The sequence below is a fragment of the Dipodomys spectabilis genome, unplaced genomic scaffold (genome assembly GCF_019054845.1).
Source record: "Dipodomys spectabilis isolate Male_0828 unplaced genomic scaffold, ASM1905484v1 ptg000034l, whole genome shotgun sequence".
In the NCBI taxonomy this organism is placed as follows: Eukaryota; Metazoa; Chordata; class Mammalia; order Rodentia; family Heteromyidae; genus Dipodomys; species Dipodomys spectabilis.
The window spans coordinates 3,376,513-4,397,500 of NW_024870711.1; the positions used below are offsets into that span (position 1 = coordinate 3,376,513).

General features: G+C 42.3%; 26 protein-coding genes, 1 long non-coding RNA gene, 3 other non-coding genes, 9 pseudogenes and 37 gene segments (V, D, J or C); 61 read left to right on the forward strand and 15 right to left on the reverse strand.

Annotated features, from left to right (window-relative positions):
• The first annotated feature begins 54,361 nt into the window (after positions 1 to 54,361).
• Agk (acylglycerol kinase) lies at positions 54,362 to 145,430 on the forward strand. 2 transcript variants are annotated; one of them, XM_042677287.1, is made up of 16 exons: positions 54,362 to 54,442; positions 62,111 to 62,228; positions 81,421 to 81,460; positions 84,298 to 84,377; positions 90,204 to 90,279; positions 98,679 to 98,771; positions 103,020 to 103,052; positions 104,941 to 105,035; positions 115,210 to 115,279; positions 124,051 to 124,130; positions 126,722 to 126,779; positions 134,868 to 135,015; positions 135,333 to 135,430; positions 141,537 to 141,607; positions 143,425 to 143,509; positions 144,492 to 145,430. In XM_042677287.1, the coding sequence occupies exons 2-16, from the start codon at positions 62,128 to 62,130 to the stop codon at positions 144,627 to 144,629; spliced, it is 1,266 nt and encodes a 421-aa protein (XP_042533221.1). In that variant the 5' UTR covers positions 54,362 to 54,442; positions 62,111 to 62,127; the 3' UTR covers positions 144,630 to 145,430. The 2 variants fall into 2 exon arrangements, with proteins under 2 accessions (XP_042533221.1, XP_042533222.1); XM_042677288.1 differs by lacking the exon at positions 54,362 to 54,442 and adding an exon at positions 54,526 to 54,531.
• A 1,753-nt stretch (positions 145,431 to 147,183) lies between these two features.
• Positions 147,184 to 174,962, reverse strand: Dennd11 (DENN domain containing 11). The gene is made up of 9 exons (XM_042677219.1): positions 174,693 to 174,962; positions 163,700 to 163,799; positions 162,480 to 162,638; positions 158,566 to 158,719; positions 154,991 to 155,129; positions 153,300 to 153,431; positions 153,015 to 153,165; positions 152,108 to 152,176; positions 147,184 to 151,795 (listed from the first exon to the last, which is right to left on the reverse strand). Exons 1-9 carry the CDS (start codon positions 174,958 to 174,960, stop codon positions 151,600 to 151,602), a joined length of 1,368 nt encoding a protein of 455 aa, XP_042533153.1. The 5' UTR covers positions 174,961 to 174,962; the 3' UTR covers positions 147,184 to 151,599.
• Positions 174,963 to 184,972: 10,010 nt separating this feature from the next.
• Positions 184,973 to 208,178, forward strand: Wee2 (WEE2 oocyte meiosis inhibiting kinase). Its single transcript, XM_042677076.1, has 14 exons — positions 184,973 to 186,475; positions 188,292 to 188,441; positions 191,025 to 191,221; positions 191,808 to 191,868; positions 193,249 to 193,292; positions 193,636 to 193,687; positions 196,745 to 196,917; positions 198,196 to 198,317; positions 200,082 to 200,228; positions 201,581 to 201,688; positions 202,622 to 202,707; positions 203,861 to 204,031; positions 205,667 to 205,809; positions 208,016 to 208,178. The coding sequence occupies exons 1-14, from the start codon at positions 184,973 to 184,975 to the stop codon at positions 208,176 to 208,178; spliced, it is 3,120 nt and encodes a 1,039-aa protein (XP_042533010.1).
• Positions 208,179 to 211,290: 3,112 nt separating this feature from the next.
• Positions 211,291 to 214,409, reverse strand: LOC122105785 (annotated as a pseudogene).
• Positions 212,604 to 223,192, forward strand: Ssbp1 (single stranded DNA binding protein 1). Of its 3 annotated transcripts, none has more exons than XM_042677181.1 (7): positions 212,604 to 212,614; positions 214,948 to 215,009; positions 216,093 to 216,153; positions 217,122 to 217,262; positions 217,455 to 217,542; positions 219,572 to 219,660; positions 223,042 to 223,192. In XM_042677181.1, exons 2-7 carry the CDS (start codon positions 214,986 to 214,988, stop codon positions 223,083 to 223,085), a joined length of 447 nt encoding a protein of 148 aa, XP_042533115.1. In that variant the 5' UTR covers positions 212,604 to 212,614; positions 214,948 to 214,985; the 3' UTR covers positions 223,086 to 223,192. The 3 variants fall into 3 exon arrangements, with proteins under 3 accessions (XP_042533115.1, XP_042533113.1, XP_042533114.1); XM_042677179.1 differs by lacking the exon at positions 212,604 to 212,614 and adding an exon at positions 214,308 to 214,397 and having other exon boundaries at positions 214,943 to 215,009; XM_042677180.1 differs by lacking the exon at positions 212,604 to 212,614 and adding an exon at positions 214,339 to 214,359 and having other exon boundaries at positions 214,943 to 215,009.
• Positions 223,193 to 228,340: 5,148 nt separating this feature from the next.
• Tas2r3 (taste 2 receptor member 3) lies at positions 228,341 to 229,291 on the forward strand. The gene has a single exon (XM_042677078.1). It carries the CDS (start codon positions 228,341 to 228,343, stop codon positions 229,289 to 229,291), a length of 951 nt encoding a protein of 316 aa, XP_042533012.1.
• A 1,429-nt stretch (positions 229,292 to 230,720) lies between these two features.
• Tas2r4 (taste 2 receptor member 4) lies at positions 230,721 to 231,644 on the forward strand. The gene has a single exon (XM_042677079.1). It carries the CDS (start codon positions 230,721 to 230,723, stop codon positions 231,609 to 231,611), a length of 891 nt encoding a protein of 296 aa, XP_042533013.1. The 3' UTR covers positions 231,612 to 231,644.
• Positions 231,645 to 237,043: 5,399 nt separating this feature from the next.
• Positions 237,044 to 237,937, forward strand: Tas2r5 (taste 2 receptor member 5). Its single transcript, XM_042677080.1, has one exon. It carries the CDS (start codon positions 237,044 to 237,046, stop codon positions 237,935 to 237,937), a length of 894 nt encoding a protein of 297 aa, XP_042533014.1.
• A 7,401-nt stretch (positions 237,938 to 245,338) lies between these two features.
• Positions 245,339 to 250,449, reverse strand: Prss37 (serine protease 37). Its single transcript, XM_042677301.1, has 5 exons — positions 250,416 to 250,449; positions 248,356 to 248,497; positions 247,006 to 247,259; positions 246,254 to 246,390; positions 245,339 to 245,485 (listed from the first exon to the last, which is right to left on the reverse strand). The coding sequence occupies exons 1-5, from the start codon at positions 250,447 to 250,449 to the stop codon at positions 245,339 to 245,341; spliced, it is 714 nt and encodes a 237-aa protein (XP_042533235.1).
• A 19,283-nt stretch (positions 250,450 to 269,732) lies between these two features.
• LOC122105995 (putative olfactory receptor 9A1) lies at positions 269,733 to 270,671 on the reverse strand. The gene is given in 5 exon segments (XM_042677311.1): positions 269,733 to 269,868; positions 269,870 to 269,915; positions 269,918 to 270,084; positions 270,086 to 270,149; positions 270,152 to 270,671. Coding segments are annotated over 5 exon segments (933 nt in total).
• Positions 270,672 to 276,751: 6,080 nt separating this feature from the next.
• On the reverse strand, positions 276,752 to 287,544 carry Clec5a (C-type lectin domain containing 5A). Of its 2 annotated transcripts, none has more exons than XM_042677245.1 (6): positions 287,279 to 287,544; positions 286,781 to 286,879; positions 281,983 to 282,042; positions 281,505 to 281,683; positions 278,155 to 278,267; positions 276,752 to 276,979 (listed from the first exon to the last, which is right to left on the reverse strand). In XM_042677245.1, exons 2-6 carry the CDS (start codon positions 286,857 to 286,859, stop codon positions 276,868 to 276,870), a joined length of 543 nt encoding a protein of 180 aa, XP_042533179.1. In that variant the 5' UTR covers positions 286,860 to 286,879; positions 287,279 to 287,544; the 3' UTR covers positions 276,752 to 276,867. The 2 variants fall into 2 exon arrangements, with proteins under 2 accessions (XP_042533179.1, XP_042533178.1); XM_042677244.1 differs by having other exon boundaries at positions 286,781 to 286,964; positions 287,279 to 287,543.
• An 11,153-nt stretch (positions 287,545 to 298,697) lies between these two features.
• Positions 298,698 to 299,651, reverse strand: Tas2r38 (taste 2 receptor member 38). The gene has a single exon (XM_042677220.1). The coding sequence runs from the start codon at positions 299,649 to 299,651 to the stop codon at positions 298,698 to 298,700; it is 954 nt and encodes a 317-aa protein (XP_042533154.1).
• Positions 299,652 to 313,007: 13,356 nt separating this feature from the next.
• LOC122105758 lies at positions 313,008 to 488,670 on the forward strand. Its single transcript, XM_042677043.1, has 140 exons — positions 313,008 to 313,038; positions 322,082 to 322,205; positions 323,922 to 324,049; positions 332,624 to 332,744; positions 333,805 to 333,914; positions 334,463 to 334,614; positions 335,117 to 335,288; positions 337,585 to 337,684; positions 338,493 to 338,605; positions 338,969 to 339,094; positions 340,245 to 340,376; positions 340,538 to 340,654; positions 341,542 to 341,655; positions 343,088 to 343,172; positions 344,717 to 344,834; positions 345,825 to 345,996; positions 347,599 to 347,715; positions 348,220 to 348,374; positions 349,796 to 349,880; positions 350,587 to 350,643; positions 351,182 to 351,306; positions 354,058 to 354,146; positions 358,019 to 358,068; positions 358,466 to 358,633; positions 359,854 to 360,006; positions 360,348 to 360,548; positions 361,411 to 361,565; positions 363,156 to 363,324; positions 363,594 to 363,690; positions 364,611 to 364,723; positions 365,907 to 366,032; positions 367,066 to 367,194; positions 367,438 to 367,548; positions 367,814 to 367,876; positions 370,539 to 370,673; positions 371,148 to 371,235; positions 372,291 to 372,429; positions 373,765 to 373,898; positions 374,025 to 374,059; positions 374,150 to 374,266; positions 374,654 to 374,802; positions 375,417 to 375,501; positions 376,268 to 376,324; positions 377,620 to 377,744; positions 380,611 to 380,699; positions 382,607 to 382,656; positions 383,069 to 383,236; positions 384,034 to 384,186; positions 384,506 to 384,706; positions 385,736 to 385,890; positions 387,183 to 387,351; positions 387,621 to 387,717; positions 388,402 to 388,514; positions 389,560 to 389,685; positions 390,799 to 390,927; positions 391,174 to 391,284; positions 391,582 to 391,644; positions 394,057 to 394,191; positions 394,641 to 394,728; positions 395,860 to 395,998; positions 397,450 to 397,583; positions 397,712 to 397,746; positions 397,838 to 397,954; positions 398,624 to 398,772; positions 399,365 to 399,449; positions 400,259 to 400,315; positions 401,655 to 401,779; positions 403,818 to 403,906; positions 406,999 to 407,048; positions 407,443 to 407,610; positions 408,710 to 408,862; positions 409,177 to 409,377; positions 411,320 to 411,474; positions 412,732 to 412,900; positions 413,170 to 413,266; positions 414,191 to 414,303; positions 415,328 to 415,453; positions 416,532 to 416,660; positions 416,904 to 417,014; positions 417,312 to 417,374; positions 419,799 to 419,933; positions 420,401 to 420,488; positions 421,659 to 421,797; positions 423,257 to 423,390; positions 423,519 to 423,553; positions 423,644 to 423,760; positions 424,427 to 424,575; positions 425,163 to 425,247; positions 426,061 to 426,117; positions 427,453 to 427,577; positions 429,619 to 429,707; positions 432,834 to 432,883; positions 433,278 to 433,445; positions 434,540 to 434,692; positions 435,012 to 435,212; positions 437,162 to 437,316; positions 438,613 to 438,781; positions 439,050 to 439,146; positions 440,055 to 440,167; positions 441,191 to 441,316; positions 442,428 to 442,556; positions 442,802 to 442,912; positions 443,210 to 443,272; positions 445,634 to 445,768; positions 446,228 to 446,315; positions 447,459 to 447,597; positions 449,056 to 449,189; positions 449,316 to 449,350; positions 449,441 to 449,557; positions 450,225 to 450,373; positions 451,549 to 451,633; positions 452,447 to 452,503; positions 453,834 to 453,958; positions 455,757 to 455,845; positions 458,931 to 458,980; positions 459,373 to 459,540; positions 460,620 to 460,772; positions 461,092 to 461,292; positions 464,089 to 464,243; positions 465,504 to 465,672; positions 465,942 to 466,038; positions 467,137 to 467,249; positions 468,420 to 468,545; positions 470,075 to 470,203; positions 470,449 to 470,559; positions 470,857 to 470,919; positions 473,453 to 473,587; positions 474,053 to 474,140; positions 475,269 to 475,407; positions 476,867 to 477,000; positions 477,129 to 477,163; positions 477,254 to 477,370; positions 477,742 to 477,890; positions 480,501 to 480,585; positions 481,310 to 481,366; positions 482,811 to 482,935; positions 483,875 to 483,963; positions 485,490 to 485,539; positions 486,116 to 486,286; positions 488,491 to 488,670. The coding sequence occupies exons 2-140, from the start codon at positions 322,082 to 322,084 to the stop codon at positions 488,566 to 488,568; spliced, it is 16,251 nt and encodes a 5,416-aa protein (XP_042532977.1). The 5' UTR covers positions 313,008 to 313,038; the 3' UTR covers positions 488,569 to 488,670.
• LOC122106008 lies at positions 328,902 to 329,004 on the reverse strand. Its single transcript, XR_006147111.1, has one exon. It is a non-coding gene; the product is annotated as a U6 spliceosomal RNA (small nuclear RNA).
• A 12,071-nt stretch (positions 488,671 to 500,741) lies between the features above and the next one.
• Positions 500,742 to 564,251, forward strand: Mgam2 (maltase-glucoamylase 2 (putative)). Its single transcript, XM_042677081.1, has 47 exons — positions 500,742 to 500,847; positions 502,628 to 502,707; positions 507,833 to 507,956; positions 508,062 to 508,171; positions 508,460 to 508,614; positions 510,000 to 510,171; positions 513,121 to 513,220; positions 513,947 to 514,059; positions 515,360 to 515,485; positions 517,587 to 517,718; positions 517,819 to 517,917; positions 519,555 to 519,668; positions 521,340 to 521,424; positions 522,032 to 522,149; positions 524,100 to 524,271; positions 525,060 to 525,176; positions 525,909 to 526,063; positions 526,190 to 526,274; positions 527,157 to 527,213; positions 528,485 to 528,609; positions 529,389 to 529,477; positions 530,181 to 530,230; positions 531,075 to 531,242; positions 532,566 to 532,721; positions 533,943 to 534,197; positions 536,096 to 536,250; positions 537,922 to 538,090; positions 539,170 to 539,266; positions 539,674 to 539,786; positions 540,694 to 540,819; positions 542,271 to 542,399; positions 543,983 to 544,090; positions 545,444 to 545,506; positions 546,307 to 546,441; positions 547,872 to 547,956; positions 548,743 to 548,881; positions 551,363 to 551,496; positions 551,754 to 551,788; positions 551,884 to 552,000; positions 552,640 to 552,788; positions 552,877 to 552,961; positions 553,369 to 553,425; positions 553,993 to 554,117; positions 555,509 to 555,597; positions 558,043 to 558,092; positions 561,185 to 561,358; positions 562,143 to 564,251. The coding sequence occupies exons 1-47, from the start codon at positions 500,742 to 500,744 to the stop codon at positions 564,249 to 564,251; spliced, it is 7,506 nt and encodes a 2,501-aa protein (XP_042533015.1).
• Positions 536,570 to 536,649, reverse strand: Trnaa-ugc. Its single transcript has one exon. It is a non-coding gene; the product is annotated as a tRNA-Ala (tRNA).
• Positions 564,252 to 567,591: 3,340 nt separating the features above from the next.
• Positions 567,592 to 576,420, reverse strand: LOC122105934 (putative DBH-like monooxygenase protein 2). Its single transcript, XM_042677225.1, has 13 exons — positions 576,133 to 576,420; positions 575,098 to 575,244; positions 573,927 to 574,088; positions 573,596 to 573,679; positions 572,657 to 572,824; positions 572,373 to 572,475; positions 572,078 to 572,244; positions 571,645 to 571,736; positions 571,271 to 571,367; positions 571,081 to 571,140; positions 569,480 to 569,613; positions 568,632 to 568,743; positions 567,592 to 568,319 (listed from the first exon to the last, which is right to left on the reverse strand). Exons 1-13 carry the CDS (start codon positions 576,418 to 576,420, stop codon positions 568,089 to 568,091), a joined length of 1,845 nt encoding a protein of 614 aa, XP_042533159.1. The 3' UTR covers positions 567,592 to 568,088.
• Positions 576,421 to 578,951: 2,531 nt separating this feature from the next.
• LOC122105790 lies at positions 578,952 to 581,134 on the forward strand. The segment is given in 2 exon segments: positions 578,952 to 579,039; positions 580,806 to 581,134. Coding segments are annotated over 2 exon segments (417 nt in total).
• A 3,033-nt stretch (positions 581,135 to 584,167) lies between these two features.
• Positions 584,168 to 588,991, reverse strand: Prss58 (serine protease 58). Its single transcript, XM_042677082.1, has 5 exons — positions 588,946 to 588,991; positions 588,248 to 588,386; positions 587,745 to 588,001; positions 584,403 to 584,542; positions 584,168 to 584,317 (listed from the first exon to the last, which is right to left on the reverse strand). The coding sequence occupies exons 1-5, from the start codon at positions 588,989 to 588,991 to the stop codon at positions 584,168 to 584,170; spliced, it is 732 nt and encodes a 243-aa protein (XP_042533016.1).
• Positions 588,992 to 593,000: 4,009 nt separating this feature from the next.
• On the reverse strand, positions 593,001 to 597,626 carry LOC122105793 (probable inactive serine protease 58). Its single transcript, XM_042677083.1, has 5 exons — positions 597,587 to 597,626; positions 596,413 to 596,566; positions 595,168 to 595,418; positions 593,622 to 593,767; positions 593,001 to 593,150 (listed from the first exon to the last, which is right to left on the reverse strand). The coding sequence occupies exons 1-5, from the start codon at positions 597,624 to 597,626 to the stop codon at positions 593,001 to 593,003; spliced, it is 741 nt and encodes a 246-aa protein (XP_042533017.1).
• A 3,920-nt stretch (positions 597,627 to 601,546) lies between these two features.
• On the reverse strand, positions 601,547 to 831,090 carry LOC122105767 (cationic trypsin-3). Of its 3 annotated transcripts, XM_042677064.1 has the most exons (6): positions 615,380 to 615,487; positions 613,112 to 613,274; positions 612,157 to 612,410; positions 611,467 to 611,603; positions 610,846 to 611,008; positions 601,547 to 601,579 (listed from the first exon to the last, which is right to left on the reverse strand). In XM_042677064.1, exons 1-5 carry the CDS (start codon positions 615,417 to 615,419, stop codon positions 610,859 to 610,861), a joined length of 744 nt encoding a protein of 247 aa, XP_042532998.1. In that variant the 5' UTR covers positions 615,420 to 615,487; the 3' UTR covers positions 601,547 to 601,579; positions 610,846 to 610,858. The 3 variants fall into 3 exon arrangements, with proteins under 3 accessions (XP_042532998.1, XP_042533000.1, XP_042532997.1); XM_042677066.1 differs by lacking the exons at positions 601,547 to 601,579; positions 613,112 to 613,274; positions 615,380 to 615,487 and adding exons at positions 661,326 to 661,335; positions 831,022 to 831,090 and having other exon boundaries at positions 610,761 to 611,008; positions 612,157 to 612,400; XM_042677063.1 differs by lacking the exon at positions 601,547 to 601,579 and having other exon boundaries at positions 610,761 to 611,008.
• Positions 601,588 to 605,756, reverse strand: LOC122105780 (cationic trypsin-3-like). Its single transcript, XM_042677075.1, is given in 6 exon segments — positions 601,588 to 601,754; positions 602,225 to 602,361; positions 602,947 to 603,200; positions 604,016 to 604,139; positions 604,142 to 604,174; positions 605,717 to 605,756. Coding segments are annotated over 6 exon segments (738 nt in total). The 3' UTR covers positions 601,588 to 601,604.
• Positions 635,669 to 636,258, forward strand: LOC122105794. The segment is given in 2 exon segments: positions 635,669 to 635,817; positions 635,921 to 636,258. Coding segments are annotated over 2 exon segments (384 nt in total).
• On the forward strand, positions 642,237 to 643,072 carry LOC122105795. The segment is given in 2 exon segments: positions 642,237 to 642,554; positions 642,657 to 643,072. Coding segments are annotated over 2 exon segments (465 nt in total).
• LOC122105774 lies at positions 647,284 to 649,638 on the forward strand. The segment is given in 2 exon segments: positions 647,284 to 647,695; positions 647,820 to 649,638. Coding segments are annotated over 2 exon segments (609 nt in total).
• LOC122105797 lies at positions 650,405 to 651,124 on the forward strand. The segment is given in 2 exon segments: positions 650,405 to 650,545; positions 650,673 to 651,124. Coding segments are annotated over 2 exon segments (498 nt in total).
• LOC122105798 lies at positions 663,547 to 664,217 on the forward strand. The segment is given in 2 exon segments: positions 663,547 to 663,633; positions 663,775 to 664,217. Coding segments are annotated over 2 exon segments (492 nt in total).
• LOC122105799 lies at positions 666,601 to 667,201 on the forward strand. The segment is given in 2 exon segments: positions 666,601 to 666,716; positions 666,810 to 667,201. Coding segments are annotated over 2 exon segments (474 nt in total).
• On the forward strand, positions 668,946 to 669,599 carry LOC122105800. The segment is given in 2 exon segments: positions 668,946 to 669,125; positions 669,229 to 669,599. Coding segments are annotated over 2 exon segments (441 nt in total).
• Positions 671,139 to 671,685, forward strand: LOC122105801 (annotated as a pseudogene).
• Positions 676,195 to 678,449, forward strand: LOC122105802. The segment is given in 3 exon segments: positions 676,195 to 676,435; positions 676,529 to 676,830; positions 678,291 to 678,449. Coding segments are annotated over 3 exon segments (543 nt in total).
• Positions 678,956 to 679,481, forward strand: LOC122105803 (annotated as a pseudogene).
• Positions 680,887 to 682,645, forward strand: LOC122105804 (annotated as a pseudogene).
• Positions 683,152 to 683,221, forward strand: Trnaa-ugc. Its single transcript has one exon. It is a non-coding gene; the product is annotated as a tRNA-Ala (tRNA).
• LOC122105805 lies at positions 685,224 to 687,381 on the forward strand. The segment is given in 3 exon segments: positions 685,224 to 685,354; positions 685,448 to 685,755; positions 687,178 to 687,381. Coding segments are annotated over 3 exon segments (594 nt in total).
• Positions 687,994 to 688,522, forward strand: LOC122105806. The segment is given in 2 exon segments: positions 687,994 to 688,081; positions 688,185 to 688,522. Coding segments are annotated over 2 exon segments (408 nt in total).
• Positions 690,105 to 690,723, forward strand: LOC122105777. The segment is given in 2 exon segments: positions 690,105 to 690,172; positions 690,267 to 690,723. Coding segments are annotated over 2 exon segments (456 nt in total).
• On the forward strand, positions 692,284 to 692,886 carry LOC122105807 (annotated as a pseudogene).
• LOC122105808 lies at positions 695,560 to 696,128 on the forward strand. The segment is given in 2 exon segments: positions 695,560 to 695,652; positions 695,746 to 696,128. Coding segments are annotated over 2 exon segments (465 nt in total).
• LOC122105809 lies at positions 698,160 to 698,695 on the forward strand. The segment is given in 2 exon segments: positions 698,160 to 698,254; positions 698,358 to 698,695. Coding segments are annotated over 2 exon segments (408 nt in total).
• On the forward strand, positions 700,305 to 700,852 carry LOC122105810. The segment is given in 2 exon segments: positions 700,305 to 700,353; positions 700,446 to 700,852. Coding segments are annotated over 2 exon segments (456 nt in total).
• Positions 702,411 to 703,021, forward strand: LOC122105811. The segment is given in 2 exon segments: positions 702,411 to 702,459; positions 702,579 to 703,021. Coding segments are annotated over 2 exon segments (492 nt in total).
• LOC122105812 lies at positions 705,351 to 707,559 on the forward strand. The segment is given in 3 exon segments: positions 705,351 to 705,548; positions 705,641 to 705,948; positions 707,401 to 707,559. Coding segments are annotated over 3 exon segments (645 nt in total).
• LOC122105813 lies at positions 708,063 to 708,591 on the forward strand. The segment is given in 2 exon segments: positions 708,063 to 708,150; positions 708,254 to 708,591. Coding segments are annotated over 2 exon segments (384 nt in total).
• On the forward strand, positions 710,033 to 711,747 carry LOC122105814 (annotated as a pseudogene).
• LOC122105816 lies at positions 716,680 to 727,553 on the forward strand. The segment is given in 3 exon segments: positions 716,680 to 716,747; positions 727,030 to 727,112; positions 727,216 to 727,553. Coding segments are annotated over 2 exon segments (408 nt in total).
• LOC122105776 lies at positions 719,145 to 725,085 on the forward strand. The segment is given in 3 exon segments: positions 719,145 to 719,221; positions 724,402 to 724,504; positions 724,597 to 725,085. Coding segments are annotated over 2 exon segments (462 nt in total).
• Positions 721,345 to 721,990, forward strand: LOC122105815. The segment is given in 2 exon segments: positions 721,345 to 721,422; positions 721,548 to 721,990. Coding segments are annotated over 2 exon segments (492 nt in total).
• On the forward strand, positions 729,168 to 729,840 carry LOC122105779. The segment is given in 2 exon segments: positions 729,168 to 729,235; positions 729,330 to 729,840. Coding segments are annotated over 2 exon segments (327 nt in total).
• On the forward strand, positions 731,344 to 731,954 carry LOC122105818. The segment is given in 2 exon segments: positions 731,344 to 731,392; positions 731,512 to 731,954. Coding segments are annotated over 2 exon segments (492 nt in total).
• On the forward strand, positions 735,034 to 735,646 carry LOC122105819. The segment is given in 2 exon segments: positions 735,034 to 735,183; positions 735,276 to 735,646. Coding segments are annotated over 2 exon segments (453 nt in total).
• On the forward strand, positions 737,682 to 738,226 carry LOC122105820. The segment is given in 2 exon segments: positions 737,682 to 737,785; positions 737,889 to 738,226. Coding segments are annotated over 2 exon segments (384 nt in total).
• LOC122105821 lies at positions 739,829 to 740,374 on the forward strand (annotated as a pseudogene).
• Positions 744,864 to 747,057, forward strand: LOC122105822. The segment is given in 3 exon segments: positions 744,864 to 745,061; positions 745,155 to 745,462; positions 746,899 to 747,057. Coding segments are annotated over 3 exon segments (645 nt in total).
• On the forward strand, positions 747,034 to 748,089 carry LOC122105823. The segment is given in 3 exon segments: positions 747,034 to 747,110; positions 747,566 to 747,648; positions 747,752 to 748,089. Coding segments are annotated over 2 exon segments (408 nt in total).
• LOC122105824 lies at positions 749,381 to 751,245 on the forward strand (annotated as a pseudogene).
• On the forward strand, positions 754,057 to 754,664 carry LOC122105826. The segment is given in 2 exon segments: positions 754,057 to 754,179; positions 754,273 to 754,664. Coding segments are annotated over 2 exon segments (474 nt in total).
• Positions 756,230 to 766,995, forward strand: LOC122105827. The segment is given in 3 exon segments: positions 756,230 to 756,251; positions 766,472 to 766,554; positions 766,658 to 766,995. Coding segments are annotated over 2 exon segments (408 nt in total).
• LOC122105775 lies at positions 758,596 to 764,541 on the forward strand. The segment is given in 3 exon segments: positions 758,596 to 758,718; positions 763,858 to 763,960; positions 764,053 to 764,541. Coding segments are annotated over 2 exon segments (462 nt in total).
• LOC122105828 lies at positions 768,793 to 769,400 on the forward strand. The segment is given in 2 exon segments: positions 768,793 to 768,901; positions 768,994 to 769,400. Coding segments are annotated over 2 exon segments (456 nt in total).
• On the forward strand, positions 774,881 to 777,077 carry LOC122105829. The segment is given in 3 exon segments: positions 774,881 to 775,070; positions 775,155 to 775,541; positions 776,902 to 777,077. Coding segments are annotated over 3 exon segments (612 nt in total).
• LOC122105830 lies at positions 778,951 to 783,473 on the forward strand. The segment is given in 3 exon segments: positions 778,951 to 779,052; positions 779,143 to 779,433; positions 783,154 to 783,473. Coding segments are annotated over 3 exon segments (660 nt in total).
• Positions 785,331 to 786,074, forward strand: LOC122105831. The segment is given in 2 exon segments: positions 785,331 to 785,557; positions 785,668 to 786,074. Coding segments are annotated over 2 exon segments (456 nt in total).
• Positions 788,842 to 941,698, forward strand: LOC122105764. The segment is given in 9 exon segments: positions 788,842 to 788,928; positions 789,033 to 789,330; positions 791,090 to 791,095; positions 878,922 to 878,927; positions 936,405 to 936,451; positions 940,083 to 940,469; positions 940,918 to 940,935; positions 941,087 to 941,193; positions 941,469 to 941,698. Coding segments are annotated over 9 exon segments (939 nt in total).
• On the forward strand, positions 796,377 to 797,885 carry LOC122105778. The segment is given in 2 exon segments: positions 796,377 to 796,805; positions 796,920 to 797,885. Coding segments are annotated over 2 exon segments (399 nt in total).
• Positions 821,328 to 824,699, forward strand: LOC122105766 (anionic trypsin-1-like). The gene is made up of 5 exons (XM_042677062.1): positions 821,328 to 821,405; positions 822,372 to 822,531; positions 823,457 to 823,710; positions 824,100 to 824,236; positions 824,497 to 824,699. Exons 1-5 carry the CDS (start codon positions 821,342 to 821,344, stop codon positions 824,644 to 824,646), a joined length of 765 nt encoding a protein of 254 aa, XP_042532996.1. The 5' UTR covers positions 821,328 to 821,341; the 3' UTR covers positions 824,647 to 824,699.
• On the forward strand, positions 842,189 to 845,462 carry LOC122105771 (anionic trypsin-2-like). Its single transcript, XM_042677071.1, has 5 exons — positions 842,189 to 842,238; positions 843,131 to 843,290; positions 844,244 to 844,497; positions 844,894 to 845,030; positions 845,298 to 845,462. Exons 1-5 carry the CDS (start codon positions 842,199 to 842,201, stop codon positions 845,445 to 845,447), a joined length of 741 nt encoding a protein of 246 aa, XP_042533005.1. The 5' UTR covers positions 842,189 to 842,198; the 3' UTR covers positions 845,448 to 845,462.
• On the forward strand, positions 858,444 to 861,774 carry LOC122105770 (anionic trypsin-2-like). Its single transcript, XM_042677070.1, has 5 exons — positions 858,444 to 858,483; positions 859,428 to 859,587; positions 860,530 to 860,783; positions 861,174 to 861,310; positions 861,572 to 861,774. The coding sequence occupies exons 1-5, from the start codon at positions 858,444 to 858,446 to the stop codon at positions 861,719 to 861,721; spliced, it is 741 nt and encodes a 246-aa protein (XP_042533004.1). The 3' UTR covers positions 861,722 to 861,774.
• On the forward strand, positions 868,165 to 883,595 carry LOC122105772 (anionic trypsin-2-like). 2 transcript variants are annotated; one of them, XM_042677073.1, is made up of 5 exons: positions 868,165 to 868,219; positions 869,133 to 869,292; positions 870,216 to 870,469; positions 870,850 to 870,986; positions 871,248 to 871,450. In XM_042677073.1, the coding sequence occupies exons 1-5, from the start codon at positions 868,180 to 868,182 to the stop codon at positions 871,287 to 871,289; spliced, it is 633 nt and encodes a 210-aa protein (XP_042533007.1). In that variant the 5' UTR covers positions 868,165 to 868,179; the 3' UTR covers positions 871,290 to 871,450. The 2 variants fall into 2 exon arrangements, with proteins under 2 accessions (XP_042533007.1, XP_042533006.1); XM_042677072.1 differs by lacking the exons at positions 868,165 to 868,219; positions 869,133 to 869,292; positions 870,216 to 870,469; positions 870,850 to 870,986; positions 871,248 to 871,450 and adding exons at positions 880,289 to 880,328; positions 881,240 to 881,399; positions 882,357 to 882,610; positions 882,998 to 883,134; positions 883,394 to 883,595.
• On the forward strand, positions 890,960 to 894,318 carry LOC122105769 (anionic trypsin-2-like). The gene is made up of 5 exons (XM_042677069.1): positions 890,960 to 891,009; positions 891,974 to 892,133; positions 893,068 to 893,321; positions 893,720 to 893,856; positions 894,117 to 894,318. The coding sequence occupies exons 1-5, from the start codon at positions 890,970 to 890,972 to the stop codon at positions 894,264 to 894,266; spliced, it is 741 nt and encodes a 246-aa protein (XP_042533003.1). The 5' UTR covers positions 890,960 to 890,969; the 3' UTR covers positions 894,267 to 894,318.
• LOC122105783 lies at positions 907,460 to 916,675 on the forward strand (annotated as a pseudogene).
• LOC122105768 (anionic trypsin-2-like) lies at positions 918,265 to 921,839 on the forward strand. 2 transcript variants are annotated; one of them, XM_042677067.1, is made up of 5 exons: positions 918,265 to 918,326; positions 919,586 to 919,748; positions 920,652 to 920,905; positions 921,223 to 921,359; positions 921,655 to 921,839. In XM_042677067.1, the coding sequence occupies exons 1-5, from the start codon at positions 918,287 to 918,289 to the stop codon at positions 921,802 to 921,804; spliced, it is 744 nt and encodes a 247-aa protein (XP_042533001.1). In that variant the 5' UTR covers positions 918,265 to 918,286; the 3' UTR covers positions 921,805 to 921,839. The 2 variants fall into 2 exon arrangements, with proteins under 2 accessions (XP_042533001.1, XP_042533002.1); XM_042677068.1 differs by lacking the exons at positions 918,265 to 918,326; positions 919,586 to 919,748 and adding an exon at positions 919,767 to 919,807.
• LOC122105782 lies at positions 925,408 to 931,023 on the forward strand. Its single transcript, XR_006147094.1, has 3 exons — positions 925,408 to 926,049; positions 926,576 to 926,762; positions 930,936 to 931,023. It is a non-coding gene; the product is annotated as an uncharacterized LOC122105782 (long non-coding RNA).
• Positions 941,699 to 952,304: 10,606 nt separating the features above from the next.
• LOC122105931 lies at positions 952,305 to 954,586 on the reverse strand. The segment is given in 2 exon segments: positions 952,305 to 954,064; positions 954,369 to 954,586. Coding segments are annotated over 2 exon segments (471 nt in total).
• Positions 954,587 to 993,478: 38,892 nt separating this feature from the next.
• Positions 993,479 to 1,008,299, forward strand: Ephb6 (EPH receptor B6). Its single transcript, XM_042677132.1, has 17 exons — positions 993,479 to 993,779; positions 1,001,393 to 1,001,594; positions 1,001,874 to 1,001,938; positions 1,002,205 to 1,002,988; positions 1,003,621 to 1,003,776; positions 1,003,917 to 1,004,267; positions 1,004,427 to 1,004,551; positions 1,004,674 to 1,004,836; positions 1,005,168 to 1,005,282; positions 1,005,526 to 1,005,578; positions 1,005,744 to 1,005,863; positions 1,005,970 to 1,006,217; positions 1,006,386 to 1,006,559; positions 1,006,983 to 1,007,132; positions 1,007,401 to 1,007,594; positions 1,007,719 to 1,007,874; positions 1,007,991 to 1,008,299. Exons 2-17 carry the CDS (start codon positions 1,001,495 to 1,001,497, stop codon positions 1,008,097 to 1,008,099), a joined length of 3,063 nt encoding a protein of 1,020 aa, XP_042533066.1. The 5' UTR covers positions 993,479 to 993,779; positions 1,001,393 to 1,001,494; the 3' UTR covers positions 1,008,100 to 1,008,299.
• An 85-nt stretch (positions 1,008,300 to 1,008,384) lies between these two features.
• Positions 1,008,385 to 1,020,988, reverse strand: part of LOC122105875 (transient receptor potential cation channel subfamily V member 6) — a 14,083-nt gene continuing 1,479 nt past the window's right edge. The window contains exons 2-15 of the mRNA XM_042677133.1: positions 1,014,786 to 1,014,883; positions 1,014,539 to 1,014,661; positions 1,014,055 to 1,014,192; positions 1,013,653 to 1,013,751; positions 1,013,354 to 1,013,526; positions 1,012,829 to 1,012,975; positions 1,012,539 to 1,012,751; positions 1,012,251 to 1,012,337; positions 1,012,075 to 1,012,151; positions 1,011,691 to 1,011,856; positions 1,011,160 to 1,011,226; positions 1,010,618 to 1,010,886; positions 1,009,459 to 1,009,565; positions 1,008,385 to 1,009,072 (exon numbers count right to left, since the gene is read on the reverse strand). Coding sequence (XP_042533067.1) covers positions 1,008,781 to 1,009,072; positions 1,009,459 to 1,009,565; positions 1,010,618 to 1,010,886; positions 1,011,160 to 1,011,226; positions 1,011,691 to 1,011,856; positions 1,012,075 to 1,012,151; positions 1,012,251 to 1,012,337; positions 1,012,539 to 1,012,751; positions 1,012,829 to 1,012,975; positions 1,013,354 to 1,013,526; positions 1,013,653 to 1,013,751; positions 1,014,055 to 1,014,192; positions 1,014,539 to 1,014,661; positions 1,014,786 to 1,014,883 — 2,056 coding nt within the window. The 3' untranslated portion in view covers positions 1,008,385 to 1,008,780. The remainder of the gene's footprint in view (positions 1,009,073 to 1,009,458; positions 1,009,566 to 1,010,617; positions 1,010,887 to 1,011,159; positions 1,011,227 to 1,011,690; positions 1,011,857 to 1,012,074; positions 1,012,152 to 1,012,250; positions 1,012,338 to 1,012,538; positions 1,012,752 to 1,012,828; positions 1,012,976 to 1,013,353; positions 1,013,527 to 1,013,652; positions 1,013,752 to 1,014,054; positions 1,014,193 to 1,014,538; positions 1,014,662 to 1,014,785; positions 1,014,884 to 1,020,988) is intronic.

The window sequence follows — 1,020,988 nt, forward strand, 5'->3', positions numbered from 1 at the left end:
TTGAAGACACAACGACCACCACCACCGCTTGAGCGGTAGTGTCTTGATTCCCCTCCCTCCTGAGGATGTGGGGGCGAGCTGGAAGGGACAGTGGCAGTGGTACAAAGCAACCCAGATGTAGAGAAGCGTGTGCTAGACACTGGGCCAGCAGGAGAAGACACCACCGCCGGCCATCCCACCCTGGGGAAACAAGGCTCCGAAGTTCATCGAATGTAACCACATCTTCGAGCCCCTTTTTAGAACCACTTCTCCCGCTCTTCCTCCTTTGATCTCCTTCCTGGCTTGCCAGCAACACATCACGAGTCCAAGAGAAAACAAACTGGAAAGGAAAGTTTTCTCTTTGTGGCCAAACTTTTTGGACAAAGTTTTGGAGGTGGGAAGGGGAGAAAACACATGGAGAGGGCAAGATCCACGTCAATCAAAGGATACTTCAGTGGCTGCTCAGAAAACCCAGTCTTACCTTCCAGCTGCCTTATACCCAAGTTAAACAAGAGGCTGCCCTGTCCTCCCCCAACCTGCACTCCCTGGGCAGACTGAAGCCTTGGAGCAATGATGCTGTGATGTGTATGTGTGTGTGCGAGTGCGCGTGCGCGTGTAGGCGTGTGTGCATGTTCATTGGGCGGCTTCATATTGCATTGTGATTGTTGTGTGTAACACTGTGGAGGTTTACTGGCCCAAGACAGAGGCTCCAAGGCCTAGCAAGTATCACCAAAGGCAGGCCTGTATGGGTGCCAATCCTGCAGCTATAGATCCTTGGAGGGGTGTGTGTGTGTGTGAGTGTGAGTGTGTATACACATGTGTGTGCATACGGTAAATGTTTCCTGAGAGTGAGGTTTTGTTTGTGTTGCGTTTTATTTTCTATTATTTTTGGTACAGCTAACATTCCCAGAGGGCAAAACCAAGAACAAAACCATTGGGCCAGAGGACCCCATGGTTCTTCGTGTTACAGTGCTGGAACTCTGCAAGATTTAGTCCTCTTAATTTTGGAAGTTCAAGACACAACTGGGCACAAAAGCCATGAGAGAAGAGGGGGAACACACGGTTCAGGAGGGAAACAGAAGGTTGCCTCTGGTTGCTGATGCACATGTACGTATACCAAACAAGACCTTGGCTCCCCATCGGGGGGGCTGTCCTTTGTCACTGAACATCTGCCCCTTTCCTAAGGGGTGACCTCTGTACAGATGAAGCAGGTCACATGCGGAGAGAGCACCTCCATTTCCCATGGGCTCTAGTTTGTATGATATTGTGTAAATTAATGGGTAACCCTTGACTCTTTCCATCACCTTCCCTTTCCTCTTGATACTCCAGGCTATGAATCCCAAAATACCTGTCTTCGTGGCTAGCACCCAAGCAGAGGTGGCACAAGTCCATCCCAATGTCTCACACTCCCTTGAATGAATTGGTACTATCGATACCAACAGGGGAAGAAGCCAGCCAGAGCTGTGAATGCTGTCGGGGCAGGAGCAGCTCACATCCCCTTGGGGGCCCTGCAGGAGTCTCATAGTCCTGAGGAGGCAAAATAAGAGTCCTCAAGCTGATATAACTAGAGTCAGCCCTGAAGCAGGAAATCCAGTTGTTGTATAACTAGAATTCTTTGGGAACTTTGCCAGCCACTCCGCAGCCTTCTTCCTCCACGTTCAGTTTCATCTCCTCTCCTCCTATCCATCTACCCACCTTCTCATCCACTAACCAATGACCCTCCATAGACCCTTCCTTCATCCACCAGGATGTAAGATCTGCCTGTCTCATTGGCTCTTTTCGACTGTGTGTGTAATTCATATCTGGGTGTGGACTCCAATGGACTTGAACATGGGTCTCTGTATGCATGTATCTCTCTGGTGCATTCTGTGTGTGCTCTTGTCGATGCGTACCTGCACACAAGTGTGGTTGCACTACCCAAGAATCCTTCACAGGGACCCTGGTCAGCTTCTGCAAAGGGTCTCATGGACAAGTACCCTGGGCTATGGGTATGCTGGGGGATGTGGGCGAGCTGGGTAGCAGGAAATGCTGTTGGCTTCCACTTGAGGTTCAAAGGATTCTTTTTTAAGATGAAGGATTTATTCTAGAAGGGAAATTATTTTCAAGAGACCTCAGGTTTTTAATTGAGAATTTTATTTTTCTTCATAAAGTTAGACTTTTTTTTCACCTAAGGGGAAAGGCAAACGTGGGCTTGAGGAAGAGTGAAGCTAAGTACGGCAGGTTAGGAGATCTTGTTTCTTCTTTCCAAGCATCTTGAAGCAGGCAGGAACAGGCAGGGGTCCAACAGGCAACATTTGAGACAGAGAGTTTCTCGGCGATTGGATGTGAAGTTCTAGATGTTTTCCAGTTGCAGAAAGGTGAAGGAAATACTTCTAAAGGAGACACTTGGAGGCAACAACTCTTTTCAGTTTTCTTTTAAAAAAAAAATCACATTTGAAGACCATAGACCTCTCATTATTTATACACTCTTTCTTATATTGTATCTACCATAGGTAGATTGTTGGCTATATGGAATTGCTTATCTTTGTGGCAGACTTGTAATAAATCTTACTGTCTTCTTTGGAACATAAGAGCTTTGAAATGTTAGGATTTTCAGGAAGGGTGCAAACCATCTGGGATTAACTATTAGTAAAGCAGGGCCATTGAGCAAACTTTCTTGGTAGTGGAGCCAGAGACTCACACCCTAGAGTGTGAGTCTTCTTGGGAGAAAAATCATATCCAGCCCCATGGTTAGATGGCAAATTCAGGCCACATGAGACCTTGCTCTCTTCAGCAGAGTCTTAACCACAAATTGCAATATGCCCCTGCAAGTAGTTACTGAAGTTTGATTAGGCGATGGCTCAGAACAAAGCAAAGGAGAGGGAAGAAAAGAACCTCAACTTGTTAGATTCCCTAGGTCAAACTCTTCTTATCCAGATCAAAGTATCACCCTGCCTCAATAGGACTGAGACTCTGTGGCCTCAGTCAGGCCTTGAGTTCCTACCCAAGTCACGTTGAAATTCCTTGTGTGTGTATCCAACTCATTGGGCCATGCTTGGCCTTTGGTCTCTGTGGAAATCAGCCTGGTGCACGAGGTCTATTTCAACGTTTATTTCCTTTCCTCCCTATTGGATTTCGGATTCGGGAAAGAGGTTTGTCTGCCAGCAGAGACAAGGAGGAAGGTCATAGTTTTTGCTCTTCTCACTTTAGGGGTTGTATTTTCTTTTTCTGTCCCTTCTTCCTCTCTCTTTCCTCTCTTCCACTTCTGGATCTACTTTGGTTGATAAAAGTCATTAAGTAGTTCATCTCTAGAGATGATAGACAGACTCTAAGCAGCCCCTTCGTTGTGGCTCTAGGTTTGAGCCTTTGCCTTTCAACAACGCCATACTTTTTACCTCCAGGGACCATGAAGGCTCAGAGATGGGATAAATCCCTCAAGTCAAGACCAGCCTTCCTTGACCTCATGTCCCTGAGCAGCTTCCTGAGTAGATTCCCTGGTAGATTCTCTCTCTAGAAGTGAAGCTGTCTTTCCTTCTGTAAGAGGAGAAGATAGATGAGCTAAGACTCTGTTTCCATATTTGTCTGAGAAGAGGCCTAACATGAAAGTGCCTCTGGTGGAGTCACTAGTCCTGATCTTATGGGAAGATATGCCTCTTCCATCTCTGGAGCTGCCCAGCTGAGTCAAATTCAGAATCGCACTGAATTTTCAAATGTATCCTTCAGAGATGTGTAGAAGAACGAAACTGCCTTCCCTGGCTTATGCTGGCAGTATGGATTAACTGATGCTCAAAAGTTCAGAGTAAGAGTGGGAAGAAATGGCACCTGATTGGCCTCGGGATTGGTTGGTGTAGGATATTTGGTCAGCCTGTTGTTCCAAGGAAACTGCTCTTCCAAAAACGTTTTCTCTGTTCCAGGGACTAAGCAACTCTGTGAACACATCCATCCCTTCCCAGGGAAATGCAATGAGTCAGAGCAAGAGCTGATTTCACCATTCTCACTAGAAATACAAGAAGTTTCTAGAAGTAATGGGTGCAGACCAGCCAGATTGTCCTTGGCACTGCCTTCCAGCTGGTACAGTCAGAGGAAAGGAACAGAGTTTTAAGCAAGCCCAGCAGAGTTGATGCATACAAATGATTCTGATTCCTCGCAAAGCAGTTGACTGCTGAGGCGATATCCTTATCCTCCGTTTCCAGTGATGCTAACATTTTTTAAAAAATGTTTCCAAACATTATTCCAATTCCCAGAACATGTTGCTGTTATTGGCTAGTGGGCTTCCCCCTTAGTGGTCAGGACTCATCACTAAGAGGCATCTGAAGTTTACCCAATCAGAATGATGGTAACCCCAAAGCCTCCCCAATGAGTTGCTCCCTTTGGGTTGGCAGATGGGATGTGGCGGACACTGAATAACCACCAAGCCTCACTGGTCAGTGTCAAGATGACTCGACATTCTGTGGCCTGAGACTTCAAATAGAATAAAAAGGCCTTTGAAAGCTCAGTGCCACAGCTTACTAAAGGAAGAGGAGAACAGGGCTCAAAGATTCCTATTTAGGGATCTCTCTCTCTCTCTCTCTCTCTCCCTTCTTTCTTCTCTCCCCTCCCCTCCCTCCCCTCTCCCCTCCCTTTTCCTCCCCTCCCTTTCCCTCCCCTCTCCTCTCTCATACTCCCTCTCTCCTCTCTTTCTTCTGGTCTTTTGTCAGGTGCCATCTCAAATCCAATCTGTGGAATAAAACACTGAAGCCAGAGAATCTCACTAATTAAGCAACATTTGTATGTGGTTACTGTAAATTTCATTTCCACTCAGCATTCACATGATTTGTGACTCTGGGCACTGTGTCTTCTCCATACTTGAACTTCCTCATCTCTAGGATGAGGATGGTGATAACACTTTACCTCATGGTATATTAAAGGTGACAAAGAAATTGCAAAGTGATTTGCAAACATGAGGTGTCACAAGAATACTGGTCAAATTGCCCCGCAGCAGCTGAGCCCTGACTGTAATGGAATGTTCCATTGGGGGTCTGCGCCTCACTGCCAAGGGTTGATCCTAGAGAGAGAGGTCATTGTGGTTGCTGGGTGGGAGTGTGCCTATCAGACCGAAGTACGTGGGATTCTCTTCTTCACTGAAGCTCTTCAGAGCTTCAGAGCAACTGGCTCTTTCATTTACCTATTCCCAAACTTGCTTCCTTTCGACCAAAGCCTGACTTTGCAAAGGGCATGCTTATCCTCTTAATCGAGAGGAAGGCATTAGATGAGTGAATTGAACCATGTGGGACCAGCAGTCAACTTTTCTCCCTGGCATGGATTAATTCATGCCTGGCTGTTAGTTTCCTTTCAACAGTTCTCTAAGGCTACTTCCAGTTGCACATGCCCAAGGGGTCAGGGACTAAACTGGGTTCTCAAAGATCTGAACCATCTTTCAGATTTAGGGTGAGGGTAAGTTTCTAGGAGCTAGAGTCTGTTCCTCGTCAGTCGGTGAAGCCAATGAGATCATGAAAAGCTTGTGGGCTTTTGCAGGAAGACCTCTGGGTGGGACATCGACTAGGACTTGTGATCTTGTTTGGGAAACTCTTGACACTTGGATTGTGAAATGAGAAAGGAACAACTTCCATACTGTCTGTAGTGGATCAAGTTGTCATGTCGAGTTGAGACTTCCTCCAAGGGGAGGTCAGGTTGTTGGTCTCTATGTAGCTAGAGCCCAGTAAAGGGGGAAATGCCCCCCGCCAAGGGAGATGGGTTCAGTGTGGACAAGCAAGAAACTGGGTCCCAACAAACTGGGATTTGGCCAGGAGCAGCTCAACCTGGTGTCTCTCAGACACATGCCAATTATCTCCTATTTGTGCCCAAGGACTGGCATTGCTCCCTAGGGAACCCCGTGTTCCTCTTTCTCTCTCCCTGCCCCTTGAGCTTTCCCTTTCCTCTCTGGGTGGCCCATCGTCCCCCCCTTCTCTCTCTCTCTCTCTCTCTCTCTCTCTCTCCCCTCTGTCTGTGCCAGTGTATCTGTGTCGTGAGTATGCCTTTCACACAGAGCTTTCTCGCAGCCACTCATGTTCCTCTCCCATTTCCTCCCATGGTGTGACTGTTTTGCTATTCAAGACTATCTGTAAAAAAAATGTACAAATACAAGTGGAAACTGAAAAATAAAAGGGAAGGGGATTGCAGCTTCTTGGATACAATGATGTAGCCCTCAGTTTTCTGGGGACTCGTGTGAACTTCTCAGAGTCCTGATTCTAGTGGCACAGGAAGAGGGGATGCCGTAGCACAGGAGATTTTTTTTTCTGGGTGTTTCTCTGGCAGTCACTAGTGTCTGCTTAGAACTCTGTTCTGAAAAGATTTGCTTTTGAAGCAAATGTATCTCCCCCAAAGGAAAAGTATATCATCAGAGTCAGAAGAGCATAGGGCACCAAGTTTCTTTGTCCCTTCTGCTGCTACTTGTAGATGCCCTGCTCATGCTGGCTAGCATGTGCTTTCTGTACTGAGGTAATGTAGGAGAAGTTTTCTACCTGCTACTTTTGCCCCACATTGCACACCTCAGAAAGAAGCCTCAAGCTGACAGCCAGTTTGTGCTCAGAGTCCAAAGCCTCTTATCTACCTTTTTCATTCTCAGATGCCTTTTCCCACCCACTTTGGCAATCTCCTTTTACTGTCTCTGCTGACAGTACTTGGCTGGGCTGGGCTGGAGTAGGAGAAGGAGCATCAAAGGAATTGATTTGTGTGAATTGCTTTGTCATCTTTGACTCGTTCTACAAACATGGCTTAGGATGTCAGAAGCAGGGAGTCTGGCCAAGAGCTGGGGACTAAAGAAGGCAGAGGTCGTGGTAGGGTGAAGGCTGTGGGCTGAAGAGGTTGAGTAGGGGTAAGGAGGTAAAGATGGAGAATGGCTTGATCAACAGAATGCACTTGGCATGGTGACAGAGGAGGAGCCCCAGCTTAGTAACTCTGAAGGAAGATGAAGAAAGAAAGCACCCACCCCTAAGACAGAAAAGCTATTACCCTGGAGGACAGTGTACACTGAACTCAGCCAGTACTAGCCATCCTCTCTACTGTATAATGAAAGCAACTGTCAGTCTAAACCTTTATCCCCTCTGACAACCCTTGGTGATCATCTGTGTAACCAGAGATGATTTCGACCATCACTGTCCAAATTTACTAAGATACAAGCTATATATGTCATTTTAAAGATCTTATTAACCACACTTTAAAGATCCAGGAAAACAGATACAATTACTTTTTATACACTATTGTAACCCTGCACATTAAAAAAAAGCAGTTCAACATGGAGTCAACATAAAAATATTACTGAGATATTTATTCTTTTATCTTCCCAATGAAACCGGAGTCCAGCATGAACCTGACTCTGAGGAAACATCTGAGTTTGAATCCGCCACATTTTGAATGCCTCAAAGTTCGCAGATGGCTTCTCGCTACCAGCTAGGACCACATAGAGTTAGGCTCTTCATTCAGTCTGAGCAGGACACCCTTGCCTGTGAGTCCCTCACTGGCAATGCAGATTCTGTCACGGCTGATGGCAGCAGGAGGCTGGATTGGCCAACCATAGAAAGCAGAACAGTGTCCAGGCTGCTGTCTTGCTCCTGGAGAGATTCCGCTTCACCTGCTGAGGAAGGGAAGACACCATTGTCACATCTGCCCACAAGGCTGAGGGCTGTCCCTGGCCGTGGTCCCGATCACCCGTTTGAAGTCCACAAGGCCAAAGCAGGTCATAGTCTTTAATAGCTGCCTTCCTTATCCACATGTCCTTTGTCATACTGTGGAGATGGGGCAGACAGGCAGGCCTTCTTTTGGTCAGGATTCAAGATCTCTACCACCTCCTGTCACCTGGTGCTGTCACCTGCTAACGCCATCTCACCAACATTCAGAGCTGCTTTCTCCATCCTTTCCTTTCCTTTTTCTCTTGAAATCAAATGCTAATAAGGAGATTCACTGGGAAGAGCAGTGACAGGCTAGGTCTACTAGGAGGTGGCTGTGACAAGTCCTAGCTACCTTTGGCCTGGGACTCAAGCCACCATTGCCTACCTCTCCTCTCTGCTTGGAAACCTTCCTTAGGTTTGAAGAAACCTCTTTTGTTCAAGGGGAAATAAGTACCGAGATCCTAGTATAGAGAAAAGAATAACATACAAGCAACCAACCCCTGGGCATTCACAAAGCATTTCAAAGAGCCAGTAGGACAAGGTTAAATTCATTTAAAATATAACATTCTCAGCCCAGTGTTACTGAGCAAGAGAAAAATGAGCTGATTTGGTGAGTATGTTTTATATATGGTCATTAGACAAGGACCATCGCCAACAAAACTCTCAAACACCTGGAGTGTTTATGGTCCACCAGATTATTGCTCAGTCAATATAAATTTATTTACCTTCACTTTAATTTGCATAGTGCTTTCTGATTGGCTAGACAAGGAGTGGTGTATACTGCAGGATTCTAACAACGGACTCTCCCCGTGGAGGTAGCAATTCCTGTGGTTATTGGTGCTAAACTAAGATTAAATATTATGTTCCTTTGTTCTGATATGATGTGAATAAATGTGTTGTTTAATCTTAACAAGAATGCTACATCTTATCAGATCTATTGTACTGTCTGTTCCTTCTCATAATTAATTAATTACAGGAAAGGTGATTCAGACCAGATCTTGAAACTCTTACGATATTCGGAGAGGATTTTTCATAAGGAAGTGGGAGGGGGGAATGAAAAGGGAAATTGCCGGGTTCCTGTGACTTTGAAAGGACTGAAGAAGCAGAGCATTTGGGGACCTCACTGAAACTGACTGCATCTTGCAATTTTCTTTTTCAAATTGGCAGAAATATTGTATTTCCATCGACTGAAGAAAACAAAGTGTCTGGTAATTAATTAAATGACTGTTCATGGAAAAAAATAAAAATAAATAACCTGTCAGTTGTGGAATGTAAACTGATTAAACAATTAAATAAAGAAGATCATGTTGTGTGTTTTAAATGATTGTGTCTGCTGTCTCCTTGGGGAAGAAGGGAGGACAGAGGCTAGCATTTGTTGGAGAACAGTGTTACTCCCTTGAGTTATGCATAAAAATTAATAATACAACTCATGCCAAGCGCCAACTGAAAGCTCTAATCTAGAAGGAAATTGATGGTTAACTTTTTGGTCATCATGTGCAGGTGGAAGGTACATGATTTGAGGGTTGGGTGAAGAGAAAAAAATGGGTGGGTATTCAGGAGAGAAAAAGAGGGAAATGTTCTTTTTATCCTATCACTGGCATTAATAAAAAAATAAATCAAGGCTTTATGAAATGTGGGAATTAGTAGTTACATTCTAGCCTCACACAGTTATATCATCTTGGTCTGTAACTTACAGTCACAGTTCTTTCCTAGCTCTACCTTTTTTTTTTAAAGTTTCTGGGTCACACCTGGGTAGGAAAGCTAAGAAGAAAGGGAGGCTTGTTGGAAGCAAATACCTTTAAAATGGTCTCATTTCGCCAGGTGCCGGTGGCTCATGCCTGTAATCCTAGCTACTCAGGAGGCTGAGATCTGAGGATCGAGGTTCAAAGCCAGCCCGGGCAGGAAAGTCCATGAAACTCTTATCTCCAATAAACCACCAGAAAACCAGAAGTGGCGCTGTGGCTCAAGTGGTAGAGTGCTAGCCTTGAGCTGAAGAGCTGAGGGACAGCGCTCAGGCCTAGAGTTCAAACGACCGACCAAAAAAAAAAAAAAAGGTCTCATTTCTCAGTCAACATCTCTAGGTTTAAGTGAAACTGGCTCTGTCTGATACACGCAGTAAATTTCCAACAAAGACCTGAATAACTTGGAGGCCTGCTACCTGGGCAAGAAGAATCACAACCTGCTGTGGTCTGTATTCTGCAGATGCTGGACTCTGTGTCACATCCATACACGTAGCATACCTGCTCAAGTCCACACATACAGCATACCTGATCAAGTCCACACATGTAGCATACCTGCTCAAGTCCACACATGTGGCATACCTGCTCAAGTCCACACATGTGGCATGCCTGATCAAGTCCACACATACATAAAACATACCTGATCAAGTCCACACATACAGCATACCTGAGAGGGAGAGAGAGAGAAATAGAGACATAAAAACAGACAGAGAGAAATGAATATTGTACATGCATGGGAAGTTACACTTGCTACTGACACTTCATCAGATGGTGTAGGGCTGAGGCTGGACTCACAGCAGAGCCACTGTGAAGAACAACGGCACAAGGATTTTCTCCACAGCGCTGCTGGGAAGCTGGCGACAGACCCAGTGGTCTAGGTGGGGGAGAACTGTACCCATGATCTCCTATTGGCATCACTGCCTGGGGCCCCCTTCCTTCACAGGTCAGAGTGTGACACGGCCAATGGGGCTGTATAGAAATACTAGCCACAGTTGTACTTCATGTCTGTTGGCTGGGACTTCTCAGTTATTTGTGGACAGACCTCATCTTGATGATTCAGCCATGACTGAGAACAAGGTTTGTCACGTGCCTTCAAGACCCTTCTTGTGATTGTGGTTTGTGGCAAGGGGTGTGTCAGGGTATGGGGGCTGGGTGATTTCCTTAACTTTATTCTCCCTTATTTCCCATGCAATACGCTCTATGAAGCTAAAGAAATAATTTCTGTTGAATGGCAACTCTTTTGTACAACTACTTAAGGATAATAAAATATATTTTACAAAAGAAGTAATTTATCTCCCCCCCACACACTCACACACACCACACATATAGGAAAATAAACAGTACAAACCAAACCAAAAGATCCAATATTACTGGAGTGAAACTAGTTCGTGCCAGGTATAGCCCTGAACCTTGGGGATGGAACCGTGGACAAAGCAGGTGCCCTTCAGGTGCTGTCAGTTGAGTGGGGGGTGGGAGGAGGGGGAGACACATGGTGAAATAAGTAAAGTAGTCATCAATATGATGATGCATTATTCAGGGGAAAATAAATCAAGAGAGGAAAACGGAAATACTAGGAGGTGTGGTCTTAAATGGGTAAGAAGATGCTGTCTCCATAGCAACTTGCAGGAGGGAAAGACAGGGATCAGCCTGCATTCCAGAAAGACAGGGCCCCTGAGTCAGGCTTTAGGAATGCAGGGTAGATGGAGGGAGCAGCAGAGTCTTACTAAAAGCTGGCTATCTATGTAACTCTACTCCATTGTGGCCTTTGCATGAACTACGCGATTCTAAATATTTCACCTCACTGCAGAACTAATAATAATTCAAATTTATATTTGAATTAACTCACAGCAGTAATACAAGGAAGGCCCATTGTGATAATTCCATATGTGAATACATACAATGTAATTTGAACAAGTACATCCCCTCTATTATATTCCTCTCTCTTTTTCAAAATGTGCATATATGTATATATAATGTATATGAAATCCACTAAAGATATATATACATCCTATATGTATATACATATATGCATATACATAGATGATATATAGCATATATATGATGTGTATAAATTATATATGTATAGATTACATTTCTATACATATATAATATATACAAGGTATGTCATCCTCTGCACTCTTCAATATCCTTTCCTTTTCCCCCTTCCCTTTCCTGCTATTCTCAGAATCCCCCTTTTGTATTCATGTCCCCTTATTACCATTAAAATCATTGTCATCATTTTATGTATAGTTTCCACAAATGAGTGAGAACATGCATTTTTGGTCTTTTAAGCCTAGTTTATCATACTTAGCACAATGGTTTCTACTTCCATCCATTTTCCTGCAAGTGACATAATTTTATTTTTTGGTATAGCTTAATAATATTCCATAATATATATGTCTTTCTTTCTTTCTCCAAATAGCCAAATATTTACTTTTTCTCCTTAAAGCTCAACTCTTAGCAAGGGGCAGACCTATCAAGTAAATGAGATTCCTTTGGCTCCCTTTAACCCTGATCACTGAGACTGGCATTCAAACATATTTTTAAGTGGAGTTACCATCTCTAGTATAGTAACTCCCAGCCCACAGATGTCTTTAGCCATCTGTATCAGAAGAGATGCTTTCTGTTGGTGGCAATATAATGTCATTGGGTGTACTGTGGAGATCACAAATCATTTCAGTGGTGTAACAGCCTTTGAGGACATCAAGCATCTGTAAAATCTTAAATATAATCATCAGTTGCCTTCTGAGATCTTTTCACAAGACAGAGTATGTCTGTTTGAGAAGAAAGAAACAATTTAAAAGATATGAAAAGTATGTGTTCATTGAAGACAAAGGTATTTTTCTATGCCCATCTCCTCTAGTGGCATTTTGATACTGGTTCTCTTAATCCTTTGAACAATCTTCAAATTCTTTGGATGTTTCCCATCATAAATGGTGGCTTTTTAAAAAAAAAAAATTTCATCCTGGGGATTGGAACCCAGGGTCTTGTGCATGTTAGACAAGTATTCTACTACTGAGCCATACCTACAATCTTTACTGGTGGTTTTAGTAACTTGATAAATGTTAGCCAAGAGCTGGTGGCTCATGCCTGTAATCCTAGCTGCTCAGGAGGCTGAGATCTGAGGATTGTGGTTTGAGGCTGGCTGGGACAGGAAAGCCCATGATCCCCTATCTCCAATCAATCACCAAAAAAAAAAGCAAAAAACAACAACAACAAAAACAAAAACAGAAAGTAGAGCTGTGGCTCAGAGTGGTAGAGTGCTAACTTTGAGCATAAAAGCTCAGAGACAGCACCTAGGCCCTGAGTTAAAGCCCTGCAACTGACAAAAATTAAATAAATAAATAAATGTTCCAAAATTGTGGGTTAGAACAGTAAAGGATTAGGAACAACAAAAAAAACTAAGTTTGACAATCTGTATCTACAAGGTGGGTGGGAAGAGTTCTCAAGAGGGTCCTACTTTAGAACATAAAATGATGTCTGTGCAAGGTTAGTTCTCATTAATTCTAACTGAATAGTCATAAAATCCAAGTGGCCTTCAGAAAGTACTCTAGCTATTCAAGCTTGAGAATTTGGATTGGAGCCCTTTGAGGTCTGTCTTTTTAATATACCTTTCAAATGCTGAAGGATTGGGCTTCGTCTAGACTAAAATGAAGACTAAGCGAAATAAAATCTATCCTTAGCTATTTGGAAGGCCAAGTATGGATTCATCTTACTGAATGAGGATTACACACCCTGGAATATGTATTTTCTTCTAGAATAACCCAGTTCATCCTAAACAGGAACCTTTTCTGAAATTAAGATAGAAAATGGCATAAGCCATTTTACAGGAAATATTTGATATGGCATTTTTATCTACACTAATAACTATAACTAAAAAACAAAGGATTCTTTTTAAAATTCTATTCCTTGGAGAAATTAAGGGGAATGCCATGAGCAAGGAAGGAGAAGGATTCACATTCACCACCCGTAGAGAACCACCCTTAGAATTCTGACAGCCCCCAGCAGAAGGGCGCCCGCCCGCCCGGCGCACGCAAGGCCCTGGGTTCGGTCCTCAGCCCTGGGAGAAAAAAAAGACAAAAAAGCTACAAAAGACCAAAAAAACAAAAAACAAGGCAACAGAATTCTGAAAGATTTTCTTCCTAGTCTCAACTTGTTAAAGGAGTGAAAATCATGATGGACACACTGCACGTGTTTTATAAAACAGTGTATAAAATGAGGGATGCTCTCTTCCTTACACTAAAGGCTTCATTCTTGAACATCTGGTCATGTTCCTGCTTCAAGAGCAAATTGCTTTGGCTTAGTAGGGGTTCCAGTGGCTCAAACCTATAACCTTAGCTACTCAAGTGGTTGAGATCTGAGAATCATAGCTTGGATCCAGCCAAGGCAGGAGTTGTATGTATGAGGTATTGAAACATGATGAGACCAAATTACTGCTGTCCCTGCATTGTAACTAATTAACTACTGATTGATTCTTTCTGTTTGGCATAGATTCATATTTTTATTGAGGAAAAGGAAAGCGGTCCCTCTTGTACCCCTTGAAGGTAGAAACTGGATGGTGGGATTTTAAGTTTTGGAGATCAATAATATTATCTTTCATTTCCTGAACACCTGGCATCCTACTAATTGTTTTACATTAATTATCTCATCTGATCTCTAAGCCAACTCTCATTTTTTTTCCCCAGACTTGAGGTAATTTGTCAAGGTCACACAGCAAGTGAGATATCAGGATTTGACTAAAAGCCTGTCTGCACTGCCTCATTTCACTGAGTATTTTGTTTCCTCCATTAAAGGGAATAAACCAACAACACACACACACACACACACACACACACACACACACACACACACACACACACACATTTGAGAGCCTGGGCCCTACTGCAAGGACAGTCATCATGTGTTTTCACCTGACCTCATCAACTCTCGTGTGGACCAAACTATTCACCAAGCAATCCACCTCTCTCCACCCAGCAGCCATACTGAAATTAAAATATTCATCTAAACTCCCCAGCCCCAGGTCACACCCATTCAATAGCTCTCTATTGGCTTAAGATCCAAATATCCTCTGTGACTGCCAAGGCCCTGTTTCTTTTCTTTTTAAACTATTTAAATTGTTATTTTAAAAAGGTGATGTAGAGAAGGGTGACAGTTATATAAGTGAGGTAAAGAGCTCATTTCTTTTTGGACAATGTCACCTCTTCCTGTACTCTCTCCCAGTTTTTCCTTCCTGTTCCCACCCACAAGTTGTCTAGTTCATTTTCAACAGAGTGTCTAGTGAATACCACTGCTGCATTTGCTCACCATTTGTCTCTCCATTTCTGTGCCACCCCCTACCCTCCCAAAGACAGATAAAGGAAACAAACAAGACAAAAACAAAACAAAGACAGCCACAAAGAAAAACAGCCATGTTTCCATTTCCTGGAGTTCATTTTGATAAATAACATTTTATATGATCAGAGGCACACAGGCCTTGCACCTTTGTGTTCCTTTCCTAAGCGTATCCTCCTCTGGGCTCAGCCAAGGCTCTATTTCCTCTGAAATTTTCTATAGATCCTCACCTGCCTCCTCTGAATACCTCTTGGTCATCTCTCCATCTACTCTAGTCTGAAGCCCCTTGGGGCTAATTCCAGTTCCTTCTGCAGTGTGGAGTAGTGACCCTGACTCCCCCGCTTCTGAGCACCATCTCCAGCTTTCCCTCCCTCCCAACACCTTTCCTATCATGGCTTGGATGACACTTCCTCAGGAGACCAGCCATGACTCCCCCAATCAAAAGCAAGAGCTCCTTTTCTCTTAGTCTTCATCTCAGGCTCTTGCTTTGAAGTGCTTGTTTGCTTGCTTGCTTTCTCTTCCTTTTCTTTCTTCCTTTCTTTCTTTCTTTCTTTCTTTCTTTCTTTCTTTCTTTCTTTCTTTCTTTCTTTCTTTCTTTCTTTCTTTCTTTCTTTCTTTCTTTCCTTCTTTCTCTCTCCCTCTCTCTCTCTCTCTCTCTCTCTCTTCCTTCCTTTCTTTTTATGCCAACCCACGCTACTTGGTTTGCTTGCTCATTTATATGTTGTCAGTTTCCTCCAGTGAACTCAAACATTCCATGAGGGCAGGGGCTCTATGTGTTTGACTTTGCAGGCCCAGGGCTAGCACATTGCCTGGCACATGGCGGGAAGGTAGTATATGTGTGCGCTATCAGTGAATAAAAGAAAGTAAGGCTTTCACCTGCCAGGACCACACAGGCAAGTTAATAGAGCCTCTGAAAAAGGAGGCACGGAGGACAACAATGAAAATGGGAATGCATTCTGCCTGCCTCTCTACGAACAAACGAACTGTGTGATGCCTAGCGCTGCTCTTCTTCTACCTGACCCTGTTCCTGTCACAAGTAGTAAGCAGTCATTTAAGCATGATTTCCCACTGACGCTTAAAATGTTTTCTCCTTCCCCGTGTTTGCAATCTCTTCTTTTTCCTCATTTTCCTTTATTTCCTCACTCAGGGTCCCGTAGGCTTGTTAAAGAAGAAAGAAGAGCCATTGTGGGTAGTGCAGTTGGGAAACAGCATGTACAGGAAGAAGAGACAGAATCTATGGAAATTGCCAAGTAACCATTCTTCCCGTTAGCTGGTTGCTAAGGGAATGGTGAATCTTCATCTGTTTGCTCTGGACCAGTCCAGATCACTTAGGGCCCTAATCACGCATCGCTCCACACATCCATTCATCTAGGCCTTCTGGGTGAAAACTCCTCCTGCCCCTGCACAAACATAAAGTCTCTCTCTCTCTCTCTCTCTCTCTCTCTCTCTCTCTCTTCCCCCTCTGTCTCTGCCTATCTCTCCCTGCCCCCTCCCCCGTCTGTCTGTCTGTCTTTCTTTCTTTCTTTCTTTCTTTCTTTCTTTCTTTCTTTCTTTCTTTCTTTCTCTTTCTTTTCTTTCCTTCCTTCCTTCTTTCTTTCTTTCTTTCTTTTCTTTTTCTTTCTGTCTCTCTGTCTCTCTCTCTCCTATCGGCTCACTATCCTAATAAACCCTCAGGAAGCAGCAGAGTCTTGGCCTGTGACCTTTGAACAGCACTGTGGACACTTGCATTTAGATGAAGGACAGAACTGGTTCCCCATAGATGTTAGAACAGCATAAACCCAGCCCCTTCAGATCCTGGGTATGGAGGACATCCCTTCATACTGCTGTTTCTCCTCACTTCAGCCCACCCCTATCCCCACACAGGTACACTTCAAGGAAAAGATATTAACAGTGGTATTTTTTAAGCTTTTCCCAATTTTTTAGTAACATTTTCATTTTCCTGTCAATATGTGTTTGTTTAGCTTGCTGTGTGTTGAGTGTGGCCCACACATATCATGTATTGGAAACTTAGTTCCTAAATTTATATGTTAATGAAATTTGGAGATAAGACCTTTGGAAAGGGGTTTAAATTTTAGGGGCAGAACTCACATGGATGGATGAATTCATCCCCAGATGGATGAAATAAAGGGTTTATGGGTTCTCAGGGAACCAGCTTTGTCATAAAATCAGTCTGTCAGCCTGGGGCCTCACCGGATGGCAACCAGACGCTAGCATTGTGCTCTTGAACTTCCACTCTCCAAAACTACAAGCACAATAACCTAATTTTCTTTGTGAAGTATCACTCTAAAAATCTGCCTAGCTATTTGCTATAGAAACAGAAAAGAGCTACTTTCTTTTCTTTTACCTTGTCTTCTAAAGTTTGATCAAAAATAGATTTTTTTCCAAAAGAGAAATTTGCTGCTAATGAAAGTTCACTAGGAAAAATATTAGGTATGATTTAGAGCTATCCATAGATTCTCATCTTTCTAACAGCAACTTTATGACACTTCATAATTTATGTCTGTGTCCACTGTTTTGTGGGACAGTAGAACAAGAGCATCATTTGTACAATGACTTCCTCTTTCCCCCTTTCTCCCTTTCCCATTTCTAGTCTTCTAAATAACATGAGGTTATTTTAAAGGAATATTAATAGGTTGTAAACAAGTACTATATTAAGTTTGTGTGTCTGGGTTCTGTGGGTGTAGCTCAATGATAATCAGCTTGCTTTACCTTCATCAGGCCTTGGGTTTAAATCCCAGCACAACCAAAAAAAAAAAAAAGTGCCTAAAATTGAAAGCAGCTCTTACATTGACTTTTTTTAAAGCACTTATCTAACAAGTAGAAAAGATAAGAATCCTCTGACCCTAACATATTTCTTTCATTGGGGTAAGAGTAGACCAATTTTGTAACATTTATTAAATTCAGTGCACAATTATTGATCTGGTCACTAAAATATAGACATCATACAAAGGTTGACCCTGCTTTCAATTATTGTGGTGGGCTTTTTTTTTCCTGTTCCTTTCTTTTCAACAGCAGCATCTACTGAAGGTAGTTAGATTCATTTGTCTTTCCAGCCCTAAAATTGTAAGCAGCAGAAGCAATAAGAATTGGCTGAATTAGTAAAAAGCCGAACAAGGAGAAAGGACAAGTGTGAGGTTTGAACTCAATTTTTCTGAACCTGAATATGCGCTTCTCTGACATTTAAAAAAAAAAAAATCATGGGCCAGGTGCTGGTGGCTCACGCCTGTAATCTCAGGAGGCTGAGATCTGAGGATCGCGGTTCAAAGCCAGCCCGGGCAGGAAAGACCGTGAGACTCCTATCTCCAATAAACCACCAGAAAACCGGAAGTGGCGCTGTAGCTCAAGTGGTAGAGCGCTCGCCTTGAGCTGAAGAGCTGAGGGACAGTGCCCAGGCCCAGAGTTCAAGCCCCAGGACCGACAAAAAAAAAAAAAAATCATGGTAAAGTTTTACGAGACAATTGGAAATCTGAACACTGACTGCATAGATTATATTAAAATTTACTGTGTGCTATTTTAGTGGTATGGGTAAATAATACTGTAAATACAGCCTTTTTTGATACAAAGTTATAATTTAAAGGAAGACATGAAAAATATAAAAGAAATGATAAGTTACTGGGTGCAATGATGTCTAGAATTTGCCTCAAAATAATATGGGAGGAGGGGAATTAGTAGGGTATGGGTAACAGGATGGCTTGTGATGGGTAATTACTGAAGCTGTGTTAGGGAAGTACTATTTTCTCCATTTTTTATCCAGGTCTGCAACCTCCCATAACAAATTCAACCTTAAATAGTAAATATTAAAGATGAAAACTATGTTTTATGCATGTATCTATCTAAATAACAGAGCCTGAGACCATACTTTGAGGGATTTGCATCCCACAGTTTTCTCTGGGAGCCAATAGGAATTTCAAAATGGGTTTCAGAACGGACCTGGGGATGAAGAGACAGCTGAATATTGAGCGCAAAAGGGGTCACTGGAGAGAGAAGCCATTTCCCCTGGAAATGCTGGGAACAAGTCAGTGAGTTACCAAAAATATGCTTAGATTCGGACAGATGTGCCCTGTGAGAAAAGCACTAGTGTGTGCTCCTCCCCCGTCGAGTCAGCACCAGAGGACCCCTAAAATAGCACCAACCGTGCTTTGTGCAAGAATGAAAGAAAGGACATTTCTAGTTCTTTCTCCAACTGGCCCGTCGTCCTTCTTTCAGAGTGCCTTGCCAGAGAGACGCCTTCCTGGGCACCTTCCGTGGGGGAGGAGCTGCAGGCTCTTTATACAACCATTGAGACAATGTTATAATTATAAAGGCATTCGAAGAAACTTTCTGCTTGGGAATTTTGCTGCATCTAGATTCATATATACAGAGAACTGTGCAAGGATATTCATGAACAACTTGACCCTCATTCTTAGAAGCAACAGAAATAAATATGGCCACATAATAAACACCATACAGTTCTTAAAATAATCAAGGTCCATCTCTGAGAGTTGGAGAAGAAGAATGCACAAGATAAAACATGGATTATATGTGTAGTTTGAACCTAAAAGGATCCTAGCTATGTTTGGAAGGTGTGTGGACTCTTAGGTCTATTCCAATATGTCTCTGTGTATTGCCTGTAGACACAGTTGAGGCTCCCTCTGAGCTGGGAAAGGGGATTTATAAGGACGGCATTTCAACTCAACTCTGTCTAGCCACAAAGCCTGTGCTCCTGACCACTCCTAGCCTCTTTGTATTGGCATATTTGACCTTCAGCAACTCTGATGGCACAGACTTGGGGCCATTTTCTGTAACATTTAGCGGTTCCTTGGTCATGAGCGCCCCAGAACTGTTTCCTAAAGAATGAAACTGTGGGGCCAGACACAGCAAACCAAACCCACACTCCTAAGGAAGAAGCAGCCATTGATATCAGTCCAGGACACTTCGCTTCTTGATATTCTCCCGTTGCTCTTGAGGTGCAGGCTCTTTGTGTCTCCCTCTGCTTCCTTCCACATGCATACAATTCTTGTGATGAGAAATAGGGGAAACCAGCTCTGCACCTTTTCTACTCACAGTCATTGGCCGGCAAGAACACAGCAAGGGATCCCAATGTTGACATATTGTATATCCTTTCCTTTTGGTAGAGAGATTAAAAGAAGCTTAAAAAATTTATAGAAGAGCAAAAAAAGGCATGCACAAAAAAGAATTATTTTGCAATAATCACTACCTTTCCTCAAAATATGAAATGCCTATGCAAACTACATCTCCTGTAAGAAGAATACCCTATTTTGCCTTCTGGAAGTTATTGTTGAGTGCCTTTGTGCTAGATCCCCTCATGTTTAACGTGTGCTGCCTAAGACCATTCAAAGACAGGGTAAGATGGTAGTGGTTTAGATGCCCACATGGTTTTGGTGAAGGCTGAGTTTGAAAGTCTTTCACATAGAGCTGAAAACAAATTGAGAAGCCAGGTGGAGGCCATCAGACGGTTACGGTGTATGTGTGGTTCTGGTCCCATGCCTGTGACAGTCACAGGAGGCTGTTACACCACTTGGCTTTCACAGTCCCTAAAACTAGCATAGGGAGTAAGCAACGTACCCAGGAAGGGAAGCCATCCATAAGCACGGACTCCGTAAGGTCCACATCTGCACAGAGAGTGACCTTAGGTAAGGTATCTTCACCTTGACTGGAAAGCAGGAGGCAGAACTGGTACTAAAATCCTGTGTAGTGGGGCCAGCAGGTTGGAGAAATTTCTGACTGAGTTAGTTCCCCTTCCATCTATCCTGCTTTCCCACTACTTGTTTAGCCAACCAGACAAGGGATGGAATCTGTGAAGACAGTGACCTTCAGCAACCACTTCAGCTGTCTTCAGCAGTCCAGATTCCTTAACTCTGACTCTAAGTTGTGATTTCCTACTGCTTTGTTCCTCACTCTGGGCTGTCTGTTTTTCCAAGTGCAACACACTGCATAGCATATTCAATAGCAATCTGACTAATATAGATTGCAGTCTAATGATTGCTTCCTGGGCTTCTCATGCCATCCTTCTATAAATACATCCAGGGATTATTCTGGCTCCTCAGCAATAACATGCAGGGCCGAACCTCTCCATTGGTGGTCAACCTCCATCTCATGTTTTTTTTTTACTGTATTACCCCTGTGCCTCAACACCTCTCTCTATGATCTACTTCTCTGTGTCTGAATTGACCAGCTAAATACCCCCACTGTTAGAAAATGTGGCATGATACTAACAGAAGCCAGAATTATTCAAATCGCATTATCTTTCACTACTGTTGAGGAAGAAAAAGATATTTAAATTAGGAAGGGCAGAAATAGAAACTAGGAGAGAAACTATTACTCCTGGGCAAAAGGAACAGCAGCTTGTTACAATGGAGAGAGTCCAGAACTTAAAAGTCCTGGGCTCAAGGACTAGCTCATTCTTGGCTCACTGTGTGACCTTGGGCATGTCATTAAACCTCTCGGCTGGCTTCAATTTCCTTATCTACAAAAAGAAGTAAGTAGACTATATCAAGTTACCTTTACCACAAACTTTGGTATTCTTGTCTGAAATATGTTAGCAGTTCCTTTTTGAAAGGACTTGAGGAGTTCCAGAGTTTCCAGTAGAAAAGACAAAGCCTCTCTAAACCTTAGGCTCTTTTTAAATTTCATTTTATTGAACTATGATACTTACTAGACACTATGTTGGAAATGAACTTTACAACTTGTGTGTAGGGGAGAGAAATGGAGAGTGGTAAGCTGGAGAAAATGAGGAAGGGAGTAACAATGTTTAAAAAGAAATGTACTCGTTGTCCTACTTTTGTAACTGTAACCCCCCTGTTCATCACCTTTAGGATAACTAAAAAAAGAAAAAAAAATTAATTGAGCTCACAACTAGACTCATCATGAAGACAAGAATATGGATAGCTTCCACCAATTCCAAGGTTTACATCCTGAACAGGGATTGAAGGAGTAACAGGAAAATTCTTACCACTAGGATATTTTCCACTTGCCCTATATTTGGCCACCTTCTACTAGGAAGAACAATCTGAAGAATTTTCAGGAAAGGCGTGAGTGTCAGCGGTGAACTCCATCTCCAAGGCTGATCTGTGCCTTCTTCCAAGCCTTTGGCATCTTGAGACAATCATCTTGGCCTCCTGGAACCATGGGTTATCACTCAGGGTCTTTGTGTGTTCAGTATCAAAAGATGAGAGTTCAAAGAATCTTCGAGTCAACTCCAGGAAAAGTATGAAGCATTCGGAGATGCAGATGGGCAGATTCTCACCCCGTGCTGTGTTTAATGGTCGAAAACATTCTGGCCAAGCAAAATCTATTCCACTGCCTCATCTTGTAGAATCAGGAAAAATACGAAGGAAGAATAATTAGTCTGAATACCAACTCTTAAGTGGAAAATCCAAGACGCTCTGCCATGCTTATTTCGGTTCTCTTTGTAGGCCGGCATCCCGGAGGACCACGCGGACACCATCATATCAAGGAAAGGAGGGTTATCAGAGGGGCTACCTCCCTCCCAGGAGTGGGAGCGATGTGGCACCTGCCGCTCTCCAGGTTCATCTCTGTAACGCCAGTGGGGGAGGTACTCTTGCTTCCACAGCTAGGTCTGGGCAGAGCTATACTGGAGACACCTGCGGGAGCCCCAGGGACGGTTTGCAAGGAAACGCCTGCCCGCCCAGCTCACAGGCCTAATCTCTGCCCTAGCGGGCAGCGCCTGCGCAGTAGGTGAGGCACGCCCACTTCCGGCCTCCACTATAAAGAGGCCTCCAAAGAGCCGGACGGCGCCATGTTCTCCCTTTCCTCTTGAGAACTTGGGCTTGTGAGCTCTGCTGGCAATAAATCTTTCCTTCTACTTAACTTCTGTCCGCGTGTCTTTGGGGTTACTTTCTTTGGGTTCCCTCCTACCCAGGTTCACATTTTCTCCTTCAGAGTTCTCTTTTGTGAAGCGCAGGGTGGAGTTCAGGTCTGGGTGGAGGGCATTCTGGCTGATAGAGCTAGGGGCTACAGATACACGCTAAGAACTTCAAAAAGCTAAATTAGTTTATCCATGTATCCTTAAAGAAATGTAACTTCAGCCTGGGCGTTGGTGACTTATGCCCGTCATCCTAGCTACTCAGGAGGCTGAGACCTGAAGATCCCAATTCAAAGCCACCTTAGGCATGAAAGTCCATGAGACTCTTATCTCTAATAAACTACTCAGAAGAAGCTGGAGGTGGTGCTGTGACTCCAGTGGTAGAGAGGAAAAGCTCAGGGACAGTACCCAGGTCCTGGGTTCAAGCCTTGTTTTACTTATATTTTAATAGAATACTTGGCTGTCAAATTTTATAATGCCTGTGCATTTTTGGAAAAATTTAAACATCATCTGTATTTCAAGACATTTAAAAAGGTAAGGATGTATCTGGATCAGATGGTGACATAAGAGATACTGGGTAGTACTTCGAAGTATATTTTCTGCTTAGGGTTGCTACCCATAAGTTTTAATTAATTTTTTGTGCCAGTATTAGAGTTTGAACTCATGACCTCAAGTTCTTACTTGGCTTTTTCACTCAACCTGTTGCTCTATCACTTGAACCACACCTTCACTTCCTGCTTTTTGCAGATTAACTGGAGATATGAATCTCATGTACTTTTCTACCTAGATTGGCTTCAAACCATGAGCCTCAGATCTCAGCCTCTTGAGTAACTAGGATAGCAGGCATGAGCCACCAGTGCCCAATTTACTACCCTTAAGTTTTATGAGTAAATCTGGCTCAGCATGGAACAAAGAGGTTAACACTGGAGCTTCAGCCTTGTCTAAGTCCTTTCAAAGAAATTGCCATGCCCAAGAGTAGGATAAAAACTGAAAATATATGCTTATCAATTTTGCCCATGACCTGAAGCCAGGAAGGACTGCTAATGCAATAATGGCAGCATCAAATTCAAAGTAATTTTGATTGGACTTCCAAAAGCAAACAAACCCTAAAACCTGAAGTCCTATATTTTAATTCAAGATCAATTACATATATGAAGAACAGAAGAGCTGTAGTTAGGCAGAAAAATTGCATTTGCAACTACTTTAGTATTTCAGTTGACCACAAGCTTACTGCAACGTGGCTTTAGAACAAAGCCAATGCAAATCTTGAGTTTCTTCAGTTATAAAGTACGTAGGTACAAAGCATTTTTTCTCCCTGGATAACTGTGTGTTCACTTTCTGCCCTTCACAATTTTTTTTTCTGTCGTGGGACTTGAACTCTGGGCCTCAGCTCTTCAGCTCAAGGCTAGCGCTCTACCACTTGAGCCACAGCAGCACTTCACCCTTCACAATTTTTACAGAGTTGCTGAATGAGATTGTGTATTGAGAAGAGCATGAATGGGGAAGAGAAAATTACCATTGGAAAGTTGGCCTTCTACATCCTCATCCATGGTTCCAATCAAGCACACGTCAAAAATGGCATCAGGCCTATGACAATTACATCTGTACTGAACACATCCCCTAAACAATACAGTATGACTATTTATATCATATTAAAATTACAACTAATCTAGAGGGGATTTAAAGGACACAAGAGAATGTATATTATGTAAATAAGGTACCATCATCTAGAAGTGATGAGTATCTGATGATTTTGGACACTCTTTAGAAGGTTCTAGAACCTGGACCCTCCCCTGCAGATACGAGAAAGGACTTCCCATGAAAACCTGTGGCATTCCTTCCTCTCATTACTCAATCAGAACCTGCTGCTCATCAATTATGGTCCAGTAGCTATCACTGCCCCCTGAAAATTCAGAGAATGCAAGAGAAGATCCTGTTGGCAAGATGCTGAAAATTCAGAAGCAGACTCAGACAGGTCAGCAGTGGGAGGTATAGTGAGGGGGTGAACAGAAATCAGGGGGTCTGGAGGGGCACTTTCAGGTAATTCTGATAGTGGTGCTAGAAAGTTCACTTGGCAGAGGTAGACTCCAAGAAGCACCATAACCTACTAAAATTGGAAGAAATCTTTTCTAATGCATATAAAACATGGAGGGAGGGGATTAGCTCTTTCTTGGAGACCCTTTTGACCTCTATTTTGTTTCTGAGTGCTTTCTACAAGGTCACATAGCTCGTTTGAGTTCTCAAGTTAGAATTCTACAGCCATGTAATTCCTACTGAGCTTCATCCAATTGCTTTTCCTATGGACCAATTTTCCCCCAGTTGCTAACCCTTATTTTGCATGATTTTCTGCTAGAACTCAGCTGGCCCGCCAAATTTAGTTTTGCCTGACAATTTGACAAGCACATACTCAATTCCTTTGTCCAGATCACAAAGCCTATGACTAGAATAGATCCACCCTCAACCCAGAGCAGGTGGCTTACCACTAGGTATGTCCCAGGCTACTCTCCAAGGATTCTGGCCAAGGACAGAATGGATGTGAATAGGCCTCCGGCTTATTAGTGAAGGAGAGAATATGACCAAATGAGAATTCTATTATGTTGAGTAAATGAAGCTTCAAAAATAAAGTAAATAATCAAACTGATCTCAATGCAATATATGCCTTTGACCCAGGTTCATAAATAGAGGGAGGTGAAAGCATGAAAAATAACAATATTTCTTATCACTAAAGAGTCTATTCTGCTATTTAAGAGGGAGGAAGGATTTCCCCACCTTTTCATTGACCAGAGCATCAAGATCAAGAATCTGCTGTATTGAGATGGTTACTTGCATAGGGTCTACCATTTGCTGAAATAATAGCTCTTTCAGAGGTGGAGGTGAGCTCTTCTGTGCTATTTTATCAGCACAGGCTCCAGCAGAAACCCCACAGTCAACAGAGCACTGACTAACCTCAGAATCTGATGGAATCCAGAGGGTTTCTCCACATTCCAGTCTTGTCTTGATCAGCAACATCTCTTATCTTATTCTTAAATCTGATATCATTCATATTCTTTGTGATGAGTCATTTCTATGTCAACTTGGCTAAGCTGTAGTATCAAGATAGTTAGAGAAACACCATACTTGGTGCAGCTGGAAAAAATGTGGGGGAAAGGGGAAAAAACAAATCATTTAAATAGGGATACAGGTGGACCCATTACAACAATGAGATGTACAAGACATTATGTCGAAAATGAACTTTACAACTTTGGTGGGGGGGGGGGAGGGGGGAATGGGAAAGGATGAGAAGGGGAAACAAAGGAGGAGGCAACAATGCTTGATAAGAAATGTACTCATAACCTTGCCCATGTAATTTGAACCCCTCTGTACAGTATTTTCACAATAAAAAAGAAAAAAAATGTCTTATAGGATGAGATTAACATTTAAATCAATCAACTTCAATTAAGCGGAGTTAACTCTGCAATGTGGGTGGGACTCAGCTAATCAGTGTAAAACCCTGAATGAGAATAGAGGTCTCCAGAGAGAAGAGAAAATTCTGCCTTAGGCTCATATTCTTAGTATCTGCCCCCCCCCCCCCCCCCCCCCGTCTCAATCTCTCTCTCTTCATCTCTTCTTCCCTCCCTCCTCCTTCCCTCTCTCTCTCCCTTCCCTCACCACACCTCTACGACACTGGTGTTTGAACTCACCTTTGCTCTAAGCTGATTAGATACCCACTTTAGCACGTGAGTCATACCCCCAGCCCCCTCTTACTTTTGCTCATTTAGGGAGCCTCAGACCATGATCCAAAGACTGACAGTCTGTGGAACTCTGAAGTGAAAAGTTAAGACAGTTAAGACCTGAGGTGGCAGCTGGCACCAGTACAACAGAGGCTGTGGTAATCACTGTTACATACTGAGCACTTCTCATCACTGAAGCATCCATGACCTGTCATGTACCTTGTTTGAACCACCATGCCTTCCTTGCTTATTTGTTGAGATGGGCCAGCCTTGGACTATGATCCTTTTATCTTCCCTTTCTGAGTAGTTGGACTTATAGGTTGTGCCCATCTAGACAAAATTACTATTTATTGAGCTTACTGTTGCCCAGTGCCATGTAAAACCACTCTTCAATATCAGTATGTGGTCATCTTCATTTCTATATGAAGATGGGTCCCAAAGTTTTGAGTCATTAAATAACTTAGCCAAAGTCACAAAGCTAATAAGATAAAAAGCTGGAATTCAAATGATCTCTTTGATCTTAGTACATTATGCTATGATTGACTTTCTCGCTTTATTCTATCCCCTTTATAAACTGTAAAACAAAAGTCATAGTTCAATTTGTTCTATAATGTAAGAAATTGCAATTTAAGATAGAGAATAAAACCCTGTACTACTATCATCAGAGACTCTACCTAACTCTTTTCCAAACATTTCAACCAAACTATGTTTTGGGAGATAAGAAGGGAGAAGACGAAGTTGCTTGTTCAAGTGTTAATAATGTTAATAATGTGATTACATAGAGATAAAATCTCAATCGTGAACTTTCACTTGGAAGTTGTGTGGTTTTTCCTTAGGCTCAATGAAGGGCATATTAGGATAGCTACAGCTCGGGACTCTGCTAGGCCCTCAGTCCTGACCCAACCTTCCTCTTCTTGTCGAGCTCTCTTCTCACTCTCTACTGGGTGTGGACCCCATAATCTCTAGGCTTAGAGAAGGCTCTGGAATTGGCAGCCACAGACCAGGGTCAACCCTGATGCCTGAAGGTTACTAATGGTGACAAAGAGCAAAGAGAATGGAACCCTTCATCCCCCAGTCCCAAGCATGGCTGAAGAACTCTGAAGTGAAGAGTTAAGACAGCACCTGAGGCACCAGTACAACAGAGGCTGTGGTACTCGCTGTCACATACCCAGCACTTCACATGTTTGAAGCAGCTCATGGATTGAAGTCCATACTTGCAACAACCGAGGAAGCACCCAAATCCATTTCCCTTTCTTTCTGGAGAGATTCCATTTCCCAGCAGGCCTGAAATTAGACACTGTCTGACGGGGTTCCAAGTGTCACAGAAAGTGGGTCACCTTTCCATCCATAGCTATTTCACCCAGCCACAACCCAAAACGCCTTTGCTAATGGGTTTCATTATGACATGCTCATATTTGCATACTATGTATTTTGATAACATTCACATCTCTGGCCTCTTGGCCTCCATTCTCCACAATGGTCCTTTTTCTTGTTTTCATGTTGGCTTTTCTTTATTGATCTAGATGCAGCATAGGAGAGAAAACATATGTTTGTGTTTTTGTACCTGGCTTATTCTACTTAACATGATGATCTCCAGTTCTATCCCATTTTTCTGCAGATGACATGTTTCATTCTTCTTTATAGCTCATTATACTGCATTATGTACATATACCACATTTCCTTTATTCATGCATCTGTTGATGGGATGGTTGTGTGACTTGGCTATTATAAATTGTGCTGCAAATAAACATGGAAACACAAGAGTCTCCATTGTAGGCTGGCTTACATTCCTTTGGCTATAAACCAGGAGTGGTAGAGCAGGATCCCTTAGCAGTACTGTTTTCAGTTTTCCTAAGACACCACACTGATTTCCACAGTGGCTGCACTAGTTTACATTTACCAACAACAGTGTATGAGTGTTTATCACTGTATTTTTGTCAGCATTTGTTTTTTGCTGTTTTGATGATTGCCATTTTGACTCCAGTGAGATGAGGTTTCAGAGCACATGTGATTTCTGCTTCCCTTATGGCTGAGGATATGACTTCATGTCCTTATTGGCCCCCAAAATGTCCCATCTGTACCTAGCAGCTAGCAGAATCCCCAAATAAAGGAAACATGGATCTCTAGATGTTCATGTGGAAGGTTGCCCTACAGAGGTCCATGGAGCCTATTGTATGTATGACGTAAACCTTTAATGCATATGCTGAGGTCTGAAGGTTTACTTGTCCCAGCAGTGACAGTTCCCTTCCCAATTGCATGAGCCCATGAGTGGTACATTACATCTTCATCTTTTCTTTTTCAGTACTTGGGAAGTACAGAACTTTTGAGGACATAACAGGGCTCCACACTTGCTAGGTAGGCACTCTACCACTTGAACCATGACTCTACCTTTGTTTTTGCTTTATTTTCTAAAGAAGGTCTTACATTTTTGCCTGCCTAGTGTAGAACTTCAGTCTTCCTACCTGCAGCCTCCCTTAACTAGGACCATAGGTATACACCAGCATGCTCAATTTATTTTGCTGAGATGTGGTTTTCTGTGACTCTTGGCCTAGACTGACTCCAGATGCTGTAATCATGATCATTCTCTTTCTATTACACAGCTGGGATTACAAGCATGAGCCACAACACCCAGCCTTCCATCATTTTCAAATGCAGAATATTCAAATATCTGTAGCTCGTCTTGGGCTACAATAACTAACATCAAGATTCAAATGCAAGCCACTTGTCTTCAGAAATTGTAGGCCACCAGTTCTTTCCTATATGGAGTTGTAGAGATTGATAATGCCTACATAGAATCTATGGAGTGATGGACATGAGGTCAGTGCTCAGAAAAAGTAGCTTAATGTCATTGTTCATGATCATTATAGTGTCTTCCATGGTCCTTCCTCAGACTCCATCTTGCTGCCTTCTCATTTTCCCCCTATCTCCCATGTTGATACTAACTTCCACTCATTTATGTGTGTCTTCATCTATAGGGAATAGTGCTGCTACCCTCCTTTTCTGTGTGATTATAGCTGTCTATCAAGATTCCCCACACAAGCTGGGACAATGTGTTGTTTGTAGAATGGGTCTAATTCACTGCAATGAATTTACAGATCTTTCTTCATCTGGGTTGCTATCATCAGCTTTGAAAGAACCTCTTTATAGCTCTGTAAATCAAACTGGAGGATGAATCAAAGTCAGGGAAATAGCTAATATGACAGAAGACAAAACCAAGACTCCAAATGTTCACAACAGGCTGGAAGGATGGACCAAAGCCAAGAAGAAATTTAACCATGAAAAACAAATGGCAGAATCTTGGAAGAACAGACCCTTAAAGGTCATTGACTGGGGCCTTTGATTAAATCCTTGAACTGGAAGGATTTCCTCCCTGTTGATTTTTGACTATTCTAGACACATCTGTTTCTGATTATCTCTGAATGTGTGAAGAAATTACCTTATCTGCTTAAAAATCTTGTTAAATTCCAATTAAGTGGACTGGGATGGCTTAGATTTTGTAAACCTCGAGCTCTTACAGCAGCTGCATCCGAAGCAGACTTGTATTTAATCCCGAGTGTGTGATCTCAGCTTTGGAAAGTGTTTAGTGAAGAAACTTCAGTGTGTTTGTTATTGATTGGTGCAAAGCATCTGGTGGGGAAGCCACCCCAATGTACAGGTTATACCGTCATATTTGTTCCTGTGACCTGAGGAAGAGGAACTACTAAAAGAGCAAATTGGTATTCTTTTTAATAAGAAGGCGGGTAATTAGAATCAATATACTAGATGAGAGAAGCGTTAGTAGGTTTGATATCTGGCAAAGTTGCTAAAGTCAAAGGTCTTTCAAAATGTGATGACATTAGTGAGTGTCCTTATGCCATCTACATAATGTATTGCATTGCTGCTCATTCTCCATCCTTCTCTTTTCCTCCTCCTTTCTCCCTCAGTCTCCTAAACAATTCCACAGTCACAACCATGATATGCGTGTATGTGTATGTGTGTGTGTGTTTGTGTTTGTGTGTGTGTGTGTGTGTGTGTTAGTCTGGATTCTGCAAATGAGCAAAAAGCATGGGATATTTGGCAGTTTGAACTTGGCTTATCTTATTCAACATGATGATCTCTAGTTCCATCCATTTCCCCACGAATGGCACAATTTCACTTTTCTTTATGGTTGAGTAATAGTCCATAGTTTATATGCAATGTGCCATATTTGCTCTATCCATTCACCAATTGTTGGGACTTTGGCTGATCCTACCATTCGGCTATTGTGCCCAGAAGTGCAGTAAACACAGGAATATAAGTATGTTTCTTATATATGGTTTTACACTCCTTCATAAGTATGCCCAAGAGTAGTATAGAGGGGTCATAAAGTAAATCTACATTTACTTTTTTGAAGAACTACCATACTTAAAACTGTTAAGCAATAGGGGGTAATGGGAAATGGTGAAAGAGAGCAGCAAAAGAGGTTAATCTGGGAAAATTATAATATATCAACCTGTGAAATGCTGTGGTGAAACCTATGTAAATTGTACAACTAAAATACCCTAAAAATATGACAGGAAAGTAAAACAGTTGGGGGTCAAGTGCCTGTGGGGGAAGGGAGGGTCGATGGAGGAGATTCATAACTCTATGTGCATGCATACCACAATGAAACCTGGTAGGACTGTTTAGAGAAGAGGGAGCAAAGGGTGGGGGAGTGAAATTCCCTTTGCATACCTAATAGAGCTTAATAACTTTAAGAAAAGTTTCAGTATGTTAGTTTCAAAATGTGAGTTTAAACTTAAAAATTTTGTTCCCTTCAAGTCCAGGGAAAAACAAAGGGTTAGAATGAACAGTGGATGGTATTGTGGTAGATAGTAATTAAAATTATTTTTCTTAAATTGTGAAAGTCACCAGAGTTACTTAGGGTGCCTATTAAAATGCACAGCACCGAAGCCTGCCTCAGGACTATTGGATGTGCTGAGGAGAAGGCCTAGGAACCTGCATTTTAACAACATGCTAAGATGGGTTTTCATGCACTTGGGAACCTCTGGAGTGGAAAAAAAGGTATCTAGATATTCCTCTTTTTAAATAGAAATGGAGCTTGTGATTTAAAATAATGTATCTTAGTACTAGACTATGCCCATTTGGTTCTTCTAGAGACTTCTCTTTTTGTATAGAACATATTCCTAAGCAGAAAAGCATGCTTTTCAGTGCTTTAGGGGATGCCTTATGGTATGGATTATAAACCCATGGCCAAGACACCTCCTGCTCCCTAGCAGAGTTCCTGATGGCAAACCACAATCTGGAAGGAGGACAGTATCCGGATTACTGGCTGTAGAAGACCAAACTGGTCATAAGAAACCACACACAAATGATAACATAAGGCTACATTATCTTGGGTCAATGGATGCTTGAGTATGTTCTTCTATCTTCAACTATCTATCCATCACTGCATATTTATATACATACTCATTATACAGAATGAGGGAGACTCCGCTGCCCTTTGTCCTTTAAGTCTGTGGTGGGTTATTTTTTTTTTTTTTACCCTAGAGCCAGGATATCTAGAGCAGGTTTTAAAGGCTTTTTCTGCTCCTCTTAATCACTAGAACAGATTTATTTTCATAGCTCATATGTCTGGTTCCATGTAAGAACTGATGTCATCTAGAGCTTTGCTGTCCTACCCCCAGCTCTGCAGTGCCTGTAGTCCAGGACAAGGCAGGATGCCTAGCTTTCTCCACTGCCCCCTGCATCATTGGCAGCTGCAATTTCTAGTTCAGGGGAAGGTGAGAGAAGGCACTGTGGAACAGGTATATTTTCTCATAGCTCAGATGTTATTGGCTTCTGATCTTGGCAGAATTTTCATTGCAGATTCTTTCTCCCAAGTTTATTTCTGGGGTTTCTCTGAGATTTTTTTCCCCCTTAAAACCTTCCATTGCTGTTCCAATGAATCAAGAGTTGGAGTCTCCCAATGGCTGCTCCTAACATTCTGGTCCTCAGCTTTCGGATCCACCCTCTACTGAGTGCATTCATCCCGCCAGACAATGCTCGCCATGTTAGGTCACTTCCTTCCAACATGTCACACATTTGATCCACTGGGAAACACCATCACTATAATTACACACCCTCTGGGGAGGCCTCTACCTCTGCTCTGTCTCCTCAGGCCTTTTACTTTTATGTCTCTTAGATGTGTATTAGATACTACTAGCTTCCAATATTCTTCAAGAGACATGTCAGGTCAGGCCCTCTACGTGATTTCTAGCAGCCACTTCTGACTTGAGTGGCGTGCAAAGTACGAAATCTCTGCAGAAGAATGGACTTGTCTTCAGTCTTCCATGGCCTCCTGTTTCACAGGTTGTGGGTGAGTGATAGGCTTCCTAAGCTTCTAAGGTCTTGAGTGTGGGCCATGAGTTGCTCATGGGGGCATGACACCTGTTAGATCATTTCCCACCATTGGAGATTTGGTGGCAATAAGTGGACACCCCATCCCAAGTCTACACAATTAGCCTGTGTGTGTGTGTGTGTGTGTCTCACCCACACTGGTTATCTGAATGATGCTTTCTTTAGGAGCAGGCACGGATGACAGTAAATCCAAAGGCACATGTAAATGTAAAGTAATGAAGATGTTGCTGGTATTCTGTGTGGAAATGCAAATTGTTTGGCTACAAAAGCAGAGACTCTTGGGAGGACAGAAAGAAAGTGAGAAGGAAGGAGAAAAACCACTGAAGGAGTGAGTAGCAGGGAGGAAAGAAGACTTCAAAAGAACAAGTGGACAAAGAGTTGGAGGACATTAACATCCTAGAAAAGCCCACAGCGGAGGGAAACAAACACCAGGGGAAGCGTGCCAGCTCCACCCCCTGTGAACCTGGTGAGGGGTTAGGCTGGGAACCACCTCAGCTCACCTGCCTAGGATCTTGCAGATGCTGGTTTCTTTCAGGTCTGTTCACCTTCCCTGTTTTCTCTGGGAACCACTGGATTTTGATGATCTACAAAGTCAAATCCATTTTGAAAAGTCTAAAAAGAACCTTATAAAAGACAGACCAAGCCAGGTGCCGGTGGCTCACGCCTATAATCCTAGCTACTCAGGAGCCTGAGATCTGAGGATCACAGTTCAAAGCCAGCCTGGGCAGAAAAGTCTGGGAGACTCTTAGCTCCAATAAACCACCAGAAAACTGGAAGTGGCACTGTGGCTCAAGTAGTAGAGTGCTGTCTTGAGCTGAAGAGCTTAGCAATAGTGCCCAGGCCTAGAGTTCAAGCTCCATGACCCACTAAAAAATAAAAAGACAGTCGACCCAGGCTTAGTTGCCCTATGGTCTCTTAGTGGAGCCAGTGTGTTCATTCCAAATGGAAGCAGAAGTGAAAGCTTTGCTGTCTGCCTGAGGGAAGCACTTAGCCCAGGAGGCTAAGGAGGGCTGGTGTGCTCTCGTCTGCAGCTTTTCCTACCCTTCTGTCCCTCTGCTTTCCCTCTCCTCTCCCGCCCCCTTTCCCAGTCATTCTCTCCCATCCTCCCAGCTCAACTCTTCCCAGGGTGGGAGCTGAGAGCTGCTTTGCTCAGCCAATGGAGCAAGGGCTCCGAGCAGGCGCCCAATGAGAGCTTAGTAACAGCTCTGCCTTCTCCACCTGCCAACAGCTGCTGCTAGTGTATCTCTTAAAGGACCTTCCCTCTTTCCCTGCTGCAGCTCTTCTCTCCACGTCCCTTCCCCATTCATCCTGCTGCTCCCATGTACTCATCCTCCCACCCTTCTTTCCTTACTGACTTTCTCTTTCCGCTTCTCTTCCTTTCTCGAATGTACTCTTATGTTTATTGTCACTCTTTAGCTCAACCTTTGCCTTTACCCTGTTTTCCTGCCCTAACTTGTTCCCTCCATTTTTCCCCCTCTTTCTCTTTTGTATCCCTAGATTTCAACTACCTCTGTAGATATGAGTACCAGTGACAGCAGCAGATTCCAGCTTACTAGGAAAAGAGTCTAGAAATAACTAAGTTTAGGACATGTTTCGCTGACACACTAATCAGATCATAAGTGATACACTTGCTCTTTCCTTAATGATCCAGGGGCCAGTGGTCAGAGTGAGTATGTACTTTCATGAGTTGACTGTACTTTGGGGTCTGCAAGGTTTGGTCTCAACTTTGCAAATTCATAAACTTTATCCTTTTGATTCCCTGGAAACTACCACACATTGCAAAGTGAAAGCACATTAAAATGCTCCTAAGAGAAGAAAGCCAGGTATATTCACTTACTAGGAGGGGGTCAACTGTTTGTAGCAGAGATGAGCCAACTGCCCACCAATCCTGTCTCTTCTGTTCGGACACATAGGAAGACCAAATTCCCCAGCCACATTTGCAGTTAGGTGGAGCAGATTCTTACAGAAAGTGGGCGGAAGTGATTCATGCCCCTTCTAGATGCAGCCATGAAATGTGACGTAGGAAATGCTAGAAGGAAAGGCCTCTGCAATGGAGGTAGGCAATGGGAGGAGCCTCGATCCTCGAGTCACCACATGGAGGGAGGCCTGACTAGCACTGACTGTGCTGTGGGCAAGAAATAAAGGTACTGTGTGCAGACACTAACATTAGAGGAATAATAGGGGAATAAAAACTTGTTTCTCTTGTTCCAGGTATTTTCTTCCCTGAACCGAGATACTTGAGAATCTTTGTCCTCGGTTTGTTTGATGAGGTTAAAAGGGAACAGAGACAGAAGAGCTGATGAACTTCATTGCACGGCGACTCAATGTTTAGCAAGTATTTCTGCTTTAGTCCAAATGGTTCTGGAAAGGAGTTGAAGAGGAGGGGAGGCATTTAAGTAGTCAGTTCCAAGCATGGGGTACTTTCTACCATCTTTTTCACCTGTTAATTTACTGGCAAAGAAAGGAGGAAGAGGAGGAGGAGGAGGAGGAGGAAGAAGGGGAGGAGGAGGAGGAAGGAGAGGAGGAGGAAAACAACAACACTTGTACATACTCAGAAGTATGAGATGAGGATGAATGGACTTCATGGAGATCACACTAAGACAGAAACGATTCCAGGCTGTGGAGGAAGGAATTGGCCCAAACCATGAGTCAGGCCACTGTCTGGTCAATGTCTCAAAGCAGGTATTGAATAGGTATTAACATTTCTTTGACAAATTAAATTTAACAGAGTTTATCCAAACAAGGGTCCATTCACAAATTGGGCAGTGCTCAGAAGCAGGAGAGTTTCATAGAACTCCATTCTGACAGGTGGACAGTGAGTATAAACAGAAACGGGACAGAAAGTTCAGAAACAGCTTATAAGGATACAGCCACCCATCTGCCTTATCTGGATATGGTCTGACCAGTCAGCTGCCTGTGATTGGCTGGAGCTTAGCTGCTTGTGATTGGCTGAAATCTGACTGCCTGTTACACAAACAGATATTCCTAAGTTAATTTTGTAGTTTGTTTCTGTACTAAATTAGATTGCAGTTTGCTCCTGCCTTGGGCCAATGAGTTTTCACTTATTTAATTTAACATGAGCAGTCCAACTGTCTGACAGATTCCTTAAGCTCACCTCATCTCAGTGGACATCTGTTTTCTCAACTTCTCAAGCCAGAAACCCCAGAGCTGTCTTAACTCTTCTCTTTCTCTCGTGCCCTATATCCAACTATTAGTGAATTCTGTCCAGCTTCCCTTCAGCACATATACAGAAGTCAGCAGTCACCCTGTGCCACGCTGCCATCTTCTCTTGCCTACCTTACTGAATGAGCTCCTAACTGCTTTCCTGTTCCCAGTCTCCCTTCTGCATTATCTTCCCTCACTGCAGTTATATCGTTTGTATTTTAAAATGGTCATCAGATCTCGTTGCTCCAACTCTTCAACCGCTTGCCATTTTACTGAAAACCAAAGCCAAAGTTCTTGCTATCCCCACGCTCTGGACCTTGTCTTCTCCGATTTCACCTCTTGTCACTCTCCTACACCAGACACTGCCAACACCGTGCCCACAGCCCCTGCTTGCTGCAAAGGTCATCCACAGCCTTCTGCTTTCTCCTCCCTGCATCCGCTGCAGGTCTTCCATAATGCTATGGGAAGGATCCAAAAGTTATCTGTACCAGTGAGGCAGGGGTGGGCTGGACACCCAGTCTTCTGACTCCCCAGTGCAGCAGACTTGAGGCAAGATTCATGTAGCTCTCAGAGGTCTCTGGCAGGATTGAATTCAGTTCCCAACTGAATTCAACTCATTCATATCCTATTTATTAGCTTTCTTTTCTTCTCTCTCACATTTCTCCAGTCTATCACAGTGTGTCTTTTTTTTTTTTTCTTTTTTTGTGGTTGTGGGGCTTGAACTCTGGGCCTAGATGCTGTCCCTGAGCTCTTCAACTCAAGGCTAGAGCTCTACCACTTGAGCCACAATGCCATGTCCAGTTTTCTGGTAGTTATTTGGAGATAATAACCTCATGGACTTTCCAGCCCAGGCTGGCTTTGAACCGTGATCCTCAGATCTCAGCCTCCTGAGTAGCTAGGATTACAGGCATGAGCCACCAGTGCGTGGCTTATCAGAATGTTTCTAAGATGATCTCCAGAGTAAACTATTTGCACCTCAAACCTGTCTCAGAGATGCTTCTTGCCTCTAGAATACAACAAATACAGTTTCACCTCAGAATCCTTGCATCTTCTGCTCCCTCTACCTAGAATTATCTTCCTTTGTAGCCTCTCCAGGTCTCTGCCCAAGCATTGCCTTTTCGGAAGAATATGTAAGATGTGATCTCTAGCCCTATGGATCATTCTCTGCCTTATTTTTCCTTTTAGCTATTGCATGTTGATCGGTTTATTTATTGAATATCTCCCCCAGTTGTTGTTGTTTTTTTTTTTAAAAAAAAAAAAACAGGCTGCATGAGAAGGGGATTCAGTCTGTTTTGTTGTGTTCACTACTGCATTCTTAGCAAGAATAGTACCTGGTACGCATTAGGCATTCAATAAATAGCTCATAATGAATGGACATGGAGACAGAAACTAGAGAGAAAAGAAGGGATTACCTAATTGCAATCACAGTCCCAGATAGACAACATGGCTGCAATGACGTGCAGTGCTGACAACCGAGCTTCTGGATGGGAACGTACCATTGCACCTGAGAAGCCTAGGAACATGCTCCATTTCTTGTTTAACAGAATGTGAAACTTTCTCCAATGAAAATGAGGAAGAGAGTTAATTCCTCAAGTATCACTGTGTCTCCTTATAGGCATTTTAATTCCTGATCATTGCATCACTGGCAAATTCTTTTACTTTGGAAAGTTTTACTTAAAAAAAAAGTAGCCTGTGGCACTTGAGCAGTTTAACGTGGGGCCAAGGGTAGGGTACATTCAGACATTGTGTTTCTTCTGATAGGAGTCAGACTTTGGGTTGATTAATGAATAAGCACAACAAAAAATGTAGGAAGAAAAGTCAATGTGAGCTTTTGTCTTCAAATGTCACCTTCTCTGATCACTAAGTGGTGTTACTCTTACCCTGGGCTCCTATTTTCCTCTATGGCACTTACCATATATGTCTTTTCTATACAACTGTATGCCTAGAGCCTGGTGTGTGACAGACAGCCTATGTACACTTCATAAATGCAACTGTGGAAGAAGGCATTTGCCAGGGAGCCAGCCAGAAGGTGAGTGGCCGCATACTCCGGGCAGATCATCAGCCAAGCTGAGGACCCAGCCTTGCAACTCCTGCACTGAGTGTTCCCCCCAGACCCGCTCCGGGTTTTGCCAAAGCTGTTGACTGCCTCACTGATAGACAGGCAGGGTCATCCAGGAAAGTAAAAAGAGGAAGAGAAAAATGAGACACGGGAAGGTAGAATGGAGCATCTAGGCTCTTTTAGCAGCCACTATTCTTTATTTCTTGCCAGAGTATTGGCACCTTTAAAAGCCTTGGCAGTCTTCCCCAACCTCCCCACTCAATCACAAACCACAGCGCCCAGGAAAAAAAAATATAGAAAAAAAATCAATGTGTTAAATCTCCACTGGGCTCGGTGGCAAATCTCCGTAGCTTCCCCTCTGCTAGCCACAGCATTGAGCTCTTCAGCACAGCATGGAAGCTGCATGTTAAAAATACCTCCTCCCCATCTCCCCATCCCATCGCTAGCCTGGAGAAGACCCAGTAGGAAGACCCTGGTACCCTCTCTCTTGACCCTGCTCTATATTCCTAGCTGGAGCCTCTAGCCACTGTCTCCCTAATCCTCTCTCCAGCTGTCTACTCTCAACTCCCTTCCCTCTCTGCCATCACCATCATTACCCCTACTGACCCAGCCTGTGCCTTGTAAAGCTTTCTGTTCACAATTCTGCTTTACTTACACTCTGAGTATATAGGGAGTGAAAGAGGAAGAATGAATTGTTCTGTGAATGTAGATAGTTGAATTAGGAAAAGAGTCATATATTTATTTTCATTTAGCCCCTCACCGTACTCCTGAACTATGAAAATTTCTGCCCCAGGGAAGAAGAAGGCGGGTAAGCATATAGGACTAAGACGGTAGCTGATCACCTTTGGTGGTCAAGCCTACCTTGCATGACTGCTTAATCAGCAGCTTTGTCTGCTGAGAGCTAAGTTTTGTGGAAAGAGAGATGAGCATGGTAAATTCTAGAATTCTTCCTCGAGCACATGGAGAGCCTTGTCTGGTTGATAAGATAGGTGGGCTTTAGAAAAAGAAGGTCTGTATCACACATGGGTGAGGGGGTGCTGGAAAGAAGAGGGTGGACATCAGAGTTGGTGAGCTCCCCTGGATGGCCATCCTCCATGTGTGTCCTCCCACATCACTGCTGGACTCAACAACACATTCCTTCTCCTGGCAGAGACAACTGGAATCTGTGTGCTTGGAACTTCCCTGGATGCCCCATGCTCTCTCTTCCCTGGGCTGTGAAACTGAACATGGCCATGATACTAGTTGCTCTACCTATGTGGGGACACAGTTTGGGTGAAATGTAATCTCTGCAACTAGTTGTGCAGGGCACATCCTGAGAGCATATGTGAGGAAGACGTGGCTACCTTGTAAGTGATTGTAGGAACTGAATCTTTTTATTTTATTTGCCAGTCCTGGGACTTGAACTAAGAGCCTGGGCACTGTCCCTGAGCTTCTTTTGCTTAAGGCTAGCACTCTATCACTTAACCCACAGCACCACTTCTGCCTGTTTTTGTGGTACTGAGGAATCAAAACCAGGGCTTCATGCATGGTACACAAGCACTCTACAACTAAGCCACATCCCCAGTCAGAACTGGATCTTTTTGATGTGAATTGAGAACCCACTCTTGGAAAACATAATATACAATCCTGGTCCCCCAAGGAGTTTATCTTATAAAAATGAGGCCAATATGTTAAAAAAAAAAAAAAAGAAACAGTACTACAAATTTCATTATTTACATTTTTCTTCTTGTTTGGAGTTGGTGACTCATTCCTGTAATCCTAGCTACTCACAAGGCAGAGATCTGAAGACCCTAGTTCCATGTCAGCCCAGGCAACAAAGTCGATAAAACTCTTATCTTTGATTAACCACAAGAAAAGCCAGAAGTGGAGTTGTGGCTCAAGTGATAGAGCACTATCTTTGAACACAAAAGCTCAGGGATTGTTCCCAAATTCAAGCCTTAAGATTGGCACACAATGTAGCACAGATATGAATGGTGAACAAATCACACTTATATATCTCACTGAATTTTCATGAAGTGAAAAGCATACATGCAACTACCCAGACCTAAAGCAACCCAGAGCCTAGTCCTTTCCTCTGTCATCATCTTGCTTCTTTCTCCCCTCAGGTAGCCACTGCCTTGACCTCTTGCACCACATTTGTAAGCTTTACTATCTTTGCATCAGTGCAGGGCTATAGCATTTATGTTCAGCCTCATGTTTAACATCCTGTTTGTGGGATTCACTCAAGCCAGAGCATGAAGCTACAACTCATTTGTGTCACTGTGGTAAAGGTTTGGTTTTGAATATATAACATATAAAAGCTTTTTCTACCAGTAATGAACACTAGAGCTGTTTCCATTTTGTTTTTAACCAATAAAAGGTATTGCTCTAAATATTCTTATTCAAGTCTTGAGGAATTTTGGCAGAATAATAGTCCCCTCCCAAGTATTTCTATCCTAATCTTTGTAATGTCTGAATTCATTGCATCTCAAAGCAAAGGGCAATTAAGGTAGCAGATAAAGGGCTGGGAAGGTGGCTCAGTGGTAGAGTGCTTGCCTCGCATGCATGAGGCCCTGGGTTCGATTCCTTGGCACTACATAAGCAGAAAAGGGAAGTGGCATTGTGGCTCAAATGGTAGAGCACTAGCCTTGAGCTGAAGAGCTGAGGGACAGCACCCAGGCCCAGAGTTCAGGCCCCATGACTGGCAAAAAAAAAAAAAAAAGCATTGTTTTAAGCCACTATGTATGTGGTAAATTGTTACAACAATGATGGGACATGTGTACAACTAAACTCATACCACAGAATCATTGGGTTGGAATGTAGTTATCTTTTGTAGATTGAATCAATCAGCTTTCTGTTACTATGACAAAATACTCAAGACAAGTAAGTTAAAAGGAAGTTTATTTAATTGCATGGTTTCCATTTCTTTCTTTTGATTGGCCATGGGGCTTGAACTCAGGGCCTGGGCACTGTCTCTTTCACTCAAGGCTAGTGCTCTACCACACAGCTCCACTTCCAGTTTTTGAGTCTCACTAGGACTTTTCTGCCAGGATTGGCTTTGAACCAGAATTCTTAGATCTCAGCCTCCTGATAGCTAGGATCACAGGTATGAGCCACCAGTGACTGGTCTAGAACTTTCACTTCTGGCTGTTCATCTATATCCTTTCTAAAACTCCCTAAAATAAAATGGTAAGTTTCAGTGTCTATATTTTGTGAATCGTTAGAGCAGATTCCCAAAACTGAGAGGAGGGTGCAGGAATCCTTGATTTGTAGTCAAGTCAGATAGGAGCCTGGGTCACCTGCCCCCTCTACGGTTAGGCTGGACATGTGGGTTGGAACAGTCTTGTAGGAGAGAGCCTCTCACCTGTAGAGACTGCACCTGCGGGGTGGAGAACGCCAGAATCCCCTGGTGTGGAAAACCCACGCAGTTAGTATCAGATGAGTTGAGTGTAGATGGGGGGAAAAAAACAAACAGCATTTTCTCAGTATCATGCTATTCCTTTTTGCTGTTGTGGTAAGAGGAATAGAATTTAGAATATAGCTCTCTCATTAACTATTCATAAAACTATTTTGCATTTTCAAGTCACAAAATTAGGATTTTCTTTAATATTCTGAGATTTTTTTCTTTTCTCGTTCTTTAAAATAGTATAGCAAACAAAAGTAGATTCTAGCCTAGGCATCATAGTCTGGCCATTTAAATGGGTTCCCAGCACACACACACACACACACACACACACACACACACACACACACACACACACACACACACACACACACAGAGTTACAAACATTTATGGGACAGTGGGAAAAAAATAAAACCAACTAGGAAGGGGCTGAGAAGGTGGCTCAGTGGTAGAGTGCTTGCCTCGCATGCATGAGGCCCTGGGTTCAATTCCTCAGCACCACATAAGTAGAAAAAGCTGGAAGTGGTGCTGTGGCTCAAGTAGTAGAGTGCTAGCCTTGAGTTGAAGAGCTGAGGGACAGCGCCCAGGCCCAGAGTTCAGGCCCACGACCAACAAAAAACAAACAAAAAACCCAAAACACTATGAGGTATATCTTAAAATAACAGTCATAAATACCAACTGACCATGAGGGTAGTATTTATTGATTAATAAGCTCTTCATGAGGCTATTCCATTCAAAGGCTCTATGGTGAATATACTCAGGCTGGCCTGAGTATTTGGTGTTAAGACTGAACTATGATTCTCTTTAGCTGATAGAACTTCTAAAATAAATCATTCATACAGTCAGTGACTCATTATATTCCAGCACACTCTGCTACATATTGGGAGGCTTTTTATTTAATTTAAGCATTTTCATTATTGGGAATTTTTATTGTATACCATTCAGTTCTGAGTCTTGGGCAATTGTTATAATAAAGTTACTAGTCAGAGGATTCAGATAAAGAACAGCAATTCAATAATTAAAAGACAAACAAGAAAGCAATCTGTTGAGTAGAGGAAGAAAAAGAAATCAGATCTGAAAGTGCATGAAGATGGGCTGAACGCCAAGCTATTTTTGTTTTCTGTTCAGGGCTGGTTGTCAAGCCCAGGGTCTGGCACATGCTGGGTGAGTGCTCTTCCATCATGCTACTTTCCCATCTCTGAAGGCCAAGTACACTAATGCACAATATGCTTATCCCCGGTGGGTGGTGAAGCAGTATGTGTCAGGGCCCCGTGTGACGTGTAAGATCGTAAAACCAACAGTATTAGGCAGGGAAGGCTTGATTTTCATTCCCAACAATTCCTAGCTATTTCCTCTCAGAATTCCCTTTGTCATCATTTCCGAGTTTTATTAGAATAGTTCTTTCCTACCTCTTTTACCCATCCTTGCCCTTCCACTACCATCTACATGATTTTTCCCTACTTAGGAAATGTGGGGTTGTTTGTTTGTTTGTGCCGGTACTGGGATTTGAACCCAAGGCCCGGGCACACTGTCCCTTAGCTTTTTGCTCAAAGCTGGTACTCTACGCTTTGAGCCACAGTTTTACTCCCGGAGTTTTGATAGTTAATTAGATATAAGAGTCTCTTGGATTTGTCTGTCTGGACTGGCTTTGAACCTTGATCCTCAGATCTCAGCCTCTTGAGTAGCTAGGAATACAGGCATGAGCCAACAGCACCTGACTAAAAGTAAGTGCTTTGAAGATAAGGATCCAGTGTTGTTCTGCTTTGCAAATCTTTTCAAAGTATCTGTGTGTCCATCTCTGCTGCCTCACACCAGTGCAAGCCAGTTCCTTATGTTGCTACCCCTGGAATTCTCACCATTCCCCATCCATCCACCCACACCTCACCCCATCCCACTCCAACTCCGTCTGACAAAGCCTCCATATTAGCTGGAGTGATCATATTGCACACACCCAGTTGTTTCATTCCTGAACTTGCTGTGGCTTCTCTTTAGTCCCAATCTTCAGCACAACCTGAAAACCCTGCCTGGGTAGGCGCTAGCTAGCCTCACCACTTCCTGCTGAGTCTCCTCCTCCTCCTCCCCTACTTGTCCTCTTCCTCCTCCCCCCTTCCTTCTTCTTTCCTTTTCTTCTTCCTCTTCTTTTTTTTCTTCTTCTTCTCCTCTCAGCTCTCCCATTAAGATATTCCACCTCAGGGCCTTGGCGCGCGCGCGCGCGCGCACACACACACACACACACACACACACACTTCTCCCTCTGAGGCTGGAAGGCTTCATACCTGGCTAACTCCTTCCACTGGGAAGATTGATACCAGCCCTTCAGGAGGTTTCCATCAACTTATCACTTAGCTCAGAGTAACCCACCAATAATCCCAGCCTGTGTGTGTGTATGTGTGTGTGTGTGTGTGTGTGTGTCTGCCAGGGGCTGGGATGGGCGAGGAGAACCCTCTGCAGGCTGTGTTGGATTCCTGTTCGATTGCATCCCTGGGAAGTGGTGGGACCTGTCCCTGCCCCTCCCGGTCTCTGCTTCCGGCCATCACGAGCTGAGCTCCTCCACTCGGCCATGCACCCTTGCCATAATGTTCTGCCTGTCCGTGCCCCTGCACCTTTTAAGTGCTTTCTCTCGTGTACATGTCACAGTGATGGGAGAGTCGCCAACAGTGATTTGCCAAGACTTTACTATAACTTCCTCAGTCCCAGCCTTCAATTCCCCTGGGAAAAGTTCAAATTTCTGGAGTGCTGTCACCAATGGTCTCTCCACTCCCTCAATTTCTCTGTCCTGTTGTGATCACGTTTGTGTTCCCTTGGGTTCCATGCACAGTCCTGATGCTACCAAAGAGACGGCTACCACCTAAGAGCCACGGACACCCCTTTCCACTGCACCTCTATAATTGTGTGGCTGTCCTCATCGTCTTCAGTCCTTTCCAAAATATGTCCTTCCAGACTACATCCCTTTCCACTGCACCTCTATAATTGTGTGGCTGTTCTCATCGTCTTCAGTCCTTTCCAAAATATGTCCTTCCAGACTACATCCCTTGGGGGGAGTTATGAACTCTTTCAGCAATCTCAAGGTGCAAACATGGCCAAGGCTCCTTCTTTTCCTATGCAATTTATCACACCCCGACACTCCACTCTCCCACCTTGTTTAGAAATTCTGGAAGTCTGTAGTCTCAAGAGGAGTAGTATGATCTCTACACCCATAAAAAGAGAAAATCAGCCAGGCACTGGTGGCTCATGCCTGTCATCCTAGCTACTCAGGAGGCTGAGATCTAAGGATCATGGTTCAAAGCCAGCCTGGGCAGGAAAGTCCATGAGACTCTTATTTCCAATAAACCACCAGAAAAATGGAAGTGGAGCTGTGGCACAAGTTGTAGAGTGCTTTCCTTGAGTTGAAGAGCTGAGGAACAGTAGCTAGGCCCAGAGTTCAAGCCCCACAACTGACAAAAGAAAGTGAGAGAGAGAGACAGAGAGAGAGACAGACATACCTTCTATTACTCTCAATTCTAATATCCACAAGGAGTCGCTGTCACGGCCATGCTCTGTGCAGTCCAGTTGAAGAGCTCTTGGATATTCATGGCCTCTGGAAGGCTCAGATCCCATCCGGAGCCTCCACAGTTGTTTAATCTGAGAGCAACCCCTCCCACGCCCTCAATGCTAAGTTGTATGAAGAGTCTCCAGCGTCCTGCAGGTGATCACTCTACTTTCATCCTTTGATCCAACAGATTTTCTGAAAAATGAAGAGAAAGCAAGGATTCCAAAAGACATGGGAGGAAAGAATTGGAAGAAAGAAACAGATGCTGTGTTGAGGTTGAATATGATTTAATGAAATCCTCGCATTAGAGTTCTATTTGCAATATATAACTCTACTGAGTTGAGCTCAATCAAAGCCCTGGGAGAGGCCAGGCACCAGTGGCTCACGCCTGTAATCCTAGCTACTCAGGAGGCTGAGATCTGAGGATCGCAGTTCAAAGCCAGCCCGGGCAGGAAAGTCCATGAGACTCTTATCTCCAATTAACCAACAGAAAACCAGAAGTGGTGCTGTGGCTCAAGTGGTAGAGCGCTTGCCTGGAGTTGAAGAGCTGAGGGACAGTGCCCAGGCCCAGAGTTCAAACCCCATGACTGACCAAAAAAACAAAAAAACCCCAGGAGACAAAAAAGCACAGTCATTGGAGAAAGTGGAGGATAAATTGGCACCAATTTTTCTGCTTTTAAATGTTTTAGACTGAAGAGAAAAGAGCATTGGACCCTGGAATAAGACTGCATATAAGTCCTTGTCCTGCTATTTATTAGCTGTGTGATCCTGAGAAATCACCAGATTGATGTAGGATAATACAAGTCCTTTGCATTTTATGGTGCTTTTTATGAATCAAAATAGATTGACTCCCCAAACTATGCAAAGCATTATTTAAATGTGACATCTTTCCTAACAGAGTTCTTTTCAAATGAATAACCTGTTTATTTAGCAGGTTAAAATACTGAGTGTTCTCCTACACTCACTTTCCAGTTTTTCTCCAGTATTAACCTCTGACATCAGTTTGTTATCATTGGCAAGCTATTGTCCATGTGTTTTCACGAACTAAATTCCATAGTTTACATCAGGGTTCATGCTTTGTGCTGTACATTCTATCAGTTTTGACAAATATAGCTTTGCCAATCACTTCTCATCTTGTTATTTCCTTTCCCCTCCTTAAATCAGAAAAATGTATATACAAGATGCAGGGCACCGGAATAAAAACAGTGACAACAGGGGTTATACCATGGGGGGGGGGAGGGGGGAAGAACACAGAAAGAAACAAAAAACTCCATAGTACATTAAAGAAATGCCCCGTGCTGCACTCATAAAGCTCATCTCCCTTCCCTCTAAGCCCAGACAACCATTTCATAGCCTTTCTCAGAATGTCATAGAATTGGAAATTGACAATGTGTAGTCTTTTCACCTTGACTTCGTTCATATAGCAATGTTCATCTAAGTTTCCTCATTGGTTTTTTCATTGGTAGCTTGACACTCCATTTCTTGTCATTGTTGAATAATATACCAGTCTAGGGATGTGGTCTCAATAGACTTCTTACTTAGAAAAACAAAACAAAACAAAACAAGACTCAAACCTGCATTGCATTCTGGAATAACAAAAATAAACATCCAAATCTATGTTAGGGATGGAAAAGGAGCTTAACATAGGAAGTGGCCAGAAGCTAAGGCCTTTATGCAGATGGTGTGTGGGGGTAATGGGACAGATTATGGGTCGGCTGTGAATACGAGAACTAATGATATTTTTTTCTTCACTTCCTTCTTGAAGCACAAGTCACCTGCCAACAATCTGGTGTCCTGATTGCAGGATCTGAGCCATGACTCTAATCCATGTTACCCAGGCTTGTTACTGATGTCAAGTAAAAAAAAAAAAAAAAATTCTAAAGCCCTTATCTCCAGCTACACTACTCCTAGCTATATGGCTGACACATAATTACAGGCAATAGGCCCCTTGGACTTGGGGACTGAGGAAAAAAGGAAGGAAGTAGAAAGTTGATTCAGTAATGATCTTTTGATGTGGCCTTGGAGCTACTTACTGCAAAGCCCTAGACTCTCCTTTGCTAACTGCTGAGCACTGCAGAGGGACTGTTTACATCAGACTCATGCCAAGACATCCCCCAAAACCTGGCAATAAAAGATAGCAGCCTGGTGTTGGCCAGTGGACTAATAACCAGGAAGAAGCTCTACTTGGGCTGTTTATCGCCAATGCACCTTCTACAGCTGGATCTTTAGCACCACCTAGTGGTGCACTCCTCAGGCTGTCAGTACTACAAAAACCACTAACTAGGACTCAAAATGACATGGTTTAAAGCTTAAGGATTAAAGTTCCCCTCTTAAGGTCCAAGATAAGAGACTCTGGTAATAATGAAACATTGAAAGCTTTCAGGATTAATGTCAGAAAATTTTCAGTCACAGAATTTAATCTCAGCAATTACATACACAATTAGCAGCAGGATTTTGTATTTGTGTGAACCATTTTGCAGTTTGGGACATTGAGCAATTTTGGACAGAGAGACCAGCATCAAAAGTTAAAAGCTGCAATGAAAGTGGAGAACTGAGAGGTGGAAAGGAGACTCAGATCCAGTATAAGGCTCCATTAAATGCCAGTATCAAATGCCCAATAAATGAGGATGAACTCAATGGAGTGGGAGATATTTTTTTCCCCTTCAAAGGAACAGTTTCCCCTTTTCTTATTTGTTTTACCACACTAATAATAATGGGACAGTCAATCTTATTCTTAATCCCAAAAACATTCTCCCTAGACTTCGCTAGAAGTTTCACAATGTGAATGGAAGCTTATAATATTCATTTCATGCACATTGGCTATCTCAGGAATCATAGACTCCTACTCTTTTATTTATGATAAAATTTTAGCTCCCTTTCTGTGTATATTTTTACTCTTAGTTGGATAGAAATTAATTGGCTGAAAATTAAGAATGATGATGTGAATAGTAAATTGTACCATGGATTTCTTAAATCTTCATTTTCTTTGAGAATACATGATTTGGATTCGAAAGGATAACTTACATTTATTTGGCATCAGATATTAAACAGGTGATTTTATATCTAGTAATTCATGTAATCTTTGTGACTAGCCCTCTGAGATAAATTAGGTCATTATGTTTATATCGAGAAAGAAACAGAGACTCAGAAAATTTAAATAATCACCCCCAGTGGTGCACTAAACAAAATGACTGAAATTAAATCTAAGTTTCTTGTCTCTAAGAGTAGAAGTGCTTCTACCACGCCACTTCAAGCCATCAGACAAAACATGTAGAAGTCTGTTTTATTCCCAACTTAAATGCTACATAACACTATATATTATGGCATCTTTTTGGAAGTTCATTGTATTAATAAGGTTTTATTGAGTTCTAATATAGAGACATATTTAACCTAGTCATTTTCGAGTTCATGGAATTATTGTTGTTGGTGTGATGGTAGAGGTTATTAATGTGTGTTAACACATGTGTTTGGGTGTACATATTATACATATACACACATACACATACACACACACACATATTACTTTCCTTTGAAAGAGTGCTCTATAAAACACACTGTGAAGAATTTTGGCCTGGAAGATATAAACTGAGGTCTGATTGGAGATATCTGGGGTAAAGCGATAATTCTGAATTGAACAAATACCCATACCTGCTATGAGCAACTCAATACAATTTTATTTTAACCTACTGGTTTTTAACCTTCCTTGGCCAAGGCTGAATTAATGTAGGAGAGCAGGATTTTGATGGTGTAATGACTGTCACCACGCTCTCAATGAAAATGTAAAGTGTGTCTGCTGTGCCCTGTCACTTCCTGTCTTTGACATCTCTCTTCCCTTCTTGGATTGCTTCCCACGCTCCCAGTCTATCTTCCCTGTCTGTCTCAGTGAGCTCTGGATTTCAAAGTCAATCTGATGGGAGTGAAACAATCTGATCAAGTGAATCGGCATTATAGTATCAGTCTTTTGTGCAGTGGGAATAGTTGGAGTTGGAATAAAGAAACTTCTAACTGGAAACTTCCAACTATTTCCAGGGAGATTTGGGGGGAAGTGTACGATTAGGTGACTCTCCAACCTCAAACTTATTTGTTGCATTTTCCTGTATGGTTCAGCTTCTACCAACAAATTCAGAGCTCCCCAGCCTGAGTTCTAGGATTCGGATATGGTCTATGTGTGTTTTCCTAAGGCTTCCTGTGCTGTAAATTTGACCCCAGGTCTGGTGGTGTTGCTGTGGTAGAACCTCTGAGAGGTGGGCCTTGGTTCAAGGTTAATTGGGTCATGGGGGCTCCACTGTCATGAAGGCACAAAACATACGAACAAATGCTTCCTTAAAGGAGCTATGCTATAGACACTTAGATATATGGAAATGCCTTTCGTCTAAAAGCTGATACAAGTGTTGACAAGGAAGTAGAGTCCTTGGTGTTGGTCACAACCTGGAGAAATGGAACATAGCTTGACAGTGTCTTAAAAGTCAAACATACACTTAGCATCTAACCTAGCCCCCTTTCCTATGTATTTCCCCAAAATGAAAGCACAAACATGCATTCACATGTGTGCATGCTCTGTGTGCATACTCTGTGTTGCTTTCACTTGGAGTGGAAGGGGGGGGACCAACCCTGAAACAACTTAAATGTTCATCAGAATAGATAAACAAATTGCAGTAAATCCACACAATGAATACTTATCAGAGTGAGAGAAAATGAATGCATATAACAACAGGGGTAATTGTAAAAAGAAAGAAGCCAGAAGCAAAAAGCTCTATGCTGAAAAATTCCATGTATAAGAAACTCTGCAAGAAAGATGCCCAAGGGCATAGAGACAGAAAGTAGATTCATGATTGCTTGGTTGGTGGGGGGGGGGGGGGTTGTCGGTGGGAGTCTGGGAGGGTTGACTGAGAGGGAGGGCGGCAAGGAAACTCTTTGGTGATGCTAGAAATGGTCTTCATCTTCATTATGGCCATTATAGGAATACATACTTCTATCGTGGCCTCTCTATCTACATCTTTAACATGGGTGTACGTTACTACATGTAAGTTACACATCAATAAGATTTATTTTAAAGGTGGTTGTGAGGAGCCCAGGATTGGAGAGGGTAATGAATGGCATATTTCTGTGTCAGAGTGAGCTGTTTTGAGTAGGTTCTGTGCTAAGCAGGAATGGCAATGGAAAGGGAGGAAAAATACTAGAGGGGGAGCTGATTAATGAGCCATATTTCTTGAAGAGAGGAGGAAGAAGGTGTGCACAGAGCTCAGGTGGATGGATGAGCCACAAATGAATGGAAGGCAGCTGCATTCTCACCTGTGTCTGCTGTGGAGGAAAGTAGTTTGTGATATTATATTTGCATAAAATTCCTATGTGAGAGGGCAGAAAGGCTCATTTTAAGCATTCAATCCCTTCAAAGCCAGACACTATCTGAATGAAGATACGGATATTTTTATTTATTTTTTGGGGGGGTCTGGTTGTGGGGCCTTTACTCTGGGGCTGGGCGCTGTCCCTCAGCTCTTCAGCTCAAGGCTAGCGCTCTACCACTGGAGCCACAGCACCACTTCTGGCTTTTTTTCTTTTTGCTTATGTGGTGCTGAGGAATCGAACCCAGGGCCTCATGCATGCAAGGCAAGCGCTCTACCACTGAGCCACCTTCCCAGCCCCAGATATGGATATTTTGTAGAAAAAAAATACTACCTCTCTCATATAACTTGTTTTCTTTTCTCTCATATAATTTAGAATACTAAGAAAGACATTGAACAAAGTAAAGCAAGGACTTTTTAAGTGTAGATTATTAGCAATGCTGTAAAAGTGTAGAAGGTTAGGGAAGAATTTACCAGGAAGAACTTCATTTATTTTATTTTTAGTTATTATTATTTTTTTACTGTGCAAGGGCTCAAACTCAAGGTCCTATACATGCTACGCAAGCACTCTACTACTTGGTGTTAGGGCAAGAATATAAAATGTCAAATTTACCAGGCACTAATGACCTGTAATCCTAGCTACTGAAGAGGCTAAGATCTGAGGATCCCAGTTCAAAGCTAGCCCAAGCAGAAAGGCTCATAAAACGAATCTGCATTTAACAATCTAAAACATCACAAGTGGAAGGGTCACTCAAGGGTTAGAGCACCATTCTTGAGCAAAAAAGCTTAGGTACAGAGGCAGCCCTGGCCAAGAGTTCAAGCACCAGTCCCAGCACAAAATAGAAACAAAAAGGAAGACATGAAAACAATATGGAAACCCTTGTTGGATAGGATCAACTTAGGACATGCCTTTGTGCCTACCCGCATTCATATTGAAGAGGAAGCTGAAAACTGACAGTCAGGGGGTCCCGCTGCTCAGGAGGAGCAGGTGGAGAAGAATTAAAGGGGCACACATTAATGGAAGACACACTCAGGAAGAGGATAGGACCCGTGTAGGCCATAGGTGACTAGGGGCATTATAGAGGGTTCTTTTAGAGTTCCATGCAAAAATATGGAAAATATTTTCTTTGATTGGAAGCCATTGGTTTCTTTGAAAGGCCTCATTTGCATGTTTCCAATCTGGTAGTAGTAGACTCAGTAGATATTAAAGGTCATAGTAAGGAAAGGATTTTAAGCATAAATACCACAAGAACACTCTTTCGTATTTTTTTTCTTAAGAGGAAACAAAGTAGTTTAAAGAAGTGTCTATATGCATAAAGAGAATAAATAGAACAGAATGGATGTGAATAGACTTTGTGCATATTTTCTCTGATGGAAGCACAGACCCTGGGGAGCATCTATTCCCACAAGCAGATTCCATCTGAGATGCTAAAGGCTACCACTGCCACTAGAAGCATTATTTTTCCCCTAAACTTTTAAATCTATTTTTTTTAACCAATAATGAATCTATAGAAAGTGAGCACAGCCCAGGTCCAAAAGCCCAGGGAAATAATTGCAGAATTGTTATCAAGAATAATAGTAACAGGATAAGCATATGACTGATGTGAGCGCCCCCTATTTTCTTCCCTCATTATCATTTGCCTACCTCAATGTCATCATTTTAAAAACACTGTTTTCATTGTGTCTGCTGCCTACCTCCACCCATAGCTGATGGCTTACAGGCTATTAAGTCTGTGCTCATGGATGCAAGGAACATCCATTTTCCTGTAATTGCCATAATTTCATCTTCCTTTATGGCTGAATAATACTCTATTGTATTTTCTTTATCTATTCATTGGTTGATGAACACCTAGGTTGATTGCATAGTTTAGCTATTGTGAATATCTCTATTGTATGCAGACTCACTTTAGATATTCTCGAGATCCTATGGTAGTTGCATTTTTAGTTTTTTGAAGAACTTCCATACTGATTTCCATAGTGGCGGCACTATTTTACATCCCCACCAGTAGTGTGAAAGACTTGCTCTTCCATTCCCATCCTGACATTTGTTGTTTCTTCCTTCCTTCCTTCCTTCCTCCCCCTCCCTTTTTTTTGCCAGTCCTGAGGCTTGAACTCAGAGCCTAGGCACTGTCCTGAGCTTCTTTTGATCAAGGCTAGCACTCTACCACTTGAGCCACAATGCCACTTTTGCCTTTTTCTGTTTATGCGGTACTGAGGAATCAAACCCAGGGCTTCATGCATACTAGGCAAGCACTCTACCACTGAGCTACGTTCCTAGTCCTGTTGGTTGTTTTCTTGATGATTGCATTCAGACTGGGAAGAGATGGAATCTCAGTGTAGGATATTTATTTATTTATTTGGTACTGAAGATTGAACTCAGGCCCTCAGATTTGTTAGGTAGGACCACCTGAGCTGTATCTATAGTCCCTTTAAAAAAAAAAAAAAAGGTAAGGTCTTGTTTTATGCCCAGATGCCCAGGTCAGTCTGAGCTACAATCTTCCCATTTGTGTCCCTGGGGATAATAGCCATGCACCACTGTCCAGTCCTTGTTTGAAATGGAAACTCAGAAACTTCTTGTTTTTCCCCAGTCTGGTCTCAAACTGAAATCTCCTCATCTCTGCCACCCCAGCTTATTGAAGCTAGAATTACAGGCTTTGAGACACTGCACTGAGTTCAAATGATGTATGTGTTTTGTTTTTTATTTAATGATGGTCTACTCAGTACCTAAATGAAAGGTGGAGACTCAGGACAGAAAGCAAGATAATTCACACTGTTATGTAGTGTTTCCCAGTAGGGATTTGAGCACAGGATGAGCTTTACCTGTTTGTAATCTCAATAGCAGTTTCACTCACTTCCTTCCAAGCATTTGTCTAGGGGAGGAAGAGGGACACATGTCTATACATAGGAAATGGGCAGGGATGACTTTGGGGGTGGGGGCCATGAAAGGTACTGAACAAAAGTACATCCTTGGGGCCTCCCATGGGACCTAGTATATACCATTCTGCAAGGGTTGGCTGACTGATGCTGGAAGAAGGGAAGAAAAAGCTTTGGTTGACTTAGTCCTTACAACAATGTGGGGTTAGGACAGAGAAGTTAAACCCTCCGAGGTCAGCATTTGTGTTAGCTTCTCTGTAGGTCTCTAGTTCTCTATACTCCATATACTCTAGACTCCAGAGAGATGTGTAAAATGTAAACCAGACTCACTCTCTTATTTCATTAGACATAAAGTCCAAATTCCTTACCATCACTGAGAAGAAGATACGGAGTCTTCTCCTCATAAATTCATAACTGGGACAGAATCTTGTAACAAAGGACAAAGTAATGAGAGAAAATAGGCATGTTTACTGATGTGCACAACCAGATTAAAACTCAAGGCAACGACTTCAACAAAAAATAATAAAATTGAGAGATGACAAGAAAAAGAGAAGACTTTGAGTCTCTATGGGCAGTAACTTGGGTCAAACAAGTAGTAGATAAACGTTAGTTTGTTATGGCCCAGGTAAGGTAGCTCATGTCCATAATCCCAACTACGTGGAAGGAAGAGGTAGCAGTCCAAGAATGTGGGCAAAAGCAGAAGATGCTATCTGAACATGAACTAAAGCAAAAAGGATTGGGAGCATGGCTCAAGTGGTAGAGCAAGTGTGAGGCCTTCCGTTCAAACCCCAGTTCAGCCAAAATGTACACCATCTGTAAGGCGTATCAGTCATTTCAGTGCGGAGGAGGAGCTGAAGCTCCCTTCAGTGCTTCACCTTTGTTCTTCCCCACAGACAGAGGTGTGCAGAATACTTGGCCTTGGTAAATCTTAGGCAAGTGGAGGCAGGGCAGGGACCTCCCCTGCTTCTGCTTCTCCTTACCTGGTTACAGGTCAGCCATCTTTCTTTGGGCCCAGATCTAGTCTGGTCTGACACACCCTGAGGCCCGCCGGGCCCCCCCTGCTTTTCTCACCGGCTCTCGCAGGCCTTGTGGCTTGTGGCCCGGGCTCTGGCCCTCTGGCCCCGGCTGTGTCCTCGCCAGGCCCACTCTTCCCTTGAACTTGGGCCGGGGCTGCGGCTTCCGGCCATCTAATCTCAGGCCTGGTTGCCCCCTCTTTCTGGGGGAGACCTACCCAGCACCCCTTGATTTAACAAGCCCCCCCCGGCTGCCTCCCACCTGGTTTATTTCCCTCTCGGATTTATCACCACCTAAAACTGCCCCTTTTTCAGGGAGTTAATTCACTTTCCCACTTAGTGCCCCACACAAGGTAGGCCCAAGGCGGCGCGCGGGGGCTCTTCTCCCCCGCCACCGCCCCCGGGCCCGGCCCCGCCCGGAACTCGAGGGCGGCGGCGCGGTTTCCCTCCGTCAGGAGGGGAGTCTCGGGAGCGCACACCGGAAGGCGGGGCGGCGAGCGGCCCGGCCGTGGTGAGTGCGTGGGGGGCCTTGGGCGGGCGGCCGGGTCTCCTGCCGGGTCGGGGCTTGGGGCGGAGCCGCCGGAGCCGGGCGGGGCCGGGGTCGCCGGGACGGACCTGGGGTCCCTGGCGCCGGCCTGAGGACCCCGGGCCTCGGCTCGGAGGGGGCGGGCGGCGGCGGCGCGGCCCCGGGTGGAAGCCGGGCCGGGCCTGTACCTCTGTGGTCGGGGTTGGGGGGCGGGGAGATGTGCTGGCTCAAGTTCTGGGTCTGTGGCTACCAGTGACCCTCACTCACTCTCTCCTTCGGTCTTTGGGCTACTGGTGTCCGGCCCAATGATGGGTGGATTCATTCATTCATTCCAGGCCCATTTCTAGGTCGGGTGCTACCCAGATGGATAGAACTGCCCACAGGTGTTCTATCTATCTATCTATCTATCTATCTATCTATCTATCTATCTATCTATCTATCTATCTATCTATCTATCTATCTATCTATCTACTGTCCATCTACCTATCTGTATACCATCTATCTATCATCTATGTATCTGTCTGTCTACCTGTCTGTCTGTCTCTATCACCTATTTATCATCTATTTGTCTTTATCATCTATCATCCATCACAGAAATCCCTCTACCTTCCACATTCAGAGGCTGAGCTATAGTTAGAACTCGGTACCCCCGTTGTCACTGTATTTGATTCGGGTGCTCTGCATTTTGTATACGCATTTTTCTAATTTGGGGAGAGGAAGGGAAATAACCACATGCTGAAACAAGGATACAGGATGACCCATTGTAACAATGAGACATACAAGATACTATGTTGAAAGTCAACTTTACAACTTGGGGGGGGGGGGTGAGGAGGGAGGAGTTTCGGAGGTGGGGAAGGAAGGGATGGTTGGGGGAAAACAAAGGAGGAGGTAACAATGCTGGATAGGAAAGGTACGCATTACCTTACTCCTGTATCTGTAATCCCTCTGTACAGTATCTTTACAATAAAAAAATTAAAAAAAAAAAAGAACTTTGGATGAGGGTGGGAGACCTGCAGTGAGGATAAAAACCTATTCATTTAGCATACAAAATTTAGGCTTTTAGTCAGAGATACCTGCCTATTTAGAAGGGAATCGACATCATTAGTGAGTGCACTGCCTATGGTGTTGACAAGTACAGAAAAAAATGGACAAATTATGTTCACAGCCTTCTCAGGTAACATTCACCATGAAATTAGGTCATCAGAGCAGATGGTGGGTCCTTTTGTTAGTGAATGACTTACCCAGGTTCTTTTTTTTTGGGTCCGGTCGTGGGGCCTGAACTCTGGGCCTGGGCACTGTCCCTCAGCTCTTCAGCTCAAGGCTAGCGCTCTACCACTTGAGCCACAGCACCACTTCCGGCTTTTTTCTTTTTGCTTATGTGGTGCTGAGGAATCAAACCCAGGGCCTCATGCATGCAAGGCAAGCGCTCTACCACTGAGCCACCTGCCCAGCCCAGTCCTTACCCAGGCTCTTACCTCCAGTAAATAACTAGACTATGATCTGGTTGGAGACTCCTGGACCAGCCCTTTCCACATACTATTATTTTGTGCTGGTAGTGAGGCTTTAATCCACTGTCTCTTGTTCTCCCTGGGCCCTGGATTGGCTTCAAACCTTCATCCTCAGAACTCAGTCCACTGAGGATCAAGGTCTTATAGGTATGAGTGCTGGCATCTGGCTCCAAATTATTAGTAGTAATTATTATTACTTTTTTATTATTATTATGGTACTGAGGCTTGAACTCAGGGCCTGAGCATTGTCCCTTAATTATTTCACTCTGCTCCGTCACTTGAGCAACAACTCCACTTCAAGCTTTTTTAGTGGTTAATTGGAGCTGAGAGTCTCATAGACTTTTCCTGCCCAGGCTGCCTTTGAACTGTGGTCCTCAGATCTTAGCCGCCTGTGTAATTAGGAATACAGGCATGAGCCAGCCACCCTTTCCTGGCTGCATATTTATTTATTTATTTATGCCTGGGTACTCTTCAGCTCAAGGCTAGCAGTCTACCACTTGAGCCATAGCACCACTTCTGGCTCTTTCTGTTTGTGTGATATGAGGAATCAAACCCAGGACTTCATGCATGTTTGGCAAACACTCTACTACTAAGCCACATTCCCAGCCCTGCAAAATTATTTTAAGTACAGTAATCATTTATGTCAAAAGGTGAGTTTGAGTCAGAGATGAACTCAGATTACTCTCTAACTTACTGGCATTCATTTCACCTTCCCCTTTGATACTTTTTTTTTTTTGTCGGTCGTGGGGACTGAAATCTGGGCCTGGGCTGTGTCCTTTAACTCTTCAGCTCAAGGCTAGTGCTCTACCTCTTGAGCTTTGGGCATTTTCTGCTTATGTGGTGCTAAGGAATTGAACCCAGGGCCTCATGCGTGCAAAGCAAGCACTCTACCACTGAGCAACCTTCCCAGCCCCTGATACTTTTTTAAAAAAAAGTAGTCAAACTTGACCTCCACATGAGTCAGTCCCAAATCTGTATCTTCTGCCCAATTTCTCCTCCATTCAAACCCTTATATCCAGATAGCCAATGGACATTTACACTTGGTTGCTCTGTACCGCCTAAGCTTTTCTCTGTAAACATACAATACAAATCTGAAATAATCCTCCAAGTGTTCAGGCACATAACCTGTCTTGGTTCTCTTTAACCTCTTATAACCAATTAATTGATCACCACATGCTACCTATTCCTGGAGATCTAAAGATCTCCAATCCAATCTGACTTTCTTTTAATTCCTTCCTAAATTTAATGCCTAGGAATTATGGTAGAAACTTAGTAATGGCTCTCTTTAGCTTTACTTTTAATGTCTACCCATTCATTTTACATTCTGCTAAAAAGTGATTTTTCTCAAAGTTCAAATATGATCATATTACTCTCCTGTTAAATCCCATATATTTTTTCCCATCGTCTTTAACATAATACCCAAAGTCATTAATGTAATCCAAAGTCTTTTCTGATGCTTTCCTCACCCTCATCCTGTATCTCTAAACCATTCTTTCTCGAAGTTGGGCATGGCACTGACCTTTGTCAGAACTATGGGAATCATCAGCTCAGTTTCAGAACAAATGACCCTTTTGGGGAAGAGAAGTAATAGCAATGAGTATGGATTTCAAACAAGTTCTGTGCATTTTAATATGTGGGGCATTAAAGATTGAGGACCTCTGTTCTAGATACACACTCCTGTTTAATCCTGCTTTTTATCCCCACCAGATGACTAATGAAGTTCAGGACATACTACTCCAAAATGTGGCACCTTAACACTTGAGAAACAGTAGAAGCAGGAAGCCCACTTTTTTCGTACCTACTCTTCTTCCCTGAAACAGACCCTGAAAGAGATCTTTGACCTTCTCTGTTTAAGACCCTCCTGTGAGGGATACCCATCCTACACATGAAGGGAAGAAATACTCTTAAATCTTTGAAGATGCAAAGACACAAAAAAATCGCATCAAACTTGCTAAATTCCCCTTTGTTGTACCATACTTCTGCATAACTGTCCCCTCCTCATCAAACTTAGCATAAAAACACACGTTTCCCTATTTGGATATTCATTTTCAAAGGCCTTTGTGCCATGAAAATCCGTATGCTCTTGTTAATATGGCTTTATTATAGGGATCATAGTTGTGAGTCTTTGAATGGGTGAGAAAAGAAATCTCATATTACTTGTGTTCTTTGGACATAACTTGCATGTTTTGTCTTTGTACAGATTTAGTTCAGGCTACTAACACAAAAATGTGTTAGACTGGGGTGGTTTAAATAATAAATTTATTAATAAATATTTCTTATGGGGAATCTGTGAAAATCTGTCTGGAGATCTGTAACCAAGCTACCAGCATAGTTGGGCACTTGGTGAGAGCCCTGTTTCTGTATTCTTGCTTTGTCCTCACATAGTAAGAGGCGGAGGGGCCCGGGGGTGGCGGGGGGAAGGTATCATGGTGTCTTCCTATAAGGTCCCTATCCCTTTCAAAAGGGTACCATCTTGGTTACCTCTAAAAGTGATCTCTCATGTGAGGGTGTGATACCACCTTATTAGAACTCCAATGTCCATTCTCTATGTCCAGACATAGAGAATGCATACATAGTTCACACATAGTTCTTTCCTTAAAGGACCCTTTACATTGATCTTCTGGTATTGTAACAATTTTTTTTTGCCAGTCCTGGAGCTTGAACTCAGGGCCTGGGCACTGTCTCTGAGCTACTCTTGCTCAAGGCTAGCACTCTACCACTTGAGCCACACCACCACTTCCGGCCTTTTCTGCTTATGTGGTACTGAGGAATCAAACCCAGGGTTTCATGTGTGCTAGGCAAGCACTCTACCACTAAGCCACATTCCCACCCCAACACAATTCTCTTAAGAAGTATTTTCATTGTCTTTAAGTAGTTGTACAAAGGAGTTGCCATCCAACAGAGCAGTTTATGATTACAATTTATCTTGATTAATGTCATCCCTTGCAACCTTCTTACCTATCCCTTCCAACCCATCCCTCACTTTTCTTAATTTTTAGGTTGGTATTGAAAATCTTTTCAATTGAACAAAGGTTTGTGTATACAGTGCATCTTGATTTGCGTCATGCCCTCAATACCTTACCTCCCCCTTTGATGTACCCTTTCCTTATTTTCCTCAATTTCGTGGTATGTACAGTGAATTCTTGCTTGCATTCACTCCCCTTTCCCTATTCATTCTACCTCTCCCCTGGCTCCCATCCTCCCCGCTTGTGTTTTAATTGTGGGTTTCAAAGTTGTGAGCACTCAAGAATGGCTTTTACTCTTTTTTGCCCCAGCTTCTGGCTCAGAGCCTGCCATATAGGCGTGTGTGTGTGTGTGTGTGTGTGTGTGTGTGTGTGTGTGTGTTTTAAGAGCCTGCCACATAGGGGTGTGTGTGTGTGTGTGTGTGTGTTTTAAATTTTTGCCAGTCCTGGCTCCCATCCTCCCCGCTTGTGTTTTAATTGTGGGTTTCAAAGTTGTGAGCACTCAAGAATGGCTTTTACTCTTTTTTGCCCCAGCTTCTGGCTCAGAGCCTGCCATATAGGGTGTGTGTGTGTGTGTGTGTGTGTGTGTGTGTGTGTGTGTGTGTGTGTGTGTGTGTGTGTGTTTGTGTGTGTGTGTGTTTTGTGTGTGTGTGTGTTTTAAATTTTTGCCAGTCCTGGTGCGTGTGGGGTGTGTGTGTGTGTGTGTGTGTGTGTGTGTGTGTGTGTGTGTGTGTGTGTGTGTGTGTGTGTTTTGTGTGTGTGTGTGTTTTAAATTTTTGCCAGTCCTGGTGCGTGTGTGTGTGTGTGTGTGTGTGTGTGTGTGTTTTGTGTGTGTGTGTGTGTGTGTGTGTGTATGTGTGTGTGTGTGTGTGTTTTAAATTTTTGCCAGTCCTGGTGCTTGAATTCAAGGCTTGGGTACTCTCTGTGCTCTTTTTGCCCAAGGGTAAGTGCTCTACCACTGGACATCATTTTATTGGCTAACTGGAGATGAGTCTCATCGACTTTCCTGCCCAGGCTGACATTGAACCGTGATCCTTAGATCTCAGCCTCCTGAGTAGCTAGGATTAAAGGCATGAGCCACCAGCTTCTGGCTTATAGATGTTTTTTCAATGAAGGAATGGTTTAGTGTTGGATGGGGAGGAAGTGCCTTTGGGACCCTTTCTGTGCTAGACTTGATGATGTCTTAGAGTCTCCAGAAGGTGGGCTCCCTGGCACCAGATTTATTGTTGCATGTAACAACAATGTTTCTTCCCAAGAGGGATTTTTGAATAGAAGAATTAGACTTTTTAGTAGAAGCAGCTTTTTTTCCTGGTCTATGTACCTCACTTACAAAGTCACCAACATTTAAATTTTTTTTTTTTGGGTGCGGTCGTGGGGCCTGAACTCTGGGCCTGGGCGCTGTCCCTCAGCTCTTCAGCTCAAGGCTAGCGCTCTACCACTTGAGCCACAGCGCCACTTCTGGCTTTTTTCTTTTTTGCTTATGTGGTGCTGAGGAATGGAACCCAGGGCCTTGGGCATACAAGGCAAGCGCTCTACCACTGAGCCACCTTCCCAGCCCCCAACATTTAAAGTTTTTATCTTGAAACTAATTTATAGCATATGCATTGCAAGTTTAAAAATAAATGTGATCCACCATCTCACAACCTAGAGGAAATTACTTAAATTTTTTGTTTTTGTTTATGTTGGTATCTTAAAATTCATATGTATATCTTGACGTTATACCAGTTATACATTTTTTTTTTTGGTCAGTCGTGGGGCTTGAACTCAGGGCCTGAACACTGTCCCTCAGCTCTTCAGCTCAAGGCTAGCGCTCTACCACTTGAGCTACAGCACTATTTCCAGTTTCCTGGTGGTTTGTTGGAGATAAGAGTTTTGGACCTTCCTGCCCAGGCTGGCTTTGAACTGTGATCCTCAGATCTCAGCCTCCTGAGTAGCTAGGATTACAGGCGTGAGCCACCAGCGCCCCGGCTATACATGGTTTTTTATCCTGCTGATTTTGCTTAAAACTTTCTTATTTTTTCCCACATCTATAAGCATTCTCAGTAAAAACAAAGTTACTTTAAGACTTATTTCATTGATGTTTTATAAGTAGTTGTCTATCCCAGATTTTACTTGTGTGGAATCTAGCAACCAACAGAACAAAGTCCTTACTCTCTTGAAGTTTGCATTCCAGTTCATTCCAATAGGATAGACTAAGCAACAAATTAACAAATAAGAGCTTCCAGCCAGTGGCTCATGCCTATAATTCTAGCTACTGAAGAGGCAGAGATCCAGAGGATTGTAGTTTGAGGCCAGCCTACACAGAAAAGTTGAGAGACTCCATCTCCAAAATAATCTGGAGATATGCCTCAAGTGGTAGAGTGCCAACTGAGCAAGCAGACTGAGTGAAGGCAGGCTCTGAGTTTGAACTCTGTTACCAGAAAAAAATAAACCAAAAAAATAGTAAATAAAAAGAAATACTATGATATGGTAAGTGCCATGGAGAAAAAAAAATAAGGTTATATTTCTTCATTTTGTTTTTTAGTTTTTTAGTGTTTTTTAGCTTACTTTCATTATAGGGATTTATGGATGTATCTATCTTGTTTTATTTTGTGACTATGATAATTGAAAAGTTACTAATTTTATAGGCAAATGATTATAGTTCTTTGTTATTTGTAAGTCTTTGAGCATTTAGGAGACTAGTCACACACATTTCCTAGCTGGAATTTTTTGTGCATTTTCTTCTACTTAATTTCCTATTAAAGGCCTCTTCTAATGTTTAGAAGAAGCCCTTACTGATGTGTTATTGGGTCCCTCATATATAATGGTCGGTTAGTCTTAAACAGTGGCATAGTGAAGGGTAAAAGTGAGAAAAGCAGTGGAAGCCTGGAAGTCTCCTTCCTCCCCTTCTGCTCCTCCTCCTCCCTTCTGATGTCTTGAAGAAAAAGTGAGCAGATAAGGAAGAAGTGTAGTTGAGGTAGAAAGATGTGAAGGAAGAAGGAAACAGAGGTAGGTGAGTGAGTGAGATGGTGAAAGTAGGAGGGAAAAAATGAGAAAGCAGAAATGATCAGAAGGAAAAAAGGAATGAACAGAGGAAAAAAGGATAGAACAAATGTCCAACTGGCCAAAGAGTACTAGACTGTTACACAGTTACAGAATACTTGGATAATGACGCTTTCCTTTTTTTGCCTCCCCTAACCCAGCTCATCTCCAGGAGAAGATGACTGTGTTCTTCAAAACACTTCGGAATCACTGGAAGAAAACCACAGCTGGGCTCTGCTTGCTGACATGGGGAGGTCACTGGCTCTATGGGAAACACTGGTAATAATGGTCACTCCACCTCACCTTCACCCCGGCCTCATAACAGCACAATCAGTGCAAGGCTTGAGGTTGAAATTTTGTCCCTAGCACATTGTGGGTGAAAAGGTATTCAAACCAGAGCCAACACAAAAGTATCTTATAATCAATTCTATGTAATTGAAATATAGGAACTATTATTAACACTCATGCTCCAAGGTACGTAGATTATAGTAGTAGTGAGACTGGAAAGGAGACTATTTTTATTTTATTTATTGTTGAAGATATTGGGGTCTATCCTGCAGAGTATAAACTCCTCTTCTAAGTTAGTAGTGGATAAAAATTGGAACTCATGTATCTCCTTGTTCCATTATTTACTGTGTCTTCATTGGTCCTTACTCCAGTTACTGGATGCTCATTGGCTATGACTCCTCCATCTCCTTGCCTGCCCCCATCTGTCCTATGAACCTAGGGCAACAGAAACTGCCTATTTTTTAGCCTTCAGACATGGAAGGAAAGGGAAGTACTGAAGCTCTTCCGGTTTAATATGGTAATAAGATTAAACAAGTTTTACTATTAAAAAAACCCATCCAAACATATTGCAGTCTTTTGAGAAATAAGTGCTACATTTTCAATATGTAACAACACAGGACTCCAGAAGTCTTAAGTGAAAAGTTTTGTGTGGAAATGTCCACATTGGAAAAAAAGAGATTCATACAGATGCTTTTTGGCATTTCTCAACTGACCATTGTGGGAAAAACTAGGATGCACCATGATGCCTTCTTCTATAACCTGGGACATAGCCTCCCTCCACCCCCTTCTTTTCTTTCTAAGTATGCTCAAGATTCAACTCATAGATTCCATTAGCTAGCATCTCTGAGGAGACCTAAGAAGCTTATCTTTTATAATGTAAGAAATGACAAGGGTGGCACATTTATCTTAACAAATGGACTCTGAGGCATGTAGTATTTTGCTTTTCCTCTCTTTTCTAAGTAACTCGAGCCTTCAAGGAGAGGCTCCTAGTTCTAAGCTACAACAGGGACAGCTCCATCTGGGGACACAACACCCATTGGGGATTATTATTGTTTTCCTAACTAGGTGAACTGTCTAGGAGTTGAAACTTCAAGATTCAAGATTCTGTAATAACTTCCTAGAGTCTTGTGACTTTAAAAAGGGCCAGTTAGGTTTCCAGAATGAACAGAGGCCCCATTCTAAGTTAGTTTAGAAACAGCTTGAACCCAAAGTGTGCTAGAAGTCTGGAGGCTTCATTTTGCTCTGTTTCTGCCCTTGAATTTCAAGATTATTGCCCCAACTGTTTACCATCCCCCACCCCCGCATTGTCTGCTCTTTTTCCCCTCAAACTTACCTTCTGCATGCTTTGAAGCTACTTAACCACTTTTATTTTATTATTATTATTATTAGTTAATTAACTTTTTCTTTTGCCCTTCATGGGGCTTGAACTCTGTTGCAAAGCACTGTCCCCTAAGCTTTTGTGCTTAAGACTAGCACTCTACTACTTGACCACAGCTCTTCAGGCTTTTCGTGATTAATTGGAGGTAAGAGTCTCCTGGACTTAACTGCCTGGGCAGATTTCACCCTCCTGAGTAGCTAGGATTTCAGATGTTGCAACCAGCTGCATGCCCCTTAACCTGCCATGATTGGGAACAAGGTAGTAATGGAGACTGGACTATGGAACTGAGGTTTGGGGTATCGGGACCTGTAGCCTTCCACCAGCTTTAGATCCCAAGGTTCTATTCACCAAGGTTTTCATTGGTCTTGTATAGGGAAGCATGTGCAGAAAGTAAGATATAAACTTCTACATGGGACAATATTTTGTATACAAGTGGTAGATGGCCTCCTTATTTGGGGAAAGACAGCTAAACAGTAAACAGTTTACAATTTGCATAAACCTGTTTACCCTCAGACTCCCACATAGTTTAGTGTGGAGTTAGCTCACACCCAGGATAGAAGTCTGAATTCGTAAGCCAGGACTGCTTGACCTTTCCAGGAAACTCTCAGTATTCTCAGAGTCTTTGGGGAGAAGGCATTCCAATCTCCCAATCCGTTGGGGTCTCGCAGCTCAGATTTTTGGGTTCTCACATCACAGTTGAGCCACCAGCACCCAGCAGCCACTTCTATTTTTATTTTTTATTTTGATGTGCTAAGAACCACATTAAATTTGCAACCTTAATCATTTGTGAGTGTATAGATCAATAGTGTTAAATAAATTCACCTTATGTACAGATTTCTAGAACTTTTTTTTTACACCCATTGAACAATCTTTTCCTGTTTTACATTTCTCCACTTCCTTACTGTTGCTGTGAGCTTGACTGTTGCACCTACCTGGCATATGTATAATCATATAAAGTTGTCATTGTAGGAATTTTTCATGACCATCTCCGAGGACCATGCAGAAGCAGGCAGGCCCAGGAGAACTATTACTGTAAGGTTTATTAGAGGGGTCATATCTCCCCAGGAGAGGGAACACATGGCGCCGGTCCATGTCCAAGTGGCAAGTAGGTCTGGGATGGGGGGAAATGAGGGCGGAAGTGAAGTAAATAAGTGCACAAGTGGGTCTGGGCGGAGAGAGGGAGTGGCCAGCTGTAGGATGGGAACTCTAGGGCAGGGAGGAGCTCAGGTCGGGGTGGAGCTGAGGACCAAAGGTAGGGATGACCAATACTGTTGTATTGTGACAGGTTTACCTCCCTTACAAAATGTTTTTTAGGCTCATCCATGCTATGACAAATGGCAGAATGTCTTTATTTTTAAAGACTGAGTTACTAGTATTCCATTGTGTGTATGTGTCACAGTTGGCTATTGTGAATTCTTGTGATGAACTCGGGAATGCAAATATCTTGATGAGATGCTGCTTTCAATTCTTTTAGATGAATATTCAAAAGTGCTGGATCCTGTAGTAGTTTTATTTTTAATTTTTTGAGAAGCCTCCATACCGTTTTCCATAACAGCTGCATCCTTTTATAATACCACCAACAGTGCCTGAGGGTTCCATTCTCTCCATATGCTCATTAATGTTTTTGTTTTTGTTTTCTGCAGTGGGAGTACTGGGGTTTGAACTCAGGGCATTGTGATGCCAGGCTGGTGCTCTACCACTTGAGCTCTCCCTTTATTCCTTCTTGTTTTGCTTATTATTTTGGAGATAGAGTCTAGTGAACTTTTATGCCCAAGCTGGCCTCAATTATAACCCTCCAGACCACAGTCTTCTGAGTAGCTAGGATTATAGGTATAAGCCACTATTACCTCTCCCCAAGTAATCTTACCCTCTCAGATTGCTTTTGTCACCAGCTCTAGGTAGCCACGGCTTAGATTTCTGCAAAGGCCTCTTCTGAGCTCGACCTGAACATAAAATTCAACTGTGTGTCTACTTGGAGGTTTCATAGGTGTCTCCAACTCAATAGAAGATTTCTCAATAAGAAGACTTCCCACCAAACCTGTTCCATTTTAGCTTTTAATCAATACCATTCAACATCCACCAAATTTCCCATTTGTACCTCATCTTCATTTCTCCTTATCCCCATCCCCCAGACCAAGCTTATGCATTTTAATAAGTTTTTTACTGTGAAAATACTGTACAGAGGGGTTACAGTTACATGAGAAAGGTAATGAATACATTTTATCATTTTGTCCCCTCCTTTGTTTTTCCCCTACCATCCTGTCCCTCCCACCTCCACAACCACCCCCATTCCCCCCGCCTAAATTGTACAGTTCGTTTTTCAACACGGTGTCTTTTACATCTTATTATTGCAATGGGTCAATCTGTATCCCTATTTAAACATTTTGTTTTTTTCCCTTCCCTTCTCCAAATTATGCCAACATCAAATAAAGTGAAAACGCATTATACCATGGGGGAGGGACATACAAAGCAACAAAAAAATCACATGGTACCTTATAAGTACGTTAGAAACAATAGTAAGAAAGAAAAAACCACTTGTGTCTATCTTGGGGTTCACTTCGCTTAACTTCATCTTATCTGGTCATATGTATATACAAGCTTATGCATTCTAAGTGACTTTTTTTTGGTCAGTCATGGGGCCTGAACTCTGGACCTGGGTGCTGTCCTTCAGCTCTTCAGCTCAAAGATAGCACTCTACCACTTGAGCCACAGTGCCACTTCCAGCTTTTTCTGCTGGGGTAATGAGGAATCGAACCCAGGGCCTCATGCATGCAAGGCAAGCACTCTACCACTGAGCCGTCTTCCCAGGTCCCTAAGTGACTTTTTATCCTCAGAATCTCTTCCTGTGTTTTCTTTGCTTGTCCTCACTCACCACCATCATCCACACTGCCATCTTCTTGCATGGAGTCTTTTTTTTGTGTGTGTCAATTGTGAGGCTTGAACTCTGAGTTCAGCTCAAGGCTAGTGCTCTACCACTGGAGCCACAGTGCCACATCCAGTTTTCTAGTGGTTAGAGACAAGAATTTCATGGACTTTTCTGCCTGGGCTGGCTTTGAACCCCAATCCTCAAATCTCAGTCTCCTGAGTAGCTAGGATTATAGGCATAAGCCACCGGTGCCCAACTTGCTTGGAGTCTTAATGGCCTCCTGTTTTCTCTGTATCTGATATGGTCTGTTTTGTATACTATCACCACAATATTCTTTTCAAGTGCAGGTTGCTATTTCTTTTAGAATCAAGTTGAAAATCCTTGCCAGCTCTAGGTGAGGTTGACCTGTCAGCATGTAGCTATATCCTTGCTGCATTCCACCTTTGGCATACGCAACACTGAGGTCTTCCAAAGTGACCTATTCTGTGGAGTGTCTTCACATAAGTTGTTTCCTAATTCTTCTCCAGGCAACTAGCTCTCTAGATATCAAATGTTATTTCTTCAAGGTGGTGTCCCTGTACCTTCTAAGTACAGATAAGGCAGTCTTTCCATTCTTCCTCCATTGTACTGTGAATTCCTTGTTTGGCTCCCATTGTGGTTATGTTTTGTTCTGTTTGTTTCTTCTCTAATCTTAAGTCTTGAAAGGCAGGGGCCATGCTCTGTCTAGCTCAGTATTGTCCTGAAGGCCCCACAACAGCATGTATGTGACACCCATATCAGTATAGAGGAGGGAACACAGAATGAAGAACTGAGGGCTTGATCCTTCTGATTGATCCCTTCTGAACTCACACATCTGTTCTGTGTAAATAGGAAAAAGAATCGGATTTTGGAAAATTTGCATATTTGTATTGCTGCCCTGGGTTTATCTTTTTGATACTAGATATTTATTTGCAGGCTTTATTTTATTGTTAATAGTATTTGTGAATAGGAATGCTGCCTTCTTTTTCCCCCTCTGCATAATTTCCCCACAGCAGGCTGCAGTAGTGGATAGCAGCAGCGGGTACAGCTCTTGGCTCACCTCAGTAAGAGCAATTGAAGAGAGGAAATGACCCTATTCCTTGAGAGTAAGGAGAGTTTAAGTAGTGCTCATTCCTCTTCAGTTGCTCTTACGAGCTTTCTGGATTCCCTGGGGAAGATCCTGTTCCAGCTTTCTCAGTTCATCATGTCAGCAGCTTACCTGCAAGTGTTTCTGACTCATTTGTAGTCCCTTTAGTAGCAAAGAACCTGCTGATAAACAGTAGCAGAAAAAGCTGGGTGCTAGTGGCTCATGCCAATGAAATTAGCAGAAGAATTAGCAGTGGCTCACACCTGTAATATTAGCTAATCAGGAGGCTGAAATCTGAGGATTTCAGTTTGAAGCCAGCCTATGCAGGAAAGTCCGTGAGACTTTTCTCCGGTTAAGTACCAGAAATGCTGGAAGTGGAGCTGTGGCTCAAGTGGTAGAGTGCTAGCCTTGAACAGAAAAACTCAGAGACAGTATTCAGGTCCTGTTCAAGCCCCAAGACAGGTACATTAAAAAAAAAAAAAAGTAGCAGAAGAAAGGAGACAGTATAGTATGAAAGTTTCCAGCAGTGACATTTCCTAGCCATGTAACTTAGGCTATCTAGGCCTCACGTTCTGTGCAGAAGGGGGATAGTAACTATAACACATAGGTCTTGGGGGCTTGAGTGCAATAACTAAAGCTTTTAGGTCCATGTCTGCTGGATGTCAGAGTTCAAAAGCTGTGGGTACGGAAGTGGGGCTGTGGCTCAAAGGGGTAGAGCATTAGCCTTGAGTAAAAGAGCTCAGGGATAGCACCCAGGCCCTGAGTTCAAGCCCTACAACTGACCCAAAAAAACAAGCAAAAAAAATGTGAGTGTGAATAAACACAATGTGATAACAAAATGCTTGAGTGACAGCCAGTGGGGAACATGAGGATTCTCAAGATGGACTAATAAGATCTGAGCCTTTTATCTGTTTCTGAGCCTTTTATCTGTAATGAGACATCTTGGAAAAGTCTAGTTTAATATATCCACAGAAGAATAGTGCTTAAACATTTAAGACTATCAGACTATATCTGTCAGACTTTGTCTGTCTGACTTGAAGTCAGATGGTTCTCTCATTGGGGACGTTGTTCTTGCTTTTCCTGGCTCTGGTCTGTCTCTCCATGGTTTTGACCTTGGCACTACTTCTCAACCAACCCCTTGGCTTAGCAGAGCTCCTGCTGCCTGGCTCCTGGTTCTCTGTTGACTCTTTCTGGCTCCATTTCTGCCTCTACCTTAGCCTGTGACTCAGGATTCCCTCCTGTTTATTTGGGGGAGCGTCTATCCTCTTAAATTAGCCAGAATTCCTCATATCTTGGAGATTTTATTTTTATTTTTATTTTTCTACAAATTTCATATATACTACATATCCCTTGCCATTAAGCTTGAAAAACAAATGCGATTCTGTTGAATGGTTCTGAGTCCTGAGTTTATAGTTTTTTACTAATATTGGAGTTATCCCCCACCCCCGCCGAACATAGAACAGGGATCATGCTTACTGTATATTGGTTTTTCTAAGCACTGCTAGGAACTGACTTGCAAGTCCTATGGTCAAAACCAATTTCTTAGAAAAAAGAAAAATAGTTATGAATTTTGCCTAAGGGTTGTGTTCATTGTTACTGTCTCCCCTTTATTAGAACTGAGTAATACTATTGGTAATAATAGCTAACACTCAGTTATTGCCATGTGCAAGGCATGAGTCTAAGCACTTTGGATTTATTAACTGATTTCATCTTGTAATAACTCTGTGAGATGGCTGTTCATCTCATATTAGCGCAAGATTAATAGTCTTGTACGTGAAGAAACAGGGGCCCAGGACTGAATGATTTGCCTAGGACACAGAGCCAGCATATGCCAGAACTATGAATCAGAACTGGGTCAGCCTGGTCTGAACCTTTTAGGGTGGTGACTGTGTTTTAGGTGCCTTGAACAATGGGAAAAACTGTGAGCTGAAGATGTCTTATGTGATAATATCTGTGTTGTAAGAGTAATTGTTACTGCAGAGCACCTTAAGTTGAGTTTCTAAGTCGGTCTTGCCACTTTTTGGTTGTGTGACTTTGGACAAGTTGTTTAAACCTTACTGAATATCACTTTTACTCAACTACTACACTTTCTGACACATATTGAAAATAGTGCCTATTTTATGATAGATTATAAATTGGTATGCACTACATCCTATTCAAGGGGTGCCTGAGAGGAGGAAAAACCTTTTGTATGTCATTATTGTGGCTTGCTTGCTCATGGCTGCTACTCCACCACTTGAGCCATGCCTCTAGTCCATCATTTTGCTGTTTAATTGGAGTCTTGTAGACTTTTCTGCCTGGGCTGGCTTTGAATCACAATCCTCTACATCTCTTCTGGAGTATCTAGGATTACAGGTGTGAGCCCCTGGTAGTAACTGAGCTTTGATTTTCTGCAGAAAGCTGTGTCACCAATAAATCAACTAAGTAAGCTCTAACTGTCGGGTGAATGGACGGACAAAATTTACAAAATCTCTGTAAATGCTATCAGATCACCAATTGGTTGAAGTTTTCAGAACTTGCCCTGTTCTGGGAACTGTGATGTTTGTGTTTGTGCCAGTCCTGGGGCTTTAACTCAAGCCCTGGGCACTGTTCTGAGGTTTTTTTGGGATCAAGGCTAGTGCTCTACTACTTGAGCCACAGCTCCACTTCCAGCTTGTTGTAGGGTTAATGGAGATAAGAGTCACAGACTTTCCTGCCTGGGCTGGCTTCAAACCTTGATCCTCAGGTCTCAGCTTCCTGAGTAGCCAGGGTTATAGGTGTGAGCCACCAGGAACTGGCTCATGAATCATTTTAATGTGCTTTGTTTAAATGTTACTAGATTTAATAAGGTGCAAAAAGTTTCCCTTCTAAAACACCAATTTTGTTTCATCTATGCTCATCTTTTGTTTTATTCTGTGTTCTCTACTTTTCTACTGGAATATTTTAAGGCATATCCTAAGTATTATGTTACTTTAAGTACCTTAGTATCTTAGCTTCAATAGGCCTTAGAAAAAAATTACAATGCCTTCATCATGAACCTCATAAAATTAAAAATAATTCTTTTATAACACCTAATAATCTGTTTATATTTTTATTGTCCCCAAATTGTTTTATAGTTTTGCTCTATAAAGTTTCACAGTGCACTTTTAGTGTCTGTGTCTTATGTCAAACTCTAACTTTCTTGCTTTTTGTAGCAGTTGTTTTATAAATTGGAAAACTACATTTTCCCTACAGAATTTCCATACCCCTAGATTTAGAAAATAGTTTTACACACACACACACACACACACACACACACACACACAAATGAATTAGTAATACTGATCCTGACTTTATTTTAAATTGATGTTGCATTTATCATAGGGTTTTTGCATTCCCTTTTATTTTGCAAATAAAAAGGAATCTTATTACATATCTCTAATGTTGACTTCTTGTGGAGCACCCTTAAGTTTTTAAGTAAAGCCCTTGCCTCATTCTCACCCCAACCTTTATCCGTTCTGTAGCTTGACAGCTGGGGATTAGAGCCAGATCCTAGACTTTTGCTACTTGCAGTGTGGGCAAGGGTCCAGCATCATGAGCATCTTCTGGGAGCTTTTAGCAATGTGGCTCTCCAAGTTCCATCAACCTGCTGACTCAGAATCTGCATAGTAAGCAGACCTCCAAGTGATGTGACAGTATATTAAAATTTGATACAAGCTGATTGGGAGGCATAATTAGATTTTGGTGTAAATTATTTGACAAGAATGCTCATCCACGTTTGGTGGATTTCTTATGACATCACTTTATGAAAGAAGTTGTGTCTGGGTGCCCTGCTATGATATTAAGGTTAATCACTGGGTTCATAGGTGATCAGCTGGCTCGCCCTTGAGAATGCCAAGGAAGATCACTTGTGAGAGTTCTTGAGAGCAGAATGGCTAAGAGGGGGCTCTTAAATTAAATGTATTCTTTATAGCTTCCAAGAATGTAACCTGGGGTAAGTTACTTAACCTCTCCATGCTTAGATTTTCCACCTGTAGACTGGAGATAGTATCTAATAGTACTGATCGCTGTGGGTTATCATGTGGATTTTTCTAGAACAGTGCCTGGCACAAAGAACATTCTCAATCTGCCGGGCGCCAGTGGCTCACGCCTGTAATCCTAGCTACTCAGGAGGCTGAGATCTGAGGATTGCGGTTCAAAGCCGGCCCGGCCCGGACAGGCAAGTTTGTGAGACTCGTATCTCCAATAAACCGCTAGAAAACCGTAAGTGGTGCTGTGGCTCAAGCGGTAGAGCATTCGCCTTGAGCTAAAGAGCCAGGGACAGTGCCCAAGCCCAGAATTCAAGCCCCACGACCGGAAAAAAAAAGAAAAAAGAACATTCTCAATCAGAAATAGCCACTCTTCTCCTTTTCTTGGCTTTTGCTCTCCTCATTAACCAAGACATCATAACAAAGATGTCACTGGAGTTGGGCCTTTCAGACTAAGCAGCAGTGTTGTGAGTGTTTTTAGATAAGGAAGCAGTAGCTAGGTGTTACTAATTACTTGATCAGAGGCAGAATGTTGAAACTCACAGTGGATTTATGGAGCCTGGTAAAGAATATAACTTGACTGTAAAGTTGCATGTTTTCAGTGGGATGAGAGAAAACCAGATCAGAAAGGGCTTTAAATATAGGAACTTTGTAACATTTAGGGAGCAGTGACCATTTTAAGGGGAAGAATATCATGAAGAAGGCAGCATTTCAATTAAATACAGAACCCCTGTGCAGGATATATTTGAGGGAGAAAAATCTGACAGCCGAGAGGCATAATAGCAGTTTACCTAAAAGGAAATGAGGCCTGAACTAGAGTCGTCGTCGTGGCATTGGGAATGAAAAGTAAGTGGATGAACATAAGCCTGTAGAGGGTGAAGCATATGCAGTGAACACAGGCATAATTATATCTGATTGGCAGTTCGTTGTAAGGATGGAAAGAGGAAAGCCAGCTGCACATGTCAGTGCCTTCTACTGTGCCTGGCTTAAGTTAGCCCTCAGTAAATTCTAGTCTTTATTGTTTCTAGATAATTGGGTGTTTGGCTGAAGGAGAGGTATGTAAAAGTCTTTATTTATTTATTTATTTATTGCTCTAAGACAAGAATAATTGGTGATAGAGGGAGAACTGGTTGAAGGAGGTGTTCTATTCTGTTTTAGATACGCTGAGTGTGAGATCTTGACAAGATATCCAGGGGGAATGTGAGGTGCCAGGGGTAAATTATGCATGAGCCACACTTGACTAGACTGATACTTTTTCTTTTGGTACAGATTATAGTTTCAGGAATGTGTTGTGCTTCATTTTTCAGTGTCTCGAGGGTTCCTGCCAAAGCAGATGTTTTGCCTTGACATTCATTCAGATTAGCCCCTGACTTTCCAGTGGGTGGGCTGGGGCCTGGCTTCTCTACGGGCAGCAAAGAGCGGCTTACGTCCCCTCCAGGCTTTCTTACTGCAGGTTTTGTTCAAATTTTGACAAAGCAGTTTGTTTTGCTTTTTAGCCATTTCAAACTTTTTTTCCCTCCCTTTTTATGCACAAGCTGAAGTTGAAATTGGGGTATTAATGGATGCTATTTAAAGAAGCTCATTTATGGGTAATTAAATAACATGCCTGTCAGCACAGATTTGATAGGGAAGAGGAGAACCTTTTTTTTTTTTTAATATAATGAAGTTTAATTATATTCCTGTTCCTTTCAACTCCTTTGTTAGATTATCTAGAAAACAGATTTTTCTTTTTCTTTTTTTAAATTTATACTTCCTTGAACTGCTCCCATATCTCTGTAGGGAGGAGAGAGTATGTTTTATTTTTCAGTGCATTTTAATTTTTAGTGAGTTCCAAGTGCTGCACAGAGAAAAGTCATGGCTGGTGCTATAGCTAACCCCTCTTTAAGTAGTGATCAACCAACATCTCAGACATTTCATGTTACAGGGTAGTGAAATACGGGCCATAGTAGCTACTTGCCTATGTGTTCACAGGTTACCAAAAAAATACCATTTCATAAGGCTGTTTGTAAATAACAGGAAAAGGGAAAGGACTCCCTCATCTTATGCTTTCTTCTTGAAGAGCTTCATAATCTGTATGTCATGCTTTCTGTCTTCCTTTTATCTGTGTAAATAGACTTGAGTACCTTGTACATAGTGGAAACTCAATATGTATTTGTAATTGCATTTGCAAATGTAAATGGCCAGTAGAACAGAAGGAACTAGTATTTTGGTTGTCTAGTAAAGTTGATGTTATGCAGTAAATAGAAGAAAAGTATCTGGCATTGACTGTTTAAATTGAATTGTTATCTGAAAATAACTGGATGGGGGAGGAAAAGAGCAGAAAATGGAACAAGTGAATGAATCACAAGAGGATGTCAGTAGAGTACTTGGGAAAATTAAACAGGAGTAGAAATCTTTCAAAAGAGAGCTGGTAGTAGAGGCTCAAAGGATGTCTTTCATGACAGCCAAGGCTTTCCCTGAGGGTACAGAGTCAATCGTAGCAGAAAGTTAGCTTCCAGAAAGAGAATTTTCTTTCCCAGAGTCTACAGAAGTCAGCCAGCTAACTTGTGCTTCTTTTTCTTTTTTTTTTTTTGGTTGGTCGTGGGGCTTGAACTCTGGGCCTGGGCACTGTCCCTCAGCTCTTCAGCTCAAGGCTAGTGCTCTACCACTTGAGCCACAGCATCACTTCCGGCTTTTTTTTTCTGCTTATGTGGTGCTGAGGAATCAGAACCCAGGGCCTCATGCATGCAAAGCAAGCACTCTACCACTGAGCCACCTTCCTAGCCCCTAACTCATGCTTCTATTAGGACAATGGAGTTGAAGAGAACAGAATAATTTTCTGTCCTACAAGGAGAAAAGAGAGCTTTAGATAAAGACTTGCTCCTCTTCCATTTCTCTTGGTCAGTCAGATGAGGGATAAACTACCTATCTGGTTAATGAAAAGTTCTACACAGAAGGCCAAGATGGTTAACTGAGTTATGGATGCCATCTTTCACTAACCTAGTTTCCTTTCCTGCACTGGATAGGGAACAAATGGTGAAGAGGAACTGAGGAATTAGTGTTGTTCACATATCTCGCCTGAGTATGGACCAAAGTGGCTGGATCTGATCATACGGATGGCTAAAGGTGGCTTGAGGATTTCTAATTTCAGAGAGAGAAAGGCAGGCACCAAACTGGATCATACACCTGTGGATTTTGTTAGATTTGATTCCAATCTTAGGCAGAGGTCATCTTTGACTAAAATATGTTCTTAGATTGAAGATAAACTTCCTATGTGCAGGAATAAAAGAGTATGGTAACCACAGTAGTAGATGACTCTCAGGGAGGGCATTTGCCTGTGTATATCACCAGTGTTAGACAGGGCTATATCGGTCATTTGGGAATGTCTCTAGTAGATGGAATAGAAGCAGAGTATTGTTAGCGACAGTGCTGTGTTGACAGTCAATCTAATACAAGTTCTCAGTCTTTTAGTAACTTCTGTAACTGGATCACTTAATTCTTTTCTAGAAGCTTAAAGTAGTTGAGAAAACACTGCTTAAGTGAGCATACCAGATTCATGGGTTCCAGAGACCTGAGGTAGGGACTCACTGTGCATGTCCTTGCCCAGGTAAGAGTCACCCCCCTCAACCCCCCTCCCCCAACCCCCCCCTACTGTGAACTTGGTTACTAATGAATGGTGTGTTACTGTATCATCTGTATTATTTGATTGATGGGGAGGTTGAAAAGCCTTGGACTAGATGCTGTCTAAGGTCTCTTCCAACCTTAAAATGTTAGATCTCTAGGAAATGGTGTTTGATTTTGGATGCCTTTGACAAAGGCATTTTATTTGCACGGGTGCTATATAGTTTTCATACTGTGACAACAAATAAGTAATCATGGTAAAAGAGAGATTGTAAATCTGAAAATTGTTGTGAAGATTCAGGAATCCATGCACGTTGTTCCCTGCCTTCTTCTGAGGTATCATTTGACCCCAGTGTTCCTGACCCTGCTTGCCATATTTTCACATGTCTCTATGCAGCACCAGACACTCGTCCTTTACAAGTGATAGTAGAATTTGCTAACTTTGTTTTTCTTTTGCCAAACTTTTAAGCAGCAGAAATGATGACTCTTAATGCCAGCCAAGGTTTGTGTAGCCCCTTATTTTTACTCCTTCTTTTATGTACTCTTAAGGGGTGCTGAAATGAAGATAGTCACTGCATAATGTATGGTTGTCCATAGGATTTCTTCCCCCACCCCACCCCACCCCTTTATCTTTTGTGACCTCAAGAAATTTCTTTATGGTCTTGTGCTTAGGGGAGGTTAGGAGATAGAACTATTCAGTAGCAGGGAGCCCGTCATCCAGCCCATCATCCAGAGGCTCTAAGAACAAGGGGAGATAACATCTCCGACATATTATCAGAGCAGACAGCCCTAAATGCTTATAAAAAACCAAAAAAACTGTTAGTATTAACCAGTTGCTAGTGGCTCATGCCTGTAATCCTCACTGCCCAGATAGTTGAGCTCTGAGGAATTGGGCAGAGAAATCCATGAGACTCTTATCTCCAGTTAACTACCCAAAAGCTGGAAGTGGACCTGTGGCTTAATCTGTAGAGTGCTAACTTTGAGTAAAAAAAAGCTAAAGGATAGTGCCCAGTACTGGCATAAAAACAAAACAAAAAGCCGGGCGCTGGTGGCTCACACCTGTAATCCTAGCTACTCAGGATGCTGAGATCTGAGGATCACAGTTCAAAGCCAACCCAAGCAGGAAAAGTCCCTGAGACTCTTATCTCCAGTAAACCACTCGGAAAACCAGAAGTGGTGCTGTGACTCAAGTGGTAGAATGCTTGCTTTGAGCTGAAGAGCTGAGGGACCGAGCCCAGGCCCAGAGTTCAAGCCCCACAGTGACAAAACAAAAAACCATTAGCACTTTCTTTGTCCCCTTAGTTTTCTGTCAAGCTGTCCATTTTCTCCTACCCAAAAGGATGTTCTTTAGGACCAAAGGTGGACTGTTCTTTCTCAGCAGGCTGCATTTCCTTCCTAGTTCCAGTCTCTTTTAGGCACAGCTGGTCACCAATTCCATGATAAAAAGCCCACTGCAGCAATCTTCACTGTTTGGGTGGAGTCAGGGCAGGGGAAAGGGTTGTGCTGAGTATTCTTAAGACAGATCTCCCCTTTTGCCTCTACCTTGCTATGATTCATTTATAAATTTGCTGTGTTTCCACTCCCTTTCTGCTGCTCTGTGGAAAACCACTGGGCACAGCCACTGGCCATGCGATGATTAATTATTCTAGGAAGCTTAGATAAGTTGAAGTGCTAGTTATAAACATCTCAACTTGAAATCTATTTTGTTGCAAAGCAAAGACTGTGTTTGCATGCACCAAGGGAAAAGCTCATGGTAGAAATCGCTGTACAATTTGCCTCTAGACTGTAGTGGGAAGTATCCTTTTTGGGAAATAGGTTGGATCGATGTGATTTTTCTCTCCATGTTAAGTTGTTATTGAAATGGCAACTTATCTTATTTTGCAGTCCTAAAGTAATAAATAAAACATTCATGGCTTGGAATAAATTGAGAGCATCCCATTACCTGTAGTGGCGGGCATGTTCATATGCCTCTAAAGCCTCAGGCAGTGACATCAGCAGGTTTTGTTCATTTTCTAATCCAGAGGCTTCTCATTTCTTTCTGTCAAAGAATTTGCGTTTCGGTACTGAGCAGATCTTCAGGGACCCTTTCTGATATGACTACATTTGTAGCACCTCTTGTAAATTGCATTTAACTTCAGCTCCCTGGAGACAGCTCGGTCTAGTGGAAAGAGCCTGGGCTTGCAATTTATAGAGGTACCTTGTTTGGTAGCAAGGTCTTTAGCTCAAGTTTGGATTCTTGACGCATTAGCAATCTGGAGTTTTCTGACAATCAGACACTGAAAGAATTCTTGTGCTTCCTAGTAGCACGCAAAGGAATCTACACCTATCCCTTTTCAAGGGAACTAATTCTGTTACACACATGTACACATATGAATGCACATGAATATATACCCATAGACCTGAGATCTTCCTGACCTGGCAGAGTTTCAGTGGCAGTTTGACTTTTCATGCTGTACTATCTCATAAAGACTCCCACACTAGTGCTAGTCTAGAGCAAAAAGAATCTCAGAGACAGTGCCCAGGTCCTGAGTTCAAGGACTGGCCAAAAAAAAAAGAAAAAAGATTAACCTTAGCTTTTCTTTCTAGAACAAAGCTGGTCTGTCTGAATACAGTCAGTTTTTCCTGTTCAGCCATTTGCCACTTATTAACAAGTAGTTATTGATTCCCTCCTATCTACAAGTGTCTGTCCTGTGGGCTGTTATGAATTATCCATGATTTTAAGAAGTTTATAATCTGGGCTGGGAAGGTGGCTCAGTGGTAGAGTGCTTGCCTTGCATGAATTAGGCCCTGGGTTCGATTCCTCAGCGCCACATAAGCAAAAAGAAAAAACCCGGAAGTGGCGCTGTGGCTCAAGTGGTAGAGTGCTAGCCTTGAGCTGAAGAGCTGAGGGACAGTGCCCAGGCCCAGAGTTCAGGCCCCACGACCGGACCCCCGCTCCCCAAAAAAAAAGTAAAAAAAGAAATTTATAATCTATACAGGAAGATAAAAGATGGATTTGTGTGGTTGGAAGATTGTGTTTAAAGACACATGCGGTATTGTACTTAGCTTTTTTTTCCCTCAAGGGGAAAGAAAAAAATGATCTACCCTTTGGAGGTATAAAACTCAAAGTGCTATTGGGAACAGCAGAGCATGTACCTTACCAGCTTTACATCAAGAAGAATGATGGTAGATGGAAACTGGATTTTCTTCCTCAAGTATCCATCAGTTTTTTTTCTTTGCTTTCCAAATGGAAGACAGTGCCAGTTTACTTGAGATTTACTTGGCATGCTCTGCCAGCTGTGCCAGTACTCAGAGTATCTCCTGTCTTGCAGCTGCTTCTGTTTCTCTCCCTCACCCATTCATGTATATTTTCTTTATCCATTTCACCCCATCCATTGCCATTTAGTGGAGATTGCTGCCTGGAATTCCAGACCTGTGCCTCTGACTGGTCCTTAGTCCCTTCTACTCTGCCCCCCTCCCCTCTAATTCTTTCCACATATGAAATACTTATCTTTGTGAAACTGGTTTTTGTTACTTAACATGATGATCTCTAGTTCCATCTGTTTTCCACTTGCAAGCTTTTAATAGGCCATTTCCTTTGCTTAGGGTCTACTTTCTGTTTCTCCCTTGGCTCTTAGTTTCAGGGTCACTTCCTGTGAAAGCCTTTTCTAATTGCAACAGTATATTGGCTGCCTCCCCAATGATGCAGCACATGCTACATGCTGCATCCTCTTTGATGCTTCACATGCAAACAGTGTGGCATCCTCATAACCCGTCTTCCCTCTGAACTTCAAACTTCACGAGGCCAGGGAATCTTGGGTTTTCCACCAGCATATTACATATTCCTAGTCTGACATATGCCATCATATTTACCAAGACTCTACTACTTACTTGGTCCTCAACTTCAAGACAGGATCAACTCTTGTTCATTGTGTCAAACCTAGCACTTTGTGTCTTTGTGTTGAGTTTGTTTCAACAACCAACAACTTTCTGGAACTTTGTTCGCCTGAACTCTTTTTTGGCTGGTACTGGAGCTTGAACTCAGGACCTGGCTCTCTTGTTTAGCCTTTTCCCTCAAAGCTGGCACTCTGCCAATTGAGCCACATCTCCATTTTGGGCTGTTACAGCCATTATCTTGTACTAAGTATTTGAAGTAACGATTCTAGTATCCTATACCAGTGATTTTGGTTATCTTATACAAAGTATTTGAAGTAATGAGTTGGCTATCTATGGGAAGGGGGTCTTCAGAGATCAGCCTCTAAGTCAGGGAGGAACCTAAATGGAAGCAGTAGAGGAAATAGACTGGAAGGGAGAGGCAGGTTTGTAACTTTCCACAGGCCTGGAAGGCTTATTGAAAAGGACCTACCTACAGGATGAGTTCTTTGGAAAGAGATTGGAGATATGGGAAATGACCTATTAGAAAAACCAAACCAAACCAAACACCATTGGGCACAGGTTGTTGGGGAGACAGGTATGAGAGGCCAGTGGAGATCTAGTGACCGTGGCCCTGGTCCTACGGGAGCTTCGTGTTACTCTGTGATCCAGAGGTTACTGTGCATTCAGGGTTTTACCTCTTCATGGTTTAGAAGGCCATAGATATGAAGTGTAAGTAAACTATCTAGGCTTGTGAACATGTCACTTATTTTTATAGTTGAGTAGCTTTATATGCTGATTTTAGTTTATCATATGGTATTTTCTTGTTGTTGCTGGTTTTTAAATGACTTGCCATGGGTATTTGATAGGGAGGGATGCAGAAAGAATTGTAGAGGGTAAGGATTTGTGAGTCTGGGGTGTGGGTCAGGAAGGTGGCACAACTCGCTGCCACCTGGATAGCCATAGCTCAGAGTCACATAAGCAGCTGAGTCCTGGGCCTGGTGACCAGCTTGTCCTGGGCGCCACCTCACAAGGGGAAAATCTCCCAGATCGCTATCAGAGAGCAGTGGCCTCAGAGGAACTCATGCCATTATAACTTCAGGTTCACATTGATGCCACCAGGGCCTCCCTTGAGACAGTGCTGTCTTCCTGAGGCTGGCTGCCCAGGGCCGTTGGGGTGCTCCATAGTCCGGCTGTGGACGGCATCTTCCAGCAGCCTTGGGCTACAACTAAGGTAAAAAGCTGCGGAATTTTTTATTTTCGTGACTTGTTCAGTCTTCAATATTCAGATTAGATTTTGAATGACTCAAATGCAAAATTTAAGGTTTCCAATGTTATAAAATGTGTTCAGGGAAAAGAATGTAAGGGGAATAACCCTTTTCCCCCTTTTAAATTCTTTCTTACAAATTGGTTAATGGGCATGCTTCTTGGGTACTGGTTTTCTTGCCTGCTGTTAACCAGGTGAAGTTCTCATCGTAGCAGCATGCACAAGTGCAGACTCCAGCATGTGCTCTGGCCCTGTGGACTGTCAGTGCTGCTCTCCTTGGTATATTTTAGAGACGGTTATGCTAAGTAGGTGATCTGGTGCTGGGAATGCTTTCATTTGTGGAAGCCAAAATTTTGCCTCTTGACAAAATTTCCTGTTTGTGATTGTCTGACGGTGATATAAAGAAGAGGGATTTCGAGAAAATAGCAGAAGCAACTCGACAACAAGTTTGTTTCTGCCAAAACAGTCCCAGTGATTTCCCCTTGAAAAGAAAAATTCAGGATGTGTATATTAGTTTTCTGTGTTTGACTAGTAAATTACCACAGGCCTGATGGTTTAACACATCATGAATTTATTATCTTATGAGGATTAGGTCTCCCTGGCTAAAATCAAAATGCCAGCAAAGACTTGAGGGGGCCCTTGGGGAGAAGCCACCTCTCTGTCTCCCTGCTGCCTGGGAGCTGTGCCACATTCCTACGCTCTCAGCCTCTTCCACAACCTTCCAGAGTCCCATCTGCTCTGACCCCAGGCAGGGAAGCTGTTCTGTGCTAAGGACCTCATGGGAAGAGTGAATCCATCTAGATAATACAGAATAGCCGTCTGATCTCCAAGTCCTAAATTTAATCTCATCTCTGAAGCCTCTTTGCTATGTAAAGTCATGTGTCTTCAAGAACTTGGGGTCAGAAGGTGGCCATTTTGGGGAAGAAACTTTGTTTTGCCTGTGATACTATAGAAGTATTTCATTTAAAGTTTCTTTCAGAGGATATATTTTTCAAATGTGCCCATGATTTGTTATCAGGTCTGACTTGATTATTTATAAGGAAGAGGTGCAAATCCCACAGAATTTGCTTGGGTCTTAATCTGCTGTATAGAAACTGATGTTGGTTTTCTTTTTTGTTTGCTTTGATAGCGATAACCTGCTAAGGAGAGCTGCCTGTCAAGAAGCTCAGGTAATGCCGTTTCCTGTAAGAAAATTAAACCCTCTTATCTCCACGGAGCAGGAAGCCCACAGTACTCCTGGGACATGCACAGGATCTTGCCTCCGTGCAGTTTGGCTATTTTTCCCCACTATCTGGGGATGAATCAGGCTTCGAGCCAACTCTGAGCTGCGTGAGGGGAAGTTAACCATCTGGCGAAGAGCAGTTCTAACGCCTATCCTGTTAGGCTTGTTTACTTCTGGATCACTCCCGAGAACACAAACTAACCCTCTGAAGCTCTGGGAATTTGCTGTGTTTGCAGTTGTCCTTGAAGATCTGGCTCAGCTCTGAATGGTCCCTAGGGATATCAGTTCAGAGCCAGCATTGACTCTGAAAGTCAAATCATCTTCAAATTGTTGATTCTGACTTTACGCCCATCTCTTTAACACCACCCATTCATTACCCCAGTTCCGTGGTAGTCTACTTAAGTGTCCATTCATCTGCTCCATGATTACAGTTGAATCCTTTCCAATTCAAGACCACTGTCTTGCCTTCCCCATTTGGCCTGACAAGTGATAGCTATGACTCATTTGCCTTTTTACCTATATGTCATCTAAGCTTATGATGTCAGAAGTACAAAAGAAAATGATAAATCCATGGTACAAATGACAGAGGAATGAAGCACTTACAAAGGGATGGCAAGCCTCCTGCTTGTTTCTGACAGATTTCCTGGGCATCAGGAATAAGATAATAGTAGTAAGTTCTTCTCCTCAGTTGACGTTATCAAAATGTTCTGAATGTGAATGTGTGTGTGTGTGTGTGTGTGTGTGTGTGTATGCGTGTATGCATGCATGCATGCATGCGTGCCTCCTGATCCTTTTATGCTCTTACTTGACTTTTTCACTCAAGTCTGGTACTCTGCCACTTAAGCCACAGCTCTACTTCTGGCTAGTTGGAGGTAAGAATCTCATGGACTTTTCTGCCTGCATTGGCTTTGAAACTTGATCCTCAGATCTCAGTCTCCTCAGTAGCTAGGCTTACAAGAGTAAGCCATTAGAGCCCATCTGAATGTGGGTTTTAAGAATTTGATTATAGTTTTGCTTAAATATATGGCTTCAAGTTGTTTTAGAAATCAGTTAAAATAAACTTTAAATTTTGAAATTATTTTTAAATTGACACTGTATGTATGGGTATAATATACTTTGATACAAGTATGCAGTATACCATGATCAAATCAAGGTAATTATCAAATAAACTTTAATATTAAATTTGAAGTGATTCCCACCTCAGACATCCTTGTGTGTGTGTCTGTATGTTGGGGGGTGGTGTTGTGGTAGTACTAGAGTTTGAACTCAGGGCCTGGTAAACAAGTAATCTACATTTGAGCCATATCCCAGCCTCTTCTTACTTTAGGTTATTTTTCAGATGGGCTCATTTTTTTGCCTCTCAGGGCTAGTCAGGACTGCCATCCTTCTACCTGTGCTTCCCAAGTAGCTTACATTATACTTGTGATCACCACACCCAGCTACTGTCTCACTAATGTTTTACCTTGGCTAGCCTTGAACCTAAATCTTTCTGATCAAGTAGGAATGAACCTGGCCTCCACTATTCTTACTAAAGGCAGATACCTCCACTTCTAGGCTTGTGAGTTAATAACTCTGTAATGTTGACTAACTTAGTCCTTTGGAGTCTTGGCTTTCTAATCTGTAAAAATGAGATTACTGAATATACTTCCATTGTTTCCGAGAGCTAGGATCATTGTATGTAAAAATGTCAAATACCAGGTGTTTACTATTAGTGACATCATCCTTCCCATGCTAGTTGCTGCTGTTTAGTTGCGATACAGCATTGCAGAGGAGAGGCAAATAGAGTATTAGGTTAATTTCTTCTTGCCCTACTGGAGTTTGAACTTGAGTCTTGTGCTCACTGGGCAGGTACTTCAGTAATTGAGCCATGCCCCTGGCCCTTTTTGCTTTTGTTATTTTTCAAATAGGGTCTTGCTTCCTCCACCCCTCCCTTCCGTAGCTAGAATAGCAAGGATGTCCCTCTGTATCCAGTTTTTTATTGGTTGAGATGAGGTTGCATGAACTTCTTACCTGGCTGGCCTCAAAGCATGATCTCCTGGACCTCAGCTCTTAATTAGCTAAGATTACAGGAATGACACACGATCTAGTTTGGCTAATATCTTATATGTATAAAGCTATGAAATTTAATTGGCAACCCAGATTCTTCAGGACTAAGTTATAGTATAAATTTAATCAGATTGCATGCTGAAACTAAGGGCGGGTGGATTAAATATCTCTTCTGACAGCCTTACTGCTTACGTTTGTAATAAACCTTACCATATTTTATATAGAAACAGAAAGTTATTCCAAGTAGGTAAAGCAACATTTTTGTTTTGTTTTGTTTTGTTTTTGGTCGGTCGTGGGGCTTGAACTCTGGGCTTGGGCACTGTCTCTGTGCTCTTCAGCTCAAGGTGAGCGCTCTACCGCTTGAGCCACAGAGCCACTTCCAGTTTTCTGGTGGTTTATTGGAGATAAGAGTCTCACGGACTTTCCTGCCTGGGCTGGCTTTGAACTGTGATCCTCAGATCTCAGCCTCCTGAGTAGCTAGGATTCTAGGCGTGAGCCATCAGTGCCTGGCTGGTAAAGCAACATTTTTATACAGGTTCAAGATTAGCTTATTGCATATTGAATAGTGGTACATTGTTTTTTGTGGTGTTTTGTTATTAGATCACAAATGAACATAGGTATTTTTCGCAGAGTAGATCACTCATCTGCTGGAAGCAAACTCTTGGAATGAAAGACTATATGTGATCACTAGCTGAATGAAAGGACATTTACTGAAAACTTTTTTTTTTCTCTTTTTAGGTGTTCGGTAACCAACTCATTCCTCCCAATGCACAAGTGAAGAAAGCAACTGTTTTTCTCAATCCTGCAGCTTGCAAAGGGTAGATTACTCTGTGATTGATTATACATTCTATTTTTTAAGGGGGGGAATACTGAAAGTCAGTTCACAATGTAGAAATAATAATGTGAAATAACTGTAAAGTGAGGTAATGCTTAGCAAACCTGTTGAGTTGAAATATAATAATCCTCCAGAATTAACTGGTATAAAACAGACTTATTTGCTTGGACTCAGTCTCTGTGAGAACTGCCCTGCCATGTGGCACAAGCCTTTAGGCCCTCTCTGTAGATAGCCAAGGGCACTGTGGACTCGGGAGGGCAGAACATTCTTCCCAAGGGATGGGGATGACCTGGTTCTATGCTTGTCACATCACAGAGCAGTCTGTAATTGTCATGTCAGGTTGATAGGGAAATCAAAGTGTAAAAATTAGTTAGGACTTTGATAGCTAATGATGTCTATTGGTTCATTGATCCAGCGGTGGCACACTGAAATGGAGAGGGCTGTGGATGTGGGGAATTCAGCGTCTGCTGATAAAAACAAATACTTAAAAAAAAAACCATCGACAAGAAAAATAAAAGTCATACAATGTCAGATGATGCTCTCATTCAGTTGGAAGGGTAAATGTAAAGACCTGGATGGCTCTGAAGGAAATAATTTGACATTTATGTTTAAAAAATAGAATGAAGGCTACTCCAGTGTGTTTGGCCTTTGTGAGGAAAGAATATGTATTAGATTGGATTCCATAAGATGGACGTCGGGTGTCATCAGGATAGGAACAATAACCTGACCAGTTCGTGGTGGTAGGTTACTGTTGTCTACAGTAAGAAAAAGCAGGGCTCTGCAGTCAGTTTTTCTCTGCATTTCTTCTGTGACTTCACAGATAAGAAGACAATCATGCCTATTATTATCATTATTGTTATTATTATTATTAATTATTTTGTGCCTGTCCTGGGACTTGACCTCAGGGCATGGGGCCCTGCCCCTGATTTTTGTGCTTAAGGCTGATGTTCTACCACTTGAGCCATAGTTCCATTTCTGGCTTTTTTGATAGTGCAGATAAGAGTCTCATAGACTTTCCTGCCTGCTGGGGCTTCCAACTGTGATCCTCAGATCTCAGCCTCCTAAGTAGCTAGGATTACTAGTGTCAGCTACCAGTGCCCAGCTTTATGCCTATTACTTTTTAATTGAGCAGTTTAAGAGTTTTAAGCACAGAGCTGGGTGATGGTGACTCATGCCTATAATCTTAGCTACTCAGGATGCTGAGATCTGAGGATCGTGGTTCAAAGCCAGCCTGGGCAGGAAAGTCCATGAGACTCTTATTTCCAATAAACCACTAGAAAACTGGAAGTGGCACTGTGGCTCAAGCGGTAGAGCGCTTGCCTTGAGCTGAAGAGCACAGGGACAGCGCTCAAGCCCAGAGTTCAAGCCCCATGACTGACAAAAAAAAAGAAAAAGAAAAGCGTTTTAAGCACAGGATCAGGTACAGTGGTTAATCCCTAAATTCCTTAGGGAGGTGGAAACAGGAGTTTCACAGTTTAGGGCCAGCTAGGACAAGAGTTAGTGAAACCTTGTTTCTTAAAAATGAACCAACTACAGTGGCTTATGCCTCTAATCCCAGCAATATGGGAGATGGAAATCAGAAGAATCTCAATTTGAGGCTAGTCTGGGCAAAAGTTAACAAGATCTCATCTCAACCAGTAAAGCTGAATGGGATGGTTTGCCTCTCATCCCAGCTCTGGGGGGAAAATAGGATCACAAGAAGCTCACCGCAGGCAAAACCATGAGATCCTATTCAAAAAAATAATGTGGAAAGGGCTGGGGCATGACTCAAGTGGTAGAGCATCTGCTTAGTGCAAGGCATGAGACTGTGAGTTCAAATCCTAGTACTTCTTGCCCCCTTCCCAAATTACCAATACATTGTCTAAATGGAGAACTTGTTACCCTGCCTAGTGAATCACACTCTCTGGACTTTGCTATTTACCCTGCAAACACTCCAATTGTGATGACTTACAATTCAGGCCTATTGATCCTTCTTGTTTCATTCCAGAACTAAACAATACCAACCAACACAATACAGCCAAAATGAGTAAGGCACCTAGTTACAAGAGAACAGCGTGGGTTTTTTGATTGCTCCTCACTAACTCTGGAGGAGGACTTACAAGTCCAGTTTACTCAGGTGCAGACTCAAAGTACTATTACATACCTTAACAAATAGCCATATAGAGTGTCTGTCAAATTTAAGTGAGCTAATGCCTGGGGAATCCTAAAGCACTGTTTCTGCGTCATAGAAAGCTGGCTGTTGCTGTTATTAGTGCTGGCAAGAGCCAGGCCAGGGCGGTGCAATTTGCTCTGCCCCACTTCCCAAGAGCCCCTGCACCTCTCCTGCACCTTACTGGACCCTACTTTCACCTAGAGGTTCTGTGCGTTATTCCTTCAGAGATCTAGTAAGTTCCTAATTTGGTCATTTTGGCCGTTTGCTTAAGATATATTCCGTTACCATGAGTTTCTCCTTCTGAGCGGTATGTCATTTTTATCTTTATCTTTTTGGTGTTGGGGTGTCATCCCAGGACCTCACACATACCAAACACGTTGGAGCATGGATTTTTTTAAAAAAAATCAATAAGTGGATTTTTTTTCAGAGCAGTTTTAGATTCTGCTTATTTTGACATGTAAATGGGTTTCCATTTTTAGCTGTGTGTTCTTGTGGACAAGTGTAGTAATAATGCCTGTCTTTGTCTGAAGGCAGGCGAGGGATCTGCCGCCAGGTGCAGTCTTCCTTCCCTGCACGCGTTGTCTCCTTCAGCAAGGTGAATTGTGTGTGCATCTAGCACATGGCCACTCTGAAACTCCCAGCAACTTCTTTATTTTAAAGATTTCACTATTTAATCGCACTATTTTTGTCTTCATGCTCTGCCTTGACATGTAATTTATAATTTAACATCTAGCTATTTCATTATGCAGTACTAGTTTAAAACTTCAAAAGAGCTCTACGAAATAAGATAACTGTGTGTTTAGCATGAATAAATAATACATTAAAGAGTAATTATTTTGTGTGTGCCTGAGCCTGGAAATTGCTATAAGTACATAAAGTTTTTATTTAGCCCTGGTGTTGTTGCACTCTTAATTATATAATAAATAATGTATTTCTTACTGGCAACACTTGCTCCTCAATCCTTTTATAGAATGTTAGAAGGGAAAGGTATCACCCTTATTTTTGGAGATTTTTTTTCTGAACCCATGGCATCACACAAAGACATGAATAAGCACAAAACTTTGAAATCTTTCTTTTTTAAAAGTAACTTGGAGAAGGTTGCAGATTGGTTGTAATTAATATGGCAGAGTATGACCTCTTCAAAGATTTGTTTTTAGGAAATAGAGCTGATCCATTTTCCAATGTCTGTTCCTATCATTCCGGCATCGAAAGCAACCCTGAAAGGAGGATTGTTCAAGTATGGCCTGCTCAACCCATTATTGTTAGGTTACGTGCCCAGAAATGGCGAGCAGGAAAGGCAGCCTAACTGTCGCCCTTCCCGTACTTTACTTATTATTCAGGCCGTGGAAAATGTAGGGTGTGTTTAATTTGCTTATAACATGCTCATGTAGGCCTTTGAAGGTTCTTGTGAAGATTTTTTTTTTGTCAGTCATGAGGCTTGAATTCTGGGCCTGAGCACTGACCCTCAGCTCTTCAGCTCAAGGCCAGCACTCTACCACTTGAGCTACAGCGCCACTTCCAGTTTTCTGGTGGTTTACTGGAGATAAGAGTTTCACAGACTTTCTTGCCCGGGCTGGCTTTGAACCGCGATCCTCAGATCTCAGCCTCTTGAGTAGCTAGGATTACAGGCGTGAGCCACCAGTGCCCGGTGTGAAGATTTTTCTCACTGTGGGTTTTTGTTCATAGTGAGAAATGTTTTGTGTTCTGTGTGCTATATATTTTTTGTGCTCTGTGTGGTTATATATTTTCAGTTTTGAGCATATTAAATTTGGTCTTTGTGTAATTATGAGAACTCCGCATTAGCTATGTTTCTGTTTCTTTTTAGTATAAAATATCCCTAAGAAAGTCAAAACATGCAAATTATTTATTTGGAGAAAAGGTTTCTTAGGAAGAAGATTGAGTGAATATGGATGTAAAAGTTAGGCATTTAACATTGATTGGAAGTACTCAGGTAATAGTTTCAGGTAAGTGTTTCAAGTAAAAGACAGATCAACTAATTAGTATGTTTTTAGCATTTATTTGATTTTGACACTATGCCATTTGTGGAGAGATTTTTTGTAACTTTAGTATCCCTTCAGTTCTAGATTGTTTTTTGAATTTTGACCTAAATTGGAGAAGAGTTTATTGTCAGAAGGATGTTTGTGATATTTTTGAAATGCCCAAACCCCCTGAAAGGCCATTCAATGATTGATTGCCGGATATTCCAATCTAGCCATCTCCTTAATGTTGAAAACAAGCTTATTTACTCATTTGTGTTTTAGTTTATCAGATACATATCAGATATTTATCAGTACCTCTGAAGTATTCCATAAATAATTCTAGAAGCTAGGAGATACAAGAACGAGTAAGGTCTGGTGTTTGGTTTTTCAAAGTTTCTGTTCTGAAGATAGTATTGGAAATCTAATCACCCCACACTGCACGTTGCTTTGGAGGGCCATGTCAAGACCTGGAACACAGAGAAAGGCACAATTAGCTTTGATTAATTAACCTATAGTTACACCGGATCATTTTGAACTTTCCTTTCCTGCATCATGGAGAAAAATTCTGCTTTGTCCCCTGGTGCACTCAAGATGTGGAGATCAACTGGGCGAGATGGCTTAAGCTTGTATTTCTAGCTACTTGAGAAGCAGAGACTGGGGAGTCAGAATCTGAGGACAGCCTGGGCAGCAAATGGTTGGGCAAGATGGCATATGCCTGTTATTCCATTTATGGGGGATGTGGGGGTAGCACAGTGGCTGGGTACAGGGGTGCCTGCAAAACAGGGAAGCAAAAGTACGAGATCACAGTCCAGCCCTGCCTGAGCCTAAAGAGACACCCCACCCTGAAATAAACCAATGCAAAAAAGGGCTAGAGGCATGATTCAGGTAGTAGCGTATCTGCTCAGCAGGTGTAAGGCCTGAACTCAAACCTCAATACTGCCAAAAAGGAAAAAAAAAAAAAAAAGATGTAGCTTTTGAAGTAGTTAAAAATGGTAGTCAGGCGCTGGTGGCTCATGGTGTAATCCTCACGGTTCAAAGCCAGCCCTGGCAGGAAAGTCCATGAGACTCTTATCTCCAATATACAACCAGAAAATCAAAAGTGGCACTGTTGCTCAAGTGGTAGAGTGCTCGCCTTGAGCTGAAGAGCTGAAGGACAGTGCTCAGGCCCATAGTTCAAGCCCCATGACTGATTTTAAAAAAGAAAAAAAAAAAGAAATGAAAAAAGGCATATTTCTTATCCAAAAGATCGAGTTCACTGGCTTAGAATTAAGTAATATTCTGTTTTATTTGTTCTATCCCTTGGGCCATATGCATAATGTTACAGTAGACTGTGAATAAACCACAGGGATACCTATTCCTGTCTGCACTGTCATGTTGTGAGCCCAGCTACACCTGTGTCTGTCACTCAGTAAATGGGTGGCTGTGAATCAAGCCATAATGCTGCCCCGAGTGTGAGCTGTAATCATCCCACCTGGGTGAGAACTGGCTGTAGGGTGAGAACTCTTGGTAGTATCTCATTCCTCAGGGCTAAGCTTCCTGTACTTGAACATATATAAAAGAAACTCCGATTCCATAGTTTGTCTTACTCAACTCCGAAAAAGGTGGTTGTTTTTCTTCATTCTTCTTGGAAACGTATACTAAAGTAATTATATATGTATTTTTTTCCCTTTCTCCACAGCAAAGCCAGAACTCTGTTTGAGAAGAATGCTGCCCCTATTTTACATTTGTCTGGCATGGATGTGACTGTCATTAAGGTGAGAGTGGCTCTGGAGGATTTATTGTATCTAAACTTCTCCCCCTTCTAAGTATCCTCTGCTCTTAGCAGAAATCGCTTGTCACAAAGAAGACAAGTGCAAAGAAATCAGTGTTGTTTTGTTCTGATAATGAAAGCTGTTTGGTTTTTTTCCTGTTAGTGTCAGCTTTTCATTTTCAAAACAAGATCTAGACGTGTGTGACAACCTGGAAATCTTTCGTCTGATCTGAGGTAGAACTATCTACTTCTGTTGCAGCTGCTGGAGTTGTCCCAATTCTCCCTAAAAACACAAGACCCTCAACTTGGAGCAGTTTAATTTCTTGGTAGTTCCACAAACAGATAAACATTTTTCTTCCTGGCAATGATTATCTGTGGTGAGGAATTGGAAACAGTAAATCTTTATAATTGGTGAGATTTAGCTTTGAAGTGAAAATAACAAAAAAAAAAAAAAAGGGATTGTTGTGTTACAGAAGATGACCCATGTTTGTATTCAGTGAAAACCATCTTGAAAGTGTTTGCAAGTCTATGGTTAACTTACTTTTGAATTGTACACTTATTTCTGAATTGTACAGAGCTTACAGGTCATTTAGTGTAATTTGCCATGCAGTGTTGAGCCCTGTATTCTAACTTGTCTGAGCTAGCATTTTCCAATGTTCTGCCTCTAGGGATAGTAGATAGGGAGATAATACATTTATTGCAGTACTTGCAGTATAACAAGTTCTAGGATGAGAGAAGGGTCTTGGAATGGCTATGTAATACTAATATTATTTACTTATTTCCTGAGTAATTGATAGAGGGAAGTATTTTTTTTGTGTATTAGGTTCTAGGGCTTGGACTCAGGGCCTGGGTGCTGTCCCTAAGGTTTTTTTTGCAGTTTTTTGGTGGTTAATTGGAGATGAATATATCAGACTTACTCGATTTGAAACAGGATCCTCAGGTCTCAGTCTCCTGAATAATAAGGATTATAGCAGATGTGAGCCACCATGCCTGGCACATGTGTTTATTTTATCTAGGTTTTCCAAGTAGTTGACATCAAGATGCTCATAGTTACCTTCTTTTCAACTTTCAAATTCCAGGCTTCATTCTTCTTATGGAGTATTTGTGCCCTTTCTCTGGTTTCCTCTCAATAGTCTTCTAAGAAGCTTGCTAACTCAAGAGGTCCATCCAGGATTACTTATCGATCTTCTCATTTGCATGTTCATTATATTTATTTCTACTCTGTTCTTAGTATTTCCTTCATTTGACATTTTTCTGCTCTGAATTTTAGTTTGATGCCTATTCCATTAAAATCTACCTTCTTTTCACACTATGTATTTCACAGTGTGTATGAATTCTACTTCACTGCTTCAGCTAAGCCCTGTAACTTTTAACTTCCAACTTACTATAACTTTTAACATGTAACATATGTTTACTCCTATAACTTTTGTTGTTGTTGTTGTTGTTAGTCATAGGGCTTGAACTCTGGACCTGGGCGCTGTCCCTCAGCTCTTCAGCTCAAGGCTAGCACTCTACTGCTTGAGCCACAGTGCCACTTCCAGTTTTCGAGTAGTTTATTGGAGATAAAGAGTCTCATGGACTTTTCCTGCTCTGCTGGCTTTGACCCGAGATCCTTAGATCTCAGCACAGGCATGAGCCACCAGTGCCCGGCTTACTCTTATAACTTTTAACATACAATATTTCCATTACATTAATTTCTCAGTATTTCCTAATTTCCATTATGATTTTTGCTTGATTTGGGAGTTATTTCGACAAGTCTAAATTTCCAAATCTAAAGTTTTTGTGGATTTTTTTTTGTATATTTTTTATAGTATTAGGGTTCGCTCTCAGACTTTATGCTTACCAACTGTGTGGTCTTAATGTTCCCAGCTTCTTTTATTAATGATTTTTTAATTTGATTGCATCTTGGTAAAATAAATATAGTCTATATAACTCCACTATCTTAACATTTATTGAGATTTGTCTTATAGTCTAGAATGGAGTTTTTATAAATGTTCCATGTTTGCCTAAAAACATGTCAATTGTTGGGCACTATGATCTATTTTTTTTTTTTTTGGGTCCGGTCGTGGGCCTGAACTCTGGGCCTGGGCGCTGTCCCTCAGCTCTTCAGCTCAAGGCTAGCGCTCTACCACTTGAGCCACAGCACCACTTCCGGCTTTTTTTTTTTCCTGCTTATGTGGTGCTGAGGAATCGAACTCAGGGCCTCAGGCATGCAAGGCAAGCACTCTACCACTGAGCCACCTTCCCAGCCCCACTCTGATCTATTTTTATCCATTAAGCCAAGTCTGTTAATGATGTCATTGCAATCATCATTGTCTAGGACTTATATTTGTCTTACTATAAATCAAGACAGGACTATTAGAAATCAACCCTTATGACTGCAGATTTCTCTCTTTTTTTGGGGAGAGGGGTCTGGTCGTGGGGCCTGAACTCTGGGCCTGGGCGCTGTCCCTCAGCTCTTCAGCTCAAGGCTAGTGTTCTACCACTTGAGCCACAGCGCCACTTCCGGTTTTTTTCTTTTTGCTTATGTGGTGCTGAGGAATCGAACCCAGGGCCTCAGGCATGCAAGGCAAGCGCTCTACCACTGAGCCACCTTCCCAGCCCCAGATTTCTCTCTTTCTTACATAGTTTGGTTTATTCTGTTTTGTGTTTTGAGACTGTTACTAGATAGACTCAAGTTTCAAATTATTTCATTTTCCTTGCGTTTTGGCCCTGTCACATAGGCTCTCTTCAGCATTACTTCTGCCTTTTGTGATAGTTTATTTTGTCTAGTACTATTAGTAATAATTTACTTGTGTTTGGTTTTGTTTGTTTGTTTGGTTTCAGTATTGGGGCTAGAACCCAGGCTTTCTGCATGCTAGGCATACACTCCATTACTGAATCACCTGCCCAGCCCTTTCAGTATTAACTTTTCAGTTCTTTTGCTCTCCACATTTTTATATTCTCTTTTAGCTGCATCATTAATAAAGGCACATAAAACATATGTGAAAACATAAAACATAAAAATATATTTTAAAGGCCCATTTCCCTCTCTCAGATTTGGCCTTTTTCTATAGCAGTTACCTGTCACCGTCTGGCGCAGCCATTGCCTTTCTGATTGGGATCCTCTGGTCAGCACTCTTTATTCAGAATATTCTTGCATTGGTCCATCTGGGCTCTTTGGTGGCATGCTGGAAAAGGGTGGTCTTGACCTTCACATGGGGGTCCCTGAAATAAAGAATAGATCTCATCTCATTTTATCCCTAGATACATCAATGTATATGTATTAACAAATAAGGATAATTTTCTGTGTAACTACATCAACATTTTCACACACAGCATAATCAACACTTCTATAATATCAGTTGTTAGCACCTAGCCCAATTCATGTGTGCTATGACTCATATATTTATATTTTTCAATTTAAGATTCTTATTAATTATGTTCAAGTACTGCTTAGTATATTACATACTCAGAAAGAGCAAATTAAAAGTTTGTCTTTTAAATATTAATGTCAATACAAATATTAATGTTTTCTCACATCTTACTAGAAACTGCTGCTCTTTAAAGGGTTTATGTTTGTCTTTTCCATTAAATTTTATTTTGAAATAATTTCAAACTTAGCAAAATTACCGAAAGAGTACGTTCATACATCCATCGTAACTCACTACCCATTAATATTTTACTATGTCGGGCATAAGTATGTATGTTGTGTGTATGAATATAGTACATATGTATTACTAATATTTTTCTGAATTATTTGAGAGTGTCTTGCAAAAATAGTGTATATTTGTATAAAGAAGGAAATTTTCTTCAGTGACTGTAGACTAACTATCAAAATAGAAATCAACAGAATTTATAGAAATTTATTTATAGGCAGTACTGGGTTTGAACTCCTACATCCAGCCAGTCTTTGCTTTAAGTACTTTCGAGGTAGGATTTCATATTTTTGCCTAGAGCTGGTTTCAGACTTCAGTCTTCCTACCTACACTGGTACATGAGATGACTGGTGTGAAACACTGTTCTCAACCCAGAATTTATCCCGTGCAAGATCATCCTTGCACTAATGTTTATAGCAAAAGAAAAAAGTACTCCCCCCCCCCCCAGTCTGTAGCCAGCCCAGGATCACATGCTACATTTAGTTGTCGAATCTATTAGGCAGCTTTCTATTTTGGATTATTTAGTAGTAGTAGTAGTAGTAGTACTTGCATTGCTGGGAACCAAGCCACTGCCTCCCCACGAGAGGCAAGTGCTTTACCACTTCGACACTTCTGCCTCTGTAAGCAGCAAACCTTTTTAATCTCTTTCACAGCTTTTGAATTTTTAAAGAACACAAAGGATGTTCTTCAGTGTGCTTTATGTTCTGTGCATCATGATTAGGTTGAAGTCATGTGCTTTAGCCTCTGCTAAATTCCTTGGAGAATATTGGGTCCTTTTCAGGGCACAGTGCAAGGAAGTTCTGGGAACTCTCTGAATTTCATTCTTAGCAAGTTTTTCATGTTACCCAAGTACCATGAATTTGGGTTGCTAACTTGTGTAAGGCACAAGCAAAAGTCTTGGATTCTGAGAGAACATTTTTACATTAACTTTACTGCCTTCTACTATTCACCCCTTTCTCCTCCAGTATTCTTTTATGCCATCACAATATGCTTTTGGAGATGCCATAGTTAGAACGATACAATATGTAGCCTTTCTGCATCTCATCATTGATTTAGCACTGTGCTGACTATTGACTTTTATCATTGCAATGTTTCAAGTTCCTTAGTGTCTTTTCATGGCTTAATAGCTCACTTCTTTTCAGTGATGTGATATATAGCATTCTTTTTTTTTTTTTTTGGGTCCGGTCATGGGGCCTGAACTCTGGGCCTGGGTGCTGTCCTCAGCTCTTCAGCTCAAAGCTAGCACTCTACCACTTGAGCCACAGCGCCACTTCTGGCTTTTTTTCTTTTTGCTTATGTGGTGTTGGGGAATCAAACCCAGGGTCTCTTGCATGAAGGCAAGTGCTCTACCACTGAGCTACCTTCCAGCCCTAGATAGCATTCCTATTTTTAGATGTCCTGAAGTTCATCCATTCACCCACTGAGGTACATTTTGGTTTCTTTATATTTGGGCAGTTAATAAATGAAGTTGCTAAAACATTTGTGTGGACCTAAGTTTTCAGCTCATTTGGGTAAATTCTTAGGATTGTTATTGCTTGATAATAGACAAGAGTCTTGTTTAGTTTTATTTTTTATTTTTTTATTGTGAAAATACTGTACAGAGGGGTTACAATTACATGGGCAAGATAATGAGTACATTTCTTATCAAGCATTGTAGCCTCCTCCTTTGTTTCCCCTCCCCATCCCTTCCCATCCTCACCCAACCCTACACCCAATCTGCCTCCCCCTCCCCCTACCAAAGTTGTAAAGTTCATTTTAGATGTAATGACTTGTACATCTCATTGTTGCAATGGGTCCACCTGTAACCCTATTTAAACAATTTGTCTTTTCCCTTCCCCTCCACAAATTATACCAACATCAAATACAGTGAAAGCAGGGGTTATACCGTGGGGGAGGGACATACAAAGCAACAAAGAAATAATCTTATAAATGTGTTAGAAACAATTGCATGAAAGAAAAAAACATTTGAATACATATCTTAGGGTTCAATTCTCTAACATCACCTTATCTGACCTTTTCTGCTTGACTCAGACATATACTAGTTATTGCAAATAAGGGAAACCATGGGACCTATGTTTCTTTGGGCCTGGCTTACTTCACTTAATATAATTTTTTTCAAGTCTTTCCATTTCCTAATAAATGGGGCAATGTCATTCTTTCTGATGGAGGCATAGAATTCCATTGTGTATATATACCACATTTTCTTGATCTAGTGAGGGGCATCTGGGTTGGTTCTATATCTTAGCTATGGTAAATAATGCTGCAATAAACATAACCGTGCTGGTAGCTTTAGTGTGATCTTGTTTGTGAACATTTGGGTAAATGCCCAAAAGTGGGATTGCTGGGTCATAGGGGAACTCTATGTGGAGTCTTTTGAGGAACCTCCATACTGCTTTCCAAAGTGGTTGAACAAGTTTACACTCCCACCAACAATGAAGTAAGGTTCCCTTCTGTCCACATCCCCTCCAACATCTGTTGTTATTAGAGTTCTTGATTTTTGCCATTCTAACTGGGGTGAGGTGGTATCTCAATGTTGTTTTGATTTGCATTTCTTTTATGGCTATGGAGGTTGAGCATTTCTTCATGTGTCTATTGGCTGTCCTTCTTTCCTCTTCAGAGAAGTTTCTCTTTAAGTCTTTAGCCCACTTATTTATTGGGCAGTTGTTTCTTTGAGGATTTGTTGTTGGGGGATTTAATTTTTTGAGTTCCAGGTATTTTAGATATGAGACCCTTGTCTGTTATATGGCTAATGAAGATCTTCTCCCAATCTGTGGGCTTTCTAGTGATCTTACTAGCTATGTCCTTTGCCATGCAGAAGCTCTGCAACTTCATGCAATCCCACTTGTCCAACCTTTCTTTGATTTGTTGTGTTTCCGGGTCTCTGTTCAGAAAATTTTGGCCGGAGCCAAGGAGACCTAGCGTTTCTCCTATTCCATCCTGTAATGTTTTCAGAGTGTCTGCTTTGACTCCGAGGTCTGATCCATTTGTAGTTGATTCTGGTGCAGGGTGATATATAAAGATCTAGCCTAACTCTCTGTATTGTGATGGCACACTTGGTGTGATTCTCTGGCTTAGGACTGTTCACTGGAGCACTAAAACTGCTTTCTATGCAAGAGCTTGTTTAGTCTTCAGCTTCTCCTCCGCCATCTTCCCGGCACCACTTGTTTAGTTTTATTGCGTGTTGCCACACTGACCCCCACTGACTTCCACAGTGGTGTGTGCACGCCATGCTGCGTTTCCACCAGTAGTGACTGAGCACTTGTTCGTGTTGTCCACATCCTCATCAGCATGTACTGTTTTCAGCCTTTTGTATTTTAGTCAACATAACAAATGTGTAATGATGAGCAAGTCTATGAAGGCAAATAATGTCGAGCCTCTTTCCATAGGCCTACTGTCTGTCTGTTGAGATCTTTGCCTTTCAGTTGGATTGTTTTCTTCTTTCCTTTCTGGTGGGACTGAGTGCCTTGCTGGACAGGCAGGTACTCTAATACTTGAGCCATGCATGTCCCTGGTCCTTTTCACTTTCATTATTTTTCAGATTGGTTATTTCCTGGATCCATAAAATAACAAGGAGACCAGTTCTCAGAGTGCCATCTCCCTGCCCCTGCCTTCTTCCTGTGCAGCTAGTATCACAGGCATATAACCAAGATTGGAATTTTGTTAACTTTTTGTCCAGATTGGACTTGAACTTCTTCTATCCCACTGTAATTGCCTCTTGCATAGCTGTCATTACAGACATGTACCACATGCCAACTGTTTTCTTATAGAGGTTTCAGAATTCCTTATATGTTTTAATTAAAAGACCTAACAAGGGTCCCCTCTATAGCACAGTCTAGTGTGGTTGAGGAGGCATCTGTGGGAATAGAAGATCCTGCTTAGAAAATTCCTCCCTACTAACTAGGACGGACAAAAACAAACTTTTTTTTTTTTAATAAGCCATGGGAGCTTGAAACACATGAAATTTAGATATCCAACTTTTGCCTATCAGTGTATCTAATATACTTTGAATTTCAGTTAGTTGCATTGTATCTTTTAAATTTAGTGTTTGGCTTTAGAAGTATACCTGTCGTTGGTGACTAAAATGGTTCATTTAAGTACATGCATGTATCTGAGATAAAATGTGTCCAATAAAAATGATAAAGCTTAAGTGTCTTTGTGACTACTTTGAAGCACTACTGTATTTCTTTATGCACAATCATAGAAAGACATAATCTATTACTTGGTATAGTACTAGTTATGAGCGTTTTCTGGTTCGTTTGTGACAGTAATACAAAGTTTATGTTTACCCCTCCCCTAACACACACAATTTCATTGATAGGAAATTAAGATCCAGAGAGTTTAAAGCCACTCAGTTAATATATGGCAGAGTTTGGAACTGATCTAGGTCTCTTGGGCCTTGAAATCTGGGCTCTTTCATAACATCTGCTTCTCTTCATTTGCATATGCACTTGACTTCCTGGCTTCCAATGAAAAGCAATGGGTGACTGATACATTGGGATCTGCACTGGACCAGAAATGGGTCCACTGACTTAACAAGCTATGTAACTGAGGCTGATGCAATAGATTCTACAGTATAAAAGGATAAAAAAAAAAAAAACCTATACGTAATTATTCTGATAGCTGGGTTTTTTCATGTCCACCAGTTATGTAAAAGTTGAGAGAGTCCAGGTAAAACCTTAACGAAAATAAATACCTCATGCTTTTTAACCTTTGACTTTGTGGTCCTAGGATAACAGATTTACCAAAGGCTTCCTCTGTATTTCAGACAGATTATGAGGGACAAGCTAAGAAACTGCTGGAACTGATGGAAAGCACAGATGTGATCATTGTTGCTGGAGGAGATGGGACGCTGCAGGAGGTATGACTTTTTCTCTTTGAGGCTACTTTGAAAGCAAGAAAAAAAGACGTTAAGTTTCAGAACAATGATGTAAGTACTTATCATTTAAGGAAATTTGTTTTTTCTTTTTTTCTTTTTTTTTTTGTGGATCATGAGGCTTGAACTCTGGGACTGTCCCTCAGCTCTTCAGCTCAAGGTTAGTGCTCTACCACTTGAGCTACAGCGCCACTTCTGGTTTTCTGGTGGTTTATTGGAGATAAGAGTTTCACAGACTTTCTTGCCTGGGCTGACTTTGAACTGCAATCCTCAGATCTCAGCCTCCTGAGTAGCTAGGATTACAGGCGTGAGCCACCAGCGCCCAGCTGGAAATTATTTTCCTTATAGTTCTTTTTTTTTTTTTTAGGACAAATGTTTTAAACTAGTGTAACTAACATTTTATAGGGGCTTCTATTTTATTTGTTTTTGTAAAACCCTCTATTCAACACAAGAGTTTATTATTAAACTTACTTGATAAAACAGAAGACAAATGGTGGTGGGTAGGATAAGCTGTTACACTTGGAAAACTTCTATAAAATAGTTCTGTTTGTAAAGGATCCTTAGTTTCAATTATGAGAAATATTTCCTTTTCTTTTTTACAATTTTTTAAAATTTTATTGTTAAGATGTACAGAGGGGTGACAGTTACATGAGTAAGGCGATGAGTACATGACTTGTTGATCATTGTTACCCCTCCCTTCCGTGTGTTGTTCCACCATCCCTTCCTCCCCCACCTCCCACACTCCTCTCTGGAGGCTGAGATCTGAGGAGCATGGTTCTAAGCCAGCCCAGGCAGGAAATCCCATGAGACTTTTATCTCCAATTAAGCACCAGAAAACCAGAAGTGGTGCTGTGGCTCAAAGTGGTAGAATGTTAGCTGTGAGCAAAAGAGCCCACAGGCAGTGCCCAGGCCTTGAAAAATTCCATTACCAACAAGAAATGAAAGAAGGAAAAAAGGAAAGAAGGAAAGAAAGAAAGGAAGGAAGGGAGAGAGAGAGAGGGTGAAGGAGGGAGAGAGGGAGGGAGGAAGGAAGGAAGGAAGGAAAGAAGGAAGGAAGGAAGGAAGGAAGGAAAGAAGGAGGGAAGAAAGAAGGGGAGAGGAATGGAGGGAGGGAGGAAGGAAAGGAGACAGGCAGGCAGACAGACAGGAAGGAAGAAAGGAAGAAAATTAATTTAAAAACTTAAAATTAAGGGGCTGGGAAGGTGGTTCAGTGGTAGAGCGCTTGCCTTGCATGCATGAGGCCCTGGGTTCGATTCCTCAGCACCACATAAGCAGAAAGAAAAAAGCCGGAAGTGGCGCTGTGGCTCAGATGGTAGAGCACTAGCCTTGAGCTGAAGAGCTCAGGCCCTACGACCAGACCAAAAAAAATTAAAAAAAAAAAAACTTAAAATTAATTTAAAAACCGCCTGAAGTTGTAAAGTTTGTTTCCAATATACTGTCCTGTGGGTATCCTTGTTGCAATGGGCCATCCTGTGTCCTTGTTTCAGCATTTTGTTATTCCCTTTCCCCTCCCCAGATTAGACATATGTATTTACAAGATGCAGGGTATCAAGATCAAGTACAGTGACAACAGGGGATATGCCATATAGGAGAAAGAACATACAAAGGAAACAACAACAACAAAAATAAAATCACATGGTACATTTAAAACAATAACAACGAAGACAGATCCTTACGAATAAAACATAAAGATTCTTTGCAAGAGAATGTATATATCCACCTTTTTTTTTTTTTCATTGCTAGCAACCAAACACTGGGCATTGCATATGCTAGACAAGCAGTCAGCTGTGGAGCTGCCTTTGTTTTATATATTCTTGTGAGATACCACTACACATCTGTTAGAATGGTCAAAACCAGCTGGGCGTGGTGAAATACCAATGCTATCCCAGCTACTTGAGAGGCAGAGACAAGAGGACCAAAGGATTGATTCTACGCCAGTAGGCAAAGTTAGTGAGATCCTGTCTGAAAAACAAATTACAAGCAAAATGCCTGGAGGAGTGGCTCAAAAGACGGAAATTCAACCCCCATTACTTCAAAAAAGAAAGAAAAAGAAAAAAGAAAAGAAAACCTCAAAATGAACAATGTCAGATATTAGTAAGACTATGGAGTAACAGGAATGTTTGCTCATGGCAGGTGGAAATCACAACACATGTAAATGATGGCATTTGGGTGCTAATGTATTATGTATTATGGTAGGCTCTTCAGTGATAACAAATGTACCACTTGGTTGGAGGTTGTTGGTAATGGTTAGGGCACTGTGTGGGAACTCTGTGCATCTTCTCAATGTTGCTGGGAACATAAAACTTGTTTTAAAATAAAAGTTTACTTTTTTACTTTTTACTTTTTAAATTAATTTGAATTTTTAAATTAATTTTCTTCCTTTCTTCCTTCCTGTCTATCTGTCTGCCTGCCTGCCTCCCTTCTTCCCTCCCTCCCTTCCTCCCTCCATCCCTCTCCCCTTCTTTCTTTCCTCCTTCCTTCCTTCCTTCCTTCTTTCCTCCCTTCCTTCCTTCCTCCCTCCCTCCCTCCCTCCCCAGCTCCCTGGCCCTCCCTCCCTCTCTCTCTCTCTCTCTCTCTCTCTTTCTTTCTTTCTCTTTCTCTCTCTCTCCCTCCCTCCATCCCTCCCTCTCTCTCTCTCTCTCTCTTTTCTTTCTTTCTTTCTTCCTTTCCTCTTTCTTCCTTCCTTCCTTCCTTCCTTCCTTCCTTCCTTCCTTCCTTCCTTCCTTCCTTTCTTTCTTGCTTCCTTCCTTTCTTTCTTTCTTTCTTTCTTTCTTTCTTTCTTTCTTTCTTTCTTTCTTTCTTTCTTTCTTTCTTTCTTTCTTTCTTTCTTCCTTCCTTCCTTCCTTCCTTCCTTTCCTCTTTCTTCCTTCCTTCCTTTCTTTCTTTCTCTCTCTCTCTCTCTCTTTCTTTCTTTCATTTCTTGTTGGTCATGGAATTTTTCAAGGCCTGGGCACTGCCCATGGTCTCTTTTGCTCACAGCTAACATTCTACCATTTTGAGCCACAGCACCACTTCTGGTTTAATGGTGCTTAATTGGAGATAAAAGTCTCATAGGATTTCCTGCCTGGGCTGGCTTAGAACCATGATCCTCAGATCTCAGCCTCCAGAGAGGAGGCTAGGATTAGAGGCATGAGCCACCAGCACCTGGCTAAAGGTTTGCTAATTTAAAAAAGTGATATACTCTTACTGTTTGCGTTCACCCAGCAAAGAGCGTGTTTTGTCCTGCAATTGTTCTTTCATCCCCATAATAGGCCAGTGCAGTCTTTACATACCAGAAGTCCCTGGAGAGTCCAATGGAGGGGATTTTGCCTGATGCTCATTAGCCCATCCTGTACTCTTCATACCCACACCTCATTTCTGATTGCCTTTCATCTCCATTTGGTAGCTTCCTGTGTATGTGGGGGTCAGAAGCTAATAGCAGACAATGCTGTCCTGTTTGACTTGGCACTTGTGTGAGCCTTCCTAAGCTTCTTTTAGAAAAAGGCTTTGATAATGAACTTGTAATTGTTTTTATGGCTTTTTAATGAAGTGTGAAGAGTTCTTATAGCATAACTACAAAGAAGGAAATAGACCTCTTTAAGATGAGGGAGGTTTCAGCCCTTACTTGACAAAATGTTTTGAAGGAAAGAAAATGAATTATGTATTTACTATATTTGGAGCCATTAAAATAGGCATTGATTAAAAGAAGATTATGGAGAATATATCAAATATACCATGTATATCAAATGTGAAAAAATGGCTAATGATTACCCAATGTGATAGAATTGTGAGAAATTATTTTTCTTCAGGTATCTTTCAGTTTCATAATAGTATTCCCCTTTTTGTATTCCTCAATAAAAAACATTTACTTTTGCAAATTTTAGTGAGTATAGCAAAGTAGTTTTTCCTATTTGACTGCTTCTTAGGGAATTGTATAATTAATATCTATGTCACATTTTATATATAGAACTTAAAACACAGACATTAGTCTTAAATTCTATAACACATGACCTTACTAATATAATATGGGGTTTTTGTAATTATTTTAGCCTTAATAGATCCTAGGTCAAAGATAAAATCCAATTTAGCTCTAATCCTATTTGAAAATACAGCATGTTTTAAGATTCAGTATATCATTTAACATAGTTTCTAGGAAGAAAATGTATAAGTTTATGGTCCATGAAAACTGAATCCAATTCCTTTATGATAAACAAAATATCACGTTGTTTATATATTTTTTTTTAACTTTTTTAGGTTGTTACAGGAGTTCTTCGAAGAACAGATGAGGTAAGCTTTCCCTAAAAGAATAATTACATTTTGAGTTTTTATTTTCTATTCTTTTCACTTTTATTCTTTATCTGACCCTCCATGTTTTAAGTACACACACACACACACACACACACACACACACACACACACACACACACACACACACACACACACACACACACACACACACACACACACACACCACACACTATATAAGTAAGGATAAGTAAGGTTTTTGGTGATATGAAATTTTTGTGATTTTTTTTTTAACCCAGGGCCTTGTTTATGCTAAGCAAGTGCTCTACTACTTGAGCTATACCTCCAGCCCATTTTTCACTTACTTTTTTGTTCTGAGGACAGGGTCATGCTGTATTCAAATGCAAATCTTCCTGTCCTAGAGTCTGGAATAGCTGGGGCTATATGTGTATACCACCATGCCTGGCCACCATGTTGTATTTTAAATTGTGATAGGATTAGATTATAGAAAAGACAGTACTGCTGCCTCTGTCATAAGATATGCTAATAAACCCCTCCAGCCTTTCTGTAGTGTGTGTGTGTGTTGTGTGTTGTGTGTGTGTGTGCGCGTGCGCGTGTGCGTGCACGCGCGCTGGTCCTGGGGTTTGAACTCAGGGCCTGGTTGCTGTCCTTGAGTTTTTTTGCTCAAGGCTAGCATGCTGTCACTTGAGCTACAGCTCCACTTTTGGCTTTGGCTTTTTTGATAGTTTATTAGAAATAATAGTATCATGGACTTTGCTACCAGGGCTGGCTTCAAAACCACAATCCTCAGATCTCAGCCTCCTGAGTAGTTAGGATTATAGGCATGAGCCACTGGTACCCAGCTTTTTTTTTCTTTTTTGCTGGTCCTGGGGCTTGAACTCAGGGCCTGGGTGCTGTTTCTCAGTCTATTTGTGCTCAAGGCTAGCACTCTACCATTTAAGCCACAGTGCTACTTCCAATCTTTTCTGAGTAGTTTATATGGAGATAAGTGTCTCACAGACTTTATTGCCTGGTCTGGCTTCAAACTGTGATCCTCAGATCTCAAGTCTCCTGAGTAGCTAGGATTATAGTGTGAGCCACTAGCACCCAGCAACTTTTTCTTCTTAATCCTGCCTGCCCTGTAATTTATAACAGTTTTGTGTAAAACAAAATTTTTGAGCTGGATGTGTAACTGAAAGTGGTAGAGCACTTATCTGGGGTTCGTTGTTAAAACATCTGAAGCAAAATGGCAAATGCTAACATTTGTTAAATCTGGGTAGTGGATTCATTTGTTAAATCTGATTATTTGTAATATTATCTCACATATTTTTTAGAAGAGTTAAAATATTTTATGAATGAAAACAACAAAACAGATCCTTCTTGGTCCCTTTAATAATAATTTGTGCTCCGGATAGCCTTGGAAGGTCCTTAAAGTATCTACTGTATTTGCTGCATTTAATTAAATCTGCTGCTATGCTATTACCTGTGCCACTTGATTTGCTTGTTCTCTTTGCCTTATTTGTACTTGAGATTATTTCGTGTCATTGATCAATGTACATGTTTCTAATTGAATTTAGTCTGCTACTTTTTCAAATAGTATAATGCAGGGTGCAGTCTCTGTCATACTAATGTATCGATCCAACAGCTGTTAAGTTCCGCATTAGCTTTACTAAGTTTCTTTTAAAACAGTTCTCATTAATGAGTTATCCAGGTGTTTCTTCCAAATTCCAAGTCACTGTATTTCCCTTGTTTGCTTTGCTTTAGGGACTGCTCATTGATAGGTAGTATTTTATTACTGGCCTAGAGATGGGGGAGGGGAGATAGGGAGGCTGACATAGGACTAGTTACTTGGTTATGGTGGATGCACATTGCTGGTCCACTGAGCCTTATCTCTGCCATACAACAAAATGTTCTCTTTTTGTTTCCTCAGGCTACCTTCAGTAAGATTCCCATTGGATTTATCCCACTGGGACAGACCAGTAGTTTGAGCCATACCCTCTTTGCTGACAGTGGAAACAAAGTCCAGTAGGTTGTCAATATGGAATGTTGGCATCTGTGGGTGAGCGAGCTTGGGAATGAATAAAATTTTTTTTTTTATTTTGAGTTTTGATAGCCTGAAACCTGAAATAATTGGGAGGAGAGTTCAATCTTCCAGGTCACTGAGAAGTTTCCCACTTGGGTTGTGAGACTGTCTCATCTAATAGGAAGTTCCCTGTGGGGTGTGAAGTGAGTTCTTTACGTCCTCAGTCATGAAGCTGTCTCTCATCCAAAGTGTTTTTATGCTTTCACATTGTAAGAGTCTTTTGTGAGGGTAGATTCACACAGATCATTTGTTGGCTTTAAATATACACAATAACAAATGCCAAGTCCCTTGTGAAGACTGAACTGAGAGCTTTGGCTTCATTATCTTGATGCTAGAAATAGCTAAAACCCCAACTACAGTCTCATCCTTTGGGACTGCCTAAAGTGGTAGACAGTATGGATAAAGTAGACAAGGAAAAGCAGTGTTGCCTGGACATCTACATTAAATTGATATGAGTCTTAACAAAGAGTCTTCTGACTGTTCAGAAGTCAGGCTGATTGTTGTTATTATTATCCTATTTTCTTGAAAGCATTATATGATCAAAGCATAGTCTTTCAAAACAGTAAGGCTCTTCAATTTCAGGGCCAACTTTCACAGTGATTAATAACAACCCCGAGCAAGTGGTTGTCAGAAAGATCTGAGTAAGTAGAGAGATATCTGAGAGTCTTTAAGCTTTGTGACACATTAGAAGTAAGTAAATCTTTGCTGAATGAATTGGTTGAAAATTCCTTGTAACTTTTCTATTTATAATCTTCTAGACCAGTGATGATGATGATGATGATGATAGCAATAAGATTGAGGTGATTTTTTTTTTCTTTTTTGGCTAGGGTATTTTTCTGCTTTGGAATGTTTCCATTAAGCTGATTCTCGCTGTTGTAATTCTAGGAATCAACTACTGTATCTTTTAACACATTTATTTATTTTTAAAGCTTGTGTGCAAGATAACCACTAGACATACGTACAGATATATGTCAGACCTTTGTTCTGTTCAGCATTGAATAGGCATCCCAAGGCCTAGAAAACAGGAGAGGCCTTTTCAGTAGATAATACTTTTTGGTTGCAATTTGGAATTTTTGAAGGCCAATAGATAGCGATAAATGAGTTATTAAAGAATTTTTGCATACCTGAGATAAATCTCATTGAGTTTGGGTCCTGATTATGTTAGCGAACTTGTGCCAACACAGACTATTTGAATTACTTTAGCCAATATTTCCAAGCACTCTCTCTCTGTGTATGTGTGTGTGTGTGTGTGTGTGTGTGTGTGTGTGTGTATGTGTATATGTATATGTATATATATGTGTGTATATATATATATATGTATATATATATATATATATATATATATATATATATATATATACGTATGTATGTATGTCAATGATCGGAGTTAGATCATTTTCTTTGGAGAATCCCTGTCCTTTCCAAAAGCTATTTTATGTGGCATGTGCAAACCCCGAGGATCTGAAATAACATTGAGCATTTTAGGAGTTGATTTCTCCCTATTGTAAAAATAGTGTTGTTGCTAATTCTAGTTATAATTTAAAGATTTATAAAACTTAATTTTTAAGCATGCCTCAGGGCTCTTAAGTAATGAAATAATTTGCTCTGGGTTCAGGATTTCACAGACCTCTGAACATGGCAATTGCCTGAGGCTGTTTAAAAAGAGCAAAGCTTGCTTCTTGCCCTGATGTCAAATTTTCTTGTACCATAATCACTGCAGAAGAAAAAAGAACCATTTTCTTAGACTCTGGAATGTTGCAAGTAAATAATTCTGAAAGTGCTGTTCCATGGTTCATAATTGCTTTATTTAGAACTTCCAGTTACTACCGGAGAATGATAAATTAAGGTTGCTTGTTAGTTATCTTCTGCCAAGTAAGGTGTTTTGAGTTGCAGTAGTTCTCTAAAAGTACATTCTGGGCCTGTCAGGGTACTCAGTGCTGTCCAGAGTGAGGGGTGCTCCTTCTGGACCAAGTCCTGTTCAGTGGCTTTTTTCAGAGCCCGTGTGCTCCTTTTCATACCAAGTCAGTCTAAGCTTGACAGTGGACTCTTCCTATGTGCAATCTCATTTTTTAAATGGCTACGTGCTACCGAGGTGGCATCCATAATGGAAGGAAAAACTAAGATAAATATGTCTTTATAGAGAAATAAGAGTAAGTACAGTGATTTCAACATGCTTACCAGGAAGCACCATATATATCTCTATCTATCTATCTATCTATCTATCTATCTATCTATCTATCTATCTATACACATATACATATACATACATACACCCACATATATTTTTAAATTTTATTTATTCTTGCATAGTTCATGGGGCTTGAACTCAGGGCCTGAACACTGCCTGTGAGTTTTTTTGCTCAAGGCTAGCACTCTACTATTTGAGCCACAGCTTCAACTTTTGGCTTTTTCTTGTTAATTATAGATAAGAGTTTCACAGACTTTCTTGCCTAGACTGGATTCAACCTGAGATCCTCAGATCTCAGCCTCCTGAGTAGCTAGGATTACAGGCATGAGCCCAGCAACGTGTATGTGTGTGTGTGTGTGTGCGTGTTTACATGCACGCACGCGCACGCATGTATTTGATGTTCATGGGAGCTGAACTCTGAGCCTGAGCACTGTCTTTCAGCTCTTCAGCTCAAGGCTAGTGCCCTACCACTTGAGCCACAGTGCCACTTCTGGCTTTTTTCTGCTTATGTGGTACTGAGGAATCAAATCCAGGGCCTCATGCATGCAAAGCAAGCGCTCTACCACTGAGCCAACTTCCCAGCCCAACATGTATATTTTTGAGATTTTAAAGTATCTTAAGTTGTACTTAGCTTTGTTGGGTTTTTTTTGTATATATTTTTGATTGTAAAGGTACTGTACAGAGGGGTTACAGTTACATGAGTAAGGTAATGAGTACATTTCCTATCGTGCATTGTTACCCACTCCTTTGTTCTTTTTCTACCATCCCTTCCCTCCCCATCTCCCCGACTCCTCCCCCACCCACCAAGTTGTAAAGTTCGTTTTCAACATAGTGTCTTGTACATCTCATTGTTACAATGGGTCAACCTGTATCCTTATTTCAGCATTTTGTTAATTTCCCTTCCACTCCCCAAATTAGAAAAATGTATATACATGATGCAGGGCACTGGAATCAAATACAGTGAAAACAGGGGTTATACCATGGGGGAAGAAACAGAAAAATCATATAGTACCTTATAAATGCTTAGCTTTGTTAAATCACCAGGTTAAGTAGGTATGAAGTATGCGTCAGCTTGGTCACAGTGATGGAGAGACTCCAAGAGCTCGCAGACTGTAGATGTGGGCAGCCTTCCCAGACAGAGGGCCCATGTTCATTGTGCCTGCTCTGGCATCTGAATAACTTGACTTAATCTCTCTGAACCTCCCATTTCCTCACCCTATTTTTAGCTAATTCATTCTGGATTAATTCATTCTGTATTGTGAAATGTACAATAATAGTATTTCAGTTAAACAGCTGAAGTCAAGACTAACTAGGTGAGCACAGTTGTGATGAGTAGAATTACCTGATACATGGCCAACTTCATATTTATTGGAAATTTATTTGAGAGGGACAAACAATAAATGACATACTATGCAATTATCGATTCAAGATGCTATAAGTAAATCAGACAAATATCAAGTTGATAACTTTCTGCTCCATTACTAAATGCTTTACCTAGAAAGTATTTTTTTTAATCATTTTATTGCTATGGTGGGCTTCCTTCTCCCAGTCTGTATGTGGCAGTGCAGATTAGGATCAGCCATGTAGGTGACAGTCTTAATTCCTTGAATAGAAATCAGTTTCCTCCTCTCCTCTCCTCTCCTCTCCTCTCCTCTCCTCTCCTCTCCTCTCCTCTCCTCTCCTCTCCTCTCCTCTCCTCTCCTCTCCTCTCCTCTCCTCCTCTCTTCTCCCCTCCCCTCCTCGCCTCCCCTCCCCTCTCCTCTTCTCTGCTCCTTCCCTCCCCTCCCCTCCCCTCTTTTGTTCTCTTTCTTCTGTTTTAAGGTTTGAAATCAGGATTTTGCTCGTTAGACAAGAGTTGTACCATGTTAGTCTCATCTCCAGCCCTTTTCAGATAGCATTTCTTTTTGTGCACATTAGCCTTAGGCCTAAACCTTCACACCCACACCTTTTGCATTCTTAGAATTATAGGCCTGTTCCACTATGCCTGGTTTGTTGATTGAGATGGAGCCTCACTAAGTTTTTGTCTAGACTTGTTGTCTGGACCATGTTCCTCCTGATCGCTGCCTCCCAAGAGTCTGTGACTACAGGTGTGAGCCAACAGACACAGCCTAATGTGGTTCTAAATGACCCTCTCTGTAAGCGTAAACTCCAGACAGAATAACTATGTTACTTACAATAGTCTAACAAAGGCAACAGAATATTAACATGGCTTATCCTTTACATAAACAGGAACTATTTAGGATAAATCTAACAAAATGTGCAAAATTTATATGCTGGAAACTACACATCAATAAAGAAAAGCCAGGAAGACCTAAATAAATGGAGAAAAATTAATGTTCGGGATGGCCAGACTCAACCCTGAGGGTCAGTTCTCTCCAAATGGATCTGTAAATTCAATACAACCTCAGAGCTCAGGAAGACTATTTATAAAAATTGACTGAGTAATTAAAAATTTATATAGAAAAATAAAGTAGAATAGCCAAAAAATCAGAAAATGATGATCAGATGTTAAGAACTTACTGTTTTACTCGGAACAGTGTAGTGTTGGCAAGAGAAGTGACATGTCAGTCAGTAGAAGAGAATCACACGTTAGGCTCACACTCATGAATTATTGACTTCAGGAAAAGCCAAGGCTGCTCAGTAGAGAAGGGACAGTATTTTCAACAAATGTGCTGAAAAACTAGACAATAAAATGCAAAGAATTAAACCTCAGTCCACTTTTCACATTGTATATATAAAAATGTCATATGTAATCCTAGCTACTTAGGAAGCTGAGATCTGAGGATCACTGTTTGAAGTCAGCCCAGTCAGAAGAGTCTGTGAGACTCTTATCACCAGTAAACTACAGAAAAGCCAGAAGTAGAGCTGTGGCTCAACTAGTAGAGTACTACTCTTGAGCGAAAAAGCTCAGGGACTGTGCCCTTGCTCTGACTCCATGACTGGCAAAAATAAATAAATAAACAAGTAATAATAAGTAATGGATCCTAGATCTAGGTAAAACCTTAAGTTACAAAGCTTCTAGAATAAAATTGGTAGTTATTAGAAAAAATGAAAATTAAATCCTTGATGAAATGCCACAATACATCTATTAGAATGGCTTGCAGGAACAATAGCAACCAAACATAAAACAAAAACAAAACAAAAAACTTGACAGCACCAAGCTACTGATGTGTGTCTAGCAATGAAACTTCCCATTGCCAGCACTGATATTACAGGAAATGATGTGGCTTTTTTTTTTATAAAATTAATTTCATACTTACTATGTGACCAGTCATACTTCTAGGTATTTACACCAAAAGAAATGAAGATACATGTTCACACAAAAACCTACATCTGGCTGTTTTTAGAAACTCAGAACTTAGGATACTGCCAAGGTCTATCTTTCAGTTGGTTAATGGAGAAGATAAACAAATACTGATACATCCAAACGGGGTCACGTCTGAGAGACTCATGGATAGAGCCAGTGAACTATTGGCCACCAAGGCTGGAGGCTCTGTGTAGTCAACAATATTGTGAGCTCCTTCTGGGAGCTTAACTAGGATCCCATCGTAAATATCAGAGAAAAATCCCATGTTTCTGCAATGGATAAGGGAAAAGGAAACAGCTGAGATACACTCCAAGGTCTGCCTTTCAGGAGAAACGAGTGAAGCAGAGCCTGGAATAACCAGGGCTTACAGACATAGAGGAAGGGAAATACTGAACTCCAGTCAGCTCTAGCCCTTGGTGTGGAGAAGAAAAATGCCCAACTCCAGCTGACCCTTACTGGCCTGTCTGATCATACAGAGAGAAAAAGTTGTGAATTATTGGAAAGATAATGAGAGAATCAACATCTGTGAAGATTATGTAACATCCTTCTTTTTTTGTCGGGGCTTGAATTCTGGGCCTGGGCATTATTCCTCAGCTCTTCAGCTCCAGGTGAGCACTCTACCACTTAAGCCACAACACCACTTCTGGTTTTCTGATGGTTAATTAGAGATAAGAAAATCTCTCAGACTTTCCTTTCTGGGCTGGCTTTGAACCACGATCCTCAGATCTCAGCCTCCTTAGTAGCTTGGATTACAGGCATGAGCCACTGGCACCCAGCTGGCATAATATACTTCTAATTAACACATGTGTAAGAGAAAAAAACTGATGTGAAATGCAGAAGTATTTTGAACTAAATGAAGATAAATCACAACTTAGCAAAATCTATGGGATGCAGCAGAAGCTATACTTAGAGGGAGATTAGCAGCACTGGATGTACAAATTAAAAAAGAAGAACCATAATCAAAGTTTCCACTATAGCAAACAAGGAATGTACAGCAAATTAAATCCAAAGTAAAAAGAATAAAAGAATAAGAATTAGAGCAGAAACCAATGAAATTGAACACTGGAAATAGCAAAAAAATTAAAAAAACTCAATTTTTTTTTTCTTGAAGAGTTCCATAAGATCAGGAAGTCTCTAGTTAGCTTAAGTAAGAAAAAAAAGTCTGGGTACAGTGACTTACACCTATAATCCCAATGATTGTGGAGGTATAGAATTAGGATGTGATCTGGCCTCAGGTAAAAACTCAAAACCCTATCTGAAAATTAAAGCAAAAAGGACTACAAGGGTGGATCAAATGGTAGAATGCTTGCCTAGTAACCAGATGGCCCTGAGTTCATACCCTGGTACTGCACACACATACAAAGAAAAAAAAAAGAACACGAACTACTAATATTAGTGATGAAAGAGAGCTGACTGCTACAGATTCTGTGATCATTAAAGGGGTAATACATAGTATGAACAACTCTATCAATAAATTTGATAGCCTCAGTCAAATAGACTGGTTCTTCCTTGATAGAACTTGACATTCATACAAGAAGAATAGACAATGGGTTAATGGAATAACAAATTGTGTTAATGCAGACAGTGGAATATTGTTCAGTTATAGAAAGATGTATGATCAAACCTCAAACAGGCATATAGGAACATACATGCATATTGCTGAGTAAAAGAAGCTCATGGAAAAAGGCTACACATTAGGATTCTAACTGTTGTTTTGATTAGACAAAACTGAATGTAGTAAAAGGGTGGTTTCCTGCTAGGGCTGAAGGGGAGGGTATACAAAAACAAGAGTAGAGGATTTGTAGGACAATGAAACAGGTTGGTTGTATACTACAGTGGAAACGTGCCAGTTTACATTTGACCAGACCCATAGACTGATGGAAACTGGTAGAATGTGATACACCAGTGTAAGTTCATCACTTGTGACAAATGTGTGTAACAGGGGTTGTTGATCATAGAGGAGGGTGTGTGAATATGGGGACAGGGAATAGGTAGAAAAATCTCAGTACAATCCCCTTCATTTTGCCATGAATCTAAGAAGGACCTAAAAAAAACAAAGTGGTTCTTTCAAACTTAGCTAATTCTACCTCCTTGGGTAAGCCTCAGGGAAGAGTTCTTACCTCCTCAACTTGGCTTAACGTTAAAATGACCTTTCATCACTTATATATTGACCCTTACACCCCACCGTTGCTAGTAATTCAATTTGAACTGCAATCTGGATCAGGTAAAATTCAGGTGAGAAGACCATGCTGAGTGCGGCCAGGGATGGAGGGGAAGGTATAAAAAGACAGCATAGAAGATTTTTTGCAACAGTAATAGTTTGAGTATAAGACTAATAAATTGAAACATACCAGGTACATATGGTTATGAAAGATTTCATAGTGATACTGAGAAAATAAATAAAAATGTTAAACTGAGCACTTTGAGATGATGTTGGGAATCATCCTGTTAACTCGAAAATTAAAGAATCATTTGTCCTGACTCTCCCATATTATCTGTATTACAGGGTGTCTAGCTTGTTAATGAGGGCAAATTTCTTAGTAGAGTAGATAATAAATTAGAATGGTTATCAGAGTGAAAGGATTGCCAGTTTGGAACTTCATTGCTTGATGAATCTAGGCAGTGATTTTCACTGGCTGCAATTATCACAGAACGAGAGATGACCAGATGTTATGGAGTTCCTGATGGAAGAACATGCCACCACATGGGGATTGGTGTTGCCAAAAACTCAAAAGCTGAATTAGCAGCAGATTTCCTATTCTCAGTACAGATCATCAGAAAATACAAGTAGTGACCATGTATTTTAATGCCTTAAGGGCTAAAATCAGTAAAATATAAGTCCTCAAACAGTCACTAAGACAAACAGTGAAATTAAGAGTACAGCTATAGAGTAGAAAACTTGTAACACACAAGCCAAGTCAAAAGTCTTTGTCTTGGGCTGGGAAGGTGGCTCAGTGGTAGAGTGCTTGCCTTGCATGCATGAGGCCCTGGGTTCAATTCCTCAGTACCACATAAGCAGAAGTGGCGCAATGGCTCAAGTGGTAGAACTCTAGCCTTGAGCTGAAGCGCTGAGGGACAGTGCCCAAGCCCAGAGTTCAGGCCGACAGAAAAAAAAAATCTTTGTCTTTTGTACATATATATAATGAACTATTTATGGTTGAAATAGTAAAGTATCTAAGATTTGCTTTAATTGGTACAAGTTAGTGGGCAGGTGTGGGACATAAGGTTGGCTATATGTTAACTGTTGAGGAATATAAAGATATAAAGGAATTCATGTTACTATTCGCTGTAGTGTTTATATATTGAAGTTCTATAAAGTTATTCATTCAACAAATGCTGTGTGTATTATACCATGCCCTGTGCTAATGCAGGTTTGATTTTGGTTGGTAAGTGAACATTAGATTGGCACTAGCCTTGTGGAATTTTCCAGTCTCTGGATGGCAGATGATAACGAGATACACATGATAGAGCTGTTGTTGTAGTGCATGCCTGCAATCCTAGCACTTGAGAGGCTGAGGCAGGATTGTGAGTGTGAGGCCAGCCTGCAATACAGAGTGAGACCCTGTTTCAAAAAAAAAAGAGAAATGGGTGAAGAGGAGGAGAAGGAGGAAGGGCAGAGTAAGGAAGGAGTATAGAAGGTGATTTATCATCTGTAGTGAATAGATGATAAGGAACTGTGGAAAAGGATCTAGGCTGGATGGAGCGGGCCTTTCTGAGATGGTGAAATGTAGTCAGGTTGGAAGGATGAGAACAGCAAGTCAACGGCTAGGTTATGGGAGGGGCAGGCAGGCACTCCCAGGAAGTACTTGATGAGAGTCTGCTTATTCTCTCTACTCTGAGAGCAAGTATCTTATTAACTAGCCACTTGTTGGTGTAACATTTCTTTTGTTGACTATGTTGTGCATTTCTGTGTGGCTACTCTTAAATCAAAGTAAAATACAACTCCACAATTGCTTCTAAGCCTGTCAGATTCACAAGCTCTGAATGGATATCAATGGCATATACCTTTTGATGAGTACTTTCTTACATACAGACTTTTCAAAAGATTGTCAAATCATACATAAGAATAGTCTCGTGTCTTTGAACAAAAGAATCAGAGATGAAAATGAAGCGTGTCTTCAGAGTCCTGGAAACTGGAGAAATATGTCTAGGGCCTGGCTCATATTTTGCTTAGATAGCGGCAACGAATTCTGTCCCTTTGTCACCGTTCTGGTGGCTGAGTAAAAAGGAATGGTTTTTCACGTGCCTGAATTTCTTACAATAACTAAAAGATGTTTCATTATTGTTATTTAAGTACCTTAGTTTGCCATGATAAATATGAGGCACAATGGGGAGGGTAATATTAAAGAAATAAATGATTGATACCCGGTGTAAACTTCCTGCCAGAGGCTCTCTTTGAGATCTCTACTGTACTTTTATCAGTAATTGTCTCATACAACAACTTTGTTCTGTTTTCTTAGACCATTTTAAAACACAGTTTTGTTTATTGCCTGGCCCATCTGCTAGTATTCTGGGCAGCCATGTTTGCGTGTGTGTGTGTGTGTGTGTGTGTGAGAAGTGGGCATTAGGAGGTGTTATTTTCCATAACATGATCACTTTCTTTCTGTTCCCCTCTCTTTAGACATATTACAGATGCCACACTTGCCATTGTGAAAGGAGAGACGGTACCACTTGATGTCTTAGAAATCAAGGTAAAATCTTTTGTATAGATTTTTTTTAAATCTTCAAAGTAATAAAGCCATATGCATGTTTTTTGTTTTTTGTTTTTGTCAGTCGTGGGGCTTGGACTCTGGGCCTGGGCACTCATATTCATGTTAAAAAAAAATAAACTGGGGGCTGGGAAGGTGGCTCAGTGGTAGAGCGCTTGCCTTGCATGCCTGAGGCCCTGGGTTCGATTCCTCAGCACCACATAAGCAAAAAGAAAAAAACCGGAAGTGGCGCTGTGGCTCAAGTGGTAGAGCGCTAGCCTTGAGCTGAAGAGCTGAGGGACAGTGCTCAGACCCAGAGTTCAGGCCCCACGACCGGACCCCCCCCCCCCAAAAAAAAAAAAAAAAAAAACTGGCTGGGTTCTGGTGGCTCATGTCTGTAATCCTAGCTATGCAGGAGGCTGAGATCTGAGGATTGTGGTTCAAAGGCAGCCCAGGCAGGAAAGTCTGTGAGACTCTTATCCCCAATTAACTGATAGAAAACCAGAAGTGATGTTGTGGCTCAAGTGGTAGAGCGCTGGTCTTGAGCCGAAGAGCTGAGGGATAGCGCCCAGGCCTAGAGTTCAAGTCCCATGACCACCACCACCACCAACAACAATAAATAAATAAATAAATAAACTGCAGTCATTCAAATGAGATTAATGTAATGAGCATCAAAGTCTTTCTTCCCTTCTTATCCTAAGTTTTAATTCCCACAGAAAAAAAATTGCCCGGTTACCATGAAAAGTTTTTGTTATCACTCATTAATATGATTATGAACTTATTTTTTAAAAATACTGTGGTAGGCAGTGAAGGCATAGCTTAGTGGTACAGCATGCTCTTAACATATTTGAGGCCCCTGGGTTTAATACCCAGGACAGTACAAAATAAATAAGTAACTACTATGGTAAAGGTCCATAACATAAAATTTACTGTTGTAATCATTTTAAATGTATACCTTAGTACTGTAAGCATGTGATGCTGCCCTTATATCAGTTTTGGAACTTACTTCTTGACCTCTATGGCATATTTAAGAATACCTCTATTTTTCTAATATAGTTCTCTCTCTTTAGTTATTTTACTGCTTACCTCCAACACAAGAAATTTTGCTACCTCCTGTAGTTGCTTTGAATATTCAGAGAACTCATACATATAAAATACTTGGGGTAGTGGCTGCTTGTGCATTGGTTTTCTGGATCTCCCATACTCTCCTAATGGCAAATGAAGCCTTTCTCTTGCCCCAGTGGAGCAGCTTCTCTTTCTTTGCAATTCAGGTTGCTCAGCTGTCTTTAGAATCTCAGCCCTCAGATGGGCCTGAGAAAAGTTCAGCCTTTGTAGATTATCTTTTTCTCTTTACAGTAGGAAGGATATCTCTGTGTAACTTTCTGCATCCCAGAAGGGAACAGAACTCCCCGTTTTTTGTTATATCAGATAATTTTAATTATTTAATGTTATAGCTAACATTTTCTTGTTGATCTATAATAAAACTTGCTAATTGGTTTGCAAATATGTTTGCTGGCTATGCCCACTGAAAGGACTTAGAAGCCATGATACCCTACAGTAATGAGCATACTTGTACCCAGATTTTGGTCTTTAAATACTATTCCCTAACAAAAATAGCCAGGACAAGAACAAAGCAAGACAACTCGAACACTGATGAGGACATCACAGAAAAATGAGAAGAGCCACCCTGGAAGGTCCTGAAAACTGACTTCGGAACCGTTTACATATCAAAAAGAATGATATCACTGATGGATTATAATGTTTTACATAAAAAATAAATGATCTCTAAATTCCCAGTAATTTCTAGCTTTTAAATGTAGAAGGAACGATAGATTATGAACATTATCAATCTTTTGGTCACAATTTTGATCATTTTCAAGTTGAGCTAATTAATGGATCCTAAAAGCAATAGAAAGCTGTTGGAAAATAAATATCCATTCAGTCTCAAAATTATTTATTAACAATTAAAAATGGAAGAATATGTCTTTTTTTTTTTTTTTTTTTTTTTTGGTTGGTTGGTCGTGGGGTTTGAACTCTGGGCTTGGGCACTGTCCCTCCGCTCTTCAGCTCAAGAGCAGTGCTCTACCACTTGAGCCACAGCGCCACTTCCGGTTTTCTAGTGGTTTATTAAAGATAAGAGTCTCACGGACTTTCCTCCCAGGCTGGCTTTGAACTGCGATCCTCAGATCTCAGCCTCCTGAGTAGCTAGGATTACAGGCGTGAGCCCACTGGCACCTGGCAGAATGTGTCTTTAGAGTATAGAAATCTGGCATATTGCTACCTGTCAAAATAATCAAATTTAACATCACCAACAATTGAGCAAACTGACATTATCTACCTCCTGATGTGATAACCTTTGGTATCCAATATTGCTTATGCAATTTTCAGCTCAAATGCTACTCTCGATCTAATCATGAAAAACCAATTCCTGAGATAGTCTATCCTCTTTTTAAAAACAGAGTTATGAAATACAAAAGAAAGTAGACAGTTCATTCAAGATTAAAGGAAATTAAATGTCACTAAATCCAGTAAAAGATCTTGGGTAGGAAAATGATAACCATTGGCAGTTATTATGGACTTGAAAGTTTTTGCCTTCTCGGGAATTATTAAAACAATTAAAATATTTTAAAATGAAAGATAGCATCTACAATGCTTAATTTCTTAAGAGTTATTGTCATACCTGTATATATCATTGCTCTCAGACGATGTATGCTAAAATGTTAGAATGTGAAGTCTGCAACTTTTTTCCATTTAACAACACTGCAAACATAAACACACATACACACACACAGATAAGGCTTATATAGGAAGATGCTGGCAATGGTGAATTTAAGTAAGAGATCTAAATGGTATTCATTTTATTATTTAAGTTTTTGTCATGTCTTTTTTTTCAAAATAAAAATTTGAGAGAGGGAAAGGATGAAAGCCATTTTCAATTCTTGATCAAGATCTTCTCTTAAGAAAGAATTTGGGGGGAAAAAAAGATTTTAAAGGACTGGGAAAGTGGCTCAGTGGTAGAGTGCTTGCCTTGCATGCATGAGACCCTGGGTTCGATACCTCAGCGCCACATAAGCAGAAAAAGCTGGAAGTGGCGCTGTGCTCAAGTGGTAGAGCACTAGCCTTGAGCTGAAGAGCTGAGGGACAGTGCCCAGGCCCAGAGTTCAGGCCCTATGACCGACAAAAAAATAAAAAGAAAAAAGGAATTTAAGAGTTCAAGTGATATAATTCCTTAGAAAAACAAACTAACAGTCAAAACGAATACCAGAAAACTGGCTCTTAAGAGGTGTGTGGGGACAGTCAAGGGGAGTGGGGAAGTAGATGAATGTAGATGAGAAGAATGCAATCATAATATTCAATGCATATCCTATGAAACCAAGAAAATTGAGGGGAATGGCTGGATTTGGACAGATGAGGGAGAATGATGGAAGGGGTGACATCCATCAAGATGCACTGTGCTTATAAACTAATTTGCCAAATGGCAACTCCTATGCACAGCTCCTTAAAGATACTAAAATACATTTTTTTTAGCAAAGAGGTAATTCCTACAAGGCAAATATTTTCAGTTAGATAGTGGTTAAGTAACTAGTTTTTCTTCATCTAATTATTTTTCATTTTTTCTTGCTCCCTCCCTACCCACTAAAGAGTACATTCCCGAAGAGACAAAACCATGAAGTTAGATCACCCATCCTATAAATAGTGAGCCCTATGTAATCTTTATTTAGGTTTGACTTCAATGTACCATGTATATTGAGGATGAGCATTTTTTACTCATTGGTTACTTGGTATTTGCAAAAGAAGGTTCCACATTGTACCATGATTCTAAATTTTATTTCCCCAGACTTGCTGTAAATTATACTGGATGAATATCCCTAAGTTCAAAATCCAAAATCCTACAAACTTCAAAATCTGAAATTTAGGATCATTTCAGATATCAGATTTTGAATTTTTGGACTAAGGATGTTCAACCAGTAAAGTCTATGTAAATGTTTAAAAATCTGAAAAATCCAAAATCGGAATGCTTCTGATACCAAGCACTTTGAATAAGGGATATGTGCATGTTTATAGTTGCTGAGATAAGTGTACTATTTTTTTGCCTTCTATTTTCTTTTCTTCTTTATGCAGCAATGTCAAGATTCTCCACCATGACCAATCTTTGTGGTCATGACAAAAGTAATTTAATTTGTAGTTGATATTCTAGTATATAATAAAGATGTACTGAAAGAAAAAATACTACCGATTCTCACTTAGGAAGATATTGTTTAAAACTACAGTTATTACCAAAGGAGGTGAGTCAGGATGTATCTTCTAATAACAGTGATTTACTGCTGTTTTATATATATATTATATATATTATATATTACATATATATGTTAGAAGTGATACATTTCAGAAGAATTAAATTTTAACTGGAAATTCTTGCTGTGCTTGCATCTGAACGATTCTTGTGTCCTGAGCCTTCTGTATTTTTCTTTCAAATAGACTGATTTTGTGAATTGATTAAACGAGTGTCAGATTTACCACAGGCTTTGTGTATTGACGACACAAAGCCAGGAAGCAGAAAACTTTCAGATTAATTCCCAGAAACATCATATAACAGCCTTGACTCTGCTTTCTGAAGAACCCAGCTAGGTTTAATTTATTTTCTCTTTTCTCCTTATTTCTGGAAATTGCTTTCAGAATATGGAGGAAATCACTGTAGATAAAACCTGATACCGTAAGCATTATAGACAAAGCCTGACACCAAATTCTTCATCTTTTAAAAAGCAACTTAATGTATTAGTAACTGGAGATTCTCTAAAGGTAAGATAGAGTCCTGAAATGTAACTGTTCAGTGTGCTTTTACATCTCCACTGAACCACCAACTTGGTGAGGAAGTCAAGATATGTATTAGTATCCTCACTTAACATATATACCTATTTGTATTTATCTCTCTCTATATATATCATTGGGTCATATCGCTTGTTGTGTGGGAGTCAGGGCTGTAATCTAGATTTTCTGCTACATAGTCATCTGTAGCTTTTACCTTTCACTGCTTGGTTCAGAAAATATCACACCTATCACTATCCCCCTCTTTTTTTATTTTGGTCAGTTGTAGAGCTTGAACACTGGGCCTGAGCATTGCCCCAAAACTTCTGAGCTCAAGGGTAGAACGATACCACTTTAAGCCACAGCACCACTTTTGGTTGTCTGATGGTTAATTGGAGATAAGAGTCTTACAAGGAGGGACTTGTCCGCCTGAGCCGGCTGTGAACCATGACTGTCAAATCTCAGCCTTCTGAGTATGATTACAGGCATGAGTCACCTATGCCCAGCTTATTCCCTGTCTTAAAGAGCAATTTATTCCAGTATAAACATCCGTAATACTCTACTAGTTATTTTTGCATAGCAGTAACCAACATACCTGGGAAGACAGCTTGAAAGAGAAAGATTTATCTGGGCTCATGGTTTCAGTCCACAGTTCCTGGCTCCATTGATTTTAGGCCTAGGGGGAGCAGAGCACCATGGTGGTGGGAGACACAGAACATCCTGTGGAGAAGGAAGCAGTTGACCTCGTAGCAGAGAGAGGGAGGAAGGCAACGGGTACATCTCCAACCTGGGAAGGCTATGAGTTTGGCAGCATGTTTCCCTCAGTTTGAAGGTGTGGCTCTGTGCCTCTGTTTTTCTTTATTGACCTGCCCATCTCATAACCTGTGCATCCCAATGGACTAATATGGCGACGCTTTGTTGGCTTAATCTCTGTCCAGCTAATCATGCTTCTTTTGCCCATGCTCGTGTATACCTCCGCAGGGACTCATCTCCAGTACTGACCATAGGCCCTTCAGAGCCATCACATCTCATGTCTCTGGCTGTTGGGCTTCTCTACAGCTCTTTGCACACATTCGGGCTGGTTGCCTATTATGTTATCCAGAGCCATTTCCACCTTTAGCTAGGACATAGCTCTCCACATCAAAGGAGTCTTGTGGTTACAAGGCTTTTCCATCAATCCTTAGAGAATATTTGTAAAAGTCCTAAAAATCCCTGAAAAGGGAGTTAAGTTAGGGCACGGATCCACGTGTTGAGGCCTGACGGCTCCTTCACTCTTGTTTAGGCTGCATTGTTTTAGAACAGCAGCTCCCAGGGAGTGCTCCTTGCATACAGAAGACCTCTCAGGGGTTGGGAAGGTGGCTCAGTGGTAGAGCGCTTGCCTTGCATGCACGAGACCCTGAGTTTGATTTCTCAGCACCACAAAAGCAGAGAAAGCCAGACGTGGCACTGTGGCTCAAGTGGTAGAGCACTAGTCTTGAGCTGAAGAGCCGAGGGACAGCGCCCAGGCCCAGAGTTCAAGCCCCACGACCGACAAAAAAAAAAAGTCCTCCCAGAGAACAATTGGCATTTAACAACTCAGGAAAACCTGCTTGCTCTGTTCTCCTTCTGGAAATGTATAATATACATGAACATACTGACAACCTTAAGATAATGTCGGAGGTTTGTTTTCCCCAGCTCATCCTAATGCTTGGTATTATTTGAACTGTTTCTGTTACCTTGTTACTGTCTGTAGCTGTGTGTCCTTGGCTGTACTTTAAGCTTTGCCTCTTGTAGAAGGCTTGGTCCAGAGTTGGGGGTTCAATAAATATTTATTGGGGAGACAAATGAAAACAATTACTTGAAGAGAATTGCTGTGGGATTAGAGTGAGAGGAACTAAATTGCAGGGCAACTCTGTCACCTAATTTTGTGATTAACAGTAGTAATTTTGGTGACTTAATTAGAGATAAAATGTATGTACTGGCTATTGCCACTCAGTGTGCTGCTAGGAGGTGAGGATATAGAACCATATGGAGAAGTATGATCACCAAGGAAAGATGACTCAGTCTTCACAAGTGGGACCAGCGTCCAGCGATTAAACTTCCTAACACCACTTAGGTGTTGTGTGAGGCTTCTCATGTCAAAACAGTTATTCCAAGTTACAGTGCCATTTTATGAGCCCTCAGTGAGCAGCATGTAATGTTTCTGAGAGATAATGTGGTCTTTACATGGTTGCTTAGCCTTTATAACACTGTGGCTTCTGTCAAAACCATTGGTGTCATCCTTGCCTCTCCACCCGCAGGCAGCTAGGAGCTCTTGATGGCTATCTTCAGAATATGCCTAGAGTCCAGCACTTCTTCCCAGTGCTCTTGTACCCATGCAAGTCCTGGAACCTTCTTCTGTCTGGATTGTTACAGGTCCTCTTCGGTCTCCCATCTTCCCAGGCCTCTTTGTGGTCCGTCTTCAGTGTAGTCACAGGCTGTGGTATATTACTTTTCTGTACAAAAGCAAAGTCATTCAAAGGTCCTCAAGGCCAGATACAGTGTGGTTCCTGTCATTTCTCTGGCCTTATTGGTGCTGCACATGTGCTTGCTGTTTGTGTTCAAATGTCTCCAAATCTATGATAGCTTTTCTCATCTCCTATCCATTAACAATCACCCCTCCCCTCAACATCTTTGGAATATCTGGTTTTTCATTCCATTCTTTCCTTTTTATGTTATTTCTAGCTCCCCTGCTATGGATGCGTAGAAGGATTAGAGGGAGATCTTTATCCCCAGCAGGTGCTACTGTACCTCCCTCTTGTTGCTGATGCCTCAGTGCCTCTCTTAACAGCTTCATTTGTGAGTTCTTGGAATGTCTCCCAATACAAGAGTTTTGAGGTTGAGTATTATTGTAGCTCCACTGCCTTCATCTCCCTCCCCAGCCCCCAAGCTCAGTGGCCTACCCAGCCTCTTGATGCTTGGGCACTGTGGCCCCTGTGCTAGTCTCTTAGATGAGTCACAAGATGACCCAAAGCCCTGCTGCATCCCACAGTGTCCACTTGTCATTTCAGAGACTAACATGTTCTCTTTACTGTCTGTCACCTCCTTGCTCTGCCATCCCATAGTCTAGGTGCCTTTTCCATTGCTTATGCAGGTACAAACAACAGAAAGGCCAGTGCCCTGTCAGAACAGATACTGAACAAAGGGCTAAAAGGCCAGTGCCTCTCCATATGGTTGGTTGGGTATAGTAGGCAGAGAGTGAGAGGCAGAAGTGAGCAGAAGGCGGAACGTGCTTTCTCAAGGCCAGCAACTTCCAGGGCCTCCCCCTTACCCCCAGGTTTTAAACTTAGCTTATGCTAGTCATGGTGGTTAATGGTGTGGAAGAAATAGAGATGGTTCTTCTGACATTTAGAAAACTAGAGTTGTGTCCAGCAACTATCTTCAAAATGTAGAGGTGTCCAAGGTCTATACTTTTCAGCTCTTGGGATACGGCTAGTTGTGTTGTTCAGCCTTATAGCGAATATGTTCCTAGCCAGCAGATCATGAATCTGCTTGTGAGACCTACTACATAAAAATTAATTTTATTAGCCAGGTGCTGGTGGCTCACACCTGTAATCCTAACTACTCAGGAGGCTGAGATCAGAGGATTGTGGCTCAAAGCCAGCCCAGACAGGAATGTCTGTGAGACTCTTATTGCCAGTAAACTACTAGAAAACTGGAAGTGGCACTGTGGCTCAAGTAGTGGAGTGCTTGCTTTGAGCTGAAGAGCTGAGGGACAGCACCCAGGCCCAAAGTTCAAGACCCACAACTGACAAAAATAATAATTTTATTTTTGCAGTGTGGATTGTCCAAGTACTCTTCCAGCATGCTTTTAAGATTAATTTTTCTTGAATATTGAATCATGTATATTTAGAAATAGGCTGTGAACAATTTGCTCTGGATACTTCACATTTAGAATATTCTGATGTTACTGTACTTACAAAGCTAAAGCAAATGTATTTAATTTCCAGGGTGAAAAAGAACAACCCGTGTTTGCAATGACTGGCCTTCGCTGGGGCTCCTTCAGAGATGCTGGCGTCAAAGTTAGCAAGTAAAGCATTCCTCTGCTGATGTGGGATGATTGTAAAAGCCTTCTGTCCCTGACTTTGAGATTTTAATACACAGTGCTCTGGGAATAAATCTGGAGGTCTAGCTGGGTATGAATTATGAGGTAGGAATAGTCAAGTCACAGTTTGCATCCTATATGCAGAAAGGCCAAAGAAAATTCCAGTTTCCTCAACACTAGCATGGTGGCAGCCAGGGAGAAGGATACATCCCTGTTTTTAGACATAACATTGGAGTGTAGTTTAGGCTCAAGCTGAACTGAAGAGAAAACTGTCATCTGGCTGTCATCTGGCTGCAGGCTTAGCAAGGTATCAAGTGGAAGGTGCTGCCTGGTCTCAGCCATGTATAGTTGGTTGGAAAACTGCTCAGAGGTGTTTTTTTGTTTTGTTTTGTTTTGTTTATGATGTCATAGATTGAGGCCACAGGCTCCCCGCTCTTAGAGACAGAAGAAAGGCGGAAGCTTAGCTGTGTTATGAGGTGGAAGGGCTGGCCTATAGAGATGACTAGAGGGTCACTGCTGACGTCCATGGCAGTAGCCTTCGTTTTGGAGAATCTATTATATGAAATGAGACCCATGGCTTGGCAAGACAGTGTGTCTTTGGAGTCATGTGGAGAGGGAGTACAGGCCGTGGCACACTTTATTCCTGATGGCTATACTTTTTCCTTATCCTGAAGCCTCGGGCTCCTAGCTTTAGTATGGTTGAGCTGAATTAGGATTGGTGAACACACACAACTCTCTCATCAGGAAACCCCTCCTGCACTTTGTAGGCCGCCCTGTCACACTTCCTTCATAGAAATTTCTCCTGTGTTTCATTTCATTGTTCCTGCTAATAAAATTCCTGACTGTGGAATATCAAAAGAGAGATACTGCTGTATTGCATTACACATGGCAGTCTTAAATATTTCATATCATTTTTTTTTGCAAACATGCCATGATTATGTTGATTTCACAAATTGCATTGGGTTTGCTCTGAAATCTCATATTCCCCCAGAGCTCACCAAGAGGAATTGCTCTGCTTTCTCTGAGAGTCTAGTGGGAACAAATTGCTTTCCAAAATGTGTTAATCAACAACTAAGCACAGCTGTCTAAAGGCACCTCCCGTTCTTTGACTGGATTTCAAGCATTTAATAGCAAAATTTGGTGGTGGTTATAGAATACCTTGGCCAGCTCTGGCCAGCCACTGAGTTATTTTTTGTGTAAAACAAGGACACAAGAAATCATTCCCTAGCTGGCCATGGGAAGACTGCGAGCATAGTGTCAAGATTTACTGCTGGTAGAGGTGAAGGGAACTGCTGACAATTTAGAAATAAATTGCCTGAGTCAGGATGTTTTTCTACTTGGCTAACTGGGAAAAGTAGCAAACTATAAAGTAGCTTAGAAAACAAAACAACCACCACCACCACAACAACAAAAATCAGATGACCAAGGTCCTCATCAGTAGCTCTATCAGCTGTATTATCCTTAATAATAACTTAGAATGTTCCACATTGCCCATTGTTATATGGATTATATCTGAAAATATCTATTCTCAATTCCAGGTCCAGTTACTGTGTCATTGACCCTAGCTATATAATTATGCATGGTTTTGTTTTAGGCTTTCCCTAAAGCCTGAAATGGTTGTTGTTTGATTGTTAATCTGTTTTCCATATCCTTGCTCCTGCCTTGGGTGATCTCCTTCCCTGTTCCATACATAAACCCACCCTGTGCCAGACGTTGTCCAGGCTCCATGCCTCACTTTATTCTTGTGCTATTCATTTTACATGTATGGCTGCTCCTATGATTTTAGACCTTTTGTCCCTTCTTAACTCCCCTTACCATGAAATTGTGTTCAGGTTATACCATGACACATATAGTAACTTATTACTTAACCTTCGCAAATCATAAAAGTTGGAAAAGTTATACTGTCTATGTCTTCTGTATACTTTATCTTCCCTCCATGGACATAGTATAAATAGCAGTTAAGAAGGGATGACTGATAACAGAATTTTAAGAGAAGAATCTACTTTGTTGTCACTTTTAAATTCCAAACTAGGCATCTCTCTCTCTCTCTCTCTCTTTCTCCCCAGTAGCTTTTAGGTATTTAGCAATACACAGATCCTCTTCACCTCCATACTTAAAACTTGCTATGGTAAAGCTGTATAACATGAGTGGTGCAATCTCATACTAGTTTACTCATTTTAATTGTGTGTGCTTTGTTGGTGAGAAGGATGTATGGCACAGGCTCCGTCCTACAGTCCATGACATATTGATTGTGCAGAAACTGCACTGTCTCCATGTAGCTTCATCGTCCTGTCCTTGTGGCTCTTTTGACTACACACTCAACTGTATTTTATGATTTAAAAATCATCGTTATAGTGACACTTGTGAATTTAGGAAACTCAAGTAGACTCTGGTTTTACTTCTAAGTGGCAAGAACCTACTATCTCACCACATACCGTGGGACATGGTATCAAACTGCAGGTTTAAAATTTAGTGTTGAGCCACATCCTCAAACCCTCTAGAGCAGCAAATCTTAATTTTAATGTCTTATCTGTCATGATATATTTTAATCTGGTTTTTATTGTGGTCCTTCTCAGGTACTGGTATCTTGGGCCTCTAAAAATCAAAGCAGCTCACTTTTTCAGCACTCTTCAGGTAAATACCACTTAAAACTTGCCCTGTGTTATTTTGTTGGTTCTTTGCAATGTGTATATTTGAGATTTTTCTAAAATTTCTTGCTACAGGTGCATGTCACATGATCTAACACTAAAATCGCAGTTACAGAAAGCTTCTTGTTTTCTTTTTTATGATTTTTTTATTGTGAAAATACTGTACAGAAAGCTACAATTACATGGGCAAGATAATGAGTACATTTCTTATCAAGCATTGTTGCCTCCTCCTTTGTTTCCCCCTCCCATCCCTTCCCATCTCCCCCTACTCCCCCCTCCCGCCCCCTGCCTGCCAAAGTTGTAAAGTTTGTTTTCCAACATAATGACTTGTTGTTGCAATGAGTCCACCTGTATCCCTATTTGAATGATTTGTTTTTTTCCCTTCCCCTCCACAAATTATACCAACATAAAATACAGTGAAAGCAGGGGTTATATAGTAGGGGAGGGACATACAAAGCAACAAAGAAATCATCTTATAAATATGTTAGAAACAATCACATGAAAGAAAAAACATTTGAATGCTTACCTTGGGGTTCATTTCCTTGACATCAACTTATCTGACCTTTTCTGCTTGTCTCAGACATATACTAGTTATTGCAGATAAGGGAAACCATGGGGCCTATGTTTCTTTGGGCCTGGCTTACTTCACTTAATATAATTTTTTCCAAGTCTTTGCATTTCCTAACAAATGGGGCAATGTCATTCTTTCTGACAGAGGCATAGAATTCCATTGTGTATATATACCACATTTTCTTGACCCATTCATCTAGTGAGGGGCATCTGGGTTGGTTCCACATCTTAGCTATGGTAAATAATAGCTTCTTGGTTTCATAAGTAATAATTGTTCAAATACATATTCATTCCCTCCATGACCAAATCCATATTGAATTTCTCCTTGATACTTCCCTTCCCTTTGCTATTTATTAACTCACCCTTGTCAGACAAATTTTGAGCAGAATAGCATTACTTGCATATATGTCTATATTAGTATGTAGCAGTGAGTTGAAGATTTATACTAGGAGATATGTAATTGTACAGGCTTGTATATAAGATCAGTAGGCTTCAAATTATACTACCTAAAGATGAGTAGTGACTACCATGCTGGGCTGCACAGGTCGAGAACATTTCTATCATCAGAGGAATTTCTTGGGAACAGTGCTACTATATGCTGAACATTTAAAAAAAAATTAAGGGTAGGGAGCATAACACAGTGGTAAAGCCTGAATTCAATTCTCAGTACCACAACCATAACAAAATATAGCAATTTTTAAAAGTTGGCATAGAAACTCTAGAATTAATTTCAATTATGATTAATTATTAATGGAAAGTATTAAGGAAAATGCAAGCGGGACACTGGTAGCTTACACCTATAATCCTAACCACTAAGGCTAAGATCTGAGGATCAAGGTTGAAGCCAGCCCACGCAGTTAAATTCTTGAGATTCTTTTTTTATTATTATTAATGTTTTTTTTAATTGTGAAAATACGGTACAGAGGGGTTACAATTACATGAGCAAGGTAATGAGTACATTTCTTATCAAGCATTGTTGCCTCCTCCTTTGTTTTTCCCTTACCATCCCTGCCCTCCCATCTCCATGACTATATTCCCCCCCGACCCTTCTACCCCCCTAAGTTCTTGAAATTCTTATCTCTAATTAACTAATCAAAAGCTGGAACTAAATGTATGGCTCCGGTGATAGAGTGCCAGCTATGAGCAGAAAAAGCCAGTTGTGATTGTGAGTTCAGGTCCCAGTACTAGTGCATGCACACACACACACACACACACACACACACACACATACACACACACTAAAATAGAAAACTATTAATAGAAAAGTCACCCCTAACTATATACTATGTATAACTTTTATGCAAATTGAAATAGAATTGTCTATTTGGCTGGCTAATCTGAAAACTAGTAGTGAGAAACTTGTTTCTAGTATTAATATGAAAAATTATTGGTAAGCTGGGTGTTGGTGGCTCATACTTGTAATCCTAGCTACTCAGGATGCTGAGATCTGAGGGTTACAGTTTGAAGCCAGCCTAGGTGGGAAAGCCCATGAGACTCTTATCTCCAATAAACTACTCAGAAGAAGCTGGAAGTGGCTCCATGGCTCCAGTGGTAGAGCGCTAGCCTTGAGCACAGATGCTCAGTGACAGTCCAGGCCCTGAGTTCAAGCCTCAGGACTGGCAAAAAATAAATAAATAAATTGATAATATATGTCCATTGGAAAACATAGGTTCCCTTAACTTTCCAGAAAATTTTCAATCAGAATAAATAACTAAGTGTGAAAGTTGGAAATCATTAAAGTAAGAGAAGTAAATCTACATAACTTTCAAAGTCTACTTGGGAAGGTAAAGGTAGTTTACCTAGGAAAACTGGATTTGTGTAATATCTCTTTATTCAAGGGAATAATCTCATTGGTGGAATGGTAAGTCCATTCAGGGAGAAACATTTTCTACATGGTGGTGTACCAGCAAGTATAAACTTCCTCACCATTTATTCAACAAGCAATTACTGACACATGCTTGAGATTCAAAGCCAAAGAGCAGGCTTTTTGTCCTCAAGAAGTGTTCAAGAGCTGGAGAGAAGTCAAATAAATCAGCAGTTTGGAAAGTGGTAAGAAATAGCTGTGGAAGGCTAAAACAGTATGAGGAGGAGACACGTCTAAATCTGAGGATGAGAAAGTCTGTCTAGGGAAGGTGACACATTAAGTTTAGAAGTATACATGGGACTATATAAAAATGTTGGTGGAGAGACAAGGTGTGTGAAGTCACTGTAGTAGACTCTGGTCATTAATTGCAGTTGACACGGTAGGAAGCTAGAAAATCAAGGTAGAGCAAGTTAGGGCAGGCTTCAATCTGAGGTCCAACTTTTATCCTTACAGCTTTAGGGAGTTTGTGAGTCTTAAGCTGAGGTGCAAAATTAACTGATCTGCCTTTTGAGGAAATCGTTTGGCAGCAGTGTGGAAAAGAAATTGGACATAAGTAGCCAAAGGCAAAGAGAGCAGATAGATTAGTGAAAGATCCAATGATGAAGGTAGAGCACATGAAGATGTGGAAGAATGCTAACACCAGTAATCCTAGCTGCTCAGGAGGCTGCACTGCAGTCTGAGGATCACAAGTCAAAGGCAGCTCAGGCAAACAAATTAACAAAAAAAGCTGAAACTGGAGGCATGGCTCAAGGAGTAAAGTTCTAGCCGTGAGTGAAAAAACAAATACAAGGCCCTGAATTCAAGAGAAAAAAAAAGTGTGAACTTCAAGTAACTATAGCAGAGAGTCTAAATAAAAGCAACAAAATGTCAATGACATTTGGTAGATATCAGTGTGTTTACTTACAAGAGATGGGGTATGGAGAGGGCCAAATTGAAGACAGTTAAGGAACAAATAGGAGGGGGGCAAAGAAGTGGAGATGGTTTAGCGGTATGACTCCGTGGTAAGAGCACCCACTTAGGGAGCACGAGACCCTACCAGTACCACCAGGAGAATAAAAAAGAGTAGAGGAGACAGCAAGAGTAGGCTTTAAGAAGACTTCAAGAAGAAGAAGGCTTCTTCAAGACTTTGAAGAGGAGATAGAAACAGCAAAAGCTGTAGAGAATTGTAGAAGTCAATGGAGTGTTAGATTTTTAATTGGAGAAATACCCTGTCTTCATACCCTGAATCAGGAAGAGATGATGAGAAAGACAGAAAACATGTCGGAGTTAGCAAAAATCCATGAGCAGGTAGAAGGTGGAGAGGTGGAGAGGCAGGATGCTGTCAAGTACTTAATGTGCTCATTGAAGCAGTCTTCTGAACATGAAGTGAGTGGCAATGATGTGGTGACGGCATGGAAGATCTGATGATGACATGAAAACAGTATGAGGATTTTCCAGATGATGAGAACAGAAACTGTGAACTAAAGAGTGTGATGTTGGGGGTGGGGAGGCTTCTTCCTTCTTACAGTGCTGGGTTCTGGTATGAGAGTATAGAAAGATTGATCTAGAATTGAGCTTTTCAAGGTACTCGTTATTAGAAGAATAAAGACACAAAATGGCTTCTAGCTCATGAAATAATGAAAGCAGACCTAATTTGCTAAGTTTTGAATCCTGAAGAATAAAATTAACTTATTAATTGTAATAAAAACAAAAATAATAAATTTTTTTAAAAAAAATTGGGCAGCTTCAGTGAAGAAACAGAAAACACATCACAGTTGCTGCCAGACAGGATGTTAGGGCAGGTCAGACCCATTGGTCCTTCTAGATAGGAAAAGAATAAGTATTATAGTTAGAAAAACCAACGTTGTCTTACTTATTATTCATTTATTCATTTTGGTATTGGTGCTGGGACTTGAACTCAGGGCTTAGGCACTGTCCCTGAGTTTTTGTGCTCGCACTCTGCCAATTGAACCACAGCTCTACTTTCAGCTTTTTTTTTGTTTTTGGTCATTCATGGGGCTTGAACTCTGGGTCTGGGCGCTCTCCCTCAGCTCTTCAACTCAACGTGAGCGCTTTACCACTTGAGACACAGTGCCACTCCATTTTTCTGGTGATTAATTGGAGATAAGAGTCTCACTGACTTTTCTGCCTAAGCTGGCTTTGAACTGTGATCCTCAGATCTCAGCCTCCTGAGTAACTAGGATTATAGGCATGAGCCACCAGCGCTCCTCCAGAATTGTTAGTATTTTTTTTTAATTTAATTTAATTTTTTTTGTGAACATACTGTACAGAGGGGGTTACAATTACATGGGCAGGATAATGCGTACATTTCTTATCAAGCATTGCAGCCTCCTCCTTTGTTTACCCTTCATATCCCTTCCCAGCCTCCCCCCCACCCCCCCACCCAATCCTCCCCCCCACCCCCCCCACCCCCCCGCACCAACGTTGTAAAGCTCGTTTTCGACATGACAACTTGTACTTCTCATTGTTGCAACAGGTCCACCTGTATACTTAAACAACTTGTTTTTCCCCATCTCCTCCACAAGTTATACTGACATCAAATATAGTGAAAGCAGGGGTTATACTGTGGGGGAGGGACATACAAAGCAACAAAGAGATAATCTTATAAATGCGTTAGAAACAAATGCATGAAATAAAAAAGCATTAAAATACATATCTAAGGGTTCATTTTCCTAACTTCACATTATCTGACCTTTTCCGCTTGACTCATACATATACTAGATATTGCAAATAAGGGAAACCATGGGACCTATGTTTCTTTGGGCCTGGCTTACTTCATTTAATATATTTTTTTTCCAAGTTTTTCCATTTCCTAACAAATGGGGCAATGTCATTCTTTCTCATGGAGGCATAGAATTCCATTGTGTATATATACCACATTTTCTTGATCCATTCATCTACTGAGGGGCATCTGGGTTGGTTCCATAACTTAGCTATGGTAAATAATGCTGCAATAAACATAGTTGTGCTGGTAGCTTTAGTGTGGTCTTGTTTGTAAACATTTGGGTAAATGCCCAAAAGTGGGATTGCTGGGTCATAGGGGAGCTCTATGTGAAGTCTTTTCAGGAACCTCCATACTGCTTTCCAAAGTGGTTGAACAAGTTTACACTCCCACCAACAATGAAGTAAGGTTCCCTTCTGTCCACATCCCCTCCAGCATCTATTGTTGTTAGAGTTCTTGATTATAGCCATTCTAACTGGGGTGAGGTGGTATCTCAATGTTGTTTTGATTTGCATTTCTTTTATGGCTATGGAGGTTGAGCATTTCTTCATGTGTCTATTGGCCATCCTTCTTTCTTCTTCAGAGAAGTTTCTCTTCAAGTCTTTCGCCCACTTATTTATTGGGCAGTTGTTTCTTTGAGGATTTGTTGTTGGGGGATTTAATTTTTTGAGTTCCAAGTATATTTTAGATATGAAACCCTTGTCCGTTGTATGGCTAGTGAAGATCTTCTCCCAATCTGTGGGCTTTCTATTGATCTTGCTAGCTATGTCCTTTGCCATGCAGAAGCTCTGCAACTTCATGCAATCCCATTTGTCCAACCTTTCTTTGATTTGTTGTGTTTCCGGGTCTCTGTTCAGAAAATTTTGGCCGGAGCCAAGGAGACCTAGGGTTTTTCCTATTCCATCCTGTAATGTTTTCAGAGTGTCTGCTTTGACTTCGAGGTCTTTGATCCATTTGTAGTTGATTCTGGTGCAGGGTGATATATAAGGATCTAGCTTTAGTTTTCTACAAGTAGTTAACCAATTTTGCCAGCACCATTTACTGAAGAGGCTGTCTTTCTTCCATTCTATTGTTTTAGCTCCCTTATCGAAGATTCGATGGCTATAGGTCTGTGGTTTCATTTCTGGATTTTCAATTCTATTCCATTGGTCCTGAGGTCTGTTCTTATGCCAATACCAAGCTGTTTTGATTACTATGGCTTTATAGTAGAGTTTGAAATTTGGTATTGATATTCCTCTAGCAGTGTTCTTTCCTTTGAGGAGCGTTTTTGCTATTCGGGGTCTTTTATTGTTCCATATGAATTTTTGGATTGCCTCTTCTATTTCCTTGAAGAATGAGGTTGGAATTTTGATAGGTATGGCGTTGAATTTGTAGATAGCCTTGGGAAGTATTGCCATTTTCACGATGTTAATCTTTCCAATCCAGGAGCATGGGAGGTTTTGCCATTTTCTAAGTTCTGTTTTGATTTCCTTTTTCAAGATTTTAAAGTTTTCATCATAGAGGTCCTTCACTTCTTTGGTTAAGTTAACAAAATTGTTAGTATTTTTATATTTACCTCATGGTAACTGAAGAACAGGAAGGTAACTCAGTATAACAGACAAAGGGGGCACAAAAGACTCAACCAGAGGATGGTGCAGTGTGATTAGAGCGTAGGATATCAGGTATATTAGATTTTTGCACCATGTGACCAAATACTGGAGAGAAGCAAGTAAGGGGAAAAAAATTCAGAGGTAGCAGCGGACTTGGCAGAGCAGTGCAGTTCACATCATGGCAGCCAGGAAGAAGAGAAAAAGAAGAAACAGAGACTAGGACTAATCTGTCCCAAAGGACATCCCCCTGGTGACTGACTTCCTCTGCTAGATTGTACCTGTTCTTTCCCCCTTCCCAGTAATGCCATCCTATTACGAATGTGCCAAGTAGTCAAATCATCTCTGGAAACAACTCACAGACCTACCCAAAAGTGGTTCACTAATCTCCTAGGTGTTTGTTGAGTTCCGCCAACTTGACAAGGAAGATTAGCCATCACTTTAGGGGTGTCCGTGTTCAAGATGGAATAGTTGGGCATAGTAATGAGAGTCAGGGTGTGACAAATTAGGCTAAAAATCTGGAGGGTGGTTTTAATTTTTCCTGTAGGTGGATCCAAGATGTTACTGGATTTGGGTGCTGGAAGGTAGATTTCAGAACCTCCAGTGAGAATGATGGGTTTTGATGCTGAAGCAAGGGCCTTGGGCTGGATTTGGATTGCGAGGTTGAGCTGAACCATTTTGGCTTCTATGTAGAGTGTGATTCCAGAGGTGAGGTAGATATTTGAGGCAACTAGATTTCAATAGTTTCAATTTCATGTCACAGGATAAGCACTCATGGATTCCTTCCTTCCTTCCTTCCTTCTTTTCTTCCTTCCTTCCTTCTTCCTTTCTTCTTCCCTCCCTCCCTCCCTCCCTCTCTTCTTTCCTTCCTTCCTCCCTTCCTTCCTTCCTTCCTTCCTTCTTTTCTTCCTTCCTTCCTTTCTTCTTCCTTCCTTTCTTCTTCCCTCCCTCCCTCCCTCCCTCCCTTCCTCCCTCCCTCCCTCTCTTCCTTCCTTCCTTCCTTCTTCCTTTCTTCCTCCTTTCTTCCCTCCCTCCCTCTCTCCCCTTCTTTTTTCTTAAGAAGTGTAAACAATAGTTTTCAGTCCACTGTTTTCTCTCTCGTGTGTATTAGGGAGTGCAACAGAGGCAGCAATCATGGAGTTCATGATTTTTAAGAGAAGATAAGGGGGAAAGGACTCTGGAGGATTCCCTACTCCAAATTAGAGAGAATTCTGTTGAAGAAGTTACTACCGTATTCTCGGGACAAGCTAGAATTTAAACCTTTTTAAACTGAAGCTCTCAAGGTTAGTAGGAACTATATGTGCATGACAGATTGTTTTCTCTCATTAACAGGAGTGGCCTCAGACTCACGAAGCCTCCATCTCCTACACAGGGCCTAAAGAGAGACCACCCAGTGAACCAGAAGAAATCCCTCCCCGGCCCTCTCTGTACAGGAGAATCCTTCGCAGGCTCGCCTCATACTGGGCACAACCACAGGATGGTGAGCAGTGTGGTGATTGCAGATTGGAAAGCCCTGCCTCCTCAGGCAGACCTCCAAAATCAGCCTTACATATGTAACTGAGCAGGAGAAGGTGTTAATTCAGCCTTCCTGTACCCTCTCTCTGTCGCTGACATTTATGTTATTGTGGCTGTTTTTGGTAGGAGTGTTCTTGGAATAAAGATTCCATTTTTAGCCTGACATTTCACCTTTGAAGGATGAAATAAAGCTAAGGTGGAGATCTTGCAGGAAGCGCTCAGGTGGTGGGAAGGGGTAGTATCAGTGGAAGAAGCTGACCTGTGTCTGACGGATTCCCAAAGCCCTTTCCCAAGAGGTGAGCCCAGAGGTCTGGAATGATGTAAAGCTGTCCACCATCGAGCTGTCCATCACAACCCGGAACAGCCAGCCAGACCTGATGGTAAGTGTGTTCATCTTGAGAAAAGCATTTGGGTTCTGAGAATAATGACAACAGGGCAGCATATTCTTAGACCATTTCGGTATTTTTATTTTTGCTCTGTGAGCATAGGAAAGAAAGGATTAGAAAAAAGGTATACGATCTTGCAAGGAAGAACAGCAAGATGTAGGTAGGTGTAACTTAGTGTGGAAGCTAACAGGACTTGAGCAGATATTCCTGTCATTATTTAGTTGGTCTTCAGAAGGCTTAGAACAGATTCCTTTAGAATGAAAATCTAGGTAGTCTCTCACTTTTCACTGAAGCAAAAATTGTTTTTATGACTATATTAAATATATAGATTCGGGTCCCTAGAAACACACGCCACAGACACACACGTGCACACATGTGCACACACACACACACACACACACACACACAGCTATATGATTTTATTTGGGTTTTTGGGTTCAGTCTCTAGACAAGCAATGTCTAATGCAGTGGTAGTCAGCCTCACAAGACTATTTACATTTAAATTAATTAGAATTAAGATAAAATTAACTCATTTCCTCAGTAACACTAGCCATATTTCAGATGTTCAATAATACATGGCTAATAGCCACCATAGTGGAAAGCACAGACATAAAACATTTCCACCAGTGCTGAACATTGTATTGAACAGTGCCACTCCAGACAATGTGCTAAAGTCAAAAGTGAAAGAAAGCCAGTTGTTTCTGTATAGCTTGTAAGAGAAGAATTGACCTTCTAGAGTTAAGACTCATTACTAGAAATAGATAATAAACTTGGAAGGTGCCTTAGTTACTGAGGAAGATTTAAATAAGATAAAATTAAAGACATAAACAATTCATGTGAAATAAATGAGGTTTTATTGGAACACGGGCAAATTTATTCATACAGGTGTTATCTGTGCTGTCCTTGAGCTGCAGCGAGAAAGCCGAGTAGTTGTCATGGTTCCAAAGTCTAAAACATTTACTATTTGGCCATTTTCAGAAAAATTTTATTGACCCTGCCATAAACAAAATCTTAGTAATTTATGCAAATGAGAATGTTAATAGAAGCCATTCTTAACTGTGAACTAATTACAACATTTAGCTTTTATGCAAATCAAAGTCATTGTTGCCCTGGCCACTTGGAAATTGGCACATACAGTCAGAATGTGGTTTGATTCCAGTACTAATATTTGGAGTATTGACTTGTTTTCTAATTACAAAAGTAATACATGTTTGTTGGAAAACATTTGCCAAACATTCTTAAATAATAATTGCAGTTGAATTAAAGAACTGTTTAGAATAGTAAAACTACAGAAGTATTAGAGTAAAATCTTGAGAGACTTCAGTATATACCTGGAGAAGACAAGGCCTCTAAACATGATGCCTACAGCAGAGTTCCTGTTGATGCATTTATCTATTTATTACAAAGATACTATAAAAGACAGGTGTTGGTGGCTCATGCCTGTAATCCTAGCTACTCAGCAGGCTAAGATCTGAGGATCGCAGTTTAAAGCCAATCCAGGCAGGAAGACCGTGAGATTCTTATCTCCAATTAACCATCAGAAAACTGGAAGTGGTGCTGTGGCTCAAGTGGTAGAGTGCTAACCTTGAGCTGAAGAGCTCAGGGATAGGCCCAGAGTTCAAGCCGTTCAAGCCTCACAACCAACTAAAACAAACAAACAAACTAACTAACTAACTAACTATATATATATATATATACACACACATATACATATATATATGTACTGTAAACAAACACATATATATTAGGATGTAATAGATTAGCAGTGAATAGCTTTTCTTATCACAAACTCCTAATTTAAGTCAATAAGAAATGAGCAAAGGGACACATGTAAAAGAATGAACAAAGGATTAAAATAGTGAATTTTCAAAAGAAATCAACACTTAAAAAGAAAGTAACTTCTACCAGATGCCTGGTACTGTCCTAAAATTTTACATATATTCACCTATATGACCCTCATAACTACTCTATCAGAACCTTTATCAGCATTTCTTATGTAAGAGAACAGAAAAACAGTTCTCAACATCAAAGAAACACGGAATAGTAAGTAGTGGGTTGTCACAGATGAAAAGCTCTAGCTCAGTCAGCCTTGGTGCAGGTGGAGATAAGCAATCTGGGCATTGTGATGACAGTGTAGCTAACACCCTGTTCAATAGCAGCCTGGTAAGTCTATACAGTGTCTAAAATACATGCCTACCTATTGTTCTGTTAAGCATAGGAATTTATCTTGCAGAGATGAGCACATAAATATGTAATATAGATAGTACTTCTTTGACCCAATGGAATTCTGAAAAAATTACAGAAAGTGAGAGTATGAAGGTCGAAAAAGTGAGATCTATTCCAGAGGAATTTTACAAAGAAAGATAAAATTTCTATCACACATTTCCTTTCTACTCAGCCCTTGGTAATTTGTACTTCCAGTATTTTGTACATGTTCTTTTACCATTGTTCTCATCTCTGATGATTGAATACCAATGAATGGATTGGGTTCAGTGAGCCTGTGATTCAGCTCTAGATTAGCCGCATTCAGAATACTGAGTGCTTTTATCTTTGTGCCAATTATAAAGGTAGCCAATGCTGTGTTCCTTTATCGCTAATGGAGCACATCCATTTTTTTTCTTTTTTCCACAGAAATAAAAGCAAACGCAATAAAACAGTTAAAGACAACGTGCCCGCCATGTAATAGCTTAAAATACTTACTTATCATTAAAAGCAGTATATTCAGTGTGAGAAAGAAGCTTTAGGAATATGACCATGGAATATGAGAATGTTAGGATCTTTTGAGTACATGAATTTACTCTATTTCTTTTTTTTGCTGTTTTGCTTGAAGTCAGGGCTTTGTGCTCTCACTTGACTTTTTCATTTAAGGCTAGAGCTCTACCATTGAGCCACACCTCCACTATGTACTGTATTTCTAATAATATATAAAACTAACAGTTAAATGTATTTTAGTACATCTATTTCTAATATATCTAGTTACTGATAAGGCAAGATATACAATTCAATGTTGTTAAAAAACTGAGTTATAGGGCTGGGAAGGTGGCTCAGTGGTAGACCGCTTGCCTTGCAAGCATGAGGCCCTGGGTTCTATTCCTCAGCACCACAAAAGCAAAAAGAAAAAAGCCGGAAGTGGTGCTGTGGCTCAAGTGGTAGAGTGCTAGCCTTGAGCTGTAGAGCTGAGGGACAGCGCCCAGGCCCAGAGTTCAGGCCCCATGACTGGACCCCCCCCCCCAAAAAAAAAAAAAACTGAGTTATAATAATTTGTAAGTTTAAACCTTGGTACTGGCACAAATAAATAAATACATAATAAATAAAATTATTTATATCAAATGGTTCCATTTTGATTAAAAGGAAACACCTTTAATGATGGTAGTAAGGCTCCATTTTTTTTCCTTCCAAATAGTCAGTTGTCCAAGCCTGTTGGTTGAAGCATACATGTTTATTTTCTCCAGATCTCCATCATATTAATTATATGGATTTCCTGTGGATTTTTTTATTTCAACTGCAAACAGTACAAGTTTTGTTTTCTCCTTTCAAATACATAGTCCTTTCTCTTCACCACACTGCCAGGACCTCTAATCCTTTATTTTTCTATACTTATAATCTGGTTTTCCTAATTATTATAATTTTATAATACATTCCTCTGTTTTTCTGCTTAGTATCTCTTGGCAATTTGTGGCTCTTTTGATTTCTATAAATATTTTAGAATGTTTATTAAATTCCACATAAAAATTGATGATATCGGTCTGGGCTACATTGGTCATGGATCAATTTGAGAAGAAATGACATTTCTACAATATTGACTCTTACAGCATATGAGTGTGATATGTTGCTCCATTTTTTCTTTTTACATCTTCAATAACAATGAAGTTTTATAGTTTTCTCTATACATCTTGTCTTCTGCTAGATTTATTCTTGGTTACTTTCATTTTTGATGCTACTATAAATAGTTTTTGTTCAGATTTCATTGTCTAACTGGCTTACTAGGAGGGCACGTAAATTATTATTTTAATCTTGATTCTGAAGCAGCAGTGTAAGTAATTTCTTTTTTTAATTGTCTGGATTCTTTTGTATTTCCTGTAGATTTTGTTCCTTCAACTACAGACAGTACAAGTTTTGTTTTCTCCTTTCATTGTGCTCTCTCTTACTCTTTGGTCTTTACCACACTGCCGAGGCCTGGTGGTATTGTACGAAGTAGTGGCATGACCATTTTCTCAAGCTGTGAGAAAAGCTTCATGCTCCATTCTGTATATATATGCATGTATATAAATTGTAAAAATGTTATGCAGAGGGGTTACAGTTACATGAGTAGGGTAATGAGTACATTTCGTAGTGAGCATTGTTACCTCCTCCTTTGTTTTCCCCTCACCATTACTTCCCTCCCCACCTACCCAACTCCTCCCGTCCCACCCCCCAACCCCGACATTGTAGTTCATTTTCAACATAGTGTCCTGTACATCTCGTCATCACATGAGTCAGCCTGCATCCCCATTTAAGCGTTCTGCAATATCCTTTCCCCTCCCCAAACTATAAAAATGTATATACAAGATGCAGAACACTGGCACCAAATCCAGTGAAAACAGGAAATGGGAAGACTTGGAAAAAATTATTAAGTGAAGTAAGCCAGGCCCAAAGAAGCATAGGTCCCATGGTTTCCCTTGTTTGCAATGACTAGTACATGTCTAGGACAAGCAGAGAAGGTCAAAGGCTATGTACATATGACCACATGAGATAATGGTAAGCAAAATGAACCCAAGACAGGGACACAAACGGTTTTTTTCTTTCTTGCTAGTATTTTTAATGTACTTACAAGGCACTTTGTGATTCTTTTGTTTCATGCTCTATTCTGTATGATTAAAAGAAAACTTGGTAACATTAAGGAAGTCTTCATCTAATCCAATTGGTCAAGAGTTTTGATTGATTGATTGATTGATTGCTTTTGTGCTAGTACTAAGGCTTGAACTCAGGGCTTGGGTGCCCTGAGTGTTTTTGCTCCAGGTGAGAGCTGTACCACTTGAGCCAGAGCTCTACTTCCAGCATTTTGGTGATTAATTGGAGATAAAAGTCTCACTGACTTTTCTGCCTGGGCTGGCCTGGAACTGTGATCCTCAGATCTCAACCTCCCAAGTAGTTAAAATTCCCAGGTGTGAGCCACTGGCAGGCACCTGACTCCAAATTTTGATTTTTAATCTCTAATATCTTAAGACATTTAATTTTATTAAGTATCCTTCCAGCATCTTTTAAGTTGACATTTTTTCCATTGAATCTGCCAATGTAATAACTTGATTTTTTTTTTTTTGTCAGTTGTGGGGCTTGAACTGTGGGCTTGGGTACTGTCCCTGAGCTCTTTAGCTCAAGGCAAGGGCTCTACCACTTGAGCCACAGTGCTACTTCTGGTTTTCTGGTGGTTAATTGGTGAAAAGAGTCTCACAGACTTTCCTACCTGGGCTGGCTTTGAACCATGATCCTCAGATCTCAGCCTCCTGAATAGGATTACAGGTGTGAGCCACTGGTACCTGGCAATAACTTGACTTTTGAATAATGTTATGAGACTTTTGGCCAAGATTCATCAGCAACAGTTTTACCTTTGGATGTTAAATGCTAGACAGCATCTGTGAAATGATTGTTTCATTCCCTGAGAGAAAGAAGTCAACTCAGATGAGTACTATGCTCACCTAGCTCACTTCTGGAGTGAGACCATGTTATAGACACAGAGGCCCGTACTCCTGTGGGCCTCTGTCTCCCTGTTCTCCAAGAACAGGTATATTGAGCAGAATACAAGAGAGCTGAGTGCCCAGCCCTTCTCTGTTTTACTTATTTTTCGTTGTTTGCCCAGACTGTGATCTTCCATCCCATGCCTTTCACATAGCTGAGGCTAGAATCACCATATCTTGCTTGTTAGTTGAGATGGAGTCTCACTAACTTTTTGCCCAGGTTGACCTTGAGCCACAATGCTCCCAACTTCCTCCTCCTGTTTATCTGGTATTACAGATGTGTACAGTACAATTACAAATAATTTTTCACGTTTTAAGCTATTTAACAAAATTGTTACATGTAAAATTATACAAAATTCAAATTAGTATTTTTAATCTTTGTTTAGGGCAAAGAGGACTTTATGAACATCTGTATTGAACCTGACACTGTCAGCAAAGGAGACTTTATTACCATAGGGTAAGTGGACTGGCATTTGTAACCTGGGCTTCATGAAGTAGCTTGTGATCTCAGACTCCATGGTTGAGTGTAGAGATGGAGTGTGGGAATTCTGCCACTGGGTTTTCCAATGGTCAATGTGCATAGTGCCTGTCTGCTACTTTGGAAAAGAAACTAAGAGCAGTCTTTGGCTTTCTGTTGAAATTAAGGAATTCTACACACAAGGCACAAGGTCAGGAACTCTGGTTTCAGTTAGAAAACTGAACATGGTCTTGCTTCTGCTATTTATTCACTGACCTTGAAACTAAGGGTCATACAAGCTTTTGTGAATCTTTCTTTTCCCCCCATCTATTAAATGAAACAATATAATCATCTCTACTATCAGCCTCCAAGGAGAGTATTCAAATAGTATGGCACTTGTAGAGGCTCCCTGGCTGTTCCCATCACTTCACCTTCTTTTCCTTATTCCCAGGGTGTGAATGGAAAACTTGAAAAAGCCTGGACATTTCCCAGGCTTTTTGTCCTTTTCCAATACAACACACCTTTCTAAGTCCTCCCTGATCTGCAGAGTTCTACCTCTGCCAGGATTTTATTGGCTAAGAATGCTAAAACCCTTCAGCAGTCTTCAAAGCATTTGAGTTGCTGGCGTGTTCCCATGCCAACTGGTAATCTGCTCCGCTGTTTGTGCTTTGTCTCGGTGCTCCCTCTGGTGTCCATTTAGGGATGAGACATATCTGTAGCAGCGGCTCCATCTCCATGGTTGCGTCTCCATGACTGCGTCATTATCTATACCGGCAGTGCTGACAGCAGAATGGCTTTCGTTAGTTGATGGTACAACTTCTTCAGATGCTGAATAGCTCCTTCTGCAGCCTTTGATACACTTGCTGTATCGCAAGTAGGGGAGAAAAGGAAAAGCCTGTGGCTGCTCTGCTCCAGTATCCAGAAGCCACACACAGTATTGACTGAGAGTCTGGTCATGAGGACCAGCTTGATTCAGATTGTTATAAAACCAACACTCCAAAGCAGAAAGAGAGCCCAGCCCATTGCTTATCCAGGCAGAGGCATTCTGTTCCCCATCTTACTAGAAGTGAAATTAATCATGTAATGTGTTTGTGTGTTTACAGAACATAGTGAAGTTGAATTTCCAGAACTCTTTTGACAGTTCCATATAGTGTTCCATATAGAAAAGAATGAATTCAATTTTCTTGATTTTTCTACACACACACACACACACACACGGATATGTGCATGTATGTGTATCCCTACCAATACGAAATTGAAATCATGTGGTGTGTGTGTGTGTGTGTGTGTGTGTGTGTGTGTGTGTGTGTGTGTGTGTGTGTGTACTGGTTTACTCCAAGGCTATCTAGTAGGGATAAAATATGCTAGTAGGCTGTCAGTCTAATCATTCAAGAATGTCTTAGGACTGACTCATGTATATAAAAGAAATATCTGTCTTAAGCTAGAATATAAATCATTTCTCCTTTAATAGAGAATAACAGGAAGGATCAGTGACAGGTTAGTACTTTTCCCAGAGAATTACAATTTCATTTTGCTCTTTAAATTTGAGACTACCTGTCTAGCAATTAGATTGGTGTGTTAATTTGAAACAAAGGAACAATTCCTGCCCAGTTTTCTAGAGCAGGTTAGCCTGCTAAATCTGAAAGGTGCCACAAAGGAGTCATGGTGGGGAATGTATTCACAGAAGCCCCACAGCGTCATTGAGCAGTACTTCCTGTCCTCATCTGAGGAGGGGGACAGCTGGAGCTTGAGTTGTTCAATGCCATCACTGATTTCTATGTTGCTTGCTATCCCCCCCCCCCCCCCCATACTAACAGAAGTAAAAAGGTGAGAAACCCCAAGCTTCGAGCAGATGGCACCGAGTGCCTCCAGGCAAGCCGCTGCACGCTGCTGCTTCCGGAGGTGAGAGGGGAGGGGAGAAGGGGGACTGGGGTGGGCCCACGTCTGTGGGTGGGTTCTTTATTGCTCTGACTCCTTTGTTTCCCGCCCCCTATGTGCCAAGCATTAGCGAGGTTTAGGTCCAAGTGAGGGAGACATGGGAAGGAGAGTTGAGCCCCTGGGTCATGGCTTGAAGACTTGAGACTTATTTAGTCAGGGTCAGAGGCGGTCTCTCAGTCTCCAAGCAGTGGGTTCATGTGTCAACAGTGCTAAAGTCTCCTATGATGAAACAGGAAGAATTCTCTAGCCAGCAAGTAGTAGGCTTCATTGTAACATTTCCTATAAAGGATCTGGAATCAATTTTCAATCCGCACTGAATTGGCACTGAGAAATGCATCCATCTTTTGAAGAATTAGCTATGAAAGTGAAAAAAAAAATTGGGGATCCATGAATTGTAAGAATACCTGATTGGCGCTAGCTCAGGAAAACGCTAGTGCAGGCCTCTGAAGAGCCATGGCCTGGTGCTACAGCATTTAAGGTTGTAGGTAACGGAGGGCCCCACGCCACTGGACCATAGCTTCATGCAGAATTGTTGAGATGGGATCTCACTAGCTTTTTGCCCTCGATCCTCTCTACCTCCACCTCTGAGGAGCTGGGATTACAAATGTGAGCCACCACACTGGCCAGTCCCTGCTTCTGAATGACTATTTGGAACACTGTGGATGCTTCACAGCTAGAGTTACTTTCCCAGCCCTGTGTTTGAAAAGTTTAACCTCGTTATGTCCCAAAATACCTAGGGAGGGAGGAGACAGAGATGGAAAGGAAGGAAGGAAGGAAGAAGGGAAGGGAAGGAGGGAGGGAAGGAAGGAAGGAAAGTCCTTTTCCTGGAGTGCTGGGTGAGTGTTCCCAGAGCAGTTGGGCACTGAGCTGTTTTGTTAGGACGTTGGGATGGGCTCAAGCCGGGGCGGGCCGTGCGCCCCCCCTCTGAGCCGCCTCCTCTCCCCAGGGAACGGGGGGCTCTTTCAGCATCGACAGCGAGGAGTACGAAGCGATGCCCGTGGAGGTGAAGCTGCTGCCCAGAAAACTGCGCTTCTTCTGCGACCCCAGGAAGCGGGAAGAAATGCTGCAGAGCGCAGCCCAGTGAGGCCCGGCACGCCGCCCCGCCGGCCGGCCGCCGCCGGACCGGGCACGTCGGCCCCCACCACCTGCCCCACCGCTCCACCCGCTCCACCCGCCGGCGCAGCGCTGCCCCCAGCCCCTCTCCCCTCCTCTTCTATCCGCGCTCCTTCCGCGCGCATGCGTGGCGCCTCCTGCACGTCTGCGCATGCGCTCCAGGCGTGCGGAGGGGCGGGTCCGGCTAGCACAGGCACGTGCTGGCACTGGCGCTCTGGCTGCAGGGGTCCCCAGGCAAGCCCGCGGCCGCCCAGACACCTCCTCCCCCTCGTGTGTGCGCTGGAACCTCGTGAGCTCTTGTTTCAGTGTCATCCTCCACCCAAAAGCAAGTGTCAAGGGTTTCTCCCATCCAGTCCCCTCTAAATGCGGGGTCCAGGTTGTGCCGGCCTGCCGCGGACTGACAGCCTGGTAGCTGGGCCCGGGCCAGGCCCCAGAGCGCCATCGCCGGCCGCCGTGGCCTCCCCTGCGCAGTGCGTGCGGAGCGGTCCACAGACGCCTGCGCAGTGCGTGCGGAGCGGTCCACAGACGCCTGCGCAGTGCGTGCGGAGCGTCCACAGACGCCAGGCCCACCATCAACACCCAACGCCCGCCGCTCTTCAAGGGAGATGAAACAGCTGGCAGTGGCCTTCCTGGAGCCGTGTAAATATTCACCTTAAAATAAGAAGTGTGAAGCCACCCGTTTAAACACATCAGTAGATTTTAAATACCAGAGCAACTTGATGCCCCTCCTTCATTTATAACAATAAAGGAACTCGTTCTTCAGTGGTTGAAATATGTTTTAACTTTTCTCCCTGTGGGTTTCCATACCACTTTCAGCAAAAGACCCTTATAATGTAATCTGTTTTTATGTGTGCATTTGTATTGATTGCTTTTCACAAAAAATATAAACAGACATAAAATACATTTGGCTAGTTCCTAAATGCTTAGTTAGTGAAAAACAAAATGTTTTTGTAATTACTGGGCACCATAATTGAGGAAAGTTAACTTTGATAAAAATTATTAGAATTTTCTTTATCCTTTACATAAATCCTATTTGTAGCACAACAAGATTCAACTATAGTTATAGTCCTTGTTTAGCTTTTTATACTTGTGTGCACACAAGTAAACAGAAATAGAAAAAAAATCACAACAATTTTACACAGTTCTTTGAATTCTTTTGAAGTTAACATGGCACAAGCAGTGTTCTACCATTAAAACAGCCAGTGACTTCTCAACAGTTAATTAGATCCTCCGTTAAAAGCAGAGAACTAAAAACCACCCAATTTTCTAAGGATGTGTTATGCAGTCATGAGCATTAATCAGTTCTAATACTGCTCTTGACATTTCCCTTGTTTTGTACCCAAGAGGTCCTTATTCTCCAGGGATCTGTGCTTAGCAAGGTGCAGAGGGAGATAGCAAAGCGGGACGTGGGGGAAAATTGGCTGGCAGACCTTACTTAGCTCCAGCTCCTTCTCAGAAAGGTTATACACCCATGGAGAGGGGAGAGTACTACTTTATTATACAAACAACAGCTTCTCCATACAGGATCACAAAATGTAAGGCTTACCTACTTAGCACTCATGTCAAGGTGGTGGTGAAAACTTTTACTTGAGTACAATTCTAAGGGGGTCCAAGCCCACCTCCCTCAAGCCACCCATGGAGAGGTGAGGGGATGTGTAAGGAATAAAATTAGCATATTAGGGTTCTGTAGCAGTGTGTAGGTTAGGGCCAATACAGATTCTGACTTTGTTTCACTAAAGTGCTAAATCTGTGTGTGTGTGTGTGTGTGTTTAGTATAATCAGTGGTGCAAATGGTTGGGGAAAGATATTTGCAAGAATTTTACTTGTAAAATTTTGTTCGAATTTTGTTTCCTTTCTTAGGCTCTGGTTTGGGGACTTGCTCTCCTTATTGTCTATTTCTTTATTCTCGTGCTGTCCTTCCATGCAATGAGCATGTGAAATGACGTTTAACAATGCAGCCATAGCTGGAATGCTGAGTTGAGTGCAGGAGACGCTGCCCTCCTCTGCAGTACAAACTTTAGTGGGTTCATTGCACTCAAAAGCTGAATACTGTACAGTACAGGCCTTCTAGACAACAGGTTAGCAAAGCCTTGTCTTTCCTCTAAAGTTAAAATGACTAAGCACCAGTGCTTTGTGCATGCACGTGACACATCAGTTTTCTAGCACCCCCAAAATAATGTTTAAAATAGCTCCCCAAAGGTTCACTACAAACACACACAGACATCAGTGTCAAAACCTCCTGTCTTTTAAGACACTGCATAGAACAGAAGGGCTGCTTCTCGAAGTTCTCTTTTGTGACTCTGGGTACATAGCCCTCGCTCTTCTGGATGGATATTCTCAACTTTGGCTTCTGATTCCTGGACAGTGTGTATCCAAACCACAACTTCTCTGAGGATGGAGAGAAACTCCAGGTCTCTTCCCCATCACTGTAAGCGAAGGCAGGGTTCAGCCCGAGGGCTCTGGTCCCCAGTTGGACCACCATCATTCCTTCCAACCACAAACCACATTTTTGACACTGCACAGAGTCATGTTAAAATGTGAACTTTAATTGTAAAAATCGTTTACTGTAAATATAGTTATATCAACCTCTGCACACAACTTGGTTCAGATATATACAGATATGATATACATAGATGTCATTTATACCACCAAACAAAGCAATTCAAGAAACATTGACTCTTAGCCATATGATTAACCTCAGCTTTCTTCAAGCCTTTAAATTATCGCCAATAAAGACAGAGAGGAAAAAAAAGACCACTGCACCTGTTTATAGTAGCATCCAGGGCAAAACTTAAGAAGTTGCCGATTTCATCACATGAGGTAACAACTTGAAACAAAAATAGATTCAGTTTCTCTTATTGCTTTAACTCTTAGGATGGGATATGACTCAAAATAGGGTTTTTACATTTAAGGCAACCAGGGACATTATGCTGAGCCTTACTTGGAAACAAAAATAGGAATACAGGGTTTCCAAGGTGACAACTACCTTGTCTTCAGGAAAGATTTATATTCCAGACCTGTACAAAATGTTAGCCAGCAAGCTCTGGGTAAACAAGAGTTCACTCTGTTTACCTCTATGCTCAACCTCTAGTGTCACCCACCCAGGCTAGTCAAACCCAGAACCCCTACGGTCCCCACTCAGGACTGTTCGGGCATGACAGACCCAAACCTTGTTTTCCTAATTTTTTTATATACTTCATCTTTGCTTCACTCTTCATTTGAATTAAATATACTTCCAACACTGATTACCTCAGTATGGGTTTTTTGCTTTGTGGGTTATCTCTGTCCAATTTATAATACCCTACTTCATCCCACACTCCCCAATTACTCTTAGACAGCAAATTCAACTCATCATTTGTCTGAAGAGGCATTTTACCCAAAAGTCAGTAACACTACGCTATTATGGTATTGAATAACCTTTTTGAATTTCGGTCCTCCCAGCTCTTCAAAGTCCATCCTCTGCTGAATTTTAAGAATTCTAAAATGAAGAGAGTGGGATTTTATTTACCCATTCTCATTTTTCCCCTGTGCAGCACTAAAAATTTCCCATTCCCTTTCTAAGTTTGCAATGTCATCCAGCCACTCTAAAATGTCAGCCTTTTAAAATGAATGGAAGAACTAGCTAGAAAACCACCTCCCGTTCCCAATTCCCTCTAGTTGAACGAGGGGGCCTGCTACTCAGAAGCTCCCCTCCTCTGTTGGGTCCTAGAGTTTCTCTGAAGTTAGTGTTTGTGTGGCATCCTCCTTCCTGGGCCTGTGGATGTGGATGTGGAGCTCTGCCAGATCACACAGCACAATGTCCTTATTCACGTGGAATGCCATGCGAAGCCTCTAAATGCTTCAGCTGCTACCAAAATGCAAAACTGCCCATTTCTTCTAGGGTTATAGCTTGGAAATTTTCCATTTCAACACCTTCATACCCAGTCCATCAAGTAGTAACGACGATATAAAAGTAAACTTCCACTTCTTGTAAGAAAAACATTAACTTAATTCACAGCCTTTTCCTACAATACTCAGTGCTCCAATAGCTCCTGGGAACCAGAGGTATATTAGTAGTAAAAATGAAATGTTAAAATGACAGTTGATAAAAAGGAGTCCTTAACTCCTCCCCTGCCCTACCTGAATCAGTAAAGGGTTTTCCTGAAATGGGAAGGGCAGAGTCTGGGCCTGTCAAGGCGAGACTACGGGGCTGCAGGATACCTCCTCAAATGTAATTACAAGGTGAAGGGAAGAGACAGGACAGCTAGACATGTCCCAGGTTCAGATCCAACTAGCCTGGCAGGGAGCTGGCAGCCCACACAGAGCCACACAGTTCTCCTTATTAATTCTTATCCATTTTAGAACTGTGCTCACCCTAAGGGAGGTCTGTGGCAAAGCTGCTCATTATTGTGTAATCTTCTTCATCCACACTCACCTTCCATTCCCTCCTTTTCAAGGGTGAGAGCACGTCTCAATCCATTTCCTGGGCTGTGCAGCTTCAAAGGCCAACAGTCCCTCAGGTCCCTGTCTCTTGTCAGAGGTTGATGTCTGCTGCTACAAGGATGATCACTACCCTCTTGTACACCAGGTGCCCCTGGAGAGGTGGCTCGTTTGACCTCAGTGTTTGAAGTGTTTTCAGTATATGAAGACAGATAGCAAGTCCATCTTCCTGGCCACCAAAAGGAAGACAGTGATGTGCCTAGCAATTAATTTACCTTTGTCTGCCTTGTAAAACATAGGTAGTTAAATAATGAACCTTCATATATGCCAACAAATGCTATCTTACTTGTGTACAACTCTTAACCTTTCCCATTTTGGTTTCTATGTGATTTATAACAAGGCTGATTTCAAATGTAAGTTCCTGTGCTGAATTACTACTCTTGGTGCATCCATGAATTTGGCTTTTCCTGCCCTTGCCCCACAGAAGAGATGGCAGAGTGGATGGAAGGTATGGGATGCAGATCCCTTCCCCATTTATAGTACTCACAAATGACAGGCCCATAACATCCCCAGGAGAGGAGGGCTTCATGTTCAAAGGCAAAGCTAGTGCTAAGCAATGACTTGGCTCAAACTTTGGAGCCCCAATTAGAAGACTCCAAGCCTCATTCCCTCTACTAGTAGAGGGAATGATAACCCCAGTGAGAAAGTCCCTGTCTGCCCTGCAAGGAAGGAGAAGGTGGTCCATAAAAAAGTTGTGTTTTTTTTCCTTTTGTAAACATGTTTCTGAGATGATAGCTAAATCCACAATACAGAGGAGGAAAGAGGAAAATGTATTAGTTGCACAGTTCACATTTCAATGCCCAAACCTATTTATATATTTACATAAAAGTGGCTACCCTGATTAATCAGTGTCTATTCCTGTTTCTATACATATGAATTTCTTCACTCTTGAATTCTGTATCAAGGTGCTACAGTGGAAATACTTTTAACAGTAAAAGACTAGTACTGAGATAAGAGGCATGGCCCATCCATTGGAAGGTTATTTCTCTCTTTTGGGGACATCTAGCCTGGCTGTGTTCTGGCCACAGACATGGATGAATGCATCAGCTTCTCTTCTGAGAACAGAATTCAGAAGGCAGGAGGCAAGAGAAGAAATTAATCTGTTAACAGTCCAGGATCCTAAGCCAGAGTCCTTAAGTATGCCCACCCCCCCCCCAAAAAAAAAACCCTCTAAACTACTATACGAACTGATTTTTTTCCCTTTAGTTAACAACCGTCCTCTTACCTAAGCTTGTAGTCATCAAGAAACCCAGCCCAAAAGGATGGGCAGGTTGCTACAAGATGCTGCCCAACTTGAAAAACTCATAAGAAAGTGGATATAGTCATGACTGACACGGGAAGAGTCCACCCACTCTCCTGCAAGAAGGTATTGCTACACTTGCTGACAAATCCTACACTCCTGGACCCAGTGACCTTAGCATAAGGAAAACACCTCTGCTGAAGAGACAAATGTTCATCGTCTGTAAACAGTCTGGTTAACACAACTCAATCTAACCTCTGGGTCAAACAGATCAGATCCTGGCTGGATCCCAAATCCAGTGGATCTGTCTACTCCAGAGGGTCTATGGATGAAGGTTCTAGAGAACTCTTGGAGTCCTGGAGAAGAAACTCAGAGCTTCTCCTCTACCCTGTTTAAATTTCTATCACTCCATCCTTGCAAAGTACCCCAGTCATTACAGGTGAATCTGTAGCCCTGTAGGGAGACTCAATTGTAAAAATGAATTTGCTTGCAAGCTCTAGGGCAGTGTAGGCCCCGAGGAAGTCACTAGCCAATCTCCAGAGGTGAGAATCAGAGAAAGAACGTTATACCAAGTAGCCAGCATTCACTAACTTAGAAAAGGGTTTCCAGGCCTCATTCTGTAATTTAGTTTTCAGCTGACCCACAAGCTAGCTCTCCATTCCTTTTGTCCTAGAGCTCATAATTGGTATAAGAAACATACGTTGTGTCACTCTGTGGTCCCTACTTAAGTGAACAGAGAAGACAAAGACTTGCTCTAATGAACAGAAAAAAGGACTTGATCCCAACACTTCTGACCCCTAGACCTTGACCTTCCAAGGTCATCCATCACTTTCTGCCTGTAGGAAGATGAACATGTTAAGGCCACGCTAGACAGACGGTGTCTTATTCTTGCATGAGTCAAGAGACAAGGACATACAGACCGGGCAGGTGGAGTCCACCCCAGTGTTTCTAGATCTCAATGTACTCCTAGTAACACATCTACTAAGACTAAGCCCCAAACCCAGCAGCTCTGAGAGGAAGTACCCTACCAAATGTCCCACCAAAGCAGGGTACAAAACCAAGGCAGTCTCTCTTACCCTTAGGGAAAAAAAGAAAATTGCAAAAATTACATTTGTGGGTAAGTAGAAACAGTCTTCCTTTGTGTCAGCTTAGAAAAAACTGAGGCCACTGGAAGCCTGGAGTGACTCCACGTTCGTGGCTTGCCAGTTCCGTGCCAATCTTCCTATGGACAACAGGGGTTGTCAATGACCAGCATGACGTCAATGCCATAGGCCTCCAGCAAGTCCATGAGAAAGCTCCGGTCTCCTTGCGGGTCCAGGCCCATGCCACGCGCATGCTCTGCTGTCAGAGTTTTGTCCTGACTGGCAGACACTTCCAATAAAGTCTGAAATATCCGGTTGTTTTGCTCCAGGAAAAACCTGCAGTTGCCAGACAGGAGAGGGAGGGAAGAAAAGACAAGAACTCACTAGATAATCCACACGGTTGGAACCCACATTGCTATTTTTAACTGTTTTTTGTTGTTGCTGTTTTGTTTTGTTTTGGGTATGTGCTGGTACCAGAGCTTGAACTCAGGGCCTGGGCACTGTCCCTTAGCTCTTGCTGCTCAAGGCTGGTGTTCTACCCCTTGAGCCACAGCTCCACTTCCAGTGAGTGACATGAGGAATGTCATTAGCCAGGACAGTTAGCTGCAGGGATTCAGGGGCCCACAGCTGCGGCCCAGGCTGACTCACAGCACAAACAGGTCCTCTTCACAAGGATTGTAGTCTCCTTCCACTTCCTGAGAGTACAACAGCATCTGCCTGTTGGGAAGAAGATCACCATCAGCCAGCCTGACTACAGGGCCCCAGCCACAGGCTTGTCGGCAGTTGGGCATCTACAATGGGCCACATCTCCCAGGAAGCAGCACAAGGCAGAGCGGGCCTCATGCAGAGGCACAGAGACAAGGAAGGGTCCACAAAGCAACAGGAAGACTCAAAATCCCAGGTAACCAGGCAATGGCTGCTCTTTCCTAATTGTCCATTCAATAGAGATGGTGGTGATGATACCACATAGCTCACAGGACGACCACATGAAATAACACCTTAGCAAGTTTCTAAGCGGGATTCACATGGTGTAGTGATGTAGAGGTTCAATGCATGGTTGTTCCACACACAGACACACAGACACACAGACACACAGACACACAGACAGACAGACAGACACACACACACACACACACACACACACACACACACACACACACACACAGCACACACAGAGTCATTAGGAGGGTTTCTGGAAGCTAGAGCAATTTCCCTTTGCAGAGGTTCAGATTCCAAAGCCTGTCAGAAAGAAACCTCCATGTCTGTCTGCTGCTTTGCAGAGGGTAACGTGGAGGTCTTACTCATGCAAGAATAAGACACCGTCTGTCTAGCGTGGCCTTAACATGTTCATCTTCCTACAGGCAGAAAGTGATGGATGACCTTGGATGACCTATGCTTGCAGTACCCAGGCAGGCTGTGTGCTGTCAGGCAAAGGGGCAGTGGGACAGGCTTTACAGAGACTTCCAGTGTGGTTCTGAGAAGGTTCAAGAATCCTGGGCTGTTCTCATTGGCCTAGGTGTGGCCCTCGCAGGCCCGGTACCCCAGCTGCCCCTACCTCTGCTCATTCAGTCTCCGGTACTTCTCCCGGTCAGCACTGTTGATCTTCAGCAGGGGCTGCAGATGGTCGTGGTGCGTCTTCACATTCTGGTTATCCACATAGACATCGTAGAGCTCCTGCTTCTCCTCGAATATCTTCTCTGTGGTACCTGCAAATTCGGACCCCAAGGAACCACTGAGAATGCTGGCCTGACCCCGCTGGGGGATCAGGGAGCTCACAAGCCCAGGGGAGAAGTAGGTAGGCTTGGATAGGGAACAGGAGGAGAGGAAGCTTTGTACTCACAGGCCACATAGGACACCTCGACCTCCAGGCTCTCAATGTCAGCTACGTTCACATAGAAGAAAGGTTTGGACTCGGGGATAGTGCCTCCGATGCCTGGCAGGGACACATTGGCCAGGCAGCAGCAGCAGTACACTGATAGGGAGGGAGGGAAGAAGAGGTGAGAGAAGTATCTGCCCCTCACTCCTCCTCCTCCTCCTCCACTGAAGCCTGCTGGTCAACACCATAAGGAAGCCATGATGGTGTAGATGTGGTTTGTCCCTGCCCAAACTCCTGTTGACACTTGGTCCCCAATGTCACCATTCTGAAAGATGACTGGCTTTGAAGAGGGTCACGAGAAGGGGATAATGTGGTTCCACGAGTGCTTATCGAGAGAACAGTTGTAAGGAAGTGAGCCTGACACTTCCTCTCACACACACGCCCACATCTACTCTTCCACCACCAGCCCCTCATCTAGAGCTGTGTAGACACCAGTGCCACACTCTTCATTTCTAGAACCATGAGTCAAGCCTTTGTGTGAATTAATTATCCCAGCCTTGGGCATTTTGCTAGAGCAGCTGGAAATGGACTAACAGAGATGCTTGAGGGCTAACAGAAAAGGGTTGGACCATCATGGTGCTCCAGGAGCCAGGTATCCCTGGCACTCGGTGGGAAGCTCTTAGGGCCCCTTAGAGAACTTGGGTCTCCTAAAGGCCACAATGCACCTATCAAATCCAGTAGATGTTTTTCACTCTTCCACTGGTCTTGCTTAGACTTTGACACTTCTGACCTACCCCATTCTCAAGACTGGCCTGCTATAACCCGCATTCCCTGGTTTCCCCTTTCTGATAGATCTACCTCAGTTTCCCTGTCCTACCAGTGGTCAGTCTATCTCCTGTGCCTGGCACATCACTATTCATCCATCTCATGACTGTCACAAGTCTTAATGTCAGCCTCACATCTGCATCTGCATTTTCTACAGAGGCCCTGACCCAGCTATACAAGCACTTGGTATACATCTTCTTGGCAAAAATCTCAGCCAGTGCTCATTCACCATGTCCCACATCAACCCCCTTAAACCAACCCTTTCACCACTTTTTCCGGGTCCTTCATTTTGAGGGCACCATCCATGTTACCCCATACTCCTCCCCAGTACCCCTTCATACGTGCCAGAGCCTTTACAACTGATCAGACAACCCAATCCATTTATCTCCTAAACACACCCAGAACCATCTTCTCTGCTTTAAACCAGGCCCTTATTTCTCACCAAGCTTACTAAATCCATTTTCTCATCACCTGCAGACTCCACATTCTAAAATACAAATTTAAACTGGGTGCTAGTGGCTCATGCCTGTAATCCTAGCTACTCAGGAGGCTGAGATCTGAGGATCCTGTTCAAAGCCAGCCAGGGCAGAAGGCTGTAAGACTCTTATCTCCAAATAAGCATCATAAAAGCTAGAAGTGGAGCTGTGGCTCAAGTGGTAGAGCACCAGCCTTGAACACAAAAGCTCAGGGACAGAACCCAGGCCCAGATTTCAAGCTCTAGGACCAGGCAAAACAAATAAACACAAATGTAATCAGCCCACGCTTCAGATTAAAACCCTCAATCTCCTTGATATGGCCCAAGCTCTCCCCAACTTGGCCAACAAAGAAAGATGGAAGCAGTTCATGTTCTGTGAATTTGGGAAGAAGCCTGGACAGAGGCTTCTGGTTACCTCGGTAGCACACAACGCCCACTGGCGGGGGAGAAAATATCAAAATGCGCTTTCGAAGTAAGGCGAACTTCCAGAGAATGAGGATCTGCTCTCCGAAGAACTTAATAAACTGAGACATGCAGCCAGCTGGGTGTGTGATCTGCAAAGAAAATAAAAAGTGGCCAGGGAAGAAGGAGACAAGCAGGAGTGAGTGACTTCTTTGGAGCCACCAGCTTGGTAGCTCTGGGCATGAGGAAAGCTCTGGGCAGGCCACCCCAGCACAACCTTCCCCTCTGCTGGGAATCGGCCAGAGCCCTCTGCACTTCCCACTTCAGTCCATTCAGCTGCAGAATGAGCACAGGTTTAACCTGTTTGACCCAGTGCTCCCTTCTTCTCCACCTATACGGAAAGCTAAAAATGTCTTAGTAAGAACATACAAATGACTTTCTATAAATAACAGAGATTCTTATCTAATTAAGCCAACCCATAGCATCTTCAGAATATTGTTCCAAGTCCCCCTTCACCCCACTGCCTAGGACCAAAATCTGATGTTCACTTTCGAACATAACAAGGCAGTACTTGCCTAGAACCTACACACATCTTCACACACATTCTAAGGCATCCTAAGATGACTGATGGTACCTCGTACAATATAAATGTAGGTCAACAGTTAACATACTGTATTGTTTATGGCTAATGATGGAAAATAGTCTGTACAGGTTCGAAATAGATGTGCTTTTTTTGGTATTTTTGATGGGCAGTTGGTTGAACTCCATAGCTATATGGCAGAGGGTTGAATTCTGTGGCTGTGCTTAAGCCCTTCTATATATAAGCATTATCTTCTTCCTCTCATCAGATTTTGTTTCATCTCAAGCCATATATATTTATATATATTAAGATTTATATGAATATATAATTACATAAATTTAATGTGTGAATTATAATTATATAAATATGATAGATGATTATAAATTATAAGTTTATATTAATATCTCAGTAAACATTCACCCATAGTTTTCTATATTCACCTATGTATGTGCTCCTATAACTGAGATGATTATGTGACATAATCATAGGTGTGGTCATATTAGCTATAGTTTTCTTCTTCTTGCTGCTCTCACACAAAACAGGCCCTGTAGAGTTTTCCCACCATCTTCTTATGCTAATTATTATTATACCTCTGCTACTCCATGACTGGTGAATCTGAAAACTGCAAGGAGCTTCTGTTTAAGTTCTTCTAATAAAGGTAGTTACTGGAAACTGAAGGTCATGAGGAAGGGAGGAGAAATTCTCTTCAACGTCTAGTTCCTCTTGGTATTTCTCCCACAGCAGCAGACACCTATGACCTAGCTTTGCTTGGCGCTCTCAGCACATTCAGTACAGGCTGAGCTGGGCTGCTACCTAAGTGGCTCTAACAGCAGAAGCACAGGGCTTCCCTCAGCAAGCTCAGCCCTGGCTGCACAGAGGCCCCTCCTCCAAGCCCCGTGGTTTTGATGAGGATTTCCCTCTCCCTTCTTGCTCTGCCTTGGTGTGGCAAGAATCTCTCTCTCGTTCGCTCTCTTTTTTTCTTTTTTCTTTTTTTGGTCGGTTGTGGGGCTTGAACTCTGGGCCTGGGTGCTGTTCCTCAGCTCTTCAGTTCAAGGCTAGTGCTCTACCACTTGAGCCACAGCGCCACTTCCAGTTTTCTGAGTGGGTTATTGGAGATAAGAGTCTCATGGACTTTCTTACCTAGGCTGGCTTTGAACTGTGATCCTCAGATCTCAGCCTCCTGAGTAGCTAGTATGACAGGTGTGAGCCACTAGCGCCTGGCTAAGAATCTCTTTAGACATGACTCTCCATCTTGGTATTTATAACCTTATGCTATAAATACGTAATCCTCTTTTTCTTGAGTAACTTGCTTCTAACAAAGAGAATATGACTACATTCCAGAACTGTCACTTCTATAATCCGGCTACAAAAGATACTCTCTTCCATCTTACTGGCTTTCATGAAGCAAACTGCCACATGGTTAAAAACTGAGGGCAGCTTCCAACGGCCATCTAGGGTACTAAGGCCTTCAGTTTCATAGCTCTGAAGAAATCTGATCCTGACAACGTCCACAGGAACTTAGAGGTGGATATTTCCCCTGTTGAACCTTCCAATGAGGCCCCAGCCCTGGCTGACACCTGTCTTGTAGTCTCATGAGAGACAATGAAGTCAAGAGCCCTTCTAAGCCTTGTCTGAACTTGTGACTTACAAAAACTGTGAATTTATACATACATATATATATATATATATATGGGTTTAAGTATATATGGGTTTAAGCTCTTGATCTTGGGGCAATTTATTAGAAAGCAATAGGTGGGTAGAACAGAACAATAGTTACAGTTTGTAACTACTTATATATAATATTTATATTAGTTACACTACTAATAAATAATATCTATAGTTACACTAATATATATTAGTAGTTATGTAGAGATTGATAGATAATGAGTACCTTTTTTTCAGCTTTCTCCTTCAGTTTTCTAACTCCTGCATTATCAATTACCCTACAATGAATTAGTCTGAAATACCTAAAATGGTATCTATTTTCCCAATAACGTTCTGTGACTTCCTAGGCTTCAAATCCATGCTTTGGTATCTAAGTTCTCTTCTGTCTGATTTCACTGTACTTTTCTCCTCTTTTCTTTGATGGCCACCGTATTTTAAAGAAAGAGTTAAATAGTTTTATGACCCATGCATATGTCTTTTGCTCTCCTGTGTCCCTACCTAGAAAAGGCAGTGAAGTAATGCAGGAAATGGGTGTTGGTTTTGGCACAAGTCCTGTTTAAATTTAGGTCCTATTTCTTTCTGGCTCTAAGAAATAAAACAAGTCACTGAACCCTTGATAAGTCTCAATTCTAAATCCCTTAATCTAGAAAACAAGGACTAAAAATCCTTTCCTTCTCTCTAAATTGCTCATGTCTTTTCCCAGTCTGGAGTTGGTATCCCTCACTTTCTAGCTAGCCAAACGCTTCAGGGACCAACTCCTCTTCCTCAATACCTTCTCCCTAAACATGCCTAGTGTTTCTCCAAGAGCCCAAGGTGTCCACTGAAACATCTTGTGACTAGACACAGAGGGGAATGAAGGAAGGGAAAGAAGATGTGTCTCTCCAACACTTAATATGTGGCTAGGAGTTTTTTTTAGTATTAATAGATATTCTGTGATCAAAAGCAATGTATACAAAATACAAAAATACAAAATAGGACAATATCAAAAAACAAAGAATGCTCATATCTATTCATTAAATCTTTGGCTCAAATGTTTGGCTTTACAACACTAAAGCAACTAAGAAAATCAAATCCCCCTTTATCCTCCTAAAATCCATCATAAACTCACCTGTCTTATGTGGTGTTTGTCCTATGATTATAGAAGTGTCTAGAAGGCATGTAATTTGAGATAATTTGCCTTGTGTTTCAACTAAACCCAAAGGTTTATGCTATGATCCAATTCTATCAGAAGCAGACTTTTTGCAAGAGTTCTAGACAAAAATTCCTTATCAATTAAAAATTAGTTCATAATCACTATGCACAGATAGCATTCCAGGAGTGTGCAAGAGACTGATGGGCCATACCTTCATCTCAGGATACATGTAGCGGTGGATGGAAGGCAGCCAATAGACAGGAGGCAGGCTGCTGCCTCTCCCGGGGCCAGCATGGAGCACTCCTTTCTTGTCCTCATAGAACGCAGCCAGGTGAGAGTAATGCCCTGGAGTCTCCAGCTGGTGCCTGTGGAAAACACACATGCGCAGTGAGAACAGCTCCGGTTACAGTGGGTAGCTCACCAGGCCTCATTCCTCCAGGGCTAACCACCTAATGCAAGTCTGCCTTGCCATCACAGATGATCCTTAGGAAAAGCTCAAATAGGGGCCTCAAACTCCACGACAGCACCATGGAACATGTTTTCTTTCCTGTGGGACATGGACAGAATTAACAGGCTGTGGCTAATGTCCATTGTTCTTGCTTTCCAAAGAAAAGAGTCAGCCAATGTCTTTTGATTAATAAGAAATATACTATAAGAAGGCTCTCTTATAAGAAGATAGATAGAGCGATGGATGGATAGATAGATAGATAGATAGATAGATAGATAGATAGATAGATAGATAGATAGATGGCAAACGTTGTAGATGAGAGTTGAGATGTCAGAAATCAGGATAAATATAAAACACAGATGAGGGGCTGCAAAAATCAAGTCCAGTTAATTTATGTCAAGTCACCCCTGCAGTAAAGTACTCTGCATACACTTGATTTATTTCCTCATGCATCATTGCACAAGTTTGTCTTCTCATATCAGATCCCTGGACTCTTTAAGCACCAACTTGGGAAATCATCTCTAGTTATGCCTCCAGATCTAGACACCACTAAAAAGCGAATTAATTCAAAGGTACAGTGGGTCAAGCCTGGAACCCTAGCTACTTAGGAGGCAGAAGATGATCCCAGTTCAAGGCTACCCCAGGCAGAAAGCTTGAGACCCCATTCCCAGCCAACAGCTGGGTAAGGTGTTGTATACCTATTTATCTCAACTAAAGCGGAAGTATAAATGAGGAGGATCACAATCCAGGGAAGTCTGAGACAAAAGTGAGACCTTTTCTTGAAATTAACCAGGGCACTATAGTCAGGAGGCATGACTCAGGCAGTAGAGCGCTGGCCTAGCAAGAGCAAAGCCCTGAGTTCAAAAACCACAGTATTGCCCTTACCCCCCACACCACAGTTAAATGACAAAGTGGGATAAAGCTTTCAACTCATTTCACAAAGAACCAATTCCCACATGATACAGCAAAATCTTAAACATTAGTCAGAAAAGGACAGAAATGGTTCACAGAATAGGAAATGCTAATAACTCTGACATCTATAAAGGAGTTCAACCTCACTTCCAATAACAAAAATGCGAGCTAAAACTGTAGTGACGTTTTGCTTTTTATCCACAATGTTAAATCTAACAGTTTTATTTCGAGTGGGGAATGTGCTGGAACAGATGTCCTCCTGCATTATGGTCATGCATGGAAAATGATTTATTTTGTCCTTCTCCCTCTGGTGGGCTGGAATGCAGACACAGAAGTGATGAGTAGCTTTCAACACTTGCACAAGAACACCTCAAAACACAAATATTCCTAGGTGGTGGAGGAACAAGGAGACGTCGGTTCCCGAATAACTGCATAAAGCAGAGAAGACTACTCCCTTGGACCACCTGCCTATCTCTGCACTGCTCCAGGAAAAAGAGCCCTTCTATCTTAATTGAGCCATTGCACCTTGAGGGTCTGTGAGTGCTATTTAATCAGAACCCTGATTAACGTATTACTTCCTCACAATTCTTGGCTTTCAAGCCGAGAAAATGTATTGCCCTTTGGGAAGTGAATATTTTTACAGGAATAGTTTCTTAAAAGTGTCAGGATCCCAATAAAAATATTCCCGTCTTAAACTCCATAATAATACTTTTGAGATATAAAACTGAAGAAGTGTTTCAAGCACAGAAAAAGACTTGCATGAAGTTGTTCAACGTAAGAGAAGAAAAATTTTAAGAAATATGCTAAATGCTAAAATGCTCAACTAGAGAAAATAACCATATGAATTTGTGGGATCCTTGCTTTTCTTCTGGTCAAAACTACGCTTAATCTATTAAAAATAACTTATTCAAAACAGTAAATCACCATAATTACCAATCCCATTTTTAGTATGATATACACAGAGTTCTGAGTATTGGTATTTGGGAGAAATTTTAATTTTTTGTACATTTATGAGAATCTTTAATAAACATCCCAAGTTTTACAACAACTATGATCAAGGCAGATCACATTGCACAAAAAGTTTTAAAGAATAAAGAATGCTTTAAATATAGGCTACAGATATATAGGTATGGTGGCAGACACCAGTAATCCCAGAGCTCAGAAATCAGAGGCAGGAGTAGGACTTCAATGCCATCTCAGCTTCGTAGTTCAACCCTGTCTCAAAAGTAAGTAAATACGCAGGTAGAGAAATACATATGTAAAATAAATGTAGAGGATATAAGAGTTGACATATAGTGTCAATGCCCAGGACACACACACACACACACACACACACACACACACACACACACACACGCACACACTTTTTTGAGACAAGGTTTGGCTATGTTTCTATTGATACAAATGGAAAGCCTTAAGTTCCTGGGTTCGAGGACCACTATCACTACCAAGTACATGGGTGTCAATTATACAAACGGACAAACAGAAAAGAGGTACTGCTATAAGTTAACAATGCTTTCGAGATTAGAGATACATTTCTCCCTCATAATTTAAAATGTAATTAAGTTACTTTCATGATGAAAAATGTAGCAAATAGTTCTGCAGCTTCTGTTAATTATGCTCCTAGCTGGGCTACATCAGTAGCTCATGCCTATAATCCTAGCTACTCAAGAGGCTAAGATCTGAGTATCACAGTTCTAAGCCAGCTCAGGCTGAAAAGTCCTGGTGAGACTCTTATCTCCAATTAACCACCAGGAAACTGGAAGTGACAGCACTGTGGCTCAAAGTGGTAGAGCACTAGTCTTGAGCAAAAGAGCTCAGGAACAGTGCTTAGGCCTTGAGTTGAAGGCACATGACCAACAAAAAATATATATGTTTTCCTATTATCCTGGTTAGTACATGACTCTCCCTCCATATCTATCTCTATCTAAATATCTATCTATCTAGATATATATGTCAAGATATCTATGTAGTTATCAACATATAAAGAGATCTCTATAGTTAGACATAAATCTCTAGACATAAGTATCATATATATGATAGATATAGCTCTATTTATGTGTATAGGTACTGTACATATAAACAGATAGATCTAGGGCTAAGAGGGTGGCTCAGTGGTAGAGTGCTTGCCTTGCATGCATGAGGCCCTGGGTTCAATTCCTTGGTATCACATAAGCAGAAAAAGCTGGACATGGCACTGTAGCTCAAGTGGTAGAGTGCTAGCCTTGAGCTGAAGAGCTGAGGGACAGTGCCCAGGCCCAGTTCAGGCCCCGCAACCAGCAAAAAAAAAAAAAGAAGATAGATCTAAATATATCTGTCTAATCTATCTATGTATCTGTGTATCTATCTATCTATCTATCTATCTATCTATCTATCTATCTATCTATCTATCTATCTATCTATCTGTGTATCATCTGTTATGAATGTTTGCCTGCTCTGGGGCAAGGAGGTAATTATACTGCCTTGGGGTAAACAAACAAAGACCAAGTACAAGTCAACAAATTACTTAATGAAACAAAAGCAATGACGGTATTAACATAAACAGAAAGCAACATCTCTGCCAGCTTTTGTTGTGGGAGGAAGCATTATTTCCCAAGACACTGGCTGAGAGAAAGGACTACCGCTTGAGGCTTGGCCCAGTGCCTTGGGTGCTCCCGGAGCGGCACCTGTGCATGTGGCACACATCCTTTCTCTCTGGGAGTGCACAGCACAGGCACCAGCTGGCAGACTCTGCCGCAACCCACACAGAGCTGAAAGCCACATACCGAACCTGGTTCTCCAAGAAGTGCATGTACCGGTACAGCAGGGTGTAGGAAGGGGAGAGGATACCCACAGACTTCATTCGTGCTCCACGCTCCAGCTCACTTTCCACGGGCATGTTGGCAAAGCAGGCCAGGCCGAAGAATGGTCCCTTTCGAAAATAGCTAAAATAGACCAAATATGTAATATGACTTGAAATCAGGAAGTGAACATTATTCCCCCCCTCTACAGTGCCATTCAACACAAAACCACTGTGTCCCAGAGCTCCAAATCACAAAGCTCAGCCTTCAACCACTCACACTCACAGAGGAGAGACAGCCAAGATTTGAACGTGCCAGAAGTTTCCAGCTGAGGCTCCTCAGCAAGATTGGGCTGTGGTCTCCAGCAAGTTTGGCTAGATGCTCGTGTGGACACATCCTCCCCTGATCTACAAGTACTAACTTGGCCAGGAAAACCAGAACCTTGGGCCCCTTAGAAACCAGCAGTCTGCTTCCATAGCGCAAATCACGATGATTCTTCTCTTACTTTGTGAACCTCTGAAAATTTCAACACAGCTGCCATTTTACTTCTTCTCCTTTCTCATACTTTTGCATTTCAAGATTTCTTCCCAACGAGGAGATTACACTAATCAATTACTCTTCAAGTCTTTCCATTTGTTCCCTCTCACAAAACTCATAAAGCATCAGTTACATAGGACTGAAAATTGGCTCTACTTAAAGCTAGAATTGCACATCTTCGCCCATACATGTTTCAAGTTATTCCACTATGAGCTATCACAGGAGAGTTGTATCCTCTCTCAGCAAGTGAGAGAACACCTGTGGTAGGAAGTATGCACTGCCAGGGCATCATGAAACCCTCCGGGAACTTAATGAAAACTAGCACTCTTCTTGCTGGAAAATTGATAGAACACAAAATGGCATACATATTTCCCGATCCTTTACACACACTACCTGAAGGCCTCTTAATAATTTGTGTTCGGGCTCTGGCGAAAGTGAGGGGAGGGAGGAAGAGGTGCAATGAGAAGATCTGGAAGCTGGGCAGGAAAGTCTGTGAGACCCTTATCTCCAATAAAAACCACTAGAAAACCGGAAGTGGCGCTGTAGCTCCAGCGGTAGAGCGCTCGCCTTGAGCTGAAGAGCACAGGGACAGCGCCCAGGCCCAGAGTTCAAGCCCCACAACTGACCAAAAAAAAAAAAAAAGAAGATCTGAGTTCAGAAGAACTTACATGAAATCAGACTGAATTTTATGGGACCCACTGGCCATAGACTTGAACTCCACACCTTCAAGGTCAATGTCTTGAGGTAAGCACCATTCTACCATGTTTCCTGTGGGAAGGAGAGTATGCAAGTTAAAAGAGGCAAAATCATTCAAAGAAAAGACCTGAGTGCTGACCACACATGGCTTCTCAAACATGTGCTGCGGACACAGCCTGACTCAGGACCAGGGAGATGCACAAGGGCTCATCTGATCCGTCGCCCTGTGAGTTCCTCCAGAGGATGCTCGCGCAGGAGAAGAACTTGCTTCCTGTCTCAAGCAACCCTCTTCTTTAGTCAACTGCCTTTGTGCTGCCATCCTTCTGGGCCATGCCAGGTCTCCCCTCCTCACCTTACTCTCTAAATGTGTGATTTTACCCTTCTGTCCCTTTCCATCATCTTACATTCTTACCCAAATCTCTTCAGATTCTTGTCTCTTCTCACTTTCTTATAGCTTATCATGATTTTAACAAATCCTCAAACTTAAAAAAAAAATCCATTTTCATTGACCTCTTTATGGTATGCGCTTTAAAAAAACAAACAAATCTTCTCCTCGTCTTCCTTGGTTTCTCAGAAAGAGAGTGCTGTTTTGGCTCTTTCCTTACTTCTCTGATCAATATGGTTTCTGCTTCCCTCCCTCCCACATTAACCTCTCTCCCCAAATGTGACCATTCCTCAATGGCCAGCCAGCAGCGCTTTGCCTCCAACCTTTTAGAACTCAGTCACTCATGGCAAATGTCTCAGTCTCCACTGAGATTTGATGATCCCAAGCAGATGAGGGTTTGGAATAGAGGTAAATAAGGAGGCAGAGCAGCAGTGAGAGTTCAGGGACATGAATGCTATGATGGAAAATAAGGCAGAAATTTAGAATCCAGTGATGACCGGCCTCTGTCAGACTGAAGGAAGGGCAGACTGCACAATTAGCAGGGTAACATACAGGCCAGAGAGAGCGCTATGGAACAAGCTCTATGTTTTTCATGAATATTTGAAGATTTTCAACATGGAATACCTGTGAGATTTTATTTTTGAGCCAACTTATTAATCCTGTAAATCCTAAGTTTTCTAGACATTAAGAATGTCACCTGTAATTGCCACTATGGTGTGTTCAGATAGTTACGCAGGGCATCAGAGAACACACAAGCCAGTCTTAAGACGTAGCAGACATCACAGAGAACCACCCCACCCCACAGCCACCAGCCCAAGGCACTTGCCAAGAGAGGAGAGGAATTACGACTCCAACCAAAGAATGGATTTAGCAAAAAGTATGCAAATGTAAATTGGCATAAATTTTTATAAATTTTATAATTTTTATAAAATAGAAAGGCTATATGGATGTTGTATTACTGCTCAGAAAGAAGAGGAAGCTTAGGAATAAAAGTTATTAATTTTTTTTTGGTCAGTCCTGGGGCTTGAACTCAGGACATGGGCACTATGTTCTATCATTTGAGCCACGGTGCCACGTATGGCTTTTTCCAAGTAGTTTATTGGAGATAAGAGTCTGACGGACTTTTCTGCCCAGGTTGGCTTTGAACCACAAACCTTACATCTCAGCTTCCTGAGTAGCTAGGATTACAGGCATGAGCCACTGGTGTCAGGCTTAAAAGTTGTTTTATTGTTATTATTATTATTATTCACGATCGTGGGGCTTGAACTCAGGGCCTGGGCACTGTCCCTGAGCTCTTTTTGCTCAAGGCTAGTGCTCTACCACTTTGAGCCAGTGCCATTTCTGGCTTTTGAGTAGCTAATTGGAGATAAGAGTCTCACAGGAACTTTTCTGTTTCAAATCGCAATTCTCAGATCTTAACCTCCTGAGTAGCTAGGATTGCAGGTAGGTAGAATTGCATCAAGTTCCCCTACATTCCAGTTTTTTCCTCCTACCATCCATATACAACACTTCCATACTCTGGTGGACTTTTTCCTTACTGAATGAATGAGGGCAAATGGGAAACTTACTGAACTCAATCAGCTCAATCTTCCTCATCCTTACAAAAAAGCTGGTTCTGCTACTGTGTACCAAAGCAAAGCCCCTACACGGGTTTCTATGCACACGGTACACTCACCATCGTGGCAACATGTGGGCAATATAGAAAGAAGACAGCCTTAGAGCCATGATGGTACTCAGTAAGCTCAGTCTCCTTCTCACCAAACCATCTGCATTACCAAGGGCCCAATGCTTTGCTTCCCCACCCCATTTCTTACAAGGTTCAACTGGTTCTAACTTTCTTTGCTTCAGTCCTGCCTGTCTACAATTACTCAATAACTTGTGAAGCATTCATTTTCCTGGCTTTTGAATTCCCGTATACTAAAGGATGCAAATTATAACAACAAATTTACCCAAGTGAATGTAGCTGTGTAATGAGCACCCAGTTCAAGAGCATCATTGACAACAGAAGGCCTCATCAGAACCATCCACCTGCCTCCAGGCCTCCCCTCTCCCCCCACCGCCCCAGTCACTTGTACTCTCTGGCCAATGACTTTGGAAACCATGCAATAGCTTTAATATTTTTTTTGAAATTTCTACAAATGGAATCTACTTTACTTTTCTGTCTTCTTTTTCTCAAATATTTCTGCAACATGCATCATGTTGATGTATTAGCAATACCTTGCTCATCTATTACTTCTATCATGAGAACATAGCGCTTTGTCTACCTAAGTGGAGTTTCCCATTTAGATTCATTTCAATTTAAAGCCATTGCCATTAGCACTGCTTTCAACATCTCTGGACTGCTTGCCTGATGAACACAAGTATCGTGGCTTGGTAATGCACTGACCTGCCTAGGCTGAACTGCACTTCTCAGAATTCTCTTCCTCGTACGCTCCCAGTTGCAATGTGGAAGGTGGATGTGAAGCAGTAGCCTTGTTGGGCTTACATCTGGAAGATCTGTGGGCAGCAGTCTTGTCTGGTTTACATTTGGAAGATCCATGCTGCTGGGCCATCAGGAAGCCCTCCTGTGTTACCACCTATCCATCCACAAGCTCACCAGAGGCAAGGGGGGGCAGCAAGGTCTGGCAATGCTAGAGCCACCTCCCCCTGGATCTTCCTTCAGCTTCTGGGACTCCTAAACTAGCTGTGCGTGCAATTCCATACAGAAGGACACTGGCTTCTTTCACAGGACATTTCTATCACCAAAACTGTGGGGAAGGACAGATTACTCCATGTCCTCTTGAGTTTTAGCTCTTCTCCTTCCTAACTCCACCCACTTCCTCTTCCATACCAGTCTGCCAAGCAGACTTCAAGTTCCACCATCAGATGCAAAGACATCATTGCCTTATATAGATTACCTAATGTCTACCGGTTATGTAAGATCAAGTCGTGCAGTAACTGCTTTTGTGCCTTCCCTAGCTGTTCTGTTTTTCTGGTTGAACCTTGACTGACAGACACCCACATATTTCTGTTGACCACATCCCTAGGAGGAGAACAGCTTTAGAGACTATGTTTACATACAGCTTATGTTCATGGGGCTTCTGCAAAAGGAAAATGCGGAAAAAAAGGACAAATTCTCCTAAGTTGAACAAAGGTAAGTATATTCTTTCATTGCAAGACTTCTTAGAGACTTTAATATGCCACCACAGATGGTGAATTTGAAATCCATTCTAAAGTGCTTCACGTTTTCCAAACTCATTTGGCCCCTACCTCTTTTTTTTAGGAACAGTTGGGGGGGGGGGGGGGAGGAAAGGAGGGAGGGGGAGGGGTACTGGGGCTCAATTAATCCCTTGATGGATTACTAATCAGAAGGTTTTATTGGGAGGTAGAGAAAGGCAGGATTGGGATCTGGCTGGAGGAAACCAGTAGCTCGGGGGCTACTACAGCTTGGGGACTATAGCTGGCCCTGTTCCTTCTCCTTCTTCTGATCCCTGACCAGCATGAAGTCAGTTGCTTTGCTCTGCTGCACCAGCACCATTCCAGCCAGGATGGACTGACTTCTCTAAATCAAAACCCATCTCTCTCATCCTTCAGTAGCAAATAGGTGAAAGAGCTGAACAGACACTACATCAGAGAGATATGTGGATGGAACAGAAGCACATGAAATGATATTCAGCATCACCTCATCAAGGCACTGCAAACTAAAGCAAGAATTAAATGCCACCACACACCCATTCGGTACTAAGCTAAAATCCCAAACACCAGAAACACCCAGTGGGGATGAGCACTGGAGTCAAAACTCTCATTTGTTGCTGGTGGGAGTGGCTCAATCACTTGGAAAGTATTTGGGTAGTTCCCAACAAAATTCAACATACTCGTATCATATGACCCAGAAATTGTCTTCCTTTGTATTTATGTGAATGAGTTGAAAACACGTGTCCACCCAGAGACCTGCACGTACACATTTACAGCACTATAGTACTTTTGTTCGTAGATGAGCCAACTATATTATTACAATAAAACACTAGTGTGGACTTTTGGGGGTGGGGGGGAGATAAAAAAAATAAAAAATAAAACACTAGTGTGCACTAACAAGAAATACACTATTGAGCAAGACATGGAGGAGCTCCAGGAAAAATTATTCACTGAGAAGAAGACATACCATATGATTCTAACTATGTGACATTCTGGAAAAGGGCAGACATTATAGATACAATGAAGGGATCGGCTGGGAGGAGGGGATAAACAGGTTGAACACTGGGTGAATTTTAAGACAGTGAAACTGTTTATTGTTGTTATGGTAAATTTATAGTATTTATGACTTTTTCAAACCCACAGAATACATTTCGTATTTGCTTACATACAATGTCAATCATCAGATATTCAGGGGATGCAGAAAACCAAACAGCGGAATCAAGCCAAGAAGGAATATGCAAAATACAGCGGCCACATTGATTCTCTTCCTGCCACTTCAGGTCATTCGTGTGTTATAAGCCCCTGTTAAGAACATCTAGTGTTACATCTTTCAGTCTGATCAGAGAGGGCCCTTCTTCTGTAATTTCATTATAATTCAAACTCAACCCTTGCCACACTCCTGCCTATGGACAAACCCCATGTTTATACACATCTGCAAAACTGCCCTGCCTTCTTTTCCTGTCAGTTTTTTTTTTAACTTGTGTTATTGACAGTTTTTGAGGGCTGTGCTCAGCACTCCATTTTTCTTATGAGTCTTATTATTTTCACCACATTGATATTTCGTGGTGGAGAACTTCAGAACACATATTTAATGTTACAGGGGAACTAAGGGTATAAGCATCAAGCCAATGTGACAAAATGTCAACAGATGGGGTATGATATTCAGGTTCTCATGTACCACTCTTTCAAAGTTTCTAAGTTTTAATAAACCTCAACATACAAAATTAGGAAAACAACTGAAATGCTAGAGATGTAAAATATATAAAGGGCTAAAAAGAAAGAAAGAAAAGATGTAAAGGACTTAAAAAAAACAGAGAACAAAACCAAGAAATAATAGAATGTGAAATGTGTCAAAGCTATTAGCATGACCTGAGGACACACATCTATAGGATTGTTGTAAATTGAAAGCCTGTTTACACATGGAATTTGTAGAGGTTTAAAAGAAAGTGATTTGCAAAACTAGCAATATTTAAATGCCAAGGGAAAAAAATAACCCTTGCACTGAGAGCTCCCGCTCCTGGGCCCAGTATTGCCACTCTATCCTCTTGTTTTTCTAGTAGCCTGTCCACATTCTTAGCCAGGGAGCTAGAGCCTAGTAGTCAGCAAGGGGAATCAATAACAAAAGACCCTTGACCTTTTTCCTCTACCTTGCTCTCCTCTGGTTACCAGCCCTTCCTCTTGGGCCACATCCTGTACCTATCACAGGGACCTGTAGGCTACGCCCAGCCTCTTCTGCAGAGGTAGCTTCTGAGGAGTTTACACAACCACAGGAGAATAAATATGGCAATGTACAGTGTATATATTCAGCTGGTCATTCAGTAAATATTGGTGGAGCAAAACTTGGCAGCACCATGCTAAATGCTGAGCTCACAGAAAAACAAATACAACCATCTTTCACAGAACTTAGACTAAGAGACTCAGGCTGACAGCTCAATGAGCAAGTGAAGCCAGAGGGCTATGTGTGTGCAGATAATCTGAACTCGCCCAGCCACTGTTCCAAAGGTCAGCCTAGGGGCTTCCTGTGTGTGCAGAAGGCCTCCCAAGTAGATGTTTTAGAAGCTTTGGGACTGAGATAGAGACGGTCTCACCTACAGAAAGGCTGCCTCTGCCTTGCCTCTCTTCTGCTGAAATGTTCTTTCTTGCTGAAATGATCTTAATCCCTGGCACTCTAGATTTGCCAAGCATCATTTCCTAGGGAGAACAGATCTTAGCTGCTGCTGCTGCCCATTGGAAAGATCAGCTCAAAAGGTTTAAAATGATGAAAAAAACAATGATCTGGAACCCAAACAATCTCTGTCTGATGGGAAACCAGACTCCTCCCTCTTGATGGTGACTTCAGTCACACACTTCCTCTTCCTGAATGCTGAGGGGACTGCCAGCTACACACTCTTACAGCTGCTTCTGGCCTAAGGTCAGATGGGAGCTTACAGCAGGGACCTCCTCCAACAGGTGCGTTCATGTTTACTCTTTCCATCCATCCGCTTCCTCCCATTACACAGATACCTTAATTCTAGACAGGAAGCAAAGGGACTCCTGGCTCAGAAATAAAGTGAAGAATCCAGCTGTATTATCACTGGCACCCACGTTTCCTTTTCAGAACCACCTCTCCTCCTCACAACCACCGAATTCCAGAAATAGAAGGAACTTCAGAAGAGCGTTAGGTCCCCACCCCAAGTATCTTTTGGTTTGAAAACTAATCTCAAAACCACCCTGGGATGAGAGCACAGCCAGGCAAAGGGAGAAGGAGCAGCATGAACAGCTTTGAGTCAGGCAGAGATCAGTCCTGGCGATTTCAAGGCAGCCATATGTCAACTGATGGCTGAATTCCAATGCCTTAATTTTACACAGAAAAACAACCTCTAGTTAGCAGAATCCATCTACTTTCTCAGTTGCTGATCCCACTGCTCTTTGAATCTGTTTTTCATCATTACACTGAAGACTGTTGGAAGAATCAGAGGCAAAGTTCTCTAAGCACAGTTCCTGGCATGCAGGAAGAGGCAGATGGGTATTATAATGAATTCCTCTTTTTTCTTGGTCGATTTTGTTGTTGGTCGTGGGGCTTGACCTCTGGGCCTGGGTGCTGTCCCTGAGCTCTTCAGCTCAAGGTGAGAGTTCTACCACTTGAGCTAGAGTGTCACTTCCTGTTTTCTGGTGGCTAATTAGAGATAAGAGTCTCATGCACTTTCCTGACTGGGCTGGCTTTGAACTGGACCTTCAGATCTCAGCCTCTCCAGTAGCTAGGATTACAGGCGTGAGCCACCAGCACCCAGTATCTTGGTTGATTTGTAAGAAACTGAATTCACAACAGATGGCTACAAACTGACCTTGCTCTGCAAACCACAAGCAAGGTGAAGCACCAACCCAACAAAGATTCTGCCAGTGTGGGATTAATCGAATCAACCACAACTGTATTTCTGCCAATCTTGACACCTTATAGAAAAGGCAGAGAAAGGACAGTGACAGAATTAATCTTTCCATGAGACCTGTATGGTGGACATCAGAATTGGCTTTCCTTTTACCTCCCTGTGAGCTGGGCTTTCTCAAAACAGCTCTGTACATCTCCAAATTTTCCCATTCCCATTCCACTTTATCAACCTCTCCCCCCACATGGCTGGTGCCCTTTATGTTCTGAAAGGAGTCGCTGATATGGGCAACACTCCAGGTTATGCCTTAGCACCAGCCCTCACCCCAATCTCACCTAGTCTCTCCACCCTCTTTGTTGTTAATAAGGCTTATCGTTCCTTGATTGTATGGGGGAAATCTATAGAAATTAAAATTAGTATGTAGAGACCAAGGGGAGGAGCGACATTGTCCAAAAAGAAATGGACTCTGTACCTGACTTACGTAACTGTGACCCCTCTGTACAATACCTTTATAACAACACTAAAAAATTAGTATGTAAGATTGATGTTAAATATACCCACTTGATATAAGCATAGGGGCATTCCGACACATTACATTAAATTGTTGTTTGGATGTAGTTGGGGCTACTGGCCAAGGGAGAACAGGTCATGGTTCATTTCTAGTCAGGAAGAGTGAACAAAGAAGCACATTGAAAAACTCACATGATGATATGCCCTGCAACCATCTCCCTCACCCTCCAAGTCACACCAATAAAATATACAGCATAGGAATCTCCCCAGGACACCATAACTCTGCTTCAAATGTAGTAGTGTAGAGTGAACACAAACACACACATAAAGAAATGGCACAAAGGGGTAGGTTCAGAGGTGACCAGACACTGCAGGTACAAGGCTTCATTGGCCCAAGCTCCACGCTCAGTCCTCAATTACACTGGAGAGCCAGAGCCTACACTATGATTCCTTATCACTTAATTAAGCAGAGGAAAGAAACTTTTTACTAAGAACAAATATAAAATTAAAGTCAGCTCCTAAATTGTGTGGCGAACACAATAAATAAATAAGTTGAGCAATATTCTGCCAACCTCTCCCACCCAGCATGCAGTGTTAGCATCTGGGCCTGGCTTCAATAGCAGCTTTGTGGCCCAGATGGCCAGCACCATCATCCCATAGCTCCTAGCTGGGGGAAGAGGGAGGGAGAAGGGGAGGGAGGGAGAAGGGGAAAGAGAAAAGGAAGGAGAGAAAGACAGGGAGGGAGAGACAGAGGGGAAGAGGTTGGGGGAGGGGGAGAATGTAAGAGTGAACATATGTACAAGGAACCTCACCTTGACCTTGAAGCCCTAGTCTTCACAGCATATGTAGACTCAATAACCGTAAGCTTAATGTCATAAATTCAATAAAAAATAATTTCTTTCTTTCTCTACAAAAATAATCCAGCCTAGCTTCCTAAAATTTGTATTTAAAAATGCAAAATAATTATTCTTATTCCTAGTCATCAATAAAAGAACCAGTGAGCACATTCCTATACACACACACACACACAGGACTCAGTTCTCCTTCATCCACTTTCTTATACAAGTGCCAAGCTATGAATTCCTCCCCCATTCATTCCCTCTCAAGGTCTCTCCACCCCATCTCCCCATTCCTCCTTTTCTCTATCTCTGTGTCTACCTCTATTTCTCATTTAGACACATGTTGACACACAATAACCTACAATGGTAAGAATGTTCATGAACTGCTCATGGTCTGGGCAGAAAGTTACTGGAAAGTGGGAGCTCCTAAAAGTGGAGACTGAGGACACAGGTAGGGCTGTGGCTAGGAGAGAGAAAGTGTAGAAAAGCGCATCCTAGTTGGTAACTTTAATATTTGTTGCTTTTGACAAAGAAGCAATGTTCACTTTACTACTTTGGGTATTACTGGGTAAGAAAGGAAAAGAAGTCTCGGTGGACATATATCAAATAAAAATGAAGAGGATTATCTGCCTTAAGAGGGTCCTCAATCATATGGAGAGCAACACCCTTCATGAGTTAAGAAAGAAAAAAATTAAGAAAGAAAGCAAGGGGGGGGGAGGGAGGAAGGGAAAAAAGGCAAGAAGGGCAAGAGAGAAAGAGAGGAAGGGAGGAAAGGAGAAAAGGAGGAAGGGAGGAATGGGGGAAGGGACAGAGGGTGGGAGGGAGGGAGGGAGATTTCTGGAGGTGCTACCTGTAGAAGGGTTTGGCACTATACCTTGAAAATTTGGCTTCATTTGCACAATGCATGCACATTTACATATGGATATGTGTGAGCATAGTAGTTGTGATGTAGGTATGTAAAATTCATTTCTTATGGTGGGTCAAAGTCAAAGTTTGAAGTTTGAAAGCTCCTGGCATTCAATGGGGCAAAAGTGTGAGGATTCAGAAAGGTCAGGATTCTGGGCATAAACCCTGTCCCGGGAAGAGCGGCTTCAGCGCCTGTGTCTTGTCGCGCATCCTGGACCAAAATTACATCTCTTTATCTGGGAACACCTTGTTCTTTAAAAATCACATCTGCACCCCCTTCTCCAAATCCTAAGCCCTTTTCCTCCCACCCCACCCCTGCCCTCATGGTTGAAGATCTTCCAATATCCCATCGCCAAATACACCAGTGACAGACAAGACCCACTTGGGTGTCCTTAAGCCCTGGGGTCCTGACCGCCCCCCACCCCACTTGGCACATCTCCCTAGAAGCCCAGAACCACTGCAGCGCCTCTCAATGCACCCCAGCGTCTAGCAGAGGCAGATCCACTCATTCACTTTGCACCCCCCCCGTGGTCGCCACCCCCACAACGGGAGGGGGCGGGCCAGAAAAACTTGTGCTACCACATTAACTCTCTCCTTTCACCGAGCTTCCGCAGAAACCCCTCAGCCCCGTTCCTGAATGCTCCCCACAGGAATTCCTAAAAAAGGGGGACGGAGAGGGAAGAGGGAGGCGGGGGAGGGGAGGGGAAGAGGAGGGGGGGAGAGAGAGAACCAGCCATAGAGAAAGTGAACTTGGCCGCTAGGAAAGTTGTCTAGTGGGAGGGAAGGCGGGCACGCGGGGCCCTGCGAGGTCGGCCCGGGGGTCTGGGGGTCTCCGAAGGCGTTCTCGGCGGGGGGTGGGGGTGGAGCTCCCCTCTTTCCCACGAGAAAAGCCCTCCGGCCACCGAGGAGAGAAGGGAAACAAAAGCCCCGCGCCGGCAGCAGCCGCCCGCCGGATCCCCCGCCCCGAAGCCGGGCGGGCTGGAGCGGGGCGCGCGGTGCCGGGGAGCCGCCAGCCGCGGCGGCGGGACGGGCTGCGGGGTCGGCGGGGCCGGGAACAAAGCCGCCCCGGGGTCCGCTGCCGGCGGGACGCGCCGAGACCTCCCGGGCACTGCGCCGGGACGCGATCCGGGAGAGAGGGGGGCGGAGGAGGCGGTGCAGGTGTGTGGGTGCGGGTGCGCGCGCAGCCAGCCCCCCCCCCGCTTTCCCAGGTTCCCCCCCCCCGTCTCCGGGGGAGGGGGGAGGGCGCCCAACCCGCTCCCCGCACCCTCGGCCCCGCAGCGGTCCTCACCCGAGCGGGGATCGAAGGTGACCACAAACACGGCCACCACCTGGTCCTCCTCCACGTCGCCCAGCTCCAGGCGCCCGGGCTGCAGCAGCACCTCGCGGGGAGCGGGCTCCGGGGGCTCGCGGCCCCGCAGCGGCTCCGCGGCCGGCCGGGCGCCCCCGCCGCCCGCCCGGGCCCAGCCTCCCGCCGGCAGCTCCGGGGCCTGCGGCGGAGACACGCCGGGGCCCTCGGCCCAGCGCAGCAGCGGCGCCGCGTCTCCCTGCTCCACCATGGCGAGGCGAGGCGGAGCCGCCGGGCGCGAGGGGCGGGGCCGCGGGCGCAGGGCTGCGGGGCCCGGGGGTAGCGGGGCGCGGCGGGACCGAGGGGCCGCGGAGCGCGGGGCTGCGGGGCGCCCTCTTCGCCCGCCCGCCGATCGCCGTCCGCGAAGCGGGCACTGCCCGGCCACGCCTGTCCCCCCCCCCCCCGTCCCTGCCCCACACACCTGCCCCTTCCGCCCGGGGCACCGGCTCCGCGCCCCCCCCCCCCAGCCCCGGGGCCCAGCCCGCGGGTCACGGCTGGCGCTGCGCGTGCGGGCGCCAGATGCGCACCGCAGAGGAGCGTGCACCTGCGCGTGGGCCGGGCGCCTTCCCACCCAGGACTCCGGAGTAGAACCGTGGCTCTGGGGATTGTTTACACGGCGCCGTTATTTTTAGAGTCCCGTGGACATAAAGACCGGGACACCTGTGTTACATAATCCCAAATGCGTGGCCAAAGCCGCCTGCGGACGGGGCGGTGAGGCGGAGCAGATGGAGTTAGCCAGGTGTGGCGAATGGGCCCGAAGTGGAGATTGGACTGGGCTCCAGGGCTGGGGTTTGGCGATGTTAACTACTCTTCTGGTGTTTCAATAAACCGGGGAAGGGAAAAGTCATACACACACACACATGGGGTATCAGACTGAGAAGTACTGGGCCTTGGGGTGGGATGTTCCCACAAAAGATCAAGAAGATGAAGTTGCTTAAGGAAGTAAAAAGGGAAAGCCCTAAAAGCTTTATGACTTCAGGAACGAGAGAGAGAGAGAGAGAGAGAGAGAGAGAGAGAGAGAGAGAGAGAGAGAGAGAGAGAGAGAGCGCAAGTGAACGTTTTATATTTAAAATCTTAAACGGTGCAATCATGGAGGGTCAACTGAAGTAACTCGTAAGAAAGAATAAGAGGGTGAGAGAATTGTCCAGACACACGATTCATCCGCGGTCAGGAAGGCCTCGGTTGGCCTAGGCTCGGCGGACTCGGTGGGGTTGTCTGTCAGGTGTCCAGGTCCCTGGAGAAGTCACGATAATAGCACTTAATCCTCTTCCCAAGAAGCTAGTAAGAGACTGCCCAAAGTTGCTGCTTCCAGTCCAAACGCTAGGATACAACAAGAAAGCATTTTACCCTAAAAAGGAAGGATTGAATTGGTCATTTATTTAATTCAACCTGCCCTGTTCCCCGGTAAGTGACCATTGATACACGCAATCACTGAAATGGAGAGACACCTCCAGCCAAGGGCAGGGCACAATCTGGTCCATTTGAGATCATGTCAGGCTGAGTTATCCCTGAACTGTCCAGGCTAGACTCCAAAGCCCAGGCCTCAACCAAAGCTGTCAAGGTTGAGACACTCAAATTTTTATTTTTAAATATAAAATAGCAATTCATAGAAAATCTTTAACAGTTCATCCCTGGGGACAAGCATATTTCCATACCCAGACCCCTCTGTGCGGGAGATTGGTTTGCCACAGGCAAGCCTACCGAACTCCTCAGCATGGACATTTTAGAAAAAAATTCTGACTGTCGTTTAATGTTGTATCTTTAAATTGATGACTCGTTAGATGCCTTTCTCATCTCTCTATTTATGTGTTGGAATTATGCTGTCTATCAAGGTTGTATTCTTTTTCCCTTAATGTGAGAATAGGAACATTTTGACATTTTATAGAAAACATTTTCTGTGCATTGTTTTGATGGTTCTCATTATATGTATGCCTGCTAATGTATTTCACCATCTGCCACTGTTGGATAGTCAAGTCTTTCCCTTTTTGCTACACTTTAAAGTTTTGACCACATTTCATTCTTGCTTAGCTCTATGGCTGTAATCTCTGAGAATAACACTGAGACAGACATCTCATCACCCTAGTGGGGGGGGGGCAGCTATCAGTCAAGAAATGAAATATGGAATGAGAGAAGATGGGCTGGGCAATTCCAATCAGACATTCTGGCTGTTGATTTATGATCATGGCTAGAGGTGGCAAACTTGGTTAAAATGCATTCTTGTTTCTTAGGTTCTTGATTTGTGTTTTGATTGGATCTAATTATATTTTCAAAATATGTGGTAACAACTTATGGATTCTCTTCGGTGCAGCTGTCCATTTAATTTCTTAATCTACTCTATGCTTAACTTACATTGGTAAGTGTTAGGCAGTGAAGTTACCATTTTTCATTGAATCACTCATATTTGCTACATCTCTTATGGAATTGCTTTTTATTCCTTTAACTTGTAATTCTCCTTTGAAGTACAATATTAAATTACCACAATCATCACCAATCTGTGTATTCTAAGCCATTGTCCTGCTTTTCTGTCTTTACACTAAATTAATTGTTATATGTATGTTGGTTTTCTTTGGTGATCCTGGGTCTTTGAACTCAGGGCCTTATGCTTGTGAGGCTGATGCAGTTCCCTTAAGCTGTCAGCCCTGTTTTTGTTTTTTTGTTCCTGTGAGAACCAAGCCAAGACCTACCTATTTTTAGGATTCCCGTTGTTGCTGGGATCTCAGGCATGTGTCTCTCTGTCCAGCTTCCCTTTGTGGAGACCACACCTCATGCAATTTTTTCTGCCTGGACTGGCCTCACACTGCATCATCCAAATCTCAGCTTCCCATGGTTTTGGATGTATTTTAAATTCTAGTCCTCTATTTTTCAGTACAGAGAATTGAACTCAGGGCCTTGTTTTAACACTTACGCCATGCCCTTCATCCTTTTGATTTTAGATTGGTTTTCAAATAGGATCTTCTGCTTACTTTGTCTGGACTGGTCTGAAATTGCAATCTTCCTGCTGTGTTGCCGGGATTATAGGTATGCACCATCATGCCTGACTCTTTCCTCTTCTCTTTTAGAACACATCTAGCCATTCTCTATTTAATTTTCCATCTTATCTTTATAATAATTTCATCTAGCTTTAAGAAAAAGTGAGCATTTTTCTTCAAGTGGAATGAGCAAGACATTTACTGGAGAAGAAGCATCATCTCTGCATTGTTAAGTCTTGTAGGAACAGTGCTCCACCCAGCTTAGTACAGACAGCCCTAAATTTTGATCAGTCTGCACAATTAGCCTAGGCCAATACTGGTGGTCCAAACAGGAGTCCAGAGATAGGTGGGACAAGCTGAGATGTAACACAAATGAAATTAAAAGTATAAATGGATCAGAAGAACAAACTAATCTCCCTGTAAGAAGTTTCCCAACCAGATTGATGTGTGTGTGTGTGTGTGTGTGTGTGTACTCATCCTCGGGCTTGAACTCAGGCCCTGGATGCTGTCCTTTAGTTGTTTTTTTTTTTTTTTCTTTCTCTCTCAAGGCTGGTACTCTACCGCTTGAATCACAGGGCCACTTACAGCTTTTTGGTGGTTAACTGGAGATAAGATTCTCACAACTTTTCTGCCCTGGCTGACTTTGAACCATGTTCCTCAGATATCAGCCCCTGAGTAACTAGAATTACAAGGCATGAGATTGATTTTGAGATGACTGAAAGTCCAGGGCATCCAGAGACATTGTGATATGCTCTAGCCTAGTCCAAGTCCCTTGGCTTCCTAACTGATCCGATTTGTTCTAGCCCTACTGCCAATGTCTGTTTTAGTCAGACCTCAATAGCTAAGACAGCAGCCCTGTCTGCACTAACATTCCTTCCCCACCACCCCCACAATCATCTGTGCTCAGACACTTGTTGATGCGGCCCAAGTTTAAAGTGTAATAAATCACATATCATTGGGCCAGGGATGGTGTAAGGACTGAGGGAATGGAGTGGAATGCATGTTCGCAAATACTAAATTATTTACAATCAGCATAGCTCTTTCATTTAGTCAGTCCTCTTAAATTTGTATCAGGGTTGAAAATTTAACATTTAAAACCATATAAAAGGCATCTGTTCTTTAATGGTGTGCACGGTGGGGATAGATAGAATACATAATAATCTTAGAGCCCTTTGCTAATATTTATTGGGCACCTTGTGTGTTCCACAAGCCCTGTTTCTAAGTAAAAGGAAATGGAACATCAAATGAGAGTTAAGATCCTGTCCTCATGGGATTTGAATGCTCTTGGAGTGGGGTGGAAAGATAGGAAATGTAAAAAATGAACCATTAAAGCTGGCACCAGTGGCTCACACCTGTATTCTAGCCACATATATCTATTCAGAAAGCTGAGATCTGAGGATCATGGTTCACAGCCAGCTGTGCAGGAGACTTTTATGTCCATTAAAATACAAAAAAAAAAAAAAAAAGGAAGTGGAGCTGTGGCTCAAAGTGGTAGACCACTAGCCTTGAGCAAAAGAAGAAAAGAAAAAAGAAAGCAAGGTCAGGTTCAGCATCCAGGCCCCGAGTTCAAGCCCAGTGTATATATAATATTGATATGTCCTGAAAGAATGCCACACATAGTCAAGATTCAGAGAAGTGATAGGCACAATCATCAGGGATTTTAGGAAGATCTTTTGGATATGTAACCTTTAATCCAAGGGGAAGTGGAGACATATGGAGAAAGAGCGTTCTAGCAGAAGCAAAGGTCCTGGGGGCATTTGTAGAAGCATTCGGAAGACCAGAGAAGAATGTATGAGGGAGAAGAAAGTCAGACAGGTTTGGGGTGGACTGTATGGGTCTATGGGTCTTGATTCAGGGGCCAGCTCTAAATTCTGAGTGGAATGAGAAGAACTGAAGAATTTGAATACAGGAATGTCATGATCCTACTTATCTTTTGGAAAGTCCCCATCAGCTACTAGATGAAGAATAGAATTCAGCAGGGCATGTATGAATTCAGTGTATGGGGAGAGAAATAAATGTGTTTCTCATAAACTCCAGGAAGGGGTTTCAGAGAAAGAAGTGAGTACTCATATGCTTCTGTTTACTGAGCCATGCAAATACTGCAGGAGCAGGTGTGACGGGGGAAGTTTGGGCCATGCAGAAAGACAACTGATAAAGCAGTGGAAGGTTTTAACATTTAAAAGAAAAGTCTGGGATGCAGATGTCCATTTCAAGGATTTCAAGTGTGGGCTGAAAGATGAGTCCAAGAAATTGAATGCACAAAGGAAAGAAAAAATATTGGACTAAATCTAGGCCCACCAGAGCTTAGCGATCAGAAGATAAAGTATGTAAAATGGTTCACACATTTTGAACTGGTTTAAAAAATATGTGTATTGGTTTTAACCCTTATTGTGAACATTATAACAAGTAGATGTTAATGGCCAAAGGTAAACTTAATCGAACTGCATATGAGCTACCCCTCACCTCTACCCTTTCTTTAGAGCCAACCAATTACTTTTGATGGTTCCTGAGTTTCAGAATTTCTAATGGTTACCCCCTATGAAAAGACTTTTCTTTCTTTTTTCATCATAATCTTCAAAAACTCATAGAAGTTTTCCTTTTTTTTAAAAAAAAGCAAAGATAAAGATTCAGTGTAGAGATCTTTTTAATTGGATCAGAAATATGAGTGGCTGAGAATGTTTGGCCAAATCACTAGCACAGTAACTTCAAGAGATGGTCTTTGGGGGGTCATAGAAAGTCAAAGAAGCATAAAGGAGTTTTCTCACACTCATTTCTTCTGGGTAAAACAGTGTATGTGTGTAAATGCATTCCTGTGTATGTATATGAGAGAGAGAGAGAGAAACACTCATATATGCAACAGGAAGGAGAGGCGAGAGCGATCTCATTTCTTTGACTGCAAGACTGGCCTAGAAGTAGGTCACGAGGTTACATAGGGAACCCATTTCCTGCTCTCATCTAGAAATGACCAACAGCCCAACTGTAGCTAACTGAGGAAAGGTTCAGCTACTGCGTCAATACTGTAATTAACAGAAATAACTTCTTTAAAATGTAGGAAGAATACCATGAATGTCTAAAGTGTTGGCTACCAGTTCAGAAATCTGTTCCTGTTCTAATACTGGGTCTGTGGGCTGACAAGCAGTAGGTCTACCGCCCACATCTCTTTTGATGAATAGCTTTCAGTTCTACCAAGGGAATCTGTGGTGAGAGAAAAAAAATGCATTAATGTCTGATTGATTGGTTTGCCAGTTAGATTTCAGGTTAATGGATTAACTTAGAGATTTTTACTAAGGATATCCAAGTATTCAAGAATGATGAGACATATTATTACTAACTTGCCTTAACATACCACAGGACCCTCCCCCATCCCCCTACAACAGACTTAAAAATACAAAAGGAAATAAAGTGGTAAAGTTGTCTATGATGTCTGAAGCTAGATTCTATAGCACAGCAGGTCTCACTATACTGTCATTACTATTTTTTGGTATGTTAGAACATTTCGCAGAAGTTCAACAGAAAGAAGGGTGGTAATGAGAAAGCAGACATTCCAGTGGTTTTCAATTGGAGCAGAACCATCAAATATATGATAACACAGCATCACTATTAGATTACCTCAATTACTGAATGCCCCAGTCTTCGTTTCTTTTTTGGGGGAGGGGCAGCCTTTTGAGACAGGGTCTTCCTATATATCTTAGGAAATCTTAGAACTTGTGTAGCCAAGACTGACCTCAAATTCTCAATCCTCCTGCTTTAACCCTCTAAGTGAGTGTTGGACATCAGAGACAGCATATCTTAGCTTTAATTCACTCCATATATATTTTTGGGGGTGCAGGAAGGAAGTACTGTGGTTTGAACTCTCATGCTTGCTAGGCTGGTGCTCTACCACTTGGCCATGCCTCTAGCACTGTTCTTGGCTGGTTATTTTGGAGATGGAGTCTAGTAAACATTTCTGCCTAGTTTGGCTTCAAACTATACTCCTGATCTCAGCCTTCTGAGGAGAGTTGGTAACTTATTTTATTTTGTCGTGGGGCCTGAACTCTGGGCCTGCGCGCTGTCCCTCAGCTCTTCAGTTCAAGGCTAGTGCTCTACCATTTGAGCCACAGCGCCACTTTCAGCCTTTTCTGCTTATGTGGTGCTGAGGAATCGAACCCAGGGCCTCATGCATTTGAGGCAAGCGCTCTACCACTGAGCCACCTTCCCAGCCCCAGAGTTGGTAACTTGATAGCTTTTCCCCCCAAAAGTTTTTAACCCTTTCCATGGTAGCCTTTGAGACAAATTAAATAATGTGTATTAAACTGTATATTTAAACAAACAAACAAAAAGCATTTGCTGGGAACTGGTGGCTGATGCCTGTAAATTCTATCTACTCAGGAAGCTGAGAGCTGAGCATCACAGTTTGATGCCAGCCTGGGCAGAAAAGTTCCCATGAGATTCTTATCCAATAAACCACTTAGAAACTGAAAGTGGTGCTGTGGCTCAAGTAGTAGAGTATTAGCCTTGAGTACAAAGAGGCTCAGGGACAGCGCCCAGGCCCTGAATTCAAGTCCCACAACTGACAGGGAGGACAAAGACATTAAAAAAAATCCTGTTTTGTTGGGCACTAGTGGCTCATGCCTGTAATCCTAGCTACTCAGGAGGCTGAGATCTGGATTGCAGTTCAAAACCAGCCCAGAGGCTGGGAAGGTGGCTTAGTGGTAGAGTGCTTGCCTAGCATGCATGAAGAAGTCCTGGGTTCAATTCCTCAATACTGCCTAAACAGAAAAAGCTGAAGTGGCCCAGTGGCTCACATGGTGGAATGCTAGCCTTGGGCAAAATTGCTCAGGGACAGTGCCTAGGCCCTGAGGTCAAGGCCCAGTACTGGCAAAAACAAAACACAACAAAAATCAGCCCGGTCAGGAAAGTCTGTGAAAGTCTTGTCTCCAATGAACCACCAGAAGACTGGAAGTGGAGGTGTGGCTCAAGTGGTAGAGTGCTAGTCTTGAGCTGAAGAGCTCAGGGACAGCGCCCAGGCCCAGGGTTCAAGCCCCACAACCGACCAAAAAAACTCTGGTAAAAGCCATTTTATTTTATTTTTGTGTCAGTCATGGGCCTTGAACTCAGGGCCTGGGCACTATCTCTGAGCTCTTTTGCTCAAGGCTGGTACTCTAGCACTTTGAGCCACAGTACCACTTCCAGATTTTGAGCAATTAATTGGAGATAAGAGTCTCATGGGGACTTTTCTGCCCTGGTTTGAACTGCACACCTCAGATCTCAGCCTTCTGAGTAGCTAGTATTACAGGCATGAGTCAGTGAAACTCAGCTTTAAAAAAAATTTTTTTTTATGCCAGTACTGGGGCTTGAACTCAGGGCCTCAAGCTCTCGCTTGGCTTTTATTGCTTAAGTCTGACCCTCTACCACTTGAGCCATACCTCCATTGTAGCAAGAGTTCTTTCAAAGCCCTCAACATCTGCTTCTTTGAACTGCTTTTCTTTTGTTAGTTTGAAACTTTGTTCTCCAAAAGCTTTAACTGCTAATACTTGGCAGAGAGGAAGAGCACTTCAGGACAGGTGTGTTTGGCAAAGAACTAAGGCCTGTCCCTAGGGATATGAACATCAGGCAAGATATGTTAAAGCTTGTTTAATGGTCATTATGATATACAGGTGGTGGTAGATTCTGATGACCTGCTGTGTCACTGGTTTGGGGGGGGGAGTGGAAGGGACATGAGGGTGATGTTTATATATGGCAGGTATAAAAAAATGAGTGATTTCCTTCTAGTAATGAGCTTGTCCCCAAATTGGCCAGTAGGGATTTGAGGCCAGGCTAACTAAAAGGAAATGAACTACCTTCCCTAGTATTTTGTGTGTGTGTGTGTGTGTGTGTGTGTGTGTGTGAGCCATGGGATTTGAACTCTGGGCCTGGGTGCTGTTCTTCAGCTCTTCAGCTTAAGGCAAGTGCTCTACCACTTGAGCCGCAGTGCCACTTTCGGTTTTCTGGTGGTTCATTGGAGATAAGAGTCTCCTGGACTTTCCTGCCTGGGCTGGCTTTGAACCATGATTCTCAGATCTCAGCTTCCTGAGTAGCTAGGATTACAAGCGTGAGCCACCGGCACCCGGCTTTCCTCAGGGAGAATTACTGGCATACCAGAAGTTCCTTGTATGAATTGGATTATCGATCAACTGGTTGTTGAGGTGGTTGCTGTTGTCTCCGTCCTGGGGCTTGAACTCAGGGCCTGGGCACTGTTCCTGAGTTACTGTATTTTTGTTTTTACCGGTTTTTTGTTTATGAATATGATGCATCTTGATCGGTGTCATCCCTTTACCATTCTCACCTCCCTTTGATTCACTCTTTCCCTTCTTTTTCTTTTTTTTTTTGGGGGGGGGGGAGGTCCGGTCGTGGGGCCTGAACTCTGGGCCTGGGCGCTGTCCCTCAGCTCTTCAGCTCAAGCCTAGCGCTCTACCACTTGAGCCACAGCGCCACTTCCGGTTTTTTTTTTTCTTTTTGCTTATGTGGTGCTGGGGAGTCGAACCCAGGGCCTCATGCAAGGCAAGCACTCTACCACTGAGCCACCTTCCCAGCTCTCCCTTATTTTTCTTATTCTGTGGTATCTTCCACAAGTTCTTGACCACATTTTCCCTCTTTCCCCACTTCATTTGCCACCCACCCTTGCAAGAACCCATAACTAGTACTTATTTTGTTGGACTTTGACTTTGTCTTTCTACAAAATTACACTATTTGGGATCTCCATAGATTCTACTCTACTGCGATTAGTTCATTTGTAACCATGTGTATTTCACCCTACCCCATGTTTTTTCTATGGTATAGGCTCATTCTAGCTACCACAAATGAGGGAAACCATTCAGTCTTTGTTTTTCTGGGTCTGACTTATTTCACTTATTATAAGTTTTTGTAGATGTTCCTGAGCTTATTTGCTCAAGGCTGGTGCTCTACCATCTGAGCCACAGCTCCACTTCCAGACTTTCCTGTCTGGACTTTGACCTGGAACTTCAGATCTTAGCCTCTTGAAAGGCTAAGATTCCAGGCGTGAGACACCAGGGCTGGGAAGAAGGTTTTTTAAAATCAGAATGGGAATAAGGATAAGCTGAGATCTTCTGGATTTGTGGTACTTAAGGCAGAAAATTCACAGGATGTGGCACAGCTGTAAGTTTGTAGCAGGAAAGGCCAGTTAAGATCGTAGAGCTTGCAGTTCAGTACTTTTCTTCTTATGTCTGTAGATTTCCGAGAGACCTTTCTGCCTATGCTGGAAACCGTTTCATTGGAATGGATGACAGATGGGTTAATAAAGAGCCAAGTCAGAGATTGGACCTTTCCTTGTGTGAAGAAGAAACCGAAAACCAAGAGCAGACGATACCACCACCGAGTGAGGAGGCCCAAAGTCGAACCCCAGAGAGAGGCGAGGCTCAGGATTTGGAGGCTCCCAGGACTCCCCTCCAGACGATACCACCACCAAGTGAGGAGGCCCAAAGTCGAACCCCAGAGAGAGGCGAGGCTCAGGATTTGGAGGCTCCCAGGACTCCCTTCCAGAGGATAACACCACAGGAGGAGGCCCAAAGCCCAACCCCAGAGAGAGGCAAGGCCCAGGATTTAGAGGCTCCCAGGACTCCCCTCCAGACGTTACCACCACCGAGTGAAAAGGCCCAAAGTCGAACCCCAGAGAGAGGCGACGCTCAGGATTTGGAGGCTCCCAGGACTCCCCTCCAGACGATACCACCACCAAGTGAGGAGGCCCAAAGTCGAATCCTAGAGAGAGGCGAGGCTCAGGATTTGGAGGCTCCCAGGACTCCCCTCCAGACGATACCACCACCAAGTGAGGAGGCCCAAAGTCGAACCCCAGAGAGAAGTGAGGCTCAGGATTTGGAGGCTCCCAGGACTCCCCTCCAGACGATACCACCACCGAGTGAGGAGGCCCAAAGTCGAACCCCAGAGAGAGGCGAGGCTCAGGATTTGGAGGCTCCCAGGACTCCCCTCCAGACGATACCACCACCGAGTGAGGAGGCCCAAAGTCGAACCCCAGAGAGAGGCGACGCTCAGGATTTGGAGGCTCCCAGGACTCCCCTCCAGACGATACCACCACCAAGTGAGGAGGCCCAAAGTCGAACCCTAGAGAGAGGCGAGGCTCAGGATTTGGAGGCTCCCAGGACTCCCCTCCAGACGATACCACCACCGAGTGAGGAGGCCCAAAGTCGAACCCCAGAGAGAAGTGAGGCTCAGGATTTGGAGGCTCCCAGGACTCCCCTCCAGATGATACCACCACCGAGTGAGGAGGCCCAAAGTCGAACTCCAGAGAGAGGCGAGGCTCAGGATTTGGAGGCTCCCAGGACTCCCCTCCAGACGATACCACCACCGAGTGAGGAGGCCCAAAGTCGAACCCCAGAGAGAAGTGAGGCTCAGGATTTGGAGGCTCCCAGGACTCCCCTCCAGATGATACCACCACCGAGTGAGGAGGCCCAAAGTCGAACTCCAGAGAGAGGCGAGGCTCAGGATTTGGAGGCTCCCAGGACTCCCTTCCAGATGATAACACCACAGGAGGAGGCCCAAAGTCGAACCCCAGAGAGAGGCGAGGCCCAGGATTTAGAGGCTCCCAGGACTCCCCTCCAGGACATACATGCGCGTGACAGCTCTAGGGAGAGCGACCAAGAAAGTCCGGATTCCATGATTCGGAGTCTAAGGTCAGAATCCCCCAAATGTCCAGCAACCCCAGCACGACCTGGCAGAAGAAGCGACCCGTGGCTCAGTGTCTGCCCTGCTACACCTAAGGTCAAAGTAAGTAAAGCCTCCTTCAGCTCTGGGTGGATTTGCAGGTGTGATAACCAGCCTCCCGGGTGACTAGGACCTCTGACGTATGTGTGAGTGGAAATGACAACACAGTGAAAACACAACAGAAATGCATGTCTTGCCCCTTTGTCTTCTCAACACCTATCCATGCCAGCCACGATTTGGTATTGGACACAGTTAAGTGTTGGGTGGAGAAACGTTCTTAGTTAAAAAGTACTAGATCTGGAAGGAATATGGGGATCTACACCTAGCCTGTGCTCTTAGGAGAAAAGCAAAGTCCCAAGAGATAAGCTCAGCCAATGGCAGACCAGATGAGCCACGTGATCTGTGGGCTTTGTTGAGTGTTCTTTTCCATTCTGACAGCTGACTGTATTTGGGGGTAATTAGTTACAAATGTTTCCTAAACTGGGACGTTCACTCTTTGAACATGTTTATATGTCTCAGCTGCTGTGCTCCCTAGAATTCCTCTCCTCTCCTGCCTTAGTGAAGTGCAGGCTCTCCCTAGGCAACTTCTCGGTATTTCTATACATAGGTAACTTGTTGGTATTTCTTTAAAAATTGAGATGGCAAGGAAGCAATGGTTGCTAATAGTTACCTACTCCTTTATCTTGGCCGTGATTGGTGGAGTATATGACTGATGTAATTCAAGCCAAGGTTGGGACCATGGTAACTCTTGAGTGAACTCTGGTGCCATGGTTTGTGGTGCTCTCAGATGGTATTAGCTCTGCTCTCTGCTGCTCAGCTTGAGGTCCTTAAGAACATTCAAGTAACATCTGTGATGCTGCGTGCAGGATAGTCGCTGCCAGCGGGCCCCTGTAGGGCCTGCTGGGTATGCAAACTGTGTTTAACAGGAGTTGCTAAGCTTCTTGTCTGAACTGCATACAAATTAATATGTCCAGGGGTCCATCGGTGAATTTTTCAGTGGTTCAAAGACCATCTGAATAATCATGCTTTTTGATTTTTCCTTTTTGAGATTCCATGTGCATAAGGCACATAAGACCCAATCTTTGTCCATAAAGACCTTACCTTGCAGAAGAGGGGGGGGGGACAGAGGGAGAATGGGAAGAGTTGTGCCGATAGATGTTCTGTGATAAATGCTTCAAGAATGCTGGGAATTCTCTGGGCTGATTCTCAGGGGGAAAAGAGAGGGAGGGGGAATCAAGAAAGGTGAAGAAAGACTAACTGGCAATGGAAGTTGGTACAGTGTTGATATCTGGTAGAGAACAGGCCAAGAATGTGGCTCAAATAAGAGAACAACAGGCCGTAAAACACGATCTGTTTACATCTTTCATTCATTTTATTGTTCACAACTTAACTGAACATCTTGCCATGTGAGCAGACCCTCTGTGGGCACAATCCCTTTACTGCTTTCAACAACAGGCCCTTAAGATGAATAAAGAGAAAAACGGAAGCAATAATTAAAGTTCAGATCATGCATGGTGGAAGAATGGCAGAAAATGATAAAAGAGAAATTAGGAATTACATTTAAAAGTATCAGGGAAGGCTTCCAAAGGAAGTAGTGTTGGAGAAGAACCTTAAAGGATGAATTGGAATTATCCAAGTAAAGAGGAAAATGAGAGCCCTAGGAAAGGAAAAATCAAAACATCCACCACATTTTCAAGGGAGAAGTGCATTTCACACTTGGAAAACTGTATGTTATTTAGTATGACCAGCAAAGAGGCAGGAAATGTGGTCAAAGTAAGAAGGCAAGAGATAGATCAGGATTTTTATTGAAGTGTTTAAGACCGTCATTAAATGATTTTATGTAGAGATCTTAAAAAACAAACCCTGAATTCATGTGTAGGGTGGATGGGATCAGGAGAGTATTGTTCTGCTAAGGACAGATAAGCGCCTGGCCTACCACAGGCACGGCAGGGATAGCCTGAAAGATGTTCAGGAAGCAGTGACTGTCATGATGGAGGAGTTGTGGGGAAAAGAAAGATCTAACATTACGGTGAGCCTTGTCACTTGACTGAGTGGTGAGTACCTTGAATCAAGATAGGAGACAGTGGATGGGGAAAGACACTGGGTTTGGAGAAAAGCAGATAATGTAAATAGTTGGATAAATGAGTTAGAGATCCATTTGGATATCTATGGCATTTAGGAAATGGGTGAGGTCATGTCAGGGGAGGGGGGAGATAAAGCCATATAGCTGCAGTGCCTGAGTAAGATAATGCCAAGATTTGAAGGACAGGCAGAGAATAAGTTTAGGAAGGAAGCTGGGAATGCAATTGGGAAACAATTACTTTATGAAAACTCAGTTTGGATCAGAGGAGTGGTAAGTGGTGATGGTTTGCTGAAGACAAGTCTGCAAAGGAAGGAAATGTTGCCTGAGTTCTGCTTGGCCCAAGAGCATTACATGAATGACTTCACTGCTCCATAAGGAATTCCGAACAGCATTGCTCAGAAATAAAAGCATCCTTAGAAAATAGTAAGGTCCCTAAACATGTTGAACACTAGCTTGAATAGGGTTCTATTGCAACACTAGAGATGTGATTCAAGCCTCAGGTAGTCTTTCCCAGTCCTAAGATACTATGATGGAGGTGTTGTCCTTCTGGGAAGTTCTCTCTCTTTTCTCAACCGTGTTAGAAGTGGCTGAGAGATATCCCTTGGTTTCTCATCTCCCAGAATCATCCCTATAGAGCTATTCAGCCTATACTCTCTGGAGTTCATTTATACTTAACCTTTGTTATCTTTCCAGAACTTTTCAGTCTAGTTTAGTTTCAGATCTCTTCCTTTCCTAATGGTGATTATCAATATTTTCCTTCCTACCATAAGTGGGGTTTGTGAATTCTATTGCCCTTCTTATTTCCAGACTAGAAGAATAATGTTGTCTACCCTGATATGAAAACTTGCCTTATTTCCTGACCCCCAAAATTATATGGGCTTTTTGAAATCTGGATTGAAATATGACAAGACAATTATTCCAAGTTGTATCATCACTGCTCCATATGTTATAGATAACATTTTAATTTTCCTGTGATAACCAGCATTGCAAAGAACTATTTCTCAGGGAATGATTTAGTATTCAATATAAATTCATTCAATATAAATTCAACTGAGAAATACCATTATGTAATACAGTTTTGTTTATCTTGAACTAATATTCAGTCCTCATGATAAACTCACTGGAAAACCATGTGTTTTTGGTGAAGGCTTTGACTACAGTCCCCTACAAATTCTATGATGTATTGCAAGACCCTTGTAAAAATCTTGAATGTGGCAACGACACACTTTTCTTCACTTACACAAGTTATTTGCACAATCTGCACACTCTGCAGCTGCTTCATTTCTCATCATATAAATAATTTATTGGATTTTTATTGATAAGTCCAGGAGTCATTCTTTGTATTGTCAGATTCCTTAGTGAGTCATATGATAGTTTGGCTTCTGCTTCTACACTGAAAAAAATATAGGCAAAGACCATCAAGCTGTAGTAGTGCAGAGAATGGACATGCTGCTATATGCTTACAAATCCAGAGTCCCGGCCTTCCTCTGGTCCCAAGCACTTAGGTCTAATGCAGTTCTGCTTTTTGATCTTACTTATTGGCTCTGCTTAGGTCTAGGCCTATGTCTCCTTACTGTGCTACACTTGGAGGAGTCTTTCACATTCTTCTATTTATTGGTAGTTGGTTATAGCTATTGCAAAGTTCTGAAATCTTGATTATTTTAGAGTATTAGTTTAGATCTCTTTAGTCTACTTCATAGAGTGCTTCTCATTTAATACTTTATTTTAAGTAATTAAGTAAAACTGAGAACTTCTTTTTTGTGTTTAGTTAAATATTTCCCATATAATGTGATTACTTCTAACATTGGTTAATTGAAAATTAATATACAGAATATGTTTTTTTTTTGGGTCCGATCATGGGGCCTGAACTCTGGGCCTGGGCGCTGTCCCTCAGTTCTTCAGCTCAGGGCTAGCGCTCTACCACTTGAGCCACAGTACCACTTCTGGCTTTTTTCTTTTTGCTTATCTGGTGCTGAGGAATCGAACCCAGGGCCTCATGCATGCAAGGCAAGTGTTCTACCACTGAGCCACCTTCCCAGCCCCTACACAGAATATTTCTTAAGAGGTAGAATTCATACCTGTACCCATTCGTGTCCAGCCCAACATCTACTTCTCAGCACCAAACAAATATTTGGATGAATAATGGAGGGTGTGTCAGTTTGATCTATGAGAACCTAAAGTAAGTATTGTATAGGAGACTTTAGTGTCCTTATCTTTAAAAATTGAAGTTAGGACTAGAATTGGTGGCTTTCATAGCTAGGTAGCAGAGTTTACCTAAGGGTAAGGATGGAATTTAACAAATGGATTCATGTGTTGACCTCAGGAATCAGAATATTTAGAGATGAAAAAAAAAGAATATTTAGAAGTGAGATCATGGGATGCTGTATTAAAAAAATAAAAGTATCCAGTATAATACAACTACTTCACAATGAACCAGAAAACCTTTCAAGGCCTTTTCAGCAATAACTTTCTTTTGCATTTATCTAATAAACATGGAACTTTAAAAAATTAACCCTATTCACCTTTCAGGGCCTGTCGAAAAATCCAATGATGTCTTCAGTGGGGAAGTCTGCCTCTCTAAGCTCTAAGCATTTGAAGAGCACACCTGGTCCACTCATGGATGAGAGGACCTCATTGTCTCTGGTCAATGTAAATCCATTCACCCCAGAGTCCTACAGAAAACTAATCCATCATTCAAAAGGCAAGAGGAAAACCCAAGGAGATCTGTAAGCTCACAATTGTCTCTTATTTTTAAGAACTCCTATGATTAAGTGGTAAGAAGAAAGCATTCAAATATGGATAGGAATAAGAACTCTATTTGCACGGAAACAAACAATATTTATGTGGCCATCCTCACTGAGTGTCAATGCTGATTATAAGGATCTTGGCATTTTTCCTATTCTGATGTGTACTTCAGATGGCTTCTTTATAAAAGAGTTGAGTAAGCAGTAGATGTCTCACTTCAGTTAGGAGGTGGATGAGCTAAAGAATAACATTCAAAGGTCTCCTTTGCTTAATATGAAGCTAGCAGAAGGCGTGTAGTTCATATTTCAAACAGCCCATTGCTACTTCAAGTTGAGCTCTGTGACTGGCAAAGAGAAATACAGTGAAAGTACTTTAATTTCTCCATAGGTGACAGGAGATTGATAAAAGAAAGGTAGTGGTAGTTTCATAAGAGCTGTAAAAAATACGGAAAGCCAAACTTCACTATTGCATAAAAGCCACAGCATGGTGGAAATGGCTCAATTAAGGATCATGAGTGTTACTCAGAGACATTACCAGGTTTCCTTATTGCATTTTTTTTTTTTACAGAATGGAATTTTCTTTACAGAATGCCCCAAATGGAGCAGCCATTTGTGTTGCTATGAACTCAGTGAAATAAATGCAAAAATAACAATCTAAACTTTGAAAAACATTTAATGTCTCATGTTGTTTCTTAGGAGTCAGTGCTGATGTGTTTTTTAGTCTGGTAGTCTGAACAGGTTGAATAGGCTGAACATCTAGTTTACTTTGGCTTCCAAGAATCTCATTTGCTGTAGTCCTTCAACAGTCTTTGTGAATTATTATTTAAGATAGTGACTCTACCCTCTCCCTGAAGCCAACAGGCAAAGTGCTAATATGTCCTTGAGTAATATCACTTTAGAGAATACTTTTCTCCCTTATTGTGTTGCCGTTTTTTGAAGGATCAGCATGTAGTATTAAATGTAAGCCACACATAGGAATCAATTTGTTTCATGAATGAAGTGTCATCCACTTGTAATTTGCACTCCAAACTTTTCTAAAAGGGAACTCGAGCTGGCCATTCATCAATTTGAAATCTTGCTCTCAGAACTGCAACCCCCCCCCCCCCCGCCCCCATGCAAAAAGTATGTTTATCAGTAACTTCTGTTTGTAAACGAAGGACAGCTCCATCTATAGTCTACCTGTGATTGGAGTTGAAAGCCAGGTTCTAGGGGATGTAGGTATTGGAAAGGTAGTGTTATATGCCAGTGCTTTGGCGTCTGATGTCATTTCTTTAAAATTTTCTTTTAGTTTGATCATTTTTTAAAAAATTGGTGAATGTGAACAACCAGTGTAATTTCTTTGAGACTCAGTTTTATCCTTTGTGAAATAGAGAATTCAACTTTCCTGAGAAATTTATTATTATTTATTTTTAATTTTTTTTTTATTTTCTTAAGGTACAAAGGGGTTGGCATGCAACAGAGCAGTTTAGGAATACAATGCCTCTTGGTCAATGTCACACCTGCCAACATTCTTCCCCACCCACTCCTTCCCCCAGTTTTCTTCATTTTTAAGTTATGCATTGCATTTTTTGTCCACTTAACAATTTGTGTATACAATGCATCTCAATCTGTGTCATCCCTTCAACCATCTTCCCCCACTTGACTCACCCCTTCCCTTTTTTTCTCAGTTCTGTTCAATGTATGATGCATTCTTGCCTGCATTCTGCTCCCTTCTCCCATTCATTCTTCTACCCCTTTCCCCTTGTGCCCTTACCATCATCTTGCAAGTACTCATTTCGTGGTACTTATTTTGTTGGGTGTTGACTTTCTAAAGAATACTCTCCATAGAGTCTGTTATACTTTACTTAATTCATTTATAACCACTTGGATATCACCCAGTGTGTTCACTTACAGGTTTATAGGCACATTCTACCTCTCACAAATGAGGGGAACCATGCAACATGTGTTTCTCTGGGTCTGGCTTACTTCATTAATCTAATTATTAACTAATGTAACCTCGAGTGAGTTAGCCATTTTGGGCCTTGGAGATGTTAATGCTCATTTACAGTTTCAGGTATGTTCTGTGTTCTCCCTGGTTTCCAGTTCTCAGCATGTGGTGATCTACATTCTGAAACCCCACTCTTCCCCCAGTCAGCCCCACTGAACCTTTGCTTTCACAGGCTCTCTACTTATAGAACTGGCTGCTGTCCTTGATATTAAGTGATGCCTTGTTCCTATCCTGTCCTAGGTTCTTGTGTTGAAATCTCCTGGCCATCTCTTCCCCTAAAGATAAATTCAAGGCAGGGGGGTGGGGGTGGCTATTGCTTTAGGTATTCTTGAAACCACAGAACCTAGCACAGTATCAAGATGTAAGTGTATCATATACTGACAAAACTTGATTTTTATGTACTTTCTAGTGAGGGAACCAGTGCAGAGGAAGGCAAAGAAGAACAAGGACGGCCTGCCAAGGTGAGTGCAGTCTTTTCACCAAATAGCACAACTTACCCATTTCATCCTATTCTCTCTCCCATCTCTCTCATCTTCTCAGTTCCCCTCATTCCATCCCCTCTCTCTCCTACTTACACACTCCTCTCTCTTACTTTTCCCAGCCTCTCTAGGCCCCTATCCCTATCTCTCTTCTACCTCCTACTCTCCTCACTACATAGATACACTTTTTGTTGTTGTTCTTAGTCGTGGTGCTTGAGCTCTGGGCCTGGGCGCTGTCCCTCAGCTCTTCAGCTCAAGGCAAACATTCCACCACTTGAGCCACTGCTCTACTTCTGGTTTTCTGGTGGTTAATTTGAGATAAGAGTTTCATGGACTACTTTCCGGCCTGGGCTGGCTTTGAACCACAATCCTCAGATCTCAGTGTCCCTGAATAGCTAGGATTACAGGCGTGAGCCACCAGCGCCCAGCCACAGACACACTTTTAGTGCATTACAGCTAAACTCATCTTGACTCCAGTCAGGCAGGCTCTATATTCTTAATTGTTCTTTTGACAGGCAATACCTGTTATATATTGCTAAAGTATTATCTTTGGCTGTTTTAGAATGAAAGGTTTCTGCTTCTGTTTTTACCTGAGAAAATGGCTATACTCATAGGCTAAAGAAATTTTGGGGGAAAATCAAGATACTTTTGGTTCCCAGATGGAGAAATTGAATGGTGAAAAATGTTATAGATCTAGAGATTTATATGTCAAATAATTAGCCCCTAAGGATGTCCACACACACACACACACACACACACACACACACACACACACACACACACATATATTCATTGTATAATACTCACAGTCTTTAATTTGGTAAACCTCCTCTGTCAATCCAGCCTAACAAAATAATAATGTAAGTATTGATCCCAGTATTATTTTATCTTAATTGTGGTAGCAAAAACAATGAGGCATGTTGCTACATGACCAATAATAGAGGCATAGTTAATTATAGTTTTAAGTCATTAGATTATTAAATTGTCACTAAGATTTTACAATGTATGAAAATATGTCTCTGTTCAATATGCAGTATATAAAGAGGCAAATTTTTATATATTGAATGATTACAACAATGTATTATATATTGGTCATAAAATTAGATGTGCAATAACTGCCATCATTTCAATGTCTTTGAATGATAGAAACTTAATGTGTTGTTTTCCCAATAATTCCTGAAGTTTTGGAGCAACTTGCTCTTACTTGTATAAACAAGTTAGTATTTTTAAACATCAGCACTTGACTCTCAACCATTGGAGAGAAAAAAGTGCTGGGCACGGTTTCTCATGCAAATGCATCTGATTCATGCCTTTGGGACTTTAGGCCTGTAACTTATTACTGTCTCACTTTGCATGTTGTCTCCTGGCTTCAGATAGAAATGCCAAAAATATTCATGAAACATTTAACATATGCCACCTATGGCATTTGGATCTCATAAGGGGAAAAGTATCTATGGGAAAATCACCGCCCAAGAAGAACTCACATCTTTGAAATTTCAAAGCAACCTGTGTATACACACAAATCTATAGGATGTGTGTATTTGTATGTACCTGTGTGGGGTGTGTATATGTATACATATATATCTATACACATATGGATATTTAAAATATCTATGGAGGGTCAACAAAAATATTTTTTGTAGGAAGTGAGTTGGGTAGGAGAGATGCGGATGAAGATGATCCTAGGCAAAAGAATGTGATTGTCAGTGCTTTGAAGGCAGAACAGGTCACCTGGGAGAGGGAGGTGGGCTTTCAGTCTCTTCTCATAAGAACAATTGGGTGTCAGATTCTGTGGTCTCCTCTTGTATAACTAATTCTTACTACTACTGCTAATAGCTGTAGAAAAATCCGAGTGCAGGGGGGAGAGAGAGAGAGAGAGAGAACGCACTTGATATTGGTTAGGTGTAGTTGATGGACACAGATTAGACTTAGATGTTAAAATGAGCTGGTAAATCTGACTTTAGGAGGTCCCAGGCCCTGAGGTCATGTCGGGATCCAGTGTGGCCACACCTTTCCCCCACCTGGCCACACCTCTTCCTGTCCCTGGCCTAGATAAGTCCTGGCCCTGGGGTAGGTCGCCTCTTTTCCTTTTCAGCCATCCATCTCCATCATGCACCGCAGGGGCAGCAGTTCAGAAAACTTTTCCTGCCTGAAAAAAATAATGAGCTGGTAAAAATGAAGTTTTTAACCTGATAACATTAGAAGATAAAAATCCCTGCCAACTGGAATACATTGGGAAAAGATAACTTTGGAAGATAAATTATCTTGGATTTAGATTCACATAAAGTTATGGAGAGTTTACTAAAACCTTCCCATTTTGTTGGGCATTATACTATGAGATATATTTCATATGTTATATGTAAAACAATATTGTATATTCTCATTTACTAGTCAAAAGTACCATGAATTAACATTTTCATGTTATAGATGGGAAAAGTGCTTGAGGTTATTTCCTAGCTGGCAAGTGAGCGATGTAACTAGTTTGCCGGTAGGGGGCGTGCTCATTATACAGGATAGGCACAATCAGGACTAATCCTTTGGATGGTTTTGCATTCAAATTGACTTTTTGGGGGTGAGGGTGAGGGGAGAAATCACAACAAGAATTTGTTGAATTTGAGATGAAAATATTAGCATCTGGACTTTGTGAAAGGTCAAGAAAGATGTCAAAGGAAGCATTTTTTTTAAAAACATGCTCTACCCTATTTCCTGGGATTCCTTCAGTTTAAGATAATAGAGCACTGGATTTGAGATGTTCCCTGTTGAAACACACAGAAAAGAATAATATGACTAGATATCATACATCTAAGGATATGTGAAAGGTCAGTGAGAATTGTATGGAACATTACAATAGAAGATGAAGTCAACGCTTGGGGAGCAATTGCTACTGTTTATTTCAACCCAAATAGAATCCATTGCCTTCACCTCAGGAGTACTTTTGAAAAACCAAGAGCAATTTATAAATGTAATATGGTTACCTTCTATTGCTCACAAGATGTTTAAGAAGAATTATTCTAATTCTCTTTTATTAAAATATTTCAGAAAAGTCTGCTAGAAGAAATTAACATGGCTTCCCGATATGCAAAGGAATTCTTGGAGGTAGAAAAACTTGGGGTTGGAGCATTTGGTACAGTCTACAAATGCATCAAGAGGCTGGATGGGTGTGTTTATGCAATCAAGTACTCGACAAGAACCTTTTCAGGCCTATCAAATGAGTGAGTGCCTTTGACATGTACTAGAAGCACAAATGTGGATTCAGAGAGCTGTTTCTTAACCAAATATTTTAAATGGTAGCATTTGTTATCGTTAAAAATATGCCACTTGTTATTTTGTTAATGATCATTTCAGGTCATGTTATGGATCTCTTGGCTTTTACTTTCTGCTACTGGGACTCCTGTTTTCTTTTTCTTTTCTTTTCTTTCTTTTTTTTTTTTTGTCAGTCATGGGGCTTGAACTCTGGGCTTTAGCACTGTCCCTCAGCTCTTTAGCTCAAGGCTAGTGCTTTACCACTTGAGCCACAGTGCTACTTCTGGTTTTCTGGTGGTCTATTGGAGATAGTCTCATGGCCTTTCCTGCCTGGGCTGGCTTTGAACTGTAATCCTCAGATCTCAGCCTCCTGAGTAGCTAGGATTACAGGAGTGAGCCACTGACAACTAGCTTTTGCTTTGTTGTTGCTGAATGAATAGATTTATGGAATGATCTTCCATTGATCTTTTTAGTTTGTTAGAAATACTGCCAAGAAGGGAGTTACTGCTAACTCATTGGTTTCTCTCTAACTTGCATGAATAGTGTATTCAATAGTGAAGTTTCAGAGACTGTAAGCAAGGAAAAATTATTAAAGTTTGTAGTTCAACCCTAGAACTAATTGTTAAAAATTTCTCCTTTTGATCATTAAGAAAACAAACATTTTTATTCAGCCAATGCTTTCTAGGAACTTGGTGAATACTTATTATGTTGAATTTAAAATTACAAGCTTCCATTTTTACTCTGAAACTCATCACAGACAACAGTTTGCTTTTCTTGTATTGGAATTTCCTACTGTATAATGAATCTCTTTCCCAAAAATATCTCAGCCACTGAGACTATATTGAATTCTCTGAGTTTTATATTGATTCCAATGACTAGCTTTTATAGAAAAGTAGAGGCCGATGACATTACAATCAAGTGTCTGATGGCCTTCTTGTTAAGCCCATTAAAATTTATATAGTGTAATACAGTGAAATTAAAACCTGAAGCATGTTAGCTATTGAGATAGTAAGCACCCTAAATTCAATGAGTTTGGTACCAGGCTGATCAAGGTTCTGCTTTTGGGTTTACCGTAATTTTGACTTTGGGCAAGTCATATAATTTCTGAAGACTTCATACTTTTCATGGTCTCATGTAGCTGTGATGATTGAATAAAATACAGCAGTTAGTACCTGATAAATGTTCTAGAGCTATGTATCACATGTTTTAATGTACCTTATCTTGATCAATGCATGTGCATCTGTTAGGAATTTGGATTTGCATGAAGTGTATGCTCATGCGGTGCTTGGACATCACCCACATGTGGTACGTTACTATTCTTCCTGGACAGAAGATGATCATGTGATCATCCAGAATGAATACTGCAATGGTAAGCATGTGAATTAATATCTATACAGAGAGAACTGAACTGTATAAATCTCCAGAAATTAATTCTACTTCCTTATGATTTATGCCAATGGTATCAGAGGTGTATTTAACATTTCTGTGCCATAATCTTGCTCAGAAGCAGAGTATCTGGGGGCATGGTTGAGTTGAACAGCAATTTTCAGGCACCTGTATTTCTTCCAAAGGTGTTGTGTCATGAGAGCATAGAAGCCAACTTCCTTTACACTTCACACTGAGATTTAAAAAAATGTTTTACTCTAGTAGGTTGAATGTGTAAATATTACTCTTACTATTCACTTGGTATTGTGAAAGAAACAAGCCATACCATTGTGGGAGATATTGAGGGGCCACATTGCTTTTTATATTTTCCTCTCTTTAATTAGTTATACAAAGGAGTTGCCATTCAATACATATGAATAGAATGTGTCTTGATCAGTGCCAACCTTGTCAACATTCTTACCCATTCCTCCCAATCTACCCCTTCCCTCACTTTTCCTAATTTTGTAAAATATGCATTAGATTTTTGGTTGTATTCTCCCCATCCTTCTTTTCTTTGCTCACACATCTGAAGTTTCTTTATCCCGATGAGGTTTGTGATATACACAATTACTGGTAATTTTCAAGTCAATTACTCCTACCTTTCTGACCTTTCAGCATTAGCATTCTCATCAGAACATGGGATGGGCACTGGGACCAAACTTGGTAATTTCAGAGATACTCTCCTCCATCCTTCAGGACCATACATACATAGTAGCTAGGAACAGGTGTGTGTGTGTGTGTGTGTGTGTGTGTGTGTGTGTGTGTGTGCACGTGTGTGCGTGCACGTCTTAGATCATAAAGAGCAGTCCTTGGACTTAACATCTAATTGATGGCTAAGCAGTTGACATGATAGCAATTGTGTGGCATTAGCTTTGGAAATGCTTTTCATCAAAATGTTCTGTGGTAAAGCAGAAAAGTGCTTCAAATTGAATAAAAGCTATCAATTATTATCAGGGGTAGCAAGTAATATTTTGGCCATAGTAACATTTGAACACCACATTTCTCTCCCCCATCAGCCCCCATCTTCAACTGAGCTGCTTTCTTCCAGTAATTTCAGTAACCACCAGATGGCCCTGAATATATAAATCTAGCCTGACATTTAAGAACAGTGAGTTGTGTTAAAGAGTTATTATTGTATGAATGAGTAAGTGAACAAGTAAGAAGTAAATAATACTGAAATGCTAGAACATGGACATATGGCCCAAAGAATGATTGGGTATTTCTCCAATGTCTCCTTATAGACATATTTCCTCTTAACCTTAGCTGTGGTCTTTGTAGAGCTCCTCTCTTGTAAGCTCACCACAAATCCCTTTTTCTAACAGTCGGTATGGGTAAAGAATAGATCCTTTTCTTATGCTTACGATTGAGCATTTGACTCTTCCTAGTCTCCTTCCTAATTCCCTTTTATGGAAATCTAAGATTTCTTGTCCTTTCCTTATCCGCTTCCCCTTTCTACCAAGGAAGCATGGTTTTATTTTCATGACTTTTAGCTGTTAACAAAGACAATATTAAATAACAAAAATCAACGAAACCAATATTCAACCTGATTCGAGGGTAATATAAGCATTTCAACATTTTCAAAAAGAAGAGATGAAGTGATTGTTTCCATGAATTATCATGAACTTAATGATCATTAATCCATCTCAATGTTGAAGGACCTTCTTTCACATTCTATGGGGTTATTCTCTGTTGTTTTTTTTTCCCCCAGGTGGAAGCTTACAAGCTGCTATATCTAAAAACACTAAGGCTGGCAATCATTTCCAAGAACCCAAACTCAAGGACATGCTTCTTCAGATTTCCTTGGGCCTCAAGTACATCCACAATGCTGGCATGGTACACATGGACATCAAACCTAGTCAGTATGGTCTCTCCTGTTCTTCCTGCAATATACTGTCTTTTTCACACCATCATCTGTGCCCATGTGTCTATCAAGTGTCAAAGATAGGCTGGGTGTAGTGATGTATATTTGTAATCCCAGCTACTCAAGAGACTGAGATTGGGAGAATCTGGGAGATCTCGTTTCAAGGCTAGCCTGGGGGAAAAAAGTTAGTGAGATGGCCATCTTGATCAATCAGCAGGGTGTGATGCTGTGCCTGCATGTGCAGCTATGGTAGGAGGCCATTGGTAAGAGGACTGCAGTCCAGGCTGGCCCAGGCACCATTAGGAGAACCTACTTGAAAACCAGTTAATTTTTTTGAAGGGTTGAGGGTTTAGCCCAAATGGGAAAGAACTTGAGTAACACCAGAATGAAAACAAATATCAAAGATTGTATTTGCTGGCAGAATCCCTTTCTCCCATTTGTCTTCCCTAAAATATCTTTAGCCATTTCCCACTTGGGTCCAGTGGACAGAAAGGAGAAACACTCCCATACAAGGAATAACATATCCAAATACTTACTTTACTACATAGATATGTGATAGTATATTGTTTATTTTCTCATTGTATTTACAACTAGTATACAGGGTTCCTTTGTGTGTGTGTGTGTGTGTGTGTGTGTGTGTGTGTGTGTGTGTGTGTGTGTGTGTGTGTGTGTGGTGTACGTGTATGTGTGTGTGCATGTGCACCTATCCTGAGGCTTAAACTCTGAGCCTGGGCACTGTCCTTAAGCTTTTTTTGCTCAAGGTTATTGCTCTACCATCGGAGCCACAGCTCCGTTTCCTCTTTTGGGTGGTTAATTGGAGAGAAGTTTCACAGACTTCCCTGTCCAGGCTGGCTTCCGACTGCAATCCTTAGATCTCAGCCTCCTGAGTAGCTAGGCATGAGCCATCAGCAGCCTAGCAGTACTATATATTTCAATTCACTGATCCAAGGGAGTGTGAGAGTGACTCTATCACTCTTTTATGTGAAATGTATGGACAAAATGTTAGTGTTTTGTGGATTTTATTTGAGATAGTAGCCTGCCACCAGCCTCTTTTGAGGGTGAGGGATTCATGAGGTCAGCATTGCCTGAACAGGTGCTACCAATCACTGCCGGTCTGGTGTGAGAAGAGAGATTTCATGGGAAAAGTAAAGATTGGAGTCTTGCAACAACCACCCAGGCAAAAGGAGGGAGCTCACGGTCCTCCTGTCTCAGCCTCCTAAGTGCTTGTGATGACAGACACGGGGTGTGTGGGGGGGTGTATTTTAGCGTCCTGAAATATCAAATCCAGAGTGTCATGTCAGATCTTTGAGGGATCATTACAGTTGTCTACTCTCTCTGTTTTTCAGGCAACATTTTCATTTGTCATAATATGCAAAGTGACTCTCCTGAAGGCCCAGAAGAAGCTGAAAATGAAGCTGATTGGTTTTTATCTGCCAGTGTGATATATAAAATTGGTGAGTCTGCCTTCTATGCCTACATGTATTCCATTATACTATAAAACCTATGCTGAGGATGCCATTTGGTCCAGTTCTAATAACAACATTGCTTAGGTTCTCTCTTCCCCCATAGTAGAGTTTGAAATGAGGCCTATACACTTGCTACATAGGTACTCTACTGCTTGAGTCATGCTTCTAGCCAATTTTTACTCGAGTTATTTTTGAGATAGGGTCTTGCCTTTTACCTGGGTTGGCTTAGATTCCAGTCCTGCCAGTTATGCTTCCATATATCTGGGATTACAGGGGCATACCACTGGGCCCAGCATTTTCTATCACGATGAGGGTCCCATGAACATTTTTGCCTGAGCTGGCTTAGAACCATAGTCCTTCCAATCTCTACCCCCAAACAGTAGAATTACAAGTGTGATCCACCAGTGCCTGCACATTATCCCCTCTTCATTAGTATATATTAATGGTAAATAGGAGTTTGTAATATTAATATACATGCATATCATGTACTCTGACTAAATTCACCCCTTCTATTACTATTTCTCTTCCCTCCTCCCTTTAAAAAGCAATATTTAACAAGTTTCTTCATTCTAATTTTGAAGATGTATATGGAGTTACCAAAATGCATACTTTTCTTTTCTTTTTTTTTTTTGGTTGTGGGGTTGAACTCAGAGCTTGAACACTGACCTTGAGCTCTTTTGCTCAAGGCTAATGCTCTACCAGAGCCACAGCTCCACATCTGTTTTTTTGGTGGCAAATTGGGGATAAGAGTCTTATAGACTTTCCTGCCCAAGCTAAGCATGGAACCATGATCCTCAGATCTCAGTCTCCTGAGTAGCTAGGTTTACAAGTGTGAGCCACAGGAGCCTGGCTGAAACATGTAAAGAGCTCTATTTTGTTTTCTTTCTTTCTTTCTTTTTCTTTCTTTTTTTTTTTTTTTAGGTGATCTGGGTCATGTGACATCCATAAGTAAACCAAAAGTGGAAGAAGGAGACATTTGCTTCCTGGCTAATGAGATTTTACAAGAGGTATAGATGGGAGAAATGGAGAGCATTGGATTTTAGTTATTTATGTTTTGGATTATGAACTCAGGGCCTCATGCTTGAAGCAAGTGACTTACCATTTAAGCCTTGTCTTCAGTCCCTTTTGTTTTACTTTATTTTCCTGATAAGGTCTTGCACTTTGCCCTGGCTTGTTCTTTGAGACAGATTTCCTTAATTTTTGCCCAGGCTAGCTTTGGACCTGCAGTCTTCCTATCTTTACCTTTCAAGTAGTTAGGATTACAGAAATATGTCACCACAGTTGGCCTTATTTTATATATATATATTATACATTCTATGCTTTTACCTTTTTAAATGAACTTTTTGAGACACGATCTGTATTGCCCAAGTTGGCCTTGACCTGATATAAGAGGCCCCAGACTCCTAACTAGCTGAGACTACAGGCCCTTTGAATTGATTGACTCTCAAATGAAGGCTTGAAACAACAAAGAAAATAATATATATATATATATTATAATTTAAATATGTAGTATCTCCTTTTCCATTTGGATTGGAAACCAAAGATAAGAAAGAAACATCCAAAAGAAATGGCAAAGCTGACTAGGTCAAAGATCAATCAGTATTCCTAGTGTTGTTTCTGGAAGTCCTACACTGTTTCTAGTTCTTCGAGAATTTGTAGTCTCACAGATCTGAGTATTAGAAGGGAGGCCCTACCTTTCTCGTATCAGCAGAATACCTCTTTATCATGCCATAATCCTCATAGCATTATCAGCTCTCCACTAAAATGACCTTGGGTCACTGACTATTTTCTAAGATACCTGTTGAATTTGAACTAGAAAGGCCACAACTTCTCCCTGGGTGATCATCAGGAAAAAAAAAAAAAACACTCAAAAAATGAGCCTTTTCTTTCCACAATCAGTTAATTTATGTGCCAAACTTCCTTGAGTGTGACAACAAAATGGTGCTGGGTTTGTCTTGGGCTCTTTAGGGCACTGTGGTGTTAATAAAATGGGTTTATCTTCCCTCTGTCTTAGAAATAAGCCACCAACTATGGTAAATGTCATTTTACTATAACTTAGAGCTTTTAGGTGCCCAAACGTGTATCTACTAAGAGTGTGTATTTCAATCTTAATTCTCTCCACTGTCAAACTAACTGGCCTTCCTATCTTCTGTTTTGCAGAATTATCGCTACCTCCCCAAAGCGGACATATTTTCCTTGGGATTGACCATGGCAGTAGCTGCGGGAGCGCAGTCACTACCTGCCAATGGTGAAGAGTGGCACCACATCCGCAGGGGCAACCTTCCCAGCATCCCTCAGGAGCTCTCGGAAGACTTCTACCAGTTGCTCAAGGTGACATCTCTCGTGAGAGAAGACATGATGAAATGCCTTTTTCTATAGTGTAAGGGCAAGTGGTGGTTGGCAGGAAAATGGAAAATTTGGTATTGCCATGAACAGAGAAAGAGGGATCTTCCAAATTCAGGAAAGATACAGGGCAGGCTGAAAACTTTATAAGGCAACAGATGTGATATTTACTGTCAAGGATTCTGTGGTCAACATTTTCTCTTGTTCTTCTTTATAATCTTGTTAAAAACGACACCTCATTTTTTTTTTTTTTTTGGATACCTCATTCTTGGAGAAGAAACCAGGAGAGGAAGCAGGGGAAGCTGAGGATTCAGAGCAGCCATTTGACTGCCGTATTCAGTTAATATTTGGTTAACTCTAAAACTAAACCTGGCCACTTCTCTCTTGCTTGATATTAATAGAAGATTATTCCAAACATATTTTGATAAGTAGGAAGCTACTTATTGATAATTGACACACACACACAGTTGACACACATGCACTTAGGTATTTCTACCATATTGAAATCATCTTAGGTTAGAGGTTGCAGATTTATCACATGAAAAATGCTTTAGTCATACTGCCATCATGGATTTTTGGGCAGTTCTGGAGATTGAATTAGTGTTTCATGTGTATTAGGCAAATACTCTACCACTTACGCTAGATACCCAGCTCTCTTCTTTGTATTTTGCTTAGGCGACTTCCTCACTAGTTTTTCACGGGGACTAGCCTCAACCTGGAGATCCTCCTGTCTCTAAAGTTTGAGTAGCTGGGATCATAGCCATAATAGTAAAGGAGGGGAGGGAATACAAGGGAATATCACTGGTAAAGAAAGCTCAGGTATCAACATCACCAGTGGTAACCATCATGTAAGAAAACCTTAGGTAAGGTAAGTAGAGACTGACATACCTTTAGAAACCATTATGCCTAATTTCATAGTGGGCCTCTATTAAGTAACAAGGGAGTATGATATAGCAGAACATAAAAAGATCTAATACTTGGGTGTTGGCTTTGGAGATTCCACTAAGACAAGTTACTTTAAAAAATATTAGTTGTACAACTACTTGTACAACCAGCTATTTAGTGTTGATTGTAATTGATGTATGGTTACTTATAGTTACAATTCCATAAGTCAGGTTATGAGTACAATGCACCTTGACCACTGTCACCCCTCCTATCATTCTTCCCCATGCCCCTCCCCATATCTTGCCTCAAGTTACATAGTGTCCTTTGAATATAATGACTGAATTTGCTTACTCTCCATTTTTTATTTCTCTTTTGTCCAAGACTGGGACTCCAACTGGGTATCTGATACTTATCCCCTACCACCTGAGTGATGCCTCCAACCCCGTCACCCTCCATTTGTGTGCCCACTCATGTCCCTAAGGAGTATCTCTTTTTCTACCTTAAAATCAAAGCATTCGACTAGTTTTTAAATCATCCAGTTCTTAAATATGACGCTTAAAGACAAGTCAAAGGTACCAATAACTGATGTTATGAGACATGGCCTATCTTTCTCTCTGAAGTGGAGCAAGCTTCCATTTCTTCTCCTGTTTGCACAAAGGAGAAGCAGTTGGCTTCAGTGGGGGAGCTTTTCCCAGTAGGGAAGCTTCTGTTTCCTTCCTTTTGGTCCTGTGTCATTAGAACATGATCCACCCTGACCCGGAGGAGAGACCTTCTGCAGCAGCTCTGGCCAGGAGTCAAGTTCTCCGGCCCTCCCTGGGGACCACAGAGGAGCTCCAGCAGCAGCTGGACTTGGAAAAGTCCAAGATAGCCGCACTGGAAAGGTAGATTTGGGGTGTTGGAATCAAGGAAGAATCTATGTCAAATCCTTCTCAATGTTATGATGGTCTGGTGTGTCTCCATGGATTTAAATTTGTGTGTATTCTATATTATACTACACAGTCCTAGCCATAGGACACTGGTAGCGGCGTGAGATTCTTTGTAGCATGGGACTGGGCAGTTCTTGGACTAGGGAGTTTAAGAGAAAATTCCAAGTAATATAAAGATAGTGATAGCAAGGGGGTATGGAATGCAAGGGAATACCACTGGTAGAGAAAACTCAGGCATCAACAGCACCAGTGTTAACATTCCTGTAAGAGAACCGTAGGTAAGATAAGTAGAGACTGACCTACATTTAGAAAGCATGGGTAAGTTTCATGGACAGGTGGGAAGACATCCTGTCCTGATACAGGCTTAAGTGAAGAGATGTTTTGCTGAGGAAAATCTCCTCTGGGCCTGTTGTAAGCACAAGTGAACTAACATAAATGTAGCATGTTGTCTAACACAGGACCCACACTTAGGCACTTAGAAACTACAAACTAAAGATCAAAGAAATATGATCTCTTATTCAAGTAGGCCTATATTCCTGTATGTATTCATTCACTAATTCATTTCTTCATTGAACAAGTGAGAATTAGTAAGGTGGGGGTAAAGTTGAGGGATAGTTGGCACAGTGCTGGATCAATAGTGTTGTGCAGGAATGGTTACTCTGTGTACAGTTACAAATAAATAAGGAAACGAAAGATGGCTGTTTCCTGAAGGAAGCTTAGAAATCTAACTTCTTTTGAATAAAAAAAAGACATCTGAGAAGTAAAACTTTGAAAGTTTGTAAAATCCCAAGCTGGCAGGTGCTGGTTGTCATGTCTGTAATCTTACTGCTCAGGAGATTGAGATATGAGGATTGAGGTTCAAAGTCAGACTGGGCAGGAAAGCCCATGAGATTCTTACATTAGCTACATAAAAAGTTGGAAGTGGGAGCTTTGGCTCATATGGTAGAGCACTAGCTTTGAGCACAAAGGCTCAGACCCTGAGTTCAAGCCCTAGTACGAGCCAAGAAAAACAAAGGAAGAAAGAAAAGAAAAGAAAGAAAGGAAGACAGAAGGAAAGAACAACAGAGAGCAGAAAGAAAAGTTCCAAACTGTTTTTTAAAATTATAAGTTATGTAGACTCTCAACCTCTAGTAAACTATTTACATTACATTGCTCCAGATAATAAAGTACAAAGAACTTTATGCAGTTATGTTTTTCAAAAGAATATAAGTGCCTGTTAAAGTGTGGTGTGTATGATACATGAAGCTAGCTCTGGAGGAATAAATAACCATCATCAACCAGTAATGGACACCTTTAGGGACAAGACAGATGGTATCTTAAAACCATTTAAACCAGGGGTTGGTAAATTTATCTTGAAAATGGTTATAAATATTCTATGTTTTGGAGGCCTATAATCTTTCTGTAATGACTGAACTCTGCCATTGGCAAAAACAACCAGTGGTTTTATATTTGTATATATATGACAATACATATAATATATATTAACACCACATATAACATATTCAATAAGTGGTTCAGCAAGACTTTATTTAAAAAACAGGTTAAGCTAGGGAATGGCTGCTTATGCCTGTAATCCTAGCTACTTAGGAGGCTGAGATCTGGAGGAAGAAATAAGAGGCCAGCTGGGGCAGAGAAGTCTGCTAGACTAACTCCAAAATAACCAGCCAAGAGTAGGGCTAGTGATGTAGCTCAAATGGAGGAGAATAAGACAAGTGAGCTCAGGCCCCTTAGTTCAAACCCCAGCACCACCCAAAACAAATCAGGGAGTGGGCCAGATTCTACCCAGATGCTATAGCTTTTCGACCCCATGGTTTTGATGTACACCCTGAAGACTTGTTCACTTTTAATTGTGAAGATTGTGTGCACCTGTAAGTAGGATCTGGAAAACAGAATCTACCATATGCGGTGGGTGTCAACCTTTTCTAAAAAGTAAAATTTATTAGCATCAATTGCATAAGTTTATTTATTGTGATGTCTACAACCAACCTGTATAAAATGTACCCCATTATGATACTCTTTCTTAATGACTGAATTGTGTCTTTTGTATATAGTTCAGGCCTGTATCTGTAAGACTCAAAAGATAAATCACTACTAGTTGTGATCATAAGCATTATTTCTAACTGGGGAAAGAGTAATGTGTGCTTTCCCTCTTTCATTGCAGGGAACTGAGAGAAGCCCAGCAAGCCCAGTCCTCCCAAGGAGACATCCCCCAGGGCCACCCCAGTGATTCTGAGGCCCACCCAGGACCAAGGAGCACAAAGCGTCTGGTTGGAGGAAAGAGTAGGAAGTCTTCAAGCTTTACCTGTGGGAAATCTTCCCCATAGAACTCACTTGCTATCATTCAGCCTTTTGCTATACAGCATTCACAAAGATACTGATCTCTTACCAAATGGAAAAATGAACCAACTGGAATGAGCTAAGATTTCAAAAGCCATCCTAATTTATCACCTACAGGTCATAAAGTTACCAAAGCGGCTTGTCCCAGGTAGCCATTTCTCTTCCATATTGTTGTAATGCCACCTGCTGACAATTAGAGTCTCAGGTTTAACTGATGAGCAAACATGATTAAAAGAATGAAAGAACGTTTGGCATGGTTTATAGTTTAGTTAGGGGCTATTGTTTATTTCTCCCCCAAAGAGCCCAGGAGCTCTATTAATAGAAGGGAATAAAATTTGGTTTTGAGTTGAATCACAGCTTCCAAGAAATGGTGCCTGGATTTCAACAGTGTTTCCTAGGTGATATAATGCTATTCCTAAAAGAATTACCCCATGAGCAAGTGGTTTTCCAAATGTACTTTCTGGAGAGATAAAAGCTTTTTAAATTTGATACTGTAATTATTAAATAAATGGCTCCATTATTGTGAGGTAGTTAGCAAAAAGACTGCAGCAGCATAGGCATTCCTAAGATGACTACTAAGGTATAAAATGAAAGCTCTGAGGTAGAGGGTTGGAGGGAAGTTGGAATCTTTGGCTTCATTTGTCTTAACCCACTTGTGGCTGGTTCAGATTGCCTTTGATTTTCTGGATGTCACCAATTTTTCTTGGTTTTAGCAGAATTTGGCCTTGTTTCCTGTGATGTTAGCATATTTTACCCAAACTGTTTTCTGTCTATATTTTAAAAGGAACAGAATATTTATAAATAAAGTTTTTTTTAAATCTCCCCCAAAGTCAGTTATGGGTAAAACACTCGTCTCTAATATTCAACAAAACACGAGAAATTTATGTTGGAAAATGTTCTCGGAGTGGGTAAGAGAATTCAGTAGGTTATTTGTGATAGGTCTTAGTGGTAATACCCAAGTTCACAGGTACAAAAGCTAGTAATGGTCAGGTGTAACTACAAAATGATATTGGCCATAAAGGTATTTGGTAACTTCTCTTTGAGTAATTCTAATGATGATAACCTGGTAATGATTAATGGCTTTTCTGCTGCCTGATTTTCTTCTTTTCTAGAAGCTAAGTTTTTTTTGGGTTTAATTAATAATGCTCATTCCATTTTCTGTTGACCTTGGATTAACAATATTTCCCATGCAATTAAATGCATTCAGTTCTTTCTGTATACAACTGTCATTCTAATTTACCATTCTTTTATTTGTTGTTGTTGTTTTTTGTTTTGTTTTGTGGGCGCTCATACTGAGTCTTGAATTTAGGGCTTGGGTACTGTCCTTTAGCTTTTACACTCAAGGCTGGAACTCCATCATGTGAGCCATAGCTCCACTTCTGGCTCTTTGGTAGTTAACTGAAGATAAGACACTGAAGATAGCCATTCCTGCCCTGGCTGGCTTTGAACTTCTATCCTCAGATCTCAGCCTCGTGAGTAGCTAGGTTTACAGTCATGAGCTGCTGATGCCTGATTATTCGGGTTTCACAATGGGATTGGTTGATCTTTTGTCACTTTCCTGTGAACATCATCCCCTTATCTTTTACACTATACAGTGAAAGCTTCATCCTGCCTTGTGGTTTAGAAGCAGGCACATTATTTCGTGTATGCCATATACAGGCCAGAAACTTTTTGGTTAAATGTGTCTTCTCAGTTGTACAACACTAGAGGAGCTATATCCCTTTCTCCATTGTGTTGCTCAGAGACCAGCTTCACAGCTGAACGGACTGGTGCCAGATTCCTGGGGCCTCTCCCCTCTCTCCACTTGGTGACATGGTAGCAGTACATCATCCAAATAACCTATAGTTGCACAGATAGTATGGAGTATGAGAGAAACTGAGTCTCATTGGGATTGATTTATCACTTCTGCTTCACTTGGACATTTCCCCTCCATTGAATAAGGTCTGCTTTTGTAACTCAACAACCACAATTAGGTCATCAGGCTGGCGACATTAAAAGAACTGAATTTAAGTACTTTGTGAAGTAAATATATTGCTTTTCTATAGATGTCCTCATGATTATAAAGTATTGCTAAACATATTTTGAACTACTTTAAAATATGTTCTAGTAATCAGTTTAGGTAGAAGTGCTGTAATTTTCCAGCAGCTGTTATAAGACTTAAGGAAAATTGATTTAAAAGCAAAGTGAGAACTTGATTAAAATTTTTCTTGTGTTTCCTAAACACAAACCTGGACCTTGACCCTCAATTGCCAAGACATAATGGTGAGAAATAATATTGTGTTTGGTTGGTCTAAGTTCTAATACGTGAATGCACTCAAGGGCACATTTATCTCAAGCCATACAAAGATAAGTGCTGAAAGGCAAATATCAACTTTCTAGTCTGAACAGGCCCTTTTAATCTCTAGAAGAGCTGTAATTTCAACCGGAATAACATAAAAATTGTCAGGCTGATACGTTTAAGAAAATAGCCATCATAACTACTAAGTATTGCTAAAATTGCTTTTGAACCACCTTAAAATAACACCAGTTTAGGGAAAAGTACTGTAATTTCTCAAGTTATTATGAGACTTTAGGAAAACTGATTCAAAAGCAAAGTGAGTACTTGATTAAAATTTCCAAAATGCTTTTACAGTAACAAAAGTGTCCAAAGCTCTTTATGATAAAGCATTGCTACCACCAGTCTCTGCCACTGGATGTCCATACCTGAAACTTTTGATTTAGGGGGAAATAAAGGCAGGGCCCAGGGTAACTTTGCATCTCTGAGTATATACAATACATACTTGTCTTTCTCACTGAACTATGCACATGATTAAAGTTCTGAATTCACCTATCAGTATAGAGAGTAACACTGATTAAGGCCACAATGTTCTCACCACGCACCATTTTGAAATCCTTTTCTGGGACCAGAAATGAACTACAGAAAGTCTAGTTATGTCAAATCTCATGCGTATGAACATATATATATATATGTATATATGGTATGAAAAGGTTTGTGGGATTTCCCCATCAAAATGCAAATGGTAGGTTTAAAGCTGTATCTTTGTTTTTAGCAGTTTTTGTGGTTTATTTAAGAACAAATGAAAGATGTATGTGAACCACCTATTTGTTGTCTTCACTGCACAACCTGGCATTGGGAATGGTGACTCTGCTGGACAGCTGGGATGCTCTTTCCACAATGGCTGTTTCTTGGAGGAAAGACTGAGCGTCTCAGCACAGTAACACCTGTTACACATGAGTGGCACTTGCAGCTCCTGGACGTGGTGGGCCAGGGCTTCCCAGAAGCCACTGGGCAGCATGAGCTTTGTTTCCCTGTTGCTCCCATAATCAGTGTTAGGCATCATGATCTGGCCTTTGAATCTTCTCTGCATGCTGTTGCCCCTGGCTTTCCATAATGCTTGACCTTTACATACTGACTGGTGCAGATGAACACCTTCGTCCTCTTTTTTACGATGCTGGACTTCAACAGAGGTCTGAGGGCAGCGGTGGTGCCCAGCAGGAGATGGCGGTCCTCTTGGCAGGCAGCACCAAGGAAGAGGATGAAGTATTTCTAATACAAAAAATGCACTGGAGCCATCCTTCCAGTTTAGTGACATTTTTGATTTTTCAAATTTTAAGTCTATTTGAGTATCCTCCAAGACTTTTCCTATTTTTCTTGCTGTTGTTGTGCTCTAGCCTGTGACTTGGGTCTTTCTAAAGCCTGTTCTTGTTTTTAAACCCACTGTGAACTAGATATTCAAATAAGTTCTCTGTACTTAGGAACCTGGAGTCAATTGGAGAAAGGCATCTATAGGACCTTTACTGTTATATTACAAAGACAGACTGAGTGCAAAAACAATGAAAGGGAGAAAAGAGAAAGGGATAATTAGTAGAGAAATTTGAAAGTGTGAGCAGGATATTTCAAATCCCAAAGAGCATTAGAACAAATCAAGCCTGAAGTGTCTGTTACATCACTAACATTGTTACATTGGGAAGGATCAATTCCAAAATGATGGTATTCACTGGAAGAACCAGTTCTTTCATGACAGACATTACATGCATATTAAAAAAATTCAAGTTTTAACATGGTTTTCTTTGTAAAAGAAGAGGAGGTAGTAACTTTAAACCTTCCTCAGCCAAAAGTATACATTTCTGTCAAAGAAAAAGCAAAGATAAATCAATATTTTCCAGTCAGATGTTATTTATAAGGTTATATGTTTGTTCAAGATTGTGCTTTCAATTTGTGTGGTATTTTTGCCACTTAGAAAAACCAACCTCTCCCACATTCTGCAAATAGAAAAAGGGAGACATTACTGGGATAATAAAGGAAGAACATATATGGATGTGGTTGTAGGTAATTTGTTAGACTATTTTAAGGTTATCCCAAAGTTCAGGACTGTCAGTGTTTTACACAAGCTGAAGTGGGTAAATTGTCTTTAGAGGAAAGGTGAATTTTTTTCTTTTGACTCAATTAGACAAGTGGAAGTAGGACTTTTAAAGCAGGAAGAGGGCATTGCAAGTTGTAACATGGTGGAATGTAGAATTATTAATTCATACTTATGTGTGGGCTGAAGGTAGTAAAAAACTGTTTTCAGAAACTCAGTTTTGTAAAGGTGGATATATATGGAGGTAAACATTTACAAATATATAAACTAGTGAGCCAGATCTTCACAATCAGGTAATGGTCTAAGTTGGGAGCCAGGTTAAATAGTTCAGATTTTTTAAATGACATGAATGAACTCAAGGAGACAATTTTCTGTGTAATGTGATAGAGAGGGTCTCTTCATTATCTATACAATGTCAGCCAGTAGACCAGGAGCTGAAGAATAGAGAGCCTCAGCCCAACTCTGCAGGATTCAATCCTGCAATCTGTGGGACTCCATATATATTTCCCACCAGGTCCAGGATTAGGGAAAAGTAAATTTAAAATTTCAGCAATCAAGCTGGGCTCTGGTGGTTCATGCCTGTAATCCTAGCTACTCGGGAGGCTGAGATCTGAGGATCACGGTTCAAAGCCAGCCTGGGCAGAAAAGTCCATGAGACTCTGATCTCCAATAAAACCACTAGAAAACCAGAAGTGGTGCTGTGGCTCAAGAGGTAGAGTGCTCGCTTTGAGCTGAAGAGCGCAGGGACAGCGCCCAGGCCTAGAGTTCAAGTCCCATGACCGACAAAGACAAAACAAAACAAAATTCAACTATCAAAATAACAGTTAATGAACGATTTTTAAAATTGTAAGAGAGCTGGAGGCATGACTCAAGTGGTAGAGTGCTTACCTAGCAAGCATAAGTCCCTTAAATGAGAGAGACCTATGATGATCAAAATATCAAAATTTATTAAAGACAAAATCAAACTGAAGTTAAACAAAATTATTTAAAATTATCACTTGGTCAAGAAAAACTGTCAGACTTAAAATGAAACATGCCAAAAAATAAAAAGATTAGACTTCGAAAATATTAGTTCACTTCCATCAAGGGCAGAAAGGTAAAATTATAATCCTATTTTGGTGGTTTGAATCAAACAAACTTAGGACAATATTGTGTCTTCATATGTCTATTTTGGAAATTTGTAAAATTTATTCAACTATTAATAAGGTTTCTGAGCCCCCCCCCCCCCATAAAACCATGCACACAAAGATTCACACTCCTACTCATACCTCAGGCCCCAGGATGGTTGGGTCGCGTATTTAATTAAAGGTTGAATATTGTGTTCTTCACGATTTTTGCATTAATTTGGACATTTAAAACAGTGCATTGAAACATTATCTTGATTGCCTGTTTTTGGGCGCGCTTTAAGTTTTGTGGCCTGAGCACATTATCCTTCAGATTTTTTATTTTCAATGGTTTTAGGTGGCCTGGAAGTGTGGTTTTCCCCACCCTCCCATCCTCCAGCAATGGAACTTTTTTCCTACGTTTCACCTTGTCCCTCTGCATCCTCATTACTTTCAGTGCGATCCTGAAATCGGCCGGACTCACCACCAGGCGGCGGTGATCCACCCTCTCCGCCAGGGATGCAGTACCCGGAACTCTCAAGTTGGGGGCTTTAGCTCCGCCGTGCCGGCCGGCAGCCTTTCTGCGGCGCACGCACGCAGAACTTCCTGTTTCGCCTCTTCCGGTGCGCCTCTTTTCAATCGGCTCTGTGCGCCGGAAGTGACGCAATAACCGGGGCCGGTCCTGTCTGGCGCACTTGGAGGAGGTTTGTCGGCCTCGCGTACCTCCGTGCGAGGGTCCAAGGTGCTGGCGCATGGCCGCTCGGCCTTCCCACCTGCGCGGGCCCAGGCCCTCCCACCCTCCTTTTCGTGGCTGGGCGGGAAAGTTACTGTTTGGGGAAGGGCAGGAGGCTGGGGTCGGGAGCCCGCCGCCTCCTCAGCCTTCACAGGTGGATTGCTGTAGGAGTACCGGGTTTCAGATTTAAGAGCCTTACTGACAGTAATGTTTATCGAGTCCTTATCTGTGTGTTCTGAACGAATGCAGGAGTTCAGGACGTGACAGTAATGAGCAAGTTGTACAAAAATCCTTTCAAGGAGCTTGCGTTCCATTGAAATGGGGGAGGACAGGGCGTGGGAAGAGGGGGAGAAAGAGTTAAATGGGACCCGAAAGACACAAAATGTTGGGGGAGGAGGCCAGGAAGGGGATCCCGATGAAACGAGCCAAGGATATTGATGAGTTTGATGCCAGTTGGGCGTGCAGAAAATCTCAGTGTAAGTTAGGTATTTAGGACTAGTTGTGAGGTTGCTGTAAATTGTAGTTTTTAATTTATCCCTCTCCCTTCCCTTCAGGCAAGTCCTAACTATCAGATTGTAAGAAAAGAAAATAGAAACCATGTTTCGAAGACCTGTGCTACAGGTTAGTTACTTTTCTATGTTTATGCTGAGCTTCATTATCAGCTATAGTGATCAGATTTTCTTAGGCAGCATTTGGCTGCAGGCGCAAAAGGCCTTTGAGCCTACTTACTCATTGTTTTGTGGGTACTTATTTGAGGGGCTTGCTAAAGCAAATATTCTAAAATACGTTTACAAGCCGGGATGCTGGAGGCTCATGCCTGTAATCTTAACTATTTAGGAGGCTTGAGATCTGAGGATAGCTCTTTGAATACAGCTCAGGCAGCAAGGTATGTGGAGACTCTTATGTGGTTCAAGTAGTAGAATACCAGACTTGAGAAGGGAAAAAACCAGCCCCAGTACCAGTGTGTACACACACACACACACACACACACACACACACACACACACACACACACAATATTCACATTTATAATGGGAATCTCTACAGTTGAAAACTTGTGAAACTTGCATTTATATGAGCTAGTGAGTATTTAATGCATTTGATGATTTGAGGACTTTGAATCATTGTTTATCACTTTATTTATATGTTTGTTGTGAAAATACCGTTCAGTGGGGTTATAATTACATGGGCAAGATAATGAGTACATTTCTTATCAAGCATTGTTGCCTCCTCCTTTGTTTCCCCTTCCCATCCCTTCCCATCTCCCCCCCCCAAAGTGTTTATCACTTTAAAAATAAGGTATTGTGGTTCCTTTATTGACCATCTATCTTTCTTTGTTACTAAATGTTCCCCTTGCATCTTCCTACACTGTGGAGAGTAGCTCAAGTCTCAGCATCACCATAAATTCACAAGTCATGACTTATTACTTATTTCCTATAGGATCTTGAGCAGGTTGCTCTCTCTGAGTCTCTCTTAGGTCCAAAGTAGGGATTGGGCTGTGGATATGGTTCAAGCAGTAGAGTACCTACCTAGCAAGTACAAGGCCCTGGGTTCAAATGGCAGTACCACTATATATATATATATATATATATATATGCTATTATATATGTTATTTATGTATTTAATTTTACTTGCAGTTATTTGGCAGTAAATACCTTTTACTGATGTCTATGTGACTTATATAGCCTTTTTTCCTCTTTCCAGGTGCTTCGTCAGTTTGTGAGACATGAGTCTGAAATAGCTACCAGTTTAGTTCTGGAAAGATGTAAGTACATATTTTCTAAGTTTCTATTTTTTCTATTTTCTAAGTTTACAGTGTTATTTATAATACTGTGCTAATATTCTTAAAAATAGAGAAGAGATGGGCTGAATTTAACTGTTACGCATCATGCCTCTGGCCCATGCATTTACTCCTCAGATATTGCCCATTAGACTGTGGTCACCTAATGTCAGCTTCATGTTCAGCCAGAGATTACTTGCTCACTGTTGTGAATGAATTTCCTCAAGTGATATTTGGTTATCTGTATCTTGTATGGTTATGTTGGACAGAAATACAGTTTTTTGTAGTAAAGATTTAAGTCTCAGATTTGTGCTTTTAGCTCCACAGTTGCTTTAAAAAGTTACCTTGAAGAAGAATTTAAGATAAAGAATTTGTTTTGTGGGGTGGTGTTCTCTGTTTTCTCCATATTAACCTATTTTTCCCCCTCTCAGGCTTCTTTTATTTGCTCCTTTAACTTATTTGCTGCTCTTCTATAACTTGTTTTGCTTATATGAGAATAGAGTTGAAGTAATATTTGTAGCAGCTTCTTTTCTGTATATTTCTATCTCAAGTTTGTAGATTTAATAGTCAGCTTTGGCAGCTATAGGGAATTTCCATAGTGAATAAATCAGCTGACTTAGATTTCTCAGTTCTGAAAACTAGACATCCAAGATTAGGGTGCCAGCATGGTGGGCTCTTGGTGAAGATTCTTCCTGTCTGGTACATATTGCCTTCTCTGTTTTCACTTGCTGGAGAGAGAAAGCTCTGGTCCCTTCCTCTTCAAATATGGAAACTAATCTCATCATAGAGGCTTCACCCTCAAAACTTCATCTAAACCTAATTATCTATCTGTGGTCTACCTCCCATGCTGTCAGATTGGGGTAAGATAGTCAAGAAGCAAATTTTGAGAGGGACATAAACATTTGGTCTGTAGTAAGTACACAATTTTGTTTTATCTCCATATTACATTTCAGCTCTGAATCGTGTGCAGTTACTTGGGCGAGTGGGTCAGGACCCTGTCCTGAGACAGGTGGAAGGAAAAAATCCAGTCACAATATTTTCTCTAGCAACAAATGAAATGTGGCGATCAGGGGAAAGTGAAGCATACCAAATGGGTGAGTATAAAAGCCTTCCATGATATATTGTCAATTACCTAAGTAGAGATAAGCTACTTTTAGAGTTTGTCTTATTTCATTTTGTAATTTTTTATGGAACCTATGAGTTTGGTTTTGCTGAGTGTTTTGTCCATTGGGTATTCATTTTGTCTACTGGCGTTTATAATCACATTTCCTATACCCATGATTTAGGCGATGTCAATCAAAAGACAACATGGCACAGAATATCAGTGTTCCGACCTGGCCTTAGAGATGTGGCATATCAGTATGTGAAAAAGGGGTAAGTTAAAGAAGGAAGGGTCTTTTGGATTAAATGTATACAGTGTTTTCATGGCAAGAAACATGTTACTCTTCCTTTGCCCCTGATTAATTATATTTAGAGGTACCTGTTAGGTATAATAGCACATACCTGTATCCCCAGCACTCGGAAGACTGAGGCTGGAGGATTGTGTGTTCAAAGCCTGTCTGGGCTGCTACGACATTGTGAGATCATAGTCCCCTGCTTCCCTCATACGAAGCACAAAATAAAACAATAAAAGAAGTACTTATTACTACCTTAATACCAAGTACATGGAATATCGCTGTGACTATCTCAAACTGAAAGTTTAAATCATGGCTTTAAAATTTAGAGCCCACAAGGTATATATATATAGTCAGAAGTAGATTAGGCCAGAGAGAAGCTGAAGTGTATTAAAGGCCTCTGTTAACAGCTGCTTTTAGGACGTTCTAAGCCTATGTGACCAGGGATTCTAAGGGTAGCATCTGGTCACTTGGTGTATACATGATGCCCATGGTAGAGAATCTGAAGTCTGCACTCCAATGTATGAGAATATTCTCAGCAATTATTTGATAGTTGAGAATTTTCTGTAGGCTTAGTATTTTCCTTTTGTAACTATTGGATTATGTAGTATTCTTTCCAGACTCTTAGAAGAACAAAAGGGTGTGTTTAATAGCAGCCTTACAAGTTAATGTGCTTAGAAATAAAGTTTTCTAGAAGACAAATATACTTTGTGAAAAATAATTTCAGCCATGATTAAAATTTCTATTTCAGTAGCTGTAGTTTTTCTTTCCGTTTGTCTCCACTGTCCTTTACGTATGTGTATATGTGGTGTATATATACATACACACACGTAGGGCATGTCAAGGAAAAGCTCAGCATACAATTCCACCTTCCTGAGGAATAATGTTTTCTTTTGTATCTCATTAATTCATTAGTGTGTTGTCTTTCTGTTGTGGTCATTTTCCACCCTTCTAAATCATAGCCAGATGTAGTGCCTCACACCTGTAGTTCTAGCTACTTCAGGCTGGGATCAGGACAGTCACAGTATGAGGCCAACCGGGGTAAAAATTTAGGAGACCCTATCTCAGCCAACAAAGAGCTGGGCATAGTGGGACATGCCCACCATCCCAGCCATGTGTTAAGTGTAAATAGGATCACAGTGTAGGCCTGTCCAGGCATAAAGACAAGACCCTATCCCCCAAGTAACTAAAGCAAAGAAGGCTGGTGGTATGGTTTGGAGTAGAGCATCTGCCCAGCAAGCACAAGCCCCTCCCTGAGTTCAAAACTCCAGTACCATCAAAAAATAAAAAAAATAAAAAGTGTAAATGTCATTTAGTTCTGCCTCATTAACTGAGTCTATTATAAGCAGAAAACGCTGTGTGGATATGAATTAGCCCCTGGAGAATAAGGTTACAAACCGTACTGTTTATCTGTAAGGGAGTTCAAGCAAAGTTTTAGGAAAATGACACATTGGAAATAGAGTTGCAAAGGTGCTGCTGTTTGATATTCTGTGATAGTCGTAGATCATCTTAAAATTTTTTTGCTGAAGGGTAATAGGTTTCTGTATGTAGTGGGGTGGGAAGGGGAAAGGGGATACTGAGGACCAAGTCCAGAAACCTGAGGCTTGCTGAATGCTTGGCAAATACTCTTCTATATACTTGCACTATATCTCCAGTCCTTTTTTTGAAATGTAACTTTTGACACAGGGTCTCTTAAGTTATCCAAGCCAGCCTTGACTGTGATCCTCCTGCTCAGCCTCAGTCATTGGGATTACAGGCATGTACCACCATGCTTTGTTAACTAGATGTGTCAAATCTGTTTTCACATTGTGTTTCAGTATTCATAACTTTGAACTTGGAGAAATAATAACATAAAAGATTAAAGTATAATAGTATTTCATCAGAGAAATGATAACATAAAAGATTCAAGTGTAATTGTATTTCATCCATAGAGTACTCTCATCATCACCCTGATCTGATTCTTGCAAAGCATGTTAGAATTGCCAGACTAAAAACTTTATTTATATCAGGTCTCGAATTTATGTGGAAGGGAAAGTAGACTATGGTGAATACATGGATAAAAATAATGTGAGACGACAAGCAACAACAATCATTGCTGGTAAGAAGCTCGTGACAGCTGTTCCCTCCCTTCCTCCCTCCTTCCCTCCCTTCCTCCCTTCCTCCTTTCCTTAGGATTACAAGATTTTGGCAGCTCACCAGAAAGTCTTTCAGTCTTTTTTCTGCTGATACTTTCTGCCTTTATCTATACCTTTTGGAAGTTGTCTCTGTATTCACAGTTGTGATTCAAAAGTAACTTCTTGGTGAAGTATAGCATGAATTGTTCATGGAAGTATTTATTGTTGAGCATTAGAAAGTCTTAATCACTGTTTTTTTTTTTTTTGCTTTTTTTGTGCCAATACTGAGGCTTGAACTCAGAACCTCTGGGTGCTGTTTCTTACCTTACCTGCTTGAGGCTGATACTACCACTTGAACCACAACTCCACTTCTGGAATTTCCTTTTTAATGGTTAATTGGAGATAAAAGTCTTGCAGATTTTCTTTCACAGACTGGCTTTGAACTGTGATCCTCACATATTAGCCTAGCCAAGTAGCTAGGATTGTAGGTATAGCCACTGTCTCTTGGCTTTCATCTTTTTTTTTTTTTTTTTAATTTTTTTAAGAACATGGCTTAAATATGTGCCAAGACATATTAATGTGAGTGCCACTAGAAATTTAGGTAGATTTATCCAGAATCTTTTTGGAACCTAATATGGTTAATTTCTATTTGAAACTTTTACTGTTCTTTTTAAACTACAGAAGAACATAGAAAGATAGATGCATAAAACTTGAAAAAAATTAGCAAAGATAATATCTCTATAGAAAAGCACTCAAACTTTTGAAAAATTTTGAAGGTCTTTGAAACTGTATAACTCTTTGGACACCTTTAAGTTGATACTAAATTTTTTTGATATAAAATTACTGAGTTGGGCTGGGAATGTGGCTTAGTGGTAGAGTGCTTGCCTAGCATGCATGAAGCCCTGGGTTCAATTACTCAGTGCCACATAAACAGAAAAAGCTCGAAGTGGTGCTGTGGCTCAAGTGGTAGAGTGCTAGTCTTGAGCCAGAGAAGCTCAGGGACAGTGCCTAGGCCCTCAGTTCAAGCCCCAGGACCAGCAAAATAAAATAAAATTACTGAGTTATGCTTGGATTAATGGAATCTAAGAACTATTAACAATTTGATCCCTACCATCTTACTAAAAAAAGAAAACATATAAACAAACTTGTTGTCATGAGAAATTTCACATGGTTCCTTTTTTTTTTAAACTTGTTTTTCCATTTCCATGCCTATAATCCCAGTTCTCAGGAGGCTGAGGCCGATTCCTGCCAAGCATGGGCAAAGTTAGTAAGACTGCTTCAAAACCAGACAAACAAAAAACAAAATTAGAAAGAAAGCCCCAAAGGGCCTGTAGCTTAAGTAGTTGAGTGCCTGTAGACCCTGGCTTTATCCCTGAATAGTGACTTAAAAAAAAAAAATCCAAAAGCCAAAATAATAAAAGTATTTTAATGTATATTTATTTTTATTTTTAGTTTTTTTGGGTCTGGTCGTAGAGCCTGAACTCTGGGCCTGGGCGCTGTCCCTCAGCTCTTCAGCTCAAGGCTAGCGCTCTACCACTTGAGCCACAGCGCCACTTCTGGCTTTTTTCTTTTTGCTTATGTGGTGCTGAGGAATCGAACCCAGGGCCTCATGCATGCAAGGCAAGCACTCTACCACTGAGCCACCTTCCCAGCCCCTTAATATATTTTAGTTCTAATATAACACTGAATAATTAAGACTCTTCTATTTGTAACAAAAACATACAGCTAGACATTGCTTAGGGATTTGGTTCCAGATACCCCATTTACACCCAAACTAGGGAATGTTCAAGTTCCTTATATGAAATGGTGTATATATAACTTACGTACATCCTTTCATGCACTTTAAGTAAGTCATCTCTAGATTACGGCACATAATGCAAGTAATGTGTAAATTGATATACTGCATTGTTTGAGGAGTAATGACAAAAAAAGATTTGCCTATTCAGTCTCAATGTGCAGATTTTCCTTTTGTCTTACTCTGCTCTGGAGCTCATGACTTAGCTACAGTACATACTGGCCAATTGATGATTCTAAGCAGTAAGCATGCATTTTCCTTTGGTGTAATGATTTTGAAAACCAATGTAGCTGTTTACCTACTCATTTATGTCCCTTTGTACCACATGTGTAGACAGACAGAATTGTTTGAATTGTTTGGTTGTTATAAACCAAACTAAAAAGCACTTCAGATTTTCTGTTTTTTGCTTTATCTCATCACCACTTTTTACTAACATGGTTGATTGGCTGCATGTTTATGACTGATAGTGAAACTGAGTAGACCTTCAGTGACATTTAAATGGAAAAAATTTTAATTTTTAATTTGCTTGATCTGTTTTATAGACCATGATTTCATTGCCCAGGTATCCTGCTTAAAAATAATCACCAGTAGATGTCACTGTTCTCTTACACAGTGATTTGAGTTCCGGTCTCTTCAAGAAGATTTAGGTTATGAAGTTAGGAACAAATGTTAAGTTATTACATAATCATTTTGTTTTTAATTTTTTTTAAAGTTATGCTGGAGTTTTAGAGTTATGCAGGAAAAGCCTTTTCTTTGCTTACCTTTAGCTAACTCCCTTCAGAATAGCATTTTCAGAGTACTATCTAAGGGTTTTAGTAAAAAAATGTATGCTCTATAGTATTTATTGTAAAGATTTCCACCAAAATGAATGTATAAAATATCTAAAATATCATTGTCTTAAAATTTCAAAGCAAATATTTTTCCATGAGCTTTTTTTTTGCCAGTCCTGGGGCCTGGACACTGTCCCTGAGCTTCTTTTGTTCAAGGGTGGTACTCTACCACGTGAGCCCCAGCTCCACTTGTGGCTTTTTCTGTTTATGTGGCACTAATTGAACCCAGGGCTTCATGCATGCTAGTCAAGCACTCTACCACTACGCCACATTCCCAGCATCCCCCTCCCCCCATAAGCTTGTTCACAAGGTCATGTGTGGACTCCTTTCCTAGTAGAAATAAATTCTTTGGGTGGGATGTGTTAGATGTGCTGCCTGGCTTCTTGACAGAGCCATAAATTGAAGCAGCTTATTTTTTCAAACATCATTGGAAGGTCTGTTGAGTTTTAGTATCTGTCAAGCATCCAAACTTGTGTCCAGTTCTCTTAAAAGAAGTTGTTGCTGGGGAAGGTTTTCAGTAAAGACAGGACATGGCTCAGCTCTTCTAGCAAAGTCTGAACAATTGAACAACCAACCGAAGCCCAGCCTTTAGCTCCAGTTTATGCCTAGTTTCTATGCTTCTCTTGAATGTAGCCAAAGTTACTTAATATTTTAAAAATTTGTAGTCGCATTAGATGATAGTATTAAATGAAATGGAGAAAAGTTCTGAAAATAATATTTACACTTTGACTTCTTTACAGATAACATTATATTTCTGAGTGACCAGACAAGAGAAAAGTCATAGAATGTATGATTCTTCGTTGGCTGATGTTTGGTACTGTCTCATTTCCAAATCATGTGTAGTCTTTATAGTTTCTAAGAACAATGATTAAAAATGCTCTTTCAGATAAAGTGAGTGATATTTTTCCTGATACTTCCTCTCTTGGTATTATGGTATAAACCTTGGTAGAGTCTTTTGATTGTGGTATTTCCAGGTTCATCTATCTGTATTTTTTTGTGTGTTTTTGTGCCTGTACTGGCCTTGAACTTAGGACCTTGTGATCTTTCTGGGCTTTTTTGCTCAGGTCTGGCATTATGTATTTGAACTTAGGACCTTGTGATCTTGCTGGGTTTTTTTGCTTATGGCTGTCACTGATACTACCCACTTGAGCTATGCCTCACTTCTGGCATTTTATTGGTTAATTGGAAATAACAGTCCCTCAGATTTGTCTACGTAGGCTAACTTGGAACCCCAGTTGTCAGATCACAGCCTCCTATGTAGCTAGCAGTATAAGCATGAGCCATCAGCATCCAGAAGGCCCTTTAAAAATTACATAGATAGACTTCTGTCATGATAGTGATTCAGTTGTTCAGTATTTATTGAGCATTAGTGTATGTTAGACATTTACCCCACAGTTGCAAATACTGATTTTTTTTTTAACCTTTTGTTCTATAGAACTGAAGGCAAGCACTAACTCTGTATCAGCACCTTCACAAGTGCTTGGCACAAAGGAGTCACTCAGTAAACACTGACAAGTGAATGATCCCATTGGATTATTGAGCTTTAGTATGGTGGTTAGTACCCAACCTCAACCGCTTCAAGACTTACCTACTTTGTTCATGTTTTTTGGTTTTGAATTGTTTGTTCCTAGTATTTGTGAGACGTGGTTTATCAGTAGGAAAGACTTGTCATATAGCTAGAGATGAAATAGCTCATCTTCAGATGCTCTACTTCTGTTATCTTTATCGTTCTACAAAGTTCCTTTTGGAACTCCCTGTCAGAGATTGTTTGGGTGTGTGTGGATGCAGGTGAGTATTAAACCCACAGCCTTGAAGATCTCATCTCAGCAACATCATACATAGTTTTCCATTGAGCTATAAGCCCAGCTGAAAGATCCTCCTAAATGCCTTTCACATTGCCTCTCCAAAGAGCCTCTGAATTTCTTTCTTCCACGTTGTTTCTGGTTGTACACATCCACATACATATACACACAATTACATATATACATTCAATTTCATTGTAAGACTCAGGAACTTATAGAATGCTAATGATTTACCAATAAAGATGGTATAAAACTGGCTTTTCAGTGTGTCTTTGTTTTTAAAGTCTATAAATCCTCTCTAGGTTTGCCTGAATCTTCTAGAAGGTGGCTGCTTCTAAGTAGGTGGTATTGTTCACATGCTACAAATCCCGCTTTCTGTCTATGTTCTTCTGTCCCTGGCTTCATCTCCAGACCAGCTTGTGAGTTTGTTCCCTTTTGCCTGCTGTATGGTGCTAACTGTACCTTAGGTCACGATAATCTCTGAACAGGTTCAAAATACACATGCTGTCCTCTGGGCCCTTGACCTTTGTAAGTATTTTCTGCACACGTGAACAGCTCTTTTGTACTTACAACGTAGTTCATTTGAGGAAAGATAGAAGTGTTTTTTAATGCTTGGTCCAAGTGCTTGAACTTTGGGTCTTCACACTTTTCTTGGCTTTACTTGCTTATGGTTGGCACTCTACCACTAAAGATCCACATCTTTAGCCCGAGGTGGAGTTTTTAAAATTTTTATCTAGTCTTTGCCCAGGAATAGTATAAATTAGTTTCTTTTATCAGCCATCTTTTTTTCCTGCAGCTTAGGCTAATAATCAGCATCTTAATATCTATTATAGGTATTACGTCTTTCCTCAGCAATACACCTTTTATACTCCTTAACATATGAGATGTTATGCAGACTAGTATTCTTTTTTAAACAGAGTGATAAATGTGTTGTCCAGAAAAACCACCTGGCATAGGAAGATCTCAGTTAAATAATTCTCATGACTAATTTCTGAGTCCAAAATGCAGAGGCAGATTAGCAAGTGCATCCTGCATGTGCAGGAATGTAGTCTTGAGGGTGCTGTGGGACATGGGGCCCTTGTCCCAGCCTCCATCCTACATGTGCAGGAATGTTGCAATAAGACAGGCAGTAACGTTTTCAGTCAGGCTGTCTTCTGCTTATCTATTGATTCTGCTGGCCCAGTGGCCCCAAACCAGTCACGCTTACTAGTAAACTGCCTTCCTCACCCAGGTTCCTATCAGTTGAGAACCTTTCTGCTATTCCCAGGCTAGTTCCAGTTTGAAGCACTCTTGTGGAATCTAAGAGTCTTTAGGTGAATGCTAATACAAATTTTGGAGGTATTTTCCTTTTAGATGATATCAAGGCATAAACTTGCAGAAAATTGCTCCACAGCTTTAAGTTTTGGGGCTTGTCGAATAAGTATGACCTACAAAAGTGAGGAGAAAAGTGTCAAACAGCATTTGTGATGCTACCCTGTTTTTGAAAAAGTGGTTAAAATTTAGGGGGAAACATCAAATGTGATTATTTTTGGATAGTGTATTACATGTAGATTTCCTTATTTATGCCAGCATGTAATAGTACGAATATGTGTGCTGTCCTGAGTACAACATTTTGTAGAAAATCTTTTGTTTTGTTTTTTTCCCCAGTCATTTTGGTTTATGGCATCTTATACTTGTATATGTCATTCACCACTTGTGCATTCCAGAGTAACCATCCTGTATGAGATCCACTGTTTGCTGCCAGTACAGTTCTCAAAGTCATCCATTTCTTACAAGTCATTGGATGATTAGTTCAAAGGCATCCCAAAACACCCAACACATTTTTCTCTAGCCATTTGGGAAATAAAGTATTTGTTTTGTGAAGATTACTTTTTATTGCCATCTGGGTTTCAGTCTAACCTTTATAACTCAGGAAAAATTAATGCAGCCTTCCCTTTGTTTCCCGAAGATCATGTAATTCTTAGAGGCAAGCTTGTCTTTTACTCAAATTATCCATTTGGCTCCATGTAGCTCAGCAACAGTGTAGTATTTTACAAATGTTTGTTCAGCTAGATTAACATGAAAATGAGGGCAGGATCATTTTGCTTATTTTCTTTCAGCATTTGCATTCCATACTGTGAAGACTGATGATACGAAGCACAAGAAAATCACTAGGAATTTAGTCATAATCCCCAGAGTCAATGAGTCAGAGAGAAAACCTCTAAAGTGGTAACAATCATAGTGAGGATGGTATTTCTAAAAGCTTATGATGTGTCAGGCATATGGCTGAGACATTATATTTGGCTAAGAGCCATTTATATTTAGCTGAGATACTACATATGCTCTACGACATTACATTTAGCTATTGTCTTAAGAAGAAAACACTGTATCATTTCACAGGTAAAGTCCAGAAATAGGTTAAATGACTTGTCAGAGTCACAAGTTCAGGCATGTGGTGTTTGCATTTAGCTTCTGCTCCCTGCGTGTTTCTGTTGCACACATTGTAGTGGCCTTGGACGGCCCATCCTCCCACCGCTAAGCTGGAGAGTGTCCTATGAGAGGTGTTTGGAGCAATCTAGATGGTGAGTAAATAATAGGACTTTTTGAGAAAAGTGTTGGGAGTGGAAAAGTGTCTCTTACTGTATCTGGTTCTCAACCTGATCATCCGTAGGAAAATAAGTCATTTCCTTTACCTGAGTATTTTAATATGCACTTTCTTTTTTCTAGTTAGTAACTTGAGCGTGTCCATTTTATTGTTTACTTATTATGAGCTGAAATTGTCAACGTTTTGGGAATTTTTGAGGTTTAAAAGAAGGAGAATTTTGTCAGGCATCAAGGGACATTTGTCTTTTTGCAGCCCACAGTTCTACCCACTAGCACAGGGGGAACTTTAGGCTGTCAGTGTCATACATCTGCACTGTTGAAGCATCTCATTTTGGTTTTTCATGAATATTATCAGACTATTGAAAAGCACTAAAAGGAGATGAGCCATATTGATGTTATTTTTTGTTCATTAGAAGCAAATTACAAAGGCTGTCAATTTCCCCAAACTGATGTTACAAGTCAAAAGAATTTCAAGTCAATTTGCAGAAGTCCTTAGGAAAACTCAAGCTGATTCTAAAGGTACACTGATAAAGCAAAGGTCTCAGAACAGTGGACAAGGCTTTTATTTTCTTGATAAAGTTATTTTGGTAAAATATACTACTAATGCAGGAAAAACAAATACAGGCATTTAAACTAACCATGGCATGTGGAGCAATATATGTTGAAAGTGGCACCATAGATTATTAGGCAAAGGATAGATTATTCAACAAATGATGTCAAGAAAATTTGTCATCTACATGGAACAAAACTGAAATTGAATCTTACACCTTAGGCAAAAATAAATTCTTACTGACTTAAAGATTTATTTGCCAAGAGCAAACTAAACAGAAGAATGTAGTGGGTTAATTGTTTTGTAATTTGAGGATAGGAAATTGAAAACTTCCATTCTAATACAGGACCAGTAGTACCAAGCTTTAATTTATGTACCTAAACCCAGAGTGATGCATAGTGCCTCACTGAGGAGTTCTGACATTGCTTTATTTCTGTGTATGTCTCTACGTCCTCCTCCAAGAGGGATAAGATTTTTCATCCTTTTTAGTGGTTTTTGTACCACTCACCTTTCTGTTCTGGATGACTCCCACCTCTTCTCCCCTCCCCTCCATGCCCCTCCCTTCCTCTCCTCACCTTTCTTTTCCTCTGCTCACCTGTCCTTTCCTTCCTCCTTCCCTCCTTTCTCCCTCCCTCCCTTCTCCCGCTGTTTCTCTCCCCTCTTTCAGATAGGTCTTACCATGTAGTCCATGCTGGCTGTGAACTCAGTTATGTTTACTACAGCCTCCCTAGTGCTTACACATAGGAGCTGCCATGCCCAGCTGCAACCCTATTCCCTTTGAAATTGAATCCAAGTCATCCATAATTTTTGTGACCCAGCTGTTTTCCTTCTCTGTATGACACTTTGCATTTTTGCAAAGAGCTGCTGAGCTGAAGATGATAGGTGGAAATGACAATCTATGTCATCTTTGAGAATAGACTAGCCTGAACGAGTCAGAGAAGATTCACTAAGCTATGCCGTCTAGTAAGCTAAATTAACCAGAAATTAGAGACTGGTAGAGTGAAGCAATGAGGTAGAGAGGGTAGTTGTCAGGAAAATTTAAAATGAGCAGAGATTCCATATATCAAGAGAAATAATAAAGATTAGTACTGCTTAACTGCTGACATGTTGGAATTTTCTGAGGGGATGTTCCTAGTTCTGCTTGTCATTCTGTTCATCCTTGGAAATCTAGGGAACGGGTTTCTCGGATTGGTCATTGGTAGCAGCTGGTTCAAGAACAAGAAAATCTCCTTGTATGACTTCATCATCACCAACCTGGCCATCGCCAGGATTGTTCTGCTGTGGATTATCTTTGTTGATGGTTTTTTAATGTTATTCTCTTATGAAACTCGACATTCAAGGACAGTAACGATAATTATTGATATTACTTGGACATTCACAAGCCAACTGACTGTTTGGCTTGCTACCTGTCTTGGTGTTCTCTACTGCCTGAAAATTGCCAACTTCTCTCACCCCACATTCCTCTGGCTTAAGTGGAGAGTTTCCAGAGTGGTTGTATGGATTTTATTGGGTGCACTGCTCTTATCCTGTGCAAGTACTATGTCTCTCATCAATGAATTTAAGATCTATAATGTCCTCAGTGGAACTGGTACCACAGGGAATGAAACTGAACACTTCAAAGAGAAGCAAAGTGAATATGATCTACTTCATGTCCTTGGGAATCTGTGGCACCTCCCTCCCTTCGTTGTCTCTCTGGTCTCTTTATTTCTGCTCCTTCTCTCCCTGGGGAGGCACAGGTGGAAGATGCAGCAAAATGGTATCAGCTCCAGAGACCAAAGCACAAAGGCCCACAAGAGGGCTATCATCATCCTCATCTCCTTCCTCTTAGTCCTCATGCTTTTCTTAGTTTCCTTTATAATTTTTTCGTTGAGTCGTTTCCTACCAGATGCTAAGTTGGCTGTCATGGTTGGTGAAGTCATTACAATGTTGTACCCTACTCTCCATTCATTTATTCTCATTCTGGGGAACCACAAGCTGAAGCAGACTCTTGTGGCAATGCTCCCATGTGAGTTTGGTTGTCTAAAGCCAGGATCTAAAGAACATGTTTCCCCATAGAGGAAGTCGGATGGAGCCTGGGAGTCCTTCAGCTTGGCTCAAGACTTCCGGGCTCTTCCTGGCCTTTGTCTCAAAGGATGTCTATACGTACTTCTTGTTTATTTTGATTTGCATTTTTGAATATAAATTTTCCACCCTGATTGGGTTAGATGTATTTGTACACTTCCAGGATTGCTCTTGTTATCACTCACCTGCTAGAGTAGATAAGAGATATCATACTCTAGCACTCAGTGCTTTCAATGTTTTTTTGTTCGGTAGTTGGTTGGTTGTGGGATTTGAACTCAGGGCCCGGGCACTGTCTCTGACCTTTTGTGCTAAAGGCTACCACTTTGAGCCACAGTTCTACTTCTGGTTTTATGGTGATTAATTGGAGATAAGAGTCTCAAGGACTTTCCTGCCCAGGCTGGCTTTGAACTTCAATCCTCAGATCTCAGCCTTCTGAATAGACAGGAAAACAGGTGTGAGCCACCAGCATGTGGCTCAGTGGTTTTCTATAATATCATCTACTAAGAAGATTGTTCCCTTTCTGACAAAGAAATTAGGCAATGACATAGTAGCTGTTTGACCCACAAACATAACTGGAGCATTATTGTGCATTTTGTACCAGAATATTCTTATTGACAGTTAAATGCTTAAGAGGAACTAGCCACATGAGATCTAACCATAGATTGAGATTTCTAAAAAAGAGTCATGAAAAGGCTGACTTTAAAATTCTAGTTAGAAACAAAACAAAAACAAGAACATAAGGTAGTGATTTATGTATGTGGCTAAGGCAAGAATGCAAAGCAATTATGAAATGATGAGATTATGAAAGGCAGGGGTCAGGTCCATGGACTTGATGATTAGACAACAGTAAATCACTGTAAGTAATGAGTCATAAACTGAAGGGATGACCTTGTCACTGGAGAAAATGGCCTCAGCATCAGCACATTATAGGCAAGAAGGCAGTTGAGATTTTAGGTATTCCATGGATGTATGAATGGAAGGCAGGTGGTAGGAGTGAGACTTGAGGATTCCCACCACATTCTGTGGTTTCTATGAAAAACAAAAACCAACTCTTTGAAACAGTGGCAGGAATAATGATGGACTAGAGCTCTGATTCAATCTAAAGTTCTTAGGACCAGCCATGACTCTAGCTCTACTGCTTTTGGAAGGGCAGATTCACAGGTGCATGTATGTATGTTTTAGTTAATTAAGCATTCCTAAGGAAAGAATAGAAATGAAGACATAGTAATTCAATCCTTGGAAGATTTGCATCTCAGTAAAAGCAGCTGGCTCTTACTCCAAAGGTGAACGGTTCATTTCCCATGCTGGCAAAATAAAGAGGACATAATCTGGGTTGGGTTCTGGTGCATACTAGTATATATTAGTATTTCTTCTGTCCCCATCATCAACCCCACCATAACTGCCAAATCCTCAGTGGAAAAAGATGTGGACAGCATGGCATATATCTTTTTTTTGTGCCTCATTTCTTAGTTTTGTAGGACTCCTTTTGAATCTTTTCATGACAGTTGTCATTTACAAGACTTGGGTCAAAACCCATAGACTCTCCTCTTCTGATAAGATCCTCTTCACCCTGGGCATCACCAGATGTCTCATGCTGGCATTGTTTATGCTGAACATTTTGTTCATCTTTTTAAATGCTGAAAGGTTAATCTCCTTTTCTAGAGTTTTATCATTGTGTTGGAAGTTTTTGGATGGTTGCAGTCTCTGGTTGGTGACCTTGCTCAACGGCTTGTACTGTGTGAAGATTACTAACTTCCGATGCTCACTGTTCCTTCTGCTGAAACGGAGTATCTCCACAAAGATCACCAGACTGCTACTCGGCTGTCTGCTGATATCTACTTTCACTACCCTCCTGTGCTTTGTGGTCAGACTGATACCATATTTTCCTGAATTTGTGACTAGGAGAAATGACACGTTCTTTGACATCAAGGAGGGCATCTTGACTTTTGCAGCCTCTTTTGCCTTGAGCTCATTATTCCAGTTTATCCTTAATGTGACTTTTGCCTCCTTGCTAATACATTCCTTGAGACGACATCTACAGAGGATGCAGAGAAACTCCACTAGCTTCTGGAATCCCCAAACTGATGCTCATGTAGGTGCCATGAAGCTGATGATCTATTTCCTCATCCTGTACATTCCATATTCAGTTGCTACCATGCTCCACCTCCCTTCTTACATAATGATGGATTTCAGTGTCAGAGCCATTTGTTCAATAATTTCTACTGTTTACATTCCAGGACATTCTATTCTAATCATTCTCACACATCTCAAACTGAAAACAAAAGCAAAGAAGATTCTTTGTTTCAAGAAATAGTGGAATTTCAATAGTAAATGGCTAGGTCACCTCATAGTTTTGGAGCTAGATTTTCTCTGTTAGCAGTTTTCCTAATAAACTGAGAAATTCATTTTGTGATTTCTTATCTGACATCTTGTGTCTTTAAATGCTGTATTTGAGTTAATTTTGTATTTGGGGGCTAATTTAAAATAAGCCACATTCTCTAAGGCATTTGGTTGACATGTTACTGATGTATTTTACATGATATTGTATTTCTGGATTATAGAAAGCATCACAATGCTCCATTAACTACTAATGTAGAATGAGATATTTTCCCCATATCAAGGTACATTTGTACATACAACTAGCTACATGTTTTAGTGCAGGAACCCTGAGTAAAGGGTCAGCAATAGGCAGGTGGTCATTGAGAAAGCACAACCAAGCAGCACAGAAAGGCAAGGAAAAAGAGAAAAGTTTCGAGAGAAAGAAAGGTAGGAAAAAAGGATTGAAATAGGTGTACATTGTAAGATGAGACAAACAGAAGTTACCAGTCTTTGCTGAGTGACAGCAACTGAGCTAGAAACACTGGCATTGAATTTCTAGGCTGGATTTGGAAAGGACAAAAGGGTCAGAATTGATACGTGGTGAGAAGTGATTAGTGTTGAAAAATAAATCCAGCAAGCTAGCCTAAGGACAAAAATAAGTTCTAAATGGTGAAATTAATCTCATCTGAGTGCAAATTTACCAAACATAGGCATTACTGTAAGATGCAGAATGCAGAGCAAAGTCAAGAGGAGCTATTGGACTAGTAATGGGAGTGTTTGACTTCTCTGTCTTCATTTGAGCACAGCAGAGTTCTTGAACAGATGTTATTTTGTGAGGCTGGAATAACAGGATGATGGCTTCAGAAAAACTTGTGTCTGAAGATGGAATGGTTTTGAAGATGGACAAGTTTTGAAATGGTAATTAAGGGTTAATTATGGATATAGCTAAAATAAGCTACATAAGCAATATTTACAGAATGCTTATGTAATATTTATACATATCTGAATAAATTATTTTTAAACAAATTATCTAACTTTCCTGTTCTGGCCACCAGAGTTTTGACTGCAATATTTAATAAATGTTATCCAAACCAATATTTTATAGAGAACAGGGTGACTTAGATCTAGTCTTTCCCTTACTTCAGTATAAACACTGCTGTCTGTTCACATGTTCAACTTGTAAACATGTTAAAATCATTACTGTCCCACCAGAATGTAAGATCCTTGGGAGCAGCAACTGTTCCCTTCACACTGTATCCTGGAAAAAGGGTCTGATACATGCTAGTTACTTAGTAATCAATTGAACTTTCCCCCTTGTAACATGAGGTTCCTTGCAGTCGCCTCTGCTTCCATGCGTGTTGGGTTTTATGGAATTAAGATAGGGTAGAAGTAGGGTTTCAGGAGCACTGCTGTAGGATCTCTAGACAGGTACACAAAGTTTACATGTCAGTGATGGCACATAGCTTATTCAGTGTGTTGGCCTCTACCAGTCTCTGGGAACCACAGGTGGTTAGGGTCCTTCTAGTGTGCCTGCTGGATGAAGTGACAGTCTGGTGGCAGCAGGGGCAGGGCATCTCTAGTGCAGAATGCACCTGTCAGTCTCTGCCGTCTGTGGAAGTGGAGCCAGTTCAGTGCCCTGGCTGCATTGTGGTTGGATTTGATTTCAAAATGACACCATGTAGGAACAGCCTGGGTGAGTTTTACCTCTGAAACCCTGAAACTATGTGCAGTCCTGAACAACTCCTCAACTGGGTTTGGGGCCTAGGAGTGCTTCGGGAGACAATGGTTATCTGTGGTACCAGCAAGGACTGATGAGGCCTCCTGTTTATCTTTTCTCTATCCTGAAGGGACTTTCTCATGTGCATACTGACCCAGACTGGAACAATGGGGCAGTTAATGATGGCATTTCGCTTCTTTCTTTACAAGCTCATCAAGAGTCCCTGTGTCCCACAATTCCTCCATTCCATCTGCACTGTATTCCAGAGTTCTCCCCAAATGTTCTAGCACAAGAGTTATTTGTAGTGGTTGTGTCTAATCAGCTATCTTGCTGGAATTTTCCTCCTGGTTATCTTTTTGTACAGATATCATAGGAGGAGGAAGCACAAAGCTTTGTTCCACCATGATGGATTCACAAGTTCCTCCTGGACATGGATTGAGTTGGCTAGCTCCTTTCCTATCACTTCCCTAGGTCCTCTCTTGGAGAGTAGCACTGCCTCCCACTCTGTAATGCAGCAAGCTACCTACACTTCCCTCCCTCCCTCCCCAGCTATCACCACGAAGCAGAGTTGTCAGAGAATTCTGTGGCAGGTGGTGGGTGCCCAGAGATAGACAACAGTTAAATGGCCTGACATTTTCAGTAAAATTTAATTTTGTCTTCTCTCTCATTTCTTTTTTGATTTTGAAACACAATATGAAGCTAATATGGAAAATAGGATAGAAATCAGAGCTGTTGCTCTCTAAGTGATGCAAAGCTCATTGTTTTCATAAACTTCGGGAGTCAAAGCTGGATTTTTATTTTGCATAGTGAAGTATCATTTCTGCAGATAATCAAACATCCTTTGCCAACACATTGGCATGTCTGCCTGAGGAGAGTAGGGAATAGCTATCATTTCAAAATGCTTTTAAACACTTGAATTTAAAAACTAGGACCAGGACATCAATTACTGGATATTTTCTAGGCAACATTTTTCTTAGTGAAATTAACTACGTGGCTGCCTCATTATGTGGTTTAGCTTTTCTTAACATCCTCAGTAGTCTGTGAAAATGCTATTTTTATCTTTCTGGAGGCTTTCTGTTCTCCTCTTTGGAGGCCAGACTTGCCCTTGTGGAGTTGGGTCAGTTGACTACTACAATCCATAGGGATCCCCATGATCTAGGCCAGAGTAGGCCAGGTGGGGAAAAGGGTGCACATATGGTCTTTATTGGAAAGTTGCCGAAGACGCACTGCTGTTGGACAAGTTCTCTGGTTTGTAGAAGATTTTGTCCTCTTCTCTCCTTTTCCACAGCCCACAGGCACAGTTTTAGGGTGTTGGGTCTTGGAGCTGCAGGCAGGTTGTGCAGGATGTGCCTTCCTTTGGAAGCATGGACTGTATATTGTTCACTGTTGGCCCATCATATATACTCTTTAAATATTTTCTGAAGGAATGGAAGTCTAGCGTAACAATCCCTGTGTTGTTTATTAGTAGAGCTACTGATATGCAGAAGGGGTAGTGGATTGCATAAAATTTGTAGAGTCCCAGGAAGTGCTGGGGTCAGGCTCTAGGCCTCCTTGCTCTTGGTGCAGAACTCTCCTCCACACTCATATTACCCTTGTCAGAAACCAGTGTTGCCTTCCTACTTTTTCCTAGTACAATTGCTCTTTCTCCACATTTCCTTACAGTTATTTCCAGATTTCTTTGAACACTGTATTAGCTTTCTATTTGCTAGTTAATAATACAAACCTAGCAGGCCAAGACACTACACATTTATTATTCCAGTTTCAGTGGATCAGAGTTTTGTTTTGTTTTTTTTTGGTCAGTGGGGCCTGAACTCTGGGCCTGGGCACTGTCCCTCAGCTCTTCAGCTCAAGGCTAGTGCTCTACCACTTGAGCCACAGCGCCACTTCTGGCTTGTTCTGCTTATGTGGTGCTGAGGAATCGAACCCAGGGCCTCATGCATGCAAGACAAGCACTCTACCACTGAGCCACCTTCCCAGCCCCTGGATCAGAGTTTTGAAATAGCTTCATCAGATCCTAGATTCAAAGTTTTCTGCAAGACACATCAAGAAAGGGGAAAAGGAAAGCCACTGATAATCTCTCTTTCTATACACACATATATATAGAGACTTTATATATATATACATACACACACATATATATGTATGTATATGTATAATAACCATTAGTAAGATCCTGCCTTGACAAATCAAGGTAGGTATAGGGAGTCTTCAAAGCTCAGGGTGGTTTTATATCCAAACTCCAAATAACAATGAAGCTCAGTCAGTACCTTTTCCCACTTTTTTCAGTGTTGGGGTTCAAATTTAAGTCCTTCGCTTTCTAGCAAGCACTCTATCACTGAGATAAATCCCCATACCTACCTTGATTTGTCAAGGCAGGGTTTTACTATGCAGACTAGGCTGACTTCAAACTTGGATCCTTCAGACTCTGACTCTCAAATGCTGATACTACAGGCATAGGCCACCATGTTCAGACCAGGCAACATCTTGATTGCTTACCCCTTACTGGGTAAACAATGCCTGTGTATTCCTGTGCTGTCATTCTGATGTGCTTTTATCCTACATCTACATCTCCAGAGCACTTAGTCATTTCCGTTATTTTTAAATAACATACATAAACATCACAACCATATATATATACACACACAAGTGTGTATAGGTATTTATTCCTGTAACTCTTAAGCCATCATCATCATTTGAGACTTGTTCATTAAGTACTATATGGTACTCTATGTAATGCCACTATGTATTGATTCATATCCTTGTTGATGGCCATTTAGGAGAATCCCAAATTTATATTACCAATGTTGAAATGTATATGTTCCATTCCACTTCAGGCTTTTGTTGGTTTATTGGAGATAAGAGTCTAATGGACATTTCTGCCTGTCCTACTTTCAAACTGTGATCCACAGAGCTCAGCCTCCTGAGAAGATAGGATTACAGGTGTGAGCCACCAGTGCCTGGCTTATAACATTTCTTGGTAACTATGTCAATCTGTTTTTCAGTTCTGCTCATCTCCTTCCTCTGAGATATGTATGAGATACGTGTTAAGGCAAGTAGTGTGGATAATTGGCCATGTTCTTATGGCCATACACAGATGGCTTCAGAGACAGTGATTGATAATGTCTCCTCTGCTTGACCTATTTTTTGTTGTTTGGCATTTAAATATAGCATGGTTTTATTCTGTGATTGCTCCTTCCTTCAATCTTTCTCTTCTTCTGCCTTTGATCATGAGCCTAGTTTTAATTTAAAGTTATTCATCTCTTATGTGTACATGTTCATTGTTCTTTTTATGAAAATAAAGGTATTTTTAAAATAGCATATGAGCTCATATCTACCACACTATAGAACCCTTGGAATGTTTTCTTCTAATCTTCCTTTTTAGAGTTCTTGTTATATTTATATATTTAAACCTATGACCCCCCATGGAGAAAGGATTGTGTCTTTGGTATTGTTTCTGATCTCTCAGGATTCATTTGTACAGATGCAAATATGGGACAGATCATCATGACATCTAACATCTCCGTTCCTGGTCACAGTTGGTCCATTTCCTCTTGAGAACAGATTACAGAAGGTCAAGTCCACATCTAGTTGTGTAGTGGGAAAGTTTGCCTGAGTGTGGTATCATACCTCAGTCAGAGCCACACATATTCATCAGCACCAAACCTTAGGACCCTTCCTGGGACCTCAGTGAGAAGCTCCTCTCTGCAGCCATGTTCCTCGTTGCCCTAGGACTACTAATGCCGGTAGCCATAGCTGAATCTCTTATTGGCCTGGTTGGAAATGGAATCCTTGTGGTGTGGAGTGTTGGAGAATGGATCAGGAAAGTCAAGGGGTCCTCATATAACCTCGTAGTCCTGGGTCTGGCTGGTTGCCGGTTTCTCCTGCAGTGGATGATTATGCTGGACTTAAGCCTGCTTCCATATGTCCAAAATTCTTTTTGGATTCTCTATGCCAATATTCTCTGGTCTGTGATAAGCCAAGCCAGCCTCTGGTTTGCTGCTTTCCTCAGTGTCGTCTATTGTAAGAAGATCACAACCTTCCAACATCCTGCTTATCTGTGGCTGAAGCAGAGGGTCTGTAGCTTGAGTCTTTGTTGCATCCTGGGGCACTTGATAATAAATTTGGTACTTCTAGTTGACCTCAAATCCTCCGGTCTTTCCCTTGCAAACAAGAGCATTGAAAACTTCTTTTCAAGATGGCAGAATCGTTCTTTATTTCACCTGACTTCAGGAAGTGGGCTGCCTTTGGGGATGCTTCTTGCTTCCTCTGGGATGCTGATTGTCTCTCTGTATCGACACCACAGGAAGATGTGCGTCCACACAGCTGGCAGGAGAGATGCTCGGGCCCAGGCCCACGTCACTGCCCTGAAGTCCTTGGGCTGCTTCCTTATGCTTCACCTGGTTTATATCCTGGCTAGCCCCTTCTCTTTCACCTCCGACTACTTACCTGCTGAACTCACCAGGGTCTTAATCTCAGAGACAGTCATGGCTGCCTACCCTTCTCTTCATTCTGTCATCCTGATCTTGGGCATGCCTAAGGTGAAGCAGACTTGCCAGAAAACCTTGTGGAGGATAGCATGTGCTTGGAGAACCTGGGGTACATGATCCAGGGAGAAAGGTGGTGTCAAGATAGTCTTTAGAGACATTCTTCTGATCGCTCCCTAGGAAGGTGCTAATTTTATGTTGTTTAATATTTTTCTTCCTAACGGTATATGTAGAAAAAAAGAACATGAATCCACGCTAAGAGAGGCAACAGGGAATGGGGGGTGGGGATAAAAGAGGGTGAGGAATTTTGAAAGAGAGTAATACATTTTGAAAGAGAATAACTATGGTCAAATATTTTGCTTTTAACTATGAAAATTAAACAAGAAAACCCGTTGAAATTGTTTGGGGAAGGGGGGAAGGAGAGAAGGGAGGGAAGAAGAGTGATAGGGTGAGATTGGTTATAATATATTGTAAGCATGTGTGGGAATGTAGAATGAAACTCCCTCCTTTATATAATGATGTAGGAAGAATTTTTAAAAAGAATTTTCTTCTCCAACATCAGTTCAATGAATGGGCATCAGAAAAAATAAAATAAAAGCAAATATTAATTTTTGCAATGCAAATTGAATTGTTTAAATGTATTATAGAGATCAAGATGGGATTTTACATTATATAGATTTTATTTTAACATTTTATTTCTGTCCATATTTAGTAACTCATTTCACTTTTATATATACACAGATTGCATTTATTATTATAGAAAATTGAGATTCAGAACAATTAGTATGATCATTAATTTTTATGAAATGTCATCTATCCCTTAATATTAGTAACTTTAAGCTTTTGAAAAAGAGTATGAAATAATTTTCGCATTTCTCCACGTTAGTAGATCTAGTTATCTAACTGGAAACAAAACATATTTATATTCTGGAAATTTCTTTTGAGTCCTAGACTTTTCAGAACAAAGGTCATTTAGCCACTATGATCTATATTAGACAAAATGAGGTGAAGTTTCTTGATTTTACTCTCAAAAAGAACATTGCTTGTAAGGAGGTGATGCCTTATGCTCTATCATCAGTTATCCATCCTCACTTACCAGTCTAGGCCTTTCCACAACCAGAGTTTGAGTTTGAGTTTACCAGGTCTTTGAGCTGGATGCAGGTCACCTGGAATGTATAGTCCATAGCAGCGGAGACGTTGTGGCTTTGTTCTTTCCTATGTCTCTGATGACTGGAACACTATAAATAGCACAATAGATACCTAAAGAATATTTTTTAAGTGACTGAGTAACTCTGCTAACTATTCTTTTTTTTGGGGGGGGAGGGTCTGGTTGTGGGGCCTGAACTCTGGGCCTGGGCGCTGTCCATCAGCTCTTCAGCTCAAGGCTAGCGCTCTACCACTTGAGCCATAGCACCACTTCTGGCTTTTTTTCTTTTTGCTTATGTGGTGCTGGGGAATCAAACCCAGGGCCTTATGCATGCAAGGCAAGCGCTCTACCACTGAGCCACCTTCTCAGCCCCTCTGCTAACTATTCTTAAAACTACTCTTTACATTATAAATTAAAAAGCTGAGCCGAGCACCAGTGGCTCACACCTGTAATCCTGACTACTCAGGAGGCTGAGGTTTGAGGATTATGGCTTGAAGCCAACCCAGGCAGGAAAAAATCTGCGACTTATCGCCAGTTAACCACCAAAAAGCTGGAATTGGAGTTATGTTCAAGTGGTAGAGTGTTAGTCTTTAGTAAAAGCAGCTCAGTGTCCAGGCCTTGAGTTCAAGCTCCAGGACTGGCACAGGAAGAAAAGTTGAAGCCCAGAAGAGGCAGAGGCCTGCCTAGCATTTCATGTAGAGTCTGTGGCTGTGCTGGGTCCACTGCTGCTGTACAATTTAGATCTAGTCATCTTTTCTTTCAGAAACAATATGTTTAGCATTACTAGAGCTTGAACTCAAGCCTCACATTCAGCATGTTTACTTAACTGGTGCTCTACTACTTGAGCCTTTTCTCCACCCCTACTTTTTTGCTAATTAATTGTGAATAGAGTCTTATGGACTTTCTCACCCTCTCCCCCCATCCCCTGGGCTGACTTTGAACCATGATCTTCTGAGTCTTAGTATCCTGACCTGATCATAGGTATGAGCCACCTATGCTATGTCCTACTAGTTTGAACATACATTTAAAAAATCAGTTCTAGGAGAGCTGGAATCTAAAAGACAGTACTCAGTGCCCTGTATATATTTTGGGGGAGGGGGAAGCACAATTTGAGATAAGATCTCTCTGTGTAGCTCAGGCTTTTTTGAATTTACAATCCTCCTACTTTAGCCTCCCAAGGGCCGGGATTATGGGCATGTATCACCATACCTTTCTACTCTCAACATTTTTTTCCACATCTTATCAAACATGCCAAGCTACTTTAATTAATCTACTCTTTCTAAACTTAACTCTATTTACCTAAATCTGTGAAAATGGTAATACAAGTCACACAGTTCAAGAGAGATGGCTCCAATCATGTCACTGTGGGTCCCTGGGTGTCAGGGACCATCTTTTGTCTTGGGAATGATAATATCCATTCTTGTTAAATAAAATAGTACTTCTTTGTTTTTAGAAGTAGGCTGTCCATCAAGCCATTTCTATTTAATAGTGATGTTTTTAAGTGATTATATTCATAAAAGTAGTGCATGTATATTGGGCTTTGCATCTTATTGGGAGTGCTTCTGTATAGTCCATGATCTCATTTGATTTAATCGCACCAGTGTCGCCCCACCCTCATTGTATAGCTGCCCAAACTGTTGTAATGATTTACTCAGCACCATCCGTTGGTAAATGGTACAGATGGAACAGTCCCAGGTTTTTGTTTTTTGACTCAAGGAGGTTTTGCACTTTTTCCAGCAACCTAGTTGTAAGTCATTTTCAAACTTGTTAGCCATCATAGTAGGATGATGTGGAATGCAAGTTTATGAGCATTTTTAAATGCAGGAAATAGTAAATCTTATATTGTTAATATGCCTGGGGACTAAGATCTCAACTCAGAACAGATGAAAGTTTGTATGATTTACTTTTCTTATGCACGTAACAATGCGTGGGAAATGGAACCATCTTAATATCCATTAATGCATGAAAGGAGAAAGACAATGTAGTGTAAATATAAAATTGAATATTATTCAGTTTGAAGAAGAAAATAAACTGTCATTTGTAAAAACAAGGAAGAATCTAGAGGATATTATGCTAAGCAAAATAGAGTAGGTGATTGTGACAATCATTTCACAGTGTATATGTACCTATCCAAATGTCACATAATTTTCATTTGCCAAGTATACCTCAGTAAGACTGAGTGAAGGCTTATGGTTTCCAAGTATCTTCTGGGATTTGATTTCCTTCTCCGGTAAATGATTTTGCTTTTGACAGGTGTGAGGCTGCTTTGTGTTTCAGCCAGAAAACAAATCTGAAGGCAAATCTGTGTTCCATGTAACTAAATCTTTTAGAATTTGCATTCTCAGAGTTGCAGCTGTGTGCGTGTGTATGTGCATGTGTGTATGTGTGTGTGTGTGCGTGCATGCATGCGTGTGTGTGTGTGCATGTATGCATTACTAGCTTTCTTGGGCACTACTTTGATGGTGTGGTTTAGATGTCTGAAGTCATAAAAATGTAACATGTGAGCCAGACTACACATGACATAAGCCAAACAAAGCTGTGGAGAAAGAACAGCAGCACTTCCTGTTGCCCTCACTGCTGTCCCACTGCCTGGATTCAGCCATCTCCTGTACTCTTAGGTTGATGGTGGTTGTCCTTTTTACAACTTAAATAATAAAAATTTACTTCTGTGACTTGCTTAATCAATACCTGAACAGTAGCTTTAAGTCAGATTCAACAAAGTTAGAGGATTATGTCACTTCACTCTAAATCCATTCAGTTTTGTTAAGTGCAATCAGTTTTATTTTTGCCATTCCTCCCAGCATTCATTTCATAATATGTTTTCAGCTTTATCTTTTGAACCATAATGTTTGATACTTGCCTGTAGAGTCTTGCTGTGTAGATGGAAGAAATCAGGCCTTCAGTTTGCCTGTACTTCTCTCATATTCTGAATTCAGTCACCTGTTGTGTCTGTGGGAAGGCTCAGGAATCAGACTGAGAATCAGATTCAGAAGAGGTTAGAGTAGTCACACTAGAGGGGCTGGTGCTGGCCCCACCCCTCACATATCCTTTCCCACTTCGTGTTCTTGATGCCGCCTGCCTCTGTGAATGTGTCTCTGAATTGTTCCCCCAAGGCCCCAAATCCTGGGTGGAGTAGCTGATTAGATGATTCTAGGTGATTTACCTAGAAAATAGGAAAGCTGGAGGTTGGCTAGAAAAATTCTCTCAGAATGTACGAGGAAGCATACAGACATGGGAAATGTGGAAGCAAAGCAAAGTGGTATACAGAGATAAAAGGGTAACTATCTGTATAATTGGAGTTCCAGAAGATGGAAAAAAACAAAAAGAAGTAATGAAACATTTGAAAAACTAGCGACCACGAATTGCATTGAGTTTAAGATTAAGACAACCGAGCTGGTAAGGTGGCTCAGTGGTAGAATGCTTGCCTTGCTTGCATGAGGCCCTGGGTTCAATTCCTCAGCACCACATAAGCAGAAAAGGCCAGAAGTGGTGCTCTGGCTCAGGTGGTAGAGCGCTAGCCTTGAGCTGAAAAGCTCAGGGACAGTGCCCAGGCCCAGAGTTGAGGCCCCACAACCAGATCTCCCCACCAAAAAAAATATTAATACAACCTTGAGCCAGAGGTCTCAAAGAGAGGACATATGAGCTGGAGAGAGCCCAGCACACGTAAGCACATTAGAGAAGAATGAGAATATCAAATACAAAAGGGAATTTTGTAAAACTTTGAGAAAGGGAAGGCTGTGAATTAGATTTAAGCCAGCTGTGGTGGTGCATGCCTATAATCCCACTGCTTGGGAGACTGAGGCAGGAAAATTGCATTTTGAGGCCAGCCTGGGCTACACAGTAAGACCTTGCCTTTTACAAAAATATAATAAGTGTACATTTTCGCCGGAGTGTAGAATTAAGACTTTTTCTTACATTTATTTTTGTAAATATTTTATTTTTAGTACTATTTTTTCTGGCTAGCAATATATTTTGTAGATATGCAGTGCTAATTATAAAAATGTCAATTTTTTCAGGAGTTTGAGTATCATGAAATTGGTGATCAAATTGTGAAATATTTGAATAAAGGAAAAAAATTAAACTCTCAAGTAGTTTGGAAGACTTCAGTGTCACATTTAAAACTGAATTAAAGATGATGATGTTGCAGTAATTGGAAATGATCCCGGGTGGATAGATTCAACTTGACCTGGCTGAAGTCATCTTGAGTCTTAACTATCATGACCACACAGAGTAAGCTGGATTGGTTTTCCCTGAATGACTTCCCAGCATACTGGAAATCAGTAATAAAATTAATAATAATAACCATTAGAGTGGTATGTAGAGCTTTATAACCAGATAGTAGTGCTTTTAGCTCCAGAAGCTTGCCCAGAGCCTTTGTTATTAACTTAAAATGGACATGTGTGTGGCAGATCAGATAAAATCGCTTTTGTCTTATTATATATTCTTCTGCATCTAACCCCAAGTCTGGGGATCTCCTTGTTCTGGCTTCTGCCAGTAAACTGTACTCCTAATAAATTGTACTCTGTGTAGTCCTCAACCTGCCTGCTTCTTTCCTTTTATCTCTCTATAACCTGGAGTTGGTTCTCCCACACCGAGGCCAGGTTGTTTTGTAACAGGAGGAAGAAGCAGAGAATACAACTGTCAGTGCTACAAAATTTATTAGAATGTAGGAAAAGGAAATATAAACCAAGCATTCCACGTGAAAGCAGAATCCAGCAATGGCAACTTTCTCTCAAGTAATGGAAAGGCTTAGCAACAGATGCACATCTTAAGAATGAAGCTGAATGCTTTACTTCAATGGTTTTCTTTAGTGACAATGGCTGGAGTAATTCTACACAACCACTGGTGAAATGGAATCAAAATTAGAGGGTGTGAAAATATTCTCCCTGTGCGCTTTCATTTCCCCCTGACATTCTTTTGTATTCAAACTCATTCCACAGAGCTAGGAAGTAATACCAAGGGGAAGCTGATGTACTGAGAAATGCCATTTTGGGGGGACGTAGGAGAGGGTTTGCAGGGGGCTGTTAGGAAATACCAAGAAACCTAATGGGTATGAAACTTCTCAGAGAAATGAAATACCATGGGTTTATATATTCAATGAATAAACAATAGCAGTTTTAGCTCGGTGCTGGTGGCTCATGTCTGTAATCCTAGCTATTCAGGAGGCTGAGATAGGAGGATTGTGTTCGAAGCCAGCCTGGGCAGGAAAGTCTGTGAGACTCATCTTCAGTTTATCACAGAAAAAGCTGGAGGTGGAGCTGCAGCTCATAGTGGTAGAGAGCTAGCTTTGAACAAAAGGAGCTTAGGTGTAGCCCAGGCCCTGAGGTCAAGCTTGAGGACCAGCAGAAAAAAAAATAGTTTTATGTATTTACAAGTGCTTTACTTTTAATGGTACTGTAGCAAATTACCACAACCAGCTTACAAGACAAATTCATTTTACTATACTATAGCTGTAAAGTTCTTCCCTGGGGCTTCTTTAATGAGGGCACATTCTCTACTCTTTAGGACTCTATCCGTATGACCTAATCACCTACAAGGTTCCTACCTTGTAGGGGATTGAGTGTCAACCAATGGCTTTTAGGGGATGTGCACATCTAGAGTATAGTGGTACCAGGATTTTTTTCTCAACCATAGAACTGATGCTGCTTTTCTTCAAGCTTGGTTAGGGCTTCCTGCATGGCTCAGGCTTGTTTTTACCCTGTGCCTCATCTGAGACGTGTGTCTCCAGCTCTGCTGCTGCTCTGGGTGGCTGTCCTCCCTTGGTTGGTGGTGGCATCTGGCTGTAGAGCTACAAGGCTCCTTTTTGGATTTGATTCACAGTTGTCACTGTCGTGGAGTTTCAGACTTCTCACTCTTCTTCTGATCTCTCTCTGTAGAATACTACAATCTGAGGGCAGCTCAGCTATGGAAAAGGTAAGGGACATGCGGGGCCTTAGCCACAGTGATAGCTTAAACTGCTTTGGATGATAGATAGAGGGGCGGCAGGAAATAGAGCCAACAGCCCTTCAGAGGTCATTTATTCTCCCGTTATCTGAAGGCTGAAAGCATGGGGCTCAGATGCTGATGTTTTGGCATTCTGTTCTAAGCTCTGATAACTGCCAGTTTTCGGTACTGTTTAACATCAGATTTCCTCCTTTATAAAGGTAAAAGAATGTCCAAGTTTTTTAATGAGCATTATTTGTGATAACAAATATATCCCAATGTAGTGTCATAACACCTCTGCATGTCATTATAGTGTGTGTGGTGGGCACAGACACAAATAAAGAGACACAGACTGCCAGGGTGCTGCACCCGAAGAGTCCTGCTTGATTTTATTTTGCGAAGATGGGCTTGTGTACTCAGTAGCAGTGGGATGCAGAGGGAGAAGTAGGGTGCTACTTTTCCTTGTCCTTAGTGGTGTTCTCAATCCAGGATATGTATCTATGGACATTGGTGTAGATGCCGACGTCCCCTCCCATGAAGTGTCCAACTTCGATTCCCTGGAGCTGGTTGTTACAGATGACAGTAGCAACTGCCACCTCCTACCAGACAGGAGGGAGGGAGAGAGAAGGAGGAAGAGAGAAAAGAGAGTGTTAAATCATCCCCGTCTAGGAATCCTCCTCAGTCCTGGCCTTAGTTGAGCTCCCTGGAGAAACAGTGTGCTTGGTTGGGAACACTGTACTGAACTGGGGGACAGGAAGCTTGGGTCTTTTCGCTAGCCTTGCTCTAACCAGCTTCTCTAGAAATCATATGTCAAATGAATCAAATCCCAATTATTTGAACTGATGAAGTCGATCCCAACTTGTGAGAAAGTGTGAGTTTTTTGTGAATTTTTTGATTCATTTTTATTGATTTTTATTTTTCTTTCTAAACTAGAGACAATTTGAGTTGGATGGAGAAAAATGTGAGATGGTAGAACTATTGAAAGCTGGCAGGTCTGTTTGGATCTCAGCCTTTCCTGTTTCTGGTGGTATCAGGTAAATTCAGTAGCTAAAGAGTGCTTGACCCATTTAGCTATGCAACAGTGCACCCTGATTCCTTGCAGATTTTGATTTTTTAAAAGCAGTGCCCTTTGTTCCTGTATTTTGCTTGTAGTTGTAGGACTTGTAGCAAAGTCTTATGGATGGGAGGTAATATACTTAATGAAGCTACCTGGTAAGGAGTCTGCACATCTGAAGAAATGTTAAATGTCTTTGCTCTGGCCTTGACAAATTCTTAAAAAATATTTATAAATTAGAGACATTTTGTAGCATGGTTCATTAACTGGACACATCTAAGCAAATGAACACTGATTGCAGAGAAAAAATTACCCCCAAAATTCGGCTGAATACTTTGACGAATTTAATGCATAGGGAATTCCTGTGGGTTCTTCCTTGTTCTGTTTTCTGGCATTCTGCATCGGTCATCACGGGGGCTTCTAGGTTCTGTCTGAGGTCAGGATGTCTGCCTGAGGGAAGATGGAGAAAAATCAGTTCTGTTCATATTGCTCTTTAAGTTCTCACCCCCACCTTGTTTCAATGGGTCTTTTTATGTATACACATAAAGAAAATAAGGAATGAGAAAAGGGAACTATGAACTTGAGCATAGTTACGGGAGTTAATCCTAAGGATTGTGAAGTAGCCATTAGGTGTCTTTGTAATATAGTTTCCTTTCTCCTTTGTGTCTACTCTTGGAGGAAGAAGAAGTGATCTATCTCAAGCTCTCCTTGATGTCCTTTATGTAGGAAATGAACATGTGTGAAAAATCAGGTCACAGTCTCCTTAATATGAATGGTGCCTCTGAGAATTAGGAATGGTCTGGCCTCTGTACAGAGTCATATGGCCTGCTGCAGGTAGAGCCACTACCTGCTAAAGCTCCAAAGCATCAGCAGAACAGTAGAAACTCTGGGAGTGGAAGAACATTGGATTTTTGGGCATGTCTCCTTTTGCTAGCTGCACACCTGTGGCTTCTCCCATGGGTCTTTACCCATTCCTCTTTCCTCTTTTCTCCTAGCTCTGAGGACACGGATGTTCCTCTTCAAGCATAGCGGATGACATTAATTTACTGTGGGAAGAGTACTTACCACTGTTTTCCTGGCTCCAGTCGATACCTGAGAGCATGCAGACAGTGCCTGGCTGGACATCACTAGAGGCAATGGGAATGGTTTGGACTTTGTGGTTGAGGACGGCAGGATTAGCCAGCCTGATGAGCATGAGGTCATCCTGGGGCGCTGTGTGGCTGGAGTTCCAGTAACGGATGATCTGGATGGGGCTAATGGTCTGCTCTGTCCCATCTCTGATTCTGCTCTTGAAATTTCCTAGCATCACCTTCAGATTTCTGGAGGGAGAAGGGGTTAGAAGTATACACCATGATCACATTATCACCACCACCACCACCATTATCATCACTAAGATCAGATACTGTAGTGACTGCTTTATCTAGTTTATTTCATCTATTCATAATGAGTCTGTGCAGTGATTCTGTATTTATTCCTATTTTACAGATGAAGTCATAGAAGCACATATACATACATGGTGGAATCCTTTGAATACCATGTTTTAATGTGTTGTTCCTAAGTAGTCAAGGTGAAAATAACACATGCCAAAGAAATAGATTTTTCCATCATCTCCCCATCTCACCTACCCAGGTCAGGAAATTTCCATTTCAGTGAAAATGGAGGAATAGAAAGATCTGTTAGGTATTTTCTGATTTTTCACTAAATTCACTGTCCTGCCTGTATTCTGCTCTACACTTTTGGACAGTGACATGGGAATTAAACCAATGGGCTGTGGCTTCTGATTGGAAGTGCCAGTGGCGGGTGGAAGGAGAGGATGAGTTCAGGGTATTTATCCTCCCTCTGCCTTGCGTTGCTGCAACTCTGCCTGTGTCCCTTGACAGAGGATACTTTTTACATGAGAGCATCTCTTCAGAGAAGTGCCTCCCTCTTTCCAATGAAGCCACTCTATTCCTTCCTTTCCTTTTGCTTTGTTAGGCATAGGGATGGTCACTGCATTTTCCCAATATTAGCTTTAGGAACACAAAACGAATCTTTATTTTTTCTGGTAATGTCTCCATCCTTTTCCAATTACTTCCGGAAAAAGAAAAAGTACACTCAGTTGAGTGTACTCTCAGTTACTGTGGGGCCCTCCACTGATAAAATGCAATTGTATCTCAGGAGGGGGAGTGCTGAGAAAGGGAGGTGAGGCAGGAGGGTAGGGTCTAGGGGCTCTCAATAGTAGCTGGCTGTGTCTTTAGGCGAAGGACTCTGCTGCACACTGCAAGCAGGATCCCTGCTCTGACCTTTACTGTTTCCTGATGATGATAACAAAAATATTTTTAGACAAATATGTTTTTAGCAAATGTGCTTTGGGGAGAAACTTTCCCCTACTGAGAATCACTGGATTAGATTAAGATGATGATACTCAGTACTTACGGTAAATAGCAGTGAGCTGGGGCCAGAACCCAGCTGGTTTTGATGAGCACCCCCACACACGGGTTGAAGTGGGACTTAAGGTAAACCAAATAGGGAGCAGGGTCTTCCTTCTGCACAGATGATTGGGTGACAAAAGATGTCCCTGAAAATATGAATAATGTTCTTAGTATAGAGTGTTAGAACAAATAAGACAATAGTTTCTCAGTTGAAATAGAATATGGAGAATTTTAAAGTAGTAGTCCATTCATTAGGAACTGTGAATATATTTGACATTTTCCTAAAAATAGATGAAGTAAATGATATTATTACCCCTAATATTTATAATCATTTTGGTTAGTATCATAATATTTAATCTAGGAAAGGATATAATAAGGCTCATTTTACTGCTTGTAAATTGATTATTTTCTTGAAAAGCAATTTAGAAACAGGCATTAGGAACAGTACTGGATTTAACCAGGCTCTGATGACTCATGCCTGTAATGTTAGCTACTGAATAGCCTAAGATCTCAGAATTGAAGGTTCAAAGCCAGCCCAGGAAGGAAAGTATATGAGATTCTTATTTCCAGTTAACCAAAAACATGCCAAAATCGAGCTGTGGCTAGCCTTGAGCTAAAGAGGTCAGGGACAGTGTTCAAGCCCTGAAGTCAAGCCCCAGTGCCAGAACACACAGGAATTGAAATAGTAGTGGACTTGCAAATTTTGAGATTTTCTGAATGTCAGTATGTATTCCTGGCTATGGAAGCATTGTCTGAGTATGTGATTATTTCAGAGCCTCTGCTTTGAGAGCATTTTTTCATTTGTGACTTTGTATTAATTTTTTAGCTTAAGTAGTTGTACAAAGGAGTTTATCTTAAAAATGTTGGTTAATTTTGTAAATCAATATCCCTAAAGTTGAAATCATTGGGATTTATATTTTTTATTTTGCTATTTATTTATTTTATCACTTAGGGTTATCTGAGGACATCTATTAAGAGTTAATAACTTGTTCCTACCTTGTGGCCTGATTCCCACAAATCCATCTAAAAGTAACAATTGAGGATAGACAAAAATAATAAGTAAACACGCTAATAGCACTTTTTATTGTAGCACAATATTGGAAGTGTAATTGACTGAAATGTGATTGTTGGACACTGAAATAGAGAAAATGTACTAACTTTGTAGAACATATTTATAGAACATTAAACAGTAAAATATTAATATTAAATTATAACAACCGTAATATGTACATATAATATGACTTAATTGTCTAAAAACAAGAATAAAGCACACAAAAACAAGTCAGGGAGTAAATTGAAAGTATTGACATACATTCAAGAAGTGAGATTATGACATATTTTTCCTACTTTAAATTTCCAAATTTTCCAATATAATCATATAACTTTATAATTGAAATATTTAGAAAAGAATTAGAAAATAAAGGCTTGTAGCATCAGAAATAAGATTCTGTTCTTGTCTGCTCTCAGCGCTTTTTTTGATCCTCTCAAGCCTGGGCTAATACTTCCCCTTATACAGATTTATTTAATCTTCATAACTCTACTGGGGGTAGTAAATACTTCCATTTGAATGAAGAAATCGTAGCACGGACGGGTTAACATGCCCACTGCTACACAGATAATTAACACAGTCTTGATGGGCTGGGGAAAAAGCCCAGTAGCAAATTCTGCAATCAGAAGAACATCATGGAAGGCAGGGACAACAGGAGCTAGGACCCGGTATTCGACTTCTTGTTTAAATCTTTGCAATTCCCCGAATTGTATGGCTTTGGAAGCAGAGAATAACAGAAGTCAGTATAGTTGACTGATATTCTGATCTGGCTCTCTGACCTTGGGACTATATTGGGACTTGAATAGATGGTGTGGAGGCCCATAACCTCTGGCATAACGAAGAGTGAGCACTCATTCTTGAGAGTTCTTCAAATCAAGTATGTGCCGTAACCTACCCCACAGCCTACCACTAGAAACAAAACAGTCTTCCTTGACTCTTCACACATCCACCCACCTGCCCCACACCACCTATTTGAAGTGCCTTACAGCACAGAGTAGAAGGTCTTACATACATACCAGCAAGGATAGTCAAGTAGAAAATAAATTTCATGGTGGTTCAGCCTTTCCCTGTGAGGTGTAGATGAGCAGTGTGTGGAGTTCTCAGCTCAGTTGTCTCCTTAGGGACATCAGAATCAGTGGGTATGGGCAGGTGTGGGCCCTACTGGAACCAGTGGGCATGGCCAGGCCTGGGGCACTACAGAGGTCAGTAAGTATGGGCAGGTGTGGGGGTATTATCAGAATCAATGGGTTTGGGCAAGGTGGGGATGGAGGCACTGGGTGGGATTGGAAAGCAGCTCTTGCATAAACAGGGAAGGGAAATGTCTCCAAGCAAGTAGGAGCCTGCTGTTTTCTAGGGAAGGCAGAGGACTGTGCCTCTGTTGGGGTATAACAGGCAAGGAAAAAAGGAGCTTAACCCTTAGACTCCTGGATCCAGACCCCTCTACCTGCTGCTCTTCCTAAATTAAGTGGAACGGCTTGAAGATAGGCTCAGTTATCTTCTCTGCAGAGTTTCAGAGGCAAAGACCACGAGGGAATAGAATTTCCCACCTTCATTCAAGGAGACAGTGTCCCTAATGTTTGCTCTGGCACCCTGATGGGTGCTTGTGCTCCTCCTGGCCCCTCCCATCTTTGTTACACTAGTTTACCTCCCTTTTAACCACTATTTCATCACTCAGTCAGCAGCAGCAGCAGCAGGGGGCTGTGCTGTCCTGATCATTGGCTTTGAACTAAGGCGACGAGGAAGTGAAAAGCATGCATGGAACAGTTAATTTTCTCCACAGCTGGGGAATGGTGCACATTCTAGACACCATTAGATCTAACATTGAATATGTGTTAGTGACAATTCAGAAGGGGATACTTCCAAGATTTCCCAACTTCAATAGAAAAATCACAGTCAGATTTGGATAATTGGTAGATTTTCTCAACTTTTCTTGCTAGAGCACACACTAAGGAGAAAAAGAGCAGTACAGTAAGAGCTAACAGTCATTGGGCACTTAGTGAATCCCAGATTCTGTCCCTTTTTTTAAAGTCAGTATGCAAATTCTGTATATATTACTGTGTATGCCTAATTGATTAATTTTTCTTTGGAATAATTGTAAATTGTATTGCACTTTTAGTTTGGTGTCTGTATGTTCATATACTGAAGTGTGATTTTTATGTCAATTTGTGAATCTTATATCCTTCAACCTTAGGTTGTGTGTGTGTTTGTTAGATTGTGTGTAGTAATCATCTATTTATCTATCTATCTATCTATCTATCTATCTATCTATCTATCTATCTATCTATCTATCTATCTATCTATCTATCCATCCATCCATTTATCTATCTATCTATCTATCTAGAGCAAGAGATAGAGATCCTTTCCATTTCTCTGTTGTCCCTGCCATATTACTAGAATGGCTAGAATTTACAATACTATACTGATTAAGTGAGACCATTGGACAGTGTTGCTTTGTTTCAGACTAGGAGGAAAGCATTCAACTTTTCACTATTAACTGATGTTACATGAAGTTTTTGTAGAAGTTTTTGTTGTTTTTGTTGTTAGTCATGGGGCTTAAACTCAGGGCTGGGTGCTGTCGCTCAAGGCTAGTGCTCTACCACTTTGAGCCAAAGCACCATTTCCAATTTTTTTGGGGGGTCCGGTCGTGGGGCCTGAATTCTGGGCCTGGGCACTGTCCTTCAGCTCAGCTCTTTAGCTCAAGGCTAGCACTCTACCACTTGAGCCACAGTGTCACTTCTGGCTTTTTTCTTTTTTGCTTATGTGGTGCTGAGGAATCGAACCCAGGGCCTCATGCATGCAAGGCAAGTGCTCTACCACTGAGCCACCTTCCCAGCCCCGATTTCCAATTTTTGAGTGGTTAATTAGAGCTAAGAGTCCTTAGATCTCAGCTTCCTGAGTGACTAGGATTACAGGTGTAGAAGCTTAATAATCTTTCCTAGCTCACTAAGAGATTTTTTTTTTTTTTTTGGGTCCGGTCGTGGGGCCTGAACTCTGGGCCTGGGTGCTGTCCCTCAGCTCTTCAGCTCAAGGCTAGCACTCTACCACTTGAGTCACAGGGCCACTTCTGGCTTTTTCTTTTTTTTTTTTTTTTTTTGCTTATTTGGTGCTGAGGAATCGAACCCAGGGCCTCATGCTTGCAAGGCAAGCGCTCTACCACTGAGCCATCTTCCCAGCCCTCACTAAGAGATTTTTAAAAAAAATTATGAGTGGGTTTTAGATTTGCCAAATAATTCCCACTCCCTGTACCGATAAGCAGAATGGAGTGTTTTTCTTGGTTTATTGATATGGTGGATTTACTGATTTTCAAATATTGGATTAGACTTGCAAACTGGAATAAGCCCTACTTAGTAATGATGTATAATTCTTTTTTAAAATTAATTTTATTAAAAAAAACTTTTTTTTTGGGTCCAGTCATGGGGCTTGAACTCTGGGCCTGGGCGCTGTCCTTCAGCTCTTCAGCTCAAGGCTAGTGCTCTACCCCTTGAGCCACAGTGCCACTTCCGGCTTTTTTCTTTTTTGCTTATGTGGTGCTGAGGAATCGAACCCAGGGCCTCATGCATGCAAGGCAAGTGCTCTACCACTGAGCCACCTTCCCAGCCCCTGTATAATTCTTCTTATAAATTGAGTTAGGTTTTCTAATATTTGATGAGGATTTTTGTGTTTAAGTCATGAGAGAACTTTTTAATACTTTTTTAAAAGTCAAGCTAATATATGTAATAGAATTTTTCAAGGGAACCATCAAGAGCTACAGATTTAAATGATAAATTCAGTTACTTAATGGTTATATGATTACTCAGATTGTCAATTTCATCTTCATTGAATTTTAGTGATTTGTGGGGTTTGGGGTTTGAATTCTCACCAGTAATCACTGAGAAAGTTCTTCTCTCATTGTACATGTTCATGTCTGGTGTTGTCAGTGTTTTGATGTCAAGCATTGGGAGTGTAAGTCTATTTAATTGTTTTAATATACAGTTCTCTAAGCCATATAATGCTGAATATCTTTTTGTGCACCTATTTCTATATGTCTTTGGTGAATTGTGTCTGTTCAGACATGTTGTGTATTTTCAGATATGTTTTCTTTTTTTGTTGCTTTTGAAAACTTAGGGAAGTCCTTTGCATATTTTGGATGGTGGTTCTTTATCAGATGTGTATTTTGCCAATATTTTCTCCCATTGAAATTGTTGAGAATTTTACATCAACTTTCAGGATTTATTTATTTTTTCTTGTAATGCCTTTGATATTGTTAGAAGTGTTCTTCATAGTTTTCTTTTCTGAAAGACACTGTAAAGAATGTTTTAATTTCTTTCTTCAATGTTTGATAGAATTAAAAAAATATTTGTATTAGCTATAGTTGTCCACAGGAGTTGCCATTCAACAAAGCAGTTTATGAGTACAATGCGTCTTGATCGAGTCATCCCTGTCAACATTCTCACCGGTTCCTCCCATCCATCCCTTCTCTTCTTACTTTTGTAGGATATGCGTTGAGTTTTGACTGCATCTACCCCCCCCCTCCTTTCTTCTCTCCATTTTCTACTTCCTTGACTCCATCCTATCCCTTTAAGTTCTTGTTTTCTTGAAATACAGTAGATTTAAGGAAGAACTCAATATAATTATTTAGAAAGGCAAAACATTGTCCAACAAAATAAATACCAGGTACAGGTATTTTGTAGAATTAATGAAAGAAAACATTTGAGTTTGTTGCTTTCTTTTTGGAAGGTTAGTAACTACTGACATGATTCCTTTAAGAGATAGTTGTATTTATTTTACCTGTCCTTATGTGAGTTTTACTAGATTGAATCTAATAAGGATTGAATCTAGTATCTAATAAGGATTAGACTGTTCCAAACTCAAATTTGTAGTATTGAGTTTTAGGATATTCTTTTGTGTTCACAGGATCTGTGGTAATTTTTTTAAAAAGAATTCCTAGCATTAGCTATTTTGCCTTCTTTCCATTTTTCTTGGTTAGCCTATTAGGAATGATTTCTCTATTTCATTGATTTATTAATTTCCTGTTTTCAGATTTTGATTTCTATCATTAACTTCTATTTGTTTCTTCTGCTTATTTTGAATTTAATTTGCTTTGTATTTTCACAATAATGGAGTGGAAGATTAGGTTATTGATTTTAGTTTTTTTTCCCCTTTTCTAAATTATACATTCAGTACTTTAAATTTCCCAGTAAATACTGTTTTAGATGTACTCCACACATTTTGGTATGTTGTATTTTCAGCTTCAGTAGTTAAAAATATTTTAAATTTATTATTATTTTATTTTCCTTGACTTTTATTATTTAGCAGCATGTTGCATAACCTCAAAATACTTTGGGATTTTCTAGCTTTCTTTTTATTATTCTTTTGTTGGTTGAAAACACCTTGCATAATTACTTCTTTTACATTTGTTGAGTTGCATTCATTTCAGGCCAGGCTATCTTGCTGGGTAGACCAAGTTTCTGGTCTTATATTAAAATCTTTGATAAGGCTCTGCTAGGGATAGGTACGAGCATACGTACAAAGGACCAATGGAGGGTGAAAGAGCGTGAATGTCAAAGAACTTTACAACCATACATAAAAATGTCAATGTGGTTGAAATTGCTTTAAGAAGTGGATGTTGGGGAAAGCGATACAGGAGCTGAGTCTGATTGGGATACATTGTGTGCTTGTATGGAAATGTCACAATGGATTCTTTTTTACAATAAATATATGCTAACAAAATATTGCTTTTAAAGATCTTGACATTAATGTTAATGTCCTACATGTAGATATTCAGTTTTCTCAACATTATTTGTTGAAAAGACTATCTTTTCTCCTGTGTGGGCTTTTGCTGTCTTTGTCAAAAATAAAAGCGACTATAGTAGTGTGATGTTATTTCTGGACTTTCAATCTATTCCATTGTTCTCTCTGTGTGTGTGTGTGTGTGTGTGTGTGTGTGTGTGTGTGTGTGTGTGTGTGCGTGCGTGCGCACGTGTCAGTGTTGCATTGTTTTTGTTACTGTGGCTCTGAATGGTACTGGAAATTAGGCATTTGTGATACTGCCACCATTACTCTTTTTGCTCAGGGTTGCTTTGTCTATTTAAGGTTTTTTGGGTGCTATTACTGTAAAGAGTGACATTGGAATTTTAATGGAATCACACTGAGTCTGTAGATTTTCACAATGCTAATCCCCTGTTCAAGATCCATGTCATCTTTAATTTTTTTCCAATGTTTTATAGTTTTTATTGTCAAAGTCACCTTCTTAGTTAGATTTGTTCCTAGGTATTTTTTGAGGCTATTATGAATGAGATCATTTTCCTGATTTGTTTCTCAGTTTGTTCATTATTGATACATAGAAACTGATTTTTGTTTGCTGAGTTTGTATCCTGCTCCTTAGCTGAAAATGTATGTCAGATCTTTGGTTTATCATATAGAGCCTTCACTATATTAAAGTATGCTAATCTTACCATACTCAGAATTGCAAGGAATTATCAAGAAAACAAATGCTGGTGAGGATGTAGGGAAATGGAACCTTATACACTGTTGGCAGGAAGCCACTATTAGTATGGAGGTTCCTTTAAAAAAAATCTAAGAGAAGTGTGTAGCAAGATGCAGGGCACCAACATCAAATAATTCAGGGAAGGAAAGGGAAAAAAACAAAATGCTTAAATAAGAATACAGGTTGACCCATTGTAACAATGAGTTGTATAAAACACTATGTTGAAAACAAACTTTACAACTTCGGCAGGGGAAGAAGGGGTAAACTGTGGTGGTGGGAGGGAAGGGATGGTAGGGGGAAAACAAAGGAGGAGGCAACAATGCTCAATAGGAAATGTACTCATTACCTTGCTCATGTAACTGTAACCCCTTTGTACAGCATTTTTACAATAAAAACATACAAAAAATCTAAAGACAAAACTACTGTATGATCCACACAACTCCCCACATTTATCAAAAGGAAATTAAGTCAACATACAGTCAAGATGCTTATAGCAGCACTATTCAAAACAGCCCAAACATGGAATCAACCTAGCTTGATGAAAAAAAGAAAGTGAAATGGTAATAAGGAAAGTTTGAATGCTTAAAAATTGTGACTAGTAGTTTGGCACTGATGGCTCATGCCTATTATCCTAGCTACTCAGGAGGCTGAGATCTGATGATCACAGTTTGAAACCAGCCTGGGCAGGAAAGTCGGTGAGACTATCATCTCTCATAAGCTATTCAAAAAAGGCCAGAACTTGTGCTGTGGCTCAAAGGGTAGAGCACTAGCCTTGAGCAGAAGCTCAGAGACAGTGCCTGCATCCTGAGTTCAAGCTCCAGGACTGGCAAAAAAAGAGTACTACCAATTCAAGTAGTGCTTTCAGATGAAGACAACAGATTGGGCTTGAATATTAACCCCTCTTCTCTCCAAGCCACATTAAATTAGTAATAATAGAAAATTTTAACTTAGAAAGATTAGAATGAAGAGGACAGGACATGGCAACTTGCCAGAGGTTGAAGAGTTTGAAGTAGTAAAAATCACACTGAATCTACACACAGGAGCCACGTTGTCCAAGACAAATTTAGCAAAACCAATGACCTTTCTTCACCCCAAATATTATTATTGTATACTATATATTATGTATATACACACACATAATATTCATTCATAAATAAGAATAAATTATATCATTTGCAGGAAAATGGAGATCATTGTGTTAAGTAAAATAAGCCACATTAAAATATTACATGTTTCATATATAGAAGGACAGGAATATAAAACAGGTTCTATTTGGGAGTGGGTACCAACAAGAGGAAGACGGATGAAAGGAGAGGACACTGAAAGGGTGCATGTGGTAAAAGTATTTTACACATGTGTATTAAAATAGAACAATAAACCTGTTGACATTGTTACAAGGGGGGGGGTAATGAGGGATGTATATATGGAAACATCACAATAAAACCCAGTGTACAACTAAAATATGCAAATAAAATGTGGGAAAATTAAAACACAAGCTGATACTCTATTTCTCCTAGCAGTTAGATCAATTTTCAGAGTAATTCTTGTGCATTCTAGATGAATTGATCCATTTATCATTATGCAATATCCCTCTTCATCACTGGTAATTTCCCAAACCTAAAGTTTATTTTGTCTGAATATCTAGCATATTTATAGCTTTTCTATTTGTTATTGCTTTGTTGATTTTTGTCTTCTCTTTTTCTACTTCTCTGATTTTGAGCATTTAAAAAGTATATATATTTTTTCTTATATCAGTGATATTGTGGCTAATTTCACTTTAGATTTGAAAACTTCAATTCTATAATATGCTTTCCATTCTGACATCTTATTTACTTGATGATTTTATATTTAGAAAGTGTCCATATTACCCGTTAAAAAAATTTTATGACTACAGTTGTAAAATCCTTGAGATAATTTTATTAATATCACAATTCATATCAATATTAGCCTTTACGCTAGCCTTGAGCTGAAAAGCTCAGGGATAGTGCTCGGCCCAGAGTTCAAGCCCCATGATCGACAAAAAAAATAGTCTCTATTATCTTTTCTCATTCAAATTCCAGGTGTGATTGCACTTGTCAGTAAAGATATGGAACAATTAAACCATCTTCATTATTCATTATACTCAAATTCCAATTACCAGACTTGCACTGGATTCTGCTAGCTCCTTGTTCCTTGGTAAGTAATAATGGCTACACAGTGTTCTTACTGTAATTGTTGGTATCTTTGTTCGAAGGGATTGAGGTTGAAACTCAACATTCCCTTTGAGAATTCTACAAAAATTGTGCTGGTAAGGAAATCCTAGGGTTATGAAGGTGAGCTCAGATAGATAAAACTTCCTTAAGCAGTGGTTTGCTTAAATATACTTAGAAAGGCACATAGGGAATAATGCAGTATCTTATCTATAGGTACAAATAAATCCTCAAGACCTGTTTTTAATGAAGCCCATCCAAATTTACGGTTCTATGGTTGTATTTAAAAGCACAGAGACATTTATGTGAGGATTCTATTTCAATATTAATTGATGATGATAAAAATGGGAATAATGCTCTTCATTAGGAGAGTGCATAAAAATGATCGTGTTAAAAGAAGAATTAAGAAGTTAGAATAAATGATACTACAGGACATATTGTCACAGGTAAGCCCGCATATTTATACAGTTAAACTTGGCTAAATTATTGTACTAAATTTTACAAGCTGTTACCAAATAGCCCTTCAAAAAGTTGCATCAATTTATAATTCCTAGAATTGATTATATTGAGTCTGTCTGTATACTTTCTTGCAAGAGGATGGCAGGAAGTTTTTATTTCAGTGTTAACCCTGTGCAAATCCCAGAAATGGCACTAACGTATGAGTAGTGAGTGGTCACATTGTGAAGTAAAAACACATCCCAGCTTCTCATCTCCATGAGAACTGTGATGTTATTTGCCCTGGTGCCTTTGTTACAGCACTTGGCTGCTGGCTTCTGAGAGCTCTGTTGAGCCATGTGATCACTGTTGGAGAAATGTGAAGGAAGCCCACTTGCAAATGAGGAAGTCTCAGGGAGATGAACTCTTTTTCTGAGAATCCTTATTGAGAACCAATTCCTCTCATTCAGAGAATATAACCATGAGCCAGCTTCATTGCGCCTCACTCAGAAAAACTACTGACTCCAGAACAACTTGTCAGGCAAGGATGAAGAATTACTTGGAAAGCTAAGTCAACCAAAGAAGATGGAGCCTGGTTCCAAAAGAGACCATTTGGTACAGGGGTTGCAAGCACAAGGCTTATATAGGCCAGAATAGTTAATGATTGGGTTACTGATTGCTGATTAGAAAACCTACAACTTATATGGTAAATTCTGTTTCATAGGAATGGCTAATTTTTCAGTTTTAGGATATAAAGAGCCTCTTTTCACCAGAGAAAAGGGACAGATAGTTAAAGGCTACTTTCTCATGCCCTGTCACCTTCAGGGAGGACCAGGAGAAATGGGGAGAGGGAAATTATCTTGGCTAGATAGCTGTTTTGAACTGAGGTGGCTCCAATCAGCAATATCTCTATATAACAAAGCCAGTGAGACATTGACAGCCTATTTCTCACATTTGTGGCCTGAAAGTCAATGCTCTCTATAGTCTGCTAGAAGCAAGAGGAGTGAGAGGGTTACTCAGGTGATTCACTATTACAATTATATATGAGTTTCTTTAGATATCATCTAAGCGGTGTGTCAGGTCACACTGGTCAGGTGAGTAATTCAGTAGGAAGGAACACAAAAGAGTAAACCAATTTTAGAAGACTATTGTCAGTTTCTTTCAAGTATAGCATAAATATGCCTTATGTTCAGCAATTCTAGCTATTTGCCTAAAAAAGGGAAAACAGCTTCACAGAGATTTCTGTTAGAATGTCCAGAGCAGCTTAATTGAGTTTATGATGACACACTGTAAGTGATCATTGACAGAATGGTTTGGTTGGGCCTCATTATACAGAGATTCTTTTTTTTTTGGGGGGGGTCCAGTTGTGGGGCCTGAACTCTGGGCCTGGGCACTGTCCCTCAGCTCTTCAGCTCAAGGCTAGCCACTCTACCACTTGAGCCACAGTGCCACTTCCAGCTTTTGTTTCTTTTTGCTTATGTAGTGCTGAGGAATCGAACCCAGGGCCTCAGGCATGCAAGGCAAGCGCTCTACCACTGAGCCACCTTCCCAGACCTATACAGAGATTCTTTACCTGTGAATTTACCTAATCACTAAAACTTATTTGTCACCTCAAAATAGATACTTGCAGTTCTTTCAAAGTCTCCTACTGACACACATGTGTGCACTCTGTCACTTGGTACACGTGGGATGGAACGAGACAATGCTCTAGCTTGTTTCTGCTTGCATTCTACAAATGACTGTTTTTAATGTTGCCCTTTATCTTACATGATTGTGTGTTTTTTAGTAAGTTTGCTGATTAAAGTGGTCCATCAGCATACGTCATGATTAAATGCAAGAAGGCTACGTTATGCCTGATGGGTATTACTTGCTGTGCTGTTGATTGTGAGCTCAATACTAGTGAATCAACAATGTTTTCTTTATAAAGAAGCCCCCATAAAAATAGATAGAGGTGTAGATATTGATTGGTTGATAAAAATGTAATCAGAGGCTTGTAGTATCCTATTCCTATATTTGCTGTGTAAACAATAATTCAGTATTTCCATTCTTGTCAACTTTATAATTAACACACATAAGGAAACTCAACTGTATATTCATACGTGGGCATGCTACTCAATAATGGAAAGTAACAACCTCCTGATATATACAACAAGAAATAAATGGAAGATGCCAGACACCAAATGAGACCTATACTGCAAGACTCCACCCTGCAGCCATCCAGAATGCCATGATCAAAATCTGTATTTAAAGAAATCCCAACTTTGTGTTGGTGCTAAGGAGAAATTAGCTGGGAAAGGCCGTGAGGAAACCAGGCAATTTTTTACTCAGAGTTTTAATACTTAGGGGACATATTCACCTGAAGAGTTCCTCTTTCCTTTCTTTAATCAACATAAACATTTGAGACATGTACATTCTTTTTATTTTGTGGGAAAATTTCCAGGAAGCATTCATCAGTGAGAGCATGTAGGGTAGGAGTTGCCTCTGTGGGAAAACTTTTAATCACAAGTTGCAGCAGTCTGAATAGTGTGCTTCACCATCAAAAGCTAGCCATATCTGAATTCCCAGAACCTGTGGACTTCAAGACAAAAAAGACTGAGAAGGTGTGACTAAGTCAAAGCCCTTGATGTGTGGAGATGGTCCTGAAACATGGGGTGGTCTGTGCATATGGTAATGCTTCTTGACCTGAATGCTGCTCTTTCTGATAGAAAACAATACCGCCAGGTTTCCAAATCCTTCCACCATCTTAGTTTCAGTCTTTGTTTTTGTTTTATGGTATGTCATATGTAAATATATATCATAGAATTAGAGTAGTTCATTTACAGAGAATATGATTTTTATATTTTTCCATTTTCTGATCCTTAAATTTGTTTTATCTACATTTTTGTTTTACTTTTCTTACTTCCTTTTGTATTATTAGAAAATTTTTATTTTCTATTTTATTCCTTCACTGGAACATTAGCTGTACCTTTTTGGGTTATTTTATGTTTCTTAATGAGATTTCAATAATTACCATGAAATAATTACTGTTTACCATGAGATAATATTGCAAAATGTTATATAAAATTCAAGAGCCTTGGAAAGATGCACCTACGTTTATGTCCCTACGTATTTTATGCCTAAGCCACCCTGAGCTACGATCTTCATACTACTGCTTCTTTCTGGTCCTGATGGGCATAATAGGTGTTTGCTACTGCATATAGCCATTGTGCTTCCCTTGGAGCTGGGAAAACAGGCATGCCACGGTGCCCAGCCATTAGTTGATATGGAGTCTTGCCCATTTTTATGTCCCTGAGGACTGTGAACTGTGAGCACTCAATCTCTGCCCCTCTTGTAGCAAGGATTACAGGCTTCCGCCACCGTGCCTGGCCTTAGTTTTGCTAATGTTTTGCCCTGGTGGCCTTGAACCAGGATCCTTCCAATCTCTGCTTATTCAATGGTTAGGATTATTGGTGTGAGGCACCACTCTAATATATTTTATCTTCTGTTAGGCCATGAAAAAGAATTGTTTCTGTGTAATGATGTGTGATAATATAGCAGTTGTTTATCCAACAAGAACTTTTATCACTTCAGAAAAGGAGAGCAAGATAGAAAAGTTGGTGTGCTTGATTTGTGATGAGAAGGAAATAATTCAGAATTGGAACAGCTACAGAGAACTCTCAAGAAAAAATAGGAGTCATTTTATGTTCTGATGTATTAATAGAAGCCTTGTGACAGTGTTTCCTCTAAGGAGACAATTACTTTGATTCCTTAAAAAGTTTCAAAGAAAGGAAATAATTAGTCCCTTGTTAGTCAGGGCAGAGAAAATTTTCAGGTGGAGAAAAGGAGTCCCTGATTTAGAAAGGCCTCCCATTTTGTCACAAATGAGAGGACATTATTTATGTTATGGCTGAACAATATCCCACTATCCATTTATTAGTGGTGGGCATCTGATTCCATGTCTTAGCCAATATGGACCGTGTAGCAATAAACATGAGCAGGCAGTTATCTCTGGTGTTATAATTTAACTTCCTTTGATTATATAACCGAAAGTGGTATAGTGGTTTAGTTTTTTGAGGAATCTTCATACCTATCTCTACACTATTTTTACATTCCCTTCAGTACTGTATGAGTATTTTCTTTTCTCCACATCATCTTCAATGCTTGTTATGTGTTGTCTTTTGATAATAGCCATTCTAAATGGGATGATAGGATATATCATTCTGGGCTGGTTTTTTATTCCCTGGTAGCTAAGGTATTGAGCCTTTTCTCCATACATTTGCTGGCTATTTGTTAGGTCTTCTATTGAGAAGTATCCTTCATATCATTTGCCTATTTTAAGTTAGGCTATTCTTTTTTTGCAGCAATGTGACTAGAACTTAGGATATTATATTGAGTGAAATAAGGTAGACACAAAAAGGCAAAAACTGTATATTCTCCTACGATGTTAAGAAAATGATCTGACTGTATGACTATAGAATTGTACTTATACAGGTGGGAGGTATGGATGGAAAGGCAATAGAGGGAGGTTGGATGGCAATTGCTAAAACACATTTTGCAAGACTCAATCTACTACCAGAAGTTTGAATTTTCCAAATCCCTGTTGCCTAAGACTCTAATACATGCATCCTCTGCCATGACCTTTTGAGTGCTAGAGAGAGCTCAGAGGAGTCCTGTCTCCTGGAACAGTCCTCTATTCATGCCTTCCGGTCTCTTCCTCCCAAAGCATACAGGTCTAGCTAATTTCCCTCTCTTGTGCAAATTAGATCACATTCACTTGTTCAGAGGGCCAAAGTAGCTCCCACATAGCCTAATAAGACTGGGGTCAGAAGACAGAGGATTAAGCATTAAGGATGACCAATAACCAGTCTTGTTTGTTCGTTTGTTTTTGTCAGTTGTGGGGCTTGAACTCTGGGCTTAGGCGCTGTCTCTGTGCTCTTCAGCTCAAGGCGAGCGCTCTATCATGTGAGCCACAGAACCACTTCTGGTTTTCTAGTGGTTTATTGGAGATAAGAGTCTCACAGCCATTCCTGCCCAGGCTGGCTTTGAACGGTGATCCTCAGATCTCAGCCCCCTCCTGAATAGCTGGGATTACAGGTGTGAGCCATCGGCACCCGGCTCTAATAACCTTTTTTGAGAGCAGACAGCATCTCTTCCTCAGAACTTAAATTCCAACGAAAAGAATAAACAATTTTTAATATGATGGAGTGGAAGCACGCAACCTAGTCTTCACAATCTGGCCAAACCATCCACATACTCAACTTGCCTTCTAAGAGTTTGCTCTTAGAAATTTGCTTTGTTCCATCAGAACTAGGAAGAAAATTGAGGGAGACAACAGATTTAGTGAGAAGGAAGAGATGGAATGGCATATGGAAAAACTATGAAGGGTTGCCTCTGGAAAGAGCTACAGACCACAACCACAGCATGTGGCAAAAGTATTGTTAGGTTTGGGATATTTGCAAATTGAGAAGAAAAAGTTGCATGCACAAGCCAACATTTTAAATAAGAGCCAGGCACTGGTGGTTCAAACCTATAATCCTAGCTACTTAGGAGGCTGTCAAGAGTTCAAAGTCAGCTGGAGCTGACAAATCATCTAGATCCTTCTCAATTAGCCTTCAAAAAGCCAAATGTGAAGGTGTAGCTCAAGTGTCAGAGTGCCCACCTTGAGTGGGAGAGCCCAAGGCCCTGATTTTAATCACCAGCGCTGGTGTGCGTGAGTACACACACAAATTAAATAAGGTCCTAATTGACTATAAGGAAAACAACAAATTAAGAAATATTTACACAAATCATTTAAATAGGGATACAGGTGGACCCATTGCAATAATGAGATGTACAAGTCATTATGTCGAAAATGAACTTTACAACTTTTGTGCAGGGGGGGAGGGAATGGGTTGGGGGGCGGGGGGAAGGAGGATGGGAAGGGATGGGAAGGGGAAGGAGGAGGCTACAATGCTTGATAAGAAATGTACTCATCTTGCCCATGTAATTGTAACTCCTCTGTACAGTATAAAAATAAAAAAAAGAAAAACACAGTGAAAACAATTGAATAACTCTGGAAAGAAAATTTTCTAAATGTCCTCTAATATTTACTAATTGATCCCCACAAACTATGACTATGGTATGACATCATTTTTCCCATAATTGTGTTATATGAACATTATAGGAATAGTGAGATGTAGCTTGAATAACCACTCAAGGCCTTAAAGGTAGAAAAGCCTGGATGGAACCATTTCTGGTGTCAAAAAGGCCACAGAAGAAGGAATTCTAGCAGCTATAGGACCTGAGAGAGGCCCATGATGGGCAGCCAGTGAAGAATGGAGATATGAGTACAGCTTCAAAAAAAAAAAAAGAAACATTTACATACCCATATTGCTGCTAAATATGTGCTAGAAGAAATGGTTGAATATTATTGGCAAGTGGTAGTATGGGTAAGGAGGGAAAAAGGGCAACAGTGGTTATTTCTGTTTACATGGCAAAATTACTAGATATTTAAACATATGTGCATTTGTACAAAATATTTTTGTACGTTATTTCTTGTAAAAATGCTGTTCAGAGGGGTTATAGTTACATGAGCAAGATAATGAATACATTTCCTACTGAGCATTGTTGCCTCCTCCTTTATTTGCCCCCTACCCTTCCCTCCCACCTCCACAACTACTCCTCCCCCCCGAAGTTGTAAAGTTCATTTTCAACATAGTGTTTTGTATATCTCTTTGTTACAATGGGTCAACCTGTATCCTTATTCAAGCATTTTGTTTTTTCCCTTCCCCTCCCCGAATTAGAGAAGTGTATATACAAGATTCAGGGCACCAACATCAAATACAGTGAAAACTGGGGTTATACCGTGGGGGAGGAGCATACAAAGCAACAAAAAATCACATGGTACATTATAAATACATTAGAAACAATAGCAAGAAAGAAAAAAGATATTTGTGTCCTTGGGGTTCATTTCTCTTAACATCATCTTATATGGTTTATGTACATAGTATAACATATTTTTGTTTTTGTTGTTGTTTTTGGGTTTTTTGGTTGGTCATGGGGCTTGAACTCTGGGCCTGGACGCTCTACCTTAGCTCTCCAGCTCAAGGCAAGCACTCTTGCCATAGTGCCACTTCCTAGTATAACATATTCAAATTGAATCTTTAACTTCCATTAACTGCACAGGAGCATGAAATATATCCTTTTCTATTTCTCCCTACATAATACTGTTATGCTAAAAAATCCCTGCTAAAGCTTAAAAATTTAAAAATATAAAGCACAAATATCACAACATACTTGAAAAAATATTTTTTGTAAAACTACTATGAATGCCCTGCCATGTTTCTTAACACATATTTAGAAGAGATACATATGTAGTCAGGATATATTCTATATTGAGTTGGCATAGACTCCGTGCTGTTTTTATGGACCTATTGTGAATCCCAGACCTCTGCCTACTGGTTTGCTTACCTAAACTCATTTGATATGATATGTAGATAGTGGCCTAATTTTTGTCTGAGGTTACCTGGAACTGTGATCCTCCTGCTTCTACCTCCTAAGAGGCTAGACTTACTGATGTGTACTACCATGCCTGGACCTGGCTTTAATATTTAGAACTATAACAGTTCTAGCCCAAAAAGTTCTAGGAAAAGGGAAAAATAATTTAAGTCTTTTATTTAATCAATTATTTTTATATCAAATATTTATACAATAGAAATATTTTATAGTCTAAAATCTAAGCAATACTATTTAGTTTGTTACTCAGATTATTCTACCTTTTACTATTGAGTTGCTAGAGACTGCTGTTTGAGTTTCCCTAAACTTTTCATAAATTGAAATATAACATGTCATCTATGGTATTTGGGCATGTGAACTTTAGGAAATTATTATCTCATAAAATAGAGCCCTTGTGAATGAAATTCATGTCATATAAAAGAGCCCAGAATCCTTCATTGCCCTTTCTTTTATCACCTGACAACAAATCTACCAGTGCTTTGACCTTAAAGTTTCAGCCTCCAGAACTGTAAAAAATATAGAATTTTACAATAGAATTTTGTTATAATAGCTTGAGCCAACTAGGAAATGGGATTGTTTCATGTTCTGTATCACTCTGGTATGCTTAGATGTGAACACTTTTGAAATCATACCCAGATAAAGCAAGAGACCTTTTATAGTAGCCCCAGAAGCCCATTTCGTGATCCTATTCTAATGATAGTGTTCATGTCCTTGATTGTACTGTGAGCTCAACTTTTAAGCAGTCACTTCCTTTCTTTAATGGTTTATTATTCATATGCAGTTTTTTAAATTTAATGTGCTATTGAAGTCTAGTTTGCCCAGGAGATCTTGCTATAGCCTTTCATGTCTTTTTAATCTGCGAGTTGAAGAAGTCAGATATTTTGACCATAGGGTTTCCCAAAATTTGAGGTATGTCAATTACATCTTTGTTGTACAGTTGGATATATCTATTTTTAAATATTTTTCTATAAGCCACTAGGTAGTTTCAAAGGCTTTATTAGACTTCGGAATGGTAATGAGTATCATCTTCTGAAGCTGACTAATCCAAAATATAATTAAATCATGGTTGTAAGCATAGTTGATAGTTTCTAAGTGATTACAATTACTGCTTTTTTTTTTTTGAAAAGCAACTTCTTTTATCCTGGGCTAGTATAAGTCTTCTCATAAAGTCTTTTTTTTTTTTTTTTTTTTTTTTTGGGTCCGGTCATGGGCCCTGAACTCTGGGCCTGGGTGCTGTCCCTCAGCTCTTCAGCTCAAGGCTAGTGCTCTACCACTTGAGCCACAGCACCACTTCCGGCTTTTTTCTTTTTGCTTATGTGGTGCTGAGGAATCGAACCCAGGGCCTCGAGCATGCAAGGCAAGCGCTCTACCACTGAGCTACCTTCCCAGCCCCTTCTCATAAAGTCTTCTATAATTATCTTCTTGATCATTTTAATATGACCTAGTAATCTTTGCTATGTGATATGGTATTTCTCTAGATTTTTCTTTCCTAGACCTGGAATCTTACCAATACATATAGACATGGGCATAACTACCTGTAGAATATTTCTGTGTCATTACAAAATTAGCCCATGGCCCAGGACAAGAAAAATCCATTTCCTCTCTATTTTCTCTCTCACTTTCTGAGCTCAGGTGTCCATTTACTTCATAATTCCTAGTCATACTAAAAGCCTGTAAAAAACAAATCTCCTTGTTAACTAAAAGCAAGATGACTTATTTTGTTTTTTGAAATAAGATATTATGATGAAATAAGGCTGAAAGCACCATAGAGAGCTCTCCTGGCACTATTCCTGAGCCTCCTTCCAGTCACCATATCCTGGCACTATTCCTGAGCCCCTTCCAGTCACCATATCCCCAAGGGAACTAATTTTCTACATCCCATCCCAAACTATACTTCATGCAAATATACACAAGTATGAATGAATACATACTAATTTTATTTTTTTCTTACAACAATTAACATTTAAACAAAATCTGTCTTTCTTGCAGCATGAGCAGTATAGCTTGGAGAGCTTTTAATGACACAGAAAATATCCTTATACTTCTTAAAAGTTTTATAAATACTGCAAATATCAGTCCCATAGTTCTTTAAGAGGTCACCTTCTAATATCCATTGGGTATATTATTTTGTATAACTGTTTATACAACAATACAGAAGCAATCCCTATTCTATTCACAAGAAAGCAGAATCAAGAAAACAAAAACAAGAACTAACATGGGGAAATACTGACACTGAAACATTCATTAGAAGATCTCAGTGTAGGGGCTGGGAAGGTGGCTCAGTGGTAGAGCGCTTGCCTTGCACGCATGAGGCCCTGGGTTCGATTCCTCAGCACCACATAAGCAAAAAAGAAAAAAGCCAGAAGTGGCGCTGTGGCTCAAGTGGTAGAGCGCTAGTCTTGAGCTGAAGAGCTGAGGGACAGCGCCCAGGCCCAGAGTTCAGGCCCCATGACCAGACCCCCCCCCCAAAAAAAAAAAAAAAAAAAAAAGAAGATCTCAGTGTAGACACAGAGGTGAGATTGGCAAACTTAGTCCTTAAAAGAGAAGGGAGGAGAAAAGAAGAATGTATAAATGCATCTGGGAAATACCAAAACAGAATCAACACTAAGAAAGGTAGTATGTGGAATGAGAATACAATGAGCAGGGAGAGAGAGGGTCCCACAGCAGAGCTGAAGCATGTGAGGTGTAAGGATAGAGACCAGGCAGAGCCTGTGGTTCTTCCGTGTTCTCTTTTCATGTCATGGCATGACAAATTTTCCTTTGTCCCTTAGCTTTCAGAACTCAGCTCCATTATCCTCCGAAATTTGGGGCTGGTATGATAATGTAAATAATTAGAAAAGAAAATGACACTTCTAAGATCTTCCTCCCAAACCTTGAGTAGTCTACCAACTAAAGATATACCTGTATTCACATGTATATAGCCCTGAGATTGCTAGGTGCTGGTGGTATAGAGTAGGATCACTCTCTCAGCCACCAGTCAGGAAGATGGCTAGAGAGGTGCTGTTAGTATCGGACACTGTAGGAAGAACTGCAAGAGGGGTTGAAGCTTGGGTTTAGACCTAGGATCACTCAGGGAAGAAATAGTGAGCTTTACGCTGCAGAAGATACCACTGAGCCAGGCCTAGTGGCTCATGCCTGAAATCCTAGCTACTCTGGAGGCTGAGATCTGATGATGGAAGTTCAAAGCTAGCCTGGGCATGAGTCAGTGACCCTCTTATCTCCAGTTAACCACCAGAAACCAGAGGTCGTAGAGTGTTAGCGTTGAGCATAAAAGCTCTGGGATAGGGCCCAGACCCTGTGTTCAAGTCCTATGAATAGCCCCCCATCCTCACCAAACAAGACTAGAACTGTATGAAAGAAGGTGGTGTATGTGCATAAAATTAAGCATTTGTGTCAGTTCTTCACAATGTATCAAACCTGGCTGTTTACAGGTTTGAGGGCTCTAAAAAGCACATTTCATATATCTACACTTGTCAAATTTAATATGTGAAATGTAGCATAGCTGTAAAATTGTGAATTTTTTATCCATTTAAAAATGATAAAATGAGGGCTGAGAGTGTCACTATTACACAGTCTTTATGTAGTGTACCTAGGGCCCCTGTTCATCTGCAGGTGTGCAAATAGTGTAAAATGCCAAATTGGGACATGAGTTGCTTAACATTCCATAGAACATCACTAATTATTTGATTATTAGAATAATCTTTTCAGATTTAGTTAGCATTTTCAGATTACTTGTTGTGCTCATGGTCAGGGTTTTCTGCATAAGAGGGTTAATCCCTAAGAAGCTGATAGAAGTGTTTTATGCCACTCTGAAAGGCCTGTATGAATGTTTCATTCTGGAGAGTGAGGATGAAAGGATTCAGAAAAGGAGCCACCACTAAAACCAGCAGTGATGCTATCCTGTTGTTTGGCTGCCTGCATTTGCTTTGGCTTCATGTGGAGGAAGACGCAGCTCCATAGACAATCACAACATAGGTGAAGTGAGAGGCACAGGTGGAGAAGACTTTCCTCCGGCCAGAGGCTGAGGGGATCTTGAGGATGGTGGAGATGATGTAGGTGTAGAAGACTGCAGGGCTCAAAGAACCAATGATAATGAAAACAGCCATTCGAAAAAGGATGAACTGTCAGAAGAGTGTCATCACAGGAGAGGTTGAGCAACTGTCCTCTGTCACAGTAAAAATGGTCATTACATTTGATTTGCAGAAAGTGAGTTGGAATGTGGCATAGACTGATCAGATTTCAAAAAGGAACCCAAATTCCTATGACACAATGACCATGCAGATGCAGGTGCAGCTGCTCATGATGATACCAAACCTTAAAGGGTTACATACAGCCACATAGCAGTCCATAGCCATCATACCTAATAATACCAACTCTGAGCTGCCCACAGCCAGGTACAAATAGAGCTATGCACAACATGAAGCTAAAGACATCAGCTGAGTCCTTGTCAGTAGCATCCCTTGAAGCATGAAAGGAACAGTAGTGGAAGTCAGCAAGATCTCCAGGACAGAGAGATGGCTGAGGAAGAAGTACATGGGAGACTGCAGGTGCTAATTGGCACAGATGGTGGTGATGATGACTGTGTTTCCCACTATTGTTGTCACTGAGTAGAGCAAGAAGAAGGTGGCAAAGAGAATATGATGCAGTTCCTTGGAACCAGGAAAGCCTAAGAGGAGAAATTCTGTGGCGCTAGTGTAATTCTGTACCATTACAGAGCAACCTTATGAAACCTAGAGAACAAAAGAGAAATTAGGATATTAAGATATTATCATCTTAAAGAAGTATGAAACTCTTTTATTTGTGGTAAAATGGATGGGGTGGAGAACATTATGTTCAGTAAAAGAAGTCAGATACAGAAAGATACCTGCACATTATTTTTATATGTGGAAGCTTAGACATGTAAACTTAAAAATAGATCAATGACTAGAAGTTACAAAGTAGGTAAAGAAGAGGGTAACTGGATTCGATCAATTAATGATGTTTCTAGAGTGGAAAGTCACAGTTAGCCCCGATAAAGTTTAAAATGATTGCATGTTGATAAAACATGAATGAGAAACATAGAGCTAAGATTTTCTGCCTGCTCATTGTCTCCATGACCTGAAAGGACCATGTTACCACTGTTTTCCAGTGGCAGATGTGATCACATTTTTTAAAACCTGCACAATATGTGAAGATTGGCATAAAGAGGAGCACAGTGACCATTGCCGTGCCATAGACAGGCAGCCCCCCCCCCCCCCCCGGCCTGCCCACCTGCTGCTCCCAACCTCCAGTTTCTGTGCCTCCGCCCCCTCAATGGCTCTGAACAGCTGTCTGCCTCCTCTCTCACATAGTGGATCCTTTTCATCATTAGCCCAATTGGATTTGGAATTTGCCCCACATTGACCTCATTCTGGGGTTGGAAGACAGCACGCTTGGGGCCCAGTTGCAACATCTTCTGCACTCAGGGATGCCGAAGCCCTACATCCAGCAAGAGTTAAGCCACTGTGTGAACACACTGCACACAAATGGCCGTGGTCTCAGTCCAGTTCAACAACAAGTTTGTAAAGTGTTCGCAGAAGCAGCTCATGGTACAGTCAGGCTTTCCCTAAAGAGTGAAATGAGACATTACAGATTTATCTGTCAGTAATACAAAATAGAACCAAGGATGTAAGCTCCTTAAGGTTTTTGGATGTGCTTCTCACTTCCTTCAGCTCTTTCCTTGAATGTTGTAGCTCAGGGAAGCTTTGCACATTATTTCTGTCTAAAAGAACACACATATTCATCCTTCTCTAACACCTCCATAAGATCTGTTTACATTCATCGCCTACTATAAAATATTTCATCACCTAAAATTAAGTGTTTACTTTTCCTATTCTGTCACATTGTCTTACAATCTGAGCATTGAACCATGAAGTTGATAAACTTGTCGTTCTTGTTCGCTGCTTTTGATATATTACAAGATGGTATCTGAGTGAATCATGAATGACTTAAGGAAGAAATCTATAGATGTAAGTCTAACAGTCCTTTCTACAGCCTATTTTTGAAAACACCTCTTGTCCTCTGTCTTCATGAGACACTTCCATGTCAATATTCAGTTTTATCTGGAGGCTCATCATGAACTGACAATTTGAAACAAGAAGAGATTTCTTGAGTTCAGTAATCTGTTTTCCACAATCTGTTTAACCAGAATAAGATGGAACCTTAAGAGAGATGTAAGTCCTGACAATAACCAGGAGCTCTTTTTTTTTGTTTTACATCAAAACAAGAGCAAGAAGAAGGTGGCAAAGAGAATATGATGCAGTTCCTTGGAACCAGGGAAGCCTAAGAGGAGAAATTCTGTGGCGCTAGTGTATTTCTGTACCATTACAGAGCAACCTTATGAAACCTAGAGAACAAAAGAGAAATTAGGATATTAAGATATTATTTGAACTCAGAGCCTCACGCTTGTAGGCTTGCACTCTACTCTTGAGACATGCCTCTACTTCAATTATCTCTCTCTCTCTCTCACTCTCTCTCTTTCTCTATATATAATTACTTGGAAAATTAAATATATTGAATAAATAGCCCTAAAGAAACTAGAACTAATAAATGCTATATACCACAAGCTAACATTCTACTCAGTAGGAAACAACTGAAAGCATTCCTTCTAAAATCAAGAACAAGACAAGGGCATTAGCTTTCACTAGTCTTATTATAGTGTTTGAATTTTTAGTCATAGTAGTAGGCAAAGAGGAAGAGCTAAATGGGTTACAAATAGAAAAGAAGAAATCAATTTATCCCTGTTTCACACTACATATTGTTGCTAAAACACCTTAAAGTTCTTACTAGAAAACTCTTTAAAGTTGACATTTTCCACAAAGTAGCAGAATACAAAATCAACATAACAAAAATGAGTAGCTTTTTTATACATAACAATAAACATGCTGAAAAAGAAATCAAGAAAACAAGCCCATCCACAATAGTCTCAAAACAAGTCTAGGAAACCAATTTAATCAGGGAGGTGAAATACCTCAACAATAGAAACTATAAATCTTAAAATATGTTTTGGTGGCACCAGAGTTTGAACTGACGACCCCCTACTTTGTACACTGGAGCTTTTGCACTGAGCCATGCTGCCAGTATTTAAAGATACTGTTCTTGTGCCCTGCCCAGGCATAGGCTTAGACCATGATCTAGTTCTTGACTCCCCATAGTTGCTGGATTGACAGGTACACATCACTCTATCCAGTTGCTCTCAGTGACAATAGAGTCATGTGGAGTTTTCTGTCTGGACTGACTTGAAGTTTCAACTCTCCCAATTTCACCCTCTCAAGTAGCTAGAATTAAGGAGTGAGCCTCCAGGACCTACCTTGAAAACTATAGAATTTTGAAGGAAGAAAGAAAGCAAAGATACTAAAAAATGGAAAGTGTTAATAGACATGACCAGAGTTAGCTTGTTTACATTTTATTATAATCAAAATGTTAAAATTACAGAAGAAAGAATATTGAAAGCTGCAAAAAATCCTGGTTTATGTACAAAGGCTACAAAAGAAAAATGTACAAATTTATTATAACAGATATCTCAGCAAAAAATCTTAAAAGTCAAGAAAGCAAAGAATTATATGTTTCAATTCTGAAGTTAAATCACTGCCAATCAAGTGTACTATATCCAGAAACTTTATTCTTTAAAATCAATTTAGATATAAAGGTCAAAATAAGTGCAAACTAAAGCATTTCAAGACCAGTAAACCAGCATGTAGAAGACTTTTAAAATCTATGCACAGAAGAAAGACAACCACAAACATGAGCGATCAAGAAAAGTTAAAATTCAGGAGGGGAATAGATCAGAAAATAAGAAAAAGGAAAGAGTAAAAAAAAAAAGTCCAACTCAATAAGCAAGGAGACTCCCAAGCAAAATAAGAAAGACAAACAGTAAAATCAACCAAAAAAAAATTGCCAGAATCAGCAAACACCCAAACACCTCTATAACAGCACTAAATTCAAATGGTCTTAACTTGCCAACCAAAAACAGATTAGATGATTGGTTAAAAAAATAAGATCTAACTATTACTTTTCTGCAACAAACATACCTTATTGGCAAAGATACACTCATACACTAAAAGTGGAAGACTGGCTTTTTCCTAGGAGTTGGGAACCATCTCAGGGAATTAGGGGAGAATAATATAATCTAATGTTTTAAATATTTGGATTGTGGGGTATGCAGTCTACTAAAGGACCAGACAGGGAAGAAGGAATCAGTTAGGAGATAGGAGCAGCCACAAAACTACAATGGCATTCAGTAGTAAACTTTTGTTTCTGTGAAGTAGAGTTCCTGCCGGTGTAGCCTAGGCTCAACTGTTGGCTCTCCTGCTCTCAGATGGTTTCTATTGGTGAATGTGAGTTGGGTGAGGCTTGACTGAGCTAGGCTAGGCCCATAGGCAAGTATGACTTCCATGTTTCGCTGGCTAAGCCACAGTTTTGAGGGACCCCCTCTAACTTGGGTAAATGTTTATTTTCACACTATAAATGACTAAACAAGTTTCCAGAAATTAAGTGGCTCACCTACACTCAGCTTCTACCAAATTGACAAACAAATGCTTGGATGGAAGATCTCAATTTTAAATCCTCCACTAAGGCTTTGCCTGAAGTTTATTGCCATTGAGATGTATAAAGGGATCTTATTTATCATATACAAAATTTTCTGAGATGGGTATCACGCAAGTAAATGTATGAAATCTATACAGTTTCACACAATATCCTAGAAACAAAATCCAACTCTAAAACAATTATTTACTAAAATTCAGTTTTTAAAACAAATTCTGCCTAATAAAGGTCATATGTGTCTACCCTTGGAAGGATCTGGAGCCCCTTCCCAGTAGTGGCTTTAAACCTCGGTCCATGCATGCCTTTTATACTCTTCATCCTCACCAAAACCCAGCTGGCTTCTTTTAGAATTTTACACAAGTATCTTCTCAACTTGGGGGAAATTTGGGTTTTGACCACAGGAATCTCTACATGTCTACATTTCCTGACCTCAAACACCTGCAATTATTCTGTCTTAAGACAAGAAGTGTGGCAAATGCAGTTCTCTTTTATCAAAAGAGGTTATTATTTCCTTTCCATTATCTGAGTTCTAAAGCTTAGCTCAGGGTAGAATTTGATTCTTTTCTCCACTATAGATCACACCTCTTTCCATTCCTTATGGTACTTGAGTGCTAATAACATCAAAGAACTTATATTTCCACATGGTATTAACCTAATTCCAATATCTACCTCCCTCCCAAACATTTTTGTCAGGTAACTTCCTTCAAGCCAGTTCTAACATTAGTGCATTATCTCATTTTTGAAAAGCTGTAACTGGCCATGCTAATGAGCTAAAAAGTTGTAAAACTTAGCAATATAAAGAAAGAATTTAGTGTTGTAATAAAAGATACAATTTGTAGAATTCCATCATGATTAATGATAAACACAATCAATAATGTAACAATACATTGAAATTAAAGGCAGATGGTAAGTCTGTTTACTTAGATGACTAAGTTTTTATATGATCTTATCTATAGTAAAAGTCTTGTTACTCAAAACAACCAGTGCATCTCATTTTCTCTCCTAAGGTGTGCACATTGTGGATATTTTCCTCTGGATGCAGATAACAGCCAAGGGATCCAAGACTTTTCTATTTCTTTCTTGCCTTTCTTTCAGTGTGGCTAAATGACCCCTGCTTGTTCTTGTGACTTCTGTCTCCTGGTACCCCCTTTTTTCTCCATGCCTGCTCCTTGCTTCCATCCTACATGTCCTTGTATGGACCTTCTCATTCTCTGCATTTCAGTCTGCTCGACCACTGATGCCAATCAGTGCAAGGATTCTTGAGGTCAGAAGACATACCAGGAGACATACTTGTCTGGGTCCCTCTAGAACTGAATAGTGGAATATGCCATAATCACTGAGGCCCCAAATTTTCCCCAAATTCTCAAAGTATATCAACTCACAGGGTTGAGAAATAAACGTCAGAGGAAAGTGAATTTGCACACCCAAATTCCAGTTGTAAAGGAGCTAGCTACATATGCTATACCAGAATCCCATACCAGGACAAGAAGGTTTTAGGCTTGAGTGTATTGTCAGGGAAGTGCTAAAGAATAGAGATCTAGTTTGTTAGCCCCTTCCACCTTGGTCTGACTATTTTTTCAGAGGTATCACTGAGCAGATTCTGCCCTTTCCAGACTCCCCTCCATTCCTACAAATAATGTCTTTCTTCTCCATATTCAGCTGTTGGAACCTTCTCCAAGGTCAGGTCTCAACTGAGCCTGATGAAGGCCTCTGCCTACCCGCCTTGCAGGGGAGACAGGTGACTGGGGTCTCGGGAACAGAAATGGGGGTCCTAGAACCTGAGATCACCCATCTTTTACCCCTGCTGCCTTCTCAATAGTTCTAATATCTGTTCAGTCTGCAGTATAGTCACATTCGCTGAGGGTGAAACAAATCCTGTCAGTAGGCTAAACCCTGTAGGTCAGAGAGAAATGTTCAGCTCTATAGACACAGACTTCATTTCCACACCAACTGTGCTGGCTTCATAAAAGTGGACCTGTCTCCTAGAGGTGACTAGCAACTAATTCCCCTATGCAGAATATACAAGTTCACTTTTCAGACAGGCAAGGACCTCCACTAGTAAGCAGGTAACAGTTCCTAATTAACTGGACCCACTAGGAGGATGCAGTCAGGGGAAGTGTGACCTTGAAGAACAGCTGAACCAGGGGTGTTTTCCTGGTTGTGTGTGTGTGTGTGTGTGTGTGTGTGTATAAGGGGTGGTGAACCCTCTCTGAGGTCTCAGTAGGGAGCTCTGCCAGGAACCTGTGGAAGGTGGGTGCAGTAATCTGATTCCTGGACCACTCCCAGTGGCTACTTTTCTCTTTATTTTAGCTATTTTTTTTTCTTTTTGCACAGCTGTGATCCTTAGGGCGTCTTCTCGCAGATCCAGCGGTAGCTGACGTCACAAGGTGCAGCATCAAAAGCCTTTGTCAGGCCTATGGTGGCACAGTTGAAGTTCTGGTTCTGATTGGTCACACTAAGTGAGAAAGAAAACACGTTTATGGCTTGTGATCGCTGTCCTGCCGTTTCTGATGGCAGAGTGGGAGTGTGGTGGGGCCTGCACACAAGGGCAGCAGGCCCACCATGCTGTCATAACGTTCCCTCTGCACCAGCCCTTCTACGCCAGCTCAACCCAGCCCCCTCCTTCTCAATCTAGCTTCTCCAGATCCAGCTCTACACCCACTTCTTCCTCTTGTTCCCAGGCTGTAGGAGTCATTTAGACTCTTGGGCTGAAATATCTCCATGGCTTCCCTTCCCCAAGTGTGTTTGTACTCCGTGCATGTACATAAGCTGTACTCTAGCTGGCTGGCTTCAGGAAAGACTTGGTAGAGGTATCTGTTGGCCTTCTCCCATCTCCTTTTCTATCTCTCTTTCAATCTAACAGAAAAGAATCTGGTTTCAAGGAAAAGTGGTAAGTTTTGCGCGCTGAAATGAATATGGGGGTCATATATGGTGCTACCGCTTTGTGCTATGTGACACTCAACACATTTCAACCTTCTCATCAGTCTCTATTAGATAGTAAGCAAAGTTTTCTTAGGTGTCAAGGTGGATACTGTGGGAAATTCTGTAGAGTGGTAGGGCCTGACACTTGTAGACATGAATGTTAATTTTGTCTGCTCTGTAGGACCAACAGTGGTAGGCTGAGGTCCTGACTTGCTCCTTGTCTGAGTCAGCATTTTCATAGAGCAATGGGAATATTACATTTTATGCCAAAGTTTCTCCCCATGGAATGAGTCACTGGAGATTATTTTTGGAAGTTAGAAGTCCATAGCTTTTAAAGTAAAGGCAATTTTATCATAATAACTTTAGGTTAGCTAAAGGAGCTACATCATGGAAAACTTATAAGCATTTGGGAAGAAAGGTGATTTTCAGTTTGAGAGATATGAGAGCTAAAAAAACAACTTGTTTGGGTCTTACTTGGAACACAATGATTTGTCATATGAATCCTCTTATTTATTATGTAAGATGTTTAATATTTTTTATAATGAGAAGTTTAGAGCAAATGTGTCTCTGGGAACATACAAGTTGGAAGAAAAAAGAAAACAAACAAATTGTTGCGCCTCAGGCTTTGAACTATTTGGGGATAAATTTCAGGTTTGATCTTTTGACATAAAGCAAGATTCCCCAGAAAAATGTGGGAGGTTCACGTACTTGCCATTGAACTCAGAGTTGTCGATCCAGTGCCATCTTTTCTCTGTAGTCCCAGCCCCACGTATTAGGCCAATAAAATACTTCTCAACACCAGCTATCTCCTGAAGGTAGGTCTACAAATTAGAAAGCAAACACCTCAACAGTGGTTTCTTTACTGCTGCCCTTGAGTCAATCAGATGGTATTTGATTCTGTGAATAAGGAAAGCTGCTTGGGATAGGAGGCTGTCTATAACAAGTGTCAATTACAATAGACACTTGTCCTGAAGAAGAAGTTCATTTGGGGGGGCAGTACTGGGATTTAAACTCAAGGTCCTGCTTTTGCTAGGCAAGGAATTCTGCGGTTTGAATCAGGTCCTCCAGTTCCTTCTGATTTCATTATTTCTCATGATCCCACTTTGTGGCTGGCTGTGATCTATCTATGTATGCTTTCCATTCTAGCTGAAACAATAGGTGTGCACCATTAGGCCCATTTTTTAAAATTATTGATTAAGATTAAGTCTCATAAGTTTTTGTGCTGGCTGGCCTCAAACTGCAATCCTCCTGATCTCGACCTCTGAGTGTTGAGGATCGTTACAGGTGTGAACCATTGCACTGGCCAGAAGTTCTTAAACTTTTCAGGCAGTCCTAGCATCTCGAGGTCTTGCTAAAACACAGATTGCTTGGCTTCTGGTGCAGAAATTCCAACGCAGAGGATGAAGAATTTATATTCCTAGCAATGCCCAGGTGATGCTGGTGGTGGTCTCCTGGGACCACGTTGAGGTAATGGGGAATGGAGAAAATACAGTGGAAAACAGGTGATTTCAAATGTATCTTTTTTTATATTTGGCATACATCCCTATATATATACATATATATACATATACATATATACATATATATATGGAAGGTACTCATAATACTAGTCTTTATATTCTAAATGAAGTTGAATCAGATACTAAATTGAGTGTTATATCATTTAACATTTTTTTGTGAGGATAGCATGGAAAATGCCATAGACTAAACTTGGGATTTACCTCACTTAAGTGATCAAGAGAGGAAAGATCAGCAACTTCCTGTCCCTTCTCTTTCTGTTTCCTCTTTTATCCCCTGCCTTGCTCCTGACTTTCTATCTGAAGGCATTTTTTCCCTTCCTACTGGGGTACACAGAAAACCTGTAATCATCCCAACTCCTGTCTTTTGTTGCTTATCTATTGTCAAAATTCAGAGAAGAAAGCTCTTCCGCAAATTCATCTCAGTCACAGGAGGACATTTTAGATCAGGAGGGAAGGAATGAAGAAAGAGAAACAGGAATATTATATAGCACATTTCTTCACAATCAACAAATACTTGGATTTGAAGAGACATCTATAAACAAAATCAATTATAGTCTGTAGTTGATCAGAACTAAGTTTGAGAATCAGAGTAATATGAGTTCAATTCTATGTTTTGTTATTTAGGTATATGATCTTGACCAATACTTCTCTCTGTCCTAATTTCCTCATTTGTAAAATATAAATTAACAATACATCCTCAGGATTATTATGGGACAAAAGGAGATAAATAAAGCTTTTTTGGGGCACAGTGGTTATACAAAGTGGATTTTCTGGAACAAAGCTGCAGTATAATCTGATTCTTTGTTTTTCATCACTAATTTTATTAATTCACATTTTCTTTCTTTCTTTTTTTTTTTGTCAGTCATGGGGCTCGAATTCTGGGCTTGAGTGCTGTCCTTGCACTCTTCAGCTCAAGGCAAGCGCTCTACCACTTGGGCCACAGCACCACTTCCAGTTTGCGAATGGTTTATTGGAGATAAGAGTCTCTCAGACTTTCCTGCCCAGGCTGGCTTTGAACAGCGATCCTCAGATCTCAGCCTCCTGAGTAGCTAGGATTACAGGCATGAGCCACTAGTGCCTGGCTTTTTCTTCTTTATTTTGTATACTGGAATGACACACTAATATCTCATGTGGATGAAAAATTCTGTTATTTTAAATAACTTTTACTCATCAGCTTTTTGGTCATTCCATGTCCTTCCTTCCTTTCCTCCTTCCTTCCTTCTTTCTTTTCTCTCTCTTTCTTTCTTTCCTTTTTTCCTTCCTTCCTTCCCTCCCTCCCACCCTCCCTCTCTTTCTTTCCTTCCTTTCTTCCTTCCTTCCCTCCTCCCTCTTTCTTTTCTTTCTTTCTTTCTTTCCTTTTTTCCTTCCTTCCTTCCCTCCCTCCCACCCTCCCTCTCTTTCTTTCCTTCCTTTCTTCCTTCCTTCCCTCCTCCCTCTTTCTTTTCTTTCTTTCTTTCCTTTTTTCCTTCCTTCCTTCCCTCCCTCCCACCCTCCCTCTCTTTCTTTCCTTCCTTTCTTCCTTCCTTCCCTCCTCCCTCTTTCTTTTCTTTCTTTCTTTCCCCTTCCTTCCTTCCTTCCTTCCTTCCTTCCTTCCTTCCTTCCTTCCTTCCTTCCTTCCTTCCTTTCTTTTTTCTTTCTTTCTTTCCCTCTTTCTGTCTGTCTTTCTGTCTGTCTTTCTTGCTTTCTTTCTTGCTTTCCTTCCTTCCTTCCTTCTTTCCTTTCTCTTCCCTCCCTCCTTCCTTCCTTCCCTCCTTCCCTCCCTCCCTTCCTTCCTTCCTTTCTCTCTCTTTCTCTCACTCTTTCCTTCCTTCCTTCCTTCCTTCCTTTCTTTCTTTCCTTTCTTTCTTTCTTTCTTTCTTTCTTTCTTTCTTTCTTTCTTTCTTTCTTTCTTTCTTTCTTTCTTTCTTTCTTTCTTTCTTTCTTTCTTTCTTTCTTTCTTTCTTTCTTTCTTTCCTATTTTACTAGGTCCTTTTGCTTGCTAGGCAGGTTCTCTATTACTTGAGCCACCTCTCTTTTTTTTGCTACAATTATATTTTGCCTAAAATCTTACTTCCTTGAGGCCAGATTTCAACTGGAAACCTTTTATTTGTGCCCACTATGTGGAACCACTGGTATGTTCCCTTTCCCACCCCAGAAATGCCTGGGTTTTGATTGATATGGAGGGGGAAATCTTATTAAATTTTTACCTAGACTGGCTTCAAACCTCAATCCTCTCTATCTCTGTCTCCTGAGAAGGTGGGATTACAGGTGTGTGCCGCTGTACCTGGCCATTTCCTGTGTCATCCCTAGGATACTAGCCTACTACAATGCCTTATAGGGAAGTCAAGCGTCTGGATTTCTAGCTCAGATGGAGCTGAAGAACATACTCTAGAAATTCTTCCGACCCTAAGTTCAGACCCAGGAGCTTGAACTTCCCAGACAGCCATTTCTACATTTCTTTTCCCTACCTCACATTTCACCCCACCACATTGCCCACTGTTTCCACCCACCGAGCTTATATAGGGTGGGCTGCCTTCCTCTGCCATGCCACACTCTTACCAGTTTTTCAGGTGTGTTAACAATTGCCAAAGTAGAGTCTTTTGTTACACAGTCCTCCTTGCTTCTGCTCCAGTGCTCTTCACTGATGGAGAAGAAAAAACACCTTCCTAGATGCAAGTCCCAGTCTTTGGGGCAAGCTGAAGAGACAGTTGGGGAATGAGTGGTGTGGATTGTATGCCCTGGAACAGTCACAGAATGATGGAACAGTATTTTACTACATGCTTACAATTCCTTTATTATATTATGGTCTGTTATAACAATTTCAGTGATTCAAATTGGTCTTAATCCAGAGAGACGTTCCAGCCAGTTTAATCGGTTTCTCTGTGCATGAATGACTTGGAGGGAATAAACTAGAAAGTCTTGCTTTATGGCCTCTTTGTACAAAAAAGTTCCTTAATAATGGAGGCAAAAAGTCAAGCCTATCAAATTCAGAATACAAAAGGATGTGGGTGGAGAGGTGTAAAACCATACACTGTACCTGTGCCATAGCTTCTTGTAGGAATGAGGCTATTGTTATTGTTCCCGAAAATCTGTGAGACTGAAATAAAAAGAAAAGTTAAAGGTTACTATATAGTGACTATAACATACAACCATCAGAGCATGGGCTGAGTTTGCTCATGATTAGGGAACTGGAATTTTTCAGACACTTTCTTTGACACTTCTAACTACCACACAATTTTCTATGATCAATACCCAGTCCTCATTCATGTCCTTCCTCTCTCTTTCTCCCTCTCCCTCTTCCTCTCCCTCTCCCTCTCCCTTTCTCTCTCTTCCTGGTGTGGTGGTAGATGTGATAAACCAAGAGGGGAAAAGAGTAAGAGAGAAGAGTAATGGAGGAATTTAGATCCCTGGAAGGGTGCTACCGTATTTCTAAGCAGTTGTTGTGAGCACTTATATTCCAGGCTCTAGAGAGTATTTTTTTTCATAATTTCTAAATCATTAATATTTTTTTATTTTATTTTTTATTGTGAGAATACCATACAGAGGAGTTACAATTACATGGGCAAGATAACGAGTACATTTCTTATCAAGCATTGTTGCCTCCTCCTTTGTTTCCCCTTCCCATCCCTTCCTATATTCCCCCTTCCCCCACCCAATCCTCCCCCCATCCCCCACCAAAGTTGTAAAGTTCGTTTTTCGACATAACAACTTGTACATCTCATTGTTGCAATGGGTCCACCTGTATTCCTAGTTAAACGATTTGTTTTTTTCCCTTCCCCTCCACAAATTATATCAACATCAAATACAGTGAAAGCATGGGTTATACTGTGAGGGAGGGACATCTAAAGCAACAAAGAAATCATCTTATAAATATGTTAGAAACAATTGCATGAAAGAAAAAAAAACAAAAAAAAATTTGAATACTTATCTTGGGATTCATTCCCCTAACATCAACTTATCTGACCTTTTCTGCTTGACTCAGACATCTACTAGTTATTGCAAATAAGGGAAACCATGGGACCTAGGTTTCTTTGGGCCTGGCTTACTTCACTTAATACAATTTTTTCCAAGTCTTTCCATTTCCTAACAAATGGGGCAATGTCATTCTTTCTGATGGAGGCATAGAATTCCATTATGTATATATACCACATTTTCTTGGTCCATGCATCTACTGAGGGGCATCTGGGTTGGTTCCATATCTTAGCTATGGTAAAGAACATTGCAATAAACATAGTTGTGCTGCTAGCTTTAGTGTCAGCAAGATAAACCCCAATCCAGTAGATGGAAAGAAATAATTAAAATTAAATCAGAATTAAATGAATTAGAATCCAAAAAAACCATAGAAAGAATCAACAAGAGTTGGTTCTTCAAAAAAATTAACAAAATTGACAGACCCTTAGCAAATATTATCAGAAAAAGAAGAGAACACACCCTAATAAATAAACTCAGAGATGAGAGTGGAAACATCACCACAGAAACAACCAAGATTCAGAATATTATAAGGGAATACTTCTCAAACCCTTATGCTAATAAGTTTAGAACTTGGCAGAAATGGACCTTTTCCTAGCAAATATCGACATGCTGAAACTAAACCAAGATGAGTTAAACCATGTTAACAGGCCCATATCAAGCATTGAAATAGAAAGATCAATAAGAGACCTCCCATCTAAGAAAAGCCCAGGACCAGATGGTTTTACAGCAGAATTCTATAAGGCCTTCAAACAGAACTCACACCAATACTCCTTCAACTCTTCAATGAAATTGAAAGAGAAAGTTCACTACCGAATTCATTCTATGAAGCTATAATAATCCTTATCCCAAAACCAGGCAGGGACTCATCAAAGAGAAAGAACTATAGATCCATATCTTTGATGAACATTGATGCAAAACTTCTCAACAAAATTTTGGCCAATCAACTTCAACAATTCATCCAAAAAATCATACACCACGATCAAACAGGATTCATTTCAGGGATGCAAAGATGGTTCAATATACACAAATCAATTAATTAATCATATCAATAAGAGCAATGATAAGAACCACATGGTTATCTCAATAGATGCAGAAAAAGCATTTGACAAGATCCAACACCCCTTTATGATGAAGGTTCTGGAAAAATTACAAATCCATAGAACCTTCCTCAATACAATAAAGGCTGTATATGACAAACCTACAGCCAGCCAGTATTATACTCAATGGAGAAAAACTAAAGCTATTTCCTCTGTTTTTTTTCTAAAGAATCTTTAGCTTTATTTACCTTAAAAACTTGAAACAACTGAAAACATTTAACACAAATAAAGACTGAATCATTGGCTTAGAGAGATAAATATAGAATATTAATAAGCCATACATGGTTTATGTTGTATCAAGAGAACAAATTCATTTTGTGTGTAAATTGTAAGCCTATTGTGGGCTTATGTAGAAAATTACTTTTTCCTAGATAACAAAGAATTTTACACTCATTCCCAAAACTGCATCATCATGTTTTAATGTGCTGTACATGTACGTGTGTATATATGTGTATAATATACATATGTATTATTTTGATGCTTGAACTCAGGATTTAGGCACTGTCCCTAAGCTTTTTTTGCTCAAGGCTATTGTATTACCACTTGAGCCACAGCTCCACTTCTGGCTTTTTGGGATAGAGATGTGGTTAATTGGAGATTAAGAGTTTCACAGACTTTCCTGCCCAGGCTGGTTTTGGACTAAAATCCTCAGATCTCAGCCTCCTGAGTTGCTAGGATCAGGTACAAGCTATCTGTGCTATATAATTTATTGACCATTTTCTTCTTCCCAAAATGGACAATGTATCTCTCAAAGGAGAAGTGTTTGAAATGTTCTTTGAGTGATTTCATCTCTAGAGAGTATTTTTTGCTGTTCTCATTTATCTTCTGTCTCAAACCCTCTACAAAAATTATAATCCTGGAAGATATTGGGTGTTCTTCTTATTTGCACCTTCACAGCCCAAAAAAATGGTGACTAATTGGAGCGGGATTCAGAACCTAGCGGGTGTTTGCAATGAAGCAACTGGGTAAACATTCAAGAGATTTCCTATAAACAGAGAAGAGTCTGTTTAAATACAATAGGCAAATTGGTGGGCTTCCAAGACTGGCCAAACCTTCACTCAACACTCAGTTATTTGTTATTATGGGAAAAGGCCACTTTACCCAGATACAATTTTTTCCCACTTAGACATTAGCATTCATTTTTAAAATTTCATTCCCTGATTCAATGAATCCTTGTAATGTGTAATAGCCCACCTTTCATCAGAAACTACTTTGGAATTATAACTGGAAGAAACTGATATATACATGCATACATATATATGTAAATAGTCATGAAACATACATGTACAAATACATGCATATATACACATACATATATAATATGTATATACATATGCATATGTTTCATGAATATTTTGTTCACAACACTCACTGTACTGAGTTGATATATAGATGAATGAGGAAAGGTCTTTCTCTTAAAGATCTTAAGAATAACTAGAGTGTTATATGAGAAAATGAGAGAGTGGTTTCAGGAAAGGCTCAGAGGAGGGGGCTTTAATAGAAGAGCCCTCTCTCTCTCTCTCTTTCTTTCTCTCTCTCTCTCTCTCTCTCTCTCTGTCTGTCTATCTGTCTATCTATATCTATCTATTGATCTCTCTCTCTCAAGCTAGCTATCATTTATCATCTATTTCTACATACCACATGATTTATTACATTTCCCTTATTTTTTTTATAAAATCATGTTTTTGCTATTCTTCTCTGTCTTGTATACTATACTTTTAGGCACACATACCATGTTACTTAGCATGCTTAGTGCAGTGGTTTCTGTGCTGCATGGTTTCTATATGACTACACTCCAGAGTCTAAGAAGCATATTTATATTTACATATTTATATTTATATTAAACTGATTCTATACAAGTCATCCTTATTTCCAGAAAGAAGACCTAGAGGAATATCTGTAAGAATTCCCCTCATGGAGGCTGGATGGTAGAGAGGAAAATACCCTTGCATGCATCATCTGCTCCCTAGCTCCCCATGGGAATGACACACACTTCCTCCTGCCAATGAAAGCCAGCTCCAAATGTGGCTACACAAAGGATGTGGCAATCAAGCCCACAGGGGATTCTAGGGTACTGAAACCTAGGAAACCTTATGCTCTCTGACTCAGGTTGGTGGCAACGTGGAGATCACGTATTTGTCCTGAAATTTCCTTTCTGCTTTCGTAACTGACGGGCATTACACAAGGCAGACTAACTACTCTTACCCAACTGCGGTGACCTACTCACTCACATTTCCTTCCTCATTTGTTTCCCTATTGGCTTAAGGGCCTAGAGATTCTACTTTTATTGAATTGCAGTGAAATCCTTTGATATGAAGCTTTCCTCTTACTAATTAATTTGTGGAGATGAATTAACATGGGTATAAAGTTTATAGAATTTGTCAAATTTCCCCCTCAAGTTAAATCTTGTTCATTCATAGTTCAGCTATTAACATCACCATATCATTGAACTAGAACTCTATTTTCAAATCTTAGCAGTAATAAGAAGCCCTTCAACTCGGATTATCCAAGTAAGATTCAGGAAACAGTTTTCTCATACACTCTGGACTACCTTTTCCAAGGTAGACCAGAGAACCTGATTCATTGCGTGTGCTCACACTCACACATTGCGTGTGAGAAGGGCATTGTCAGTGGCCCCAGGCTATGTCACTTGACGTCAAGTGAAGAAACCTAGGACCTCACCTGTATACTTATTCCTTCCTCCTGAGTAGAGTCAAAGAGCAAGACAATAGGGAAATCAGGGGAAGCAATTGCTCAAATACTTACAATGCAGCAGAAACAAGGTCATTCCAATCACTTTAAGGACCACCACAATAAGCATGGAGATGATCATGTGCCAGTTCATGATGGTGAAGATATGGAAGCCTGGGAGGATCAGGGCAGCAGCATGAGAACTTTGGGACCAAGTTGTTTTTCTCCAGCCCTCAGTCAAACCTCTTTCCTAGAGCACCTGAGGGAGGGTTGGAAGACAGTTGTGCCATTGAGATAGATAGATGATGGATGTAGGCTGGGAGCCTTTGAACCTGGTGGCAGTGCCCAACCCTCATCCTGTGGCCTTCAAACTCTTATCTAATAATTAAACTCTCCTGTGTTTCTTTTCATGCGCTTTGCTCCTACAGATTTTAGTTTGTAGTATTAGACATACTGACTTCAGCTGCAGAAGTCACATTCTTCAATTTTGCCAGGGGTAGTGGCAGAACAGGCATCTCTGGAGGGTGTAGCATAGAGGATGAACCAAGAGTCTGTGCAGACAGCCAGACTTACCTGCGCTGTCCTTGGGAAGCGTGGTTGGTTTGTTGAGGAGGGTCTTCCAGAGGCCTACTGGTTGGTCCAATGGGCAGCAGCCCTGCCCCGAAGCAGTTTGAGGTTGATAGACGGAGTCCTAAGTACCCAAAGGGAGTGACTGTCTTCTGCAATTTGACTTCCTTCTCCACAGTTGCTTTGTCCTGGAAGCATCTCCAAGAGAATGCTTCTGACTGTGCAGTGCTCTTGGCAAAGGGCGCAGGCGGGGCAAAGAGAGGAAGGGAATCCCTAGCTGGGCAAGAGGAGGTTCCTGTTAGAGGAGTCATAACACAGGGCAATGTTTCTAGAGGAATTTGGAAAAGAAAAAACCTCAACGTGTGCTAATACTTCCTCTGTTAACTGTCCATAGTTCCCAGCATGCGGTTTGGACTCCTTTGCAAGGTCTACACCTCATTTGTTCTTTCAGCAGATGTCGAGTGCCTACCATATATCAGATATTCTTCTTGGCACTTGGGAAATAGGTATTGGATCTGTACCTCTCACCACCCCACTCTAGCATTTTCTGCTAACAACAACAAACTCGTGTTTCTTCATGTATTCTTTTCAGATCCATGTCTTCACATGTTGGACTTGCACACCCTTATTGTGCACATGGGTATAAAACATTCATCACTTGCCGATCCTCTCTCAAGCACACAGATTATATTGTATATAATCTATGCAATGCTCTTGTATATTTAAAATCATCTTTGAAATCTACAGATGTGACTTTGAAAGTATTTATAACTATCAGTTAGTTGGATCCATAAATGTGAAATTCATGGATACAGATGGCAGACTAATTGGCAGGCTTCAATTTTTCTTTCTTAGTGATGTTGTGATTTCTTAGGATGCAATAGAGCATCTTACCATTGAAGCCACCTGGGATTTTGTGACATATAAAAGAATGCTACAAATTTAAGGTGCTACAACTTCAAGCTTTACAAAACAGATAAATCCCTGTACAAATAGAGCTTAAAATAGACTCAAGAAACGGAGGACCTGGAGGGCCTTAGCAAGATTTTCCAAGAACATTGTACAAAGTACAAGTTGTAAAGAACTGTGATTTTTAAGTGATAATTTCCATGTTAAGCTTAAATTTGAAATCACTTTAACAATTTTAACATACAAAAAAAAAATCAAACAATTTGGGTGCTTGTGGCTCACAACTATATTCCTAGCTACTCAAGGCGTTTGAGATCTAGAAGATCACAGTTTGAAGCCAGACTAAGCAGAAAAGTCCGAGAGCCTTATCTCCTATGTAACTAGCAACAAGCTGGGCCACAGACATGGCTTAAGTGATAGAGCACCACCAGCACAGCAAGCAAGGTGAGCAAATGAGAGGCCCTGTGTTTAATCCCCCTCCAACCCAGTACTAGCAAAAAACGAAACAAAACAAAAATCCCAATGAACACAACATGCCCTAGAAAAACCATATATATATATATATATATATATATATATATATATATTTGTTTGGCTACATGTAAGTACTTCATGATGATCACCATGTGATCTCCTCAAACATTTACCTTTTTAGGATAGGATCACAAAGGCTCAATGGCTATGTGCATACGATTATGTAAAATGATGCTAATTGAAATGAACTCCAAGAAACTGAAACAAGAGGCTTTTTTATTTTTTTGTGGTTCTTTTTTCTGTTTTTCCCCTTTTGTCCCTGTTGTTATATGTAAGTTTGTCTTATATGTAAGTTTATCTGATTTGGGGAGGGGAAGGGGAAACACAGAAATGGTGGGACAAAGGGTGAATGAATTCAACCGTGATACGCACTAGACACTATGCTGGAAATTAACAATACAACTTCGGGGAGAAGAGGGTCAGGAGGGAAAAACTGGGAGAAAATGAGAGAGAGGGGTGACACTGTTCAAAAGGAACTGTACTCACTACCTTACTTATGTAACTGTAACCCCTCTGTACATCACCTTTACAATAATAAAAAAGAACATTCTAAGTCCACTCTGCAAGCTATACAGAAATGCCTGATACATTCCCTACTATTCTAGTACTATTCTTTGATTTAATTGTAGTTTTGTACCTTTTGACCAACCTCCTAATCTTCTTCAACTTCTAATACTCCTATTTTTTTTCTGGTAAGCACCTTTTAACTCTCTACTTCTGTGAGAAGAGTTGATTTATAGTTCACAGGTGAGTGAGATAATGAAATATTTGTCTGTGTGCCTGGTTATTTCACTTAACATGTCTTCCATATCTAAGTTGTAACAAATGAGAATTGGTATTTTTTTAAGGTAATAAGAACGATTATTGTCAAACTTGTTACCCCTTCCCTCATTTTTCTTCTTTTCTATTTTTTTTGTTGTAAAAATAGTGTACAGAGGGGTTACAGTTACATGAGTAAGGTAATGAGTGCATATGCTATCAAACATTGTTACCTCTTCCTTTCTTTTCCTCTACTATCCCTTCCCTCCTCCTCCCCAACTCCCCCTTCCCCCCACCAAATTGCAAAGTTCATTTTCAATATAGTGTCTTCTTTTACATCTCATTGTTACAATGGGCCAACCTGTATCCTTGTTTAGAATTGGTATTTTTTTTAATGGCTGAATGAATAGTGTGTGTGTGTGTGTGTGTGTGTGTGTGTGTGTGTGTGTGTGTGTGTGTGTGTGATTCTCTTTATCCTCTCTTTTGTTAATGGATACTTAGGTTATTTCCATTTCTTACCTACTGTGACTAGTGCTACAATAGGAATGCAGAGATCTACTTAATATACTGATACTCATTTCCTTTATATATCTTCCCAGTGTAGAAGTGCTGGCTTATATAACAGTTCTACTTTTAATTTTTTGAGATTGACAATCACTTTTAAAATACATGTATCCTTTTATCTATTAATAGGTATTTTGATATTTAAACTTTATTTCATCGGAGCCAAATTTTACAAGGATCAGTACTATTGTAAATTCAAAATATTCACACTTAATTCACAGGATAGCATAGTCGGCAATTAACTGAATTCTCTCTCTGAACTTTCCTCATCTAGAAACAAAGGTAGTACAGAAAAATATTAAAATATGATTACTGGAAAATAATTGATATAAAATAATGCAGTGGGAAATCTCAGGTTATACTCCACCAAACTCTGTATACACAGTTACTTAATTCAAACACATGTTGACACAAACCTGTAGAAGCATTCAAATATCAGCTCCTGTTGCTAATAATTTCAGTTATGAACCTGAGATTGGAATGTCTGGGACACTTAAAATTTTAAAGTTTTAGATGGATGACTATGTTCTTGAACTTTGGGGTGTATGAATGTAGGATGGTTCTTTGTATGCTTTTTCCTGCCTTCCTGTTAAGACTAAGAGATGCCCAAGGGCCTGACCTGTATTTTCAGCTTACAAAATGTTGGACCTCAGCAAATCAATGACACAAATACATTTGTTAACCACTGGCACTTTTTCAATTTCCCCTAACTATACCTTAAGTATAGATAAATGTAACATATAGATAACTATCAGGTATACACAGCATATTTGCTGAGTAATTAGGAAAAGAGCTGCCATGAGAGAGATTTGGGACATTCCCCTAATATAGCTATAAAACTTGTCATGTGCTGGGCGCCGGTGGCTCACGCCTGTAATCCTAGCTACTCAGGAGGCTGAGATCTGAGGATCAGGGTTCAAAGCCCTGGGCAGGAAAGTCCGTGAGACCTTTATCTCCAATAAACTACTAGAAAACTAGAAGTGGTGCTGTGGCTCAAGTGGTAGAGTGCTCACCTTGAGCTGAAGAGCTGAGGGACAGCACCCAAGCCCAGAGTTCAAGCTCCACGACTGACAAAAACAAACAAAAAAACAACACAAAAACTTGTCACATATATTTAGGGCATTCTTTGCACAGAAAAGCTCAAAATTTGATTTCATTTTCTCATTTCTCTAATTCTTTTTAAAAGCACAGTACTTTCTCAGACAATATACATACATCTTAATGTATACAGTTGACTTTATATATAACTAGTATATATGCATGTATATGATTAACTAAACCATATAAACATGTATATCTACCATCTTTACTACCTCTTACTCTCCTGCTCCTTTTGGAACTTCATGGCCTTTAACTTTGCCAATACTTTACCTTTATAACCCAACCCAAAACTTACACTTTTTTCAGACTAGCATCTCTTTTAAGATCATGAGCATGCAATGTAAATGTTAGTCCTTCATTTCCACAAATCTGCTGGTGACATGATGTTAACCAAATTGTAACAGCCTTAACCATTTCTCCAAAACTGAAGCCAACTTCCCCTCTCCACTTCCTTATTTTCATTAATGATTGCATCATATTAACAATGCCCACTGAAATCCTGTTTGATTCTTTCTTCTCTGTCAACACTATATTAAGACACTGAACTAAGATGATGATAATTTTCCTAAAGCTCTCATATCTGTGCCTACTTTTCTATTCCTGCTATCTTCACCTATGACTAAATTTTTGTTCATTGTAATTAAAATACAAATGGATCTTCCTTCCTTTCATATTGATCCTACAAAATGTTATTTATATCTTTATAAAACCACTTTACTGATTATGTTTATTTTAGGTTCTATTATGATTACTAACATGAAAAGCCTCAGCTCAAACTCGGCTCTGTAATGTGACCCACATCTCCCTGCTCATTACTCAAACTATTGTCTACATCATTCACTTGAATTCTGACCCCACTCCTGTACCCCCATTTCTCAATGTAATTTGATTGGTTTCAGAGGAGGGACCCAGGGAGAGGACAGTCTGCTCACAGGCCAAGAAGTGTAGGTGTTCTATGATACAGAATATTTATTACTACAGTAGAAAAAAACCTGAGTAGTTTCAATGGTTTCTTAAAGTTAGTGTTAATTCTTGATTGAATCGAGAGTCAAGATGAATCTAGAGGTGTGTGTGTTTGTGTCCAAAGTATAGTCTACACTCAGGTAACAGGAAAATCATCAGAAGTAACCTCTGAGGTCTGCTCAGCACAGACATTTAATTGGGAATCCAAGACATAATATGATGAAGAGTTGGGTCATTGTGGAAATTAAGTCCTCAGTGCTTAGTTGGCTAGTACACATAGAAAAGCAAATTTAATTTCCAGATCTGGAATAAAAATCATAGGCAATTTTCTTCCCTTGAAATATGCAGGAAATAAGAGGGAGAGACAGACAGACTGAGATCAACATTCCATATAAGAGAGAGAGACAGACTGAGGTCAATGTTCCATATAAACATATGGATTCTTTTACTTTTTATTTTTTGTCGGTTGTGGGGCTTGAACTTTGGGCCTGGGCACTATCCTTGAGCTCTTCAGCTCAAGGTGAACACTCTACTACTTGAGCCACAGTGCCACTTCCGTTTTTTTCTGCTTATGTGGTGCTGAGGAATCGAACCCAGGGCCTCATGCATGCAAGGCAAGTACTCTACCACTGAGCCACCTTCCCAGTCCCATATTGACTCTTTTTTTTTTTTTAATTTTTGGGGGAGTCCGGTTGTGGGACCTGAACTCTGGGCCTGGGCGCTGTCCCTCAGCTCTTCAGCTCAAGGCTAGCCTCTACCATTTATGCCACAGTGCCACTTCCGGATTTTTTCTTTTTTGCTTATGTGGTGCTGAGGAATCGAACCCAGGGCCTCATGTATGCAAGGGAAGCGCACTACCACTGAGCCAGCTTCCCAGCCCCCCACCCCCCATATGGATTCTTAATAAAACAATACCAATAAAATGTAGCAATATTTAAAGTAATACATTATGGTCAAGTGAATCTTATCATAGGAACACAAGGTTTATATAACATTCAAAAACTAATAAAATAGAGGAGCTAATAAAATAGAGGAGGAAAACAAAAGAACTATATCCGTAAATGCCTGGGTGTTGTCCCTGAGCTTATTTGCTTAAGACTAGCACTCTCCTCTTGAGTCCCAGCTTTTTTTAAATCTATCCTTTGGACATAAGAGTCTCATGGAGGGCTGGGAAAGTGGTTCAATGGTAGAGTGCTTGCCTCGCATGCATGAGGCCCTTGGTTCAATTCCTCAGCACCACATAACCAGAAAAATCTGAAAGTGGCTCTGTGACTCTAGTGGTAGAGCGCTCACCTTGAGCTGAAGAGCTAAGGGACAGCGCCCAGGCCCAGAGTTCAGGCCCCACGACTGACAAAACAAAAACAAAAACAAAAAAAAAAGAGTCTCATGGAATTTCCTGCTTGGGTTCGCTTTGAACTTCAATGCTCAGCTCTCAGCCTCCTGAATAGCAAGAACTATAAACTTAACCTACCAGCACCCAACCGTAGAGGGAACTTTTAATAAAATTCAACACTCATCGATGATAATAATGCTTAAGCACTTAGTGTAAAAATAATTTTTCATTGCCTGATAATTGAAATCTACAAACAGTTGCAGCTGACATTATTATACCTAGAGATAAAATATTGAATATTTTCTCCCTAAAAATGGAGAAAAAACCCAGGATATAGTCTCACATTAACTCTAAACAATATTTTATTAGAGAGTCTGCCAAGTAAAATAAATTAAATAAAAGATATAAAATGAAGCAGAAAAAAGTAAAATTGCTTTATATGTTGTTGGCATGATTGTTTAAGAATTTTAGCTACTAGCATTACTACTACATTAGGAAAGCCATAGATACATGATTAGTGTAGGTTGTGTTTTATATACTGGTAGCAAACAATTGAATGAAACTTTAAGTAATTAAATACACAGTAATAAATGTTAAACACATAGAAATAATTTTTTTTCTTTTTTGTCGGTTGTTGGGCTTGAACTCTGGGCTTGGGCGCTGTCCTTGTGCTCTTCAGCTCAAAGCGAGCAAATGCTCTACCGCTAGAGCGACAGCACCACTTCCAGTTTCCTGGTGGTTTATTGGAGATAAGAGTTTCACGGACTTTCCTGCCCTGGTTGGCTTTGAACTGTGATCCTCAGATCTCAGCCTCCTGAGTAGCTAAGATTACAGGCATGAGCCACCGGCGCCCGCCAAAAATAATTTTATTAAAAGAATTTTACATTGAAAACTTTAAATCACTAAAAGAAATGTAAGATTTAAGCAAAAGAGGAAGTATGTACGTTTATAGATGAATTTACAGGAGATTGAATGTGTATATGAATAATAATATGTACCTTTCTCTATCTATGCATATCAGTTGTTATGAAAGTCATGATTCAAAGTAACTGAAACAACTTGGAAAAATAAAGTATGTTTGGAAGGCTCACAATATTTGCCTTTAAAACTGACTCATGATTTATAGAAACCAAGGAAATTAAAGTATTGTTAATGGTAGACAAACATTTCGTTATGGAGAACATTTATTTCTCAATGAAGATGTCAAGTCCATTTAATGAGGAATCAAAAAGATTCAATAAATGGCTCTAAGCTTCCTAGATGGATACACAAAAAACTAAGTTTCATCCCTTCAAAGTGGATTATATAACCAAATAGCTAGATTATATGAAATTAATTAATTCAAACTGGACTCTATAGCCAGACATAAATATTAAAACTCTTAAAAATTAAGCTGGGCACCAGTGACTAATGCCTGTAAGCCTAGATACTCAAAGGAAGATTGTGGTTTGAAGCTAGCCCTAGATGGTAAACCAGTGAGACTGTTATCTCTAGTTACTACGAAAAAAGTCAGAAGTGCTTGCCTTGAGCAAAAATGCTCAGAAACAGTGTCCAGGGTCTGAGTTCAAGCTTCAGGACTGGCATACATGCATACACACATACACACATACAAAAAAGCACTTTGTTAAAATTAAAGAGAAAAAAATCATGAACTTTTTTCATGTAAGAAGCAAACAGATACATCTTGGGACATAAAAAGTACAAATATGAAAGATAAAAATGCAAATTGAATTTTATTAATCCAGAATTTCTTCTCATTAATTTACAATTAAAAAAATAAAAAGGCAAGTATAGTCTGGGTTAAGTAAATACATATAAGGACAAAGGTCTCCATAATTTCTATATATGTATATACATCTATATATTTCCATACATGCATAATTATGTCAATATTTTGCATATATATTTATACAAATGCCTACAAATCAATAAGAAAAACAGACTTCTATATAATTATGTTATAAATATACATGTAACGGGTATGAATACATATATAAAACATACACAAATACTAAAATTCACTAATAAGTAATCCTATAAATCAGCAATAAAGACACCTCAGTGTAAGCATATAGGCCAACAAATAGCTTATAGTAGAAGATATACAAATGACCACGCTGAACATGAAAATTTGCTACATGTCATTTGCTCTCAGGAAAATGAAAATTAAAACTATTTCACTCCCATTAGAATAACCAAAATTAAAAAGACTGACCGTAGGTGTGATGGCACATGGCTATCATTTTATCTACTCAGGAGGCAGAGGTAGAAGGATCATGGGCCTGGACCTGCCCTGGTAAAAGTCAGATCTTATCTGAAAAATAAGCTAAAACTAGTAAAATGGCTCAAGTAGTACAACACTTGCTTGAGGCCCTGAATTTAAACTCCTGTACCAAACCTACTAACATCACCAAATTGCTGTTGATGAGAATATAGAGCAACTCTCCTACAGGGCTGACTGGAACAAAAATGTCAGGATCACTTTGGAAAACTCTTCAGCAGTTTCTTTTTTAATTTGCTTTTTTATTATAAGTAGTTTCTTATAAAGTTAAACTTGTATTAACCTAATGACATGGTGTTTTCATTCCTAGGTGTTTATCTAAGAGAAATGAAAATTTTGTCCATGGATGAAAAATGTTTATAGGAAGTTTATTGATAATAACTCCAAACTATAAACAACACAGTAACTGATCCTTACTTGTGGGTATATAAATAGGCTGTGATTTATATACTATAGGTGAATCTCCAGTATATAATGTTGAAAATAAAATCATGCAAATGACCATATGACAAAATTCTCTGAATCATGCATTATCAAAGAAATGTAAATTAAAAATACAAGATACCGATACACATCTCTTAGAGTGATCAAAATCCAGAACACCAAATATTGGCTCTTGGTCATTGTTTGTGGGAATATAAAATGGTACAAACACTTTGGAAGGAAGTGTGATGGTTTCTTATAAAATAAAACATCTTTTATCATATGGTCCAGTATCTGATTTACTCAGAATTTACTCAAAGTTGTTGAAAGCTCATGTCTAGAAAACAATCTGCACAAGTCAATCTGAAAAGGCTACATCCTATATAATTCCAACTATATGGCATTATGAAAAAGAGTAGCTGTGGAGATAGTGAAAAGACTCGTGGACCAGGCCCTGGTGGCTCACATCTGTAATCCTAGCTACTCATGGGGCTGAGATCTGAGGGTCGCAGTTTGAAGCCAGCCTGGGAAGGAAGGTCTATGAGACTCCAATTAACCACCCGAAAACCACAAGTGGGACTGTGACTCAAAGTGGAAGAGTGCTAGCCTTGAGAGTGAGCTCAGGCCCCAAGCTCAAGCCCACGACCAATAACAACAAGAAACAAGGCTAGTGGGTCCCAGGAGTTGAGGGAGAGTGGGTAGGATGAGTAGGCAGGGCTCAAAATTTTGTAAGTTATATTACAATGGTCATTACATACTAGTATAAATTTATCCAAGCTACAGTGGGGGGGGGGGTGTTGATAATGGGGGAAGCTGTAGGATGGCTTTGTGCCTTTTTAAAAAATGTTATGGTGAACCTGAAACTGTTCTGGAAAATAGTTTTTAAGAAAAGCTATGGATATAATGTACACCTTTCCAGAGAGAACTTTCAGAAAAACAAAGAAAACAAGGGTGGTCTCCACTGTTTTCTTTTCTGTGATATTCCTCAGAATTCTCTAGGAAAGTGGAATTAAAAGGAAATGATACATGGTCTGGGAATGTGGCTTGGTGGTAGAGTGATTGCCTAGCATTCATGAAGCCCTGGGTTCCATTCCTCAGTACCACATCAACAGAAAATGCTGGAAGTGGCACTGTGGCTCAAGTGATAGAGTGCTAGCCTTGAGCAAAACAAAGCCCAGGGACAGTGCCCAGGCCCTGAGTTCAAGCCCTAGGACTGGCGAAAAAATAGCAATGATACAGTTTGATTTGCTATACCTTGGCTTGGATCATCCGCTTAAAAACTAGGCAGTCTAGTTTTTAAAGACTAAACATTTGGTCTTTCTGGCCTACCTAGAATGTAGCCTAGGCATTGACATTAAAAAAATAAAATTCTTAACTAATCTAATTGCATAACCAAGAGTGGGGACCATGGCCTCTGAGGGGAGCCTATGGCAATCTTGGTGTCTACAAAGTGAAAGAAGTCAGATAAAGTCATAAAACTTGTAGCCACGGAGATGAAGAAAAGGCTAATCTATTTGGGAAAACAGAAAAAAATTAGATGGATCCAGAGCAGAAGGCACCTGAAATGAGAAAGCAGTTCTCTTGCAGCACCCACAGCTAGTATAAGTAAGGGCCTCCAGTGACCCATGACTTTGAAGTCTTTCAGTATTTTAATGTCTGGTGTTCAAGTTTCTCTTCTGAAATTTTTTAGAAGTTGTTTTGGTTAATTCAAATATATATATATATATATATATATATATATATATATATATATATTCAGGAAAACAAAGTTGGCAGAATCTCTGCCTTTTGATTAGGCTCTTCCGGCAGGTTCCTTACTAGCACAGCTAACAGAGCAGAGTCAGAAGGGTCACAGGATTGTGGAATCCAGGACACTCACTGAACACAGATCTACATTACCTCTCATACAGCAGGTGGAAGTCCATTGGGAGTCATTGTCTTTACAGACAAAATGACCTTTATCTGCTGGATCCTTTGGCCTTTTAATGTGTCTTTTGAAGCTGGAGCTATGATCATTGTTCTCAGCTTTTCTTTTTCAGATTTTATGTTTCCACGCAAAATGTGCCATTTGAAAATGATGTAATGTCCACAGTAGCAAGTATTTTCAACTATTATAAAGAGCACCAGTTTGGGCAAAGAACCCAGCACCCGTGTTGAAAGCCAGCCATACTGTCTTGCGATTTAGTGGTGATTTCACAAGTGGTGATTTCTCATGGGTTAGCTCCTACTGAGCAAGGATAGTAAACCATAGCACAGACGGAGTTTACCCTGCAGATCTCACCTTTCGAGTTTGTTCATTATCCCAAACTAACCTACAGAATCAAGACTAGTATAATTGTCCAGCTCACTCAGAGAGTTTTAATTATTAAACCTTTCTATGCGTGAGACAACTGTTATTGAGCAGAGACTTCCAGTTCAGTTTTAAAAACAAATTGGAATGCTGAAGAATCGGAAGATTATTCCCACACATCAGAGGCATATGCAGGATGACTCCCCTTGACCTCCAGCCTCACTCAGCACAGCATCTTGGGAGCTGCCTTGTGGGCTGTCCTTACCTTTCAGCTGCTCCGAGCCCAGAGAAGAATGGTCTTTACTGCCCTCCTTAGCTTGGCATTGCCTGAGATCAGGATGGCTGCGTGGCCCCCAGGGCAAGCCGCCATCACCGCTACACAAACCATCACCCCGACCTTGTTGCGCCACAGTATCAGTAACGGAACGGAGATGAGAGCTGCGCAGAAGGACAGCACGTAGAAGCAGAGAAAGGAGACCAGAGATATGAGGGCTTTGACGTGGGCTTCCAGGCTGGGGTCCCCAGAGTCTCTGGTTTGGGACTTCATTGTCCTCAAGTGACTTCCCAGGGAGAAAATCAGCAACCCGGATGACACCAGAAAAGATAGGAAAGGAGGGAGAGACATCACATTGCAGAAGAGAAATGAGTAAAAAAAATGGAGGTTTGGAACTTGCAAACCGAGTTCTGTATCATTCAGGGGTGACCCCACAGTGGCCATGAACTGAGATCTGCCAAAAAAGTCCCACATACAGAGCACAGCACAGACCAAGGATAAAAGCATGGCACCCAGGAGAATGTGGGAGATCTTCCTGGAGATCCAGCTCATCAAGCAGAGCAGAAAGGGGTGAGAGAAACGGGCAATCTTAGAGCAGTAGAGGAGGCTGAGGCAGGCCGCGAGCCAGAAGCTGACTTGGCTTGCGATCATCCAGAGCATGAGGATGGCTTGGTAGCTGTCGTTCAGCGGGTGTTGGATCTGCTGGAAGCAGGTGAGCTGGATAGCGTTCAGAAGCAGCAGCCCATTCAGGAAAAGCCGCGTGATGCTCAGACATAGTAGCACAAGATCGCAGCTGCTCAATGGCTGCTTCTTTACTACATCCCAAAAATTCACCAAGAAAATGAACGCATTGGCCAGGATCCCCACTGCAAACTCCAGAAAGGAAAGAAACAAAAACCCAATCTTGGCTTCAAAGGACACAGTTAAGGATGGAGTCAGGGTCAGCATGACGCTTCTTCTCCAGTTGTCCAATATAGTTAAGACTCAGGACAGTCATCCAGTAGGAAAGGCACCAGGGCCATCCTTTACACAACATCCAGCTCTGACCCTCGCTCTGGCCCAGGGGCTTACAGAAAAGGCTCTGGCAGGAACTTAGAGAGATGTTGCTTTAGCATATCTCTTAGATACACATGAAAGCTGATCTTAAGGGCAGATGACTGATGGTTTGACCGCTTGGGTGATGCAGAAGCTTTTAATAAAGCCAATTTCCTCTTCCATGGCCTCAGAGGGCCACAGTACAGCATCAGGGATGCAAACAAGATAGGGTCAGCTTTCCAATGAGATAGGGTCCGGTTTTGCATGCCCATCTGGATCTATGGGGGTGGAGGTCGGAAGGAGTAGGATTTGTTTATGGGTTGCAAGAGAAATGGAAACACGCAAAACAGAGATTCTCCATGTAGTAAGGTCCTATAGACTGTCTCTTTCCATTTTCATTTGTTCTATCTCTTCGGTGGCACAGTTCTTTTTTTTTTTTTTATTGTGAAAATACTGTACAGAGGGGTTACAATTGCATGGGCAAGGTAATGAGTACATTTCTTATCCAGCATTGTTGCCTCCTCCTTTGTTTTTCCCTTACCATCCCTTCCCTCCCACCTCCTCAACTACACTCCCCCCATTCTCCCCACCTAAATTGTAAAGATCGTTTTTCAACATAGTGTTTTGTACATCTCATTGTTGCAATGGATCAACCTGTATCCCTATTTAAACAATTTGTTTTTTTCCTTCCCCTCCCCAAATTATACCTACATCAAATACAGTGAAAACAGGGGTTAATGCTGTGAGGGAGGGACATACAAAGCAACAACAACAACAAAATCACATGGTACCTTATAAATACATTAGAAACAATAGCTTAACATCATCTTATCTGACCTTTTCTGCTTGTTCCAGACATATACTAGTTACTGCAAATAAGGGAAACCATGAGACCTATGTTTCTTTGGGCCTGGCTTACTTCACTTAATATAATTTTTTTCCAAGTCTTTCCATTTCCTCACAAATGGGGCAATGTCATTTTTTCTGATGGAGACATAGAATTCCATTATATATATACCACATTTTCTTGATCCATTCATCTACTGAGGAGCATCTGGGTTGGTTCCATGTCTTAGCTATGGTAAATAATGGTACAAAAACATAGTTGTGCTGGTAGCTTTAGTGTGGTCTTGTTTGTGATCATTTGGGTAAATGCCCAAAAGTGGGATTGCTGGGTCATAGGGGAGCTCTATGTGGAGTCTTTTGAGGAACTTCCATACAGCTTTCCAAAGTGGTTGAACAAGTTTACACTCCCACCAACAATGCAGTAGGGTTCCCTTCTGGCCACATCCCCTCCAGCATCTGTTGTTATCAGAGTTGGAATCTCAATGTTGTTTTGATTTGCATTTCTTTTATGGCTAGAGCGTTGAGCATTTCTTTAAGTGTGTATTGACCATTCTTATTTCCTCTTTAGAGAAGTTTCTCTGTAAGTCTTTAGTTCACTTATTTATTGGGCAGTTGTTCTTTGAAGATCTGTTGTTGGGGGATTTAATTTTTTGAGTTTCAAGTATATTTTAGATATGAGACCCTTGTCTGTTGTTGTTGTTTTTGAATCTGTCTTTGTTGTGCCAGACACTGTGTTTGGCAAAAGAGGTATTAATCTGAGCAAAACTGACATCTTGCTATCAACAGGGAGGGAAGGGGCTATGTCTGAAATGGATTATTCCATCCCCACTTCCTTTTCCAGTTTTCCACAAAGCAACAATGATCCTGATAAAATACACTGTAGATCACATCATTGCTCGGATCAAAATGTTCAGGGCCTCTGAAATGAAGTTTCATATTTTAAAATAAATGTCTATGAATAAAGAATTTAATCATCTTATCTCATTCTTATGGATTATATTTATAATAAGACATTTTATATTTTTAACATCCCTAGGAATCTGTTCTAACAGACATGGTTGCAATTTCTGAAGTCTAGGTTTTTCCCATCTTTAACAACACCAAATATTTGCTAATCTCTGGCCTTCCGCATCTCTAATCCTCCCTGGTCTCAAAGGAAACAGCAATGGATTTCATGACTGCACCTGAAAAATTCAGGCTAGTTACTCAACAGATGGTTTAGAACTAATCATTCAGAGACTGCATATTATTTTCTGACATTTCCCCCAATCTGGTGCCTCTTCTGAACTCTTGCAAATACTGTAATTTCTCACTCAATCCCTTATCCATTTTGTGGAATGAGTGAGTATGGAAGGAAAGGTGTTCAGTCTGTTGTATGATAGCCTTCCCTCCTCTAGGTTTCTACTCCTGTTCTGCTTGCTTAGCCTCGGTGCCCAGCTTTAGTTGATGTATTCTGTAAGAGTGTATATCTTGAACAAGGCACTCGAGTTAAGACCTAGCTCTGCCGCTTACCCTGTCTCTGATGTTTGCAAACAATTGAACCCATCTCATATATGATAGATAGATGATATATGACAGACAGATGATGAATGGAATGATATGTACACAGAAAACATGCCTTCATGGACTCACATGTTTGGAATGGTGGCTGTATTGGAGTGGTGTCTATTGAGGAAATGTTGGTTATTGTTTTTCTAATGTATTTGTCCTTCATCTTCATTACCCAGTGCTCTTTCCTAAATATTTATTTAAAATATTGCTGAATCCAAGTTATTTGTAGGAAATTTGCGGGAGTGGACGGGGTTAGAAGAGATGTGGTGGCGATGGGGAAATCAATGTGTAAAAACCTACATGTTAAAATGAAACCCTTCTGTACAGCTACCTAAAGATAATAAAAATAGGCATTTGTGCTGTTTCACTTGTTTCTATATGTACTTCATCTTTTCCATGTTTCCTTTAGATTGAAGTTCCTCGTTTATTTGTAAATTGAGGTACTTATCAGTGACTACTGAAAATGTTCTTGTTTCATTCTGGTCTGTATATAGTGTTATCCATAGTTTTTCACTGTATATAATTTCAGAACATTGTGGTTACACTTAATTGATTGTGACTGTCTCCTGAGGTCATTCTCAGCAGGATGTTAACCCTGAAGCATTGTTAATTTCCCCTTTCTCTTCACCACACACCAGGTGGCAGTCTTGTACCAAAGTTTTTATTTAAGAGTGCTTGCTTCTTTAAAGATTCTGGATGGGAAGAAAAACAAAAAACTAAAGAGAAGAAAAGAAAAAAAAAATCTGATGAAAACTAATTGCTCCACTGCACACACTGAGATATCTAACCACAGGGCTACAGCCGTTCACATCAAAATGTTAACCTTTATACCAAGAACCAATGAAATCCTTGATGTGTTTTGATTTCTTGTACACCAAATTATTTCTTCACAATACAGGGCTCTTTCAGAGACAAATAGCACAAACCCTCTGTGATGTCCCTTTCCCTTTGAGTTACGCAATGGAATGTTTGGGATGACAAAATTGAAATTGGCTGTCTTGCTGGGCACTGGTGGCTCACACCTGTAATCCTAGCTACTGAGGAGGCTGAGATCTGAGGATCGTGGTTCAAAGCCAGCCCAGGCAGGAAAGTCCATGAGACTCTTATCTCCAAGAAACCACCAGAAAACTGGAAGTGGTGCTGTGGCTCAAGTGGTAGAGCACTTGCCTTGAGCTGAAGAGCTGAGGGAAAGTGCCCAGGCCCAGAGTTCAAGCCCCTATGACTGACAAAAAAAAAAAAAAAAAATTGGCTGTCTTCTGAAAACCATCATTCAGGAAGATAAGGAAAGCAAAGTCACAATGTTAATAATAGAACCCCTAGCAGGAACAAAAACTTCATTTTATTCAATGTAGTAAAAACGCACCATCCCTCTGTTTTTTTCATCTAAACAAAGTTGAGAATTCGGTAAACCATATACATTTGTGTTTGCACTTGGGCTGCCATTTATTTTGGGTCACTGGGATTGAATCCCTTGGATTGACTTATTTTTAGACAAGTTATTAGCTTGACAGTATGCAACTACAAGTGATATCAAATCTCATTCCCTTGAAATACACCAATGTTTCCAATAACCACATAGATGGGCATATTAAATGACATTTATTAAGAGATAAATATATTCTAGATGTTGTGAGGAGCTAAACAAAGGGGATCAGAGGAACCAAAAAGGCCCAGGACTGGTACACACTTCAGGGTGGGAAAGGAAGGAAATTGTCCACAGAACTTTCTAGAACTAAAGGATTAGCAAGCAACCACCTATTTATAAGAGATGGAATCAGTATGGCCACAAGTCCTAGTAGTTCTAAATTTTAGGGACACACTGAACAAAAATCTAATCTGGAAGAAGTTAAAAAAGTAGCAAGATAGCTTAGTATCAAGATAAGTTATCAAGATAAGGTTAGTTTCAACCTACCCATGAATTTGCAGGCTTGATTGTCAGAAGACTTGCATTTTGATAAATGATCAGTAGTTTGTTCCAATTCATGGGGTTGGATATTTATAGTATTTATACATCTCTGTAAGATTTCTCTATGAGAGTAGAGACATATAACTAACTGAATGTTTATTAGTATAGACAGACCAAGGTCACAGCCAACACATTTTCTCACAGCCTCACAATCCCAGTAGTGACCAACTGTGATGTGGAAACAGTTACAAAATTCCAAAGGCAGAGACACAATGGGGACTCTCAAACAACCCCAGAGCTTGGTGGAAAAAAATCATGTGTATGCATACACGTGTGTGTGCACACGTGTGCACACACACATGCGCACACGCACATGCACACATGCGTGCGCACACTGGGATTTCTTTTTTTTTTTTTTTTGTGAAATGATTCAGTGATGGTAGGAGCTGAAGTACAGCATTGCTGCCCTGCCCGCATGTCCATCTTTGGGGGGTTCTGACAATCCCTGAATTGGGATAGTACACTTGAGGAGAGGGCATGAGACTTGCTAAAGGGCCTTCGCTTAGAGGGGAGGGCAGAGACACTAGTGCCTCAGGACCCTCAGCAGACTTCCATGGTTCTGGGATATCTTGAGATGATCCTCAAGCTAAGAAGTTTAGAGGAAAGGAGGACAGTGGGAGAGAGCGAGGGAGAAAAACCTTATCTGCCTGGGTTCTTGGAGAAAAACAGGAGCAAGAGATAACTTGTCTGAAAGCAGTCCAATTGACTTGCCTGTGTAAGTATGTGAAACCAAGTGATAGAAATGGAGAGATCAGCTTGCTTGATATATATATGTATGCATATACATATATATGTATGTGTGTGTGTGTATATATATATATATATATATATATATATATAGTCATAATGAGGGAGAAAACAGGAAGTAAACAAGAAGAAATGAAAGAAAGGATGTCTTTACTTCCTGAATTTTAAGGCTTATAAGGCATATTTTTTAATCTACACTTAATTGTCAAAAGAGTATGGGTGGAGTGGTACTAGAATGAGGAGATGAGGTTAAAGATTCTCTTGTTTGGTTTTTATTTCAGTTTCTCTACATTTTCGTTTTGGTCATGTTACTAACTAATCCTGCTTCCAATTATTTCTGGGTCTCCCATTAAGAAAGAGAGTCCTTGTGGTCTAATTGTCACACAAGAAGATGCTGTTTTATAAATTGTTGACCAATTTAAGGACTGGTTGTTTGGGAATTAAGAGTTCATCCCTGGTTTAAGGAGATTTCACACCCACATGGAATCTTGTGACTAGGGACACACGTAAGATCACGTTCCTGAGCAAGAAGCTCCTTCAGAGAGAGAGAAAGGAAGTTTGAGGTGAAGCCAATAAAGCTGTAAGACCTTAGATGATATCCAGTGATGTCCTGATTCTCCCTAACACAGCTTAGCCTAGAATAGTAAGGGAATATGGGGTAGCACTGGCTTTTCGAGTTTTCCCTCTCTTAAACTAGCCAACACGGGAATTTAAGACATGCCCAGATGGAGACTGTGGTCATGGTGACCCCTAGGCTGCAGAACAGCAGCCTAGGGGATGGGGGGGAGGGAGCAGAGATACAGGCTCATAGGCAGAGAAGTGGCAAAAATGGCGGAGCCCATGCATGGAAGTAAGACATAGCCAACAAACGGAGGACATTCATTATGTCTCTTCACATTTTTCCCTGGATGTGAGACAAGAAGAACAGCATAACTACTACTCTCAAAGGCATCACCTCCACTGGCTTCTGTCTATCTCTTAAGAGTATCAAACATTTTAGCATCCTCTGCTGGGACAAGCTCTCCAACACAGTAGTTTGTTATGTGGGGGACAAACTCCATTCAAACTATACCAAGTCTGAATGGTTTCTTATTTCTGCTGCTCTCCATGAGTCTCTTCCAGTTTTATTCTGGTAAACAAGTATTTGTTAAAATCCTTCCATCACTGCCTCAGTAACCTTACATGATCCCACAGACCTAGTATCCAGTGAACATCATTTAGAATCTTGTCTCTCAAATCCAAATTTCTGGGAGGAAGAATCCAATTGGTTAAGTTTGAATTATCTGTCCAGTACTGGTCCAATCAGCTTTGATCAAGGGTTGGAGGTATGCTGAGCTACTTTTCCATCCGTGGGCTGTGCAGGGAAGGGAAGTATGGAATAAATGACGGGAGTCTCTTGTGTACAAGATTTGAGCTTAAAGAAAAGTAACTTTCTTTGAGCAAGGTGGGTAAACTGACAACTAATAAGCTTTGAGAGTTTCTGTTTTGGAGAATTCATGGTGAATGAACTTTGAATTTGTTGAATGAAAAAACAAACACGAAAACTCAAAAAAAGTTGGGTGCTGGTGGTTCATAACTGTAATCCTAGCTGCACAGGAGGGTGGGATCTGAGGATCGTGGTTTGAAGTCAGCCCAGGAAGGAAAGTCCATGACACCCCTATCTTCAATTAATCACAGAAAAAGCTGGAAGTGGTACTATCATTCAAATGGTAGAGTGTTAGCCTTGAGCAAAAGGAATCATGCCCAGGCCCACAGTTGAAGCCCCAGGACAAACAAAACAAAACAAAACAAAGAGTACAACAAAAAACATTTAGTCTGAAAAGCAAATTTGGAGATCTATTGACTTTGGATCTAGAGCATTAAATTTCCAGGTTGAAACTACATTAGTATGAGCTCAAGTAGTCTACTGTCCATGTGACTGACCTTTAGTGGGTGATTTTCCCTAGTTTCTATTTCCTCATTTATAGGTGGGGATTAAAAGTAGCCAAAGTATTTAAAAGTATCAAAGAGATGACGCAAATTAAGGCCTTCTGTAAAACGCAAGGCACTGGAGAGTTTAATTGCTATCATAAATATTATGTAATGTATTTCAAATAATTCTCCCCTTGAACTCACACCTCTGAGTGCCTTTGCTCTTACCTGTGAAGCAGGGATGAGGAAGAATGAGACAGAGTGCCGAATAGTAGATGTTTCACAAGAGCAGGATATGCTGTAATGCTTGTGTATGTCATTGCTCTTTTCACCTTCCTCTGAACATTTCTTGGCAAAGAAATTGCTCCTAATTCATCCACCTCTGCTTCTCCCCTTCTAAGTGGCCTGTGATGTGAAGGACTTATAAGTGAGACCAAGAAAAGAAAACCACTTGGCTGCGATAAAGAGGTATAGCTTGAAGTTTGTAGACTATAGAAACTGAGCGATCCTTTGTGTGTATTGGGAATGTGCTTGAGTATGTGTCATATGCTGTGATGTTGAGAGAGTCTGAAGAAGGAGGGAACCATGTATACAAAGCAATGAGATGGATCTGGTCTTTTTGGCTGGGGCCTGTAGAATCAGTTTTGTGTGCACTCTGGGGAGAATGCACACTTTAAAAACAGAACGATAGGACTTTGTACGTACTTTGCAGATCATTCGGGAAAAGGAAAATATCAAATTACAATAACAACACTGAAGTGCTTATTCTGGCTTCTGGCTTAGCTCTAGCCATGGGCTTCTTTTCATTTTGTCCTCATAACCACACTTCATTGTAATAAACATCTGTCGATGTCGCTTCTGTGGTCCCTTATGGAGCTACACTGGGACTCCATGGAGCAAGAGAAGTAATATTCTAAATACGGACTAAATATGGAAAGAAGCAGATAGTTCAGCATTTCAAGCCCTATGCAGAGAGCTAAGACTACTTGCTCATGTTTATAACAGCTCTGGACAGTTCTTACCTGCTATGTTTTCCTGCTGCTTATGAAACTATTGCATCAAGATGCTAGAATCTCTGTATCTTGCCTCCTGTGTGCTTCTCAAACATTGTCTTTAATTTGCCTGTAGGTGTCTCCCAGTTGGTATCTGATTGTAGCAATTAAAAACAAAACAGACCCATTGTTCCTTATCTCTGGCCATTGCTGATGCTGCTCTTTAGGCATAAATGTCTTTCCTTTTCTCATTCCCTTCCTACTGTGATCTAGTTATACCTTTGGTTTTGTCCCTGGTGCTTTCAGGGTGTGCATTCTCTGCCTGATTGCAACTTACTTCTCTTCTGTATCATAGCTGTTTGGGCTCTTTTATTCTCAGCTATGGGATATGGAAGTGTCTATCTTATTTCTATTGAAGTGAAACTTGGTTAGATTGCCTTTTATTAGCTATCTGACCTCAGGAAACTTATTGGTTTCACAAGTTTTATCTTGAGGGATAATAATAGAAGTGCCTTACACCTCTGAGCTCAGGGAAGGCCTAGTCATCACTCCAAGCACCTTGCCCACGTGTATCTTGATCTGGTCTAAATCCTTCCCCCTTTCCTTCCTTCCTTCCTTCCTTCCTTCCTTCCTTCCTTCCTTCCTTCCTTCCTTCCTTCCTTCCTTCCTTCCTTCCTTCCTTCCTTCCTTCCTTCTTCCCTCCCTCCTTCTCTCCCCCTCTCTTTTATTCCTTTCATTTACTTTCCTTTCTTCAATACTGGCATTTGAACTTAGGGCCTTTTGTTTACTAATAAGCAAGCTCTATACCAATTCAGTCATATTATCAGACTTCCTTCCTTCCTCCTCCTCCTCCTCCTCTTCTTCCTCCTCCTCCTTCATTCTTTCGTCTTTCTTTTCCCTCCTCCTTCTCATCCTTTTGTTTATTAATAAGCAAGCTCTATATCAATTCAGCCATATCATCAGCCCTCCTCCTCCTCCTCCTCCTTCTCTTCTTCTCCTTTTTCTTCTCCTCCTCCTCCTCCTCCTCCCCCTCCCCCTCCTCTCCCTCCCCCTCCTTTTCCTCCTCCTCCTCCTCTTTCTCCTCCTCCTCCTCCTTCTTCTTCTTCTTCTGTGTCCTCCTCCTTCCTCTTCTTCTTCTTCCTCCTCCTCTTCTCCTTCTCCTCCTCCTGCCCTTCTTCCCCTCTTCTCCTTCTAAGTTTTTTGGCTTGAGGCTAGTATTCTACCACTTGAGCCATAGCTCCACTTCTGGACAATTTGGTCAGTAAATGGAGATGAGTCTCATGGACTGATAGGGTAAATTAGACTTTGCCAGAGAACCACACAGACATCCAGGTACAGATACAAAGAAAGGTGTATTGCTGGGAAAGGGGGCTGTCAAGGCCCCTTCTCACAAGGGAGAAGTAAGAAGAAGCGCTGGCTATTATCCGAGGTCACCTATGTGACCTAGGAGGCTTTAGGAGGGGCTAGCAGGGCTAGGAGGCAGAGACCCCGGTCCATACCAGGGCCAGGGGCTTTATCGTGGTGGACTAGGATTTATGGCTGCTGTCCAAATAGTAGATAAGGGTCCTGCAGCTGTACAGACTTGAAGGTCACTCTAAGGGGCTCTTGTTGCCTTCTATGGTGGTAGCTGCCCCAGAGAAGGGCCATCTCAAGGTAAAGGGGGGTGGAGGCTTTACTGCCTTTACTACATCGGCCTAGTGTTGCTTAGGAAGGGAGCATGCTGAGCTGTGGAGAGGGGAAGGAGTGGACTAAGCTAGGGGAAGGGAGCTCATTTCGCTAACATGGACTTTCCTGCTTAGGCTGGCTTTGAACCTTGACCCTCAGATCTCAGCCTTCTGAGTAGCTAGAATTACAGGCACGAACCACCACCTCCTTTTTTAAACCAAAGATTTGGAGCTAAACCTTTACATTGCTCTCATTGGGCAGCATCAGCAATTGTCAGTATGCTATGCAAGGGCCATGGATACCAAAGTAGGGGCTCTGTCTCTTTCTTACACAGCAATGACCACCCACTATGCTAGGCCGGGAATCTCGAGGTAGAGCAGACTGAAAGGTTGATGTAGTTGAAGAAGCCTGGGATTGAGAGTCCAGGGTTTGGTTTCTAGTCACAACTGTGGCAGAGCATCAGTTAGAGTAATTCCATGGATGTTTACTGGATATTTTTTTGTAATACCAACTTGTATACTTGTATAATTTTGCTCATTTTATACATTTGTTGTATGGGTTCCATTGCTATCTTCATTTAAATTAAGAAAATAGCAGCTTACTTGCCTAAGAACGTCCAGGCTTTGAATTCAGGTCTGGATCTAATGTGATGGCCAAAGTGAGAAAAACAACAAGCAAGTGAAAAATTCAAAACATGATGCCGATTTTATCTGGGTTGTCAGAGTCAACAATAGCTCACTATGACATGACCAGGATGAGTTGGTGACTTTAGTTTTTCTAGATGACAAACACAACTGTCTATCTAGACTATTACTAGAGCTTATAGATATGACATTATGCTGATGTGTTGTAACAACACCTTCTCAGCACTTATTTTTGACTTCTATTCTTGTTTCCTTGAGGACTGGTGAGGCACGGATGTCTCGAGGCAGTGTGTGAGGAGGACTCTGTCCCATGTTGGCAAAGTCCACTTAGTGATGAGGCAGAATTCTTTTTTTTTTTTTTTGGATCAGGTCATGGGGCCTGAACTCTGGGCCTGGGCGCTGTCCCTCAGCTGTTCAGCTCAAGGCTAGCCTCTACCACTTGAGCCACAGCACCACTTCTGGCTTTTTTTTTCCTTTTTGCTTATGTGGTGCTGAGGAATCATGCATGCAGGGCCTCATGCATGCAAGGAAAGCGCTCTACCACTGAGCCACCTTCCCAGCCCCAAGGCAGCATTCTTAATCTGGGGTTACTGGATAGGATTCAGAAAGCCCTGTGAACTTGGGAGTGGGTATGTCGTAAAGTATGAAATATAATTGGTTTGCTTTGTACTTTTTTCTTAATATATATATATTTTTTTATTTGCCAGTCATGGGTCCTGAACTCTGGGTCTGGGTGCTGTACCTCAGCTCTTCAGCTCAAGGCTAGCGCTCTACCACTGGAGCCACAGCGCCATTTCCGGCTTTTTCTGTTTATGTGGTGCTGAGGAATCGAACCCAGGGCCTCATGCTTGCAAGGCATGCACTCTACCGTTGAGCTACCTTCCCAGCCCCTTAATATATATTTTTATTGTAAAGAGACTTTACAGAGAGGTTTTAGTTACATGAGCAAGGTTTCCTATGGAGCATTGTCATCTCCTTCTTTGTTTTTCCCCTACCATCCCTTTCCTCCCCACCTTCCCAACTCCTCCCTCCTTCCCACAAAGTTGTAAAGTTCGTTTTCAACATAGTGTCTTGTACATCTCATTGTTACAATGGATGCATTCTGTATCCTTACTTCAGCATTTTGGTATTTCCCTTCCCCTCCCCAAATTAGAAAAATGTATATACAAGATGTAGGACACCAGAATCAAATAGAGTGACAACAGAGGTTGTACCATGGGGGAAGAACATACAAAGAAACAAACAAAAAATCACATAGTACATTATAAGTACAATAAAGCCTCTTGTGTCTCTATCTTGAGGTTCATTTCACTTAGCAACAACAGATGCTGGAGGGGATGTGGCTAGAAGGGAACCCTACTGCATTGGTGGGAGTGTAAACTTGTTCAACCACTTTGGAAAGCAATATGGAGGTTCCTCAAAAGACTCTACATAGAGCTCCCCTATGACCCAGCAATCCCACTTTTAGGCATTTACCCAAATGATCACAAACAAGGCCACATAAAAGCTACCAGCACAACTGTTTATCACAGAATTATTCACCATAGCTAAGATATGGAACCAACCCAGATGCCTCTCTGTACATGAAAGGATCAAGAAAATGTGATTTTATATATATATATATATATACATATATATATATATATTTATGAATTTTATGCCTCCAGCAGAAAGAATGACACTGTCCCATTTGTTAGGAAATGGGAAGACTTGGAAAAAATTATATTAAGTGAAGTAAGCCAGCCTCAAAGAAACATAGATCCCATGGTTTCCCTTATCTGCAATAACTAGTATATGTCTAGGATAAGCAGAAGAAGTCAGAAGGTATGTACATATAACCATGTAACCTGATGCTTTGTATTGTTGTAAGGTAAGAAAACAGAGAAACCACATTTCGAGAGGTTGAATCTTGGAGTTTTTATTAAAAGACCAGCTAGTTGCACAGTGGACTTCTGTCCCAAGGACCAGCAGCCCTGAACAGAGCATGCACCGAGCTTTTAAAGACAACAGCCATGTGCTTGGGTCAAGACCAAGCCTTAACAAAAGCAGATCTTATGTGGGCATATTCAGGTACAAGCTCAGGTACCAGCAGAATTTTTCCACCTAGGGAAGTAAGGCCTCAAACCTTCCACACAGGGAAATCTTAAAGGTTACTCAGAGGCTGCTGATTCAAGCCATTTGGGGAGTTAATCAAGGCAGAATCAGAGCATTCTCTATGAAAAGCTTTCCTAAGTCTATGACATCTGCATTTCTCTGAAGCAGAGCTCTCCAGCTCACCTAGAGCTAGGAGCTGCCTTCAGTGCCTGGCCTCTCTCACCTCTAGGCTTAGGCTCTCCTCCTTACATCATTATCATTATTTTTTTCTCATGCATTTAAAAACTTACTTCTAAGCATATCCATATTGCCAAAGAATCTTCTTCAGCATGAACCAGTTTAAAGGCACCTTTTGTCATGGCAAGGAAAAGCCAGAATGATTTGGAAAAACGGTTTCAAATCCATGTCCCTCAATCACAAATCTGCAGATGGTGCTACTAAAAGTGAAGGGAGTCCTGAGCTATAAAGATGTCTCTGGGGGAAAGATCAGAGTTCTACCAGGACATTTATTATTTACTTATTTTTTTAATCGTTCTTGTTTTTGTCTACAAATGGCACCAGTCCTCTGATGTCTTAGCAGACACGTGGGCTGTCCTCACAGCAGGGTCTGGAAGTGGTGGTGTGAGTGCTTGGTGGAGTGCTGGTGATTTCTCACTGGGGCCATAGGATGTTCTCCAAAGAGGAAGACAGTGATTACTAATTAACTCACAATTCTGATCTTGGGCTGGAAAGCTGGCAGTGATTTGTACCTGAAAGTAATTAGCATACTCTTGTTAGAGCAATAAACAGTGACCAGAGCATAGGTTGCTTTCTGGCCTAGCGCACTTCTGCTTTTATTATAGGTTGTCCCGCAAGAGTCCAGAAGCCCAGCAGGAAGCAATGAGGTATGTTTGTGAACTGTATATTTACCTCTAAGGTAGAACTTATTTACCTATAAGCTGCAGATGTATGTGTGTGTGTGTGTGTGTGTGTGTGTGTGTGTGTGTGTGTGTATGTGTGTATTAGAGAGCCAATCTGTGTTTCCCTTTAGTAAGAATGTCATTATTAACTTATCATGGACAAAAATAGATCCCAGTAAACCAGGAAGTTTGCAAATACACGTAAAATTCAACTCATTTCTCTCTTCTGTGTGTGTGTGTGTGTGTGTGTGTGTGTGTTCATACATGTATTCCTCTGGACCTAGGCTGAATCTACAAAGCCCGATTATAACTAAATTTGTGTGTTGGTGGTGAGCTGTGAAAAACTAATATTCAGGTGAAGTAACAGGTGGAAGTTCTTTCTAATTGTAGAAATGAGGTAGACTCGAGGAAAAGATGTAAGACTGGAACGTTTTGAGACCTTCTTTGGAAGAGGATTTGGAGCTGTGATTGAGGAGATGGTATTTAGAGATACCATTATAATAGGAGTTCTGGAAACCTATTACTATCCTTAAGAATTCAGTGGTTTTATTAGTCAAATATATAACTATTTTAGGGAAGAGTCATGTGCAAGCCTCTGTGTGTGTGTGTGTGTGTGTGTGTATGTGTGTGTGTGTGTGTGTGTGTGATGTTGTGATGCATGGATGTGTTGGTGAGTAGGGGAGATTTCACGAGAAATCTGGAAGGAGGTCAGGAGAGAAAGGGAAGGACAAATACCTGGCCTACTAGTTCTGTGTGACACACAATGAAAGGGAAGGCAAGGAATAGTTGTTGGTTCCTTCCCCTTCAATAGTAAAGAATTGGGTCCTTACTAATTGCTAGGCATCTCCATTCTTCCCCTGCACTGAGGTAGGGAGGGTGATTTATTAGGGACAGGGACAGAGGTGAAGGTCAATCCATGGGACTCACTGGCTACCAGAGGATACAACGCACGAACAGCAGCTTCTGTGGGCTCTGGTGATAACCAGTGGGCCAGGGGCCTGCACAGAGGGAGGGAGGGAGTCTTTGTTGTGCTGTGCTAGGTAGGAACCTAACGAAGTGGGATGACATTCTGTTCTCTACCCCTTATTTAAGAGTTCTATCACTATTTTGCACTCACTTGTCCCAGATGGCTATGAGGTTATTCCTTCACAAATGAATTTCAAGGAGCTAATACAATTACAAAGTACCAGATCAGCAGGAGAAACTAAAGAACACATAGCTCTAGATGAAGAAATTTTCCATTTAAAACTGGTTCAGATGGTTACTATGGGATGTAATGTGCTAAAGAAGATGGATCTTACTTCACTTAATATAATTTTTTCCAAGTCTTTCCATTTCCTAACAAATGGGCAATGTCATTCTTTCTGATGGAGGCATAGAATTCCATTGTGTATATATACCAAATTTTCTTGATCCATTCATCTACTGAGGGGCATCTGGGTTGGTTCCATATCTTAGCTATAGTAAATAAGACTGCAATAAACATAGTCATGTTGGTAGCTTTAGTATGGTCTTGTTTGTGAACTTTTGGGTAAATGCCCCAAAGATAGGTCCCATGGTTTCCCTTATTTGCAATAACTAGTATATGTCTGAATCAAGCAGAAAAGGTCAGATAAGTTGATGTTAGGGAAATGAACCCTAAGATATGTATTCAAATGTTTTTTTTTCTTTTATGGGATTGTTTCTAGCACATTTATAAGATTATTTATTTGTTGCTTTGTATGTCCCTCCCCCATGGTATAACCCCTGCTTTCACTGTATTTGATGTTGTTATAATTTGTGGAGGGGAAGGGAAAAAACAAATCATTTAAATAGGGATACAGGTGGACCCACTGCAACAATGAGACATATAAGTCGTTATGTTGAAAATGAACTTTACAACTTTGGTGGGGGGGAGGAGGAGGGTTAGGGGGGTGGGGGAAGGATGGGATGGGAAGGGGAAACAAAGGAGGAGGCTACAATGCTTGATAAGAAATGTACTCATTATCTTGCCCATGTAATTGTAACCCCTCTGTACAGTATTTTCACAATAAAAAAAAAGAAGATAGATCTTTGTATAACCTGGACCTGGGGTCACAGAAGGATATAGTTATCTTCAAGAGATGGTCCCACCCTTTTTTTTGTTCAGATGGGGAAACTGAAGCCCATAGAGGAGAATAAGACTTTTTATCAAGGTCACACAGCTGAAGAGGATTAGAACTGACTCTTAGAGCTCTATAGTTTTGGATATGATCAGACTTGATAAACAACAACAATAAAACCCATGTTTATCTAGGAGCTGTGGACAACCTTCTAAATAGGGCTCAGAATTTTGAGGAATATCCATGCTGCCAGGGATATCCCTTATAAGTAGGTATTGGGTCTCTGTAAAGCTAACCCTTCCTTTACATTAGCATTTTTACTCTATATTATCAAATAGTTTTCAATGGAGAGTTCTCTCTTCATGAATTAAGCACTATTGTAAATCAGAAGAGGAAAATCATCCAGTTTTTCCGAATTAACTTCCATAGTCATTTTAACAATTTGAGCCCTCAGGTGGTTTATCTCCTTTGGCTAAAATTCAAAAACAGTACCAGGAAAAGAACCTTTGGCAATTATTTGTATAACAATATAATTCAGGAAGAAAAAACTGCTGTTGAGGTCCCACAATTTATGTACAATAATAACTCTTATCTTTTGTGTAGATTTCCCATAGTCAACCTTTTTGACATTAAAATCCACCCTCATGTTCATCTTTTTCTTCTGCTCTGTTTTTCTCCACAGCTCTTGACATAGATCAGTGTGCTGTACATTGATTTATTTTTTATTATTGTCTCTCTTTTCTGTCTATAACAACATAAGTTCTAAGAGGCCAGGGTTCTTTTTTTTTTTTTTTTTTGGTCATAGGGCTTGAACTCTGGGCCTGGGTGCTGTCCCTTAGCTCTTCAGCTCCAGGCTAGTACTCTAACCACTTGAGCTACAGTACTACTTCTGATTTTCTGGTGTTTCATTGGAGATAAGAGTCTCACAGGCTTGGGCTGGCTTTGAACCGGAGATCCTCAGATCTCAGCCTCCTGAGTAACTAGGATTACAGGTGTGAGCCACCAGCGCCCGGCCCCAAGAGTTCTTTTTAAATCTGATTTTGTACAATGTTTCCAGGACAGCTTCTGGAAGAATGCTTGCAAGTTGTAGGAGCTTAATACAACACTGATGAATGAGCATGTAAACTTCAATCTGACTTCCTTTTCATCAGAGATGTAGTTTGGTTCACTGGTGATGAATAAATCTGAGAAAGGACACACATCAGTAGCTTGTTCCCTGTGGTCTCAAAGGGAATTTACAAGAGCGCTGTGAGCCATAAACTTAAAGCAAATGGATACTCCAGGTGCTTTGAGAACACTTTACTTCCACCCAGCTGCTATGGAGATGGAGGTGTTGCAGATTTTTTTTCTTCCTTTTGTTCCCATAGCCTTTTAGTTTGACAGTTGCCTCTGGATATGAGTGTCTCCCTTATATATCCTGCCTCCTTTAATTTAGAAACAATTATCTAGTATGGATACACAAGTTTTCTCCATTTGCATTGCACAGTAGTGGATGGTCTAACATCACTTTTAAGAGTGATGGCTTTGAGTTCAGGTTGCCTGTCTTGAGACCTTGACCTTGAGGAACCTAGACTCTGTAAGATTCGGTTAGTCCATTTGTAAAATGGGGATGATAATCTTGACTGTTTAATTGGTTGTGAAGATTAAATGTGGTAATGTTTGTAAATGTTTAGCCTCATTCTGTATTTATTTTTAGTTCTTGGTTAAAAAGCCAGATACTAGCCAATAAAACTCCAATCTCACAAAAACCTCTACTGATAAATGCACTGCTGTAGATGGTCATAAGCTCTGGAAGTGGAGTCCAAAGAACAAGGGTTTAAACAGTGGCCTTGCTCCTAATCTTGTTTGAGCCATTAAGTAGGTTATTAGAGCTGGCTAACGCTTAATTCCCTCCACTGAACACTGGTGATATTAGCAGAACTCCATGTGACAAATTATGGGGACCTCTTAGCACATCTGCTCAATCATTGTCAGTTAGGATTATCACTGTCATGAAAATGACATGTCACCTCTTCTTTCTTTAACTTTTATATGCATTAGCTTTATTTAAATTAGTTCCTTGGAATTTGTTTCCTTGTTTGATGTTGAGACAGGTCTTGCTCTGTAGCTCAGGCTGGCTTTGAACTCAAGATCCTCCTTCCTCAGTTTCCTGGTAGCAGATTGCTTCCCTGTTCCATTTCCCTCTTTAACTTCTCCTTCTCCCTCTTCTTCCTCTTCCTCTTCTATTTCAGGCTAGTCCTTCATCCCCTGGAGTTGAAGAGTTCTGAATGTTTCTGGGGCAACTTCCTTCCTTTTTGTCCCAATCTTCATTTGAATTTATTTCTGTTTCCATAGTAAGGCAGGGTAGATAGGTGAGGAGATAGTGGAATTATATTATTTTTAATAAATATAAAAAGGGCCAGACTCAAAAGTTGGAATGTGGAAGCAACTAACAAAGCAGTTAAGCTTCCCTTCGTTTAAATGCTAAATTAAAAGGTGAGATCTAAAGGGGACCGCCTACCTTCCACTTTGAAATAGTAGAAACTTTTCTCTGTAAATGGGCTAAGAAGCTTACTGGAGAAAAGGTAGCCCTGTAGATTCCCAGTTGTTTCTATGTTTTGGCCCAAAGATGCCTCCATAGTTTAGTATACTAATATGGCTACTTGGAACCACTCTTTAAGGTCTCTTGACTGTAGGGAGCAGTTGCACCTGTGGACTTCCGATACGTCTGCTGCATGTCCACCTGAACCTAGGAAGCAGGCTATGGGGCCCTTGGGAGTCCAGGTTCTGCATCCCTGAAGCCCTTTTCTCCTTTGGTTCCCCACAGTTTGTGAGACTGGAGGTGAGAATCTTAACTGCACTGTTCTGGACATGCAGAACTGATTTCCTGAAGTCTGATGAATGCACCCCTGATCTTAGTTTTTCTTAAGTAGCATTTAAGTGTGCTTCAAGATACTGTTGATTAATACAGAAAGAAAGGCAAATGGGAAATTCTGGAGAGGGATTTTGTTGTTTCTTTTACTTTTGAGGCTTAAGGAAGTATTTTTCTTGTATAGCTGGAAAATACAGATTTTTACTGTGTAGAGCAGATAACCCTATTTGAATACATGAAGCAAAAGGGCACTGACAGGAGGCAAGCAGATTTCAAAAAAACATGCCAATGGTATTTCATTTGATAAGAAATGTACTCATTACCTTGCTCATGTAATTGTAACCCCTCTGTACAGTATTTTCACAATAAAAAGACATTAATTAGAAAAGTCCTATGTAGCTGTGTGTATTAGTCATTGCTGGGTAACAAATAAAGGTTTTGTAGCTTAGAACAGCAAAAATTGCTGACAGCTTCTTTGGAGGGGCTTCTCTTGTGAGTACTTCCTCCTTACTTCCCACCATGGCAAGGACTGGGGTGCAGTGAAGGATGGCTGGGGATGAGGAACTGCTTTGGACACTCATGGGCATGGCTCTGTGGCTCAAGTGGTAGAGTGCTAGCCTTGAGCTGAAGAGTTGAGGGACAGCACCCAGGCCCAGAGTTCAAGCCCCATGACTGACATACATACATACATACATACATACATACATCGTTTCATTATGACTCTAATGACATTTTTCTCTCTGTTTTTTATTTGAAATAAGGAGTTCTTTTTCCGGCATCTTCCAAGGGGACTATTCAGTTGTTGCTATTGTTTTAAAACATCTCTTTATAAAATTATGGATCTCAATGTAATAATGCTTCTAATATAATTTCATCTTTGCCCAGAAGGAGTGTTTCCAAGTTTGGTCCTCTGTCCTGTATTATGTAACTATAACCCTTTCTGGCATCACATAATATTCATAACATGACAACACGATTCCTGCGCCCAGTCTGAAATCACACATCTATAAGGAGCCCTTGTTTTTTGGTGTTTATATTAGTATTTATTTAGAGTCATAGCCTAGATGAGAGCTGAGCAATTTAACACAGAATTCTAGAACCTTGTGTAACTTCTTAGCCCGTGGTTGCCTTCTAAGATTCTCTCTCTCTCTCTCTCTCTCTCTCTCTCTCTCTCTCTCTCTTCCTCTCTCACTCTCTATCTGCTCCTTCAAATCTACTTCTCTGATACAATACCCAGTGGTATTATAGCCTGCACTGCTAGGTGGAATGACTGCCACTCAGTGTTTGGTGATGTGGGCTGATGCACATTGTTAAGTGAGGTGTGATTGCCTGATATGACCTCCTTACAAGCCAAGTTCTTTATGGCTCCACGTGCTAATGCCTCGTCATGCATTGCCCCATGTGCACAAAGCAAGGAGGAAATCCTTGGGTGGCAGTCCTGCTCCCTCAAAGCCTACCTTCACCCCGACTCGCTCACTACTTTCCATGTCATCTTACAAATCACATTCCTTACTCAGAAAGAACATGCACTGCATGTCCTTCCATAACGATTAGTTATCTTCCATACTTGGTACAATTAACTAAGACAAAAACTGATCTCAAGTCACTAGCCAAGAGATGAGTTATCAGAACTATGTCTCTCTCTTTTTAGTGATGGCTGATAGTTATAAAGTGGGAGGTCATTATATTACAGTACTTTTATATATTCCCAACTGTTTATTAACATGCTATGTTAGAAACTATAAGGAAACATCCACCCACTGTTGGTCAATTTATAAACACCACAAACTCAATGGAATCTTGGCAAAACTATTAACATTACTCAGAGCTATACACTACCTATTTCATTTAGAGAAATTCATTCCATCACCAAATGTGAATCAATGTATGTATAGATTTTTTTTTTAAATTCTGCCAGGCACTGGGGACTCACACCTGAAATCCTAGCTACTTAGGAGGCTGAGATCTGATGATCGCGAGCCCCAGGCAGGAAGGTCTGTGAGACTCTTATCTCCAATAAACCACCAGAAAACCAGAAATGGCGCTATGGATCAAGTGGTAGGGTGCTAACCTTGAGCTGAAGGGCTCAGGGACAGCATGTAGGCACAGAGTTCAAGCACCATGACTGACAAAAAAACAAAATTCATCCTAGCATGACATGTATAAAAACACACAGAAGGCATCTGGGTAAATATGTGAACATAATTAAAATTTTAGATTAAGATTAATTAAACACACAATATGGCAAGTTTTTTAAGTCCACCAAAGCCCCTCTACCCCAACCCTTTGAGATAGGGCTAGACTTACTTCTAACATATAGAACATTCCAGAAGGGACAATATCAGGTTTTCAAGAATAGGTTATCAAAGATATTGTGGCTTTTTGCTGCTTTTTCTCTTGGGTAATTTATTTTTTAATTTTTTTTTTACTGTAAAGACACTGTACAGAATGGTTACAGTTACTACAGGAGTAAGGTAATGAGTATGTTCCCTATTGAGCATTGTTACCCCCTCCTTTGTTTTTCCCCTACTATCCTCTTGGGTAATTTCTTAAGGAAACCAGCTTCCATGACATCATAATACTCAGGGTAGGTCTTCTAAGAGCTTGAACTCTGGGCCTGGGCGCTGTCCCTCAGCTCTTCAGCTCAAGGCTAGCACTCTACCACTTGAGCCACAGAGCCTCTTCCAGTTTTCTGAGTGGTTTGTTGGAGATAAGAGTTTCATGGACTTTCCTGCCCGGGCTGGCTTTGAACCACGATCCTTAGATCTCAGCATCTTGAGTAGCTAGGATTACAAGTGTGAGCCACTGGTGCCCAGCTCATTTTAGTATATTTAATTTATTCTAATAAAATATTAAACTTGAATCATTTTATATTCTGTTTCATGCCATACTGGTGGTTGAACTCAGGACCTTATACTTGTTAGATGGGAGCTCTACCACTTGAGCTACATCTCCAGCTAGAGCATGACTTTAAACATGAACTAATTATAGAAATCTTACATTCTCATGAGAATAGAACAAGCACACTAGAAGTTTGTCACTTCATGGGATGAGGTAAATTTCACCACTGACTAGATAATAAAAAAAACACTTTTTTAGTGAAGTGCCGGCAGCCTAAGCCTATAATCCTAGCAACTCCGGAGGCTGAGATCTTTGGATTATAGTTTGAAGCCAGCCCAGTCAGGAAAGTCCACCATACTTTTATCTTCAAGTAATCACCAAAAAGCTGAAAGTGGAGCTGTGGCTTAAGTGATAGAGTGCTAGCCTTGAGCACAAAAGTTCAGGGACAGTGTCCATGCCCTGAGTTCAAGCCTCCAAGACCAGCATCAAAAACTCTAAATCTTTTTTATTATCTAATAAAATACTGTTTTATTATCTAATATTAGATAATAAAAATACTTTAGATAGAATGATGTTTGCTTCAGCTCAGGGACAGCGCCCAGGGCTTGAGTTCAAGTCTTAAGACCAGGACCATAAAACTCCCAAACTTTTTGTTATCTAATAAGATAAAATGCTTTTTATTATCTAATACTAGATCATAAAAATACTTTAGGTATGATGATAGCTTGCTTGTTTGTAAAATTTCTTACCTTTAATAAATATTTTTAGATTAAAATACATGAAATCTAAACTTTGCTGAAAATAAAACAGAATTAGGGAGACAAGTAAGTAGGCATAAAGCCAAAATGAAATTGGCTATGAATTGGTGAGTTTTTAAAGTTTAGATAATTGATGCCTGAATTTTATATGCATTTAAACTTTCCATAAAAATGTTTACGAGCAGGGCTGGAAGTATGGCTCAAGGAGGGTGAAGTAGGGTAGAAAGAAAAAGAGGAAGAGGGAGAAGAGGAAGAGGAGGAGGGACAGGAGGAAGGGGAGAGGGGTTCAGGGGAAGGAAGGAAAGGAAAGCAAGGGAGAGGGGTGTGGGAGGGGGCACAGGGTGTGAGGAGAGAGAGAGAGGGAGGGAAGAGAGACAGAGAGAAAGAGAGAGAATATGTGTCCCCGAGTTCAAACTCCAGTTCCCTGGGGAAAAATATATGACTAGTTATATGTTGAGAATTTGTTGTAACTTTTTTCTTCTCTGTCTGTTTCTTAGATGGCAAGAACAAGGCTAAAAAAGTTTACGACGCTGGAGCTTGTACTCAGTGCTCTTCTGCTTATAGTGTTTATCATTGCTGTTGTTCTCATTGTGCTTCTAGCCAATTCCACAGAAGTAATAGGTAACAAGTCATTCTGGGTCTCTCCTTCATCAGTGGTGGGGAAGTGGTGCTTTCAGATGCTTTCATATTCATATCTTATGGGTCTGAGTGCAGGTGTGTGCAGACAGATGTGGGATTGTCATGTTTTAGGGACCATGCATTCAAAACTGGGGAAGCTTGATATGTATTCCTCACACATTTAAATTAGGACACTCTCACTTCTCAATTCAATTAGTACACTGGCTTAAAATTTGAAATTGACACTTGAAATACATTTGCTGACTTTTTAAAAAATCAAGCGTAGAGCTTGAACTCAGGGTTTGGGCTCTGTTGCTGAGTTATTTTGCTCAAGGCTGGTGCTCTACCACTTTGAGCACTTCTGGTGGTTTCCTGGTGGATAATTGGAGATAAGAGTCTCAACAGACTTTCCTGCCCTGGGTAGCGATCCTCAGAGCTTAGCCTCCTGAGTAGCTAGGATTACAGGCGTGAGCCACCAATGCCTGGCTACATTTGCTGACTTGTATGGAATCATTCAAATTCTGTTAGTAATTGCATCGAACAGTATGTTTTTGTGAAAGGCCTAAGTTTAAAATCAGCTGAAGTATTTAAAGATTTTGGCTCTTAAGAAAACTACTCAGGTTGTTTTATTAGAAATTTATTCGTTAAATCCCCAAAGATGGGCTGGCCTATTGAATCATCTAGCATTTCATATCTCATTCACTCAGGAGCAACTTTGTAGGGAAAGCAGGCAATTTTACATCATCGCTAGGTATAGAATTTCTACATTTTATAGAAAGTTAGCTTAGAATTTTTGAGAGTCCCCAAAGTTATAATTAAAACTTTTATGTACCAACTGGTACAAATAGCGAGTTTGTCTCATCCACCACGTTTGAACTGGAAATCCCAGCTGAGAAACCCCAGGGGAGAAAGCTCACTAAAAGCCATGTTGCTTTGTCTTAGTGTCATTATTAATTTATTAAAGAATTCTCAATGAAAGTTTACTTTCTTACTTTAGAATTTAATATAAATTCTTTTTTTCTATCTTACTGATTTTCAAATCTGAAATCAAAGCTCTCTAGCCCTAGCACAGTTTCTAGACTGTGGAACTCATTTTACATTTTTTTGTCATATGACTTTACAGAAGAATATCCCTACTCAGAAGTGGACTTTGGTGTCTGAAAGACAATGAAATTCAGATTCTGGAGGACACTTAGTCTGTGTATGTTTCAAATCCAACCCCTGCTACTCAGGGTCCACAGACTTTTCTATAAAGTACCAGGGAGGAAGTAGTTTAGATTTTGTGGATCATATGATCATATGGTCATCCCTATTTAATACTGCCATTGAACAGAAGATCTGCTATCATCAAATGGGTGTGTTGGTATTATAGCAATTCTTGGTTTAGAAAATAAGATCTGACTTGATTTGGTTTGAAGGCTATAGTTTTCTGATCCCAGAATTAAAGTGGGTCCCTATTTCATGAGCTTCTAACCTAATGATGAAGGTCCTTTTTTTATAGATGGTTAGGGGTAGAAAGAGATCCTATGGGCTTAATAGAGATAAATATAGTCAGCTAAAACAAAAAGAAGTTTCGGCTTAAATTTTGAGGACTTAAAGTAAAGCCCCATCAGTGTTATATAATTATAGTATAATTTTAAATATTGAGAATTTGGGGCTTAAAATACCTAAAATGTTAAATTCTGTCTAATAGTCATTTAATGTTTGCTTTTGGGATAGACACACATCCTGGGACAACTGGTACCCCAGGTCCTGGGACTACAAGTACTACTCCCAGTTCTGTTGAGTGCCCCGTGGTGAATGACTTGGAACGGATAAACTGCATTCCTGACCAGCCACCAACAAAGGTTTGAGCTATGTATCTTGTCTTCATTTAAGAGTTTATACCATTGGGAAGTTTTTCTTTCTTTCTTTCTTTCTTTCTTTCTTCTTTCTTTCTTTCTATCTTTTCTTTAAATTTCTGTTCCTCACTCTCAAAAGAGTTGGTAGTTTGGCAGCTATTACTGGCTCAGGAAAATTAATCCTGTATCCATTCTTGTATAGCAGTGCATCTCCTTGGATTCAGCAAATGAAAGGATGGATTTCGCAGTTAAATTTGAATTTGAAATAAACAGCGAGTAAACTTAATTGAAATGTCTATCTTTTCCCCAGCAGCACATGCTGATGACTAGTTCTATCACTGCCTCTACTTTTGCCTTCCCTATATGCCTCTTCTTCCTGTCAGTATTTCAGAAAGTTATCTAGGATACAATAAAAATATTCATGTGCACCAAGCATGATTATCCAAAGGACAAAGTTTCAAGGGTGTGCTATAGAGGAAGAAAGTAATTAATCCAAGAGTAAAGATAGTGCAGGGACAGGGAAAGTTGCTTTAGTCCAATGTTTCTTGGACAGCAGCTGAAATGATCATGATAATAAAGTCATAAATTACTTGTTACTTTTAGAACAAAATGATGTCTCAGTGAAAATGGAACACACTTACTGGCATGCAATGACAGATTAGCATCAAGTGCAGAATGGAGCTTGCTGCATGCATGGCTTGGAGGAGTGGCACTCCCACATTTATCTCTGAGGTCAACCTTAGATGATCTGGACTGCAGGAGTCTAAATAGAGTTTCTGTTTTTCTAAAGGACTTATATACCCAAAGATAGTTCTTTTGTATTAGAAGATAAATCTGTCCTGTTGTTGGGGGTTGAGGTAAGGTCAAAGTAGGAGTGAAGGAGTGGAGGGAGTTTCCTTGCTTATCTCACACAGACTAAAATAAAGCCAAAAAAAAAAAAATCAAGGAGGAATCAACTCTTAATCAGAAAGCAACACATCCGTAAAGCCAGAGGCTTGGTATTTTAGAGTCCAACTGCTGATAACTGAATTGGCCTCCCTTTCTATGAGCACTTTATTATCTGATCATGGAAGCAAGAGTAAGCTAGTAGGAATCTGATGAACAGAGATAGAAGGAATGGAATGTGAATTCCTGAGGGAAGAGATAGCAGAAATGAAGTTGTACAAGGAGACATTATGGAGCTACGTGAGAGATGGAATGGTCCCACACAGCTAAGATGTAGGTGAGTGTTGAAAGGAAGATGTGTAAGACTGTGAGGTAGGTTGGAACTTCATGGCAGATGGCTGTCAATGGGAAAGGGAAGTTGTGGCCTGGCTCATGTTGTTCCTAGAGGGATGTTTGGAGTGGTGGGTTTGAAGAAAATGGATGCATACTGATTAACTTGTCCCTTCATAGTATGCTAGAAAATGAGTTTCCTGGAAGCGCCCCAACAAGTCTGTCCCTTCTTAAGGTGTCTCCCCTGCACTAGCCCATCTTGTTCCTGAATTTTGGTGAATTTTACATGTCATTAGTGCCATACCAATGCTTTTTTGTTATCTTATTTTCCCCACCTCTTCCACCATGTGCGTGACTGCAGTTGGTCCCTGTAATTCACATTCTATCCAGTGCCAGTAGAACAATTGGGTCAAACTCAAACATATTAACAACATATTATTCTATTTAACCTTCTTTGTGTCTCTACAACTATACTTAGCCTATTTCCCCCTGCAGATGGCAGAGACAGTTCCTGATACTGATCTGAAACTATTAATACAAAAGCAACCCATTACTTTCCTTATCTTTTTTTCCATAATTCTTAATTTGAAAGATTCCATTGATGTTGAAGCAAGAAATGTATTTAGTCAAATTCTAGATATCCAGATACTATCTCAAGAAAGAGATGGTAGATAATACTTTTAAACATTTTGATGTTTTAGTGTTAGAATTACTGTGAGCATATGGGAGAGAAGATATACAGGCAGCTATTGCAGAATGATTAACCTGACAGAAATTTTCCATTGTTGTATTCATGGGCAGTAGTCATAAGCTTTCTGATATTTGTCAGGTTCACATTCTTTTTATTCTGAGAGTTTTTAATCTTTTATTATCTTTTTCTTTATAATATCCTTTTCCAAATTCCAGTTTCTTATCAGAGTATTTAAGGGACCAAGTTTTATAATATTTTAGCAAAGATGTTTTGTTTGCTTAGATAATTATAGGTCTCCACCTTAAGTTTATACAACATTATTTAAGAGGTATTAGTTGGTGCTAGGAAAATAGTGAGATTTAAGGTCCCAGAAATAGATGTGGATTTGTTCCACATGTTGAGTGGATGGTGCAGGCATTGGACCAGAACATGGTAGAGGAACCAGAATACTCAGTTCTCAACCTGGCTTTGCTTCTGAAAACCTGTACCCCTCAATTACTGTCCTATCTCCTTGTATATTGTCAAATCCTTATCAGTGAAAGGGGACTGTATATGCTCAAATATACTTATTCATTAAACAAAGGACTACTGAATACTGCCTAAAGAGATTTTAAAATAGTGATCTCTAAAGTCCTGGAAAATGTTCTCTGAAAATACACCAGAGTCTAACTTGGGGCAGTAGAAAGATTGGCAGAGGTGGCATAGTTCTTTAAAAACCTTTGCTATTGGATGTTGTCTTATGATGAGAGAAGTGGCAAGATTAATTTCCAAAAACTGTGTTGTGATATAATATATAGTTCAGATATTTGCCTGAGTTGAGATTAAGGTCATTCTTTCATTTTTTTCAAAGTTGTTACACCTCAAACTAACAAAGGACAATTTTCATGAGTAGAGTTGTATTGGAATTCTTTTCCTATCATGTGTTTTTACTTCTGAAGTGCCTGCCTCAGCTAGAAAATGAAATATTACCCTACTGCTCTCTCAGCATTAAGTTCTGGCATATTTTATTTGTGTTTTTGTCAATCTTGGGGCTTGAACTCAGGGCCTGGGAGCTGTCCCTGAGCTTTTGTGTTCAAAGCTAGCACTCTACCACTTTGAGCCAAAGCTCCACTTTTCGTTTTCTAGTGGTTAGAAGTAAGAGTCTCATGGTCTTTACTGCCTGGATTAGCTTTGAAGCACGATCCTCAGATCTCAGCCTCTTGTGTAGCTAGGATTACAGGTGTGAGCCACCCATGTCTGGCTTGGCATTTTATTTTATTTATCTTATTTTCTTTTCTTTTGGCAACTTTCTCCTTCCTTGTGGTCTCAGAGGCTCCCTGAGTGGTCTCTTCAGCAGGGTGGCTGGACTTCTTACAGACCAAGACTGCCAGAGCATACAGGGAAATTGTTTTCTAGCCAGGCCCAGAAGCAGCCCAGCATCACCTTCTCTGTCAAATCTGTCATGAGCCATCTCGGACTCATGAAGAAGGGTGACCAGAACAGAGTATGAAAATAAAAATCACAGTGAAAGCAACATTGATAAAGCTTTTGGAAATCGGACTGAGGAGTCCTGAGAAGAGGGATTTATGCAGGCTTCTCTCCTGGCTGGAATGTGGACTGTGGGTACCTTCACCTTTTGTCTGCTGGAATGTGGACTGTGGGTTCCTTTACCCTTTGTCTGCAGGCAGCTGGAACAGGTGGTTCTGTGGTGCCATGCACAGAAAGAGGCTATCAGACTGGGTTTTATAGCACTTTCATTAACATGGACATTCCTTTTTTAGTCTCCTGTCACCTTGCCCCTGTTTTCATAATAGACTTGTTGCTACTTTGCCATACGATGATATTGTTTGTTCTTATAATGTCTCACTTACCTCGTCTTCTTTAGCCTAGATTCAAAGCTATCTGAACCTGTGTCTGATGGACTGAAATTCTCAACACCAAATAAAGTTCCTTTACTTCTACACTTTCTCAATTTGAACTGACAGACAGCAGTAGAAGAACTAGTATCAGGCTTAGGGAGAGTGCAGAGTGGATTAACCCAGTCTAATATGGACTGGAAGGAGTCAGCCAATTCGTTCCAGTGGCAGAGATAGCTAATACTGCAGACTTGCTTAAACCAGCTCTTTCTGGGCCTCAGATCATATGCCTTTAGCTCTTCCCGTCTGCCCTGGCAACTGTCCTTACTCTTTTCTAAATGCAGTAATTGCTGAAGTCCTGATTTTAAAATATTCTTTGGTGCTGGGAAGGTGGCTCAGTGGTAGAGTGCTTGCCTTGTATGCATGAGGTCCTGGGTTGGATTCCTCAGCACCACATAAGCAGAAAAAAAAAGCCGGAAGTGGCGCTGTGGCTCAAGTGGTAGAGTGCTAGCCTTGAGCTGAAGAGCTGAGGGACAGCACCCAGGCCCAGAGTTCAGGCCCACGACCGCACCCCCCCCCCCCCAAAAAAAAAAAAGAAAGATTCTTTGGTCTGTTGCTTCCTACGGACATAAAATATTTATGCATTCCAAGGCACCAGTAATCTTAGCAGTAAATTATTTTAACCCACTGAAAAAGATATGAAATCATTAGTCAGTTATCTTGTTGATAGTGGATTTTTACCTCTGACATGTTTTTTGGGACATATAGAGAGACAATTTCTCTTTTTTATATTGAAAAATTTGAGACAGTGTTTTTGTTTTTGTTTTTTTGGTAAATTCTGATTACTTACTTTCTTTTTTTTTTGTGTGTGTGAAAATGCCATACAGAGGGGTTACAATTACATGGGCAAGATAATGAGTACATTTCTTATCAAGCATTGTTGCCTCCTCCTTTGTTTCCCCTTCCCATCCCTTTCCATCTCTGCCCCTTCACCTCCTGCCAAAGTTGTAGAGTTTGTGTTTTCGACATAACATCTTGTACATCTCATTGTTGCAATGGGTCCACCTGTATCCCTGTTTAAACGATTTGTTTTTTTTTCCCCTTCCCCTCCACAAATAAAAATATGGAATGCTTCACGAATTTGCGTGTCATCTTTGCGTAGGGGCCATGCTAATCTTCTCTATATCGTTCCAATTTTAGTATATGTGCTGCCAAAGCACACATGAGACAGTGTTTTTAAAATAGGAAGGCATACATACCTACTAGGGAAAATATTAGAATGTTAGGAGAGAGGGGTTGTGATAGATCCCTTCATATTTTTTCCAGTTCTCTTCTGCATCTTCCATACTAATCAATACCATAAAGACCTGGGAGCTCCCTTCCTTTTTTCCAATAACAGTCTGAGTCACAGATGCCATTTTCATCTTTCTCCTTTTCCTTTCTGCCATCGTTAGTGGGCATTGCAGGTGTTATGGTGCTGTTTTTCTTTTTTTTTTTTTTTTTTTCTTTTTTGGGTCCAGTTGTGGGGCCTGAACTCTGGGCCTGGGCGCTGTCCCTCAGCTCTTCAGCTCAAGGCTAGTGCTCTACCACTTGAGCCACAGCACCACTTCCAGCTTTTTTCTTTTTGCTTATGTGGTGCTGAGGAATTGAACCCAGGGCCTCAGGCATGCAAGGCAAGCACTCTACCACGGAGCCACCTTCCCAGCCCCTGGGAGCTGTTTTTCTTGAGCCGTGGTTCAGTCTTAGCTCTCCATCAAAATTAGGTGAAAAGATTTAAAGACACCCATTCCTTGGGCTCACCCAGAAATTCTAATTTAATTCACAAGAAAACAGCTCAGATGTGATTATTCTTGGAATATTTACCAAGTGACCCACACATGATCTAAAATGACAGTGTCGAGAGCCATGGGCCTCAAACATTGATCAATATGAGAATGACTATAAACTATAGTATATATTATAAATTTCATTCTATATGAAAATTACTTTTACAAGTTTTTCTATTTATGTGTCCCTTGAGTATATATCTTCAAATTGTTCTCCAAAGTGGCTGTGCTAACTAACGATCTTATTATCAATCTCTGTAACCTTAATAGTATATGGAATTGACAGTCTTTTTAAACTTTTCCATTTTGAGGAAGTGATTATCTTCATTTCTTACATTTTTTTTATTTTTTATGTTTTGGTCGGTCATGGGGCTTGAACTCTGGGCCTGGGCGCTGTCCCTGTACTCTTCAGCTCAAGGCAAGCGTTCTACTGCTTGAGCCACAGCGCCACTTCCAGTTTTCTAGTGGTTTATTGGAAATAAGAGTCTCATGGACTTTTCCTGCTTGGGCTGGTTTTGAACTGTGATTCTCAAGATCTCAGCCTCCTCAGTAGCTAGGATTACAGGCGTGAGCCACTGGCGCCAGGCTTTTGTTGGACTTTGTTTGCTATTCTGTCCCCTGCCTTGAACTGAGGGTTCATGTTACAATCCTAAAATCTCCCTCAGCACTGCATTGGTAGTTGTATATTCTATTCTGTCTCAGCAGTGTCCTGTCATTGTCACTTCAAGCCTAAAGTGCTAGTTCGTGTGTTGGATCTGATTCTTTGCATCTTGACAGGTCGCTCTAAAGCTGCTTTCCAGAGTTTCACATCTGTCTTACTTTCTTGTCCTCTAGGTCTTGTTCAGCATCTTCCACTTTCACTGGTAGTTTCAAGTTAGTTAACAGGGGCTGTTTATAACCTTGCTGCTTTAGCCAGTCTGATCTTTGCCCTTTCCAGCTCAGTGAAAACATGATTAATCTCTGGAGAGTGTACTGAAGCCATCCTATTTGACACTTTTACAACACCTTTCTCATGTTCACTAAGACTGAAGTTTCTTCTGATGAGGTTTGAGAGGAAAGTACAAGGGGGCTCAGAAAGTGGCTCAGTGGTAGAGTGCTTGCCTCACATGTATGAGACCCTGGGTTCGATTTCTTAGCACCAAATAAACAGAAAAAGCCGGAAGGGGTGCTGTGGGTCAAGTGATAGAGCACTCGCCTTGAGCTGAAGAGCTGAGGGTCAGTGCCCAGGCCCAGAGTTCAAGCCCCATGATTGACCAAAAAAAAAAAATAAAAATAAAAAAAATAAAAAAAGGAAAGAACAAGATACTGGCAGCTGATTAAAGTTGTGTTCACAGTACAATGTGATTCCATGGCAAGGAAGGCCGCTTATAGAACTTGTTTTCCACCTTTCAGGCAGAATCCAGATCATAAAGTTAGAGGTTGTGGGCTATTCCTTGCTAGGCTCCAGGGTGTCACAGTGTATTTCTATCTTCTCAGGAGACTGAGAGTGGGAGGAATGTGGTTTGAGGCCAGCCCTGGGCAGAAAAATTCTCATGATTCTATCCTGAAAATATCCAGTAAAAAGCAGGGCTAGATGTATGGCTTAAGTGATAGTGTACCAACCTAGCAAGAAAGTAAGCTTAGCCAGCAAGCTAATCAAGTGCGAGGCCCTAAGCTCAAACCCAGTACTTCTCCTACCAGAATACATCTCATCACGTACAGATCAATGTTCCAAAATCTGAAAAAATATCTGCAATCTGAACTAGTGTCAACCATTTTGGATAAAGAATGCACAATCACCTGACTTTCAGTATAAAAATTAGTTTTTGATTAAATGCAATAATTCGTATGGCTCAGCAAGATACTAACCATCCTTATCATTTGTGAGAGATTGTCTTATGGTTCTGAAAAATGTGTGTAGCTGTGTCCATTCCAGAACAGAAAGGGAATCATGAGGGAACTAAGCTTGTTTTCATCCTCAGCAGCTAGTGACTTTCAGCTTATTGCTTCATGGCTGTGGGCCTCGTGGGCTTCATCTGCAAAATGAGATGTAAAAGAGTCTTTTCTTATTTGATTGGAAATTAAAACCAGGGCCTCTTGCTAGCTAAGGAAGTGCTTTGCCACTGAGCTACCCCTGAACCTACATTATCCCAACGCTTGATGGCTTAATATCACAGACCTTATTTTCTTGGTTCATAGAGTTGAAAATCTGGCCTTGTTGAGCTGGGTGCCTCTATTTCCGAGTCTCTTATCTGAGTTTCTTGCTGGCTACTGGCTGGAGACCTCCTTTCAGCATCTTGGCATGTGATAGGAGGACTTGCTTTGTCCACGCTGAGGCCTCCAACCAAGAAAGCGGAAGAGAGCAAGCAAGAAATCACTGTCTTTCTGAGGTCTAATCTAGAAAGTATTGTCCTACTTTCTATTAGTTGCAAGTCTCCACCTGTGGCTCACACTCAAGAAAGAGATTTCTCTTTATTTATCTTAAATAGAGCAAATGTGTCAGTAAAAGATCACTTTTTTTGTCTTGAAAGGAGTTGAAAAACATGTACATGCCACCTATTTATAATCTACGCAATGCAGTATTTTAAAAAATTATTTTGATTTGAAGGCCTCTGGATAAAGGTGGTTGCAAGTCTCTGCAAGAGGTTTTACAAAGGGATTTATTTCAATTCAGCATGTCAGTTTGTGAATACAGTACATTTTGTCCTGGTCACCTCTTCCATCACCCCCCCCCCCCCTTTAAAAAAGTCAAAGCAAGTATACATGAAATTCCATTTGTAAATTTGTAAATATACTGGTGATATAACTATATTAAAGTTTAGAATTTTTAGGTGTATTAATTGGTTTTAGTGTGAAAGATAGAGGATGCAATGTGTCCCCTATACTGTTACATAGAAAGACACAAGCTAGTAAAATTGCGAGTGAACACTGCTCCTTTGGTTGAATTCCCTCATTTGTAAAACGAAGTTATTCCTATGAAGATCTGAAATTAGATGACTTGTTCTTCTCCAGATGGATTAATCTATCATTTCAGGACATATGTGACCAGCGTGGCTGTTGTTGGAACCCTCATGGAACCACAGACATCCCCTGGTGCTACTATTCCAAGAATCATGGCTACAACATAGAGGGTGATCTTGCAAACACAAATGCAGGTACGTGAGACTCTGCGGGCAGGCAGGAGCCCAGACCCTCTGCAGGATCTGGTATCTGTGCAAGGCTCTGTGGCAGCATGCATGGGCCACTCTGCAGCCATGCTGCTATGGTGACAAGTGTGAGCACTGCTCTTAGCGAAGACCCATTTTGGCATCGAGCAATAGTCACCTTCTGCTGGGAGTTTGGAAACCACATTCTGTTTCTTGCTTCACCTCTCTCCATACCTTTGTGACCTTGTATAATTGTCATGTCTGTTTTTGTTCTTAAGGTTATAACTATTGCATGAGATAGGGATTTGAACTCATGCAACTCTGATATTACTTTTGACTTTAGTGGGATATAACTTGTATGAGTGAGAAACAATTCCAGTTTTACAAGCTTGTTACAAAATGTGCCTGGTCAATGTTAGCATTTATTAACAGATTGTCTGCTCTTCATTTTCCTATCCTAAATGGAGGGCCTCATCATGAACAATTTGGGGGGTGGGAGGTAGGAGCAGGTGAGTACTCTGGGGGAACTTCCTAGTATAAAGGAAGAAGTATAGTCCTTTGGAGATGCTCTGGGCTTGATGGGTTCTTCTACAAGGCCTTAACTCTCACTTGATTTCCATTTCATTAGGGAGATGGCATCAATGTGTGTGATGTAATATTAAAATAACTAAGAAGGGGTAATGTGTGCATATATATATATACATATGCATATATGTATGCATATATGTGTGCATATATATACATATATATGTAAAGAGCATAAAAAGTATTTGATCAATACAGAAAGACTGATGAGCTGGTAACATGAGTCCTCGTGAGGGCAGTTTTCAATCAGATTTTGTAGAAAAGAACCATAGATTTTTAGATAAGATAGTAATACTAACTAGTTTCCAGATTGGGACCAGGATGCAGTGCATACAGTGGGATAGATATTTATCTCCTCCCTTCTTTGTCCTCTTTTTTCTCTCCCTTTCATTAGTCCCATTGACCTGAAGGTTAAGTTTTATGTAGCTATTATTTGAGAATTTACAGAACCAACTATGAAATCCTTTTCTTCTCTACATGTTAGGATTCACAGCCCAGTTGAAAAGTCTGCCATCATCATCCCTGTTTGGAAATAACATCGACAACATCCTCCTGACAGCAGAATACCAGACATCTAACCGTTTCCACTTTAAGGTTGTAATTTGGTTCTTTTCAAAAAATCTTTTTAAGATGCTCTGTTCTCTTCTTGATGACGATGGTTCCTGCAAAGTAGAAAATGGTGCTACTGGGGGTGGTGGTGGTGTCATTTTTTTCTACTCATTATTATTTAGCACTTGTATGCTGAAATCTTCTATAGACTTTCTTTTGCATGATAACTTTCTAAATCCACATCTAGAATTTATTGAGTAGCCTTTAGCTTTCATTTATTTGGCCTCAATATCTTGTGAAATTTGTAGGGCACAAAAATTATCACAGCTCTGAGTATTCGGAGGATAATCTATCTCTGCAGACTTTCACTATGTGTTTCTACATAAAGAGTAACATGTCCCATGGTTGAATCTTTGAAGTTGATGGCATGATGAGTCCATATCCTAAGATAGTACAAGTTTAACCAGTATCTGACTGCTTTTTCCAACCATGCAGATTTTGCGAAGAATAGGTGTTAGTAGGGGACATTTCTAATGTTTGAAAATCAGGATAGTTTTCATTTTGACTCAGTTTTTATTCATCTCTTGTGGCAGTTGACTGACCAATCCAAAGACAGGTATGAAGTACCCCATGAACACGTGCAACCCTTCCGTGGAAATGCTGCTTCCTCCTTGAACTACGAGGTTGAGGTCTCCAAACAGCCATTTAGCATCAAAGTGACCAGAAGAAGCAACAGCCGTGTCCTGTGAGTTTGAGAAACGTCTCTGGGGCTAGACAAGGGAGGTTATGGCGAAGGGAGGCCCGTGAGCTGGAGGAAGAGTGCATTTCAACAATGTTCCTGAGGACTGTTAGTCCGTTGGTGGTGGGCAGTCCTTCTCTGCTTCCATATGTGTATGACTGTCTCATTTTTCTTCTCTTTTGGCCTTCTGTTTGCACAATCAATGTTTTCTTCTTTATTTTTTTCCTTTCTCTCATCTGTCCAACTCATCAGTAAATATCAGTGATCATGAAAGTATAGCATCTGGTCTTATGGTAGATTATTAGGGTGGGAGGGGACAAATAGAAGAAACTGTGCCTTATCTTCTCTGCTGTGCAGGAGTCGTGAACTCTTTGTATCCATGGTTAAATGTCATAGGAGGGCAAATGGGACTGACTAAACCAAATGACTGCTATGGAGGAAGTGAGATCTGAAGGTCCATTCTCCATTCTCACTTGTCACTCATTCCTGTGTTTTGCACTGTGTCTAGGTTTGACTCGGGCATTGGGCCTCTCCTGTTTGCAGACCAGTTTCTTCAGCTTTCCATTCGCTTGCCCAGTGCTAATGTGTATGGTCTGGGAGAACACGTGCACCGGCAGTACCGGCACCACATGAACTGGGAGACGTGGCCCATATTTGCCAGGGACACAACCCCCAACGGGGTAAGCATATTTGTCTGGTGGGGGTAGGCCTGAACTTGGGGTCTTTGGTGTAAACTTTCAGGTTGGGCCTGCTTCCAAAGGATATTATAGCCTCAATCTTGTTGGCCACTTCTGATATCACAATAAGATAGTTGTGTAGGAATTTTGGCTCTGCTTCTTACCAGTTATGTGGTTCTGGGTAAGTTAGTTACTTAGTTCTCTGTTTTTATTTTGGTTTGTTTGTTTGTTTCTCACCTGTGAAATGGGTATCTTCTCTTCACACTGATTGTGGAGGAAAGGTTGCTTCTATCTATATTTTGAATAATAGTTGATTATGACCTCCATAATTTAGGTTGACCTTGAGTATATCAAATCATTCTTGTGGAAAGAATGATCAAAGCAATAAAAGAATAGATAATGTTCTCTTGTTACTATTTTGTTTTATTTTTGTTTTATTTTTATTGTTTTTATTTTTTTGCTTTGGCTGCTAAGATTTGAGGCAACATTTTTCTCTATGAAGAGCAATACTCCATAATTCAGGAATTTTCCTGAGTAAACAAAACTAACGCTGGATGAAAGAAGGTCATAGCAATATTTTATAAACAACCACGCTTGTATTTCCTTCCTCCCTTCCTTCCTTCTTTCCTTCCTTCCTTCCTTCCTTCCTTCCTTCCTTCCTTCCTTCCTTCCTTCCTTCCTTCCTTCCTTCCTTCCTTCCTTCCTTCTTTCCTTCCTTCCTTCCTTCCTTCCTTCCTCCTTTTACCCCATTTTTTGAAACAGGGTATTGCCTATATAGTTCAGGCTTGCTTTGAACTTGTGACTCTCCTGTGTTAGCTTCTAACTGCTGGGGTTACAGGAGTGCATCACCACTCTATTGTCTGGCTTTGTATATTATTTCTTTCTTTTCTTTTCTTTTTCTTTTGGTCATGGGGCTTGAACTCTGGGCCTGGGTACTGTCCTTGTGCTCTTCAGCTCAAGGCTAGCGCTCTACCACTTGAGCCACAGTGTCACTTCCGGTTTTCTAGTGATTAATTGGAGATGAGTCTCATGGACTTTCCTGCCTGGGCTGGCTTTGAACCACAGTCCTCAGGTCTTAGCCTCCTGAGTAGCTAGGATTACAGGCATGAGCCACCAGTACCCAGCTTTTTATATTATTTCTATGTAGTAAAATGACCTAAGACAGAATAAGAAATAATATCTCATTTAACAGAGCCTAAGGTGAAAGAGTTTGTAAGAAGCAGCCACAGGATCTGATCCCCACACGGTCCTACCTAATGCCTGTGCTCTCTGCTACTCAAGCCTGTCAGCAAAGCAGAGAAGCTGCAGAACCCATAGCCTGTATAGGAGTAGCTAGTGATGGACATTGAACCAGGGATTGTAGACCTGCACACCAAGGTGGGAATCGTGTGCTTCTACTGCTTCTCTTCCCCCTCCTCCAGAGTCTCCTCCCACTTGCTAGACAAGTGCTCTGCCATTTGATTCACACCACCAGTTCCTTCTGCTTTAGTCATTTTTGGGATATTATCTCATTTCTGTTCCATTCCCATGTTGCTTAGACTGAGAACAATGGGTGTGTTCCAACATGTCCAGCTATTGTTTGAGACAGGGGTCTGACTTTTTGCCCAGGCTAGCCTTGAACTGCAGTCCCCCAAATCTCTGCCTTCTGAGTGTTTGGGATTACAGGTGTGAGCCACGGCACCCAGGACCTCCCTTTGTACTGCATTTGAATTTACATTTAACACAGGCACCTGTACCAAAGGATGACAAGCAAGATAATAGAGCACTGATTTTCAAATGTGACTACCCAGTAGAATTGTCTAGAGAAAGTACACGACAACAACACAAACCCAAACCAACAAAGATGCATGTGCTTCTGCTCTCAGGGATTCTGTTTTAATTGTTCTTGGAAGCAGTTTGGGTAGAGAAGTCCTGTTCTGGAGTCTAAAAGATCTATTTAGGTTAGAGCTCGTCTAGTTGTTTATTCTTACTAAGATTCAGTAGAGCTCATATAAGATTGTCGGGAAAAGGCACAGCTCTAAGAAAACTTATGATTTATGGCTTCTGCATCTTCATCTTTTAGCAAATGTCACGACCTCCACATTCCTACTAGAGAAATGATCATCACTCCCTCATATAACCAAACTCTCATAAATCTGGTTGATATCAACCAAATGGTAACTCTATCTTTTAAAATTTGTGACTTCAGTGATCACGGGGTTCCTCATATGATTAAGGCTGATTCTGCAAATCAGCCTGGCAATATGTTATTTACATGACAGGACTTTGTAAGCTTATGGTTCAAATTGTCTTTCTGCAGGATGGAACTAACTTGTATGGTGCTCAGACATTCTTCCTGTGTCTTGAAGACGCTAGTGGATTATCCTTTGGGGTGTTTCTGATGAACAGCAATGCCATGGGTAAAAGATGAAAGGAATATTTATGAAAAGATGAACATGAAGAGTGAAAATTTTCCTTAGTTAAGCACTAGAATAAAAGAAACATGCCATTTAAGCCTGAGGGATTCTGGCCGAGGGGATTATTGTTTCACGCAGGGGTGAGGACAACAGGATCTCTGGTTCCTTGTGAGAAGGAAATGCCTTCCTTCTCCCCAATCAGATTTAATTCTAAGGAGCCTGAAAATTAAGCTGAGAGAATGATCAGCAAGGAATGCTTACATATAACTATGCTCTGGTGGGCTCATGATGAGTAACCGAAAGGGAGGATTCACATTCTGGGCTGGTATACTATGTTAATAGGCAAAACTGAAGGGATGAAAGAAATTTACAGGAAGACAATTGACTTGGGGAAATGTTAGTCTTGTGACAATGTCTGTTGGCACTTACTCTTTTCAGAGAAGATTAGAGTTGCTCATAGTTTTAATAACTGAATTATTCAAGAGATGACTCCTAGGCAGATCAGAAGTATCAATAACAAAATACCTTCTACACCAAGTATTTTTTATGCCAAACGGACCTATTCTGTACCCTTTCATGAGCCAGTTAGCTTTTAAAAAATATTTATCAGAGCCTAGGTCTTGGCAGAAGGAGCTATTAAAGTCTGTCATTGAACAAATGAGCTCATGTCCATGTGTATCCATTTGTCTATTTCTATGCAAAACTAGAGGCATGGAAATGTTATAAATGTTAAGGTGGTTAGTGATCCTCTGGTCTAAAACTTTGTAGTTACTATGGTAGAGTAATTCTTTTCTTTTTCATGTCTTTTAAGAGGTCAGCCTCCAGCCTGCTCCAGCTGTCACTTACCGCACCATTGGCGGTGTTCTGGATTTCTATGTGTTCTTGGGAAACACACCTGAGCAAGTGGTTCAAGAATATCTAGAGGTAAACTTACAATATCATAATTTATGGCCAAGGAAATCCTTTATAGAAAATACTTTACAAATATGCTTAATCTACTGTGACCCAGGTAAACCTACAATTACAGATTTAAAATATTAAAGGTAAATTACCTATGTTCCATGGGAATTGCTTTATAGCATATTACATTATACAAAGATTGGAGACTATATAGATGCCCAAGCAGAGCCTGCCCTTCATGAGGAAAGAGGGGCCAGATAAACACTAATATTCTGACATGAATGAATCCCTGTGTTGGAAAATGTAGTATGCTTTTCTCCCTAAACCTGCACATAATCTTTAATTGACAAAAATGTTGCTCACTTTTATTTCCTGTGTTTCTCCTAGCTCATTGGACGGCCATCCCTGCCTTCATACTGGACACTGGGATTTCACCTTAGTCGATATGATTATGGAACCCTAGAAAAAATGAAAGCAGTCGTAGACAGAAACCGTGCAGCACAACTCCCTTATGTAAGTAAAGCTTTAACAGTTCTCCACAAATAAAAATAAAGAAACTCTCTAGAAGTAAAAGAACAGACACTCATACTCATGCTTTCTCTCCTTTGTACTTTATTGGTACCAGGGTTTGAACTTAGGGCTTATTGTTTTCTTGGCTTGCTTGTTAGCTGATGCTTTACCACTTAAGCTATGCCTGCAGCTTGGCTTTTTGCTGGTTATTTTGGAGATGGAGTCTTATAGACTTTTTTTCATTAGGTGGACTTTGAACCACAGTCAGCCTCATGACATCCTTGGGTTGACATTGAACACAGGATCTCAGCCTCCTGAGGAGCTAGGGTTGTTGACATGAACCACCAGTGCTGGACTAAAAGAACTTGATGTATTTAAAATACTAGAGGTTTTTGTTGGGCTACAAGGCATTGTACTCATTTTCTTTTAGTGGTAAAAGTAAAGACCATACTTATGGATAAGAGGCAACTTGGTTATGTATCTATTTTTCTTTTCATGTTTTATTAGTAAAATTTCCTTATACTTACTGTTCTAACTTCACTTTATAATGCCATACAATATAGCCAACTGTGGGATAAAAAATTTAGATAAAATGGGGGAAAGATAGCACTTTCCTTCTAGTGACTGTGTATAGTGTGCAATTCATTTTGGTGGTTTGTCATAAATCGTGGGGTGAGCCTGATTGCATGGGTGGGGGCAAGCCTTAGAAAAAGAATGGGACATTTGTTTTTAAAACTCCCTTGATATAGGTGTACTTGGATACTAGACTGTTTAGCACTCTGTGTAGATCTCAGGATAGAGCTCACATATATCTTGTATAATAATACTGATAAATGATGCTTGCTGGTGGCTCATGCCAGTAACTCTAGCTTTTAGGAAGCTGAGATCTGAGGATCGTGGTTTGCAATCTATGAAACCTCTTCTCTAGTTAACCTGCAAAAAAGATGGACTGGAAACATGGATCAAATGATAGAGCACCAGCCATGAGCAAAAGAGCTGAGTGAGAGTTCTAGATTTTGAGTTTGAGCCCCAGACCTGGCACAAGAATTAAAATAATAAAATACAATAGTAAAGAATAAAATATAATAAAATACAATAAAACAATAATAAAATACAATAAACACTGATAAGGTGGACTTGTGTTTTCTTTCAGGATGTTCAGCATGGTGATATTGATTACATGGATGAGAGGAAGGACTTTACCTACAACCCAGTGGGTTTTAAAGGCCTCCCTGAATTTGTTAAGGAGCTACATGGAAATGGACAGAAATTTGTCATCATTGTGGTATGTGCTGCCTTTGTCATCTCTTGTGATATGTGGTGTGTTACCTCAGATCGTTTGCTCTTATCAATATATCTACCTCCACTTTCTTGCTTCCTGAATTCCCATTCTCTTTTCAGCGCTTCCAGTTTAAGGCTGGCTTCTTACGTGTGTTTTCCCCTTAGGATCCAGCCATCTCCAACAACTCTTCCCTAAGTCATCCTTATAGCCCATACGACAGGGGCTCAGCTCTGAAGATATGGGTGAATGATTCAGATGGAGTAAACCCACTCATTGGGGAGGTAACTTGATGGGGGAAACAGGTGTGTGTGTGGGTGGGGGGGGGGGAGAGAACAAAAGAGTGACAAAAAGAGAGACAGAGAAAGAGAGAAAGAGTATTACGCTGTACATTTTCAAATGCTATGTACATCCTGGGATAAACTTGCCTTTTATTCCCAGATACCTACCAACAATTCTACCTCTTACATGGCTCTAAACTATAGCTAACTCTCTGGGAGTCTACTTCCTCACCTCGTTCCCACTTCAGTGACTTTGGCCCCCATCACCCCACTAACTTTACATGGTACCAATGACATGCATGTGAAATCCAAGGGTAATACCCTGTGTCTTGTTCTTAGTTTTTCGACAGTATTTATCCACTTGACTGCTTCTTCCTCACATCTTTATTTGACCTGGCCTTTCAAGGTGTTACCTGGTGCTTCACTTTGGATAGCACTGATGACCTTTTCAGAGTATGGTGTGTGAGAGAATAGAGAGAATACGGAGAGAGTAGAGAAAGGGAAAGAATGTAAGAATCCACAGGTTCTAAGGGACGGTTGAAATTCACATAAAATACTCCCCTGTTACTCTTCGTAGGAATGACAATAAAGTCATAGGAAGGGTAACCCTGAGGCAAAATGAGAGATTCGAAAATGCTTTATCCATGCATTTGCTCATTAAGCATTAGCTAGTTTTTTTAAAGTAAATTTTTCTGCAAGTGATTAATTATTCCTAACATTTATTATCTGAAGTCTGAATTATTCACTTTTCTAACTAAAGGGCCTATGCCTGATACCTCTTTTCTCTACAATCATATTAGGAATGTCTATGCAAAGGTCTTTGCTTTGCTCTGTGGTCACTTAATTCACTCCTATTGGTGTTTCTTTTTTTTTTTTTTTAACCCTTTCAGGTCTGGCCTGGGAAAACTGTCTTCCCTGATTATTCTAATCCCAACTGTGCTGCTTGGTGGGCAAATGAATTTGAGCTTTTTCACAACCAAGTGGAGTTTGATGGAATTTGGATCGTGAGTACTTATCATGTTGATACGTAGGGATGAGTATTCAGTGTCTGTAGCTCTGTCTATGTCTTTGAGTCATGGAACATAAGAGGGGGAAGAGAGGAAAACAAATATAACCACAATTTCTAGTATGCCCTGTCTTACTACTCAAACAATCTTACCCCAAGTTCTTAAACCCATCTTTCTTTTACAAATGAATGAGCTGATGTCAAAATAGCTCTCATTGACATAAGGAAAGCAATTATCCAATTGCCTCTTTCATTTGGACATGTTGAACAGAACAGTTAAAGACAAAGTTCTCTGTGGCTGACATGAGGAAGGGGAAATATCTCATATAGTGAGAAATAAAAAACAAGTATAAAAATTAGTTGCTGCAGCCCAGCAAAATGCAGGGAGTTTTTGTGGGTTTCTTTTCCTATTCATAAGAGAACCATGTAAAATTTAAATAATACAGACAGCTAAAACAGGAAAAAAGCCAAATTGAAATAGAATGATAGCAGCCAAAGACATCTACCATGATCATTTTGGCATGCATTTTTCCAGACCTTTTATTTTCATAGCTTTGGAACATGCAAACCCTGTTCTCAGCCTCTCTTTTTCTGTGTATATTTATATGTGTGTTCTTCTATGTTTGTGAATTCATGGTTCTGTTTGTCTACATAGAGTATAAGTTGACATTTATTTTGCCTAATATATTTGGGGATTGCTCATTTGCTGTGATTATAGATATAGATCATTAGAAAGGATCCTAGGGATCTTCTCTGAGAAATTCTCCTTGATAATGCAATAATTAATATATGTCTAAGATATGAGCAGAAAAGCTCAAAAGCTATGTAAGATGATGCTAAGTGAAATGAACCCTAAGATATAGATACAAGAGGTTTTTCTTTGTTGTTGTTTTTAATGTACTATGTGATTTTCTTTTGTATGTTCTTCTTCCTATGGTATAGTCCCTGTTGTCACCGTATTTGATTTTGGCACCCTGCATCTTGTATATACATTTTTCTAATTTGGGAAGGGGAAGGGGAATAACAAAATGTTGAAATAAGGGTACAGGATGACCCATTGTAACAATGATACTCACAAGACACTATATTGGAAATGAACTTTACAACTTCGGGGGAGGAGGAGTGAGGGAGGGAGGGAGGGATGGAGGGAAGGAGGGAGGGAAGGGATAGTAGAAGAAAAACAAAGGAGGGGGTAGCAATGCTCAACAAGAAATGTACTCATTACCTTACTCATGTAACTGTGACCCCTCTGTACAGTATCTTTATAAGAAAAAAAATTTTCCTTGAGTAGGAAAGACAGGAATATCTATTATATTACTTGTATGTAAGGGACTCCTTTATGAATAAGCACATAGAATTATTTCTCTGATTCCACTTAATATTGTGTCATATATTACCTTACTTAATAGCTTTTACTATTTGTCTTGCAGGATATGAATGAAGTTTCCAACTTTGTTGATGGTTCCATTTCAGGATGTGCCACAAACAACCTCAATCATCCCCCATTCACTCCCAGTAAGTCTCTGTGGTCAGCTTGATTCCACATGGGATATTTCAAATTCAGAAGGATAGATCGGAACACACTGGAAAGGTAGTGTGTATGTAAGTGCACAAGATAAAGGGAATGCCCTCCCTATGGTTTTCTAAGGGGAAATCTAGTCCTTCCACCTGTAATCCATGCTATTTCTAGTGGAAGGATAGTCTAATGTTACAGTGGAGTGTGTGTCCCGCAAGCTGGGGCTTCCTAGAAAGGGACCTGATGAGTAGTCTTTGATCTTCAGGTGAGGAAGGCAGACATGAGCCACTGAATGAAAGACAGCCAGAGCTATGGCCTGGGAGGTCAGCAAATATGTCCTTCCCAAGCTTTAACTGAACTTTAGATACTTATCTCTCAGAGTATGGCCTTGGAACTATAATATAAAGAATGATACAGGCTATAGTACAAATTGTATCTTGATTGAGAAAAGGAGGATATGTCTAGACTCATAATAGTTTAGGCTGATTTCAGTTTGGTGTAAAAGAAAGAAATGGTACATGTAGATCAGAATCAAATACCCAGGGGCTTGGATAGGAGCCTAAACAGTTCATATGTCATTATTTCTTGTGGTAGAAGCTTTGTATGATTTATCTAGAGGGAAGTATGGTAGCCCAATAGTTTTGTAACTATCAATTTGTAATATGGATTAAATGTTAGAAGGAAATAATCCATTAAGAAGCTAGTAGAGGGATGGGATGTAGCTCAGTGGCAAAATGCTTGACTAGCAAGTGCAAATGTCCTGAATTCAATCCCTAGTACCAAAAAAAGAAAAGACAAAAAATACTGTTAAAAACCCAGACAAAGAAGCTTTGGATTAGTTAAGATCAGAAAAGTAATTTGGATCAGAACCAGAGTGGTACATGGAAGTAGAAAACAGATGAACAAACCCAACATTGAAAATCATCCCTCTTTCTGTGTGTGTGCCAGAACTAGGGATTGACTCAGGGCTTCCTACTCGCAGTTTGGCCTTTTCATTTATGGCTAATGTTTTACGATTGAGCTATACCTCCATTTCCTGCTTTTTGCTGGTTAATTAGAGATCAGACTTTTGCAGATTTGTTTGCCCAGGCTGGCTTTGAACCATGATCCTCAGATCTCAGCCTCCTCAGTGTAGGTAGACTTATAGGAGTTAGCCACCAAAAAAAGGAATCATTTTCTATTATGTATAATTAAGGCCAAAGAAGGAATCATAAATCAAACTTTCATCCAATATTTCTATTCTTGGATTGCTTAACTTATTTGAAAGGATTTAGATTGAAGCTGTTGTGTGACTGGCTTCTTTTGCTCTTGAATGCGTGCCCTGGTCACATGAGAAGCCAGGGGATGAGGTAGTGAGGGTCAGGACAAGTTCTGTATTAGAGGAACTACCTCAAGTATATACTGTAATGGCAAAACAGTACCATTGTTATTAGGTTGGCCACCGGAAATGGCTGCTCAGTGGGAGCCAGCTTTCCAGGGTGATGGGGGAGGTGAGGAAATGTGCTTTGAAGGGCCTCACTGATCCATGCCTCTTTTGTTTCAGGGGTCCTTGATGGATACCTGTTCGCCAAGACTCTCTGCATGGATGCAGTACAGCAGTGGGGCAAGCAGTACGACGTGCACAACCTGTATGGCTACTCCATGGCGATCGCCACTGAAGGGTGAGATCAATGTTCCTATATGTTGATCTGGATCAAATGATGGCTCACTAGAAACTGGGAGACTACTTCCCATGACAATTGTACCCGTCATAATTGAGTAAAGAAACTTCCTGGCATAGAAGGAAGAAGAAATCCAACAAAGATTTGTGGTGTCTGTAAAATGAAAGAACAAAATGAGTAAATGAAAGAATGACAAGTTAGATGGAAGAAAGTGAATTTCTTCCTTTGCCCAAGGTTAAACAGCGAATACATTGGAAAAGTAAAATCTGGGCTCTTTTCTCTGTGAGTCCAAAGCCATGTCTTTTCCTTTCTGCTTGTTGTGACAGCAGGAGACCAGACCTAAAATTCCTTCATTCATAATCAAGTTAGTGGGTATAATTGTAGACATTTTCAAAGGGGTTTTATTTATTCTGGTGCTGAGGATTAAACCCAGTACTTTCGCATTCTAGGAAAGTGCTCTATTGCAGACCTACATACCCAGCCCACAGAACTTTTTAATTATATGTACATGCATACTTAAAATTATGGTTAGTATGTACTTATATTTAGTTATAAATGTACATACATACAATTTAAAAGTCTTTTTTTAACTACAAAGTGATTTCCAAATTATATATATTTAAAAGTTGAACTTTCAGAAGGCTGGTAAGTAAGTCCATATTTATATTTGTATTTCTGGTATTATGAGAAGTCGATGCATATATATCTGCATAAAGTTAAATTTCATCTTTTTCTAGAAACCTTTTCAAAGTTACTTTTGAAAGTCTTTGAAATTATGGGGTTAATGATGTGCATGAAATACTTTAAAACCAAACCAAACCCAAAAAATACCGTTCATGATAGCCGTCTCCCAACAGCCATTTTGACCCTGTTGAAATGACAAAGATGAGATGAATGGGACATTTGAGAATTTCTTGGTATTGTGACTGTAGCCCAGGCCTAGACTGTCTGCAGTTACAGTTTCGCCCCCTCAACCTCTTTCCCTTCCAGAGCTGTTAAGACTGTGTTCCCTGGGAAGAGAAGCTTCATCTTAACACGTTCTACCTTTGCGGGGTCCGGCAAGTTCGCAGCCCATTGGCTAGGGGACAACTCGGCCACCTGGAGTGACCTTCAGTGGTCCATCCCTGGCATGCTTGAGTTCAACCTTTTTGGTATCCCAATGGTGAGTCCTTGTACTAAGTTTTCTTATTAATGTTCATTCCCAGAAAGACACATTCTGGTAAGATTTCAAACCATAAAGCCTCAACAACCATGCACTGACATGGCTCTGGTCCCATGCCGCCCTTCCCTATACTACCTTACAAAGACAGAATGTGAAACCTTGATATCCTCTGGAATATTCCTTTCTATTAATGTATAACTTACATACAGAAACCTGCCTAGATCCCTCAGTCTAAGGCCGATGGATATACAGAATATAAACCATGTACCTAGTATCTGTGTGGAGAAATATAACATTGATGAACCTTTGTAATTCAACAGAAACATTTATTGAACACTGTGTTCAAGGTGCTGTGTTAACTATGCAGGATTAGTGTGTAGTGAAGCATAAATGAACAGCGACCAAAATACCTTCATGGCCCCCACAGACCTTAAAGTTTAGAAAGAGGAGGCATATGTGAAAACAAATAATTATGACAAGATTGGGTAAAAGAGCCAATTGAGACCTATGTATTAGTGTTAAGGGAAATTCTGAGAAAGAGACTTAGTAAGTCTGGAAAGAGTATAAGGAACAGAAAGAGTCTGGAAAGTCAAAATTCTTAGTAAAGATAATGCTTGAGTTTAGCCTTGAAAAAAGGCTAATGAGGGCAGAAACTCATTTTTAAGATTAAGAAAAAAATCATGAGCAAAAAGGGAGGAAGGGAGAAACAGATGTATCTATTAGGATTGTTGTGTGGGACCAGAATGAGTGACAGTGCTAAGAAGATAGGTTGCAACTGGGGATTGAAGAGTTCATAGGATAAACGATAGTATAGAAATCCTGGAGGTTTTTTTTTGACTAGGTTAGTGACATACTCAAAGATAGGCTTTGAAAAAGTATGAAGTAAAACAATATCTTTAGCAATATTACCAGTGACTATTCATTTAAAAGCTGTCATATCCATTTTATAAATAGAGATACTGAGGTAAGGAAAGGGGTAGTAACTCAGTGTCATTCAGCAATAAAGACTGAACACAGAGCTGGGCACTAATGACTCATGCCTACCATTCTAGCTACTTGGGAGATGGAGATTATAGTTTGAGGCCAGCCCAGGCAGGCATGTGAGAAGCCCTCTCAACAAATAGCTGTGCACAATGGCTTAGGCATGTTATTTCAGCTCTGTTGGGAGGCTGGAATCAAGAGGATAGTGGTTTCAAGCCTTCCTATGCAGAAAAGTCCATGAGATTCCATCTCAATGGAAGAAGTCAGATGCTATGAAACTTTCCTGTCATTCTAGCTACAATGGGAAACAAAATAAGTGGATCATAATCCATGCAAATGCCTAGGCAAAATGTGAGACTCTGTCTCAAAATTACCAGTGCAGAAAAGGGTATGACTCGGTGGTAGAGGGCCTGCCTAGCAAGCAGAAAGCTGGATTCAAACCCCAGTTCTACCAAAAGTTAAAAAAAAAGAGTGACACAGAATATCTGCCAATTTTGACCACACTCTTTGAGCCCCTTCAGCACGAGGTTTCAGTGCAGTTCATTTGGGAGGTTCCTGGTAGAAAACAAAGGAGAGGGTGATGGAGGAGGAGAGGCACACTGCATGGCTGTGTCCTTTCAGGTGGGCGCAGATATATGTGGCTTTGCACTTGACACTTCTGAGGAGCTCTGCACGCGGTGGATGCAGCTGGGAGCCTTTTATCCATTTTCCAGGAATCACAATGGCCAAGGATTCAAGGTGAGACCCCAGGAAAGGACACTCAATCCCAATTTGGCCTATGTAGGACTAGATGTCTGCATCTTCCATAAGAAATCCACTAACCTGGTATCTGCCTTGGTGCTCTGATTTGTACCCTCATTTGCACTTACCAGCATCTGTGCTACAGCATAAACTTTCCCCTGTCAGTCTCTCATGTATTGCTGCCATTAGAAAATAGAGTCTGTGAAGGTTTCCTGTTCAATCTGTTCAGCCTTTCTCTGTATTGCTCCTTTTGCAATGAAAAGCATGTGGGCAAATATGAAAATATTTCAAGGACAGTCTCCCAGCAGTGCAGTTCTAAGGAGTGAAGTAGCTGTAATGTTGTAATGCCCAGCTGTAATGCTTAGAGGCAAAGTTTGCAACCTAGACTCCAGCTCATTCAGGAAGCAAATCCTTCACTGTAGGGAATGAGGTCACGAGTTCTCTGCGAATCCTTGCTTTCCCTCAGCCAACCCATGATTGTGAACTTTTATTCCCTCCCAGGACCAGGATCCTGCTTCCTTTGGAGCTGACTCCTTGCTGCTGAATTCCTCCAGGCACTACCTTAACATCCGTTATACACTGCTGCCTTACCTCTACACCCTCCTCTACCACGCGCACAGCCGGGGAGGCACCGTGGCAAGGCCCCTTGTGCACGAGTAAGTCCTTCCAACCCTGAGCATTCGGTGAATGAAACTGGGTGACACTGAGTAAGTCATAGGATAGCAGAGTAAATGCTGGAATAATTCAAGCACTTATTCAGGTGTGTGTGTGTGTATGTGTGTGTGTGTGCGTGTGTGCGTGTGTGTGTGTAACTGGAATATAAATACCCAGTTGGTACTTGTAAGGCTCTTGCTACCTAGATACTATTATAGGAATCAACTTTATTATTATAGCTTGTTTACTTTGGAGAAATAAATAACCTAGAAGTCACGAGACTTGGTGGCTTTCCTTTGTTCTTTCATTAATTGAACTGTTTATAACTCAGACAGCCAGATTAGTTGTTCAGATCTAATAGTTCATCCAGTTAATATCAATGTCTTTTTCTTCAGTGCTGGGGATTGAATTCATGATTATGCTCATGGTAGACAAGGGAGCTAAATCACAGCTCCCTTTATTTTTAAAAGACTTGATAGCTTGATGGATGGTCTCTTCTGTAATGAACAATGATGCTAACATTCTTGCAAGCAAGGAAGAATATCATACAACATCAGAAGTTTGTAATTCTTATTTGCCAGCCATGGAGCTACAAGAGGGACTGTGAGCTTTCCCTTGTTAAATAGAATTCACTCCCAAGTCTGTGATAGATGAGGCCCTCAGGCAAACATACATATTTGTATAAATTCATGTTGAAGTTAAGTCTCTGTCGTTGCCTAGAACTCAGATAAAAAGTAGGTGTCCTAGAAGATAAAAAAGTGAAGTTTTACATTATCTGATATGTTTGGCGATCAGACCCAATTCCTTCCTGAGTTGAAATGCTAAAATATATTAAACCCTAGTGCTTGGGCTTAAACTGGTACTGTGGTTTAGAGCCTTGTGTTGCTAAGCAAGAATTCTATTGGTTGAGCAATAGACCTTTGTTCCTGTTGTTTCTGAGATTGAGTCTTTCTTTTCGACCAAGCAGACCTGAACCTTGATCCTCCTGTTGATGTTTTTTCCCCCCATTTTCCCCTGGGATGACAGGCCTGTACCACTAATGCCAGTTTTCTCTTGAGATGGTCTTGTGGACATTTATATCCAACTGGTCCCAAGCTGAAGTCTTCTCAATCTTAGCCTCCCAAGTAGTGAGGATCTCAGTTGTAAGCTACCATGCCCCATTTATTTTTATTTATTTTGAGGAAGATATGATAAATAGAACTATAGTATGTAGCCTGCCTAACCTAAGTTCTGGGCTAGGATGTTCAGTCGTTTTTGAGGCTGTGTCTGGAGGGCAGTTGGACGTGTTTGGGAATGGAGGGAGGAGGGCAAGTCCAGGTACCACGGTTGATGGGTGATGTTTTCCTGGTCTTCCTGCATGCGTGCTTGGTTGCTCTCAGAACCCCCTGCCCACGTCTCAGTGACCTGTGTCTTTGCTTTCCAGGTTCTATGAGGACAGCAACACATGGGATGTGCATCGACAGTTCCTCTGGGGGCCGGCCTTCCTCATCACGCCTGTTCTAGAGGAGGCAAGTGTTCTCACAGAGGCCTCTGCTTCTCTCCCTGAACTGCTTCCCCAACTCTTATGTCTTCTTTTTTAAAATCAAACCACGTTCCAATATGTGTGGAAAGTACGAGGCAGCTGTGACCAGAGTGTCCTGGGATTTGGGCAGTGGAATATTGGAAACATGGTGTCCACTCTAGAAAGATGTTTTTTCCTAGGCAAAATTCCCAGCCAGTGATAAAGCACCTACTGGCAACTCTTGGTTTAGTAATGAGCATCTCTATGGGTTGTCAGGTTATCTTAGCTAACTACTATTCCTACCATGATACCTTGGATTGCCAAGTAATGGCTTCTCCTATCTGCATTAGAGACAGAAGTGGTTCAGTAACAGAAAAGAAAGGTCTGTGTCTGCCCTCTCTGAACAGTATTAGGGAATGGTGGGCAATCTATTTTTTTGTGGGGGGGAAGGGTCCAGTCATGGAGTCTGAACTCTGGGCCTGGGCGCTGTCCCTCAGCTCTTCAGTTCAAGGTTAGCGCTCTACCACTTGAGCCACAGCGCCACTTCCGGCTTTTTTCTTTTTGCTTATGTGGTGCTGAGGAATCGAACCCAGGGCTTCATGCAGGCAAGGCAAGTGCTCTACCACTGAGCCACTTTCCCAGCCCTGGTGGGCAATCTATTTTATCCACCCAGATAGTGAGTCAAAATGGATGACATTTTGTTTTGATTTTAGGGTGCAGATAGAGTGAAGGCATACGTGCCTGATGCTGTCTGGTATGACTATGAGACGGTGAGTACCTGGGACTTCTCTTACACATCTCAAGGCCACACCTGCAGTTGCTAGACAAGATGCCTCACACAGAGAAAAATACCCATTTCCACACAAAGTAGCATTTCCATCACATTTTCTACAACTCTGTAGCAGGGCATAGAGTGAGCCTGAGTCATTGAACCCCAGTTGTAATGAAATCTGGGAACAGTACTTTCACAACTTTATTCAGCAACAAGATGAAGACTCTAGTGGCATCTTTATGAGCAAACTTTGGAGGGAGTTGATTGGAGCTTGTTCAGGAACCAAATTAGTTGTTCAGATCTGATAGTGCGTGCAGTCAATATCAAACAGGTTCAGCATGGCATAACTGTTTTTCCAGACTTCAGCTGTCTGCAATCACACATTCTAAATGTTTACCTTCCCTTGTTTCATTGCCTGAGCAGACAGAAAGACAGCTGAGAGGAAAAGGGAGAGCCCTGGAGAGCACCTGCACATGGTAGTTAGTAGGGCCCATGGATGATCAGGATAACGTGTTTGGTTTGTCTGCCTACACCAGGGGGCCAAGTTGAGATGGAGGAAGCAAGAGGTAGAGATGGAACTTCCTAGGGACAAAATCGGACTTCACCTTCGAGGAGGCTACATCTTCCCCACACAGCAGCCAAGTACAACCACTATGGCCAGGTAGTGTGGTGTCCTGCAAGGGGAGGCTGACAGAGCAAGGCATTTCTATACTCATCTGATGACCATCGGTGCTCAATTACAATGAAGCATGTGGAGAGGCAGGGGTGTAGTGTGTGTGTGTGTGTGTGTGTGTGTGTGTGTGTGTGTGTGTGTGTGTGTATGTGTGTGTGTGTGTGTGTGTGTGTGTGTGTGTGCCCTTGGGTTTCCCTTGACCACTTCATAAGAATTATTTTTCTAGGGGCTGGGAAGTTGGCTCAGTGGTAACATGCTTGCTTCGCATGCATGAGGCCCTGGGTTCGATTCCTCAACACCACATAAGCAAAAAGAAAAAAGCCGGAAGTGGCACTGTGGCTCAAATGGTAGAGCGCTAGCCTTGAGCTGAAGAGCTGAGGGACAGCGCCCAGGCCCAGAGTTCAGACTCCATGACTGGACCCTTCCCCCCTGCCCCCAAAAAAGAATTGTTTTTCTATATCTGTAGATCTACTTAACATCTCAAAGGAAAAGGCAGATGTAGACAGCCCCTTTTACTCCCCTTATTTTTAAAACACATCTGAAAGAAGGAGATGGAAGGAATGAAACATGTGGAGAGGAAGGGGAGTGTGTGTGTGTGTGTGTGTGTGTGTGTGTGTGTGTGTGTGCGTGTGTGCGCGCGCCCTTGGGTTTCCCTTGACTACTTCATAAGAATTATTTTTCTAGATCTGTAGTTCTGCTTAACATTTCAAAGGAAAAGGCAGATGCAGACAGCCTCTTTTTATCCCCTTATTTTTAAAACACATCTGAAAGAAGGAGATGGAAGGGAGATACTTTTTTTGTAGTTGACTTCCGGGTTTTCATTTCTGAGTCTGGCTCTTATACTATTGATTTATTGACTTCCTGTCTATCCTGTCTCCAATTGACTAATTCTTATATGTAAATATATACCCAGAATTGGTGGCTAGATCACATGGAAATTGCAATTGTTAGATTTTAAGGATTTTATTCTAAATGATGACTAAATAAGTCCTGGTACATTATTATTATTATTATTATTAATAATTCTTTTATTGTTTTGGCAAAACTAGTGTTTGAATCTGCTAGAGTCATTTGCTACCTCTGCCCTAGCACATTTATAATGATTCAATTTAAACACAAATTCATCTACGAGACTCTCCAACTCCTCTGTTAGAGAGTGCTGCTGCTTCCCCATTTCTGGCCATTTAAAGAAAAATGCATATATTTAAATTCTTCTTAGTGGATTTTCTCTTTATTTCATTAATTTTTGTTACAGTCACAGTATTTGATTGAAGCATCTTGTGTTTGAAAATGCTATGATTTATAGTCCTTGGGGAACAAAAATCTATAAATAGCTGATTTTCTTTCATGATAATTTATTTTTAGGAATATTTACAGATTTTATTTTGTAAAACATAGTGATGATAAGAATTTAATGTGGGTCTTCTTGACTTTCAGAGGTGATTTGCTTTTACTTTTGTGGCAAGCCAGGGACTTGTGGCAATTTAGTATATGCAATCTCCTACCAGGATGCTGATTTTACATGGGAATTGAAGGTCATCTTCTCTAGCTTGCATGACAGACTCAGCACCTTACTTACAATCTTCTTAGCCATTTGTCTCTGGGATAACTCTCAAGTTTTCTTACTGGGCATTCTTTTAATTTTAGCTCACTGTTTAGTTTTTCTGTTGTCATTTTGTACTCCTGAATATATCCTTTATTTTCTTCCAATCCCACCAGTATTTTCTAAATTAGAATATTCATGTAGGATTAAGTAGTATTTTAATGGGTGTGACCTTCAGATGATCACACTCCTCCCACTTCTGGATGTATTATCTAATCTCTCATAGGATCTTCACTTCTGTGCCACTTTTCACTTGTGACTTTGATTATTTGTATCATGTGTCTAATTTCCTATATCATTTAAGTTTAGAGGTGTCAGGAGTTTTAATTTTCAGCATTTCTGTTCATCTTCGTATTTTGTTCATCTCTGGACTTCTTAGCATGGACAGCTCCATCCATGCACACGATGAGAGCCTGCAGTGGTCATAGTGGGGTCTGACCTGCATGTGGAAGGCTGAAATGAAGAAAGGACACTGGGGAACCTGAGAACAGCGGGGCACAGGAGGGTGGGGCAAGGGACATGGTGTGGAGGAGAGGGGAAACTAGAAGGTTCTAAGCGAACTTACTTGCTTTCTCTCCTTTATCCCACAGCTATCATCCACCATCTCTTTAAATTACAGTGCCGATTATGAGAATATTTAATTTTGTTGTCAAAACAAACTAATAACTAGCCAACTAAGACAAGTTTCTATAATAGAAGTGAGCTTTACTGTATGTGATGCAGTTTGAATCCAAATGTCCTTGGGGAAATGGTGTGTCTCCCTTACATCAGCTGACTCTTCTCCTCAGATGTTATCTCTGAAGAGAGCTGGCTATGCACCATTGTCTGGGATTTCCTTCTCTTCCAATAGTTCGTGATCTAAATTATAGTTGCAACCACAGCTGTGACTGCAGCCACTGCAGGGATTGTGATGCTCACACCCTGGCTTCCTCTGCACATGTTCAGTGGGAACTCATGGGATAGTCTGTGCTCTGTGTTCTGGTAGAGGAGTAGAATGTTCCTGACATTTTATCCTTGAAGAAAAGCAGTCCTGTCTGTGGGTGGGATAATTTCCCAATGAAACTTTAGGAAAACATTTGGTAAAATTCTTTGTGCTGCCATCTTTGTGTCTCTCACGTGAATCTTGTCTCCTACAGCCGCCAGAACCCTCTTGGTCTTATCATTGCCCTGGATGAGAACAATGAAGCCAGAGGTGAACTTTTCTGGGATGATGGGCAGTCAAAGGGTGAGTGTTGTTATGGGCATATTTCCTTTTCCTAACTTGTATGTTTGCCTTTGGCCCTTCCCTCTGCTGCCCCTTACCTGTGACAGGATTCTTACCAGGGATAGTAGTTCTTGAGAGAACTGTTTGGTTTCTAGTTGTAGTGTGCAGAGGCAGGGATAGGTGAACCAAAGACATTAGGAAAGCAGATTCTTCTCTCTCAGAATTCTCCATCGGTAGACATCTATAATAGGTACTCATTTTATTGTTAGTAGGAACCTACTAACAATAAACGATCATTCTTACAATTCATTTACATTGTAAATATTTTCCCCCCAAAACAAAGAACAAATGTCGAAGATGTGAAAAAGCCATACAAATTTCAATAAGGCACCAAGGACATACTTTCCTTTTGTGTGTGCATCTACCTGTGCCTCAGAACATGGCTCTGACTCAGGTGTTGTGGTGATTCTTGTAGCTCTACCTTAGGATATAAGACTTATGTCTGAAAGCACCTGGAAAAGAGATGTTTCAAGCTCATGGTGGAGGGACAGTCCAAAACAGTAATTTGGCCTTTAAGACATTCTTTGTAATAATGTCACCTTCAAGCATAATTTTTCAAAGGTTTTTTATTAAAAAATATTTAATTGACAAAGACTGATGATTGTCAAGATGAATAACATACATTCATATTGTGTAATGATAGCCCCCAATCACCACATTTATCCTTTCCCTTACTGTACCTTAGCTTCTGTAATGTTAGTTCTTATAACTGGAAGTTTATGTACTTTAAACAATATATTCCCATGTCCTCTGCCCTTTGCCTATGACTACAATTGCTTAAAGAAGTCTACTAATTTTAGATTCACATATAAATAAGACCTCAGAGTTCCTTTGTTGTCTGCCTTATTGCTCTTAGTTTAATGGGCTCCAGATTCATCCATGTATGTCAAGTTGCAGCATAATTCTGTTTTTTTTTTTTAATGGCTGATTAGTCATAAAATAGAACTATTGAGTATATATGCCACAATTTCTTTTCCCATTCATCTGACATATAAGTCATTTTAACATCTGTGAAAAGTGGGTTAGAGATTTAAGGTTAAAAGAATAAAGTTCTTAGAATAAAACATAAGGAGAAAGTTCTTTGACATTATTTTTGGTAGGAGTTTTTTGGATGTGATGTTAAAGTAGAAGTATGAAAAAGAAAAAGAAATCAACAAGTATCACTACAAGAAACTTTTGCTCAGCAAAAAGAAGCAATCTATCTGAAGTAAAATGAAAACCAAGAAAATAACAGAAAATCTGATATGTGATTATACAATCACATATCAGAAAAGAGAGTTATTAATATAAAAAATAGAAGGAAAAAATGGTGCAATGAACATGGTTGTGCTGGTAGCTTTAGTGTGGCCTTGTTTGTGTTCAATTGGATAAATGTCCAGGAGTGGAAGTTCTGGGTTGTGGGAAGTTCTATGTTTAGTCTTTTAAAGAACCTCCATACTGTTTTCCAGAGTGGTTGAAAAAGCTTACATTCCAGTTACTGCCAGCATTTGTTATTGTTGGTTTTCTTGATTATAGCCATTCTACTGGGGTGAGTTGAAATCTCAGTGTTGTTAACATGGCCACACTAAAGCTTTCAGCACAACCTGTTCATTGTTCTGTTGTTTACCATAGCCAAGATATTGAATCAACTCAGATGCTCCTCAGTGGATGAATAGATCAAGGGAATGTGGTATATACATACAATGGAATTCTACTCATTCATCAGAAAGAATGACATTTTACCATTCATAAGGAAATAAACAGACTTGGAAAAAATTATATTAAGTAAAGAAAGCCAGACCAAGAGAAAAAATAGGTTGCATGGTTTCCCTCATTTGTGATAGCTAGAATGTGCCTTAAACCTATATCTAAACATACTGGATGGTAAAAAATACACTGGTACATGCTAAATTATACAGTCTCTAGGCATTCACACAAAGTGAGACCAAAGGAGGACATTCTTTTTTTTGTATGATTTTATTGTAAAAATGCTGTACAGAGGGGTTACAGTTACATGAGCAAGGTAATGAATACATTTCCTATTGAGCATTGTTGCCTCCTCCTTTTTTTTCTCCCTACCATCCCTTCCCTCCCACCTCCACAACTACCTCAGCACTGAAGTTGTAAAGTTCGTTTTCAATGTCATCTTTTGTACATCTCATTGTTATAATGGGTCAACCTGTATCCTTATTCAAGCATTTTGTTTTTCCCCTTCCCCAATTAGAAAAATGCATATACAAGATGCAAGGAACCAACATCAAATACAGTGAAAACAGGGGTTATACCATGGGGGAAGAACATACCAAAGAAACAAAAAAAACACATGGTACATTATAAATATGTTAGAAACAATAACAAGAAAGAAAAAATATATTTGTGTCCCTATCTTAGGTTTCATTTCACTTAACATCATCTTATATGGTCATATGTACATAGCTTTTGGCCTTTTCTGCTTGTCCTACACATGTACTAGTTATTGCAAATAAGGGAAACCATGGGGCCTATGCTTCTTTGGGCCTGGCTTACTGCACTTAATATAATTTTTTTTCCAAGTCTTTCCATTTCCTAACAAATGGGGCAATGTCATTCTTTCTCATGGAGGCATAGAATTCCATTTTCTTGATCCATTCATCTACTGAAGGGCATCTGGGTTGGTTCCACATCTTAGCTATGGTAAATAATGCTGCAATAAACATAGTTGTACTGGTAATCTTAGTATGGCCTTGTTTGTGATTGTTTGAGTAAATGCCCAAAAGTGGGATTGCTGGGTCATAGGGGAGCTCTATGTGGAGTCGTTTGAGGAACGTCCATTAGGAGAGGATCACAAAGGCACAATAGCTATGTGCATCTGATCATATAAAATAATATTTATTGAAATGAACTCCAGAAAATGAAAGTGAGTTTTTTCCTTGTTGCTGCTTTTGTTTTCTTTTCTTTTTGTCTTATTTGTTCAATCAGTCTTTGGGAGGGTAAGAGGGGGAATAGAAATGGAGGGACAAAGGGAGAACAAATGTAGCAGCTGATACTCATGAGACGCTAGGACACTATATTGAACATGAGAACTATACAACTTGTCTGTGGGGATGGGAGAGAAAAACTGGGAGAGAGACAGGTTGACATTGGGTTGACATTGTTCAAGAAGAAATGTACTCTTTATCTAACTTACATAATTGGAACCCCTTTGTACATCACCTTTACAATAACAATAAAAATAGCAGTAAATATAAAAATAGAAGGAATTTTTACAAGTCAATAGATAGAGGTTTGGAAAATGGACAATGTATTTGAACAGATGTCTTTTCAAGGAAGACATACAGTTGCCCAAAAGGTATAGGGAAGATGCTGATTAAGACCAATCAGAAGAGAAATGCAAATATAAACTCACAATGACCTATCCCAGCACTGTTAGGATAGCCAATATGAAAAAGATAAAAGATAAGAATTGTGAGAGAGGATGTGGAGAAAATAGAATGAACCCTGACATACTATTGATGAGAAGGTAAAATGACATTTCCACTGTGGAAAACTATACAAAAAGTTTTCAAAACAAAAAACAAAAATATGATATGATCCAGCAATCTGAGGGCTTGTATCTAAAAGAATGCAAAGTGCATGGCATGGAGATATCTATAGTTTTGTGTTCTTTGTAGCATTATTTATTATAAAAAAAGTATGGATATAACCATTACTATACTTATAGATGAATGAGTAAAGAAGTTGAGGTATATAGATGAAATGGAATATATTTCATCACAAAAAAAGAAGGAAATTTTACTACTGTAGACTTCAAGAGTCAACTTTTAGGAAAAGCTGTGTTGGCAGACCAGTCTGATTTGTCTTTCTATTACTTTCAGATACTGTTGCCAATGATGTGTATGTTTTATGTGAGTTTTGGGCCAATCGGGTGAGTTGTACATTTTCATGAATCTTAGGTGTTAGAATTTAGCACATATTTATAAATACGTTTCTAATTTCATTTGTCTAAATGACTATAGGTAGGCATTTTTCCACTTATGATTTAATTTTCAATAATTGCATTGTCTGTGTTATCTAAAAGAGACAATAGGTAATAGATCAAAATAATAGTGTGTTCAGTATGGTTTCCTAAAATGTCTGTGCATATATTTATTTATTATCTAAAGAGCATTATTAAAATAAGTTTGCTGAACACACATAGGTAGAGAGCTCATGGGCATCAGAGTCTGAGGAGCATGTGGTCTCTGTTGGAGCTTTGGAGAGACAAGAGAATCTGAATACTGGAGATCCAACTTCGTGCCTAATTATGCTTCACTGTTTTGCAGACCCACCTGGATGTGACTATTTCCAAAGCAACCTACAAAGATCCCAATAACTTAGCATTTCAAGAGATTAAAATTCTTGGGACTCAGGTACTGAGCAGCGTCACAGTGAAACAGCATGGTGTCTTAACTCCAATGTCTCCCAACGTCACTTATGATGCTAACCTGAGGGTAAGAGCATTAAGCTGAAGTGGTCTTTCAAGAAATTTTTTAGCATCAGGTTCTGCCAAATTCTAGGTTTTCAGGGAGAACCAGAGTCCTGTATGAGGCAAGTGATAAGGCCTGTGTGCTGGGCAGGAAGGTGAAACTGAGGAGCTGGTCTGGGCCTGAAGACCTGGGGTGCGGCTGGGAGAACAGAGGGAAAGTCAAGAGAACTTCATGCTCACTTCCTTCTCTGCCCCTCTGTGTTCTCCTGTTCTCTCTGTTTTCCTCATTTCCGATGAAGTAGTTCTATGGGTGGAAGAACAGAGCCAGGATTCCTCAGGGGATCCTGGGAAGGTCTGATTACCCAGGCTGTGTTGGGTGTGGAGAGGTGGGTGGAGACCGGCAGGAAGTGCAGGATGATTTTCACTGGGAGAAGATGACAGTCCTGTCAATATGACAGTATGGCTCCAGGATACTTAGTTTGCTAACCATAGACAGTGTTATTTTAAAGAATAGTCAACTATATAACAATAGGCATTGAATAATTCATTGATGGTTGAGATTCAACTGAAAAATGGATTCCCGTTTTAGGCAGAGGGTTTTGGCATAGCAAAGAGGGTGTAATGTTAGAAATGAAAGGCAGACTGAGAATTCCAGCTCACCATTTTCCCAGTGTTACATCCAGGAGCCAAAGAATCAAAACTTTGTGCAAGATTACAGATGAAAATTTGGGAAGAGAAAGGAATGAGAACCAAGGCCATATGTGCTTATTATTCAGTTCTTTTTAGTAGCTAAACACTTTAGTTACACAGATTTGGAAGTGGAGAAGAAAAACAGATTGATTTTGAAAGAGTAACAGAGACTTTCTGAAAATAGCAACAAAAGAAAGCAAAACAACAACAACAACAAAAAACAAAACAGAATGGGGAGAGTGTTTAGAGAAACAACCAGAAGGGATATTATTTGACCTAATTCTTTCCACAATGTAATTTACAAGGTTCTGATACTTGAGTATTGATATTTGAGTACTGATAGTTGAGTACTGATACTACATCTTGTCAGTGAACCATCACCAACCTGGGTAATACATCTCCTTCTGTAATGTCTGGGAATATGTCTCTTGCATCAGTGGGAATCTGGTCTCATTTTAAAGATTCAGGACTCAAGCTTAGATCTGTCTGACAGACACTACTCAGTTTACGGAAGGCCTCTGTCCAGTGGACTTATTTCCATGTGCATTCCCATAGGTTGCTGTGATCACAGGAATCCATCTAGTCCTGGGAGAAGCATACACGGTGCAGTGGGACATGGGCATAAGGGACCAGGAGAAAATAGACTGTTATCCCGATCAACATGGAGCTACTGAGGCCAACTGCATGGCCCGAGGCTGCGTCTGGGAGGTAACTGCACTGAAAACTGCACTGTAACTTCCCCAAAAGCTCTGAACCTCATCTGTAATGCATGAGCTCTGCACCTCACCTGTAATGCATGAGCAAACACCAGTACCTCAGTATCCACTTAGAATCCATGTGAGGAAAGGGCTCCCCAAGACACCTCATCCAGATGTGAAGACAGGAAGAGAAAAGAGTGTGACATTTTAATAAGTATTTTCTTGTTATAGAAATTTAAATTCTTAGCACTATCCAATGGTCCAGGAATGATGGGATGGCCTTTCCTAGCCCTTGCTACTTGATACCTCCAGGCCCACATGCTGATGCACACTATTGACTTTCCTTCTCAGGCATCCAGTATCCCTGGGGTCCCACACTGCTACTTTGTGAACGATCTGTATTCAGTCAGCAATGTGCAGTATAACTCCCATGGGGCCACAGCTGACATCTCCTTGAAGTCTTCTCCTTATGTCACTGCCTTCCCCTCCACACCTGTGAGCCCCCTGCGCCTGCTCGTGACCTACCACAAGAATGAAATGCTGCAGTTCAAGGTAAACACAAGGCATGATAGTTCAATTACTCTTTGCTAATCAGGATTACGGAACCAAAATACTTTCACTTTGTAGAGTTCCATTTTTCAATAGACCAGATCATAATCTTAATCTAAAAGTGAGAAATCCTTGATAGGCCAGTGAGAGTTTCTTATTACAAGTCTTGAGGTGATTACTGTGGCTACAATGGGAATGTAAGAAATGTACTCATTATCTTGCCCATGTAAATGTAACCCCTTTGTACAGTATTTTTACAATAAAAAATAATAAGAAATGGAGAGATAAGGTAAGAGACTCTCAGGCTGGATGGTTGAGAGATTGAGGTGGTACTAGGTCCAAGAAAGAAGAGAAACAGATAGTTCAAGAATGGCAGGAGAGATGACAGCAAGACTTGGTAACTGATGCTATGTAACAGACGAGGGAGGACACAGTTTCAAGAATAATTACATATATCTAATGTGTATCTGTGTGGAAATTGCTGAAATTATCTGAAGTAAGGGAAATGGTTTGGGTTAGACAATATTAGAAGATGAATGTAGTTTAAGACACTGAATATATATAATATATAATACATATAGGAAATGACCACCAATGTACAATGGTTTCCTTGTTTCTATAACTTAATTACATCTAAGGATAGGAGTAGACTATCTTACAATAGTTTCACTACTAAGATGGAATATTATGTTTTGTATCTTCTTCTTAGCACTTTTGATCCAACACAGAAGCTAGCAGATACTAAATGTAAATAATAGTTTTAGTACTATAACAGAAATGTTTATTTGTAACAACTCTTTGTATAGCAAAACAACAAATTGTATACATCCTATCCACTCACCTAAATCCATTAATTTTGGTGTAGATTTTTGATCCCAACAACAAGCGATATGAAGTCCCAGTCCCTCTGAACATCCCCAGCACTCCATCCAGCTCTTCTGAGGCCCGACTCTATGAGGTTCTCATTAAGGAGAATCCATTTGGGATTGAAATTCGCCGCAAGAGTACAGGCACTGTCATGTAAGTGGCCCTGGTTGGATTGGGGACTGGAGGTTACATGGACATCTCTGCCAGGGCCTCCATGGTTGGAGATGCTCTGTCTGAGAGGTTCTCACTGTGCATTCTAGACCCAAGACTATCAAGGTTCTGTTAAGGTCTGTTCTTGTAGGCAATTTTGCTCCATGAGACAACTACTGAATCAGTAGTTGTATCTGAAAACTCCTTCAACAATTGTTTATTGGATGTTTTCTGTGTATAGGGTGCGCTTTAAGGTACTGTGGTTATATACAACATGGCATATCCATTGATGAATGAAAAGTTAGTTTACATTGTAACATAATTTGGAAGTTGAAACAGTGAAAACCATGCAGAACAGTTCCAGTTCAGGTTTATCAAAAGTTATTAGATGTTGGGGCTGGGAAGATGGCTCAGTGGTAGAGCGCTTGCCTTGCAATGCATGAGGCCCTGGGTTCGATTTCTCAGCACCACATAAGCAAAAAGAAAAAAGCTGGAAGTGGCACTGTGGCTCAAGTGGTAGAGCATTAGCCTTGAGCTGAAGAGCTGAGGGCAGAGTTCAGGCCCCACGACCGGACCCCTCTCCCCCCAAAAAAGTTATTAGATCTTGTTGCTTTTGTTGTTGTGGTCTAAATCATTCTCTCAACCATAAGACCTGGCTCTTGTTCTGAATGAACATTCTCATTAACACAAAATTTTATAGTATGGAAAGGTTTGGAAAATGAAGATATTTTTAATTTTGACCAAATTCGGAGAATGAAATTCTAATCTATCTTGACTATTGTCATAGTAATGTCACAAGTTACAAAAAATATCACACAATATCCACAAAGAATGCTTCCAGAGATAGATAGTCTTTCTATATGCACAAAGAATGCTTCCCTAGATAGCCTTTCTTCTGTTCTTAGGGCACCTGGGACTTGCCCTTCCTCACTCACACATGCAATTTTCTGGAGGAATCTTTATTGTTAGGGCTCAAGTTACATGAGGATGAGAGAACTGACCTAGGAGCTGGATGGGGAGAAGAAGTCACCACTTGAAGCTCCGGGGGAAAGGAAAGAACCTTTGTGGTAGAACAGCAAGTACCTAGGCCATGACAGGAAGGATCTTCACATACCCAGGGATGCCAGACATTCCCCTGTGGTGTGTGAGGAGAAGGTGGGAGGACAGCTGGGGTGGGAGGTGGATTTGGAAGAGGCAGAGCTGTGAAGGTGTCATGAGGTGTTTCTGTGACACACTAATGAGACAGTAAATAGAGGCACGTGAAGATGTGTGGTGTGTGTGAAACCTTCCTTGTAGATGTGTGCAGGCAGTGCGCCATCAGGAACAAGAGCAGGAGGCAGGGTGTGATGCTGTGTCAGCGGTGGAGAAAAATGAGGCAGTGATGGAGGTAACAAGAATAATGAAAGGTGACCACTGAGCTATTAGCAAGAGTCTCCATGCTTGTTTTGTCTAAATGGACTGTGTGCTTTTTTGGACGTGAGTGTGTTCTGTGAGGTGGGGGAGAGCACAGGTTCAGCTGTGCTGGAAGAGCAGCTGCCGGAAGGAAGTCCAGGGGAGCTCACTTCCTTGTCCACCTTGACCTTTGCCTTGCAGCTGGGACTCTCAGGTCCTGGGCTTCACCTTCAATGACATGTTCATCCGCATCTCCACCCGCCTCCCGTCCCAGTACATCTATGGCTTTGGGGAAACGGAGCACACGGCCTATAGGAGAGACTTGAACTGGCACACGTGGGGCATGTTCTCCAGAGATGAGCCCCCGGGGGTAAGGACAGAGCATTGGCAGAGTCTACACTCCCTTTTCTGCACCCACTCTGCATGTCTGTGAAGCCCTATGGGTGCCTCTGTGCTTCCTCTTCCCTGACTGCAGTGAATCATCCCCTTCTGCTTCTGTCCTGTGACCATTCCTCCAGCTCCTTTGATCTCATGTGTTGAAGTTAGTTGCAGGAGAATGTAGGCCCGTGAGTTTTAGTTGACTTTCCTTCTCAGATGCAATGCCTTCTCACTCTACCCACTTGTCCCCATGACTCTCAGTACAAGAAGAATTCCTATGGCGTCCACCCGTACTACATGGGTCTGGAGGAGGACGGCAGTGCCCACGGAGTGCTCCTGCTCAACAGCAACGCCATGGGTAGGCGGATGCTTGTGCGCCCTCTGTGTTTATATTAATTATTCTTGAGGTACATTAGATGTCCGTGACCATGCTGCTCATATAGGAATGTTATTGTAGCAGTGTTTTGTGCTCTTTCTTCTGTTTATTTTATTCTATACAAATGTGATTTAAAGATTAGCACAAGTATAATAGTTTTATCTCTTAAGGGATAGGAAAACCAAGCTGGGTTCTATTACTTGTGGGTGATAAAACTTACTTGAGCCATCAATATGTGAAGAAAAGTTGTCTAGAAAATGATTGGACAATACAGAGGCTAAAATAGCAGTTTGTCAGTGGAAGTTTCCCAAGTTTAACAATTTATAATATTTAAATATGGTATTATTCTTTGAGAAAACTGGGTCAAGTCTTCATGGGCACCATCATTCAAGTTTTGTGAGGTTTAAGCTATTGTTTTAGCCTCTTTCTTTCTTTGTTTCTTTCTTCCTCTCTTTCTCCTTCCTTCCTTCCTTCCTTCCTTCCTTCCTTCCTTCCTTCCTTCCTTCCTTCCTTCCTTCCTTCCTTCCTTCCTTCCTTCCTTCCTTCCTTCCCTCCCTCCCTCCCTCCCTCCCTCCCTCCCTTCCTTCCTTCCTTCCTTCCTTCCTTCCTTGCAAGCACTTTGCCACTGAGTTACATGCTAGCCCATTAAGCTATTATTTTAGTAACCAACAATGAGAATTTCATGGAGCAGATTTATAAAACATGGTAAGAAACTAAAGCAAATCAAAGTGTTCATGGATTAGACCCTTTCCCTTAATTTCTTCCAGTCCATGTGAGTTGAGTAGAGAAAATCATGTCTTAATAGCGTACAATGGAGGAGAGAAGGCAGAATTCTCAGGGCTGCTCTCTTCCCATGCTGAAGCTTTGCAGGCAACTCAGTTCACCTTTCCCTCTATTTTCAGATGTGACTTTCCAGCCCATGCCGGCCCTGACATACCGAACCACAGGAGGAGTCCTGGACTTTTATGTGTTCTTGGGGCCAACTCCAGAGCTTGTCACTCAGCAGTACACTGAGGTACGTGTAAATTCCCTTGTCTGTCAAGTGCTTATGCAGCAATACTGGGATTTGATTCCCACATTCATCTCTATACTTCTCATGTGACAATGAGAATTATTGGACATTTTAAAAGACAGGTGTATTATAAAATTAAAGAAAACACATAAATTCCAAAATTCATTAAATTGGTAGCTTAACCATCAATGGTAGGGAAGTAGAATCAGTCAAGGTAGTGATGGTGGAAGTGGTTGTAGAGGTAATGGTGGTGATGTTGCTAGTGCTGGTGCTGATGGTGATCGTGATGGTGGTGATTGTGGTGATGGCGGAAGTGGTCATTATGGTGTTAATGGTTGTCATAGTAGCTGTATGGGTGGTGATGATGATATTGATTACTAATTGTGTTGGTGGATGTCATGGTGGTAGAACTGATTGTGGGTGTGGTGATCATGAGGGTGGCGATCAAAATGGCATTGATATTGGTGATGATGTATTCTATAGCAATAGTTTTGAGAATGTTGATGGTTATGTGTCTGTTTTCTTAATGATGGCTGTGAGAGTTAAGGTGATGGCATAGTTGTTGACTGTTAAGTTGTGGTAGTGACAGAGTTGGTCGTAGTGGAAATAACAGTTGCTGAGTTAGAGGTAAAACAGTACTATGGGTCCTGGTTATGGCAGAAATACATTTGTACTATTACTGCATTTGTTAATCCATGTCAGAGCACTTTGGGAATAGTAATGCATTTAGACCTCATTAAAACACTATGAGACAGACACTAAGATTATCTCCAATTTACAGGGGAAAACGCAAAGAGATTCCTGAAGTTCCCAAGGGCACACAGCTGCTAAGTTGTGGAGTGTGTGTGTGTGTGTATGTGTGTGTGCGTGTATATGTATATGTGTGTGTGTGTGTGTGTGTGATCCTAAATTCTCAGCTTCTCACTGGTAAGAGAGACTACATCTAAGAATGAAGAGAAAAAAGGTATTTCCCCAGAATTCCTAAAGAATGAACTCGAGTCTAATAGGAGGGTTTCCACAAGACGATCTGTTAGTTCTTCATCTGGTATCTCCATTTGTGGCTGGAATTCATTGGATTTCTGGCTTGGAACATTGGGACAAGATTTTTCTTACTTTATAGATAACTTCAGTGTGGCTTCTTGTTTAAATGACTAGCATTTGCCTTTATTTAATGCCTATTTCCTAGGTCATTGGCCGGCCTGTCATGGTGCCTTACTGGTCCCTGGGGTTCCAGCTGTGTCGCTATGGATACGAGAATGATGCTGAGATCTCCAGTTTGTATGATGAGATGGTGGCCGCACAGATCCCCTATGTATGTATAGGCCATGGTGTACACCATACTCTGTATTCTCACAGGGAGCACTGTTGTTTCTGAATCTCAATGTGGTTGTTGGAGTTTTGTGAGGTTCTGTAGGCATACAAAGTGTTTTTTCAAATGATATTATTATCACAGAGATCCAGATGGGGTGATGCCTCCTCCAAACGCTGGGAGATCAAAGATTCACTGTGAGAAGAATGAGCTGGTTATAAGGAATGTGATGCTGTATAGTACATCCCAATGTTCAAGTTACATAACTTGAAGACATTTAGTGAATAAAGCCATGTTCCCATGAAAATAAAACAGTTCTTCCATTAGATTTTTTGGAGTAACACGACCCAAGATTCTCTTAGCCCATTATCGGTATGGGTCGGTCCCCAGGTCAGCTTCTGTAGGTACTGTATGGTCTGATCTGCCCCCACAGGAACTTTAATTGTTTGCTTCATTCCAGTTTTTATTCAACTGTCTTTAATAGTAACCAAACAGTACACAGCCATCCTATACCATCCTATACATATCCTCTGTAACTAGGAAGCTGTGTCTGATTACTACCTGTGTTAGTACTATAAGTGTTTGTGTTTCCTTGCTTTGTAGTAGACTTTGTATCTACTATACCTGGGGAGGGAACAGTTCTTTTCTCTTAACATGAACCATTGAATCCAAGGGTGGCTTTGTGGTGGAGGTATGGAGACTTACTCCTTATTTTAGCAGTTTACAAAGCACTTTCTCACCCAGTGTTTGTATTGATCTTCCTAATACCCCACCCTCTAAGTCTTATCTTCCATTTTTTTTTCCTGACTTAGATATTTTTCTTTATATTTTATGAGTGAAAAGTTGAACAAATATATATATATATATATATATATATATATATATATATATATATATATATTCACCCGTATCTATAACTGAGAAATGACAGAGCTGGGAGCTGAGTCAGAAGGAGGCACGGGGGGTGGAGAGTGGTTCTCCTGGGAACCTGGCCTTGAGGCCCCAGCTATCACTCAGCCCCCTGTGTCCTCCCCAGGACGTGCAGTACTCGGACATTGACTACATGGAGCGGCAGCTGGACTTCACCCTCAGCCCCAAGTTCTCTGGGTTGCCAGCCCTGATCAACCGCATGAAGGCCGCTGGCATGCGGGTCATCCTCATTCTGGTCAGAGCTCGTGGGAATCTGTGGTCTGGGAGGATGAAGGGGAATGGGTGGGGAAGGCCCGCACTGTGTTTCCTTCCATGGTACACAAGGAAAGGTTGAAGTTCGATGGAAAAGGCATTTAGCAGCATCTCAGACACTTAAAGTTCAAGTATAATGTAAGGAAGATGTTTTTGGAAGAGCTGTGTTGTGTCCCTGGCCATTCTCTGCATGTGTCTTTCTGTCTGATTTGTGCTTTGGTTTCAGGACCCAGCCATTTCTGGCAATGAGACAGAGCCCTATCCTGCCTTCACTCGTGGTGTGGAGGATGATGTCTTCATCAAGTTTCCCAATGATGGAGAAATTGTCTGGGGCAAGGTACAGTGGTAAACCACTCATCCTTAACTTGGGGTGGTTGCACAGTTGATACATTTGTTCATGCCGATTTTTGTCTTTTCTCATTTGGAGTCGCAATGTCAATAATTTCCATGTTTCAATCAAATTTTATTCATATATTTAAGGGCTTTGTGGGATTCGCCCTATATAATAAACCATGTATATTTCTCTAAAGAGCACAGTTAATGATTTCATAGGTATATGTGAGAAAATACTACTGTTGATATTGAACATTTTTTCTGCTTAGGTCTGGCCTGATTTTCCTAACATTGTGGTTAACAGCTCTCTGGACTGGGACAGTCAAGTGGAGGTAAGGATTTTATTTTGTTTGTTTTGTGTATATATATATATATATATATATATATATATATACACACACACAAAATATACATATACATATATATATACATATATATGTATGTATATATATATATACATACATATATTTGGTTGTGGGTATTGAACTCAGGGACTAGACACTGTTCCTGAGCTCTTTTTCTCAGGCTAGCACTCCAGCACTTTGAGACATAGCCCTACTTCGTGTGGTTAATTGGAGAGAAAAGCCTCATGGGTACTTTCCTGCCTGGGCTGGCCTCAAACCATGATTCTCAGATCTCAGCCTCCTGAGTAGCTAGGATTACAGGTGTGAGCCATTGTGTGTGTGTGTGTGTGTGTGCGAATTTTGAGTGGTTATGGTTACAAAGAAGGAACAGCCATGGCTAAAATTCCTGACATGGCATGGTGAGGGAAGTCATGAAGGAAAAACATCTTGTAAGTCAGTCTCTGTGCTGATGACTCTACATGCAGTAATGCTTTGCTTGCAACTGAGATATGAGTATTCTTGTCCTTGGGATAAGGCTCAGGAGACTTCAATGACTTGTCCACTGTGTCAGCAGTACAACAGTGATTTCAGATCCAAGGTTGGCAGATTTCAAAGGCCATTGATTTTGCGCTGCATGATACCTTCAAGAAGCCTTTTTTTTTCTCTTATTAAGTACAGCTCTTGTGGTTGCCTTGGAAACAATTTTAAAAGACGTGTCTAACCTGGTTTGGTTATTGTTTTTTTTTTTAAAAATCTATATTTATTAAATTTTGGACAGATATTTTCATCTTCATAATTATAAATTCTGCCCCCTACTTTCAATTAGTCTTATGTCTTATATTAAAAAATTTGTGCCCAGCGCTGGTGGCTCATGCCTGTAATCCTAGCTACTCAGGAAGCTGAGATCTCAGGATTGTGGTTCCAAGCCAGCCCAGACAGAAAAGTCTGTGAGACTTTTATCTTCAATAAAAACCACCGGAAAACTGGAAGTGGCTCTGTAGGTCAACTTGAGCTGAAGAGCTGAGGGACAGCACTGAGGCCCAGAGTTCAAGTCCCATGATCGAAAAAAAAAGAAAAAAGAAAAATGTCTTTCATGGATCCAGGTAGCCCAAGATTTTAGAACTCATTTTCCCTCCTATACAACTAAGGATTGGTTGCATGAAAAAAACATGTCATTCCTAAAGGGCCAGAATACCTTAGGCCTCATCATTTGGCTCAGAAGAGGACACAATAAACTGACAGCAGTCTGTTCTTATTTGCTATCAAATATTCTATTGGGAATTCTTCTGGAGAGCATGTACCGTGCCTTACTCTTTTGTCTTCTTCAACAATTGTTCGGTCTAGACAGGATTTCTATTAGAGAATGTGTTGTTTTTGTTACCTTGAGAGCAAAGCTGGGAAATGAAACAAAGGCCTATTTCCCAGGATACCTGCCATGGTTTGAAGTATTGAAGAAGCTGCCTTTTGGACAGCAAGGTGGCATAAGCTGGTTTTGTTTGTCTAAGAACTGTGATTTTCCAAGACCACGTGTTCTCTCTGAGATAGTATCAGCCCTCACCACAAGTATCCTTTAGCTTGCTGATGCTTCACAAATGATTCTTCACACAGTGATTCACAGAGAAGAGTATTCATCAAGGGCCATCATATTCTATAGGAAGAACCATGGAGGAGGAGAAAGAGTTTTGTACATTTGCTCTTGTGTAATGGCATGAATACATACCTGGACATTTCATAGTTATTATTGGCAAGATGATTTTGAGTATATAATTAATGTTTATTCTCATTTAATGATTAGTTGTCAGGTTCTAAGCTCAGCCTAGAAGGGAGATGAAGATTAAAGCATAAGAATATATGCCAATTGCTGATAGCCAATTCTGGAGTTAGAGATTTGAGAACCGATGTTCAGATCCAGCTGTAGCAGACAAATCCAACAGACTTTAATAATCTTCAGTCATCTAGCAAATAACTGGAAAAGGAGACATGGCTCTAGTCATGATAAAAATGCTAAGCAAGAGCTCAAGGCTCTGAGTTTAAGTTCAATAAGTACACCCACCCACCCACTCACCCACACCCCCCCCCCCCCCACAATACAAATAAGTAATTATTCCCCAAAATCTTTCTGTATAGTGAAGAGGTGAGGCCTTAGATCACTTTGATGTTAAGATGTAAACACTGCTTTTACTATTTGAGGGAAGATGAGGAGAAGAGAAGCTTTCCATTTCCTCCTTAGATACAACTGGAATTTTTGAAGGGTTTTGAAATGTAGACCCATGGAGTCCATAGATAAAAATGTGGTGTGAGCTAGACCATTATTGAGCCTCTAGCTGTGCAGTGCTAACGTCAGCCTATGACAGAGGTTTGTTGTACTGTGGATCCGATGTCTGGTGCTGGAAGGTGCAGTATCTCTCCTGCTTCATCTTTGTCTATGTGAAGTACTTAGGAAGTGGCAGGACAATTAAGGGTCAATTTTTAAGTTCTAGAAAGTGTGAGTTCAGTGCATAGGTTTTACCATTAAAATTTAAGCATGGGAAAGAAAAGACTCTTCTTCAGTGCTGTACAAGTATTTGCATGAGTTAATGTGCTTAGTATTCTCCTGTTTATTGTCTGGTGTACTGGTCTGGAACAAATGAATTGTGTTTTATTTTCATAGCAATACAGAGCTTATGTGGCCTTCCCAGACTTTTTCCGGAACTCAACTGTCCTGTGGTGGAAGAGGGAAATGGAAGAGCTCTATACCAATCCACAGAGTCCAGAGAAGAGCTTGAAGTTTGATGGCATGTGGATTGTGAGTGCAGGGTGCTTGTCTGGGTACACATGGTTAGCTGTTGTGTGAACCTTAACTTGTGGTAGCATAGAGATCACTATAAGCAAGATGACTTTAGTAAAGAAGCTTAAATACTCTTCCATTAAAACATTAGGTATCTCAGACCATACATTTTCCCACCAGCAGTGTGCCTGGTCATATCTCCATACTTCGTGCCAGGCCTGAGATCTGTGCTGTGCAATCTGTTGGGTGGTCATTAGTCTTTGCTTAGAACTTTGCTTGGCCTTCGGGAGAATATTTTTAACTCACCACACAGTCATCCTATGGGGTTCACTTGCTATTTCCTGCTAAGTGTCACCTTGGTGGTGATTCTCCCTGGGTGGCATCCACAGGAAGCATGAGTGGTGAATAATTTATCCATTGCTCTGTTTATCATTGAATTGATACAGTGTTATTGTCTTTACCATACACCATATGTGTGTGTGACATTTCTAGGATATGAATGAACCTTCGAGCTTCGTGAATGGGGCAGTTGCTCCTGGCTGCAGGGATACAGCACTGAACCACCCTCCATACATGCCACGTAAGGACCGAGGGCCTCCTTAATCTACCAAGACAGGGCTAGAAGGAAGATAACTGCCAGAATTCAGCAGCCCTGACTGCTGAAGGCTGGTCCTCATGGTGCTGGGGCTTACTCAGGGCCAGAGACACTAGCACATCAAGTATTTTTAATCAAGTATTTTAGGAAGTATGCAGTTTAGGAGAGAATTTCTGAAATTTGGCCTGAGGTCCTTTAGTAGTTTAATATTACCAAATGATTTTCACAGCTAGATTTCTTAATTCTTCAAGTTTATGATAACTTATTGTCAGGAATGTCATTTAATCCCAATTAGAATAATGAAGCTCAATGACTGGAATTAATATATATATATATATACATATATATATATATATACATATATATGTATATATATATATATATGTGCTGCTTGGGCTCATTGACATCAAAAGTCCTTTGTTTGATCAGTTATGGGGCTTGAACTCAGGGCCTGGGTGCTGTTGCTGAGCTTTTTTTGCTCAAGGCTAGCACTCTCCCACTTTGAGCCACGGTGCCAATTCTAGTTTTCTGGAGGTTAACTGGAGATAAGAGTCTCACAGACTTTCCTGCCCAGGCTAGCTTTGATTGCTGACACTCAGATTTCAGCCTCCTGAGTAGCTGGGATTACAGTCATGAGCCACCAGAGCCCAGCACAAGTCCTTTTTGTGCTTTTTTAAAGTGATATGACCTTCCATTGATTTTGTTTTATTTCCAAATATCATCTAGATCTGAAAGACACAGACAACTCTTTATACTTTGTACAATTATTGTAAGAATTAAATGAGGTAATTGATGTATGAGAGGCTTAGATCAGGGTCTGCCTGAAAACTGTGGGTCATTTCTGACATCTGGTTTCTCCAGTTGTGTTGGTGAGGAAAGCATGTGCAGGCACTAATGCAGCTCAGACACTTACGAGCCAGGTGAGACAGTGCCGCCCATTCAGAGATGAAGCCTAAGATCCAGCGTTCAATCTTATACAGAGAGGCCAGGGACCCCGCCTATCAGGGCTGTTTTTGCACATCCTTCAATTTTCTCTTCAGACGTGGATGGCAGGGACAGAGGCCTGAGCAGCAAGACCCTGTGCATGGAGAGCGAGCAGATCCTCCCAGACGGCTCGCGGGTGCGGCACTACGACGTCCACAGCCTGTATGGCTGGTCCCAGACCAGACCCACCTACGAGTGAGTTGTGTCTTCTCTACCCGACATCACCAGGTGCCTAGCAATGCACTCGGAAGACATCAGTGTAGTCATTTTTGTTTATTTAGTAAGTACTCTGAGGTTCGTGTGATTATATTTGGAACAACAAAGTGAAGGCATGGTCCCAACACACATGCATAGTGATAACAGAAGTTAGATCTTTATTTATGTCATTATTTTTACAGATAGATATCAATTACTATCATTTCATTACATGTGAAGGTATCTGATGGGTTGCTCACTCTCTTCATTATTCCAGTAGTCAATCCTCTCTATTGGTTTTTTTTCTCTCTTGTTGGCTAGTCAATTATTCTTAGTTTGAGATAGGGTAGTTGTACTTTGTGAGCTCAGTGAACAATAAAAACAATAAAAAAATTACCCTAAGTTCAATCTGAAGAGGAAACTGATCTTCTATGACTTTGACTGGTGGAATGCCTGGGCAGTTCCTGGTGGCCAGGGAGGGGGGCCTCTACTGAAGCCTCACATGAGAAAGAATTCTTGACTCCTCCACCAAAATGAATTCACTGACCTGTCAGGCCTGATTAAAGAGTTTCATTACACAGCTAGAAAAGTACATATGTAAGTGTCAGTGGGCAGTTATGTAGAAGACATGGTGGTCTGACTTCAGAGAGTCATGTATGTGTTTTTGGGCTATACTGTATTGCAGTCTTTTTTTTTTTTTAATAAATGGATGCTCTGGCTATTTAGTTACTAATTGCTTTCTATACCAACAGTCTTTCCTGAGGATCCTGTTGTTAGATTGTCATTTGAAGGTTCATGTCCTTAGGCTGTGTTTTCTCTTGTTTTTATTTTTATTTTTCAGTCTTAGGGCTTGAACTCAGGGCCTTAGTACCATCCCTCAGCTCTTTTGCTCAAGGCTAGCACTATGAGTCACAGTACCACTTCTAGTTTTCTGGTAGTTAGTGGAGATAAGAGTCTCATGGACTTTCCTGCCTGGGCTGGCTTTGAATCACAATCCTCAGATCTTAGCCTCCTAGATAGCTAGGACTACAGGCATGAGCCACCTGGCAGGCTGTGTGTTTTCAAATGGGGAAAGAGGTTCAAACTAGGGAACACATAGTCGTGAACTACTGCCTCTATTGGAACAAGGTGGGCATTGTTAGGAACACTATTTTTTTTTCTTTTTTAATTTGGTACCTTCAGAGTAATGTCTGCCCTTCTCTGTTGAGTTGCTTTTGTTGGAAAGAGAATAAAGATAGAGTTCCTAGTCAGTAGTGAGGAAGGAGGATGGCAGGTGCTCTAGAGCCTTCCGAGACCTGCCCCGGCCTCAGTTCTCCGCCTGCTTCCTCCAACCAGGGCCGTGCAGGAGGTGACAGGGCAGAGAGGCATCGTCATCACCCGCTCCACATTCCCTTCTTCTGGACGCTGGGCAGGACACTGGCTGGGAGACAACACCGCTGCCTGGGACCAGCTGAAGAAATCTATCATTGGTGTGTGGCTTTGCTCCCAGGGCTCTGCCCCTCCCCCAGGGCAGGGGTTAGGAGCCTGGTGAGGGAGGAGGAGGAGGAGGCAGGTCAGGAGAGCCTGGCCTGACCCAGCTGTGCTTCTCCTTGCAGGCATGATGGAGTTCAGCCTCTTTGGCATATCCTATGTAAGTGACCTTGGCTCCTCTTGATGGACATGGAGATGGCACATCTCTGAGAACTGTGCAGGAGGCTCGTTGTGTTGTGTCTTGTTTCAGACAGGGGCAGACATCTGTGGGTTCTTTCAAGATGCGGAGCATGAGATGTGTGCTCGCTGGATGCAGCTGGGGGCCTTCTACCCCTTCTCCAGGAACCACAACACCATCGGGACCAGGGTAGGACGTCTGCTCTCCTCTCCCTGCTTTGTGGCACATGAGCCTCCAGGGGCAGCTCATGCAGTGTGTATTCTCTGGGGACATCCTCCAAGTCCTCTAGCCTCATCTCAGGAATCATAGTCCTCAGTATTGAAAGGATGATTCCTTCCTTTAGAAGAAATCATCTCCCGCATTCTCCAAGAATCCATTATGGGGAAGTTTTTCCTTTTGTAGACAGAGCTTTGGTGAGCCTTGAGCTATTAATAATGTCCACTTAAGAAGTGTCATACCTATCTATCTTTAGTTTAGTTGTGTGTGATTGATAGGAAATGAATTCCAGCAATGATTTCACTAAGTCCCATTGGTTTCCCACAGCAAGTACAGAACATTCTTCTCTTTGTTCTTTAGAGACAAGACCCTGTGTCCTGGGATGCTGCCTTTGTGGATCTTTCCAGAAGTGTCATAGAGACCAGATACACCCTGCTGCCATATCTCTACACGTTGATGCACAAGGCCAACACGGAGGGCGTCACTGTGGTGCGGCCTCTCCTCCATGAGTGAGTGTCTAGAGGGAATCCTGCTGAGCACTGGGCAATGCCTGTCATTCTGTAGGGAGGTAGTTGCTGCAATCCATTTCTCAAATGGGGAAATGTGATTTCCTTGTTGTTAAGACTTCCAGGCAGAAACCATACTACACTTGGCATTAGAAGACAGTGTGATACTCAACAATGCTCATGGATGAGAAACTGTTGGTTGAGTGTAGACATTTTGAAACAATATAGGAAAGCATAATTTCTTTCTTTTATATTTGGTCTTGCAAGGACATCCTTACTGTTTATGGCAGCTGGTTATGTGGGCACAGGCCAAGTGTGCTCAGGTGATGGAAGAGCGCATTCCAGGGGAGAAGAGAGGGCTGAGAGCAGCCTTCCACTGACAATGTGCCATGCTGAGGAACTGTGGAGGTGTTTCCTGGAAGAAAAATGTATCTACAGCATTTCTGAAGTTTGGGGTCTGACCTGTGAATATTGGAGATTATCTCTTTCTCATTAAAGTCAGTAATGTGTAAAGATAGCCACTGGGTTTCTGACTTGGTATATTCTTGAGTTGTTCTCAGGGCCTTGGGCAGTGCTCTTCCGGGGCTCTGACTGTGACACTTCATTTCCTTTTCCAGGTTTGTGTCTGACCGGGAGACCTGGGCTATTGACAGTCAGTTCCTGCTGGGTGCAGCCTTCCTGGTCAGCCCTGTCCTGGAGCCTGTGAGTGTGGAGGACTGGGATGGGTGGAGGCTCCCAGCTGTGAGGCTGGGTGACAAGGGGAGGAGAGGCTGTCCCTTGTGTAGGGTGTTCCTGAGACATGATTTCTTATTTTCTCTTCATGTTTTTTCTCTCCTTCTATGCAGTAGTAGTTATCCTTGGGTGAAATTTTGAATTTTGGCCTAATAGTTTGATTTACAGGATGGTCAAGAGCAAACATGACCTCACATAATTGAGGAAGGTGATCAGATTTTCACTAAGTAAAATAAGGAGCACAGTGTCACGTACTGAATGAGTGAATTCAGCACGTTCCCATGTCACCATTGAAGCACAGCTCCCAGAACAGCTTGAAGCAATGGGGTTATGTTGCAGCTGCTGGCCAACCCCTTTCTTCTTTCTATGACATGGTGTGGCAGGCAGGAAAAGCTATTTCTTTTCTTCATCTGTGAATGATTAGTATGTTTATTAAAATGCCCCAATGACACCTTGCTCAAGCTTTTTGTATCTGTATAATTTTATTTTTTACTCTAGAGCCACTTTAAGTGTCTGCCTCTTTAGAGAGGGGATTGGTAGATCTGTTAGCAATGGCAAGATTTTCCCCTCTCCTGTTTGAGAAGAGGGAGGGGAAGGAGGCTTCCCCAACCTTGCTGGTCTCAGGAGACCTGCGGCCCATGATCCCATTCCAGCAGTGCTGTAGCGCCCCTTCTGTATGCAGATTGCTTGATCTGTATGGCACCCAAGCCCACCTTCTATTTGTGTTTAATTTCAGAATGCCAGAAATGTGACAGCATATTTCCCTAAAGCCCACTGGTATGACTACTACACGGTAAGCTTTGATAAAAGTTTACACAGCCTGGGGAAAGTCAAGTATAGAGGTTTGACTTGAAAGCCCTCAGGTCAAAGGGGGCCAATTCATTTTGGACAAGTCCCTGCAGCCCCGGAGCCTCAAGTGTTTTTACTTCAACTGAGGTTTCAGACTCACTGTAAAGAAGTGTCTGGAAGTGACATGTGAAGCATCTCTCTAAGTGTGAAGTGTAAACTTGGTCCTATATTTGCCTGGAATGGCTGGTTTTACGCATGCTTTGATTTATATAATGGATGAGGGAAAGCATTAATTTAGGTGTGATTTAAAAATTTCAAACACTTTAATTAGGAGAAACTCATTATGAAAATGAACTATATAAACTATTTAATGACTTACCATGTTAACACAAGACTGTCAATTGAAGGAAGCTATGGTAGTGGAAGACTAGACTAAATCACACAGAAAGCTGAATGTTAATAGAGCAGGGAAGTCAGTGAAAAACATTTGCATTGGAAACTAAAATGAAGACTAGAGGGTTCGAATTAGTTAATAGGTAAATGGGCCATTAATTAGTATTCATAAGTTATGGGATATCTAGGATATCTGGTCTTTAGGTTAGAGTAGAGATTAGTAAAGAATGGTCCATAGGAAAGCATGTTACACAGAATGTTTTAATGGAATACAGCCATGTACATTTGTATATTTGTCGGTAGCAATTCTTTCTTACCTCTAAGGAACATTTTTTTTAAAAGTTGGGCATTTTGTTTATTTAGATACTTGTCAGTGAGTGGAGATTCTTACAGTGATCACAATTTGATCAGGGGAAGGGATGCTACTGATGTGGATATTTAGCTATGGAGGAGGCTGCTCAAATTTAAGGAAAAAAGGCATGGGTCAGCCTCCCAACAAAGACCTGTGTGACCCCAGGCATCTAGTGTTCCAAGAGAAGGTCTCGTAGTTCTTTATGGGGAATGTGTTAGGAAAGGAAGGAAAGATTTTCTGACTGCTGAGCAGTGCTCTGTGACTTAGATACTGGTTGTAGAGGTAGTGTTGGTTGGTATCTATGAGAGTAGTTCATGTTGCACATGCTGTAATAATCCTAAATGGGCCAGGGATTCTTACAAGACATTTAGAAGCCAAACAAGATTTCAATCAATAGCAGGTGAATGGAAGAGTATAGTCCTAGGTGTGTGCCAGCAGGTAATGGACAGGTGTCAAAGACAGAGAGACAGCTAAGACGTCAAGTACCTGCGTTGCTCAGGTTAGGTCTGTCAACCTCTCACTCACCAGCCATCCCTTCCTCCTCTGGCCCACAGGGTGCACAAATCAATGCAAGCAGAGAGTGGAAGGTCCTGCCAGCACCTCTGGACCACATCAATCTTCATGTGCGTGGGGGCCACATCCTGCCCTGGCAGGAGCCTGCACTGAACACCCACCTCAGGTGAGTGGAGGGACCGGGCTCTGCTTTGCATGCTGGTTGCTCACTCATTTGCAGGGAGTGACCTTAATCCTATAGACACCGCTCTCAAGGCCCAAAGCCATATTATTGAACACATGTTCTTTTGTTTGTTTTGTTTTAGTTTAGTCTCCTTTCATCTTTGTATCTGAACAATTCCCATGTATTTTAGATGTATTTTTAATGATAGATCTAAAAAGTGACATTGAAGCAAAAATCAGACAGGCACATACGATCAGGGTGCTTCCAAAGTCTGTGTGAATTGTACTTGCCCCAAAACATATTGATGAAATCATTGCGTAAGGTATATGGCAGCTGTCATCAGGAGTTGATATTCCTGTTTTAAAAGATAAAAAATGACAGATGTAGGCCCATACAATAATTAGCAGGGATTAAGATCAAATGATCTTGTTGTGTGTTTGAATTATGCATTATGAGCATTGTGTTTGGAGATTTTTTTTTTGTTTTTCCTTAACAAAAGCAAAAAAAAACCCAAATTTGCTGTGGATATCTTTAATGTCACCATTTCACAGATGAAAGAAAAGCTTAGTGACTTACTGCCCCATGGCTTGTATGAAGCTGAACATATCTAAGATCCCTGTCTGTCTGATACTATACATTACAATGTAGACCCTCTGTTACGTGACTTCAGAGATTCTGATAGAATCTGAAAAAATTAGGGTATTTACAAATAGAATCCTACTGTGTCTTTTCTTCATCCACTCATCTGCTGGTGGCCACTTAGGCAGATTCCGTAATTGGTTGTTATGAATAGTTCTTCCCTAACCACGGCTGTGCTGCTATCTCTACAGTAAGCTGACCTGTGCTTTCAGGTTTGTAACCAGAAATGGTATGGCTCAATCAAATTGGAGGTCTCATTTTTCTTTTTCTTTTTTTTCTTTTTTATGAGCATTTTACTAGATTTAGTTTTCTAAAATTATTTTTTAATTTTTTTATTGTGAAAATACTATACTGAGGGGTTAGAGTTACATGAGTAAGGTAATGAGTACATTTCTTATCAAGCATTGTTGCTTCCTCTTTTGTTTTTCCCCTACTGTCCCTTCCCTCCCACCTCCACAACTACACTCTCCCCCAATCTGCTGCCTATATTGTAAAGTTTGTTTTTCAACATGGTGTCTTGTATATCTCATTGATACAATGGGTCAACCTGTATCCCTATTTAAACCTTTTGTTTTTTCCCTTTCCCTCCCCAAATTATACAAACATCAAATACAGTGAAACCAGGAGTTATACTGTGGGGGAGGAACATACAAAGCAGTGAAAAAAAATCACGGTACCTTATAAATACATTAGAAACAATAGCAAGAAAGAAAAAAAAACCACTTGTGTCTTGGGGTTTATTTCGCTTAACTTCTTGTTATCTGGTCATATGTACATAGCTTTTGACCTTTTCTCCTTGTCCCAGATATATACTAGGTATTGCAAATAAGGGAAACCATTGGACCTATTGTGTTGATATCACTTTTTGTGACTGGATGAACCCTGGTGTATATACAACCATCCAATTACGTTCCAATTTCATCTGTAAAGCATGTCTCCAGTTTTCTAGAGACTGCTGCATCCCCATTCTGGTCATTTCAAATTATATTTGTGTGATTTTTCCTTACTGCAATTTTGATTTCTGTTTAATGTTATTGAATATTATGATTATATTTACATTTATAAGTATTATAATTATTAATAAAATCGTAATTATTTGATGCCATGCATTTGAAAATGCTTTCATCTGTATTCCTTGGGTTATACAGGGATTTATTTGTGCAACTTTCCTTCATGCTGGCTTATTACTTGGTATAATTAGTGATGTTTCAATGTGTTGGTAGGGACCCCAAAGTGGGTCTTCCTTATAACTGCAACCATATTTATGTGTTTATTGATTTTTTATTGAGTAATTAATGTTTAATTCACAGGAGTATGTGTTGTAAGTAATGTAGGATTGAGTAGTATTTTAGTAGACAGTCTTCCAGATTGTCCCAATACTTCTGGAAGCGTCCTCCTGGGTTCTCATGGGATCTTCACTTTTGTGTCACTTCATTGCTGCTGTATTTGGGGGGATGTTTCTAATCTTTTCTTCCTTACTGAGTTCTCAAAGGTCAAGAGTGGTGATTACCATCATTTCTGTTCATCTTTGCATATCATGAACACCATAATGAGAACAGATGATGGTGATGGTGAGGCCTGACCTGCATGAGGAAGGCTGAACTGGGGCAGAGACAGTAGGGAACCCTGGAGCAGTGAGGGGCACAGGAAGGGTGGAGGAGAGGGGAAATGGAGAATATTCTAAGTGAACTTGCTTGCTTTCTCCCTCCTCCTCAGCCATCCAGTTCACCATTTCTTTGAATTATAATGCAGATGACGAGACTTTTCTTTTTGTCAGAACAAAACAATAAGTAGCTAAGTAAGAAAAGTTGCCATTATATAGATTGACTTTCCTTTTGAGTCCAAATGTCCTTGGGGAAATAGTGTCTCTCCCTTACATCAGCTGACTCTTCTCCTCAGATGTCATCTCTGAAGAGAACTGGCGCACTGTGCCCTGTTGTCTGGGATTTTCTTCTCTTTCAATAGTTTGTGACCAAATTATAGTTGCAGCCACAGCTGTGATTCTGATGCTCACACCCTGGCTTCCTCTGTGGATGTTCAGTGGGAACTCATGGGGTAGTCTGTGCTCTGTGTCTGTACTGATACTAGACTAAGATGCACCTCGCATTTTCATCTTTATCCCTTATAGAGAGCAGTGCTATATAATTTCCCAAATGAAGCTTGATGGAAGCATTTGGTAAAATTCTTTGGCTGCCATTTTTGTCTCTCACATGAATCTTGTCTCCTGCAGCCGCCAGAAGCCTCTTGGTCTTATCATTGCCCTGGATGAGAACAATGAAGCCAGAGGTGAACTTTTCTGGGATGACGGGCAGTCAAAGGGTGAGTGTTGTTATGGGCACATTGCCTTTTCCAAACCTGCGTGTTTGCCTTTGGCCCTTCCCTCTGCTGCTCCTTCCCTGGGAGAGCATTCTCACCAGGAACAATAGCAAAGTTCTTGAAAAGAGGGTTTGGTTTCTAGTTATAGCTTTCAGAGGTGGTAGCGGGTGAACCAGAGATGATAGGAGAGCATGTTTCTGTCTCTCAGAATTTTCCCTTGGCAGGGATATGTTACAGGCACTCAATTGCTAATGTGTACCTGGAAAAAGTGGATTGTTCTTGTGATTTTTCCATATTGTAAATATCTCCCCTAAGAAAGCAATTAACAGATGTTGAGGAAAAGACATGCTTGTGACAGTGAGGCACAGAGGACACCCTTCCCTTCTCCGTGTGTGTCTGGCTGGGCTCCCGCACAGGGCTCTGACTCAGGTGTGCAACCTCCTGTGGCTGTAGCTAGGACATGGAATCTAGGTACAAATGCCTCAAAAGCATTAGGAAGAGAAATCATTCCAACTTTTCAGTGGTGGGAGAAGGCAGAGCAGTATAGGTTGGTTTTAGGTACTCTTAATAATATCATCAATCTTAAGTATGGCTTTCTAAAGCATCTCTCATTTAGACGCATACTTAATTCACAAATCTTGAATGTATTCAAGGTGAGTAACTTGTGTGTGTACATTATGCAACTTGGATTTCTTATTATTAGGGGTTTTATATACTTTGGTCAACGTCTTCCCATGTGAGCTACCCCCACATTTTTTAGATTCATATGTAAATAAGACCTCAGAGTCCTTTTGGTATCTGCTTTATTTCACTGAGTGTCACAGACTCTAGATTCATGCTGTGTAACAGACTCTAAGATTTCTGGTTTTGATGGCTAATACCCCACTGTGTAAATTGTCACAATGTCTTTACTCATTTAGCTGCTGATGGACATATGCATCACCTTCACATCTGGGCTGTTGTGAACAATGGATTAAAGACTCAAAGTTAACGGGTGAAAGCATAAAGCCCCTAGGGAGAAACGTAGTGTGAAAGTTTGTGGCATTGCTCTTAGGAGGAATTTGGGAATATATTAGAAATAAAACAGAGGCCTAAAAAAACAAGAGCAAAAATATTAACAAGCGGTACCACATGAAACTGAGAAGCTTCTGCACAGTAGAAAGAAGCAATCAACCCAAAGTGAAATGGAAACCCAGAGAATTACAGAAAATGTATACAAATCACATATCTGATAAGATCTAATATTAAGAATATAGAAGGAGTTTTTGTAACTCAATAGATAGAAAATAATAACTTGATTTGGAAGTGGGCAAATTATCTGAAAGGATATCTTTGCAAAGAAGACACACAATGGCCAACAACAACAAGAAAAGAAATGTACCAAGAACCAACAATGAGCAGAGAAATGCAAACATAAAACTCACAATGACACATCACAGCATTGTTAGGATAGGTGCTGTGGAAAAGATAAGGGAACCATTGTGGAAGAGGATATGGAAAAAATGGAACAAAACCTGACATACTATTGGTGAGAAAGTCACTCTCTTCCCTTGTGGAAAACAGTACAGAAGGTTTTTAAAATAGTGAAAACAACACTACCATATGACCCAGAAATCCTATTGAGGCTTGTATCCAATGCAAACTGTATGCCTGGAGATAGCTATAGTCTTGTGTTCTTTGCAGCATTACTCATATAAAAAAGTATGTAAATAACCATTATAATCTACTCATAGAAGAATGAATGAGTAAAGAAGTTGTGGTACATACATGAAATGTAGTATATTTGATCACAGAAAGAAGAAAATTATGCTACTTGGGACATCAAGATTCAGCTTTAAGGAGTATGATGGTGAAATTTATTCTGGGGTGGGGAGCCTATTCTGACTTGGCTTTCCTTCTCCTGCTTTCAGATACTGTGGCCAATAATGTTTATGTTTTATGTGAGTTTTCCGCCAGCCAGGTGAGTAGCACATTTTCATGAATCTTATGTGTCTTAGTCTCTTAGTACATACTTGTACTTATGTTTCAAATGTCATTTGCCAGAAGGACCATAGGTTAACAAATTTCCATTTATGATTTAATTTTCAATAATTGAATTATCTGTGTCATACAAAGGAGGGAAGAATGACATGGACATATCAAAGTAGATGGTGTATTCAGTGATGCTGGCTAAAATGTCTGTGCATATATTTATTTATTATCTAAAAAGTTTTATTAAAATCAGTTCCCTGTCACTGTGCACACATTGGTAGAGAGCTCATGGGTATCAGAGTCTGAGGAGCATGTGGTCTCTGGTGGAGCTTTGGAGAGACAAGAGAATCTGAATACTAGAGATCCAATTTCATGCCTAATTATGCTTCACTGTTTTGCAGACCCACCTGAATGTGACTATTTCCAAATCAGCCTACAAAGATCCCAATAACTTAGCATTCCAGCAGATTAAAATCTTTGGGACCAAGGCACTGAGCAACATCACAGTGAAACAGAATGGTGTCCTAGCTCCAATGTCTCCTAACATCACTTATGATCCTAACCTGAGGGTAAGAGTATTAAGTTGAAATGTTTTTTTTTTTTTCAAGAGATCTTCGCAGTGTCATGGTCTGCCAAGTTCTAGGGTTCAGGAAAGATCAGGATCCTGTATGAAACCAATCAGAGGAGGTCAGTATGCTGGGCAGGATGTGAAACTGAGGCGCTGATCCAAGCCAGAACCAGTTGAGGTGCTACTGGGGAACAGAGGAAAAGTCAAGTGGTCTCCATGCTCACTAACTTCCCTACCCAAGTGTTCTGCTCGCTCTGCTGTCTTCACTTTCAGAGTAGTTTCTTTTGGGCAGAAGAACAGAGCTAGAAAAATCTCAAAGGGTGATTTAATGAACCTGGAATTCAGGTTTTCTTGATTGTGGGAGAGGTGGGAGCCTGGCAGGAGAGGAAAGTGTAGGATGGTTTAGACTCGGAGATGCTAGTCCTTAAAAAGGGATTTTATTGCTTCAGGACGTTAATTTGATAATCCTGGAAAGTGTTATTTGAGGAAAAGTCAAATATTAGACACTTAAAGACACCGAATAATTCATTAATGTGTGAGATTCAATTGAATTATGGTTTACAAAGCCAAGTGTTGTTGGCTTATAATTGTAATCCTAGCTAGTTTGGAGGCTGAGATCTGAGGATCATGTTTAAAGGTGACTCAGGCCCAGAGTTCAAGCCCCATAAACAACCAAAAAAAAAAAAAAAAAGAGTATGTTATTTGCATTGTTGAGATTCTGTCTCATTTTAAAGACTCAGATTCTGGAAGTCCTGTGTCCTGTGGACATATTTCAATGTGACTTCTGCATTCCCACAGGTCGCTGTGATCACAGGCATCCATCTGGTCCTGGGAGAAGCATACACAGTACAGTGGGACATCAGCACAAGAGACGAGGAGAAAATAGACTGTTATCCTGATGAGCATGGAGCTACTGAGGCCAATTGCATAGCCCGAGGCTGCGCCTGGGAGGTAACTTCCCTGAGGATGTGACCCTTTCCTAACAGCTCTGCACCTCACCTGTAATGCACGAGGAGATGCCAGGACCTAATCATCCACTTAAAATCCATGCAAAGAAAAGACTACCCAAGATACCTCAACCAGATGTGAAGACAGGCAGAAAAAAGAGTGGGGCATTTTACATAAATGTTTTCTTGATATAGAAATTTAAATTCTGGGCACTATCTAATGGAAACAAGGTCCAGGAATGATGGGAAGGCCTTTCCTAGCCCGTGCTACCTGATACCTCTAGGCCCACATGCTGATGCACACTATTGGCTTTCCTTCTCAGGCATCCAATATCCCTGGGGTCCCACACTGCTACTTTGTGAACGATCTGTATTCAGTCAGCAATGTGCAGTATAACTCCCATGGGGCCACCGCTGACATCTCCTTGAAGTCTTCTCCTTATGTCACTGCCTTCCCCTCCACACCTGTGAGCCCCCTGCGCCTGCTCGTGACCTACCACAAGAATGAAATGCTGCAGTTCAAGGTAAGCACAAGACTAGTATTAGGTGCTAGTAGTTCAGTATTACAGAGCTCCAATATATGTTTACTCATTACGAAGTTCCTGTTTTCAATATCTACATCATTATGTTAATCTAAAAGGTGTTGAGAACAGTGAAGAGTTTCTTAATGTGGGTCTGGACAAGATTACTGTGCCTACTCTATGGAAATAGTTGTGATAACAAGGTATGGAAAGTGAAGGGAAGATAGTACCAAGTTGATGGGTTGAAGGATGGAGCTTGTACTGGGCTCAAGATTTGGGGAGGGTAAGGGGAAGCCCAGAAATGGTGGGACAGTGAACACAAGCAGCAGTGATACTCACTGGACACTATGTAGAAAATGAACTATGTAACCTGGGAGGCGACGGGAGGGAAAATCTGAGAGAAAATGAGAGAAGAGCTGACACTGTTCAAAAAGAAATAGACTCTTTACCTGACTTACGCAACTGTAACCCCTCCGAATATCACCTTTACAATAACAATTAAAATATTCTTATAGTTAAAAAAGAGGCAAATAGACATAGTTGATGAATATGAGGAGAGAGAGCAGGCCTCAGTGGCTGATGCTATGTAGGAGATGTAGAGAAGACAGTGTCAAGATAAGGACATGTGTCTATCATGGCACCTGTGTGCATAATGCTTAAATTACCTGAAATGAGGCAACTGAAATGGTTTTTGCTTGGACAATGTTAGAAAATGAACCAGTTTTGAAAACTGAATTGTTAAGTATCTGAAATATCTGCCAATGTGCAGGAGTTTATTTTGCCACTGTTACTAAATTACATCTAAGAACAAGGGGTAGACTAGCATCTTACAATGATTTCTCAATTAAAACAGGCCATGGAGTTGTTCTTTAATTCTGGTGTGTTTGACTAACACAGATGCTAACAGATACTAATTATAATCTAAATCGTATCTTGCAATATTATTAACTATACCCATTTTTTGTCTGATAAAACAATAGAATGTATGTAGTCTACTTCTATTCTCACCTAAATCCATTCATTTTGGTCTAGATTTTTGATCCCAACAACAAGCGATATGAAGTCCCAGTCCCTCTGAACATCCCCAGCACTCCATCCAGCTCTTCTGAGGCCCGCCTCTATGAGGTTCTCATTAAGGAGAATCCATTTGGGATTGAAATTCGCCGCAAGAGTACAGGCACTGTCATGTAAGTGGCCCTGGTTGGATTGGGGACTGGAGGTTACATGAACATCTCTGCCAGGGCCTCTGTGGTTGGAGATGCTCTGTCTGAGAGATTCCCACTGTGCATTCCAGACCCGAGACTATCAAGGTTCTGTTAAGGTCTGTTCTTGTGGGCAATCTTTACTCCATGAGACAACTACTGAGTCAGTTACTTGTACCTGGAAACCCCTTCAATAATTGTTTATTGGATGCCTTCTGTGTATAGTGTGTTTAAGGTACTGTGGTTATTACACACATGAGGTATATGTGTTCATGAAAGTAAAGGAGTTTACATTATAATTTGGATGTTGAAAGAATGAAAAACCTTGTAGGGTCAGCAAAAGTGTGGGGTAATCCAGATTTAGTGGGTATCACTCACTGCTTTGTTACCATGGTCTCAATAATTCTCAATCATAAGGCCTGCCACTTGCTCTTAATGTGCATCCTCATTCCTACTAAATTTTATATTATTGAAAGATTTGGAAAAATGAAACTATTTACAATTCTGACCAAATGCAGAGAAACAAATCAAAACCTGTCTTGGCTTTTGTCATACTGATATCATGAGCTCCAGCAAATACCACACAAAATCCAGAAAGGAGGCACATGTAGGTAATCTTCCCTCACACCCAGATGGGATTTTCTGGAGGAATCTTTATTCCTATGTCTCAAGTTACATGAGGATGAGAGAACTTATGAGAGAGGAGACGGGTAGAGATAAGAGGACACCAACTTGAGGGGAAAGGAGAGAACCTTTGTGGTAGAATAGCAAGTACCTAGGCCATGACAGGAAGGATCTTCACATACCCAGGGATACCAGACATTCCCCTGTGGTGTGTGAGGAGAAGGTGGGAGGTGGATTTGGAAGAGGCAGAGCTGTGAAGGCGTCATGAGGTGTTTCTGTGACACACTAATGAGACAGTAAATAGAGGCACGTGAAGATGTGTGGTGTGTGTGAAACCTTCCTTGTAGATGTGTGCAGGAGCAAGAGCAGGAGGCAGGGTGTGTTGCTGTGTCAGCAGTGGAGGATGATGGGATGTGACTGGCATTGTACTGGGGAGGAGGCAGTGATAGAGGAAGCAGGAAGAATGAGGAGTGACCACTGAGCTATTAGCAAGAGTCTCCATGCTTGTTTTGTCTAAATGGACTGTGTGCTTTTTTGGACGTGAGTGTGTTCTGTGAGGTGGGGGAGAGCACAGGTTCAGCTGTGCTGGAAGAGCAGCTGCCGGAAGTCCAGGGGAGCTCACTTCCTTGTCCACCTTGGCCTTTGCCTTGCAGCTGGGACTCTCAGGTCCTGGGCTTCACCTTCAATGACATGTTCATCCGCATCTCCACCTGCCTCCCGTCCCAGTACATCTATGGCTTTGGGGAAACGGAGCACACGGCCTATAGGAGAGACTTGAACTGGCACACGTGGGGCATGTTCTCCAGAGACGAGCCCCCGGGGGTAAGGACAGAGCATTGGCAGAGTCTACACTCCCTTTTCTGCACCCACACTGCATGCCTGTGAAGCCCTATGGGTGCCTCTGTGCTTCCTCTTCCCTGACTGCAGTGAATCATCCCCTTCTGCTTCTGTCCTGTGACCATTCCTCCAGCTCCTTTGATCTCATGTGTTGAAGTTAGTTGCAGGAGAATGTAGGCCCGTGAGTTTTTGTTGACTTTCCTTCTCAGATGCAATGCCTTTTCACTCTACCCACTTGTCCCCATGACTCTCAGTACAAGAAGAATTCCTATGGCGTCCACCCGTACTACATGGGCCTGGAGGAGGACGGCAGTGCCCACGGAGTGCTCCTGCTCAACAGCAATGCCATGGGTAGGCACACGCCTGTGGCCCCTCTTCCTTAATATGAATTGTTCTCTAGTTCTATCAGGTTGTCTGTGACCCAGCAGCCCATTATGAATATTATCATTGTTACAGTCTTTTTATTTTCTTCCTTCTGTTAATTTCACCCTAATTACATATGATTAAAAGATATAATGAAAGTATTAATTTTGCAAATAATTGCCATTAAGTGATTGCAAAACCAAGTGGTGCCTGGGCATGGCCTAGTTATCTGAAATAATTTGAAGCTGTGAGTTAGAGAACTCCCTCTGAAGCACGAAAGTGCTAAGAAGAGTTGTCTAGATAATAGTCTGATAATTCATAGAATAATAACACTTTGTCAATGGCAGTTTCCTCATTTTGGGCCTATGCAACTTTTTGATGAAGTGTTATTTATTGAACAAACTGTGTCAAGTATCCATGGATACCTATTTCATATGAGTTCAAGGCTATTTTAGTAAGCCTCAACACACTAAAATAATAAAGCAAATCCATGGAGATGGTTCATGGATGAGAACCTTGTAGAATTTCTTTTTAACTTCTCTTATATGAGTTGAATATAGAACATCTACTCAATACTTTACAGTAAAAGAGAAAGTATTGTATTGAGGTCTGTATGTCTTCCCATGCTGAAGCTTTGCAGGCAGCTCAGTTCACCTTTCCCTCTATTTTCAGATGTGACATTCCAGCCCATGCCGGCCCTGACATACCGCACCACAGGGGGAGTCCTGGACTTTTATGTGTTCTTGGGACCAACTCCAGAGCTTGTCACTCAGCAGTACACTGAGGTAGGTGTGAATTCACTTGTCTGTCAAGTGGTCATGCAGCAAGTCCGTGTTCCAAATCTTGTATTCAATTATATACCTCTCACTGTGATCATTAGAATTTAGGCTTTTTCATAACAGGTATTTTATAAACTAGGGAGCAATAAATACCTTCTAATACCCATTAAATTCATAACATCTCATTATTGCAGAGTAAGAGTTGAGGAGATTAAGTCATGGTAGTGGTAATAGTAGTAGTAGGTGTAGTGATGATAATGATGCTGTTGGTGATCGTTATGGTGGATGATGTGGTAGTGATGGTGATGTTGGTGATAGTGGAGAGGATACTAAGAATGATGATGGTAGAGGTTGTGATGACGGATGTGATGGTGGTGGGAATGTGTGTGAGAATGGTGATCGTGAAGGTGATGGTGCTGATGATGGCATTGATGCTGGTGATGATGTCAATAGTGAAGGTTTTGAGAATGCTAACGGTGGTTATGATAAATTGGTTGCAAAGTGGTTGACTTTACACTTCATGGTAATATGATGGTGATAGGAGTGGTCATGACAGAAGGTATCGTAGAAGGAAATCAATAAAATGGGTGGTGTGTAACAGAAATAACAAATTTGTAATAATTATCACATCCGGTATGTTAATGCATTCAGATGTCACGAAAACACTATGAGACAGACACTAATATAATTTCCAGTTCAAAGGAGAATACAACACAATGAGATTACAGAAATAGCAAGGCATCGAATGTATGGGTTAGCTCACAGAATTTGATCTCATATTCTTGGTTCTTCACTAGTAATTTAGATAGACTGCATCTAAGAATGAATTAAAAAAAAACTACTTCCCAGAATTCCTACAGAATGAGCTCAGGCCTAATAGAAGGGTTTTCCCTAGGGAGTTGAGTACTATTATCCTTTTGTGAATTTGAATTTTGTTAGTTTTCTAGCTTGGAACACTGGAATAAGCTTGTTCTTACTTCATAATTAACTTCAAAGTGTGACTTCTTGTTTAAAAAAACGAGTATTCACCAGCATTTGGTGTCATTTGCAGGTGATTGGCCGGCCTGTCATGGTGCCTTACTGGTCCCTGGGGTTCCAGCTGTGTCGCTATGGATACGAGAATGATGCTGAGATCTCCAGCTTGTATGATGAGATGGTGGCAGCACAGATCCCCTATGTATGTATACACCATGGGTAACAGGCTACTCTGTGATCTTGTACCTAATACAACTGTCTCTGGGTCTCATTTTTGGTCTGGAGTTTGGTGAGGTTCTACAAGTCTACCAAGTGCTTTTTCACATGATGACATCATCTTGGAGACCCAGTGGGGGTGCTGCCTCATTCTTGTAGTACTTACAGATCTAAGATTCACAATGATGAGAAAGGGCTGGATCTAAGGGCTTTTCTGCATTGTTGTGATTCTGACATATATTTCACAAAACATGAAGACATTTAGTCAAGAAGCACTTGATCCCATAAGAAGAAATGATTCTTCCAACAGTACTTTTGCTTCATTAAAATTACATGACCCTAGATTCTCAAGTCCACTGTATGTATAGGTAGGTGCTCAGGTCATCATCTGTGGGCGTGGCAGCATGGTCTGCATGGGACTCTGAGGCACTCACTGACTACATACAAGAGCTAGGGCTGAGTCTCAGGAAAAGCACACAGCGATACAACAAATTCTATCCACTTTGCACAAGAACAACCAATAATCAGATCTGCATGCCTACCCACTTTAGTTTTAATTTCCTTCCAGTTTTTATTCAGCTGCTTATAGTAGTAACTAAATAGCACACAACCATCCTATACATGTATTTTGTAATTAGGAAACTGTGTCTGCTCACTACTGAGTCAGCACCTTCCATAGGAAGTACATGTGTTTGTACTTCTTTGCTTTCTAATAGGCTTATTGTCTTGGGTCATAAGACTGAGGATGACACAGTTTTCATGAACCATGGAAGCCAAGGGTAGCTTCATAGTGGAAACATCCAGACTGACTCCTTATGTTAGCAGTTTACAAAGCACTTTCTCACCCAGTGTTTTTGTTGATTTTCTTAATACCCCACCATCTAGTTCTTATCTTCCGATTTTTCTCCTGACTTAGATATTTGTCTTTATATTTTGTGAGTGAAAGTTGAAGGACTATGTATATTCACCCGTATCTATAACTGAGAAATGACAGAGCTGGGAGCTGAGTCAGAAGGAGGCACGGGTGGTGGAGAGTGGTTCTCCTGGGAACCTGGCCTTGAGGCCCCAGCTATCACTCAGCCCCCTGTGTCCTCCCCAGGACGTGCAGTACTCGGACATCGACTACATGGAGCGGCAGCTGGACTTCACCCTCAGCCCCAAGTTCTCTGGGTTGCCCGCCCTGATCAACCGCATGAAGGCTGCTGGCATGCGGGTCATCCTCATTCTGGTCAGAGCTCGTGGGAATCTGTGGCCTCTGGGAGGATGAAGGGGAATGGGTGGGGAAGGCCCGCACTGTGTTTCCTTCCATGATACACAAGGAAAGGTTGAAGTTCCATGGAAAAGGCATTTAGCAGCATCTTAGACACTGTAAAGTTCAAGTATAATGTAAGGAAGATGTTTGTGGAAGAGCTGTGTTGTGTCCCTGGCCATTCTCTGCATGTGTCTTTCTGTCTGATTTGTGCTTTGGTTTCAGGACCCAGCCATTTCTGGCAATGAGACAGAGCCCTATCCTGCCTTCACTCGTGGTGTGGAGGATGATGTCTTCATCAAGTTTCCCAATGATGGAGGAATTGTCTGGGGCAAGGTATGATCTAAGGACTGATCCACTAGCACCTCGCCTGGGGTGGGGACAATGTTAGTATATCTTTTCCTCATGTATAGTGTCCTTTTTCACTTGAGTTCTTATCTTAGATCTGTAGTTTTCATACTTCAAACACTATGTGCTGATCTAAAGGCTCTGTGGAATCCACTTTGCTTTAGATCAACTGTACATACTAAACAAATTATATGGTGCCTAGGACTGTGGTTTGTGACTTCTTAGGGAATACTCTGTATAGGAAAATGTCTGGTGCATTGCTCTTGAACTTGTTTCTGTACTCAGGTCTGGCCAGATTTCCCTAATATTGTGGTTAACAGTTCTCTGGACTGGGACAGCCAAGTGGAGGTAAGATGTTTTTGTGAATAATGACTGAAGACAAAGTTACCAAGAAGGGAAGGCCATGCCCAGAATTCTGTACAATTTTGGCAAGTCAGTCTGTGTGGTAATGACTACCTGAAACAATGCTCTGCTTACAACTGAGACCTAAGTATTCTTGTCTTTGGCTGAGGTCCTGGGGACTTTGTTTACTCCTCCCTGATGTCAGCAATGCAACAGTAAATTCAAATCCAAGGCTGCCAGATTTCAAAGGCCATGAGACCTTCAAGATGTGTTATCTTTTCTCTAAATTATTCTAGTTCTTGTGGTTGTTGTGGTCGCCTTGAATAACCCTTGAGAAGTATTACCTAATGTTTGCCTTAGTGATTGATGTTTATTTTTTCTTTTTGTTTATTTATTTATTTATGTATTTATTTATTTGGTAGGTCCTGGGGGCTGAACTGTGGGCCTGGGTGCTGGCCCTCAGCAAATCAGATCAAGGCTAGCACCCTACCACTTGATCCACAGTGCCACTTTTGGCTTTATTCTGCTTATTTGCTGCTGAGGAATCAAACCCAGGGCCTTATGTTTGGGAGGCAAGCACTCTACCACTGAGCCTAATTCCCAGCCCATTCTTTACTTCTTAAACTTGTGGAGAAATATGTCCATGTCCACAATGATAAATTATGGTCCCAACTTTTATCTTAGGTTTCTAAATTTATTTTGGCTTAGTTTTGAGGCTTCTATTAAAATTTTGCTTGTAATAGACAGAGGTAGCTCAGGAATTTGGATCTCATTTTTCACCCATAATGTTAGCTTGCTTGAATGAATATATGGTCCAGAATAACTTTGGTCTTATCATTTGGCTCAGGTTGGACCCAGTGAACTAATGCATTTGGACTTATTCAACACATGTTTGCTTTGCTATCAAATGTTCTATGAGTACCTGTGAGCTAGGTTCTCAGGGTTGCGATAGGAATTCTTCTAGAGAGCAAGTACCTTGTCTTACACTTACCTCTTCAACAATTACAATTCATAGACAGGATATTTGGCACAGCATAGGTTGCTTTGGTCACCTGGACAGTGAAGCTAGGAAATTAAACAAAACCTTATTTCAGGATACCTGCCAAGTCTGAAGGGATGAAGCTGGTCTCTGTGTGCTGAGCACAGCAATATAAGTTGGTCTGGTTTGTGAAAGGCTACATTCTCTTAAGCCTAGTGTTCTCTCTGACATTCTATCTACCCTTGCCACCAGTTTTTTTTATCTCATTGATTCTCATAACACAGAGATCCACCTAGGAAAAGGCATTTACTAAATACACCAAGGACCAACATCTTCTACATGAAGAAACATGAAGTAGCAGAAAGTCTTTTTTATGTTTGCTGTTGTATGATGGTGTGAATGCATACCTGAACCTTTGTTTGTTATTATTATTAATATGACCAAATATATAACTAGTGTTCATTCTCATTAACTTATTAGTTACCAGGCTCTAAAGTTAGCCTAGAATGGATATGTAGATAAATGATACAATCTTTATTAAGGTAGATGCCAGTGGCTTGTGCCTATAGCTACTCAGGAGTCTGAGATTTTAGAATTGAAGTATAGACCCAGCTTGGGTAGACAAATTTGTGTGACTCTTGTCTCCAATTATCCAGCAAAAAACCAAGAAGTGTAGGTCAATTGGCACATGCAGCCATAAGTGAAAAATCTGAGCAAGGGCTTGATGACTTCAACTTTAACAAAGAAAATAGAGACTATAAATTAAAGTTCTTGTTCTCAAAAAAGTTTCAATGTAGTGAAGGAATGAGACTTTGGATTCTACTTTGATGGTATGATGTAGACGTTCTTTTTATTATTTGAGGAAAGAGGAAGAGAAAGGAAGGCTGAAACTTTCTCCTTATACACAACTAGGGATTCATGGGATCCTGAAATTAGCCAGAACTGAGGTCCACAAAGAGAGCCATATCCTCAACTGGGGCCTTACTGACACCTAGTTCCTAGAGGGGATAGCAACTGGATGATTCTTCCAAACTTGCACAGTGCATCTGAAGTCCTACCCTGCTAGCTGCAGTCTGTCCCTTGCTCCTTTGTTTCTGTAAAGTCCTTGGGAAGTGAGAGGACAGTTGAGGATCAAGCTTTATAGCTAGGACTGTGAGTTCAGTGAATTGGTTATCACCATTCGTGCATGTATGGGGAGGAGAAAAAGTGTGTATATTGCATAAAGGATGTATAGTTTGTGCTTATCTCTCTTCTTTGTACTTCTTTTTTTGTAGTAATCTAAAATCTTTATATTATAAAGGAGCCATTCAGACTATCTCTCACACTCTCTACCCCCATGCTGTACAAGTATTAGCATGAGTTAAAGATTTCAGTACTTGTCCTGTTTGCTGTCTTGTGTACTTGTTCTGGAACAAATGAATTGTGTTTTATTTTCATAGCAATACAGAGCTTATGTGGCCTTCCCAGACTTTTTCCGGAACTCGACTGCTCTGTGGTGGAAGAGGGAAATGGAAGAGGTCTACACCAATCCACAGAGTCCAGAGAAGAGCTTGAAGTTTGATGGCATGTGGATTGTGAGTACAGGGTGCTTGTCTGTGTACACACAGTTAGCTGTTGTGTGAACCTCGACTTGCATAGGGATCACTGACCTTAGTCAAGACACTAACATTCCTTAAGAAAGATTTTGGACATCTCAGACTGTACTTTTCCCAAATCTGCCCAGAGACACTTGTATAAGGCATAAATTTCTGCTGTGAAATACCTAGGGTGATTTACTAATTTATTAGACTCTGCTTGCACTGCAGGGAATCTTTTTATACAACACTCTTGGGCAGTCGGTAGGTAGAGGTGAATTGCTATTTTTAGCTAATTTTTTCCTTCATGTGATGATCCTTTCTGACCAGCATTATCTGGAACTGTGAGATCATGAAATTACTTATCTACTATTGAGTTGACATAGTGTTATTGTCTTTATAACTACACCATTTATATGTGTATATGTGTGTGTGTGTGACATTTCTAGGATATGAATGAACCTTCGAGCTTCGTGAACGGGGCAGTTGCTCCTGGCTGCAGGGATACAACTCTGAACCGCCCTCCCTACATGCCACGTAAGGACCCGGGGCCTCCTTAATCAGCCAAGACATGGCTAGACAAATTCTGCCCAACCCCAACCTGCAGAGGTTTAGCCTGACCACTGAGGGCCAGTCCTTATAGAACTCTAGTTTACTGGGGCCAGTAAATAGCACATACAGGGCTTTCATTCATGGGATGCGTATTAGAGAATTTCTGCAATTGGGCCAAAAAACTCTTTATTATATGTAGTAGTTGTCCAAAGGGGTTTCCAGAGGTGCAATGCATCATGGTCAATGTCACCCTTCTGTAGTTCTCCCCTAGTTCTGTCCATCCCATCCCTGGCTTCATATTACATAGTTCAGCTTTACATATTGTATGTGGACTGTAACGGCTGTATTTTCTGTATCTCTAAGTGATTTTCATAGCTAGAGTTCTTAGTTTCTCAGTAATGTATCCACAGGAATGTCTTTTGCCATCAGTGGGTGTGATGAAGCTGATTGCCCTTGTCATAAGACCTTTGGGCTATGTAGTTACCCTTGTCCTTCTATGTCTCCATTTCAGTTATTTTCCTTGACTTGTGCAAAATTTTATGTACTTTGCATTATTTCCAAATCTTAACTTTCTAAAATGTAAGATATAGATAACCCTTTATAGTCTGTGGAGATTTTTGTAAGAATTATAAATATTATAGGCTCATGCATGTAATCCTAGCTACCCAAGATGTTGAGATCTGAGGATAGTTGTTCAAATCCAACCTGGGCAGGAAACTACTTGAGACTCTTATCACCAATAAACTACTCGAAAAGTCAGAAGTGGTGCTGTTGCACAAGTGGTAGAACACTAGCCTTAAGCAGAAGAAGCTGAGGGATAGTGCCCAGGCCTAGAATTCAAGCCCCAGGACCTGCCTTCCCTTTCCTTCCCAAAAGCCTGTATCAGGACCTGCTCTATAGTAAATGCGTGAAAAGTCTCTGTCGTTTCTGACATCTGTACTTTTTCCAGTCGTGTTGATATGGAAAATACCTGCAGCACCAGCGCAACTCACCAAGTGCACTGTTCTGTGACTGGTGCGGCAGAGGCCATTCAGAAGTGAAGTTAGCCTTAAGGTCCATAAATACATTTTCGTGTTGGAATATATCAGCTCTGTGTTTCCTCCCCGTGCCTCTTAGATTTGGCAGGCAGGGACAGAGGCCTGAGCAGCAAGACCCTGTGCATGGAGAGCGAGCAGATCCTCCCAGATGGCTCGCGGGTGCGGCACTACGACGTCCACAGCCTGTATGGCTGGTCCCAGACCAGACCCACCTACGAGTGAGTTGTGTCTCCCTTCTCCAGCTGGGCCCGAGGATAGAAACAGTGATGGGTACAGCTTCCCTACGTCACCTTGCAAACCCCATTGTAAGCGCCCACCAGAGGTGAATGCCATCAGTGTGGTAATTTTTGTTCTTTCAATAAATAATACATGACCGTGGAATGAGGTGCTTGTGTTAAACATGCATGTTTGCTTCAGTTAATTACCTGATGGTGGATTGATGTATGCACAGTGATACACCAATCATTATTTAATATACATGGTGTTACATGTAGATAATTGTTAGTGTCATTATATTCAATGTGTTACTCACCTTAGTGTGAACACAGGATTGTGATGGGCTAGACAATAATGTTTCACTTTAATAGTTAATTATCTCTATTTATTTCATAGTATATGCTAGACATTCTTTCCAGCTCAGTAATGCCAATTGCCCTAAAGAAAAGATTAGAAGGAAATTTGCTTCATTCTGTGACTGACTGGTGGAATGCCATGGAGGTCTCAAAGACAGGATCGGGGAGGGGGTGGCTCAAGCTTCCAGTAGGAGAGACAGAATCCTTGAGTCCTGCATAAGAAACTAATTTTAGGACCTGTCAGGACTGCTTTACTTAAGATCATTACATGTAGAAAAGTATACACATAAGTGGTAGAGTGTGGGTGAGAAAAGACATTTTTCTAACTACAAGGAGTCAGGGGTAGGCTTTGGGATTATACTTATTGATTCAAGTCTTTGTTGTTGTAATTTTTATTTTTGCCTTAGTTATTGAGTTCTTATTTGCCTTTTACCCCAAGATTCTTACTTGAGGATGCTGTTGTTAGATTATTATCTGACAATTCCTGTCTTTAGGCTGTGGGTCTTCAAACAGGAAAAGAGATTCAAACTACAGAGTACTCACTGCACTCATGAACTGCTGCTCTGCAGGAACTAGTTGGGTGTTGATAGTAACATTGCTGTAATCTTTCTCTGGGTTATGGTACCCTAATAGGTCTGGGAACAGTTCACTATTAGGTTACTGTCTTGAGGAAAAAGTGTAGAGATGTGGGGGTTCGTATTTCTTTGAAGTCTTTGGCGTCAGAGCTTTATGTTCAGTAAAAAGGACAGAAAGGCTAACTCTAACTCTTGCATTGCTTTCCACTTTCTATTCTGGAATCCCTCCATCAGCCAGTCTCATTTTCTAGATTGCCATGGAAGATGGAGTGTTGTGTCAATACACAGGATGGCTTTGTCTTTTACACCATGGCAGTGGTTTATTGCATGATGCACTTTTCATGAAACACTGAAATGGCAGTCTTCTCTGAATATCTCCCTCAACCAGAGGGAAATACATGCTCTCCATTCAGACAGCAGCATTGCTTTGATCCAAGTTCCCAGGACAGGAGTGAGGAAAGAGGATGCAGGTGCTCTGAAGCCTGCTCTGGCCTCAGTTCTCCCCCTGCTTCCTCCAACCAGGGCCATGCAGGAGGTGACAGGGCAGAGAAGTATCGTCATCACCCGCTCCACATTCCCTTCTTCTGGACGCTGGGCAGGACACTGGCTGGGAGACAACACTGCTGCCTGGGACCAGCTGAAGAAATCTATCATTGGTGTGTGGCTTTGCTCCCAGGGCTCTGCTCCTCCCACCCAGGGCAGGGGTTAAGAGCCTGGTGAGGGAGGAGGAGGAGGAGGCAGGTCAGGAGAGCTTGGCCTGACCCAGCTGTGCTTTTCCTTGCAGGTATGATGGAGTTCAGCCTCTTTGGCATATCCTATGTAAGTGACCCTTGGCTCCTATTGATGGACAGGTAGATGGCACATCTCTGAGAACTGTGCAGGAGGCTCGTTGTGTTGTGTCTTGTTTCAGACAGGGGCAGACATCTGTGGGTTCTTTCAAGATGCGGAGTATGAGATGTGTGCTCGCTGGATGCAGCTGGGGGCCTTCTACCCCTTTTCCAGGAACCACAACACCATCGGGACCAGGGTAGGAATCTGCTCCCCACTTTCATGTTTAGGGTCACCTGGAACATTCCCTAGACTTCTAGCTACAATTTATACCCTTTGAAAACTTGTTGGAACATTTTAAAATCAGCAAAGCTTTCCTCAATGAACCATGTTTCTCAGTGGTATAGGAATGATGGCTTTTGTTTAGATCAACGTAGTCTGAGGGGGGTGGGAATAGGTTTTAGGGGAAATTTCACCAGCTTTGTGCAGAGATCTTTGATGACATTTCCTAGGTTATTGCAATGCTCTCAGAAGGAGTAACATCCATTTCTCCATTTATCTTTAGCTAATCTAAAGGTAAACTTGGTCAGTGATTCATACCAAAGTAATCTATCTATGTGACAACCTTTTGTCCCTTATCAGACCCATGGCTAAGTTCATTTTATATTTGCTTTGGTCTTTTTAAATGAATTATATTTGTATTATAACTAATTGTACACAGGAATTACCATTCAACATGCTGGTTTGCAAGTACAATCCAGCTTGATCAATATCATTCCCTTTATCCCTTTTATTGTTCTCTCCCACTGCCCCAAAGTATCCTCTCCTCAATTTTCCTCCTTTCATAGACTAGGCTTTGAATCTTATAACTGCACTTTCTCCAAGACTCCCATGGTCAGTTCTAAAAAGAGTTTCCCCCATTCTTTAGAGACAAGACCCTGTGTCCTGGGATGCTGCCTTTGTGGATCTTTCCAGAAGTGTCATAGAGACCAGATACACCCTGCTGCCATATCTCTACACGTTGATGCACAAGGCCAACACGGAGGGCGTCACTGTGGTGCGGCCTCTCCTCCATGAGTGAGTGTCGAGCGGGAATCCTGCTGAGCACTGGGCAATGCCTGTCATTCTGTAAGGTGGTGCTTGCTGCAATCCATTTCTCAAATGAGGAAATGGGATTTTTTTTTAAATCCTCCAGGCAGAAACCATACTACACTTGACATTAGTAGACTCAGGAAAAATCAGGGATGAGAGGCAGTTTGTAGAGTTTACAAATGTTGAAACTATCTGAAAGCATGATTTCTTTCTTTCATATTTGGTCTTACAAAGACATCCTTACTGTTTATGGCAGCTGGTTTTGTGGGCCCAGGCCAAGTGTGCTCAGGTGATGGAAGAGCGCATTCCAGGGGAGACGAGAGGGCTGGGGGCCCCTTGCACTGACAATGTGCCATGCTGAGGAACTGTGGTGTTTCCCAGAAGGAAACGTATCTACAGCATTGCTGAAGTTTGGGGTCTGACCTGTGAATAGTGGAGATGATCTCTTCCTTATTAAAGTCAGTAATGTGTAAGATAGCAACTGGGTTTCTGACTTGGTATATTCTTGAGTTGTTCTCAGGGCCTTGGGCAGTGCCCTTAGGGGTGTCTATCTGTGACACTTCATTTCCTTTTCCAGGTTTGTGTCTGACCGGGAGACCTGGGCTATTGACAGTCAGTTTCTGCTGGGCGCAGCCTTCCTGGTCAGCCCTGTCCTGGAGCCTGTGAGTGTGGAGGCCCGGGATGGGTGGAGCTCCCAGCTGTGAGGCTGGGTGACAGCCGAGGAGAGGCTGTCCCTTGTGTTGGATGATCCTGAGACACAATTTCTTGTTGTGTGTCTTTTCTTTTCTTTATCTCTCTTCTTTCTTTTTGAGCAGCAAGAATTATTCTGAGATGATTTTTTTAAGTTGGCATAAGGTGTAGATTCACAGAAGAAGAAATATGACGTCATATGTTTGAAGACTATTCCTAGATATTACAAATGGGAGGAACAGAGTCACATGGGGGCAATAGGATATGAATTATTTACACGGCACTGTCACAGTTAACGACAAGCTGAAAGCTCCTAGGAGAACATCTGTCAAGGATGGTGTCATATGGGCTTTGGCCATCCCTCCTTTCCTTCTGTGATGGGGCTAACAAGCAGATTTCTTTTCTTTGTCTGTGATCAGTTAGTCTTCTGATTAAAATGTCTGAATACTTGGAATACTTCGTACAAATTTTCCTTTAATTCAGACTCAACTTGTCTTTTTAGAGAGAGATGAGTAATTCTGAAAGGAAATACTGATATACTCCCCCCCCCCCTGAAATCCTGTATTCCAAAGGCTTTATTAAACCATCTTGTGTTGTGCAGACGATTTCATGTTTGACAAGGGGGAAGGGAAGGAGGCTTCCCCCACCTTCCTGATCTCAGCAGACCTGCGGCCCTGGGTCCACCTCCTTCACTGCTCTGGCGGCCCTTCTGTATGCAGATTGCTTGATCTGTCCTTGGCAACATCGCCCTAGCCCAGCTTATATTTGTGTTTCATTTCAGAATGCCAGAAATGTGACAGCTTACTTCCCTAATGCCCACTGGTATGACTTCTACACGGTAAGCTTTGGTAAATTTTATACAACCTGGGGAAATGGTCTATTATAAGGCCTGGATTTCAAATCTCAAATGCTCTCATTACGTATTGGACAAATCCTTTGGATAGAGTATCTGAATTTTTCTCATCTTAATAAAGAAATGCCTTGAAGTGACATCTAAAGAATGTGTCTGACTTCTCAGTGTGCATGTCTGTGTGTGTGTGTGTGTGTATGTGTGTGTGTATTTATTTTCTCCATGTGTTATCAATATGTAAAATGTTAATACAGATAATCCAGATCTCAGTAAGTTGTGGTAGAAACTAGAGTGTTTTTTACAGTATTGCAGTTGGCTGTTTCTATCATTACTCATATCAGTGGCTTAGCTGGTGCTTTCCTATTGAGCCATTTTACAGTTGTACATTATACTGGTCTTTTGAGATGTCGTGTCACAGACTTATTTTGCGTAGGCTACCATTGAACAGTGATCTTTGCTACACAGCCTCCTGAATAGCTATCATTAGAGGCATGAGCCAAGGGCTTGACAAAACCATCAAAAATGATAAGTGCTTGACTGTCCTAAGTGGTTAAATATGGAGGCCTGTCATTGAATAAAATATTAACCATTGTTGAATTGCTGCCCGAAGATTTTCTATGTTAAGATTTTCTATGTTAAGGAGCATAAGGCAGTATATAAAGCTTTGACTCCCACACCTGAACATAGCATGAGCATTTGAATTGAGAAAACCACATGAGTTCTCCATTGTGTGCTTGGAGCAGGGGGAGCCCTGAAGACACTCTGGGGAACAGGGTGCTAGGAATCCACTCAGGGTGGTCTCTCGAGGAACAGGTGGAACAGTTTTCAGAAATAACCCAAAGGACTATATAAGCAGAGCCCTATACTGCCTTTGGAGGAGACAAGATCAGCAAAGAGGAAATACAGCAGGAAGACAAGGATGACAGACTGTGCTCATGACGCTCATCTAAGCTGATTTGCAGTGTGTTGGGAGAGATGAAGGAAGAACATTTGCTTCTGTTCTCTGCTGTGGGTGTCCTCCCCACAGCCCTCCTTCTCATTGTGGGTTTCCTTAGGGAGGCATGCTAAGGTTTCACAGCTAGCCTCAAGGCTCCTAGGGCAGAGAAAGTTTCTTCAGTGTCCCTCCCAGGTATTTCACAGGACACTTACAAGCCAAATGCTGTTTTGCACCCAGAGGCCTAAAAATGCAAGGTTGTAGTCCCAGGTGTGTGCTGGACATGAGGGACAGGCAGCAAGGTCAGAGAGCAGCTGAGATGTCAGGTACCTGTGCTGCTCAGGTTAGGTCTGTCACCTCTCACTCACCATCCCTTCCTCCTCCGGCCCACAGGGTGCACAAATCAATGCAAGCAGAGAGTGGAAGGTCCTGCCAGCACCTCTGGACCACATCAATCTTCATGTGCGTGGGGGCCACATCCTGCCCTGGCAGGAGCCTGCACTGAACACTCACCTCAGGTGAGTGGAGGGACCGGGCTCTGCTTTGCATGCTGGTTGCTCACTTATTTTCAGGGAGAGACCTCAATCCCATAGACTCTGCTCTCAAGGCCCAAAGCCATTTTATTAAACACATGTTCTTTTGTTTGTTTTGTTTTAGTCTTCTTTCATCTTCGTATCTGAACAATTCCCATGTATTTTAGATGTGAATTTAATGATTGATCTAAGAAGTGTCATTTGAATCAAAATTCAACAGACAGGCGCTCATGATCAGGGTGCTTCAGAAGTCTATCTGAATCATACTTGTTCCCAAAACATGAGATCAAACCATTGTTTATGCTATATGGTGGTTTTCATCTTGCATTGATAATCCTCTTATAAAAGATGAGAAATGACTCACCTAGGCCTATATAATAATTAGCAATTACTGAGATCAAATGAATGCTTGTTCTGTGTCTGAATTTTGCCAGTAATGGCCATTTTATCTGGAGACTTTTTTCTTTCATAACAGCAAAAAACATTTGCTTCAGAATCTGTAATGTCTCCATGTCAAAGATGAGCAAATAAAGGCTCTGCAAGGCTTAGTGACTTACTGTTCTATGGCTATAGGAAGATGAACATATCTAGGCTCCATGTCTGACTGATACCATTCCTTATAATGTAGACCCTCAGTTACTTGACTTCAGAGCGTCTGATGAAAAGTGAGGAACTAAAGATCTTTGCAAATAGAACTCTATTGTATGCATGAAGTCTTTCCTCTCTCCAGTCATCTGCTGCTGATGACTTAGGCAGCGTCTGTAGCTGGATATGTGAATAGTACTGGCCTACCCGCGGCTGTGCTGCTGCCTCTATAGTCAGCTGACCTGTGCTTTCAGGTGTGCACCCAGACCAGGCATGGCTCAATCCAGTTGGATTTCATTCATTTTGATTTTTGTTCATTTTATTTTTTGTAAAGGAGTGAACCCTGGTGCATTTTCAGTGATCCAAGTTACACTCAAATTCCCTCCAAATCACGTCTCCACTCTTCATGTAGTGGGAATGCTGCCGTTTCTTTGTTCTGGATATTTAATTGATATTCATGCATTTTCTCCATACTTCAGTTTCTCTTATTAATATTGCAAATATTTCAGTTATAGTTGTTAGACGCTATGCTTACAAAGGTCACCTGTGGTCCTTTGGAAACACAAATCTGTTGTGACTTCTTTGTATGACTTTCCTTCATCTTACCTTATTATCTGGAATAATTGATGAACTTTTGTTTCCAATGTGATGTTAAAGACTTAAATGTGGGTCTTGTTCCATTTCAGATGACCTGTTTGAGTTGTGTCTTATACTTTCTTTTCCCAATTATAATGTAAGTTATTAGGATGTGCTGTCTTCCCATCAAAACCAAATATGGAATCACATACAGCAAATTACTATGATATAGACTTGTATAACTGTGTTGCAGTCTAAGTGAATTTGTTCCTGGGATCAGTTGCTACTTCTGTGGACGTCATCCTTAAAACGAGCTGGCTGCGCCATTATTGCTTAGGATTTTCATATGCTCTCATAGTCCATGTCCTAGATCAGTGGTAGGGAATCTCTGACCCACAGAATCATATGGAACATCATGGGACAGGCACATAGCTCCTTATATGTTTCTCATCAGGGGCTCATGGCCATTTATCTATATTGATAATTTTGTATCATCTGATTGTGATTTCATAAATATTTAAATGACCTTTGACATTTAAACATGTGTATGTTTGTAGGCATAGCTTTTACTGTAACTACTGTGGTGTTTCTTTTTTGGGGGGGTGTTAATATTTTGATATTGATTTTTACTGTCGTGATTTGATGCTCATGTTCTTGCTGCCTGTGTGGATGCTCATTGTCACATATTGGATTGTTTCCTGTCCTGTGACATTATTCAATAAGAGACACTGATCTCTGTCCCTAAAGTAAAGCAGTACCATGTGCTGGTGCTATCTTTTCCCAAATGAAATTTGAAGGAAACCTAAGGCAGTGTGTTTTGCTGCCATCTTTGTGTCTCTCACGTGAGTCTTGTCTCCTGCAGCCGCCAGAAGCCTCTTGGTCTTATCATTGCCCTGGATGACAACAATGTAGCCAGAGGTGAACTTTTCTGGGATGACGGGCAGTCAAAGGGTGAGTGTTGTTATGGGCACCTTGCCTATTTCAAACCTGCATCTTTGGCCCTTCCTTCCTGCTGGCTAATCAGCCATTGGAGAAATCTCTGCAGGTGCAGTGGTCAATTCTTGATGGAAGAGTTTGCTCTCTAGTTGTAGTGTTGAAGAAGTAATAGATGAACTTAGAATTCTGCGCCAACCGGGATCTGTCATAAGCACTCCTTTCACTGTCCCGTATTATCTTCCCCAGGAAAGCTAGGAGCAAATGGGCAGCATATGATGGCATCGGAAGCATCCCCATCTCAGTGAGCAGTGAGGATGCACATTCCTCCTGGTGTGCATCTGGCCATGGCTCTGCCCATGTTCTTGCCCTGTCACAGTAACAGTTCCTGTGGCTCTACCTTGGTTGGCAGTCGAATCCCACAGGACATAGTCTTGAAAGTATTTCAAGTACATACTGAAGGGAGAAGGGAAATGGTAGATTCTCCTTGGTATTCTTTCTATAATGATACTTATTTCAAGATGGGAATTTCTTAAAGCTCATTATTTTATTTTAAAATTTTTAATTGACATAAATTGAAGATAGTCAAGGGGAATAACCTATACACATACATTGTATTATGATTTCTCATGATCAAAGTAGTTAACATATATACTTATTAACATCTCTCTATGTCTCCCAACCCCTGCCCCAGGCCACTATTGTTCTGCCTCTTAACTTATGTAAGTTGAATTATTTTAGGTTGTGTTATAAATGAGATCGTAAGGTACATATTTCAATGTCTCTCTTATTTCCCTTGTAGAACATGTTCCAGTTTTATCGATGTGTAACTAATCTAAGGGTTTTCCAACTCGGGCGAATGCCGTGTGTGTGTGTATGTGTGTGTGTGTGTGTGTGTGTGTGTGTGTGTGTGTGTGTCTTTAACTCAGGTATGGGAGCTGTCCTTTGCCTTTCTTTGAAAATGTTATTGTAAAGGTGATGTATGGAGGGGTCACAGTTACAGAAGTCAGTACGGAGTACATTTCTTTTTTAACTGTACATAAGTCAGTATTGAGTACATTTCTTTTTTAACCACCCCGTACCTCATTTTCTTTCAATGTTTTTCCTCTCCACCTTCCTTCCCCCAAGTTGTCCAGTTCATTTCCAACATAGTGTCTAGTGAGTATCATTCCTGAATTGGTTCTCCCTTTTCCCCACCTTTTCTGTGCTTCCTGTTTGCCTCCAAATCAGGTAAATTGATATATAAGACAAAGGCACAGAAATAAAAACAGAAACAATAGGAAATAAACCAAAGCAAAATGAAAAGAAAGAACTGACAATGGTCCAATTTTAAATACCTCTTGTTTCTACTTCTTGGAGTTCATTTCCACAATCATCATTTTATAGGATCATATGCAGAGAGCAATTGAGCCTTTGCGATCCTCTCCTAACAATATCCTCCTTTGTTCTCCTTATGTGAATGTGTAGACTACTGTTCAATTAATCATATCCCAGTGCAATTATTTATCTTTTGCTATCCATTTGGTTTACTTGTAGATTTATGAGCTCAATCTAATTATTACAAATTAGGGCAACCATGCAGTCTATATTTCTTTGGATCCTGCTTTCTCAGCTTAGTATAGCTATTTCCAAGTCTTTCGGTTTCTTTATCAATGGGGTAATGTCATTCTTTCTGATGTAAACATAGATTTCCAGTGTGTATATATACCATATTTTCCTGATTCATTCAACAACTGAGGAGCTTCTGGGTTACTGCTCTGCCACTTGAGCCACAGCTCCACTTTTGGCTTTTTCTGGTTAATTGGAGCTAAGAGTCTTATGCACTTTCCTGTTTCAATTGGCTGTGAAGTTCAATCCTCCTGAGTAGCTAGGATTACAGGAGTGAGACATTTGTGCCTGGCTAGGATTTCCACCTCTCTTATGGACAAAATAGTCCATTGGGAACTTGTGCCACACATTCCTTATCCATTGATACTTCGGAGGTCTCTATCTTTATATTCTTACAAGAAATGAACTACAGATGTTGGAGAAAGGGCTGATAACAAACCTCCTAGAAGAATATGTAGAGCAACAGTTCTTTGACGTTGGCCCTGCTTGTAATTTTTTATCTTGGATTTGACACAAAAAGTAGTTAACAATGGGGCTTAGAAGGTGGCTCAGTGGTAGTGTGCTTGCCTTGCATGCATGAGGCCCTTGGTTCAATTCCTCAGCACCACATTAAGCAAAAAAGCCAGAAGTGGTACTGTGGCCCAAGTGTTAGAGTGCTAGCCTTGAACTGAAGAGCTGAAGGACAGTGCCCAGGTCCAGAGTTTAGGCCCCACGACTGACCAAAAACCAACAAATAAAACAAACGAATTAACAAATGTAAAAATTCATAAACTAGCACTTCGTCAAATTAGAAATTTTCTACACATCATAATATATTCAGTACTGTGTTAACCATAGCATGGGATAAAATATGTATAAATTGCATACCTAATAGGAGACTTATTAAAAAGGTATAAAGAGCTTTTGCAACTCTATATTGTGTGACTATATAATCTGGTTTAAAATTAGGCAAAAGGTGTAAATAGGCTTTTTCCAAAGACAAAATAAAAATTGCTAATGGGTATATGAAAATGTCTGGGACACCACAAATCAGCAGAATTATGCAAATTTAAAAAATTAAAATAGCATGTCACATCACATCCGTTAGGATGGTTGCTATCAAGAGACAGGAGGCAGCAAAGGAGGGAGAGGGTGTGGAGTGAAGGGAACTACATTCAGATGCTGTGGTAGGTGGTAAATTGGCACAGCCATTGTGGAAAACAGTGCAGAGCTTTCCTGAAATACTGAAATAGTCTGTGTGTATCCAATGCAAACAACACACCCTATAAATCTCCAATCTCCTGTTCTTTGGAGCATTTTTCAAATAACAGCACATGTTAGTGTCCACTGGCAGATGAGGGAACAAAGATGTGGAGGGAGGAAGATGCAATCGAATAATTTTCAGTCATTTAAAAGGAAGGATATTCTGCTACTTGTAACGTCAAGTAGCTCTAAGAGAGGCAGGTGAAACTCAGCTTCCTATGTTGGCAGGCCAGTCTGACTTGTCTTTTTATTATTTTCAGATACTGTGGCCAATGATGTTTACATTTTATGTGAATTTACGGCCAGCCAGGTGAGTAGCCCATTTTCAGGAACCTTGGGTGTTAGGATTTAGCACTTCCTGTAATTATGTTTCTAATTTCATTTGCATAAATGACTATAGGTAAGCATATTTCCATTTATGATTTAATTTTCAATAATTTTCTTATCTCTGTTATCCAAAGGAGGCAATAATATGGACAAATAAAAACAGATGATGTGTGATTCAGTTCTGTTTGCTATTTTTAATTTATTTTCCTTAGAGGTTTATTAAAATAAGTTCCCTATCACTGTGCACACATTGGTAGAGAGTTCAGGAGCATCAGAGCCTGAGGAGTATGTGGTCTCTGATGAAGTGTTAGAGAGACAAGATAAAATGAATACTAGAGATCCAATTTCATGCCTAATTATGCGTCACTGTTTTGCAGACCCACCTGGATGTGACTATTTCCAAAGCAACTTACAAAGACCCCAATAACTTAGCATTCCAGCAGATTAAAATCTTTGGGACTCAGGCACTGAGCAACATCACAGTGAAACAGAATGGTGTCCTTGCTCCAATGTCTCCTAAAGCCACTTATGATCCTAACCTGAGGGTAAGACTCATGTGGTTGGGCAGAGTTTCAAGAATTCTTCCAGGCATCCTGTGTCCTCTGGAGAGTGCTATTTAAAGAAGAGTCATAAAGTGTAGTAGTGGTGGCATATATCTGTAATGCCACCTAGTGGGGTGTTGAAGGAAGGGGAATGGAGAGTGGAGATCATGTAGGGCAAAATTCATGAGGCCATATTTCAAAAACAAATAAAAGGAAAAACAGAAAAGGAAATTCAACAATGCTTGATAAGTAATACTCATTACCTTGCCCATATAATTGTAACCCCTCTGTATGGTATTTTCACAATGAAAAAAGAAAAACAAGGGGAAAAGAAGGAAATTCTGCTGCTTGTGACATCAAAGTACCTTTAGCATAGACCACATGTTTATATAGCACAAGCACAAGGCCCTGAATTCATTTCCTATCACCTCAAAAAAGAGAGGAAAAAATAAAAGGTAAAAAATATCGAAGCTATTTAAACAAATTTGTGGATTCAATTAAAAATGTTTTCACATTTTAAACAATAGTGGGAGACTGAGTAATGAGACAGAGATGTTAGAAATTGAAGGAAATATAAAGATATTTTTTTCAAATTCAACGTTTTTGCAGTTTATGAATCTGAAATCTGAATTATTCATATAACTTGTTTAAATACTCCATAGAAAAAGAGAAATAGGAAGGCAATTGGAACAAGACTATATAATTCTTCTGGCTCTCTTTCTACCATTTCAGATGATTGGGGAACACTGATTGGTGGAGAAAGGGACAAGAGTAGTAGAAACATGTAGAGAAAAAGAACAGAGTCAATCTGAAAAATATAAAGAAGCAGGAGAAAAGTCAGGAAGGTAGACAAAGGGACAATTAAAAAGTTTATTTGGACTTTCTATGTGCACAATGTAATGTACAATGTGTGGCGTACTGATATTACCCTGTTGCGACCTCCATACTGAATAGTTGCCCTGTATTGATTGACCAGTCTGCCTGTAATGTTTTGGAATATTTCCTGTACATTGTTGAGGGTCTGGTCTCATTGTAAGGACTCACATCCTGGAAGGCCTGGGTCCCATGTACATATTTCCATGTGGCTTCTCCATTTGCACAGGTCGCTGTGATCACAGGCATCCGTCTGGTCCTGGGAGAAGCATACACAGTAGAGTGGGACATCGGCATAAAGGACCAGGAGAAGATAGACTGTTACCCCGATGAGCATGGAGCTACTGAGGCCAGCTGCATGGCCCGAGGCTGTGTCTGGGAGGTAACTGCACTGACAACATGAACTTTCCCTGACAGCTCTGCACCTCACCTGTAATGCATGAGCAAACACCAGTACCTCAGTATCCACTTAGAATCCATGTGAAGAAAGGGTTCCCCAAGACACCTCATCCAGATGTGAAGACAGGAAAAGTGTGGGACATTTTAAATAAACATTTTCTTAACATAGAAATTTAAATTCTTGGCACTATCTAAAGGAAACAAGGTCCAGGAATGATGGGAAGGCCTTTCCTAGCGCTTGCTACTTGATACCTCCAGGCCCACATGCTGATGCACACTATTGACTTTCCTTCTCAGGCATCCAGTATCCCTGGGGTCCCACACTGCTACTTTGTGAACGATCTGTATTCAGTCAGCAATGTGCAGTATAACTCCCATGCGGCCACAGCTGACATCTCCTTGAAGTCTTCTCCTTATGTCACTGCCTTCCCCTCCACACCTGTGAGCCCCCTGCGCCTGCTCGTGACCTACCACAAGAATGAAATGCTGCAGTTCAAGGTAAGTATAGTTACATGTGAGAGAACACCCAACGGTCTTCCTTTCCCGTCTCTATGTAGTCAGTGATTTGTCATCCTAATACAAGCTAACTCTGTAAAGTTCCATGCTACAAAAGAGCCAGCCATTCTGTTAATGTGAAGAGCAATGAGAAGCCCTTGGAAGAGCAGCTCCCATTTCCTAATGTGAATTAAGAATAGGATACTCTTATGAAATCAGATATCAAAGAAGTGGGGAGAGAAGGAGGTAGGCTACTGGGTAGGTTGATAGAGTGAAGGATAGAGGTCATGTAGGTATAGGAAAGGAGGTGCAGAAGAATGGACTTGTTTTGGACTGAGAAGATCTGGAGACTAATCACATAGGATAAGAAGGAAAATTAAATGCGAAGGCTGTTTGTCTCTGTTTCTCATCTGTGTGAATGGTGGTGACATCAACTAAGTGGAGGAACTGGATAGTATGCGATGGGAATTCATGGAACTTATCAGTTGGGTAAACAAGGTCTGGATTGGAGTTTTCCTTGACATTCCACTCAAGCGCAGTGCTGTTTACCCTCCCATGGTGTCATTACCCTTAGCACCAGGACTGAGCTAGCTTTGTTGTGACAGTTTCTCTGTTATTCTCCAGAACAAGGGATTTGTCCACTTCTTGTGCTTCTCACTTAACACCATGTCAGTAGACATTAAGCCCTGCAATGTTTGCTGAGAGAATAAATGAAAGAGTATAACAGTATAAAGTTGCCTAAAAGGTTCTTAACAATTACATCTAGGAGGATGCTGAGTTCTTTTCTATCTTTCAATGCTATGCTTTTATTTGGTGTCCTCAACTTAGCAGGTAGGATATACCTAATACATGGAATGAATTAAGTTACTTAGATTTCCAGCCTAAAGTCCTGTGTACTCACCAGTTAACCACACAACTATATACATACATACATATATACATACAGGCATACATGCATGCATACTTACATTTGTACCTTTCTCAACCCTCTTAAGCACTGTACATCATTGCATTGATAAATGCATTGCTAGAATGACTTGATATCTGTGCTTTGTTAATGACTACATAGCTCTTTATGCTAAGATTCTATTTCTCCCTTGCAATTAATTTTCTCTCAGATATAGTGGCTGATATCACCTTTCCTATAATCTTACAGTACTTTTTTGTAGTTGACCATTAATCCACCTTACTGAAGGGATGTAAACATATTTCATTCTCTGGAGGGAATGAATAACCTTGGTCTACTATGTTTACACCAGTAGCACCTAATCCAGCACCAGAAAGGGATATAGGGAATACATTTATATGTTCTTTTTCAGCATAGACAACTATGATGAACTTAATTATAAAACCTTCATATTTCTGATTTTTTTCCAATTCTGTAAAAGCTTCACAGACACTCATATGCACACATATGGAATAATAAGGAATACATTGATAACTGCCCTACTGGCTTTTGAATGCCTTTCATGCAAGTACCAAAGTCAAAGTACCTGTATTATTGTAATAAAGCTCTTCACATATGAGATCTGACAGGTTCAATTCAAAGTTTTGGATTTAAAGTTGTTCTTTAAGAGCTTAAAGGAAAGATATAACGTCTCTGTTTGCTCCAATGCTGACAAAGCTCTGCTATGATACACATTTAAAGATCTAATTTTGCCTAAAATTTTGATTTCACAGATAACACTCATGCTTCTTTTTGGTTTGTATTGCATTGTTTTAGCACACTTAGATATTGTGAATTGGACAACTTGTTGTTCAATTTTCCCATCAGCTCAAATAGCTATGCTTTCTTGTGATTAAAAATATTGTAATTCATATTTCATGGCTATTTTGAGTTAGATGATACAATATTATTACGTATGATTTCCCTATGTCTGACACAACAGCAGAATGTATGTACCCTCTCTGCATGATCTGCTAAAATCACTTTCCTCTGACTTAGATTTATGATCCCAGCAACAGCCGTTATGAAGTCCCAGTCCCTCTGAACATTCCCAGCACTCCATCCAGCTCCTCTGAGGCCCGTCTCTATGAGGTTCTCATTAAGGAGAATCCATTTGGGATTGAAATTCGCCGCAAGAGTACAGGCACTGTCATGTAAGTGGCCCTGGTTGGATTGGGGACTGAAGGTTACATGGACATCTCTACCAGGGCCTCAGTGGTTGCATATGCTCTGTCTGAGAGATTACCCCTGTGCATTCCAGACCCACTGCTAAGCTATGTCCTTTAGGTGTGTTTTTGGGCAATCTTTGTATTTAGAACCTACTGAGGCAGTTTCTGGTAACTAGGAATTCCTTCAACAAATATTTATGGATGCCTTCTGTGGATTAGGTGCTGTTTAAGGTACTGTGGTTATACTCAGAAGAGATGTCTCTCCTCATGAAAAACATAGTTTAAATTATATTAAAGAAGCAAAGATGTTAAGGTGATGTGTAGTATTAGGGGAAAGAGTAGAGTAAGAGTTTCTGTGTGTGTGTGTGTGTGTGTATATGTGTGTGTGTGCACGTGGGTGTGTCTTTGGGGAACTGTTTTAACACTGTGATGGAAAAAGAATATCTGAGAATTGAACCTCCAGCCTAACTCTTGATTTTGTCTTCATTAGGAGAAACAATTTATATATTTATATGCATATATATGCATATATATGTATATCCCTGTGTGTGAGTGTGGGGGGATATTAGAGAGGGAGGGGGGAAAGAGACAGAGAGACAGATTGAGATTTATGGACACCTTTAGTCATAACTGTGGAAGCAAAACAAGTCTCAGTTTGTCCCTGCAGAGTCACAACTTACAGAAAAGATGACACCAAAGCCAAGAAGTATGCATGTGTCTCCTGGGGGTTGGCCCATCTCACTCCCACATGCAATTTGCTGGAGGAAACTCATCCATAGGGCCCAACTTACATAAGAATGAGAGAACATGGATTAGAACTTGGATGAAAAGTGGCCACCCATTTGAGCTTGTGGAGGTGGGGGAAGAGCATTGGTGATAGAATAAGCAAGTAATAAGTTAGTAAGCTATAGCAGGCAGAACCTGGCACTGTACTATTCCTTTGTGTGCAAAAAGGAGCTGGGGTATCAGCGAGTGGATGAGGGTGCAAAATAGGTATCAGTGAGGCCTCTCCTCAGTGACAGCCTTGCAGGCATTAAAAGCAGTTTCATGAGAAGGCACTTAAAAAGGAAGAACAGGAAAAGAGAGGTGCCTTTAGACACCTCATTGTGGATCTATGGAGAAACTGGATTTGGGTTTCTGGGAGATGGGGAAGAATGTAGGGTGCATTGCTTGAGAAGTCAGCTGCCGGAAGGAATTCCCGGGGAGCTCACTTCCTTGTCCACCTTGGCCTTTGCCTTGCAGCTGGGACTCTCAGGTCCTGGGCTTCACCTTCAATGACATGTTCATCCGCATCTCCACCCGCCTCCCGTCCCAGTACATCTATGGCTTTGGGGAAACGGAGCACACGGCCTATAGGAGAGACTTGAACTGGCACACGTGGGGCATGTTCTCCAGAGACGAGCCCCCGGGGGTAAGGACAGAGCATTGGCAGAGTCTACACTCCCTTTTCTGCACCCACACTGCATGCCTGTGAAGCCCTATGGGTGCCTCTGTGCTTCCTCTTCCCTGACTGCAGTGAATCATCCCCTTCTGCTTCTGTCCTGTGACCATTCCTCCAGCTCCTTTGATCTCATGTGTTGAAGTTAGTTGCAGGAGAATGTAGGCCCGTGAGTTTTTGTTGACGTTCCTTCTCAGATGCAATGTCTTCTCACTCTACCCACTTCTCCCCATGACTCTCAGTACAAGAAGAATTCCTATGGCGTCCACCCGTACTACATGGGCCTGGAGGAGGACGGCAGTGCCCACGGAGTGCTCCTGCTCAACAGCAATGCCATGGGTAGGCACACGCCTGTGGCCCCTCTTCCTTAATATGAATTGTTCTCTAGTTCTATCAGGTTGTCTGTGACCCAGCAGCCCATTATGAATATTATCATTGTTACAGTCTTTTTATTTTCTTACTTCTGTGAATTTTACTCTAATAACATGTGGTTAAAAGATATAATTAAAATATTAATTTTGCAAATAATTACCATTAAGTGATCACAAAACCAAGTGGTGCCTGGGCATGGCCTAGTTATCTGAAATAATGTGAAGCTGTGAGTTAGAGAACTCCTACTGAAGCACAAAAGTACTAGGAAGAGTTGTCTAGATAATAGTCTGATAATTCATGGAATAATAACAAGTTGTCAATGGCAGTTTCCTCATTCTGGGACTATGCAACGTTTTGATGAAGTGTTTTTTATTGAACAAACTGTCAAGTATCCATGGATACCTATGTCATATGAGTTCAAGACTATTTTAATAAGCCTCAACACACTAAAATAGTAAAGCAAATCCACGGAGATTGTTCATGGATGAGAGCCTTGTAGAATTTCTTTTTTATTGATTTATTTTTTATTGTGAAAATACTGTACAGATGGGTTACAATTACATGGGCAAGATAATGAGTACATTTCTTATCAAGCATTGTTGCCTCCTCTATTGTTTCTCCTTCCCATACCTTGACATCCTCCCCTTGCTCCTCCCACACAATCCTCCCCGCCACCCCCACCTCCAAAGTTGTAAAGTTCATTTTTGACATAACGACTTGTACTTCTCATTGTTGCAATGGGTCCACCTGTATCCTTCTCTTATGTGAGTTGAATATAGAACATCTACTCAATACTTTACAGTAAAAGAGAAAGTATTGTATTGCGGTCTGTATGTCTTCTCATGCTGAAGCTTTGCAGGCAGCTCAGTTCACCTTTCCCTCTATTTTCAGATGTGACTTTCCAGCCCATGCCGGCCCTGACATACCGCACCACAGGAGGAGTCCTGGACTTTTATGTGTTCCTGGGACCAACTCCAGAGCTTGTCACGCAGCAGTACACTGAGGTAGGTGTGAATTCACTTGTCTGTCAAGTGCTCATGCAGCAAGTCCATGTTCCAAATCTTGTATTCATTTTTATATCTCTCACTGTGATCATCAGAATTTGGGCTTTTTCATTACAGGTATGTTATAAACTAGGGAGCAATAAATACCTTCTAATACCTGTTAAATTCATAACCTCTCATTATTGCAGAGTAATAGTTGAGGAGGTTAAGTCATGGTAGTGGTAATACTAATAGTAGGTGTAGTGATGATAATGATCATTATGGTGGATGATGGTGGTAATGTTGGTGATAGTGGAGAGGATAATAAGAATGATGATGGTAGTGGTTGTGATGACGGATGTGATGGTGGTGGGAATGTGTTTGAGAATGGTGATCGTGAAGGTGATGGTGCTGATGATGGCATTGATGCTTTTGATGATGTCAATAGTGAAGGTTTTGAGAATGCTAACGGTGGTTGTGATAAGTTGGTTGCAAAGCGGTTGACTTTACACTTCATGGTGGTGATGATGGTGATAGGAGTGGTCATGACAGAAGGTATGGTAGAAGGAAATCAATACAATGCGTGGTGTGTAACAGAAATAACAAACTTGTAATAATTATCGCATCTGGTATGTTAATGCATTCAGACCTCACGAAAACACTATGAGACAGACACTAAGATAATTTCCAATTCAAAGGAGAATGCAACACAATGAGATTACTCAAATAGCAAGGCATTCAATGTATGGGTTAACTTACAGAATTTGATCCCGTATTCTTGGTTCTTCACTAGTAAGTTAGATAGACTGCATCTATGAATGAAGAAAAAAAAAGTACTTCCCAGAATTCCTTCAGAATGAGCTCAGGCCTAATAGAAGGGTTTTCCCTAGGGAGTTGAGTACTATTATCCTTTTGTGAATTTGAATTTGTTAGTTTTCTAGCTTGGAACACTGCAATAAGCTTGTCCTTACTTCATAATTAACTTCAAAGTGTGACTTCTTGTTTAAAAAAACGAGTATTCACCAGCATTTGGTGTCATTTGCAGGTGATTGGCCGGCCTGTCATGGTGCCTTACTGGTCCCTGGGGTTCCAGCTGTGTCGCTATGGATACGAGAATGATGCTGAGATCTCCAGCTTGTATGATGAGATGGTGGCCGCACAGATCCCCTATGTATGTATACACCATGGATAACAGGCTACTCTGTGGTCTCGTACCTAATTCACCTGTCTCTGGGTCTCAGTTTTGGTCTGGAGTTTTGTGAGGTTCTACAAGTGTACCAAGTGCTAGGTGCTCAGGTCAGCATCTATGGGTGGGGCAGCAAGGCCTGCATGGGACTCTGAGGCACTCACTGACTACATACAAAAGCTAGGGATGAGTCTCAGGAAAAGCACACAGCAATACAACAAATTCTATCCACTTAGCACAAGAACAACCAATAATCAGATCTGCTCGCCTACCCACTTTAGTTTTTATTTCCTTCCAGTTTTTATTCAGTTGCTTATAATAGTATCTAAATTGCACACAACCATCCTATGCATACCTTTTCTAATGAGGAAACTGTGTCTGCTCACTACTGAGTCAGCACCTTCGACGGGAAGTACATGTGTTTGTGCTTCTTTGCTTTCTTTTTTTATTTTTATTTTTGGGTCCGGTCATGGGGCCTGAACTCTGGGCCTTGGCGCTGTCCCTCAGCTCTTCCGCTCAAGGCTAGTGTTCTACCACTTGAGCCACAGCACCACTTCCGGCTTTTTCTTTTTGCTTATGTGGTGCTGAGGAATCGAACCCAGGGCCTCATGCATGCAAGGCAAGCGCTCTACCACTGGGCCACCTTCCCAGCCCCAGTGCTGCTTTGCTTTCTCATAGACTTACTGTCTGTTGGGTAGTAGGACTGAGGAGGAAACAGTTTTCATGAACCATCGAAGCCAAGGGTGTCTTCATAGTGGAGACATCCAGACTGACTCCTTATGTTAGCAGTTTATAAAGCACTTTCTCACCCAGTGTTTTTGTTGATTTTCTTAATAACCCACCATCTAGGTCTTATCTTCCTATTTTTCTCCTGACTTAGATATTTTCCTTTATATTTTGTGAGTGAAAGTTGAACGACCATGTATATTCACCCGTATCTATAACTGAGAAATGACAGAGCTGGGAGCTGAGTCAGAAGGAGGCACGGGGGGTGGAGAGTGGTTCTCCTGGGAACCTGGCCTTGAGGCCCCAGCTATCACTCAGCCCCCTGTGTCCTCCCCAGGACGTGCAGTACTCGGACATCGACTACATGGAGCGGCAGCTGGACTTCACCCTCAGCCCCAAGTTCTCTGGGTTGCCCGCCCTGATCAACCGCATGAAGGCCGCTGGCATGCGGGTCATCCTCATTCTGGTCAGAGCTCGTGGGAATCTGTGGTCTGGGAGGATGAAGGGGAATGGGTGGGGAAGGCCCGCACTGTGTTTCCTTCCATGGTACACAAGGAAAGGTTGAAGTTCCATGGAAAAGGTATTTAGCAGCATCTCAGTCACTTAAAGTTCAAGTATAATGTAAGGAAGATGTTTGTGGAAGAGCTGTGTTGTGTCCCTGGCCATTCTCTGCATGTGTCTTTCTGTCTGATTTGTGCTTTGGTTTCAGGACCCAGCCATTTCTGGCAATGAGACAGAGCCCTATCCTGCCTTCACTCGTGGTGTGGAGGATGATGTCTTCATCAAGTTTCCCAATGATGGAGGAATTGTCTGGGGCAAGGTATGATCTAAGGACTGATCCCCTAACACCTCGCCTGGGGTGGGGACAATGTTAGTATATCTTTTCCTTATATATATTGTCCTTTTTCACTTGAGTTCTTATCTTAGATCAGTAGTTTTCATACTTCAATCACTATGTGTTGATCTAAAGGCTCTATGGAATCCACTTTCTTTTAGATCAACTGTACATACTAAACAAATTATATGGTCCCTAGGCCCATGGTTTGTGACTTCTTAGGGAATACTCTGTATAGGAAAATATCTGGTGCATTGCTGTTGAACTTGTTTCTGTACTTAGGTCTGGCCAGATTTCCCTAATATTGTGGTTAACAGTTCTCTGGACTGGGACAGCCAAGTGGAGGTAAGATGTTTTTGTGAATAATGACTGAAGTCAGTTACCAAGAAGGGACAGCCATGCCCAGAATCCTGTTCAATTTTGGCAAGTCAGTCTGTGTGGTAATGACTACATGCAGCAATGCTCTGCTTACAACTGAGACCTAAGTATTCTTGTCTTTGGCTGAGGCTCTGGGGACTTTTTACTCCTCCTTGATGTCAGCAATGCAACAGTGAATTCAAATCCAAGGCTGCCAGATTTCAAAGGCCATGATAACTTCAAGAAGTCTTACCTTTTCTCTAAATTATTCTTGTTCTTGTGGTTGTTGTGGTGGCCATGAATAACCCTTGAGGAGTATTACCTAATGTCTGCCTTAGTGATTGAGGTTTTTTTTTCTCTTTATTTCATTTATTTATTTATTTATTTGGTAGATTCTGGAGGCTGAACTCTGAGTCTGGGCACTGTCCCAAGCAATACAGCTCAAGGCTAGCTCCCTACCACTTGATCCACAGTGTCACTTCTGGCTTTATGCTGCTTAAGTGGTGCTGAGGAATCAAACTCTAGGTCTCATGTGTGCGAGGCAAGCACTCAACCACTGATCCTACTTCCCAGCCCATTCTTTACTTCTTAAACTTGTGGAGAAATATGTCCATGTCCACAATGATAAATTATGGTCCAAACTTTTATCTTAGGTTTCTAAATTTATTTTGGACACTTAATTTTGAGGTTTCTATTAAAATTTTGCTTGTAATAGACAGAGGTAGCTCAGGAATTTGGATCTCATTTTTCACTCATTATGATAGTTTGCTTGAATGAATATATGTCCAGGATAACTTTGGTCTTATCATTTGGCTCAGGTTTGGACCCAGTGAACTAATTCATTTGGACTTATTCAACGCATGTTTGCTTTGCTATCAAATGTTCTATGAGTACCTGTGAGCTAGGCTCTCAGGGCTGTGATAGGAATTCTTCTAGAGAGCAAGTACCTTGTCTTACCCTTAACTCTTCAACAATTACTCTTCATAGGCAGGATATTTGTCATAGCATAGGTTGCTTTGGTCACCTGGACAGGGAATCTAGGATATTAAACAAAACCTTATTTCAGAACACCTGCCACGTCCGAAGGGATGAAGCTGGTCTCTGTGTGTTCAGCACAGCAATATAAGTTGGTCTAGTTTGTGAAAGGCTACATTCTCTCAAGCCTGGTGTTCTCTCTGACATCCTATCTACCCTTGACACCAGTGTTTTTTAGCTCATTGATTCTCATAACACAGAGATCCACCCAGGAAAAGGCATTTACTGAATACACCAAGGACCATCACCTTCTACATGAAGAAACATGGAGTGGCAGAAAGGCTTTTTTATGTTTGCTGTTGTATGATGGTGTGAATGCATACCTGAACCTTTGTTTCTTATTATTACATTATTATTAATATGACCAAGTATATAACTAGTGTTCATTCTCATTAACTTATTAGTTAACAGACTCTAAAGTTAGCCTAGAGTGGATATGGAGATTAACGATACAGTCTTTATTAAGGTGGGTGCCAGTGGCTTGTGCCTATAGCTACTCAGAAGTCTGAGATTTTAGAATTGAAGTATGAACCCAGTTTGGGTAGATAAACTTGTGTGACTCTTGTCTCCAATTATCCAGCAAAAAACAAGAAGTGTAGGTCAATTGGTACATGGCAGCCATAAATGAAAAATCTGTGCAAGGGCTTGATGACTTCAGTTCAACTTTGACAAAGAAAATAGAGACTATAAATTAAAGTTCTTGTTCTCTAAACAGTTTCAATGTAGTGAAGGAATGAGACCTTGGATTCCATTTTGATGGTTAGATTTGACGTTTGTTTTATTATTTGAGGAAAGAAGGAAAAAAAGGGAGGCTGAAACTTTCTCCTTACACACAACTAGGGTTTCATGGGATCCTGAAATTAGCCAGAACTAAGGTCCCCAAAGAGAGCGATAGCCTCACCTGGGGCCTTACTGACACCTAGTTCCTAGAGGGGATAGCAACTGGATGATTCTTCCAAACTTGCACAGTGCATCTGAAGTCTGACCCTGCTAGCAGCAGTCTGTTCCTTGCTCCTTTGTTTCTGTAAAGTCCTTGGGAAGTGAGAGGTCATTTGAGGATCAAGTTTTAAGCCTAGGACTGTGAGTTCAGTGAATTGGTTATCACCATTCGTGTATGTATGGGGAGGAGAAAAAGTGTATATATGTTTTCCAATTGCATAAAGGATGTATAGTTTGTGCTTATCTCTCTTCTTTGTACTTCTTTTTTTGCAGAAATCTAAAAACTTTATATTATAAAGGAGCTATTCAGACTATCTCTCACACTCTCTACCCCCATGCTGTACAAGTATTAGCATGAATTAAAGATTTCAGTACTTGTCCTGTTTGCTGTCTTGTGTACTTGTTCTGGAACAAATGAATTGTGTTTTATTTTCATAGCAATACAGAGCTTATGTGGCCTTCCCAGACTTTTTCCGGAACTCGACTGCTCTGTGGTGGAAGAGGGAAATGGAAGAGGTCTACACCAATCCACAGAGTCCAGAGAAGAGCTTGAAGTTTGATGGCATGTGGATTGTGAGTACAGGGTGCTTGTCTGTGTACACACGGTTAGCTGTTGTGTGAACCTCAACTTGCGTACGATCACTGACCTTAGTCAAGACACTAACATTCCTTTAAGAAAGATTTTGGACATTTCAGACTGTACTTTTCCCAAATCAGCCCAGAGACCCTTTATACTGTGCACTTGTATAAGGCATAAATTTCTGCTGTGAAATACCTAGGGTGATTACTACTAATTTATTAGAACGCTGCTTGCACTGCAGGGAATCTTTTTATATAACACTCTTGGGCAGTCAGTAGGTAGAGATGAATTGCTATTTTTAGCTAATTTTTTTCCTTCATGTGATGAAACCCTCTGGCCAGCATCACCTGGAACTGTGAGATGGTGAAATTATTTATCCACTATTGAGTTGACATAGTGTTATTGTCTTTATAACTACACCATGTATATGTGTATATGTGTGTGTATGTGACATTTGTAGGATATGAATGAACCTTCGAGCTTCGTGAACGGGGCAGTTGCTCCTGGCTGCAGGGATACAACTCTGAACCGCCCTCCCTACATGCCACGTAAGGACCCGGGGCCTCCTTAATCAGCCAAGACATGGCTAGACAAATTCTGCCCAACCCCAACCTGCAGAGGTTTAGCCTGATCACTGAGGGCCAGTCCTTATAGAACTCTGGTTTAGTGGGGGCCAGTAAATAGCACAGACAGGGCTTTCTTGCATGGGATGTGTTCAGTTTATTAGAGAATTTCTGCAATTGGGCCAAGAAGCTCTTTATTATATGTAGTAGTTGTCCAAAGGGGTTTCAATTCCAGAGGTGCAATGCATCATGGTCAATGTCACCCTTCTGTAGTTCTCCCCTAGTTCTGTCCATACCATCTCTGGCCTCAAGTTGCAGTGTTCAGCTTTTACATAATGTATGAGGAATACAATGGCTGTATTTTCTGTATCTCTAAATGATTTTCATAGCTAGATTTCTTAGTTTCTCAGTAATGTATCCACAGGAATGTCTTTTGCCATCAGTGGGTATGATGAAACTGATTTCCTTTGTCATAAGACCTAAGGACTATGTAGTTACCTTTGTGCTTGTATGTCTCCATTTCAGTTATTTTCCTTGACTTGTGTAAAATTTCATGAACTTTGCATTGTTTCCAAATCTTAACTTTCTAAAATGTAAGATATAGATAACCCTTTATAATCTGTGGAGATTTTTATAAGAATTATAAAGGATAGAGGCTCATGCTACCTGGGGTACCTCATGTGAGTTATCCAAGAGGTTGAGATCTGAGGATAGTTGTTCAAATCCAACCTGGGCAGGAAACTACGGGAGACTCTTATCTCCAATAAACTACTCGAAAAGCCAGAATTTGTGCTGTTGCACAAGTGGTAGAGCACTAGCCTTAAGCAAAAGAAGCTGAGTGACAGCGCCCAGGCCCAGAATTCAAGCCCCAGGACCTGCCTTTCCTTTCCTCCCCAAAGGCCTGGATCAGGGCCTGCTGTGTAGTAAATGCATGAAAAGTCTCTGTCGTTTCTGACATCTGTACTTTTTCCAGTCATGTTGATATGGAAAATACGTGCAGAACTAGCGCAACTCACCAAGTGCACTGTTCTGTGACTGGTGAGGCGGAGAGGCCATTCAGAAGTGAATTTAGTCTTAAGGTCCAGAGTCAAATGCCATAAAAACATTTTCGTGTTTGAAGATATCAGCTCTGTGTTTCCTCCCCGTGCCCCTTAGATTTGGCAGGCAGGGACAGAGGCCTGAGCAGCAAGACACTGTGCATGGAGAGCGAGCAGATCCTCCCAGACGGCTCGCGGGTGCGGCACTACGACGTCCACAGCCTGTATGGCTGGTCCCAGACCAGACCCACCTACGAGTGAGTTGTGTCTCCCTTCTCCAGCTGGGTCCTGAGGATAGAAACAGTGATGGATACAGCTTCCCTACTTAACCTTTCAAACCCCATTATAAGCGCCCACCAGAGATGATTGCCATCAATGTGGTAATTTTTGTTCTTTCAATAAATAATACGTTACTGTGGAATGAGATGCTTGTGTTAAAAAGGCATGCTTGCATCAGTGAAGTACTGACAGTCCTGATGGTGGATTGATGTATGCACAGTGATACACCAATTATTATTTAATATACATGGTGTTCCATGTAGATATTAGTTAGTGTCATTATATTCAATGTGTTACTCACCTTAGTGTGAACACAGGAATGTGATGGGCTAGACAATAATGTTTCACTTCAATAGCTAATTATCTCTATTTATTTCATATTATAGGCTAGGTATTTTTTCCAGCTCAGTAATACCAATTGCCCTAAAGAAAAGATTAGAAGGAAATTTGCTTCATTCTGTGACTGACTGGTGGAATGCCATGGAGTTCTCAAAGACAGGATCGGGGAGGGGGTGGCTCAAGCTTCCAGTAGGAGAGACAGAATCCTTGAGTCCTGCATAAGAAACTAATTTTAGGACCTGTCAGGACTGCTTTACTTAAGTTCATTACATGTAGAAAAGTATACACGTAACTGGTAGAGTATGGTTGTGAAAAGACATTTTTCTAACTACAATGAGTCAGAGGTAGGCTTTGGGATTATACTTATTGATTCAAGTCTTTGTTGCTGTAATTTTTATTGGAGCCTTAGTTATTGAGTTCTTATTTCCCTTTTACCCCAAGAGTCTTACTTGAGGATGCTGTTGTTAGATTCTTATCTGAAAATTCCTGTCTTTAGACTGTGGGTCTTCAAACAGGAAAAGAGATTCAAACTACAGAGTGCACACTGCTCTCATGAACTGCTGCTGTGCAGGAACTAGCTGGATGTTGATAGTAACAATGCAGTAGGCTTTCTCTGGGGTATGGCATCCTAATAGGTCTGGGAACAGTTTACTAGTAGGTTTCTGTCTTGAGGAAAAAGTGTAGAGATGTGGGGGTTCGATTTCTCTGAAGTCTCTGGGGTCAGAGCTTTATGTTCAGTAAAAAGGATAGAAAGGTTAACTCTAACTCTTGCATTCCTTTCCACTTTCTATTGTGGAATCCCTCCATCAGCCAGTCTCATTTTCTAGATTGCCATGGAAGATGGAGTGTTGTGTCAATACACAGGATGGCTTTGTCTTTTACACCATGGCAGTGGTTTATTGCATGATGCACTTTTCATGAAACACTGAAATGGCAGTCTTCTCTGAATATCTCCTTCAACCAGAGGGAAATACATGCTCTCCATTCAGACAGCAGCATTGCTTTGATCCAAGTTCCCAGGACAGGAGTGAGGAAAGAGGATGCAGGTGCTCTGAAGCCTGCTCCGGCCTCAGTTCTCCCCCTGCTTCCTCCAACCAGGGCCATGCAGGAGGTGACAGGGCAGAGAAGCATCGTCATCACCCGCTCCACATTCCCTTCTTCTGGACGCTGGGCAGGACACTGGCTGGGAGACAACACAGCTGCCTGGGACCAGCTGAAGAAATCTATCATTGGTGTGTGGCTTTGCTCCCAGGGCTCTGCCCCTCCCCCCCAGGGCAGGGGTTAGGAGCCTGGTGAGGGAGGAGGAGGAGGAGGCAGGTCAGGAGAGCCTGGCCTGACCCAGCTGTGCTTCTCCTTGCAGGCATGATGGAGTTCAGCCTCTTTGGCATATCCTACGTAAGTGACCTTGGCTCCTCTTGATGGACACGGAGATGGCACATCTCTGAGAACTGTGCAGGAGGCTCGTTGTGTTGTGTCTTGTTTCAGACGGGGGCAGACATCTGTGGGTTCTTTCAAGATGCGGAGTATGAGATGTGTGCTCGCTGGATGCAGCTGGGGGCCTTCTACCCCTTTTCCAGGAACCACAACACCATCGGGACCAGGGTAGGAATCTGCTCCCCACTTTCATGATTAGGGTCACCTGTACATTCCCTAGACTTCTAGCTACAATTTATGCCCTTGGAAAACTTGTTGGAACTTTTTTAAATCAGCCAAGCTTTCCTCAATGAACCATGTTTCTCAGTGGTATAGGAATGATGGTTTTTGTTTAGATCAACGTAGCCTGAGTGGGGGGGGGGAAGTTTTAGGGGAAATTTCACCAGCTTTGTGCAGAGATCTTTGATGACATTTCCTAGGTTATTGCAATGCTCTCAGAAGGAGTAACATCCATTTCTCCATTTATCTGTAGCTAATCTGCAGGTAAACTTGGTCAGTGATTCATACCAAAGTAATCTATCTGTGACAACCTTTTGTCCCTTATCAGACTCCTTGGCTAAGTTCATTTTATATTTGCTTTGGTCTTTTTAAATGAATTATATTTTTGTTATAAGTAATTGTACACAGGAATTACCATTCAACAGGCTGGTTTGCAAGTACAATCCAGCTTGATCAATATCATTCCCTTTATCCCTTTTATTATTCTTTCCCACTGCCCCAAATTATCCTCTCCTCAATTTTCCTCCTTTCATAGACTAGGCTTTGAATCTTATATCTGCACTTTCTCCAAGACCCGCAGAGTCAGTTCTGAAAAGAGTTTCCCCCATTCTTTAGAGACAAGACCCTGTGTCCTGGGATGCTGCCTTTGTGGATCTTTCGAGGAGTGTCATAGAGACCAGATACACCCTGCTGCCATATCTCTACACGTTGATGCACAAGGCCAACACGGAGGGCGTCACTGTGGTGCGGCCTCTCCTCCATGAGTGAGTGTCTAGAGGGAATCCTGCTGAGCACTGGGCAATGCCTGTCATTCTGTAAGGTGGTATTTGTTGCAATCCATTTCTCAAATGAGGAAATGTGGTTTCTTTTTAATCCTTCAGGCAGAAACCATACTACATTTGGCATTAGTAGACTGAGGAATGGTCATGGATGAGAGGCTGTTTGTTGAGTATACAAATGTTGAAACTAAAGGAAAGCATACTTTCTTTCATATTTGGTCTTACAAAGACATCCCTAATGTTTATGGCAGCTGGTTTTGTGGGCCCAGGCCAAGTGTGCTCAGGTGATGGAAGAGCGCATTCCAGGGGAGACGAGAGGGCTGGGGGCCCCTTGCACTGACAATGTGCCATGCTGAGGAACTGTGGTGTTTCCCAGAAGGAAACATATCTACAGCATTGCTGAAATTTGGGGTCTGACCTGTGAATAGTGGAGATTATCTCTTCCTTATTAAAGTCAGTAATGTGTAAGATAGCAACTGGGTTTCTGACTTGGTATATTCTTGAATTGTTCTCAGGGCCTTGGGCAGTGCTCTTCCGGGGCTCTGACTGTGACACTTCGTTTCCTTTTCCAGGTTTCTGTCTGACCGGGAGACCTGGGCTATTGACAGTCAGTTCCTGCTGGGCGCAGCCTTCCTGGTCAGCCCTGTCCTGGAGCCTGTGAGTGTGGAGGCCTGGGATGGGTGGAGGCTCCCAGCTGTGAGGCTGGGTGACAAGGGGAGGAGAGGCTGTCCTTTGTGTTGCGTGACCCTGAGACACAATTTCTTGTTGTGTCTCTTTTCTTTATCTCTCTTCTTTCTTTTGGAGCAGCAGAAATTATTCTGAGATGATTTTTTTAAGTTGGCATAATGGTTAGATTCACAGAAGGACTAATATGACCTTATATGTTCGAAACTGTTTCTAGATATTACAAATGGGAGGAACAGAGTCAGGTGGGGGCAATAGGATATGAATTATTTACACGGCAGTGTCACAGTTAACGACAAGCTGAAAGCTCCTGGGAGAACATCTGTCAAGGATGGTGTCATATGGGCTTTGGCCATCCCTCCTTTCCTTCTGTGATAGGGCTAGCAAGCGGGAAAAAAGCCATTTCTTTTCTTTGTCTGTGATCAGTTAGTCTTCTGATTAACGTATCTGAATACTTGGAATACTTCCTGAAAATTTTCCTTTAATTCAGACTCAACTTGTCCTTTTAGAGAGAGGATGAGTAATTCTGAAAGGAAATGGTGATTTCCCCCCACCCCTACACCCTGTAATCCAAAGGGCTTTATTAAACCATCTTGTGTTGGGCAGCTGATTGCATGTTTGACATGGGGGAAGGGAAGGAGGCTTCCCCAACCTTCCTGATCTCAGGAGACCTGCGGCCCTGGGTCCACCTCCTTCACTGCTCTGGAGGCCCTTCTGTATGCAGATTGCTTGATCTGTCCTTGGCAACATCGCCCTAGCCCAGCTTATATTTGTGTTTCATTTCAGAATGCCAGAAATGTGACAGCTTATTTCCCTAATGCCCACTGGTATGATTTCTACACGGTAAGCTTTGGTAAATTTTATAAATCCTGGAGAAATAGTCTATTATAAGGTCTGGATCTCAAATCCGAAATGCTCTCATTACGTTTTGGACAAATCCTTTCCATAGAGTATCTTAATTTTTCTCATCTTAATAAAGAAATGCCTTCAAGTGAAATCTAAAGAATCTTACCATGTGCCTGACTTCTAAGTGAGTATGTGTGTGTGTGTGTGTGTATTTATTTTCTCCATGTGTTGTCAGTATGTAAAAATGTTAACACAGATAATCCAGATCTTAGTAAGTTGTGGTAGAAACTAGAATGTTTTGTACAGTATTGCAGTTGGACTCTGTTCTGTCATTACTCATATCAGTGGCTTAGGTGGTGCTTTCCTATTGAGCCATTTTGCAGTTGTACATTATACTGGTCTTTAGAGATGGAGTGTCACAGACTTATTTTGTGTAGACTTCCATTGAACAGTGATCTTTGCCACACAGCATCCTGAATAGCTAGGATTAGAGGCATGAGCCAAGGGCCTGACAAAACCATCAAAAATTATAAGTGCTTGACTGTCCTAAGTGGTTAAATATGGAGGCCTGTCATTGACTAAAATATAAACCATTGTAGCATTGCTGCCCAAAGACTTTCTATGTTAAGATGTTCTATGTTGAAGAGCATAAGGCAGCATATAAAGCTTGGATTCACACACCTGAACATAGCATGAGCATTTGAAATGAGAAATCCGCATGAGCTCTCCGTTGTGTGCTTGAAGCAGTGGGAGCCCTGAAGACACTCTGGGGGAACAGGGTCCTAGGAATCCACTCAGGATGGTCTCTCGAGGAACAGGTGGAACAGTTTTCAGAAATAACCCAAAGGACTATATAAGCAGAGCCCTATACTGCCTTTGGAGGAGACAAGATCAGCAAATAGGAAATACAGCAGGAAGACAAGGATGACAGACTGTGCTCATGACGCTCATCTAAGCTGATTTGCAGTGCGTTGGGAGAGACGAAGGAAGAACATTTGCTTCTGTTCTCTGCTGTGGGTGTCCTCCCCACAGCCCTCCTTCTCATTGTGGGTCTCCTTAGGGAGGCATGCTAAGGTTTCACAGCTAGCCTCAAGGCTCCTAGGCCAGAGAAAGTTTCTTCAGTGTCCCTCCCAGGTATTTCACAGGACACTTACAAGCCAAATGCTGTTTTGCACCCAGAGGCCTAAAAATGCAAGGTTGTAGTCCCAGGTGTGTGCTGGACATGAGGGACAGGCAGCAAGGTCAGAGAGCAGCTGAGATGTCAGGTACCTGCGCTGCTCAGGTTAGGTCTGTCACCTCTCACTCACCATCCCTTCCTCCTCCGGCACACAGGGTGCACAAATCAATGCAAGCAGAGAGTGGAAGGTCCTGCCAGCACCTCTGGACCACATCAATCTTCATGTGCGTGGGGGCCACATCCTGCCCTGGCAGGAGCCTGCACTGAACACCCACCTCAGGTGAGTGGAGTTACCGCGCTCTACTTTGCATGCTGGTTGCTCACTTATTTTCAGGGAGAGACCTCAATTCAATCGACTCTGCTCTCAAGGCCCAAAGCCATATTATTGAACACAGGATCATTTGTTTGTTTTGTTTTAGTCTTCTTTCATCTTTGTATCTGAACAATTGCCATGTATTTTAGATGTGAATTTAATGATTGATCTAAGAAGTGTCATTTGAATCAAAATTCAACAGACAGGCGCTCATGATCAGGGTGCTTCAGAAGTCTATCTGAATCATAGTTGTTCCCAAAACATACAATCAAACCATTGTTTATGCTATATGGTGGTTTTCATCTTGCATTGATAATCCTCTTATAAAAGATGAGAAATGACTGACCTAGGCCTATATAATAATTAGCAATTACTGAGATCAAATGAATGCTTGTTCTGTGTCTGAATTTTGCCAGTAATGGCCATTTTATCTGGAGACTTTTTTCTTTCATAACAACAAAAAACATTTGCTTCAGAATCTGTAATGTCTCCATGTCAAAGATGAGCAAATAAAGGCTCTGCAAGGCTTAGTGACTTACTGTTCTATGGCTATAGGAAGATGAACATATCTAGGTTCCATGTCTGACTGATACCATTCCTTATAATGTAGACCCTCAGTTACTTGACTTCAGAGCGTCTGATGAAAAGTGAGGAACTAAAGATCTTTGCAAATAGAACTCTATTGTATGCATGAAGTCTTTCCTCTCTCCAGTCATCTGCTGCTGATGACTTAGGCAGCGTCTGTAGCTGGATATGTGAATAGTACTGGCCTACCCGCGGCTGTGCTGCTGCCTCTATAGTCAGCTGACCTGTGCTTTCAGGTGTGCACCCAGACCAGGCATGGCTCAATCCAGTTGGATTTCATTCATTTTGATTTTTGTTCATTTTATTTTTTGTAAAGGAGTGAACCCTGGTGCATTTTCAGTGATCCAAGTTACACTCCAATTCCCTCTAAAAAAGTCTCCACTCTTCATGTAGCGGGAATGCTGCCGTTTCTTTGTTCTGGTTATTTAAATTATATTCATTCATTTTCTCGATACTTCAATTTCTCTTCTTAATTTTGTAAATATTTCAGTTATAGTTGTTAGACGCTATGCTTGCAAATGTCACCTGTGATCCTTTGGGAAACATAAATCTGTAGTGACATTTTTGTGTGACTTTCCTTCATCTTATCTTATTATCTGGAATAATCAATGAAATTTTGTTTCCAATATGATGTTAAGGACTTAAATGTGGGTCTTCTTCCTTTAGTGATGACCTGTTTGAGTCGTGTCTTATACTTTCTATTCCCAATTATAATGTCAGTTATTAGGATGTGCTGTCTTCCCATCAAAACCAAATAGGCAATCACATAAAGGAAATTACTATGATATAGATTTGTATAAATGTGTTGCAGTCTAAGTGAATTTGTTCCTGGGATCAGTTGCTACTTCTGTGGTCGTCATCCCTAAAAGAAGCTGGCTGGGCCATTATTGCTTAGGATTTCCATATGCTCTCGTAGTCCATGTCCTAGATCAGTGGTAGGAATCTGTGACCCACAGAGTCATATGGAACATCATGGGACAGGCACATTTGCCCTTTATCTGTTTCTCATCAGGGGCTCATGGCCATTTATCTATATTAATAATTTTGTATCATCTGATAGTGATTTCATAAATATTTAAATGACTTTTGACATTTAAACATGTGTATGTTTGTAGCCATAGCTTTTACTGTAACTACTGTGGTGATTCTTTCTTTGGGGGGGGGTGTTAATATTTTGATATTGATTTTTACTGTCGTGATTTGATGCTCATGTTCTTGCTGCCTGTGTGGATGCTCATTGTCACATATTAGATTGTTTTCTGTCCTGTGACATTATTCAGTAAGAGACACTGGTCTTTGTCCCTAAAGTAAAGCGGTACCATCTGCTGGTGCTATCTTTTCCCAAATGAAATTTGAAGGAAACCTAAGGCAGTGTTTTTTGCTGCCATCTTTGTGTCTCTCACGTGAATCTTGTCTCCTGCAGCCGCCAGAACCCTCTTGGTCTTATCATTGCCCTGGATGAGAACAATGAAGCCAGAGGTGAACTTTTCTGGGATGATGGGCAGTCAAAGGGTGAGTGTTGTTATGGGCACCTTGCCTATTTCAAACCTGCATCTTTGGCCCTTCCTTCCTGCTGGCTAATCAGCCATTAGAGAAATCTCTGCAGATGCAGTGGTCAATTCTTGATGGAAGAGTTTGGTCTCTAGTTGTAGTGTTGAAGAAGTAATAGATGAACTTAGAATTCTGCGCCAACTGGGATCTCTCATAGGCACTCCATTCACTGTCCCGTAAATATCTTCCCCAGGAAAGCTAGGAGCAAATGGGCAGCATATGATGGCATCGGAAGCATCCCCATTTCAGTGAGCAGTGAGGATGCACATTCCTCCTGGTGTGCATCTGGCCATGGCTCTGCCCATGTTCTTGCCCTGTCACAGTAACAGTTCCTGTGGCTCTACCTTGGTTGGCAGTCGAATCCCACAGGACATAGTCTTGAAAGTATTTCAAGTACATACTGATGGGAGAAGGGAAATGGTAGATTCTCCTTGGTATTCTTTCTATAATGATACTTATTTCAAGATGGGAATTTCTTAAAAGCTTATTATTTTATTTTAAAATTTTTAATTGACATAAATTGAAGATAGTCAAGGGGAACAACCTATACACATACATTGTATTATGATTTCTCATCATCAAAGTAGTTAACATATACACTTATTAACATCTCTCTATGTCTCCCAACCCCTTTTGCCCCAGGCCACTATTGTTCTATCCTCTTAACTATGTAAGTTGAATTATTTTAGGTTGTGTTATAAACGAGATCATAAGGTACATATTTCAATGTCTCTCTTATTTCCCTTGTAGAACATGTTCGAGTTTTATCGATGTGTAAATAATCTAAGGGTTTTCCAACTCAGGTGCATGCCCGGTGTGTGTGTGTGTGTGTGTGTGTGTGTGTGTGTGTGTGTGTGTGTGTGTGTGTGTGTGTGTGTGTGTGTGCACTTGTACTAGGTCTTCAACTCAGGTATGGGAGCTGTCCTTTGCCTTTCTTTGAAAATGTTATTGTAAAGGTGATGTATGGAGGGGTCACAGTTACAGAAGTCAGTACTGAGTACATTTCTTTTTTAACTGTACATAAGTCAGTATTGAGTACATTTCTTTTTTAACCACCCCGTACCTCATTTTCTTTCAATGTTTTTCCTCTCCACCTTCCTTCCCTCAAGTTGTCCAGTTCATTTCCAACATAGTGTCTAGTGAGTATCATTCCTGAATTGGTTCTCCCTTTTCCCCACCTTTTCTGTGCTTCCTGTTTGCCTCCAAATCAGGTAAATTGATATATAAGACAAAGGCACAGAAATAAAAACAGAAACAATAGGAAATAAACCAAAGCAAAATGAAAAGAAAGAACTGACAATGGTCCAATTTTAAATACCTCTTGTTTCTACTTCTTGGAGTTCATTTCCACAATCATCATTTTATAAGGTCATATGCACAGAGCAATTGACCCTCTGCTAACAATATCCTCCTTTGTTCTCTTTATGTGACTACTGTTCAATTAATCCTATCCATGTGTAATTATTTGTCTTTTGCTATCCATTTGGTTTACTTGTAGATTTATGAGCTCATTCTAATTATTACAAATTAGGGCAACCATGCAGCCTATATTTCTTTGGATCTGGCTTTCTCAGCTTAGTATAACTTTTTCCAAGTCTTTCAGGTTCTTTATCAATGGGGTAATGTCATTCTTTCTGATGTAAACATAGATTTCTAGTGTTTATACATACCATATTTTCCTGATCCATTCAACAACTGAGGAGCTTCTGGGTTAGTGCTCTGCCACTTGAGCCACAGCTCCACTTTTGGCTTTTTCTGGTTAATTGGAGCTAAGAGTCTTATGCACTTTCCTGTTTCAATTGGCTGTGAAGTTCAATATTCAGATCGCAGCCTCCTGAGTAGCTAGGATTACAGGAGTGAGACATTTGTGCCTGGCTAGGATTTCTACCTTTATTATGGACAAAATATTCCATCGAGTACTTGTGCGGCACATTCCTTATCCATTGATACTTCGGATTCTCTATCTTTATATTCTTATAAGAAATACTACAGATGTTGGAGTAAGGGCTGATAACAAACCTCCTAGAAGAATATGTAGAGCAACAGTTCTTTGACGTTGGCCCTGCTTGTAATTTTTTATCTTGGATTTGACACAAAAAGTAGTTAACAATGGGGCTTGGAAGGTGGCTCAGTGGTAGAGTGTTTGCCTTGCATGCATGAGGCCCTTGGTTCAATTCCTCAGCACCACATTAAGCAAAAAAGCCAGAAGTGGTACTGTGGCCCAAGTTTTAGAGTGCTAGCCTTGAACTGAAGAGCTGAAGGACAATGCCCAGGTCCAGAGTTTAGGCCCTAGGACTGACCAAAAACCAACAAATAAAAACAAACGAATTAACAAATGTAAAAATTCATAAACTAGCACTTGTCAAATTAGAAATTTTCTGCACATCATAATATATTCAGTGAAGTATTGTGTTAACCATAGCATGGGATAAAATATGTATAAATTACATACCTAATAGGAGACTTATTAAAAATTTATAAAGAGCTTTTGCAACTCTATATTGTGTGACTATATAATCTGGTTTAAAATTAGGCAAAAGGTGTAAATATGCTTTTTCCAAAGACAAAATAAAACTTTCTATTGGGTATATGAAAATGTCTGGGACACCACAAATCAGCAGAATTATGCAAATTTAAAAAATTACAATAGCATGTCACATCACATCCATTAGGATGGTTGGTATCGACAGGCAGGAGGCAGCAAAGGAGGGAGAGGGTCTGGAGTGAAGGGAACTACATTCAGATGCTGTGGTAGGTGGTAAATTGGCACAGCCACTGTAGAAAACGGTGCAGAACTTTCCTGAAATACTGAAATAATCTGTGTGTATCCAATGCAACAACACACCCTATAAATCTCCAATCTCCTGATCTTTGGAGCATTTTTCAAATAACAGCACATGTTAGTGCCAACTGGCAGATGAGGGAACAAAGAAGTGGATGTAGAAAGATCCAATCGAATAATTCTCAATCATTTAAAAGGAAGGATATTCTGCTACTTGTAACATCAAGTAGCTCTAAGGAAAGGCAGGTGAAACTCAGCTTCCTATGTTGGCAGGCCAGTCTGACTTGTCTTTTTATTATTTTCAGATACTGTGACCAATGATGTTTACATTTCATGTGAGTTTACGGCCAGCCAGGTGAGTAGCCCATTTTCAGGAACCTTGGGTGTTAGGATTTAGCACTTCCTGTAATTATGTTTCTAATTTCATTTGCATAAATGACTATAGGTAAGTATATTTCCATTTATGATTTAATTTTCAATAATTTTCTTATCTCTGTTACCCAAAGGAGGCAATAATATGGACAAATAAAAACAGATGATGTGTGATTCAGTTCTGTTTGCTATTTTTAATTTATTTTCCTTAGAGGTTTATTAAAATAAGTTCCCTGTCACTGTGCACACATTGGTAGAGAGTTCAGGAGCATCAGAGCCTGAGGAGTATGTGGTCTCTGGTGAAGTGTTAGAGAGACAAGAGAATATGAATACTGGAGATCCAATTTCATGCCTAATTATGCTTCACTGTTTTGCAGACCCACCTGGATGTGACTATTTCCAAAGCAACCTACAAAGACCCCAATAACTTAGCATTCCAGCAGATTAAAATCTTTGGGACTCAGGCACTGAGCAACATCACAGTGAAACAGAATGGTGTCCTTGCTCCAATGTCTCCTAAAGCCACTTATGATCCTAACCTGAGGGTAAGACTCATGTGGTTGGGTAGAGTTTCAAGAATTCTCCCAGGCATCCTGTGTCCTCTGGAGAGTGCTGTTTAAAGAAGAGTCATAGAGTGTAATAGTGGTGGCATGTATCTGTGATGCCACCTAGTGGGGTGGTGAAGGAAGAGGCATGGAGAGTGGAGAGCATGTAGGGCAAAATTCATGAGGCCATATTTGAAGAACAATTAAAAGGAAAAACAGAAAGGAAATTCAACAATGCTTGATAAGTAATGTACTCATTACTTGGCCCATGTAAGTGTAACCCCTCTGCACGGTATTTTCACAATGAAAAAAAGAAAAACAAGGGGAAAAAAGGAAATTCTGCTGCTTGTGACATCAAAGTACCTTTGGCATAGACCACATGTTTATATAGCACAAGCACAAGGCCCTGAATTCATTTCCTATCACCTCAATAAAGAGAGAAAAAGATAGAAGGTAAAAAATATCGAAGCTATTTAAACAAATATGTGGATTTAATTAAAAATGTTTTCCCATTTTATACAATAGTGGGAGACTGAGTAATGAGACAGATGTTAGAAATTGCAGGAAATATAAAGATTTTTTTTCAAATTCAACGTTTTTGCAGTTTATGAATCTGAAATCTGAATTATTCATATAACTTGTTTAAATACACTATAAAAAAGAGAAATAGGAAGGCAATTGGAACAAGACTATATAATTCTTCTGGCTGTCTTTCTACCATTTCAGATGATTGGGGAACACTGATTGGTGGAGAAAGGGACAAGAGTAGTAGAAACATGTAGGGAAAAAGAACAGAGTCAATCTGAAAAATATAAAGAACCAGGAGAAAAGTCAGGAAGGTAGACAAAGGGACAATTAAAAAGTTTATTTGGACTTTCTACGTGCACAATGTAATGTACAATGTGTGGAGTACTGATATTACCCTGTTGCTACCCCATACTGAATAGTCGCCCTGTATTGACTGACCACTCTGCCTGAATGTTTTAGAATATTTCCTGCACATTGTTGAGTGTCTGGTCTCATTGTAAGGACTCACATCCTGGAAGGCCTGTGTCCCATGTACATATTTCCCTGTGGCTTCTCCATTTGCACAGGTCGCTGTGATCACAGGCATCCGTCTGGTCCTGGGAGAAGCATACACAGTACAGTGGGACATCGGCATAAAGGACCAGGAGAAGATAGACTGTTATCCCGATGAGCATGGAGCTACTGAGGCCAGCTGCATGGCCCGCGGCTGCGTCTGGGAGGTAACTGCACTGACAACATGAACTTTCCCTGACAGCTCTGCACCTCACCTGTAACGCATGAGCAAATACCAGTACCTCAGTATCCACTTAGAATCCATGTGAAGAAAGGACTCCCCAAGACACCTCATCCAGATGTGAAGACAGGAAGAAAAAAGAGTGGGACATTTTAAATAAACATTTCCTTAATATAGAACTTTAAATTCTGGGCACTATCTAATGGAAACAAGGTCCAGGAATGATGGGAAGGCCTTTCCTAGCGCTTGCTACTTGATACCTCTAGGCCCACATGCTGATGCACACTCTTGACTTTCCTTCTCAGGCATCCAGTATCCCTGGGGTCCCACACTGCTACTTTGTGAACGATCTGTATTCAGTCAGCAATGTGCAGTATAACTCCCATGGGGCCACAGCTGACATCTCCTTGAAGTCTTCTCCTTATGTCACTGCCTTCCCCTCCACACCTGTGAGCCCCCTGCGCCTGCTCGTGACCTACCACAAGAATGAAATGCTGCAGTTCAAGGTAAGTATAGTTACATGTGAGAGAACACCCAACGGTCTTCCTTTCCCGTCTCTATGTAGTCAGTGATTTGTCATCCTAATACAAGCTAACTCTGTAAAGTTCCATGCTACAAAAGAGCCAGCCATTCTGTTAATGTGAAGAGCAATGAGAAGCCCTTGGAAGAGCAGCTCCCATTTCCTAATGTGAATTAAGAATAGGATACTCTTATGAAATCAGATATCAAAGAAGTGGGGAGAGAAGGAGGTAGGCTACTGGGTAGGTTGATAGAGTGAAGGATAGAGGTCATGTAGGTATAGGAAAGGAGGTGCAGAAGAATGGACTTGTTTTGGACTGAGAAGATCTGGAGACTAATCACATAGGATAAGAAGGAAAATTAAATGCGAAGGCTGTTTGTCTCTGTTTCTCATCTGTGTGAATGGTGGTGACATCAACTAAGTGGAGGAACTGGATAGTATGCGATGGGAATTCATGGAACTTATCAGTTGGGTAAACAGGGTCTGGATTGGAGTTTTCCTTGACATTCCACTCAAGCGCAGTGCTGTTTACCCTCCCATGGTGTCATTACCCTTAGCACCAGGACTGAGCTAGCTTTGTTGTGACAGTTTCTCTGTTATTCTCCAGAACAAGGGATTTGTCCACTTCTTGTGTTTCTCACTTAACACCATGTCAGTAGACAGTTCACCCTGCAATGTTTGCTGGGAGAATAAATGAAAGAGTATAACAGTATAAAGTTGCCTAAAAGATTCTTAACAATTACATCTAGGAGGATGCTGAGTTCTTTTCCATCTTTCAATGCTATGCTTTTATTTGGTGTCCTCAACTTAGCAGGTAGGATATACCTAATACATGGAATGAATTAAGTTACTTAGATTTCCAGCCTTAAGTCCTGTGTACTCACCAGTTAACCACACAACTATATACATACATACATACATACATATATACATACAGGCATACATGCATGCATACTTACATTTGTACCTTTCTCAACCCTCTTAAGCACTGTACATCATTGCATTGATAAATGCATTGCTAGAATGACTTGATATCTGTGCTTTGTTAATGACTACATAGCTCTTTATGCTAAGATTCTATTTCTCCCTTGCAATTAATTTTCTCTCAGATATAGTGGCTGATATCACCTTTCCTATAATCTTACAGTACTTCTTTGTAGTTGACCATTAATCCACCTTACTGAAGGGATGTAAACATATTTCATTCTCTGGAGGGAATGAATAACCTTGGTCTACTATGTTTACACCAGTAGCACCTAATCCAGCACCAGAAAGGGATATAGGGAATACATTTATATGTTCTTTTTCAGCATAGACAACTATGATGAACTTAATTATAAAACCTTCATGTTTATGATTTTTTTCCAATTCTGTAAAAGCTTCACAGACACTCATATGCACACATATGGAATAATAAGGAATACATTGATAACTGCCCTACTGGCTTTTGAATGCCTTTCATGCAAGTACCAAAGTCAAAGTACCTGTATTATTGTAATAAGGCTCTTCACATATGAGATCTGACAGGTTCAATTCAAAGTTTTGGATTTAAAGTTGTTCTTTAAGAGCTTAAGGAAAGATATAACGTCTCTGTTTGCTCCAATGCTGACAAAGCTCTGCTATGATATACATTTAAAGATCTAATTTTGCCTAAAATTTTGATTTCACAGATAACACTCATGCTTCTTTTTGGTTTGTATTGCATTGTTTTAGCACACTTAGATATTGTGAATTGGACAACTTGTTGTTCAATTTTCCCATCAGCTCAAATAGCTATGCTTTCTTGTGATTAAAAATATTGTAATTCATATTTCATGGCTATTTTGAGTTAGATGATACAATATTATTACGTATGATTTCCCTATGTCTGACACAACAGCAGAATGTATGTACCCTCTCTGCATGATCTGCTAAAATCACTTTCCTCTGACTTAGATTTATGATCCCAGCAACAGCCGTTATGAAGTCCCAGTCCCTCTGAACATTCCCAGCACTCCATCCAGCTCTTCTGAGGCCCGACTCTATGAGGTTCTCATTAAGGAAAATCCATTTGGGATTGAAATTCGCCGCAAGAGTACAGGCACTGTCATGTAAGTGGCCCTGGTTGGATTGGGGACTGAAGGTTACATGGACATCTCTACCAGGGCCTCAGTGGTTGCATATGCTCTGTCTGAGAGATTACTCCTGTGCCTTCCAGACCCACTGCTAAGCTATGTCCTTTAGGTGTGTTTTTGGGCAATCTTTGTATTTAGAACCTACTGAGGCAGTTTCTGGTAACTAGGAATTCCTTCAACAAATATTTATGGATGCCTTCTGTTGATTGGGTGCTATTTAGGGTACTGTGGTTATACTCAGAAGAGATGTCTCTCCTCATGAAAAAGGTAGTTTAAATTATATTAAAGAAGCAAAGATGTTAAGGTGATATGTATTATTAGGGGAAAGAGTAGAGTAAGAGTTTCTGTGTGTGTGTGTGTGTGTGTGTGTGTGTGTGTATGTGTGTGTGTGTGTGTGTGTGTGTGTGTGTGTGTGTGTGCATGTGGGTGTGTCTTTGGGGAACTGTTTTAACACTGTGATGGAAAAAGAATATCTGAGAATTGAACCTCCAGCCTAACTCTTGATTTTGTCTTCATTAGGAGAAACAATTTATATATTTATATGCATATATATGCATATATATGTATATCCCTGTGTGTGAGTGTGGGGGGATATTAGAGAGGGAGGGGGGAAAGAGACAGAGAGACAGATTGAGATTTATGGACACCTTTAGTCATAACTGTGGAAGCAAAACAAGTCTCAGTTTGTCCCTGCAGAGTCACAACTTACAGAAAAGATGACACCAAAGCCAAGAAGTATGCATGTGTCTCCTGGGGGTTGGCCCATCTCACTCCCACATGCAATTTGCTGGAGGAAACTCATCCATAGGGCCCAACTTACATAAGAATGAGAGAACATGGATTAGAACTTGGATGAAAAGTGGCCACCCATTTGAGCTTGTGGAGGTGGGGGAAGAGCATTGGTGATAGAATAAGCAAGTAATAAGTTAGTAAGCTATAGCAGGCAGAACCTGGCACTGTACTATTCCTTTGTGTGCAAAAAGGAGCTGGGGTATCAGCGAGTGGATGAGGGTGCAAAATAGGTATCAGTGAGGCCTCTCCTCAGTGACAGCCTTGCAGGCATTAAAAGCAGTTTCCATGAGAAGGCACTTAAAAAGGAAGAACAGGAAAAGAGAGGTGCCTTTAGACACCTCATTGTGGATCTATGGAGAAACTGGATTTGGGTTTCTGGGAGATGGGGAAGAATGTAGGGTGCATTGCTTGAGAAGTCAGCTGCCGGAAGGAATTCCCGGGGAGCTCACTTCCTTGTCCACCTTGGCCTTTGCCTTGCAGCTGGGACTCTCAGGTCCTGGGCTTCACCTTCAATGACATGTTCATCCGCATCTCCACCCGCCTCCCGTCCCAGTACATCTATGGCTTTGGGGAAACGGAGCACACGGCCTATAGGAGAGACTTGAACTGGCACACGTGGGGCATGTTCTCCAGAGACGAGCCCCCGGGGGTAAGGACAGAGCATTAGCAGAGTCTACACTCCCTTTTCTGCACCCACACTGCATGCCTGTGAAGCCCTATGGGTGCCTCTGTGCTTCCTCTTCCCTGACTGCAGTGAATCATCCCCTTCTGCTTCTGTCCTGTGACCATTCCTCCAGCTCCTTTGCTCTCATGTATTGAAGTTAGTTGCAGGAGAATGTAGGCCCGTGAGTTTTTTTGACGTTCCTTCTCAGATGCAATGTCTTCTCACTCTACCCACTTGTCCCCATGACTCTCAGTACAAGAAGAATTCCTATGGCGTCCACCCGTACTACATGGGCCTGGAGGAGGACGGCAGTGCCCACGGAGTGCTCCTGCTCAACAGCAATGCCATGGGTAGGCACACGCCTGTGGCCCCTCTTCCTTAATATGAATTGTTCTCTAGTTCTAAAAGGATGTCTGTGACCCAGCAGCCCATTATGAATATTATCATTGTTGCAGTCTTTTTATTTTCTTCCTTCTGTTAATTTTACTCTAATCACATGTGGTTAAAAGATACAATTAAAGTATTAATTTTGCAAATAATTACCATTAAGTGATCAGAAAACCAAGTGGTGCCTGGCCATGGCCTAGTGATCTGAAATAATTTGAAGCTGTGAGTTAGAAAGCTCCCACTGAAGCATGAAAGTGCTAAGAAGAGTTGTCTAGATAATAGTCTGATAATTCATAGAATAATAACAGTTTGTCAATGGCAGTTTCCTCATTCTGGGAATATGCAACGTTTTGATGCGTTTTTTATTGAACAAACTGTGTCAAGTATCCATAGATACCTATGTCATATGAGTTCAAGACGATTTTAATAAGCCTCAACACACTAAAATAATAAAGCAAAACCAAGGAGAGTGTTCATGGATGAGAACCTTGTAGAATTTCTTATTTATTTATTTATTATTGTGAAAATACTGTACAGATGGGTTACAATTATATAGGCAAGATAATGAGTACATTTCTTATCAAGCATTGTTGCCTCCTCTTTTGTTTCCCCTTCCCATCCTCCCCTGGCCCCTCCCACCCAATCCTCCCCGCTGCCCCCCCTCCAAAGTTGTAAAGTTTGTTTGTGACATAACCAATTGTACTTCTCATTGTTGCAACGGGTCCACCTGTATCCTTCTCTTACATGAGTTGAATATAGAACATCTACTCAATATTTTACAGTAAAAGAGAAAGTATTGTATTGAGGTCTGTATGTCTTCCCATGCTGAAGCTTTGCAGGCAGCCCAGTTCACCTTTCCCTCTATTTTCAGATGTGACTTTCCAGCCCATGCCGGCCCTGACATACCGCACCACAGGAGGAGTCCTGGACTTTTATGTGTTCTTGGGACCAACTCCAGAGCTTATCACGCAGCAGTACACTGAGGTAGGTGTGAATTCACTTGTCTGTCAAGTGGTCATGCAGCAAGTCCATGTTCCAAATCTTGTATTCAATTTTATACCTCTCACTGTGATCATTAGAATTTAGGCTTTTTCATAACAGGTATTTTATAAACTAGGGAGCAATAAATACCTTTTAATACCCCGTAAATTCATAATCTCTCATTATTGCAGAGTAAGAGTGGAGGAGGTTAAGTCATGGTAGTGGTAATACTAATAGTAGGTGTAGTGATGATAATAATCGTTATGCTGGATGATGGTGGTAATGTTGGTGATAGTGGAGAGGATAATAAGAATGATGATGGTAGTGGTAGTGATGATGGATGTGATGGTGGTGGGAATGTGTTTGAGAATGGTGATCGTGAAGGTGATGGTGCTGATGATGGCATTGATGCTGGTGATGATGTCAATAGTGAAGGTTTTGAGAATGCTAACAGTGGTTGTGATAAGTTGGTTGCAAAGCGGTTGACTTTACACTTCATGGTAATATGATGGTGATAGGAGTGGTCATGACAGAAGGTATGGTAGAAGGAAATCAATACAATGCGTGGTGTGTAACAGAAATAACAAACTTGTAATAATTATCGTATCCAGTATGTTAATGAATTCAGATCTCATGAAAACACTATGAGACAGACACTAAGACAATTTCCAATTCAAAGCAGAATACAACACAATGAGATTACTCAAATAGCAAGGCACCAAATGTATGGTTTAACTCACAAAATTTGATCCCGTATTCTTGGTTCTTCACTAGTAATTTAGATAGACTGCATCTAAGAATGAAGAAAAAAATAGTCCTTCCCAGAATTCCTACAGAATGAGCTCAGGCCTAATAGAAGGGTTTTCCCTAGGGAGTTGAGTACTATTATCCTTTTGTGAATTTGAATTTGTTAGTTTTCTAGCTTGGAACACTGCAATAAGCTTGTTCTTACTTCATAATTAACTTCAAAGTGTGAATTCTTGTTTAAAAAAACGAGTATTCACCAGCATTTGGTGTCATTTGCAGGTGATTGGCCGGCCTGTCATGGTGCCTTACTGGTCCCTGGGGTTCCAGCTGTGTCGCTATGGATACGAGAATGATGCTGAGATCTCCAGCTTGTATGATGAGATGGTGGCCGCACAGATCCCCTATGTATGTATACACCATGGATAACAGGCTACTCTGTGATCTCGTACCTAATACAACTGTCTCTGGGTCTCATTTTTGTTCCGGAGTATTGTGAGGTTCTACAAGTCTACCAAGTGCTTTTTCACATGATGACATCATCATGGAGACCCAGTGGGGGTGCTGCTTCATTATTGTAGCACTTGGAGACCTAAGATTCACAATGATGAGAAAGAGCTGGATCTAAGGGCTTTTCTATATTGTTGTGATTCTGACCTATATTTTAGAAAACTTGAAGACTTTTAGTCAAGAAGCACTTGATCCCATAAGAAGAAATGATTCTTCCAGCAGTACTTTTGCTTCATTAAAATTACATGACCCTAGATTCTCAAGTCCACTGTATGTATAGGTAGGTGCTCAGGTCATCATCGGTGGGCGTGGCAGCATGGTCTGCATGGGACTCTGAGGCACTGACTACATACCAGAGCTAGGGCTGAGTCTCAGGAAAAGCACACAGCGATACAACAAATTCTATCCACTTAGCACAAGAACAACCAATAATTAGATCTGCACGCCTATCCACTTTAGTTTTAATTTCCTTCCAGTTTTTATTCAGCTGCTTATAGTAGTAACTAAATAGCACACAACCATCCTATACATGTATTTTGTAGTTAGGAAACTGTGTCTGCTCACTACTGAGTCAGCACCCTCCATAGGAAGTACATGTGTTTGTTCTTCTTTGCTTTCTAATAGGCTTACTGTCTCTTGGGTCATAAGACTGAGGATGACACAGTTTTCATGAACCATGGAAGCCAAGGGTAGCTTCATAGTGGAGACATCCAGACTGACTCCTTATGTTAGCAGTTTATAAAGCACTTTCTCACCCAGTGTTTTTGTTGATTTTCTTAATACCCCACCATCTAGTTCTTATCTTCCGATTTTTCTCCTGACTTAGATATTTGTCTTTATATTTTGTGAGTGAAAGTTGAAGGACTATGTATATTCACCCGTATCTATAACTGAGAAATGACAGAGCTGGGAGCTGAGTCAGAAGGAGGCACGGGTGGTGGAGAGTGGTTCTCCTGGGAACCTGGCCTTGAGGCCCCAGCTATCACTCAGCCCCCTGTGTCCTCCCCAGGACGTGCAGTACTCGGACATCGACTACATGGAGCGGCAGCTGGACTTCACCCTCAGCCCCAAGTTCTCTGGGTTGCCCGCCCTGATCAACCGCATGAAAGCTGCTGGCATGCGGGTCATCCTCATTCTGGTCAGAGCTCGAGGGAATCTGTGGCCTCTGGGAGGATGAAGGGGAATGGGTGGGGAAGGCCCGCACTGTGTTTCCTTCCATGGTACACAAGGAAAGGTTGAAGTTCCATGGAAAAGGCATTTAGCAGCATCTCAGACACTTAAAGTTCAAGTATAATGTAAGGAAGATGTTTGTGGAAGAGCTGTGTTGTGTCCCTGGCCATTCTCTGCATGTGTCTTTCTGTCTGAGTTGTGCCTTGGTTTCAGGACCCAGCCATTTCTGGCAATGAGACAGAGCCCTATCCTGCCTTCACTCGTGGTGTGGAGGATGATGTCTTCATCAAGTTTCCCAATGATGGAGGAATTGTCTGGGGCAAGGTATGATCTAAGGACTGATCCACTAGCACCTCGCCTGGGGTGGGGACAATGTTAGTATATCTTTTCCTCATGTATATTGTCCTTTTTCACTTGAGTTCTTATCTTAGATCTGTAGTTTTCATACTTCAAACACTATGTGCTGATCTAAAGGCTCTGTGGAATCCACTTTGCTTTAGATCAACTGTACATACTAAACAAATTATATGGTGCCTAGGACTGTGGTTTGTGACTTCTTAGGGAATACTCTGTATAGGAAAATGTCTGGTGCATTGCTCTTGAACTTGTTTCTGTACTCAGGTCTGGCCAGATTTCCCTAATATTGTGGTTAACAGTTCTCTGGACTGGGACAGCCAAGTGGAGGTAAGATGTTTTTGTGAATAATGACTGAAGTCACAGTTACCAAGAAGGGAAGGCCATGCCCAGAATTCTGTACAATTTTGGCAAGTCAGTCTGTGTGGTAATGACTACATGCAGCAATGCTCTGCTTACAACTGAGACTTAGTATTCTTGTCTTTGGCTGAAGCTCTGGGGACTTTGTTTACTCCTCCCTGATGTCAGCAATGCAACAGTGAATTCAAATCCAAGGCTGCCAGATTTCAAAGGCCATGAGACTTTCAAGACTTTCTTTTCTCTAAATTATTACAGTTCTTGTGGTTGTTATGGTGGCCTTGAATAACCCTTGAGGAGTATTACCTAATGTTTGTCTTAGTGATTGTGGTTTATTTTTTCTCTTTATTTATTTATTTGGTCGGTCCTGGTGCCTGAACTCTGAGCCTGGGCGCTTTCCCTCAGCAATACAGCTCAAGGCTAGCACCCTACCACTTGATCCACAGTGCCACTTTTGGCTTTATTCTGCTTATGTGCTGCTGAGTAATCAAACCCAGGGCCTCATGTTTGCGAGGCAAGCACTCTACCACTGAGCCAACTTCCCAGCCCATTCTTTAATTCTTAAACTTTTGGAGAAATATGTCAATGTCCACAATGATAAATTATGGTCCCAACTTTTATCTTAGTTTTCTAAATTTATTTTGGCCACTTAGTTTTGAGGCTTCTATTAAAGTTTTGCTTGTATTAGACAGAGGTAGCTCAGGACTTTGGATCTCATTTTTCACCCATTATGATAGCTTGCTTGAATGAATATATGCTCCAGGATAACTTTGGACTTATTCAACGCATGTTTGCTTTGCTATCAAATGTTCTATGAGGACCTGTGAGCTAGGTTCTCAGGGTTGCCATAGGAATTCTTCTAGAGAGCAAGTACCTTGTCTTACCCTTAGTTCTTCAACAATTATTCTTCCTAGGCAGGATATTTGTCACAGCATAGGTTGCTTTGGTCACCTGGACAGGGAAGCTAGGATATTAAACAAAACCTTATTTCAGGATACCTGCCAAGTCTGAAGGGATGAAGCTGGTCTCTGTGTGCTCAGCACAGGAATATAAGTTGGTCTGGTTTGTGAAAGGCTACATTCTCTCAAGCCTGGTGTTCTCTCTGACATTCTATCTAACCTTTCCACTAGTGTTTTTTAGCTTTTTGAATTTCATAACACAGAGATCCACCCAGGAAAAGGCATTTACTGAACACACCAAGAACCATCATCTTCTACATGAAGAAACATGGAGTAGCAGAAAGGCTGTTTTATGTTTGCTGTTGTATGATGGTGTGAATGCATACCTGAACCTTTGTTTCTTATTATTACATTATTATTAATATGACCAAGTATATAACTAGTGTTCATTCTTATTAACTTATCAGTTACCAGGCTTTAAATTTAGCTTAGAATGGATATGGAGATAAATGATACAATCTTTATTAAGGTGGGTGCCAGTGGCTTGTGCCTATAGCTACTCAGGAGTCTGAGATTTTAGAATTGAAGTATGAACCCAGCTTGGGTAGACAAACTTGTGTGACTCTTGTCTCCAATTATCCAGCAAAAAACAAGAAGTGTAGGTCAATTGGTACATGGCAGCCATAAATGAAAAATCTGAGCAAGGGCTTGATGACTTCAGTTCAACTTTAACAAAGAAAATAGAGACTATAAATTAAAGTTCTTGTTCTCAAAAATGTTTTAATGTAGTGAACGAATGAGACTTTGGATTCTACTTTGATGGTAGGATTTGACGTTTATTTTATTATTTGAGGAAAGAGGAAGAGAAAGGAAGGCTGAAACTTTCTTTTTATGCACAACTAGGGTTTCATGGGATCCTGAAATTAGCCAGAACTGAGGTCCGCAAAGAGAGCCATATCCTCAACTGGGGCCTTACTGACACCTAGTTCCTAGAGGGGATAGCAACTGGATGATTCTTCCAAACTTGCACAGTGCATCTGAAGTCCTACCCTGCTAGCTGCAGTCTGTCCCTTGCTCCTTTGTTTCTGTAAAATCCTTGGGAAGTGAGAGGTCAGTTGAGGATCAAGCTTTAAGGCTAGGACTGTGAGTTCAGTGAATTGGTTATCACCATTCGTGTATGTATGGGGAGGAGAAAAAGTGTGTATATGTTTTCCAAATGCATAAAGGATGTATAGTTTGTTATTTCTTTTCTTTGTACTTCTTTTTTCCAGTAATCAAAAACTTTATATTATAAAGGAGCCATTCAGCCTATCTCTCACACTGTCTACCCCCATGCTGTACAAGTATTAGCATGAGTTAAAGATTTCAGTACTTGTCCTGTTTTTTGTCTTGTGTACTTGTTCTGGAATAAATGAATTGTATTTTATTTTCATAGCAATACAGAGCTTATGTGGCCTTCCCAGACTTTTTCCGGAACTCGACTGCTCTGTGGTGGAAGAGGGAAATGGAAGAGGTCTACACCAATCCACAGAGTCCAGAGAAGAGCTTGAAGTTTGATGGCATGTGGATTGTGAGTACAGGGTGCTTATCTGTATACACACGGTTAGCTGTTGTGTGAACCTCGAATTGCATAGGGATCACTGACCTTAGTCAAGACACTAACATTCCTTCAAGAAAGATTTTGGACATCTCAGACTTTTCCCAAAATAGCCCAGAGACCCTTTATACTGTGCAGTTGTATAAGGCATAAATTTCTGCTGTGAAACACCTAGGGTGATTACTACTAATTTATTAGAACGTTGCTTGCACTGCAGGGAATCTTTGTATATAACACTCTTGGGCCGTCAGTAGGTAGAGGGGAATTGCTCTTTTTAGCTAATTTTTTTCCTTCATGTGATGATCTTCTCTGGCCAGCATCACCTGGAACTGTGAGATGGAGAAATTATTTATCCACTATTGAGTTGACATAGTGTTACTGTCTTTATTACTACACCAGTTATATGTGTATATGTGTGTGTGACATTTCTAGGATATGAATGAACCTTCGAGCTTCGTGAACGGGGCAGTTGCTCCTGGCTGCAGGGATACAACTCTGAACCGCCCTCCCTACATGCCACGTAAGGACCCGGGGCCTCCTTAATCAGCCAAGACATGGCTAGACAAATTCTGTCCAACCCCAACCTGCAGAGGATTAGCCTGACCACTGAGGGCCAGTCCTTATAGAACTCTGGTTTAGTGGGGGACCAGTAAATAGCACATACAGGGTTTTCATTCATGGGATGTGTATTAGAGAATTTCTGCAATTGGGCCAAAAAGCTCTTTATTATATGTAGTAGTTGTCCAAAGGGGTTTCAATTCCAGAGGTGCAATGCATCATGGTCAATGTAGTTCTCTCCTAGTTCTGTCCATCCTGGCCTCAAATTACATAGTTCAGCTTTTACATAGTATATGTGGAATATAACGGTTGTATTTTATGTATCTCTAAATGATTTTCATAGCTGGAGTTCTTAGTTTTTCAGGCCTATAGTAATTTATCCACAGGAATGTCTTTTGCCATCAATGGGTGTGATGAATCTGATTTCCCTTGTCATAAGACCTTTGGACTATGTAGTTACCCTTGTGCTTGTATGTCTCCATTTTAGTTATTTTCCTTGACTTGTGCAAAATTGCATGAACTTTGCATTATTTCCAAGTCTTAACTTTCTAAAATGTAAGATATAGATAACCCTTTATATTCTGTAGAGATGTTCATAAGAATTATAAATATTACATGCTCATGCCTGCAATCCTAGATACCCAAGAGGTTGAGATCTGAGGATAGTTGTTCAAATCCAACCTGGGCAGGAAACGACCTGAGACTCTTATCACCAATAAACTACTCGAAAAGCCAGAAGTGGTGCTGTTGCACAAGTGGTAGAGCACTAGCCTTAAGCAAAAGAAGCTGAGGGACAGCGCCCAGGCCCAGAATTCAAGCCCCAGGAACTGCCTTCCCCTTCCTCCCAAAAAGCCTGGATCAGGGCCTGCTCTATAGTAAATGCGTGAAAAGTCTCTGTCGTTTCTGACATCTGTACTTTTTCCAGTCGTGTTGATATGGAAAATACCTGCAGCACCAGCGCAACTCACCAAGTGCACTGTTCTGTGACTGGTGAGGCGGAGGCCATTCAGAAGTGAAGTTAGCCTTAAGGTCCAGAGTCAAATGCCATAAAAACATTTTCGTGTTTGAAGATATCAGCTCTGTGTTTCCTCCCCGTGCCCCTTAGATTTGGCAGGCAGGGACAGAGGCCTGAGCAGCAAGACCCTGTGCATGGAGAGCGAGCAGATCCTCCCAGACGGCTCGCGGGTGCGGCACTACGACGTCCACAGCCTGTATGGCTGGTCTCAGACCAGACCCACCTACGAGTGAGTTGTGTCTCCCTTCTTCAGCTGGGCCCGAGGATAGAAACAGTGATGGGTACAGCTTCCCTACTTAACCTTTCAAACCCCATTATAAGCCCTCACCAGAGATGAATGTTATCAATGTGGTAATTTTTGTTCTTTCAATAAATAATGCATGACCGTGGAATGAGGTGCGTGTGTTAAAAAGGCATGCTTGCATCAGTGAAGGACTGACTGTCCTGATGGTGGATTGATTTATGCACAGTGATACACCAATCATTATTTAATATACATGTTGTACATGTAGATATTAGTTAGTGTCATTATATTCAATGTGTTACTCACCGTAGTGTGAACACAGGAATGTGATGGGCTAGACAGTAATGTTTCACTTCAATAGTTAATTATCTCTATTTATTTCATAGTATAGGCTAGACATTCTTTCCAGTTCAGTAATGCCAATTACCCTATGGAAAAAATTAGAAGGAAATTTGCTTTATTCTGGGACTGACTGGTGGAATGCCATGGAGGTCTCAAAGACAAGATCAGGGAGGGGGTGGCTCAAGCTTCCAGTAGGAGAGACAGAATCCATGAGTCCTCCATAACAAACTAATTTTAGGACCTGTCAGGCCAGCTTTACTTAAGATCATTACATGTAGGAAAGTATATAGGTAAGTGGTAGGGTCTGGGTTTGAAAAGACATTTTTCTAATTACAAGGAGTCAGGGGTAGGCTTTGGGATGATACTTTTTGATTCAAATTTTTGTTGCTGTATTTTTTATTGGTGCCTTAGTTATTGAGCTCTTATTTGCCTTTTACCCCAAGATTCTTACTTGAGGATGCTGTTGTTAGATTCTTATCTGAAAATTCCTGTCTTTAGGCTGTGGGTCTTCAAAAAGGAAAAGAGATTCAAACTACAGAGTGCACACTGCTCTCATGAACTGCTGCTGTGCAGGGACTAGTTGGGTGTTGATAGTAACACTGCAGTATGCTTTCCTTGGGGAATGGAACCCTAATAGGTCTGTGAACAGTTCACTATTAGGTTTCTGTCTTGAGGAAAAAGTGTAGAGATATGGGGGTTCGCATTTCTCAGAAGTCTCTGGGGTCAGAGCTTTATGTTCAGTATAAAGGACAGAAAGCCTAACTCTAACTCTTGCATTGCTTTCCACTTTCTATTCTGGAATCCCTCAATCAGCCAGTCTCATTTTCTAGATTGCCATGGAAGATGGAGTGTTGTGTCAATACACAGGATGGCTTTGTCTTTTACACCATGGCAGTGGTTTATTGCATGATGAACTTTTCATGAAACACTGAAATGGCAGTCTTCTCTGAATATCTCCCTCAACCAGAGGGAAATACATGCTCTCCATTCAGACAGCAGCATTGCTTTGATCCAAGTTCCCAGGACAGGAGTGAGGAAAGAGGATGCAGGTGCTCTGAAGCCTGCTCTGGCCTCAGTTCTCCCCCTGCTTCCTCCAACCAGGGCCATGCAGGAGGTGACAGGGCAGAGAAGCATCGTCATCACCCGCTCCACATTCCCTTCTTCTGGACGCTGGGCAGGACACTGGCTGGGAGACAATACTGCTGCCTGGGACCAGCTGAAGAAATCTATCATTGGTGTGTGGCTTTGCTCCCAGGGCTCTGCCCCTCCCCCAGGGCAGGGGTTAGGAGCCTGGTGAGGGAGGAGGAGGAGGAGGCAGGTCAGGAGAGCCTGGCCTGACCCAGCTGTGCTTCTCCTTGCAGGCATGATGGAGTTCAGCCTCTTTGGCATATCCTATGTAAGTGACCTTGGCTCCTCTTGATGGACATGGAGATGGCACATCTCTGAGAACTGTGCAGGAGGCTCATTGTGTTGTGTCTTGTTTCAGACAGGGGCAGACATCTGTGGGTTCTTTCAAGATGCGGAGTATGAGATGTGTGCTCGCTGGATGCAGCTGGGGGCCTTCTACCCCTTTTCCAGGAACCACAACACCATCGGGACCAGGGTAGGACGTCTGCTCCCCACTTTCATGATTAGGGTCACCTGGAACATTCCCTAGACTTCTAGCTACAATTTATGCCCTTTGAATACTTGTTGGAACTTTTTTAAATCAGCAAAGCTTTCCTCAATGAACCATGTTTCTCAGTGGTATAGGAATGATGGTTTTTGTTTAGATCAATGTAGTCTGAGTGGGGGGGAAAAGTTTTAGGGGAAATTTCACCAGCTTTGTGCAGAGATCTTTGATGACATTTCCTAGGTTATTGCAATGCTCTCAGAAAGAGTAACATCCATTTCCCCATTTATCTTTAGCTAATCTGCAGGTAAACTTGGTCAGTGATTCATACCAAAGTAATCTATCTGTGACAACCTTTTGTCCCTTATCAGACCCCTTGACTAAGTTCATTTTATATTTGCTTTGGTCTTTTTAAATGAATTATATTTTTATTATAATTAATTGTACACAAGAATTACCATTCAACATGCTGGTTTGCAAGTACAATCCAGCTTGATCAATATCATTCCCTTTATCCCTTTTATTATTCTCTCCCACTGCCCCAAATTATCCTCCCCTCAATTTTCCTCCTTTCATAGACTAGGCTTTGATTCTTATATCTGCACTTTCTCCAAGACCCCCAGAGTCAGTTCTGAAAAGAGTTTCCCCCATTCTTTAGAGACAAGACCCTGTGTCCTGGGATACTGCCTTTGTGGATCTTTCGAGGAGTGTCATAGAGACCAGATACACCCTGCTGCCATATCTCTACACGTTGATGCACAAGGCCAACACGGAGGGCGTCACTGTGGTGCGGCCTCTCCTCCATGAGTGAGTGTCTAGAGGGAATCCTGCTGAGCACTGGGCAATGCCTGTCATTCTGTAAGGTGGTATTTGTTGCAATCCATTTCTCAAATGAGGAAATGTGGTTTCTTTTTAATCCTTCAGGCAGAAACCATACTACATTTGGCATTAGTAGACTGAGGAATGGTCATGGATGAGAGGCTGTTTGTTGAGTATACAAATGTTGAAACTAAAGGAAAGCATAATTTCTTTCTTTCTTATTTGGTCTTACAAAGACATCCCTAATGTTTATGGCAGCTGGTTTTGTGGGCCCAGGCCAAGTGTGCTCAGGTGATGGAAGAGCACATTCCAGGGGAGACGAGAGGGCTGGGGGCCCCTTGCACTGACAACGTGCCATGCTGAGGAACTGTGGTGTTTCCCAGAAGAAAACATATCTACAGCATTGCTGAAGTTTGGGGTCTGACCTGTGAATAGTGGAGATTATCTCTTCCTTATTAAAGTCAGTAATGTGTAAGATAGCCACTGGGTTTCTGACTTGGTATATTCTTTTTTTTTTTTAATTTAATTTCATTTTATTTGTGAACATACTGTACAGAGGGGTTACAATTACATGGGCAGGATAATGCGTACATTTCTTACCAAGCATTGCAGCCTCCTCCTTTGGTTTACCCTTCACATCCCTTCCCAGCCTCTCCCCTCCCCCCCAATCCCAATCCTTCTCCTTCCCCGCCCCCCACCGACGTTGTAAAGCTCGTTTTGGACATGACAACTTGTACTTCTCATTGTTGCAACAGGTCCACCTGTATCCTTAAACAACTGGTTTTTCCCCATCTCCTCCACAAGTTATACTGACATCAAATATAGTGAAAGCAGGGGTTATACTGTGGGGGAGGGACATACAAAGCAACAAAGAGATAATCTTATAAAAGCGTTAGAAACACATGCATGAAAGAAAAAAACCTTAAAATACATATCTAAGGGTTCATTTTCCTGACATCACATTATCTGACCTTCTCCGCTTGACTCGTACATATACTAGATATTGCAAATAAGGGAAACCATGGGACCTATGTTTCTTTGGGCCTGGCTTACTTCACTTAATACAATTTTTTCCATGACTTGGTATATTCTTGAGTTGTTTTCAGCGCCTTGGGCACTGCCCTTATGGGGGTCTATCTGTGACACCTCGTTTTCTTTTCCAGGTTTGTGTCTGACCGGGAGACCTGGGCTATTGACAGTCAGTTCCTGCTGGGCGCAGCCTTCCTGGTCAGCCCTGTCCTGGAGCCTGTGAGTGTGGAGGCCTGGGATGGGTGGAGGCTCCCAGCTGTGAGGCTGGGTGACAAGGGGAGGAGAGGCTGTCCTTTGTGTTGCGTGACCCTGAGACACAATTTCTTGTTGTGTCTCTTTTCTTTATCTCTCTTCTTTCTTTTGGAGCAGCAGAAATTATTCTGAGATGATTTTTTTAAGTTGGCATAATGGTTAGATTCACAGAAGGACTAATATGACCTTATATGTTCGAAACTGTTTCTAGATATTACAAATGGGAGGAACAGAGTCAGGTGGGGGCAATAGGATATGAATTATTTACACGGCAGTGTCACAGTTAACGACAAGCTGAAAGCTCCTGGGAGAACATCTGTCAAGGATGGTGTCATATGGGCTTTGGCCATCCCTCCTTTCCTTCTGTGATAGGGCTAGCAAGCGGAAAAAAAGCCATTTCTTTTCTTTGTCTGTGATCAGTTAGTCTTCTGATTAACGTATCTGAATACTTGGAATACTTCCTGAAAATTTTCCTTTAATTCAGACTCAACTTGTCCTTTTAGAGAGAGGATGAGTAATTCTGAAAGGAAATGGTGATTTCCCCCCACCCCTACACCCTGTAATCCAAAGGGCTTTATTAAACCATCTTGTGTTGGGCAGCTGATTGCATGTTTGACATGGGGGAAGGGAAGGAGGCTTCCCCAACCTTCCTGATCTCAGGAGACCTGCGGCCCTGGGTCCACCTCCTTCACTGCTCTGGAGGCCCTTCTGTATGCAGATTGCTTGATCTGTCCTTGGCAACATCGCCCTAGCCCAGCTTATATTTGTGTTTCATTTCAGAATGCCAGAAATGTGACAGCTTATTTCCCTAATGCCCACTGGTATGATTTCTACACGGTAAGCTTTGGTAAATTTTATAAATCCTGGAGAAATAGTCTATTATAAGGTCTGGATCTCAAATCCGAAATGCTCTCATTACGTTTTGGACAAATCCTTTCCATAGAGTATCTTAATTTTTCTCATCTTAATAAAGAAATGCCTTGAAGTGACATCTAAAGAATCTTACCACGTGCCTGACTTCTAAGTGTGTATGTGTATGTGTGTGTATTTATTTTCTCCATGTGTTGTCAGTATGTAAAATGTTAACACAGATAATCCAGATCTTAGTAAGTTGTGGTAGAAACTAGAATGTTTTGTACATTATTGGAGTTGGACTCTGTTCTGTCATTACTCATATCAGTGGCTTAGCTGGTGCTTTCCTATTGAGCCATTTTGCAGTTGTACATTATGCTGGTCTTTAGAGATGGAGTGTCACCGCCTTATTTTGTGTAGACTTCCATTGAACAGTGATCTTTGCCACACAGCCTCCTGAATAGCTAGGATTAGAGGCATGAGCCAAGGGCCTGACAAAACCATCAAAAATTATGAGTGCTTGACTGTCCTAAGTGGTTAAATATGGAGGCCTGTCATTGACTAAAATATAAACCATTGTAGCATTGCTGCCCAAAGATTTTCTATGTTAAGATGTTCTATGGTGAAGAGCATAAGGCAGTATATAAAGCTTGGATTCACACACCTGAACATAGCATGAGCATTTGAAATGAGAAAACCACATGAGCTCTCCATTGTGTGCTTGGAGCAGTGGGAGCCCTGAAGACCCTCTGGGGGAACAGGGTCCTAGGAATCCACTCAGGATGGTCTCTCGAGGAACAGGTGGAACAGTTTTCAGAAATAACCCAAAGGACTATATAAGCAGAGCCCTATACTGCCTTTGGAGGAGACAAGATCAGCAAATAGGAAATACAGCAGGAAGACAAGGATGACAGACTGTGCTCATGACGCTCATCTAAGCTGATTTGCAGTGCGTTGGGAGAGTCGAAGGAAGAACATTTGCTTCTGTTCTCTGCTGTGGGTGTCCTCCCCACAGCCCTCCTTCTCATTGTGGGTTTCCTTAGGGAGGCATGCTAAGGTTTCACAGCTAGCCTCAAGGCTCCTAGGGCAGAGAAAGTTTCTTCAGTGTCCCTCCCAGGTATTTCACAGGACACTTACAAGCCAAATGCTGTTTTGCACCGAGAACCTAAAAATGCAAGGTTGTAGTCCCAGGTGTGTGCTGGACAGTGAGGGGCAGGCAGCAAGGTCAGAGAGCAGCTGAGATGTCAGGTACCTGCGCTGCTCAGGTTAGGTCTGTCACCTCTCACTCACCATCCCTTCCTCCTCCGGCACACAGGGTGCACAAATCAATGCAAGCAGAGAGTGGAAGGTCCTGCCAGCACCTCTGGACCACATCAATCTTCATGTGCGTGGGGGCCACATCCTGCCCTGGCAGGAGCCTGCACTGAACACCCACCTCAGGTGAGTGGAGGGACCTGGCTCTGCTTTGCATGCTGGTTGCTCACTTATTTTCAGGGAGAGACCTCATTCCCATAGACACTGCTCTCAAGGCCCAAAGCCATATTATTGAACACATGATCTTTTGTTTGTTTTGTTTTAGTCTTCTTTCATCTTTGTATCTGAACAATTGCCACGTATTTTAGATGTGAATTTAATGATTGATCTAAGAAGTGTCATTTGAAGCAAAATTCAACAGACAGGCGCTCATGATCAGGGTGCTTCAGAAGTCTATCTGAATCATAGTTGTTCCCAAAACATACAATCAAACCATTGTTTATGCTATATGGTGGTTCTCATCTTGTATTGATAATCCTCTTATAAAAGATGAGAAATGACTGTCCTCGGCCTATATAATAATTAGCAATTACTGAGATCAAATGAATGCTTGTTCTGTGTCTGAATTTTGCCAGTAATGGCCATTTTATCTGGAGACTTTTTTCTTTCATAACAACAAAAAACATTTGCTTCAGAATCTGTAATGTCTCCATGTCAAAGATGAGCAAATAAAGGCTCTGCAAGGCTTAGTGACTTACTGTTCTATGGCTATAGGAAGATGAACATATCTAGGCTCCATGTCTGACTGATACCATTCCTTATAATGTAGACCCTCAGTTACTTGACTTCAGAGCGTCTGATGAAAACTGAGGAACTAAAGATCTTTGCAAATAGAACTCTATTGTATGCATGAAGTCTTTCCTCTCTCCAGTCATCTGCTGCTGATGACTTAGGCAGCGTCTGTAGCTGGATATGTGAATAGTACTGGCCTACCCGCGGCTGTGCTGCTGCCTCTATAGTCAGCTGACCTGTGCTTTCAGGTGTGCACCCAGACCAGGCATGGCTCAATCCAGTTGGATTTCATTCATTTTGATTTTTGTTCATTTTATTTTTTGTAAAGGAGTGAACCCTGGTGCATTTTCAGTGATCCAAGTTACACTCCAATTCCCTCTAAAAAACGTCTCCACTCTTCATGTAGTGGGAATGCTGCCGTTTCTTTGTTCTGGTTATTTAAATTATATTCATACATTTTCTCGATACTTCAATTTCTCTTCTTAATATTGTAAATATTTCAGTTATAGTTGTTAGACGCTATGCTTGCAAATGTCACCAATGTCCTTTGGGAAACACAAATCTGTTGTGACTTCTTTGTGTGACTTTCCTTCATCTTACCTTATTATCTGGAATAATTGATGAACTTTTGTTTCCAATGTGATGTTAAGGACTTAAATGTGGGTCTTCTTCCTTTAGAGATGACCTGTTTGAGTCGTGTCTTGTACTTTCTATTCCCAATTATAATGTCAGTTATTAGGATGTGCTGTCTTCCCATCCAAACCAAATAGACAATCACATAAAGCAAATTACTATGATATAGATTTGTATAACTGTGTTGCAGTCTAAGTGTATTTGTATTTGTTCCTGGGATCAGTTGCTACTTCTGTGGATGTCATCCCTAAAACGAGCTGGCTGCTCCATTATTGCTTAGGATTTCCATATCCTCTCGTAGTCCCTGTCCTAGATCAGCCCTGTCCTAGAGTTTTACTGATGCTCATGTTCTTGCTGCCTGTGTGGATGCTCATTGTCACATATTGGATTGTTTTCTGTCCTGTGACATTATTCAATAAGAGACACTGATCTTTGTCCCTAAAGTAAAGCAGTACCATCTGCTGGTGCTATCTTTTCCCAAATGAAATTTGAAGGAAACCTAAGGCAGTGATTTTTGCTGCCATCTTAGTGTCTCTCATGTGAATCTTGTCTCCTGCAGCCGCCAGAAGCCTCTTGGTCTTATCATTGCCCTGGATGAGAACAATGAAGCCAGAGGTGAACTTTTCTGGGATGATGGGCAGTCAAAGGGTGAGTGTTGTTATGGGCACCTTGCCTATTTCAAACCTGCATCTTTGGCCCTTCCTTCCTGCTGGCTAATCAGCCATTGGAGAAATCTCTGCAGGTGTAGTGGTCAATTCTTGATGGAAGAGTTTGCTCTCTAGTTGTAGTGTTGAAGAAGTAATAGATGAACTTAGAATTCTGCGCCAACCGGGATCTGTCATAGGCACTCCTTTCACTGTCCTGTAAATATCTTCCCCAGGAAAGCTAGGAGCAAATGGGCAGCATATGATGGCATCGGAAGCATCCCCATCTCAGTGAGCAGTGAGGATGCACATTCCTCCTGGTGTGCATCTGGCCATGGCTCTGCCCATGTTCTTGCCCTGTCACAGTAACAGTTCCTGTGGCTCTACCTTGGTTGGCAGTTAAATCCCACGGGACATAGTCTTGAAAGTATTTCAAGTACATACTGAAGGGAGAAGGGAAATGGTAGATTCTCCTTGGTATTCTTTCTATAATGATACTTATTTCAAGATGGGAGTTTCTTAAAAAGCTTGTTGTTTTATTTTAAAATATTTAATTGACATAAATTGAAGATAGTCAAGGGGAATAACCTATACACATACAGTGTATTATGATTTCTCATGATCAAACTAGTTAACATATACACTTATTAACATCTCTCTATGTCTCCCAACCCTGTCGCAGGCCACCATTGTTCTATCCTCTTCACTTATGTAAGTTGAATGTTTTTTAGGTTGTGTTATAAATGAGATCATAAGGTATATTTTTCAGTGTCTCTCTTATTTCCCTTGTAGAACATGTTCCAGTTTTATCCATGTGTCACAAATCTAAGGGTTTTCCAACTCAGGTGCATGCCCGGTGTGTGTGTGTGTGTGTGTGTGTGTGTGTGTGTGTGTGTGTGTGTGTGTGCGCTTGTACTAGGTCTTCAACTCAGGTATGGGAGCTGTCCTTTGCCTTTCTTTGAAAATGTTATTGTAAAGGTGATGTATGGAGGGGTCACAGTTACAGAAGTCAGTACTGAGTACATTTCTTTTTTAACTGTACATAAGTCAGTATTGAGTACATTTCTTTTTTAACCACCCCGTACCTCATTTTCTTTCAATGTTTTTCCTCTCCACCTTCCTTCCCCCAAGTTGTCCAGTTCATTTCCAACATAGTGTCTAGTGAGTATCATTCCTGAATTGGTTCTCCCTTTTCCCCACCTTTTCTGTGCTTCCTGTTTGCCTCCAAATCAGGTAAATTGATATATAAGACAAAGGCACAGAAATAAAAACAGAAACAATAGGAAATAAACCAAAGCAAAATGAAAAGAAAGAACTGACAATGGTCCAATTTTAAATACCTCTTGTTTCTACTTCTTGGAGTTCATTTCCACAATCATCATTTTATAAGATCATATGCACAGAACAATTGAGTCTTTGCGATCTTTTGCTAACAATATCCTCCTTTGTTCTCCTTATGTGAATGTGTAGACTACTGTTCAATTAATCATATCCCAGTGCAATTATTTATCTTTTGCTATCCATTTGGTTTACTTGTAGCTTTATGAGCTCATTCTAATTATTACAAATGAAGGCAACCATGCAGCCTATATTTCTTTGGATCCTGCTTTCTCAGCTTAGTATAGCTTTTTCCAAGTCTTTCAGGTTCTTTATCAATGGGGCAATGTCATTCTTTCTGATGTAAACATAGATTTCCAGTGTGTATATATACCATATTTTCATGATCCATTCAACAACTGAGGAGCTTCTGGGTTAGTGCTCTGCCACTTGAGCCACAGCTCCACTTTTGGCTTTTTCTGGTTAATAGGAGCTAAGAGTCTTATGCATTTTCCTGTTTCAATTATCTTTGAAGTTCAATATTCAGATCGCAGCCTCCTGAGCAGCTAGGATTACAGGAGTGAGACATTTGTGCCTGGCTAGGATTTCCACCTTTATTATGGACAAAAGAGTCCATCGGGTACTTGTGTCGCACATTCCTTATCCATTGATACTTCAGAGGTCTCTATCTTTATATTCTTACAAGAAATGAACTATGATGTTGGGGTAAGGGCTAAAAACAAATCTCCAGGAGAATATGTAGAGCAACAGTTCTTTGACATTGGCCCTGCTTGTAATTTTTTATCTTGGATTTAACACAAAAAGTAGTTAACAATGGGACTTGGAAGGTGGCTCAGTGGTAGAGTGCTTGCCGTGCATGCATGAGGCCCTGGGTTCAATTCCTCAGCACCAGATAAGCAAAAAAAGGCAGAAGTACTGAGGCCCAAGTCGTAGAGTGCTAGCCTTGAGCTGAAGAGCCAAGGGACAGTGCCCAGGCCCAGAGTTTAGGCCCCACAACAGACCAAAAACAAAAAACAAACTACTTAACAAAAGTAAAAATTCAAACACTAGCACTTCGTCAAGGTAGAAATTTTCTCTATATCATAATATAGTCAGTGATGTACAGTGTTAATCTTAGCATGGGATAAAATATATATAAATTACATATCTAATAAGAGATTTATTAAAAATGTATAAAGAACTTTTGAAATTCTACATTGTATGAGTATATAATCTGGTTTAAAATTAGGCAAAAGCTGTAAATAGGCTTTTTCAAACGACAAAATAAAACTTGCCAATAGGTATATGAAAAGATCTGGGACACCACAAATCAGCATAATTATGCAAATTTAAAAATTACAATAGCATGTGACATCACATCCGTTAGGATGGTTGCTATCAACAGACAGAAGTCAGCAAAGGTGGGAGAGGGTGTGGAGTAAATGGAACTACATTCAGATGCTGTGGTAGGTGGTAAATTGACACAGCCATTGTAGAAAACAGTGCAGAGATTTCCTGAAATGTTTAAATAATCTGTGTATGTCCAATGCAAACAACACACCATAGAAATCTCCAATCTCCTGTCTTTTGGAGCATTTTTCAAATAACAGCACATGTTAATGTTCACTGGCAGATGAGGGAACAAAGAAGTGGATGTAGAAAGATGCAATCTTTCTGCTAGTTGTGACATCAAGTATCTCTAAGGAAAGGCAGGTGAAACTCAGCCTCCTTTGTTGGCAGGCCAGTCTGACTTGTCTTTTTATTATTTTCAGATACTGTGGCCAATGATGTTTACATTTTATGTGAGTTTACGGCCAGCCAGGTGAGTAGCCCATTTTCAGGAACCTTGGGTGTTAGGATTTAGCACTTCCTGTAATTATGTTTCTAATTTCATTTGCATAAATGACTATAGGTAAACATATTTCCATTTATGATTTAATTTTCAGTAATTGTCTTGTCTCTTATACAAAGGAGGCAATAATATGGACAAATAAAAGCAGATTATGTGTGATTCAGTTCTGTATACTAGTTTTAATTTATTATCCTCAGAGGTTTATTAAAATAAGTTCCCTGTCACTGTGCACACATTGGTAGAGAGTTCAGGAGCATCAGAGCCTGAGGAGTATGTGGTCTCTGGTGAAGTGTTAGAGAGACAAGAGAATATGAATACTGGAGATCCAATTTCATGCCTAATTATGCGTCACTGTTTTGCAGACCCACCTGGATGTGACTATTTCCAAAGCAACCTACAAAGACCCCAATAACTTAGCATTCCAGCAGATTAAAATCTTTGGGACTCAGGCACTGAGCAACATCACAGTGAAACAGAATGGTGTCCTTGCTCCAATGTCTCCTAAAGCCACTTATGATCCTAACCTGAGGGTAAGACTCATGTGGTTGGGTAGTTTTACAAGAATTCTTCCAGGCATCCTCGTGTCCTCTGGAGAGTGCTGTTTAAAGAAGAGTCATAGAGTGTAATAGTGGTGGCATACGTTTATAATACCATGTAGAGGGGTGGTGAAAGAAAGGGGATGGAGAGTGGAGATCATGTCGGGCAAAATTCATGAGGCCATATTTCAAAAACAAATAAAAGGAAAAACAGAAGAGGAAATTCAACAATGCTTAATAAGTAATGTACTCATTACTTTGCCCATGTAATTGTAACACCTCTGTATGGTATTTTCACAATGAAAAAAGAAAAACAAGGGGAAAAGAAGGAAATTCTGCTGCTTGTGACATCAAAGTACCTTTGGCATAGACAAAATGATTATATAGCACAAGCACAAGGCCCTGAATTCATTTCCTATCACCTCAATAAAGAGAGAAAAAGATAGAAGATAAAAAAACAAATGTGTGGATTCAATTAAAAATGTTTTCCCATTTTAAACAATAGTGGGAGACTGAGTAAAGAGACAGGGTTTTAGAAATTGAAGGAAATATAAAGACTTTTTTAAAATCAATGTTTTTGCAGTTTATGAATCTGAAATCTGAATTATTCATATAATTTGTTTAAATACTCCATAAAAAAGAGAAATAGGAAGGCAATTGGAACAAGACTATATAATTCTTCTGGCTCTCTTTCTACCATTTCAGATGATTGGGGAACACTGATTTGTGGAGAAAGGGACAAGAGTAGTAGAAACATGTAGAGAAAAAGAACAGAGTCAATCTGAAAAATATAAAGAACCAGGAGAAAAGTCAGGAAGGTAGATAAAGGGACAATTAAAAAGTTTATTTGGACTTTCTACGTGCACAATGTAATGTACAATGTGTGGAGTACTGATATTACCCTGTTGCTACCCCATACTGAATAGTCGCCCTGTATTGACTGACCACCCTGCCTGAATGTTTTGGAATATTTCCTGTACATTGTTGAGTGTCTGGTCTCATTGTAAGGACTCACATCCTGGAAGGCCTGTGTCCCATGTACATATTTCCCTGTGGCTTCTCCATTTCCACAGGTCGCAGTGATCACAGGCATCCGTCTGGTCCTGGGAGAAGCATACACCGTACAGTGGGACATCGGCATAAAGGACCAGGAGAAGATAGACTGTTATCCTGATGAGCATGGAGCTACTGAGGCCAGCTGCATGGCCCGTGGCTGCGTCTGGGAGGTAACAGCACTGACAACATGAACTTTCCCTGACAGCTCTGCACCTCACCTGTAACACATGAGCAAACACCAGTACCTCAGTATCCACTTAGAATCCATGTGAAGAAAGGACTCCCCAAGACACCTCATCCAGATGTGAAGACAGGAAGAAAAAAGACTGGGACATTTTAAATAAACATTTCCTTAATATAGAACTTTAAATTCTGGGTACTATCTAATGGAAACAAGGTCCAGGAATGATGGGAAGGCCTTTCCTAGCCCTTGCTACTTGATACCTCCAGGCCCACATGCTGATGCACACTATTGGCTTTCCTTCTCAGGCATCCAGTATCCCTGGGGTCCCACACTGCTACTTTGTGAACGATCTGTATTCAGTCAGCAATGTGCAGTATAACTCCCATGGGGCCACAGCTGACATCTCCTTGAAGTCTTCTCCTTATGTCACTGCCTTCCCCTCCACACCTGTGAGCCCCCTGCGCCTGCTCGTGACCTACCACAAGAATGAAATGCTGCAGTTCAAGGTAAGTATAGTTACATGTGAGAGAACACCCAACGGTCTTCCTTTCCCGTCTCTATGTAGTCAGTGCTTTGTCATCCTAATACAAGCTAACTCTGTAAAGTTCCAGCTACAAAAGAGCCAGCCATTCTGTTAATGTGAAGAGCAATGAGAAGCCCTAGGAAGAGCAGCACCCATTTCCTAATGTGAATTAGGAATAGGCTACTCTTATTTATTTATTTTTTATTTTTTTATTGTGAGAATATTGTACAGAGGGGTTACAATTACATGGGCAAGATATTGAGTACATTTCTAATCAAGCATTGTAGCCTCCTCCTTTGTTTCCCCTTCCCATCCCTTTCCATCCTTCCCCCACCCCCCCACCCAATCCTCCCTGCTTCCCTCCCCTCTCCCCCCCCCCAACAAAGTTGTAAAGTTCGTTTTTTGACATAACGACTTGTACATCTCATTGTTGCAATGGGTCCACCTGTATCCCTATTTAAACGATTTGTTTTGCCCTTCCCCTCCACAAATTATACCGACATCAAATACAGTAAAAGGAAGGGTTATCTTGTGGGGGAAAGACATACAAAGCAACAAAGAAATAATCTTTTTATTATTATTATTATTTTATTTTATTTGTGAACATACTGTACAGAGGGGTTACAATTACATGGGCAGGCTAATGCATACATTTCTTACCAAGCATTGCAGCCTCCTCCTTTGTTTACCCTTCACATCCCTTCCCAACCTCCGCCCTCCCCCCCCCCAAAGAAATAATCTTATAAATGTGTTAGAAACAATCCCATGAAAGAAAAAAAAACATTTGATGTGGTATATATACACAATGGAATTCTATGTCTCCATCAGAAAGAATGACATTGCCCCATTTGTTAGGAAGTGGAAAGGCTTGGAAAAAAATTATATTAAGTGAAGTAAGCCAGGCCCAAAGAAACAAAGGTCCCATGGTTTTCCTTATTTGCAATATCTGGTATGAGTCTGAGTCAAGCAGAAAATGTCAGATAAGGTGATGTTAGGGAAATGAACCCTAAGATATGTATTCAAGAATAGGCTACTCTTAAGAAATCATAGATATCAAAGAAGTGGAGAGAGGAGGAAGTAGGCTACTGGGTAGGTTGATGGAGTGAAGGTTAGAGGTCATGTAGGTACAGGAAAGGAGATGGAGAAGAATGGACTTGTTTGGGGCTGAGAAGATCTGGAGACTAATCACATAGGATAAGAAGGAAAATTGAAGAGTGAGGGCTGTTTGTCTCTGTTTCTCATCTGTGTGAATGGTGGTGACATCAACTAAAAGGAGGAAACTGGATAGTATGCGATGGGAATTCATAGAACTTATCAATTGGGCAAACAGGGTCTGGATTGGAGTTTTCCTTGACATTCCACTCAAGCGCAGTGCTGTTTACCCTCCCATGGTGTCATTACCCTTAGCACCAGGACTGGGCTAGCTTTGTTGTGACAGTTTCTCCATTATTCTCCAGAACAAGGGATTTGTCCACTTCTTGTGCTTCTCACTTAACACCATGTCAGTAGACAGTAAGCCCTGCAATGTTTGCTGAGAGAATAAATGAAAGAGTATAACAGTATAAACTTGCCTAAAAGGTTCTTAACAATTACATCTAGGAGGATGCTGAGTTCTTTTCCATCTTTCAATGCTATGCTTTTATTTGGTGTCCTCAACTTAGCAGGTAGGATATACCTAATACATGGAATGAATCAAGTTACTTAGATTTCCAGCCTAAAGTCCTGTGTACTCACCAGTTAACCACACAACTATATACATACATACATACATACATATAGGCATACAGGCATGCATACTTACATTTGTACCTTTCTCAACCCTCTTAAGCACTGTACATCATTGCATTGATAAATGCATTGCTAGAATGACTTGATATCTGTGCTTTGTTAATGACTACATAGCTCTTTATGCTAAGATTCTATTTCTCCCTTGCAATTAATTTTCTCTCAGATATAGTGGCTGATATCACCTTTCCTATAATCTTACAGTACTTCTTTGTAGTTGACCGTTAGTCCACCTTACTGAAGGGATGTAAACATATTTCATTCTCTGGAGGGAATGAATAACCTTGGTCTACTATGTTTACACCAGTAGCACCTAATCCAGCACCAGAAAGGGATATAGGGAATACATTTATATGGTGTTTTTCAGCATAGACAACTATGATGAACTTAATTATAAAACCTTCATGTTTATGATTTTTTTCCAATTCTGTAAAAGCTTCACAGACACTCATATGCACACATATGGAATAATAAGGAATACATTGATAACTGCCCCACTGGCTTTTGAATGCCTTTCATGCAAGTACCAAAGGTCAAAGTAACTGTGTTACTGTAACAAGGCTCTTCACATATGAGATCTGACAGGCTCAATTCAACGTTTTGGATTTAAAGTTGTTCTTTAAGAGCTTAAAGAAAAGATATAATGTCTCTGTTTGCTCCAATGCTGACAAAGCTCTGCTATGGTATACATTTAAAAATCTAATTTTGCCTAAAATTTTGAATTCACAGATAACACTCATGCTTCTTTTTGGTTTGTATTGCATTGTCTTAGCACACTTACATATTGTGAATTGGACAACTTGTTGTTTAATTTTCCCATCATCTCAAATAGCTATAGTTTCTTGTGATTAAAAAGATTGTAATTCATATTTCATGGCTATTTTGAGTTATATGATACAATATTATTATGTATAATTTCCCTATGTCTGACACAACAGCAGAATGTATGTACCCTCTCTGCATGATCTGCTAAAATCACTTTCCTCCGACTTAGATTTATGATCCCAACAACAAGCGATATGAAGTCCCAGTCCCTCTGAACATCTCCAGCACTCCATCCAACTCCTCTGAGGCCCGACTCTATGAGGTTCTCATTAAGGAAAATCCATTTGGGATTGAAATTCGCCGCAAGAGTACAGGCACTGTCATGTAAGTGGCCCTGGTTGGATTGGGGACTGGAGGTTACATGAACATCTCTACCAGGGCCTCTGTGGTTGCATATGCTCTGTCTGAGAGATTACCCCTGTGCGTTCCAGACCCACCGCTAAGCTATGCCCTTCAGATGTGTTTTTGGGCAATCTTTGTACTTAGAACCTACTGAGGCAGTTTCTGGTAACTAGGAATTCCTTCAACAAATATTTATGGATGCCTTCTGTGGACTGGGTGCTGTTTAAGGTACTGTGGTTATAGTCAGAAGAGATTTCTCTTCTCATGAAAAAGGTAGTTTAAATTATATAAGAGAAGCAAAGATGTTAAGGTGATCTGTAGTATTAGAGTAAGAGTTTGTGTGTGTGTGTGTGTGTGTGTGTGTGTGTGTGTGTGTGCGCACGTGTGCATGTTTTTGGGGAACTGTTTTAACACTGTGATGGAAAAAGAATATTGAACCTGCAGCCTAACTCTTGATTTCCTCTTCATTAGGAGAAACAATTTATATATTCATATGTATATGTATGCATTTATATGTATATCCCTATGTGTGAATGTGGGGGGGTATAAGAAAGGGAGAGAGATGGAGACTAAAAAGACAAAGACAGAGAGACAGATTGAGATTTATGGTCAGTTTTAGCCATAACTGTGGAAGCAAAACAAGTCTCAGTTTGTCCCTGCAGAGTCACAGCTTACAGAAAAGATGACACAAAAGCCAAGAAGTATGCATGTGTCTCCTGGGGGTTGGCCCATCTCACTCCCACATGCAATTTGCTGGAGGAAACTCATCCTTAGGTCCCAATTTACATCAGAATGAGAGAACATGGATTAGAACTTGAATGAAAAGAGGCCAGGCATTTGAGCTTGTGGGCATGGGGGAAGAGCATTGGTGATAGAATAAGCAAGTAATAAGTAAGTAAGCTCTAGCAGGCAGAAGCTTGGCACTGTACTATTCCTTTGTGTGCAAAAAAGGAGCTGGGGTATCAGTGTGTGGATGAGGGTGCAAAATAGGACAGAGGTATCAGTGAGGCCTCTCCTCAGTGACAGCCTTGCATGCATTAAAAGCTGTTTCCATGAAAGGGCACTGAAGAAGGAAGAACAGGAAAAGTGAGGTGCCTTGAGAAACCTCATTGTGGACCTAGGTCGGATGTTGGTTTTCTGGGAGATGGGGAAGAACGTAGGTGGCATTGCTTGAGAAGTCAGCTGCCGAAAGGAATTCCCGGGGAGCTCACTTCCTTGTCCACCTTGGCCTTTGCCTTGCAGCTGGGACTCTCAGGTCCTGGGCTTCACCTTCAATGACATGTTCATCCGCATCTCCACCCGCCTCCCGTCCCAGTACATCTATGGCTTTGGGGAAACGGAGCACACGGCCTATAGGAGAGACTTGAACTGGCACACGTGGGGCATGTTCTCCAGAGACGAGCCCCCGGGGGTAAGGACAGAGCATTGGCAGAGTCTACACTCCCTTTTCTGCACCCACACTGCATGCCTGTGAAGCCCTATGGGTGCCTCTGTGCTTCCTCTTCCCTGACTGCAGTGAATCATCCCCTTCTGCTTCTGTCCTGTGACCATTCCTCCAGCTCTTTTGATCTCATGTGTTGAAGTTAGTTGCAAGAGAATGTAGGCCCGTGAGTTTTAGTTGACGTTCCTTCTCAGATGCAATGTCTTCTCACTCTACCCACTTCTCCCCATGACTCTCAGTACAAGAAGAATTCCTATGGCGTCCACCCGTACTACATGGGCCTGGAGGAGGACGGCAGTGCCCACGGAGTGCTCCTGCTCAACAGCAATGCCATGGGTAGGCGCACGCTACTTCTTCTCCTGATCTAAGAGCTAGTTATACTTGAATTGTTTTGGGATAATATTGTGTGACCCAGTGGCAATGAAATCAACATTATCATGATGGGAGAGTTTTTTTTCTGTTTATCCTTTTGTTTGGGACCCTAACATTGAAAGGATTCAATGATACACTTAGTTTTGTAATAGTCACACAAGAAGAGATAGCAAAACCAATAGAGGTTATAAACTAAGAATCCATTACACCTTGAAAGTCACCTGAGGACCTCGGTGTACAATTTGAATGAATTTGCCATTATTGTTAGAGCACTTTCTGGTTATGATGGTCTGAAGGAAATTTGCCTTTATATTGGAGAGGAATAAAATTAAGAGTTAGAAAAGCCATGTATGTAAAATGAATGAAACCTGACACAAAGCATACCTGAGTGAGTTGTGTTTTATTCATGGTTTTTACAATATACCTGATTGTACAAGGTGTTCTCATTCAGGGATGCTGTATGAAATAGACATGGAAACACAACATAATCTTTAAAGTTTCTGGAGTTCTGGAGAATGTTGAACTAAAAAGGGTATATGAAGCCACATGCAGATGGTCATGCCTTGCTACGTGGAAGATTGAAATGAGGAGAATCACAGTTCCAAGCCAATGCAGGCAAAAATGTCTATTATATTCTACCTCAGTGGAAGAAGTTGGGCTTGATGGAATGTACCTGTAATCCCAGCTGTGTTGGGAAATGTAAATAGGTGGATTGCAGCCAAGGCACATGTCCAAACAGAAAGCATGATCCAGTGTAAGAAGACAAAGGTTTTGGGCTCAGTTGTCAGATGCCTTCCCTAATAAGTGCTAAGGCCTTACTAACACACAAAAAGAACCATAAGAATTATGTTCAAGGAACAGAGAGACAAAAACATCTCAGATATAAGGCAACTGCAAAGGAAAGTATTCATGGATCGAACTCTGCTTCATTCTGTCGGTTGTGTACAGAAAATCATGTCTTAATAGTGTGCAATGAGGAGAGAAGGCAGAGTTCTCAGGGCTGCTCTCTTCCCATGCTGAAGCTTTGCAGGCAACTCAGTTCACCTTTCCCTCTATTTTCAGATGTGACTTTCCAGCCCATGCCGGCCCTCACATACCGCACCACAGGGGGAGTCCTGGACTTTTATGTGTTCTTGGGGCCAACTCCAGAGCTTGTCACTCAGCAGTACACTGAGGTACGTGTGAATTCCCTTGTCTGTCAAGTGCTTATGCAGCAATACTGGGTTCCAAATGCATTGTTCATTTTTTTTTGTCATTTGTGAGGCCTGAACTCTGGGCCTGGGCGCTGTCCCTCAGCTCTTCAGCTCAAGGCTAGTGTTCTACCACTTGAGCCACAGCGCCACTTCTGGCCTTTTCTGCTTATGTGGTGCCAAGGAATTGAACCCAGGGCCTCATGCATGCAAGGCAAGCACTCTATCCCTAAACCACCTGCCCAGCCCCGCATTGTTCATTTTTCTACCTCTCATTGTGATAATACAAGTTGATGGATTTTTTTCAGGGATAGGTATATTATAAATAGGAAACAATAAATAGAACTAGTCATTAGATTCATAGCCTCTAATTATTGCAGGATAGCAAAAGTAGTCCTGGTCATAGTGTTGTTGGAGTAATGGAGGTGGTGATGGTGATGATGGAGAGGTGATTCTTGCCATGATGATGAGAGTAGTGTTTACCATGGAAATGATAGACTACTGACAATAATGGTTGGGGTGACTTGATGATGTCTGGAGTTATGGTTTCATGGTGGTGATGGTGGTACTGTTGATAGGCAATGATGGCTGCAGTGGTTATGGTGTGAGGTGATGGTGGTGATGGTAATGGTTGAAGGGATCTGTAATGGTGATTCATATAGCAAATGTGGAATGACCACTGAATCTGTTACTTGGTCCATGTCAGAGCACATTTAGTAACTTCACAGAGATGAAGTCATTCCATTCTTGTAAAGTCATGATGATATGGACATTTAGATCAAACTCAAACTGCAGGTGAGGAAAGAAGCATAATTGGTTATTTAATTTTTCCCTTGTTCACAGAGCTGGCAGACAATGGAATGTGTATATTAGGCAATGCATTTTTCTTCTGAATTCTGTGCTCCTCATTAATCATTCTGTCTGTATCTAGGAACCAGAGCAAAAGCCAGTTTTCTAGATTCCTGAAGCGTGAGCTCCAATCTAGCAGCAGACTTTCCCCCATGGTATTCTAGAGCTGTGCTTCCCTTCAATTGTCCTCTGGATTTGCAGGTTTTGTTTGTCTAGTCAGGGGCACTGGACAATATTGTTTTTATTTCATGGAAGACTTCCATCAGGAATTTCATTTTAAGAATTCATTTTTAATCTAATTTCCAGGTCATTGGCCGGCCTGTCATGGTGCCTTACTGGTCCCTGGGGTTCCAGCTGTGTCGCTATGGATACGAGAATGATGCTGAGATTTCCAACTTGTATGATGAGATGGTGGCCGCACAGATCCCCTATGTATGTGGATGCCATGGTGTACACCATAGTCTGTATTCTCATAAGGAACCTGGCTGTGTCTGTGACCCAATTACTTTGTAGGGCATTTGTGAGTTTCTACAAGAACAGGAAGTACCTTCTCACGTGATGCCACAATGACCTTGAACTTGTCATAGGAATTGTGTGGGCTGTTTCCCACCCTATGACACTAGGAGATCAAAGACGCACCATGCAGAGAAAGGGACAGCCCCCACAGCCTTTCACCCTCTGTCATGTTTCCTTCCATTTAATTTATATAACTTGAAGACGTGTAGTCCAAAACCAGGGTGCCCTAAGAAGAAAGGATCCTTCCAGCAGTCATTTTGCTTGATTAAAAACAAATGATCTGAAATACACTTAGCCCATTGTACATGCAGGTAGGTCTTCAGTCTGCACTTTGTGGGCACTGCAGCACAGTTCCATGAGCTCTGTACCACTCGCTGGCTGAATGCAGGATCCTGGGTTTCCATGGAAGCAAGTTCTATCATTCACTGAGGACAAGAGCAGTCCAGTAATCTAAACTTACCCCAAGCTTACTTTTATTTTTAAATTCATTCTATTACTTAAAATAAGTTGCATTCATGCTAGTATATCAAACAATGTATCACTGGTAGTGAGGAAGCTATGTATGATTACTAAGAGGGGGTATTTTATAGTAATGCTTGTCCTTTTGTTTCTTTGATTTTGAACAGACTTGCTATCTAATATTAGGACTGAAGAGAGAAGTTTTTTTTTTAAATTTGTTTTTATCTTGACCACTGAATCCTGGGGCAGCCTCTTGTGGGCAGCCACTACATTCCCTCATTGCTTATATGGGCAGATTGTCTAGTACTTTCCCACACAGTGTGTTTTCTTTTCCTTTTTTTTTCTGTAGTATTTGAGTTTGATGTCTGAGCCTCTAGCTTTCTAGGTTATAGACAACTGAACTATGCCTTAGCCATATTTTACAGTGGTTTCCTTGAGACAGAGTCTTGCTTTTTGCCCAGGCTAACACCTGGGCAAACACCCTGTGCTATAACCCTCCTATTGTGTTTTTCCTTCCGTAACTAAGATGACCAGTGCCACTTTGCTCAGCTTCTGCACTGAACTATATGTCATGACTTTTTTGTTCTGTCAGTGAACCAGGTTTTTCTTGATCTCAGTCTCTTGAGTAGCTGGCAGGTGCTTACCACTGTGCCCAGGAAGTGACTGAGAATGGTCTAGAGAACTTTTTGTTGAGGTTGGCCTTGAACTGGCCTGAGCTCTGAGCCAGTAGTTTTTACTCACACACAGAAGAGCCCCAGTAAATAGGTATCTTCAGCCTATTTTTTTCTAAAATGCAGACTTTTTCTTATTTTATGAATTTTGGAAAAATTATGTGTCTTTCCAGCTTTCAGTAGATAACAAAGAACAGAGAACCAGCGTTTTAGTCAGAAGCTATGTGAAGTTGGGCACGGGTGGTGGAGAGTGGTTCTCCTGGGAACCTGGCCTTGAGGCCCCAGCTATCACTCAGCCCCCTGTGTCCTCCCCAGGACGTGCAGTACTCGGACATCGACTACATGGAGCGGCAGCTGGACTTCACCCTCAGCCCCAAGTTCTCTGGGTTGCCCGCCCTGATCAACCGCATGAAGGCCGCTGGCATGCGGGTCATCCTCATTCTGGTCAGAGCTCAAGGGAATCTGTGGCCTCTGGGAGGATGAAGGGGAATGGGTGGGGAAGGCCCGCACTGTGTTTCCTTCCATGGTACACAAGGAAAGGTTGAAGTTCCATGGAAAAGGCATTTAGCAGCATCTCAGACACTTAAAGTTCAAGTATAATGTAAGGAAGATGTTTGTGGAAGAGCTGTGTTGTGTCCCTGGCCATTCTCTGCATGTGTCTTTCTGTCTGATTTGTGCTTTGGTTTCAGGACCCAGCCATTTCTGGCAATGAGACAGAGCCCTATCCTGCCTTCACTCGTGGTGTGGAGGATGATGTCTTCATCAAGTTTCCCAATGATGGAGGAATTGTCTGGGGCAAGGTATGATCTAAGGACTGATCCCCTAACACCTCGCCTGGGGTGGGGACAATGTTAGTATATCTTTTCCTTATATATATTGTCCTTTTTCACTTGAGTTCTTATCTTAGATCTGTAGTTTTCATACTTCAAACACTATGTGTTGATCTAAAGGCTCTGTGGAATCCACTTTGCTTTAGATCAACTGTACATACTAAACAAATTATGTGGTGCCTAGGACCGTGGTTTGTGACTTCTTAGGGAACATTCTGTATAGGAAAGTGTTTGATGCATTGCTTTTGAACTTTTTTCTCTACTTAGGTCTGGCCAGATTTCCCTAATATTGTGGTTAACAGTTCTTTGGACTGGGACAGCCAAGTGGAGGTAAGATGTTTTTGTGAATAATGACTGAAGTCACAGTTATCAAGAAGGGAAGTCCATGCCCAGAATTCTGTACAATTTTGGCAAGTCAGTCTGTGTGGTAATGACTACATGCAGCAATGCTCTGCTTACAACTGAGACTTAGTATTCTTGCCTTTGGCTGAAGCTCTGGGGAGTTCGATTACTCCTCCCTGATGTCAGCAATGCAACAGTGAATTCAAGTCCAAGGCTGCCAGATTTCAAAGGTCATGAGAGCTTCAAGAAGTCTTATCTTTTCTCTAAATTATTCTTGTTCTTGTGGTTGTTGTGGTGGCCATGAATAACCCTTGAGGAATATTACCTAATGTCTGCCTTAGTGATTGAGGATTTTTTTCTCTTTATTTCATTTATTTATTTGGTAGGTTCTGGAGGCTGAACTCTGAGCCTGGGCGCTGTCCCCTAGCAATATAGCTCAGGCTACCTCCCTACCACTTGATCCACAGTGCCACTTCTGGCTTTTTTCTGCTTAAGTGGTGCTGAGGAATCAAACCCAGGGCCTCATGTGTGTGAGGCAAGCACTCAACCACTGAGCCGTCTTCCCAGTCCATTGTTTACTTCTTAAACTTTTGGAGAAATTGGTCCATGTCCACAATGCAAGTTTTATCTGGTCTTAAGTTTCTAGATTTATTTTGGCCACATAGTTTTGAGGCTTCTATTAAAATTTTGCTTGTAATAGACAGAGGTAGCTTGGGACTTTGGATCTCATTTTTCACCCATTCTGATAGTTTGCTTGAATGAATATGTTGTCCAGGATAACTTTGGTCTTATCATTTGGCTCAGATGTGGACTCTGTGAACTAATTCATTAGGACTTATTCAACCCATGTTTGCTTTGCTATCAAATGTTCTATGAGTACCTGTGAGCTACGTTCTCAGGGTTGTAATGGAAATTCTTATAGAGAGCAAGTACCTTGTCTTACCCTTAGCTCTTCAACAATTACAATTCATAGACGGGATATTTGGCACAGCATAGGTTGCTTTGGTCACCTGGACAGGGAAGCTAGGAAATGAAACAAAGCCTTATTTCTGGACACCTGCCAAGTCTGAAGGGATGAAGCTGGTCTCTGTGTGCTCAGCACAGCAAGATAAGTTGGTCTGGTTTGTGAAAGGTTACAGTCTCTCAATCCTGGTTTTCTTTCTGACATTCTATCTACCCATGCCACCAGTTTTTTTTAGCTCATTGATTCTTTTTTTTTAAATTTGAAAGTGTTTTAATTTAAAGGTGTTAATAAAAGGAACTTTAATACATACATGAAAAGGTCTTAATTTTCTAGTAGCAAAATGATTCAGCAAACACAAATAGCTCATTGATTGTTAAAACACAGAGATCCACCCAGGAAAAGGCATTTACTGCACACACCAAGGACCATCATCTTCTACATGAAGAAACATGGAGTGGCAGAAAGTCTTTTTTATGTTTGCTGTTGTATGATGGTGTGAATGCATACCTGAACCTTTGTTTCTTATTATTACATTATTATTAATATGACCAAGCATATAACTAGTGTTCATTCTCATTAACTTATTAGTTACCAGGCTCTAAAGTTAGCCTAGAATGGATATGGAGATTAATGATACAGTCTTTATTAAGGTGGGTGCCAGTGGCTTGTGCCTATAGCTACTCAGGAGTCTGAGATTTTAGAATTGAAGTATGAACCCAGTTTGGGTAGACAAACTTGTGTGACTCTTGTCTCCAATTATCCAGCAAAAATCAAGAAGTCTAGGTCAATTGGTACATGCAGCCATAAGTGAAAAATCTGAGCAAGAGCTTGATGACTTCAGTTCAACTTTGACAAAGAAAATAGAGACTATAAATTAAAGTTCTTGTTCTCAAAAAAGTTTTAATGTAGTGAAGGAATGAGACTTTGGATTCTACTTTGATGGTATGATGTAGAATTTTGTTTTATTATTTGAGGAAAGAGGAAGAGAAAGGAAGGGTGAAACTTTCTCCTTACACACAACTAGGGTTTCATGGGATCCTGAAATTAGCCAGAACTAAGGTCTGCAAAGAGAGTGATAGCCTCACCTGGGGCCTTACTGACACCTAGTTCCTAGAGGGGATAGCAACTGGATGATTCTTCCCAAACTCGCACAGTGCATCTGAAGTCCTACCCTGCTAGCTGCAGTCTGTCCCTTGCTCCTTTGTTTCTGTAAAGTCCTTGGGAAGTGAGAGGACAGTTGAGGATCAAGTTTTAAGCCTAGGACTGTGATTTCAGTGAATTGGTTATCACCATTCGTGTATGTATGGGGAGGAGAAAAAGTGCGTATGTTTTCCAAATGCATAAAGGATGTATAGTTTGTTATTTCTTTTCTTTGTACTTCTTTTTTTGCAGTAATCTAAAAACTTTATATTATAAAGGAGCCATTCAGACTATCTCTCACCCTCTCTACCCCCATGCTGTACAAGTATTAGCATGAGTTAAAGATTTCAGTACTTGTCCTGTTTGCTGTCTTGTGTACTTGGTCTAGAACAAATGAATTGTGTTTTATTTTCATAGCAATACAGAGCTTATGTGGCCTTCCCAGACTTTTTCCGGAACTCGACTGCTCTGTGGTGGAAGAGGGAAATGGAAGAGGTCTACACTAATCCACAGAGTCCAGAGAAGAGCTTGAAGTTCGATGGCATGTGGATTGTGAGTGCAGGGTGCTTGTCTGTGTACACACGGTTAGCTGTTGTGTGAACCTTAACCTGCATAGGATCACTGACCTTAGTCAAGACACTAACATTCCTTCAAGAAAGATTTTGGACATCTCAGACTGTACTTTTCCCAAATCAGCCCAGACACTGTTTATACAGTGCAGTTGTATAAGGCATAAATTTCTGCTGTGAAATACCTAGGGTGATTTACTAATTTATTAGAACTCTGCTTGCACTGCAGGGAATCTTTTTATACAACACTCTTGGGCAGTCAGTAGGTAGAGGGGAATTGCTATTTTTAGCTAATATATTTCCTTCATGTGATGATTCTCTCTGGCCAGCATCACCTGGAACTGTGAGATGGTGAAATTATTTATCCACAATTGAGTTGACATAGTGTTATTGTCTTTATAACTACACCATTTATATGTGTATATGTGTGTGTGTGTGACATTTCTAGGATATGAATGAACCTTCGAGCTTCGTGAACGGGGCAGTTGCTCCTGGCTGCAGGGATACAACTCTGAACCGCCCTCCCTACATGCCACGTAAGGACCCGGGCCTCCTTAATCAGCCAAGACATGGCTAGACAAATTCTGCCCACCCCCAACCTGCAGAGGTTTATCCTGACCACTGAGGGCCAATCCTTATAGAACTCTGTTTTACTGGGGGCCAGTAAATAGCACAGACAGGGCTTTCTTGCATGGGATGTGTTCATTTTATTAGAGAATTTCTGGAATTGGGCCAAAAATCATTTTATTATATGTAGTAGTTGTCCAAAGGGGTTTCAATTCCAGAGGTGCAATGCATCATGGGCAATGTCACCCTTCTGTAGTTCTCCCCTAGTTCTGTCCATCCTGGCCTCAAGTTACATAGTTCAGCTTTACATAGTGTATGTGGACTATAACGGCTGTATTTTCTGTATCTCTAAGTGATTTTCATAGGAAGAGTTCTTAGTTTCTCAGGCCTATAGTAATTTATCCACAGGAATGTCTTTTGCCATCAGTGGGTATGATGAAGCTGATTTCCTTTTTCATAAGACCTTTGGACTATGTAGTTACCCTTGTGCTTGTATGTCTCCATTTCAGTTATTTTCCTTGACTTGTGAGAAATTGCATGAACTTTGCATTATTTCCAAGTCTTAACTTTCTAAATGTAAAATATAGATAGCCCTTTTTAGTCTGTGGAGATTTTTATAAGAATTATAAAGATTACCGGCTGATGCTATAATCTGAGCTACTCTAGAGGTTGAGATCTAGGATAGTTGTTCAAGTCCAACATGGGCAGGAAACTAAGTGAGACCCTTATCACCAATAAACTACATGAAAAGCCAGAAGTGGTGCTGTTGCACAAGTGGTAGAGGACTAGCCTTAAGCAAAAGAAGCTGAGGGATAGCGCCCAGGCCCACAATTCAAGCCCCAGGACCTGCCTTCCCCTTCCTCCCAAAAAGCCTGGAACTGGGCCTGCTCTAGAGTAAATGCATGAAAAGTCTCTGACATCTGTACTTTTTCCAGTCGTGTTGATATGGAAATTACCTGCAGCACCAGTGCAACTCACCAAGTGCACTGTTCTGTGAGGTAGAGAGGCCATTCAGAAGTGAAGTTAGCCTTAAGGTCCATAAAGACATTTTCGTGTTGGAAAATATCAGCTCTGTGTTTCCTCCCTGTGCCCCTTAGATTTGGCAGGCAGGGACAGAGGCCTGAGCAGCAAGACCCTGTGCATGGAGAGCGAGCAGATCCTCCCAGACGGCTCGCGGGTGCGGCACTACGACGTCCACAGCCTGTATGGCTGGTCCCAGACCAGACCCACCTACGAGTGAGTTGTGTCTCCCTTCTTCAGCTGGGCCCGAGGATAGAAACAGTGATGGATACAGCTTCCCTACTTAACCTTTCAAACCCCATTCTAAGAGCCCACCAGAAATGAGTGACATCATTGTAGTAATTTTTGTTCTTTCAATAAATAATAAATGACCTAGGAGTGAGGTTCTTGTGTTAAAAAGGCATGCTTGCATCAGAGAAGGACTGACAGTCCTGATGGTGGATTGATGTATGCACAGTGATACACCAATTATTATTTAATATACATGGTGTTACATGTAGATATTAGTTAGTGTCATTATATTCAATGTGTTACTCACCTTAGTGTGAACACAGGAATGTGATGGGCTAGACAATAATGTTTCACTTTAATAGTTAATTATCTCTATTTATTTCATAGTATAGGCTAGACATTCTTTCCAGTTCAGTAATGCCAATTGCCCTAAGGAAAAAAATTAGAAGGAAATTTGCTTTATTCTGTGACTGACTGGTGGAATGCCATGGAGGTCTCAAAGACAGGATCGGGGAGGGGGTGGCTCAAGCTTCCAGTAGGAGAGACAGAATCCATGAGTCCTCCATAACAAACTAATTTTAGGATCTGTCAGGCCTGCTTTACTTAAGTTCATTACATGTAGAAAAGTATACACATAAGTGGTAGAGTGTGGGTGTGAAAAGACATTTTTCTAACTACAAGGAGTCAGGGGTAGGCTTTGGGATTATACTTATTGATTCAAATCTTTGTTGCTGTAATTTTTATTGGTTCCTTAGTTATTGAGTTCTTATTTGCCTTTTACCCCAAGATTCTTACTTGAGGATGCTGTTGTTAGATTCTTATCTGACAATTCCTGTCTTTAGGCTGTGGGTCTTCAAACAGGAAAAGAGATTCAAACTACAGAGTATGCACTACACTCATGAACTGCTGCTCTGCAGGAACTAGTTGGGTGTTGATAGTAACATTGCAGTAATCTTTCTCTGGGGTATGGTACCCTAATAGGTCTGGTAACAGTTCACTATTAGGTTTCTGTCTTGAGGAAAAAGTGTAGAGATGTGGCAGTTCACATTTCTGTGAAGTCTCTGGGGTCAGAACTTAATGTTCAGTAAAAAGGACAGAAAGGCTAACTCTTACCTTTGCAATCCTTTCCACTTTCTATTCTGGAATCCCTCCATCAGCCAGTCTCATTTTCTAGATTGCCATGGAAGATGGAGTGTTGTGTCAATACACAGGATGGCTTTGTCTTTTACACCACGGCAGTAGTTTATTGCATGATGCACTTTTCATGAAACACTGAAATGGCAGTCTTCTCTGAATATCTCCCTCAACCAGAGGGAAATACATGCTCTCCATTCAGACAGCAGCATTGCTTTGATCCAAGTTCCCAGGACAGGAGTGAGGAAAGAGGATGCAGGTGCTCTGAAGCCTGCTCCGGCCTCAGTTCTTCCCCGCTTCCTCCAACCAGGGCCATGCAGGAGGTGACAGGGCAGAGAAGCATCGTCATCACCCGCTCCACATTCCCTTCTTCTGGACGCTGGGCAGGACACTGGCTGGGAGACAACACAGCTGCCTGGGACCAGCTGAAGAAATCTATCATTGGTGTGTGGCTTTGCTCCCAGGGCTCTGCCCCTCCCACCCAGGGCAGGGGTTAAGAGCCTGGTGAGGGAGGAGGAGGAGGAGGCAGGTCAGGAGAGCCTGGCCTGACCCAGCTGTGCTTCTCCTTGCAGGCATGATGGAGTTCAGCCTCTTTGGCATATCCTATGTAAGTGACCTTGGCTCCTCTTGATGGACATGGAGATGGCACATCTCTGAGAACTGTGCAGGAGGCTCGTTGTGTTGTGTCTTGTTTCAGACAGGGGCAGACATCTGTGGGTTCTTTCAAGATGCGGAGTATGAGATGTGTGCTCGCTGGATGCAGCTGGGGGCCTTCTACCCCTTCTCCAGGAACCACAACACCATCGGGACCAGGGTAGGAGTCTGCTCTCCTCTCCCTGCTTTGTGGCACATGAGCCTCAAGGCGTAGCTCATGCAGTGTGTATATTCTGGGGACATCCTCCAAGTCCTCTACCCTCATCTCAGGAATCATAGTCCTCAGTATTGAAAGGATGATTCCTTCCATTAGAAGAAATCATCTCCCGCATTCTCCAAGAGTCCATTATGGAGAAGATAGAGCTTTGGTGAGCTTTGAGCTATTAATAATGTCCTCTTAAGAAATGTCATCCATATTTATCTTTAGTTTAGTTGTGTGTGGTTGATAGGAAATGAATTCCAGCAATGATTTCACTAAGTCCCATTGTTTTCCCACAACAAGTACAGAACATTCTTCTCTTTGTCCTTTAGAGACAAGACCCTGTGTCCTGGGATGCTGCCTTTGTGGATCTTTCCAGAAGTGTCATAGAGACCAGATACACCTTGTTGCCATATCTCTACACATTGATGCACAAGGCCAACACAGAGGGTGTCACTGTGGTGCGGCCTCTCCTCCATGAGTGAGTGTCGAGCGGGAATCCTGCTGAGCACTGGGCAATGTGTAGCGTTGAAGGAGATGCAAACCTTTCTTCCAAATTGGAAATATGGTTCTTCAGTCATTAGCACTTCAGGCAGAGACAATAACAGGAAATGTTATGGATACAAGGCTGTTTATTCAGTGGTTAATTATTGACAGATAAAATGCAGCACAAAACAATTTATCTTTCACATAACCATGAGAGACCCTTTCTATCTTCTGTAGCCCTTCCTGTCAGTTTGGTTATGTGGATCCAGACAAAAAAATGGTCTGGTCATGAAGGAGGGCATTCCAGGGCCAGATCAGGATGATGAGACCAATCTTATGTTGAAAATGTGCCCTCAGATAAACTTCCTAGGAAGAGACTTGGCTAAGGAGGGTGAATGCTGAAAATGATAAACCACTGAAAAGGAAACTGCACAAAGGGCTAGGCAAGGGAAAGGCCTCCCATGCTCATGGACAAAGAGAAGCATTTTGTGAAAATGCCTTTGCTGGCACAAATACTCTGCAGATTCAGTGCAGTACCCCTCAGAACTTCAGGGACATCCTCCACACAGTACCCCAGTTATCCTGAAAACGCATATGAAGGCACAAAGGTTCCCAAACAACCAGAGAAATGCCAAAAGCCAGGCGCTGGTGGCTCACACCTGTAATCCTAGCTACTCAGGAAGCTGAGATCTAAGGATTGTGGTTCAAAGCCAGCCTGGGCAAGGAAAGTCTGTGAGACTTTTATCTCCAGTTAAACACCAGAAAACTGGAAGTGACGCTGTGGCTCAAGTTTTATAGCGCTTTCCTTGATCTGATGAGCTCAGGGACAGTTCCCTGCCCCAGAGTTCAAGCCCCACGCGGGGGGCGGGGGCATTGTGGGGAAGGAAAAAAAAAAAAGAACAATTCTGAAGATATCACAATATCTGACTTGAAAGTGTTTTACAAAACTATACTAACACAAACAGCTTGGTACAAACATATGAACTGATATTTAGACCTGGAATAGAATAGATGATCCAGAAAAGGCAAGACTCTAACAAATAGTGTTTGGAAAACGGTATATCTATACCTATAGAACTAAGACTAAATCCTTATCAAATGATATTAATCTATTCAAAATGGATGAGGGATCTTAATGTAAAGCCTGAAACTGTGATACTATTCCAGGAAACCTAGCGGAGAGACTTGAAAACATAGTAATATAGGAAAATGTAATTGAGCATGCTGGTATATGCCTGTAATTCCAGCTACATGGGAGGCAGAAATGAGAGAATTTTGGGGAAGATGGAATGAAATTATGTTATTATCTGGAAAATGGGCAGAACTGGAGATCAACGTATTAAGTAAAATACACTAGTTTCAGAAAGACTAATACTGCATGTTTTCTCTCATATAAAAATATAGTCCTAATAAAATATAAATGTCAAAAAATATGTAGTTCTAGGTCAGGATGTAGCTGAGTGGCAAAGCACTTGCCTAGCAAGTGCAGCATCCTTGGCTTGATCCCCAGCACTAAAACATAAAAGACAAAAAATACAGTAAAAAATATAAGAAACATACGTCCCATGGTTTCCCTTATTTGCAATAACTAGTATATGTCTGAGACAAGCAGAAATGGTCAGATAAGTTGAAGTTAGGCAAAATGAACCCCAAGATAAGGACTCAAATGTCTTTTCTTTCTTACTATTGTTTCTAACATATTTATAAGATATTTCTTTGTTGCTTTGTAGCTCCCTCTCCCACAGTATAACCCCTGTTTCCACTGTATTTGTTGTTGGCTTAATTTATGGAGGAGAAGGGAAAAATAAATTGTTTAAATAGGGATACAGGTGGATCCATTGCAACAATGAGATGTATAAGATGTTATGTCAAAAAATGAACTTTACAACTTTGGCAGAGGGAGCGGAGGGTGGAGTGAAGGGAGGAGGGATGGGAAGGGGAAACAAAGGAGGAGGCAATAATGCTTTATAAGAAATGTACTCATCACCTTCCCGCTTGATAAGAAATGTACTCATTACCTTGCCCATGTAATTGTAACCCCTCTGTATGGTATTTTCACAAAAAGAAAAGAAAAGAAAAAAAGTTTCATCCTAAAAATGATATAAATTTAAAAGAGTGGGAAAATATAGTCCCCCAAACCGATGTGAAGTTGAAAGGGTGATTACTGTGCCTTGGCAAAGCAGCAGGAAGGGTGGGGTGGGGGTCAAAGGAGAGGGTGACGGCGGGTGAATGAGTGCTTTGTAAGACTGTATTGAATTTAATAAGAAAACCCACTAAAATGGTAAGAAAGAGCAGGACAGGAAAGTACATGTATGGCAGTTCTGCACTGACACATGATTGCACAATGAATAAGCTAATACAAAAATGCTACAAGGAAAAAATGTGTTATGGTGAGGAGCTACGAAGATAGTTTGTAAGAGAAAATGTCTAAGATATTGCTGCCATTGGAGGCCCATGATTTCCAGAAAGTGAGGATCTGACCCTCCTGAAGCTGGGGGAATAAAACGGCAGGAGCTGTGGTTGGTCTTTGGACTTGGGCTTCAACTTGAGCATTTTACTAGGGGTGGTAGAGCTCTGACGATAATACCATCATGCTTTGTTTCAGGTTTGTGTCTGACCAGGAGACCTGGGATATTGACAGTCAGTTCCTGTTGGGTCCAGCCTTCCTGGTCAGCCCTGTCCTGGAGCCTGTGAGTGTGGAGGCCTGGGATGGGTGGAGGCTCCCAGATGTGAGGCTGGGTGACAAGGGGAGGAGAAATCTGTTGTAGGGATGATACTGAGACATGGCATCTTATTCTCCCCTTGACTCTTCCCTCCTGAACAGAAGTCTATCCCTTAGTCTATCCTCCTTAATAGATCAGCCTATGGGTTCTAGGTCACAGAATAGTCAGGAAGAAAAATTAACTCTTCTGATATATTTGTTGCTGCCCCCATTTCTCCATTAATGAAATAAGGAGCACTAAGTCAGGTGGGGCACTGGTGAGTGAATTCACCCAGGAGCTCCTCGGAGAACAGCTTGTAGCAATGGGGTCATGTGGTGCTGCTGGCCAGCCCCTGCTTTCCTTCCGTGACTAAAATGCCTTAATGACACATCAAGTCTATTTTGTGCCTGCATATTTTTTTTTCTCCCATGTTTCTTCTAACTTTTGTCTCCTTAGAGAGGGACTGGATCAGTCTGTAAGCAAATGTTAATCTCTTATCCCAAAGGGCTTTATTATAGCATCTTGTGTTGTGTAGATTTCCTGTTTGAGAAAGCAGAAGGAAAGGAGGCTTGCCCAACCTTCCTGATCTCAGGAGAGCTGAGGCCTGCAGTCCAGTTTCATCACTGATTTAGGACCCCTGCTCTATGCAGATTGCATGATCTGTATTGGGCAATAGTGACTAAACTCATGTCCTGTTTGTGTTTAATTTCAGAATGCCAGAAACGTGACAGCGTATTTCCCTAGGGCCCGCTGGTACGATTTCTACACGGTAAGCTTGAGTAAATTTAGATAGCCTGGGGAAATGATAAAGTACAAAGGTTTTGGATCTGCCAGAACTCAAGCCAAATGCTGACTCTGGAAATCCCAAGTGGTGGCCTTGGGAAGCTACTTTACACCTGCAGCCTCAGCATGCTCCCCTGGAGTGGAATGAGACCGATCGCTCCTGCAGGCAGTGCTGTGAGGTAACACGGTGCACCTGCCTCTGTGCCTGGTGTTCCTTACAGAGGAGCTTCTAACTCTCCACTCTTACCTGTCCCTGTGAGATTCAAAGACAGCCTCTGGGAGCTTGAAATTGTGCTGTAAAATGGCCTTTGACTGTGTCTCCTACTGTTGGAAGCCTGCCAAGTACAGCATCTTCTGATGCTCTGATGTTCATCAAATGTCTGTTTCTGTAATATCAGTGATCAAGGAAAATGTATCATGTAATTATCTATACCACAAGTCTGTGGGGAAACGCACACAGAGGTAGGGGCTCAGATTTCAAGCCTGTGCATCTCGTGTGCTACTGTATGCGAGGAGCCCCCAGGAGCTCTCTACTGAGTGCCTTAGAGGACAGAGCCTTGGGAAGCCATCACAGCGGTCTCTTGAGGAACAGGGGTAGTGACAGGCTGGAATTGCAATAGGAAAGCAGGCAGAATTTGTGCAATCCCTTGTCATTCAAAAGATGGCCATGGGATTAAATGCAAACTGGGTGTGGACAAGGAAAGTAGAGTTTGTTCTCTGCTTTGTCCTGAGTCATGCCCTGCCACTCACCCCCAATCCACTACAACTCTGCTATGTGCTCTCCAGCCAAGCCTGGACTTTTTGAGGAGGGAAAGGCCAATGTTTGCTTGTTTTTAGTTGTTGTTTTGGTGGTGCTGGGTATTTGGACTTGGGACCACAGGCTTGTTAGGCAGGTGTTTTACCACATGAGCTGTGTTTCTTGCTCTTTTTACTTTAGTCAGTTTCAAGGGTCCCCCAGATTTTTGCCTGAGCCAACCTGAACCAAAATCTCCTACGGATGTTAGTTCATCCGAGAGCATGGAGTGGGGCAGGAGGGGAAATAGAGACTCAGTTTTAACTCTCAGTGCAAGAAAAGGTCTAGAATTATTGTTATTGAGGGATGTGTGTAGGAGCCACAAGGAAGTAAAGAGAAGGTTTCCTGACTCCTCATCAATGCTCTGTGACTCAGAAACAAGCTGAGGGCGAGGGTGGGCTGAGACGCATGCCAGGAACTCATGTAGGACACGCTGTTGACGTTCCTAGGGGTTCTCACACAACAAAGATTGCACCCAGCAACAGGTGAATGCAAGGTTGTAGTCCCAGGTGTGTGCTGGACAGTGAGGGACAGGCAGCAAGATCAGAGAGCAGCTGAGATGTCAGGTACCTGCGCTGCTCAGGTTAGGTCTGTCACCTCTCACTCACCAGCCATCCCTTCCTCCTCTGGCCCACAGGGTGCACAAATCAATGCAAGCGGAGAGTGGAAGGTCCTGCCAGCACCTCTGGACCACATCAATCTTCATGTGCGTGGGGGCCACATCCTGCCCTGGCAGGAGCCTGCACTGAACACCCACCTCAGGTGAGTGGAGGGACCGGGCTCTGCTTTGCATGCTGGTTGCTCACTTATTTGCAAGGAGTGACCTCAATCCCATAGACTCCGCTCTCAAGACCCAATGTGATTTGACTGAACACTTGTATTGTCTTTTAAGCCCTCTTCAACTCTGCATTCTGAGTAATTATTAACATGTACTTTAGTGGAATTATAAGTCTAAGTAGACATTTTAAAAAGAGAAACAACAATTAGGATATTATGATTCATGGTGCTAGTTTTTTCAGACAATCTCTTATTTGACTCTCAAAAAAACCTGTTGCTGAAAAATAGCTAAATATCACGATTGACACGTGGGACCGAGATTCCTCATACAGAAGATTTAAAACTTCTTGATCTTTGTATGGTAGTTGACAGTGATGCACCTCAAGCCAGTGCTTGATCTGGGCCTAGAACGGGGCCCATAGGGCGAGTCCTTGGAGATTTTCCTTCTCCTTCGTAAAAGGAGAGAATAGTTTGAAATGGGCACTGTGTTGTCCCTCTTTACTGCCTAAGCTCAGTGCTTCCATCAGCCACACAGATAGTAAGTGGATGAACTCTGAAAGCCATGTCGGTCCATCTCATCCCTAAAACCTTACTCCCTTACACAGAGATGCAGATCAAAGTTGAAGCCCTAGGATATTTATACATAGACTCTACTGCTTGTGTTTTAGGAACTGGGTCATGAAGGACAAGGATTTCCATTCTCAGGGTTTTCCTCTCAAAGGGGTCGGGCGAAGCAAGTTAGTTTGCCTTGAACCCCCTAATTCAGTCACAGCTTCATTCATACATGAAACAGAGTCACGTGGCTACATGGAGACAGAACCCAGGCTACCCAATCCCAGGAAGCACGGCCTTTGCTACTTTGTCTTTGTGGCTGGTGACTGTGGCCTTGTTTGCAGCTAACAACTCTCTTCCATTTTATTGCAGCCGCCAGAAATTTCTGGGCTTCAAGGTTGCCTTGGATAGCGAAGGAACGGCTGAGGGCTGGCTCTTCTGGGATGATGGGCAAAGCATAGGTAAGTAGGGGTTGCCTGAGGTTTATGCCAGTCCACTCATGAGATTCTTGGCTATTTTATGAGCCTGCTTTTACATTGCCCAGATCAATGCAATTTTGTTTTTAATAACATAGTAATTTGCTACTTTAAATGTAGATCCATCTTTTTCATGATCCTTATGCATCATGCAAATTCATTCTGAATCTCTGTTATCAAAGTATTTTATTTCTTTTATAAGTCATAGGACTTGAACTCAAGGTCTGAACACTGTATCTGAGATTTTTCACTCAAGGCTGGAGCTCTACCACTTCAAGCCATGGCACCACTTCAGGTTTAGATAAGAGTCTCACAGACTTCCCTGCCCAGGCTGGCTTTGAACCGTGATCCTCAGATCTCAGCCTCTTGAGTAGCTAGGATTACAGGCATGAGCCACAGGCAGGTGCCTGGCTCAACTATTTTATTTTATTGTGGAATAAAATAGAATAAAAGGGACGTTTGTTCCTTGCCAGCTCAGATGCCTTGCATATGATTTGTGATCAAAGGCAGTTTTCGTATTGTATATATAGTTCATTGTCCCAGAAAGACAGTGTCTCTCAGTTGTGCCCTTTGTTGGGGGGTATTTCCCTCACTTTACAGGCAAGAGGAAGTCTCACATATAATTAGCTGTCTGGACCAGTGTTGTCCAGTAGGACTTTGTACAGTGATGAGAATGGTCTCTCTTCTGGTATCCAATGCAGTAGATGGCGACTAAGAGCTTAAACTATGATGAGGGCATCTGAAGAACTGAAATTTTTATCTTATTTAACTTTAAGTCATTAAATTAAATAAATTAATTAAGTAAAATTAAATTTACATTGCTACATCTTTCTGATGGCTACTGTCATGGACAGATCCGATCTAGAGATACTAGGCCTGTGGCCCCTGGGGAAATGGGAAATAGCGAGTTAAAGAGAAAGGTTGGAACATGGGGAAGAGAGACCAAGTCATGAGGGTGGGGAAGGGCCAAGTGCCTGACCAGTCCACCTTCACTGGACATGCGAAGCTCCACGCTCACCCGGTGCCTGTGGCATGCATTCATTAGTGGGCACAAACAGGGTTTTTCTAAGTTCTCTGGGTGATCACGTCTTAAGAGTTGGCAAATATCCATGGAGTCTTGATCCCCCTGAGGTACTGGTCTTAGTGTATGTGTAGATGACTACACCTGTTTTTAGGTGGACATTTAGGGCAAGGAATCCAGAAATTCTCAGGCAACTGGGATGATGTTGGGTGGTAGACCACAGGGTGAAGAGATGAATCAAGAGGGTTAGGAAACTTTTATAAAGCAGCTATCAGAAATACACATCCATCACTCACTTCAGATGTTTTGTCAACTGATGCTGGGTACAGGGTGTAAATTACTCTCCAGAAAGAGAGTTTACATTATAAAATGAAATTCTGTAAAGATTAAAACAAAACAAATATAAAGCCTAATCTTTCAACTAAGACAAGTATCCCATTAGCATATTATCACCAGGCTCAGGTTATATTTATCTTGTTATGTTTTGCAGATACCTACAGAAATGGACAGTATTATTTGGCCCGCTTTTCTGTCAGCCAGGTACGTGTGATTGTCACCATGTAGTGAGAATAGAGTTTTCTCAGGACGGTAGGATGCTGCAGGTCATAAGGGCACAACATATCACCTAGACATCTCCACTGCTTATCCTCTAATTCACACCCTTCCCTTCTACCAGACTTCAGATGGAGATTCACTGTGCTCCCAGAATGTTTTCTGTGTTTGAGCCTACTTATGTCTCACCAGTCATCTTTCCTTTTTTGCCATTCTGCATCTGTATACACTGTTTCTGTATTGTCTAGCCCTTGTTCCTTTGTTGAATGGACTGCACTTCTGTGACTTCTCTACATGTGGAACACGTTTCTTGGTAGTGGAGACTGTCTGCTATTGGTTTCAAAGCAACACTAACCCTGCAGGTGTCTTGTGAGCATAAAGGGAATGGAGGCTGGTAACAGAGAAACAGTGCTGAAATCGTAGGCAGTAGCCTCTAGGGACGCAGGGTGATTATTTGAGGTTATCTCACCCAATCCTCTACATTGATGCCTAAAAAGAAGATGAGGAGTAAAAAGGAACTCCTTTTGTTATATTTTCCTTTCTTATTTATTTTCAATTTGACAGAATACAATGAAGATGGATGTGATTTTCAACCATTACATCACTGGTACCAACCCTTTGAAGCTGGGCTATATTGAAATCTGGGGAGTGGGCGGCATCTCCGTAACCTCCGTGAGCATCACTGAAAATAACACGAACTCAGCAATCCCCTTTGAATACGACCCTGCTGCACAGGTTTGTGACCACAGACAGGCCCACTGCTATTTCCCAACCCCAGGCATTTAGTGCCTAAGCTTTCCTCTCTTGCAAAACCTTTCCTAAGGTGAGGGAAATGCCATACTTTCTTATTTGGAGTTTTTTTTTCTGTGTTTACTTCCTGTGTGGAAACTTTGGAAACCAACATCCCAAACAACCTAAACTGACATATTTTTATCAACTACAAGATTGCTCTTGTATTTCACATGCCACTCAGAAAGAAAAAAAAGGATGCCAAAGCTATGAAATAATTCCTTAGTATCACTGAAATTTTTTTAATTTTAATTTTTTGTCAGTCATGGGGCCTGAACTCAGGGCCTTTGCTCCTTTGCTCAAGGCTAGCTCTTCACCACTGTGAGCCACAGCATGAGTTCCAGTTTTCTGGTAGCTAATTGGACATAAGAATCTCATGACTTCCCTGCCCAGTCTAGCTTGGCACCGCGATTTCAGATCTCAGCCTCCTGAGTAGCTAGAATTACAGGTGTGAGCCACCCACGCCCAGTGTATCACTCAATTTTTGAACTTTAAACTTTCATAAGGTTGTTTGAGGCTTTTGTGAACATTAGAGTTTTATCTAAATATTTTTCCTATTTTAAGTGATACTGCAGATGAAAATATACAATAAGAAAAGATGCAATAATAATTCTGTATCAAAGTAGTTTAGAAGAGGTAAAAACTGAAGGAGAAGTATTAAAATAACCTTAACTGAAAATTTGTATAGCACATCTTTTTCCTTAATTATACAAAAATGTATTCAGATTCTTAAAATCATCTTTTTATCTATATCTGTCTATATTATTTAGAAGGAAAATACATGATGCTGGCTGGATATTGTGGTACATGTTTATAACCCCAGCTACTGGAGAGGCAGATTTAGGAAGATCACAGTCCAAGGCCAGCTCAGGCAAAAAACATAATAGGCTAGCTAAAAACAAAAGTAAAAAGGCTGGGAGTTATGGCTCAAATGGTAGAACATTTGCTTCACAAGCATGAGACTCTGAGTTCAAACTCTTCCTACTGCCAAATGTGTGTGTGTGTGTGTGTGTGTGTGTGTGTGTGTGTGTGTGTGTGTATGGATGCGTGTGTGTATGCCAGGAGTGGCAATTCAGTATTTCATAGAGATTCTTCCACTAGTGCCTATTAGAGTTTCTCCCAAGTCACCCACAAGCTTTATTGAAGTCTCCATCCACATGCTTTCCTGATCTCACTACGTCTTCCTTCCGCACATCATCTTTACCTGATGGCTGCAGTCCATCCACTGCTAACTCTAAGACTAGCAATGAGATGTACATGCACACAGATAGTGGCCCTTGTGTCAGGCTCATGGTCATTCTAGGGCTAAAATTTCACAAATAATTTTGATTTCATGAATGCCAACATGTGAAAATCTGGCACCTTGAAATTCATGCAGTATTCTCGTCCTGACACCTGTCACCTTGGTGGAAAGTGGGACCATGTTTCCTATGTGCTCACTTTTAGGTTATGTTGTTTTTAATGTGTAGCATTGCACTGTGTAGCTCAAGTTAGCTTTGAACTTACAATTTTCATGCCTTAGCCTTCCGACTACTGGGGTTATAGGTATGAGACATCATACCTGGCTTTTTACATTTTCTTTTCCAGAACAAAACTCCCTTTTCTAGACTTGAAAAGAAGTGCTCTTCTTTATTTTTGTATTTTAAAAATTTTTACTTTCTCAGATGATGGTTTGTCAACCATTTCCAACTTTACGAAGAGTGAGTTCTTAAAAGATGCCCACCTAATTCTGTTAAACTAATCTACAGGCTAACACCTGTGCACATGGTAAGACGTAGAAAAGGCAGGGATATTAGATCCTTCATAGGCAGTCAAGGAGTGTGAAGAGAATTTAGACAAAGAGCAAATATAAAGAGAGCTTTGAAGAAAACTGAACTTCAGAAGAATGGGAGGGGGGATTTTCTCTGGCTTGTGAGTGCTGCTGTTTCTCTTGGTGGTTATGTGTTATACTGGTGAAAGGCCCATCTTTGTCATTGTATAATCTTTGTCCTGGGAAACTCCTTCCTCTAGAAAGTGATGGGCAGTTGGAAGTGAGGCCATGCCTTATGAAAATAGTGTGGGGTTATGTGGATTATTGACTTGTACCTGATTTATTGGTATAAAAGAAATTTCAAACAAGTACCTTATACTTTTTCTTTGATTTCTAACAGGTTCTAAGCATCAATGTGACCAGCAGAGCCACCAGCCTGCATCATTTCAATTCACTGACATGGAATATCTCTCCATAAAACTTTAGTGTAAGATACTGATTATAAATATATCTGAAACACAGCCTTGTGTGTTGCTAATTGAACAATACCCAATATGAATATAGTATTTTATTGATTTTCTTTTGTGTTTCGTCCTAAAATTCTTTGCCATGGGATAGTCATAGGAAGGTATGGAAAATCGGGGGGGCGGGTTTCCATGTCTCCACATGGTGATTATGTAATAGAGATAATTTTTTATAATTACATTCACTGAAGCTAATGTGGCTTTCTAGTGAAGCATGTGTGTGTGTGTGTGTGTGTGTGTGTGTGTGTGTGTGTATGTGTGTGTGTGTGTGTGATCATTTCTCATGACCCCTTTCTCCCAGGATTTGGTAAGCATTCATTTGTTTTCTGTTCTGTGGATTCACTGATTCAGAACATTTCATATAAACAAAATCATAAAGTAAGTGGTGTGCGTGTGTGTACACTGTTTGGCATTTATGGTTTACGGAAGGCTCTAACTCTTGTGTTAAAGACACCACAGGGAGTTTGCCATGATAGTTCCTGGTCTGAAACTAACCAAGAAAGTATCTGGAAAAAAAAAATCAATACACTTGAGCTACTGAGCTATAGGCAGAGGAGGTTCAGATGGTAGAGTATGAAATGAGGGGAAGAAATGACAAGCACAAGAAAGGTAAGCAGGAAAGATCCGAGGGAACTGAGTCATATGAGGGGAAAAGTGGTCACATGATTACAAGGATCAGGATAAGCAGGCTCATGGGGAGGGGAAAGGAGGAGTAAACTCACTTAACAAAGACAAGAGGGTCTTGGGGAAATCCTTAGCATCATCTGAGGATGAGAATGAGATTTGTGTGGAGCGTGTGGATGCTAAAATAATCATTTACATTCACGGACGTGTGCTTTGAAGTGTATATCTTCTTTCTTTACACTGCTAAATGCACGTGACAACAGTTCACACACACCAATGTAATTTATATGTCACAGGAAGAAACAAGTGAATTTGCAAGACATTTTGTAGCTTGTAATATTTCATTCATGGGAAATCTCACATCAGCTTTAAGGATTCTTCTAGTTCAACAAAGACTTGCGTGACGATCACCCTTTTCCCCACATGTCTTCAATGAGTCTTCATAGATTTTAGGTTTGAGGAGGGGTGTGCTTGGATTGATGCCCCTGGGCTGGCCTGTCACCTGCATCAATCCAGCCCAGGGCAGCCTGACAGAGCACTGCAGGCCAGCATGTGCCTTCCATGATGAGCATGGTGGCCCCACCCATGTGTGCCAGAGGGGAAATGCTCTAGAGGACAGAACCAGAAGCACGAGGTGGGATGAGAGGAGGCCACCTGGACAGCCTGTGCTAAACCCGCATTTGGATTAAACTCACTTGGGTTGCTTAAGTCTCCGCTTTGGAGCCTTTGTGTTGTCATTCTTGTGGTACGTTTCACTCATGGCCCTGCCGCTGCCTTCCTTACTTGTCCAACATCTGGCACCTGACCTGGCTTTGGAACCCTGAATGTGACAGTGGGTGAGCTGGACCTCCAATATTCTAGGGAGACTCAGTAGGCAGAGAAATCCCTTCATGGTGCCCTGTCTTCTCTGGCTTCACTGGACTTGCGGCTGATTCCTTCCAGGCCTGGCAGGAAGAACCATAGTCTGTCTCCTGCCTCAGGCCTGGGGCTTACCGCATGGGAATCACCCAGGGGCCTGGGAGGTTGCACAGCACCTGTCCACATGACAGCCAGTGTCTACAGTGGGTAAAACGGCTCAAAAGCTTGGTATGCCCAGGAAAGGGCATACGACACTGCCATTAAACTCTAGAGGTCCCACAAATCAGTGCGTTTGTTTGAAACTGCGTCTTTGTCCCCTCCCACTTCATATCCCACCTCCCTGCTGATCCCTGAGAAAACGAGGACGATTACCATCAAGTTCTGAGACTCCACGTTCAACTTCCAAGAACCTTAACAACTCAAGGTGACAATGAATACAGGCCGATGCTGGGATGTTCACCCGAGGACTTCATAGAAGACTTCTGAATTACAATAAAGAACACAGGAGCAAACTGCTCTTATCTAGAAAAGACCTGATTGCCTGCCCCCAGTGCTAAGTCAGCTCCAGCCTCACCCCTGCCAGTACCTAAGGTCATAAGCTTCCATCTCTGTCGGTTTTGAGTCTCTTACATCAGGTAGAAAACAAAACGAGTCCTGTTTTCATTATCATCTATGAATTTACCTTCACCAGAGTTCTCTTGTCTTTGTATAGCTTTGAACCTGAACTTCAACATGAAAGACTTCCTCTTACCTGGAGGTCTCTGAGAGTATCTTGATTGCTTCCAAATTTCTGGGGACAGATTTGGGGGGACATGGTTCTGGTGATTGATAGGATTTGTGTGGCTTGTTGTTTGTTTTTTTTAATTCAACTCTACTTCATTCTGGTCTCCATGCCTTTTGGTGAGAAACTTGATCATCTGCAGAAATTATGTACAGTTTTCTGTATGTAGGTCCATGTTAACAATAAATCTTACTTATATGTTTGAAACAGAACACTATATAATGTCTCTTTCACAAGTCTGACATATCAGAATTGAAAAACATTTGTTCAGTGTAGAAATAATATAGTCTTTGAAAAACGAGGTAGTGCAGACTTTCAAACCAGAAACAGAAAGGGCATTGAAATACTTTACAGATTTGTCTTTGATTTGAATGTGAAGATCTAACATTTAGTAGGCTTTACCATTGAATCAGGCCTCTGACTGTTTTTGAGATTTTTTAAGGGACTCATTCTGTTCAGGTATCAGCCTTGGACCACCATTTTCCTATTTTTTTACTTACTACTTTTGCCTTGCTGGATGATGGGTGCCTATCACCATGCCTACTTTTTCCATTGACATGGACTTGCATATACTATTCCCAGTCTATCTTTGAACTATGGCCCTTCTAATTGCAATCTCCCAGGTAACTAGGATTACAGCCATGTGCCCTGGTGCCTGGATCAGAGTGTAATCCGTAAAACAAACTGAATGACAATCTCCTATAACCTACTTAGGCAAAAACTTTGGGAGTACATGATGATGATGATGATGATGATGATGATGATGATGATGATGATGATGATGATGATGATGAAAAGCATCTTTTTTGCCTGAGGGAGAGAAGGGGCCACTCTACTCCCATCTGTTTTTCATGGACTCTTGAGATGGTTTCTAATTTCTGTTTTCTCACTAAATTTACAATAAACTAGAACATGATCACATGTGTTCTCTCTTCTTTGTGTGCCTTCATTTGAGCAGTAAGTGCATACTGGGTTTAGTTAGAAAGCCAAGGGGAGCGAGGTGCTTTGTCATTCCTTTATCAGTCCTGTCTCCTAGGCGGAGATCTGGAGGACTGCAGTTCAAAGTTAGCCCAGACTGAAAAGCCCATGAGACTACATATCCTAAATAACTTCCAAAGACTTGGACTGGAGATGGAGAGCTGAGCAGTAACCCGAGAGAGCTGCAGGCGGAGTTCAAACCCTAGTACTAGGGAGAACAGGCTGAGGGAATGCTGATTTCAGAATCTTCCTCAGCTGGCCTCCAGGCAGGTCACCTTGATTGATTAAAGACTCAACCAAGCCAGGTGTCGGTGGCTCACACCTGTAATCCTAGCTACTCAGGAGGCTGAGATCTGAGGATCATGGCTCGAAGCCAGCCCAGACGGGAAATTCCATGAGCCTCTTATCTCCAATAAACCACTCAGAAAACCAGAAGTGGTGCTGTGGCTCAAGTGGTAGAGCGCTAGCCTTGAGCTGAAGAGCTGAGGGACAGCGCCCAGGCCCAGAGTTCAAGCCCCACGGCCAACAACAACAACAACAACAAAAAGACTCAACCAAAATGCTGTGCTGTCGGCTTTCTCAGGTAGACTACATGTCGCTTCCTTAAGCGACATACAGGGAGTTTGCTCCTTCACAGTGACCCTGTCTCTTTAGAGCAGTGGGTGCTCTCGTATTCCTGAGAGGCCTTGCCCAGGTGGTGGTCCTTCAGACACTCTGTGTCGTGATCTGGATGTTGTGGGGGTCAGAAGCGGGTGGGTGCTGGTTAGACAGCCCCTACAGTTCCAGTCCACCAACTCCTCATGAAGTCAAAATCTGCCACCAAAATGAGCTGTACTTCCTGAGCTGCCTGAGCCTTAGCTTCTGAAGTCCTTGAGAACTTAGATGACTGAGCACAGGCAGCCCCATTCGCCTTCATATATATGCTCACACACGTGACCACGCGGCACTCTGAGACATGTACTCATACACACGCTTACCACTCAGTCTCTCCCTCTCTCTTACACACACATGCACACACACACACACACACACACACACACAGAGCCACATTCACTCAGGGCACATTCTTGCACAAGCAAAGCCACACATTCACACTCTACACTTTAAAGTACATTTTGGCTTCTAAGCGGTTAGCTCAATGGCCACACATAAACGTTCCGTTTGGAAAGGTAAGCTGGATATGGTGGTGCCTGCCTTCACTCCTGGAACTAGAGAGGCTGAAGTAGGAAGGTCATAAGTTCAAGGTCAGTCTGGGCTATACTTGGAAACAAAATCAAGAAGGTAAAAAGGCGGGGGGGTGGGAGGGGGAGAATTAGGTTCTGAAGCAGTTTTGCATCAGGCCTTGGATGTTAGTTCTTTGAAAGCTGAGGCTTTACAATGAGACACCAGCCATCAGCTTGCTTTGATAGCTCTTTAAGATCTGTCAGTGGCTGACTTCACCATCCCTTCCTGCTAGCTAGCCATGGGGAGATACTGGGTCACAGCTCCTTTTTAAAATGTTGTTCAGATGCTGGAGGGGATGTGGAGAGAAGGGAACCTTACTGCACTGTTGGTGGGAGTATAAACTTGTTCAACCAGTCTGGAAAGAAGTATAGAGGTTCCTCAAAAGACTCCACATAGAGCTCCCCTATGACCCAGCAATCCTACTTCTGGGCATTGACCCAAATAACCACAAACAAGACCACACTAAAGCTGCCAGCACTACTATGTTTATCACAGCATTATTCACCATAGCTAAGATATGGAACCAACCCAGATGCCCCTCAGTAGATGAATGGATCAAGAAAATGTGGTGCATATGTACAATGGAATTCTATGCCTCCATCAGAAAGAATGACACCACCCCTTTTGTTAGGAAATGGAAAGACTTGGAAAAAGTCATATTAAACAAAGTAAGCTAGACCCAAAAAACATAGGTTTCCCTCATTTGTAATAATTAGTATAGGTTAGGATAATTTTATCAGATGAGCAGGAAAGCTCAAAAGCTATGTACATATGACCATATAAGATGATGCTAAGTGGAAATGAACCTGAAGATATGGACACAAAAGAAGAGGTCTTTCTTTGTTGTTGTTTTTAATGTACTATATGATTTTTTTTTGTTTCTGTTGTATGTTCTTCCTCCTCCTATTGTCACTGTACTTGATTTTGGTTCCCTGCATCCTGTATATACATTTTTCTTATTTGGGGAGGGGAAGGGGAATAATAAAATGCTGAAACAAAGACCCAGGATGACCCATTGCAACAATGATACCCACAAGACACTATGTTGGAAATGAAGTTTACAACTTCAGAGGGGGGGGAGGGGAAGGGAGATGGGGGAGGGAAGGGATAGTGAAGGGATAGTGGAAGAATAACAAGAGAGGAGGTAACAATGCTGGACAAGAAATGCACTCATTGCCTTACTCATGTAACTGTAACCCCTCTGTGCAGCATCTTTACAATAAAATAAAATTCAAAAAAATGTCGTTGTTACTTTTCCATTCACCAGCTCAGCATGTGATCAAATATCTCCCTGTTGGAAAATGGAATGATGAAAGCAGCTATTTACTGAATTATATAAACAGGTTATAGATTAGTTAGGATTGTATGTTACCATTACAACACAACTGATGTCTCAGGTAAACACAATGTGAGGAATAAGGCGTAAGCTAGCACTGAAAGAAGGATCTTGTGTGATAAAAACTCTTTTCTTGATCTTTTGCCAACATATCGTCCCAGTTTGAAAGGAGATCCACCTCCATGCCCCTCTAAGAAAGTCTACTTTGCTCTGATGCAAAAGATGATTGCGTGACTCCAGGAGTTCCTCCTGGAATGTGTTTGTGTGTGTTTGCGCATGCAACTTTGTCTTTATACTGTTGGATCTGAAGCAAACACAGAGGACTGCTACAGGAATTGTCACATATAATCAGTATGTTAAAGGAATCTGCAGTACCTTCAAATATTACACAGATGAAATATGAACTGATAAAAAGAGTAAACAAAACGTGGTCTTATTTATCCATGCAATGGATGAATAAGATGGAAAGGAATAACACAGGAAAAGACAAAAGATACCTGCATCAGTGTGGATGAACTTTGAAAACATTATGCCAAGTGAAAGAAGCCCACAAATTGGCTGATGAATACAGCAAATGGTATGTTTCCACTAATTTGAAATATTCTGAACAGGCAATCTATAAAAGCAAAATTGGTTTCAGGCATAGAGGAGAGAGGAATAAAAGGTATGCATACACATTCTGATAAAAACACAAGCTAAGCCAGGTGCCGGTGGCTCATGCCTGTAATCCTAGCTACTCAGGAGGCTGAGATCTGAGGATTGTGGTTCAAAGCCAACCGGGCATGAAACTCCGTGAGACTCTTATCTCCACTAAACCTCTAGAAAACTGGAAGTGGTGCTGTGGCTCAAGCAGTAGAGCGCTTGCCTTGAGCTGAAGAGCTGAAGGATAGTGCCCAAGCCCAGAGTTCAAGCCCCACAACCGACCAAAAAAAAAAAAAAAAAAAAAAGAAAATGCTACTTAAGATGGCCACTTATCAGGATTTCAGGTAATGTGGTAAAAGCAAAATCCAGGTGACCCTGTGGAGATTATCTGCCACTGCCCTGAGCACATGTATGGTGGCTCCTAGATCCAATCAGAAGCACAGGATACCACTAGGTCTCCACCACCTCATAAACATATCTCTCCACCATCCTTGGTCCACGGAGGAACTCCTTCTTGGTACTTTCCTCTGCATCTAAGCCGCTGACAGGCTTTATCTCATCACCGAGCCCAGACTCCGTTGCTTTTCTTGGCTGAAAAGAAGGCCGAGAAAGAAGGTTTCTAGCCTTTCCCTTGGGGAAGCAGAGTTCTGAAGGTGAGAAACTCATTAAGCATAAAAAGAATTGTTAAAGATGATGAGTAGTCAGAGGGCACAGTGAATATAAGTAGATATTTAGGGGTCTTAGCATTTAATATCTACACTGTCTTCACACCTCATGGTTCTGTAAATGCTGCTTTAATGGGGTTTGTCTTAACGATTGGGAGAAAGGGGTATTTAAATTGATGGAAAGATAGGTTGAACCAGGAGAATTCTAGAAGATCAAATGGAGAAAGGAACAGTGTGACAAATGAAGAATTACTTGTTCAACATACACCAATTCAGAAATAGGTATCTATTTTAAAAACATCTGTCCGTGTGACATATAGTGGTAACCAGGGGATAAAATCACAGAAAAGATAGCTAGAGCTTAACCCTTGAGCACTTACATTGCTGACATGGGCAGATAAGCAAATAAAACATCATGTGGAAAGCATGGTAATCAAATAGGAAGAGGAACACAAAGTAGAAACTTTGGAAAAAAAATTAGGAGGAAAAAACCCCAGATACATAACTTGTCTTCCTCTTTTATTATCAAGTGGAGCTTTCTCCTTGCCTCATGAAAAGCACCAACTCTTTTATGGCTATTGAGAAATGAACTCCTTTCCTCTAATGGCTATCAACTTTATGGGGCAGTAAATCAATTGAGACAGAAGCTGTCTTGATCAGCCTAGTCACCCTTTGCTCAGGGCTCCTCGGACAAGGCTGAGGAATAGACCCAGCAAAGAGAAAGGCAAGGATATGAGGTGAGTCCTTTTTCCATGAAAGTAGTGCGTTGAGGAATTGGAATCTCTTCATAAATTTTCCAGTTTGCTCCTCTGTTAGGTGGTTTAGATGCCACTGTTTTTCTTCTGGACTTGAGGAACACTGGTGAGGTGGAACATGTAGAGGTGTGTGTGTGTGTGTGTGTGTGTGTGTGTGTTTGAAGGGGTCTGGTGTGAGACATCAGCTCTCAGTGGAATGAGCCGTGGAAAGAACAGGGAATCCTGGGACTGGAGGTGGTTTGGATTCAGAGGACATGGATGTATCTAGCTTTGGGGCGAATTTTCGCTTTTACAAATCCCCACTTCTACCTTCTTCTTGGATGGCCATAGCTTCTCTGGTAGGAAAATGCCTGAAACTGTTCCCCCCAAATGCATTCAAACTCCCAGGGCTACCATGTGGCACCTGCTTCCTTGGGAAAATAAAGGAGTTGTGCAGTGGTGCTTGCCTCTGGGTCTTGGAGGCTGGAAAGAAAAATCTCTCATGGAGAAAAATAAGATGGGGAAGAAGAAGCACTTTGATGATCAAGGTGTCTGCTGTGTTGTAGGCTGACTTGTAAGCACTGTGTAAGAGAAACCAGGCTAGGAATTATGAGTGTTTGGGTGAGTCCTATGGATTCTTTTTCAGGGCCTGAAATCCCACCCTGGATGATTTGTTCTCTGAGAGATGCAAAGAAAGCACTCAAGTACTGGCTTAGGAAAGAGGGGGTGTCCGTGTTACCTCAATTCCAACACAAATCACTGTTAAATAGAATTTTAAATGCTCCATCTATGAGATGGAAGTTATGAGGCCTTCTAGCTCAACTTTGATGAATGATTTAAAAACAAACAATGTGATCTATGTTTTGTGGGGAATAGAATCAATCTTCAAAATGATGTGTACTGTAAAAGAGACACTTGATAGCTTTAGACTCGTAGGGTAGAATAGGTAATAAATCTCAATTTCAATCACCTGGCCCCGTTTCTCTAAGAGCTAAGGATTTTTTTCTAAATCCTTCTTGGTAAATTATCTATTGATCCTTGCTTTCCACTCTCATTTAAATGTTAAAATGCTCCTTTTTTTGGATTATTACACACTAATTCAAAGGTTGCCTCCATTAAATGTTGGAATACTAATAGAAATAAATAGCCATAGTGTTGTCTTGCAGAAGGGCAAAAGCAAAGGGAAATGTAAAGTGAGAGGAAGAGCAAAACATAAAACAAAACCTAATGAATTCTTTTGCACATTGGTTGGCTGTTGGTGCATTGGTGGTGGTTTAGTAGGTGAGAATATGGACAGAAGGCATTAAGCACCTGGGCATGAGAGGAATCATAAAAATTTTGAGCCCAAGGTTGATTTATAGTTTATCTAGAGAACAATTAAGATTTCACTATAGGAGATTTAATGACCTTATTTGTGCTGGGTCATGGGGAAAATGAACCAAAGATACAACTGAACTGGGAGTAACTGTCTACTAGAAAGTAATGGCTCCAGAAAGAGAGAAATCAGAAAGTTTCCCAGTATGTGTTAGATGAAAATTTGGGGGTTTCTTCAAACTACGAATTATTTGAGGAGTAATTGATTGGCAGATAGGGCGAAACTGGAATTGGAGTGTGGGGAAAGACGCTTTCATGTCTAAACCTGCTCATTTTGGTTGGATGTTTGGGACATACTAGATATCGCTCAGGACTAGATGAACTTGAATCTCTGGGCTAGAACTGCAGGATGAATTGTCAGATGCCATATGAAATTACATGAATCTAGGGGATTGTTCAAGGAGTGTTGTATGAAAATTCCAGGACTATCAATACTTAATCCAAGAAGAGTTAAGAGACCATAGGAAAACCAAGATTGAAAGAAATACAAGACATTGCGGGTAGAGAGTGTCAAGGAGGAGAGAGAGGTGTTTGGGCTGGGTAATGAAGACAGTACCCCCTGTGTTTAGCAGCCAAGCCACTGCTGACAGGCAAAAGCAGTCATGTCATGGGAATGTAGAAAACACAAGGCATGCCAGTTACCTATGAGGAAGTGAGAAGAGCAAGGTGTAATGATCTTTATAGAAGGTTAGCTGTGAAAGGAAACTGAAAGCTAAAATGCTATCTTGACAAGGACAGAGTCATGGGTGGTCTAAGGAGACTTGTCATCTCTCTATGAAGAGGAAAAACATGTTGGGAGGGATAGTTTGATAAAACAAGAAAGGAAAGAAAGAATGCATACAACAATCATTTAAAAATAGTGAAAACTAGAGAGTATGTAGGATTGTGCATGGCTAAGAAGAGGGAAACTTACATTGAGATCAGAGGATAAACAGGAATTTATCTAGTTATGCATTTTTAAAATAAAAATTGTGGGTAGAGCTGTGAGAAGATAAGATGATTTCCACAAACATTGGGGATGATATTGTGGAAAAGTAACAAGTAGGGATAGAGCTATCTCTCATTCAGAGAACAAAATAAAAAATAATATGTTGCTGATGACCAAGGTTGGGTCTAGGAAAGAAGAATTAGTTGTTGTTGTTGTTGTTGTTGTTTAAACTGCTACTTGCTGGGTCAATGTCTCACACCTATAATCCTTGCTACTCAAAGTAGCAAGAAGATCAAAGTCCAAAGCTAGCCCAGGCAGAAATGTCTGTGAAACTCTTACCTCCAATTAACCTACCCAAAAGCTAGTAAAGTGGCTCAACTGAAAGAATGCATGCCTTGAGCCCAAAAGCCCAGGGACAGACAATTCTTTGAGTTCAAGCACAAAAACAAAAACAAAAACAAAACAAACAAAACTGCTGCAGTGAAAATAAGGGGGGAAAATGTGATCCCTAGTGGCTTTTAACATGGCAATGGCTTGTCAATCCAGAGGCAGACGCTCAGTCTAGTGGCTTCATTATATAGTTTTTGTTAGTAGATAATACAGAAGAAAGATGATACCCATGGCAAGTTAAAGAATAGGTATTGAGGCCTACTAGGTAGGAATGAAATCCAGGCTCCAGGAAGGACTCAGAGAACAAGGAAAATGGAAAAGGGACAGAAACCCAGATATGATCGAACAACAAAGAAGATCGGAATGAGGTAAAAGGAGGACCTAGCTTGTGAGGAGTAAATGAGAATGAAGGTTCAGAATTTAGGAAGCAGAACACCGCAGGAAGATAACATCAGATGAGGTGTGCACGGTGGAATGGGAAGGGTGGTGGACTCATGGGTATTGGAATGTCCAACTGCCCTAGAGCTATGAGATGAAAATCACGTTAGATTTGTGTGAAGTCGAGCAAAAATGTCAGACTCCAAGGGATTCTCATAGATTCCGACAACCTGACCTCAGTTTTGTAGATGAAGAAACACAATGGATAAACAGCTTATCTGTCAAATTAGAAAACTAGGCCAGGAATTCGAGTCCCTTGATTTCCTGTTCATTCCACCTTGCAATACAGTAAGTATCTGAGAGCCCAAGTAGGTATTGTGTTGGGGACCAGAATCAGGTTTGTTTCTTTTGCCAGATTCTTCATAGGCTCAGTGTCTTCTCAGCAGCTAAACACCCCTGGTGTCATGCCTCAGGAAGTAGGAGACAACAGCTTGGGTTCCCTTTTTCCTGCTTCTTCTCTCCCTTTACAACTATTCACAGTGAACATATAGGTTGAAGGGCTGAAGAGGCATGGGAGAGGGCCTTGTGAACCGCTTCCTCCCCTCATACTCTCCCTTCTCGCTGCTTGTTATGGATGACATACTTTTCCTGACATATACCTACTCCCTATCTTTTCAGAGAGAAAGATAAGAGTTCCAGAAGTGCTAGATGCAAAGACTCGAGTTAGTGAGCAACATGTTGATGGCAGCCACAAATATTCTCTGGATGATGCTGATAATCAAAGTGGTCTTCAGAAATTTCATATACTGTTTTTATTGATTAACTGATCATTGGTTGATTGATTGCAGCAGTACTGGGCATTGAATTCAGGCAAGCTAGGCAATCACACTATTTCCCCAGTTCTTTTGGCTTTGGTTATTTTTCAGATAAGGTCTTGCAAATTTTCCCCTGGGATGGCCTCCTATTAAAACCTTACTATCTCTGCCTGCTGGGATTACAGGTGTGAACCTCCATGACCAGTTTGTTCTTTGAGATAGAGTCTTGCTAGCATTTTGCCCATGCTGGCCTCAAACCAGGATCCTCCTAGCTGTGCCTCACAAGTAGCTGCGATTTCAGGCATAAGCCAATGTACCGCTTTGACACAATGCTTATCTATTCGCGTGGATTGATCTGACTCTGTGCTTTGCTTTGATCTGGTTACCTGTGTCCATCTAGATGGCGGGGAAGCTCAGTGCATTGGAAATACTTCTGATTGTCTACATCCTAGTTGTACTCGTCCTGGATGTCCTCTTGCTGCTTCTTGTGTTGGAGAAACCTTCAGGTAAAGGAGATCTTGGGGCTGCTGAATGGGAAGAATGGTTAAGGGAAAAGTGCTCTGAATGCCAATGAGATCATTTGATGTCTTCATTCTTCAGTGTGTGGCTGTATGGCAGCATTCAAAAATCCATGTCCGCAATTAATTTAAGTCAATCTCTAAGATAAGAGTTCTTTTTTTTTTTGTTTTTACAACTAAACCTTGAAAGCTCATGACACTCAGATTCTCCTAAGCCCTACCTGGTGCATTTTTAACAGGATGCAAAATTAGACTCATTAGATACCTACCTTTCAGCCAGTATCATATAAGTAATAGAGGCCTCAATGAGAAGGGCCTCCAGCTAAGGTGATGCTTCCCAACTCCATTGCACTACAGTAAAGGATCTTAGTCACAGGGAAGTTCAGGGTGGATTGCATTGTACTATATAGGACTGAAATAGCTATGATATTTCTATAAATGCTTGGAACTGTTTGTTCTCTTTCTCTGTTACGGCACACCACACACACACACACACACACACACACACACACACACACACACACTTACCACTTACTTTATGATGTTGTTTACATGAAATGCTCTGAATCAGTGAATCCACAGAACAGAAAACAAATGAATGCTTACCAAATCCTGGGAGAAGGGGATCATGGGAAATGATCACTCGAGCGTATGATTTCAGCATGATGCAAATGTTTTAACATTAGTCACTGGTTATTGATGGTGCCACTCTGTGAAGTATTTGAACTGTACATTTTATTAAGGTGCATTTTGCACTACGAGACTTCAGTCTCTAAAAACCAACCTATCAACAACTTTTTTTAAAAAAACAAGAAATCAAGTACTTTTAATCTTTGGAGACGTGTTAAACATGTGTGCAGAGGTCATGACTGGCTGCCTGTGATGCGTTCATTTCAGAACTGGGTAAAAGTTAATTCCTAGGTATTTTGTTTTTTGTGGGGCTATTACAAATGGAGTTGCTTTCCTAATTTCAGCCACACTTTTCTCATTGTTGGCATACAGAAAAGCCATTGATTTTGGGGGGTTAATTTTATAACCTGCTACTTTGCCAAAGTTTTGAATCAGCTTGAGTAATTTGGGAGTGGAGTCTATGGGATTCTTTAAATATAAGATCATGTCATCTGCAAAGAGGGAGAGTTTTATTTCTTCTTTCCCTATTTGGATCCCCTTTATGTCTGCATCTTGTCTTATTGCTGTAGCTAGGCATTCTAATACTAGATTGAAGAGAAGTGGAGAGAGTGGGCATCCTTGTCTTGTTCCTGAGTTAAGGGGAAATGGCTTTAGTTTTTCACCATTGAGTATAATGCTGGCTGTAGGTTTGTCATATACAGCCTTTATTGTATTGAGGAATGTTCCATGGATTCCTAATTTTTCCAAAACCTTCATCATAAAGGGGTGTTGGATCTTGTCGAATGCTTTTTCTGCGTCTATTGAGATAACCATGTGGTTCTTATTCTTGCTCCTGTTGATGTGATGAATAATATTAATTGATTTGCGTATATTGAACCATTGGGTGGGGGGGAGAGGGGAGGGTGGGAAGGGAGGTGAAGGGTAAACAAAGGAGGAGGCTGCAATGCTTGGTAAGAAATGTATGCATTATCCTGCCCATGTAATTGTAACCCCTCTGTACAGTATGTTCTCAAATAAAATAAAATTAAATTAAAAAAAAAAAAAAAAGAACTGGGTAAAAGTCTGTAACTGATCCCTCCTTTTCTGCTTCTGTGATTTCCCTGAAAAATTTCAACTTTATTCTTGAATTTCCCTGCAGACACTTCATTTATTCCGGAGTGCCCAGAGATCCCTGTGTCAGAAAGGATTGATTGCGCACCAGGCAAGATGGTGACAGAGGTCAGAGCAATGAGGTTTCTGCTGGGGCCTCACTCGGTTTTATTGAAGGGTAGGGATGGGAGGAGGAAATGGGGGAGGACGAAGAAAGGGGTGACATTGACCAAAGAAGCATTGTACTCAAAACCTGACGTATGGAACTGTAACTCCTTTGTACAGCTACTTAATAATAAGAAGAAGAAATGAGTATGTTCAGTGGGGAGGCTTATGGATCTGCCATTTCTTTGGAGGCATTTATTTCTAGTCCTAATGAAATAGACATTGGTAATAAGGAAGTGAGGGAAACAAGGTAAAAGAATTAAAAAAGAGATAACAATAGGAGGAGATAAAAGTCTAAAAGTCCAAAAGAGGAGGAAAGGCACAAACGTGGCTAAATGGATCATAACTGGGACTTCAAGGTTGAGCATGGAAAGTTAGGTGTCTGACAGCTGCACTTTATTTTCCTTGGAAATGAGACCATCAAGCCATGTGGAACCCTGGGCACTTGCGGCACTCAGGTAACTTTTCTAAGAAGAGCCTTCTAGAATTATTATTGGCAAGTCCCCCCAAAAACGTGGCCAAAAGTACAGATTTTTCTCCCCTCCCTAATTAGATTCCATAACAATATCAACGATTTGAACTCCACATAGTGACTTTGCCTAAACAACTTTGACTTTGCCTAGGCAACTTTGCCTAAAAAGCTATTTTTTTAGGCAAAGTGAGCTATTTCTTTAGCTCACCCAGAGTTTGCATTCTATACCCTGTAATATCCTACTAATTAGGACTATGTTGAATTTTTATTAAGTTAAGCAAGATTAATATCTCAATAGTTTCAGAAATTTCCATTCTAAAATATTTCCATTGTATGTAAAATTATTTTTAACAAATAAGTAATAACAAATAAAGAATAACAGATGAGTTGCTACGGTTTCTTTAACCATTCTCCCATTGACTAGAATATTTATAGCAGCACGTTTCACTTTTCATACTTTCAAGCTAATCAACTTAGAGTTGTCCTAAGATTTCGATGTAGCCTTAGAGAAATTCTTAGATTTATCCTAGTGTTGGGCGTAGTTATGGGAATTTCATCCTTTTTCCATGTTGTTTTTCACTGTATGAAATGAAACACAATTTTGTAAAAATCCACTATACTCTTGATAAGTATGTTTCCATAGTGCTGCCAGGAACACTAAACAGCACGTGTTCTGGTGACCATGTGACCACATGGAGGATTCCATTGGCCTGGCCCTAGGAATGGAATTTCCAGGTTGTAGGACACAAGTTTGCGCTTAGTGAATAACTGCAAAATAACTTTTTTTTTATTCATCAATTCTGTTTCCGCCCCCCCCCCCCATGAAGTCATGGGGCTTCAACTGCAGGTCTGGACTCTGTCTCTGAACTCTTTTTGCTCAAGGATAGTGCTCTACCACTTTGAGCTGCAGCTCCATTTCTGGCTTGCTGGTGGTTAATTAGAGACTCACTGCCTTTCCTGCCCAGGCTGGCTTTGAACCGTGATCTTCAGATCTCAGTCTCCCAAGTAGCCAGGATTAAAAGTGTGAGCCATTAGGGCCTGGCCCATTTCTGTTTCTTTTATTGTGGAATCTTTTGGAATCTCATGATATAGCAATGCTACATCAAATAATAAGGTTTTAAAGTAGTTTTCTAATACGTCTCATTATCTTTTTATCTCAAAACACCAAAGTTCTTTTTCCTTTCTAAAATTTCTATATAGCTTGAGGTGGTACATCAAAAAGGAGATGCACAACCATGGTATGTTTTAGAAAATTGGACTTTCTGGAGGCTGCTTTTCTCTAAGCAAATGTTACATAACATTTTAGTAAAACAATGAATATAAAAGGATTGTTTGATTTTGGAGGCAGTTGGTTATGCATCATTTATAGAATTTAAGCATCCATTAGAGACTTAATTGAAGAAACGCTTGCATCAAATATAACTTGGACTAGGTAAGTTTTAAGTCAATTTTCAATTCTTCATTGATATAGGACAAAATTGTCTGATTGAAAAGTACCATAAAAACTTATTTGACATAAAATATACTGACAAACACTCTTGAAAAAAGTTTTGTGTTAACAAGAAAACAGAGATAAATAGACTTGTGAGTGAACACGATAGTTCAGACTATAGTTTACAGGAGTCTGTATTATTGTGAGACTGGAAAAGAAGGAAAGTAATATTGTTTCTATATACTAATATGTATAATACATAATATATAATAGGAATAGCTTATATATGTTATGTCATGTACATATATGATATATAATATGCATCTATATTATATATAATACACATGTGTGTATATGTGGTGTGTGTGTGTGTGTGTGTGTGTGTGTTGGAAGAGATATAGAGTTTAAATAATAGTTAAGTAATTATCCCCAAGACACTTTAGTTTCTGGGACTGAAAGAAGGATATCAGAGCAGGTTACACAGGAAGATATTGTGTTGATTTGAATGTTTATTGCCCTTTCTGAGATCTGTAGACTTTGAAACCATTTGTAACAGTGAAACTCACCCTCTGGACTTTACAGACTTCAGTTTCAGGGGTGGCAGAGATGATCATTGTCTGCCCCAGACTTAGAAAAACTTAGTAATTCCCAGGCCACCCAGAGGCTCCAAATTCTTTGCTGATCCCTTCTAGGAAGTTTCTTATCTGAAAAGAAGATAGAAATGCTTCATTCTATGGAGAATGAATAACTTCTATTTATTCTATGAGGAATAAATATTTAAGTGATGGCATATCGACAATGCCTTTTCATTGTACATATGAAATGTACTAAATTCATGTCAGGACTTTCCAGAACAATGCCAGAAGATATTGACATGTGAAATGTTTTTCAGTACTATCCATATTTAAGGCAAGTGGTGTTGTGACATCTTCTTTATTTTTTAAAAATAACACAACCAATGCTGAAGTTAACACAACCCACACTGAATTCAATAAGATTCAGGCTTGAATAGTTATGTACAGAATAAAGCAAGGAAGTATTGATTTGAAAATACAATAATACTCTTGTAAACTGTAGTCTGAACAATCATGTTCACTCACAAGTCTCTTTATCTCTGTTTTCATGTTAACACAAAACTTTTTTCAAGAGTTTTTGTCTATATATTTTTTAAATAAGTTTTTTATTGTGAAAATACTGAACAGAGAGGTTACAGTTACATGAGCAAGGTAATGAGTACATTTCTTATCCAGCATTGTTGCTCCTCCTTTGTTTTTCCCTACCATCCCTTCCCTCTCACCTCCTCAACTATACTCCTACTCTCTCTCTCCCTCCCCCCTCCCCCGCCTAAATTATAAAGTTCGTTTTTCAACATCGAGTCTTGTTGCAATGGGTTAACCTGTATCCCTATTTAAACAATTTGTTTTTTCCCTTCCCCCAATTATACCAACATCAAACACAGTGAAACCAGGGCTTATATCGTGGAGGAGGGATATACAAAGCAACAAAAAAAATCACATGGTGCCTTATAAATACGTAAGAAACAATAGCAAGAAAGAAAAACCCACTTGTGTCCTTACCTTGGGGTTCATTTCGCTTAACATCATCTTATATTGCAAATAAGGGAAACCATGGGACTTAAGTTTCTTTGGGCCTGGCTTACTTCACTTAATATAATTTTTTCCAAGTCTTTCCATTTCCTAACAAATGGGATGATGTCATTCTTTCTAATAGAGGCATAGAATTCCATTGTCTATATAGAAAGCCCACGGATTGGGAGAAGGTCTTCACTAGCCATTTAACAGACAAGAGTCTCATATCTAAAATATACTTGGAACTCAAAAAATTAAAACCCCCAAGAACAAATCCTCAAAGAAACAACTGCTCGATAAATAAGTGGGCTAAAGACTTAAAGAGAAACTTCTCTGAAGAGGAAATAAGAATGTCCAATAGACACATGAAGAAATGCTCAATCTCTCTAGCCATAAAAGAAATGCAAATCAAAACTACATTGAGATTCCACCTCACCCCAGTTAGAATGGCTATAATCAAGAACTCTAATAACAACAGATGCTGGAGGGGATGTGACCAAAAGGGAACCCTTATGCATTGTTGGTGGAAGTGTAAACTTGTTCAACCACTTTGGAAATCAGTATGGAGGTTCCTCAAAAGACTCCACATAGAGCTCCCTTATGACCCAGCAATCCCACTTTTGGGCATTTACCCAAATGATCACAAACAAGACCATACTAAAGCTACCAGCATGACTATGCTTATTGTAGCATTATTTACCATAGCTAAGATATGGAACCAACCCAGATGCCCCTCAGTAGATGAATTGTCAGTATATTTCATGTCGAATAAGTTTTTATGACACTTTTCAATCAGACAATTTTGTCCTATAGCAATGAAGAACTGAAAACTGATCTAAAACTTACCTAGTCCAATTTGCCCCATGAAGATTAGAATATGTTTGTGACTTGAACTAAGTATCCCTGTCCCACAATACTGTGAAATTTGTGAAATTTATGTAGTCATTTAATCACAATAAAAATTGTAAAAAAAAAGTTTTCTTTCTACTTGCTGTTCCACTCCCTGGAATCACATTGCCAGCTTAGTGAGCATCTTTCTTTATCTTTTGATCAAGAGCTCATTGCTCTTGACACAATTTTTTATAAGTTTTTTATTATGAAAATGCTGTACAGAGGGGTTACAGTTACGTGAGCAATCAGGCATTGCTACTTTCTCTGCCTGGAGCACTGATTTGCTCTCCATCTGTCTCCCCTCCTAGTGATTTAGAATTGATTTTACCTTTTTCCTACCTAGAGGACCTTTTCATTCCACTCCCAGCCTTCCAGCCTGGGTGCTGTGTGTGCTTCCTTAATTCCTAGGCACACTGTTGGAGTACTTAACTCATCGCATTATAGCTCTTTTAGTTGTCTTCATTTATGACTGACTGTCAGTTTGCTGAAGGCATAAACTGTGTCTTATTAATCTGTGTCATCAGTTCCTTCCTTAAATGGTAGGTAATGAATGCCTGTTGATGGATGGATACTTGGAATGAATAAAGAAATGAATGTCATTATGGCATACCTTCAATTCTCCTGGGACTAAAATGGGCAATAAACAGTCAAATAATAATTGCTTCCTTCACTTTGTAGAATGCCAACTCTTTCCCCTTATTACAGGAGATTTGCAGCTGGCAACATAAATGCTGCTGGAAGCATGAGGCAGATCCCAACATCCCAAGTTGCTTCTTCCCCAGGAACTGGGGCTACGAAGTCCAAGATGGCCCTACAAATAGAAGTACAGGTGAGCCCACGCCAACATGGCTTCAGGGAATAACTCTTGGTGGCCCAGATAAGTGAGTGAAAAAGAAGAGCTAAAACTCCCTCTTTCCCTCCTTTTAAACCCTAGACTTCACTGCCCGGTTGAGAAGGTCTCCATCCCCATCTCTATTTGGAGATGATATCGCTAATGCCCTCTTCACAGCTGAGAGCCAGACGTCCAATCGTTTTCATTTCAAGGTAGATCTCTGCAGATTACAGTGCTCCGCCCTGGGTTCAGGCCACCCTCCATTATGCACTGCACAAAATGTGATCAGACAGACAGCATCCCTTCTTTCTCTCAGAATCTCTGTGTGGGATGGAGAGGTGAATTTGTTCTTGATAGGGCATGTGCGGCTGGGTGGTGTCTCCTCACACATCAGAAACCACAGGATTCCGAATCAGAAATGGTTCTCATGGGGGCCTGTTTGAGAGGAAACATCCTTGGTGGCTCTACAAAGAAGTGGTCTTCTGCTTTTCTCCTGACAGATAACTGACTTCAATGAGCTACGCTATGAAGTCCCTCCCGAGGTCATCAATCCCGTTAACAGGACTGCTGATAAATCTACCTTGAGCTACGACATTGAGGTCACTTATAAGCCCTTTAGCTTCAGAATAATTCGGAAAAGCAACAAGAAAGTATTGTGAGTTTTTTCAGCTACTGGCATATGGAGTCAGAACATCATTCATTTTTGACGCATGTGGGGTACACAGTAAATGATTATGGCTCCGAGATATATTTTCAACTTTAGAAAAATCCCAAATGACACACTGTAATTAACAGTGGTAAACTGTCATGATTGTAGAGCAAAAAAATATAAAGATGTAGTGCTTCATTATGTTTGTAAAAATGCATATATACACATGGTTCAAATACCTTGAAACAGGAAGCTTTCTTGTTTACAGTTACCATTCCTACTGGCATTCAAACTTTATCTATTTTTTTCTTTTTTTTTATGGTGAAAATACCATACAGAGGGGTTACAATTACATGGGCAAGGTCATGAGTACATTTCTTATCAAGCATTGTTGCCTCCTCCTTTGTTTCCCCTTCCCATCCCTTCCAATCTCTCCCCCCACCCCTGCTGCCCCCACGTCTCCCCTACCCCCTTCCCCCACCCCGGCCAAAGTTGTAAAGTTCGTTTTTTGACATAACGTCTTGTACATCTCATTGTTGCAATGGGTCCACCTGTATCCCTATTTAAACAATTTGTTTTTTCCCTTCCCCTCCACAAATTATACCAACATCATTCTTTTATGGTTCCAAAGTATCACGTCTTGTGAACCTTCTCCTTTAGCACCTTGTGGTAGTATGAGGTGAATAGCTTAGGGATCGCCAGGAGAAAATCCTGGCACTAGCAAATCACCAGTTGGCTGTGCCACGTAAGGCACTAGAGCTCATTTCTTCAACATCTGTTTCCTTGTCTGCAAAAAGAGGATCAAAATATTCATTTTTGCTAGGGGAAATGGGGGTGTTACTTTGAAAATAATCTTGGAGAGACTGAAATTGTGGGGATGGGGGGGTTGGGAGAAATGGGGGAGAATGATTGTATTACAAACTGACATGCTAAATGGAAGCCTATTTGTACAACTACTTAAGGATGATATTAATAATTATAGTCATAATTACAAAGAAAGTATTCTGAGTAGTGTCTAGTATGTAGCAGATGCACAGAAATTGAAGACCCACATTTTCTCTCTGCCCCACCCCCGATCATTCAATCTAAGCCTCTGGGGTCCATCACCAATAAAATGCTCCTCTGATGATCAACAAGTAATGTACTCATTACCTACTCATGTAACTGTAACCCCTCTGTACAGCATCTTTACAATACAATACAGTACAATTCAATTCAATACAATACTCCCCTGGATTCAAAGAAATAGAGACACCTTAGGAGAGGCATCAAAGGTAGCAGGGAAATTGCTGATAACACCTGTAGTAACTGAGTTCTGCGTGCTTTGGAGAGGCGTACTGGCAGAGGCAAGAATGGGTGTCAGTAACTCTTTCTCTCCCTACACGGCCCAGGTTGGACACCGGCATTGGGCCCCTCCTGTTCGCCCAGCAGTACCTGCAGCTGTCTTTCCGACTGCCTAGCACTAATGTGTACGGGCTGGGGGAACACGTCCATCAGTGGTACCGCCATGACCTGAGCTGGAAGACCTGGCCCATCTTCACCCGGGACACCACCCCTACAGCGGTGAGCACCACTCTGTCCTGCCACTTGGTCCCAGTCAGTTCTGCTCTCCCTTCTTCCCCCCAAACAGCCTACGTATTACAACTAGATCTTTTTGCTTAACTAGCAGTGTTGGTATTGAGGAATTCCTGGTTGTGAACAACTAGAAATGGCGATTTTATAAGATCTGATTTATACTAGGAGATGCAACTTAATAATTAAGACAGAGTATTAGAAAACCTAGTCATAAGATCACTTTTTGTTTACTGGGAGAAAGTCAGTGGAATCTCATGGATAAAAAATGCTCCTTTTCTAGCAGCTTGTAGATTGCTAGTTGAAGTGTGCTTCAAACGTAGGCCTGTTGACATGATCTTGCTGGTGATAGAATGTAGACTCAGACCAGGGGTGCTCTGAGACCCACTGATTTCCAATCTCCTTACCTGCCTGGTAATGAGATCTCCAGGTGAATCAGAGGTGCGTTAAAGTGGGAGCAGGGCTAATCTCATCCTATTCCTCCCAATTTACCTGGAGTTAAGACTTAGCTTTATCTTTAGTTTACCTTTTCTGTCTCTTCTTTTATCTTTTCTTTTTTTGGCTCTCTAGTATGCACAATACTTTTGTGCAATACAATTAAGGTACACCATTGGGAAAATGAAACACAAATACCAAAAGACATACACATTATAAGCCTGGAGCATTCAAATTAAACAGGTTGAAAATTGCTCTTTTAAATTGTTATGATAAAAATCTGAATGCTTACCTTTGATTTTTGCACTTGTCTTGTTGCTGGCTGATAGTAAAGGTTTGGACAAGGCCTTGAGTAACATTTACGTGTAGAGTGTTTTTCCAAGACTTCGCTGTGTCTGCAGTCCTTCTCAGACCCCTTACAAGAGCTGCAGGTGTGTTGTGTAAGGGAGGAGGAAGCTGATGTTTTGCGGTTTATACTCTGCAAAAGTTGAACCAATGCAAGCAACACATTAGTGTGTAACACTCCTACCAATATCTGAAGCAATGGAAGGGATAGTCTTACTGAATTAAACAAAAATGTTTTAAAAACAACAACAAAAATGAAGCTACAATGTTTGGTCAACAGCCCTAGCAAATACCCTCAACATCATACTGTTTGACTTTCTACAGCTGAAATTCTTAAGTTATATAGTTACAGATTAGATTAAGTGTAGTTTTCCCTCCCTCCCTCTCTTCCCTGCCTCCTCCCTGCTCCCTCCCTCCCTCTGTTTCCTTTGTTCCTTCTTTTTCTCTTACCCTCCCTTCCTTTGCTCTCTTCTGTCTTTCCTTATTCCCTTCCTCTCACACTCTTCTCTCCCTTTTTCTTCTAGTCATTTCTTTTCTTCCTTAAAAAGTTAAAAACATTTACCTGTCTTTTAAATGTTGATTTCATGTCTGTTCTTAAATATGAATTCAGATCTGGCCTGCTGATCATGTCTATTTTGCACATCATGCTGATTTTCTTTCATTTTCCCTTTGGAATTTATACCATGATCAGAACTATTGCCCCATAATGTGGGCTGATTGTGACATTGCCACACCACAGGCAATTAGAGAAAATGTTCTGTCTCTTGTCACCTCAGTATCTGCTATTTTATAACACTTACAGCTTTATACAAACACCTTATCTCTTTCTAGGTCAGAGCTCAACACAGCCTTCTCTGAGGCTCCATGTCTTTTTAAAAAGTTCCAAGAATCTTTGCTACTTTTGCCTATTAAGTTTAGAAAGATTAGAAAATACACTGAGAATTAAGAAAGAATGCAAATGTCCTCATAATATCATCATATTCTGCATTTTTTTATTTATTTCTAATCTTTCAAGAATAAAGGGTAGGGATATAGCATTCACATAAAGTTCACCTGTTTTAAGTAGAATTCACTGGTTTCAAGCACACTTGCTGAGTTGTGCTCATCACTAGGATCTACTTTTAGAATGTTTTTGTTATCCCCCTAGTCTCTCTTGCCCCTTTAGACTTAACCCCAATTCATAACCCAGGGTGTCCAAAAGCTCCAGGCAACCTCTTGCCGACAACAGTATTTCTGTCTATGGATCTGGGTTTCCCAGACATTTCCTATAAACAGAATCATGCAATGTAGGTATGGTATTTGATATCTGTTTCTTTCCCTTAGCACAACATTTTTGAGGTGTACTTTGTTGTAACATGTATTGTGTCTTATTATCACAAGAAAATATCCCATTGAATGAATATACCATATTTTTTATTTATCGATTAATGATAGCATTTCAATCCCTTTTGCTAGAAAGTGAACCATGTTGGAATACATTGCATCTATGAATGAAGATTGCAAAATAAAACTTGTCAAAAGCTGTTGAATACAGAGATAGGGAAAGGGAGAATAAACGAGGGGTCAATCTGAAGTTCTGTAAATGTATGTGTGCAAAACATCAATGTGAAAGTTTTTGGAACAACTGGTATACATTAACATAATGAGTGGCAGGAATATAAAACAAGTCCTGTCTAAGTTGGGGGTATTAGTGGGAAGAGGGAAGTGAATACAAAGGATGAAGGAGAAAGATTATGGTTAAAATACTTGATGTGTGTGTGGGAAAATGGACTTTAAAGCTTGTTGAATTGGTTTGAGAAAGGGAAGGAAGGATGTGGGAGAGGTGGAGTCAGATCAAAGTACTTTGCCTGCATACATGGACATTTCAAAATGAAGTCCCTTTGTACCACTAATTAATGTTAAGAATATGATAACATTTTCAGTACAATACTTTATCAAATGTTGATCAAGTATACTCATGGGTATATACCTTTTTTAAGAGGATGGATGGGTTAGTATAGCTTTGTAGCCTAGGCTGGTCTAGAACTCTGTGTAGCCCCAAGTGTAATCCTCCTGCCTTCACATCTCAGTTGCTGAGATTTGAAACATCACCATCATACCTAGAAGAATAATTTTTTAGATACAGTGTGATTATTTCTCTTTCCCCTTTCTCATTGACAGGGCATGATCAATCTGTACGGAGCACATACATTTTTCTTGTGCCTGGAAGACACCAGTGGGTCCTCTTTTGGAGTTTTTCTGATGAACAGCAATGCCATGGGTAAGGAACATCCTCGTATCTTCCATGAGTGAGATTAACTTTTGAGACACTACTTTCATATAAAATAAAAGTATGGTGAGAACATGGTTTAACAGAGGCATATCAAAACTGCATTGCCTTTATCGAATCTAGAACCTAAAAGTCCTTTCGCCTGTCTAGAACATGGAGCTTATGTTTACAGCCATTTGACTGAAATTTGCTTCTGAGGTCTTCTTTGATTGCTAATGTCTCTTAATGTTCTGTAGATAATAGAATCCACTGATAGACATATCTCAACACATCCCTTTCAGAAAATCTGCCTTAGACAAACGGATGTTTTGGGTGGGCTGTTTCTCATGATCCTAATCTATGATCTTCCTTTTCTTATTAAGTATTTATACAAAGAGATTTCAGTTCCATCAGTCAGATGATGAGGACAATGACTCTAAATCACTTCCACTCCTCTCATTATTCTCCCCCATATCTCCCGCTCTCACCACTGCTCTTGTTATGTCATTCAGTTTCGATTTACCTATTCTTAATCAAAACAGAATTCAATTCTAAACTGGTGTCTCATTCAATACATTGGCAAACTTCAACAATCTTCTAATAAAAAAAGTACATGTGTGATTCTTCTCCATTTGAGAAGGAGCTTGGGATGATTTTGAATGCTTCAGATATTCATGCTTTAGAGAAAAAACAGGATTTCAGCCATGACATTCTAACACCTCACGTCAATCCTCTCAGAGATTGCCCTGCAGCCTGCTCCTGCAATCACTTACCGCACAATTGGGGGCGTATTGGACTTTTATGTGTTCCTGGGAGACACCCCAGAGCAAGTGGTCCAGGAGTACCTGGAGGTATGGCTTTGCCTATACACAATCTCATTCACTGATCTTTTCTAGAATACTAATAAAGGTTATTAGTAGGATGAATATAAATGCTCCCATTGTTAACATTATGATAACATTTATTGGACCCTTTCTGCATAGTAAAAACTACTTTTGGAGCCATGAGAATTGCAAAATAAGTTCATCACTGCTTGTTTGCAAGGTGCTCATCATTCATCCAGCTACAATCTATCAGTTTAAGGACCCACAGCCACTCATCAGCAAAGTCCAATCGATCGTCAAGTAAAAATTCAGTGAAGAGGAAGTATGTGAAAGTAAGACTGCTAGGTAACTGGTATTTGATTCAAACTGCAGAATAAAGGAGACTTGACACTATTTTGCCTAAACTTCTTACTTTTCAGACAGAAAACACAGGCACAGAAAGATGGTGTTTTCAAGATGACTCACAAAGGCACATTAAGTATAGTTCCAGATGCCAGTGAATTTACAATCAAATAGAAGAAACTATGATACTGACTGAACCCTTTGTAATAGGGAGGACTCTTACTATGTGCTAGTATTGAGGTATAACAGTTTCATGGAAGGAGTTCAGAGGAATGAGAGAAAGCTCCTTCATATTAGATGGACCTGGCTCTTAGGGAACAGTGTGTGGCAGGATTTGGTCAGCTGTCTTCTTAAAGTGGTGACTTAAACTACTTGGAAAAGTCAGATTTCAAAGCTATTTTCACATTACTTCAACCACCCTAATCCTAATCCTATTAGTTCTTATTACTCTCTCCCTGCACATTCCAGTTTATAAAATGATATTAGGTATATTTATTTGCTTTAAGTTCTAGAAAGTGAGAAGCTACATTTGCTTTACATCACTGTGTTCTCCATACCTATATTCTTTGAAAACTCTCGCTAAACAAATGAATATTAAAGTTTTCCAGGACTAAGAATGTCACTCAGTGTCAGAGCACTTGCCTAGCATGTACAAGGCCCCGGATTCAATATATGCGGCTTTAAACCAACCAACCAAACAGATAAAATTATTGCTTTCCTCCATGATGACTCTGTTAATTGAGTGTTTCCTAAAAATCCTAGTACTGTCTGATGTTGCAGTTGTTGGGAATGCATTTATGAGTTTAGTGAAGACGGATGTGAGTTGTAGCATTTTTCAGATCATCCTGGGGGAATTCTCTGACGTTGTTAGACTGAGGACTCTGTAGGAAATGAAATGGAGCAAACAGTCCCCATGTTAGTCATGGCGTTAAGTATGGTTGTCGTCACAGTGGTATAACTGACCCCTCTCCACTTCCCTTTCCAGCTTGTTGGACGGCCATTCCTGCCTGCCTACTGGAGTCTTGGGTTCCAGCTTAGTCGCAGAGATTATGGTGGTATTCATGGATTGAGAGAGGTTGTAAACCGAAATCGTAAAGCTGGGATCCCATATGTAAGCTGGACTTCTCTTGTTATGATTTAGGCACCATTTGCAATCTTTTATTTTTGCATCAAAAATAACCTATTAGGAAAAATAGAGAAAAGGATCGATGATAGCGGGGGAGATATATTTACTGTCATGAACTTGTACACTGACTCACCCATCTGATCATGGAGAGTCCATAGTATGTGGAGTCAAGTGGATCTGCCTTTGACTTCAAGCCTTTTCCTTAGCGCCACACAATCTGGGATGATTAATTATCACCTTTGAATTTTAGTTTCCACACTGGTAAAATGAAAATGTAAGACTCGGTGGGCTGGTATAAAGAAATACTTCATAAAGCAAATATATAATACTTGGGTCAGGGAATAAAGTCCATCGAAGTTAGCTGTTACTTCTCAAGAGAGAGTAGCACCCGAAGTGACATGTACCAGTAAGAACTGGCAACTACAATAATAATTTAAAGTTAACGGTTTTCTCATGGTGAACTTACGAACTCCTCTCGGATCTGATAGACTATAAACTTCAAAGCTCTATGGCCACAATTATTTATGATGTTCAATGTTCACCTGTAAATCAAAAGATAATTTCTAAGTGTGGAATATTCGATAAGATTCCCAAGGAGATACATAGCCTATGGTTGGTGAAGTAATCAAAAGAACTTATAAGGGGCTAGCTGTGTGCAACTTCGGCACATTAATGCGGGTGGATGTGTGAGCGTATGAAGGAAGATGGCAGATTGTTAAGGCCAGGCAGCGGAACGAGTCTTCCTTTGAGAAATGAGATGCCCACTGTGCTGTTCTATATTGAGAAAGAAATGTATTGTGTTTCATTTTACTTTCCCCATATCTGCTGTCTGAAAGCATCCAGTTCTAGGGAGGCTGAGAGCAGATTCGGCTATGCCTTTCTTACTTTGCAGAGGGCTTTGTTATTTCTGGTTAGCCCTCATTTAGCAGGATTTTGTGAATGAGGAAATGGAGATGCTGTATGTTTTAAGGATTTTCCCAAGGTTGCACAACTAGCTCAGTGGCGTGACCAGTGCAAGTACATTTTTTTAACCTTGTCATTCATTTTTAAAAACTCTGCTCTTGATTTGGGTGTAGGGCATTTGGTTAGAATGGAGGTTGCCTGGTCGCTCTGTCCTGTTTCTGATAAGGGCTTTCCTGCGATGGTGACAGTTCAGGAAGAAGTGGGCTTTTCTCTCTCTTTATGTGACAGCGAGGGACACCTGGGTCATAAGTGATTGTCCAGTATCAGGACAGGTGGGCTTGTTTGGACAGCAGGAATCCTTTAAGACACGACCACATGAAATATGCATAGAGGACTTTTGTATTTGAGGAAAGGGGAAGATTGGGGAGAAGAAAGAGAAGAATTAAGGGTTCATGACCAACTACCACCCTCTGTTGTATGACTTTGGAAATGTCACTCAACCCTTTCACATGTCAATCTTTTCACTAAGAATATTATCTACTCCTCATACATTGGTTTGCAAACAAAAGAAAATTTACTCAGTGAAAGCTCTCTCTCTCTCTCTCTCTCTCTCTCTCTCTCTCTCTCTCTCTCTCTCTCTCTGTCATTTATCTTTGTTAATTATTCCTCAAAGTAGTTTTCTAGGGGGAAAAGACTACTTTTCCCCTTACCCTATATTCTGGCTTGATGTGTGGGGTCTAAGGTAGTACGTAATTATAACATTATCCATATACTCATCTAAATAAAATATTTACACACATCAAAGGCTCTCAGTTTGCAGAGACAGAGCACAGTGTTTATCCTAGGTCTAATTAGGGTAGCTTCTGTCTTAAGTGGGAGCCCCATTTCTCAAAGAACTAACCATGCCCCCCTGAAGGGTCCTGGATGAGTAAGCAATGTGGCTGCACGTGTGTGTGTGTGTGTGTGTGTGTGTGTGTGTGTGTGTGTGTATGTGTGTAATCATTAAATAGTTGTACAATTCCGCATGTCAGTTTCTGAGTACAATGCATCTTGAGCAACATCATCTCTTCCTTCCTTCTCCTCGCTCTGGCTTCCATTTGAATGGTCACACCAGAGTCAAAACCCTTTCCGTCAACCTGGTGATCATTCCTCTAGATGATAATTGGCCCAAGCTTTCTTTCAGGATGTGCAGTACTCAGACATAGACCTCATGGAAGGAAAAAAGGATTTCACTATTGACCATCAAACTTACTCCAACATCTCAGATTTTGTCACAGACTTGCATGACCATGGGCAGAAATATATAATTATCACGGTATGTTCAAACACGTCTCTGTTTTCCAATTTTATTTTCTTTCAGAGGGCAAAAGAAAATTTATTAAAAATAACATTTATCTACTGTTTTTTTAAATTAGAATCCTGGCATCTCCAAATCCTCTGACTATGAGGCCTATACCAAGGGAAGCACAAAGAGAATATGGATCGTAGGGAACAGCGGCTTTGCTGTTGGGGAGGTAATTTCTTAGAAATTTAGGGTAAATGACTATCATTCGGGGAAATCTGTTTCTTTGGTATGAAGGTGAGTGAAAAGGAAGTTATACTATTGCCACTCCTGTCATGATTTTAGACGTTTCCTTCATTATATTTTGTGGGCAGTGTTGGGATTGAGTGCAGGCTTTGCTCTTGTGAGGTAAGCATTCTGCCACTTGAGCCTTTCCATTTCATAAACTCTTTTGTGTGCTGGTATTTTAAGATGAAGTCTTGCTTTAGGCCTAGACTTTGACCCTTCTACCTGTGCTTCTGCACTTTGCTGGAATGACAGGTGTATGCTACTTTACACAGCCACTATCTTCCCCTGTAGCTGGGATTACAGATGAACCATTGTGTATAACCATTGATTGAGATGGAGTCTTGTAAGTGTTTTTAATCCAGGCTGACCTAGAACTGTAATTTCTGTCTTCTTCTTTCAAGTAGCAAGGATTACACACTTGAAGCACTCACGTGCCCTGTGCTCATTACTATTCATAAGCCAATAGTGGAAATGGTAATATGATTAAAATTCTAGCAGATATAAAAAAAAGCTAGTCCCTGACCTACTAATATTTCAGATGGTTGAAAAGGAATATATGATTAGAAGAAAATTCTTTCTACCTCTTTTCCAAGACATGAAATTCAACTGCACTAATGTAGCAGGATGCTTAATCTTAATCTTAGCCAAAATATACTTCTGGGACATCTTATTAGTATAAATTAATTATACAAAGGAGCACCATTTTGATATTTAAGATTTGTATATAATGTACTTTAATCAAATCCACCTCTTTACATTACTCATTCTTTTTCTCTAGGATTCATAGGATTTTATTTTTTGTTTTGATTTTTAAATGTAATTTTATTTATTTTAATTTAATTGTGTTTTAAATTAGGTAGGTATTCAAAGGAGGCAGCATTTAACAAAGCACTTTATAAATACAATGCCTCTTGATCAGTGTCACCACCTTTGACCCCCCTTCCCTTACTTTTCTTAATTTTATGATTTTATACAATGAAATCTCTCCTCTCCTCCTCCTCCTCTATTCTTCTTCTTCTTCTTCTTCTTCTTCTTCTTCTTCTTCTTCTTCTTCTTCTTCTTCTTCTTCTTCTTCTTCTTCTTCTTCTTCTTCTTCTTCTTCTTCTTCTTCTTCTTCTTCTTCTTCTTCTTCTTCTTCTTCTTCTTCTTCCTCTTCTTCCTCTTCCTCTTCTTCCTCTTCCTCTTCTTCCTCTTCCTCTTCTTCTTCCCCTTTTTCTTCTTTCCCCATTCTCTTCTTTCCCCATTCTCTTCTTTCCCCATTCTCTTCTTTCCCCATTCTTCTTCTTCTTCTCCCTCTCCTTCTCTACCTTGGTCTGATGTAATAAAATTTTACTTTCTTCATTGAAAAATATATGTGATGGGTTTTCACTTAAGAGAAGCCTAGGTTTCCTTCTATTTTTTTTTCTTCCTTTGCTTCCTTGTATGTATTTTACTGCTTGCTTAGTTTTTGTTAGGGGAGTTCCAAATTTGGACTCTCAAATGACAAGTACTCCAGAGTTTCCTGTAAGAAATGATTGCCAATAATCAATGGATCACTTAACTATCAGATTCATTTCTAGAGCCTCTTGCTTCATTCTCTAGGGATATCCTGGAGAGTCAGTCTTTCCTGATTTCAGCAATCCAGCTTCTACTGAGTGGTGGGAAGATCAGTTCAAAGATTTTCATGACCAGCTGGACTTTGATGGTGTGTGGATTGTAAGTAATCCTTCCAGACCCGAATTCCCAAGCAGACACCCCAGATTTTCAAGTGAAAGTGAATAAAATTAACTGAGCTAAAAAAAATGACTTGACAGACATATCCTAGATACTCAGGAGGGTGAGAACTGAGGATTGCAGTTCAAACCTAATCCAGGCAGGAAAGTCTGTGAGACTCTTATCTCTAATAAAACACTCAGAAAATGGGAAATGGCATTGTGGCTGATGTGGTAGAGTGCTCACCTTGAGCTTAAGAGCTCAGGGACAGCACTCAGGCCCAGAGTTCAAGCCATAACCCACACAAAAAAAAGAAATTATGTATATTAAAGGTTTTACTAGTCAGTAGTTGCTAGTAAATGCTTAATAACATGTTCTTAGGGACATAAGGTAAGCATTCACGTGGGTCTTTTATCCATTTCCAAGGTATAATTACTCCTATTATGGTTGATTTCAAGCTAACAACATGATGTCATTGGTTGGCTGTCTGTTGTCAATACAGTCAGAAAATCATGAGTATGATCAGCTCTCATGAGCTCGTGTTAGCTGCAGCCAGCTTTCTTTTACTTAATGCTGAGATTCAGCTATAGTAAATTATTCTTCTCAAAACCCTGGGTTCTTACTCTGGATTTGCAATCAACTGGTTCCTTTTGATTAGTACTTTGTGTTAGGTTTTTAAAGAAGAGGTGGCCAAGTAAGAACCACACCACACACATGGTATTCAGGTAAGGGGTAGGTTTATTCATTGTTCCGGCTGGCACCAGGCCATGATGGCACTACACTTGGCTGGGTAAAAGCCTGGAAAAGAGAGCATCTGGTACTAGGCTCGGCCTTATCTAGGGTAGGGGTGGGGAAAGGTGTGGCCACATTGAATTCAGATGTGACCTCAGCGGATGGAGATGTGACTTTTTACAGGTGTGCCAGTTGCCTAGGTAACGCAGATAGTGGACAGAGACTTTGCTGCCAGGAGGGTGGAGTCTGCTAGCCATCCAGGAGCAGACCTTTCACTTTGTTTACTGAAGGCCTTGGCTTTCCCTCCATTACTCTCTTTCAGCTTAAATTATTGCTTTATTAAAAGTTATTATTGCTATTCTTTTACACTATAGGCTCTTAAAAGTTTAATCACTAGAAAATAACGAGCCCTTAAGGTTTTTATTGGACAGCAACAGGTAGATTTCTTTGAAATTTGAAAAATACTTTTGTTAACAACAGCAGATATCACTTATTTTTAGGTCATTTTAGATAAATGAGTTTTACCTTAACTGTTTTCTCTTATTACTTCTTATTTAGTGGAATAAGAGACAGGGAAAGTAATAGAACAAAGCAATTACTCAATCTTTGGCTCTTTAAGCATGCAGCACAGTGACACCATCAATAAGATCTTCACAAGTTCTAAGAGCACATTTGGAATTATATCTCTTAATAGATTAAAATCAATTTATCAAAAGTAAAATGTGTTCATTCTTATTCCAAGCTGGAATGTAATTTAGCTATAACTTAATCCCACTGACTTAAGTTTACAAAAGTTGAAACAGAGGCCAGGAAAACTTGGGGAGACAATTCAGATCTAAAGCCAGGTAGCAGGATACCCTAGACAGCCTGACTTCTAGTTAGATAACACACTTCAACAGCTAGTTGTAACTCAGTAATATTTTCTACTTTGTGTCTTTGAAGGAAATGGATGAAGTATCTACCTTGGCCCAAGGCTCTGATCACAAGTGTGAAGCAAACAACTTAAACTTTCCTCCTTTTACTCCCAGTAAGTTTCCCCTTGTTTGCTGATGATATGGAGAGGAGAAATGTTGAAAACAACTTCTGTGATATTCAGTGTGGCAAAGAGCAATTCACTTCCCAATCCTGTGAGTCCCCCAAACATTCACAGCCCTCTTTCCACTCCAGTCTTGGTGGTGGTGCTTGGTCTTTGATGACTAGTTTGTTGATGTAATCCAGGGTAGCCTGTGGTAGAAATGGTTAGCCTGAGCTTGTTCCCTCCTCTGGCAGTTATTCTACTCCAGATTTACAAACTTTTTCAATCAATTCATCACCTCCAAATTTCTCAGGATGTCCATTATGGATTTTGTGAGAATTTCAAAACACTCTAAGGTACAAATACTTTACAGTGAAGTAAGTAAGTCTGTCATACTTTTTCTTCCCTCCCTCCCTCCCTCTAACCCTCCATCCCTCCCTCCTCTCAATGTAGGCCCTGAAAAGATGTGGTATTCAGGGTAGAATTAAAGATCTGGAAAAGATTCTGTCAGTGGTGATTGGTGGGGATGGTCCAGTAACCAGGAAGAAAGGGATTTGGTGGCTATTTTGTTGAGGTGTGTGGAGGGGAAAGGGCCTCACTGATGGGTACTTCCCCCTAGGCATTCTGAACCATTCACTGTCTGCAAGAACCCTGTGCATGGACACAGAGTTTTACTGGGGCCTTCACTACGACATCCACAGCTTGTACGGCTACACCATGGCAAAAGCCACAGACTCGTAAGAACATGGTTTTCTACACGAATCCAGGTTTGGGGTAGTGGAAATGGGAGGTGGGAGGATTTCTCTTCTCACCCACAAACATATTGTTTAAATATGTTTTTGTGGTCATAAGGATGTAGAAATTGGTGTGACAGGTAATTTAAGAGGTCCTCTCATTAAAAAAAAAATGCTTGGTTTCTGTACAAGATTAAGTTTGATTGATTTGGGATTAAGAAGCATTATTATTTCAAGGATCTTTATAAGCAATCATTGGTAAGGAAATCGGAGCCCCCAAATGGACATTGGCTCCTGTGAGGTCCCATTTTCCCCTGTGGATGACAGATGCATAATGTAATGCCCAGCCTTTGCTTTTCCTCCACAGCTGAGAGATAGCAGGGTCTTTCTCCATGTTCCAACTGTTGGCTGAGATGGAATCTCATAGAACTTCTTTTGTTTTTTTGCTGAGGCTGGACTCTAACCATGATCTCCCAGTCTCTGACTCCCAATTAGCTAAGATTACAGATGTAAGCCACAGAACTTCACTCTGTTTGACCTCTTTTGCGTGAGTGCTTTACAATACCTTACTACTTTTTATTCACTAACTTCCACACTTTGTTGGTTAATCATTATTGAAGTTGTTGGATTCCTTATTTTGGTTATTGGTGACACCATCTCTATCTCCCAGACTCTGAAGTGAGAAACTTCCCATCATCCTTTCTTTCTTTTATGACTCTATGTGAAACCAGACCTTGATCCTTTCAAGGCAACAACTTCTAATTTTGTTATCTTTCCTATTTTCTCTCTTAGTCATACTGCCTTTTCTAGGAAATAAGCTAGATAAATAAGACTCAAGCTCTCTGATATGAGAGAATTGAACTGATGTTTACAATTGTCTCTGTCCTGATGTAAATAAATGTTGAAAGTAAGGGAGGATTATAGGAGAGAGAATTCCAAATTACTTAATTGCCTGAATTACTTCATTGGTTACTATATTCTAATAGCTATTATTAATAGTTACATGGTAACTACTTCTGGGTAAGTGGTGGGTGACTCTGCCTTCTCTGGCATTGTCAGGTAAAATTTTCATTTGGTGATATCTGGACATCAGAAGAACTAAAATTGCAGGTCTAATGCAGGTTCAATTCAACCATAGGTGGGAGTTTGGTTTGGGGACATTGGTCCCTGAGCTAACCAGAGAGTCCAATTCACCTCTGTCTTGCCTAAAAAGCAGAAGACAACTCCTTCTCATGATCATGAACTGATTATGAATAGCCCAGGTCTGAGGGGAAAGGGAATTGTAGGGATCTGGCTCTCAATCAGGTGTTTTCTCTAACCCAGGAAAAACCAGTATTATCTAACCTGTGTGACCATAGTGACACAGATTTAACCTGAGAGATCTCCATCCTGGTTTCGCTTTACTTTCTATATGCTTCTTTCACAATCATTGATTGCACGGGCAATAAGCTTCTAGCCAGTGGCAAGAAAAGGTGAGGTTCTTGCTTGTTTATGGCAAGGGGTAGTGAAGATAGTGAAGTGGTGTTGTGCTAAGCAGGATTCTATGTCTGGGCAGCAAGGGAGGGTAGAAAAAGATTTTCTACAGGTAAGGGTGGGGCCTGTAACTCCATACATGATCATAATACATTGTCCATTAATAGACCACACTGAAACCAGATCTTCTTTACCAGGAAGTAGAAACCACAATTAGGACAGGACCTGAAAGGAATACTTTTGGAGGACAGAAATTGGGGTTTATATTAGCTTATAAAGAGATCAGAAACCTTACCCAGAAAGTGGAAGAAGAAAAAAACTAAACATGGCAAACTGTGGAAATCTGGGTTTTGATAGTATTAAGGGTTTTTGATGTTGTCGTTCTGGTTTGGCTGAGAATCCCATGCTACCTTGGTATAAGTGAGTTCTAGATTTGCAATGGCTTACCTCACACTCAACAGGCTGTACTATACTTTTCAGTGCCATGGGAAAGATCTTCTCTAATAAAAGGAGCTTCATCTTATCGCGATCTACTTTTGCTGGCTCTGGCAAGTTTGCTGCTCACTGGCTGGGGGATAATGAGGCCACGTGGGATGACCTCCGATGGTCCATTCCCAGCATCCTGGAGTTCAACCTGTTTGGCATCCCGATGGTGAGCCTCATTTCCAACCAAGAAGTTGTTTTTACACCTCAGTACCCTTTGACACTCTTTCCATTGCCAGTCTTAGAGGGTGTTTGTAAAACTAAAGAGCGCTAGATGCTGGTGGCTTGCAATTATAATCCTAATGACACAGGAAGTAGAGATCTGGAAGATTTCAGTTTGAAGCCAACCTGGACAGAAGAGTTTGCTAGAGTCCATCACCAATATCAGTAGCAAATAGAAGGGCAGGAGGTGTGGCTCAAGTGGTACAGCACCAGCCAAACAAGGGTAAAATCCTGAGTTCAAGCCCCAGTTGCAGGTAAAAGAAAGAAAAGAAAAAGAAAGGAAAGAAAGAAGTAAAACAAATAGAAAGAACACATGTCACAATGTGACACTGTGATGTTCGCTAGAAAAGCTGATTTCTATGTGTGTGATGAGCTGCCTACAGAAGAGATGTTGGAAAAATGTTAATCATAGGTGGTCTTCCATGAAATCTTTGGAGGTAGGAAAGAAACACCATGCATAAAATATTTTAGAATCGGAGAAGTTCCATCTGGACAGCATCAGTGAGTTGGGAAGTATAAAGTCGGGAACTAAATAAAGAAGAAAACCCCTAGTTATAGGAGATTGGTCTATACTATAGCTCATACTCTTGTTTCTTTTCTTTGGATGGGCAATGGGATCTCTTGAAACAAGGAATGAGAACAATACCAGATTCTTTTCCTTAACCGTGTAGGTCTGTAGTCAGTGCTTTTGCTTCTCTAAGTGACTGCTGTGCCTGTGTATATGCTGATTCCCAGGTGGGGGCCAACATCTGTGGTTATACAAACAATGTGACTGAAGCACTTTGCAGAAGGTGGATGCAGCTTGGAGCATTTTATCCACTATCAAGGAACCACAATGGACCAGAGTACAGGGTAAGGGGCTCGGGACAAGTGATGGGACCACCGTGATTGTAGCATCTACTAGTTCTCAACAAAGGGGTTCAGGAAAATCCTACACGTTGGCACTAACTGAAGAAGGAAGATAGAGAAATCTTGGGTGAGGAGCCTAAAAGTAGGTCATCTGGGTGAGATTGTAGGGAAATAGCTATGTGTGTGTGCATTGATTTTTTTAATTTTTAAATTTTTATTATGATCTTTAATTAGTTGTCCAAAGGAGTTGCCATTTAACAAAGCAGTTAATGACTACAATATATCTTCACCAACATCACCCCTTTCAACATTCATTGAATGGGTTTAAGGTTGGAAATTCTCCCATAAAGCTATGTGAGACTTCATCTCCTAAGTGGCAAGCAAAAAAAGCCAGGCTAGAGGCATGGGCCAAATGATCACGATAGAACACTAGCCTAGCAAGTGCAAGGGCCCTGAGTTCCAACCCCAACTTCCAAAAAAGGAAAAGAAGAAGAAGAAGAAGGAAACCAAATTGTTGGCAATAGCACAGTGGGTCAGTCATGTAATCTTCACAAATACTTTCTCAACCATAAAATAAAAGAGCAGAGCCAGAATCGATTCAGTTCTGAGAATGCTCTGATATTCTCTGAGTTGGAGATCATAGTTGTGTGTATCTGGGAAAGCTTCTTATCCAAAGAAAACAGTTGAAAGTATGACGGAAAGAAATATTCAGTCATTGTTTCCATTTCCTTCTAGGACCAGGACCCCGCGGCCTTTGGTTTGGACTCACTGTTGTTGGACTCCTCCAGACATTATCTGAACATTCGCTATTCCCTGCTGCCCTACCTCTACACCCTCTTCTATCGCGCTCACACTCGGGGGGACACAGTAGCGAGGCCCCTGGTACATGAGTGAGTTTCTTGATCCTCAAAGACTTTCTTCAGATCACAAGTTCACTTGACCTTCTTGGTGACAAGGTCGGTGCATGTAGGCTTAGATTGAAATTTTCACTTGCCTCACGGGGCTCTGTTTTCTAGGTTCTACCAGGACCCAGCCACGTGGGACATACACGAGCAGTTCTTATGGGGTTCTGGGCTCCTCATCACCCCCATTCTGTATGAAGTATGTTTGGAATCTAAACAATGGGGTGGAGTATTGCAGTTGTCCTAGATAAGCTGGATGAGCTGGGTCTGCAGTGCCTACGATTAGATTTAATAGAAACATAAAGGAGACAGATCATGAATATTTAGAAATGAGGAAAATAGGAATTCTTTTTCTTAATATCCCACCAAGTAAAAGAATTTCCATGTGATAACATTGCTTTATAACCTGTATTTATAGCCCTTTAACAAGCTAGTACTGATATGAGCATTGATATCCTACAGTGTGTGGGTACATGTATGTGTGTGCGAATGTATGTACACTTGCATGCCCCTTGTTTTCCAGAGGGGATTGCTCTTGGTGTTGAGTCAGAAGGAAAGAATAGGTGTGAAGAGGAGAAGAAGGAAGGATGTCTATATATGAAGGCCATGTGCAGCACACTTACTTAAGTGTGATTGGGGCAGGAGTGAGCAGAGAAGTGGAAAGCTCAGGATTGTAACGATGGCAGATTGACAATGTGCACATGCCCAAGGCTCTCTGGGCTGGAATGTTAACACATCAGCTGAGGATAGATTGTGCTAATTGGTTAGGGACCCAGATGAAAGGGTCTGCTGCGGGCCTGAGTGCCCCCTGTCTCTTCCCAACAGTCAAAGGGCGTGACTCAGAGAATGAATTGCCTCTCTTTCTAGAAAACAAGGAACACTGAAACTGAAGGAACTGAATTTCTAGGTAACAGGTTGGCTTTGAATACACTGCTCAGTCTTGCTGAGCCTCTGTGTTTTTTAGTAGAATCAGATGGTCCAACTGTCCTGTAGAATTTTCAGATACCTCAGTCAGTGACACATGGCAGAGCCTACAAACTGTTAAGGACAATGATCACGTTAGCTGTTTTTCTTTCCGCAGGGCGTTGACCAAGTGAAAGCATACATCCCAGATGCAATCTGGTATAATTATGAGACAGTAAGTAAAGTATCCTCATCTGTCGCTGAGACCTGCCTGTAGCATAGGATCATTTTAAACTAGCAGACTTGGGGACTGAGGGCTGGATAAAAGTACAAGGTTTTATGTTTAGTTGATTGTGTACTTTTCTGTAAGGGGTATCTGTCTATTTAGAATGGTTTAAAAAATACCTTACACTGGATAACTTATGAACGATGGAAGACCAAAAATCAAGGCACGGTTACATTTAGTATTTGGAGAGGGCTGACTACTCCCCTGATGGTAGACTCTTTCTGGGGTTTTGTGGCTTAATTACCTGAAGTTCTCATCCCCTTAATACTGTCACATTGAGTTCTAACATAGGAATATTAGAGAGACATTCATGTCATAGTGGACAACTTTTCCAGTGTACAGTAAAATGCAGTTATGGTACAGCTGGAGTAGATTTATGGAAATTTGCTGTCTCAATCTGATTACTGATGTGCTAGCTTTTGGTCTTTTTTTTGTGGGGGGGTGGTCCGGTCGTGGGGCCTGAACTCTGGGCCTGAGCGCTGTCTCTCAGCTCTTCAGCTCAAGGCTAGCGCTCTACCACTTGAGCCACAGCACCACTTCCAGCTTTTTTCTTTTTGCTTATGTGGTGCTAAGGAATCGAACCCAGGGCTTCATGCATGCAAGGCAAGCGCTCTACCACTGAGCCACCTCCCCAGCCCCTAGCTTTTGGTCTTTGTGATAACAGAGAATTCAAGCTAAGTTGTAGAGTTAGCTTTCCAGGTAACAGTTATCAATGCATCAAAAGAAAAAAGGTTGTTTGGGTTTTAAATTCTAGAAGTTATCCTTCATGATCAGCTGGCTCCATTGGTTTGGACCTTTGGTGAAATCTTATGGTGGAGAAAAACCACTTAGTCGTGTCCAGGAAATGCTGGGGAGAAAGAAGGAAGAGTCCAGGGTACAATAATTCCCTTCAAAGGAACATGCCCAATGACCTAAACCATCCTACTAGGGCCCATCTCTCCCAGTTTCCATCACCTTCCTGTAGTGTCAAGAGAAAGCCCTCTTCTTTAACTAACTGAACTCTGGGAGACATTCCTGCATAGAGTATAGTGTGTGAGGTAGAGAAAGGAATAGAAGTTGGATTCTCAACTCTGTTCTGTACTAGTTAGGCATCTTGGAAAAAAATCACTTCCTGTTCTTTTTTTTTTTTCAAATGAGGCAATTGAACTAAATGATCTATCTCTAGGGTCCTTCCTAGCTGGTCTAGTTTATGATCTAATTTTTTTCCCTTTGCTAATCAGGGAGAGGCCATCCAATGGAGGAAGCAATTTGTAGATATGCTATTTCCTGATGATAGGATAGGACTTCACCTACGAGGGGGATGCATATTTCCTACCCAGGAGCCAAACACAACCACGGAGACCAGGTAAGCTCCTGTCTGCTCTAGCATAATGAAGACACAAACAGGGACTGAGGGCTGATGGGCCAAGGGAAAATACATCCACTCAGCAATTTTCCTCTCTATTCAGAATTGTACCAAAATTTGCTTTGGAACCCTCATTTAGTAGGGGATGCATCTAGTGTCAATTCCTTTATATTTCTGTAGTTATTCACAATCCAATCACATTGGATTATGAGAACAATCAAGGCAATCATTATAATAACTATGGTTGGAAGTTACCCTTTTCTAAGACAAGAAGGAATGCTAATTAAAAAGGAGGTGATGGTGTTCATGTGGTAGTCAGTGTAGCTTGGAGCTTAAGAGCTCAGACTGTAGAGAAGAAAGAGTTTGAGTTCACTCTGGCTCTCCAATATACTAGGTATGTTTACCCTGGGACATTTATTTCTTTGTGTTCATGCTTGTAATTGGTAAATGGAGGAAGAAAGTAGTCTGACCTTTTCAACATCATTATGAGGGCTAAATGGATTAATAATAATGCTAATGTGTATAGCATCATACCTAGATGACAACTGGCACCAATGATAGATGATCATACACCAGATTTCAGTGGGTTTCTGTTCTCTAGCATTCTTTCTATCTTGCTCTACTTCACTCTGCTGCCCACACATAATCAATCTTCCTCTCTATGCACAATGATAATATCTACTCCAGTTCTAGAGTAAATGCTGGGGAACCTGTCCTGGGGGACATCAGGAGACAATGCCATGTCTTCATTCTCTGAACCTGAGCATTGCTTTTCTCAGCCGGAAGAATTCCCTGGGACTCATTGTTGCTTTGGATTATAAGAGAGAAGCAAAGGGAGAGCTGTACTGGGATGATGGCATGTCTAAAGGTAGTCGTTCTCAGGGGATGATGGCTGGGATTCTGGGTGAACATTAATCATGGAAGTCTGACCCCAAAAGCAGTAATCCTAGTAGTAATGGCTTGTTATTCTAGCTTAGAGCGGATGAGTTACAACTCATCTAAAAGGTTTGTTAGTCAAGTATAATGAATTAAAATAGACTCCAAGTGTGTAATGGACTTTCTCCATGCAATAGACACCATTGTTTTTAGTTTCTGAGTATGGCATTATTCATACCAATAAATGTATTTTGTTAATAACTGTGCAAAGTACCAGTAAGCCAGAAGTATAGAGGTTGTTTCATATACTTCCACTGTAAGGAACCTCAGATGAATGTCACATAAACTTTTAGATGCACTGTTATAAAAAACACCTTTCCTTAATAGAAATCAAAATTATTAATGAATATTAAAAAACATTAAAGAATATATTAATATTATATTATACTATATAACACATATATTAAATATATATGTGTTATATATTTAGCATTTACTGCTATATTATTATACTATATGCCCAAGATATAGAGATAAATGTAGCATAAATATTGGCTTTGGTGGAAATAATTATAATTTGAGTCACAATAGGCAAGATTCAGATAAGAAGAATTAAATGCAAAAGCATTCCAGAGTAGAAAACGATCCCACAGCTCCTCTGCTTCCTGTAATAGACATGCATTTTTCTCTTTCAGATGCTGTAACTGGAAAGAATTATGTCCTGTACGATTTCTCCGTGGCGTCTGTAAGTACTGGCTTTGAGGAGCTTTGTCATAAAATGGCTTGTGGAGTCCTTGCTGCTCTGTAGTGGCACAGCCATGTGAAGCAAGAACTGTTTTTGACCATGAAGATCCCACAGAGGATTCAAGTGAACATCAAGGTGTTGAATGTGTGTCAGGCGTGAACGTTTAGAACCTTAGTATGAGTTCTGTGCAGAAATGGTGGAGTTTTATCCTAGAAAAAATGTCATGCCTTTGAAGTTTCATGATGAGTCCTGACTTGCAAGACACGTCTTTACTGAGGAGTGAGGTGCTCCTGGCACACGGGGCAGGTGATAAGTGGCAAAGTCCTTTTTGAGGTTCTTTCTTTAGCTTTGAATTTTTTTTGTGTTTTTGTAAGCTCATCGAAAATGGAAGCAATTATACTTTCAACCTCAGCCTGCTGAGAGGATTATGATGTATGTAGAGTACTTAGCACAGTGTCTGGCATATGGAAAGTCTTCATTGAGTTTTTATCATTGTTCCTAATATAGAAACAAAAAGTGATTGGGGTAGTTTCACGTGTGAAATTACTGATACTGCTGTGAGGCAGTGTGTTTCTGTATGTGCTTTTGTCTCTGTTTGCACTGCAACTACTTTAAAATTCTATAATCCAGGGTCATATCATCAGAAAAATAGAACCAGAAAAGAATTAGTAAACCAAAGCAGCTCTGAAATTTCACACTAGGGTTTAGGGTATTAAGTCTGAGCTTGTGTATTCCTTGAGGACAGTCACCTTTAGAACCACAGAGAAAAATGAAACAACTTAGATCTCAGAAGCAGATGTTGAATACAAAGGGCACAGTTTCTAAAATGACTTTTTCTCCCTAGAACCGTCTGCAGGCAAAGATTATAAATAACAATTACACGGACCCTGACAACCTGATGTTTACCAATATCAGAATCTTGGGCATGGACAAGGAGCCAACTGATTTTATTGTTGTAGTTAATGATGCCTCCACATCTATTTCAAGCATTGCGTATAGCCCTTCAACAAAGGTGAGAGATTGTTCCATCGGTAGAGTCCTTGAGAAAAGCTCTGGCCTCAGATTCTGACAGCTGACCATCTCTTGCTCTTTTGACTTGGTACAGTTAACAGCTTATTGGGAAAGCCACAGGACAGGGGTAATGTGGAAGAAAGATAATACAGACCTGCTCACTTTGTGTGCATTAAGCCCTAAAGGAGATAGCAAGAGTTAGTATCATAAGGGAACATGCTGTTTTTTCCTGAAATTCAATTTTAAAAAGACAAGAAGACCCCAGATGTGACACAGTAAAAATACTGCAGAATAGATTGTCCTATTTCTAGCGAGTACTTACATAAGTGTCCTCTTAGTAAAGACTTTCTTTGAGAGACTTTGGACCTATGTCTTTGAGACACCGTGGATGTATTTCCTTAATGCCACTGTTTCATGCTAGTTTTATTCCATGATAGAAAATATGAACCAAGTATTGGTGGCTCATGTCTGTAAGCCTAGCTATACAGGAGGCAGAGATCTGAAGATCACAGTGTGAATCCAGACAAATGCAAGAGAGTTTATCTCCAATGTATCAGCAAAAGCTGTAGTGTAGCTATAACTTAAGTGGTAGAGTGCCAGCCTTGAGTGAAAAAGCTAAGGGAGAATGCAAGGCCTTGAAGTCTTGAAGCCCTAGTACCAGCACAAAAAGAAAGAAAGGAGAGAAGAAAAGGAAGGAAGGAAGGAAAAGAGGGAGGAAGAGAAGGAGGAAGGAAGGAGAAAAAAGAAGAAGAAAAGAAAGAAAAAGTGTGAATGGGAGCAAACACAAGAGAATCTGGGTTTGCTCTCACTGAGTGATTCCCTTATATGATAAATTCAGAGAGAGGAGTCCAATTATTATTTGAAGGTCTGGGAAGTTAATTATTCCTTAACTCAGTCATCTTCTACTTTGAAAATACATATAGCAGAGAGCAGGAGCTTGTTTTCTAGGTTTAGGCAGAATAGGACTCCAGTCCTCATCTACTGTGACATCTTAGGTACGATATCAGACTTATAATTCACTTTTATCTTCCGTAAAGTGGACGTAGCCATAGCATTCATACCAAGGGACCAATTGATAGGATTCATGGCCCTAATGCTTATAAAGAGATTATCATGGTCCAATAGGAATGCTGCATGACATTTAGCTACTGCTTCTATTATCATTATTCCCACAAAAGCATTTTGCTAAGCAGATAATAGTAAGTCTAAATGGAATGTCAGATTAAGGCCAATCCCAAGCACTCCAAAGTGGCATGGGAGGCTTCCAGACCATGAGGCAGAAGCATAATCCACATAGTCCAGGGTCCCTGTTCTCCTCCTCCAGGTGCTGACCATCACGGATCTCAAGGGACTGGCACTCGGGCGAGAATTCTCTATTGAGTGGAAGCTTCTAGTCAGTGACCTGGAGAAGTTCAACTGCTACCCTGAGGATCCTGCCGTGTCAGAGGCGAGCTGCCGGCAGCGGGGATGCCTTTGGGAGGTAATGGTCAGGAACAGAGGGCGTAGGGATGAGGAAGTGGTGAACAGTCCCCCACGCATTAGTCAGGCACTTAGGAAGTACTTGTGGAACGGTGGAGGCTTGGAGACTATCATGACCACGTGCCAACATGCATTTTGTCAGCTCTGTGTAATAACACGGGCAGCCTTGCCTTCAGGTATCCCGTGTCAGAAGGAGTGCAGTGACCCTCTCATTGTCTGTCCATTTATATCCTTCAAAACCACATTTGAGGACAATCAAAGAAGGGAAATGGGGGAGGGAAATATGGGGTCCAGTAGGCAATGGGAGGATGAATAGCATCAAATTGTCATCTGTAATCATTAAAGTATCAGTTATTATGTGTTAGAAAGAAAAAGCATTTATTCAATACATTGAGTTTTTTTTCGGTGTTATTGTTTTAGTCAGTCGTGGGGCTCGAACTCTGGGCCTAGGCACTGTCCCTGAACCCTTCAGCTCAAGGTGAATGCTCTACCACTTCTGGTTTTCTGGAGGTTAATTGGAGAGAAGAGTCTTGTGGACTTTCCTGCCAGGCTGGCTTTGAACTGTGATCCTCAGATCTCAGCTTCCTGAGTAGCTAGGATTACAGGCATGAGCCACTGGTGCCCAGCAGTACTGAGTATTTTAAGTGATTCTTTTCCTTTTTTTCAATCCTTTGGAAAGCCCAGACAGGAAGGGTAAGGCAAAGCTCATCCTTTTTATCTGAGCAAAATCCAGATAGTAGAGAGATTTCCTCACAATTAAATTGGGAGCAATAATTCACTGTAAGCAGGACTAGAGCTGAGAATCCAGGTGCCAGATTAGTGTTCTGGCTGCTTCTGTTCTGTTCACTCATTATCGGAGACCAACAATGTATGTGTGTGCATGTGTGCGTGCATGCATACGTGTGTGTGTGTGTGTGTGTGTGTGTGTGTGTGTGTGTGTGTGTATGTGTGTTCACCTTTGGGTTCAAATTTTCCCTGCTAATCAGGTCACCAGTTATACTGTATTAGAACTCATCGCAGTGACATCTCAATCATCTGCAACGATCCAGTTTCAATTTCAAGCAGTTCCATCCATTCATAGGCTGAAGGTTTAGAAATTATCTTTTGGTAGCTAGTCACAGTGGAACCAAGAGCGATGGGCAAAGCTTTTGAGTCTGTTAAGCAGCTCTTGGAATCTCAGTGTGGTCACAGAAACTGACCATGAGCTCTTCTGTCATTTCAGTACACAGCAGCTCCAGGTGTGCCCAGCTGCTACTATGACACCATTGCTGCCTATGCTGCCAGCAACATTCAGTACCAGTCCACAGGCATCACCACTGATCTCACCCTCTTGGAGGCCCCAGAATCTGCAAGAACAGCAGTTCCTCCTTCAAAGCCAGCAGCGGCTGCCACTCGCATCTCTGAGTCTCTTTCTGCAAAGATCAGCAGCCTTAAACTGAACGTGATCTATCATACAGAAACCATGCTTCAGGTCAAGGTAATTCACAGGTGGCAGATTCTGGTTCTCAGACTAGGAAAACTCCCAGCTCGGTAGAGATAGAAGTTTGTAAAAGACTTTCAGCTCAAGTTCTTCATTTCATAGACACAGGAGCTAAGGCCCAGAGAGGTAAAATTCACAACGCTAGTAGATAATAGAACCAGTATGTGACTTTTTAGATCCATAAGGATTGTGAATATCCTACAATGGAGAATCTTCCGAGTCATAAATGTCCTCAAAGAATTATCCCTCAATCTGGAGAACATGGGTCTGCTTTATGGTTAATGCATATAAAAACATTAACTTACTCCAGCATTTCTAGTAGTTTGTCTAGCAATGGTGGTGCTGAAGCATTGGCATTCATCAAAATCACCTTCAGATCTTGTAACTATCCAGACTTTTGCACTTCACCTCCTGAGTTTCCAATTCTGAGGGTCTGGCCTGAGAATCTGCATTTCTAATGTGTTCCCAGATGATACTGACACTGCAGGTCAAAAGTCACACTCCACAACTCATTGCCTGGCTCTACCTTAGATATGAGATGTGAACCACATAGTATTGTTTTTATTTCTGCCTTGGTTTTTGTGCTCTCATTTAAAAAAATTATTACCCTCAAGTAGTTGTAGAAATGTGTTTCATTCAGCATTGTCAGCTTACCCTTTTGTCATCCTCTTCTATCTCCCAACCCCTCCCATTCCCTCAAGTTACCGGGCTTCAGATGGTTCACCTATGTGTATCCTGAGATATATGTATATCGTGTATGGTATATGATATCATGAGAACATTTGCCCACTCTTTCTCCATTCTTCTGTTGCCCTTCCCTTGACTGCCAGTATTGGTGTTTGAAAAAAAACGAACAAAATGAAAGTCATTTTAGTAAAGTTTTATTTAACCGCTGTGTTAAAATAAATACCATTTCATCTCAAAATCCAAATTAAATTGTGCAGGATTTCACAGTCCTTTAGTCATATCTCTAAAACTGATGTGTATTTTGCACTCACAACAAGCATCACTTTAGACTTCGAAACTCTTGGAACTCAGGATCCATGTGTGGCCTAGGACCCTGGCATCAGTCAGCTTGGCTGGCTGCATTGCTTTGCACATTTGGATGCATTGTAAAGCACCCGAATATCTTGGGGAAATAGAAGGTCTGTGTCAGCAGCTGGAGAGGAAGGGCTAAAAATCTGCATTGGCTGGCAAGGCCCCAGGTCATACAATTGCTTCAGGTTTGAGAAGTTTTGAAAAGCAAGGCTTTAGGGGGAAAAATACTTCCATCAAATCATAAAGTGTTATATCAATACCACGAGGAAGTGATATTATACCAATACCACGAGGAAGTGATGTTGGCTTTTAATGTCTTGGCATAGCACGATTCACTCTGCATTTTCCCTACACACCAATTCTATTCAGTAAGTAAGAACAGTGGTTGGATACAAAAGGGAAACTTCAGGAGTGTAAAATCTGAGCTACAGGTGGAAGCTCAAAGAGGAAGGAGTCTTGGAATCCATATGAACTCAATTTTCTGTTTCCTTGTGTACACCCACAGGCTCACACACGTGATTACGTAGTTACACACACACATGCATTGAGTTGGCACACACAGTTTGTACACATATGTTCTGTCTATGAGATTCTACACTCTTAGATCTTGAGTTGTCTGGAGAGCATGCCCTCCCTGGTTATGAATGAATGTTACTGGGGCAGTTTTGAAGTTCAACATCTGCGTCAGCCATAGCAGGTGGGCAGAAGTCACATCTTCCTGCTTGGAGATATTCGATGTCCTAAAGTGGATTCAAATTCAGCCACACAACAGCATCAGAATTGCATTACATTGGTGGGCATGAGAGGTTGTAGTACATGATTCCATCCAAAAAAGATTTCTTCTTTTTCTTTGCCAGATCTATGATCCCACTACTAAAAGGTATGAGGTACCTGTACCTCTGAACACCCCTCCTTCACCAGCTGGCTCCCCTGAAAACTGTCTGTATGATGTCAGGGTTCAGACCAATCCTTTTGGAATCCAGATCCGACGCAAAAACTCTAGCACTGTGATGTAAGCACTATTGGTTTGGTTCTGAGAATGGTTCTGGTGTATTCGCAAAGATATGCATTGGTGTGAGTGAAATGCTAATCTCAGACACTGCGTATAACAGTGAGAGGTACATGGATTCTGTCCTGCTTCATTAGGGAATTAATTTTTCTATTAGTCATTAACTCAGAAAAAAATCAGTATTTAAAGTTTTTTTTTTTTTTTTTTTTGGGTCCGGTCGTGGGGCCTGCACTCTGCGCCTGGGCGCTGTCCCTCAGCTCTTCAGCTCCAGGCTAGCGCTCTACCACTTGAGCCACAGCACCACTTCCGGCTTTTTTCTTTTTGCTTATGTGGTGCTGGGAATCGAACCCAGGGCCTCATGCATGCAAGGCAAGCACTCTACCACTGAGCCACCTTCCTAGCCCCTGTATTTAAAGATTTTGTAAAAAAATTGCTCGCTAGCTACTCAGGAAGCTGAGATCTGAGGATCATGATTTGAATCCAGCCCAGGGAAGGAAAGTCCTTGAGATTCTTATCTCCAATAAACTACTCAAAAAAAGCCAGAAGCGGCACTGTGGCTCAAGTGGTAGAGTTCCCACTTTGAGCAAAAGGAGCTCAGAGATAGCACCCAGGTCCAAAGTTCAAGCCCCAGGACTGGCAAAAATAAGCAAACAAACAAATTGTTGCTTGATTCCACAGAAAAAAAATATGTTCTCTATGTTAATTTTGTAAAGCAGAGCAGAAAACTCTATTGAATAATTACAATGTATAACCTAAGATGTAAGTCTGCTCCCTCTTAAGCTTCACTAAGAAATATTATTTTTAAGAAATAATATCTGAAGAGGCAGGAGAGAGAAATGGCTTCATATAGCATTTGCTTCTATTGTCATCATCAACAAAGTCTGTCCACAATGCTAGCACAAAGGAATTGGCTGTTGGCCTTACCCGTGCTTTGTCTTGCTGCACAACGTGAGGATTTTCCTGGGATGAGGCTCCTGGCACTACCGGGCATTGTCACCTGTGTGTGCCAATGTTTCTTCCTTTTTAATGCCTTCTCCTGTGTCTGCCTCTATGTCCAATTTCTCCTCTTTAGTAGCTTCTTTATTTATTTTTATTTTTTATTTTTTTGGGTCCGGTCGTGGGGCCTGAACTCTGGGCCTGGGCACTGTCCCTCAGCTCTTCAGCTCAAGGCTAGCGCTCTACCACTTGAGCCACAGCGCCACTTCCGGCTTTTTTCTTTTTGCTTATGTGGTGCTGAGGAATCAAACCCAGGGCCTCATGCATGCAAAGCAAGCACTATACCACTGAGCCACCTTCCTAGCCCTAGTAGCTTCTTTAGAATACAGAGAAGTTGTTCTAATATAATATAATATATATATGTATATATATTCCATTGGAAAATACTTGCAAGTGAACTTATTCATTCATGTGTTTATTCAAGCTGATAGGCCAGGTACTGAGAACTAAGAATAGAAGGATGAATGAGACAGCAGTGCTGGACCTCAATTCATCTATGACTTGGAAAAGGAACTCTTAGGTTTGCAAACCATAGTATAAGGATGAAAGCATGAGATATGGCTACTGTCACTTCACAAAATTTTCACTCAACCCAGATGCCCAGTAGTTCAGGGGGTGTTGGAACCATCAGCCACACTCCCTATATCTTGCCCTGTAACCTCTTTCTTTGTGTTGCAGTTGGGACTCTCAGCTTCCTGGATTCACCTTTGATGACATGTTCCTTTCCATCTCCACTCGCCTCCCTTCTCAGTACATCTATGGTTTTGGGGAAACTGAGCACACGGCTTTCAGAAGAAATATGAGCTGGCACACGTGGGGGATGTTTGCTCGTGATGAACCACCAGCGGTAAGGATGGGGATAAAATTAGCAATCGTTTCGATCTTTATGTAAATTTTAGTTCCCTTGCCCATAAAGGATGCCATAGTCATCAACTTTACCTTTTTTTAAGTTATAAAAAAATCTGGTTGAGTGCTGGTGGCTCATGCCTTTAATCCTAGCTACTCAGGAGGCTGAGATCTAAGGATATGATTTGAAGCCAGTCGAACAGGAAAGTCTATGAGACTTGTATCTCCAATTAACCATCAAAATATCAGAAGTGGAGCTGTGGCTAGCATTAGCCTTGAGCAAAAAACCATTTAGGGACTGCACTCAGATCCTGAGTTCAAGCCCCAAGACTGGCACAAAAAGAGAACAATATTAATTAATTAGCTAATTAATTAATTAATTAATTCTGCTCTCCATTGCAGGAGGTCACCCATCATACAGTGTTTTCTGTAAAACACATATTTTGTTTATAATTTCTACCCCTTCCGTGGACCACAGATTTTATTGATTATACAATTGCATTCCATTACTTAGTTTTTATTATTTTTCTTTGTGTAGTATTGTGGCTTGAACTCAGGGCCTGGATGCTTACCTTTCTCACTCAAGGCTAATGCTCTACCACTTGAGCCACCTCTCTACTTATGGCTGTTTAGTGGTTAACTAGAAATAAGAGTGTCACAGACTTTTCTGCTTGAGCTGGTCTCAAACCTTGATCCGATTCAGCCTATTCAGGAATAGCTAGGATTACAGGCGTGAGCCGCTGGTGTCTGGCACTTAATGTATCTTCTCTATCCAGCACATTGGGTGCTTAGCACAAAGTAAATCATGGTACTGGTTTTGTGCATCAAAGGTTCATAAGCTGGGAGAGATAGGTGTGGAAATAATGACCCCACAGTGTAATCAGTGTTAGGCTAGAGCTATGGAATGAGGAAGAGGGCACAGAGGGGAAAGACGTGGCTTTTTACTGGGTGTGGGAAGAAAGGCTCTGCAGAGCAGAGCAGTGAATGAATTGGGTTGGCTTGGCTGTTTGGGTTGTGATGTGCAAATAGCTTACTGAATTTCACTTTGTTGTTTACTGTCATAACATTTTTCTAAACCAGTACAAGAAGAATTCCTATGGCGTCCACCCCTACTACATGGCGTTGGAGGAGGACGGCAGTGCTCACGGAGTGCTCCTGCTCAACAGCAACGCCATGGGTAAGGCAGCTGTGAGTTCCTTGTTCGCCAGAGGCTGGGATGTTGGTAGAAAGAAGGAAATCCAGGAGCAATGAGAATACAGGAAGAACAAACTGACCTTTCACTCCTTCCTTCCTTCATGAAGGAGTTACTAAGTGTTCTGGTAGTAAGTATGAAATTGTGACTAATGGGGGTCTTAATTTTCTGGGCCACTTTAGCTCCTTTTCACAAGGTATTATGAAATGTTGAGATGGCATAGTTTATTTGGGCACCTGCAAAACCATCTCAGACTTCACAGAGTGAGAAAAGACTTTATAGAGGAGATAGATAGAAAGGGGTGAGAAGGAGAATGAGCAAATTCCCTGTCTGAGTGATTTAAAGATCCACGAGCTGTTCCTGATCTAGTCTTTGTGTTTTCATTTTTACAGATGTGACACTCCAACCCACTCCTGCCCTGACATACCGCACCACAGGAGGAATTTTGGACTTTTACGTAGTTTTGGGACCAACCCCCGAACTTGTAACTCAACAATACACTGAGGTGGGAGGCCATTCCATCCATTGACGATTCACCAAATATTTATTGCATGTTGTTATGATAGTCCAGTACTGAGGCCCAATTATTCTTTTTCTCCTTGGGTGTGCTCATTAGCTTGTTGTGATTTTTTTCCGAAAGTTATATTTCCTGATTATAGGATGCTAAAGGCATACCAGCATCCCACACTTCTCTTGATTGCTTGTCTATAATAACTTAGGAAGTACTAATGAGTAATAACCATAGAGGCCTCAGGTTTTCTGCAGTGATGGCTAGAACATCTGAGGAAACCTCAGCCACAATGTTTGTATCATTCTTCATCTCCAGGTTGTGCAACATTGATTCACTTTCTTATTGTGATTTCACTTTCTTATTTTTTATTTCTTTTGGCTTCAGTGAGGAGACAGTATTCACTACTACAAGTGTTTAGGTTGCTTCAACCATCTTGTCTTATTTATTGATTGATTGATTGATTTAATGTGTGTGTATGTGTGCATATGCATGTGCATGCTTGCACACATACACACAGCGTTTAGATTCAGATTTTCACTCTCTTGCTTGGCTTTTTCTGTACCAGGCTTCATCTCTTCCCCTTAAGCCACATCACTACTCTTGGCTATTTGATGATTAATTGGATATAAGAATTTTATAAAGATTGGGGCGGGGCATGGAGGGCTGGCTTCAAATCCAGATTCTCAGATCTCAGCCTCCTGAGTAGCTAGGATTTCAAGCACCAGTCATCAGTACCTATTTTCTTCTTTAAGAAGTCTACTTGGGTCCATTATTTTTCCACTTTGAAATTTTCATATTGATAAAATATTTGTAAATATTTATGGTACATAGTATGGTAACTTGATGAATGTGTACACTACGTAATGATCAAATGAGGGTAATTCATGTTTTTCTATTGTAGTTGATTGGTCGGCCAGCCATGATTCCATACTGGGCCTTGGGATTTCAGCTGAGTCGCTATGGATACCAGAATGACACTGAAATCTCCAGTTTGTATGATGAAATGATGGCAGCCCATATTCCCTATGTATGAAACCTAGAATTCGTGCCAGATCATTATTATCATTATTGAAACAGCTTCATACAAATTACTGCTGTGATCACTTGGGTAGAAAAAAAAGGCAGCTGGGAGTTAGTCCTCAGAAGAATGCACTGGTTTTAAAACTTACTGCATTCTATCCTTTTAAGTCAAGGTTCTAAGAATTGCATAAATCCTTCACCAGTTTGTGGAATGATCTGAGGATATTGGCCCTCAGTGCCAGTTATTGGGAATGTCCTGCAGTTGGCATGCCTGTGTTTAAGCTATGTCTCTGGAGATTTGGAAATAGAGACAGACCTTGGAGAGATGGGTATAGATAATATATGAAAGGAGACAATTTAAATTAAGTCTTCACATTCTCTAAAACATGTATAAACCTATGCATATCCTACAGTGGCAATCTAATGCCTCAGGAAAGCCCTGAGAACTGTAGTCAATCGGTGTCAAAAAGGCAAATTTCACAAATAGTATACCATTCTCCTTGCATAATCATCAGTTGTCTGCCATGACTTCTCAGTTTTTAATTCACCTCTTAAGATTTTCAGGAGGCAATCAATGATTTTAAGATGAGAATAAAGTGTTATGAAGTTCTTATCAAAGACAATCTGACATATATATATATATATCCAAACTTAATTTTTACATACCTTTTATCCTACTTGTTAAGAAGAAGCAAGAAAAAAATAGGAAAATTACAGAATAAAACAATCCACTGATCTACCTTAGCAAGAACAACCAATGCTAATAATATACTGGTCCATCCTTTCAAAAGTTTTGGCTTATGCACAGGCCTATTTCTGCAAACAAGTTTTATCTAAAGCCTTAAGGCAAGGGAGATTAAAAAAAAAAGTTTTTTCCTATTTTCTTTATTGTTCAAAAATCAGTGAGTAGATGAGTTTCCATGTGCAAACACCGCAGTGGATGATGTATAGTTATGTACAGATATAGATATATGTAAACGTATATATGTAAAATATATACAATATTTTATAGTATACTATGAAGTAGTATACTATAGATCTATCAATCTATATTTTATTGTATACTATAAAATAGTATAGTATATAAAATCTATATACTACTTTATAGTAAATACTATAAATCTTTTGTGTGCCTTCTAGAAGTCCTACTGTCTAACCTTGGACATTTCAACTAGTATGTTGTTTGATGGGCTTGCCGAGCTTGAGAATTGAAATGTGAGGACACCGTGAATTGAGGGAAGGGGAGAGAGTTAGAGTTGGGGAGAAGAGGAAGGAAGACTGAGGACAAGTTCAAGCAGGGTTCAGGAAGTGATCTCAGTCCACCTCTGGAGAGCCAGGGTAGTGAGAAGAGAGATTTGGCGGGGCATGGGTGGTGTCAGCGAGCAGCCCGAGCTGGAGTTGGGCAGCACTGTCGGTGTGCACTGTGAGCCCTAAGTGCTGGCCTGCTCCTCCCGGCAGGATGTCCAGCATGTTGATATCGACTACATGGACCGGAAGCTGGACTTCACTCTCAGCCCCAGCTTTCAAAACCTCAGTGTCCTGATGGAGAACATGAAGAAAAGCGGCATGAGATTTATTCTCCTTCTGGTAGGTGCTGAGACAGCGTCAATGCCTTTTTCTTTTTTAATCATGGCTCAAAAAGAATACTGCTGGGATAAAGTAGAAGAAAGTCACAAACAAACAAAAACAACTGTCTTGTTTTTCGATAACTGCTTTGAAGACATAAATATATATTTAAAACAGACAGAGAAGTACAATGACTTTAAGTGAAAATAACTTTAAGAATTAATGCTTTTCCATATTTTCATATCAATAGGGTGTAATTTACTAATACGTTTGAGGAAAAGAATAAAGAGTCTCACTGTTTCAGGCTTTGTGCCTAAAGGAGCAGCTGTGTCTCTTCTTGTCTCCAACTCAGAGGGCTCAACAATCCCTTGCTTTGTGTCTTTCTTCAGCAGAGATGATCTCAGGGGATTTATTTCTACCATATTCAACTCAAACAGCTAAGCTGAGAATGTGAACTTACATTGAATTTGCATCTTGCGAAATAAATAAGCAGTCACTTAAAAATGCCTCTTCTAGCTTTGCAAATCTGAGTATGACTTTGTTCATTCATAAATTCAAATATTTGTTGAACACTAGCTTAAAAAATTCTAAAAGTTGTGTGAGTGTGTGTGTGTGTGTGTTCTAAATTGGTGAAGACAGTGATGTGCTTTTTCTTTTTTCTATTTTTTTTTTGGTTGTTGTGAGGCCTGAACTCTGAGCCTGGGCGCTGTCCCTCAGCTCTTCAGCTCAAGGCTAGCACCCTACCACTTCAGCCACAGCGCCACTTCTGGTTTTTTCTGCTTATGTGGTGCTGAGGAATCGAACCCAGAGCCTAATGCATGCAAGGCAAGCACTCTACCACTGACCCACCTTCCCAGCCTTAAAAAGCATTTGTTCTAGTGGAATGAGCCAGTGAATAAATATTTAAAGGACAATTAATTTAGATAGTGATGTTCTTATGATAACTGTGAAACAGCATGGTATTGTAGAAAGTAACTGGATTGGATCTGAGGTGGGCTAACCAGGGATGGCCCCTTTACAGAGCATACTGGACTCCAGGACAGAAGAAAGAAGTTTCATATTCTTAAGTATTGCTATTATATTCCGAAAATGCTTTGCCTTGCCTCTCCTAGCTTGAGGATAATGCCTTAGTAAACTGATTTCTCTCCAGCACTTGTTTCCAAACATTGGCCCTTGTTTTTTCAAGAATTTCATGGGAAAATATGTTACTTCATAATTTTTTTCTAAGATAAATTTCTATGTTATTGGAAATACCACTCATATCGTGTCAACATTCAGATGCTACAGGTTTTGCCCTTTCATTAGTTACAGTTTGAGTGGTTTCTTTTAATAACCTAGGAAGTCTCCCTTTATTGACACAGATTCTTATTCATTTGGAAAGAGGTTGACCTTTATGAGTTATCTTTGGATTCCTCAGACAATTTTCCATTCTCATTGGTTATAATAATTTACCAGTAACAGATGTGAAACTAATCATGGCTCTTCATTTATTTAATATGATTTTTGATGCATCATTTCTGCCAGAGCTGTGAATTATCAAAAACTTGGAATGTTTTCTTGGAGATGGTTTCCTCATAGTTGTGCTTTTACCACTTTTACTATAGGATCCAGCCATTTCTGGCAATGAGACCCAGTATCCAACATTCACCAGAGGACAGGAAAGCAACGTATTCATCAAATGGCCTGACACCAGCAGCATTGTGTGGGGAAAGGTGAGGCTTGGGGAAAGCATCAGTCATGAATCGACATCATTTTCTCTTGACTCAGAAAAGGTTTTCATAAATCCTGGACAAAATCTATTGGGTAATTGACAGATTATGAGCAAATAGAAATCTATGTGATGCTGATTAGCTTAACAACCATTAGCTAAGATCAAGATTACAAATATAATCATCTGAAACATTCATTGTTCTGCCTTGCCTAGAAATGTTCTGACTTCCCATCTTAGAGAACAACTCTGAAGTCTATGTCCCCAGACACCTACACCCAAAGCCAGAATTCAGCCTGGACCAATGATGCTTATTATACTCCTACAAACAGATCTCCACGTCGTATTGATTCTTTTTCTCTCATTTCCTTGAATTCCTTTTTTATGACCTCAATCCTCATGGCCATATGTCTCCTAATCAGCAATGGCATATGTGCACCCAATGTAACAATGGTTCTTAATCCACATTCAAACTCTGCTCCCTATTCTGTTTTTCCCCGGAGGATGGGCCCTGTTCACTTTGAATATCACCTTCTCAGCTTCCCAGGTAACATCAGCACTGCAAGACCAACTCAAATCTTCCCTGTGAGGGGATCAGTATCTGTAGGAGCTCAGCCTGTTTTTCTGTGCCATTGTCTTCAGATATTGCATGTAGTACACATTTATGCATGAACTGTGAGCTCTTAGAAACAAGTGTTATTTCCTACTTAAATCCTAGAAGGTACAGATTCTATAAGTGATTAACAGTGCAAGTGCTCTTTTGGTGTTCTTTGAATTAATTAATCAATATATTTCATTAAGGTCCTAATAATCACATGAAGTGGGTTGCCACTGTGGATTTTAAAATGCTACATACACTTGTGGTCCCCAACTCTTAAAAATACTGACATGAATCTTCTGGGCTGTGAATGGAAGTCATTTGTTTTTCTTTATTGTCACACTTCATGTTTACTATTTATAAAAGAGATTTTTTGTTAGAGGTAAAAAAGAAACCAGATGGGAGACACGAGTAATCACTCAGAAGATGATTGTTCAGAAGATACATTTAAAATGAATTTGGTTAAAACACGAAAACATATACAACAACACAAGAAACGCCAGCCCATTTCTCACAGTAGTGAGCAGCATTTCATATATTCCGTCTTTACAACTTAATATATGACAAACATACCATTGCACTTTGTGACGATGCCTTAGCATTAGAATCTGGCATCTCGTAGTCTGCATCTAATGACCTTCAATGTGTGTTTTGGTGGTCCTGGGATTACTCAGGGCCTTGCACTTCCTGGAAAGGTCCTCTGCCTACCATCACCAGCTTCTACAATGACTTCAAGGGTTTCAACTTCTTTTTTTCTAGACTTGGCCAGAGCTGCCAGATGTGAAGGTGGATGGATCTCTTGACCAAGAGACTCAGGTTAAGGTACTGCTGCATTATACTTGTCTATCTACCTTTCCCCAAACATCTGGATACTTAGGGGCTTTATTTCTTTGCTTATGTAGCTTTAACATGAGCATATTTGTCTGCAGGTAGTTTTTGACAAAAAGAGATTCTCAGATAAAAAATAAATGGAAACATCATAAGAGGAAAGCATCCATGACATCCCATGTGTATGTGCCTTTAAAAGGCTGTGACTCAAATCTTACATTGACTAAACAAATAATGAGTCAAGGTCCAGGATATTGTCACTTGAATGATCTCCATTAGGAACAGGTGGATTTCAATGAATGGCCTGTGTTTCAAAGGCAATATTAGCAAGCTGAGAGGACAAAGTCCTTGATCTCAGTCTGCACTATCACATCCCTGGCCCCTACCCACACTGCCCTGTGCAGTTCATTTTGCCTTGTACGATGGTTTCCCTTCACTTTATGTAGTCAATCTACACAAATCATTTGTACCGCTAAAGCTCAATGGTTTAGAGATACTTAGCTTTCTAGTTTCCATAGATAAGCGTCTCATCATAAAACACGTCTTATGTCTAAAAGGGACTTTGAAGTCATTTAACTATTTTCTAAGAAATTCAGAATGAAAGCAGCTTTCCCCGATCTCTATGTCAGTGGTAAACTCAACAGGAGTAGCAGTAGCAGGCCTGAGGTTACTTCGGAGACTGCTCTGGGAGCTGAGCAGGCACAAATACCTACTCATTTCCACTTCCTGATCTTAGAAGCCCCCTTCCTGGATAGGTGGAGGCCCCTCGGTGAGAGTGTGTGTTACTCTTACAGCTGTACAGGGCGCACGTTGCTTTTCCCGACTTCTTGCGTCCCAGCACAGCTTCCTGGTGGAAAAAAGAGATAGAAGAGCTCTATGCGAACCCTCGGGAGCCAGGGAAGAGCCTGAAGTTTGATGGGCTGTGGCTTGTAAGTGCACCTTTACTTGTTGCTCTTTGGACATGTTAGCAATCCACACAGTCATGTAGAGGCAATCTACAGACGGTGAAGTAGGGAGCTAGGCTGGGAGGGCTGAAAGAGAGAGGTGATGTTACATGATCTGAGTTAGCAGCGTTGACTGTGGGTCTGCACTGGGCCACTGAAGCCCACAAAGGAGATGTACCAGAGCCTGAGGGAAGGGAAGGTGGCCTGATATCTCTTACCCTCCACTGTCCGCGTGCCTCCTTTCTACCTTCCATCTGGCAAAACTTCTCTAGATGTCTAGAAGCACATCATGCAACATAGGTCAGAGCTGGGAGCAGACAGGGCATAAATGTGAAAACCAAGAGACACTCACCAGGGAACTGGTGCAGGCTACCCTGAAGGCTGAGCGACTTACAGGGCTTGTTCAGTCAGCTGCATCACCGAGTTCAGTGGGCCTTTGGAAGAGAGATTCCTGGGATGTGTGTCCAAGTGTTCCTCCATTCCTGGGAGTGGGAGGTGAATCAGTGCCATGATTTCCTTCTCCACTCTCAGGCGGCTTGAAAACAAGTTGTAGGCTGGTTATGAAGAGCTCTCTCTGCTCTTCAGCTCAGAAGGGAAGAGCTCCTGATTCATTCAGAGACAAGCCTCTAAACCCATTCACTATCATGGCCACCTGCCCTGTCAGAATAGATAGGCCCAGGGCTGACCTTAGAAAGGCACAGATTAACCCCAAAGACAACCAGACAGTAAGAACTGTGGATACCTTTGAGACACAAGAGAGTTTATAACTGTGAGTTATTTGTTCCCAGTGAGAAAGATGCAGCTGGGTAATGCAAAATAATGAGCACTTTTCTTTACTATGGCCTATTTAAGGTAGTACAACAGACAACATTTTAACTTTTCTAATTGATAAAGTAGTCAGTTGATATTCTCTCAGGGGTTCTAATGTCTCTCATTCGAGTTATACATTCCCCAACACGTGATTGAGTTCCAGACTTGTTTCAGAGCTATGACAACTTTTCAGAGTGCATTTAAAGCACAGTGAGACATCTCTCCTTGTGTGTGCTCTATGCCAATATCAGAATCAGTACAAAAGAAAGGACTGAGGAAGGTTACAGCACCCTTCACTACAAGCACATAATCCACGAGTAGTAAGGCAAAGACATGCTTCCTTCTTGTGTGGGACAGATGAACGAAGAGAGTTCCTTCCATCCTCCAACCAGTATTACCCTTGTAAGTTAGAAAAACCCCAGAGTCATCTGGAAGAAGGTGAACACTCCACTACAGCCCACATGGATTCTTAGCCCATCTGGGTCAATGCCAAGGAGTAGGGAGGATAGCAGAGGCACTGGCTGAGGCGAGGGCTTGAATACAACCTGATCATCTGCTGGAAGTTAGTGTCCTCTCCAGGAAAGGCCATTGCTAACTTATTTCAGGATATGAATGAACCATCAAACTTTGTGGATGGATCTGTTGGGGGCTGCCGCAGTGAAATTCTCAACAACCCACCTTATATGCCAAGTATGTAAAATCACACTCTTTTCTGCTTACAAATCCCCAGTGTTTTCTTCTTAAAGTCAAAGAATGCCTGTTTTGGGGGGGAGGGGAGTTATAAGGACAACTTTCAACATGACATAAAATCTCAAATAAAACAGCCTTGAATACATGCAAATTAATAAATTAGTAATTACACATACAGCAACAATGATGTCATGTTAGAAAAGACACCAAGGAATCCATTTGATTGTTCTGTTAACCATGACCTGACTGCTAAAATTTTAAGTAATCCCTTACACACACACACACACACACACACACACACACACACACACACACACACACACACACATCATGAAATTTGCTTAGAAATGAAAGTCTAGTCCTCTAACTTTTAGATCATACTGTAGTAAAAATTAAAATAAGAGGTTAGGATTAGAGATCTCAGAATACTGAATTATTTCATTGATCAGAGTCTCAAGAACAGAAGAGAGTTCCTAAGAGAATTCAAGTTTCTTGATGTCTTCTGTGTGATCTGTTACTCATTACCTTATTTATTCATTCTTTAGGTTACTACCCTCTCTTTTCACATCACATTTAGGTTTCAGGCAAGTGCTGACACATTTAGGAAATCTGAAAGATCGGATCATTTAGAAAGTTGATGGAAAATTGATTGAAACAAGATTTATTCTGTTGGGAATAATACCATCTAGTGGACGGCAGAGTCCTAACAATAAAGGAGTTCTGTTGAGACATGGGCTGACATGCAAATTAAATGGTTTGAGAAATAATTAACTATTTTGCTCTCAGACTTGGAATCTCGGGACAGAGGCCTGAGCAGCAAGACCCTGTGCATGGAGAGCGAGCAGATCCTCCCAGACGGCTCGCGGGTGCGGCACTACGACACACACAGCCTGTATGGCTGGTCCCAGACCAGACCCACCTACGAGTGCGTGTTTGCTTCCCCAGCAGCAAAGAAATGTCCTCTATTGTTCCTTTTGCTGTTTCATAGTTGTGTTGTGCTTGTCCCTATGCGATATTAGTTAAATGAATGAAATTTAAAATCTTAGGCCTGGTTGCCCAGCCACAATACTTTTGTCATTGAAGTTGCTAAGCTCGCCTGTTAGAGTGAGCAGGAGGGGTATCATATAGTATTTACAGAATGGAACATCTATCACTAAAATGAAGTTTAAGAACCATTTTCTCTCTCAAAGAAGAAAAATACATCGAGCCATTAGCAGTCATGCTTACTATATTGTTTTTACGCCCAGTCATGATCAACCTAATTTATGTCTACTTAGATTTTCTATTCTATATGTCTCATATGAATAGAATCATATGATGTGTTGTTTTGGGGGTCTAGCTTCTTGTACTTGATACAGTGTTTTTAAGGCTCATTTAGATTGAATTCTGAATCAGCATTTCTTTCCTTTTATACTGATGGATAGTGTTTTGTTGAATATCTATCTAGATATGCAACATTTTGTTTGTCTTTTAAATTGTTTCCATTTGGGGCTATTATAGATAGAGATGCTTTGCATATTTGTGGCAAGATTTTAGATGGAAACATATTTTCTTTCTCTTAAATATGTATCTATTTTTATTGAATTATTCTTTATACTAGGTACACCTTCCTTGTTAGATGATTTTCAGATATTTTCTCTTAGTTATTAAGACTCTTATATTTCCATAATTCCTTTGGAAAACAATTTTTGTTTTACAAAATATTTATTCAATTATTTATTCACTAATTCATTTATTGATCAATTGGGATTTTGATGTCATATCCAAGAAACTATTGTGTAACTCAAGGCCATAATTAGTATTTCTCTATTTTCTTCTAAAATGTTCACAGTCTAGCTGTACACTCAGATTTATGATGCATTTTTAGTTAATTTTTGTGTCATTTATGGTGTAAAGGATCCAGTTCGTCCTTTTGCATATGGTTATCCAATTGTGCCATCCACAATGATCTTTCCTACTCCTGTGTCCACTGGTGAAGCATCTGAACCTTCACTTCATGTTTCCAAGGCTCAGAGGAATCTCACCATGTTTAACTCTGAGCTAATCACTGACACATGGGAGGTCCTCATACTCAGTAATGGTGAGGTCCTCCCTACCCTTCACACACACACACACACACATGTGTGCGCACACACACATGTGTGCACACACGCACACACACGCGCACACACGCACACACACATGCACACACACACGCACACATGCATACACACACGCACACACATGCACACATGCATACACACATGCGTGTGCACACGCGCACACACACGCAATGCACACATGCACACACGCACACACATGCGTGTGCACACACACGTACACATACGCACGCAAGCGCACACACATGCACACACATGTGCGCACACATGCACACGTGCGCACGCACATGTGCGCACGCACATGCACACACATGTGTGCACACACATACGTGCACACATGCACACACACGCATGTGCACACACACTCACACACACACATGCACACACACACACACACATGCACTCACAATTACTTCTGAATCTGTTAGCTGCTCTTCCTTACTCTTCCTTACTCTTACTTCCTTCACCTATGCCAAGGTTTTTTAGATCACACTAAGCCTTGTTATTTAAGAAAACATCCATCTCTTCCTAAGAAATACAAAGAAAATCATTCTACACTCTCAAATGTTACTCTACACCTATCTACAAATGCATAAGATTTAGCTCCAGTACTCTAGGAGGTACAATCCGTTTAGATGAGAAGGAAAAACACCTAACTCTACTAAAATAATTCAGAAACTTTTCACAGAAGAAGTAACATTTGCATTGTATCTTAAAGAATGTTCTCTTGCATGGAAACGTGCTGGAGTTTCCAATGGGAAGCTCTCCTTTCCATGTCCTACCCCGCCCCCTGGTGGAGGAGACCTCATCTCATCCCTGTCTCTCGCCAGGGGAAAGCTGGTTCCGCAAATGGTCCTTCCTGGAGGCTCACTTCTTTATGAATTTTCTTTGTTTACTTCCTCTCTGCTGGTGTGTTTATTTAGAATTTAGGTATTAAAATCAGATCCAGGTTTCACCACTCATGAATGCCATTTTCTCATAGCCTTTTCCATCTTTCGACTATGGGAAATCATAGCACGTGTTTCCCTCATGAAAATTAAATGGCATAATGAACCCACAGGAGATAAGCCTGTTGTAATCACTTGGTAAATCTTTGTGATGTCCCCCAAATACCTTTCTGTCATCATTTAAGCATAAACTAGGCGTCTGGATGGGAATAGAAGATTTTTTGGGGGGTAGGAAGACCTTCTGATTCCCAACAGAATAACACTGCTGCCTTATGTACCACACTGCAGCTAGGCCCTGTGTGAACTGGAGTTCCATGTCTGTACATCTCCAAATCCTCCAACTTGTTCCCCTCCAACCAGGGCCATGCAGGACGTGACAGGGCAGCGAGGCCTCGTCATCGCCCGCTCCACATTCCCTTCTTCTGGACGCTGGGCAGGACACTGGCTGGGAGACAACACCGCTGCCTGGGACCAGCTGAAGAAATCTATCATTGGTGTGTGGCTTTGCTCCCAGGGCCCTGCTGGCGGTAGGAGGGGCATCAGAGTGTGTGCTAGTTTGCTATACTGGTGATGTCTAGGTTCTTATCTACATAGGGGGTAAAATCAGGAGTTGAGTTTCCTATTTCCTACCATTGATCCCTAGCTCTGGATAATTTCATCCTCCGTGAGATCAAAGACAAGTGGGGTCAACCCTTCCCTCTGCTTCCCTCAGGGCTTCGTCATCTAACACGGCTATGTGGTTCCATTGCAGGCATGATGGAGTTCAGTCTCTTTGGAATACCTTATGTAAGTCATAGAGTGGCACCCTGCTCACCTGATTTCAATGTTATCTGCATTCTCAAAACGTCCTCCTCTATTCTCTGATTTTTGCATCTTTTCAGACAGGGGCAGACATCTGTGGGTTCTTCGGAGATGCGGAGTATGAGATGTGTGCTCGCTGGATGCAGCTGGGGGCCTTTTACCCCTTCTCCAGGAACCACAACACCATCGGGACCAGGGTGAGGTGGCCGTTTTCATGCTGCAAATCACACCATTGTTTTATTTTTTTTTTTAAAAAGACTACTACATTTACTTTTTGACAAAATCATATTGATAACTGGGATCTTCATTTCTTGGAAAACCTACAAATTCTACAACTCTGGATGTATCATCAACTTTTTTTGTGTGGGCTGGTCCTGAGGCTTGAACTCAGGGCCTGGGCGCTGTCCCTCAGCTCTTCAGCTCAAGGAGAGCACTCTACCACTTGAGCCACAGCTCCACTTCTGAAATAAGTACTTAGAGACAAGAAATTCTACACCTCCCCTAAGAGACTAAAACATAAGACCCTCCCCCTTTTGCTCTCAAGAATATTAAATCTGCATTTTATTCAAATCCATCTGAAGTATATCAATGCTGCACAGAGACCTATATACAAGACCCATTTATATATACAGAATCAAAGCTAGATCTGGGCAGGGAACCTAGGAATCAGCAATAAAGAATGACAACTCTCCTTTGGAAGGTGGGAGGGGAGTAGGTAGACTAGAAATGGAGGAGTGATGTGACATCTAGATATCAAATCATTACTGATGAACCTTCTGGGATACCACTAAGATGGGGTGAAAAGCAATTTGTTATCTGCTCTTGTATCTCCTTAGAGACAAGACCCTGTGGCCTGGGATTCAACCTTTGAGTTATACGCAAGGGAAGTCCTGAAGACTAGATACACTCTGCTGCCTTATCTCTACACGCTGATGCATAAAGCACACGTGAATGGCAATACTGTCATCCGACCTCTTCTCCATGAGTAAGAAAAAGAAATGGGTCCCAATAAGGCTTCCCAATAACCCTCAGTTGCAAGAAGCTTGGAGAGATTTTTGTATTTACTTTTTCAGGTTTACAGATGACAACACAACATGGGATATAGACCAGCAGTTCATGTTGGGCCCCTCCATCTTGATCAGCCCCGTGCTGGAAAATGTGAGTTTTTCTAGTCTGGATCATAAAATTCCCAACTGCATAGTCAAAAGCCACAGGAAAGCCATTTCCAAGATCCTCTGCTCTTGTCCAGGTCACTGTGTTAAGCAACTGGCTTTCTTGAACATCTAAAAGAATTCTTATCCCCCCCTTCCCCCCCAAAATCTCCACTGATGAAAGCTTCATAAATCTAATTTCTCATTAGGAAAATTTATCACCTTGTGTCCTTTTATAATTCACTTTATGAAACATTGATTTTCTGTATTTGGGGAAAAATGTTCTAGATGATTTTCAATAAACTCTCAAACTTCTGACATCCTAATGATCCTATGCACACAGAAATCATTTTAAAACTTGAAATTCGTTCTTCCTGGCATATTTGTAGTCATGTGCAATTCTTTTGCTTTCAGAACACTTTTGAGATCACTGCTTATTTCCCCAGAGCCCGGTGGTATGACTATAGCACGGTACGTATGACTGCAGTTTGGGGAGTCAGATGGTCCTGTGCAGGCAAGAAAGGTGTTGTGAGTTTTCTCCCTACTTCCTTGCACCTGTGTCCCACAGAGACCTATCCTCAACCCTTTCTGGAGACACAGAGGAAAGACAGAATTTTCAGAGGCCAAACCAAAAATAAAATGCAAAGATTTTTTTTTTTTGCAGAATTTTGCTTATTTTCTAACATGCTTTCTTAGAAAATAAGACTTTTAGAAGATTTCTTGTCCAAATCATAAAGATCATCATCATCTTCATTTCCTGGATTACCTAAATTCCATGATCCCAACTTTTTAAGAATGTAATTTTCTTTATTTCTTCAAAGATTAGTACTTTAGAGACATGAGCTCCCTTATAGGATTAAACTACAAGAACAGCTCCTTTTGCTATCAAATGAATTTTCATTTTATTCAAATCTCTCTAAGGTATGTCAGTGCTGCAAAGAGACTTACCTATGAGATCTACAGAGATGCAGAGCCGGCCTATGCACTCATTTAATCAATTTCTCTGTCACTGTTTCTGGCCTGCATGCTTCCTTCTAGGGATTTGGCTATGAATCTACAGGTGTGTGGAGAAAGCTACAGGCTCCCTTAGACCACATCAACCTTCATGTGAGAGGAGGCCACATCCTGCCTTGGCAAGAGCCTGCAATGAACACTCACTTCAGGTAAGAAGAGGCGCTACTTGGTCACCTCCCTTCAGCAACTGAAAATAACAAGGCTTTCCCACCTGTACCAGGGCAGCATGGATAAATTAACTTTCAGATGGGCTTTGTGTTTCTGCAGTGCTAGGGTTTGAACTTGGGGCTTTGTGCATGCTAGACAAGTACTCGAATCATGCCCTCAGCCACAGATGGTCTCTATTGGTTGGACTTTATTGGTTTCACAGGTGGGTTCTTTCTGTGAGTATCTTTTGAATAGGATCTGGAGGATGACTGGTTCATGAAGTTCATCCTGGGCAATCCTTTCATCTGTGGTGCTGTGTCACAAAACTAAATTTTATGGAGAAAATTTTCCTGGGGGAAGAAGCCATGTTTCTCCCCTTACACTGTTAGAAAAGGAGGGGAGACCATGAGCACCTTCGCCTGTGAGGCCACATAAGGCCTTATAGTCAGCAATCCCAGGTCTACCTTGATCAACACTACAAGAGTATACACACACACACACACACACACACACACACACACAGAGCACGTTTTAATATCTATATGAATTCATTTGTTAATAATAATTTGTATCAAGAGAGGCATCTAAAAATAGCAATAATGCAAAAGAGAAGTTTCAGTCTGTAGCATAATGCATGGTTTTACATGAAAGGGTTTTGAGCTGCATCTTGAATAGCTAATACGATTTGCAAGTATGAATACAAGGGAGATAGATATACTCCAGGAAGATTAAGGAACTGCAGGTGAAAGTTGAGTTGGGTTTGGGGACCAGTAAACCATTCAGACAAAGGAAAGGTAAATAAATATAAGTGAAGCAGGTTAAGCTTAAATCATGGGAGGGCTGTGAATGCCAAGCTAAGAATTTGGGGTTTTAAGCTATAGCAACCTGAAATCTATGGAAGTGACATTTGTTCTTGGGATTTCTTCCTGAGGAATTTGTATCTCATTATATTATTGTAATATATATTTATTTATAAAATAAGTATATCTGATTTTTAAAGCACTGGGTTTTGAAATCAGTGCTTCCCACATACTAAGTTTGTACTCTCCACTCAAGCCAGCTTACTAGCCCTTTTTGTGTTGGTTATTTTCAAGTTAGTCTTGCTTTATGGTTGATGTAGACTGTGATCCACATACTTGTGCTTTCCTGGATTGTTGGTATGACAGACCACTGTGCTCAGCCATTGGTTGAGATAGAATCTCACAATTTTTTTTTAACCTAGGCTAGTTTTGAACTGCAATTCCCTTTTCCCTACCCCATCCCCATTTCTGTCTCTCAAGTAGCTAAGATGGCAGGCGTGTAATACTTCACCTGGCTTGTATTTTCAAATAGTTGCTGTTTCTTATTTTTTAAAGCCTACAATGTAGGGAGAAATAAATCTTGTCTTTTATAGTCGACAAAATTGTATGGGCTTGACCGTGGCTTTGGATGAGAACGGGAAGGCTGAAGGCCAGATGTTCTGGGATGATGGACAAAGCATTGGTGAGTGTGAACCTCCCAGGGTCCCTGTGCGTTATTCAGGAAAGCCATACCATTGAGATTCAACAGACCTTACTGGAAACTGAAGACACGCCTTCATGTTTGCTATTGCCAAGAAGGCAACAATGGGATAGTCTCCTTGTTTATATTCCACTACAAATGATCACATATCAGGTTTGGTCCCTAGTTCTGTGGGTTCAGAAGCCTGGCTGTGTAGATTCACCCATGGCTGACTTGTACCCCACTGGATTATCTCACTGGAAAATATCAGGTGACAGTCCATTCATTCTCCATGGGACACAGGTGGCTCCGTGTTTGGGCTGGCTACTCATACCAGGCTTCGTTTCCTCCATAACTAGGTCCAATGGGGAGACAAAAATTAGAGCCCCAAAATTGTCTTGGTGACTTGTAATGGGGAATTGACTATTGCTGCAAAGAGACTTTCTGCTTTGCTATTATTTTCTTCTCATTCTAGTTTAGGTAATTGGAATCTGTCATAATTAGAATACCTCCTTCCTTGGACATTTTTATAGAAATATTAATATCAACCAGAAATCATTTTATGCTTACCACTCTATATCAGAACGCTCTAGTCTTCCAAGAAGATGCATGATTTTTGGAGGGTGGGGAAGGGGCGGTCCTGGGGCTTGAACTTGGGACCTGAGTGCTGTCCCTGAGCCTCTTTTGCTCAAGATTAGCTCTACCACTTGAGCCACAGCTCCACTTCAAGCTTTTTTGGTAACTTATTGAAGATACGCCCAGACTGCCTTTGAGCCATGATCCTTAGATCACAGCCTCCTGAGCAGCTAGGATTAAAAATTTTTGAAAAACAGTAAAACAATAACACTATTTTCTGTAGTGCTTTTGCTTTCACATAACTTAAGAGAATAGCTTATGTTTTTATACAGCTGAAAAGATACCATAAGTTTAACTTGTGAATCCTGTTTATTTTCCTTAACTGAATGACAGACACATATCTATGAGTCCTTTATATGCATCATTATTACTATATTTTTGTTGAGAAAACTATCACAATTTATCCAACTCTATAAAAACCTGCCTATAGAGAATATTTTCAGTTTTATTATTATAAATAATATTTTGAGCATAGTTTTGATAACTTTAAAATTAATATTGTAGCCATTTTATGCTTAATACAATACAGACTTTTATAAATTAGCTTGCTAATTTTTTACAACAAAAAACTAATTTGCTGGGATATTGACTAGAATTGCTTTAATTCTATAGATCAATTTTGAGATATCTATTCATCTTATCGACCTGTTTATCCATCATGTTTCATTTGTATGGAGCCTTTCTATATTTATGTTTTCTGTAATTACTCTCAGCAGTGTTTTGTAATTTTCAGTGCAAGCGTTTTGCACATTTTAAGCTATTTCAATGTATATGAGATCATTTGCTATCATTGAGGCAATAAATATGCTAATTCTCTTTTCATCTTTAAAATTATCTCTTCATTTTTATTAGCACATGTTAGTTCTGAAAGGGAGATTTTCACTGGCATTTCATGCATAAATACAATAAATATTCAATCAAACTCACCCCATGTATCACTTTCCCTCATCTTCCACCCTCTTTTAATACAATTTCAACTGATTTTGTCATTCAATTTTCATCTTGGCATCTAAATTACTTTGACCATATCCATCCTTCTTCTCTCTCTTCATTAGCTGCCATTTCCTGCTGATAACTACCCCCTGTTTTACTTTCTTGTGATTCTTTTTTCCCATGGATCTGAATATTATAATAAATTCAGATAACTTTATTGCTGTCATTTTTACCGGCTTTCTTTGCCACCTATCGTTTAATAGTTTTCAATAACTTTCTTTATACTCTCTTCACATATAGACAGATACCATCTATTTCATTATTATTTGTCATCAATAATTTTCCCTGTCTCCATCCTCTTCCTCATCCTCCCAAGTGATCCCACATTACATTCATGTTCCCTATGTGTATACACGATTGTGTATAAGGACAAGCTATAGTAAACTTGGGGATAAAGAAATCTCTCATATATTGATTGATACTCTAGTCTACAATGGTATGGAAGGAACATAAGGCAGACCTATTTTTAATTTTTGAGGAATACTGATTTCGATACTGGTTGTGCTGGTTTGCATTCCTACCAACACAGTATCATGATTCCTTTTTGCTTTGCATCCTTACCAGCATTTTTTTTGTCTATCATGGGGCTTGAACTCAGGGCCTGGATGCTGACCCTGAGCTCTTTTGCTCAAGGATAGTGCTCTACTACTTAGCGCCACAGCACCACTTCCCCTCACCAGCATTTGTTATTTATTCTCTTGAGGGTGGACATTCTGATGGGGGTAAGGTGAAATCTTAGTGTAGTAGTTTTGACTTGCAATTCCTTTTTGGCTAATAATGTTGCGCATTTCTTCATATGTCTCTTTTTCTTGCTTGCAGATACCTATGAAAAGGGAAACTATTTCTCAGCCAACTTTATAGCAGCTCAGGTAAGTCTTTTATTTTTATAAATAATGCTTTTCTAGTTCCATGAATTCTATAAATCTAATCTCTCACATCTTTTTTTTTTTTTTTTTTTTTTTTTTGTCGGTCGTGGGGCTTGAACTCTGGGCCTGGGCGCTGTCCCTCAGCTCTTCAGCTCAAGGCAAGCGCTCTACCACTTGAGCCACAGTGCCACTTCCGGTTTTCTGGTGGTTTATTGGAGATAGGAGTCTCACGGTCTCTCCTGCCCGGGCTGGCTTTGAACCACGATCCTCAGATCTCAGCCTCCTGAGTAGCTAGGATTACAGGCATGAGCCACCAGCGCCCGGCTAATCTCTCACATCTTAACAGGACATTCTTCTAGTGTTTTCTAACTCAGCTTTATTATAGCAGACCAATATTTCATCATCCTATTAAAAGAAACTTGAAACTCATTAGTCCAGGGAAAATTCCATCCTTAAATATATAACTTGTTTCCAGAGATGGGAATTTTCTGGCTGAAATAATTTTGAAGTGTGCCACAAGTTATCTATTAAGCAATTAGGCTGAAGAAAAGACAATCTCAAAAGCAGTGACATAGAACTTATTTCTCTGTGGATTTTCAGAGTGTAGGTGATCTGGGCTGGACATGGCTGACCAAGGCTAGCTCACATGTATCTGCCAGCAGCCATTGGTCTGTTTGCTTGGTTGAGTTTGCATCCATTCACTCATGTATCTTGTGGGTCAGCTGACCAGCTGATGAGCTTAAATGACCTTATAAGAAGGTCTGTCTATGAGCTTTTGGTGGTATGGGAAAGGGCAAAAGTAGAAAGGCCTGAGTAGTGACTAAAAATCACCTTTTACATGGAGATACCGATTTTTCAATTAGCAAAACAATGTCACTTCACCAAACCCAGAGGTGTAACATATCTCATCTAGAGAGACGATATTATAAAAATTACATAGAAGGGACTGGGAAGTTGTTTCAGTGGTGGAGTGCTTGCCTCACATGCATGAGGCCCTGGGTTCCATTCCTCAGCACCACATACACATAAAAAGCCAGAAGTGGTGCTGTAGCTCAAGTGGTAGAGCACTAGCCTTGAGCTGAAGAGCTGAGGGACAGCGCCCAGGCCCAGAGTTCAGGTCCCACGACCAACAACAACAAAAAATACATAGAAGAGAATAAAGATAGACACAAATAAATAAGCAGAGATAATAATGCTCGCACTATACCTTGTGTGTTCATAGGTTTTTATGGATAATCATTCTATGTACTGCTAATGAGAGAACACTGATATCCATTCTATAGACTACTAATGAGAGAACTCAGAAAATCACTCTATATCTGAAATCTGCTTCTCTGCAATTTTAACTTAGTGGCTGGAAATAAGAAATTTGGTAGCACAAATCAGTGCATTCTATGCTTGAAAGTTATTTATCTGTTTTCTGTTATTTATCCCTCTGTCTTCTCTTCTAAAAATCATACATTTCCAGCCAAACCTCACCTGTCCTGTGTTTTGTATTTATACTGGTTTCAAAATCTAACTGTTCTGAGTGAAAGACAGTTCATCTAGAATAGTCTTGACACATGGTTCTTAGGACTGACAGTAAACTTTAGGCCTCCACCATCCAATATGGTAATCACAGGCCACGTGGAGGTGTTGACCACTGGAAGTGTGACTAGCCTACTTGGAAATGCTCAAGTGTCTAAAGTGAGCAAAGATGATAAAACATCTCACACTTTTATACTGAATTAATGTTGAAAGAATGTTTTAAATATTGAGTTAAATAAGACATTTTAAAATTCAGTTTATATTTTATTCGCTTGAGTGTTGTTTCCCTTGATTCAGCCTGCCCAATCAAACCAAAGAAGTCTACATAGTGCCAGTTGGACCTGTACCATTTTCTTTGTACTGCTTGAGTCAAGACATTAATGGCTTACTCTACAGAAACTGTATCCCTGACCAGGCTCATGGAATCACATCTGATACCCTCCACCAGGTCATTTCTCGGCCTCTTTAGCCCCAGCTAGACTTGTCTTTGTAATCAGCAAGTGAGTTTTTGTTCAAAATATCCGTACTTCCATCCCCTGACATTCTTGGTGCCTCTGTAAACCCTATCAATCCTTCCATGTCATTGGTATTTCCATTTCTCTACTAAATTCTTTCATGGCTACTCGGTTTCTTCACTTATGTGTGTGTGTGTGTCTGTGTGTGTGTGTGTGCTCACATGCACAGTGGGGAGTGTTCCTCATTATCCTTGTTTTGCTCAAGGGCAGCAATCTACTACGTAAACTACTCCTCCCCTCTTCCCTCTCTCCCTTCCTTCCTTCCTTCCTTCCTTCCTTCCTTCCTTCCTTCCTTCCTTCCTTCCTTCCTTCCTTCCTTCCTTCCCTCCTTCCTCCCTGTCTCCCGCCTCTCTCTCTCTCTTTTTTGATTAACTGGATGTAAGAGTCTCATGTACTTTTCTGCCTGCCCTGGTCTTGAACCTTGATCCTCAAATCTTAGCATCCTAAGTAATTTCAGCCTCCTGAGTAACTAGGATTATAGACATGAGCCACTGAGTGCTTGGTTAATTTTTCCTTGCTCTTAACACCCATAACAAATGTTTGCTTTGCTTTTTATTTGGCTTCAATTATGCAGCATCTTGTGACTTGCTTTAGCCCTTGTATTGCTATTGAAGCAGCTTATGGTTTAGTTGATTTCTTACATTCCCATAGATTGTGCTTAGTCTTAGGACTGTTTCCCAACACTTTTGTGTTCATCTGTGTTTGCTTGTGTACTTGTGGGTTAACACGGGAGCATCATCACCCTTCCCTGTTTATGCCAGTCAGCTGTCTGGACTGTTCATAGTGTCTCCTGAAGCCTCAGTTTCTTTCTCAGTGAAACAGAGATAATGGTGATTTCTGTTAATACACATAAAATAACTTTTATGATTTTGATACCTAAACTTATTTCTGACATCACCCAGATTTTTGTACCAGGTACACTGGAAGTATGACTTTATGAAGTGGTGAAGTAAAATAAAATGGAAAACTGGTTGTCTAAATATTTGAATAGAGAATATAATCTATTACCCATACATTCTGATGTACTTTTTTCCCTTTACATATTCCTTATAGGACATTTTACGAATCTATGTTATTCACAACGAGTATCTGAGTAACTCGAATCCACTGAAAGTTGGCTATATTAAGATCTGGGGAGTGAACGCCACTTATGTGACACAAGTGAATGTCACCACTGACAGCCAGCAATTCACGGAGGCCTATTTCATCCATGACCCTTATAATCAGGTATGCCTGAAATGAATATTATTGTAAACTAATCTGATTACCCTGAACAATTATCATCACTGTTGCAAACATATTGGATTTGACCCTGTTAGTCAGGCTATACATGTATGCAATAGATATATTCCAGAAATTTTCTGAATGTTGGGTTATGTTATAAAATGACTAACCCTGTGTAGTCCAAGATTAATGATGCTAGCTCTCTGAGGGCTTATCTGAGGAACTGTGCTAGGTTTGAATGGATTGGCTTTTCTAGGTAATGTAGTGAAAGTTGCTCAGAGGCTAAGACAAAGACAAGAGTGGCTCCCCAAATTTTTGACCATTTTTTTTCCTTTCTGTAGTATGTACAACTTTGGGTATGCTGAGGGGTCATTAACTTGGTGATCTGCAGTGACCAAAAAGGAGTTTATATCATCTATAGTATGAGATAAACTTATTAGATTAACAAAACAAACTGACATAAATAGAAGACACTGTTAGAGGGCCTGCTTTGGTTGCCATAAATAAGAGCATTTTAGACCATCAAGTGCCACATAGAATTACCACACATATGGCAGACATCATTGTGAGCAAATGGGGTAGAAGAAAGAGATTACAGTGACAATTATGCAGATGGAACTCTCCACCTAATGACCTGAGCAAAATCAATGTGACATGAAAAGAGAAGGTTTTATCCTCTTCCTCTCTTGGGAAACAGCACATTTTCAAATTCTAATTTGAGATAGGATTTAAATATGATATGAAGACATTTCTCATGGACAACTTGGGTTATTTTCTTTCCTGGCAGACACTAACTATTCAACTGACTGACAAGAACATCAGCCTGGAGAAGCTAACTGAGGTCACTTGGGTTCGTGGTGACCCTCCAGTTCCCACGACCACAATAGCCACCCCCCTTTCCACACATTCTTTCCCACCTACATCAGTGAACGAGTCCACCAGCACCCAGGCCACCACCACCTCTGCGACCACAGGCATTACCACAAGCAATGGAACCACTCCCATCTCAACCACTGTTCCCAGGAGTACAACTGACACCACAACTGGAATCACTGTTGCTGTCACACCCACGCTTAGGGCCACAAGTACCACTGACGGTTCAACCCACACAACTGTTCCTGACACAATCACCCCTCTCTCTACAAGTACCATTGTGTTTATCACAACCCCACAAAGCACAGCCAGTACCACTGTTAGTACTAGTCTTGGTACAAGCATGCCAGTCTCTGCAAGTACTACTGCCAACGCCATTGTCACAGCTCCTAACACAACCCCAGCTTATACAACAAACACTACTGAGGGCACAGTAATCAGTACTGTTCCAGGTACAACTACTCCTTTTATAAATGCTACTACCAGTACTATTCTCGGTACAAGTATTCCTATCTCTGCAAGCACTACTGCCAACACTGGTATCACAGCTCCTATCACAACCCCAGCTAACACAACAAATACTACTGAGGTCACAGTGAACAGTACTGTGTCAGGTACAACTACCCCATTTGTAAATGCAACTGCCAGTACTAGTCCTGGTACAAGCACTCCTATCTCCACAAGTACTACCACCAACACTGATGTCACAGCTCCTATCACAACCCCAGCTCACACAACAAATACTACTGAGGTCACAGTGAACAGTACTGTGTCAGGTACAACTACCCCATTTGTAAATGTAACTGCCAGTACTAGTCCTGGTACAAGCACTCCTATCTCCACAAGTACTACCAACAACACTGATGTCACAGCTCCTATCACAATGCCAGCTCACACAACAAATACTACTGAGTTCACAGTGAACAGTACTGTGTCAGGTACAACTACCCCTTCTTCTATAACTGCAACTGCTAGTACTAGTCCTGGTATAAGTACTCCTATCTCCACAAGTACTACCACCAACACTGATATCACAGCTCCTATCACAACCCCAGCTAACACAACAAATACTACTGAGGTCACAGTGAACAGTACTGTGTCAGGTACAACTACCCTATTTGTAAATGCAACTTCCAGTACTAGTCCTGGTACAAGCACTCCTATCTCTACAAGCACTACCAACAACACTGATGTCACAGCTCCTATCACAATGCCAGCTCACACAACAAATACTACTGAGGTCACAGTGAACAGTACTGTGTCAGGTACAACTACCCCATTTGTAAATGCAACTGCCAGTACTAGTCCTGGTACAAACACTCCTATGTCCACAAGTACTACCATCAACACTGATGTCACAGCTCCTATCACAACCCCAACTCACACAACAAATACTACTGAGGTCACAGTGAACAGTACTGTGTCAGATACAAATACCCCATTTGTAAATGCAACTGCCAGTACTAGTCCTGGTACAAGCACTCCTATCTCCACAAGTACTACCACCAACACTGATATCACAGCTCCTATCACAATGCCAGCTCACACAACAAATACTACTGAGTTCACAGTGAATAGTACTGTGTCAGGTACAACTACCCCTTTTGTAAATGCAACTGCCAGTACTAGTCTAGGTACAAGTACTCCTATCTCTGCAAACACCACTGTTAATGTTGGTGTCACAGCTCCTGACACAGCCCCAGCTTACACAACAAACACTACAGAGGTTCTAGTGAACGATACTGTTCCAGGCACAACTACCTCTTCTATAAATACTACCACCAGTACTATTGTAATCATTCCTCCCATAACCCCATCCTATACAACACGTACTACTGATGTTACACCTAGTAGTACTCTTCTTGGTATAGCTACTCCTTTCTCTACAGGCACTACTGCCAACAGTAATGATACCATTCTTATCACAACCCCATCTTACACAACAAATACCACTAAGGTCACAACAAACAGTACTCTTCCAGATGCAGACGCTTCCTCCCCAACCAGCCACAAAAATGAATGACTTAAACTATTAAATAACAACTAAGGCGGTACTGTTTACTTTCAATTAAATTATCGCCATCTTGTGGCTATAGGAATAATTGTCTTTAAAATACTGTTTTAGTGCTTTGCAGCCGAAGATATACATGTTTGTATTTATTTGTGCTTGCCGCTGACATTTGCTCAGAGGCTAGGACTATACTAGAGTTGAAGACCAAAAATGCTTTTCAAGAGTAAGAGTTGGTCAAAAGTTCTTTCTTGTGAAAATTGACATTTTTCTAAATCCATTGTTTCCAGGTTATTCATTATCTGCCTTATTTGTCTTTCTTTGTTTTTAATATTACCTCCATTTTTCATAGTGTTATCTTATATATTCAGGGCTAGATTGTTTTAATTATAATTTTGTTTCTAAGTAAGCTTAAAATTAGAGAAAAGGGGAAAACTGGGAAAGCAAAGGGGTGACATTGTCCAAAAAAGAAGTGTTCTCATTACCTGACTCATGAAATGGTAACCCTTCTGTACGACACCATCATAATAACATAAAATTATATTTGAAAACTTAAAGTAAACTTAGAGAAAAGTTGCAACAATAGTAGAGAAAACTCTGGTATACTATTCACTCAGATCTCTAGATCATTGTCTTATAAATTATGCACCCCTTCTGCCTTACATAGCTGAGAGTTTGTAGAGTGTTTTATTATTATTAAAAAGGGTTGTATGAATTTCCTAATAAAACAAAGAACATTTCTTCATGTGCCTATATTTAACCAAAAAGCAAAAACATAAAAGAGGTTAGTCTAGGAACACATATCATAGTGCATTTTTGGTTGGGTTCATTTTTTAGACTCTTCTAGAATCTTCCCTCAGTGTGTGTTCCTCACCGCCTCCCCCCCCCCCCCCCCCCGTCTCTCTCTCTCTCCATGATTCTGACACTTGTTGAAATGACAAGCCAGTTTGTTGTAGAATGTCCCTTGTGTACTTGGTTTGTTTTCCATTTTCTCATGATTGTACTGAGATGATGCCTTTGGGGGCAGAAATAATACAGAAGCAATCATACCCAACTTGGGTTTCAGGTGAGGTCTGTTTACCTATTACTATTAATTTTGTTACTTGGTTGCAGTTGTGTCTGCCAGGTTTCTAAAGGCTTCTGATTTTGAGTAGTTGGGGAAATTTCAGTCACAGTATAAAAGCATTCAAAAGGAACTTGAGCATTAGCTCACTGGGCACACAGCTCTGTGGGAATATCTTTTTTGTTTTTGTCGGCTGTGGGGCTTGAACTCAGGGCTTGGGGACTATCCCTCAGCTCTTCAGCTCAAGGCGAGCGCTCTACTGCTTGAGCCACAGCGTCACTTCCTTTGTGGGAATATCTTAAGATATTTTTCCTGTAGTACTAGGCTAAGCTGTTAATCCATATATAATACATATAATAATTATATAATTATATATAATTAATAAAATATTATATTATATATATATAAACACCTGTTCCTGACATATGTAGAACATACAAAGGTGGGTCAGTGTGTGTGTGTGTGTGTGTGTGTGTGTGTGTGTGTGTGTGTGCATGCTAGCTTTCCTTAGCAGATGGAATGTGAAAGAAAGCAAAGGAAATCCAGGGAGGAACATGAAATGGAAAGGGAGGAACACAGGGCTTGAGATCTGTGTTGGGCCAGAACCTGGAGCTGCCCAGCTGGCTCAAACCTTCCTAAGGCAAGGCTGCAGTATAGACCCAAGGTTAGCATCAGAAACCTAGCCAGAATGCAATCTTTAAATGGAGCATTGAGGCTGAAAGACCTTGTTTGGTAAGCCAGTCGCCAATGGCGCACATCTGTAATCTTAGCTACTCTGGAGACTGAGATCTGAGGACTGTGATTCTAAGCTATTCTGAAGGACAGGATAAGATGAGACTCTTTTTTTGGGGGGTCCGGGCCTGGGCGCTGTCCCTCAGCTCTACAGCTCAAGGCTAGCACTCTACCACTTGAGCCACAGCACCACTTCCGGCTTTTTGCTTTTTGCTTATGTGGTGCTGAGGAATCGAACCCAGGGCCTCAGGCATGCAAGGCAAGTGCTCTACCACTGAGCCACCTTCCCAGCCCAAGATGAGACTCTTATCTCCTATAAACTACCAAAAAGAGGAAGTGGAGCTATGGTTCAAGCATTGAGCAAAAAGCTAAGGGATAGTGCCTAGGCCCTAAATTCAAGCTGTAGTACCAGCACATACAACAAACAAACAACAACAACAGCAACAAACAACCATTTGTCTGAGAAGCCCTGGATTAATACAAGTGAGAACAGAAATGTCAGACGTACTCATTCATCAGTGTGAACTGGGAGAAATAATTTGTCTGAGTTTTAAGATTTCACCTGGATCTCGCTTTTATGTGTATCCTTCTTACAGAAAGTACTTCATAGCCTTCAGATAACTGGAAGGCAGCTCAGGATTATTAGAGTGAAGGAAACACTCCATTTCCCTTGCATGCTGTCTGTCTGTGGACACTTGTGCATCCAGAATTAAGATGCACCTGTTTCTTTCCCTGTCCACACATTTCTGGGCTGAGATGTAGTTCCAATCAAGTTGATGCAAGTCACATCTGCAGGAGTTGAATGAGGGCACTGAGTGTGCTGCAGTTACAGAGAGGGCAGTCTGAACTTCCCACGGGCAAGGACGGTGAAGGTCACTGCTGAACACAACCCACATCCCCAGTGCACCTGCCCGGTCCCAGAAGAGGACTATTGCTTCCTCAGGAAGCAAGACTCTGATGTGATGCCCCAGGATGAGTCCCTGGAGCAGCAACGTGGAGCTTTCTGAGACTACATCCCTGGTCTCCTGGAGGTTAAGATCCCTTTAAACACTCAAGGACAGCCAGAGCAGATGTGCCTTTTACAATACACATGGAGCAAGGCAATCCATACACCTGAAGAGTGACTTCAAATCCTTTAGTGTGGGGATGAGCTTTTCAAACTCAGAACACACAGAGACATATCCTTGAAACTCCCAGAGCAGCCTTTCCTAGAAACCACAGGTACCATCTGTGGTTCCCCAAAGCATTTATTGATTCTCTGGGCTTAGGATTGCCTTTCTCCACTTTGTTCTTCATCCATTCCCAGAGCCCATTTCAGTTTGCCTGTCCAGTAAGGCTCTTGAGAGAAAGTGACTTGAAGACACAATGCGAAACTTGGGGAAAATAAAAAGATCACCCAACCGTGGAGACAAAAGCAAATGTCAAGGATTGCATGGTAAATATCATTTTAGTCAGCCAAGAACTTCCATGCCCTTTGGATACCTTATCTGAGAACCTGGAGAGATCACTCAGCTCCCTCTCCAGGACCAAAGGCTCAAAGAAAAGATGGCAACACAGGAAGCAAGTGGAGTTATATTTAATGTGAGGCCTGGAACTTTGTTCTGATACACGGAGCCCTTCCCTTTACCACAGATCACCTCTAGCTCACCACGTCTGTGGCTTACTGCCACTGCGCCACAGAGAGGGCAGAAACAAGTCATTAGAAAGGAGGAATTAGCGGTCATGGAGATATGCTGGGGCAGAAGGTTGCTTGGCTCTTTCTGCACTTAAGCCCACCCCAACTCGTGATTCTGGATGGAGTTCAGTCACCGACTTCTCAGAGAATGGATCCATCATTTCACATCCAGCCTTGGAGCCAGAGATTGCCAGAACACATCGTTTTAAAGCATTAAAAAGATGACTTGCAGATGGAGTTGTGCACGATGCTTTAGAGCTTGCTGCCGCTTGGGTCACGGCACCCGTGGGGGACATCTTTCTTCTCTGTGTGCTGAGAATCAGGGAGGGCGGAGAGACAGAGCTCTGAGGATGGGGCAGGGGAGACAGCATCATGCTCCAGTCTAGAGGATGACCAAGAGCCACAAGAGGGCACCGTGGAGCCACAAGAGGACAGCCAGAGGAAAGGCTGCGGGGGTGGCCATGTTGGAATGTGGGGGGGCCACGGGTGCCGCCCTGAATCCTGCAGGGTTCTTGTCCTGAGGCTCGACTTTGCCTCCAGAAGACTCCAAGCAGGGCCCTCGAGGAGCAGGAGTGATGTCAGGAATCCATCCTGTGGTGTTTTCAATCAGCTCCTTCAGGAGAGGGGAGGGAAGGGGGAAATCCAGAAGCTTCTCATCCCTCTTTCCCTTCTCTGAAACCTTACCAGATCATTTCTGTCCAGGCTAACTAGGCGCCTCCATTCACTCCCCACCCCACCCCCAACCCCGCCCAGGCAGCAACAACCAGTCATTCTACTGCTTCAGTCCCTCCTTTCTCTACCCTGAAACTCCACACCGTCACTCACCTCAGTCATCATCCTCTTTTCCTGCCTTGGGCCAACACAATCCCAGACTCCCCCGCCCTGGCCCTAGGTCTAAGGAGGCACCTGATCCCCAGGCACCCACATTGATGGTTTTGATCATCACCGTCTGCCGGGCCTCTTTGCAGGCTTTCTCGGCCTTCCTTATGTTCTCTGGAGTCCAATCGATATTTTCCAAGACGATCAGGTTCTCCATGGGATTCCTGTGGGTGGTGTGGTGAGGATGGGGATACACAGATTCGCTTTGGGTTGACTGAGAGCTTTGAGCGAATACACCGAAAGCCTCATCTGTGTTTTCAAGAGCGTGAGTTTCCTGTCAGTGTAAGCCCTGTGGACGGCCTTATAGCTCAGGGAGCACCACCGTGAATTTGACAGAGGAAAAATGTCATCAGAGAGGAGAATCTTAGACACTGGAGAAAGGGAAAAGGACCACATCTAGGCATGGTTCTTCATCAATCGAGTAGCCAGACCGCCAGAACAGCCAAGCATGTGACTGGACCGACTTCAGGAAACCTGTAGTCACCCTGAAGCTCCATGGGAAATGGAGTGTGTCTGCATTGATGCACATTTATTTCTTAGAAGTTTCTGGAATCTCCTGAGACCTTTACCTCCAAACAACTGAAGATCGTGACTTGAATGTACAAATAATCTTTGAATCAGGGGCACAGTGAGAAAGACAGAATTTGTGCCTAAGGGATCTGACTTGCCCACCAGCTCTCTTCTGCCTCTCCCAAAGGTCTTTCTGACATCGCAAACTCCACCCCCCCCCCCCCCACAAATCTGATTGGAGAATCAGGCACTAATAAAAGCATGAGAGGGGCAGGCATTGATTGGCTACCCCCGATGACTCCTGGCTCATCAACCTGGGCAGTAGTGGGCCAATCACCTTTTCCTCCTTCCTCCAGCCCTTCCCCGACCCTTGTGGGGATGACTTACTCTGACGCCTCCTCCCCCAGCTCGTTGGCCACATAGATGATGTCAGGGAAGCCTAGGCAGCTGGAGATGTTATTTCTCGGATAGTAGAAGAGAAAGATGAGGCACATCTCATTAATGGTGCTGATGCCTCCCTGGAAAAGGTGAAAGAGAGAGAGAGACTAAGAACAGAGGTATGCAGCCAGGAGGGCCCGAGGCAGGCAGAAGATAGCACGGCTAGTCATTCTGCTCCAGAAACTCCTTCTTATTTTTGCCTTTCTGGAGAGCGAGTCCATGGATCTTCCTTTCGGATATTATATTTTTGATCACTGGACAATTGCTGATAGGATAGAAATATCCCATGCCTCTTCTTTCTTTTCTCCATTTCTGTTCCACCATCCTTGTTTGGGTTAGGGTTAGATTGTCTTGCAGTTAGTATCGATGACCTCTCTAGAGATGCCAAATTATTCATTTATACTAGAGTTGGTGTCCTGTCCCTTGCCTATTCAGTAAATAATTAATAAAATCCCATGCTTATTTATTTGCCTGGAGTCTATTTAGAATGTGGCAGAGTTAGACCCTGCTGTTTGAAAGGTACAGGCAGAGCAGCCTCACCCTGCTCCAGGACCCTTCTGAGTCTCATCTCTCCTCAACTGTGTGCCATTCCTTCAGATATATTTCCTAATCCCTTTAACTTCTACCCAAGAGCTTCCTTCCTTCCTTCCCTCCATTTCTTCCTTCCTTCCTTCCTTCCTTCCTTCCTTCCTTCCTTCCTTCCTTCCTTCCTTCCTTCCTTCCTTCCTTCTTTCCTTTCTCTCTCTTTCTTTCTCTCGTTCTTTCTTTCTCTCTCTCTCTCTTTCTTTCTTTCTCCTTTCCTCTCTCTTCTCTATGCTTTTCTCATCTGTTGAACTGGGGACTGAACTCAGGGCCTCACGTTAACTTAGTTAGCTTGCTTGACTGGTACTTCCTTCAGGTCTTAAGCTCCACGCACACTCCATGCTTTTCTTATCGATGGCTTTCTCACTCTTGTCCTTCTCTATAACTCCCCCCCATCCCTTATCCCCATTTTTCTCTTGTAGAATATATTCCTTTCTTATAATCATTTGTATGGTTACATTTTCTTCCTCAAAGGCATGTATGTTTTTTGAAATTTGCAAGAAGCATTGAACCACTTCTAGCTCTGTTCCCATAGCAATGACATTGATCCCTTAGCAAGCATCTGCCACAGGCAGGCAACAATCTAGCTGTACTGCAGGTGCTGACCAATATTTACAGCGATCTTATGTGATAGGTAGTAGTATTGACTCTTGGACACATTTCGAAACTGAGGTAAAAAGAGGTTGAATCTTTGCTTCAGGTTAGAAAGCTACTAGATGATTATGTTGGCAATGCAGGCCAGTGAAGACTCAGAGTCCGTGGCCTTCACTGTTACATCCTGTCTTCCCATGGTCTTAATGCATCATATATCTGTGCCCATCTTGGACACATGGGAGAGGAAAAGCATGAAATGTTCCATATGAATGCGTAATGGCATTGAGGGAAGAAAGGGCGCTGGCTGAAAAACCAATCACTGAATAGCCAAAGCCGGGGCTGAGCTCTCTTTGAGGGCTCACAATACTCACAAACGTTGTGGAGTCCCGATCCAGTGTCTGGTAGTTACACTCTACCAGCAGCTCATCTCCCTGTTCAGAGGAAATAGGAAGACTAAGTAAGCGTGGGAAGGGCTCAGGTATGGTCTTAGAGCTTCCTTGGAGCTCGATGCTGCTCTTCCCTAGCTCCAGCCACGCCTCCCACCCCCATCCCGGCTCTCACCGGCTTGATGTCCACAAGATGAGGTAAATCTCGTGTCTCCTGCAGACTGAAGTCGTAGGAATCATCTTTACAGATTGTCCGGAGTTGTTTTCCATTTCTAGAAGGAGAGAAGGAGAGGAGGCAGGTCTGGGATGAAGATGGAGTAGAGAGGAGGCCCGCCGTAGAAAGGTGCAGTATGCTGGAGTCCCTGCGAACACAGTCTGTCCCCAAAATACACGCAAAGGTTCCTTCCTACACAGCCTTGTTCTGGTTGTCTCGATTTGAAGGATAGTTCTAGTTCCTCCTATTCCCAGCTGAGTATACCCTCATGCTGAAAAGTAAATATCTGTTCCCATATTCAGAAGAGAGAGCTTCCAACCACGGTCTTCTGTTACCTGTACTGCACAGCCCGCAGAGCCCGTCCAGCCAAGTGAGTGTGGAGGAGGTAGCTTGCTACGATCATGTCACTTACTGGAGCTCCGTTCATCTGCAGCAGGGAGGAGGCACACTTGACGGGTTAAGAACTCTGATCTTGAGCTCTGTCTATATTACTACTGAACATTGACCTTCCTCTTCCTCATGTGGCTGACCAGAACTTCCTCAATTCTTACTAAGCCCTTCTGCCCCTCTTGTTATCCCATTTCCCACCAACCCAGGATCCCAGACTCATCCTGTCCCTTGCATGATTGACGTTCGTCATTTTCCTATAAGCACCAGGCTCCAATCATCCTCCAGGTCTGGTGTTCAGGCTATATGTGCTTCGGGACCAGATTGCAGCTGTCCTGGGAAATGGAGAACCCTCAGGCAAGGCCTGGCAGGCAGCTTCACCTCTTCAAACTTGTCTGTCTTACACAGCCCATAGGACTTGAAGGATTCAGCACCCGGTGGAATGAAGTGGATGGGAAAAGTTAAGACGCCCAGCTCCAGGATTCCTAGGTCGTATTTACGCAGGTGAGAGGTGTAGTATAAACGTATCCCTGAAGAGTCATAGATACCTAGTAGGGAAAGAAACCACCTCTGCAGAAGGCAGGAGGTCAGGCCCAGGAAGCTGGGGTGGGGTGTGACCAATCGGAGAGCACATGCTCCGGAACTTCTCTCTGCTCAGCCCTCGGGGGAAGCTCACCAGGAAGGTTGTGAAAGTTGCTGTAGTGAATCTCCAGTCGGATCCACTGAGGATCCAAGGGGGTCCCAATAGAGATGCCAACCTCATCAGGAAGCTGGTAGCTCTGGAGGAGGAGGGAAATGTGGCTGCAAGAAGAACTGGGGACTAGGCTCGGGAATCCAGGGCTTTTGTTCTCCTTTTCTAACCCTCACTCCAGACCTTGCTATCTCCTAGATTTCTACCAGCCCCATTGTCCAATAACATGCTCCTCCCATCGCTACACGTTTTCGCATCACAAGACTCACAGGGCCCCCAACAGCCCAGCCCATGATGACTTGGGAGCAGAGGGAGAAGGCGGCATCAAACCCATAGCATTCATCGATGCCCGTGGGGAGTGTGCTGGCATTGCCACAGGCGTACACCAAGATGTGGTGCACCATCGTCTCATTGTGGGCCAGCAACTTGGGCTCGAACTGTACCGAGAAAGGAGAGCAAGACTCAGTGAGGATTTCCCTCTGCCAAATCCTTACTCTCACAGCTTGGCTGTTTTCTATTTCTAAATCATTCTCAAGTCTTCTTCCCAAGCTACCTTTTTGCCCAGCTCTGTTTGACTCTTTTTAAGCCTCTTGAACCTCTCCCCAAAAACATAGCACATGGTGCTAAAGCAGCTAAGGTTTTCCAAGACTTCTGACTTTCTTTTGTAACTTTAGTCAGGTTACACTCTTCAAGCCTGCACCTCTACCTTAAAAAACATGTTTCCCACATCTTTAGCACTTTGTCAAACATCATATTTTTATGGACTTGGTCAATCAAAACAGAATTATTTAAATTTGAAGTAAAATAACCAAGTTTGAATTCACTCTTCTTGTCAGATTGCTTACTTTCCAGGAGCCCTGACCACATCTCCTCCTGACTTTACCTCCTTCTAGGTTAAGAAATCAGAGTTCTGAGGCAGGATAAATCTGGTTCTTAGAAAACACTTATTAACTAGTAGCTTCCAATGTAATGTCCACCGCATGTGAGGATTGAGTGGGTTCTGGGCTCAGGAAATGATGTCGCTTCCTTGTTCACCAAGCCCCACCTGATCCCTCCCCTGACTTCCCTACCATCTACTTCCGCTTTGCTTCCTCCCAGAAAACTTCTGGATACTATCTTTCAGGGCACAATGTGCCCATATCTCTGCTAAAGTGCCTTCTGTAGCTAAAGTGCAATCTGTAGCTCCCCAGCCAATCTGCCTGGAGTACCTTGTAGATGTGATGCTTCTTGCTGACGATGGGGAGAGGAAGAAAGGTGCAGGCATATGTGGTGTCTGCCTCTGGAATGAGGAACTGGGAGAGGGTGAAAGACACTAAATAGGATGGGAATGGGGCTTCCCCGGAAACAGAGGAGGGAACAGAGCAAGCCAGGGCATTTGCTTTAGAGCTAGACTAGTGGTACTCGGGGAAACGAGGGAAGCCGCATTAACATGGCCCCCAAGGAATGAATTGAACATTGGGTATGAAGTGGGGGCAGTCTAGGTTGAGTGGGGAGATGGATAGGAAGCTGGGGGCAGGTAGGTAGAGCCCCAGGTCTCACATCTGTGATTTCCAGGTCATAGATGATGGCATCTTCGGGAGCATCTGTGTCATCATGATAGAATATTTGCAGCAGGAAAATGGACTTGACGAAGGTTCGCTTCCGGTGAAGCTTGGGTGTGTCATCCAGGCCGTAGGCGGTCAGGACTCTCATGGTGTCGCTCTGGGGGTGTCATGAGCATTGAGGGGCTGCTGCACACCAGTAATAGCCTTTTGTACACCTTGTAGCCAAGGCCCTATGCAAGCAACTCATGTCTGCCCAGGGGAATGGAAAGAACTTTTTTGGGGGGGAGGAGGGGATGTCAGTCATGAGGCTTGAACTCAGGGCTTAGGCACTGTCCCTGAGCTCTTTTGCTTAAGTGCTCTACCACTTTGAGCCACAGCTCTACTTCTGGTTTTGGAGTTGGTTAGTTGGAGTTAAGAGTCTCATGGGGACTTTTCTCCTGGGCTGGCTTCAGTCTACGACCCACAGATCTCAGCCTCCTGAGTAGCTGGGATTACAGGCGTGAGCCACCACCGTCTGGTGGAAAGAACTTGTAAAGTGGAGCCAGTACTTATTCTGTCTCCAAAGATAATCTTTCAGGTCATTTTGAACACAGTGTCTTTCTGCCATTTCCCCTCAGTGCCGGAGTCTATATCTGTAAATCAAAGAATTGACTTAGCCGGGCGCTGGTGGCTCACGCCTGTAATCCTAGCTACTCAGGAGGCTGAGTTCTGAGGATCGTGGTTCAAAGCCAGCCCGGGCAGGAGAGACCGTGAGACTCCTATCTCCAATAAACCACCAGAAAGCCGGAAGTGGCGCTGTAGCTCAAGTGGTAGAGTGCTCGCCTTGAGCTGAAGAGCTGAGGGACAGCGCCCAGGCCCAGAGTTCAAGCCCCACGACCGACAAAAAAATAAAAATAAAAATAAAAAATAAAAATAAAAAAGAATTGACTTAACTGGAAATCCTAATACTGTACCGTTAAATGACACTGGCAGGGTTCTTGGAGAGAGGGAGGGAGGGTGGGCACTGAATCTCCAGGAGGTGACCCTGTGAGGGGTTGGGGTAATACCTAGGAATGATAACACTTCTGGAAAGGATTGCATTCTAGAGAAGTGCAGTTGGCTGTATGATTGGCAGCGATTACATCTCAGCAGGAAGAATAGCTGCTTCTCTCCTCTCTGTGGCCTACCGTAATATCTTGATCCTGAGGGTCGCAGGAGCGGAAGGGTCTGGAGAAGCGCATGGTGGTGTGGAGGCCGTCTTCTGTCAGCCCCAGGAGCTCAGCATCCTGGCTCCCATCCTCCTCTAGGGTGTCTTCATCTACAAGGTGCTGATCCTAGAGTCCAGGGAAGGCCAAGAAGTGAGAACAAGAGCCCAGGCGATCATGCGTTGGGGCAGTGAGTGTCCTCTTAGCAAGCTCAAGGTACTGAAGTAGTGGAACCAGGTCTGCTTTGTGAGGTAGCTTCCACCTACGGTGCAGCATGGTGCCAGACATGGATTCTTCGGGAAGACTGACCATGTCTGCTGGAATTTCACCTCATGATCTGCTTTTGCTTCTCCTGTTTCGAATCTTACCTCCATGACCTTTGGAAACTCACTTGTTTGGAGAATCATCAAAACCATTCATCCTTTGTCATGTGGCTCTTCACATATATTACCTTACACTATATTACAGAAACTTTCCTATGCCAGTGTGGTTCAGATAGTGATTCTGAGCTCAGAATCAGTGCGATTTGGAAAGCAGAGTGAAGCTCCTTTTTCATCTGAAATATGAGGATTGCGATGATCATATACTTCATAGTGATGTTATGAAGTTTAAAATGAAAAGAAGTCAGAGCCATGCCCGCTGAAACCAGAGTATCTAACCGGTTTAAGACACTGAGGCCATTGCTGCCGAATTTAATGTTGTGATCCAGCTGACTGAGCTGAAGGGAAACTGAGGGCAGGGGCTGTATCTTCCACAGCTTTGAATTTTCCCCAGTGACCTGAATTTACTGGGCTATTAGCAAAGTGTGTCCACATCCTAAACCTTTTTTTCTCATAGCAGCCTTGGCAATGTGTGTGCTGGAAGAGAGATTGCAAACCGTATACTGGACCATCTCTGCAGAGAGATCAGGAGGCTATAGAGGGGGCTGGGGACCTGGTTGGAAAATATGAAGTTATGAAGACATCCTCAACCCAGACAGGAAGTTGGCCTCTGGCCAGAAGTCACCCTCAGACTTACCGAGAAGTAGACTTTGCCATCGGGCAGGACTCCTCCGACCACCAGATCGCCTCCCACATTGGTGTAACGATTGGTAATGCCCAGGCCCACCCAACCAGCTGTCTGGACTTGGAGCTCAAAAGTGATGATCTCAGTCTGAAGATCAAAGTCCCAGCGCAGGAAAATTGTATTGGAAGAATCTAGGAACCTGGAATAGCGCAGGGGAGATGTAGGCCCCAGGCGGCTGCCCTGTGAAGGTATTACCAGGCCCAGAAGTAGGAAAAGCCCGAAGAGAAGGACACAGCTCATGGCTCCTGGGGCCCAGAGCATCTCTCCTGCAGATGAACACTCGGGAGCTCTGGACTTATATGAGCCTCTCCCTGTGCTTGGCTTGGAGCCACTGGGGAGGGGCAGGCCAGGACTCTGCTGAGCTGATTATCCTTTGGTTTCCAAGTGGTGCCACTTACATAACTGGAGTGAGATGTGTCTGGAGAGTGGAGCTGGGAGTTTTCTCTCACCTTGAAGCAGGGACTTGGCATGAAATTGTCAGCAGTAAATCACATTTCCCAGCTTAATTCCATGCCGATGTCTTGCCCAAGGAGATTCAGCAATGCTAAGGAGGTTTTCAGGCTCCTCTCTTTTCCTCCCTTGTGTCTCTCCTTCCCGCCCTTCCTTCCTGTGCATGCTATATCCTCAGATAGCTCATTTTTTGTCTGGGTCCAGGATGGAGGCAGGAGGGCAAATTAACCCAGCCATTCAGCCTTGGCCAGTTACAGCATAGGAAGCAAGGAAGTTGCTAGCAGGGAACACAAAAGACACCTAGAGGTGAAAGAGCTGAAATTGGTATTCTGGCGGGCAGGTCTGGAACAGCTCTGATTTTCAGCTTTGATTCCTAGAGAGGAAGAAGGAGAGGACAAAGTGAGGGGAAGGAGAGGGAGAAATGAGAAGCAGACATGAATTTCCCTTCAGGATATTTGTGCTTTGTTTTTCTTCTTTCTGTGAGTTGCCTTTCATGACTCTCCCTGCAAGCCCATGGGTTTTACAAGCCACAAAAGCACCAAAGGGATATTGGGATATCAAAGTGGAAACATAGAAACTTGAAGCCCACTCAACTGCACGCAAGTGCAATCTAATTTTTTGGTAACACCTTGGGAGCATGAATGGTGTGTAATACATCCGCTGCCAGTGACTGAACTAATACCAGAGCCCAGAGCACTGTCATTGCCGATAGCCACAGGGCAGCAGACTCGCTCAAGCTTTTCCACCATAGTGTGTTCTTACTGGGAGAAAACTGATATCATTTTTTTTCTTTCTTCTTCTTTAGTTTTTCATAGCTGAGGACTGAACCCAGGGCCTTGTACTTGCCAGGCAAGTGCTCTGCCACAGAGGTAAATCCCCAACTCTTGGTGTCATATTCAGACTGCTTCTTAATCTTGCTCTAGGTGCAGACTTACTTTCTCCTGGTGGCTCAGACAACTGATCCAGGGTAGTGAGTCACCTCGTGTGACCCTGGTCCCAGAGCACATACAGAGTGCACACAATCTCCATGGTACTGGAAGATGCACCCTGCAGAGCTCTGCAATATGCAGTGAGTTGTGTATCTCCACACGGGAGTTCAACTCAAGGAAGGGTGAAAAGGTGCTATGATGTTCTGTCCATGCAATCAGTTCAGGCATAGTCACTGAAGTATTTCCTGAGCTCAAAGGCTGGTAAGGCTGTTGTGAGCACTTGCGTAGTAATTGGGGATGTAATAGGGGAATAAACAAATTTCTCAAAGGACCAGACACAAACTCCACCTCTGGGCCTGGAAGAGAAGGCAGCGAACTAAGCCTCTTGGAAGCAAGAGGCTTACTGTGGCCCAAGATAAGGACTCAGCCAAGAAGAGAGGACAAGGCAGAACTTCCAGGGACACAATGACCTTGAGAGATAACGGGAGTATTTAATACACCCTGATCCCAATCTCATCTGAGGATTAGGCTAAAGGAGAGTAGGGACACAGCAGGGAGACAGGACAGCCAGCTCTGTAAATTGAGAAGAGCCTAAGATTCCTTATCTGGCAGTCTGCTCAGTTGTCCAGATCACCGTCCTTAAGAAAGAAGCAGGGTTCTCAGGACAGAACTGAAGAGTCCATTTATTCATGTCTAGGCCATTTGTTCCCTTGGACCCATCCAGCTTCCTCACTCAAGACATGAGGCCTTTTCTAAGCTCTACATGGGAGCTCCTTAGGGAGATGAATCTGGTGTCTTGTCCATAACTATCCAGGGTTTATGATGGGCAGAACTACCTTGTATTCCAGGCCTTGAAACAGTAAGATGAGTTGATACATTGGTCTCGCTCTCTGTTTTCTATAAAATGTTGAGTTTGGAGAGCTGGTAGAAACAGGACTAGCTCCTCTGGGACACAGCAAAGGCAGTACTCAGGGGCAAGTTTATAGCTCTGAGTTCCTACATCAACAAATTGGAGAGATCTGAAACCAACAATTTAATGAGACATCTGAAGCTCCTTGAAAAAGAGAGCAAGCTAAACCCCAATCCAGTAGATGGAAACAAATAATTAAAATTAAATCAGAATTGAATGAGTTAGAATCCAAAAAAAACATAGAAAGAATCAACAAAACGAAAAGTTGGTTCTTTGAAAAAATTAACAAAATTGACAGACCCTTAGCAAATCTTATCAGAAAAAGAAGAGAACACACCCAAATAAACAAACTCAGAGATGAGAATGGAAACACCATAGAAACAACCAAGATTCAGAACATTATAAGGGAATAGTTCTCAAACTTTTATGATAATAAGTTTAAGAATCTGGAAGAAATGGACAATTTCCTAGCAAATATCGACATGCTGAAACTAAACAGGACCTTTTCAACTGAATTTCCTAGACATTGGTTTCCAAATTGGTTGCTAATAAAGAGGTCTTTGGGACTAGGTATTGCAATCTTAGTTCCTACATAATGGGTAATAGAAGACAATTACTACTATTAATTCCATCACATTTTAATTGAAATTAAAGTTTTCCATTGCAACAATAAAAGCAATACTCTCCAATGCCTATTCTAAGCCATTCTCATGTATGGATCAATTTATTCTTATGAAAGAGTTCTCTGTATGATTTCTATTTTCAGATGAGGGAACTGGCGGCCAAAGCTGTACTACATATGAGTGACCTTCCTATGTGTGATTGGGAAAGTATTGTTAACTATTGTGCAATTATACCTAGATAATTTATTTACTCAAAATAAATTACTTATAGCAAACGAATTACTAAATCATTAAAATATTTTCAAACTAAACAAAAAGAGAAGAAAAATCTCCATAAGGGGAAAAGAAAAGAACAGTTTTATTAGTGAAAAGGCATTAAATTGGAATGTGACACATACCAGTCAGTCTCGACCCACTGAGAGACTATAAAGCCAGGAATCTCACCCTCTGCTGTGCCCTAGCAGATGCAATGCATCATACATACATATATATATATATATTTTCAAGGTGAACCATAAAGAGTCCTCAGCCACCATCTGTCACAACCACCTTACGCTAGATTCACCCCTGGCAACTGTGATGACACCAGTGTTTGCCATAGCCATAATGTAAAACATACCTTCAGAATAGAAAGGTGGATTTGCACGTCAGTGTCAGGTGTCAGCTTGAACTTGAACTTCTACACTGTGCTCTTTCCTAAGTTATGGTACCTCCTAAATGAGGGCTTCATCTCTTTCAGAATCTGAAAATGAAGGATGAGTACATTCCCTGAAGATGACATTTCAGAATCATTCCCAATCCCTTGAGAAAAATAAAATATGCTCCCTGAGTCTTACAACTAACAAAGGACTTATGTGGCCTTTCAGAAATTTGCACACACTTCAAGGAGTCAGAGCTAATTCTAGATGAAAGGGGAGATGCGGCCTCTTGTTTTCATTTGTCCTCACAGAGTTGAAAGTCCATTGTCATACTGTCTGATGTGGCCCTACAACAGCCTCTGTATGTGGTGAGGCCTTGGGGGTGAGAAAAGCCTGCTCAGTTCTCTTGGTATTGTTTCCTGGCATTGAGATGTGTTGATCCCTTGAAAAAATCCAGGATCCACATTGGAATTCCTTCCAGGGACATGTCGGTTGCAATCCAGGGGGTGCAGGACTAAGTCCCTTGCAGGGGTGTCAATGGGAATGCACAAGCACGGTGGAGCTCTTTAAGCCAGGAAGCCTGAAAACCTTTGCTTTGAGGTTTGTGCTTCAGACTAAACAAGATGTTGGCTGTCCGGATGAAGCCAAGCCCTCTTGAAGCCTACACCCAGTTTGCCAACCAATGGCCTTCACCCAGGGTGGGCTGCGGCTCTCTCTCTCCTGGCTGGCTCTGCCTCACACCCTCTGGAGGAGTGTGAGGTGCCAGAGGATGGGGCCGTTTTCCATGCTGTGTGTCTGGGGGCTGGTGGCTGTCGTGAGTGCAGGTCAGATGGCAAGCAGAAGCAGCCAGCCAGGGAGTGGAGAGGGGGAAAAACCATAGGCAGAGAATTGCCTTCCTAACCCTAACCTGCCAGCCTGCTTCCATGGGCAGCCACTCTTCTTGGTCCACAGTCTCTTCTGCTCCCAGCAGGCTCCTACCAGCGTGGTTCCTGAGTCTCTGTCTTTAGGTCTTAGCTCAGTCAGGCACTCCTCGGGTAACTCCAGCTGCCTTCATCTCCACCTGCCTGTATTTCAGATCCCACCGCACACCTGCTGGAGCAAATGCCCCGGTGGGCTGTGGTACGACGTGGAGGGGCTAAGACTCTGCGCTGTCTCCTGAAGAATTCCCAGTACCCTTGGATGAGCTGGTTCCAGCAAGATATCCAGCGGCAGCTGAAGTTTTTGTTTATGTTAAGGAGTCCTGGGGAGAAGGAGGTCATCTCCCTCCCTGGAGCGGACTACCTGGCCACACGGGTCAATGACGTGGAATTAAGATTGCAAGTGGCTAATGTGACCCAGGACAGAAGCCTGTACTGCACCTGCAGCCAGGACACAGTGAGAAGCCCTGCTGGAGCATTTGAATAAAAACCACACAGCAGACCCCCAACCCCTCCGCCCTCCTCTGCCCAGAGCCCGCCCCAGCCTGCTTCTTCCCCACCCCCTACTTGCCCCAACCACATGTGAGTCTCCTGGATGCCTTTCTCTACTTGAACTGCACAATAATTGAATCCCAGCTTCTGGATGCAGATTTTGGCTCTCCCAGTTGGAAGCTTTGGGGAAGGCTGTTATCCTCACAAACCTATAAAAGGTCAACATGCTACAGGGACTGAGCAGTAACAGATCAGCAGTGTACACCCGTTGTGGGCACGCAGCTGGCATGCAGCTGGGAGACTGGCCAAAGAGGATGTGGGCTGTGGGCAAAAAACACGGGGGAGATTTCTCAGCACCTGTGGTGAGGGTGGCGTCTGTCCACCAGGGGGCAGCATTCACCCACATTCCCCTTGAAGAGCCAAGCGTTCCTTGGGAGAGCTCCCCTTAGCACTTCTGCAGGGCTCCTGGCCTTCAGGACTTGTTGTTCCCTTCCCTGGTCCACCCATATGTCACCCCAACTCTCTTTTGCACAGAATGATCTCTAAATATGGGTGTCATTGACTTGGGGCAGCCTGGCAGCCTGGGGCTAAGTTGGCATCAACACTTTTGTGGCCTTGTGTTTCCAATTTTCCTCACATGCTGTATGGATGAGAAAGACAGCTTTCTACCTGGCCAATTCCCTGTCTCTCTCTCTCCTCTCCTCTCTTGTCTCTGTCTCTCTGTCTCTGTCTCTCTCTCTCTCTCTTTGCTGTCTAGAAACAGGGATTCCTGCCCCGGAGCTGATCTGTGCCACGGAGGGAGCAGAAGTCTCCACAAAGACCTCCTTGACTTTCTGACAGCGGAATGGGGTCACCAGAGACTCGTGGTGTGGCTGCTCGGACCTCACGTCGCTCCGTTTTCCCTCCCTCCCTGTTCCTTGGGTCTTGGCATCAATCATTCCCCTCCTTGCTTCCCTCACACACAAGCACACTCACACAGCGGCAAACCAAAATGACTACAAAATGTCCTTCCAGGGTACACATGTGGCTTCAGATCTACGCTCTCGTGTCAAGAGCAAAAGGGAAACTGAGGGCAGACAGAAACTGCTGGGGGCTGGAGATGAGTTTTCCAGGTAGGAGGAATGGGTGTGCTCCAACCAGAGCCTGGGCTGAGAGACCTTGCCACCCAGGTGAGAGGCCGGGGGGTGGGGGTGGGGGGTGAGAGGCGTCACTGGGACAGGCCAGGTCATGGCAGATGTTGCACAGACTTCTTCCAAGTCTTCCTGTTTATACGGAGTCTGGAAATCAAGCCTTGCGGCTGCCTGCTGTGAACCTAAACACAAATCAGTGAAAAACCAGAGGCCAAATAACGTGAGTAAATCAACTCTCCAGGACTGACACACTGCAGGAGCTGAAAACTGGACAGGCCAGAGCTGGATTGGGTGTATATTTTATAGTGAGAGACAATCCTCCGCGAGTCTCCATCAACCACTTAATCTCTGGGAAAGTAAGAAAGACAAGGAAAGCCCCTCTGTCTCGGGCATATGGGTTTGACTTTGTCCAGCATTTGTTTCTGTGATACATGTTTGCCAATTTTATTTTGCCAGCTGTCCAACTAGCTTTTTCCTTCCTTCCTTCCTTCCTTCCTTCCTTCCTTCTTTCCTTCCTTCCTTCCTTCCTTCCTTCCTTCCTTCCTTCCCCTTCTTTCCTTTCTTTCTTCTTTCTTTTCTTCTTTCCTTCCTTCCTTTCTTTCTTCCTTCCTTCCTTTCTTTCTTTCTTTCTTCGTTCGTTCCTTCCTTCCTTCCTCTTTCCCTTTCTTTCCTTCTTTCTCCTTCCTTCCTTCTCTTCTTCTTCTTCTTCTCCTTCTTCCTTTTCTTCTTCTTCTTTTTTTTTTTTCTTTCTTTCTTTGTTTTCTTTCTTTCTTTGCTTGCTTTCTTTCTTCTTTCTTTCTTTCTTTTCTTTTTGCTCCCCTCTTTTTGCCTTCCTTCTGTAGCCCTCAACCAGTAGAGGTCTGAGAGATTTTCATAGGCAATTTTCTCTGGGCACTTGATTGAGGACTGAAAAGTAAAAAAACAAAGACAGTGTTCTAGAGAGTTCCATTTGTAGTTATTGAAAGTGGAAGACTGGATATATATACACACATATATATGTAAATACAGATATCGCTATTTCATATATACGTGTGTATATTGTAAGATGTACAATCTGATATTATGTATACATAATGACTGTATCTATCATGTCATAGACCCAGTTAAATTTTGCATTAACCTCTCAGGTTTCAAGTAGCTGCCCAGAATCCTGCAAAATGAATGACTAGAACATATCTAGGCCCAATGATGAGTTGTGTTGACAAGGAGAAATTAAGTGCAATGTGTCTTACAGCCCTTATTCTTAAATACTTCTTTCCACTGGGGCTGGGAAGGTGGCTCAGTGGTAGAGCGCTTGCCTTGCATGCCTGAGGCCCTGGGTTCGATTCCTCAGCACCACATAAGCAAAAAAAAAAAAAAAAAGCCGGAAGTGGTGCTGTGGCTCAAGTGGTAGAGCGCTAGCCTTGAGCTGAAGAGCTGAGGGACAGCGCCCAGGCCCAGAGTTCAGGCCCCACGACCGGATCAAAAAACAACAACAACAAAAAACCAAATACTTCTTTCCACCAGTTTTGCTACTCACTCATCACTCCTTGTCAGGTGACCTATTTGGAAGTTATGTATTTAAATCACTGGAAGACAAACAACACATCGTTGAATTCAGTATAAGCAGAAGGGAGAGACTGGTTCAGCAAGCAGTTATGGAGTGGACCTTTCTCCAATAAGCCAATTGTCAGTTTCAATTACATAATGACCCCCTAGGTAGACTCCAGCTGCCTATGGTTTGCTGTGCTTTCTATCTTTACTTATGGGGGAGGATGGATGGTTGTGTCATCTCGATGTTACAGGATGCTCAGAAGTAAGTTAGGCATGCACAGTCTAAGGAGCCCATTTAGTTTAATGCTGAGGTTAGCTGTAGAGACATGCGCTGTTCCATGGCCCAGAATTCCTGCGGTGGCAGCTCAGTTGTTTTGGATTGTACTTTCAATCCAGGACATGTAGTGAAAGATGCTGGTATAGATGCCGACATCAGCTCTCAAGATGCATCCGTCTGTGTAAGCTAGGATCCCATGAAGGACCCCATTGCAGACGGCTGGGGCAGAGGATACTTCCTACCAGGAAAAGAGAAAACTAGGCTATCGTTCTGGCAAAAAAGATGCAAGGAAGAAGAAGATAAAGCCACGGAGAGTATGTTACCTTGCAAGGCAGCCTCTTCCCTGGCACAATGCCCACGCAGATCATCTTGTCTGTAATCTCCTGGGTTTTGTAGGCATTGTGGCACTCAGCCTGAGAGATGACAGAGATGTTCACATTTTGGAGCGAGTCAGGGTCCTTAGCTACAGGGAACACAAATGGTACATCCTAAGCCATTCCCAACAACAGCGAGCCTTCCCTTCCTGCTTCCCTTCTTTTGTATTTCAATGTTTCCCCTTCTATCATTAGAAAATAAAGGAGACTGAACACCGAGACATCAGAAGCCCACAGGTTAGAACCATCTGCATGCAGGACATTATCAGACAAATAATTTCTTATGATGCAGCTGTCTGTTTCTTTGTGAAAGGGATTAAATTTGTAGGAGGTATATGGAAATAGGAGATGTTTGTGTAATAAAAGGAAACAGGGTGCTTTAAAATTTTAGAGATTTAAGGAATGTCTTTCACTATAGAAGCTTTAGGGCTTAAAATATTTAGAGTTATCTAGCCTTAGCTTCTCATTGGTCAAGTGAAATACCAAATGAAAACAAACAAAAGTCTGCTCGAAAAGATTCTTGTTTGCTTGTGTTGTTTTACTGTAGAATTACCCAAACAAGAGTAAGTAGTTAAAGGATTCAAAACCCTATGTCCTGATTCGTAATTCAAGTTGTCTCCTTTACATCAATGATTCCGAAAGCCTCTCGACTGTACACACCCAGAAAATGTTGGTCTAGTCTAATGAAAAAAAAAAGCAATATCTACATATGCGGTGGGTGTTCCCACCTGGCTTCTTTCTTGTGGAAAATACTGTATTTTGAGATTTTTGTTTTACTTAATGACGTGTGTGTTCTCATCTCCCTTACTTCAATATCTTCCTTTGAAAATAATATACTAATTCTTGCGGAAAAAAAATAAACCTCCCACTGATTCTTTGCTTTGATCTGTCTCAATATTTCTTTTGGGAACACATCTTAAGGAAGTGTTTACTTACCAACCTCACAAGCCAGATCAAAATAAATGACTCCTTTTTATTTCAGTCATATATTGTTTGGACATAAAGAATCAGATGATGAATTCAGATGTATCAGATATATTATTTACCAGAGTGGATAGTTATTGCTTCAAATCAGATTGACTCTCAAAATGCAAAGAATTTAGCTGGGTGCCAGTGGCTTATGCCTGTAATCCTAGCTGACCAGGAGGCTAAGATTGCAGGATTGTGGCTCAAAGCCAGCCCAGGCAGGAAAGTCTGAGAGATTCTGAACTCCAATAAACTACCAAAAAAGAAGCCAGAAGTGGAGCTGTAGCTCAAGTGGTAGAGTGCTAGCCTTGAGCATTAAATGCTCAGGGACAGAGCTCAGGCCCTAAGTTCATGTCCCAGGATGGCACCAAAAACGAACAAAAAAGGCAAAGAATATCTATTTCTTTTTTACTGTTTTATTTTATTTTATTTGATGTATAATAGTAACTAGTATTTACGTGTCACAACATGATTCTTGGGCTTATGAATTTATTATGTAATGATTGGGGTTCAGGTAATAATGAACGCATCAAATACCTTAAACATTTACAATTTTTTGGTGTAAAGAATATTCAAAATCTTCTAATCAAGCTATTTTGAAATATAATATTATCTACAGCCACCCTACTGTGCAATAGAACAACTTTCCATTTTCCACTTGCCATTCCTCCCCCTCCTTGATATATTCAAGAAAATATATACTAGGGTTTGAAAATGAAGGCCTTACTAAAAAACAGTTTTTAATAGTTTTGAATAATGGCAATATTATGTGTGTATAGCTGCCTTGAATTCTACAATCAGAAAGTAGAGAAGGAGTCAGGTGCTGGTGGCTCCTAACTATAATATTAGCTACTCATAGAGGCGCTAAGAGGATCATGGTTCAAAGCCTGCCTGTTCAGTTAAGTTGTGAGACTCATCTCTAATTAACCAGAAAAAGCTGGAAGTGGAAGTGTAGCGCAAATGGTAGAGTGCCAACCTTGAATGGAAAACAGCCAAGAAAGAGCAAAAAGCTCTGAATTCAAACCCTAGTACAAGCACAAAAGAAATAAAGAAAAAAGGTAGCATCAGACAGATAAATGTAATCTGAGAGATCTGTCTTTTCATAGAATGGTGTCTATAATGTGTATTAAATAAACTAAGATAAAAATTACTCATAAGTAAAGCTGCATTAATAGCTCTTCCTATGAAGCCATATTCTTTTTAATTACATTTTTATTATTTTAAAGTAGTTGTACAAAAGGGTTACCCTATCAGTTTATAAGTACAATGGATATCAGCTTATAAGTACATATAAGTTTATAAGTACAATGCATTATGAGTAAGTATCATCCCTTTCGTTATTCTCCCCATCCTTCCCAACCCTATTCTTCCCATCAATTTCCCTAGGTCCATGGCAGGTGCATCGAATATTATGACTGCCTCCTCCCTATTCCTCTCTTCATTCACCTACCTCTTTTCCCTTAGCACTACTCCCTAACATCTCAAGTAAAGAGCCATATTCTTGTTTCTATTTTTCTTATAATAAAGATAATCAACTCTTTTGCTTCAAGACTCACCGGTATCCAAATTAATAACTACAGATACTCTGTTAGCATAAAACTCTGAGGTCAAGACAGCAGAAAGAGCAGGAAGAAAGCCAGAAAACAGTTTTAACTTGCTCATAGTCCATTTACAAAATCTGAAGTATGAAAAATAGAAGGTAGCTTAGGTGAAATATTTAGTTCAGTAATTTCCAGTGATCTATAGAAGCTTTCCATTGAGCAAAGGAACGGAAGCCTTTTGTGAAGAGACGAGCCATGTTTAGAATGCTATCAGTCAAAAAGGTAATAAAAATTCTGAATTTTATTTTCTTCAAGCTTTATGTCTTTTAGAATGTTGCATAAGTAAGTCCTATCTGCTTTAGCACAAGATGTGTATTTATCTTATATGTGTACATTAAACATTTATTTCATGGCATCTCAAGACTTTAAATAGCTTCCTTGCCTGAAATGGTTGTAAAACACTGGATTGATTATTGGCCTTCATTTTAGAGTTACAGACATTGAAACCCCAAGGTCAAATAAAAGGTCACTCAGCCAATTGGAGCTAGATGTATAAATGTCTTCTGATTGAAACTGCTTACATCAGATTTGAAAGGAATGATAGAAAGATAAAGTGGAGGAAAGGCCAGAAGGATACCATGGGTAAGGTAGAGGAAAGGGAAAGGACCTGCAAAGGGGAACAAAAGAAAGCTTCAAAGGGTGAAATTTCAGCTCAGAGAAAAAGCTCTCTCTCTGAAAGCACTTCATCGAATCCAACAAGAGTTTACGGAGACTTTGAACTTACTGACATCACATAAGTTGTAAGCCCAGGTAGAAACTATGCACGTGGTGTCTTGGGAGACCATTTCTTGGGGAAAATCGAGTGGTTTCACATAGTTATTGAGTTCAACTTTCCTTTTCAGCTTGATTAACATGAGGTCATACTCAATAGAAGATACTGAGAAGAGTGGATGATGGATCATCTTCTCGTAGCCAATCACCTGCACGTGGTCTTCGGTGGGATCTGATGGATTTGTCACTCCCAATATTACCCGGAGCTTCCTGAGACAAAATTCCTGCTCATGAGAATACGTAACCGTACCTGGCTTCCCCATCCGCCGTTATGAGCTTTATTTAAATAGCTCTTCCAAAAATTCCCCCTTCCTTTTGTGGGGTCCTGCTACCCACTGTCCCTTGAAGGTCATCTTTATCTCATTTGATTGGAGGACAGACCTACGAAGGACTGAGGTTCTCCATCCAACTTGAGAACCCAAAAGAGTAGAATGATTGCAGGGACTTGTAACTCACGGTAAATTGCAGTGTGCAGATGTGATCACCCATAGCGGGTGAATCAAGACTCCGGTGCAGGGCAGGTAATCAGATTTCAGGAAAACCAAGTAAGGTGGAGTAGGGCCAGCAATGTGGTCAGAATTATAAACAAACACACCTGAAAAGAGAGGCAGGGACAAGACATTGTGGGATTTTCTGGGAATCATTGGGAAACTAAAAGACAAGCATTTAATATATTTTTAAATATGTACATATATATATATATATATATATATATGTGTGTGTGTGTGTCTGTGTATCTATCTATCTATCTATCTATCTATCTATCTATCTATCTAATCAGTCATGGGGCTTGAACTCTGGGCCTGAGCTCTGTCCCTGAGCTCAAGGCATGCTCTACCACTGGAGCCACGGTGCCACTTCCAGTTTTCTGGTGATTAATTGGAGATAAGAGTCTCATGGACTTTCCTGCCGGAGCTGGCTCTCAATCACGATCCTCAGATCTCAGCCTCCTGCGTAGCTAGGATTATAAGCATGAGCCACTGGCATCTGGCTTCTTATTTTTTTAATTTAATTAAATTTAAAAAAATCTCCAAGTACTTGCACCAAGGGCTTCAATTCAACATGTCAGTTTGTGAGTACAAATCAATTGGGTCCCTTTTCATCATTCTCTGGCTCCCCCAAGTCTCTGTACCCCACCCATCACCTCAATTTACCTGATTGCATTTTCACAGTGCACATTGAATATAAAGACTGCATCATCATTTAAGAGGCTTCAAATGTCCTTCACCTTTCTCTACACCCTTTATCTTTAAGCTAGTCAAATGATTTACTTTATTCTAAGACAATGAAGAAACTGGTGAATGATAGAAACAAAGAAAGGGTGTTTACCCTGTTGTCATCAACTGAAATGTAAGTATTCTGAAATACTTCCTGTAATTCAGTGGATGTTGAATTCGGTTGTTTTTCAGTGTTGTTCAGCTAATTTTGTTGAATTAGCTGATTTAAAAACTTTTTCTTTGGTCAAGATTAGAGTGTTTTACAGGGCTCATCCCTTTTCCCAGCAGTCATGCATTTCTTTGTAAGAATTGGCCAAGTTTTCACAAAGTCCAGGGAGGGAAAGGAAATAATTAATTCATTTAAAAATTATTGAGCAGCTAATCATGTGCCAGGTTCTATTTTAGGAACAAGATAAGCTGCCTAGACATTTCTGCTTTCACAATTCAATGAAGAAGAAAGGGCAGTACCAGTTGTCCGTGGATTTATGTCCACATGCACTATTTAGTCAGTATTTAATCAGGTAGGGTTGATGGTACATATTTACAATCCCAGATACTTGGTAGTGTCATGGTCAAAGGGGAGTTCTGGGCAGAAAGCACAAGACCCTATTTGGAAAATAAGCTAAGGCACAAAGGGCTAAGGGTATAGCTCCAGTGATAGAGTATTTGCTTAGCAAGCACAAGACCCTGAGTTCCAAACCCCAGTGACTTTTGCCTTGATCTGCTTCTGTGGCTTCCCCAGGATATCCCCTTGAAATATAAAGAGAGAAACGTGTAGATAAACATAAAGAGATACTCACAAGGCAGGTTTAAGAGAGCCCAGAAGATAATAAGCTTCATGATGCTGAAGGCCTCTTTCCAGGATTAGCTCAGGGTCTCTGAAAAGCAAGCAAAGAGAGAAGAGAAGGGGACTAAATAAGATAAAGCAAGAAGAGATCCCCATGAAAAAGGATATCTAAATTATTTTAGTAGCAAGATTCAGTTCCTGAAAAGGTTTCCAGACATCAGGGTAGGTGGTGGTGTTTGTTCACAAAGATCTAGTGGTCAGTGACTTAGTCTCACACATTTGGAGATGGTTTTGGAACCCAGCGTTTTACCTTCCCTTTCAAGGAAGAAGTTCGCAATGTCCCCAGAGCCACCTCCTCTGGTCTGGACAGGCAAGTAGCGCTGTGAGCTGGATGCAGGGTACTGACCCCTCCTGTCTCTATGATGCTGAGCCTGTTTGTGTTACCCTGGGGGTTATCTCAGTGGCTATGCCCAGGCCCCTGGCTGTGATAGAAATGAAAGGTGTTGGCAGAGATATGGGATACCAGGGGCTGATACCGGTGCGGCCACTTCTGCAGTTTCTTTAAGAGCTAACTGCAGTCTGACACGTGATCCATCAAGGATACACTTTGGTGTTAACCCCAGTGCGTTAGAAAGGAGGTCCACAAGGAAGCCTGAATGCTTTATTCAGAGGGGTCAAGCCTGGGAAGAAATCGAGCTGTTGTGTAGCTGGTGAATGGATGGATGAATGTGGTATAACCACACAGCGAGATGTTAAACAGACATTTCACTAACTGAGCCATGAAAAGACGTGGAGATAAATTTGATTTTTTTTTTAAATGGTAGTGAGTATTGGATCCAGGGCCTTCCACAGACCAGACAAGTGCTCTAGACTTGAAATGTAGCTCTGGGCCTTTTAGTTTTGGTTTTGATAGAGCTTTACTAGGTTTGACAGGGCCGGCATCAAACTCATATTCTGCATACCTTTGCCTCCTTAATAGGTAGGCTTATAGATGCCTACATGCCTGGCTTTAAATGTGCATTGTTTGGTGAACTGTGCAGTTTGCAATGAGTAAAAAAGAGTATATTCTATATTAACACAACTGGTAACATTAGGAAAAGACAAAACTACAGGGATCGGTAGAGGAGAGAGAAGAGAAAAGAGATGAGAGATGAGAGAAACAGAGAGAGACAGGGAGAGAGAAAGAGACAGGGAGAGAGAGAAAGAGAAGAGAGGAGATACAGGGAAGCTGGGAGAGAGGCGGAGGGAGAGGTTGAGGAAGGGAGAGAGACAGAGACATTGAGGGGGAGAAATATACCAAGGGAAGAGAAAGACTGAGGGAGAGAGACTGAGTGAAGGAGACTGAGAAAAAGACAGGGAGAGAAAAAGAAGTAGATAAAACCTGGGAGAGTTTTAGAGTAGTGAGATTTTTCTATATGATCCTGGAAAACTATGTGATTTCTTCTTATTACTATACACTTGTCAAAACCTATAGATCTGCCCAATATAGGGAGTTATAAACAAAGGGCTCTAGTTAATAATAGTCAATAAAAATGTCAATAAAGATAATTACTTTGGTAGACTCTTGATGATGGGTGTACTAGTATTTAGTATAAGTCATTCAGCTCTTTGGCTGGGTGCCGTGGCTCATATCTATAACCCTAGCTACCCAGGAGGCAGAGATCTGGAAGAAGATCATAGTTCAAAGCCAATCAGCACAGAAAAAGTACATGAGACTCCATTTCCAAAATAAGCAGCAAAATGCCAGAGTGGAGGCATGATTCAAATGGTAAGAGTGCCAGCTGAGCAAACATGTGCTTCCAATTTAAAAAAAAAATGTCTTTCAGCTGTTTGACATTTTTCATAATAAAATGTTGGAGAGTCTTTTTGAGGCATGTACCTTTAGTGACTAGAGGTCAAGGGTCCTTTGACCTTGACCTTGTGTTGAGAAAAGAATATTCAAATACTGTATTTTACATGGGCCTTAGGTTGGAGAAGAAGGGAGAGGAAAAACTTGAGTGAAGATAGACATACTTAAAATAACACTGTGTTTGTAGAGTGACAGTCAATCAGGTGTATTGAAAGGAAGGTAGAGAGATAAGTAGGAATGGAACAATGAAAGCTATCTTAAAAAAAAAATAAGCCTTGCATGTGTGGTAGGAGACTTGCACAATATCATGGAGAAGATAAAGATCCAGGAATTGCATCCTTTGACCAAAACCCTATTGAACATTGTCAGGCACGGACCCTGAGCCCTGCTGTGCACACCTTGCATAGTTCTCTGCTCTGAAACCTGGCTTCTAATAGAACATGGCGGAAGTGAGGGACTGTCACCACATGATTTTGTTAATATGTAAAACACAGTATTTGCTTTATATGACTAGCTAGAATGAAAGCATGAATGCTTCCTGCTGGTGTAAAGCAGAAACTATGTTGAAACAGCTCAGTGGGGCAAAGAAGCCACGTGGAGGAAAATCAGTTTGTAGCAACTCCTCCAAAGGTGGCTTTCAGCCGACAGTCAGCAAAAACTGGGGGGACCTGTGTCAATGAGCATGAAGAAATGAATTCTTCATGATTAAGCATAGGACCAAATTCTTCCCCTTCAGTGTTTTTAGATTTGGAGAAGGCAACACTACTTAGTGACTAGACTCCAGACCTACTGAAACTCTGAGATAGTAAACATGTACTGGTTTAAGACACTGAATCTTTTACCACATTCTTGCTCCTCCCGTACAATATATTTTCTACTGTCAAGTGTTACATTTTGTTTTATGTATTTTTCTACACATGCAATACTTTTATATGCTTTTGTGGCTTTTGATCAGTTATTTTTCAACTATTTCAACTGACCTCTCCTAATGTATCTGTCTGTCTGGTTATTCTTCCCTACCTCCACCACCTAGAACACTTATCTCCATGATAGTAATTTGCACAAGGAATCATGATTGTCTATCCGATAGGCAAAGACTGTTTCATAATCCTGAGTGTGTCTCTGGAAAACATACTGCTTTACTAAGTAGAAGTGCAAAGAACTTTTGTTTGAATGAACCAATTATAAGGGCTTCATGAAATTTCTCATTATTCATCAAGATTATGGGACAAAGAAAGCCAGAGTCATAACACAAGTTTCTGGTGTCCTCTTTTTAATTGGATACTCTCTCTTTCTATTGTGTTCAAGAATAAGAAAGAGGACGCTTTGGATCCAGTGTAGAAATCATGGGACACCTCAGTATGTTTCCATAATGTTCAGGATCCATCTTGCATAAGGATGAACTTCTGTGAAGAATCCTCGATTTCCCAGAGTGACACCAGGTTTGGCCCAGGACAAAATTCCATGCAATCTTCCCAAACAGATGGCCGGGGCGGCTGTGACTTCCTGCCAGAGAGAGAGAGGGGCGTGGGAGAGAACAGGAAATCAATGTGCATTTCATGGAGAAAGGCTAGATCCCATGAAGTGGTACAACAGTGGAGGAAAACTATCTAAGAATGTACACTCGTTTTGCTTGCAAGCTGGCAACCCTCTCCTTCCCTTCATTTTGGAGTCTGCCTTCTCTGCTCAAACTTGAGGCAGCCTGAGTAGAAGTAGGATAAAGGACAGATGGTACACTCCAGACCTCTCTCCAAAATGGCTGGAAATGGAGCTGTAGAGTACTAGTCTTGAGCAAAAAAGCTCAGACAATGCCCTGAGTTCAAGTATCACGACCAACAAAAAAAGAGAAATAAATAAATAAAAATGAGGAGGGGGAATGAATTACAAACCACCTGGATCCAAGTTGGAAGGGAGAAAGACCCTTTCTCTGCCACTTGCTTTGTGGAAGGTCTTTGGCTGTGGAGGAGGGGTAAGTACCTTAATTGTAGACATGATGTTTAGAGGCTGTCCTGCTGTGCACATGATATTCACTGCTTGTCCTTGTTCTTCTTCGACTATGTTCCAACAGTCTTCACGTGGAAGAGAATATTGGTTTGTCCATGTCAGGATATCAGGTTCACTGACTGAAAAAGAGCAGACAGATCAACTCAAGAGTCACTTTATCTCAACTGCTAGTGCAATCAGCCACGTTTTGTAAGTAAGTTCATCCCTGAGAGAACTTAACACAGAGCAGGACTGAACACTCCATCTTTCTTAGGCTCTTGATACTTTGCAACAGGTATAAAACTGAAATAACTGCATGAACAGAATAAGTGGATTTAAGGAGAAAGAGACAGTAAAAGTTCATCCTCATCTTGCACTGGAGATCCTACAGTGAGCTGTCACTATTTTTCTGGCATGTAGAGCTGACGTAATAACCACCTTTCCATAGCTTTATCTTGCTTTCAAACAACGTGTAATAAAGTATTTTTGTAAGGTGTGATGCAATTAGTTGGAAAAAGACAAAGTCAAGAACAAAAGCTTATACGAGTTGCAATTTGTTTAGAAAACATTTTCGCTTATGTAGATTCCGAGATACTTGGCTTTTTAATTGAGATATATAAAATTGCAAGGTATTGAGGCTGCAAGATTTCTCATTTTCTATTTCTGTTTTAACAAAATGTACTGATTTTAAACACTCCTGTCTCATTTCTACAGAACACAGGAAGCATTCTGTAGCCTCCAGTTGTAAGGTTTAAAACTGCTTAAGCAGGTTTCAACAATACATACAGCGCATGCTGATTATTAAGAGCCTATACGAACTAACAGCCAATAGGGACCAACAAGTGCATCATTAAAAAAAAAAAAAACCTATTTCCTTTGCAAAGTGCCTGTGAGAAGTCAGGCTCCTGTAGACATCAGATCTCTCAGCTCATCCCATTTGTCACAAAAGGGAGAAGTAAGTGCCTACCCCACGGGCAGTGACGATCTTTCCCGTGAGACATGTCAGTTCAGAGAAACATCTACAGTATGTCCTAATGATCAAGGTCCCTTGGACTCACCTAAAAAGGGGAACTCCGAATGGTTAGCAGAGAACCAGCTCTGGTAATGGGGCAGATGGCTCCTTTGACACAGATGGTTCTCTGTGCCTCCTCTCTGTTGATGTCAGATTATCTGCCCTGCATCCCTTTTTTGTTTGTTTGTTTTGTTTGTTGGTTGTGGGGCTTGAACCCTGGGCCTAGGTGCTGTCCCTGAACTCTTCAGCTCAAGGCAAGCACTCTACCACCTGAGCCACAGTGCTACTTCCGGTTTTCTGGTGGTTAATTGAAGATAAGATTCTCACGGACTTTCCTGCCCAAGCTGGCTTTGAACCGCAATCCTCAGATCTCAGCCTCCTGAGTAGCTAGGATTACTGGTATGAGACACTGGCAGGGTGCATCTCTTTGAGTCTTATCTTGGACCTCCAATCCTGAGGGTGTAAAGTCTTAGACCTCACTGCAGCTCTTCCCATCAAGAATAAACCACCACAAAGCCAAATACTCACAGTTTTTATATTCATTCCAGGTCCAGGTTGGTATAAAGCAGGTGTCATTAAGTGCTATGGGTTCCAGAGCTATGGCTATAGTTCCCACATAGGAGTTTACCACAGCCGCCTTGGAGAGTTTTATCAGCATGAGGTTATTTTTCAGGTATTGAGCATCAAATTTCGGGTGGGGTACGATCAATGAGTAATTCAGCAGCTGCTCTTTCGTATTTTTGATGTTGGGTTGATATACTCCCAGTCGAATTTTGGAACTTTGGGGAAAAATAAATAAAGGTAGGGATGTGGGATGTTAGGAATAATTTTCTCTACTTGCTTAATTTCTTAACCTGAAAACTGAAACCTGATCTACCCTCAGTCTATGAAATTAGAATAGTATACAGAATTGTTACACTAGACACACATATGTAAAACCTAATGTGGCATCAGACCCCTAGCAACACATTCAGTGGAATCTTTTATGCATATTTGGATTGTGTCAACTCGCAGTTAGTAGAAATATGGTATAAGGCAGCTCTCAGGCATGTGCATCTAGGATCCATTATCTTTAGTTATTTCTGGGTTTTTCTGTGGTCCTCTCTGGCCTACACTGATTGGAGACTAGTAGACTTAGAAGCATCGTACTTATAACCTGGCTATATTCCATAATATAGCCTATTGGCACAACTACTTAATTATAATAATAGTAATAACAATAATAATAATATCCTCATGATCTTAAAAAAGAGTGTTTGTCTGGAATCCCAGTCACTATTTTCCCTTATATTTCCTAGGCAGATTTAGACTCTAACTCCATCACCCACTCTGTCCTGCAACATATCAAAGAGCTACTTCCTACTAAAAGCCCTTCAGTATGATCCTATGGATGATACCAATAATATCTGATTTTCAACTCTAATTACAGGAGATGTAAACTGTCCTTAGGTCCTATGTATTCCTCTTAGTGTGGAAGGCAAGCATTGTGGGGCCTGGAATATCTGAATATTTGAGTATCTCTTATCTTCAGGGAGGCCTGATATATTTTCAGATTATTTTACACCTTACAGTTCTGTTTTATGTTTTATTTACAGCTATGTTTTTGGTGGGGGAGGCAAGGGCAGCTTACTCCCTCTAGCAGAATGTTAGCTCCACGAGGGAAAACTTACTTCCACCCTGTTCACTCACAGTATTCTCTTTGTTCACAATGGTCTTTGTAATGGATACTTAGGGTGAGTTTGTATGACGTGGTCTTTGTAAATGGATACTTACGGTAAGGGGCAGTGAGCTGCGGTCAGGACCCACTCGGAGTGAATGAGAGACCCCACGCAGGGCTCTGGGGTCGATTCAAGATAGACCATGTAAGGAATGTTAAAGTCACTTGGTAATTTCCGAGTTTTATTAATATTTTGTTCCAGAGCAACTCCTACGTAATTGAAGGGAGGTGACAGGTGGAAAGAAAACCCAAAGAAGTTAGAAGACTTAAAACCATGAGAGTTTTTAACTAACACTTCCCAAAGATGATAGCACTGAAATACCTTTCTTTTAACACTTTTACAAATCAGAGGAAATAATGCATGCGACTTAAGCTGTACATACAAAGTAACTGACACATGCTTTGGTTTGAGATAGAGTTACATTAAAATTTTGTGACACTAACTCAGGTTCCTCTTCTGTCGATCAGAAACTAATTGCCAGTGTTACATGTTACAAAAATGAAAGAACTATGATAGCATGTTAAGCACATAACTTCTCCCAAGAATTAAAAGTAAAAAATGTAAATGCTATCTGAATTTCATAATGAGGGAACAGTGAAATCCTGAATCCACCAGGACTCCTGATGCACTCACAAGCCCTTTCCAGAGCGCATGCCCTCTGTTAGCCTTCTTGCTAGGGGAAGGATACTGTGGTTTTGCAGGAGAAATTTAAATGCTTGAGAGCTTGCTGTGGCTTTCCAGGGGAGGTAGATGTAATGTCAATGAACACACGGGCTCACAGACATCAGAAGGGGGACACCTCAAACTCTGACAGGATAAATTGCACATCGAGAGGCCTTCTTGGGCTTCATTCAGCAGCTAGTATATTTTTTGTGTCAGCTGGTCTTGGGACTTGAACTCAGGGCCTGGGTGCTGTCCCTGAGCTTCTTTTGCTCAAGGCTAGCACTGTACAACTGAGTCACAGTTCCACTTCCAGCTTTTTTTCTGGTAGTCACTTGAAGATAAGAGCCTCATGGACCATCCTTCCAGGCTGGCTTTACATCATGTTCCTCAGATTTCAGCCTCCTGAGTAGAATTACAGGCAGGAGCCGTTGTTACCTGACAACAGTTAATGTTTCTTTAAAGTTGCCACTTCCTATCCCCTGAATTGTAGCTGGCTATTTCTCTTTCCAATCCATCACACATTTTCCTAGCTTTCAACTTAGGCAGAAGCCATTCCCCAAACTCACCAACAGCCCCCAAGAAGGTGATGACCAGGAAATTCTTCATAATAGACTGGGATCTTGTCAGAGCAGATGATAAATGGCTCCAGCGTGGGTGTCCAAAATTCTCTACAAGAGTACCTATGAGGCCGGGGCAGAGAGGAGGGGCTCTATTTTGGGTTGAGATTTCACAAAAATCTCCAAACTAGTCCTGATTGAGAGCGAGTTGTATAAGGCATTGCTAGGAAACAATTTGGATCTGGGTGCCAAAGACCAGGCCAGGGAAGGCCCTGATGCTTCCTCTCTTGGTGCCAAAACCCCCCTGAATGTTACATGCATCTGCTGACCACTATCCTCCTCTGTCTGTGACATAAGCTTTCTTTGTTGTCTCCTCAGCCTTTGTCACTTTAACCCTTTCTCCCTGTCTTCCCTGGCCATGCCCTCTTTTTCAGTGTTCCTGTGCTATCTCCAGAAGCTCATAGAACATTCAGGTACAAAATACATGCAGTGAAATCATCTCTTTGCCTTCCCCTGTCATTTTGGTGATGAGTTTGTGGTTCTCATGGGAGTTAGCAGCACACTCAGGACTCTGAACAAAGTCTTCAGATTCTTTTTTAGTCTTCAGCTTCTCTATGACAAGTTTGAGCTTTACCTGAGCCCTGAGCTCCCAGAAAACAGGGATGGCTAAGAAATGGCCCCATCCTTTGTGTTCTGGGAAATGAATTACCACAAAGAATCTTCTTCCCTTGATTTGTTCAGACAAGCCAGACACTCGTTTTCATGACTCTAGTAAGATGTTGCTCCCTTGTGGACCAGTGACAAGTGAATTAAAAAAAAAAACAAAACGTTAAGTACTAGGTATAGTACAATGCAATCTAGTTAGGAGACTGAGATCTGAAAATCTTGGTTTGGAGTCAGCCTAGGCAGACAAATCCTTGAGACTCTATAATCTCCAATGAAACAAAAAAATCTAGAACTGGCAATATGGTTCAAGTGATATTCAGCTTTGTATAAAAAAAATCTCTGGGGGAGGTAGGGGAAAAAAAGGAGGGGTAACAATGCTTGATAGGAAACTCATGTAACTGTTACCTCTCTGTATAGTATCTTTACAATAAAATACATATATAAAAAAACAATGTGTAGAACAAGGAAAAAAATCTCTGTACCAGGCCCTGAGTTCATGCCCCAGTACCAGCAAAAAAAAAAGTATTTTAAAATTAATTAACATGTTTGTGTTATTTTCACACTTAAATGTAATGGGCTTTGGTCATATTCATCACCTTTATTACTTTGCCTTTTCCTACTGGATTCAATCCCCAGCAATACATACAAACACACAAACACACACTGTTGAGTCATAAAGGACTGTAAAAGTTAGATTACTTTAGCTGTACAAATTACTTGTGTATCTGAGTGTACTAATACTGGGACTAAACTCAAGGGACTTGGTACTATTTTGCTCAAGTCTAATTCTCTGTCACTGGAGTCACACCCCTGCTTTCTTCCTATTTTTTGTTGATTAATTGAAGATAAGGCTCAGAATTGTCTGCCCAGGCTGGCTTCAAAACTTAAGTCTCAGATCTAAGCTTTCTGAAGAGCCTGGATTATAGACCTAAGTCACCAGTGCCTTAGCCAGCTTAGTTCTGATGAAATTTACTAATGTGAAACCTACTGTTTGGATGTTGTCAAGAGCTCCAAACTTCAGAGATATTCATTCATCTCTTTATCCGAAGCTCTAAACTAGTAGTTAGTAATTTTTTCCTTGTGTTGTATGTCAAACTAATTTGTCCTTTGTAATAGGCCTATATGGGTGCTGGTGGCTTATAGTTATGATCCTAGTTACTCAGAAGGCTGAGATCTGAGGCTCATGGTTCAAAGCCAGCTCATGTAGGAAAGTCCATAAGACTTACATTCAATTAACCACTAAAAAGAAGTGGAACTATGGCTCAAGTGATATATTGCTAGTCTTGAGCAAAAACTTAGAAACAGTACCTAGTCATAAATTCAAGTCCTAGTATTGGTGCACATGTGCACACACACACAAATCTCCCAAGCATACAGTTGAACTCATAACACATCTCTGCCTTTTCCAAAAGATTTTATCCAGTAGACTGGGATTTGTTGTTCTTGTCAGGATACATTATATCAGCTGTCTCATTTCTCAATTAATTACTAACAATGCTAGAACTGGTTTTAGGCTATAAAGATTTGGAGATTTTAAGAGGAACTGATTCATACCCTAAAACTTTCATAAACAGAACATAGAGTAATTCTGATCAAGAACTCAGGAACTGATATGTTGAATTAAAGCCCCTTTGCATGACTAAATAAAAAGTATCCCCCCTCCCACCACCAAGGTTACTTTTGAGTGATGTGAACCCCTTGCACACTCTGATTCCTGACACATTGCTAGGACTTATCCTGAATTTTTCCCCATGTCTTTCCCAGCTACTGTTGCTGATCCTGAGAAGCCCCAAGAGAGAGAGAGAAAAAACCTCTCCACTGTTATTCCACCAGAGGAAAGGGGAACATTTTTTTTGTTTCTGTTTTATATCAACCAATCCATACTATCAATCTCTGGTCTCATTTTTACCATTTCCCTATAAAACCTTATCAATGACAACAGAAAGGCAACACCTGTCTTTTTAAATTTCTCTTTTTCTTTTCTACCAAAATCTAATAATCACCATAATAGTAAGACTAGAGAATGATCATTTGCTTTGTAGAGGATCGAGAGGGCTCATCTATGCAGGAGATAAGGAGTCAGAATTACCCCTACTCCTCTCTCATGACTACTGAGGTCAACTTTCTGTGAAGTCACTCAGTTGTGACCTCAGCAATCTCAAAATGATTCCACCCTCCCTCTTACTCCCCCTAAGTATCAGCTTAAATACATTGACATATATGAATGGGAGAATAAAGAATTTGCCTGCTATTAGAAATTTACACATTATAAAATATAGTCTTTAAGGAAAATTAGAGATTGAAATAACAAGACATATGGAAAAGGGCCTACTGGGTGGGATCAAGAATAAATGATTTGCCTTCCTCTCATCATTTCTCAGACCTGTTCTAATTTCCCATCTGATTTCTACTCATTTCTCTCATGAGGCTTAGGAACTTTTCTTCTACCTCAGGGAGTAATAAAAGTGTGGATTGGAGGCAATGATGAGAAAGAAGAAAAACTATTTCAGGGGAATCTGAAAATCCTTTGCTTCGGGGAACAATCTTGAAATAATGGGGATCTGAAAGTACTTATTTAAACAGAGAAATCTTCTATATGAAAGTAGTTCACACCATGAATGGACAGTGCAGGGAAAATTGAGGAATGAAATCGAAAAACCTTAAGTAGGACCAGACACTTACAGGCCTTGAATGGAAAGTGAAAGAATTCTAGATTCATCCTAAGGATAAAGATAAAGCAGTGTTAGAGACTCAAAGCTTCTCTTCAGATGTCTACCCTAATTATAAAAGGTTAAAAACTGTGTAATAAATATAAACATCAACAGAATGTGCAAAAGCAATATTCACAAGACAAGTTGGAAATCTATACAACTTGGGAGGCGGTTGGAGGGAGAGGAAGTGGGAGAAAAATGAGGGAAAGGGTAACAGGTTTGACAAGAAATGTACTTATTACCTTATGAATGTAACTGTGTACATCACCTTGACTATTAAAAAAAATACAAGTATCTTCCTGATATACTAAAGAAAGCATGACCAAAATGGATTGAAGCAAAAAGTGGTGATCTCATTCACCTTTTGGTCATTAAAAAAAATTTCATAGAGATGGTGGTAGCATAGTGTAGATAGCAAATCTTTACTGGGTAAGTTGAGTGAATGATGACATCAGCTTTTCAATTGTCTCTGTAAAATAGGGTGCCTGCCTGGTAACTCTCTAATTTAGCTGCAAGCTTGCATGGGGACGTGGTCAAAACCAAGCAAGGAATGAACTTAGACAAATTCATGAAAGACTGGTATTTTTATTGAGATGCAGAATGAAGGTGTGGTTGACTGCAGGAGAGGGATTGTGAAGAAAGAGAGGGGTTCAGTTGGCAGCGATGGTCTGCTGAATCCAGTCCAGGTAGTTGCACACCTTGGCGTAAACCCCAGGTTTTCCTTTGAGAGCACAGCCGTGGCCCCAGGAGACGATACCCTGGAGCTGTCCATTGCATACCACAGGGCCACCAGAGTCATACTACACAGGAAGGAAAAGACAACCAGAGCTCTTTATGTTCAGGAGGGAAATGAGATTTAAGGTGGTTCCCTACATCTTTTGGTCATCTCTACAGGCTACAGATGCTCCTCGAAACACTTCTTCTATCTTCAAATCCAACCTTCCATCTCCTTCTTCTAGGTCTATCATTCCTTCTTTTTGTCTTTCCTCGTTCTATTATGAGCCAACAATACATGATAATTTTGAGATTTAATGTGATCCTACTAGCTCTCCACCTTCCTGGGGGATCCATTCCACAAGAATTCCCAACCTAACACCATTCATGGCTCTTTACCCTTAGCTCTAATCATCATATGGAAAACTTATTATTTATCTCAAAACATTGCCCTGCCACTCAGACTGAGGTCCAGGGAAAGATGGACAACCTTGGGTATTTCAAAAATGAGAACTAGCATGGATAAGGAGATTTGATGATGATTGATGAAACTCACCTGGCAAGAGTCCTTTCCTCCTTCCAGGAATCCCAGACAGAACATGTTGTTGGTGATCTGGCCTGGGTAGGCCTTGTGGCAAACGGTGTCAGACAGGACAGGAGCATCCAGACATTGCAGGAGTGAAGGCAAGTTGACTATTGAACACAAGTGTCAAAATGAAAGAGCATGATTTCCCCTCCTTCACTAGACATCTATTTTTTCTTTCCAATTGCCAGTGATTTTTAATTTGGCAGATTCTTCGTTGACCAAAGAGTTCTTCAAATAGTACTACTCAACTTTGTGCTAGTTGATCACTGGTTTCAGTTTTCCCAGTTATAATGCCCCAATATATTTTATTCTCAACCAAGTAGTTATCTAATATATGTATATATGTATGTATGTGTGTATGTATGTATGTATGTATATATATATATATATGTATCTATCTACTCAGCTAGCTAGCTGTCTGTCTGTCTGTCTACCTACCTACTATCATCTATCATCTGTCTCAGAGATCAGTGAAACTCTTAGCTTCCCTTTTATTTATTTTCTCTATTCCTAGTTTTCTGTCCACTTATAATACACTTCAGTTAAATGCCTTATATTTTTATGGCAGTTAATTTTTGCTGTGTCTCCTACATGGCCTCAGCAAAGGAACCTTGCTTGTTTCAGTTAACAGCCGACCCTAGGCATCGCTTTCACTCCCAGCATTCTCCCACTTGATACTTTCTGACACTTACAGCCATTGCTCACAGTGTTGCCACAGCCAGACACAAGGCACTGAGTACCAGCAGATGGACAGGATGTTGGCAGAGAGACAGTGGACACACGAGAATTGATGGTGGCGGGTGACTTCAGTTTAATCAGCATGATGTCGTTGTCGATGGTGTCTTCCTTGTACTCAGGGTGTGGGATGATCTTGGCTGCATCAATGAATTGTGCATCACCCTCAATGGCATGAATGTTATGTTCTCCCAAATGTACCTGGAGTCGGCTGAATTTAAAGATTAAAAGTTGTCTAATGGATCTGTTTCCCTTCTTCAATCCCCAATCATCAATGTGAACAAAATACACAGTCATTCAGTCACACAGGTAATTATGCATTTCTGGGAAGTAGTATGCACTGTCAGGCACAATGCAGGTTAGAGAATTACTCTGGTAAGTGTCATTGTTAGTCAAGATTCATATCCCACCCTTTACCGTTCCAAAGCTAGGAATGGGAAAATAACTACTGTATAAAACAACTGTGGATAGATAAATAGGGAACTGGTGATCCATCAGTACTTGATTTTTTTTTTTGGCTGAGGTCACTCAGTCTTAGGTAGATGACTCAGGAATCAAAACAGTGTGTGTGTGTATACACACAGGCACATATATACATGTATGTGCATATATGTGTATATATACATGCATATATATGTGTATACATCTGTATATACACATCTGTATATGCATATATATGCATATACAGATGTGTATATATACATACATATATATGCACACATATGTATCAGGTATCTATATCAGGACCAATAATGTTTGTGTTTCATGTATTTCATACATCATGCATTTTACCATCTCCATAGGCCATTGTCTTGGATGAGATATGACTATTAACCTGGCTTAGCTTCTTAATTATACCCAGGGATCTTTCATCATCCAATTTTGTGCTTTATGTCTTTAGCACTAGTTTCAGCTCTTAAGAATCTGAATGCTTCATCCATCATCCATAACTCAACATTTTCTCCAAATGCTCCCCAGAGGACAAATTGGTCTTAGAGCATAGCAATAGGAATATCCGTTACTCACTGTTCATAGCAGTGGGCTGCAGACAAGACCCACTGGCCACCGATGAGAGAGCCCCCACATATGTGGCCGTCAGCGCTCAGGGACACCTGGGAGGGGAGGGAATTCTTCGCACAGGTGTAGCCCCTACTATCCTGTCATCTTCCTCAGTATGGAGAGCAACTGTCAGAGAAAAGTTGGGAGCTCTCCTTTAAACAGATCCATCATGGTCTCTTCATATACTATGATGTTTTTGCAGGGCAAAAGACATGATAATATTTATTTCTTTCACATGATCAGGAAAATGTTGGTTTTAAAAACAATTAAAAATAATCATTTATCATACCATTCCTTGAATGTATTCCCTTCCTATTTCACTATAAATAAAGATACATTTATAAAATGTACTGTTTATATTTACTATTTATGTATCATTTTACATACAACACCAACTCACACACACAAACTTTAAAAGATCAGAAATTATTTAGAGAATAAATATATTTCACTACCCCTCCTCGAACTCTGTTTGAGAGCCAGGCAAATATGTAGAAGTTTTACACTAATCTTGGTGATGTGTGTTGGTGCCAGCTGATGGTGTGTTGATTTGCAATCAACACAAAATGGAGGCTTATATTCTGGGCCATACAAACTGGTAGCTTTGAATCTTTATTTCTTGATTTTCCATCTTTGGCACTAATGTTTCATTAAATTATTTGACTAGTCATTTTAAGACTTCTCTCCTCCAAATTCCCCTTGTTCATCCCAGTTACCTTGCCACTATGTATCAATGAATTCCCTATTTGAGGTATGGCCCACATACCTGACGATCTTTCTTACAACTCCCAAAGGCTTCAACTATAGTATAGGAGTCCAACTTTCCCAGCAGCTTTAAATGATGTTAGGAAAAAAGGTTTTCATCATGTATACTGATCAGTTGACTTTGTATTTGTTCAGCGTAGGAAAAATATTAAATTTTAGTAGCAAAACTTTAGAAGTCTTAAAAATATTTGTCATTTCTCTTTTACTCACAATAGTCACATGTACCTTCATACCAGAGAGATTTCACTGGCAAAGTTGTCTTAAAACACAACCCAAACCTAGTGTGGTGAGACAGGACTGTAATTAATCCAAGCTACTGGGAAGTAGGGGTAGGAGGATTGAAAGCGTGGAGCCAGTCCAGGTAAAGTTGGCAACATTCTATCTCTAAAACAAAATGCAAACAACAGGTCTGAAAGCTTAATTTAAGTAGTAGAGTACCTGCCTATTTAGTAGGAAGACCTTAAGTCAATTTCCCATAGAATTCAGGAATGAAATGCTTCTAATTTTTTGGAACCTCTAGCCCAAATAAAAAGCCTGTGACTACTCAAGAGACAAAGGTTTTAATAATCAAAACCTACAGAGTACTTTTTATTATTAACTCCACGTTTTTATAGAGGTCAAAAGCAAGCATTCTGAGATGTAGACTATACTTTCCCTTCCCTTCCTAACTTACAGAATAACCCTGAAAGTTCAGGACAAGTTCTGTTGCTTTATACCCTCTACTCTGAATCATTTCTGGTGATCATGAACTTCCTCATACAAAACAAACTTATTCCGCTTTGAGGTTTTAAGCTTCTTGCCTGTGGGCCTATAATCAATAACCACTGCTATTTTCTTCAAGTGCAAAGCCAACTCTTACATCCAATTCAGACATCTACTGACACATTCCTTAGAGAGACTCACCAGCAGCTCCCAGGAAAATAAGGAAAATGAAGGTCTTCATGGTTTCGCAGAGAACCCAAACTGGGTAATGGGTTGAAGGTTTTCCTCCACATCTATTTATACTTCAGCTTTGTCACTGAAACTCATGCCAGACAGGTGATTTCATCAGAATCTCAGAAATCTAAATTTAGATTTCAGATCTGTGACAGATGGAAAACTCTTCAGAACAGAATTTAAATATCCATGTCTTCCCACCTTTCCTGAAGGTTATGGGAATGGAAGTAATAAACCCACCTGATAGACATTGCTCTTAATGAAAGGAAAATAAGCTAAAATGAGGTCACAGGACAGAGCTGAATGTTTCCATATTCCCAGACAAAAATCTTACCTTCTTGATTGTCTCAGAAGTGAACTTTTATTCTAAGGATTGTCCTGATTCTAAAACCCTTGTGTTTTATACACATCAACGGTCTCACTATTATAAACACTTTGTCTTAGATCAGTTTTGGTTATGTAAATTAACTTTATTATTAATTGGAACAACTAATTAACCTGATAAAAATATTTTTCTAATTTGAAATTAGATTGGGAGGGGAAGTGATAATAATGATAATATTTATATAAGTGATAAACAATGATAACAACTCACTGTTATCTAGACCTTATCATATGTCTTAGGTCTTTATTATACTTACATTTGGTTCCACTCTCCATGTGTTCAGTTACCCACAGTTCTTTGTGAAATAAAGTTAGGTAGTGGAAAATTCTAGAAACAACTAATCTGTAAGTTTAAAATAACTAATGCCAGGTGTAGTGGTACTTGTTTGTAATTCCTATTCGTAGGATGCTAAAGCAAGAAAATTTCCACTTTCAGCCCAGCCTGGTCTACTTAGGAAGTTCAAGGCAATAAGTCAAGACTCTTCCACAAATAAAATGAACAAATAAACAACAAAATGGCAAATAGCAAACCTAATTATTGTGCCACATTGCAATATTTGGTATTCTATTGTTGTTGTTAAACTGTTAATACGGCTAATTTATAAATTAAAGGCACCAAAAGTATGAGAAGTAAACCATGAAACTGTACAAAAATCACGTGGAATAATCAAGATTCCCACATAGGAAATGTGGCTTCAGAGTCTGAGCTCTTACCAAGGTAATATGACATTCTTGACCATTGGCAATGCAACTGAACTAACATTGTGCTTGCTGTGGAAGCGATTTACTGCGCATCAACTAACTGCACGTTCATTACAAATGTTGGAAGTTTGAGTGAGGCACTTTGCTGCTTGGCCTACCTCCCTCGGGGCCTTTGCATAATGGACATACGCAGTAAATAATACTGATTTCCCTGGGACTGCGGATCAAATCATGGTAAGTAGGATGTTTTAATAATAATATAGCATCTCCTGGAGTATATGAGAAAATGTGGCAACCAGCAGACTGGCTTTGACACTGTAAAAGAGCAACTTGGGCACAAAATGAGAATCTAGACCTCTTTAAGGTTACGATTATAAACTACCTTAGGAAGTATACTCATGTAGACCTGACTCTTATCAAAGTAAAATAATTCTGAGAACCTACTTTATTATTTGGCCAGTTCCTGATGTATGGCAAAGGCTTCAGAAGCTTTCTTTGGGTTGCAGGAGTCCTTCTAGACAATTAGTACAGACTACCTTCCATGTTTTCAGTACTGGGACCAGACAGAGGAGAGGAAGCAAAAACAGGGAAAACACAAGGCTCAGTCACAAGCACAACTGTGGCAGCCATTTGAGCTATCTCAGCGTCTATTAATCCCCAGCTTGAATCTTCTCAGATGACAGCCAGAAAGGATAACGTCCACAATTGCCAGGATGCAGGATATCGGAGCTGGGAACGTACTCAAGCACAATAGCTGCCAGTGGCACTATGTCCTATCCCTGAACCAAAAAGGATAGGGATGTAGGTCTAAAAGCCTGTGCCAAGCCATGAAGAGCGGTTAATTGACGTGTCTGTCTGAAACTCCTCAGGGCTCCGTGACAAAACGTATAGAACACAATTCAACAAGGAACTTCAAAGTTAATGGCTCTATAGATAAAACGGACTCACTAGTCATGAATAGAATATTTCATCCACTAGCCATGGAATACTTTCTTCTAAGCAACCCCTGGGAATGTCTCCAGGATAGATCACATTTTAGCACATAAAGCAAGTCTTAACATGTAGAAGAAAGTTGAAATGACAACCTGTTTTTTTTTTTTTTTTAATCAGACCACAACAGAACAAAACTAAATACTGAATAATTTCCTTTGGAATTGTCAGTTTGTCACTGGAGAAATAAATAATGGAGCAGAGGAATGAAAAATAAATTCCTAGAATGAAATGAAAATGAAAACACAATTTATCAGAAATTTTGGAACCAAAAAGGGCGGTATCAAGAGAAGTGTGTAGATTAAAAGACAAAGCAGAACTTATTTTAAAAAAATTAATCACCTTGATTTTATTTTGTATTATTGTATCTAAATGTTTAAGACAATCGGAATGCTTGATAAACTGTATAGTTGTCTGTTTTACATAGAAATAACTTTGGAATTTCTACAGAAATTCAAATCATCCAATACTACTATTAATAGTAATAATAATTAATAATAATGCTTCTTAGGGCCAATTTATAAAGTGTCTTATGGAGATGCATTCTAAAAAGCATGAAATTTTAAGAAGCCATCATTCCCATGCATGCTAACATAGTTGATCTGCATAATTGGCTATACACAGACATTTTCTTTTTTTATTGTATAAAGTGGTTTTATTTTTTTATTGTGAAAAAACTGTACAGAAGGGTTACAATTACATGGGCAAGATAATGAGTACATTTCTTATCAAGCATTGTAGCCTCCTCCTTTGTTTCCCCTTCCCATCCCTTCCAAGCCTCCCTGCCCCATACACAGACATTTTCTTAAGGTTATTTTTCTGATGGAAATAATTTTACAAACAATTGATTTCTCCTTGAATTTTCTTTAGTGAAAATTGGTATTCTGATAATGCCTATGAATCTTGGTTCTGCCTAGTAAACATTAGGCCTGGAATTCAAACCCAAGCATGGCCAAATGGCTAGTTATTCTTTAAATAACAGACATATATCAAGAGACACCACTGACGTGTTGCTACTGGACGGCAGCAAGCACAAATGACCTGTTGGACCTGTTGCCTTTCATCACTGGGAGCTGCTCTGATTTCCAGTCTTGCATGTACCTCAGTTCCCTTGTCAGGTCTGAAATACAACTTTTCTTGATGAGCAGTGGTGCTGATAGTAAGCATGGTTTGAAATTGGTCACACAGGGTGCACAAAGAATGTTAGTGTGGAATGCTAAACTCATTTGAGTTAGAGGTATTGCCACACAGAAGAGCTGGAATAGAACGAATGCAGAGGGTATGTAGCGATGTCTCCAATGGGAACCGGCTTGCTTCTCATAACTCAGCTCATCCCAACCTTACCTGAAAATGTACTGACTGACGCGGCTGGAAGGACATGAGACAGTCAGCTACAGCTACAAGACATTCAAAAGGAACCCTTAATATATAAAAGCCCAAGCCGTCCCTGCTCCCCGCTCCCTGGCCCTCTGCAGCCATGATTGAAGCCTGTTCTGGTCTGTTGAGGCCTCTGCCTTCTTTCTCTTGTCTCCTGCGTTTGATCTTTCCTAACACTCATCACTCAGTTTCCTAACACTAAGAAGCATAGCAAGGCAAGACCTTGAAAAATTCTAGAAACCTGTTATTGACATGGAGTGTTTTGTTATTGAGCCTCAGAAGAGTTTCAGATGAAGTGAAGAATACCATGAGGACACACATTCCATCACAAGTTTGTCATAGCTCATTTATGAACTATGAATGACTTCTCAGAATTTGATTCTCACTGTCTCCCATTTAGTGTCAGAATGTACTCTGAGTTATGAAGATATGATCTGCCATAAAATAATTCACCGACTGTGCAATGTAACATTTTTAAAAAAATATCTGATGCTAAGAAATTACCAAATACTATTTAATGACATTCTAAGGGGTCTTTCTAAATGTCTCCATAAAATGACTCAGTTCTCTATCCACATTCTCACTTAGCAGCAGATTTCAAGGGCAAGATCATGGAGCTGTGGCTCAAGTGATAGATTTGCCAGCCTTGAGCCAAGAAAGCTAAGGGAAGGCCCCCAGGCCCTGAGTTCAAGCCTCAGTTCTGGCACACATACATACACACAAAAGTTTAATAAAACTACTACCAAGCATGCATACTCTCTATTTAAAAGGTGAACCTTTGCATAAGCAGCTAAATGTGGATATTCCTTATATATAACTGTAAAAGGTGCAACTCAAAAGTTGGTAGTCAACTCAAAGACTCTAGCTCTAAATCATTTCTTACCACACTTAAAACCCAGAAGTGAAAACCTTGTCTGTATGTAATAGTCCTGATCTCATAGCTTTATTGTAAGAGAAATTCCTTAGAAATTGTCATTATCACCCCTAATCCTTTTGCCTGTCTGACACTTTCTATCCTTTGGCTGCAGAGAAATCCCATTGGATTGTTAAAATGTTAATCACCATTTCTTTAGTGGTACTTGGGTTGAACCATAAGCTTCAAATACATCGGGCAAGCCTTCTACCACTTAAGTAACATCCCCATTCCCTTCACTTTGTATTTTGAGACAGGTCCATTCCCAGAGAGGGTCTTGAGATCAAATCCTCAGCAACCAAACTATGACCAGGCTGAGAATGCTGATACATGTCTCTAATCACAGCAAATAGGAGGGAGAAGCAGGAAGATTGAAAGTCCAGACCAGCCTGGACTACATAGCATTCCCTATCTCAACAATGAATGAAACCAAAATAAAAACCCAAAGCAGAACCCCCAGAACTTTAATCAAGTATGTATGTTGGCAGTCTTATAAAAATGTATCTATTATATGATCTAATTATATTTGAGTGGAATATTAAGCCTTTCAAACTGTCTCCATAGAAAGTTCAATTCTTGAGCTCACTTTTTCAATTATGAGTAAGTTTTATCAACCAATCCCAAGCAATCACCAGACCTGGGCAGTTATGGAACCGAACAAAATGCTTTTATTTAGATGTTGACTTCATGAATAGAGCAGTTTAATTGACTACAGGGGACAGACCACGGGGAGAGGGAGGTGCTCAGTTGGCAGCGATGGTCTGCTGAATCCAGTTCACGTAGTTGCACACCTTGGTGTAGACCCCGGGTTTTCCCTTCAGAGCACAGCCATAGCCCCAGGAGACAACACCCTGGAGCTGTCCATTGCAGACCACGGGGCCACCAGAGTCACCCTGAACAAGATGGAAAAGATAGTGAGAGCACTGGTTTATGTCTGGATACTAGAACGGAAGCCAAAGTGTTCCTCCATTAACCTAGGACCAATTGTAAAGAACCATCTATATGCCTATATGATTCCATCATTCCAACTCCTGACTCTGTCCCTGTTTTTCTTCCTCTTCCTTCATAGGCTGACTTGACCAAGAAGAGGTAAAGCCCTGCTATAGTTAAAGATATCCCAATACCTCTATCTCTTTCCCAAAAGTTCCATTAAATAATATTATTCCTGAGATGGGCACTTAGGGGTAATGTTTGCAGGCCATCTTCCATTGTTTCTCCCTTAATTCCAACAGCATTATCATAGAGACAATTTATAATTTATAGCAAGCCTCAACTTACAGTCCCAGAGACTATTTTATAGTCTTTTCTGTTTCAAAGCAGAAACAGGATGGAGAAGGGCAAAGACACTCACCTGGCAGGAATCCTTCCCACCTTCGAGGAAGCCCAGACAGAACATGTTGCTGCTGATCTGGCCTGGGTAGGCACTTTTGCAGGAGGAGTCAGACAGGACAGGTGCTTTCAGACACTGCAGAAGTGAGGGATATTTGGCTGGTATGCACAAGAATGAAAATGGAAGGTTAGCCACAGTGTTCTGGAAACTTCTTTCACACTCTACCTCCTTTCTTTAATAAAATGTCTTTCCGTCCACTGTGCTAATGACCTCTGATTTTGAAGACATTTTGTGGTTGCTGTTTTTTTTTGTTCAGGAAGGTTTTCCAAATACTTCTGCTCTATTGTTCTTTCTTTGACATTAGCATCAGCACCCATAGATCCCAAATCAGAGACTTTATGTGCATTAGGAAGCTCTGAATGCCATAAACTCTGTGCTGTTACATCTGCTGTTTCTAGTTCTCAGCATATCACTAATTGCATTTCAGCTGTATCCCATCTACCCTTCCTATTTCTTCCTATTTCTTGTCTCTTGCCTGGCCTCAGCAAAGTGAACTTTCTCAGTTTAATTAGTGTAAGTCTAAGATTACTGAGGACCAAAATAATTCTTGAACCAACCTTGCCCTGTGGGATGATTTAGACTACCTGATTTTGACTAACTCTCATCTCCAGTACTCTTACACTCTCTAGTTGGTTTTCAGGTCATACTTACTGCCGCTGCTCAGGGTGTTGCCCCAGCCAGACACGAGGCACTGTGTACCAGCAGATGGACAGGATCTTGGCAGAGAGACAGTGCCTACTCGAGAGTTAAGAGTGGCAGCTGAGCTCAGTTTAATCAGCATGATGTCATTATCATTGTTAGATGACTTGTATTTGGGGTGCTTGATGATTTTGACTGCATTGATGAATTGTTCATCGCCCTCAACGACGTCGATGTTATGTTCTCCCAGTCGTACCTGGATCTTGCTGGAATTTAAAAATTAAAAGTTTCTCATATATTTGATTTGATCTCCTTTCTCTCTCCCCTCTCACCCCCGCAAGCTCCCAATGGTAACCATAAACACTTTATGGTGCAGTTCAAGGTAGCATTGTATACTACCACCTGTGGTGCTCACTAGAGAACTTGTTAAGTAAGTATTCCTAGTGAACATAGTGTTAGAATTCCAAGGGCTAGAAATGGGAACCAAAGGACCCCTACAAAAGAATTGTGAGTGAAGAGGGGATGGGTGGAGGCTGAACATATCTCCTCTGGCTGAGATCCCTGAGTTTCATAGGAAAATGAGGCAGATGCCAGAAACAGCAGAAAATGTTTGCTTAATTCACGTGTTAGTGGAAATCAAATGTGTTTCATTGTCTCCCTATCTCCTTTCCCTGTGGTTCAGCTCTGACTATTGGGGTTGTATAATGATCCATGTTCTCATGCTATTTCTAGGGACACTTGATTAGCAAAGCTTTGTCCTTCATGTCCTTTGTATCATTACTTATGGAGATGTTAGTGAGCTCCATTTAAATGAATCTCAGAACAACATACACTCGTTAAAGGAATAATAATCAGGCTCTTAGATGCTGAAGGCTTTACCCATTACTTAACTCTATAGTTTGTCCTGATCTTTCTTTGGTGAGGAGATAGCTCTTAGACTCTGGGAATGTGAAAGCTGGTAACTTACGATTTGTAGCAGTGGGCTGCAGACACCACCCACTGATTGTTGATGAGGGAGCCTCCACAGGTGTGGTAGCCAATATTCAGAGACACCTGGTATGGGACGGAATTCTTCGAACAGGTATAGCCCCCGACAATCTTGTCGTCATCATCATCAACAGGGAGGGCCACTGTCAGAGAAAACATGGGGACTCTCTGTATGAGTTCTTTTGGTGCCACTGTGGCAAAATACCTGACAGAAACAACCAAGGGAGGAAGGATGTAATTGGGTGCGCAGTTTCAGAGGTTCTGGTACATCAAGCATGGAGAGTGTGACAGCGCTGAGCTGTTCAACACATGGCAGCCAGGAAGCAGAGAGGGACAGGAAGAAGCCAGAGATGACATACACCAAAGAACCTTCTTCTGCCAGTGAGCTACTCCCTCTAGTTTAGGAGGCTCTGCCTCCTAAAGTTTCCAGAACCTTCCAAAATAGCGCCACTGGCTGCAGACCTAGGCTAGAACACATGATCCTGTTGAGGGTATTTCACATTCAAACTATCGCATTCTCTTAAAATGGATCCATCATTCAATTTCTATTCGTGAAGGTTTCGCAGAATCATGAGAAAAGCGCTAACAACACTCTGTTGTTTCACATAATTAGGAAATGGTAGTTTTAAGGTTGTTTTTTCTAAATCTCATTATTTTATACTTTCAAAAATCTATCCTTTTTATATCACTGTTCATAACATCTAACAATTTCATTTGATAATTTGAATTTGAATAACATATTGTATTCTTACAAAGGTAACACACACACACACACACACACACATTTCCCTAAACCAAAAAGCAAAAAGATCAGAGATTCTTTTCACAATTATTATGTGGCTGCTACAACCTGAGGATCTAAAGAATTTATTTTACATGGGACACCGTTCTGTGGTCATGAACGTATGGAGAGAACTTTGCTGTGACTGCACTGTCCTGTGTCTGTGAATGAAACAGTGATATGGCATAACCAGATCTTAAAGTACCAAAACAGAAAACCTTCCCAGCCTCCTCCTGAGAATATTCTAGCTCAGAAGGAAGCTAGAGGTCTTTACTTGTTTTCCTCAAGTTCTTCTTTGATTCTAGCCTGAAATTTGCATTAAATCATTTTACAGAATATTAAAATATTCATCTTCTGTTTGCCATGTACCAATAATATTTCCAATATTTATTAATGTATTCAGCAAGTAGTACCCACCGATATCAATATTTTTTATGAAGTCTGATATTATATTTTATGAGGCTCATTTTTTCAATATTGCAACGTAATTTTAACAAAGATATTTCCAGGCTTGTAGACAGATAGACAAGAGATATCAAATTTATATTGGCTAGATTTGTGAAACATTCAGATTACGTTTTAGTCATCTAAAACTTGGCAGCCTCAAATAGAAATAGCCATTTTAAAAAATAGTTTAAGAATGGAATGTTGTGCGAGTGTATACCATGAAGATTTTATTAGTAAAGAGATTATAACGCAACTGGAGCAGTGAGGTACACCTATAATTCCAGCACATTGGAAGCTGAAGCAGGAGGATCATGAGTTTATGCTAAATGGCAAGGTTCAGGTCACCCTTAGCAATATAAGAAAACCCTATTGCAAAACAGATATATATATATATATATATATATATATATAATTTATTATACATGATGTAATTACATATTGTACATAATTATGTATAATAAATAGATTCCTGTTTTGTATTTTACATTTCCTTGGCTAAGTAACCAGCCCTTAGAGTTCAGGAGATTCAGAGGTTGATGATGTTCTTCTTTAAAGTATATAGATCACCTTCAATTAGTAACTCCAAATTCTAGAACGGTCAAGAGCAATGTTTCTTCTTCTTTCTTTTTCTGTATTTAAAAAAAAAATAGACTCTTCTATTTCTCTCCAAATTTATAAACTTTACCTGGAAGTTCAGGGAAACTCCTTCTTCCTTGTGCCCTGTACTCTGAGTTGCTCCTCAGCATTACAATTGTCCTTTGACAAAGGAGATTTAGCTTTCTGTATACAACCTCATTATGCACTGTCATGGAAACTTCTTTGGTTGATGGTCCTGGGGTTTGAACTCAGGACCTTGTGTTTGCTAAGCAGGTACTCTACCACTTTATCCATTCCTCAAACCTATTTGAACATTTTAAGCTACTTATGTACAAAGCCTGTATTCAACCATCATTGTTTTATCCAGAGCACAATGCACAAACTTACTTATAAACTTGATATTTATTTATTAGAGACACTCACCAGCAAACCCCAGGAAAGCAAGGAAGATGAAGGTCTTCATGGTTGCTCAGTGGATCTGGACTGTGCAATAGAATGAAGGCTTTCTTCCACAGCTATTTATACACCAGATTTATCACTGACACCCATGGCTATAGGTGCCAGAATGGTGATATCACTGGAAACTATGATGGATGGAAGATAAGTCAGAATCAAAGTTCAGTATCAGCAGTTTTTTAGACAGTTATGGGAATCGAAGGAACAAAGACATCTGGTGATTGCTATTACCCATAGTAGGAAATTGTGTTGGATTGAAGGTACAGGTTCCCAGATTCCCAGACAAACTGCGGAGGCACTGCATCGCCTCAATGGTGAATTCATTCCTGAGGATCTTCCTAAACCTGGAATCTTTGGAGATTAAGATATTGTCCTATTCACAATTAAATACTTCGCTTTAGGGAAGCACTGATCTTCTTCCATGTTGCTATTATCAGTAGAAATGACTTATTTCCTGAGGAAAGTAAAATTATAATAGTGGGAAATGATAAATGAAAAGGTGAATGTAAAACAAGACAATAACTTGCGTTTGTCTAGAGCTTATTATATGTCAGGGGTACATATATTGAAGTTTCCCTTATCTGTGTTTTGCCTTCCATAGTTTCTTAAGAGAAACTATTCATTGTTGCCTCAAGTCAACAATGAACCAAAAATAAAAAATGAAACTTTCTAATAATAAACAACTCCCAACTTTTGAATAACTCTCATTAGGTATATTTTTGTGTTTGTTCTTTATTATTATTATTATTCATTTCTTACTATGCTTTATTTGTAAACAAAATTTTATCCTAAGTATATGTCTATGAAAATTAAATGTTTTACATGCATAGGCATATAATCATATATTTACATATATGTAGTTATATACTATGAATATGCATATACATTTGTATGTGTATATTTACATATATGTATATAATGTGTATGCATACATATGATTTAATTGGTTTTTTTTATCTTGGAATATATTTCCATGTCTGTGGATAAGGATCTGGGTTAGCCTGGTCCATAATCAGATGAATGACTGCTATATACCACCCCATCCAGGGTTTTCTGTTGAGATGGACTTTCATGGTTTATTTAATTTTTTGGTCTGGAACTGTGATTTTCCTGATCTTAGCTTATCATGTAGCTTCAAAAATGGAACTTTACTTAATAATACAGGTGAACAAAATTGTGTCATTTTCTGGAAAACAAATGGAATTGTAGATCCATTTGTTGGATGAAAGAAGACAGCCCTATAGAATCAAGTAACACATTTCTCTCATTTGTTGAGTAGATAAAGAAATCATTTTTCTTTTTCCATTTGTTTATCCCTGGCAATCGCTGATTTTGATTCTGGTGCCTTGAGTCTTATATATACATTTATCTGATTTGGGGAAGGGAAGGGAAATAACAAAATGCTGAAACAAGGATACAGGATGACCCATGGCAACAACGATACTTGCAACACCCTATGTCAGAAATAAATTTTACAACTTTAGGGGCGGGGATGGGGAGAGGGAAGGGATAGTGGGAGAAAAACAAAGGATTGGTAACAATGCTAGACAAGAAATGTACTCATTACTCATGTAACTATAACCCCTCTGTACAGCATCTTTACAATAAAGAAGTTAAAAAAATGAAAGTCACGAAAATGAAAGGAGATGGCAAGAGATGGAAGGGGAAGAAGGGAGAGGAAGGATAAGAAAGTAAGAGAGGGGTTGATTTAAACTATATGATGCTGTGAATACATAGGAAGATGTCAATATCCATATATGTCAATATCTGTCCTTAGTCATATTAGTGCATTTTCTTGCATGTCCACCTCTGACCTTGTTTCTCTGTGTGAGGGGGTCCCATTCCTCAGCTTAGCTCTGGGAAATTCTCATATGCCTTTATTTTAGAAGGATTGTTTGGTATTCTATTCTCATCCTAATTTTGGACGCATGATAGCCCAAGATATGTGTTTATATATTTAATTAGTCTGTATTTGCTATCGTTCTTTCCCATGCACGTGGCTTAGTAGCCTTGGGAGACTATTTGATCTTGTGTCTTAATTGAAGTCTGATTGGGCTTCAGCAAATATGTTAACATTTGTATTGGCAGGAACAAGAGTTACGATCTTCTGAAAGCAAGTTCATATTCTTTTCCTCTATGGACTGTGTTTGTCCTTAGTTTTCCAGCCATTTTCCTCGCCAGTGTAGTACTAGTCCCCGAGGTCACACTGACGTTGCACCACTCCAGTAGACTGGAAAAATTCTAAATAAAACTTCTTTGCGAAAATAAAAATGTAACAAAACATTTAACATGTGGTATAAGCAATCAAGGCAGCCATGTCCAAAGAGAATGAAGTACATAGTAAGTGCTTCTGAAACAAGCTTAATGTTGACCTGAGAGTCTATCCTACACTGAACTTACTGATCTCTCTCTAATAAGAAAATCGCTGCTAGTGCTAGAAAGTCTCTTTTTAGGAGAAATGAGCCCTGGCACAGACCTACATTTTCTTAAGTACATTGTTCAAGGATGGCACTGGATTGGATATTTCTCTTATTTTTATTATATTCTCTTCAAGTAGTTGTATGAAGAAGGAATTGCTATTTAACAAAGTGGTTTGTGAATATAATGCTCTTGATCAGTTCATGCCTTTCAACATTCTCATCTATTGCTCACTTTTCTTAACTTTGTAAGATATGCATTGGATTCTTCTGTACTCTTAGTTTGGGGATTTCTACTCTTGCCATATGTGATTCTCTCCATTAAATTGTTGGCAAGTGAATGGTATCCACAAAGGACCAGATTGCGAATGTTTCAGAAGCACGTGCAGTATAGTCTTCATCATAACTACTCTGTTGATGCACATAAATGCAGTTGTAGACAATAGGCAAATAACGGAGTATGGGCTGCATTTTAATTAAACCTTATTAAACTAGACTGGGGGTATGGCTCACTGGTACAGTTCTCATATGTGAGTTTTGAGGTTTGATTCTTCACACTGACAAAAAAACATAAACATAAAACAAGTTGCATAGCAGTTATTTCCCTCAGGTCCTAGTTTATCGAGTCTTCCCTGTAGGAAGAAATCATTTTAATGTCCTATATCAAGACTTAAATTTGAGTGGTATCTTGATTCCAGTGACCTGAAATAAAATGAATAGTCTTAGGAGAAATATCTTACTCTTTGCACTGAATAATGTTTAGGAGAATGAAAGAAAGCGAATGAAAGTAAACATTGACAAGGCCAGTGCAGAAGCGAGTTTGAAAGAAATAGAATGCAGGGTTTGCAATGCAGTCTGACATTCAGGAACCAGACCACAACTTATAAAGCATTTCAGTGAGTTGACTTGAGAGCCTTTGTTCCTCAGACCTACCTCTTCTGATGACTGACCAAGGCAGGCAGCAGAACCTACCCACCGACTCAGCTATATCAGGACTGGAAAGGAAATTACTGAAGCCTGGATTTCCTGCTTCTGCTTATAGCTAGTTTCAGGAACTGACGCATTTCATGATTCATGGTTAAGATACTGCTTTTAGTATGTTTCTTTGTTCCTTTTGTCTTGTATGTAAGTTCATCTGTCTGAGGGAGGGTAGGGGAACGCAGGAATGGAGGAACAACCGGTGAACCCATGCAGCAGTGACGTTCACTAGGCACTATGTTGAAAACGAACGATACAGCTTGGGGGGTGGGGATGGCAGGAGGGAAAATCTGGAGAAAATAAGGAAAGAGCTGCCAACTGTTCAAAAAGAAATGTACTCCTTGCCCTACTTATGTAACGGTAACCCCCTGTATATTACCTTTACAATAAAAATAAATATTTTGTAAATGGAAATGGAATGTGCCTCAAAGTATGATGAAACAATAAAATATGGGGGGGGAACCCTAAAACAATCTGGTTTTCTGGACACCTTTCTAGATTTCATTCTTTCACTAGTGTTTCTTTTGGTCTCTGGACTTTAATAGCCCATAGGGAAATTAATAGTTACAGAAGAATAATGGGAAAAATAAAGCAATATCTTTCATTCACATATTATAATTTTAAGATGCCTGATTACTTATGTCTGTTAGAATTTACTTCAAATTACTCTGTTCCTTCAAATTTCCTATTCATAAGAAGCACTCTTAATTAAATATGAGTTAAATTTTATCACAGAAGCAGAAATATATATGTGTGTGTGTGTGTGTGTGTGTGTGTGTGTGTGTGTGTGTGTGTGTCAGAAATCAAGATCTATCAGAGAAGTATACATGCTACCATGAGGTAGAGAGATTTTGCAAGGTAGAAGCCCATAAGAAGAAACACAGACAAGGAGATCGAGACTGAAGCAAAGCTGAAGGTTGATACAGAGCATTGTAATCGGAAGAAATAGAGAAAGAACATATAAAACACACCTCACATTCCTTTTAGTGACAATTCTCTGCCTAATATATTTGTTTTCCTAACATAATGCTGAGCACATAGGAACTCAGGAAAATTTCTTATGCTTGGATAAATGCCTTGCATTCCATCATTCCATCCCTCTTCAGTACACCTGCCTTGATTTTATGGAATGTGTTTCCTTAAACATTGTTCTATTATAATTATAAAAATTGCCATTTTGGAAGCAGAAGAAAATTTAATTTTTTTAGTAAGCATTAGGGATGGAACTCGGGATCTTACATTGCTAGATAGGTGCTCTACCAGCTGAGCCAGAAATCCAGCCTCTTTTTGCATGGGTTGTTTTCAAGATAGGTCTTGCTTTATGCCACAGCTGGCCTGAGCTATGATACTATTATGTGATCATTTATATGAGGCATATGCCCCTGGAGCCAGCCATTGTGCTTCCCCTGTAACTAGCATAAGTATGAGCCACCACATCAAGCCTTTGGTTGAGATGGGGTCTTGAGTATGTTTATTCCCTGGGCTTGAGATCACAGGCTTGAGACACCATACTCATCTAAAAACTTGACTTTTATTTCAAGAAGAATGCATAGCTCCTTTGAAGGACAAGGCTATAAGCAAATTGTCCTCTGTTCACTGGGACCTTGGAACTCTACAGTTTCCTACTCTGTTCCTTTGGAGTGACAGTCATTAGAGGAAGGATTTGAGAAAATTTATTAGAGAATGTAGATTCACCAAGAGAAAATTCTGTCAAATGAATCTTATGTTCTTTCCAGTGAGCTCATCAAGTTGAAGAATGAGAATAAAACCTGGAACCCAATTGACCTTGTTTTTGGAATGGAACTTGTTGATATTTCCATGATATTTTTCTTCAAAAGTGGAAAAATGCTCTCATTTTTTAAGAAAAGTTTCCTGTCAACAGTCAGCAGTTACACTATAGGTTTCCAGAAATGTGCCAAGGGAGAAAAGAATAATATGAGTACAACAGAAGAGATCCAGGTATACACCCAGAGAAACAACCTGAAACTAGCTTCAAAGACTGGGTGTAAGTAAAAGACATAGGATTGGGATTCAGATCATGAAAAAAACGGTTAGCTTGAGAAGAGAAAGGGAGATAATTGCTGAAGGGATGAGCAGAGGTTCAAGGAGACGCCATCAGGACAGTTACTCCATGGTCCCTCTATCTCAATGCCTTGACCTTCTCTCCTTGTGGGGTGAGTCAGACAGTCTCAGAGTCAGAAAGGAATCCCGCAGGTTATACTGAATTCTACCCTGTGAGCTTGTGTGACCACGCTTATGATCTGAAATAGTGAGCTATTGACAATATCCACTGCCAGTGACACCTGGTAGAAAAGGATGTGTTTGTTCTAGGTGTGGCAGCGACATTCTAGTATTCATCATTGCATCAGTCACAGATTAAACCACTAGAGAGGAGAATAAAGATAAACAACAACAACAGAATCGGTTTTGTGCTTTGTTCTGAAGCTTTGGCTATGAAGTAGATTTTAAAATATCTACCATGACCCTTCAAGTGAGCCTCATGGAAATGTTCAGTGATTCTAGATCTTTATTTTTTCATGTGAAATCCCCTCTAAAACCCATTGTCTTAAAGGAGAATACCCATTCACGCAGGAAATAATTGTAGATCAATAGTACAGTGTGCCTGAAGTAATGCAGAAAGAATCCAAAAACTGTCATCTGCACGTCTCCTTAGGTTCTTACCCTAGTATAAAAGCAAGAAGCTAGAAAGTGGAAGATGAAGAGGGCAAGCACAGCAACGGCCTGGAGTACTGATGTTAAATGTAGGTTGACTCCAGGTCTTGATTTGCTAGGGATTTTTCTGGTGTATGAATGATGTCCCGATACAGTGCCACCCTCCATTCTCAATTGTACCCTAACTGGGTCTATAAGTTACATGGGAATCTCTGGAAGGTCATTTATCTCCAGTTTATCTGGAGTTAAGTTTATTAGGATTTCCTCTTCCAGATTTCCTATCAATGCTTGTATAAAATTAGCCAGACTTTAAAAAGACTAAACTAGCAAGATTCGAAACATGGAGACTTCCTTACCTTCTCCCTTCATGTTACTCAGCACCTATATTCTCAAATATCAAGTCTTAAACATTTTGTCAGACACATCTTTAAGGAATCTTGGTTAATCTTTCAAATCATTCATTTATGCCTTACTTCAGGAAAACATCATTCCTTCTGAAGTACTGAGACCTTGCTGTAAGCACTCTCTTCTTTCTGGATTTACTTTCCTTCAACTCACTCTCCACATCAAGTAATCATTCTAAACTAAACATAGATTGTGTTATCTCCCTGTTTAATGTACTCAGCAGCTTCATATTGACATTGGAACACGTCTAAATTTCAATAAAATTCTGTATGTATTTATGGATATAGTTATATTTTCAGTATAGCCTAGTGTTGAGCAATTTGGTTTCTCTATTTGTATCTTCAAGTAAAACTATTTTAATCTCCTGGACAAAAATGATTTATGTTTAAATCTCATCCCAGGAGATCACAGTACCTTCTTAATCATCCAGCTGAAAAAATTCTTCTTCTTTATGTTGAACCAAAAAACTGTCCTCTTAGAGCTCCTATTTGTTCTCAGTCCTTTTCCTTGGAAACACAGGATGAGAAGAGCAATGATAAGAAGGTAAATGGTCTCCACAGGTGAGAGCCAACAGAAGACCATGGATTTTAGATGCACTAAGAAGTGGGTTAGGAAAAGTAAAATGTCTAGCTTGTGATGTTATCAAGCAGTTACAAACCTTAAAGGGTAATCTCAAAAGTTGCTATATGAAGTTGAAAATGGAATGTCAGAAAATAATAATCAAATTTAGATACTGGCCTTTTTTGTTTTGTGTTGTTGGTCATGGGGCTTGAAGGCAGGGCCTGGGCACTGTCCCTGAGGGTTGTTTTTTTTGTTTGTTTTGTTTTGTTTTTGTGTGCAAGGCTAGCCCTCTACCACTCTGAGCCACAGTTCTAGTTTTTAGGTTAATTGGAGTTAGGAGCCTCACAGACCAGGCTGGCTTTAAACTGCAATCCTCAGATCTCAGCCTCTTGAGTAGTTAAGATTACAGGCGTGAGCCACCAGTGCCCAGAGATACTGACCTTTTTTGTACAATCCAGCAGAGATAGTTCTAAGAACTACTTTCTGCATAGGTCTGGTTAGATCACTCTAAGATCTGGCATAAAGTTTTCTCCTTCAAAACACCTTTACCAACTCTTACAACCCCAAATGATCTTTACTTTTATCATTTGTCAGATATCATATAGTGATTTTAACTTTTTTATCAACATGCCACTTTATGAGTACAATGACTTGTTTTATCACAGCATTAGCTCTACCTGTGATATTCATTTTGAAATTAATGTTCTTTTAAAAAGGTAATATTCTTTTTAAAAGGCTATTTTAATAAAAAAAATTTCTTCTCTATCCACAGGGTCTCCATTGTTTTGGAAACTTTGTACAAATCCACCATCAACAGATGTTTGGTGACCAGAACATAGCATGGAAAGATCTCCAGTGCTGAGAAGAAAGCATCTGTGGTGGTTCTGAGGTGAGGAGCTCTCTGAAGAGGGATGGGAGGTGGCTGGAATGTTTACACAGTGGCTGATATCCAAGGCACCGCCCCCTCCCACTCTCAAGGGAAGAAACCTTAAGGAGCATGGGGTGGGCTTAAAAGCATGGGACCCATAGCAGCTGCTGTTTCTAGCATGGAAGGTGCACTTTAAGGTATGCATTAGGTAAATACTGGCAGGGGAGAAGGAGGTGGTACTAGGAACATGGACAAACAAAGTGGTTGAAACATACCATTTAATAAAGCAAATCTAGAAGAGCAGACGGGTCATTGAACTATTTTTTACTTAATTAGAAAAATAAATTTTAAAATGTATTGAACAGGTACTACATGTCAGGCACTGTTCCAGAGCCAAGAATAGGGAACCTAGTATATCAGATTCTTGGGGAGTCTATAGCAATTTGAATTTGATCATTGACCTATTTTTTATTATTAACTTTAAATAGTTGTACAAAGGAGCTTCCATTAAGCAAAGCGGTTTATGAATACAGTATATCATCACCAGTGTCACCCCTGTCCACACCCTCATCTATCCCTCCCCTACCCACTCCTTCCATCTCGCTTCTTAATTTTGTGAGATGTGCATTTGGGTTCTTGACTGCACCTCCCCCTTTTAAGCAGAACATTCTAAACCAGTGTGTTTAGAGTGGTGGCGGCCATTGGTGTTCTAACAATAGTTGGTACGTATTGTTATTAAACATTTTCTTTGGGGCTTCAAAAGCCTCTCTGGCTTACATTTCCCCCAACTTTGAAAGGTCATGCTCTTAGAGGTGAGTTGTCTGAGATGAGGGCAATGTGCTACTTTGACCACTAGGAGGAGCTGTGACATCTCTGAAACTTTAGAGGAAAGGAAGAGATCAGAGTTCGAAGGTCAGGGAGGGCTGAAGGAAGGAATAAAACTCTCTGGCTTCAGGCTTTGCTCCTTGTTCTGCTTGGGAAATGCAGTCAACACGACTCGAAAGACACTCAGATCTCTTTCACCTTGGATTTCTCTGGTTCCACAGCATTGATCACTTTCACAGTTTCATGGCTCAATCCCTCAAGACCTTCCGTTCTGGCGTCTCTTCTTCCACACGCATCTGCGCTGTATTCCTCTGCCATCCCTCCCAGCAACAACAGAGGAGCCAAGTCAGCTGACTACCAAGTCAGCAGTGAATTATCTTGAATTGACACACACAGCTGACTTCAGGGCAGGGATCTGATGGACTGGGCCAGATGGCCTCTGTGAATTAGTGAGGGTTGGGGAGAGGAAGCTCTTAGTGGGCTTGTCCTGGGTCTATGCAAAGCAGCCAGGAGGGTATATGTTATCATTAAAGGGGAAGTGGGGAATTGCAAAGCACATGCAGGAAAGGGAAATGCAGCTGTTATTTCTGTAGGGCAGCTACTATCTGCTATTGCAACCGCCAAAACCTGGGGCTCAGTTCTGTGTCTAGGAAGTCACTATGTACAGCCTGCCCAACAGGCGTGACTGGCAAAGAGGCAGTGTGACTGTAGTAGGAAGACCCCTACTCAGGCAGGCAAGCCCACCCAGTCATCTGGAGTGACAGAGCCCACCACAACAGAGCTGTTAACAAAGAAGCAACTTTATTGAGAAGGTTCCTACACTGACAGGTCAGGGCTGCAGCACAGGCTCGGGAGCTGATACTGAGACCTCAAGCAGCCCCCATTATTTGGTTTTTCAAGGCAAAATCCATGAGGTCGAGCCTGGTCACATGCAGGTGACCAATGGGATCGTAACACACACAAAGGATTGTACAGTCATACCAGACCACACACAGGTGGCCAATGAGGTTACCGTTTGTAATGGCTGTTTCAACCAGCCCATCACCTTGGTTTAAAATGACACGCAAATTCAACAGGTAAGGTGGGTCTACCTTTTGGTGGGCAAAAGGTGAGGTTTACTGTAAGCATGTGCAAAAGGCAACAACAAGATTGTTAAGGGGAGGGGGACCAGATGCATTTTTTTTCATTCCAGGAACCAGGCCCATTGTGTCCAAAATCCCTGAAACAAAGGCAAAGCTCAAAATGGAATCAGACCAGCTTGGGCCCCATCTCAGGATCCACTTCATGACCTTACTATCTAACAGGAGCCTGTGACTTCTCAAGCAAGACCTCCTCCTGTCAGGGTTAGGGTAATGTCCAGAGAGTTAGGAGCTCAAGAGGGGGCACAGCCCCTCCTCCCCACCCCATGGGACACCACCCAGGGGGCCCAGGGTCCTCCTATGGGACACTTCCTGGGGGAGCAGTAAATTCTGGCACAGCAAGCACATCCTGTCCTCTCTACCTCTAGATTTTTTTCCATGGAACTTCCTTGTAAAATCCTCTCCTGGGCTGGGTCTAAATTTGGCTTTTTATTTCCACAAGCTTGGACAATCTGGAATTACCCAGATGCCAAATTACTTGGTGCAAATGATAGGGAGAATAAAATAATCCTGACATGGAGCAGGACCTGGGACACGATGCTGCCTATTGGTGTAGACCGAATACCAAGAAGCCCTGGGAATGCATGAGGATTTCTTACAAGGATAAAGAACTCACTGAAAATGAGACTATTCCCCATTGCTCCACACCTGAAAATCCAGAGAGATCTCACATGGACCTTCTTGTGAACACCTTGGAGCCAGAAGAGTCAGCCAAGGCACAACCCTGCCAGAATCAGCACCTCCCTATACACGAACCTCTTGGGTCTGTAGAGGCAACAGAGACTTTGTTCAATATTCCAAAAGATTCAGAGAGAAACTTCAGACCACAGTACAAGCTGCCAACTCATTAGATATGGCAATAGCTCACCAGCTGTGAATCACTGAACACTGGCCCCTTAGTTCTCTAGGAGGTACCTTCTTACTGACTTCTCTTTCTAAAAAATAGCCACATCCAAGCCCTGATCCTAGCCCTTCCTCCAATTAGGGTCAGATCTTTTTAAGGTATCTAATCTCCAATTCAGTTTTTACCAACAGGGGCTCAGGTGGCCCTTGGACCATTTCTATTTTGAATGAGCATCTCCTGTGCATGGTGCATACAATTTGGAATCTGTCCAACCACTTTAGGGAATAAAACGCCCCTAAGTATTTTCGAATGTCTCCAAAAGATATGACATATACCATCTCTAATTGAGAAGAAACGAGTTTTAAAGAACCTTAAATGTGTCATTCACTGCGGAAAATGTGAATCTGATAAGACTCCCATGAAAGAAAGAGACAGAGAGGAGACAGAGACTATTCAATCCATATGTTACATTTTGGTCTCCATTATGCGGAGTAATCATTTCCATATTTTGAAATCTCCTCAGAATGCTTCTGGCACCTATAGCTTTACCTCACCAGCTTCATCTGAACCAGTGGCAGGGAGCCCTGTCAGACCAGTGCCTCCAGCTCTTTACCTGTGAATGGGGCTTCAATGCCTCAGAGACAACGGCATCATTATTCTAACAGCATTCCCAGGGGCCTTTTCTTCCTGATGACCTTAAACCTGACCTTGGAGGTTCCATCCTGCCATGTCTAGCTTGTTGGCACCAAGTTCCCTAAAGAGGTGCTTACTGAGGAATAAACCTGAGTTGGAGGGCAGGGGCTAATTACAACACTCTCAATTCCCATGGCTGTCCCTGTGTTGATAGCTCCCCTGCCCTCCTGCCTTTGTCTACTGGAGGACTTGAGTGAGCACTAGGATCCTCTGGCCACAAAGAGGACCTGGAACACTACTGAGATTCTAGAACCTAGGGAAGCCCCAGAGAACTCTCTGGATGTAAGCGGGTTTAGAGAGAGTTTGGGTTGGTTTGCAACATGGGAAAGGAGCAGGGCTGTCATGTCAGGGACTAAATACAGACCTCACTCTGTGCACATGCGCAGGTGGTGTGTCAGAAAACAGCCTGCACTGACACACTGGCTGCTCGTGAGCTTGCACAGAGGGAGAAGTAGGTGTAGAAAGAAGAGCTGGAGCTGGGGAAGTTGGGAGCCTTCAGGCAGGGGCAGGTAGAGGACCTGTTTATGAGAGAAACAAGAGAGGTTGTTGAGCTAGGCCTCCATCTTGGTTTAACCCAGTCCCTTCCATATCTGCCATAGTTGAGCCCCCAAGCCTAATGTTCTTGCAGACCTTGCAGAGAAAGTAATCACTTAGAGAAATTACCATGCAGGCCAGGGGTCCATGGCTCAAGCCTGTAATCCTAGATACTGAAGAAGCTGAGATCTGAGGATTGTAGTTCAAAGCCTGCAAGGCAGGAAATTCTAGAAGATTCTTATCTCCAATTAACCACCAGACAACTGGACATGGTGCTGTGCCTCAAAGAAGTAGAGCACTAGCCTTGAGCAGAAAAGTTCAAGGACAGTGCCCAGACCCTGAGTTCAAGGCCCAGGACTAACAAAAATTGTTTTAAAAAGAAAGAAATTGCTGATCAAGCCAAAGGAGATACAGATCTCAAATTCCTCTATCTAGAATATCAGTGAATTAAACTAAAGCCAAAGGAGATACAGATCTCTATCTAAAATATCAGTGAATTAAACTAGAAAGGTTTTATTCTTATTCATCTGCTTGTGTGTTTCCCTAGGTTCTTGGAGCTGGTTTGTTCAGCAATGTAGGCAATTCCCTTTCTGGGTTTGAGAAAATGGTTCACTCAGAATAGCAGCAGCCACAAAAACAAGACCTTCACAATAGACAGCCTTCTGGTCTCTGTCTCCAATTTCTGTATCTATCTGCGAAGTTCTGAAGTGGACCCTGATATGGGGCCCCAGCTGGTATGATTCCATTTTGAACTTTGCCTTTGTTTTTAGGGATCTTAGACTTAATGGGCCTAGTTCCTGGAATGAAAAAAATGCATCTGGTCCCCCTCCCCTTAACAACCTAACCCACCCTTGATTGTTGAGTTAAAAATGGACCTATAAAACAGATAGGTGTAATCTGGCTCCAACTGGTGACACCACGTGCTTATGGCAAACCCTGCCTTTTGCACATGCTTAGGGTAAACTCCATCTTTTGTCCACCAAAAGGTAGACCCTGCCTTACTCACTAAATTTGTGTGCCATTTTAAACCAAGGTGGTAGGCTGGTTTAAACAGCCATTACAGATAAACGGTAACCTCATTGGCCACCTGTGTGTGGTCTGGTATGACTGTACAATCCTTTGTGTTCCAATCCCAGTGGTCACCTGCACATGACCAGGCTCGACCTCATGGATTTTGCCTTGAAAAACCAAAGCATGGGGGCCACTCGGGGTCGCAGTATCAGCTCCCAAGCCTGTGCTGCGGCCCTGACTGGTCAGTGTAGGAACCTTCTCAATAAAGTTGCTTCTTTGTTAACAACTTTGTTGCGGTGGGGTCTGTTACTCTGGACGACTAGTTGCCTGCCTGAGTAGGGACCTCCCTACTACAGTTCCATGGAAGGAACAGTGTCTGGATGATGTGACAGAGAGCACACAGCAGTGGCCACATCAGCATCCAGCTTTGAAACTTGACTCTCCATTTTGTTCTACTCAGTGCTCCCATTGCACCTTTAGAAAAGCATTTCAAACTTTCTTCTTTCTTAGCAGGCCAGGAATGCAGCAATATTCCATTGGATGTAGTCTATGGGATGTAGTCCATTGGATGTAGTCTATTGGATGTAGTCTATTGGATGTAGTCTCTGGTAGCTGGGCAGCAGAGGGGCCTTCAGAATACTCAGCTGTGAGAATGAATAGATTGTATCCTATGCCTGAAGGGGAAAAACCCAGCCAAACTGGAAATCTATTAGCCTTTCTGTAAAGGATAGTTTTGCAGTTTATCTTGTAACAGAATAAAAGAACCTACTGGAGAGAGCCAATTAATTTTTCTATACTAGAATCTAAATTTAACTTTGTGCATTGTGAACCACTTTGAGAATCTAAGGAAAATTATGCAGAGCAAAAACATGTAGGAAATACTTTTAAACTCAAAATTAAATATTAACAGTGAGTAATTTTATTGTGAAGCATGTGAATTCTGGATTCTTCTTCTGGATTTTTTCCACTAATTATCCTCCCCCCAACATCAACATCTTTCCAGCAACAAAAACAAGATAACTTTGATCATGTTACCATAATATACATTTATTTTAATTGTTACATTGAAATTACTAGACACTAAATAGTTATGATCTATATAACTGTAGGAATAAGAAGTGGATAGAATTCTACATGTTAGCAGGCAAATAATATTAATTCATTATTTATACAGAGGCCAAGGTCCCTGGCTGAGAATAGGTGGAGATATTTAATAGTTCTTTCTTATATCCTCTTTGAAGTCACATTTATTTTCACATTATTTCTCAGTGTTTCTGTGGCTCTCTTATCAAAGCTAATTGCAGACTGTCAGAAAATTTGTTACCACTAACTGCAGACTATTAGAATACTTGCTATTTCTAACAGCAGAATGCTGGAACTTTTTGTTAATTTTAGGCAGAATATATTCTCTGATGCTCATTTTCTTTTTCTCTTGCTATGTCTGTCCATCAGGGTTCAAGAAGAACTGAGGAAAGAGGTAAAAAAAAGAAAAACTGCTTCACAAAGGTATTGCAGGATCGGGGAAACTCAAGAGGAAAGAAGCATCAGGACTAGCAGGAGTGGCAACTGGTACTCACATCTGTTTCAAATAAGGAGCAGAGGGATTGAGTGCCTGGGCCACTGACCATGGGGTTTTGGGAGAAAGCTGTCCACAATGCGCTGTACATTTACTTGGGGAAAGTAGATGCTAAGAACTAGCAAGAAAGAGTCTAGGGAAAGTCTTCTAAACTAGGACAGTTGCTTGTCCCTGTTTTACCCATTGACATTTCCTTCCACACAGAGATATCCTGGGGACCTAGTTAAGAGAATCCATTGAGCTCCACATCTGCAGATGTGTTAGGTCTGGAGAGGTAAACATGAACTATGCAGAATGCCACAGATAGGAAGGATTCCCCTGAGAGTGATGAATATGAGCCCGCTAGCTCTGTGGCAGGAGATAAAAAAGTCCTGGATTACTCTGGGGGACATTTTTAATCATAATAATTTTTAGGCAGTTTCAGTACCCTTTCAGTCTGATCTCATGATGTTACAAGTCTCAGAATGCCAAAGAGAATGGCAAAGGAGAGATAGAAACTTTGGTTTGAAGCTGGCATCGTGATATAAATACATTTGGATTGAGCCCAAGTAGGAAGATTTATTTAATCACAAACCCCATGTTCTCAGCTACTAGGCAGAAGTTTCAGCATGGAGCCAAGAAACGAGTAAGTGAAGAGGAGGAGGGGAAGATTGAAGGAAGCCTTCAACGGGATGGTAGGAGGACAGTGACATCACAACTTAATCCTCCAATCAGCATTAATAGGACAGAACAAGAACTTACCCTTTAGAACACAAACACTGAGCACAGAGATTCAAGGCTGCCTAATACAGCTGGACCATAAGCTCCAGGCTCCTTCCTTGGGAGATGCTTTGTGTCCTGAGATCAGGTGAGTGCTTCAGACAAGGAGGACATCACCTTTCTGACTTTGTGGTCTTCAGAGTCCTCTGTTTTCTGCTGGGGCTCCACCCATCCCCTCTCATGCTCATTCTCCTCCTGCCTTTCTTCCAGACCCTTACGAGATTGAAATCATCCAAATCCCAGACTCTGACAAAAACAGTAGAGAGAAAGTGATGCTGAGATGGCCCCTAATTCCTGGGAATCTCGGGATGTACTTCTATCCATAGGCCCTTGGCTGGAGCCCCCAGCTAATCTTTGTTTTACTCACATATGCAGACAGAAGAAAGAAACTTCCCTGACAGATTCTCAGCTCAGCACTCTCTTGACTGTAGCTCAGAGCTAAACATTGGAACGAGAAGACTTGGCTGTGTGTTTGTGCCAGCAGTTTGCAAAGCCTTGCTGTAATCACCATGTTGTTTACAAACTTCCTGCATTGGGGGTTGACAGGGAGAAGTGTGGGTTTCTATTCAGGCTTTACTCTTTCAATGGATGTTTTGAGCTCTTTCCTAGCTTCTTCTTTTCTTTCGCTGGCTCAGAGCATTGTGAACAAACCAACCAAGAAGGCCAAGTTCAAGTGTGTGTACCGAAAGCTCTTCTCTATCGGCACCATCGTACAGCTTGTGCAATCCTGTTTAATTTTACAAAAACACTGAACTCTTAGCTCTTTCTTAAACAAATTATTGTTATTATAAAGGTGATATGCAAAGGGGCTACAATTACATAAAACCCTTAGTTCTTAATGTGTATTATTTTCTACATATACATTGTGTCTTAAGTTTTGACACAATCACATAAGTAAGATATTTTTATTCCCCTTTATAAATACAGAAGTTCAAGGGCAATGAATTATCTTCCCAAGGCTTCATGGTTTGTAAGAAAGAAAACTGGGACATAGACTTCTCTGTGTTTATAAAATCTGTATATCTTCCATATGCCCAGCTACTACATTATCTCATTCTATATCCTGGCTAATAGCATGAAACCTCAGCCCTATTATCCAGCTGGGAAGAAAAAGATAGCTCAGAACTCATGCTCAACACATCTCTTCCTCCACAACTTTGAGGAACATAGAATTTCACATGGATTCCTTAATATTCAATTATAATCCTTGTGGATCTTTTCATTCTATAGCCTATGAATTTATCTTTAAATTGAGGTACGTTTTGGTGAACTCTAGTTTGATGCAGCTGACATTATAATCTTGTTTGCATCTCAAATAAATCAAAATCTTCCCCTAACAAAGACCTTCATTTGTTCTGGTAAATTTTCAATTTTCCCTTACATGACTAATGAGAAATTTGTATGATTCCTGTAAGAAGCAAAGTAGAAACTGAGAATGAGAAGGAAGGAGGCATGTTCAATGTCGAGCAAAAATCCTTAAAAAAAAAAAAAGTTCCCTGAATTTGAAAACCTGAGCTTAAAGCAGGAAAACAGATATAAGATCAAAGAGCCTTAAAAAAAGAGTTTCCTTGAGTTTGAAAACCTGAGCTTAAAGCAAAAACAAAACAAAACAAACAAACAAAAATGGACATAGGCAAAGTTATAGTGGTTGTCATACAAAGCTGTCCATCAAAAAGATCATGTAGATGAAGGTTCAGTGGAAGGTAGGAAAGGGGAGAGAGATAGGGGAAGGTGGGGACAAACATCTCCACCCCCCTCTACTACATCCAGGTCTTCATTCCCCAGTACACAACTGAAGACTTCCTCATCACTCTCCCATTCTTCCCTGCCCCTGCCATGGTCACCAGGCTCTTAAGGGAAGTGAGTCCTCTAAAACCCTAATCAAAGCCTTTGCATTGGTTTAGTACTGGAAATTCCTGATCTAGCTCTTTCTCTCATGGACTTCCTAGATGATAGAATGACCCAACCTTCAGAGAATGAGATCAGTATGAAAGGAGACATTGAAGTGCCCTGTGATTGTTAGCCGTGGCTGAACTAGGATTGAACTAAAGCTGGCCTAGGGTAGCACTCACAGAAGAAGAAAAATCTTCCCTGGTTTTACTCACTCTCCAAGCCAGACATGCTGCCCGAATGTCTGGCAGGTGCTCCCAAACTTCTTGTGATTTCTTGTTTCAGCAGTCACTCCATACACATTTCTTGCTATTCACAGGGCCCAATACAAAACACATATGACCTTGTCTTTCTGAGATCACAAGCCAGCCAGAGGAAGACATGGTTCCATGGGACTTCTCCTAGAGTCTTGTGTGGCTCAGTGCTGGGTTCTTCCCCAGGTTGGTCTTGGCCAGGTGAGAGGATGCACCAGGAAGCAATGAAAATAAGTGAAACCTACCCTTTTGTGACCCTCTGTAGCTCTGACCCTGAGCTGCCTCAGCTCTGAGCTCAGAAGGGCTGTGATTACTTCTCTCTCCTCGGAGCAAAGTTGGGGGTTTTTGGCACCACAAATCTACATTCTTTTCTCCATTGGTGCTTTATGATTCCATCTTCTCCAGCCCATGCTTACCATGGTCTCCACCTTGTTCCACTGTGTCTACTTCTTGGCTCTGCCCTGACTCCCAGCACCTTCATTTTGGCTTCACTAATAGGAGCTCTATCTCACTTTGTCCCTCATGAGCAACATGTTCTTCAAGGACTACAATGTTCTTCCTCTTTCAGGCCAGATTCTCTGAGCCAACCCATCCCTTCCATTCTCTTTTCTCTATCCTGGCACTTTACGTATACTATTCCTCTAACCCACAACTCCCAATGTGATAGGTGCTCATGGCCTATAATATCCACCGCGTTTAGTGCGGTCGCTGTTTTACATGAATTTATGTCATTATTTGGCAGAAATCTGTCCTAATCCCTAGACCCTAAACATCACCGTAGGGAGTGCACGTGTTTCTGTGACTCAACTTTACTGTCTGTGCCCAGAGCAGTACCAGGTTCTAATGGCCGATCTATCCTGAAAGCCTTATCTGGATTCCCACTTGTCTTGCCACAGGTCTGAACACATTATCCGGGCACTTCCATCCTATCATCTCCTAAGATCAGGTGAGTCTTGGGCAGAAGTGACCAATCTTTGTCATGGCAGTTTAAGTGGATCCCATGTCTGTCTGCAGGGTGAGCTTCCTATCTTCCCATCCCCAGCCATGGCTAGTCTTCTTTTTGTCTCCTTTCTTCTTGGATTCTGGTCTTACATCATGTTGTAATAAAAGATACTGAGCAGCGTCCTTTGCTTCTATCTGCTTTTCTTCATACTACTTAGGAAAGACCATAGTGATGCCAGCAAAGCTCCTTCTACTAGTTCTTAAAGAATCATGAATCCTTCGGGCTAGAAATAATCTAATAAAAGATCACCTAGGTTTGCCCTAAGATAGAAGAAAGCTCTCATTTTTGCCTGAATGATTTATATCTATGCTTAGAGGCTAATACATTTTAATCTCTGCTGGCAGTAAGGACCAAAAATAGACTACTTATTTCAATGAATCAAGCCTTAAAAGGCTAAAGCAAGAACATCTTCCCTAGGGACATCTCTTCCCACAGCCAAAGCTGTGGCCCCCTGATGAACTCCAGAATAACGTTATCATGGCATGTGACATTAGTACATAGTTTTAGACATACAAAGAAGAGCCTTCCTGGAGCCTGAAAAATGAAAGGAAAAAAAAAACACAAGGGAACTTACCACTTACCAAATTTTGAAATGAAGGAATTAGAATATGTTCATTTGGTTTGGTTTTCAAATGGAAGATTACTCAGGACCCATTCTGGAATGTAAGAGCAGTGGTCACTCCGAGTAATCAGATGCTCTGAGACAGAAGCCATGTGAACTCACAGTCACCAGAGACTGACAGCAACGTCTAGTGTGTCATGCTCTTTGTTCCTCCACCTCCAGAGACAGAGACCAGCCACAAACACTAGAAGCCGTGGTTGCTTACCATGCACAATTTAACCTCAGTTCATTCAAGAACCTAGTCTTCATCAGGCCTCCCTTTGCCAAGCCTTTCTATGCATTGCCCATTTAGAAATTATAAATTATGTCACCTGGTCCAAGGTGTGACACTTGAGCTTTCTTATAGTTTAAACTGATTTTTAATTTAAAAACTCAATGAGGTACATATAAGACACCAACCATTTCCCTCTATCTCTCAATTTAACTCCTCCTTCTGTGAGGATCAGTATTATCTTTCTGCTGTTTTTAACTCACCATCCTTGCTCTCCATGTTCACATAAACTTGTCTACCCAAATGCACCTAGAAAAATGGGGCCATCTCTGCTCATTAGTTCCCATGCATATAGTCATCTCCTTTGAGCTGTATTGTCTCAGCTTGATCTAGACCTTCCCTGTACCTATTACCCCCTTCATCTTGAATAACGGGTTACAGAAACATGCTCCCTGAGTCACAGCTATCTTCTGTCTTTCCCAAACAATTTCAATGTTCTGCCGGATTATTCTTCATGTAATGGAAAGGTTAGAAGGCATACAATAAAAGGAAAAAAAAAAGATTGTAAGGCCCTCGATCTCTTTCAGGCACTGGGACAGAAATTAAGCATTGTTAGAGCACTCATAAAGTACTCCTCCTCCTCCTGCTGCTGCTGATAAACCTCTGTTATAATCACCCTTCCAGTTTTCCTTTCTTTGATCAAATATTGTGAGAGTATTGTTACTGATCATCTTGGGTATGAAGAATCTTCCGAAAGGTGCTTTAGCCCAACAGGTAGTGAACCGCCACAATTGTCACTTCTAGAATGGATAGAGAAGGAGAGAGGCACTCACCCCAAGAGAAGACACATAATTGGCACAAACAAGCACCTCCTCTCTGTGCTGTACACTCCTGTTCTACTTCCGGTGCTCTGTCCTTCCCCAGTTACAGACAGTCTCCCCCACATTACATCAAGATGTGTGGTTACAGAAGGGAGGCCTCACGTGAGCTGTGGGAGCATTGGTGGGGGAAGGTGATCTCACGGAGTCACTGAGAAGCCACCTTCTTTTTCCTCCAAAGAAGGCTGGGAGACACAGGAGGGTGTCCGGCTCCTGAGATGGGCACCAAGCTCTTCCACGTGGCCTTATGTCTCCTGTGGGCAGGTGAGGGATGGCCACAGGTGGGCAGGTCATCCACCACCAACCCTGGGCATCCCAGGCTTCTCCTTGAGAGGCCTCTTCAGGCTTGGGTCATTCTCTATTACAGGACACATGGAGGCTGCCATCACCCAACGTCCAAGACACAAGCTCACAGAGACAGGAAGACAGGTGAATTTGAGTTGTCGCCAGAATGACAACCATGACTACATGTACTGGTATCGACAAGACCCTGGGCATGGGCTGAGGCTGCTCCATTACTCAAATGGAGAGAGCAACACGGAAAAAGGAGACATCCCCGATGGGTACAGCGTGTCCAGACCACGCACGGAGGACTTCTCCCTCACTGTGGACTCAGCCACCCCCTCCCACACAGCTGTGTACTGGTGTGCCAGCCGTTTCTCCACAGTGCTGCGGGGCTGCCTCCTCTCTGCACAGAAAGTGTGAGGGGAGACGGAGGGCATCTGCTCGCCCCTTTGACGTTCCGACTCAGTCACAGAGACGGAGCCCCTTTCAGCCTGCACATTTCACGGTAAAGGCACATCAGTGCAGAGCTCTTTCTCATGCTACCCTCAGCCTGAACAGACGTCATCCCAATGCCCTTTTCTGGATGAGCTCCCTCTTTCTAGTAGTAAACATGATAGTGCAGATTTAGTTATGACTCATGGTGTTTCCCTTGATGATCTCAGAGCCATCCTTTGCCTTTCAACTCTGGACTCCAGTCTTCATGGACCCCCTAGGCTTCCACCTTACAAACTCCTTCACTGATAGGATCTATACTATAGGAACCCAGCATCATGAAGTCCTGCATCTTCCGCCCTTTGTTTGTCTCTCTATCCACATTTCACATTCCGTGTCATCATAGGCCTCTGGTCCAGCCACACTTAACCCACATCTAGTTTGTTCCTCGCCTGTGTCATGCTGGTTTCTACCTGGAAATCTTGTGTACACAAGCGCTCACTTGTGTCTATCCCTCTTATTTCTGTCATATATCTATCCCTCTTATTTCTGTCTCCACTTTCCTCTCATTCCACAAAAAAAAAAGTATTTCACCTCTACTTATTCTCAAATGGGAAAGGCAAAACTTAAAATGTGCCTGAATTAATTCAGGAGAATATTTTTAGCATTCACTTGAGGAAGTTTTTTTTTGTTTTTATAGTAGAGGCATAAAAGAACACAACCCATCAAGAACAATATTTACCGTTCTATTCATATTAAATGGCTTATCTGAAAGCACATCAAACAATGAAATGTTATGCCACACACTGGGACTGGGCCTGCAGAATGCAAAGAGGCGATGGAGAATCAGAGTGGCAGAGACGTTGGTTCCCATGAGCCCCCTGGCTCCAGTAGTATTCCAGCCTTACTTGCTGTTGGAGGTCCAGGCAGAGCATGAAGGCAGAGCACATGGCACAACAGGCTGCCCACTAAGTGGTATCTGCAAAGGGGGTGGTTTGGGCAAGCCCAGGGGCTCTCCAAGGTCATGCCCTCAGTGATCTACTTCCTCCGTCTAGCCTCCTCTTCTTCAATTTCCCCACCTCTAAATAGTACATGCAACTGTGAGCCCACAAGGCCAGAGAGGTAGCTCAATGGGAGAGTGCTTGCCTAGTGCACACAAGGCCCTGGGTTCCATCCCACTGCTACACATAAGCAAAATTATGACTCTTAGGGAGGGATTTCAGGACAACTGAGTTCCTTTGGGAGGACATTAACAGGTGGTTTGAGGTCAGAGAGAGCCCTTGCCTGCTCTTCCTGTCTCCCAAATGCCTTCCGTGTGAAGCAGAGCAAAAGCCCACATTGGGGTTTCATTTCCTGACTGCTCTCTGCATTCAAATACGAAGCATGTTATCTTCATATTACTGTGGCCACCAGGGGGAGCTGTGACATTATGGAGATTGAGGCACTCTGAGGAAGCCCTGAGAGAATTTGCTGGTTAAGAGAGGGTTAAGGGAGGGCTCAGGCTGGTTTACAACACAGGAAGAAGTGTGGTCTGTGAGCCAAGGCCATCTTTCTTGTCAGGGACTAAATCAGACCTCACTCTGCACTGTTGTGCAGAAAACAGCCTTCACTGCCACACTGGCTGCATGCCTGGATTAGAAAGGCATGCTTGAGCTGGGAGAGTTGGGAACCCACAGGAAGGGCCAGGTGGAGGCCCTGTTCAGTTGGTTGCTGAGCTGGGCCTCCGTCTCAGTTCAGCCCAGTCCCTCCCAACCCGGCTGTGACCCAGCAATGAGGTTGGAGGGGGGGAGGGGCTTGCAGAAATAGTAATAGTTGAGAGAATCCTACTAAGCAGGATAAAGGCCCCTGAGCCCCATTTCCTCACTCCAGAGTATCAGAACATTAAGCTGTTTTCAGAAATTGGTTTGATTACATGGCAGAAATACTAATGATAACAAAATAGCAACAGTCTCTCTCTCTCTCTGTTTCTCTGTCTCTCTGTCTCTCTCTCTCTCTCTCTCTTTCTCCCAAGCTTCTACGTCTATCTACAGAAACCCATGGAAGCTATAGTGCTCAGATGAGTGGATGATGCTGAAGCGCCTAGGGATGGAAGGCAGCTGCTGTGGACAGACACCCAGGATGCAAGACTCCTATTATACCTTCAAAGGTCATCTAAAATTTCCTTTGCCTCTAAGAAAGAAGTGACATGCCTTTTGTGTGGAATCTAGCTGCTAGTCAGCAGAAACTAGATTTTATAATACCGGTCCATGCCACCATACATCTTCTACCATGGACTAAACATTTAACAGGAACACTTCGCCTGTCTGCAAAGGTTGCTTTTTCAGTTCTCTGAGGAAGGTGACAAGGAACTCTTGTAAACATAGCCAACTCATTGTTAAGTGTTAAACTTTCAGTGTGAAGAGCCATTAACACAATCTATCTAAAGGTTCACCAATCCGAAAATGTAGGCACTCACACATTTGGTTTTTTTTTGGGTCAGTCGTGGGTCTTGAACTCCAGGCCTCAGCTCTTCAGCTCAAGGCTACCGCTCTACCACTTGAGCCACAGCACCACTTCTGGTTTCTGGTGGTTAATTGGAGATAAGATTCTCACGGACTTGCCTGCCCAGCCTGGCTTTGAACTGTGATCCTCAGATCTCAGCCTCCTGAGTTGCTAGGATTACAGGCGTGAGCCACCGGTGCCCTGGCAGAGCTCACAGTTTAAGCCCCAAACCATAAGAGTGATTGAATGTAACAGGAGTGAGAATTCCATCTTCTTGATCTCCTCACCATCACCCCACAAAACATCTACATTTTCTTCCCAATTAAAAAGAAAACAAGATGACCTACATTATTTCAAAAGCCAAAAAAAATGCTTCATATAAGAGTATTACATTTTAAATTGATGAGTAAAAACATAAATAAAGTTTATGAGTGTTACTTTCAAATGACTATTGACTCAATATTTATGATCTATAGACTGTGGGGGATAGTAGATGTAAATATTTTAAGAGACTAGATAGAATTTCACAGCTAAGCAGGAAAGCATATGAACTGATCATTAACATCGGGAAAAGCCAAACATCCTCAAAATGACTCCTGACTGTTTTTGATTGGCGTTTCTGCTTGGAAACCAGTTAGCTTTGGGTCCCTATGCAGGCATAGAATTGCATGGGATGATGTGTATGCTGACCCATATTTTTGTCAGGAAGAAAAACTGATTTTTCATCCAAGTCAACATCATCAGTAACAGGAACACGGTGAAATGGTTGCCATAGTTCTGGTCCCTTTGAAGACCTGAGCCACTGACCTGGAGCACCAGTGAATAGAGAGACAGAATCTAATGATCAAATTCTTCTGGGCCTTGGTCCCAGTGAAGTGACTGGGTCTAAACAACTCACCCTCCGTGCTGCTTTCCCAGCTTACCCTGTTCAGTGTCCACCTCCCTCCCGAGTTCTCAGGGAGTATCTAGAAGAGAGTGCCTCCAGATAGATCAGTGTTCCAGTGAGATTCCCAGGAAGCAAGGGCTGTAATGCAGCTTTTGTTTCAAAGAGTTCACTTGTAAAACATACACACACACACACACACACACACACACACACACTTTTCCCATGAAGACTTTGGGACCCAAAGGAAAGATGGAGCTTGAGGGAAAGTGAAAATTAGGACCCATATCTAAAATATGTATTTGGATGTCATTCAGTCTACTTCCCCTGTATTTTAGGTCTTTTTAGCCTTCTGCCTTATTCCTTTCCGCTGGGCTATAATTCTCAACAGTAAGCTAGAATTACTTCAGAAATGGTTTCATTTTCCTTCGCTCATCTCCCTTCTTGATGAAGTTGTCAGGGATTCTAGCATCAGCATTGGGAACTTTTTCTTCACTTGCCCTTTCTTTGATTCAGCTGGCTCTTTCAGAAAAGCAAGTGTAAAAGTTCACCAAGTTGCTTCTTATTATTCCTTTGACTGTTTTGGGGAGGTTGGTCATGGGCTTGAACTCAGGGCCTGGGCACTGTCCCTCAGCTCTTTCAACTCAAGGCTAGTGCTCTGCCACTTTGAGCCACCGTGCCACTTCTGGTTTTCCGGTGGTTAGACATAAGAGTCTCATGGTCTTTTCCTGCCTGGGCTGGCTTTGAACTGTGATGCTCAGATTTCAGCCTCCTGAGTAGCTAGGATTACAGGTATAAACCACTGGTGCCTGTACTCCTTTGACTATTCTTGATGGATAATAAAAATTATTGCCTCCTGATTCTCTTATAAAATATCTAAAACAATACCCTAAACCAATATCACCCAATTTTAGGCAAGCTTCTTAATAATAAAGTTTTATTTCAGCATCTTCTCCAACTGATGATGTCAAAACATGCATAACAAGTATCTTACTTGTCTTACTTGTCTGAGACCTATTTTTCAAGAATGGTTCATTCTTTATGAGTTATTTCTTTATACTTACCATTATGTGCCTTCTGGCCACTGTACTTCTCTCTCCCCCTTTGCAAGGCTTCACATGGAAGCTGGGTGGGACAATTAGGTAGGTGCTAGGGACATTGCTGAATAATCTAGAATGTAAGAACTGGACAATGCACTGAAAATTGGGTTACAGTGTATGGGATGCCATATAAAGTATTAATCTAGCATCTCATCTCAAGAACAAGCATTTATATTTTATTCCTAGAAGAGTATATGCATCATGACAGCAACATTATTGTCTCCCTTAGTCTTTGAACTAACTTGGCGTTCAGTGACTGCAACAAATAAAATATGCTCTAAGTTCCAGTAAGAGTGGTAGCCATTTTTCCATTCTTCACAGCTTGAACTCTAATACTCATTCTATGCTGAGTAAAATGTTATAGAACCCACCTGGCTGGGTAGGTTTAGAGGGGTTTAGCCGGAAGCCTGTAGTGTGTCTGCGAAGGGGGGGGGGGGTATGCCTTTATTCCAAGCTGAGCCAGGAAGATCATGGATTCCAGGTTCATCTGGGCTGCATAGCAAGACTCTCTCTTGTGATGTATTGGGTGACATTGATCAAGATGCCATGTATGCATAATCAGACTTGTGGAATCAGAATCTCTTTGTACAACTACTTTAAATTTTTTAAAAAGATCTTATTTCAAACAACAGCAGCAGCAACAAGAATAATAATATCACCAACGTACTCAACAATGGGTAGTGACAGTATTAAAGTGTGTGAAATGTGTGTGTGTGTGTGTGTGTGTGTGTGTGTGTGTATCAGGTACCTTCTAACAATCCTAGTTCCCTGGTGTTACTCCTGGAGTTCAGGAGTAACAGAGGACACAGAGATGTGACCATTGCACACAATACATCAGTCCCCAAAGACTGGGACTAAAAGGCAGGGAGGTGGTAAAGGATCAGGTTCCTTGGGGAAAATAAGGGGAAGTGGTTCTCCACTGGGGAGATTAGGCCTTGTTGGAAAAGTTGCTTGGTTGTCACAGTAGGAGCATGAGGTGGGCGAGGCCAAGGGCTCTGACCCTCTGCTGAGGGTCCTTCAGTGTACAGGACGTCCCCACAACAAAGAATTACCCCATGCTGAATGCAAACGATGCCAAGGTTGATAAATTCTCGGCCAGGCACTGGGATGCAAACCATGTACCAAATCAGAGGAACTATGTCTCATGAACAGAGGCATAAATAATCCCACTTAGATTTTCCTGAGCTTCCACATGGTTTTGCTGGCCTCCACATTCACTTTGTCCCCAGCAGAGGAAGACTTCTCGGTCCCTGCCTCCTCACAGACAAGTGCCATGAAGCCCTGCCCTGGAGGCAGACCACATTGCAGGGAGCAGGGCTGCATGCCAGGCCTCTCAAGAGCTCACAGCACTGCCCAGTCTCCACATTCATGTACTGTGAATGACAGCCATTGGGTGAGGCCCATCTCTTGTCTATAACCTGGTAGTCTGTTGGCTACTGAGTATACATAAAGCCTTTACAGGAACCAAGATTGGAGAGGACTGCTTGTGCACTGGTGTGGCGGGAAAGACAAGGGCTTCAGTGGGGAATCTCATCTTACCCTGAGACAGAAGTAGGGAAAGGAGAGCAAACAAGGAAAAATAGAGCTCCTAGGGAAGGGAAAGGGGACAGAAAGGCAGCTGCTAGAGCTGTCAGAGATGTCAATAGGAGGGACATTGAAGGCCATGACATCACAGGAAAAGCACCTATCAGCAGCAGGGAAACTTGCATCCTGGTCTTTCTGCTGAAGAAGATCCTGAGCTACCGCCTTGCCTAGCCTGCCTGACAGGATCATGGGCTGCAGGCTCCTCTGCTGTGTGGCCCTCTGTCTTCTGAGAGCAGGTGAGTCCGGGCACCGGTGACATGGCACTTCGTTCTTGGACTATGCCTACAGCAGTGTCTTCCTCCTGCCATTTGCCTGAATCCTTCTTCTCTCTATCACAGGCTCCTTGGACACAGCTGTTTCCCAGGATCCAAAATATCTTGTTACACAGGTGGGAAACAAAAAGTCACTAAACTGTAGACAGAATCTGGGCCACAATGCTATGTACTGGTATAAGCAAGACTCCAAGCAACTGCTGAAGCTCATGTTTATCTACTATAACAAGGAACTCAATCTCAATGAAACAGTCCCAGGTCGCTTCTCACCAGAAGCTCCAGACAAAGCTCGTTTAAACCTTCATGTCAAGTTCCCAGAACTAGAAGATTCTGCCATGTATCTCTGTGCCAGCAGCCAAGACACAGCCTTGCAGATTCACTGCCTTCCTGTACACAAACCTCCCGGCCAGCCAGGAAGCGGCGGTGGCCTTGTGTTCACTCCTGCCTGTGCCCCCATTCCCCAGCCCTTGGGACCAGAATGAATGTTCCAACTATGGCCCTGCCTTCCTGTTCACCAAATGGACAAATTCTTCATTACTGTACACAGCAAGACTTACAGAATTCGACTTCTCAACTAGAGTTGTACTTCCTAATCAAGACACCCAGGGACTCAGGGATTTATGAATCCATGAAGGACCCTGAAGATCTCACCTAGCTAAGATGAGATGCCATTTCATTTTTCTCTGCCACACATCTTGCAACATATCATCTGAGGTCTGAAGGAAATTCGATTGTGTAATTCTCACTATTGTAACCCAAGCTCTCTGCACATTGATGGCCTTCCTTGTTGCCTGAGCTTCCATGGTACTGAGATTACAGGTCTGTCACCACACAGGGAGTTCCTTGTTTTAACAGGGGAAGAAAGTATCTACGTAGGGAAGCATGGTAATAGACAGAGTAGAAAGGAAGGTGTGGAAGAAGTCATGGAGTGTGTACACTGAAGAGCCCATCCTTTCAAGACGATCAATTCTCTCCCAATGCCAAGTGCAAGCTGGAACCTTCTGCATGAGTGGGCAGGTGTCAGATGATGGAAAATATTGGAAAGGGCATTGGACCCAAACCTCTAGGATGCTGTTGGCTGTTGGTTTGAAATTAAATAGGATACTATGATCAAATCTGCATTTTGGTCCAGCAGGTGGCAGCATGGGTTTAGAATAGTGGCAGGTTTTAGAAAGCATGAAGAACTCATTAGGAGATATCAAAATCATTCCACATGAAATACAACACTGTTCGGGAGGGAAGGTCATGTCAGATGATCAGGGTAGAGCTTGTAATGTGTTATTTTTTTCTGTAGAGACTGCTTTTATTCTAGTCAGTTTTCATCACTTAACAATTGCTCCTGCAGAAGAAGAGATTTCTTTATACATATCCTTATGGTTCCCCCCCCCCCCCAGAACTTTAACTTTCCCACCCAGCTTTTTTTGTAATCAATCACATCTTCCAGCAATAAATATTAACATCCCATATAAACATGTTGATTTTATTTCATTGTCATCTCTACATCTCATTAATATCTGAGAAGTCCCATGGTTCTGAGATCATTTTCCCTCTTTAGCTAGTTCCTAAGTCTGGAGACTTTGGAGCCTTAAACTCACTGTAGCTACCTCCTGTTGTGGGAAATGCAGGTATTGTCCCCTGGGTACCCCAGCTTCTTACTGTCATTGTGATTCAAAATTTCAGTTTAAATTCTACGTTCATTTGCAATTCTTGATACATACTTGACATTCTAAACTCAAACAATAAAGTACATTTGACTTATTCTTGCTGTTTTCCTGTTTCTTTGAGAAAGACCTAATCTGTTTCCTTACTGATCTAGATATGTGATTTTAGGTCCTTTCCAGGGGATAGAACATCTCTAATTGTAGCAAGATGGGGGTCCATTGTATATCTTACCTGCCCTGAGAGAGTATATACTATACCCCTTTTACTCACACTCCATCTGAAAAACTGTATACATGCTCTTTTAAAGGTACATAGAAAAGTTGCTAAAAGTTGTATGTAAGAAAATGCCACATTTGCCTTCTAAATAATCCTTCGGTTAAAGAATCTGAATTGGCAGTCTTCAAACCCCAATATTCACTAGTATATATAGTGTGTGTATATATATGTATATATATATATATCCTATGTACATATATATATGGGATATATATAATAGTGCTATACCCTTAACTCTGGTCCTAAAGGAACAAAGAATTTATTACAGTTTGATAAAAACTATGGAAAAATTTAGTAAATCGTTTAGAGGTTATTAATCATTGCATTTATTTGCACCTCTAAATTTTTGAGAATTTTTCATTTTTTGAAATTCACTAGCACTACATAGTCAGAAAGTACCTACTATATAATATAAACATTATATAAATATATATAATCAGGAATAATTGTAAGCCAAACTGTACCACTTGCCTCAAACTGGAAATTTATCTGATGACCTGATGTGGTTGGTTTGGTTTATAGCATTCCACAAATAGGCTGGACTGGAAGTCCTTCATTTCAGTTCCTTTGACTTTGTATGTAGATGAGGAAATATGGTGCTACATACATTAATTAACTCAAGCACGAAAATACCAAAAAACGTTTCTTAACATCATATAGGCTCCATTTTTAGTCCCTAGTTGTTATCTGTGCATATATATAGTTGTCCTGCCAAAATAGAATCCGTGGGTGAAAATGTTAATGTGTTTATGCCAGCTCCGAGCTGCTGCTGTTCGGTGAGTGTTTGCCGAGGAAGCCATGTTAGCCTATAAGCTCCCCCAGGACTCGATAAATAACATCAGCTAATATCAGCGCCTCCCCTTGCTAGCAATGCCAACACAGCCAATCTCAGTAGACTGGAAACCAAGGTCTTGGTTGCATGGTGACTAAGGTTGCAGTGGAGCCTATTATATCAGTTGCTTTCTTCCTTGTCAAACTCCCCCGTCTGTGCCTGACATATGGGATGTGGGCAGCCGAAGGTGGTGAGTAAGAGAGCTGTGGCCTTAAGATGTTTTGTTGCACTGCAAGGAGGAGCTGTGTTCCTCCTTGAAATGTCTGAGCCAGGTGCTGGGGGAGTGGGGGAGGGGGAGTGGGGGGTAGCTGAGGAAAAAAATCTTACCTATTTGGATTCCGATCCATTGGGAGCTTCAGTTCAGCCATCTCAACAAAACACTAAAGTCAACTCCTACCTCATTCCCCCTTTGCCTGGCACGGTGCGCCTCTGTGGTTTGCTCAGGATTTCGTGTAGAGAAGATTTTCTCCACGTCTTGGTTGACATCATGGTCAGGCCACTTGAGTGATAGATACAGGTTGAAAGTGGAAACATGCTTATTGAATCTTCCTCCCTCCACAAAGCTGGCCACCAAGCTTCCATGGAGAAGGAAGCAGTGTTTTGGAGCTTTTGTTCCCTGTGTCTGAGCTGGAGAGAAAGGAGACTCCTGGCATGTACACTGGGCCTGTCTCTAAGCGAGGTCCTGGAAGGAGAAGATAGAGAGAAACTACAGGATGAGATGTTATCTAGGAGCCAAGGAGCAGCAGTCAGAAAAGAAAAAAAAAATGTTCTGAAGGAGAAAAAAGAAGCCCATTCTGCTTCTTCTGCATTCATCCTCCTCTTCCTAGCCTGGTCCAGTGCAAGCACCTTTCATCAAAATCTATACAGGCCCTAAAAGGAAGGGAAACATGAAGTGGCCCAGTTAGCAGTCATTGTGTATGGGGAGAGTTCGTGTGTGCAAGTGTGTTTGTGTGTGGTGGACAGTTTCTCCCTGGTGTTACTTGGAGGTACCAGTCGATTAGTAAGAATGCACAGGCTTCTGTAGGTTTTGAGAGGCAAAATTAAGACACAGACAAATCTCTCTTAAGTATAGCTTATTGCGTTCGTGGGTTTCTAAGTTTGGGGATGAGCAGACAAAACCTGGAAAGCCTCATTCTAAAATGCACTGTCTAAAATTTGATAGTGACTGAGTTCCATGCAAAATGCGTGGAACTCTGCATCCAACCCATCGAGAAGAGCCTAGAAATGGGCTTGTTTCCAGCCAGGTCTTCTTGAGATGGTGCCTGTTGATTTCCCTGTCCTAGTTTATTCTGAGTAGCCTCTTTCAATCTAGCAGACTATCTTTTTCTTTCTTTTTTTGGGGGGGAGGGGTCCAGTCATGGGGCCTGAACTCTGGGCCTGGGTGCTGTCCCTCAGCTCTTCAGCTCAAGGCTAGCGCTCTACCACTTGAGCCACAGCGCCACTTCCAGCTTTTTTTTCTTTTTGCTTATGTGGTGCTGAGGAATCGAACCCAGAGCCTCATGCATGCAAGGCAAACACTTTACCACTGAGCTACCTTCCCAGCCCAGACTATCTTTTTCAATGATAAGTTTGGTCCATACAAGTTTTTACCTACCCAGAGCCATGATCAATTTGAGGACTCACTCTAAACCAGCCTTGCAGGAAGAGCTCTAGACTGGGAGAGGGTCCGGGGTGAGGTTCTTTAGAGAGGAGCCTCTATGCAATGTGGGACATAGACCACGAGGGGGTGCTGTCACCTCGTCATGCTGAATGAGCCTTTGAGGTGGCTCAGGAGAGGAGGCCACAGGGGGCCTCTCAGCTCCCCACTTGGTTAAGGAAAGTAGTTTAGGTTTGAGCTCACCGAAGGTTGCGCACACAGACAGACAGACCTCTCACAGTCTAGGTGAGTGGCTCTAGCAGGGAATTCCTCAGCTTCTGCTTGCTTAGTGGGAAATGGAGCTGGGGGTGGGGGCGGGGAGAGGTCAGATCAGGAAATCGGGGCGTGGTCAGGCCCAGGTGGAGCATCTCATGGATCAGCAGGGAGGGGAGCGCTCTGGGCTCCACCCTGCTGTGCTCTAGGGCAGAGGAATGAAGGATGCCAGGATGGGCTCTCAGAAGAGGGTGCAGCAGGAGGCCACACAGGGCAGGGAGAGTATGACAGAGCAAGCCTGGTGAGGATAGACACGTAATTATAAATGAGGAGGAGGAGCCGGAGGAGGCCGGAGCCTGAGACCCTGAGCCAGTGTGCTCTGCCAGGAGACCCACCCCTGAATGATCCAGAACATACCTTGGGCTTCTGAAGGCGCCATGGGCTCCAGGCTGCCCTGCCTCCTAGCCTTTTGTCTCCTAGGAGCAGGTGAGTCCTGGGCCCCTGGCCCCAGGGAGGTTTCCCTCCCTGAAACGCAAGTCAGAGGTCGGAGTGTGCCTGGGGAGGGCCTCCTCCTGCGGTCTGACCTCGGCCTCTGTCTCCTCACTCACAGGACCAGCCGACTCTGGAGTGATACAAGACCCCCAGCACCTGATCCAAGCCCGAGGCCAGCGGGCCACGCTGAAATGCACCCCCATCTCCGGGCACCTCTATGTGTACTGGTACCAGCAGACCCCCGGCCAGGGCCTGAGATTCCTGCTGTCGTTTTACAACAAGGAACTGAGCCAGAAGGGGGGCGACGTGAGTGCTCGCTTCTCGGCACAGCAGTTCTCCAACTCCAGCTCGTGGCTCAGCATCAGCAGCCTGGAGCCCGGGGACTCGGCCCGGTTTCTCTGCGCCAGCAGTGAGCACAGCTGCGCAGGGCCACCAGCCTGCGGTACCCAAACGTCCTGTCCCCTGCGCGAGGGGACGCAGGTGCCCCGTGCCAGCCAGAGCTGCCTGCGGCGCCCTGGCGGGCCACGGGGGCCTTCCCCAGACTCTTGCTGCTGCTTACAGCTGCGATCGGCTCAGTGCTCACAGAATTCTCACAGGGGAGCAGAATCAGCAACTCATCCCCACACCTGCTGGCTCCAGTGAACTCCTTTACTAGAAGTAAATTACCCAGGAGTTAATTGTTTAGACGACTGGCACTTGGACCGTCTAACAACATCAGGAGCGTTAGAAAGCAGTGATGGCCATGAATACCTCCTCCTGATTCCCATTCCAGTGCTAGCTCATCCGGACCAACGTCAGTATTGCCATGGTTAGCTGTTTTCCCATCAGTTAAAATGAGATTAACAATATCCATCTGTATAAGTCAGAGTTCTTCAGAGAAACAGAACATATAGAATCTATCGGTCCGATTATCTATCTCCATTATCAATCAATCTCTATAACTCTTCCTATATCTATCCATCTATCATTTATTATTTTTCACCTGTTAATCTTTTTCTCCCTATATTGTTCTGTCATTTATCAATCTATTATCTAATCTATATAATTATGTATCTATCCTCTATCATCTAGAAATCTTCTACCAATATATGAATCATCTATCATTTATCAATCTATCCATTATCTAATTACATATTTATATATCTACTATCTATCTAGCATCGATAAATAAATCTAGTATCTTTCTCCCTATATTCATCTATTATTTTCCTGCTCTCTATCAATCATCTGTCTATCTCTATCATCTATGGAATCTCTGTATCTCTATCTCACACCAATTTCTGTATCTATTTCTCATTACATCTATGTATGTATGTATGTATGTATCTTCATCATCATCATTATCATCAACTGATCTTCCTTCTGAAGGATACAGTCCGCGCTCCCACAGGAAGGAGCAGTGAGTATTTTTACAAGCACCCAGGGAACACCAAAGCCTATCTACCGTGGGAGAAATGAGGAAAAAGATCCTTGGAACTGCAAATGCTTGCATTTGGATTGACACAGGGCAGTGAAGTTAATTATAACCCAGTTCTTAGTGCCCTGGCAGCTCCGCTCTTTTGAAGAACTTGTCAGCACCAGACTGACCTTAGTTCCTGCCACACTTTGGCCTGTTCCAAAACTATCTCTTCTTTCCCTGCTGTACGCTGAAGTGTACTGTTCAAGGATTATTCATGTAGTGTTGAAGTCCATGATTATCTTAGCTATACCCAGCCTTGTGTTCCCCAGTGCTGCTCTTTTATGATGGCTTATTGTTGTAGAATACCATTTAGTTTTCTTATAGGAATGTTTTTAGTATTTGCCCACATATTTAACCCACATAATAACCACATAATGTTGATTATCTCTCAGTCTTTCATTGACTTATAATTTTGGAGCAACATTGTCGGTTTCTATTTTGTTCTTGTTTACTCTTAGTGACAGAGAATAAAGTACCCTCTGACCCCCAATTCTAGTGCTTTTCTTCCTAACAGTTTACACTAAAAACATATGTCTTCTCATTCCTCTGCTGTTTAAAGGAAAACAGACAGAGAGTATAGCTGGTGTGTGGCAGAAGCAGAATGCGGGTTTGATGAAGCCCAGACACCTAAGGAATAGTCAGAGACCGAATTTGTGTTGGGGTTAGGGTTTCAGGAGATTGGTCTTAGAACTTTCCCCACAGTTCTGGAAATTTCTTCCCCATGACTATGCAGACAGTTCCCAGCATTCCTTGTACCACTGTCGAGGAAACAAGACTAAAACATCACCTGTTGGCCACAAGATGGCACTGTGATGCCACTGTCCTCCAAAAATCTCTAGGGAGAGTTTGAAGCATGCCGCTATGAGCAAAAGGGTTAAAGAAAACATGGGCTTGAATCCAAGGTCTGGCACCCGGGAGGAGGTTTTCAGTTATTGCTGCACTCCCCCAGAGCTCTGCGGCAGGTGGGGGGCGGGGGTGGGGGGGGGGTGGGGGGGTGGGGGGGGGGGCTCTGAACTTTGGAAGGTATACCAGTTGTTGAACTTTTTTTAGGGCGGCTTTGATGTGGGATAGGTGCAGAAAGAGGACCAACTGCCGCAGATAAAGTAGGGAACCACTGGATTGGGGGGTCTCCGTGGCATGTTACAGTGCTCCCCACCCTCCCTCCCTGCGGGCCTGGCTTAAGAGGAGGGGCTGGTCCTGCCTGAGACAAGAGGCCGGGGAGGAGCTGTGGGCATGGAGGAGGGTAGTTGCACCAGTTAGAGAGAGGAGAGGAGCTGCTAGCTCTCAGTCCTAAGCTCCAGCATTCGCTTGGCTTGGTTCCCTCTTCTTGTGATTTATCATGATACACAAACTCTTCTGTATCCTCCATTTTTCCCTTGGAGTAGGTGAGTCCTGGGTTTTTTGGAAATCTATGTCATGAGTTTTATACGGTCCCAACCTCAAACCCTCCATCGACAGGGAGTTACTGATTCCTAAAGGATTGATTGCACCCTATGCCTCCCTGCCCAACAGGACTCACGGGTGCTGGGATCACTCAAACTCCGAGATCCCGAATTACACATACAGGAAAGAAGCTGGTCCTAGACTGCTCGCAGGATATGAACCATTTCTCAATGTTCTGGTATCGGCAAGACGCAGGACAAGGGCTGAGGCTGATCTATTACTCAACTGGCGTAGGCAGCATTGCCAAAGGAGACATTACGGAAGGATACAATGTCTCCCGACGACAGCAGGAGAGCTTCAGGCTGACACTGGCATCCGCCAGCCCCAGCCAGACCTCCTTGTACCTCTGCAGCAGCAGCAGTCACAGTACTGCGCCCGCAGCTGCTCTCTGCACAAAAAGGGCCGGCACACACCTTGGCCTTCCTGAGCCCAAGCTGCTCTTCCCAGATGTGAACTGGAGGGGCCTTGTGCTGCAGGAGAGACAGAGACAGAGACTTTCAATGTTAGTTTGCTCCATGTAATAAAGGAGAGGGACAGGATCTTCCTCCTTTTTCCATAGAGAACAATTCTGTTTTCTGAGCTGCTTTAACTTCCCCAAGGAAGCTGGGATTCTCCATATTTCATACCATTTCCTAATCTATTATATCAAGTCATTTGCCTGATATTCCTCCCCCTCCCCCACCCTGTACCCCTCCAATATCTATTTACCAAACTGCCAATCTACTGAAACTTGATGTTATAGCTGAATGATAAAATGGATGGTGACCAGGCTGGGAATGTGGCTCAGTAGTAGAGTGTTTGCCTAGCATGCACGAAGGCCTGGGTTCGATTCCTCAGTGCCACATAAACAAAAAAAGCCAGAAGTGGTACTGTGGTTCAAGTGGTAGAGTGCCAGCCTTGAGCAAAAGAAGCTCAGGAACAGTGCCCAGGCCCTGAGTTCAAGCCCAGGACTGGCAAAAAAAAAAAGGATGATGACCGACTTTCCCAAATCACGATTCTTCCTGCAGCTTGTGCCGACTTTCACCAGCCCTGGGATTTCTTCAAAGTGTTCATTTACCTAATGCTTTCATCCTGCAACTGGTCCTTCTCTTTTTATATATCAACCTGGCTTATTGTTTTGCTGAATTTAGGGCTTTTATGTTTCTCTTACTGATCACTTCCCTTCTCTTACTGATCAATTCTCAAAATTTTGTGTATTTACTTTTGTTTGTGCCTTTGGTTATTTTTTGATAATAAAACTTAAATTGGTCTGTAGAGAATACGATCATACATTTGTATGGGACTCCCATTTTATGTAATTTATTTATTTACCTTGATGTAATATTTATTAAACTGTAGCTATGAAGAGGAACGTGCCCATATGAATAAATAACATTTGATTAATTTTAAAGACTCTATACATTACTGCAACTATAATTAAGTCACAATGAAGAACATTTCCATTACTCAAGAAAACATCTTCTTGCCTCTTTCTAGCCTGTTTCTCTTGAGAGCTGTGTTGGATGTACATCTGATTGCTATCACCATTGATTAGTTTTGTCTGTTCTTGAACTTGACAGAAACTTAGCTTTAAACTACTATTTTATTAACTTCTATTCCTCAAAAATTAACATTTAAGAATACATTCAGTTGAATGAATCAGAAATTCATTTGCTATTGTTGATGAGTTGTGTTTCATTGTGTTTCTATTTTTTTTTTGCTGTTACCTGAGCTCTCTTTTAGTCCGCCTCTCTTCTCTTAAATTGTGTTTTTATTATATTTAAGTAGTTGTACAAAGGAGTTGCAATTCAACAAATCAGTTTATAAGTACAATGCGTCTTGATTGACGTTCCATTGTATTTCTGTGCCATAGTTTGTTGTCCGTTCCCTTTGGAGCACAATTCAACCTAATGACCTTTCAGCAAATCAGTTTATATCTGCAGTGCATTTTTATCACGTTCCATTGTGCTTCTGTGTTCCTCTGTGTGCTGTAATTTGTTACCTGTTACTACAGGCTTCTACCACTATGAGTGGAACTACTTGGAACATTCTTGCAATTTCTTTGTGTTTTCATTTCTCGCAGGTACAGACATAAGTCTGGGATGGCTGGTTGGCATTTTATATGCACCTCTACACTAATTAGAAACACTTGAACAGTTTTCCAAAGTCCTACTCCTTTTACAATATGAAAGGACTTGAGTTCCCTGACTCCACATTCTCAGCAGAATTCATTTTCGTCGGTCTTCTTACTGTTATCCATTGTTTAGATCCCTTGGTGATTTTTCCTTTACATTTGCATCTTCAGTAATGATAGTTTTTAATGTGTTAATTGGTTATTCTCATCTCTTTTTGCTCTTAAATCTTCTCATTGAACATGATAACATGTTTGTTCTTGTTTCATAGGACATTTTTTTTTACTATAATAAGGGTCTTTGGTCATTAAAATTACTGAGATCCGTCTGATGTGTAACCTATGCCTGCAATCCTGAATCTGTGGGAGGTAGAGATGTGAAGATCGTTATAGAAAGATGGTTAGGGAGACACTGCCCTAACGAAGAAATCTACTTGTGGTTGCCCATGTCTATAACCCCAGCTACACAAGAGATGGAGAACGATGGGCCATGACACAAGGGTAGCCTTGAGTAAAAACAACAGATCCTATCTGAAAAGGGGCTGAGCGGTGGGTCAGGTTGTAGAGCACTTGCCAAGCATATGGAAGCCCTGAGCTTGAAACCTCAGGAGAAGAAAAAAGGGACAGTCTGTCTTCTCAGAGAGTAGCCCACATTTTCATTGTTTTCATAAGTCTTTTGATAAATACGCTTACATATTTGTGAAGCCCAGCTTATAATAGTTTTCCTGTTTATGGTTAGTGCCCTTTGCATCCTAAGACATTTTTACCTTCACCAAGTTATTACTTACTTTCATGCTCATTCTGTGTCAGTTTTTGATATCCCAAGAAAAGGCTCCACTACTAAAATCCCAACCTTCTTATCCTACCACACCTCATAGTTGCTGTAACTAGGATTGCCTTCCCCTCAATAACTTTCCTTTCCTTTTATACTTCGCAGGCAGGGAAGGATGCAGCCACTGGGTGTGGAGGAATGTATCCTGAACAAAGCATCATGGGGGCCACCATATGCATGAAGGAAATACTCTCTGCCCTAGACTTCCTAGGCTGGGAGTAGGTGAGAATGTTTCATGATTTCTCTCTGCATCTCCTGTGGAATGTGTGTCTCTAAGTCACACTGTTTATTCTCACGTTTAGCATTTCTCACCGTTTCTGCTAACTTTCTTAGCAATGCTAATTGCAGGCTGGTAAAGACTTTTTGTTACTGCTAATTGCAGGATATTAGAAACCTTGTTAGATCTCATTGCAAATTCTTAGAACTTTTTTCCCCCCACAAAATAATTTTCCCTTGCTGTGTCTTTTAGTTGAATCCTTGATTGAGCTGAGAGAATGAAGGGGATGAAGAATGATTTACTAAGATATGACAGAACTAAGGAAAACTGACAGTACTCATACTGGCCTTAACTAAGAGACAGAGGATTTGAAGCCCTGAACAGTTGGGCAATGATGTATTAGGAAAAGACTATTTACAATGTGCTGTATCATTTAGTAGAAAAAAAGTAGTCAGAAAATGCAGGGAGCCAGGACAAACGCCATTACAAGATGGCACCCACTTCCTTTCAGCTTAGAGGTAAACGACTCCATATTAGGCAAGTGCTTGGCGGGGCTGCGGGTCCCTAGCTTTGCGCATGCGCCATCATTGTAAATCCTGAGCCAATCCCGTGGCACCTGGTGACGGTAGAAGGCAGACAGCCAATCCTGAAGCGACCCGTGTTCCAAACCCTATATAAGCGGCTGTATTTCCTTGCTCGCTCTCTTGCGCTCAAGCTCTCCCTTCAACTAAAAGGCTCTCCAATAAAGTGTGATCTGAGAAGACTCCTGGTGTGGTGGTCGTTCTTCCTCGCTGGCCGAGAAGGCGTTCGCCGCAAGTGGTGCCGAAACCCGGGACCTGCGCAAGAGGTCGAACAGGAGCCAGAACTCAACACACGGAGAGGAGACGTCGGTAAGTATCCCTAGGTATGCTGTTTTCTACTATGGACTATTGGTTGTTTGCATTGCTGCTTCCTTTGTGGTTTGTCTTTCTGGTGGTTCTCTGTGACTGTCTGCGTTGTGGGGATGACCACAAAGAGGGGGTCTCAAGGAGACCCCTGTACCCTTTTTTGAAGGAATTTTCAAACCGGTTCTCAGCCCTACATGTGGAAGGGCAGGACCAAGAACGCAGTGATCCTGTGAGTGACTCAGAGGAAGAAATGTTAGAGGAGGAGGGAGAGCAGCTCGATCCAGCTGATAATGAAGACTTAGAAGAGGCTGCGGCTGAGTATGAGGCAGACAGATATGGGGGGTGGCGTCCCCAAACGATAAGAGTACCGCAGCAGCCAGAAAGGAGGAAAGGAGCTGACCCTCACCCGTCGGCCCCTCCCCCGCCGTACCCGCCGGCGGGGCGGAGTCACTTTATAAAAGGGAGCACATGGTCGCGGCTGGCGGCCGCATTTCCGGTTTTTGAAAATCCAATTACTAATGAAAGAAATTTTGAGCCGGTTTCCTACTCCCAGCTTAAGGATTTAGTTGAGGCAGTCCGGACTTATGGAGTGACGGCTAATTATACCATAGCCTTACTCTGAAGGCTGACTGTTAATGCCATGACGCCTACGGACTGGTTCGAGGTGGCCCGCACCTGCCTTAACCACGGGCAATTTCTTGATTTTCGATCTATTGTTCATGACAAGGCTCAAGCTCAATACAGACAAAACGTCCATGATGGGCATCCTGATTGGACTGTAGACATGCTTCTTGGGCAGGGACCCTTTGCCGTGGATCAACTAGGGTACCCCTTTGAAGTGTACCGGCAAGTGAATACCCTTTTTTATAAATCCTGGCGAGCTCTCCCAAACAAGGGGGAGACGGCGGGCAATTTAACAAAAATCACTCAGGCCCCTAATGAACCATTTTCCGACTTTGTTGCTCGCATGCTGGAGACAGCTGAGCGGGTGTTAGGAAATTTGGAGACAGCCATGCCATTTGTGCAACAAATCATTTTTGAACAAAGTACTCAGGAATGTCAGAGGGCAATTACCCCAGTTAGAACTCAAAGCCTGGAAGCTTGGATAAAAGCCTATAGAGAGGTGGGTGGCCCTCTGACCAATGCGGGGCTGGCGGCTGCTGTTTTGTCAGCTGCCAGGGCCGCAAAAGATAATAAGGGAAAAGGATGTTTTCGGTGTGGTCAGTTGGGACATGTTAAACGGCAGTGCCCTAAAAATGGTGGTCCTGCACAAAACACGCCCAGGCCGCTAAGGACTCCAGGGGTGTGTCCTCGTTGTAAAAAGGGGAAGCATTGGGCCAACGAATGTAGGTCAGTCAGGGACATTGATGGACATCTTATCCCAAAAAATCATTTCAAACACTCATTCGGAACCAGAGCCAAAAAACGGGAAAAGGGGCCCTCGTCCCCAGGGCCCGAAAATTTATGGGGCATTTCAGAGTCCGGTTCCCGAACAACCCCCACAACAACCCTCCAACCAAAGAGAGCAACCTCAGGCACCGCAGGGTTGGACCTCTGTGCCACCTCCGGACTGGTATTAACCCAACAGATGGGAGTTCAGATTGTGGAGACGGACATGACAGGACCCCTGGATAAGGACACTGTAGGAATAGTTCTAGGACGCTCCTCCTCTACTATGAGGGGGCTAATAATTTACCCAGGGGTAATTGACCCGGACTATACGGGAACCATTAAGGTCCTCTGTCATGTCCCCCACGGGGTAGTGTCTATTTCCCCCGGAGACAGAATTGCACAACTTCTGGTTTTGCCTTCCTTGCACGGCAACTTCCCTGCTAAAGAGATAAAGAGAGGTGATGGAGGGTTAGGCTCCACTGGAGTCGACCTTACATGTCTGTCCTTAGCTTTGGACCAAAGGCCCATGTTAACTCTTCAAGTGGAAGGAAAAAGATTTGAGGGACTGGTGGATACAGGGGCAGATAGAAGCATCATCCAAAGAGGGGAGTGGCCAAAGCGATGGCCAACTCAAAAATCCTCCCAAACCTTGCAAGGGCTGGGCTATGCTGAGGCCCCACAGTTAAGTGCAAAAGAATTGACTTGGAGAACAGACGAAGGCCAGATCGGGAGGATGCAACCCTTTGTGGTTGACGTCCCCCTTAACCTTTGGGGAAGAGATGTACAGCAACAGCTAAAGTTAACCTTGACTAAAGATTATTCCGAGGCCAGTCAAAACATGATAAAACAACAAGGATTTGTTCCAGCCCTGGGGCTTGGGCGATGTCTCCAAGGATGCAAGGAGCCAATAGAGCCACTTCCTAAGCAGGATAGAAAGGGTTTGGGTTTTTCTTAGGGGCCCCTGTAAACAAAGCTTCCACTAAAGGTGCGGTGCCCATACCTTGGTTATCCCAAAAAGCGGTGTGGGTTCCTCAGTGGCCCCTCTCTCAAGAAAAGTTGGAAGCAGCACAAACCCTTGTTCAGGAACAGCTACAGTTGGGGCATGTTGAACCTTCCGTGTCATCCTGGAACACCCCAATTTTTGTAATAAAAAAGGCCTCTGGAAAATGGAGACTGCTACATGACCTTCGAGCAGTAAATGCTCAGATGCAGATCATGGGACCGGTGCAAAGGGGGCTCCCCCTGCTTTCGGCATTACCTAAAGAATGGCCTATTTTAGCCTTAGATATTAAGGATTGTTTTTTCTCCATACCGCTCCATAAAAAGGACAGGGAGCGCTTTGCTTTTACTTTACCTTCAGTTAATCATGAAACTCCGGATGCTCGCTACCAGTGGAAGGTTCTCCCTCAGGGGATGGCTAATAGCCCAACAATTTGTCAATTGTTTGTAGGAGCTGTGTTGGCCCCTGTTAGAAAAAACTTTCCAAAGGTACGGATTATCCATTATATGGATGATATCTTGTTGGCTGCTCCTTCAAAAGAGACTCTTCATAGAGTGTTTGGGCAGATAACGGAGACCTTAGCTGAGAAGGGATTGATAATTGCCCCTGAAAAGGTTCAACAGACTAGTGTTGTTCAATTTCTGGGAACCATTGTTTCTCCCAATGAGATTAAGCCGCAAAAGCTCTTTATTCGAACTGATCACCTTAAAACACTTAATGATTTTCAGCAATTGGCAGGAGACATTAATTGGATAAGGGGATTTCTTAATCTCCCTCGGTCAGAGTTGTTACCTTTGTTTGCCATTTTGGAGGGTGACCCTGAAGTCACCTCCTCTAGGTCCCTGATACCTTTAGCACTAAATTCCCTACAAAAGGTTGAGGCAGCTTTGTCTAGGGCTCAACTTTCACGGGTTGATTTAAAATTACCTATCGATTTATGTATATTAAAAACGAAAAATTATCCCACGGGGGTTCTTTGGCAAAATGGCCCCTTGTGGTGGCTTCATGGCAACTCGGTGGGAGCAAAGACAGTCCAATATTTTCCTGAATTAGTGGCTAAACAAGCACTTTTGGGCATAAAGTATTGTTTGATGCACTTTGCAAAGATCCCAGATAAATTAATCATTCCATATACCCATGAGCAAGTTGAGATTTTGGCCGCTACAGTGGATATGTGGGCGATTCTTGTTTGCTCATTCCCCAATATTATTGATAATCATTATCCTAAACATCCTTTGCTTGCCATAGTTAAAAAAGATTTAATATATTTTCCTGTTGTTACTTCAAAGAAACCCTTGGCTGATGCTTTAACCATTTTTACGGATGGATCAAAATCTGGACAAGGTGCCTTCCTTGTTCAAGGACGCCGACAGCCGGTGGTCTTTAATTTTTGGCCAAACGTCCCACAGGCTGTTGAATGTTTAATTGTGCTTGAAGTTTTTAAAAGATTTGATCAACCTATTAATTTATTTTCTGATTCACTATATGTAGTAAATGCTGTTGCTTCCCTTGAAGTTGCTGCTTCAATTAAACAGGCCAGTACAATTTCTAATGTTTTGCTACAGATTTAATCCCTTATTTTAGACAGAAAACACCCTTTTTATATTGGACATATTCGTGCTCACTCTATGTTGCCGGGCCCAATGGCAAAGTGTAATGACTTAGTGGATCAAGCAACTCGGGCTGTGGCTCTGGTCGCTGCTGATCCTGTAAAATTGGCAGAGGATTTTCATAGGTTGCATCATGTGCCTGCAAATACCCTTAGGAAAAGATATAATTTGCCCAGACATGTAGCTAGGAAAATTGTTAAAGCCTGTAAATCTTGTGTTACCTTTCTTCATCCTCCCCATGTGGGGGTAAACCCCAGGGGGTTGAGACCAAACGCCTTGTGGCAAATGGATGTTACTCATTTGACAGAATTTGGAAAGTTAAAATATTTACATGTGTCTGTGGACACCTTTTCTGGTGTCATTCATGCCACACCTTTGGCAGGAGAAAAGGTGTCTCACGTTAAAATACACTGCTTGGAAGCTTGGGCAGCTTGGGGAAAGCCCCTTAGACTTAAGACAGATAATGGCCCTGCTTATACTTCCCAGGGTTTTCGTGCCTTTTGTGCACAACTGCAAGTTGCCCACACTACCGGGTTGCCTTATAATCCTCAAGGACAAGGTATAGTGGAAAGAGCCAATAGAAGCATAAAAGAAATGCTTCAAAAACAAAAAGGGGGAATTGCTGAGTCAGCGTCCCCCAGGGAAAGACTTTGCGCTCTTTACCCTCAATTTTTTAATTTTAAATGATAAAGACCAGTCTGTAGCAGACCGGCATGTGACAAGAGACTCTACAGACAACAAAGACATGGTTATGTGGAAGGATGTCATTGATAACAAATGGTATGGACCGGATCTGGCTATTATGAGATCCAGGGGAGCTGTTTGTGTTTTTCCACAGGATCAAGAAACACCACATTGGGTCCCAACTCGGCTAACAAGATTGGTCAAGGAAACTCAGGACGAAAAACAGGATGATCAAGAAGGCGTTGAGTGTGATAATATTACTGATGGTCAAGACCTATCACAGTCAAGGAGAGCTACGATGTGGGATCCTATCGGTGTTCCCGAGGCCGATGCCAGTTAGGCACGATGCCCGCCTTTTTCCAAGGTTATTTAGTACTAACAAAACCATGGATCTCCCGTACCTCACACTGGATGTGGAAGAAGCGCCCATCAGAAAAAATCGATCCATTTCCCTAAACGGGAGCTTGTGCTTCCAATTGGTTAAAAATGCATCTGCCCTTTCTCCAGGCATCCTGCTCTTATCTCAAACAGCAGTTATCTTTTAGGTAATTGGACTGGCGAGTTTGATGAGATGCTGGAGAAGCTGCGGATTGCCATTGTGACTGTCAATTCCACGCGAATGGATCCCGGATTTGTGGAGGGGCTCCAGTCCTAGATTTCCTCCGCTGTTTCCTGGTTCAAGGAATGGGTGGGGGTGGGGTTTATTTTTAGCTTGCTGCTTGGGCGGATGCGTGGTCTGCCTATGGTTGGTCTGTCGCCTTCGAGCCCAAACCAGTAGGGACAAAGTTGTTATTTCGCAAGCATTAGCCGCCTTGGAGAGTGGATCCTCACCCCAAATTTGGCTGTCGGCCCTGAGAGGTCATTAAGCCTTATCATTTCGCATAGCCCTAGCACCCCGAGGGATCTGGGGATCCCATTGCACCGGGACGGGTATGTGACTGATAACTTGGAACAGGGTGCAAGGCAAGTGCACTGCACTTGAGAAGAATTTTCCTCTCAAGAAGAGCACGTTGGGCTGCAAGTGGGTTGATGCCCAAGATCCCACCTCTGCAAAAAAGGCATCGGACGGGCCTGGTCGTCACTGGGGAAGGCGCCCCCCAAGCGAAGGCCAGTGCAAGGTCCTCTCTTTGAGACAGAGGCCCGACCTCTACTCTTACCTGTTACCAAAACAAAAAGGGGAAACTGCAGGGAGCCAGGACAAACGCCATTACAAGATGGCGCCCACTTCCTTTCAGCTTAGAGGTAAACGACTCCATATTAGGCAAGTGCTTGGCGGGGCTGCGGGTCCCTAGCTTTGCGCATGCGCCATCATTGTAAATCCTGAGCCAATCCCGTGGCACCTGGTGACGGTAGAAGGCAGACAGCCAATCCTGAAGCGACCCGTGTTCCAAACCCTATATAAGCGGCTGTATTTCCTTGCTCGCTCTCTTGCGCTCAAGCTCTCCCTTCAACTAAAAGGCTCTCCAATAAAGTGTGATCTGAGAAGACTCCTGGTGTGGTGGTCGTTCTTCCTCGCTGGTCGAGAAGGCGTTCGCCGCAAGAAAATGCATAGCAGCAAGGAAAAAAAATCCAGCCAAACTGTTGGTTTCCCACCATGTTTTATTCTCTTGACATTGTTTTCCCTGATGATGATATTTTAAAAATATTTAGTTATTATAATACTCTGGATTCCATTTCTAATGACAGGAATTCTCTGAGGGAATAAACACAATGTTGTAGAATGCTACACATGAAGACAGATGACTCTGAGGGTATAAAAGCCTGAACTAGCCAGTTCTATGCTATGAACTGATAAATGTGCAGAATTGGTTTGGGAGTGGGGATAGTTCGTCTTCATAACTTATAGACAGCCAGCAGCCCTTTACATATGATCCAAGGGACTAGTCCCTGGTGGCTCTCTGCCACTAGTCATTTATGGAAGTGCATGTGATAGGACTCTACAGAGAGAAGCTTGGCTGTGATCCAGCATGATAGAAACCATTTGAAGTACTTGTATGGAACTGGAACAGGACGATTTCATTGTGAGCTCCTTGTCCTCAGCCAGTGTACAGGTGTATAGTTCCAGCAGGGAACCACACAAAGAGCCTATAAGGTAAGGAATGGAGGAGATGAGGACTCTTGGTCCTAGAATTGAAGCAATCCCTTAGGGGGATAACAATAGGAAAACTGGATGATACTCATCCAGTCAAGAACATTAAAGCTAGACAAGAAGAACTCAGCTCTTATCTAAGAGCATGAGCCCTGAGCACAGAGGCTCAGGGCTGCTTTCTGCAGCTCTGGTTTCCTTCTCTGGTTGAAACTTTGTCTCCTGGGAGTAGTTAGCTCCGCAGAGAAGAAAGTTCATTGTTCAAAAATTGAGCACCTTCACTATGGATGGATGGCCAGGTATTTTGGGATCAGGGCACACCTGGTGGAGGTGGTTTCCATTTTCATTCCCATCATCCCCACCCTTCCCCCAAGTCATCATCCTAACTTCTGTCCTAGTCCCTTCCAGTGTTGCCCAGGGACAGCACAGCCACTCAGAACTTCTAGAACATTCTGTGCCAGAGAAGTCTTCTTTGAAGTCAGCTGGCCTCATCCTCACCTCTCTGGCTGTGTAGGTGTGAGGAGACCTTTGATGCTGAGTACGCCAAGCACTTCCACAGGAATTACATATGCTGAGACTCTAGAGGTTCTGGGTTCAAAAGGCCAAGTTCATCTCAGAGAACGTGGAAGTCTCGATGTTCCTCTGCTCAGCTGTCCTTGATGTCCCACGGGCAGGGGACTGTAGAGCCCTGGAGGAAATCCCTGCTTTGGCAACTGCTCAGCCTCCATTTCTAAACCCTTCTGTAGCCCTCTTTCTGCCATGCCCAGCGCTCCTGGACACCATCTTCACAGGGACCCCAAAAGAGGGTGACAGGGACAGATAAGAATGAACTCCATCCTCAGATCACCTACGTAAGTGATGCAAACTGGAAATGTGTGAGAACTTGAGGTGCTGACCAGGTGACGGCATCTTTGGAGGCAGCCAGCGTGATGGCTTACAGTGTGAACACAACACAAAGTCTCTTGATGCGAGAGACTCAGCAAGGGCTTCCTGGGCCAGCAGCAAAGAACCTTCTAGGTCATACTGGCTCTTCTCAACCTATGTGCCCCCTGTGGTTTTCAACTTCCTCACAAATCTAAGGCTAACTTCCCCACAGAGACAGAGTGTGGCTATTGTTTCTCATGACAATGGTGTAGGCAGTGATGCTTTGAATTAGCCTAAGAATGAAAATGAACAATCACCTGCTCATACTGCAGACTGTTTACAACTCCAAGGACCAATCTGACTCCTCATTTCTTTGTCCTGGTGAAACTTTTACTGTGAAGTGCTCCAACTCCTCTGACAGCAAGGCTTTGGAACACCTCTTCATTTTAAAAGCCCCCTTGAAAGGAAGAATCCTGATGAAGAATGGAGGACCAAAATCAGTATGAAGTTGATGAATTTGTGATCAATGGACACACTGTTTTAAAGTTCTAGAATAAATTGAAAAATCCAGGGTGGATCGATGTCTTCTAGTGGGAACTGTTCTTCCCTTCACCTCTAAAGATGAACTCAAAGCATGTTCAGGAGATCTTCTTGGCACCTCTCCCTTCTATCTCTCAAACAGTCCTCAGCCCTTACCAAACATTAGACAGGGCCAGATCATGAATGGGAGAGAAGTCAGAGAACTCTGAAAGGAGATGCCATTCATATTCTGGGTCTCTAATGTGAAACAGTGGAGAAATATCCGGGTGTCAATGACCACCTGAAAGGAGAGACACGAGGAGAGGGCCCAGAGACCCCGTGTGAGCTGTGGGCAGCAGCAGTGTGGCATGCGGAGGGGCTCCACCAGGCAGACCTCGCTCTGAATCAGCTGTGTAGAAATCGACTTCTGAGGAGCCATGATTTCTGCGTTTTAAGCCCCGCCATTTTCTCCTCTTACTGATTCTGATCTTAACTCACAGTAATGTTTGTTCCTTCTTCCTGGCTCCTGATAGAAGGTGCATCTCAGGGCTGCTGGCATCTTTGGCTTCATTAATATCAAGTTACTCCAGGGCTCAGTGATGTCACTGTAGCACCTCCCAGTGGGACAAGGGCTGCCCTCCTCTCCCATGGCTACTTACAAAAGACTGTGATAGGGTGACTTCCTCCTCCTCCTCCTCCTCCTCCTCCTCCTTCTCCTCTTCTTCCTCCTCCTCCTTCTCCTCCTCCTCCTCTTCTTCCTCTACCTCCTTTCCTTCTACCATGAGCACCAGGCTCCTCTGCTGGGTGGTCCTCTGCCTCCTTGGCACTGGTAAGTCATCAAGTAGCACTAAGCAAGCAGTCCTGTTGGGAGTGTGTGTGTGTGTGTGTGTGTGTGTGTGTGTGTGTGTGTGTGTGTGTATACGCACTTGTGTGTAATGATTTGAAAAAGAATGTCCTTCTGTATTCCAAGGTCATACTGAATCTGGGGTCTCCCAGTCTCCTCAACACAGAGTCACAAAGAGGGGACACACTGTGCTACTCAGGTGTGATCCCATTCCTGGACACCAGCGACTTTATTGGTATAGACAGACCCCAGGTCAAGGCCTAGAATACCTGACTCACTTCCAGTATGAAGTTGCTGCAGAAAAACCTGAGATGCCTGTTGAGTGGTTCTCTGCACAGAGGCCCAATGGCTCCTTCTCAACTTTGAAGATGCAGCCTGCAGAGCAGGGAGACTCGGCCCTGTACCTGTGTGCCAGCTGTCAGACACAGTGTGCCTCAGCCCCCTCCTTCCTGAGCACAAACCATAAGGGCTCAGCCTCCTCCCACTTCCCAGAGACCCAAACTCAGGAGTTGCCTGGCCTGCTCCTCATCAAAGGGAATGAAGGATTTGGAACCAGAATGGAGATCTGACAGCAGGAGGAAAGGAAAGATCCACTGAATTACTACAACAAGGAAGTCAGGATGAAAAAACCTGGACTAAGCTTTCTGACATTACAATTATAGTCAAGATTTCACATCTGGGATTGGACTTGAAAGCTTAATCTCAAAGACAGTGAAAATATCCTCTTATAAGACTATAAAATGTTACACAATTGTAGCAAACTCCTGAGATAAATGTCACTAACTCACACATATAAAAATTAAAGAGTGAGCCAGCCAGAACAAAGGAACACTAAAGCAGTTTGTAGCAATCAGCCCTTTAAAAAACTGTAGAATGGTAAGTAAGAATTACCATCAAAATCAATTATCCACAAGCAACTGTCACCAATAGTAATACACATTAACTATGTCCATACAATGTTTTTAAATTTCTTTTGACAATCTCAGTCATTATTTAAAACTCTTCTACTCATAGCAGGTTTTAAACTGAAAATCTAATTTTGCTTGATTTTATAAAATACAACTCATATGAGGTGCTTAAGATCCAGACAACAGTTCCTCTACATTGTAGGTTTCTTTGAGGCTTCTAAAGTACATGTGCCAATTTATACTCACACCAGAAGCATGGAAAACTTTCAGTTTGTTTTCTCTGTTTTAGATTTTCAATTGTTTGTTACTTGCACATTATTTGTTGCTAAATTTTTGCATATATTTACATAATACAATGTGGAAATTTAATATATGTCCATCTTTTGAAGAGTTTTTAAATAATTTTTGATTAACCTATTGTAACTGCACGAATTGCTGCTTGTTGTAAATAACTATTTCTAGTTCAATAATTTGAAAAACAAAAGGTCTTAAGAACCAATCTCTCCATTTCACCCTTTTTTAGTTTGCAATTCATATTTGTTACTGTTTTAAGAAAGTGCTATTTCAAAATGACCATGCTTTCTTGTATTTCCTTGTAAAATTTTTGAATCACCCCTATCACCACAAAGTCTCAAGTTATACTTGTTAAATCAACAAAAGACAATAGAATTAAGAAAGTGGTAACCCTACCCCACAACTTGGACTAACCGAACTAAGAAAGGCACTGGTGGTTCACACCTGTAATCTTAGGTACTCAGGAGGCTGAGATCTGAGGATCATGGTTCAAAGCTAGCCTGGGTAAGAAAATCCAGGAGACTCTTATCCCCATTTAACCACCAGAAAACCAGAAGTGGCACTAAGGCTCAAGTGGTAGAGTGCTGGCCATGAGCTGAAGAGCTCAGAAATATCACCCAAGCCCAGAGTTCAAGCTCCACAACCACCACCACCAACAACAACAAAAGTAACAAGAAAGAAATGGAAGGAAAAAGACTACCAAAATGTAGACACCAGTACAACCAGATGAACATTCAAATCACATCTGAGTAGTGTCAATGTCCTTATTAAGAAGTATGGAGGTTGGACCTAAGTAGAAGACCACAAACACAACAAAACAAATTGCAACAAATCTAGATGTCTCCTACAAAAACTTCAGTCCTCAAGTATAAAATAACAGGATAGGAAAAGTAAAGAGACAGAAAAAAAGAACCATACTGATATTACTAGAGAAGATCAAATCAGTACATTATTATCAAATTAAATTTCAGAGTACAGCATATCATCTTGCAATCGAATAATATATTTTATTATATATAATAAGGATTATATGTATTGTGTCTACTCTACATTTTATACGTAAATATATATGGGACATGTATTCATAATTCAAATAATTTCTATGAATCAGTTAGAAAAAAAGAAATGATTCAACCTAAAAACTAGCTAATTAGTTGTACAGGATCTTACGGAAGATACACAAGCAGGCAGCTTCCTCTTCATATGGCTGCTCCATTGGCTTCCACAGCCATGGAGAAGACTTCTTGACTGAGGGAATCCACAGTGCTTGCCTTCTGGGCATCAACACGGGTTGAAGACATCGACAGGGTCCCAACACACTGAGGACACCTGGCAAATACGACTCTCGGGTTTCTCCATTCTTACCACACTATTTGAAAGGAAGAAGTATTTTTCTTCTCATTTTAGACAAGAAGGGCTGTTGCACACCTCCCTCACTTCCACAGGCAAGAGCTGAGACTGCAACAGGCAATAAAGGCCTCCAGGGCTGTCTGGGGGCTGGCCGACCCTGGGGCCAGCTCCTGGTTCAGGCAGTAGAGTGCCATTCCAGTAATGAGCAGAGCTGATCACCAGGGGGCAGTGTGGGCCCACTGAGCCAGCTGCTGCCTGACTGGGAGAGTGTGGGTTCAGCCTTGGCCTTTGGTCCCAGGCAGGGATGTGTTTAGATAAACACAGGGAGTGCTGGCCCAGGAGAGGAGAATCCTCCCTCCTCTCTCTGTTTCTCTGTGTCTGTGTCTCCTCACACCCCTCTCTCTCTTTCTCAGACCTGTGCCCTCAGTAGGGAGATGATGCCTGGGGCTGCTCCCCTGGACTCTGCCCCAGGCCCCAGGCTCCTCTGTGGTGTTGTCCTGTGTCTCCTGGGAGCAGGTGAGTCAGGGGCTCTGGTGGGGCAGAGCCTGGTTGCTGGAGGATCCTATGCCCTCCTGGGCTAGGGCTTCATTGCTGTCTCTTCCTGTCTAGGTGTGGTGCATGCTGGGGTCCTCCAGTCCCCCAGACACCTGATCAAAGCCAAGGGAGGAAAGGCCACTCTGCAGTGCTCTCCTGACTCTGGACATGATACTGTGTACTGGTACCAGCAGGCCGAGGACCAGAGCCTCCAGTTCCTCATTTCCTATTATCGAGAGTCAGAGCTAGGGAAAGGAAGCATCCCTGGCCGCTTCTCAGCTCGGCAGTTCAGTGACTATCACTCTGAGCTGAACATGAGCGCCTTGGAGCTGAGGGACTCCACGCTGTATCTGTGTGCTAGCAGCTTGCACAGCCCTGCACAGGGACTGGCTTTCTCTACCCAAACCTTCCTGCCCCAGCTGAGGATGTCACTGAGGGAGGGGTGGGGGACTGAGGCCCAGCCTTAGCAAACCCCAGGAGCCTTCTCCAGCTGTGGTAACCCTTCTCTGTCCTGCCCAGCTCAGACAGCTTCTGAGCATTTTATTTCCTAACTCTCTGGACTGTCTCTGCTCTGTGCCCTAATGCACATTAGATATTATAATGCAAACACAGTCATTATAGTATCCTCTTTATATGCGGGAGATGTTAAGGTATCAGTTCATAGATGGAAAGCTGTAGCTCATGGATTTCGTAACATTTAATATTTAAAAGGATCAGAGACCTAGGATGGAAGTATACTTTCTACCTCTCTTGCCTGAAGTGCTCCAGAGGTTCTATGGTGTTTTCTGGTGTGTAATACCAGGTAGCACAGCACTGTCACTCCACTGCAAGGTGGTGTTGCTATGACACAGTGCCTGTCCATCAGCTTCCAGTGCAGAAACCATTTAGCCAGAGAATATTGGCCCTATGATTACTTGAAGATGAGATACATGTTTTCAACAAAGTAAAAGTAGTGGTTCAGTAATGAATTTAAAAGTAAATAGAAAGTAGATATTTATAGGTGAGATTTAGCTACCCAAGGAAATTCTTTCAAAGGCTATCATACTAGGTAGATAATACCTTAGTTTGAAAATGGTCCTCAGAGCTTTGGTAGTCCATGTGTCTTTAACCTGACCCCTCAAGAAAAATGCAAGTCTCAGCTAGAATCAAGTGTGTATCCTACAAAATTGAGAAGAGTTAGGGAAGGGTGTGGGGTAGGAGAAGGATGGGTGAGAATGTTGCAAGGGGTGTCTTATAGACACCCCTATAGATCACTATAGATCATCCTCATCACTGCTCTGTTAAATGGAAACTTTCTCTTTACATGCCTTGGCCCAACTGTGCTCCAAAGGCTCCTTTTGTTGGTGTCTCTTAGTGTCTGGGACCATCTGGTTCTTTCAAGGCCTGAGCACCAGGCTCTCATTGGATTCTGTACACCTGCTGAGGTCCGTCTGATTCTGTATTCCTCTCACTAGACCAGGAGTGCAGCAATGTCCATCAAGATACAGAAGTTATGGTTGAGTTGATGTTATGCTTTTGGTAAATAGAAATCTCTGAAGGAAGTCAGACAATGTCTGTGTGATCCTGCAAATGGCAGTCCTCTATCTCTGCTAGTCAAATTCTTCTTCCTATTAGTAATCAACCTTCTTATCCTTTGACAGAAAGCACAGACAAGAGAACATCGGTGATCCCGGATACGTGGCGGGGCTGAAAGCAGGGAGAATTCATCTCCATGAGGCCAACTGCATTCTGAGCCCAGAGGGCTCCTGTCACCTGAATCACTGTGCAACTATATTCTGGGTCTTTACCTTAAGTCTGTGATACCTGGTGTCTGGGGGCTTCTGAAGGTTGGGATATCTTCTCAGACTGACATTCAATTCTTTAGAGATTGGGCAAAGAGAAAAAAACTAATAAAAGCTACCTGTAGGTACTTAAAGCCAAGATGCCATAGAAAGCCAGAGGCCAACCCTGAGGCATTTTTGAGTATGACTGAATATTAGGAACAATTGGAAAAGAGTAAAGACAGGGAATTGTATCAAAATGAAAGTAAAATAAGACCAGAGGAACAGATGTCCTTCCTAAGATTAAGAAAACACTAAAATAGATAGTTCTAGCTAATAAGAAATTAAAATTGGCACTCATTATGAACTGTTAAATCGTGTATATGCACTACCAGTACTCGTATAAATGCCATAACCCTGTGCATGCACATAACAGAAAGGAGTTGTTTCTGCAGGTAAGAGGTGTGGTAGGTTAGCAGCAGACCAGGCATTGGTGGGGAGGTGAGGCCACTGAGTCACTGAGAAGCAACCTTCTTTTTCCTCCAAAGGAGGCTGGGAGACATGGGACTCTGCCCTGCTCCTGAGATGGGCGCCCAGCTCCTGCACATGGCCTTCTGTCTCCTGTGGGCAGGTGAGGGATGGCTTCAGGTGGGCACCTCACTGCCTCCCACCCCAGGGCATCCCCGGCTTCTCCTTGACAGGCCCCTTCAGACTTGGGTCATTCTCTGTTACAGGACACATGGAGGCTGCCATCAGCCAACGTCCAAGACACAAGCTCACAGAGACAGGAAGACAGGTGAATTTGAGCTGTCACCAGAATGACAACCATGACTATATGTACTGGTATCGACAAGACCCTGGACATGGGCTGAGGCTCCTCCATTATTCAAATGCAGAGAGAAGCACTGTAAAAGGAGACATCCCCGACGGGTACAGTGTGTCCAGACCACGCATGGAGAACTTCTCCCTCACTGTGGACTCAGCCACCCCCTCCCACACAGCTGTGTACTGGTGTGCCAGCAGTGTCTCCACAGTGCTGCGGGGCTGCCTCCTCTCTGCACAGAAAGTGTCAGGGGAGACGGAGGGCGTCTGCTCGCCCCTTTGAAGTCTCCAGTCTCAACAGCAGTGTGTGCCAACTCGTTCCTTCTCAGCCCCTATCAGACCAGAGCTTGGGGTCCACAGGGTACAGATGTCCTTGCTTAAACACGCGTGCACCCTGGTGGTGCGATTACTTGTTCTGGATGACAGTGGGCACTGAATTAGCATTGAATCGAATTGATCTTCAACAGTGGCAGGAAGATGCTCCTGGCAGAGTGGGATTTTATAGATGGAAGATATACAACAGAGTTATCCATGAACTTTAGCATCTGTTTTTTTTTTTTTTTTGTATTAGTCAGTTTCCTATCACTGTGACATAACTTCTGAGTAAACCTAAGGAGAATATGTTTATTTACTTGAGTCACAATCTTAGGCAATTAAGTCAGTGTTCACTTGGCTGTGTTGTTTCCACTAGAGAAGTTAGGCATCATGGTGGGGAGAACATAGCATAGCAGAGTTGATTGCTCCATGGCAGCCCGGCAGCAGACAAGGAGGGAGCAAAGAATAAGGGGAGAGTAAGAACGTAGGAAGGAAGGACGGAAGGACGGAAGGATGGAAGGAAGGAAGGAAGGAACGAAGAAGCACGCAAGCAAGCAAGCAAGCAAGAAAACCAAGATGGAAGGAAGGATGAAAGGATGGAAAAGAAGGGAAGAAATATTACAAAAATATTTGTAGATGGAAGTGGTGCTGTGGTTCAAGTGGTAGAGTGCTAGCCTTAAGCTGAAAAGCTAAGGGATAGCGCCCAGGCCCAGAGTTCAAGCCCATGACCGAGAAAAAAATACATGTAGAGAAGAGAGAGGGAGAGAGAGACAGAGATAGAAAGAGAGAGAATAAACACAAAGTTGCACATAATTCAGGACATGTCCCAGGGAGCAACTTCCAACAACTAGGCTCCCAATTGTCATCTTGTCATTTTTCTCCATCCCTCACTAGTTGATTCAGAACAGACACCGTTAGTACAATGATCCATGAAGGAAACTGGAGCCCCAGTGATGGGACCCCAAAGTCCTGCTCCTGATCACTGCCTGCACACAGGACCACATTCTTGAGTGCTGATGCAACACTGTACCTCTAAACTATAACAACATTTCTGAGCTGTTTTCGTTCTGTAGCATTGCTCACCTCCTCTAATAAATTTGGCAGAGAATTCTTATCACTAGATAACTGAAAGACAGCCCATGAGAACCTGGAGAAAGAGAAAGGCTCAAAGGGATGGGTAGTTACATGGCAGAGGGAAGCTCACTAGCTCATAGCTTGAATTTCAGTTGCTTTGGTAGAGGCAAGAAGAAATATCCAGGAGATCTGGAAATGTGGAGGGAGCCTCAACTCCTAAAGTGTTGGAACAGTTCGTGCCTTTCCACAGGCCATGACTGTGCACAGCCTCAAGAGCTCTGTGGGCTTGCAGCTATTGGACAGGAAGACAGAGGCCTCCATGGAGATGTCACATAGCATCATGGTGGGGGCTGCTGGGTGGGGACACAGAAGCTCCTCCTCTGCTGCATTCCCCAGGACAGAGAGCTGGGAGCACCTCCTGCACTGCCTCACCATGAGCACCAGCCTGCCAGCCTGGGTGTCCCTGTGTCTTCTGGGGATGGGTGAGTCCTCACATCCCCACCATCTCCTTGTCACATCCCCCCAAGATCATCTCCACTGTTTCCACCCGGATTCTTTGTCTTTTCCTCCACAGCACTCACAGAAGCTGGGGTCACTCAGTCTCCCAGATACAAGGTCACGGAGAAAAGCCAAGCTGTGTCTCTTTGGTGTGATCCAGTTTCTGGTCACAACGTCCACTTCTGGTATAGGCAGACCCCGGGACAGGGCCCAGAGAGGCTGCTTTATTTTCAGAACAAGGCTATGAGTGAGGAAGCCCAGTTGCCCAAAGATAGGTTTTCTGCACAGAGGCCTGAAGGTGCAGACTCCACCCTGAAGATTCAGCTGCACAGCTGGAGGACTCAGCGGTGTATCTCTGTGCCAGCAGCTTAGACACAGCCAGGCAGGGACCGTTTCCTGCTGTGCACAAAGCTCTGTGCTTCTCTGCCTCTGTGCAGCTCAGAGCTGCCCTGCACAGCGCCTGCGCTTTCCTCACCATCTGAGGATTGAGGAAGGAGGCCCGTCTTCAGATGCAGGCTTCATTCATGTCAGGAGAGGGCAGGCATTGCTTCTTGAGACATGAGGGCTGCATTGTGTGAAAAGGATATCTGAGGGACTGGAAGCAATCAAGAACCGCAAAGTGACAGTCCCTCAGGAGAGACTTGGGCATCCCAGAGCCCAGATGTACTTTGTTCATAAACCATGCACTCCCAAAACAGACCGTCAACTCAGGACCATAGAGTTGGTTGATATGCTCAAATGTTTTGCTGTTTCTCTGTGGCTCCTGAGTGACTGAATGTGAGCCTTGCTGGCATCCTTGACATTAGCTTCTTGGTCTAGCTTCCAATCTTTCTTTCCATTTGGATTCTCCTTCATTTTTTGCATTATTTTATAGATTTTTCGCCCTCTGTTCATATGGAAATAACTTAATAATAATGATGTTGTGTTGGTAATGATGATGTTGATGATGGTCATTTATGTATTTTTGCCAGCAACTTCACAACTGCAGAGAAATGCACATCCTAAACCGAAGTCTTGGTTCAAATCAAAATCTGCTTTTACTAGAGCACACTTAATTTTTTTCGTTGGGACCCTCCAAGCTCTGCACTGTTTTAGGCTTGGGTCAGATGGTTGAGAGGAAACTGTGCATTATTGAAAAGTCATTGACTGGGAATGTTCTGAAGGTGTTCTCTCTTTCCCCAGCTCATCCGGGCATCTCTTCCCTCTTCATCTAGCCTACCTGCAGGCAAGATAGGTCTTGTCAATCACTGATCCTTATCTAATAAACTTGTCTGACAAAAACAGTCATGGGATGGATCAACATGACCATTAACCATGTCTTTAGCACGATTGTTACTTGGTTCTTTTCCCAACCTCCTATGTCACTTCTCATAGTTACTAAGTCCCTCATGGTATAATTTCTAGATCATTTTTAGTATCTTTGAACATAAAAATAAGATATTTAGGGAACAGTTTGCCTTATTATTTTCACCTCTGAAGGCTGTGGACAATTGCCTTTTCTTCCTCCTTCTCTTAGGGCCCGTGCACGAATGGGGGGAGAAGTCAGAGGTCTCTGAAGGTGGATGGCAGCCAGCCTTCGGGTTTCCAGTGCGAAACACTGGCGAAATATGCAGGTGTGGATGAGGAGTGAGGAGAGGGCCCAGAGACCCCGTGTGAGCTGTGGGAAGCAGCAGTGTGGGATGCGGAGGGGCTCCACCAGGCAGACCTCGCTCTGAATCAGCTGTGTTGAAATGAACTTCTGAGGAGCCATGATTTCTGCGTTCTAAGCCTCCCCATTTTCTCCTCTTACTGAGTGTGATCTTAACTCACAGTAATGTTTGTTCCTTCTTCCTGGCTCCTGATAGAAGGTGCATCTCAGGACTGCTGGCATCTTTGGCTTCATTAATATCAAGTTACTCCAGGGCTCAGTGATGTCACTGTAGCACCTCCCAGTGGGACAAGGGCTGCCCTCCTCTCCCATGGCTACTTACAAAAGACTGTGATAGGGTGACTTCCTCCTCCTCCTCCTCCTCCTCCTCCTCCTTCTCCTCTTCTTCCTCCTCTTCCTTCTCCTCCTCCTCCTCTTCTTCCTCTACCTCCTTTCCTTCTACCATGAGCACCAGGCTCCTCTGCTGGGTGGTCCTCTGCCTCCTTGGCAATGGTAAGTCATCAAGTAGCACTAAGCGAGCAGTCCTGTTGGGAGTGTGTGTGTGTGTGTGTGTGTGTGTGTCTATGTGTGTGTGTGTGTGTGTGTGTAATGATTTGAAAAAGAATGTCCTTCTGTATTCCAAGGTCATACCAAATCTGGGATCTCCCAGTCTCCTCGACACAGAGTCACAAGAGGGGACACACTGTGCTACTCAAGTGTGACCCCATTTCTGGACACGAGTGTCTTTACTGATATAGACAGACCCCGGGTCAAGGCCTAGAATACCTGACTCACTTCCAGTATGAAGTTGCTGCTGAAAAACCTGAGATGCCTGTTGAGCGGTTCTCTGCACAGAGGCTCCTTCTCGACTTTGAAGATGCAGCCTGCAGAGCAGGGAGACTCGGCCCTGACCCTGTGTGCCAGCTGTCAGACACAGTGTGCCTCAGCCCCCTCCTTCCTGAGCACAAACCATAAGGGCTCAGCCTCCTCCCACTTCCCAGAGACCCAAACTCAGGAGTTGCCTGGCCTGCTCCTCATGGAAGGGAATGAAGGATTTGGAACCAGAATGGAGATCTGGCAGCAGGAGGACAGGAAAGATCCACTGAATTACAACAACAAGGAATTCAGGATGGGGAAAAACTGGGGCTAAGCTTTCTGACATTAGCATTATAGTCAAGATTCCACATCTGGGATTGGACTTGAAAGCTTAATCTCAAAGACCGTGAGAAGTAAGTGTTCTACTGGAAGTTTATATAATTTAAATATTTACAATAAACTTTTGGGCTGAGTGTCACTAACACGCCTATACAAATCGAAGAGTTGGCCAGCAAGAACAAAGTAACACAAAGACAATTTGTAGCTATCAGTCCTTCACAAAAATGTAGGATTGTGGGCTGGGATGGTGGCTCAGTGGTAGAGCGCTTGCCTTGCATGCATGAGGCCCTGGATTCGATTCCTCAGCACCACATAAGCCAAAAGAAATAAGCCGGATATGACGCTGTGGCTCAAGTGGTAGAGCACTAGCCTTGAGCTGAAGAGCTGAGGGACAGCGCCCAAGCCCAGAGTTCAGGCCCCACGAACGGCCCCACCCCCCAAAAAAATGTAGGAGTGTAAGTAAGAATTACCATCAAAATCAATTATCTGCAAGCAATTGTCACTGTCTGTAATACACCTAAAACTATGTCCAAATGATACTTTATGAAATTTTGAAAGTCATTGCTTAATGTCCTTCTCTTTTTGCTCAATTTTATGAAATATATCTCACATGAGGTGTTAAAAGGAAGTTCAAAGATCCAAACAGCAGTATCATCTACATTGTACCTTCCTTTGAGGCTTCTAAACTACGTGTGTCAATTTACACTCACACCAGAAGAATAGCAGACTTTCAGTTTGTTCTCTGTTAGATTTACAATTGTTTCCATGTTACTTGTCTATTTTTACTATTTGTTGATTAATTGCATATATGTACATACTATGGCATGGTAATCTAATACATGTCCTTTCCTGAATAATTTATAATAATTTTTGATTAACCTAGTAGGTGCACAAATTTGTGGATGTTATTAATAACTATTTCCTCTTCAATATTTAGGAAAGCAAAAATTCTTAAGAACAAATCTCTCCATTTCACCCTTTTTTAGGTGGTAATCCATATTTGATACCAGTTTAAGACAATACAATTTCCAATTGACCTTGCTTTAATATATTTCCTTGTAAAAGTTTTGAATTGCCACTCTCACCACAACGTCCCAAGTTATAGATGTTAAATCTACAAAAGACAATGGAATTATGAAAGTGATACCCCTACACCACAGGTTGGATTGACCAAACTAAGAAAGGAACAAGAAAGACATGGAAGGAAAAAACATACCAAAATGCAGACACCAGGTAAACAGTCGAATCACATCTGAGCAGTGTCAATGTTCTTATTAAAATGCATGGACTTTGCATCCAAGTAGAAGACCACTAGAACACTCATTTGTGTGAATGTGTGAGGATTGGGGTTCAATTCCCAGCAGCCCAAAAAATAATCAAAACAAGAACAAATAATTGCAAGAAATCTTGAAGTTCCCTAGAATAAATTCTATCTTGCAAGTATAAAGAAACTGGATAGAAAAGTAAAGAGACAGGAAAAAGCAGCACACTAATACTAAATAGCCCAAATCAAGACATTAATATCAATGTTTCAGAATAAATCATATCACTTTAGAATTAAATTATACATTTTATTATATATAAAACACGTATTATATGTACTATGTCTATTATGTCCGTTTTATGAAAATGTATTTGGGAAGTATATTCATAATTCAAATAACTTCTAGGAATCAGTTAGAAAGCAGACATGATTCAACCTAAAAATTAGCAAAAGAGTTGATAGGATCTTACAAATGGAAGATACACAAGCAGGCAGCTTCCTCTTCATATGACTGCTCCACTTGCTGAGGCAGCCATGGAGAAGCCTTGTTGACTGAGGGAATCCACGGTGCTTCCCTTGTGGGCATCACCAGGGGTCAAAGACAATGACTTGCCCAGGTCACAACACACTGATGACACCTGGCATGTAATGACCCTTGGGTTTCTCCATGCTTACCACAGTATATCAAGGAAGCAAGGACTTTTCTTCTCATTTCAGACCAGAAGGGTTATTTCACACCTCCCTCATGTTTATAGACAAGAGCTGAGATTGCAAGAGACAATACTCCAGTCCTCTACAGTTGTCCTGGGGTCTCATGGACCCTGGGGCCAGCTCCTGGTTCAGGCAGTAGAGTGCCATTCCAGTAATGAGCAGAGCTGTTCACCAGAGGGCAGTGTGGGCCCACTGAGCTAGCTGCTTCCTGACTGGGAGAGTGTGGGGTCAGCCTTGGCTTGTTGTCCCAGGGAGGGAAGTGTTTAGATAAACAGACAGAGTGCTGACCTAGGAGGGGAGAATCCCCCCCACTCTTTCTCTCTCTGTTTCTCTGTGTCTCTGTCTCCCCACAGCCCTATCTCTCTTTCTCAGACCTGTGCCCTCAGTAGGGAGATGATGCCTGGGGCTGCTACCCTGGACTCTCCCCCAGGCCCTAGGCTCCTCTGTGGTATTGTCCTGTGTCTCCTGGGAGCAGGTGAGTCAGGGGCTCTGGTGGGGCAGAGCCTGGTTGCTGGAGCATCCTATGCCCTCCTGGGCTAGGGCTACATTGCTGTCTCTCCCTGCCTAGGTGTGGTGCATGCTGGGGTCCTCCAGTCCCCCAGACACCTGATCAAAGCCAAGGGAGGAAAGGCCACTCTGCAGTGCTTTCCTGACTCTGGACATAATACTGTGTACTGGTACCAGCAGGCCGAGGACCAGAGCCTCCAGTTCCTCATTTCTTATTTTGGAGAATCAGAGAGAGATAAAGGAAGCATCCCTGGGCGCTTCTCAGCTCGGCAGTTCAGTGACTATCACTCTGAGCTGAACATGAGCGCCTTGCAGCTGAAGGACTCCGCGCTGTATCTGTGTGCCAGCAGCTTGCACAGCCCTGCACAGGGACTGGCTTTCTCTACCCAAACCTTCCTGCCCCAGCTGAGGATGCCACTGAGGGAGGGGGGGGGGCTGAGGCCCAGCCTTAGCAAACCCCAGGAGCCTTCTGCAGCTGTGGTAACCCTTCTCTGTTCTGCCCAGCTCAGACAGCTTCTGAGCCCTTTATTTCCTAACTCTCTGGACCGTCTCTGCTCTGTGCATAAATGCACATTAGATATTATAATGCAAACACAGTCATTAGAATATCCTCTTTGTATACAGGAGATGTTAAGGTATGAGTTCATAGATGGAAAGCTGTAGCTCATGGATTTCATAACATTTAATATTTAAAAGGATCAGTGCTGGGATCGAAGTGTACATTCACTACTCCTAACCTGAAGTGCTCCTGGAGCTCTAGAGTGTTTTCTGGTCTGTACAATAGCAGATAGCACAGCAGTGTCTGTCCACTGCAAGATCAGCTGAGCAGCAACAGTGAGTCCCATTATGGATTGTGGTTGCTATGAGCTAGTGCCTGCCATCAACCTTCAGGACAGAGAGCATTTACCCAGAGAATGCGCCTATGATAAGCTGAAGAAGAGATACATGTTTTCAGCAAACTAAAACTTTAATTCTGTAATGAATTTCAAAATAAATAAGAAGTAGATACTTATAGCTGATACTGATACCCAAAGAAATTATTCTTTCAAAGCCTATCATAATAGGTAGATTACACCTTATTTTAAAATTGATCCTGGGAACTTTGATAGTCCCTGCACCTTTAACCCGACCCCTCAAGAAAAACGCAAGGATCAGCTAGACTCCAACATATATCCTAAAAAATTAAAAAGAGTAATGGAAGGATGTGGGTAGGGGCAGCACAGGTGAAAATGTTTCAAGGGGTGACCTTGAACACTATAATATTTCCCCATAACTGTCTTGATAAATGGAAAATCCTTTTTATATTTACATAAAGACAATAATTAAACATACTTATATGTGTATGTACATATGTTCAAAAAAGCAATCTTTCTGTCCATGGCTTGGCCCAACCATGCTCCACAGGCTCCTTTTGTTGGTGTCTCTTGGGCTCTAGGACCAGCTGGGTCTTCCAAGGCCAGAGCACTAGGCTCTCATTGGATTCTGTCCACCTGCTGTGTCTAGTCCGGTTCTGTATTCCTCCTCACTAGACCAAGAGGGCAGCAATGTCATCAAGATTCAGTTCCCTTGTGTGACGGCAGGATGGAGAGCTCACATTGGGTCATGGCCTACCTGGAAAATGATAACAGGCAATGAATGGTACAGCGTAGGGATACATTTTCATGATACAGAAGTTTAGGCTCCATCCATATTATTCTTTTGGTGAATGGGAATCTGTGAATGAAGACAGAGAATGTCGGTGTGATTCTGGACACAGCACTCATCTATCCTTGCTGGTCAAAATCTCCTTCCTATTAGTGATCAGCCTTCTTATCTTTGGGCAGAAAGCATGGCAGGGAGACATGAGTGATCCAAGGTCCATGGCTGGACTGAAACCAGAGAGAATTCATCTCATGAGGACACCTGGAGACCTGAGCCCAGAGCGCTGCTGTCACCCGAATCATTGTGAAACTAGATCCTGCACCCTGACCTTCACACGCTAATACCTGGATATCTGGTGACTTTTGAAGGCTGGGATATCTTCTCAGACTGACAGGTAATTATTTACCAATAGGGTAAATAGAAAATACTGAAAAAAGCTACTTACAGGTACTAAGAGCTGAGATGCCTTAGAAAGTCACAGGGCAGCAGTGTGGCTATGCTGAGTCTGCCAGAACCTTAGGAACCTTTGGAACATTGGAATGAAAGGGACTTTTATCTTAAGGGAATTTAAAGAAGACCAGAGGAACAGATGTCCTTCCTAAGATAATGAAAACACTAAAATAGATAGTTCCAGTTAATAAGAAATTAAAACTGACACTCATTATGAACTGTTAAATCGTGTATATGCACTACCAGTACTCGTATAAATGCCATAACCCTGTGCATGCACATAACAGAAAGGAGTTGTTTCTGCAGGGAAGGGGCGTGGCAGGTTAGCAGCATCCCAGGCATTGGTGGGGAGGTGAGGCCACTGAGTGACTGAGAAGCAACCTTCTTTTTCCTCCAAAGGAGGCTGGGAGACCTGGGACTCTGACCTGCTCCTGAGATGGGCGCCCAGCTGCTGCACGTGGCCTTCTGTCTCCTGTGGGCAGGTGAGGGATGGCTTCAGGTGGGCACCTCACTGCCTCCCACCCCAGGGCATCCCGGGGTTATCCCTGACAGGCCCCTTCAGGCTTGGGTCATTCTCTGTTACAGGACACATGGAGGCTGCCATCAGCCAACGTCCAAGAGACAAGCTCACAGAGACAGAAAGATAGGTGAATTTGAGTTGTCGCCAGAATGACAACCATGACTACATGTACTGGTATCGACAAGACCCTGGGCATGGGCTGAGGCTGCTCCATTACTCGTATGGAGAGAGGAGCACTGCAAAAGGAGACATCCCCGACGGGTACAGCGTGTCCAGACCATGCACGGAGGACTTCTCCCTCACTATGGACTCAGCCACCCCCTCCCACACAGCTGTGTACTGGTGTGCCAGCAGTGTCTCCACAGTGCTGCGGGGCTGCCTCCTCTCTGCACAGAAAGTGTGAGGGGAGATGGAGGGCATCTGCTCGCACCTTTGAAGTCTCTAGTCTCAACAGCAGTGTGTGCCAACAAGTTCCTTCTCAGCCCCTATCAGATCAGAGATTGGGGGCCACAGGGTACAAATGTCCTTGCTTAAAAATGTGTGCACCCTGGTGGTGCGATTCCTTGTTCTAGGTGACAGTGCCCATTGAATTAGCATTGAATCAAATTGATCTTCAACAGTGTCAGGAAGATGCTGGTGGTAGATTGGGATTTTCTGGATGGAAGATATACAACAGAGTTATAATTAGCCTTTAGGATTTATTTTATTGTATTATTGAGTTTCCCATCACTGTGACAGTAATCCCAAGGAGAAAATGTTTATTTATTTGAGTCACAATTTTAGGCATTTTAGTAAGTGTTCACTGGGCTGTGTTGTTTCTGCTAGAGAAGTTGGGCATCATGGTGGGAAGAACATAGCATAGCAGAGTTGATTGCTCCATAGCAGCCTGGCAGCAGAGATGGAGGGAGCAAAAAGGAGGGAGAGAGAAAGAACATAGACAGCAAGCAAGCAAGCCAGAAAGAAAGAAATGAAGGAAAGAAAAGAGGAGAGAAAGAATGGAAGGAAGGAACAAACGAAGGATGGAAGGAAGGAAGGAAGAAAGGACAGACACAAGGAAGGAAAAGGAAGGGAAGGAGTACTAGACAAATACATGTACAGAAGACAGAGAGAGGGAGAGACAGAGACAGAGACAGAGAGAGACAGAGAGAGAATAAGCACAAGGCATGAACCTGATTTGGGACATGTCCAAGTGAGCAACTTCCTCCAACTAGTTTCCCAACAGTTACCATCCTCAGTTTTCTCCATCCTTTACTACTTCATTCAGATCAGACACCGTTAGTACAATGATCCATGAAGGAAACTGGAGCCCCAGTGATGGGACTCCAAAGTCCTGCTTCTGATCACTGCCTGCACACAGGACCACATTCTTGAGTGCTGATGCAACACTGCACCTCTAAACTATAACAACATTTCTGAGCTGTTTTCTTTCTGTAGCATTGCTCACCTCCTCCAATAAATTTGGCAGAGAATTCTTATCACTAGATAACTGAAAGACAGCCCATGAGAACCTGGAGAAAGAGAAAGGCTCAAAGGGATGGGTAGTTACATGGCAGAGGGAAGCTCACTAGCTCATAGCTTCAATTTCAGTTGCTTTGGTAGAGGCAAGAAGAAATATCCAGGAGATCTGGAAATGTGGAGGGAGCCTCAACTCTTAAAATGTTGGAACAATATGTGCCTTTCCACAGGCTATGACTGTGCACAGCCTCAAGAGCTCTCTGGGCTTGCTGCTATTGGACAGGAAGACAGAGGCCTCCATGGAGATGTCACATAGCATCACGGTGGGGGCTGCTGGGTGGGGACACAGAAGCTCCTCCTCTGCTGCATTCCCCAGGACAGAGAGCTGGGAGCACCTCCTGCACTGCCTCACCATGGGCACCAGCCTGCCATCCTGCATGTCCCTGTGTCTCCTGGGGATGGGTGAGTCCTCACATCCCCACCATCTCCTTGTCACATCCCCCCAAGATCATCTCCACTGTTTCCACCCGGATTCTTTGTCTTTTCCTCCACAGCACTCACAGAAGCTGGGGTCACTCAGTCTCCAAGATACAAGGTCACCGAGAAAAGCCAAGCTATGTCTCTTTGGTGTGATCCAGTTTCTGGTCACAATGCCCTCTTCTGGTATAGGCAGACCCTGGGACAGGGCCCAGAGAGGCTGCTTCATTTTCAGAACATGGATGTGAGTGAGGACGCCCAGTTGCCCAAAGATCGGTTTTCTGCACAGAGGCCTGAAGGTGCAGACTCCACCCTGAAGATTCAGCTGCACAGCTGGAGGACTCAGCAGTGTATCTCTGTACCAGCAGCTTAGACACAGCCAGGCAGGGACCGTTTCCTGCTGTGCACAAAGCTCTGTGTTTCTCTGCCTCTGTGCAGCTCAGAGCTGCCCTGCACAGGGCCTGCGCTTTCCTCACCATCTGAGGAAGGAGGAGGAGGCCCGTGTTCAGATGCAGGCTTCACTCATGTCAGGAGAGGGCAGGCATTGCTTCTTGAGACATGAGTGCTGCAAACGTGTGAAAAGGATATCTGAGGGACTGGAAGCAATCAAGAACCCCAAAGTGACAGTCCCTCAGGAGAGACCTGGTGTCCCAGAGCCCAGATCTAACTGGTCCATAAACCATGCACTCCCAAAACACACACAGCCAACTCAGGACCATAGAGTTGGTTGATATGCTCGACTGTTTGGCTGTTTCTCTGTGGCTCCTGAGTGACTGAATGTGAGTCTTTCTGGCATCCTTGGCATTAGCTTCTTGGTCTACCTTCCTGTCTTTCTTTCCACGTGCATTTTCCTGCATTTTCTGCATTATTTTATAGATTTTTCACCCTCTGTTCATATGGAAATAACTTAATAATAATGATGTTGTGTTGGTGATGATGATGATGGTCATTTATGTATTTTTGCCAGCAACTTCACAACTACAGAGAAATGCACATCGTAAACCAAAGTCTTGATTCAAACCAAATTCTGCTTTTACTAGAGCACCCTTAAGTTTTTCATTGGGACCCTCCCAACCCTGCAATATTTTAGGCTTGGGTCTGATAGTTGAGAGGGAACAGTGCATTATTGGAAAGTCATTGACTGGGAATGTTCTGAAGGTGTTCTCTCTTTCCCCAGCCCATCCTGGCATCTCTTCCCTCTTCATCTAGCCTACCTGCAGGCAAGATAGGTCCTGTCAATCACTGATCCCTACCTAATAAACTTGTCTGACAAAACCAGTCATGGGATGGATCAACATGACCATTAACCGTGTCTTTAGCACGATTGTTACTTGGTTCTTTTCCAAATCTCCTATGTGACTTCTCATAGTTACTAAGTCCCTCATGATATAATTTCTAGAGTCTCCCTGACACAGAGTCACAAAGAGGGGACACACTGTGCTACTCAGGTGTGATCCCATTTCTGGACACGAGCGTCTTTATTGGTATAGACAGACCCCGGGTCAAGACCTAGAGTACCTGACTCACTTCCAGTATGAAGTTGCTGCAGAAAAACCTGAGATGCCTGTTGAGTGGTTCTGTGCACAGACGCCCAATGGCTCCTTCTCAACTTTGAAGACGCAGCCTGCAGAGTAGGGAGACTCGGCCCTGTACCTGTGTGCCAGCTGCCAGACACAGTGTGCCTCAGCCCCCTCCTTCCTGAGCACAAACCATAAGGGCTCAGCCTCCTCCCACTTCCCAGAGACCCAAACTCAGGAGTTGCCTGGCCTGCTCCTCATGGAAGGGAATGAAGGATTTGGAACCAGAATGGAGATCTGACAGCAGGAGGACAGGAAAGATCCACTGAATTTCTGCAACAAAGAATTCAGGATGGGGAAAAACTGGGGTTTAGCTTTCTGACGTTACAATTATAGTCAAGATTCCACATCTGGGATTGGACTTGAAAGCTTAATCTCAAAGACCATGAGAAATAAGTGTTCTAATTGAAGTTTATATAATTGAACATATTTACAATAAACTTTTAGGCTGAGTGTCACTAAAACTCATATACAAATTGAAGAGTTGGCCAGCCAGAACAAAGTAACACTAAGACAATTTGTAGCTATCAGTCCTTTACAAAAATGTTGTATTGTGGGCTGGGAAGGTGGCTCAGTGGTAGAGCGCATGCCTTGCATGCATGAGGACCTGAGTTCGATTCGTCAGCATCACATAAGCAAAAAGAGAAAGGTGGAAGTGGTGCTGTGGGTCAAATGGTAGAGCACTAGCCTTGAGCTGAAGAGCTGAGGAGCAGCGCCCAGGTCCAGAGTTCAGGCCCCACGACTGGACCCCCCCCCAAAAAAAAGAAGGTAAGATTGTAAGTAAGAATTACCATCAAAATCAATTATCCACAAGCAATTGTCACTATTTGTAATACACCTAAACTATGTCCATATGATACTTTATGAATTTTTGAAAGTCATTGCTTAATGTCCTTCTCTTTTTGCTCAATTTTATGAAATATATCTCACATGAGGTGTTAAAAGGAAGTTCAAAGATCCAAACAGTATCATCTACATTGTACCTTCCTTGGAGTCTTCTAAACTACGTGTGTCAATTTACACTCACACCAGAGGAATAGCAGACTTTCAGTTTGTTCTCTGTTAGATTTACAATTGTTTCCATGTTACTTGTCTATTTTTACTATTTGTTGATTAATTGCATATATGTACATACTACAGCATGGTAATCTAATATATGTCCTCTATAGAATAATTTAAAATAATTTTTGATTAACTTATTGTATTTGCACAAATTTATGGATGTCATAAATAACTATGTCCTGTTCAATATTTTGAAAAGCAAAAGTTCTTAAGAATAAATCTCTCCATTTCACCCTCTTTTAGGTGGTAATCCATATTTGATACCGGTTTAAGACAATATGATTTCCAAATGACCTTGCTTTCCTATATTTCCTTGTAAAAGTTTTGAATTACCACTCTCACCACAACATCCCAAGTTATAGTTGTTAAATCCACAAAAGACAATGGAATTATGAAAATGGTGTCCCTACCCCACAGGTTGGATTGACCAAACTAAGAAAGGAACAAGAAAGACATGGAAGGAAAAAGCATACAAAATGCAGACACCAGATAAACAGTCGAATCATATCTGAGCAGGTTCAATGTTCTTATTAAAAGGCATGGACGTTGCATCTAAGTAGAAGGCCACTAGACCATTCATTTGTGTGAATGTGTGAGGTTCGGGGTTCAATCCCCAGCAGCCCAAAAAATAATCAAAACAAGAACAAATAACTGCAACAAATCAAGATGTCCCCTAGAAGAAATTCAATTTGCAAGTATAAAGAAACAGGATAGAAAAGTAAAGAGACAGGAAAAAGTAGCATACTAATACTAATGGCCCAAATCAAGACATTAAAATCAATGTTTCAGAATAAATCATATCACTTTAGAATTAAATTATACATTTTATTATATATAAAACACGAATTATATGTACTATGTCTATTATGTCTGTTTTATGAAAATGTATTTGGGAAGTATATTCATAATTCAAATAACTTCTAGGAATCAGTTAGAAAGAAGACATGATTCAACCTAAAAATTAGCAAAACAGTTGATAGGATCTTACAAATGGAAGATACACAAGCAGGCAGCTTCCTCTTCATATGACTGCTCCATTTGCTGCGGCAGCCATGGAGAAGCCTTGTTGACTGAGGGAATCCACGGTGCTTCCCTTGTGGGCATCACCAGGGGTCAAAGACAATGACTTGCCCAGGTCACAACATACTGATGACACCTGGCATGTAATGACTCTTGGGATTCTCCATGCTTACTAGAGTATATGAAGGAAGGAAGGACTTTTCTTCTCATTTAAGACAAGAAGGGTTGTTGCACACCTCCCTCATGTTTATAGACAAGAGCTGAGATTGCAAGAGACAATCCTCCAGTCTTCTGGGGCTGTCCTGGAGTCTGGAGGACCCTGGGGACAGCTCCTGGTTCAGGCAGTAGAGTGCCATTCCAATAATGAGCAGAGCTGATCACCAGGGGGCAGTGTGGACCCACTGAGCCAGCTGCTGCTTGACTGGGAGAGTGTGGGTTCAGCCTTGGCTTGTTGTCCCAGGCAGGGATGTGTTTAGATAAAAAGGAGTGCTGGCCCAGGAGCTGAGAATCATCCTCCCCCCCCCTTTCTCTCTCTGTTTCTTTGTCTCTCTGTCTCCCCACACCCCTCTCTCTCTTTCTCAGACCTGTGCCCTCAGTAGGGAGATGATGCCTGGGGCTGCTCCCCTGGACTCTGCCCCAGGCCCCAGGCTCCTCTGTGGTGTTGTCCTGTGTCTCCTGGGAGCAAGTGAGTCAGGGGCTCTGGTGGGGCAGAGCCTGGTTGCTGGAGCATCCTATGCCCTCCTGGGCTAGGGCTTCATTGCTGTCTCTTCCTGCCTAGGTGTGGTGCATGCTGGGGTCCTCCAGTCCCCCAGACACCTGATCAAAGCCAAGGGAGGAAAGGCCACTCTGCAGTGCTCTCCTGACTCTGGACATGATACTGTGTACTGGTACCAGCAGGCCGAGGACCAGAGCCTCCAGTTCCTCATTTCCTATTTTCGAGAGTCAGAGAGAGAGAAAGGAAGCATCCCTGGCCGCTTCTCAGCTCGGCAGTTCAGTGACTATCACTCTGAGCTGAACATGAGCGCCTTGGAGCTGAGGGACTCCGCGCTGTATCTATGTGCCAGCAGCTTGCACAGCCCTGCACAGGTACTGGCTTTCTCTACCCAAACCTTCCTGCCCCAGCTGAGGATGTCACTGAGGGAGGGGCGGGGCTGAGGCCCAGCCTTAGCAAACCCCAGGAGCCCTCTCCAGCTGTGGTAACCCTTCTCTGTCCTGCCCAGCTCAGACAGCTTCTGAGCCCTTTATTTCCTAACTCTCTGGACCGTCTCTGCTCTGTGTCCTAATGCACATTAGATATTATAATGCAAACAAAGACATTAGGGTATCCTCTTTATATGTGGGAGATGTTAAGGTATCAGTTCATAGATGGAAAGCTGTAACTCATGGAATTTTGTAACATTTAAGGGATATGAAGGGTAAACAACGGAGGAGGCTGCAATGCTTGATAAGAAATGTACTCATTATCTTGCCCATGTAATTGTAAGCCCTCTGTACAATATGTTCACAAGAAATAAAAATTAATATTAAAAAAATGATCACTGCTGGGATAGAAGTGTACATTCACCACCCCTAACCTGAAGTGCTCCTGAGGCTCTAAAGTGTTTTCTGGTCTGTGCAATAGCAGATAGCACAGCAGTGTCTGTCCACTGCAAGATCAGCTGAGCAGCAATGGTAAGTCCCATTATGGATTGTGGTTGCTATGAGCTAGTGCCTGCCATCAACTTTCAGGACAGAGAGCATTTACCCAGAGAATGAGCCCTATGATAAGTTGAAGAAGAGGTACATGTTTTCAGCAAACTAAAATTTTAATTCTGTAATGAATTTCAAAAGAAATGAGAAGTAGATATTTATAGCTGATACTGATACCCAAAGAAATTATTCTTTCAAAGCCTATCATAACAGGTAGATTACACCTTATGTTAAAATTGATCCTGGGAACTTTGATAGTCCCTGCACCTTTAACCCGACCCCTCAAGAAAAATGCAAGTCTCAGCTAGACTCCAATATGTATCCTACAAAATTAAAAAGAGTAATGGAAGGATGTGGGTAGGGGCAGCACAGGTGAAAATGTTTCAAGGGGTGACCTTGATCACTACACCATTGCCCCATAACTGTCTTGTTAAATGGAAAATCCTTTTTATATTTACATAAAGACAATAATTTAACATACATATATGTATATGTACATATGTTCAAAAAAGAAATCTTTCTTTCCATGGCTTGGCCCAACCATGCTCCACAGGCTCCTTTTGTTGGTGTCTCTTGGGCTCTAGGACCAGCTGGGTCTTCCAAGGCCAGAGCACTAGGCTCTCATTGGATTCTGTCCACCTGCTGTGTCTAGTCCGATTCTGTATTCCTCCTCACTAGACCAAGAGGGCAGCAATGTCATCAAGATTCAGTCCCCTTGTGTGACCGCAGGATGGAGAGCTCACAGTGAGTCATGGCCTACCTGGAAAATGATAACAGGCAATGAATGCTACAGGGTAGGGATGTATTTTCATGATACAGAACTTTAGGCTCCATCCATATTATTCTTTTGGTGAATGGGAGTCTGTGAATGAAGAAGACAGAGAATGTCGGTGTGATTCTGGACACAGCAGTCATCTATCTTTGCTGGTCAAAATCTCCTTCTTACTAGTAATCAGCCTTCTTACCCTTGGGCAGAAAGCACGGAATGGGGACATGAGTGATCCAGGCTCCATGGTGGACTGAAACCAGGGAGAATTCATCTCCTGAGGACACCTGGAGACCTGAGCCCAGAGGGCTGCTGTCACCAGAATCACTGTGAAACTAGATCCTGCACCCTGACCTTCACACGCTAATACCTGGATGTCTGGTGGCTTTTGAAGGCTGGGATACTTTCTCAGAATGACAGGTAATTATTTACCAATAGGGTAAATAAAAATACTTAAAAAAGCTACTTATAGGTCCTGAGAGCTAAGATGCCTTAGAAAGTCACAGGGCAGCAGTGCGGCTCTGCTGAGTCTGCCAGAACCTTAGGAACAATTGGAACAGTGGAATGAAAGGGACTTTTATCTTAAGGGAATTTAAAGATGACCAGGGGAACAGATGTCCTTCCTAAGAATATGAAAACACTAAAATAGATAGTTCCAGTTAATAAGAAATTAAATCTGGCACTCATTATGAACTGTTAAATCGTGTATATGCACTAACAGTACTCGTATAAATGCCATAACCCTGTGCATGCACATAACAGAAAGGAGTTGTTTCTGCAGGTAAGAGGTGTGGTAGGTTAGCAGCAGCCCAGGCATTGGTGGGGAGGTGAGGCCACTGAGTCACTGAGAAGCAACCTTCTTTTTCCTCCAAAGGAGGCTGGGAGACATGGGACTCTGCCCTGCTCCTGAGATGGACACCCAGCTCCTGCACATGGCCTTCTGTCTCCTGTGGGCAGGTGAGGGATGGCTATAGGTGGGCCCCTCACTGCCTCCCACCCCAGGGCATCCCCGGCTTCTCCCTGACAGGCCCCGTCAGGCTTGGGTCATTCTCTGTTACAGGACACATGGAGGCTGCCATCAGCCAACATCCAAGACACAAGCTCACAGAGACAGGAAGACAGGTGAATTTGAGCTGTCGCCAGAATGACAACCATGACTACATGTACTGGTATCGACAAGATCCTGGACATGGGCTGAGGCTGCTCCATTATTCAAATGCAGAGAGAAGCACTGTAAAAGGAGACATCCCCGACGGGTACAGCGTGTCCAGACCACGCACGGAGGACTTCTCCCTCACTGTGGACTCAGCCACCTCCTCCCACACAGCTGTGTACTGCTGTGCCAGCAGTTTCTCCACAGTGCTGTGCAGCTGCCTCCTCTCTGCACAGAAAGTGTGAGGGGAGACAGAGGGCATCTGCTCGCCCCTTTGAAGTCTCCAGTCTGAACAGCAGTGTGTGCCAACTCGTTCCTTCTCAGCCCCTATCAGACCAGAGCTTGGAGGCTGCAGGATACAGATGTCCTTGCTTAAACACGCGTGCACCCTGGTGGTGCGATTACTTGTTCTGGATGACAGTGGCCATTGAATTAGCATTGAATCAAATTGATCTTCAACAGTGGCAGGAAGATGCTCCTGGCAGAGTGGGATTTTATAGATGGAAGATATACAACAGAGTTATCCGTGAACTTTAGGATCTGTTTTATTGTATTAGTCAGTTTCCTATCCCTATGACATAACGTCTGAGTAAACCTAAGGAGAAAATTGTATTTTTTTGACTCACAATCTTAGGCATTTTAGACAGTGTTCACTTGGCTGTGTTGTTTCCACTAGAGAAGTTAGGCGTCATGGTGGGGAGAACATAGCATAGCAGAGTTGATTGCTCCATAGCAGCCTGGCAGCAGAGATGGAGGGAGCAAAGAGGAAGGAGAGAGAAAGAACATAGGAAGGAAGGAAAGAAGGCAGGAAGGAAGGCAGGAAGGAAGGAAGGAAGGTGGGAAGGAAGGAAGGAAGGAAGGAAGGAAGGAAGGAAGGAAGGAAGGAAGGAAGGAAGGAAAGAAAATAAAAAGAAAGAATGAAGGAAGCAAGCAAGCATGCCAAGATGGAAGGAAGGATGCAAGGAAGGAAAAGAAGGGAAGAAATATTACAAAAATACTTGTAGATGGAAGTGGCTCGGTTGCTCACGTGGTAGAGTGCTAGCTTTAAGCTGAAGAGTTGAGGGATAGCACCCAGTCCCAGAGTTCAAGCCCCATGACCAATAAAAAAAATACATGTAGACAAGAGAGAGAGAGAATAAACACAAGTTATGCACATAATTTAGGACATGTCCAAGGGAGCAACTTCCTCCAACTAGGTTCCCAATTGTCATGTTCTCAGTTTTGCTCATCCCTCACCAGTTCATTCAGATCAGAAACCATGAATACAATGATCCATGAAGGAAACTGGAGGCCCAGTGATGGGACCACAAAGTTCCTGCTTCTGATCACTGCCTGCACACAACACCACATTCTTGAATGCAACACTGCACCTCTACACTATAAAAATATTTCTGAGCTGTTTTCGTTCTGTAGCATTGCTCACGACCTCTATAAATTTGGCAGAGAATTCTTATCACTAGATAACTGAAAGACAGCCCATGAGAACCTGGAGAAAGGGAAAGGCTCAAAGGGATGGGTAGTTACATGGCAGAGGGAAGCTCACTAGCTGATAGCTTGAATTTCAGTTGCTTTGGTAGAGGCAAGAAGAAATATCCAGGAGATCTGGAAATGTGCAGGGAGCCTCAACTCCTAAAGTGTTGGAACAGTTCGTGCTTTTCCACAGGCCATGACTGTGCACAGCCTCAAGAGCTCTGTGGGCTTGCAGCTATTGGACAGGAAGACAGAGGCCTCCGTGGAGATGTCACATAGCATCACGGTGGGGGCTGCTGGGTGGGGACACAGAAGCTCCTCCTCTGCTGCATTCCCCAGGACAGAGAGCTGGGAGCACCTCCTGCACTGCCTCACCATGGGCACCAGCCTGCCAGCCTGGGTGTCCCTGTGTCTCCTGGGGATGGGTGAGTCCTCACATCCCCACCATCTCCTTGTCACATCACCCCCCAAGATCATCTCCACTGTTTCCACCCAGATTCTTTGTCTTTTCCTCCACAGCACTCACAGAAGCTGGGGTCACTCAGTCTCCCAGATACAAGATCACAGAGAAAAACCAAGCTGTGTCTCTTTGGTGTGATCCAGTTTCTGGTCACAATGTCCTCTTCTGGTACAGGCAGAGCCCGGGACAGGGCCCAGAGAGGCTGCTTTATTTTCAGAACAAGGATATGAGTGAGGATGCCCAGTTGCCCAAAGATCGGTTTTCTGCACAGAGGCCTGAAGGTGCAGACTCCACCCTGAAGATTCAGCCTGCACAGCTGGAGGACTCAGCGGTGTATCTCTGTGCCAGCAGCTTAGACACAGCCAGGCAGGGACCGTTTCCTGCTGTGCACAAAGCTCTGTGCTTCTCTGCCTCTGTGCAGCTCAGAGCTGCCCTGCACAGAGCCTGCACTTTCCTCACCATCTGAGGAAGGAGGAGGAGGCCCGTCTTCAGATGCAGGCTTCACTCATGTCAGGAGAGGGCAGGCATTGCTTCTTGAGACATGAGGGCTGCATTGTGTGAAAAGGATATCTGAGGGACTGGAAGCAATCAAGAACCCCAAAGTGACAGTCCCTCAGGAGAGACCTGGGCATCCCAGAGCCCAGATCTAACTGGTCCATAAACCATGCACTCTCAAAACACACAGCCAACTCAGGATCATAGAGTTGGTTGATATGCTCAACTGTTTTGCTGTTTCTCTGTGGCTCCTGTGTGACTGAATGTAAGCCTTGGTGGCATCCTTAGCATTAGCTTTTTAGTCTAGCTTCCTGTTTTTCTTTCCATGTGGATTCTCGTGCATTTTCTGCATTATGTTAGAGATTTTTCACTTTCTGTTCGCATGGAAATAAGTTAATAATAATGATGTTGTGTTGGTGATGATGATGATGATGATGGTCATTTATGTATTTTTGCCAGCAACTTCACAACTACAGAGAAATGCACATCCCAAATCGAAGTCTTGATTCAAAACAAATTCTGCTGTTTACTACAGCACTCTTAAGTTTTTCATTGGGATCCTCCCAGCCCTGCACTGTTTTAGGCTTGGGTCAAATGGTGGAGAGGGAACAGTGCATTATTCAAGTCATTGATTGGGAATGTTCTGAAGGTGATCTCTCTCTCCCCAGCCCATCCTGGCATTTCTTCCCTCTTCATCTAGCCTACCTGCAGGCAAGATAGGTCTTGTCAATCACTGATCATTATCTAATAAACTTGTCTGACAAAAAACCAGTTATGGGATGGATCAACATGACCATTAACCATGTCTTTAGCACGATTGTTACTTGGTTCTTTTCCCTACCTCCTATGTCACTTCTCATAGTTACCAAGTCCCTCATGGTATAATTTCTAGATCATCTTTAGTGTCTTTGTACATAAAAACAAGATATTTAGGGAAGAGTTTGCCCTATTATTTTCACCTCTGAAGGCTGTGGGCAATTGCCTTTTCTTCCTCCTTCACTTAGGGCCAGTTCACGAATGGGGGGAGAAGTCAGAGGTCTGCGAAGGTGGATGGCAGCCAGCCTTAGGGTTTCCAGTGCGAAACACTGGTGAAATATGCAGGTGTGGATGAGGAGTGAGGAGAGGGCCCAGAGACCCCGTGTGAGCTGTGGGCAGCAGCAGTGTGGGATGCGGAGGGGCTCCACCAGGCAGACCTCGCTCTGAATCAGCTGTGTAGAAATCGACTTCTGAGGAGCCATGATTTCTGCGTTCTAAGCCTCGCCATTTTCTCTCTTACTGATTCTGATCTTAACTCACAGTAATGTTTGTTCCTTCCTCCTGGCTCCTGATAGAAGGTGCATCTCAGGGCTGCTGGCATCTTTGGCTTCATTAATATCAAGTTACTCCAGGGCTCAGTGATGTCACTGTAGCACCTCCCAGTGGGACAAGGGCTGTCCTCCTCTCCCATGGCTACTTACAAAAGACTATGATAGGGTGACTTTCTCCTCCTCCTCCTCCTCCTCCTCCTCCTCCCCTTCCTCCTCCTCCTCCTCCTTATCCTCCTCCTCCTCCTCCTCTTGCTCTACCTCCTTTCCTTCTACCATGAGCACCAGCCTCCTCTGCTGGGTGGTCCTCTGCCTCCTTGGCACTGGTAAGTCATCAAATACCACTAAGCAAGCATTCCTGTTGTGTGTATGTATTTGTGTGAGTGTGTGTGTGCCTGTGTTTGTGTGTAATGGTTTAAAAAAGATTGTCCTTCTGTATTCCAAGGTCATACCGATTCTGGGGTCTCCCAGTCTCCCCGACACAGAGTCACAAAGAGGGGACACACTGTGCTACTCAGGTGCGACCCCATTTCTGGACATGAACGTCTTTATTGGTATAGACAGACCCCGGGTCAAGGCCTAGAATACCTGACTCACTTCCAGTATGAAGTTGCTGCAGAAAAACCTGAGATGCCTGTTGAGCGGTTCTCTGCACAGAGGCTCCTTCTCGACTTTGAAGATGCAGCCTGCAGAGCAGGTAGACTGGGCCCTGACCCTGTGTGCCAGCTGCCAGACACAGTGTGCCTCAGCCCCCTCCTTCCTGAGCACAAACCATAAGGGCTCAGCCTCCTCCCACTTCCCAGAGACCCAAACTCAGGAGTTGCCTGTCCTGCTCCTCATCAAAGGGAATGAAGGATTTGGAACCCGAATGGAGATCTGACAGCAGGAGGACAGGAAAGATCCACTGAATTACTACAACAAGGAAGTCAGGATGGGAAAAAACCAGGTCTAAGCTTTCTGACATTACAATTATAGTCAAGATTCCACATCTGGGATTGGACTTGAAAGCTTAATCTCAAAGACAGTGAAAATATCCTCATATAAGACTATAAAATGTTACACAATTGTAGCAAACTCCTGAGATAAATGTCACTAACTCACACATATAAAAATTAAAGAGTGAGCCAGCCAGAGCAAAGGAACACTAAAGCAGTTTGTAGCTATCAGCCTTTTAAAAAACTGTAGAGGGCTGGGAAGGTGGCTCAGTGGTAGAGCGCTTGCCTTGCAAGCCTGAGGCCCTGGGTTCGATTCCTCAGCACCATATAAGCAAAAAAGAAAAAAGCCGGAAAGTGGCGCTGTGGCTCCAGTGGTAGAGTGCTAGCCTTCAGCTGAAGAGCTGAGGGACAGCGCCCAGGCCCAGAGTTCAGGCCCCACAACCAGACCCAAAAAAAAATAAAAAAATAAATAAAAAAATAAATAAAAAACTGTAGAATGGTAAGTGAGAATCACCATCAAAATCAATTATCCACAAGCAACTGTCACCAATAATAATACACATTAACTATGTCCATACAATGTTTTTAAATTTCTTTTGACAATCTCAGTCATTATTTAATACTCTTCTACTCATAGCAGGTTTTAAACTGAAAATCTAATTTTGCTTGATTTTATAAAATACAACTCACATAAGGTGCTCAAGATCCAGACAACAGTTCCTCTACATTGTAAGTTTCTTTGAGGCTTCTAAAGTACATGTGCCAATTTATACTCACACCAGAAGCATGGAAAACTTTCAGTTTGTTTTCTCTGTTTTAGATTTTCAATTGTTTGTTACTTGCACATTGTTTGTTGCTAAATTTTTGCATATATTTACATAATATAATGTGGTAATTTAATATATGTCCATCTTTTGAAGAGTTTTTAAATAATTTTTGATTAACCTATTGTAACTGCACAAATTGCTGCTTGTTGTAAATAACTATTTCCAGTTCAATAATTTGAAAAACAAAAGGTCTTAAGAACCAGTCTCTCCATTTCACCCTTTTTTAGTTTGCAGTTAATATTTGTTACTGTTTTAAGAAAGTGCTATTTCAAAATGACCATGCTTTCTTGTATTTCCTTGTAAAATTTTTGAATCACCCCTATCACCACAAAGTCTCAAGTTATACTTATAAAATCAACAAAAGACAATAGAATTAAGAAAGTGGTAACCCTACCCCACAAGTTGGACTAACCAAACTAAGAAAGGCACTGGTGGTTCATACCTGTAATCTTAGGTACTCAGGAGGCTGAGATCTGAGGATGATGGTTCAAGGCCAGCCTGGGTAAGAAAGCCCAAGAGACTCTTATCCCCATTTAACCACCAGAAAACCAGAAGTGGCACCAAGGCTCAAGTGGTAGAGTGCTGGCCATGAGCTGAAGAACTCAGAGATATCACCCAAGCCCAGAGTTCAATTTGCACCACCACCACCACCACCACCAACACCACCACCACCAACAAAAGTAACAAAAAGAAATGGAAGGAAAAAGTCTACCAAAATGTAGACACCAGTACAACCAGATGAACATTCAAATCACATCTGAGTAGTGTCAATGTCCTTATTAAGAAGTATGGAGGTTGGACCTAAGTAGAAGACCACAAACACAACAAAACAAATTGCAACAAATCTAGATGTCTCCTACAAAAACTTCAGTCCTCAAGTGTAAGATAACAGGATAGGAAAAGTAAAGAGACAGAAAAAAAGAACCATACTGATATTACTAGAGAAGATCAAATCAGTACATTATTATCAAATTAAATTTCAGAGTACAGCATATCATCTTGCAATCAAATAATATATTTTATTATATATAATAAGGATTATATGTATTGTGTCTACTCTACATTTTATATGTAAATATATATGGGACATGTATTCATAATTCAAATAATTTCTATGAATCAGTTAGAGAAAAAGAAATGATTCAACCTAAAAACTAGCTAATTAGTTGTACAGGATCTTACGGAAGATACACAAGCAGGCAGCTTCCTCTTCATATGGCTGCTCCATTGGCTTCCACAGCCATGGAGAAGACTTCTTGACTGAGGGAATCCACAGTGCTTCCCTTCTGGGCATCAACACGGGTTGAAGACATTGACAAGGTCCCAACACACTGAGGACACCTGGCAAATACGACTCTCCGGTTTCTCCATGCTTACCACACTATTTGAAAGGAAGAAGTATTTTTCTTCTCATTTTAAACAAGAAGGGCTGTTGCACACCTCCCTCACTTCCACAGGCAAGAGCTGAGACTGCAACAGGCAATAAAGGCCTCCAGGGCTGTCTGGGGGCTGGCAGACCCTGGGGCCAGCTCCTGGTTCAGGCAGTAGAGTGCCATTCCAGTAATGAGCAGAGCTGATCACCAGAGGGCAGTGTGGGCCCACGGAGCCAGCTGCTGCCTGACTGGGAGAGTGTGGGTTCAGCCTTGGCTTGTGGTCCCAGGCAGGGATGTGTTTAGATAAACACAGGGAGTGCTGGCCCAGGAGCTGAGAATGCTCCTCACCCCATCTTTCTCTCTCTGTTTGTCTCTCTGTCTCCCCACACCCCTCTCTCTCTTTCTCAGACTTGTGCCCTCAGTAGGGAGATGATGCCTGGGGCTGCTCCCCTGGACTCTGCCCCAGGCCCCAGGCTCCTCTGTGGTGTTGTCCTGTGTCTCCTGGGAGCAGGTGAATCAGGGGCTCTGGTGGGGCAGAGCCTGGTTGCTGGAGCATCCTATGCCCTCCCGGGCTAGGGCTTCATTGCTGTCTCTTCCTGCCTAGGTGTGGTGCATGCTGGGGTCCTCCAGTCCCCCAGACACCTGATCAAAGCCAAGGGAGGAAAGGCCACTCTGCAGTGCTCTCCTGACTCTGGACATGATGCTGTGTACTGGTACCAGCAGGCCGAGGACCAGAGCCTCCAGTTCCTCATTTCCTATTATCGAGAGTCAGAGAGAGAGAAAGGAAGCATCCCTGGCCACTTCTCAGCTCGGCAGTTCAGTGACTATCACTCTGAGCTGAACATGAGCGCCTTGGAGCTGAGGGACTCCGCGCTGTATCTGTGTGCCAGCAGCTTGCACAGCCCTGCACAGGGACTGGCTTTCTCTACCCAAACCTTCCTGCCCCAGCTGAGGATGTCATTGGGGGTTGGTGAGGGGCGGGGCTGAGGCCCAGCCTTAGCAAACCCCAAGAGCCTTCTCCAGCTGTGATAACCCTTCTCTGTCCTGCCCAGCTCAGACAGCTTCTGAGCATTTTATTTCCTAACTCACTGGACCCTCTCTGCTCTGTGCCCTAATGGACATTAAATATTGTAATGCAAACACAGACATTAGTGTGTCCATTTATATGTGGGAGATCTCAAAGTATAGTTCATAGACAGAAATCTGTAGCTCAGAGAATTTACTAATATTTAGTCTTCAAAATGATCAGAGACCTAGGGTGGAATTATACTTTCTACCTCTTTCGCCTGAAGTGCTCCTGAGGTTCTATGGTGTTTTCTGCTGTGTGTAATATCAGGTAGCACAGTACTGTCTCTCCACTGCAAGATCAGCTGAGCAGCAGTGGGTGGTCTCATTATGGGTTGGGGTTGCTATGACACAGTGCCTGTCCATCAGCTTCCAGTGCAGAAACCATTTAGCCAGAGAATATTGGCCCTGTGATTACTTGAAGATGAGATACATGTTTTCAACAAACGAAAAGTAGTGATTCAGTAATGAATTTAAAAGTAAATAGAAAGTAGATATTTATAGGTGAGATTTAGCTACCCAAGGAAATTCTTTCAAAGGCTATCATGGAAGGTAGATAATACCTTAGTTTGAAAATGATCCTCAGAGCTTCGGTAGTTCATGTGTCTTTAACATGACCCCTCAAGAAAAATGCAAGTCTCAGCTAGATTCAAGTGTGTATCCTACAAAATTGAGAAGAGTAAGGGAAGGGTGTGGGGTAGGGGAAGGAGGGGTGAGAATGTTGCAAGGGGTGTCTTTGGTCACTGTAGATCATCCTCATCACTGCTCTGTTAAATGGAAACTTTCTCTTTACATGCCTTGGCCCAACTGTGCTCCACAGGCTCCTTTTGTTGGTGTCTCTTAGTGTCTGGGACCATCTGGGTCTTTCAAGACCTGAGCACCAGTCTCTCATTGGATTCTCTACACCTGCTGAGGTCTGTCTGATTCTGCATTCCTCTCACTAGACCAGGAACACAGCAATGTCCATCAAGATACAGAAGTTATGGTTGATTGGGAGGGGGGAGGGGGGATGCTGGGAAGGGATGTGAAGGGTAAACAAAGGAGGAGGCTGCAATGCTTGGTAAGAAGTGTACACATTATCCTGCCCATGTAATTGTAACCCCTCTGTACAGTATGTTCACAAATAAAATAAAATTAAATTAAAAAAAGGAAGTTATGGTTGAGTTGATGTTATGCTTTTGGTAACTAGAAACCTCTGAAGGAAGTCAGAGAATGTCTGTGTGATCCTGCAAATGGCAGTCCTCTATCTCTGCTAGTCAAAATCTTCTTCCTATTAGTAATCAGCTTTCTTAGCCTTTGACAGAAAGCACAGACAAGAGAACATCGGTGATCCCGGATACATGGCTGGGCTGAAAGCAGGGAGAATTCATCTCCATGAGGACAACTGTGTCCTGAGCCCAGAGGGTTCCTGTCACCTGAATCACTGTGCAATGATATTCTGGGTCCTTACTTTAACACTGTGAGGTAGATACCTAGTGTCTGGGGGCTTCTGAAGGCTGGGATATCTTCTCAGACTGACATTCAATTCTTTAGACATTGGGCACTAATAAAAGCTACTTATAGATACTTAAAGCCAAGATGCCAAAGAAAGCCACAGGGCAACCCTGAGGCATTTCTGAGGATGACTGAATATTAGGAAAAATTGGAACAGAGTAAAGACAGGGAATTGTATCATAATGGAAGTAAAATAAGACCAGAGGAACAGATGTCCTTCCTAAGATTATGAAAACACTAAAATAGATAGTTCTAGTTAATAAGAAATTAAAACTGGCACTCATTATGAACTGTTAAATCGTGTATATGCACTACCAGTACTCGTATAAATGCCATAACCCTGTGCATGCACATAACAGAAAGGAGTTGTTTCTGCAGGGAAGGGGCGTGGCAGGTTAGCAGCAGCCCAGGCATTGGTGGGGAGGTGAGGCCACTGAGTCACTGAGAAGCAGCCTTCTTTTTCCTCCAAAGGAGGCTGGGAGACATGGGACTCTGCCCCGCTCCTGAGATGGGCACCCAGCTGCTGCACGTGGCCTTCTGTCTCCTGTGGGCAGGTGAGGGATGGCTTCAGGTGGGCACCTCACTGCCTCCCACCCCAGGGCATCCCCGGCTTCTCCTTGACAGACCCCTTCAGACTTGGGTCATTCTCTGTTACAGGACACATGGAGGCTGCCATCAGCCAACGTCCAAGACACAAGCTCACAGAGACAGGAAGACAGGTGAATTTGAGCTGTCACCAGACTGACAACCATGACTCCATGAACTGGTATCGGCAAGACCCTGGGCATGGGCTGAGGCTGCTCCATTACTCGTATGGAGAGAGGAACACTGCAAAAGGAGACATCCCCGATGGGTACAGCGTGTCCAGACCACGCACGGAGGACTTCTCCCTCACTGTGGACTCAGCCACCTCCTCCCACACAGCTGTGTACTGGTGTGCCAGCCGTGTCTCCACAGTGCTGCGGGGCTGCCTCCTCTCTGCACAGAAAGTGTGAGGGGAGACGGAGGGCATCTGCTCGCCCCTTTGAAGTCTCCAGTCTCAACAGCAGTGTGTGCCAACTCGTTCCTTCTCAGCCCCTATCAGACCAGAGCTTGGGGGCTACAGGGTACAGATGTCCTTGCTTAAACACGCGTGCACCCTGGTGGTGCGATTACTTGTTCTGGATGACAGTGGCCATTGAATTAGTATTGAATCAAATTGATCTTCAACAGTGGCAGGAAGATGCTCCTGGCAGAGTGGGATTTTATAGATGGAAGATATACAACAGAGTTATCCGTGAACTTTAGGATCTGTTTTTTTTTTGTATTAGTCAGTTTCCTATCCCTTGGACATAACGTCGGAGTAAACCTACGGAGAAAAGGGTTATTCATTTGAATCACAATCTTAGGCATTTTAGACAGTGTTCACTTGGCTGTGTTGTTTCCACTAGACAAGTTGGGCGTCATGGTGGGGAGAACATAGCATAGCAGAGTTGATTGCTCCATAGCAGCCTGGCAGCAGAGAAGGAGGGAGCAAAGAGGAAGGAGACAGAAAGAACATAGGAAGGAAGGAAGGAAGGCAGGAAGGAAGGCAGGAAGGAAGGAAGGCAGGAAGGAAGGAAGGAAGGAAGGAAGGAAGGAAGGAAGGAAGGAAGGAAGAAAAGAAAGCAGAAAGAAGGATGCCAAGATGGAAGGAAGGATGCAAGGAAGGAAAAGAAGAGAAGAAATACTGCAAAAATACTTGTAGGTGGAAGTGGCTCTGTGGCTCAAGTGGTAGAGTGCTAGCCTTAAGCTGAAGAGCTGAGGGATAGCGCCGAGGCCCAGAGTTCAAGCCTCATGACCAATAAAAAAATACATGTAGAGAAGAGAGAGAGAGAGGGAGAGAGAGACAGAGATAGAAAGGGAGAGAATAAACAAAAGGTATGCACATAATTCAGGACATGTCCAAGGGAGCAACTTCCTCCAACTAGGTTCTCAATTGTAATCTTCTCAAGTTCCTCCATCACTCACTAGTTCATTCAGACCAGAAACCATCAGTCCAATGATCCATGAAGGAAACTGGAGCCCCAGTCAGAGGACTCCAAAGTCCTGTTCTGATCACTGCCTGCACACAGGACCAAATTCTTGAGTGCTGATGCAACACTGCACCTCTAAACAATAACAACATTTCTGAGCTGTTTTCTTTCTGTAGCATTGCTCACCTCCTCTAATAAATTTGGCAGAGAATTCTTATCACTAGATAACTGAAAGACAGCCCATGAGAACCTGGAGAAAGAGAGAGGCTCAAAGGGATGGGTAGTTACATGGCAGAGGGAAGCTCACTAGCTCATAGCTTCAATTTCAGTTGCTTTGGTAGAGGCAAGAAGTAATATTCAGGAGATCTGGAAATGTGCAGGGAGCCTCAACTCCTAAAGTGTTGGAACAGTTCGTGCTTTTCCACAGGCCATGACTGTGCACAGCCTCAAGAGCTCTGTGGGCTTGCTGCTATTGGACAGGAAGACAGAGGCCTCCATGGAGATGTCACATAGCATCACGGTGGGGGCTGCTGGGTGGGGACACAGAAGCTCCTCCTCTGCTGCATTCCCCAGGACAGAGAGCTGGGAGCACCTCCTGCACTGCCTTACCATGGGCACCAGCCTGCCATCCTGGGTGTCCCTGTGTCTCCTGGGGATGGGTGAGTCCTCACATCCCCACCATCTCCTTGTCACATCCCCCCAAGATCATCTCCACTGTTTCCACCCGGATTCTTTGTCTTTCACTCCACAGCACTCACAGAAGCTGGGGTCACTCAGTCTCCCAGATACAAGGTCACAGAGAAAAGCCAAGCTGTGTCTCTTTGGTGTGATCCAGTTTCTGGTCACAATGTCCTCTTCTGGTACAGGCAGACCCCGGGACAGGGCCCAGAGAGGCTGCTTTATTTTCAGAACAAGGTTATGAGTGAGGACGCCCAGTTGCCCAAAGATTGGTTTTCTGCACAGAGGCCTGAAGGTGCAGACTCCACCCTGAAGATTCAGCCTGCACAGCTGGAGGACTCAGCGGTGTATCTCTGTGCCAGCAGCTTAGACACAGCCAGGCAGGGACCATTTCCTGCCGTGCACAAAGCTCTGTGCTTCTCTGCCTCTGTGCAGCTCAGAGCTGCCCTGCACAGCGCCTGCGCTTTCCTCACCATCTGAGGATGGAGGAGGAGGCCCGTCTTCAGATGCAGGCTTCACTCATGTCAGGAGAGGGCAGGCATTGCTTCTTGAGACATGAGTGCTGCAAACGTGTGAAAAGGATATCTGAGGGACTGGAAGCAATCAAGAACCCCAAAGTGACAGTCGCTCAGGAGAGACCTGGGTGTCCCAGAGCCCAGATCTAACTGGTCCATAAACCATGCACTCCCAAAACACACAGCCAACTCAGGACCATAGAGTTGGTTGATATGCTCAACTGTTTTGCTGTTTCTCTGTGGCTCCTGAGTGACTGAATGTAAGCCTTGGTGGCATCCTTAGCATTAGCTTTTTGGTCTAGCTTCCTGTCTTTCTTTCCATGTGGATTCTCCTGCGTTTTCTGCATTATGTTATAGATTTTTCACTTACTGTTCGCATGGAAATAACAATAATAATGATATTGTTTTGGTGATGATGATGATGATGATGGTCATTTATGTATTTTTGCCAGCAACTTCACAACTACAGAGAAATGCACACCCTAAATCGAAGTCTTGATTCAAACCAAATTCTGCTGTTTACTAGAGCACTTTTAAGTTTTTTATTGGGATCCTCCCAGCCCTGCACTCTTTTAGGCTTGGGTCAGATGGTGGAGAGGGAACAGTGCATTATTGAAAAGTCATTGACTAGGAATGTTCTGAAGGTGATCTCTCTTTCCCCAGCCCATCCTGGCATCTCTTCCCTCTTCATCTAGCCTACCTGCAGGCAAGATAGCTCTTGTCAATCACTGATCATTATCTAATAAACTTGTCTGACAAAAAACCAGTTATGGGATGGATCAACATGACCATTAACCATGTCTTTAGCACGATTGTTACTTGGTTCTTTTCCCAACCTCCTATGTCACTTCTCATAGTTACTAAGTCCCTCATGGTATAATTTCTAGATCATCTTTAGTGTCTTTGTACATAAAAACAAGATATTTAGGGAAGAGTTTGCCCTATTATTTTCACCTCTGAAGGCTGTGGGCAATTGCCTTTTCTTCCTCCTTCACTTAGGGCCAGTTCACGAATGGGGGGAGAAGTCAGAGGTCTGTGAAGGTGGATGGCAGCCAGCCTTAGGGTTTCCAGTGCGAAACACTGGTGAAATACGCAGGTGTGGATGAGGAGTGAGGAGAGGGCCCAGAGACCCCGTGTGAGCCCTGGGCAGCAGCAGTGTGGGATGCGGAGGGGCTCCACCAGGCAGACCTCGCTCTGAATCAGCTGTGTTGAAATCAACTTCTGAGGAGCCATGATTTCTGCGTTCTAAGCCTCGCCATTTTCTCTCTTACTGATTCTGATCTTAACTCACAGTAATGTTTGTTCCTTCCTCCTGGCTCCTGATAGAAGGTGCATCTCAGGGCTGCTGGCATCTTTGGCTTCATTAATATCAAGTTACTCCAGGGCTCAGTGATGTCACTGTAGCACCTCCCAGTGGGGCAAGTGCTGCCCTCCTCTCCCATGGCTACTTACAAAAGACAGTGATAGGGTGACTTTCTCCTCCTCCTCCTCCTCCTCCACCTGCTCCTCCTCCTCCTCCTGCGATGAGCACCAGGCTCCTCTGCTGGGTGGTCCTCTGCCTCCTTGGCACTGGTAAGTCATCAAATACCACTAAGCAAGCATTCCTGTTGTGTGTATGTATTTGTGTGAGTGTGTGTGTGCCTGTGTTTGTGTGTAATGGTTTGAAAAAGAATGTCCTTCTGTGTTCCAAGGTCATACCGCATCTGGGGTCTCCCAGTCTCCCCGACACAGAGTCACAAAGAGGGGACACACTGTGCTACTCAGGTGCGACCCCATTTCTGGACATGAACGTCTTTATTGGTATAGACAGACCCCGGGTCAAGACCTAGAATACCTGACTCACTTCCAGTATGAAGTTGCTGCAGAAAAACCTGAGATGCCTGTTGAGCGGTTCTCTGCACAGAGGCCCAATGGCTCCTTCTCAACTTTGAAAATGCAGCCTGCTGAGCAGGGAGACTCGGCCCTGACCCTGTGTGCCAGCTGTCAGACACAGTGTGCCTCAGCCCCCTCCTCCCTGAGCACAAACCATAAGGGCTCAGCCTCCTCCCACTTCCCAGAGACCCAAACTCAGGAGTTGCCTGTCCTGCTCCTCATGGAAGGGAATGAAGGATTTGGAACCAGAATGGAGATCTGACAGCAGGAGGAAAGGAAAGATCCACTGAATTACTACAACAAGGAAGTCAGGATGGGAAAAAACTGGGGCTAAGCTTTCTGACATTACAATTATGGTCAAGATTCCACATCTGGGATTGGACTTGAAAGCTTAATCTCAAAGACAGTGAAAATATCCTCCTCCTATAAAATTATAAAATGTTACACAATTGGAGCAAACTCCTGAGATAAATGTCACTAATTCACACATATAAAAATTAAAGAGTGAGCCAGCCAGAACAAAGGAACACTAAAGCAGTTTGTAGCTATCAGCCCTTTAAAAAACTGTAGAATGGTAAGTAAGAATTACCATCAAAATCAATTATCCACAAGCAACTGTCACCAATAGTAATACACATTAACTATGTCCATACAATGTTTTTAAATTTCTTTTGACAATCTCAGTCATTATTTAAAACTCTTCTACTCATAGCAGGTTTTAAACTGAAAATCTAATTTTGCTTGATTTTATAAAATCAACTCACATGAGGTGCTCAAGATCCAGACAACATTTCCTCTACATTGTAGGTTTCTTTGAGGCTTCTAAAGTACATGTGCCAATTTATACTCACACCAGAAGCATGGAAAACTTTCAGTTTGTTTTCTCTGTTTTAGATTTTCAATTGTTTGTTACTTGGACATTATTTGTTGCTAAATGTTTGCATATATTTACATAATACAGTGTGGTAATTTAATATATGTCCATCATTTGAAGAGTTTTTAAATAATTTTTGATTAACCTATTGTAACTGCACAAATTGCTGCTTGTTGTAAATAACTATTTCCAGTTCAATAATTTGAAAAACAAAAGGTCTTAAGAACCAATCTCTCCATTTCACCCTTTTTTAGTTTGCAATTCATATTTGTTACTGTTTTAAGAAAGTGCTATTTCAAAATGACCATGCTTTCTTGTATTTCCTTGTAAAATTTTTGATTCACCCCTATCACCACAAAGTCTCAAGTTATACTTATTAAATCAACAAAAGACAATAGAATTAAGAAAGCCGTAACCTTACCCCACAAATTGGACTAACCAAACTAAGAAAGGCACTGGTGGTTCACACCTGTAATCTTAGGTACTCAGGAGGCTGAGATCTGAGGATGATGGTTCAAGGCCAGCCTGGGTAAGAAAGTCCAGGAGACTCTTATCCCCATTTAACCACCAGAAAACCAGAAGTGGCACCAAGGCTCAAGTGGTAGAGTGCTGGCCATGAGCTGAAGAACTCAGAGATATCACCCAAGCCCAGAGTTCAATTTGCACAACCACCACCACCACCACCAACACCACCACCACCAACAAAAGTAACAAAAAGAAATGGAAGGAAAAAGTCTACCAAAATGTAGACACCAGTACAACCAGATAAACATTCAAATCACATCTGAGTAGTGTCAATGTCCTTATTAAGAAGTATGCAGGTTGGACCTAAGTAGAAGACCACAAACACAACAAAACAAATTGCAACAAATCTAGATGTCTCCTACAAAAACTTCAGTCCTCAAGTATAAAATAACAGGATAGGAAAAGTAAAGAGACAGAAAAAAAAAACCATACTGATATTAGTAGAGAAGATCAAATCAGTACATTATTATCAAATTAAATATCAGAGTACAGCATATCATCTTGCAATCAAATAATATATTTTATTATATATAATAAGGATTATATGTATTGTGTCTACTCTACATTTTATATGTAAATATATATGGGACATGTATTCATAATTCAAATAATTTCTATGAATCAGTTAGAAAAAAAGAAATGATTCAACCTAAAAACTAGCTAATTAGTTGTACAGGATCTTACGGAAGATACACAAGCAGGCAGCTTCCTCTTCATATGGCTGCTCCATTGGCTTCCACAGTCATGGAGAAGACTTCTTGACTGAGGGAATCCACAGTGCTTGCCTTCTGGGCATCAACACGGGTTGAAGACATTGACAGGGTCCCAACACACTGAGGACACCTGGCAAATACGACTCTCGGGTTTCTCCATTCTTACCACACTATTTGAAAGGAGGAAGTATTTTTCTTCTCATTTTAAACAAGAAGGGCTGTTGCACACCTCCCTCACTTCCACAGGCAAGAGCTGAGACTGCAACAGGCAAAAGAGGCCTCCAGGGTTGTCTGGGGGTTGGCAGACCCTGGGGCCAGCTCCTGGTTCAGGCAGTAGAGTGCCATTCCAGTAATGAGCAGAGCTGATCACCAGAGGGCAGTGTGGGCCCATGGAGCCAGCTGCTGCCTGACTGGGAGAGTGTGGGTTCAGCCTTGGCTTGTGGTCCCAGGCAGGGATGTGTTTAGATAAACACAGGGAGTGCTGGCCCAGGAGCTGAGAATGCTCCTCACCCCATCTTTCTCTCTCTGTTTCTTTGTCTCTCTGTCTCCCCACACCCCTCTCTCTCTTTCTCAGACCTGTGCCCTCAGTAGGGAGATGATGCCTGGGGCTGCTCCCCTGGACTCTGCCCCAGGCCCCAGGCTCCTCTGTGGTGTTGTCCTGTGTCTCCTGGGAGCAGGTGAGTCAGGGGCTCTGGTGGGGCAGAGCCTGGTTGCTGGAGCATCCTGTGCCCTCCAGGCCTGGGCTTCATTGCTGTCTCTTCCTGCCTAGGTGTGGTGCATGCTGGGGTCCTCCAGTCCCCCAGACACCTGATCAAAGCCAAGGGAGGAAAGGCCACTCTGCAGTGCTCTCCTGACTCTGGACATAATACTGTGTACTGGTACCAGCAGGCCGAGGACCAGAGCCTCCAGTTCCTGATTTCGTATTATCGAGAGTCAGAGAGAGATAAAGGAAGCATCCCTGGGCGCTTCTCAGCTCGGCAGTTCAGTGACTATCACTCTGAGCTGAACATGAGTGCCTTGGAGCTGAGAGACTCCGTGCTGTATCTGTGTGCCAGCAGCTTGCACAGCCCTGCACAGGTACTGGCTTTCTCTACCCAAACCTTCCTGCCCCAGCTGAGGATGCCACTGAGGGGGGTGTGGGCTGAGGCCCAACCTTAGCAAACCCCAGGAGCCCTCTCCAGCTGTGGTAACCCTTCTCTGTCCTGCCCAGCTCAGACAGCTTCTGAGCCCTGTATTTCCTAACTCTCTGGACTGTCTCTATCTGTGCTGTAATGCACATTGGATATTATAATGGAAACACAGACATTAGTGTATCCTCTTTATGTGTGGGAGATGTTAAGGTATCAGTTCATAGATGGAAAGCTGTAGCTCATGGATTTCATAACATTTAATATTTAAAAGGATCAGTGTTGGGATCGAAGTGTACATTCACCACCCCTAACCTGAAGTGCTCCTGAGGCTCTATAGTGTTTTCTGGTCTGTACAATAGCAGATAGCACAGCAGTGTCTGTCCACTGCAAGATCAGCTGAGCAGCAATGGTAAGTCCCATTATGGATTGTGGTTGTTCTGAGATAGTGCCTGCCAGTCAACTTTCAGGACAGAGAGCATTTATCCAGAGAATGGGCCCTATGATAAGTTGAGGAAGAGATACATGTTTTCAGCAAACTAAAATTTTAATTCTGTAATGAATTCCAAAATAAATCAGTAGATATTTATAGCTAATATTTATACCCAACGAAATTATTCTTTCAAAGCCTATCATAATAGATAGATTACACCTTATTTTAAAATTGATCCTGGGAACTTTGATAGTCCCTGTACCTTTAACCCAACCTCTCAAAAAAAACGCAAGTCTCAGCGAGAATCCAATATGTATCCTACAAAATTGAAAAGAGTAATGGAAGGATGTGGGTAGGGGCAGGACAGGTGAAAATGTTTCAAGGGTTGACCTTGATCACTATAGCGTTTCCCCATAGCTGTCTTGTTAAATGGAAAATCCTTTCTTTTATTTACATAAAGACAATAAATAAAACATATTTATATGTATATGTACATATGTTCAAAAAAGAAATATTTCTTTCCATGGCTTGGCCCAACCATGGTCCACAGGCTCCTTTTGTTGGTGTCTCTTGGGCTCTAGGACCAGCTGGGTCTTCCAAGGCCAGAGCACTAGCCTCTCATTGCAATCTGTCTACCTGCTGTGTCTAGTCCAGTTCTGTATTCCTCCTCACTAGACCAAGAGGGCAGCAATGTCATCAAGATTCAGTCCCCTTGTGTGGTCGCAGGATGGAGAGCTCACAGTGGGTCATGGCCTACCTGGAAAATGATAACAGGCAATGAATGCTACAGGGTAGCGATACATTTTCATGATACAGAAGTTTAGGCTCCATCCATATTATTCTTTTGGTGAATGGGAATCTGTGAATGAAGACAGAGAATGTCGGTGTGATTCTGGACACAGCAGTCATCTATCTTTGCTGGTCAAAATCTCCTTCCTATTAGTGATCAGCCTTCTTATCTTTGGGCAGAAAGCATGGCAGGGAGACATGAGTGATCCAAGGTCCATGGCTGGACTGAAACCAGGGAGAATTCATCTCATGAGGACACCTGGAGACCTGAGCCCAGAGGGCTGCTGTCACCCGCATCATTGTGAAACTAGATCCTGCACCCTGACCTTCACATGCTAATACCTGGATGTCTGATGACTTTTGAAGGCTGGGATATCTTCTCAGACTGACAGGTAATTATTTACCAATAGGGTAAATAGAAAATACTGAAAAAAGCTACTTACAGGTACTAAGAACTGAGATGCCTTAGAAAGTCACAGGGCAGCAGTGTGGCTCTGCTGAGTCTGCCAGAACCTTAGGAACCATTGGAACATTGGAATGAAAGGGACTTTTATCTTAAGGGAATTTAAAGATGACCAGAGGAACAGATGTCCTTCCTAAGATAATGAAAACACTAAAATAGATAATTCCAGTTAATAAGAAATTAAAACTGGCACTCTCTATGAACTGTGAAATCATGTATATGCACTACAATTACTCGTATAAATGCCATAACACTGTGCATGCACATAACAGAAAGGAGTTGTTTCTGGAGGGAAGGGGTGTGGCAGGTTAGCAGCAGACCAGGCATTGGTGGGGAGGTGATGCCACTGAGTCACTGAGAAGCAACCTTCTTTTTCCTCCAAAGGAGGCTGGGAGACCTGGGACTCTGCCCTGCTCCTGAGATGGGCGCCCAGCTGCTGCACGTGGCCTTCTGTCTCCTGTGGGCAGGTGAGGGATGGCTTCAGGTGGGCACCTCACTGCCTCCCACCCCAGGGCATCCCGGGGTTATCCCTGACAGGCCCCTTCAGACTTGGGTCATTCTCTGTTACAGGACACATGGAGGCTGCCATCAGCCAACGTCCAAGACACAAGCTCACAGAGACAGGAAGACGGGTGAATTTGAGTTGTCGCCAGAATGACAACCATGACTACATGTACTGGTATCGACAAGACCCTGGGCATGGGCTGAGGCTGCTCCATTACTCAAATAGAGAGAGGAACACTGCAAAAGGAGACATCCCCGACGGGTACAGTGTGTCCAGACCACGCACGGAGGACTTCTCCCTCACTGTGGACTCAGCCACCCCCTCCCACACAGCTGTGTACTGGTGTGCCAGCAGTTTCTCCACAGTGCTGCGGGCCTGCCTCCTCTCTTCACAAAAAGTGTGAGGGGAGACGGAGGGCGTCTGCTCGCCCATTTGAAGTCTCCAGTCTCAACAGCAGTGTGTGCCAACTCGTTCCTTCTCAGCCCCTATCAGACCAGAGCTTGGAGGCTGGAGGATACAGATGTCCTTGCTTAAACATGTGTGCACCCTTGTGGTGAGATTACTGGTTCTAGATGACAGTGGCTATCGAATTAGCATTGAATCAAATTGGTCTTCAACAGTGGCAGGAAGATGCTGGTGGTACACTGGGATTTCTGGATGGAAGATATACAACAGAGTTATCACTAGCCTTTAGGATTTATGTTTTTGTATTATTGAGTTTCCCATCACTATGACAGTAATCCCAAGGGGAAAATATTTATTTATTTGAGTCACAATCTTAGGCATTTTAGTCAGTGTTCACTTGGCTGTGTTGTTTCTGCTAGACAAGTTGGGCATCATCGTGGGGAGAACATAGCATAGCAGAGTTGATTGCTCCATAGCAGCCTGGCAGCAGAGATGGAGGGAGCAAAAAGGAGGGAGAGAGAAAGAACATAGACAGCAAGCAAGCAAGCCAGAAAGAAAGAAATGAAGGAAAGAAAAGAGGAAAGAAAAATGCAAGGAAGGAACGAATGAAGGATGGAAACAAGGAAGGAAGAAAGGGCAGAAACAAGGAAGGAAATGGAAGGGAAGGAGTACTAGACAAATACATGTACAGAAGACAGAGAGAGGGAGAGAGAGAGACAGAGACAGAGAGAGACAGAGAGAGAATAAGCACAAGGCATGAACCTGATTTGGGACATGTCCCAGAGCAACTTCCTCCAACTAGTTTCCCAATAGTCATCTTCTTATTTTTCTCCATCCCTCACTAGTTCATTCAGATCAGACACCGTTAGTACAATGATCCATGAAGGAAACTGGAGCCCCAGTGATGGGACTCCAAAGTCCTGCTTCTGATCACTGCCTGCACACAGGACCACATTCTTGAGTGCTGATGCAACACTGCACCTCTAAACTATGACAACATTTCTGAGCTGTTTTCTTTCTGTAGCATTGCTCGCCTCCTCTAATAAATTTGGCAGAGAATTCTTATCACTAGATAACTAAAAGACAGCCCATGAGAACCTGGAGAAAGAGAAAGGCTCAAAGGGATGGGTAGTTACATGGCAGAGGGAAGCTCACTAGCTCATAGCTTGAATTTCAGTTGCTTTGGTAGAGGCAAGAAGAAATATCCAGGAGACCTGGAAATGTGGAGGGAGCCTCAACTCCTAAAGTGTTGGAACAGTACGTGCCTTTCCACAGGCCATGACTGTGCACAGCCTCAAGAGCTCTGTGGGCTTGCAGCTATTGGACAGGAAGACAGAGGCCTCCATGGAGATGTCACATACCATCACGGTGGGGGCTGCTGGGTGGGGACACAGAAGCTCCTCCTCTGCTGCATTCCCCAGGACAGAGAGCTGGGAGCACCTCCTGCACTGCCTCACCATGGGCACCAGCCTGCCAGCCTGGGTGTCCCTGTGTCTCCTGGGGATGGGTGAGTCCTCACATCTCCACCATCTCCTTGTCACATCCCCCCAAGATCATCTCCACTGTTTCCACCCGGATTCTTTGTCTTTCACTCCACAGCACTCACAGAAGCTGGGGTCACTCAGTCTCCCAGATACAAGGTCATCGAGAAAAGCCAAGCTGTGTCTCTTTGGTGTGATCTAGTTTCTGGTCACAATGCCCTCTTCTGGTACAGGCAGACCCCGGGACAGGGCCCAGAGAGGCTGCTTTATTTTCAGAACAAGGTTATGAGTGAGGACGCCCAGTTGCCCAAAGATTGGTTTTCTGCACAGAGGCCTGAAGGTGCAGACTCCACCCTGAAGATTCAGCTGCACAGCTGGAGGACTCAGCGGTGCATCTCTGTGCCAGCAGCTTAGACACAGCCAGGCAGGGACCGTTTCCTGCTGTGCACAAAGCTCTGTGCTTCTCTGCCTCTGTGCAGCTCACAGCTGCCCTGCACAGGGCCTGCGCTTTCCTCACCATCTGAGGATTGAGGAAGGAGGCCCGTCTTCAGATGCAGGCTTCACTCATGTCAGGAGAGGGCAGGCATTGCTTCTTGAGACATGAGGGCTGCATTGTGTGAAAAGAATATCTGAGGGACTGGAAGCAATCAAGAACCCCAAAGTGACAGTCCCTCAGGAGAGACCTGGGTATCCCAGAGCCCAGATGTACCTTGTCCATAAACCATGCACTCCCAAAACACACACAGGCAACTCAGTACTATAGAGTTGGTTGATATGCTCAACTGTTTTGCTGTTTCTCTGTGTCTCCTGAGTGACTGAATGTGAGCCTTGCTGGCATCCTTGGCATTAGCTTCTTGGTCTACCTTCCTGTCTTTCTTTCCATGTGGATTCTCCTGCATTTTCTGCATTATGTTATAGATTTTTCACCCTCTGTTCATATGGAAATAGCTTCACAATAATGATGTTGTGTTGGTGATGATGATGATGATGATGATGATGATGGTCATTTATATATTTTTGCCAGCAACTTCACAACTGCAGAGAAATGCACATCCTAAATCGAAGTCTTAATTCAAACCAAATTCTGCTTTTACTAGAGCACTCTTAAGTTTTTCAATGGGACCCTCCCAGCCCTGCACTGTTTTAGGCTTGGGTCAGATGGTAGAGGGGGAACAGTGCATTATTGAAAAGTCATTGACTGGGAATGTTCTGAAGGTGATCTCTCTTTCCCCAGCCCATCCTGGCATCTCTTCCCTCTTCATCTAGCCTACCTGCAGGCAAGATAACTTTTGTCAATCAATGATCCTTACCTAATAAACTTGTCTGACAAAACCAGTCATAGGTTAGATCAACATGACCATTAACCATGTCTTTAGCACGATTGTTACTTGATTCTTTTCCAAATCTTCTATGTGACTTCTCATAGTTACTAAGTCCCTCAGGGAGACTAAGGTCTCCCTGACAGAGTCACAAAGAGGGGGCACACTGTGCTACTTAGTTGCGACCCCATTTCTGGACATGAACGTCTTTATTGGTACAGACAGACCCCGGGTCAAGACCTAGAATACCTGACTCACTTCCAGTATGAAGTTGCTGCCGAAAAGCCTGAGATGCCTGATGAGCGGTTCTCTGCACAGAGGCTCCTTCTTGACTGTGAAGATGCAGCCTGCTGAGCAGGGAGACTCGGCCCTGACCCTGTGTGCCAGCTGTCAGACACAGTGTGCCTCAGCCCCCTCCTTCCTGAGCACAAACCATAAGGGCTCAGCCTCCTCCCACTTCCCAGAGACCCAAACTCAGGAGTTGCCTGTCCTGCTCCTCATCAAAGGGAATGAAGGATTTGGAACCCGAATGGAGATCTGACAGCAGGAGGACAGGAAAGATCCACTGAATTACTACAACAAGGAATTCAGGATGGGAAAAATTTGGGGCTAAGCTTTCTGACATTACAATTATAGTCAAGATTCAACATTTGGGATTGGACTTGAAAGCTTAATCTCAAAGACCGTGAGAAGTAAGTGTTCTACTGGAAGTTTATATAATTTAACATATTGACAATAAACTTCTGGGCTGAGTGTCACTAACACTCATATACAAATCGAAGAGTTGGCCAGCCAGAACAAAGTAACACTAACACAATTTGTAGCTATCAGTCCTTTACAAAAATTTACGATTGTAGGCTGGGAGGGAGGCTCAGTGGTAGAGCGCTTGCCTTGCATGCATGAGGCCCTGGGTTCGATTCCTCAGCACCACGTAAGCAAAAAGAAAAAAGCCGGAAGTGGTGCTGTGGCTCAAGTGGTAGAGCGTTAGCCTTGAGCTGAAAGCTGAGGGACAGTGCCCAGGCCCAGAGTTCAGGCCCCACAACCGACCCCCCAAAAAAAATTATGTAGGATTTTAAGCAAGAATTACTATCAAAATCAATTATCCACAAGCAATTCTCACTATTTGTAATACACCTAAAACTATGTCCAAATGATACTTTATTAATTTTTTGAAAGTCATTGCTTAATGTCCTCTTTTTGCTCAATTTTATAAAATATATCTCACATGAAGTGTTAAAAGGAAGTTCAAAGATCCAAACAGCAGTATCATCTACACTGTAACTTCCTTTGAGGCTTCTAAACTATGTGTGTCAATTTACACTCACATCAGAGGAATAGCAGACTTTCAGTTTGTTCTCTGTTATATTTTCAGTTGTTTCAGTGTTACTTGTCTATTTTTACTGTTTGTTGATTAATTGCATATATGTACATGCTATGGTATGGTAATCTAATACATGTCCTCCCCTGAGTAATTTAAAATAATTTTTGATTAACCTGTTGTAGGTGCACAAATTTGTGGATGTTATTAATAACTATTTCCTGTTCAATATTTTGAAAAGCAAAAGTTCTTAAGAACAAATCTCTCCATTTTACCCTTTTTTAGGTGGTAATCCATATTTGATACTGGTTTAAGACAATACAACTTCCAAATGACCTTGCTTTCCTATATTTCCTTGTAAAAGTTTTGAATTACCACTCTCACTACAACATCCCAAGTTATAGTTGTTAAATCCACAAAAGACAATGGAATTATGAAAGTGATACCCCTACCCCACAGGGTAGATTTACCAAACTAAGAAAGGAACAAGAAAGACATGGAAGGAAAAAGCATACCAAAATGCAGACACCAGATAAACAGTCGAATCACATGTGAGCAGTGTTAATGTTCTTATTAAAAGGCATGGATGTTGCATCTAAGTAGAAGACCACTAGACCATTCATTTGTGTGAATATATGAGGTTTGGAGTTCAATCCACAGCAACTCAAAAAATCAAAACAAGAACAAATAACTGCAACAAATCAAGATGTCTCCTAGAAGAAATTCTATCTTGCAAGTATAAAGAAACAGGATAGAGGGGGCAAGGTGGCTCAGTGGTAGAGTGCTTGCCTTGCATGCCTGAGGCCCTGGGTTTGATTCCTCAGCACCACATAAGGTAAATGAAAAAAGCCAGAAGTAGCGCTGTGGCTCAAGTGGTAGAGCGGTAGCCTTGAGCTGAAGAACTGAGGGACAGCACCCAGGCCCAGAGTTCAGGTCCCACAACTGGACCCCCCCCAAAAAAGAAAGAAACTGGATAAATAAGTAAAGAGACAGGAAAAAGTAGTGTGCTAATACTAATAGCCGAAATCAAGACATTAATATCAATGTTTCAGAATAAATCATATCACTTTAGAATTAAATAATACATTTTATTATTTATGACACATATTATATGTACAATGTCTATTATGTCTGTTTTATGTAAATGTATTTGGGAAGTATATTCACAACTTAAATAATTTCTAGGAATCAGTTAGAAAGAAGACATAATTCAACCTAAAAATTAGCAAAAGTGTTGATAGGATCTTAAAATGGAAGATACACAAGCAGGCAGCTTCCTCTTCATATGACTGCTGCACTTCCTGCGGCAGCCATGGAGAAGCCTTGTTGACTGAGGGAATCCACGGTGCTTCCCTTGTGGGCATCACCAGGGCTCAAAGACAATGACTTGCCCAGGTCACAACACACTGATGACACCTGGCATGTAATCACTCTTGGGATTCTCCATGCTTACCTCAGTATATGAAGGAAGGAAGGACTTTTCTTCTCATTTTAGACGAGAAGGATTGTTTCACACATCACTCATGTTTACAGACAAGAGCTGAGATTGCAAGAGACAATCCTCCAGTCCTCTGGGGCTGTCCTAGGGTGTGGGGGACCCTGGGGACAGCTCCTGGCTCAGGCAGTGGAGTGCCATTCCAGTAATGAGCAGAGCTGATCACCAGGGGGCAGTGTGGGCCCACTGAGCCAGCTGCTGCCTGACTGGGAGAGTGTGGGTTCAGCCTTGGCTTCTTGTCCCAGGCAGGGAAGTGTTTAGATAAACAGAGGGAGTGCTGGCCCAGAGGGGAGAATCCTCCCCCCCCCTTTCTCTCTCTATTTCTCTGTGTCTCTGTCTCCCCACACCACTCTCTCTCTTTCTCAGACCTGTGCCCTCAGTAGGGAGATGATGCCTGGGGCTGCTCCCCTGGACTCTGCCCCAGGCCCCAGGCTCCTCTGTGGTGTTGTCCTGTGTCTCCTGGGAGCAGGTGAGTCAGGGGCACTAGTGGGGCAGAGCCTGGTTGCTGGAGCATCCTATGCCCTCCCGGGCTAGGGCTTCATTGCTGTCTCTCCCTGCCCAGGTGTGGTGCATGCTGAGGTCCTCCAGTCCCCCAAACACCTGATCAAAGCCAAGGGAGGAAAGGCCACTCTGCAGTGCTCTCCTGACTCTGGACATGATACTGTGTACTGGTACCAGCAGGCCGAGGACCAGAGCCTCCAGTTCCTGATTTCGTATTATCGAGAGTCAGAGAGAGATAAAGGAAGCATCCCTGGGCGCTTCTCAGCTCGGCAGTTCAGTGACTATCACTCTGAGCTGAACATGAGCGCCTTGGAGCTGAGGGACTCCGCGCTGTATCTGTGTGCCAGCAACTTGCACAGCCCTGCACAGGGACTGGCTTTCTCTACCCAAACCTTCCTGCCCCAGCTGAGGATGTCACTGAGGGAGGGGTGGGGGGCTGAGGCCCAGCCTTAGCAAACCCCAGGAGCCTTCTCCAGCTGTGGTAACCCTTCTCTGTCCTGCCCAGCTCAGACAGCTTCTGAGCCCTGTATTTCCTAACACTCTGGACTGTCTCTGCTCTGCACTTTAATGCACATTGGATATTATAATGCAAACACAGACATTAGTGTATCCTCTTTATATTCGGGAAATGTTAAGGTATCAGTTCATAGATGGAAAGCTGTAGCTCAGAGAATTTTGTAACGTTTAATATTTAAAAGGATCAGTGCTGGGATAGAAGTGTGCATTCACCACCTCTAACCTGAAGTGCTCCTGAGGCTCTAGAGTGTTTTCTGGTCTGTGCAATAGCAGATAGCACAGCAGTGTCTGTCCACTGCAGGATCAGCTGAGCAGCAACGGTTAAGTCCCATTATGGATTGTGGTTGCTATGAGATAGCTCCTGCCAGTCAACTTTCAGGACAGAGAGCATTTATCCAGAGAATGGGCCCTATGATAAGCTGAAGAAGAGATACACGTTTTCAGCGAATTAAAATTTTAATTCTGTAATGAATTTCAAAATAAATGAGAAATAGATATTTATAGCTGATACTTATACCCAAAGAAATTATTCTTTCAAAATCTATCATAATTGGTAGATTATACCTTATTTTAAAATTGATCCTGGGAACTTTGATAGTCCCTGTACTTTTAACCCGACCCCTCAAGAAAAACGCAAGACTCAACTAGAATCCGATATGTATCCCACAAAATTGAAAAGAATAAGGGCAGGATGTGGAGTAGGGGCAGGACAGGTGAAAATGTTTCAAGGGGTGACCTTGATCACTATAGCGTTTCCTCATAACTGTCTTGTTAAATTAAAAATCCTTTTTGTATTTACATAAAGACAATAATTAAACATACTTATATGTGTATGTACATATGTTCAAAAAAGCAATCTTTCTTTCCATGGCTTGGCCCAACCATGCTCCACAGGCTCCTTTTGTTGGTGTCTCTTGGGCTCTAGGACCAGCTGGGTCTTCCAAGGACAGAGCACTAGGCTCTCATTGAATTCTGTCCACCTGCTGTGTCTAGTCCGATTCTGTATTCCTCCTCACTAGACCAAGAGGGCAGCAATGTCATCAAGAATCAGTTCCCTTGTGTGGTTGCAGGATGGAGAGCTCACAGTGGGTCATGGCCTACCTGGAAAATGATAACAGGTAATGAATGCTACAGGGTAGGGATACATTTTCATGATACAGAAGTTTAGGCTCCATCCATATTATTCTTTTGGTGAATGGGAATCTGTGAATGAAGACAGAGAATGTCGGTATGATTCTGGAAACAGCAGTCATCTATCTTTGCTGGTCAAAATCTCCTTCCTATTAGTAATCAGCTTTCTTATCCTTGGACAGAAAGCTGGGCAAGGAGACATGAGTGATCCTGGGTCCATGGTGGACTGAAACCTTGGAGAATTCATCTCATGAGGACACCTGGAGACCTGAGCCCAGAGGGCTGCTGTCATCAGAATCACTGTGAAGCTAGATGCTGTACCCTTACATTCACACGCTAATACCTAGATGTCTGGTGGCTTTTGAAGGCTGGGATATCTTCTCAGACTGACAGGTAATTATTTACCAATAGGGTAAATAGAAAATACTGAAAAAAGCTACTTATAGGTACTGAGAGCTGAGATGCCTTTGAAAGGCACAGGGCAGCTGTGCGGCTCTGCTGAGTCTGCCAGAACCTTAGGAACAATTGGAACAGTGGAATGAAAGGGACTTTTATCTTAAGGGAATTTAAAGATGACCAGAGGAACAGATGTCCTTCCTAAGATAATGAAAAAACTAAAATAGATAGTTCCAGTTAATAAGAAATTAAAACTGGCACTCACTGTGAACCGTTAAATCGTGTATATACACTACCATTAGTCGTATAAATGCCATAACCCTGTGCATGCACATAACAGAAAGGAGTTGTTTCTGCAGGGAAGGGGCGTGGCAGGTTAGCAGCAGCCCAGGCATTGGTGGGGAGGTGATGCCACTGAGTGACTGAGAAGCAACCTTCTTTTTCCTCCAAAGGAGCCTGGGAGACCTGGGACTCTGCCCTGCTCCTGAGATGGGCACCCAGCTCCTGCACGTGGCCTTCTGTCTCCTGTGGGTAGGTGAGGGATGGCTACAGGTGGGCCCCTCACTGCCTCCCACTCCAGGGCATCCCTGGCTTCTCCTTGACAGGCCCCTTCAGACTTGGGTCATTCTCTATTACAGGACACATGGAGGCTGCCATCACCCAACGTCCAAGACACAAGCTCACAGAGACAGGAAGACAGGTGAATTTGAGCTGTCACCAGACTGACAACCATGCCTCCATGTACTGGTATCGACAAGACCCTGGACATGGGCTGAGGCTACTCCATTATTAAAATGCAGAAAGAAGCACTGCAAAAGGAGACATCCCCAACGGGTACAGCGTGTCCAGACCACGCACGGAGGACTTCTCCCTCACTGTGGACTCAGCCACCTCCTCCCACACAGCTGTGTGTGCCAGCAGTGTCTCCACAGTGCTGTGCAGCTGCCTCCTCTCTGCACAGAAAGTGTGAGGGGAGACAGAGGGCATCTGCACGCCCCTTTGAAGTCTCCAGTCTGAACAGCAGTGTGTGCCAACTCGTTCCTTCTCAGCCCCTATCAGACCAGAGCTTGGGGGCCACAGGTTACAGATGTCCTTGCTTAAACATGTGTGCACCCTGGTGGTGCGATTACTTGTTCTGGATGACAGTAGTCATTGAATTATCATTGAATCAAATTGATCTTTAACAGTGTCAGGAAGATGTTGGTGGCAAACTGGGATTTCTGAATGGAAGAGATACAACAGAGTTATCACTAGCCTTTAGGATTTGTTTTTTTTGTGTTAGTGAGTTTCTCATGACTATGATAGTAAGCCAAACGAGAAAATGCTAATTTATTTGCTACACAATCTTTAGCATTTTAGTCAGTGTTCACTGGGCTGTGTTGTTTCCACTAGACAAGTTGGGCATCATGGTGGGGAGAACATAACATAGCAGAGTTGATTGCTCCAGAGCAGCCTGGCAGCAGAGATGGAGGGAGCAAAAAGGAGGGACAGAAAGAACATAGACAGCAAGCAAGAAATGAAGGAAAGAAAAAAAAAGAAAAAAGAATGGAAGGAAGGAACAAACGAAGGATGGAAGGAAGGAAGAGGAAAGGAAGGAAGAAAGAAAGGACAGGCACAAGGAAGGAAATGGAAAGGAAGGAGTACTAGACAAATACATGTACAGAAGACAGAGAGAGGGAGAGAGAGACAGAGACTGAGAGAGACAGCACTAGCAAGCACATGATTTGGGATATGTCCAAGTGAGCAACTTCCTCCAACTAGGTTCCCAATTGTCATCTTCTTATTTTTCTCCATCCCTCACTAGTTCATTCAGATCAGAAACCATGAGTACAATGATCCATGAAGGAAACTGGAGCCCCAGTGATGGGACCCCAATATCCTGCTTCTGATCACTGCCTGCACACAGGACCACATTCCTGAGTGCTGATGCAACACTGTACCGTACCTCTAAACCATAACAACATTTCCGAGCTGTTTTCGTTCTGTAGCATTGCTCACCTACTCTAATAAATTTGGCAGAGAATTGTTATCACTAGATAACTAAAAGACAGCCCATGAGAACCTGGAGAAAGAGAAAGGCTCAAAGGGATAGGTAGTTACATGGCAGAGGGAAGCTCACTAGCTGATAGCTTGATTTTCAGTTGCTTTGGTAGAGGCGAGAGGAAACATCCAGGAGATCTGGAAATGTGGAGGGAGCCTCAACTCCTAAAGTGTTGGAACAGTTCGTGCCTTTCCACAGGCTATGACTGTGCACAGCCTCAAGAGCTCTGTGGGCTTGCAGCTATTGGACAGGAAGACAGAGGCCTCCGTGGAGATGTCACATAGCATCACGGTAGGGGCTGCTGGGTGGGGACACAGAAGCTCCTCCTCTGCTGCATTCCCCAGGACAGAGAGCTGGGAGCACCTCCTGCACTGCCTCACCATGGGCACCAGCCTGCCAGCCTGCGTGTCCCTGTGTCTCCTTTGGATGGGTGAGTTCTTGTCACATCTCCCCCAAGGTCATCTCCACTGTTTCCACCCCGATTCTTTATCTTTCATCCACAGCACTCACAGAAGTTGGGGTCACTCAGTCTCCCACATACAAGGTCACCGAGAAAAGCCAAGCTGTGTCTCTTTGGTGTGATCTAGTTTCTGATCACAATGTCCTCTTCTGGTACAGGCAGACCCCGGGACAGGGCCCAGAGAGGCTGCTTCCTTTTCAGAACAAGGCTATGAGTGAGGACGCCCAGTTGCCCAAAGATCGGTTTTCTGCACAGAGGCCTGAAGGTGCAGACTCCACCCTGAAGATTCAGCTGCACAGCTGGAGGACTCAGCGGTGTATCTCTGTGCCAGCAGCTTAGACACAGCCAGGCAGGGACCGTTTCCTGCTGTGCACAAAGCTCTGTGCTTCTCTGCCTCTGTGCAGCTCAGAGCTGCCCTGCACAGCGCCTGCGCTTTCCTCACCATCTGAGGAAGGAGGAGGAGGCCCGTCTTCAGATGCAGGCTTCACTCATGTCAGGAGAGGGCAGGCATTGCTTCTTGAGACATGAGTGCTGCAAAGGTGTGAATAGGATATCTGAGGGACTGGAAGCAATCAAGAACCCCAAAGTGACAGTCCCTCAGGAGAGACCTGGGTGTCCCAGAGCCCAGATGTACCTTGTTCATAAACCATGCACTTCCAAAACACACACAGCCAACTCAGTACCATAGAGGGGGTTGGTATGCTCCTACCAAGTTAACTAGGTATTTTACTGTTTCCCTGTGTCTCCTGAGTGACTGAATGTGAGCCTTGCTGGCATCCTTGGCATTAGCTTCTTGGTCTAGCTTCCTATCTTTCTTTCCATGTGGATTTTCCTTTATTTCCTGCATTATTTTATAGATTTTTCACCCTCTGTTCATATGGAAATACCTTAATAATAATGATGTTGTTTTGCTAATGATGATGATGATGATAGTCATTTATGTATTTTTGCCAGCAACTTCACAACTGCAGATAAATGCACACCTTAAATCGAAGTCTTGATTCAAACCAAATACTGCTTTTACTAGAGCACTCTTAAGTTTTTTCATTGGGACCCTCCCAGTTCTGCACTGTTTTAAGGTTGGGTCAGATGGTGGAGAGGGAACAGTGCATTATTGAAAAGTCATTGACTGGGAATGTTCTGAAGGTGTTCTCTCTCTCCCCAGCCCATCCGGGCATCTCTTCCCTCTTCATCTAGCCTACCTGCAGGCAAGATAGCTCTTGTCAATAACTGATCCTTATCTAATAAACTTGTCTGACAAAAAACCAGTCATGGGATGGATCAACATGATCATTAACAATGTCTTTAGCAGGATTATTACTTGGTTCCGTTCCCAACCTCCTATGTCATTTCTCATAGTTACTGAGTCCCTCATGGTATAATTTCTAGATCTTCTTTAGTGTCTTTATACATAAAAATAAGATATTTAGGGAAGAGTTTGCCTTATTATTTTCACCTCTGAAGGCTGTGGGCAATTGCCTTTTCTTCCTCCTTCTCTTAGGGCCAGTGCACGAATGGGGGAGAAGTCAGAGGTCTCTGAAGGCTGATGGCAGCCAGCCTTAGGGTTTCCAGTGCGAAACACTGGTGAAATATGCAGGTGTGGATGAGGAGTGAGGAGAGGGTCCAGAGACCCCGTGTGAGCCCTGGGCAGCAGTAGTGTGGGATGCGGAGGGGCTCCACCAGGCAGACCTCGCTCTGAATCAGCTGTGTTGAAATCAACTTCTGAGGAGCCATGATTTCTGCGTTCTAAGCCTCGCCATTTTCTCTCTTACTGAGTGTGATCTTAACTCACAGTAATGTTTGTTCCTTCTTCCTGGCTCCTGATAGAAGGTGCATCTCAGGGCTGCTGGCATCTTTGACTTCATTAATATCAAGTTACTCCAGGGCTCAGTGATGTCACTGTAGCACCTCCCAGTGGGACAAGGGCTGTCCTCCTCTCCCATGGCTACTTACAAAAGACTGTGATAGGGTGACTTCCTCCTCCTCCTCCTCCTCCGCCTCCTCCTTCTCCTCTTCTTCCTCCTCCTCCTCCTCCTCCTCCTCCTCCTCCTCCTTCTCCTCTTCTTCCTCCTCCTCCTTCTCCTCCTCCTCCTCTTCTTCCTCTACCTCCTTTCCTTCTACCATGAGCACCAGGCTCCTCTGCTGGGTGGTCCTCTGCCTCCTTGGCACTGGTAAGTCATCAAGTAGCACTAAGCAAGCAGTCCTGTTGGGAGTGTGTGTGTGTGTGTGTGTGTGTGTGTGTGTATACGCGCTTGTGTGTAATGATTTGAAAAAGAATGTCCTTCTGTATTCCAAGGTCATACCGAATCTGGGGTCTCCCAGTCTCCCCGACACAGAGTCACAAAGAGGGGACACACTGTGCTACTCAGGTGTGACCCCATTTCTGGACACCAGCGACTTTATTGGTGTAGACAGACCCCGGGTCAAGGCCTAGAATACCTGACTCACTTCCAGTATGAAGTTGCTGCAGAAAAACCTGAGATGCCTGTTGAGCGGTTCTCTGCACAGAGGCCCAATGGCTCCTTCTCGACTTTGAAGATGCAGCCTGCAGAGCAGGGAGACTCGGCCCTGTACCTGTGTGCCAGCTGTCAGACACAGTGTGCCTCAGCCCCCTCCTTCCTGAGCACAAACCATAAGGGCTCAGCCTCCTCCCACTTCCCAGAGACCCAAACTCAGGAGTTGCCTGGCCTGCTCCTCATGGAAGGGAATGAAGGATTTGGAACCAGAATGGAGATCTGACAGCAGGAGGGCAGGAAAGATCCACTGAATTACAACAAGGAATTCAGGATGGGAAAAGCCAGGGCTAAGCTTTCTGACATTACATTTATAGCTAAGATTCAACATCCGGGATTGGACTTGAAAGCTTAATCTCAAAGACTGTGAGGAGTAAGTATTCTACTGGAAGTTTATATAATTTAACATATTGACAATAAACTTCCGGGCTGAGTGTCACTTACACTCATATACAAATCGAAGAGTTGGCCAGCCAGAACAAAGTAACACTAAGACAATTTGTAACTATCAGTCCTTTACAAAAATGTAGGATTGTGGGCTGGGACGGTGGCTCAGTGGTAGAGCGCTTGCCTTGCATGCCTGAGGCCCTGGGTTCGATTCCTCAGCACCACATAAGCAAAAAGAAAAAAGCCGAGTGGCACTGTGGCTCAATTGGTAGAGTGCTAGCCTTGAGCTGAAGAGCTGAGGGACAGCGCCCAGTCCCAGAGTTCAGGCCCCACGACTGGACACCCCCCAAAAAATATAGGATTGTAAGTAAGAATTATCATCAAAATCAATTATCCACAAGCGATTGTCACTATTTGTAATATACCTAAAAGTATGTCCATATGATACTTTATGAATTTTTTGAAAGTCATTGTTTAATGTCATTCTCATTTTGCTCAATTTTATAAATTATATCTCTCATGACGTGTTAAAAGGAAGTTCAAAGATCCAAACAGCAGTATCATCTACACTGTACCTTCCTTTGACGCTTCTGAACTACCTGTGTCAATTTACACTCACAACAAAGGAATAGTAGACTTTCAGTTTGTTCTCTGTTAGATTTAAAATTGTTTCAGTTTTCCTTGTCTATTTTTACTGTTGGTTGATTAATTGCATATATGTACATACTACAGCAAGATAATCTAATGTACGTCCTCTCTTGAATAATTTAAAATAATTTTTGATTAACCTATTGTAGTTGCACAAATTTATGGATGTTATAAATAACTATTTCCTGTTCAATATTTTGAAAAGCAAAAGTTCTTAAGAACAAATCTCTCCATTTCACCCTTTTTAGGTGGTAATCTATATTTGATACCTGTTTAAGACAATATGATTTCCAAATCTCCTTGCTTTCCTATATTTCCTTGTAAAAGTTTTGAATTACCACTCTCACCACAACGTCCCAAGTTATAGTTGTTAAATCCACAAAAGACAATGGAATTATGAAAATGGTGTCCCTACCCCACAGGTTGGATTGACCAAACTAAGAAAGGAACAAGAAAGACATGGAAGGAAAAAGCATACCAAAATGCAGACACCAGATTAAACAGTCCAATCACATCTGAGCAGGGTCAATGTTCTTATTAAAAGGCATGGCCGTTGCATCTAAGTAGAAGACCACTAGACCATTCATTTGTGTGAATGTGTGAGGTTTGGGGTTCAATCCCCAGCAGCCCAAAAAATAATCAAAACAAGAACAAATAACTGCAACAAATCAAGATGTCCCCTAGAAGACATTCAATTTGCAAGTATAAAGAAACAGGATAGAAAAGTAAAGAGACAGGAAAAAGTAGCACGCTAATACTAATAGCCCAATTCAAGACATTAATATCAATGTTTCAGAATAAATCATATCACTTTAGAATTAAATTATACATTTTATTATATATAAAACACATTTTATATTTACTAAGTCTTTTATGTCTGTTTTATGAAAATGTATTTGGGAAGTATATTCATAATTCAAATAATTTCTTGGAATCAGTTAGAAAGCAGACATGATTTAACCTAAAAATTAGCAAAATAGTTGATAGGATCTTAAAAATGGAAGATACACAAACAGGCAGCTTCCTCTTCATATGACTGCGCCATTTGCTGCGGCAGCCATGGAGAAGCCTTGTTGACTGAGGGAATCCACGGTGCTTCCCTTGTGGGCATCACCAGGGGTCAAAGACAATGACTTGCCCAGGTCACAACACACTGATGACACCTGGCATGTAATGACTCTTGGGATTCTCCATGCTTACTAGAGTATATGAAGGAAGGAAGGACTTTTCTTCTCATTTTAGACAAGAAGGGTTGTTTCACACCTCCCTCATGTTTACAGACAAGAGCTGAGATTGCAAGAGACAATCCTCCAGTCCTCTGGAGTTGTCCTGGGGTCTGGAGGACCCTGGGGACAGCTCCTGGTTCGGGCAGTAGAGTGCCATTCCAGTAATGAGCAGAGCTGATCACCAGGGGGCAGTGTGGACCCACTGAGCAAGCTGCTGCCTGACTGGGAGAGTGTGGGTTCAGCCTTGGCTTCTTGTCCCAGGCTGGGATGTGTTTAGATAAACAGAGGGAGTGCTGGCCCAGGAGCTGAGAATCCTCTAGTCTCTCTCTGTTTCTCTGTGTCTCTGTCTTCCCTCACCCCTCTCTCTCTTTCTCAGACCTGTGCCCTCAGTAGGGAGATGATGCCTGGGGCTGCTCCCCTGGACTCTGCCCCAGGCCCCAGGCTCCTCTGTGGTGTTGTCCTGTGTCTCCTGGGAGCAGGTGAGTCAGGGGCACTGTGGGGCAGAGCCTGGTTGCTGGAGCATCCTATGCCCTCCCGGGCTAGGGCTTCATTGCTGTCTCTTCCCGCCTAGGTGTGGTGCATGCTGGGGTCCTCCAGTCCCCCAGACACCTGATCAAAGCCAAGGGAGGAAAGGCCACTCTGCAGTGCTCTCCTGACTCTGGACATGATACTGTGTACTGGTACCAGCAGGCCGAGGACCAGAGCCTCCAGTTCCTCATTTCCTATTTTCGAGAGTCAGAGAGAGAGAAAGGAAGCATCCCTGGCCGCTTCTCAGCTCGGCAGTTCAGTGACTATCACTCTGAGCTGAACATGAGCGCCTTGGAGCTGAGGGACTCCGCGCTGTATCTGTGTGCCAGCAGCTTGCACAGCCCTGCACAGGGACTGGCTTTCTCTACCCAAACCTTCCTGCCCCAGCTGAAGATGGCACTGAGGGAAGGCGGGGGGGACTGAGGCCCAGCCTTAGTAAACCCCAGGAGCCCTCTCCAGCTGTGATAACCCTTCTCTGTTCTGCCCAGCTCAGACAGTTTATGAGCTCTGTATTTCCTAACTCCCTGGACCGTCTCTGCTCTGTGCCCTAATGCACATTAAATATTATAATGCAAGCAAAGTCATTAGAGTATCCTCTTTATATGCGGGAGATGTTAAGGTATCAGTTCATAGATGGAAAGCTGTAGCTCATGGAATTTCGTAACATTTAATATTTAAAAGGATCAGTGCTGGGATAGAAGTGTACATTCACACCTCTAACCTGAAGTGCTCCTGAGGCTCTATAGTGTTTTCTGGCCTGTACAATAGCTGATAGCACAGCAGTGTCTGTCCACTGCAAGATCAGCTGAGCAGCAACAGTGAGTCCCATTATGGAATATGGTTGTTATGAGATAGTGCCTGCCATCAACTTTCAGGACAGAGAGCATTTACCCAGAGAATGAGCCCTATGATAAGTTGAAGAAGAGGTACATGTTTTCAGCAAACTAAAATTTTAATTCTGTAATGAATTTCAAAAGAAATGAGAAGTAGATATTTATAGCTGATACTGATACCCAAAGAAATTATTCTTTCAAAGCCTATCATAACAGGTAGATTACACCTTATGTTAAAATTGATCCTGGGAACTTTGATAGTCCCTGTACCTTTAACCCGACCCCTCAAGAAAAATGCAAGTCTCAGCTAGACTCCAATATGTATCCTACAAAATTAAAAAGAGTAATGGAAGGATGTGGGTAGGGGCAGCACAGGTGAAAATGTTTCAAGGGGTGACCTTGATCACTACACCATTGCCCCATAACTGTCTTGTTAAATGGAAAATCCTTTTTATATTTACATAAAGACAATAATTTAACATACATATATGTATATGTACATATGTTCAAAAAAGAAATCTTTCTTTCCATGGCATGGCCCAACCATGCTCCACAGGCTCCTTTTGTTGGTGTCTCTTGGGCTCTAGGACCAGCTGGGTCTTCCAAGGCCAGAGCACTAGCCTCTCATTGGATTCTGTCCACCTGCTGTGTCTAGTCCGATTCTGTATTCCTCCTCACTAGACCAAGAGGGCAGCAATGTCATCAAGATTCAGTCCCCTTGTGTGACCGCAGGATGGAGAGCTCACAGTGAGTCATGGCCTACCTGGAAAATGATAACAGGCAATGAATGCTACAGGGTAGGGATATATTTTCATGATACAGAACTTTAGGCTCCATCCATATTATTCTTTTGGTGAATGGGAGTCTGTGAATGAAGAAGACAGAGAATGTCGGTGTGATTCTGGACACAGCAGTCATCTATCTTTGCTGGTCAAAATCTCCTTCTTACTAGTAATCAGCCTTCTTACCCTTGGGCAGAAAGCACGGAATGGGGACATGAGTGATCCAGGCTCCATGGTGGACTGAAACCAGGGAGAATTCATCTCCTGAGGACACCTGGAGACCTGAGCCCAGAGGGCTGCTGTCACCAGAATCACTGTGAAACTAGATCCTGCACCCTGACCTTCACACGCTAATACCTGGATGTCTGGTAGCTTTTGAAGGCTGGGATACTTTCTCAGAATGACAGGTAATTATTTACCAATAGGGTAAATAAAAATACTTAAAAAAGCTACTTATAGGTCCTGAGAGCTAAGATGCCTTAGAAAGTCACAGGGCAGCAGTGCGGCTCTGCTGAGTCTGCCAGAACCTTAGGAACAATTGGAACAGTGGAATGAAAGGGACTTTTATCTTAAGGGAATTTAAAGATGACCAGGGGAACAGATGTCCTTCCTAAGAATATGAAAACACTAAAATAGATAGTTCCAGTTAATAAGAAATTAAATCTGGCACTCATTATGAACTGTTAAATCGTGTATATGCACTAACAGTACTCGTATAAATGCCATAACCCTGTGCATGCACATAACAGAAAGGAGTTGTTTCTGCAGGGAAGGGGTGTGGCAGGTTAGCAGCAGCCCAGGCATTGGTGGGGAGGTGAGGCCACTGAGTCACTGAGAAGCAACCTTCTTTTTCCTCCAAAGGAGGCTGGGAGACATGGGACTCTGCCCTGCTCCTGAGATGGTCGCCCAGCTGCTGCACATGGCCTTCTGTCTCCTGTGGGCAGGTGAGGGATGGCTATAGGTGGGCACCTCACTGCCTCCCACCCCAGGGCATCCCGGGGTTATCCCTGACAGGCCCCTTCAGGCTTGGGTCATTCTCTGTTTCAGGACACATGGAGGCTGCCATCAGCCAACATCCAAGACACAAGCTCACAGAGACAGGAAGACAGGTGAATTTGAGCTGTCGCCAGAATGACAACCATGACTACATGTACTGGTATCGACAAGATCCTGGACATGGGCTGAGGCTGCTCCATTATTCAAATGCAGAGAGAAGCACTGTAAAAGGAGACATCCCCGACGGGTACAGCGTGTCCAGACCACGCACGGAGGACTTCTCCCTCACTGTGGACTCAGCCACCTCCTCCCACACAGCTGTGTACTGGTGTGCCAGCAGTTTCTCCACAGTGCTGTGCAGCTGCCTCCTCTCTGCACAGAAAGTGTGAGGGGAGACAGAGGGCATCTGCTCGCCCCTTTGAAGTCTCCAGTCTGAACAGCAGTGCATGCCAACTCGTTCCTTCTCAGCCCCTATCAGACCAGAGCTTGGAGGATGCAGGATACAGATGTCCTTGCTTAAACACGCGTGCACCCTGGTGGTGCAATTACTTGTTTTGGATGACAGTGGGCAATGAATTAACATTGAATTGAATTGATCTTCAAGACTGGCAGGAAGATGCTCCTGGCAGAGTGGGATTTTATAGATGGAAGATATACAACAGAGTTATCCGTGAACTTTAGGATCTGTTTTATTGTATTAGTCAGTTTCCTATCCCTATGACATAACGTCTGAGTAAACCTAAGGAGAAAATTGTATTTTTTTGACTCACAATCTTAGGCATTTTAGACAGTGTTCACTTGGCTGTGTTGTTTCCACTAGAGAAGTTAGGCGTCATGGTGGGGAGAACATAACATAGCAGAGTTGATTGCTCCATAGCAGCCTGGCAGCAGAGATGGAGGGAGCAAAGAGGAAGGAGAGAGAAAGAACATAGGAAGGAAGGAAAGAAGGCAGGAAGGAAGGCAGGAAGGAAAGAAGGCAGGAAGGAAGGCAGGAAGGAAGGAAGGAAGGTGGGAAGGAAGGAAGGAAGGAAGGAAGGAAGGAAGGAAGGAAGGAAGGAAGGAAGGAAGGAAGGAAAGAAAATAAAAAGAAAGAATGAAGGAAGCAAGCAAGCATGCCAAGATGGAAGGAAGGATGCAAGGAAGGAAAAGAAGGGAAGAAATATTACAAAAATACTTGTAGATGGAAGTGGCTCGGTTGCTCACGTGGTAGAGTGCTAGCTTTAAGCTGAAGAGTTGAGGGATAGCACCCAGTCCCAGAGTTCAAGCCCCATGACCAATAAAAAAAATACATGTAGACAAGAGAGAGAGAGAATAAACACAAGTTATGCACATAACTTAGGACATGTCCAAGGGAGCAACTTCCTCCAACTAGGTTCCCAATTGTCATGTTCTCAGTTTTGCTCATCCCTCACCAGTTCATTCAGATCAGAAACCATGAATACAATGATCCATGAAGGAAACTGGAGGCCCAGTGATGGGACCACAAAGTTCCTGCTTCTGATCACTGCCTGCACACAACACCACATTCTTGAATGCAACACTGCACCTCTACACTATAAAAACATTTCTGAGCTGTTTTCGTTCTGTAGCATTGCTCACGACCTCTATAAATTTGGCAGAGAATTCTTATCACTAGATAACTGAAAGACAGCCCATGAGAACCTGGAGAAAGAGAAAGGCTCAAAGGGATTGGTAGTTACATGGCAGAGGGAAGCTCACTAGCTGATAGCTTGAATTTCAGTTGCTTTGGTAGAGGCAAGAAGAAATATCCAGGAGATCTGGAAATGTGCAGGGAGCCTCAACTCCTAAAGTGTTGGAACAGTTCGTGCTTTTCCACAGGCCATGACTGTGCACAGCCTCAAGAGCTCTGTGGGCTTGCAGCTATTGGACAGGAAGACAGAGGCCTCCGTGGAGATGTCACATAGCATCACGGTGGGGGCTGCTGGGTGGGGACACAGAAGCTCCTCCTCTGCTGCATTCCCCAGGACAGAGAGCTGGGAGCACCTCCTGCACTGCCTCACCATGGGCACCAGCCTGCCAGCCTGGGTGTCCCTGTGTCTCCTGGGGATGGGTGAGTCCTCACATCCCCACCATCTCCTTGTCACATCACCCCCCAAGATCATCTCCACTGTTTCCACCCAGATTCTTTGTCTTTTCCTCCACAGCACTCACAGAAGCTGGGGTCACTCAGTCTCCCAGATACAAGATCACAGAGAAAAGCCAAGCTGTGTCTCTTTGGTGTGATCCAGTTTCTGGTCACAATGTCCTCTTCTGGTACAGGCAGAGCCCGGGACAGGGCCCAGAGAGGCTGCTTTATTTTCAGAACAAGGATATGAGTGAGGATGCCCAGTTGCCCAAAGATCGGTTTTCTGCACAGAGGCCTGAAGGTGCAGACTCCACCCTGAAGATTCAGCCTGCACAGCTGGAGGACTCAGCGGTGTAACTCTGTGCCAGCAGCTTAGACACAGCCAGGCAGGGACCGTTTCCTGCTGTGCACAAAGCTCTGTGCTTCTCTGCCTCTGTGCAGCTCAGAGCTGCCCTGCACAGAGCCTGCACTTTCCTCACCATCTGAGGAAGGAGGAGGAGGCCCGTCTTCAGATGCAGGCTTCACTCATGTCAGGAGAGGGCAGGCATTGCTTCTTGAGACATGAGGGCTGCATTGTGTGAAAAGGATATCTGAGGGACTGGAAGCAATCAAGAACCCCAAAGCGACAGTCCCTCAGGAGAGACCTGGGCATCCCAGAGCCCAGATCTAACTGGTCCATAAACCATGCACTCTCAAAACACACAGCCAACTCAGGATCATAGAGTTGGTTGATATGCTCAACTGTTTTGCTGTTTCTCTGTGGCTCCTGAGTGACTGAATGTAAGCCTTGGTGGCATCCTTAGCATTAGCTTTTTAGTCTAGCTTCCTGTTTTTCTTTCCATGTGGATTCTCCTGCATTTTCTGCATTATGTTAGAGATTTTTCACTTTCTGTTCGCATGGAAATAAGTTAATAATAATGATGTTGTGTTGGTGATGATGATGATGATGATGGTCATTTATGTATTTTTGCCAGCAACTTCACAACTACAGAGAAATGCACATCCTAAATCGAAGTCTTGATTCAAAACAAATTCTGCTGTTTACTACAGCACTCTTAAGTTTTTCATTGGGATCCTCCCAGCCCTGCACTGTTTTAGGCTTGGGTCAAATGGTGGAGAGGGAACAGTGCATTATTGAAGTCATTGATTGGGAATGTTCTGAAGGTGATCTCTCTCTCCCCAGCCCATCCTGGCATTTCTTCCCTCTTCATCTAGCCTACCTGCAGGCAAGATAGGTCTTGTCAATCACTGATCATTATCTAATAAACTTGTCTGACAAAAAACCAGTTATGGGATGGATCAACATGACCATTAACCATGTCTTTAGCACGATTGTTACTTGGTTCTTTTCCCTACCTCCTATGTCACTTCTCATAGTTACCAAGTCACTCATGGTATAATTTCTAGATCATCTTTAGTGTCTTTGTACATAAAAACAAGATATTTAGGGAAGAGTTTACCTTATTATTTTCACCTCTGAAGGCTGTGGACAATTGCCCTTTCTTCCTCCTTCTCTTAGGGCCCGTGCATGAATGGGGGGAGAAGTCAGAGGTCTCTGAAGGTGGATGGCAGCCAGCCTTAGGGATTCCAGTGCGAAACACTGGTGAAATATGCAGGTGTGGATGAGGAGTGAGGAGAGGGCCCAGAGACCCCGTGTGAGCCCTGGGCAGCAGCAGTGTGGGATGCGGAGGGGCTCCACCAGGCAGACCTCGCTCTGAATCAGCTGTGTTGAAATCAACTTCTGAGGAGCCATGATTTCTGCGTTCTAAGCCTCGCCATTTTCTCTCTTACTGATTCTGATCTTAACTCACAGTAATGTTTGTTCCTTCCTCCTGGCTCCTGATAGAAGGTGCATCTCAGGGCTGCTGGCATCTTTGGCTTCATTAATATCAAGTTACTCCAGGGCTCAGTGATGTCACTGTAGCACCTCCCAGTGGGACAAGGGCTGTCCTCCTCTCCCATGGCTACTTACAAAAGACAGTGATAGGGTGACTTTCTCCTCCTCCTCCTCCTCCTCCTCCTCCCCTTCCTCCTCCTCCTCTTCCTTATCCTCCTCCTCCTCCTCCTCTTCCTCTACCTCCTTTCCTTCTACCATGAGCACGAGGCTCCTCTGCTGGGTGGTCCTCTGCCTCCTTGGCACTGGTAAGTCATCAAATACCACTAAGCAAGCAGTCCTGTTGTGTGTATGTATTTGTGTGAGTGTGTGTGTGCCTGTGTTTGTGTGTAATGGTTTAAAAAAGATTGTCCTTCTGTATTCCAAGGTCATACCGATTCTGGGGTCTCCCAGTCTCCCCGACACAGAGTCACAAAGAGGGGACACACTGTGCTACTCAGGTGCGACCCCATTTCTGGACATGAACGTCTTTATTGGTATAGACAGACCCCGGGACAAGGCCTAGAATACCTGACTCACTTCCAGTATGAAGTTGCTGCAGAAAAACCTGAGATGCCTGTTGAGCGGTTCTCTGCACAGAGGCCCAATGGCTCCTTCTCAACTTTGAAAATGCAGCCTGCTGAGCAGGTAGACTGGGCCCTGACCCTGTGTGCCAGCTGCCAGACACAGTGTGCCTCAGCCCCCTCCTTCCTGAGCACAAACCATAAGGGCTCAGCCTCCTCCCACTTCCCAGAGACCCAAACTCAGGAGTTGCCTGTCCTGCTCCTCATCAAAGGGAATGAAGGATTTGGAACCCGAATGGAGATCTGACAGCAGGAGGACAGGAAAGATCCACTGAATTACTACAACAAGGAAGTCAGGATGGGAAAAAACCAGGTCTAAGCTTTCTGACATTACAGTTATAGTCAAGATTCCACATCTGGGATTGGACTTGAAAGCTTAATCTCAAAGACAGTGAAAATATCCTCATATAAGACTATAAAATGTTACACAATTGTAGCAAACTCCTGAGATAAATGTCACTAACTCACACATATAAAAATTAAAGAGTGAGCCAGCCAGAGCAAAGGAACACTAAAGCAGTTTGTAGCTATCAGCCTTTTAAAAAACTGTAGAGGGCTGGGAAGGTGGCTCAGTGGTAGCGCGCTTGCCTTGCAAGCCTGAGGCCCTGGGTTCGATTCCTCAGCACCATATAAGCAAAAAAGAAAAAAGCCGGAAAGTGGCGCTGTGGCTCCAGTGGTAGAGTGCTAGCCTTCAGCTGAAGAGCTGAGGGACAGCGCCCAGGCCCAGAGTTCAGGCCCCACAACCAGACCCAAAAAATAAATAAATAAATAAATAAATAAATAAATAAAAAACTGTAGAATGGTAAGTGAGAATCACCATCAAAATCAATTATCCACAAGCAACTGTCACCAATAATAATACACATTAACTATGTCCATACAATGTTTTTAAATTTCTTTTGACAATCTCAGTCATTATTTAATACTCTTCCACTCATAGCAGGTTTTAAACTGAAAATCTAATTTTGCTTGATTTTATAAAATACAACTCACATAAGGTGCTCAAGATCCAGAAAACAGTTCCTCTACATTGTAGGTTTCTTTGAGGCTTCTAAAGTACATGTGCCAATTTATACTCACACCAGAAGCATGGAAAACTTTCAGTTTGTTTTCTCTGTTTTAGATTTTCAATTGTTTGTTACTTGCACATTGTTTGTTGATAAATTTTTGCATATATTTACATAATATAATGTGGTAATTTAATATATGTCCATCTTTTGAAGAGTTTTTAAATAATTTTTGATTAACCTATTGTAACTGCACAAATTGCTGCTTGTTGTAAATAACTATTTCCAGTTCAATAATTTGAAAAACAAAAGGTCTTAAGAACCAGTCTCTCCATTTCACCCTTTTTTAGTTTGCAGTTAATATTTGTTACTGTTTTAAGAAAGTGCTATTTCAAAATGACCATGCTTTCTTGTATTTCCTTGTAAAATTTTTGAATCACCCCTATCACCACAAAGTCTCAAGTTATACTTATAAAATCAACAAAAGACAATAGAATTAAGAAAGTGGTAACCCTACCCCACAAGTTGGACTAACCAAACTAAGAAAGGCACTGGTGGTTCATACCTGTAATCTTAGGTACTCAGGAGGCTGAGATCTGAGGATCATGGTTCAAGGCCAGCCTGGGTAAGAAAGCCCAAGAGACTCTTATCCCCATTTAACCACCAGAAAACCAGAAGTGGCACCAAGGCTCAAGTGGTAGAGTGCTGGCCATGAGCTGAAGAACTCAGAGATATCACCCAAGCCCAGAGTTCAATTTGCACCACCACCACCACTACCACCAACACCAACACCACCAACAAAAGTAACAAAAAGAAATGGAAGGAAAAAGTCTACCAAAATGTAGACACCAGTACAAGCAGAAGAACATTCAAATCACATCTGATTAGTGTCAATGTCCTTATTAAGTATGGAGGTTGGACCTAAGTAGAAGACCACAAACACAACAAAACAAATTGCAACAAATCTAGATGTCTCCTACAAAAACTTCAGTCCTCAAGTATAAGATAACAGGATAGGAAAAGTAAAGAGACAGAAAAAAAGAACCATACTGATATTACTAGAGAAGATCAAATCAGTACATTATTATCAAATTAAATTTCAGAGTACAGCATATCATCTTGCAATCGAATAATATATTTTATTATATATAATAAGGATTATATGTATTATGTCTTCTCTACATTTTATAGGTAAATATATATGGGACATGTATTCATAATTCAAATAATTTCTATGAATCAGTTAGAGAAAAAGAAATGATTCAACCTAAAAACTAGCTAATTAGTTGTACAGGATCTTACAGAAGATACACAAGCAGGCAGCTTCCTCTTCATATGGCTGCTCCATTGGCTTCCACAGCCATGGAGAAGACTTCTTGACTGAGGGAATCCACAGTGCTTCCCTTCTGGGCATCAACATGGATTGAAGACATTGACAAGGTCCCAACACACTGAGGACACCTGGCAAATACGACTCTCGGGTTTCTCCATGCTTACCACACTATTTGAAAGGAAGAAGTATTTTTCTTCTCATTTTAAACAAGAAGGGCTGTTGCACACCTCCCTCACTTCCACAGGCAAGAGCTGAGACTGCAACAGGCAATAAAGGCCTCCAGGGCTGTCTGGGGGCTGGCAGACCCTGGGGCCAGCTCCTGGTTCAGGCAGTAGAGTGCCATTCCAGTAATGAGCAGAGCTGATCACCAGAGGGCAGTGTGGGCCCACTGAGCCAGCTGCTGCCTGACTGGGAGAGTGTGGGTTCAGCCTTGGCTTGTGGTCCCAGGCAGGGATGTGTTTAGATAAACAGAGGGAGTGCTGGCCCAGGAGGGGAGAATCCTGATGCTCACACATCTACTGGTGGGTATCACAGAGGCATCCACGAACCTAGTCTTCTGCCTCCATCTTACACATTTCATGGGGCTGAGATGGAGCTTGTGTGGAATGGCCCAATTACCAGGCCAGGTGGAGGGAAAGGAGCAACTTCCTCAGAGGACAGCTGCAGAAGCCCTGGGCCAGGACATTTGACCCTGTTTATGCCCTGATTTGTTCAGCACAGGTGGCTCCCCCTGTTGGTCAGAAGCTGAGCTGAATGAGCAAAGGTGTGCCCACTAAGCATGTCCAGGGGGGCGTGGGATCTGTTGGAACATCATCAAGGGAGGCCTCACACTGGGGACACGCCTGTCGTCACTTCCAAGTCCTCTGAACACACAGAAAGGAGGAGCAGGACAAACAGCCACTGTCTCTGTCTCTGTCTCGGTCTCGGTCTCAGTCTCCCTCTCTCTCTCTCTCTCTCTGTCTCTCTCTGTGTCTCTCTCTGTCTCTCTCTTTCTGTCTCTCTGTCTCCCCGCACCCCTCTCTCTCTTTCTCAGACCTGTGCCCTCAGTAGGGAGATGATGCCTGGGGCTGCTCCCCTGGACTCTGCCCCAGGCCCCAGGCTCCTCTGTGGTGTTGTCCTGTGTCTCCTGGGAGCAGGTGAGTCAGGGGCACTGTGGGGCAGAGCCTGGTTGCTGGAGCATCCTATGCCCTCCTGGGCTAGGGCTTCATTGCTGTCTCTTCCCGCCTAGGTGTGGTGCATGCTGGGGTCCTCCAGTCCCCCAGACACCTGATCAAAGCCAAGGGAGGAAAGGCCACTCTGCAGTGCTCTCCTGACTCTGGACATGATGCTGTGTACTGGTACCAGCAGGCCGAGGACCAGAGCCTCCAGTTCCTCATTTCCTATTATCGAGAGTCAGAGAGAGAGAAAGGAAGCATCCCTGGCCACTTCTCAGCTCGGCAGTTCAGTGACTATCACTCTGAGCTGAACATGAGCGCCTTGGAGCTGAGGGACTCCGCGCTGTATCTGTGTGCCAGCAGCTTGCACAGCCCTGCACAGGGACTGGCTTTCTCTACCCAAACCTTCCTGCCCCAGCTGAGGATGTCATTGGGGGGGTGGTGAGGGGCGGGGCTGAGGCCCAGCCTTAGCAAACCCCAAGAGCCTTCTCCAGCTGTGATAACCCTTCTCTGTCCTGCCCAGCTCAGACAGCTTCTGAGCATTTTATTTCCTAACTCACTGGACCCTCTCTGCTCTGTGCCCTAATGGACATTAGATATTGTAATGCAAACACAGACATTAGTGTGTCCATTTATATGTGGGAGATCTCAAAGTATAGTTCATAGACAGAAATCTGTAGCTCAGAGAATTTACTAATATTTAGTCTTCAAAATGATCAGAGACCTAGGATGGAATTATACTTTCTACCTCTTTCGCCTGAAGTGCTCCTGAGGTTCTATGGTATTTTCTGCTGTGTGTAATATCAGGTAGCACAGTACTGTCTCTCCACTGCAAGATCAGCTGAGCAGCAGTGGGTGGTCTCATTATGGTTTGGGGTTGCTATGACACAGTGCCTGTCCATCAGCTTCCAGTGCAGAAACCATTTAGCCAGAGAATATTGGCCCTGTGATTACTTGAAGATGAGATACATGTTTTCAACAAATGAAAAGTAGTGATTCAGTAATGAATTTAAAATTAAATAGAAAGTAGATATTTATAGGTGAGATTTAGCTACCCAAGGAAATTCTTTCAAAGGCTATCATGGAAGGTAGATAATACCTTAGTTTGAAAATGATCCTCAGAGCTTCGGTAGTTCATGTGTCTTTAACATGACCCCTCAAGAAAAATGCAAGTCTCAGCTAGATTCAAGTGTGTATCCTACAAAATTGAGAAGAGTAAGGGAAGGGTGTGGGGTAGGGGAAGGAGGGGTGAGAATGTTGCAAGGGGTGTCTTTGGTCACTGTAGATCATCCTCATCACTGCTCTGTTAAATGGAAACTTTCTCTTTACATGCCTTGGCCCAACTGTGCTCCACAGGCTCCTTTTGTTGGTGTCTCTTAGTGTCTGGGACCATCTGGGTCTTTCAAGACCTGAGCACCAGGCTCTCATTGGATTCTCTACACCTGCTGAGGTCTGTCTGATTCTGCATTCCTCTCACTAGACCAGGAACACAGCAATGTCCATCAAGATACAGAAGTTATGGTTGATTGGGAGGGGGGAGGGGGGATGCTGGGAAGGGATGTGAAGGGTAAACAAAGGAGGAGGCTGCAATGCTTGGTAAGAAGTGTACACATTATCCTGCCCATGTAATTGTAACCCCTCTGTACAGTATGTTCACAAATAAAATAAAATTAAATTAAAAAAAGGAAGTTATGGTTGAGTTGATGTTATGCTTTTGGTAACTAGAAACCTCTGAAGGAAGTCAGAGAATGTCTGTGTGATCCTGCAAATGGCAGTCCTCTATCTCTGCTAGTCAAAATCTTCTTCCTATTAGTAATCAGCCTTCTTAGCCTTTGACAGAAAGCACAGACAAGAGAACATCGGTGATCCCGGATACATGGCTGGGCTGAAAGCAGGGAGAATTCATCTCCATGAGGACAACTGTGTCCTGAGCCCAGAGGGTTCCTGTCACCTGAATCACTGTGCAATGATATTCTGGGTCCTTACTTTAACACTGTGAGGTAGATACCTAGTGTCTGGGGGCTTCTGAAGGCTGGGATATCTTCTCAGACTGACATTCAATTCTTTAGACATTGGGCACTAATAAAAGCTACTTATAGATACTTAAAGCCAAGATGCCAAAGAAAGCCACAGGGCAACCCTGAGGCATTTCTGAGGATGACTGAATATTAGGAAAAATTGGAACAGAGTAAAGACAGGGAATTGTATCATAATGGAAGTAAAATAAGACCAGAGGAACAGATGTCCTTCCTAAGATTATGAAAACACTAAAATAGATAGTTCTAGTTAATAAGAAATTAAAACTGGCACTCATTATGAACTGTTAAATCATGGATATGCACTACAATTACTCGTATAAATGCCATAACCCTGTGCATGCACATAACAGAAAGGAGTTGTTTCTGCAGGGAAGGGGCGTGGCAGGTTAGCAGCAGCCCAGGCATTGGTGGGGAGGTGATGCCACTGAGTCACTGAGAAGCAGCCTTCTTTTTCCTCCAAAGGAGGCTGGGAGACCTGGGACTCTGCCCTGCTCCTGAGATGGGCGCCCAGCTGCTGCACGTGGCCTTCTGTCTCCTGTGGGCAGGTGAGAGATGGCTATAGGTGGGCACCTCACTGCCTCCCACCCCAGGGCATCCCGGGGTTATCCCTGACAGGCCCCTTCAGGCTTGGGTCATTCTCTGTTACAGGACACATGGAGGCTGCCATCACCCAACGTCCAAGACACAAGCTCACAGAGACAGGAAGACAGGTGAATTTGAGCTGTCACCAGACTGACAACCATAACTCCATGAACTGGTATCGGCAAGACCCTGGGCATGGGCTGAGGCTGCTCCATTACTCGTATGGAGAGAGGAACACTGCAAAAGGAGACATCCCCGATGGGTACAGCGTGTCCAGACCACGCACGGAGGACTTCTCCCTCACTGTGGACTCAGCCACCCCCTCCCACACAGCTGTGTACTGGTGTGCCAGCAGTGTCTCCACAGTGCTGCGGGGCTGCCTCCTCTCTGCACAGAAAGTGTGAGGGGAGACGGAGGGCATCTGCTCGCCCCTTTGAAGTCTCCAATCTCAACAGCAGTGTGTGCCAACTCGTTCCTTCTCAGCCCCTGTCAGATCAGAGCTTGGGGGCTACAGGGTACAGATGTCCTTGCTTAAACACGCGTGCACCCTGGTGGTGCGATTACTTGTTCTGGATGACAGTGGCCATTGAATTAGTATTGAATCAAATTGATCTTCAACAGTGGCAGGAAGATGCTCCTGGCAGAGTGGGATTTTATAGATGGAAGATATACAACAGAGTTATCCGTGAACTTTAGGATCTGTTTTTTTTTTTGTATTAGTCAGTTTCCTATCCCTTGGACATAACGTCGGAGTAAACCTACGGAGAAAAGGGTTATTCATTTGAATCACAATCTTAGGCATTTTAGACAGTGTTCACTTGGCTGTGTTGTTTCCACTAGAGAAGTTAGGCGTCATGGTGGGGAGAACATAGCATAGCAGAGTTGATTGCTCCATAGCAGCCTGGCAGCAGAGAAGGAGGGAGCAAAGAGGAAGGAGACAGAAAGAACATAGGAAGGAAGGAAGGAAGGAAGGAAGGAAGGCAGGAAGGAAGGCAGGAAGGAAGGAAGGCAGGAAGGAAGGAAGGAAGGAAGGAAGGAAGAAAAGAAAGCAGAAAGAAGGATGCCAAGATGGAAGGAAGGATGCAAGGAAGGAAAAGAAGAGAAGAAATACTGCAAAAATACTTGTAGGTGGAAGTGGCTCTGTGGCTCAAGTGGTAGAGTGCTAGCCTTAAGCTGAAGAGCTGAGGGATAGCGCCGAGGCCCAGAGTTCAAGCCTCATGACCAATAAAAAAATACATGTAGAGAAGAGACAGAGAGAGGAAGAGAGAGACAGAGATAGAAAGGGAGAGAATAAACAAAAGGTATGCACATAATTCAGGACATGTCCAAGGGAGCAACTTCCTCCAACTAGGTTCTCAATTGTAATATTCTCAAGTTTCTCCATCACTTACTAGTTCATTCAGACCAGAAACCATCAGTCCAATGATCCATGAAGGAAACTGGAGCCCCAGTCAGAGGACTCCAAAGTCCTGTTCTGATCACTGCCTGCACACAGGACCAAATTCTTGAGTGCTGATGCAACACTGCACCTCTAAACTATAACAACATTACTGAGCTGTTTTCTTTCTGTAGCATTGCTCACCTCCTCTAATAAATTTGGCAGAGAATTCTTATCACTAGATAACTGAAAGACAGCCCATGAGAACCTGGAGAAAGAGAGAGGCTCAAAGGGATGGGTAGTTACATAGCAGAGGGAAGCTCACTAGCTCATAGCTTGAATTTCAGTTGCTTTGGTAGAGGCAAGAAGTAATATTCAGGAGATCTGGAAATGTGCAGGGAGCCTCAACTCCTAAAGTGTTGGAACAGTTCGTGCTTTTCCACAGGCCATGACTGTGCACAGCCTCAAGAGCTCTGTGGGCTTGCTGCTATTGGACAGGAAGACAGAAGCCTCCATGGAGATGTCACATACCATCACGATGGGGGCTGCTGGGTGGGGACACAGAAGCTCCTCCTCTGCTGCATCCCCCAAGACAGAGAGCTGGGAGCACCTCCTGCACTGCCTCACCATGGGCACCAGCCTGCCAGCCTGCGTGTCCCTGTGTCTCCTGGGGATGGGTGAGTCCTCACATCCCCACCATCTCCTTGTCACATCCCCCCAAGATCATCTCCACTGTTTCCACCCGGATTCTTTGTCTTTCATCCACAGCACTCACAGAAGCTGGGGTCACTCAGTCTCCCAGATACAAGGTCACAGAGAAAAGCCAAGCTGTGTCTCTTTGGTGTGATCCAGTTTCTGGTCACAATGTCCTCTTCTGGTACAGGCAGACCCCGGGACAGGGCCCAGAGAGGCTGCTTTATTTTCAGAACATGGATGTGAGTGAGGATGCCCAGTTGCCCAAAGATCGGTTTTCTGCACAGAGGCCTGAAGGTGCAGACTCCACCCTGAAGATTCAGCTGCACAGCTGGAGGACTCAGCGGTGTATCTCTGTGCCAGCAGCTTAGACACAGCCAGGCAGGGACCGTTTCCTGCCATGCACAAAGCTCTGTGCTTCTCTGCCTCTGTGCAGCTCAGAGCTGCCCTGCACAGGGCCTGCGCTTTCCTCACCATCTGAGGAAGGAGGAGGAGGCCCGTCTTCAGATGCAGGCTTCACTCATGTCAGGAGAGGGCAGGCATTGCTTCTTGAGACATGAGTGCTGCAAACGTGTGAAAAGGTTATCTGAGGGACTGGAAGCAATCAAGAACCCCAAAGTGACAGTCCCTCAGGAGAGACCTGGGCATCCCAGAGCCCAGATCTAACTGGTCCATAAACCATGCACTCTCAAAACACACAGCCAACTCAGGATCATAGACTTGGTTGATATGCTCAACTGTTTTGCTGTTTCTCTGTGGCTCCTGAGTGACTGAATGTAAGCCTTGGTGGCATCCTTAGCATTAGCTTTTTGGTCTAGCTTCCTGTCTTTCTTTCCATGTGGATTCTCCTGCGTTTTCTGCATTATGTTATAGATTTTTCACTTACTGTTCGCATGGAAATAACAATAATAATGATATTGTTTTGGTGATGATGATGATGATGATGGTCATTTATGTATTTTTGCCAGCAACTTCACAACTACAGAGAAATGCACACCCTAAATCGAAGTCTTGATTCAAACCAAATTCTGCTGTTTACTAGAGCACTCTTAAGTTTTTTATTGGGATCCTCCCAGCCCTGCACTCTTTTAGGCTTGGATCAGATGGTGGAGAGGGAACAGTGCATTATTGAAAAGTCTTTGACTAGGAATGTTCTGAAGGTGATCTCTCTCTCCCCAGCCCATCCTGGCATCTCTTCCCTCTTCATCTAGCCTACCTGCAGGCAAGATAGGTCTTGTCAATCACTGATCATTATCTAATAAACTTGTCTGACAAAAAACCAGTTATGGGATGGATCAACATGACCATTAACCATGTCTTTAGCACGATTGTTACTTGGTTCTTTTCCCAACCTCCTATGTCACTTCTCATAGTTACTAAGTCCCTCATGGTATAATTTCTAGATCATCTTTAGTGTCTTTGTACATAAAAACAAGATATTTAGGGAAGAGTTTGCCCTATTATTTTCACCTCTGAAGGCTGTGGACAATTGCCTTTTCTTCCTCCTTCACTTAGGGCCAGTTCACGAATGGGGGGAGAAGTCAGAGGTCTGTGAAGGTGGATGGCAGCCAGCCTTAGGGTTTCCAGTGCGAAACACTGGTGAAATATGCAGGTGTGGATGAGGAGTGAAGAGAGGGCCCAGAGACCCCGTGTGAGCTGTGGGCAGCAGCAGTGTGGGATGCGGAGGGGCTCCACCAGGCAGACCTCGCTCTGAATCAGCTGTGTTGAAATCAACTTCTGAGGAGCCATGATTTCTGCGTTCTAAGCCTCGCCATTTTCTCTCTTACTGATTCTGATCTTAACTCACAGTAATGTTTGTTCCTTCCTCCTGGCTCTTGATAGAAGGTGCATCTCAGGGCTGCTGGCATCTTTGGTCTCATTAATATCAAGTTACTCCAGGGCTCAGTGATGTCACTGTAGCACCTCCCAGTGGGGCAAGTGCTGCCCTCCTCTCCCATGGCTACTTACAAAAGACAGTGATAGGGTGACTTTCTCCTCCTCCTCCTCCTCCTCCTCCTCCTCCTCCTGCGATGAGCACCAGCCTCCTCTGCTGGGTGGTCCTCTGCCTCCTTGGCACTGGTAAGTCATCAAATACCACTAAGCAAGCATTCCTGTTGTGTGTATGTATTTGTGTGAGTGTGTGTGTGCCTGTGTTTGTGTGTAATGATTTGACAAAGAATGTCCTTCTGTGTTCCAAGGTCATACCGAATCTGGGGTCTCCCAGTCTCCCCGACACAGAGTCACAAAGAGGGGACACACTGTGCTACTCAGGTGCGACCCCATTTCTGGACATGTACGTCTTTATTGGTATAGACAGACCCCGGGTCAAGACCTAGAATACCTGACTCACTTCCAGTATGAAGTTGCTGCAGAAAAACCTGAGATGCCTGTTGAGCGGTTCTCTGCACAGAGGCCCAATGGCTCCTTCTCAACTTTGAAAATGCAGCCTGCTGAGCAGGGAGACTCGGCCCTGTACCTGTGTGCCAGCTGCCAGACACAGTGTGCCTCAGCCCCCTCCTTCCTGAGCACAAACCATAAGGGCTCAGCCTCCTCCCACTTCCCAGAGACCCAAACTCAGGAGTTGCCTGGCCTGCTCCTCATCAAAGGGAATCAAGGATTTGGAACCAGAATGGAGATCTGACAGCAGGAGGACAGGAAATATCCACTGAATTTCTACAACAAGGAATTCAGGATGGGAAAAAACTGGGGCTAAGCTTTCTGACATTACAATTATGGTCAAGATTCCACATCTGGGATTGGACTTGAAAGCTTAATCTCAAAGACAGTGAAAATATCCTCCTCCTATAAAATTATAAAATGTTACACAATTGGAGCAAACTCCTGAGATAAATGTCACTAATTCACACATATAAAAATTAAAGAGTGAGCCAGCCAGAACAAAGGAACACTAAAGCAGTTTGTAGCTATCAGCCCTTTAAAAAACTGTAGAATGGTAAGTAAGAATTACCATCAAAATCAATTATCCACAAGCAACTGTCACCAATAGTAATACACATTAACTATGTCCATACAATGTTTTTAAATTTCTTTTGACAATCTCAGTCATTATTTAAAACTCTTCTACTCATAGCAGGTTTTAAACTGAAAATCTAATTTTGCTTGATTTTATAAAATCAACTCACATGAGGTGCTCAAGATCCAGACAACATTTCCTCTACATTGTAGGTTTCTTTGAGGCTTCTAAAGTACATGTGCCAATTTATACTCACACCAGAAGCATGGAAAACTTTCAGTTTGTTTTCTCTGTTTTAGATTTTCAATTGTTTGTTACTTGCACATTATTTGTTGCTAAATGTTTGCATATATTTACATAATACAGTGTGGTAATTTAATATATGTCCATCATTTGAAGAGTTTTTAAATAATTTTTGATTAACCTATTGTAACTGCACAAATTGCTGCTTGTTGTAAATAACTATTTCCAGTTCAATAATTTGAAAAACAAAAGGTCTTAAGAACCAATCTCTCCATTTCACCCTTTTTTAGTTTGCAATTCATATTTGTTACTGTTTTAAGAAAGTGCTATTTCAAAATGACCATGCTTTCTTGTATTTCCTTGTAAAATTTTTGATTCACCCCTATCACCACAAAGTCTCAAGTTATACTTATTAAATCAACAAAAGACAATAGAATTAAGAAAGCCGTAACCTTACCCCACAAATTGGACTAACCAAACTAAGAAAGGCACTGGTGGTTCACACCTGTAATCTTAGGTACTCAGGAGGCTGAGATCTGAGGATGATGGTTCAAGGCCAGCCTGGGTAAGAAAGTCCAGGAGACTCTTATCCCCATTTAACCACCAGAAAACCAGAAGTGGCACCAAGGCTCAAGTGGTAGAGTGCTGGCCATGAGCTGAAGAACTCAGAGATATCACCCAAGCCCAGAGTTCAATTTGCACAACCACCACCACCACCACCAACACCACCACCACCAACAAAAGTAACAAAAAGAAATGGAAGGAAAAAGTCTACCAAAATGTAGACACCAGTACAACCAGATAAACATTCAAATCACATCTGAGTAGTGTCAATGTCCTTATTAAGAAGTATGGAGGTTGGACCTAAGTAGAAGACCACAAACACAACAAAACAAATTGCAACAAATCTAGATGTCTCCTACAAAAACTTCAGTCCTCAAGTATAAAATAACAGGATAGGAAAAGTAAAGAGACAGAAAAAAAAAACCATACTGATATTAGTAGAGAAGATCAAATCAGTACATTATTATCAAATTAAATATCAGAGTACAGCATATCATCTTGCAATCAAATAATATATTTTATTATATATAATAAGGATTATATGTATTGTGTCTACTCTACATTTTATATGTAAATATATATGGGACATGTATTCATAATTCAAATAATTTCTATGAATCAGTTAGAAAAAAAGAAATGATTCAACCTAAAAACTAGCTAATTAGTTGTACAGGATCTTACGGAAGATACACAAGCAGGCAGCTTCCTCTTCATATGGCTGCTCCATTGGCTTCCACAGTCATGGAGAAGACTTCTTGACTGAGGGAATCCACAGTGCTTGCCTTCTGGGCATCAACACGGGTTGAAGACATTGACAGGGTCCCAACACACAGAGGACACCTGGCAAATACGACTCTCGGGTTTCTCCATTCTTACCACACTATTTGAAAGGAGGAAGTATTTTTCTTCTCATTTTAAACAAGAAGGGCTGTTGCACACCTCCCTCACTTCCACAGGCAAGAGCTGAGACTGCAACAGGCAAAAGAGGCCTCCAGGGTTGTCTGGGGGTTGGCAGACCCTGGGGCCAGCTCCTGGTTAAGGCAGTAGAGTGCCATTCCAGTAATGAGCAGAGCTGATCACCAGAGGGCAGTGTGGGCCCATGGAGCCAGCTGCTGCCTGACTGGGAGAGTGTGGGTTCAGCCTTGGCTTGTGGTCCCAGGCAGGGATGTGTTTAGATAAACACAGGGAGTGCTGGCCCAGGAGCTGAGAATGCTCCTCACCCCATCTTTCTCTCTCTGTTTCTTTGTCTCTCTGTCTCCCCACACCCCTCTCTCTCTTTCTCAGACCTGTGCCCTCAGTAGGGAGATGATGCCTGGGGCTGCTCCCCTGGACTCTGCCCCAGGCCCCAGGCTCCTCTGTGGTGTTGTCCTGTGTCTCCTGGGAGCAGGTGAGTCAGGGGCTCTGGTGGGGCAGAGGCCTGGTTGCTGGAGCATCCTGTGCCCTCCAGGCCCGGGCTTCATTGCTGTCTCTTCCTGCCTAGGTGTGGTGCATGCTGGGGTCCTCCAGTCCCCCAGACACCTGATCAAAGCCAAGGGAGGAAAGGCCACTCTGCAGTGCTCTCCTGACTCTGGACATAATACTGTGTACTGGTACCAGCAGGCCGAGGACCAGAGCCTCCAGTTCCTGATTTCGTATTATCGAGAGTCAGAGAGAGAGAAAGGAAGCATCCCTGGCCGCTTCTCAGCTCGGCAGTTCAGTGACTATCACTCTGAGCTGAACATGAGTGCCTTGGAGCTGAGAGACTCCGCGCTGTATCTGTGTGCCAGCAGCTTGCACAGCCCTGCACAGGTACTGGCTTTCTCTACCCAAACCTTCCTGCCCCAGCTGAGGATGCCACTGAGGGGGGTGTGGGCTGAGGCCCAACCTTAGCAAACCCCAGGAGCCCTCTCCAGCTGTGGTAACCCTTCTCTGTCCTGCCCAGCTCAGACAGCTTCTGAGCCCTGTATTTCCTAACTCTCTGGACTGTCTCTATCTGTGCTGTAATGCACATTGGATATTATAATGGAAACACAGACATTAGTGTATCCTCTTTATGTGTGGGAGATGTTAAGGTATCAGTTCATAGATGGAAAGCTGTAGCTCATGGATCTCATAACATTTAATATTTAAAAGGATCAGTGTTGGGATCGAAGTGTACATTCACCACCCCTAACCTGAAGTGCTCCTGAGGCTCTAGAGTGTTTTCTGGTCTGTACAATAGCAGATAGCACTGCAAGATCAGCTGAGCAGCAATGGTAAGTCCCATTATGGATTGTGGTTGTTCTGAGATAGTGCCTGCCAGTCAACTTTCAGGACAGAGAGCATTTATCCAGAGAATGGGCCCTATGATAAGTTGAGGAAGAGATACATGTTTTCAGCAAACTAAAATTTTAATTCTGTAATGAATTCCAAAATAAATCAGTAGATATTTATAGCTAATATTTATACCCAAAGAAATTATTCTTTCAAAGCCTATCATAATAGATAGATTACACCTTATTTTAAAATTGATCCTGGGAACTTTGATAGTCCCTGTACCTTTAACCCAACCTCTCAAAAAAAACGCAAGTCTCAGCGAGAATCCAATATGTATCCTACAAAATTGAAAAGAGTAATGGAAGGATGTGGGTAGGGGCAGGACAGGTGAAAATGTTTCAAGGGTTGACCTTGATCACTATAGCGTTTCCCCATAGCTGTCTTGTTAAATGGAAAATCCTTTCTTTTATTTACATAAAGACAATAAATAAAACATATTTATATGTATATGTACATATGTTCAAAAAAGAAATATTTCTTTCCATGGCTTGGCCCAACCATGGTCCACAGGCTCCTTTTGTTGGTGTCTCTTGGGCTCTAGGACCAGCTGGGTCTTCCAAGGCCAGAGCACTAGCCTCTCATTGCAATCTGTCTACCTGCTGTGTCTAGTCCAGTTCTGTATTCCTCCTCACTAGACCAAGAGGGCAGCAATGTCATCAAGATTCAGTCCCCTTGTGTGGTCGCAGGATGGAGAGCTCACAGTGGGTCATGGCCTACCTGGAAAATGATAACAGGCAATGAATGCTACAGGGTAGCGATACATTTTCATGATACAGAAGTTTAGGCTCCATCCATATTATTCTTTTGGTGAATGGGAATCTGTGAATGAAGACAGAGAATGTCGGTGTGATTCTGGACACAGCAGTCATCTATCTTTGCTGGTCAAAATCTCCTTCCTATTAGTGATCAGCCTTCTTATCTTTGGGCAGAAAGCATGGCAGGGAGACATGAGTGATCCAGGGTCCATGGCTGGACTGAAACCAGGGAGAATTCATCTCATGAGGACACCTGGAGACCTGAGCCCAGAGGGCTGCTGTCACCCGAATCACTGTGAAACTAGATCCTGCACCCTGACCTTCACATGCTAATACCTGGATGTCTGATGACTTTTGAAGGCTGGGATATCTTCTCAGACTGACAGGTAATTATTTACCAATAGGGTAAATAGAAAATACTGAAAAAAGCTACTTACAGGTACTAAGAACTGAGATGCCTTAGAAAGTCACAGGGCAGCAGTGCGGCTCTGCTGAGTCTGCCAGAACCTTAGGAACCATTGGAACATTGGAATGAAAGGGACTTTTATCTTAAGGGAATTTAAAGATGACCAGAGGAACAGATGTCCTTCCTAAGATTATGAAAACACTAAAATAGATAATTCCAGTTAATAAGAAATTAAAACTGGCACTCTCTATGAACTGTGAAATCATGTATATGCACTACAATTACTCGTATAAATGCCATAACACTGTGCATGCACATAACAGAAAGTTGTTGTTTCTGGAGGGAAGGGGTGTGGCCGGTTAGCAGCAGCCCAGGCATTGGTGGGGAGGTGAGGCCACTGAGTCACTGAGAAGCAACCTTCTTTTTCCTCCAAAGGAGGCTGGGAGACATGGGACTCTGCCCCGCTCCTGAGATGGGCGCCCAGCTGCTGCACATGGCCTTCTGTCTCCTGTGGGCAGGTGAGGGATGGCTTCAGGTGGGCACCTCACTGCCTCCCACCCCAGGGCATCCCCGGCTTCTCCTTGACAGGCCCCTTCAGACTTGGGTCATTCTCTGTTACAGGACACATGGAGGCTGCCATCAGCCAACGTCCAAGACACAAGCTCACAGAGACAGGAAGACGGGTGAATTTGAGTTGTCGCCAGAATGACAACCATGACTACATGTACTGGTATCGACAAGACCCTGGGCATGGGCTGAGGCTGCTCCATTACTCAAATAGAGAGAGGAACACTGCAAAAGGAGACATCCCCGACGGGTACAGCGTGTCCAGACCACGCACGGAGAACTTCTCCCTCACTGTGGACTCAGCCACCCCCTCCCACGCAGCTGTGTACTGGTGTGCCAGCAGTTTCTCCACAGTGCTGCGGGCCTGCCTCCTCTCTTCACAAAAAGTGTGAGGGGAGACGGAGGGCATCTGCTCGCCCATTTGAAGTCTCCAGTCTCAACAGCAGTGCGTGCCAACTCGTTCCTTCTCAGCCCCTATCAGACCAGAGCTTGGAGGCTGGAGGATACAGATGTCCTTGCTTAAACATGTGTGCACCCTTGTGGTGAGATTACTGGTTCTAGATGACAGTGGCTATCGAATTAGCATTGAATCAAATTGGTCTTCAACAGTGGCAGGAAGATGCTGGTAGTACACTGGGATTTCTGGATGGAAGATATACAACAGAGTTATCACTAGCCTTTAGGATTTATGTTTTTGTATTATTGAGTTTCCCATCACTATGACAGTAATCCCAAGGGGAAAATATTTATTTATTTGAGTCACAATCTTAGGCATTTTAGTCAGTGTTCACTTGGCTGTGTTGTTTCTGCTAGACAAGTTGGGCATCATCGTGGGGAGAACATAGCATAGCAGAGTTGATTGCTCCATAGCAGCCTGGCAGCAGAGATGGAGGGAGCAAAAAGGAGGGAGAGAGAAAGAACATAGACAGCAAGCAAGCAAGCCAGAAAGAAAGAAATGAAGGAAAGAAAAGAGGAAAGAAAAATGCAAGGAAGGAACGAATGAAGGATGGAAACAAGGAAGGAAGAAAGGGCAGAAACAAGGAAGGAAATGGAAGGGAAGGAGTACTAGACAAATACATGTACAGAAGACAGAGAGAGGGAGAGAGAGAGACAGAGACAGAGAGAGACAGAGAGAGAATAAGCACAAGGCATGAACCTGACTTGGGACATGTCCCAGAGCAACTTCCTCCAACTAGTTTCCCAATAGTCATCTTCTTATTTTTCTCCATCCCTCACTAGTTCATTCAGATCAGACACCATTAGTACAATGATCCATGAAGGAAACTGGAGCCCCAGTGATGGGACTCCAAAGTCCTGCTTCTGATCACTGCCTGCACACAGGACCACATTCTTGAGTGCTGATGCAACACTGCACCTCTAAACTATGACAACATTTCTGAGCTGTTTTCTTTCTGTAGCATTGCTCGCCTCCTCTAATAAATTTGGCAGAGAATTCTTATCACTAGATAACTAAAAGACAGCCCATGAGAACCTGGAGAAAGAGAAAGGCTCAAAGGGATGGGTAGTTACATGGCAGAGGGAAGCTCACTAGCTCATAGCTTGAATTTCAGTTGCTTTGGTAGAGGCAAGAAGAAATATCCAGGAGACCTGGAAATGTGGAGGGAGCCTCAACTCCTAAAGTGTTGGAACAGTACGTGCCTTTCCACAGGCCATGACTGTGCACAGCCTCAAGAGCTCTCTGGGCTTGCAGCTATTGGACAGGAAGACAGAGGCCTCCATGGAGATGTCACATAGCATCACGGTGGGGGCTGCTGGGTGGGGACACAGAAGCTCCTCCTCTGCTGCATTCCCCAGGACAGAGAGCTGGGAGCACCTCCTGCACTGCCTCACCATGGGCACCAGCCTGCCAGCCTGCGTGTCCCTGTGTCTCCTGGGGATGGGTGAGTCCTCACATCCCCACCATCTCCTTGTTACATCCCCCCAAGATCATCTCCACTGTTTCCACCCGGATTCTTTGTCTTTCACTCCACAGCACTCACAGAAGCTGGGGTCACTCAGTCTCCCAGATACAAGGTCATCGAGAAAAGCTAAGCTGTGTCTCTTTGGTGTGATCTAGTTTCTGGTCACAATGCCCTCTTCTGGTACAGGCAGACCCCGGGACAGGGCCCAGAGAGGCTGCTTTATTTTCAGAACAAGGTTATGAGTGAGGAAGCCCAGTTGCCCAAAGATCGGTTTTCTGCACAGAGGCCTGAAGGTGCAGACTCCACCCTGAAGATTCAGCTGCACAGCTGGAGGACTCAGCGGTGTATCTCTGTGCCAGCAGCTTAGACACAGCCAGGCAGGGACCGTTTCCTGCCATGCACAAAGCTCTGTGCTTCTCTGCCTCTGTGCAGCTCACAGCTGCCCTGCACAGGGCCTGCGCTTTCCTCACCATCTGAGGATGGAAGTAGGAGGCCCGTCTTCAGATGCAGGCTTCACTCATGTCAGGAGAGGGCAGGCATTGCTTCTTGAGACATGAGGGCTGCATTGTGTGAAAAGAATATCTGAGGGACTGGAAGCAATCAAGAACCCCAAAGTGACAGTCCCTCAGGAGAGACCTGGGTATCCCAGAGCCCAGATGTACCTTGTCCATAAACCATGCACTCCCAAAACACACACAGCCAACTCAGTACTATAGAGTTGGTTGATATGCTCAACTGTTTTGCTGTTTCTCTGTGGCTCCTGAGTGACTGAATGTGAGCCTTGCTGGCATCCTTGGCATTAGCTTCTTGGTCTACCTTCCTGTCTTTCTTTCCATGTGGATTCTCCTGCATTTTCTGCATTATGTTATAGATTTTTCACCCTCTGTTCATATGGAAATAGCTTCACAATAATGATGTTGTGTTGGTGATGATGATGATGATGATGATGATGATGGTCATTTATATATTTTTGCCAGCAACTTCACAACTGCAGAGAAATGCACATCCTAAATCGAAGTCTTAATTCAAACCAAATTCTGCTTTTACTAGAGCACTCTTAAGTTTTTCAATGGGACCCTCCCAGCCCTGCACTGTTTTAGGCTTGGGTCAGATGGTAGAGAGGGAACAGTGCATTATTGAAAAGTCATTGACTGGGAATGTTCTGAAGGTGATCTCTCTTTCCCCAGCCCATCCTGGCATCTCTTCCCTCTTCATCTAGCCTACCTGCAGGCAAGATAACTCTTGTCAATCAATGATCCTTACCTAATAAACTTGTCTGACAAAACCAGTCATAGGTTAGATCAACATGACCATTAACCATGTCTTTAGCACGATTGTTACTTGATTCTTTTCCAAATCTTCTATGTGACTTCTCATAGTTACTAAGTCCCTCAGGGAGACTAGAGTCTCCCTGACAGAGTCACAAAGAGGGGAAACACTGTGCTACTTAGTTGCGACCCCATTTCTGGACATGAACGTCTTTATTGGTATAGACAGACACCGGGTCAAGACCTAGAATACCTGACTCACTTCCAGTATGAAGTTGCTGCAGAAAAACCTGAGATGCCTGTTGAGCGGTTCTCTGCACAGAGGCTCCTTCTTGACTGTGAAGATGCAGCCTGCTGAGCAGGGAGACTCGGCCCTGACCCTGTGTGCCAGCTGTCAGACACAGTGTGCCTCAGCCCCCTCCTTCCTGAGCACAAACCATAAGGGCTCAGCCTCCTCCCACTTCCCAGAGACCCAAACTCAGCAGTTGCCTGGCCTGCTCCTCATCAAAGGGAATGAAGGATTTGGAACCGGAATGGAGATCTGACAGCAGGAGGACAGGAAAGATCCACTGAATTACTACAACAAGGAATTCAGGATGGGAAAAATTTGGGGCTAAGCTTTCTGACATTACAATTATAGTCAAGATTCAACATTTGGGATTGGACTTGAAAGCTTAATCTCAAAGACCGTGAGAAGTAAGTGTTCTACTGGAAGTTTATATAATTTAACATATTGACAATAAACTTCTGGGCTGAGTGTCACTAACACTCATATACAAATCGAAGAGTTGGCCAGCCAGAACAAAGTAACACTAACACTATTTGTAGCTATCAGTCCTTTACAAAAATTTACGATTGTAGGCTGGGAGGGAGGCTCAGTGGTAGAGCGCTTGCCTTGCATGCATGAGGCCCTGGGTTCGATTCCTCAGCACCACGTAAGCAAAAAGAAAAAAGCCGGAAGTGGTGCTGGGGCTCAAGTGGTAGAGCGTTAGCCTTGAGCTGAAAGCTGAGGGACAGTGCCCAGGCCCAGAGTTCAGGCCCCACAACCGACCCCCCCAAAAAAAATATGTAGGATTTTAAGCAAGAATTACTATCAAAATCAATTATCCACAAGCAATTCTCACTATTTGTAATACACCTAAAACTATGTCCAAATGATACTTTATGAATTTTTTGAAAGTCATTGCTTAATGTCCTCTTTTTGCTCAATTTTATAAAATATATCTCACATGAAGTGTTAAAAGGAAGTTCAAAGATCCAAACAGCAGTATCATCTACACTGTAACTTCCTTTGAGGCTTCTAAACTATGTGTGTCAATTTACACTCACATCAGAGGAATAGCAGACTTTCAGTTTGTTCTCTGTTATATTTTCAGTTGTTTCAGTGTTACTTGTCTATTTTTACTGTTTGTTGATTAATTGCATATATGTACATGCTATGGTATGGTAATCTAATACATGTCCTCCCCTGAGTAATTTAAAATAATTTTTGATTAACCTGTTGTAGGTGCACAAATTTGTGGATGTTATTAATAACTATTTCCTGTTGAATATTTTGAAAAGCAAAAGTTCTTAAGAACAAATCTCTCCATTTTACCCTTTTTTAGGTGGTAATCCATATTTGATACTGGTTTAAGACAATACAACTTCCAAATGACCTTGCTTTCCTATATTTCCTTGTAAAAGTTTTGAATTACCACTCTCACTACAACATCCCAAGTTATAGTTGTTAAATCCACAAAAGACAATGGAATTATGAAAGTGATACCCCTACCCCACAGGGTAGATTGACCAAACTAAGAAAGGAACAAGAAAGACATGGAAGGAAAAAGCATACCAAAATGCAGACACCAGATAAACAGTCGAATCACATGTGAGCAGTGTTAATGTTCTTATTAAAAGGCATGGATGTTGCATCTAAGTAGAAGACCACTAGACCATTCATTTGTGTGAATATATGAGGTTTGGAGTTCAATCCCCAGCAGCCCAAAAAATAATCAAAACAAGCACAAATAACTGCAACAAATCAAGATGTCTCCTAGAAGAAATTCTATCTTGCAAGTATAAAGAAACAGGATAGAGGGGGCTGGGAAGGTGGCTCAGTGGTAGAGCGCTTGCCTTGCATGCCTGAGGCCCTGGGTTTGATTCCTCAGCACCACATAAGGTAAATGAAAAAAGCCAGAAGTAGCGCTGTGGCTCAAGTGGTAGAGCGGTAGCCTTGAGCTGAAGAACTGAGGGACAGCACCCAGGCCCAGAGTTCAGGTCCCACAACTGGACCCCCCCCAAAAAAGAAAGAAACTGGATAAATAAGTAAAGAGACAGGAAAAAGTAGCGTGCTAATACTAATAGCCGAAATCAAGACATTAATATCAATGTTTCAGAATAAATCATATCACTTTAGAATTAAATAATACATTTTATTATTTATGACACATATTATATGTACTATGTCTATTATGTCTGTTTTATGTAAATGTATTTGGGAAGTATATTCACAACTTAAATAATTTCTAGGAATCAGTTAGAAAGAAGACATAATTCAACCTAAAAATTAGCAAAAGTGTTGATAGGATCTTAAAATGGAAGATACACAAGCAGGCAGCTTCCTCTTCATATGACTGCTGCACTTGCTGCGGCAGCCATGGAGAAGCCTTGTTGACTGAGGGAATCCACGGTGCTTCCCTTGTGGGCATCACCAGGGCTCAAAGACAATGACTTGCCCAGGTCACAACACACTGATGACACCTGGCATGTAATCACTCTTGGGATTCTCCATGCTTACCTCAGTATATGAAGGAAGGAAGGACTTTTCTTCTCATTTTAGACGAGAAGGATTGTTTCACACATCACTCATGTTTACAGACAAGAGCTGAGATTGCAAGAGACAATCCTCCAGTCCTCTGGGGCTGTCCTAGGGTGTGGGGGACCCTGGGGACAGCTCCTGGCTCAGGCAGTGGAGTGCCATTCCAGTAATGAGCAGAGCTGATCACCAGGGGGCAGTGTGGGCCCACTGAGCCAGCTGCTGCCTGACTGGGAGAGTGTGGGTTCAGCCTTGGCTTCTTGTCCCAGGCAGGGAAGTGTTTAGATAAACAGAGGGAGTGCTGGCCCAGAGGGGAGAATCCTCCCCCCCCCCTCTCTCTCTATTTCTCTGTGTCTCTGTCTCCCCACACCACTCTCTCTCTTTCTCAGACCTGTGCCCTCAGTAGGGAGATGATGCCTGGGGCTGCTCCCCTGGACTCTGCCCCAGGCCCCAGGCTCCTCTGTGGTGTTGTCCTGTGTCTCCTGGGAGCAGGTGAGTCAGGGGCACTAGTGGGGCAGAGCCTGGTTGCTGGAGCATCCTATGCCCTCCCGGGCTAGGGCTTCATTGCTGTCTCTCCCTGCCCAGGTGTGGTGCATGCTGGGGTCCTCCAGTCCCCCAAACACCTGATCAAAGCCAAGGGAGGAAAGGCCACTCTGCAGTGCTCTCCTGACTCTGGACATGATACTGTGTACTGGTACCAGCAGGCCGAGGACCAGAGCCTCCAGTTCCTGATTTCGTATTATCGAGAGTCAGAGAGAGAGAAAGGAAGCATCCCTGGCCGCTTCTCAGCTCGGCAGTTCAGTGACTATCACTCTGAGCTGAACATGAGCGCCTTGGAGCTGAGGGACTCCGCGCTGTATCTGTGTGCCAGCAACTTGCACAGCCCTGCACAGGGACTGGCTTTCTCTACCCAAACCTTCCTGCCCCAGCTGAGGATGTCACTGAGGGAGGGGTGGGGGGCTGAGGCCCAGCCTTAGCAAACCCCAGGAGCCTTCTCCAGCTGTGGTAAACCTTCTCTGTCCTGCCCAGCTCAGACAGCTTCTGAGCCCTGTATTTCCTAACACTCTGGACTGTCTCTGCTCTGCACTTTAATGCACATTGGATATTATAATGCAAACACAGACATTAGTGTATCCTCTTTATATTCGGGAAATGTTAAGGTATCAGTTCATAGATGGAAAGCTGTAGCTCAGAGAATTTTGTAACGTTTAATATTTAAAAGGATCAGTGCTGGGATAGAAGTGTGCATTCACCACCCCTAACCTGAAGTGCTCCTGAGGCTCTAAAGTGTTTTCTGGTCTGTGCAATAGCAGATAGCACAGCAGTGTCTGTCCACTGCAAGATCAGCTGAGCAGCAACGGTTAAGTCCCATTATGGATTGTGGTTGCTATGAGATAGCTCCTGCCAGTCAACTTTCAGGACAGAGAGCATTTATCCAGAGAATGGGCCCTATGATAAGTTGAAGAAGAGATACACGTTTTCAGCGAATTAAAATTTTAATTCTGTAATGAATTTCAAAATAAATGAGAAATAGATATTTATAGCTGATACTTATACCCAAAGAAATTATTCTTTCAAAATCTATCATAATTGGTAGATTATACCTTATTTTAAAATTGATCCTGGGAACTTTGATAGTCCCTGTACTTTTAACCCGACCCCTCAAGAAAAACGCAAGACTCAGCTAGAATCCGATATGTATCCCACAAAATTGAAAAGAATAAGGGCAGGATGTGGAGTAGGGGCAGGACAGGTGAAAATGTTTCAAGGGGTGACCTTGATCACTATAGCGTTTCCTCATAACTGTCTTGTTAAATTAAAAATCCTTTTTGTATTTACATAAAGACTATAATTAAACATATTTATATGTATATGTACATATGTTCAAAAAAGAAATGTTTCTTTCCATGGCTTGGCCCAACCATGCTTCACAGGCTCCTTTTGTTGGTGTCTCTTGGGCTCTAGGACCAGCTGGGTCTTCCAAGGACAGAGCACTAGGCTCTCATTGAATTCTGTCCACCTGCTGTGTCTTGTCCGATTCTGTATTCCTCCTCACTAGACCAAGAGGGCAGCAATGTCATCAAGAATCAGTTCCCTTGTGTGGTTGCAGGATGGAGAGCTCACAGTGGGTCATGGCCTACCTGGAAAATGATAACAGGTAATGAATGCTACAGGGTAGGGATACATTTTCATGATACAGAAGTTTAGGCTCCATCCATATTATTCTTTTGGTGAATGGGAATCTGTGAATGAAGACAGAGAATGTCGGTGTGATTCTGGACACAGCAGTCATCTATCTTTGCTGGTCAAAATCTCCTTCCTATTAGTAATCAGCTTTCTTATCCTTGGACAGAAAGCTGGGCAAGGAGACATGAGTGATCCTGGGTCCATGGTGGACTGAAACCATGGAGAATTCATCTCATGAGGACACCTGGAGACCTGAGCCCAGAGGGCTGCTGTCATCAGAATCACTGTGAAGCTAGATGCTGTACCCTTACATTCACACGCTAATACCTGGATGTCTGGTGGCTTTTGAAGGCTAGGATATCTTCTCAGACTGACAGGTAATTATTTACCAATAGGGTAAATAGAAAATACTGAAAAAAGCTACTTATAGGTACTGAGAGCTGAGATGCCTTAGAAAGTCACAGGGCAGCTGTGCGGCTCTGCTGAGTCTGCCAGAACCTTAGGAACAATTGGAACAGTGGAATGAAAGGGACTTTTATCTTAAGGGAATTTAAAGATGACCAGAGGAACAGATGTCCTTCCTAAGATAATGAAAAAACTAAAATAGATAATTCCAGTTAATAAGAAATTAAAACTGGCACTCACTGTGAACCGTTAAATCGTGTATATACACTACCATTAGTCGTATAAATGCCATAACCCTGTGCATGCACATAACAGAAAGGAGTTGTTTCTGCAGGGAAGGGGCGTGGCAGGTTAGCAGCAGCCCAGGCATTGGTGGGGAGGTGATGCCACTGAGTGACTGAGAAGCAACCTTCTTTTTCCTCCAAAGGAGCCTGGGAGACCTGGGACTCTGCCCTGCTCCTGAGATGGGCACCCAGCTCCTGCACGTGGCCTTCTGTCTCCTGTGGGTAGGTGAGGGATGGCTACAGGTGGGCCCCTCACTGCCTCCCACTCCAGGGCATCCCTGGCTTCTCCTTGACAGGCCCCTTCAGACTTGGGTCATTCTCTATTACAGGACACATGGAGGCTGCCATCACCCAACGTCCAAGACACAAGCTCACAGAGACAGGAAGACAGGTGAATTTGAGCTGTCACCAGACTGACAACCATGCCTCCATGTACTGGTATCGACAAGACCCTGGACATGGGCTGAGGCTACTCCATTATTAAAATGCAGAAAGAAGCACTGCAAAAGGAGACATCCCCAACGGGTACAGCGTGTCCAGACCACGCACGGAGGACTTCTCCCTCACTGTGGACTCAGCCACCTCCTCCCACACAGCTGTGTGTGCCAGCAGTGTCTCCACAGTGCTGTGCAGCTGCCTCCTCTCTGCACAGAAAGTGTGAGGGGAGACAGAGGGCATCTGCACGCCCCTTTGAAGTCTCCAGTCTGAACAGCAGTGTGTGCCAACTCGTTCCTTCTCAGCCCCTATCAGACCAGAGCTTGGGGGCCACAGGTTACAGATGTCCTTGCTTAAACATGTGTGCACCCTGGTGGTGCGATTACTTGTTCTGGATGACAGTAGTCATTGAATTATCATTGAATCAAATTGATCTTTAACAGTGTCAGGAAGATGTTGGTGGCAAACTGGGATTTCTGAATGGAAGAGATACAACAGAGTTATCACTAGCCTTTAGGATTTGTTTTTTTTGTGTTAGTGAGTTTCTCATGACTATGATAGTAAGCCAAACGAGAAAATGCTAATTTATTTGCTACACAATCTTTAGCATTTTAGTCAGTGTTCACTGGGCTGTGTTGTTTCCACTAGACAAGTTGGGCATCATGGTGGGGAGAACATAACATAGCAGAGTTGATTGCTCCAGAGCAGCCTGGCAGCAGAGATGGAGGGAGCAAAAAGGAGGGACAGAAAGAACATAGATAGCAAGCAAGAAATGAAGGAAAGAAAAGAGGAAAAAAGAATGGAAGGAAGGAACAAACGAAGGATGGAAGGAAGGAAGAGGAAAGGAAGGAAGAAAGAAAGGACAGGCACAAGGAAGGAAATGGAAAGGAAGGAGTACTAGACAAATACATGTACAGAAGACAGAGAGAGGGAGAGAGAGACAGAGACTGAGAGAGACAGCACTAGTATGCACATGATTTGGGATATGTCCAAGTGAGCAACTTCCTCCAACTAGGTTCCCAATTGTCATCTTCTTATTTTTCTCCATCCCTCACTAGTTCATTCAGACCAGAAACCATCAGTCCAATGATCCATGAAGGAAACTGGAGCCCCAGTGATGGGACCCCAAAATCCTGCTCCTGATCACTGCCTGCACACAGGACCACATTCCTGAGTGCTGATGCAACACTGTACCTCTAAACTATAACAACATTTCCGAGCTGTTTTCGTTCTGTAGCATTGCTCACCTACTCTAATAAATTTGGCAGAGAATTCTTATCACTAGATAACTAAAAGACAGCCCATGAGAACCTGGAGAAAGAGAAAGGCTCAAAGGGATGGGTAGTTACATGGCAGAAGGAAGCTCACTAGCTCATAGCTTGATTTTCAGTTGCTTTGGTAGAGGCAAGAGGAAACATCCAGGAGATCTGGAAATGTGGAGGGAGCCTCAACTCCTAAAGTGTTGGAACAGTTCGTGCCTTTCCCCAGGCTATGACTGTGCACAGCATCAAGAGCTCTGTGGGCTTGCAGCTATTGGACAGGAAGACAGAGGCCTCCATGGAGATGTCACATAGCATCACGGTGGGGGCTGCTGGGTGGGGACACAGAAGCTCCTCCTCTGCTGCATTCCCCAGGACAGAGAGCTGGGAGCACCTCCTGCACTGCCTCACCATGGGCACCAGCCTGCCAGCCTGCGTGTCCCTGTGTCTCCTTTGGATGGGTGAGTTCTTGTCACATCTCCCCCAAGGTCATCTCCACTGTTTCCACCCCGATTCTTTATCTTTCATCCACAGCACTCACAGAAGCTGGGGTCACTCAGTCTCCCACATACAAGGTCACCGAGAAAAGCCAAGCTGTGTCTCTTTGGTGTGATCTAGTTTCTGATCACAATGTCCTCTTCTGGTACAGGCAGACCCCGGGACAGGGCCCAGAGAGGCTGCTTCCTTTTCAAAACAAGGCTATGAGTGAGGACGCCCAGTTGCCCAAAGATCGGTTTTCTGCACAGAGGCCTGAAGGTGCAGACTCCACCCTGAAGATTCAGCCTGCACAGCTGGAGGACTCAGCGGTGCATCTCTGTGCCAGTAGCTTAGACACAGCAAGGCAGGGACCATTTCCTGCCGTGCACAAAGCTCTGTGCTTCTCTGCCTCTGTGCAGCTCAGAGCTGCCCTGCACAGGGCCTGCGCTTTCCTCACCATCTGAGGATGGAGGAGGAGGCCCGTCTTCAGATGCAGGGTTCACTCATGTCAGGAGAGGGCAGGCATTGCTTCTTGAGACATGAGTGCTGCAAAGGTGTGAAAAGGATATCTGAGGGACTGGAAGCAATCAAGAACCCCAAAGTGACAGTCCTTCAGGAGAGACCTGGGTGTCCCAGAGCCCAGATGTACCTTGTTCATAAACCATGCACTTCCAAAACACACACAGCCAACTCAGTACCATAGAGGGGGTTGGTATGCTCCTACCAAGTTAACTAGGTATTTTGCTGTTTCCCTGTGTCTCCTGAGTGACTGAATGTGAGCCTTGCTGGCATCCTTGGCGTTAGCTTCTTGGTCTAGCTTCCTATCTTTCTTTCCATGTGGATTTTCCTTTATTTCCTGCATTATTTTATAGATTTTTCACCCTCTGTTCATATGGAAATACCTTAATAATAATGATGTTGTTTTGCTAATGATGATGATGATGATAGTCATTTATGTATTTTTGCCAGCAACTTCACAACTGCAGATAAATGCACACCTTAAATCGAAGTCTTGATTCAAACCAAATACTGCTTTTACTAGAGCACTCTTAAGTTTTTTCATTGGGACCCTCCCAGTTCTGCACTGTTTTAAGCTTGAGTCAGATGGTGGAGAGGGAACAGTGCATTATTGAAAAGTCATTGACTGGGAATGTTCTGAAGGTGTTCTCTCTTTCCCCAGCTCATCCGGGCATCTCTTCCCTCTTCATCTAGCCTACCTGCAGGCAAGATATGTCTTGTCAATAACTGATCCTTATCTAATAAACTTGTCTGACAAAAAACCAGTCATGGGATGGATCAACATGATCATTAACAATGTCTTTAGCAGGATTATTACTTGGTTCCGTTCCCAACCTCCTATGTCATTTCTCATAGTTACTGAGTCCCTCATGGTATAATTTCTAGATCTTCTTTAGTGTCTTTATACATAAAAATAAGATATTTAGGGAAGAGTTTGCCTTATTATTTTCACCTCTGAAGGCTGTGGGCAATTGCCTTTTCTTCCTCCTTCTCTTAGGGCCAGTGCACGAATGGGGGAGAAGTCATAGGTCTCTGAAGGTGGATGGCAGCCAGCCTTAGGGTTTCCAGTGCGAAACACTGGTGAAATATGCAGGTGTGGATGAGGAGTGAGGAGAGGATCCAGAGACCCCGTGTGAGCCCTGGGCAGCAGCAGTGTGGGATGCGGAGGGGCTCCACCAGGCAGACCTCGCTCTGAATCAGCTGTGTAGAAATCGACTTCTGAGGAGCCATGATTTCTGCGTTCTAAGCCTCGCCATTTTCTCTCTTACTGATTCTGATCTTAACTCACAGTAATGTTTGTTCCTTCTTCCTGGCTCCTGATAGAAGGTGCATCTCAGGGCTGCTGGCATCTTTGACTTCATTAATATCAAGTTACTCCAGGGCTCAGTGATGTCACTGTAGCACCTCCCAGTGGGACAAGGGCTGCCCTCCTCTCCCATGGCTACTTACAAAAGACAGTGATAGGGTGACTTCCTCCTCCTCCTCCTCCTCCTCCTCCTCCTCCTCCTCCTTCTCCTCTTCTTCCTCCTCCTCCTTCTCCTCCTCCTCCTCTTCTTCCTCTACCTCCTTTCCTTCTACCATGAGCACCAGGCTCCTCTGCTGGGTGGTCCTCTGCCTCCTTGGCACTGGTAAGTCATCAAATACCACTAAGCAAGCAGTCCTGTTGGGAGTGTGTGTGTGTGTGTGTGTGTGTGTGTGTATACGCGCTTGTGTGTAATGATTTGAAAAAGAATGTCCTTCTGTATTCCAAGGTCATACCGAATCTGGGGTCTCCCAGTCTCCCCGACACAGAGTCACAAAGAGGGGACACACTGTGCTACTCAGATGTGACCCCATTTCTGGACACCAGCGACTTTATTGGTATAGACAGACCCCGGGTCAAGGCCTAGAATACCTGACTCACTTCCAGTATGAAGTTGCTGCAGAAAAACCTGAGATGCCTGTTGAGCGGTTCTCTGCACAGAGGCCCAATGGCTCCTTCTCGACTTTGAAGATGCAGCCTGCAGAGCAGGGAGACTCGGCCCTGTACCTATGTGCCAGCTGCCAGACACAGTGTGCCTCAGCCCCCTCCTTCCTGAGCACAAACCATAAGGGCTCAGCCTCCTCCCACTTCCCAGAGACCCAAACTCAGCAGTTGCCTGGCCTGCTCCTCATGGAAGGGAATGAAGGATTTGGAACCAGAAAGGAGATCTGACAGCAGGAGGGCAGGAAAGATCCACTGAATTACAACAAGGAATTCAGGATGGGAAAAGCCAGGGCTAAGCTTTCTGACATTACATTTATAGCTAAGATTCAACATCCGGGATTGGACTTGAAAGCTTAATCTCAAAGACTGTGAGGAGTAAGTATTCTACTGGAAGTTTATATAATTTAACATATTGACAATAAACTTCCGGGCTGAGTGTCACTTACACTCATATACAAATCGAAGAGTTGGCCAGCCAGAACAAAGTAACACTAAGACAATTTGTAACTATCAGTCCTTTACAAAAATGTAGGATTGTGGGCTGGGACGGTGGCTCAGTGGTAGAGCGCTTGCCTTGCATGCCTGAGGCCCTGGGTTCGATTCCTCAGCACCACATAAGCAAAAAGAAAAAAGCCGAGTGGCACTGTGGCTCAATTGGTAGAGTGCTAGCCTTGAGCTGAAGAGCTGAGGGACAGCGCCCAGTCCCAGAGTTCAGGCCCCACGACTGGACACCCCCCAAAAAATATAGGATTGTAAGTAAGAATTATCATCAAAATCAATTATCCACAAGCGATTGTCACTATTTGTAATATACCTAAAAGTATGTCCATATGATACTTTATGAATTTTTTGAAAGTCATTGTTTAATGTCATTCTCATTTTGCTCAATTTTATAAATTATATCTCTCATGACGTGTTAAAAGGAAGTTCAAAGATCCAAACAGCAGTATCATCTACACTGTACCTTCCTTTGACGCTTCTGAACTACCTGTGTCAATTTACACTCACAACAAAGGAATAGTAGACTTTCAGTTTGTTCTCTGTTAGATTTAAAATTGTTTCAGTTTTCCTTGTCTATTTTTACTGTTGGTTGATTAATTGCATATATGTACATACTACAGCAAGATAATCTAATGTATGTCCTCTCTTGAATAATTAAAATAATTTTTGATTAACCTATTGTAGTTGCACAAATTTATGGATGTTATAAATAACTATTTCCTGTTCAATATTTTGAAAAGCAAAAGTTCTTAAGAACAAATCTCTCCATTTCACCCTTTTTAGGTGGTAATCTATATTTGATACCTGTTTAAGACAATATGATTTCCAAATCTCCTTGCTTTCCTATATTTCCTTGTAAAAGTTTTGAATTACCACTCTCACCACAACGTCCCAAGTTATAGTTGTTAAATCCACAAAAGACAATGGAATTATGAAAATGGTGTCCCTACCCCACAGGTTGGATTGACCAAACTAAGAAAGGAACAAGAAAGACATGGAAGGAAAAAGCATACCAAAATGCAGACACCAGATTAAACAGTCCAATCACATCTGAGCAGGGTCAATGTTCTTATTAAAAGGCATGGCCGTTGCATCTAAGTAGAAGACCACTAGACCATTCATTTGTGTGAATGTGTGAGGTTTGGGGTTCAATCCCCAGCAGCCCAAAAAATAATCAAAACAAGAACAAATAACTGCAACAAATCAAGATGTCCCCTAGAAGACATTCAATTTGCAAGTATAAAGAAACAGGATAGAAAAGTAAAGAGACAGGAAAAAGTAGCACGCTAATACTAATAGCCCAATTCAAGACATTAATATCAATGTTTCAGAATAAATCATATCACTTTAGAATTAAATTATACATTTTATTATATATAAAACACATTTTATATTTACTAAGTCTTTTATGTCTGTTTTATGAAAATGTATTTGGGAAGTATATTCATAATTCAAATAATTTCTTGGAATCAGTTAGAAAGCAGACATGATTTAACCTAAAAATTAGCAAAATAGTTGATAGGATCTTAAAAATGGAAGATACACAAACAGGCAGCTTCCTCTTCATATGACTGCGCCATTTGCTGCGGCAGCCATGGAGAAGCCTTGTTGACTGAGGGAATCCACGGTGCTTCCCTTGTGGGCATCACCAGGGGTCAAAGACAATGACTTGCCCAGGTCACAACACACTGATGACACCTAGCATGTAATGACTCTTGGGTTTCTCCATGCTTACCTCAGTATATGAAGGAAGGAAGGACTTTTCTTCTCATTTTGGACAAGAAGGGTTGTTTCACACCTCCCTCATGTTTACAGACAAGAGCTGAGATTGCAAGAGACAATCCTCCAGTCCTCTGGAGTTGTCCTGGGGTCTGGAGGACCCTGGGGACAGCTCCTGGTTCGGGCAGTAGAGTGCCATTCCAGTAATGAGCAGAGCTGATCACCAGGGGGCAGTGTGGACCCACTGAGCAAGCTGCTGCCTGACTGGGAGAGTGTGGGTTCAGCCTTGGCTTCTTGTCCCAGGCTGGGATGTGTTTAGATAAACAGAGGGAGTGCTGGCCCAGGAGCTGAGAATCCTCTAGTCTCTCTCTGTTTCTCTGTGTCTCTGTCTTCCCTCACCCCTCTCTCTCTTTCTCAGACCTGTGCCCTCAGTAGGGAGATGATGCCTGGGGCTGCTCCCCTGGACTCTGCCCCAGGCCCCAGGCTCCTCTGTGGTGTTGTCCTGTGTCTCCTGGGAGCAGGTGAGTCAGGGGCACTGTGGGGCAGAGCCTGGTTGCTGGAGCATCCTATGCCCTCCCGGGCTAGGGCTTCATTGCTGTCTCTTCCCGCCTAGGTGTGGTGCATGCTGGGGTCCTCCAGTCCCCCAGACACCTGATCAAAGCCAAGGGAGGAAAGGCCACTCTGCAGTGCTCTCCTGACTCTGGACATGATGCTGTGTACTGGTACCAGCAGGCCGAGGACCAGAGCCTCCAGTTCCTCATTTCCTATTTTCGAGAGTCAGAGAGAGATAAAGGAAGCATCCCTGGCCGCTTCTCAGCTCGGCAGTTCAGTGACTATCACTCTGAGCTGAACATGAGCGCCTTGGAGCTGAGGGACTCCGCGCTGTATCTGTGTGCCAGCAGCTTGCACAGCCCTGCACAGGGACTGGCTTTCTCTACCCAAACCTTCCTGCCCCAGCTGAAGATGGCACTGAGGGAAGGCGGGGGGGACTGAGGCCCAGCCTTAGTAAACCCCAGGAGCCCTCTCCAGCTGTGATAACCCTTCTCTGTTCTGCCCAGCTCAGACAGTTTATGAGCTCTGTATTTCCTAACTCCCTGGACCGTCTCTGCTCTGTGCCCTAATGCACATTAAATATTATAATGCAAGCAAAGTCATTAGAGTATCCTCTTTATATGCGGGAGATGTTAAGGTATCAGTTCATAGATGGAAAGCTGTAGCTCATGGAATTTCGTAACATTTAATATTTAAAAGGATCAGTGCTGGGATAGAAGTGTACATTCACACCTCTAACCTGAAGTGCTCCTGAGGCTCTATAGTGTTTTCTGGCCTGTACAATAGCTGATAGCACAGCAGTGTCTGTCCACTGCAAGATCAGCTGAGCAGCAACGGTAAGTCCCATTATGGATTGTGGTTGCTATGAGATAGTGCCTGCCATCAACTTTCAGGACAGAGAGCTTTTACCCAGAGAATGGGCCCTATGATAAGTTGAGGAAGAGATACATGTTTTCAGCAAACTAAAATTTTAATTCTGTAATGAATTTCAAAATAAATGAGAATTAGATTATTTATAGCTGATACTTATACCTAAAGAAATTATTCTTTCAAAGCCTATCATAATAGGTAGATTACACCTTATTTTAAAATTGATCCTGGGAACTTTGATAGTCCCTGTACCTTTAACCCGACCCCTCAAGAAAAACGCAAGTCTCAGCGAGAATCCAATATGTATCCTACAAAATTAAAAAGAGTAAGGATGTGGTTGGGCAGCACAGGTGAAAATGTTTCAAGGGGTGACCTTGATCACTATAGCATTTCCCCATACCTGTCTTGTTAAATGGAAAATCCTTTTTATATTTACATAAAGACAATAATTAAATATACTTCTATGTATATGTACATATGTGAAAAAAAGCAATCTTTCTTTCCATGGCTTGGCCCAACCATGCTCCACAGGTTCCTTTTGTTGGTGTCTCTTGGGCTCTAGGACCAGCTGGGTCTTCCAAGGCCAGAGCACTAGGCTCTCATTGGATTCTGTCCACCTGCTGTGTCTAGTCCGATTCTGTATTCCTCCTCACTAGACCAAGAGGGCAGCAATGTCATCAAGATTCAGTCCCCTTGTGTGACCGCAGGATGGAGAGCTCACAGTGAGTCATGGCCTACCTGGAAAATGATAACAGGCAATGAATGCTACAGCGTAGGGATACATTTTCATGATTCAGAAGATTAGGATCCATCGGTATTATTCTTTTGGTGAATGAGAATCTGTGAATGAAGACAGAGAATGTCGGTGTGATTCTGGACACAGCAGTCATCTATCTTTGCTGGTCAAAATCTCCTTGGTATTAGTGAGCAGCTTTCTCATCCTTGGACAGAAAGCATGACAGGGGGACTTGAGTGATCCAGAGTCCATGGTGGACTGAAACCAGGGAGAATTCATCTCATGAGGACACCTGGAGACCTGAGCCCAGAGGGCTGCTGTCACCAGAATCACTGTGAAACTTGATCCTGCACCCTGACCTTCACACGCTAATACCTGGATGTCTGGTGGCTTTTGAAGGCTGGGATATCTTCTCAGAATGACAGGTATTTATTTACCAATAGGGTAAATAGAAAATACTGAAAAAAGCTACTTATAGGTACTGAGAGCTGAAATGCCTTAGAAAGTCAGAGGGCAGCTGTGCGGCTCTGCTGAGTCTGCCAGAACTTTAGGAACAATTGGAACCATGGAATGAAAGGGACTTTTGTCTTAAGGGAATTTAAAGATGACCAGAGGAACAGATGTCCAGATTATGAAAACACTAAAATAGATAGTTCCAGTTAATAAGAAATTAAAACTGGCACTCACTATGAACTGTTAAATCGTGTATATGCACTACCATTACTGGTATAAATGCCATAACCCTGTGCATGCACATAACAGAAAGGAGTTGTTTCTGGAGGGAAGGGGCGTGGCAGGTTAGCAGCAGCCCAGGCATTGGTGGGGAGGTGATGCCACTGAGTCACTGTGAAGCAACCTTCTTTTTCCTCCAAAGGAGGCTGGGAGACATGGGACTCTGCCCCGCTCCTGAGATGGGCGCCCAGCTGCTGCACATGGCCTTCTGTCTCCTGTGGGCAGGTGAGGGATGGCTTCAGGTGGGCCCCTCACTGCCTCCCACCCCAGGGCATCCCCGGCTTCTCCTTGACAGACCCCTTCAGACTTGGGTCATTCTCTGTTACAGGACACATGGAGGCTGCCATCACCCAACGTCCAAGACACAAACTCACAGAGACAGGAAGACGGGTGAATTTGAGCTGTCACCAGAATGACAACCATGACTACATGTACTGGTATCGACAAGATCCTGGGCATGGGCTGAGGCTCCTCCATTACTCAAATGGAGAGAGAAGCACTGTAAAAGGAGACATCCCCGACGGGTACAGCGTGTCCAGACCACGCACGGAGGACTTCTCCCTCACTGTGGACTCAGCCACCCCCTCCCACACAGCTGTGTACTGGTGTGCCAGCAGTATCTCCACAGTGCTGCGGGGCTGCCTCCTCTCTGCTCAGAAAGTGTGAAGGGAGACGGAGGGCATCTGCTCGCCCCTTTGAAGTCTCCAGTCTCAACAGCAGTGCGTGCCAACTCGTTCCTTCTCAGCCCCTATCAGATCAGAGCTTGGGGGCCACAGGGTACAGATGTTCTTGCTTAAACACACGTGCAACCTGGTGGTGCAATTACTTGTTCTGGATGACAGTGGGCAATGAATTAACATTGAATCAAATTGATCTTCAACAGTGGCAGGAAGATGATCTTGGCAGAGTAGGATTTTATAGATGGAAGATATACAACAGAGTTATCTGTGAACTTTAGAATCTGTTTTATTGTATTAGTTTCCTATCCCTTGGACATAACGTTGGAATAAACCTAAGGAGAAAAAGTTTATTTATTTGACTCACAATCTTAGGCATTTTAGACAGTGTTCACTTGGCTGTGTTGTTTCCACTAGACAAGTTGGGCATCATGGTGGGGAGAACATAGCATAGCAGAGTTGATTGCTCCATAGCAGCCTGGCAGCAGAGATGGAGGGAGCAAAGAGGAAGGAGATAGGAAGAACATAGGAAGGAAGGAAGGAAGGAAGAAAGAAGGAAGGGAGGAAGGAAGGAAGGAAGGAAGGAAGAAAAGAAAGAATGGAGGAAGCAAGCAAGCAAGCCAAGATGGAAGGAAGGATGCAAGGAAGGAAAAGAAGGGAAGAAATATTACAAAAATACTTGTAGATGGAAGTGGTGCTGTGGCTCAAGTGGTAGAGTTTTAGCCTTAAGCTGAAGAGCTGGGGGATAGTGCCCAGGCCCAGAGTTCAAGCCTCATGACCAATAAAAAAATACATGTAGAGAAGAGAGAGAGAGAGAGAGAGGGAGTGACAGAGATAGAAAGAGAGAGAATAAACACAAGGTATGCACATAATTCAGGACATGTCTAAGGGAGCAACTTCCTCCAACTAGGTTCCCAATTGTCATCTTCTCATGTTTCTCCAACCCTCACTAGTTCATTCAGATCAGAAACCATCAGTCCAATGATCCATGAAGGAAACTGGAGCCCCAGTGATGGGACCCCAAAGTCCTGCTTCTGATCACTGCCTGCACACAGGACCACATTCTTGAGTGCTGATACAACACTGCACCTCTAAACTATAACAACATTTCTGAGCTGTTTTCTTTTTTTTTTTTCTTTTTTTTTTTGTCGGTCATGGGGCTTGAACTCTGGGCTTGGGCCCTGTCCCTCAGCTCTTCAGCTCAAGGCGAACGTTCTACCACTTGAGCTACAGCGCCACTTCCGTTTTTCTAGTGATTTATTGGAGATAGAAGTCTATTGGAGATAGGAGTCTCACAGTCTTTCCTGCCCGGGCTGGCTTTGAACCGTGATTCTCAGTTCTCAGCCTCCTGAGTAGCTAGGATTAGAGGCGTGAGCCACCGGCACCCAGCCTGAGCTGTTTTCTTTCTGTAGCATTGCTCACCTCCTCTAATAAATTTGGCAGAGAATTCTTATCACTAGATAACTGAAAGACAGCCCATGAGAACCTGGAGAAAGAGAAAGGCTCAAAGGGATGGGTAGTTACATGGCAGAGGGAAGCTCACTAGCTGATAGCGTGATTTTCAGTTGCTTTGGTAGAGGTAAGAGGAAATATCCAGGAGATCTGGAAATGTGGAGGGAGACTCAACTCCTAAAATGTTAGAAAAGTACGTGCCTTTCCACAGGGCATGACAGTGCATAGCCACAAGAGCTCTTTGGGCTTGCAGCTATTGGACAGGAAGAAAGAGGCCTCCATGGAGATGTCACATAGCATCACGGTGGGGGCTGCTGGGTGGGGACACAGAAGCTCCTCCTCTGCTGCATTCCCCAGGACAGAGAGCTGGGAGCACCTCCTGCACTGCCTCACCATGGGCACCAGCCTGCCGTCCTGCATGTCCCTGTGTCTCCTGGGGATGGGTGAGTCCTCATATCCCTACCATCTCCTTGTCACATCCCCCCAAGATCATCTCCACTGTTTCCACCCGGATTCTTTGTCTTTTCCTCCACAGCACTCACAGAAGCTGGGGTCACTCAGTCTCCCAGATACAAGGTCACCGAGAAAAGCCAAGCTGTGTCTCTTTGGTGTGATCCAGTTTCTGGTCACAATGCCCTCTTCTGGTACAGGCAGACCCCGGGACAGGGCCCAGAGAGGCTGCTTTATTTTCAGAACAAGGTTATGAGTGAGGAAGCCCAGTTGCCTAAAGATCGGTTTTCTGCACAGAGGCCTGAAGGTGCAGACTCTACCTTGAAGATTCAGCCTGCACAGCTGGAGGACTCAGCGGTGTATCTCTGTGCCAGCAGCTTAGACACAGCCAGGCAGGGACCGTTTCCTGCCATGCACAAAGCTCTGTGCTTCTCTGCCTCTGTGCAGCTCAGAGCTGCCCTGCACAGAGCCTGCGCTTTCCTCCCCATCTGAGGATGGAGGAGGAGGCCCGTCTTCAGATGCAGGCTTCACTCATGTCAGGAGAGGGCAGGCATTGCTTCTTGAGACATGAGTGCTGCAAACGTGTGAAAAGGATATCTGAGGGACTGCAAGCAATCAAGAACCCCAAAGTGACAGTCCCTCAGGAGAGACCTGGGTGTCCCAGAGCCCAGATGTACCTTGTTCATAATCCATGCACTCCCCAAACACATAGCCAACTCAGTACCATAGAGGGCTCATACCAAGCAGCTAGCTGTTTTGGTCTTCCTCTGTGGCTCCTGAATGACTGAACAGGAGCCTCGGTGACATCTCTGATATTAGCTTCCTTGTCTCACTTTCTATCTTCACACTTACCTGCATTTTTCTTCACTGTTTTGTAGACTTTCTCCCTCTGTTTCTGTGGAAATAACAATAATAATAATAATAACATTCTGTTGGTAATGATGATGGTGATGGCAATTTTAGGTATTTTTGCCAGCACCTCTATTACTACATACCCTAATCCCAAATCTTTAGTCAAACAAAATTCTACTTTTCCTAGAGAGCTCTATGTTTTTCCATTCGAACCAACCCAGCCCTGCACCATTCAAGCCTTGATTCATATGGTTCACCTGCTGGAAGTACTTGAAAAGTCATTGACTGGGAACTATGTGAAGGTGTTCTCTCTTTCTGCAGCCCATCCTGGCATCTCTTCCCTCCTTATCTAGCCTACCTGCTAGGTTAGGGTTAGGGTTAGGGTTAGGGTGAGGATTAGGGCTAGGGTTAGGGTTAGGTTGAGGTCTAGGGTGGGTGTCAGGTTTAGGGTTAGGGTTAGGGATAGGGTGAGGATTAGGTTTAGGGTTAGGGTAATGGTGAGGTTTAGGCTGAGGGGTAGGGTTAGGGTTAGACTGAAGGTCAGGGTTAGGGTTAGTATGCCTTGTCAGTCAGTGATAATTTTCCAATATGTTTATACTTTCTGACAATCATGGGATGGGTGAATATGACCATTGACCATGTCAATTGTCTATGTTTATCACCATTGTTATTTGATTTTTCCCATCCTGCTATATCACTTCTTATAGTTACTAAGTCCCTCATGATGTTTTCTAGATCATATTTAGTGTTTCAAACATAAAATAACATATTTATTTAAGAGCTTGTCTTATGATTTCCCCTCTAACATCTATGTGCAATTTTCTTCCTCTTTCTCTACCTCCTCCTCTCCTCTCCTCTTCCCTCCTTTCCCTTCCCCTGCCCTCCTCTTCTCTCCTTCCTTCTCCTCCCCTTCTTTCCCCTTCCACCCCTTCCCTTGTGATCTCTTTTCCTCCCTCTCTCCTTCATTCTCCTCTCTTCTTCTCTCCTCTTCTTTTGTTGTGAGAATTGAAGGCAGGACCTCATGTTTTCTTAGCCTAAGAAAATATTCCACCACACTCTAGCTATTTTTGTTGAATTTTTTATTGTGAAAATACTGTACAGAGGGGTTACAATTACATGGGCAAGATAATGAGTACATTTCTTATCAAGCAATGTAGCCTCCTCCTTTGTTTCCCCTTCCCATCCCTTCCCATTTGAATTTTTTTGTGTTAATTCTCATTCATGGTTTTTACTTTTTCACAGCGTTTGTATTTTTTGAAATAAATTCCTGTGCTATATACAAGCATGTTTTGATGTATCTCTACCTTCCAGAGAGAATATTATTTTTGTTCCCTCAAATTTTGTATAAGATGAGAACAATTTAAGGCTCTGGGCATCAGCATGTCTCACTTGAGATCCCAGGTCACCAACAAACAGGTTTATATCCAACTTCTCGATGTAACCAGTTGGTGTATTCTCACCTTAGACTTTAACTCCATGACAGCATAGTGTTAGTCAACCTATAAGGTCTCATATCTAAGCCTTGTTTTTGTTTTTAGTTTGTTTTAAACAATATTGGAACTGAAACTATGGTATGTGCATGCTATAAGGAAACCTACTGAGCGAAACGAACTCGAAAATATGGACACATGTTGCTGCTGTGTTTATGTGCTATGTGATTGCTTGTTTCTTTCCTGTGTTCTTCCCCCCTGTGGTTCATCCCCTGTTGTCACTGTACTTGATTTTGGTGCCCTGGTATAGTACATACGTTTATCTGAATTTGGGAAGGGAAGGGGAACAACAGAATGGTGAGACAAAGGACAAGGGGGAACCAATCCAACAGCAATACTCATAAGACAATGTGTTGGAAATGATCCATTCCATGTGGAGGAGGTGAAACTAGGGAGGGGGAGAAAATAATGAGGGAAGGGTAGCAAGTTTGGCAAGTTACATGACCTTACTCATGTACTGTAATCCCTCTGTACATCACCTTGACTATACAAAAATTAAAAGTGACATTATTTCTGCATATGAGTCTACAGTCTGTCTCTCAGATGATAATATGTTAATATTTTTCACTTACCCTCTAACTTCAACGAATTACAAAATCTCAAACCTTATGTATGTACATATCTTGCTTTTTTTCACTTAGTATCATCTTATATGGTCGTATGCACATAGCTTTTGAGCTTTTCTGCTCATCTGATAAGATCATCCTAGATATATACTAATTATTGCAAATTAGGGAAACCATGGGACCTATAGTTCTTTGTGTCTGACTTACTTTACTTCCAAGTCTTTACATTTCCCCACAAATGGGTTGGTGTCATTCTTTCTGATGGAAGCATAGAATTCCATTATGTGTGTGTGTGTGTGTGTGTGTGTGTGTGTGTGTATACACCATATATATACCACATTTTCTTGATCCATTCATCTACTGAGGGGCATCTGGGTTGGTTCCATATCTTAGCTATGGTGAATAATGCTGCTGATATACATAGTTGTGCTGATAGCTTTAGTGTGACCTTATTTGTGGTCATTGGGGGATTGCTGGGTCATAGGGGAGCTCTTTTTCTTTGTTGTTGTTGTTTTTATGTAGGTTTTTTTGTTTCTTTTGTATATTCTTCCCCCTATGGTATATCTATCCCCTGTTGTCACTGTATTTGATTTTGGTGCCCTGTTTCTTATATATACATTTATATAATTTGGGGAGGGGAAAGGGAATAACAAAATACTGAAACAGGGGCACAGGATTATCCATTGCTACAATGATACTCACAAGCCACTATGTTGGCAATGAACTTTACAACTTGGGGGGAGGGGAGGAGTGGGGAAGATGGGAGAGGGAAGGGATAGTAGGAGAAAATCAAAGAGGGGGTAACAATGTTCAACAAGAAATGAACTTATTACCTTACTTATGTAACTGTAACCCCTCTGTACAGCACCTTTACAATAAAATAAAAGTTAAAAAACTCAAACCTTCTATCCTAAATATCGCTAATCACAACTCCCCTAGATTCTATGTTGTTTCTCCCCCATTGGGCAGTAGGAGGCAGTGTGGTCTCACGGACCCCGAAAGTAGATAGGGAGACACTGAAAAGGTCCCTGGAATAAAAGAGTTAAGGGACGCTCTGAGGTTAGGCCTTGTTTCTAGGAATTGGTTTGCAGATGTCTTAAATGATGGCAGATGATCACAAAACAGCTCTTCCTCTTTTGTTCCTTTGGAGATGGGTTTTCCTCTGCCTTAAGAATTGAATTGGTCTCTAGGTAGCAAGTCAGCCTGCAGTGGGACAAGGTTTGGGGAAGGTACAGTTTGTGCATTCTGTGTTTGGGAACTAGAAGCATTGTGTGGGTCAGAAGACCTCACACCGGCTTAAGGCAGCCATACTCTGAGGCAGAGCAGGAGAAATGAACACTTCCCCAGACCAGATCACTGGAGCCTTGACCTCAAGGAGGTGACATAGTTGAAACACAGCAAGTCCACTGATGAGGTGGGTCTAAGCAACAAGAACATTTTTTCTCTTCTGGAAGATGTCAATGTATATAATGCACCTTGAAATCCATTCTGCTGTCTTGTGTGCTCTAAAGCAGATGAGATCTGGGAAGAAATGACAATTTTTTCGTCTACTTTCTCTTGGCCTGATTTGAAGTTCTTTGCATGTGGTTTTTTACCTGTGTTTCCTACCCAGCTTCTAAGTCTTTCACCCATGAGTTTCATGGTTGCTACAATGTGTTACATGTCTGTAGCTGCTATAAGGAAGCATCACTAAGTTGCCAGCTTAAACTAACATCAATTTCTTGTCTTAGAGTTTGGTAGGTCAGTTGTTCCTGGGTATAATTGGGCTAAAATCAAAGTGTTGTCCTGACTTCATGTCTTCTGGAGTATCTGCATGAGTCTGTACTTTGTCTTTTTTACCTTCTAGAGGCTACCAGTCCCTCAGCTCATGGTCCCTATCCAAAGTCTCATGGTCTCCATTGTCCCTCTTCAAAGACAATAGCAGCTGCCTGATTTGTTTCTTGGGTTAGGGCTCTCTGCTTTCCTTTTTCCTCCAGATTCTAAGACCCTTGTGTTATAATCAGGTTTATTTAGAAATTCCAATACAATCTCCCCCCTATTAAAGTTAGATGATTGTCCATCTTAATTGCATTGGTAACTTTACCCTTTGCCCTATCATTCAACACAGCCTCAGGCTCTAAGGATCAGACACGCATATCTTTGAAGGACTGTCATTCTGCCTGCCATGTCTAGGCAGCTGGTGACAGGGAAGCGATGGTCTTTATGAAAAGAGATCAATGATCATATGTTATACCATAGGCCTAAGATAGTACAAGACCTTCGAGCTCTCTGGGAAAGAGTCATCTCAGACACTATCTACCTGCCTGGAAACCAATTGTTACTTAAGATTGTCATGTTCTCTCAGGTTAAGGGGATTCAGTGATGGGGTTTTTTGTCAAAAACAAAATGAAATTGAAATTAAACTATTTCTTCTTTGTTACAAAATAACAAATGGACCCAAGACATGGATCCCTCTTTCCCCTTTGTATACCGTCTACTCAGAGAGGAAATAGGTTTATGGCAGGATTGTTTTAAGAAGGAAAAGACCAGGTATCTAGGGGATGGAAACAAGATGTAAATCAACTGGAATGTTTTATATACAGATCTTACAGGGCAAGAGAAAGATCTGCATGTTTTCTGAAGGGGATAGAGAAGAGATGAGAGAGTCTATGCTGTGCACACCCTGGAAGTTTAGCAGAGCTCAAGGATTAGTGCACTCTGAGAGATCTTTTACCCCTAAGACTTTCTCCAGTCTAATCAGCTCACAGGTCATCCATTCAGCTCCTCCACGCTGTCATCCTTGCTCTTCCAGAAGAGCTCTGAGAGCAGCTGTGAAGCACCACAAGGGTGATGTTGATGTGAGTATGTAACTGAGAGCGTTGAGTTGGCAGAAGCGCTGGTTTTGAATAAGACAACAATTCCTCTTTGAACTTTTGGATATTGAAGTGCAGCTGGAAATAGTTGGCGGGATACTAGAGGAGGATTACAATAGAGAGGGCGTGATGGCTTAAGTGTGCCTGCAAGTGTCCTCTAGATGTCTGAGGTCTGCACCTCAATCAATGACTGCTACGGGTAGCCTGCCAAACTCATCTCTGAGCAGTGAGACCTCCTCCGATAAGAGCCTCAGGTTGGGTGGGGGTGGCTCATTTATGATGTCACTGGCAGCCGGAAATGTCTCATTGTCATTTTTCTGCTCATTGTTTCCTCCATCTGCTCTCCCTCAGCTATGGATGACCAGACTTTCTTCTTTGTGGCCCTTTGTGTCCTGGTAGCAAGTGAGTCCTTAGAATATTTAACATCGTCATGGTGAGCTCCTACCATTTTTCTATTCTTTCCCCCGATTCTCTCTTCTCTCCTAGAGCGTGCAGATGCCGGGGTCACCCAGACACCCATGCATGAAGTGACAGAGAAGGGGCAGTCAGTGATGCTGATGTGTAAGCCAATCTCAGGGCACACCCGTACTTTCTGGTATAGACAGACCATGACACAGGGCCTGGAACTGCTGATCTACTTCAACAACAAGGATGCAATAGACCACACTGGGATGCCCTCAGAGCGGTTCTCAGCTGAGATGCCTAATGCATCACTTTCCACGTTGAAGATCCAACCCACAGAGCCCAAGGACTCAGCAGTGTACCTCTGTGCCAGCAGTCCATCCACAGTGCCACAGAATCTCACTCTGCTGGTGCAGAAACCCTGCTGTGTCCCCGCCTCCCTTCTGGCCCAGCCTTCCTCATTCCCCATGAGTGGGTTTGGCGCGTGCAAAAGGCAGTCACTGATAAAGTATCAATAGGGAAGATCTGGGATAGGAAAAAAAAAGTTATGGGATTCCTTGTAAATTGTGAGTTCAAAGCTCACATATCAGATAAACCAGAAGCACCACACTGCCATTCACATTTGAAGGGAACCTTCCTAATTAAGGCCACCAGTTTATCCTCTTACTCCTTTCTCATGGTAAGCTGTGAACACATCCTTCACCCTCTTGAATTTTCCTAGAATAGAAACTTTTTGCTATCAAGGCACTACATAAAATGTTAATTTCATCTTCATTTTTCATTATACAAAGTAAGTACAAGATGGGTGAACTAGGAATAATAATCTTCATATATCACACTTTCCAAGTTTGATGCACTCAATGTCTCTCCACTGAATTCAGGATGCGAGTGCCACTTCTGCATGCTGTTCAAAATTTGAAAAGCTGGTCTGTTAGGATGCTTCACAGCACTTACCTTATTGAGAGTCAAAGGTACTTCATCTCCTTGTAAAACATATGCAATTGAATGTCCCTCTGTGCATCTGTCCTTATCATTGCTGCCACTGTCTCCATGCTTTTGAATCCTCTAATCATTCAGGATGTTGTTGAACACTTTCCTTCTCCACAAAGCAGCAAACATCTCTGGGCACTCCCAATCTGCAGTGGAGTTTATTAATAGATACTCATTTTGTAAAAGCATAACTGTATCAATCAATCGGGATCATTCTCCTCAGTGAGAATATAGTTACATATTATGGAGCTCTGGAATTTCACCAGGGTCTGTTCTGTTGCTTTTTAAATTCACACTGATTGAAATCTTTAAAGAGAGTTCCTTATTCAAACACTGGTACTAAATCATTGCCTGTGCAAAGGATGTGAACAGAAGCTGTAGAAATGGAGAAAATATTTGCAAGCCTCCAAAGAACTGGTTGAGCAAAGATTTTGAAGCATTGTGTGTCCAACCCACAGCCCCAGAAGTAATGATTAATGGTTTCATTCTAAACCAATGGGGAAGGGGGGCTCATTACACAGCACAATCTGCTGTCCCTGCTTACATGCAAGTCATATAAACTGACTTCTTATGATGTGCAAGTATCAGTGTTGCCTCTTATATTGGCTGATTCCCTGGCTAGCATGGGATTCCTGGACACAGTTGTACAAATTTGCTACTTCTCCAAAACTGTAATACCAAAGAATTATTTTTTTCAAAGAGTACTAACATTTCATTTTTTTGGTATTTTTAAAATTATCTTTAAGTAGTTGTACAGAAGTGTACAAATGCTTCAAATGTAGAAACAACATGCCCCTTTACTCCCCACAGCAGATTATTCTATGTTAATAATATCCAATAGATGTTCTTGGAATTGTGAATGTCTTCTTATTTAAATACAAAATGAGTATTTTGGCGGCGGCTGCTGCAAGCTTGTGGGCTGTTCGTGACACATGGAGCTCTCCAGCCATTGCTGCTGCTCCTGGCTGGATATTCAGTGAGATATTGCCTGATTATAACCTTCCCATCCATGGATAAGAAATTAAGAAAAAATATAAGGCCAGCCTTGATATCCGGTCTTTCACACACTAAGAATATACTTATTCATTACCCCCAGTAGATAGATTGTCATGGGAAATTTTCTATTTTCAATACTCTCTACAAAATCAAGAATCATAAAGTATCAGTAACAGTATGCTCCTGGATAGCAATAACTGTGAATCTGAGACCCCAAGTCCAACTAGCCATTTTCTTTTTGTTGAAAAAAAGTAATACAGATCCTTCTCCAGACAATGCAGTTAAACCGTGTATGCAGGAAAATGCAAACATTGACTTAAATTATTGCATAATGTTATAGGATTAATTTAAAAAGTGCACAGGCTTTATACTCTATGTCAGAAGTAGTTCGAATTCATCAAGAGAACTATGAGCCATGACAGAAGAAGGGATGTACGCTGCTGCAGAGAAAGGAAAGCAGCAAGTGTGCCAGCACCATCACAGCAGCTATTGTACAAGGCTTTCCTGTCGCCCAGTCTGCACTGGTCTTCCTGCCCTGCCAGGAATGTTGAGGAAAACCCAGAGGTGTAACGCTTCCACTCAGAAGTTGATTAATGTCACCAGAAAGAATGATCGGGACCTATGGAAGCCCATAAAACCTGAACTTTTCCCACTATTAAGGAACAAAACACTGAGCAAAGGGGCAATTTAATCATGTGCTAAACTTTTCACGTACTCCAGTTTTTCTTTATATTTTAAAATAGACTAGTGCTGGGTACAGATGAGAAAATCCCTGGTTTTAAGTGTGTCCATACATTTGTGTGTCGTCCTCCTTTGTGAGCCCTGTAAATGACTTCTTCCTGTGTGGATGCTACACCTGAACAGAGAGGGAGAGATAGTGTAAAAGATGAACAGAATGCTCACACACACACACACACTCACACACACACACACACACACACACGCCAGACCAGGGAAGGGTGAGCACTGCTGACGCTCCACCATGATGATTGCTTTGCTCTGTAACTTCCAAGGAATCCAATTACATTGTAGTCCTGACCCTGGAAGAGTGTGTCTCTCTGCCAGTAGCAAAGACAGGGATCTAGTGCATTATGCTTTTATAAGAACAGGAATCACATTATTACTCATACTATAAGATCCGTAATACTATACTCATTCTCATACTATAAGATTCTTAGATTTGTATCTGTCCCCACCCTCTCCACCAAGAAGTGTTAAGTTTAGAAAATTGGATGCTAATGCCTGAAGAAATTTGCTAGAAAATTAGAATTTACTGCAGAGTGCTTTATGGAGGAGCCTAAGGGGAAGTGGAAGTCCTCTTTTGTCTCTATTCAATCCACAGAAGGACTTGGATATTAGCAAAATTTTGAGACTTTCCTGGGTTGTGGATAAGAGAACCATACACTTCATGAGTATCTTTTTTTCTCCTTCACTAGGAGTAAAATCATCTCAGCCCCATCTCTTTGCCGTCCTTATAATGAGTAAGTTCAAATGTTCCAGGATGAGGCTGGGACAAAGGCTTAAATAAGCAATAATTATTTTGACTTTGTGGGGGGGAGGGCAGAGATAGAGTTAGGAATGATGAAGTATTTGAAATGTAAAATGCACTTTAACCAATGCCCAGAATCTGAGGAGCTCATGGCACATAGACTAGAAGCAGAATGAGGAAAGTGACGTTGGTGGTTACCCAAATACAGAGACCATGAGAGACAAGTGCTTGCAGTGCTTGCAGTCTTTCAATGAACTAACTACGTTGCAATCAGAATCACAAATGATTTAAATCTTGTCAGGGGAGAGGGCTCTTCTTTGGAAAGAAAGTCCTCTGAGCCGTGGCAGGGACCATGATGTCATTGCTAGGCCATACTCCACCTTGAGGAGACAGTAGATTGCAGAAACCACAGCCCTGCTGAGCTTCTTGTGGGTACAATCTCCTCCTGTCCTCCGGCTATGGCCACCAGCCCCCTTTACCCTGTGATTCTTTGTTTCTTGGGAGTAGGTGAGGTTGCAGTAAACAAGAGTCTGGATTTTATTTTTAGACATTGTTAGTTATGGTTATATTTATGTTCTTTATTCTGTCTCTTTCCAGAATCTCTAAATGCTGGGGTGGTGCAGACACCCAGGTATGAGGTGAGAGGGAAGGGAAAGAACGTAGCTCTGAAGTGTGAGCCCATGGCAGGCCACACTGCCCTTTCCTGGTACAGACAGACCGTGGCGCGGGGACTGGAAGCACTGATCTCCTTCCAGAACCAGGCTCTGGTGGATGATGCAGGGATGCCCAAAGAGCGATTCTCCGCGGACATGCCTACTGCGTCGCGCTCCAACTTGAAGATCCAGCCCACACAACCCGGAGACTCAGCCAAGTACTTCTGCGCCAGCAGTAGAGACACAGAGTTGCAGAGTCACCTTGGCCCAGTGCAAAAAAATCGAGTGCTTCCCCTTCCTTTCCATCTCCCGGGTGCTCACAGCACTCATGGTAGGCCCCTCCCCATCAAAGAAAGAACTTGGCCCAGTCCTCAGTCTCCAGGTGAAGAAAGAGCAGAGGGTCATGAAGGCTCGCACTAGGAAGCTTTGGCGGGGAGGCCTCAGGGCCTGCTTTCTGGGATTCCTCTCTGGTTTCACAATGGAGGATCAATGTCTCAGGCCGAGGTTCTATCAGCATTGTGTAAGCTGGACGCGGGGTGAGAAGAGCATGGGGATAATAAAGCCCCCTCCCTGCGCCTTTCCTGGCAGCTTCTCCACCACTTCCTGTCTCTTAAAACTCTCGGCTTCCTTCCTGGCTTCTGACATCTAGATGGTACTTCGGTAGGATTCTTTTACTTTTTCACTTTCTAACCATGGCTTCCTCCAGCCTGTCTCAGACATTCAAGAACATTTTCAGGTTTTAGACACAGGTTGGCACCCGATTGGATCACTTCAAAATAGCTCTCTGAGACATCAGGTCACCTTCCTCCCCCTCCTCCTCTCTGTCTCCAGAGCTTCCTCTGCAAGAGTCCTCACCCAGCAAGATCCCAACAGATTATCTGCAAACTGACTTTCAGCATCTCTGGATACTTAAATCTTCCTATGTCCTCCTTAGTGCAGCCCACGGTATGAGAAAATTGGGAAATCGATGCGGCTGCCTTCGAATCACATCCTATTTTTCCTGTTTCTTACTAAGAATAAAGCAGTGCCTGATGTGCCACTTTCTATGACAAAGAACATACTCTTTTTAAAATTTTATTTTATTTATCTTATCTTTCTTGTAAAGGTGATGGATGAGCAGGGGCGTTACAGTTATATGAGAAAGGTAATGAGTACATTTGTTTTTAAACACTGTTAGCCCATCCCTCATTTTCTCCCGCTTATCCCTCTCCCACACCCCTCCCCCAGTTGTATAGTGACAATGAACTTACTCTTGTAAGGCAGTTTTTGTTGTTGTTGGTGGTGGTGGTAGTGGTGGTGGTCATGGGGCTTGAACTCTGGGCCTGAACTCGGTTCCTCAGCTCTTCAGCTCAAGGTGAGCACTCTACCACTTGAACCACTGCACCACTTCCGATTTTCTGAGTGGTTTATTGGAGACAAGAGTCTCATAAATTTTCCTACCCAAGCTGGCTTTGAACTGTGATCCTCAGATCTCAGCCCCCTGAGTAGCTAGGATTATAGGCATGAGCCACTGGGGCCAGCTTCTCAGGCAGTTTTGTAACTTAGCTTAAGGTCTGTGAGGCCATCTATCAACAGGAAGTTCTTTTATTAAAAGAACATGCTGTTTTGATTGAGCTTGTGGATTATATCCATTGATTGTAGTTAAAATTTTGACACTATAAAAGCATTAAAGATTATATCTTATCCAGCATTCATGTCTCATCTCATTATGCACAAAGCTTTTTTTAAAGCAAAATAATTTACTTGTTGACTTGTAAGGATAATCAAGACTGTCTGTGGGAAGTGATTTGAAAAACAACGTACAGTTTTGAGAATGTTGAAAAGAAAATAAATCAAGATTGGGATTTGTGGTGCATACCTGTAGTCCTAGCTAAGAGGCAGGTCATGAAGGTGCTATGGTCATGTAGGACCCAAGATACTAGGTTGTTAGAGTGGGAAAATTAGTTGACCCTAAGCTATTCTCAGAAGCTGACTCATGATGTGTCTATTAGTAACAGAAGAGGTTCCAGAGAATGTGAATCAGGAAAATTATGGAGGTGAGAAAGAGGCAACCCTTCATCAAGTTGAAGAAGGTTGAACAAGAAATACTGCGACTTCACAAACTGTCACAAGGAGGTGTATTTTTTGTATATATTTTTTATTGTAAAGATACTGTACAGAGGGGTTACAGTTACACGAGTAAGATAATGAGTATATTTCCTATCAAGCATTGTTACCTCCTCCTTTGATTTTCTCCTATCATCCATCCCTTCCCTCCCTACCTCCCCGACTCTTTCCTCCCCTGCCCCCCTGAAGTTGTAAAGTTCGTTTTCAATATAGTGTCTTGTACATCTCACTGTTACAATGGGTCAACCTGTATCCTTATTTCAGCATTTTGTTTTTTCCCTCCTCTCAGAGTCAATATTCAATATTCCTGTGTCAGAACTACATTCCAAATTAAAGAAAAAAAATACTCTGAGTGTTAGGTTAAATAGAGACAAAAAATAAATAGAGACAATCTAGGAAGAATATGACAAGATTTATTACAAGAGAGCTTTTGTAAATTATTTCATTGTTTTAATGCTATTAATGATTATAGCTAACCTTTACCAATCATTTTTATATACTATAAAATACGTTTTCCTCACCTGTATTTGTAGTTTGTTTTACCATGTCCCTGTAATCTCACCCATTTTACAGATAAGGAAACTGAGTCACAGACAAGTAAAGCTACTTGTTTATCATGCGCCTTGCTTGTAAAGGAACCAGAATCAAAATGCAGACAGTTTACTTTCAGTGGCAGAACAGAGTTTAGAAGGGAGGCCAAGGAAGAAATGGCAGGGCTCCTTAACCTGGGAGCTGGGAGGGAAGAACCCCATGTTCTTCACCACACCCACCTGGTGTGGAGCTTCTGTCCTGTTGAGCTTCAGGGCATGTGGAGAGGAACTGGACCCTGGCTCAGTGTTGCAGACTCCTTTGTACTCATTCTAAGACTGAGTAGATTTCCCTGAGTAGGTACGCTTCTGTTTGCTATATGTCTTGAGAACAATTTTCAGAGTCAAACATCAGCGTTTAAGTTTTCAGCAGTTTCATTATTTCCTCTAGAAAGAATATATTCAGAGCTTTATATGATACCATTCCAGAAATCCTTCCCCTGTTCCATACAACTGTTTGAAGAAATAGAAGGCCAGCCTGTGGCATGAGTTTTCCCATTTCTTACTTTTTCCCTCTCTCCCTGTCTCTCTCCCTCCCTCCCCTCTCCCTCCCTTCCCACCTTTTTTCAGATGACCTATTTATTTTGGATTCTATTTTGCCTGTTCATACTCCAGCCTGACTTTGCCCCACACTTGTACTCATGCTGATGAATCCTCTCTGGGGTCAGAGCCTTTTTAAGTGTTCTCTGACACAGACATAGATTGCCATTTAACGGAGTGTCAGGAGATCCTGTAAAGGTATCTGGAGCTCCGAGTAGCCTCCTCTTCTATGAGAGACTTCCTCACAAATCCTAGCCACTTTGGTCCCTTCTAACTTCTAGAACTCTGTTTTGTCTCAACTTAAAATTTGATGTTCTTTGTTTCTCCTTTTCCTCATATTAAACATCACTCCACTTTTTCTGGCTTTAACAGAATCTCAGATCTGCCTATTTTCCAGTGGTGGACTAGGGATGGTTTCATCTATCTTGTCTAATTTTGTCTCTTGCACAGAGAAGGACATCAAAGACTGTTGGCTTCCACAAGGTGAACACGTCATAGAAAACCTTTGATCAGAGGCAAGAAAAACCTCCAAGAAAGCGATCCTCTTCTATTCCTTTTCAGTGCTGCCAGGTGCTTGACACGCACCTGCTTTGTGGTCCTTTGTCTCCTGGTGGCAGGCAAGTTCTTTTTCTGAAGTTGTCAACCCCTGCCCTCAGTCTTTGTCCAGGCTGTCAGATTCCTCACCGAGCTTAGTCTCCAACCTCTATCTACTTTCTTTGCAGGCTCTCTGGATGAAACCATTCAGACTCCCCGGCCCCTGGTCACAGAGAAAGGACAGAAAGTAAAGATGTCTTATGTCCCTAAAAAAGGACACAAGGGTGTGATGTGGTATCAACACATCCTGGAAAAGAAGCTCAAGGTCTTGATTTCCTTCCAGAATGAAGATGTCATGGATGATCCAGGGATGATCCCAGGGAGAAATTTTTCAGCTGAGTGCATTAAAAACTCACACTGTAACCTGGAGGTCCTGGCTTCGGAGCTGCGGGATTCTACCATGTATCTGTGTGCCAGCAGTCATATCACAGTGCTGAATGTGAGCTGAGCCCAGAGCTGAGCCCACAGACTTACCACTGGCTCTGCTCAGGAAGCAGATGGATAACGGGTTGGGAGGAACCTTATTTTCTAAGTCTAGTTATATCTTAAGATCAATGAAAAGTTACTGTAAGGCTAAATTATGACGTCTGAAACAGAACCCGGTGAGGTCTTAGAACCAAATGAGAATTTGATCTTAGAACTGTGATGTGGCTGAATTGAGAACTCTATTTCTTTCTCCATCTTTCTGGCTTCATTTTCTCTCTTGTTATAGGTTTCCATTTCTGTTTCTTAGATATCATCTAGATTCAACCATTATAGATGCTGATCTCAGTTCTCAACATTGCTTTGAAGCTACATTGAGAAGGACCAACTTTACTCCCTGGCATTCTAGATTGTAGAATAAAACCAACCCTGCCCATAGCCAAGAACACACTTTTGGGGAACTTGATCATTAGTGAAGAGGTTGGGGTTGTTACTTGGTTGGGGTTATTTAAAATAACATGGAAGCTGAGAGCCTGTCTTTTGACTGATAGGACAAGGATTTCAAGGGAGAAATTCCTTAATTAGGATAACCAATAGATATCTGTCACATGTAAGAAGAACAGCAAATACACGTTTTCTGTGCACAGAGCTCCCTGGAGAAGAGAAGTGTTTGGGGAGAGGATCTAATTTTGAGTTTGAAGAAGAATATCAAACCAAGTAGAGACTCTGATTAATCTCTTTTTAATGGTATTAGACCATGATGGAGAGAATGATTTTTTTTTCCTTAGAAGGATCTGAATTGGGTGTTTGACCAGTGTTTTCCAAGTGCCACAGGCAGTTACATACCAGATGCCAACAGCATCATGAGCCTTGTGAGTAATATATCATCTCCTGGGCATTTTTTTCAGGTTGATAATGAAAACAGCAGAGGATTGTTGGAGTATCATGGAACATTTCAGTCTAAGTTCAGACATGAAGACTCTGTCACTCAGAGTAATATTTCTAAAACATCAGACATAAAGGCTAGGTTAAACACAGTGACCAACACCACTCTCTTCCTCTTACTCCATATTGTATATAAAGTTCTATGTTCATGTGTTTAACTATATAAATTGATTTAATTTTTTCAAGACAGGTAAAGAGAGTGTTTTCTCAATTTTGCCATGAAAAGCTATGGTCTCCAAATGTTCCCCCCCAAGGGGATAAACAAAACAAAAGAAGGAAGGAATGGAGGGAGAGAAGGAAGGAGGGAAAGAGAGAATAGTAAGCCAGTAGGAGACAGAGATATGATCCCAACCCAGATTCGAGCAAGTAGAAACAGTATTTTCCGACATCACTTCCTGATGCCTGGTGTCTTTCCGGCACAATCCTTGTTTTGTTCCTTGCCTAGTACATCTGCAGACCTGGATGGATACCAAGATAGAGAACTCCTACAGAATCAGAACATCTGGGAGATGGTAGAATTAGAGTAGGATAATTGTTTCGAGTGTAAGAGAAAGATCCAATCCACAGATATTGCTCATCGGCAATATGTCACCTGAACTCATCATCTTATTCTCATCATTTGATAAATGTTGACACCTACAGAAAAATGGCTTATCATTTGATTTTATGAGACCATTTCTGAAGGTCAGTAGGCAGACCGATACAAAGTCATTTCAAAAGGCACAGATAACAGGTTCAACATCACTAGTCTGGAGGGTAAGCTATGGTACTACCTTGTATGAAATTATTTCAGGTGATTCTACTTCTTCCTACCCACAGGGGGCAGCAGGGGGGAGTTAAGAAGCAAAACAAAAAAGATGTAGAGTGCTTAAAACACTACTGTCATGGGAAAGGTAAAAGTAAGTAAGCAGAGGGAGCTCCACCAGAGAACGGCTTCTCAGTGCTCTTGCAGCACAAATGAGAGGTGCCAGTACATCTGCATAGAGCCAGCCTACAAAACTAGCCTCTTCCTCTTCCTGTCTTCCCGGGTTACACCAGCACGAGCCTCCGAGCCAGCCTTCTTTTTCTGTTTCTCTTCCAGCAGTTCTTGGAGCCAAAGAAATCCCCTTTCCACTATGAGCATCCGGGTCCTGTGTCAGGTGGCCCTTTGTCTCCTTGGAGTAGGTGAGTCTTGGGTTTAGGAGGCAAGGTCCTGTCCTAAAGATGCGCATCTACCTTTTCCCCATCAACTGCCCTCCTGGGTTATTTCCAGACTCTTTCTCATTCTTCCTTAGGCACTGTGGAGTGTGGCATCATTCAGACACCAAGATTTCTGCTCAGAAAGGAAGAACAGAGTGCAACTCTGAAATGTGAACAGAATTTGGATCATGACTCCATGTACTGGTACAGACAGGACCCAGGACATGGCTTGAGACTGATCTACTATTCCCAAGTTGTAAAGGCGATCCAAAAGGGAGATCTAGCTGAAGGCTACCATGTCTCTCGAGAGAAAAAGCCACTTTTCCCTCTCACTGTGACTTTGGCCCAAAAGAATCAGACCGCTCTTTACTTTTGTGCCAGCAGTAGGGCACAGTGGAACACAGCCACCACCTCTCTGGGCATAAATGTTCACACTCCCTGCTTCCCCCTCCAGCCTCTCGGTGCCTGCCTTGCCTTTCCTTCCCCCTCAGCCAGACATTGAAAGCAAAATAGCTGCTGGCACCAGTACACTATGTAGGGTGCTGATAAACTTTACTTACTCATTAGTCAGGCTTTTAAAAAGTGCACCTACACACATGTATGAGAACAAGTCAAAAAAAGAGGAGGCACACAGCGGGAAGGGAGAGGTTCTTCTATAGCCCAAGCTCTATTCTATTTTACAGAACACCTTGAAACACACACACACATACACACACACACACACACACACACACACACACACACACACACACACACATGGAGTAACAGGTACAATACCATCCATTACAGGTGTTAGAGAACTGTGTTGGAGAACAGTTCTACCTGGTGGCATCAGGAAGGGCAGAAAGAAGTTAGGAAAAAGTTCAAAGTTAGCTAAAAACTTGAATGATGATGAGGATGTCACCTGGCGGACAAGTGCCACAGGAGTGTCACAGGCTTAAGAGATTTGGAAACAAAACAAAACGTGAGCAGTGAATGTGATGGTGTAACTACTAGTAAGAATTCTATGGAATATGAACCAAGCTACCACATCGAGTGCTGTGTCTTCCCTATTTTCTCTCTGGCACTTGAGGTTTCTTCCTACTGTGTTGAATGGTGGAAATGGAACTCTACCTCACCAAGGTAATGGCATGGAGAAACAGTAGGTATCGGTGAATTTTCCCCTTTTGACCACTAGAGGGACACGTGAGTAAATAAAGGACACCATCATTTCTATTACACACCACACTGCATCTACAGATAGAGAAAAAGTATAAGAGGTGATCATGAGGAAGAAACAAAGGGAAGTAACTTTTGACAGGTGATGAATTTGAAAAAACAAAAACATCCAGAGAAGCATTTCATAACTGATAGACGAATTTAGTAAACATAGCAAGACACAGGATATAACATACATTTAAAATAGTTTTATTTACACATATTAGCAACAGTTATTGCTTAAACATACACATAGAAGATTGTTTATAAGCAATAACACAAAATATGAAATGTAAAACCCTTGAAATGAATCTCTTAGAGGAAAGAACAAAATCTGAATGCTGATAAATTATTTATGCTTTAGAAGAATGCATTTTGGAAATATGAGATCCGTGAAGATATACACTACAATCAAGAATAAATGAACCCAATAACAAGAATCTTTCCAGTTTCACCAATGCCATTTGTGTATTCAATATAACACAAGGTGCATGGGAGAAAGAAGCTAGCTTCTCTGCCAGAGACTCAAGAACTCAATTAGGTTTTCAGTAGCACAGAAAATGAAGGGTGGAGGAATATGAAATTAAGAACAATAAATTAAAGTAAATGAATATGAAGAGTATTAAATACTAATAAAAGCAAATTGTCTAGAATTATGTGTCATCATAAATTACGATGAAAAGAATAACATCATAGGAAAATGTTGACAGAATGATTTCCCTTAAGCACCATACAACATTAAGTGGTATATAGTTTACAGATTCACACAAAACTGGTAAAGGCTATGATGAAAAGAATGTGAAAATGAAATCTGTCAGAGTTGCCACTGCCTGGCTATGAGAGAGAATGATCAACCTGAAAGAGGAACATGGAACAGAAAATTCTCAGGTGGATTCCATCTCACATTGATTGATTGGCACAAAGACCTCATTATTTCTCCCTATTCGTTATTTCTTTATTTCTCCCTACCCATTACATATTTCCATAGATACTTTTGTACAGTCTTACATTTCATTCTTTAGAGTAACCATGTGATGCTCTGACTATGGCAAAAACTTTGAAATGCTAGATATTAGTGAGATTGAATTGTTTAGAATTATGCTTGTCTATATGAGTAATATATAGAGTGGTATGATTCAAGAGCTGATGGAAAGGAAGAGGCCACTTGACAGCTTTAAGAAGCAAATACGTAAATAATGTGTGTCTTTACAACACTGTAAAAAGGCTGAGCAGAGTGGCTCACACTTGTACTTCCAGATATGTGGGAGGCAGAAATAAGGAAGCTCATAATTTGAGCCCAGCCCAGGGGGGAAAAATTATTTACATGCTGGGCACTGGTGGCTCACGCCTGTAATCCTAGCTACTCCGGAGGCTGAGATCTGAGTATTGCGGTTCAAAGCCAGCCCAGGCAGAAAATCTGTGAGACTCTTATCTCCAATAAACCACTAGAAAACCAGAAGTGACGCTGTGGCTCAAGCAGTACAGTGCTTGCCTTGAGCTGAAGAGCTGAGGGATAGCGCCTAAGCCCAGAGTTCAAGCCCCACAACTGACACAAAAAAATTACCTAGAGTTCATCTCAATCAATACACTATTTGGGAAGCTGTAGGCAGAAAGATCTCAAATTGAAGGCCAGCAGGATAAAAATATCCTACCTGAAAAATAACTAAAAACAGCTATGAGAGAGCGAGGGAAGGGGTGGCAATGCCCAAAAAGAAATGTACTCATTACTTGACTTACGTAACTGTAACTCCTACATAATGACAATAGTCTTTAAAAAAAAATAAAGCAAAAATGGTTAGGTATGTAGCTCAAGTGGCAGAGAGCCTGACTACAAGTGCTCTGAGTTCAAATTCCAGTGGTGCAAACAAAACTAAACAAAGAAATAAGAACGGCAAGAGTCTCAGAAGAAGATAAAAAAAAAATATGTGCAAGCTGAAACTAACCCCTGTTCTTTTTCCAGGGAAGACAGCTCCTGACCTCCCACATCCTATGTGATGCCATGTCCTGTGAGGGCTGGGGAGAGGCGAAGGGAAGTGATCATGTGACAAGAAGGTCATCTGAGGAGGGTGGGAGGCTGCCTGCCACTGCTTTCTCTCTCCCTGAACACACCATGGGTCTCAGGCTTCTCTGCTCCGTGGCCCTTTTTTTCCTGGAAGCAGGTAAGTCCTGCTGGTTGGATTCCAGTTTTAGCACATTCTTTTGTATTTGAAATACCAAATTACCTCTGGCCTTTTATTTTCCAGCACTTTCTTTTCCTCCACAGGCTCCACGGGCGCCGAAGTCATCCAGAGACCTCGATATCTGATCAGAGGAAAAGAGCAGAAAGCAAAGCTAAAGTGTGTCCCTATCAAGGGACATGATTATGTTTATTGGTATCGTCAGAAACCAAATGAGGAACTCAAGTTTCTCGGTTACCTTTATAAAGAGGATATCATGGAGAAAACAGAAGTGCTTGGCGAGAGATTTTCACCTCAGTGCCCCCAAAACAAACCCTGTACGGTGGAAATTCAGTCCGCTGAGCCAGCCGATTCAGCGCTGTATTTCTGTGCCAGCAGTACACAGTGCTGAATGGTGGCTTTTCTTAGAACACAAATGCATTATCTCATTATGGAGAGCCTGCTCGGGAAAAGGAGTGGTTATGTAAGAAAGGGAAGAGAAAGAAGAGAAAAACAAAAGAGGGCCCACACTCCCCATTGTGCTGAGGATTAGGCAAAGATGATCAAGATCTCTCTCTCTCTCTCTCTCTCTCCCTCTCTCTTTCTCTTTCCCCCCACCCTTGTCTCTGTAAATGGCCATGATGAATTTCTAACCAACTTCATAAAAATATGAAACCCAGTGTTTTTCTCTTGGTAAATCTCTGCGTTACAGAATGGCAGGACAAGCAGATAATGGTGCCTTTCACCTGGACCTTGATCATCTGCTCCAACATATTTCCAGGAATGGGAGCCAAGGATGCTCAGAGATACACGATGAGAGCTTTTCATAGTCCACCCTGCCATAAAAACGTTCTAGAAGCTCATCCCACTCCTGCCCTCTGGAATTCTAAATCATACAATTAAAAAAAAACTTTATTGATATACAAACACGTGTAACATATCACCCATAGGAGTGTAGATTTCAATAGAATTTGGTGAATTTGGCACGCATGGAATCTCCATGACAATCACGATACAGAACAGCTTCAGTTTCTCCTCCAGCTCCCCTATAGCTTTGTTTGAAGTCTGCAGATTTTTCTCAGCATGGGCTTGTCATTTCTATTACATAGATCTTCCACCTAATCTGTTCATATTTTTCTAAATTTAATTTAAACCACATTATTACAATTGTACTTTTAACACCCATAAGGAATTTATACATTGAACCTTCTTGATACATTGAATCTTTCTGCAAAGATTTCCCATGAACTCTATGCAACATTATCTTTGCACTTCATAATTGATGCCTCTATCTCAGCATATTACATAAAAATAGCATCTCCAGGGGCTGGGAAGGTGGCTCAGTGGTAGAGTGCTTGTCTTGCATGCATGAGGCCCTGGGTTTGATTCCTCAGCACCACATAAGCAGAAAAAAAAAGCCGGAAGTGGTGCTGTGGCTCAAGTGGTAGAGCACTAGCCTTGAGCTGAAGAGCTGACGGACAGCACCCAGGCTCAGATTTCGGACAGCACCCAGGCTCAGATTTCAGGCCCATGACCAACAAAACAAAAAACAAACAAACAAAACAAACAAACAACAAAAAAAACCCTCAGAAACTCCAGAAAGCCAGGGATAGCCAGTGGTCCCAGGAGAGCTTATGACATGAGCTATTCCTCACACCAACCAAGTGTTAGCACTGCTCAGTCAGAGGTAAAGTATGCTCAGGAAAACATAGTGGAATGTGGGAAATGAACTACACAACTCGGGAGGGAGGAGGTTTGGGAGGGGGGAAAACGGGGAGAAAATGAGGGAGCAGGTAAAACTGTTAAAAAAGAAATGTACTCATTACCTGACTCATGTAACTGTAACCCCTCTGTACATCATCTTTAAAATAAAACTTAAATAAATAAAAACAAAATTTCCTCAAGTTCCCTTTCAAAGCACGCACATTTGTTAGGAAAACAAAATTGCTCATAGTTGGTAGTCTACCAGTTGAGCCATTAATTAATTAATTGATTGATTGATTGATTAAAATTAAAAGTAAGGGCATGTTTTACATTTAAGCACATGATCTGAAGGGGATAATTTGGTGTTGCTGCTCTGGTTGGTCACATCTATGCATTACCTGTGTGTTCCTCTAGAGGGCACCGTTTGTCAGGATTGTAGTTCCACCACATAGGATGTCAGCAGGGGGTAGGTTGTGCTTGTGGAACATGAGGCTGCCAAGGAACTGGAGTTCCTACTTGGGTTTTGTGTGAATTTGCAACTGCTCTGAAAATTCACTTAAATAAAGTCCACAGGAATTCAGGTGGATAACTACCACACTAGAGGTATGATATGACAGTTAACTATGAAATCTCCTATAATATTAGAGAAAAAAAATCTGTTAAACAAGATAAACTTCTTCATGATCCACTCCTTAGAGTTCTCCTTAGAGTATGACACTCCCTAACAATGAACAAAGCAAGGATATCCAACCCCACCCCCCTTTGGTAGTAGTGGGTTTGAACTCAGGGCCTTGCATTTGGTAGGCAGTTGTTCTAATGCTTGAACCATGACCCCAATCCTTTCGTTTTTTCAGTTATTTTTGAAATTAGATTTCTCATTTATGCTCAGGCTAGCCTGAACCACAAACCTTCTACTCTTCCCATGTGGCTGAGATAATGAATGAGTGCCATCACTTCAAACTCTTACTGGGTCAGAAGGGTCTCACGAACTTTTTGCCCTGGTTGACCTTGAAATACAGGCCTCCTAATTTCCACCACCTGAGTAGCTAGGATTGCACACATGAGCCACCATGGCTGCCCAGCACAGGAATCATGAATTCTATAGAGTTGCATACCATTCTGTCAAGAATAGTGTTTATATTGCCATACCATATGTTGGAGATCAGAGGCATTTCAGAAGTGTTAGCACATATAATTGCAAGGGATCATTTGTTGTTATTTTTCTTGGTTCTATTTTGGGGAAGTTATTGTTTATTACAGAATTTCTTGGTATACTATTTACATCTTTCATGCAAAAAAGATGCTAGTACTTCATAAATGGCCCTTTGTTATCACATGGACCTGAGGATAATGAATGGTGCTGGTGGTGGTAGTGATGTTATGGTATCAATAATGAGGACAATGGAGGGAATCTATCTATCATCTATTTATCTATCTATCTATCTATCATCTATCTACTATCCATCGTCTATGTTTCTCTATTTTATCTATTATTTGTCATCTATCTATCATCTAACTAGAGAAGTTATATATTATACTATATTATGTTATGTATTTCTATACAGGAAGAAAAATTATGAAAAGTCTATGTTTCCAAAACCAGAATACAGTCGAGGTAAGTATCTGTCATGATTAAGTCTTCAAACCAGTGATCAGTTTAAGTCATCTTCCTCTGACATCTTTGACCAATCTAACATTCACACTAGGGGCAAAGCATTTTTAAGGATCTGTGAACTTCCTAACACTTCCTCTTTGTGGATTTCAGCATGGGGCTTATTCTCTTTTGAGGGAGAAAATATTCATCTGTGATTCCAGGATTGCCAAGTGATGCAGACAGAGATTCAGGGAATCCACCAATTTAAATAGAAAAACTGCATCTTTATTTTTAGTAATCTCTAACTGAGAATGAATCCTTTCCCTCCATGGTAAATATAGTACGTAATAATAATAGATCTAGTAATATCTGTGACAGAATCAATAATATAAATCATAGATATTTGCATACACATTGCACACATTACAGCTATATGAACCTCATTTCATTTACATCATATAGAGTAAATGTCATTTATTATCATCACTACTTTGAATTGCAGTTTTCAGATGTATCAGGCTATATTCTGTTTATTCAGCTTTAAAAGATACGTATGGATGTATGAATACATCAGACTTTTAAAGTAATATTTTGATATCTTTACTTCAAGATAGCTTTCTTTTTATAATATTTTCTAGTTTATACTTGCAAAATATTAGTCTGAAAAAGAAGGTCCTTGGCATTTATCAAACTGACAAGTGAAGTCATGGTAAAAAAAAAAAAAAAGTGGATAGTGCCTGCACAAAGAAGGAGATCCTGGGGTTGGGAAGGTGGCTCAATGGTAGAGCACTTGCCTTGCATGCATGAGGCCCTGGGTTCAATTCCACATAAGCAAAAAGAAAAAAGCCAGAAGTGGTGCTGTGGCTCAAGTGGTAGAGCGCTAGCCTTGAGCTGAAGAGCTGAGGGACAGCGCCCAGACCCAGAGTTCAGGCCCCATGACTAGACACCCCCCCCCAAAAAAAAACAAACAAAGAAGGAAATCTTAATTTTGCAGGTGTAACTGAGAACCGGAGGCCTGAATGAAAACCTGGGAAACCACCATGCAGTTAGCATCCTTTCTCAGAGTTTACCCACAGGGTTCACTTAATAATTGCCACTCTACATCATTCCCTCCCATTCTGTCTCTCTGTCTCTCTCTACCTCTCTCCTTCCCTTTTTCCTTCCTTGTCTCCAGCTTTTTCTCTCTACCTTCTGCCTTTCTTCCAGGAAAAGACAGTATCAGTTACCAAGCCATCAGATTCCAACTAAACGTTTACCGTGAAAGTATCTTCTATTACAGATAATCAGAGACAAGGCATAAAATAACAACATCTATCTAAAATATATCACTTGTTAAGAAACATTTAACGTACGTCCTTATTTTTAGGTGTCTCAAGACTTGAGAAGAACTCATTTTATGCAATGAATTCAACACTCATGCAAATTCTTAGTGCTTGGAAATATTTTAATAGGTGCAATCCTGTGTCAATAAATGTTTCTGTGTGTTAAGAATTATTATAAATTCTCTCTCTCTAATCTACATATCTATCTGTCTGTCTCTCTGTCTGTCCTGTCTGTCTGTCTGTCTGTCTTTCTATCTATCTATCTATCTATCTATCCATCTATCTATCTATCTATCTATCTATCTATCTATCTATCTATCTATCTATCTATCTATCTACCTATCTGTCCATCCATCTGTCATTTGAGAAAACCTCATTACTCACTTTGCAGATGAGAAAGTAAAATCAAAGTGAGGATAAGCAGTTTCCTCAAGGTTACATAGCTGGTAGACAGAAGAGTGAGGTTCGGGTTTTGCTGTCATCCAAACCCTGGCTCTATTCTACAAAGGGTAGCCGAGGTCCTTTGCTAAAACCACAGAAGTAGTCCTATGTCATCTCCATTATGTGAATGGCCTTGAGTAAATACAAATGGTGGAGCAAATACATTTTATCAAACAACTTCACATCTGAACTCCTTCCTGTGTTTGGAGCATCCTCATCTCAACAATACTCATCAGTGAAGCAGGACAGTCCATGAACACTGACAGTTTCAGGTGTTTCTTTTCCTAACTCTTCCTAGCTAGCACAGAGGTATGTGACATTCTGAATTTGACTCCAACCAGGAAATAGGAGATTTCATCTCTTCCTTGTGGGCACTTGTCCATTTAGAAGTGATATAAAGAGAACTGGCTCTCTCTGAGTCTTGGTCTCACTATTTGAAATACCAGCAGTGATATATTCTTGTAGCAATGGTGTGCTTTGCATACTGAGCTGCGGTAGAGTGCCTTCCATTGGCATCGCTCAGATAGTGTGTGTGTGTGTGTGTGTGTGTGTGTGTGTGTGTGTGTGTAAGGATCTTGAAAGATTGTCACTAAAGCATTAACTATGTGATTATTATCCACAAGGACTATGTCTATTACAGTTAAAGTAGATATGAAATGCTTTTAAATGAATGCGACTTCAGCCAGTGATGTTGAGTCAGTAAGGATAAAAGCATCCTTCTAATGTCGGGACGTGTCCTTCCTGTAATGTGCAGCAGGGTGACGGTGACGGTGGTTAAAGGGCTCGCCTCACAGGAAGCAGGCTGATGGGGAAGTGAACCACCTCACCCTCCTGCTGTTGGTGCCACCATGGGCCCCAGGCTTCTCTGCTGTGTGTCCCTTTGTCTCCTGGCGGCAGGTGAGTCCTGAGCACAAAAGGAAGAACTTTGCCCTGGACTTGCCAGCCATAGGCCCAAGCTTTGTTCCTTGTCACTCTCCCTCCTGAGCAGTCTCCTCTTTCCTTTTCTTCCAGGCCCTTTGGATGCTGAAGTTATACAGACTCCAAGACATCTGGTTAAAGGAAAAGGCCGGGCAGCAAAGATGGAATGTACCCCCAAACAAGGACATACTGCTCTTTACTGGTATCAACAAAACCAGAACAAAGAGATTCAGTTGTTATTTTACCTTCTGAACAAAAACGTCCTTGAAGTAACAGATATAGCCAAGGGACAATTCTCAGCTGAATGTCCCCCCAAATCCCTCTGTAGCCTGACAGTGCCGTCACCTGAACCAGGAGATTCAGCACTGTATCTGTGTGCCAGCAGTCAATCCACAGCCCTGTAAGCTTCCGTCCCCTCAGTGCATAAACCCACCACCAACCCGATTCAGGAAGCAGAGGACTCAGCGGGTTGGTGGGAAGCAACAGAAATTAACTGTAGCTGGTGGAATTGACTGCAGCATGGTGGAATTTCACAGCAGGCTATGGGGAGTCTAGAAGTCAAAAGTGGTAAGCCCAAGGCTGGCGTGGCTGTCCTCTCATTTTTCCCCCTAGTTGTCTGCTTCATTCTTGTCTCTGTATGTAAACCATCTTTCTCCTTTCTGCCCAGCTCTTGGGGTGAGAATAAGATGGCTATCAAAGATCATTAACTTGGTTGGCTTTGGTCCACCATACTCAGAAGACTATGCTGGCTGTCTTGATGACTGGGTTTAAAATCTCCAGAGAAAGAATGATGAACTGTGACCTCATCAAACACCTGCCTGTACCTGTGTATGCATGTGTTCAAAACAATCACACGAGTATTGGTTTAGATGCAATCGTCCCTCTGAGAATTCTCCACTCAGTTCAAAATGAACGAAGCTTTCCATTTTTCAGCCTTCCATCGGGGCTCACTTCCAAATGATGCACAGTTAGTTCTCTGTAAACACTTCTGAAAACACGTACAATTGTTCCCAGAATCTTGACAGCACTGGCACACTGGTACTTATTCCTTCATGAGTCCATATGCTCACTTCCCAGGTTTGTACACTCAGCAACGTCACTGTTGAGATGTGGATGACTATATTTGTATGTTATGTATCTATATAGCACTGGTGGACTCTTCCAATTTGCTTTGTAAACCTATAGTTTCACATAAAAATATCTAAGCCTCTTTACTGTAACTATACCTTCTTACGATATATTCTGGAGGTCTAAATTTTTCTCACTATATTACTTTAAATAGATTAACACACTTTCTCTCTCCTTACTTCCTTCTCTCTCTATCTCTCCTGGCCAACTTCTGTCTCTTTCTCTTAAGATATTATCAGTATTTACCATAGAGATGCAGGTGAAAACAGAGATACACACACACACACACACACACACACACACACACACACACACACACACAGAACAAGAGAGAGTTCTGAAAATGAGATCACTGACCAGCGTACTATGAAATTTTTACTTCAGTACTAAATTTTATAGCTGTCAAAAATATGTGTGTACAGTTAATTTTAGTGAAAACACAAGATATGTTAAAATTAATAAAATATCAGTCATGCTTATTTTATCACTTTGTATGTGTATATTGTTATATGTATATATAGATATTGCTTTTAAATAAATAAATAAAATGTTAAACAGTTATAGGTTTTGTTCTTTTGGCACCGAATCTTTTTCCTTGGCATCTGTTTTGGCCAGCAGCATGAAGCAGTAATATGGAGATTTTGAATCTACCAACTATCACGTCACAGGAAGCTTGGTGTTGAGAAATGAGAACGCATCATCCTTTTGTTACTTCAGTGTGACCATGGGCTCCGGGCTCCTCTGTTGTGTAACCCTTTGTCTCTTGGGGGCAGGTGAGTCCTGAGCACAAAAGAGGAACCTTTCTCCTAAGCATTGCAAACCCCAGAAACGAGCGCTTTGCCTTGTATCACCTCATATGTTTTGTCCTTTGTCTTCTTCTCTTCCAGGTTCTTTGGATGCCAAAGTTACTCAGACCCCAAGACATCTGGTCAAAGAGAAAGGACAAAGAGCAAAGATGGATTGTAACCCCATACAAGGACATGCTTATGTTCATTGGTATCAACAAAACAAGAAGCAAGAGGTTAAGTTGTTGGTATACTTTCAGAATAGTCAACTTCTGAAAGAAACAGACATAGCCAAGGGGCGAGTCTCAGCTACATGTCCCTCCGAGTCCCCTTGCAACCTGGAAATCCCATCCTGTGACCTAGGAGATACAGCCCTGTACCTGTGTGCCAGCAGCCAGGCCACAGCATCACAGTGTTCCTTTCCCCCAGTGCACAAACCCATCACACACTGACTCAGGAAGCCAGTGGTGTGCTTCACCGGTCGTGATAGCAGTTAACTGGTGCTGGAGCAAGCCACAGGGAGTCTTCATACAAGGCTGGATGATGTTTTAAGTCATCTCCTTTCATGTAGCTCTCAGGGTGAGAGTAAGAGTTTCAACAAAGAACATCAATCCCATTGGCACGGGACCACTGTATTCATGAAGAGCAGACTGATCTTTCTACCCCCTCGGTTTAAAACCTCAATAGAAAGCCCAGATGAGTAATGATCCAACCATGGTCCTCATGCAGCACTTGACTCTTACTGTGTACATAAAATTACATTGATGAGAGTAGATTATTGATACAATCTGCATCTTAGATTTTCCTCTTAAAGTGAGTGGAAAACTCCTGTGTCTGTTCATGCAGTACTCCTTATCCAGTTTCTCAGAGAACACACACACACACACACACTTTCCTCCAGTTCTTGTCAACACTAAAACACACAGTCCATCATGGATCTGCATAACCACTTTTTAGTGATTTGAGACAATGATAGCTTTACATATCTAAATACCACCACAGGTATTTCAAAATTATAAGCCTGACGTATCCCACACAAGGGCATCAAGTTCCCCCCATACCTGTGTCTATGAGACATACCCAGAGCTGTAGTTGATTGCCAATTTAGCAGTGTGAGTATATTCGAGACAGTCTACTTTCTCTCTCACTCTCTCCTCAGACATTAGCAGTGATTAACATAAAGATACACATGACAGTTTAAGCAGGAAATGAAAGAATTTGACAGGAAATGAGAAAGAGACAGATAAAAACACAGAGCGGGGGGACTTAGAAAGAATATCTCTAAGGCATTAACTGTGTAATCATTGACCAGCAGTAACACAAGGTTTTAATTTGTTATATTTTTGTATTTATGAATAAATTGTATCTATTTTAGGACTCTCTAAAATATATACTCAATGGCTATGCATTGTGAAAATTGATACAGAAAACTTTTAAAACATCAACTACTGATGTTTACTCTGGGTAAACATTTCCCTTTTGATAAAATGATGAGTCTTTTAAGATAATGTGTTTGGAAAGAGATCATATCATAGGGAGCTTGCTGATGGGGAATGAAAACACATCACCCTTTTGCTACCTCTCCTGGCCTTGTGTCCAGCCTCTTCTGCTGTGTAGATGTCTGTCTCTCGGGAACAGCACAAGAAGAATTTCTGTGTCTTGGGCTTTCCAATCAAAGACCCAAGCTTTATTATTATTATTATTATTCCTAGTCAGTATCTTTCATGGTTTTTGTCTTTAGTTTGTTTTCTTTTCTTCTAGGCTTTTTGGATGCCCAAGTTATACAGATTCCAAGACATCTCGTCCAAGGGAAAGAACAGAAAACCAAGATGATTGCACCCCCCAAAGTTTTTTGTTGTTGTTGTTGGTATCGGCAGTACCAGAATAAAGACATTCAGCTGTTGATTTCTTTCCAAAGTCAGCAAATTGTTTTGTGTGTGTGTGTGTGTGTGGGGGGGGGGTTGTTGTGGGTGGGGAGACCTGGGATTTGAACTGGCTTTGAACAGGGATCTTCAGAACTCAGCTTCCTGAGTAGGGAGGAATACAGACAGGCTTGATCCATTGACACCTGGCTTAAAGTCAGCCAATTCTTGAACAAACAGACATGGCCAAGAATAAGTTCTCCGCTAAATGCCCCATCCTCCAATTCCCCTGCAGCCTGGAAGTCACTTCCTCTGAACCAGGAGACTCAGCCCTGCACCCATGTGCTAGTGGTCAGTTCACAACACTGCAGTGTTCCTTCCCCCAGTGCACAAACCCATCACAGAACCAACTCAGGAAGCAGGGGATGCTGCAGGTTAGAAGTGACAGAAAATCACTGAAGCTAGCTGAACATTTGGCTCAAACTTATTTCTCAGTGATTCATTATTGATACCATTGAAACTGCTAATTTTTTTTGCAGTTTTTCAATTACTTGCAATGAATTAGTTTAAAAAATCCTCTAATTACATTCTCTAATTACTAACAGTTGTTATTCAGAAATTCCTTAGGGTTTTCTATAACAGCCATGTAATCTGTAACCAGTGCTTTTACTCGTCCTTCTTATCTTAAAATTTATTTCTATTTCAGGTTTTATCACACTGGTTGAAATCTCCAGCACAATGTTGAATAGCTATCCTCTGAAATATCAGTTTCTTCTTTGCTTCTTCCTTCTTACAGGAGGAAAGTATTCCACATTCGCTATTAAATAGGCTGTTTGATATAAAAATTTTGTGAATAACTTTTATCACATTGGGAAAGCACTTGTCTAGAATACTGGTAACACATTATAAAATGTTTCTCTGCCCATATTGATAGAGTCAAATGATTACTTCTCATCACTCTTCTAATGAAGTACATTGACTTCTGAATGCTAAACCATTTCCTATGAGATCAAATACAGTGTAGACTTTCATAGGTCTTTTTAATAATAGTTCTCCACCCATTATGCAACATTCTCATCTCCATTCAGTTACTGCTGACAGCCCCTTATCCTGTCTGCCCCTTCTCGGCTCCTTTGAGCTCCGATCAAGCTCAGTACTTATTTATGTGTACATAAGAACAAATTGTCTTGTTTTCTAAAACGTCACCCTAAGTACATTTCCTTAACTCTAACTCAGAAGAGGAAGTAGTAGAGAATGTGATCTATAAAAGCCACCAATCCTCCATCTACTCTCTTACACTTTGTTTTCTGCTCAGATAAATTTAATCTACAAGAGTGGGTAGATTTACATTAATATCTGGATATACTGAATTAAAAAAATAATTCTCTCTGTCAAAAATGGGGCCAAAGCTAGGAGCTTAGAGATATCCCCTTTCTAGCCAGTGACTAATCCCTGTTCTTCTTCTGTGAGGACCCTCCTTGGAGCAAGTAAAGTCCACAACAGTTAATCTAGGATTGCCAGAGGGTAAAAGTCTGGCTCAGATCCAAGCTAAAGGCTTCACCAGGTGCTTTGACTTCTTGTCATAGAAGCTCTGATTATTTCAGCAAGAAAGCCACAGGACCAGGAGACTGTTCAGAAAGAGAGAATCCAGCTCATTTCATTTTCTACCTGCTTTTGTCTGCAAAGAAGCCTGGCATTCTTTTTGTTATTGTTGCTCAATTATTTTTGTGGCTCTATCGCATCTAATTTTTCCTTAAAAAAAAGTTTTTCGTGAGTTTCATTGTCTGCTTCTCATGAACACTTTATCAATAGTCTCCTCTGTGTAGAAATTCCCTCCAATCTTTTGTTAAATTTTTATTTTATTGTAAAGATGCTGTACAGAGGGGTTACAGTTACGTGAGTAAGGTAATGAGTACATTTCTTGTTGAACCATCCCATTCAATTGTATTCTGCCTATCTGCTAGATTTTTTTGAGTATTTTCCCTCTGTCTCTTGTTTCCCTTCGTATTGTTTTCTTTCCTCTCAGCTTTCCTGTCCATTATCATAACTCTTTCATAACTTATATACTGACAAAAATCAAAAATGTCCACTTGGACATTGCAAACTGATTCCAACTCATGGTGAAATAAGGATACTGGATCTAACCAGCGCCATCTTGGTCGCATAGTGGATGGTAGGGAATTGAGTTCAACTGGTGCCATCTTGTCTTGAGGGTGGAGGAAGGTGAAGTACCACTCCCAGGTGATGAGCATGCCTGAATTCCTAGAGGCAGGGGTGGGGACTTGGACAATAGGTTACTGGACCTGTCAGTCCTGTGCCTTGAACTCTCAAGACCCTCAAGCTCCTGTGACCCTGACCCGTGCTTTAACCCTATTTAGGCTCGGACCAGCTCAAGCACCATTTTACAATGCCTCGTGTCCCCTGGTTCTCCTCCAGTTACCATGGCATCCCACTTCAGCTGATATGGCTGGTTGGGATTGTTTTTCTGCTCTTTCCTTACTTTCTTACGCTCACAGCTCAGTTTTCTAACAGTGTTAAGTGTATTGGAGGCAGCTGCAGCTCTTTAAGACAGGAGTCCACCTGTAGTTGCTGGCTCTCCAACAGAGACTCCCAATTTGACCTCTCAAAATGGCTTCTCTGTTTCTCACCCATCGAGTTTCTATACAATGGGAAACTCAAACACAAAGAATTCATTTATTGTCTCCTCACCTTTCCATGCCAATATTCTGGGCTCACTGTAGTTCCACTTAGTAGTTGGAACAACAATTCTAGACCCCCTGTTCTGATATATATATATATATACATATATATATATATGTGTGTGTGTGTGTGTGTGTGTATATATATATATATATATACACATATATATATATATATATATATGTCATAGTCTATCAGAAAACAAATTTGGGAGGAGGATCAGCAATGACCTTCCCTGTCTCCACAGGAAGCTCTGAACCTTCGAGGGCCTATGGAATTATCCTAAGGTGTGGGCTCCTGTGCACTCACTGTACACCTGCATCATCATTAGACATGGGCTTAATCGGGAAGGGGTTGTGTACTTTATGTCTTTAGCCATGGAGATGCATCAAGACCCATGCACATATGCTCATCCAATTCACCCTCTTCTTTCCTATCTCATAGCATATACTCAGTATAGGCCCTATCTATTTCCTAGAATAATGCAAGGTTCTTATCACAGGTCTACCGGGCTCTTACTTCTTTGGCTGTCTGACACATAGCCACCAGCATGGTCATGACTAATACTCTGTACCCAGCACACGAAGTCTGTGAACAATGCTTGGGATCTTGAAATCTTGCCACATCTTCCAAATTTCTTCAGCACTTTAGATTCGAGCTCAGCTGAACCTTTTATACTTACTTCAATAGGACAAGTTGAATCACACAGCTGTATTTTTGCAAAAGCTCCCTCCTCTATCTGATTTGGTTACTTCTTGACTTCTACTTCTATAATTATCTTCATTTCTCCATATAAAAATACTTTTCTAAGTTGGGTGCCAGTGGCTCATGCCTATAATCCTAGCTACTTAGGAGGCTGAGATCTGAGGATGGCAGTTCAAAGCCAGTCCGGGCAGGAAAGTCCATGAGACTCTTATCTCTAGAAAACCAGAAGTGGCACTGTGGCTCAAGAGGTAGAGTGCTCACCTTGAGCTGAAGAGTGCAGGGACAGTGCCGAAGACCAGAGTTCAAGCCCCATGACTGACAAAAAATAAACAAATAAATGAATGAATAATAAAAATAAGATTTTCTAGAAAAGTTTTCTGGCTCTTATAGACAGAGAAGGTTGAGCGCTCTCTTTTGGAGGAATGCATTGCTAAACTACTGTGGTTAATTTTTATAATTCTTTTTTTTTTTTACTGGTTCATCACAATACTATATGTTCTTTAGATGAAGTGAGATGTACCTCTAATTTTATATCCTTGGAACATTTGTACAATCTCTAACTTAGTGAAAAAATGATGGAAAAAGGCATGGGAGGGAGTTGGGTGGGAAGAAAGAGGGAGGTGGATTCAAATATGTCTTCAAGTAGATCTTCAGGATTTTTTTCCAAGAAACATATTTTCTGCATTCTGGTGCATGTCTATATAAGTCCTCCACACCTCCCACCAACAAGTCTTTTTAAAATAAATAAAACATGTTTGGTTAACACAAAGTTGGAGAGAGAGAGAGAGAGGAGAATGCTTTACTAGACCAACAAGCTCTATGTTTAGAGTTATCATATATAATACTAATATCTGATGGATTGAGAACTAGGGCAAATGAACTGCATTCTAAACATACATATGAGCATGCCACAGGGGACATAAAATCTATTCCCTTAACAGAGTTTTGAGACAAGATATGTAAAGATAATGTACAGATCTGAGTACATGGTTACTTTTTTGGGTTTCAGCTTTTTAGGCACCAATTAAAATACTCATATAAACATATATTTTACCTGGAATATTTAGTAATTTAGATCCATGCCCAGAGTTCTAGTTTTGCAAGTGTGGAACAGATGATGAGTGATGCTTTTCCCAGTCCTTCTCAACTTCAAAGTACTGCCATAGCATGGTTGAAACAAGGTAAAGAAAATCTCACAAAGGGCCCATTGGGTAGAATGCAGTCATTGTGTGCAAGCTTAGCTCGCAAGCTCAATAGTTAGTACGTGCCATGTTCTGGAGTTGAATTCCATCCTGTAAGAATAGGAACCTCATGGGGCAGACCATTCTTGGCATGTCTGGGTAAGCAGTAAACCAGAGATATTTGCCCCTGTTTTAGAAAGCCCTCTGCCTTTCTTCCTCTGGCTCTTCTGAAACCAGCTAAGCCCATGGCCATGGTATCTCTTGTCTTCATTGGAATCACTTTCTGTTATAAACTTCATGGATAGTAGAAGGACTAAAATGTCTTGGGACGTATTCAGGCTCCAATGAGACAAGATGTTTTAATTGACGATGCACAGAGGTATATGTAACCCTACATCTAGTCATTCCTATAGCCTTAATTGATAGCATTTTCAAAAACATCTTAATAGAGACTTGTATAGCCATAGCAAAAAGGTGGTCTTTGGGTCCAGTATTTTTGCACTGAGTATCAAGGGGATAGTTTGCCTCACTCTCCAATTCTTCCTTTATCCAAATAGCATCTACTCCAAATCTACACCTGTCCCTCTCATTCTTCCTTCTCTCTTTTCTTACCTTTAGTGTGAGGCAGAAGAATTTATAGTAGCCATTTTATCAACTCCTAACTCATCCATAAACTGTGTCTCACCTAGAGATAATAGGAGCCTTCTTCCTTCCTTTAAATTTGTCAGAAAGAATCTTCCTAAATCCATGACTGCTTTGACTTTTCATCCTTATTTTTAAAGCGGGAGGCAGTAAAATTTTATTTTCATTTTCTTCCTCAACACTTCCTGCTAAGGTAAGACTAGATTTTTGTAGTAAAAGTAAGTATCGTTACTGCTTTTCATGATTACCTTTGTCTTGAAGGAGCTTCAAACAGGACAGGAATATTTTAGGGTTTGTTAAGTCATAATTTTGAATCTTTTAGGACATATTAGTAGATAACAGTGACCAGGAGCCTACACATACATGAAAGTTGAAGATGTGAATCCCAAATGTTGAAGATCCAATAGTCAAACTCCCATACTAATATGCTGTGCCAAAGGTTTGAATGGGTATCTTAGCATTATAGGGAAAATGAGGAAAGAATACTGGGATTTATTTTTGTATCTCACAAGAAGAACCAGTAAAGTGAGACAAAGTGAAGAAGGGGTGGAAGAGAAAACAGTACCTGATTTGGTTTTTACTTACTGCAGCAATGCTCAAAATGTTTTAGCCAGCCAGGTACTGGTGGCCCTTACTTGTAATCCTAGCTACGCAGGAGGCTGAGATCTGAGGATCACAGTCGGTAGCCAGCTTGGACAGGAAAGTCCTTGAGAGTCTTATCTCTAATAAAATACTCAGTAAAAATCCGGAGGGGCCACTGTGGCTCAAGTGGTGGAGTGCTAACCTTGAACAAAAGAAGCACACACACACACACACACACACACACACACACACACACACACACACACATGCTTTACCCAACATGTGAAGGTAGAAGATTACAAGGTCCTGTTCTGTCTTCACTGGTGCAGTTAAAGGAAAACTGGAAATAAAATCATTATGGTTGAAGTGAAGGCTGATAAAATCCGAACAAGCCAGTGAAAGATGGGAATGAGAAAGCTGAATGACTGTCACACAGCTCTGTATTTTCAGAGAAATCAATGGATACCTGCCATTCCACTAACTCCTTCACAACTTTGTCTAAATAGCTGCCTCATTTAAAGCTCACAATTCTGTTCCTTGTCTGATCCTACCATCTTCACACTCAGCCCTTCCTTTGCAGTTTTTTTCTCTCCTGGATTTGCAGAACTCCTTCCTAGTTACTCTTTAAAATCCAACTCATATCTCTTCCTTTCCCATCCTTCATTGCAAGCAGGTCAAATCCTACTATTACAAGGTTTCATAGCTCTGAAATCCTCATCTTTATAGCTTGTTAAAAAGTTGGATTTTTGTATAAACAAAAAAACAGTGAAGATTTAACATAAATAAGTAGGTAGAGCACTAATTCCACTTTGGGTGAGGAAAATTAACATCAGCTCTTTGATGGGTAAAGAATACAGATAAAACTACTTGAGCAAAATGACTGTGGAACTCAGGTCTCAGCTGAAGAGACTGTCCTCACACAGTGAGGTCTTCAAGAGCCCATCTTCCTACCCCAGGACCAGTCATCTGCTCCAGCCTGATTGTGCCATGGCAGCCAAGCTTGTATGTCTGCTATCTGGTTGTTCACCTTTTGATGAAAGGTAAGATGATCCCCATCCCAACCCCAACTCATGAAGGAACAATCGTGTGTTGGATTTGTTCTTGCTCAGCATCAGGACCCATCCTGGACTCTGTGGCTAAGATTTGTCTCTTCCTGGAGGCTTGATGGATGCCGGTGGTTCCCGGGGCTCCAAACATTTCAATACAGGGAAAGGAAAGAAGGTTACCCTGGAATGTTCTCCAAGTATGAGCCGGAATGTAGTAGTATCTACAAGAGCCAAGAAAGAACCTGCAGTGGATTCATCATTCATCTGGTGTGAATGTCTCAGGGAAATGAGAGCTTTCCTCGGAGTCAACAGTCTCCAGAATAAGGAAAAGGCAGTTTCCCCCAACACTGGAGTCTTCCAGCCCCTCCTACCTGTCCTGGTACCTCTGTGCCAGGGGTAAGGACACAGAACTCTGCTCAATGGATGGAAGGGATCATCAGAATCCTGGTTTAAAACTGCAGACACCCAGACTCTTCATGCTTCCCAGACCCTTCATGCTTGAGTGTGGGCCGAGCAATCATCTGGGCCAGTCTGTACCAGGGTGGGAAAATGGTCCTGCAGCTCCACGGTGGGAGCTGACCTCTGCTGCATCTAACCACGTCTCTTAAGCTGAGGCTGTATGTATTGTTGCCACTCCCTCCATGATAATTGGGACCCTATTTGACAGTTGCCTGATGACTGTAGGGAAGCATTTACTTTCTCCCACTTACTTTCTCCCTGGCTGTCTCTACCTCTGGTTACTGGCTCTTTCTTCATGTTAAATTATTTCTTTGTTAAACTAGTCCTGTAGCCTCTCAGAGTCCCTGTCCTTTCCCATCATTTCAATACAGGAGTGATGAACTTGGAGGAGGCCCTAGATGCAGGGGCATCTAGAGAAGGCCAAGGGGTGGATCTTCCCTGAGGCGTCAGGGATGAAGAGCTCCACTCAATGCCTTGATTCCAGCCGCCTCCTCCCCCCTCCTCCCTCCCCCCCCCCCAGGAGGCATTTTAGACTTCTACTCTGAACAGAATGAAAGCAGAAATAGGGAGTTATAAACATAAAAGCAGAAGTTAATGAGGGAGAAAATATAAAAACATTAAAACTGAGAAAAATAAATAAGCTAATTGTTTGGGGAAAATGGAAAAACCATCTGTCAACTAAAAGACAGAGAAGAAATATAATAAATGAGAAATAACAAGGGAAGAATAAACATCTTGATAGAGTACATTTGTAGAAACAATATTTTTAATACAGCTCTCTGCAAATAAACTAACGGCCTAAAGGAAATACAACACATTTGGGGAAGATTTTGTTTAACAAAATAGAATCTAATGTGGAGAGAAAAACTAAGCAGAGCAATGGTTCTAAAAGAAGCCAATAAATTTGAGATGAAATTTCAGAAAAGCACCATATCTCTTGGTTTCTCACAGTGATTTTATAAAATCTCTTATAAATCAGATTCCGAAGATACTGAACACATTCATATTCTTTTTGAAATGTTGTTCCCTCTGTTTAATCCAACAGAAAAGAGATTTTTTCTTACAAATGTTACATAGAACCATACCACCGCTATGAAGCCCCCTAAAAACTGAAATAAAAACCATGTTCAATTGGATGAAATATTTACTTTGAAAGAGAAATGTTTATTTGAAGATGCAGTACCTAAAAATTGTATAATAATTCTCATCATAAGATCTATACCTCAGTTCAAAAATGATTCAGTATGATGAACTGTTTGGAACCATTTAAGGTATGCTCAAGGCTGAAAATTTCATTTAGAAATAAATGTGGGAATGAAAGTTTGCAATCTAGAAAGGAACAAAGGCATACTATTGAAGTCACTCAGAGAAGAGATACACCAGGAACTGAGAAGTAAAAGACTGGGACTTTGGAGAGCCATTTACTCTAAGAGCACTCGAAGTTTCCTGAAAAAAATATAGAGTAGTCACTTTAGGATATGTGTCAATGAAAGATTTGTAATAAGGTAGGATTTTGTTTTTATAGGTGAAAAGAAAATAAAAATATAACAAAGGCACTACCCAAATTCTTTCAAAAACATATATGAATTTTTTAAAAATTCAAAAACACATGTATCTTTCAAAAAGTCAGCATTAGCAGCTGAGGAATCAAACCCAGGGCCGCCTGCAAAGCAAGCACTCTACCTCTAAGCCACCTTCCCAGACCCTATCCATTTGCTTTTAAAGAAATTGAGCTAAATATTGGTTAAGCAAATTGCCCACCCCTAGAGAACTAAGAATTTCCAGAATATAATTCATGTTCAAGTCTCCTTGAAAATCTATCTTTCTAGTAAGAATAAGAGTTGCACTCATTTGAAAGAATATGTGTTTTGGAAAACAAAATTGTGTCAGAGGTGATGAAGGAATGCACAGGAACAAATAGACAACAGGTTTTGACTTTTGCACATCTGAGTTGATGTGAAAACACTGGCTTGCTGAAGTTCTGTGAGGAAAACTCCTCTTGGGATTGAAGCCTTTGGAACACGTAGCTATGTGATGCCTGGCTCTTGGGGACAGATGGATTTACAGGAAACCAAGTTCCTGATTTCTTCAGGCCCTGGGGACAGGCTCCTCCTCAAGGCATTCAGCTGGGCCACCCATGGTCTTGTGGTTAGCTTCCACATCTTTCTCCCTCAGGCCCCACAAAGTGTCTGAGTGACACAAATGTGAAGCAGGAAAGAAAGTCTTCTTAGAGTGCTTTCAGACTATCAATAGACAGAAAATTCTAGAATGTATACAATCCAGGGCTTGAGCTAGATTTTTATCCATTATCCCTCTAAAGTTGGCACTTGGGAAAAGAAGTCTTGGATGAATATACCATAAAGGAGAGGAGAGAGGTGGTGTTGTAGCTCAGGGATAGAATTCCTGAGTAGCAGTTGCAAAACTTTGTTTTCTTCCTTGGCACAAAAACCAAAAGAAAAATAAGTACGAACTAAGGAAAAAAGGAATTGTTTCCCCTGACTCGTGAGGGCCCTAGACATTTGGATTACTCTGTGCTCGTAGTCTACCAATGTAGAAACACAAAAATGGCCAAGTCAGGCACGCACTGACCCTATCTTCTGTCAAGGTCTTGCTTGCCAGCTTACCTGGATTTGGCAGGTTGGCTGAGTGGTACCTGCAAGTTGGTGTCTCAACTGCGAGAATACACAACCACATACACACCACCACCACCACAAGGTCCTTTCTCAGCCACTCCCTTTTCTTTAGTTTATTTTTCCATTTGAATCACTCTGACTGTATCTTACTACATATGTTGGGTTGTGGTCATTGCTAGTCATTGTAGTCATGGCTTCAAATAACACAAATTTGTTATTGTAGAGTTCTGAAGATCAGAAGTCCAAAGCAAGTCCTACCTGACTCAAATCTGCGGTGTCAGAAAGGCTGCATTTCTTTCCGAAGATCTAGGAGATGATTGGCTTCTTTACCTGTGGTTCCCTTCTATCATCTGGAAGGCCAGCATGCAATGCCTCATCACTCTGACCTATGTTTAGTAGTCACAGCTCTTGCTGAACTCCGTTAGGGAACGTTCTATGGTTTCAGGATCTGTGTGATTGACTTGGTCTCAGATAATATATTTTTCAGAATATTCTTCTCATATTCAGGTCAGCTGGTTAGGAGTCCTAATCTCATCTGCAACCTTAATTCCTATTTACCATCTAGTCATATTTTTTCAGATTGTAGGGATCACCAACTATTCCAGTGATATTCCACTAGAGGCCGCTAACATCTTACTTAAACACCGAATCACATCATGACATGAACTGTTGAAAACATAGAATGCTGGTATCATTAGTTAAAAGAAAATGTCTCTCCTTAAGGTCTTTTAAAGGCTGATCACAGAAGAAAGGAAAATACAGGGCACAGCAGATTCCTCAGAACTAAAACAGAGAGCATAAATAAGGTAAAACAGGACTAGGAGTCTGGTCTTCACCTGGGTTCAACATCACACCAAAGAAAAGATTGCTGGATATTGAAAGCATAAAGCCTGTGTTCTCTTACAAGCGTTTTATAACAATTTTTTTTTCTCAATGACCAGATGTGGGTATGATTATTTTGGCCAAAATACTGTTGTCAGGATGAGTGGAAGGGGGCATGGTTGGTTTACTAAGTGATGCTCAGAAGCAGGAAGAAGACAACAGACTATGAGAAATTACAGAGGAAAAGAGATAAGTAGGGTATGAGAATAGAAAGAGACATGTTACATTAAAATGCCACAGTTGGAGGAATATGTGTCAGCATTCCATCTATAGGATTCTCTTTTATTTCCAGTTGTGTTGATGGGGACATGGCTGACTGAGCTCCACTGGGAGGTAAGAGAAATCAGCGGGTAGGAAGGATGGGTGGGGAGTATCGAAGTGGGTCCTAGCACAAAGTTTTGGGAACCCAAGCAAACAGGATCATTGTAATGTCTTGGTAAATGCAGAGAAGGAAAGAAGGAATCAGAGAAGGATGGTAGGACAGGAGGAGCCATGTGTCCAAGGAGAGTGATTTGGTTGGCAAAGGATAAGAAGAGAGTCTGATAACCTCCTAGATTTTGTATTCACTTAAGGGTCCATGGAAAGATTGCTTCTCAAGCCTACGTTATGATACGGAAAGCACTGTTGCACACGGGAAACAGCCAGTAGATCGTAAGCTTCCCATTTGTGAATAATGTTACATGGAAAAATGTTTTTAAGACGCAAAATTATACTCTGGAATATAACATGCTTTGTTTCAGCAGGCTTCGGGGAATGAAACCTACCTGTTCCCCTCTAGGACACGAGACCCATAGCTATGATATGAAGGATTTCCTGGATCACACACACACACACACACACACACACACACACACACACACACACACACACCTGTCACTGAAGCAGAGCCAAACTTGCTCCTCACACTTGTGTCCTGAAAGACATGACTCAGAATTATTCAGAAAGAGACCACTCCGCATTGTTAAGTCAATCCCATGATCTCCACCACATCTCCCTCACTCGCCAGGGATGGAAATGGACGGAGCTCCCCATGGAAGGAACTAACCCTGGAAACTGAGACCAGGGTCCGCTTCTTGCCTGGAGGGAAAATTAGCTGGCGAAACACTGAAGGGCTAAAGGGAGCTTGGACTTTGAGTGGAAGCAGTTAGGAGAACTAAGGCATTTTCCTTTCCTTCTTCCTGTCTCAGTAATATTTTGCTTTTAAGAGTTAGGAAAACTCAAAGATACACTTATCTGCAAATACCACACTGCATTGCGTAAATATAAACAACTATTTAGAAACAATACCTTAACTCGAAATAAAAAAGACATTTGAAAAGTAAGGGGAAACCTTCACAAAATTCAGAGGTATGCCAGGGGAGAGACAGCCTCCAGCATCCCACAGCCTCCTTTGGAAGAGAGAGAGAGGAGGAACAGGACGGAAGATGAGCCAAACGCCATTGAGGGGAGCATCCTCTGGCTCTGGCCATCACAGCTATGAGCAATGGAGCCATGTTTCTAGGATGATAGGCTGTAGAACAGGATGGCAAAACTTGATCCGGGGTTTTCACAGCAGACTCTTAGAGTATGGTGATTGAGATATTTAGCAGTGGAAGCTGGCATCAGTGGTGGCACCGGTCATCCAAAGCTCCCTGGGAGGTTGAGGTTGAAAGGATCGAGGTGTTATGTCAGTCTGGCCAGAAAAGTCTGCAAAGCTCCATCTGCTGAACTCAGTGGCAGGCACCTGTGATCTCAGCAATGACAGGGAGCCTACAGTCGGTATATCACAGCTCAGGGATGAGCCTGGGTAGGAGAGAAGATACACTGATCAGGATGCATTGTACTCACACAATCACATGTCAGCTAATGCTAACATTCTGAAAAGATGTAAAAGTATAACTAAATAAATGTATATACAAATATCTCCAAAGATAACCAGTGAGAAATGGGGCTGGACACATGGCTTATCAAGTACGAGGTGGTACCTCAGTAATGCTGAAAACAGGCACGATTCAGTGGATAGACAAAATTAGGAGTTTTGGCTATTTTTATGCAGAGTGGAAAGAAAACTTCTAAAAATAGCAAAACACAGTTTTAATAACAGTGTAAACTTCATGTTCTCACATTGCTAAGTGGTAGGCTAATCACATATGTTATGTCAATTTGTACCATAAAGATCCAAAATAGGGGCAAATATTTGACAATTTGCATACAAGAGTGTGCTGATAAGATGACTCAGCCCATGCATAGCAGCAAACAGCCTCAGGAACGTGACAGCCATCCAGAGGGCCCCAGCCCAGATGCCGATACTGCCTTGGTGCACCTCTGCCCCTAAGGAAGGGGGTGTGGCTTATCTGCAGAAAAGGTGCAAGTAGCTTAAGAGGTAAACATTGCAGAAACAATCAAGAGCCCCCAGGTCTGGCAGGTCCCTGCCTGACACAGAGAGGTTATCACATGAGCTCCAGGCTGCTCGGCTGGGTGGTCCTTTGGCTCCTGAGAGCAGGTAAGTCCCAGAACACAAAGGTAACTGTGTCCTTGGCTTCCAAACAGCCCCCAAAGGCTGTCCATCTGGTGGCCCTAGGCTGTCTCTACTTCTGTCCTCTTCCCTAACAGGTCCCATGGAAACCCAAGTGACCCAGATCCCAAGACACCTCATCTCAGGGACTGGAAAGAAGCTGACTGTCACTTGTTCCCAGAATATGAACCATGACTCTATGTACTGGTACCGACAAGACCCAGGCTTGGCTCTAAAGCTGATCTACTATTCAATCAACACTGACAGTATTAATAAGGGAGACATCCCTGATGGATACAAAGTGTCTCGAAAAGAGAAGAAGCATTTTCCTCTGACATTGGAGTCAACCAGCATCAACCAGACCTCCATGTACTTCTGTGCTAGCAGTTTCCACAGCACTACACAGCCAGCTGCTCTGTGCACAAAAAGGGAAGTCAGGGGAGGGAGGAGACTCCTCCCTCCGGAATGTCCTCCCCAGCCAGGGGGAAAGGCTTTCCAGGAAGCCAGGGACCAGAGAGGTTCTCACTACTCCCAACCTTTGGGGCCTGTTGAAAGCCTCTCCACAGTGGGTGATACCCATGAGGCAATCCTGATCTTTGCATGCTGTGCCAGGAAGCCTTGAAAAGTTCATGCTAGACCAGAACACGACGTTGGGTCTAGCGCCAGGCATAACATTGTGGTTCCTTTCTCCTTCTGCAGCTTAAGTCCCCAGATACCGTTGAGCTGCTGCTCCAACTCAGGATCTTTCTTCCAATCCACTTCTAACAAAATTTGGTCTCACATTTCTAGTTCTATTCCTGAGTGTTTTGTCACTGTGTGCGGCGGGAGGAATACCATCTCCTGAGGTGTATTCTGAATCCAGCACTTTCTCTAAGGTAACTGATTCTACCGCCATGCCTCAAAGGTACAAGGCAGAAATACAGCAGAGATGATTAACTCCTCCCTGAGGTTGTCCTTCTACACCTCTTCCATCACCATGTCCTGCACATCTCTAAGTATCAAGATTCTCACAGATTTGGGCTGGGAAGGTGGCTCAGTGGTAGAGCGCTTGCCTTGCATGCATGAGGCCCTGGGTTCGATTCCTCAGCACCACATAAGCAAAAAGAAAAAAGCCGGAAGTGGCACTGTGGCTCAAGTGGTAGAGTGCTAGCCTTGAGCTGAAGAGCTGAGGGACAGTGCCCAGGCCCAGAGTTCAGGCCCCACGACCGGAACCCCCCCCCCAAAAAAAGACAAAACGATTCTCACAGATTTTACTATTTTTTCTAAATTCATCAAAATCACTGTCCCAGGAAACCTCATCTTGCACCTGGATTTCCTCTAACCACCCTCTAAGTAACCTGCCAGTCAGCTTGCTACCTGTGTCAACCCATAAACTACTCTCTTGAGCTTGAAATCTGTCTCTGTTGGTGAGATGTTTCCTACGAGTTGGTGTTATGCTTCTGTGAGCCTTGAATTGGCAAATTAGTGAAGGAGATATGGGAGGAGAAAAATGTGCTTATTTAATTCTTGAACCTAATGGACAAAAGAATATTATTTTCTGGCAGATTGGAATTTAGAAATAAAATCTAGTGTTAGTGTTTGCATGTAGGTTAAAAGAGGAATATGGAGTTTCCTTTGGACAATCATGATGAAGATAATTGTTGCAATTCTGTAGTAAATTGCCCTCCTATTTTCCAAAAATTTACTCTCAGTTTTCTGAGGCCAGTATTGCATCCCATACATTCTTGTAAACATTCTTGTAAGCACAAAGAATAGAGCATACTGGGTGGTCAGTGAAGATGAAGGGATAAATGGTGGGCAGGAGGGACATGTTCTTATACATTTGTGAATGAAGACTTACACTAAACGTAGAGTGACATAGTTCCCCCAGGGGGCAGACTTCTTCTAGATCCTGCAGAAATTTCACCTCCCCTGCAGAAGGTAAACAGAGCAGTTGGACAAGTAATCCCATCCAAGCGAGGAAAGATGAACTTGACTTGAACTTCTCAGCACCTTTTCTCAGGGGAGAAGTCATCACTTGAAGATGTGGCCTTTCCTGCTACTTCTCCTGGGAGGAGGTATACATGTCATAGGAAGGGGAGTTGGTCGATTTGAATGCTGAGTCGGGGCTGGGAAGGTGGCTCAGTAGTAGAGCACTTGCCTTGCATGCATGAGGCCCTGGGATCGATTCCTCAGCACCATATAAGCAGAAAAAGCCCGAATTGGTGCTATGGCTCGAGCGGGAGAACACCGGCCTTGAGCTGAAGAGCTGAGGGACACTGTGTAGGCCCAGAGTTCAGGCCCCATGACTGACTATGTATTAATGCTGAGCAGAGATATGAGGACAATTTCACTCTTGAGGAGATGGAGTCATCAGTGAGGAGATAAGGGAGAGGTAGCAGATTACATGCACCTTCAGAATGACAAACCACAGAGAAGCAGTGCCCCGGGGTCCTTTGGAAGCTGATGTGATCTTGGGATAAATAAATCAGAGACTGCCCTAGGCCATGACTGTCTTCAAATTTCACTGCCTTCATGGATCTCTTTCTCTCTTCACACAGGCTCTGTGTTCAGTTTTCTCGTCTATCAAATGCCAAGTATGGTCATAGGTCATCATGGAGCCTCTATGATCATCCAGTGTTGGGTTGACAGCCAAGCTGCCAAGATGTTCTGGTACCATCAACCTCCCGGGCAGAGCTTGATGCTGATTGCAAGTGCAAATGAAGGGTATGAGAGTGAATTTTCTAAGAACAAGTTTTCCATCAGCCGTCCAAACCTAACATTCTCAACTCTGACCATAAACAATCTGAGCCCTGAAGACAGCAGCTTCTACCTCTGCAGTGCCGGAGGCAGCCACAGTGCTGGAGGCAGATCAGAGATGTGGGCAAGAACCACAAGCCCCTCCTACCCATGCTTCCCCAAATGAGCAGAGACAACTGCTCCTATGTTTGTAGGCCAGCATGGGTATAAATAGGGATGGAGATCAGGATTCACTGGGAATTCCATCACAAACTGGAAGAGTAGCTGATGGGAGCCTGAGGGTAGAATGGCATTTTTTTTTCCTGAAACTTTTTTTTTTTTTACTGTGATAATTCTGTACAGAGGGGTTACAATTACAGGAGCAAGGTAATGAATACATTTCTTATCAAGCATTGTTGCCTCCTCCTTTGTTTCCCCTTCCCATACCTTCCCATCTCCCCACCTCACCCCCTACTTGCCCCCCCGCCATCCCCCACTCCCACCCCCACCCCCACGCCAAAGTTGTAAAGTTCGTTTTTGACATAACGACTTGTACATCTCATTGTTGCAATGGGTCCACCTGTATCCCTATTTAAACGATTTGTTTTTTCCTTTCTCCTCTCTAAATTATACCAACATCAAATACAGTAAAAACAGGGGTTATACCATGGGGAAGGGACATACAAAGCAACAAAGAAATCATCTTATAAATATGTTAGAAACAATCTCAAGAAAGAAAAAACCATTTGAGTCCTTATCTTGGGGTTCATTTCACCTAACATCAACTTATATGACTGTTTCTGCTTGTCTCAGACATATACTAGTTATTGCAGATAAGAGAAATCATCGGACCTATGTTTCTTTGGGCCTGGCTTACTTCACTTAATATAATTTTTTCCAAGTCTTTCCATTTCCTAACAAATGGGTCAATGTCATTCTTTCTGTTAGAGGCATAGAATTCCATTGTGTATATATACCACATTTTCTTGATCCATTCATCTACTGAGGGGCATCTGGGTTGGTTCCATATCTTAGCTATGGTAAATAATGCTGCAATAAACATAGTTGTGCTGGTAGCTTTAGTATGGTCTTGTTTGTGATCATTTGAGTAAACGCCCAAAAGTGGGATTGCTGGGTCTAGAATGGCATTTAAAAGATGAATAGAAATACTCTGTAAGGATAGTCATATATTTTCCTTCTAGTGACAGAATCAGAAGTATACCTTACTGTTTATCTCAAGGATATGTTTTACTCTTTTTTATTATTTTATCCCAAAGTGATATACTTTTACCCATCATAATGTGATTTGAAAGGTTCTGAATCATTTGGATATCATATTCTATTGCATTGATTACATTCTGGTTAGTCTTAGTAAATCAAACTATAAAGTGTATTTTACGAGGCTAATATGACACATGCATGCCAGGCCAATGTGAGGTCTGCAAATGTTCAAGGACCTGCTGCATTGCTGAGCTTTAGGGTTTTCTAGAAGTCTGAAACATGCTGGAATAACTCCTTAAAGGTAGGAAATAAACTCTTGCACTTCACATTATTCTCCAAGGATAAAGTAGGGAAAGTCTTAGTCTTTTACCATGTGAAATTGGGCTTTGGGGCATATTACAATTTTATCTGCTCTGTCTAAACTGTGTAATCTGTAAAACCAGGGGCAGTGAAAAAAGATTCCATAGCAGAGAATGTTAGTAATGAATACTTCCTGTTTCTTGGGCATAGTCTAAGCAAAGATAGTAAATATATTTGTTCTTTTCTCTTTTTGTTTCAGAATTGGGGATCAAGCTCAGGGCCTTGCAATTCCAGGTACCAACTCTTCCACCGAGCTAAATCCCCAGCACCAATATAGATGTTTTTAAGAGCTGGTGACAGGTGCTCTGTAGAGTCCAGGTCTCTTATTCTCCAATCAAAGAAATGCACAAATTTGTGAAGTACGTTCACTGTGCCCTGGCTATCACTGCAGTTCTGTATCTCAGGCTACCATTGTATTAATCACCTGGGAATTGTAAGACAGTACTCACACGCTCACATTGTATAAAGAAGTCTTACAGATATGCAGAACATCATAACAGAGGCCTGGCATTTTTGGAGAGTTCTAAGACAAGAAATCCTGCCCTCTATGGATGGAACCTCACTTGCAAACCATCACTGAGGCTGCCCAGAGAGTAACCCTCCTTGGATTTTGTACCTCAGGGGTGGCCTGACATGCCGGGCTATCTTGTTGAAAACAATCCTATTCCCAGGGTGACTTGAATAGAACTCATGACAGTTCTAGCCAGATCTCCCTTATTGTAGGATACTGTGTGCTCAACACTCCTTACAGAAACAAAGTAACAACAACAAAGCACCTGTGCATTTCCAATCTGAGAGGAGGCATCACCACTGCTATGGCCTGGTGAACTGTAGGTGATGAGGAAACTTTTCTTCTCAGCACAGAGAGGGAGAAGAGCTGGTTCTTGAGAGGATGCTGGCATGGTGAACACAGGAAGGCAAAGCCTCCACTTACCCAGTGGGGCCACTTTAGCATGAAGAGATGAGACCAAGGGGTGTGGATGGGCAGGGCCCTTCAACCCCTTCTGAATTCATGTGCATTGCTTTATCTTATGCTGAGCAATGATTGGGGCTAGTAGTTAGCATGGCTGTTCAAGGTCCTGCTTCCCCCAGGAGAGGAAGAAAAGTGTGTGTAATACATATAGTCAGGGGCACAAAGACATTCCTCTCAAGTTTAATGCATTGGACAGGAAGATCAAATAGAAATATTGTGTTGGACACATTTGTTACATGAGGACATGACAAGCACGGAGTTGTCGAGTTCTTTAGGAGTCTGAGATTTTCACAGTGGCCTTTTCTATCAAGACTTTTTCATGGGGGTTTGTTTCATAGAACTTTAGGAAAAGGAAAAGTAATAATTTAGTGAAACGGAAGATGATACATACCACTGTCCCGACCTCTGCTTCTCTCTCATGGCTCACACTGCCTTGCAACCTTTGAAAGCCGCATTTGTTTGCCCTGGAAATCTATGCAAAAAAAAAAAAAAAAGATAGTGAAAAATCCCACCTCCGGAGGGTCCATAGCCTGATCTCTAATCAGATGCCAACACTGGGTATTAGAGAGGACTTGGCTACATTCCTACATGGGGGTGGGTCCTGGGCTCATTTTGTTTCTGTGTTAATTTCCTTTTGGCCTCTCTCCCCATCTGTACCTTGCCACAGTCCTAGGGTCTGTGCTGCAACCAACTTTCCACCCTCTGTGTGGCTGAAGTCCAGGTCATGAGTCCTAAACAATGTACACAGCTGTCTGAAAGCGCCGGCCTTCCCATTGCTGCTGCCCTTCAGAGAAGATGGTGTTTGCCGAGTGGCTCGTGAGAGACGTGGCTGCTTCATTCCATGTGCAGATGCATTTTGATTTGATAAAATCCCATTTGGGGAAGAAGTTTTCTTTTCTGCAGTGTATCTTTTTGGCAGCTCTGTTTAAAAAAATCAGCTGTGGCTGTATGAGTTATTTTTGCCTCTTCTATTCTGCTCATCTGTGATTCCATATGGGGGACCGGGTATTATACGGCCTTTTCCACTATGATTTTGTAGTATATTTTCAGTTTGGGTGTTGTGCTTCCTCTAGCCTTGCTCTTACTGCTCAGGTTTGCTTTGGTTATTTCCTCTCCTGGGGACATGAGACCTTTGAACAGTATGCTTGCTACCCAAACCAGCTATCGCTCAAATCAGGTACATTGAAAACCATAGAGCCAGAGGATGTCTAGGCTCCTGGACACTCTCTCTTCTTATAAACCTCATCTCTTCAGGTGAAAGAAGCTCAATTGCAGCAGTAGACGCTTCGCTTTGCTTCTGTTCCCCATCCCAGCAGAATGTAGGAGGAAGCATGTGGGTTAGAAAAGAAAATATGGAAGAGAGCCTGGAGTTTTACAAACTGGTTATAGACTGATAAAATGGGGCCAAAGCAGGAGTTAAGTAAAAGCTGAAGAGAAAATCCTGGTCTGGGGGTATTTAAGTAGATATACTTAAAAGCAACAGTGAGGTGAAATCTTAAAAGGATTCCTTTTCTGCCAGAATAACTATACTGAGTGGCGACATGGGAAACGAAGGTAGTTATGAGAGGGAAATGCTCAGAGGTCATCTTGTATTCTCTATGCAGGGGTCTCTGGAAAAGTCAAGTCAGCAACAGTATGTCTTACAGACCACCTTGGTGAGAGACCATTAAGGATCAGATGAGAGGAAGCCGAGCAGAATGATGGATGCTGAAACACACAGACCCGGAGTGGACCTACCTTGCCTGAATCTCATCTTTTCAACTTCCCTCTGCTCAAAATGGAGCAAATTATTCTACCTGTTATAAACCTTATTTGAACATCTGTGAAACGAGAATCACAATGTCATTGTAATAATAAAATGATGTTTGATGCGGAATAAGCACAGGGATACTATTCACTGTGGTCATAATTGAAGGACAGGGTGTGATATGCCAGGCATATACTGGAAGCCAGGAGAATTTCTCAAGAAATACCCAGAGAAATAGACAGATCAGAATGAACATTATCAGAAACTGTGTAGTTATCGATAACCTGTAAGCAGGGAATCAACCTACTCATCTGAGTCTAGAGTATGTGCTGTGTCAATCAATTGTAGCTAACTGCTACAATCTAACTGTATCTCTGCCTATAAGGTGTTTCCTTACAGTCTGATGTCAGATAAGTAGGGGAAAAATAACAGAGGAAGACAGATCAAGCTTAATGAAAAAAACACAAAGACAGACAACCATCTCTTTCTCCCAAATGATTTCCTACTCTTGTCCAAGAGTCACTTCCTCTCCCCCTCCAACCAAACCACGATTCCAGGGCACACTGGAATGTACAGACGCTAGGGCAAAAGTCTGTCTTCCTCTGAAGTGGTAGCTGTGTGGACACTCCACAGAATGGAAACAGCACAGCAGCATGTTTAATGATATCACAGAAAAATCACTCATAATTCAAGAGCCACAAACTGACTTCCTCAGACACTGCTAGCTGCCGGGAAGCCCGGAGAAGTATGTCCTTGTTTAAAACATTGATGAAACAATTCAGTTATGGAAAAACTAAGGTTCTGATACAAGTACAGGTGGAATATTAATTCCATGGTCTATACCTGCCAGGAAAATGCCTAGAGGAAAACAGATATGGTTTGCCCTCTGGAGACCTCTAGCTTGTTCCTGAGCAAACCTTTTAGAGCCACCTGCAACAAATCCCATACTTCATAAAAACTTTTCATGCCTTCATGCTGTCTTGAGGCAGATGGCCATTTTCCATATTTTTCTGGGAAAGAATTGGGTCTCCCCCATTGTGTGTCGAAATAATTCCCTTCTGCATACCCCAGAAATAAAAGGAGTTTAGAAAAAAGATCAAATAAGTTCAACCCAAAGCAAAGGCAGCATACTACTCTTAACTGTGTGAAAACCCTTGAAAAGTTTTCAGTGGCAATACAAGTACGTGTATTCTCTCTTAGGTATCTGGCCCCAGACGCTGCATGTGTACAGGGTGCAGAGGTGAGAGCTCTAAGCGGTGGATCTCTTGTGTGGAGCCGCTGATAAGCCATGCTGGGCTCTGGGTGGTCCCACATGTTTCTCTATTGGCATCTGCATATTGGCATCCTCCCCAGTCCATTCTAGATTCTACTTTCCTCATTCTCCAGCCCTATTGCCATCTCCAAGCCCATTATGAGGTTGGAAGTTGGGCTTGTACCACTTTGTCCCACTTCTTCGGAATGGTTACTCTCTATAGTGAGTTCCACCATGACTCTGCTCTCTCTTGATCCTCACTCGGAGTGACGGGGATGATCCGTCCTATGTAGCTCCTAACATGGAGGACAGTTTTCAGCATCTTTAATGCAGGTTGTTATGGCAACCACGAAGCTGCTTGTAAAGGACAGGTGACACACTGAACAATGAGAGCGCAAATCTTGGAACATTGAGGAAGAGGAGGAACATGGCAGAGGCCTTCTGCCACACTACCTTGTTCACTTAGCTTCTGCTTAACCTTCAAATCCCTTTATGAGCAATGTCGCCCAGGAGCTTTTGTGAGCAGGAGAGGGACAGACATTCCCAACTCCTAAGAAATTCTTCATCACCCGCTTCATCGTGTCTTGATGCTGTCACTGTGGATTTCACACCTTTGGCTATGAGCTTCCTCCTCCGTGGGACACATTTTTGGGAAGAGTCTTCATTCTCAGATATAAGCCAAGGTAACAAGCCAAGCTTGTTAACAGTCTCAGTCCAGTGTCAAAGTACGTTGCATCAATTGTACAAAGAGGATTCCTTTGTGTCCCTGGCATTTCTTTCCTCCCAACTCTCATGTCTTATGCCACACGAAGCCCATCCATGTGGGCGTGTGTTGTCTTTCTGTTCTCCCATCCCAGTCATCTTCCGGAAATTAGGTGCTCCTGTTCTCTGACCTTAGAAGTTTTCTTACCACCCATATGTCACACAGAGTGGCCAACTACAGCGGAACTGATTTTCAAAAAGGGCATGGGAAAAGATGCAGGTGTGTTTGTGGAGGGAACAATGTGACCCTCATCTTACATGCCCTACCCTCTCCCAGGAGATATAAAAAAACCCAGCTCTCCACAATGCCTACTTACATTTCTGCCATCATGAGGACTCTCTTGATCTTAGCTGTTGTTGGCATAGCTGGTGAGTTCTTACCTTGCTTTTCCTCCATAATATAGGAAGACCAAAGCCATCACTACTGCATCTTCCTGAACTCCTTTTTGCTAGCCAGAATCTCTGCTTCTTGCCTTCCTGGTTTCTCCATAAGCCGCCACTGTCTTGCATTCTCCTTGCTTCTTCTCCAATTTATACTCTTTATCCAAATAAGAATTATTTTCAGGGGAACTAGAAAGGAGCCATCTGATCGGCTCATAAATGTTTTATACCGCTTCTCTCCAGAGGCTATGGGATAGAACCAAAATAAATATTTAATCTTAAGTAGAACAAGGGAAACTAGGGAACTAGGCTAAAAAAAAGTATTCCTGCCATAGACCAGCCCTAGAGTCTCTCTTCATATATCTAGGGCTCAGCAAGTACATTGCGTCTCAATCAACCCAGGTGATATTAAGATTCCCAGGTGTGCAGTCTACTTTAAGAATGACTGTTCTTTTGGCCATTATCAGTACTTTACCTTGTCCAGCCTAAGAGATTGTAAGTGATGGTTTCAAATTTGCCCTCCCTGCACACATCTCAGAAGAGCCAGATATTACCAGAAACACTCAGCCTGGACATTTTCCTAGTTATGGCAAACCATCCTGAAAGCTGAGAACTAAAAAAGACAAGAGTAATAGATTTGGGATGAATGAGTATTCTATCTAATGGCTGAGGAAGAGCTCAGTGACTGAGACCAGCAATTTCTGATCTTATCTTATTGCCTGCATTCAGGGGCCTCTCCTTTTATCGACATCCTGTGACTTTAGAAGTTATTGAAGTTCTATGGTGTTAATTGTTGTCCCAGGCTCTTTGGACGAATAAAATCTAAAATGCCCTTAGATTGACTCTAGGCCCCGTACTCAATAGAAATACTAATTAGGACTCAGCCACTGGCCTGAGGGATATATATTCCATAATCCTGCTGAGCTGACTTCTTCCTTCTTATCTCCACCGAAGCTGCTTTTCCTCCTGATGACGATGACAAGATCGTCGGGGGATACACCTGTGCCCCCAACTCTGTGCCCTACCAGGTGTCCCTGAACTCTGGCTACCACTTCTGCGGAGGCTCCCTCATCAATGACCAGTGGGTGGTGTCTGCAGCCCACTGCTACAAGTCGTAAGTACCAGACAACACATGGCTAAACCCACAGTCTGGTTTCTGCAAGGGTGTGGGTCCTTCCAGGGAAGGGCTGCAGGTTGAGCATGAGAAGTGATAGAAAGGACACTAAGGTAAGAGCAACAACCGATTAGTGCAGCTGGGGGTGAGAAGAGACACGGACTAGGAAGCTTCCCGCACCCCAAACCAACACACAAGGGATGCTGGTCACAAATACAGCAAAGCTATGTGCTATGAGAAGAACCAGGCGGGGACTCTGGCAAGGAAAATATGCCAGTATAATGAAACACCTGAGTTTTCTATTCAGGAACAACTCCAAGTTATGAAGGTGAAGGCGAAACATTTGTGATTTTTAAAGCCTTTCTGATTCTGCGCTTGCCACGGTGCAACATAGGGCTGAGAATCATTGTCTCCAACAAGAGTTCTCAGTACTATAAGTCTACTTATATAGTACACCAGGAGGTATGTGAACACACAGGTCTCTGGGCAGTTTGCCTTCTGCTGTATTTCATTCCCTTTGAGGTAGTGACCGAGAATTAAATTTCTAACAAGGACCCACAGGTTGCTGCAGCTGGTCTCAGAGTCACACTTTGAGACCTAATGAATACAACCCACAGAAACTGGTTTGTTGTTTTTCTTTTTACCATAGTTACTTAGCAAAGACTGTTTGCTATATACAGCTCTAGATAGAGGGAAAAGCTTCTAGAACAGTAGTTTCTTATTGATCTCCAACTGTAGCCCTAGACTTCATCCCTTTCCCCAACCTCTGAAGAGAACACACCTGTCACTCACACTAGCACACCAGCTCTTACCCACGATGATGGACTGCTCTTAAGATGTGTTTTTGTAACCCTTCCATGCCAAACAACCAGGGGTGTCTGGAGCAATGGAGAATAGGCTCCACCTTGCTTCCTTTTCCCCACAGCCGCATCCAGGTGAGACTGGGAGAACATAACATCAATGTCCAAGAGGGAAGTGAGCAGTTTATCTCCTCCAGCAAGGTCATCCGCCACCCTAGATACAACTCATGGACTCTGAACAATGACATCATGCTGATCAAGCTGTCCTCCCCAGTGTCCCTCAACTCCCAAGTGGCCCCTGTGGCTCTGCCCACCTCCTGTGCACCTGCTGGCACCCAGTGCCTCATCTCTGGCTGGGGCAACACCCTGAGCTCTGGAGGTGAGCACAGCCCTTCACATGTCCGCATGTTTCTGTCCTCATGTCTCCCAGAACCTAGCATGTCTCTCAGTTGGAACCTATTTGATTCCAGTCTGCAAATAGATTCCAAGTCCTGTTACAAACTAGGCCTTGTCATGCAGTCATACAGTCCTAAGTGATTTGATGGTTACTGTCAAGACACAACTCATAGAGAGAGGGGCTGCTATTAATTATTGAAATAAGAATATAAGAATCGGAAACCCTCATTGGGGGAACTCAAACCAAGGTTCCACAGCACTGCTTAAGATCTTGGGTTTATCAGTAACTCACCCCACATTCATTTGGCCTGTCTGACATTTTGGTATGTCTCCTTTTTTTTCTCTTTTATTGTCATCGTGTGTCCTTCAAAGTGAACAACCCAGATGAGCTGCAGTGCCTGGATGCCCCCCTGCTGAGCCAGAGTGTGTGTGAAGCCGCCTACCCTGGGCAGATCACCAACAACATGGTGTGTGCTGGCTTCATCGAGGGAGGCAAGGACTCCTGCCAGGTGAGTCAGTCCTTCCCCATCACAACCACACCTGACCATGCTCAGCCCCTCCCTCTGCAATGCTGAATGGCTACAGCACCATGCAGGGCTCCATTGACAAGTGAGCAAGGCCCATTTGACTGCATGTCCTCTTCATAGTAAGAGCACAGAATGGACCTCCAAGAGAGAGCTATAAGCTAGTCCAGGATGAAGTATTAAGTTCTGAGTGTGAGTTGCTCTATTACTCTTCATGTACTCATGCAACTTGTTCCTCTCCCCAGGGTGACTCTGGTGGCCCTGTGGTATGCAATGGAGAGCTCCAGGGAATCGTCTCCTGGGGCTATGGCTGTGCCCAGAAGGACAATCCTGGAGTGTACACCAGAGTGTGCAACTACGTGGACTGGATCCAGGCCACCATCGCTGCCAACTGAAAACCCTCTGGCCCTCTGCAGTCACTATGCCAATAAAGCAAACCTGTCCTCACTGTCGGTGTCTGTGCCTTCTCTGCCCAATCCCTTTGCCCAGAAAAACATCCTGAATGAGTTCTGGTGGTGAGAGATATGTCCCCTAAGAGCAGATGGAGAGATGGTATCCGTAATAGGGGAGAAATAAATATTCTATCAAGAAAGGTTTCTTTACAAACATATCATGTTGAGTAGTATTCTCAGTTTTGGTAATTCTGTGGCTCTCTGTACACATACTGGCTTGGTTGGCAAGACCATTGCCTTCTGTGAATATAGTGGGAATTTCTTCATTCCCAGAACACACTGATGTAGGGAAGGCTAAGAACCCACTTCCTTGGGTTTTTTCTCCATCTATTCTGCACCTGTTCTTGTGAACATTACTGCCTTTCCTCCTAGCTGCCACCATCCTACTTAAAGTCCTACTTGCCTTTTCTCTCAACTACATTCAGGTGACCAGATGGATATGGCTAGCCACTCCAGCCATCCTGCTCCTGAGCAATCTGCCTTCACTCACTCTTCCACGATATTCCTTCCTTGGCTATATGTAGATATGTTTACATGAAATTCACTCTGTACTCTTAGGGTAGTTATTATTACAGTATACAGGTAGGAAGCAGAGATGAGAAAATTAGCTTATACCTGCAAGACAATAAATATGAGGATTGTCTCTTCAGTTGTCTGCAAGTACAATTAGACTTTTCTCTGTTTCCATGACATCTGTTGAATTTGTTCTGATCTAAGATATTATTATACAAACATATATGCATGACATGTTTATATATAATTATGTGCTCTTTAGAGATATGTTTATTTATTTTCTGCTTCCTATCAGTGGCCAGCTTTACCAGTGAGTATAGTACACTTAGACACTCATAAATTCCATGAAAGCAATGGTCTCTGTTTTTCTGTTCCCCTACAGCTTAGAACCTCATGACTGCCACACAGTTATTTTTGTAGATATCTTTGAGCTCATCACAAATTTCTTCAGAAGAGGAAATTTGGAGGGAGGCTACAAGATGATATCTTACAAATCCCCAGCACTCAGTGCCTTTTCTGGGAGTAGAATCAGCAGAGCAGCGACCCTTCGCAGATGGTGAAAAATACAGCGGTTAATTGTGAGCAGTTATGGAACCAAGCAGAGGGAAGTGAGTGCTCCAGCACTGACCATGGGATTGAAATAGTGAGGAGTATTTGAGTAGAGACCAAAAATGGAGGAAATCAGAAACTCAAGTCACAGCACAGACCTTAGCACCATGCACAAGTGCAGACTAAACATACAGGAGACCTGGAATCATCTCACCAAGTTCTCTCTTCTTCACAACTGGAATTGGGGTGCACTATTGTCTGACCTGACTGTTTTAGAGTCTGAGCTCATGGCATTATCCTGTGTCTAGTCATCCAGCTCAGCAAAGCCACACTGAGATCAGGAAATGGCCTGGACAGCCAGGCTCAGTAGGGACCAAGACAAAAGCCCTGAGAGCTCCCTGTGCTGGGAGGCCATGCTGGGAATCTGAAAGGACCATGGTCACCTTCTACTTAGAACCACAAACTGAGGAACCACTGGAAGAGGTGGAATAAATAATTCCAAGCCATGATTATCTCCTAGACCTGTGAAGAATACCAGAATTGCAGGTGGGGGAGTATGTACAACAAAGGTGCAGTACAAAGGTGCTGCCTTTTCATTTGAAAGGTATTGAGCCCACAGTATTTCTGACATTTTTAGAGGGGACCATATCCAGACTAAGTCATTGGCACCATCCTGAGTGTATCCATAAATGTGACAGAGGAAATAAACCAGACTCAATGTTTTCTGGAGAAATTTTAAGTTCTTTTAGGTCCTAGGAACTGGGCAGCTGAGAATGATTACATCTGACTCTCTTTGCACTCTTGACTTGAAAATATTTCACAACCCATTCTCTCTCCAATGGGCACATAGGAAAAGAGTTAATAGAAAGATGATCTATTTTCACATAGGTCAAAAAATGCCACTTCTGCTCTGAATTGCTGACTTCCTCTGGGAGGAAAGATGCTGTGTTTTTTGTTGTACATTCTGACTTTTGGTCATCTTCTGCTTAGATTGTTTTTGCTTTCCCTTTATCTTTTGTCTCTCCCTCTCATTGACTCTTTTTATTTCTCTTTTTCCTCCTCCTCCTTTCTTTTATCTGACTACATAGCTTAGGCTTCCTTTAAACTTGGTCTGCACTCTGGCTGGAATAGAACTCACAATGATATTAACTTTTATCTATAACTTCACTATTTTGGGGGGGGGGGGTCCTGTCGTGGGGCCTGAACTCTGGGCCTGGGCACTGTCCCTCAGCTCTTCAGCTCAAGGCTAGCGCTCTACCACTTGAGCCACAACGCCACTTCTGGCTTTTTTCTTTTTGCTTATGTGGTGCTGAGGAATCGAACCCAGGGCCTCAGGCATGCAAGGCAAGCGCTCTACCACTGAGCCACCTTCCCAGCTCCTAACTTTATTATTATTAAGGTGTTTACAGAGATGTTAGAATTTCATACTTCCAGTCATGCATCCATTTCTCTTTTGGACAGTGTCACTCCTTCATATATTTCCTCCTAAGTTCCTGGAACACAAGTTGCACAGTTGATACTCTTAAGTTAATTCAGTTCTTGAACTACAGGCTGACATACCTATGCACTTCCTTTTTCCATTTTTTATTTTTGGCAGTGCTGAATATGAACTCAGGGCTTGCACTTGGGGTAGAAGCAGTACTATTTAAGTCATCAAGCCTTTTAGTTTTGTCCCTTTTCAGAAAGGTTCTCATCCTTTTCACATAAGGTCAGGTTGGCCTGGTCCTTGGTCTTCCTATTTATGCTTCCTTCTCAGCTCATATGACATTCTTGAGCCACCACACAAAGCTTTACATTTGTGATTAGCATCGTCCCTTGTGGACATTTTGCTGTGGTCACTTGGGACTGCAACTTTCCTGAACTGTCTTCCAAACAGCTAGGATTGCAGACAAAAGCAAATATGCTACCACTTCTTCCAATATATAGATTTTAGTCTTCTTTCTTTTTCTAATTTCCATTTCCCTTACTCTTCCTTTTAAAGTCTTCACTGGATTATTTTTATATCCTTCTTTTTCTTGTGTCTCCTTTAAAAATTTTCTTTTCCTTCTTATTTATTATTTCTAAATCTACCTGGACCTTCTCTCTCTTTTTTTTACATTTTCTATTTCTTTTTTTCATTCTGTTTTGTCTTCCTTTTATTTTTCTCTTACTTACCTTGTACATTTTAGCTTATTTTATATAACCTATGACTGTCTTATATCTGTTTTTGTTGTGGTGGTGGTGGTAAATGTTTCTTTGTGCTTGCTAATAAAGGTCATATTTGGTTGATTTATATGTTGCATTGTTGTTATGGTTTGTTTCCTTCCTTCTGAGAAGGAAAATCAACATCTTCCCACTACAGATCAAGCCCAGCGCCTTGAGCACATTGGGTGACATTCTGCTACTAGGCTCTTTTCCTCATCAGTCACAAGAAACCGTATGAATTGGTGCTGCCAAACCTTGGCAAATACCGCAGCCTAAGGAAGAGGGTAGGTTAAAACTAAGCCAATGTGTCAGTTCCAGAGACACATAACAAATATGGAATAATGAGGCACCATGATCCTCCAAAATTTTAAATTTCCACAGCAACTGATTTAAATGGATCAAATGCCAAAGAATTGAAAATAATATTTATAAAACTAAACTGAAAATAATATTTATAAAACTAACACTGAGGGCTGGGAATGTAGCTTAGTGGTAGAGTGCTTTGCCTAGCATGCATGAAGCCCTGGTATTGTACCATTGCACTGCCCAAAAATAATGTGGAAAAGGTGTTGTCTGAACCAACAGCTTTGGGAGTCAGAGGTGCCTGTATATTTTTTTCTCTCTCTGTCTCCCTAGGGACCTACAATAGTAAAATGCACATGGATGGTGGGTGTTTGCTGTCTGCTGGTGTGAGTGACAGGTGTGTTCTGCTTCAGAGGTTGGTATTGGGGAAAGGATGAAGTCAAGGGCTATAGTTGGAGATTGATATAAAACTACCGGTCCATTTTGTCTAGGGCTGTGGGCAGGAAACAGTGAATCATGATTCTCCTGAGTCTCTGAGACTTGTCTAAGTAACTATGGCCACAACGACCTCTGTATGTATTGGGTCTCAGGTGTGACTCTGACACCAGCTGCAGCATCCTCTGGGTCTTGTTAGAAACTCAGTTCTCAGTCACTATTTCAGATGGAATGAAACACAGTGGAAGGCAAACTGCCCAGAGATCTGTTGTGTTCACACACTTCCTGGTTAGGCAGCTGTTCGGAGAACTCTTGTTGCAGACAATGATTCTCAGCCCCATCTAGCACAGTGGCAAGAGCACAGAAGGAGAAAGTTTTCAAAAGTCACACGTATCTAGCCTTCACCTTCATAATTCGGACTTTATTTCCTACATAGAAAACTCAGGTTCTAATAAAAGACCTCGAATAGTAGAAACGATCCTCAACAGAAAGAACAGTGCTGGAGGAATATCAATACCAAATTTCAAACTCTACTTTAAAGCCATAGTAATCAAAACAGCTTGGTACTGGCACAAGAACAGACCTCAGGACCGAAGGAATAGAATTGAAAACCCAGAAATGAACCTACAGACCTATAGCCATCTAATCTTTGATAAGGGAGCTAAAAAAATAGAATGGAAGAAAGACAGCCTCTTTAGTAAATGGTGCTGGCAAAATTGGTTAAACACCTGTAGAAAACTAAAGCTAGATCCTTATATATCACCCTGCACCAGAATCAACTCCAAATGGATCAAAGACCTCGGAGTCAAATCAGACACTCTGAAAACATTACAGGATGGAATAGGAGAAACCCTAGGTCTTGTTGGCACAGGCCAAAATTTTCTTAATAGAGACCCAGAAACACAACAAATCAAAGAAAGGTTGGACAAATGGGACTGCATGAAATTGCAGAGCTTTTGCATGGCAAAGGACATAGCTAGCAAGATCAATAGAAAGCCCAAGGATTGGGTGAAGATCTTCACTAGCCATACAACAGACAAGGGTCTCATATCTAAAATATACCTGGAACTCAAAAAATTAAATCCCCCAACAACAAATCCACAAAGAAACAACTGCCCAATAAATAAATGGGCTAAAGACTTAAAGAGAAACTTCTCTGAAGAGGAAAGAAGGATGGCCAATAGACACATGAAAAATGCTCAACCTCTCTAGCCATAAAAGAAATGCAAATCAAAACAACATTGAGATACCACCTCACCCAGTTAGAATGGCTATAAACAAGAACTCTAATAACAACAGATGCTGGAGGGGATGTGGACAGTAGGGAACCTTACTACATGTTGGTGGGAGTGTAAACTTGTTCAACCACTTTGGAAAGTAATATGGAAGTTCCTCAAAAGACTCCACATAGAGCTCCCCTATGACCCAGCAATCCCACTTTCGAGCATTTACCCAAATGTTCACAAATAAGACCACACTAAAGCTACCCGCATAACTATGTTTATTGCAGCCTTATTTACCATGGCTAAGATATGGAACCAACCCAGATGCCCCTCAGTAGATGAATGGATCAAGAAAATGGGGTATATATACACAATGGAATTCTATGCCTCCATCAGAAAGAATGACATTGCCCCATTTGTTAGGAAATGGAAAGACTTGGAAAAAATTATAGTAAGTGAAGTAAGCGAGGCCCAAAGAAACATTAAGTACCATGTTTTCCCTTATTTGCAATAAGTAGTATATGTCTGAGTCAAGCAGAAAAGATCAGATAAGTTGATGTTAGGGAAATGAACCCTAAGATATGTATTCAAATGTTTTTTTTCTTTCATGCGATTGTTTCTAACACATTTATAAGATTATTTCTTTTTTGCTTTGTATGTCCCTCCCCCACCGTATAACCCCTGCTTTCACTGTATTTGATGTTGTTATAATTTGTGGAGGGGAAGGGAAAAAAATTGTTTAAATAGAGATACAGGTGGACCCATTGCAACCATGAGATATACAAGTCGTTATGTGGAAAAATGAACTTTACAACTTTGGGGAGGGGGGAGGAGGGTTGGATGGGGGGACGGGGGAGGATGGGATGGGAAGGGGAAACAAAGGAGGGGGCTACAATGCTTGATAAGAAATGTACTCATTATCTTGCCCATGTAATTGTAACCCTTCTGTACAGTATTTTCACACTAAAAAAATTATCTTACAAAAAAAATCAAAAACAAAAAAAAGAAAACTCAGGTTCTTAATTATACTGGCATATTTGCCTTAAGGGAGGACTCATACCCTTCCAGAAATCCAGACTATGGGTTCAGCCATGTTTTGTCTGGTACTTACGACTTGTAGCAGTGGGCTGCAGACACCACCCACTGGTCATTGATGAGGAAGCCACCACAGAAGTGGTAGCCAGAGTTCAGAGACACCTGGTAGGGCACGGAGTTGGGGGCACAGGTGTAGCCCCCGACGATCTTGTTATGGTCATCAAAAGGAAAAGCAGCTAGAGTGGAGATGGGAAAGGAGAAGTTACTTTAGCTGCACTCTTATCAGAGTGGATCCAAAGACCTGTGTCTGCTTCCTTCCTAGTGCTCCAAACACTGTAAGCAAGTTGTCCGTTGGGCTCACAGGGTAAAGTTGTTCAAAATGTCTTGGCCAATTTACGTAGACACTCTAGAGGACACAATTCCCTTTTGGTACCGCAAGATGGGGACACAGATGACAGCCAATAGGATGCATTCAGAATTTGGTTGTCTTGCACACTGACTGTTCTTCCCGTGAACTTTTCAGTTGTCGATTTTGTTTTACTTGTTGATTCTCAAAGAATGTCGGAATGGCCTGACCTAACTAGAAATATGTCCTAGCTGCGTAGACCTGGCTGCATCTAGCTTTTCCCATACTGCAAATCTTTACAGTAAGGATCAACAAGTCGTAGCCCCAGAGACCTTAAGAAAGGGAAGAGAAGTGTGACTATTATCTAAGACAACAATGAGTTTTCAGCTTCGCTGCATATGTAGCTATCTTATTGATACGTATGAATTTGAACCAGATACACATGTTGGAGTCTTTCTATATGATTCCATAATCGCAAGAGTGTATAGTCAGCATAGTTAGATGTCCAATATCTGTCCTTGAATTTGATATTAAAAAGAATTATGTTGGAGCCATTACATGGTTTATGGGACCCAAATGCAGACTGATGTATTTCATGGACAACTTCTACTTATCTTTCCAAGCACTATGGTCATAGCTCTGAATCAGATGAGTGATTAGCGTGGAGGTAGGCTCAGGGAGAAGGTTAGAGGTGAGAGTTAGATAAGGGAGGGCAGAAACCTCAAGAGCTTAATGGCAGGATGGGCCCAGCCATACCAAGAGAGCACATGCTGTCCTGGTGCGGGGAAGACAGGGTCCAAACTAAGCATGGAACTCACCAGTAGCTCCCACAAGGACCAGGATAGGAGTGAACACATGGTGTGAGAAGGGTAACTTGTGGGGCTACCTGTCTTTATACTCCCAGGATGGAGACAAGGGAACCAAGTCTCACCCTAAAAAAAATCACACCTGCATCTTTACCCATTGCGGAGCTTTCCATCACCTGTGATCTATTTGGTCACGCTGGATTGGTGAAATAAATGTGATAAGGGAACTTAACTCTTGAGGGCTTTGGGAGAATGGCTGTTTTTCTTTCTTTTTGTGATGGAGCCTTTGGTGGGGATATCAGGGAAATTAGAATTCAAGACCTCACATATTTTATTATTCAAGACCTCACATATATTATTATTATTGTATATTATTAGGGTTTATTAGCCTTGAGAATAAGAAATAGAAGTAGAAAGAATGTAGTGGAATGTAGTGTATACTTAGATACATTAAGCTTCTAGTATATTGTGTAATTTATTTTCAGAGAGTTCTCTTACGTGTCACAAGGCTGGATGTATGGAGTGCACAGATATTAGAAAGAAATGTTATCTAAGTCTCTTTTCAGTAGTCATAAAGTCATTCTTTGAAGTCTATAAACTGTGTTATTCTGGCCTTTGTTGATATGACTTACAAAACCAGTTGATAATGAGAAAGGGACTGTGGGGTTCCTTAGGCATCTTGATTCGGGTTTGTCTGTTCTTCTATCCAGTAAGGTTCAGGATGCCCATTGCTTTTCATTAGCAAAGGTAAAACTTAATCAGCACTGGATCAATAAGCCAGGGACATAAAGAGTGGTTTATACACTGATTCTTCCTCGATGTCAGGATCCTCCCATCTCCCACTGGCCTTGCTGTCAAGTGTGCTTTATTTTATTATTTTAATATATTTTTTATTGTAAAGATACTATACAGAGGGGTTACAGTTACATGAATTACATGAATAAGGTAATGAGCCAGGTGCTGGTGGCTCACACCTGTAATCCTAGCTACTCAGGAGTCTGAGATCTGAGAACTGCAGTTCAAAGCCAGCCCCGACAGGAAAGTCCACGAAACTCTTATCTCCAATAAACCACCAGAAAACTGGAAGTGGCACTGTGGCTCAAGTGGTTGAGCACTAGCTTTGAGCTGAAGAGCTGAGGAACAGTGCCCAGGCCCAGAGTTCAAGCCCCACGACCAACAGAAAAAAAAGGTAATGAATACATTTCCTATCGAGCATTGTTGTTACCCCCTCCTTTGTTTTTCCCCTACCATCTCTTCCCTTCCCACCTCCCCAACTCCTCCCTCCTTCCCACAAAGTTGTAAAGTTTGTTTTCAACATAATGTCTTGTACATCTTATTGCTACAGTGGTTCAACCTGTATCTTTATTTCAGCATTCTGTTATTTCCCCTCCCCTCCCCAAATTAAAAAAATGTGTATACAAGATGCAGGGTACTAGAATCAAGGGTGCTTTATAATAAGCATTATGATTGGTCTGGAAATCTTCCCTGAAGATACTGGAAACTTTCTTCCCTGATTGCAGTGAAGAGTTTTAGTTTGTATTATATGTCTGACATTGAATATTAGGCAGTGTTTGCCCAATTGCCCGTTACTTTTAGATCAGAGGATCAGTGGTAGGTAGGTAGAGAGTTTAGCATAATTAGTAAGAAGCCAATGCTGCTATAATAATAAAATATGGTAGAACCTGGAATTTTCTATTTTATATGGAGAGAGGCTATTATACTGGGCTTAGTCCTAGGTGAATGTTCCTGCAGAAAATGCAAATTTGAGCCTGTTATAGCCAACAAAGGCAGAGTCTAAGTTCACTATATTATAACCTAGTCAGAGAGCCTGAATTTCTTGGTTTGTAGTCACTGCTGAAATTCTCCAAGCCAGTTGATACTTTGACTAACCGGCATGAGCAAGAGTTCATGTATGATATTCTACAATGTATTCAAGATCAAAATGTACTGGGTGGCCCTGAATGAAGTAGAAAAATCTCTTCTCCATTTTGTCTGCAGGATGGAGGATATAGAATGAAAAAGTGTTTGTTGCAGTGTTAATGTGATGCTTTCAGAGCTGCTTCTGACCAGATCCTTGGGGTTTCCGGGCTTCTTTGTGCACACCAGAGATCCCTGCTCAGTGATCTCAGCTGCGGACCCTGCACTCCCTCCGAAAGGCTCATGTGTAAGTGGAGTACACTTTTGGTGCCTGACAGACATTTGAAATATCATATCACTTCTCATGTGTACTGAGCTTCACAATGTGAACTCTTTGTTGTGTACTTCCAGAGACAATTACTTTATTTCCATTGTAGAACAAGATTTGGTGACACACTGAAAAAACTCACTCTTTCTTGCTAGAGAGGTAAATGTCACATGGTTGAATTCTGGATGGCTCTAGGAAGTCATGGAATGTGTTGTAAGGTGGGACTTATGGCAGGTGGATCTTAAAGTTTGTCTGGGCATCAAGCCAGAAGTTACCAGAAGGCAAATTATACATCCAGATTCCACTTGACATTTACCTTTTGTTCAAAAATGTACTGTTAATTTAATATTTCACTTAACACATTGTATCAGAGCCTGACCTTTCCATGATCCCCGACTCAAGTGGCCAAAAGCACACCTCTCTATGCTCACACGTAGCTGGCAGAGTGTGAGCAAGGCAGTTTGTGGTGTATAGTTAGGATGTGATATTCTTCTTGATCCTGTGTCATTTACTTGCATCTAAGATGCTTTGCATCTTAAGCACAGGGTGGTTTTAGCTTCTGTTCTAGGCACACTAGACAGATGTCTCATAGGGAATCCTTGGTCAGCAATAATTATCATGAACAAAGGGGACTTTAGGTTGGAGTATTATGCTCTCACCTCATCTATAAATAAAAATGCAAGAAAATGAGCATTTTTATTTTTTATTGATTTCGGTACTTATGTACTTTTTCTCTGTGTGTTTTATCTGTTTGTGCAGTATTAAGACTTGACCTTAAGGCCACCACTTGAGTTACAGTCCCTCTTCTGCCATCTTGGTGGTTAATTGGAATTAACATTCTCATAGATATCTTCTGTCTGGTCTGGCATTAAATCATGATCCTCGGTTCTCAGTCTATTCAGTTGCTAGGATTACCGGTTTACCAACCTTCAATTGAAATGATTATTTTTTTATCTAAAGAATGAAGTTCAGCCTTTTTTTGTTTTTTTTCTGCTCTTACTTTAGAACTTGAAGTCATCTTTATTCAAAGTAGCATGAATGAGCTTACAGGTTGTACAGTAGTTATTGGGGTATGATAGCATACCCTCTACATTTACATGAATAGGGTGGATCTGATCAGCTATTCCAATTGGAATTTTATCCAATTTGGGGCATTGCTTATTCCCAAGCATAGTGTCCTTCCAATGTTTATTTAAATTATACTTTTTTCTTTTATAATTTATCATTGTAAAGATACTGTAAAGAGGGGTTACAGTTACATGAGTAAGGTAATGAGTACACTTCCTATCACGCATTATACTTCTATGTCCCATTTGTTCCTTAGCGTTTTCAAACTGCTTCACTGAAGGCAACAGAGACTAATTTTGTGGTGTTTGTTCACCATCTACCTCTTTTCAATGCACTGTCATAAACATCAGTGGTGTTGACTATGTCTTTGATGATCAGATTGCTTATTCATGGTGAAGTAACTTTCTCAGGTCCATCCTGATATGAGTTGTTATTTTTTTCTGTCCAATGCTCTTCCCTTTTTTGTTCTTTTTTACTATCATGCTCATGTTCAATAACTTTAATTTCAATCACTATGCCATTGTCTTCTTTAGTTATTGGTGGTGTTATAGTCTTGTACTAGTAAACTTAAATTCATTCCTATTGCATTTCCACATATTTTGTGCCTTGATATTGTCATTGTTATAAAGTTTCTATTTTTCTTCTCTGAAGAGTACTAGGGAATGAGATTTCAAGAGGAGGCTGCTTGCCTAATGATTGTTAAGTAAAACTAAAAAATATATCCAAGTCAATGTATGCACCAATCATAATATATAGCAAAATAATTTAAAATGCAAAACAGAACTGGACAACATGACTCTTCCTAATGCTCATTCGGCCAAAGACATTGAAATAATGGCAATACAGAACAAAATATTTAATATTTAATAATCTAAAATAATCAAGGATCTAAAAGATGACTCACATGGAAAGAACAATAAAGTAATTAATTCCATTAAAATATGGATGAGAGGTCAGCAGCTTGGATACTAAACAACAGTGTTTGATTCTGGAAAAGGAAACAGTGCTGAAATTTCTGGAAATATAAAGTATGCATACCAACTAAAAACTCAGTGGGAAGTATCACCAACAAACTAGAGCTCCTAAAAGAAAAAAAAAGTACATAACAGATTGTAACCAAGTTGAAAATGTATCACATTTGAAGGGCAATAAAAAATACAACCATGACAAGTGAACTATTCTTTTATTTTTTGTAAATTTTAGTGTGAAAATACCATACAGAAGGGTTACAATTACATGGACAAGGTAATGAGTACATTTCTTTTCAAGCATTGTTGCCTGCTCCTTTGTTTCCCCTTCCCATCCCTTCCCATCTCGCGCCCCCCCCCCCCACCAAAGTTGTAAAGTTCATTTTTCGACATAACGTCTTGTACATCTCATTGTTGCAATGGCTCCACCTGTATCCGTATTTAACAATTTGTTTTTTCCCTTCCCCTCCACAAATTATACCAACATCAAATACAGAGAAAACAGGGGTTATATCATGGGGGAGGGACATACAAAGCAACAAAGAAATCATCTTATAAATATGTTAGAAACAATAGCAAGAAAGAAAAAGCATTTGAATACATATCTTGGGGTTCATTTTGCCTAACATCAACTTATATGACCATTTCTGCTTGTCTCAGACATATACTAGTTATTGCAAATAAGGGAAACCATGGGGCCTATGTTTCTTTGGGCCTGGCTTACTTCACTTAATATAATTTTTTCCAAGTCTTTCCATTTCCTAACAAATGGGGCAATGTCATTCTTTCTGATGGAGGCATAGAATTCCATTGTGTATATATACCCCATTTTCTTGATCCATTCATCTACTGAGGGGCATCTGGTTCGTTCCATATCTTAGCTATGGTAAATAATGCTGCAATAAACATAGTTGTGCTGGTAGCTTTAGTATGGTCTTGTTTGTGATCATTTGGGTAAATGCCCAAAAGTGGGATTGCTGGGTCATAGGGGAGCTCATTGTGGAGTCTTTTGAGGAACCTCCATACTACTTTCCAAAGTGGTTGAACAAGTTTACACTCCCACCAACAATGCAGTAGGGTTCCCTTCTGTCCACATCCCCCCCAGCATCTGTTGTTATTAGAGTTCTTGATTATAGACATTCTAACTGGGGTGAGGTGGTATCTCAATGTTGTTTTGATGTGCATTTCTTTTATGGCTAGGAAGGTTGAGCATGTCTTCACGTGTCAATTGATAAGGGAGCTAAAAAAAATAGAATGGAAGAAAGACAGCCTCTTCAGTAAATGGTGCTGGAAAAACTGGTTAATCACTTGTAGAAAACTAAAGCTAGATCCTTATATATCACCCTGCACCAGAATCAACTCCAAATGGATCAAAGACCTTGGAGTCAAAGCAGACACTCTGAAAACATTACAGGATGGAATAGGAAACCCTAGGTCTCTGGCACAGGCGGAAATTTTCTTAAAAGAGACCCGGAAACACAACAAATCAAAGAAAGGTTGGATAAGTGGGATTGCATGAAATTGAAGAGTTTCTGCATGGCAAAGGACATAGCTAGCAAGATCAATAGAAAGACCATAGATTGGGAGAAGATCTTCACTAGCCACACAACGGACAAGGGTCTCATATCTAAAATATACTTGGAGATCAAAACATTAAATCCACCAACAACAAATCCTCAAAGAAACTACTGCCCAATAAATAAGTGGGCTAAAGACTTAAAGAGAAACTTCTCTGAAGAGGACAGGTGAACTATTAACTCAATATTCTATCTACTTTTTCAAATAGGAAATTACCTGAAGAAATATGATGTAAAATTTTCCCTTTGAGGATCTATGATCAGCCAATCTTTTAGGAGCCACCTGCCACATATCCCCCACACACTTCAGTATATTTTCCATCTCGTCCTTTAGTCTTGAAGCTATTCTTCCATTATTTTTGGTTTAGACAAGCAGGAATTCTTCTAAGCCAAGCTTTTCCTCTGCACTGAGACTAATTATCTTGTACATATATCACAATTAAAACATTTTGAAAAGTTATTTCTGAGCCTCATACAAAGAAAAGTTTGCATACCCCTTTTGTTTGTGAAAAATCTCTTGAGAAGTAGTTGGGCCTTAGAAAATAAGAGTACTGGGGCTGGGAAGGTGACTCAGTGGTAGAGCGCTTGCCTTGTATGCCTGAGGCTCTGGGTTCGATTCCTCAGCACCACATAAACAAAAAGAAAAAAGCCAGAAGTGGTGCTGTGGTTCAAGTGGTAGAGCGCTAGCCTTGAGCTGAAGAGCTGAGGGACAGCGCCCAGGCCCAGAGTTCAGGCCCCAGGACCGGACCCCCCCCCCAAAAAAAAGAAAATAAAAGTACTTAGCACTTAGGTAGGAGCTACCTAACCATTAGATGGTACAGAATACAGAGCTGAGAGTTCTGTCCAGTAGAAAAGATGGCCCAGTCATCTTGGTCATTGTACCAGAAGTTATATGATCCCCACATTGGCATTTTGACAAGTTCGCTGCATCATTTTATCCATTTTCCAGACAGCATGTCATCTCTGATGCAATTATTGTAATTTGAGGAGAGCTTTTCCCACTTTTCTCAGAATTCTCTAGAATATTCACTCCTTTCCTTCTTTCACAAAGTCATACTGAAATAAACAATTATGACCACAAGCATAAAATTGCACTCAGATTTTCTTTCTAGCATGGAAGTGAATTGTGAGGACAAATGTGTAAGTTCTTAACCAAAGCAAATTAGATCTCTCTATGACCATTTTGCTACACTGCATTTGGAGAGAGCATAGGCTGTAACATAAGCACCTGCTGCTTCTTCCCTTCTAGTGACACTAGAATATCAACAATAATGTTCCCAGAATGAGCAGATTTCCATGAACTGCCATTGAGAAAGCTCTTCACCACAAATAAGCAATCTGTTCATCTAAGAAGGAGGCTACACCACTGATGTTTGTGACAATGGGATGAAAAGAGGTAGATGTGGTCTGATGGCAGGAGTGGTCGTGAACAAACACCACAAAATTAATTTCTGTTGCCTTAATTAAAACAGTTTGAAAATGCTAAGGAACAAATGGGACACGGAGTATAACTTAAATAAAACTTCAAAGGACATTCTTCTTGGGAATAAATAATGCCCCAAATAAGATAAAATTCCAATTAGAATAGCTGCCCAGAACCACACTATTTACCTAAGTGTAGAAAGAGTACTGTCAGACCACAGTAACTACTGTACAGCCTGTAAACTCATTCATGTTCCCTTGAAGAAAGCTTATCCCAAGTTCTAAATAAGGGCAGAACAAACTAAAAGGGCTGGACTTCACTCTTTAGACAAAAAATAATAATCATTTCTCCTGGGTGTTGGTGGTTAACAATTGTAATCCTGGCCACTCAGTAGACTGAGATCTGAGGATCATGATTCAATGCCAGACCAGGCAGAAAAATCTGTGAGAAGGCTATTTCCAATTAACCACCAAAATGACAGAAGAGGGGATGTGATGCAAGTGGTATCCCTAAGTTCAAGTCCTTACACTGGCACAAAAACCAACAGATAAAGATAAATGAGTAATGAAATAAACAGATAAACAATAAAATCTTTATTTCCTTGTATATTCCTTTATGATGGGGTGAGACCATGATAGACAGTGGAAAGCTCCCTTTTTTCATAGTAACTACATATCCTTGACCAAGGGGGCTTTTGAGACATCTGACTAGTGTATCTAGTACAGATGCTAAACAACTCTCTCCTTAAAGTGCAAGGAAGTGATCTTAAGAATACTCCACAGCAAGGAAATGGCACAGGAACACCTTAAGCAACAGAAGAATATCAGCTCCTAACCAGACACCACAAGCCGCATTGCTCACACTCTGCCAGCTACACGTGAATATAGGGAGGTGTGCTTTTGGCCAGTTAAGTCAGGGATCATGGAAAGTTCAGCTGCTAACACAAGGTGTTCAGTGAAATATTAATGTAACGGTACATTTTTTAGCAAAAGGCAAATGTCAAGTGGAATCTGGACATATATTTTGCCTTCTGGTGACCTCTGGCCTGATGCCCAGACAAACTTGACGGTGCCACTTGCCTTAAGTCTCACCTTCCAGCACATTCCATGACTTCCTGTTGTCCTCAGGAATTTTGACTAGTTTACATTAAGCTATATAACAAGAAAGCGTGGATTTTTTTTCTGTTTGTCACAACATCTTGTTCTATGATGGAAACATAATAATAGAATCTGAAAGTACACAATGAGAATACTTACAAACAGTAAACATTGTAGAACTCAATACGCATGAGAAGTGGTAGGATATTTCAAGTATCTGTCAGGCACAAACAGGGTACTCCTGCTTAGACGTGAGCCTTTCAGAGGGAGTACAGACCTGCAGCTGAGATCACTGAGCAGGGATCTCTGGTGTGCAGAAGGAGGCCCGGACACCACAACGATCTGGTCAGGAGCTGTTCTAAGAGCCAGCCCCATATTAGCACTGCAGCAAATGTGCTTTCATTCTATATCCTCCATCCTTCAGACTACTTGCCTTCTCAAATTACTTCATTGGGAGTGGAGCTGAGGCCTCCCTACTTCATTCAGTATCATCCAGAACATTTCCACCTTTCTTATATTGTAGAATATCATACACGAACTCTGCTCATACCTGTTAGTCAATGCAGCAACTGGCTTGGAGAATTCAGCAGTGACTACAAACAAAGAAATTCAGGCCCTCGGACTAGGTTATAACACATTAAACTTAGGATTGAGTCTTCTTGGCTAGAGCAGGCTCAAATTTGCATGTTTGCAGGAAACTTCACCTAAAACTAAGCCCAGTAAAATAGCCTCCCTCCTTTTAAAATAGAAAATTTCAAATTCCACCATATCAGCCAAACTATCTGCCTGTTACTAATGTGCAAATCTACCTATTTACCACCGATCCTTTCATCAAAAAGCAATGGGCCATTGGACAAACCTTTCCTAATATTCAATATAGGACATATAATACAAGTAAAACTCTCCACTCCTATCAGGGAAGACAGTTTTCAGTATCTTCAGAGACGATTTCCAGGCCAAACATAATGCTCATTATAACATACTCTTGACAGACAGGCCAGTGGGAGATGGGGGAATCATGACATTGAGGAAGAGTCTCTGTATAAACTACTCTTCTACTTGTCTGACTTATTGAGTCAGGTGTTACTTATGTTTTAACTCCTCTCCTGAAAAGCAATGGGCATCCTGAACCTTAGTTGAAAGGAGAGCCAGACAAACCCCAAATCAAGGTGCCTAAGCAACCCCTCAGACCCCTTCTCATCATCTCCTGATTTTGTAAGTCACATCAACCAAGGCCACAATAACAGTTTATAGACTGAAAAGAGCAACTTTATGATGACTAAAAAGAGACTTAGACAATATTTCTTTCTAGTATCTGTGGGTCCAGGACTCCATATATTCAAACCAGCTAAACATTAGAGAACACTCTGACAATAAATGATACAATATACCGGGAGCTCAGGGCATGTAAAGATCCACTACATTATCCCTACTCCTATTTCTTAGTCTCATGGTTAATAAACCCCAGATGTATAGGTGAGGTCTTCAATTCTACCTTGGTATCCTCATCAAAGGATCAATCAAAACAACAACAACAACAACAACAACAAAAAAAAAAAAAAACAGAAAAACAGGTGTTCTTCCTCTGCCCTCAAGAGATACATTGCCTTATCACATTTATGTCACCAATCCAAAGACTGACCAAAATATCACAGGTGATGCAAATCTTGGTAGTGGGTAAAGATGCAGGTGTGACTTTTGGGGGTGGGGCTTTGTTTCCTCCTCTGCATCCTGGAGATATAAAGAGAGTTGTGGATCACTGTGGAGTTACCCTTCTCACACCATGAGTGCACTCCTGATCCTGGTCCTTGTGGGAGCTGCTGGTGAGTTCCATGCTTTGCTTTGGACCCTGTCCTCCCCACACCAGGAGAATATGTGCTCTCTGGGTATTGCTGGACCCATCCTGCCCACAATCTTTTATTCCATCAACCTCTTGAGGTCTCTGCCGTCCCTTCTTCATGGCTCTAGGCCTCATCTCTCTAACCTCTCCCTCAGCCCACCTCTACTCCCATCTTATTATCTGATTCTTACTTATCTAATTCAGAGCTCTGATCATAGGGATTGGAAAGCTAGGTCAGGTGGAAATTGTCCATGAAATACGTATTAGTCTGTACTTGGGTCCCATCCACTCTGAGACTGTTAGAACATAAATCTTTTGAACATCAAATTCATGGACAGAGATTGAATATCTAATTCTGGTGTCTATACACCCTTGCAATTATGAAATTATGTGGAAAGTCTCCAACATGTATACCTGGTACAAATTCAAAGATTACATTAAGATCGGTAGATACACAGCTAAGCTGAAAACTTGTCTTAGCTTCCCTTGCCTTTGTAATGTCTGTGGGGCTACAATTTGTGGATTGTCACTGTAAAGATTTGGAGTATGGGAGAATCTAGATGCAGGAGCATCTTGTAGGGAATGAACAGTCACAGACAGGAGTAGACAACTGGAAAATACAAGGGAATTCTCAATGCATTCTATTGCCTATATTCTGAAGGTGCTCCTCTGTGCTCATCTTGCAATTCTAGAAGGAGTTAGGTTCCTTCCTTTGGTGTCTAGGTGACACAGGTGTTCTGAACAACTTTACTCTGTGAGCCCAGGTACACCTTGATTATAGACTTTGTGAGCACTAGGAAGGAAGCAGACACAGGTCTTTGGTTCCACTCTCATTATACAGCTAAAGTGAGTCCTCTTTCCTGTCTCCATCCTAGTTGCTTTTCCTCTTGATGACGATGACAAGATCGTCGGAGGCTACACTTGTGCCCCCAACTCCGTGCCCTACCAGGTGTCCCTGAACTCTGGCTACCACTTCTGCGGAGGCTCCCTCATCAATGACCAGTGGGTGGTGTCTGCAGCCCACTGCTACAAGTCGTAAGTACCAGACAACACATGGCTGCACCCACAGTCTGGTTACTGCAAGGGTGTGGGTCCTTCCAGGGAAGGGCTGCAGGGAGCAGATGAATGTGTGAGGTGATGTAGAGGAGAAAAAGGTAATGGCAGCAACTGATTTCACAAGGTGGATGTGAGAAGGGACACAGACTAGGAAGCTTCCCACAATCCAAATGAACACACAACGGATGCTGGTCACATGTGCAACAAAGCAATGTGGTGCAAGAAGAACCAGTCAGGACTCCAGCAAGGAAAATATGCCAGTATGATGAAGAACTTGAGTATTCAATGCTGGAACAAAACAGCAACTTATGAAGATGAAGACTATATATTTGTGACTTTATATCCTTACTACTCCTCCTCTTCCAATGTGCAATTTTGGGGTGACAGTTGTTTTCTCCAACAAGAGTTCTAAGTTCTATAAGTGCATATCAGAATGGCTGTCCAACCAGGACATGTATGCACACAACAGGTCTCTGGGAAGTTTGCCTTCCACTGTCTTTCATTCCATCTGAGGTAGTAACTGAGAACTGGGTTTCTAAAAGGGACACAGAGGATGCTATAGCTATAGATCTCAGGGTCACACCTTGAGTCCCAAGTAATATAACTCACAAAAGTCGTTTTCACCATAGTGACTTAACAAAGTCCCAGAGTCTGAGGGGAATCATGTTTCCTGACCACAGCCCTAGATGGAAGGGAAAGCTTCAGGAACTGTAGTTTGAGATCAATCTCCAACTGTAGCCATTGACTTCATCCCTTCCCCTCTACCAATCTCTGAAGCAGAATACACCTGTCACTCATACCAGTGCACCAGCACCCACCCACCATCCATGTGCTGCTCCTAGGATGAGTCCTGGTAAACATTGCAGGCCAATGAACCCAGGGTGCCTAGGGAAATAGAGAAAGGGCTCCACCTTGCTTCCTTTTCCCCACAGCCGCATCCAGGTGAGACTGGGAGAACATAACATCAACGTCCAAGAGGGAAGTGAGCAGATTATCAGGGCTGCCAAGGCCATCCGCCACCCTGGATACAACTCAAGGAACCTGGACAATGACATCATGCTGATCAAGCTGTCCTCCCCAGTGTCCCTCAACTCCCAAGTGGCCCCTGTAGCTCTGCCCACCTCCTGTGCACCTGCTGGCACCCAATGCCTCATCTCTGGCTGGGGCAACACCCTGAGCTTTGGCGGTGAGCACAGCCCTTCACATGTCCACATGCATCTGTCCTCATGTCTCCCAGAACCTAGCATGTCTCTCACTTGCAACCTATTTGATTATAGGCTGAAAATAGATTCCAAGACCTGTTCTACCCAAGGTTCCTTGGGCACCTGAGAGACATGCAGTCACAAGGGATTTGACCACTACACTCTGGGTAAAACTCATATAGAGGGGTGTTGCAATTAACTGTTGAAATAAGAATCAGAGATTGTCATTCTGGGAACACAAACCAAGGTTCCACATTGGTGCTTAATACCTTGGGGTTCTCAGTAACTCTCAACCACATTCCACTGGAGGATGGGGCGCAGGCTTGTCTGAGATTATGTCATTTCTCCTTGTTTTTCTTTATTGTCATCGTCCTTCAAAGTGAACAACCCAGATGAGCTGCAGTGCCTGGATGCCCCCCTGCTGAGCCAGAGTGTGTGTGAAGCCGCCTACCCTGGGAAGGTCACCAAGAACATGGTGTGTGCTGGCTTCATCGAGGGAGGCAAGGACTCCTGCCAGGTGAGTCAGTCCTTCCCCATCACAACCACACCTGACCATGCTCAGCCCCTCCCTCTGCAATGCTGAATGGCTGCAGCACCATGCAGGACTCCATTGACTAGTGAGCAAGGCCCATTTGATCTCACATCCTCTCTGTAGTAAGAGCAGAGAATGAAGAATCGGCCACCAAGAAAGAGCTACAAGCTAGGCTAAAGATAGGTATTAAGTTCTGAGTGTGAGTTGCTCCATTACTCTTCATGTACTCATGCAACTTGTTCCTCTCTCCAGGGTGACTCTGGTGGCCCTGTGGTGTGCAATGGAGAGCTCCAGGGAATCGTCTCCTGGGGCTATGGCTGTGCCCAGAAGGACAATCCTGGAGTGTACACCAGAGTGTGCAACTACATGGACTGGATCCAGGCCACCGTCGCTGCCAACTGAAAACCCTCTGGCCCTCTGCAGTCACTATGCCAATAAAGTAAACGTGTCCTCACTGTCAGTGTCTGTGTCTTCTCTCCCCAATCCCTTTGCCCAGGAAAACATCCTGAATGAGTTCTGGTGGTGAGAGATGAGAGGAGACACCTAGTTCCCAAAATATGTACTCTATGAGCAGATGGAGAGATGGTGTCCAAAAATAATGAGAGGACAAAGATCTGTGCTATCAAGAAGGATTTATTTCATGAATGTGATATCTCTGTAAATATCTTCTGGATGTTTAATTTGTCTCAGAATGGGAAATTTAGAGGGAGACTACAAGATGATATCTTAGAAATCCCTAGCACTCACTGTCTTTTCTGGGGATAGAATCAGGAGAACAGCAATGCTTGGCAGATGGTGAAAAGTATGGAGGTTGGCTGTGAACAGTCAGAGACTTGTAATAGTTCAAGAGGCTTTATGGAGCAAAGGATGGAAAATGAATGCTGAGCATAGAACACGGAACATTAATAGTGTAGAATGTTGGAGTAGATAACAAAGAAAGGAGACATTCAGAAACTTGTTATAGCACAGAACTTAGTTCCATGCACAAGTACAGACTAGACATACAGGAGAGCTAGAATCTCAATGCAAGTTGGCAATGACTAAGTTCTCTCTTCTCCATAACTGGAACTGGTGGGGGGTTGCATTATTGTGGAGCTACCCACAGAGCTACCCATGAAAGTCTTCTCTGAGCTGACTTCTTTAGAGTCTGAGGTCATGACATTATACTGTGTCTAGTCATCCAGCCAGGCAAAGCCACACTGAGATCACGAAATGGCCTGGACAGCCAGGCTCACTAGAGGCCAAGATAAAAGCACAAAGAACTCCCTGTGCTGGGAGGCCATGCTGGGATTCTGAAAGGACAATGGTCATCTTCCATTTAGGACCACAAACTGGGGAACCAGTGGAAGAAGAGGAATGAATGATTCCAAGACATGATGTCTCCCAGAACTATGCTGAATACCAGAATTGCAGGTCAAGAATTATACACAAAATGTTATGGTGCTGACACTTTATGTGAAAGGCTTCATGTCCACAGTAATTCATTCACACAAGCCCTGACACTTTGGGAGGGAACAGATATCTAGTCCTGACGCTCTGGCCCCATTGTGAGTGCATCCATAAGAGGACACAGGAACTCCCCCGAACTATCTCCCAAATAGCTTGGATTATCTTATGAAATGTCAAAGAATGGAAAACAGTATTTATAAAAGTTAGCGCTTATCTAAGAAAGGGTATGAACTGATAGGACAATGAAAGACCAGAGACACACAGAGATCTGAAATACCTCAGAGAATGTGACTTGGCACATGGAAGGTAAGAAAGCACACTGTGGTACTGACAGGAACAAGCAAGGAGTATTGTCTGGGCAGAGAGAGTAAGACTGACAAGAAAGGAACTTACAAAACACATGCACTGCATCCTGCAAAAGTGCAACCTCACCAGACAGGAGACCTGCAATCTCAACAGTGAACTACACTGGGGTCGTTGTCTCTTCTCCCAATGTACAGCACCACTGCACTGTCCCAAAATTACCCGACAAAGCTCTTGTCTGATCCTATAGCTTTGGGAGTCAGAGGTTTCAGTATTTTTTTTCTTCTCTCTAGGGTCCTGCAATAGTAAAATGTTGGCAATGCTCTTGGAAGGGGCTAATTCTATGGAAAGTTTGGAGGAAAAAAACATCACAGGGCTCCTTGCAGTAGGAAGCCAAGCTGAGATATAAAAAGCTACAATGATTGCTTGCCATCAGTGAAGATCATCAAATTGGAGAGCAATTTCAGGAGGGAAAAACAGTGTCAGAAATCTGTTATATGGTAGAACTAAAGAGCACCACTATATGCATGCAAGTGTACAAATGATTAAAAAAATACTTTCAATGTACAGCTTCTTCATAGCTAACATCCAGCTGACATCATAGAATGCCACAGAAACCCAAAGCAGAAGATCCAGTGTGAATTCTCTCATAGGAGAGCATAGAGGAAGCAACACAGAGTGCATGGCAGCACATGCAAATCTGCTGGTTCTGAGAACATGTCTGCTGACGTCCCTGGGTCACTAGAAGGGCCATACAAAGCAAAGAAGCAAAAGGTGCATATGTCACAGCCTGGGCTCTCTCCAAAGGCAGCATAGCCAAACAACCATGAAGAGAATATTTAATTTAGTGTGGTTAAGAACTTACACGCTCATCCTCACAATTCACTGTCTTGTTAGGCAGAAAATCAGTTTGAATATTATGATTGTTGTTGTCATAGTTGATTGTTTGGGTGTGATTCTGTGAAAGGAAGGAAAGGAGTGAATGTTCTGGAGAATGCTGAGCAAAGTGGGAAAAGCTCTCCTCCCATAATGGTGGCATCGTGGTTGGCAAGCTGTCTGGAAGACAGATAAATAGTGAATTTGTAAAAATGCCAGTGTGGGATCACAGCATAACTTCTGGTCCAATACAAAGATGGCTGTGCCATCTTTCCAACTGGCCATAGCTCTCAGCTCTGTGCCCCTTACCATCTAATGTTTGGATAGCTCTTAACTAAATTCAGAGAACTCTGATTGTCTAAGGCCCAAACACTTAGTATGAGCTTTTCCACAAACAGCAGTGGTACACAAACTTGAAGTTACTATTCACAGAAGTTTTAATTATGACATATGTAGAAGGTAATTATTCTCACTATAGGGGAAGAACTTGGCTCAGAAGAATTCCTTTTGTCTAATCCTAAAACAATGGAGGAATAATGTTAAGACTAAAGGAAGAGATGGAAAATACACTGAAGTGTGTGTGGGATATGTGGCAGCTGGCATCTAAAAGATTGTGTAATCAGGCCATAGGTCCCCAAAGGGAATGTTTTACATCATATTTCTTCAGGTTATTGGCTATTTGGAAAAGTAGATAGAATATTGAGTTAATAGTTCTGGTATCATTATTATATTATTATTGCCATTCAAATGTGATAATTTCCCAACCTGGTTACATACAATCTGTTCTATAGTTTTTTATTTTATCAGATCTAGTTTGTTAGTAGTATTTTCCATTCCATTTTTAGTTAATATCTGTACTATTTATTTGCATGAATTTCAGGATTGTCTCCTTTCCAGAATCAAACACTGTTTTCTAATATCCAAGATGCTGGGTCCTCATCCATATTTTAATTGACTTATGTACTTAATTGTTCTTTAGACATGACTCACCTTTCAGATCATGGATTATTTTTAGCATAGGTCTTTAAATATTTTGTTCTGTATTGTCATTGTTAAAGTACCTTCGGATGAATGAATCAAGAGTCAGGTTGCCTTGTTTTGCTTTGTTTGTAGTTTTTTTTGTATATTATGATTGGTGCATCCATTAGCTTGGACTTATTTTCTCCTTTTCCATAGAAATCATTAAGGGAAACATCAACTTATCTGACCTATTCTGCTTGTCTCAGACATATACTAGTTATTGCAAATAAGGGAAACCATGGGACCTATGTTTCTTTCGGCCTGGCCTACTTCACTTAATATAATTTTTTCCAAGCCATTCCATTTCCTGACAAATGGGGCAATGTCATACTGTATTGATGTCGGTATAATTTGTGGAAGGGAAGGGAAAAAACAAATGTTTTAAATAGGGATACAGGTGGACCCATTGCAACAATGAGATATACAAGTTTTTATGTCAAAATGAACTTTACAACTTTGGTGGGGGGGGGGAGGATTAGATGGTGAAGGGGGGGGGAGGATAGGAAGGGGAAACAAAGGAGGAGGGTACAATGCTTGATAAGAAATGTACTCATTATCTTGCCCATGTAATTGTAACCCCTCTGTACAGTATTTTCACAATAAAAAAAGAAATTACCTTGAAAAAAAAAAAGAAATCATTAAGGGAGCAGACTCCTCTTGAAGTCTCATTCCCTAGTACTCCTCAGAGAAGAAAAATTGAAACTCTACAACAGTGACAATATCAGGGCAGCGAAGATGTGGAAATATAATTGGAACAAATTTAAGACAACAGATTTAAGTACATGACTACAATACCACCAATAACTAGAGAAGATAATGGCATAGGCATTGAAGTTAAACTTAATGAACATGAACATGATAATTAAAAAAAGAACAAAAAGGGAAGAACATAGGAAAGGAAAAATAACAACTCATGTCTGGATAGAAGTGAGAAAGTTATTTCACCATAATAAGCAATCTGATCATTGACAATCTAGTCGATACCACTGATGTTTATCACAGAGCAAGGAAAAGAGGAATACATGGTCTCATGCTAGGTAAGGTGGTGATGAACAAACACCAGAAAATTAGTTCCTGTTGCCTTAATTAAAACAGTTGGAAAATGCCAAGGAGCAAATGGGACACTGAACTGTAACTTAAATAAACATTGAAAGGACACTGCTAGGAAATGAACCATGCCCCATATTGGATAAAATTGGAATTGGAGTAGCTAACCACCCATTCATCTCATCTAAGTGTAGAGGGGCTGTTTTCAGATCATAATAACTACTGTACCAGCCTGTAAGCTCATTCATGCTACCTTAAATAAAGGTGATCTCAAGTTCTAAGTAAGAGAAGGACAAAAAGAAAAGACTGACCTCCATTTCTTCTGAGAGTTGTTGGTTAACCCCTGGAATCCAAGCTAGTCAGTAGACTGAGATTGCAGGATTATTACTCAGTGCGACTAGGCAGAATAATCTGTGAGAATGTTATTTCCAAGAACTACCAAAATACTAGAAAAGGGGTTGTGGCTCAAATGGTAGCCATAATTTCAAGTCCTAATACTGACACAAAAACAAACATATAAAAGGAAAATAAGGAATGGAGTAAATAAACAATAATAATGGTCATTTCCTTGCATATTTCTTTATAGATGAGGTGAAAGCATAATAGACCAATGGAAAGTTCCCATTTTATAAGAACTGCTTAACATTGACCAAGAATGCACTTTGAGACATATGTCTGGTGTAATCTAGTACAGCTGCTAAGGCAGGTCTGTCCTTAAGGTGTGAAGAGACAATCTCATGAATACTTACCAGAAAAGAAATGGCACAGGATCAACTTAAGCAATACCAGACACGTCACACTGCCATGCTCACATTCTGCCAGCTCCTTGTGAACATACAGAAGTGTGCTTTGGCCATGTTACTCAGGGATCATGGAACGTTTAGGCACTGAAACAAGGTGTTAAGTGAAATATTAACTCAACATTAAATTTTTGAATGAAAGGCAAATGCCAACTGGAATCTGGACATACATTTTGCCTTCTGGTGACTTCTGGCTTGATGCCCAGACAAACTTGAAGGTGCCACCTGCCATAAGTCTCTCCTCACAACACATTCCACGACTTCTTCTAGCCTTCCAGAATTTAATCATCTTACTTTTACCTACTAGTAAGAAAGAGTGAGTTTTTTTAGTATGTCACCACATTTCACTCTCTGATGGAAATAAAATAATTTCTCTGAAAGTATACAATGAATATATTTATAAAGAGTTCACATTGTGAAGCTCGTACGCATGAGAAGTGGTACGATATTTCAAATATCTGTCAGGCACGAACAGTGTACTCCAGCTTAGACATGAAACTTTCAGAGGGAGTGCAGGGTCTGCAACTGAGATTACTGAGCAAGGATCTCTGGTATGCACAAGGAGGTCAAGATACACCAAGGATTTGATCAGAAGCTACTCTGAGAGACAACATCATATCAGCTCTGCACCAGTGCGTTTTCATTCTATTTCCTCCATCCTCCAGACTGCTCTCCTTCTCCCATTCATGACTAAAATTGGAGATGAGATTGTCCTACTTCACTCAGCGCTATCCAGAACATTTCCACCTTTCCTACATTGTAAATATCATACACAGACTCTTCTCATACCTGTTAGTCAATGCAGCAACTGGCTTGGAGAATTCAGTAGTGACTACAAACATAAAAACAGGCCCTCTTACTAGGTTATAAGACATTAAAGTTGGATTGAGTCTTGGCTATCATAGGTTCAACTTTCCATTTTCGCAGGAAGACTCACCTAGAACTCAGCCTAGTATAATAGCCTGCCTCCATATACAACAGAAAATTCCAGATTGCACCATATTTTGTTATTATCCCTACTATCTGCCAGTTACTCATGTGTGAATCTCTCTTTCTAACTACATTGATCCTTTCATCAAAAAGCAATGTGCCATTGGACAAACCTTTCCTACTATTCAATATAGGTCATATAATGCAAGCTAAAGCTCTTCACTCCTATCGGGGAAGACAGTTTTCTGTATCTTCACAGCAGAGTTCTAGGCTAACCATAATGCTTATTATTAAAGAGCACCCTGATCAGCATGGCCCAATAGGAGGTGAGATCATCACGACTTTGAGGAAGAATCAGTGCATAATACTATTCTTCTATGGGCCTGGCTTATTGAGTCTGGTGCTGATTAAATTTTACCTCCTCTCCTAAAAAACAATGGGCATCCTAAACCTTAGTGAAAAGGAGAGCCAGACAAACCCCAAATCAAGATGCCTAAAGAATCTCAGCCCCTTCTTATCCATTGGTTCTGTAAGTCACATCAATAAAGACCAGAATAAAATCATTTGTAGACTGCAAAGAGGGACTTTAAGATTACTGAAAAGAAACTTTATATTTCTTTCTAATATCTCCATATATACAAACCTTCTATACAGGTGAGTTCCAGGAAGATGGCAGAGGAGAAGCTGGAGTCTAAACAAGTTCTCGCATAGAAAGCAGTTTTAGTGTTCCAGTGAACAGTCCTAGCCTAGAGAATTACACGAAGTGTGCCATTACAGTACAAAGAGTATGGCCAGAGAGGGAAAATCCAGGCAAGAAGACAGATCTCAGCATGTGCCGCCATAGCCGCCATACCTACAACACAGAGAGTCTGGGACAAAGGCACCAGATGTAGTGGGCAAGGATTCTACTCAACACCAGCAAGAACTGACAAGAAGCAGATATCTTCATGCTGCAGATCGCAGACTAGAGACGACCCAGGAACCAATACTCCAGCATATAAACTTGTCATCAATTATTAGACCTTATTCCCCATTGTGTACATACTTAACCCAGAAATTTATTACTCAACTCAAAACCTCTTAGGCTTAAATTCTTTAATGGCAGTATTATCTCTTCCTACCTATATAATTTTTTAAGAACTTTTACTTTTTAGTTTTTCTTGTCTCTATCCCTCCCTTACTCTCATCCTATCCTTCTTAGCTCAATATCACTTCTTTACACTTGTATAATTTTTAAGTGTTTCACTTTTTAAATTTAAATTTTTTGTGTTTTTCCATTTTTTCTTGTTTTTTTTTAAATCTCTCTCCTATCATCCTGTCCAATCCATTTCCCTCTCTGAGATGAAGACTTGCTTAAATTCACTCTCCTTTTACCTCTCCACATCCCTCTAATCCTATTTTTCCCCACATTTCTCCCTAAACCTAATAATTTCTGGTTTGCCAAATTCTTCTTTGCTGTTCTTATCCCATTAATCCATAGTTGTTTGATGTTGAATAGATTGTATATGTTGAATTAGATTGTATCTGCAACCATTTGACTGTGAATCTACAGGACTTTGGTTGATGCTTGCCTTAAAATAGTGTTCTAGCACAAAATTGGTGTTACTTTCATACCAAATGGGCAGAACAAACCAGAAAAACACAAGAAAAATGGCAAGTCCAGGTATCTCAACACCCACTCATGATAATCAGGTGACAGAACAGATAACGAATATTCCAGAGGAGAGTTCCCAAAAAGCTCTACACACACTACTGGTAAACAGGGTGAATGAAAAGATTGAAAACTGCAAAGGACTCAGCGGGAGCATGATAGGAAGAGAGAGGAGGCAAACCAAAGATCAATACAGGAATCTCATGAGTGTGAGGAAGCTACCCAAGATTGATATAGGAATTTGAGAACACTCAAAGAGAAGTAAAGGAATTGCATGAGCAGGTGGAGAACAGTCCAAGACAAAGGCAGGAATTGTGTGAGCAGGCTGAGAACAGACAAAGAGAAAGTCAGGAATGGTGTGAGCAGGCTGAGAACAGTGAAAGAAAACTACAGGAATTGCATGAACACGAGGAAGCTAATCAAAGAGTGATACAGGAATTGTGAGAGCAGGATGAGAATAGACAAAGATCAACAGAGGAATTCATGGAATAAATAACAGACAGCTGAAAGAATTCAGGGAGACCATATAGGGAATGCTGATTGGAACCCGACAGAAGGAATGGGAGTCCAAGGACACCGTAACAAATCAACTAAGTGATTTGAGAATAAACACTGAACACCAAATTAAGTAAAGAAGTTCATACAAGATCTAAAACAAAGCTCCAACAAAGAATTTGAAGGCATCAAAGCCAATCAATTAGAAGGAAAAGAAATAAAAAGCAATGCAGAAATTTTTGAGTAGGTTACACCATGCAGAAGATCAAATCTCGAGGATTGAAGACAGCTTAGATATTATAGAGAAAGAACGTACAACTATCCAAGACAAATCCAACAAATATGATAGATTTATTCAACATTTGGAAGATATCATCAGAAGGCCTAATCTGAGGATAATGGGTGTATAGGAGCATCTAAAGACAGAAGTTAATGGTCTAGGAAATTTGTTTAACAGGATCGTAGCAAAGAACTTCCCAAACATGCAAAAAGATAGGCCTATTCAGATACAAGAAGCTTTTAGAACCCCAAATAGACCAGACCAGAACAGGACACTCCACTGTCACATCATAATCGGCACATGATCAATTCAGACCAAGGGACCTGAAAGCTGTCAAGGAGAAAAGATCAATCACCTATATAGGGAAAACAATTAGAATCACCTCAGATTTCTCAGCAGAGACAATTAAAGCAAGAAGAGCCTGGAATGATGTATATCGTGCCCTAAAGACAAACAATTATTAACCAAGAATGCTGTAACCAGCTAAACTCTCTTTCATAACCGAAGGTCAAATAAAATCCTTCCACAGCAAACAAAAACTGAAACAATATATCTCCATCAAACAGCCCCACAAAAGATACTTAAAGATGCCCTACACATAGAAAACCAACAAGACCACAATAAAGGCCAAGAAACCAAACCCAAACTGAGAATCCAAGAACCATAGGAAGAACCCAGTTGCCCCATCCCCCAAGAAGGTGGATAAAATGACAGGAACTCCCAAATACCTCTCAGTCCTATCTCTCAACATTAACGGACTTACCTCTCCAATTAAGCAACATAGACTGTCTAGTTGGACTAAAAACAAGATCCTTCTATCTGCTGCCTTCAGGAGTCACTCCTTGCCCATAAAAACAAACACATTTTGAAAGTGAAAGGCTGGAACAAAATCTACCAAGCAAATGGCCCCCATAAACAGGCAGGAGTTGCAATCTTAATATAAGATGAAATAGACTTCAAATTAAAATTAGTGAAAAGAGATAAAGAAGGTCTCTACATACTAATTAAGGGATGTCTCCTTCAGGACGATATTACAATTCTAAATCTCTATTCACCAAACAATGGAGCACCCAAATTTATCCAAGAAACACTACTTTCTCTCAAATCTCACATAGATCCAAAGACATCAATTGTTGGGGATTTTAACACACCACTATCCCCACTAGATAGATCAACTCGGCAAAAACTCAACAGAGAAACCACAGATCTAAACAACTGCAAAATCAATTAGATTTAACAGACATCTGCCAAATATTTCACCCAGCAGCATCAGCATACACGTTTTTCTCAGCAGCACATGGGACATTTTCCAAAATAGACCACATATTAGGCCACAAAGCAAACTTCTCCAAATTCAGAAACACTGAAGTTATACCTTGCATTCTCTCAGACCACAAGGGAAAAAAATTAGAACTCTACACCAAAAGCCACCAAAGAGTCCTATAACACATGGAGGCTGAACAACACACTGTTGAAACACCAGTGGGTCAGGGAAGAGAGTAGAAAGGAAATTAAAATGTTCATAATATTCAACAAAAATGAACACACAAATTACCAGTTCCTCTGGGACACAGCAAAGGCAGTATTCAGAGGCAAGTTTATAGCTCTGAGTTCCTATATCAACAAATTGGAGAGATCTGAAATCAATAATTTAATGAGACATCTGAGCCTCCTTGAAAAAGAGCAGCAAGATAAACCCCAATCTAGTAGATGGAAATAAATAATTAAAATTAAATCAGAATTAAACGAATTAGAATCCAAAAAACCATAGAAAGAATCAACAAAACTAAGAGTTGGTTCTTTGAAAATTTTGACAAAATTGACAGACCCTTAGCAAATCTTTTTTTTTTTTTTGGTCCAGTTGTGGGGCCTGAACTCTGGGCCTGGGCGCTGTCCCTCAGCTCTTCAGCTCAAGGCTAGTGCTCTACCACTTAAGCCACAGAGCCACTTTTGGCTTTTTTCTTTTTTTGCTTATGTGGTGCTGAGGAATCAAACCCAGGGCCTCTGGCATACAAGGCAAGCGCTCTACCACTGAGCCACCTTCCCAGTCACCTCTTAGCAAATCTTATCAGAAAAAGAAGACAGCACACCTAAAGAAATAAACTCAGAGATGAGAATGGAAATATCATCACAGAAACAACCAAGATTCACAACATTATAAGGGAATACTTCTCAAATCTTTATGCTAATAAGTTTGAGAACTTGGCAGAAATGGACCTTTTCCTAGCAAATATCGACATGCCGAAACTAAACCAAGATGAGTTAAACCATCTTAACAGGCCCATATCAAGCCATGAAATAGAAACAGCAATAAGAGCCCTTCCATCTAAGAAAAGCCCAGGACCAGATGGATTTACAGGGGAATTCTACAAAGTCTTCAAAGCAGAGCTCACAACAATACTCCTCCAACTCGTCAATGAAATTGAAAGAGAAAGCTCACTACCGAACACATTCTATGAAGCCATCATAACCCTCATCCCAAAACCAGGCAGGGACTCATCAAAGAAAGAACTATAGACCCATTTCTTTGATGAACATTGATGCAAAACTTCTCAAGAATATTTTGTCCAATCGACATCAACAATTCATCCAAAAAATCATACACCACGATCAAACAGAATTCATTTCAGGGATGCAAAGCTGGTTCAATATATGCAAATCAATTAATATAATTCATCACAACAACAAGAGCAAGGATAAGAACCACATGGTTATCTCAATAGATGCAGAAAAGGCATTTGACAAGATCCAACACCCTTTTATGATGAATGTTCTGGAAAAACTAGACATCCCGAGAACATTCCTCAATACAATGAAGGCTGAATATGACAAACCTACAGCCAGCATTAAACTTAATGGTGAAAAACTAAAGCCATTTCCTCTTAACTCAAGAATGAGACAAGGATGTCCACTCTCTCCACTTCTCTTCAATCTAGCTACAGCAATAAGACAAGATGAAAACATAAAGGGATCCAAATAGGGAAAAATGAAATAAAACTCTCCCTCTTTGTAGATGACATGATTTTATATTTAAAGAATCTCATGGATACCACTCCTAAATTACTCAAGCTGATTCAAAACTTTGGCAAAGTAGCATGGTATAAAATTAACCCTCAAAAATCAATGCCTTTTCTGTATGCCAACAATGAGAAAAGTGTGGCTGAAGTCAGAAAACCAACTCCATTTGTAATAGCCCCACAAAAAATAAAATACCTAGGAATTAACAGAAGTGAAGGACCTCTATGATAACAACCTTAAAAACCTGGAAAAGAAAATCAAACCAGAACTTAGAAAATGGCAAAACCTCCCATGCTACTGGATTAGAAGGATCAACATTGTGAAAATGGCAACACTTCCCAAGGCTATCCACAAATTCAATCCAATACCTATCAATATTCCAACCTCATTCTTCAAGGAAATAGAAGAGGCAATCCAAAAAATCATATGGAACAATAAAAGACCCTGAATAGAAAAATGATTCTTAACAGAAAGAAAAGTCCTGGAGGAATATCAATACCAAATTTCAAACTCTACTACAAAGCCATAGTAATTAAAACAGCTTGGTACTGGCACAGGAACAGACTTAAGGACCACTGGAATAGAACTGAAAACCCAAAGATACATAGGTCCCATGGTTTCCCTTATTTGCAATAACTAGTATATGTCTGAGACAAGCAAAAAAGGTCAGATAAGTTGATGTTAGGGGAATGAACCCCAAGATAAGTGTTCAAATGGTTTTTTTTTCTTTCTTGTGATTGTAAAATATTTATAAGATGATTTCTTTGTTGTTTTGTATGTCCCTCTCCCATAGCATAACCTCTGCTTTCATTGTATTTGCTGTTGGTATAATTTGTGGAGGGGAAGGGCAAAAACAAATCGTTTAAATAGGGATACAGGTGGACACATTGCAACAATGAGATGTACAAGTCGTTATGTCAAAAAATGAACTTTACAACTTTGGCTGCGGGGGTAGGAGGAGGTGGGAAGGCGGGAAGTGGGTGGGAGATGGGAAGGGATGGGAAGGAGAAACAAAGGAGGAGGCAAAAATTCTAGATAAGAAATATACTCATTACCTTGCCCATGTAATTGTAACCCCTCTCTACGGTACTTTTATAATAAAAAAAATTTAAAAAGACGAGAAAAACCCTGCTATACACATGCAAACTCTCTGAAAATAAACGATATAACATACCAGGAGTTCAGGGAACATAAATATCCACCACAATCTCCTTATTCTAATTTCTTATCATCTTGCCTAATAAACACCAGATGTACAGGAGAGAGCTTCAATTCTAATTTCTTGGTATCATCTACAAAGGCTCCATCGAAAAACAAGAAAGAAAAATTGTTATTCTCCTATGCACTCAAGAGATAAGTTCCCTTATCACATTTATGTCACCAATCCAAAGACTGACCAAATATATCACAGGTGAGGTAGTGGGTAAAGATGCAGGTGTGATTTTTGAGGGTGGGGCTTGGTTCTCTCCTCTGCATCCTGGGATTATAAAGACAGGTGTGGGTCACTGTGCACTTACCCTTCTCACACCATGAGTGCACTCCTGATCCTGGTCCTGGTGGGAGCTGCTGGTGAGTTCCATGCTTTGCTTTCCACACTGCCTTCTCCACACCAGGAGAACATGTGCTCTCTTGGTATTGCTGCACTCATCCTGCCCACAATCTTTTATTCCATTAACCTCTTGATGTCTCTGCCCTCCCTTCTTCATGGCTCTAGGCTGCTTCTCTCTAACCTTCTATCTGAGCTCACCTGCACTCCCATCACTCATCTGATTCAGAGCTCTGATCATAGTGATTGCAAAGCTAGGTCAGGTGGAAGTTGTCCAGGACATACATCAGTTGGTCGGCGTTTGGGTCCCAGCAACTCTGTCACTACTACAACATAAATCTTCTGAACATCAAATTCATGGACAGAGATTGAATATCAAATTTTGGTGTCTATACACCATTGCAATTATGAATTCATGTGGAAAGGCTCCAACATATATATATACAGTTCCAATTCATGGATAACATGATGATCACTAGCTATGTAGGGAAGCTGAACACTCATTGTTATCTTAGCAAATAGACATGCTTCCCCACGCTTTCCTAAGATCTCTGGGGCTACAATGTGTTGATCCAGACTATAAAGATTGGAAGATTGGAGGAGAGTAGATGCATCCAGATCTATATAGCCAGAACACATTCCTAGCCATGCCCGGCCATTCTGTTACTCATGGGGAATCAGCAGTGACAAGAGCAGACAACTGAGAATTGCTAGGGAAGAGCAGTGCATACGGCAATGAAATTCTCAATGCTACCTGCTTCATAGGTGTCCTGTGTCCTCATCTTGAAGTTCTAGAAGGGAATTATAACCTTTTCCTGTCTAGATGACACAGACATTTTGAACCACTAGATTCTGTGAGCCCAACACTTAGACTCTAAGGGAGCAATAGGAAGGAAGCAGACACAGGTCTTTGGCTACACTCTCTTCATACAGCTAAAGTGATTCCTCTTTCCTGTCTCCACCCTAGCTGCTTTTCCTCTTGATGACGATGACAAGATCGTTGGGGGCTACACCTGTGCCCCCAACTCCGTGCCCTACCAGGTGTCCCTGAACTCTGGCTACCACTTCTGCGGAGGCTCCCTCATCAATGACCAGTGGGTGGTGTCTGCAGCCCACTGCTACAAGTCGTAAGTATCAGACAACACATGGCTGCACCCACAGTCTGGTTTCTGCAAGGGTATGGGTCCTTCCAGAAAAGAGCTGCAGGGAGCGGATGAGTGTGTGAGGTGATGTAGAGGAGAAAAAGTTATTGGCACAACTGATTTCACAAGGTTGGGGTGATAAGGGACATGGACTAGGAAGCTTCCCACAATGCAAATGAACACACAAGAGATGCTGGTCAAAAAGGCAGCAAAGCAATGTGGTGCAAGAAGAACCAGTCAGGACTCCAGCAAGGAAAATGTGCCAGTATGATGAAGAACCTGAGTTTTCTATGCAGGAAACACAGTCCAAGTTTTGAAGCTGAAGGCTAAATATGTGTGAGCTTTAAAGGTTTTCTCCTTCTGCTCTTGTCACTGTGTAAGCTGGGGCTGAGAATCACTGTCTGCAACAAGACTTCTCAAATTGGCTGCCCAACCAGGAGCTTTGTGAACACAACAGGTCTCTGGTCAGTTTGCCTTCCACTGTCATGCATTTATTCATTCATAGTGACTGAGAACTGAGTTCTAAATAAGACCCAGAGACTGTTATGGCTGAAGTTCCCAAGGGCACACCTTGATACCCAAGGAATATGACTCACAAAATCCATTTGTATCATAGTGATTTAGGAAAGTTTCAGAGACACCAGGGAATCCTGATTCCCTGTTTTCTGTATAGAGCCCTAGATGGAGGAGAAAGCTTGTGCACCAGTAGTTTGAGATCTGTCCCCAATTGTAGCCCGTGACTTCATCCCTTCCCACCTACTAACTTCTGAGGCAGAACACACCTGTCACTCACACTAGCACACCAGCACTCACCCACCAGCCATGTGCTGCTCCTAGGATGAGGCCTGCTAACCCTTCTAGGCCAATGAACCCAGGGTGTCTAGGGAAATAGAGAATGGGCTCCACCTTGCATCCTTTTCCCCACAGCCGCATCCAGGTGAGACTGGGAGAACATAACATCAACGTCCAAGAGGGAAGTGAGCAGATTGTCAGGGCCGCCAAGGCCATCCGCCACCCCGGATACAACTCAAGGAACCTGGACAATGACATCATGCTGATCAAGCTGTCCTCCCCAGTATCCCTCAATTCCCAAGTGGCCCCTGTGGCTCTGCCCACCTCCTGTGCACCTGCTGGCACCCAGTGCCTCATCTCTGGCTGGGGCAACACCCTGAGCTTTGGTGGTGAGCACAGCCCTTCACCTGCCCACATGCATCTGTCCTCATGTCTTCCAGAACCTAGCATGTCTCTCACTTGGAACCTATTTGATTCCAGTCTGCAAATAGATTGCAAGGCCTGTTACATCCAAGGCTCCTTGGGCACCTGAAAGACATGCTAGCCCAAGGGATTTGACCACTATACTGTGGATAAAACTCATACAGACAGGTGCTACAATTAACTCTTGAAATAAGTAAGAGTGATAGTCACTCTCGTAACATAAACCAAGGTGATGCTTCAGATCCTGGGGTTCTCAGAAACTCTCCATCACATTCAAATGGAGGACTATCTCCCAGGCCTGTCTGACATTTCTCCTCTTTTTTTTCCTTTTTCTTATCATCATATGTCCTTCAAAGTGAACAACCCAGATGAGCTGCAGTGCCTGGATGCCCCCCTGCTGAGCCAGAGTGTGTGTGAAGCTGCCTACCCTGGGAAGGTCACCAAGAACATGGTGTGTGCTGGCTTCATCGAGGGAGGCAAGGACTCCTGCCAGGTGAGTCAGTCCCTTCCCCATCACAACCACACCTGACCATGCTCAGCCCCTCCCTCTGCAATGCTGAATGGCTACAGCGCCATGCAGGGCTCCATTGACAAGTGAGCAAGGCCCATTTGACTGCATGTCCTCTTCATAGTAAGAGCACAGAATGGACCTCCAAGAGAGAGCTATAAGCTAGTCCAGGATGAGGTATTAAGTTCTGAGTGTGAGTTGCTCCATTACTCTTCATGTTCTCATGCAACTTGTTCCTCTCCCCAGGGTGACTCTGGTGGCCCTGTGGTGTGCAATGGAGAGCTCCAGGGAATCGTCTCCTGGGGCTATGGCTGTGCCCAGAAGGATAATCCTGGAGTGTACACCAGAGTGTGCAACTACGTGCACTGGATCCAGGCCACCATCGCTGCCAACTGAAAACCCTCCGGCCCTCTGCAGTCACTATGCCAATAAAGCAAATGTGTCCTCACTGTCGGTGTCTGTGCCTTCTCTGCCCAATCCCTTTGTCCAGGAAAACATCCTGAATGAGTTCTGGAGGTGAGAGATGAGAGGAGACACTTAGTTCCCAAAATATGTGTTCTAGGACCAGATGGAGAGATGGTAGCTAAAAATAATAATAATAGAGGACAAAGATCTGTTCTATCAAGAAGGACTTATTTCATGAATGTGATATCTCTGTAAATATCTTCTGGCTGCTTAATGTGACTTAGAAAAGGAAATTTGGAGAGAGACTACAAGATGATATCTTAGAAATCCCCAGCACTCACAGTTTTTTCTGGGGTTAGAATCAGGAGAACAGCGACTAGGGAGGTTAGCTGTGAACCATCAGAGACTGATAACAATTCAAGAGGCTTTATGGAGCCAAGGAGGGAAAATGAATGCTGAGCACTGACCATAGGGTTTTAACAGTGAAGAGTATTGGAGTAGAGACCAAAGAAAGGAGTAATTCAGAAACTCATTATAGCACAGACCTCAGCTCCCCGGCCAATTGCAGACTAGACATACAGGAGACCAGGAATCTCATTGTAATCTGGCACTGACTAAGTTCTCCCTTCTCCATAACTAGAACTGGGAGCTACCCACAGAACTACAAAGTTTTGTCTGAGCTAACTTCTTTACAAGGTCATGACATTACCCTGTGTCTAGTCATCCAGTCCAGCAAAGACACATTGAAACCAGGACATGGCCCAGACCCTCAGGCTCAAAATCCTGAGTGCTCGCTGTGCTCAGAGGCCATGCTGGGAATCGGAAAGGATAATGGTCCTCTTCCATTTAGGACCATAAACTGGGGAACCAATGGAAGAAGAGGAATGAATGATTCCAAGCCATGATGTCTCCCAGAACTGTGCAGAATACCAGAATGGCAGGTGAAAATTATATGCAATATGTTATGGTGCTGCCACATTTTTCTTCTTTTTTCTTTTACTGTGAAAATACTATACAGAACGGTTACAATTACATGGGCAAGGTAATGAGTACATTTCCTATCAAGCATGTTGCCTCCTCCTTTGTTTCCCCTACCATCCCTGCCCATCACCCACTTCTTGCCCTGCTTCCCTCTACCCCTACCCCAAAGTTGTAAAATTCATGTCAAAGAATGGAAAACAGTGTTTATAAAAGTTAGCACTTATCTAAGAAAGGGTATGAACTGATAGGACAATGAAAGACCAGAGACACACAGAGATCTGAAATACCTGAGAGAATGTGACATGGCACGTGGAAGGTAAGAAAGCACACTGTGGTACTGACAGGACCAAGCACGGAGTATTGTCTGGGCAGAGAGAGTAAGACTGACAAGAAAGGAACTTACAAAACACATGCACTGCATCCTGCAAAAGTGCAACCTCACCAGACAGCTGACCTGCAATCTCAACAGTGAACTGCACTGGGGTCATTGTCTCTTCTCCCAATGTACAGCACCACTGCACTGTTCCAAAATTACCCGACAAAGCTCTTGTCTGATCCTATAGCTTTGGGAGTCAGAGGTTTCAGTATTTTTTTTCTTCTCTCTAGGGACCTGCAATAGTAAAATGTTGGCAATGCTCTTGGAAGGGGCTAATTCTATGGAAAGTTTGGGAAAAAGAAAACATCACAGAGTTCCTTGCAGTAGGAAGCCAAGCTGAGATATAAAAAGCTACAATGATTGCTTGCCATCAGTAAAGATCATCAATTTGGAGAGCAATTTCAGGAGGGAAAAACAGTGTCAGGAATCTGTTATATGGTAGAATGAAAGAACACCACAAAATGCATGCAAGTATAGAAATGATAAAAAAAAAAATACTTTCAATGTAGAGCTTCTTCATGGCTAACATCCAGCTGACATCATAGAATGCCACAGAAACCCAAAGCAGAAGATCCAGTGTGAATTCTCTCATAGGAGAGCATAGAGGAAGCAACACAGAGTGCATGGCAGCACATGCAAATCTGCTGGTTCTGAGAACATGTCTGCTGACGTCCCTGGGTCACTAGAAGGGCCATACAAACAACGAAGCAAAAGGTGCATAAGTCACAGCCTGTGCTCTCTCCAAAGGCAGCATAGCCAAACAACCATGAAGAGAATATTTAATTTAGTGTGGTTAAGAACTTTCACACTCATCCTCACAATTCACTGTCTTGTTAGGCAGAAAATCAGTTTGAATATTATGATTGTTGTTGTCATAGTTGATTGTTTGGGTGTGATTCTGTGAAAGGAAGGAAAGGAGTGAATGTTCTGGAGAATGCTGAGCAAAGTGGGAAAAGCTCTCCTCCCATAATGGTGGCATCGTGGTTGGCAAGCTGTCTGGAAGACAGATAAATAGTGAATTTGTAAAAATGCCAGTGTGGGATCACAGTATAACTTCTGCTCCAATACAAAGATGGCTGTGTCATCTTTTCCAACCTGCCATAGCTCTCAGCTCTGTGCCCCTTACCATCTAATGTTTGGATAACTCTTAACTAAATTCAGAGAACTCTGATTGTCTAAGGCCAAACACTTAGTATGAGCTTTTCCACAAACAGCAGTGGTACACAAACTTGAAGTTATTATTCACAGAAGTTTTAATTATGACATATGTAGAAGATAATTATTCTCACTATAGGGGAAGAACTTGGCTCAGAAGAATTCCTTTTGTCTAATCCTAAAACAGTGGAGGAATAGTGTTAAGACTAAAGGAAGAGATGGAAAATACACTGAAGTGTGTGTGGGATATGTGGCAGCTGGCATCTAAAAGATTGTGTAATCAGGCCATAGGTCCCCAAAGGGAATGTTTTACATCATATTTCTTCAGGTTATTGGCTATTTGGAAAAGTAGATAGAATATTGAGTTAATAGTTCTGGTATCATTATTATATTATTATTGCTATTCAAATGTGATAATTTTCCAACCTGGTTACAATCTGTTCTATAGTTTTTTATTTACCAGATCTTGTTTGCTAGTGATATTTTCCATTGCATTTTTAATTGATAACTGTTCTTTTTATTTGCAGGAATTTCAGGATTGTCTCCTTTCCAGAATCAAATACTGTTTTCTAATATCCAAGATGCTGGGTCCTCATCCATATTTTAATTGACTTATGTACTTAATTGTTCTTTAGACATGACTCACCTTTCAGATATTGGATTATTTTTAGCATAGGTCTTTAAATATTTTGTTCTGTATTGCCATTGTGAAAGTATCTTTGGATGAATGAACCAAGAGTCAGGTTGCCTTGTTTTATTTTGTAGTTGTTTTTTTGTATATTATGATTGGTGCATTCATTGGCTTAGACATATTTTCTAGTTTACATAGAAATCATTAAGTGAGCAGCCTCTTCTTGATGTGTCATTCCCTAGTACTCCTCAGAGAAGAAAAATTGAAACTCTATAACAGTGACAATATCAGAGCAGAGAAGATGTGGAAATACAATTGCAACAAATTTAAGACAACAGATTTAAGTACATGACTACAATACCACCAATAAATAGAGAAGATAATGGCATAGGCATTGAAGTTAAACTTAATGAACATGAACATGATAATAAAAAAAAGAACGAAAAGGGAAGAACATAGGAAAGGAAAAATAACAACTCATATCTGAATAGAAGTGAGAAAGTGAGTTCACCATTAATAAGCAATCTGATCATTGGCAATATAGTCAATACCACTGGTGTTTATGACAGTGCAATGAAAAGAGGAAGAGGTGGTCTCATGCCAGGTGAGATGGTGATGAACAAACACCAGAAAATTAGTCTCTGTTGCCTTAATTAAAACAGTTGGAAAATGCAAGAAGCAAATGAGACACGGAAACTGTAACTTAAATAAACATTGAAAGGACACTATGCTTGGAAATGAACCATGCCTCATATTGGATAAAATTTGAACTGGAATAGCTGCCCAGAATCACCCATTCATCTAAGTGTAGAGAGGGTGATCTCAGACCAGTAATAACTACTGTTCCAGCCTGTAAACTCATTCATGCTACCTTAAATAAAGTAGACTGAGATTGCAGGATCATTACTCAGTGCCAGACTAGGCAGAATAATCTGTGAGAATGTTATATCCAAGAACTACCAAAATGCTAGAAAAGAAGTTGTGGTTCAAATGGTAGCCATAATTTCAAGTCCTAATACTGACACAAAAACAAACATATAAAAGGAAAATAAGGAATGGAGCAAATAAACAATAATAATGGTCATTTCCTCGCATATTCCTTTACAGATGAGGTGAAAGCATAATAGACCAATGGAAAGTTCCCACTTTTCATAAGAACTGCTTAACATTGACCAAGAATGCACTTTGAGACATATGTCTGGTGTAATCTAGTACAGCTGCTAAGGCAGGTCTGTCCTTAAGGTGTGAAGAGACGATCTCACGAATACCCATCAGCAAAGAAATGGCACAGGATCAGCTTAAGCAATACCAGACACGTAACACTGCCATGCTCACATTCTACCAGCTCCTTGTGAACATAGGGAAGTGTGCTTTGGCCACGTTACTCAGGGATCGTGGAAGGTTTCGGTGCTGAAACAAGCTGTTAAGTGAAATATTAACTCAACATTAAATTTTTGAATGAAATGCAAATGTCAACTGGAATCTGGACATATATTTTGCCTTCTTGTGACCTCTGGCTTGATGCCCAGACAAACTTGAAGGTGCCACCTGCCATAAGTCTCACCTCACAACACATTCCATGACTTCTTCTAGCCTGTTGGAATTCAATCATCTTACTTTTACCTACTAGTAAGAAAGAGTGAGATTTTTCAGTATGTCACCACATCTCACTCTCTGATGAAAATAAAATAATTTTCTCTGAAAGTATACAATGAGTATATTTATAAAGAGTTCACATTGTGAAGCTCAGTATGCGTGAGTAGTGGTACGATATTTCAAATATCTATCAGGCATGAATAGTGTACTCCAGCTTAGACATGAGCCTTTCAGAGGGAGTGCAGGGTCTGCAACTGAGATCACTGAGCAGGAATGTCTGGTGTGCACAAGGAGGTCAAAATACACCAAGGATTTGGTCAGAAGCTGCTACGAGAGACAACATCATATCAGCATTGCACCAATGAGTTTTCATTCTATTTCCTCTTTCCTCCAGACTGCTCTCTTTCTCCAATTCATGACTAAAGTTGGAGATGAGATTGTCCTACTTCACTCAGCACTATCCAGATCATTTCCACCTTTCCTATATTGTAAATATCATACACAGACTCTGTGTCAATGCAGCAACTGGCTTGGAGAATTCAGTAGTGACTACAAACGTAAAACATCAGCCCCTCTTACTAGGTTATAAGACATTAAAGTTGGATTGAGTCTTGTTGGCTATTGTAGGTTCAACTTTCCATTTTCGCAGGAAGACTCACCTAGAACTCAGCCTAGTATAATAGCCTGCCTCCATATACAACAGAAAATTCCAGATTGCACCATATTATATTATTATCCCTACTATCTGTCAGTTACTAATGTGTGAATCTCTCTATCTAACTAAATTGATCATTTCATCAAAAAGCAATGAGCCATTGAGCAAACCTTTCCTACTATTTAATATAGGTCATATAATGCAAGCTAAAGCTCTCCACTCCTATCAGGAAAGACAATTTTCTATATCTCCACAGCAGATTTCCAGGCCAACCATAATGCTTATTATTAAAGAGCACCCTGATCAGCATGGCCCAATAGGAGGTGAGATCATCACGACTTTGAGGAAGAATCAGTGCATAAAACTATTCTTCTATGGGCTGGATTATTGAGTCTGCTGCTGATTAAATTTCACTTCCTTTCCTAAAAAGCAATGGACATCCTAAACCTTAGTGAAAAGGAGAGCCAGACAAACCCCAAATCAAGATGCCTAAAGAACCTCAGCCCCCTTCTTGTCTATTGGTTTTGTAAGTCACATCAACAAAAACCAGAATAAAATCCTTTGTAGACTGCAAAGAGGGACTCTAAGATTACTGAAAAGAGACTTCATATTTCTTTCTTATATCTGTGGTTCCAGGATTCCATATATACAAACCTGCTATACATAAGAGAACTCTCTGAAAATAAATGATATAACACATCAGGAGTTCAGTGAACATAAACATCTACCACATTCTCTCTGCTCTAATTTCTTAACATCTTGCCTAATATACACCAGATATACAGGAGAGAGCTACAATTCTAATTTCTTGGTATCCTCAACAAAGGCTCCATCGAAAAACAAGAAAGAACAACTGTCATTCTCTTATGCCCTCAAGAGATAAGTTCCCTTATCACATTTATGTCACCAATCCAAAGACTGACCAAATATATCACAGGTGAGGTAGTGGGTAAAGATGCAGGTGTGATTTTTGAGGAAGGGGCTTGGTTCTCTCCTCTGCATCCTGGGATTATAAAGACAGGTGTGGGTCACTGTGCACTTACCCTTCTCACACCATGAGTGCACTCCTGATCCTGGTCCTGGTGGGAGCTGCTGGTGAGTTCCATGCTTTGCTTTCCACACTGCCTTCTCCACACCAGGAGAACATGTGCTCTCTTGGTATTGCTGCACTCATCCTGCCCACAATCTTTTATTCCATTAACCTCTTGATGTCTCTGCCCTCCCTTCTTCATGGCTCTAGGCTGCTTCTCTCTAACCTTCTATCTGAGCTCACCTGCACTCCCATCACTCATCTGATTCAGAGCTCTGATCATAGTGATTGCAAAGCTAGGTCAGGTGGAAGTTGTCCAGGACATACATCAGTTGGTCAGCGTTTGGGTCCCAGCAACTCTGTCACTACTACAACATAAATTTTGCAACATCTAATTCATGGACAGGGATTGAATATTACACCATTGTAATTATGAAATCATGTGGAATGGCTCCAATACATATATCCTGTTCAAATTCATAGATAACATTAAGATTATTAGCTATGTAGGGAGGCTGAACACTCATTGTTATCTTACTAATAGACATACTTCCCCTCCCTTTCCTCAGATCTTTGGGGGTACAATGTGTTTATCCTGACTAAAAAGATTGGAAGATTGGAAGAAATTAGAGGCAGCCAGATTTACATAACCAGGTTTTGCTACTCATAAGGAATCGGCAGTGACAAGAGTAGATAACTGAGAATTGCTAGGGAAGAATAGTCATTGCATAAGACAACCAAACTCTCAATGCAACCTGCTGCCTGGCTTCTCAAGGTGTCCTGTGTCCTCATCTTGCAGTTCTACAAGGGAATTATATCCTTTTCCTGTCTAGATGACACAGACATTTTGAACAACTATATCCTGTGAGCCCAACAATTAGAGTCTTTGGGTACACTAGGAAGGAAGCAGACACAGGACTTTGGACTCCTCTCTCATCAGGCTGCTAAATTGATTCTTCTTTCTTATCTTCACTTTAGCTGCTTTTCCTCCTGATGACGATGACAAGATCGTCGGGGGCTACACCTGTGCCCCCAACTCCGTGCCCTACCAGGTGTCTCTGAACTCCGGCTACCACTTCTGCGGAGGTTCCCTCATCAATGACCAGTGGGTGGTGTCTGCAGCCCACTGCTACAAGTCATAAGTACCAGACAAAACATGGCTGAACCCACAGTCTGGTTTCTGCAAGGGTATGGTCCTTCCAGGGAAGGGTTGCTGGGATCAGCTGGGTGTGTGTGGTTATAGAGAGGAGACAAAGTTAATGGCAGCAGCTGAGCTGGGGATGAGAAGATACACAGACTAGAAAGATTCACCCATTCCAACCTGTCCCACAAGAAATTCAGGTCACAAATGCAGCAAAGCAATGCATTGTAAGAAGAACCTGTTAAGGATTCTGGCAAGGAAAATATGCCAGTAAGATGAAGAACCTGAGTTTTTTATGCAGGAAACAAAGTCTATGTTATGAAGCTGAAGGCTAAATAGTTGAAGCCTTTGTACTTCTACACGTGCCACTGTGCAACACAGAGCTGAGAATCATTGTTTGCCACAAGAATTCCCAGAATGGCTGCCTAGGCAAAAAGTGTGTAAACACAACAGGTCTCTAGGTGGTTTGTCTTCCGCTGTCGTTCATTCCATCTGAGGTAATGACTGAGAACTGAATTTTTAAATAGGACCTAGAACATGCCATGGCTGAGGTCTCAAAATCACACTTTGAGTCCCAATGAAAGGATGCATATATGTTTGTTTCTACCATACTTAATTATCGAAGACACCGAGACTTGGGGGAATTATGTATCACTTTTTTCTGTATACAGTCCTAGACAAGGGAAAGCTTCTAGACCAGTATTGTGAGATCCATCTCGAACTGTAGCCCTTGACTTTATCCCTTCCCCACTACCAACCTTGAAACAGAACATACCTGTCACTCACACCAGCACACTAGCAAATAACCACAGTCTATGTGCTCCTCATAGGATAAGGCCTAGTATCCCTTCCAGGCCAATGAACCCAGGGTGTCTGGGACAATGGAAAATGGGCTCCACCTTGCTTCCTTTTCCCCACAGCCGCATCCAGGTGAGACTGGGAGAACATAACATCAAAGTCCAAGAGGGAAGTGAGCAGGTTATCAGGGCTGCCAAGGTCATCCGCCACCCTGGATACAACTCAAGGAACCTGGACAATGACATCATGCTGATCAAGCTGTCCTCCCCAGTGTCCCTCAACTCCCAAGTGGCCCCTGTGGCTCTGCCCACCTCCTGTGCACCTGCTGGCACCCAGTGCCTCATCTCTGGCTGGGGCAACACCCTGAGCTTTGGCGGTGAGCACAGCCCTTCACATGTCTGCATGCTTCTCTTCTCATGTCTTCCAGAACCTAGAATGCCTCTCACTTGGAACCTATTTGATTCCAGTCCGCAAGTAGATTGCAAGGCCTGTTACACCTAAGGCTCCTTAGGCACCTGAAAGACATGCAATCCTAAGGGGTTTGACCATTGCACTGTGGGTAAAACTCATAGACAGGTGCTACTATTAATTCTTGAAATAGGATAGTCATTCTGGGAACATAAACCAAGGTGATGCTTCAGATCCTTGGGTTCTCAGTAACTCTCCATCACATTCGAATGGAGGACTATCTCCCAGGCCTGTCTGACATTTCTCCTCTTTTTTTTTCTTTTTCTTATCATCATGTGTCCTTCAAAGTGAACAACCCAGATGAGCTGCAGTGCCTGGATGCCCCCCTGCTGAGCCAGAGTGTGTGTGAAGCCGCCTACCCTGGGAAGGTCACCAAGAACATGGTGTGTGCTGGCTTCATCGAGGGAGGCAAGGATTCCTGCCAGGTGAGTCAGTCCCTTCCCCATCACAACCACACCTGACCATGCTCAGCCCCTCCCTCTGCAATGCTGAATGGTTACAGCGCCATGCAGGGCTCCATTGACAAGTGAGCAAGGCCCATTTTACTGCATGTCCTCTTCATAGTAAGAGCACAGAATGGACCTCCAAGAGAGAGCTATAAGCTAGTCCAGGATGAGGTAATAAGTTCTGAGTGTGAGTTGCTCCATTACTCTTCATGTACTCATGCAACTTGTTCCTCTCCCCAGGGTGACTCTGGTGGCCCTGTGGTGTGCAATGGAGAGCTCTAGGGAATTGTCTCCTGGGGCTATGGCTGTGCCCAGAAGGACAATCCTGGAGTGTACACCAGAGTGTGCAACTACGTGCACTGGATCCAGGCCACCATCGCTGCCAACTGAAAACCCTCCAGCCCTCTGCAGTCACTATGCCAATAAAGTAAACGTGTCCTCACTGTCGTTGTCTGTGCCTTCTCTGCCCAATTCCTTTGCCCAGGAAAACATCCTGAATGAGTTCTGGTGGTGAGAGATGAGAGGAGACACTTAGTTCCCAAAATATGTGTTCTAGGACCAGATGGAGAGATGGTAGCTAAAAATAATAATAGAGGATAAAGATCTGTTCTATCAAGAAGGATTTATTTCATGAATGTGATATCTCTGTAAATATCTTCTGGCTACTTAATGTGACTCAGAAAAGGAAATTTGGAGGGAGACTACAAGATGATATGTTAGAAATCCCCAGCACTCACTGTCTTTTCTAGGGGTAGAATCAGGAGAGCAGCAACCCTTTGCAGATGGTGAAAATTAGGGAGGTTAGCTGTGAACGGTCAGAGATTTATCAGGGTTCAAGCACTTTCTGGAACCACAGAGGGAAACTGCATGCTCCAGCATTGATCACAGGATTGTAGCAATGAAGCCTAATGGAGTAGAGAACAAAAATGGAGAAATTCAGAAACTCAAGTTGTAACACAGACCTTAGCATCATGCCCAAGTACAGACTAGACATACAGGAGACCTGGAATCACATTGCAAGCTGGCTCTGACAAAGTTCTCTCTTCTTCACAACTGGAATTGGGGGCTCCATTATTATAGAGACACCCAAAGAAAGTCTTGTCTGAGCTGACTTCTTTAGAGTCTGAGGTCATGACCTTATCCTATGTCTAGTCATCCAGTCCAGCAAAGACATATTGAAATCAGGACATGGCCCAGACAGTCAGACTTAGTAGGAGCCAAGACAAAAGTCCTGAGAGCTCCCTGTGCTGGGAGGCCATGCTGGGAATCTGAAAGGACAGTGCAGTGGCTCTCTTCCATTTAGGATCACAAACTGGGGAACCAGTGGAAGAGGAATGAATGATTCCAAGCCATGATGTCTCCAACAACTGTGCAGAATACCAAAATTTCTGGTGAAGGATTATATGCAATATATTATGGTGCTGCCACTTTATGTTAAAGGCTTCAAGTCCACAGTATTTCTATAGTTCATTCCCACAATCCCTGACATTTTTAGAGGGGACAGATATCTAGTCCTGAGGCTCTGGTCCCATTCTGAGTGCATCCATAAGAGGACACAGAGGAAATACAACCACAATCAATGTTTTCTGGCACAAATCTTGAGTTCTTCTTGGCCCTAGGTGCTGGCCAGCTGGGAAAGCTTACAACTGACTCTCTATGCACTCTCAAATTTCTCTTCTTACTAGTCTAGCATAAGGAGCAAAAAAACACATAAAAATAGTTAAAAATCCATACTCTCTCTAACAAGCATAAAAGAAAAGAGCTAATAGAAAAACAATCTATTTCACATAATTCAGTACTTGCACTATAGGCATAGGCTATCATGCCTATACTCATTTCTCTTACTTTCTTCCCTAATTTTTTATTTTGGAAGTATTTTAATTTAAACTCAGGACCTTGCACTTAGGATAGGAGCAGTACTATGTAATCCATCAACTCTTTAGGGTTTTTTTGGTAATAAAACAGCTTTTATATTGTAAAGATACTGTACAGAGGCATTATTACAGTTATATGAGTAAGGTAATGAGTACATTTCACTTGAGCATTGTTACCTTGTCCTTTGTTTTCCCCAGCCATCCCTTCCTTTCCAACCTCCCCATTCCTCCTTCCCCTCCACCCCCGAAGTTGTAGAGTTGGTTTTTAGCATAGTGTCTTGCACATCTCATGGTTACAATGGATCAGCCTGTATCCTTGTTTCAGCGTGTTGTTATTTCACTTACCCTCCCCAAATTAGAAAAAACATATATACAAGATGCAATGTAACGGAATCAAATACAGTGACAATAGGGGTTATACCAATATGAAAGAACATATGAAATAAACAAAACAAACCACATAGTACATTATAAGTACATTAAAAACAACAGCAATAAATAGAAACCCTTTCAGTTTTTGTCCCTTTTCAACTGGATCAGGGTTGGCCTGGTCCTTGATCTTCCTATTTATGCTTCTTTTTCAGCTCAGATGACAGTCATGAGCCTCCACACAAAGCTTCACCTTGGTGATTGACGTTAGGACTTGCGAACTTTTGCTCCAGCTCTATTGCAACTGCAACTCCCCTGAACTGTCTCCCAAATAGCTTGGATTATCTTATGAAATGTCAAAGAATGGCAAACAGTATTTATAAAACCAACTACTTGTCTCAGAAAGGGTATAAACTGATAGGATAATGAAAGACCAGAGACACATAGAGATCTGAGATACCACAGAGGATTTGAAGTGCCAGGTGGAGGGTAAGAAAGAATACTTTTGTACCAACAGGACCAAGCAAGGAGTATTGTCTGGGCAGAGGGAAAGTGAGACTGACAAGAAAGGAAGGAACCTACAAAACACAAGCTCTGCATCATGCAGAAGTGCAGCCTAACCAGACAGCGACCTGCCATCTCAACAGTGAACTGCACTGGGGTTGTCGCCTCTTCTTCCAATGTACAGCACCACTGAACTGTCCAAAAATAACCTGACTAAGGTCTTGCCAGATCCTTCATCTTTGGGAGTCAGAGGTACCTATATTTCTCTCTCTGTTTCTCTCTCTGTTTCTCTCTTTGTTTCTCTCTCTGTTTCTCTCTCTCTCTCTCTCTCTCTCTCTCTCTCTCTCTCTCTCTCTCTCTTTCTCCTCCTCTCCCTCTCTCTTGGGACCTGCAATAGTAAAATGTCTGCAGGGTTTTTAGAAGAGGGTGATTTTATGGAAAATTTAGACTAGAAAACCAAAGAGGGCTCCATGCAGTAGGAATCCAGGCTGACATATAAAAGGTTACGAAGATTGCTTTACATCAGTGAAGATCATCAATTTGGAAAGTTATTTCAGGAGGAAAAAGTAAAGTAGCTGACATCTGACATCTGTTACATTGTAGAACTATGTTTCAGACCAGTATATGGGTGCAAGTGTATAAATGGTAGAGCATACTTGCTATGTACAGCTTTTTCATCCCTCAAATTTAGCTGACATCACAGAATCTCACAGAGGCCCAAGGCAGAAGATCCAGTGTGAATGCTCTGGTAGGAGTTCACAGAGAAAGAAACAGAGTACATGGAATCTGCTGTTCTGAGAACATGACTGCTGACATCCTTGGGTCACTAGAAGGGCAATACAAAGGAAAGAAGCAAAAGGCGCATATGTCACAGTCTGTACTGTCTCCAAAGGCAGCATAGCCAAATGGTCATAGAGAGAAGATCTAATTTGCTATGGTTAAGAACTTACACATTTGCCAGGCGCTGGTGGCTCACGCCTGTATTCCTAGCTACTCAGGAGGCTGAGATCTGAGGAATGAGGTTCAAAGCCAGCCCAAGCAGGAAAGTCTGTGAGACTTTGATCTCCCAATAAACCACCAGAAAACTAGAAGTGGTGCTGTGGCTCAAGTGGTAGAGCACTAACCTTGAGCTGAAGAGCTGAGGGACAGACCTAGGCCCAGAATTCAAGCCCCATGACCCAAAAAAATAATGAACTTACACAATTGTCTTCACAATTCACTGCCTTGTTAGACAGAAAATCAGTTTGAGTTAGAGGAGTTGTTGTTATCATAGTTGCTTGTTTGGGTATGATTCTATGAAAAGGAAAGGAGTGAGTAGTCTAGAAAATGCTGAGAAAAGTGGGAAAAGCTCTCAAATTACAACAACTTCACAGGAGATGGCATGCTGTCTACAGGACAGATAAAATGATGCTGTGAATTTTTTTTAATGGGGATCACAGTATAAGCTCTGGTTCGATGATGAAGATGGTTGCGTCATCTTTTCCAACTGGTCACAGCTCTCAGCTCTGTACTCTGCACCATCTAATGGTTAGGTAACTCTTACCTAAGTTCAGAGTGCTCATATGTCTAAAGCCCACAAAGTTTCCCTTGTATTAAGGATCCAAAATTACTTTTCATAAAGGTTTTAATATGAAGAAGACAAATATTCTCGCTACAGAGCAAGGGCTTGGCTCAGAAGAATTCCTTCTTGTCTAAATCTAAAACAATGTAGGAATAGCTTCAAGACTATAGAAAACGATGGAAAATACAGTGAAGTGTTCGTGGGATTTGTGGCAGGTGGCATCTAAAAGAGCATCTGATCACATTATAGATCCTCAAAGGGAAAATTTTACATCATATTTTTTAGGAATTTCCTATTTGGAAAAGTAGAGATCATATTGAGTTAATAATTCTCCTGGTATCATGATTGTCTTTTTTTATTGCCATTCAGATGTGATGATTTTCCAACTTGGTTACAATCTGTTATATAAGTTTTTTCTTTTGCCAAATCTAGTTTGTTGGTGTTATTTTCCATTGAGTTTTTAATTGATATTTGTCTTTTTTATTTCCAAGAATTTCAGAATTGTCTTATCAAATAATGTTTTCTAAAATCAAGCTGCTGATCTCTCATCCATATTTTAATGGACTTAAATACTTAATTGTTCTTTAGATAGGAATCATCTTTCATATCATTAATTATTTTAGCATGTATTTAAATACAGAACAAAACATTTGTTCTGTATTTTCATTATTTCAGTAACTTTGGATGAATGGACCAAGAGTCATGTTGCCTTGTTTTATTTTGTTTTGTTTGTACTAGTTTTGTTGTATGTTGTGACTGGTGCATTCATTGGCGTGGATATATTTTCTAGTTTTACATAGAAATCAATAAGGGAGCAGCCTCCTCTTGAAGTCTCATTCCCCAGTACTCCTCAGAGAAGGAAAATTGAAGCATTATAGGGTGACAATATCAAGGCACAGAAGATGTGGAAATGCAATTGGAACAAATTTAAGTCAACTGGTACATGACTACTATACCACCAATAACTTGAGAAGATAATGGCATAGGCATTGAAGTTAAAATTAATGAACATGAACATTATAACAAAAAAGAAGCAAAAGGGGGGGACATAAGAAAGGAAAAAATAACAACTCATATGGGGATAGAAGTGAGAAAGTTATTTCACCATGAATGAGCAATCTGATCATTGACAACATAGTCAACACCACTGATATTTATGCCAGTGCAATGAAAAGAAGAAGACGTGGTCTCATGAAAGGTAAAGTGGTGGTGAACAAACACCAGAAAATTAGTCTCTGTTGCCTTAGTTAAAACAGTTAGAAAATGCCAAGGAGCAAATGGGACACTGAAATGTAGCTTAAATAAACATTGAAAGGATACTATGCTTGGAAATGAACCATGCCCCATATTGGATAAAATTCGAATTGGAATAGCTGCTCAGAATCACCCATTCATCTAAGTGTAGAGAGAGTGTTCTCAGATCATAATAACTACTGTACCAGCCTGTAAGCTCATTCATGCTACCTTAAATAAAGGTGATCTAAGTAAGGGCAGGACAAACAGAAAAGACTGACTTCCATTTCTTCTGAGAGTTGTTGGTTAACCCCTGGAATCCTAGCTACTCAGTAGACTGAGATTGGAGGATCACTATTCAGTGCCATACTAGGCAGAAAAATCTGTGAGAATATTTCCAAGAACCACCAAAATGCTAGAAAAGGGGTTGTGGCTCAAATGGTAGCCATAATTTCAAGTCCTAATACTGACACAAAAACAAAGATATGAAAGATAAATAAGGAATGGAGTAAATAAACAATAATAATGGTCATTTCCTTGCATATTTCTTTATAGATGAGGTGAAAGCATAATAGACCAATGTCAAGTTCTCATTTTTCATAAGAACTAATTCCCATTGACCAAGAATGCACTTTGAGACATATGTTTAGTATATCTAGGACAGATGCTAAAGCAAGTCTTTCCAGAAGCTGTAAAGCGGCGATCTCATGAATACCCTACAGCAAAGAAATGGCACAGGATCAACTTAAGCAACAGAAAAATATCACCTCCTAACCAGACACCACAAACCACTTTGCTCACACACTACCAGCTACTTTTGAACATAGAAAAGTGTGCTTTGGCCTTTCTTGATTAGAGATCATGGAAAGTTTAGGTGCTGACACAAGGTGTTAAGTGACATATTAACTCAACATTAAATTTTTGAACAAAAGGCAAATGTCAAGCGGAATCTGGATGTATAATTTGCCTTCTGGTGACCTCTGGCAGATGGCCAAAAGTCTCACCTCACAACATATTCCATGACTTCCTATAGCCATCTGGAATTTAACCATTTGACATTAAGCTATCTAGCGAGAAACAGTAAGGGTTTTTTAGTGTTTTACTATATCTCCTTTTATGGTAGAAAAAAATTGTCTCTCATCTCCTTCTATGGTAGAAAAAAATGGTCTCTGAAAGTATACAATGAGTATATTTATAAAGAGTTCACCTGGTGAAGCTCAATACACATGAGAAGTGATATGATAATTCAAATATCTGTCAGGTATGAACAGTGTACTCCGGCTTACACATGAGCCTGTCAGAGGGAGTTCAGGGTCTGCAGCTGAGATCACTGAGCAGGGATGTCTGGTGTGCACAAGGAGGTCAAGATACACCAAGCATTTGGTCAGAAGCTGCTCTGAGAGACAACATCACATTAGCACTGCACCAGAGCGTTTTCATTCTGTTTCCTCCATCCTCCAGACTGCTCTCCTTCTCCAATTCATGACTAAAGTTGGAGATGAGATTGTCCTACTTTACTCAGCACTATCCAGAACATTTCCATCTTAATTACATTGTGGAATATTATATATGAACTCTGCTCATACCTGTTAGTCAATGCAGCAACGGGCTTGGAGAATTCATCAGTGACTACAAAATTAAAACTGAGGCTCTCTAACCAGTTTATCACACATTAAATTTAGGATTGAGTCTCGTTGGCGATAGCAGGGTCAACTTTCCATTTTTGGCAGAAAGACTCGCCCAGAACTAAGCCTGGTATAATATAATAGCCTTCCTCCATACAAAACAGAAAATTCCAGATTGCACCATACTTTGTTATTATCCGCACTATCTGCCTGTTACTAAAATGCTAATCTCTCTACCTACCTACCATTGATCCTTTCATCAAAAAGCAATGGGCCGCCGGGCACCAGTGGCTCACGCCTGTAATCCTAGCTACTCAGGAGGCTGAGATCTGAGGATCACGGTTCGAAGTCAGCACAGGCAGGAAAGACTGTGCAACTCTTATCTCCAATAAAGCCACTAGAAAACTGGAAGGGGCACTGTGGCTCAAGTGGTAGAACGCTTGCCTTGAGTTGAGGAGGATAGGGATAGCGCTCAAGCCCAGAGTTCAAGCTCCACAACTGACCAAAAAAAAAAAAGCAACGGGCCATGGTTTCCCTTTTTTGCAATAAGTCTAGGACAGCAGAAAAGGTCAAAAACTATGTACATATGACCATATAAGATGATGTTAAGCTAAATGAGCACCAAGATAGGTACACTAATGGTTTTTTTCTTTCTTGCTATGGTTTTTAATGTATTTATAATGTACTATGTGATTTTTTTTGTCCTCCCCCATTTTATAACCCCTGTGTTAACTGTACTTGATTCCAGTGCCCTGTATCTTGTATATACATTTTTTCTAATTTAGGGAGGGGAAGGGAAAAAACAAAATGCTTAAACAGGGATAAAGGTTGACCCATTGTAACAATGAGACATACAAGACACTATGTTGAAAACCAACTTTACAACTTTGGGCATGATGAGGCAGGAGGGGAGGGACACAAGAGTTGGGGAGGTGGGAGGGAAGGCATGGTAGGGGAAAAACAAAGGAAGGGGTAGCAATGCTCTATAGGAAATGTATCATTACTTACTCATGTAACTGTAACCCCTCTGTACAGTGTCTTTACAATAAAAAATAGATATTAAAAAAGCAATGGGCCATGGGACAAATCTTTCCTATTATTCAATATAGGTCATATAATGCAAGCTAAAGCTCTCCACTCCTACCAGAGAAGACAGTATTCTGTATCTTCACAGCAGATTTCCAGGCCAACCATAAGGCTTATTATTAAAGAGCACCCTGATCAGCATGGCCCAATAGGAGATGAGATCATCACGACTTTGAGGAAGGATCAGTGCATAAAACTACTCTTCTATGGGCCTGGCTTATTGAATCCGGTGCTGATTAAATTTTACCTCCTCGCCTAAAAAATAATGGACATCCTAAACCTTAGTGAAAAGGAGAGCCAGATAAACCACAAATCAAGATGCCTAAAGAACCTCAGACCCCTTCTTGTCTATTGGTTTTGTAAGTCACATCAACAAAGACCAGAATAAAATCATTTGTAGACAGCAAAGAGGGACTCTAAGATTACTGAAAAGACACTTTATATTTCTTTCTGATATTTGTGGTTTCAGGACTCCATATATACAAACCTGCTATACATAAAAGAACTTTCTGAAAATAAATGGTATAACACACCAGGAGTTCAGTGAACATAAACATCTACCACATTCTCCCTGCTCTAATTTCTTATCATCTTGCCTAATAAACACCAGATGTACAGGAGAGGTCTTCAATTCTAATTTCCCTAGTATCCTCATCAAAGGTTCCAACAAAACAAAGAAAGAAAGAAGGAAAGGAAGGAAGGAAGGAAGGAAGGAAGGAAGGAAGGAAGGAAGGAAGAAAGAAAGAAAGAAAGGAAGGAAGGAAGGAAGGAAGCAAGGAAGGAAGCAAGGAAGCAAGGAAGGAAAGAAGGAAGGAAGGAAGGAAGAAAAACTGCCATTTTCCTATGTACTCAAGAGATAAGTTCCCTTATCACATTTATGTCACCAATCCAAAGACTGACCAAATATATCACAGGTGAGGTAGTGGGTAAAGCAGATGTGATTTTTGAGGGTGCGGCTTGGGTCCCTCCTCTCCACCCTGGGATTATAAAGACAGGTGTGGGTCACTGTGCAGTTACCCTTCTGTCACGATGAGTGCACTCCTGGTCCTGGTCCTTGTGGGAGCTGCTGGTGAGTTCCATCCATTGTTTGGACCCTTTCTTCCCTGCACCAGGAGAACATGTGTTTTCTTGGTATTGCTGGACCCATTCTCCCTACAAGCTCTGCCCTCCCTTCTTCATGGCTTTAGGCTGCTCCTCTCTAACCTGTCTGAGCTCACCTCCACTCCCATCACTCATCTGATTCAGAGCTCTGATCATAGTGATTGCAAAGCTAGGTCAGGTGGAAGTTGTCCGTGACATACATCAGTTGGTCGGCGTTTGGGTCCCATCAGCTCTGTCACTGCTACAACATAAATTTTTGTAACATCAAAATCATGGACAGAGATTGAATATCAAATTTTGGTGTCTTTACACCCTTGCAATTACGAAATCATGTGGAAAGGCTCCAACATATATATCTGGTTCAAATTCATCGATAACTTTAAGATAGGTAGATAGGCAGCTAGTTGAAACCTCATTGCTGTCTTAGCTAACAGACATGCTTCCTAAGGTCTCTGGGGCTACAATTTGTTGATCCTGACTATAAAGATTTGAACGTTGGGAGACGCTAGATGCAGCCAGGTCTATATAGCCAGAACACATTCCTAGCAACACCAGCCATTCTGCTACTCATGGGGAATGAACAGTCACAGCAGTAGACAAATGAAAATCACTATGGAAGAACAGTCAGTGTTCAAGACAACCAAATTCTCAGTGCACTCTACTGCCTGGCTTCTCAAGATGCACCTGCGTCCTCATCTTGCAGTTGCAGAAGAGAATTATGTCCTTTGGCTGTCTAGATGACAGACATTTTGAACCACTAGATCCTGTGAGCCCAACACTTACAGTCTTTGGAAGCACGAGGAAGGAAGCAGGCACAGGTCTTTGGCTACACTCTCATCATACAGCTAAAGTGACTCCTCTTTCCCGTCTCCACCCTAGCTGCTTTTCCTCTTGATGACGATGACAAGATCGTCGGAGGCTACACCTGTGCCCCCAACTCCGTGCCCTACCAGGTGTCCCTGAACTCTGGCTACCACTTCTGCGGAGGTTCCCTCATCAATGACCAGTGGGTGGTGTCTGCAGCCCACTGCTACAAGTCGTAAGTACCAGACAACACATGGCTGCACCCACAGTCTGGTTTCTGCAAGGGTGTGGGTCCTTCCGGGTATGGGTCCTTCCAGAAAAGAGCTGCAGGGAGCAGATGAGTGTGTGAGGTGAAGTAGAGGAGAAAAAGTTATTGGCAGCAACTGATTTCACAAGGTTGGGGTGATAAGGGACATGGACTAGGAAGCTTCCCACAATCCAAATGAACACACAAGGGATGCTGGTCACAAAGGCAGCAAAGCAATGTGGTGCAAGAAGAACCAGTCAGGACTCCAGCAAGGAAAATGTGCCAGTATGATGAAGAACCTGAGTTTTCTATGCAGGAAACACAGTCCAAGTTTTGAAGCTGAAGGCTAAATATGTGTGAGCTTTAAAGGTTTTCTCCTTATGCTCTTGCCACTGTGCAAGGTGGGGCTGAGAATCATTGTCTGCAACAAGACTTCTCAAATTGGCTGCCCAACCAGGAGCTTTGTGAACACAACAGGTCTCTGGTCAGTTTCCTTCCACTGTCATGCATTTATTCATTTGTAGTGACTGAGAACTGAGTACTAAATAAGATGCAGAGAATGTTATGGCTGAAGGTCCCAGGGGCACAACTTGATGCCCAAGGAATAAGACTCACAAGAGCCATTTGTACCATAGTGATTTAGGAAAGGTTCAGAGACACCGAGGAATCCTGATTCCCTGTTTTCTGTATAGAGCCCTAGATGGAGAAGAAAGCTTGTGCACCAGAAGTTTGAGATCTGTCCCCAATTGTAGCCCTTGACTTCATCCCTTCCCACCTACTAACTTCTGAGGCAGAACACACCTGTGACTCACACTAGCACACCAGCACTCACCCACCAGCCATGTGCTGCTCCTAGGATGAGGCCTGGTAAACATTGCAGGCCAATGAACCCAGGTGTCCAGGGAAATGGAGAATAGCCTCCACCTTGCTTCCTTTTCCCCACAGCCGCATCCAGGTGAGACTGGGAGAACATAACATCAACGTCCAAGAGGGAAGTGAGCAGATTGTCAGGGCCGCCAAGGCCATCCGTCACCCCGGATACAACTCAAGGAACCTGGACAATGACATCATGCTGATCAAGCTGTCCTCCCCAGTGTCCCTCAACTCCCAAGTGGCCCCTGTGGCTCTGCCCACCTCCTGTGCACCTGCTGGCACCCAGTGCCTCATCTCTGGCTGGGGCAACACCCTGAGCTTTGGCGGTGAGCACAGCCCTTCACGTGTCCGCATGTTTCTGTCCTCATGTCTCCCAGAACCTAGCATGTCTCTCACTTGGAACCTATTTGATTCCAGTCTGCAAATAGATTGCAAGGCCTGTTACATCCAAGGCTCCTTGGACACCTGAAAGACATGCAATCCCAAGGGATTTGACCACTACATTGTGGGTAAAACTCATACAGACAGGTGCTACTATTAATTCTTGAAATAAGTAACAGTGATGGTCACTCTCATAACATAAACCAAGGTGATGCTTCAGATCCTGGGGTTCTCAGAAACTCTCCACCACATTCAAATGGAAGACTACCCTCAGGCCTGACATTTTGGCATTTCTCCTCTTTCATTTTCTTCTTATCGTGTGTCCTTCGAAGTGAACAACCCAGATGAGCTGCAGTGCCTGGATGCCCCCCTGCTGAGCCAGAGTGTGTGTGAAGCCACCTACCCTGGGAAGGTCACCAAGAACATGGTGTGTGCTGGCTTCATCGAGGGAGGCAAGGACTCCTGCCAGGTGACTCAGTCCTTCCCCATCACAACCACACCTGACCATGCTCAGCCCCTCCCTCTGCAATGCTGAATGGCTGCAGCACCATGTAGGGCTCCATTGACAAGTGAGCAAGGCCCACTTGACTGTGTGTCTTCTCCAAAGTAAGAGCACAGAATGGGCCACCACAAGTGAGCTATATGCTAGACTAGGACAAGTATTAAGTTCTGAGTGTGAGTTGCTCCATTACTCTTCATGTACTCATGCAACTTGTTCCTCTCCCCAGGGTGACTCTGGTGGCCCTGTGGTGTGCAATGGAGAGCTACAGGGAATCGTCTCCTGGGGCTATGGCTGTGCCCTGAAGGACAATCCTGGAGTGTACACCAGAGTGTGCAACTACGTGGACTGGATCCAGGCCACCATTGCTGCCAACTGAAAACCCTCCGGCCCTCTGCAGTCACTATGCCAATAAAGCAAACCTGTCCTCATTGTCGGTGTCTGTGCCTTCTCTGTTCAATCCCTTTGCCCAGGAAAACATCCTGAATGAGTTCTGGTGATGGGAGATGAGAGGAGACACTTAGTTCCCAAAATATGTGTTCTAGGACCAGTTGGAGAGATGGTAGCTAAAAATAATAATAGAGGACAAAGATCTGTTCTGTCAAGAAGGATTTATTTCATGAATGTGATATCTTTATAGATGTCTTTTGGTTGCTTAATGTGACTCAGAAAAGGAAATTTGGAGGGAGAGTACCAGATATTATCTTAGAAATCCACAGCACTCAGTCTTCTCTGGGGCTAGAATCAGGAGAACATGGACTTTTTGCAGATGGTGAAAAATAGAGAGATTAGCTGTGAACAGTCAGAGACTTATAAAAGTTCATGAGTCTTTAAAGAGCCAAGGAGGGAAAATGAATGCTGAGCACTGGCCATGGGATTTTAATACTGAAGACTATTGGAGTAGAGACCAAAGAAAGAGAAATTCAGAACGTCAATGTATAGTACACACCTTAGCACCATGCCCAAGTGCAGACTAGACATACAGGAGACCTGGAATCACATTGCAAGCTCTCTCTTCTTCACAATTGGAATTGGGTGGTGCAATAATATGGACCCCCCCCCCAAGAAAGTCTGGTCTGAGCTGACTGCTTTAGAGTCTGAAGTCATGACATGAACCTGTCTCTATTCATCCAGCCCAGCAAACCCATACTGAGATCAGGAGATGGCCTAGACAGCCAGGCTCAGTGGGGGCAAAGACAAAACCCTGAGAGCTCCCTGTATTGGGAGGCCATGCTGGGAATCTGAAAGGACAGTGATCCTCTTCCATTTAGGACCACTAATGGGGAACTAGTAGAAGAAGAGGAATTAATGATTACACACCATGATGTCTCCCAGAACTGTGCAGAATACCAGAATTGCAGGTGAAGGATTATATGCAATATGTTATGGTGCTGCTACTTTATGTGAAAGGCTTCAAGTCTACATTATTTCTGTAGTTCATTCCCACAAGTCCTGACATTTTGGGAGGGGACAGATATCTAGTCCTGAGTCTCTGCCACTATTCTGCGTGCATCCATAAGAGAACACAGAGGAAATAAAAGCACAATCAATACTTTCTCCTAGAATTTTGAGTTCTTCTCAGACCTAGGTGTTGGGAGCTGGGAATGCTTACAATTGACTCTATGCACTCTTGACTTTCTCTTGTTACTAGTCCAGCATAAGGAACAAAGAAACACATGAAAATAGTTAAAAATCCATACTTTCTGCTAAGGTTCATAATTAAAGAGCTAACAGAAAAACTATCTATTTCACATTATTCAGTACTTGCACAATAGGTATAGGCTATTATGCCTACACGCATTACTCTTCCTTTCTTCCATTTTTAAAATTTTTGTAAGTTATTTAATTTGAACTCAGGGCCTTGCCCTTAGGATAGGGTATATATATACATATACATATATATATATATGCCATCAACCCTTTTAGTTTTTGTCCCTTTTCAGAAAGGGTCTCACTCGTTCACATAGGGTCAGGGTTGGTCTTGTCCTTGACCTTCCTATTTATACTTCCTTCTCAGCTTATATGACAACCATGAGCCACCACACAAAGGGTCACTTTTGTGATAGACATTGGGACTAGTAAACTTTTGCTCAGGCCCTATTGTGACTTCAACTCTCCCCAACGGTGTCCTAAATAGCTAGGATTATATTAGGAAATGTCAAAGAATTGAAAACAGTATTTATAAAAGCAACCACTTGTCTCAGAAAGGGTAGGAATTGATAGGACAATGAAAGACCAAAGACATGTGGAGAGCTGAAGTACCTCAGAGAATCTGAAATGCCAATGCAAGGGTAAGAAACAATATTTTGTGCTGACAGGACCAAGCAAGGAGTATTAGTTGGGCAGAGGGAGAGCAAGTCTGAAGAGAAGGAACGTAGAAAACACAACTTCTGCATCATGCCGAAGTGCATCCTAACCAGACTGCTGACCTATACTCTCAACAGTGAACTGCACTGGGATTATTGTCTCTTCTCCCAATGTATAGCACCCCTGCACTGTCCAAAAATAATCTGAAAAGGTCTTGTCTGAGACTACAGCTTTACGAGTCAGAGAAGCCTATATTTTTTCTCTCTCTAAGGACCTACATTAGTAAAATGCCAGCAGAGTTTTGGAAGAGGCTGATTATATGGGAAATTTAGAATAAAAAACCAAATACGGCTCCATGAAGTAGGAAGTCAGGCTGAAATATAAAAAGCTACAAAGATTGCTTGACATCAATGAAGATCATTAATTTGGAAAGTGATTTCAGGAGGGAAAACCAGAGTAGCTGACATCTGTTACACTGTAGAACTACATTTAAGAAAACCACTATATGAGTACAAGTGTATAAATGGTAAAAATAAAAGTAAAATAAATACTTACAATGTACAGCTTCTTCCTCCCTCAAACCTAGCTAACATCATACAATCCCACAGAGGCCCAAGGCAAAGATCCAGTGTGAATGCTCTCAAAGGAATTCACAGAGTGGCAGCTCATGGAAATCTGCTGATGACCCTGGATCAGTAGAAAGGCAATACAAAGCAAAGGAGAAAAAGGTGCATATGTCAAAGCCTGTGATCTCTCCAAAGGCAGAGTAGGCAAACGACTACAAAGAGAAAATCTAATTTTCTGTCGTGAAGAACTTACACATTTCTCTTCACAACTCACTGCCCTACCAGACCGAAAATCAGTTTGAGTTTTATGGTGGTTGTTTGGGTATGATTCTATGTAAAGAAGGAACAGAAAGAATGTTCTAGAGAATGCCCAGCAAAGTGGAAAAAGCTCTCCTCAAATTACAATAATTACATAGGTGATGGCATGCTGTCTAGAAGACTGATAACATGAAGCTGTGAACTTTTTAGTCAATTTGGGGTCACAGTATAACTTCTGGTCAATGACAAACAAGGCTGGGTTATCTTTCCAGCTGGTCACAGCTCTCAGCTCTGCACTCTGTACCTTCTAATGGTTAGGTAATCCTTACCTAAGTTTAGAGTGCTCGTATTTCCTAAGGCCCAAATACTTCTCATAAGCTTTTCTATAAAAAGCAGTAGACAGAAACTTGCCCTTGTTCGAGTCTCAAAAGTTACTTTTCAGAAGAGTTTTAATTGTGACATATGTAGAACACAATTATTCTCATAGACTAAGGGCTGGGCTCAGAAGAAGTCCTTCTTGTGTAAATCTAAAAGAATAAAGGAATAGCTTTAAGAATAAAGAAAGAGATGGAAAATAGAGTGAACTGTGTGTGGGATTTGTGGCAGGTGGCATCTAAATGATTGTCTAATCATGTTGTAGGTCCTAAAAGGGAAAATTTTTTTTTTTTGGTCAGTCGCGGGGCCTGAGCCACAGCACCACTTCTGGCTTTTTCTGCTTATGTGGTGCTGAGGAATCGAACCCAGGGACCTCATGCATGCAAGGCAAGCACTCTACCACTGAGCCAACTTCCCAGCCCCTAAAAGGGAAAATTTTATATCATATTTCTTCAGGTATTTTCCTGTTGAAAATTAGATAAAATATTGAGTTAATAGTTCTCCTGGTATCATGATTGTATTTTTATTGCCATTCAAATGTAATCATTTGTGACAACTTTGTGACTACCTGTTATACTGATTTTTCTTTTAGATGATATTTATGTTGGTGATATTTCCCATTTGACTGTTAAATTGCTATCTATACTTTTTATTTCCAAGAATTTCAGGATTGTCTCCTTTCCAGAATCAAACAGTGTTGGCTAACATCCAAGCTGCTGATATCGCATCCCTATTTAATGGACTTAAATACTTAACTGTTCTGTAGATGTGAATCATCTTTTGGATCATTGACTATTTTTAGTATAAGTCTTTAAATATTTTGTTCTGTTTTGCCATTATTACAGTATCATTGGATGAATAAAGCAAGAGTCATGTTGCCTTGTTTGGTTTGGTTTGGTTTGGTTTGGTAATTATTTTGTTGCATACTGTGATTTGGGCATCCATTGGTTTGGATATATTTTCTAGTGTTATATACCAACCCTTAAGTGAGCAGGCTCCTCTTGAAGTCTCTTTCCCTAGTACTCATCAGAGAAGAAAATTGTAAGCTCCATAACAGTGAAAATATAAAGGCTCAGAAGGTGTGGAAATGCAATTGGAACAAATTTAAGTCAACTAAAACATAACTACTACCATCAATAAGTAGAGAAGACATATACAAGTTATTGAAGATAAGAGAAACCATGTGATCTATGTTTCTTTGGTCCTGGCTTACTTCACTTAATATAATTTTTTTTCCGAGTCTTTCCATTTCCTACCAAATGGGGCAATATCATTCTTTCTGACTGAGAGCCATCAGGGTTGGTTCCATAACTAAGCATGGTGAACAATGCTGCAATAAACATAGATGTGCTGGTAGCTTTAGTATGGCCTTGTTTATGATCATTTGGGTAAATGCCCAAAAGTGGGATTGCTGGGTCATAGGGGAGCTGTATTTGGAGCCTTTTGAAGAGCCTCCATATTGCTTTCCATGTAGTTGAACAAGTTTACACTCCCACCAGCAATGCAGTAAGGTTCCCTTCTGTCCACATCCCCTCCAGCATCTGTTGTTATTAGATTTCCTGAGTGTAGCCATTCTACCTGGGGTGAGGTGGAATCTCTATGTTGTTTTGATTTGCACGTTTTTATGGCTAGAAAGGGTGAACATTTCTTCATGTGTCTTGGCCATTCTTATTTCCTCTTTAAAGAAGTTTCCCTTAAAGTCTTTAACCCACTTATTAATTAGGCAGTTGTTTCTTTGAGGATTTGTTATTGGCCAATTTAATTCTTAGAGCAACTTGAGGGGGAGGGAATAGTTGGGGTGGTGGGGTTGGAAGGGATGGTAAGAGAAAAACAAAGGAGGGGTAACAATGCTCAAAAGGAAATGTACTCATTACCTTACTCATGTAACTGTAAAACCTCCGTATTGTATCTTTACAAAAACTATATTAAAAAAGAACTAATAAAGTCAAAATAAGTTTTAAAAAGATAATAAAAGAAGATAATGGCATAGGCACTCAGTTTAAAAATTAATATATTTGTTGCTGTTGTTTTTAAAGTACTATGTGATTTTTTTGTTTCTTCTGTATGTTCTTCCCTCATGGTAAAACGACTGTAATCACTGTACTTGATTCTTCTGCCCTGCATCTTATATATACATTTTTCTCTTTGGGGAGGAGAAGGCAAAAAACAAAATTCTGAAACAAGGATATAGAATGAACCATTGTAACAATGAGATGTATAAGACACTATGTTGAAAACGAACTTTACAACTTCAGGGGTGAGGGTACGAGGGAAGAATTGGGGAGGTAGGGAGGGAAGTGATGGTAGGAGAAAACAAAGGATGGAGTAACAATGCTTGATAGGAAATGTGCTCATTACCTTACTCATGTAACTGTAACACCTCTGTGCAGTATCTTTACCATAAAAAATATGAAAAAATAAAGAAATGTATGAACAAGAACATAATAACTTAAAAAATAACAAAAAAGATAGCAACACAGGAAAAGAAAACAACAGCTCATATCTGGATGGATCTGAGCAAGTTATTTCACATGAATAAGCAATTAGGTCATCAAAGACATAGACAATACGACTGACGCTTATGACAATGCAATGCAAAGAGGTAGAGGTGGTCTTATGTCATGCATGGTAGTGAACACACATCATAAAATTAGTCTCTGTTGCCATAATTAAAGCAGTTAGAAAATGCTAAGGAACAAATGGGACACAGAAGTATAACTTAAATAACATAGAAGGGACACTATGCTTGGGAATAAGCAATGCCCCAAATTGGATGAAATTCCAATTGGAAGACCTGACCAGAATCACCCTATTTATCTAAATGTAAAGGGCATACCTTAAGCAACAGAAGAATACCAGCTCCTTACTAGATATCATGCTCACTATGTCAACAGAGAGAGGTGTGCTTTGGCCCACCTGGGTCAGCCATCATGGAAGTTCAGGCTAAGACACAAGCTGTTAAGTGAAATATTAACTCAACATTAAATTTTTGAATGAAAGGCAAATGTCAAGTGGAATCTGGATGAATATTTTGCCTTCTGGTGACCTCTGGCTTGATGCCCAGACAAAGCTGAAGGTGCCACCTGCCATAAGTCTCACCTCCCAGCACATTCCATGACTTCCTCTAGCCTTCCGGAATTTACACTACTTTACAGTAACCTATCTAGCAAGAGAGAATGAGTTTTTCAGTGGGTCATCACATCTCATTCCAGGACGGAAGTAAAATAATTGTCTTTGAAGATTCACCTAGAACTAAGCCCAGCATACCAACCTCCCTCCATATAAAGTAGAAAATTTCAGCTGCACTATATTTTGTTATTATCCCCATGATCTGCCAGTTACTAATGTGTTAATCTCTCTATCTACCTACGATTGATCTTTTCATCAAAAAGTAATGGGCCTATGGTCATATTCTAGTATACAATGTAGGACATATAATACAAGGTAAAGCTCTCCACTCCTATCAGGGAAGACAGCTTTCAGTATCTTCAGGGCAGATTTTCAGCTAATCATAATGCTTATTATATAGCACCCATGACAGCAAGGCCAATGCAATATAGAAGAATCGTGACATTGAGGAAGAATCAGTGTATAAAATTGTTCTTCTATGTGCTTGGCTTATTGAGTCAGGTGCTGATTAAATTTTACCTCCCCTCCTTAATCCAATGTGCATCCTGAACCTTAGTGAAAAGGAGAGTCCAACAAACCCCAAATCAAGATGCCTAAGGAACCCCTGAGACCCGTTCCCATTATCAACTGCTTTTATTAGTCACATCAACAAAGGCCAGAATAACACAGTTTATAGACTGCAAAGAGCAACTTGGGGATTACTGAAAAGAGACTTCAATAGTATTTCTTCCTAATGCCTGTAGTTCCAGGACTCCATCTACCCAAACTCACTACACATATGAAAACTCTCTGAAAAATAAATGATATAACATAGCAGGAGCTCAGAGCACATAAGATGCCACTACATGGTCCCTACTCTCATTACTTATCCTCTTGCCTAATAAACTCCAGATGTATAGGTGAGGTCTTCAATTCTCATTTACCTAGTTTACCTATCCAAGGGTCCTTCCAAAAAAAGAAAGGAAAACAGCCATTCTTCCTATGCCCACAAGAGATAAGTTCCCTTATCACATTTATGTCACCAATCCAAAGACTGACCAAATATATCACAGGTGAGGTAGTGGGTAAAGATACAGGTGTGATTTTTGAGGGTGGGGCTTGGTTCTCTCCTCTGCATCCTGGGATTATAAAGACAGGTGTGGGTCACTGTGCACTTACCCTTCTCACACCATGAGTGCACTCCTGATCCTGGTCCTTGTGGGAGCTGCTGGTGAGTTCCATGCTTTGCTCTCTTCACTGCCTTCTCCTTATAGCACAGCATGTGCTCTCTTGCTATTGCTGGACCCATTCTGCCTACAAGCTTATATTCCATTAACCTCTTGAGGTCTCTACCCTCCCTCCTTCATGAGCTCCAGGCCTCACTCTCTAACTTTCTCCCTCAGCCTACCTTGACTCTAATCACTCAAATGATTCACAGCTGTGATCATAGTGCTTTGAAACCTAAGGCAGGTGAAAGTTGTCCATAAAATATATCAGTTAGTCTGTGTTTGGGTGCTATCAGCCCTGTGACTGTGCCAACATAAATCTTTTGAACAACAAATTCATGGACAGAGATTGAATATCTAATTCTGTGGCTATACACCATTGCAAGAATGAAATCATGGGTAAAGACTCCAACATGTATCCAGTTCAAATTCATAGATAACAATAAGATAGCGAGACATGCAGCAGAGCTGAAAAATCATTGCTGTCTTAGCTACTAGACATGTTTCCCCTTCCTTTTCTAAGGTCTCTGGGGATACAATTTGTTGATCCTGACTATAAAGATTTGAAGTTTGGGAGAAGCTAGATGCAGCCAAGTCTAAATAGCCAGGACTCATTCCTAGCAACGCCCAGCCATTCCGCTACTTATGGGGAATGAACAGTCACAGGAGTACACAACTGAAAATTACAAGGGAAGAACAATCAGTGTACAAGATAAACAAGTTCTCAGTGCACCCTAGTGCCTGGCTTCTGAAGGTTTTCCTGTGTCTTCATCTTGCAGTAACTGAAGGGGATTTTGTGCTTTTCCTGTTTGGATGACACGGACATTTTGGACAACTTTACCCTGTGAGCCCAAAGGACAGCTTGCTTACTGTGTTTTGGATCCCTAACAAGGAAGGAGACACAGGTCTTTGGGCTCCACTGTCATCATACGACTAAAAGTGAATTCTCCTTTCCCATCTCCACTCTAGCTGCTTTTCCTCTTGATGACGATGACAAGATCGTCGGGGGCTACACCTGTGCCCCCAACTCCGTGCCCTACCAGGTGTCCCTGAACTCTGGCTACCACTTCTGCGGAGGCTCCCTCATCAATGACCAGTGGGTGGTGTCTGCAGCCCACTGCTACAAGTCGTAAGTACCAGACAACACATGGCTGAACCCACAGTCTGGTTTCTGCAAGGGTGTGGGTCCTTCCAGGGAAGGGCTGCAGGGCTCAGTTGGATGTGTGAGGTCATGTAGAGGAGACAAAGGTAATGGCAGCAGCTGAGCTGGGGATGAGAAGACACACAGAGTAGAAAGTTTTATACACTCCAACATGTTCCACAAGGAATTCAGGTCACAAAAGCAGCAAAGCAATGTGTTGTGAGAAGAACCAGTCAGGTACTCCAGCAAGGAAAATACGCCAGTATAATGAAACACCTGAGTTTTCTATGCAGGAAACAAAGTCCAACTTACGAAGGTGAATGCTAAATACGTGTGACATTTGAAACTGTTTTCCTTCTGCTCTTGCCACTGTGCAAGATGGGCTGAGAATCATTGTCTGCAACAAGAGTTCTCAGAAGGGCTGCCCAATCAGGAGGTGTGTGAATACAACTGGTGTCTGGGCATTTTGCCTTCCACTGTGTTTCATTCCATCTGAGGCAGTAAGTGAGAACTGGTGTCTTCAAATAGGACCAGGGGCTGCTATGACAGAAGGTCTCAGAGTCACACCATGACCCACAATGAATATGAAACAACAGACATTGTTTCTACCTTAGTTAATTAGCAAAGACACAGAGACATGGGGAAACCATGTTTCACTGTTTCTTGTATAGAGCCCTAGATGGAAGGGAAAGCTTCTAGACCAGATCTGTCCCCAACTGTAACCATTGACTTCATCCCTTCCCCAGTGAAATAGAACACCTCTGAAACAGAATACACCTGTGACTCACACTAGCACACCAGCACTCACCCACCAGCCATGTACTGCTCCTAGGATGAGGCCTGCTAACCCTTCTAGGCCAATGAACCCAGGGTGTCTAGGGAAATAGAGAATGGGCTCCACCTTGCTTCCTTTTCCGCACAGCCGCATCCAGGTGAGACTGGGAGAACATAACATCAACGTCCAAGAGGGAAGTGAGCAGATTGTCAGGGCCGCCAAGGCCATCCGCCACCCCGGATACAACTCAAGGAACCTGGACAATGACATCATGCTGATCAAGCTGTCCTCCCCAGTGTCCCTCAACTCCCAAGTGGCCCCTGTGGCTCTGCCCACCTCCTGTGCACCTGCTGGCACCCAGTGCCTCATCTCTGGCTGGGGCAACACCCTGAGCTTTGGTGGTGAGCACAGCCCTTCACCTGCCCACATGCATCTGTCCTCATGTCTTCCAGAACCTAGAATGTCTCTCAGTTGGAACCTATTTGATTCCAATCTGCAAATAGATTTCAAGGCCTGTTACACACAAGACTCCTTGGCATCTGAAAGACATGCAATCCCAAGGGATTTGACCACTACACTCTGGACAGAATTCATATAGAGGGGTGTTGCAATTAACTCTTGAAATAAGAATCAGAGATTGTCATTCTGGGAACACAAACCAAGGTTCCACATTGGTGCCTAATACCTTGGGGTTCTCAGTAACTCTCCACCACATTCCACTGGAGGATTGGGCGCAGGCTTGTCTGAGATTATGCCATTTCTCCTTTTTCATTTTCTTCTCATTGTGTGTCCTTCAAAGTGAACAACCCAGATGAGCTGCAGTGCCTGGATGCCCCCCTGCTGAGCCAGAGTGTGTGTGAAGCCGCCTACCCTGGGAAGGTCACCAAGAACATGGTGTGTGCTGGCTTCATCGAGGGAGGCAAGGACTCCTGCCAGGTGACTCAGTCCTTCCCCCATCACAACCACACCTGACCATGCTCAGCCCCTCCCTCTGCAATGCTGAATGGCTGCAGCACCATGTAGGGCTCCATTGACAAGTCAACAAGGCCCATTTTACTGTGTATGTTGTCCAAAATAAGAACACAGAATGGGCCACCACAAGTGAGCTATATGCTAGACTAGGACAAGTATTAAGTTCTGAGTGTGAGTTGCTCCATTAATCTTCATGTACTCATGCAACTTGTTCCTCTCCCCAGGGTGACTCTGGTGGCCCTGTGGTGTGCAATGGAGAGCTCCAGGGAATCGTCTCCTGGGGCTATGGCTGTGCCCAGAAGGACAATCCTGGAGTGTACACCAGAGTGTGCAACTACGTGGACTGGATCCAGGCCACCATCGCTGCCAACTGAAAACCCTCCAGCCCTCTGCAGTCACTATGCCAATAAATTAACCTGTCCTCACTGTCGGTGTCTGTGCCTTCTCTGTTCAATCCCTTTGCCCAGGAAAACATCCTGAATGAGTTCTGGTTGTAAGAGATGAGAGCGGGCTCTTGGTTCCCTAATTATGGTACAGTAGATGGAGGAATAGTATACAAAAATAATACTCAGGTAGAAATATCTGTTCTCTCACAAATGTGATGTGAAGAATATCTCAGTTTTATTAATTCTGTGGCTCTGTGTGCACATATTGGCTTGGTTGGTGAGTCCACAGCCTTCTCTGAATATAGTGGAAATGTCTTGGTTCCCAGGGCACATATATCCAGGGTAGCCTAAGGATTGATTTCTTTGGCTTTTACTCAATCTGTTCTGCACCTGTTCTTCAGAATGTTGCTGCCTTTTCTCTTTGCAGCCACTATCCTACTTAGACAAAATCATACCTGCCTTTTTCTCTCAATTATGTTCTCATGTGTGCAGCGATGGATATGGCCAGCCACCCCAGCCATCCTGCTCCTGAGCAATCTGCCTCACTGAATGTTGTTGCGCAATGCCAGTCTGATCAGTGCCACTGCAGAGATACGTACATGTGTTTATTTGTAATGTGTTCTCCACTCTTGAGACAGTCATTATTACAGTGATACAGATACTAAGTATAGATGAAGAGAAAATTAGTTTACACCCCAAAGACAATAGATATTAGATTGTCTCTACTTGTCTGTAAATAGGATTAGCATTTTATCTTTTCATAACATCTGATGAATTTGTCCTGAACTAAGATACTTATATATAAACATATTGTATATTGTATATATTTATATATAATTATGTTCTCTATATGTTTTTTTTATTTTCTGCCTCCTGCCAGTGGCCAACTTTACCAGTGAGTGTGTGCACACTTAGACACTCATAAATGCCATGAAAGCAATGATCTATTCTGTCCTCTGAGTTTCTCTTCCCTTACAGCTTAGAGACTTATGACTGCCACACAGTTATTTTTGTAGCTTGTTGGGTCTCTGTCCGTCCCGGGGAAGATGGATGGGGTCTGAGGAAAGGTAAGTGTGCCGCTTGCCTGTTCCCCAGCCTCCCTTAGCCCAGGAGACAATCAGGTGCAGTGGGGAGTCAAGTCAAGCAGGAACTCATTTATTACCACACAGCAAGCACTTTTTAAAGCAAAAAACGGCGTGGCATGGAAGGAGAGGGAAAGGAACCAAACAATCACTGTAGAGGTCACCCTATCATGTGCCTAAGCTTTCTATACTGTCCCTGCTGTCCCAAAGCTGTTCACGCACTGACGTCATTTCGCCTGGTTGTGGTACTGAGTCAGATTTTAACATAAACAACTCGGGCTCTGCACACTCAACTCCCTCTCAGCGCCATCTTTGCTGCCCATGTGCCCTACAGTAGCTGTCTTTGAGCTCATCACTCTGACTCAGAAAAGGAAATTTGGAGGAACACTAAAAGAGGATATCTTATAAATCCTCAGAGCTCACTGTCTTCTCTGGGAGTAGAATCAATACATCAGAAGAGCAGCTACCCTTTGCAGATGGTAAAAATACAGAGGTTAACTGTGAGCAGTCAGAGACTTATGACAGTTCAAGAAACTTCATGGAGCCAACTAGAGGGAAAAATGAATATTCCCTCACTGATTACGGGATTGTTACAGTGAAGCCAGATGGAGTAGAGACCAAAGAAAGGAGAAATTCAGAAACTCGTCATAGCACAGACCTTAGCACCAGGCCCAAGTACAGATTAGACATACAGGAGACCTGGAATCACATTGCAAGCTGGCTCTGACCAAGTTCTCTCTTCTTCACAACTGGAATTAGGGGGTACACTATTGTGGAGCCACCCCTAGAAAGTCTTTTCTGAACTGACTGCTGTAGACTCTGAGGTCATGGCATTATCCTGTGTCTAATCATCCAGCCAGGCAAAGCCACACTGAGATCAGGAAATGGCCTGGACAGCCAGGTTCAGTAGAGCCAAGACAAAAGCCCTGAGAGCTCCCTGTGCTGGGAGGCAATGCTGGGAATCTGAAAGGACAATGGTTACCTTCCATTTAGGACCACAACTGGGGAACCACTGGAAGAAGAGAAATGAGTAATTGTAAGCCATGATTTCTCCCAGAACTGTTCACACTACCAGAATTGCAGGAGGGGGACAACATCCAATACAATAAGGTGCTGTCACTTTATTTTAATGGTTTCAAGCTCACAGTATTTCTGTAGTTCAGACCCACGACCCTCTGACATTTTTGGAGGGGATACACATCCTGTCCTGAGGCACTGGCACCATCCTGAGTGTATCCATAGAGTGCACAGAGCAAACAAAACACACTCAATGTTTTCCAGTATAATTCTTAAGGTCTTCTAGGTTCTAGGAGCTGGGCAGTGGAGAATGATTACAACTGACTCTCTATGCACTCTCAACATGAAAGTACTTAACAACCCATACTCTGTCCAAGGGGCTCAGAAGAAAAGAGTTAATAGATGATCTATTTCATGTAGTTAATGAAATACCACTTCTGCCCTTAATTATTGGCTTCCTCTGGGAGGAAAGACACTGTGTTTTTTTGTGTTTTTCATTCTGACTTTTGGTCATCTTCTGCTTAAATCGTTTTTGCTTTCCTTTCATCTTTTATTTCTCCCTCTTATTGATTCTTTTTATTTCTCTTTTTCCTCCTCCTACTTTCTTTTATCTGACTATGTAGCCTAGGCTCCCTTTAAACTTGGTCTGCATCCTGACTAGGTTAGAACTCACAATGTTCTTAATTTTATCTATGATTTTATTGTTATTAAGGTGCTTACAGAGGTGCTACAATTTCATACTTCAAGTCATGCACCCATTTTTCTTTTGGACAGTGTCACCCCTTCATTTACTTACTCTAATTTCCACCTCCTGTTCTACAACACAAGTTGCACAATTGATATTCCTAATTTAATTCAGTTCTTGAACTACAGGCCTAGACTGTCTTGCCTATTCTCATTACTCTTCCTTTTTTCCCTTTTTTATTTTTGGCAGTATTGTAATTTGAGTCTGGACCTTGCACTTAGGATAAAAGCAGGACTAGTTAAGCAATCAACACTTTTACATTTTCTCCCTTTTCAGAAAGGTCTCATCCTTTTTAAATCGGGTCAGGGTTTGTCTTGTCATTGATCATTTTATCAATTTAATTTTATTTTGTTGTAAAGGTGATGTACAGAGGGGTTCAGTTACGTAAGTAACTGATGAGTACATTTCTTGTTGAACATTGTTACCCCGTCCCTTGCTTTTCTCCCACTATCTCTTCCTCCATCTCCCCCCACCCCAAAGTTGTAAAATTCATTTCCAACCTGGTGTCTTGTGAGTATTGCTGTTGCATTGTTTCACCATTTGTCCTTGCTTCACCATTTTGTTCTTCTCCTTTTCTTCCCCAAATCAGATAAATGTATATGCAAGACACAGGGTACCCAAATCAAAAACAGTGACTACAGGGGATAAACCGAAGGGAAAAAAAGAAAGAACTTCGTACAGTACATTAAAAACAACATCAACAACAACAACAAAAAAAATCCCTCTTTTTTCCCTGTCTTGGAGTTCATTGTGTTTAGCATCATTTTTTTAATTGTGAAAATACTGTATAGAGGGGTTACAATTACATGAGCAAGGTTAACATCATTTTATATCGTCATGAGTATATAGCTATTGAGCTATTATGGTTTTTTGCTAGGATTATCCTAGACACCTACTAATTATTTCCAATGAGGGAAACCACGGACACTGCATTTCTTTCGGCCTGACTTACTTCACTTCATATGATTTTTTCCAAAGTCTTTCCATTTCCTTACTCATGGGGCAGTATCATTCTGATGGAGGCATAGAGTTCCATTGTGTTTCTCGATCCATTCATCTACTGAGGGACATCTGGGTTGTTTCCGTATCTTAGCTATGGTAAATAATGCGGCAATTAACATAGAACTAGTGGCTTTAGTGTGGCCTTGTTTGTGATCATGTGGGTAAATGCTCAGGAAGTAGGATTGCTGGATCATAGGAGAGTTCTATATTTAATGCTTTCCGGAGTGGTTGAACCAGTTTGCAATTCCACATACAGTGTAGTAGTGTTGCCTTTTGGCCAGATCTTATTTATGCTTTCATCTTAGCTCTATGACAGTCATGAACCACCACACAATGCTTTATTTTTATCACTGACATTGGGATGTATGAACATTTTGCTGAGGCTCAGTTGGGTCTGCAACTCTCCAGAACTGTCTCCCAAATAACTAGGCTTATAGGAATGAGCCAATATGCCACCACTTCTTTCAATGTATAGATTTCAGTCTTCTTACACCCCTCCCCAGCTTCCATTTCCTTTATCCTCACCTTTTAAAGACTTCACTGCATAATTTTTTGCATCCCTTTTTTTTGTTCCTGTTTGTGTCTTTTAAATTTTCCTTTTCTTCTTAGTTATTATTTCTTTTTTTTTTTTTTTTTTTTTAATTTAATTTTATTTTATTTGAGAACATACTGTACAGAGGGGTTACAATTACATGGGCAGGATAATGCATACATTTCTTACCAAGCATTGCAGCCTCCTCCTTTGTTTACCCTTCACCTCCCTTCCCAGCCTCCCCCCTCCCTCCCACCCAATCATACCACCCCTCCCCCCCCCCCCCGACATTGTAAAGCTGGTTTTGACATGACATTTTGTACTTCTCATTGTTGCAACAGGTCCACCTGAATCCTTAAACGACTTGTTTGTCCCCATCTCCTCCACATGTTATACTGACATCAAATATAGTGAAAGCGGGGGTTACACTGTGGGGGAGGGACATACAAAGCAACAAAGAGATAATATTATAAATGCGTTAGAAACACATGCATGAAAGAAACAAAAACATTAAAATACATATTTGAGGTTTCGTTTTCCTAACATCACATTATTTGACTTTTTCCGCTTGACTCATACCTATACTAGATATTGCAAATAAGGGAAACCATGGGACCTATGTTTCTTTGGGCCTGGCTTACTGCACTTAATATAATTTTTTCCAAGCCTTTCCATTTCCTAACAAATGGGGAAATGTCATTCTTTCTGATGGAGGCATAGAATTCCATTGTGTATATATACCACATCTTCTTGATCCATTCATCTACTGAGGGGCATCTGGGTTGGTTCCATGTCTTAGCTATGGTAAATAATGCTGCAATAAACATAGTTGTGCTGGTAGCTTTAGTGTGGCCTTGTTTGTGATCATTTGGGTAAATGCCCAAAAGTGGGATTGCTGGGTCATTGGGGAGCTCTATGTGGAGTCTTTTGAGGAACCTCCATACTGCTTTCCAAAGTGGTTGAACAAGTTTACATTCCCACCAACAATGAAGTAAGGTTCCTTTCTGTCCACATCCCCTCCAGCATCTGTTGTTGTTAGAGTTCTTGATTTTTGCTGTTCTAACTGGAGTGAGGTGATATCTCAATGTTGTTTTGATTTGCATTTCTTTTATGGCTAGGGATGTTGAACATTTCTTCATGTGTCTATTGGCCATCCTTCTTTCTTCTTCAGAGAAGCTTCTCTTTAAGTCTTTCGCCCACTTACTTATTGGGCAGTTGTTTCTTTGAGGATTTGTTGTTGGGTGGTTTAATTTTTTGAGTTCCAAGTATATTTTAGATATGAGACCCTTGTCCGTTGTATGGCTAGTAAAGATCTTCTCCCAGTCCGTGGGCTTTCTATTGATCTTGCTAGCTATGTCATTTGCCCTGCAGAAGCTCTGCAACCTTATACAATCCCATTTGTCCAGCCTTTCTTTGATTTGTTGTGTTTCCGGGTCTTTATTCAGAAAATTTCGGCCTGTGCCAAGGAGACCCAGGGTTTCTCCTATTCCATCCTGTAATGTTTTCAGAGTGTCTGCTTTGAGTTCAAGGTCTTTGATCCATTTGGAGTTGATTCTGGTGCAGGGTGATATATAAGGATCTAGGTTTAGTTTTCTACATGTAGTTAACCAGTTTTGCCAGCACCATTTACTGAAGAGGCTGTCTGTCTTCCATTCTATTGTTTTAGCTCCCTTATCGAAGATTAGATGGCTATAGGTCTGTAGGTTCATTTCTGGGTTTTCAATTCTATTCCATTGGTCCTGAGGTCTGTTCTTATGCCAATACCAAGCTGTTTTGATTACTATGGCTTTATAGTAGAGTTTGAAATTTGGTACTGATATTCCTCCAGCAGTGTTCTTTCCGTTGAGGAGCGTTTTTGCTATTCGGGGTCTTTTATTGTTCCATATGAATTTTTGGATTGCCTCTTCTATTTCCTTGAAGAATGAGGGTGGAATTTTGATAGGTATTGCGTTGAATTTGTAGATAGCCTTGGGGAGTATTGCCATTTTCACGATGTTAATCTTTCCAATCCAGGAGCATGGGAGGTTTTGCCATTTTTTAAGTTCTGTGTTGATTTCCTTTTTCAAGATTTTAAAGTTTTCATCATAGAGGTCCTTCACTTCTTTAGTTAAGTTAATTCCTAGGTATTTTATTTTTTGTGGGGCTATTACAAATGGAGTTGCTTTCCTAATTTCAGCCACACTTTTCTCATTGTTGGCATACAGAAAAGCCATTGATTTTTGGGGGTTAATTTTATAACCTGCTACTTTGCCAAAGTTTTGAATCAGCTTGAGTAATTTGGGAGTGGAGTCTATGGGGTTCTTTAAATACAAGATCATGTCATCTGCAAAGAGGGAGAGTTTTATTTCTTCTTTCCCTATTTGGATCCCCTTTATGTCTGCATCTTGTCTTATTGCTGTAGCTAGGCATTCTAATACTAGATTGAAGAGAAGTGGAGAGAGTGGGCATCCTTGTCTTGTTCCTGAGTTAAGAGGAAATGGCTTTAGTTTTTCACCATTGAGTATAATGCTGGCTGTAGGTTTGTCATATACAGCCTTTATTGTATTGAGGAATGTTCCATGGATTCCTAATTTTTTCAAAACCTTCATCATAAAGGGGTGTTGGATCTTGTCGAATGCTTTTTCTGCATCTATTGAGATAACCATGTGGTTCTTATTCTTGCTCCTGTTGATGTGATGAATAATATTAATTGATTTGCGCATATTGAACCAGCTTTGCATCCCTGAAATGAATCCTGTTTGATCGTGGTGTATGATTTTTTGGATGAATTGTTGAAGTCGGTTGGCCAAAATTTTGTTGAGAAGTTTTGCATCAATGTTCATCAAAGAAATGGGTCTATAGTTTTCTTTCTTTGATGAGTCCCTGCCTGGTTTTGGGATGAGGGTTATGATGGCTTCATAGAATGTGTTCGGTAGTGAGCTTTCTCTTTCAATTTCATTGAAGAGTTGGAGGAGAATTGGTGTGAGCTCTGCTTTGAAGGCCTTGTAAAATTCCGCTGTAAAACCATCTGGTCCTGGACTTTTCTTAGCTGGGAGGTCTCTTATTGCTGTTTCTATTTCAATGCTTGATATGGGCCTGTTAAGATAGTTTACCTCATCTTGGTTTAGTTTTGGCATGTCAATATTTGCTAGGAAGAGGTCCATTTCTGTCAAGTTCTCAAACTTATTAGCATAAAGTTTTGAGAAGTATTCCCTTATAATGTTCTGAATCTTGCTTGTTTCCGTGGTGATGTTTCCATTCTCATCTCTGAGTTTATTAATTTGGGTGTGTTCTCTTCTTTTTCTGATAAGATTTGCTAAGGGTCTGTCAATTTTGTTGAGTTTTTCGAAGAACCAACTCTTTGTTTTGTTGATTCTTTCTATAGTTTTTTTGGATTCTAATTCATTTAATTCTGATTTAATTTTGATTATTTCTTTCCGTCTACTGGATTGGGGTTTATCTTGCTGCTCTTTTTCAAGGAGGTTTAGATGTGTCATTAAATTGTTAGTTTCAGATCTTTCCAATTTGTTGATGTAGGAGCTCAGAGCTATAAACTTGCCTCTGAGTACTGCCTTTGCTGTGTCCCAGAGGAGCTGGTATTTTGTGTGTTCATTTTTGTTGAATAGCATGAACATTTGAATTTCCTTTCTAATCTCTTCCATGACCCACTCATGATTCAGCAGTGTGTTGTTCAGCCTCCATGTGATACCGGACTTTCTTTGGTGGCTTTTGGTGTTGAGTTCTAACTTTATTCCCTTGTGGTCAGAGAGAATGCAAGGTATAACTTCAATGTTTCTGAATTTAGACAAGTTTGCTTTGTGGCCTAAAATGTGGTCTATTTTAGAAAACGTTCCATGTGCTGCTGAGAAAAACGTGTATTCTGATGCTGCTGGGTGAAATGTTCGGTAAATGTCTGTTAAGTCTAGTTGATCTATGCAGCTGTTTAGATCTGCGGTTTCTCTGTTGAGTTTTTGCCGAGTTGATCTATCTAGTGGGGAGAGTGGTGTGTTAAAATCCCCAACGATTAATGTCTTTGGATCTATATGGGATTTGAGGGAAAGTAGTGTTTCTTTGATAAATTTGGGTGCTCCATTGTTTGGCGAATAGATATTTAGAATTGTAATATCCTCCTGAAGGAGAGATCCTTTAATTAGTATGTAGCGACCTTCTTTCTCTCTTTTCACGAATTTTAATTTGAAGTCTATTTTATCTGATATTAGGATTGCAACTCCCGCCTGTTTATGCGGTCCGTTTGCTTGGTAGATTTTGTTCCAGCCTTTAACATTGAAAATGTGTTTGTTTTTACGGGCAAGATGTGACTCCTGCAGGCAGCAGATAGAAGGGTCTTGTTTTTTAATCCAACTAGACAGTCTATGTCGCTTAATTGGAGAGTTCAGTCCGTTAACATTAAGAGATAGGACTGAGAGGTATTTGGGAGTTCCTGCCATGTTATCTACCTTCTTGGGGGCTCCGAAAACTGGGTTCTTCCTATGGTTCTTGGATTCTCAGTTTGGGTGCAGTTTCTTGGCCTTTATTGCGGTCTTGTTGGTTTTCTATGTGTAGGACATCTTTAAGAATCTTTTGTAGGGCTGGTTTGGTGGAGATGTATTGTTTCAATTTTTCTTTGCTATGGAAGGTTTTTATTTGGCCTTCAGTTATGAAGGAGAGTTTAGCTGGGTACAGTATTCTTGGTTGATAGTTGTTTGTTTTTAGGGCATGGCATACATCATTCCAGGCTCTTCTTGCTTTGATTGTCTCTGCTGAGAAATCTGAGGTGATTCTAATTGGTTTCCCTTTATAAGTGATTACCCTTTTCTCTCTGACAGCTTTAAGGATCTTTTCCTTGTTCTGAGTTGATCCTGTGTGGATTATAATGTGACGGTGGGATGTCCTATTCTGGTCTGGTCTATTTGGGGTTCTAAAGGCTTCTTGTATCTGGACAGGCCTATCTTTTTGCATGTTTGGGAAGTTCTCTGCTAGGATCCTGTTAAACAGATTTCCTAGACCATTAACTTCTGTTTCTAGGTGCTCCTCTACACCCATTATCCTTAGATTAGGCCTTCTGATGGTGTCTTCCAGGTGTTGGATAGATCTATCATATTTCTTGGACTTGTCTTGGATGGTTGTATGTTCTTTCTCTATAATATCTAGGCTGTCTTCAATCCCTGAGATTCGATCTTCTGCATGTTCTAACCTGCTGTCAAGACTCTCTACTTTGTTTTTTATCTCTTTTCCTTCTATTTGGTCAGCTTTGATGGCTTCAAGTTCTTTGTTGAAGCTCTGTTTTAGGTCTTGTATGAATTTCTTTACTTCCTTAATTTGGTGTTCAGTGTTTGTCCTCAAATCACTTAGTTGATTGGTTATGGTTTCTTTGGGCTCCCATTCCTTCTGTTGGGTTCCATTCAGCATTCCCTTTGTGGTCTCCCTGACTTCCTTCATCTCTTTGTTAATGGATTCCATGAATGCCTTTAGTGATCTTTGTGTGTTCTCTACCTGGTCTCTCAATTCCTGTATTACTCTTTGATTAGCTTCCTCCCGTTCGCGGGATTCCTGCAGATCTCTTTGAGTGTTCTCAGCCTGCTCACGCCATTCCTCCCTTTCTCTTTGAGTATTCTCAAGTTGTTCACGCAAATCCTGTATCAGTTTTTGAGTAGCTTCCTCACGCTTATGATATTCCTGTATAAACTTCTGGGATGCCTCCTCTCTCTCCCTATCACGCTCATACAGAGTCCTTTGTACGTTGTCAAACTTTTCATTTATCATGTTTGCCACCAGTGTTTGTAGAGCTGTTTGGGAACTCTCCTCTGGATTATTCATTATCTGTTCTAACCCCTGATTATCAGGATTGGGAGTTGAGATACCCGAATTTGCCATTTTTCTTGTGTTTTTCCGGCTTACTCTGCCCATTTGAGATGAAGATAGCACCAGTTTTGTGCTAGAACACTATCTTAAGGCAACCATCAACCAAAGTTTGCATTTGTACAGTCAATAGTCTACAGATACAATCTAGTTCAACAGATACATCTATTCGACATCAAACAACTATATGTTAAAGGACTTTGAACCGCAGAGAAGAATTTGGAAAACCAGAAATTATTAGGGTTAGGGAGAGATGTGGGTAAAAAATAGGAATAGATTGGTGTGGGAAGGCACAGGGAGAGTTAACTATGTCCTAATCACAATGCAGGAAATAGGTTGGGTAGGATGCAAGTAGAGAGAGAGAAAAAAGGGAAGAAAGGGAAAGGGGAATGAAAAGAGACCAGAAAAAAAATAGAGACGTAAAAATTAATGTTATTTTAGAGATTAAAAGACCATCTATTTATAGAGGGATATGAATATGTTGAGAGAAAGGGAGGGACATAGAGGAGATGAGAAAAACTTTTAAAAAATGCTTAAAATATTATATAGGTATAAAGAGGTAGTACTGTTATTAATGAATTTAAGTCTCAGAGGTTTTGAATTGAGTAATAAGTTTGTGGATTAAGTGTGTACACAATGGGGGATAGGGTCTACTGGTTAACTACGGGTTTATCTGAGGATGTGGAGGACAAGAGTTAAGTCACATAAAGGTGAACAAAGAGGAAAAGTTGGAAAGGATAGGAAAGTGAGAAGAAAAGATCAGAAGTTCAGTAGAGCTAGAAAAAAAACAAAAACAAAAAGATAATTAAGAATGAATGAAAAAGAGAAAGAAGACAAGAAAAGAAAAGAAAACACACATTCACGTATTCCTAAAATAAAAATTATAAGAGGAGAAAAAAAAATTAATGGAAAACAATTATTTTTTCAGAAGAGGCAAAAATTAAAGATTAATAAAAGTTTTAGAAAAGCAAAAAAAAAATTTTTTTATATATATATAAGGTAACAAAAAACGAAAAAAAAACAAAACAAGGAAAAGAAAAAAAGAAAAGAAGAAGAAGAAGAAAAAAAAAGTTCTTTGATTTTTTTTTTTTTTTTTTTGGGAGGGGTGGGAAGAGTCCTGTATCTCCCTTTTGTCTGTAACCAGAGTCTGGTTGGAGTCTCTGGTCAGCTTGAGGTCCTGTGGCTTGATTGGTTTCTTAAGTCAGTTTGTTGGAACAGGCAGAAAAATGCTCTGCTTTACCCAAGATTTTTAGATCCCCCTCCCAGGTTAGTTTACTGGGAGGGTGATCTGCTTTGAGAATCACAAAAGAGGGGGATGCAGTGATGAGGCTAGGTTCTGGGTAGAGTTGAGGTCTTTCAAGGAACAGTAGCTTTTCCCTGGGGCTATTTTGTGCAAAAAAAAACTCACAGCACCCAGCCTGGAGCCATTCTCAGGGTTTCTGTTTTTCAATTGATTGTGGTGGCTGCTAGAGGGAGGGGCAGCCTCTGGCTCTGGCCACCCAGCGAGGAGAGCCACTCCAATGGCTGGTGCCTGAGCTGGGCGACCCCTCCCTGGATGGAACTGAGTCTGTGAGGTCACCTCGCCGCCAAGTTCCCGTGAACTGCCAAATGACTAGCTCTATTCCAAGGCCTGAGCTGGAGCTAGCCGCTCCTCCGAGCTTTGTCGGTATCCAAGATGGAGATCACCGGTGCTGGTGGGGGGAGGGGTGGCCTTCCCTCCTCTGCTCCCAGAGGAGTGAGGAAGTGGGGCTTCTACTCACGCGGAGTCATGGATCTCGGGTCGTCTCTGGTCTGCAAAGTGCAGGATGAAGTTGTCCGCTCCTTGTCGGTTCTTGCTGGTGTTGAGTAGAATCCGCTCCACCGCTGCGTCTGGCTCCTTCGTCCCGGACTGCGTCTCAGGTATGCCTCCGCGGCGGTGGTTGCCGCTGCGACCCTGCCGCCGCAGCGGCAGCTGCTCAGATGTGTCTGCTTGGCTTCCCCTCTCTTGACTAACTCTCTGTCCTGTGATGGCACACTTGGTGTGATTCTCTGGCTTGGGACTGTTCACTGGAACTCTGAAACTGTTTTCTATGCAAGAGCTTGTTCAGATTCCAGCTTCTCCTCCGCCATCTTCCCGGAACTCCCTTAGTTATTATTTCTAAATCTACCTGGACCCTATTTTTTCCTTTTCACTTTCCCCTTTAATGTTTTCATTTTCTTTTGTCTTCCTTTTTTTCTTTATTAACTTGTATATGTATAGCTTATTTTATACAATCTTTGTCTTACAACTGTTTTATTGTGTTGGTGGTAAATGTTTTCAAGTGCTTGCTGATAGGGTTTGGTATTTGGCTATTTTATATGCTGCAATTGTTGCTACTGTTTGTTTTCTTCCTTTTGAGAAGGAAAATCAAGATCCTCCCATCACAGATCAAGTTGAGCCTTGAGCACATTTGGTGTGTGTTCTGCTACTAACCTCTTTCCCTCACCAGTCACAAGAAACTTTATGAATTGGTCCACCAAACCCTTGCCAAACATTATAGCTTAAGGAAGAGGGTAGAATAAAATTAAGTTAATGCGTCAGTTCCAGAGGTACAAATTGCAACACATATACAAAACAAATACCAAAGAGCAAGGCAACATAGTCCTCCTAAAATTTAAATTTCCACAGCAACTGATTTAAATGGATGAAATGCCAAAGAATCAAAAACAATATTTATAAAACAAAGCACTTGTCTCAAAAAGGGTATGAATGGATAGGTCAATGAAAGACCAAATATGTATAGAGAGCTGAACTACTTCAGAGAACTTTAAGCACCAAATAGAGAGTAAGAAACATATTTATGCACTGACAGGACCAAGCAAGGAGTATCATCTGGGCAGAGGGAGAGCATGAACTGAAGAGAAAGGAAGGAACTTAAAAACACACTCTGCATCATGCAGAAGTGCAACCTAACCAGACAGCTGACCTGGAATCTGAACAGTGACCATGCACTGGATCCTTGTGGGAGCTGCTGGTGAGTTCCATGCTTTGCTTTGACACTGCCTTCTCCACGACAGGACAGCATTTGCTCTCTTGGTATGGCTGGACCCATCCTACCCACAAGCTTATATTCCATTTACCTCTTGAGGACTCTGCCCTCCCTGCTTCATGAGCTCTAAGCCTTACCTCTCTAACCTTCTTCCTGAGCCATTCCCACCCCCATTGCTCACCTGACTCAGAGTGGCTTGAGAAGAACGTCAGGTAGATGTTGTCTATAAAATGTACCGGTGAGTCTGTATCTAGGTCCCACTACCTCTGTGATTGTTCCACTATAACTGTTTTTAACATCAAAATCATGGACAGAGATTGTAAATCTAATTTCCCTAGATATACACCTTTGCAATTATAAAATCATGTTGAGAGACTGCCACCTGTATGACAGTTTCAAATTCACAGACAATATTAAGATATCTAGATATGCTGTGAAGCTGAAAAATAATTGTCTTGGATAATATCAGTGCTTCCCTGCGCTCTGCCTGAGGTCTCTTGGACTACAATTTTTTGATCCTTTCTCTAAAGATTTGAATTATGGGAGAAGCTTGATGCAGCCAGGGTCTATGCAGTTAGTCACATTCTTAGAAATAAATGCCAGACCATTCTGCTACTCTCGGGGAATCACAGTAACAGGAGTAGACAACTGAAAAATACAAAGGAAGAACAATCAGTGTGTAAGATAACCAAATGCTGAGTGCATCTTCTTGCCTGGCTTCTGAAGGTGCTCCTGTGTCCTCATCTGTTCCAAAAGGGAATTACGTCTATTTGGTGTCTAAACAACCCAGGCATTTTGAACAATTGTAGTCTGACACCTAAATGGACTACTTGCTTATACTCTTTGGGAGCACTAGGAAGGAAGTAGACACAGGACTTTGGGCTCCACTCTAAGCAGGCTGCTAAATTGACTTCTTTCCTGTCTCCACTCTAGCAGCTTTTCCTCTTGATGATGATGACAAGATAGTCACTGGAGGCTACACCTGTGCAGAAAATTCCTTGCCCTACCTGTGTCCCTGAACTCTGGCTACCATTTCTGTGGTGGCTCCCTCATCAATGACCAGTAGGTAATGTCCGCAGCCCACTGCTACCACTTATAAGTAAGGGGCTCTCGTCTTCATAGTCTACAGTTTGGTCATTGGAAGGATGGAGGTTACCAGAAATAAAGACTGAGTTATAAGCTGACAGGAAAAGATACAGAGAAAAGGTATTGTTGACAGCAACTTTCTTGAAGAAGCTGTGGGGTGGACACAATACCATCAAACTCTAGGTAATTCAATAAAATGACAAGAATTCTTTCATAAGCAGGGAAGTCTACTGTATTGATGTATGCACCACTAAGAAAGGCTACCAAAGATCTTCAACAAATACAAATAGCAATGAAAATGCCACAGAGTTATCAAGAAGTATTGGATATTGATGAGTTCCAAAGATTTCTACTGGAGATGCACCTGAAAACCAATGTCATTTTCAAGATCTCTTAGCCCTGCATTAACAGTGAAAGGGATTTAGTTAGAGGCAGCAGGAATTAACAAATAAGCAGAGAAGACAATGTCTATAGAGACAATTGTCATAATGCTTTATACTCATATGGCTAGGATGCATCCCAAAATACTTGTTGCAAGTAAATCTGTATATTTATGGAGCTATAGGTATCATCTATATTCTAATATTTTCTATTATGTCTATTTGTCTAGGATTTTTGCCTGCCTCCCACTTGGTACTGTGTATTTGAAGCCATTCTCTTTCAACCCTGCCAACAATGAGTATTTTCACATGATTATTACACACCCAAAATTTTAATTCTTCATAACCATTTTTTTTTCTTCATAACCATTTCTGCATAATGTTCAGAAACACCTTGAGCTTTCCCACCTCAAAGACCATCATCAGCTCAAATGATGTAAAGTGACAAGTTTACCTAAAAGGAACTTGGGAAGTTGGGATATGAGCATGTTAGTCACAGGCTAAACATTCCTACTCCTCCATGGAGCACATGCTTCCCGTTCTCCAATCTGATCCTGATGCCTCCTTACCAAGGCAATTGATTATAAATAATTCTGTCCACATTTTACAGATGAGGAATCTAAAGCCTTGGAGTTTAAGTACCCCTCTTATTAATGTAAGTTATGTAGAACCAGAACCTCTACTTCTGAAAACCAAATTCCTCTCCAGTAGTTTTGCTACACCATGCAATCTTTTGAACCTATTCCTAGTCTGAAAAAGTAGATATTTGCAAATAAATGACACAGTAGTCTTATTATATCACATTTTAATTCATATGCCCAGAAATTAGGTATTTCTCCTCAGCCACTGCCTAGTTCTATTGGGCCCTGGTATCCTTCATCATGCTATAAGCAGATAGGGAAATCTTCAGCTGTTTTTGTCTAAAACTCACAGCTCCAGTCGTCTGTGCCATGACTTTTCTAAGCGCTATATCTCTTATAGCAGAGTCCCTCTCTCTGTCCAGACAGATACTGTATCCAGTCTCATCCCCTCCCTTGATTTACTGCATCTAGATAGTAAATAGGGTGCTTTGTGTGACCCATCAAACTCTGAAAAGTGAGATTGACTTAGAAATCTATATTGGTTGTGGTGATCAGAAATTTAGAGTACACCAACCTCATGCTTCCCCTAGTCCTGCTCCCTAACTTTAAGCAAAAGGAAACATGCAAAACAAAGGAGAAAAAAATCACAATAACAAAAAATGTCCTGTTTCTATTACTTAGTGTTCATTTCTATAAATATCATTTTATATGAGCATATTACATAGCTATTGAGCCTTTGTGATCCTCTCCTAAGAATATCCTCCTTTTGTCCCACGTGTGAATACCTAGAATCCTATATAATTTCTCATGTCCAAGTGAAATTTTTTACTTTTACCAACCAGTGTGTTTACACGTAGATTAACAGATACATTCTAGTAACAACAAGTGAGAGAAAACATGCAACCTGTGTTTCTTTAGGTGTGGCTTACTTTGCTTAATATAATTTTTCCAAGTCATTCTATTTCTTTACCAATGGCACAATGTCATTATTTCAGATGGAAGCATAGAATTCCATTGTGAGTATATTCCCCGTTTTCTTGATCCATTCAACTAGGGAGCAGCTGGGGTGATTCCATATCTTGGCTGTGGGCAACAATGCTGCAATGAGCATAGTTGTGCTGGTAGCTTTAGTGTCTTTGGATTTAAAGCCTGAAAGAAACATGCCTTTCTTATAAAGCTATACCAGCCCTTCTGCTTTCACCAGGGCTAATTGGTCATTTTCCCCCTCCCCACCAAAGCAATTCAGGGTTTGAGCTTTGGATAGTTTCTTACTTTTTCTCAGGGTTACAATTCTGATGCTTTAGAGCTGTTCTCCCTTCTCTTCCTAGATTCTCAACATTCTTCTCTTTTTCTTCTCACAATATGCTCTTTGCTTTCTTACACAGATGCCGAGGAGTCTTAGTATCCAAGAGAGATAAGGTTCTACTTTGCAGAGGCTGGGAAAATTTTCCCAAGGGAGGGACAGGACAGAAATAAACTTGGGTTCAAGGGTGAAATCCTGGTATGACCCTGCATTCCTTATCCAAGTGACCTTACAGAGGCCATTTGACCTCCAAAATTTAGTTGCTTCCTTGCTGCATCTGTAAAAAGGACACAATACTATCTCTGACCGACCATGCCAGTGAGGCTCCAATAAGGATCAGATGAGAGGAAACAACAAATCTCTATGATTGGAAACACAGTCAGTGAGAGAATCTTATCATTTCAACTTCTAGATGAATTGACTAAATTACTTCACCATAACAAGGCTCACTTGATCACCCTTGAAGTGGGCAACAACACTGATGTCCATGAAGAAAAACTGAAGAGTTATCTCTGGGTCTTGTGCAAGGCATGTTGGAGAACAAACACCACAAAATTCATTTCTGTTTTCATAACTGAAAGAAAGTGGATTGATCATGCCACTTGCTGGGAGCCAAAAACGTAAGTTAGACAAGCACTCAAAGGGATCCAGGCCTGAGAACAAACAATATTCCAAGCTGCATACAATTCCAGATGCACTTGAAGCAGCTCACAGGAACCACCTTATTCATCTGAGTATATAGTGGAGGGTTCTGCCTATGGCTGCCTTTAGTACCTACCCTGCTTGAACTGCCATGAAAAAGCTGATCTCAAGCTCTTCATGAGATCACAAAATCTGGGAAAGGTGAAACTTCAAACTCTAGATACAAAAAGACTCAAGGAGTATTTTAAATGAAGTCAGATAGGGATGGGAAGGGGAAACAAAGCACTCATTGGGCTGGGAAGGTGGCTCAGTGGTAGAGAACTTGCCTTGCATGCATGAGGCCCTAGGTTCAATTCCTCAGCACCACATAAGCAGGAAAAAAAAGCCGGAAGTGGCGCTGTGGCTCAAGTGGTAGAGCGCTAGTCTTGAGCTGAAGAGCTGAGGGACAGCGCCCAGGCCCAGAGTTCAGGCCCACAACCAGACCTCCCCCCCCAAAAAAAAAGAAAAAAGAAAAGAAAAAAATGCACTCATTACCTTGCCCATGTAATTGTAACCCCTCTATATGGGATTTTCACAATTAAAAAATATTAATAAAAATAAATAAATAAATGAAGTCAGAGCCACCTAAGCAAATCAAGAAAACCCTCTTCTTGAGAATTATTAATTATTATTTTCTATAAGAATCCTATCTTGTGCATTTACTACCAATGATAGGCAAAGTGTATCCTTATTATGTTCTATGAACACTGCACAAAAAGAAACCATGATAGAATCACATTTAGTGACATAACAGAATATCAACCCTAATTCACACACCACTGACATGCCGTGCTCTTCCCATCCTGGGTCAGCCCAGAGAAGTTTGCCTCTGCTAAGTAGACATGGGCCGCATACTTCAGATATCATGACAAATTAAGGTTCTGAAACAAGGTGCTAAGAGAACTATTACTTCAAAATTCTAGTTTGCACACTGAATCAAACGTCAAGAGAAATCCAGACATACAATCTCTTTCCCTCCTGGTAGCCTCTGGTTTGATGCCCAGCAAGCTTTAACAGGCCACCCAAAACAAATCTCCGATTGTCTTCCTGTACCCAGATGTTTATACTATTTTTCAATAAACTCCCCTAACAAGAATGAGTCTGAATCCTAGATTTTTATCTAGAAACTTCACAGGTTTAAATGTCTCATCTGTAAAAGGGAGGTAATAGTGTCGCTAGCACACACCTTTGTGAGGCTCCATCAACGATCAGAGGAGAATAAAGGAGGCACAATTTTTGATGGCTGAACCTGCAGATCTAGCCTAGAATATTCTTGAATCTGCTTGAATTATTTCTGGGTGGACCTGAGCACGTTACTTCACAATGAATAATCAACCTGATCACCCAAGAGGTAGGCTACACCACTGATGTTTGTGACAACGAAATGAAAAGAGGTAGATGTTGTCTATGCTAGGGGTGATGGGAGAGAAAAGCACCACAAAATTAGCCTCTGTTGCCGTCATTAAAACAGTTTGAAAATGCAAAGGATGAAATGGCACACAGAAATATAACTTAATGTTCTATTAAATGAACTCCAAGAAAAGAAGACAAGAGACATTCTTTACTTGCCATTGTTGCTGTTTCTGTGTTCTTTTCCTTTTTTCTTGTTTGTCAATTTGTATGTGGGAGGGCAAGGGAAGGTACATAAAAGGTGTAACAAGGATGAACAAAGACAACAGTGATACTAGACACTGGAACATTAACCGGATATCTTGTGGGTGGGGATGGAAGGGAAAGAATGAGAGAGCGATGGAAGGGGAGACATGGTTCCAAATGAATTGTACTCATTACCCGATTCATGGAGCTGTAGCCCCTCTGTGTATCAACTGTGTAATAATAATTTTTTAAATTTTTTTCAAAAATAATCCAGGGGGTCTGGGAAGGTGGCTCAGTGGTAGAGCGCTTGCCTTGCATGCTCAAGGCCCTGGGGTCGATTCCTCAGCACCACATAAGCAAAAAGAAAAAAGCTGGAAGTGGCGCTGTGGCTCAAGTGGTAGAGTGCTAGCCTTGAGCTGAAGAGCTGAAGGACAGTGCCCAGACCCAGAGTTCAGGCCCCATGACCGGACCCAAAAAAAAAAAAAAAATCCAGGGTACACTATGCTTGGGAATAAACAATGCCCTGAATTGTATAAAACTCCAAATTCAATTGGAATAGCTCACCAGAACCACCCTATCCATCTAAGTTAGAGGGAGTGGTTTCACCACAATGACTACAGTACTAGCCTGTAAGTTCATTCATACCACCTTCAATAAGCGGATGCTAGGTTCTAAGTAAAGACACATCAACCAAAAAAAGGGCTGAATTTCACCCTTTAGATATAAAAATACTCACTTCTGCTAGGTGTTGGTGGTTCACACCTGTAAACCTAACTACTCAATAGAGGGATTTAAGGCATCAAGGTTCAATGACAGCCTAACCAGCAAAAAATAAAAAACTGTGAGACTCTTATTTCCAGTTAACCATTAAAATGGCAGAAGAGGGTCTGTGGTTCAAATGGTAGCCTTGAGTTCAAGTCCCAATTCTGGCACAAAAAGGAAAAGGTAAAAGATAAGAAAGTAATTAAATAAACCATAAAACTGCTCATTTCCTTTCATGTTCCTTGTTAAATGAGGTGAGAGCATAATGGACCAATCCAAAGCTCCCTCTTCTCATAATTACTTATCATTGATCAAGGATACCCTTTGAGACATCTGTCTAGTAGAGATAGTATAGATGCTGAAACAAGCCTGTCCTTACCATGAAAATCAGTGATCTTAGTTATACTCCACAACGAGCAAATGCCACAGGATCACCTTAAACAAGATAGAGGTATCACCTCTTACCCAAGCACCACAAACTGTCATCCTCACACTCTGCCAGCTACTTGTGAAAACAGAGAAGTGTTTTTGAGCCAGTTGGGTCGGGGATCGTGGTAAGTTCAGGTTCTGACACCAGGTGTTAGGTAAAATATTAATTCAACATTACATTTTTGAACATGATGCAAATGTCAAGTGGAATCTGGATGTATAATTTACCTTCTGGTGACGTCTGGCTTGATGCCCAGCCAAACTCTAACATGCCACCTGCTGTATGTCCCACTTCACAACACATTCCATGTCTCCTGGTGGCATTCAGGAATTTCTACCATTTTACTTTAACCAATGTAGCATGAAAGAATGATTTTCTTTTTTGGTCTCAGTCTCCTGTTTTATAGAAGGAAATTTTAAAAAAAATTCTCTCTGAAAGTACTCAATGAGTGTATTTATAAACAGTTAATACTGGGGAACTCAGTGTACATGAGAAGCAGTGTTTTTGAAATATCTGTTAGACACCAAAAGTATATTCCCACATGAGCCTTTCAGGGACAGTGCATGGGTAGGGGGCTTGAGCACCTGGGCTATCTTATGAAATGGAGATCCAGCCACCAATAGACCTCTTCTTCCCGCAGTTCCATGCAAGTGTGACTGGGAGAGCCTAACATCAACGTTATTGAGAGAAACAAGCAGTTTATTGAGGTTGCCAAGATCATCCCTCACCCTGGCTTCAACCTAATGACTGCAGAGAATGACATCATGCTGATCAAGCTCTCCAAATCTACAACCCTCAACTCCCATGTAGGCACTGTGCATCTGCCATCCAGCTGAGCACCTGGTGGCACAGAGTGCCTCATCTCTGGCTAGGGCAACACCCTGAGCTTTGATGGTGAGTAGAGCTCTTTAATTTCCCAAGTCTCACCTTACCAATACTTTCCAGAACTGTAATAGTTGCCGAGTTGGATTTCCTATGCTTCCAGCATGCAAGTTGATTTCAAATGATTGCCACACACAATCCACAGAAGATAGCAGGGAGATAGTCCCAATATTTTTATCCCTACAAGCCAAAAGGGACTAATAGAGAATAATCTGTGATGATTACCAGAAAACTGAATAGTCAACCCTTCTGGGAATCAAGAACTACTCTTTCTTCCTGGATGTTGCACTTTTAGGGTTCTGTCCAATAGTAACTACTGGTATTCATTGTTCTTCCTCGTTGTTGTTTTTTATTTTTATTTGTTTATTTTATTGTTATTGTAAAGTTGATATACAGAGGCATGACAGTTATATTTGTTAGGTAATAAGTACATTTCTTTTAAAACAGTGCAACCTTTTCCCTGTTTTCCCCTACTTTTTCCTTCTGGACATGCCCCTACTCACTCCTGAGTAGTTACATAGTTCATGTTCATCATAGTATCTAGTGCATCTGTTGCTGCATTTGTTCACCCTCTGTCCCACATTTCTTCAATCCCCCTTCCTATCCCCCAAACAGATAAATTACATCCAAGAAAATAGCTACAAAAAGCCAAAACGGCCACAAAGGAGAAATAACATAAAGTACCCAAAAAACCCTCTTGTTTCCTTTTATTGGAGTTTGTTTTGATCAGCATCACCTTATAAGATCATATGCATGTAGCTCTTGAACCCTTGTGATCCTCTCCTAAGAATATCCTCCTTTGGTCTCCCTGTGTGAATATAATTCTTTGGTCATTTCCTGCCCCTGCAAGACCACTCATATCCAGATCTTCTGCAGTGCCTGGAGGCTCCCCTGTTAACACAGGCTGACTGTGAAGAAGCCTACCCTGGGAGATCACCTAGAACACTTCCTCGAGGGAGGCAAGGACTCCTGCCAGGTGAGCTGACCCCTTCTCTTACCACCCACCACGGATCACAAACAGAATCCACCGGGAACATGACTTAAAGGCCCAATTTGGTCAGGCTGGTACTGTAATGCATTGAAAAGTGAATAAGGCTCATTTGACTGCATATCATCCCCATAACAAAAGCAGAGCATGGACCACCATGAGAAAAACAGCCACACAGTAGACAAATGGGCTGTTGAGTTCAGGGTGGTTTTATGTCCTCTCAGCTCTAACTTACACAACTCTGATTTTTTCTATCGTAGGAGGACTCTGGTGGCCCTGTGATGTGCAATGAGAACTCCAGGGAATCATCTTCTGGGGACTGGGCTGTGCCTTGGAGGGATACCCTGGAATGGGTACCCGAGAGTGCAACTATATGGACTGGATCAGGGCAGCATCGCTGCCAACTGAAAACCCTCAGTCCTTCTGCAGTCACTATGCCAATAAAGTCCATCTTTCCTCACTGACTGTGCCATTCATTGAGTAAAACATCCCTAAAACTAAAGTGAGAGAAAGAAGAGACCTCTATTCCTCTTTTCTCATGGGCTGATATTAAGAAAATATCTGTTCCCCATTCCCCATTAAAAAATAATTACAGTTATTCAAGAAGGGTTGTATCCTTCAGGGGGGAAAAATTACCTCTGAAAAAAATCAAGTAAAAAGCATTCTTATACTTGATAGTTCAGTGGGTCCTGAAGTTACTAAAGACATGGCAATTCACAGATACCCTTTCCTCTATCCAGGATCAGCAGAATTAAGATTGTGAAAATGGCTACATTACCAAAAGTGAGCTTAAGAGTTAATAAAATTCCCAATAAAATTTCAATGAATTTCTATCTTAAAATTCATATGGAAGCAAAAGAAGGTCCAAATATGAAAAAAATAGTACATGATCCCAAATCATCCCTCAGAGCCATAATGAAAAGCAAATAATGGAACTGGCTCATAGACAAATGAAATAGAATAAAAGATTCTGCATAAACTCATGCAAAGTTGTGCATGTGACTAATAATATTGCACACACTGGCATGTGTTTATTGGCTATTTGTATATTGCTATGAGTTTTTTTATGCTAGATGGAAATTCTTTACAAGTATACAAGTTGCGAATACTTTTTTTCATTCTGAATGAAGCCTTATTTTCTTATTGGTGTTCTTTGAAACACAACTGTTTCTAAATTTGATGAAGTTCAATTGACCTATTTATTCTGATGTGGCTTTGCAATAAGTTTTGAAATTAAAAAAAAAAACAATCATTGTGCAAAAATTTTAAACCCTTGTGGGAGAGTTTTTAGGACTATCTGTGCGGATTATAGTGTACAGGGAAACTATAACCACCCTTGACTGATTATAGTCAATGTAAGGTGCAAACATCTTGGCTTCGAGGCAGAAGAGGTACAGGGTATTGGTTTTTTACCCCTTAGCTATCAGTTCCAACTTAGCTTTCATCTCTCCACCTAAAAAGTAATGGCTATTCATGAACCTTTGTGAAAAGGAGAACTGGTAAAAGCCAGACTCCTGAGGAACTGTGTACCTCCCTTATCATCACCTACTGTCTTGAAATTTTAGGTGCCCAGTAGTCTGACTTACCTAATGTATGGACTAAAGAGTTTTCATGACTACAAACAATACATTTCACAGTTCTGTTTCTTTCTATTGTTTGTGGATGCATGACTCTGTATAGCCAAGCTTGTTACAAAAATAACAGGACCTTCTGCAAATAACTTATACAAAACCCCAGGACGTCAGAGGGTTTGGAAGAACCCCATCCATTCTCCTGTTCCTAGATCTCACTTCCCTCCCCACCACACAGCTCTATAGGTAAGGTCTGACATGCCTCTGCTCCTCCCGCTCCAGCCACTTCCCAGGAAACAGCTGTGCTCCCCCTGTCCTCAGGAGATAAGGAAGCTTATCACCTGAAGGTCACCTGTCCACAGAGTTACCAAAAATATCACAGCTGATGCAAGACTCTGAAGTGGGTAAAGCTGCAAGTGTGTCCTGTCCGGAGGAGCGGTGACAGATCTACACACCCTCCTCTCCCGGCTGGAGGTATAAAGGCCAAAGCCCTGCACTATGGTCCGACCAGCCACCCTTACACCATGAGTGCACTCCTGATCCTGGTCCTTGTGGGAACTGCTGGTGAGTTCCGAGATTCGCCCCAGACCCTGGTCCTTTTCAGCCGGGAACACCTGGGTTTTCCCATCATTGCCTTCTCTCACCGTCTGACAGTGGACTTCCATCCCATTTTCCTTCCCAGACACTCTCTCCTCCCACCTTCCTGAGTTCCATACGAGTCTGGTTTCCCTTGAGCCCACTCTCAACACTGTCCATCCTTCATCTAACTTAGAGCTGTCTTCCTAGTGGCTTGAGAAGGGAATTCAGGGGCAAATTGTTCACGAAAACAAAAAAAAAGAATGCACCAGGCAGCCTGTATGTGGCTGCACCAGCTCTAGGCTGTCCCTAGGCTAGCTGTTTTTCAACTCAAATGAATATAAGAGGTAGAAAAATGTAATGCTGGGGGTTGGGAAGGTGGCTCAGTGGTAGAGCGCTTGCCTTGCATGCTTAAGGCCCTGGGTTCGATTCTTCAGCACCACATAAGCAAAAAGAAAAAAGCTGGAAGTGGCGCTGTGGCTCAAGTGGTAAAGCGCTAGCCTTGAGCTAAAGAGCTGAGGGACAGCGCCCAGGCCCAGAGTTCAGGCCCCACGACCGGACCCAAAAAAAAAAAATGTAATGCTGGTGGGTACACAGCCTTGGAATTAAGAAAGCGTGTACAGAGGATCCAACCTGTGTATCGGGTTATTTGTGTTTTGGTTACACGGCAATGGGTTGTCTGTATTTGGATTATTAAGATTCCTATACAGACAGCCAAAGTTTGAAATCATTTCTTTCATTGGTTAGTAGCCTGAGCCTCCCTGTACTCGTCCTAAGGTGTCTGGGAGCTGCCCTCTTATTAGTACCTGACCACAAAGATCTGCCATCTGGAAGATGCTAGGTACAGGCAGGCCTGTGTGGCCAGGACATTTTTCTAACTGTGTCCAAACATCCTGATAATCTGACACTACAACAACCAGGGGTTTCGAGGAATGAAACACAGACAAAAGCACTGAGTGCATGAGACCACCAAATTCTGAAGGCATCCCACCCTGCATTCTGAGTGTGCCCTCATGCTGCAGCCCGCCCCCCCAGAAGAACATTTCAGCCCTTCAAGGTTTCTACATGTATGCCCAGTAGACTATACACTGTGGACTATACAACTATACACTGTGAGCCCCACTGAGCATCCTTGCTGCCTGCTTGCTTATCGGCACTGTGATCCTTAGGAAATAGCTAAAGGGTTGGGGGGTTCCGCGCTCCGAGCGCCTGCTGAACTGGCTTCTCTCCTCCTATCTCCACGCAAGCTGCTGTCCCTCTTAATAACCATGACAAGATCGTGGGCGGCTACACCTGCAGGAAGAATTCTCTCCCCTACCAGGTGTCCCTGAACAATGGCCGTGCCCACTTCTGCGGGGGCTCTCTCATCCATGACCAGTGGGTGGCGTCTGCAGCCCACTGCTACAGGCCGTAAGTGCTGGGCCCTTGGCTGCAGTCTAGAGCATGGCATTTGAGAAATGTGAGTCCAGGTAAGAGAGGAGTTCTAAGAGAACGGGGCGGGGAGGGGGGGAGAGCCTGGAGAACAGGAGCAACGACAGCTCTCTTACATGAGCTGAGGCTGAAGAGGGACACAATCCCATCAACCTATAATCTGCCCCCAAACAGCCCCCAAACCCACAAGGGCTATAGGCTTGACAAGCAGGGAGGCATTCTTCTGCTATTTAAAAAACAAAAACAAAATGGGAAAGGCTCCCAGGGACCTTCAAGGAATATAAATCCCTGTGTCTCAGTTACCAAGTCCAGGGCAAAACGTGTTACGGTTTTTCTCCTGCTGATGTCCCTGCTGGATTGACAGCTGAGGAGCATCTTTGTTGTCAGCCCAGAGTGATACCAGAAGGATTTACAATCAGAAGGGGTGGGACACATGGGCTTCCGGGTCCCCCATCCTAGACTGATTCACTGGGTCTGTGGTGGGAAGGTGAATGGCTGATGAGGATCTAGGTGAGGCGGCTGATGCAGATGCTCCCACAAGCTGCTAGAACCCCTGGATTCGATCCCACAAAATGATGGGGCTTACCAGAGGTAAGAGCAAAGCCACAGAAGAGGAGAAGAATGTTGAGTGGCTTTCTTGAGTCCTCAATCCTAGAAGCAGGTCTGTTGACCAGAAAATGGAGTGGTGATCGACAAGAGCAGTCCCTCCCATCTTCCCTTCAACTCTGAGGCAGAAATAGTCCGTGGCTCACAGCGGCCCTTGCCTGCCACCCATATGCCGCTCCTGTGCTTTGCCCCTCCTGACTCACCAGAGCCAGCCTGACTACCTGGGATCCTGACACAACAGAGAGCCAGCCTCCAATGCACCTCCTCTTCCCACAGCTCCATCCAAGTGCGACTGGGAGAGCATAACATCAAAGTTATTGAGGGAGACGAGCAGTTTATTGAGGCTGCCAAGATCATCCCCCACCCTGGCTTCAACCGGAAGTCTGCCGACAATGACATCATGCTGATCAAGCTCTCCTCGCCCGCCTCCCTCAATTCCCAGGTGGCCCCTGTGGCCCTGCCCACCTCCTGTGCACCTGCTGGCACCGAGTGCCTCATCTCTGGCTGGGGCAACATCCTGAGATTGGGTGGTAAGTAGAACCCTCCGCCCTCTTTCCCACTGCTTTCCAGCACAAAGACAACAGACTTGGATTCCATTCACTTCCAGCCTTCAACTGGCTGCCACATATTGCTCTGTAGTGGGTGGCAGAGAGATGCAGTGTCCCAACGAGTTGGGCCCTAGTCTTAATCCCAGCATGTGGAGTCAGACATCATCACCCTGGGAATTAAAAGCTATTGTCTCTTCTTTGGCTTACACTTTGGGAGTCCTCTATGCTACTGCTTCCTGGTGTTCAGCAGTGGATTCTTGGTCCCACCCCAGTTTGACACATACTTCTAATCTTCAAAGTCTACAAGCCATCCCTGCTGCAGTGCCTGGATGCCCCACTGCTGAGCCAGAGTGTGTGTGAAGCCGCCTACCCTGGGAAGGTCACCAACAACATGGTCTGCGCTGGCTTCCTGGAGGGAGGCAAGGACTCCTGCCAGGTAATTTGACCCCTTTCCATACCAAGACCCCAATCTGTACCCAGACCCCACACACAAGCAGCACTTAAAGGATTTCATTTGGTCAGGCCTAGTGTTTAAGTTCATACAGTGGCTCCATTGAGAAGTGAAGAAGGCTCATAGTTGACTACATATAAGCTCCTTGTTAAGAGCAGAGGAGTCACCAGGAGAAAAACTGAATGCTGCCTGGGTGATTAGAATAGTGCCATAAGTTCCCGGTGAGCATAGCTGTGTCCTCCCCCATCTCTCCCTTCAGTAACTGGCATCTTCACCTTAGGGAGACTCTGGTGGCCCCGTGGTGTGCAACGGAGAGCTCCAGGGAATCGTCTCCTGGGGCAATGGCTGTGCCCTGAAAAACAGCCCTGGAGTGTACACCAAGGTGTGCAAATACTTAGACTGGATTCAAGATACCATCGCTGCCAACTGAAGGCCTTTGGTCCCAATAAAGTGGCTTTGTCCTCACTGCTTGTGTCTGTGCCTGCTCCATCCAGCCTCTTTGCGATGGAAAATGCGCTCCAATCTGATGTCGCCTAGAGCTCACCTGAGGACAGATGAGCACCAGATTTTATTCACACAAACCAGTGAGAATGGATTGATATGATATGGCACAATCCAAACAATAAGAGGAGGGGGAGAGAGAGAGGGAGAGAGGAAGAGACACAGAAAGAGAGAGAGAGAGAGAAAGAGAGAGAGAGAAAGGGTCGACCTTCTTCAGACAAATACCTTTTAGAAGGTTCATGTTGAAAGCATTCTGAACCTTCTTGAATTAATTGGTCCTGAAGCTGCTAATATTTGGCATGATTGGCAAGACCACAGCATCTTTTGATTATGGCAGGAAACAATTTGTACCACAGGCAGTTTTATCACATTGGATAACCATTGTTCATATATACAATCACCCATTGTTGGTATACCCAAGGCCATTAAACAAAAATGTTCTATATAGCAACAATTAATAGGCTGAGAAATCAGGAAGACAATCACAGTAGCCTTGAAGAAGTAAAAATACTTAGGTATATACTTATTCAAGAAGATAAAAGACCTCTACAATAAAAACTATAAAACCTTAAAGACATTGAAGAAGATAACAGAAGTTGGGAAGAATCTCCCATATTCACGGACTGGCAGAATGAATACCACAAAAATGACCATTCTACCCCATGTAAGCTACAGATTCAGAGCAGCACACATCAAAAATCTCAAGGTCCAAAATTGACATAGAAGCATAAAAGATCCCTGATAGCAAAAATAATTCTTAGCAAAATGAATCGGGTTTAGACATATCACAATACTGGGTTTCAAATATACCACTGAGTAACAAAAAGTATAGTACTGGCCCTAAAGCAGACATGAAGATTAAAGGAGAAGAATAAAAGGCCCAGAAATAAAGCCATACAGCTACAACTATCTAGTTTTTCACAAAGGAGCCAAAAAATATATACACACGGGAGAAAAGAAAGCTGCTTCCACAAATGGTGCTGGGCAATCTGGTTATCTACCTGCAAAAGACTGAAAGGAGACCCCTATCTTAACCCTGTTCAAAAATCGACTATAAGTGCATCAAAGACCTAAATATAAGATCTGAAACTAGTACAGTCCCACTAATGTACTCTGATAAAATTATATTGGGGTGAGGGGGTGGTTCTGGCCATTGGACTTAAAGCACCCCAGTTGCTAGACTGGCTCAATATCACTGGGCCACATCTCCAACCCTAATTTTCCTGTGGTTGTTTTTAGGTTAAGTCTTCACTCCAGCTAGAGTGTGCACCTGAGCCTTGATCCACCAACGTTTAGACTTCCTGTCATTCTCGGTGGGATTACAAGTATGGGCCCCATATCCAGCTTCCTTTTGTGGAGATAGGGTCTCAGGGTCTTTTTCTGCCTGTGCTGGCCTTCATCCATATCCTCCTATTTCAGCCTCCTATGGAGCTTTGGATGACAGTTGCATGCCACTCTGTCCAGCTATCAGTTAAAAAGGAGTCTCATGAACTTTTCTGCCTGAATTGGCCTCAAACTATGATCCTCCCATTCTCAACTTGCCCAATTGCTAGAATTGCAGGTACCCCTGGCTGCGAATTTTTAAAAATTCTCAACTAAAAAAAAAAAAATTGTGTGTACTTAAAATATGTGTCTCCCTGACACTCTTTCCTTACCCCTTGCTCCTCTCCTCCTGCCCCAACCAGGGCTCTACGCATTCTTCTTTCCCCCTCTAGTGGCCAAGCCCAGATTGCAATTACTTAGGTCAATGGAAAAATAAGGAAAAGCTGCCCCCTGCTGCTCAGGCTGGTGAATGATCTCAACCTTTTCTCTCCTACTAGTCAAAGCTCCTTGTAGGGAAAAAACAAAACAAAACAAGAAATCCTCCGTGTGCAGTCAGGCACAATGCCTGGAGGAGCAGAACTAGGGGAAAACTTCACCATCAGACTCATGAGCCCAGAGCAGTATTAGTTTGTAAGGCCCAGTTGAAATGGGAGTCCATGCTAGAAGAGTAAAAGGAAATTATTCTTAGAGAATAAATTGATACACAATTTTGTAAAAATAAAATAAGCTGTGTGATTCAATGAAGTAATGAAGTGTCCTTATTATATTCTGGATGATGAAAGCAATTGACTTTATTCAGGTTTATGAAAGAGTATTGTGAGCTCTGTCACTATTAATTTGATAGCTGACTAGAAGATTAGCTCTAGAGAGTGAGAGTTGTACATATTTCCCAGGTTTTCATTAACCTTTGGATTCTGTTTCAACTTCTCCATTTTACTGTGTCAACATGATGTAGTAAAGTTTGTCTTTAAAACCTTGAGTCCTGGGGAGGGGAAGGGAAAAAGACAACTTGTTTAATAGGGATACAAGTGGACCCACTGCAACAATAAAATGTACAAGATGCTATGTTGAAAAACAAACTTTACAACTTTGGTGGGGGGGTAGAGGGGGGAGTCATGGAGGTGGGAGGGCAGGGATGGTAACAGAAAAACAAAGGAGGAGGCAACAAAGCTTGATAAGAAATGCACTCATTACCTTGCTCATATAATTGTAATCCCTCTGTACATATTTTCACAATAAAAAACTTATTAATAAAAAATAAATAAATAAAAATAAAACATTGAGTCCTAGCTTGAAAGACAATAAAGGAAACAATATCTGAGAAAAAGAGATCCATGCTACTTAGCTATAGGCTAAACTTCAGAGTCAGCTTGCGCTGGAAAAATGAAATATCTACCAATGACTTAAGATATCTCTCCCCTTCAGGAAGGAGAAGGGAAAGCCTGTGACCTGGCCATGTATCCTTGCTTCCTAGACTATGTGTCTCCCTTCCCAGCCTCCCTAGGTATCATTTCCAACTCCTTTAGCCAACTGAGGCCAACAATGAGAAGACAGGAGGTCCTCTCTCATTCCACACCTATTCTTGAAAAGTGGCACTCTCTTAGCTATCATTCTGCCTATATCAAGAACAGTCTTCAGCTCTCAGTGGCTCTGGCCAATTCACCAGATACCTCTGGACCCCAGATGATCATCATAGAAGGCTCAGGATTGGTCAAAGGAATAGAGTGAGGGTACTAAGGGATCTTCTTCTCTTATGAAAGGCATGATCCATAAGTATTGCATAGATTAGGAGAAGAGCCAAGTAGACAGAAGGCTGCTACTTCTTGACAGAGTACCTCTCTACTGTGACGACAGCTTGGAGTAAGAAAGGTGGTGGGGGATGGGAAGAGAGCACCTCCTTCAGCAGACAGCCTTGCAAAAGCACACAGATCAAAAAGCTAAGAATATTCTAAAGACACACAGGGAGGAGAAGAGGCCCTCTTGCTTGCTCCAGCCCCGCCTCCACCTCTCACAAAAGAGAAGGTGATGTTACCTGCCCTGTCCTCCATTCCTCTCATAGGAACAGGAGCAGCAGCACCTTTCAAAGGGGAGCTGGTGGTTTCTTCCAGCCTTTGAGGGGTGGACCTGTGGGAGGGGCTGTTTTTGTACAAAGTTATAACATTGTGGGGACAGGGGGCCACGGTGATTCAATTCCATGGGAAGCCTTTACAAAAACCATTCTGCCTGTCCCAACATCCACAGAGCCTCCACTTTGCTCCTGGGTGAGCAGGCCCAGGAGCATTTGGGTCCTGGGTGCTTCAATTTCGTCCCTGGTCATGCCAGGTCAAGATCATGGACAAAGACAGGCCTAGACCAGAACTAGAGCTTCCCAGACAGAGAACCCAAGCATAAGAAGAGTGCCTCAAATGGTCTTGTAGATGAAGGATGCTGGGAGAACACTTCATTCCAACCCCAACTAACTCAGAACAAGGACAGTGGGAACGCATAGCAGAGGTGGTCAGTTCTACAGAGGACTCAGGAAAAAGCCAAGCTATCTCAGCTTTTGATGCATGTTCCAGTCCAGGATCTGGGACCTTGCTCTCTGCAGGTTTACCTCCCTTTGATCGACCCTCAGATAGGGAAAATTTGCATGGAGCATACTTCAAAACAGAGGTTGAGGTCTCACCGGATGGAACTCTGTATGCTTCACTGGTCCCATGATTCAGAGGTCAGAAACATTCTCGTCCCATTGTCTTCAAGATACCAGCTGGCGTCTTCTCTCCACACCTTGCATTGATTTTCCTCCTTGTCCCACTTCACTGTGTGAATACTGAAGTTTTCTTTGGAAAAGGCACCAAACTCACAGTTCTAGGTAAGAAACCTTCCAAGTAAATTTCCTGGCCCCTTCTCAGGTAAAAGTGGGACCCTATTGTCCATTTTGGAGTGGCTGCATTCTGATGTGCCAATTATGATTACACCTTCGGCTCAGGGACCAGGCTATCCGTAGTAGGTAAGGCCAGGGGTCTCTGGGTAAGGGGTGATGAGGCTGGATTCTGATCTGGGAAATATCACCTCCTTGGTCTCAGTTAAAAGAAAGATCGCCTCAGTCTGGAACTGAGGTCAGGCGAGATTCCCTGTGTAGGTTGAGTCAACCCCAAAGAGTCAAGAGAGTCTGGTCCAGGCAGAGGCTGTGGTGAAAGACAGGCAAGGGAGAGAAGATGGAGGTGATGTGCTATGACTGCCGCTGGTCCCTTGAGATGAGGGAAGCGGGGATGATTAATGAGCTGCGATATTCTCCATCTTCTTTCCTGGCGGAGCTTCTTTGAAAAGACTTCCCTTACTCTTGGTTTCTTAAGAATCTACACTGTCTCCCACTCCTTGCCTTGGTGTGTCCTCAGAATTTTCTGGAAGGGTGCAAGAAGTGTTGGAAGTGGACTGTGTCTTGCATAAAAGAAGTGATTCTTGAACTCCAGCCTAAATCCCAGCTGGGCTTAGCAGACAATGGGAGGTTTTGAGGTGGACCTGGGCGGCTGTGTTCTGGAAACGTCCTTCATTTTGGGGAGGGAAGCCGGCTCATTGTGGTAGGTAAGTCATGGTTGAGAATCAGAGGAAGATCTAATGTGGGTGCTTAGTTAAAATGTATTTGTTATTAAGATTGACATTTATATTCTGATGTGGGTAAGAAAAGTCTACATCCTCCAATAGTTCATGGGTCAGCTATGCCAAGCTTAGCATCCTACCAGGAGGTCCATGGGCTTAACAAGAAGCAGTCATGTTGTCTGCCTCTTATCTCCTGACGGGGCACCTGCCCTGGCCATAATCGATGGCAAGTTCTCTGGCTTTGTTGTAGTCACAGACATGCTAGTTCTCTCGTACAGAGAAGAGTTGAACCCACGAGAGAGGGTTGGGGGATCCCACAGGGACAAACTGGCTTCTGACCACATTTCAGTTGTGCAATTGCTGATCTGTCCCTTCCCCAGAGACAAACTTTTCCCAAGGAATGAGGGAGAGCTAGCAGATGGTTGTGGACAGGAAGGAGTAGAAGGCAGCAGGAGGTAGTTTTCCTGCCAGGTTTTAATGCTGTGTAAGTAATGAAAAACTGTTCTTTGGGAGTGGATCCAGGCTGACCGTCTTGGGTATGTACATGTTTTCTTTGGGTATCATATAGTGAGAAGACAGAGGAGAAAGAGGACTCCTTCAGGAGGACCAGGATGAGAGGAAAGTCGAAGTTGTAAGCTCAAAGAGGGCAGAAGGGCAGTGGAGAGGGTATCAGAGCCACTGGGTTCTGTGTGAGGCCTTTCCTTCTGGAAGGAAAGACTCCAGCAGCTAGTCTGGGGTTTGCCACCTTCCTGTTGTACTGTGTAACAATCAGGCCCAACACTTTGGAGAAGGGACTCGACTGGCTGTCCTAGGTAAGCTATAGGACCCGACGTGGGTTCCTCTTTTTCTTTTATGTGCATGCCTCTGTCCTCTTCTAAGCCACATCCTCCTGCCCACTAGCTTCTGTAAGATCCTTTGGCACTTTTCCTGGTAGGAGTCCATCAATCCAGAGCCATGCAGGCAGGCAGAGAGGTGGTTAGCTAGTTCTGGGGGAGCTAAGGCTGGTGCTCCTCTGGCTGAGGACCTCCTTGACTAGGTTTTAGCCAGGCATCCTGCAGCTGTGACTCTAATTCACCGCTCTCCTTTGGGGCCGGCACCAGGCTCACTATCATAGGTAAGAGGGTTCTGTTCTTGACTGTAGGGTGCCTATGTTTGCCTGAAATGGCCTAGAAAGGGAATGGGTAGAAGACTGGTGGTCAGAAGAGCCAAACCCTCCCCACCCAGCTCCGTATGCCCTCTCCCACCTTCTCTGGAGCTCGCCCCGTCTGCTGCTTTCTGTCTTCCTTTCAGATCTCCACGGTAAGGTTTCAAAGCCTGCTTCATCTAGATCTTCTTTTCCTTGTTCTCTGGGCCTCTCCTCACCCCTACTGTGTTAGTAAATATGTTGCTTTCCCTATCTATCCTCTTTTCCTTTGTGGTTTTTCCTTTGCAGTCTCAATCCCTTTCTGTGTGGTTCACCCTACTTTGGTGAGTAGCTCTGTCTTCTGGGCTAAAATCTCCCCAACAGCTACTTCCAGCATGGACTTCTGGTCTTGCCTGCATCTTCCTCCTCCTCGTCCTGGTCTCTATCAGTCTCTGAAAGCCTATGCTTGTCTCCTGGGTTGGCTGAAAGGACTGAGAGGCAGTGGGGACCAGGTGGGTGAGACCTAGGTGCGGGTCCTGAAGCTGACAGCCTAAGTCTCCCTGTCACAGTACCAGAGGAGCCGCAGCTGCAGTGTCAGAGGACACTGTGTTTGGTGGCTGTCAGGGACAGAGGTCTAAATAAAGGGGTAACTGAAAGCTTACACCGCCCTAGCAACAGATGGGTAATAAAGAAGCAGGAAACCCCATTTTCTCAAACCTCCAGGTCTATGTTGGAGAACAGAGTAGAGGGCTGCTCATGAGACCTTAAAGGTCATCATGCTTGGGAAGAAGTAGATAGAATGTGAGAGTGGGTTACATAGGATGGAGTCTTAGCTGGTGATACAGACAAGGCTAAAAGAATGGAATACCTAGGTCTTAGAAGGTTTCAGTGCCTGAACAGATACTGTCCTGAAGGTTGGTGGCGAGGTTCATGGAAAGCCTTTGAATTCAAAGCCTTTGGGTTCAAGGGGAGGGGGTTGAGAGCATGGTCTGTGACTGGGGCGGGGGGGGGGGGGGAATCATGCAATCCTTCTCAAATTCTCTACGATATATAAAATGGAAAAGACTACGTTACGTAAAAAGCTTTTGTAAAGGATTCGGTTTAATGTGACCCCTTTCATTCCTGTTGCTTGCTATTCCTGTGTCATAATTGATCTTTTTCCCAGCCCATGATTTTTCCATTAGAACCATTTGTTAACTTTGGGCAGAGTGGAGACATCTGGGCTCAGCATATTTATGCAACCAAAGCTTATCCCTGTGTTCAGAGCAGAGCCAGACAGAGAAGACAGTAAACCCAGGCAGAAGAGAGGATCCTTAAAAGAGGAGCTGAGGTTCCTTCTGTCCTTCTGATGAGATCGCTCTTTCCAATAATCCCAGAATTCTTTCCTTCCCATCTGTCAAGTTCGTGTGAGGGCTAGGGCTTTCCAGAGTGAAACCTTGGCCGAAACAGCCCTTGTACTGGGATGTGTTCCCGCCAGCACTCAAGTTCTCAGTACTTTTAGGAATGCAAAGTTTGCCTGCAAATTAGGATTTATTTCACGCTTACTGAACACAGAAAGAGAAAGAAAGAAAGAAAGAAAGAAAGAAAGAAAGAAAGAAAGAAAGAAAGGAAGGAAGGAAGGAAGGAAGGAAGGAAGGAAGGAAGGAAGGAAGGAAGGAAGGAAGGAAGGAAGGAAGGAAGGAGAAAGAAAGAAAGAGAGAGAGAGAAAGAGAGAGAGAAAACGATGAAAGAAGGGAGAGGGAGTGAGAAGGAGAGAGGAAGGGAGGAAGAGAGGGAGAGAGGGGGGAAGGGAGGGAGGAGGGAGAGAAAGAAGGGAGAGAGAGAAAGAAAAAGAAAAGAGAGAGAGGCTACAGTCATTGTGGGCAGGCTCCTACAGCCCCAAATCTCAGTATAGGAGTTGCTGTGGAACATCAGATAGACTGCCTGCCGGAGACACCCTGTTGCCTTAAAGCAAGTTAAACAAAGTTTTAAGCAAGTTAAAACAAAAAATAAAGATAAAGGACTTGGAGCCGGGTGTTGGTGGCTCACACCCATAATCCTAGCTACTCAGGAGGCTGAGATCTGAGGGTGGCACTTCAAAGCCAGCCTGGGCAGAAAAGTCCCTGTGAGACTCGTATCTCCAATTAACTACTCAAAAACCAGAAGTGTGCTGTGGCTAGATTGGTAGAGCACTAACCTTGAGCACAAAGCGGCTCAGGGACAGCACTCAAGCCCTGAATTCAAGCCCTACAACCAACAAACAAGAAAAGGGACTTAGATTTGAATATGATATTAAGAAATATAGTCAACATAATGGGAAACTATTTCTCTAGGCAAGGAAGACTGATTCTAATATGGGGTGTCACCCAAACAGACCTTACATATATATATCTATATATATATCTATATCTACATATAGATATATATATAGATATACATACCTCACATACAAAATAAAACAATCATTAGGAAAACATCAATTTAGTTTCTGTGATCATGATGCTGCTAAGTCTTCTGCCTCAAAAAAAAAATCTATACTGGAAAGAAAAACAGGGAGAGAATGGAGGAGAGAGTAACATTATCCAAAAAGAAATGTTCTCATTAACTGACTTATGTCACTATAACTCCTCTGTATATCACCTTTATAATAAGAAGTTAAAAAGGAAATCTACACTCAACTCCGATGGCTGCTTCTAAATCGACATGATTAGATAGCCATGAGCTGATCATGACTTGGAACAAGTGAGAAAGATTCCATAGATACATTCTTTGGATAGACAAACAAATCCCAGAGTATGATGTAATGGAAACCCAAAGGTTCAAGACCCACTGCACTTCACAGAGATGGAGAGGCTAGTGGGCAACACACACAGACCCAACCACAAGGCAAATGGGGCTACTATAAGATAGATTTGCTTGATAATAATCATCTCCAGCTCCCCCGCACTGTCTCCGCTCTCCCTCTCATGCACACACACACACACACACACACAGCCCCATACCAGGCCATCCCATCCCTCAGCTCAGCCCTGCTCTCAACCCTCTTCACTTTCCAGAGGACCTGAGCAAGGTGACCCCACCCACGGTCAACGTGTTCGAGCCATCAGAAGCAGAGATCGCCCAGAAACAAAAGGCCACCCTCGTGTGCCTGGCCACGGGCTTCTACCCCGACCACGTGGAGCTGACCTGGTGGGTGAACGGGAAGAAGGTGCACAGTGGGGTCAGCACGGACCCTCAGCCCTACCACGAGTACCCCAATGTCAGCGACTCCACCTACTGCCTGAGCAGCCGCCTGAGGGTCTCGGCCGCCTTCTGGCACAATCCTCGCAACCACTTCCGCTGCCAAGTCCAGTTCTTTGGGCTGGAGGAGGAAGATGAGTGGGCCTACGATAAGGCCAAGCCTGTCACCCAGAACATCAGTGCCGAGATGCAGGGCAGGGCAGGTGAGTGGGGCCTGGCCTACCGGATCGGAGGCTGTCAGTGCCAGAGAGAAATGGAAAGATCTAAGTAGAAAACTACAATCTAAAATATAGAGCCAGGTGCCAATGGCTCACACCTGTCATCCTAGCTACTCAGGAGGCTGAGATCTGAGGATCACACTTCAAAGCCAGCCTGGGCAGGAAAGTCCGAGAGACTCTTATCTCCGATAAGCCACCAGAAAACAGGAAATGGCACTGTGGCTCAAGTGGTAGAGCGCTTGCCTTGAGCTGAAGAGCTGAGGGACAGCACCCAGGCCCAGAGTTCAGGCCCCATGATCAATAATAATAATAATAACAATAATTAATAAATAAATAGAAAGCTTTTTTAAAACATAGACAGAAAGAGGGGAGGGACTGAAGCCCACCATGAAGGCAAGCTGGGCACCTGCAGGTAACTTTCCCCCAGAGCCCCAGCCCGGCAGCCTTGCAGTGCAAGATCCCTTTCTACATGGCCTACGCACCTCAGTAGCTGCATAGCCCTGCTCAGCCCCTCTCATTCTGACCCACTACGAGTCTCAGGGATGGTGGGCTGCGCTCTACGCGCTGTGCTCCATGCCTCTGCCTGCAGAGGATGCTGGTATGGACCTGGTAGTCTATATCCAGCTCTTCACCAATGCAATGTTCGATCTGCCTATCAAGATGAGGTCTCTCACCCACTTTTCTCCCCCTTTTTACTTCCAGATTGTGGCTTCACCTCAGGTGAGTGATCCTATTCCTTTCCGTGGAAACGAAAGCAGGTCACGGAGAACAAGGGTGGGGGAGGCCAGAACCATGTCCTCATGGGAACTCACCCGCCTGCTCTTCCTTCCTTCCCGCCATCAGTGGTATATCACCAAGGAGTCCTCTCCGCCACCGTCCTTTATGAGATCTTGCTGGGGAAAGCCGCCCTGTATGCTGTGCTGGTCAGCACCCTCGTGCTGATAGCCATGGTAAGGAGGCGGGCAGGACAAGGCAGGTTACTGAAGGTGACCTGACATCCAGTCATGTAGTAGGCCCTGTGAGGACCCGCAGTGGGCAGTGGAAAAGGAGGAATCTCTACTGCTGCATCTTAGAAGACAAGCTGTCCTCCTCACAGACTGCAATGGAAAGGCAATGCTGTGAGAATCCCAGAAGGAGAGGCTGCAGCCACTCAAAAGCCCAGTGGCTAGTGTGCGAAGTTCTACTGTCTATCCGAACAATGGGCCTGTTTTACTTCCTCAGTCTCCATCATTCCAAACTTCTCTTTTGCAGGTCAAGAGAAAGGACCTCTGAAGTCCCCTCTAGAGATGGAACCCACCGATCCGTGATGGTGTCAGTGTGGATTCACCTTTGCCTGTGCTTCTAAGGAGCTATTCCCGTCTGTCTGTGCATCCCGCATCTACTCCCTAGTGCTTGTTCATCTGTACACTTAGGGATAACATCTCCCTAACCCAGAGGAAGCCTAATGCAGCCAATAAAAATGTCGCAGTCTGGCGTGACTCTGTGTTTTGTGTCTAGATTTCTCTGCGGCTTGTCTGTCTCTAAACTCTCTGAGACTCTTTCCTCCAAATCATGAGAGAAATAAGAGATGTTCAAGGAAAATGTCCCACTCAAGTAAAATAAATCAACCAATCAACAAGTGATTGACAGGAGAGACTCATTAAATATGGAAGGCAGTGATGGGAGAAGAGGTTCTTCCCAGCACCAGAAAGGATGGAAATGCTGAGTACTGGAATGTTTTGTCCTGCCCTAGACCAAAAATGCTCTGAGGAACATAAATGTGTCTGCCTTCTGTGGTCATGCCCCCATGGCTAATAAGGAATCGATCGTTGTATGTCACCACCTTCCTTTCTGCCACCTCACTGAATGCTCCACGTCTTTGTTCACCAAGTCAGTTTTGCAGCTGAGAATGAGAGCATGCCCTTGATTTGGAAACTTATTTCCAATGGATGATGCATCTTCCAGTTTAAGTTACCACTCCATTGATAAATCTTTCTCTAGTGAGTTAGAGAGCTGTGAACGTGTCCCTCAAAACTCCTGGAAATACAGTAAAGTTTTCTAATACTGAGAATCATCCCTCTTCCAACTTCTAGAAATCCTTCAAAAGCTCTCTGATATGTCATTGTCACCATGGTAACATAGTCCCCATCCTTCAGGTGTTGTGAAGACCTGATAATGAACTCTACCGATTTAACCCACACTCTCCCTGCTGCTGTCAATCCTGAAGCCTGAGCTTATTTTATCATCAGGCCATCCGCATCTAGAGCTACTCAGTGCCTTCCCTCCCCATAGTAATCCCCACCTTGCCCTAGAGATTTGACCTCAGTGTCTGGGGATAGTGGTTCAGAGCCAACATGGGCAGTATCTGTAAGTCTCTTAACTCCAATTAACCACCAGAAAACCAGAAGTGGAGCTGTGGCTAAAAGTGGTAAAGCACTAGCCTTGATCAAAAATCTCAGGGACAGTATCCAGGCCCTGAGTTCGAGTCATACAACCAACAAAAACAACGACAGCAAAGCCTTCTCTGGCCCCTTATTACTACCCATACCTCCCACTTCTTCTCCCGAGACTAGATTAAACACATTCTGTATTTTGCCATCCTAGTGCTGAATGCAGACTTCATCCATGACACTTATCACACTTGGTTAAAAAAAAAAAAAAACTACGTTTTTTCTGATATCTGCACTTGACTAGGAGTCCTTGAAAACAAGAACACATTTCATAATAGCATCCCTGAAATAATGGAATGAAAAACTTGGTTCAGAGTACACCTCAGGTGAGTTGTTTAAGAAATCAGCCAAGAAATATATATACCCAAAGTGAACCAATTCAGCTGCAGGAATCACCATAAAGCCTTCCTGAAATAGCTATCTACTCTTCCATTTACAACATTCTCTGTTATAACACATACATGTTTCACAAGTGTGTCAAGGAAAACATATATATATATATATATATATATATATGCACCCATATAAATATATGTGATCACACATATGCATTCACTTACCCACTAACTGAACATATAGCATACTGCAATGTGTTGCTACCAATTTCCAAGAAAAAAGTATATTTATATGTATCTGAATTAATGCTCCAATTATTCATAAAGGGGCTTCAGTCATGAACAGAACGCACTGAAATATAAGGCCATGCTCTGAAACCCCAATGTGAGCTGTCCACTAAACTGCAGCCAGTCATTAGTGCTCAGTGTCTGGCTGAGGTACTCAGGGAAGAGTCTGAGGAGGTGGCAAACTCTCCAAAGGAAGAATTGATCTCAGTTGTCCACTCTAGCAGATGTTCACGCCAGCCAGAAGCACGAACAAAAACCCAAACATGGCCAGTTTCTTCTAAGGACATTTATTTAGCTTGATGCAAGTCTCAGAGAGAGGAGTAATCACAATCAAGGCTGAAAATTCAGGTCTGTATATGACTCTGAAGACAGAATCATCCGTTTACAACCTCTATGGGGCATGACACACACAGTAGGTATTCACCAGATATTTGTAGGATAAATGACTGCAGAATTTGGACTTTGCCGAGGAAATGATCATCATTTCTGTTTGTTTGTCCGTGTGTCATAAGCTGCCATCCCTATTTTGTGAGTTCCCCTGTTCACACTGCCTTTGCACTCGTAGCTCCTCCCACCTACCTCCCTATAAATGCCAGTCTGAGCAGGTGGGCTCCAGTGGGGAGCCCCAGTGACATAGAAGGTCTCCCAGGGTGATGAATGACCCAGAATGGAGCTCCCTGCCTCCTTCACCATCATCACCACCACTAATCCCAAGCCCCTCCCCACTTGAGATTTACCCCTGCAATTCTCTGCCCAGCCTCCCTCAGTCAGTCTAAACTCTGCCATCTGTGCTTCCGGCCCCTGCCCAGGGATTGGGGGAGGGAGGAGGGGGGGGGAGAGGAAATCTTTTTGTATCATAGTGTAACATTGTGGGGAGTGGGGGGGGCGCACGATGATTCAAGTGAAAGAGAAGCTTTTACAAAAAGCTCTGCCCTAGAAAACAGCCTCTTCCAGACCGGGGAATGCAGTTACATGTTGGCGAACAGTTTGTGAAGTTGGTCCCTGACCAGCCAGGCCTTAAGGTCTGGACCTGCAATACCTGTGCATCTATCTCTCTGCCCAGACAACCTTCCCAGGAATATGTGGACCAAGGCAGCAAAGTAGGATCACCGGTCCGCCCCTTTCATCAAGCTGGCCTTTGCAAGCACCACATATTAAGAACTCATCAAATCCAACCCCTTGGAGGTGAAAAAACAAATGGAACCCATTTTTCAGATGAAGAAACTGAGGTCACAACGTTACAGGTTACATAAGTAGTAAACCATGAGGCTGGCTTGTAACATTTCCTCATTCCAGACCATCCCATCCCCACCCCTAGCCCCTTCCAACTTCAAGTTCGGTGTCCCCCCTCAAAGTTGACTGTCCACTACAAATCTACCCTGTGCGCTGTCCAGATGGCTATGCTTCCTCTACGTTCTCAAGGTGGGAAGAGAGCACGCCAGGCAGGCTAGGGTGGGGGCCTCTGCTGCTAAGGGAGGTGGGGATGGAGTTGGAATTCTTGTCAGCCCCTTCCCTCTGTGGTCCTTTGCTGAGCAATTCTTCGGCCCAGGGACCCATCTCACTGTGCTAGGTAAGAAGGTCGGTAAGGCCCCTGTGAAGAGGCCGGAGGGTTAATTCAGCCTGGACGATTCTCTCTAGGGGAGGGTGGGCTAAAGGCAGGGGTTTGCACCAGGGTTCCCGGGGCTGTGTGAACACGGGACAGTTGTTCTTTGGAGATGGCACCAAGCTGTCCGTGCTGGGTAAGAAGGCGGTGAGGTGCCTGGGCCAGAGGACCGGGGCTGGGGCTGGGACGGGGGCTGGGGGCTTGGTGGGGAGCAAAGCTGGGGCTGGGATCGCTGTGGTTTTTGTCCTGGGCCTGGAGGCTGTGAACTCAGAGACTCAGTATTTTGGCCCAGGAACCCGGCTGCGGGTGCTAGGTAAGTGGGGCGCGCTGGGAACCTGGAACCAAGTTAGGGGCGCTCCGGGACACGGGGATGGCCGGGGTTTGTTTTTGTACCGTGCCCAGGGGCTGTGAGCCAAGACACTCAGTACTTCGGTGCTGGTACTCGGCTCTCGGTGCTAGGTAAGAGGGGACGATGGCGGGGTGGGGTTTGGTGCTGGGAGCAGAGCCGGTGATCACCAGGAGAGCCAGTACCTCGGGGCTCCCGGCGCTGGGTGAGCTGGGGTCTCTCGAGGCGGGGAACGGCGGCGGCGAGTGGAGCTAGGGTCGGGTTTTTGTGGGGAGCCCCGGGGCTGTGATCCACAGCCGCTCTGACTTTCGGGGCCGGCAGCCGGTTAACGGTGCTGGGTGAGTCTCGGGGGCGCACGGCCGGGCGGGGAGGGAAGGCGGCCCCCACCGCCCCCGGCTGCTCCGCAGCTGCTTCCCCGCCCTGCGCGTTCCTTCGCCTCCCGGGGTTCGCGCGGCGGGTGCGCGCTGCTCAGGTTTGCGTGAGGGGCTGTGTCTGCGTGCTCCTACGAGCAGCATTTCGGCCCGGGCACCAGGCTCACGGTCATAGGTAAGATTCCGCCTTCGCCGCCGACCTCTGAGTTTCTGGCGGAGGAGTTGGGGGGCGCGGGATGGAGCGGAGTTGGGGACCCGCGGAGAACTTGCGATGGGTGGGAGGGCGGAGGGGTCGGTCACGCAACTTGACCTTCGCTTTCTGCTTCCTGGACTGGGTGGGGTCCGTCGGAGACAGGGGCGTCCGGGGTCCGGACCCCTACAGGGGACAAAGGGGGCTCCCCCCTCGCCCTCTCCACCACTTTCTTAAGTTTGAGGTCCTTGGAGAGGCAGACATGCTTGCCCATGGCTGGGCACCGACAGACACTGACCCAAGCTCAGGAGACAAACCTCAGCCACTGGGGTGCATTCACCCCTAGATGTACCCCTGTCCTGGCTAGCTTGAAATGACTATCACTCACACTACGCATTCCAGGTGAGACAGTGCAGATCGTACAGAGTTATTCAGCACAAACGCAGGCTGAAAGGCGGGTGCTCTGCCTTTAAGTTCTCAAAGACCAGAGAGGAACTTAAACATCACCAAAGATGATCAAATCAATGTGATTTGACTGTTGTTAAATTGGATCCAATCAGACTCAGCCATACTTTAGTGTGTCCAAACTAGGTTCTTGTGGCCAGCTAGGATGGAGAGGTCTAAAAGTGTAGAGCCAGCGGGGGTTGTTCTGGTGCTAGCTTTTGGGGATTCACTGCTTTGGGGTAAGTGGATATGTGAACCTCAGTTTCTATGAGCATAGAAATGGAGAGGAAGGCCATAAGGGAGAGTTGGGTTGGGAAGAGAAACTTCATAGTATTCCCTGAGGCTAGTCCCCCCCACCCAGCAGAGCTCATACCAAGAGCAGTGTGCGGGCATGCTGACACACACACAGGCAAGCTGCTGCCACCATCACCACCACCACCACATAAACATACACCCTGCAGGGCACCGTATCTTCAGAAGCATATGACGCCAGCCTTGCCCTGGAGTTGTCTGGACAATGCTTTGGGGTTTAAATGAGGTTCTGCTTGTACTTGTTGTGCCCATGGCATAGATAAATTTAGTAGGGAATAGAACATTGGGTTCAAACATGTCGAACTTTTTTATGATAGGTACTGAGTGTTTGCTAAGAGAAGGGGGTCAGAGAGGTACACTGAACAAATGCCCCTGGAAGGCAAGGAGAGAGAGAGAGAGAGAGAAAGAAAGAGAGAGAGAGAGAGAGAGAGATGGTGCCAAGCAGTGAAGATGTACATAGAAGTGCAGTCATTACCATATCAGCGTACACTTAGCCCATAAAGACCAGGTCACATAACTAATTAGCAAAGTAGGACATGAAGAAAGGAAGATGAATGAGATAGAGGCAGGAAGCTATGAAATTTGAGAGCCCAGACCAAAATGAAAATGTAAAGGCTTCTGAAAACACAAACAAAAAAATCTCATTCAGAATTCCAAAATGGCAGCAGCAGAGCATTAAAGGAGAAGCAGGCCCTCCTAAGCCCACGGTCCCCTACAGTGAGCATGCAATTGTATGCCTGTCACATAGGCCCTGGAAGGACGTCAGACCCATAGAATACAAAGGAGCAGAATACATTTTCTCCATAGTCCCAGAGATTGTGATTAGGTTTTATTCAAAAGATATCTCTTCATTTTAACTTAACTGCTTAGAAGCAAAAATAAAAATAAACAATGAAAAATGGCTGGGAAGGTGGCTCAGTGGTAGAGCACTTGCCTTGTATGCATGAGGCTCTGGGTTCTATTCCTCAGCACCACATAAAAAGAAAAAGCCAGAAGTGGTGCTGTGGCTCAAGTGGTAGAGCGCTAGCCTTGAGCTGAAGAGCTGAGGGACAGCACCCAGGCCCAGAGTTCAAGCCCCACAACTGACCAAAAAAACGAAAACAAAAAACAAACAAAAAAAAAAATGAAGAGCAAACAACAGGCTGGAAACTCAGGCAGGGCAAAGGATAGGACAGATCACATGCCACCAAGTGTCAGAAACCTCACATTCTCACAAACTTCAGCCCAGAAGAATGTTCCCATATGAAAGCAAAAACATATCTTCTGTTTATTATGAACTAAAGAAGGCCCTCTCTTGCTGGGCACTGGTGGCTCACACCTGTAATCCTAGCTACTCAGGAGGCTGAGATCTGAGGATCACAGTTCAAAGCCAGCCTAGGCAGGAAAGTCTAAGCAGGAAAGTCTGTGAAACTCTTATCTCCAATTAACCACCAGAAAACCAGAAGTGGTGCTGTGGCTCAAGTGGTAGAGCACTCACCTTGAGCTGAAGAGTGCAAGGTCAGCGCCCAGACCCAGAATTCAAGCCCCACGATTGACAAAAAAAAAAAAAAGAAGGCCCTCTCCCAACAAATGTCTCTCTTATCCAAAATTTCTCTTTATTCTTTTACTCTCTAGCGTCAGATACAAATGACCTGACTTAGGGGGAGATATTCTTTTCTTTTCTTTTTTTTGTCAGTTGTGGGGCCTGAACTCTGGGCCTGGGTGCTGTCCCTGAGCTCTTCAGCTCAAGACTAGTGCTCTACCACTTGAGCCACAGCACCACTTCTGGCATTTTTCTGCTTATGTGGTGCTGAGGAATCGAACCCAGGGCCTCATGCATGCAAGGCAAGCGCTCTACCACTGAGCCACCTTCCCAACCCCATGAAGAGACATTTTTAATCTTTACATTATTTATCTTTGTACCCGTTTAGGAAAGTTAATGTCCTCACTTCACAATCAGCCAGAAGAAAAAAAAAATTGCAGGCATTAAAGAAACTGTCTCAAAGTCACTTGGCTGAGCAAGGTCAATGCAAATTTAGATCCTGTTATTCTGACATCTACAAATAGCTTTGTTTAACTAACAGCTACAAAACATGGTGAGATATAGACAGTCAAGCTTTGATGGAGGAAAAACTAAATAATGTCATTCAAAGGACACTGCCCAGAATGCAGCCTTAGAGGAATTGTAGAAGAATGAACACTGCCTGTCCATAGGCTGAGCACAAGCAATTATGAAACAGGGAGAATTTCAAATAGGAATGGAACAGTGAGCCCGAAGCAAATAGTGTCTATGACACATTGATTTGATTACGACTCTCTCTGAGGGGGATGGCCTTTCTCTCTTTCTCTCACTAACACACACACACACACACACACACACACACAGCCCCATACCAGGCCATCCCATCCCTCAGCTCAGCCCTGCTCTCAACCCTCTTCACTTTCCAGAGGACCTGAGCAAGGTGACCCCACCCACGGTCAATGTGTTCGAGCCATCAGAAGCAGAGATCGCCCAGAAACAAAAGGCCACCCTCGTGTGCCTGGCCACGGGCTTCTACCCCGACCACGTGGAGCTGACCTGGTGGGTGAACGGGAAGAAGGTGCACAGTGGGGTCAGCACGGACCCTCAGCCCTACCACGAGTACCCCAATGTCAGCGACTCCACCTACTGCCTGAGCAGCCGCCTGAGGGTCTCGGCCGCCTTCTGGCACAATCCTCGCAACCACTTCCGCTGCCAAGTCCAGTTCTTTGGGCTGGAGGAGGAAGATGAGTGGGCCTACGATAAGGCCAAGCCTGTCACCCAGAACATCAGTGCCGAGATGCAGGGCAGGGCAGGTGAGTGGGGCCTGGCCTACCGGATCCGAGCCTGAGCAGAACTAGCATCAGAGGGAAGCAGATAGATCCAGATGGAGGTCAAGGGTACATGGAGGAGAAGACATAGACAAGCCTCAGTGTCAGCAAAGCATGACATGGATTTCCTGGCTCTTTGAAGCTCATCAGGGCAGCTCAGACCCAATCAGTCCCCAGATGCTGTGCTAAAACGTGCATAATCAACCATACAGTGCGGTCTCTGTGTCTCCCAGTCCCATGGATGGATCTAGTGTTTTAAGTTCATAGTGACGCGGTCCCTGTACTGGACCAGCATGAGGAAGGAAGTGCCCGGGCTTTTCACTGTCTGCCATACATGATCTATGAACCTGACTTTAAAGCATTATGATTTAAGGTTTGGTGTTCCTAAGAAATGGCGTTTTCTCACCCATTCTCTCTCCATCTTTTCTTTCAGACTGTGGCATTACCTCAGGTGAGTGAGCCTCTCCTTTTCTCTCCCATGTCTATGGCTTTGACTCTTTTTCTTAAAAAAACAAAAACAAAAACAAAAAAAGCCCAGAGACACAATGGAATGGGAAACTGCCTCTCTTAGGTACCTACCTGCTCTCTCTCCCTGCCCACAGCAACCTATCAGCAAGGGGTCCTGTCGGCTACCATCTTTTATGAGATCCTCTTGGGGAAGGCCACCCTGTATGCTGTGCTGGTCAGCATCCTTGTCCTGATGGCCACGGTAAGGAGGAGGACAGCTCAGGGCAGGTGATTGGGAGGAAGGTGTGGAACATTGCTATAGGACATAGGGGATCTCACAATCGGTGCTAGCCATGTATCCTGTCATCTCAAAGAGACCAGAAAGGACCACAGACCTAGAAAAGAATCTATGGTGTCATTGTGGAATATAGCACTGGGGGATGAGAACAACCAATGAATCCTCCTCAGAACTAGACCCCGGCCTCACTTCTAGTGCTCCATGCAATCTAGGCCCTAACCATGTCCTCTGTTACTCAGGTCAAGAAGAAGAACCCCTGAGGCTAGCTGCTGTTGTTCAGCCTGAGGTCCTCTTCAACCACTCTCTGGATCCTCCTGTACCTGCCCTCTAATCTGTGTTTGTAAGAAATTCTTCTCTCTCCCCTCCTGACATGGGTGTCTGCATCCTTCCAGATTGCGTCCCATGCACTGGGCTCCCAGCTGTGAATCAGCCACAGAATAAACGATGCTGAATAAAAATGCTGAGCTTGGTTGTGCCTCCTCAAGTGAGTCTGGTCCTGCCTTCGCTCAATTCCCTTCTGGTCTGAGAAGGCACCATCTCCTCTGCCGTACAGTGACTAATCCACCTCTTCTCCACATGGCTTCCCTCTGTGCCACCTGATGGAGGTCCCCAGCCATCTAGACATCCCAGGTCCCCAGAATAGAGTTTGAAGAGCAAGGGCTGGGCTCTGGAAAACTGATACTGTAGGAGGAGCACAGGGAACCCTAACACTTGCTAACATTAAGACTAAAGGTTAGACTAGCCTAAGGTTGGTTACAATAGCCCAAGGTTACAATAGCCCTTGGATTAGTTCCAGGGTCAAGGATTAATTGCTATAGCTTTAGATCTTAGATCTGTGTCTATCCTTAACACCCTCCAGCATAATTGTTTAAGGATTTGAGCTTAAGGTTTGAGTTGCTCTATGCCTCTAGGCTGGGATCCTAGATAAGGCACTGAGTGGAGAAAAGTGATTCCTCAAGTGCAGGTTGTCTCTTGGGAGCCGGGCACGTGGGCCAGGCCCCGGGTGAGGGGAGGGTGGGGCTGAGGTGGCAGATGGGGAGAAGCTCTTCCACTGGGCTCCTCTGGCTCACAGATGGAGACCAGACCACTCCAAGGCTAGGGCACACTGGTCATGGCACTTTCATCATAGCAGAACTCTACACACTAAGGGTGGGGAGAAACGTATTCCAGAAGGAAGGCCTAGGACCGTGAGCTGGGTCGAGTCTAGTTCGTTGGGTTGTCCAAGGTGAGTCTGACAGCCCTGGCACATGCACTGTCCCATTTGATCCCTCCAAAGACCATAGAAGCAAGTATTGACCTCTCTATTTCACAGTTGTAGAAGCTATATAATTCGTAGAACAAATGCCTGTTAAAGCAATGAAGCCACTCTTTCTTCTAACGATGAAGGCAGGGATTGTTGTACAAAGCAGTGACCAGGATGGCGTGCTTGCTCCTGGAGTCACAGTGACCCTAAGTGGCTGCTTCTGACCTCTAGGGAAAGTACTACAGCAACACCTCAAGGTGCCCCCAACTCCTCAGTGTTTTTGTTTTCTAGGGATGCCTAAACCATGTGACAAATTGCCAGAGAACAAAGTGCCACTGGGTGGGTTTAGAACAAGAAAAACTGATTTCTCTTCCAACTTGGGAATCCAGAAATCCAAAGATGCCATTAAGGGTCAGGTTCTCTGACAGTGCCACAGAACCTTTCTTGCTCCTCCTTCATATGATTCCCAACACTCCTTACCTGTATCAGTATCTTCCTGCCTCCACCTTCTCTATGTCTTAGCATGTAAATCCCCCCTCCTTTCCTTTACTGACACAGGTGTCATTGTATTTAGGGCCCATTTAGACACAGTTGGAGTGGGGGACATTCTTTTTTATTTTAATTAAGTTTTTCATTGTGAAAATATTGTACAAAGAGGTTACAGTTATATGAGCAAGGTAATGAGTATATTTCTTATCAAGCATTGTTGCCTCCTCCTTTGCTTTTCCCCTACCATCCCTCTCCTCCCACCTCCTCAGCTATACCCTCCACCCCTGCCTAAACTGTAAAGTTGGTTTTTCAACATAGCATCTTGTACACCTCATTGTTGCAATGGGTCCATTTGTATCCCTACTTAAACAATTTGTTTTTTTCCCTTCCACTCCCCAAATTATACCAACATCAAATACAGTGAAAACAGGGGTTATACTGTTGGGGAGGGACATACAAAGCAACAAAAAAATCACATGGTACCTTATAACTATGTTAGAAACAATAGCAAGGAAGAAAAAAAACCACTTGTGTCCCTATCTTGGGGTTCATTCACTTAACATCATCTTATCTAACCTTTTCTGCTTGTCCCAGACATATACTAGTTATTGCAAATAAAGGAAACCATGAGACCTATGTTTCTTTGGGCCTGGCTTACTTCACTTAATATAATTTTTTCCAAGGCTTTCCATTTCCTAACAAATGGGGCAATGCCGTTCTTTCTGATGGAGGCATAGAATTCTATTGTGTATATATACCACATTTTGTAGATCCATTCATCTACTGAGAGGCATCTGGGTTGGATCCATATCTTAGTTATGGTAAATAATGCTGCAATAAACATAGTTGTGCTGGTAGCTTTAGTATGGTCTTCTTTGTGATCATCCTGGTAAATGCCAAAAAGTGGGATTGCTGGGTCATAGGGGAGCTCTATGTGGAGTCTTTGGAGGAACCTCCATACTACTTTCCAAAGTGGTTGAACAAGTTTACACTCCCACCAACAATGTAGTAGGGTTCCCTTCTGGCCACATTTGAGTGGGGGACATTCTTGATCCCATAATACCAAGTATCCAGGAAATAGAGCTGAGAGATTTCATAAACATGGCTTCCATATTCCAGGAAGGAATGACTCTTAGGGCTGAGTTGGCTTAGGGAGCTTGTGGCATGCTGATAACCCCCACTAGTTTTAAACGATGTCTAGAGTCTCAACCTGCACTAGTTGTTTTGTTGATCGTTGCTTTGTCCGTTGTTATGTGTTGGTTTGTTTCCATGATGGCTAAAATGCAGGACAGCAAAGGGGATAGACATCAGGCCCTACGCCAACATTCACAAAAGGATGCCCCCACTCTTTAGTTATATGGGAAAGGTTGTGGACATATTCCTGTAGCTCCTCTAAAGGGTGGGGGTGGGGATGGGAGGGAGAGGAGTATATGAAATAATGAGCAAATGCTTCAGAAAAAAAAATAAGGTGTTGTGTGGGACACGGAAAAGAGACTGCAACTGGAGTGTTGAAGGATAGGAGTTTTTGAGAAAATACATCTGAAGGTCTGAGCATCTGTGAAGTTAGACCAAGGGAAGAAGGCAGTTCTTCAAAAAGGAGAATTGGGTCTGTCATTTGGGGATTATCATTTTGCAGATGCCAAAATCAAAGGCATCCACTAGCAGGTAGGAGATTGTAGGAGAAGCTTGGCTTTTACCCTAGATTTGCCACCATGTCAAGATGAAGAGCAAAGGACTCTTCTTTAGAGAAACAAATGTCGGGTACAATTCACCCTCTAGGGTGAAAACTAGATTTAACAGACTTGCAGAGAGGAAGAAAAGAATAAAAACACCTGATCACCATCCAACACCCTAGGTGACACAAGAAAGATTTTCTTTCCAAGTCTTTAAAACCCATTCTTCATCTCTCCCAAACATTTCCCAATATTCAACTCATGGGCACGGGGAAAATCCTCTTTTCTACTTCTGCCTTTGCCTCTTTCTCAAGAATCTAAGTGCATCAATCTGGATCATTTCCTCTCCATTCCTCCTGAGGATAAACTAAGCAAAAATAGATTAGATATAGAGCAATGATATCTTGTTTTATGAGTTTGGATACTATTGAGAGTGAAAGACCCACTGACCAGATAGGATACTTGCATAAAAGCAATAAGCCAGGACTATCCTGGTTCTGGACACCAGGAAGGAGCTTCTGAAACAATCATTGGGTTCAGAGTTATTCCTGCAATGAGAGACACTGAATTTTCATCCTGCAATGAGAGACACTGAATTTTCATTGACTGGAACCACAGTGCACTTGTTTTAACCTTAGGGCTGACCTGAGTTTCATGTCATTTAGGAACCACGTGGGCACAATGTAGGACAAGGAGAGCAGTAAACTCTACAAGTAATACCAGTGTGGAGATACCATGCATACTGATTAAGAGGTCCACACATAGCACCTGTAGAAGAATAGCAGTCCCCATGGGGTAGCTGACCGCCTCCCTGGACTTATTTGACAATGAGGAGAAGGAAAAGGCCAACCAAATGATTATGAAATAATCATTCCTGGAGAGCACAGAAGATTCTGTGGCAGGGGATACTCAGGTCACCTTCACTTGCCTAGAAGAAAACTTTTTTTTTTTTTTTGCTGGTTCTGGGGCTTGAACTCAAGGCCTGCGTGCTCTCCCTGAGCTTCTTTGTATTCAAGGCTAGAACTCTACCATGTGAGCCACTGTGTCACTTCCAGAATTTTTTAGCTTATTGGCAATAAGAGTCTCACCAGGACTTTTCTGTCTGAGCAGGCTTTGAACCACAATCCTCAGATCTCAGCCTCTTGTTTTTCTAGGATTATAGGTATGAGCCACCAGTGCCCAGCTAAAGAAAACATTTCTTGTCACCATATTTCATTTTGTGGCAGACACATTTCTTATCAGATACAATTTCATTTAGCATCCATAAAGATCTTTCTTCACTGCTAAGTAAGGTTGGGGCATAGGGTTGCTCTAGGAGCAACTACTATCTATGGATTCTAACAGCTCCATTTCCTGCTCTGAGCCATTTACCAGTTCTGGGGGGTGGGGGAGGGTAAACCAGAGTCTGGCTCAACCTCTAACAGTGGATGTGACACATGGCTGAAAATGCCCTGTGTAGGAGGAATGTTGTAAGATGACTCTAGCTAGGCATGGGTTTAGAAGTGAGAGATTGGTGTTCAGAGTCCTGTGTGTGAGAACAAAAATGCAGCATTTTCTTTCTTGCTTTTTTTGTAATTATCTTTAAGTAGTTGTACAAAGGAGTTGCCATTTAACACAGCAGCTTACGAATATAATGCATCTTGATCAATGACATCCCTTTCAACATTCTCACCCATCCTTCCCCTACCCACCCTGTCCCTCACTCCTCTAAATTTTGTAGAATATATATTAAATTTTTGACTGCATTCCCCCTCTCTTGTCCCTTTCATTTGTCTACCCCTTTCTCCTTGACCTTTCCCCCACCCCTTTCTAATACCAGATTCCTGGTGTTTATTTTGGTGAACTTTGACTTTGCCTTTCTAAGGAATTACTCTACTGGAGTCCTCCCTTGAATCTACCATATTTCAGTAAATACATTGGTATACATTTGCATGCCACCCAACATATTGACTTATGAGTTTGTAAGCCAACTCCGGCTTCTGCATATGAGGGAAAACATGCATCCTTTGTCTCTCTGGGCCTGGCTTATTTCACTCCACATAATTGTTTCCAAGTCTTTCCATTTCTTTACAAATAGTTCAATACCATTCTTTCTCATGAATGAATAAAATTCCATTATGTATATGCATCACATTTTCTATATCAACTCAACCATTGAGGGGCATCTGGGCTGATTCCACATCTTGGCTATGGTGAATAGTGCTGCAATGAACACGATTGTGCTGATGGCTTTACTGCAACCTGGTTTGTAATCTTTTGGAGAAATGCTCAGTAGTGGAACTGCTGGGAAGCTCTATGTTCAATTTTTTTGTTGATGGGGGGGGGGGGGCTTGAACTCTGGGCCTAGGCACTGTCCCTCAGCTCTTCAGCTCAAGGCAAATGCTCTACCGCTTGAGCCACAGCATCACTTCAGTTATCTAAGTGGTTTATTGGAGATAAGAGTCTTGTGGACTTTCCTGCCGGGGCTGGCTTTGAACCACTATCCTCAGATCTCAGCCTCCTGAGTAGCTAGGATTATAGGTGTGAGCCACCAATGCCCAGCTCTATGTTTAATTTTTGAGGAACCCCCATACTGCTTTCCCAAGTGGTTGAACAAGTTTACATTCCTACCAACAGTGTCTTAGGGTTCCATTTTGGTTCCATCCTCAGTAGCATCTGTTATTGCTTGTTTTCTTGATAATGGCCATTCTAACTGGGGAGAGGTGGAATCTCAAATGTTGTTTTGACTTGTATTTCCTTTATGGCCAGAGATGTTGAGAGTTTCTTCATGAGTCTACTGGCCATTTTTACTTCTTATTCTAAGAAGACTCATAAAGAGGAATCAAGTAAAACTATCCCTGTTTGCAGATGATATGATCCTAAATTTAAAAGACTTTACACACTTCCCTCCCCGGCTACTCGAACTGATGCAAAGCTTTGGTAAAATAGCAGGATTTAAAACCAACCCACAAAAATCAGTAGCTTTCCTGTACACAAACAATGAGAAGATAGAGACTGAAATTGGGAAAGCAACTCCATTTGCGATAGTCCCCCCCCCCCAAAAAAAAACCCTCTTAGAAATGGAAACATAGGGGGTTTTGTTGTTAAAAACAAACAAACAAACAAAAACCCTAGGAGTCAACTTAACCAATGAGGACCTCTACAGTGAAAACTATAAAAACTTAAAGAAGGAAATCAAAGAAGACATAGGAAGTGGAAAGTCCTTCATGTAACTAGATTGGCAGAATTAATATGAAAATGACAATGCTTCCCAAATCTACAAATTCAATGAAAAACTCATTAAAATATCAAAATCATTTTTTCAATAAGATATAGAAAACAATCTGAAAAATTAATATAGAACCATAAAAGGCTGGGAATCACAAAAGTGATTCTTAGCAAATAGTAGTGCTGGAGGTATAACAATACCAAACTTTAAACTCAACTACAGTGCTATAATAATGAAAACAACTTGGTTTTGGCACAAAAACAGGCCTGCAGACCAATGGAACAGAATAGAAGACCCAGAAGTAAACTCATAGACCTCTAGCCATCTAATAATAAGGGAACTAAAAATATAGGATGGAATAAAGATAGCCTCTTCAACAAATGGTGCTGGCAAAACTGGATCTCCACGTGCAGAAAACTGAAATTGAACCCTAATTGATCAATTTGTACCAGCATCAATTCAAAATAGAACAAAGTACATATCAGACAATGGCCTAATATACAGAGAACTTAAAAAATTAAACCGTCAAAAAACAAACAATCCAGTAAGAAATGAACTAATGGTCCATGGTGGAAGATGATTTCTGCTCACCTAACCAGCCTCTTAAACTTGAATTGCCAGGTTGCTTCCCACTACATCTATAGAAAATAATTCCCAATGGCACATAAGGACACTCTGCTGTACATTACCACAAAGTCTGGCCAACAAACTAATAGTTCATTCCCATTGCTTTGGTAGACTCCTGTAGTTTCTAAGGTGACCTAGGTCTCCTGAAATCCCATAATCCATAACTTGGACTACCTTATTGGGCCCCAAACACTAAGTATTCCCTTAGTCTTGGATTAGCTGCTCCCCTCTCCAATCTGAAAGATTTTCTTCCTTTTACTCTGTGTATTTGTGGATCTGAAATCCTTGGGCTCCTTACCACACTATAACTCTGCCTCTCCTTAAGATTTATTGTCGGGCTGGGAAGGTGGCTCAGTGGTAGAGCGTTTGCCTTGCATGCATGAGGCCCTGGGTTCGATTCCTCAGCACCACATAAGCAAAAAGAAAAAAGCCAGAAGTGGCACCGTGGCTCAAGTGGTAGAGCGCTAGCCTTGAGCTGAAGAGCTGAGGGACAGCACCCAGGGCCAGAGTTCAGGCCCCACGACTGGACCAAAAAAAAAAAAAGATTTATTGTCATAATCTCGGTTCTTCTCTGAAACAGCTCCTTCCAACAGAGAAAATATACTGTGCTACAGCCTTCTCCAAGGCCCATTTCCATCCATACATTTTTGTCTTTTCTGTGCTTGGACTCCTAAAAAGGCTGCTAGGAGAGATGAGGCCCAGAGATTAGCAAGTACCATCTGTAGTTCAGCAAAACAAAATCAAAATTCAAATGGAATCAACCATTGCGACTTTTTTACAAAGTTTATCAATTTGCTTTGCAACTGATCTTAGCTGTGTATGTGAATATGAGTGTCTTGATGGGAAACTGTGGCCCTGGGCTACTTGTGGGCCTCATTCCCTACCATGTCCTGAGAAGACTCATTGCTGATATAAACAGTACAGGTTTAAATAGTGGCTCTAAGCCCAAGTTCTAGGCCATCCAACAGTTACAACTCAGCCCTCTTCCTCGTCACATCAAGTGAGATTTGTATCAGAATCACCAGCTTTCTGTGTAATAAAGAAGCAACATAACAGTCTTGAATCCCAACTCCATCCCCTGGGAACACTCCACCTGCCTGAGTAGGACATTAGTCACTGGTCAGCACTACGAAGAATTTCACCCTATTGATTCATGAATCTCACTGCTCTCTGACCCTTCCAAATATGGAGTTCTCATGTTTAGGCAAGAATCTACAAGTCTATGAGAGACAGAATAATCACTTTTTAAAGCATGATTCCAGAGAGTAAACAAAATACAGGCCAAAAAAGAACTCAATTGCAAAAAAATAATATGGAATTTAAAGCCAGAAAGACATGGAGAGACAGACCCTGGGTAAATAAGACTCAGCTTTATTTCCCTCAAAGGCTCTGCCACATCCACTTCTGCCATTCCATCTCCTCCATATGTACAACTTAGCAGAGTGTCAATGAATTAGCTGTTATCATAAACACAGCAAATACATACTGACCTATAGGTGGTTCCAGGTTAAATGTTTCCACGTTTCTTACTTTTTGTTCTCATAAGACATAGTTTTAAGTACTTTCTACCCTTTACAACCTAGCCTCTCTCTTCTGAGCACACTCTATTTGTTTTTATCCTTCTATCTTCCTAGAGGGGTGATATTCAGAAAGACTTCCGCACCAGGTGGGTTCTGACCTACATAGGATAAAGACTGAGCTTCTCCTTTCTATTCTCAAGATCTTATGTGTGGGCTCTCAGGTAATTGTTCAACTTTTTGTATCCATATCCCCCTCATTGACTCAGAGCTCACTTTTGACTCAAAGTTCTAGATCTTTCTCACACAGGCTACTTATAAGCCACATACTCCCCTTCCTGTGGGCATAGAGTGAGTTCTCTTTCTGTGATGGGATCGAACACAGAGTATTGCGATTCTGTCACATTTCTTCAACTTCACCTCACCAATGTACCCAGTTTCTACAGGATTATTATTATTATTGATTATATTTATCCATTCATCCTCACACCTTTACAGGCATGATCATTTTACCTTATTAATTCTTAGACAACTGTTCATAAAGTTATAGGAATGCCACAGCTCATGAAAAGTTCATGTTCCCAAAGCTTTGTCTGAAGTCTAGGAGCTGCTAAAACTCAGAGAATTCACTTCTAGTCTTCCACTGTCCCCAGCTACATGGCCCTGGACAATTCATTTTTATTCTCTGGGCTTTCCTATTCTCTTTGGTGACATGAAGGGAGAGGGGGAGATGACCCATGAGGAGTCTTCAAGCCCTGCTCCTCAGATTCAGGGAAGAGGATGGCAAGTATGGAATCTAGGCTCTCCCACCGTGGGATCACACTCCTCTGTGACAGTCTCAGAGGGCGTCTGATGGTGTAATGGGTGCTGTGGCAAGGCCCTACAGTTAACAGACACACAAGGAATTCTGACACTGGCTCCCTGGACCTCCTCCAGGGAAGAGGTCTATGACCATGAATGAGAGAGGTGAGTGAATAGTGTTAAGGAGAATGGCCTTGGATCAAAGACCAGGAAGTGAAGAGATGCAGGTCAGGGCCCTTGAGGATTAACACAGATGACTAAGGCAGAAATGAGGATGTTGCAGCCAGTGCTGACTGCCAGGCTGGTTATCTCTGAGTAACATCAGCACCAAGTAACAACAGCCAACCTGCCCTAGCTCCATCCTAGGCAGTCACAACAGGATGTGGCTTGACATTTACCAGCTCTCACATCTGGGGTGCTTGTGAAAGTCCCTCCCCCCACCCACCTCCTGAGCAGCAGTGGAACCACACTTGCCACATCCTGCCCCCTCCCCCAAGCCCTTCCTGTTCTTCTCTTTCTACCTGGGCCTCCATCCAGCACTCAGGCAGTGAGGAACTTCAGAGGGCAAAGGAGAGGATCTCTAGAGGAGAATCCACCCCCTAACGTAGCTTTCACACCTGCTAGAGGTCACGCACGCATGAGGCTGCAGCAGGTGCATTATATAGATAGTGGAGAATGTCAAACAGCTGAAGTAACTGTTATGACCCAATTGGGGTTCCTTCAGACCCACATCACTGGGGCATTTCTTCCTCTCACCGACCCTCCCCCAAACTCCCACCCACCTCCCGCTACAGCCCCCTAAAACACACACTATCCTACTATTCTTATAATGAGAGGTACAAATGAATGGCAGGAAAGGGAGCCTGGATAATTGACAGGCTGCAACCCGGTCAGTTTCTAAACGTCTCAGCTGTGGGTTCATGCTGCAGAGACTACATTTTACTAAGTTTTTTCCACATGTGGCTAAAACCTGTAAAGTCTGTTTGTTTGATATTTTCTGCCCCGTCTGGGTAAGAATGATGTGAAAGAATACAATTCAGGAGAGAATGGAAAATTAGAGGGGCCGAAAGCCCCAGTGGTTGGAGTGGAATATCAGACCAAGCTTGTATTGCAGGGCTGAGTTTACATTTATAGATGTCTCCTCATTTCTACTCAAACCAACTCTCTTGCTTGGAATCAGATACTGCAAAATCTAGTTGGAAGTGTTATCTAGAGCTAGTTAAAGAATTTTGCTAAATCTAGTGAAAAGTATTGTCTCCACCATGATGTTTGCCAGCACTTTGCTGAATATCTTAAAGGAATGAAATATCTGTATGAACTCTCTTCCATCTGCCACTAGGCTAGTTATGACTGTCAAAGGACGTTTCTCTGTTAAGAAAGATGGTGAGATTTCTCAAAGCACCAATAGGAAAGACGGATGGCCAGTATCAGAGTAAGCACAAGGCAGGTTACAACTTCCATGCGTTTCCCAACCAAGTAGATTCAATATTGTAAGAAAATAATTACTGCACAGTTTCTAACTTCAGTGTTTAAATGTATTTATTTGTGGCAAGCTGCAATCAAATCCTGTAATCTTAAGAAGAAGATCCTATCTGTTGAAAATTAGACCTTGTAATGAGACTCACACACTCCATCTCATTTAAAATAGGTAACAATCTACTCAGGCAAGTTTTATAGGTTAAAGAAATGAAATCTAGAGACTTTAAATAAACAGCCCAACTTCACAGAATCTAGTAAATTTACACTCAAAACAGTAAGGATTAAACTTGTCCAACACAGATGAGTATACCTCATTGTGCTTTTGAATCTCTATGCTGGCTCACTGAGCACAAAATAGCACTTGATCCCTCAAGTGTAGCTGAACTCTTGGCCATTATTACACTTCCAGAGTGTATTACACTCTGGATGATGTGGTGTCTCACCCTCAGATTTTTCCCCACAGCTTAAACGATATTGAAAATACCATTTAATTTCTGAATAATCCTAGATTATGGGATGTGATTTTAGTTATTTTCAAACTTCTTGTGCCCCCTTGTGGAAGATAAAGGGCATTACAGAAGAAAACCTTTTTAAGAAAAAGGACTAGGAAAAAAAAAAAAGAAAAGAAAAAGGACTAGAGAAGAATGAGGAATGCATGAAGCCGGTTGCCAAGGTAACCAAGGCATCCTTTCCAACTATTCACATTGCCCTTTTTCCTCTTCATTTCCATCCAAGTCATTTCTCCTTTCAGGGTTCTTCTGTCGCATACACAGCCCTCTTCTTTTTCCTCAGTCTAGTGTATGTCTTTGATCACCCACCATCTGTCATTCTGCTCTCTCTTTTGCTACAAGAGAAGCCAGACAGAGGAACTGGAATTTTTTCAAAGCTCAAATGTCCCAAACAGCAATCTCAAATGCATGCTTCTTACATTAACTTCTAATCTGCATAAAACTCTACTGCCCCTCCCTGGCTCAAAGGCTCTGGTCCACACCTCCACAAAATGTCTAGTGTCAGCAGAAAGGTTGATGACCCAGGAGTAATTTTAGTCACCAGGTGGCTAAATTAACCCATTAAGTAGCCTTAGTTGGCATTTTCTAGTCTATGCACCAGCCCACTTGACCTCATGTCTGACTGTAGCTGTACTGTACTTCTCTGAGCTACATACACACATACAGTGTTGACCAACAATATACTATGCTTCAAGGCCTGGTGTAAGTCAAGACCAGACACAAATGTATTGAAGACCTGATCTAGGTGATTCACGGGTTCTGCTAAATAATTCACTGCTTGCATAGATGATTTTGCAAAGAACTTCGTCAAGTTCTTGGGAGATGCTTGGCCTGACTCACACAGATTTCTGAGTCTCGCCTTGGCTAAAAGCCAGGGACCTTGTCACCAACATCTTCCACCCGTCTCTGGGTAAGGGCTCCTGGGGAGGGCCGGTGGTGAGGGTTGAGGAGTGGGTGGAGTTTTTGCACAGATGTCTGCCCCACCCAGCGCAGTGTGAGACTCCAGGCACAGAGATAGAAGCCAGAGTCACTGAGGAGCAGCTTTTCAGAACTCAGGAAGAACTGCCCATCCTTGGATCTGGAGGCTGTGAGACCGTGGGAGGCCACAGCATCTACCTGGTCAGCACTGATAGAGTAGAAGAGCTGCTGGAGGGCCCCTCCTGCGGCCTGCCGATACCAGTATAGGTTAGGATTTGATGTTCCTGTCACCTTGCACTCCAGTGTAAGGGAGCTGCCCACAGTCTGCACCCTGGCAGCCGGCCATTGCTGGATCGTCTGAGCTTGGGTACCTGTGAGAAGTATAAAGCAATGTTTAGACAGCAAGCGTCCCAACCCAGCTGCCTTCCACCCAGACAGAGCATGGCCCATCTATCACAGAGAGTTCATTAGGAGAGTCAAGGATACAAATGAATTGCTGGGAGACCAAGAGTTCAGAATCTTCCTCTGGGGCTAACCAAAGCTCAGCACTTCTGTAACTGAGTCAAAAGGCCCTATTCTATGGCAGACCCTTGCTGGCAAGTTTGCAAGCTCCACGGGGTTAGGATGAGGGTGAATATGTGAAGGAAGGCTTCTGCCAGACGGGAGAGCACCCACCTAAGGAAGCACTGAGGAGGAGAAGGGCCAGAAGAGAGCAGAGCATAGTTCAAGATGGCCTCTGGTTCAGCTGAAGACTTCCTCTTCTGCTGGAGAGACAGGGCCAGCCCCTCCCTTTTGAAGATCTGTAGCCACAGTGGGATTGGATCCCCTGGAGCTGAGGCTGGTGTTTTCTTCAAGGTGTGGAGGATCAGCTCACCCTCCCTGGGAACCTGCTGTGCTCCACTCATTATCCGATTGCTCTTCTACTGATGCCCAGATATGTAAATACTGCTAATGACTCATTATTTACCTCCAAACAAATGAGCCACTCTCTGGGTCTCCCCGGCAACATCCGGAGTCTCAGAGACCTTCAGAGACACAGCCAGACTGTTCGGATGATGAAAAGGATTTGAGTCTATCTGAAGTTGGAAACTGGAGCTAGGACAAGTCACCTAGATAGCTAGAATGAAAATAAAACAGACAGGGCCTCAAGGGATTTAGATCTTTAATGCGCTCAAAGTGGAAAAGCTCCATTCTGAGGGAAGCAGGCTGAGGTGAAAGCCAGCCTGGGGCTCACCCGGGGCTCACCAGGGGCTTTGTCATCTTGGGCAGGCAATACTTGAGCCCTGGACAGGCAGGATTAACTCACGAGCACATCAGAGTTGGACTCTGGTGTTCCAGAGGACTCCAATGGCTCAACTAGACCTCATTTTCCCTCTAAATGCAACGTACCGCAGAGGAAACGCCCTGGGACTCTGGAACCAAATGGACCTGGGTGCGGATCATAGCTCTCTGTTCAGTACTTTTCTCATATATAAAACAAGAGGGATTGTAATACCAATAAATGCATGAAAGACGTGTCTTTTCTGGTGCAATGCAGGCATTCTTATAAGTGCTACTTTAATTTTTGTAATTTATTACTTTTTTTTCTTTTACTCTAAGAAAAGCCTGAGGTCTGGGAATATGGCTTAGTGGTGGAGTGCTTGCCTAGTATGCATGAAGCCCTGGGTTCGATTCCTCAGTACCACATAAACAAAAAAAGCCAGAAATGGGGCTATGGCTCAAGCAGTAGAGCACTAGTCTTGAGCAAAAGAAGCTCAGGGACAGTGCCCAGGCCCTGAGTTCAAGCCCCAGGATGAGAAAAGAGAAAGAGGAGGAGGAGGAGGAGAAGGAAAAGAGAGAGGAAGAGGAGGAGGAAGAAGAAGAGGAGGGAGGGAGGGACTGAGGAGGAAGGCGAAGGAAGAGAAGCAGAAGGAGGAGGAGGAAGGGGAGGGAGGGAGGCAAGGAGGAGGGAGGGAGGCAGGAGGCAGGAGGAAGGAGAAGGAGAAGAGGAGGAGGAAGAAGAAGAAGAAGAAGAAGAAGAAGAAGAAGAAGAAGAAGAAGAAGAAGAAGAAGAAGAAGAAGAAGAAGAAGAAGAAGAAGAAGAAGAAGAAGAAGAAGAAGAAGAAGAAGAAGAGGAAGAGGAGGAGGAGGAAGAGGAAGAAGAAGAGGAGGAAGAAGAAGAAGAGGAGGAGGAGGGGATGGAGAGGGAGAAGGAGAGAGAGAAGGAAGAGAAGGAGGAAGAGGGGGAGGAAGGAGGAAAAGGAGGAGGATGAAGAGGGGGAGGAAGAAAAGGAAGATGAGGAAGGGATAGAGGGAGGGAGAAGGAGGAGGGGAAGGAGGGAACAAGGAGGAAGAGGGGGAGGGAGGGAGGGAGGCAGGAGGAGGAGAAGGAGAAGGAAGAAGAGGAAGAAAGAAAAAGAAGAGGAAGAGGAGGAGGAGGAGGAGAAGGAGAAGAAGAAGAAAAAGAAGAAGAGGAGGAGGAGGAGGAGGAGAAGGAGGAGGAGGAGGAGGAGGAAGATGAAGAAGCCGTCCCCAGACTACAGCAAAGACTGGAGGATTTCATGAGGGATGGGTGTGGGAACTTCAGGGACGAGGAAAGATCACAGGAAGCACTGCCAACTGAGGACTGAGGCAGAGCTGCAAGACAGCTGTAAGAACTTCACTGAAGTGATGAGACTCAGGACCCTAAGATGCCAGGCGGAAGACCAGGGAGGCCCTGGGAACCTTACGTACCTCCCTCTGCTAGTCTTTGTTCTCTGAAGCTCTCATTTGCAAAACAAATATTTAATCCGAGTTGGTTGAGGTACAGCAGTTTAAGGTAAAGACTTGGAACAGGAACTAGTCCTTTTAAAGTTTCCCCACTTGATCTGGGTCAGGTGGCAAAATGCTTTTTGTTTTGCTGCTGCTGCCATAACTCAATCCCAGGTTCACGCTGGAGTTCTTCACGTTGACACTTTCAGTTGGGTCACGTTTCATTTGTTTGCACGTCTGTTCCATGCACAAGATGCTTTCTTTAAAGGAAAAAGAAAGCCTTTCCTCAGTGTAATTAATCATCTTGTACATCACTTATTTGCACGAGAAAGCAACTGGTAAATATAGTGTGCATGCAATGAAATAAGAACATCTGAGGAGAAATAGCTAGGGGCAGCTACAGAAGGCGCCGCACTGCATAGTTGTTCAGCCTCAGTTTGAAGAAATCCATGAGTAGGACTTCGATTCCATACCTATGTGTGTCAGGATGTGAAGGAATGAGCCCAGATGATAGGCACGTGTGCAATCTGCTTTTCCCTTTTGTGCATTTCTGTTCTTTGCTCCTGGAAACTTCGGAGGCAGGGCTTGAGTGGGCATGAGATGAGAAGGCAGTAGAGTGGGGCAGTGAGAATTGTTCCTGCTCTCCACGGGATGGTGTCATGTTTTCATTTGGCTGGCAGCTTTTCCTGTTAGCATAGCCCAGGAGACCTGATAGAACGCATCCACCACGCTGTCTCTCTGTCATTACCGAGTGCAGGAAGCAATGTAACCCACCTCCTCTGGGATGTGGGAGCAGATTGGAGAGTGAAGAGACATATCAGTCAGATCAGAGTAACCAGCTGGCTCCCAGTGCCTGCGTCATTATCACAACTCTAGCTCCAAGCTCTTTCCATATGGCTGGTGCCTGAGGAAAAAAATAAAAAAGCTATCTCCTTCTCCATCCCCATCTGCAACACTGCTTACTCATTCAGTCATTCAAGCCATTCATTTAAAGCTCCGTGGCTGTGTTGTGCTTTGCTTTATGGTTTCAGATCTTCAAAGAGATTGTAACTGAAGATTCCTCAGGAGAGAGGATTCTAGACACACCTTGATCCCAGGTACGAAGTTGTCCATCAGCCTAGCTAACTGGAGGCTGGATTGACCTATACCCTTTCTCTTTCCCCATCTCCTGAGTTCATAGAGGTAGGGGCCTACCTCTCTAACACGCATCCTGCTACCATCTTGGGCTTCTTTCTCATCCAATTGTATGTTCTTATGAGTAACTACTAACAGAAGAAAACTTTATGAAACCCCATATGATAGATTTGGGGGGAAAAATGCTTGCAAAGTCTGTGTTTCTCTAGAGAAGAATTGAATTAAAAAAATCATTAGGGATAGCCGGGCGCTGGTGGCTCACACCTGTAATCCTAGCTACTCAGGAGGCTGAGATCTGAGGATCGCGGTTCAAAGCCAGCCCGGGCAGGAGAGACCGGGAGACTCCTATCTCCAATAAACCACCAGAAAACCGGAAGTGGCGCTGTAGCTCAAGTGGTAGAGCGCTTGCCTTGAGCTGAAGAGCTGAGGGACAGCGCTCAGGCCCAGAGTTCAAGCCCCACAACTGACCAGAAAAAATCATCAAGGCTAATGGGAAGAGAGCAGAACCAGCCAAAGAGATGACCCTAAAGTTCCTGCTGTGGTTTAAAAGTGCCCCCCCAAACGAATGTGTCAGAAATGTAATCACTAGTTTTCAGTTAAGAAGTCAGACCTGTAAAAGGTGATTAGTCTGTGAGAGCTTTTCCTTTAAACTTAACTTCTCTGTCTCTTTTACACTCAGACACACTCACCCACACTCACACACGTGCATTTTTACCCTTCTGCCATGTGATGACCCAGGAAGAAGTCCCTCACCAAATATCAGCCCCTCTGTTTGGTTTCTGTTCATTACAAATTACCCATTCTGGTCTTCCGTTATGGAAACACCCCCCCCACTCCCACCACCCTCCCATTCTCCCACCCTCCCACCCCCCCACCCCCCACCACACACACACACACACACAGGATATCTTTCCCTCTTCATCTGCCTACTAATCAGGAAAAGGGTAAGAGGGAGGTGCAGAAGAGAGAACCAAAAGCTCAGCGCTCTGAGGGCAAGTGAAAACAAAACAGAGCTAATTTCTAGGACGAGGAGCATGCGATCTCGGGTTCCCCATGTCACGCGGGCTAGAGTCTGCGAAGGAAAAATGTCATGCGGTGAGTGGAACAACAGCTTCTAAAGGTGCCACACTCTGTGCGGCAGAACCTGTACATATACTAGATTACATGGCAAAGGGAAGTCAAGGTCAAAAGCAGAATTGAGGTTTCTCACTGGATGGTGTTCGCGTAGGGAGAGGAGCCTGAGTTATATGTAACTAATATTGTCAAAAGGGTCCTTAAGCGTGGCAGAAGGGGGCAGAAGAGAGTCAAAGAAAGAGATCTGGCAACATGGGAGGGTACGGGAGCTGCAGACTGGCATGAACCGAGGATTGCAGGTGGTCTCTAGAAAGCAGACAAGAAAAATGGATTCTATCCTAGGGCCTCCACAAAGGTGTGCACCCTGTCCGATGTATAGATGTTATATATCTCAAGCTGGCCTTGGACTTGCAATGTTGCCCAAGCTGACCTTGAATCCATGATCTTCCAGCCTCATGCATTAGGTTCACATATGTATGCCACATGTCTAGTTCAAGAACTTAATTTTAACTCAGTAAAATCTGCAGCAGACTGCAGATATAACACAACTGTAAGATAATAAAGTATACTTCTAAATCAAAGCACTTGTGTCTGTATCCATACAGAACTCTTAAATCCAACAGTCTGGTGAAAGAGTATATAGAAGGTTGGAATGGACACCTCACCCTGGATAACAGGGATCGAAATCAGCACAGGAAAGGATGCCTAGCATTGGTAGCCACCAAGGCTCTACAGATTCACACCACAATGAAGCAATCCACAAACACTGATTGTTTTGCTTTGGTAATTGTTTTGAGGACATGGAGCACTTGAAACCCTTTCAGACTACCTGTGGAAATGGTAAATGGTACAATTCATTTTATAAAACAATTTTGTAGTTTAAAGAAAAAACATTTGATACATATTCAGACAGGATCCGAGTCCTTGGCATATAAACCAAAGGAATGAAGGTGTGAAACGTTACAAATAATTGTGACAACCTTATGTGTAATGCTCAAGAAATTGTAAATACTCCAATTGTCGTGACTATTAGTAAATGAGAAGACGAAGACATTGTGGTTTATCCATGTAATAATTTGTAACAACATGGAAAACCTTCAAAATTGTGATAAATGAAAGAACAGAGACAAGAAAGGAGTACTTTCTTTTTCCATTACATGAACTTCTAGTAAATGGAAGGAATCTACAGTAACAGTAAGAAGCATACCATTGTGAGTTCCAGTTCAGTGTGGAGGAGGAACAGAATTTTACAAAGGCACAGGGAAACTTTTAGAAGTGATAGGTAAGTTCATTATTTTAATTTTGTTGAAGATTTCTAAGGAGTCTAAATCTTACCTAATTGTATACTTTAAATATGTTTATTATATGTTAAAAGTACCTTAGTACAGTTATAATAGAAAGGATTGTCTTAAATGTAGTGTGTAAGCAATATTAAACCTCCAGGGGCTAAGGCAGTAGGGCATTCAAGCAGGAGAGGCCCATAATGAATAGTGCATGTAATTAATTAATCACAGTCAGTCAATGAGGACTAGGTTTCATGTTGAAGATTTTCCTGAGAGACAAGCAAGATTGTAAGTAGAGCTTTATAAACTCCCTCTTAAACATGCCCGTACTTTTGACAAATTTCCATTCTGGATGCCAGCTACGTTTGTCTTCTCTCTTTCCACTGCCACACCCATCTTCATAACGCTGGCCAGTTCAGCTCTTGAGAAGTGTATACAACTCATCCAAAGCCTCACAACCGATTGGCCCCACTTGGAAGCCATTGCATGAGCAGCTGTTTTCATACAAGCCTAGCCTTCCCCCATGACTCCTTCTCCCACATCCTCTCTCACCAAAAGCAACTCATAGAAGATTTCCACAGACAAAATAAATCACTGCACAGGAAGCATTCTCTCCATAGAAAACAAAAGGAGTGTGTGGGTGTTGCCAAATGAAAGAGTGTTTGTTTAGCATATGTGAGGGCCAGGGTTCAACTGCATGCAACGCAACCAAAAAAAACCAAATCGAAGGAGTAATAACACAAAAGAAAACGTTTCTAGGCACAGTGGCACAGTCCTGTAATCATAACATTCAGGTGGCTAAGGCAAAATCATTGTAGGATTGAGGACATCTTGAGCTACACAGTTAATGAAACCTTGTCTCAAAAACAAAACAAAAAATGAAAATTGTAATTAGATTTATCTCCTTTCTCTCTCACTCTCTCTCTCTCTCTCTCTCTCACACACACACACTAAAATCACAGGGATCATCTTAGGAGAGAAGAGGATAGTGTCACTTAATGTTATGACCTTGAATTTATAGTGGTCCAATCAAATGGGAAAACCTAAAAGTAAAAGATCAGATTTGTAATGAGACATCCGAACTCATGATAGCTATTTGAAAGTTATGTACCAAAAGGTAGTTACAGTATTTGCAGTGATAAGAGCTGTACAATAACAATGAAGGAAAAAAAAAAAAAACCAGCAAAGATCCCCAAACAGGAACTATTAATCATCTATGCTTTTAGGCACAAGAAGGAAAGACAGCTTTAAAGGTAAAGACTGTTGTCCTACGGACATGGAAAGGATCAGGACGATGACTGGGAAGTCACCATTGAAAAGACAAGGCAGCAGGTGTTAAAAGGATATGCCAAGATCCATCAAATTAGGAGCGAGTATAATCACCAGTTTCATTCATTAGAAGGGCTGAGAGTACTAGGTGTGGGGAGCTCGTTGTGAAGTTTAGATGCACAGAGAACACTGGAGGGGGTACAGAGCATGCTAGAGTTCAAGGCAGTCTTTTAGCTTTAAACTGAATGGCAGTCCAATTTTAAATGGAGGCCAAGAGGAGGTTATCTATGAAGATAGGGCACTTGAAGATGCTAAAGAGAGAAGAAGAAAAAAAGAAGTATGAAGAAAGTAATTCTTAGGCACCAAGAGGAAAATTTCTTCCTCTGAAATAGGAAAAGAGGAAGAACAAAATATGTGAAAGGTAGACTTGTAATGAAGAAGGTCAATAAGCTTATAGAAAAAAAAAAAAAAAAAAACGCTTAACCGAACTTCTGGGTAATAAAATGTGAACTAAGAAAAATAGATACCAAGGTTGGCAAAATTAAAAGAATCAATAATGTCTGGTGTAGATGAGTATAGGGGGAAATATTCTCATACGCAGCAGGAAAGGAAATGCCAACAGTCTTGTGGAAGGAAGTCACAATGTTCATTCAAAATGTTCAACCTGTTTTACACTACAGTCCAAAGAAGCGGTTCTGTGGGAACATATGTACATGTGAACAATTCATTTGGTGAGGATGTATGCTATAATGACAGTTTACAAATGGCAAACATAAGAAATATATAAACTCTCAGTAAACAAATGAGCAGATAGACGTTGATGACATACAGAACTGTGCTTCAATTAAAATGAATGGAATAGAGCAATATGGAGTTGCATGGAAAAATTCTCATAATATTGTTCCTTTGAGAAGATGAGTCACCATGTAATACACATGATATATCATTATTTCCATCACAAACACGTATGCAAAGCATTCAGCATTATAAGCATATTGCTCATTGCATGTAGGTGTGCATCGATTGATTTGTGTACACACACATACAATGTGCATATGCACTTTCATCCAATCAGTAGTAATTCAGCACGCATTATATAGTTTTATGTAGCTTATTTTCAGTGAGGATTATAACAATACACAAAGAACAAAGGCTAGAAAAATGCACAGCTGAGTGATCACATAGGTATGTCTGAGGAAAAGAGCAGGAAAGGAAAGCATCAACCCTCTGTTGCATTTGCAGTGCTTAGTTTTGAGTGATATAAGATCCAAGATCTCAAGCAATTACTTGGTAGATAGATTGTCCTCATAAATGAAGTCCAGAGGGGCGTAAGAGAGAAGAACATGAATCAGTAACTGAATCATCTTTGGATGTGAAAATGGGTCAGCAGAGGATGCTAAGGATTCAGCTGGAACCATAAAAGGCAAAGACTTCAAAGAATGATGAGCAGAGAAAGGAGAGTAGAGGTGACCAGAAGTGCCGTCAGTCCACCATTTCCTACATTGTTTTTGGAGACCATCTAATAGCAAAGTAAAAGGCACAGTAACCAAAAGAGAGGACATCTTTTAAATAGGGCAAAGAAAAGGAAAAAAAAACAGAGAGGAAGAGAAAACAGAATGTGCAACAGAACAGATGCTAACTGAATGATCTGAAAGACCCTAAGGATGAGACTGTGGGCCAGGACCGGAAGGCCAATAACAAATAGCAGTCACAACAGATTGGGTGAAGAGCTGGCCTGTGAGCTCTGGTGGGGTTAATTGGGATAATGGAGACATTTGAGCAGGCAGCAAAAAAGAGGAGCCATTCAGGGGAATGTCAGGGTGAGAACTGGGGTGTCCGGTTGCCATAACTGCCAGACTATGGTATGTTGAAGCAGGAAAATCAAGTTCAGGAGGCGAGAGGCTAGTGTACACACACACACATGCACACACACACATGCACACACACACACACACTTTCTCTCCTATACACACCCTGAGATTCAAATGTAAGACACTTAAATGAGTCATGTCAAGAGCGTCAATTACTTGACCTGTCAGGTATGTTTGTTGTCTGTGTTAGTAAGAGCAGTTAAAGATGTGAGAAAGCCTCCCTTGTCTATTGCCATTAAAAATTCTGCTGTCTTCTGTTCAGACTTATGTGCTCAATTTGAATGGAATTGTCTCTTACTAAATGGAGTTGTGGTAGAGCAAATTTAAGAAGTTTTAGAAAAGTAGAGAGTGAATATTTATGGAAAAGAAAACAATTCCATATACAAATTGTTCCTAAATGACAAATTCTTCAAAGTAAATTTGTGTTCTATAAAGGCCTAAGAAATGCTTTTGATTTTCTAATCCATAACATCTAACGAGTACTTGCTATATTCAGGTGCAATCCAGTTGTTTTCATGCCTTTCCAACCTTAAAATTCTTTGATACGCATATCTGGAAGTTGGTATCTGTCCCATTTTGCAAATGAGGGCATGGAGCCTTGGAGAGACTGGATTACTTGCCCACAGGACTGGCAACATTTGGGGCTAATCTAATGCCAATGGGTTATTAAGCTCAAGTGTTTAATCTAAGCCATGGACTTTTTTCTCACCGCAGCGTGAGAGCAGCAGGAATTCCCTGTGCTACTGTGCAGAGGCCTTGAGTTAGTTTCTCTATCACTATTAAAGTTTATTGTTCCTCGGGCACAGTTCTTAATGACTTTATCCAGACAGGGGCTCTGTGCGGCAAATGTTTTTCTTATCACCCCCACGCCACAGATAAGAAAGCTGAGGAGCAGCTGGGTTAGATAATTCTCCCCTCAGTCACAAGATTAGCAAGTAGCTGAGCCAAGATACCAAGGCAGGGATCCTGACTCTAAAGTGTTCACTGACAGTACAATGTGGTAGGAGAGATGTTTGTTTTTGCTTCCCTATGGGTAGAGAAAAAAGAGAAGTCTAGAATCCAAGATAGGAAATTTATTTATTTATTTATTTTCCCTCTCCACAGTAGTGTTCAAGAGACAAAGGAACAACAAAACTGGTGTTTGTTACTTGAAATCTTTAGAAAGCAATGGACATGTCTAGGTTTGGGGAATTTCAGAAGTGTAGCCCTCGATGCTAAGCAAACAATTCTCAAAAGCAAGTTTTTCAAGGCATCCGAGGATATAAGGAAGAAAATATACAGGTAAGTTGAATCCAAGAATGAGACAATAAGAAACATTCTGGGAGTATCTACTGTGTGTAGGATCATTAGAACCTATTCCAGAGCATGGAGCTAGCAACCAGTGGATGAAGGATGGACTTGGTGATCAGTAAATTCCTCTCATCAGAAGACATTCACTTCAAAAAGTTATTAAATTAAAACAAGTCCTGTCCTTGAATTCTAGGACTCTGTCAGGTCCTAGAAATACAACAGGATTTTTTTTTAAATAAGAGAGCCAAAGAAATGAATTACTTGAAGATCTGGTTATTACATAAAATAATACGGAAAGAGAGAAGAAAACCAATGTACAGACAGACAGACAGAGCAGGGACAAAGAGAGGCTGATAGACCTGCATAGAAGTAGACAGAACATATGCTTACATTAAACTTAGGAGTTAGAAAGACAGACTTCTCAGGATTACACCAAGGAGAGAAAAAAATTCCAAAACACCATCTAGTGAATAACAGCTGATTTAATGAACTATAAGATAGAACTAGAAGTCAATAAAAGACAACTTACTGCTCAAATAGGGCCCAGAGAGAGAGAGAAGCAATTTCATAAAGATCCTGTCCCTATTCTTTCTTCAAGCTAGAGATTGTGCAGAGATGCCATAACTTTATCTAATCACAGTGGTAAGAATAAAAAATGAGCATGATGCTATCTAAGTGCATCGATGAAGCCTTGTGTTTTAAAATGTCTATTTATATATTTGATGTATAGCTAAGTGACTGTCTCTCCACTCGGAAAAGGAATAAATATTCCATTTATATGACCCAATGCTAACAGAAGGAAAGATGAAGACTGAGAGCAATTTATCAGTTCCTTCACAGCTATGCAGGGACTGGGAAGAAGTGGTCTGCACCCTTGCCTTTGGAGTGGAATGACAGACAGGAGAAAGCAGAAGGGTCCAGTAATGGAAGAATAAGTTGATCAGCATAGAATCAGTGATCATATTCTGTGTTCTGATTCTCCTCCATACCAGTTGTTGGATCCAAAGGCAAATGGCTGAGGCAAGCTCTGTAGTGGTGGTTGTGTTATATATGGATCATCCATATACATGCACACACACACACACACACACACACACACACACACACACACACACAGACCAGGGAGACGTGAGCGCCTACATATTCCACAAAAAACAAGTGTAGCTCTAACCGAGTTTACCTCTAGGCTGAAGGAAGCTATAATTAGGAAAGAAAGCATTAAGAAGAGGAAGCATTTTCTCTGATAGCAGAGACTTGGCTGAAAAAGTTATAAAGCCCAAGACTAGTTAAACACTCATCTTTCTTCCACAAACTTCCATGTCTACATAAAATAAAAAGATATGGGTTGAAGAAAGAAGCTAGTACATGACAGCTGGTCTAGAGTCTTCACACACATGAAAAAAATAAATGTAATGAAAAACCAAGAGAGAGGGAATTAAAAGATACTTGTCCTGTGCATCTGTCATATTATTTGAGAATGTTAGATCAGTTATAGAGACAAGATAGCAAACAGGGTGGATAAAGAAAGAGTAGAGAGATATATGAGACAGGAACAGAATTCATAAATGTGCAGAGTATAAGTAAATAAGCCAGCAGCTTTTGAAACACAGATGAAAGGGTAAAACGCCACCTAGACATGCTCCATATGGATGGAAAAGGATGAGGAAAAACAGGAAGCAGCTGTTTAAAGTCCAAATGACCACATCCACAGAGGGTACAGAGCCAGGTTAAAGAAGGAGCAAGCTAGGAACAAGGAGCCAGGCTGGAGGAGCAGAGATCCCTGGGAAGCGGGAAGACAGGCTTGGGTGTGGGGACCCAGGCTGGGGCTGCTGAGAGCCAGGCTGAACAGCAGGTTCTCATCACAGTCCTTCAGGGAGACAAAGATGGCGAGTGATCAGAAGACTTCATGAAAGGAGTGGTGGCACTATACATCAGGATTGAAGGCAGGAGTCCATTCTGCTCTTAGCAAAGGGAATTATGACACAGAGGTAGTATTGCTTCTAGCCTAAACAAATAAAATAATACTATCAATTTTGAGTCATTGAAATATATATACATGTGGTGTGTGTGTATATATGTGTGTGTTTGCACGCGCACACATGCGCATGCATGTGTATGAAATAAAACCATCTCTTTCGAGAATCTCTTGGTATACTGAGAGCCCACAAATTCAGTGTTTCCCACGGTGGCAGATCTTCATGCGTCATTAAGATCAACCCAGCACATTTATCCATGAAAATAAGGAGTCCTAAATTTGTTAAGTGATTTTCTCACTGCTCATCAATGAGAGCCAGCCCTTGAAATCTGATGTTTAGGGAGTGACTTGAGAAGCTAGGGACAGGAGCTAGAGCAGGAGTCAATGGAAGTGAAGAAATGCATTCCTCTTTGGAAGAAAGCTTATCATCCTGCAAGGGACAGGACAATATTGAGAGAAGGTAACTTCAGCAAAGTTCCCTTCATTGTTTTCTTCATGTAGATGAAAGGAAGACAAGAGAAACAGGGGCATCTCCAGGGTATATACTTTGCAGACCACTAAGAGATTTCTCCATGGCAGAGTTGTACATCTGAGTAAAGTCATCAGGGTCTGAGCTTCTGGTCTCAAATTTGCAAGCTCATAACTTTGTACCATCAGAGAAAATGTGGATGTCTCTTTCTCTCTCTATCATGGTCCGTTCAGGTTCAAAGAAAAGGTTGTATATAATCATCAAGGGTATAGAGTGGCAGTTTGTAAAATTAAATTTTCATAATTGCCTTGGGTTCTGAGGACATGCTTTTCATCCAGCACATTGTTTTTCTGAGGAGGAAGCAGAAAAGAACCCAAATGATAATGGGAAGGTCGCTTGGTGACTGCAGGTGGAGCAAAAGGTTTGTTAGCTTTGGGCCACGTGATGTATCTATACAAAGAAGACTTCTCCTGCATTATTTATGCATCTCCTCATTTATTCAGTCAGATTCCTCTAGTTACATAAACCATATATCAAGGTTCCCAGTGTCTCCACGTCTCCCACTATAAACTGTAATTAAATCTCGTTAAACCCATGGGCATTTGGAATAAAAGCCAAATCAAAACAACTTTCTCTAGATTTGCTAACAGCTAAATGTAACTAACTTTCAGTCATGGGATGTAAGGACTGGAGTTATTGTTTACTCAGTATCCTAAACAATGGCACTGTCACCACACAGAGGTGAAGTTTGGTGAGACTTCCCTTTAAATTTAGGAACTCTTCACTTAGGGTTCTTGACTTCAATAGCAGAATAAGAATTTCAGACAAATCATAATGGTAAGAAAACTTGGGAAATCTTTCTTAACTAAACAAGTAGGCAAGCAGACAAACAAACAAAAAACAGACAAACAGAAGGGCAGGGGCACACACTAGCAAAATGTGGGTGCAGAGATAGACCCAGACAGGGAGAGACAGAGAGACATATACACACACAAAGAGACACCAGCTCCTTGGGCTGTCGGGTAGTTATAGGGTAAAAGAGGGAGGGAGGGAGCGGGGGAGGGGGTGGTCTGGCTTTAAGTTATGCAAAGCTGGGTGCTTTGTCTTTGCTTTAACTACACCTGGTATTATTCTCTAAGGTTTCAGGTAAGAGCTCATCCTGCTATGGAACAAGGAGACACCCGGCTATCTGCATTTTGGGGCATCCTGTGAAGCAGTTGTGAATCCTTGGGTGAGAAATGCACCTGTCAGGAAAGAATGCATTCATTTGTTGCTTTTTGAAGCATTTCTAAGTTTCTAACTGCCATATTCCTGAGTTGCCTCAGTTTCTTTAAGTTATCCTGCTTCATTTCCCCCAAAATGACTTTTGCTCCCCTAATCTTAAGGGAAGTATATGAAGGAATATCTCCTGTATTTGACTGCACCTCATTTTTCCCTAGTCTATCCAGCTTCAGCACAAACAAAAATACTACATTGTATGAACAGGTCATAAGGGCCAGGCCCTGGTGGCTCAAGCCTATAATCCTAGCTACTGGTGAGGCTGAGATCAGAGTTAAAATCTAGTCTGAGTAGAGACGTCCAAGAGACTCCATCTCCACCTGACCAGCAAAATCCTGGACTAGAGCATGCCTCAAGTGAAAGAGCAGCAGCTGTGAGAGAGGACAAACAAGAATATAAAGCCCTGACTTGTGGCACAAGTCCTTGGTAGTGTCAGAAACACACACACACGCGCGCGCGTGCGCACACACACACACACACAGAGTCATGATGAAATCCCTTATTATGTACAATTTAAAATATGCCAATGGTTTTTAAAGTTTATATGCCCATTCTTCCCCCCTTCCTTCTACTTCTTGGTACCCAAATGGGATGGTGTACACTTAGTCATAACACTTTAAAAGGAGCACAGCCAAAACATTATTCTGGCTCCTCCATCATCAGGAATGTGTTACAGCATTCTGAGTTACTCACAGTCAGCTTCTTTGCTGAAAGAGAAACTTCCAGCTTGTCACAACCGCCCTTCAGCTTTTGTGGCTCAAGATTGCCTCACCCTGGGTGTGTGTGTGTCTGTATAGTGTGTACTTGTGTGTGTGGAGGGGAAAAAAAACATAAAAACATACACTTATTGATTCTTGGGTTGTTTGCGCCATGATTATTTGACATCTCAGCAGCAGAAAAATGCAAAACCTAACTGATACAAACTTAGAAGGAATGCCATCACATGGGATGTTCTAAGTTTATTTACTCCATAAAGCAATGCAGAGAGGATGCTTGGAGCTAATTTCAGGCCATGTATGTAGGAGGTTAAGCAGGACATAAGTGCAACTTGAGTGACTCTGGAGACCTTATCCCCAGTCATGTTTTAGAATTGAAGGTCAGTGTAAAAAAAAAATGCCTGCATATATCTGCCTGATGTAGAAATCAGAAGGAGGACGAGGGAGAGGAGGAGAGGAAAATAAGGCTCTGACTACAAGACCTACCTGGTAGCCAATGTTTCATCTCAGAGATACAAAGAGCCAGGTAGAAGTACAACTGGAAAGCCAATCTACGTATTAAATTCAAGATTGCTTTTGTCCTGTATTTTCAGAACATGCCTTTCCAATAGTTTTATACTCACCTTTGCACACATTTATTGTTCACTTAGCTATCCACAATATTATTATCTTAGCTCTGCTCTCTTTATACTTTTCAAAATTCTCCTTCCCAGGCATCATCAAATATCACCCCCACCCCCAACACACACACACACACACACACACACAAAAAAGCTTTAAAAAGCCAAAGAGCTGTGCCTTCTGTGTCCTGTGGTCACACTAAGCCATGTCCTCTTGGTCCCTGGATCATTCACCCAGGCACATTGGGAGTGATAAAGGGAGAGGAGAAAATCTCTTAGCCACAGGGAATGTGGACAGAACAATAGCCTCAGCCTTAGACACAGATTGCTCACTCACAGATTCTCCAGTGAATCTAAGCAAAAGGAAATCTGAATGTTTCACCAAGGAGAACTAAGTTCCCGCAGGTCAATCTTTTATTGGTCTCCTTGATTTTCCTCCCTAATGGTCATTCGCGCTGCCTAAAGCTAAGATATTGTGAACGCAATTTGTTTACTGTCCCTGTGTCCCTGCTAGAGTCTGAAGATTTAAAGTACTTGAGCACTCATGAGATTTAGATCCAAAGGAGAGAAAAATAATGTTTAACGCATATACATGGAGCACTCTCCTCTTGTGCTTTTACATAGGTCATCTTATTCGATGTTTGTGACAACTCTGAGAAACAACCAGCTAGCTCGTTTATAAAAAAAATTATATATATATAGATAGATAGATAGATAGATAGATTTTTTCTTTTTGGTCAGTCGTGGGGCTTGAACTCTGGGCCTGGGTGCTGTCCCTCAGCTCTTCAGTTCAAGGTGAACGCTCTATTACTTGAGCTACAGCACCACTTCTGGTTTTCTGGTGGTTTATTGGAGATAAGAGTTTCACAGACTTTCCTGCGTGGGCTGGCTTTGAACTGTGATCCTCAGATCTCAGCCTCCTGAGTAGCTAGGATTACAGGCATGAGCCACCGGCACCCAGCAAAAAAATATTTTTTAAAAAAGTATTGGAACTTAAGCTAGGTGGTAGTGTCTCATACCTGTAATCCTAACTTCATGGGAGGCTGAGATTGGGACAATGGTAGTTCCAGGCCATCGCAGTAGAGATGTTGAGAAGATTCTGCTCCAGTGGAAAGAAGCTGGACGTGGTGTCCCATGCTTGCCATTCTAACTACAGTAGAAATCCAAAAATAGGCATACAGGCATATTGCAGTTCACACCTGTGCCAGGCAGTAAACAAGACTCTACCTTAAAAAGTAACCAATGCAAAATTGGTTGAGACATTGCTCAGTAGAGCACCTGACTAGAAAGTATAAGGTTCTGAGTTCAAACCTTGGTTTTATCTCCCAAATTAGAATTCAATATTTAGTTTACCATAAAGATGAATGAGGTAGACTTTTTTCTTTTGTTTATTGAAGTGTGAACTTAGAGACTTGTACTTGGCAGGCAAGTGCTTTGTCATGAGCAATGTTCTGTGAGGTATATATCTACTCCTCATGGTAGGTCAGTGCCTAGAACGTATTTGACAGGGGAAGAAAGCAAGACAGTGATACTAGTGTTAATAAGTTGGCAAGGGTTTTTTAAAAGGTAATGTTTATTACTGATGTTTGCTAATGTTTACTATAAGATAGTACAAGCCTTCTGGAAGGGAACTTATTATACATACATAAACCAACAGAGTAAATGACTTTCGAGCCAGCCATTCTACCACAAAAAAAAGATCATCCAAAAAAGTCATCAGATATTTTACATTACAGGCAGAGTAATTCCCATTGCAGAGTCTGCTTATGATTGTGAAAAGCAATACCGAAACAACCTATGTTTTCAGAGGAAATAAGTAGGCAAATTACAATCTATTATAAAATAGAATGTGTTTCATATTTAAACCCTTGTTTAGGAGATTGATGTTATTCAAAGGAGTATTGCTCTGGCAATTAGTATACTGCTAAGTGAAAAATCAGCATTTGGTTCAAGCTGATAGGTGAAGAAAACATAAACTATTCACTTTATAAAAACAAACTATTGAAACATAAATTAGTTTACGTGTACAACAGAAAGACAGCACTATGTTTGCTGATGGTGGAAAGGAATTAAGAATAAGACAAAGAGTTTCTGAAAGACGAGAGAAGCCTGTGGCCAAAGTGATACACAAAGCAGAGTAGAGAGAGCCACAGGTGAGCACAGAAGAGGAGAAGGCAGCAGGTGAGAACCGGCCATTTGTGCGGTGCTTTTGTGGAGCTCTAGTCAGAGCATGGGAAAGGTCTTAAAGCTGAAGAACTCTGTGTTCTTCATGTGGCTAAGGGAGGCCTCCTTCTGACCAAACCACATATGACTGTGCCTGAGGAAACCCCCATTCTGTGAAGCTAAGGGAACAATGACCTGGGGAACAGAGAGAGGTTGCTTATGCCTACCTGCTTTGCGCATAAACAGAAAGCTTGTAGTCAGTCATGTTTTCACGGTTATCAGAGGGAGTATTGGGTATCTAGCTACAGGTAATAACCAACACTTTTGCATTCATTCATAAACATATCAGGCAACTGAACAGAACATCAACAAACATTTGAGTCTAACAACCTGTGACAAAAACAATTCTATAGCTTTATAAAACAAGTCAATGATCTGCTTGGGAGTACAGGAAAACACATTACATCTAGAAAAGGCAGAGGACTATTTCTAAATAATGGGGTGATACTAGAAATTTTATATTATCTCCAGGCTTGACCCCATACACCAACTCTCCCCTTGTTAGCCTCTCTCATATACTTCTTGTTTCAACAATACAAAGCTGAGTGGATCCATGATCAATGAAAACTCCCTACCCAGGATAGTGGACTGCTCGGGAAGACAGACATTGTCTACTATGTGAGGAGAAGCAAAGTCCACCCCAAACAGCTGAATCAAGGAAAAAAGATTTGGGGACTGTTTCTTATTATTGCCCTTACTAGTAGAGCAACTTGCCAAAGAAAGACAAAAGTTAACAATGATATTCACCCACAACAAGCAGACAACTCAGGGGAAAGAAAAGGATCAACTGAATTCTGAGTCTCCTGTTGTCTTTTAAGACAAAATTGAGAGATATATTCATTTATTAGGGAGAGGATAATGTGTAAAAGAAAAGAAATTCAAGCATAATGGAGAGTCAATTGTTCACTACCAGGACCACTGGGATCACAATATAGACACAAAAATAATTGTCACAGCAAGGCAAGTTACTTCTGCAGAAGAATATGCCATCAGCCAAGTATCTTCCAAGCAAGCACACAGAGCAGGCCCCGCCCCTCCGTTCAGATTGGTTGAGTTCAAGTTCACAATCTGCCTCTGACTGGCTAGTTTAAATAGGGTAAAATGTATTTACATAAGGTGATTTTGAAATCAGATTTACAGTAAAGAAGTAATCTCAGATCTGCTGCTTCTTGAACAATCTGAGGTGTGTCTTAACTGCATCAGAAAAAGAACCAGTTCAAGACAAAAGATCTTTACATTTCAAAAGATCTTTCCTTATCCCAAAGGTGTTCCTCTTTTCCTCAACAAGAGCCAAGTCACCAGGCTCAAGCTGGAATTTTAAAACAACACACTTTGATAGAAAAGACAGGTTTTCTCACTCTGCTTACTTTAGAAATTGTTGCTTAAATAAAAATTTCAGAAGAAAAGCAGGAAAATATCAAAAAGCATAGACAAGAGCATACGAGGAGATGGAAAACATTTTGAGAAAAGTTAAACAATGAGTATATATTTTAAGAAATATTTTCGAAGAATTGGGAAGGTGGCTCAGTGGTAGAGTGCCTCGCGTGCATGAGGCCCTGGGTTCGATTCCTCAGCACCACATAAGCAGAAAAAGCCAGAAGTGGTGCTGTGGCTCAAGTGGTAGAGCGCTAGACTTGAGCTGAAGAGCTGAGGGACAGTGCCCAGGCCCAGAGTTCAGCTCCCACAACGGACAAAAACAAACAAAAAAAACAAACCTGTAATATTCCAGAATGGCAAGGATAAACAGATTCTCAGCCCATCATGACAGCCCATGCTATCATCACAGCTACTCCAGAGGCGAGATCAGAAAGATCAGAGTTGAAGTCCAGCCAAGGGAAAAACCTTTGTAAGACCCCATCTCAACAGAAAATGCTGGGCAGGGCATCTTGTGCCTATCATACCAGCCACAGTGGGAAGTAAGCATAGGAGCATTGCAATCTATGCCAGCCCCAGGCAAAAAGCAAGACCCTGTCTCAAAAATAACAGATAACAGGGCAAAAAGGATTGCACAAACCCTAATAGTGTGTGCGCACACACATACACACACACACACACACACAAGCATATGTATGTGTATACATTTTTTGGATACATATATCAGGAATATATAAATACCCATATATGTATCCAAAAAATGGATAAAAATGAGACGCAAAAGGAATATATTCAGATTAGCAGCTGATTTTTCACCATCAATGTTGGTTACTAGATGTAAATGGACTCGAGCCTTCTGCCAAGCTAAAAAAGAAAACATTCCCTTCACATTTCAAATTATCCCTAGCCAAAATATTAGTCAAGCATGCAAAGAGGATAAATGCATTATTAGATAGGTTATAGACAGAGCTTTTCTTGTAACAAGTATTAATAATATGAACTCCAGCAAGAAAACACAAGTGAGGGAGATATGAAATAAGGTGAAATGAACCTTGAAACTCAAGTTACAAGAAATTCTAGAATGATCAGCCTGGTGATTTTATGGTATAACCAGGATATAAAGCAGTTGCAATTATGATAAGAACTAAGACCACTCAGGTAGAATATCCTAAATAAGAAAACACTTTGGTTTCACAAGAAGTCGAATATTGAGCTGGGCTCTGGTGTTTCATACCTGTAATCCTAGCTACTCAGGAGGCTAAGATCTGAGGATCATGGTTCAAAGCCAGCCTGGGCAGGAAAGGCCATGAAACTCTTATCTCCAATTAACAACCAGAAAACCAGAAGTGATACTGTGGCTTAAGTGGTAGAGCGCTGGCCTTGAGTTGAAGAGCTAAGGGATAGTGCTCAGACTCAGAATTCAAGCCCTACCACCAAGGAAGGAGAAGAAGGAGGAGGAGGAGGAGGAAGAGGTGGAGGGGAGGGGGAGGAAGAGGAGGAAGAGGGGAGAAGGAAGGGGAGTGGGAGGAGGAGGGGGAGGGGGAGGGGGAGGGGGAGGAAGAAGAAGCATACTGAAGAAGAATGGTCTTCATGTGAAGGTGAATGGATGCCCAACCTCAGGGTCTGCCCAGTGAGCAGTGAGGCTCACAGTTGTGGCATTCCCTTACCAATTCCGATCAGAGATCATCAAGACTGCCAATACCAGGAGCCAATAATTAATCTTCATTGTAGCATCTGTCTCCAGCAGTTTGAAGGACCACTCATCAACCTTATTACTTTGGGTTACTTCTATTCTGGGGGAGCTATAGTTAAATGTGTAAGAGTCTGGACATTATTTTCCAAGAGGATTCCCCTTCTTTATCCACAATGTTTCCATCATCACCATTGTTTTCCTTGAACTTATTGAATGCTGTATTTATACTTTTATGATTGTTGCTGTTGATTCTGGGGTGTGAATTCATGCTTCGTGCTTACTAAGCAGATACTTTTACCACCTTGCACTCTCCATTTTGTTGCTTTTCTAATAAAGTCTCACTTTTTACTCAGGCTGGCCTAGATCACAATCTTCTTTATTCATGCTCTTGGTGTTGCTGGAGTGACACCAGCTATTACTGATTGAAATGAAGTCTCAGGAAACTTCTGCCCGGGTCCTCTGGATCTCAACCCCCTGAGTAGCTAGCGTTACAGCTAGCTAGAGTCAACAAACCCATCTCTTAGTCATCATTTTAACAATTTCTCTAACTGCATTTAATCCAAAGGATCACAGACAAAGTCATACTAAAGCTACCAGCACAAGTATGTTTATTGCAGCATTATTCACTTTAGCTAACATATAGAACTAACCCAAATGCCTCTCAGTAGATGAATGAATCAAGAAAATGTGATATATATATATATATATATATATATCGCATATATATATACATATATATATAGTGGAATTCTATGCCTCCATCAGAAAGAATGACACTACCTCATTTGTTAGGAAATGGAAAGACTTAGAAAAAATAATATTAAGTGAAGTAAGCCAGGGCCAAAGAAACATAGGTCCCATGGTTTCCCTTACTTGCAATAACTAGTATATGTCTAGGACAAGCAGAAAAGGTCAAAATCTATGTGTATATGACCATATAAGATGATGCTAAGCGAGATGAATCCCAAGATAAGGACACAAGAGGTTTTATCTTTCTGGCTGTTGTTTTTAATGTACTTATAATGTACTGTGTGGTGTTTTTGTTTCTTTTGTATGTTCCTCCCCCATGGTATAAACCCTGTTTTCACTGTATTTGAGTCCAGTGCCCTGCATCCTGTATATACATTTTTCTAATTTGGCGAGGGGAAGGGAAATAACAAAATGCTGAAATAAGGATACAGGTTGACCCATTGTAACAATGAGATGTGCAAGACACTATGTTGAAAATGAACTTTACAGTCTGAGGAGGGGGCAGGGAGGGAGAAGTTGGGAGTTGGAGAGGGAAGGGATGGTAGGGGATAAACAAAGGAGGGGGTAACAACGCTCTATAGGAAGTGTACTCATCACCTTATTCATGTAACTGTAACCCCTTTGTACAGTATCTTTACAATAAAAATATATATTAAAAATAATTCCTCTAATGAAAGAATATATCTTATGGCATGGTAACTTATGCCCATAAAATGTTCTTGTCCCACCGCACATACCTACACACAATTTGTGTGACTGAGAAATGGATGGCCATGATACTTGATTGAAAACTCATGACCAGCAACAGCAGCAAGGACAAAGGCAGCCAGTGTTGTGTTCTATTCGTGCTGCCCTACAAGATGTATACCTTCTAAGAAGGTATCTTGGATGTTTTAGGTTTCAGCTGGACGTAGAGCCAACCTCTGTTCAATATTCTCATTTCTTGCCGGCGCTCAGACATCTGCTTCTCCTCCTCCGTCATGAAATGTCTGTTCACTTCATAAAGTGGTTGCCCTGGAGAATTGCAGATTATCTCTGACTAGAAGCAGTGGAGAGAACTAGAGAAATTCACCCCCATCCCTAGCTCTTCCCGCTTCCTTGTGTGCTCTCTGACTCTCCTGTCTCTCTCCTTCTGTCTCAGATCCCACGCAAAATCTCTAAGTGGCCCTCTAGGAAAAGCCATATGCTGAATTCTGATATTTTAAGGAAAAGGAACAGAAATACATACTTACATAATTGATTACGACCAATGATGACCATTACTCAAAGAGACATTGCTGAACTGTGTGTTAAAGATCGGTGTTTGTCTTCTCCAAGGGAAAATGGGCCAGATTCACCAGTAATCAGTATTAATGAGCTCAGGAATCTGGTTAAAACCCACATTGTGCTTCATTAAAAGGTTATAAAAATTTCCTTTAATATCTCAGATGAGACAAAATACTTTTCTTCTTTCATCGTTATCATTATTATTACTATTATTTTGTTTTGAGACAGGGTCTCAGATGCACCCTGGTTGGTCTTGATCTCATCCTCCTTCTATCTCAGCTTGCTGGAATTATAGGTATGTGCCACGACACCTGGCTGGCAAATACAATTGTTAGTAGGTTTTCCCCACATGCGTATACAGGAGTCCAGGCCCCCCTGGGGGAGGAATAATATGGCCCTATCTTTGTTGGTAGAATAGCAGCTTCTAGAGTTCCAGTTTTAAAGCCTCCATCAGCATCTCTGCTGTCACTTGACGAAGCCTGGAGACCAAAAAGTCATGAGGTTGGCAGAGCCCAGGACTCCTTTTGTCAGTTTATTTTATTGGGAAGAAAGAAAACTGTTCTCTCCTTTGCCTGCTGTTTTCCATCATTGCCTTTTCCATTTTTGCTTTTTGGCATCCCAAAGTTCCTATGTAATTGTGCTTTAAAAATAAACACAAAGCTTTAAATACTCACCACTCTACTATGGGGAACCATTCAGCTCAGCCCGAAGCCCAGGACAGAAATTTACATATGCATACTACATTCAGCCCCAGATGAAAAACACAAAAGGTAATCACCAACTTGACTTCACTGGACTTCAAAGGCCATTTGAAAGGACCCCGTCTTATGTAAGAATGCACATCAGTTTGTCATCTGTCTTGACTCAGATACCTTACTAACACGTTTTCTCTAAACCCTACCAAATAAAACCACATCGTCTTCCCAAGGAGAGTTTTTAAACCAGCTGCTATTGAGGGTGGGGAGAGAGGGGTGCGGGTAAGAAGAAAAAAGAAAAGAAGTCACAATGTTCTCTATGCCATTACATGGACTCTACTGCTGGAGTTTTTTTCACGGATTATCTTGTTTCTCTGCCAATTAACTCCTTAGCCGCCTTCTTTAAAAAAAATTCAATGGTATTTAGTAAATGAAAATCCCTTAAATTATTGAGAAAGGCACACATGACCGTCTGACATAAACTTCTTTGAATCCTAACAAAAACAGTCTTCATGACCTTAATCACTCGTTTACAAAGATATAAAACTGTTTTCACTTGGGAAAAAATAGACTAAATAGCATAACTGAAGAATATACTTATTACTAATAAAGCAGACTGAATAATAATATGCACTTGACATTTGCTAAAATAACTGCAATATAAATTGTAGAAATTCTCAGTTTTCAGGAACACTGAATCTACCAATTCTCTCTCTCTCTCTGTGTCTACTCAAGGGTCTCTGGCTCTCCACTTTTTCATTTAACTATCACTTGAGCCCCACCTCTACTTCTGCCTTTTTTTCTAGTTACTTGGAGATGTGGATTTGTCTATTGGAATTGGCTTCAAACAGGCAGCCATAGATCTCAACCTCCTTAGTAACTGGAATTCCAGGCATGATCCACCACAGCCTGATAAATCCACCATTCCTATCAACATTACTATCACTGAAAGAAGAAAGAACATTTGAAAGAGAATTATCTTATAAAAATGTCAACAGAAGAAAAAAATGGACAATGGTCCTCTGGGTTTGGGGAATTTGAAGCATTTACCAAAGAAAGTATTCTAAAATGTCTAGTTGTTCTAATCTGAAATGAGAAAAGAAAAAAGAGAAATAGAAGCAGATTTCACTTCTTTGGTAGTGCTTGTTCATGCGTTGAACTGGGAGCATTTACACGAAAAATCATTCCTAATTGTAAGACTGAAAAGTCCATTCTACTCCCCACTCTTTTGTTGCAATTCCATTTCAAGAAGGGCAGGTTCTCACTGGAAACTTAACTTACCATAATTATTACTGATCAGAACAACTTCCCTACATTCAGAACGTGTTGCTAAGCCCCTACATAATCAGCTACCTCAGTCAGTGCTTGAAAATTCAAATTAAAGAAAATGATAGCTCTTGGAGGCCATTAGGGATAATTATCCATTCTACAATCTATAATTTGATCATGGATAATTGTGTGATGGAACAACAGAATGATTAGATTTGTTTCTCTGTCTGTGTTTGTGTGTGGCTTAGTCATGCCACACTTTCTAAATTATATTTTCAAATGCCCTATTAAAATTGGTCAGCTTTATAAGTGCCATGGATTAAAAAAAGATTTGGATAATTGCTATGTGTGTGATACTCAAGATTGTGCTTTGTTTTCCTTCCTTAATTCGAGAAAGATAAATTCAATAATGAAACATTACAGCAAATTATTAGAAGATAAGAAATTTTATTATGCAATGTCTTGGGTAGAAGAAAGACATTCCTCAAGGAACAAAGTAGCAGAATTGCAAGTTCCAGGCTGGCCTATGCTACTAGCAAGATTCTGCCACAAAAAGAAAAAAAAAAAAAACTCATGAAGAAATACATGTTTAAAATCTACTGAATGTATGAAAGAAAGAGTAAGTCTCCTGTGAGTATAATCTGAGAGCGTTTCCTGGAAATAGTAGCTTCTAAACTGGGGTTTTTATTCTTTATAGGGAAATCATAATAACATTTATTATTATAACCACAACTCAGTGACATTCAGTACATTTCCAGTATTGTAGAACCATCACCTTTATCTGTATCCCAAACATATCCATCACCCTCTACAAAAATCCTGGGCCATTAAACCATTCATGCCTCTAGCTTTCCCTCAACCCACAGTAGCCCTGAGTTATTTTCTGTATCTGTGAATTTTCTTACTCTTCGTACTTTATTGTTGTAGTCTGAATGTTTGGATTTCCATAATTTTCATATGTGAAAATCTAATCTCTAGGTTATAGAATTAAGAGGTATAGCCTTGGGGATAGAGCCTTCATAAATAGGGATTAGAACCCCATCTATATATATGACATACTTATATTTATATTACATATGATATATTATCTATTACATATAATTGGTAATATCTAGTATTCAGTCTCCAAGAGTGAAAAGATGTGATATCTTACTTTACTTTTTGAGCTTGGCTTGTCTCCTTCAACATGATGGTCTCCAGTTCCATCAATTTTCCCAGAAATAATTGAATGTATGTACTGTATTTTCTCATTCAATTCATTCTTTCTTGGGCACCTTAGCTGATTCCATAGTTTGAATTTTAGTCTGGAATTGTGAATAGAACTGTAGCATATGAGGGCTTCTTTCTTGTATACTTATTTTTACTCTTATGATATATTCATTCTCCAAAATGGTATGATGAGGTCTTAAGGTAAGTCTATCTTTTGTTCATTTTGTCTAAGGTTTTATCAGTCTTCTTTATGTTTCCAAGGAACCCGTGCTTTGTTTAATATTTGTTGTTCTTTTGTTGTTTTAGTTTTTGTGTTTTTCTTTTAATCACTGGTTCATTAATTTCTGCCTGATCTTTATATTTCTTTCCACCTACTAATTTGGGAATTGGCTTATTCCTATTTATCTAAGACAGTGAGGTGTATCAATAGCTAATTCATTTCATATGTCTCTGATTTTTCTAGTGTAGACACTCATAGCTGTAAATGTTCCTCTTCATACTGCTTTTTCCAGGTCTACAGATTGTAGTAAGTTGTGTTATTTTGTTTGATGCTAGGATTTTTTTTGAGGTGGTGGGGTGGGTCAGTCATGGGGCTTGAACTCAGTTCCTAGGCACTGTCACTGAATTCTTTTGTTCAAGGCTAGCCTTCTACCATTTCGAGCCACAGCTCCATTTCTGGTTTTCTGATGGTTATTAGAGATCAGAGTCTCACAGACTTTCCTGCTTCAGCCTTACTCAGCCTCCTGAGTAGCTAATATTATGGGTATGAGCCATCTGTACCTGGCCAATGATACTAGGACTTTTAAAAAATTTCCACTCTGGAGGCTGGGAAGGTGGCTCAGTGGTAGAGTGCTTGCCTTGCATGCATGAGGCCCTGGATTCGATTCCTCAGCACCACATAAGCAAAAAGAAAAAAAGCCGGAAGTGGTACTGTGGCTCAAGTGTTAGAGCGCTAGCCTTGAGCTGAAGAGCTGAGGGACAGCGCCCAGGCCCAGAGTTCAGGTCCCACGACTGGACCCCCCGCCCAAAAAAAAAATTTCCACTCTGATTTCTTCAATAACCCACTTAGCTTTGAAAAATATTGTATAGTTTTTACAGTTTCTCTCGATATTGATCTTTAATTTCTTTCTTTTATAATCAGCTAACACATATGACATAATTTCTTTGTTTATTTATTAGCATTTGCTTTGTGGTCTAAAATATGTTCTATCCCAGAAGAAGTTTTGTAGGCTGCTGAGAGGAATGTATTTCCATCCCACAGCTGTTGGGTTTGGTTATTCTGTAGATGTCTGTTGAACACATTTGATCTATGGTGCTATGTAGCTATGAAGTATGTGTTAATACTTTTTCTGGATGCCCTATCTATTGATGAAATGAAATGTTGAACTGACTGATGATTATGACATCAGGACATATCTGTCCCTTTCTGTTCAGTAGTGTTTCTTTATGATTTTAGATGCACTATATTTGCTGCATATGCGTTTAGGATCTTTTAATCTTCCTGATGGCTAGGTCTCTGTATTGATACACAGCAACCTTCTTTACCTCTTCTTCTCTAGTTCCCCTGAACTAGATTTTTCTAGATAAGAATATAGGTACCTATGCTTTCACATGGCTCACAAAGGTAAAAAAAATTGCTAAGACTATGATTATTTTGGTAATTTTTTATTTCCCCATCAATTTTGAAGGGGAACTTTGGTGGATATAGTAATCTTGGTTGGCAGTTATTTTCTTTCAGAACTTGAAATGTGTAATTCCATGCTTTCATAGCTTTTAGCCTTTCTGCTGAGACGTCTGAGGTTAATATCTTTGCTTTTGTAAGTGAATTGGCATTTTTTTTCCTTACAGCATTCAATATCCTTTCTTCATTCTGTAGACTTGGCATTTTAACTGTAATGTGACAGGCATCAGCAAATTTTCTGGTCATGTCTATTTGGAGTTCTAAATGTCTCCTATCCTTGGCTATTAATATCTTTTCCAAGATTTGTAAAATTTTCTTTTCTTTCTTTTTTGAATTTAAATTTTATTGTAAGGTGATATATAGAGGGATTGCAGTTACATAAGTCCAGTAATGAGTACATTAATTTTTGAACAGTGTTGTAACATTTTCTATTGTAATTATTTTTTAATTACCTTCACTTCTCCTCCCTCCCTCCTTCTCTTCCTTCCTTCCTTCCTTCCTTCCTTCCTTCTTTCCTTCTTTCCTTCCTCTCTCCCTCTATTAATCCCTCCTTCTTCTTCTCCCTCTCTCTGTATGTCTCTATCTCTATCCCTCCCTCTCCATCTCTCTCTTGCTTTCCTGAATTATTTCCTGGCAATACTAGAATTGAACTTGATTTGTCTTTCGGTACCTTTAGTTTTTATCTCAGCTCCATCTTCTACACCATGGATTCCTATGTTTGTTCTGTTGGTTATGTTCCAGAGTTCCTAAAGACTGTGTCTATGGCTGTTTGATTTTTTCTTTATTGCTCTTTGAGTGTAATTTTCCTTGTTCATATTGAGGTTTCAGTCCCAACATTTCCATATTTTTTCAAATCTCACTATCCTTGCTGAATATATCTCATTCATGTTGCTTTCTTGTTCAACTCTTAAATTGATGTCATTTTTTTATTGTGAAAATACTGTACAGAGGGGTTACAATTACATGGGCAAGATAATGAGTACATTTCTTATCAAGCATTGTAGCCTTCTCCTTTGTTTCCCCTTCCCATCTCTTCCCATCCTCCCCCCACCCCCTCACCCAATTCTCCTCCCCCCCACCAAAGTTGTAAAGTTTGTTTTCCACATAACGACTTGTACATCTCATTGTTGCAATGGGTCCACCTGTATCCCTATTTAAACAATTTGTTTTTTCCCTTCCCCTCCACAAATTATACCAACATCAAATACAGTGAAAGCAGGGGTTATACCATGAAATTGATGTCATTTATGAATCATCTTAAAGGTCATGGACCTTACACTTTTTAGTTTCTATGTTGCTGTGTGTGCATGCACACGCGTGTGTGCACACACACACACACACGCAGGCACACACACATGCACACACCAAATCTTCAGGGCTTGGATGCTGTCCCCAAGCCTTATTTTCACTTAAGGCTAGTGATCTACTAGTTGAGCCATAGATACACTTCTGGCTTTTTGCTGGCTAAGTGGGTATAAAAATCTCACATACTCTCCTGCCTGGGCTAGTTTCAACCACAATCCTCAGATCTCAGCATCCTGATTAGCAGGGATGCTAGGCTTCTATGATGCTATTTTTGCACCTGTTGAGTTATATATATCGCTTTCTCAGTTCTCAGAGGAGAGAAGAGTGCAGGAACAGAATCAACAATTCAAAATAAAAGTTATACAATAATGCTTGGAAATAATTATGGTTCTCATCAGGTAAACCATAAATTCAAAAAATATTAAAGATATGTGTATGTGTTTTTCAGTAATGAAAAGGAAGAGAAGGGAAAAATGAAGAAAATGTATGAAGAAGGATATATACAAGATGAAAGTCTAAGAAATAGCAGTGTGAGAGAACAGAGAATAATTGTTAAAGTAGGGACGGTTGGGGCGAGGCTGGGGTGGAAGGAAAGCTGTTTACAGTCTATGTCTTCCTTGCTGAGGTGGAAGGTGCATATGGGCTGGGCCTCATGTAGGAAATGGACATTTGCCTCCAGGTTCTGGTCCTCAGAGTTCTGACTTTGGCTCCCCTGATGTCCCCACCCTGCCTTCCCTCTGGGCCCTGAGTTGGCCACCATTCCACTCTAGGTATGGCCCAAGCATAGCACTCTGCTAAGGTTCCAAAGGCGGATGATAGTGGCTTGGGGGAATGGGGAGCCCTGTTTTCTTAGTATTTTTTTCAATACTAGGTTTGAATTCAGGGCTTATGCTTGTTCAGACAGTACTGTCCCACACCATCAATCCTTACATTGTAGCTTGTTTAACAGGTAGGTTCCTAAGATAAGTTTAGGTGGGTCTCAAGCCTTGATCCTCCAGCACCTGTCTTCTGAACATGAACCACCACTCTCACTTAGTTTTTGAGGTAGAATCTCACTTAGTACTTTCCTGGGCTGGCCTCAAACCATGATCCTTCTATATCTCCCTGAGTAGCAAGGGTTGGAAGTATGTGTCATTCTGCCAAGCACTCAAAAGTTCTTAATTTTCATGGAATCTATTTTTTGTTTTGTTGCTCCTGCTTTCCAGGTCAAAATAATACATTTTTGCTAATCCAGGGTCAGGAAAACTTTCCCAAATGTTTTCTTCTGAAGAGTTTGTAGCTATAACTAGTTTAGATATTTGGTACATTTTGGGTTGATTTTTATACATAATATACAAAAGGAGCCCAATTTCAGTCTTCGGCATGTGGAAGTGTGAGTACTATTTGTTGAAAAGATGGTCTGTTCCTTCATCGCAACAACTTAACACACTTGTTAAAAATGAATTGATGGTCTTTGTAAGTGCTTACTTCTGAGTTGAGAGTGGCTATTTTAAGGATTAATGGGAATTAAGTAGTTGACAGGAGAGAGAGAGAAAAACCTCTCTAGGGAGGAAGATTGGTGAGAACAACAAAATAAAGTGCAACTCCATTTTACAGATAGGGAGGGTGACAGCCCCAATGGTATCTCATTTTTCCATTTGCCTTACACACATCATTCATTAAATTAATCTAGTATTCAAAGTCTCTTTGAGGGAAGATTCTGAGTCATTTGCTTTATTCTGGAGACTTTGGCAGGGTGATATAAAGTGGTGCTAAATCCACTCTCCCTCTTCATCTCCCAACCACTATGTCATAAACATCCATTTCCTTTTCTTTCTAGTATCTGACAAGTACTAGTGACTCAGGAAATTACAAGCCCCCAAACCCCCAATTAGTTCACATGAATAGCACAGAACAAAGATGCAGGAAAGAGGAGCCTGTCTTAGAATGGCGAATCCCACCTGTTCATATAGTAGAATCTGTTGTTTATACTACTATGGAAAGCAGTGTTAGAAAAGCTCCTCTGGGCAACTAGAAGATTTAGTGTGGTAGGGAGAAGGTGGGGTTAGTAGCCCAGTGCCAATTTAGTGAACATTAACATGGAAATTTTCTGCATTGTATGCTAATTATATTTAAGATCTTATATTACCTACCAAATGCCTCTTCCCCATGAATCTACTTTGAACAAAATACATGAAGATATTCAGTTAAGAAATGTATGTCATTCAGTATGGAAAGAAACAATTTCAGGTGTTTTTTTAAAGTGGTTCAAGTATGTAAGTGTGTATTTTTGTTGAATTTGAATGCGTTTATCATGATTTTTTAGAATCAGCTCCCACTTTCTCACACATTTCCTTAGGCTTATAATAAAGAAAAAGTAGGCTAATTTCCAAGTTGTGTATCTTTTCACTGTTGCTGATTTAGCTACTTACTCAGCTAAGGCTTAAAGTTATTCCTTGTAATAGCCTCTTGAGTTTTGTAGATCAGGAAATACCATCTTCCTGTCTCTTCTGAGATTTTGAATGAACAGAAAAGAGATGAAGAGCAGGAGATCTGGGAAACGGTAAAAATGGAGATATTCTCTTTCCAGGTGTGTGTGTGTGTGTGGTGTGTGTGTGTGTGTGTTTGTGTGTGTGTGTGTGTGTGTGTGTGTGTGCGCGCGTGCGCTTGTATTGAAGCTCAAGGATTAAATATTTCAAAATTAAATATTTAATATTAATAGGCATTCATTCAAACTATCACTCATGATTTCATTGTTATTTGAGAAGTTACAGGACCAGATGTCCCAAAATATTGTCCATTTTTACAAATACTTCCCCAAACTGCAATACAATAGCAGTTGGTATATATTATAGAAGAGAAAATTGATTTGTTTGGTTACTTGTTGTATGATGAAATTTCACAATCCATTACCCCATTGACCTACCACTACATCTTGTTCTAGAGTATCAAGCTTGTTAGAACATTACATTTTATTTGATCTCTATCTCTTCAATTATACTTTCTATATTTTAGTGATTCTTTATTATCTCTTATCTGTTTTCCCTCTGGATACCTGAATTATGACCATTTTTTAAATCTCCATGACTTGTAAGATCAGCACCCTTTTTGAGAGATAATCTTCCATGATAATCTGAAAGCATTAAAATTCTTTTTGCCCAATTATACCAACACTATCAACTTCCTCTGATATATATCAAGGAATTTAGCACTGATGACTCCCTCAACTTCTCTACTTCTCTTTCATATTTTGTGTTATATTGACCTTAAGATTGAAGTCTCCTACAAGAAAAAGGCTATCTATAAATTTACATTTGCTAATTTGTTTTTGTCTTCATAATTGCTCTCCATTTCTTAGTTTTCTTCTGATGATAGGATAATGATTTTCAGATCTGTATCTTCTTTTATGTCTTACTTATCCCACAATTTTAAATAATGTAAATGATTATAACCACTTTTTCTCAGTTACAACTCCCCTAATGGAGAATGAAGTGCTTATTCATCTCTTGATTTTTAGATTCCTCTTGTACTGTGCCTTGCTGGAAAACAGCCTTGAGTGGAAAATTCTCTAAGAATTAAAAATGACCTTATCTTGCCTTTTGAAAATCATAAGCCCTTAGGTAGAGGTATGACTTCTGAGTCTACTTCCATTAGAAATGTAGGGAGATGTGAGTAATAAAAATTCACAATCATGAGTGTATATTTTTTCTCCTATGAAACAAAAGGTCTGTAGGAATGGGCTTGGTAACTCTGACTCATGGGCTAATATACTGCTGTAGCCAACATCCTCTGGTCAGAGATAGGCACAGTTATGTTCCTCAAAGAGTCCCATCCTGATCCTCAGCACCTGCTGAGGAAGTACACATGGAAAGGGCATGCTAAACAGCTAACCACCCCATGGGAAGATTGTGCCATTGTTGTGGCACACACACAAGTCTTGAAAAGGAGAAAGGGAGTGAAAAGCTTGGCAGCAGGTGCAATTTCAACTGAGAGGGCCACGGGATAATGAATGTGGTGGTTTCTAGACGTTGCACTGGGAAACCTAAGAAAAAGGAGATTCTCCCTGGGTTCAGTCCAAAACTTCATTTTGCTGCTGCGAGACCTGCTTCAGACTTCCTATCTGCATGACTATAAAACAGCAGAATTGTGTTGTTTTCAGCCTGGAAGTTCACTGGGTGCTGAGAAGGGCCACACCCACCAACTATGTAGCCTTTCATCAACCTCCCAAGCCTTTCTCAGAAATAGTCCCAGAAGAATCCTATTTTTTTTTCTCATAAGCTCCAAAAAAGGTCTATGTCTCCTCCTAACTATAGTGTGGGCAATTATTTAGCTTTTTAGATGCAGCCTAGAAGAGAGTTGAGATTGGCTTTAAAGAGCTGTCCCTTCCCCCCACAGCTTAGATTGATCCCTTTCTTTGCTTTCTTATTCATCAGAATCCCCCAAAGAATTATGAATTTATCTTAGTCTTAGTCATTGATAAGAATCAACTCTCAGTCTGATGTGTGGATGTGTGTGTACTTATAAAGTACTGACGAGAAGTATTCACCAGACTATATCTTAGTATTTATTTCTCTTTCTCAATTTTATTTAGAAGACGACAAAAATCTCTAAACTTTCAATTTGTGATTTTTTTCATTTAATTCAAATATTTAATAGTATGAACTACACTAAAAATACGTGCATGATACTAAAACTAAATTTAATTTTGCCTTTTTTCCTCTTTTCTTGTATATTTGATCTTTCATTCTGGAATTATTGTTAAATATCCTGTTTTATTTTTCAAACCTTTCATCTTCTCTATTATTTTTTAAAAGCCTCTCTCTCTCTCTTCTCTCTCCCCCTTTTCTCTCTAAGATCAGGCTCTCACTATCTGGTCTTACATTGGTAATTATCCAGCCTCAGCTTCCCAAGTGCTGGGATTGCAGGAATATAGTGATACTTTTTCTCCCCCTGTATTTTTAAGTCTTTTCTTGTGTATAATTGAGATTTTATTTTGATTAGTCTGCTTTTTATTTATTTTTCACTGCCTTTATATCTCAACCTTGAAGATAACTTCCACATCCATTTTTTTTCTTTCTTTTTTTTTTTTTTTTGTGAAAATACTGTACAGAGGGGTTACAATTACATGGGCAAGATAATGACTACATTTCTTATCAAGCATTGTAGCCTCCTTTGTTTCCCCTTCCCATCCCTTCCCATCCTCCCCCCGCCCCCCCCCCACCCAATCCTCCCTGCCTCCCCCCCACCAAAGTTGTAAAGTTCGTTTTCGACATAACAACTTGTACATCTCATTGTTGCAATGGGTCCACCTGTATCCCTATTTAAACGATTTGTTTTTCCCCTTCCCCTCCACAAATTATATAGACATGAAATACAGTGAAAGCAGGGGTTATACTGTGGGGGAGGGACATACAAAGCAACAAAGAAATAATCATAAATTCCACATCCATTTTTAATTCATTAAGAATATAAAGTTATGACCTTCTCTTTTCCATTTTGCCCTAGATTTTTAGGTGACTCCAACTTCCATTATTTACTCATAGTGACTTACTGCACTGCATGATTAGTGCTTAGATTTTTGGCGAGGTAGCTCCTCAGAGCCTTATTTGGATGAAAAGAGAGATATGTCACCTAAGGGACCACCCAGGAGTCTGAGCTCCAGGAAATATTTCTGCCACTCTAGAGCTTTACTGCAGATGCCACAGACATGAAGGTGAGAGTTTCTGCTGTGGAACAGGGCACCTTCCGAAAGCACCACAGAGCTAGAGGAAAGCACTGCACCTGAGTGCTCATGTCGGTGACCTGCTGGAAAAAGACAAAGATGTGGAAAGAGACACAAAATGGTGCAGAGTATTGATCAGTCCTGATCTGCATGGGGGACATGTCCGAAATAGTACTGAAATAGTACTAAATTCTCGAATGCGTTTACCACCTATTGTTTATATGAGGAACCCCAAGACACTCATTTCCATTCTTTTAAGCTGGCAACGCTTTTTCAGTGGCGGAAGGCTCCTAGGGTTTCCATTTACTCCACTAACTTCCAAGGAGTCTCTTCTAAACCTTAACATATCTATGTAAAAGATGTTGGTTTGGGGAGGAAATATCAGCAAAGGTTTCCGACAAAAAGCTTCCATCTTTATCAACAGCAGGACAAGACAGAGAAGACTGTGGTCACTCTCTTTTGTGCCAAAGGCTGCTGGATCTCAAGCTAATATTGTGTCTGCTTTCTCACTAATATAGCTTTAATTGTATTGGGTGTTTATATTGCTCAGGTTTTTTGTTTTTTTTTTTACAGGTATGCATGACTATGTGATACAGTTCTGGTCAATTCTATATAAGGAGAGTCGCTGAGTAGAGTTTCTGAAAGGTTCTTGAAACTACAGATTTGGCTAGATTTATATCTTTAATCCTGTTTTCTTTTTCTTGTATGAACTTAGTAGGTATTATCAGTGGAGTTCTGGTTAATCTGAGGTATTACCATCAAGATGAGTTGTGTTGGCCTGGCCGGGGAGAGGCGGGGGGGTGGTTCAGAATACTCCTGGGTTTGGTATAACCCCTGTTTTCACTGTATTTGATATTGATGCCCTGTATCTTGTATATACATTTTTCTAATTTGGGGAAGGGAAGGGAAATAACAAAATGCTGAAATAAGGGTACAGGTTGAGCCATTGTAACAATGAGATATACAAGACACTGTTGAAAATGAACTTTACAACTTGGGTGGTGGGGACAGGAGGTGGGAAGGGAAGGGATGGTAGGGGAAAAACAAGGGAGGAGGTAGCAATGCCCCATAGGAAATGTACTCATTACCTTACTCATGTAACTGTGATCCCTCTATACGGCATTTTTACACTCCTGGGTTATCTAATTTCTTTCAATTGTTAGGACACAACTTTCCCATTCCATGCAATGGCAGTCACCCCCAACTAGCTACACGGATCATTTTCTGTTGTGAAGCAGAACGCCTTCTTTCTCTCTGTGCATAGATAGCTCTGAAGACCTTTTCAGTATTGTTTGGTTAAAGTAATAGCAAAGTGTTCATTTAAGTGGCTACTTGAAAGATGCTTGTGCTGGGTTCTGTGACTGAACTAAAAGTCCTCCAATTTTATATCTGTGCCCTTTGATCCAAGCTATTCCCTGCTGCAGTAGTAAACTTCGCAATCACCTTGTTTTAAGCAGGAAAGAGAAGACTTGATCACCATCTTGTGTGGGAGGCAAATTACCCCTCAATAGGCAACAGCTCCTTCCTATTACCTTAAAACAACCAACCAAAAATTCAGGAGACCAGCTTGTTCCTGTAATAAAATGATAACGCCAGAACTCCTCTAAGGACAAAGACTGAGCTAGTAGTCAACCAGGCCACATCTGAGATTTAGAACTGTGTTAACTCTGCATACCTTTCTCACTCGCTGCCCCCAATCCTCCCTATTTAATCTGAAGCCAGTGTTTGTGCCTCTGAAAACAACTGAAAGCATACTGAAGTACTGTCTTTCTATGTCTGCCATGTAATAAATCTCCTTTCTCTGCCCTTTACCATGTCTCTTTATGTGGTATATGGGGTTGAGTGACCAGACCTCAAGTGAAACTCCTGGACTTTGAGCCTGTCGCTAAGTCTCCCTAGTGAGTTTAATGTCTTTGTCTTCAATGGTTTACCTATCTATCATCTCCAATCTCATTTGGTCTTTCAAACAAAACCAGTATCATAGGAGAACATTCTCAAAGATTCTGAGCAGGAATTTATGGGGGTACGGGGAGATTATAAATGGGTATTTGTTGCCTTTATTGGTAAAAATGTTTGGAGGCGCCAGACTTCAGAGCCACAGGGCCCCAAAACAGTTCTGTAAATGCCTGAACCCCTGTGAAGCCGTGTATTGGGAGCTATAGTTTGTGTTTTGAAATGAAGAGATCTGAAAGCTTAGGAAATTCTTTTATTGCTTTTTGCTAGATTTCTTATCACTGAAATTACTTGTAAAGCTCTTTGTTTATAATAACATCAACTTGCATCTGCTGTTCTAAGGGGAAATAAAGAAGCAGAAAACTGTACATCCTTCAGGATTGATAGATAATGAAGAAAAAAAGCCCAAGAAGGAGGCAAAAACTTAAGAGGGGGAGAAAAAAGAAGCCGAAGAACTTAACAAGTCATTTCACCCCACCTGGAGTTTTCTACTCTGGAGACCATTTTGGATCATATTTATTGTGGGTGCTGGAGATGATGCATTCTATTAGGTACACACCTTATCAAATCCTACCTTCAGCACTAAACTGAGTAACTTTAACTGTTATTTTGTATTTTATCTTTCTAGAATACTGCTAAGCACATAATGTGTGCCGAGGTTTGAAGCAGACCATAGCAGATTTGTGCTCAACTTTCAAAAGGAATGCATTAGTTTGCTTTTCCATAGCTACAGATTGCAGCATAATTTAACAGGTGCATTTTGCACTTCCCACCCACCATGAAGGCTTGGGTTTGGAAACACATAGAAGAAGATACAGGCCAAGTGTAATCTCTCTACATCCTGAGTACAATGGCATTTTCCTTGAAAATGAGATACCTCCCAACTTTTAACCTGAGACAAATAACTAATGACATTAGCCTCAGATGGAAAAACATTACTTGCAAACTCCAGCACCTATTATGAGATATGTCATGGGTGGAGGAATGCTGGTATTCTTTCTGAATGTTGCAAATTTCTCCTGAAATTTCTGGGTTTGATAAAGAAATATCTATGCTTTGGTTTTGTGGATATGTCTTATTTTAAAATAATTTAGTCATATGTTTTACAAGTTTTTAAAATTTTAAAGGACTTAGAGATTTGTAGCAATCAAGCATAGTGTGTGTGTGTGTGTGTGTGTGTGTGTGTGTGTAGGAAGGATTGGAGAAAAGTACCTATTTAGCATGTTCAACCCACAGCATGAAATTCCATAGATTAGATTAGATATAGATAAATATAGATAGATAAAATTGTGAGTTATGTAATACAAATTAAGTTCAGGGTGGTTTTTTTTGTGTGTGACAAACTTTTTGAAGGTTTTGGAGAAAATGAAGACGAGTCTTTTATCAAGAACCTTTGGTGGGGGGGGAGGAGGGGGGCGGAGACCCAACAGTTAAGACACAGCAGTGCAAATAGAGTTTGGATGGAGGTCCAGATCCAGAATCATCAGGTGTATTAACTGGCTCCCGATAGGAAGGGAAAAGCCCCCCCACCCCTGCCAAGTGAGAACTTGTTCAGTTCTTTGGTCGTTGTTGTTTCTTTTTTAAAAACTATTTTCCTGTCACTCATTCAGGGAATTCATTAAAGCTTGTTTCTCCTCCCAGGTGCTTCAATGAGTTTCATTGTTTCATTTCTGGTGTCTGTTGACTCAGAGATCTCTTTCACAATCCTCTTTGGTTTCCGAATGTTCTTTAAGGACGGGTTCTGATCAGCCTGTTTGCAGCTAGTGGGTCCCCTAATTGTGGCTTTGAATCCGCGAAAAGAAGGCATGCAACGAGGGTCACAGGGGAGATGTGTGTGTGTGTGTACGCGCGCGCGCGCGTGTGACAGGGGAGGGGTGTGCGCGCGCGTGTGACCAGAGCTCATTCCAGCCGGCTCCTGTGTTTCCTGCGAGAACCAGCAGGTGACAGCAACACCTCGGGGGAAGGCCGCAGCCCAGCTCCCCAGGACCCGAACAATAGACCCCAGATCCAGTCCTGGGTTGAAGATGGGGGTGGGAGGAACCCTTTTTCGTCCAGGAGACCAGGAGACCCCCCCCCCCAATCCCTCCACTGGGGCGGGGAAGGGATCTTCAACCTCGCCTCGGTGCACAGCCGAGCGCTCGAGGTCGGCCTCTCGTCCCCACGGGGCGCGGGGCGCCCAGAGGTGCGGCGCCCTGCCCGGGCCGTGTCTCAGCCTGGCACCCACTTCGGGACGTCCCTAGGCTTCCCTGCCTCCCCCGCCCTCCTCGGGAGGAGGCCGAGAAGCCGCGTCAGAAGCCCCAAACACGGACCCACATCCAGGCAGCCACAGGGCGAGGAGTTCGAGCGAGGCCAGCGCGGGGTCGCTTCCCACCTCCGATCTCCCCGCCGTCCCCCGCACCAGACTCGCGCCGCCTCTGCCAGGCACCGCCGAGATTGCGTTTACTCTTCACCCCCTTCTCTCCGCGGCTCACGCCCACCTCAGTGCCAACCCGAGTGGGAAGCCCCCGCGGCGTTAGTTTCTAGAGTTAGAGCCAAAAGAGAGAGAGGAGGGGAGGGGAGGGGAGGGAGGCACGGGGAGGGGGGGGCCGTGGCGCAGCCCGGAGCGCGCGCTCCCCGCCAGTGGCGCTTCGCGAAGCTTTGGGTGCGGGTCTTGAACCTGCCTTGCCCGCCGCCCCGCGCGGCCCCCGCCCCGGCCCGGAGCCCCGGCGGATCCCGGGCGCGCCCCGCGTCTCCTCCACCCCCCGCGCCCCGCCACCTCCCGCGCGCCGGGCGGAGCGGCGGGCACCGCGCACCCGCGTCCTCGGCCGGGAGGGCGGGCTCGGCTCCCGGAAGAGCGGAGCGGGAGGGCGGCCCGAGGGGCCGGGCGGGGAGGGGACGCGGAGAGGGGGCGGGCCGGGCTGCGATCGCTCCAGCCACGGCTCGGGAGCGGCGGCGGGCGCCGAGACCCGCGACCCGGCTCGGGGACGGGCGATCGCGGCGCGGGGGGCCCTTCGAGGTTGCCTCCCCCCACATCTACCCTGCCGCGCGAGGGTTCGCCTCCAGACCCAGCCGCTGACGCCGGCTCCCCGTCCACCCCGGAGCCGCAGACCGCCCCCCGCCCCCGGCGCCCGGCGGACCTGGGCCTCGGGTGAACGGGGCGAGGGGAGGAGGGGGTGGGGGTCCCCGGACCGGAGAGGACGCGCGCGGCTCTGGGGACGGAGGTCCGGGAGCCGCGGCCTCGGGGGGCGCAGAGCGCACGGAGCTGAGGCCGGCAGCCAGGTGAGCCCGGGAACCGCGGGCGGCGTTGGGGGAGTTGGGGTGGGGGGGGACGGGGTCAGCGCGCCTGCGGACAGGGAGACTCAGGTTTGCAAAGTAGATGGGTTCTCCCCCCCCCCCGCCCCAGCCAGGGCCTGGGCACCCCCTGGGGGGAACCTACCTAGAGCAGGGATTTAAGGGGTGTTGAACTCTTACCCCCCCACCCTACCCCACCAGCCGTGCTTGTGGATGCGCCGTGAACCTTGGGCTATTAGGATCCCCTTCCACCATGTTCCCAGAGACCTTCCTCCGGCTTTGGCTCAGGGGTCCTGACCTGGGCGTTGTGGGGGTTCTTCCCAAAGGCCTGGCCGTCAGCATTCTGAAAAGGAATGCCCATCCTAACTCCAGTGAGCTCCCTCCCATGCCCTAGGAGCTGGGAGGAGCCAGAAGCCTGGTCGGCTGTGCCCCCCACTCTCTCCCCCGCAGGTGTTAGCTGAGATTCTGCTCCCTGCCCAGACCCGCCCCCCCTCCCCGAATTGCAACCAGAGTCTCTTGCCAGTCCCTGCACAGGACTCCACCCCCTGTCTACATCTGGGTGCTAGGCCCTGCGTGCCTTCACCCCTGCCTACTGATCTTGGCAGTCTGGCACCCTCTCTCCTCCCATCCCTGGGGGGGCTGGCGTAGGCCCAGCAGAGCCGATGTTGTAATGTCCCTGGCAGTGCCCATGGAGAAGATCTGCCCAGCCTGTTCCCAGTCAGTTAAGTCAGGCCTTCCACCCGCCCTGGGAGTTTGACTCAGGCTCTGGAACTGGAGATGATAGCTCTGAGCTGAGAGACCCGAGGCTGGGAATGGTGGGGGCTCTCTGTAGTCCGGGGCAGCTGTCCCACTAATAGGGCACTGGGGACTTGGTGCTGCTCAGCTGAGCACCAGCCTTTTCAGGGCAGTGGACATTTTCCTTGGAGGAAGATAGGGATGGGTGGTGTTTCGGACCTAAATGACCTAGGTAGAAGGTTGTTCCATTGGCGTCTGTTGGTCTGTTAAGAGTGTAAGAAGGTGGCCAGGACAGCGCAGTTTCTAGAATGCTGGGAGTCATAGACCTAGATGGCTGAGTGGTGGACAGCAGACAGCCCTCCCAGCTCCTCTCCATTCCTTCCACCCTGGCCTCAAGGGGGCCCAAGACCTCCGCACCCCAGGTGGAAAGGGATTGGCAGTGTCTGGAAGGCATGAAGACTCGGTTTCCCTTTCTCTGTTTGGCTCTCTCTCTGGAAGCATCCCCAAGGGGACTGTTTCCCAGCTGGACTTGGGGTGTTACAGGGCCTCCAGAAAAGGAACAAGAGCTCCCAGGACCCCTTACAGAACCAGCCATACACAAACACATAAACACACCTCCCAGCTGCCTGCTGCCGCCCACCACATTCATATGCATTCCTTAGCCTTCTGCCTGGTAGACATACCCCCAGGCACCTGCGGACAAAGGTGCTGCATCTTGCCCTCACCTAGCTTTTGCCACCACCTTTCACTCCTCATCCCTTCTACACATGTACCACTTGTTCCAGAACTCTCCTTAGCACTGTCTCCCAGAGACATGCATGGGCCGGTTAATACGTAGTTAGAATGGCTCATTCTCTGCCTTCTGTCTGGCTAGATCCAGGCACTGGCTGCATTTTAAAAGGCTCCCTAGGCCTGGGAGTAGGAGGCACATGTGTCTCATGAGTGGGCATGAACTGGAGGACATTCTGAGAGGCAGGAGGCCTCCGGGGACCTCAGGACTGCCCTCAGCTAAATAGTCCACCAATTAGCTTCTCCATCCTGGACAGCAGAGAGGTCGAGAGCCAGAGGACAGCTGCCTCCTCCTCCCTGTCTGTCTTAGCTGCCACCTAAAGCCCGATGGGATTTTTTTTTTCAAGGCAGAAGGCCAGAGCACGGAGAGAGCTACTCTGAGGATCTCCAGCATACAGATGAAAGAGTACAGGCTGAGCATGGATTATGCTGGAATTTCCTGGGCGTTGAAAAGCTGCTGAGCAGGACAGAGGACAGGGCCATAGGCTGACTCCCCCCCCCCCCCCCCCCCCAACGCTCACCCTGCAGTTAACAGGTGTAAGAGCCAGATCAGCAACCGCCACAGACTTAAAACCACTGGCCTGTTTGTCCTCAGGGATACTCCCTCTCCTGGACAGCAGCCAGCCTAGCAATCTGGAGCCAAATTGTTTCTCTGTTTCTTCTAGCAATGATACCTTTCTGATAGGCTAGCCGCCCCCACAGCCATTCCCCTCCATGGCCCTTTCCTTCTGTGGGCCCAGTTCTTAACTTGACCTTGTAGGAGAGAAACTTGAGGCTGATTTGAACTTCTTGGGAGAGGGGGTTTTAAGAGAATATCCAGGGATAAAAGTTTATCTGGCCTTCAACTGCTCCACTCTGTCTCTATTTTCCTTTTACCATCGAAGAAGATCCTTAGATATTTTCAAATCCAGAAGGTAAAAGGAAGAAGAGATTCAATGTAAATAGAGGCTGTGTTTGTCTAGGTTATAAAAGCATCTTCCTTTCCTTGTTTAGATTTTTAACTATAAAAATAAGGTATGCTGTTGTAACAAGAAGAATATCCAGAGAGGTGTAAGACAAAATTAATTATCCCCACCTACATCCTCCATCTCTACATCCTCTACCTCCTACCACAGCTAGTTTTAATGATCTAATATATCTCTGTCATACCTTCTTTCAGGCCAATTTGGCTTATATGATCAATTTTTTTAAAAAATTACTTTGTAGATCGAGATGCGGAAACTCTATTAAGTAAGCTGGATTTGTTTTACAAAGTATAGGTACTTAACATTTAATTTTAGCAGTTAATTTTTAAAGCTCTTACAGATTTGCTAATTGAATATGCTTTCAAATCTTTCATTTTTCATAGAGAACAGACTGCATAAGCAATGCTCTACGAGCTACATTTCTACATCTCTAATTTTTGCCAGTTTCTGAAAATAAAATACAACCTTGCTGCCCAAGACTTTTCCTTGCTTTTTTATAAACCACAGAAGTGTGGCAGGCTCTAACGTCTCCTCTGTATCAAAAAGACAGAAAGTGTTATCTACAGAAACCGAGCTGGGGTTTTATTTTTTTTTAATCACAGGAAACTTTGTCTAATCAGTCTCATTTTCTGAGCTATCATTCTACATCCACATTTTTTGCTGCTTCGAGTGTTTTATATTTTTAAAACTTTGTACACATTTGAAATATGAATGTTTTCCTGATTGAGACCAGTTTTCTGGACTTTTTTTTTTTGTTGCAGGATTTCTAAACCCTGGCCATTTCTTCTTATGAGCTGTAGTAGACAGAGGAATGGCAGGAAGGCTAGGAGAAAGAGGAGTTAGGGTCCTGGCCTTGTAGGTCATACCTTCCATCGGTCTCCACCCCTGTGTGGCCACAGGGATGTACTGGGCTGTGTTCAGGATGCTCTCCTGGACCAAATGCAGAGATGTTGCATTCCTAGAACCAACGAAGCTGTCTTCGAAAGTCATTTTCTAAGTCCTACCTGTTTAATATTCCAGGCATGAGCTGTACTTGTGTTCTTGTCTCCTGTTTTTCTACCTTTGAAACTTGCTTCAGAAGAACCTGTGGTGGTATGAATTAGTTGACAGCAATTTATTCCATATCTTAAGCTTTCCTCCTCTCTTATTTTCTTTGTCTTAAGACAGATACACTGAACATTAGTTTTATATATTAAAAATGATCATTGATTTGTCAGAGAAGCAAGACCTGATCAAATTGCCTATTCTGACTCAGCAACTTTTCCCCCCTCCCTGAAGACACTTCTTTTTAACGTTCAATATTCTGTGTCTGAATCTGAAAGGAATTCTCATCCAACATGAGAATACACTTCTGGATTCCTTTAAGATCTTTGTTTCTTTTTAATTGATTACCTTTGTTCTTAGTAAAATTTCAAAAAAAAAAAAAGTGGCTCAAGCAGCAATCTACATGTAGTGTTTCCATTTATTCTTTCTGATTCTTGAAGACAGAAGCTAAGTGTCTTTGGCATATTTTATAATTGCTTTTACTCTTTTCTGGATCTTTCAGAGAAAGGCCAGCTTCATGTTGTCATAAAGATGCATGATAGGTTCTACGCCAGAACACCATATTGCAGTCCCCAAACAGTGTTACTTTTATGTGTCATCAAAGCCAACATCTTGCCCTTTCTCATGTTCTAGAATGTTCCATGCTGTACAACCAATATTTCTGGTGGTGCATCTTTTCCTATCTTGCATTGTTCTCTTTCAGACAACAATGGCAAAAATATCATTGTGATGTTAACAAAACACTTATTATTTCTTCTCCATAATTGTCTAGTTGTAAGTTTAGGTGGGCAGTGTTTATTGTTACTTTGTATACAGATTACAGAATGTGTGCGTGTTCGGCTGCAAAGAGCCTATTTTATGGAGTATCTTCTGGGAAAAACAGTGAAACAATCTTCCTGGCCTACAAGCTTGCTTTGGGCATATTCTGTTCTTGATAAGCCTGTGCTGGAAGGCTGTGGCTCTGGACAGAATCTGATTTGCTTTGGTGTGTCTAGCAAGTCCTCCAAGGAAGTTTTTAGATTTGGGTGGTTGGACCTGCACCGTGAATTGTTCCAGATGTTTACTAAACAACTAGTGTTGATAGACCAGCGTTGTGGAAATGAAGAGGGCATTGTGTACTCTTATTCTGTTATCTCCCTTCTCTTCTCTTGTACTGGTAGGTAATCTGTGAATGATCCCAGAAGTGTTTAGGAGTTATTTGAAGAGAATCTCTATGTTTGTTTGTTTTTTTGGGGGGGGTTCCGGTCATGGGGTTTGAACTCTGGGCCTGGGCACTATCCCTCAGCTCTTCAGCTCAAGGCTGACGCTCTACCACTTGAGCCACAGCGCCACTTCTGGCTTTTTTCTTTTTTGCTTCTGTGGTGCTGAGGAATCGAATCCAGGGCCTCATGTATGCAAGGCAAGTGCTTTACCACTGAGCCACCTTCCCAACCCTCTCTATGTTTTTTTAGGAACTAATTATTATGTGTAAGTGCCTCTTAGTTGCTTCCACAGGCTCTGAGTTGAATTATTTTGTGCATAGAGTATCAGAGGGATGGTTGGTTTCAGTGACTAATTGGAAGATGGCCACTATACCTCGACCTATAAGAATGTAGAAAAGGTGTCTCTCCATGAGAGCTTTATGAGGCTGACACTGAAGATTTCATCTTACAGCACAGTTACCATGGCCAGATGAGAAAGGAAGGGTGCAAGAATTAAATTATAAGTTTTATTATTGATCATAGTGAAGTGTGGTTTCATGGCTTGGTTTTGGTTCCATTGGGTCACAAGGCCACACATATCCAAGGGGGCAAGTCCTTTCTTGTGAGCAATGTGAGCATCATGCTTCCCCCGCTTATTTTTCTCAACCGTAGTAAATCAGTCAAATTGTCTTGTCTGGGCAACACACAGACTTTGAGACAAAACAGCGGAGAGAGACAGAGTACCACCCATCTCTAGATCAATAAACAGAGAAGATTCCTGGTCCTCTGGTCTTCCTGTAGCCCTAGGGCCACGCCTACAGGCCTAGCTTGTAGGCTTCGTGCTCTGGCTTTCAGAGACTCAGACAGGTTTCCTAAGCCAGGCGTACAGAGAAATTACTCTTAGGGCATAGTCAGTATTTTTGATTCATCTTACTAGAAAGTTAACTATACTCTTAAAAGAAACTTTTAATGATTTAGTTGAAAAGATATTACATGCACGAACATTTTAAATATAGAACTTAGACTACAACAAGAAATAAATCTCCCTGTGCCCCCCAATCTCCTTCTTTTTCTTTCTCTTCAAGTTGCATATATCCCTCCCAAAATACCCTCCCATACATATGTATTTGTTCCTCTTAAGCTTGAAAGTGGGAGATGACACTGTTTTTCACATCCTCCTTTCACGTGGAAATCATTTTCATATCTGCACATAAACAGCCCATGCGCCTTGTTAAGAATGTGTCACCATCTCCCAACCATCTTTCTATTCATAGACAGTCTTTCCCCTATAAGCAATTCACAGACGCTCATGCTGCCACCAGGCTCAGACCTGTAATCCCAGCTACACCGGAGCCTGAGATCTGAGGATCAAAGTTTGAAGCCAGCAGGAAAGTTTTAAAGAGGCTTTTCTCCAGTGAGCCATCAAAAAAACCAGAAGTGGAGTGTGGCTAAAGTGGTAGAGCACTAACCTTGAGCAAAGGGAAAGCACTCTGGCCTTCAGTTCAAACCCTAGTATACATAGACACACATGCGCGCGCGCACACACACATATGAGCACGCGCACACACACACACACACACACACACACACACACACACACACACACACACACACACACACAGTCCACAGGATTTTCTTCTTCAAACTAATATGGTGCACCTGAAGAATTTCCTAGAAGTAGAGCCACTAGATGCCTATAGCAGCTGCCGTCCATGCATCAGTATTACAGTGTGAACTCCTAAGCAGCCACACATTGAAGAAACCCTGTTACTCGTATTTTCTCCAGCATGGTATCTTATCCATCTCATAGGTAGCAATGATGTCACATAATCAATTCCACCTGCAATAACAAAAATGTCACAGATCAAGTGACTTAGAAACAATAAAAAGTTATTTGTTAGTGTTCGGAAGGCCAGTCTGAGATCAGAAGCGCCCGCATGATTGGGTACTTGTAAGGGCTCCCTTCCTTGGTTGTAAATAGTTCTTTTATACTATGGAGAGAGGGAGCTGGAAATCCCTTTGGGGGTCTCTTTTCTAAGACCACTAATCCCCTTCTTATAAATCCTTATGACTTAATTATCTCCTAGATGCCTGGCTTCCTAATACTATCACCACAGTGGCCAGTATATAAACATCCAGTCTATAACAAACGACACATCACTGTTGTTCCAATAGGCTTTCCTTTAAATATGAGCAAACGATGCATCTTTTCCTATGTTCTACGCTTTTTCTGTAAGCCATGGGAGGGAATGCCCCCCTTAGGGTAGAGAATCTTTGTTCAGAAAGTGTGCCTACATCACTATCCTCTTCTTACACAACCTCATTTATCTTTCAGAATCTTGATGCCTGTGCTCTTTCTACATCTGTTCCACCTTCTCTTCCTCATACCCCACAGCCATCTCTCTGTGTCCTTCACACTTCACTGCCTCCGTGAAATGTCTGGAGCATCCATAGTGGTATTACAGGGGGTGAGAGCGGGGGCTGGGCGGGGGGGACACACTAGCACCGGGAGAATTCAAGTGTCTTTAAGGATAGAAAATCTTCTGCGCCACCTGTCTTTAACAAGAACAGTTTTCTAATTTCCATACCGGGTGGCTGGCAGAGCAGGGGAGGAGAGTAAACGGGAAAATTGTAATAACTTCTTCCAGAAGAAAAGAGTAAAAGTAAAACTGAGCCGGCATTACCCTATGCTCCTCTAAGGAGACCCCTAAGACACTTTCACATAGGGAGTAGGGCTGAGCAACCTGGTACATGATCTCCCATGCAGGTCGAGCCTGCATGACTCACTACAGACAGTGAGAGCTGCAGATGACCCAGGACCCGGTGTGGGCAGCTGGGCTGTGTATGGATCCTCTCTCCTACCCCTTCTGATTCTGTGTCTTTCTAGGAAGCAAGCTTAGCTGCAGATCCTCAGGCTTTGAAAAAGCCTCAGTCCCACCAGGGAGCAGGGTGATGGCCGGGGCAATGGTGGGCACCCTGAAGATGTCCCATGGCTACTGAAGGGACTATCCAGTCAGGGAACCGAGTGGCGGGCATGGTGTACAGCCTGTGGATCCTGGTCCTGGGGCCCTCAGTTCTGGCTCTGGAAGGTAAGGAGAGGAGGCAGAGACCTTCCCTTATCAGGGGAGCTTAGGGTGGGTGGGAAATAGAAGATTCAAAAAAGGCAGACAAGAGGGCTGACTTTCATCAAAAAAGGAAAATGTAGGACCCGATCATGTATTTCAGAAACAGGATCCTGGCGTTGGGATCCTGCTGGCTAGTTAAATGGACCAGGGAAGGAGAACTCCTTCCTTCTCCATGGGGGTGGACTGGGGGTTAATAGTGCTAGCTGGAGGCTTGGCAACATGTCCCCCTTTATCTCTGGACAGAGGTGCTGCTGGACACCACAGGAGAGACCTCTGAGATCGGCTGGCTCACCTACCCACCAGGTGGAGTGAGTGTCACTCTTCATTCATTCTTCCCCATCCCCATAGTCCCCTAGAGAGCCCTGCTCAGGAAGGGAATTCTGGGTAAAGGGAGTAAGACTCCCCCCTAGAGGAATAAGATGGAAAGGCATCCACTCTGTGCTTGGCTTGTGTCCATTTTAAGGCTCAGTGGAATAGAGGCATCTCCTTTACTGTCACCTTCCCCTCCATCCCTCTCTAACCCCTGAACAGCTAATACTTCTCCTGGTCCCATTTCTCGCCCCCCCTCCTGCAGTGGGACGAGGTGAGCGTTCTAGATGACCAGCGGCGCCTGACAAGGACCTTCGAGGCATGCCACGTGGCAGGGGCCCCTCCCGGCACTGCCCAGGACAATTGGTTGCAGACACACTTCGTGGAGCGGCGAGGGGCTCAGAGGGTCCACATCCGACTGCACTTCTCCGTGAGGGCATGCTCCAGCCTGGGTGTGAGTGGGGGCGCCTGCCGGGAGACCTTCACCCTGTACTACCGCCAGGCCGAGGAGCCAGACAGCCTGGACAGCGTTTCAGCCTGGCATCTCAAGCGCTGGACCAAGGTGGACACTATTGCAGCCGATGAGAGCTTTCCGGCCTCATCGTCCTCCTTCACCTCCTCCTCCTCCTCTTCCACGTGGACCGTGGGACCTCACAGGACCCATCAGCGCGCTGGGCTGCAGTTGAATGTCAAAGAGCGGAGCTTTGGGCCTCTGACCCAGCGTGGTTTCTACGTAGCCTTTCAGGACACCGGGGCCTGCCTGGCCCTTGTCGCAGTCAAGTTGTTCTCCTACACCTGCCCTACTGTTCTCCGTGCCTTTGCCTCCTTCCCTGAGACCCAGGCCAGTGGAGCTGGGGGGGCCTCCCTGGTGGCAGCCGTGGGCACCTGTGTGGCTCACGCAGAGCCCGAGGAGGATGGAGTAGGGGGCCAGGCAGGGGGCAGCCCCCCCAGGCTGCACTGTAACGGGGAAGGCAAGTGGATGGTGGCTGTCGGGGGCTGCCGCTGCCAGCCTGGCCACCAGCCTGCGCGTGGAGACAAGATCTGCCAAGGTGAGAGTTCGTGCCCGCCCCACCTGCTCAGCACCCCTCCTTCCTAACCTGCCCAGCGCCTCCCCTGTTCCTCACCTCGCGCTCCTCTCCCGAATACCAAAACCCTTGTGGTCAGGAAGCAGCCAAATGAGGAAATGACCTGTTCCCCCCAATTTCAGTTTCTAAAACACACAGAGTTAACTCATACCCACCCTTTTGATATTTCTGGAAACTGCAAAGCCTTCCCTAGCAATTGCCAAGAATCCCAGGGATTTGCCAGCCTAATATGTGATAGAGATCAACAACTGTTGAGTTCTTGGCTTAGCACAGGAGGCAAATCCTTTGTGTCCCGCGCCCCGGTCTGCCGTGGGTATCTGGGAAGGAGGTGGAAGGTGCTGGTAGGTATGGTGAAGGACATGGCAGGCCTTGCCCACCTGCAGCCCCCAGCCCTTCTCACTCTGTCACTGGTGGAAATGCAATTCTTTCCCCATGACTGAGAGACTAAATCTCTGCTGCAGGAAAGAGGGGGCCGGGGCCAGGTCTCAGGAGGGATGGAGAGCTATGGAAAGGAAAGGGGGCTATGCAGGTGCACCAGGGTCTTGGGGGCAAATGGAAAGAGTATGCCCTCTTTGTTCTCCTCTCTGTCTCCTCAGCCTGCCCCAGGGGTTCCTATAAGGCCTTGGCGGGGAATGCCCCCTGCTCTCCATGCCCCATCCGTAGCCACGCCCCTGACCCTGCCGCTCCTGTGTGCCCCTGCCTCCAGGGCTTCTACAGGGCCAGTTCTGACCCCCCAGAAGCTCCCTGTACTGGTAAGTCCCCAAGGACCATGGCACAGAAAAGAGCCTGGGAGTGGAGGGCTGGTGTGGGGTGCAACGGCAGGGAAAGAGGGAGTCCCGACTCCCACCTTCTGGCCCACACCCTCCCGTTCCCCCCTTCCCACCCCACCCAGGCCCTCCATCGGCTCCCCGAGAACTGTGGTTCGAGGTACAAGGCTCAGCGCTCATGCTTCACTGGCGTTTGCCCCAGGAGTTGGGGGGCCGAGGAGACCTGCTCTTCAATGTCGTGTGCAAGGAATGCGGGGACCACCCGGAGGGCGGCGGCCGGGCCACATGTCGCCGCTGCAGGGACGAGGTGCATTTTGACCCCCGCCAGAGGGGCCTGACCGAGAGCCGAGTGTTAGTCGGGGGGCTCCGAGCACACGTCCCCTACATCTTGGAAGTGCAGGCTGTCAACGGGGTGTCGGAGCTCAGCCCTGACCCACCCCAGGCCGCAGCCATCAATGTCAGCACCAGCCACGAAGGTGAGCGCTTTGTCCACCGGAAGGACGTCCTGCCTCAACTCCTCAGAACCCCCTTCCTGCCTGCCCTCCAGTCCCTGGTCTGAGGACCCTTGCCTCCCGTGATCAAGGCTGATCCCAGAGACTCCCGCTCCCTCCTAACGTCACCGCCCTGCCATTCAGTCCCCTCTGCAGTCCCTGTGGTACACCAGGTGAGCCGGGCGGCCAGCAGCATCACCGTGTCCTGGCCACAGCCTGACCAGACAAACGGGAATATCCTAGACTACCAGCTCCGCTACTATGACCAGGTGCGCCACACCCACGGGAAGGGAAGGTGTGAGCAATGAGGAGACCTCGGACAGCAGTGGGGTGCAGGGGGGCCACAGGGCCCAGGCTTGACCTCAAGTGAACGAATGACCGCTGCCCACAGGCAGAAGATGAATCTCACTCCTTCACCCTGACCAGCGAGACCAACACTGCCACTGTGACACGGCTGAGCCCTGGGCACATCTATGGTTTCCAGGTGCGGGCACGGACTGCAGCTGGCCACGGACCCTATGGGGGAAAAGTCTATTTTCAGACACTGCCTCAAGGTGAGGGGAGGCCTAGATGGGCAAGAGGGAGGCCCAGATGTCCTTGCCATGACCTTGACCCAGTCTCCTCCAATTGGAGATCGGTGGCTGACCCCCTGACCTTGGGGCTATGGGAGGAATGCTTGTGGGGTTGCAGACACACACATACACACACACATCGTGTATGCTCTGGGGGTTGTGGCGGGTGAAGTGTAGACGTGAGTGGGTGTGTGTTGCAGGAGTGTGTATACGTGACCATTGTGCATGCCTGTGTGCAGGCGAGTGGGGTGCGGCTGCTCTCTTGTGTTTATATCAGGCTTGGCTCCCTGTGACCCCAGTGCTGGTCCCTTAGGTGAGCTGTCCTCTCAGCTTCCAGAGAAGCTGTCCTTGGTGATTGGCTCTATCCTAGGGGCCTTGGCTTTCCTCCTGCTGGCAGCCATCACCGTGCTGGCGGTCATCTTCCAGCGGTGAGACCCCTGCCACTCCCGCCCAACCTGCCCAGCCCCGTTCAAGCCCTGCTGGCTTCAGAGCCATAGCACCCACCCCACACCCTTCTCCCTGGAGCGGCCCTGAGCCTTGTGCAGCCGTAGAGAGGAGGGGCCTGGCAGTGTCCTGTCCCCTCGGGACCTCGGTTGGACAGACTTCCCGGCAGGGTGGCACCACGGGGCAGAAATGGGGGCATCATTCCAGGTTGTTGGTTTATCCCTCAGGAAGCGCCGTGGGACCGGCTACACGGAGCAACTACAGCAGTACAGCAGCCCAGGTGGGGTCACAGAGTGGAGCTGGGGTTAGGGGATTTGGGGCTGGGGTGGTGGGGGGGGGGCGGAGGGTGCCCTCTACACCCTCTCCCAGAGGGGAGAAGGCACGTCTGAGTATCTGGGTACCCAGCCTTGAAGCACACATCCTTAGAGCATGCCCCATCCTGCAGGACTTGGGGTCAAGTATTACATTGACCCCTCGACCTATGAGGACCCCTGCCAGGCCATCCGAGAGCTTGCCCGAGAGGTGGACCCCGCGTATATCAAGATTGAAGAGGTCATTGGGGCAGGTACCACAGGGACAGGGAAGCTCTGGAGGGCTGGAGGGCTGGGGTATCTAAACACAGTGGAACACTGCTGGTCCTTCCTTGAACCCTCTGACGCCTCTTCTCCCAGGGTCCTTCGGAGAAGTGCGTCGAGGCCGCCTGCAGCCGCGGGGAAGGCGGGAACAGGCCGTGGCCATCCAGGCCCTGTGGGCTGGGGGTGCAGAGAGCCTACAGATGACCTTCCTTGGCCGGGCCGCACTGCTGGGCCAGTTCCAGCACCCCAACATCCTGCGGCTGGAGGGTGTAGTCACCAAGAGCCGGCCTCTCATGGTGCTGACAGAGCTCATGGAGCTTGGACCCCTGGACAGCTTCCTCAGGGTCAGTTCCGGCTTGCAGGGAAGGGAGGGGGATTTCTTGGGTCTGGGGGAGCTTCGCTCCCTGCCTTGTCCGGGGTGGGCGTCACCAAATTCACCTCTGCCCTCCCACACTGCTCTGGCGTGCCAGTGGCCCTGCCTTCCTCACTGACCTCTGCCCCCTGCCCTTCAGCAACGGGAGGGCCAGTTCAGCAGCCTGCAGCTGGTGGCCATGCAGAGGGGGGTGGCCGCCGCCATGCAGTACCTGTCCAGCTTTGCCTTTGTGCACCGCGCCCTCTCTGCCCAAAGCGTGCTCGTGAATAGCCACCTGGTGTGCAAAGTGGCCCGCCTGGGTTACCATCCTCAGGTGAGTCCTGGATCCAGTGGGCTTGGAATCCTTCAGCAGGTGCTGGGGGGGTGGAACGGGATCTGGGGTGGGCCACTCAGGTGGGATAATAGAGGATTGGGGGACAGGGGGGTTGGAGGCTTTCCCCCTGTGATGGGAGAGACAAGTCTGCGTGAGGGGCCATGGAGGGATTTCAGGGACTAAGGCGCAGAAAGGAATTGGGGAGGACAGGAGGTCTACAGAAGTCCCATCCAGCGCCTGCCTTCCCTCCTCCTCCTCCCCCACCCCCATCCCCTATTAGCTGGCACAAGTTCATGTTCTCTGCACCTCAGAGCCTGCATCCCCTGGCCATCCACCCTGCAGGGTCGTTAAGGAGACCCTGAACTCCGATCCCAGCGGGGTCAGTGTGATTCCCTCTGTGTTCTTGTGGCCTCTGCCTCTCAGGGTCCAAGTTCTCTGCTGCGCTGGGCCGCGCCCGAGGTCATCACGCACGGGAAGCACAGCACGGCCAGCGATGTCTGGAGCTTTGGGATCCTCATGTGGGAAGTGATGAGCTATGGGGAACGGCCTTACTGGGACATGACTGAGCAGGAGGTGAGTGCTTCGCCTGCCCTGGCTCCACCTTGGCGCTCCTCCTGCGTCCCTTCTGTGCTCTGAGCCCTCCATTCTTTAGTCTGCTCACATGGGAAAGTCTTCAGAACTGGTGAAACCAGACCAGCCTCTTTGGGGGGAGGGGGAGTCCTTCCCCCCTCCTGCCTCAATGCTGCCTCTGACTCCAAGCTACCACCTTCCCCGCTTTTTCCTCCTAACACTCCTCTCTACTAGCAATAGCTTCCCATCACTGTGTTTCCTGGCCCCCTAGGTACTAAATGCAATAGAACAGGAGTTCCGGCTGCCCCCACCTCCAGGTTGTCCACCCGGACTACATCTGCTGATGCTTGACACATGGCAGAAGGATCGTGCCCGGAGGCCTCACTTTGACCAACTGGTCGCTGCCTTTGACAAGATGATCCGCAAACCAGACACCTTGCAAGCGGATGGGGCCCCCGGGGACAGGTCTGGAGCTTGGGGTTGGAGCCTGGGGAAACTAGGGAGGGTAGATACAAACCAGAAAGGGAACTGAGGAGAGAGGGCTAAGATGAAGAGGAGAGCCTGACCTGCCTGCCCCTTCCCACCTTAGACCTTCCCAGGCGCTCCTGAATCCCGTGGCCCTGGACTTCCCTTGCCTGGACTCACCCCAGGCCTGGCTCTCGGCCATTGGGCTGGAGTGCTATCAGGACAACTTCTCCAAGTTCGGCCTTTGCACCTTCAGCGATGTGGCTCAGCTGAGTCTGGAGTAAGTGGGGATTTGGGGAGGAGGGGGCAAGGATGTGGGGCCTGACTCGAGGGAGGGTGGCATGTCTGGGATCTTGGAGAAGCAGGCCTCCATCTGACCTTCTCCCTCCCCACCAGAGACCTGCCCGCCCTGGGCATCACCCTGGCTGGCCACCAGAAGAAGCTGCTACACAACATCCAGCTCCTTCAGCAGCACCTGAGACAGCCAGGTTCGGTAGAGGTGTGAGTGAGGCCTGGGCAGGAAGCCAAAAGCCAGCGATGCTATGGCCCAGGACTGGATTCAGGGCCACGGAGACATGAGTGAGATAAAAGCCAGGATCCATGTTGACCCCTTCTCCTGGACAGGACGTCCAGTCGTCTGGACGCTGCATTCCCCAGCCCCAGCCTCTCCCACATTAAAGAAAAAGAAGGGAATTTACAAGCTCAGGTGTGTCCGGGCCTGAGTCGGTTGGCAGGGAGGGCTCAGGGAGGCCCTCAGGAGGGGCAGATTGGTGGGTGAGATGGCAAGACACTAATGAAGAGGGGGGGGGGCAGGGAACAGGAAATGACTTTATTGGAAGGTGATGAGGCTCAGCCTAGCCTGTCTGTCCCTCAGACACCTGTCCACATGCCCAGTGCTTCAACTCTCCACTGCTCTCCCATTTAAGACACACAGGGGGTGGAAACAGGTGATGGAGAAGGCAAGCCTGTCCTTAAAGTGCTCAGATGAGTAGTGGGACTTCCACAAGAGAATAAAGGATTCTTGTGTTGAGGAGAAGACCACAGCGTTCCCCCTTCTCTTGGCTCCCAAGTGGAAGGAGTTGTAGAGACCCAGGACAGTTTGTCCCAGCATGCCTCCCTTTGCGTTCATTTTGACTCCACTTTCCCACTTGGACTCGGTGTCGTTGGGTGTGGATGGGTTTTGTTCTCAGACCTGGTACTCCCAGCCTTCCCCATCTTCCACGCCTCTGTTGACGATGCCCCGCAAGTCCCTGCGCAGGGTGCCTTGCCGAAGCCTTTCCCAGTTGGTGCTGCTGCGGGAGGTGCTCCGAGACACAGAGGGTGTGGGAAAGGACAGGTAGGGACCAAAGGGACGGCCCAGCTCCAGTTTTCCCCCTGAGTCTTTGTCCAAGTCCTCCGAGCAGAGGACATCTTGTGGCTGGAAGGCCTGGGCGTAGCGTAGAATCCGCTGCCGGTTGAGATCCTGCCTGTCTTCCACCCTGTGGAGCACGAGAAGAAGACTTGAGAAGCGTTGAAGAACGTCTGTAAGACCAACTCCGATCTTCCGTTCGCTCCCTCACCTCCGCCCCACTAATGTTGGCCCTTCTCCTTTTCTGTAGCCAGCTTTCAGAAAGCAGCAGGTGGTGGTCCTCCAGCTCTGAGGATGTTTAGGGCTCCAAGCTCCAAATGAAAGCCCTTCCCCAAGAGCGGAACTCAGGCAATAGGCTTTGGACCCCAGTAACTATGTCAACCTCCATAGGAGGAAGCGGGAAGTCATCTAAGGGAAGAACCACCTCCATAGGAGGAAGCAGGAAGTCATCTAAGGGAAGAACCACCATGGAAAGATATTTGGTTAGGGAACACCCACCCTGGCACCATCACTCACCGTAGGAACCAGCGGTCCCCCAGCCCATAGTCGCGCCCACAGATCCCTGAGCGAGGCCACAAGCAGCGAGGCAACTTCCGCTCGAGCATCACCGTGGTGGCCACCACCTACATTCAGGGACAGGAGAGGTGACAGAAAGAGGAGGTTGTCAGAGAGGCCCAGACTGAGGAATGCAGCTGGGGCAGGGGCAGCCAGGTAGAGGAATACGTTTAGTAAATGCATGGCAACTAGGGAGCTCATCGTTTCCCAGAGGTGGGATGGGACACCTCTGAACCAAGGTGGCAGTGGGATTCTCCAGGAGAGAATTCTCTGTAAGAGAGAACTGACAAAACTGACAAGGCCCACAATTCACCCTGTGATGTGAGAACATTGTAAAGTCGGGCAGAGGCCGGTGAGACACCACAGCTTCCTTTGGAAGGGACGACTTCATTCTAAGATGGACAGAGATATGAGCTGGATGGGCCTCAGACTATTTTGACCCTACATAAAATCCATTTATAAGTCTAATGCATTCAACTTGGAAATCTAATATCAGTATGTTTTCATGGAGAGAATATTTCCCTGTTTAGGCAGCTGGGTGTCACTCCATTTCTAATACACCGCAGTTAAATGCCTTCCAGGATATGGAATTTCCATTTTTATTTTGTGGAAATTACTTTTTTTTGAGATAAACTCTTTTTTTCCACCTCAGTATCTTCTTAAAAAAGGGATTTGATTCATAGCATTGTCTTTATGCACCTCGTGATGCTCTGAATGGTTATAGCTGCTGCTGCTCCTCGAGGAGGATTTTATGGTATATTTTTAACACTCGCAATTTTTTTTGGGTCAAATTCCACAGACTGAAGTCAAGAAAACTTCATATTTTCTTACTGGGGAGCAAGATTTACCAAATGAATTTTTAGCCACCCCTCGCTTTTTGTTTTTTGATCCTTCTAGAACAGACAGGCTTTACTTGTTGAAAGAAGTGTGAGGGATTCTTTCCAGAGAGTCCAGTATTTCTCAGTACTGTGGTTAATCCAAATCTCATGTACCTTTGATATTATTCTGCATACTTACTCTACAAGAAGTAGCCAAAAAAATGTAAAGTTCAAGATAAAACAGTTACTGGGTAGGAATGGCAATATTTGCACTAAGCCCTCCCAGCCACCAGGGGGCTCACCTGGGCTCTCCAGAGCTCATCTCTCTCATGAGCCACTCGCCAGTGAGTGTCACCCATCATGGCAATGAGAAGGTTGAGCATGAGCAGGGTGGCGATGATGGCGAAGGCCGCGTAAGTGATGCTGTACATGAAGGGCAGATCCACGTCATAGTTGGCAGGGCCATCGATAATGGTGAGGAACAGTTCGAAGGTGCTGAACAGCGCCATGGGGTAGTCGTAGAAATGGCCCAGCTCGTCAGGGTCTTCTGTCTGGAAGATGATATAGAAGGCTGCTCCACCCAAGGGGGTGAGAGTTGCCATGGCAACCGTGTCATGACTAGCCCAGAGCCAGATCGTTGTCCCCTTTATCTCCCATATTGCCATCTCAGCCTAGCGAGACTCATCCTTCTGATCCCAAGAGCTACATTCCTGATTTTCTGTCACTCCCAAGTAACATCCCACCCTCAACTGCACAGCCTTCTCTGAGCTGACCTCTTTTCCTTATGTAGCCAGAGTCATTCCGCACTCTGTGAGTTCCCTCCCACCTTGGATAGGTGATTTACCAGAAGCAAAGCCCAGGATCACCACAGCCATCAACCAGCAGAATCGCATCAGGTCTCCAAAAATCATCTAGAGGGAAGGGAAGGCAGAGAGGATGTCACGCTTTTGGAGCAGTTGCCCCATCCAGTGCTTGTAGTCTAACTCCAGGTTAGGGATGGGTAGAGTACGGCATACAGGCCAAATCTGCCTGGCCTGTCATGATGTGGTTCTTAAACTAAGAGTAGTTTAAAAAGAAAAGAGAAGAAACAAAGAAAGGAGAGCAAGAAGGAAGGAAAGGGAAGGAGGGAATGAGAAAAAAGGAAAGAAGGAAGGAAGGGGAAGGAGGAAGGAAGGGAGGGAGGGAGGAAAAAGGAAGAAGAAAGAGGAGGGAAGCATGTAGGGAAAGGGAATGAGAAGAAAAGAAGAAAAAGAACATGCAACAAAGACCATATGATTCACGAACCCTGCACTATTTACTATCCAGCCCTCTGGAGAGTGTTTGCTTAGTCTTCTCTAGGAAGCATGTGGTGGTTGGGGGTGCGTGGGTGACTGACCTTCTGGATCATGATGGTGAAGGGTCCCAGCATCTGGAATCCTCGGGCAAAGTACATGACATTGCACCAGCCCAGCACCAGGGCAAAGGACATGGGCACCACCTCCCCATCCGTGTTGGTGAGCCGCATCACCATGGTTACCAGCACCATGAAGGCATAGGTGATACTGGAGGAAGACAGGAAGTGTGCGGTAAGAGAGGCTGGGCTCATCCTGAGGAAGTAGGTAGTCCCCATACATTCAAACTCAACCCCTGCCCGCTCCAAACACAGCTCACATCATTAAGGGCAAAGGATCTCCCACATTAGAAGTTCCTTTGGAGACTGGGAAGCCAGAGAGGGAAATGACCCCAAAGGAAGGAAGGCATGGGAGTAAAAGCGACTCACATGATGACATGGAATGGTCCCCCAAGAATGGTTTGTCCAAAGAAGCGAGTGACTCCCAACCTGAAGATGTCCGGAATCTGGAGCGAATTCAGGGACACACAAGACATTTACAGACCAGAGCTCAGGCTGGATCCCTGGGGCTGAGGGACTCATCCTGAATCCTGTCCACACCTTACCTCCACCAGCAGGATGATCACAGCCCCAATGATGGTCACCAGCTCCCCAACCAGCCGGAGGTCATCTTTGGGGGTCACATAAGCCTCCTGGGATGGGAGGGAGGAAGTATGGTTAAAACACGCAGGGCATCTGTACCTCTACCCTTTCAGCTCTGGGACCAGGGACCACTGGCTGTGTCAGAGATTCTTTCTAACGTCTCAGGTCTGGCTGGTCTCAGTCTCTGTCCCTAGAATAAGAATGGGTATCAGAGTCTTGCTTTGCCCCCTCTGCTCCTCTTCGGGTATTACCTGAAGCAGCTTCTGCTGTAGAAGGGTGTTGTCCCGGGGGTTGGTTCGGTTGGTGGTTCTGGGCTTGAGGGGGCGGTAGACGCAGCACATGGTGAAGCAGATGATGTACACCAAGTAGATGGCACCCAGCACGCAGAAGTAGGGCCGCCCATACCTCTTCCATTTGAAGCTCACCAGCTCCTTCACGGGTGTCTGGTCCAGGATCTGACGAGCCTGCATCGAAGAATAGGAAAGGCAGCTCCAAGACCCCAGCACCCCTTACCCACACCTCTGTTGCCAAGTCTCCATACCTCTCGCTTCTTGGTGGTGACAATAAGTTCCAACAAGGACTGCTCATCACCTGAGGAGTCGATCTCCGTGAGGTCGTAGAGGGTGGAGGTCAGCGGCCCATACGTCCACTGGATGTGCTTCCGCTTCTGCATCAGGTGCTGGAACATCTACAGCAAGTGGGATGGTCAGGACTCACAGGTACACGCCTCGCCCCAGTCCAGGAGGACCAGGGAGAGAAGGTGGTAGTCCTAATGACCACCTCTTGGAGGGCAGAGGAACCTAGGTTTGTCCCTCCTCATGACTCTCTCTAGAGCCTGGAGAGAGGGGAGGAGCAAGAAAGAGGGCCACGGTTCTACATTGGGCATTGCAGACAGCTTCGGCACGGGCTGTAGACTGCGTAAGCTGCCAACACTTCAGTGAGATACATTGGGCAAAGAAAGAAACAGGGACAAGGGACAAGAGAAGAGACAACTCCCAATCTGGGCTGGGAATGGCACCAAGGTGTCAAGGAGGAGTGTTTGCCTCTGCTTCCTCCAACTCCTCACCACAGTGTTGCCCTCCACTCCGGCCAGCTTGAAGGGGGTGAGGCCCTGGTGGTTGGGCACCAGCTCCAAGGACTGCAGGTGGTCCCCTCCATCATAAGACAGCAGCAGGTTGTACATCTGGCAGGCAAAGGTTTTGTTGGGCTGCAGGATGAGGATGTGAAGCACTGTGTTTCCTGGGGGAAGAGAGGGGCAGACTGTGGCCTCAGGCCCAAAGTCCTACTCTTTCCTGAAGTCAGCGGTGCCCCTCCCCCCCATACACTCCTGCAGCATCCCACACCCCACCTAACTCCCACTCTTACCCAGGGAGTCCTGGGCCCGAATGTCAGCTCCATGCTCAATGAGCAGCCGAACGATCTCCTCACTGCCCACACAGGCAGCAAAGGACAGCGGGTGCTCTCCTGGGAACACAGAGGCCGCTGGGTCAGGGATGGCAGATCCCAGGACAAGAAGGACATTCTGCCTGGGTGACTTCCTCCCCTTCCCCTATCTCAGCTGAGAGGAGCCAGAGGAAGGGACAGTGCGGAGGTCCTGAGGAGGAGGGGCCTCTGGCCTTAAGTTCTAGAAGGGCTGCCCCTCCCAGTGTCCCAACAGACAGAGCTTTCTTCTGGCACAGCTCTCTCATGCCTCGCCTGCCTTTGCCCCTGCCCAGCTCTCTGCAGCTCTTCACCTCCCCTTCCTGCCAGCGAGGCCCTGGCTCTCACCATAGTAGATGAGGTTGTGGGGGCTGAGGTGGAAGGCAAAGCCTGTAGCTCTGGCAGAGACGCTGGCCCCTCGGGCAAGCAGGGTACGCACCAGGTTCACGTTCTGGTTCATGACAGCGATGTGCAGTGCAGTCTGACCTGGCCCAGAGAGAGCCATGAGTCACAGGTCAGTCCCAAGGACCTGATAGGGATCCCTCCCAGGAGTACCCAGGGTCTCTGTCCCTAGGGTAGCCTGAGATGTGGGGAGGGAGCCCACGGGTGTTCATGAGGCTCATCTCTTTTCCCCTGCTCAAGGTCACTGGTATTTCAGAGATGCCATGCAATTCTAGTGGCATGCAAAGTGGACTCATGAGGAATGAAGAGAGATGTCTGGAGAAAGACTGAAGAGTAGGAATGCTCAGATGTCCCTTCACATGAACAACCACAGACACTGGCAGAAATACCCAACAGAAAGGCTGGCTCTTCTCTCCATCCTGGCTCTCACCTGCATACAGCTCAGATGTCATAGGTTCAAAGACCAACTCTGGGGCAGCTTCCATCAGCAACATGGCGGCATCCAGGTTGTCATACAGGGCAGCTATGTGCAGAGCCGTCTCCCCCATGGCTCCTGGCATTTACAGAGGAAAAACAAAAGGACATAAGGATGATCCAGCCTCCACATGCCAGGCTCTCCTCCAAATGCCCAAGTTATAGGCTGACCCAGAGATCCAGACTGGGGTACCACTTCTCACCTCTCTGGTGCACGTCACAGCCCTGATACTTGAGCAGCTTACTCAGCGTCTGGACATCATTTTCTTTGGCTGCTAGAAGGAGAGGAGACTCCCAGATCCTATCAGGAATGAGATGCGCAAGGGAGTGAAGCAAACTTGCCAAGTTGAGCAAGTGGCTTTCCTTGCTCAAACCCATGAACCTCAGCAGTAATGGATGCTAAAGCCCATGACCCGGCAAGGGGGAGTATTTAGGGTTCACCTAAACTCTTCCCACCACTGTTCCCCAACCAACCCATGGGCCCATATAGTCTGTGTAGAAGGGTTATCTTGACTGTTTTCCTCTTTTTCAGTGCCAAGAGCAGAATGCTCAGAGTATATGGTGTCTGAGCATATCAGACACTCTGAAAGATTTCAACTCCAGAATCATTTAGCCTTTATCTCTAGAGTGGTCCTGTTATAATCTCAATTGACTTTCACAAGAAGACTTGGGGCGTGTGTGGTTGGTGTGTGGTTGGTCTGTGTGTGTGTGTGTGTGTGTGTGTGTGTGCCCAGCATTAGCACTCATAAGGAATGGCAATTCTCAGGTTAACCCTTTGACCTACAAAATCTGATTCTGTAGTTCAAGAAAAGCCCCAACCAATTACTCTGTCTATTAGAGTTAAAGAAGCATTATTCAAGCTTATCGGTTATTGAAGTGCGGCCTCCTGCACGTGAAACATCTGATGTAAGAAATTCAAGGCAAGCGCAGGAGTTTCCATCTGTTTGCAAATAGCATGTATCATAGCTTGGAAAGCACCCTTCTCTATCATTCCTAGACCTGCTATCTTCGGGGCCTCAGGTGCTACTTTATTTCTTCTATTAGCACCTGTGAAGAAGCTGCAATGGAGAGGTCAATTATGAGAGATGCAGAACACGAGAGGATCCAATGTGGAGAATGGATTCATTAGATTCCTCATGGATCTGAATGTTCTCACATTTTCCCTTAAGCCTTCATGGGCTTACTCAATTTCAGATTCACAGTTGCTTTATGTTTTGCTGGTGGCTATGAATCTCTCCTTATTTATTATCTGCTTTTCACTTGTTTTAAGCAAAATTATCTTCTTTGGCTTTCCAGGTCAGCTCTCTAGTCTTACACCTACAATGAACTAAAAGTATCTTATTAAATCAGAATTTACCCCAACTTAAGACACATAAATCCTTTTTATTCAATTTAATCTCTCAGCCTGGAGCCATTTGCTCTTTCTAAGGGAGTGAATGAAATAAACCCTTCTATCTAGAGATAGCCAGTTAGGTGTCATATAAAATAACATCGACAGAAACCCACATCCTGAAATGCTGGCAGTGGCAGAAAACTATTTTGAAGCCAGAGGTAGAAATGGGAAGAGGACTCAGATCTCTCCCCATCCTAGCCTTTACTCTCCCCTATGGGCCCCAGGGCAATCCCCAGGCCACAGGAATCTGACATCTATGGTTCTGTCTCCAGTTAGTCCCTTTCTTTTTGTTCCTACTAAAGCTTACTAATTCATATCCTCTTTCTCTAGCCCAAGATTAGCCAGATACTCTTCTAATTGATTTCCCTGTACCCTATCTGCCCCTAGTCCATCCTTCTCGATGCTGTCAAGACTATCTTTCTAATCACAGCTTACAAGAGTCCAATGGATATAACAATGAGGCATACAAGACACTATGCTGAAAACAAACTTTACAACTTCGGGGTTGGAGGAGTTGGGGAGGTAGGGAATGAAGGGATAGTATTGGAAAAACAAAGGAGGGGATAACAATGCTCAATTGGCAATGAAGGCATTTCCTTACTCATGTAACTGTAACCCTTCCGTACAGTATCTTTACAATAAAAAAAAGAATCCAATGGATTCTTCAATGACGGAGAAGGAGGAATATGCACGCCTTTTGTGCCTGTTGTTGCTGCTTTTGAATTCCGCTCTTCCCAATCACTCCTCACACCAGGATTTCAGTCTCACTATAGTTATACCAGCTTTGGGAGGGATGCTTCACATGCAATGTATGCCTACTAACACTTGCTAGAGAATGAGTCTATCAGTAGATCTGCTAAATGTTGGTTTGGCTCTACTGTTCTCTTTATTATCATCCTGTAAGTCAATTTTCTGCAAACACACAATGCAAGCAGAAAAGAGTGTGCTGTGTATACAAGCACAACAGAAGAACAGGTTTACTGCACTGTTTGAGCCACTATCCCTACCAACCAATTGCCTAAAGCTTTTTTATGTAGATATTTTAGAGCTAGGACTAGCCTGGGGGAGATTACCCCCCACCACACACATACACACACACAAAAACATCACACACACATACATATCACACACACATACAGTCTCCCCAGAATGTTTCCCATTCTCTCCTTCGGTCTTCCCTTCATTCCAGCGCCCCACACTATGTGTCACTGTTAGTATACTCAGCAAGCTCTCTGTTGGTCTACATGTTTCTGAAGCTTGCATATGTTTTCCACTAGTCTCATCCTCGATGTGTCTCTTTTCTTGTCTCGGCTGATAGTGGCTCCTAGTGGGCCTGGGGAGGCCTTAGGGTTGCCAGATTTAACAAGTAAAAAGTCAAGCTGCTCAGTAAAATTGGAATTGGAATGATAGATAGATAACGTGTGTGTGTGTATGTGTGTGTGTGTGTGTGTGTATGTAATACTTGAAGACATACCCACATGCTAACAGTTTATCCATTGTTCATTTGAAATTCAAACTAAACTATATGTTCTATATTTTATCTGATGATATAGTTAGATCACACCCTGAAGGAAAAAACAGCTTATAACCCAAGCTAGCAGGATTTGGAGAGAAATGGCCTTTTCTGGTTGCAAACTCCTGAATCCAGCCAAAGAAAAGGAGAGAAATGGGGTTGGGGTATATGGAATGGTTTGGATGGTATCTGAGGGAGCCATTATTGGCAATAACATCACGGGGCCAGAAGGGGACAGCAGAGAAAGACCTAGCTCACAAGGTTGGCAGTAAGGACAGACCCCAGAGCACCGGACTCTCAGACTCCATTGAGGAAGTGCAAAGAGTACCAAAACTCTTATAGATTCTCCAGAAGCAGCCGATTTGTGGGAGATTAGATCACAATGGAGGGACAGAGTGTGCAGCTGCACCTAGTACATAGAAAGGACACTGCTAAACATCCCACACAGGATAAGCACCAAGAGTTATCCTGCCCAACATGCACTCATGCCAAAGTGGAGAAACCCTGATTTAGAGGTTCAACTATTCACGATTCGTTAAAGGAAAAGTGTTCTACACATGCACACATGCACACGCACACACACACACACACACATCCACACGGAATGAGAAATTCCCTATGCATGCAACATGTTTTCCAACAGATCATTAAACACTCAACTAAAGAAGAAACAAAAAGGTGAAGCCATTTAAGCTCCCACTGATTAAGTAGCAAAAATAAATTATAGAGCAAATCTAAAATTATAACAGTATGAAAGGCATTTGGAGGTTCAAGAATGCTTTGTTTTACTGGGCAATTAATTATAAAACTGAACAGCTAGCTCAGTATTGGGCCATTAGAAACCCAACTAAGGGGTCCTTGCCACAAAAACTAACCCATGTTTTGGTTGAATAAATCAGGCGATGCTGTGCTGCTCAGGGCCACCTCTGACAGCCACCAAGTAAGAGTCCTTGACTTCTCTCCTCTGTACCTCTGGCTTGATACCACACTCACATGTGTGGAAATCTGTGTGTGTGTGTTTGTGTGTGTGTGTGATGCGCAAGTTAGGCTCTGAGTTTAGTGCTAGGGAGAAAAATAAAGGTAGAAACTAAACAGTCCTGGGGAAAGGTCCAAATCAAGAACTGAAGGCTAGAAAATCACCATAAATGAAGTCTCATCTGTTCATGTATCAGATGGAGACAACAACTTCTGATCTCTGACGTGATTTGTTCAAGCAAGCCCATGCACCATTAACCATTGCTTGGTCCCTGTTATGCTTCATGCTCATCATGGTCGGAGGAGGGTTTTAGAGGCCACAGAAGGGAATGTAAGAGCATATGTGGATGCCACTGGTTTTCAACTGAAAAAGTCTTTCCTATTTCAGGAAAGGAAACTGAGGCACCCACGGTGAAGTTACTGCTGGACACACAGGGTTAACAGGCAGAGTGCCTAGCCAAGAACATAGCCCGAGGCACTTACCACTAAATTATGTGGTTCTTCTAGTTTTATGGCTCCTTCTGATTCCCCCCCCTTGGGAAGTAGGAGGTAGGCCTTGAGCAATGACCACGGATGAGAAAGAGCAGTCATGTGTGGCAGGTGGCGTACACTAGGCACTTGTGGGCTACTTCTTAGCTAAGGCGCCTGGCAGTAGGATGCGGAAGCCAATTCTGGGGAAAAGTGACTGCTGAGAGACTTGTTGTTGAGCTTTGTAAATTACAGCCACTCCTTTCTGCCTGTCAGTAGACATGTGCACGCAAGCAAGCGTGACTATATATGTTTGCTGAGACAGAAGTGCACAGTGTCCAGAGGTGGACCAGGGCTCAGTTTACACACGCACTTCAGTTCACACATACTCCTACAGGTATGTACAGAGTCAAGCGAAAACTCCCAGCATGATTGACTGCTGTTCCTTCTTAGGAGAGAAGGTGCCGGCATGGGAGGGGTGCAGACTTGGGTTTGGCAGTCTCTGTGAAGCTCCTAGCACACCCCATACCAGCCGAAATCAGATATAGCCGCTTCCTCCTCTACTCCCTTCAGACTGGTTTATACCCTTTTCGTGACTTTCTCACCAAGCTTACCTTTGACCTGAGTCCAGTCATCGGGTCCCTCAGGGGCACTGCTGCCACGATCCTCACAGATAGAAAAATCTAGATATGCTCAGTTCTCTGCCATACAGTGGGGTCACGTTTGCATGTCCTTTCTACATTTGTTTATTTATTTTGGTTTTTAGAGACAGGTTCTTCCTCCTTACCCACGTTGGCTAGACTCAATCCCCTAGTGCTCCTGCATCAGCCTCTAGAGTGCTGGGATTACAGGCATATTCTACCACATCTGGCCCTCTTGTCGACTTTAAATCAGCTCTAGATGACTTATAATACCTAATACCTTGTAAGGGCTAGGTGAAGGGAGAAAAAAACTTATACACATTGAGGACAGACAAAATCACAGCCTAACTGCAGAGCCTGTTAGCAAAACCATCATATTTCTTTTTAAAAACTTTTTTCTCTCCAAGGTTGACTGAATCTGCATCTTCAGATGAGTACATTTTACTCATCAGAACACGAGCTCCTTGAGAGTAAAAAATTAGCATACTCATTCTCTACCAATCTCATCAAACGCTTAATATACTGAAGATCAGGAAATGGGAAAACAAATCAGAGGGAGAGGTAATCTGGAAGAAATGGGAGAAAGTTGAGAGTTCAGCCGATACAGATCGCAGAGGGAATGAGTGACTGCAACCCTTTCCTTCCCACCCAAGCCCTCTCTACTCCACAGCATCCCACCTGACCCTAACATGAAGCTCCCCTCTGCATTCCCCCTTGGCACACTTCTGGGCCTACCTCCACATCTGACAGTTAGGATTCCATGAAACAGCTTGAGTGATTATAACTATACATCCATTGCTGCCCTTCTCTCACATCAACCCAGCCTTCGCGTGGCCACATCACCAGTATTTCCCTGGCCATCCCTGCTTAGCTGGTTACCAACACCTCTTCCCTTTATCTAGGTTGCTATGTGTAGCCTCGTAGACTCAAGCAATCTCAGCTCTTCCAGGAAGTATCCACTCAAAGAGCAGCCACAACTGTGGCCACCTGCTGTCTAGGAAGAAGAGGAATGAGAATCTGTGGAAACAGCTGAGAAGATCAGGGGATGCAGAGGGGGGGGGGGTATTCTAACTGGTACATCAGGCCTTCCTAGCTCAGGGCTACAGCCGCGGCCCACCTGTTGGTCATAAGGAGAGGTAGAAGCATTCAAGACGAATGCAGTCTCTTCTCAGCCAGGCTGTTTGCTTTAGCCCAAGTCCTCTACCTGGTCCTTCCCTCACCACACACAAGGATCCTTACCTACCCCTATGAAACCTGCAGGCTTTTCTGCACTCTGTAGCTGGTACCCCCAGCCCCAGGGTCCTAAGAGTGGGAAGAGGATGAGTAGAACCAGTGATGAACTCTCCTCTAACAACGATGCCTTTATGTTACCCCTAAGATGTCATCAACCAAACATGTGTCCCAGCCCCCATTCTC

Bases quoted from the DNA above. Each gene is read 5' to 3' on its own strand.
- Agk (XM_042677287.1), top strand. From the start codon at position 62,128: ATGACTGTGTTCTTCAAAACACTTCGGAATCACTGGAAGAAAACCACA. The intron at 98,772-103,019 runs GTATGACTTTTT...TAACTTTTTTAG, and splicing joins GAGATGGGACGCTGCAGGAG to GTTGTTACAGGAGTTCTTCG. The intron at 141,608-143,424 runs GTAAGTGGACTG...CCATACTAACAG, and splicing joins GGAGACTTTATTACCATAGG to AAGTAAAAAGGTGAGAAACC.
- Dennd11 (XM_042677219.1), bottom strand. From the start codon at position 174,960: ATGGTGGAGCAGGGAGACGCGGCGCCGCTGCTGCGCTGGGCCGAGGGC. The intron at 158,720-162,479 runs GTATGTGGCTTT...TGTTTTCCACAG, and splicing joins TTCTTGGAGAACCAGGTTCG to GCACCAGCTGGAGACTCCAG. The intron at 152,177-153,014 runs GTAGGGGCAGCT...TCTTCCCAACAG, and splicing joins CGGAGACTGAATGAGCAGAG to GCAGATGCTGTTGTACTCTC.
- Wee2 (XM_042677076.1), top strand. From the start codon at position 184,973: ATGGATGACAGATGGGTTAATAAAGAGCCAAGTCAGAGATTGGACCTT. The intron at 198,318-200,081 runs GTAAGCATGTGA...TTTTTCCCCCAG, and splicing joins CCAGAATGAATACTGCAATG to GTGGAAGCTTACAAGCTGCT. The intron at 201,689-202,621 runs GTGAGTCTGCCT...TTTTTTTTTTAG, and splicing joins CAGTGTGATATATAAAATTG to GTGATCTGGGTCATGTGACA.
- Ssbp1 (XM_042677181.1), top strand. From the start codon at position 214,986: ATGTTTCGAAGACCTGTGCTACAG. The intron at 215,010-216,092 runs GTTAGTTACTTT...TCCTCTTTCCAG, and splicing joins TTCGAAGACCTGTGCTACAG to GTGCTTCGTCAGTTTGTGAG. The intron at 219,661-223,041 runs GTAAGAAGCTCG...ACTTCTTTACAG, and splicing joins AGCAACAACAATCATTGCTG to ATAACATTATATTTCTGAGT.
- Tas2r3 (XM_042677078.1), top strand. From the start codon at position 228,341: ATGTTGGAATTTTCTGAGGGGATGTTCCTAGTTCTGCTTGTCATTCTG.
- Tas2r4 (XM_042677079.1), top strand. From the start codon at position 230,721: ATGTGGACAGCATGGCATATATCTTTTTTTTGTGCCTCATTTCTTAGT.
- Tas2r5 (XM_042677080.1), top strand. From the start codon at position 237,044: ATGTTCCTCGTTGCCCTAGGACTACTAATGCCGGTAGCCATAGCTGAA.
- Prss37 (XM_042677301.1), bottom strand. From the start codon at position 250,449: ATGAAATTTATTTTCTACTTGACTATCCTTGCTG. The intron at 247,260-248,355 runs GTAAGTACTGAG...TTCTCCCTCCAG, and splicing joins CCAGCTCACTGCTATTTACC to AAATCTGAAGGTGATGCTAG. The intron at 246,391-247,005 runs GTAAGTACTCTT...ATCTTCCCTCAG, and splicing joins CTGGAGCCAGGAAAACAGTG to GCAGACATCCTGACCTCAGA.
- Clec5a (XM_042677245.1), bottom strand. From the start codon at position 286,859: ATGAACTGGCACATGATCATCTCCATGCTTATTGTGGTGGTCCTTAAA. The intron at 282,043-286,780 runs GTAAGTATTTGA...TTTTTATTTCAG, and splicing joins GACCTTGTTTCTGCTGCATT to TCTCACAGATTTTCGGGAAC. The intron at 278,268-281,504 runs GTAAGAGTGTGG...TCTAATTTGTAG, and splicing joins TTAACACACCTGAAAAACTG to ACCTACCTTCAGGAGATAGC.
- Tas2r38 (XM_042677220.1), bottom strand. From the start codon at position 299,651: ATGCTGACCCTGACTCCATCCTTAACTGTGTCCTTTGAAGCCAAGATT.
- LOC122105758 (XM_042677043.1), top strand. From the start codon at position 322,082: ATGGCAAGAACAAGGCTAAAAAAGTTTACGACGCTGGAGCTTGTACTC. The intron at 334,615-335,116 runs GTGAGTTTGAGA...CACTGTGTCTAG, and splicing joins AGAAGCAACAGCCGTGTCCT to GTTTGACTCGGGCATTGGGC. The intron at 474,141-475,268 runs GTAAGGACCCGG...TGTGCCCCTTAG, and splicing joins CCGCCCTCCCTACATGCCAC to ATTTGGCAGGCAGGGACAGA.
- Mgam2 (XM_042677081.1), top strand. From the start codon at position 500,742: ATGGCGGGGAAGCTCAGTGCATTGGAAATACTTCTGATTGTCTACATC. The intron at 553,426-553,992 runs GTACGTATGACT...GCTTCCTTCTAG, and splicing joins GGTGGTATGACTATAGCACG to GGATTTGGCTATGAATCTAC. The intron at 555,598-558,042 runs GTGAGTGTGAAC...TCTTGCTTGCAG, and splicing joins GGATGATGGACAAAGCATTG to ATACCTATGAAAAGGGAAAC.
- LOC122105934 (XM_042677225.1), bottom strand. From the start codon at position 576,420: ATGAGCTGTGTCCTTCTCTTCGGGCTTTTCCTACTTCTGGGCCTGGTA. The intron at 571,737-572,077 runs GTGAAGCTGCCT...TCCCTGCTGCAG, and splicing joins AGACAGACAAGTTTGAAGAG to ATGAACGGAGCTCCAGTAAG. The intron at 568,320-568,631 runs GTGGGTGCCTGG...CCTCTCCTGAAG, and splicing joins TGATGATCAAAACCATCAAT to GAGCTGATTGAAAACACCAC.
- Prss58 (XM_042677082.1), bottom strand. From the start codon at position 588,991: ATGATGCAGTCTTTATATTCAATGTGCACTGTGAAAATGCAATCAG. The intron at 588,387-588,945 runs GTAAATTGAGGT...CTCTCTTTTCAG, and splicing joins CACTGTGAAAATGCAATCAG to GTGTGTTTGTTTATAATTCT. The intron at 584,543-587,744 runs GTAAGTTCAAAG...TGTTCCCTGTAG, and splicing joins TTACAACTTATGTGATGTCA to CTAAGGACCCTGACTCGCTC.
- LOC122105793 (XM_042677083.1), bottom strand. From the start codon at position 597,626: ATGAAGAATTTCCTGGTCATCACCTTCTTGGGGGCTGTTG. The intron at 596,567-597,586 runs GTGAGTTTGGGG...TCAATTACGTAG, and splicing joins CACCTTCTTGGGGGCTGTTG to GAGTTGCTCTGGAACAAAAT. The intron at 593,151-593,621 runs GTACTTACCCCT...TCTCTCTGGCAG, and splicing joins ACATCATGTCTACAATTAAG to GAAGTCACAGCCGCCCCGGC.
- LOC122105767 (XM_042677064.1), bottom strand. From the start codon at position 615,419: ATGAAGACCTTCATCTTCCTTGCTTTCCTGGGGTTTGCTG. The intron at 612,411-613,111 runs GTAAGTTACCAG...TTTAAATTCCAG, and splicing joins GCAGCCCACTGCTACAAATC to CAAGATCCAGGTACGACTGG. The intron at 611,009-611,466 runs GTGAGTGTCTTT...CATCTTGTTCAG, and splicing joins GTGGGAAGGATTCCTGCCAG to GGTGACTCTGGTGGCCCCGT.
- LOC122105766 (XM_042677062.1), top strand. From the start codon at position 821,342: ATGCCTACTTACATTTCTGCCATCATGAGGACTCTCTTGATCTTAGCT. The intron at 822,532-823,456 runs GTAAGTACCAGA...TTTTCCCCACAG, and splicing joins GCAGCCCACTGCTACAAGTC to CCGCATCCAGGTGAGACTGG. The intron at 823,711-824,099 runs GTGAGCACAGCC...TGTCCTTCAAAG, and splicing joins CAACACCCTGAGCTCTGGAG to TGAACAACCCAGATGAGCTG.
- LOC122105771 (XM_042677071.1), top strand. From the start codon at position 842,199: ATGAGTGCACTCCTGATCCTGGTCCTTGTGGGAGCTGCTG. The intron at 842,239-843,130 runs GTGAGTTCCATG...TCTCCATCCTAG, and splicing joins GGTCCTTGTGGGAGCTGCTG to TTGCTTTTCCTCTTGATGAC. The intron at 843,291-844,243 runs GTAAGTACCAGA...TTTTCCCCACAG, and splicing joins GCAGCCCACTGCTACAAGTC to CCGCATCCAGGTGAGACTGG.
- LOC122105770 (XM_042677070.1), top strand. From the start codon at position 858,444: ATGAGTGCACTCCTGATCCTGGTCCTGGTGGGAGCTGCTG. The intron at 859,588-860,529 runs GTAAGTATCAGA...TTTTCCCCACAG, and splicing joins GCAGCCCACTGCTACAAGTC to CCGCATCCAGGTGAGACTGG. The intron at 861,311-861,571 runs GTGAGTCAGTCC...TCCTCTCCCCAG, and splicing joins GAGGCAAGGACTCCTGCCAG to GGTGACTCTGGTGGCCCTGT.
- LOC122105772 (XM_042677072.1), top strand. From the start codon at position 880,289: ATGAGTGCACTCCTGGTCCTGGTCCTTGTGGGAGCTGCTG. The intron at 881,400-882,356 runs GTAAGTACCAGA...TTTTCCCCACAG, and splicing joins GCAGCCCACTGCTACAAGTC to CCGCATCCAGGTGAGACTGG. The intron at 882,611-882,997 runs GTGAGCACAGCC...TGTCCTTCGAAG, and splicing joins CAACACCCTGAGCTTTGGCG to TGAACAACCCAGATGAGCTG.
- LOC122105769 (XM_042677069.1), top strand. From the start codon at position 890,970: ATGAGTGCACTCCTGATCCTGGTCCTTGTGGGAGCTGCTG. The intron at 891,010-891,973 runs GTGAGTTCCATG...TCTCCACTCTAG, and splicing joins GGTCCTTGTGGGAGCTGCTG to CTGCTTTTCCTCTTGATGAC. The intron at 893,322-893,719 runs GTGAGCACAGCC...TGTCCTTCAAAG, and splicing joins CAACACCCTGAGCTTTGGTG to TGAACAACCCAGATGAGCTG.
- LOC122105768 (XM_042677067.1), top strand. From the start codon at position 918,287: ATGAGTGCACTCCTGATCCTGGTCCTTGTGGGAACTGCTG. The intron at 919,749-920,651 runs GTAAGTGCTGGG...CTCTTCCCACAG, and splicing joins GCAGCCCACTGCTACAGGCC to CTCCATCCAAGTGCGACTGG. The intron at 921,360-921,654 runs GTAATTTGACCC...TCTTCACCTTAG, and splicing joins GAGGCAAGGACTCCTGCCAG to GGAGACTCTGGTGGCCCCGT.
- Ephb6 (XM_042677132.1), top strand. From the start codon at position 1,001,495: ATGGCTACTGAAGGGACTATCCAGTCAGGGAACCGAGTGGCGGGCATG. The intron at 1,005,864-1,005,969 runs GTACCACAGGGA...CTCTTCTCCCAG, and splicing joins TGAAGAGGTCATTGGGGCAG to GGTCCTTCGGAGAAGTGCGT. The intron at 1,006,218-1,006,385 runs GTCAGTTCCGGC...CCTGCCCTTCAG, and splicing joins CCCTGGACAGCTTCCTCAGG to CAACGGGAGGGCCAGTTCAG.